The following is a 1,153,433-nucleotide window of genomic DNA, read 5'->3' as shown; positions in this document are numbered from 1 at the left end:
TCAAAAATTTCGTTCAACAAAATGGAAGGCATATTCTTAATTAAACGTGTTTCACTGATGAGACGTGATTTCATTTATCCGGGTACATGAACTCGCAGTATTCTCGTATGAGGAGTACTGCAAATCCATTGTTTATTCATGAGGAACCACTTCATTCAGTGAAAATAGGAGTTTCGATTGCAATTTCTGCACGTCGGATTGTGAGTCCCATATTTTTCAACGAAACAATGCAGTGATATTCTGTACCCACTCATAGGAGAACTTGAGTTAAGTGAAATACTGAACTGTTATGTTCAACAAGATGGTGCAACCGCGCAAACAGCTCGCGTTTCAATGTCACCGCTTGCTGATGTTTTTGGTGATCGCATAATTTCACAGAGACATCGGCCTCCACGATCGCCTGACTTAACACCACCTGACTCTTTCTTCTGGTATGCAGCGAAAGCAACTGCCTATAAAAACCGTCCAAAATCCATCGATGAATTGAAAACTGCAATATCCACTTTCACAGCTTCTGTTACAGAAGAAATGTTACAGCTTTCGTTTGGAAACATGATTAGATGAATCGAATTGTGTATTCCACAACAGGGGGGACACCCTTCAACATTTAATGTGAAAATTTGTAAGTAAATACGAATATTCAATAAATTAATAACTAGTATTTCACGGAGTTTCATTCCGGTATATTCACTGCGGCATATGGCACGAGCGACTAACAATCATACGGCCCTGCGGAGAGACTTTTTGAACACCCCGTAGAACAAAATGAGATAAAAAAGGTGGTTATGATGTTGGAGTGCCGATCGGGAGAGCCAAGTTTAAAACTTCTTTATTTTTTTTTTCATAACATTATGAACTGCCCCTCCTGTCATTGGTATGTTTGTTCTTTTTTTGTAGTCTTAGCAGTTGTAATACACTACTGGTCATTAAAATTGCTACACCAAGAAGAAATGCAGATGACAAACGGGTATTCATTGGACAAATATATTATACTAGAACTGATATCTGATTACATCTTCACGCAATTTGGGTGCATAGATCCTGAGAAATAAATACCCAGAACAACCACCTCTGGCCGTAATAACGGCCTTGATACGCCTGGGCATTGGCTCAAACAGAGCTTGGATGGCGTGTACAGGTACAGCTGCCCATGCAGCTTCAACACGATACCACAGTTCATCAAGAGTAGTGACTGGCGTATTGTGACGAGCCAGTTGCTCGGCCACCATTGACCAGAAGTTTTCAGTTGGTAAGAGATCTGGAGAATGTGCTGGCCAGGGCAGCAGTCGAACATTTCTGTATCCAGAAAGGCCCGTATAGGACCTGCAGCATGCGGTCGTGCAATATCCTGCTGAAATGTAGGGTTTCGCAGGGATCGAATGAAGAGCCACGGGTCGTAACACATCTGAAATGTAACGTCCACTGTTCAAAGTGCCGTCAATGCGCTTAAGAGATGACCGAGACGTGTAACCAATGTCACCCCATACCATCACGCTGGGTGATACGCCAGTATGGCGATGACGAATACACGCTTCCAATGTGCGTTCACCGCGATGTCGCCAAACACGGATGCGACCATCATGATGCTGTAAACAGAACCTGGATTCATCGGAAAAAATGAAGTTTAACCATTCGTGCACCCAGGCTCGACGTTGAGTACACCATCGCAGACGCTCCTGTCTGTGATGCAGCGTCAAGGGTAACCGCAGCCATGGTCTCTGAGCCGATAGTCCATGCTACTGCAAACGTCGTCAAACTGTTCTTGCAGATGGTTGTTGTCTTGCAAACGTCCCCATCTGTTGACTCTGGGACCGAGACGTGGCGACACGATCCGTTACAGCCATGCGGACAAGATGCCTGTCATCTCGACTGGTAGTGATCCGATGCCGTTGGGATCCAGCACGGCGTTCCGTATTACCCTCCTGAACCCTCCAATTCCATATTCTGCTAACAGTCATTGGATCTCGACCAATACGAGCAGAAATGTCGGGATACGATAAACTGCAATCGCGATAGGCTACAATCCGACCTTTACAAAGTCGGAAACGTGATGGTACGTATTTCTCCTCCTTACACGAGGCATCACAATAACGTTTCACCAGGCAACGCCAGTCAACTGCTGTTTGTGTATGCGAAATCGATTGAAAACTTTCCTCATGTCAGCACATTGTAGGTGTCACCACCAGCGCCAACCTTGTGTGAATGCTCTGAAAAGCTAATCATTTGCATATCACAGCATCTTCTTCCTGTCGGTTAAATTTAGCGTCTGTAGCACGTCATCTTCGTAGTGTAGCAATTTTAATGGCCAGTAGTGTACTATACATTGGTTATAGTGTGTGTCATGTGGTAGGAATACTTCAGCGTCGAAAGTAAATGTGATGAATAGGTGAGATTAGACGTAGACGTCTCACAAAAATGAAAACAACAAATAAAAGCGTGTTAACTATGTTACAACAAAAGAATTCAAGAGTAAAGACTTCCAAAACGGAAAGCAACTTCAAAAATTTTAAGAACGTATGTCTCGAACAAATATAGAGAAATTGTGAAACTCTTGGGTTCGTTTGTTGCAGCTTACGTGATAAACTATTACGCTTTCATCTTTTCCTTGGGGGTGATCACATTCATACGATTACCTATATAGGGCAAGGAGGCATATCTCACTCACCAGTCGTACAAATTAGATGCGTCGGTAAGAGATTCCTGTCATATGACACACGTATTGTCAGTAATGCCGTGTATGACACACAGGTGTGTTTTTCGGTGGAAGATTCGGTTGACTTGTCGTCTTGTCATCAAACGTTTGCGGTTCTCACACGAAAACCACTTTCTTTCGGCTGCTAATAGAATACTTGTACAGAATGAACTGTCATTGTAGGTCCCTGCTTCACACCTTGTTGTTGCAAACGGGCGTTACACCACGACACAGACACAAATTTGAATAAAGCGAAAAGCGAAAAAAAAAATGGCATGAGAGAGGTTTGCACACAGGTCGCCCGCTTGGCAGTCCAACACCAGTACCACGACGCCGTTTTACACCCCGGATGCTCTATGTTGCACCTCTTGTAGTTGGACCGTTCACTGTTCCCCCTTTTCTTTTTCACAGTCGAGCACACCTTCTTCCTGTTGTCATGTTTGATCTGTGTTCAGTTTTTGACGGGCTGTCCAGTGGCCCTTCTTACCACTAAATCTGAGGGGGGTGCCGCGGGGAGTTTCTCTCGTCAGGGTAGCGAGCATGGAGCAAATGGACAGGAACTACGCATAGGTGGCGTTCGGTAGGAGTGTGGATCGGCCTGAGGCGTGCCGAGGTTGTACGCGCATGGGTGAAAATACTGTGCCCTGGATGGCAAAGTAGAGAATCTGCGTTCGAATCCCATTCGGGAAGGCATTTTCACTAGTCACCGCTGATTCCGCGTAATGCAGTTGACATCAGTAAACTCTTTCCTTTCCTTAAATAACGATTCGTACAAGTGTACAGTACAGAAATGGCGCGCTTCAAAAGCCTCCCAGAAAAAGTGTTGGTTACATGTTTTGCACGTAAAATCCGAACGAGGCACATGCAGATTACGCAATTAGCAGAGCATTAAATACAACCTAGTTAAAATCTTTTGCAAAAGGGATTAATCGATTCACACCATTTGCCTGCGTTGCCAGCTCCAGTTCGTGTTTCAGACCTTATTTAATATACTGTACATCAGTTACAGTAAGACATATGTTCGAATTGCTGTACAAATGGCGGCTGATCCGGGCTAAACCAGTTTTACGCTCATGTTTGTAGCTCAAGTAGGAAACCGAGCACCAAGTCATCCTCCCGACAATCCGTGGTTCTGCGCGCGGCATTTTCATTCATTTTGTGTTACAGCCCGTGCGTGCTTCAACGATATTTTAAGGGCAGAGTCCGCGATGTGGGTCGAAAACAGTCCGCGTTATACACCGAAAACACAGTCTAAAGCTGTCGCTACAAACACGCCAGTCCCTCGCTCACGCACGGCGATAATCAGGCTTTGCCCTTTTCACATCTCCCTTGTTACGTCTACTCATTGCGACCTATCAATTACATTTCAAAGCTCGTCTCTCTCGCATAATATTAGAATAGATTACAGCAGTTTAACTTTTTAAGTGAAATTACAGTTTTATGGATGTAAAAATGCTTTAAGCAAACAATATGAGAAAATTAAAAGTAATAATTCCACAGACGGTAGCTACATAACATAAATAGAAAAGAAAAAAAAGGCACCAAACCTACTGTGCTCCAGTTCTCTTAGATGTGAAGTAAAACAGAAAGAAGAACAGATACCTTAAAACACTTCCTGTTGAAAGTGTTAACATATAAAAATGTAAACGGAAGTGAGTAGGTTGGTAAGATACAATATATTGAACAAATAGGAAAAGTAATTCTGTTCCGCCACAAAGCAGTAAGGGAGGATACGAAAAGAAACGCTTCAATGAACCCTAACGTACTACAGTACTACACGAATTAGATCCCGACCTAAACACAACCGGTAAGTTCATAGTGAAGGTTAAAAGCATCAGACAACTCCAACGCAGGTGGCAAGAAGTGGCGAGGGAAGACAGTACTTGCAAGGCAAAAGTTTCAACTAATTACTTAATTTCTGCTTCAGTTACCCTCAGCCGGCCGCTGTGACCGACCGGTTCTAGGCGCTTCAATCCAGAACCGCTCTGCTTCTACGGTCGCGGGTTCGAATCCTGCCTCGGGCATGGATGTGTGTGATGTCCTTACGTTAGTTAGGTTTAAGTAGTTCTAAGTCTAGGGGACTGATGACCTCAGATGTTAAGCCCCATAGTGCTAAGAGCAATTTGAACCATTTGAAGTTACCCTCAAAACATTATGGCAAGACTTCCTACTCCATATTCCAATACACAATCATATCCGAGATTTCAGCATTATTATTAAATGAACATGAGCCAAAAGTAAGTATAGTCGAGTAGCAATCTGCTAATAAAACAAATATAGAATGTTCATAGCTATACTACGAGCTGAGCTCTATAGCGACTATAAAACAAGAAAACTTGCCATAAAAAGTAAAAGTGAACAGCAACTATTTACGAAGGCAAGTAACAGTTCAAGTGAGAAATTTTATAAGTCAGTACTCCGGTGCTTTGATGCTCTTAAGAATGACATGCTTTTTAACATTCTAGAAATGCATATGATCTGTCCTAACATCAAATTTTTGATGATAATGATGGCTGCAAAAAGTCGAAACGCAATCAAAAAATCTGTAATTTAAGTATTTCATTATCAGTATCTATAAAATGTGAGATAAGGAGAAAAATTAAAACAAGTAACAACAAGTGGATCGTTCAAATGTACTTGAAGATCCAAAAAGTTCATGTTAGGAATCAGCGGCTAGTTTAGTCTGACAAACATTTTAACCTTTTAGTGACGAGCCGTTGGGCCTTTTAGATTTGAAAGGTTTGGTATCATGAATGTTCATATTAAGTGACTGAAAACAATGTCAGGTAACCAAAGAACTGTGAAAAGATGTGCCTAAAGTCGAAATACAAACTCCTGAAGTAGACTGCGGAATAGTATAATTATCCATTCACAGTATACGCCAATAATTTTGTAAGGCGGTACAAAATTCTCAAACAGAGACTTGTGGAAAAGAATATTCCTATGATTGACTAGTAAAATGTACATTCAATTAATATATTCTCTGAATGAAAGTAAGCAACCGAAAGCTGACTGGCATCTGTTCACAACATTCGTACAATGACTCACTTGCAGTTTATTTCATTATACTCTACAAAAGAAGGAAAGTGAAAGGAGTCCTCTGAGTGCGTTTCGAATGTCTAAGACGTGTTCAAGTGAAAAGGTACGAAACGTCGTAACAAGCAAACCGGTTGAAGATTGCACATGTCCCTTAGGGGTTCATGTAGTGAGACATCTAAAGGCGCGAAACTTGCGACATCGCCTCGCCCTAAGAAATTCAAAACTGTGTTCTCAGAAGGCAACGTGATGCTCACCATCTTTCTTGACGTCCGAGGTCCGATGCTCATCGAATTCCTCGAGCACGGGAAAACCATTAATAGTACGTGTACTGCCAGACACTCAGTAGCCTAAGCAAGGCCGACAAGAGCAAATGTCGTGGACTGTTTACGGAGAGAGTTATTCTGCTCCAAGTCCACACATCTCCAAGGCCACACAAAGTGTAATGGCGAAGTTCAGACGTAAGCAGCTTGAGTATCCGCCCTATAGCCCGAGCACGTCACCCTGCGACTTCCACGTGTTTGGTCCGCTAAAAGACTATCTCAAAGATAGAACTGCAGGAGAAAGTGGGGGACTGGCTCCTTCACAGCTATAGGAATTCTGGGAACATGGAATCCTTTAACTCGTGAAACAGTGGGATAGTTGTGCTTAGGCCTCGAGCGATTACTTTTGAATAAAGACTGCAGTTATACCCACAGTGTTCGTTCATACCTCCCTCTCCTTTCGAACACCCTGCATACATTTAAGTGACAGATTAGGGCAGAGCGTTGATTAGCAAAGTGAGTGAAGGTTTACGCAAACATCGCTCCTGTTAGTCTGAGTTCACAGTCTTTTCAACCGTATCAGCAAAGACTCGATCTTTTGTGTTAGGATACAGAAAGTCTCAGAGCAGCAAATAAGTGTAATTATGCCACGTGCAAAAAATGTGATGGAGTGGGTGAATCATCGGAACATCTAATTTTCTTATTAGACGCATAATATTGCGGCCGTTCCTGAGCCTTTTGTTTCATAGGATCCTCTGTTGAAGGCAGCCATAAATTTTATTTTGACAACTAATGCGCAAAACCAAAGTTTGACACATGACGAGCGGATCCAAAGACGGTGGCAGGGGGGATATTATAGGGGTCCTCCCGCCCCCCAACAAAAAACTTTTCGTGTACGCGTTTGTATTTCTATGTACATCAGTTTCGATATATCTCACCACCTAATTTTTGGGGGAATGATGTACCATAAAAACTAAAAGTCCTAAAATGACAAGGAAATATAGAGATTATAAGCTACGATTAATACAGTATACTTTTCAGCTACTTGCCACGTGGATGGGCTTGTAGCCTGAAGTGTAACATTCCAGCCAGAGAATGGCGTCCATTTGTTTGCTGGCTAAGCATAGCTGCCGGCAACAACACGGTTCATGAGTCCACAGGTAGAACCGGCGAGCCACAGGAAGCTAGGTGTGGCGAGGCAGGAAGGAAAAGACGCTCGACCAAGAAAAAATGTGAGAAAAAACTGACTACAATAAGCGACGGTATCCCCTTCAATAACACATTTACACACTCGTTGGCATAGTCCGCAGTGTGTTGAGAATCCTAGCTCCAAGTGGAATACTGATAACGCTGAGTGCGTATTGCGAAAATTACAAAGTAGTCAAAGGTACAAAATATTGTTTTTATTATGCTCCTTGGATCAACTGCATGACACATGTACTTCTCAAATATTCGGCCGCATGCTTCACAAATGCTACATTTCTCTGAAACGCAGATTTTTTAATGTATGCTAAAGTCATGTATGAGTATAATGTACACAGCACTGATTTAAAAAGTTATTGTTATCATATTAAAACATTTGTATAGTATATTGCAATTCAACAACTTATTTTTATTATTGGCGAATAGTCTAATAGCTATAAATATTTCAAAAATGCTTTATTTCAGTGCCATACCAGTGCGCATCATTAAAGCAGGATAGCAAAATGTAGGATATGTAAAAGGGAAAAGGTCAAAAAAACCATGGGTCACACAAGAAATGATTTCCAAGATGGAGGAGAGAAGAAAATTGAAAAACAAGAACACTGAAGATGCAAGAAAGATATAACGAAGGTTAAATAACGAACTGCGAAGAGAAACAGCGCAGGCTAGGAAAAAATGGCTAAAAGAGGAATGTGATGAAATTGAAGAACTGGACAGGAAGGGAAGATACGACTTACTATACAACAGAGTAAAGACTATGACATGGGAACAAAACAGAGCAGGAAGTGCTACTATGGAAATTTTGAGTAAAGACGAAGAGGTAGTGTACAAAGATCGTGACGATGTCCTCCAGAGAGGGGAAGAATATATAAGAGAGCTATATGACACAAATAGCAAACCAGAAACTCTGGAACTTGAATCACACAACAGCGTAATTGATGAAGAGAAAAGACCGACCATCATAATGGAAGAAGTAAAGGCTGCCATTGCTGCAATGAAAAATGGCAAAGCTGTAGGTACAGATACAATACCGGGAGAAATATTAAAATGCTCGAACCATAAGGAAATAAGAGAAATATTGAAGTTATGTAATAAAATATATGACAGTGGTGAATGGCCTGAGGACTTTTTGACAACAGTAATGATTCCATTACCGATAAAACAAGGAACCAATAAATGCAGCGAGCACAGGACAATCAGCCTCATATCACATGCAGCCAAAGTGATGTTAAGAATAATTAATAAAAGACTTGAAAAAGTAATAGAGGAGAATCTCGGCGAGGAGCAGTTTGGCTTTAGACGGAATACGGGCACCAGAGATGCAATAGGGCTCCTACGAAAATTGGGAGAAAGGTTTATTGAAAAAGGAAGAGACCTATATATGTGCTTCATCGATTTAGAAAAGGCATTTGACAATGTGGTTTGGGACAAGCTGGCGACTATTATGAAGGAAAAGAGAGTGGACTGGAAAACCAGAAGACTTATAAACTCATTATACCTTAATCAAAAAGTTTCAGTTAAAGTGAGAGGAGAAAGTACAAACTGGATCAGACTAGGGAAAAGAGTAAGACAAGGATGCTGTTTATCACCTACTCTTTTCAACCTGTACTTGGAAAATATGATTGACCAATGCTCATTAGATGACAAAGGAGTAGAAATTGGAGGAAGAAGAGTAGGGTGCTTGAGATTTGCTGATGACATGGTCCTTCTAGCCACAGGGGAAAAAGAATTACAGGATTTGGTGGACACCATTGCAACTAACGGTAAAAAAATATGGAATGAAAATTAACACAAATAAAACAAAAGTATTGGCAATAGGAGGAAATAAGGAAATAAAAATTGTGCTGAATGGAGAAACACTAGAACAGGTGCAAAATTTTAAGTATCTTGGAAGCAGGATAGACACCGACTGGAAGTGCACCACAGAAATTAAAACAAGGATAGCAATGGCAGAAGAGGTGTTTTATAAGAAAAGGAGAATCTTCTGCAGCGGTCTGGACAGAGAACTCAGAAAGAGACTCATAAAATGTCTTGTATGGAGTGTTCTTCTATATGGCGCTGAAACATGGACTATGAGGAAAAAAGACAGAGAAAGGCTGGAGGCTTTTGAGATCTGGACATGGCGGAAGATGGAAAGAATAAGTTGGATGGACAGAGTAAAAAATGAAGAGGTACTGAGAAGAGTGGGAGAGAAAAGACAGTTACTAGATGTAATAAAGAGAAGAAAAAGAAATTGGATTGGGCTTGTATTAAGAAAGAATGACGGACTGATAAAAACAGTTTTAGAAGGTTATGTAGAAGGGAAAAGGAAGCGAGGAAGGAAGAGATTCCAGATACTGGATGACATGATGGGCGGTACAACATACAGCAGCCTTAAGAAGGAAGCAATGGATCGCAGAAAATGGAGAGGCAAAGGACCTGCTACTATAGCAGATAACTGATGTTGACCAGGTTTCGAATGTTCATTCCTATCTCCAGATAACTAAAGTTAACAATAACGTTGTTTCCATTAGCAGTATGTTGTCCACCCCTGCTCTGCTAATATAAATCAAAATATAAGAGGTATTACAGATAAAGTGAGTGAACGGCTTATAGATGTTGACTCTGAAATTATTGGTATGTCGGAGCACACTTAAATAATTCCACAGACAACTCAGAGGCTTCATTTACCAGGATACAGATTAGCTGGCTGTTTTTCAAGCAGTTCCTTAAGGAGTGGGGGAGTGGTCATGTACGTAAAAAACAGTATTCCATTTGAGTCCATAGACGTATCACGGCACTGCACTTACGAGATATTTGAATGTTGTGCAGGGGCAGTTGAATGTAGTGAAACTAAACATCTAATTGTTGTTGTTTATAGGTCACATAACTCTGACTTCAGAGCATTTCTGACCAAGCTAGAGAGGGTTCTTGACTCACTTTGTAGGAAGTACCAGAAATTAGTTATATCTGGTGACTTCAATATAAATTTTGTATGTGATGATGCAAGAAAAAGGATGTTGGTAAATCTCCTAAATTCATATGATCTGATGCAGACTATGTTTCTTTCCAACTAGGGTGCGGGGGAACAGTAGCACAGCCATAGACCATATTTTTATTCGTTCTTCATTACTAGATGGGTATTCTGTTAGTAAAAGGGTGAATGGCCTTTCAGATCATTACGCGCAAATTTAACACTAATAGGCTTTTGTACTCAAATGTCACATATAATTACAAACTATGTAGGAAAGTTAATCTATCGGCATTAGAGTGCTTTTTTTTTTTTTTTTTTTTAATTCTTCAAGGAACATGCGTGGCAGGGTGCTTATAGTGCCAATAACACAGATGACAACTATAATGCTTTCCTTGACACATTTCTCTTGCTCTTTGAGAATTGCATTCCATTAGAGCGTTCTAAGATGGCTACTAGCAGTAAAAGGCAGTCTCGGTGGCTGACTAATGGAATAAGGATAACATGTAGAACAAATCGGGAATTATATCAAAATGTTAGAAGTAGTCACAATCAAGCTACAGTAGCCCTTTACAAACGGTATTGTAAGGTGCTGAAAATGTTATTAGGAAGATAAAGAGTATGTGGTGCTCAAATAGAATAGCTAATTCACAGGATAAAATTAAAACCATATGGTCAGTTGTGAAGGAAGTATCTGGTCAGCAGCACAAGGTTGACGATATAAAGCCATTTCGAATAAAATATTTTTGTTACTGATAAATCAGATATATGTACAGTATTTAACAATCATTTTCTGAACATTGCTGGTGAATTAAATAAAAATTTAGTTTCTACAGGGAAACATATAACACTCTTCGAAAATGCCTTTCCGAGACTGGTGTCTGAAATTCTCCTCTGTGATACTGACAAGGGGGAGATTGAGTCAATAATTAATCAAAGAAGGCTAAGGACTCTCATAGACATGATGGAGTGCCTAGCAGAATATTAAAGTACTGTGCTGCACATGTTAGCCCTGTACTTAGCCATATTTGTAGTTTTTCCTTTAGGAATGGTCAGTTTCCTCAATGGTTGAAGGACTTCAGTAGAAAACCCGCCTTATAAAAAGGGAGAAAGGGATAATGCAGACAATTTTCGACCTATTTCTATGCCATCAGTGTTTGATAAAGTTATTGCAAAGGCTGTGTATGTAAGGACAATTGGTCATTTTATATCACACGATTTGCTATCAAATGTACAGTTCGGCTTAAGAAGTCGTTTAACAACTGAAAACGCTATATTCTCTTTTCTCTGTGAGGTACTGTATGGGTTAAACAAAGGTTTTCGAGCGCTAGGTATATTTTTTTATTTAACTAAGAAATTTGATTGTGTTGATCACAAAATATTGCTCCAGAAGCTGGAACATTATGGAATATGGAGAGTAGCTCACAACTGGTTCACCTCTTACTTCTACAACAGACAGCAAAAGGTCATTATTCACAGTGTCGAGAATAGCTGTTATGTGGGTTCTGAGTGGGGTACGGTTATATGGGGGATGCCCCAGGGAATTAGTGTTGCGGCCATTATATAAATTATATGCCCTCTAGTATTGCGGGTAACTCTAAAAATATTTCTGTTTGCGGATGACACTAGCTTGGTAGTGAAGGATGTGTGCAACATTGACTCGGTTTCAAATAGTGCAGTTCGTGTCGTAAGTTCCTGGCTTGTAGAAAATGAACTAATGCTAAATTACAATAAAACTCAGTCTTTACAACTTGTAACACACAATTCAACAAAACCTGAAATTTTAATTGCACAGAATGGGCATATGATTAGTGAAAAAGAACAGTTCAACTTCCTAGATGTTCAGATAGATAGTTAAATGTCAGGATCTTGTTGACAGACGTAACGCTGCCATTTTTACTATTCAAACGGAATCTGAAGTGAGCTATAGTTCGACACGAAAATTAGTCTACTTTACTTATTTTCATTCGTTTATGTCGTATGTTACTATATTTTGGGGTAACTCTTCCCATTCTAAAAGGGTATTTTTGGCTCAGAAAAGGGCGGTTCGGCCAATAAGTGGTGAAGTTCACGAACCTCTTGTCGACCCCTGTTCACGAGTCTGGGTATTCTGACATTGACCTCTCAATATACAGGGTGGTCCACTGATCGTGACCGGGCCAAATACCTCACGAAATAAGCGTCAAACAAAAAACCTACAAAGAACGAAACTTGTCTAGCTTGAAGGGGGAAACAAGATGGCGCTATGGTTGGCCCGCTAGATGGCGCTGCCATAAGTCAAACGGATATCAAGTGCGTTTTTTATCACATATTCGTGTAGTACGTAAAGAAATATGAATGTTTTAGTTGGACCACTTTTTCGCTTTGTGATAAATGGCGCTGTAATAATCACAAACGTATGGCTCACAATTTTAGACGAACAGTCGGTAACAGGTAGGTTTTTTAAATTAAAATACAGAACGTAGGTACGTTTGAACATTTTATTTCGGTTGTTCCAATGTGATACATGTACCTTTATGCACTTATCATTTCTGAGAAAGCATGCTGTTACAGCGTGATTACTTGTAAATACCACATCAATGCAATAAATGCTCAAAATGATGTCCGTAAATCTCAATGCATTTGGAAATGCGTGTAACGACATTCCTCTCAACAACGAGTAGTTCGCCTTCCGTGATGTTCGCACATGCATTGACAATGCGCTGACGCATGTTGTCAAGCGTTGTCGGTGGTTCACGATAGCAAATATCCTTCAACTTTCCCCATGGAAAGAAATCCGGGGACGTCAGATCCGGTGAACGTGCGGGCTTCGACGACCAATCCACCTGTCATGAAATATGCTATTCAATACCGCTTCAACCACACGCGAGCTATGTGCCGGACATCCATCATGTTGGAAGTACATCGCCATCTGTCATGCAGTGAAACATCTTGTAGTAACATCGGTAGAACATTACGTAGGAAATCAGCATACACTGCTCCATTTAGATTGCCATCGATAAGATGGGGGCCACTTATCCTTCCTCCCATAATGCCGCACCATACATTAACCCGTCAAGGTCGCTGATGTTCCACTTGTCGCAGCCATCGTGGATTTTCCGTTACCCAATAGTGCATATTATGCCGGTTTACGTTACCGCTGTTGGTGAAAGACGCTTCGTCGCTAAATAGAACGCGTCCAAAAAAATCTGTCATCGTCCCGTAATTTCTCTTGTTCCTAGTGGCAGAACTATACACAACGTTCGAAGTCGTCGCCATGCAATTCCTCGTGCATAGAAATATGGTAGGGGTGCAATCGATATTGATGTAGCATTCTCAACACCGACGTTTTTCAGATTCCTGATTCTCGCGCAGTTTGTCTGCTACTGATGTGCGGATTAGCCGCGACAGGAGCTAAAACACTTACTTGGGCATTATCATTTGTTGCGAGTCGTGGTTGACGTTTCGCATGTGGCTGAACACTTCCTGTTTCCTTAAATAACGTAACTATCCGGCGAACGGTCCGGACACTTGGATGATGTCGTCCAGAATACCGAGCAGCATACACAGCACAAGCCCGTTGGGCATTTTGATCACAGTAGCCACGATATCGACCTTTTCCGCAATTGGTAAGCGGTCCATGTTAACACCGGTAATGTATCACGAAGCAAATACCGTCCGCACTGGCGGAATGTTACGTGACACCACGTACGTATACGTTTGTGACTATTACAGCACCATCTATCACAAAGCGAAAAAAGTGGCCCAACTAAAATCTTCATATTTCTTTACGTACTACACGAATATGTAATAAAAATGGGGGTTCCTATTTGAAAAAACGCAGTTGATATCCGTTTGACCTATGGCAGCGCCATCTAGCGGGCCGGGCCAACCAAAGCGCCGTCTGGTTTCCCCCTTCAAGCTAGACGAGTTTCGTTCTTTGTAGTTTTTTCATTTGATGCGTATTTCGTGAGATATTTGGCCCGGTCACTATCAATGGACCACCCTGTATATATTCCTTACTGTCATTTCTAGTTAACAATATTAGCTTATTCCCATGAATAAGCAGCTTTCACTCGGTTAATACTCGGCAGGCATCAAACCTGCATTTGGATCGGACTTCCTTAACTCTTGTCGCAGAAAGGTGTGCAGTATACTGCTGCATCCAGTTTCAATAAGCTACGTTTCCTCATGGATCGCTCCTTCTATTCTGTCGAGGAGTTCCTTGAAAAATTAAGCTGATTCTTGTTGATTTGTTTACTGCCTTTACGTAAACTTGTGGATTGACTTTCTTCGGGTTCATAAACATTTTATTTTTGTCTGTTATTACTTTTATTTTGTAATTTCATGTACTGACACGTTTCGTGACCTTGGAGATTTTCTCCTCAATTTGGTCCTACGGAACATGACCTGTAAATAAATAAATAAATATTTGAATAGTCTGTGCCATTTTACGTACTGCTTCGATAGTACTAACTTAGGTATCAGATAAAACAGGTGTAAACACTTACATATATTCCAGAGGACGGCACTTAGGCTTGCTAAGGTCGTCGTGCTTTTTCAGGACAGTATATAAACTGTTATGGTGCAAAAAACGGCTCTGAGCACTATGGGACTTAACTTCTGAGGTCATCAGTCCCCTAGAACTTAGAACTACTTAAACCTAATTAACCTAAAGACATCACACACATCCATGCTCGAGGCAGGATTCGAACCTGCGACAGTAGTGGTCGCGCGGTTCTAGACTATAGCGCCTAGAACCACTCGGCCACCCCGGCCGGCTGTTACGGTGCAAACAGTACAGATATTCTAAATAAATTATTGTGACACGTAAACACACTGTCCACATGTGGTTTACTTTCGATATTTTTGTTTACTAAACAAAAAGCATCTGCACTTTCATTTCCTATTGAGCAAAGAGTTAAATTAAGCAAAGAAAACGCTCCGAAGGCCAGACATGTTAATAACAGAAAATTACTTTTACTCTAAGAATGAGGTTATTAGTCAAGGGCTATAGGAGAAATTGTTTTCAGGACTTTTTTGTAGCAACTGCCAGCCGAAGCAACATATAAAGTGGCGCTAAATATTCAAAATATTCTTGTGCAGTGCAGGATCGGACGACATGCTGCCGATGCAGGATTATGGTAATCGGAAGCGTTAGCCATCTGAAGACGGCAATGATAGCTGGCACTGAAATAAAGCATTTTAAAAGCATCTGCTAGCAGCGTTATTCACCAACAAACATTAACGGCTGCGTAAATCACGAGTTCCAGGTGGACAAAATAATATTTAGTTCATTAGTCTTATAGTAAAACATTTATATATTTTATTGTTATTACCACTCATATTCTAGACTTCGATAGCACGCTAAAATTGGCGGATAGCAAGTTATATTTCGAAGGGCGAACTGGGGACGGGAGAAAGACAGTAAAACATGAGACTCCGCCTCCCCCCTTCCCTACAAAACGCAACCCTGGACCTATGCCTGCACAGCAACGTCAGTAAGCCAATGTTTAGCACCTACCTGCACGTCCAGGCCTTCATAGAGCAATGACTGGCCATCTTCAGTCTGCCTTTCAATGACGTAGGGAGGTTCCTCCAGTATCGCGACTCTGAATGGACAATCGTGTACGTTTTTGATCATTTCATTTGGGAAAAAATCAAAGTTTTCCACGTGAAATTTATCTTCAACTGGGAACCATCTGCCGAGCAACTTGCTGGAGACGGCAAAACAGCCGACCTTTTGGTCATAGACGAGAGGAGAAAATATGTTCACCACGAGCTGACCTTTCCTGCGCCTGGACTGTAGGAGTACGGCATTCACGACTTTTCTCTCCCAAAAAACTTTGAATACGTCCTTCGGAGACTGAGAAGTAGCCGTTTTCGTGAGTACTATCAAGAACTTTGCTCTAGCGTTCCAGTGTGAGACGGAACGTAAGTTTTCCAACATTTGCATTCCGTCTGTCACAATATCGTCACTAAGAACAATGATATATGCGTCAGCTTTCGAACTACCCTTATAGGCTGTCGTTGAGTTTCGCTCACTAGTTTTAAGAATCATGACCGGATGTTGAAATGAGAAGATTGGTACTCGAGTGTAATCCGATGAAATCAGCACTACGAAATTCAAAGGCCAAGTTAAAATATTTTTCAGACAAGTCCAGAGCGACTGCTCTGCCTCATGTGTGTGGACAGGCGAGCTCATTACATTCGCCAGATAGAAAGTGGTAATACTCGTAAGAAGCATAACGAGTTTGCATGAACACAGCCGTTGCTGAAATTCAGCCGTAATACACTTAAATGATGCACCAAGTTCATGCCTCTCTGTCCACTGAGCGTAATAATTCGGCCTAAGTCATCGTTCTGAGTGCGATGCTTTCTCTAGTCGGGACGCTTAGTAATGTACACTCATTTTAGTGTTACAAAAATGAAAAAGTCTGCTAATCCATTATGTTAATTGCAGAAGGAAATGCTTTATCAAATGAGATCATATCAGAAGGATGAAAACGCGGCTCTATCCATTTACGTTGAAGCTAAGTGTCTCTAAATATTGATTAATTTTAATTTTTTCAATGCTTAACTCTGAATTCTATGTTTGCCCTTCATCTTAATCAAAAATTCACGTGACAATACCATTACCGTTATTAAAGAGGAAATAATTTACTGGCCGACTTCTTACACAAGACGTCATTTGCCTCTCTCTGGGGTAAAGAACTAAGTATAACAACGAAGAGGAAAAGGTGACCTTCACCCCGAGGAAATGAGTTCGAATTTTCAGATCAAATAGAAAATGTGAACTCTACGCAGCAACTGAATTTCTGTTTAAACATTGCATACAAATGTTGGTTGGTGCGACGGCCTGCAGATGAAATAATGCTTGTAGACATTGGACTAACTAGAACATTAACACAGTTATTTTAGCGATATATAGTGGCCTATAAATATTGCCACTTTGTAACCATAATTTGGAGAAACTTTGCAAACAAACCTTCAAATAGGTACACGAGAAAGTTGGTGTAGGAAAATATTTTAGGGGCAAAAAGAACAAGCTGTGTGATCAATCTGGAAAGAATAAACTGCAGGTTGCAATGCAGAGACATAGGTACATATGGCCAAACAAGGCAGTAATTTAGAAGTTGACATTTCGAAAACTGCAAAAAAAGGGGGGGGTTGTTTGCGAATTAAAGTGGATAATAAAATATTAATACTGTCACTTAAAAATTTTAAATGTAACTCATATTCCGTCTTTTACTCGGCAGTTTCTGAAAGAGTTATAATGACAGTGTATTTTAACTGAAATAACAACGTACGTAACAGCTTTGCACACGCTAAGAACAAAAAAAGTATAGCAACAGATTCTGCCCAAAAAGATTGATGACACCTTTGTGAAAATTCGTTTAAAGGTTGCTAGTCATCTCTGAAATGTGGAAAGACATCGTTCCTCTCTAGTAACATGCCTCGCTGCGTGTAGTAAGACCTTCGAATGTGTAAGTGCAGTAAAATCTTCCATCAAAATGGTTCAAATGGCTCTGAGCACTATGGGACTTAACATCTGAGGTCATCAGCCCCTTAGAACTTAGAACTACTTAAACCTAACTAACCTAAGGATATCACACACATTCATGCCCGAGGCAGGATTCGAACCTGCGACCTTAGCGGTCGGGCGGTTCCAGACTGAAGCGCCTTTAACCGCGTGGCCACACTGGCTGGCCAAAATCTTCCATCAGACTTCGGTAAATGTGAAATGAGTCGGCGATTTAACTACGAAATACACAGACAGCTACAGATATATTAGGCTTACATATTTCTGATTGGTACCGTATTTTTCCAGCAGCAAATTAAAATAGTTCTAGTCCGTAGGTGCTGGCCAAGGTTGGAGACACTTTTGTCTCGGTTGTGAGACAAATGCCGGCTCCCATACGTTCCTAACTACGGACCGTCTTTCCCTATTCGCAGCTCGCTGGGATCTGACCAAAAAGATTTGCTATCAGCAATGGTTCGAGATCTCAAACAACTGCCCTGAGCGTTTGCATGATATTTAGGATTAATGCTGATTGTTGTCTAAGACAATGAGATAAAAGAATTTCATTGGTCCCCTTTCTTCTTAACGGTAAATGATTGTATTCCAGACAGAACGACGTTCTGTTATAATGCTGAACCCTTCTCCAATATCAGAACCCTCAGTGGACTGCGAGGCATTGATTGCTGTGGAGTTCAACCACATCAAGAGCTTTACAAGCCCAGTTTGCTCCTTCATCGACGGGGAACAAACCCGAGACATCACGGTCGCGATGGGACTTATTATTCAGTACAATCTTCCTTTTGTAGCAGTATTAACTGTCTCGTATTGTCCTGTTTGATGCTGTCTAACGCAACTGTTCCTAGTGGTTTCACCGCCTTTACAATTCGCGCTGTTATTCCTACCTCGTTCGGTAATCAGAACCTGCTTTTGTAAAATAGTACTTTTAGTGCAGCCGCTATCTTGACCCATCTTGTATCTGTAGACAAGCCAAGGGAGTCCTTAACTTCAGTACATTGATAAAATAGTTGACTGCATCACGTTATAGGGACGTATCGCTAATAACCTTGGTGATGTTTTGCGCTCCACGCACTCTTTAGACGTAAATACGTCAGTTGTCATTGTCGACGCTACATCGCGAATCGTTAGAGCATAGCCTATGGTCCCATTCACTGTGTTATTTTCCTATATCCGATGTCTCAGAGAACTATGTTCATAGGACGCATCATATACCCGGGTGTAAAGAAGCGTTCTTCATGAACGCGATTCTGTACAAGCTGGGCTGATATTCTGAGTCGTGAGCTTATATATAGATTCGATGAATCTGAGCTGTATCCTGATACATAATCGTTCAACAATAGCTTGAGATCGTCTCTGGTTGTAGCTACTCGAAAGACACGATGGTTGTGTTCGATTTCTACTGTGCCATGCTTTGTGTGATCATATTCCATCCGACCTATGCTGTCCCCGCCCATACAAGCTTTATAAATCATCTTGCTAGGACATAACATCTCATTTTCTCATATTGGAGTCGCCGATATTATGTCGAAACAGTGACCCAGCCGCTTATCATATTTACAGTCAAGTATAACAACCAAAAAGAGGGAAATTACTTACCTAATCACCCACTCATTTGACACAGGCCTCCACACTATTCTTTCCTGAGCAATTCTGGTCGTATATGTGTATCTACTGCGGTCTATATACATTCAAACATGGTTATTGCATTTCGGCCTTCGCCTCCCTTTGCAGATTTCTTCCCTTCACCATTACAAATTTGCTAGTTGTTGTTTGGTCAAGATGTGTCATTCTTTTAGTGAAAGTATGTCATAAAGGCCTTTTCCTCCATATTTGATTGAGTAACTCTTCATTAGTTTTCCACCTACCCCTCTAATCTTCAATATTCTTCCGTAGCACTGTACTTTAAAAGTTTCTGTTCTCTTCTAGTGTCTGCAGTTCAGCGACTACTCTTCACTTTCATATGTGGCTACACTTCAAACAAATATTTTCAGAGTAGATTTCATAACACACAAATTTATTTCTCATTACCAGAACAGCTTTCCTACTAATACCATTCTCCATTATATATACACTCCTGGAAATGGAAAAAAGAACACTTGACACCGGTGTGTCAGACCCACCATACTTGCTCCGGACACTGCGAGAGGGCTGTACAAGCAATGATCACACGCACGGCACAGCGGACACACCAGGAACCGCGGTGTTGGCCGTCGAATGGCGCTAGCTGCGCAGCATTTGTGCACCGCCGCCGTCAGTGTCAGCCAGTTTGCCGTGGCATACGGAGCTCCATCGCAGTCTTTAACACTGGTAGCATGCCGCGACAGCGTGGACGTGAACCGTATGTGCAGTTGACGGACTTTGAGCGAGGGCGTATAGTGGGCATGCGGGAGGCCGGGTGGACGTACCGCCGAATTGCTCAACACGTGGGGCGTGAGATCTCCACAGTACATCGATGTTGTCGCCAGTGGTCGGCGGAAGGTGCACGTGCCCGTCGACCTGGGACCGGACCGCAGCGACGCACGGATGCACGCCAAGACCGTAGGATCCTACGCAGTGCCGTAGGGGACCGCACCGCCACTTCCCAGCAAATTAGGGACACTGTTGCTCCTGGGGTATCGGCGAGGACCATTCGCAACCGTCTCCATGAAGCTGGGCTACGGTCCCGCACACCGTTAGGCCGTCTTCCGCTCACGCCCCAACATCGTGCAGCCCGCCTCCAGTGGTGTCGCGACAGGCGTGAATGGAGGGACGAATGGAGACGTGTCGTCTTCAGCGATGAGAGTTGCTTCTGCCTTGGTGCCAATGATGGTCGTATGCGTGTTTGGCGCCGTGCAGGTGAGCGCCACAATCAGGACTGTATACGACCGAGGCACACAGGGCCAACACCCGGCATCATGGTGTGGGGAGCGATCTCCTACACTGGCCGTACACCACTGGTGATCGTCGAGGGGACACTGAATAGTGTACGGTACATCCAAACCGTCATCGAACCCATCGTTTACCATTCCTAGACCGGCAAGGGAACTTGCTGTTCCAACAGGACAATGCACGTCCGCATGTATCCCGTGCCACCCAACGTGCTCTAGAAGGTGTAAGTCAACTACCCTGGCCAGCAAGATCTCCGGATCTGTCCCCCATTGAGCATGTTTGGGACTGGATGAAGCGTCGTCTCACGCTGTCTGCACGTCCAGCACGAACGCTGGTCCAACTGAGGCGCCAGGTGGAAATGGCATGGCAAGCCGTTCCACAGGACTACATCCAGCATCTCTACGATCGTCTGCATGGGAGAATAGCAGCCTGCATTGCTGCGAAAGGTGGATATACACTGTACTAGTGCCGACATTGTGTATGCTCTGTTGCCTGTGTCTATGTGCCTGTGGTTCTGTCAGTGTGATCATGTGATGTATCTGACCCCAGGAATGTGTCAATAAAGTTTCCCCTTCCTGGGACAATGAATTCACGGTGTTCTTATTTCAATTTCCAGGAGTGTATATATTCTTAACTCTTTTTGTCGTACGTTATGCTGTACAATCGAATTAAGTCAGTAAGTGATTCCCTTATCCCTCTCGCATTTTACGTGAATTTGGCTTGTTAGCTTTTTAGTGTCAAACAAGTCAAAGCAAAAGATATCGGTCTGCTACGAGAGAAATTAACGGCTGTCCAAATCCTAACCAACAACGTATCACATGTAAACTACCTTTATCAGAAAGCGACAGTCCAAAAAGGGTGCGTGGACCTGGTAAAGAGCAGCCCAGTCTTTTTTCTGCATCTTCTTTGCCCACCGGAATATGAATTCTGAGAACGAATGAGCCACGAAAACAGCACTCGCGGGGAGTTGTTACACCTGTAACGAATCACAGACAAATCTGACTGATTCTGAGCACTATGGGACTCAACTTCTGAGGTCATTAGTCCCCTATAACTTAGAACTAGTTAAACCTAATTAACCTAAGGACATCACACACATCCATGCCCGAGGCAGCATTCGAACCTGCGACCGCAGCGGCCTCGCGGTTCCAGACTGCAGCGCCAGACAAATCTGGTCAAACCTTAATATATTCTCGAGGCCCAGTGTTCTCCAGAAGGTGCTTCGGTCAGAATTCACAGTGCTCTCGAGGGCCTAACTTTTTATTCTCGCGCCGACATTGCCGATACGCAAGAGAATGTTACTCGCACCGCAAAGCCCAATCCTAATCTGCTGCAATTCTACCATGTCTTGAAACTTGTACCTGTGTCGTGGGTCGTCCTACGATACCGCCAGGATATTTAAGAAATAGTGACACTTTCTCTATAAACACAAAAAAGAAAATCTTCTCCCTGTCGCAACCAAGTAGTCATCAGCGACGATAAAGTCACAGAACTGAGGAGGTAAACACTGGAATATTTAAGGCACCCAAATTACCTACGGGAATTTTAGTAATGGCATCGCGACTGCCAAAAGCTTTGCGCTTTGTCTGACATAGTCTAAGTATACGAATCTATCACAAACACTTTATGTTGAAAGAATGGTTAGGAATTGGCAAAAGCGTTGGGGGCTTTCAAGCGGAAATTTTTACTAACGAACTTCAGTTTTCTAGATACCTCGACGACCGTATCTTATTGTGTAGAGGTAATACAGAAGACGTTAAAGAAATGAATAATATGTTGTCTTCGATACAAGAAATGAACAATACGTTGTCTTCGATACACCCCAATATCAGATTAACTTTCGATATAGAAACAAATAATTATACTAATTTCCATCAAATATTGATAACTAAATGTGATTGCAAGCAGGTATTCGGGTGTTGCAGCAAAGCAACTAATGATGACATGATTAGTAATACAAAATCGAGTCACTCATAGCAGTACAAACATGACCTACATTAGACGTATGATTAACGAACGTCAAGAAAACAAGAAATTAAAGTCAACAAGGAACTTTTCAGTTTTGGAACAGGACACTCGCAAATACAATCATAGCTTGAACGTTTTCATCAAATTATATAAGTACACAAAGGAAGACTTTTACACTAAATCTTCAATGACACGGATGAACTGGGACACCAATAAAAGTAAAAACAAAGAGGGAGCTATACACGTTGGAATGAACTATAACGTTCACATTTCTGATAAAATAGCCCAATGGCTGTGCAAACGCAAGACGAAAGTAGTTTTTCAAGATACAAACACGCTTGAAAATAATAAAATACCTTGTGGCGAAAATGATAAATATTCAAGTTCTGGAGTGCATATACTGAAGTGTGGTAGTTTTGACAAAGCACATAGGAACCAAAAAAGCAGAGTAACTTTATCACGCAATACAAGGAACATACGTACAAGTGTAGTAATGAGACACACGTGATGAACACATCGTCGCCAATCTTATTTAAAGAGCGTCCCACGTATCGCTTTTAAAGAAACTGTAAAAAACGTTAACCTGAAAAATAATTACCAGAGTTTCCCCCTTATTAGACAATGTGAATGTTTACATAGTGCCTACTTCGACATTTCTTGAGATTTGTTGTAACAGATAACATTGTTGTCTTATGTGTCACAGTTTGGTTCACATCATAAGCCTGTGTCACTCTCCTATAAGCTGGGTGGCGACGACGACATCTGCACAGCCCACCCATACCAACATGAGCCAGTGGCTTCTAGTACACCGCAAGCAAATGGACGGCGTGCAACACTGCCCATCCTATGTTTCTTCTGCGCACATTGTATTTCCTATCTTTCGTACTTTCAGGGACATTTTACATTACTGCTACTACTTTTAACATGGGAGATTCGTTTTATAAGTAATTAAATCACGATTCTTCATCCTCAGAAGTTAATCATTGCACTACATCGTCCTATATTATTTTACTAAAATGATAACTGTATGTAACTGCCAAATGTATGAACCACAAATTTAATTACACTTTCTGATATTTAATTACTCCTGGTAAAAATTTGCCTCTTAAAGATCTGTCACTGTTCCATCCACCAGTACTACTAACGCCAATGTTTTCAGCGTTTGTCCTTTTGTTCCATGTACTGTTAATCAGTTTAGTTAACGTCTGCAGCTCCTCTGTGTCCCCACATTTTTGAAATAACTGACTTGCATGTTTTCCATGTACCGGGTGATCAAAAAGTCAGTATAAATTTGAAAACTGAATAAATCACGGAATAATGTAGATAGAGAGGTACAAATTGACACACATGCTTGGAATGACATGGGGTTTTATTAGAACCGAGAAAATAAAAAAAATTCAAAAATGTCTGACAGATGGCGCTTCATCTGATCAGAATAACAATAATTAGCATAACAAAGTAAGACAAAGCAAAGATGATGTTCTTTACAGGAAATGCTCAATATGTCCACCATCATTCCTCAACAATAGCTGTGGTCGAGGAATAATGTTGTGAACACCACTGTCAAGCATGTCCGGAGTTATGGTGAGGCATTGGCGTCGGATGTTGTCTTTCAGCATCCCTAGAGATGACGGTCGATCACGATACACTTGCGATTTCAAGTAACCCCAAAGCCAATAATCGTACGGACTGAAGTCTGGGGACTTGGGAGGCTAAGCATGACGAAAGTGGCGGCTGAGCACACGATCATCACCAAACGACGGGCGCAAGAGATCTTTCACGCGTCTAGCAATATGGGGTGGAGCGCCATCCTGCATAAACATCGTACGTTCCAGCAGGTGTTTATCAGCCAGGCTGGGGGTGATGCGATTCTGTAACACATCGGCGTACCTCTCACCCGTCACGGGAGCAGTTACAAAACCAGAATCACGCATTTCCTCGAAGAAAAAAGTCCCAATAACGGTAGATGTGGTAAATCCAACACATACCGTGACTTTCTCGTCGTGCAATGGAGTTTCCACGACAGATCTAGGATTTTCGGTAGCCAAAATTCTGCAGTTGTGGGCGTTGACAGACCCTCGGAGCGTGAAATGAGCATCGTCGGTCCACAACACGTTACTCAACCAATCGTCATCTTCCGCCATCTTTTGAAACGCCCACACCGCAAATGCCCTCCGCTTCACTAAATCGCCAGGTAACAGTTCCTGATGCCGATGGGTTTTGTACGCCTAAGTGCCGACCAAACCGTAGTGTATGGAATACCGGTGCGACGTGCGACTGCACGAGCGCTGACTTCCCCGTGCATAGACGAACTCGCTACAGTCTCCATTTCTTCCTGAACTGTCTCAACAGCATTACGCCTTGTGTTCGGTCGGCCACTACGGGGTCTATCGTCAAAACAACCCGTGGCTTCGAACTTCGAAATCATTCTCGCCACAGCTGCATTTCTCAACGGACCTTTACCCGTTCGAATCCCCTTCCTACGGCGTAGGATCGTAACGCTGAACCAGCACATTCCCCATTCTGATAATACAGCTTCACTAAAAGCGCCTTTTCAGGTAACGTCAACATGCTGCGACTGCTGGCACATCTGATTCTCTCTCTCATTACAGCTCCTTTTGTACACGATTGTCATGCGCAGTCCCTGACGTTTTGCTGTCCAGCGCCATCTGTCGGACATTTTGTGAACTTTTTTTTTTTTGCTTGTAATAAAACCCCATGTCATTCCAAGCATATGTGTCAATTTTTACTTCTCTATCTACATTATTCCGTGGTTTATTAAGTTTTCAAATTTATACTGACTTTTTGATCACCCGATATATGTAATAGTCTCATCTCCTGATATTTAGAGAGAGTGGCCAGGAATAATTAACAGCTCCATATAAAATTCATAATTAACAGCTCCATATAAAATTCACTTACTGTGAGAACTACAATCTATAGTGCATGGACCGAAGTTGACTTTACAGAGAATAATAGGCACGTTTCAAGTATGCAATAAAAACTTATCGAGTTTCTTGCCCCGTCTGTCCACAGTGTGTTCATGTCATTCTGGAATCATGTTCTCTCCTTCTGGCAAAGTACCAGAACCTCTCTTTTTATTGTTATTTCACATCCCTACAAGAGGTTGGACTAGCAATGGATACAACTGACCTTCAGTGAGAGGTTTTTTTAATGATTTTCAGTTAGAGGTTTTTAATATAAATAAAAATAGATGAAATTAAATCCCATTTTTACACACATACTCGTACATTGGTGAACAGATTTAAGGATTTTGAATACTTTTTAGATAATTTGTGGCGTCAATGAAAAATAACAGCAAGCGATGTTTTATTTGGCTGCCCCTATTCCATGATTATTTTATTGTGAGCACTGGACATATTTGTTAGGGAGGAAAGCTTTGCTTTTTTCTTGCTGAGTAGGTCTCAGCTTCCTGTCTGTCAGCAGAAGGCAGTCAGTGATCTCCCCATGGATGTGGGCAGTTTTTGTGGAAATGGGGCTGCGGCCTACCCTGTGCTTTTGTAGGCAGAGCAGGTGACTGTCCTTGCGGAGAGCAGAGGACGCCATGCCGCCAATGCCATTCCCAGAGAATAATCGAAGAATAGCATTTTTGTCTTCACAAACGTCAAAGGATGAAACCCTGCGGCACCATCCGACCAGCGTGAGAAAGCGCATTGCAATCACTCCAGAAAATTTTGGTGTATCCAGTCAAATGTTTTGCCGTCACCGTGATTGGCATGAAGAAGCTGCCCAATCGATGTAGACTGCTGCCGGTTGTTACCAACATCGTGCTTATTAATGCGCATTTTGCACTCCAACAGTGAGAAGTTTCAGCAATGTTCTCCCCGTTTTTACGTGACATAAGCGCTATCCTCGTCCGTCACTTTAGCAACAGAATCAGTCATCCCCTCCATGTAGAGTTTCTTTTTGAAGGTAGGGAGCTAAGGAGGGAGAACTAAGAGTCGCGCCTATTCGTCTCCTAGCCACCGTCTGATGCTGATGGGCTCATGTTTTGCTGATTTGGGGGGAATGTAAGTGTCCCAAACCGCGGTAGTGAACAGCTCGCTACTTACTTGTTGTGGTACATATCTTGAATTGACAGTTTCAATTTTTAATTTGAGATTTTCTCTCAATAAATATAAATTAGTGAGTTGCCCATATGAGGATATCTTGACGTGTTTTCTCTATGCAGTCTTCCATACATTTTAGTACCTCGGATCATTGTTAGCGTCATTTTGTGAAAATTAAATCGAGGCTTCAGAGAACTGTGAGCTCTGTCAAGTTCTTGTGAATTGCGTCCATCAATCAGAGCAAATAAAATCAGTTATAAACAGGTTTGATTTAAATTTCGAGATCCTTTAATCGTCCTACAAGTTTTCCGTGGTTAGGTTACCCGCTAATTACTCGCGTAATCTTCCGTACAGCAAAGTTTTTTGTTCTTACTGCGATGGTATTATCGTTGCTCACAGTGGCCGAACTCAACCATCAGTTACTTATTATTCAGTGAAGATAACGAGCATTGCGCTCGCTCGTCTTGAATGATTATAGGTTTGTTTATTGACTACGGAGTCTTGTAACGATTTCTCCTATAATTATAACTTCGCTGCGTGTTGTGTCATGATACTTTAGCTAACGACCCTGCAGGATTCAGGGGGTGATAAGCAACAGCCGTTTTATAGCAACGCCATATCATATTGCAGGTCAAGGGCATACTGCCTTCCCGATCAGACACACAAACACGCAACTTTCAATATTTACACAACAATGTTAAAATAAAAGCAATGACGACGTTGGTTATACTGCTATGGCATAATGTTGATGCTGATGGCGCTTGAAAATGATCTTGTTCGTGGAATGATAAGTACGAGAATGGGACCCTGTGGAAGCGCAAGGGACAACGAACAGTTACGGACGAGGGAGAAAACCGAGCGATGGGGAGCAGTAGTCTTTTTTTTTTTTTTTTTTTTTTTTTTTTCTAGGGCTGGGAGGAACAATGTATCTCAGGAAGGATTTCATCGTTGGACAGTGAGAGTTGGTTGAAGTTCCGGAAGAAGATGATGAGCAAGGCATGGAGGTGCGTGGAAGGTGCGATTAGAGATGTAATGGCTAACGGGGTACATGTATTGCTAATTACTTGGTAGAATATTGAGTACCGGGGTTGGATTTTCCAATTAAAGTATTGGGTCTGAGGGAGCTCCAAAGTGAGAAGAAGGTGTTGGAAATAGTTGTGCTGGGTATATCTTATTATTAATGAAGAAAGTGCCCTCAGATTAAGCGTTATTATACAAGTTTTTAATCTTTGGTATATTCTGTTACAATCTTCGTTCTCTTTGTACACGTTGAAACGTGGTATTTTTTACATCCGCATAGCCCACATTTACACACTGCAGTCGGTTCGTGGAATTCAGCGTTGGTGCATATTTTACGATGAAACCCGTGCATTGCAAGAGTTGTTACATGTCTCTGGTTCCTACATTCTCTGGTCTAGCTGTCATAAAGCATGTCGGCTGTCTTGTATACTTCTAGGTCTTTCTCCTCCAACTGACGAGATTCGTTTCACATTTCTCAGAAATGTCGCAGACACACTGAGGATTGGCGCGGCAAGAAACTCGAGTTGGTTTTGTTGCACTGCACGCCGCCACCAACTCCATTTGCATTCCTTTTGATTGATCAGCAAGTACGGGTTCGCAAACGTTGATCTTCACAATATAATGGAACGTGAGTCACACGTGGGCGGACTTTAGTTATAAAATCAACAGAAAACTGTGACAAACTGATAAAACTTATTGTGTAGAAGTAAAGAGACACCTCGCACTGTTTGTTCTGCTGAATAAAAAGGAACTGTGTAACGTGCATTGAACTCGAAGCTAGTCGGGTTATTGGTTGTTATGAACGTAAATTCGCTACAATCCCCAGCCCTTTTATTTCTGCTGCTATATATTCAATATGAGCATAGTGCAACATCGAATGGCATATTTTGCGAATATGAATGAAACAGGACTGAACTATTTCACCTTGACCTCAAAAAGTTCAAAGTGAATGTCACAGATATAACTAAACAAGAATAATCTTGAAGCGACAGCAATAATGGGTATCATTTAATCGGGGATCAACTAATCGCATAATGTTTTCGTAAGGTGACTTCTGGAAAAAAAAAGAAAAAAATACTGCAAAATAATGAAATCTTATTTTTTAGCTACAAGTTGTACGAAGATAGTCGTGTCACAGACACAGTGAACCAAAGTAAATATTTTCTAAAAGCTACGGACATTAAATGAATACTACACTCATTACCGATCATAGTACAATATTTAGTCCCTATCCATACCAAACACACCGCTTATCTGGAACCGCGCGACTGATACGGTCGCAGGTTCGAATCCTGACTCGGGCTTGGACGTGTGTGATGTCCTTAGGTTAGTTAGGTTTAAGTAGTTCTAAGTTCTAGGGGACTGATGACCTCAGATGTTAATTCCCATAGTGCTCAGAGCCATTTGAACCACACCACTTATTTTCCAAACTGAGCGTAAACAACAGATTAGTACTGATACAGAAGACATAAATATCTGTTTCTTCCATTAGCATTAATAAAGCTTGATTCCTTCTGTATATCTATTGGCCTGCTTTGTTCATTAAAAGCGTTGTTCCTTGTTGTTTCAAGTCTATATAATATTAAAGAGTATAGCAGTGTTATATTACATAAACGAAATTGTTGCGTGAAGATGCAACGAGAATACATGTTTTTAATTTCGATTCGGAAGTAGTTCGTCTTCTTTAGGTACATATCATACAGAACTTCCAAAATTTACAATGCTTTCCTCAAGCAAGCACTTTCTACCCTAATGAGATACGGCTTATTCTGAACTATGAAATGCCAAGGGAGCCTGAATTCTTTTCGTTTAGAGATCAAGTCAACTACCTTATCCACCGCAAGTCCTGAGTTTTGACTGCACGTCTGAATTCCTTATATAGATTATTTCTACTCATCTGTCCACTCTTGTGCCTCTTTCACAGTTTTCGGGGACTCTTATCTTTCTTGTTCAGAGATGTGAATATTTACAATGTACGAACATTGTCGTCATTAATAAATAGATGCATTAATAAATAGATGCAAAATTGAGGTCGGATGAAACAAATATTTTAACGCTGAAACCAAAATCAAAACAGAAAGTCAATATTCCTTTTAATACTCCTTTTTAAAAACAAGAGTTGGTAGAAGTGAACAAGAACAAGTTAAGTAGAGGGAAATATTGATACATATTTGCAATAAAAACGCAACATACAGGGAGCTATTTCTTGGAATATCAAGTAAATAAACGGAAAGTGTCCATGAAGAAGTTAGATACAGATGGACGTATATTACTAACTAAAGGGTCTCACAATATTGGACAAAGGTTCTTTATTAATGGAAAGCAAAAACGTTCGTCTAATACCAAATGATGTGGTGCAGTCTGCATATTACTTATATCTGGGAGTTGCAAGGTTTAAACCTTCATCTGTCAATGAGCATTTGTGAATTCCTTACTTCGTTATAACATACATTACCTTAATGTTTGATCTGGGTGTTTGATAAATGGGAGAACTATACCCAAAGAAGAGAGAGTCGGTATTAGGGGCAAAAGAGAAAATCAGGATGTAGAATCTGAACCCCCTTTGACAAAACGTAACATTTTGTTTCCGAAATTTAAAGTTTAATATGTGATCTCAACATTCAAATAACTATTTGAGAAACCTGACCATGTTAAGAAGTTGCTTTCATTTCGCAGTTTAATCTTGCGATTACTATACAGAATCAATGACGCGAATATCTTGGGGTCGATATTAGACTTCTCGCAACTATAAACGTTACAGTACACGCAAAATATATCTAATTACTAGAACAGATGAAAATTTAATTCATGCTTTCCTAAGAAACAGTCTCCTTTTCTTCCAAACTAACTATGTAAGGGTCGACTAGATGTGGCTTAAATTCAAAGAAGTAGTGTTGGCGGCAAATGAGAGTTTTATAAGTCAGTTAATAAAAGAGGAAGACGATCCTACACGATACACAAAACAGGTCTGGGCATTATTGCAGAAACAGCGAAAAAAAGCATGTCAGATTTAAAAAAAACACAAAATTTTCAAGACTGGCGACGGTTTACATATGCTCCAAACTTAGCGCGGAATTCAATGCGAGACTCTTTTCATATTTTTTAAAACGAAATCTGCTTTAAAATTTGGCAGAAAATCTGAAGAGATTCTGGCGATATGTTAAGTATACCAGCAACAAAACAAAGTAAATAACTTCTGTGTGTGACAGCAACGGTAATCTACCGATGACTGTGCCACTCAAGCGGAGTTTCCAAACACGGTGCTCCGAAATACTTTCACCAAAGAAGATGCAGTAAATCTATTTTTATAAAAGGCAACGTCCTGACTAACTGAATCATCATCCCTCATCACAAATCATTAAGGATAGAAACTTGAAATTTGGAGAGGGCGTTGATCTTATACTGCAGGCGTCGTTTAAGAAGGGATTTTTCGAAATTCCACGCTTAAGAGGGTGAAATATGGGATGAATAGTTTTTTGAAAATATGTGGCTATTAAGGAAATTTTAAAGCTAAACCTACGAAAGTTGTTATTTTGTTTCTCTATCAGAAATAAGAAGTTTAACCCCTATGGTGGTGAAACTGTGGGTGATCTTCATGTGTGTAAATCATTATTAAGGAACTACTAAAGTATTTGCAAAGCTAAATCTACGAAAACTTGAATCTGACTTTTCGGCTATAAATAAAATATGTTCCAGTGTTTTTGGAAATTCGATTCCTAAGAGGGTGAGGTAGGGAATGAAATATTTTATGAAAACATTTCATTGTGGAAGAATTTTGAAAGCTAAATCTTCAAAAACTGGTGTTTGGCTTCCTTATTAGAAATTTAAAAAAATGTTTCAGTGTTTTTGGGAATTAAACCTCCTAATAGAGTGAACTAGGAGATGAAAATTTCATGAAATTACTTAATTATGAAGGCATTTTCGAAGCTAATGCTATGAAAATTTCTGTTTGGCTTCTCTGTTGGAAATAAAAAATATGTGTTTCACTGTTTCTGAAAATTAGCCCATGAGGTGGCGAAATAGGGGGATGAAAATTTTTAAGAAGATATTTCGATATTAAAAATATTTTAAACCTAAATGTATGAAAACTGGTATTTAATTTCTAGATTAGCTATAAAGAAATATGTGTTAGGGGATGAAAGTTTCTATGAAAATATCTCCACAACAATGCAAAAGGCATGATTACCAAAAACCTTGGACTGTAGCTACTGGAATCACTTTTTGGTCAGAAGTAAACTCGGAAAAGACTTTTTTATGGACTTAGTTAACTCGAAAAGTTTAGAACAAGCTGCAGTTTGTGAACAACATAAATGTTCCATTGAAGAAGAAAAAAAAATATTTAGCCTACGCTGGCGAAGCAACGGGCTCTAAACTAGTGTTATATAATTCGAATTAAGAACAGTGGTCAACGTGATTAATTTGGAAATATTAGTAGATGCCATCGGTGTTGTGAGACAAATTATTTAATGGAAGTCTTCTGGTCCATATCGTACAGCAATTAGTTTGCTTTCCGAATACTGTTAACAAATAACTTCATTTTTAACGATCGCTCGCCGAAAGATTTAGAGTTACACACGTCACATCAATACACAAAATAGGAAGCAAAAACAATCCGATGAGTTGTAGACCCATATCATTGACATCGATTTGTAGTGGACTTCTGGAACATGTACTGTGTTCTAGTTTATGTAATACCACGAAGAAAAGATCTATCGACACAACACCGGCATGGATTCAGAAAATATCATACTTGTGAAACACAACTGGGCCTTTGTTCACACGAAGTTATAATTACTATCGAGAGCGGATCTCAATCCAGGAGGATTTTGACACCATTTTTCACAAGCAGCTTCTAATTAAATTACATTCCAATGGAGTATCGTCTCAGTTGTGCAACTGGATGCGTGATTTCCTGTCAGAAACGTCACAGTTCGTAGTTACTGAAGGGAAGTCACTGAGTGAAGCAGAAGTAACCCAAGAAGGGTTACAGACCCTCATTTGTTCTTAATCTACGATATATGAACGGTTAAGGAAACAACCTGAGCAGCCCTCCTAGATTTTTTGCCAATTATGGTGCCAGTTAGCGTCTAGCATAGTCATCAGAGAATCAAAATAAGATTCAAAATGATTTAGACAAGTGGTTTGCAAGGTGTGACAAAGACAAATGTTTCTTAACGACAAGAATTGTGTTTTCGCCGCGCAAAGTGGCCGCGCGGTTTGAGACATCATGTCACGGACTTCGCCCCCCCTCCCCCCCCCCCTCCGGAGGTTCGAGTCCTCCCACGGGCATGGGCGTGTGTGTTGTTCTTATCATAAGTTAGTTTAAGTAGTGTGTAAGTCTAGGGACCGATGACCTAAGCAGTTTGGTCCCTTAGGAATTGACACACATTTGAACATTTAAATTGTGTTGTCCTCCACTGAATACTAAACAACGATTACTAAATTACGGTTACACAATAAATTATAGAAATTTAAAGGTAGCTAATTCAACTTTGTAGCTAGAGATTGCAATAACGAACAACTTCAATTGGTACGATCACATAGAAAATGTGATGGGGAAAGCGAACCAAAGGTTACGTTTTTTCACAGAACTGAAGGTGTAACAAACCCAGTAAATGAACACTACGTTTCTCCTTCCGCTCATGGAGTACTGCTGTCCGCTAGGGAATCCTTACCAGGTGGAGCTGACGGAGGACACGAAAAAAGTTCAAAGAAGGTCAGCTCATTTTGTGTTACCAAAGAACATCGGAAGATGATGTGACGGATGTGATAAGGGAGTTTGGTTGGTAATCATTAACATAAAGGTGTTTTTCATTGGGGCGATATCTTTTTAGGAATTTTCTACCACCAACTTGCTCCTCTTAATTATAAAAATTGTATACACGCCCACCTACATAAAGAAAAACGACCATCGTAATACAACTAAAGGAAATCAGATCTTGCACTGAACGATATAGGCTTTCATTTTTCCCAAGTGCTATTAGAGAGCTGAACGATCTAGACTTAATCTTTAACGGGTTCTATGAACCCACTGCCAAACACGTAAGTGTGAATTGCAGTGTAGTTGTGTTGATGTAAATGATTAAGAATTTCTTTCGTCTTCGTATCAAAAGGTGAGTTGTGAAATTCAACTTTATTTTGAATAAAAGCTTGTAATTCATAGTCTTCAGAGTATTTTATCTAAATCTATACTCTAAAACGCAAATAATCTTGAGTTCTCTGTATAGCTTGCTGTGACGTCATTCATCGCAGTACTGTTATCCTGCAACTTTAAAAATCACTGACAGGCGTCAGCTACGAAAAGTCTATTTTATACGGTTAAACAACACATATTTATTATTTGTTTCAGTCTTTCGTGCTCGTATCAGTGTATATGAGATATCTCCCAAATTACATCTGACGTCGTGACTCAGAATTTTTGTGACTCTCATCAAATTGAGAGATCGTTCGCCATCACAGGCGCACATTAAACATATCTATATAAATGAGACAAATACCAGTTTCTAAGGTTAACTGTTTCACTCTGCGGTTCTGACATGGTATGTTCTTGGAACAAGTTTCAGACAATTTGTACACTTTTAATTCGTATTACTCATGGTACCTTAGAACGAAAGAACACCCTCTCCCTTACAAGAGAGTACAGCTTTAGTCAAGAAGATAGTGCACCAAACGCCGCAACCATAACCTTAGAGCAAGGAAGCTTTAAAATATATGCGACACTTGTAAATAACGACATTAACGTTAACTGAATTCTACATCAGTGCCTCGGATATCACGATAGTTATTACAAAAGAAAGAGAATCGTTTGTCTTTTGTAAAGTGGCTTGTGGCTCCTCAGATCATAGTTACGCGAAAACTGGCTGCCCTATAGTTGCTGTGTTTCCAACAATGAGAATATACACTACAAACATATCCAGTGTACAACTTATTTTAATATCCGTTTTAGTACTTACCGGTATAATGTTTCAATAGGTACAATATATCAAAGGATTAAATGATCAGCCTTCTGTGTTCTCACAAGAAGTGCGGCTTGTTCGTAACTGATTTTTTATTACATAGAACGTCACAATGGATGTTTCATTTACGGTTGAGACAGTCAATTGTAGGGTCAGGATGGCCCAATAAGTCGAAAGATGTTTCTCTCTTAGTTAAAAGTTGTTACGAAGATCAAGAAACTATCATAATACTGTCACTTACAGTCAAAAAGGAAGATAATAAGTAAGATTGCAGTCTAATGTCCCGTCGACAACGAGGTCTTCAGGGACCAAACATGAACTCGAGATGAGGTAAGATGCGGAATAAAATCAATCATGTCCTTTCAAAGGGACCATAGCAGCATTAGGCTTAAGCTACGCAGCGAAATCATTGAAAATCTGAGCCTGGATGACCAGATGGGTGGCGTTTGTACTGCTGAGCCGTAATCCCTCCCCACCCCCCGCCCTTTCAACGCGGTGAATATCGATCCTCAGCCCCATCATTACCTCACTCAGTTGCTGCCTAGGATACAACGAGGCTCGGCAACAGCGACGAGACATAGAAAAACAAATGAATGGCGGAAACCTGCACCCAAAACGCCCACCGAGTCTCTTTCACGTACAAACAGTTGAGTTAATGGTTATTCTGTGCCTCTCGCAAGTTCTCTCGAGACCTAGCATTAGACTCTAGAAATGTTAATTTGAAGCGTTACATCGACAAGCACTAAAGTATGTTTTAAAACGAGCAGTACACTAGGGATGTGTATACCTTACAAGAGCGCAAGCGCACAGCGGCGAGACGCTGCGAGCTTAGTGGTACCTTTATCTTATCTCTTTGCTGATAAAGCGCCGCGTCACGGCGCTGCGGAGCTGTACTGCTCTGCCAGCGAGTCTCAGACATTTCCGAAGCAGCCTCGGTGAAGCACGGAACGGTTTCTAACAATCAAGCGCTTCGTGTAAATTAATTAGCGAGCCGATCCATCATTATAACCGCCTTGTTTTCCTTATTGAATAATGTCACATGCTTCCAGTCTTAACATCAATTACTTTCCGTAGAAGGAATCCGAACTGGCTGTCGCCGTTGTAAGGGGTTTATCCGAAAAGTGAAGTACATTAGAAATGAAAAAAGGAAAGAAACAGATAATTTTTCACAGGTGGCGACACTGCCACTTCATTCCTCTGAGTGCGAACTTGAGGTTCACAGTCAAACTTTACATAAAATTAGTAGAGTCATTCAAAACTTCATGACGTAATAGGAAATTTGTTTATTTAACGGTAACTCATATCTAGACAGTGCGTGTAGCACACAAGAACCCTTGCAGTCCTCCGGGGTTTAATTACGCTTCAGTCACTCCATCTTTTCAAGTTCTAAGGCATACGCAGGTGAGAAGGCGAATCAGGGAGCTGACGAAACACTTCTACAGAAATTGAAAGTAAACAAATTCACGAAACGTGTGGATGGAAGAGAGCAATAGCTAAGGTAGGTTTCATCGCTAAGTTTAATGCTCGAGTGTTGTGCCTCATCAATATTTAATGTGATTTGTATCTTTACAGGTGAGTTTCGTAGCTGATGCCGATAGCTGTGTGAGCTGTGTGTGCACACGGCGCTCCTGTCCCTTCTGATGTGATAGTCGCGCAGGGGTACGAGGAGACGCTTCAGTCCGCGCTGAATGGTGAGCTCTGGTTCTTCAGTAGACGTTGAACGAAATGGGTTTGTCACATGAGGCTCATCTGGTGCCTTAGCACTCCTTAAGTCAGTTACTTTGTCAATTATTATTGTCGTTTCATAGTTCCTACCGATTACAGAAAAAGCAAAATGTTTCAGCTTGCGTTCTAGTAACGAATGCAGTGTCTCTCATTGCGAGTGTTAGCGTCAAGACAACTTGCTTCTCTATCTCTCTTCATATAACTGTAATTTACTTCGCACACAAAACTGCCTCATATCAGTCACTTTATTTCTGCACTTACATTTTAATGGCATAGAGCAAAATGTGTGCCTGATATCGAGCACAAAGATGTGTATTGAGGAATGTAGGTATTTGAGAACATCGACCAACTGAAAAAGAGCACTAACAGTTGGAGAATCTTTAAGCGGTCGATATTATGTTTCTCTTCATACAATGAACAAAAAAAAAATATTATGAGTTTCTGGGGGGTAACTATGTCATCAAAGACGCAATTTATTGAAGAATAGGTCGTAGTGAATCAACAAATCACTTACTTTTTGGATAGTAATAGTAAGTTAGCGAATACAGCGCTTATTGTCATTACCTCTTTAAGGACAGTTAGTCTTGGAACTATCACAGTAGTTTTTATCTGATAACGAATGCATGTAGGCTATATTCTTAACTGGATTTCTTGTCTAGTGAATGATCTTCCGTTTACCTCCACCAGGAAGAGTTATAACCTGTAGCAGGCCACGTAAGCATTTCAGTTAATCCTGATCGAGAGACATTAATGGAGGCAAATGTCAACTACATTTTCTCAAAGAACTGTGAAAGATTCCCTCAAAATTCATTCTGCATCATTTTCTTTCTGTACTGTACATCAAATGGAATAACATCAGCCGGCAATGGTGGCCGAGCGGTTCTAGGCGCTGCAGTCCGGAACCGCGCGACTGCTATGGTCGCAGGTTCGAATCCTGTCTCAGGCATGGATGTGTGTGATGTCCTTAGGTTAGTTAGGTTTAAGTAGTTCTAAGTTCTAGGGGACTTATGACCTCAAATGTTAAGTCCCATAGTGCTCAGAGCCATTTGAACCATTTTTTTAATAACATCAATAACATCAAAGATAAACACTGCGCATTAACAGGCGTCAGAAAAAAGAGTTGAATGTTGTAAAGTTTTGAAGGAATATAACTATGAGAATTTTATTGGTAAGAAACACCTTAGTCGCTCTTTGCATCACTGCTAATATTTTAATCAAACAGATTAATATGTTAACATATTTGGTGTATTTCCGTTAACTAGTGCTTCATGACATAACATTGTGTTGTAGTTCAAAACTCAGAAAGAGGGAGAATAATGCCTAGTGGTTATCCATAGCCAGTTTCTAAATGACAGTCCAGTAGTCTGGCGATCACCTCCAAAATAAATATATTCGCTAATAGAATACATCATAAAAAATCTACCAAATTTTGAAAACAATATCAGTGTCCACAAGCAGTGAAATGGAACTTCATTACTTATCACTAAATCTCTCGGTATCACAGAAATGTGTGCAACAAGTTATAAATAAAACATTTTATCTGAACTTATTTCTTTTGATCTGAGAGATTTTTGATGTTCTGTGAAGCAATTTTTAAGTTTAGACTGGTGATTTATAAAGTATAACAAACAAATATGTTTACTTTCATTGTTATATTCATGTATATATCACAAGTAGCAAGAATAACTTAAAAAACTGACAAATCTATTTTCGTCCGTTAATTTAAAAAGTTTGCTTATTAAAAGACTTCGTTTTCTGCATTGGTCTACCCTCAGTATATATGACAGTGGCTATATAAGACTGTGTATATAAATTGAAAGAAAAGCCTTATGTTTTAATTATAGCATGAGTAGCGTCTGACGTAAATGTGTTTATGTTCGTTTTGTTAGTTTGAACCATTGTGGTGTTTAGTAAGTTGCAAGTTGTCACTCGGAAGTATCACATATACGTTGCCTGTGAAATGACTTGTTCGACGGTATACGATAGGAGTGCCGCCAGTGATCAATGACACATGGATTTATCTAAGTATTGTCTGCGAACTAACGTCATCCTTTGAGCTTATAATGTAGAAAGCGTTCCACCACCAACTGAGAAACCTTCTGTGTTGACGAGCTCTCTTCACCGGTTGCAGAATAGGAACCAACTGTGGTTCGTCTCTGGTTCTGAAGCGTTGTAAAGTACCTAGGACCCAAATACTCGCACGTCACAACGTCAAGGGTCAGCCAGTCAGTTCCAGGCACACCCTTCAGTGATACTGTATGAAACGATTGTGAAAAAACACACCATACAGTCTTTTACTATTCATCTGTAGTGATACCATAACACAGTGAAAACGGAAGTTATGAGTGAGATATTTTCGTTTGCTTTCTAAATAATATTCTTATATTATAGTTTGGAATTGATCGAAATAATTATAACGAACGTCGGACGAAATGAAAGGCAGACAACTGTGCGCTGTGCGCGTTAATCGTGATGGTTGTTTTTTTATACCGTACCGGACAACTCCAGGTCTCGTACTCTCTGGCGATAGTTCGCAGACAAGATATATTTCGTTCATTCGAGTCAATTTACCTGTGCCAGCAGGTGTTATCTTCTGTTACTCAGTCAATTTGGGTTGCACGAAGAAGGAAGATATCAGTTCATGGATAGTTACTGATTCAGTGACAGTCTGTACCACACTTATTTGATATTGTCTGTCATCATTCTGCCGGCGGTGGTCACGAATGTACGCAACAATAACAACTTCCTTTCCATCTCGGAAGTGTTGTAATCAGTCCAAAGTACACTTCATGGTCACGGATGCTGTTCCGTCACTTGCGCCAGCACCATCTGCGTGACTGTGGTCATTTCTCGCAGTATGTAGCAAAACTTGACGTATAAGCGCTGCTACTTTGCACCACGCCTTTTTTCAGCACTCATCATCCTAGTCGGGACCGCAAACAAATTTGGTTCAAAAAGGTTCAAATGGCTCTGAGCACTATGGGTTCAAATGGTTCAAATGGCTCTGAGCACTATGGGACTCAACGTCTGAGGTCATTAGTCCCCTAGAACTTAGAACTAGTTAAACCTAACTAACCTAAGGACATCACACACATCCATGCCCAAGGCAGGATTCGAACCTGCGACCGTAGTGGTCTTGCGGTTCCAGACTGCAGCGCCTAGAACCGCACGGCCACTTCGGTCGGCAAATAAATTTGCTCCTGCGTACAGTGTTCGGTTCTGCGCGGTGCCTTTCCATGTCTCCCTTCACGCGCTTGTATGTGTAAGCAGTTTAAATGTGAGATATCATTTAGAAACCGCTCCGTGCGTCTAATTCGTTCACACGATTAGCAGTGAGCTCATGCGGGCGAATATTGGTAACATGTCGGACATACCATTCCTGTATGATATCCAATGTATCTCAAATTTCTGTTGCAGTGTCCCTTCTAAAACAATGTAGCAACAAGCAACTTGAATCACTCCGTTCCTTCACGTATTAAGCATGGTTTACCATTTAGCACTTGCACAGTCATCTTCATCCGAAATTTTCTTGTTAGTTCTGTCACATTTCCTGCTAACTGATGCGAAAGTAACCATTGCTTGTATCGTGTAAAGTTCTCTCTGATTATTACCTGGTTTCTGACAGATATTCAGTCTGTGATAATTTCTCTCTCAGGTTGTTGAAGGGTTAAACAACAAAGCACCGCTAAACAGTTGGCTGCTCACTCATAGCAGCAAGCTGCAAACGAGTGCAAGATAAAAATCCCGCAGTAAGGGAAATCCCTTCCAGAAACTCCGTGGATGGGATTTGGGTTGTATGCGGGTACAAAGCGTCCGATTAAATAGTTTTTTTTTAAATAGAGGTGGAGCCCCTCCACGCCCACACCGGCATGATGGCCAACACAAAAGGTCTACTGCCATCTCTGCATAAGGGTTAGTATTCACTAAAGTGAGGTGTCGCAGGATGTGGGTACTGCGATGTTTGCGTACGTCTGGTTAGGATTAACCATTAATACGCGCTCATCTGGAGATAGATTGGTCGAAATCTGACGAAGGGTAGCGGTTTGAAGGGCAGAGGAAAAAAAGTGCCAAGGCAAGAGCCAAGGGAAAAAAACCTCTGCGAAAGTTAGGTCGGGCGGCAAGAGCAGTAGCGGTTGTCTTGCTGCCTGCGATAAGTTGAGCAAGGATAGGCTTTGTTAGTAGTGGGTATCATGCATGTCGATACCTTGACGTTGTGCGTTTGTGCTGCTCGGCGGCTGGCGCTGGGTGCTGGTACAGAGTCCTCGTTCAGCGTCCTGCAACCTGCAACAGTTATGTTTGTTATCGGTCTTGTGTCCGATAGGTCATATACCGGAAGCACAGTGTGAGGGAGTGTTGGGAGATTGTTCGTGCGTCTGTGGGCGAGCTCGTCGGTGTCCCTGCTGTGGCCTGTTGGTCGGCTCTAATAGCAGCTGGTAGTTGCCAGTCAGTATTGCTGATATGCAGGGGCTTACCGACGTTTGTCGCTGTTTGCGTATGTTAGTTTACCATAGGTGGTTATGCCCTAGCTAGCAGTGTCTTTGGTCGCTTGTGTTTCCACCTGTGGTTGTGATCGTAGTTTCCCAGAGTGAGGATGAAAGGATTGTTCGAGTGTCTCGAGTTCCTGTATAGTCGTGTAGCGTGTTTCTTGAATACTTCCTTGAGGGTATCAAGGCGGTATTCATGGTGAAGATCCACGGTGCGTGTGTAGCGTGGAGCATTGCTAATGATTCGTAGCACTTTGTTCTGTATGATCTGCAGGCGGCGCAGTCGTGTGGAAGCTGCATATCCCCAGACGGGACAAAGCGTCCGAAGAGGCAGTTGTTAATTTATACTCGCGTAGGTTTCCTTTCACGTATTGACAGCTGTTCGCATTATTCTTTAATGATAGCGCGGTAATAACAATAAATTAGGCGTTATTAATTACTGGTAGCATGCAGTTTTCGGTAATACATAATGAACGTCACATTATGTGTGGAAAAATGAAACCTCCAAGTAGAAAAGAGGTATTCTTTCAAAAAGATGATTTACAGGTGCTCACTGCTTTATAGCTCTCCCAGTTTTGTAGTTCTCTCACCTTATCGCACAGCAGTCCTCGCTGCCATTGTAACCTCGATTCATTTGTATCGAAGCAACAGCTTGTCGTTTCATGAGATTCTAAAATTTTGCCCCATTAACCAGCTTTGAAACTTCTTTTGGTTTCCCGTCACATTTTTTAATTTTTTTACATAAACTTTAATTCCTAGAACACACGTATCTAGCGAATGTGATTGTGATGCTGGAAAAAATACTTAAATGTGGGTCAAGTCAACGGAAACTATAGAAAGAAATACTAAAAAATGGTTTTTTTATGATCACTTATGTGTCAAACGATCCAGAAACTTGTGAGAATTGAATACATGCTAAATGTTCAGCTCTGTTTGTGATTAGCAGAGACTTTATCTTAATTAAGTTGTTGTCACCAACACATAGGCCCAACGAATAACTGCTCGTGGTCTATAAAATAAAGCTCCTGTGATTGTCCACCATCTGTAAACAGGCACGGAACTTCACTGACGTCGCCAGAGCGTGGGTTCTCTGTAGGGCACGAGGAAGAGGATGATGGGGTGTGTCCACGGATGGCTCCCGATGGCAGAACAATAACATTTATTGATTAACTGCAATACACTGCTTGTTGGTCCTCTGCGTGAGGTTTGTTTTACGCTTGTAATATTCTGGGCGGCGACGAAGGTGGCCTGGCGGACGCTCACATTTGCGCCCGCTGCTGCAACTGTGACACTCCACACAGTCTTTTATGATTCATCTATGCGTACCGTAGCAGATCAGTTGTAGAGGTACCAATAGTCAACTGAAAAATGTAGCAATTATACAAGGCGCGTTTAAAAAGTTCGATAAGGGCTACCATAACACAGCACAACGAAAAGGGGAGATACGAGCAAGGTACTTGCATTTGATTTGTAAATAATCTCCAAAGGCTATAGTAAGCTTTTCGCGACGTCTGCAAGCCTATCTGTTACTGTCGGCAATGATTTCTTTTGGAACTAACAGAAATATTTATGCCGAAACTCGGTAGCAGTCAAGGACAAGGCTGCTGTGTTCATCACTCGTAATGGTTGTCTGTACGTTACCGGACCTAAATAACAATATCAGGTCTCATATACTTGACGACAGTTTGCAGAAAAGGGAGATTTCGTTCACGCGTGTCAATTCACGTTTGCTACCATCAATTCCTCAGTCAACTGAAGCAACACGATGAAAGAAGACATCAACTCATAGGTTGTTACTGATTCCGTGATAGTCTATACCACACTTATTTGATGCTCTCTCTCATCATTCGTGCTGGTGGCGGACCGAATGTACGCATCAATAATAGCTTCCTTTCCGTCTTGGAAATGTTATCAGTTGATGTTGTTCTGTACACTTGCGCCAAAACGTCTGCTTTGCTGTTGTCATTTCTCGCAGTTCGTAGCAAAACTTGTAATTTAAGTCTTGCTCCTTTGAACCACGTCTTGTTTCAGCAGTCATCACTTTAGACTGGCCAGCAAACAAACCTGCCTCAGTGTACAGTCTTTGGCTTTACGTAGCTCCTCTCGGTATTTCTCTACATGTGCTCGTAACTGTAAGCAGTTTAGATGTGGGACTCCATTTAGATACGGCTTCATTCATCAAATTCTTTCATATCGCTAGTAGTGTGACCATGAAGGCGAATACTGACACCACGTGGAAAATATCATTCCTGCATCATGTACACTGCGCGTTACAATTCTGTTGCAGTTTCCCTCTCTAAACCACTGTAGCAAACAAGCAGCTTGAATAACTGCTCCTTCACATAGTTAACACGGTGTACCACTTCCAATTTGCCATTGTCAGAAGCAGTTGACACAAATTCAATCAGTGATCATTTGATTCTCAAGTTATTAAAGAATTAAGCAACAAAGCACAACAAAACAGTTTGCTGCTCACCCATAGCACCAAGCTGCAAAGGAGTGCAACATAAAAATCCCGCAGTAAGGGAAATCTCTTCCAGAAACTCCGTGGATGAGATTTGGGTTGTATGCGGGTACAAAGCGCCAGAACAGGTAAATTTTAATTTATAATATCACTCACGTAGCTTAACTTCTTCGTATGGACAACTTTTCGCAGTGATATTTAACGAGAGTGTAGTAACAACAATAAGTTACGTATGATTAAATACTGGTAGCATGCAGTTTTCAGTAATACATAATAAATGTAGTAGACTGTGTGGAGAAATGAACGCTCCAATCCCCAAGTAGAAAAGATGTGTTCTTTCAGAAAGGTATGTCGAGTTACAGGTTCTCTCCGCTTTTTAGTTCTCTCAGTTTATCGCATCATAATTCTCCTTTCTTTTCTTTTTTGAAGGAACTTTAATTTGCAAAACGCACATTGTGTGAAGCCCACCGAAAATATACACAGAGAAATACCTGAAACCATTATTATTTTGATCACTTGTATGCCAAATGATCCAAAAACTTGTGAGAATAGCGGTGAGTCAGAACTGATTTTATATTAGCGTGAAGATACAGCCCTTAGACGCGCGCGGCTTTAAGAATACACGCTAAACATTTGACTCTGTTTATAATTCGTATAGATTTTATCTTAATTCTGTTGTTTTCGCCATCACAATAAACCCAACCACACGTGGTCCCCAAAATTAAATCCCTGTGATTGTCCAACATCTGATGATGAGCCTACAGTGAGTCGAAACGTGCCTAATGACACAACCCAGTGTTTCGGCTCAAATCTGACACCACATGCCGTGTGGTCATTGTCCGGAACACACCAGATAAATTTAAGCGATTTTACAGTTTACCCACAGATATGCGCCTAAAGCTGGATAGCTGTCTACCTTTGATCTGCACTAAAAAATCTTAAATCTTGGTGTGTACGCATATGACCATAAATTTTCTAAACAGAAGTCCTTCCGTAGCAAAACTGACGCGCATACTGTCCTCCGCAAACCTTACACTGTTTCTACTTGGGTCCACTACCACACAGCATAATTCCATACGTTTGTCGATATATTCGCAACCAAACCTCAAAATAGATTGATTCGCGCGGATCAGATTTCTCACCTGGATTTTCTGCTCGTGATATAATATTCATGATCTGTTCGTTGGAATGCCCAAAGAATAATCCACAGCTGGGAACGTCTAGAGATATTAAGCACATGAGTATGTCTGAGCACACAGCTGACGCCTATGATATTTCCTGGCGGACAACGCCTGCATGTAATTATCTATTTGACCGTTCCAATTTAAGCTCCTCGTAATTGTAATTCCGAGATATTTAGTCGAATTGACACCTTTAAATATGTGAGACTTTTCTTGCAACCGAAATTAAAGGGATTTCGTTCCGTACTCGTGTGGATCCCCTCACATTTTTCCTTAAGTAGAGACAATTATCATCTTTTTCACCATACATGCATCTTACACGAAATTTATTCACAGTTTCAAATATGAACGATCTTCAGCTGTATGAGGAAACGACGACGGTGAAAATTTGTGGCAGACCAGGTCTCGAACCTGGCTTTCTCGCGTTATGCCGGCTGTAGCCTCAACCACTTTGGTTGTCCGTGTGCGACTCACAGCCAGATCAAAGCCTCCGTGTGTCGTCGTTCCTGCGTCAAAATCTGTGCCTGCACAAGCATTATGTAATTTTCGTACAGGAGAGGACTTTTTAACTGCCTGGTATCGACCGATAAATACGATACTGCAGTGCCTGTGCATGCATGCATGCCAGAAAAACATTGCATCGTTCTTCTTAACAAGACGGGCACTGGAGTTTCGTGCGCAGATGTCTTGTCTGAATAATTTTTGCGATTGGTTTTAATCTTCTGATGAATTTACTAGGCATTAAATGAAAGCAGCATCTGCAAACAATCTAAGAGGGCTGCTCAGATTGTCACCTAAATCGTTTATTTAGATGAGGAAATGCAAAAGGGCCTACAGCACTTCATTAGGGAACGCCGGATATCATTTCTGTTTTATTGGATGATTTTCCGTCGATTAGTATGTACTTTGATCTTTCCGACAGCAAATCACGAATCAATTTGCGCAACTCGAGCGATAGTCCTTAGGCTCTCAATTTGATTACAAGTCTCTTGTGAGAAACGGTGTCAAAAGCCTTCTGGAAATCTAGAAATATGGAATCAAAGCTGTACTGCTTTAAAAAGCAGTTTTGTGTGTGTAACTTAATCTGGGTTATAAAGGTAGTATTGGAATTAGACTCAGAAGATACTTAAGGATGTACATGTGTGTGTGTGTGTGTGTGTGTGTGTGTGTGTGTATATGTGTGTGTGTGTATGTGTGTGTGTGTGTGTGTGTGTGTGTGTGTGTGAGGGCGAGAGAGAGAGAGAGAGAGAGAGTACAAGGGTGCACAATCTAATGAAGTAATTTTTGTTTTCATTATTGCAGCGATGCTCCTGGATGGACAGCGGCCTCTGCCACTACCAACTGCCTGCCACTACTGTCTTAAACGATGATGCTTGCAGCCCTAGCTGAGCTCCAGAATGCTCAACTTTATGTTGACCTTAGTGTGTGGGCGCTGCTACGTTGAGCGGGAGGGCGTGTCTTCTGGAGTGTCTCCCATCGGATGTTGCGGGTTACAGAGAGCCCTCCCTATTTTTGGTATCGATTCACCTTCCCAACTTTGGTGTGGCTCCGCGATCTCTGAACGATATTGTCGTGTCTTGAGAGGGTGAGAGAAGGAAAGCTAAATGAATGACAGAAGACCTTACTTAGAAATATGAAATTCGATAACATTAACCTTATGGTGGGACACCTGATGATTCCCCGACTTCAGCTGAAAAGCAAGGTTTGAGTGGTGCAGAGTCCGTAACTCGGTAGGGCTACTCAGGAAACAGGGTAGAAGTGTTTCACTACCGGTGTGAATTCATTGCTTGGAACTACAGTCCTAGTTACAGGCTGCCGTCAATGTAGAACGAACTAGGCGTTCTCTTAGTCCGACATGCGACCTGCTTTGGCCGAGGCTAGGGAAATAAACTGAGTACAGCTCAGACTGACGAGCGTCATGGAGATGGCGACACCTGCTCATTGCTCTCCCTTCAGTAATGCTGACTGCTCTTATTTGTACGGCTCCCTTTGCACACTGCCCTGCTAGAAGATTCAGTGAAGCTGCTCTTGGTGTGGTTGTTCACGGCCTTTGTGCCATATTCGGCCATTCTGGAATTTTCCTCCCTTGCAACATCTGTAAGCTGCAGCACGAGGGACTATCCACGTAAGCTGCTGTTGCGCGTCACATCAGCTCAATCGATATTAAATACTGATTCGCCGCTTCCGCTGTTGAAACAGCCTCTCGGCTGCCTCTTGACCAAGAACTTCTTACAAAATTGAAGTAATGAGCTGGTCGGAATATTTCTTACATTTGCTCCACATCCCTCGCCCAAGAAAGCTTGAGCCTCCGAGGTTATAAAATTTTCGTTGCCTAGCCGTGAGTGCAAGTGGGCTGTTTCATAGATTTATTTCCATATAACATAATTACGTACGAAAAAGTGTGTTAGAACAGGTCCATCAAGGAAAATATCATACAATAAATTTCTTGCCCTGCTCCATTCACACGAGCCGTATAAAATCACAGTTTTCAGTAGTACATATTTTCGCACAATACATTTTCGCATAGCAACAGAGTTACAATTTTTCATGAGTATGTGCCATATAACACCTCACTACATTTCGTTCTTGGCTATAGGTTACAGTTTCACATAATATAAAATTCTTATTACTGGAATCATTGGTACCACAATACAGACACACTTTTTATAATTACATGACGTATAATACGTCAGTACACATTATTTTTGGGATGTAGGTGTCATATACATATCCATATCCAGTTTATTCGAATCAATAGAAATACACCTTTCGAAATTACATGCAGTATAACACATCATTTTATCTTTTATCAGGACACAATCTGGATTACTCTATCGTGGACATGTCAGCTCGCCGGCCGAAGTGGCCGAGCGGTTCTAGGCGCTTCAGTCTGGAACCGCGCGACCGCTACGGTCGCAGGTTCGAATCCTGCCTCGGGCATGGATGTGTGTGATGTCCTTAGGTTAGTTAGGTTTAAGTAGCTCTAAGTCCTAGGGGACTGATGACCTTAGATGTTAAGTCCCATAGTGCTCAGAGCCATTTGAACCATTTGAACATGTCAGCTCCCGTCTTTCCGGTATACTGGGGTGGTTGCCTTCATTCCTTCCACAACACTCGACCAGGGAGAATATTACGTCGAATTGCTCTAGCACCGTACTCCACTAACTCTTTCTCTTCACCGTATTGTGCAGATCGGGAAAATGTGTATGGGAGTGCTACTAATCACTACCGTAGTAGTTACACGTACGTTAGTACAATACCTTTCTCCAAATTTACAAAGTTGTCAGCTACACTTCCAACAGGTCGTAATTAAGAAACAGAGTATTATCGAACCAGCTCACCCCCACATGGAGTACTCGTTTCTCGATCAACCTCTCAAGGTCGTACGTTTTTGGAACTCTATTTCACTTTGTAGGTCCTCTGTTTTATGTCCAGCGATCTTGAGCACTTGTAAATCTTTAAGATTATAGAGATCTGGAATATCTCCCGTTACTCTTCCTCCACTAGGTAACAATCTATCTCTACGTTTGTCTTAGGTAACATAAGCCATGCATCTACTTAAAAAGCTTAGCTTGCCTGTGTCTAGTACAATGAGGTCAGTAGGAGGCAGGTCATTACCCATTACAATCAAGCGTTCCTCTTTTAGGCCGACATACAACCATTCACTGTTCCGTATCTGTGTCCAGCGTTCAGTACTATGTATTTATGATCGTCATCATTAGTAATTTCTCTTACGGGCTGCAGCATGGGAGCTTCTCATTGTTCGTAATCGTATGTGGACATTAATACGAATTCTGCTTACATATCTGATGTCTCAGGGTGTTTGTTTAGCATAGAAGTTACTCATTGAACAGTTGTTCATAATGTCACTTCACTTCGTCTATGATCGGAAATTCCTTTTTGGGTGCTACATAAGTGAATAATCGCTTCGTCTCATCAAATGCAGATGGTAGGGGCCAAACCTTATATAAGGTACATATACAATGCTATGGACTAAGGATACAACATCACATAAGTAAACGTACTACCTGATAAAAATACGTTTCCCGTGAGTCCAAAAGGAAATTTCTTATCTTTCAAATGGTACCTAACCACTTCAGGATACTTAACAACCTGTACGAGATATATCAAGTGTGGCTCCAACAGACCATTTTGCGTGCTCGCTATGGCAGAAATCTGCAAATCACATTCACGTTCCAATTCATTAAACGTAGCCGTAATTTGCGCTGGTTGCTCTATTATTGTTATGAGGATCATGGTGCGTTGTACCTTCTTAATTGTACTGTTTTCGTATTCGTCCACATGAACGCTCAGTTCTCTAATTTCTTCGGCAACAATCTGCTCATTTTTCACCCTCACGTTTGTAGTTTGATTTACCCCTTTCAGTAACGCTCTCTCTATAGTTACTTGCTCTTTAGACGGTCGCAACAGATCTCTGTGTTCTTATTCTAACACATCTATTTTCCCCCTAAAGAAGGTTGCATTGTCTTCTTCAAGTGTACCAAACAATATTGGTCCAATAAAAAACCAATTTTAAAGGTACCAGTGACACTCGCACTAGGAACCGGGGTCTTTATTCCCAAGCAGAAAGACAGACCAGGAATCCCACAGTGTCGTGTCCCACTGACGAGTCCTGAGAGGGAATGGAAGGACTGCAAGAATGCGCATCAAAGAACTTACTTGGCAGGAGGTCTCGTGGTCGTGGGCTGCCTTCTGTGCACTTACTCAACTGAAAAGAGGACTGTAGGGTGCGTTAGAATACGGAACTCGGCTGGGATCTCAGGGTACACTGGATGCAATCATAAATCATTGCATGAGGATATGTACACTAGAAGCACCCCTGGCACATCCGTTTTATAAACAGTTCTATATACAAAGTCTACTAACTGCCTTCTTAGTAATGTAAGTCCCAATATAGCAGAGGCGGGCGCACCAGGCTAAGTGTTGTCTACATGGAAATGAGTCTAAGCCCCCTCGTGGTTATGCAGCACTGCACTACAATCTCACAGCATCATAACCCCAGCTAAACCATATCTGACCGACTGACCAGCTGCTCCATCACTGTCAATACTCCCTCAACATTATGGCGGCTAGCCTTTCTATAAACGGTAGTGCACCCTGCACCACTTGTTCTAGAAGTTTCCAGTACTCTCGAGCAGTGAGTGTGTGTCACGCGGCAGCACGTGATGCCTACGTGACAAACAGGCCGTACTCCGCTATGTTCATTGTGTCCAAGCGTTCCGGCTTGTAACAGCTCTCGAGCCTCGTGATGCGGCATAGTCCGCTCTTGTTAGCAGAGTAAACATTACACATAAGCTACGTCCGGTCACGTCCGCCTCACTGGCAGCAAGGATTTCCAAGTCTACATCTTACTTGATTTTTAACACTGTTTTCTATCATTCGCGACACCCCCCTACCGCAGGGGAAAATGTTGTAAGCTCGGACTCTCGAAGTTACAAAATTTTCGATCTCTACGTGTGGTGCCAGCGAAACTTGCCCGACTTTATTTTAAAACAAGGTTTCACATCATAAACTCTAATACAAGTAAATTGTCGTAAAAATAGAAAGCACAATGCAAGTATAACTGACATTTGGTTGTTTGTTGTCCTCACACACTTGTCGTGGTAACTTCCACATTACACTTCTATATTACTCTTTTCATCGTTCGTAGTTCACACAACAATACAAAGTTTTGGATTGCACAATTCAAAGTCCAGAGCTTTACCTAATATTACCAAGGTTTCACATAACATTACACATAGTACAGACCTCTTTTTTTATGATCACTTTAAAATTTCGTACATATAGTTTGCAACACAACACAAAAGAAAAGGAAAAAGGTTATATAAAATATTATACAACATAATTTATCATTCAACTTCAAATTATACTTGTACATAATTTTTAAGTTGTATTTTCATCTCCTATCTGTTTTTGGTACCAATGACTCCACTGTAGTTGCGCGTGGTTCGATTTGTTTAGTGAGTCGTGGCGTTTGACTTTGGTCTCTCCACTGCACTCGACCGGGAAGAGGAGTACGTCGTGTATACTTTATTCATACTCTCCACCATATTCCTCCTCTCCACGCGTACAGAATGGAGGCAAGGAGCGTATCGGACACTTCTTTCAAGGCTGCTATCTGTTTCCACCGTATTTGTCATACCCACTTTAGCGCAACAATTTCCTCCTACTTCACACAATATTCTGCCACACCCTCGACAACACTTACAATAGATATATGAGTAACATATTATAATAATTACAACTATGGTTACTGAACCTGTGTATCCCCACACGGAATACATACTTTGTGACCATCCTCGGAAGGTCGTTCGCTGCTGGTATTCTATTTCGCTTTGTAGTTCATCTATTTTGTGACTTGCTATCTTTAGGTCATCTAAGTGTCTTACACTATGTTCTAAGGGTAACGATACAGGTATTTTTGTGACATCCTGCTTCTCCTCATTTACCATACAACAGTCTATATCTAAACTTAACATAGGTACTATGTCATTCTTGCTTGCATTAGTACTAATTACTGGTCAGCTTGTAGCATGACTTGCGCACCATATCCTTTGCACTGGCTTGTAAATGTTTATTTACCAGTACCTCTTATGATAAGATCATTAGGGGGTAACTCACTGCACGATATCGTTAAACTCTCGTCCTTGGGTGCGACATACAGCCATTCATTGTCTTGTATCTCCGTCCAGATACTTTAATTCAATATGACATACTTTTGATTGCAATCTTTTGGAACTTCTATTATAGGCTGCAGCATACGAGCTTCACATCGCTCGTGGTCATAGGTGGACATTAAAACAAACCTCTGTTGCAAATCTGACTTCTCAGCGTGATCGTTTTACAATGTAATTGGATACGGGACAGTAGCGCGTACTGTCGTTTCGCATCATCAATGAGCAATTAGTTTTTCGCAGGCTCTATATAAGCGAACAATTTCTTTGCCTGATCGTACTCCACTGGTAATCGCCATATTCTATATAACGTATATACGTTACTGTCCACTAAAGGAACATTTAACACATAACTTAACGTAGTGCCGGCAAGAACTACATCTATATCTATTATACGAAGTAACAGATACTCTTGGTCCTTCGTGAGTTCAACGGGGAACTTTTTGTCTCTTAAATCTTCTTTTATCAGCTCTAAATACTTGACCACTTGTACGGAGTTAATCAAGTGTGGTTCTAATAGACCTTTCTGCGCGTTCACTGTTGTAGAGACTAATAAGTCGTATTCCCTCTCGAGTTCATTGAACATACCAGTAATCTGCATTATTTGCTATGTAATAGTTAAGAGAACCAAGGCATGTTGTACCTTCCTGTTAGTGCTATTCTCATAATACTCTACATGCATACTTAGTTTTCTTATTCCTTCTGCAATTATCTGAGTATTCATAGTTTCCGCGTTAAGTGTTTGATTCACCCCTGTCAGTGACGCTCTCACAATGATCACTTGTTCTTTGGGCAATCGTAACAGCTCTCTCTGCTGTTCCTCGAGTACGTCTACTTTGGCTTTGAAGAATGTCGTATCATCTTCATCTAATGTGCCAAACAATACCTTACCTGAAACTTCCTGGCAGATTAAAACTGTGTGCCGGACCGAGGCTCGAACTCGGGACCTTTGCCTTTCGCGGGCAAGTGCTCTACCAACTGAGCTACCCAAGCACGACTCACGCCCCGTCCTCACAGCTTTACTTCTGCCAGTATCTCGTCTCCTACCTTCCAAACTTTACAGAAGCTCTCCGGCGAACCTTGCAGAACTAGCACTCCTGAAAGAAAGGATATTGCGGAGACATGGCTTAGCCACAGCCTGGGGGATGTTTCCAGAATGAGATTTTCACTCTGCAGCAGAGTGTGCGCTGATATGAAACTTCCTGGCAGATTAAAACTGTGTGCCGGTCCGAGACTCGAACTCGAACTCCCGAGTTCGAGTCTCGGTCCGGCACACAGTTTTAATCTGCCAGGAAGTTTCATATCAGCGCACACTCCGCTGCAGAGTGAAAATCTCTTCCTGGAATACCTTACGTGCCTCCCCTATAAAATTTAATATTCCTCTTTTGACCCTCGGTCGTCCATGCCTAGTCAACTGATAAATCAACTCTTTCGATCTAAAAATTTTACTCACATTCCATTTCACAGTTTGCTGTACATTCTCGCACTCTCCGGTGCTTCATTTTGCCTGATTCATCTTACCCATGCAATGTGTTACCGCTCTATTGACAACCACTTGCGTGTCCTCAAATTTTTCATGCAGTTCCTTGAGGTTAAAATAGCTCACCACTCTCCATGTTGTGCTGTACAAAGTCACGCTGCCCTGGTTGTCGTAGTAAATCCCCGGCGCTGACTGGAATTTTTGCACTTGTACATCTTGCGGTGGCGCTTCTCGTCCCGCGAGGCTGATCTGCAAGATACTCCCGGCTATTGCTGTCACCCACAGTGCCTTCATCCTTGGAATCTGTACTTGTCACTCTTCTGCCCCTTTGTCGCCTGCGGTCCTTCTTCCTTTTACATCATGACTTCTAACAGAACGTTCACATTTTCGTTCAGTAAAATTCCTTCATCCTATTAGCATGCACTTTTATAGATTTCTTCTCTTTTAGCCTGATTACTACGTTAGGTTACTGCACATCAACCACAGTAAATGGCCCTCGCCATTGGCTAATTTCTTCGATCATCCCCGAAGCACGCTCTTGTCATACAGCAATACGCGATCATTCCTTCTAAATTCCCTCAGGTTTTGTGTTTTGTTGTAGTAATTCTTGTTCCTTTCTCTGCTCACTTGTGTTGCCTCACGGACATCTTGGTGTAACATTTGTAGTCGCTGTCGAATCTCCGTCACGTAATCGTCATAATTGTGGATTAGGTTTGCTGGTTTCTTTTTTAGCCATCCCGGAAAATTGCACTTCCTGCCGAAGAACAATTAGAATGGTGTATCCCGTGGTACTATGAGGAGTAGTATTGTACACAAAACATGCGAATGCAACCCATCATTCCCAATCTGTCTGGACCCGGTTCGCATAGCGTCGCAGCATCTCCGTTCTAGCGCTCCACTGGACTGCGGGTGGAACGCTGTCGTTAGTATTTTCTCTATTCTCAGTAATTTGCAGACTCGTTTCATGGTATCGCCTATGAAATTGCTTCCCATGTCGCTCAACAGAGCCGTCGGGATCCCAAATTTTAAAATAATGCTTTCCACCAAATTTCGTGCAACTGTATCAGCATCTTGTCGAGCTATTGGTACGCCTATTACAAACTTCGTGAGAGAGTCTTGAAAAGTCAAAATATATTTGTGCCCACACTGGGTAATGGGTAATGGACCTATTGTATCAATATCACAGCGCTCAAATATAAATTCTGGGGTCGGAGTTAGCTCTAGTGGTTGCTTAGTCTTAGCTTGTGTGATCTTGTTCTTTTGTCAACTTTCGCATGTCCTTGTGAACTTCTCTATGTCATCTTTCACTCCCGGCCATGTGTAGTACTGTTTTATTCGTTCATATGTCCTTCCCATTCCTTGATGGCCTCCTATGAGAGATATGTGCATCTGCTTTGTAATTGCAAATTTATCCTCTGCACTCAGAATATTATCTATGTTTATCTGGGATGTGTTACTGCCTCCGCTTATCCCAGTCGCGTCAGCTGTCTCTTCGGGGTCTGCTATCTCAGCCGTCGCCTCTGTCTCCGTTATCTCGTTGCTATTCGAGTCCTTGATTGCGGTCTTAGTTGTGGCGTCCCCTCGCTTGTCTTCGTGCCTATCAGTCTCGTTTGTGCCCCTCTTTGTAACCTGCTTTGTTTGTTTGTCACCGTCTTGTACACTCCGAATGCGTGATAGCGCGTCGGCCATGCGATTTTGCTTTCCTTCCTTGTGTATGATTTGGTAATCGTATTTTTACAACTTTAACCGAGGCTTCGTTAATGTTGACGATGGATACGTAATGCTACCAAACCACTACAGTGGTTTATGGTCCGTGAGTATCTTGAACTTCCTTCCAAAGAGATACGGTCGGAAGTACTTATCTGCCCATACTATGGCAAGCAACGCTCGCTCTATTGTACTGTAATTCAACTCTGCCTTGTTGAGAGTACGTGATATGTATGCAATTGGTAAATCATTTCCCATTGGACCTTGGCTCAAATATGCCCCTAACGCGTACTTACTGGCGTCAGTCGTTAGTAAAAACTGTTCAGTGATGTCTGGATACTGCAGTATCGGTGGCTTGGTTAACTTCTCTTTCAATGTTTGAAACGCCTCTTCCTGCGCTTCCGCCCAAAGATACGAAACTCCTTTCTTTACTAGCTCGTGTAGGGGTTTTGCAATTTTGCTAAAGTTACTCAAAAATCTTTGGTAGTATCCGATCATGCCCAGATAACTTTTTAAGTCAGCAGTAGTCCTTGGTTGCGGATACTTTTCTGTTGCTGCTACTTTAGTGGGATCGGGTTTCAGATCTTCCGCTGTCAAAACGTGACCCAAAAACGAAACTTCCGTCCTTAGACATTCACATTTGTCGACTTCCAATTTTAGGTGATGCGGCATAGTCCGCTCTTGTTAGCAGAGTACATTACACATAAGCTACGTCCGATCACGCCCGGCTCGCTGGTAGCAAGAATTTCCAAGCCTATATCTTACTTGATTTTTAACCCTGTTTTCTATCATTTGCGACAACAGGTGCAACAAGAAGCGGCAGAAACTGAGACAGAGGGACGTTGCCCGATGGCATAAGTTCACCAAGCACCAGCCAGATCATGGAATTTTCTCTCCTTATGATCTCAAAGATATTAGATGCCAGTGGTTGGGGAAGGCGAAGTAAAGGGTACTTCAGGCACTGATTGATGAGGGGGATCGCGAAAAGACGGCTTTTAGCTTACCAACAGGCCACTATGAATACAATAAAATGCCAATGGGCCTGTAAACTGCTTCATTCACTTTTTAGCGTTTAATGAATACCGTGTTAACCGGCATATAGGGGAACAAAGTCTTCATATATCTGACGATAATGATGTAATGACCGCCTCGTTAGATGAGCACAACGTGAGCCTAGACGAAGTATTCAGTCGGTTGCGATGACGGAACCTGAAGTAGATAATTGCGAGTTTTGACGAAAGGAAGTTACGTTCCTGAGACATGTACTAAATGCTTCAGGATTAAAATCCGACCCTGCTAAGCTGGAGGTAATAGAGAAATACCCAGACCCAAGGGTTACAGCACAATTAAAGTGTTTATGGGCCTAATTGGATACTATCGGCATTCCTGAGTAATTTCAGTAAAACTGCGAAGCCACTACATGACTTACTGAAAAAGAGGGTAGCACATGAGTGGGGCAGATCACACAAGGATAGTTTCTTCGTCTCGAACGGCCACTATTGCTTCCTGTTCATACACTCGTAGTCTAACTTCCTACTTGGGAATAAAAACTTCAGTCCCTAGTCTGCGTGTCACTGGTACCTTTAAAATTTCTTTTCCCATGGGCCGATCACTACTTCTGCACGTGAATCGCTAATGGGTGTTCTCGTTGAAGGCGACTCCGGCCCTCTGGTTTTTTGGCTCCATTCGGTCGTTTTGCGCTCTTTCAGTTATCTGTTTAGGGTCTGGCAACTGTAGCCTGCAATGGCGCTTGCGGCGTCCGGCCGGTCATCTGTGCAGAGAGCTTATCCTCACGTAAGTCCCGGAGCTAGCCGTCAGTGTCGAGCCCCTAGACCGCTATCGCATCTGAGCCTGTTTGCCTTTCGAGTGTCGCAACGCTAGGACTTACAGCTACTGTACTTCGAATACTGTCATATTTCGTCACGAAAGCATTACTAGGTCGTTCGGCCTCCTGTTTGCTATTATTTTTGACTGCACGTTGGGCTAAGTAAGCATCTTCTCGCACTTCCTGCAATTTAACCCGCTCACCTCTTATCCGCAACTCTCCGCGTGCTTAATTCAGAACAACCTTATTATCCTCAAGGAATTGTCTGCCCAACAATCCATCAAACGGCTAACAAATGCGAGCACCCATGGATTGGAATTTAGTAATCCATTCAAGTACCTGATCCCGTTTCCAGCCTTACTAGCATCTGCCTTTCTGATAGGATCTCTTAACTAGCTATACTTTTGATCGTCACTGTCTTCCTGGAATCCTATTTCACCTGATCATCTTCATTAAACTGACATGAGCTCCGCTATCAGTTAATAACTTTCTCAACCCTTTCATATCTCTACTCCGTAGTTCTGGTACTGTCCGCGGTCTTTATGATACCTGGTGCGGCATAACGGGACTGCATCATTACGACTGTCGATCGCTGCCCGGTGCGTTTTTCTTGCATATGTTGGCCCACCTTCTTTCTTGACGATCTTAGGCGTAGCGACGAAGCCAGTGACACGTGAAGCAAGTTACGGGTTTTGCTTTGGTGCATGGACGAATGTTCCAGGTGACACTGCATTGCGTCCATCTTATGGGAGGAGTACAATGACACTTGAACCGTTTCCCCTAAATTCGTGAACATTCACTTTCTTGATAGGTAATCGCTTATATGCTCGGGCTTAGGTGGAATTTCCTTAACAGTCTCTACCATGTGGACGGTATACTTCCGTCCACATTCTCGCGCTAGATGGCCTCCTCTACCACAATTAAAACATTTTGAGTCGGTCTTTCGTCCTTGCCAGTGCTCAGTCTCCACCTGGTATTTCTCTTTGTCTGACATAATTGCACATTCTTCATTTGTGGCTAAATCACTTGTTTCTAAAAGTGTTAATTTCTCACACTGAGCTTTGTCGCGTCCTGGCACAGCCTCACTATACCAGTATGAAGTAAGTGCAAACTGCGTAGCGCAATCGGGACGTTAACGACAATGGGTTGGTTATAAATTGCTGTCAACTTTTATATCGGAGATAAGAGGGAGAGAATCTCCTTGGTTTGAAGCAAATAAGTTTCCTGAAAATAGGTTACAGAATTGCAATAGGCAGAAAAGATTGGTTAGTTTCTATCAAGTTTATTCTTACATATACTTATGTAAGTTGTCGGACCATAAACCCCTTAGTAAGATTCAGTCTATTTATTCGGACTTGCTACTTCAAAGCTAATTGCTGGTACATATAAGAAACAAGTACAAAGCAATCACTTGTTCTTGGTTAGCACTGAAATCTCTCTAAGTAATTGAGACAAAGACTGACAGCCTCTGTTCAACCCTATTCCAATGAAATTCTAAAAATTCTACTTGGCCTGCAGTTCCTGAGTGTCCACCAGAGTCTATCACCGTCTTCTCGTAGTTGAAGTCTTTATCAGCTGTATCGGCTGCTATGGGCCTACTCAGCCCCACTGGCGTCTCGCTGCAGAATCTCCAAATTGGCGGCACTGGCTCTGAATCTGCATCTGAATCTCCGCTTCTAGCTATTTCGCTAGCTGGCCTTTTATTTCGTTTCTCATGTACTTGGGTGCACACGAGTTAATTTGTTTCACGCGACCCTTTCATTTCTAAGTGATCAGATTGCACAAGAATGCCTATGGTTCCATACGACACTCTCGTTTCTAATTGGTCGGCTTGCGCAAGAATGCCTTCGGTTCCACACGACACTTTCGTTTCTAGGTGCACGCAACTTAATTTGGTTCCACACGAGTCTTTTCCGCACGTGACTGACACTCTCTCTTGCTGTATTATCGCCCTGGTGTTTGCGTCTTCCATTGCGCAAGTTTGATTCATGCTGCTTCCTCTGGCAGGAAGTCAAACACTAAGTTATTTGATCAACAAGCCATACTTTGCAGCCTCCGCCGCTTATCTTGTCCCTACGTCCTGGTGGACTATTTCTTAATGTCGGCTGGCTGTTTGCCTATAGAGCCTGGACTCTTATTATGGTCACAAATTTTCTACGGTCACAACAGCTTATAGCACTGTCTTGATTCGTTCATTGTATAAAATTTGGATAAACATAGCCCTTCCTAACTTTCCAGTTAATGCGTTGCTGCTGGACATTTCTTCATCCTCCGTGATTTTCCTCATGGTCCCCCTAATGTGACACTGATTAATGTCCTCCCAAGGTTCCTACTGAATGCACTTCCTTCCTTTCCCAGCTGACTACTGAACATAGTACACGTGTAGTAATCAAGATTTCGCTTCTTCTCGTTATTCTGTAACAGTATTGCTTTCACAGCCGACCAGCTTTCAGTATGATGTCTAACTAACTTACACGGTTAGAGCTCGTTATTTGACTAATGATATATTTTAGAAACACATTTTTAGCTTTAGATTCCACTAAGCTATAAGTGCTCTCACAGTTGTCCAAAAACTCTGAAAGCTGTTCCCTGTCTTCATCGAATTTAGCCTAGTTTAGTAGGCTCACTATAGTTAACGTACTGCCTATCTCCATTGGAAGCTGACGTACTGTGGAAATCGGCGTCGTGAACACTTGGCGAGCTGTTAAATGTGCGGCTGAAGTGAGCTATGCGCCCACAGTGCTGGTGCAGTGCGCTGTCCTCACATATGCTGAGCCTCACGTTCATTGTGGCAGCAGTGTGGTGCGACGCCCTCTGGTATGGTGAACCTCGTACTCGTGATGGTGGTGGGGTGAGACATCCTCAGGTAATATGAGCCTCATTCTCATGCTGGCGGCGTGGTATGGCACCCTCTGGTATGGTGAGCCTCATGCTCACAGTGGTGGCATGGTGCGACACCCTCTGGTATGGTGAGCCTTGTTCTCATGGCAGGGGCGTGGTGCGACGCCCTCTGGTTCTGTGAGCATTGTTCTCATGGCAGTAGCGTGGTGAAATGCCCTCTGGTATGCTGAGCCTCGTGCTGATGGCGGTGGTAAGGCGCGACGCCCTCTATTTCCTTCTCAAAACTGTCAAGGCATGCATCTAGACTTGGATCAGGACTGAATTCTGCTGAAACCTCTTGTTCTCCCTATACCTATTCCTGTACTCCGAATCTTCTATCTAAACACTCAATAAAGTACATACCCCACATTTGACAACACTTTTACATGCCCTCTGTTGTGTCCTGAGAGGGAGTGAGAAAGACAGCTCGATGAGTGACAGAAATGCTTACCTCAGAAAATAATGTTCGATGAGTTTACTGGTGGTGTGCTATCTGTTGTTCTCCAGTAGGGCGGAACTCAGTAGGGCTACTCAGGAAACAGGATAGGCGTATTTAATTGCCGATGTGAGTTTATTGCTTGGAAGTACCACAGGAACATTGTCCTAGTTACAAGTGCTGATCTATGATGAACTAACTCGACGTTCTCTAAGTCAAATACGCGTCCTACTTTAGTTGAGGCTGATGAAATGAACTAAGTCCAGCTCAGACTGATGAGCGTCATGGAGACGGCATCATACGCTCGTTGCTCGTACCACTCTCCCTGCAATAGCACAGTCATGTCCTACTTATACAGCTCCCTTTGGACACTGGCCTGCTAGAACGTTCGATGAAGCTGTCGTGGGTGTGGCTGGTCACGCAGTTAGTGCATGATGCCATCCATATTTTGCTATTCTGGAATTTTCCTTCCCTATGACCCCTGTAAGCTACAGCATGAGAGGCTATTCATGTATTCTACTGCTGTATCACATGAGCGCTATCGATATCAAATATTGGTTCGCTGCTTCCGTTTTTAGAACATGTGCTTTACTGTCTCTTGACCAAGAAGAATCTCTTAATGAAAGAATCGAAATATTTCTCTCATTCGCCAGAATACCACAAACATATGGTCTATATAGTGCATTAGCAATTGCTAGAGATAGATCGTGTAGTTGGCACCCAGTAAGAGAGGCATACTATGACTGACTTTGCTGATTATTTGCACAACGGCAGTCTAAATGTAAAGCAAGTAGAGCACTGCATCGATGTCTGTACCGAAGTGTGTAAGTGTTGAATCTATAACTATAAAATAAGTGGAGGCTCAATTTATAGATAGTATTCCAATGCATGTGTTTGCACCTATCGGATTCGATGCAATACAGGCTGAATAGAAGGCCTGTAAAAGACAAATGTTTTCGAAATACTTTAAAGCAACACAGCGACTGTGAATAAACAATTGGCGTTATTTCCTCCCACTCAGCTTTACTGCTTACCAACAAATCCATGTATCAGCAGTTAACATGCATACTTATATACTTCCTAGTTATTAGCAGTAAATACACACACACACACACACACACACACACACACACACACACACACACACGCACACACACATAAGCATGCGAACAGTCTAGCCTCAGTGGTAATGCAGGTTCCCATCAGATCACCAAAGTTACGCACTGTGGGGCTGGGCTATCACTTGGATGGGTGACCATCCAGTCTGCTGAAAACTGTTGGCAAGTGGGGAGCACTCAGCCCTTGTGAGGCAAACTGAGGAGCTATTTGATTGAGAATTAGTTGCTCCAGTCTCATAAACTGGCATATGGCCAGGAGAGCAGTGTGCTGACCACATGCCCCTCCATATCCAGATATGATGATACCTATGGTCTGAGGATGACACGGTGGCTGGTCGGTATTGTTGGGCTTTTATGGCCTGTTCAGTTGGAATTTAGTTAAGTTTTACACACACACACACACACACACACACACACTTGGAGTTTAAACATACACTATGTGTAGTTTCAATACTGCTACTATTGAAGTAGCTGCTACCTGTACTCCTATTCATCTCTGTTGGAGGCCGCATTAATTTATACCACCCTACACAAGTAATTACAGAGCACAGGAAACATATTGTAAATAATGTTGTTGTTGGTATTTAAATACTCATAGTTAGGTTATAGTAATAGAACTAATTTATTTTGCATCTATCACGTACACTAAACACATATTAAACAAGTATTAAACACATACAAGCTGAATTTGAAATATATTGGGTGGAAAGTAATCTTTCCTACAATACTAGCAATTTACAGACTATGGTGGGAGAATATGCCCCACTGGTTTTATACTCCACCAGGAAGCAAGAGGTGTTTACGCCGCTACAGCTCCTATTGGTTCACTTCCACATAGAATCTAGATATGTCCTTTTTTCCAGATATAAATCACATCAGTCTTAGTCTGAGCATTGATAACAGCATCAGTGTCAGTCTCAAAATTGAAGTCATAAGTGTAGTGATGTGTGATGTGTTCCTTGATTGTCAAGAAATCCACACCACAGATGACTGATATGTTGCAAAGCATCTCACATTCTGGATAATGGATGATGCTTGAAGTAGCATAATGGCTCCTCCTGATTTTAGTTGACAACGCCCTACTATGAGTTGGACATAAGTTCTGCAAAATGGTTAATGAATAATCACCGCAAGCACAGTATTAATTCAGCTGGCGTACTGTTGGAGATGTTGCTGAACTGTATATGCTCAGTTACTTCAACAGTCATGCGTCTTTGTGAAGAGCATGGAGAAGGAATAGTGCATTAAGGACTTGTTACTGAAATATGACATCTGTAATATTGAGAACGAGAGGTGTCCTTCACTTCTGTGCTCTGACTGAAAATCTGTGTTGACAAAAATGACCCACTAACTACTGAGTTGCAAGTGAAATTGCTGGAACACTGGCGGTACGATCGTCACTTATGAGATTTCTCATTTGACAGAAATGTAATGCTTCATTATGTTAAAAATGAACATGATTAAAATAAACCTTGTTGTTGAACAATGAAATTTAATGTTTACGTTTATGTGAAAATTACACATATAATGTATATTACTGTAGAAGAGTGCAACCTGCATCGATCCACCAATAGACTTAGTCTGTGGAAATTCTTACCAGAGTTGTGACTGTCAACTTCTAGTGGTTAAAACGCCTAACGAGAGAGAGAGAGAACTATTGCCATATATTCCAATAACAATTTCTGTGAGACTAAGATACACAACTGCTTTTTACAGCAATCGGAGGTGGCTTCTCCATGAGGCTATTCACCGCTGCTGCTTGGCATGTCTTCTGGTTCTTCACACGACCACAGATGCTGCAATCACCACAAGCCAGTCGACCATCTCTCCACAATTTAGAAATATGCAAGGCATTTCACCTAATATTTTAATATCCCATAATTTAACCTAATTTCTGCAACAACATCACTGTGAGACTACTCCAATTAAATAATAAAACGCCGTAAAAATTAAGAGATATATAGCAATGCAGTGTGTGTAAATGTGATGTTATGACATCGCTGGTTTGCAGAAAGTCCAAAACATATCAGTCGAAGATACAAGTCTTCGTGTACATACCTTGAATAATAACTGCTACATACTTGTTTTGAGCTGCTTTCAGGCAATACGTCCTCCTATCTAGTTCAGTATTCACATATGTTGATAACAAATCAATTTCAATCTTTAATTTGGTAATATGAAAGGCACTCCACCTTCTACTGCAATTTACTATAATCTATACTGATTTGCACAATCAAAAAATACACTATTCATCCTCATTGATACATGTGAAGACAAGTATGACATTCGATCGAACTTGTGATGAAGGGAAAAAAAGAGAGAGATAAATAAAACATTTACCAAAAAAATATTTGGTATTTCGGCTCTCTATCGACATCATGGCAGTCTAGTTACAGCTTTGTTTTCTATACAGAAAAAAACCTTGGATTAAATACAAAGTGTTCTACCTAGTGTACCTAGAACTCAGTAATGTTCTGTCAATATAGCCTGAAGCGGAGCTAGCCAAGTGTTACTAATGTATATCCTGCATACAGTGGAGGAGGAGTGGTAGACCGCACAGAAAAGGTTTGAGACACTTACACCATTCACATATTGTTTTGACTGTGGGTAGTGACGTCAGGAGCTGCTGCAGTGCCGACAGTGGAAGCGGCATACTCGCCTTCTCCAACCCACCAAGTCCGCAATCGCTGAGCATTGCATTTCTACTGGCCATTCTATGAATTACAATGATACAAAAATTGTGGCTCAAACATCAGTTATAAATGAATCCATAGAAATAAAATTGTCAGACAGCGAGACTCTTATCAATCTAGATAGCGGTTACCAGTTAAATTCCGCTTGGAATCCCATTGTAGAGAAACTTCGTAGTCAACGTAGTTATCGGTATAAAGATGAAGATCGATCTGATATCGAAATGCCAAGTTTTCACTGTGGAGGGCGCAAGGCGCAGCGCACGTAGTTGTGAACGGAGTTGTGAACGCGCACGCTAAACAGTACATACGCAGCCCCTTTGGCTTTAAATAGCAGAGCTCAGCGCGTATTCGCCAGTACTTCTTCAGCTGTACTCACCTGAAGATGACCAAAAGGCTTTGTGCCGAAATATCGTGGCAAGATGTTACTGACTTTTATGGAACAAACAGTACGCCGTGAACATTTCAAACATCACAACATATTACTTTATTATGAATGGTCCTGGTAAACAGAGGCTAGTGATAAAAATAATGAGAATAGCAAAAGTGAAATGTCAATAAAGTGTTAGTAAATTTTGGTATTTAAATGTTCATTACAAAATGAATAGGTATGTGTTTACCCAAACTCACATTGGTCAGTCAATTTAAATAAACAGTGATATACTTTGTTTTGAGGTCTAATCCATATCTTTACGCAACATGTATTTACTAGAATCTGAACATACGTCCCAAGCAAAGACAATAAACATATAGGATTGCTTTTAGATAATAAGGTTTTGGAAAAATGGTCTTGTCGTTGTGGATAAAATTTTATTTTGTAATATGTGTAATTCTGTATGTTTAAAAATGATTTATTCCATGTACGAAAGGCAACGCATTTGTAAATGAATTTTTTGAAACAAACTGAACAATTTTGATGATTCTGAAATTATCAATTTTCTTATGCATTCTGTTTTAAACGATTTTGGAGTTAAAATAATATGGTGTTTGTTCTGGCAAAACAGACATATAAGGAGGAAGTTGTCTTTCCTTTTTGAAAGAAATTATAAAAATGAAGGCCATAACATTGTGTATTTTGCTTATGTTTCACCCCTGAAACTTATAGCATGAGCTGAACAATTTCTCGAGTCTTTCGTCCAAATCAGGAAAAACTCACAACAAATGGGAGGGGAGGATATGTAATATCCCAATGGATCACATCACAATACGTTCTGAAAATGCATGACTGAACCATCCATGCTCTGCTTGTGTAACAAGCAAATGGGCGTGAGTAATAGTAGTGCAAATGACAGGAGATGCACATTTATGTCATGTGGAAGCGAAATAATACAACCGAAAATTTATTTACTGCTAACTACCACTAGGTGTCACTATGTATTAAGAACCATAACACGAAATAATATCCTTGTGAGAGATTTATAGATATTAGTGTTAATTCTATTTAATGTGTTTTGTGCAGTTATAATGTAACTGTGTTTGGGAAAAACATAATTAATTGTCTAGCTATGTGTACAACACATTTTCAATATGAGAGAGTGAGTTTTGGCAGGAATGTAATTATGTAAATGTATTAGTACTTTCTTTATATACACTTGGCAAGAAAGTGAAGTACAATTGAAGTTGGGTTTTGGCACATGAGTAGTTATTCCCCCTTACAAGAGTATGAGTGACAGGCTTGAGATTAGGCTACATGTCCTGAAATAATGTGGAGTATTTGCTGACTTAAGTGCGAATATTGTGATTCTTTGGGGTTTTGATTAAGTCGAATGGAGGTTGTGAAGATTTTTTACGCCACACTTGAAGACAGTAGCCACACAAAGAGTGAAATATGGTTTTGGAATGCAGTTTTAATGTCGTAAATGAACTATTCTTCATTGACAATGAAATGGAACTTGTTCAAATTTTAATTGAAAAGGAACTTTCAGAAGAGTTAATGTTTCTGACTCCTCTCTCTTGTGATAAAAAATCAGCAATTGTAATAAGTATTTTTATGTAAAGTGAATGTCAATTACAGTAGTATCCTCTGCAAAATTATTTCAGTTTTCCAAGAACATTTAAAAGACCAAATGTTGCTATATATTACTAATCTGTTGCTTCAAAAAGCTCAAAGAGTCCTAGTTAAATAAGCAAATCTTGCTCTGATTGGAGGATAGAAGTGTGTACTTCAAGTAAGTGCAAATGTTTTTGTTTTATGGAGGATATAGTGACTTGATACTAGTACGAATTGATATGGAGCTAATTCTGCTTATACATAGACAATCATTATCCAAGTTTTAACACAAATGGTATTTCAAAACACATTGATAATGATATAATTGACAAGAGCAGATAAAGATGAAGTTAGTACTCCTTATCCTATTAAGAGAACTGACATTCACTTGACCAAATTTACACTAGCTGCTATTTGTAAAAGTATGTACTAGCCATGTTGTTGGGTTTCCCATGGGGAGAACCAACGATTAACTGCCTGTTCACATGACCTGGGCAATGACCTTTTATAGTCTGAATTAGTAAATACATCAGTGATTTGTCCACAATAGGAGTAATATTTCGAATGTGTACTCTTTTTTGGGGAATGTGATAGTTACTGGCTCTATTTTAGTCAGATACTTTGGTTATACGCATTTCGAGAGCGTTTCTGGGACAAATGAGAACTTTTACAGCTAAGGGTATTTGCACATAACTCAGAGTGTCCTGAATATTTCTAAAAATCAAATAAGGTTACACACTGCTGGCGACTGTTTACTGTATCTTTGGTTTGAATAATTATTTTGAAGTATTATGGTTTAATGTGTGGCATTGTGGTGACTTCCCCTCCCTTTTATCCAACTAATTGCCTTAGGGTAGACAAGGTTAAGTTCTACGTGTAAACTGATTTCAACCTACCGACTATTTTGTTTCCTTTCATAATCATTCTGTAAGAAGCAATGCAGAACTGATGAAAGAACAGGTTAGTGAAAAGGGGGTTGAGGTGGTGGGGTGTTTGTTATAACTGTTTGTTATTGTTTAAAGCACTTATACAGCTTTCCACAGGGTCAAACATACCATCTATTCTTTAGCTGTGCAGTATATTGTAGCCTACAGCCGTACAGTACCACGTTCTTCAATCAATAATAACGTAAAAGTTCCTTGAAGACACATGTCTGGACACTTCAAAAAATGCATAAAGTGATTACCAATATCTTGGTTCACTCCTGGGCTTGTCATCTGATATATAAATTTTTTATATAGAGTGGTCAGAAACAGGTTGAAAAACTTGTAAGGGTGTTGCAGGGCAGGCTGTGCTGAAATAATAGTTAAGAAAAAAATCGCTGCGTTGCGCCATTTTGGAGTTAATTAGCATTGACATCAGCCAATCTGGCTGTTGTGTGCTCTGTTCCAAACGACCTGTCAGATACAGCTAGTGTCAGTTGGTCTCGTAGTGTAGATGACAGTGCATGAGACTGATCAGACTTTGACTTGAGTATGATACCTATTACTATCCCCAGTCCAATTTTTGTATTGCTTACTTGTTTGGTATCATGAAACCTGATGAAGAACACATTTGGCGACGCCGCCTCCAGTGGGCCGCTCGAATTTGGACATGCAATTGTATGATGGGCTAATTTCAATGCTGATTGACTTGGAAACAGTGCAAGGTATCGAATTTTTCTGTTAACAATTATTTCTCGGCACAATCTACCCTGCAACAATCTTACAAGCTTTTCAGGCTGTTTCTCACCACCCTCTACGTCTTTTACTCTACAACTGGAGTTCATCCATATTATAGAGTCTATTCCAAATTTCTTACAGTTATTTGCAATCACATTGGTATTTCCTTGTCAGTCCTCTTGTTCGCTGCAGTCTTGGCTTGATAATAAGTAGTCATTCATCTCCTTCTTATTAAAAATCTTGCTTTACATCTAGGTTCATAAGATAATAATTGTCTGCACAAAATTCCAGGAAACACCCGCGATATCCCAGTTAGCTCTCCACTTTATATGGAATAACTATAGGATACTCATATTTCCTCAAAATGGTTGTCAGTGCTTCCTCACCAATTTATTTCAGTATTCCTCTTGCTGCCGCAGTATTGGTCCCCTCGTCTACAAATTGTAGCTTTGCGTTAACACCATGTGCCACAGAGATGAACTTGGAGAATTTACCACATGTGTAGCTGTTAAATGCACCACACATATCATTCTTTAACATTACAGGTGACTGCTTGTTTAACTGTTCTTGACTAACAGAGCACACAGCAAGATTCAGTCTTCTATTTTCAGTGTAATATTTATGTTAACAGTTTCAGGAACAATACAATCTAGCTTCTTCAGTAGGAAACACAAGCCAAATCATTCGTTTGTTGGCCCCCTCTTCTTCCCTAACAGCTGTAGTGTGTTAATACTTTGGAGGAATCCATGTTGACGCTTTCCACTGTAACAAAATACTGATCAGCTTAGGCTATTGAGCCTTCTTTTATACTCTAAAATCCAAGACATTGGCACTACTGGTCACGTGATCTTCAGGTCATGCCTTCTAAATTTAGAAGGCTGTTATGTGGTGTCTGCAAGTGACAACATTATAGTGGTTGAAATCTGTAATAAAGTGGACTGTCGTGAACGATTAAACAAGCATTGCTCCATAATGTTATAGAACGGTGTGTGTGGTGTATTTAGCAGCTATACACATGGAAAATTCTCCAAGTTCATTTCTGTGAACTGTGGCATAAAGGCAAAGCCACTATCTTCAATACAGCGCAGCAATACTGCAGTGGAAGAGGAAGATTGGAAAAAAAAATGTCAAGGAAGAATCGAAAACCATTTTGAGGAAATATAAAAATCCTGTGACTATATCATATAAAGTGTAATTGGTTGACAATAAAGTGGTAGTGCTATGGGAGAGCTGCCCAGGAAATTGCAGCAACTTCTTGTAGACAATTATTACCTTATGGAACTGGGTATAAATCCAGTCTTTTTCTGGAATTTTTAATAAAACGGAGCTGTATAGCTACGAAATATCAAGCCAAAACTTAAGTGTGCAAGGAGACTGCCAAGGTAATACCAATGTTGTTAAAAATAACCGTAAGGTAGTTAGAATAGACTGTTTAACGTGGATGAGCTCCATCTGTACAGTAAAGAAGTATAACAAATTTATGTGTCAAATCACAAGCCCAGGAGGGAACAAAGATACCGGTAATCACTTTATAGATTTTGTGAAGTGTCCAGACATGTCTCTGAGAAACTTTTATGTCCTTATCGACTAAAGAACTAGGTATTACCAAGCTGGAGGCTACAATATACAACTACAGAATGCAGGGAAAGGGATCCAGTAAGGCACCCAGCGTACTCCACATTGATGTGTACTCACCTGTCAACAATCTAGTAATTGGGTTGACAGGGGTCCAGTTCTATTACTATTCCATAAGATATTGCTGCTAAACTGGCATATATTATTGTCCAGAATCTTGAAGAAGGGGATGAGTTGTGCATTGCATGGTCTTGTGATAGAAATTACCTGAAACATGTAGGGCTCCCCTACTATCAGTCTTGAAACTTCTGAATGACACCTTGTACATCCTTCTTCCCAGTTTCTCTACAATAAACTATGTTATCGAGCCGTAAAACGAAAAAAACTACTTCCTTAAAACAATGGCTCTATGTGATACCAGAACAATACAGCTTCCTGGACATGTATAGCACCCAATGTTCACATCCAATCACGGTTCGGAAATTATACTATACCCCTATATAAAATGATCGTTATTAATGGCGAATACCTCTTACAAGGAAACAGATAAACGCATAGCAGCAGCGTCCAACATGCGAAAATCACAAGTCATTCCGTCACTAACTCTGTAAACAGCACACCTGTCAGGCAAATGTGTACATGGGGACTGCATTGCCACACAAACACCTATCGCTAACTTAGTTATGACGCTGAAGTCTCGATTTTACTCCCTAGATGCGAAAGGGGGAATGGAGTACATAACATAAATCAAAGTTTGTTTCGAGGAATGCGGCACGTTTCATCACACATGAGATGGAAGTCCTCTGATGGCCGACAGGTTTACCATCAACGATCTCAAGCAGACAGCACTTTAAACCACATACAGAACACATGGCTGTATAAGAGTAGAACACAGGCTATGACACGTGACTGATGCATCCTGACAGAACAGTGGAAAAATTGACCTCCAGCAACTAGAATGTATCGTCAGTCAACCATTAAATCGCACCTCATTACAGCTCCATCTCAATCGATCACCCCCTCCACTCTCTGTTATCCTTTAACGCAGATGCAAATAAGTTTAGAGGCAGATGGTTCTCTGTCTTCCTGAAAAGCATCAAATACAGTAGTCAATTCGCTTGTATCACTGGTACCTCAATAGACATACAGTATAATGCTGCCTCAACAGAGAAAAATTGACTGACTCCCTGATTCCTTTCGTTTCGATGGTGACGTTTTCTTGGATTCCTCTTGCTGCCACATATTTGTTCCCATGTACAAATTGTTACACGCGAACCAGAAGATACGGAAGTATTCCTCAATTTCCCCATATTTCGATGTATATTCAGTCAATTTATACCTATTCCCTCGTCATTTTTCGCAATTCCATCGATTTTATGTCAGATCTATCCATGCGATGATGACATAACCTCTTGTTCTGTGTTGTAAAAATGCTTGTAAATGTAGCACAGCTGCCAACGTCTAGTCCAAATGCACTGATTGGGAGCGTTTGCTCTGTTTTCTGTATGTCTGTGTATATGTGTGCCTCGCAGACAGCTTCCAGGACCCAGTCCCCTCCGCTGGTGGACAGCATGCATGTCCAGACGTAACACATGGTTGGTCCTCCCATGTACCCTATCGCAGATGTGACATGTGGTGGATCCGCCTCCGAACATCGGTGCGCATTTATTGTCCATGGCCGATCCACACTCGAATGCTAACTCAGATGTGGTATATTGTGGATCCACATCCCAACAACACTTTGTACATTATGAATGGTGGCTCCACCTTCAACCCCTATCCCATGTGTGGCATATCGTGGATTCACATCTCAATAATGCTCTGGATATAATGTATGGTAGATCCACATTCGGACACTAACTCAGATCTACTGTGGGTCCTGTGAGCCTTCCATGAGGCATGCATATACACAGACATACAGAAAACAGAGCAAACGCTCTCTAAATATGGAGGTGACTGGATGCAGTCGAGTACAGTGCTATATTACACCTCCCAATCAGTGCATTTGGGCTAGGTGTTGGCAGCTGTGCTCTGTGTTCTGCAAATGCAAAGGAAATGACTATGCCCATTGATAAGGAAGGTGTGTATTTGACGTCTAGTACTGTGATAGCATAGGGAAGAGTATGTCAAGTCATAGGAATGGTACTGATATTTCTATTTCCAGAGCCATAGCCATCAACAGGGTGTATTTGTGATACTGCACTCATTATCAAACATCGTTCAACTGAAACCGTGATCATAACATTTAGTTGTAATTAACGGGATGAAATATATATGTGTATGATTTCTTAGGATGAATGATTTGTAAATTGTTCGGTTGACTGCTTCTACACATTTCGCGCCTTTATTTAGTTGAGAGAGGATCAATTGTGGGGTATTCGTGTAGCATGTGGAAGATATGTTTGCCGGTTCTCTAGACATGAGAAACACCTTAGTTGACCTTGTAATTTGTAGGTATGATTTCGAATTTGTTACATCACTGAGATCGGTATTTGCAGGTGGAAATATCATTTTTCGTCTGTTTGTTTACAGTTACTCAGTGGTGTAGAACACACTCCACCTAGCTTAACTTTCAAGTTTGTATAGAAATAATTCCGAGTTTATATCTTCGGAATTATGTTGCATGAGCGATTGGTAGCATACAGCTGTGTTCGAATCATACGAAATTGGATACGTTCTTGTAATCCCAGAGTCTGGAGATAGGTGTAGAAACGTGAGCAAGCAGGCAGATTCGGGCCAGAAACAGTAACGCATTTGTACCGAGGGGAGGGAACGAGCCAGTCTTTGCATAACAGTTCTGAGAGTGACTTCGACCCACTGACGGCTTTCTGATGTAAAAGGGATGCTTTTGTGCCCAGTTTCACGCTCTAATATTCAAGCTCCTGTCCTCAGTGAGAGAGCAGTGTAATTAAGTAAGAGTCTTTCCATATTTGACGATAAATATGGCACTTGGTGAGGTTTAGTTGTCGGTGCAATATGGCGATGAGTGTAAAATAGTTTATTGCTGCTGAATGTCAAGTCTGTAGAAAGAAAGAAAAGGCAGACAGTGCTTCTCTATGACTGAGGAGCATCGTGACATATAGCCAGTGTGAGTGTAAGCATGCCATAATTTTTTCGGTGCTGTACAGATATAAAAGATAACTGCACTGTTTGTGTAAAATGAGTATATATTGCATTGTAAAATTACTGTACCTTATGTTGTGTAAGATGTGTACATATGGCATTGTAAAGTTACTGTGGTTTATGTTTTGGCATGACTGGAGAGGATGACTGTCCGCAAGGGTATGAGAGAGATTTCTTACATGTAAAATTATGTGCACTATAGACACTGAGATTTCTTCCAGCTGTCAAGAGAAGACATTGCCTGTACATCGATCGGTGTCAAACTGTAGTTACACTGGTAAATATGTTCCTGGCTTCCAATATTCTTGTGATTCTCGTATGTATTTGATGATCTGTAGACAACTTTGCGGGTTTAACTGTCAATGCAGTTTAGTGATCTGTGCAAAATAATTTTACCACTGAAAGTCCTGTCTGCAGAAAAAGGAAAATGTGGGTGGTGCTTCGATACTGATGGCATCAGTAATACTGTGGGTAAATTCGATAAGAGCCAATCATAATGCTCGATTCATTCACATCCTTTGTGCTGGGCTGTAGGAGTCTCTACATAGCGGTGGGAACATTTGTGTGTGTTGAAAGCAGGGAGGGTAACACGTTATGGAGTGGGGTATCACGTTAGGACCGCTGGGAAGAGTGCATTCGATGTTATTCTGCGCTGTTTGCAGTTAAGCACTGTTAGGTGTGTCTCTCCTGTCGCACAAGGACCATTGTGCCCTTTGCTACTCTGTTATCAACGGTAAAGACATGTGCTGCCCGGAGGTGTCTCATGTATGATACCAGCGTGAGCATGCCTTGCAGTTCTGCGACATCAGTATAACACTGGCTGTATACCTGAAAATAGAGGCATGAGCAACCAGCGGCGGCTCGTGGCTGTGACAGTGTGCACCCCTTGAGTGCCTGCATCCCCGCCTGGTCGCATTAGCAATGGTGCCTAAGTGAACACGTATTTCGAGAGGAATTCTCAGGTATCAAGTACGAATGGGATGTCGCCGCCTCATGCGTGCAGGCATCTGTGCATGGTTTGACAGCTGATGGCTGCATCACTTAACGGAGCTGCAGGTAGCCTCCTGTGCAGTCTACAGGGGGTGGCAGATGGCGTGTTGTTTTTTCTCTCCATCTAACAGTCTTGCTGTAATCACTTCACATAATATTCTACTTTATGTTTTTTGCATGGTTGTAACTGGACCACATAAAGTATCTGTTGTTGTTACTGATAAACTATGTTCAATGCATAGTGTTGGACTAAAATAAAATACTGGATAGGTTATTAATATATACTAAATTTCAATGAAAACACTCCAGACAATATGAAACTTCCTGACAGATTAAAACTGGACTCCAGACAATATGTTTATGCATTTGTCATGAAGCAATGATATTTTGTCACATGCGAACTACAAACTCTCTGCTTGTGAAAGTGAAGAAGGAGCATACATTAATCAGAACTTAACATCATCTACAATCACTATTTTAGTTGGAATAGCAAAAACTATACAACAATGTATGCTGCTTTGCACACATGTCTATCCATCAATATCTGCTAACTGTATTCATGCCTTGCCCTCAATCAGTTACCAAATTTGCTACTCCTTAAAGTCTCAGGGTTGTGTCTCATCGACCTATCCCTCATTTTCTCACATTTACCACAATGCTCTTTTATCCCCAAGTCAATTCTGTACCCCTTCATTAGATACCTTATTGCAGTGAGATGAACTGTAGTAGAACGTGGAGTGCCAAATTCAGGCCACAAGCCATAGACATTGGCTGCAGCCATGCATCATCCATATCCAATAAGCACCTCTCATTAGCAGCAAGAACTCTGTGGCATCACTCCATGAGTCAGAGCCCCATGGACAGCCATTGAGAAGCCACTCCAGCTTAATCAATTTCTGCAGCATCTACATGCATTATGGATTACACCAGACCATGAGTAGCTAGTCTACGTGAGAACAAGCATACAGTGTGTCACCAATCATGTCATTGATGAGTTACAGGATTTCCCTACACCCTACCCCTCCCCCCCTCTGACAAAGGCCAATAGCACTATGTAGAAAAGGTGGGAAATTCAAATTTTGGTGGGAAATTCAAAAATAACCCAATTAAGCTAGTGTGTTTCCTGGCAAGGAAGCAGGGCTGTGGTCATAAGTATAAATTGGCGAAAATTCAATATGGTGCTTTCCCATGCAAGTTGACCTGGGGTACTGGGACAGGGTCTATCATGTCACAGTCCAAGTCTTGGAGTAAGAGCACTAGCCTTACATGACATCAGATTCCAAGATGGCTGACCTGGAATACAAGATGGCATCTGAGACTACTGGCATAACTCAATGACTTCATATTCCAGCTCAGATGGATTGTGTTTTCTATATGAGTTTGAAATTCTGTCATACTGACCTGGTCTTGAGATATTGGGACATACTGGTCCAGAGTTCAAATACAAGCCCTGACTCTACAATGTCTCAGTCCAGCTCAGACGTGTTGTCTGTTTTTATAACAGTGTAGAATTCCAGATTATTGGCCCTGACTTTAGATATTGCCTCAGTCCTACTATAAGCTACTATTCATTCAGAGGTGTATGGTAACTGAACACTCTAAGTTAAATTTACAAACAGCTTTCATAGTTTATGAAGTGGTGGTGGATTTTTATTCATCTAGCAACTTGGAATATATTTGGCACAGTTGACAGACTTGTACAATTTTTAGCTACACTTTGGCATGGAACATTTATTTACAGCTTCCCCCCTGTAAGACGTAACACTGAGTGTGATCTCTTTCGTATGGTCGGCAGCAGTGAAACAACCTATGGTACAGATAACACACACATGATGAGCAGAAAACATAATTTGCATCTCGCACAAATGGTGTACAGAAAATGGCATACTTCACACTATAAAAGAAGTACTTACTCTCTCTCTCTCTCTCTCTCTCTCTCTCTCTCTCTCTCTCTCTCTCACACACACACACACACACACACACACACACAACACACACACACACACACACACACAGAGGCATATACTCTATCAGCCAAATGAATAGTAGGCTTCTGATCCCATCAGAATGATTCATCAGTTATCATGCCAAGACAGGCCAGTTCTCATCTGCAAGACAGTGTGCTCCTCATGCCTGTGCAATTGAATACTGAACTGCCATAACATCTGTGGGACGGTGGCCAGATCACCACTAACGCTGCTATGGAGGCACTTCAAGTGGCCTTCAACTGTGAGGGACATTGATGCCACACGCTGCACGTCCTTAGTCCGTACTTTTGTTTATTACTTCATAAGGATCACAACCCTTCACCCAGTGCAGGCAACTGTCAATATCCAGATAAAGTAATTTTGGATTTGCAAAATGAGGTTTTGTAAATTCACAATAAAACCAGTACGTGTGGAATTTGGATGGTGCAATATACTCGCACACACACCAGTATCAACAGGTTTTGTGAACTTTACCGAAACCTTAGCTATCTCGTGAGCAAAGAAATCTTTTCTGCAGATTGGCGCTGTTTAAAATTTGGCTGGATGGTATAATCTGTTGTACCATAACTCCCCCTTCAACAGGTAACTAAGTGAATTTCGCGATGTTCTCTGACATTTTCCGTAGTTTTGTGGAAATTGCATTATTATAAGGCTGTAAAAATCTTTCTAGGATGTAAACATCATGAAAGCCCTATTTCCGCTGTTAAGAGTTCCATGTTGACATGTGTCATTTTCAACATAACTTCCGACGAAAGCCCTGACGTGGTGTACCAACAGGAAAGATCTAGCTCATATTTGTCCAAGCATACAATCCGGCATCGTTCGAAAATATCTACAAATAAGCGCACAACTAAGTCCATATAAAGTTTAGCATATATTTTTAATTAGTGATGTTAAACTCCTGGCGTACACCATTGCATGCCCATACTCCACACTCCGTATCTGATATGGCCGTGCCTGAAAATGTGCTAGAGAATGTGGTTATGTCAGAAAGTGTGATTTTGTTGTGTTTTTGCCATGCATTCAGACACTGGTATTGGAGAACCCCCTTCTTTGATATGGATTAAAACTTTGCATCATCAGGCCTCCCGACACATCATTTCCACAAGTTTCTGTAGTGGTACCTGCATGAATCTCAGCGCGTCAATGAACCTCGGTGTAACTTTCTTGGTGATTCTCTTCGAAAACGAAATGTATCTCTCAGTCGTGTCAGGCAGGGCACTAACATGATCTCTGCTCAACCAGTATCAGCCAAGGGCTCTTCTAGGAAGTGAGCATTATACCCATTTAAGTTGTGGATGACAACTAGCATGTGACCTGGAAATTGGTGATTCAAGTTGCATGCATTGTGTGCAGCACAGCACTATTTCTTAGCTGGATGGCAATGATCCTAAGTGGGGTTCCTAGTTCTTTATCTAATGGCTGCTCACAAATATAGCAGCCAACTACATTCTCATACAGTAATTTATAATCCTGCATTTAGGTCATAGGAAAGATGTTGTCATAAATACTATCAAGTTTCCTTGCAAGATTTTCAAGCTCACAAGAAATCCCTTGAGTGTGATGTCACAAGTTCAATCTTTAGAAGGCTTATTTGAAAGTGTTGTGTTGACTCTCATGACACGAAAAATAGTAGCTGCTAATGACTCACCATGTGCATCAAGAGGACGACAGAATATAAGTATCTGAGAGTTGCAGGGACCAACTTTCTATGGGATGTATGTATTACAGTTCACAAAATGGACATCGCAGACATTCAAGAAATGTTCAGAACAAATCATGTTGTTGCATTGCTTGTCTGTACTATTTCGTTAACGACCAAGTACATGTGATAACTTAAATCACCAGATGCACTGGACACCTTTCATAATTTATTTCATTTTCTAAAATCTTGTGATGGGAAAATATTGTTGCTCTTAATTTGCTACTTTAAAATCACACTGTTACTTGAGGGATGATAGGAGCAAGGTATTTTGTTTTATTTTCCCTAAAATGCAGCAGTCTTTCTCATGTAGCCATAATGATTTCCCTTTCCGACCTTGACTGTTTAGTTTGAAAGCATGGAAGAGTGGTTTTAATGCTATATAGAAGCCAAAGAAGTCCCTTTCCTTATCTACATCTACATTTACATCTACATCCATACTCCGCAAGACACCTGACGGTGTGTGGCAGAGGGTACCTTGAGTACCTCTATCGGTACTCCCTTCTATTCCAAGTAGCACGCAGTACCAACGTTTAGACCTTCGCTTATCACGTATTTTTTGGTGTCACAAAGCAGTCTCCCTGAACCAACTTTAGCGTATCACAGGCCTTCTCGTCTCATTCATGTTGCCTACTAAACTAGCAAGTAACTCTAGCGGCTTTTCTGCTGATCCTCATTGGCCAATGGAGCAGGCTCCACCTCCCTCTCCCAAAAAAAAAATCAGCCCCAGTTCTGAACAAGTGCAGAGGTTGACTTTGTGTTGGGGAGTCGCGCTCCAGCCCTTGATCTGTAAAGATGTGTGCTCCTAGTGAATACAATATTAGATTAAGTCACGATGCCTTTAAACTAAGACATTAGTAAACTTGAAAGCATTATCGCTTTCTTGTTTCCTTGTAAGTTCTTTGCATTTATTTCTATTTATTGCATGTGAAATTCACTTAGTTTTGAGCCACTTTGGACTTTGTCCTCATACTCTGCTCTTATTCAGCTCTCATATGCATGGATCCATTGGTACCCACACTAAGGAACGTCTTTTGCACTTATTTTGATCAGTTTTGTCTCTCGTTATTTTCCTCCCAGCTCTTTCATAAATAACTACCATATAAATCCCATAATACTATTTCTCACTTCCAGGTATACTTTTAACAGTCACAACACAGTTAACTATCACTACCTCAAGAAATGTTCCATAGCCTATCACAAAACCCCTGCCACCCTTTATGATATCATCCGCTACACAGGTTATTACCCAGAGCAGTGGGGAAAGTCCAAAGTTCTCCTATTCCCAGAAACTGATAAACCAACCCCACAGACCTATCAACCTACCAGACTCAGTTTACAGCAAAATTCTTGATACCGTTCTTATCCATTGTATATCTATCAGCACCTTGCAATCCATCTACCGATCCCCAACATCCAACGTGGGTTTTGTCCATACTATTTCGTCAATGAGCAACTTTTATACATTACCAACCTTAACTCCCATCAACTCAATAAACGGGAATTCGCCATATTTGTCTCCTTTGATATCCAAAAAGCCTTTGATTGAGTATGGCATTCTGGACTGTTCCTCAGGCAACATACCTACAAATTCCTGGTTGAATATGTCCATCTTATAGCATCCTTCCTTCAGCACTCGCAACTTATGTCCCTATCAATCCACACCTGTTCCTGCATATTACACCCTATTGCTGATGTGCCTCAAGGCTCTGTCCTCGCACCCCTTCTTTACATCCTTTACATTCCAGACATTCCTAAACCGCCACTCCCCACCTACTTCCTACGACAACCTGTTGACACTGCATACCTGGCCAATCACCACAGTCTTCAACCATACCTCCCTCCAACCCCACTTAAATTTCCTACATGAGTGTGTAATAGTGGCAACTACAAGTAAATCCACAGTAAAGCCAAGCCACCAGTCTTTGGTCACAGCACTCGTCATTTCCAGTGTCCAGATTTCCATCAATCTATGTACAACCAAATCTTCTCTCTGACTGACTCAGTATTTAGGACTAACTCTCGATATACAATTAACATGGAATGCACATTTCGTTATCATTCAACACAAAGTCCAAAACTGAGTAAAACTACTAAAGCTGCACCTGGGGGTCTATGCCATTCTACCATTACCCTCGTCTATAAATCCCTCATTCGCCCCATCCTCACCTCTGCCAACATTTTGGAAAGACATGCACTCCACCTACCTTTCCTGCCTCACATCCTGGACCAACTCATTCACTTCCCATATATTCATATCTTCCTAGAGCATCTTCAGATGTGGTACATTAATTTAGAAACACAATCCTGGCATCTAACTTCTCACCCACTAAACACCAATCCAGATACCCTGCTTCCATGCACATTCATGTATTGTACAACCTATTCCCATAATGAAATCCGTTCCCTCCTTCCATCCCTAACGCTTCACACCACATGTCCCATCCATTTTTTTCTTTCCCACTTCCGCCACCTAACGGATTTTCAGTCGCTTCCTGCGGTTCCACAAGGCCCCATAGTCACTCTAATCATCCCTCCTTCATCATAACTACGACTATTCTCATGCATCACCATTATCACCAACACACTATAACATCATTCACATTACCATAAGTGATTTAATTTTATAAATGTAATATGAAATAATCTATAAAAAATTTAAAAATCTTCAGTGTTGTCCACTATCTGCTTTTCTGTAAAAAAAAAAGTACGTACTGTTCCTCACTATGTTCATAAAAAATCATCACTTATTGTCATCCGTTTTTATGTATTTTAAACTATCTTTTCAATTGTTGTAACCTGTGGCTGAAGAGAGGTTTTACGAGTATATGGAGCCAGCTTACACCCTTTGTGGGAAAATTAAATGACCATAAAGAATCAAATTTCGACGACGACATGGCATTTAGAATTTTGTGGCATTTCAGCTTGTAGTTGAGAATGGCTACTAAGACGAAATCACGATTATTTGAAATAAACGAATAGTAATTTGAAGTCAAATGCCAGAAATTGCTTTAAAAGGAAATAGCACATGTAATTGCTTTCTTGCGTAGAAACAAATCCGAAAACATGCGAAGGAAGTCTATTTATTTCAGCTAACAACACATTTATAGAATGACTTAATTATAAATCTATGAAAATTGTTGTAAGTATTTACTACTGGTAGTAAGGAAAAGGAGGATCAAGTAAATATATTTACAGATGAAAAAGAATTTAACATAATAATTTTTTGTGGATTACTGTTAGACAGTTTACTCTGTAAATTAAGCACTGTAATATTTATTATGAAACAGCCTCCACATGACGCCAATAAACATCTTTGAAATTCCAGTATGGTAGCAATCACACAAACAGAATTTTTGTGTCGCCAAAAAAGTCCATGAGAACCATACTGGCCTTCTAAAATATGAAAATATTGATATTCCCACTCATGTACATATACAAAACAATGGTTTCATGAATAAAAGACAACAAATTAAGATTCTTATAAAATGCAGATGTCCTTTCATATGATTCAGAAAGTAAAGACTAGCAGCAAAGTATACACTCAGAATGGTAGTTGTAGAGGAATGTTCTTGGTACTCAGGTGTTCAGCTAGTAAAGTGCCTGCCACAGAGTGTGTGCAGTTCTAAAGCATCGACTGCACAGCGACCAGCGCAGCACCATGAAATGGCATGAAGAAGGCGCTGATTCGTACGCCAATGGGAAGAGTGGGCAGCGCCACAATCCAAGGAAGACAAGAGTTCAGCTCCACCTGTCAACGCTGACTAAACCACCTGCCCATCGCTCGTCGGCCCAATTCGCTTGGAGACTTTGAGAGCATCAGTACTGAGCAATAGGAGCACGATACTCAAGCTACTTTCTGTGAGGTGTAATAGGTGTATAAGTAACTGCAACTAGGAGGAACAGAAGCACATCAAAGAAGTTATATTATGTTTCTTTCTTTTTTGAAATAATGAGTTCCATTAATCTACAACTGTTATGTACAGATCATTTTGGATTCCTGCCACCGGCCATCGCAACATCGTCCTTCCTTGTTTATGTTCATGACGACTCACACAATAACCGACACGAAAGGAGTAGGAGTGTGATGACATTCCAAAATTTTCTTATTTATGCAAACAACTTACAGTGTAAAGGATTAGACCTATAGCCGGCCGAAGTGGCCGTGCGGTTCTAGGCGCTACAGTCGTGAACCACGAGACCGCTACGGTCGCAGGTTCGAATCATGCCTCGGACATGGGTGTGTGTGATGTCCTTACGTTAGTTAGATTTAAGTAGTTCTAAGTTCTAGGAGACTGATGACCTCAGCAGTTAAGTCCCATAGTGCTCAGAGCCATTTGAACCAGTAGACCTATAATGTAAATACTCGGAGAAACGTAAATTATTATATGAATCATATGTTTTTGTATGTCTGTACTGTAGACACCTGAGTTAAAGATTGTTAAAATAAGAATCATATACAAATCTACTGATAAATTTGTAACTTACCGTTTCCAAAAACAAAATTAGTAAAAAAACCATGTATATAAAATGTTACATCGGTATTTCACAACCAATTTTTATTTGAAATTTTTAATCTTATATTTCCCAGTTAAATGTTACGAACTTGCCGTTATGTAGTTACCTGTGGCTTTTAGTTCTAACAATCGGAGCCCGGAAATACTTACACTGTGAGCGTCTGTTCTATGTATGGTATTGCAGTTTGTGCATTTGTGCATAGACGTTCGTTTGGCTTGGTAATTTGGTTTCCTAATACTTAACTGTACCTATTTTTATTTCTTTTTAAACAGATCGGCGATGATTATTTACTAAGAAGTCGAAACCCGTAAAGGTATCATCAGAGCGACCTGAGGCTGTATAGCAATAAAATTCGAGCAACATACGGTAAGGTTGTTTAGGAACAACTTACGGTTTTCTTCCCCGTTACTTTTTGCTCACAGCCACTCGGAATGATTGTCAGAATGTGAGAAAAGAACACAGCAACGACTGAGGAGTGTTAAACTAAACTGGAAAGATTTTTTTTAACAAAACTGCGAAGATCCCCTTCTTCCTTCAGGATCTTGTGCATCATTCTTTTTTACAATCTTTTCGTTAATTTGTTTATATACATTTCGTCATTATGATATAAGTACCTTTACTAACGACACGACTTTTGTTATTTATCATTGAAAGCTACACGGTGAAACACTAAACGCTCGTCACGAATAATTAATCTTATAATATACCACGATTAAGTCAATGCTTTAAGCATTTACCTTATGCTACTAACATGAACAAACAATTACAGATGGAAAGATCGTCTATAGTTAAACCGACATTCAAGCATTTCATAAGATTTATTAGTTCACCTCGCAATTCGAATAGATTGCTATACAGAACTACCGCTTATATTGTTGTTTTTATTTTCTTTCTTTCGCTTTGTTTTTCTAATTATATACGAAACACTCTAATATATTGTTATGTGCACAGACAAAAAATACGTCTTTTGATCGTTGCAGACCGATAACATTATTTACAATACAATTACGGTAGTTGATATGATAACGTGACGTTTTGATGAAACCGATGAGCGGGAACTAAAAGTAATCAATAACTGAACTAATCCACTTAAAGAAGCAGTTAACTCTCCCCCGCCCCCAGGTAATCAGACTAGCTTTTTAATCCTTCTAGTCGATTATGAACTGATAAATTATTCCCTTCTGCAGTTACGATAGTTGGTTACTAGACAGTTTCATCAGACTGAGGTATGGAAACATCAGCTGGACACAACATGCAGATCTGCCATACACAGAGAAACATTACATAGCCTGCATTATTTTCGCTATAGGATCAGACTGCTGCTGTGCTGTCACAACCATTCCATCAATATTTCTGTGGGCGGTTCTCAGTGAATAAGTGACGTTATTCTTAGAACAAAGCTAGCTGATTTGACCTTGTAGTATTTAGACACATATTTAGTCTGCTACATGTGCGAGCCACTTACCAATTCAAAGCCGCAAAATTATGATTTCCAGTTTAATTTATGCTGAAATGGAGGTCTATTGGCGTCCATTCTTCAATAACATAAGAGTGCTGGTATAGCACCCCTCACAGTTTAAACGTTCAAATGTGTGTGAAATCTTATTGGACTTAACCGCTACGGTCATCAGTCCCTAAGCTTACACACTACTTAACCTAAATTATCCTAAGGACAATCACACACATCCATGCCCGAAGGAGGACTCGAACCTCCGCCGGGACCAGCCGCACAGTCCATGACTGCAGCGCCTACGACCGCTCGGCTAATACCGCGCAGCCCTCACAGTTTATCATGGTCTCCTATCTCGATAGAGTTTCGGGCCACCATGGCCGGTGAAATGTTCCTTACTTTCTGAATTATTTAACTACGCAATTAACAACTAGAGAACAGAAGATTTACCATTTAAGTAGTGACAAATGTAAACTCACTGTAATGACTGTTACGAGTATCGCCACTATCTGTCTGGTGAATGTAAAAGCTGTCTCTCCAACCATGTGAAACAAAGCAGTCACTTTGGATCTGTTTGCAAAATGTTCTGACTTGGCCTTTGAATCTCGTAGTACTGATTTCACCTGATTACATTCGACTGCCCATCATTTCACAGTCATGTTTCTTAAAGCTGGCGATCTAAAAGCAACAATGACCTCTTTCGGTAAATGTGAAGTTAATGCTTACATCTTCATCCTTGGCAATGATGTTGCAGATATACAGGAAACAGTGACATACTTGTGTACCCTCTCACACTGGAATACTGGAGCAAAGTTCTTGACAGTGGTCGAAAAAAGAGCAATTCCACAGGCTCTGAAGGATATCTTCAAAATTATTTAGAAAAAGAAAGTTATACATACTTCACTGCTAAAGTTTGTGTGCATGGACGATCGGATCGAGGTGAAAATACATTCACTTGTAGTCTAAGATCCTGACCATGACTCTTCAGCTGTTACAAGTAAACTTCAGGGCAAGTGGTTCCCAGACAGTGTCTACTTTGATGTCTTCCCCAACGAGATGATCAAAGATTTACATGGATGCCTATTTAGATGCTCCACAATGCAGAAATCTCCTAAGTCACTGACTATGGCCAGTCATTGGGATATGATGGACTGAACGTGCAGGTAAGTGTGGTATAAGAGATCGATATCACCCTCATCTGTGTCTCACAGTTGGCAATGGAAAGCTACATTTGCGACAGAGGCTGGTAGTGGTTGCCTGAGGATCCGGCAGATCCAATGACATGCGCCACGTGAGCCACGCCATCACTTGCTCCGACTACTAGCGCCTTCTGCCACCACGATATAGGATGGCCGGCAGCAGCTACATGATCTGTCTTGGTTGGTTGGTTTGTGGGAGGAAAGGGACCAGACTGCTATGGTCATCGGTCCCTTTTTCCAAAACTTATAAACACCCACACAGAATAAAAGCGAACAAGGAAAAGATGGCAGACGACACAGGACAAGAGAAACTTAGGCAAAGACCAGACAAAACAAATTAAAATCACACAGAGTGTGACGGTGGTTGGCCGACCAACGAGAAAAAAAAGGAAAAGCCAACCACCAAGAAACATATTAAAAACTCAATCCAAAACCGTAGGCCAAAAGCCAGACTAAACACTAAATAAAGATAAACACTTAGAGCAAATGATAAAAGCCCCCTGCCCGAATAAAACGCAAAACTAAGCCTGCCATAGCAGAGTCATCAGTTAAAAGGGCAGGGAGCGTATCAGAGAGCGCAAACGTCTGCCTGGGCACAGTTAAAAGTGGACAGGACAGGCCAACAAAATGTGGACCAGCGTCAAAGCCGACCCGTAGCGACATAGAGGCAGGTACACATGGCGCAGTAAATGGCTGTGTGTCAAGTGGGTGTGGCCAATGCGGAGCCGACAAAGCACTACTGAGTCCCTGTGAGAGGCTCGCATGGACGACCGCTACACATCCGTCGTCACCTTGATAGGACGAAGTTTGTTTGGTGTGGTCAGGTTGCGCCATTCAGTGTCCCATAATTCGAAAATTTTGTGGCGTAAGATTGCCCGCAAATCAGTCGCCAGGAGGCCAATGTCCAGAGATGGTTTACTGGTGGCCTCTTTCGCCAGGCGGTCTACATGTTCATTGCTGGGTATCCCAACATGGCCTGGGGTCCACACAAATACCACAGAGCGGCCGCAGTGGGCAAGAGCATGGAGGGACTCCTGGACAGCCATCACCAGACGAGAGCGAGGGAAACACTGGTCAATAGCTCGTAAACTGCTCAGGGAGTCACTACAGATAACGTAGGACTCACCTGAACAGGAGCAGATATACTCTAGGGCATGAAAGATGGCGACCAGCTCAGCAGTGAAAACGCTGCAGCCAGCCGGGAAGGATCGTTGTTCGTAATGGTCCCCTAGAGTTAGAGCATAACCGACACGATCAGCAACCATCGAACTGTCAGTGTAAAACACGCCAGAGACCTGATACGTGGCTAGGACGGAATAAAAGCGGCGGCGGAAGGCCTCCGGAGGGACTGAGTCCTTCGGGCCCAGTGACAATATGAGCCTAAGGCAAGGGCGGGGCACACACCATGGGTGTGTACGCAGGGGGGCCCGGAAAGGAGGTGGAAGAGGGAAAACCCCAAGCCCGGAGAGAAGCTCTCTGACGCGGACCGCAATTGTGCAACCCGACCGGGGCCGACGTTCTGGGAGATGGACGACCAATTGTGGGAACAAAAGACGATAGTTAGGATGCCTGAGTAAGCTACAAACATGCGTAGCATAAGTGGCCAGTAAACGTTGGCGCCGTAACCGCAGTGGAGGGACACCTGCCTCCACAAGTATCCTGTCCACAGGGCTGGTCCGGAAAGCACCAGTGGCAAGTCAGATCCCACTGTGAAGAATTGGGTCCAGCACATGCAACGCAGATGGGGATACTGAACCATAAGCCAGGCTCCCAGAATCCAGACGGGTTTGGATTAATGCCTGGTAGAGCTGTAAGAGGGTAGAGCGGTCAGCGCCCCACCTGGTGTGGCTCAAGCATCGCAGAGCATTAAGATGCTGCCAACACATCTGCTTAAGCTGCCGAATATGTGGGAGCCAAGTCAACCAGGTATCAAAAACCACACCCAAAATGCGATGTGTCTCCACCACAGCAAGAAGTTTGCCGGCAAGATAAAGCTGTGGCTCAGGGTGAACTGTTCGTCGCCGGCAGAAATGCATAACACAGGTCTTGGCAGCCAAAAACTGGAAGCCATGCGTGACAGCCCAAGACTGCGCCTTACAGATAGCGCCCTGCAGCTGCCGTTCAGCAGCTGCAATGCCAATGGAGCTATAGTAGATGCAGAAGTCGTCAGCATTTAAGGAAGCTGAGACACAAACGTTCCCACTGGCGCAGTGAGCCCGTTAATTGTAATTAAAAACAGGCAGACACTTAAAACAGATCCCTGTGGTACCCCGTTCTCCTGAAGTCGGGGGGAACTATAGGAGGCCTCAACTTGCACGCGGAAGGTAGGATGCGACAGAAAATTTCGGATGAAAATCCGCAGTGGACCACAAAGACCCCAACCATGAAGCGTAGAGAGGATGTGATGGCGCCATGTCATATCGTACACCTTCTGCATGTCGAAAAAGACAGCGACGAGGTGCTGACGGTGGGCAAAGGCCGTACGGATGGCTGACTCCAGGCTCACCAGATTGTCGGCGGCAGAGCGGCCTTTACAGAACCCACACTGAGACGGAGCTAGAAGGCCCCGAGACTCGAGTACCCAACTCAACTGCCGGCTCACCATGCATTCGAGCAACTTGCACAGAACGTTGGTGAGGCTAATGGGGCGGCAGCTGTCCACCTCCAATGGGTTCTTGCCAGGTTTCAAAACGGCGATAACAATACTTTCCCGCCATTGTGACGGAAGCTCCCCCTCGACCCAAATACGGTTGGAAAGGTCGAGGAGCCGTCGCTGGCAGTTCACTGAGAGGTGTTTCAGCATCTGACAGTGGATGCGATCTGGCCCGGGAATTGTATCAGGGCAAGCGGCTAGGGCACTGTGGAACTCCCACTCAGTGAATGGGACATTGTATGATGCAGGATGGCGTATGTGAAATGAAAGGCTCCAACGTTCCAACCACTCTTTAAGGGAGCGGAAAGCCAGTGAGTAATTCACAGATGCGGAACTGAGAGCAAAATGGTCTGCTAAGCGGTTGGCAATTATGTCAGAGTAAGTACAAATTGCCCCATTCAGTGAGAGCGCAGGGACGCTGACAGGAATCCGATAGCCATAGAGGCATCTAATCTTTGCCCAGACCTGCGATGGAGAGACATGGAGGCCAGTGGTGGAAACATACCGTTCCCAGAACTCCTGCTTGTGTTGGCGAATGATGCGGCGGGCCCGCACACGGAGCCGTTTAAAGGCGATGAGGTTTTCGAAAGATGGATGCCGCTGATGACGCTGGAGCGCCCGCCTGCGATCGTTAATCGCCTCTGCGATCGCTGGCGACCACCAAGGCACTGTCCTCCGCCGAGGGGACCCAGAAGAACTGGGAATGGCAGATTCTGTGGCAGTAACGATGCCGGTGGTGACTGAGTGAACCACCACATCAATGGCTTCATGAGAAACAGGTTCAATAGCGGCAGTGGAGGAGAAAAAGTCCCAGTCAGCCTTATTCATAGCCCACCTGCAAGGGCGCCCAGAAGACTGACGCTGTGGCAGTGACAGAAAGATCGGAAAGTGGTCACTACCTCACAGGTCGTCATGCACACTCCATTGGACATACGGTAAGAGGCTAGGGCTGCAGATCGAAAGGTTGATGGCAGAGTACATGCCATGTGCCACACTGAAATGTGTGAAGGCACCATCGTTTAAAAGGGAGAGGTCGAGCTGTGTCAATACGTTCTTTATGGTGGTGCCTCGACCTGTTGCCACTGACCCCCCCCCCCCCCCTCATAGAGGGTTACGGGCGTTGAAGTCGCCCAGTAACAGGAAAGGTGGCGGCAATTGGGCTATCGGCGCCGCCAGGACATGCTGCAGGACATCATCATCCGGTGGAAGATAGAGACTGCAGACAGTAACAGCCTGTGGCATCCACACCCGAACAGCGACAGCCTCTAAAGCTGTTTGTAGAGGGACAGACACGATGTGAAGAGAGTGAAGGACATAAATGCAGACGCCACCAGACACCCTTTCATAAGTTGCCCAGTTCTTATAATAACCCCGATAGCCACGGAGGGTGGGGGTTTGCATTGCCAGAAACCAAGTTTCTTGAAGAGCAATGCAGAAGAAAGGGTGAAGGCTGAGAAGTTGTCAGAGCTCAGCAAGATGGTTGAAGAAACCGCCATAGTTCCACTGGAGGATGACATTTTCCATGGCTGAGAAAGGCGGGAAGGGACTGGGGAGACAAATTATGCCGCTGGGTCACCTGCTGCCACTGATTGAGCACCTGTGCAAGTGCTAGTCATGGTGTCTGAGGGACTGGCGAGATCTAGGTCCTCAGCGGACGCCAGGATCTCGACCTCATCCTCAGATGCAGAGCTTGAAGGGTGCGGTGGGGTTGGTGCCACCACAAGTTCTTTGGCCTTAGAGGTCTTTCTCTTGGACTTCTCTCGCTGAACCTTGGGTTTCACCGGCTGGGAGGGCTCCACCGATTCAGTCCCCGGAACGGAGGAGGATCGCAAAGCCCTATGACCAGCCGATGGTGGGAACTTATGCCACTGTCTGGCATCATCCTTCCCGCTGGTGGAAGCCTGGGAAGGGAGGGACCCAAGGGACCCCTTACAAGCGAGAGTAGCCGAAGAAATTGGAGGCTTCTCCGGCTGAGAAGCGGGGACGGATGTCCCCGATGGGTGGGAGGGTGTTGCTCCTGAGGTAGGTGGCGCAGGAGCAACCAGGTAGGTAGAGCCCCCCCTGGGCAAGGGGGCAGGAGGAGTTGTACTGCTCGTTGATCCGGCCGGAATTCTCGAAACTGATGGGGCTAGCACAGTAGTTGTAGCAGCGGAGTAGGAGGATGTCATTCTCACAGGATGTAGTCGGTCATATTTCTTTTTGGCCTCAGTATAGGTCAGTCGGTCCAGGGTCTTATATTCCATGATTTTCCGCTCTTTCTGGGAGATTCTGCAGTCTGGCGAGCAAGGTGAATGATGCTCTCCACAGTTGACACAGTTGGGAGGCAGGGCACATGGAGTATTGGGATGTGATGGGCGTCTGCAATCACGGCATGTGAGGCTGAAAGTGCAGCAGGAAGATATACGGCCGAACTTCCAGCACTTAAAGCACCACATTGGGGGAGGGATATAGGGCTTGACGTCACACCGGTAGACCATCACCTTGACCTTCTCCGGTAATGTATCACCCTCGAAGGCCAAGATGAAGGCGCTGGTAGCAATCTGATTATCCTTCGGACCCCAATGAACGCGTCGAACGAAATGTACATCTCAGCGCTCTAAATTCGCGCGCAGCTCGTTATCAGACTGCAGAAGAAGGTCCCTGTGCTAAATAACTCCCTGGACCATATTCAAACTCTTATGGGGTGTGATCATAACGGCAACATCCCCCAACTTGTCACAAGCAAGTAACCGTTGTGACTGGGCAGAGGATGCCGTTTGTATCAGTACTGATCCAGAGCGCATTTTGGACAAACCCTCCACCTCCCCAAACTTGTCCTCTAAATGCTCAACGAAGAACTGAAGCTTTGTGGATAGAAAAGACTCCCTATCACCTCTCGTACAAACTAAGAATTGGGGCGAATAACTGTTACTGCCATCCTGAGACTTACGCTCCTCCCATGGTGTGTCCAGGGAGGGGAACGTTTTCGGATTGTACTTCTGAGCATTAAATTGAGCCCGAGAATGCTTAGAGACTGCTGGCGGCTGGCCACCAGTGAGAGATGATGTACCACGCTTCATTGCGAGTCATCCGCCCTGATGCCACCTACTCTGACCACGGGCCCTCCCCACAGGCCCCACCCAGCCTCAGCAAGGGCCACCTGGCAGGATGGCCATTTCTGGGAGTCCCGATACCCCAGAAGGATAGGCATCTACTCCTTGGCATACGTGGGGAGTTAACAGCGCAGGCATCAGTAGAGCTATCCCTGTGTTGTCAGGGGGCTACAACCAACAGGGTACATGGCGGCCCCACCACAACGGACTGGCTACCGTGATGGATCTTAGGTGCTAAAATGTCCAAGGTCATCGTCTCAGCAAAAAGCAACACTGCACGGTGCATAGCTGTAATCGCACCCAGGAACGTATCCACCCCCAAGAGGTGGAAAACGAGCGGGGCAGCATTGTGACGATGAGAAAGCTGGCTAAAGGTCTCATTGCACAACGGATACAGTGCACCATGTAAGGCGCCCTTCCCCAATTGGCTTGCTCTTCAGAAGAATTTAGAAAGATGGGGGTCAAACCCGAGAGGGGACCATCACATAAGACCGAAATGTTTCAGACCCCTTTTAGTCGCCTCTTACGACAGGCAGGAATACCACGGGCCTATTCTAGCCCCCGAACTCGCAGTGGGCTGACCTGTCTTGTCACAATCTTTTGACAGTTTTCAGTCTTTGTCAGCTTCTGCCGTTCACTTGTGCATTAGTAGGGGGAGCTGCACACTGAACGATGATCTTTAGTTTGCTTCCTGTAATTGCTAGATTTTATTGCTGTTTGCTCTTTTGTAAAGGTTCCTCACAATATTTGGAAAAAGTTACAAGTTAAGTAAAACTTCTGTTTTCCATATTTATGCATCACTCCACCGCATCACTCTGTAGCCCACGTTCCCTTAACCATTGTGTGCAAAGTAGTACACAACAAACGGTATCGACATGCTTTCGTTTCCACGTGTGGCAGTCTACAAGTCTTGTTCACTTTTTACTTTAGTGTCGTCTTTTTGGATGCTATCTTTTCTATTGGGACCTTGTATACTGTGTTCTCTGTATTTGCTTTGCTTGTGCTATTTATGTTCTATGTTCCCAGGTTGCTGCTTTTGCACCCACTTTTTTCCTGTACTGTTTTGTATTGTTTTCCGTGGGTTTATGCACTATTACCATGCAGCAATCGCCTACTGCGCTGCCTGCATTTGGTCTGGATCACAACAAATGACGCACCTGCTTGAAGTGATGAATCGCTTGGTGACGGTGCAGACAGGTTCGTAAACGACACCGGAACCAATGACAGAGTGCCACCTGTATGTGCACTGCCATTCTGTGCTTTTGACAAGGCGAAGTAAGACTGGAATGGATACCTCATGCAGTTCAACCCACACATCCCAGCACATCATATACAAGGTACTGACAAACGTTCATATTTCTCGGTCATGATAGGAGTGACTGTTTATAGATTGCGCGCTAAACGTTTTCCAACTTCGCGCCCAGAATATGTAAAATATGAGTAACTATTATGGGTGCTCACAAATTATTATGAGGGTAGGGTACAAGTGTCAGCTGCCTGTTACAAATTCTTTACGTTGCATAAGCAACAAGGATAGACATACAGGGGATAGGCAAAATAATGCCAACACCTGTACTTACATGGGAATGATTTATTAATATGGGTTGGACACCCATTTGCCCATGATACAGCTGTGATTCTTCTTGGAATACTGGCATATAATGATTGTATAGTCTCCTGTGAGCATTATGCCACTCTTCGATCAGTATGTCTTCTAATTCCTGTAGTGATGAAGGATGTGGAAATCTGCTCCGGAGTCTGCACTCCATAAGGATTCAATAATGTTCAAGTCTGCAGACTGCGCTTGCCAGGGAAGACGCTGCAGTTCAGTTGCATTCTCCTCTTACCACTGTTGTACTCTCCTGGCTATGTGAATGGGTGCATTATTATCCTGAAATATGGTAGCATTGTTGGGGTACAACATTTGAGTCATAGGGTGCACCTGATCACCTAAATTGTGCATATAATCGCTGGCTGTAACTCGGCCTGTGAGAGTAATGACAAGACCAGCAGAATACCGTGAAATGACTGCACCCACCACATTTCCACCTTCACGCGTAACCACTGGAATCAAGCAATCAGGATTGTAGGCTTCTTTTGGTGTTCTCCAGACGTAAACCCAGCCCAATATTGGAAATAACGAAAACGTTGACTTGTCACACCATAGACGTGTTCCCGCTGATCAGTCTTTCAGGATTTATGCTCCTTACACCATGTTTCACGCTTCTTTGTGTTGGTTGTTGTCACTAATGGTTTCGGTATAGCAGCACGTTCATGAACATTGACTTTATGGAGTTCTCGGCGAACAGTATCAATAGGTACAGGGTCTCTAAGATAGTTACTGACCTCTGCAATCACTTTAGCCACCGTTAGTTTGTACTATTTGACACAATTAGTGTTAGCGTACGACGATCTCTGTCATTTAGTTTCGATTTGCGCCCACTATTATGTTTACACCATGACGTCTTTCCATGTTCTGTGTAGGCTGTCACGACACCTGAAACACTCGATAAGTTGGCTCTTGGTTTCTGATGCTCCAGCTAATCAGGCCGCCATAATCCACCCTCTTTGGAACTCCGTTAGGTCTCTCATTGCACGTCAACCTCTGCCTCAGAACGCAAATACGAAATGTGCACTACTCGCAAACAACCTGGACTGATGCCTGTCCAGTACGACATGTGCCTTAGCTGTATTGTTGACTGTCAAACACTGTTCACTTAATTTTGCTTAACCCCTGTACTTTCAGTGGGTGACTGATTTGCATAAAAATGGCTCTGAGCACTATGGGACATAACAGCTGAGGTCATCAGTTCCCTAGAACTTAGAACTACTTAAACCTAACTAACCTAAGGACATCACACACATCCATATTCGAACCTGCGACCGTAGCAGTCGCGCGGTTCCGGACTGAAGCGCCTAGAACCACTCGGCCACTACGGCCGGCGATTGATTTGCAAAGCCTTACAAGATTGTGTAGATTCAAATGTGACTGTGACAAATACTACAGTGACAGAGTGATTCGTGATACCATCACTCACAACGTTGCTGACCTCCGAATTGAGGGACAGATTCTTAAATACCCAGACCCCTCCTTGCAACAGGTTTTGCAAATTCTAGACTTTAGAGATTCCTACAAAACTGCAGCACACGGTTTTGAGGTAACACCTGCTCGTAGATTGACAAAACAAACACAACTCACAGCCAACTAGCAAATAGCGGGCCGGCTGACCACAGTCACGGCGTTCGCGTTAACTTGTGTTGCGTCCTCGTTGTAATGCATGCTCGCTGATCTTGCCCCGTGTGTGAAGTGACTTTCTTCTTTGACAGACGTGTAGTACAGTCTGTGTGCTTACAGAAGCGCAAGGCACCCCCTTCTGCTACTCCTTCACGCAAATCTATGTCACAAACAGTGTGTAGTGTGTTTTCAAAGCCCAACTGTATGCAATGGCCAGTCAGGAAAGGCCACTAACAGCTTCTGTAAGTGGATTAGTTTAGTTATTGATTACTTTTAGTTCCAGCTCTTCGGTTTCATCAAAACGTCACATTATCATATCAACTACGGTAATTGTATTGTAAATAATGTTATCGGTCTGCAACGATCAAAAGACGTAATTTTTGTCTGTGCACATAACAACATATTCGTGTGTTTCGTATATAATTAGAAAAACAAAGCGAAAGAAATAAAATAAAAATAACAATATAGACGGTAGTTCCGAACAACAATCTATTTGAATTGCGAGGTGAACTAATAAATCTTATGAAATGCTTGAATGTCGATTTAACCATAGACGATCTTTCCTTTTATAATTGTTTGTTCATGTTTGTAGCATTAGGTAAATGCTTAAAGCATTGACTTCATTGTGGTATATTACAACATTAATTATTTGTGATGAACGTTTAGTGTTTCACTGTGTAACTTTCAATGATAAATAAATAACAAAAGTCGTGTCGTTAGTAAAGATACTTATATCATAATAACGAAATGTATGTAAACAAATTAACGAAAAGATTGAAGAGAGAGGAAAAAAAATTATGCACAAGATCCTGAAGGAAAAAAGGGGCCATTGCAGTATTGTTAAAAAAGATCTTTTCAGTTTAGCTTACAGATTAGATGGCTGTTTCTCAAGGAGTTCCTTGTGCGGTGGGGGAGTGGCTATGTACATAAAAACAGTACTCCATTTGAGTCCATACACGTATCACCACACTGCACTGAACAGATATTTGAATGTTGTGCAGGGGTGGTTTAGTGGAACTAAACTTCTAATTGTTGTTGTTTATAGGACCCCTAACTCCGACTTCAGAGCATTTCTGCTCAAGCTAGAGAGGGTTCTTGATTCACTTTATAGGAAATATGAGAAATTATGTGTATGTTGCGACTTCAATATTAATTTTGTATATGATTGTGCAAGAAAAACGATGTCGGTAGACCTCCTAAATTTATATGTTCTGATGCATATTGTGTTTTTTCCAACTAGGATGCAGGCGAACAGCAGCACAGCCATAGGCAATATTTTTATTCATTCATTACTAGATGAGCATTCTGTTAGTAAAAGTGTGAATAGCCTTCAGACCATGATGCACAAATTTTAACATTAAAAGGCTTTTGTACTCAAACCAATGTCACATTTAATTACAAACTACGTAGGAAAGTTAATCCAACAGCAATAGAGTGTTTTTTTAAATCTTGTCAAGGAACACAAGTGGCAGGGTGTTTATAGTGCCTATAACATAGATCATAAATACAATGCTTTCCTTAACACATTTCTCATGCTCTTTGAGAGTTGCTTTCCATTAGAATGTTCTAAACAGGGTACCAGCAGTAACAGGCAGCCTGGGTGGCTGACTAGTGGGGTAAGGATATCTTTCAGAACAAAGCAGGAATTATATCAAAATGTTAGAAGCTGTAACAATCAAGCTACAGTAGCTCATTACAAAAAGGTATTGTAAGGTGCTTCAAAATGTTAATAGGAAGGCAAAGAGTATGTGGTATGCAAATAGAATAGCTAATTCACAGGATAAAATTAAAACCATATGGTCAGTTGTGAAGGAAGTGTCTGGTCAGCAGCACAAGGTCAACGATATAAAGTCAGTTCGCAGTAAAAATATGTCTGTTACTGATGAATCAGATATATGTACAGTATTTAACAATCATTTTCTGAGTATTGCTGGTGAATTAAATAAAAATTTAGTTTCTACAGGAAATCATGTAATTTTCTTGGCAAATGCCTATCTGAAATTGGTCTCTGAAATTCTCCTCTGTGATACAGACAAGGGGGAGATTGAGTCAATAATTAAATCACTGAAGACTAAGGACTCTCATGGTTATGATGGAGTGTCTTGCAGAATAACCAAGTACTGTGCTGCACATGTTAACCCTGTATTTAGCCATATTTGTAATTTTTCCTTTAGGATTGGTCAATTTCCTGAGCGATTAAAGTACCCAGTGTAAAGCTGCTTTATAAAAAGGGAGAAAGGGGTAATGTGGATAATTTTAGACCTAATTCTATGCCGTCAGTGTTTGCTAAAGTTAATGAAAAGGCTGTGCATGTAAGGATAATTTATCATTTTATATCACATGATTTGCTATCAAATGTACAGTTCTGCTTTAGGAGTCGTTTAACAACTGAAAATGCTTTATTTCCTTTCCTCTGTGAGGTACTGGATGAGCTAAACAAAAAGTTTCAAACACTGCATATTTTTTGATTTAACTAAGGCATTTGATTGTGCTGATCACAAATTATTGCTCCAGATGGACCATTACAGAATTTGGGGAGTAGCTCAAAATTGGTTCACCTATTACTTTAGCAGCAGGCAGCAAAAGGTCATTATTCACCAAGTTGATAACGGCTCTGGTGTGGGTTCTGAGTGGGGTACTGTCAGGTGGAGTGTGCCCCAAGGATCAGTGTTGGGGCAACTCCTGTTCCTTATTTATATAAATGATATGCCCTCTAGTATTACAGGTAACTCTAAAATATTTCAGTTTGCTGATGACACTAGCTTGGTAGTAAAGGATGTTGTGTGCAACAATGGCTCGGTTTCATATGGTGCAGTACTGACAGGGTGTATACGGGGACAAGGAAAAAAATTCCCGGATTTCTCCCGGATATCCTGTTTAAAAAATATGTTTTTTCCCGGGCGAAAATACACTTTTTCTGGAAAGTATAAATTCGAATTGCACCAAACACAGCGCGTTAGTTTCCGGAGCGTTGAAACCGAGGTTGCGATGTCTTTTTGTAAGCGAGCCATATCTCAAGCCACGAGATCTCGTCAGCCGATGACAGCAGCTATTCAGAGCATAGGACACGTGTTATAGTCAGCCAATAGCAAAATCACTGGTTACATAGCGCGAACACCCAAGAGGAAAAGTTAACGGTTTACATTGATGTACACAATACCGTATATCTACAAGAAAAGCTAAGCTTTCACATATAATGTTGGTCTCTAAGATTAACACGCTACAACATAAGCTAAGCTTTCACATGTAATATTGATCTTTTTTGCGTGTGTTATACTTTAAGACACATCAAACAAATGTGCTAGTAAATTTAAAATTATGACATAAATGTCTCGGCTCCAAATTCTTGGAAGTGGCTGGTCCTCAAACTGTTCAGTTTCGAACGCTCTGTGATTTAGATAGCCATCCCACTTGCTCACACGTAACATAATTCATCTTGCGTAAAAAGAAATTTACTTTGAAAGTAACGCTTTTCTAACTACCGTTCGCAATACTATTCGGAGACTATTAGAAATAGGTTCGATTTACCAGTTGCCAGAGAGCGCCAGAAAACAGGCGTTATTGTGTGTGTGCAACTGCAGTGGCGTAGGAAGCCCGCATGTTCGTGCGTATAAAGCACTAAGAGAGCTTACATTACACCATAAAAGAAACGGTGCATCAGAGGATACTCCAAAGAGCATCGGAATTTCGTAAACCATTCTAAAATGCATAATTCGGCTTGAAGTGCAAATTGGCTTTTTCCAGATTCACAATGAAGTAGGTCCCATCTGATATTAAGCTTTTCAGTGTGGTTTTTGGGATGCAAATTTTCTTGGAGTACCAGTACTCTACGATCTCATTTTTGGTTCTTTATTATGGCATAATGCCATATATGGCAGAAGATGATAACGTGCACTTGAAATTGCACTTGAAATTCAGCGAACAGTTGGAACTAGCCAATACTGTAGAATGAAACACTTCGTTTCAAATAAAATGATTGCCTCGTCGGAAAGATTAATAAAGCCAAATTTCTTTAGCAAACTTGCAAAAATAACTTCACTGTTCTGCAAGGCGATTAATGCTTGACTGCCACTAACTTGGAAATAAAGTAAAATCAGAAAACTGAAATTAATAATATATTTTTGCCCTCCGTAATTATGTGAATGTATTTTAGTTCACTTGATAGCTCCCGGTCACAGAAATCCATTTTGTTTTCATTTGACGTGGGAGCTGAACACGAAGAGAAGCAGCGAAATCACTTAACGCAAACACGGGTCACGTGGAGGTTAGCCCCCTCCCCACTACAATTCAGACAACTCTGTGCAAGCGTGAATCTGGCAGCTAGGGCGCGCGAGAAAAATTTTTCTCGTTTGCATCTGGCTGCTTGCTGCTACTACCGATACAGCTAACAGCCAAACTTCAAGTAGCGGGAGAAGGTACAGCTTAATACGCGAATCAAATGCGCATGCGCAACAGACCACTGGCAATTGGTCAAATGAACCTAATGTGAACAGTTGTGACGTCATGCTAATAGCAAGCAGTTTATTGTTACAAAGAATTGCAGTCTGCGTCCTACGGCCTTTGACATATTTTTGCTATTTGCAGAGGCTTGTGCGTGCACAGTTTTTTGTTGTTGTAAATTGCACACTTCCTTTGCCACTAAAGTTTTATTTTTATCCCTCTCGTTTATATTTTATTGCTGCAGTATCATTCTCCAGTAGCAGGATACAATAACATTCTTTGCTAGAGAATCAAAATTACAAAAATTTAACTGATAGCTAAAACAATGAAAAATTCCCGGAATTCCGAAAAATTCCCGGGTTTTTCCCGGATTTCCCGGGTCGTATACACCCTGAGTACATGACGTAAGTTCATGGCTTGCAGAAAATAAACTAACACTAAATCACAGTAAGACTCAGTTTATACAGTTTCTAACACACAATTCAACAAAACCTGATGTTTTAATTTCACAGAACGGGCATTTGATTACTGAAACTGAAGAGTTCAAATTTTTAGGTGTTTAGATAGATAGTAAGCTGTCGTGGAAAGCCCATTCACAATCTGTTCAAAGATTTAATACTGGGTCAATCCATACCAAGTGGTCCAGCACTGGTTGCTTGACAATCTCAGAAAAATTTTATATTTGCTGGGTGAATACCCCAATGTTTAGTAATCACAAAAATATTTTTAAAAAATTTATTGTTTATTATTTTGAAAATGGTGGCCATATTTGTTCCAGGTTGGCATTTTTCGTATTTGCAAGCATCTACATTTTTTACAATTACTCAGTAGTGGATTGTCCTAAGCCTTCGAGATAAAATGCATTTAGTTCAACACATTCTGAGCTACAAATTATCATCATTATCACTTAGCTGAATGTATTCTTTAATATATTTTCAACAGTACAAAGTTATCAGCCACAAATTAAAAAACTCAATTTTTGAACTGTAGTGTTCCAAAGAAAGATTAATTTATCAGCTTCAATACTTTTTCTGCTATTACACTGTATAGTATAGTTACTTTTTATGGAGTATCAATGGTGAGCAGCTTACACTTAAAAAACACACTATTTTAAAAAATGGATTTTTTTCATTTTTCAATTTTGTGGCCTGCAATATCTTTGTTGGGGGACCAGATAAAAAGCTGAAAATTTCACAGTTAATGGACCTTTATGATATCAAACTTCGGTATATTTTCAACTTTGAGATTAAACAGGAAGTTATGGAAAAAAAATGACAAACACAAGTCAAAAATGCATTTTTTAACATCTGGCTGCCATTTCAAAATAACAACCAATAAATTTAAAATATATACATATATATATTTGTGATTACTCAACATTGGATAATTCACCCAGCAAATATAAAATTTGTCTTGGGGTAACTCTTCCCATTCTAAAAGGATATTTTTGGCTCAGAAACGGGTGGTTCGGACAATAAGTGGAGTGAGTTCACGAACCTCCTGTCGACCTCTGTACACAAGTCTGGGTATTTTGACATTGGCCTCTGAATGTATATACTCCTTATTGTCATTTCTTGTTAACAATATTACCTTATTCCGAAGAATAACCAGCTTTCACTCAGTTAGTACTCGGCAGAAATCAAACCTGCATTTGGATAGGACTTCCTTAACTCTTGTGCAAAAAGGTGTGCAGTATACTGCTGCATCCATTTCCAATAAGCTACCACTTGAATTCAAAAATCTTAGCAGTAATCCACGCACTTTCAAATCAAAATTGAAGAGTTTCCTCATGGATCACTCCTATTCTGTTGAGTAGTTCCTTGAAAAATTAAGCTGATTCTTATTGTATTGTTGATTGCATTTACTTAAAGTTATGGATTGACTTTTTTAAGGTTCATGAACATTTATTTTTATCTGTTATTACTTTTATATTGTAATTTCATGCACTGACACATCCCATGACCTTGGAGATTTGCTCCTACAGAACTTTGAGTACGAAACAGAATAGAAAAGCTGTCATTTGTTTATTGTCCTCAGCTTAATTAACCAGAGCTGTATCAGAAAAGTACATACACTGTTGAAGGCAATTATTAGTCTCACTTTGTTAAATAAAAATCTAGACCAATTTATACTTGAAAAAGACACTGATAAGCCAAAACATTATGACCACTGTCCACCATAACGTTGGATGCACCTGGTGGCATTACGGACACTTGATGCAGTAACAAAAATGTATAAACGGAGCACACACAGATGGGGGATCACCCTAGTAAAGATACGGGCTGCAATTGAAAAAGGAACAATTTTTTGTTGACAGTTGAAACTCTTTTCATCATCGGCCTCATCATTCAAGTATGTTAGTAAGGGTTTGCAGCATGACTGGCTCACAGATAACCTGAAATCTGCAGATATAACACACACCTATGCCACCCAACCAGCAGATTCCACCCACATCAGACCCACAATCATTAGTTGGTCTGTGAGAAAAGCAAAACTAATATAACCTCAAATGACAGCTGAGAATTGTCATAAAATCATTGTCCAATAGTAATTTGTAATTGTAAGTGATCTGGAAACAGGCAAACCAAAATCTATAATAAAACTTCACTCTCATCCTAACCAATGAACTAAACAAGGACTCCACCTCAGTTGTGACCTTCCTTGGCGATGAAAGCATAAACCCGAAAACCAGTTGTTTATTCACAAGTCTGATGCCTATCAACAAGGTGAGAAATCTATCGCACACATTTCTTCAGCAGTTGCAGGACATAATTGTTATGTTTACTGCCTTCTTGCTGTTGGTCTTAACATACAATACATATTATACTGCTCCCTGACCACAGAATCTTCCTAAAAACAATAAAATAAGGTCATTACCTCTGAAGAAATCTGCCTTCAACAGTGTATGTACTTCTCTGATACAGCTCTGGTTAATTAAGCTGAGGACAATAAACAAATGACAGCTTTTCCATTTTGTTTCATACTCAAGTTTTGTAGGAGCAAATCTCCAAGGTCATGGGATGTGTCAGTACATGAAATTACAATATAAAAGTAATAATAGATAAAAATAAATGTTCATGAACCTGAAAAAAGTCAATCCATAACTTTAAATAAACGCAATCAACAATACAAGAAGAATCAGCTTAATTTTTCAAGGAACTACTAGACAGAAATCAGCCTACTGAACTATTTGTGTACTTTCATCACTATCCTGGGCTTTAAAATACAAAGATCTACTTGCTGAAAAGTTACTCATGAATAACTTACTGTGTGTGCACTAGTCTCTTGAAAAGTTAATCCACGATCACTATACTGATAGTGATGGAAACTCAGAAACTAGCTACAATAATACAAGAGGTGAGTATTATACACTTCAGCATAGCTTTTCAGTCACCCAGCTTTGACATTTTGCTTTCCATACCCAAGAGCCTAAACTTTCCTAGATGCTCTACAGTGGTGCACGTATATTACGTCTCATCAACTGCTTGTAATGTCCTGGACAACTATTTTGTGGCACAGACAGAATGAAACTTGCAAAGGCTACATCTTCTTGACCAGGCTACAGTTTCTTGATACATGCATGTGACTTGCACATACTTATATGCTGTTTTGTTTAATGAAGAATGTGGTAGCAGCAGTCTGAAGAGGGCATGTTGTTTTAGAGACTACAAAATTCAGTATAATAAAAATGATTTCAAGAATATATTTAAAACAAAATATTGGTCTTCTCTCGTGACACAAAATGACACTGAACTTGATTGTTTCCTTTAAGAACATCTGATAAAAGTTACATCCAATTTGGCATTTCACAATTGATATTTTACATGAAAGAGGAAGTTTGCAAAGAATTTTGCATGAGCATAGCTTAACCAGAAACCATTTTTCTTTCACTTCAGTAGTGAATACATGTTACAATATTGTTTCTTTGTGCTTCATATGGGAAAAAAAAGTTCCACATGGAAATTCATTTTCATGAAGCACAAAATAGTTGTGACTGAAGTCTGGTCTGATTTTGCTGTTTTTAAAATTGTTTAGTCAACTGACCAAATAACCCCGCTCCACATTACAGGATGAATACTGAGCCAACCAAAGTAACTGTACAAAGTAACCAAAGTACATTGTCTGCTGAATAAACATTTTTAACAAGTCATCATCTGGATTATATATACAACTCTACTATAAATGTAGCACAACTGCCAACAGTGTTACATTTCTTTACAAACTACGGTAAAATTTTATACTCCTTAAATTGTTCAAATACAATCATTAGTTAATGGTTGTAATCCAAGAAAGGGCTATTATAAACTCAAGTTTTTTTTTAATTACCTTCAAGAAATTCACTATCCTCTGAAACCTACTTTAATACCACATCTATTTTTTTTTTCAATGTGGTCACAAAGCAAACACAGTGAGCTATGATTTCTCACTAGTAATCCTCTAGTGTCCCAAGCTCTTCCAACCTGTAATTTAACAAAATTTATTTCCACATTCTGAGAATTTTTCATTACAGTGAAATACTTGGATGAGTGAGGACTCTTTCTGTTCCATTTGTAATATTTCTTTTATTTATGTATGGTATATCAAAGTAACTTGAGATACCCACAAATTAAAATATCAATTCTGTATAATTTTTCAGACTTTCTGTTATCTGAAAGAAGTCAATTCTCTGCTACAAGAAATAAATCAGTTCCTATACAATGCTCCAATACTTGCTTGATAAACTGGCTCTCTCTTATTACAAGAAATTAAGCAGTAATGTACAAAACTGATATAATATACAAGAATGGTGTAGAAGTACAAGTAAAACAATTACACATCCATGCCAAATTGTCCATAGATAGGTTTCGGAAAACTTGCATTGATCAAACTAATTTCACTGCGCACCACCTCCAACAAAGGTGTAAATAAATAACTGCCCAGTTTATTAACTGATTTAAAACAATTTAAAATCTCAATCAAAAAGAAGCAAAGGAAGCATTACGGAATGTTGAAAGGCTGTGAATTGTTGGACTATGGAACGATGTAGAATCAAGATGTCCTGAAAAGTGTGTTACATTCATTGCATCCTTGGTCCCCGCACTCGAGTTGATAAATGGGAAGTATTGAATTCGTCCTGTTGACCATGCCTGTGAAACAAAACCACATTATTAACTGTTGCTTAAAATTGATGATAATGGAACAATTTAAAAACTTGTCATTAAACATGCTTCAAGTATGCATGAATTTTTAATAATCTTAGAGGAGAGTCGCACAGAGCCACATTTCTAAAGATGTATGGATGTGAGGGGGTTATAATGCCAAGACTTAATGATTTGCTAGAAAATATTTTCTGAAGAGCAAATCACTGTATACATCAGAAGTCAATGAATATCTTACACCTGATAAGCATGGCAAAATAAATGTAGCCATTACTAAAAACATACATCACAACATGTTTAATTCTTTAATGCAAAAATCTTTTATTTCCTATACTTTGTGAAAAGTGTGTCCTAATTACAACAATCAGTTGGTAAAAAGAGAATTAACTCTTTATTCAGAATTGATTGTTTTACACATTTGAAAATATAAGGGGTGTTCAAATGAAAAGGTACGAAATGTTGTAACAACCAAACTGGTTGAACTTTGCATATGCCTCATTTGAATAATGTAGTGACATCTAGGGACATGAATGTAGTGTCATCACCTCCCCCTAAAAAGTTCAAAGCTGTATCACCAGCAGGCAAGGTGATATTCATGAACTTTTCCGACATCCAAGGTCCGATACTAGTCAATTTCCACAAGGACAGAAAAACCATTAACAGTGACACATACTGTGACATACTCTGTAGCCTACAAAAGTCCATCAAAGGCAAAGGGCCTGGACTGTTTTCCAACTTCCATGTGTTTGGTCTGCTAAAAAGCATCCCAAAGGTAAGTGCTTCAACTTGGATGAAAATGAACTGAAGGATACAGTGGAGGACTGGTTCCTGTCATGGCCACAATAACTCTGGAAACTGGGATTCTTTTGACTTGTGAAACTGGGATACTTGGGTTCAGGCCTCTGGTCATTACTTTTGAATGAAGACTTCAATTATACCTATAGTCTTGTTCTCTACCTTTTACTTCCAACACCCCTCATATGAAGGGTGTATTTTGCATTACCACCATGCGAGGAGATAGTGAGCATCAATCTGAAGGTTGAGGGGAGGTAGATTTCATTACACATCAGCATCTTTAACAACATGACTATATATCTAAGTTAACTTCAAATGAAATGGAGCAAGTACTTACAATTGTCAGTAAAGCACCTTCCTCATAGTTGTTTTGGAAACATATAGCATTTGGCAATTCATCAGAAATTCCACTGATGAAGCAACTGAAAAGAGAAAAAATTACTTCAGGGTTTCAGTGACATATTTTTGAAAGATATAGATAAAATGTAACACAACAGTAAGTGTTCAGCATTTTTTCCCTGATGTACAAATAGTTTACTGTAAAAGAATAACAGCCATCATCATTTCATACACGATAAAATTTTATAAAAAGGAAGAAAAATATCAATGAAGATACTTTCCTTTGATATGTGCAACACAATGAAACTGATACCAGCAATAAAAATGATTTCTAAAAGTAGATTTAACTATAAACTGCATCCCTTTTCATCTAAGATCATGCATATCTGTCAACAATGATTTTTTTTTTTTTCAATTTGAACCTGTTTTGTCTTTTTTATACCTCCAGTAAGTATCCATCTCCTAATATATGTTATCTGACAATTCAATAAATCTATTCTGTCAACTCCATGACTGCCCCCATGTTGTTAAAGTTGTTACAATTACACTGCAGAAGTTTCAATGGAAAGCCCTTACATATCCTCCATACAGTCCCGATCTCTCCTCATATGATTTCTATATTTCTGGAGCCCTGAAGAGAGATATCACGGCTGTCGATTTGCTTTGGATGAAGAGATGCATTCCTGGGTACAATCATGGTTCTGTAGGCAACCACAAACATTTTCCCATGAAGGCATTGACCATCTTGTCTCACAGTGGCATAAATGTATTAACAGTTATAGTGATTACTTTTGAAATATTAGTTACTTTGTTTTCAATTGTCTCATTGACTGACTCTTATACAAGGAAACAAGATTAAATGGTATTTTCGTTACGGTCCCAAAAATGAAGTTAAGGCTTATCGTTTTATGTCCCATCTGGAATGTAGTTTACCTAATAGTTCTCATTGAGCATATAAACAAAGAATCAGCAGATAGTGCTCAACAGAAAATATATTAAGAAGCATTATTTCAAGCAAGAGATACTCTAATTCATCACAAAAAAGGTGCAAACACTGGGTATAACTAAATTCTCTTTACAGATGATGAGGATCTGTAGTGAGGGCCAAAATGATTAAGTTTAGCTTAAGAACTCTTATCTGGAAACGTAAGATTTTTCCACTACACACAATATGCCACAACACATGTTCAAAACTTCTGCATTTTCGTTGCCACTGACTAGGGTATTACATATGTCATTCACCAATCACCCGATGTCCCACACCCACTACATGTTTGTTTGCATGCCATTCAGAGTTTGTGATCTGCTGGTAGAGGTCTGTACCTGCTGTTGCAGCTGAGGTCTTTGTTCATAATGAACAACTGTACATTTTAGTAATCAGTGACTACAATACAGAATGTAAGCTTTACATACATTTCATTTTTAGTGTGTTGCTGGTGATCACAGTGAACTACATGTTTTCATAATACACCGACTAGATGTTATTGTATGGTGAAGCTTGGTGCAATGGAAAGGTTTCTCATCAAATTGTATGTGCAATGTTTCACACACCATCAGATACCTTTGCATTCCCTCTTTGTTACAGTGTACCAGCGGGCCTCAGAGACCAGTACATTCACCACCAGCACGGCCGACTGTGGTGCTCCATGTTGGCTCCAAACACTGAATTTAAAGATGTTGCATCCCATGCAGTAGAAGAGAACACAATGATGAGTACCACAAACATTGCAGGTGGACTGAATGTGCATAATGAAAATGTGATTTGCATGAGCAGCAGCTACACCCATACCCCCCCCCCCCCCCCCCCCCCAGAAGGTACAGGCAATGCAGCCACAGGATTTTGTGTCATGAACTCACTTCTGCAGATGGTTCTTGCACTATTGTGTGGATGAGCCCGACTTCCCATAGTGCTTACTTTTCACAGCTGAAGCCAAGTTCAGCAGGGAAGGAGTTCTCATTTCCCACAACAGTCATGTGTGGGCGGATGAAAACCTGCACGCTGTGTGCCCCCTTGGGAACAACACAGTCTGAACATTTGGGCAGTTCCTAGATGGACGTGTGATTGTGCCATACCATATTCCACCACATCTCATGGGTGCTACGTACTTGCAATTCCATAACAATGTGCTGCATAGGCTTCTGGAAGATGTGTCAGTGCATGTGTGTCAAAATGTGTGTGACAAAATACGTGGTTCCAGTACGATGGCACACAACCTCATTTTTCACATGTAGTCTTACATCACGTGGACCAACAATATGGGCAACAGTGGATAGGTCACAATGCCCCAATTACTTGGCATGGACGTTCTCCGAGCTTGAACCCACTAAGCTACTACCCACGTTATCGCATAAAATCCTTGATTTATGAGACCCCTGTGGCATTGAAGGATGGCTCGGTTTATGGCTGTGGTAGATGCTGGAAGACCAGGAACTGGTGATTGTGTGTACCAAAACATGGTACAGAGCAACCATATCTCTGTTGACATTGATAGTCACTACATCGAGCCCTACCTGTTAGTGGATCCAGATGACAAGCAGCAGGAGTCAAGAGAGCAACATGTGTTGCGATATTTTACATGCAGCAAGAAAACAGTACTTTTCCAGACATGAGTTCCAATACTAAACTTGGTTCCCACTGCAAGTTCCCAAAATCTACAGAGAGAATTTAGTTACATCCTGTATATTCCATTCTACACGAAAATAGGAAATTATTAATGTAGTACTGTTAATTTATGTGTAGACAGATAGCAATAACAAGCTGTGACATTGTCGCGAATAAAACAGTGACCCATATATACAATAAGATTCCTTTAATTTACATCTATGGTTACAAACTTCTTGTTAACAGATTACCGGTTTTGATCTATAATGACCATCATCAGATCTGTTTTATAAAAACAAAGTCCTAATGTACTGCAGCCATAGTGGCATTTTCAAATGTTAATTGCAAAATCAGCACCAGCATCGTCAAATATATATAAATAGTATCATATGCATGAGTCATGTTGTCAGTAGTACTACAGGTTAAATGCAAAATCAGCACCAGCATCGTCAAATATATATAAATAACATCATATGCATGGGTCTTGTTGTCAGTAGCACTACTGTTCAAAACCAGTAGTGCTACTGACAATATGACTCGTGCGAATGATGTTATTTATATATATTTGATGATGCTGGTGCGATTTTGCATTTAACATTTGACGATGCCACTATGGCTGCAGTACATTAGGACTTTGTTTTTATAAAACAGATCTGATGATGGTCATTACAGACCAAAGCCGGTGATTTGTTAACAAAAAGTTTGTGACCATAGATGTAAATTAAAGGAAACTTATAAGATAGCAGTAACACGATTATTCTTCCTTTGCAATTAGAAACATTTTAACTGCATAATTTATGAGAGAAATAGAGGGTGGTGAGGGAGGGGGGGGGGGGGGGAAGGGGGGAGGGGGGAGGGGAAGTCAGCGATTATTACACACTGCTAGCTGCGTGAATGTCTCAAGTCTCTGGATACTTTACGAATCTGAAATTACTATTATACTAAAATAAGATAATCCAATTTTTATCAAAAAACTTAACTGTACATGTATAATCTTACTGCAGAGATTGTAAATATATACCGGAGGTATTTCTTCTCTAGTGAAGCACAATGACGAGCATAACATAGCAAGTACTCCCAAGGTTCAGGTTGGGGCTCTAGTGTTGTGCCCTACTCAAAATATTTGGCATATACTACAGACTGTTACACATAACTTATGCCTTCAAATGAAAAATGGAAGCAGTATTCTCTGGTATTTGTGTGAGGCATATTGCTTGTACTATTATCAAGTGCTGCATTAAACATAGGTACCATACAAACTAGAATAAGCTGGACAAATCAATCTTTGTGGGATAGTGTGTAGATGATGGATTCACAATTAAAAAGTTGAGAACCTTGACAGGTTACTGAGATTAGATTATAAAAGGAGCATTCAAGATTTGATTACAGTATAATGATTTCAACAGTGATCTGGGGTACACGGTTAGTAGGGACTGGAGCAGACTTTGCTCACTGAGTAAATATAAGGAACAGGACTTGACAGTTATAGGAAATTTGGAATTTCTTAAAATATAGTCAAAGTCTCTCATGCTCCGTGAAGTTACTATGGTTCGACTGTGAACTGGGTCTATGATGTGTTGTCCAGTTCATCTTTCCTGGACATGTATAATCGCAACCTACTTCTGAAAAGTCCTGGGCTCTGCTACTTCACTCATATGAGAACTTTATAGTCATGCCATTGGAATTTCCAGGACACAAGATAATGAGCCTGACATTTTTTTGGACTCTTTTGACTTCCAGGCAATGGATCTACAGACCAGCATTAGTTTACAGCAATCATAAGCCCCCCCCCCTCCCCCCCCAAAAAAACTTTATTAGGCATGGTCCTGTTGGAGATAGTCTGCTGTTGCCTTCCTTTGTCCTCCAAAGTGACTTCCACTGCCACTTATAAGTTGGCATACAGTTCAACATGGACTTCTAAACTATGGTGCAACTCGGCACATTTCACACAAACAAAATTGGCCAGAGGTGAAATAATTGATAAGTAATATTTAATGCAACAGCAAATGCATGCATTTTGATGTACTCTCACAACTCACTTTGTATGTTAACTCTTGCCTCAAGAATCTTAAAACACATTTGCCATTTGTATCCGAGTAGAAAAATGTTAGAACATTATATACTATTAAACATTTCCTGAAGAAGACACAAAGGAAATCAAAAGTTATGCTAGCAAAGCAAATACATAAAACAGCAATGTCAATAGGTTATTGAATTGATTGGAGAAGGCTTAAAGACAGAGTTTTAATTGGAGAAAATGAGTTAAGATCTGTTTGATGGGCACATTCACATAATTACCCACCAGATTTAATACTAAACTGCACATGCTAAAAAAATAAAACATGGAAAGAAAAGACGAATGTTCCATCAAAGGTACTGAAAATCAATTACTGCCAATGCATTTGTGTTTAACCTTGAAGGAAAAATGTACATACCATGGTGTCAGCTGAAAAACTGGTTTCAGTTTACTTTTGAAGACAGCAATGTGTCTGCTTTCCTTGAATAGTACTGCTACATATTGGCCACGACCATCCCACGCAATTGAAACTGGTAGTCCTCCAATCCTTTAGTCACAGTAGCAGGAAATAAAAGAAGTGTTAAGTGTGCATCGGGAAGTTAAAAAAAAAGAATATCATATAACATCCATACATTGAATAATTCTATTGTTGATCAAATGCCGAAAATTAAATAACCACGTTTTTTTAAAAAAAGTCTCTACAAACGTATCACTCTTTTAAACCAATTACAATGAGTTTTCTTGCTTTTAAAATGCAGGAAAATTGCATTGAAGCACTAAATGACACAGTATTTTGCCTACGACAACATTTGCCTTCATCACTGACATTGATTTTAATCACACATGCCTGTAAAATTCTCAAAAAACAGTTCTTCAGATTACAGGACAATTCTTCACTGTGGCACTTGTACAATTTTTTGGCATACTATTATGACACTTGGTTATTTATTTTATTTGCCCTTTCACCTATAGTGTTGGGAATCTATCTTCACTCTTACAGTCAGTTACTGTCTAGACTGTCTGCTACAGGGTTCACAGCCATGATAAATTTCTTGAATGATATCAATTTGCTGCACTGGCTATTATTGATAAGATTATATCATCCTTTCATTTTATAGTGTTCACAAAGTATTTTTCACACATTGGGCACAATGAAACTTTCGTGACTTTTGGGTTGTTGCCAAATGTCAGACGCATATAGAGCTTGAATCCCTTATTTTACCTCTACGATCTTTTCATGAAATATATGTAGTAGAAGGATGCAATTTATTTGCTGACTCTTCTGGGAGTGTAAATTCTCAGAACTTTAATAGTAAGAAACACAGAGCTGCAGGAGGAGACACTTACAGCCTCTGGCACTGGTGTTGCCTGAGCATCTCCATGACACTTTCACACTTTTTAAATGAACCTGTAACAAAACATGCCGTTCTTCTTTGAATTTTGTCTATTTATTCTGTAAGTCTAATCTGGTACAGACCCCTTTGTGTGTGGAATTCATGCTCATGATCAGTCACACATTAGTTACTGTAGCAGATTTTTTAACTAACATTTTGTGTTGGATCTAGTTTTCTGTTAAAGAGGGGTAGCTCTATATATTATCTGCATTTATTTCAAGTTAACTCTGTTTTTGAGTTTGCCAACAACTATAATTAACATCAAAATGTTTTAGGAAACACAATTTTTACCACAGGTTTTTGTGTTGCCTTAATAGAAATGTGGTTTTGTGTATCTGCTTCAATTCTTATAGGGAATTAGCAACTTTTAGTTCAACAAATTAAAAGATAATCAGCAGGTTTAATTTTAAGTCCTTCGTTCACTTCCTTGTAATACATTGCATAAGCCAAAATGCAGCCCCACTGTGAAAGCTGTTCTCAAACACGGGATGAGTTGGCTGACATTCATAAGCAGCTGGAAGTCACCCCGACTACTGTCAAACGATTGACAGATGCTACAAGTCAGTGTGCTCCTGAGAGTAGTGTATGTGTGATACCTGCATGAGAGGTAGAAATACTATCCTCTCCTGTGGATCCTGTCTCTTCTGCAAAAAGTACAGGGTCTGTCATTACCCTTCCACTTGACTGTGTGTGGCTTGTCAATGGTTGATCTAGGCGTCCTCTCCAGGGATGAATGGGGACCGGGGAGGACTCAGGGCATTGTACCGTTCCCCTTAACCAACAAAGTTTGAGGTGCTGCTTTTCACTGAAACTGACCCAGTGGGACTCACTACACCCGCTTTGGGGAAACCAGTTTTGTACTGTGCCAGGAAGTAGAACTCAAAAGGGTAGGGGGTATATTAATCAGTAGCAAATTGAACACACGGCGAATGGTGGTGCCCCTTAGGGAAATGGCAGAAAGGGACAGGAAAGGATATGAGGTGCACTCAGTGTGTATACCTGTGGGCCTCATTCAATATAGTGAAGAAGCTATTCCAGCAGCCACTGAGGGAACAGGGTGCAACCAACTGAAAACTGTGGCACATATTGGAACAAACTAGGTCTGTCGTCTGAGCTCTGAACTCATTCCTGGGTCATTCCAGTGACTGGCAGAGAAGGTTGACAAGACCAGCCTTGTGAGTGGAGTTTCAATGAAGCTCACAATTTGCAGCATTGTCCCCAGAATTGATCGTGACCTTTTGGTTCTCAGTTGAGTAGAAGGGATGAACCAGAGACTTCAAAAGTTCTGTTACAAGCTAGGCTGCGACTCCCTGGACTTGTGCCATAGGGTTGAGAACACTAGGGTCCCCCTAAATAGATCCAGTGCGCACTACACATCAGAGGCTGCTACTCAGGTAACTGACTGTACGTGGGGTACACAGTAGGGATTTTTAGATTAGCCAACTCTCCATCCAATCCATGTAAAAGCTGTAGGAAACCCAGAAGCATCAATGTAAGATTGGAAGAAATGCCTCCCACAGGTGAGAGTATTAAAATCCTAATGGTAAACTACCAAATAAGTCGCAACACAATGCCAGAGTTTGAAGTGCTCCTGAAAAGCAGTGAAGCTCACATAATACTAAGTACAGAAAGCGGGTTGAAACCTGAAATTGATAGCAATGAGATTTTTGGGGAAAACTGAAATATATATTGAAAGGGTAGGCAAATGGAAAATGGAGGCGGTGTATTTCTCACAGTAGACAAAAAACTCAAATACACTGAGATAGAAATTGAAGCTGCATGTGAGATTGTTTGGGCAAGACTCAGTATGAGGGGTGGCCATAAAACAATAATCTGACCCTTCTATCGCTACCTCTCATCTCATGTTGTTCTTGTTGTGGTCTTCAGTCCTGAGACTGGTTTGATGCAGCTCTCCACGCAACTCTATCCTGTGCAAGCTTCTTCATCTCCCAGTACTTACTGCAACCTACATCCTTCTGAATCTGCTCAGTGCATTCATCTCTTGGTCTCCCTTTACGATTTTTACCCTCCACGCTGCCCTACAATGCTAAATTTGCAATCCCTTGATGCCTCAGAACATATCCTACCAACCGGTCCCTTCTTCTTGTCAAGTTGTGCCACAAACTCCTCTTCTCCCCAATTCTATTCAATATCTCATTGTTAGTTATGTGATCTACCCATCTAATCTTTAGTATTCTTCTGTAGCACCACATTTCGCAAACTTCTATTCTCTTCTTGTCCAAACTATTTATCGTCCATGTTTCACTTCCATACAAATACTTTCAGAAACGACTTCCTGACACTTAAATCTATACTCGATGTTAACAAATTTCTCTTCTTCAGAAACACTTTCCTTGCCATTGCCAGTCTACATTTTATATCCTCTCTACTTCGACCATCATCAGTTATTTTGCTCCCCAAATAGCAAAACTCCTTTACAACTTTGTGTGTCTCATTTCCTAATCTAACTCCCTCAGCATCACCCGACTTAATTCGACTACATTCCATTATCCTCGTTTTGCTTTTGTTGATGTTCATCTTATACCATCCTTTCAAGACACTGTCCATTCTGTTCAACTGCTCTTCCAAGTCATTTTCTGTCTCTGACAGAATTACAATGTCATCGGCGAACCTCAAAGTTTTTATTTCTTCTCCCTGGATTTTAATACCTACTCCAAATTTTTCTTTTGTTTCCTTCACTGCTTGCTCAATATACGGAATGAATAACATTGGGGAGAGGCTACAACCCTGTCTTACTCCCTTCCTAACCACTGCTTCTCTTTCATGCCCCTCAACTCTTATAACTGCCATCTGCTTTCTGTAGAAATTGTAAATAGCCTTTTGCTCCCTGTATTTTTCCCCTGCCACCTTTAGAATTTGAAAGAGAGTATTCCAGTCAACATTGTCAAAAGCTTTCTCTAAGTCTACAAATGCTAGAAATGTAGGTTTGCCTTTCCTTAATCTTTCTTCTAAGATAAGTCAAAAGGTCAGTATTGCCCCACGTGTTCCAATATTTCTACGGAATCCAAACTGATCTTCCCTGAGGTCGGCTTCTACCAGTTTTTCCATTCACCTGAAAAGAATTCGCGTTAGTATTTTGCAGCTGTGACTTATTAAACTGATAGTTCGGTAATTTTCCCATCTGTCAATACCTGCTTTCTTTGGGATTGGAATTATTATATTCTTCTTGAAGTCTGATGGTATTTAGCCTGTCTCATACATCTTGCCCACCAGATGGTAGAGTTTTGTCAGGATTGGCTCTCCCAAGGCCGTCAGTAGTTCTAATGGAATGTTGTCTACTCCGGGGGCCTTTTTTCGACTCAGGTCTTTCAGTGCTCTGTCAAACTCTTCACGCAGTATCATATCTCGTATTTCATCTTCATCTACATCCTCTTCCATTTCCATAATATTGTCCTCAAGTACATTGCCCTTGTATAGACCCTCTACATACTCCCTCCACCTTTCTGCTTTCCCTTCTTTGCTTAGAACTGGGTTTCCATCTGAGCTCTTGATATTCATACAAGTGGTTCTCTTTTCTCCAAAGGTGTCTTTCATTTTCCTGTAGGCAGTATCTATCTTACCCCTAGTGAGAAAAGCTTCTACATCCTTACATAGCCATCCCTGCTTAGCCATTTTGCACTTCCTGTCAATCTCATTTTTGAGATGTTTGTATTCCTTTTTGCCTGCTTCATTTACTGCATTTTCATATTTTCTCCTTTCATCAATTAAATTCAATATGCCTTCACTACTTCATCCCTCAGAGCTACCCATTCTTCTTCTACTGTATTTCTTTCCCCCATTCCTGTCAATTGTTCCCTTATGCTCTCCCTGAAACTCTGTACAACCTCTGGTTCTTTCAGTTTATCCAAGTCCCATCTCCTTAAATTCCCACATTTTGCAGTTTCTTCAGTTTTCATCGACAGTTCATAACCAATAGATTGTGGTCGGAGTCCGCACCTGCCCCTGGAAATGTCTTACAATTTAAAACCTGGTTCCTAAATCTCTGTCTTACCATTATATAATCTACCTGAAACCTTCCAGTATCTCCAGGATTCTTCCATGTATACAACCTTCTTTTATGATTCTTGAACCAAGTGTTAGCTATGATTAAGTTATGCTCTGTCCAAAATTCTACCAGACGGCTTCCTCTTTCATTTCTTACCCCCAATCCATATTCACATGCTATGTTTCCTTCTCTCCCTTTTCCTACTCTAGAATTCCAGTCACCCACGACTATTAAATTTTCGTCTCCCTTCACTACCTGATCAAATGGTTCAAATGGCTCTGAGCACTATGCGACTTAACTTCTGAGGTCATCAGTCGCCTAGAACTTAGAACTAATTAAACCCAAGGACATCACACACATCCATGCCCGAGGCAGGATTCGAACCTGCGACCGTAGCGGTCACGCGGTTCCAGACTGAAGCGCCTTTAACCGCACGGCCACACCGGCCGGCCTTCACTACCTGAATAATTTCTTTTATCTCATCATAAATTTCATCAATTTCTTCATAATCTGCAGAGATAGTTGGCATATAAACTTGTACTACTGCAGTAGGCGTAGGCTTCGTATCTATCTTGGCCACAATAATGCGTTCACTACGTTGTTCGTAGTAGCTTAACTGCACTCCTATTTTTTTATTCATTATTAAACCTATACCTGCATTACCCCTATTTGATTTATTATTTATAACCCTGTATTCACCTGACCAAAAGTCTTGTTCCTCCTGCCACCGAACTTCACTAATTCCCAATATATCTAACTTTAACCTATCCATTTCCATTTTTAAATTTTCTAACCTACCTGCCTGATAAAGGGATCCGACATTCCACACTCTGATCCGTAGAACGCCAGTTTTCTTTCTCCTGATAACGATGTCCTCATCTCCTGAAGGAACGGTAAACTTCAGAGAAAACCTTAGTTCACTTGTATGTAAGTTTCCCAGTCATCGGAGACTTTAACCATCCAACAATTACTTGGGAAAATTACAGTTCTGTTAGCAGTGTGCGCGATAAGACATCATGTGAAACTTTACTAAATGCCTTCTCTGAAGACTACCTAGAACAGATAGATAGAAACTCCACTCATGATGGATATGTAGGATCTAATGGCAACAAATAGACCTGACCTCTTTGAGGATGTCCACACTGAAACTGATATCAGTGACCATTACATGCAGAAAGATATATATGTTCAGCAAACTACATAAAAAGTCAGTAGTGTCATTTCTCAATAAGGAACTTGAAACTTTCAGTACACGTCATGAGCATGTAGATAAAATCTGTCTCAAGTTTAAAAGAATAGTTGGCCATGCACTGCATAGACCAGTACCCAGAAGAACAGTTCATAATGGGTATGCAGTCACTGTAAAGAAACTTCTCAAGAAACAGAGATTACTGCATAATAGATGTAGAACAAAATGTAGGGCTATAGATACAAAGATGCTGAATGAAACTCATTTGGCGGTCAAGAGAGGAAAATCAAAGTGGTGCACATATGCACATCTGTAGCAGGACGTGTATACATTCCCACAACAGAAAAAGTGTTAAGGTATGTCCATATGATGCCTCTTTCCTCATGCACAATTGCAGACACATGAAAATAAAAGGGCACGCACAAAAATTTGTGGAAAGAACACATGGTTGTATGGCTGTTTTTGTGTCCAAACTTTGCATCATTGTGAAAACAGCCAGCTATGGATCCTCTTCTTTCATTGGGAGCTTGTGCTGCAGTTACTGTGAAGAATAGGTGGCAGAAAAACAATGCATAAAAGTGACTGTAGGTAAAGTAGTATCTAAATAACAGAGGTACGAGAAATACAAAGTGATGACTACATTTTGTTTTCAAATTTCATGAGCAGATCACAGCAAAATTCTATATTTTATGCACGGGAAACTGCAGCTGTAATGCTGGCAATAACATTTTGTTAGCTAGTAACTGGTGACTTATATATCAGTTTGAACTATTTAGTTCACATCTGAAAACAAACCATTTCAGTGATTCTTACTGAAACTGAGGAATATTTAAGGGAGCTTCATAGTCATTATGTGAAGATTAATTAACATCCAATGCATCATTTGTATCACATTTTATAAAAAAAAGTTTACACAACTTTAATCATGAAAGAGATTATATGTGGATTGACATCCTTGGACTCAACGAGTTTAGCAATTTCACACATGCCAAAATCCACTAGAATGGAGTTTGTGTTTTCTTATTTTGTATTTTTTGCACCATCAACAAACACCCTTCATTTCTATTTTCAGCAGTTTGCTGAGGAGCTACATGCACCCCATCATTTCTATTGTTCAGATGTCATGTTCCTCAGTTGTTGCGCTATTAAGTCACTGTAGCATGACTATTCACCCACAATTTTGATGAACATTTTTCTTATACTTCTGTCCTATTCTTCTCTGTTTCCCTACTTCAAAACTTATGGTATCTCATTCTTTATAGTAATATGAGTGGAGACCTTTTATCTCATACTTGATGCTCAGGGCAATAATTTTTAGTAGCAGCATTAATTACAACTTTTCTATAATATTAAGCATGCTTCTTTTGGAATCAACAGTCGTTATTGCACATAAAAAGCTTCACAACATAACCTCAACATAACACAATGAAACACACATGGGCCCCAGCTGCGTGTCATCTGCTAAAATGCACAAAGATTTCCATCAAAGGCAGGAAGCAATGCACTTAACTCACGGCCTCCATTTCCTAGAAATTCAACATGCACAAATGCACACGAGTAGTTGTGCTGTTGGAAATATATGCGCATGCCCAAAGCCTAACAGAAAAAGGCATTGTGTGGATGCACCTCTAAATACACACAACATGTAACCACATGACAAGCAGCCTATAATTGGACAGTGTCATGAGCATCTTCCTTGGAAAAATATTCCATATTATTCCCTCATTCAAATCCCCAGGAGAGGTATGCCAAAGCTGATGTGACCATGAGAAAAATGTTAAATAGCAAACCCATTTTAGATATAGGCATGGTGGTGGGAAAGGGGGGGAGGGGGTTAAGGATTATCACTGAATGAAATGGAAAGAAGGTAATGATTTCTGGTCACACACATATATGGTAATATCAGCAGCACCAGAAAATGATGTAACAGTAGCAGGATTTATCATAAATAGGAAGGCTGCATGAAGAGTAAGTTAACTGTGAATGGGATTATTTTTCTCAGATTCAACAGTAAACCAATGTCAACAACAATGGTGTAGGTATATATGCCAAAGTCACAAACAACAGATGGAGGGGGGAGAGAGAGAGAGAGAGAGAGAGAGAGAGAGAGAGAGAGAGAGAACATGTGAGGACATCAAATGTGGAATGTAGTATGTAAAGGGGTGTGAAGATCTAATACTCTTGGGTGACTGGAATGCAGTAGTAGGAGAAGGGAAAGCAGCAAGAGTAAGGGAGAATATGTGTTTGGTAATAGAAATCAAAGAGAAGAAAAACTAATTGGGTTCTGCTATAAATTTCAGCGGGTAATTGTGAATACATTGTTCAAGAATCGCAAGACGATGTGGTATAATAGGAAGAGGCCTGGAGAGACAGGATGATTCCAACTGGATTATATACAGAGACAGGGATTCCAAAATCAGATACCCAAGAGAGGATATTGATGCACATCACAATTTAGTAATGAGAAGAGTAGATGAACGTTGAAGAGAATTCTCCACAAGAACCACTGAGAGAAAGAAGAGGAATACTGAAGCAATAAGGAATGATTAAAGTGTGTTTGCAGTTCTCTGATGCTGAACATACTGCAATAATGAATAACACTAGAGGTTTGAAACCTCAAGAGAAACTGTAGCCACGACTCTTAAGTAGATGGGAAACCATCTAAAAGGGCCAATGTCAAGAGTCTTAGTTTTAAGTTATAAGCTTCTGAATATTTTTTTGTCATTTTCTGACAACTATTAACAGCATATTTTGGGCTATTTGTTACTATCATTATAGTAAATCACTGTAACTAAAGCTTATTTTTAAATAATAAATTTCTAGAATTTTCAACTTCAAAATTAAAGGACTTAAGAGGACATTGGCCCTTTTTAAAATCATGAACTCTCTTAAATTATTTGACATTGGCCCTTTAGACATCAGAGTCAGGTATGCTGAATAACCAGAAACTGGTAATTTTAAGATAAATATGCCCCATCCCTGCTGCATGCCCTATTATTGACATCACAGTTGGCTACATTTGGTCAACTTTCGAAGTTGCATTGTGAAAAGCAACAAAAACACAGAAGAACGTTTTTTGCTCCTGTTTTAACGCTTAAGATTAGTGCACACAGTGATTTCTATCAGTTACCCTTGTCTAGTCTGCGGTTATACCGGAGATACTTTCATGTTACGATGTGAGAATCAGGTGACACTTTTGATCGCCAACCAGCAAACAAGCCAGAGACAAAACTGTCACAGCATTGCTAGGATTTGATAGCTGCACGCCACATGACCAAACTGCCACTTTCCATGCATTCTCCAATCCCATTTGGTTGCCAACTGTCAGCAGAGTAGGTCATATGAATAAAACGAAGAATGCACTTTATTCTCTGATTTTTTTATGAGTAAAGCGTGCCTGAGAATATATTTCATCTGAGTGAAAGAACATTAGAAAAATTAATAACTGCTTAATTACAAAGCTTGAGACCCGTCTCTCATAACAATACTGCATGGGCGACCACTTAGTGAGCAGACAATGTCGCATTATATTTAACTGAAATTATCACGTATTAGAAAACTAACAATTCTGGTTTGGAGCAGATGAAAATGTGATGTATTCTTAAGATTTCATTTGCATTGTGTGTCCCTCTAAATCCTACACCAAAAAAAGTTTCCTGCTTCATCAGAAACAGCATTTCTGTAAACTGTCCTTATGTCACCTTAATGATTTGTTGCTGCACCCAAAATTAAATTCGAAACATAGTGCAACTCTTGCAGAACACACTGATGTCCATTCCATAATTGTCCATTGAGTACATCTTTCCAGTGATTTGAATGAAACGTATGTTAATAAGGTTAACATGCAAAGTAATTGATCAAAATTTTCGTCACTAATTCGAAAATATTGAAAAAAATTATTTGGATACTGTCAAAGTCTATGAAACATTGTATAAAACTTTCCACTTATTAGCCTGCCACTTCAAAGAGAATGTACCCAGTATTCTTTTTTTACAATATTTTCTTTTACATCTCACGAGTTCACAGTAATAATTACTGTCTCTCCCTAATCCATATGGTGCTGATCTCGTAGGTAGCTACTGTTACCTGTGGACTGGCTAAAATATGTGATTTATCCAAAGTTACAACTCGTGTGTACCAATATGTTGTTGGAATTTTACAACATTTTTAGATTTATTGTACTTTTTACTTTAAATAAACATGTTTCAGTACAGCTACTGTTAAACCTGATTACACAGATGAAACTTAAATTTTACAGTAATTTTTGCAGAAAAAAAAATTGTAAAAAAAGTTCTAGTATTGAAATACATATAGAAATACGCAATCTTTACGTTTAATTTAGTTTACAGCACATTTACATCTACAGAAACACACAAAACATAAGTTCAAAGCAAAATTTAGTGTTCGTAGAGTACGATATGTTTCAAATTGATACATTGAGAGATACACAGTCCAACTTTACATTTACTTGACTCGAATTCTATGATTCAGTTCCCGATGTATCTGCCGAGAATCCTTCAGAACAACACAACTGTGAAAATAATATGATAAACGTATGCAGCAACTCGTCTTCAAAAATTCTAGAACTACTGCTATTTTCAGATGACATGTAATCTGAATCATCATCAAATCTTTCCTTTCCATCATCTGCAGACTCGTCAAGGGCTTTGTAAATTATTTGCTCCCAACTTTTCTCCTACCCACTGTACATTTTGAAATAAAATCAACTCTACAGAACACAAAAGGCTTGAAAAAGAGACAACTTGAATGTCAGCTAATATCCACCAAACAAAACGCAATTTAAAAAAGTTTCAAAACTGAAGAATTTTTCTGCACATACCACTACTGCCATCTAGCAATCACAGCAGAAACTACGAAGCATGTAGACCTTACTTAAGTTTGCGGAAGCTGCAAATATTTGTTCATAGTAACTGGCTTGACATAATATAATGTCTGCCTGCACATTCGCTTCCCCCACAAGTGCCGTAATATTGTCAGGCACTTGCTAAATGTTAATAAGAAAAGAAAATATTGACTTTATTATTTTTTATATAACAGCAATAACAGAGTAGAATGTTTTAAATTCCAGGACTTCACTTGAATTTCCTGGTTTTGTTTCCTGGCTTTTCAAGGTTATGTAAGATTCACAGCTAATTCCTGGTTTTCAAAGATTGCTAGGCATCCTGTAATAATCTGGGTGACAAGTGTAAAAATTACAGTATGTTGTTTAACAGGATGTGATTCTGTCTCTTACCCATTCCAGAAAGGAACTACTGCTGCATGCATCTTATAGTGGACATACAAAGATCTTAGTTTGGAATTAATAGGTGTAATTTACACTTATCACCATCAAATAATGAAACCTGGATATCAGCTTTTTTCAAGTCTGTGTAACAATACACTATGTAGATCAATGATGCAACTATGTAACAAATTGCTTACATCCAAAAGATAAATCTCTTCTAACTTGAAAGTTACTTCCATCGAAAAATGAAGTTGCATCAAAGTGATCAACCCTGAGTATCCTTTTAACCATATAAAAAAGCGAGAATAAAGCTTTATACCACGTTACGGACTGGGTCTGAAACTGCTTCACCAAAGATAAAGTTCGAAATAAAACAATGAAAAATCCAGGGTGGAATGTAACAATATTATGAAAAGGGCAGTTTGCTACTCACCATAAAGTGGACATGCTAAGTCACAGATAGGCACAACAAAAAGACTGTCAGAAAGTCAGCTTTCGGCCAACAAGGCCTTCATCAGAACACACACACGCCCACGCACACACGCACACAGACAGAGAGAGAGAGAGAGAGAGAGAGAGAGAGAGAGAGAGAGAGAGAGAGAGGCAGGCAGGCGTGACCGCTATCTCCGCTGAGTCCAGACGGTGAGCAGCAGCGCATGGTGGGAAAAGCAACTGAGTGGTGGGGGTAAGCAGGAGGCTGGGGTGGGGATGCGGCAAGGGACAGCAGAGTAGAGGTGGAGCAGTAAAGTACTGCTTGTGGGAGCAGTAGAGATGGGGTGGAGAGAGGGTAGGGCAGTTAGGTGCAGTTGGGATGTTAGACATGGGGCAGGGTGGGTTGGGGGGGGGGGGGGTAGCAGAAAAGGACAGAAGTAAGAAGACTGGGTGCATTGGTGGAATAGAGGGCTGTGTATTGCTGAAATGGGAACAGGGAAGGAGCTAGATGAGTAAAGACAATGGCTGACAAAGGTTGAGACCAAGAGGGTTAGAGGAACGTAGGAGATAGTGCAGGGAGAGTTCCCACATATGAGGTTCAGAAAAGCTGGTGTTTTTGAGGAGGAGCCAGATGGCACAGGCTGTAAAGCAGTCATTGAAATGAAGAACGTGTTGTTAGGAGATGTGCTCAACAATCGGTTGGTCCAGCTGTTCCTTGGCCATTGTTCATCTGTGGCCATTCATGCAGACGGACAGCTTGTTGGTTTTCGTGCCCACATAGAATGCAACATAGTGGTTGTAGCTTAGCTTGTAGATAACATGACTGGCTTCACAGGTAGCCCTGCCTTTGATGGGATAAGTGATGCTTGTGACCAGACTGGAGTAGGTCATGGTGGGAAGGTGTAAGGGACAGGTCTTGCATCTAGGTTTATTACAGGGATATGAGTCATGAGGCAAGGGGTTGGGTGCATGGGTTGTGTAGGAATGGATGAGGGAATTGTGTAGATTTGGTAGGGGACTAGTTGTCCATAAACCTAACCACCCAGTTTGCCCCCTTGTTATCGGTTACTGTGTCCCCACTGAGAAAATCACTGCTCTCTTAGACCAACGCTTGCAGCCTATCACTTGCAACCTATCCTCCTTTATAAAAGATACCAACCATTTCATCCCCTGACTCTCCACAGTTCCTGTTCCTTTTCCACATGGTGCCCTGCTGGTCACTAGGGAGGAGGTTATAAGTTTGAAAACTATCGGGCATTGGGAAAGGTGTCTGAAGCTCATGGTGTAGCGGCTAGCATTGCTGCCTCTGAATCATTGAGTTCTGGGTTCGATTCCCGGCCGGATTGGGAATTTTCTCTGCCCGCGGCTGGGTGTTTGTGTCGTCGTCATCGTCATCATCATCATCATCATCATCATCGGATAAGGTAGTGTTCAGTTGTGGTAAGGCCAAGATCATTAGGAATGTTAGTGTAAAGGGAGGAGGCATCAATTGTGACAAGCAGGGCACCATGTGGTAAAGGAACAGGAGCCTTGGAGAGTCAGTAGAAGAGATAAAGGAACAGGAGCTGTGGAGAGTTGGTAAAGGAAATGATTGGTATCTTTTATATAGGAGGCTAGGTTGTGGGTAACAGGCTGAAGGTGTTGGTCTATGAGAGCAGACAAATACTTCTCCTTTAAAGGCATTACCTCTCAAACAAATTTGGGATACACCCTCATGACTCATACCACCCCCAGGACTGGAGCAACAAACACATTCTCCACCAGGGTTTTGACTACCTCTTGTCGTCCCCTGAAATGAGAGATGTCCTACCCACTATTCTCCCCAGCCCTCCCAAAATGCTATTCCATCTCCTACTGAACCTACACAATATCCTCGTCAATCCCTATACAAGCCATGCACCCAACCCCTTGCCTCATGGCTCATATCCCTGTAATAGACCTAGATGCAAGACCTGTCCTGTACACCTTCCCACCACCACCACCCACTCCAGTCTGGTCACAAGCATCACCTATCCCATCAACGCAGGGCTACCTGTGAAGTCAGTCATGTTATCTACAAGCTAAGTTACAACCACTATGCAGCATTCTATGTGGGCATCAAAACCAACAAGCTGTTTGTCCGCATGAATGGAAACAGGAAAACTGTGGCCAAGAAACAGCTGGACCAACCCGTTGTTGAGCACACCGCCTAACATGGCATTCTTTATTTCAACGACTGCTTCACAGCCTGTGCCATATGACTCCTCCTCAACAACACCAGCTTTTCTGAACTGCACAGGTGGGAACTCTCCCTGAAACATCTCCTACGTTCCTCTAACCCTCTTGGTCTCAACCTTCGTCAGCCATTGTCTTTACCCATCTAGTCACTTCCCTGTTCCCAATCCAGCAATACACATCCCTCTATTCCACCAATGCACCCAGTTTTTTTACATCTGTCCTTTTCTGCTACCCCCGAACCCACCCTGCCCTATGTCTAACATCCCAACTGCACCTAGCTGCCCTACCCTCTCTCCACCTTGTCTCTAAATGCTCTCACAAGCAGAACTTTATTGCCCCACCTCTACTCTGCTATCCCTCCCCACATCCCCACCCCAGCCTCCTGCTTACCCCCACCACTCAGTTGCTTCTCCCATCATGTGCTGCTGCTCACAGTATGGACTTAGCAGCCATAGACACACTCTCTCTCTCTCTCTCTCTCTCTCTCTCTCTCTCTCTCTCTCTCTCTCTCTCTCTCTCTCTCTCTCTCTCTCTCTCTCTCTCTCACACACACACACACACACACACACACACACACACACACACACAAACTCACCTATCACCAGTAGTGTCTGTCTCACTAGGTGTAACATCTGCAACAGGTATGGCTGTTCTACTAGCTTTCTCTGCATCAGCCAAGAAGACTGTCACAGCTCTTGTGAATGATAAAGAATATATGACAGTCTCATGAGATGTTGCAAACAACAACACAGATCCACAAGGACTCCAGCAAGCTGTTTTAACATGTCCAAATGGCAGAGTCCACTGCTCAGATGTCCATGTGTTGGTTTCCCACACTCTGTAACCAATAACAGGACGATACATTAACAGAAAATTGCAGACAATATAAATACTATATGTAAAATCTAATCTATAATATATGAAAATATATTGAAATAATGGAAAAGAATACTACAGAAAATAAATATCAATTTTCTGTTTGTGTTCTATCATAAATTTTAAGAATCAGTAATGAAAAAGTTGTTAGCTGTAACACCTATGTACCTACTCCTAGCACCAATGCAAGAGAAACTGTATATCGCTTTTCCCCAGTTCCTGGTATGATTCCTAAAGTAAGTTAGGGATATGCAAATCAAACCCAACTGCAAGACTTGTACCAGGCTACTGAGCCACACATTCTTTTCCTTATCCATAATCTAATGTTTCAAATTAACAGCAAATAATGTTGGCTGTAACATGTATTAAATTTTAGAAAAAAGTAAAACGATGCCAATTATTAGAAGGAAAATTACAACCCTACACACAATGAAATGTTTGAAAAAGTTGAACTGTTGAGGAATGGATAGCATAAGAACTGAGACACTACAGCTCAACATATGAACTTACATTACCCCCCCCCCCCCCCCCCCGCCCCCCACACACACACACACACACACACACACACGCACACACACACACACACACACACACACACACACACGCACAGAGAGAGAGAGAGAGAGAGAGAGAGAGAGGAGCAGGGGGGGGGGGGGGGGGGGGGGTGCGAGCTGCGTGTCGAGTGTTGCTGTCAGTTTGGGACTTCACAAGCAGAAGACTTGTCCAAAACTATTTTCAACTATTTTCCAAAACTATTTGATAAGTAAAGATATTGGATAATAGTAAAAATAATAACTATTCTTTTGGTGAGTAATGCGAAAGAATTGATTTAGTTGTAATATCTTTTTATGAAAATATTTTGAGCTTGTATGTGCAGACTAAGCTTGCAAAGAATGAGATGTGATCGATGACACAGGAAAATTATGTAACATACAGGGTGGCACAAAAAGAACGCATGAATTTCAAAGTACTATGATTTGATCATATATAAAATGTGTTTACACCAGTACAACCTGTCAGTTACCCATTTTAAGAATTGCAATTATTTTTTAAAGATAACATCAGAAAGATGGTGTTCTGTCATGCATACGCATTAAAAGTCTTTCTTTTAAGTTCTGCCTATCTGTTTTCTAAGTGTCCTGTGAAACAGCAGCAATTTCTTCATTTTTTGCAACCTTCAGATTGTCAAGGGAATGAGGTTTGCAGCAATCAACTTCACATTTCAAATGACCCCATAAGAAGAAGTGGCAAACTGATGGATCTGATAATCATTCAGGCCACTGGAGATTGCCGAAATGTGAGATCAAATGTTGAGAAAACAATTCTCGGGATCAAGTGTTGAAAAAACAATTCTCGAACAACTGCCATGGATGGATTAGCTGTATGGGCTGTGACTCCATCTTGTTGGAACCACATGTTAATCCCCAAAGGCTCACGTTGTGGTCACAAAAAATTGCTTAGCACTGCGACAAAAAGTTCAGGATTTACTGTAACACTAGTGCCACCTTCTTCAAAATAAATAAATACATCAATAAAGAAAATAAGGCCTAATGATGCCCGATCCCCACTTTGGAAACTTCACAGCACATGGTCACTTTAGCATTGTACTGTGACTTATGATGCAATTCTTTCATGTTGTCTGCTGTCCAGTGATGATAGTTTTGCTTGTTTAGGTTGGTTGGTTGGTTGATTTGGGGGAGGGTACTAAACAGTAAGGTTATCGGTCACATCAGATAGGGAAGGATAGAGGAGGAAGTCGGCCTTGCCCTTTTAAAGGAAATGTCCCGGCATTTACCTGAAGTGATTTAGGAAAATCACGGAAAACCCAGATCAGGATGACCGAATGCAGGTTTGAACTATCCTCCTCCTGAAAGCAAGTCCAGTCTGCTAATCACTGTGCCATCAGCTTGTTTAAAAAACAATCCAAGGGAACGTGAGCTTCATTGCTCATCATTAACAAAACATTGTCAGTAGCAGAACATAAAGCATTCTCACAAAACAGTCTCTGTTAGTCAAAATCATGTTCGTGAAGTTCCTGTATGATCATAAATTATAGAGATGGGATTGTAACTCATAGTTCAAGATGCAATAAAACAAGTGACAAGATATGCCAAAACTCTGAGCACGGCAAGACTTTGAAGAAGAGACCGTCTTATTCTGCTGACACTTTCTAGAATTTGTGCCGTACTAGGATGACCAGTCGACTTTTTCTTCATAATGGATCCAGTTGTCTGAAAAGAAGTAGGACAACAGAATATTGCATTGTGATCAGGTATCAAACCACTATGCACAACATTGAAATGTGTACAGAAAAGCTGTTGAACAGTGATGATAGATTCATTACTTTTAAAATTATGTTCAGCAGTGAGAACACGATGCTAAACGGTCCATTGTGCCACTGTTACTGAAACTGGATGCTCTAACTGAAAAAATAACAGCTCCACAGGTAACCGACTACTATGCTCTACTTCTAGCACGTAGTTCAAATCCATGTGTTCACTTTGTGCCACCCTGTATTTACAGTGATGAGATGCACAACAGTGTGTCAAAAACAATTGGAAAATGTTGTAGGATGGAGTGCAAAGTTTAATGAAGACACATTACACTGAAATGTACCAGCTGCTGTGACAGGCAGACTCACACTGTGCAGTTCATGCAGTCACAAAATTACACCAAGGTGTTGTAGCTAATGTATGCAGCATAGTTGAGAATGTTGCAAATGGGTGATAAATCATGTACGTGTAAGGAAGGATACAAAAGGAAACAAGAGACATACACACTATGAAACAGAGATAAATGTAGCACTCTGAGACAGCAACAAAGGATGGAATAGAAGCAAATGAAGTGAGAAAAGATAACCCCATGTAAGCCCTTCCATCCACAAAACATGGGTCTCGCTGAAGTGGGCGGGTAGGCTTTCGAAAACAGATTTTAAATAGCAAAACATTTTCCGGGGCACATGAGCAGTCTGATCATGATTTATTCATTATGTAATGCAAATCAAAACTGAGGAATTATTAAAATTCTTCTGTGTCATTGTGCAAAATATGTTTCAGATGTATTACAATGGCCTTCCTTATGACAAGACTGGTTTTACAGGAGGAAAAGTAACCCTATTTATCGCAATCAGTCTGTGTCAACATGTCAGATTTGTGAAACTTCACTGATCCTAGAATATAACAGGCTAGTCATGGCAAGGAGGAGAGGACAGGAAGGTGGCTGGCTATTCATGAACTACTTGGCTTGTTGACAATTGGCAACAGTCTGCAAACAGTTTGACAGACAGTTTGCAGACTCTTGCCAGTCATCCACGAATAGCCTCCTTCCGACCCAGTGTCTCTCGTCATGACTAGCATATTATATACTAGTGATATGAATATAATAGAGGGAAACATTCCACATAGGAAAAATACATCTAAAAACAAAGATGCTGTAACTTACCAAACAAAAGCATTGGTAAGTTGATAGAGACAATAAAAAACACACAAACACACAGACAAATTTCAAGCTTTCGCAACCCTAGGTTGCTTCATCAGGAAAGAGGGAAGGAAAGACGAAAGGATGTGGGTTTTAAGGGAGAGGGTAATGAGTCATTCCAATCCCGGGAATGGAAAGACTTATCTTGGGAGGGGGGGGGGGGGGGGTGAAGGATAGGTATACACTCGCACACACACACGCAAATATCCATCTGCACATATACAGACACAGGCAGACATATGTAAATGCAAAGAGGTTGGGCAGAGATGTCAGTCGAGGAGGAAGTACAGAGGCAAAGATGTTGTTGAATGACAGGTGAGGTACGAACGGCGGCAACTTCAAATTAGCAGAGGTTGAGGCCTGGTGGATAATGGGAAGGGAGAATATACCGAAGGGCAAGTTCTCATCTCCGGAGTTCAGATAGGTTGGTGTCAGTGGGAAATATCCAGATAACCCGGATGGTGTAACACTGTGCCAAGATGTGCTGGCCGTACACAAATATTCCGCGTGTCCAGGGCCTCGCTGCGATGGAGCACTTCCTTTCACGCCGATCACCTGCCACCCTACCAAAAACCTCTTTCCTCATTACCTTGGCCAGCTTCATCCTGACCCACAACTTCTTCACTTTCGAAGGCCAGACATACTCACAATTAAAGGGAACAGCCATGGGCAACAGGATGGCCCCCTCGCACGCCAACCTATTCATGGGTCGCTTAGAGGAACCCGCCTTGGTTACCCAGGCCTGCCAACCCAAAGTTTGGGACTCCTCCTGTCCAATGGCCAGCTTCACACGTCCGTCCACATCAAACCCACCAACAAGCAACAGTACCTCCATTATGACAGCTGCCACCCATTCCACATCAAACGCTCCCTTCCCTACAGCCTAGGTGTTCGTGGCAAACGAATCTGCTCCAGTCCGGAATCCCTGAACCATTACACCGACAACCTGAAAACAGCTTTCACATCCCGCAACTACCCTCCCGACCTGGTACAGAAGCAAATAACCAGAGCCACTTCCTCATCTCCTCAAACCCAGAACCTCCCACAGAAGAACCCCAAAAGTGCCCCACTTGTGACAAGATACTTTCCGGGACTGGATCAGACTCTGAATGTGGCTCTCCAGCAGGGATACGACTTCCTCAAATCCTGCCCTGAAAAGAGATCCATCCTTCATGAAATCCTCCCCACTCCACCTAGAGTGTCTTTCCGCCGTCCACCTAACCTTCGTAACCTCTTAGTTCATCCCTATGAAATCCCCAAACCACCTTCCCTACCTTCTGGCTCCTACCCTTGTAACTGCCCCCGGTGTAAAACCTGTCCCATGCACCCTCCCACCACCACCTACTCCAGTCCTGTAACTTGGAAGGTGTACACGATCAAAGGCAGAGCCACGTGTGAAAGCACCCACGTGATTTACCAACTGACCTGCCTACACTGTGAAACTTTCTATGTGGGAATGACCAGCAACAAACTGTCCATTCGCATGAATGGACACAGGCTGACAGTGTTTGTTGGTAATGAGGATCACCCTGTGGCTAAACATGCCTTGGTGCACAGCCAGCACATCTTGGTACAGTGTTACACCGTCCAGGTTATCTGGATACTTCCCACTAACACCAACCTGTCAGAACTCCGGAGGTGGGAACTTGCCCTTCAGTATATCCACTCTTCTCGTTACCCGCCAGACCTCAATCTCCGCTAATTTCAATTTGCCGCCGCTCATACCTCACCTCTCTTTCAACAACATCTTTGCCTCCGTACTTCCGCCTCGACTGACGTCTCTGCCCAAACTCTTTGCCTTTACAAATGTCTGCTTGTGTGTGTGTGTGTGTGTGTGTGTGTGTGTGTGTGTGTGTGTGTGTGTGTGTGTGTGTGTGTGTGTGTATACCCCTCCTTTCCCCCTAAGGTAAGTCTGTCCGCTCCCGGGATTGGAATGACTCTTTACCCTCTCCCTTAAAACCCACATCCTTTCGTCTTTCCCTCTCCTTCCCTCTTTCCTGATGAAGCAACCTTGGGTTGCAAAAGCTTGAAATCTGTGTGTGTGTGTGTGTGTGTGTGTGTGTGTTTTTTTTTTTATTGTCTCTATCAACATACCAACGCTTTCGTTTGGTAAGTTACAGCATCTTTGTTTTTAGATATATTATATACTAGGTTCAATAAAGTTCGACAAATATGACATATTGACACTAATTGTTTGTGATAAATAGGGTTACCTTTCCTCCCGTAAAACCAGTCTTGCCATGAGGAAGGCCGTTGTAATACAACCTAAATATCGGCTCAGAGGTTTACGTTTTAAAGTAGTTTATACAATGAAGCGTACAACACCCATTAGTTACGCAAAAGTTAAGAAATTACAGAAAGATAGGTGGTTAAGGAGAATGAAGACGGGACAAGTTGAAAGAACCAGAGGTTGTTAGGAGGTTCAAAGTGGCCATCATTAAACGTCTGGCTGAAACTGGGGTAGGGAATACAGTAAAAGATGAATTGGTAGCTTTCAGAGATGAAATAGTGACTGACGGTAGAAAAACTACAAGACAACAAATGCAGAGCTAGAGAAAAATACATAACTTGGGGAAAGATAGATACCACCTATAGAAAAATTGAAGATACCTTTGGAGAAAAGAGACGTAGCTGTGTGAATATAAAGAGCTCGGATGGAAAACCAGTTCTAAGCAAAGAAGGAAACGGTGGAAGAAGTACACAGAGAGGCTTTACAAAGGAAATGAATGACGGCAGTATTATAGAAAGGGTAAAGGCCTAAAGTGATGAGATGGGAAGTATGATATTGCGAGAAGAATTTGCCAGAGCATAAATAGACACATTTAAATGAATTTACCTGTTTAGTTATCATACTGTTGAACAATACTTTGCTCTTCTTATGTGTTTCCTTTTCGTTGCCAATACTTTTATTTTAGTTGCGGATTTACCATTTGGTAAGTGTGTAAAATGTTATTTAATTTAAACACATTTTCATTTAAAGCCCTTTACAAGAAAATGTGTGTAAATTGAATAACATCTTACACAAACCTATTGAATGGCTAGGTCGGCAAAAAAGAGTAATTGCAATGGAAGGGAAACACATAAGGAGAGCAAAAGTAATAATAAAAATAATGTTGTTGTTGTGGTCTTCAGTCCTGAGACTGGTTTGATGCAGCTCTCCATGCTACTCTATCCTGTGCAAGCTTCTTCATCTCCCAGTACCTACTGCAACCTACATCCTTCTGAATCTGCTTAGTGTATTCATCTCTTGGTCTCCCTCTATGATTTTTACCCTCCACACTGCCCTCCAATACTAAATCGCTGATGGCTCAGAACATGTCCTCCTAACAGGTCCCTTCTTCTGATCAAGTTGTGCCACAAACTTCTCTTCTCCCCTATCCTATTCAACACTTCCTCATTAGCTATCTGATCTACCCATTTAATCTTCAGCATTCTTCTGTAGCACCACATTTCGAAAGTTTCTATGCTCTTCTTGTCCAAACTATTTATTGTCCATGTTTCACTTCCATACATGGCTACATTCCATACAAATACTTTCAGAAACGACTTCGACCATCACCAGTTATTTTGCTCCCCAAATAGCAAAACTACTTTACTACTTTAAGTGTCATTTCCTAATCTAATTCCCACAGCATCACCCGACTTAACTCGACTACATTCCAATATCCTCGTTTTGCTTTTGTTGATGTTCATCTTATATTCTCCCTTCAAGACACCATCCATTCCGTTCAACTGGTCTTCCAAGTCCTTTGCTGTCTCTGACAGAATTACAATGTCATCGGCGAACCTCAAAGTTTTTATTTCTTCTCCCTGGATTTTAATACCTACTCAGAATTTTTCTTTTGTTTCCTTTACTGCTTGCTCAATATACAGATTGAATAACATCGGGGAGAGGCTAAAACCCTGTCTTACTCCCTTCCCAACCACTGCTTCCCTTTCATGTCCCTCGACTCTTATAACTGCCATCTGGTTTCTGTACAAATTGTAAATAGCCTTTCGTTCCCTGTATTTTACCCCTGCCACCTTTAGAATTTGAAAGAGAGTATTCCAGTCAACATTGTCAAAAGCTTTCTCTAAGTCTACAAATGATAGAAACGTAGGTTTGCCTTTCCTTAATCTTTCTTCTAAGATAAGTCGTAAGGTCAGTATTGCCTCAAGTGTTCCAATATTTCTACGGAATCCAGACTGGCTCTCCCAAGGCCGTCAGTAGTTCCAATGGAATGTTGTGTACTCCGGGGGGCCTTGTTTCGACTCATGTCTTTCAGTACTCTGTCAAACTCTTCACGCAGTATTGTATCTCCCATTTCATCTTCACCTACACCCTCTTCCATTTCCATAATATTTCCCTCAAGTACATCGCCCCTGTATAGACTCTCTACATACTCCTTACACCTTTCTGCTTTCCCTTCTTTGCTTAGAACTGGGTTTCCATCTGAGCTCTTGATGTTCATACAAGTGGTTCTCTTATCTCCAAAGGTCTCTTTAATTTTCCTGTAGGCAGTATCTATCTTACCCCTAGTGAGATAAGCCTCTACATCCTTACATTTGTCCTCTAGCCATCCCTGCTTAGCCATATTGCACTTCCTGTCAATCTCATTTTTGAGACATTTGTATTCCTTTTTGCCTGCTCCATTTACTGCATTTTCATATTTTCTCCTTTCATCAACTAAATGCAATACTTCTTCTGTTACCCAAGGATTTCTACTTTATCCTCTGCTGCCTTAACTACTTCATCCCTCGAAGCTACCCATTCTTCTTCTACTGTATTTCTTTCCCCCATTCCTGTCAATTGTTCCCTTATGCTCTCCCTGAAACTCTGTACAACCTCTGGTTCTTTCAGTTTATCCAGGTCCCATCACCTTAAATTCCCACCTTTTTGCAGTTTCTTCAGTTTTAATCTACAGGTCATAACCAATAGATTGTGGTCAGAGTCCACATCTACCCCTGGAAATGTCTTACAATTTAAAACCCGGTTCCTAAATCTCTATCTTACCATTATATAATCTATCTGATACCTTTTAGTATCTCCAGGGTTCGTCCACGTATACAATCTTCCTTCATGAACCAAGTGTTAGCTATGATTAAGTTGTGCTCTGTGCAAAATTCTACCAGGCAGCTTCCTCTTTCATTTCTTAGCCCCAATCCATATTCACCTACTACGTTTCCTTCTCTCCCTTTTCCTACTACCGAATTCCAGTCACCCGTGACTATTAAATTTTCGTCACCCTTCACTATCTGAATAATTTCTTTTATTTCTTCAATTTCTTCGTCATCTGCAGAGCTAGTTGGCATATAAACTTGTACTACTGTAGTAGGTGTGGGCTTCGTGTCTATCTTGGCCACAATAATGTGTTCACTATGCTGTTTGTAGTAGCTTACCCGCATTCCTATTTTCCTATTCATTATTAAACCTACTCCTGCATTACCCCTATTTGATTTTGTGTTTATAACCCTGTAGTCACCTGACCAGAAGTCTTGTTCCTCCTGCCACCGAACTTCACAAATTCCCACTATATCTAACTTTAACCTATCCATTTCCCTTTTTAAATCTTCTAACCTACCTGCCCGATTAAGGGATCTGACATTCCACACTCCGATCCGTAGAATGCCAATTTTCTTTCTCCTGATAACGACATCCTCTTGAGTAGTCCCCACCCGGAGATCCGAATGGGGGACTATTTTACCTCCGGAATATTTTCCCCAAGAGGACGCCATCATCATTTAATCATACAGTAAAGCTGCATGATGCCTTCGGGAAAAATTACAGTCGTAGTTTCCCCTTGCTTTCAGCCGTTCGCAGTACCAGCACAGCAAGGCCGTTTTGGTTATTGTTACAAGGCCAGATAAGACAATCATCCAGACTGTTGCCCCTCAACTACTGAAAAGGCTGCTGCCCCTCTTCAGGAACCACACGTTTGTCTGGCCTCTCAACAGATACCCCTCCGTTGTGGTTGCACCTACGGTACGGCTATCTGTATCGCTGAGGCACGCAAGCCTCCCCACCAACGGCAAGGTCCATGGTTCATGGGGGGGAGGATAAAAATAATAGAACATGTAAATTTGTTTAAATATCTCAAGACAGAGATATAAATATATTAAACTGATTCAGGTGTGATTAAAAATACTTAAATACAATGCTATAAATGGCTGGTTATGGAGGTATCTTGGCAGAACTATGAGAAAAGACCTCACATTAAAGCTACACAAAGTAGTGGCTAAGCCTGCTATTCTGAATGGCAGTGAGAACTGGAGTCTAATAAAAGAGAAGAATTGCAGCAGCTGAAATTAAGTTTTTGAGATCACTTCTTGAACTAATATTAAGAGGCAGAGTGTGGAGTGAAGATTTAAGACAGCAACTAGACATCAAAATGACAAAAGCAGAAAAAAAAGGTATACCCACATCAAAAAGATGGCACCTGAGCACCTGTGATTGCAAGCAAATCATTTCAGCCAAACTGCAAGATGAAATATACAATGAAGAATGAAGAGATGGAGACAACAGTTTTATCTAGTCCTTTTGTTTTTGGAACAGGCCAACAACCTCTCCTTGAAATGGAAGAAGAAGAAGAGAAGGAGGAGAAGGTGGTGGAGGAGGAGGAGGAGGTGGTGGAGGAGGAGGAGGAGGAGGTGGTGGAGGAGGAGGAGGAACTGACAGACCTAAGATGATACAAGGTCCATGTAGTAGACAACAATCCCTAAGAACTACTCACATCTTTGGCAGAGCCAGTCATGCCAAAACTATTCCAACTGGTGTGCAAGATAGGCGAAATACCATTAAACTTTAAGAAGAATGTAATATTTCCAGCTCCAAAGTAGGCAGGTGCTAATAAATGTGAATATTACAGAACCATCAGTTTAATACATTATTACTGCAAAATACTCACTAGAATTATTTACAGAGAATGGAAAAAGTGGTATAAGCCAACCTTAGTGAAGACTAGTTTGGGATCTGGAGAAATTTAAGAACATAAGGCAGTTCTGACCTACGACTTACCTTACAAGATACACTGAAGAAAGCAAACCTATGTTTATAGAATTTGTGGGTTTACAGAAAGCTTTTGACAATACTGACTGGAAAACACTCTTTGAAATTCTGGAGGTAGCAACAGAAACATACACAGGGAGTGAAAGATTTTCTATAATTTGGACAGGGACCAGACTATAATTAAATGAGTTAAAGGGCATGAAAAGGAAGCAGTGGTTGAGAAGAGAATGAGGCAGGCTGTAGCCTCTCACTGACAGTATTTGATCTGTAAGTTGAGCAAGCAGTAAAGGGCACCAAGGAGAGATTTGGAAGAAGAATGAAAGTTCAGAGAAAAGGTAGAAAAAACTCTGCAGTTTTCCAATGACATTGTAATTTTGTCATAGACTGTAAATGATTTGCAAGAACAGTTGAATGAAATGGATAGCGTCTTGAAAAGAAATGAATGCTGAATTTTCAGCAAAAGTAAAAATGAGAGTAATGGAATGTAGTCAAATTAAAGCAGATGACACCGACAGAACTAGATTACAGAATGCAACACAAAAAGTGGGCAATGAGTTCAGCTATTTGGGCAGTAAAGTAACTGACAATGGCCATAGTAAAGACAGTATAGAATGCAAACTGGCAATAGCAAGAAAAGTTTTTCTCAAAACGATAAATTTGTTATAATCAAATACAAATTTAAGTGTTACGAAGTATTTTCTGGAGGAACTTTTCTGGAGGGTAGCCTTGCAGGGAAGTAAGACATTTGCTGCATGCTTTCATTGAAATACACTACACTGTTGTACTATGCACTCATTTCCTTAAAGAATGACTGCACAAAAACAGTTTGCTTTTAAGCAATAATCTTGTTATTTAAGCAAGGGACAGTCAGCTTTTTAGCAATTTTTGCCCTAAATAAACATGTCTGAAGGTGCAACAGTAACACATCACACAGACATAAAAGATAATATTACACAGATATCTTATCTGTCTTTCTTTTATTTTTCTGACAGCCCTGCTACTAATGTGCACAAATGGGTGATCATCTATCTGCTGCTCAGGAAGATAAAAGAAAAATTTCACATTATTGTAACTATCATCAAGAATGTTTCTGTATTTGCCACTCCGCTGTTGACTCTTTCTATCATTCAGCATTGAGGCCCCAACAGTAATAGAGCAATTTGATGTCGAAGCTCTGAGGCTGGTGATCAACATAAAACTGAACCCATAACGAAATCACTTTAAAATCAGTAGATTACGTTGGTATGAAATTTTATGGATTCAATGTAACATAAATGTTGCATTTATTAACATTATTGTTACAAAAGATGTCCAAAAGGATCAGCCTGGGCATCAACACATTTTTGTGCTCGACTGATAATATACAGAGTTGTCTGATGCAAAAATGTAGTTTTCAATTGCATTCATTTTCCATTGAATGTTGTCCTTCAGTTTGTCAATACTGTGAGGATTAGATGTATAAATTCTCTCCCTTCAATAGCCAAAAATGAAAGAAAAAAAAACGGAAGGAGACAGGTCTGGGGAATGCTGATGCCACCATCCACCACTGCTGACAAGCCTCATTTGTAAAAGCTGCACAAATGTGATTCAGTGAGACATTTGAAGTGCGACACATTGCTCCATATTGTTGAAAGAAGCTGTATTCTGCTCACTATCAGTTAACTCCACATAAAATTCTCTGAAAATTGTTACATAAACTTGTGTTCTGACAGTCTAGTTAAAATATGTTGGTCCCACTATACCATTAACAGAAGCAGTACACCAAACACCAATTTTCTTATTTTCAAGCGGATGCTTGATATCTCATGAGAATTCATCACCATCAGTTAATGGTGCACAAAATTCTTTGAACACTAGTTTTATTTTATTTTTGGGCTGGCAGTAATTCTCTTTTCAATATTGGCAACAGCCTGTGGAGTACTTATTTCATTCCATATGCCACTTTTTAACTAAATTGTTTAGGCTACTCTCCACTAGGATATTAGCACCTGGAAATTTTTCTATGAACGTCTGATGTGTTTCTTCAACCAACTGGAAATGAATATAAGGCTCAAATAAAGCTACTCTCTCCTGGACTGAATAAGGCATTTTACATAAGCAAAACTCCACTCACAGAACTGCACTGCAGTGAAGCATATACTGCACTGACACACAACCATCTGACGATCAGCAACAACAAACACTAGTAACATATTTCATTGTGGGTTCTGCTTTGTGTTGCTCACTGTACTAGTACATACAATTCAGACAACAAAAATGGTGCAGGACCCCAAATTCCTCTAGGTTGGGTTGAAAGGTTACACCAATCAATACAATTTTTGTTGGTATCTCAACACATCTGAAGAGTTGGTAAGTAGTGTGAGAACATTCATTTATTTAATGATATAATTATCCTTCAAGTTCCGACTTCATCCAGAACAAAGATGTGTCTTAATGATTTAACAAACAAGTACAACAGGACAGTTGCTAAAATGAAACATTATCAATAAGTACCTGAAAACGACACCGGTGGTTGCTGAAAAGACCTTTTCAGGAGACCATGCTATAAAGCTCACACCACCACCGTGTGTTTTCCTTATGGCTGAGTACGATTCCATAGCAAGATCCCAAGCATACATCACAGTATCTGCAGCAGAAGCAGTCACCAAAACGTCTCCCTGGCAAAAAAAAGTTCAAGGTTTAAAACATCTACATGCATACTCTGCAAACCACTAAAGTGGTAATATCTGCATTTAACAAGAAGAGCCATAAAGTAAACCAAACGTGACGTATGGTTTTCTGTTTATTCACCAGATATGAGTTACAGTCATAGTTGTAGTGGTGACGGTGGTGGTGGTGGTGGTGGTGGTGATAAAGAGTACAATGGGCAAGAGTAGTGGTAGTATTTTTACTTATCTTGGGATCATTTTGTACAATAATATTAAGTACACCACATTATACAGAAACATACAGGATGGTACAGAAACATCTGAGTATGAAACCATAAAGCCATTTATTAATAACTGATATCATGCTACATATACAAGATATAACAAATCAATACCAATAAATTTTGAGTAGTTGTAGCGAATATCTTAAGGAACAAAGTGACGATATGAACCCATGTCTGGAAACATTATCCAACAATAATACATTGTTCACGTTATAGGGAAAATTACCTACCACTAGGACATTCATTCAGAAGCAAATCTGAGTTTGAACAATGATATATCACCAGTTGATGTAATTTCGACGTTCGATAGCATTATTAAGATATCGGTTTCTGGTGCATGTTCCTATTCTCAGTTTGTCATGGTAACTTCCAGAAATCCTTCAGATTTGTCAGTATTAACGATGTAAATGAATGATACAGAAAGTTTATTAAGTAGAGGGCTTAAGATCTACCTATACAGCAGTTTTCACCATATTATGCACTGGAAATCTTGGCAATCAATCACATAAGAAGTCACAACTCAACAATTAGGAATTCTTAATTAATTTAAAAGAAAAAAAATGTGAATGGGAAGAAGAAGAAGAAGAAGCACAACAGCACAAATGAAACTATGACTGAGCATTGTGTTCCGGCCACATTATGTTCATCTTTCTGCTCCACCCACAGTGTTCAATGGCCTGCACTGAGTTGTTGCAACAGATGTGGACACACATGATGCCATTTAATGTTCTGAGTGTTGCAATAGTATATTCCTGATTATCCATAAATAGGCAATTATTTTGAATTTTTATTTCAGACTAAGTTCCAGCTACTGTACTTTGAGGTTGTCCATAAAATGGACTGAAATCATTTTCGAGTCCAAGACTGTTTCAATGACTGGTTTTCTCAGTATGTATGCAGGTGGCCTTGTTAAAGACTGTTTTCAATTTTGCTTACCTCAGAGTAACATATGATATAGCATTAACTCATGTAATTCTTCACACACAATAATCTTATTTTTTCATTAACATTCTTTTCATTTTTACTTATAGGTTATTTATGCTATTTATTATCTACACAACACAAGAGAACAAACTAAAAATAATTACATTACGATGATGATTCAGAGAAAGAATACAAATAAAAGAAAAAGTACTTGCCTAGGTTCAAAATGGTGAACAATAGGTTTTTGCTCAGCTTATTTTTTTAAAAAAAATATTTTAGTAAAATGTGAATTATTTGCAAGAAGTACAATTTCAATTTTTCATAAAATTGCACTAAAACTGGATTCTGAAAATGGTATCCTACACCGCTATTTCATAGAAATTTGTGTGTCTTAAAAGCATTCATAAATTAAGGTTAGTAATGTGATGCTTCTCCTCTCTCTCTCTCTCTCTCTCTCTCTCTCTCTCTCTCTCTCCCCCCCCCCCCTCTTTTTTTGTAGTTGTCTTCAGTCTGATGACTGGTTTAATACAGCTCTTCACAGTGTTCCATCATGTGCAAGTCGCCTCATATCTGAATAACTACTGCAACCTACATGCATTTGAACCTGCTTACTTTATTCCTCTCCTGATCTCCCTCTACACTTCCCCCACCATATACACACTTCCCTCCAATACTAAACTGATGATTCCTTGATGTGTCAGATTGTTTCTTATCAGCTGATACTTTCTCTTGGTCAAGTTGTGCCTCAAATTTCATTTTTTCCCAGTTCTATTCAGTTCCTCATCTTCAGTTATAGAATCTACCCATCTAATCCTCAGCATTCTTCTGCAGCATCACATTTCGAAAGCTTCTATTCTCTTCTTGTGTGAGCTGCTTATCGTTCACATTCCCGTAATTATACCTGATGAGATATTTTGCTGCTCAAATAACAAAACTCATCAACTACTTTTAGCAAACGTGAAAGTTTATATTTCTTCTTGCTGTATTTTGATTTCTTTCAATTTTTCCCCCCTCTAGTTTCATTTATTGCTTGCTCCATATACAGACTGAATAACACTGGTGATAGGATACAACCCGTCTCACTTCCTTCTTAACTACTACTTCCCTTTCATGCACTTCAACTCTTGTAACTTCCATCTGGTTTCAGTTCAAGGTATAAATAACCTTTCTTTTCCTGTGTTTTATCCCAGCTATCTTCAGAATTTTGATGAGAGGGTTTCAGTAAACACTGTAAGCAGCTTTTTCTAAATCTACAAATGCTATAAATATAGGCTTGTTTTCTTTAACCTATCTTGTAGGTTAAGTCATGGGGTCTGTACTGCCTCACATGTACGTATATTTACCCAGAAACCAAAATGCTCTTCCCTGAGGTACACTTCTACTAGTTTTTCCATTCTTCTGTGCATAATTTTTGCAATCATGACTCATTCAGTTGATAGTTTGGCAATATTCACACATCTCAGCACCTACTTTCTTTCGACATGTACTTACTACATTCTTCTTGAAGACTGAAGGTATTTTGCCTGTCTTAGATATCTTCACACCAAGTACAACAATTTTTTCATGGCTGGCTCTCCCAAGCATATCAATAGTTCTGAGGGAATGTCATCTACTCCATGGGCCTTGTTTCGAATTAGGCCTTTTGCTGCTCTGTAAAATTCTTCTCGCCATATCATATCTCCCATCTCATCTTCATCCACGTCTTTTTCTCTTTGTATAATATTTCCTTCACACTCATTTCCCTTGTATAGCTGCTCTATGTATTCCTCCCACCTTTCAACTATATTTCTTTACCTTGTACTGGTTTTCCATCTGAGCTCCTGATAATACATACAGCTGTTCCTCTTTTCTCCCAAACTCTCTAATTTTCGTAAATGCTACATCTATATTTCCCCTATTGTACAAGCTGTAGCCTTTCATTTGTCTTGCAGGCATTCCTGCACATTGTATCAATCTTATTCTTGACATGCCTGTATTCCCTTCTGCCTGCTTCATTTGCTGGATTTTTATATTTTCTCCTTTAATCAATTAACTTCAATATCTCCTGTGATACCTACTGATTCCTACTAGGCTTTGTCTTTTTACCTACTTGATTCTCTACTGCCTTCACTATTTTAGCTCTCAAAGCTACTTAATCATCTTCAACTGCATTCCTTTCCAATATTTCAGTATAACATTACCTAACGCTTCTCTAAAACTTTCAACAACCTCTCATTCTTTCAGTTCATCCAGGACATATCTCCTTGATTTCCTATCTTTTTGCTATTTTTTCAGTTTTGATCTGCAGTTCATAATAAAAAAAAATTATTGTAAGAGTCCATATATACAACTAGAGTAGTCTTACAGATTAAAATTTGGTTTTTAAATCTCTGCCTCATTATTATATAACCGATCTGTCACTTTAGAGCCGCAATGTCTCTTCCATGTTTACAACCTTATTTCATGACTCTTACACTAAGTGTTAGCGATGATTAACTTATGCTCTGTGCAAAATTTTGTCAGGTCGGTTCCTTGTTCATTCCTTATTCTCAGTCTACACTAATCTACAATTCTTCCTTCCCTTCCTTTCCCTATTATTGAATTCTAGTCACCCATCACTATAAAAAAATTTATCTTCCTTAACTATCTGAATAAATTCTTTTATCTCATAATTTTTTTTCAATCTCTTCAACATTTGTGGAGCTATGTGGGCATGCTGAAAGGTACTGCCTCCAAACTTTTTATGTGAAAACTCAAAGCATTTAAAATAAAAGAAACATTATTAACACTCCACATCTATATTTTCCCTGTCTACTTATTTATTTCTCAACACAGCAAGTCCCACAAGAAATCATTTTCTGTATATTACCACTGTAGAATGTTTGATATTGTTGATGGAGCCACAACCTCACCTCAGCTTATAGCATTTCATCACTATCAAGTGAAGTCCTCGAATGTGTTCGTAAGTTTTTGAAGCAGATGAAAATTGGATGAGGTAAAGTTGGGACTCTATGGAGGATGACTGATGACATAGAAAACATTATGTATTTGTATGTCCATACTCGTGATTGAAGATCAGAGGGACTTCAGCTGTTCACTTACGTAAAGAAAAAAACAGCCATCCTTATGATGTCATTTATTGTGTGGCTAACAGTTTCAGTGCTTCAGTGCACCGTATCCAGGCCTTAGCTGATGCTGAGAGGGTTAACAGCATCTGTATATATGATTTATCAAAGGGCAGCATCTTTATAACTGGTTTTCGCAGATTATCTGTAACCAAAATTTTGTCTCTGAGTTGATAATTGACGGTTAGAGAGAGAACATTATGGTTACAGGTAACCTGCAAAATCCATTTGTAGATGTTGGCCTCTGATATATCTTGTATAAGGATGGTGTTAACCCTCTTGCCATCGCCTAACGCAAGAAGGTGGTGCACTGAAGCACTGAAACTGGCAGCCATACAATAAATGACATCAAAAGGATGGCCATAGGTGTTTCATTTCTTACATAAGAGAGCACATGACATCAGATTATTGTAGATGTCGCAGCACTTGCGTGTAGTCTTGCAGTCTCATACTGAAGGAGAGGGCACTCCATGTGTGGACAAACTCTTCGAATTCTAAACTCGATTCCAGTTCTCACGCATCGACATACAGGTGTGTCCCAAAAAATGTAGATACTATTTGATAGTTAATATTATGCAACAAAATGGCTTGTGTTACAATTCTCACAAGGGGGGCAGGGAGGAGGGAAGTTATTTTGTGTGTTCAAAGTGACCCCCATTAGCAGCCAAACAATGTCGATGCTGTAGTATTGTTGACCAACTATAGCTGTCAGTGTTGCTAGTGTGATAGCCACACAGGACGCCTTGATGGTTTCTTGTAGCTTGTTCAGTGTAGCTGGCATCTGGTGATAGACTTCATTTTTCATGGTCCCCCACAGGTAGAAGCCAAGAGGTGTAAGGTCCGGAGATTTTTTTTTTTTTTTTTTTTGGTAGGGTTTAAGGGCGCTCAACTGCTGAGGTCATTAGCGCCCAGTCACTGGTGTTAGAGCAAATGGAATCTGCTAAAACTCAAGGGGATGGGGGGACACCAGAAGTACCTGACAAAGATGCAGATAAAAGAAGTAAAAAGGTTAAATGTCTTTGGACAAGCCAGTTAAAGTTATAAAACGCAGAATACGAGCAGCTGCTCGAGCGTCATCAGCTAAAACATCCGGTAAAGTAGATGGCAGGGACAGGATAACACGAAATTGACTAAAACGGGGACACGACAATAAAACATGGCGCACTGTTAATGCCTGACCACAAGGGCACTGTGGGGCTGGATCACCGGAGAGCAGGTAGCGGTGGCTAAACCGGCAATGCCCAATCCGCAACCTGGTCAGAAGGACCTCCTCGCGCCGAGATGGTCGGGAGGATGTTGTCCAAGCAGTTGGGAGCGGTTTTACTGCCCGGAGCTTGTTTCCTTGGAGGGATGACCAAGCATCCCACCACAACGACACAAGCCTCTTACATACATCCCCACGAACGTCAGATGACGGGACACAATGGGAGGCTGGCCGAGGCAGGAGGACTGCAGCCTTGGCTGCAGCATCCGCAGCCTCATTCCCAGGCACTCCTACATGTCCGGGAACCCACAGAAAGCTGACAGAACCACCATTATTAGCGAAAGAATGGAGGGACTGCTGTATCCGTTGAATCAAGGGATGGATCGGATAGGGAGCTCCAAGGCTCTGAAGAGCACTGAGTGAGTCAGAGCAGAGTACATACGATGAATGGCGGTGGCGGCGGGCATACTGAACGGCCTGATGGAGAGCAAAAAGCTCGGCCGTAAAGCTGGAACATTGGTCGAGGAGCCGGTATTTAAAGGTGGCGGCCCCGACGACAAAGGCACAGCCAACACCATCGTCAGTTTTGGAGCCATTGGTGTAAATAAAGGTGTGACCGGCAAGTCGAGCACGAAGTTCGACAAACTGTGAGCAATACACTGCAGCCGGAGTACCCCCCTTCGGGAGTGAGCTGAGGTCGAGATAAATATGAACCGGAGCCTGGAGCCAAGGTGGTGTCGGGCTCTCACCCTCTCTGAAGGTGGTAGGGAGGGCAAAATCCAATTGTCGAAGCAGGCGACGGAAGCGGACTCCGGGGGGCAGCAGGGCAGACACATACAACCCGTACTGACGGTCGAGAGAATCGGCGAAGAAGGACTCGTAAGAGGGGTGGTCGGGCATAGACAACAGCCGGCAGGCATACCGACACAGCAGTACGTCGCGCCTGTAGGTCAATGGTAACTCGGCAGCTTCAGCATAAAGACTCTCCACAGGACTAGTGTAGAAGGCTCCGGTCGCAAGACGTATCCCCCGATGGTGGATGGAGTTGAGCTGGCGTAAGAGGGACGGCCGAGCGGACGAGTTGATGAAGCTCCCATAATCCAGCTTCGATCGGACTATGGACCGATACAAGCGAAGCAGGACAGTGCGATCCGCTCCCCAAGATGAACCGCTAAGAACTCTTAGGACATTAAGGGAACGTGTACAACGGGCCGCCAAATAAGAGACGTGGAGACCAACACAGTTTCCTGTCCAACGTGAGCCCTAGAAACTTAGTTGTGTCCACGAATGGGAGAACAACGGGACCAAGATGTAAGGATGGCGGAAGGAACGCTTTATATCGCCAAAAGTTGATACAAACTGTCTTCTCTTCAGAGAACCGGAAGCCATTTGCCACACTCCATGAGTAGAGGCTGTCTAGACAACGCTGAAAGCAGCGCTCCAGGAGGCATGTTATCTGGGCACTGCAGTAGATCGCGAAGTCATCGACAAAGAGAGAGCCTGAGACATTAGGTGGAATGCAATCCATAATTGGATTGATCGCGATGGCAAAAAGGGCTATGCTCAAGACGGAGCCCTGAGGTACTCCGTTCTCCTGGAGGAAGATGTCGGACAATACGGAACCCACACGTACCCTAAACTTTCGATCCGTTAAAAAGGAATCAATAAAAAGGGGGAGGCGACCGCGTAGGCCCCACCTGTGCATAGTGCGGAGGATACCTCCTCTCCAACAGGTTATCATAAGCCTTCTCCAAGTCGAAGAACACGGCTACCGTTTGGCGCCTTCGCAAAAAGTTGTTCATGATGAATGTCGACAAGGTCACAAGGTGGTCAACAGCGGAGCGGCGACGACGAAAGCCGCATTGGACATTAGTAAGTAGTCGTCGAGATTCAAGAATCCAGACTAACCGAGCATTAACCATGCACTCCATCACCTTACAGACACAGCTTGTAAGAGAAATGGGGCAGTAACTAGAAGGAAGGTGTCTATCCTTCCCGGGTTTGGGTATAGGAACAACAATGGCGTCACGCCAACGCATGGGGACTTGACCTTCGGTCCAGACGCGATTGTAGGTACGAAGAAGGAAGCTTTTGCCCGCCGGAGAAAGGTGTGCCAGCATCTGAACGTGAATGGCATCTGGCCCCGGAGCAGAGGAGCTGGACAGTGCAAGCGCACGTTCGAGTTCCCGCATAGTAAAGGGGGCATTATAAGTTTCCAGATTCAGCGAGCGGAAGGAAGGTCGCCGAGCCTCTTCTGCCTCTTTCCTGGGAAGGAAGGCAGGATGGTAATGGGCGGAGCTTGAAACCTCCGCGAAAAAGCGGCCAAAGGCGTTGGAGACAGCCACAGGATCAACAAGGACCTCATTACCTGAGGTCAGACCAGGTACCGAGGAGTGGGCCTTAATGCCCGACAGCCGGCGCAGGCTACCCCAAACGACAGAAGAGGGAGTGAAACTGTTAAAGGAGCTGGTGAAAGAGGCCCAACAAGCTTTTTTGCTGTCTTTTATGACTCTACGGCATTGCGCTCGGAGTCGTTTGTATTCTATACAATTCGCCAACGTAGGATGGCGGCGAAAGGTGCGTAAAGCACGTTGTCGAGCACGGATAGCGTCCCTACAAGACTCGTTCCACCAGGGGACGGAAACGCGACGTGAAGAAGAAGTAGTACGAGGAATGGAACGTTCGGTAGCATTGATGATAACAGCCGTGAGGTATTCGACCTGACTGTCACAACTGGGAAAATCGTGGTCCGGAAAGGTCGCCAGGGAGGAGTACAGTCCCCAGTCAGCTTTCAGTATGTTCCAGTTCGAAGGACGTGGGGATGGGGTGTGGTGCAGGAGACGAACGACACAGGGGAAGTGGTCGCTCGAATAGGTGTCAGAAAGGACATACCACTCGAATCGACGGGCAAGAGTGGCAGAACAGATCGAGAGGTCCAAGTGGGAGTAGGTATGAGTAGAGTCCGAAAGGAAAGTCGGGGCGCCGGTATTGAGGCAGACAAGATTGAGATGGTTGAAGACATCCGCCAAGAGTGAGCCTCTTGGACAGGACGCAGGAGAGCCCCAAAGGGGATGATGGGCATTGAAGTCACCAAACAATAAAAACGGCGGGGGAAGCTGAACGATCAGGTGCATCATGTCAGCCCGACTAACAGCAGATGATGGTGGAGTGTAGATGGTACAAACTGAAAAAGTAAAAGCAGAAAGAGTAATGCGGACAGCTATTGCTTGGAGTGGGGTGGTCAACGGGATGGGATGGTATTAAACATCGTCCCGAACGAGCAACATGACCCCACCATGAGCTGGGATACCGTCCACAGGGGTGAGGTCATACCGCTCCGAGGTATAGTGGGTAAAGGCAATACGGTCAGTCGGGCGCAACTTGGTTTCCTGGAGACCAAGGACGAGTGGACAGTGCAGGCGGAGGAGCAGTTGTAATTCCTCCCGATTAGATCGAATACCTCTTATGTTCCAATGAAACAACGCCATCGCTAGTCAAAAGGTTGGGGGAACGAGACGGGGGAAGAGCTGGTCACCTCGACGGCCGCGGAGGGCCAGGTTGCGAGGGAACTACGCTACAACCGACGGGAGGCGGATCCGGTTCCATCGACTCGTCGCCAGCTGCGGCCGCTGTCCCTGGTTGTGTAGGACGGGCCGCATCATTTGCCGACGAAAGGCCGGCGGAGCGCCTGGCAGCAGAGCGTCCCGGCGAAACTGAGGACGGCCGGGAGCAGCGACTCACGGATGGAGCGTCAGACGAAACGCGCCGGGGTGGAGAGGAGGATAGAGACTTCTTCTTGGAGGCCTTCTTGGAAGGCCGAGGAGGCACAGGGATGGTGGGCTGGACCCAAAGAAGGTCCTCACGCGCGGGGTCCGTTTTGGAACGCCGGACCTCGGAAGCTGGGGTCCGGAACGTTTCCTCGATGGACGCCTGAGAAGAGGATCGCTTCTCAGGTGGCATGGGGGGAGGAGGAGGAGGAGGAAGGGCGGCCCCTGGGGCAGAGGGGGTGGGGGCCACGGGGGAGGAGGATTTGGAAGGGAGGGATTTGGGAGGCAGAGGCAGAGCCCCCTGATGGGCGGAGGAGGCGGAGGGGGGACAGGATAGGGGTGAGGATACCGCGGAAGGAGTGGACACAACTGAGGCAAACGAGGTGGTCAATGGCACGGGATGGAGGCGGTCGTACTTCTTCCGGGCCTCAGAATAAGAGAGCCGATCCAAAGTTTTGATTTCTTGTATCTTCTTCTGATATGCGGGGCAGTCTGAGGATCTAGGCGAGTGGACGCCAGAACAATTAACGCACCGAGGTGGTGGGGTGCATGTATGTTCCTCACGAAGAGGACGTCCACAATCGCCACAAAGGGGCTCAGCCTCACACCGTGATGACATGTGCCCAAAGCGCAAACACCTAAAACAGCGCATAGGAGGCGGGACGTAAGGTCGCACGTCACACCGGTAGCACATCACCTTTACCTTCTCCGGGAGAACGTCCCCCTCGAAGGCGAGGATAAAGGCCCCGGTGTCGATGCGACGGTCTTTGGGGCCGCACTGGACTCGCCGGACGAAATGCACGCCTCGGCGCTCCAGGTTGGCCCTGAGCTCCTCATCAGATTGTAGCAGGAGGTCACGATGAAAAATAACCCCCTGCGTCCTGTTTAGTGCCAGATGTGGGACAATGGATACTGGGATGTCCCCTAGGCGGTCGCACGCCTGGAGCGCCGCCGACTGTGTGGCGGAGGTGGTCTTGATAAGGACGGACCCTGAACGCATCTTGCTGAGAGCCTCGATTTCCCCGAAGACGTCCTCAATGTGCTGAACAAAGAACATGGGCTTGGAGGTGGCGAACGTCCCCCCATCGGTTCGAGAACAGACCAAATAGCGGGGGAAGTACTTCGCCCCAAGCCGGCGGGCCTGTCCCTCCTCCCATGGAATGGCCAAGGGGGAAAGGGCAGGAGAACCAGAACTAGAAACGGTACCTTTTCTTTTGAAAGACTCGGCAGCAGAGCGACCTGATACATGTTGACGTTTCATCTGCGAAACGTCCGCCCCGATACCACCCACTCCGACCAGGGGCTCTCCCCACGGGCGCCACCCAGCCGCAGCAAGGGCCACCTGGCAAGATGACCATTGCCGGGAGTCCTGATGCCCCAAGGAGACGTGCATCTACTCCTTGGCCGACGTGGGGAGGGTGCAGCTCAGGTATCGGCAGTACGATCCCTGTGTTGTCAGGGGGCTACAACCTAGAGGGTACATGACGACCCCACCACAACGGGCTGGCTACCGTGCTGGATTTCTGGTGCCATGGAAAGTCCATCATGATCGCTGGTGCAGATGGAGATGCACTATGGGCGTAACTTGGAAAACCCATCAGGCGTTTAGGCCCAATTTGAGGAATAGGACCAGTGGTACACCATGTAAGGTGTCCTTCCCCAAAAGGCTCGTACTTCTGTAGAATTTTGAAAAATGGAGGTCAAACCCCAAGGGGGACCATTACATGGAAGGCCGAAACGGTTGAAACTCCTTTTAGTCGCCTCTTACGACAGGCAGGAATACCTCGGGCCTATTCTTACCCCGGACCCGCAGGGGGGGTCCGGAGACTGTGGTGGGTACTCAACAGCTCCTCTTCAACCCGTTCATACTCCAGGTAGAATTTCATCCAAGTAGGCTCTAACATCTTTGTGGTATTGAGGTGGAGTGTCATCCTGTTGTAGATAGAATCTTCCAATTTCAAACACCTTTCAGATGACAGGTAAAATCAATGTTTGCAGCATATGAAAATACACCTCACCAGTTACAGCACCTTCAGAGAATAAAGGGTCAGTCAAACTGCACAATGACAGACCATATCACACATTAACACCCAGTAGAGTGACATGTTTGTCAACGATAAAGTGAAGATTTTCAGGAGCCCAGTACATGCAGTTGTGGTGGTTTACAGTACCATTCAGCCTGAACTGCTTTTCGTCAGACCAGATAACCATCTCTGCAAATGGTTTATCCTCGCAGAGCATGCCTTCAAACCACCAGCTCCATCCTCCAATCAGGGTCATCTTCATTCATAGTGTACACCAATCTTGGAATGTATGCTTTCCACTAAGCAGTTTTTGTAAGCTTGATTGGCTTACCTCCCTTTCACATGCACCCTGGTTCACAGATTTTTGAGGTAACCTAATAAAATGTTGCAACAAAGCTGTGCTGGAGGCTGGATTTCTTGATGTTTTTGGTTGGCCAGATCTCTCCTTACACACATCCTGAACAGTATCGTTGACTTCAAATTTAGCCTGGATATGATAAATTGTTGTATGTGTTGGTGGCTGAGTTCTGTACACATTACACCATTGCTGTGGATCTCCATCAAGTTATCGTACTTCCAGTACGGCCTCACATTGCTCAAATGACAATCTTACAACATTCGTTGCTGCACTGTCATTTGCTGGAAAGTGCACACCAAGATCTGTTGAGAACACTGTGGACTATACTACAGTGTATGCTACGGTCGCAGGTTCGAATCCTGCCTCGGGCATGGGTGTGTGTGATGTCCTTAGGTTAGATAGGTTTAAGTAGTCCTAAGTTCTAGGGGACTGATGACCTCAGATGTTAAGTCCCATAGTGCTTAGAGCCATTTGAGCAATTTGAACCATTTGAACTACAGTGTAAAATTGCAATGATCTGTCATTTTGTTCCAAAGATGTTAACTATCAAAGACTGTGTGCATTTTTCTGGTCCTCTTTGTAGTTGCGTTGCATGCTGCCACGTTACGCACTACAAATCGGAGCCCTCTAGCAAAAGAGGCTGCAAATATGTATACATTAAGAATAAAGATGTAGAACGTTAATAATATTTGTTTTATTTAAACATAAGAGTTTTCACACAAAAAACATTCAGAGAAATTATTTTCAGCACACCCTTGTAGTTGGCATATAAACTTATATTACTAAGGTAGGTATTGGCTTTGTATCTATCTTGGTTAAGATAATGCATTCACTATGCTATTCATAGCAGCTTACATGCTTTCCTACTTCCTTATTCATTATTAGACCTATTTCTGCATTACCCCTATCTGATTTTGTATACAGTAACCCATACTCAACTGACAAATGCCCATGTAACCAAGTATGTTAATGTGACTGCTTCTGGGAAGGAGAGATACGATGGGCCCAAATCAAATCTGCCCAATGGACTAACGAAGAGGGTCACTGTGCCGATCAGTCTGGATTTGGTTTCCATGCAGTTTCCCATACCCTACTAGGTAATACTGGATTTGTTCTCATGCTCCGCCTCAGATACACGCTACGCAAACATTTAGAACTCTTTTGACACATGCACACAGAATTTATTCTATTCGCAGACATATTAGCGTGCACTGCTTCTGTACTGTGAGTGAATAGGAAACTGATAACCTTAGCTGTTTGGTCTCCTAAAACACTTCCTCAGCGACAGTATTCACCTAAATCCCGTTCATCCTGACACTGAACTTCACTAATTCTCAATATATCTACCTTCAACCTACCCATTTCCCTTTTTAAATTCTCTAATCCACCTACCCAATTAAAAAATCTAACATTTCACACTCTGATACACAGAATGCCAGTGTTCTTTTTTTCTGGTGATGACATCCTCCCAGAGATCTGAATGGGGGACTATTATACCCAGATGGGGTATTTAACCATACAGTAGATTTGCAAGTACTCAGGAAAAATAATGGTTGTAGTTTTCCCTTGCTATCAACTGTTTGCAAAACCAGCACAGCAAGACCACATTGACTAATATAACAGGGCCAGATCACTCAATCATCCAGACTGTTGTCCTTTTCAACTACTATGAAGGTTCCCCTCAAACCTGGTTTGTCTAGCCTTTTCATAGATATCTCTCCATTGTGGTTGCATCTACAGTATGGCTAAATGTATCACCAAAGCAGGGAAGTCATCCCATCTCAGCAAGGTCTGTGGTTCATGGAAAGGGGGGAGACTACATGTTATGTTTGCACAAAAATAGTTTTGGCAAATAAACTACAACAGGAAAGGATATACGATGTTAACCTCTCAAATTACTTTTTCTCACCTGTAGGCTCCAGGCAACACTAGTAATAGGCGAATGGTTTGGTCTTTCTAGAAACGTAGCACAATTTGCAGATAACCTTGTAACAACAGAATTAGGGTCTATGTGCCAGACATAAACACCAGCTTCACATCCGACAGCAAGTTCCGATGCAGATAAGGGTCTATAAAATAAAATCAGAGCTCAATTATACCACACAAGAAAAATCAAAATGTCAACTCACCCACATTCCACTAAACTTATCGGTGACACTCTAGAAATAAATTAAAAATGATTTTAAAAGTTAATCATTATACCAGTGAAATTATATGATACTTAGTACTCAATCAAAGATTGGCTTCCCAGTGCACTACAGCATTGTCAATTACCACTAATTGCTTTGTTTTGTGGGCAGCATCCAATTCCGAATTACATGGCTTTCGTGTGCACTTCACAACTACTACATGAGATCAAAAGTTTGGTGATTCTCAAACTAAATTTGTACAATGAGGCAGAGTTCTTCAAATGACACCTTGGGGAAAGCCTAAATAAATTTGTTACTCTGGTTCTCAAATAGCATGGCACTGGCGGAAAGAAACCACTCACAGATGTTGAGGGGGTGTAACACCTGATCATTTGATTGTACACGAGACAGTTGAATATGTTAAAATCAGAAAAAAAGGACACACTGCACTCAGAAGATGGATGTATCACTCTCAGTTGAAACCTCAATGGGGAAAGCAATCAAAGGGCAAGGTTTGTTAAAAATGGATGGGCACTCAAATTGTAAACATATCTAAGCTCTGCTTCTTGGAACTGAAGGCTGCTGTAATCAACTGTTGCTTTCAGGTCCAGCAACTACAGATCAGAAATGTTTACACTTTAGTGTCTCTTCAGCAGACAATTTATTATGTAATAGATTCAAGAAAAATATAAATCCACTATTATATTCCTGGATTTAATGCTTTCTGACTGTTTATGATACGTATTATTGGTTCCTCGATCTCTATGCTCAGAATGATTATCATAATCATAAATTTCCCAACACTTACACTTAATGAAGTAACTTTACTGGAGGGGGATGGGGTGTAATTGAGATATAATTTGGCTTTCAAGCAATGTCTACAAACACTCTGCAATTAATTGTTCTGCTCTGTTCTCCCTACTTCTGCTCTGGCAAAAGCCAAACATTGGAACAACATGTGCAACTAGTGCTTTGTCTCCTAACACTACACACCTAAGAACAACTATACTGCGTGTATTCTTGTTCATAGTCGCATTATCAAATGAAGTGTTGGGTGGGGCTAAAACTTCAGTATTAGCTCGAACACAAGAAAAGTTGTCACTGAAAAATCGGAGCTATGTTAGCGCCTCAAATGCGGTGCCTATATGGAATCGTTGGCATACTATTTCGTAAAAAAAAAGAAAACTGTATTAACTTTGGTTTGCAGCAAGATGTCAAAGTGATGAATGGAGAACAGTTTTTTTTGGAATATATAGCGATTTCCAAAGTAGTGGTTGGGCTGGGAGATAATAGCATAGCTGAAACAACTTAAATACAGTCACAATTGTTACACACTTTTGGCACCTCTTTCAGGATACATTCTGATTTCTAATGTGTTGGTTAGGATTGGATCTAACCACACAACTAAAATTTAGAAGCACATTCTGCTCCTTATCATGTCTTACAGAATTATATTTCATTATACTGCCACACATCCACCACATTTAACTTCATTATGACATTTACAGAATGTAATTCTGTCACTGGGTCTGCCATCTCTTATAATCAGTCAACACCAACCATCATTGACTGCTCTCCAGTACTTCACACAGTTTTCTTCAAAACCCATTTTTTGGCACTGATAAATCAAGTTTTATGATTTGTCATAGATATACTTACATCAGGCCAATACAGTTTGAAGCTGTATACAAGCACATAATATACTTTAGGTCCAGGCCTTGCAATCACTTTTGCGCGTCTGATTAAATTTTTCATGTGCACATCAAAACTTTTGAATACGAGTGTCAACTAGAAAACCAGACAAAAAATAAAAATAAAGAAGAAACCAGAGGAAACTGAAACACACTATAATTTTGGATTTTTCACTAAAAAGTATGAACTACCAATGTGTTAATGAATTGTAATACTTGTGCATTTGCTTAAAAAATATAATTCCCACAATTTACATTTTCCTTCAACATGCATAATTTTTTAAAGTCCCCTGAAAAGTTTAATTGTGTTAACTGGATGTACAATTGTGTATTTACGCAAATTAGTTTCCTAGCATCTCACAACACCATCTTTCAGAAAAGATAATACGATAATGACTTGGTGATCAGTAAAACCAGTAATAATATAACTTGTGTACTTTTAAGCTGAAATATTCAATTAAAATTGAAATAAAACAATTTGAGATTTGATTTGTATGTTCAACAGTTATCACATGGAGAATTTAAGTTACCGTACACAGAAGTGCCTCATATCGTGTAGGGCTCTGCGAGCACCCCGAAGTGCCGCAACACAACATGGCATGGGCTCACCTAATGTCTGAAGTAGTGCTGGAGGTGTTTCAACTCAGAAGAGTGTTCCTGGAGCCACTCTGTAGCAACTCTGGACATGTAGGGTGTTGCATTGTCCTGCTGGTATTGCCCACAAGTCCGTCGGAATGCACAATGGACGTGAATGGATGCAGGTGATCAGACAAGATGCTTACGTACATGTCACATGTCAGAGTCGTATCTAGATGTGTCATGGGTCTCATATCACTCCAACTGCACACGCCCCACACCATTACAGAACCTCCACCAGCTTGAACAGTACCCTGCTGACATGGACGGTCCACGGATTCATGAGTTTGTCTCCATATCGGTACACGTCCATCAACTCGATACAATTTGAAACTAGACTCGCCTGGCCAGGCAAAATGTTTCCAGTCATCAACAGTCCAATGTTGGTGTCGACAGGCCAGGCAAGGCATAAGGCTTTGTGTCACGCGATCATGAAGGCTACAAGAGTGGGCCTTTGGCTCTGAAAGCCCATATCAGAAATGCTTCATTGAATGATTCACATGCTGACACTTGCCGATGGCCCACCATTTAAATCCGCAACAATATGCAGAAGGGTTGCACTTCTGCCAAGTTGAACGATCCTCTTCAATCATTGTTGGTCCCGTTCTTGCATGATCTTTCTCCAGCTGCAGCGATGTTAGAGATTTGATGTTTTACCAGATTCCTGATTTTCAGGGTAGACTCGTGAAATGTTCATGTGGGAAAATCCCCACTTCATCACTACCTCGAAGATGCTGTGTCCCGTCGTTCGTGCGCCGACTATAACACCACATTAAAACGCCTTTAAATCATGATAGCCTGCCATTGTAGAAGCAGTAACCGATTTAACACCTGCACCAGACTCTAATTGTCATATATAGGTGTTGCCGACCACAGCACTGTATTCTGCCTGTTTACATATTTCTGTATTTGAAGATGAATGCCTATACCAGTTTCTGTGGCACTTCAATGTAAAACAGTGAAACAGATGAGCAGAACGTCAATCATCTTTTCAGTCTATGGAGATCTTGCAGGAAGCAGATCTCTCAGAGTACAATCTATAGTGTCACAGGACACTCCAGACTGTCACCATAAAACTATGTGAAAATTGTGGCAGCAGCAAGCAAGAAGCAATAAGTAAAAGGAAAAGTGCGTGGACTGCTCCAACAGAAGCAAAGTGCTACCTAAATGAGCATGGACCAAAGACAGAAAGTATGGCTCGGTGAATGTAAAGTAGTAATATGAAGTTACATTCCTTTAAAATTTCTCACATGAAACAGAAAAATGGCATTATTATAAGCTCCCCAAGCTATATTGATTTCCATCTTACACGCTGAACTAAATAATTCTATCTATAAAAATAAAGATGGCTGGTAGATATACACTAGACAATTTTACAATTTTGCCTTGGCTCAAAAACAAAATTAAAAATAAATTAATCAATAAAAGTTCATATTACATCACCTGCAAAATATTTTACAACTCAATGTAAGACATGTATACTTCTGAATTACAAGTGGTACCAATACCTTAGAAACATTGTATGGCAATAATTTTAGTCATATTATCTCTTGGGAATTTCAATGGTTTAAGTCTAGTAGAAACAAATATTCTCTTTCTTAACACACTTCAGTCAGGATAATAAAAGAAAATATTTGTTAATATAGAACATTTAAACAATTTTTTTTTTTTTTACTTTGATGACACGAGTTTTTCAAAATAAAGAGCGAGTTTTAATAGCAAGTACAAGAACAAGAAGAAGCCAATGGACACAAAATTACCTCCATGCCAGAGATGAAATATTCTTTTGATTCTTATATTTGAGGAAAGGCTTATGCTTTGAACCTGCAGTGTAAATATGTACTGAATCATCACGAACTGCAACAGCTAGTTTCGTGCAGTGTGGGTGCCAAGCAAGACACCTGACAGGACTGCGACTCCAGTCTCTTGTCTGAGACACAGCAGCAATCAGATTTGTTCCACTCTCCTACACATTAAAGACAGAAAAAGAACAAAAGTGGCTAACAAACTAAATACTGCAAATGTATAACACTATTAATTAACAAATCAGATAATCATGTATTAATTACACACCAAGATCCTTTTCTTTCTTATTCTTCTTCTTCATTCAAATGAGATTCAATAAGTCTCTGCCACATTTTTTAACATTACTGTGATTAAGTGCAGTTTTTTTGTAATAACATAGCCCAAATCAGATCATCAATGGCTCAAACACAAGCTATGAAGCTAATGTCTGAAAAGGATTACATAATAGCGTTGCCTACAGTAATCCAGAACAAACCTTTTGTTGTGACTTAACAAAAAATTAATTCTACATTTTAAACTCCAGTCAGTTTTCTTAACATTTGTAACAACATTACAACCCTGTGCTGAAGTTAATAAAAGCACCACACTATTCAGGTAAACTCACAGTCAGACGTGGGTGAAAACGATTTCTGAGGCGAATTATAATATCAGAAAGTTTCAGCATACTTGATGCTGCATACCGAACCGTGGGGTGTATGTTTGGATCATTTTGGTCCGCCATCAAATTTAATGCCTCCAATAGTCCATGTTCATACCTGTAACAAATATTGAACAGATTAATTGCAGTGCATGAATACTGTAAGCACTCAATATCATTCTGATTCCGAAATGGTTAACATTAAAAAATTGCATCATTTGATTTCCTTGTCTTTCTCCCTCTTGTTTAATTCTGTTTCCCTTTTCACCAAGGATGCACTTCTCTATTTACAGGACCACAATAAACACTAGACAAAAATAATCAGCATATGGCTGCCTAAGATTTTCATTAACTGGAGATCTCAAATCCACAATTTATTTCCTTTATCAGTTTACAGTAGGGAAAAAGTAGTAGTCCAGTAGAAAAATTAGTTAGAATGGAGGAGTGAGGGAACAGTTGGAAGGAGGGAGGGAATACATAGCAAATAAGAGAGAGAACCTATAGTCAACAAAGACACTCCATACAGAGATATCGTAATGTAAGGAATGGAAATTATGACAAATGATGTTCCTCCAGACTGTTAAGTCTGAGGTAAATGTGTAAACAATAACGTAGGAGGGATGGTCAAATAATAAACAAAGAGATGAGGTCTTTGCTTAGTTAAGTTTAGTTCAGGAAACATTCAATAGCCTGTACTACTAATAATATATAATAATGTGCTAATCTGTTATGATGCCAATATATCATTTACTGCATAAAAAGATATGCAAATATGCATGAGGAATTTTCAAATTTATTCCTAGAAATATTTGCCCTATTTTTGCTCTAAAAATACAATATAGCACCACCTTTCATTACACACCATTTAAGACCAAGTCTGGATCTCTCATGAGGAAACTTCACAAATTTGTCCTCATATTTTTAGGGGAAAAACACTTCAAAATATCAGCCTAAATAATTAATCCAATGTGAAAATTTGGGCCATGATTCTGGTAATATGCAGTTATGATATTCTGCATGTACAGCATTTAAACATACACATACACTAATTGTCACTCGATCTGTCCCACTGCAGCCGCTTAATGCCTGAATGTTAAGTACTGTGCAGTGGAGTGAGTAAGAAGTTTATGAAACACCGTTTTGAGATTCGTAGCATGCTTTGGTCATTATGCCCAAGTGCACAGCTTCTAACCTTTGATTGGTGCCAAAGATCTCCTTGCTTTGATCATTTTTATGTTGCAATAAATACACAAATGCAGTGTAAATGAACATGTCATAAAAACAGTGGCATTGTGCCATTTAATTATTAATATCCCTTTGTGGATTATTTTCTTTGAATTATCAAACTGGTGCTGTTAAAGTGAAGTGCATTTGTAGAAGATGGGCTGTTCTTCAATGTAACTGGCAAGATCAAGCTGTAAATGAAAAAACCATTAACTTCATTTCATAATAATCTTTCAATTGCTTAGGTTTATTCATTTTGAAACAAAGATGATGTGACTTACCAAATGAAAGTGCTGGCAGGTCGACAGACACTCAAACAAACACAAACATACACACAAAATTCAAGCTTTCGCAACAAACTGTTGCCTCATCAGGAAAGAGGGAAGGAGAGGGAAAGACGAAAGGATGTGGGTTTTAAGGGAGAGGGTAAGGAGTCATTCCAATCCCGGGAGCGGAAAGACTTACCTTAGGGGGAAAAAAAGGACTGGTATACACTCGCACACGCACACATATCCATCCACACATATACAGACACAAGCAGACATATTTAATGGCGCCGAGTCTTTAAATATGTCTGCTTGTGTCTGTATATGTGTGGATGGATATGTGTGTGTGTGCGCGCGAGTGTATACCCGTCCTTTTTTCCCCCTAAGGTAAGTCTTTCCGCACCCGGGATTGGAATGACTCCTTACACTCTCCCTTAAAACCCACATCCTTTCGTCTTTCCCTCTCCTTCCCTCTTTCCTGATGAGGCAACAGTTTGTTGCGAAAGCTTGAATTTTGTGTGTATGTTTGTGTGTCTGTCGACCTGCCAGCACTTTCATTTGGTAAGTCACATCATCTTTGTTTTTTTTATATATATATATATATATATATATATATATATATATATATATATATATATATGCAGAATATCAGTACGAGAACATCGTTAAAATAAAGCTGAACATATATGTGGGTCAGGTTGACATATTACATACTCATTTTACTTATTATTTTTGCATAAAATAATGTGTTTTTGACCAGGATTTCAAAACACAATGGGCAGACATGACCACTGCTACCCCTTCTCTTCTCACAAATAGGAGAGCTCTGGTTGTCACTCCAGTGTACAGTACTTGGCATTCGAGCATTAACTGGCTGTAGTGGTGTTACGAACAACTGTTGCACACAGCAATTCACAAATTGTATTTTCAAGTAATTAGTGGGTACTATCAGAAATATGGTCTACATTTTTGTGAGAGATCAATTACTGGAACTGATGTCTTGCAAGTGTGCTTTTTTTTCCTTCTTAAAATATGAGGCTCATTTGATGACGTTCCCTTGTCAGTTACCTTTACAGTGCCTGCAAGACTGCATCACCAATTCAGTTTCTTTTTTTTCCTTCTTAATTTTCTTTCAGTATTTTGTCTTGTCTTCAAATATTGCTTAAATGTGCAGTTACGCCTGCCTTTCAATTTTTCTCAGCATTGATCTAATACTTTTTTTTCCATTTTCGTGATACCTTCATTTTTTTACTGATTTTATGTTTAATATTTCTTAGTCATATGTGCATTTTGGCCATATTGCTGTCTTTTAGTTATGAATATTTGTATTTATATCGACTTTCTATTACAAACATCTCTCGAGTGAAATGTGGGGTCTATCTTGTAACCTTACTCTGACTTTTTTTTGTTTTTTGTTTTTAAGGCGATTTCTAGTCCTGCTTATTCTGTTGGTCTGGCACCTGGGAACAAGCATCTCAAAAATAGAGATGCTGGCCAGTTGTTCATTTACTACTGTTGTGTGTGTCTAATGGCAAGGGGCGGAAGGATGGTGAAACAACAAGTAGGTAACAAGGTGTTGGACATCCACATCTCATCACAGAATGTGAAGCTTGTCGGCTTGTCTGCTCTGTAAAGCAGGATAGGTAGCAATCTATGACCAATCTGAAGACTAAGTACAATGCTGGTGGAGGCACAAGTGTTTTGGAACACACTGTTCAGTACACATTAATGAACATGGGGCCCCCCTGGGGACAACCCACGAGTGTTCCCATGCTGACCCAGTGACACTATGAATTGTGACTGAAATGGCCATGGGATGATCAATATGGACCAGGGATCAATGGAAACGCGTTGCCTGGTAGGACGAATCACATTCCTTAATGCACCAAGTCAATGGTCACATACAGATATGCCAACATCCAGGCAAATGATTACTCTGAACACGAACTATGCCATGGACGCAGCCCGGCCAGGCAGTATTATGCTATTGGGAGCAACATCCATAACATATTTATTGTCTGTGGGCGGATAAATAAAATAGTAAAATAAATAAATAAATAAATTTTGCTTGGGCTTCCATTGGACCAGCAGAAGTAATCAAAGGCAGAATGACAGCATTTAATATAATGAAAATCAGCTAAGTAACAATGCCCATCACATGATCTTCACAACATACTATGGCAAAATTTTCAACATCAATGTGTTCCAAATTGTTTAGACTTTCAGAACTGTTGATACACGTTTTAATATGACATTTTCTTCTGCATAAGATTATCGGACATGCTTTTCAGTGACTACATGAGTAATGTATTTCCTGCAGTCGAGCCACGACCTCTAATAGACATAGTTAACAGTGACATATCAGATGAATTCTCACTTTAAAAGGGCATGTTGCAATTCTTCTCTTGATGAACCACATAACCTGCCAGATGGAAGACCAAACATTCCTTTGCTGAGTTGCTTTCAAAAATCTTCAGTGACAGTTGTGTATTGGTTTGAGCTTCTGCGGCGATACTTGGAACACGCAGCATTTTCTTAATTCTATTTTCCAGTTCCAAAATCTGCTAAAAGTCTTACTAACGTCAACATGTGGCTCAGATATGATATCCACAAAAATTACAGGAACATGCACAAACTCTGGCTCTGAGCACTATGGGACTTAACATCTATGGTCATCAGTCCCCTAGAACTTAGAAGTACTTAAACCTAACTAACCTAAGGACAGCACACAGCACCCAGTCATCACGAGGCAGAGAAAATCCCTGACCCCGCCGGGAATCGAACCCGGGCGTGGGAAGCGAGAACGCATGCACAAACTGACACAATGGGTGATCAGAGATCACATAATGTGAAATTACAGGCAAGCGAAGCCTGACTAAATTTTGTCGTCAGAAAATAGCTGAATTCTTTTTCTACAGTTATTTAGGTATTATAAACTACTTTTAACAATTGCTCTAAGTTCTCTCTGAAGCAAGGTGTTCATTTTATTGGCAGGATGACTATAGATTTCATTATTGTTCTGTGGGTGTCCGCATTTTTGTTTGTACAAAGTGGTTTAGGAAAAAAGAGTAAGGTGTCTCCACTAAACCATTCATATCCCTTATGAATATGGACGTTTCTCACGTGACAGGATTAGCTGTTATTTCTTGAAGCCCAGGGTATGCCTAATTTTCATGTATGTTTCTGACAAAAGAATATTAATAATCCCTTATCAATGATTCCATCAAGTGCCTAACCGCAAAGCAGCCAAGCGTGCTATCTCATACACCCCAATTACACATGCCCACACATGCTTTTCCTCCCTACCGGAAGGTCATGCCACACAGTGGAAGGAAAATAAAAACCACATGCAGCAGTCTCTCTCTCTCTCTCTCTCTCTCTCTCTCTCTCTCTCTCTCTCTCTCTCTCTCTCTCTCTGTGTGTGTGTGTGTGTGTGTGTGTGTGTGTGTGTGTGTGTGTGTGTGGTACAGTCTTATAGCTTGTAATTCTCTGAAGAATTTTACACTTTCCTTCTAAGAGCTGCTTTTACTGTAAGTTATTTTGGAACGGGCTATTCTCTGTTTATTTTGTAATCACAAAACTTCTAGTTTGTCACATCTCAACGATGCTTTTTAATTATTGCTGCATCCAGTACAAGTTCAACCTGTACACTTTCTTGGGCAGAAGAAATACTGGCAGACGCCGCAGTTTCTGGTGTATCACATACTCTGTGACATGATCTCTTTTACACTTTGCTGGAGATTATCTTTCTGTAATATTTTCAATAGGCTTTCTTGGCAAACTGAGATTTAAATGAGAAAGAGCTCCTGCTTTTAGAAACAATTTTTCCTCTTGGAATTTCAACCTGCTTACCGTTGATGATAAACAAGTCTGCTTTCTTTACAGTTTCCTCTGTGAAATGAGAATTTTACACAAAACAATTGAGTTAGATATCTGCCTTTTACAGAATTTCTCTCAGCCATTTCAAAAATTCTATTTGAGACCTGAGACTTTACTTTCTCTGTAATTCCATCTGCAGGTTGGAATGAAATGTGGTCCTTTTTTTTTATTCTTCTCTTTTAAATGTAACTAGAAGATCTAAGTTACTTTGTTACCACAAGCTTTTTATATTCAGTGTTCATTTACAACACTGTAAACAAAAACACCACTGAGAATTTCAACAGACTTACCCAATTAAATAAAATCATCCAACATGAGTCTCTGTTGAGAGAGTTGTTTGACGTTTACAGGAAAGCCACCTGCCCTATATTAACAGTGTTAACATGTGGCATGACAGTGCATTTCCTCCGTTCTATTTACTACTTCCAACACGATAAACATATGTATCTCAAGGCCACGATTGTGGTGCAGTAGTTTGAGGAGCACGATACTGAACACATGTTTATGTCTTGGCCACCAAATTTGCCTGATCTGAACCCAATGGAACACATCTGGATCTGGGGGTACCATTGGGCACAAGCTCCATGTCAAAAAATCACCAGCTTGTAATTTATAGGAGTTGCAACAACTGTGCTTAGACATCTGGTGCCACATACCTCCAGAAACAGGGCAAGGATTTGTCACACTCATGCCATGCAGAATTGTTGCTGTATTGCATCAAAAGGTAGAAAAACACCATCAAGCAGGTGGTCACAATATTATATCTGATCAGTGTATACACTGTCCATCCAAAGAGTTTAGACTGGTTTATTCCTGGCTTATAAGGGATGTCAGGGCAGTAACCATGGTAGCAGCTAGAACTAATAACTCTAAACAACAGATGTGCATTTGATCAGTCAGTTGTGAGAAGGCAGTGTTAAGCAGTGGACTTGTGGTTGTAGTGTGGCAGTAGTTGTGACACAAATTGCAATGGAGCAACATCTCTAAATCGAGTGTTAAAAATATTCTCCATAATGTTTTTAAGAATAGAATACTACATGCAAAGCATGTCCTCCACCCTTTCACACCTGAACGAAAAACTATCACGTGTTGATATCTGCCAAAACTTAATTGAAATGCAAAACATGGACAATTCTTTTCTGAAGAAAATGATCACAGATGATTATCAATATGAACCTTCCACCAAAAGACTAAAGATATTCACATGAAGGTCATCTGACAACGAAACTTACATTCAAGCCAATGTGAGATGCAAATAGAACAACATCCCAAAGACAAACTTTTCTGACCATTTCATATGCATGTATGAATGTTCTGTGCATTGTACTCAAGCAGGGGGAGACTACGTAGCATACCTGAAGTATTAAAACTATCTTAAATTTTCTTTATTTTTTTATTCATCCAGTTTTGAAACTTTTTGCACTAAAGGATTACCTATAGAACATTCTTTTAAGGAATAGAAGGAACTAAAGATATTATTCAATTTTTAAAATTTTTTTATTACCTAAGATCCTTCAGATCAGTGGCTAAGATGTAAATGATTTTTATATCTACACAGTTCACTTTTATTTGTTTCATGTTAACACTGATTGAGATACAGAGTAGGTTGTTATTCTTTCTAGTGATAGAGATGTTGACAGTTTGACTGACTGGTCACATTAAATCTCATAAGTGAATAAATGTACCGTAGAGCTGTTGTTGCCATGAGCAGCTGTTTAAAAATTCCTGCTTACAAGATGTTGGAGGCTAGACAATACAAAACCCTTATTCCAAGAGACTAAGCAATTAATAAATTGCATGAAGCTACCAGGCAAGATTAAAATTGTGTGCGGGCAAGGGCTCTACCAACTGAGCTACCCAAAGCATGACTCACAACTGATCCTCGAAACTTTATTTCCACCAGTACCTCATTCCTACCTTCCAAACTTCACAAAAGTCTCAGTCCGACACATAGTTTTCATCTGCCAGGTAGTTTCATAATGGTGCACACACTGTTGCAGAGTGAAAAATTCATTCTGGAAGAAATTACATTCATTATAATGAGTTGTTTCAAATTATGATGCCATAATTAAGACATTAATGGATAAAAACAGAAAATTAAGCTAATTTCTGACCTCACCACATTAGAATTTAAGGTCTGTAAATCATTTTCACTTTAAGTACTTTTCAACACGCACACCCAAATAACTTACCAAGTGGATTTTATTTATCCATATTTCCTCACATATTACTGTTAAAGGAAGTCCACATTTTTTGTGATACCAAATTAAACAAAACGTATTTCGCTAGCTTCAGAAAGAACACAGAATCAACTCCCAATTTTCTACAATGTGTCACTTACTTCTCCTTGTATTCAGGCATAAATTTACGTGTAACAATAACGAAAATGAGCTTGGCTGACCAACAGCAACTTCTCACTGAGTATACACTCCCCCAGAACTGCTTAAAAAACCATTCCGTACCACATTCCTACGACCATAATAATTGAGTATTTCTAAAACTATGAAAACCACATGTCAGTGCTTTAGACTAGTTGTACAAAATACCAAAAATGTTTGTGTATCTTTCCATGCATTGATTGCATTTTGCGGTTTGTTAGTCAAAATTCAAACTGCGATAAACTGGAAATTCTATTTTGGGAGTGTTATGCAACTCCTCTTGCATACAGGATTCTCACCAGTACCTTAATAATGTGTAAATGATGATGATGATGAGTTTTGGGGATGCGCTCAACTACACGGTCATCAGCGCCCATACAAATTCCCAATTTTTACACAGTCCAATCTAGCCACTGTCATGAATGATGACGATGAAATGATGAGGACAACACAAATGCCCAGTCCCTGGGCAGAGAAAATCCCCAACCTAATAATGTGTAAAATTGACAGCTGGTTACTGATATATCTCTTACTCTCTTATTCATAGAGGGATTCAACAATGGTGTAATTAAACATGTCTGTGCACCCATGGATGACACATCTGCAGTGACAAGCAATCTTTGACTAGTATGTTGCATGTATTAATAAGGGAATGCCCCAATATGACTAGTAAAAGCCTCTTCTGAAGCTTTTTATGCATGAAAAATACATCAAAAGAAACACTATATCAAAATTTTAGCTGCTAAGATAAACTTTTTAAAAAAATGTTGAAAGCTGCCAAAATAATAAGTCAACATGTGGATGGCGAAATGCATACCCCTCACTTTAACTGTAGCAGACAGCACATGTGCAACACAGTAAGCAAATAACACAGCTCACAACTGCAATTTCTCAAGAGAATTCAGTTTTCATTGGTAGTTTCACAGACACAGTTATTCACAGTTACTTTTTGCTTATATATGTGTTAAAAATGGAGGTAAAACTGAATTAATTTACTCGTATATGCTTCCTAACAGCATCTATCTTTGTGCAGGTTTCAGGGTTTCACAATACCATGATATCAAATTACAGTTTTGAACCTCACAAAGTTAGAATAAGAAGAATGTGGTTTGCAACGGAAATCATCTACTTCTCCTGAAGACTTACATATGAGTTGTTAGTTAATTTCTTGGACATTCGTTTGAATGATATCGACATTTCATTAGGAATTGTGCAAACATTAGAAGAAAGAGGACATAACTCTAATGATTCCATAAATTGTGGTTCCAATGATGATTGTTGTACAACTAAAAATCCATGGAAAAAATACAGTACCTTCCTATCCCAAAGAAAACATGGAGAGTTTTCAGTGACAAAGGAAGGCTGTAAATTTTTTGGTTAAATGACGGAGGGAAAGAGGTTTAAAATTAAGTTGTCAGCAAAGCCAGTTTCATTCTGTAAACTCTGAACATGAAGTGTATAAATGGGAGAAAGATTTACATGCAGTACAAAATATGGGCCAAAATGAAACTTGCAAAAGTGTGAAGGAAAAACTATTCAAAAGATTTAGAATTGCTTATGACAGTCTATGCACAGTTACCAAGGGAGATCTACTAGACTAGGCCATCTGAATTGCAAGTAAGATGAACATTACTGACTCCCGTGCTGCTTCTACTTGGTCAAACAGATTCAAAGAATTATAAAGAAAAGGAAGTGGCAAAATTATGGAGTTTACTTATGTGTAGATGAGATGTCATTAACAGGTACCACTATTGACAAATTCTTTGTTTCTTGCTAATCCCCAAAATGCTGTGTTTAAAACCAGCCAGTCATATTTCATGCAAGAACCGAGTGCAAACTGCTGATTATCATTTCAAGTGCAAAAAAGGACAGACTCACCTGTGCAGTCAATGAATGATATGACACATTCGTATAAAACAATGCCAGTGTTAAGTACCAGTTTTTTTTTGTTTTTTTATGTGTCTTAAGGAAACTCAAGACAAATTAGAGCCAAAACTTAAAAAAAGACTGTTCAGATACAAAAATCTTGTAATCGATGCAGCAAAACCTTGAAAAATTAAGAAAAACACTTTTCAATACTACATCTGAAATGTCTTCTTACCAGGTGCAGAAAATAATTGATTGCTTTTGTTGGACTTTTGGCCTGGACATAACAACACCTGGACAAATTTGAATTCCACCTTGAACTAAATGTAAGTCTGCCCCTCAATAAAGAAATTTTTCAACAGCTTAGGACATTTTTCAGAAAATTATTGGACAATATAATTTCTGATAGCCCTTTGTCATTTCAGGTTTACAGCGAACAGTAATGTTAAACTAGATCATTTGTGCGAATCTGATCAAGTGTGCCTGGCACACAGCATAACATGCAGAAAAACAGCCATGACCAGTTGTTACTCCATCCCAGTTCTGTGTAACTGAAAACTAGTAATTGCAGCATGTCGTCTATACAGTGAGTAGAAACCTATTTTTTCCTTATTTGACGATATTCCAGTAACGTATCAGTTTTTCCAACTGGCTATAGCAAAATTTTCACAGTTTTCCCAGTTTTTCTGACTGTTGGTCTGCACCTGCTTAACATTCCTGCCCACACTATAACAACATTTGTCCGAGCCAGCTGAACAGTCAGTAGCAGAGTGCACTGCTGTAAATAAACAACACACAGCCAAAGAGAGCAGCCCACTGTCTTACGCTGTCAGCAATGGTTCACTGTATTCCTCTTCTCAATACAAGGGCCTTAGTCTCAATTTTAATCAGCCACATAAGTCCAGTTAAGGTGGTCTCATTTATGATCAGTAGCATCTGAGCTGTGGACTCACCCTCATCACGAAATTCCAAGACAATGACTGACAGTTCTGGAATTAACATATAACCAAGTAAACAGAATCCTTCCTTTCCTTGTAGTAGCTGACCCCTCAGCAGAAACTATTTTTGGCCGTGATGCATTTTCCATCCAAAACTTTGCCCACGTAATTCAGAACATTGTTCCATGTGCAGAAAGATCAGTTGTGTCTGCATTATGGCCCCTTTTTTTTCTTCAGGACTGGAAACGGCATCCAATTATTTTTTTTTTTTTACCAACATTATGTCAAAAGAGTTGGCTGTACTGACCTTTTTCAAAGCCTGCCCAACAACTTTAGACTTGTGGGATGAGGTTAATGTAGAAATGTATAGCAAAGAGGAGTTATAAGTGCTGTCCCTAATCCGTTATAGCAGATAAAAATCACTTTTAGTCATTGTGGAGCTGTCCAAAATATGGCATATGCTCACTCAATTGTGGTCTCATACCCCTTTTGGCATCCTGACGAATTATTTTCAAAACTGATCTTCTGAAAGGTTAGTTTAAACTTCCTTTGGATAAGCTTCCAAAGTCATTCTGATATTAAATATTCCTTATGGCCTCTAGCAATATAGCAGATTACCTTTCAGCATTGCTAGTGCAACACCTATCTTTCAGAAATTTTTAGAACAAACTATTGCCAATATTCCACAGTGTGTCAATTATGTGGATGATGTAGTTGTCATAGAGGTCAAATCTCTGCTTAGTATTTTTTATCCTTTTGCAACCCGGGTTAAAATCTAAATTGTTGAAGTACTTCTTTCAGACTTCCATTAAGTACATAGGACGTATCTTTAGCTGGGATGACATTAAACTGAAATCAGGGAATGCGGCACCCGATTTCCACATTCCTACACCAAAAACTAAGGAATGTGATGGTTTTTATGGACAAGATTACATACTATACATGATCTATCCCCCAAATTGCATTGATACCCCATTCACTGACTCAAAGGGATCCAGTTTCAGTGGTCGGCATGGCTTTCACCAAGCATTTCTTACCTCTCCTGTTAATTACAGGTGTGTCACCATACAGCGGCAGGACCATTCTATCACACAGGTACCTCAGTGGTTCGGAACAGCCTATTGCATTTACATCTAAGACACTCACAATGGTACAAGAAAATTATTCCCCGCTTGACAAGGAGGCATTGGCAATTATCTTTGGTATCCAGAAGTTCTACAATGGCAACCAACTTCATCTGACCACATATCGTAAGTTGTTGTTGCCCACATTTGGCCCTAAGTCAAAGCTGCCTAAATGGACACCTGGAAGGTTACAACACTGGACTCTTTCCTTATCAAAATATCAGTATTCCATTAACTATTGTAAATTGGCCCAGAATACAAATACAAACGTGTTGAAACGCTTCCCTTTCGGTTCCCATCAGGAATTTTCATAGACAGCAGGAAAAGTTTGCAGTATGGTTCCCCAAACATTCCAGAGGTGCTGCAGTAGTCACATGTGAGGATCCACTCTCAAGACTGGTTTGCCAGTTCATATGAACCGGCTGGCCAAGACCCTTCCTTTGAGAGCCCTTCAGCTTTTCAAAGGTGCCCTGTTATTGAATCAATATAATATTTAGTGTCAAAAGGGAATTCCAAATGTTCTTCACTCCTGTATCAGTCCCACCGGGGCATTCCCAGAATAAGGAATCTGGCCCAATGACGTGTGTACTGGCCACTGGTTGACGAGCACATTTTGTGTATGGCTCAGCACTGTTAAGCTTATTAGATGCATCAGCCAGCATTGCTCTCAGCCTATCACCTGAGCCATACATCCAGTCAGCATTGGGTAAGGTGCATGTGTTTTGCAGGTCCATTCCATGGGGCCATGTGGCTGATTTTTTATAGGTGTGTATTGTCATTTTCCATAATGTCATCAAAACACAAATGACTATGTTGGAGAACACCATTAAGGCCCTGGCCACTTCCCCCTCCCCTCCCTCCCCGCACCTACTGAAGGCGCCCTGCAAGATTTTGTCATTGATAATGCACAAGTTTTCGTCTCCCAGTTTTCAACAGTTTTGCACCACAACAGGATCAAGCATATTACTGCACCTCCATTTCAGCCTCCCTCTAATGGCATGGACAAACTTAAAACACACTTGGAAAAACAAATATCATGTGAACTATCCGATATTTTGGTGGACCCTAAAGTTACCATCTCAGAATTTTGTCATATTTGGTACATGGATACCTGCATGTCTTAATAGTAAAATTTCCAAACAGCATTGTTGTACCTAAAATCGTTCTTGTTGAATTTGGGCTTGAAGGCTCAAGGGTGCGTACCTCGTCATTAATCAGGCATCAATATCCTTATATTCACAGATTATCTATTTAGTAAAGACTTGACCTATAAACATCAGATTGCGCACTGCAGCTCTTTATTCCTAGCATTAAATATAAATAATAATGAAAAGCATTTGGCATTGCACTTAGTAGTTCTTACCTTATTTTAAGATGACTCAATCGGAAAAAAACGGTGAAATATCTGGTAGCAATTTTATGTGCAAAGAAGAATATCCTAACTCACTTTAATCATTGGCAAAGAATAAAATGAAAATGCCACTTACACATACTGTCCACATTCAACACTGTTGGTTACAAATAAATAAAAATAAAATTTTTTGACATCTTGATCCAAAAACAAAATAAATTCATTCAGATGCAAGAGATACAACCTTTTCAAGCTACTTGTTGGCAAGTTTATACAATCATGCACTGTGGCTTTGTAATGATGGGGCAATCACTTTACATATAAAATTGGAGAAGGGAACCCAAACAGCACCTTTCCTACTGTGCCATAGAAGGAAGAGTCATTCAGCAGAAGATATACAGTTAGTGCAAATGTTATCATCATCTTTAAATTTATGTGATAACTGCAAAAATTGTACTGTGTATCAGTTTTCGTTGCATTTGAAAGCCACATATTGCCCCACTTGTAGCTGTTGCAACAAAGCATTTTTCACAATTTGCCACAGCAACAGTGTCTGCATTAGAAAGGGTTAATAGCAGTGACTAGAATGCATGGTGTGCTCATGTCTTCTGTTCCAAGAAAACTTCATATGATTTGATCCCCTACAAAGAAACAAAGAACTTATTACTGTTTAGTACTTTGAGTACAATTCTTTAAGATGAAATAAAATAAGTCTTTCCTGGTGTCATCATCCTTGTCATCTAGCATGGTGGAAACAACCTTTCCTTCCTGCACAAAGTCTTGAGAAACTGTCATTTTCATAAAACACCTCTACATCTTGTTTCATAGCTCCAGAGTAATATATTTCGACCACTCCTGCATTCTGGAGAAACAATTATACCACTAAGGGCTTTAACTTTTTTTGCTGCGACACCAAATGTAGCTGCTACTCTGACTGTTTCACGAAGGTGGAGTAAATATTAAAACATGAATCTGTTCACTGTGAGTTGAACTTTCACACTGTGAGGAGCTCCATTACACCAGAGAAATTTTTTACACTGCTCAGGATTGAATTGTTTGGGGGAGGAGACCAGACAGTGGGGTCACCATCTCATCGAATTAGGGAAGGACGGGGAAGGAAGTCGGCCGTCCCCTTTCAAAGGGACCATCCCGGCATTTGCCTGGACCAATTTAGGGAAATCACAGAAAACCTAAATCAGGATGGCCGGATGCAGGATTGAGCCATCGTCCTCCTGAATGCAAGCCCAGTGTGCTAGTCACTGCGCCACCACGCTCAGTTACACTGCTCACATTGTCACCCTACGAAATACAGGTTGTTATATGTTCTTTGTTTCTTTGCAGGGGATCAAGTCATATGAAGGTCTCTTGGAACACAGGTATAGCGCAGAACATTATCTCACCGTGGACTTATAATCACAACTGTTGACACCTTTCTAATGAACAGACTTTCAACAAAAGCAAATGGGACCACTACTGCTATGGCTGTTTGTGAAAATGCTTTGTTGGGATAGATACGAATGGAGGCAGTATGTGACTTTCAAATGCGACAAAAACTGGTACATACGACACATTTCCCAGTTGACAATTAATTTAAAGATCATGAAATTAATTACATGTCTCCTGCTGAATCACAATCCCTTCCACGGTACAGTGGGAAGGATGCTGTTTGGGTCCCCTTCTTCAGTGTTATATGTAAGATGAATGTTCCATCATTACAAAGTCACAGTGCACGGTTATATAAACTCGACAATAAGTGGCATGAAAGATTGTATCTCTTACATCTGAGTGAACCTACTCTGTTTTTGGTTCAATATCTCAAGGAATACAATGTTATACGGCAAGGTGGAAGAGATTTAAAAATACAATTTCCTTCTTCATATTTGAATTTGTTTATGAGACTGTTCCTTGCAGAATTTTTACGTCTATGCGCATCAGTATGTACGTATAAAAAATTATTTGTATGTCTCATTATTGCCTTGCCCCTTTTTGTTTATTTCACTGAAGTTGTCTTTTTAATTTACAGTAACAGAGTAACGATGTGTCAGCACATTTGTTCATACAAACTATCTCACGTAATGCTTCACACTGAAAAGACACTGAAGAGTGAAATGGAACATATACAAGGTGTACAACTTTGCTTCTGCCGCTTGCCGATAGGTGGTGACAATGGTAGTAGCAGTCAAAAGAAACACATCCAAGACCTCAGGCAATTAGCTTGGACTTCGGTCAACATATCTTCATCCAAACATTAAGTCAATTTGTGTCTGCATCAAAGTTGTTCTTGATTGAAAATGTCAGTTTACAAGCCTAATTCTCGACATTTACGGGATGTGTTACTGTTTCGTTTCAATATGAAAGAAACAGCAGCCGTGTCCAATCAAATGTTCTCAAGCACATACAGTACGGACACTATTAGTGAAAGAATGTGTTGCGAGTGGTTTCAACGCTTCAAGAACAGTGATTTTAATACCGTAGACCGGCATAGTGGTGGAAGAGAGAATGTTTTCAAAGATACATAATTGGAGACATTGCTGAATGAAGACTTAGTGTCAAACTCAAGAATTGGCAAGATTAATGGGAGTGACACAGCAAGCCATTTCAAAATGTCTCAAGGTTATGGGCATGATTCAGAAAGAAGGAACTTGGGTCCCGTGTGAGCTGAAACCAAGAGACGTTGAACGGCATTTGTCTGTCTGTGAACAGTTGCTTCATAGGCAAAAAGGGAAGGGATTTCTGCATCACACTGTGACTGGGGACGAAAAAAGGGTTCATTAGATAACTCTAAACGCAAAACATCATGTGTATATCCCGGCCATGCTTCCACGTCGATGGCCAAACCGAATTTTTAAGGCTCCAAGATCATGCTCTGCATTTGATGAGACCAGCTCAGCATCATGCACTATGAGGTTTTAAAACCAAGTGAAACAATCACAGGTGGTCGTTATCAAACACAATTAATGCCTCTGGGCAGAGCATTAAAAGACAAACGGCCGCAATACGGCAAGAGGCACGATAAAGTGATTTTGCAGCATGACAGTGCTCGACCCCACATTGTAAAAGAGGTCAAACTTGGAAACATTAAAATGGGAAGTCCTAACCCATCCGCCGTATTCTCCAGACATTGCTCCCTCTGAGTATCAACTGTTTAGATCAATGGAACATGGCCTGACTGACCAACACTTCCGATCTCATGAAGAAGTCACGAATTGGATCGATTCGTAGATCGCTTCAAAAGATGAACAATTTTTTCGACGTGGGATTCGTACACTGCCTGGAAGATGGGAGAAAGTAGTGTCTAGCAATGGAAAATACTTTGAATGATACATGTGTAACCAATTTGTTTCATTAAAGCCTCAAATGTTGAAGCAAAAACAGCAGAAGCAAAGTTGTACACCTTGTACATTAAGAAAACTGATTGGTAACTGTTTTCAGCTGTCACCTGTTTACAGTTCTGACTTTCAAGTCAACCACAATATTTTAAATACAGCTTTTCAAGGAATACACGTGGTTTTTATTTAACAGTTCCCTGTAGTGTTGAATGTGGGTGGTACACCTAAGTGGCATTTTCATTTTATTCTTTGCCAATAAATAAAGTGACTTAGGATATACTTTTTTGTATCTAAGATTGATACCAGATATGTAAACATTTTAGCAAAAAATCGAGATGAGATTCAGTTGTCTACATAACCCCCACAGGACTTCGGAGTTTGACAAATTTGACATTTTTTTCCAATGGAGTTATCTTTATGTGAAAGTAAGAACCATTAATTGTAATGCTGAACACATTTTATTATTATTTACACTTAATCTTCTTGTTGTTGCGGTCTTCAATCCTGAGACTGGTTTGGTGCAGCTCTCCTTGCTACCCTATCCTGTGCAAGCTTCATCATCTCCCAGTACTTACTGCAACCTACATCATCCTGAATCTGCTCAGTGTATCCATCTCTTGGTCTCCCTCTACAATTTTTACCCCACACTGCCCTCTAATGCTAAATTTGTAATCCCTTGATGCCTCAGAACATGTCCTACTAAACGGTCCCTTCTTTTTTTCAAGTTGTGCCACAAACTCCTCTTCTCCCCAATTCTAGTCAATACTTCATCATTAGTTATGTGATCTACCCATCTAATCTTCAGCATTCCTCTGTAGCACCACATTTCGAATGCTTCTATTCTCTTCTGGTCCAAACTATTTGTCGTCCATGTTTCACTTCCATACATGGCTACACTCCATACAAATATTTTCAGAAACGATTTCCTGACACTTAAATCTATACTCGATGTTAACAAATTTCTCTTCTTCAGAAACGCTTTCCTTGCCATTGCCAGTCTACATTTTATATCCTCTCTACTTCGACCATCATCAGTTATTTTGCTCCCCAAATAGCAAAACTCCTTTACTACTTTGTGTGTCTCATTTCCTAATCTAACTCCCTCAGCATCACCCGACTTACTTCGACTACATTCCATTATCCTCGTTTTGCTTTTGTTGATGTTCATCTTATATCACCCTTTCAAGACACTGTCCATTCTGTTCAACTGCTCTTCCAAGTCCTTTGCTATCTGTAACAGAATTACAATGTCATCGGCGAACCTCAAAGTTTTTATTTCTTCTCCCTGGATTTTAATACCTACTCCGAATTTTTCTATTGTTTCCTTTAGTGCTTGCTCAATATACAGATTGAATAACATCGGGGAGAGGCTACAACCCTGTCTCACTCCCTTCCCAACCAATGCTTCCCTTTCATTCCCCTCGACTCTTATAACTGCCATCTGGTTTCTGTACAAATTGTAAATAGCCTTTTGCTCCCCGTATTTTACCCCTGCCACCTTTAGAATTTGAAAGAGAGTATTCCAGTCAGCCTTGTCAAAAGCTTTCTCTAAGTCTACAAATGCTAGAAACATAGGTTTGCCTTTCCTTAATCTTTCTTCTAAGATAAGCTGTAAGGTCAGTATTGCCTCACGCATTCCAATATTTCTACGGAATCCAAACTGATCTTCCCTGAGGTCGGCTTCTACCAGTTTTTCCATTCGTCTGTAAAGAATTTGTGTTAGTATTTTGCAGCTGTGACTTATTAAACTGATAGTTCAGTAATTTTCACATCTGTCAACACCTGCATTCTTTGGGATTGGAATTATTATATTCTTCTTGAAGTCTGAGGGTATTTCGCCTGTCTCTTACATCTTGCTCGCCAGATGGTAGAGTTTTGTCAGGACTGGCTCTCCCAAGGCCATCAGTAGTTCTAATGGAATGTTGTTTACTCCTGGGGCCTTGTTTCGACTCAGGTCTTTCAGTGCTCTGTCAAACTCTTCACGTAGTATCGTATCTCCCATTTCATCTTCATCTACAACCTCTTCCATTTCCATAATATTGTCCTCAAGTACATCGCCCTTGTATAGACCCTCTATATACTCCTTCCACCTTTCTGCTTTCCCTTCTTTGCTTAGAACTGGGTTTCCATCTGAGCTCTTGATATTCATGCAAGTGGTTCTCATTTCTCCAAAGGTCTCTTTAATTTTCCTGTAGGCAATGTCTATATAATACTAACACTATACTAATACTAAAATGTTACTGTGCACTGTGTGTACTATTTTCCTGTACGAAGTTATGTTTTTTTAAGAGAATCACTAATTTAAAGCAAAGTATATCTATATGATGTATCCTACTTTTTATGCACTATTTCAACTTAGAGGCCTACGTACTAGATGCATTAAAAATTAAGGTCTGTATGTTAACTCTTTACTAAGTAGTAGATCTCTGAAAATAGGGAAATTGGTGCCCAACTAATACCGGGTACATGCCCTTGAGTCTTTAACCCCAAATTTATTAAAAATGGTTTGAGTTAGAACTGTGCTACTTGACAGTTTTATTATTAAGACATATACATATTCATTTACCAAAGATCACTAAATTCTGAAATGGTCACCTTATCATGCACTGTGATAATGGAATGACCCCGCATCCCCATCTATCGATTATGCACTGCTTTCCTTTTTATCCACATACTGCCTACACTGATCTGGGACTGAAGCTGGGCAGAACTGTTGTATGCATTCCCTCAAGCCTTGTAAGATCTATTGCAGCCTCCATTGGTACATGAAGAAGAGGCAGCCACACATTTTAAGGTGGCCATCCCTATCTGGGTGCGCACATTTGGATTTACTCCTCGCTGTACGCATGGATTCATCACAGTTCATGAAGGACTCCAACTGGTCCTGGTGACCAACAACAACAGATGTGCAGTTGGGCACCAACATCACATCCCATGCTGTGAGAACCTGGCATTCCTGGTTCTCCAACCTTCATCCATCCCCCCTATGGATAAGTATCTGGATGATACACAGGATGCCCACACCCGCAGTCTCAACTGATATCAGACCCCACCTTCTTCCAGAACCAGCACCAAGCCGTCAGTGTGAGCCACTGCAACATCTTGCCTCTCTGGTGCCAGACCCAGGAGCAGCTCCTCTATCACTGGCACCATCCAATGCCACACCCTCTTCCCCTCAGTCTCCCTCCCCCATTCCATTACTCTACGTCACTGTGCACTGCACGAGCTCACCTGGTGGGGTGTCTATATGCCATATTCCTAGCCTGTGCACCTGCTGCCTCTCCTTCGGAGCCATCAGCCACCCTCCCTTCAACTCTCTATCCTTCTGTCTGCCTTGTTTCTCCCCTTGCCAACCCCACCTGATACTATCTCTCACCTTAGCCAAGTTGCACTTCCTAGTTAGCTGTCACAATGAAGCAAGTGTGTGTGTGTGTGTGTGTGTGTGTGTGTGTGTGTGTGTGTGTGTAAAAAATTTCAATGCAGAAATACATACCACACATTTAATATTTTCTTCACTAAACCTTCACGAACAGGCAGAAAGACAGCATTTATATCTTCATGAGAAGTTACAGAAGGGCGGAGCAAGTCCCTGTTCACTACTATTGTTGGATATGATGCAACCTATAAAGAAATACATTTTAAAATGAGCAAAGAATTGTTAATATTATGGCACAACATACAGAAGAAATTAGACAAGTTTAAGTCCATACTGGTGAAATATCAGTTTGTGGTGTATCTTTTCAATTTCACTCATCACTAGCTGTACACAAAGCACAATACTGACACACACAAAAATATGACACTGTCCTTGCACAGGAGTAAATCAAACTGTCTTTGCATAACAGTGGCAAGGGACGTGAAAATTTCTATACTTTAACAATATCACCTTGTAGCACATAAAATGAAACATTTGATACATAAACTCTGAAAAACTGTAAGTCACTGTAAAGGAACTTTCAATGTATAAAATGGGTACTATTCAATGTGTCTGTCAATGAGATACCACCATTATTTTCATTTTTGTCTAAGTTTGTCTTTTTAGACCCAAGGAAATTATCAAAGACAATTTTGACTTTCAGACAACTGCCACAAATTTCCCCACCAAAGCTAGTCCAACGGATACTAAAATAGGCAGTTATTTGGCAAAATACAAGGGGGTGCCAAAACAAAGAGAACAACATTGCAGTGGGCAGAACTTTTGTAGTTCACATTTCTAGCGCTAGGTCCATTTAGCACAACTTATTGCCAGTTCAGTGCTACCTGTGTTGTTGGCCTGGCTTGTTCTGTTCATCAGCAGTGATTGATTTTGCTAGCACTGTTTTGTTTTCTATGATGGCAACTTTAGGTGAACAATGCGCAGCTGTCACACAGAGAGAGAGAGAGAGAGAGAGAGAGAGAGAGAGAGAGAGAGAGAGAGAGAGAGAGAGAGAGAGAGAGAGAGCTATCTCTGTTAGGTTGTTTTTGGCTAAAAATGGCATGTTTCCAGTGCCCCACCCACCTTAACTTGTCTAACTTGGCTGTGTGTGACTCTTTTCTCAAATTTTCTTTCCATGCATGAAAAGGAGGTGTGAAAGGACACCAATTTGACAACACTGAAGTAGTAAAAAAATGAGGCTGAGGATCTGCCAGCCATTTCTAAAGATGACTACAAAAAATGTTTCGACCAGTGGAAACACTGGTGTGACAATTGTATTATTTGCAATGGAGAGTATTCCAAAGGGGATAAGGTTTTGTAAATAATCTGAAAATATACAGTTTTTAATTTTTTTGTATACCGTCATGTCCTGAAAGTACAAATTTGTACTTTTTGCTCTGTTGTTCTTGAAATATCAGACTGCTCTTCAACTGAAACACTTGTCTCTTTTCATCGGGTTATTTATTCCTAGGCCACGCTTAAGTGGTCAACATATCAAGAGTTGTAAGAAGCTGGACCATGACAGACGAGAAGACAGATCTGAAACTTTCAGATGCCATGACCAACAGAATACAGGAAAAAACAGTAAACATGCCTGTAGTTTGCAAAAAAAAAAGTTTAATTTAATAAAGAACAATATAATTGATACTGGAGCAACTACTGTAACTACAAGAGCTGTGGATAACTGAAGAAATAATCCAACACAAAAATGCTTAAGAAGAGTAAGAAAATCATTGACAGTAGTCACTTTTTTTCAGTTATAAGAAGTTGAAGCTTGAACCAGCAAAATAATTGAATTATGAATGCAGTCTAAAATATTAGAAAAAGGATAGAGTGCTACTCATTGTAAAAATGACACACTGAGTTGCAGACAGGCACAATGAAAACACTGTTGCACATTTAGCTCTCAGCAAAAGCCGCCTTGAAAGCGCGTACAGTACAGGAACAGTGCGTAGGCCTATAGTGAAACTATACTGTACATCTGTGTTAATATTCTTGTGCTCAGTCATTTATTATGCCGATTCACATGGCAATACAGCACAGAGCACTAGATTAAGAGGGGCACTGAAGAAAGCAACCAAACTGTATATATCGCAAAAGAAACTATGAGGACAAGACGCAACATGGCACAAAGGGCTCATTATACGAACATAATTTTTACTAGACTTAATATCATGGCCCTGTCACCATTAGGCCTATTTATCATGCAACATGAGATGTATACGAAGGTGAACTATCATAGCTATAAACACTGTGAAAGAAAAATGGAACAAAATAGAATTTTGTATTTAGAAGAAAAATTAAACTACAGATTGCCATTACAATTTTTTTCATTAAATTACTGTTTGTCACCGTAACACACAAAAATTTTACATGAGAATAAAAAGTTATTCAAAGCATTAGCGAATCATTTCCCTTTCCCACCAGAATATCATGACAAAGATTCCATGAACAGTCACATTTCTTGCAACCATGACAGGAAATGTATATAGCTGATAGTAAGGGAAAAGAGAACATGGAAATAGCTACTGTCAAATTAAATTTATAGGCCTAGTCTGAACAATTTTGCTGCTATTGTGTGATCGCAACAAAGCAAATACATACTGTAGTGTGTTGAAATGGAACATAATCTAAATGATTAATAGAATATAGGCACACAACAAGAACAGTTTAAGGAAGACCAGTTGCTTTTACTATTTTTTATTAGTATTCACAATGAAAACAAGTAAAAAATTAATAACGTTTGTGGCAGAATTCTCAGCAAATCAGCTTCACATTTCTTGTTCCTTTATCTGTCCATGACATAACTACTACATTTGCATTATATAAAATTTTGTACCAAAATTTATCGACCTGTACAATTAAAATTAACTACAACGCAATGTGTTGTCATGGGAGATCACCTCTCCAGTTTACCAAAGCTTAATTTTGTGGCACTATTTACTTTCAATTCACATACGGTGTAATGTCGTGATCTGGAAATCCATGTCATGTCATTTCAAGCATGAATCATCTTTTAGGTAATGACAGTCACACATGGAAGTCCAGGGTTTAATATCACTGAGAAACAACAACACAGATTTGAGAATTAACCACGGCAAAAGTTCCATTACCACGATTTCAATCCTTTTATTAACGTAATTCCCACAACGTTCTAAGGACTATCAATACATTCACATGATAAGACATGTTTCTTTCAAATTTGCATGGACGTGAATTACCAGTGTTTCTCTGTTACCAGTGTAAATTTTCTTCTAACCCATATGATGACAGTTTTTCATACATGAATTATGAATGCCAAAGTTGTGAATCGTCGAAGCCGTACTTTTCTTGATATACATGTCGCATACACAACGCCGAATTTTTATATGTCCTTATCAGTACAGAGCTCAGTTAAACTACGGGTTTATATTCGGTTAATACTAGTGCAACATATTATTTCAGCCTCCAAAACTCGTTATGATTAAGCACGGCAGCCACTTACTTCACAATATAGATTTTTGGGTAACAGAAAAAAAACTGTTTCATTGCAATGCATTTACAGCAGGACAAGTGTAATATTTGCAAATTTACATTTTCAACTTACGGTATTGCTAAATATCGAAAAATTAGCATTTTCAATTGTCATTGTTTGTAATTTTCCATCGACCTCACAAACTGTCACATGGCCAACAGGTGCAGGATTCGGAAAATTTTTCATAGATACCATGACGCAAGTTTGTTTAGCTTGAAAACGGTTTCAGGCGGTGTTAATTCGTTCACGCGAATGTAATCAGTTCAGCCCCAAACAGGAACAACTGATATCTAACATTTGGTTAAACACGAGAACTAGTACCCGCTTAAAACTTCAAATTATCAAAGAACATACACAACTTCGGCTGCATCACGAACTTTATATGTACTCTATGACTTTTGAGTTTGTACATAGATCACAGACATACATAAATGTATGTCTTTGTGCATTATGTATCTTCGGAGTGAAATTTTAATTGTCTCCTATTAGGAGAATGAAGGACAAAATACGATGTTTTCTGCAATAACTGTATACTGCTAGCATCATTTACTTTTTTTTTAGCAGTTTCCTTAATGTAAAGCCAATAAAGGGTATCCCTTGGACCTTTGCTAATAAACTGCATTATTATAGTTTTCGGAAGTAGTTGACGCTGATCATTCGAATACAGTGTGTCATAGCTATAGCTAGCCACGGCGACACGGCAGTCATTAACCACTTGACAATGTCTGACGAGAACTCTGTCGAAAGCTCTTGGGAAGCGATTGGGACCGATTGGAAGAGCGAGAAGATTTTCCAAAAAATAAAATTTATGTAAAGTTATGTGGACTTATGACGAACTACCGAAAACCCTTAGAAAGTTGAAAACAGCATCAAAACATAGTGCAGTAATCTAGTGAGTAATCTAGTAAGTAACAGAAAAAAAACAAAAAAGCTGGCAAGTAACATAATATTCAAACAAGAAAGTGACAAACAGAAATCTATCTGTTAATTAATTAATAACAATAAGTACAGGACGCATTATTGTGGCCAAGATAGATATGAAGCCCACGCCTACCACAGTAGTCCAAACTATATGCCAACTAGCTCAGCAGATGACGAAGAGATTGATAAAATGTATGATGGGATTAAAGAAATCATTCAGATAGTGAAGGGAGACAAAAATTTAAGAGTCATGAGTGACTGGAACTCGATAGTAGGAAAAGGAAGGGAAGGAAATGTTGTAGGTGAATATCGAATGGGAGTAAGGAATGAAAAAGGGAGCCGCCTGGTAGAATTTTGCACAGAGCCTAACTTAATCATAGCTAACACTTGGTTCAAGAACCATAAAAGAAAGTTGTTTACATGGAAGAAGGCTTGAGATATTGGAAGGTCTCAGATAGATTATATAATAGTAAGACAGAAATTTAGGAACCAGGTTTTAAATCGTAAGACATTTCCAGGGGCAGATGTGAACTCTGACCATAACCTATTGGTTATGAAATGTAGATTAAAATTGAAGAAACAGCAAAAAGGTGGGAATTTCAGGAGATGGGACCTAGATAAACTGAAAGAACCAGAGGTTGTAAAGAGCTTTACTGAGAGTATTAGGGAACGATAGCCAAGAATGGGGGAAAGAAATACAGTAGGAGAATAATGGGCAGCTTTGAAAGACAAAATAGTGAAGGTAGCAGAGGATCAAGTAGGTAAAGAGACGAGGGTTAACAGAAATCCTTGGGCAACACAAGAGATAGTGAATTTAATTGATGAAAGGAGAAAATATAAAAATTCAGTAAATGAAGCAGGCAAAAACGAATAAAAACGTCCCAAAAATGAGATTGATAGGAAGTGCAAAATGGCTAAGCAAGGATGTAGAGGCGCATATCACTAGGGGTGAGATAGATACTGACTACAGGAAATTAAAGAGAGAAAAGAGAACCACATGCATGAATATCAAGAGCTCAGATGGAAACCCAGTTCAAAGCAAAAAATGGAAAGCAGAAAGGTGGAAGGAGTGTATAGAGGGTCTATACAAGTGCAATGTACTTGAGGACAATATTATGGAAATGGAAGAGGTTGTAGATGAAGATGAAATCGGAGGTACAATACTGATCTGAGTCGAAACAAGGGCTCAGGAGTACACAACATTCCATTAGAACTACTGACAGCCTTGGGAGAGCCAGTCATGACAAAACTCTACCATCTGGTGAGCAAGATGTATGAGACAGGCGAAATACCCTCAGACTTCAAGAAGAATATAATAATTCCAATCCCAAAGAAAGCAGGTGTTGACAGATGTGAACATTACCGAACTATCAGTTTAATCAGCCACAGCTGCAAAATACTAACACGAATTCCTTACAGACAAATGGAAAAACTGGTAGAAGTCGACCTCGGGGAAGATCAGTTTGGATTCCGTAGAAATATTGGAACACGTGAGGTAATACTGACCTTACAACTTATCTTAGAAGAAAGATTAAGGAAAGGCAAACCTACGTTTCTAGCATTTGTAGACTTAGAGAAAGCTTTAGACAATGTTGACTGGAATATTCTCTTTCAAATTCTAAAGGTGGCAGGGGTAAAATACAGGGAGCAAAGAGCTATTTACAATTTGTACAGAAATCAGATAGCAGTTATAAGAGTCGAGGGACATGAAAGGGAAGCAGTGGTTGGGAAGGGAGTGAGACAGGGTTGTAGCCTATCCCCGATGTTATAAAATCTGTATATTGAACAAGCAGTAAAGGAAAGCAAACGAAAAATTCGGAGTATGAATTAAAATCCATGGAGAAGGAATAAAAACTTTGAGGTTCGCCCGATGACATTGTAATTCTGTCAGAGACAGCAGAGGACCTGGAACAGCAGCTGAACGGAATAGACACTGTCTTGAAAGGAGGATATAAGATGAACATCAACAAAGTCAAAACGAGAATAATGGAACGTAGTAGAATTAAATTGGGTGATGCTGCGGGAATTAGATTAGGAAATGAGACGCTTAAAGTAGTAAATGAGTTTTGCTACTTGGGGAGCAAAATAAGCGATGATGGTCCAAGTAGAGAGAATATAAAATGTAGCCTGGCAATGGCAAGGAAAGCGTTTCTGAAGAAGAGAAATTTGTTAACATTGAGTATAGATTTATGTCAGGAAGTCGTTTCTGAATATATTTGTATGGAGTGTAGCCATGTATGGAAGTGAAACATGGACGATAAGTAGTTTAGACAAGAAGAGAATAGAAGCATTCGAAATGTGGTGCTACAGAAGAATGCTGAAGATTAGATGGGCAGATCACATAACTAATGAGGAGGTATTGAGTTGAACTGGAGAGAAGAGAAATTTATGGCACAACCTGACTAGAAGATGAGATCGGTTGGTAGGGCATATTCTGATGCATCAGGGGGTCACCAATTCAGTATTGGAGGGCTTCGTGGACGGTAAAAATCGTAAAGGGAGACCAAGAGATGAATACACTAAACAGATTCCGAACGAGGTAGGTTGCAGTAGGTACTGGGAGATGAAGAACCTTGCATAGGATACAGTAGCAAGGAGAGCTGCATCAAAATAGTCTCTGGACTGATGACCACAACAACAACAAGCACAGAATTAAGGTGGGATATTATAATTTCATCATAAAAACTGAAAGAAAAACAGATGGAAATTCCACACTTTTCTGCCGTATATAATCATAGCTATTATAAAACTGGAGCGCAAAACTGTATTTAAAATAAATACAATCCAAGTAATGAAGTACAAGTCATCAAAAATGAAAATATCATGTTTCTGTATGCAGTGACTATGAAAGAAGCAAAAATAGTACATAGAAAAAGGGGGTACCGGCATAATCTGAATAAAAGAAGAGATAAACCCACAGGACACAGTCCACTACAAATGATATGATAAATCGACTATAAAAGTGACACATTTGCTTCAAAATAAATCAAATTTACAAATTTTTAACATTATATGATTCACTCACACTTATAATACATCGAGATCGCAATACTTCATCTCCAAAATCGCACATCCTCATCATCCTTCTACATACGAGAGAGTCTGACCGCGTCAGTCTAAAACAAAAAACTGTACAACAAATTGAATTAGTAAATGTCTTCGTTTGTCTGCGCCTTACTGCACATTCATAATTGACATCTTTGCCAACTCTCTGGTTACTCATGTTTCAATTTTTGTTTTTTAATAAATCTTAATTTTACGGCATCCTAGGGGCCTTTCATCATGTACTTATTCGATTGCCCCCACACTGCATGTTGATATGTTATGGAGATGTACAGTGTTTTTTTACTTATATTTGCCAATAGGGGTCAATGCCCTTTACTGTCAGGAATTTTTTTAGTGGAATGGACGTGTCAGCGTATCCTATGTATGTTAAAGCTCTAGAAGAAATTAAAATATGTGAGTTGATTACATATTTAAATTTAGCACACTAACAATAATGTCCAGTTTGCTTCATTCTTACTGTCGGGTTTCGCACTCGCACACGGGATGATTTGGCGGAAAGAAGTAGTTGCCAATGGTCATCATGCTATATGCTACTGTTGCATTTATGTGCACTCGTTTTCTTGGTGTTCAAGTCAGACTTGCACATGTGTGCCACGTATCGAAGAATTGCTGTGGCGTTTGTCTTCATTCTGGGTGCTGTGAGCGTGTGCGTATTTTTCAAAATCCGACGTTGTGGCAGAAGATCTCCACTCTTACAGCCTAGGCATCATTACTACTCGTCGTACTATCATTTTCAGCGGAGAGAACCCTGACCAACAGCATCTGTCGATGAGGTGAGTACCTGCTCAAACAACTATCGTTGACTTGTCCATATATCAAACGTTGTGAGCCACGATATTCATAAGTTATTTCGTTCCACATGCATGTTCCTATCACCACACTTGACCGTGCACTCGCTGAAAGACACATATAGGCATCCAAAACACTGTATAAGTTGCTTGTCTTTGAAGAAAGCACACACTCACTGCACTTTCTTCATATAGAGTTTGGTTTCCAGTGAAAATTCATACAAGTATTGAATTGCACAATATAAATAACATGATAGCTTATACCTATTGCTGACATTCCATCCATTGGTTATATTATGAACTTAAATTTCCTAAATTTTAAAACGCTATGAAATTTTCATTAACTGGGTTCTGTCACTACAGTTTGTTTATTAGCTTCAAGTTATCTTTGTTCACATCCAATATACAAATTAATCACATATCACATTTTTTGACACAATACAAGAATATGATACATTTTTGCTTCACTTTATAGACAGGCTTTTATCACTTATGGGAGCTCATTTGTTTCTTAGGTAGAGGAGGGAGAAAAACATTCGAAATAGGACTAAAAAATTGCACATTGCTAACCTAACTACACTTGGCACCACGTCCTTTGTTTGGAAGGGAAGAAAGGAAATACTCATCTACTGATTCAAGGATTTATAAGGAAATGTTACTCCTACAAACTTGGACTAGTTTCAAGGAACTTTTGCTTCATTGAAATAAAGTTTACTGACTAATCATTGACGAAGTGTCAGGTTGTTTCTTTATGTGCTAGTGCTGTTTACTTCAGTTCACAAGTAGCTTAGTGTGAAATTTGATGTTTTAACCATCATATTCTGTCCTTGCACGATGCACTGGTCGCTGAAAGAAAAAACTTAAAACTGATTGCATTTCGTTGCTCGGTAGCCACTGATACATTTGGTCATTGCATACGTCTGCAGACATTTTCATTCTTTGTGTAAATTCGTAGGCATTCGTTTATTCTGTTACCCATTATGATCGTTTACTCTGTAAAGAAAATTATCTGACATCTCTCACAGTATTTTGTCGTTAGTCCTTAGCTTACATATCTGGTATTCTTGAACACATATCAACAGGTTCCTTAGTTCTTAGACAGTAGATGTAATTGCACAGTATTTTTACTTTGTATTTAGTTAAGTACACATTGCATTCCTATTTTGGTTGTGTCTTCAGTCAGTCTGTTGCGTATGCACACAGGTCAGTGTCTCCTCTCCTGATTCTGATGTCAGCACATATTCTTGAGCGAGGACAGCTGAGCCATAATCTAATTTTGTTTATACTTTCGCTTCGAAGGAAGCAATGTGTTTCTTCTCATTGCTGATTTTATGCCTATGTTTACAAATCAAAAGAATCACTTATGGCTATACACATTACTTTATCTTAACACACACTCCAGAAGAAAAATTACACTTAGAATTATGTACACTATGTACAACTATCTTGCAATAAAAAAAATGTTACCATGCTTCCTCATACTGTAAAGGCTTTTATATCTTCGTTAGGGTAGAGACACTTGTCTCTTCCTGTTTGCTCCTAAACTAACCTGTATGTCCCAGGATATGATATTTTGAAAATTACATATGCTCCTGAATAGAGTAATTGCCACTTCTTATTCAGTTTGCCAAATTTTCTCAATTTAGGGTGAGTCTGTAAGAGGACACGCTGCCCTTAAAAAATTGTGTAAAACGATTCAGTTTCTTGTTATAAATTTGTTTTCTATACTTGGCCCTGTTTTCTAGAGTAATTATGGCTTGTTTCAATTTGTATTATAGTATCGTTTCTGTAGTGGGTACCTTGGTATGGGCGACTCCCACTCATTCGTCTGTTTTGTCCAGAACATCAGTTCATTTGGTGTGAAACCTGTTGAAGAATGTGGAAGATTATTGACAATTTACATGAAAGGAGTTACGTATTCTACCCCTTGGGTATGTTTGTGAGGGGTGTATGTCCTAATAAACCAGTTAAATTCTTTAAAGACTTGTTCAACTGAGCTTGCTTCTGGGTGCAAAAGGCTTACTAATATGTGCTTTATCCCCTGTGAGGTCATAAATTGTTTCCAATTTTGCCCAATGAAATATGAAGCGTTGTCAGTTGGTAGTACTTTTGATTTACCTACTCTTCTCAAATAGTCTCCCTCAATTCTTTTTCTGATATTTGTGGTTGTTGCATTTTTAATGGCATACATTTTGATATGTTTCATGAAAATATCGTGTAGTGCTACCTTGTACCTTACTCCCCCTTTACTTCTTGGATATGGACCTATTTATCAGGGATAAAATATCTATAGGGTTTTTATGTGAGTATTGGATGTAGCTCAGTGTATGGTGACACAGTGAACTGTTTTGATTTTTGTCATGTTGCACACTTTCTTACTACCTGTAGGACTCGCATTCTCAAATTTGGAAAATTACGAAGGGTTGCAATTTTTTCAGTACATTTGCTTACTCCATAATGTCCCCACACTTCATGTGTGTGCCTTATAAATTCGTCGATATAAACTTCCAGGATACACACATACCATTGTTAAGATTTTTCCTGTTTCCTATGAAACAAAACGCCCTTGTACTCCAGATACCATTTACTCACCTTTCCACCTTGATCTTGCTTAAGATTTTGCATGACTACACCATCTGCGATCTTGGTATTGTATAATTTTCATCTGCTTACAAAACGTATGATAATCAGACTGTTGTGTTGTACCTTGCATTAATAACGTTTTGGTTTCTGTGTCTTGCTCTGTTAATTCACTAAATTCCTCTAAACCTAGTGGTAGCCTAGACAAGGTGTCTGTAATAACATTCTGACTTCCGTTAATATAAACAATCTCAAAATTGAATTCTTGTAAATATAGACACCACCTAGCTAATCTTTGGTGCAATAGCTTACATGTTAAAAGAAATGACAGTGACTGGTGGCCACAGTAAACTTTGGTATTCTTGCCCCACAAAAATATTTGAACTTTTTAAATGCCATATTACCGCTGAATTTTCCAATTCTGACACAGAGTAAGATCTTTCTGCTTCAGATAATGTGCGACTAGTAAAATTGATGACCTTGGGTACTTCCTCACCTTCCTCCTCTCGCGTCTGGAATAAGCATGCCCCCAGTCCTTGAGATGAGGCATCTGTGCATAGACAAAAATCCTTGGACATGTCAGGGTGGCTAAGAATGTTTGCATTTACCAATGCCTGCTTAATGTTATTAAAGTCCTCTTGACACTTATCATCCCACAACCAAAGCCTATTTTTTCGTAACAAGTTGAGCAATGCACCACTGTTCATCAGTTGTTGTGGTACGAATTTACGAAAAAACGAAGCTAGTCCTGAAAAGGCTTTTAGTTGGTTTTTATTCCTAGGTGCTGGACATTTACGTATGGCATCAAGTTTTTTTTCAGGTCAGGTAATATGCCTGGTTCTGACACAACATGTCCTAAAAGTATGACTTGCTCTTTACAAAAACTAGACTCTTTTTAAATTGGCTGATACTCCATTATCTGCAAATAGTTGAAGCACCTGTTCAATGAGCCTGATATGGTCTAACCAAGTGAGTGTGGCTATTAGCAGGTCATCTACATAGACAATGGCTTTGTTAAGCCATTCTGGTCCTAAAACCTTGTCCAATGCCGATATAAACATTCCTGCACTGATGTTCAGTCCAGAAAGTAGAACATAGAATTAGTAACTTCTGCCCCCACAAAAAAATGCAGTATATTTTCGACTTTCTTCATGGAGTTATATTTGCCAGTAGGACATTTTGAAATCGAGTATACTGAAATATTTTGTATTATAAAACTTTAGAAACTGTTCATCCAAGTTTTCAGGTCTTATGCATACTGGTACTATAATCTTATTGATACTTCTATCACCTAGAACTAATCTTACAGAACCATCTAGTTTGCTTACTGGTAACATTGGACTACAACAGGATGAAAATGAAGATTGTATAATTCCCCATTTAATTATATGATTGATCTGTTTCCTTACTGCCTCTCGTTTTGCCCATGGAATGGGATATGACATTCCACAAAATGTTTCATGTGGATAGACTTCAAATTTATATTCATAGTCTTTGATAATTCATATCTCTTTACTGAAAACATAGGCATGCTTAAATAACAAGTTAGAAAGTTCTTGGAATTGCATCTCATTGAGTACCTGTGATTCACTTAGTTTATGCTTTACCATTTCGTAACTAACCTCAGTGTTTTCTTCTAGTGCAGTATCAAATTTGTTTGTGAAATACACAGCTGGAAAGGAATATTGAACTACGACATTTGACTGTGGTTTGTTTTTCTTACTTTCATCAGGTGTTTTCACTAAATCAATAGAAAAGATCTGATCGTTTACATAAAAGTGGCATTTACCATTACCTATGTCAATCTGTGTTTTGTAAATTCTAAACGTGTCCATGCCAATAAGACAATTAACAATAAGTTTGTCAATTATAAGAAAGTTGCACTTCACTGTAAAATGTTCAGTTTGTACTGGAATTGGTGCCTGATGCTTAACCAAGTTAGTCTTACTACCTGTAGCAGTTTGCACCTTGCAATTTTGCACAGGAAATGATGGAAAATTGCCTCTCTTCTTCAATTCCCAAAAAAATGCATTTGACATCAGGTTGGTAGTTCAACCTGTGTGTCAATGTTAAAGATTTTCACCTTAATGATTGTTTGTACTTGTTATTCCTTGACTTTATCTGCTATATCTAACTCATACAAATCATCCTTGATATCACTTCGTTTGTCAAACCTTATGAAACAGGTTTGTAGTTCTGCCTTGCCCCCACTCCCTGAGAGGTCAATAGCCTGGGGGGTTAACTACAATTGGTTGATGTTTTCCGAGGGCATAGTGTAAGCTAGTTATTACCTGGAGAAATTTCAGTGAGTTGCACTGTGTGTGTACTTCGCCAGTTTGTGTCGTTGGCTCTGTGCAGTTATTTTGCTGGCCAAAGATCGGCTACGGTATAGCATACGGCATGGCATTGTTGCCGCGCGTCGGCCACTGCTGCAGCTGACTGTTTCTATTCATATTTGGCATAGAGCCTTGTGATGGTGAATTGTAATTCGCTCGTGCGTTGAAATTACCCCTGTTGTTTTGGAAATTTCTTTTAAATCGTTTGTTTTTTCCGTTTCTGTTGCTGTACTCATTACGTCTGGGTATGTAATTGTGCTGTTGTGTGTACCAATCTTGCTGTGTTTTTAAATCACGTTTTAATGACTGATTTTCTTAATTATGTTGTTGTTGTGTCTGATTTTCTGGTGCTCTATGGGGTACAGGTCTTTCCCCATAGATTAAGTGGATAGAATCGAGTACTGATTGAAAATATTCATTATCGTGCTCGGGTGTTGTGACTAACTTTTCTCTAATGTGCGATGGTAAATAAACTTTCAAAATTTTTAACACGTCTACGAGTGATATTGGGCTAGTCCAGTAGCGTCTCTTGTTCAGGTATTTTTCAAAGTAGCCACATAGACTACCGTATTTGCCATTGAATGGTGCAGGGTTGAAAAACTCGCGTCTGAGTCTCTCTTGCACTGCCTCAGACCAGTATTAGTCGAGGAAAGCTCGTTCAAATTGGATGTAAGTACTGCAACGTTCGGCCGTTTCAGTTGCCCATAAGAGCACATCACCTCGCGTATATCCCACAACAAATCTGATTTTTTGTACCTCCGTCCAGTTGCGTGGAAATACATGACGAAAAACACTAATAAGTACTACGAGATTCATTCTTTTACCTTCGGTAGTAAATTTAGGAAATTGTCGAAGTCTCAGCAAACCTTCGTCTGCAAAAATAGTTGTTAGACATTTGGCATTTTCGGACGTATTTCGGTTCTAATTGTTGTTACCTGTAACTCCGGCTGGTAATTGTCCAGGTATTGGAGTTGTGGGTATGTTTACATTTTGCAATCTGCAACTGTCACTGGTACCTACTGTGGGACTCGTGACAATTTGTGAATATATACCAACAGATTGCGGTTTTTTCACCGCAGCCTGTGTTTTATACACATTCATATTTCGAGATCCGGTAATATTTTCTTCTAAATGACTGCGGGTCCTATTTTCCGCGGCTTGTAGGATAATGTTTACTTCGTTCACGATTTCATTTTCTTTTTACCGAATGGCCTTTTCTACTACATCTGTCTATAACTAACCACTGGTTACTAACTTCTCTGCAATGGTGTTACCCTTATCTAGCGTACTATTTTCATTAATCTTTTCTCTCTCCTTCTTAGCACATGCTGAGTCAACTTCTAATGTAGCTACGCTTAACGTAAGCTCTTCTACAGCTAGAGGTACACCTTCATAGTCTCTATTTATTTTGTTAACGACAGTGGTTACCTTCTTTACTGTCGGACACAACTGATTTTGTGTGACCTCAATGTTTGTGTTTGCATCTGTGATTTTCTTATCTGTTGCTCTACTTGATCATGATGGTCATTAAAAGAATCTACCTTCTGTTTTAACTCCGTAATGTTACGATTAACTTCAGAAACTACTTCATGCTTTACTTGTGTTTACATATCATTAAATTTTTCGTCGATTTCAGTGCGAAAATTTTTGGCTAAGTCTGTGTCTTGCAAATCCTTGAATACTTAATTTTGCTTTTGCTACTTTGCATTTAGATCTTGTGTAACAGTGTTTTGTCGCCGTTTTACCATGTGCATATCTTGTGTAGTGGCACCACAGTTTAAGATAGGGAAGTTAGATTTGGTGCAGTATTTCGGAGTGCACAAGTTACAGCCTGGTGTGGGCCAGATTGCATTAAGATTCGCTGACTAGCAGTTGCGAAATGGAATGGACGCCACAGGGGCCATCGAACCATTGAAAAGAGTAAACACAGCGGTTCACATGTCGCAAGCTATAGGCAGAAGGGGCCCAATGGCACAACCAGGGTGTGGGGCAGACGTGACTCGGAGTGAGGCATTAGCGAAACAGAGCCACGAAGCCGAGTATAAATAGGTGTTGTTTTCCAACGAGATTCATTCAAGTGTGGCAGCTCTCCTGGACAGCGGGGTGTGTCAGACTACCGGCGACACATGGCAACAGATGGGGCGACAGCGCCCCAGTCCATGGCGGGTCGTTGGTTCGACCCTCTGAGGCCGACGCGGGGTCCACAGCCAGCCAGGGTGGGCCACTCTTCAGCTCGCTACTGCGGACAGTCGTCTCAGCTCCCGACATATGGCAGGTAAGGGCCCCAGGTTCGGACGCCGGAATGGGAGTGGTCATTGCCGCCGCATTCCCAGCTATGCCAGCCGAGGAAGAAGCAGCAGCACAGTCGGCCTACCGCTCCTGGCAGAGCAGTGTGGAGTCAACGGGGACAGTGTGGCTGAGTCGGCTGCTAGCGCAGCCATACTGATGTAATTGGAACTCTACAGTTGGCATACAAGACCAGCTCAACACAGTGCATTGCACAAGCCGCTTGGGTGCTACCTCAGCAATGCGGGGCCTGTGATGCAGACCGAGGTAAACAAAGCTCTGTAGTGGAAAAAATAAATCATTTGAAAAACTCGGACGAGTTTTAATACGGCACCTCCTGGCACCCATCCACAACACTTGTGTCAGATTACTGAAATTGGTACTGATACTATCTAATTTCATGTTCATGTTAGATAGTAACTGTCATAGCAGTGTGTTAGTTGTACTACTGTGGTTGCTGTCAGCTGTACTTCCCAAGTTAATGTTTGTGTTGTGACCAAGTGGTGGTTGTAATGTGTTGTCAAGATTCACATTAAGGTCGTTCTCTGACATTTCATTCATGAGCGGTTTGTCGCTCTGGGAGATGCATGACATTGTCTTGTCAGTTGTAAACATTCTGTCGTCAAGATTATTCTGTTGTGGAGCGTCGCTATCATTTATCACTCCTGCGACACTCATCTCTGATCTACTTAAACTTTCTGCAGTAGAAATGCATGGCTCATGAACTTCAATTGTTCGATCTCACAATTCTACGCCATCTTGGCTGATTGCATTTTTGCTATTGTTATCAACAATGGGCATCTATTTTTCGGCCATTTTATATGAATTCGCAAAAAATTGAAAATTCACAAAAATGTTAAAAATTCCATACGCTACTTGATAAATGTAATTTACATAATGTCAAACCCTGTTTTACTTCTATTATAACGTGCAAACTATTGCTTCACAATTCCTTGTGTTTTACTGACAATGTGTATCATGCTGAAAAATTCCTGTAAATTTTTCGCCAGTAAAATTCAGGGAATGAAATAATGAGGAAAAGGTTTCTATCTACATCAAAAGAGGCGCTACCAAGCGTAACCATGCAAGCAAATTGCGTAGCCATCCTTCCTTTGCTGCGCAGAACAAAACATCTTACTATGGCAAATTTTACATGGCCTGGGTCCAATTCTTATTCGTTTCAAATTTTTCTCCTCAGCTTTTACCTATTTGTAATACTTGCTCCCATTGTGATTCATGCAAACAGAAAATACAGGCAATTAGTTTTTATAATTCATAACAATGTCATAGAAATTTCTTACTATAACAATAGTTAAGAAACACTACTCATGACTGGTGCCCATAAGTCCTGGCACACAGCTCGACAGTTTTAATATATATATAAAAATTTTTTGAAAAGTAAATATGAATATGGTTGCGTTGTTAAAATGTTTATGCTTATCTTATTTTTCTTGGCGATCGGACTTCGCTGACCTAGTTGAAGCTGCAGGCAGCAGAGGACTCCAGGAAACCGGCCCTTGACGTGATCACGAAAATCCTCTTCAGTTCAATAAATAAAATGCTTGATACGGTTTTTTAACATTATATGATTCACTCCCACATGTAATACATCGAGATCGCAATACTTCATCTCTAAAATCGCACATCCTTATCTTCCTTCTACATACGAGAGAGTCTGACCACTGTGTCAGTCTAAAACAAAAAAAAAAAAAAAAAAAAAAAAAAAAAAAAAACTGTACGTTAAATTGAATGAGAAAATGTTTTCGTTTGTCTGCACCTTACCGTGCATTCATAATTGATGTCTTTGCCAACCCTCCGATTACTCAGTGTCTCAGTTTTTATTTTTAAATAAATCTTAATTTTACGACATCCTGAGGGCCTTTCATCATGTACTTATACAGAGGCCAGACAAATGTGTGGTTACTGATGAGGGGCAGCAGCCTTTTCAGTAGTTGCAGGGGCAATAGTTTGGGTTACTTACTGAACTTGCCTTGCAACATCAATCAAAACACTATAGCTGTGCTGGTACTGCGAACAGCTGAAAGCAAGGTGAAACTACAGCTGTAATTTTCCCGAGGGCATTCAGCTTTACTGTATGGTTAAATGATGATGGCACCCTCTTGGGTAAAATATTCTTGAGGTAAAATGGTCCCTCATATGGATTTCTGGGTGGGGACTACTCAGCAGTATGTCGTTATCAGCAGAAACAAAACTGGTGTTCCACAGGTCGGAGCATGGAATTTCAGATCCCTTAATTGGGCAGATATGTTAGAAAAATTAAAAACGGAAATGGATAGTTTAAAGTTAGATGTAGTGGGAATTAGTGAAGTTCGTAGGCAGGAGGAACAAGACTTTCCGCCAGGTGAATACATGGTTATAAATACAAAATTAAATATGGGTAATGCAGGAGTAGGATTAATAATGAATAAAAAAGTAGGAACACGGATAAGCTACTACAAACAGCATAGTAAATCCATTATTGTAGCCAAGATAGACATGAAGCCCACACCTACCACAGCAGTAAAACTTTATATGCCAACTAACACCGCAGGCGATGAAGAGATTGAAGAAATGTATGATGTGATAAAAGAAATTATTCAGATAGTTAAGGCAGACGAAAATTTAATAGTCATGGAGGACATGAATTTGATAGTAGGAAAAGGAAGAGAAGGAAAAGTGAATAGGGACTGGGGCTATGGAATGACAGAGGAAGTCGCAGGGTAAAATTTTGGGCAGAGCATAACTTAATCGAAGCTAACACTTGGTTTAAGAATGATGAAAGAAGGTTTAAATGTGGAGGAGGCCTGGAGACACTGGAGGTTTCACATAGATTACATAATGATAAGACAGAGTGTCAGGATCCAGGTTTTAAACTGTAAGACATTTTCATGGATAGATGTGGACTTTGTCCACAATTTATCGTTTATGAATTGTAGATTTAAACTGAAGAAACTGGAAAAAGGCAGGAATTTAAAGAGATGGGATCAAGACTGGAAAGAACCAGATGTTGCAGAGAGTTTCAGAGTGAGTGTTTGGGAACGATTAACAAGGACAGGGGAAAGAAATACAGTAGAAGAAGAATGTGTAGCTTTGCGAGATAAAATAGTGAAGGCAGCAAAGGTTGAAGTAGGTAAAGAGACGAGGGATAATAGAAACCCTTGCGTAATAGAACAGATATTGAATTTAACTGATGGAAGGAATCCAAACGGATCAAAAATGAGATCAATGGGAAGTGCAAAATGGCTAAGCAGAAATGGTTAGAGGACAAATGTAGGAATGTAGAAGCATATATCAGTAGGGGTAAGATAGATGCCTCCTACAGGGAAATTAAAGAGGCCTTTGGAGAGAAGAAAAAAATGGCTCTGAGCACTATGGGACTCAACTTCTGAGGTCATCAGTCCCCTAGAACTTAGAACTACTTAAACCTAACTAACCTAAGGACATCACACACATCCATGCCCGAGGCAGGATTCGAACCTGCGACCATAGCGGTCTCACGGTTCCAGACTGCAGCGCCTAGAACCGCACGGCCACTCCAGCCGGCTTGGAGAGAAGAGAACCACCTTTATGAATATCAAGAACTCAGATGGAAAACCTGTCCTAAGCAAAGCAGGGAAAGCAGAAAGGTTAGAAGGAGTATATAGAGAGTCTATGCAAGGTTATTACGGAATTGTAGAGGATGTAGATGAAGATGAGATGGGACACATGATACTGTGTGAAAAATTTGACAGAGCACTGAAAGCCATAAGTCGAAACAAGGCCCTGGGAGTAGACAACATTCTGTTGAAACAACTGACAGCCTTGTAAGAGCCAGCCATGACAAAACCCTTCCATCTGGTGAGCAAAATGTATGAGACACGTGAAAAACCCTCAGACTTCAAGAAGAATATAATAATTCCAATTCCAAAAAAATCAGGTCCTGACAGGTGAGTAAATTACCGAACTATCAGTTTAATAAGTCACAGTTGCAAAATACTAACACAAATTCTTTACAGACAAATGGAAAAACTGGTAGAAGCTGACCTCAGGGAAGATCAGTTTGGATTCCGTAGAAATATTGGAACATGTGAGGCAATACTGACCTTACGACTTATCTTAGAAGAAAGATTAAGGAAAGGTAAATCTACGTTTATAGCATTTTTGTAAACTCAGAGAAAGCTTTTGTTAATGTTGTCTGGAATACTCTCTTTCAAATTCTGAAGGTGGCAGAGGTAAAATACAGGGAGTGAAAGGCTATTTACAATTTGTATAGTAACCAGAGGCCAATTGTAGGAGTTCAGGGGCATGAAAGGTAAGCAGTGGCTGAGAATGGAGTGATACAGGATTGCAGCCTATCCCCGTTGTTACTCAGTCTGTATATTGAGCAAGTAGTAAAGAAAACGAGGGAAAGATTTGATGTAGGAATTAAAATCCAGGAAGAAGAAACCTTGAGGTTTGCTGATCACATTGTAGTTCTGTCAGGGGACAGCAGAGGACTTTGAAGGGTAGTTGAACGGAATGGATAGTGTCTTGAAGCAGGATATAAGATGAATATCGCAAAAACAGAACGAGGATAAAGGAATATATTCATATTAAATCAGGTGATGCTGAGAGAGTTAGATTAGGAAATGAGACACTTAAATTAGTAGATGAGTTTTGCTATTTGGGGAGCAAAATACCTGATGATGGTCGAAGTAGAGTGGATATGAAATATAGACTGGCGATGGCAAGGAAAGCATTTCTGAAGAAGCGAAATTTCTTTTTCTGAAAGTATTTGTGTGGAGTGTAGCCATGTTTGGGAGTGAAAAGCGGGTGATAAACAGTTTAGACAAGAATAGAATAGAAGCTTTTGAAATGTGGTGCTACAGAAGAATGCTGAAAATTAGATGGGTAGATCACGTAGCTAATGAAGAGGTTGAATAGAATTGGGGAGAAGAGGAATCTATAGGAAAACTTGACTAGAAGAAGGGATTGGTTGGTAGGACACATTCTGAAGCATAAAGGGTCACCAATTTAGTACTGCATGGAAGTGTGAAGAGTAAAAATCGTAGAGGGAGAACAAGAGATGAATACACTAAGATTCAGAAGGATGCAGGTTGTGATAGTTACTCAGACATGAAGAGGCTGGCAAAGGACAGAGCAGCATGGAGAGCAGCATCAAACTAATCTTTGGACTGACGACCACAACTATGTATATATATAACATTGAAGATTATAGACTATAAACCTAAAATGATGTTCAATTTATTGCCAACAGAAAGAAAAAGATATTATTTGAGAAACATTTGAAATGTTGCTAATATCTAATATTTTCTTCAAAACTGAGGAACATATAGATTATAAATTCTGGGACATTGCGGCAGAGGCAGTACAGGTTCCTGTTCAGTACCAAGATACAAACTAGCCTTGAGTACAGATACTGCAGAAGTCGCTATCTGCAAACAGCAGGTTGTGTAAGATATGTCTCACTAATGGTGACTGCCTTATAGTGGATCATCAAAACCTGTTCGATGTTACATGTTAAAAATTATCCCATTCTACCAATGACTTCTCGCAACTACTAACCAACATGTAAATCTCATTTTGATCAGTATATATATATTATTACCTATAAAACGAGTTAATGTCTGAAATATGTTGAACACTTTTGGTTTGCACTTAGTGAAGGGTCTTGGGAAAGTTATATCATAGCACTGTTAGCAATATAAAGATGGAAAAGTTTTTGAATATTTTCAAGCATAACTTTGAAATAAGATTTCCAAGAAACCAAGTAGTTCCCTAGAGTACAGACACATTGGAAAACTGGATTACTTCAGTTACTGGTATTGGTATTTCTTGTAATATAAAACAGGAACTTTCTTGCATTCAGAGACAAGAAACCACGCAAAATTTCTAAATTACTTCGAAAAATGCAAGTTACTTCTGAGATATGTCATGAAAGGGGCAAAAATGAAGGAGAATGACAAATATGTTAATGTCATCCAACAGAATAATGTCCATGTGGAAAGCTGTGCTGGATCTTATAATGAACAAGACATGGCAAGTATTGGGTTATCACAGGAAGAAAAATAGTCACTGATCCTTGGGCAGTTGTAAACTATTAAGTTTCTTATTATAAAACAGTTCGTGATAAACTAATGAAGGAAAATTTAGAAATTGTATGAAGATCACCATGGCAGTGTTGTCTTGTAATCCTTTCATTACATCTGGAAACATGGGTCCCCTGGGTGTGACTGTTGTAGGCTTGGCCTTCTAATAAGGTACACAACTTCTTAATAATTTTCTTATACATCTATGTTGTTGACGTGAACTTGTTCCCTTAATTTATTATAGCACTTCCATGGCCTGATTCAGATGTGTTTACCTGATTAATTTACTACTGGAAACCTAAAGCACACACAAGTCAACTGTTCTCATTAGGACTGGTTTGCCTGAACAGTACATTATTCCTAATTAGATAACTGTTTTGGATATATACTGCATCACCATCTTACCGTTTTACCTTAACTTCTCTCAAGCTAGGATCCTTGTTCTGCTCCTTGCTAATATTAGCAAGTGTGGTTTCTACAAAATTCATAAATGTTACTCCCCTTGTGTACAACACATCAAATTTAGTCTGCTTTAGCTCGTTATTGTTCTCATGTGTCAGATGTATGGGTGCTCATGAACAACATAAGTGCTACAATGTTTTTTTGTTCCTGGGACATGCACAACAGAGACCCCAAATTCTTGTAGATAAAGGGTTCAGCGGCTAAGTTGTTCACAGGCTAGTCTTGATATCATCTAGAATCCTAGAGCCTTGTGATAACTGTGTATTTTTGTTAATCTTCCCATTAGAAACTAACTGAAATTAATAAATCACCGTACAACTGCCAAGGCCTCAAGTTCATTCACTGTGTGATTCCTTTTGGCTTTACTCAAGATGCAACTGCCAAATGTGATAATTTGTTATACTAATTACACTACCTGTTTGATCTCCTGGAACAGATGGGCAAATTTAGTTCGTTATGTATCAGTTGACTTGGAGAACTCCTTGCTTAAGTCTGGATGGAATAGGAGTGGTGCTTTCACCAAAGCTTCTTTTAATTCTTCAAATTCGCACTGCTTTACTTCAATCCAGTTCCATGTCACACTCTTACCCATCAATCGACACATGTTTTATAAGTCGTTCGTGAAAGGAACAGTTACCATATCCAACCTGCCCCAGTTTTTCCAGGTCTGGTCAGATACCATCAGCAGATATTATGTGGCCCAGGAATTTTGTCCAAAACTGACTTCGTTAAGCTGACTGCGACTTCCTGCTCCTTGAAAGCATTAACTGATCTGAAACGGTATTATGGTCTTCCCATGTCTCTTCTGCAATGAGTATGTCAATGTACATAATTGACATACACTGAAACTTTGTTTCTAGTGCTTCCAGAGTCAGGGAACCCAGCCCCATGATAAAGGCAGTCGATGACACATTTAGTTCAAATGGTAATTTCTTAAACTGAGAGTACCACCTATTCTGCATTGCCAGGTCACAGGATGCAGTTCAGCCTGCCAGTAATACACTCACAAGTCCACAGATGTTAGGATCCATGCATCATAAAAATGCTACTGAAATTCTTTGACCTTTTACAGCGTATCGGTCTGTCTTTCAGTTTGGGTGTTAATCTGATGAGAAACAACCACCAAACAGATATATCCAGACTGTTATATGAGCTGACTGCTTCTTCTATTACACCTTCTATTACCATTCCTTTGATTTCATTTTGCACCTTCTCTTTTAAGCTTAATGGTAATTAGAACAGTTTAACAAAAAATTTTCTGTATTTCTTCACTCTAAACTTACGCAAAAACGTTCGGGTTGTCCCTGGTGCGTCCAAAAACAGGCTTGCACGTGGCTGTAGTACTCTCCTTAAGCCTACTGTCGCATCAGCTGTCGCACCTTCAGTTCTATTTCGCAATAGATTGCTTGCATATTACTTCCGTTCGTCTCCACAAGTCACAGAATAGCCAAGTCTTGTCCATCACTCCTCTCTACATGGTCATCAAGACGGATTCTCACTTTTTCATTCACAATCTTCGCCACAATGTATCTTTTGGTAAAACACACAATCAGTTCGAATTTATTCATGAAGACGAGCCCTAGCATTGCCTCAACTGTGAGACGTTGTACAGTCATGAATTTGCACTAAATCCTTGCTTCTGACACATGAAACCGACCCAAATGTGTTCACTGATGTAGGCGCTTTTGCTGCTCATGGCACCTCATATTTTTACACTATTTGTCTTAAACACCAGCCATGGTGACCCCCTATTACTCACATAAAATACACATTTATCTATCACCAACACCTGTGTCTCACACACACTGAACTATTCTACCATTTATGTTTACATTACACACGGGATAACGACAACTACCTACTTCACTTTCTTCCTCTAATAATGCTTTCTGAAGCTCCTGGAAGTCTACATAGAATGTTCCATTTGTCCTCGTACGTCAGACAGTCCTCCCTGGAATGATTGTTACCAGTCAGCTCTGTTGTTCATTTCTTTGCTCTCCATTCTGCTGATTATTCCCATGTTTTGGATCTCTACTATTTCGTCTCTTTGTCTGTGCTGTTCGTCATTTCTCCCGTTATTTCCTTATTCATCTGGCCTATATTATGCCCCATTGTCATGCTGATTCTGATAGTTTCACCAATTTCTCTTTCATCGAATGGATGGCTTGCTCTCCAGCTCTGATTGTTTTGTTCACTTCTTTCTGGCTGAAGTAAGTACTGGAATGCTCTCATGTCTTACACGTTTCTGCCTGCTATCGTAATCTCTCTTTGTAGGCGGTAGGGAAACTTAGTCAAAGATATCCTAATGAACTCTGTCGCTTCATATGGTGTGCCTAAAAACTGATTATGGCTAACAGTGTCTTTAAAATACTGAATCGGATCTGGTCTTCTACGAGGGCAGTTCAATAAGTAATGCAACACATTTTTTTTCTCGGCCAATTTTGGTTGAAAAAACCGGAAATTTCTTGTGGAATATTTTCAAACATTCCCGCTTCGTCTCGTATAGTTTCATTGACTTCCGACAGGTGGCAGCGCTGTACGGAGCTGTTAAAATGGCGTCTGTAACGGATGTGCGATGCAAACAACGGGCAGTGATCGAGTTTCTTTTGGCGGAAAACCAGGGCATCTCAGATATTCATAGGCGCTTGCAGAATGTCTACAGTGATCTGGCAGTGGAAAAAAGCACCGTGAGTCGTTGGGCAAAGCGTGTGTCAGCATCGCCGCAAGGTCAAGCAAGACTGTCTGATCTCCCGCGTGCGGGCTGGCCGTGCACAGCTGTGACTCCTGCAATGGCGGAGCGTGCGAACACACTCGTTCGAGACGATCGACGGATCACCATCAAACAACTCAGTGCTCAACTTGACATCTCTGTTGGTAGTGCTGCCACAATTGTTCACCAGTTGGGATATTCAAAGGTTTGTTCCCGCTGGGTCCCTCGTTGTCTAACCGAACACCATAAAGAGCAAAGGAGAACCATCTGTGCGGAATTGGTTGCTCGTCATGTGGCTGAGGGTGACAATTTCTTGTCAAAGATTGTTACAGGCGATGAAACACGGGTTCATCACTTCGAACCTGAAACAAAACGGCAATCAATGGAGTGGCGCCACACCCACTCCCCTACCAAGAAAAAGTTTAAAGCCATACCCTCAGCCGGTAAAGTGATGGTTACAGTCTTCTGGGACGCTGAAGGGGTTATTCTGTTCGATGTCCTTCCCCATGGTCAAACGATCAACTCTGAAGTGTATTGTGCTACTTTTCAGAAATTGAAGAAACGACTTCAGCGTGTTCGTAGGCACAAAAATCTGAACGAATTTCTCCTTCTTCATGACAATGCAAGACCTCACACAAGTCTTCGCACCCGAGAGGAGCTCACAAAACTTCAGTGGACTGTTCTTCCTCATGCACCCTACAGCCCCGATCTCGCACCGTCGGATTTCCATACGTTTGGCCCAATGAAGGACGCAATCCGTGGGAGGCACTACGCGGATGATGAAGAATTTATTGATGCAGTACGACTTTGGCTCTGACATCGACCAGTGGAATGGTACCGTGCAGGCATACAGGCCCTCATTTCAAGGTGGCGTAAGGCTGTAGCATTGAATGGATATTACGTTGAAAAATAGTGTTGTGTAGCTAAAAGATTGGGGAATAGCCTGGTGTATTTCAATGCTGAATAAAACAACCCCTGTTTCAGAAAAAAAATGTGTTGCATTACTTATTGAACTGCCTTCGTAGAATCTACATCTGTCTCCATCGTGAGAGTCTGTAGCTTTACGTGACCCTGTTTAGCCTTCGACCAGTTCAAGAATGCATACTTAAAATCTTCTTCTTCAGTTATCCTCATCTGCATGACTGCTTCTAACGAAAACACGCACAAACAAAATTTATTTTTTAGTGTGTGACGACGACAGCAGCAGTGCCTTGTGAAACTGTTTTGTCCAAATTATGGAACGGGCTTTCATTGCAGTTTAGTTGTGGCTGGAGATGAATATGTACACAGCCTTCTAATATGACTGTGGCTGTCTGTTATGTCTCATAATGCTTCTTCTTCCCGCCTTTTTTTCACCTCCGCAAGTGCTCGTATCAACGGTCTTTTCCATTGTTCTCAGAGTTACCACTCCTATCTTTTTCCTCCTGTAACACAACCAACGCTTCCTTGCTCTGCCTATTGATGTGAGCCTGTATTTCTGTAAATTGTAATAAGGCTCTGATCTCTTCACGACTACACAAATTGGTTGGAATGATTCCATCAGAGGACGAATCACTATGCATAGACAACTGTTCTATGAATGTGGTCAAAACTTCAACTAATCATCTGTTTTCTGTATTTCATCGTTATGTTGCTTAATACTTGCTTTAACACCTTTACCTCCTCCATGACTTCTCCTTTCCATGCATAAATTGTTTTGGTACTCTTCATCTTACTGTCAACATCTTTTCTTAATTCATCGGTAGTTTTTTTAGTGTTTTGCTCCAGCTTTCTAACTTATTATGAAACCCAAGCAAATGTTCGTCAGTATTCTGCATTAACTGAACCTGCAAATGTTTCACTTGATCTTCAGCCTACTTGTCTAATCTTTTTAATTTCTCGACATTTTCTTTGTGCTGTTCTTCACTCTTTTTGTATTGGTCTCTATCTTTTCATTCACTTTTTTAGACATTCAGTGACCTTTTATGCCCTCTCAGTTTCCTTCTTTGATATTTCTCTGAACTGATCTTTTCTTCTAATTTTTAGGGTTCCGTGCCTCAGTTGGTAAGTATGGAACCCTTACATGATCATTTTGTTGTCCATCTGTCTGTCTGTCTGTCAGACTGTTAAAACTCGTTTTTCTAAGGAACTGGCACATGTATCACGTTGAAATTACGTGTCACTTTCTAAGTTCTTTGGCCTCTTGGCGATGTGTAAGGTTTAAGCTTCCAAGTCTAGGCAATCAAAAAATATTGCCATTTACGTCACATATTTTGATACTTGCAAACTCACTCATGAACTCCTATAGTGTACTTCCTGTTGATATAGAAATATAAAATTTAACAAGAAAAAAGATTCTGCAGTACATTAGAAAGACTTCCACCAGGCCATTGAGAAACTCAGAATTATTATTATTATTATTATTATTATCATCATCATCATCGATAGACAAAGTAGGCTTTTATGGAACCCTCAGAGCGTGAGTCCTAATCGCACTTGTGCGGCTTTTTGAACTGTTCATCTCTCTTCCTTTCCATTATTTTCTTATTACCTGTTGTATCAGAAAAGTTATCAAAACAAATGCTACTGGAACGTGAGGATTCGATTCCCAATTTATCACAATCTGTGGTGCAGTTTCGTGACCGGTAGCTTTGGATGCTTCCGTCGCCTGATAAATTGTCACACCATCCTCGCCCATATATTCTGTTTCTAAGATGATCCCGCTGTTCTGCCTGTTGTTCTATTACTCTTCTATATTTGATCCACACTGTGAGCTTTCTCCCTTTGGAGCATTAAAATTAACCCGCTGAATAATTTCTTGTTGAATCTTCATGTTCAATCCACTATCTGCTGTTTCTAAATTAACAGACAAGTGTCTCCCAATTTCGGTCGTAATTGCTAGATTTCTCTCCCACACATGCGTTGCGTTCGGCGTACTCTCATAAAACTAACCTTAAATATTCCTAACACTTCACAACTGCCCACAAGATCACCAAATTCGATAAACCTACGTGCACAACACAGCAAAACCCTCCAAAATAAACATTTACAAAGATAAAAACCCCCCTAAACTTCAATGACGATCGTCAAACTGGACAACAACTGGCTGATACAAAAAATCTTTTTTCTAATTTTATTTTGAGCTTTTCCTCTTTCAGAGGCTTATCTCCAACATAATAATTTACTCGAAAATTACTATACAAAGAACAAACGTTTTAAGCTATATTTTCAAAATATTTCTCCAGGTGTTTCGATCTTGTAGGTCCTCTTCCTCTGCGCCCATTCTCCTCATTGTGTGCTGTACATTTTGGAGCCAGGTGGTCATAGGTCGTCCTCTTCTTCTTATCCCCTCCGGCTCCGGCTCCAGTATCAATTTTGGTATTCTGGCTTCCTCCATTCGTCGTACATGCCCATACCACTGCAATTTCTTCTTATCCATTATGCCATATATTCTTTCTTTTATTTCCATTCTCCTTATTATTTCAGTGTTCCTTAACTTATCTTTCCTGGATATTCTTGCCGATCTCCTTTGAAGTCCATCTCTAGAGCTTCTAACTTTTTAATGTGCTTCAGGTTAATTGTCCAGGTCTCCGTGCCTCTCTTTTCTTTGCTGAAAGAAATTACAGGGGTTAGTTGTGGACCACCAACTTGATGGTATTTTGAAATTCCTTAGTTCACCGAGCATGGTGGCGCAGTGATTAGGACACTGGACCCGCGTCCGGTCAACCTTATTTAGGTTTTCCGTGATTTCCCTAAATTGTTCAGGCAAAGTCCTGGATGGTTGGTTTGAAAGGGCGCGGCCGAATTCCTTCCCCATCCTGCCCTAATACGATGGGACCTAGATGTTTGGTTCCCTCTCCCAAATCCTTCAGTTGTTAAAACTGAAGAGAAACGCGGAGAAACAAGCTAAACCTCAAATGCAAAAACTTAGAGATACGTATTGCCTTCTGTTGCTGGGTACGGGAACTATCAAAATTGACATTTCTCTCACCCCTAAATATTCTAATCAGATATTTAGGGGTGAGGCCAATGTTAGATTTGATAGCTGCCGTACCCAACAACAGATAGTAACACTTATCTCTAAGCTTTTACATTTGAGGGTTAGCCCTTTTTCTGCACATGTCTTCAATTGAACTAACGGTTCTTTTGCACTGCAATGACTGTTAAGGAAAACACAAAACTGAAACTAAAAGTTCTAACTGCTAAATCCGAAGATCGCAAGTGGGCAAAATCCTGGTCAGGTTTGCCAGTTTTCCATGTGTTGTTAAGGATGAGCCATCAATATACCTCTGGGAATGTCTGAAAGAGCTGTATTGGTTGACCTTACCAATAATAAGCTTGTTCCCCATAGAACCACGTGAATTTAATTGCTGGTGTCACACAGCTGTAACTAACAAATAAATAAAATAGGGAGTTTCATCAGACTACTGAATGAAATAATTGTCATTATAAGACCCTAAGAACGCAAAATGATATCCTGCATTCAAGCCCTGAAGACCACCTGATTGTCGTCCGATCGTCATGTCATCCTCAGGTTTTGTTATTGGATATTGTGTGGAGGGGCATGGAATCAGCATACAGCACTCCCGGGTGTTGTCAACTTGTGGACCTTGGAGCCACTACCTCTCAGTATCCCCAGCTGGCATCACAAGGCTGAGTGCATCCTGATCCAGTCTTCCTCACCAAGGAGTATTCTTTGGCAGTACTGGGAATTGGGATTCGGTTCCTCCACATGAAAGTCTGTCATGTTGACCACTCTGCTATGGCTGTGCACATTATAAAACCCTATTTATTACAATTTGTTGTGGACTTGAATTTAAACACAAATGCACAAGAACATGAAATCGTCATGTTCATTAAGTATTAAAACAAGTTTAGAACGGAATTAAAATAACAGCACCTCCGTGAAGGTCAGGTAATGAGGTGAAGGTGAATATGTTAAAGTGAACATAGCATCTGGGAGAACAATTAAGTTTCCAGATATCGCACATTGATTACCGAATGTTAATCAGACAGGAAATTAAGAACTACAGAAATAATCATACATGCACTCTCTATCTTGACTGAGCACATGTTGAGTTCGAAATTGCTAATAAACATACATTAATTAGAAACGTAGAAGCCCAGATGTCAATATGAGAACTCCATGTACATCCTACCATTTGGTTTGTGTACACTGCAGTTGCTCACCATACTTAGGGACGGTTCACAGTGAGACTATATGAAATGCAGTATGATAAGCGGTACGATGCAGAAGCAACCTGCATTGACAGAGTGAATAGAAACATACTGGAAGCGACTTAACTGTTTCACACTGGGAAAACAGCGATACAACACCGATACGTACATCTATAGCATTGCTCAGCACAACATGCCGGGCTGGGCGCTATGCATAACATGTATCGTATGATACATGAAGAGAGAAATTGCAAGTCTTCCTACTTGCCTCAAAAAAAGTTTTGTGTAAATCTGTCTCTGTAGTTTGTTTTGCAGTAATACTTTCACTTTTCGTGCGCAAAAACAAAAACCACAGTCTTGGAATTCGCGCATGTTCTCTGCTATGCGATCTTTCTCATTCGATTCTGAGGACATTATTCGGTAAAAAAAAAAAAAAAAGTTTTCTGCACCTTGTATCCACATATTGCGCCTTGATAATAACTCGTTCTCTTTCATTTATCGTCCATAATTATAGGGATACTGGTACTTAAAAGTAAAGCACTCACATAATAACTGGTTCTCTTTTCGTTATCGTCCATAGTTATAGTGATACTGTTACTTAAAAGTAAAGCGCTCGTACAACACCGCGCATGACTTGAGAAGTTTTCAGTGAAAAATGTAGTTACTGACCAGTTTACGTTTGTCTTTTATCCCATACATTACTCCATGCAAAATATAGCTAACATACCGAAATTGTTTTTAACAGTGTAAGGAGAGCCATACATCTTTCTTTCAATTCGTGAGAAAAAATGCGAGATATGAAGGGGATTGTCCATGACGAGGTTGGCACTTACATGCCACAAACGCGGCAATTGCCGCTTGCTATGGCCTGTTTTTCGGAGTGTGGAGCTGCCTCATGTTGCTCTCCTTTGTATGCTGCCGATACAAACCGAAAATGAAAATGAAAAACTTACTGAAATGAAAAAGGCTCCAGGAGTAATCAGCTGTTGAAGTCGATTGCATGTTTTTCAGTCAATGCTCTCTGATTTCAGGAGGCATTGTGACAGGCGTGAAACAGCTCAGAAAGCTGTATTCCTCTTACTTCTGAATGATTAACTGGACGAAACCGAGAAGGATATGTGATTTTCCTTACAATTATGGGCTTCTTCCATTTTTCCAAACACATTTTCTACCCCTACGCGGAATTCGCAACCCACCGCTGCACCATTGATCGTGGCTGATCTGTCTAAAACCCAACTACTTTTCTTCTCAGTACTCCTCAAGATTATTTATATACAACCTCGTGAAATTGAACGGTTGTGAAAATACAATCCTAGGTTTTTTAACTTGTAACGATTATTTACATATGTACCACACTGTATGAAGTAGCTTACTAGGTGGTCTTACTTAAAATAGTGACTTCTTAACATCACTCAAACCTTTTGTAATTAGTAACTTCTCAACAGGAGAAGTAGTAAGTCGAGAATTTGCGCACTGCTTTGTTAGAGTAGCTGATACTAGTTGCTCCTAAAAGTGGAAACTGTTGATTATTTCTGTAGAACTCATGATATATGTGTTCGTGTTGAAGCGGTCACAAGAAAACACAGCTGAACAGTGTTTCATATTTATAGTGTAACTCCTTTCCTTTTTCAATTTCTTGAGCTTTAAATAATGATAAGCCACAAATCGTCCTTTCAGACGAGTTCATGATTGCAAGTGCAACAGGAACAGAAACGTGATTCGTGTTGTCTTGTTTTATGTCATCCGGCAAGTTACATAGCATACTGTATAGTCGCAGTGGGAAAACGAGTGTAGCACCGAGGAGAATCGCATCGCCCAACATTTATTGGAGCATGTCGTTACGCATATCATATCGTCTCAGTGAGAACCGTGTCTTTGTGTTAGCAGTGCCTGTGAGCAGCGGCTGTGATGACTAAAAGATCTGGGCTGCACCAAAGGCTGCTCTCTCTCAAAGCCCGAGATCGACGTCCCTTTCTCGGTTGAAAGGTCCCCTGGCGAGTCTCAGAAGGAAGTGGTTTCATAAAGTGGTCTCAGCCAGAAGTAAGTTTTTTTCTCTATATTTCTGGAGGTCGGTTGGTTGATTTCGGGGAGGGGATCAAACAGCGAGGAAATCGGTCGCATTGGGCGAGGGAAGAATGGGGAAGGAAATCGGCCGTGCCCTTTCAAGAGAACCATCCCGGCATTTGCCTGAAGCGATTTTAGGGAAATCACGGAAAACCTAAATGAGGATAGCCTGTCTCCACCATCTTTTCTGTTTCATGTTTTAGCCAACTAGGCCTTCTCCACACACACACACACACACACACACACACACACACTCACACACAGTCATTTCATATCTCGCACTATAGACTTTATTCACATTATTCAATGGTAACTGCTCTTGCCATTTCTTAGTAGAGTGAACAACAAGGCAATTAACTTGGTGCCAGCCTAGCGGCTGCAGATCTCGTGTTATTAAACATAAAAGAGCTGTATGGCCTCCCATTTCACATCGCTTCAGAGACCATATCTTTGCACTGCTTTAGCGTATTGGTTTCCTGCAGTGGGCAGAACACTACGACACTAAGCTCCCTCATTGCATGCTCGCGCCACATCCCTTCGTGTGACAGCACACTGAAGATGTTGAAAACAGGGTACAATGGCTTTTCATCCATCCCATTTCTCTGTTGTATGTCCTGAACTGTCAGTAATATTTAGAGGAAGTACTTAACTAAGTAATTTAATCGAAGGTTCCTCGAAAAGACGATTATGGCACAGACAATAAAGACTACAGTTGAAAATAAGAAATTGTTAATGACAATTCTTTACTGTTGCAATTGTCCTTTGCCTAAAAAATTCTAGGTCCACTTCAAATGAGAACTTTTCTAGTAATCAAGGACTACTTACTCCAAGAACTTAATATGACACAATTCTTTAAGTATCTCTTTTTAATCAACTTTATAGATATTTTGTAATAACCACTAGCATTCTTTGATTTTTTTGATTTTAGGGTGAATATCATTTCTTCCATATAGTGAGGCTTATAGTAATGTCCTGAAGTTATTTTTAATGCCTGGTCTCCAGGACAGCATTTTCTAAACCTGATAACCCTACATTACCTGGAACAGACACAAAATCCTTGCTAAAATGTTTTGCTGCACTGTATGTGTCAGTTACCAAGCAGTTACCTACTCTTAAAGCCATATCTCCTTCCTCATCTCTAGTTCTAGCAGTTTCCACCTTTTCTGTATACCTCTTGTTTCGAAATCAGCATATCATCACCACCATCATCATCATCATATTCCATATTGTTTTATTTTGTTTCCTAATAAATACACAAATTGTTGCGGAATATATGATTCTAGTGCCAAGTTTATAGGACATTATTTCAATGAAGATACAAGACATGTAGATTAATGAAGCCTACTAGTTATATTGATGTTTTCACCACTTACTGAGCATTACATTACATAAATGATACTCTAGATCCAAAGGTTTTCATAATTTCATTGTAATCAATTTCTAAATCTACTTAATGGAGTTTATTGTAGTTTAAGAATCTTACACTTGTATTTAAATGATAGAAGTAGATTGCTCTGGAAAATAGTTATCTACTATTTTGTACACAGCTATAGAAATATTTGAAATAGATGAAAGTCTCTCTGCAACAAGACGTGTGACTGTTTTCACGAATTCTACTAAGACAAGACATCAATTTGACATCCAGCTGTCGAGTTATATCTAGAATTGGGTTTACAGAAATATTTCAAAGTCTACTGCAACACACAATTTCTCTGTATGCAATGCTAAATCTCCATCACGGCTTAGCAGAGTAGTTGTTGAATGCAAACTGTACTATTAGGGAGTAACTAATGATATGGATATGCAGGCTCGTACTTCGAAAGTTTTACTATGTGTCAGAAAAGCACAAAGATGAGCACGAATATCGATAGCATGTGTGAAATTATATGCTGCCTCACACACCTGTCTGTGGAAGGTACTGAAAAAACTTGTCGCTTGGGCCATAACAATGCTGCATATCAGATTAACGTTCCTGAAGACGGAAATCTACTGCTGGACCTCACATGATAATGTACGAGCGTCATCAAGAAAGTACAAAACGATTGCCCACCACCACAGTGGCAGGCATGCCAATTATCTCCTTTCCCCGCTCTGCACTCTTCGAAATGGCAGCACCCACAAAAAATTGCGCCGAATGCGAAGTATCATTCGTTTTCTGAATGCAAAAAATTTTCGGCCTATTGAAATTTATAGGCAAATAAAGAATGTTTATGATGATAGTGCAACGAATGGGTCTTCAGTGAGGAAATGACACAACATGCCAGACAGATCTGTCACAGACATTTGTGTAAATCACAATATCCTGGTGCAACAGGAAATACTCCAAATACGCAACATGCCAGACAGATCTGTCACAGACATTTGACTGTGTAAATCACAATATCCTGGTGCAACAGAAAATACTCCAAAATCGTTCATATCCTGTATCTCTGACAGAAAACAAAGGGAGTTAATGTGGAAGAGACATGTGTTAAGTTATCAGACATCATCCAATGCGGAACTTATAACATGAGGTGTCCCTCAAGGTTCCATCTTAGTTCCTTACTTTTTTGTGGATATCAATGACGTTTCATCAGAAACATTACCAGATGGAAATTTGTTTTGTTTGTAGATGATATAAACATTGCCATAAATAGTAAATGTAGTGTAGCTTTAGATAAGTCAGGTAATGAAAGTTTCATGGACATTAATAAATGGTTGCTATCACTAAACCTTGAAAAAACATACTGTATACAATTCAGAGCTTGTAAAAAGTTTCCTGCAAGTATACGCCGAAAATTTGACAGCAAGCGGACAGAAGAAGTTGATGGTGTTAAATTCTTGGGTTTCCAGCTCGATAATAAATTAAACTGGAATGTGCATACCACAGAAATGCAGAACCACCAAAGCAAATCTCTACCTGCTATGCAAAAGTTGTCAGACATTTAAAAAAAAACACTATGCTTGCTTTCATTCCGTGATGTCACATGGCTTTGTTTTCTGTGGTAAATCATCAAGCCAAACTAAAGTTTTCTGAGCCGAAAAACGTGCCCTAAGATTTATTCGTGTTATGAGTCCTGCAGAGGGCTGTTTAAGGACCAGGGGATAGTAACTGTTGCTTCATAATATATTTATTCCTTTATGAAATTTGTCATTAAGAGTATATCTTTTTCAAACCAACAGCTCAGTTCATGAAATCAACACTAAAAATAAGAACAACTTTTAGAAAAATTTAAAGTGCTTACTTTGGTTCAGAAAGGTGTCCACTATTCACCAATATTCAGCAATACACATTTTCAATCACATGCCAGAAGCCATAAAAATTAACTAATAATAAAGCTCAGTTTGAGAAGAGCATAAAGGATTTATTGGTGGCCAACTCCTTGTACTCCACTGACGAATATCTTAGCAGAACCGATTGCTGCAACACTGTTATTAATACTATCCCATAACGTGAATATTGAATACAGTCTGACGTCTGTACATATTTTGTCCAGTAATACCATCGTTGTAGATAAGTGCTGTAAAATGATTTTCATTTTATTTTTTAATCTAATGGTATGTGGCTACAATAGCCTAAGAATTATCATCTGCACCTAATTGTAACATTTGGTAACAAGTTTGATAGCCTTTTAAATGTTAATGTGCTTAAGATTTCTTTTTTTGACCAATTTCACATTCAGAAGGGCAATTTCATTTGGAATATGTGAAATGCAAATTAGCATATCCATTCTTATTTTGTAAATATTTGTCGTGTATTCTAGTTTTCTGACATGTTCGATATCCCGGGGGATCTCCTCACATTGGATCAATTGGAACTAAAAGTACATATTATTTAACCTAACCATCATCCCAGTCTCACTGTGATGCTATCCCAAACTAGCATTCTACAATTTCATCTAAAAGCTCAGCAATGATATAGTTTCAGGAAGAGAGTCAAAAAGGGAGAAAAATTACAAGAAATGAAATATGTCAGTTGAAATAGAATAAGTATAGTTTAATCTTACTTTATCAAGCGTAATAACATTGTAATAAACCTGCGGGATGCAGGGCATAGCGTTTAATTTCGATATCAGTTTCTCAAGACCGATATTTGGAGCTCATAGTTACTGGCCAAGCTATCTTTATGTTTCGTAATAGTGCAAGAACTCTCTGATCCATGTGCAGGTGTGAAGTTATATCAGCAGTTTCCTGACACTATATCCTACAAGGATGAGTCCTGGTTGGTCGGCCACTGACACAGTCGAATCTTTGCTTGCTGAAAGAGGGGTGAAAATGTATGGATACTTAATTTGTCTTAGGTGCCAACACTCAATAGTGTTCAAGACAATGACAGTCAAAGTTTTGATGCCACTGCATCAATTTGCAAACATTATGTTACACCAAGCGAGTTGCTAGCATAGTGGCTAACAACACTGGATCGAATTTTTGGGATCTGTGTTCAGATCCAACCTTATGTTGTTATTTTTTTGTTGTTGTCACAGAAGTATGTGAATCAATATTTTTGTGACATGAAGAACTACAATGGATTATTTAAAAAATAAATAAGCATTTAAAATATTATGAAAACTAATTTTTTCATGACAAATCTTATATAGACATAAGTATCCTAATAGTAATTGAAAATGAAAAACATATTTTTTCTAGAATGTCAGTTTTTGCTTTGATTTTTACATTTATACTTCAAGAGAACCAGTGAATTTCGCAGGGCGATCTCTACCATAAAAAAAGAAACAAAGCACAAAGAATCTTAGCACCACCAGCAACATGTGAAGGCACATATGTCACAGACATATTCATTAGTGCGGTTATCATTAGAAAAAGCAATTACGTTAACGTTCTAAATATTTCGCGATCAGGCAATAATGTTGTGGCAAACCAAGCAGATAAAACATTTTCTCAAAAGCAGGAGTCAGCAGCTGAGTTGAGATCCAGGCATACATTTCATTAATTTAATCACCTCTCCTCGTGATTTTGTTTTACTGAGCAATGGGTATAGGGCAATTCTTTACTGAGCGAGTGTAATTCTTCACCTGTCACTAAAAGTGTATCTCACAGGGTTGACAGAATGGCGAAACTTTTATTAAACATGTCGATATTCCGATTTCATCGACAACCAGGCCATTGTATAAAGAGGGATAAACTTTGCCACCTCACATGAGCTAGTAATCTAAAGAACCGGTTCCATTCTTATGTAAGTTCACAAAACTTTGTCCAAAGAGTGATTATAGGTATCTTTTGTGATCTTTTATCTTCTTACACAATAATGTGTTGAAAGTGCTTCCGCCAAAGTGTATGCCATTCTGTCAACCCTACAATGTACAGCTTCACTGACAAGTGGAGAATTACATTCGGCTGTTACAAAAGTACCCTGCTATCATCGCACAGGGAACAGAAATCAGGAGTAGAAGTGATGAAATCGATGAAATATAGGCCTGAATTCATAATCAATTGCAGGCCCCAGCTTTCGAGGAAACACTTTGATATGCTCGATTTTCCGTGAAGTTATCATCGAATCGCGAGATACTTAGAATGTTAACGATACTGCTTTTCCTAATCGGTATTAAAATTAAAAACTATGACTGTGGCATGCATGCCTTTGCATGTTGTTGATAGTGCTTTGATGTTTTATACTTTGTACGTTTTTGTGATGTAAATAATCCTGGGGAATACTGTACAATGGTTCTCCTTTAGTATAAGAGTAAAAATCAAAGTAAAAATAGGTTTACTAGAAATTGTACTTTTTTCATTTTCAATTGCTGTGAGTTACTTACGGTTATAGACGATTTGTGATGATAAAATCTAATTTTAATAATATTTGAAATGCTTACTTATTTTAGAAGTAATTCTGTTGTACTTCTCAGTATCACAAAAATATTGATGTCATTGACGTCACATACTCCCTTGATAACAAAAGGAAAAAAAAAAACAACATAAAAGTGGATTTGAAAATGAAGCACTAATATTCGAGCCTATGCTGTTAGTAATTACACCACAATCTCGCTTGGTATAACATCGTGTATGCAAACTGACTCAGTAGTGTCGAAACCTTGTGATTTCCTTGGAAAATATTGAATATTGGCGTCTAAGACAAAGTAAGTGTCAATTTTCTTCACCCTTCTTTCACCAAGCAAAGTTTCAACTGTGTCAGAGGGCGACCTGTTGCAGCTTCTCTTTATAAGAAATAGTTTCAGCCCACTGCTTATATAGCTCCATGTCCACTAACGGAAAATGAAGTTCTTGCAGTGTTTCTGCAACAGAAACATAGCCTGGCCAGTCCCTATGGGCCCCAAATGTCGGTCTTGAGAAACTAAAACACTATCGAAATAAATCATTATGTCTTGCATCCCTCAAGACTACTATGATGTCATTAGACTTGTTAAAGTAAGATTAACTGTATTGGTTCTGTGGACACTGATGTGTTTAATTTCGAGTGATTTGTGGATTTTTTTATTCTCTCTTCTTGACCCTCTTCTTGAAACCCTATCATTCCTGAGCTTTCCGATTAAATTGTAGAGTGCTATTTGGAGATTGCATCGCACTGGGATTGGGATGACGACAGTTTAGGTGGTAAACACTCCCCACTGCAACCTCGAGTTGCAGAAGTGTTTAAAACGACTCGAAGAGATCTTCAATTAGACGTTTTTGGCGTTTGCTAGTTGTGCAGGGACGATCTAAAATTTTAAGCACTTACAGAAAGAATGACATAGGTTTCATTTCGAAATGGTTAATTTATTTCATTGCCCTCTCTTTATCTAAATTAGTTTCCTTACCAATTCTTAACTTTTAAAGTTATTCCACAGTGATGTAAAGAGTGAGGTTCTCTAGTCTCCTTGTCTATTTGTCCTTCTGGTTTCAACCTACTTATGCGACCCTCAACTTTTTGGCTAAGCAAGAGCTGATGAGCAATTGGCTCGGGGACAAGTTCATGTGCACAGTGATAATCTTTAAAATACTGTTAAGCGTTTCCAGTAGACTCCAAGTTAAAATGCAATTACAGTTACAGTTGTTCACTGAGTTGGATCTGGCCAAAAGTACCTCAGTATTTAAAACAGCAGTCTCTTTTAACAATTACACCTCGATGATTCCCATATCAATGTTGTAATAGAGGGCTCATTAATGTGAAACAACCAGGAAATAAATTACGAGAAAAATGCTCAACTGTGGAATACTACCAAAAAAAATTCTGTCCCATACTCATCTAGATAACTTTATCCTGTTACTCTGGTTCCTCAGTGCATTAAACTCTCAGAAAATTGAGAAGCTCACTCATCAGGAGCTCCTCGCTTTTATTGACAAAAACTCATCATCAGTTATATTGTAATCATTACGAGTCAATGATATATTTTGTCTCTTTTGTTTTTAAACTATTAATGGCAGTTTTTCTTAAGAATGACATATTCGACACATTACTGATGGCAGATTTTGTGCCTTGTTGTACATTCTCATCACAACTGCTTCTTCTGTTGTGTCATCAAAATCTGTTATTACCGCCAGTTTTTCTTAAGAATGATATATTCGACACATTACTGACTGCAGTTTTTGTTCCTTGTACGTTCTCATCACGACTGTTTCTCCTTTTATGTCATCAAAATCTAGAATCGACCATAAATCAATTACTTAATTATCTTAGTGGCTTGTGACTTCTATTTTTCGGTTATTACGTAAATCTCCCTTGCATAGTTTACTTTCGTGATTTGAAACTGTATGTTATTCGCAACATATGAAATTTGTTTACCAAATGTGAACATCTAGAAGCAGTGCTATGATGGCTTGTCATTTGTGTTATTGTGTATTAGAGGCAGTGCCAGTGCATGTATTCAGAAGGAAAATTGTTTTCAAGTATATATTATTGAAATAAACGTTATTTACTCATGACATGAATAGTGTCTGGTGATGCTAGAAAGGTGAGTCGCTTCCTGTGAATGAGTGCTTTAGTTTGCTAACTGCTTAAGACAGAAAACAAAAATACCTATGACAACTACAGAAGAGGAGAACAACTGAAATAATATTCCCTTCTCTTTATTTATGATGTTTGAGTTACAGTCATTGTATCTGAATATAATCTGTAATTATGTTTTAGACCACTGGTGGTCAATCTCTTTTTACTGTCCACTTTTTATCTGTGTTATTAGTAAAATTTTCTACCCACCCACCACTTCTACAGGAATGGTGATTAATGAAATAAGAGTGTAACTTCACTTTTGTAAAATTTATAAAACGTGTAAGAATAATTATTTACCAAATAATTTATGGCAAAATTTTTTGGAAACGTAATGAAACAGTTTTAAAACCTCTACCACCTACTGCCACTATGAAAGCTGGAATGTCCAGTAGTGAGCAGTAGGAAGCAGGTTGACTGCCACTGCTTTAGACCCAAAGCATAGTTACAGAAATGTGATTAAAGCTCATTGGCCTATACTAGGTCTTTCTGTTTCCAGTGAATGCAGTGGCAACCAGCAGCACTGTATCTTCAAAAGGCGAGTTCCCCTGGGGCAAACAATCTCAAACTTCGCATCAGCTGAGCAACTGTATTCTGCCTGTCGCTAGTCTACTCGATATTTTCTTATCTGAATTAATTTAACATAAGGGATACATAGAGCAGAAAATTTATTGTTTTGAGTCCAGAATGCTTGTTACAGCAGAAATTGCAGCTTACTTCACCATTCACACTGTGAATTATTTGTCTTAACAAGAGAGCGCTGTTTGATGCAGATATATGCTAGCTTAGTACTAAAGTTTCCGCCCTTGTAGTGCAAGAGTGTATCTGTATCCCATTCTAATCTCAATGCCAACGAGATTTTCACCTCATATATGAAAGAGCCACCAGCAGTCAGATCGACAATCAGTAAAGAAATCCTAAGACAACTTCTCTCCCAGATGTTCTCTCGCTACGTCAGTTCTGTACCCCATAGATCTAAAGGTGAAAAACTTGCTGAACTGCTCGACTGTTATTGTCTACTTTTTCTGTGTCTGCCAATTGTATTGACTTAACTTAGGCACTAAGTGAGATATTAACTTGATTTTGTTTTGCATATAGCCCTACTGCTATATTTGCATACTTGTGTGGTTGTCTTGTAAGGCTACTTCAATATGAATGTGGGCTGAACGTAGACACAGACCGTTTCGAAACCGAAGATGCATTTTATCTTGCTAATTCATGACAATTTGGGATACTCTGTTTTATAAAAACATACATTTTTCGTAACATTATCATGGTAAGTTGTAATTCATTTGTGTTAATGCTAGATGTCGGTTTTTTATTTTATTTAACACAGCAGATAAACGTAAAAGATCAATAAATCAGCAACAATGCAATCTCCCAGAATTCACACAGTTTTTTGACTTCATGCATACAGAAAATACGCTGATAGTATTTCGTCTTCTTGGTGTGTCATCAGACAGTAGAGTTGTGCAGTTCAGCATAACACTAAGGCGGGGTCTCGCCATATCTGTTACTGATAGTACATAATTGGGTTTTTATTTTAAATTTTACTTGCCATAAAATTTAATAATTTAATCCAACCACATAAAGACAATATTTATTGGGAAGTTCTTTTATGAAAGAGAAAAGATTGTCAAGTAGTATTGATTTCACTTCAGTTTCAAACATTATTTCACTGTCTGTTTATTTTATTGTATTGTGTATTATTAATCTCACAACATGCATATTATTGATCATGTTATCATGCTGTGAAGGAGACATGTCAGTTTTTATAATAGTTACTTAATTTTCTAGTACTATTTTTACAAGAAAATTTTTGTGTTGAACACAGTAACATCATGAAATCGTTTTTCTTATCATGTACCAGTACTTAGTTTCTAAATTATGCAGATATTACTTTACAAATACAGTATTATATACACACTATGATATTTAATATCCATGCTGTTCAAATGATCATCTCATCATCTATAAATTACTCCTTTGTGTAGTAGCATTTTTCCACCAGAAGATCATGTATGTTTTCAGTAAAACTATCTCCATGCTCAGTACGTCTCTAGGCATTTGAGTTTCTTATATATATTCATTCCAATGTACAGGGGTATATTGTGCTAGAGTTTTCAGTGGTGTTTCAGAAGCGCAAGATTTTCTTTTTGTAAGTGTTTTCAACTTGTCTAAAATGATTCTCTTGAGTTAGATCAGTATTTCTGTGTAGAAAAGATAATAATCTCAAATGTGCAATGCAGGGACAGATAATATTTTTAGATCCTTGAATAATGGTTGACATAATGTTCTTGGAGGTGCAGCACCCATTTTTCTAACGATTCTTTTTTGAAGCAGCAGGATTCGTTACATGTGGCTTGAATTCCCCCATATAATTATACCAAATCTAATTATAGATTTAAAACAATTGTGTTATACCAATGTCCTGCTTTTTATATGTGTTACCTCAGACAATATGCCCACTTCAGAAAACAGGAATGTTAAATTTAATAGCTAAGTAATCTATATGTACTTGCCAGTCTATATTTTTATCCAAGTTTAGTCCCAAGAATGTGATGGACTTGACTTCTCCCCTAACTTGATTTTTATGTATGATACTGATGGTAGTGATTTTTTATTTTTTGGGGTGAAATTGTATAAAAAGTCTTTGAAATGTTAAATTTAGGAGCATTTTGAGAAAGCATGTTCTATATGGTTTACTGTGTATATGACACTATCTAGAACGTCTTCCCATCTTCTTTTTCAATAAACAGTGAAGTATCATCAGCAAACATGAGAGGTGAGGCATTGATATTGAGATGTAAATCATAAGTGTACAGACTGAACTTTCTAGCATGTATAATGTGTAATGGAGTTGGTGGAATACACTCTGAACACGAATATCTGTCTGATAAACAAAGACTTCAGTGTGCTGTGGAACATGTGACTGTGCAGTCACGCTTTTCTATCGTTCAGTCACAGTAAAAAACTGTTCGCTCACAAATATCTGATCTCCACTATTGGAACTTTCCTTACATACAGCAGGGAAATCTTTCATATGGTTGAGTGGTTGTGCAGAACATCAAGCTTCACATGTGTAGATGTGCATGCATACAGGTCCAGAGATGACTTTTTAGATGTTTATAAATGTTTTTGAGCTGGTGTAATGGATGATCTGTCATAGCTCAAGATGACAATGGTGGACATACAGCACATGTGTCACAAACAAACATCTTCAACAGCAAACCACTCACCACACAGAGAGCCAAGATGAAACTTCCAGCATCAGTCCCAAAGTGTAATTTTAGATGCTTTAAAAATCTTAGCAATTATTATGAAATCCTCGGCACTCTAAGAGTATTTGTGTAAGAAGAATGGCATTTGTTTCTTTTGGAATTAAGAGACGTTATTGTTCACTGTGTAACTCACTGTTGTATATTCTGCATTATTGTTCAAGGTAATTATGTTAGACATTGATGTCATCTGTGCTATAGCAAAATGATGCATTTATTATACTCTCAAAGATAAAAAATGACACACTATGAAGGAATCATCCAAATGAGGCTGCAATTGGTAGATGTGATGTACATGTACGGACTAACAAATTGTTATAGTTTCAGAAAAACTAGATGTCTTATTCAAGAGCAACAGCTTCACGAACTGAGCAAGACAATAATGAATTGGTCCACCTATAGACCTTACGCAAACAGTTATTCGGCTTGGCACTGATTGATAGACTTGTTAGATACCCTCCTGAAGGATATCGTGCATAATTCTAGACAATTGGTGTGTTATATCATCAAAATACAGAGCTGATAATGTTCGAAATGTTCTCAATTGGGGATAGAGTTACCGACCTTGCTGAACGAAGTAGAGTTTGGTAAGTACGAAGACAAGCAGTGGAAACTCTCGCTACTTGAGGACGGACATTATCTTGGTGAAATGTAACCCTGGTTGACATGCTATGATGAGCAACACAATCGGGAGTAAAATATCGTCGACGTTCCGCTGTGCAGTAAGGATGCCACGAATGGCAACAGAAGGGGTCCTGCTGTGAAATGGTGTGGACTGTCAGACCACCACTCCTGGTCATCGGGTAGTATAGTAGGTGACATTCAGATTGGTATCCAACCACTATCCAAGGCATCTCCAGACATGTCTTCGCTGGTCATGGGCCTTAGTTCGAAGCGGGAGTCATCAATGAAAACAATTCTACCCCAGTCAATGAGATTCCAGCTCGAAGACGTATGTGGTGGAGACGCCCTGGATAGCGATGGAGTACCGATCTGACTATAGCCCGCCATATGTCCCGACAACCACGAGTGATGGTCGGAGGTGACGTTTCTTTTCATAGCAAGAAACCCTTTGTTTGTCATACGCAGCACCATTATAATAAGTCGACAGTATCCTATGCCCCATTTTCTTGCCCATCATGGTAAGCCATCCTGGCCTTACATTTCAGCAATACAATTCCCATGCATACATGGCGAGAGATTCTACTGCTTGTCTTCGAGGTTGCTAAACACTACCTTGACCAACAAGTTCGCCAGATCTCTCTCTAATTGGGGATGTTTGGAACACTATGGACAGGGCCCTCCAAGCAGCTCGGGATTTTGACGATCTAATGAGCTAGATGAATTGAATTTGTCACCATATCCCTCAGGACATCCAATAACTCTGTCAATTAATTCCAAGCCAAATAGCTGCTTACATAAGGGCTAGGGGTGAACCAACGCGTTATTGACTCGCTCAGTTTGTGTAGCTCTTTCTCTTGAACAAGTTAAACATTTTTTTCTGAAGTTGTAATCATTTGTCTGTCTCTAAATAGTGTGACTCGTTCTTTATTGAAGCTGTTTGATATCTCCTGGACTTGCGTAAGTTTCACCAGTGTCCATCATGTATTGTGTTGAGATGCTTTTTAGTTCTAAATTTTCTTGAATTATTAGTACCAATGTAAGTACATCCTTAGGACCTCTGAGAACTAGAAATTACATTTGTTGGAAACTGAAATGTATTTTTGTGTTGCGAACATTGATATACAATTGCATTGGTTTGCACCTTTGTCTTGAGTTTTAGGTAATTAAAACTGTCTGATACTGACTGCGAGTGAAACACACTGTGGGTTCAAGATTTGTTGAACTGTTACATGTAAGCAACATTCCAGATAGCTTGTCCACTGCATAGAATTTGAAAGTAAAGTAAGTAGCTTACAACTTCTTTGGCAAATGTAGTCTTAACAAGCTGTCGTTTCACCCAACACCTTCAACAACTTGTACCTTACTTACTTTTGTTCATATCTACTGAAAATATGCATTGTACCTCAGGAAATTCGAGCTTATGGATTGCATAGGCGAAACATAATGAATGTTGGTCCACCTTTGGAAGGCAATACAACAGCGATTCTGGGTGTTGGGGTTCCTACAAGTCCTTGGCAAGTTTCCAGAGGTCTGTGGCGCCAGATGTCTACGCACAAGTCACACAAGTCCTGCAAATTACGGGCTGGAGGCTTGTGTTCGCGGATATGGCGTAGAATAGCATCTCAGATATGTTCCATCTGGTTCAGATCAGGCCAATCTGGTATCCAAGACATCAACGTGAGTTCATTATCATGATCCTCAAACTACTGTAGCACAATTCTGGGATGTGACATGGGCAGTTATACTGCTGGAAGATGCCGTTGCCGTCAGGGAAGACATGAAGTATTCAAGTACAGGGTTATTACAAATGATTGAAGCGATTTCACAGCCCTACAATAACTTTACTATTTGAGATATTTTCACAATGCTTTGCACACACATACAAAAACTCAAAGTTTTTTGAGGCATTCACAAATGTTCGATATGTGCCCCTTTAGTGATTCGGCAGACATCAAGCCGATTATCAAGTTCCTCCCACATTTGGCGCAGCATGTCCCCATCAATGAGTTCGAAAGCATCATTGCGGCCGGCTCATTTTTGTCTCCATTCAACATAATACTGCAGTTTGTTAATATATTCTCTCGCCATCCATTTTGTGTTGGAAGAATAAGATTAATCCTGTTTACACTGTGGCTGTGGCTTGTAATCACTACTGCATTATACACCAAAGAGCCAAAGAAACTGTTAAATTTGCCTAATATCGTGTCGGGTCCCCGCGAGCATGAAGAAGTGCCGCAGCATGACGTGGCATGGACTCGACAAATGTCTCAAGTACTGCTGCAGGGAACTGACACCATGAATCCTGCAGGGGTGTCCATAATTCCGTAAGGGTACGAGGGGGTGGAGATCTATTCTGGACAGCACGTTGCAAGTCATACCATATATGATATATGTTGAATAATGTTCATGTCTGGGGAGTTTGGTGGCCAGCGGAAGTGTTTAAACTCAGAAGAGTGTTCCTGGAGCCACTCTGTAGCAATTCTGGATGTGTGAAGTGTCACATTGTCCTTCTGGAACTACCCAAATCCATCGGATTGCACAATGGATATGAATGGATCCAGGTGGTCAGACACGATGGTTACGTACGTGTCACCTCTCAGAGTCGTATCTAGACGTATGAGGGGTCCCATATCACTCCAAATGCACAGGCCCCACACCATTACAGAGTCTCCACCGGCTTGACCAGTGCCCTGCTGACATGCAGAGCCCGAGGATTCATGAGGTTGCCTCCATATCCGTACACGTCCATCCGCTCGATACAATTTGAAACGAAACTCGTCCTACAAGTTAACATGTTTCCGGTTATTAACAGCCAATGTCAGTGTTGACGGGCTCAGACGAGGCGTAAAGCTTTGTGTTGTGTGGTCACGTGTCCGAAAGCCCATATCAATGATGTTTCGTTGAATGGTTCGATCGCTGACACTTGTTAATGGCCAAGCATCGAAATCTGCAGCAGTTTGCGAAAGGGTTGCACTTCTGTCAGGTTGAACGATTCTCTTCAGTCGTCGTTGGCCCCATTCTTCCTGGATTTTTTTTCCGGCCCCAGAGATGTCAGAGATTTGATGTTTTACCGGGTTCCTGATATTTACGGTACACTCGTGAAATAGTCTTACGGAAAAATCCCCACTTCATTGCTACCTCGGAGATGCTGTGGACCATTGCTCGTACGCTGGCTGTCACTCCACATTCAGACTCACTTAATTCTTGATAACATGCCATTGTAGAAGCAGTAACCGATCTAACAACTGCGCCATACACTTGTTGTCTTATATAGGAGTTGCTGGCCACAGCTCCGTATTCTGCCTGTTTACATGTATCTGTGTTTGAATACGCACACCTATACCAGTTTCTTTGGCTCTTCAGTGTATAATGTATGTATACTTGTTAAAAAAATACGTTGTAATGAGAAAGTACAAAAAAATATCATTATGAAGCATTTGAATCGCCAGATATAATCAAGGTAACCAGTTTACTGTGAAATTAGAATGGAAATGCGAAACACAGTCTTATAAATAAGATTACTCTATTTAGTATATAATAAAGTCCATTCTAAGAGATATGTAACCGTATAAATCATTTACGTATAGCTCAAAAAATGATTTACAGTTTCCATTAATTTTTGACAAAAATTATTTTAAAAAATGGGGAATAAATGAATATCAGTAAAATAAAGCAGGAACTCATTTTTTCCTTATTAGCTTCGCTTTTTTATTAATTTTGGAACGTGATAATAATTTTTGTCATTCTTCAGTCTGTTCGCCTGCTCCAAACAACAAGTTTGGCAGAATGGGGTAGTCGGGCAGACTGAGATAACTGTGTTTTTTGCCTTATGATATGCTGACATCTCTTAGGTGTTGTTTGAACTATGTCGAGACGTCGAGGCGAAGTATCTAACAATGCATTGATGCCATTACGTGATGTGTTCTCCCTTGTTATCTGTCGATGTGATTTTCCTACAACTTTCTGCACTATTCAGTTGTTAATATCTCACAAATAAGTAAACATGTTAGTTACGTCTAAACAAAATCATTAACATTCTCTTGATTCTAATCTCAGTTTAATTCTTACGTAGTTCAAATATGTGTTACGTTTAATGGTAGTCACTGAATTTTATGTAACCTGAAAGTGTGGTTTCATGGTAGAAAGTGATCCGGTAGAGTGCTGTGCTACCCCTTTTGTCCCATGGGTACTCGTTCCATCCCATTTTATTCTACTTATTAATTGTTTTGGATTGTGTGCAAGAATGATTTTTGTTTCCTGCACAGAATGGCTCGAATCTACAACAAAAAACCTAACAGACAGACTTGGCCTCTACAAGAAATTTTATAACTGTGTCTTTACTGTATAACAGGAGGCTGAACTAGTCGGATATTTTATTAAAATGGAAGTCTGTTATTTGGGCTAACAGTTAATGAAATTTGAGAATCAGCTTATGAACTAGCTAAGTGTAAAATACTGCCTCATCGATTTGGAAGTGACAGAAAAGCAGAATTAGAGTGGGTAAAAAGATTTTAGAGGTAGTGTCAGCCACTGATTTCATGGAAACTAGAAGCTACTTCAATGGCTCGAGCTATTGGCTTTATTATAGCACCATTTGACAAATTCTTTGACTTCGTGAGCAATGTTGTTGACGAATATAAGTTTAACCGAAACTGGATATTTAATGATGATGAGACTGAAATATCAACGAATCCTAATGGTGGATCAAGAATACTTGCTCTGAATGGGCGCTGACAAGTAGGGGCTCCAACATCAGTTGCAAGCGGCGACATTGCGACAGTGGTGAACTGCTTTTCCACATCTGGTTTGTACATCTCCTCGCCACCAGTGTTAATTTCCCCAAGGAAACGGATAAGGCACGAGTTTCAGACTGGTCTTCCAGCTGCTGCTATGTGAGAAATTCACGAAACAGGGCAGAGACAAAAGAGCTCTTTTTAGAATGATTCAAACACTTTCTACCATTCACTGAAGTGACAAATAAAATCCAGTTCTTCTCATTCTAACGGTCATTTGATTCACAGAAAAAGTTAGGAACTAATTTCACAGGCTCCAGCCATTGGATTTAGCCCAAATAGAACCCCTTAACAAGTATTAGAAGAATAAAGTTCGTAAATCGTTCGGATCGCGCTAGGGATAGCATTTATCACTGAAATAACCGGTTTTAGATTATATCGGTTTTTCCAACTCCCTTTAATCGGACTATTAAAACCACTCAAAATAAACGGTATCTGTAATAAGTGATTTCCGTTTTTTCCTGTATTATACTTATAAATCGAACAAATATCGAAAACTTTTGACTACCTCAGTTTTCAGATACATAGAATCAAAGTAATAAATTAAACAACAAATAAAAGAAAAATTAGTTCGTCCAGCATTCGCAGTTTTTTGTTTCGAAAAGTGGTAAGTGGTTGACTACTACAAAAAATCATTAGTATTCCTCTATTGATTCTACTTTTTTTTTAAACTCAGGTCAAAAATCATGTTGTATTCGGGAATCATACCGCTATTACGAATAGCTATTTCACAAGAGTGATAACTGGATTCCATTTTTCGTGTCAATTTGTCCGTTTTCAAGGGGTACAAGCCGATAAAGGCATGTTATGTAGACACAGATGGCAGATTAGCTGTTTTCTGTTTTTTATTATAAACTATGAATGAAATGTTAAGTTTTCAGTTTTCTCCTCATAATATGTAATAAGTTTGTAGTGTCTCCTCTCGTTTTTAGTCTTTTAAACTAAATGGATCATTGTACTTTATTGATACTTCCAGACTAGAGATGGTGCCATTCTGTAATACAACTGATGTCCGATGACGACGACAACGAGATAGTACCATGTAGACAAGATGGAGCAAGTCTTGCACACTGCATTTACACATGTACCACGTATATGTACATTGTTATTTCAACAATGCTGTTCCAGTTCTAATGCCATGTGTGTGTTGCTCGTTTCTGTTGGCATTGTTATTAAAACAGCACTGATCGCTTTTGCCATTTGGTATAATGATGCAATCAAATTAATGTAAATTTGAAAATAAAAAATACGTGTTCTTTAAAAAGGTTTATTTAAAAACGAAAAATTTTAGCACTGGTGCTATGGCTAGTTGATATTTCGGTTTTTTACCGATTATTAGCGAAAAACAGGAACACCTGTTATAACAGAAGGCAAATAAATATCAAAAATATCGCTTATTCAGAACTAAAATACCGGTATCGGTTTTAACCAGTCGATTTTTCCCATGCTTACATCACACTGTTTTGAACTGTGACCTTGTTTGACAATGTATATTTACAGTCCTCAACGATGTTATATTTATTAATGGCTTTCGAAAATCTAGAATTTGGCCTGTTGATAGGACTATATTTAGAACTAAAGATTTTCTATCGTCAACAATCACTGATATTGAGCTGCAAACTCCGAAGGAAACTTGAGCAGTGCGCCACACTCGTCCAGCAGAGCAGGGCTGGAAATTCCAGCGCAGCTAGCCACATCTACACCACATTCACTGAACGTGCCTACTTGTGGAGGGGCGGTATCTACAGAATGTAGCTCACAGGTTGTCAGACCAGCGAGCATATTAACGATTCAAAAGTAACGCAGAACAACAAAAGGGTATCAAAAATAGAGCCAAGACAGTTATTTTGACACTTTCCTTTTATAAGATGGAGAAGAACACCAAGCCAAAAAGGTCTAAGTCTACAAAAATGAATCTTGAATTATTACAGGAAAAGTCTGAAATAAGCAAAAAACAGATCTACAACTGGATCGAAAATAACTAAGGAGTGTAGCCCAAGCTCAGAAAAATCATCAAATCTAGTGTCCACTGATATTGGTAAATTAGAAAAAGATGATGAATTTCTTTATCTTGACCATCTTGCAGTGGGCAGGATCATATATCAATACACTGTATGCCTCAAGTAGGCTTACAATTCGTGTGTGGGTGTCGGCATTGAGGATGAGGTTATCTATGTATGCACTTAATGCAAACGATAAATCTAATTTTGCTATGTGAAATATTTATAATATGTTAGATTTTCGTTTCCAACTATTTTTTGCAGGGGATATAATACAAAAAATTACCATTTCTCAAATTTTTCTATAAAATGCGAAGTTAGGTAGTAGCAAATGTCGATATAGTGTGGATTTTATAAAGTTAATATTACAATATAGTGGCTTACACCAATTTAGTGGTTTATTACAGCTTTTGAATCTCAAAATGACTGTTGAAAATAAAGTGTTCCAGTCTGCCACAGGTTCCCCTACTTTCTAAAAGTGTGTTTCAGGGGTTCTTTAAATATTTTGAGTATTATTTGTAAAATGTGGAATCAACTATTATTTAACTTTAAGTTTAATTTTGTTTTATTATATATATACGTATATATATATATATATATATATATATATATATATATATATATATATATATATATATATATATATATAGTTTGGTTGCCTGCTGAGTATCAGACTGACATCAAAGGTTCCCCTCTGGCATTTCTTTGTGAATGTGAAAAAATATAAGACTTTAGAATGTTTTGGATTCATGTTGAACTGTAGTTCACTGTATTGCTGGTTTAGTGAGTAAGTTCTCAGGATGGAGTAATATAAGAGCATATAATACCCAGTAGGACCATGTCTCTTTAGTGCTGTGCTGAGTTGAAACTATGCTTCAGGTTGAGAATAAAGGGTAAAGGTGACTGCAGGCAGTATTACGATTTTGACATCATACTTTGTCAAAATCTCCACAGCATCTATTACTGATGGTTGACATTAGGAAACATAAAACAGCCAAAAAGTTTAATGTGTCTTTCATGCAGCAAAGATTTATTTTATAACAATACAACAAAATATACAGAAATTTTACAAGTTACTATGCTGAATAACGAAAATTTACACTTTATATCAGTTAGTTCCCATGTATACTGCTCACATACATTTGCCTCATTTCTTTTTCACCATCACCCAAACATAACATAGTATCACATATAATTTGCAAGTAAATGATATATTTTATGGTCATGTTCATATGTTGAACAACTATAACAGAAACCAAAATGAGAATGTTTCTAAGAAAACTGCTTAAATTATACTTCAGAAATGTGTTAGAAAGAAACAGACTTACTGAAGCATGCACAGAATCCTCTTACAGTTTATTGCAGAACACTAGACTTCAGAAAATCTGTCAGTGGTAGTGTGTAATAAATAATTGTGGAGGTATGATTCTCACATTTGGAGCTGATGTGAGATCTAATACTCTCACATCCAAGTGTCATTATTATTATTATTATTATGGGTAAAAGTTAGAGATTCTATTTACGAGTCATTTGAAATAGTACACAATCCCATAAAGTCTTATGTGTAAGAGCCTATACCACTGCCATTCTGATAAATGCATGTGAAAACTGTAAATGTACCAAATAATTTTGTACATTTATACTGAATAAAGAACTCATACATTAATGAATTAACTAACAAAGTATGGAGTAACTATTCTTATAAGGTAGTGTAAGGCACATAAAAATAATCTTGGAATGGTATAGTCACAGTATTTCAGCAGAATTAATGTGCTGGATCTCTTCAATAATAACGCAATTTGTTTCTTTTATTTACTTAAACTATGCACAATATAGTAACAATGGATAGAACAATACATAGACTGTATAATTAATTTGATGCATAAATTTATGTTAGTATTGAAATAAATTCCAACAAGGTGTGTTAGCTTCATTGTAAGAAATTTCTGATTATCTGTCTATTATACCTATGGTTAAAATGAAACACTTTCCTGTTTAACAAAATCGGGGAAATTGAAAATAACCTGAAATGTTCTCGTTATCAATAAAATCTAGCATGAGACGAAGTAGAAACTCAGCTATACTCACACCAGCATACAGTAATAAATACAATATAGTCCATACAATAAACATCAGAGGGTATACAGAACATACCTTTGTATAGTGTTCATAAATATCACCAAAGATCCTAACGGTTTATTTATTATGTTCGAAGATGTCTCTTATCGAAATCTTTTGTATAATTATCTTATCACGCGGTCCCTTTTCTTTACACTATGCTGCTGACGACGTGGGTGAATACACGAACAATCGTCCAAAGCGGGAGAGCAGTCACATCTGAGTAGCACATGGGGGGGGGGGGGGGAAGTTGGGGGAGAAGGAAGTCGCTCAGTCTATGAGGCTGAGCTTGCTGTTGGTCTTCCGCAGCTGCGCGCGCCACGGCATGATGGGCGCCGGCGGTTCGTCGTCCTCCTCGGTGCCCGGGTCGGGCCGCGACTCTGGGGGCGGCGTCTTGTTCTCCTTGTTGCTGCTGTCCACGGGTGTGGGGGCGCCAGGCGCCGCCTGCAGCCGCTCGTCCGTCTTGCTGGGTCGCTTCTCCTCTGGACCGCGGCTCAGAGTCGATCTGTGTGAGACACAGTACGTGCAAAGATTACAATTAGGTATTTGGAAGCGCCTTCCGACTTATCTGAAAAGGCAATGCTATCTAGGGTGTCACTTCATGTTTGTAAGAAATACATCTCGGATTTCAGAAGAGCGGCGTCTCACACGTTTGGATTCTAAGTGACGTAAGCGTCGATTGGCAACCTACACTATCTGACTAAAAGTACCCGGTCTGCAGTGTTATACTGCGGACTTGACTACTAGGTGTACCCGCCACTATAAATGGAGGCGAGCATTATTGCACTGTCAGCAGAAAAGCAGTAACAGCAGGATGGATGGTTCAGGAGAGCTCAGTGACTTCAAACATGGACTAGTCACTGGATGAAAAATGCATCAAGGACATTTCGGCCCTTCTAAAGCTCCCAAAGTAAACTGTTTGCGATGTATTTGTGAAAGCAGGCGTCGTGTACTAACGAACAGGGACCGTCAAACATTACGGATGATGGTTGTGAAAAATATTATAAAATGAGCGGAATGAATCACTCATGAGTTCCTGAATCTACATAACATAATATACGTATGGAGTTAAGAAGAACAGGGTCCATTTATCGAGCGTTACCCCTTAACCCACAGATTCTCTAGTGAGTGCTAAGTGACATTTGAGGCGGTGTAAAAGACGACGTCACAGGACAGCGCGAGACTGGAAACGAGGGATTTGGAGTGATGAATCACACTATAGGCTGTGGCAATCTAATGGAAGGGTTTGGGTTTTGGTGAATGACTGAATAATTTCACCTGCCTCCGTGTGTAGTACCAAGAATGCAGTACGAAGGAGGAGGTGTTATGGCGTGGCGGTGTTTTTGGTGGTTGGGTTGTGGCCCCTTATTGCACTTAAGAAAATGCTAAATGATGAAGCGTAGGAACACATTTTACAGCATTGTAAACTGCGCACAGTAGAGGAATAGCTCGGAGACGGTGATTGTATCAGCATGACAATGCGCCATGTAATAAAGCAGCATCTCCGAGGCAATGTTTTGTGGACAGTAACATTCCTTAAATGCACTTGATTGCTAAGAAAAAAGTGTTCAAATGTGTGTGAAGTCTTATGGGACTTAACTTCTAAGGTCATCAGTCCCTAACCTTACACACTACTTCACCTAAATTATCCTAAGAACAAACTCACACACCCATGCCCAAGGGAGGACTCGAACCTCCGCCGGGACCAGTCGCACAGTCCATGACTGCAGCGCCTGAGACCGCTCGGCTAATCCCGCGCGACGATTGCTAAGAGTCAAGACCCGAAATCAGTGGATCATTTTTGGGATGAGTCAGAACATCGACTTCATTCCAGAGCCCAGGGTCCAACATCACTGGTTTCGGCTCTCGAGGAAGAACTTACTCCATTCCTCTAGAGACATTCACACACCTCAAACAAAGAGTCCCCAGCAGAGTTCAAGCTGTCATCAAGGTGAAGGGTGGACACGTCCCTTAATGATGTCCACTTAACGGTGTCCAGATATTTTTGATCAAATAGCATATGTCTGACTTCTAGCTTACCTTACAGTGGTTTTGGATATGGCCTGTGTAGAGATTTTGTGTGATAGTGTAACCATGTGAGTATTGCTTGTATTGTCTTGTAACTTAAACTGCCTAGTGAGTATGGAAATGGATGCCTTCTGAATGAGGTGTTGGCGTTCTGTGCATCTAAAGAATTAATCAGACCGTAGGGCGAAGTTAAGGCCCTTTTGCAGCTCCTTGCACTAACTGCGGAAGCTTGTTAGACAAGTGAGCACTACGTGAATGTATACAAGCTTGTTCAATTCTGGGTGAGGCAGTGTTCTGGAACCTGTATTCAGTCGACAAGTAGTCACTTCGAATACTTTGTGCGAGACGTAGTGAACCATTCACAAAACGAAATAAATGCAAGCGTCATGAATAGGTGGTTCAGTTGAAGTACTATGTATTACAGTTTAATAACTCACAAATTAAGCTTTTACGGACTTATTTTGCTGTAAGCTTTTCTTCTTACTTTTAAGCGCGGATATTCATACTTATATTGCGCACAATACCAGATATAAATAAAAAACATTCATGTAAAAGATTAGCATAATTCCATACAAATATATTAATTTAAAACATTTGTTTTTTTCTTTAGACCAGTTTACAAACTCTACACCGTACTAAGAAATCGCGGAAACAGACATTACGGATGATGGTTGTGAAAAATATTATAAAATGAGCGGAAGGAATCACTCATGAGTTCCTGAATCTACATAACATAATATACGCAGGGAGTTAAGAACCCCTTAAGCCACAGATTCTCTAGTAAATAACTAACTGCCGCTACAGCGAGGCTTTCAGTTGGTTGCATCATCAAAATACATTACATTCAGTAGGCAGCAGATCATCTCAGCTCGTGCTCATCGTATTCAGACAGTCGCTTTTGTCATTTTTGTTCTGGTGATACCGAAAGTAGCTCACACTGATGTGTAATCGAGTTCTGAGTTATATAAATGAGCAGTTAACTTATCCACCATCTCGTGACACCATGCTGACCCTCATGGGTACTAGAGTAATGAGTATAGTTGTATTGTAAATGAGTGAAGCTCATTTAAATACGTGCAGTATCAGTACCTGGTGCTGTAAACAAAGCAGAAAGTACAAATTCTACATTTCAGTGTTGTGGAATTGGAGTTTGCCGTTGCAATTAGCCGTGTAAGCAAATAGTACTGGGGGGGAGCGATTCAAAATAGTAGACAGTCTTTGGTGGTCATCTACCTTTGGACTAAGATGACGAAAGTCGTCATTCGCTTGCCACTTAGAGACGTTGCAGGAGTTGTAAAATAATCACCATCAGCAACCAAACAGTTACGAGCTGTCGAAGTGCTGGACAAACTACCATGGTTAGCGTATGCAGTCTGATAGCTGCACATGGCACATGGCGCCTTTAGTACTGCTGGGCTTTGCAATTAACGTCAGGCTCAAAAATGTTCCACAGAGAGACAGCAGGAGGCGTCACATCTGGACAGCTTGGTGGACGCCGAGTAGCACCTCTTCAAAGTGTCCATCGCCCAGGCAGAGCACCACAAGCAAGTCTCTAGCAACCCAGCTCTGTCTTTTTGTAGGTGAAAATCTCTCATCTCCAAACAGTCTTTGAGCGGCGGAGAAAATCGATTTTTATAGCGTATCAAGGAACATCTGACCTGCTAAGGCACAAGAGAAAGTGTACCAGTCAAACAGCATAACAAGCGAACACACCATTAACTTTTCGTCGATTATCTTCCTTGTCCAAGGTTCTGCACTTCCACTTTGCAGCCTTCGAAAGTCACTCTACACTTTATCAACCCTACTCCTGCGTGGACACTAATTCAACGATGCTGCAGTGCTAAACCGTTGCAAAAATGCAGCTACGGTAACTAGACTAGTTACTGATGACGGTCACCCACAGACGTTCACAAAATGAACATAAATGTTGGCTTCAAATTCGTCTGTATTGGGGGAAGTCAGGAGCTCAGTGTTTAAGAGCTGGAATGTGGATACAGAGGTCAAGCTCACTTCTAGGATTCTTATCTGTCAATTATTACTTCTTTCACCTCTGACAATGTTTGTTAATATGAAAATAATAAAAAAATATGGTCTCTCAGAGTTCACGATAAACTGCAATTTCCACTATAGGTCAGTCCTTCGAAGCGCGGAGGAAGGCAAAGGCATTCCACCTCCAAACGACCGTGCCCCGTACAGCACTGCAGGTTCACATCACTCTTCGGATTGAAGACGGCATTGTCTTTAAGGAATCAATAATAACGAAAACGTAACGAGTTACTGAAGAGTGTAAATGTCCAGCGCTGCAAGTGCCAAATCTCACATTTATCGGGTGCACCAGAAAACTATGTACATAATTTATTTGTAAACAAAAACATTGAGAAGGTACTCTGAGACAGCAGAACTATGCTGCTCACTTTATAAATACAAAAAATAATGAGGCAAATTAGAAATTAAATAATTTATGAAGAACATTCTAGGTGTCATGCCTTTGACTGATTAGTTCTAAGAACCAATAAGAAAGTTTTTGTGTCAAGTGCCTTTAATACTGAGGCAATACGTTTCATTTGTTATAATAGAAGTACAGGAGCACAACAGTAAGGTTTTAACTTGTAGAACTGCAGTCAACAGAAACCATTTCTCATATCTCTTAATTTTTTTACAAGAGAATAACAAAATTAAATTTGAGAAAAAATCCTTCAGTGTTGACTCCTGTTTCTTACACAGCTGCTTTCTTGGGATCATTTGTTGTAAAGTTTACTGTAGAGTTTCCTGTCTTGTTGAGGGAGAAATGGTTTTTTATAGCATTTTCCAGATTCTGTTCACTTCTCCAGCTTTTTTACTATTTTTACAGTCCTGATTGTCTCCTTCCAATACAGTGATGTTTTACTGATACAAATACAAGCTTAAATGCAGTCTGATTACCAGAAAAACTGTGCTCAGGTTGAATGGGCTCTTGGTCTCCAAGGAAAGCACTACTTGGCACGAAGTCGGTGTTCCATCTAGTAATGAATCTTTTATAAACATTTTCTCCATCATTCGGCAGTTGAAACAAGAGAACACAACAGCACTGAAAATGCTATTTGTTAGAAAATGGCACTCAGAAGGTTTGACATTTCCAGTCTTCAGGTAACGGCGTTGACAGAAATGGCGAGTGTGAATGCATTATGATAAAATTCCGGCAGCCCATATACTTGACAGCATTAAGATTCGTTTTAAGATAAAGTGGATCCACGTGCTAAGAACAGACACCGCCCTGATACTGAAACTACACTCCTTAGTTGCCCACAGAGGAGAGCAAGAAGTGTAGCCAAGGTGTAAAAGTGACGATTACTCGGGCACGCTTAACCATGGGAATTTTTGACAGGTCATTATCCTCTGTAAAGGAGCCATAACCCCATTAGCGACTGTGGCATGATTGACAACGTCGAACACTTTTTTCTGGGAGGCCGCCTCGGATACCACGCCACTAGAGATCTTTCATTCAGAACTGGGAAATTCTGATACGCCCCCCGCCCTCCCAATCAAGTGTCAAACCTTTATTCGTAACGAACGACATTGTTTTACACTGGTTTTTATGTGATGTTTTAATAGAAGGGAGTATAAAGGGAGTATATGTATTGCATGGATTGCTTTTACGACATAAAAAGTTATTTCATAAGGATAATATGTTTTTTATTAATTTACTGTAAATTTATGTTCCGTATATCATAACTGTACAGTTATATGTACGAGGAGTGTGCAAGTGGTATAATGTCTCCGATTTTCTTTTCCACAAAATAGTTACACAAAATATTTGAAATTTCTGCTATTTCTCAAAGTAATCGCCATGCAGCCACAGGCACTTTTCACAACGTCGACGCCACGATTCCATGGCTGCTGTAAACTATTCTTTGGGAGTCTGTTTTGACCACCGAAAAATTGCTGGTGCACTAGCAGCACGACTGGAGAACGTGTGATCACAGAGTGTAATTTTCTTCGTTGGGAAAGTAAACAGTCGATGAGAGCCAGGCGAAGCGAGTCAAGAAAATGAGGAATTATTTCAAAGTTGTTTTCACAAAGACACTCCTGTGTTGCTTTCGTCCGAAGCACTGGTGTTTTGTCTTGCTGGAAAACACACATGCAGCCTTTTATGGATGTTTTTCTCGCAATGTTTGTTCTTCAAAACATGTCGCTGGCTAACACCTGTCACGGTACTGCCCACTGAAACACAATGAGTAAGAACTACGCCATTGTTATCTCACGGCCACCATCATTTTGGGCTTGTCTCCTTTTTTTTGGCGTCTATGTGCTTCCTCTGTGCTGACTGCCGTTTCATTTTAAGAAAGCAAAACGGCATCCATATTTCACCCACAGACACAGTTGTTGAAAAGAAAGTTTCATTCAGGCCGTCTTCATGTGTCACATGGCAAATTGCCACGTGCGCGTTGAAGTCGTTCTTCAGCATCCGTGGCACCTATCTAGAGCATTGTACATCCGCATTTTCAGGTTATGACGCAGGAGTGTGCACACAATTCCACGGAAATGCTCCGCATTTTCAGGTTATGACGCAGGAGTGTGCACACAATTCCACGGAAATGCTAACTGTGGAGGCGACACCTGTGGCAATCAATCCACGATCCTCCAGAACAATTGCCTCCATTGACCTTGTTGTCAGATCGGTTGTTGCGAGGCCGAGAGAGTTTTGGTTTGGTGGTAAACGGCGTTCCACCGCGTTTCGACTCGCGCTCCCATGAACGCACATTCTACACATTCATGATACGACGATTACACTTCTCACTCAACTGTACATAAAATTCAGTGGGTGTGACATTACACAAATGCATAAAACGAATGATTGGTCGCTGTTCTTGGAATGTAAACGACACCATTTCTAGAATCGAAACTACACTTGCTGCAGCCGCTTATGTTCTGGGTGCCGTATAGTTTCCATCTGGGTCACGCATACATAAATAGTCTCCGCATAATGTAACACAAGCTGCATTTTTCCATGTGCCCCCGGTCCTGAGAAAGGAAATCGGAAATTTTAGAACATGAACACTACTCAAATATGCTCGAGGATGACTGAAAGTACACAAATCACAAAAATTTTGCATCGCCTATTTATTTCGAATTTTATGGCACAGAAAACAAAAACTGGCTTCGAGGCATGCGTATAAATTCATTTGGAATGTGTGCGGATCAGCAAACGTTTTATGTAAGGACAGAATCGTCTGTTTCCCATGAGGGATTTTTCACAACACTCCGGAGCAGCGGCAGTTCGTGGTGGAACGCCCCCTTACGCGAATGCATGCTTGAATCCGTCGTAGTATAACATTTATGAGATCATCACTCCAGCCCTGGCCCAAACTGTGCCACCTCTTAATGGTGATTCCGCGGAAGTCGCGCAGAGTGCGTGGTCGTTTTCGACGTCCAAAAACAGATCGCTTCAATCGATTGAACACATATTCGATTGAGTTCACACCCTGGGAACAGTCAGGTCACGCCGTTCTGGTGATCGTGGCTTGGTGTAGGAACGTGTTCACGAGCAAAGCACAATGAGAGTGCGAGTTATCATACACTAAGATGAAGTTGTCACAAAAATATTGGCAATACGGTTCCACCACTCGTTTTCAGAATCTCGTCGCTGTACCGTGGGACAGTGAGATTACCCTCTAATACCACGAGACGTGTATTGTGACTCCATGTAACGCCACCCCAGGACATCGCTCCACCACTACCTCGTTGCATATGTAGAACAGTGCTGGAGACGTCCGATACTGCCGGGTTGCCTACAAACACATTGTCTACAATTATCAAGGTACAAACAGATCCAAGTTTCGCCCATAAACAACACGCAATGCCAACCCTGGGGTGTTCGTTCCACATGATTTGTTGCCCGCCCGTAACGGAGTCCATCATGTTGCGGTGTACGACGCGACGCTCTCCATAGTCGTCGAGAGTGGAGATAAGCATAACGCAATCGTCTCCTAAGAGTGTGACGAAGTACATGACATCCTGAGCCTCTCCGAACGCTGAATTCAGTTCTGGAGCACTTAGGCCAGGGTACTGTGACTCGGAAGTCGTAGGTGTCGATGATGCTGTGCACCTGCCGAATGTGGACGGCGTGTGCGGTTTAAGTCCTCCACAGTACTTGTCAGCTGGAACCGATTCCATGTCCACAAAACATCACTTTGACTTCGGTGCACACGTTGAGCAACTTCCCTGGCTGATAAGCCTTTTCCGCGTAACGCACTTATACAGACCCGACTGTTGGTCGCTGTTGTCTTTCATAACGCGACGGATGTCCACTCTTTTGTTCTACAGACGTCTCTAACGCGTTCTTAATGGTGCTTTACTTTCTACTGAAACGCAGTGATCCATTCTAGTGCAACGTTCTACCCATAGGTAACGCTCATTCTAACTGTGTGTACGTTTACAAACAATTTCAGAGGTGACCTTCCGACGTGTACAGGAATAATCACAACAAAAAAGATGTTCAGATGTGTGTGAATTCTTAAGGGACCAAACTGCTGAGGTCATTGGTCCCTAGACTTACACACTACGTAAACTAACTTATGCTAAGACAGCACACACATCCATGCCCGAGGGAGGACTCGAACCTCCGGCGGGAGGGGCCGCGCAATCCGTGACATGGTGCCTCAAACCCCGCGGCCACTCCACGCGGCAATAATCGCAACAGCCACACACCTGAGTTTGCTCTATCAGGAGGAAAGGGAGCAGGCTACTGACTTGGAGTCGTCCTTCTTGGCGAGCAGCTGCCGCTTCCAGGCTGGGATGGCCTGCAGCCTCTTTTCCTCGGCCTGGCGCGCCAGCTGCTCCTCCATCTCCTTGCGCGCGCGTTCCGCCGCCTTCTTCGCCATCATCTGCCGCTTCCACTCGGGGATCGGGTTGCCCGTTGCGTCCTTGTCCGGGATCTGCAACAAACACGGTTTCACTCGGAGCATAAAAATATATGAATACAACTGTTTCCTCCTGATGCACACGTAGCGAAATGTCCTTCGAGAATCAATCAAACAATGGTGCAAGAAGTGACTCTCACAAGGGAAACTCCCCGTTGCAACCCCCCTCAGATTTGGTGGTAAGATGGCGCAGTGAACAGTCTCTCAAAAACTGGACACAGATCAAGCTTAAAAACAGTAAGAAGGTGTACTGAACTATGAAAAAAGCAAAATACACACAAAAAAAGTCTTGCATCACCTCGGATCCGAGAGTTCCGGAACCCGTACAGAAAATTGGAATAGAGATAAACATAAAAATCATTTCCCCCCTTTTTATTGCTCATGAAAACCACACACTGCAAGTTGTGCCACCATACAGCGAGACCTTCAGAGATGGTAGTCCAGATTGCTCTACACACCGGTACCCCTAATACCCAGTAGCACGTCCTCTTGCATTGATGCATGCCTGTATTCGTCGTGGCATACTATCCACAAGTTCATCAAGGCACTGTTGGTCCAGATTGTCCCACTCCCCAACGGCGATTCGGCGTAGATCCCTCAGAATGGTTGGTGGGTCACATCGTCCATAAAAATCCCTTTTCAATAGTTCAAATGGCTCTAAGCACTATAGGACATAACATCTGAGGTCATCAGTCCTCTAGACTTAGAACTATATAAACCTAACTAACCTAAGGACATCACACACATCCATGGCTAACGCAGGATTCGAACCTGCGACCGTAGCAGCAGCGCGGTTCCGGACTGAAGCGCCTAGAACCGCTCGGTCATAGCGGCCGGCTTTATATCTATCGTAGGCTTGTCGATAGGGTTCATGTCTGGAGAACATGCTGGCCACTCTAGTCGAGCGATTTCGTTATCCTGAAGGAAGGCATTCACAAGATGTGCACGATTGGGACGCAATTGTCGTCCATGAAGACGAATGCCTCGCCAGTATGCTGTCGATATGGTTGCACTATTAGTTGGAGGATGGCGTTCACGTATCGTACAACCGTTACGGCGCCTTCAATGACCACCAGCGGCATACATCGGCCCCACGTAATGCCACCCCGAAACATCCGAGAACGTCCACCTCGTTGCAATCGCTGGAAAGTGTATCTAACGCGTTCAGCCTGACCAGGTTGCCTCCAGACACGTCTCTGACGATTGTGTGGTTGAAGGCATATACGACACTCATCGGTGAAGATGACGTGGTGCCAGTCCTGAGCTGTCCATTCGGCAAGTTCTTGGACCCATCTGCACCGCGCTGCATGCTGTCGTGGTTGCTTAGACGGATCTCACCATGGACGTCGGGAGTGAAGTTGCGCATTATGCAGCCCATTGGGTACAGTTTGAGTCGTAACACGACGTCCTGAGGCTGCACGAAAAGCATTATTCAACATGGTGGCGTTGCTGTCAGGGTTCCTCGGAGCCATAATCCGTAGGTAGCGGTTATCCACTATAGTAGTAGCCCTTGGGCTGCCTGAGCGAAGCATGGCATCGACAGTTCCTGTCTCTCTGTATCTCCTCCATGTCTGAACAAAATCACTTTGATTCACTCCTAAACGCCTGGCTACTTCCCTTGTTGAGAGCCCTTCCTGGCGCAAAGTAAGAACGCGGACGCGATCGAACCGCGGTATTGACCGTCTGGGCATGGTTGAACTACAGACAACACGAGCCGTGTACCTCCTTCCTGGTGGAATGACTGGAACTGATCGGCTGTCGGACCCCCTCGGTCTAATGGGCGCTGCTCCTGGATGGTTGTTTACATCTTTGGGTAGGTTTATTGACATCTCTGAACAGTCAAAGGGATTGTGTTAAAAAAAATGGTTCAAATGGCTCTAAGCACTATGCGACTTAACTTCTGAGGTCATCAGTCGCCTAGAACTTAGAACTAATTAAACCTAACTAACCTAAGGACATCACACACATCCATGCCCGAGGCAGGATTCGAACCTGCGACCGTTCAGGTCGCTGGGTTCCAGACTGTACAGCCTAGAACCGCACGGCCACTCCGGCCGGCAGGGATTGTGTCTGTGATACAATATCCACAGTCAACGTCCATCTTCAGGAGTTATGGGAACCGGGGTGATGCAAAACTTTTTTTGATGTGTTTAGAAAAAGTGAAAGGTCTAAGCTTAACATGTGCAATACTGAGCGAATACGAACAGGGGCGGCATCGTGGTTAAGTGGTCATGGTGCTGGACTATAAAGCGGATGAGCCTTGTTAAAAACTCTTTATTTTTTTTCACAACATTATGAATTGTCCGTCCGGTCATTGAAATGTTTGTTCTCCTTCTGTAGTCTTGGTAGTTGTCATACTAAACATTGGTTATAGAGTATGAGTCATGTGATAAAAATACGCTACCGTCGCAAGTAAACGTGATGAATAGTGAGAGCAGGCAAGATACCACATGGACGTCTCACAGAAATGAAAACAACGGGTGTGAACTATGTCACAACAAATGAATAGAAGAGTCATAACTTACAAAACGGAATGCAACTTCAAAAACGTTAAAAAGATATGTTTTGACAGAGCACAGAGAAACTGTGTGATTGTGAAACAGTTGCGTGCATTTGTTGTAGCTTATGTGACAAACTACTATGTCTTCATCATCTGCTTGGGAGTGATCACATTCACATTCATACGAACACCTAAATCGGGCAACGAGGCGTATCTTACTCACCACTCATCGGGCGTACAAATTAGGTGTGTCGGTAAGAGATTCTTGTCGTATGACACACGTATTGTCACTAATGCCGTGTTTTTTTTTTTTGGTCATCAGTCGACTGACTGGTTTGATGCGGCCCGCCACGAATTCCTTTCCTGTGCTAACCTCTTCATCTCAGAGTAGCACTTGCAACCTACGTCCTCAATTATTTGCTTGACGTATTCCAATCTCTGTCTTCCTCTACAGTTTTTGCCCTCTACAGCTCCCTCTAGTACCATGGAAGTCATTCCCTCATGTCTTAGCAGATGTCCTAACATCCTGTCCCTTCTCCTTATCAGTGTTTTCCACAAATTCCTTTCCTCTCCGATTCTGCGTAGAACCTCCTCATTCCTTACCTTATCAGTCCACCTAATTTTCAACATTCGTCTATAGCACCACATCTCAAATGCTTCGATTCTCTTCTGTTCCGGTTTTCCCACAGTCCATGTTTCACTACCATACAATGCTGTACTCCAGACGTACATCCTCAGAAATTTCTTCCTCAAATTAAGACCGGTATTTGATATTAGTAGACTTCTCTTGGCCAGAAATGCCTTTTTTGCCATAGTGAGTCTGCTTTTGATGTCCTCCTTGCTCCGTCCGTCATTGGTTATTTTACTGCCTAGGTAGCAGAATTCCTTAACTTCATTGACTTCGTGATCATCAATCCTGATGTTAAGTTCCTCGCTGTTCTCATTTCTACTACTTCTCATTACCTTCGTCTTTCTCCGATTTACTCTCGAACCATACTGTGTACTCATTAGACTGTTCATTCCGTTCAGCAGATCATTTAATTCTTCTTCACTTTCACTCAGGATAGCAATGTCATCAGCGAATCGTATCATTGATATCCTTTCACCTTATATTTTAATTCCACTCCTGAACCTTTCTTTTATTTCCATCATTGCTTCCTCGATGTACAGATTGAAGAGTAGGGGCGAAAGGTTACAGCCTTGTCTTACACCCTTCTTAATACGAGCACTTCGTTCTTGATCGTCCACTCTTATTATTCCCTCTTGGTTGTTGTACATATTGTATATGACCCGTCTCTCCCTATAGCTTACCCCTACTTTTTTCAGAATCTCGAACAGCTTGCACCATTTTATATTGTCGAACGCTTTTTCCAGGTCGACAAATCCTATGAAACTGTCTTGATTTTTCTTTAGCCTTGCTTCCATTATTAGCCGTAACGTCAGAATTGCCTCTCTCGTCCCTTTACTTTTCCTAAAGCCAAACTGATCGTCACCTAGCGCATTCTCAATTTTCTTTTCCATTTTTCTGTATATTATTCTTGTAAGCAGCTTCGATGCATGAGCTGTTAAGCTGATTGTGCGATAATTCTCGCACTTGTCAGCCCTTGCCGTCTTCGGAATTGTGTGGATGATGCTTTTCCGGAAGTCGGATGGTATGTCGCCAGACTCATATATTCTACACACCAACGTGAATAGTCGTTTTGTTGCCACTTCCCCCAATGATTTTAGAAATTCTGATGGAATGTTATCTATCCCTTCTGCCTTATTTGACCGTAAGGCCTCCGAAGCTCTTTTAAATTCCGATTCTAATACTGGATCCCCTATCTCTTCTAAATCGACTCCTGTTTCTTCTTCTATCACATCAGACAAATCTTCACCCTCATAGAGGCTTTCAATGTATTCTTTCCACCTATCTGCTCTCTCCTCTGCATTTAACAGTGGAATTCCCGTTGCACTCTTAATGTTGCCACCGTTGCTTTTAATGTCACCAAAGGTTGTTTTGACTTTCCTGTATGCTGAATCTGTTCTTCCGACAATCATATCTTTTTCGATGTCTTCACATTTTTCCTACAGCCATTTCGTCTTAGCTTCCCTGAACTTCCTATTTATTTCATTCCTCAGCGACTTGTATTTCTGTATTCCTGATTTTCCCGGAACATGTTTGTACTTCCTCCTTTCATCAATCAACTGAAGTATTTCTTCTGTTACCCATGGTTTCTTCGCAGCTACCTTCTTTGTACCTATGTTTTCCTTCCCAACGTCTGTGATGGCCCTTTTTACAGATGTCCATTCCTCTTCAACTGTACTGCCTACTGCGCTATTCCTTATTGCTGTATCTATAGCGTTAGAGAACTTCAAACGTATCTCGTCATTCCTTAGTACTTCCGTATCCCACTTCTTTGCGTATTGATTCTTCCTGACTAATGTCTTGAACTTCAGCCTACTCTTCATCACTACTATATTGTGATCTGAGTCTATATCTGCTCCTGGGTACGCCTTACAATCCAGTATCTGATTTCGGAATCTCTGTCTGACCATGATGTAATCTAATTGAAATCTTCCCGTATCTCCCGGCCTTTTCCAAGTGTACCTCCTCCTCTTGTGATTCTTGAACAGGGTATTCGCTATTACTACGAATAGCTGAAACTTGTTACAGAACTCAATTAGTCTTTCTCCTCTTTCATTCCTTGTCCCAAGCCCATATTCTCCTGTAACCTTTTCTTCTACTCCTTCCCCTACAACTGCATTCCAGTCGCCCATGACTATTAGATTTTCGTCCCCCTTTACATACTGCATTACCCTTTCAATATCCTCATACACTTTCTCTATCTGTTCATCTTCAGCTTGCGACGTCGGCATGTATACCTGAACTATCGTTGTCGGTGTTGGTCTGCTGTCGATTCTGATTAGAACAACCCGGTCACTGAACTGTTCATAGTAACACACCCTCTGCCCTACCTTCCTATTCATAACGAATCCTACACCTGTTATACGATTTTCTGCTGCTGTTGATATTACCCGATACTCATCTGACCAGAAATCCTTGTCTTCCTTCCACTTCACTTCACTGACCCCTACTACATCTAGATTGAGCCTTTGCATTTCCCTTTTCAGATTTTCTAGTTTCCCTACCACGTTCAAGCTTCTGACATTCCACGCCCCGACTCGTAGAACGTTATCCTTTCGTTGATTATTCAATCTTTTTCTCATGGTAACCTCCCCCTTGGCAGTACCCTCCCGGAGATCCAAATGGGGGACTATTCCGGAATCTTTTGCCAATGGAGAGATCATCACGACACTCCTTCAATTACAGGCCACATGTCCTGTGGATACACGTCACATGTCTTTAATGCAGTGGTTTCCATTGCCTTCTGCATCCTCATGTAGTTGATCATTGCTAATTCTTCCGCCTTTAGGGGCAATTTCTCACCCCTAGGACAAGAGAGTGCCCTGAACCTCTATCCGCTCCTCCGCCCTCTTTGACAAGGCCGTTGGCAGAATGAGGCTGATTTCTTATGCCGGAAGTCTTCGGCCGCCAATGCTGATTATTTATCAAAATTTAGGCAGTGGCGGGGATCGAACCCGGGACCGAAGACGTTTTGATTATGAATCAAAGACGCTACTCCTAGACCACGGTTCATCTTCAATGCCGTATATGACACACCAAACATGTTTTCCGATGGAGAATTCGGTGGACCTGTAAGCCTGTCATCAAACGTTTGTTCTTCACATTCGAGAGGTATTCCCTTTCGGCTGCTAATAGAGTGGTTGTACTGAATCAATTGTCATTATAGGTCCCTTCATTACACCTCGCTCTCGCAAACGGACGTTACACCGAACCCCGTGACCACTTAAAGACGACGCCGTTGCTCTTGCAGTCTGGCTGCTCTATATTGCACTGCTTGCCCTTGGACTGGTCAATGTTTTTATTGTGCTTTTTTTTTTACAGTTCAGTACATAGTCTTCCTGTTTTCAAGCTTGATCTGAGTTCAGGTTTTGACGGGCTATCCACCGCTCCCTCTTACCATAAAATCTGAGAGGGGTGCGACGGGGAGCTTCCTTTGTCAGTATCTCAAAATGAACTTGAATGCCCCACTTCACTATTTTGAACTGGTAGAAAAAGAGGACCATTGAGTGGACGAGATCGGACAGTGGACCGCAGGCCAGGGCCAGAGTCTCCGTCTACGCCCGTTCACATCAGATGTAGGTAACGTAAAGTCGTGCGGGACGAATAGCTGGGAGGTCCCGAAGGGCACGTTCAGCCACCTAATTGGGAAGGTTTCCCTATCCTCTGCGCACGTAGGCATGTTTACTTCCCGAAGTATGAGAGCTGTGTGGGTAGGTGTGTCTGTTAACTGTAGGTGACTGTAATGAGTGTATGTAGTGTCATGTTGGTGTTGCAGATGATGAGAGAGGGGACAGGGTGAAACCCGACGCCACAGTCTACTCCTCTCGAAAAGCACCAAGCGGACAGCCAAACTTAACGCCCCCCTTCCCCCCCCCCCCCCTTTCACTCACCAGCAATGCCATCACGCACTCACTTCACGAGACACTGCGGACACTGACGTGAAGACTGGCGATCAGAAACTTGACGTCACCACATCTCCTCTCCTTGCTGGCCAAATAGAGGTAATGAAAAATTTCAACCACCACCGGGTTTCGAACTGGCTTAGCTCCGAGTCGAGCGCCACAGCACAGGGGTGCGTTAGCGACCTCACTACGTCAGAAGCGGGGAAAGCCAAGGCGATGTTGGGGGTCTACCAACTGTTTGGTCAAAAATCTCCTATTTCAAAAGAACTTGCAGGATGACTGATCGAGCGTCAAGGAAGTACTGTGTGTAAGTGCCACCAACGCAAGGACTGATTGTCTTTTTCCACCCTTACGTCTCATGCAGCAAACGTTACGACTCTGAACGGCCATGACACTGTGACATAATATGTCATCAAATACCACAACACCAATTACTAAATTCAGTTAGAATTGTTATTTCTAGTACTACTACTAATATCATTCATACCACCAAACAACACGTCTTCAGTTTGAAATTGTTATTGTTAGTATTACTGTTACTACTACTACTACTACTATTACTACTATTGTTAACGTCTTTGCATAGCAGTATGGAAGTACCACGCCCAGAGTTATTCAGCATCAAACAAAAATTTTTGTGTAACATAATACAATGTATGATTTGTGCGTGTGGCGATATGACAGCATTATACAACTTTACGTGGGAATGAAAGTAAAATTCACTCTACCTAAAGTGCTGAACTCATGCGGTCTCTAGCAATCCAGTAGAACTTTTTTTTTAAAGCATACGGTCTGGGCTCCCTTTCTGTGGGCAGTGAGGAAACTAATCTGTGAAACTGCATTTTAAAAAAATTTAGGAGTTTTTCTTAGGTCATGGAATCGAACTTCGACCCTCTATTAACATAGCCTCAGTTTGTGGCAGATCGGCAATCTCATCGCTGTTTAACCTAACAGGTTAATAAAACTTTTCATATTCAATTTCCAAGCAGATTAATTAAAGTATGAGGTGTACTACAATCTTAAATCGGTAACCTCACGAATGGAACTATTTTAACGGGCAAAATGGAGGCTTCTAGGCGTTTATTTAGATATGTCTTCATTATCCAGCACGACAGGGAAGGCCGCGGGAAAAGAGCAGAATGGCACGTTTAGCGTTCTGTGCCTATTTTCTGAACTTCCTAGGCCGGGGGATATAACTGCAGGGGAGAATGCTGATTAGGTTGTCTGTTAGGACACCTCTTGGAAAGGACAAAATCATCATGTTTCTCGAAACAGTACCATAACGTGGCGTGATCGTCATGGAAAACGACACGTTTCTTGACCTGACGAAGATCGTCCCATTAGTAGCAACTTTTAAACACGGTATTAAATATTGAAAAATACAGAACACAAAAGAAAGTGAATGTGACAAATGACCAGGGAGTTTGTACAGGCCCCCACCCAGACAGAGGATCGAGAACCTACCAAAAGATCGGCAGAACAAGTCGCTACGTCTCGCTTGCGCTATACGCTGCCCCGTGTACCCGATACACGGGTGGAGCGAACACAGCACGTAGCTGCAGTCTGTCGCAGCTACAGACTTGACTACTACAAGGGCGACGATCTGCTGTTTCGCACATTTTCCGAAATGTTTGCATTTGCTGTAATTTCTTTATAGATGAGAGTAGCCACGAACTTCGTGTATAACTGGGTGTACTACAGCCAAGGCTGCATTTCACACGTTACTGTTACCTGTTTTACATCTGCTACATCTGTATCCATACTCTGTAGGCCACCGAGTAGTGTTAGGCGCAGGTTACTTCCCGTACCAGTCGCGAATGGTTCTCAGGAAGAACGGTTACTCGTAAACCTTGGCGGGAGCTCAAATCTCTCTAATTTTGCCTTCGTAGTATTTTCGCGAGGTGTACGTACTCCGTCCGAACAGGTTTCGTAAGGCCCAATGGTTCCGATCGACCACCGTGTCATCCTAAGCCGACAGGCTTCACTGGATGCGTTTATGAAGGGGCATATTGTTAGCACACCGCTTTCCCGGCCGTTGACAATTTCGTAACAGGAGCAGTTACTTCTCTCTCAAGTAACTCCTCAGTTGACTTCACACGGGCTGAGTGCACCCTGTTTGGCAACAGCGCTCGGAAGACGAGATACGATAATAAGGCTTTCTACCAATTTATTCACAATATGTTACATTTGTTTGTGGTGATGATGAGTTGCCGTTCCCTATACCAATAGTCCATTCTCTTTAGGTCTTCTTGCATTTGGTTACGATTTTCTAAAGCTGCTACAACTCTGTATACAACAACATCGTCGGCGAGAAGCCTCATGGAACTTCGGACGTTATCCACTATGTCACTTATACAAAGTGTTCGGAAATTCTCGTTAAAAACTTCTAGGACTTGTAGAGGGGAGTAAGTACATAATATTTTGATTAAGAATCCATGTCCGAAAACGTACGTTTTCTGTTCTACGAAGGTTTCACTTTAGATTTTTAACTCATCTACTTCTGGTTGAGGAATTGAATTGGGCGCGACACAGTAAATTATTAGGCTACAATTCAAATGGGAACATAACAAAAGAGTCACTTATCACTTCAGGACGTTTTTGCTTGTATTAACGCTTGAACATTACGTTCTGTACGTACAGTATGCTGGGTTCTTTTTTGTTTTGGAATGATTTAAAGCCGGCCAGCGTGGCCGAGCAGTTCTAGGCGCTTCAGTCTGGAACCGCGCGACCGCTACAGCCCCAGGTACGAATCCTGCCTCGGGCATGGATGTGTGTGATGTCCTTAGATTAGTTAGGTTTAAGTAGTTCTAAGTTCTAGGGGACTGATGACCTCAGATGTCAAGTCCCATAGTGCTCAGAGCCATTTGAACCATTTTTGAATGATTTAAACTCCTAATGCTCAAGTCTTAACACAAACATATCTCTTTAAGTGATAAAATGAATGTTTCGTTATGTTTCCTTTCAAATTATTATCTAGTAATTGTACTAAGCCACGTCTAATTCAATTCCTCAAGCAGAAGTAGATGAGTTAAATATCTGAACTGAAATCGTCGTAGAACGGAAAGGATGCGTTTCTGGACGTTGGTTCCTGTTCAAAATATTATGTAGTCATTCCCCTCTACAAGTCCCAGAAGTTTGTCACGGGAATTTCCGAACACCCAGTATATACGGTGAAAAGCAATGGTTCTATAACACTCCCTTGGGGAACCCTCTAAGTTACCTTTAGTTCCGAAGATTTTTCACTGTTGAAAATGACATGCAGTGTTATGTTTGCTGGAAACCTTCGATCCAATCACTCAGCTGGTGCAGATATTCCGGACGCTGGCAGTGCGGAACTCTGTCTGACGCCTTCCGGAAGTCAAGAAACACGGCATGTACTTGGCACCGTTATCTGCTGATTTCTGATGGAATTAGCGAAATACGTTTGGCATCAACAAAATAAGAGACGTGGCTTCTCGTTCCGGTAAATTCTGTGCCTGTTCTTGACAACTCACAAATCACTGTGATGGTCCGCTCTAGGGCAATATACTTTGTAATAATTCCAGATTCAATACATTTTTAATGATATCAAGCAAATGAATTTTCATACACTGCTTGAACTTTTGCGAACATTTATACCCTCTCTGAAATATCTCCTTGGCTTGTTTTAAGTATTAGGAGTGTCGACCACCGCAATGACCTTCCGCCGGTGCCTGGAAGTTGAAAGCAGAGTTGATATATAGCACAGTTAGCACTGCATTTCTTCCAGCAACTGACTGACGTGCACCAGCCTTTCAGGTACCCAATGATTGCCAGAGATCAGTAAACTTGCGGGTACACCGCAAATGCACTATCGGTTGATGCTTGGCACAGTTAAATTCTTGTGCGCTGAGTAACTATTATTCTCGAGTCTGGTGTTTCGTGTGTAAACAGGCTACTAGAGGAAGCAAAGAGGAAGAGCCCTGGCACCGTCCCCGGCGCGGTAGCAGTGATGGAGTGAACGGTGGTGCTGACTTACTGCACGGCTGGCGCCGCCGACCGCGTGTGGCTGCCCGCCACGTACCTTCTCCATGAGCGTGCTGGCGGTCAGCGTGCGAGACAGTTCGCTCAGCAGCTCTTTCTCCTGTAGCTCCTCCACTTTAGCGCGCTGTACCTTCAGCTTCTTGATTCCGGGGATGTCCTTGGACGCCTTCAGTTCGGCAATCAGGTCCTCCTTCTGCGCCAGGAACGGTTGTTCCGCTGAAACAAATACGCTCCATTGTAGTGCTTTCAGTGATAAAGGTTGAATGCCCCGAACACAAGGCTAACAACACACATGCATGCACGCACTAACTCACCCCCCCCCCCCCCCCCCCCACACACACAAGACACCAGTGGATTACGGCAAGGATTAAATAATTTGAATTTGATTTCAGGTTCTGCAAAACATAACGTTTGTCCTTTTTTTAATTCTTCACTCAAGCGCTCAATGAATCTCACTGATTTTTGTAAAATATTACACAAAACTATTCTTGTTGTTGTGGTCCTCAGTCCAGAGACTGGTTTGGTGCAGCTCTCCATGCTACTCTATCCTGTGCAAGAGTCTTCACCTCCGAGTACCTACTGCAACCTACTCCCTCTGAATCTGCTTAGTGTATTCATCCCTTGGTCTCCCTCTACGATTTTTACCCTCCACGCTGCCCTCCAATACTAAATTGGTGATCCCTTGAAGCCTCAGAATATGTCCTACCAAGCGATGCCTTCTTCTAGTCAAGTTGTGCCACAAATTTCTCTTCTCCCCAATTCTATTCAATACCTCCTCATTAGTTATGTGATCTACCCATCTAATCTTCAGCATTCTGCTATAGAACCACATTTCGAAAGCTTCTATTCTCTTCTTGTCTAAGCTATTTATCATCCACGTTTCACTTCCATACATGGCTACGCTCCATACAAATACTTTCAGAAACGACTTCCTGACTCTTAAATCTATACTCGATGTTAACAAATTTCTCTTCTTCAGAAACGCTTTCCTTGCCTTTGCCAGTCTATATTTTATATCCTCTCTACTTCGAGCATCATCAGTTATTTTGCTCCGCAAATAGCAAAACTCATTTACTACTTTAAGCGTCTCATTTCCTAATCTAATTTCCTCAGCATCACCCGATTTAATTCGACTACGTTCCATTATCCTCGTTTTGCTTTTGTTGATGTTCAAAACTATTATTGCTTTTTTAGTTAATATGGAAGAAATACGACATACTTTACAGTTTTGGCCTAAAACAGTAAGCCAACTAGAAATTATGTATCATATTTAATAAAAATAAAACGAGACACACTGAAGATGATATACAGGTGTCGAAACATGTTTGGGTAAAGTATAGAAAAAGGTAAGGAATTATGTTTTTTCTCGCATATTCTTCTGTTTGAGTACAACGGAGAGGTGACGGCAGCGGAGGCAGCCACAAACATCTGCGCCGTGTATGTGGATAATGTCACTGGACAGGGCACAGTGAGAAAATGGGTTTCTCGTTTCAAGGAGGATCGTTTTGACATTGGTAACTCTCCACATTCAGGATGACCTTCGGCTTTTGATGAGGATCGTTTAAACGCATTAATCCACAACGATCGACATTAGTGTATATATAGTTCGTGTAGGATACGATGGTCGATGTGCAATGACCAGTTTTCGTCCAAAGCGCTGGGCGAGTTCATTCGTTCAGAAGGAGAGGCCGACAAGTGTTTGCCTCCTTTTGGCCGCTCGGCGATGAGCGAATCGAGGCGCACGACCGACAATCTTTCTCAAACGACTTTACAGAAGCTATTCCATAAATAACATCATTTTTGGCTTTACTTGTAGCTTCATATGTCAAGTTCATCATGATATTCCTATCATTTCGTCAATGGTCATAGTTATTGTGATATTTACATGGAAGTAAGACACTAAGCGAAATTCGAAAAAGTTTGTAGTTTAAAAATAGAGACCTCTATGATTTTACGTTTGGTGCATATTACGTAATATGTTGCTGTGTATGAAATTTGGCTAACATATTGAATTTTTCTTAAGACTTGGGTGGAGGTCTCTATCTGTCACCAATATCGAGAAAACTGATCTGACGTAGCAACTCATTTGCGCTCGGACCGCGCCAGAGATAAAGCCAGAGTGAAATATCCACAACATTCCTCGTATTTCATAAAAAAATGGCAAATGGTAGCATGCAAAGAGGAGAGTATTTTGTTATATGGTTGCTCCACAAAACTTCATTATCTACCGTGCGAGCCGGACTCACACATTCTAAGCCGGGAACCTAGTCTGTATTCTGGCTTAGTTTGTGAACTAAATAAAATATATCCGCATGCTGGGGGGCAGGAACTGATAATGTGGCAGTTATTGCATGTTGTTTGTCGTCAAAAATATAATGATGCCAATACAATGACATCAGTGTATAGTCCTGCACATGAGTGTAGAAAATTGTAGGGCAGCCTTCTCACATGATAACGTCGCAGTGGAAAGACAATGTATGTAGGTATGTACTTATGTAGGGGGTACATTTCCTTGCTATCTCCAGTGAAAGTACAGATTTCGAAAGAGTCTACTACGTGGCGACAGTATATAATTTCTGAAGGGGGAAACGAACGCTCTAAATAAGTTACGTTCTTAACACAACTAGTTTGCATGCAGCATCGGAGAAAGAATATGGTATTTTTCTCGTTGAAATTCCATCTCTTAAAACTGAGACTTTAAAGGACATTTTGATCGTCTGATTTCTCACAGGATGTCATTGACGTATAAACGTTAGAAGCAATTGTATCCAAACTGTTACCCGAACACAGTGTTGTTCAAAATGGCTCTGAGCACTATGGGACTCAACTGCTGAGGTCATTAGTCCCCTAGAACTTAGAACTAGTTAAACCTAACTAACCTAAGGACATCACAAACATCCATGCCCGAGGCAGGATTCGAACCTGCGACCGTAGCTTTCGCGCGGTTCCAGACTGTAGTGCCTAGAACGGCTCCGCCACTCAGGCCGGCTATTTCCTTCTTCCTTTTTACTTGTTTATGTCTTATTGTGGCGGGCTTCACAATTGTGTAATGTCCCCTTTTCTGTTGCCGTCACTCCAACAGTGTGGGTTGCGGCACAGTAAGGCTGCGAAAGTACAATAACACTTCCGGAGTTCCCTTGTTGTTGAAAATTTTGCTCTGCTAGAAACGATGACAAGGAAAAGCAGGTTATAAATGTATAGGAATTTTATAGTCAATGTCGTTCTAAATCACTAATGTAACTCGAATCGCCCGCATCTCGTGGTCGTGCGGTAGCGTTCTCGCTTCCCACGCCCGGGTTCCCGGGTTCGATTCCCGGCGGGGTCAGGGATTTTCTCTGCTTCGTGATGGCTGGGTGTTGTGTGCTGTCCTTAGGTTAGTTAGGTTTAAGTAGTTCTAAGTTCTAGGGGACTGATGACCCTAGATGTTAAGTCCCATGGTGCTCAGAGCCATTTTTGTAACTCGAATCAGTCGACATTTTTCCAATGTGCCCACGTAAGAAGTGCGAGTAGTTAAGACGTGTCGCTTGTACGAATTATCTATAGTGTGTCGCCTTACTTATAAAAGACACAGACGTGTCGTTACTCTATTAGCAGATCGTTCACATCTAGATCTCTTGCTCTTAAATACTGGGTGAACTGAACAACGATTTTCGCTGTTACGTTTGAGTTTCGGAATGTAATCTGTACAGAAAAAGAAAAGCTTCTTTCTGCTGGAAACTATCTGCATTTTTGTTACTTTGTGAATGCGACGATAAGATTAGATTAGCGGATCTTTAGTACGTACTGAGACACAGAAACAATTTGCTCCACCCATCAATCATTTGGGAGACAAAGCATCGAGCGGAGTTAGTGCAATGGTGACACAACTCTCGCGTTCGGGAAGCTGACGGTGCGAGTCGACGCCAACCAACTTGATTTAGATTTTCTATGATTTCCATAAATCACTCAAGACAAATTCCGCGACAATAACTTTGAAAAAGACACAGTCGTCTTCACTCCCTACCATCTTTTTTCGACGAGCTTGTGCTCCGTTTCTAATGACATCATCGTTGATAGTAAATTAAGCGTTCTGTGGAGCAGTTCATAGTGACTTAGAAGTTATACAGAAGTTCGAAAAGCTGCTAACAAATGGCACTGTAATCGTATCACATAGTGCTTACAAAGTGCGTTGCAGCTCAGATCACTCAATTCGACCGTTGAAAGAGGTTTAAAAAATGGTTCAAATGGCTCTGAGCACTATGGGACTTAACATCTGTGGTCATCAGTCCCTTAGAACTTAGAACTACTTAAACGTAACTAACCTAAGGACATCACACATATCCATGCCCGAGGCAGGATTCGAACCTGTGACCGTAGCGGTCACGCGGTTCCAAACTGAAGCGCCTAGAACCGCACGGCCACACCGGCCGGCTTGAAAGAGGGTTAGTGTACCGAAATAAGAGTTTGAAATCATGTAGTCTATTGAACAACGTGTTTTACTTGTGCAGAAATACTACAGGTTAGCACACAGTCCCACGGAAACAAGGTGCAGTTTTCAGACACTATATAATGTTCCAAAAGGACCCGATGCGAAAACCATTCGCAAACTCTTCGCCACATTCCAACGGACAGGCAGCGTGGCTGATGATCTAACGGAAGATGTTAGCCACAGGCAAACTGTAGTTACTCCTGAAAATGTCGCCGTTCTTTCTGGAATTATGCAGCAAAATCCAACGACATCTGTTCGAAGCATTGCAGCAGAGACTGTTTTGAAGTGTTCTATCATGCAGAAAATAATGAGCCTACACGTGTTTCCATTCAAAATCCAAAGCCACCAGGCGAGTTGCGCGACAGACGGCTGACATCGCGAACCAGATTCTCACAATGATTGACAATGAAGGATTTGGTGTTGGCTGCGTTTAGTTCACAGATGAAGCACGCTTCCACGTGAATGAAGTCGTGAATAAACAAAACCGGCAGTTTTGGGGTTCCTAAAATGCCCATTTCTGCGATACGAAACCACTGAATTCTCCCAACGTTACTGTTTGGGCTGCGGTATGCAGAAGATGCATTATTGGCCCTTTTTCAAGCGAGAAACGATCACTAGTGAACGTTACGTTGCAATTTTGGAAAAATCTGTCGCCACATCGACCAGGCACCGAGTGTTTAATGAAAGATGGGGCCAGACTACATCGCACCGAACAGACGTTTCGCTTTCTCGGTGAATACTTCGGGAATAGAGTCATTGCGTTGGATTATTGCAAATTTACCGGCGCAGATATAGATTGGCTTCCATATGCGCCCGGTTTGACTCCTTGTGATTACTTTTTGTGAAGCACATTGAAAGATTCTATCCATCGGAACGTTTCACCATGCTGGACGAGCTTGAATCGGCGATCTGTGTGGCGTCTGAATTAATTTTCGTTGAGACATTACAGGATTTGATAACAAGTGTCGTTGTACTTTTGCTCTGTCTCCGTACTGTGAGTGGTGGACGTTTTGAAAAAAATTGTATTGTGATTACAAAGAACGCTTGCAGAGGACGAGTTTAGCGACGCACGCTGATACAGTACGAGCTGCACAGCGGCTTTTAGAACTAATTCGAAACTTCTGTATAAAATTCTTACAGGTTTCACAGTATATATATCTTTTGTCACATTCATTTATCGATTTTAGTTTTCGAGATATTTTATTTTGAATTCTGGGACTCTTTTGCTGGACACTCCGTACTAACAAGGAGTACCATAGATAATTCCAGATGTGTTGAGGATATCACCTTGTTGGTACAGAACTTGCCAGGTCTCCAGAGACTCAGTAACTAATGTTATTTAAAGTGGAATGATCACATAAAACAAACTGGTAGAAAAGCATATGTCAACTTGAGACTCATTAGAATAATATTAATAAAACGTAATCCACCCACGAAAGAAATGGCTTGTGAAACACTCGGTAGACCGATTCTTGAGTACTGTTCATCCGTCTAGGAACGTTACCAGGTTGGATTAATAGAAGGGAAAGGGAAGCTCCATCGAAGAACGGCTCTTACGTCACGCATCGTTTACTAGGCTCGAAAGCGTTACGCAGATTTGCGACAAGTTCCAGAGGCAGGCGCTACAAGAGTGGCGATGTGCACAACGAAGAGGTTTACAGCTGAAATTTTGAGAGTGTGCGTTACAAGAAGGATAGGGCGACATAATGCTGCCTCACAAATATGTCTCGCGAAATTACTACGGCGAGAAAATTACAGCTCATACCGAGTTTATCGGCACTCGTTCTTCCCAAGCAACATTCTTGAGGGCAAAAAGGAAAAGATAGTGGTAGCAGAAGAAGACTTCGCCATACACCATCAGATGGCTCTCTCTCTCTCATACACACACACACACATACACACACACGCGCGCACACACACACACACACACACACACACACACACACACACACACACACACGCACCTGTGGAGGACCAGAAGTGCAGAGAAATTAGTCACCATTTGAGCACAGTTCAAATCATGGTACAGTACCGGGAGTTTGCCTCACTTGTCACTCATGGCTTCCGACGAATTCTGGGATGGTTCCCTTATTCGAGTTCAAATGGCCGGCGTGGAGTGAGATCAGCCGTGCACCGGTGAGTGACTAACAGGATGAATGCAGTGTGAAGTCCGGCTGACTGCCAGCTCTTCGAGGCCCGGTGGTTTCTGCCTCAAACCACAATTTTATTCATTTTGTTTTGAAGTAAGAGTACCTTTAGCGTGAACCACCGATGCTGCGCACAAACCACTTGGGCTCAAAGGACTGGGGTATGCAGCAGGTGCCTGCCCGCTTTCCTGCTTTCCTGTTCGCAACAGACCGCCCTGCCGTCATGCTTTCTTCTTCGAGATGACCGCCTAGGTCCTCATGAAGCGCCAGTGGCTACCTTTGCGCAGTGAAAGCGCTTCACTCTACCGTTACTGCCGATGAAAAAATTTCTGTTCCGTAGTTAGTACTCATTCCTGTAGCCCGCGCATCGCCACGTTCAATTATTCACGTCACCGGTACTATAGTCATACACCTGTGATACACGTTTACGCTCGCTTGCGTCTGGATACGCGGATACGCACATGAACACTCTCTCTCCCGCCCCCCCCCCCCTCTCTCTCATACACACACACACACACACACACACACACACACACACACACACACACGCACACTCTTACCTGTCATCTGCCCCTTTCTCCTGCTGGTCTTTCCTCCCCCCTCTCTCAAACTTCTCTCTATCCCTCTCTCTCTCACTCTCTCGTCTCTCTCTCTCTCTCTCTCTCTCTCCCTATGTCTGTCATTCTCTCTCTCTCCCTATCTCTCTATCTATCTACACTCGAACACAAACACACAATGTGGGGCTAAAAGTAGTAGGTGACTTAATATTAGGGCAGCAAAATAATTAAATAACTAACGATGGCCAAAGTTTCCAGGATATAAAATGCTGTCTCGCAATAGCAAGAAAAGTGTTTCTGAAAAATAGAAGTTTGTTAACATCGGATATAAATTTCATTTTCAGGACGTTCATTCTGAAATTATTTGTGTGAAATGCAGTGTTTGTACGGAAGTGAAACGAGGACTATGAGCAATTCAGATAAAAAGGAAATAGAAGTTTCTGAAATGTAATATTATAAACGAATGCTGAAGATCAGATGGGTGGATTGGATAATTAATAAGGTGACAGTAAATCGATCACGAGAGAAAAGAAATTTATGGCACAAATTGTATACAAGAGGGGATCACTTCATGAATTATGATGTTCATTAAAAAAATATTTTAGGCACGATTCGCCTCTGTCACTTGTCACTTTCTGTTTCTTGATCGACCTTCATGTTGTAACCATCTCATTTACTTGCTCGCAACATATTTGAAAGAATAACCATAAATCGTAATGTAGTCTGTGTTTTATTTACCAAAAATGATATTACTACCCTTGACTAACGCTGTGGAAAGCTTCTTGTGATACATTTCAGTGCTATTTACGTCTAAAAGCGATCAGTTTCGTGATGTGGCATCATGTGCAGTTTTGCACAATATAAAAGAAGTAAAATCTTTTCAATCTATGTTTGTTTAACGAGTTCCGATTCATGTTTTCTGGTGTAATGCAGACCATCTTGTTGCAATAAACTTCAGGTAACCACAGTCCACCGACACCAAACTTATCTGCTCGCCAACACAGATTCTGAGTCTGACAACTACTAAAGCAGGTAACAAAGACTGCGTAAATTGACCATCTGCAGGATAAGTTAACAAGAAGCGAAAACTATTTTTAGGGGCTCTCCACATTCTGTTCTGTGGTGGTCACTGTGACGTGTCCCTTCTTCCGACCAACTGGAATATGGAAGTATGCAAATTAGCGATTTCAGTTTAAATTGCAAAATCGGTGATTGGGATACGTCACAAGACGGAGCGGGAACGGGGAGGGGGGGGGGGGGGGGGGGACGGAGGAGGGTTGTACAGGGAGGCCAAGGTTTGACTACGGTAAATGGTTGTGGACTGTAGTAGTTATGCAAGGATGATATCAGTTACAAACTCGACACGAAAACGTAAGAGGATAGTTTAAAAATGGCGAGCGTCGCCACTGAAAAGAAACGTATTCCAAACAAACAAATTTCCAAGGCTACAGTCGTTACTCGATGTTGCATTACTGTGTCTCGAACATGATCAGTTGTGACGAAACCGGCCATCGAATTCCTGAAATAATGGTCGGCAAAAAGTTGTCAGTGAATTAAGCCTGTAGTCTGTCTGAATTCCTGAAAATATTTATGTTATTAGTCGTACCAGAAAATTTTCCTACATCTATATCACTTGGCAAAGAATATCAGACATTTTATCACTTTTTATCACACTGGAGATAAAAGTGGTTTATCCGCTTCCAAAGACGCACATAGTAGATATGATAAATACTGACATATTACCACTCTGGAAGTTGTTGGAGGTACCTCCTTCTAAAGATTCATTTAAGTATTTGTTGACGAATGTCTGAAGCCTCTTGATTCGGGCGTTCGTTTCGCCCAAGTTCCATAACCATAGAGCAAGAATGAATTCACCTTAGACTGAAATATTGTTCTTAGTTTATGCAAAAGGTCATCTGGCCATGCTTATCTCATTTCTGTTGTCTTCTGCTATTGGTCAACAAACAATGGCGACATTTCTCAGACACTGAATCGTTGCCACAGGATACATCCGCGTTTGTCCTAAGCCTTTCTCATAACTTGTTCGAACAATGTTGTTGATGGAATATCAAGTAGTAATTAATGGTTATAATGCTAAAGGGTGATCCAGAACTCCATATCGTCATACTTTCAGAGGTCTGAAACAAGAACAAAGTGTCTAGTAAACATGGGTTACAAAATGTGTAGCTCATAGTTCTTAAGGTATGCATTTTAGAGCCCATATTTACTTGTTTAACTTCGCTATTGTGAAACACATCACTTCTACTGAAAGCTATTTGCATTGCACATTTTGAGAGGTGGTACTATGGACGAAAACAAGAAAAAACGTCCAGTAAAAAAGGGCTACACCATGCATATGTGATATAAGCTGAGTACATTCACTTTCTGAATGGAGGGTAACCTGATGGAGAGCAAGAACTATCGCACAATCAGCTTAATAGCTCAGCATACAATTTGATAACTGGAATAATAAAAAGAAGGAGAGAAAGGAAATCTGATGGTCTGTTAGATGCCGGCCCGTGTGGCCGAGTGGTTCTAGGCGCTACAGTCTGGAACCTCGCGACCGCTACGGTCGCAGGTTCGAATCCTGCCTCGGGCATGGATGTGTGTGATGTCCTTAGTTTAGTTAGGTTTAAGTAGTTCTAAGTTGTAGGGGACTGATGACCTCAGATGTTAAGTCCCATAGTGCTCAGAGCCATTTGAACCATTTGAACTGTTAGATGAGATCGGTTTGGCTGTCAGAAAGGTAAAGGCATCAGAGTGGGGGTTTTGATGTTGCGCTTGATAATGGAAGCAAGCCTTAATAAAAGCCAAGGGACGTTCATAGGAAGTGTCGACTTAGAAAAAGTGTCCGACAATGTAAAATGATGCAAGACTTCGAAATTATGAGTAAAATAGGAATAAGGCACATGGAAAGACGTGTGATGTGAAAAAGTGCAAGAACCAAGTGGGAACAATGGGATTAAAAGTCTAATGTAATAGGGTCTAAGACAGGAACGCAGTCTTTCGACCCTATTGATTTATACATCTAATAAGCAATGACGGAAATAAAATAAAAGTTCAAGAGTGGGATTAAAATTCAGGATAAAAGGACATAAATGACAAGATTCACTGATGACGTTGCTATCCTCAGTGAAACGTTAGAGGAATGACTGTATCTGGTGAATGGAATGAACAGTCTAATGAGTACATAATATGGATTGAGAATAAATGGCAGAAAGACGTAAGTAATGAGAAGTAGTAGAAATGTAAATACCGAGGAACCCAACATGAAAGTGGTGATCGCGCAGTAGAATAAGAACGAAATTCTGCTACCTACGCAGCAAAATAACTCATGAATGATGCAGCAGGGAGGACATAAAAACCAGACTAGAACTGGCAAAGATGACATTCCTGGCCAAGAGAAGTCTACTGCTATAAAAATAGCCCTCAATTTGAGAAAGATATTTCTGAGAATGTATGTTTGGAGCACAATGTTGTATGGTAGTGGATCATGGACAATGGGAAAACCAGAACAGAAGAGAATCCAAGCGTTTGAGATTTGGTGCTACAGAAGAACGTTGAAAATCAGGTGGAGTGATAAGATAAGGAATGATGTGGTTCTCCGCAGAATCGGCGAAGGAAGGAACGTGTAGAAAACACTGACAAGAAAGAGGGACAGGACGATATGACACCTGTTAAGACGCCGGAGAATAGCCTCCACGGCACTAGAGGGAACTATAGAGGACAAAAATCGAAGAGGAAGACAAGAATTTGAATACATTTAGCAGACAAGGTGCAAGTGCTACTCTGAATGGGGAGTTGGGATAGGCACAAGGTGTAACATGTATAAATGCAGATATTTTTATGTATAGTACTTTAATATGCACACGCATCAGTGTCTTGTTTGCTTTTTCTCTGTGTCGAACAGTATTCGCACAAGACGTCAAAAACTTTACGATCTGATGATTTCCACGCTGTTGTATTTACATCACTAAGTGGACTAGGCTTGTCAGTATAGACTTACCGTTTTGCCTCCACGCATTCAAGCTTCAACACCTGGCCTGCTGCCCAGGGGAAAACAACAGCTTGCTCTTGGCACATGTACTTGGAAGTCCTAAACAACCTAAAATATACGACTTGTAGTAGCTGTAATTATTAGTCTGAAATTGACGTAATTATTGATGTAATGTTGTTCAGTATACTGCCCTCAGTCATCAACAGAAATATCTGCACTGTATATTCATGGGGGGCTGCATCAAACCAATCAGAAGTCTGATAACTTTAAAAAAGAAAGGTAAAAATAAAGTTGGCTCCTTTCTCATTTTTATTCCAAGGAAGATGTCATTTTCCGAGCTGCGTGCATAGCCTACTGTGCAGTGTGCTAGCTTCCGAGAAAGGGAGGTGATCCAGATCTGGATGCAGCGATTAACGACCGATGTCCTGTAACGCTGGGCAGTCTGAGTATGGTTTATAGGTGGTCTTCCACGACCGTTGAGGCAAATGCTGGGCTGGTCTCCAAACTCTAGCTCATAAGCTACGAAGCACAACATAACAGCCGGGCGGTGTGGCCGAGCGGTTCTAGGCGCTTCAGTCTGGAGCCGCGCGACCACTGCGGTCGCAGGTTCGAATTCTGCCTCGGGCATGGACGTGTGTGATGTCCATAGGTTAGTTAGGTTTAAGTAGTTCTAAGTTCTAGGGGACTAATGACCTCAGATGTTAAGTCCCATAGTGCTCAGAACCATTTTTGAACAACATAACATAAAAGTTTACAAGATTCGCAGACCCATGGTGCACACGATTTTCTTTAATTATGTTAATTGACGCCTATGGTGACGGGAGGGGAATCCGGCCACAAATTTAGAATAAAATATGAAATAAAGTTGCCAAATCATAGAAAACTACGGATGCGGTAAGACGGGACAAATGAAGGAATACTTCATTTTGCTTCCGAGGGAGTAATTACACCCAGGTTGGCCCATCTTTTCTAGTGGTCACTGCACCGCTATGCTGGCGCTTCTGTTAGATTAGACGGCCAGAGCCGAGCCGTGGCGGATGCCCGGCGGGCCGCTGGGACGGAACGCCCCGGGTGGCGGACGCTTTCACCCAAGTTGGCCGCGGCTAACCGGTAGGCCCCTCACTCAGACGCCGCAGACCCACTGCGCCGCACAACGTTCCTCACACGAGCCGCTGGTCTGCTTCCGCGTTATTGTGGCAGCCGTGCGGCCAGTGAAGGGCCAATACGTAAACAGACTCACTACGCAGCAGGCGCGCGCTCCTTTGAAGGTCATCATTGTTCTTTCGTCCTCAAGCTGAACGTTTGCTGCCATTGTTCCTGGCGCGTTGCCATGCAAGATCATGAACTCACTTTCGCTTTCTTCTCTCTCTTCTTGTTCTTTGCTTGTAAAGCTCTGGTATATCCGTTCCCAGGAACTCGCGCAGTTTGGCAATCCGGTACATGTATGTCCATAGACACTTTACTTTCAAACCTTCATTTATGGCGCAATGAGCAGAACTTTACCTTGCAAAACGAAGAAATGAGGCACGTACCGATCGAATCAATGTATGTAATTAAAGAACACTGGTCCATTCATTTTTATTTTCCCACAGATGCAGATCACACGAACAAGTAAACGTGAAAGCATCCTAGACACAATTGAGATGGATATCGGATCGGGACCTAAATCTGAGCTACACCTCCTCTCTAATATTGGACTAAGGTGTCCTGTCGTCACGTTTACGCCAGTTCCCATTCGGCCGCGCAAACCGAAACACCTTTCTGTAAATTTAAACTGAGTAGCTGAAATGGCGCCTTACCATTATGCCGCTTGTATTAAATTCTGCTATGTTCGTAGCTTACGAAACAATTTTTGGACGTTATACAGGATGGACGGAAATTCCCGTTACAAACTTCTAGGACATGTAGAAGGTAGTGAGTACAGAACATTCTGAATAGGAACCCATGTCCGGAAACGTATCGTTTCCGTTCTACGACAGTTTCATTTCAGATGTGTACCTCGTCAACGTCTGCTTAGGGCAAGAGAAACGTCTCAGAGTTCCCTGTCCTGGTATGCAACAGGGTAGACACAACGACGTGTACTACGTCAAACGATCCCCAGATGTCACTTGTCCGCTTTGCTGTGAGACGGAGTCAATACCTGTGCATAACCGATAGAGGAAACATGATGCAGTACACGTTTGCGGAATATACAGACATGCTCCTTGTGTATAGCGAAGCTGGAGTTAACGGAAGAGCTGCTAGTCTTCTGTATCACGAACGTTTTCCACACCGTCACATTCCATCGCACAAACTGTTTGCCCAAGTGACACAACGGCTACGAGAAACTGGGACCTTCACCGTGAGGAGGCAGTACTGTGGTGCTCCACGGCGACGCCGCACTCCAGAATTTGAAGGTGTACTGCGTCGCATTGAAGATAGTCCGTCAACGAGTTCGCGAACAATTGCGCGTGCAATGGCTGTTAGTCACAGTACCGCCTTGGACGTCCTGCATGAGCAACAATTACAGCCGTACCACTTACAAAGGGTGCACGCTATGGGTCCAGCAGACTTTCCACAACGCGTCGCCTTCTGCACATGGTTCCTGCACCGTTGCATCGACGCGCCCGTTTCCACGTCGAGTTCTCTTCACAGATGAATGTAGGTTCACAAGGGATTGTGTTCTGAATGCTCGAAACAGCCATTTCTGGGCGGACGAAAACCCTCATGCCACGCATGTTCAGGGATTTCAAGAAAGGTTTGGAATTAACGTCGGGGCAGGTATTCTGGACGGTCATGTCATTGGACCATACCTCCTTCCATCCAAGCTCACGGGTCCCGCATACTTAGTCTTCCTACGACACTTATGGACCCGTCCTTTGAAGCTGTGCCATTGAATGTCCGTCAAGGCCGGCCGCGGTGGTCGAGCTGTTCTAGACGCTTCAGTCCGGAACCGCGCGACTGCTACGGTCGCAGGTTCGAATCCTGCCTCGGGCATGGATGTGTGTGATGTCTTAGGTTAGTTAGATTTAAGTAGTTCTAAGTTCTAGGGGACTGATGACCTCAGATGTTAAGTCCCATAATGCTCAGAGCCATTTGAACCATTTTTGTCTGTCAGGAAATGTGGTTTCAGCATGATGGAGCACCACCTCACTTTTCACTGGCTGTCTGGAGACATCTCAACAAACGGTATGGTGAAATATGGATAGGCCGTAGTCGTCCAACCGCGTGGCCGCCACGATCGCCAGAATTAACCCCTATGGACTACTTCTTGTGGGGTCGTATGAAGAGCGCAATTTATGAGACACCTGTAGAGACAGAGGAAGATCTGCTCGCACGAGTTCTGGCCGCTGCACAAGACACTGAAGAGACACTGGGTGGGCCGGCCGAAGTGGCCGTGCGGTTAAAGGCGCTGCAGTCTGGAACCGCAAGACCGCAACGGTCGCAGGTTCGAATCCTGCCTCGGGCATGGATGTTTGTGATGTCCTTAGGTTAGTTAGGTTTAACTAGTTCTAAGTTCTAGGGGACTAATGACCTCAGCAGTTGAGTCCCATAGTGCTCAGAGCCATTTGAACCAGACACTGGGTGGGATGGAGAGAGTGTACCAGAACATGTTTCGGAGGTACAATGTGTGTAACAACGTTGGTGGTCGCCACATCGAGCCGCTGTTGTAATGCATTGGTACGTTACGTCTGGAGCAGTATATGCTGGGTTCTTGTTGTTGTCGACTAATATAAACCATAAGGTGTAAGTTGTAATGTAAATTCATAAGTGATAACGGAACGAGTCGGTATTCTTTTCAAATGGATTGCAACAATTGTACTGGGTCACGCCTAAGTACATTCCTCACGTGGGTGTGGTGAGATAAGCTGTCGTAGAACGGAAACGATACGTTTCCGGACATGGGTTCCTATTCAAAATGTTATGTACTCACTACCCTCTACATGTCCTAGAAGTTTGTAACGGGAATTTCCTACCACCATATATATACAATAAGCATAAATATAAGGGTATGGGCCGCGGTGGTCTAGCGGTTCTAGGCGCTCAGTCCGGAACCGTGGGACTGCTACGGTCGCAGGTTCGAATCCTGCCTCGGGCATGGATGTGTGTGATGTCCTTAGGTTAGTTAGGTTTAAGTAGTTCTAAATTCTAGGGGACTGATGACCTCAGATGTTAAGTCCCATAGTGCTCAGAGCCATTTGAACCATTATAAGATATAAGATACGTTGGACAAGTGGACCAAGTTCTATGAGAAACTAAAAAAAAAAACATTGCAAGTACTCAAGTAAAAGAGTTGTTTAAAGACTCTTGTTACCGAGCATCTTTTCTTTGCTGTTTTGACGGATTACTTGTCACCACATAATAGGAAAAACCATTTTTAAGGTGGAATATGACTGAAAAAGTTTTCGCATTTATATTTGTTGTTAAATCGTTTCAGCTAACAATGGCGTCATCAGACACGCGGGTAAAATGGAATTAAACAACATTGAAAACTATATGCTGTAATCGAAAGGCGAGAAAAATTCTCATAGTAAAATGTTATCTTTGACTGTGAATCCGTAAAATTACAGCAAGTGTCAGAAATTGATACTGAACTATACAGGGTGGTCCTAAAATAATTTTATAAACTTTACGGTCAGTTAACTTACATAAAAAGAAGAAAAAGTGCACATGAACATATGGCCAAAATTCGTTAGTTTACTAATCAAACTTAAACGAGTTTTATGTCCGAAACGTTAGTTATTCACAGGTTAAAAGAGTCACCAACTCAGAAGCTCATAACAAATGTTCAAAATACCCTCCTCTTTCTTACACACACACACACACACACACACACACACACACACAGGCACTCGTCAAATCATGGACGGACACGTCCTTACAAATACTCCTTGATGTTGGTAAATGGTTCCGCAGGCTTCCTTGGCACGTCAATGAAGAATTTCTACACCCAGTTTGTCCGCTGCGTAAAGCAACTGATTATGGTGCCGCCAGAGATGTTCATTCGTAGGAAAGAGGTCAAGAGAAAGTGCAGGCCATGGAACTGGCCGTCTCCTTCCTATCTAACTGTTATGACAGAAACCAGCAAGACAGTGCATCCCCAACAGTAAGACGAAAATGTGCTGGAGCGGCAGCACGCACAAATCACTTTTTTCTCCTTATTTGCAGGGGCACATGTTCTAGTAAGCGCTGGAGAGTGTTCTGAATACGGTCCTGTAGGCAGTAACTGTAAGCCTTGCTGGGAGACTTACCAGTCATCTGCAGTTCCAGCCCACACATTAAACTGGTGCTGATGTCTGCCCTGAGCTATAGCACGAGAATTTGTGGCCCATGTGGGTTGTACTTAGAAAGCCGTTGACTGTATACTTTCATTAACAACTTGAAAACGAATGATTTTGGGACATACGAGCCTTTTTCCTTGGTTTAGTTTAAGAAAGCTGTATTTTGACTCACTCTGTATATGCAAACAGGAATGTATAACTAAGACGAGTTAGAGTACGTAGAAACCATATTTGCAGCCAGAATAAAATGTCTACATGAAAGATTGTGCCTAGCAGCTTGCCATAAGTATAGTTATGTAAACTTGTGCATGACGCATCTAAAATAACCCCCTAAGAGTCTCGAAAAGTAATTCGCGAAAGTTAAGAAACATTTCGTAAGTGACTGGTCACAGCTATCTGTAATTATATTTCACTCAACAGTCACAGAGTTCTGCAACATCCATATTGGATAAGGTCAATCCTATTCAATCTGGTTTTAAGAATCTGCGAAGTCAATAAGGCTCCTGCTGGCCGATGTTTGCTGTTGGCGTTAATAGCCTAATTACAGCAGACACAGTACCCGTCAAGGAAGTAAACGCGTAAGAAACGGTATCTACTTTCTCGATTTTGTTTCGGTGTTCAACGTTCATTGGACAGCGATGGAAGCAAAGCGATAACGTAAGATAAAGCTTCTCGGTCGGTGTTTAATTAAACTAGTTAACTGAAAATAGCAAGTACTTGCTGGAGGATAAATGGAACGAACAATAGAATCAATTTCGTTCAACAGGAACCAGAATGGTCTACCTACGCCACGGCATTCGGAGAAATCTCTGGTGAGGAACCGCGTGCCACACACACAGCTTGCATGAAAGCGGTCTGGTGTGGCAGGTGGAACTAGCACGCAGCCCAACTGCCCCTCCCGTTCCGACTTAAGACTGGGAAAAGTTTACGAGCACCGGTAGAGCTAAATGTGATACGGGTCCATCGATGTTAACAACAGTGTTGGTTAGCTTTCTCGGACTGGCAGATTCCCCTGCGTGCGTTGTGGGCACATGGGCTGTAAGAAGATTGACCCTTAAGGTAAGAAATATCACAAATTATTACGCAAGAAATTTACGAATCCTAGAACAGATAAGCACAATGAAATATTGATTTTTGTTATCTGACAACAAAATTTACTTATTTGTAGTTGCAAATGTTGTCTTCTGATTAGAAGGGGAAGGAAATCGAATAAATAAGCTCTAAAGATCTCCTAGGAAAAATATTTGTATGTATGTCAGCACTGACTCTTTACGCCAAATCTGACCTATTTTCTTCGTCCCAAGGAGTAAATGTTGTTAACTTCTACCAAATATTAGCACAGCCTTGATTAATGGATTTTTCTCAACTAAGCCAAATTTTCAAGTCAGGGAACAGGAAGAATAAGGCAGGTTAGGGATAATTAGATAACCATTAGAACGTCCGCAGCGTTGACGGCAACGTCGTCGTGGACTAAGAGCATTTTCTAGCGCGAGAGTCACAGTCAATGCTCAGTCAGTTCGTGTACCAAACGAGGCATCAGTAAAACACAGTAGGATCCATGTGTACCAAACGATGCATCAGTAAAACACAGTAGGATCCATGTGGCTTTGCCAGTGCCCAATTTGATTACATCTAAAGAATCCCACCTGTACAAACTACAAAACCATGCTCGACTTCTTTAGTACACCCTCACGAGCATTTGAACCCTGATTTGGTTGTTGCTTGGACTCAGGAATGTGGTGATCGATTCAAGTTTTCTTATTTGTCAACAATGTGAACAAAATAACCCGGGGTTACGTCTACACATTGCCAGATTCCGCCTTGAACTGTTCTCCCGTATCCGTTTTCAACAAGAAGCTAGTAACTGTGGTAACTAGCGTGCACGGTTCTCATATCACTCGTCTTGAGATAACGTAATTTTTTTTCATTTTGGATCTCGACAATATCAGCCATCTCGAGCACATTAATTACTTTCCTCATTGGTGATCGCAGTTGCCCAGTCGGAGTCGGTTAATCTTTTGTGCTTTGTTGGTCACGTTTACACGTTTATACTCATTATTCCAAAAACAAATTGTGTTAAACACGATCAACACTGCTCAAGAATTTAATCTAGTTCAGTGCATGATCTGCTCTGCTGTTAAATCCGTTTTTGGGAACTGTATGAAACTCGTGAGTTTAGGCTTCCCCGGCCGTTGCCATCTTCAACAAGTTTTTTCTGTGTATGTGACCGAAAAAACACATTGGTGAGTTTATGAACATACTGACGTGATATGTGATCCACAACAGTGTTATTAAGCACGAAGAAACTTTCTTTTCTTCATTTTATACGTCACACAGCTCACTAATAACCTCAGATCATTGCCAACAAGCAACTGCAGGTCGTCTATATTTGAAAATTTGCACAAATGCGTTACACTAGTCGTACCTAACAGCACTGGCTCGGTGTACCAAAGTTTTTCACTGCTTGATATAAAGTCGTCAGATTAATCAAAAGCCGCGAAGAGTGACCGTGCGGTTAGAGGCGCCATGTCACGAATTGCGCGGCTTCTCCTGCCGGAGGTTCGAGTCCTCCCTAGGGCATGGGTGCGTGTGTGTGTATTGTCCTTGGGTTAAGTTAATTTAAGTTAGTTTAAAGCAGTGTGTGAGTGTAGGGACCGATGAACTCAGCAGGTTGGTCCCTTAGGAATTCACACACATTTGAACACATTTGATTAAACAAAATAAAATGAGAGATGGCGATGTATCACTTTATTTGTATGAATTTTCCTTTACAAGGTAGGTCACCTGGACTGATGGTGACCTGTCCCTGCAATATGGAACTATGCACCTGCGCAAAAAACGGAAGATTTGTGTTCGTTGTGCAAAATATAAAATTAATACCAGTAGGTACCGATAGTTACTAGAATCTGTTTAATACTTTTAGAACAACATGAATCAGGCAGTACACAATCTGGTAACAAGAAATTTACGAACACAAAAACTTCTAATCACAATGAAATATCGCCAGAAATTTATTGATCAGTTTATTATATTGTGTTACAAAAGTCATATATTGGTTTTTATGAAGGCGAAGCCGAAAAAAAGAAAAAGCAGCAGTGAGGTTTTGCTACAGAAAACGCTTTGTTTGTTGACGTGGTCTCTTTCCATAAAATTTTCTCTATTTTCTTCAACGCAAGAAGTTAAGTTTGTTATGAAAAGTACAAAATTAAAGGCAGTAGCAACTGATATCTACGTGCAGCCTATTTAATACTTAAAAAAAAACCATTGGGAGTACACAAGTGGACAGCAACTGCTGTCAAAATCATGTCATTTCCGTATGACGACTGTTCTTGTTGTTGTGGTCTTCAGTCCCAAGACTATTCTGATGCAGTTCTCCATAAAAGTTTATGCTTTGCAAACCGCTTCATCTCTTCATAACTACTGCAGCCTATAGCCATCTGAATCGGCTTGCTATAGTCAAGTCTTGATTTTCTTCTACAATTTTCACCGTTTCCTCCCTCACCCCGCTCCACCCCCCGCCCCCTACGTAAACACTAGGATGTATGTTATTAACTGATCCTTTCTTTCAATCAAGTTTTGCCACATGTTTATTTATTCCCCAATTCGATTCGGTACCTCCTCATGACGAATATTGTCTGTAAAAAATGTCTAGTCTCTAAGGGTCCCGTTACTGCAGTTTCAAAGTCTAGCCCTGTCGAGTGTAGAGGTCAGTGCCATGAAGCATTGCCTTTGTCGTCTGGAGGGCGTGCTGACATGGCACCGAGCTGTATGTGTGGCACGGTTACATTCTCCAGACAGGTGGATAAGCAGAGCGGCTACAATCTGAGACGGCGGGCATTGGGCGTGAGGTAGCGGGCCGGCACTGTGTACTCCTGTAGCGGTGGTCGCGTGCCGTGGCGGAGCCGCCCGACACAGGAAAGCTCTCAGACCGCCAGCGCTAAGTCGCCAACCGTGTTTTATGCTAATCCCGACACACTCTTTACGTATCGCTACACTGCATTAGTGCAACGAGACTCACGCCGAAGAGAGTCTGAAGAAGCCGTTATCTGCCTCTTCCATTCCTGAGAGAGAGAAAGAGAGGGAGAGAGAGAGAGAGAGAGAGAGAGAGAGAGAGAGAGAGAGAGAGGGAGCAGAGAACACACTGTAAGGCACCAGTCTCGGCTGGTTTAGCTACTTGATTATGCTGTTGGCACTTTGTACGCTTCTTTGATTAAACAGGAGTGTCCGGTTGACATAGAGGTCACTCGTTAGAGATAGAGATGTTGGCCTGAGGATTGTGCATCTACAACTACATCAATACTCCGCAATCCACTTTACGATGTGTGCCGGATGGTATATGTGTACCACTGCCACTTCCCCTCTTTCCTAATCCAGTTACGAATGGCGCGTGGGAAGAAGGACAGTTGCTAAGCCTCTGTGACCTCGAATCTCTTTGAGTGTATCTTCGTGGTCCTTTTAGCGAGATGTTAATGGGAGGGAGTAATATATTGGTTGACTTTTCTAGAAACATGCTCTCTCGGAACTGTAACAGTAAACCACACCGTGAGTCATAACGTCTCTCTTGCAGTACCTGTCATGGGGCTGGACGAGCAAGTCCGCGACATTTTCACGCTTAATCGTGACGAAACGCGCTGTTTTTCTTTAGAACTTCTGTATTTCCTCTGTCATTTGCATCTGGAAAAGTGCCCAGACTTGGGCGAAAGGAGGTTTTGCAAACTACTTTCTTCGTGAGGAGTATATTTCCTAAGGAACAAAATGGTTCAAATGGCTACGCGACTTAACTTCTGAGGTCATCATTCGCCTAGAACTTAGAACTATTTAAACCTAACTAACCTAAGGACACCACACACATCCATGCCCGAGGCCGGATTCGAACCTGCGACCGTAGCAGTCGCTCGGCTCCAGGCTGTAGCGCCTAGAACAGCACGGCCACTCCGCCCAGCTCCTAAGGATCCTGATCTGCCTTTTCTATGAATAGTTTTAAATGGTCCTTCAACTTTACATCGCTCCGTACGCATACTGCCATGTGTATTTAGTGATTATGACTGTTTCCAGTGATTATTCGGCAGCGGCGTAATCATAGAATTACGGCTATTACCACCAATTTATCCGTATACGCTACATTTGTTTATGTTCTACGTCTACATACGTACAGATCTCGCAAGTCATTGAACAATGCATAGCGGAGGGTACCTAAACCACTACTAGAGATTCCTGTTGTAGTCGCAAATGGAGCGAGAGAAAAATGAGTATCTATATACATCCAAACCAGCCCTAATTTCTCTTATCTTGTATTCGCGGTCTTTACGCGATATGTACGTTGGCGCTAATAGAATCACGGTGCAGTCAACCGCAAATACCGATTCTCTAAATTTTGTCAATAATGTTTCGCGAAAAGAACATCGTCTTCCCTCCAAGGATTCCCATCTGATTCACTAAGAATTTTTGTAATACTCACGTGTAGATCGAATACACCTGTTCAACAAATCTAGCAGCTGCTACATCTTCATTTAGTCTCACCTGGTAAGGTACTCGAACACTAATCAAGAATATATACTTAGTAATCAAGAGTAGATACTTGTATGGATATTGATGACCTGCAGCCGTCTAGAACGAAATTAGAATTGTACTAATACCTTCAGCTGCTGACGGGCGTTGATATATATCATCGGGGACAGGTGAAAATGTGTGCCTCGACCGGGACTCAAACCTGGGCTCTCCTGCTTACATGACAGAAGTTCTATCCATCTGAGCCAGCGAGGGCACATAGAGCGACTGCAGGGACTATCTCGCGCACGCCTCCCGCGAGACCCACATTTTCACCTTGTATGTCCACACACTACCATCGTAGTGTCCCACCCCAACACACTCATTACTCGTGGAAGACATTCTTACCAAGTCCCGTAAGAGTTTGGGGAATATGTGAGCATCCGCACAGAAGAAGCATGTCATGTATATTCATACAGCGTTATATGTGCGCATCGACTGGCCTGTCAGTCGGTCATGTAGTTGTATCGATGCGGCTAAATTCAGAGGTCGTACTCGTTCCGAGCATAGGAAAAGCCCTCTGGCCGTGTGCTTGAACAGTGGGCTGTGGGCCGTCAACGGGATAGCCCGGTAAGGAGGTGTGACGGAATCACGTGCGGTGGACGCAGCTGTGCCTCGGCAGTGGTATTCTGCAGTTGTTTTGATGTACCGGAGAGCGGCGAAAGCGGGCCAGTGAGGTGCCTGTGTTCGACTGGGAGTGTACCATGAGTGTCTGAGTTGCTACTGTGTTCTGCTTCGATCGACCATATTTACTGCATGTTGAAAATTTTGTTTGCTCGTGCTTCGAGAAGTGTGGCGAGTGCTGTCTCTCATGATCCAATGAGATTAACGTTTCGTTCTGTTATCTGTTGTAGAAGCAGGAAAGTTTATATGTAAACAACGAAGCGTTCTGAGTGTGGTGCATGTTTAACGTTATCAGCTGACGGTTTGTGCTTACCGGCTTGTGTCGATAGCAAAACGTGCTGGTAAATCGTCTGCAACGGAATGGGCAATAAATTTTGAAAAGGTGACTGCCGGCTAAAGGCACCATAAGTGATCGCGTATCCATGTTTCATCTTTTCCAAGAGCAAGATTGTGGGTTATTCTATTGGATGACAAGTACGTAAAGCTGAAACTTGAGTGTCTAAATTTTAAAAGGACCAAACAGTTGTCGTGTTGCTTAACTGGGTTGTTAGGCTGAAACTGGAAGATCATTCTCTTTAATGACAAAAACTCAAAGCACCGATTAAGTGTTAAATTTTAAGGGAATTTTAAGGACAGTTGTCATGTTGCTCAATGTGGTTGTTGATTTCAAACTGAAATGATCTTAACTCTTGTTACTTACGTAATAGCGCTTAAGGAAAATTGGCCTATTAACCTGTAGTTCAAACTGGCTGGTGCCGAAGTTTGAATAACCACACTGTGCTGTAGATTTGAGCTGCTTTGGGGAAAATTTCAAGGAGGGCTACTGCTCGAAGTTTAAATCATTTACAGTCTGTATCTAAAACTGTGTGTTGTAATTTGTCTTGGTTCAGTATTGGTTATGTGTCTTGTATTTTAAAATGGTTAGACTCAAAGTCGTTTGGAAAACTTGCTAAATTTGAGATTAAATTTTAGGTCAAGGACTAGTGTCTGTGTTCATGCAGTTTTGATGTAAAAAAATTTATTTGTCGTAAGCAAACTTCCTACGCTTTGCTGAAGGGCTAATACCCATGTTTTATGATGCACAGATTTTGCTCAGTTTTGTACGAAATTTTGAAGGGACTACTGTTTGGCGTTGTGCAACCATTGTGGTGCATATTTATTATCTAGTCGGGGTACTAATGACTGTTGGTTTTGTCTTAGGTTGAAGACAATACAGCGGGTGACCACTTCGCAAATCTGAAGGTATTAGGTGAAGATGCCATTTTATATTGTGATTACCTTTTTTTAAAATATGTATGGCTAGTGCCTCTACGTAATTAAATAAATCTTGTTATTTTGTTAAGAACCTTCTAAGTGGCTTAGTGCCACCAGTAAGTAATGTTAACTGTGTTTTTCTTATTTGAGTAAGACAAGTCATGATTTGGAATTACGATATAAGTAACCCTGTTGAATCCCCTAAGTAGTAAGGTATCTTACTTAAATGACGTTAACAAATGTTTGGTAAATCTGTCGTCCAGTGGCTTTCCACTGAAGGATAACTATATACAAGACATCAATCTCTTAAGGTTTTAAAAAGGTAATTCCATCTACCTTCACCAATCAAGACCCCCCACCCCTTTCCTACCACAGTGTTTTATAATAAGAGTGAATTCCAGCAAACTTAATGCATTATTTGCAACATTTTCTAAACTTTTTCTCGCTCACATGCTTAACGTCAAATATTTGACACATCAACTAGTTTGTAAAGTAAGCAGACGTGGAAAGCTCTTTTGTGCGTGAGAGTTCGATTCCTTAAAGAATCGGGACTTCGCTGATCGGACGTTGTCACCCGTGACGCAGAGCCAGGTGCCCGCGCCGCGTAGCCGTGGAGCCGCTGGCGACGGCTGTGCGGCTCAGAGCGTGCGCAGCTGACCGCGTCTCCGCCACACGCGTGCCGCTCTGCGACCCGTACGCGAAGGGTAGGCCGCAGCTCGGACAAAGAAACATGCCGCCGCTCTACCAACATTCGCAAAGCAGGCTTTCTCGAGCTGCACATTTCCTAGTTTGCTACTATCTTCTGGAAATAACCGCATTCAGGTATCGTTTGACCTGTGGTATCAGTCACAAAGTTTGAGTGCCTACGAATGTCCACGGCGATAAGGGAGGAACGAGCACTTATTTCCAGCTATGGAGGGAGTTACTAAAGTCACCTTCATTGAGAGAATTCTCAGGAACTTAAGCACGCTCCAAAGAGGACACTTACAAGAGACATGTACCACCAAATATGAGTGATGTTCGTCAGTCTGCGATCATTACCGAGGTACATTAACGGTAGACAAAGAAAACATTCGGACTACGAAGGAAAATAGGGGTTTAACAGACAGACGACGACGAGGTCAATAGAGACGGCATACAAGGTCGGACTGGCGAGAGGAACATTCAATTTAAGCGATTTGGGGAAATCGTGAAAAACCTTAACCCTTTCACTACCATACGGACATGTGTGTCTCTCTCATGATACGTTATCAGAGAACCAGTGGCAATTTGCTGCATCTTATTGCTAAATATCCGTGTCTTACGGGAAAATGGAATCCTGCTAATGGTTTGTAGATTTCTTATACGAGGGCTATTTTTTTCCAAGATCGGATCGGTAGCGAAATGGAAACCGCAGTGAAAATCAGAAACGTTTTATTTGTAACATTCAGTTATAGAAGGCAGCCACCTGTACTTTCCTCCAATTCTCTATATTCGTCTGCAGGTCGTTGTCTGTGCCCAAACGCTGTCCTCATAGCCAGCAGTTCAGGTTAGCAGAAGAGATGAAAATCACAGGGAGTCCAGTCTTGCTGTGTGGTGGATGATCGAACACTTCCCAGGGGCGTCTTTGTTGCAACTGCAGTTCGTCAGAATTGTCATGAAGAAGGAGAGTGCCTGGTAACAACATTCCTCTTCGCTTATTACGAATTGCGCTTCGTAGACGACTTTCTTGAATCGCCTGATCCGCTGGCCAAACAAGATCATTGGTTCACATTCGCTACCGTCCTTGACCGCCCGCATCTTTACATCCTCACTGTGTGCCCAGGACGTAAAGATGCAATTCACTGTGGTTTTAATTTCACGACCGATCGGAACTAGGAAAAAAATAGCTCCCGTAAAATCAGACGGCGCTCCATTCAAGCTTCATTGTTTACCTCTGCCCCGTACTGTCGCATCCAATTAGCTCTCGCCAGCAGATAGGCAACCCAATGAACAGATTTGGAAAGCAGGCTGCTGTCGCGCCTTCCCGGACAATTCGTATCAATGGATTGCGCACACGTATTGATGTTTGCCACGTCACTAACGGTATCCACACCGAGCACCTGTAAGTTATATTTGATACCAGTGTTTGAGTTTAATTTGTACAGCACTGAAGATGACCACTATGTGATCGAAAATCGATTCTGCTGTCAATAAAACATCAATATTACGGTCAACGCTGACCTTCCTTTTAATTTAAGATCTAAACTAGATCACATAAATGTGAAGCAGTGTTGATCGTACACTGTGATCCAAACGTTTCATTATGGAAAAATAGTTGTTACTTGGCATCTGTTTCCGAACTGGTCCACAGGCGCAAAAACAGTTCTTTCATGCCTTGGGTCACACAGCGTCTACATCAGTATATTATTCTACATCTGACAACTTTCGTGTGTGGAATCAGCACAAACTGAAAGCTGAACTTCATCCGTGTGATTCCTTTGTTGTTTTGACCGGTCGACTAGCGACAGTGAGCTTCTTGCGGCAACGTTACCTGCACCGTGGTGCGCAAAGCCGAGTTACCGTTGGCCACAAGGAACTGCACGCCTGCTGGCCGCGGAGCGACAAAGGCAAGTAGAGTACACGGTTCTCGCTTCAGGAATTGCTGGCGCGTGGCTAAAGCTCGCGGCAACGAGCTTTTGACGAGACACCTCCGCAGTTCCGGGATGCGGCGCGCCGCACGGTGACACAGTTGGTATATGCTCCAGTGTGTAACAGAGCCCTGCGCATTTACGTTGGTACTTCAGAAAGTAAGTTACGCATCTCGTCCAACTCTATGATCATTGCTCAACAAAAGTGGAGCATTGTCGTAAGAGACTACACGTTCCGGGTCTCGTGTAAATACAGTTCTGCTGCCGTACGGGTAACGGGCGCAAGACAGTGGCGATTGAAATGGTGCTTCAACTGGAAACATACTCCAAACCAGAAGCACGCGCCAAAGTACTATTCTTGTGGGCTAAACGTCTAAATTGCACAAAGATTCACTGTGCAACTCTGGCGGTATGCAAATCAAATCCATTGTCACGTCCATCTATAGTGCAATGGTTTCAACAATTTCATCAAGGCTGCACAGACGTGGGTGGTGTTGATCGGAATATCCAGATCTTGCACCATGCGACTTCCGTTCTTTCGGCAAGATGAAAGCACACCTGGATAAAAAGAGATTTTCCAAGGACGCGGACGTTCACACAGCGGATTTCGATTGGCTCCGTGACCAAAGAGCTTGTTTTTATCGTCGAGGAACTGAACGATTTGTAGAATGTTCCGATCGTTGTTTGCAGAGACTTGGTGACTGTGTTGAAAAATAGTGTGAGAATCAATGTCATTCTGACGCGTAGTGGAGCATTCAATAAAAGGCACTTACCTTGCCATAATAATGTGTAACTCACTTTTAGAACTTCCTTCGCACATGACCATGTGAAAGACCACTACAGTCTTTACGCAACATTTCCAAAAGGCGCTTCGGAGTAGTACGCATAATTGCAGGCCTATTTCACGGAAAGTCATTCTGCCGTAGAATTACAAAAGCGTTTTATGGTCGCGTATTCGGACGTCGAGGAAAACGAGGCAACATAAAATCCACAGACAGCGATTTTGTGAAACTCGACCCGCTATGTTTGAGCTTTGTGATTTGTATCAGGAATTCCTACCAGAAATTAACATGTACTTCAAGCGACCGAATAGATATAAAAATAGCTTCGCGTGTGCCCCCACAACTATTCGAGGGGCAGCACTCTTCTCGATGTATCTGTCAACGATCTAGTTGATTAGGTCTAAAGCTCTGTGATGCTTTTCACAAATGATGCTTTTGAATACAGGAAAACCACAACACTAGGAATTGTAACGAAATGCAGGAAGAACGGTAAAGGATCACCAACTGATGCAAAGACTGGATATTTTCCCTGAAAATAAATACATGTAACGTGCTGATAATACATTGACAGGGAGAACTGTTATTATTCTAAAGCATGATATTATTATGCGATTGCGTGATTGATAATTAATAAACAACCATAAACAACCACAAATACCCTGAAGAGCAGTCCAGAACGATCAGAAGGCGAATGACCTTACAAAATTAGATGCAAGAGAACTACGTAAATTATACACACTGCTTGACAAAAAAGTGTAACGCTTAGGAGACATAGTCGCATATGAATGAAACTTCGTGCACGTACACTCCGTCGGCGAATAGGTAAATAATTAGAGTTCTAATTCTCTGTGACAGGCAGGACAGCCACCAGAGTGCATTAGTGTATTTCGCGTTTAGTGCTATCAGGCATGGTACGGTACGTAAGAGACGTGAACAACGTCAGATGCTGCATGACCACTGTGAAGGTTGATGCTGTGATACGGAATTATCAGCACCCGAGAAAGTTTGAAAGAGCCCGCAGTGTGTGTCTCCATTTAGTGGGCTGGTCGAACCGTGCAATATCCAGATTCGTGAGGCATCTTACTGCGACAGTTGCTTCATGTTGAACAGCATGGAATATCGGAGGGTCTTCGTATTGTACACAAAGTACATCGTAACTCCTGCACATCTGCACCGCCACCCGATAACAAGTAACGGACTCCCTGCAACATTCTACGTCATTCTGCACCATTGTTCGGCGACTAGCAGCAGACGGACTATGAAATTACTGTCCCGTGCATAGACTGCCGTTAAGTTCGCAACACAGACGGCGGCGTTTGGAGTGGTGAAGCATACACTGCTGATGAATGGTGTCATGTTATGTTCATTGGTGAATCACGGCTCCGCATACTCCGAATGATCATCGTCGGCGAGTATATAGGCGACCAGGGGAGAGGTTCCACTCTTACAATATTTTGAAGAGGTAAAGCGGTGTCATTCCACGCGCCGTGGTGTGAAGAGCCATCGGGTATGGATTTAGGTCATGTCTGACAGTGACTGAGCGAACATTGACGGCACAACGGTACGTCACGGACATAGTGCGTCCTCGTGTGTCACCACTCATTTGAAGTATCATAGTGCCATCTTTCAACAGGACAACGCTCGTCCACACAGCATGTGTCTCTATGAACTATCTGCGTGATGCTGAGGTATTCCCGTGGCCAGCGAGATCCCCAGATCTGTCGCTGATAGAAGATACGTGCTCGAACATCAACGCTGTCCCATTGCCAATATCGGGAATATCAAGAGCCAGTTACAACATTTGTGGGCCAGTTTGCCTTAGGAGAACATGCAACAGATTTATGACACCATTCCAAACCGAGGTCACATAAATTAAATAATATAACCAGTGATTGAAATAATACAGATTAAAAATTAAGTCCGAGAGGGAATCGAATCGTCGCCACATAAACGTCTGGTTAGCGTCACTTGAACGCTATCCACGTGACCACCATGAGCTCTAACATCCAGCACCTAGGCACAGATACGTCCGTTACGTAACAGACGCATAACATTTCTCTTGCGGCTTCCCCACGCGGTCTTGGTCGTCTTGCCGTGGTTCGCGCGGCTGCCCCCGTCGGAGGTTCGAGTCCTCCGTCGAGCATGGGCGTGTGTGTCGTCCTTAGCGTAAGTTAGTTTACGTTAGATTAAATAGTGTGTCAGCTTAGGGACAAATAACCTCAGCAGTTTGGTCCCATAAGTCCTTACCACAAATTTCCAATTTTTTTTTACATCTGTGTTCTCTGACAGGACGAACTGCCCTTCGACTCTGCTATCTGCCGTGTATAGATGACAACTGGCAACGCCTTTGGTTTCCACGTAATAGTTTCATTCAATGTTCCTGTCCTGCTGTTCGCTGATTATACACTCCTGGAAATGGAAAAAAGAACACATTGACACCGGTGTGTCAGACCCACCATACTTGCTCCGGACACTGCGAGAGGGCTGTACAAGCAATGATCACACGCACGGCACAGCGGACACACCAGGAACCGCGGTGTTGGCCGTCGAATGGCGCTAGCTGTGCAGCATTTGTGCACCGCCGCCGTCAGTGTCAGCCAGTTTGCCGTGGCATACGGAGCTCCATCGCAGTCTTTAACACTGGTAGCATGCCGCGACAGCGTGGACGTGAACCGTATGTGCAGTTGACGGACTTTGAGCGAGGGCGTATAGTGGGCATGCGGGAGGCCGGGTGGACGTACCGCCGAATTGCTCAACACGTGGGGCGTGAGGTCTCCACAGTACATCGATGTTGTCGCCAGTGGTCGGCGGAAGGTGCACGTGCCCGTCGACCTGGGACCGGACCGCAGCGACGCACGGATGCACGCCAAGACCGTAGGATCCTACGCAGTGCCGTAGGGGACCGCACCGCCACTTCCCAGCAAATTAGGGACACTGTTGCTCCTGGGGTATCGGCGAGGACCATTCGCAACCGTCTCCATGAAGCTGGGCTACGGTCCCGCACACCGTTAGGCCGTCTTCCGCTCACGCCCCAACATCGTGCAGCCCGCCTCCAGTGGTGTCGCGACAGGCGTGAATGGAGGGATGAATGGAGACGTGTCGTCTTCAGCGATGAGAGTCGCTTCTGCCTTGGTGCCAATGATGGTCGTATGCGTGTTTGGCGCCGTGCAGGTGAGCGCCACAATCAGGACTGCATACGACCGAGGCACACAGGGCCAACACCCGGCATCATGATGTGGGGAGCGATCTCCTACACTGGCCGTACACCACTGGTGATCGTCGAGGGGACACTGAATAGTGCACGGTACATCCAAACCGTCATCGAACCCATCGTTCTACCATTCCTAGACCGGCAAGGGAACTTGCTGTTCCAACAGGACTATGCACGTCCGCATGTATCCCGTGCCACCCAACGTGCTCTAGAAGGTGTAAGTCAACTACCCTGGCCAGCAAGATCTCCGGATCTGTCCCCCATTGAGCATGTTTGGGACTGGATGAAGCGTCGTCTCACGCGGTCTGCACGTCGAGCACGAACGCTGGTCCAACTGAGGCGCCAGGTGGATATACACTGTACTAGTGCCGACATTGTGCATGCTCTGTTGCCTGTGTCTATGTGCCTGTGGTTCTGTCAGTGTGATCATGTGATGTATCTGACCCCAGGAATGTGTCAATAAAGTTTCCCCTTCCTGGGACAATGAATTCACGGTGTTCTTATTTCAATTTCCAGGAGTGTAGTTGGTAAATTTCCTACTTTTGTATAATCAACTACCACGATGTGACAGCTGCCACTTCAAATACCTCCAACTTATGATCGTTCCATTTCATATCCCTACGGCTATATACAGGGTGTCAGCGGTGTAGTTGCTTGGTTCAAATGGTTCAAATGGCTCTGAGCACTATGGGACTTAACTACTAAGGTCATCAATCCCCTAGAACTACTTAAATCTAACTAACCTAAGGACATCACACACATCCATGCCCGAGGCAGGATTTGAACCTGCGACCGTAGCGGTCGCGCGGTTCCAGACTGTAGCACCTAGAACCGCTCGGCCACCGCGGCCGGCAGTATAGTTGCAGTTGTTTTTATTGTGACTACGAAACTGTATTGAACAACATTACGTCAGTATGTAGTTCATTTGCAAACTAGAGATGACTAGATTTTATAGGGCTACCAAAATGCAGGGGCGTTAGGTATTACGTTTCACCCGCTGTTCCAAATAGTCCCACACCTTTTACATGAGATTACTATCGCGTGATTTAGGGCGCATTTGAGGTGCTATTGTGCGCCTGTGTGTTTGACAAAGCAAGTGTATGCGAGCAGTCTCGCGATCACTGTTGCCGCGCGGAGTGGCCGCGCTGTTAGAGGCGCCGTGCCACGGTTCGCGCCGCTCCTCCCGTCGGAGGTTCGAGTCCTACCTCGAGCATGGGTGTGTGTGTGTTGCCCTTGGCGTAATTTAGTTTAAGTTAGATTAAGTAAGTCTAGGGACCGATGACCTCAGCAGTTTGGTCCCATAGGAACTTACCACAGATTTCCAAATTTTCATGCGATTTTCTCAGAATTGCTAAAGTAGTGCATCTTACTTCTCGCACGATATGTTGTTTTAATTGCCTACTAAAGGTTGAAGTAAATCTGTGAAGTTTGAAGTAAATCTGTGAAGTTTGAAGTAAATCTGTGATCCCAACGTTATGGCGACCCGTTGTTAATATCAGAACGACAGGTGGGGAACGTTTCTCGAAAACAGTCCAGACAATTGTAAGAAATACGAGGGTCGTTCAGTAAGCAATGCACCACTTTTTCGGCCAATTTCGGTTGAAAAAATGCGGAATTTCTTGTGGAATTGCGCTTGTGGAAATGCGCTTCAGACGTTATAATTTCATGGAGTTTCGATACGTGGAAGCGCTATACATAGCCTTCAAACTGGCGTCTGTAACAGAGGTGCGGTCCAAGCAGAGAGCTGTCACTGAGTTTCTTTTGGCAGAAAAATCAGAGCATCGTAGATATTCACAGGCGCTTGCAGAATGTCTACGGAGACTTGGCAGTGAAAAACGCACGGTGAGTCTGGGTGAGAGTCTGGCATCATCGCAGCAATGTCGCGCATACCTCTCTGATCTCCCGCGTTCCGGCCGGACACACACACAGCTGTGATTCCTGCAGTGTGTTCGTCGCCAGAAAAATGTAAACTACGAGTAACTTCTCGTTCTTCATGACAACGCAAAGCCCCACACAAGTCCGCGCACCCGGGGGCAGCTCACAAAACTTCACTGGACTGTTCTTCCTTATCCATCCCACAGCACGTGTTTCGCACCTTCCGACTTTCATCTGTCCCAGGGAAGCAGTACGTGGATGATGGGGAGGTTATTCATGCAGCAAGATGTTGGCTCCGTCGTCCACCAGTAGAGCGGTACCATGCGAGCATACAGGGCCTCCCAGTAAGGTGGCGTAAGCCCGTGGCATTGAACGGAGATGATGTTGAAAACAGAGTTCTGTAGCCAAAAGAGTAGGGAATAATGTGGTGTATTGAAATTCTGGTCTAAACCAACCTGCTTTTAGAAAAAAAAAATGTTGCGTTACTTATTGGACACTTCTCGTAAATCTAAAACGTTTACGAAGCGACATATCAGAAGAAAACAGTTCAGTACACTGACAGCAAATGAGAAAGGGCGTGCCGCAGAGACAACATTTAACACGATGTACGATTTGTTACTTTCGCAGAATGGACAGGTCAAACATGGTGCAGACGAAGGAAAAGTATGGGGGAAGGGTGACACAATCCGAAATTGCCAATGCCAATAGCAGTCATGACCCATTATAGCAGCATCAAAACGTGCTGTGCAGAAAACTTACGGAGTAGGTGACTGATTTATTTTCAATACCAAAATACTTCCATTGTGAGTGCAAAGACTCGACAACCGACTAAAGGAGGTGTCGAATCACTCAGCAAACATCCACAAAAAACTGTGACCGTTGTGGACAGAGTTTATATGCACTTCATACGCTCATGGAAATGGATAATGTTACACGATTAGCAATTTGCCCGAACGTTAGCAAACTGATTATAATTTCATCCTCAAGGAAGCCCATTACATAAAAAGACTTATTCCCGCAGATGAAGTTTGGTGTGAGTACAGGATGGCTAGTGGAACTTTTCATACGAACATCGCAAAACAGCGTGTCCAGAGGATGTGCATGAGCTACTTACCGCCGTGTTTCGGATACGAGAAAAGTCCAATCACTGGCTTGAGACACGTGGAAACACCATGCTGACATTTCGGACAGGCAGCTGGGTGTAATACAATGACTGCAGAGCGAATAGTGACCAGACGAACTCACGACAACGGTATGACAACGCGAGCGAGCACGGATCTTTCCAGAAAACTACAACACGAGAAGACCGTAGGACTGTTCGGCCATATCTTACCAATAGGCAAATGACAACACCGGAAATCCGAGTATAGATTACAGGCAGAGTGTCACCACGAGCTGTCAGGAACATATTATTGGGAGCTGGGTTGAATTCTCGAGTTTCCATGTGTTGTTACTACTGACACAACAACATACAACAGAGAACTGAATGATGTAGAGACAAAGTCAAATGGGGCTTGTGTGTGTGATGAGTGTAAAGATGCCCATAGATCTGCACAGGTTGCTTGGATGTACAGGACAGAGCTAATCCACTCAAGAGACTAAGGGTTCGCCTAGAGTCATAGACCAGATACGTTAGTACAGTTTTTGCTTGTTCAGCTATGCATGGGGCGGAGGTGAGTGGCTTTGCTGCTGGACTGGTCGTGGTGGTGTGAGTCACCAGGGCCGATTCGTCACCTGGACGCGCTGCACGCAGCGGACCGTCATGGTTGGACGCCTGGTCTCTCGCCCTACCCCCCTCCTGCTGTCCACCAGGCCTCGACATCCGGCCTCCGTTCCTGGTACCACATGCGTCGCAGTCCGCTGGTACGAAATGCGCTCTACCTGAAGTGCTACTGTTACTTCATGCTATAGCAAACTAACCAGAATCTCCATTGATGGCGGTGACGGCCGTCCCACGTGCATGATATCGGTCCAGTTAAGAACCCACCCAACTCCCAACTGACGCCATAGGGCTGCATGCCTTCAACGTGGATTAGTACCTGGCCGTTTGTATGATCTTCTACGGCGATCAACAGGCGTCAGACAAAGCTATTAAGAGTGTCCTACACCACTGATACCAGTTCCATTCCATGTGTTACTTTGTCCACCTTGTTGTGCACAACGGTGCTGATGGTTTGTAACGTTCCCTGTAGACACCTAGAGCTCAAAGTCAACGTATACTGTCTGTTACCTACAAGACACAGTTCATAGGAAGTGGTTACATCGTGCTGTTGTTTAACACTGGATATCACGACGAGCCAGACACTCAATGTTTTGTGTGTGTCTCACGCTAGTGGGTAGACATTCATATGACATCGCTATGGTGTGCATCATCTCGGTGCGCAGCTTCCCTTGCTGTCAGTTCTTGTTGTCGTAAAGTGACAAGGCGCGAACGGTTCAAACTGTTAATTACTGTTCGAGGCATATTGACAGGCTGAACATTGTGTACAAGCCGCACTGTCCCATTAACGATTGGAGGCAACAACAACAACAGCTGCAGTTTAGTTTTACCTCCATTACACATGTGGCTGTACGTAGCGATTTCCAGTTATCAGAAGATCGTTGAGCAAGAAGTTTCAAAAACAGTGCAGAACTGAAACTTCCTGGCAGATTAAAACTGTGTGCCGGATCGAGAGTCGAACTCGGGACCTTTGCCTTTCGCGAAAAGCAAAGGTCCCGAGTTCGAGTCTCGGTCCGGCACACAGTTTTAATCTGCCAAGATGTTTCATATCAGCGTACACTCCGTTGCGGAGTGAAAATCTCATTCCAGTACAAAACTATTAAACTAATGAGGGTGGTGTGAAAAGCGTTTTTTTTTTAATTATCGTGTATGAGTATCTATCTGTGGTCATGGTCGGTATAGAACGATTAATCGAACTACGGTGCTTATCTCCATAGTGACTTCTTCAGCTGCAGTTGTAGCAAGAAGTATTCATCAATGGGATTTTTGGGGTAAGGGAACCAGAATAAATGACCCAAGGTTCCTAACCACTAGACTAAGTACCAATGCCACCTTTGAAAGTACAAAGCACTCTTCTGCTCTGAGTGGTCTGGAGCGAGAACAGTTAAACTTTACTCAGGATAATCTGCCCATCAATGGCCCTACTGGTGCTGTTCGACAGGAGGAGACAATCTTCTGGCACCAAAATACTAATAATTTACACGCACTCATCGTACTTCAAACGGTCTCATTTCAGGTTTGACATTCACGCATCGTAAAGCAAAGGTGCCGGCCGCGAACGGATGAAATAGCTTTAGCAATCATGGTCTTGAACAGCTCTCCAATGTGACTCAGTTATATCGTAAGACATTTCCCCTCATTTGACAGGCGAAGTCGTACCAAAAGTGATAGCATTTAGAGGATGCGAAAAAGTACGAGCCAAAATAATCACTAATAATGGAACAATAAAACAAATTAACAAATTCCTTCACCTTGGATGTGATATAATTTACATATCAATGATGATGTGAGTAGAGAGCTGCAGAAATTCAATTATTTATTTTGCTCAGTCTTTTAGAGAAGTAGCAAACGAGATACATTACTTGACCTTTATAAATTACTGACAGTTGTCGGGTGCTACTTTTGAGAGCAGAAGCTGGCTACACGTTTGCTGTTAGGAAAAGAAATATCAACAAAGAAACAGTGAAGACCAGGAAGAAAATGGAAGGAACGTTAACAAGGCTGTAACAAAGCAGGACACCAAAGTTACTGTTGAAATGTAAGTCAAAACAAAGAAGAAAGAATATCTCCCAACCAGAGAGAATCTGGGCAAATACTTGGGGGCGGAACAAATCAGAAATGGTTTAACACAACAATTTCGTGATATCACCAGTTTCATTAATACTGTTGTTCACTGTCAGGCTGGAATATACACGCAAAAGTGCCAATTGTTGTCTAATGAGGTTATAAGTATTGTTACACAGCAGAAAACTGTCCCTTTCAATTGTCCTACGTTTTTACACAGTCCTTGTTTGTAATTGTCGACAATAATTGTCCTGTGATAGTAAGCCAATTCGAAATTCATTTCAGTAGAACACAACGAACATACAGAATGAACAGGATGCTAGAAAGCAAAGCAGATACATCCTTCAAACAATGCGACGAAGAAAAGCTCTACAGGAAAAGTCAATGGTCATAAATTCGTAGGACCTTCCTACCAGGTCACTGATTTATTCCTGGTAAGCAAAACTAACAAAAGGAAAACCTGTGAAGTCTTTATTTACTACCGCTGAAAATTTCTGTCATAAAGCCTCACCTAAAATTCAAAGAAACATCTGTCATGTGCTAATGCGGTTAGTGGCACAAAAATTAGTTGCCAAACATTCAATGATGACAAGGAGTGTGATAGGTTCAATAACACAGTTAAAGCAGAAATACTCGATTCTGCATTCGAATATTTCCTCACAATGGCAAATCAAGGATAGATGCTGCTTTCGTATAAGATTTTTTAGTACAGTAAGATTATAGTTCTATTGTACAGAAATACTCCTGAGGAAGCACCTATAAGTTGTGAAACCAATTGTGGGTGTTAGAATGGCCAACAATAAAACGCTGTTGTTGTCATACGGACTTTCAAATGGTTCAAATGGCTCTGAGCACTATGGGACGCAACTGCTGAGGTCATTAGTCCCCTAGAACTTAGAACTAGTTAAACCTAACTAACCTAAGGACATCACAAACATCCATGCCCGAGGCAGGATTCGAACCTGCGACCGTAGCGGTCTCGCGTTTCCAGACTGCAGCGCCTTTAACCGCACGGCCACTTCGGCCGGCCATACGGACTTTCATTCATTTTAATTCTAATTTAATAATAACACCTTGTGTAATATTATAGCATGAAATTCCCAATTTCATTAATCATAAATATCTAGGGATTACAAGTACGTACAACTTAAATTGAAACAATCAGATAGAAAATATTGTGGGGAAGGCGAATGAAATCTCTTAGGATTGGCAGAACACTTAAAAGATGCAACACATTTACTAACAACACTGCCTAAACAACGCTTGCCTGTCCTCTGCTAGAGTATGCTGCGCTGAATAGGATCTTTATCAGATAGGACTGACAGAGGACATCGAAAACGTTAAGGAAAGGCAGCTCGTTTTGTATTATCACAAAATGGGTGAGAGAGTGTAAAGGATATGATACGCGAGTTGGCGTGGCAATCATTAAAACAAAGGCGATTTTCGTTGCAGCGAGAACTTTTCGCAAAATATCGATTATCATCGTTCGTCTCCAAATGCGAGAATATTTAGTTCACTCCCACCTACTCAGGGAGAAACGACGATCTTAATAAAATAACAGATATCAGAGCTCGCACGGAAAGATTTAGTTTTTCGTTTTTCGTACGTGCTGTTGGAGAGTAGAATGGTCGAGAAATAAATCACTTGGTATGAGAGCAACCACAGATATGATGATGCTTTTCAAATAGTGAACACTGCAACAGCTATGTCAAAATGATTAATAAATGACTGGTTCATAAATCTCTGGTAAACTATCGAGAACAGCGGGACGCAGCCGTACATAAAGTTCTTAAATATCTACCATATATCTATATGGATACTCTGCAAATCACATTTAACTGCTTGGCAGAGGGTTCATCGAATCATCTTCACAATAATTCGTTATTCTTCCAAATTTTGACAGAGCATGGAGAAAACGAACACCTATATCTTTCGGTGTAAGTTCTGATTTCCCTTATTTTATTATGATGACCGTTTCTCCGTACGTAGGTCGGCACCAACAATACATTTAGGCATTCGGAGGAGAAAGCTGGTTATGAAATTACGTGAGAAGATGCCGCCGCGAAGAAAAACGCCTTTGTTTTAATGGTTTCCATCCCGAACCTTGTATCACGTCCATGACACTCTCTCCCCTATTTCGAGATAATCCAGAACGTTCTGCTCTCCTTTGAACTTTCTCGATGTACTCCATTAATCCTATCTGGTAAGGATTCCAGACCGGTACTCCAAAAGAGGACGGACAGGCATAGAGTGGGCAGTCTCTTTAGTAGATCTGTTACTTTTTCTAATTGTTCTGCTAGAAAAATTCAGTTTTTAGTTTGCCTTCCCCACAACATTTTCTATGTGTTCTTTCCAATTTAAGTTGTTTGGAATCGCAATTCCTTCGTATTTAGTTGATTTTACGGCCTTTAGATTTGGCTGATTTATCGTGTAACCGAATTTTGATGGATTACCTTTAGACTCATGTCGATGACCTCACACTTTTCGTTCTTTAGGGCCAATTTCCCATTTTCGCACCGTACAGAAATCTTTTCTAAATCGCTTTGCAATTTGTTTTTATCTTCTGATGACTTTACTAGGCGATAAACGGTATCAGCATCTGCAGACGATCTAAGACGGGTGCTCATGTTGTTTCCTAAAGCGTTTATATAGGTAAGGAGTAGCAGAGGTCCTATAGCACTTCTGTTTTACTCGATGACTTTCCGTCCGTTACTGTGACCTCTCTCACAGGAAATCACGAATCCAGTCACATAACTGAGACGACATCCCGTAAGCACGCAATTTCACTGCAAGTCCCTTGTGTGGTACGGTGTCAAACGTCTTCTGGAAATCTAGAAATAGGGAATGAATTTGAAATACATTGCTAATAGCACTCAACACTTCGAGTGAGTAAAGAGCTAGTTGTGCTTCACAAAAAAAATGTTTTTTAAATTCTTATTGACAGCGTATCAATACACATTCATAATGTTCGAACACAATATATGTTCCAAAATCCTGCTGCATTTCGACGTTAATGATATGGGCCTGTAATTTAGTGCGTTACTCCCACTGCCTTTCTTGAATATTGGAATGACCTGTGTAACTTTCCAGTGTTTGGGTACGGATCTTTCGTCTAGCGAGCGGTTGTACGTGACTGGTAAATATGGAGCTATTGCGTCAACGTACTCTGAAAGGGGCCTAACTGATATACTGGCTGGACTGGAAGACTTGCTTTTATTAGGTGATTTGAGCTGCCTCACTACCGTGAGGATATCTACTAAGTTACTCATGTTGGCAGCTGTTCTTGACTAGAATTCTGGAATATTTATTTCGTCTTCTATCGTGAAGGAATTTCGGAAGGCTGTGTTTAGTAACTCTGCTTTGGCAGCACTGTCTTTGATAGTATCTCCATTGCTATCGTGCAGAAAAGGCATTGATTGTTTCTTGCCGCGAACGTACTTCACATACGAGTAGAATCTCTTTGGATTTTCTGCCAGGTTTCGAGACAAAGTTTCGTTGTGGAAACTGTTATAAGCATCTCGCATTGAAGTCGGCGCTACATTTCGAGCTTCTGTAAAACATCGACAGTCATGGGGATTTTGTGTTCATTTAAATTTGGCATGCTTTTTTAGTTGTTTCTGCAATATTGCTCTGATCCATTTTACATACAAAGGGGTATCAGCTCCGTCGTTTGTTAATTTATCTGGTATAAATCTCTCTATTGCTGTCGATACTATTTCTTTGAATTCAAGCCACATCTGATCTACACTTACATTGTTAATCTGGAAGGAGTGGAGATTGTCTTTCAGGAAGGCGTCAAGTGAATTTTTATCTGTCTTTTGAATATGTATATGTTTCGTTTATTTTTGGAAGGTTTGGAGGTTACAATATTCAATCTCGCTACGACAACCCTGGGTTCACTAATCCCTGTATCTGTTTTGATTCTCGTTACTAACTAAGGACTATTTGTTGCTAAGAGGCTAAGTGTGTTTTCGCAACCGTTTACTATTCACATGGGCTTATGAACTAACTGCTCGAAATAATTTTCTGAGAATGCGTTCAGCACAATTTTGGATGATGCTTTGTGCGTACTGTTGTGTTGGCAGAAGAGCCAACACCGTGTTACTAATGGAGGCCGAAATGCACGCGTTTTAGCTCACGCAGGCTGGCGTGAGAAGAACTATACTGACGTGAGGTCTGGAACATGACAAGGAATTAGAATTCAGAAAGCGGAAGTAATTAGTTTGATACTTAACTTTAATCCATTAATGATGAACGTCGCTCTTGACAGTACATGATTCACAATATTATCTGTTCAGAAGACATATAGTAACTGAATGTGGCGCCTTGCTAGGTCGTAGCAAATGACGTAGCTGAAGGCTATGCTAAACTGTCGTCTCGGCAAATGAGAGCGTACGTAGGCAGTGAACCATCGCTAGCAAAGTCGGCTGTACAACTGGGACGAGTGCTAGGGAGTCTCTCTAGACTAGACCTGCCGTGTGGCGGCGCTCGGTCTGCAATCACTGATAGTGGCGACACGCGGGTCCGACGTATACTAACGGACCGCGGCCGATTTAAAGGCTACCACCTAGCAAGTGTGGTGTCTGGCGGTGACACCACACGTACCTCCGGATTTAAAGATGTATTTTCGCCAACATATCGAGGGTAAATTAAAGTCAGCACCAACTATAATTGCATGAGTCGGGTACGTGTTTGAAATTAAAGGAAAGTTTTCTTTGAACCTTTCAGTAGTTGTAACACCTGAGTTAGGAGGTCGGTAAAAGGACCCAATTATTATTTTATTTCGGCTGCCAAGAATAATCTCTGCCCATACTAACGCACAGGAACTTCCTATTCAATTTTGCTACAAGATAAACTACTTCTAACAGTAAGAAACACACCAACGGCAACTGTGTTTAGCCTAAGCTTTCGGAACACTGTTAGCTGTCCGGTTGAACGTATCTTCAACTTTAGCCCGCTTTTAGTGCCTATAGTGATTTCGTACTTTCCCAACATAGCTACGACAGTTTACACTGTTATACCCATGATACCTTGGTCTATGCTCTTCTTGCGTTCGACCTGCAACCTCTGATACTGAAGCCCTTTTTGTGTTTCCCCGAGACCGATGGTAACTGAAACCAACAACTGTCTTGTAATTCAAAGTCGTTTATTCAAAATACACTACCAGATTCGACACCGAAAAGCGTCCTCTTCAGGCCTCAAACATATCTGCCATAAACATACGAACGACAACGACAAAGACCAAAGGAGTCTTCAACTGCAAACAGTATAACTTATTAAGCATGTTACGCCAGCATGTGCAACAAACAAAGTCGAGAGCAGCGGAGCCAACATCAACGAATTCCGTAGCAGTAACAAGCCCACCAAAGGTCAGACGATAGAGCTCCACTTGGATGTTGTAAGTAGGCTGTTTAAGTTTTTATGTTGGTAACGCCACGTAACGCTCTATATGAAACTCACTGACTGTGCTGTGTGAAAGCGGTGGTTGGTTTGCATTGTTGGAATAGTCGCCATTGTAGTGTTGGGCAGTTGGCTGATAACAGCGCGTAGCGTTGCGCAGTTGGAGGTGAGCCGGCAACAGTGGTGGATGTGGGGAGAGAAATGGCAGAGTTTTGAGAGCGGATGATCTGGACGTGTGTCCATCAGAGACAGTAAATTTGTAAGACTGTATGTCATGAACTGCTATATATATATATTATGACTTTTGAACACCATTAACGTAAATACATTGTTTGTTCTCCATCAAAATCTTTCATTTGCTAACTATGCCTATCAGTAGTTAGTGCCTTCAGTAGTTTGAATCTTTTATTTAGCTGGCAGTAGTGGCGCTCGCTGTATTGCAGTAGTTCGAGTAACAAAGATTTTTGTGAGGTAAGTGATTCGTGAAAGGTATAGGTTAATGTTAGTCAGGGCCATTCTTTTGTAGGGATTATTGAAAGTCAGATTGCGTTGCGCTAAAAATATTGTGTCAGTTTAAGCACAGTCATTTATAATTTTTCGAAGGGGACGTTTCATATGAAAAGATTCAAACTACTGAAGGCACTAACTACTGAAAGGCATAGTTAGCAAATGAAAGATTTTGATGGAGAACAAACAATGTATTTACGTTAATGGTGTTCAAAAGTCATAATATATATATATAGCAGTTCATGACATACAGTCTTACAAATTTACTGTCTCTGATGGACACACGTCCAGATCATCCGCTCTCAAAACTCTGCCATTTCTCTCCCCACATCCACCACTGCTGGCGGCTCACCTCCAACAGCGCAACACTACAATAGCGACTATTCCAACAATGCCACCCAGCCAAAGACTGCACACAGCACAGCCAGTGATTTTCATATGGAGCGTTACGTGGCGTTACCAACATAAAAACCTAAACAGCCTACTTACAATGTGAACTGCAGACTAGTAATGTAGAGATGTGCAGTGTAGCGCCCAGCGCAGAGTACTCACGCGAGAGGATGTTGTTCTTGGCCGGGGGCGCCGACATGGTCTTGGTGGCGGGCTGTTTCTCGGTGCGTCGCAGCTGCACGCTGTTGAGCTCCTGTATGCTGATGGCGCCCAGTGGCTGCGGCGGCAGCGTCTTGCGGCTCTGGGTCCCGTTGCCCCCTTCCTCGCCGCCGGTGGGGGTCGTCGGCTCGTCGTCGCCGCTGCCGTTGGTGGTGGGCGCGCACAGGGCGGGTGGGGGCGGCGGGGGTGGCGCCGGCGCCTCTGCGGGCGCCGCCGGGGATTCTGGCGCTGCAGGGGCGGCGGCGGGGGCGGGAGTGGTCGCAGCCGCTGGCGGCGGCGAGGTTGCGCGCTCGGCGGGCGCCGCCACCGTCGACTGCTGCGCGGAGGACTCCGTCTTGACGCCTAGGCCCGCCACCGGGGTCGGCTTGCCGCCTAGGCTGCGCAGGTATTCCGAAGGCTTGATGAGTGCGTCCGAGTCGCCGGCTCCGCTGGGAAACCTGGGCGGGATGAAGGGCAGGACCATCTGCTTGTTGACCAGGTTGGGTCCCGAGCGGCCTTCGGGCTCGGGCTGCGGATCCGGAGTGACGGCGGCTGCCGGAGCGGGCGTCGTCGAGGCCGGAGGGGTGGCGCCCCCTCCACTGGCGCTGCTGGCCGCTGCGGGCAGAGGGAGGGGGAGGGAGGTGTCAGCAGCCGTGACGGCAGCAAGTAGCGCGCCGCGCCGCGCCGCCAGTGAAATCGCAACCCCTAATTAGCGGCACCAAGGCCGCGAAAACACCGGCCGGACAGCACGCATCTGGCCGGCCCCGAAAGTGGATCGCAGGAAACAGTGCGTCTCTGCCTTTCACACCACACTCCGGGACTCCACTTAATGGAACGAGCCGCTTGCAGATTGGATTCGGACAAACCGAGTATCATCCTTGTTAATGTAACGAGCAGTTCCGAGCGGTAGGATGCTGGACCCGTTGTTCGTTAGCAAATGCCATTTCTATCGGCACAGATCTAAACGGTAATTCATTTTATAGCGTGCTGCATGCTGGATGAAAATACTAAGACGAGTGTTACTGTTAAACACGCTGAGGCTAGGGAAACTTAGCTGAAGTACATACTGGAGCACCTTTCTGTAAAGCAGATGTGGCTAACGCAAGCCGGATGAAACCTAATCGATTCTAGTGGTTGTACGAAATTTTCACCGGAAGTATTTTGGCAGCAAAGGAAGGAGGCTTTCTAATGAAGTGATTTACTGATATCAGTTTTCGCAGGGTTAAATACCCATTTTTTGTATGTTGCAACTTCAGTATATACTCGTAGATTAACCATTAACTGCCCTAGTGGGGTCCTGGAGAACCCCAGGCAAGATTAATACAATACACAGTATGTTAACGGAAAAACAGATGGCGCTTGTGTTCTTGGTAGTCCTCAGCGAAGTGATGCCGTTTAACGCGGAGTATTGGATGCGGTGTTTCCGTTAATATTTTGTGAGATAAAGAGAAAGAGGTCTCAGAATACCCCAAAGAGTATTAACGTTGTTTGTCATTATCTCAATTAGTGTTTTACGCGACTGAAGTCTTAGAGTACATCGAAAAGAGCAAAATTTCAATGATAACGTCAATTTTTAAGGTTATGTATGTATGCATTATTTTTCAGAATGGCATCATCGAAGTCATTAACAGATGACGAGGTAGAAAGACTAGTGAATGATCCTGCGTTTTTTGCAATCGATGAGGAGAGCACAACAGATCAAGATGAATTTATATTAAGTGATCATGATTCCACCTCTGAAGTTACATCAGAAAGTAGCTGTGAAGAATTAGATGAAGAGGCGTGTTAGGCCTTCTGCTGAGAAACATTCTTTTGGAAAAAAAATTGCTACAAGTGGTCAAAAGAAGCTCCTCCTACTAATCATACCCGTGTTCACAATATAGTCGCCTTCCAGGCGCTAGACGTGAAGCAAAAACGCTTGATTCAACTGACATACTATATGTTTGTGAATTGTTCATTACTGAAGATTTCTTACAACTAATACTCACCAATACAAACGTCAAGACACATGACATGTCAAACGAATACAGAGCTCCTCAAGCAGCATTTATAAAGCCGCTAGATATAATAGAACTGAGAGCATTTTTACGTCTGCTTTATTTATCTGGAGTAATGAAATCTAATCATGAAAATGTTTTTGGACTTTTTGCTAATGATGGAACTGGTGTGATGTGTTTCGAGCCACTATGAGCGTTCATAGATTTTTATTCATTTTGTCTTATTTGCGTTTCGATTGCGCTACTACAAGAGATGCTAGGAAAGCTGATGGCAGACTTGCAGCTATTAGAGATGCCTGGGAACTCTTTATAGACAAATGTCAAAAGTATTATACTCCAGGAGCGAACGTGACAATCGATGAAATGTTAGTACCCTTTCGTGGTAGGTGCAAATTTCGCATGTATATGCCTAAGAAGCCAGCCTAAAACGGCCTCAAAGTTGCGTGCCTTTGATATTCATGAACATTCTATTTATGCAATGCATTTGTCTACACAGGCAAAGTGACAAATACAAGTGTATTATCAATTCCAGCACAGGATGTTTTGCAACTAATAGCACCAACTGAGCGAAGCAATAAAAATGTGACTCTAGACTTGAACTCTGTGATCAACTGGAAGCCAAAAAGTTGACGGTCTTAGGCACTCTAAACCTAAATAAACCATAGATCCCAGAAGAATTCAAACCAAACAGAAAGCGCCAGTAGAATCTGTATTATTTGGGCGAACCGAAGGAAAGACAATCTGTTCCTATGTTCCCCGAAAAGGTCGAGCTGTTGTGTTGCTTTCATTTACGCACCACGATCAGAAAATAAGTACTCAAAAGAGAAAACATAAATGATCATTGATTACAATGCTACAAAAGGAGGAGTGGACGCGCTGTACCAAATGTGAGCCAACTATTCGGTATCACGGCGAACACACAGATGGCCAATGTCTGTATTTTATGCCATTTTAAACATAGTAGGAGTCAACGCTGCTGTTTTACTTCAACGCACCAAACAACTTGATCAAACTGATGATTTAAAAAGAAGAGAATTGCTACAGAGGCTTGGAATGGATTTAGTAAAACCCCGTATACAACTTAGTGATATCCTACCCCTTTCTCGTGAACTGGGAGACATTGTTGTTAAACTTGGTGGTACTCCTCCTGCCTCAACATCCTCAGAGCCAGAGGAAAGCAAGATGCTACATGTGTGCAAGAAATGCGGACAAGAGAACCGAAATAGTGTGTGAAAAATGCTCAAAACATGTTTGTCCCGGTCACAGATTTCCAGTGAGCCAAAATTGTTTATAATCATATCCACAACGCGTAAAAATGTTTATAATCTTCAGTGATAAAAGTGCAATTCAAAATAAAATTTCTTTAAATTACAGTTTCTTTTAACTTATTGGGGTTCTCCGAGACCCCCACTAGAGTATTAGCGTATGAGCATTTCAGTTGAGTAGTTAACGGTTAAAATCGAAGTGGGGCATGAAAATGGTAGTGGACAGAGGCTAAGAGATGGCTGTATATTTTACCATAGTGTGGTGCAGCTGGGTTAAACTTAATTAAAAAAACAGAACAAACACATGAAGGACAGAGAGAAGGTTACGGTTCAGGGTACTGTCGATTTCAATGTCTACAGACGGGACAGAAACTTTGCACTAGCCTAGGGACGGAGACCAACTACAATCCTTTTGAAATAACCGTCCTAGCAGTTACTTGAAGTGATGTAAAGAAACAAAGTAAAACTTTCACCAGAGTACGACGGATTCGAACCTTACTTCTTCCGAACGAGAATCCAGTCTCTTAGCACTGACAACTCTATGCCAACGCCGCTGCTCCAGATGGTTAAGAGAAGGCCGTCGGCCACTGCCTTGTTCGTGGTGATAAGTAATGCCTGAAATTTGGTATTCTCGGCACACTCCCCACACTGTGGATACCATAATACTGAATTCCCTACAGATTTCCGAAATGGAATGTCCCATGCGTCTTTCTCCAGCTACCATTCCAGATTAAAAGTCTGTTAATTCGTGCGACCATAATCACGTCGGAAACCTTCTCACACGGATCACCCGAGTCCAAATGACAGCTCCGTCAATGCACTACCCTTTTATACCTTGTTTACAAGATATTACCGCCATCGTTACATGTGCGTAATGCTATCCCATGACTTTTGTCACCTCAGTGTATTCCTTCAGTCCTTAACACGGTACGAGAGATTTGGTAAAGCAAAGACGTGAAAGTCTGGTAAGGAACAGTACGAGCATGTAATACGACATTTCACAGTGTCTTCAAGGAATACATCTGATCGAATAGGTATGAATCTTACAATTTTTACAGTAACTATCTTGTTTCATACCTACAAATGTTCCTACTGTCACCCAAAGTGAAATAAAGAATTAAAATGAACTCTGCCAAATTCTGCATACTAAACTTGCGATCTTTCGAGAAAGTAGAGGAAAGAGGACAGATAAACTTGGCTCAGGTCAAGTCATAGTAGTCCCATAGTCGAGGAATGAGCGAAGAGGGCAGATGCAGGAATCCTGCGCGCTGTTCTAGGCGAGATCCTAGTGGAGGTGGCTCACCGTTGCTTTCCGGCAAGCCGTTATGAAGAGCCAGTTGTGTATCTGTGACGTGTGGATGACTGTGCTACGCGCTTATGCACTGTAGTGTTCGGTTTGTTTTTTTATCGGTGCAAGGAAGGGAGAGGATGAAACCCCCTGCGGACACACAGCTTACTGCTCTCGAATAATTCCAAGGCGGCCGTCGAGCTTAACATCCCCATCCGACAGACGGATCACCAGGCACGCTTGGCAGAGCGCTCAAGTCAGATGTACGTCGGTTCGAATGCTGGTGGTAGGAAATTTTCGCTGCCAGTATTTGGCCGGCAAGGGGAGGAGAGGTGCTAGCATAAAGTTCCTAATAATCAGCCTTCGCGCCTATGTCATGGCTTAGATTCCAAATATTTCAGCAGTGTCACATGCCATCACTTCATAAGACACTGCGGACATGTTTGGTATTTAAGCCATGACATTGGCGCAAAGACTGGTTATTAGGAACTTTATGCTAACACCTCTCCTCCTCCCCTTGCCAGCCATATACTGACAGCGAAAATTTTCCACCGCCAGTATCCGAACCTACGTACCTCTGACTTCAGCGCTCCGCTAAGCGTGCATTAGCGACCACGGCTTCGGAGGCGGTTACAGTAAATATTGCTGTTTCTTCTGGCCTGTCAGTGCAAAGGAATCGCCATCTCCTCTTACAACATTTTCTAGCACACTGCGTGGCTAGTACCGCAGTACTCCAGCACTTGTCGGAACTCTGCAGTGCATGGGCTCCGAAGCGGAAACGCTGCTCTAGACACTGCGAACAGAAGAGAAGTGGGCACTTGGCACAGTCCTGACACTGAGAGATAAACACGTGTCTGGAAGCCTCACAAACGCATCGTCACTGTTTTCAATGGCATCACCCTGGTCGTGGCTGCAGACTGTACTTGCGGTAGGTTGAAGGAAGAGGGGGAGGAGGAGATTAGTGTTTAATGTCCCGTCGATAACGAGGCGGAGCACAAGCTCGGATTAGGGAAGGATAGGAAACGAAAGGGGCAGCGCCCTTTGGAAGGCATTTGCCTTAAGTGATGTAGGAAAATCACAAAAAACATAAATCAGAATGGTCGGACGAGGGTTTGAACCGTCGTTCTTCCGAATGCGGGTCCAGCGGGTAGGTTCTAAGTCCTTTTCCCTGTGAGTGCATTACAGCATCTACAAGTCAAAGGCCTTAGCCAGGACTGACTCAACTACCAAAATTGTTGTGTTTGATCTGCCTCCATCATGTCAACGAAGTTCCAATGCATTTGGACAGGGGAACAATGTGTCGAAGCTCCTTTACGGTATTGGCGATACCGGGTGTCGTCTCGTCGACACCAAAGCTTGCACTACTCTCAGAGGCAAGTTGTCTGCTGTGTACAGATGACACAAATGATTTGGAGTGCCATTTGTTTTGATGTGGAGCTACCATGGCAACTACATACTCACTTTCCAAGGCAATTACTTAATGTTTTCCCTACTTAATGTTGTGTTTTTTCTCTTCTAATTTATGGAAACTGTAGTATATCATACGCCAACGTGTAAGCTAAGTAAAGTACGTCGCTAGAGATAGTTCCCGGAAAGTGAGGCATTTATTCGTTAACACGAACTTAGAGAGGCATGCTGCGCAAAAGTAGTTGTGGAAACCTTGCAGGAGTCGGGTTGCTAGTAGGAACATGGAGCAGAGGATGGAGGTAAAACCTCTAATATAAAGAGGTGTTGTTAAGCCCTTGGCTTTTTCTGGTTAAAATTACATTATATGTAATTGGCTTTTACGGGTTAAAATTATATGTAATAGCAACTGCGTAGCAGTAGCATTGGTTTTTACTTTGCTTCTCAGTCCAGGTTCGAAGTAAACCTGGAGCAAGAAAATACAGAATTCATAGTGAAAAGGACCCGTGCCGTAATTTTTTTAAGGGTATGTATGGTACACGGGGTCTTCCTACCCCACTATCAATAATTAGGTTTCTGCATTTAAAACAGAGTATTTCACTACCGAAGATAAAGAGCGTCCCGGAAGGCTAACTGAAGTCATAGTTCCAGAAATCGTGGATATTGTTCATTCCATGATCCTAGATGATCGGAGGTCAACTGCTAAAAAGATAGCCCTGGGAATGTACCGAGAACGCGTGGGTCACATTGTTAAAGAGATTCTGAAAATGAGAGAACTTTCAGCGAGATGTGTCCTCGAACGTCTCAATACAGGCCAAATTGTGAACGATTGGTTACTTCACAGTACAGTTTCGTCCAGTTTCGCCTGGATAGTATCGTCACCATGGATATGCAGTGACCAAAGAACTCCAAAGGATGGTTCTCCATGTGCAAAAAATGGCTCTGAGCACTATGGGACTTAACATCTGAGTCACCAGTCCCCTAGAACTTACAACTACATAAACCTAACTAACCTAAGGACATCACACATATCCATGCCCGAGGCAGGATTCAAACCTGCGACAGCAGCAGTCGCGCAGTTCCGGACTGAAGCGCCTAGAACCGCTCGGCTACCGCGTCCGGCTCCTCCATGTGCAAAGAAATTCAAAACACAAAGATCAACGGGCAAGCCGCTCGCATTCGTCTTTTGGAATATAGATGGAATCCTTCTTATTGACTACATACAACATAGTAAAACTATAACGGCAAAGTAATATCGTGAAGAAACTGAAGCAACAACTGGACCCCAAACGTCGAGGAAATCTGAGAAAATGAACCTTGTTCCTGCAAGACAATGCCCCTCCTAAAAAGGCGGCCATCACGCTGCAATAATTGGCAGATCTTCCCTGTTCACCGGACTTGGCTCCTATAGACTATTATGCGTCCCCAAAGATCGACAAGCACCTGAAGGAAACACGATTTCTGAGCACTGAGGAAGCCAGCAAGGCTGCGTATGAGTGCTTCGCAGCACAATAGATTTTTTTTCCTGACTTAAAGCAGCTAGAACAAAGATGTTATAAGAGTGCCGAGTTCAACGGGACATATGTTGAATAAACAATTTTATTTTGAAACCTCTAACAGCATTTTGTTCTTTATACAGTCAAGGACTTATCAGGATCCTTCATATGTCGACAATAACTAATTAGTTTTTGCGTGTACGAGACCACCACGGAACTAGACTGGCGACGCACTTTCGTGTTTATTTTGAAACGATTCGAGCGGAAAGTGATTTACACATATCAAAAAGAAGTTTGGCATCAGCCGGGTTCCCAGAAATCCTGAATATAGACATTGACTGTGGATATTGCATCACAGACACAGTCCCTTTGACTGTTCAGAGATATCACTAAACCCGCCCAAAGATGTAAACAACTATCCACGAGCAGCGTCTATTAGACGGAGGGGGTCCGACAGCCGATCAGTTCCAGTCATTCCTCCAGAAAGGAGGTACACGGCTCGTGTTGTCTGTAGTTCAACCATGCCTAGACGGTCAATACCGCATTTCGATCGCGTCCGCATTGTTACTTTGTATCAGGAAGGGCTGTCAACAAGGGAAGTGTCCAGGCGTCTCAGTGGGAACCGAAGCAATGTTGTTCGGACATGGAGGAGAAACAGAGAGATAGGAACTATCGATGACATGTCTCGCTCAGGCCGCCCAAGGGCTACTACTACAGCGGATGACCCTGACAGCAACGCCACTACGTTGAACAATGCTTTTCGTGCAGCCACAGGACGTCGTGTTACGACTCAAACTGCGCGCAATAGGCTGCATGATGCGCAACTTCACTCCCGATGTCCATGGAAAGGTCCATCTTTGCAACCAAGATACCATGCAGCGCGGTACAGATGGGCGCAACAACATGCCGAATGGACGCTCAAGATTGGCATCACATTCTCTTCACCGATGCGTGTCGCATATGCCTTCAACCAGACAATCGTCGGAGACGTGTTTGGAGGCAACCCGGTCAGGCTGAACGCCTTAAACACACAGTCCAGCGAGTGCAACAAGGTAGAGGTTCTCGCATGTTTTGGGGTGGCATTATGTGGGGCCGCCGTACGCCGCTGGTGGTCATGAAAGGCTGTACGATACGTGAATACTATCCTCCGACCCATAGTGCAACCATATCCGCAGCATATTGGCGAGGCATTCGTCTTCATGGACGACAGTTCGCTCCCCCTGACTTCCTTCAGGATAACGACATCGCTCGACTAGAGTGGCCAGAATGTTCTCCAGACATGAACTCTATCGAACATACCTGGGATAGATTGAAAAGGGCTGTTTATGGATGACGTGACCCACCAACCACTGTGAGGGATCTATGCCGAATCGCCGTTGAGGAGTGGGACAATCTGGACTAAAACTGCCTTAATAAACTTGTGGATAGTATGCCACGACGATTACAGGCAAGCATCAATGCAAGATGACGTGCTACTGGGTATTAAAGGTACCGATGTGTACAGAAATCTGCGCCACCACCTCTGAAGGTCTCGCTGTATGGTGGTACAACATGCAATGTGTGGTTTTCATGAGCAATGAAAAGGGCGGAAATGATGTTTATGTTGCTCTCTATTCCAATATTCTGTACAGGTTCGGGAACTGTCGGAACCGGGGTGATGCAAAACTTTTTTTGATGTGTGTATATTTGTAAATACTTGTGCGCCGCTTTGGCTACTCTATGTCTATCGAACTGCGAACTGAACCACAAGGATTAATCAGCAAAGTATTGTGTTGTGGTGTATGCTGATCGCGAAGTACTGATCGTGATATCTGAAACTCGGCTGAATGGTTATAGCGCGGTACTAAATTTCGTTGCGCCAGCGAGAAATCGGTTGCTATATTAGAGTGATCTGGCTACCAGAGAGATTATAATGTGTATATAATGTTAGTATGTGAACAGCGGAGACACGTGAAGTAACATTATAGAGTGAAAAATGAGGTTCTACCAAAACTGTGTCATTTTGAATGATACAGTAGCACCCATTCCCTCCTTGTTCAATTGTTGCTTTGAACTTGAAGATTACAGTGTACTTAGCTTCGGCAGTGACGCGGGGCAAGAAGCGCAGAATTAGATGACCATTGACCGGATATCAAATTTCTGAAGCAGTATGACACAGTTCTAAAAAAAAAAAAAATTGCCTAGAATATTTCTGATCGCTGTTAAGTGCAAAACAGTTGGAACATATTAAAAGAATCGCAGGTAGCTAAGTGTTTAGCGTGTGAGGTTTGTATTCCCCAGGTCATCGGATCGTACAGATATATGAAGTGCCTTATTGTTAAACGAAAATATTACATAATTAAATAATACTACACAATCCTTGGAAATAAGAAACCTGGACAAGGACAAGCGAAACTCGCACTTTGGAAGTCCCGTACAGACATAATTATGTATAGGGATGATAATAATAATAACAATAATAATTTTGTGTGCCTCAATGGCCTGTTGCAAGTCCTTCTATTCGATGTCACTTCGGTGACTTGCGTGTCCCTAATCGAATCCGATTATCCAACTGGTGAAAGGGTGCCTACAGTTTAACGTGGAATTCGGACCACTTGTCGTTTCTGCTGAGATCTCACATCGTTGACAAGCGAAGGCTAGTTTAAAATGAAGATTAAATAATCTGTGCCCCGATGGAGATTCGATCCCACGAACTCTGTTTTCAGGCATGCGCTTTACTACTAGCCCAGCAGCCCTGACATGTTTGTAAATAGTTCATCTATAGACTCTTATGAGTGAGTCTACGATAGTCAAACTATGTGACGTACATTGGCGCATCTTTTGATTGCATTGACTTAGAAGCTTGAAGTTTTTACTCTGACAAGGTATCACAGATCTTAATATGTGGCATAAATTACAGCTTGATACCTCTGTCCGTTCCAGAGAAAATGGAACTGACAGACAGAGAGACGGACAACAAATGGCCAAAAAATACTTTTTTATGTTATTTAATCACAAATTAACAATTTTAATATTTTTTCGTTTACTTGTACTGTGCAACCCTTCTTCACAAATTTAATGATTCTAGGTCAACGGGAAGTACCGTATAGGTTTTGATGAGTGAATTTGCGAGCATCGAAATATGTGACATAAATGACCGTATCTTTTGATTGCGTCGACACAGAAGCATAAATTTTTCACACCGCCAAGGGACTCCAGACTTTAGAATGTGACATAAATTTCAACTTGATACCTCTACTATTTCCCGCGAAAAATGGGCCTTATTAGTCGGACAACCAGAGAAACAGGCGACCTGTTAAGTGAACCCATAACGGTTCCGTTTTTGCCGAATGAGATACGAAACGCTAAAGTGTTTTTTTTAATCTGATGTTAGGCGTTTACTTACCTAAATTTAATTTACTTTAAATACTAGCATTTTCATGAGATTAGTAATTAAAATAAAATGATTTTATTTTTATTAAAAATAATGATTTAGTATTTGTTCGTTAAAATTTATATTTAATTATAAACATATAATTTATAACTGAGAGTGGAATAAATGCTACTAACGGGAAACGATGCAATGACCTCGTGAACAGAAACCTAACATGCTAAAAATTTGCTGTGCGGCATGAGAATGTTATTAATTTCGCACACATAATAACACTGAAATTGGCACGGGCCGCTTCCAAGTGGCGGGCAACTACCATGAGAAAGAAAAGGAGAATCATTTTAGATACCATTTACACATTCAGTCACTTTCTCCGTTTCAGCTGCTTCAACCAAGTGGCAATAAACAGCCATTGGCCGTGCAAATGAAGCACGAATTATAAGTGAGCGCAAACGGCGGTGCGTGCATTGTACCTGATGAGGTGGACGCGATGGAGGGCGACCTGTTGGTCTTGCGGACCTCGGACGGCCTCAGCGACGGCTCTTCCAAGACGACGGTGTCTGCCTTGGGCGGCGCCTCTTCCGCGGAGGCGGCTGCCTCCGGAGCTGGAACCGCCTCCTGCTGGTGTGACTTGCTGGAGTCTGCTTGCGGGGAGGCGTCAGTCTGGGCAGGGGCGGCTTTTGAGGCGTCCATGTCGGGGGCGGCGATTGGAGGTGGTGGGGGCGGAGGCGGCGGAGACAGCTGTGCAGGCTCCGACACCACTCGCTTCAGGGCCCTGGAGAGGAGTCAGTCAGTATTCCAGTTAGGTGCTCTGAACGGAAACTGATTATGAGTTTAACGCTATAAATTTAGGAATATACTACAGTCAGTAATAAAGTAAAAAATTAATATCGAACAAGTCTGTGGTATTAACAGATCATGTGAAGGCGACTTCGAATCGAATGATTCTTTGGACTGTTTATGGCCTACTAGACCAACCCATCACCAGCTGGTCTTCCGTGAGGCGAGTTCCGAAGTTCCGGTATACTACTCAGCCTCCTTACCGGGAAATGTCGTACGTAATCGCAGCATTGAGTATGTAGCGGTTTTACAAGATCAAACGTATAAAAGAAGTTATTTCCACAATCCCATGTCTGCTGGCAGAAAAAGCGACAGTCATGCACTGTGACTATCGTACTGGTTACTTTCGCAAGCAACTACTACGACCGTGATTATGTCCAATAATAGGAACTGTTATAGTAATGAAAATAATGCATACAACCAGCGTAAGAACAGACTAGAGTGTGAGATGAGGGTGATTGGTTTGTGGGGCACTCAACAGTGCGGTCATCAGCGACCGCGCAAAGTCCCAATTTCCACACTGTCAAATCTAGCTACTGCCACGAATGATGATGATGAAATGATAACAGCACAGACACCCAGCCCCCGGGCAGAGAAAATCCCCAACACGGTCGGGAATCGAACCCGGGACCCCATGATCCATAGGCAGCAACTAGACCACTAGACCACGAGCTGTGGACTAGTGTGAGAAGTGAATGTTGTACTTACTGTACGTACATTATCACCGGGTATTTTTATCATTTTACTTAATTAGTAATTGCCAGAGTCATGGTAAATAACTATAGATTTTTCGTACAGTGGAAGCGAAAAAGTGGAAAACGTTGTTTTACATGTTCGTTCCAGGAGCATGGAAACAATTCGCCTCCGGCGTGGGTTCCTATTTCCTTTAACTAGCCAATGCCTTCTGCGCGTATTAAGATTTTTCAGGGAAAATTTCGGTATACCCTGTAGGTAGTGCATGTCAGTAACACGGGCTCTTCTAACTCTTCATGAACTGTTAACAACACAGAGGAAGGCTTTCCGGTAAGTCACTGTAGGGAAAGGATCACAGTAATTCTCTGTATTCATAGTTTTGAATGGTCTTACGTCCACAGTCGCAATTTTACGAAAACTGTGGTCATTAAGCAGTCTTTGCAACGGCTGGAGATGCTTTCAAATAAAGTGAAACGTAAAAACTCGTGAAACTCTCATTCTGGAAGCATCCCCCAGGCTGTGAAAAAGCCATGTCTCCGCAATATCCTTTCTTCCAAAAGAGCTAGTTCTGCGAGGTTCGCAGAAGAGCTTCTTTGAAGTATGGAAGGTAGGAGACGAGCTACTGGCAGAATTGAAGCTGTGAGGACGGGTCGTGAGTCGTTCTTGGGTAGCTCAGATGGTAGAGCACTTGCCCGCGAAAGGCAACGGTCCCGAGTTCAAGTCTCGGTCAAAAGTGATAAGTGTTTGGTCGAAATCAAGATAGTACTGTTGCTAGATATGGCATAGCAAAGCGGTTATTCACGTTGGGTATAATTCACATCTATAACTTATTTATTTCGCAGTATATGTATGCACTATTTTTTCAATAATCAAAAAAACTGTTCAAATGTGTGTGAAATCTTATGGGACTTAACTGCTAAGGTCATCAGTCCCTAAGCTTATACACTATTATCCTAAGGACAAACAAACACATCCATGCCCGAGGGAGGACTCGAACCTCCGCCAGGACCAGCTTCACAGTCCATGACTGTAGCGCCCAAGACCGCTCTGCTAATCCCGTGCAGCTTTCAATAATCCTAGACCTTTAGGAGGACTGGGGACTGGGATGAATTTGATGCCCAGACCGCTAGGTCACCGAGATTTCACCTCCACGTCAGCGAAAATGTAGCAAATATTTCGATATCTCGAACTGTATTAGTCATACCAATGTTAAGTGGGATACCCTGAATCTTTCTTGTTGAAATTTCAACCCGCCTTCACTTCCTACAAATTATCTGCGCACTTCCTTCCAAGTGAAGTAATATTCCAGGTTAGTTGTTGATGAAGAACTGAATCATTGGTAATAAAAACGAAATTTAACAGAAAAATCCAAGAGAGCTTCTCAAAAACTCACTGTAGCGAATAACATTAGAAGATAAGAAAATTTAAAAAATGAAAGTAAAAGGGGAGTTTGAAATAAGAGACCCTTCCAGCACAAGTGTGGACAAGATTATTAGTTTATATGCTTCATACAGAGTTTCCTTTTCGTTGAATATCGAATTGTTCATTAATTTATTGTCTGTGAGTGTAAAATTCATGTCTCAGACGTCAAGATTTCAAAAATGCGTTTGAGGGACATAACAACATAGAATGCGGAATATCATTCGCGGTGTAGTAAGATTCCGACAAAAGACGATACTTTGTCGTAGGTCACTCACTGTTTAGCTAAATGCAAACTTCAGCTTTCTAAGGTTCATTGTAAAAAATTGCTCTCGACTTAAGAGATCAAGCAAACTGAGGTTCACGGATAAGAAGCGGAATCCCGTTCGTTTCAGGCCACTGCAGTTGGCTTTCGAGTAGTTTTGTCGCACGACTGCAGTAGGACGCCGCTGTGTTTTCTTATAAACAGCCACGCCCCATTCTTTGCCACATGGTAGCAGCAGCAGCTGGGCAATTTGTTCCGTCTCGGACCGCTTCAGTGTCACTGTGACTCAGACGCGACACAATTTGCGGCATCTGTGTCAACGGCTCCATGACTGCACAAGCGGTGAGAAATGAAAGAGAGCCGGCCGCGGTGGTCTCGCGGTTCTAGGCGCGCAGTCCGGAACCGCGCGACTGCTACGGTCGCAGGTTCGAATCCTGCCTCGGGCATGGATGTGTGTGATGTCCTTAGGTTAGTTAGGTTTAAGTAGTTCTAAGTTCTAGGGGACTGATGACCACAGCTGTTAAGTCCCATGTGCTCAGAGCCAAATGAAAGAGAGGGATTCTGTTAAATAACTAAATTTGTCCACCAAGTGCTGATTGGCAAACTGTAATTTTTTTGGGAACTATTTCTATTAATCTTGCGATATGAAATTATTTGCTGACGATTTATCAAGGTCTGTTTATCCTGGAGCTGAGGGCTTATTGTACGAAGCTAAAACTAATTTGAGCATCATGACGTCTCCCCAACGACACCACATTCAAGCTGCTCTTCTTCGTAAATAATCCCTGGACCTAATTTTTAGCAATAATTTTTAAGGTACTGTAGTGACAATTTCAGCGCACATATTTCATTACATAGTTATCTGGACATTCCGTGTAACATAATACAGATAATATCGTTATTGTGTGTATTGTGTCAACTTTTATATAAAAACAACATCTAGCCTCAGTGTCTACGATATTATCTGCTGTAAATTCCTAAATGAAGGAGAACAGGAATAATTTCAGTTTGTTTACGAATCCATTTTATCGGGCTTTAAATCAGAGGGAAGTCAGTCAAAGGCTGTTGTTAATGTATTATTTTCTCATACGTTGGAGCAGAATTAATTCGCAGAAGCTACTTCTCATATTTACTCCCATTTGTAAATACTGTTGTATTCGGGATACGGGTTGTTTCTTGACTACAAGATAAATAATATAATAATCATACTGCGAGGCTGATTTTGCCAATTTAGTTAACAATTTGCCTTCGAAGCGTTTAGAGTGTGCACCACATACTAAACGTACTGAATACTTTTATGGCATGAATAATTTATGTCTCATAGGTGTAGAAAGGTAAAAGTGCCATAGGTTTTGGCGAAAAGGCTGAATTAGAGCAATAAATGTATTTAAAAACCTCTGCACTGAACAAAACTTAGTTTATCGTCATTATTTCATCACTCCTGCTAGAAAAATAAATTTATTTTGTGTCTTCAGCCTTGAGTAAAACAAAATTTATTCTTTTGATCAAGGCAAAATCTTCAAAACATATTACTCAAATAAATAAGGACCCATGTAGTGAACTTTCTTAAAGTGAAATTACCTCAAGGAAAGTAGTTAGGGGATGTGAAAGGTTACTCTTATCCAAGAAGCATCACTACGCAGGATAGCTGAAGAATGGAATATATGTATATAAAAAAGCAGGCGCAGACAAGGAAAACTTCCTTCAACGGAAGAGATTGGTATCAAACAACAATCATCATCTTTTTCCTTATTTACCGGCTAGGTCATCTGACCTGTTCTGATTTGACAATCCACTTTTTCCTGGGACATCCTACTGAGAGGAAACAACGAAGAAAATTTTGGGACGCGATATTCATGCATTCTCGGCAGAATTTGAACACTTTATTTGGATACTCAGTAAGTTTGCTCCTAAAGAATAATGGCGCAAAGTTGCAGAAGAAGTGTTCGATGCACGTCTGCAACACAGCATAGCAAGTAAGAGAAAGCAGATCATGGGAACTGCGTAAGCTATGCTACAGAGAATAGGTATGAGAAGGTTGATTTAATTTTTAGTAGGAGAGTAGAGATGTTTTAGCAGTAAATATAGGGGGTGGACAAAGATTTGGAAACACCAGAAACACAGCGCATTACCATATCTAATAGGGCGTAGGAAAACCGCTGGAATTCAAAGCAGCTTCCACGCATTCAGAATGCATAAATACAGGTCCTGTGTGATTTTCAAGAGAATTGTATACTATTGTTCCTACAAAATGGTGGCAAGTTCAGGTAATTATGATGGAGGTGAATAGGGACCATTCACACTTCTGCAGAAAGCAGATCACAAATGCTCAATAATATTGAGATCTGGTGACTGTAGTGGCCGGGAGGGATATAGCAACTCATCCTCGTGCTCACGAAACCAGCCCTGGACAATTCGGACGGCGTGAGTAGGGGCCCTGTCGTCTTGGAACACAGCATCATCCATGACGAACGAGTGTTGTACCATGGGACGGAAGCGATCATCCCAAATGATTACCTAAAGCTTGTCAGTAATGTGACCTCGGAGAGTAACATTGAGCCGGTGGAATATCACAATATGGCTGCCAAGTCATCACCGGAACCATTATGTTTCACTCTTGGGACGTAAACTTGGCCAGAAGCTGGAAACAGTGTGAAACAAGACTATTCCGACCAAACTAGTTTCTTCTATTGTTCCATAGTCCTGGTTTTATGACCCTGGCACCACGTATTTCCGTTTCGCGTGTTTACATCACTAATCAGTGGTTTTGGAATTGAAGCTCGTCCTGCAATTCCCTGAATATAGAGCTCCCTTACTGTTGCTTTTGTTGATTATAGGTTTCGCATGTGGTACGTTCAGTTCTGCAGTGACTTTTGGGCTGCAGTGACTTTTACAACTGTCGTCCTCTTACTTTTCGTCACAATCCTCTTCAACGTTGTCTGTCACGTTCACTCAACACTCTTTCGTTTGCTTTGTGACTTAGTGGATGATTTTTTCTGTTTCTTCTGTACGCGATATAGATATTCGATACAGTGGTCTTGAAACACCAAACACTTCGTGTACTTTGGTAACGGGAGCACCTCCTATACGAGCACCAACAATTTCCCAACGTTCGAACTCGATTAGGTCCCACATAATGCTGTCACATCTACATCTACACAGATATTCTGCAGTTCACGCTTAACAGCCTGGCAGAAGGATCATCGAACCATCTTCACAATAATTCCTCATTATTCCACTCTCGAACAGCGCGCGGAAAAACGAACACCTATATCTTTCCCTTATTTTATTATGATGACTGTTTCTGCCTATGTAGGTCGGCGTCAACAAAACAATACCGCATTCGGAGGATAATGTTGTTGACTGAAATTTCATGAGAAGGTTCCGCTGCCACGAAAAACGCCTTTCTTTTAATGGTGTCCATCCCAATCATGTATCATGTCCGTGACACACTCTCCACTATTTCGCGATAATACAAAACGGGCTTCTCTTCTTTGAAGTTTCTCGATGTACTCCGTTAATTCTATCGGTTAAGGATTCCAAACCTCGGAGCAGTACTCTAAAGGAGGACGGACAAGCGAAGTGTACGCAGTCTCTTTAGTAGATCTATTATGTCTTCTAATTGTTCTGCCAATAAAACGCAGTCTTTGGTTTGCCTACCCCACAACATTTTCTGTGTGTTCTTTACAATATATATTGTACGTAATTGTATTTCCTAGGTATTTAATTGAATTTACGGCCTTCAGATTTCACTGATTTATCGTGTAACAGAAGTTGAACGGACACCTTTTAGCATTCATTTTCATTATTTTCATTATTTAGGCTCCCAATTTTCGTACCATTCAGATATCTTTTCTAAATAGTTTTGCAATTTGATGAGTTTACTAGACGATAAACGACAGTATCATGTACAAACAACCTAAGACGGCTGCTCAGATCGTCTCTTAAGTCGTTTATATAGATAAGGAACAGCAGAGTGCTTATAACGCTACCTTGGGGAGTGCTAGAAATCACTTGTGTTTTACTTGATGACTCCGTCAGTTACTACGAACTGTAACTCCTCTATCCGGCCGGGGTGGCCGAGCGGTTCTAGGCGCTTCAGTCTGGAACGGCGCGACCGCTGCGGTCGCAGGTTCGAATCCTGTCTCGGGCATGGATGTGTATGCTGTTCTTTGGTTAGTTAGGTTTAAGTAGTTCTAAGTTCTAGGGGTCTGATGACCTTAGAAGTTATGTCCCATAGTGCTCAGAGCCATTTGAGCCATTTGTAACCCCTCTGACTGGAAATCACGAATCCAGTCACATAACTGAGACGATGTACCATAAGTACACAATTTCATTACAAGCCGCATGTGTGGTACAGTGTCAAAAGCCTTTTGGAAATCTAGAAATACGAAATCAATTAGAAATCCCCTGTCAATAGCACTCAACACTTCGTGTACGTAAAGGGCTATTTTTGTGTTGCACAAGAACGATGTTTTCTAAATCCATGTTTAGTGCGTGTCAATAGACCGTTCTCTTTGAGGTTAATCATTTCGAACACAATATATGTTCTAAAATCCTGCTGCATATCAACGTTAATGATACGGGCCTGTAGTTTTGTGGATTACTCCTACTACCTTTCTTGAATATTGGTGTGACCTGCGCAACTTTCCAGTCTTTGGGTACTGATCTTTCGTCAAACGAGCTGTTGCATACGATTGCTAAGTATGGAGCTATTGCATCAGCATACTCTGAAAGGAACTACATAGAACGCTGTCGTGACAACGACTGACACTTGCAACGTATTGAGACATTGCTAGTCGTGCGGAAGCGTTCTCGCTTCCCACGCCCGGGTTCCCGGGTTCGATTCCCGGCGAGGTCAGGGATTTTCTCTGCCTCGTGATGACTGGGTGTTGTGTGCTGTCCTTAGGTTAGTTAGGTTTAAGTAGTTCTAAGTTCTAGGGGACTGATGACCATAGATGTTAAGTCCCATAGTGCTCAGAGCCATTTGAACCATTTTTTTTTTTTCGAGACATTGCACGGGTGCCGTTCGTGGTCAAATACAACAGCGTAATCTCCAGGCTTGGTTAGGAACTGCATTTGTGTTCAAGCATACATTTCTCACGGTGTTTCCATATTGGTGTCTAATCGCTGTAGGCAGGTTTAGAGAACATTCTGCATCTACGTCTACATCCATACTCCGCAAGCCACCTGACGGTGTGTGGCGGAGGGTACTTTGAGTACCTCTATCTCCCTTCTATTCCAGTCTCGTATTGTTCGTGGAAAGAATGACTGTCGGTATCTACATATCTACATCTACATACATACTCCGCAATCCACCATACGGTTCGTGGCGGAGGGTACCTCGTACCACAACCAGCATCTTCTCTCCCTGTTCCACTCCCAAACAGAACGAGGGAAAAATGACTGCCTATATGCCTCTGTACGAGCCCTAATCTTTCTTATCTTATCTTTGTGGTCTTTCCGCGAAATGTATGTTGGCGGCAGTAAAATTGTACTGCAGTCAGCCTCAAATGCTGGTTCTCCAAATTTCCTCAGTAGCGATTCACGAAAACAACGCCTCCTTTCCTCTAGAGACTCCCACCGTGGTTCCTGAAGCATTTCCGTAATACTCGCGTGATGATCAAACCTACCAGCAACAAATCTAGCAGCCCGCCTCTGAATTGCTTCTATGTCCTCTCTCAATCCGACCTGATAAGGATCCCAAACACTCGAGCAGTACTCAAGAATAGGTCGTATTAGTGTTTTATAAGCGGTCTCCTTTACAGATGAACCACATCTTCCCAAAATTCTACCAATGAACCGAAGACGACAATCCGCCTTCCCCACAACTGCCATTACATGCTTGTCCCACTTCATATCGCTCTGCAATGTTACGCCCAAATATTTAATCGACGTTACTGTGTCAAGCGCTACACTACTAATGGAGTATTGAGATATTACAGTACTCTTTTTCCTATTCATCTGCATTAATTTACATTTATCTATATTTAGAGTTAGCTGCCATTCTTTACACCAATCACAAATCCTGTCCAAGCCATCTTGTATCCTCCTACAGTCACTCAACGACAACACCTTCCCGTACACCACAGCATCATCAGCAAACAGCCGCACATTGCTATCCACCCTATCCAAAAGATCATTTATGTAGATAGAAAACAACAGCGGACCTACCACACTTCCATGGGGCACTCCAGATGATACCCTCACCGTCGAGGACAACGTACTGGGTTCTATTACTTAAGAAGTCTTCGAGCCACTCACATACTTGGGAACCAATCCCATATGCTAGTACCTTAGTTAGGAGTCTGCAGTGGGGCACCGAGTCAAACGCTTTCCGGAAGTCAAGGAATATGGCCTGTCTGATACCGTTCATCAATGGTTCGCAAGATATCATGTGAAAAAAGGGCGAGTTGCGTTACGCAGGAGCGATGCTTTCTAAAGCCGTGCTGACGAATAGGCAGCAACTTCTCTCTCTAAAGGAAATTCATTATATTCGAACTGAGAATATGTTCGAGAATCCTGCAACAAACCGATGTTAAGGATATTGGTCTGTAATTTTGAGGACCCGTCCTTCTACCCTTCTTATATACAGGCGTCACCTGCGCTTTTTTCCAGTCGCTCGGGACTTTACGTTGGGCAAGAGATTCGCGATAAGTGCAAGCTAAGTAAGGAGCCAATGCAGTAGAGTACTCTCTGTAAAACCGAATTGGAATCCCATCAGGACCTGGCGATTTATTTATTTTCAACCCATTCTGCTGCTTCACAACCTCTGTGTGGGCTCTAATCTCTCTGATTTTATCCTCATGGTCTCCTCGCGAGATATACGTAGGAGGGAGCAATATACCGCTTGAAAAGACTCGTAAGGCAAGAGACCGAGGATTTGAAAAAAAAAGGGGGTGAGATGCAAGAGAAGAGAGAGCGGAGTTGAGTAGTGAATGAGTGAGTGAGTGTAGGGGCCGGACGGACCTGGAGGAGCCGGTGCTGGGCCGGTGCGGCAGCGTGTTCCTGGCGTTGGCGGCGGCCACGGCCTCCTGTGCGGCGCGGGAGGCTTCGGCGTCGTCGCTCTCCGAGTGGCCCAGCTCCGACGGCGAGGCGCTCGACACGCCCGACTCTGCAACAGAAACACCACACGGCTCTCATCAGCTGCCGCTGACACTGCTACCCACACTGGCCAGCCGCTCGGGTTTTGCCAGCTAACAACAGCGAACTTCAAGGGAGAAACAGAATGCCGAAACGCCTTTCAGCAGTCTCAGTTTCCAAATTTTATTGAGCAACCAGTTTCGGCGACATATTACGCCATCTTCAGGCCACTGTGCATAAACAGCAGTGGTAACACTTTGACATACATAACAAGAGGAGGCGGTGCAAGTCTTATCCACAGCGGTAATATGTAGGAACTTATAACAAAACCAAACTGTACAGGGACTAACATCAAAGTTAAAAATAAATTAAGGGATAAAAAAATAGTAACGATTTCCGAAATTGAATGTCTCATGCGTCTAGCTCCAACTAGCAAAAATGGTTCAAATGGCTCTGAGCACTATGGGACTCAACTGCTGTGGTCATCAGTCCCCTAGAACTTAGAACTAATTAAACCTAACTAACCTAAGGACATCACACACACCCATGCCCGCGGCAGGATTCGAACCTGCGACCGTAGCAGCAGCGCGGCTCCGGACTGGAGCGCCTAGAACCGCACGACCACCACGGCCGGCTCCAACTAGCATTCCGCTGTCAAAGGCTGTTAATTCCCGTCGTACAACTGACAGCACCGCCAATGCATTCCCCTTTTATACCTAGTGTAAGCTATTCTACCGCCTTCTGTATATGTGCATATCGCTACCTCATGCATTTTGTCACCTCAGTACATTAATAAATAATTTCACTATCGATTATGGAAGCGAAGTCGATAACGACACCTCACCAGAAATACGTATCAAGTTAATTCATTCTTTTTTTGTTATGTATAATACATATTTACGAAAACAGCGCAATATTGTTAGTTCCTTTAAGAAAACCATATGTCCGAAGTTGAAACCCTTTCGATTCATCATTTTGCTACAGTTACAGCAGCTAAATGCTGTAGATAATAGGTTTCATGGGGGGATCAACTCGTTTGACTAATTCCGAAACTGTCATGTATGGCCAAAGGAAGCTTTTGAGTAATATTCAAATTCAGTTAACAGAATTTCTTCTGTGATGTAGAAGTAGTTACTAAGGAGAATATTTTTCTATTTGTTTTTAAATTTTTACTTTCCTGCCTGCCAGACATTTTACATCACTGGGTAAGTGATCAAAATTATTTTAGCAGCATTGTGCTCCCCTTTTTGTGCTAAAGACAACCTTCATGTGGAGTCATGTCATTTTTTGCGTGCCGGTTCCGGGCACGAATCCACCCGGCTGATTTGTGTCGAGGTCCAGTGTGCCGGCCAACCTGTGGATGGATTTTAAGGCGGTTCTCCGTCTGCCTCGGCGAATGCGGGCTGGTTCCCCTTATTCCGCGCCGGCCGGAGTAGCCGTGCGGTTCTAGGCGCTACAGTCTGGAGCGGAGCAACCGCTACGGTCGCAGGTTCGAATCCTGCCTCGGGCATGGATGTGTGTGATGTCCTTAGGTTAGTTAGGTTTAATTAGTTCTAAGTTCTAGGCGACTGATGACCTCAGAAGTTAAGTCGCGTAGTGCTCAGAGCAATTTGAACCATTTGAACCTTATTCCGCCTCAGTTACATTATGTCGGCGATTGCTGCGCAAACACTGTCTCCACATACGCGTACACCATAAGTACTCTACCACGCAGACATTTGGGGTTACACTCATCTGGTATGAGACGTTCCCGGGGGTGGGGGGGTGGGGAGGGGTAACACTGGGGACCGAACCGCACAATAACCCTGGGTTCGGTGTGGGGCGGTGGCGGGGTAGACTGCTGTGGCCTGTTGTGGGATTGTGGACCACTGAGGGCTCGGGCGGGACGAAGCCTCTCTGTCATTTCTAGAACCGTAGTTCAATACTCAATACACGTATCATTTTTCCTTCTGGTATTGTAGTATATAAATCATTGCTCCTCTGTTAGAGAAAAATTACGTTTATTCAGTAGATGGTAGAGGACTAAACGTCATGATTAGCGCGTATTACTGAAATACAAACACACCATCTGAATAAATATTACTGTGCAATAGATATGCGAAGATAAAGAGACTCGCACTGTACAGACTATCGAGGAAAGCTGTATGAAACGAATCTTCGAAGTGAAGACTACACAATAACATTTAACTTTAATTCCATCCGACGTCTCTGTCAAAAGAAGAAAACACCACAAAGAACTTTTATTTATTGCACTTGTGAAGTAGCAGCTAAAATTTCTACCGGGACTTGAAATCACTGAGCTCCGTAAAGAAATCCAGATTTAGAGTCCTAGTTCCGGCAAATAGTTTCTGTTGTCGTTTCAGTGGTATATTAAACTGAGAAAAATAAAAATAAAATGTTGATTTTGTTCCTTAAATGTATTTATTTATTGTCCGTCTTGTCCTCAAAATAGTGGAACAAGATTACCAGTTTCAATTGTTCACGGTGATGATCGTCTTATCTGCTACTATAGTTTCACCGAGTCGCCACCGTGCTTAAGACATTGGCGATGGGGGTTGGGGAGGCAGAGTAATTAATGCCCTTGGATCATAGTTGATCTACTATATCTCTAATCTACATTTTTTCAGTTAAGTGTTCTTTGTAGACGGCCTCATGCCTACTATCTTATAAATCCGGCATTGCTCGGGTATTCATGTTGCCAATTTTCTATTAGAAACTAAAACAAAAAGTGAACTACGTTTGTAGTGTAATATCCCAGACAGTTTCTGTACACTGGGCACAGCTGCTTCACGTGCCTACCACGCGATTTTGGAAACTTCTCTGTCACAACGCTTCTCATAGCTCTATATGCGGCTTTTATTTTCGTTGCCAGGTGTCAGGAATTTACTTAAGTTGGCAGGACTGTGGCAGTATCACAATAGTAAATTATAAATCTATTAAAACTTTCTGCATGATGCGGCATTTTATCACGTTTCTCAGTGTTTATGACGCCATATGTCTTGAACTATGAGTCGTACAATGATATATGTATGTACGTACATTCTGAGACATTTGTGGGTACTGTCTGCAAAATGTGTTGCGAATTGTGGCCGGCCGCGGTGGTCTAGCGATTCTAGGCGCGCAGTCCGGAACCGCGCGACTGCTACGGTCGCAGGTTCGAATCCTGCCTCGGGCATGGATGTGTGTGATGTCCTTAGGTTAGTTAGGTTTAAGTAGTTCTAAGTTCTAGGGAACTGATGACCACAGTAGTTAAGTCCCATAGTGCTCAGAGCCATTTGAACCATTTTTTTTTTTTTTTTTTTTTTTGCGAATTGTGTTAGCAGCAAAGCAGTAATACATTAAACGTCGTGCACTATGCGGCAGTTTTGCACGCATTTCGGTGTTTATGACATTATGTCTCCGGAACCACACGTGGTATAATGACATAATTTGGGAAGCGCATTTATCAGAAGTGGATACTGCCTGCGAAATTTATTCTCAATACAGTTATTAGCACAGAAGTAATAAATTTAAACGTCATGCATGATGTGGCAGTTTTCTATGCATCAAATTAATTATGACGTATACCTCCTACACTATGATATGTGGTTCTTACCGCACACCTTTTCTTGCCTGACAGTAATAAATCGTATGTGTACCAAGTTTCGTTGAAGTCGGTCCAATGATGTAGGAGGAGATGTGGAACACACACACACACACACACACACACACACACACACACACACACACACATATCCATTTTATAATATGTATGGATTTATGGTTGCTACAAGCAATTTAGAATGGAAAAATGCAAAATTTATTGCAGAGTTCACTTTCTGATAATTAATTCTAACAATCGTCATCCATATACAAACATCACAAAAATCGTTATCGTTTTGTGTTAAGTTGTTGTTTAGCGAATTCCTCTATGGTATGTATGCACTCATTTCCTATAGCACTATAGCATTCACTCTTTTTAATCCTTGCATGTCTATTCGAGATATAGGCTAAACGTTTAGTGTATGCTGCTATAATTGCGGCTATCATGTGTTGTCTGAGTGCGCGTATTTGATAACGCCAACGATGGTTTCTTTGTTGTCTACATATAATGTCATATCTGTGGTTTTATTTTAGTATTTCAGTTGTCTAGCACGAGGACAGAAGCCAAGCGAGATTCAGAAGTGAAGTCTGTGACGGATGCCGACTTGCGCGTTAATAAGACCGTGACAGGGAAACTGGGAAGGAACGCTTAACAGGCTGTTGCAGTGGGGGAGATGGGAGATAATGTGCGATCAAAGATCGGAGGAGTGACGAGAATAATCGTAGTTATTAATCTTCCGAAGAACATGTTTTTCCTTTTAGAGTTATCAAAGGGCCGCTTCGGGTAGATGTAAACCCAAGAGTTTGACGTGTTCCGGGATTTGTCGCAGGCAGCAGTAAGTGCATTAGTTTACATCCGTTGCACAATACTGGTACCTGAAATGAAAGAAGTGTCAATGGATGAGAAAAAAAAAACTGTTTCTAATATTTGAGCCAGAGAGTCTTTCGCGATTACGGCAGGATAAATAGTATGGACTATTCGGGAACTGTTCTTATTTGCGAATATTATGCGAAAAATATTCTGTAAGTCGAGGTGACGAGTCTTGCAGAAGAAGATAAATAACACTTAATTTGCAGACGATTTGAATGTGAAATTTTCCAGCACTGTGCACTCACCTATGAAAAACAGACGGTGTTCCTCGTATTATATTCCCCCTAAATTTTTATTCTGTTATCTGTATCAGTTCAGGTGCTACAAGTCACCATACACTCCTGGAAATGGAAAAAAGAACACATTGGCACCGGTGTGTCAGACCCACCATACTTGCTCCGGACACTGCGAGAGGGCTGTACAAGCAATGATCACACGCACGGCACAGCGGACACACCAGGAACCGCGGTGTTGGCCGTCGAATGGCGCTAGCTGCGCAGCATTTGTGCACCGCCGCCGTCAGTGTCAGCCAGTTTGCCGTGGCATACGGAGCTCCATCGCAGTCTTTAACACTGGTAGCATGCCGCGACAGCGTGGACGTGAACCGTATGTGCAGTTGACGGACTTTGAGCGAGGGCGTATAGTGGGCATGCGGGAGGCCGGGTGGACGTACCGCCGAATTGCTCAACACGTGGGGCGTGAGGTCTCCACAGTACATCGATGTTGTCGCCAGTGGTCGGCGGAAGGTGCACGTGCCCGTCGACCTGGGACCGGACCGCAGCGACGCACGGATGCACGCCAAGACCGTAGGATCCTACGCAGTGCCGCCACTTCCCAGCAAATTAGGGACACTGTTGCTCCTGGGGTATCGGCGAGGACCATTCGCAACCGTCTCCATGAAGCTGGGCTACAGTCCCGCACACCGTTAGGCCGTCTTCCGCTCACGCCCCAACATCGTGCAGCCCGCCTCCAGTGGTGTCGCGACAGGCGTGAATGGAGGGACGAATGGAGACGTGTCGTCTTCAGCGATGAGAGTCGCTTCCGCCTTGGTGCCAATGATGGTCGTATGCGTGTTTGGCGCCGTGCAGGTGAGCGCCACAATCAGGACTGCATACGACCGAGGCACACAGGGCCAACACCCGGCATCATGGTGTGGGGAGTGATCTCCTACACTGGCCGTACACCACTGGTGATCGTCGAGGGGACACTGAATAGTGCACGGTACATCCAAACCGTCATCGAACCCATCGTTCTACCATTCCTAGACCGGCAAGGGAACTTGCTGTTCCAACAGGATAATGCACGTCCGCATGTATCCCGTGCCACCCAACGTGCTCTAGAAGGTGTAAGTCAACTACCCTGGCCAGCAAGATCTCCGGATCCGTCCCCCATTGAGCATGTTTGGGACTGGATGAAGCGTCGTCTCACGCGGTCTGCACGTCGAGCACGAACGCTGGTCCAACTGAGGCGCCAGGTGGAAATGGCATGGCAAGCCGTTCCACAGGACTACATCCAGCGTCTCTACGATCGTCTCCATGGGAGAATAGCAGCCTGCATTGCTGCGAAAGGTGGATATACACTGTACTAGTGCCGACATTGTGCATGCTCTGTTGCCTGTGTCTATGTGCCTGTGGTTCTGTCAGTGTGATCATGTGATGTATCTGACCCCAGGAATGTGTCAATAAAGTTTCCCCTTCCTGGGACAATGAACTCACGGTGTTCTTATTTCAATTTCCAGGAGTGTATTACTCGGCAGGCTTTCCCGATTCGCTGACGCAAGTTGCAACTCTCTGCCGCTAGAGGGCTCTGAATTGTAGCGTGTAACATGGCTGTGTGTAATGTAAGCATATTGCTGCGTGAGAAACAGCGTGATGTAGTGGAGTTTCTAACTGAAGAGTTCGTGCACATACGGAAGGCTTCTCCTTCAGCATGACAATGCCGGATCAAACGCGAGCGCTGCGATATCTACAACAATCCGACGCCTTGGGTTCACTGTTATCGATTATTCTGCATGCAGTTCCGACTTGGCCTCATGCGATAATCATTTTTTCCCAAAACTTAAACAACATTTTCGAGGACTTTACTTTGACTGCGGTGAAGCAGTGCATGCGGAGGTGAAGTTGTGTCTCCGTTAACAAAGTGAAACATTCTACAGTGATGGTCTCTCGCCGCCACGGTGACTGTGCCGGGAAATAAATACGTAGAGAAGAAGAAAAAAGATGTAGAATGTAATGAAGTTCGTCTTATTTAAAAAGCTTTAAGCGTTTTCACATAAAACATTCTGAAGCATTACTTTTCGGGACGCCCTCGTAATTTTATTGGTCTTTATTGCAGAAACCATGCAGCCAATACTATACCGTACCAGTAATACATATTAGTAAATCTGACGATTATAAAACATTATGTTAGCTGATAATTACTTGGGTAGTTTACAGTCTCTTAAAAGAGATCATATGTTTTAATAATTCCTGATGCTTGAATAGTAACGATATTAACAGGGAGCTAATGTTTCAGTTTGCTTAATCTATTGCACAAAGTTACTTGCTGGTCACATGATTTAAATCTCCTTCTGATATTGAGTCTCTAATGCCGATCCTGTAGAGGTAAACAATGTGATCAAAAGTTTCAGGACACCTGGCTGAAAATGACTTAAGAGTTCGTGGCGCCCTCCATCGGTAATGCTGGAATTCAACATAGTGTTGCCCACCCTTAGCCTTGATGACAGCTTCTACTCTCGCAGGCATACGTTCAATCAGGTGCTGGAAGGTTTCTCGGGGAGTGGCAGCCCGTTCTTCACGGACTGCTGCACTGAGGAGAGGTATCGATGTCGGCCGGTGAGGCCTGCCACGAAGTTCCAGAACATCCCTAATGTGTTCTATAGGGTTAAGGTCAGGACTCTGTGCAGGCCAGTCCATTACAGGGATATTATTATCGTCTAACCACTCCGCCACAGGCTGTGCATTGTGAACAGGTGCTCGATCGTGGTGAAAGATGCAACTGCCATCCTGGAATTGCTCTTCAATATTGGGAAACAAGGAGGTGCTTAAAACACCAATGTGGGCCTGTGTTGTGACAGTGCCACGTAAAACAACAAGGGGTGCAAGCCCCCTCCATGAAAAGCACTACCACACCATAACATCACCGCCTCCGAATTTTACTGTCGGCACTGCACACGGTGACAGATGACGTTCACCGGGCATTCGCCATACCCACACCCTGCCATCGGAACGCCTCATTGTGTACTGTGATTCGTCACTCCACACAACGTTTTTCCACTGTTCAATCGTCCTATGTTTAGGCTCCTTACAGCAAACGAGGCGTCGTTTAGCATTTACCGGCGTGATGTGTGGCTTATAACACCAGGGAAGCCGAAAAGGTCTTCGTTTGCAAATTGAGAATATGTAAGACTGATATATATATATATATATATATATATATATATATATATATATATATATAGTGTGTCCCATTTATCTTGACCATCCTAAATAACTGTTTGTCCTGATGTAAATTACAAAATGTTTCAAGCAAATGTTCTTTAGCCGTCAGGGGGACATCAATCAGCATGACTGCCTTCTTTGTAGCTTTGTTGTTTACAAAGGTATGAACAGCGGTATGACTTTTTTAAATGGCACCCTGTGTTTTTATCCAATTTATTTCCTCTCCTAAAGACCTATTCAAAAAGGTATCACAGTGCACCATTCACTGAAACACAACGTTATTAATTACATAAAACAACATTGACGTTGACGCTCCCAGCGTTTTGTGCAGTTACTCGGGGTAATGGGACACATCCACATGCTGACGTTGACAGAGGACAAATGTAATCATTAGTAGAATGCATACCCGTCATTCCGTCAACCATCGTCAGTTGAAGAGTTGCGTGAGTAAAATGTACACCAACGAAGAGAAGGTAGAAATGCTACTCATCTATGGGGAATGTAAGTTAGCAGAACAGTAATTGCAATTCTGTTTTCTTATGTACATATACATTTAGTACAGTAGTTAAGTCCTTTAAAATACTGTTGTGTAGAGTAGGCCTACAGTAAGGGCTGTCCTTCCTACAAACTGCATCGACATAACATTTCTTTCATTGTTGTTGTTGTTGAAGGAAGGCGAAATGCTACGCAGGCAGCGATATCCCACCTTCCCGACGGATGTTTTTTCGTCTTGTTGCGACGCTTCAGGAAACGGGAAGTTTCAACCCACGCCAATACAATAGTCGTAGCACTCGCACAGACGAAGCTGCTGAAGTTAGTGTTCTCGCTCCCGTTGCTATGAATCCACATGTGAGCACACGACAGCTTGAACACGAGACTGGCATTCCTAAAACCGATGTACATCGTATACTTGCACGTCACCGGTTCTATTCTTACCATGTACGCCTACATCAAGAATTGCTTGGGAATGATTTCCAGATCTCAAGCTATTCGAAGCTTCCTCCGGTCAGGAGATATAATTTCTTGTTTGTCTAGTTAGATTACATAATCCAGGCTTGAGATAAATATACGAGAATCGCTCGGACAAACATTTTGTACTTAAGAAGTGCAACTGGTTGTTCCACTCCACGTGTTCGGTACTTGAAGAGAGGCACTAAATTAAGTCAGTTTTCAGCTTACGCAATCATTTCACTCGTGTTTTTCTGCCAATTTGAGAGTTCATCTAGATAGATGCCAAGATATTTGACCTTTGATTGTGGAGTAATTTCTTGTTCCCAAGCTCGATGGTTAAGTTTGTGGTGATCCCACTGTTGGCGATTAGTAATATTTCTACGTCTGAATAGGATAAATTGTCTTTTGGTTTGATTAAGTCGGATTCTTGATTTACTGAGCCAGGTTTCAAGTTCGCTGACGTAGGTGTTGGCTTTTTCATTGATTGTGCTGCAGGTGGGTGCTTGACACGAATAAGTGGCATAATCCGCGTACAGAGCTCTTTCTTCATTTCACCATCTCGGTCTTGGGATGTTAGCTGTATATGTCGTATACGACAACGGGGAGAAGACGGAACCCAGAGGGACTCCCGCTTTGACTGCGTAGTAGGACGATTTTTGATCACCGTACTTGTACTTTTCTGTTTCCAGTGAGGTTAGTTATTAATTTACTATTTCAGGTTGGAAGCTGTATTTTAGCATTTTGAGAAGAAGTCCCACACGGTATACCTAATCATAGGCGCGTTCTATGACCAGAAAGAGGGCAGCAGTCACATGTGTTAAATTGCAGGCTTCTGCTACTTTGCTAGATAGTTTTAATCATTGGTCAGCGGTACTTTCCCTGTTTCTGAAACCAGCTTATTCAAGTGGTATAATGCTGTTGTCTTTTGAAAACACTTGTAGTCTGTTGTTAATTATTGCTTCAAAGACATTGCACTTATGGTGCTGTCTGTGGAATTAAATTAGGTTGTAATGAAGTCAGTTCTGCGTTCTGATGTAACTCCCCACAACGTGACTCTTATCTCGTCACGCTCCATGTTATTAAAATTAAATTATATTAATAGTTTCGTAACTGTGATCCTTCAATTTCTCCAGGCGTATTTTATGACGAAATAAATCTCACCTGATGATGCCAACGTGGTCGACTGCCGAAATATTGTGTCCTATGCACACTCATACCAGGCTGTTCTCCCGAGATTTATTTCGTCAGTTTCGTAACTGATGTAAAACGTAAGGACAAACTTTTATAGGAAGACCACAAGTATGACGTTACATATAGTGAGCTGACAAAAGCCGTGGGATACCTCCTAATATCGTATTGGACCTCCTTTTGGCCGGCGTAGTGCTGCAGCTCGACGTGGCATGGACTCAACAAGTAGTTGAAAGTCCCCTGCAGAAACATTGAGTCATGCTGCCTCCATAGCCGACCATAATTGTGAAAGTGCTGCCGGTGCAGGGTGTTGTGACGAACTGACCTCTCGATTATGTCCCATAAATGTTCGATGGGATTCATGTCGGGCGATCTGGGTGGCCAAATCATTGGCTCGAACTGTCCAGAATGTTCTTCAAACCAATCGCGAACAGTTGTGGCTCAGTGACATGACATCGTTGTTTGGGAACATGAAAGCCATGAATGGCTGCAAATAGTCTCCAAGTACCCGAACTTAACACCATTTATGGGGCCACCATTAGCTTACACGGTGCTTTGTTGACAACTTGGGTCAATGGCTTCGTGGAGTCGGCGCCACACTCAAACCATACTATCAGTTCTTACCAACCGAAACCGGGACTCATCTGTTCAGTCTATGGTTTTCCAGTCGTGTGGAGTCCAACCGATATGGGCACGAGCCCAGGAGAAGCACTGTGGACGATGTCGTGCTGGTGGCAAAGGCACTCGCGTTGGTCGATTGTTGCCATAGCACATTAACGCCAAATTTAGCCCCACTGTTCTAATAAAGGATACGTTCGTCGTACGTCCCACATGATTTCTCCGGTTATTTCACGCAGTGTTGCTTGTTTGTTAGCACTGACAACTCATTGCAACCAGCGTTGCTCTCAGTCGTCGCTGCATTGTCTGTGGTGAGAGGTAACGCCTGAAAATTGGTATTCTCGGCAGTCTCTTGACGCTGTGGATCTCGGGATATTGATTTCCCTAACGATTTCCGAAATGGAATGTCCCATGTGTCTAGCTCCAATTATTATTGCGAGTTCAAAGTCTGTTAATCACCGTCGTGCAGCCATAATCACGTCGGAAGTCTTTTCACATGAATCACCTGCGTGAAAATGACAGTTCCGCCAGTGCACTGCCCTTTCATACCTTGTGTACGCGATACTGCCGCCATCTGTATAAGCGCATGTCGCTATCCAATGACTTTTATCGCCTCATTCTACTTGGCACTCTTGACACCGTTCGGCGGCTTTTTGAGGGGAGTTGAGGAACAGAGAGCAGCGTACAAGTTCCATTGAGCTAAGCAAGTAGGATTACGATTTAACGTTAAATCGACGACAATTTCTTTAGAAACAGAGTACAAGATGATCATTCTTAGTGCGACCGGTAGTACAGTTAGTCCAGAAAGTATCAGACTCCTCGGTTCTCAATGCTCCACGCGGTTTGAGTTAGTGAATCCCTTCCGTATCAAGGAACTTGGAAACGAAACCTTAATATGACCAAGAAAGCCCATATCGAGTTAGTGAATATCACTGAATAGAGTCTAACAATCACAGAACTGCAGCAGAGGCTGGTCTCACTGATTTTCTGATATCGCCGCTGCTACGTGAACAAAAGACGTCTGGTGATATTTTCATCAGCCAGTGTTTAGGGTTTTAAAAGTACCGTGACTATGCGTGTTCTCCGATGTGAAAGAAAATGTAGAAATGCTCTTATGTACTGATGTCTGATCAATAAAAATGGTATAAATAAAATATAACAATGAATCAAGAGTGCATTGTAAAGCGTACACGACAACAAAAACTGAGAAGAACGCTGTTTTCCTGTTTCATGTGTTGATTTTTATATAAAAAAAGATGTTAAAACCGACGAATATGTGACTAATAATCAGAAAAGGAAATACTTCTCGGGTGAATAGTGCTTTTTTGCGATCGCTCGTTGGTTCTGTGCTCTCCTAGTTATTTCTAGCGTTATATGCAAACACAGGCTGTGCTGGTGCTGCGAGCGGCTGAAAGCAAGGGGAAACTATATCCGTTGTTTTATTCCCTATCTCATCCAGCTCTACTGTGTGGCTTGATGATGATGGCGTCCTCTTGGGTAGAATATTACAGAGACGAAATAGACCCCATTCTTATCTCCGGGTGGGGACAATACAGGAGGATGTCGTCAACAGGAAAAACAAAACTGGTATTCTGGGGGTCTTAAGTTACAGAACATAAAAACAGAGATAAATAGGTTGAATTTAGTTATAGTGGAAGTTACTGAAGTGCGGTGGTGGGAAGAACAGGAGTCCTGGTTTACAGTGTTCTCGACACAAGGTGAAATGTATGTAATGTAGCAGTTGCTTTAATAAGGATTAAGAAAAAAGGAATTTGGTTAAGGTACTATGAATAGCATACTGAACACGTCATCGTAGCCAACATAGACCCGAAGCCAACACCCACCACAGTACCGCAAGACTACACGCCAACTAGCTTCGCGGATGAAGAAGAGACTGAAATAATGTCTGATGAAGTAAGATAGATAAGGGAGACGAAAATTTAATTGTAATGGGTAACTGAATTGGATAATAGGAAAAGGAAGATAAGAAAGATAATATGAGAAGATATGGTTAGGGAAAGGAATGAAAGAAGAACCCGCCTGGCAGAATACTGAACTGAACATAATTTGATCATTACTGACACTTCGTTTAAGAATCATGAAAGAAGGTTGTGCACGTGGAGGACACCCGGAGGCACTAGAAGGTTTCAGATTGATTATGTAATGATAAGACAGCGATTTCGGAACCAGATTTTAAGATGTGAAACATGTGCAGAGGCAGATGCTGACTCTGAAAATAATTTATTGGCTATGAACTGTAGATTAAAACTGAAGAAAGGAATACAGTAGAAGACAGATGAGTAGCTTTGAGGAATGAAACAGTGTAGGCAGCAGGGGATCAAATAGGTAAAATGCCTAGTAGAAAACCTTGGTTAAACCAGGAGATATTGAACTTCATTGAAGAAACGAGAAAACAAAAATGCGGCAAAGGACAAGCAGGCGAAAGTTGAAACAGAAGTCTAAAAAATGATTTTGATAGCTAAGCAGAAATGGCCAGAAGACAAAAACGAGGCTTAAAAGCATGCATAATTAGGGACAGGTAGATGCTGCCTCAAGGAAAATGAGAGAGGTATTTGGAGAAAAGAGAAGCAACTGTATGAATATTAAAAGCTCTAAAGGTAAGCCAGTACTAGGCAAAGACGGCAAAGCTAAGAGATGGATTCAATATACGTAAGAGAAGCAAACTTGAAGTCAGTCTATCTTTTCTGTGTAGGAAAGAACATGTCCTGACTGATTCACCGACTCATCATCGCGCAGCCCAAGCCGCTAAGGATAGAAACTTGGAATTTGGAGATGGTGTTGATCTTATACTATAAGTATCGTTTAAGGAGGTATTTTTCAAAATTCAACCCATATGGGTAAAGTAGTAGATGAAATATGTTTTTAAATATTCATTATTAAAGAAATAAAGGTACATCAACCAAAATTGGTAATTGACTTATCGGGTATAAATAAAAAAAATATGTGTCAGTGTTTTTGGATGGGGGATGGGGGATAGGGGATGAAAAATTTTGTGAAAATACTGCATTATGAAAGCAGAATAGCCTTTTGGTCAGAAGTGCATTCGGAAAACACCATGCTTCTGTGGTCTTAATTCACGTGAAAATCATAGGATGTTGCAATTTATGAACTAAATCAAAGAAAGCTATTTAACAGTCACCGGGACAAATCGGCTTTGCCGAAATTACAGAAACGGTAACAGATCTTTAATACATTACTTTTTAATAGGTACAATATATGTTTATAAAATTGTTTTTGTTCTAATTATTATGCAAACTAATCATTACTGAAGAAAAAATAGATTCGATTCTGTGTACAGGAATATCCTTTTGAGATGACCAGGTACCTGTTTCTAGATTGTTGATTTGTACATGAACAATATGTGTAAGAATACTTAAATTCAAGTGCAAAACTGTGCAAATATTATACGAGGAACTGCTTTATTAAATTTTGATACTATGTCTGTAGCTTAGTTTGCATAGAGCAGTACATCGTTTGCACAGTGTGTCGATTACACGTGAGCAATCTCCGCAACAGCATACAAACCCAAAGAAAGAAAAACAAAAACAAAAATCTATGCATACTATACAGTCCACGCCAGCGAAGCAACGAACGCAAAGCTGGTATTGTAGAAACAGAAGAGGAAGTAGATGAAAAATACATAGGAGATACGATACTGATACTGTAAGGAACTTAACTTTATTTATAATGTATACAGAAACCATACTGCAGTTATAAGAGTCGAAAGACAGGAAAGAGAAGCAGTTGTTGAGAAGACAGTGAAACAGCGCTGCAGCCTATCCCCATTGTTATTCAATGTGTACACTGAGGAAGCAATAAAGGAGGCGAAACATAAATTGCGGAAGGGAGTATAAGTTCAGGGGGAAGAATTAAAAACTTTACAGTTCACCGATGACATTGTAATTCTGTTAGAGACGACAAAGTACTTGGAAGAGCAGTTGAACGGGGTGGATAGCGTCTTGAAAAGAGGTTATAAGTGAACATTAACAAAGGTAAAACAGGGGTAATGGAATGTTTTCGAATTAAACAAGATGAGGATAGTTGATTATTGAGCTGTTTGAGCAGCTGAATAAGTGACAATGGCGGAAGTAGAGGTGATATAAAATGCAGACGGCAGTAGTAAGAAAAGCGTTTCTGAAAAAGATGAATTTGGTTATACATAACGTAAATGTTAACGTTAGGAACGCGGTTATGTAGGTACTTCCCTGGAGTGTAGCCTTTTACGGAAGTGAAACATGGACGATAGGCAGTTCAGACAAGAAGAGAATACAATATGAAATGCGTTGCTGTAGAAGAACGATGACATTCAGATGGGTAACTCTAGAAACTAAGGAGTAGATACCTAACCCAATTTGTGTGAAAAGAAACTGACGGCACAACTTGACTACAGAAAGCGATCGGTTTACAGGTAACATCCTGAGGAATCAACGAATAGTCAATTGGGTTATGGAGGGAATGTGGGGGTAAAACTTTAAGCGGGATACCAAGGCGTGACTACAGCTAGCAGGCTGAAACTGATGTAGGTGGCAGTAGTTTTGCAGAAACGAAGAGGTTTCCACATGACAGAGTAGGGTGGAAATATGACCAAAACAGCAGGGCATGTTTTGAATCCGTTTGTTTCGTGAAGGCTGTAGTGCTTGGAGGCTGTATCGCTTCATTCTTTGTAGTGGCTGCAGCAGCAACGAGGATAAAAGTCTCAGCTTCAGGATAGTGACTGGGACCAGCACCAAGCGAGGTGATGCAGTGCCAAAGCACGGGATTCGTCTTCAGGAGGACCACAATTCAAATCCCCGTTCGGCCATAGAGATTTAGGCTTTAGGCGATTTCCATAAATCGAAAAAAGTGAATAGCGGGAAGGTTCTTTTCACAGGGCCGATTTCCTTCTTTCCCAATCCGAGTACCCGCTTCGACTCCAATGGCCTAGTCATCGACGGCACGTTAAACCCTAATCCTACTTTCTTTATGGAAACAGCCTTCTGTTTATTATTACTGTATGCCAGAGACTGCTTATACGGGAGAACTTACTTTAGAGACTAGACTCCGGTTCTTGAAACGTCTCAAATGTGTTTCCTCAAAACCATTTTTTTCCTTTTCTTTCTAAAACCTAATCCATCTTTCCAGGCTTTCGTTCTCCACCTTCTGCAGCAGACATCCTCAGAGCCTGTAAACATGTATTTGTTAATTTTCAAACGTAAAGCTATTTAACTAGCCGAAACTGCCTAGCTATGAATGGCCAACCGCGAAACGGTCGATTTGTGACGTATAAGGCCGTTGCCAGGAACTGCTGAGTGTTATGACCCTTGCACAGCAGAACAGTTAGCCGTTAACCCAGCTGTGTAGTTCCAGTTTTATCAAGGTGCAATCATTTCTGTGGTAGAATGTACAGGCTGTAGATATTAAGTAAAAAGCACAACAATTTTATAAGGATAGAAGATGGAATGAGATACGTTTCTAAAACAAAGAACAACCGCCTTAAGTCACAATCATGATTGTATTTCAATGCATGGTGCATTTCGAGCTCTCGGGCTCATCTTTATGTACTTTGGCAGTCTAAATCGTTTCTTTCAGATTTAATTAAATTCTGGTCCTGGTAATATTACAATTGTACATTACAAAGCGGACATATTGTGATTATAAGTTTGTTGTTGTGGTCTTCAGTCCGAAGACTGGTTTGATGCGGCTCTCCATGTTACTCTATCCTGTGCAAACTTCTTCATCTCCCAGTACCTACTGCAACCTACATCCTTCTCAATCTGTTTAGTGTATTCATCTCTTGGTCTCCCTCTACGATTTTTACCTTCCACGCTGCCCTCCAATACTAAATTGGTGATCCCTTGATGCCCCAGAATGTGTCCTACCAAGCGATCCCTTCTTCTAGTCAAGTTGTGCCACAAATTTCTCTTCTCTCCAATTTTATTCAGTACCTCCTCATTAGTTATGTGATCTACCCATCTAATCTTCAGCATTCTTCTGTAGCACCACATTTCGAAAGCTTCTATGCTATGGCTAAACTATTTATCGTCCACGTTTCACTCCATGCAAATACTTTCAGAAACAACTTCCTGACACTTAAATCTACATCCTACAAAACTAATATGAAATAAAAAAATAACTTACTGTTTCCAGAGGTGGTTGTCTCCCAAAGAAATATGCCTCAGAGCACGTCCTAATGGCCCATAAAACAGTGTCACTAATGATACGCACTTCACTGTCCTAAAATTCAGGAATGGAATTGGAAAAGAAAGGCGTATTACTGGTCATTAAATGCCACGCAAACCTTTCACTTCCAGTGCTCTGGTGTGTTACACAAGGTGTGATGAAGATCACACGTAATAAGGCAGGGTGCCCATCAGGCAAAAAACTCCCGCAGCCAGACAGCCAGGCTGTAGTAGAAGAAGAGCGGAGACGGGCGATTAAGCGACGTACGCAGGCCTCGGCGTGACTGATGCGAGTGGTTAGGGAGCTCCATGCATGACGTGTAAATTAATGCTGCCCGGGTCAAACTCAGATACACGCTCTTCACCTGCAGAGTAAAGTGTGTGTGTCTGTTGCGAAGGAGGCTGCGTTATCGCACAGAGGAAAAACATGATACTGCCATCAATGGAACAAAATAATTCGCTTAGATGTGACGCGAGATAAGGATTCCACAGACAGGCCGTAACCATTATGATAACATTCAGTAGACTTCGTTATCGGTGCGCTTACTTTCGTGTTCAGCTGTTCAGACATCAAGTGAACTCGGGAGCGAACGTACAGGATCCGACAGATCAGAATCGTGAAGTCAAGAGTTCAAAGCACAACTCTTTCCTCTAAAAAAAAAAACTTAACGGCAAGAAAATTATCGCGAGAGAAGATTGCAGAAGAGGAGATACACATCCACCACCCTGCAGGAAAGTACTATTTCTCTACTGTTTTGTTAAATACAGGATATTATAACAACGCAGGCAAGGAATACATTTGATTACTTTTTGTTAGATAATAGCTTATTCTCACACCGCATCCGTGACTGACCTCAGATTTTTAAATCATGTATAATTTTGTCACAATGAGAATTTGTTATAAGCTAGAAAGTTAGCAAAATCATATATAATTGTAATGAAGAGGAAATTTCGGTTTGAACAGTGGTTTTAATGAAGAATAATCATGGAAGCTTTTCCAGCATCGCCCGTTACAAGCTGTACAGTGCTGCCACTAAGGCAATAAATATCTGACGTGCAAAACCGATCAAAATAAATCAGACAATATGTGATATCTGTTTTTTTTAAGAGCCTTACATTTCATTTATCGCTTCTCCGTGAAGCATCTAATACAGCTTTTTCTCCGCTGAAATACCTGCTTCGCTTTTCGGAGAAATGACCAACTGTAGTCTCCAGGCATATTCGTATTGCAGGAACACTGATACCATCTTCCGATGTTTGATGACTTGACGCATGCGTTCTCCTTATTCCTGATTGACATCACCCAACTTTTCCCGGAAAGAGACACGATGACTGTTCTGAAAGCGAATCTTGAAGCGCATGCGCATACTGTACTTTTCTAGCATGTTGGCTACAATAAAAATATAATATGGGTCGTTTTTGCTGTCAGATATCTTAGTAACAACTTGCTTGAATGATAAGCAAACGTCCGTCTCCCTCTATGTAATTTTTGATTCGAAGTTGGAACCGAACATCATTCTTAGAATGTCAGTTGCAACCAACACATCTTGTTTCGATATCACTTCTCTTAGATTGTGTGAAACGTTTCGCATAGATTCTTGAAACATTCTCCATTTTCACAAACTGTTTCATTAGGCTTGGCTTAATAAGTACATGGAGCTGGTGATAAGAGAATTTGTTCTTTGGATTCAAGAGGTTCTTGCGCAAAACATTCTCCTCCCTAATCTTCAAGATTTTTCTGCAGGCCAATGTATTGTGGACCAATGTTGATCCCTTGCCCCACGGTCCCAGTCGCTTACAATACAGGAGCCTTCAGTGAAGCCACGTTCTGTTCAAGGAACATACATGAGATCTTCAAATCACCACATATAGAGGCTGTCCGAAAAGGCATTTTACAACTTCAGTATCATATAACTCGACTTGTAAAGAACTTAGGGTAAAAAATAAAGTTTGTGTGATGCACCAACTCACTTACTTCACGTAAGGTAATGAATAAATGTTTTGCTGTTCTAGGTGACAAGTGGAACATAAATGAAAAAAGTTTTTTCTTTGTTGATGCATGGTGGCAGCAGCGCCAAGAATGAATCGAGGAATGGAACCTGCATAGAAAAAAGCACAGTGTGTGGCTTGGTTTATTGAAACGAAGTCTGACACCTAAGTTCAGAGAAATTTCACAAGGCGTGAAACCATCACCCTATCAGCCATCCATAAGAAAATGGCACAGGAACTTCGTGGAAACAGGTAATGTGGATTTCAAGCACGAAGCAGGCACGCGAAGCAGATGTGACGAAGGTAAGGATAAAATCCAACAGGTTTTCCGGTGTTCCCCACAGAAATATGTTGGTAAGGCACCAAAGAACGGCAGATGCCTCGTACGACTGTGCACCGGGAACTCCGAATGCTTCTGCATCTGTTTACGTACAGACTGCAATTCTTACAGAAAATCAAACCAGAAGGCACCTTTATCGACGTAGCTGATCCGAACCAAGAATAACTACAGCTACTGAGACAACTGGCACTGACATTTTAGAACGAGTGTTGACTGAGTTGGAATATTGACTAGATAGTGTACGGTCCATAAGGGGAGCGCATCTAGAACTTGATTAAGGAACCAGAAAAAACTTTTTGAGGTGCATTACTTTTTCCCCACTAAGTTAATTACAAATCGAGTTACATGACATTCAAGTTCGGGGCTGCGTTTCAACCATGAGCGAAATTGTTTATTTCATTTACAACTGTGTAAATTTTTTCGTAACTCTTCTTCACATTTAGTAACGCATTGCAGTGTTTCTTTTTTTTTAAATAAAGGAGCCTTTAAACTACCTCTAGAAGAGTCTATGAAATCTCTTTTTCTCATATTAATTTCCAAAGTCGTGCACCAAACTGACAATATCTAAGAAATAAACCAAATGTCCTCCTTTGTAACGTTATGTCCACCTACTGCAATTTATGTCATATTTTTGCCCGGGAAAGCTGGAGCACGTCCTCACTGCAGTACCAGACCCACCTAAAATCCCCAAGTTTTGGGTAAAAAAAAAGTTTCTACGTCTACGAGATGAGTAAAAGAAATCAGGCCCAGAAAATATTTCATGACCTTTAAGAGAGGCAATCCAGCTTACGTCTTTTGTCCTGAGAGCGGGTGGTGTAAGTTGAGTTGTCTACCTTAAAGGGTACGAAATATTTCCCAAGACTGTTTTACTTTGGTAGCCCTGAACATACAAATTCCGAGAGACACTATACAGGGAATGGTAAGGGTTACTTTACACTATAACGAATATCTTACTAGTTCCATCCCCACATGGAGTGAGGCAGCAGAAATATTTTCCGGTGTGTCGGCAATACTAATTACTTAAACTTTCTCAGTAGCGATTAGCTTCTCGTGACCAGATTTCAGAGTCGCAAAGAACTTATAGAAAGACGTTGTCGTTGTCTATGGCTGGTTAAAATATCTAATTATAAAATCGCCTATTAAAATTTTCCGTATATAGGTGGCTTCCATCTGCTTCCGAAATAACCAATAAATAAACCTAGCATACATTTAATTCGGCCAAGTGGCGCCGTACCTGTAGAGGGCGCCATGGACGGCGCGCGCGAAGTCTGCGCGAGCGAGTCGGCATCCTTGTTGTTGGCGTGGTCGTGCACCAGGTTGATGTCCTCGTAGTCGTGGTCGTGGTCGCCGGCCACGGAGGGCGGCGCGTGCGCGTGGGCGGCGCTGACGGGCCCCACGGCGGACACGGGGGCGGTGGGCGGCTCGCTGCTCACGTCGCTGAGGTTCTCGTCGGAGCCGGCGCCCGAGCTGCTGCTCTGGTGAACCTCCACGCGCACTGCAACACCACCAGCCCGCAGGCGCGCCTTACCAACACTGCCAGACTTCGCCAGCACACACACGCACCTATTCTGAGAGGGACCAGCGACCATATCGTTCAGCCTTACAAAGAAAGGGTTATAAAAATTTTAAGTAATTTAAAGTGAAAGTGCAGAAATGGCATGTAATAAAGACCAAGAAACAAATGGCTGTATTCAAGGATGCATTACATCCTTAATTAGTGAGCTGATAAACTGAAAGACAGTTTTCACCGTTACAGGTAATTCTTCCCAGTAATTCTGGGGCGACCAATGTATTCCCAAGATAAAGGACTACCCGAGAAGAAGGTCCGGAAATTTTCTCGTTTTCTAAAAACCAAATGAGTAAAATGATCTGATGATAGCTGATCTGTTGAAAAGGTAGGCTTTAGCCGTTACGTTTAAACTTGCTTCATAGCAACGCTTCCACGTAGGGAGACACTGTTTTCCGCGGTAGTGTTGATTTGGCACATCCTCAAAATGACCAGCGTAAAGCAACAGGCGTCACTCTCTCTTCTCCGTCCGACCCGGCAAAGGAGAGACAGTTCCGCCTCCCTAGTCCGGTGGGAAGTATAGAATTACTACCTTTTCTTCCGAGTAGCAACACTAGTACGTCGCCTCCGAGGTAAGAAAAAGGGGAGACGCACGCTCCGGTTCCTAATCTGAAGCAGCTTCATGACACGGTCGATCGATTACTGTACATCTGCAGCTTTAGGCGCAGCACTTTCTGGTCTTCATTACTTTGTAGCGAGACGTGTCCAGTGAATTCGCGATTAAAATCCGATCAGCTGGCAGTCCACTGACTAACCTTCAACGCATTTGTGGTAATCAACGAGTTCGCGACCTCGTTTCCACATCTAAATCTCACTCATGCCTCACTGCGTGTGTACCTTCTCTTAATTGGTTCTCTCTTAATATTAAAAGCAACTTTCCAGAAAGGCTGAATGTACTTTCACTGCCTTTTCCTTGGGTAACTAATGTATTAATTTTCTATGGATACTTTGCTTGTGACAATAGTATTTGAAATATTTTATTCTTGGCTATTCCCACACCGTGAAGGCTGTCTCGCATTTTCAATTGTTCTTAACAGCAATATACAGAACGTAATTAAGCTGTCACTTCTCAGTTGCTTTTGTAGCATTTCGTCGTCTCTCTAAATAATTTAATTGCGCCTGAAGTGAAACAGCTGTTTTCTTTAGGAAGCTCCACTGCTGACGGTACAGAAGACGGCAGTTCTGCAGGTAAGGTCTAATCCATCTGTAAAATTGGAGGAAGGAGTAACCGAGCTGCAGGTACATTTTTGACCAGTCGCACCCCAACTGTTTTTTAATTACTCTAGTCACAAAAGTCATGATTCGACGACATAATTCTCTCCAAAGATTCAGAGGCATGGACCTTCTTAACCATTTGTCGCTGCAAGGCACTATATAGTCACTAAGCTGTCATCTCTTAGTGTAGGAATACCTACATTCAAGAAAATTTTAAGTGGTATACCATAAAGCACCAACTACGATATTTATCAAACTTAGTGGATGCGTTCACCGCAAAGCAGATATTAACTGACTATAAACTTTTATTCCATTCGGAAGTGATGACCATCATGAATATCACTATAATGTGCGACTCCCATGGGCCCGAGTACATTCTTATGTTCGTTCTGGAATGAAAGCAAAAAGCCTCCGCCTGTCATCTTGGCGGATTTCTTGTCGCGGCTGAAACACACGCTGTCAGGCAAGAACATTGTTGACTGGAGGGTGGGACGAAAGTACGCGTCTTCCCATCGCATCTCAGACATGATCATTGAGTGACAAATCAGGACACTGCGTAGGTCACTCGAGGATTCGTACACTCCTCAAAACATTCGTAGTGTGAATTGCAATGTAGGGCCTTCCATTATCCACTTGAAATACGCTGTTAACTACCCTGATCATGAAGAGTATAACTACAGGATTTACCATTATTACCACATACTGGCAAGCATTCAGCCCCCCTTCAATAATTAGCAAATCCTGCTATCATGTCAAACTGCTCCCAATATCATGATTCCAGGAGTTCTAGAGATGTGGTTCTCGAGAATCGCTGACCCCTGCGACGTTTAACCAGGTCGTCTACAGACACGCAGGCGTCGATATGATTGCCACAAACAGAAGCGAGAGTAATCGCTGAAAATCATAGAATGTTACTCAGTGTCCCAGCTCGAGGGCTCTACAGCATCTTAGTTTCTATTGTCAGTGGTACGGTGTTACGGGTAAAGGACCGATGGAAACCCAAGATCTCGACCCAGCTTCCAGCAATCTGTTCCCTAGGTTCCACGGTGTCACTCTGCCAGTAATCTCAACTAGGATTTCAGTTACGTCGTCTGTCTATTCGTCAAAGCCAGTCTACCAGTTCTACCTAATTTTTGTGGTGTAGTCCTTCTAGAACGACTGATGTCTAGAGTTCTTGCCACATCGTTCACCTGAGACCATATCGACACCACTCGCTCTGCAGAGGTTGCGTGGTTGGCGATGTGTGTGTGTCTATCGCCAGGTCCTTGGCAGCAGGCAGAAGGAGGTAATGCGGTGGCCAATTTAAGCGTCTATTAACAGTATTTTGGCCAGTTTGGCAGCAGGTACGAGAGGAGATGTAGAGGCCAATGTGAGCCTCTATTAACGGGACATGGGCCAGGGTGGTAGCAGGTGTGAGGAGGTGGCGCGGTGGCCGATGTTAGTGTATATTGCCAAGGCCTGGGCCAGGGAACAGTCTTTACGATCTGTCGGTGTGATGCTCCCATGTCCGTGATCTAGTGATTCGAGCTTTCTCAAAGTTCGAAAAAATGGCAGTTAGTTCCACGTGCACATCCTCTGGGGATATCGTGTTGCTATCTGCATCTGAAAAGTTCCAGTAGCGTTACGCTTACCCACCCCACCATTGTAATTTGCAGGAATTACTTCTTTCAGTATTGAAAATAAGCCCACATACGGTTGATACTTTAGTCAACATGTCCCACATCCTTGGAAAAACCCGTATATTAGACCGATAGCGTTCGGTCAAAGTGCTCATGGTGTAAAACTATCCATTTACGTCACTGTAGGTAGTCTAACCCCCTATGAGTTCAAATTTGCCATGACGTTTTGAAATGAGTATCAGTAACAAATGTTGAAGATCACACAGAGATAGAGCCACTTGTAGAGGAAAAGAGATCTCTTACTGTACCTAAAAGGTAAATGTTTTGTCCAGATTCTACAGCAATGAGCCACCGAACGAAATGGAAATGTGAAAGCTAGTATAATGCATCTACTATGTGATAAGGTGCAGTATCAGCATGATAATTGAAACGAGGCAGAGTAATCGGTCTGCAGGAATTGACATTTGGTAACTGATGTGGAGCTGCTAGGTGTAAGAAGGTCGTACGTAAACATGAGAGAGTAGAAGTATCGCGCTACGTAGCCACAATGTAGAGTCTCCTGAAACCCTTTGTTTTCTGAGAGTATCGGCGTTAAGACACGAGGGAATAATTTCTGCGATACTATGGAGGGAACTGTAGGGGGTGAAAACTGTACAAGAACACTGAGAGTGTTGAGTATGTTGCGTATAAATGCTGCTCTGAGATGAAGAGGTTGACACAGAATAGGAACTGGCGGCGGGCCACAACGAAGCAGTCAGAAGACTGATGGGATTTAGCAGTGTGAGACGAAACGACGCTGACAAATGATGTCGAGGTGCTGTTGAGAGTGCTTAGAAGACCAAATGGGGTACAGAAATCCTTGATCTTAATATCACCAAACGGGGCCACACCGCTTACAAGTTATATGGGCCGCCTCTTGGGCAGTATATGTGATTCTGTACGACCCATAATGTTGTGTCTCGCGACGTCACCTTCACCTGGATGCTGTCAAACTTTCCCGATACGCTCCCGTCAGTGTGCAAGCTGTAGCTCGGGAGCTTTGTAGCGTCACTGAATGGTGTTTCCGGGCATGGGTCTTACCCTCAATTTTTTCCGCAAGACGCCCTCTACAGTTCCTCTACATTTGTCGGCACCGATTTGTTGCACCTGGTACAGAGTCGAAAGCCGACCGGAGTGGCCGTGCGGTTCTAGGCGCTACAGTCTGGAACCGAGCGACCGCTACGGTCGCAGGTTCGAATCCTGCCTCGGGCATGGATGTGTGTGATGTCCTTGGGTTTGTTAGGTTTAATTAGTTCTAAGTTCTAGGCGACTGATGACCTCAGAAGTTAAGTCGTATGGTGCTCAGAGCCATTTGAACAGAGTCGAAACCGATTTTATATTAACTGGCCAAAAAAAAAAGAAAAAGAAATCTGTCATACATCTCTGTGGAGAAACTGATATAATTACTGAAACTACCTAGCGAGGTGATGAAATAGTTACACGCTGGGCTCGTATTAAATATTTGAGAAGACTATGGTTCAAATCCCCATCCAGCCAAACAGAATTTGGTTGTCCACATTTCCCAATTGCAGATTTAATTAAGTTTGTACGGCCGTTAGTGAGCGACTTGGCCAATTTTTATTTATTTATTTATTTTTTATTATTATTTTCAAGATCATGGAATCAATCCCTGAAGACAGGAAGCCCCTGACGCTCGTGCTTCTCCAACCAGTGTTCAACACCTACGCAGACACTCAGCCTCTGCCCGAAGAACCAGAAAATTTCATCTGTGCTGAGAACAGGGTCGTCACTGGGACGTTAAACGCGAATCTTCCTTCTTTTTTCGAATAAATTAAAAAACAACTGAAAAGTCTATATGGGTTTTCTACTTCTACCCACATTCGACTCTCTACGAATTAACGTTTTATGTTTCATCTTACATTATCCGGATTAATATCCTGGAATTAACTAAAGCAGCAACTACAGAGTTTGAAATATCAGCGTTATCTACTGAATCGGGGTCTTCGTTGAAATGCAGAGATAATTAATATTATTTCAGCTGATCAAAATAATAGAATGCTGAGTGAAGGATTCTTTTAAGGATTTGATAACTCCGCATCAGTCAATTAAAGCGGCAGTTGCAACTGGTTAAGACTTATTGGTTTCAAAACATAACGCCGTGAGTGTTCCCTTCACAATTAAGTCAGAGATGAGACTCGTGTCAGAGTGAAGTTTTTATTTTATTAAATGACTGCTCCACTTGCATAAAAATGTGTATTAGGTCTACAACTTCGATTCCGCCGTTTGTTCTACAACTTCAAGGCTTTATTGGGTGTGCTGGGCACTAATTTCTCTCATGTTTCGGGCAGCATCCCAATCCTTCGGCAGAAGAACTGGACATCTTTTGAGGAGATCCGTGAATCGATCCAATTTTGCTCTTGCTCATGCGACAGGAGGCGCTGGTCAGCCAGGCCGTGTGCCATTAATCGAAATACATGGTAGTCTCAGTGAGCAATGTCTGGCGAGTACGGCCGTTGAGGTAGGACTTCTCATTTCAATGTCTCCAAGTATGTTTTAACGGGTTTTGCGACATGGGGTCGAGCACTGTCGTGCTGCAAAATCACCTTTTCATGTCCATCGCTGTAATGTGGACGTTTGGCTTTCAGTGCTCAGCTCAAACGGAACAGTTGTTTTCGTAAACGGTGATTGTTTCTGTCCGTTTTAGTAGTTTCGAAAACTTCTCTCCCCCAACAGGACGCCGGTCTTCGACGTCAAAATCATCGTTCTTGTAGCGCTGAAACTGTTCTCTGCACATTCTTTCGTTAATAGGTGCCTCACCATAGGTATTCCCCAGCATTTTATGAGACTCAGCAGATTTAGTCACGTTAAAGTTAAAAATAAAAACTTCCCGCAAATGACGAGAACTGGACTCGTAAGCTGACATATTAAGTCAAGGACAACCTTATGGTGCAATCACATATCGTATAATATTTTGATCGCGATAAGCATACGATATCTACGCGTATTCTATGGCACTTACGACCTACCACCTGCACCACCACTTTTCGCTATTGCCATCAACTGCTAAACGGCCGAAGCAAAGCTGTGGACCTAAAATATATTAACAGATTCGGCTATTGTCAGATGTTTGATCACAACAAAAGTAGTTTCGTGAATCGGACAGCTCAGGACACACATTGACCTACAAAACAATTGCTGTTGTGATCGAACGCTTGATAATGGCTTAGGGGGAGACACGTTTAGTTTAAATATCTGCATTTTTACACATCTGGACCATCCACTCAATAACACTGTAACGACAGCTGAGGATACCCTACGTTCGAGAAGGATGCACGAACAAATAGCAAGAATGAAAGAAGTCTGTTCGTGTTTCAGTCTTTCTCATGGACCAGTTTTCAGGCGCTTTCCACGCGCCTACAGGTTTATGTTGAAATGGAGCAGTATTCTTATCTTAAAACGTACTATATATAAACAAAATAGCTGAAGAACGCGTAAAAGGGTTTGCACGCAATCCATAAGCAGATGACGTATGCGCCCAGCCACTGCACAGAGATTAAGATACAATCAGTTAGAGGGAAGTGGAGGCCATAGTATTGTGTGGCACCAAGTATAAGGAAGAACATGAAGTATTGTACGGTAAACTGGTTTGCAAGAGGGTTTTCCATATCTACAAGTGTTACCTCCTTACTCTACCGAGTCAATGTAAATAAGTAAAATTTGACAGCGAAAAAGTTAAAAGAAGCTGATAACCAGATTTAAAATTAGTACATAATGCCATGTGGCTCAAGTACTCCTATGACGACAGTCCCGTTAGACTGATGCGTGAAAACTTAGCTTATTGCTCCTTTGTAAATTTTTTAAATTGCAAACTGGTATGTGTATATGTAAACTCAACTATTCTTGAATAAGATACTCCGTATGAAAACACTGTTAACAGCAGAATTGTACGTAATGTAAACTCCTTAGTATATTGTACTGTCCCCAAAACTAAGCTTAGTCGTACATTTTGTTTTAGCACAAACGTTTTATGTTAGCTATGTACTGTTGTAGCTCTTCCTGGCTGTATGGTCAATGTTGCAGTGTTGCAAAAAGGAAAAATAAATAAATTTATGAAAGACGTGAAAGATGGAAGCGGCGCTCACTGTGAGGCTGTCAAACATGCCAACATTAGTAAGGGAACAAAATAAAGTAGACCATTACGCTGTTGCCGGCCTGTCGTATGTTTACTTGAGAGGCTTCTGCTGTCGGTATAGTAATTGCTACAAAATCGCGTAACTGCTATTTCACTTGCATTTCACCTGTAACCAAGGGTAATGCAGGTTGCATAATCATAGGCGGCCGGTAGTGTTGAGTGAGTGTTACGGTCTGTACTCAAAGAAAACTCGTCAACTCACGGTACAAAACGAAACGGATATGAAAGTAAATGAGCGAAACAGTATATTTCAAGGAAACCTCCAAGATGCCACTCGTTATTGCGAACTCCTCTGCAACGAGCCAGAGGAGCCGTGAGAATCCTTTCAGTATGCCCCAAACTCATGGCGTTTACCAAACAATAAAAGAGAACAGCTGACGCAGGTGATACTTCAGTGCTGATTATCAAGATAAACAACAAGCGCTGTCCTGTCGCAACATATCTGAACGAATGATATCCTGATAAACATTAATTGGGAACGTTTTTGGGAGCATCAGCCTGTACTGTTTCCGCTTCAGAAATACATCATGTCAATTTCACGACAGACCGACACGTAAGGAGAGACTAATAAATGATCTTATTACCACGACGGCAGAACACGCATTCCTTCTGGTGCGGTGTAGAACATAACAGCCTCAGACGCAGTAAGACTATCGTGGTGACTGTATGTCATTGGAAGAGGTGGTGACTGTGCTTCGCTATCTTTTCCTGCAGCCTGTTTTCTCGACGGAATTTACGACGTGACGAAATTTATGAGAGTCAGTGCACAATTATAGAGGAAATCGTCGCTGCGCTGGGAAATTGCCACACAGCTTTATCTAAGTGGTATCTGCTGTAGCACTTATCCGGGCAAATGGAGACGTCGGAACTCTTTAATACAGAAAATGTACCTCCATATCTCCCTCGGAAACTGTGCCGAATGTATGCGAGCCAAGATATCCTCACGACGCGAGGCTAGCATACGTTCAAACTTGTAAGCTAACTGTGCATCAAAGACGAAGCTAGACTTGACTAGAGTGAATGCCCTTTTGAGAAAAAGGCGACGTGAAAGCTAAAATTGGTTGTGCGTCTCTTTCTCCACAATTACCTTCCATTACTTTTACGGATATATCATGTACGTAACAATTCACATAGTAAACGGATGTAAGACACGATCCAATGAAATTTAAGTTCGTAGATTTTTCCCTCGAGATACAAGGTTTTACTCTAGGTGAGCAGGACACTGAAATTAATCAGTAATACAGTTTCTCCCAATAATTATTGCTCTGTTTCAACACTGGTGATGTTCCTCAACCCCACAACTGAAGAATCTAATGAAACAACCAAAATTAAAAAGCTTCTCAATTATAGAAGAAGTTTCCTTATAGGGTGGTTGAGAGAGAACAGAAATGGAGGAAGTCTAAGGGGATGAAGGAGAATGGCACAACCAGTTGTGTCATTCTTTTTGCTATCGGTTAGCTATTCCTTCCATTTTTCTGTGTCAACATGAAGGCATCGGTTTCCGTTACCAGAATTAGACGATGTTGTTAGCAAACTAACTGGCGACGAGAAAGCAAAGATGTATGCATGATCACCCAGTCAATATTCATAGCTCCTAATTAAAGAGTGAAGTCGAAACCTGTAGAGGTATGGAAAAACTATTTAGAAAACCTCCTGGATATGGATGAAACCGTCAACAGTGTACTGGAACAGAAGAAGAAGAAGAGGAAGAAGAAGAATAACTGTAAAGAGAAAACAGAGAGACATTACCGACAGAGTATGAATTATCGAGCACAGAAGAGGTATGAGAAGTCATAAAAATGCTGAAGAAAGGAAAGGTACCAGGCATAGCCCTCTAGTATGCTCAAACGGCCTCGACACTTTCTGGGATCATATGGCGGACAGCGTGTCGTTGGATTTTACAGTTTTCCCGCATGTTGTACCACACACCAATGGTGCCACAAACATTCCTGGACTGTGGGATTGTTAGTGTCAAAATCACATGGGTTTGTGTAAGCTGTGAACAGTGAATATTTATTTTATGGTTTGCTGGATTTACTTTGTTTGACGACTATCCTGTAATTCTAGTCCTCTTTTAACGATAGTAAGCAATACATAAAGCTTATACTGTTGAAAATATTGTTGTAGTGTTTGTATTCGCATGGCAGTTGTACATTTTGCTGATAGTGTTAAAAGTACGTTGATACTACGTTTTTTGATACATAATAGTTCGAAATACACTCATTTTCTTTACAAGTGCCTTACAGTTGGGCGCCGCTCTATAAGAATGACAAAGCAAAAACTACCAGCATAACTTACCACGAATTTCCGGTTGATAATGATCTAAGAAATACACAATTACGAGTGAGCTCTCACGAAAACTTCACCCCAAATATGCTGATAAATGCATCAGTAGTTTGCAGTTAACATTTTACAGAAGCAGATTATAAATGTGCTCCCAAAAGAAAGAGTCTCAGAAGAGGTAGCATTCAAAGCAATTTCCACATTATCCTCTCCATATAATTTCACCAGCAGCAATATTTAGGCAACAAATTGAAAAGCAGGCTCCCAATAATCTGGTGCGTCGTAAACGTAAAAGGAGTGCGAGCCCTACGCAAAAAAAAACTCATAAGTGGACTGAGTTTTAGAACCTGGTTTATTATCGGTACCTTCATGTACCAGCTCAGTCACGGCCAAAACAGCAGTTTCAGTTTGGAAAAATTCGCACAAAAAACCATCACAATGTCACTGAGTAGGAAAACAATGAGAAAGTATAGTTGCCTGCTCATATTGTCAACATATCAGTCGCTACGCGCCAAATGCAATGTAATTGTTCGTATGTGTAATTCTTATTGTCTTGCTTTCCTACTGGTATTAAAATAAGCTTTTAATAATAGTTAAGGGGAGTTGGAATGCCGGAAAATGGAAAAAATTCACATTTTCAGTTTTTAACCTTATAACTTAATTTGAAATTTTCTGCTTAAAATGGTGCAAAATTTGTTAAGAAATTCCAATTGGAAGTATTTTTATTTAATTTTTCAAAATTACATGTGCGCCCAGCAAAGTTACCCATCTTGTGATTTGTACACATTTAAATCTTCGCATTTCCGAAAACATTACATATAGAAGGCTGTGGATTTCACTCTTCAGTTGTAGAATCTTTGATCCTTCCATAGGTACCATTGTTTTTACGACTAGCTGTGTTTATTGTTCAGTTTTTGATCTGTGAGTGTTTGTTTTGAGCCTCGAGTTTAGTTTGTCGCTCATTTGGAGTTTGTTATCTGTCTTGTTTTGACTTTCAGTGGTGAGTGCGTAGTTTCTACGATGCCTAGGAGTGCATCATTATTTAAAAAGCGAAAGTTTCGCGGTAATAGATTTACAAATAACGTTTGTTCAAGTGATTCTGCTTCAGCACCTGTTGATGCTGGTGAAAGTTCTGACGTTTGTACAGCTGAGATGTGTGAAGGAGACACGCCCACCAGTGCATCAAAAAAGAAGTTATCAAACTGTGCAAGTGAAATTACAGATGAAGCTTCTAATGAACAATATGTTTTAGTCGACTTTCCTGTTTTTACTGAGTTTATGAAGAAATGTTTGTGTTGTAATCTTTGTGGAGGTTCTTTTGATATGAACATAACAAAATCTATAGGACTTTCCTGCAAAATTGCTATAGTTTGTGCCAGTTGTGAAAATGAGACCTGTTTTTGGAGCTCTAAAACATGCAGTAGCAATTTGTTTGAGAGTAATATCAGGCTAATGTATGCAATGAGAGCAATTGGTAAAGGACATACTGCTGCTCAAACATTTTGTGCCATAATGAATCTTCCACCTCCACCTGCTAAAATTGACAATTACACTGAAGTGATAGGAGATGCTGTTCAGTCTGTAGCAGATTTATCAATGAAAGCTGCTGCCAGTGAAGCAAAATATATAAATGAAGGAAACCCAGATATCCCTGTTGCTTTTGATGGAACCTGGCAGAAAAGGGGTCACACATCCAAAAATGCTGTTGCTACTGTTACTAGTGTGGACAGCGGTAAAGTTTTGGACTATGAAGTGCTCACTAAACATTGTTACCATTGTGCATCTGGTAAGATAGAAGCAGCTCACATATGTAGCAAGAATTATGAAGGTACGAGTGGAGGCATGGAGGCTGCCGCTGCTGTGAAAATGTTTAGCAGATCAGAAAAAGAACGGGGAGTATTTTACACAAAATTCCTTGGAGATGGGGACTCCAAGGCATACAAAAGTGTTACAGAATCCATGCCATATGTCAATAAGACAATAACTAAACTAGAATGTGTCGGTCATGTTCAGAAACGAATGGGCACTCGTCTAAGGAAACTGAAACAGAATCTGAAGGACAAAATTTTGTCAGATGGTAAAACCATTAGAGGTCGCCTGTCAGATAAAATTATAAATGAATTACAACAATACTATGGTATGGCAATAAGAAATAATGCAAATAATTTGCAGGAAATGAGACAAGCTGTATGGGCCACATATTTACATCGATCATCAACTGATGATAATCCTCAACATTTTGCTTGTCCAGATGGTCCTCAGTCATGGTGCAATTATAGAAAATCTCAAGCTACTGGGGATCCTTATCACCATAAAAATTATATTCCATTGGCTGTTATGGAAGTAATTAAACCAATATATAGAGACTTGGGGCATCCTGATCTTCTGCGAAAATGTCTTCATGGTTGTACCCAGAATCAAAACGAGTCGTTCAACAACCTCATTTGGACTCGTGTACCTAAGAATGTATTTGTTGGGATAAAAACATTGAAATGGGGAGTCAGTGATGCTGTTATTTCATTCAATGATGGTCATATGGGTAGGCTAAAGGTCATGGCAAGGCTCGGCATTGCTCCTGGTATCAACACCATCAGAGGTCTTCAGCTTCTGGACAGCGTGCGAGTAAGGAAGGCTCAGTATGCAGCTGAATTTAATACAAAAAAAGCAAGGGCAGCAAGGAGAAGAAAGCTTCTAGGTGAAGAAGAAGAACTAGAAGATGACCCTGATTACTCTGCTGGACACTTTTGATAATAGAATAAAAGGTATTTGTGAATTTTCATAATAAATTACTTTAATCGCATTTTCTGGCATTTGACATTTTTAGTGTTACATGTACCTTTATCTCATAAACCACTCAACCAACAACATTCAAATTTTCAGAAATGCTGCAAAACAGTTCAAAGAGGCCACTGAACTAGAATCATGACAAGAACTGGCTTATTCTCTGAACTAGGGAAGTTTATGTTATACTTTTTCCAATAAAAAATGGCTTAATGGTAAAAAATTCATAAATACTATACCAACAAAAAGAAAACATTGGTTCTAGTTCAGTGGGCTCACAATATATGCTGAAAACCTCTGCCAGAATTTCAAAGTTCTGAAGATAATAGTTCCAAAGAAAAAGGTACACAAAGTTAGCAAATTTAACATTGGCGAGATAGGGCATTCCAACTCCCCTTAAGGACCAATAAATTCTGAATTTGAAAACTGTAAACTAAGCGTGCCCACAAGGAGGTTTCTCTTTCTTCAGGTACCCAACTTAATGTTGTTAACCTTTGATGATATCCCGCCCGGTTAGCCGTTCGGTCTAACACACGGCTTTCCGGATTGGGAACTGGCGCCTGGTCCCCGGCACGAATCTGCCCGGCGGACTTGTGTCGAGGTCCGGTGAGTCGGCCAGTCTGTGGATGCTTTTTAGGAGGTTTTCCATCTGCCTCGGCGAATGCGGGCTGGTTCCCCTTATTCCGCCTCAGCTACACTATGTCGGCGATTGCTGCGCAAACAAGTTCTCCACGTACCTGTACACCTCCATTACTCTACCACGCAAACATAGGGGTTACACTCGACTGGTGTTAGACGTGCCCTGGGGGGGGGGGGGGGGGGGGGGGTCCACCGGGGGCCAAACTGCACAATAATCCTGAAAGAGTGGTTCGGTGTGGGGCGGCGGAGGGGTGAAGTGGACTGCGGTAGTCGTCGTGGGGTTATGGACCACTGCGGCTGCGGCGGGGACGGAGCCTCTCCGTCGTTTCTAGGCCCCCGGTTAGCATACAATACAATACAACCTTTGATGATTGGCCTATTGTAACGAAGTGATGAAAGTACTAAAGGGAATATACTGCCCAACCTGCAAACATCTGATTTCTACAATTCGCATAAATCTCCATTAATGGATTTGATATATTCCAGTGACATCATAGGAAACAGTATGTGAATTTCGTAAATGCAATGTCGGTTTTTATAGCGAGCACTTCCCGTACGTGTAAACGTATGATTTAACAGTTGGAAATGTACATTGTGGAAGAACTAGAATAAGCAGCATGGTTTTGTGGTAACACTGGGGAAAACTGTTGAGTATTTACTTCTGAATGCTCTGGTGTGTAAATATTTCAGAAAGATTATGCTGAAGCGGATAGTTTGCTTTGCTAGAGAAACTTAGGAAAAACAGAAATTTTTGAACTCGAAACCTCGTAATCGAAAGGTGCAGCGTCTTTAACACCACATACTCTCCATTGAGCAGCAACTCGTAAAAGTCGGCTGTCAGCGCTTTGCGGCGACCAGCTGAACTTCGTAACAAGCTCCGGTGAGGAGTGACAAGGCTGGCAGAGATATAATACTTGCAGAGATGCTGAAACAGGGAAGAGATGTAAACAATCAAACGAATACCTGGCGCTTAAGAAAGAAGCGCAAAGAGACGCAGCCATTACAGGGGAATTGCTTTATCACGCACAGTTTGCTTAAGATCCTGAGCGTGATGTGGCCAACACCATACGTCGAGGTGGTACTTGGATTCTTGCAAGTAAGATTTAGAATAGGAAAATCAAACGTAGACCAATTGCATACAATAAGACAAGTGTTGTCAAAGAGATGGGAATTTCACAGAAACGGTCACTATCTTTTTGCGGACTTCCAAAACACATATGATACTGTGAACAGGCAAGCAATATGGCAGGTACTAAAAAGAGCGCAAATTTCTAGAAAACTGATAAAACTAACACAAGCACAGAATAAAAAGAAGACATGGTGGAATGAGGAGTGTGAAGAAGCACTAATACAAAGAGCTCAAAAATGGAGAAAATGGAAATGTTCGAAAAAAGAGGAAGACCTTGAACAATTCAGACAACAAAGAAAAGACGCTTCAAAAATAATCCGGAAAATCAAAAGGAACATTGAAAATTGTCACCTTATTGAAATAGAAGAAAGTTTTACCAAAAATAATTCTAGAAATTTTTACCAAACCTTTAAACACATACTTAGAGGATATCAGGCACCAAGTATTTGTTTCAAAGATGAAAATGGCAAAATAGGATTAAGTAATAAAGAAAATTGTGATATTTTAGCAAATTTTTTTGAAAAGTGGTTAAACTGTCCAGTTCCAACAGATAAATTAGAATTTCCAGTGACACCTCAAAATCTAGAGGAAGATTTCCCGCCAACAGAGCTAGAAATTCACGAAGCCATCAAAACACTCAAAAACAATAAAGCTAGTGGTGAAGACTCCATTACAGCAGAATTATTGAAGCGGTTAGAACCAAAAATCATAAAGGATCTACAGCTGCTTTTTGAGAACATTTGGAAAACTGAAAAGATTCCAGTTGAATGGAAAACAGCATTAATCCACCCGCTACATAAAAAGGGAGACAAATAAAATGTCAGTAATTACAGAGGAGTGTCACTTCTACCAGTGACATACAAAATATTATCAAAAATTCTCCTCAACAGAGTGGTAGATACTTTAGACAAACAACTAGGAGAATATCAGGGTGGTTTTCGAAAGGGAAGATCCTGTGCAGAATAAATTTTTAACTTAAAGTCAATAATTCGCCATAGAATGTTAACCAGCAAACCAATACTAGTGTCATTTATAGATTTCAAGAAAGCACTTGATTGTATAGACAGAGAAACGATAGATAAGGTCATTAGAGAAGCAAACATAATTCGTGAAACACTGACAGGTACAGTATCTAAAGTCAAATTTATGGGAGAAGTATCTCAGCCTTTTGAAATAAAAACTGGTGTTAGACAAGGTGGTGGTTCATCACCTTTACTGTTTAACTGTGTTCTAGAAAAAATTGTAAGGATCTGGAATTCGGAGCTAAAAAATCACAAAATTGAACCAATAACTCTGGGAAGGAAAACAAATGGAATTAAGGTAAACTGCTTGGCTTTTGCAGATGATTTCGCAATACTTTCAGAAAACCTGACAGAAGTAATTACTCAAATAAACGTTCTGGAAAAATTAGCAAACAGAACTGGTCTCAAAATTTCAGGTGAAAAAACAAAATTCACGACAAATGTAAAAAATGCACCAAAATACATAGAAACACAAATAGGTAAAATAGAGCGAGTAAATAAATTTAAATATCTTGGAAAAACTATACAACAGAATGGACTAGAAAAATCTGCAATAGATGTAAGAATTAACAAAATGGAAAGAGCATATAGTTTGACCAAAAACATTTACAACAAGAAATGTATATCTAGAAAAACAAAACTAAAACACTACATCACAGTGGTACGACCTGAATGTTTATATGGATCTGAATGCCTAACAATGAACTATAAGATGGACAAACTAGAGGTACTGGAAAGAAGGATTATTAGAAAAATAATGGGTGCAATGAAGACTGCAGATGGTTGGAAAATAAGAAGTAATGAGGAGACCTACAAAAATATAGAGAAAATATCTGAAGTAATGGCCAAACGAAGATTAACCTTTTTTGGACATCTCTACCGAATGGATGGAAATAGACTAACAAAACAAATACTCCTATATTTCTGGAAGAAGAAATCGACAATAGCATGGATTACAGAAGCAAGAAAAGATCTTGAAAGAAACAACATCAAAGAATCATAAATAGCAGAAAGAAACCGTTTTAAAAACAAAATACTAAATTTGGAAGGCTTTCAAAGCAGAAGAAATAAAAAGTCGGGAACAACATGGACAGAAGAAAGAAAGAGACTTCATGGGGAGAAAATGAGGGAATACTGGAAAAATAGGAAACAACAACAAATGAAGAAGAGGAACTAAAGTTGTTAACGTGATCCTAGTTGGTCAATACGACTGTAAAAAAAAAGAAACCTACAACCATATATACAAGAGACAACATGCACTGTGAAAATGAACGGAAATATGTCGAGAACTTCAGCGCGAGTACTGAAGTGCGACAGAAAGGATGGTCCTCCTCCCATGCGTTTAATCTGGTACTAGAAAGAGAACTGAGAAAAGTAACAAGCGAAGAGAATGGAAATAAGCTGATAGGAGGATCAAGGCACTGGCCGAGACAGCGAATAAGATCTGGTTCAGATGGTAAGAGTGTTAATGGAAGAGGCAGTGAGAGCAGACTAGAATGCGGATAAGATCAACTATCTTGTAGTAATCAGAGAGAACGATGACAGACCTTTCGATGAGGATGGTAAACTCTTTGAAAGGAGGAAAAGAGTTAAAATATCTTGGGGGAGTTCTCAGCGAAAGGAGTGAGATAGACCAAGAAGTAATGGCAAGAATTCAAGTAGGAAACAGGTTAACGTTTTCACCCGGAAAGCTGCCGAAGCCCCTGCTCCTATTAAGTTAACGAAGATTAGGATCTATAAAAAAAGTCCTGTACGGAGCAGAAATCTATACTCTTATCCAAAGACAGAAAATTACTGACATATGAGAACGCTGTTCAGGAATAGATTTTTGGACAAGTAAAGGGCAGGAACGACCGAAGAAGAAGCAGAAACAGTGAACTGCAGGAGTTTCGCTGGATATCGTGGCAGTCGTTAAAGAGAGGAGAGTGAAGTGGTATGGATAGAACGATTTGAGAAGGCCAGTTAACGAGGCAGGTAGTGGAAGAGGACATCAGAGGTAGCGGACCAAAGGGAATAACACATCGAGATGGACGGACAGGACCGAAGAGGTTATGAGTACAATGGGGCTAGCTGGAGAAGAATACATGGACCGGAGGACAAGGAGAAAGCTGATTGGCGAGAGTAAAGGCCGACTACAGTTTGTGCGGCCAAGCTGATAAGTAAGTACGGTATCATAAATAAAATTTCCTTTTAGATTGGCGCTTCCAATGCTCACGTCACGCGATGATTGGTTGATCAGAATAAATAACATTTTCTGATTCTCTGGGCGAGTTATGTGTGTCATCATGTGTTTTCTAAACATGGTGAATACCTTACGTACAATGAACTCCCTTTGGAACAACAAAATCATTTCATTAATGTACTTTCTTTTAGTACAAAGAAAAATGTTTCAAGCTTCCTTGATCCTCTCTTAGACTCAAAAAGAATAATAAGTCGATAGCGGTCGGTGTTTTCCTCTTGACATCCCGCCTTGTTTGGCTCACTGACAGCAGAAAACTACCTCTACTACGTAATATTTCAAGACATATTCTCATTTACGAGTGCAGCACTCCATTAAACTAGTTCTAGACTTCCAGACAGGTGCATGGGAAATGAAGGAAGCAAGCGAGAAAGGAAGATTAGATTTCAACATCCCATCGATGACGAGGCAATTAGAAACAATCTCGTATTGGGGAAGGATATGGGAAGCAAATCGTCAGTGACCTTTCAGAGGTACTATCCCAACATTCGTTTTAAGCGATTTGGTATCTGATCCGCCATCCAGTGTCTTGCCATTGTGCCTCCTCGCTCAGTGTAGAGGCTTACGTATCCACGAACATACGAAAGAACGGAATCGCACAGAAGTACATTTCTTACGTCATGCATAGCATAGATTTCAGTGTCTCGGTATGAACTTCACTGTCGTCACAAGACTTTAACCTTAGAAAGTTTATGAAGTTACAAATTCGAAAGTAAGGCTGAATGAAGGAAATTTCTCTTTAGAAGAGAACGGGGCATGTTATACCAAAGACGTATCAAATGAAGTTACGTGGTAAAGGTCTCTGTGTCCTGAGTTAAAGCAAGACCACGAGGAAAATCGAACATGAACAAACGAGGAGTTATTTACTTCAGCGACAGACATCCTTCCTTTCCAAATGAAAAATTGAACTCAATGTTGTGTTTACAAAATGTGCGAATGTACCCGGTCCAGTCACATTAATGTGACCACCGCCTCCGTTCGACGCGAAAGTGCAGTAGCCATTCACAGACGGTAGGTGGCAGCACTGGCAGTGGAGGGTATATAAAGCGTGTTGGCGGGAACGCGGAAAACAGTGCAATAATGTGGAAACGGAACGATTTATTAGAAGTCCTAAAGGGCATGATCATTGGCTTTCGGGTGCTAGAAGCAAAACCACTGAGTTTGTACTTTTCGTTTGCTACCGTCGCGTCGTTAAATAATACCGTGCATGCCAATCCAAAACCGGTGCCAAGGCAACTCTGGTGCAACATGGGCCATAGATGACAGTGGTGAACGACTGCTGCGGAGATGTGTACGGGAGAACAGACGCACAGCTGTTGACCAGCTGACCGCCTGGATGAATCAAGGGGCTAACAACAGTGTCTCCTCAACGGCCGTTCAGCAAACACTATTGCGCATGAGCCTCCGGAGCAGGCACCTAGTTCAAACACCCAAGCTGACTGCTGTTCATTGGCGAAGAAGGCCGGAATTTGCACGCCAGTACCGCAAGTGGAAGTCCACTGAGTGACGACAGGTAGCCTTTTCTGATGAATCACGTTCTGTGCTCCATCAGTCATAAGGCAAACATCCTGCAACAGTCGTCGGAAGGGGCCACGCCAGAGGAGGGAACGTTATGGATTGGGAAATGTTTTCGTGGCAGTCCCTGTGTGATGTCATTCTGGAAGGCAGGTTGCATCAACACGTGTCCTTTGGGACCATGTCCATCCCTTCATGCAGTTTGGTTTTCCTTGGCGCGATAGCATCTACCAGCAGGACAGCGCAACGTGTCAGACAGCTTTCAGTGTACTTACGTGGTTCGAAGAGCACCAGGATGAGTTTCCCATGCTCCCCTGGACACCAGACTCACCGGATTTAAACCCAGCCGAGAATCTGTGCACCTCGATCGGGCTGTTTGCGCCGTAGATCCTCAACCGAGAAACCTAGCGCAAATGACCATGGCCCTGGAGTCGGCATGGCACCACATCCCTGTCGGTACCTTCCAGAATCTCATTGACTGTCTTCCTGCACATCTCGCAGCGATCCGCGCTGCAGAAGATGGTTATTCAGGCTTTCGACAGGCGGTCATATTCATGTGACTGACCGTGAATTACTATTGTGGTTATCCCAATTTCTTCTTGTAATTGCGGGAAGTTGCACTGCTGTTCACTGGTTCCCAAAAATAATGATCAGTTATACGTTATTAGTTGAACTATGGAAATTTTTTATGTAGTTTTTGCCTATAAATATTTAAGTTGGCTAATCATGCTGCGCTATTGACATGTCATTCCAGGACACTGAGTACGCCTGAGTGTTCGCCAAACTAGGAACGTATGCACGCAGCCATCTGATCACGTCTATTAACGTCTTGGAAATATCCACTTCAAGACAAGATGTAGAATAAATGCTAGAAAAAACTGAGGCATGAATGAGAATTTGGACTGGAAGGGAGGCGTTTCAGAGTTGTCAGTGCAGTTGCGCAGAGCCTCTCCAGGGTGGTACAGTGGTTAGTGCATCTGCCTAGTGAGTAGCAGACCCGAGTTCGAATACCGGCCTTGGTACAAATTTCCATTCGGAACTTCAGCCTACATACATACGTCATAGACATTTGAGACTTGAAAAGATCTCTGGAATGATATATAGTTTCATTTGAAATACACCTGAATGACTGCGCTCAAGCAAAGTTAGGAATTGCACGACCAAAACATCAGGGAGTCACCCCCGGTCTGAACTACACCCTTCACATACTCACTGGGCCGTCAATGAACTCGACTTCTTGCATCGTTTGGAAAGAGCCAAAAGAACACCTCCCCGAGCCGTACCACACATCTCCAGCAGCCGCCTATTGCCCAGATTCCGTGTTTTTCGGTCCATTTAAAACTGGTAGCTTTGTGTGTCTCTGTGAAAAATGACCTTTTGCGAGGTAGCCGACTCTAAATGTCCGTCGAATGCAGTTCCCTTCGCCATGCTTACTCGGGAACTTGTTGATACGTAGCTACAGTCACCGACACCAGTAATTCCAGTCGGGTTTTAAGCCGACTGTAATCGAGAAAGCGTGAAACTCGTCCGCGTTCCCTGTCAGGATCTTTTTACCATCAGTGCTCTTACATCACGTTACATGTTTGCGAGTGGTACACCATTTCTTGCAGAAAGGTTCGACGCTTATATTATCCTTCGTATGGCTTTACAACCCTGCGTTGGTCTTTGCTCCCATGATAGTTTACTTCCAGTCTGCTCTATGTTTTACTTTCCTTCTCCGATGCCTAAGACTCTCATGTTTCCTTTAATGTCATCCAGCCATCGTTTATGCGCTCTTCCTTTTAATCTTCTTCCTTATTTCTTATTCGTATTTGGGATCCCTCCATTCACTTTTCGCAGTATTCTTCGTTCAAATATTCTGAGCTGCTGTTCATCTGAGCTGGTTGCGTCCATGCTTCACATTCATATGTAACCATTGACCTAATCATAATATTATATATTGTCATTCTGAGCTGTCGAATTACCATTGCAGATGTAATTAGCTTTCTAAAACTGTGATATCATCCCTTATCACTTAAAATGCAGGGTTTTATTTCAGCAAACGAGGAAAACGGATTATTAATATTATCCCCTAGGTATTCAAAATTCTCTAACTGCTCATCCAAGTTCTTGCCCCGTGTTCTGTACAGTTTCACATATTTAGTCTTTCACTCAATAATTTCCAGTACCGTATGCTGCTCGGCTTCTTTCAGTTCCAACTCTTTTCCCTCCAATGACGTCTTTCTTCTACTAATAGCGGCACCATCATCAGCATATGCAGCCAACTGCGTGGTTTTAATACCTATCATCCCAGGTACTTGAAGTTTTCGTGTAACTGCTTCTAAGGTCTAATTTAAAAGCACTGTGACTCCTTTATTGATACTGAAACAATCAGTTAACACCCCATCCATTCTCACCACTGCCTTGACTCCCGCCAAGGTTGCCTCAACAACTGAAATATATTTGGATGGTATGCCAAGCAGTTTATATCTTCTAACACGTCTCCTTTTTTTAGACTATTGAAGCCGTGCTTGAAGTCCAAGTAGATATTGTTGAGTTCTACATTCGAGTTCCATATTATATGCTTTTTCCTGTATGTCTCTCTGTACAAATATATGGTCCACAGGTGATCTATTAGGCCTATAGCCACACTGAGAACCACCCAATGTATCTTCCACATATCCAACTAGTTTATTGTGTAGGATTCCGGATAAAACCTTATATGTTTATGTAATGGCTGAAATTGTAACGATTACAAGGTTTTGCTCATGCAAATGTCCTAATAGATGATGTTTGTCACATCCTTCGCCCTAACTGAGTGTATGTAAAAGTCTAAATGTGAGTAATTTCAGAGAGTGCAAGTGACGTGCAATGCGGTACTTGTGTTGTTGAATACAGATATGAAAATCAATGGAAATGAACCTTGCTATCTACTCCAGGTCTATATTTGTTCCCTTCGTATCAAAGGGCGCAGGTCGCAAAAAAGCATCGCACCAGTTCAGTGGTAAGACGCTGATCGCATTGCTTTTCTGCCTCGTCGTTCTGAACGTAGTCGACGAAAATGTCTCCCATTGCTGTGTTCAAAATTAGACACGTACAGTCAAATGAGGAGTGCTGCTTTTCCACAGTTCAGCTCGATCCGCCACGGTGGCCAGTCGCCGCAATCTGCGCCAATTACAGAGCAAGAACAGGATTCAACGCCGGCGCATTGGTGTAAAGCGGCAGCAGATCCCTCACTTTCATCCCTCTAATCCTATATGATTTTTCCATGGTTTGGAACCACAGCCATATAATACGTCTAAATAAAAGTTCCGCCATATCTGCCGCGGCCGCATATTCGAATCCTGCCTCGGGCATGGATGTGTGTGATGTCCTTAGGTTAGTTAGGTTTAAGTAGTTTTAAGTTCTAGGGGTCTGATGACCTCAGGTGTTAACTCCCATAGTGCTCAGAGCCATTTGAACCTTTAAGAAGTAGCATTTTGATCGGGAATTAGGCAGGTCCACAAAGCTGTGTATGTCTGCTCCTTGTCGGCTCGGGTATGTCTGAAAGGACATTAACCCGTCATGTATATACACCGAGGTGTCAAAAGTCATGAGATAGCATTAGGCTCATACAAAGATGGCGGTAGTATCGCGTACGCAAAATAGAAAAAGGCAGTGTATTGGTGGAGCTGTCATTTGCATTTAGGTGATTCATGTGAATAAGCGTCTGATGTGATTGTGGCTGCACGACAGGAATTAACAGGCTTTGAACGCGAAATGGCAGTTGGAGCTAAACGCATGGGACATTCCATTTCGGAAATCGTAAGGGAAATCTATATTTCGAGATTCCCAGTGTTCACGACTGTGCCGGGAATAAAGTTCAGGGTGAGCACAAAGTCTTGCCCTGATTATAACACTTTACTTCAGAATAACCGTTTGACATAATAATTTACATTTGATGCCATTACGTAGGTTAGTGTTACTAGTTTTTTTAAGACCACTTACGTTAGTAAACCTCAACGTGTGCTCCTTGGTAGTTCGGGGAATGTCGAGGCGGTATTCCAGTTCCCGCCAGGTGTTTCGTTATCATGTGTTTTGTCACAGCACCCGCAGCAGCTTGTAACGTAGCCTTCAGTTAGTCGGCGCCAGCAACTGGTGTGACGAAGACTCTGTCCTTCATATAGCCCCAGAAAAAAAAAGTCAAGGGACGTAAAGTCTGGAGAGGGAAGTAACGTCCAGATCGGTGGATTGGAAGGAACGGTCCAACACCCTGGCCACCCCGCTCTCCAGACATTACGCCATATCACTGTTTATTCTATTATACAATCATGATTTCGTCCTTTGGCCATATTCAAGTACCACAATGTTAAGCATGATCATACTTCTATAAACGAAGTCATCGTCGAAATATATTAAACTTGGTTATACAATGCAGGTGACATAGTATGAAAACAAGAACATATTCACAAATGGTCCGGCAGAAATAGGACAAACATGTCTGTGGACAGAGTGGCTTTAGGTAATGAGGCCTGCATTTGTAATAACTGTTATTGGTGATCATTTAAGGGCACTATTATTCAGCATACGTCAGACATGTTTGTTCTGTTTATGTCAGACACTTTAAGAATACGTTCCGATTTTTACGCTGTAACACCTGCATTATACAAACAATTTTAATATATTTCCACGATGACTTCCTTTACAGAAGTCTGGTTATGCTTAACACTGTTGTACTTGAAAACGTCCAAAGGCCGAAATCATGACTGTACACTAGACTAAACAGTGTGTAGAGTCATTTGGCGGATATTTCATTTAAATGGTAATTCTATTTGTTCTGATAGTATAGTAGTTGTACTGTAGTTGGTCTATTGCTGGAGTTTGATTATATTTTCATAGCGTTAGTGTTCTTTTTTACGTATGGAGCCTTTTGTTGGCTTCAGATTCATGATGTGGGGTTATTGTTAGAGTTGAGTGCGTAAAAATATTGGTATGATTAAATTCACGATCATCCAAAGCTCTGTACCATCGGTTCTCAGTGTAAACAAGAAAAACAGAGCTTCCCGTGCCACAAGGGATGGTCGTAACATCACTTCCATAGCGTTACCACTCTTGTGCTGGTTATTTTCAAGTCGCATTTTCAAACAAGTTCCCGCTCTTGCCAGCTACTCCTGCATCAGCTTAATGCTACAGATAGCATGAAAAGCGATTCAAATTAATCCCTGTGTCAAGAAATGTGCCATGAGGAAGATAAATGACATGCCACGTCACGATAACAGCACTCGCATGGATGTATGATGATAGCTTTACCAGTGGTTTACTTCAAAGACGGTCGATATTGAAAGTTCACCAGCGAACACTCAAGCTTCAGTCACCGCTAGAGTTTATTACCGGTACGCAAAGACTTTCATTTTCCTAGACTGCATTATATAATACTTTATTTTACATTTATTTGTGTATTAGACGCAAGTCGAGATGGTGAAGTGTATACGAGGACATATGATCATGTCAGAATATTTAGTAGAAAAAGTTAAATCTGAAATACAAAACAATGTCCTCGACTTTAAAAAGCAACACTGGCAGTAATTTAGTCACTGGGGATAGACACCAGGCGCCTTCTACCAAGGAAGTACAACGTCAAGAACCAGGCGAAGAGTGCTTTCCAAGTTTTACAGTTACCCCCACCTCCATACCCATTACATCGTCGAACTCCCACGTACACTGAAGAACCAAACAAACTGGTACACCTGCCTAATACCGTGTCGGGCCCCCGCAAGCACTCAGAAGTGGCGCAACACGACGTGGTATGGACTCGACTAACGTGTGAAGTAGTGCCAGAGGGAACTGACACCACGAACCTGCAGGGCTGTCACAAATCCGTAAGAGTGCGAGGTGGTGGAGATCTCTTCTGAATAATTCGTTGCAAGGCATCCCAGATATGCTCAATGTTTTTCATGTATCGGGAGTCTGATGGCCAGCGTAGGTGCTTAACTCAAAAGAACGTTCCTGGTTCTGCAGCAATTCTGGACGTGTGCGGTGTCGCATTGTCCTGCTGGAATTGCTCAAGTCTGTCGAAATGCACAATGGGCATGAACGGATGCAAGTGATCAGACAGGATGCTTACGTAAGTGTCACCTGTTAGAGTCGTATATAGACGTACCAGGGGTCCCATATCACTCCAACTGCATGCACCCCACATCATAACAGAGCCTCCACCAGCTTGAACAGTTTCGTGCTAATATGCAGGGTCCATGGATTCATGAGGTTTTTCACATACCGGTACACATCTATCCACTCGATACAGTTTGAAAAAAGATTCGTCTTACCAGGCAACATTTTTCCAGTCGTCAAACAGCCGAATGTCGATGCTGACGTCCCAAGCGAGGTGTAAAGATTTCTGTGATGCAGTAATCAAGGGTACACGAGTGGGCCTTCGGCTGCGAAAGCCTATATCGATTATGTTTCGCTGAATGTTTCGCAAGCTGACACTTGATGGCCCAGCGTTGAAATCTGCAGCATTTTGCGTAAGGATTGCACTTCTCTCACGTTGGACGATTCTCTTCAGTCGTCGTTGATCCTGTTCTTTCAGGATCTTTTTCCAGTAGCAGCGATGTCAGAGATTTGATGTTTTACCAGATTCCTGATATTCACGGTACTCTCGTGAAATGGTAGTACGGGAAAATCCCCACTCATCGCTGTCCCCTCTCACGCGTGCGCCGAATATAACACCATATTGAAACTCACTTAAATCTTGATAACCTGCCATTGTAGCAGCAGTAGGCGATCTAACAACTGCGCGAGACACTTATTGTCTTATACAAGCGTTGCCGACCGCAGCGCCGTATTCTGCCTTTTTACATATCTCTCTATTTGAATACGCATGCCTATACCAGTTTCTTTGGCGCTTCAGAGTATAAAACATCTTCAGGTGTCTGATATCTTCAAAAATTTGTTAAAACACTTTGGTGACAAAGATGATTATACCTCTGTATATCATCATGTAATTCCAAACGCTGACCAGCGAAGTATACCGAGACAGATAATAAATAAAGGTAATAATAATATTAATGTACATCTTCTAAAACAGTCTGAATATCCATACAATCCATCAAAAGTTACGACAATGACATTATTTTGTTACTTTCTCATATAAACCGTTAAACACTTGAACAGAAGTGTGATGTGCTGACGAACTGAAAAACGGTCGTATAGTATTGTTGTCTCTGAAACTACAGGCGTAGTTCGGCTCGTGTTTAATTGCAAATATTGCATTATTTCGCACCTCAAATTTCTCTTCACTTAATTTTCGTCGTAATAGTAACTGTTTAGTGTGCTTGATTGTGATAAATGTGTACAGAAGTGTGATATGGTATTGGTGTATAGCGGATCAAACAATCGGATGAAAAGAAACCTTGAAACCTATGCGGACACTTCGCCATTTTCCTACAAAATAGCTACGAGGGAGTCACCATGCTAACCTAACTGTCAAACTGACTGACAATCAACAAAAGTATCTTATATCATCGTACTCTAACAAATTGCAGAGAGGTTTGTGTTTTTTGACAAAAACGGACAAAACTTTATTGATCAGAAATTGTATGCTCTCACCTCTCTTCTCTTTACTGGCTAACTTGAAACTTTTTCCGCGTTGAGGATTCTAAGAAGTTGATTCCGCACTGAATGTCAGAGAGCGATGGCGAATGAGCGACTTCGTCCATAAACGTGGTTTCCCTGGGTGGATTACGTCGCTGACAAGACGAATCCGAAGGAGAGCGTTCTGTGTTGTTGTTCTTGCTGTTGTTACTGACCAACACGTTTAGCGGATAGCAAACGTTCCTACTACTCACACACAAAAAGAGAAAAAGATCCGAAAAAACGAACTTCGGCTTGTCAATTGTCAGCGTTCCGTCAGTAAAAAGTTCTTATAATGACTGTTAAAGGATTGTCGGTAAAGTACAGTGGCCTATCTCATAATTTTCCAGTCAAAACTTTCGACCAGAAATATTTACAGAAATCTTAAACATTCTAACCGAGGCTGACAGTTATGATACCTCAGCCGATTGCCTAACATTCTGTCTGAAACCTGTTGCTGCTTCAGCATAACTGGCAGGATGGTCATAACCAAGTACGACAACGCACGAGGTGTGTCACAAAAGCACTGGTTGAATGGTTGCCAATACCCAAAGCTCCTTGTAGTGTTGGTGTCTGAGTGATAACGAGTTACATTAACTCTAGAAGTATAACATTCCGCCGTGTATGAATTAGGGCTAATGATGCAACACCACAGTGCAAACGAACTCTTAGTGATTAGCGATGAGACGTAACTTGTTACATCAAATACTCTAAACAGCAATAAGGCACACGATGAGACATAACTTTCTCACGTCAGATATTCTAAACAACAATGAGGCACTTGCGTCATTCAAAATCATCAGAGCCGAGGAAGTTAAAACTAATGTAATCAGCTCAGAAAACGATACATTCTATGCTTTTGGACGAAACGGGTGTACTCTCGATGAATTTCACGTAACCAGGAGCATCTGTAGTATCTGAGGTGTAACGTCAAATAATTTCGGCTCCGCGATGCGCATTCAGACCCAGGGACGTGGAAAATAGGCATTTAGCACGGCAATGAATATGTGGTACCACGGTGAAAATTTTTGAACCCTGTACAGCCCTGTTCTCATGCTTAATACTGCCACTCATTGTTTCTCCTCCTTAGATTTTTATAAGATAACCCGTGACCATGCATCTTGTCCTTGTCTATATACGCTCCATATCCCCTGTTAGTCCAGCCTAATACGACACACAGTTAACCAGTATTCCTGTACAGGCCGTACAAGTATTTCGTACATAAACTGCAGTTTTACAGTATCCTAATAATACGATGAAGTCTTCCATTAGCTTCACGTACAGTGCCTGTGGCCATTACACTTAATACCCGCACAGGTATTTTCATAGTCTGATGCGCTGCAGTTGCGACTTTCTAAAGATCACAGAGTAATACATTTTCATTTTTTGGGGAGTGCAGTGTTTGCATGAGATTATTTCATCTAGTTATGAACCGATAATTATCAATTTTGACGTTGCAACACTTCCTCGCAGGAACGATACCATCTGTGACATGTCTGACGTTACAACTCAAACTATCCTTTAACACGTTTCATGAACATATTCCAAATATTAACTCGGTTTGTTTATACCCCACATTCTACAACAACACTTCCGTCATTCTCAGAAGTTGGTGTTTGCAGTAGGGAACACGGGATGGCTGACACAGACGACAAGAGAAGTGCCGCGGCTGTTAGCTGTGCTGCAGATGGGCGTGGTCTTGCGCACCCCTCTGGTCTGGAGCCTCCATGCGGACGGCTTACCTTCCTCGGCTGCGTCATCCTTGAGCTTCTTCCGGGGGCACAGCAGGTTGCAGATCATGTTGGCCACACACATATACGCACACGTTCGCGTTCACCGGCCATCGCCCAGCCGCACTGACCGCTCGTCAGCGCCGGATATCGTCCGAGGCTACGTGAGACGATAATACGCCTTATCGGCGCAGATAACCACGCTTAACAATAACCCAGGTGCCGATAGCAGACCATGAGAAATCCTCTTGTTATTTCGCCCTGATGTTACGGTCTGTTTTACCAGCCTAATTCGCCTCCGTCCAGGCACTCCATCAGAAACAGCTGTGTTTGGATACGCTGTGGGTACTCAGTGAAATTGTGGACTACTGTGTCGCATTTAGGAGCGCTTATAGGACTCCACACTGCTTCAGGAAACATAAACAGCTTCTGATCTCTATTTTAAAAATGTTTAAAGAAAACTGTTCAGACGTGTGTGAAATCTTATGGGACTTAACTGCTTAGGTCATCAGTCCCTAAGCTTACACACTACTTAACCTAAATTACCCTAAGGACAAACACACACAGCCATGCCCGAGGGAAGACACGAACCTCCGCCGGGACCAGCCGCATAGTCTATGACTGCAGCACCTTAGACCGAATGTTTAAAGAATTAGTTTTTGAAAGTCTCATTTTCTCGATTCTTGGCCACTTTGTCGAAGTTATGGAACTGGCTTTCAAGACAAACTGCTGACTGCTCCAGTCGTTGCATATAATAGGTCTTGAAAATTTATCTGAAGAAGGTAACAAGCTGAATAATAACAATGTATGATAATGTGTAGTCGACCAACTCCGAAATGGCCTTATTGGTCTACACACAACTTTTCGTCCTTTCCAGACAGTTTCAGCCATTTCAAACACAAGCATCTTAAAATAACTCAGCGGTTTCTTATCTACTATAAGTATGCTTCAAAAGAATCACCGAGTCATAAAGCAAACATTAATTACTCCAGAGTTTAGGAAAAACTTACGTTAGTAGCTTAGCAGAAACCCGTAAAAGCAACGCGTCACGTCTACAACTGAATAACGCAAAACATGACGACTCTTCTTCTCTTTTGTCACTAGGTTGCCATTTCCGCTTATGTAGGTGTTGCCATCAAACGGATTTGACAGGAAGCTTGTAAAATAGAGGACGATGGCCATATTGTCGCGCGGGATTAGCCGTGCGGTCTTGGGCGCTGCAGTCATGGACTGTGCGGCTGATCCCGGCGGAGGTTCGAGCCCTCCCTCGGGCATGGATGTGTGTGTTTGTCCTTAGGATAATTTAGGTTAAGTAGTGTGTAAGCTTACGGACTGATGACCTTAGCAGTTAAGTCCCATAAGATTTCACACACATTTGAATATTTTTGATGGCCTTATTGTAGACTATGGCCGTTTTCGGAGCACCTACCTTACAAGCCATATTGTCGTTGTGGTCTTCAGTCTGAAGACGCGTTTAGGGCAGATCTCCATAGTATTGTATTGTATGTTAACCGGGGACCTAGAAACGACGGCAGCCGCAGTGATCCACAACCCCACGACGACTACCCCTGTCCACTTCACCCCTCCGCCGCCCCACACCGAACCCAGGGTTAATGTGCGGTTTGGCCCCCGGTGGATCCCCCCAAGGAACGTCTCACACCAGACGAGAGTAACCCCTATGTTTGCGTGGTAGAATAATGGTGGTGTACGCGTACGTGGAGAACTTGTTTGCGTAGCAATCGCCGACATAGTGTAACTGAGGTGGAATAAGGAAAACCAACCCGCATTCGCCGAGGCAGGTGGAAAACCGCCTAAAAACCATCCACAGACTGGCCGGTTCACCGGACCTCGACACAAATCCGCCGGGCGGATTCGTTCCGGGGACCAGGCGCTCCTTCCCGCCGTGAACACCGTGCGTTAGACCGCACGGCCAACCGGGCGGGCCGATCTCCATAGTACTCTATTCTGCGCCTATCTCTTCGTTTGTCTATATCTACATCCATACTCTGCAAACCACTTGAACTGCATGGCAGACGATACGTCACACTGTTACAGTTATTGTGGCTTTTCCCTGTTCAATTAACGTATGGAGGCGGGAGAAGAATGTTTAACTGCTTCTGGGCGCTTAGTAAGTAGTCTAATCTTGTCTCCGCGATTTCTATTAGAGGATGTTGAAATAAATTCCTAGATTCATTACATAAACTTTGTTCTATAAACTTTATAAGTAGGTTTTCATGGTATAGTTTGCGTCTCTCTTCAAGCGCCTGCCAGTTCAGCTCTCTCGCACATTCGTGTGTCGAAAAACATCGTGCTGTCCTTTGTATACGTTCAATATCCCCGGTGAGTCCTATTTGATATGGGACCCTCACAATTTTGCAATATTCTAGGATGGGTCGTATGAGTGTTTTGCATGCAATCTCTTTTGTAGAAAGGAATGTACGGAAACCACTGAAAAGGGAAGGGTGAGGATAGCAGAACGTGTGTTAAGATATCAGGGAAGAATTCCCATGCTACTAATGGGAACTGTGCAAGGTAGAAAGTGTAGGAGAAGAAAGACCCAACAAATAACTGAGGATGTTGTGTGTAAGTGCTACTCTGAGACGAAGAGGTTGACACAGGAGAAGTTGAGGCATGTTGCATCAAACCAATTGTGATACCACGCTCTCCAGAGGTGACGGAATTTAATTAATAAAATATAATTAGAATAATGAAAGCACGGGAAGCCTTTGAAGTCAGGAGTAAGAGGGAAATTTGAATTTATTAATGATTTCTTCATTTTTATCATTAATTTTATGTGTGATGCAAAAGAAGACGAGAGATACTATTAGACTGGTGTAGAAGTTCGTATCGTTTTTGTTTTGCATGTTGGTATTTCGGTTGGTATGGGATTATTTATCAACTTCCATTTTATATTTTTAGTTCATTGTTGCTATTTGAGTTTACATATCGTCTTTTGGTCAATTGGAAATAGTGAGTGGAGCAGTGGACGCTATAAAATCGTGTGCCAAGTGGAAAAATCGGAACATTTCGATGTATTCTTCTGTTTGTGTTCAGTAGAGGGGTGATATCAGCGGAGGGAGCCAGCAACATTTGCACCGTATATCAGGATAATGTCAGTGGACAGAGCACGGCAACAAAACGGCCGACTTTCTCGTTTTAAAGCGGGTCGTTTTCCCATTAGCGACTCTTTACGTTCAGGAAGACCATCAGGTTTCGATGAAAATCATTCAAACGTATTAAGCCGCAATGGTCCACTTCAGTGTACTCGGCAGTTGGCAGATGTGATGAACTGTGATCATTCCACCATCATGCAACATTTGTTTGCATGATGCTCTAACCCAAAATCACAAAAATCAGCGGGTGGCCATATGTGCATCTCTGCTTGGTCGTCATCAACTGCCTCGTCACCGACCATTTCTATCCTATGTCATTACTGGTGACGAGAAGTAGTGTTCAAATGACTCTGAGCACTATGGGACATAACTTCTGAGGTCATCAGTCCCCTAGAACGTAGAACTACTTAAACCTAGCTAACCTAAGGACATCACACACATCAATGCCCGAGGCAGGTTCAAATGGCTCTGAGCACTATGGCACTTAACATCTTAGGTCATCAGTCCCCTAGAACTTAGAACTACTTAAACCTACCTAACATAAGGACACCACACACATCCACACCCGAGGCAGGATTCGAACCTGCGACCGTAGCGGTCGCGCAGTTCCAGACTGTAGCGCCTAGAACCGCTCGGCAAAGTAGTGTCTTTATGCTAACATAAAGAAAATAAAGGGACAGCTGAGCCCGAAAAAAGCAACAACAGAGATTAAAATGCACTTATAGTGTCTGCGGCTGTTCCGATGCGTGCTGTTGTTGACAGTTTGTTGTCGTTGGTCATATCCAATCGGGTGAGGGTATAAGAAAGAGATTTAGTCACTCAATCTAATTATGCTTTTTCCTGAGAACGTCATGATTTCCGAGGTTACGGTTAGGCTGGAACCTAATAGCATAAATTAAAATGCCGCTATTGAATCGAGCAACAATGAAATTTATAATACTGGTTGTCACAAATATTTGCCTGATTTTTAAGAAAACTTCAAAAACTTACGATGGTGAGTTAATAAGATGGTGGTTTCAATGCCTCAGATGTTCTACATAGTCTCCCTCTGCCCCCCTCCCCTTCCATTTGAGTACAACGCATAGAACGTTAATACAAGCAATAGTCAGAAAAGCCCTTCTGTGTGATGTTGTTCAACTCGCTCATTTACCCTTCAAGTAAGCTGTTGAATTTTATAATACGTTCTTTTCGATAGCAACAATTTTTTTTTCAGAAAAATCATCCGCCTTTTTTATTTCAATCAAGTCGCAGCGGGTGTCCATCGTCGATATTTTTCATCGGGAGTGAAGGTGGGCGGGACAAATTTTGCACATACTTTTCTTTTCTTAGAAGCATTCTGGAGACTGTCTTGAACACTTGGTTTAGAGATGTATCTGACACCGGTGTTTCTGGCACAGTAACGTTGACATATGACAGTCACACGACCACTACTTAACATTGCCTACTCACAACAGACTGATCAAATGAGTTGCTTACAGTTCTTTGTCTAAGTTTCCACCGTAGGTACTGAGATGACGTCACTTGTATGTCAGAAATAAAATCAGTCTCGGAGGTTTCTGGACGGACGGTGTATGTCACGACTACAGAGGTAGTGGTTCAGTTGGGACCTAACAGCACAGCTTAAATTGGAAGAAAAAAGCAATTACCTTCATTCAAAAAACACAGAAAATTACGAAGGAGTAATGTGATTGGTTACCTACATTCGACTCATAATTCGTCGTGCTCACTTCCTATCACTCATCACAGGAAAACTTACCGACAGCAGTACGCAACGGAAAAGCCGCAGACCCTGTAACTGCACTTTCGCCCAGATGGAAGACTGATGACCCGCAACGGCTCATATGAGGTGTGTTCAAAAACCAACGGGAATATTTTAATTCTGCGGGCCTTATATATCCGATTTTCAATTTTTTATCTTACATTTTCAGCTTTTTTGAGTATTTAGTTTACTGTTGGCAACCGAAAAAGCTATATACGTTTTCGAGTGCTCGGCGAATTTTTACTTTCGGAAACGATGAATAAAATATTTTGCATTAAGTTTTCCTTGAAATTGGAATAAAGTGCAGCACCGCATTCGAAATGTTGACTGTCGCTTTTGGCGAATCTACTGTGAGTAAGACAAGAGTTTACGAGGGTCGAGATGACGCTGAACTCGACGACCGCCCTGGAAGCTCTGGCACACAATTACGGGCGACAATGTGAGAGAAGTAAAGGAAATGGTTCTCCAAAGCCGCCGAATCACCATGAGAGAGGCTGCTGACGATGTCCTCAAATCTTTTAGCTCACGGCTCAAATGGCTCTGAGCACTATGGATTTTAACTTCTGAGGTCGTCAGTCCCCTAGAACTTAGAACTACTTAAACCTAACGAACCTAAGGACATCACACACATCCATGCCCAAGGCAGGATCCGAACCTGCGACTATAGCGATCGCGCGGTTCCAGACGACTACAGCGGTCGCGCGGTTCCAGACTGCAGCGCCTAGAACCGCTCTTTTGGGTCACGCCAAGCAATTTTTTGGGGTCTTATGGACACAAAACGTGATCCGATATTGATGAACTTCGGCCGAAAATGACGTCGCGTAGACATCGCTCAGGAATTGCTGAATGAAATCGACAACGACTCAGAACTTCTAAGGAAGGTTATAACAGGTGACGAAACATGGATACACGGGTATGACTTGAAAACAAAGGTCCAATCGTCCGAATGTAAAATGCTTAAAGAGTCAAGACCGAAAAAATTCGATAAATTCGATCACATGTGAAGGTTCACGAGTTCCTCCCTTATGGTCGTCCAGTAAATAAGGAATATCATCTGGAAGCGTGAGTGAAGCTGTAGTGTTGGCAGAAGAGCCAACACCGTGTTACTAGAGCAGGCCGAAATGCACGCGTTTTAGCTCACGCAGGCTGGTGTGAGGAGGGAAGGACTATACTAACATGAGGTCTGGAACATGACAAGGAATTAAAATTCAGAAAGCGGACGGAATTAGTTTGATACTTAACTTTAATCCATTAATGATGAACGTGGCTCTTGACGGTACATGATTCACAATATTATCTATTCAGAATACATTCATAGTAACTGAATATGGCGCCTTGCTAGGTCGTAGCAAATGACGTAGCTGAAGGCTATGCTAAACTGTCGTCTCTGCAAATGAGAGCGTTTGTAGACAGTGAACCACCGCTAGCAAAGTCGGCTGTACAACTGGGGCGAGTGGTAGGGAGTCTCTAGTCTAGACCCGCCGTGTGGCGGCTTTCGGTCTGCAATCACTGAGAGTATCGACACGCGGATGCGACGTATACTAACGGACCGCGGCCGATTTAAAGGTTACCACCTAGCAAGTGTGGTGTCTGGCGGTGACACCACAGAAGCAATCTGAAAAAAAACGACCAGAATTGTGGCAAAACCAACCGTGGAAATTGCACCACGATAATACTCCAGCCCACATGTCACTGCTTGTTCGTAATCACGAAAACAAAACTGTTACGAGCCACCGTATTCGCCAGACATGGCCCCCTGCGGCTTTTTTATATTCCTGCGGCTGAAGATAACCATGAAAAGACGTTGTTTTGCCACCATAGATGAGACAAAAACAGAATCGCCGAAGGAGCTGAACACTGCAAGGAAACGTGAGTTCCAGAAGCGCTTACGTGATTGGAAAAAGCGCTGGCAGAAGTGTATTACATCTGAGGGGGATTACTTTGAAGGGGTCAAAGATGATGTTGACGGATGAATATAGATTCTTTAAGAAAACCAAAACTTCTCGTTACTTTTTGATCTTACCTCGTATTGACCCGAAAAAGAAAAGAAGGAGTAGACTTGTTAGGTACTGACCTGTGACTCCGACGGGTGGAGGCTGTATGTGCTGTTGCTGCTGCTCTTGGAAGAGGTCCTTGACGCGCGTGTGGGGTACGCCGCGCGGGTCGTGCAGGTAGAAGGGGTCGCTGCCGGCCGAGCTGGAGCTGCAGGTGCTGGCGCGACTACTGGCGGGCGCGGGGGCGGCGGCGGCGGCGGGGGCGGCGACCAGCGGGCTCACGTACAGCCCGTCCTGCTGCGGTGGCGGCGCCGGCGCCGTCACCCCGACCGACGACGAGGAGGCGGCGCTGCCCCCGCTGCCCGTGCTGCCGCCGCTCGGCGAGCGCTGCGGGGGCGCGCCGGAGGCGGAGCCGGGGCCGGGCGGGTGCAGGTAGAACGGCTCGCGGGACCCGCACTCAGAGCACGCGCACTGCAACACAAAGTGCTGAGTGTCTCTCTGGCGTAATGAAAGGTAGGCTACGAAAAAAAAAATTAGCTAGCAGGTATTTTTAAATCTACACCATCTCTTTCTGTCTCTACACGTACAAATTAAAACTCCCTGCCCCAGTTTCTTACTGTATGTTTGGATCAGTCTCAGAAACTGCTATAGGGATTCACATATGTTTTTCATTAACAGATAGAATGAAACTTCCTGGCAGATTAAAACTGTGTGCCCGACCGAGACTCGAACTCGGGACCTTTTCCTTTCGCGGGCAACTGCTCTACCATCTGAGCTACCGAAGCACGACTCACGTCCGATCCTCACAGCTTTACTTCTGCCAGTATCCCGTCTCCTACCTTCCAAACTTTACAGGAGCTCTCCTGCTAGCAGACGAGATACTGGCAGAAGTAAAGCTGTGAGGACCGGCCGTGAGTCCTGCTTCGGTAGCTCAGATGGTAGAGCACTTGCCCGCGAAAGGCAAAGGTCCCGAGTTCGAGTATCGGTCGGGCACACAGTTTTACTCTTCCAGGAAGTTTCATATCAGCGCACACTCCGCTGCAGAGTGAAAATTTCATTCTGGAAACAGATAGGATGATACATGTGAAAGGTTTCTGTACACTTATGCATAAAACAAAAACGTAAATGTTAGTTTGTACAAAATCTTGTATCTCCCCACACTGCTTTGAAATTTTTTTCACAACGTTCTATTCGAATACTATATATCTACTGGAATTAGGTTACGAAATGAGACACTTAAGGTATTAAAGGAGTTTTGCTATTTGGGGAGCAAAATAACTGATGATGGTCGAAGCAGAGAGGATATAAAATGTAGACTTTCAATGGCAAGGAAAGCATTTCTGAAGAAGAGAAATTTGTTAACATCGAGTATTGATTTAAGTGTCAGGAAGTCCTTTACGAAAGTATTTGTATGGAGTGTAGCCATGTATGGAAGTGAAATATGGACGATAAATAGTTTGGACCAGAAGAGAATAGAAGATTTCGAAATGTGGTGCTACAGAACAATGCTGAAGATTATATGGGTAGATCACATAACTAATGTGGAGGTATTGAATAGAATTGGGGAGAAGAGGAGTTTGTGGCACAACTTGACTAGAAGAAGGGATCGATTGGTAGGACATGTTCTGAGGGATTAAGGGATCACCAATTTAGTACTGGAGGGCAGCGTGGAGAGTAAAAATCGTAGAGGGTGGCCTAGAGATGAATACACTAAGCAAATTCAGAAGGATGTAAGCTGCAGTAGGTACTGGGAGATGAAGCAGCTTGCACAGGATAGGGTAGCATGGAGAGCTGCATCAAATCAGTCTGAGGACTGAAGACAACAACAACAACATATCTACTGGAGCGCCATACTGTATATAAATACATAAGTAATACATAAAGTGATACGTTATCCACAAAAATGTCGTATTTGTTTGTTTAAAATCTTAAATCTTCGAGTGTTCTTTACCGATTCCTTTGAAATTTTCGAAACAACACTGCATTCTAATAAGGGCGTGTTTTTATATACCTACGGAAGCGCCATATGAAATATAAATATACATTATATATAAATAATATATACAAATGGTGTATATGTATAATATATAATTTTACACTGTTTGGTGCCTCAGTCGGTATACAAAACACGCTATTATTCGAATGTAATATTGTGCAAAAATGTCAAAGCAATCAGTAAAGAACTTTCGAAGATTTAAGATTTTGAACAAACGAATATGAGGTTTTTGCTAATAAGTGGGGTAGACAACATGCAGGGCACCTGCTACTCCGGTGAAATCCCATCGTCCCAAGGTCAACGAATACTTACGAATGCCTTGCGTCGCTGGGAAGCCTCAGCGAACATTTTGTCTCAAACAACAGTTTTTTACCATGTCGTGATCCATCATCTCTAGAAGTTTGTCGCAAAGATTTTGAAAGATCCTGTATATATCTGCCCCATCGTAAGTGAAATATATGCTGCAAAACATGAAACTTACGCAACGGGAGTGCTTTTATCAGCTGAATTGCTCAGGGCACGCTGGTGGAACATGAGGATCAGCTGCAGCAACAAGGACGAAACGGGGTAAGAGAGGGGGCCAGAAAATGGTAGGGAAGTTGAACGAAGCAGCATCTGGATGCAAACAAATCCTAAACTAACTACTTTCAAGTGTCCATTGACTGTGACAGAAAAGCACCTGCAAGAACAAAAGACGAAATTCGCGAAACAGCTACTAGGCCAGCAATGACATCTGGCAGCGAGGAGTGAGACGCGAAGAAGACACATGACCGAAAACTGTATTCAACGGAGGTGCTCAAGTTGCTATGTTCATGTGGAGCCACTCTTGCAGATCAAATGCGAATGTATGTATAAGGGGTAGTTTGAAAATAAGACTGGTTACAGATAAGATTACAGAATCCACACTAAACCGGTACAGCCATGTCTTGCACAGACCAGATAACGACGTAATAAATAAAAGTTATGAGAAGAAAACGTAACTGTTAAACGCGAACTGATGTGGATTAACAAACAGTAGACAGCAAACTCTCTTTCTGTGGGTCCCATGGAATACAATTCCGTCCCTGGGGCTGTCATGCCGGCTCGCCATGTCGAAGCCGCTGAAGACGGCAGTTGTTGCCTTGTGGTTTAAACGATGGGCCCTTGTTGGTCTCGTCGAGGATTCCAGTGACACAGTTGTATTAGGCCTACTGTAAGCACCTTGTTGCTAGCTTCTAATCGTCCGAACTTATAATCTAGCAGTTTTCTGAGCTTGGGAACGCCGAATAAAGCCATACAAGCAGAGGGTACCCACTCCGACAAAGGAGAAATAACAAAAGTCAATCGTGCTTACATTAAACACCATACAGACGGTCACTGTTAATGTTATTTATCCCCAAAGGAGATAAAAGAAGGGAAGCGAGCGCACATCAGACAGTTACATGATGCTCTAGGAAACGCATTACTCAAAACTGGCCACCTGCCTCACGTTAGAAGCAGGTTGAGAAGACAAAAACTAGCTTATAAAATCCTATGTCTTTCCGAGGAGACGTCATTCATGGGTGTAGTGAATCTGTCAGGGTCGATACCGACCAATGATGTAGAGCTTCGCATCTTCGCGTCTCAAATTTCCGCAGTAAGCACTCACAGCTGTATATCTATCGTAGAACTTGAATTTTTGGGAAAAATGTGCTTCTTGTATAGTCGCTTATTCTCAAGACAGAAAATACGAAACTGCTGAACTTCAGAGTTGGCCACCATTGACCAGACGTTTTCAATTGGTGAGAGATCTGGAGAATGTGCTGGCCAGGGCAGCAGTCGAACATTTTCTGTATCCAGAAAGGCCCATACAGGACCTGCAACATGCGGTCGTGCATTATACTGCTGAAATTTAGGGTTTCGCAGGGATCGAATGAAGGGTAGAACCAAGGGCCGTAACACATTTTAAATGTAACGTCCACTGTTCAAAGTGCCGTCAATGCGAACAAGAGGTGACCGAGAGGTGTAACCAATGGCACCCAATACCATCACGCCGGGTGATACGCCAGTATGGCGATGACGAATACACGCTTCCAATGTGCGTTCACCACGATGTCTGCCAAACACGGATGCGACCATCATGATGCTGTAAACAGAACCTGGATTAATCCGAAAAAATGACGTTTTGCCAGGTTCGTCGTTGAGTACACCATCGCAGGCGCTCCTGTCTGTGATGCAGCGTCAAGGGTAACCGCAGCCATGGTCTCTCAGCTGATAGTCCAAGCTGCTGCAAACGTCGTCGAACTGTTCGTGCAGATGGTTGTCCCCATCTGTTGACTCATGGATCGAGACGTCGCTGCACGATCCGTTACAGCCATGCGGATAAGATGCTTGTCATCTCGACTGCTAGTGATACGAGGCCGTTGGGATCCAGCACGGCATTCCGTATTACCCACCTGAACCCACCGATTCCATATTCTGCTAACAGTCATTGGACTCGACCAACGCGAGCAGCAATATCGCGATTCGATAAACCGCAATGGCGATAGGCTACAATTCGACCTTTGTCAAAGTCGGAAACGTGATGGTACGGATGTCTCCTCCTTACACGATGCATCACAACAACGTTTCACCAGGCAACGCCGGTCAACTGCTGTTTGTGTATGAGAAATCGGTTGGAAACTTTCCTCATGTCAGCACGTGTCTCCACCGGCGCCAACCTTGTGTGAATGCTCTGAAAAGCTAATCATTTGCATACCACAGCATCTTCTTCCTGCCGGTTAAATTTCGCGTCTGTAGCACGTTATCTTCATGGTGTAGCAATTTTAATGGCCAGTAATGTTCAAAGAAATTGATGTACTTCAATTAAAATTGCTGTTAAACGTTTAAAAATGAATTACACATATTTTTGGCTGTTCTGTTATGTTTCTTTTTCTTACGAGCATACTTGAGCTCTAAAAATTCAACCAAAGTTCTGAAATCACTGTAGTCGTCAAACACACTGTGTTAGAGCATAAACACCTGAACAGCACTGGAAATCAGCAGAGCCTAAACCAAGAATTTTATGATAAAGTTCGTGTTAAATCAAATCTTAATAAAGTTAACTTAGTAAAATGAAATACATCTACCGAAGAATAGGAATACTTTTCGATACGGTCGCCCTGTCGGTTTTAATCAATTCCGGAAAGGGTTTCACTACAGATTTTTTTCTCTTACTCTAGAAGGCGTAGTAATACGAAATTTCTGCTAGAGGTCCCGGGACATAGTCCTTCTATTCCACTGCTTTGTTTGAAATCATTGTCTTTGATTTCATCATTCAATCTATATTCTAGGGTGTCCTTGCAATATAAAAATTAGGAAAAATAAGTTACTTGCATCGTAGCACAAATAATACCTTTAGGAGCATTATTTCGTAAGTGTTAAAAGTTCCGAGCGAACTGGGCTTACGGGGACACCTTATACGACACGCTGTTTTTCTTCTGTCGATGATGTGACTGTAGATGTAAACATAGGTTTTGTAAACAGAAGAAATGTGGAAATTTAATTACTGACCAGAAAAAACTTTAAAATGATTAATAATGCTTACGAAATGGGACTTGACAGATTGTGAATTTTCTTTGAACAGCTGCGGGCGTGTTATAAATTAAAATGTATTCAAAACAGAGACGTACAGGCGTCAAGCTGTCTTCGGCGCTCAACTTGTCAAACTCGTTTCCGTCGAGCTGAGAAGAGCAAACTGGTCCTCTCTTCAGACTTTCTTAGAAGAAGCAAGGGGACTCAGCCGAGGCAGAGGGTCGTTTTATTTTTATCGGTATCAGTTCTGAAGGATAGCTGTTGTGCTGAAACGTGTAGGTGCTAACTGAAGCAACTTTCACCACATTCCATGTCCCAGAGAGACTACAGCGGGTGAATACGTTTGGTTTTTGCTCACCACATCTAACCAGATTTTCTCACTTCAGGTTCGACATCCCGCACACGTCGGGTCTATTAACGTCGATTAAATTAGCTTACATTCAACTTAATAACAAGAAACGACGTATGCCGCTTTCCAGTAATACGTGTAGACCTTATCTAAAAGTAAATTACTTTAGATATTTAAAAAAGAAGCCGTAATTTACAGTCTTGGAGCTCGTAAAGTAAGAAAAAAACGGTTTCTACTGAGCCGAGCATCCCATACTCTAAGGCCACAGTAGACTACGTCACGTATGATTGTCCTTAGTTGTTTTGTATCATGATAACAATTTGAATATTAAACAGTAAGTTATAAATATGTTAATAAATTCTGGCGTTACCACTTAGGAAATTGCCTAGATCCTTCCAAGGTCAGTAGTTAGTTTCAAATACCAGATGTAAGTATTGAGGCTTTAAATATCTAATATCCTACGCGTCTTGATTTAAGCAGAAGGAGGAGAAGGCAAGCCGGTTGAGGCCGAGGTCATTTAGAGTCGCGTAACTTCACAGATTTAGCAGCTGTTAAACATTTGTAGACAGAGCTCAGGCATTATTTATTTAATTTAACTATGAGTTATCCTGCGCCACTCGAAAAATCAAATTCAGTCAAAAGATGTCAGAGCTCGGGCAATAAATTTTAATTTATGATAAACAATTACGTGTCTTTCAGTGTATTTCTGCAAAAATTATATCGAGTTACTGCCAGTGTTTATTGAATTATTCGTTTGTTACTTTTTTCTGCTACTTTTCGATTATTAAGTAATGCTAGCCTGGGTTGCTGAGTCTAGTAAATTTTTACAAAATAGCAGGAAATTTCGTTGAGCGATATGAATGTGGATATGGTAAGCTTCATTTTTAACGACTTCGTCCTAATTTTCAATATATGCAATGCTTCCCTGGTTTTTTTGGCAGCTATCTTAATTGATCAGTACCACATGTTTCCTAAAACTCATGAAGCATAAAGCAGTGATAAAATGTTTTTTTGTTCAAAAGATTGACTCGACATATGACCTACTTGAGAGATGCTGATGAGATGTTCCAACACTCCAGATCATTTTCTACTGGATAAATGAACAAACTTCACATGTAGTACGATCCAGATGATTAACTGAAGCCTCTTTTTGAGAAATTGCCAATGAAATTCACATTAGCCTATAGAAAACACTACATTAAAATTCATTGCACTGTCAAGATGCAATGCATCTACTCTGAATGAACACAAGACGTTCAATAAAATTCCGCGTACACGAAATGTGACTGCACGACGGGTGTAACATTTCTTGGCTACTGGCGGCAAATGTTATTGGAATCAAATGTTTGAAAGTTGCAACATAATGCGCTTAAGTTGCGAAATAAATTCGAATAGGAGGCCTGACCATTATGTAAACTCTGAGCACATCTTACCTCGCCGCTTTACTGGGTCGCTACCTAATAAAGCAGTGGCGTAAGACATGCTAATAGTTGAAACATAACCCTATGGACTTCGTTCATTATTATGCGAATAAAGACGAAACGAGATCTACCATTAAATCACTGATATAAAAATACAGCCAACCGATTCTAAAAGTACACCTATGGAAGCAAAAACATTTTTGGCCAGGGAAAAGTAATTAAGTGTAAATCTGTGATCGACTCTTGACAAGCAACGGTATTGGGCCGACCCATCGTGACTTGAAGCAGAAGTGACCACAACTAAAGCGAGAAAAAGGTCCCCTTACACAAGAACCCTGAACCTGCTGACATATCGAGTGTTTCGATATCAAAAGTGCATGAGGTAGGCTGTGAGGTAGTTACCCACCCTTCCTCTGCCCCAAAGTTGGCTCTGTGTGCGTAGCTTTTGTTTAGGAGTATAAACTCAAAAAATACCTCGGAGTGGAAAAATCGTTGTCGGATGAGGACTTCATCAGTACAGTAAACAACATCTATACATTGATGCAGATTCATTGCTTAAATAAAAATAAAGGAAATCTTGCTTGAAGAAATAGGTAGAATATGGTGAAATTTTTAAAATTTTTGACTTTAATTTAATTTAATTTTATTTTGTCGAACAATATATTTTATCATACTCGTAGTGAAACCTCTTATCTTACTTCTAAAAGTATCATCTCACTGTAAAAAATTATATATCGTTTGAAATCAAGAACTAGCACCTCTCAAAGCATGCAATGAGTTGCGTGATTTACATTCGCAGCTCGACATCCACGCTATGTATCCAAATTGCCAGGAAGCTTCATGGCAACTTTTATTCCGATAGGAAGTGAAAATTTTTTATTTCTTAGTTAGCTTCAGCACGTCCAACATTTCGAGGCGTACATACTTAATGTCATCTCCACAGTAGAAGAAACAAGACTTCATAAACATAGTTAATTGCATTGTTGACCGTGATCTCACATCATCAATAAATTTGTCTGCAGCCTGAAAATGCAGGATACAACACATCTCAGAGAAAAACTACAAGGTTGTAAGGTTAGGGGATCTCTTAGATTGCGAAGTCGACACACGACTGCTGATTCAACGTCCCGGAAAAGCAGCGCTCAGAACACGTCTTCCTTCAAAGAAGCGTTGCGGTAGAACATCAGCCTACTGAAATAAACACTATTGGCCGATGGTCATCTAATTCAGATATCAGATACAGCTCGATCATGTTAATGTAATCTGCAGCATTAACTTCCTTCGGCAAAAAGGACGCAATGTTGCAATCAATCATAAGATAACGTATTATCTACGCTCTGTCACGCATCACTTCTCGTACGACGCTTGGCTGTGTGAAGCGAGATGCAGACGTCAGGATTTGCAAAATGTTTAATGCTCATGGAAAGATCACTAATCGAAAACGCCCCTCTCTTTTGGGAAATGTTCTGTTCCTCTACGTGTTGGAAGGATATCGTCAGCCATTTCTGTTTTGATCTATTCTCTGATATAATTCATTGTATTAATTATGGGGCGGTTGAAGATGTTCTCGAAGAGGAATTATACGAGGAATTCGCAGTCCCTATAAAATCCTTCGCTAAAACTTCAATGATGAAACCTGGAAAACAGATCGGGTACATTCAGTGGCTTCACTACTTACCGTAAATAATCTGCGGTTTATTAATTACCATCGCTGGCTACTGACACGATTTCCCGCTACCAACACACATTTTTCTGCAGAGAATGTCTGTAACCTTCCTCCATGAACCATGGACCTTGCCGTTGGTGGGGAGACCTCAACGATACGGATAGCCGTACCGTAGGTGCAACCACAACGTAGGGGTATCTGTTGAGAGGCCAGACAAACGTGTGGTTCCTGAAGAGGGGCAGCAGCCTTTTCAGTAGTTGCAGGGGAAACAGTCTGGATGATTGACTGATCTAGCCCTGTAACACTAACTAAAACGGCCATGCTGTTGTGGTACTGCGAACGGCTGAAAGTAAGGGGAAACTACAGCCGTAATTTTTCCCAACGGCATGCAGCTTTACTGTATGATTAAATGATGATGGCGTCCTCTTGGGTAAAATATTCCGGAGGTAAAATAGTCCCCCATTCGGATCTCCGGGCGGGGACAACTCAACAGGACGTCGTTATCAGGAGAAAGAAAACTGGCGTTCTAAGGATCGGAGCGTGGAATGCCAGATCCCTTAATCGGGCAGGTAGGTTAGAAAACTTAAAAAGGGAAATGGGTAGGTTAAAGTTAGATATAGTGAGAATTAGTGAAGTTCGGTGGCAGGAGGAACAAGACTTTTGGTCAGGTGAATACAGGGGATAAATAAAAAATCAAATAGGGGTAATGCAGGAGTAGCTTTAATAATGAATAAAAAAATAGGAGTGCGGGTAAGCTACTACAAACAGCATAGTGAACGCATTATTGTGGCCAAGATAGACACGAAGCCCACGCCTACTACAGTAGTACAAGTCTATATGCCAACTAGCTCTGCAGATGATGAAGAAATTGATGAAATGTATGATGAGATAAAAGAAATTATTCAGGTAGTGAAGGGAGACGAAAATTTAATGGTTCAAATGGTTCAAATGGCTCTGAGCACTATGGGACTTAACATCTATGGTCATCAGTCCCCTAGAACTTAGAACTACTTAAACCTAACTAACCTAAGGACAGCACACAACACCCAGCCATCACGAGGCAGAGAAAATCCCTAACCCCGCCGGGAATCGAACCCGGGAACCCGGGCGTGGGAAGCGAGAACGCTACCGCACGACCACGAGATGCGGGCAAAATTTAATAGTCGTGGGTGAATGGAATTCGACAGTAGGAAAAGGAAGAGAAGGAAACGTAGTAGGTGAATATGGACTGGGGCTAAGAAATGAAAGATGAAGCCGTCTGATAGAATTTTGCACAGAGCATAACTTAATCATAGCTAACACTGGTTGAAGAATCATGAAAGAAGGTTGTATACATGGAAGAACCCTGGAGATACTATAAGGTTTCAGATAGCTTATATAATGGTAAGACAGAGATTTAGGAACCAGATTTTAAACTGTAAGACATTTCCAGGGGCATATGTGGACTCTGACCACAATCTATTGGTTATTAACTGTAGACTAAAACTGAAGAAACTGCAAAAAGGTGGGAATTTGAGGAAATGGGACCTGGATAAACTGAAAGAACCAGAGGTTATACAGAGTTTCAGGGAGAGCATAAGGGAACAGTTGACAGGAATGGGGAAAGAAATACGGTAGAAGAAGAATGGGTAGCTTTGAGGGATGGAATAGTGATGGCAGCAGAGGGTCAAGTAGGTAAAAAGAAGGGGGCTGGTAGAAATCCTTGGGTAACAGAAGAGATACTGAATTTAATTGATGAAAGGAGAAAATACAAAAATGCAGTAAGGGAAGCAGGCAAAAACGAATACAAACTTCTAAAAAATGATATCGACAGGAAGTTCAAAATGGCTAAGCAGGGATGTCTAGACGACAAATGTAAGGATGTAGAGGCTTATCTCACGAGGCGTAAGATAGATACCGCCTACAGGAAAATTAAAGAGACCTTTGGAGAAAAGAGAACCACTTGCATGAACATCAAGAGCTCAGATGGAAACCCAGTTCTAAGCAAAGAAGGGAAAGCAGAAAGATGGAAGGTGTATATAGAGGGGCTATACAGGGGCGATGTTCTTGAGGACAATATTATGGAAATGGAAGAGGATGTAGATGAAGATGAAATGGGAGATATGATACTGCGTGAAAGAGCACTGAAAGACCTAAGTCGAAACAAGGCCCCGGGAGTAGACAACATTCCATTAGAACTACTGACAGCCTTGGTATTTCCAGTCCTGACAAAACTCTACCATCTGGTGAGCAAGATGTATGAGACAGGCGAAATTCCCTCAGACTTCAAGAAGAATATAATAATTCCAATCCCAAAGAAAGCAGGTGTTGACAGATGTGAACATTACTGAACTATCAGTAATACTACAAAATACTGCAAAATACTAACGCGAATTCTTTACAGACGAATGGAAAAACTGGTAGAAGCCGACCTCGGGGAAGATTAGTTTGGATTCCGTAGAAATGTTGGAACACGTGAGGCAATAATGACCCTACGACTTATCTTAGAAGAAAGATTAAGGAAAGGCAAACCTACGTTTCTAGCATTTGTAGACTTAGAGAAAGCTTTTGACAATGTTGACTGGAATACTCTCTTTCAAATTCTGAAGGTGGCAGGGGTAAAATACAGGGAGCGAAAGGCTATTTACAATTTGTACAGAAAGCAGATGGCAGTTATAAGAGTCGGGGGACATGAAAGGGAAGCTGGGGTTGGGAATGGAGTGAGACAGGGTTGTAGCATCTCCTCCATGCTATTCAGTCTGTATATTGAGCAAGCAGTAAAGGAAACAAAAGTAAAGTTCAGAGTAGGTATTAAAATCCATGGAGTAGAAATAAAAACTTTGAGGTTTGCCGATAACATTGTAATTCTGTCAGAGACAGCAAAGAACTTGGAAGAGCAGTTGAACAGAATGGACAGTGTCTTGAAAGGAGGGTATAAGATGAACATCAACAAAAGCAAAACGAGGATAATGGACTGTAGTCGAATTAAGTCGGGTGATGCTGAGGGAATTAGTTTAGGAAATGAGACACTTAAAGTAGTAAAGGAGTTTTGTTATTTGGGGAGCAAAATAACTGATGATGGTCGAAGTAGAGAGGATATAAAATATAGAATGGCAATGGCAAGGAAAGCGTTTCTGAAGAAGAGAAATTTGTTAACATCGAGTCTAGATTTAAGTGTCAGGAAGTCATTTCTGAAAGTATTTGTATGGAGTGTAGCCATGTATGGAAGTGAAACATGGACGATAAATAGTTTGGACAAGAAGAGAATAGAAGCTTTCAAAATGTGTTGCTACAGAAGAATGCTGAAGATTAGATGGGTAGATCACGCAACTAATGAGGAGGTATTGAATAGAATTGGGGAGAAGAGGAGTTTGTGGCACAACTTGACTAGAAGAAGGGATCGGTTGGTAGGACATGTTATGAGGCATCAAGGGATCACCAATTTAGTACTGGAGGGCAGCGTGGAGGGTAAAAATCGTAGAGGGAGAGCAAGAGATGAATACACTAAGCAGATTCAGAAGGATGTAGGTTGCAGTAGGTACTGGGAGATGAATAAGCTTGCACAGGATAGAGTAGCATGGAGAACTGCATCAAACCAGTCTGAGGACTGAAAACCACAACAACACATGTCTGTAACGGGGTACATGTAGCCTCAAGATGCTGTGTGAGAAGCTGCCTATATAACTAAGTAGAGGAACTATGTCGCTAGCGTACGGAGTAGCGTCAAATCTAAAGTATTGCATCAGGATGGGAGGAACAAGACAGTAATTATTTACAATTTTCTGGGCGGCCAGTAGGATAAGGGAATGAAGGTTTCCGCGGCGTTTCAAAGCAATAAAAGCTTCTCTGGTTTCTTGGGCAGTATGGTGTTTGACTTCCACTCTACCTGTCTCCGTGAAGTGGTTGCGGAACTCTTTTACTGGCGGTCGCTAGGGCGGATCCTTAACTGTATTGAGTTCTGAAGTTTCAGTGATCTGGCAACCATAAGCCATTCCACATATTGCGCTTGAATTCAAGCTGATGCCATTATATTCAACATCAGTTACCTTATTAATTCATAATCCGCGTCCAAACTTCGAAAAAGTCTCAACGCGAGGGATCCGAACTACCATGGGAAAATTTTAAGGGCTATTCTGTCTTGAAAAATATCAATCCTAAAGCACTGAAGGAAGAGGGGGGGGGGGGATGTTTTATTGCTACTTACCCATCGTAAATTTTACTTCTCCAAATTTTAACCAGAGGAAGCATTATTTACTAGTTCTGTACTAGTTAAATAAAATTATTAGTTTTCCAGTGGTATGTTACATACAGAAAGTCCCACTTTAAACCCATAGCAACGGTTTTAGTGCTCAAAATGTTATCGGAAGAGACGTCGTAATGTGTGTTCCGCACTAGTTATCCATTATTATAATTATTACAGCTCCAAACTATTTTACACGAAAAATGAGTAGAGATCATTTCAGCTTTAAAGACTATCGTTACAACTTAAGCAAGATCTAGCTCAGTGTTCTGCACAAATTGCTCTTGATCAGAGACTATAAAACGTCGTGGTCAGTCTTCGCCTGCTCGAAGGACAAACTGAGAATACTTTTCCCCCTTGGGGTTGTTGTAGGTTCTGCCACTGCTGCTCAGGTTAAGTTCTTCAAGCAGATCACGAAAGTATGTTAATGTCAAAATCAAATTCAGCATCATCCACAGTATGTAATTTCAGTTGCACAAGATGAGATTAGAATTGAAAAGGGACAATGTAATATAAGCTAACCCTCTCCTAACTATGACTGCTTGACGTTTCACTTAAGATGCAACAATAACATAAATTCTAAGAGATAGAACGAATATGCCGACTATTAGAAAACATGCACAACGTTTCTCAATGTTCGTAGTTTTTACGACAAGAGCACCAGTAACAGCAAACCACTAGAGTCAGACAACAAATAATTCGTCTGTTGTTAACACCAATGTTTGACATGAGGGTACTCAAGAGCACGCGTCGTTCGTGTGTCCAGATTGGCGGGAAGTACGAAGAGATAGCAAGTGAAATCGTAAATTTTACAAGGGTGTAGTAATCTAGGGCTATTGGTAATTTCCACAAGAGAAGAGAAACCATTCATGTCACTATTTCTCTATTCGGCTGAAAATGGTGCATTGAAGCACCGAAACTGGTAGCCATAATACAAATGACACCACAAGGACATCCGTAGGTGTTTCATTTTCTTACACAAGTGAACGGCCGAAGTCCCCCAGACCTACAGTCAGAAGTGTGAACATACAAGAGCCAAGATAAATAGTGTCTCCCGCCAAGCATGATGGACTGATGACAGATTTCGCCTACTGTTATGCAGCCAATGTAACATAACTCTCTTGCGTTTCCTTCTTCATGACAGTTCTCGGCCGCGCTCTGCAGGGACAATGAAGATGCTCCTACAGCGTTTTCGATTAGAAGTAATGGATCATCCATAATGTAATTAGCTCCCCGTGAGTTGCATCTCTGCTCACATGAACCGCTGGCTATGAAGATAACATGTTAGCGCAGACAGCGAGCTGTAGATCACAGTAGAAAATTGGCGGAAATCACAGGCAGCTCCCTTCTCTGACGGGGGTATTGAAAAGCTGGTACAATGCTACGACAAAGATCTAAGTCGTAGTGGCGGGTATATAGAGAAGTAGCTGGAAAGTGCAGCTAACTGTCGCAAAAAAAAAAAAAAAAAAAAAAAAAAAAAAAAAGACTTGCACAGTGGTTTTATTTCGAGACCAATCAGACTTCTTTCCGAATAGCCCTCGTATAATCATTAACATTTAACAGATAACAATAAGTATATAATACTTATCGACCCCTGTCAAGAAAATGTACCAAGCATATAAAACTTGCCAACCTGTTTCAGAAAAAAATAGCATGCTGATTACATTTGTCAATCCGTGTCAGGAAAAGATAGCCCGCATATTATACTTGGCTTGTCACTCGAGATTAAACAGTTAGAAAAGACAGAATACACTGAAAAGCCAAAGAAACTGGTATAGGCTTGCGTGTTCAAATACAGAAATATGTAAACAGGCAGAATAAGGAGCTGCGGTCGGCAATGCCTATATAAGACAACAAGTGTATGGCGCAGTTGTTAGATCGGTTACTGCTGCTACAATGGCAGGTGTCAAGATTTAAGTGAGTCTGAACGTTGTCTTATAGTCAGCGCCCCAGCGATGGGAGACAGCATCTCCGAGGTAGCCATAGCCATGAATTGGGGATTTTCCCGTATGACCTTTTCACGAGTGTGCCGTGAGTATTAGGATTCCGATGAAGCACCAAATCTCCGATATCGCTGGGGCCGGAAAAATATCCTGCAAGAACGGGACCAACGACGACTGAAGAGAATCGTTCAACATAACAGAAATGCAACCTCTCCACAAATTGCTGCCGATTTCAGTGCTGGGCCTTCAACAAGTGTCAGCTTGCGAACCATTCAACGGAACATCATCGATATGGGCTTTCGGAGCCGGAGGCCCGCTCGTGTACCCTTGATAACTGCAAGACACAAAGCTTAATGCCCGCGTGTGCCCGTCAACACCGACTTTGGACTGTTGTTGACTGGAAACATGTTGCCTGTAATGGTGTAGGACATGTGCAGTCCGAGTGATACGGGATCCCTGATACGTCTAGATACAAATCTGATAGATGACACGTACGTAAGCATCCTATCTGATCACCTGCATCCATTAATGTCCACTGTGCATTTCGACAAGCCTGGAAAATTACAGCAGGACAATGCGACACCCCACACCACCATTATTGCTACAGCGTGGCTCCATGAACACTCTTCTGACTTTTAACACTTCCCCTGTCCACCAAACTCCACAGACATAAACATTATTAAGCATCCAGAACGAGATTTACACTCTGCAGCGGAGTGTGCGCTGATATGAAACTTCCTGGCAGATTAAAACTGTGTGCTGGACCGAGACTAGAACTCGGGACCTTTGCCTTTCGCGGGCAAGTGCTCTACCAAATGCAAAGGTCCTGAGTTCGAGTCTCGGTCCGGCACACAGTTTTAATCTGCCAGGAAGTTTCATATCAGCACACACTCCGCTGTAGAATGAAAATCTCATTCTGGAAACATCCCCCAGGCTGTGGCTAAGCCATGTCTCCGCAATATCCTTTCTTCCAGGAATACTAGTTCTGCAAGGTTTGCAGGAGAGCTTCTGTTAAGTTTGGAAGGTAGGAGACGAGGTACTGGCAGAAGTAAAGCTGTGACGACGGGGCGTGAGTCGAGCTTGGGTAGCTCAGTTGGTAGAGCACTTGCCCGCGAAAGGCAAAGGTCCCGAGTTCGAGTCTCCGTCCGGCACACAGTTTTAATCTGCCAGGAAGTTTCATTATTAAGCATATCTTGGATGCGTTGCAGCGTGTTGTTCAGAAGAGATCTCCACCCCTTCGTACTCTTACGGATTTATGGACAGCCCGGCAGTTTCCTCCAGCACTACTTCAGACATTAGCTTAGTCCATGCCACGTCGTGTGCGGTACTTTTGTGTGCTCGCGGGGTCCTACACGATATTAGGTAGCTGTACCAGTTTCTTTGTCTCTTCAGCGTACTATGTCTTGTTAATCTGCAGTCGCCTGGCGATGTTCTTATAGCACGAAACTGGCTGTGCCTTAATTAATGCAACTGAAATAACAGCTGTGGTAGTTTTCTTAAGATTCAAAACTCGAAAAATTGGAAGTGGAAATCCCATGATTGGTTCGGATGGGACGAGGGGCAGGGGATGGGAAGGGCGGAGGAATTTGGAGAGCCCTAAACTCCTTTGGTCTAGGACGCCGCCGTCTGTATTCCGGTCAGAAATCGATGCTAACAGAGACCGAGAGAGCGTCCACACGAACATCTGTGCCGAAGCCACGTGCAGAACGTTTCCGCTTCCGCGAGGCCGACGCCCACCGTGCCACCAGAGAGCATATTTGCGAGCCTCGAGTATGGCCGCAAATGTCGCCCACCGTTAGTGTCCGGGAAGTTAAAGAGTCGCCCTCGCCAGATAGCGGTGGGCGGCGGCCGCGCAGTAAACAGCCCCAGCCCGCTCTGGACAGGGGTCAGGTCAACCAGGCACGAAACCTGCCGAGTCCGGTTTGCAAGGGGTGTCCTTACATTAACTGGGGCGGAAGAAGCCTCAATACGCGACCAGACGGGTTAGTTCGGCGTACAAGTTCTACTGGCGTGGCATTAGTCGCGTGCTATGATAATATGCAAAGAGCTTGACAGGTTAATGAGGTCGGCGGCCGCCATTCAGGAGTATTTCCGTTCGACCGCCATCTGTTCTGTACGATGCTTCAAGAACGGCATTTGACGTTACCATACGGAGCATGCACTTTAAATTGCAAAAATACTTTTTTGCTTCACAATTCTCTTGATCGCTTTGGTGTCTTCGTGACAATTGACCTATTTCAAGTGTATAATGATCCAGTATCTTGATTCGGATGTAACGCACTAAGTCGTCATATAGAGCTCATCCTAGTGTCGATTTTAAGTCACCACCAAAGACGCTGCATGATGACTTGATGTGTTACTTTCGTAACAAGATACCAGTTCTGATGATGAATCACTAGACTCGAAACTGATTTACTGTCTTAAATCTACAAAATATAGGGATGTTATAATTGAAGTGCAGCTACGGAGGTCCAGTGTGGGCGGTAACTATCGTATGGCAGCGCAAGTTGGTAGATATGCTACTGCGTTAATGCGATACCGTTTTTGCTGAAAAAAAAGTTCCAATTTTGGCTACCAGGAGCAGATTTGACGCTGTACAGCATCTCGTCGACATTTCCAGTGCTTATATTGAACAAACTGTAGCGGGTAATAATAAAATCAATTATGTCTCTCTCACTTGTTTGATATTTTCTGCCTACGTCCCGACCCCTTCCTTGCATTCACAGCGCCAGGTGATGGCCAAAATTGGAACAGTTTAATTTTTGTTTTTCCTGCGTCAATTGGTACCGCATTAACGCATTAGAATACATACCAGGGATCGCTGCTGTATAATAATTCCAACCCACACTGGGTCTCTGTGAGTAGCTGCGCTTTAATTTCAACCATCCGGTACTATCAAGACAGACTTGCTCCTGCAGCAGAATGAATAGCGTTGCTACATTCCGTGTGATAGGACAATTCCCGGGATCTCTTCGGATTTTTTTTAGGAATAGAGGTCTGAAGTGCAAAATCTTTAGAAAAATGGGGTTAAGCTATAGGGACAAAATAATCCATGACGCACGGTGAAGGAGTACATAAAAAGCAGACTAGCAATGGCAAAATGGGAACTCTTGGCCAAGAGACGTCTACTAGTACCAAACATAGGCCTTAATATGAGGAAGAAATTTCTGAGAATGTAAGTTTGGAACACAGGATTGTATGGTACTGAGACATGGACTGTGGGAAAATCGTAACAGAAAAGAATCGAAAGTATATGAGATGTAGTGCTGCAGAAGTATGTTGATAATTAGGTGGACTGATAAGATAAGGAATGAGGGGCTTCTCCGAAGAATCGACGAGGAAACGAACACATGGAAAATACCGACGACAAGGAGCGACAGGATGATTAACTTCCATAGTATTAGAGGGAGCTGCAGAGGGTAAAAACTGTAGAGGAAGAGAGAGATTGGGATACATCCAGCAGATAACTGAGAACGTAGGTTGCAAGAGCTACTCTGAGAAAGGAATTTGTGACGGGCTTCATCACAGTATTCAGAAGGCTAATGACTCAAAAAAAATTGCCATTGTTTGTCAGTGGATAAACCTTAGACATTAGTCATTAAGGTATATCTGCTGGCAGTAAGGGCTGCAGGGGTCCGACGATCATAGTAAGCAGTGGTTAGCTAGTCAGAACAGGCGAAAGGCCAATCTGTGAGTGGTGTTTGCGTTCACTCTCAATATATTTCTGATTAAAAAAGATACATGAAATTGGTGGCGCTGCCTTCATTCATTTACCTTGACATCTACATACGTACTCCGCAAGCCATCACACTGTGCATGGCGGAGGGTATCTTCTACCATTACCAGTCACTGCGTTTACTGTTCCACTCGCAAATGGAGAGAAGGAGAAGCGACTTTCTATATATTTGCATACAAGCAGCGATTCCCCTTACCTTGTGTACGCGTTCCTTATGCCAGAGTTATGTGGGTGGCAGAAGAATAGTTGTGCAGCCTGTCGCAAATGCCGGTTCTCAGAACTTTCTCAACAGTGTTCGCGAAAAGGACGTCTTCTTCCCTCCAGGGATTCACATCTGATTTCTCTAAGCATTTCTACAGTACTCATGTGTTGATTGAATCTATCGGTAACAACCATAGCAACACGCTTCTGAATTGCTTCATTGCCTTCCTTCCATCCGACCTCGTGGGGATCCCAAACACTCGGGCAATACTCAAGTTTGGGTCGTATATTCTAACGTGGTCTGCCTTATAGATGACCTATATTTCCCTAGAAATCTCACAATAAAGTCAAGGCAACCATTCGACTTCCTTACAACCGATCTTACGTGCTCGTTCCATTTCAAATCACTTGCAACGTTATGCATTAATCCATGTGATTTTGTCAAACAACGAATCACTAATATTGCATTCGAACGATACAGGATTGTTTTTACTACTCAGTTGCATTAACTTACATGTTTCCACATTCAGAGCAAGCTTCCAAACATCGCATCGAGCAGAAATTTTGTTCAATTCATTCTGTATCTTCCTAGTCACTCAACGATAACACTTTCCTATACACTATGATGCCGTCGTAATCACAGATTGAAACTCTATTTGTCAGATCGTTTATGTATCCTATATAGAGAACAAGACATTCACTTCGGTAGTCCTAACGATACCCTTGTCTGTGATGAACACTCGCCGTCCGAGACAACGTAATGGGTTCAGTTACTTAAATATTTCTTAAGCCACTCACATGTCTAAGAACCTATTCCGATACACTCCGTCAAACGCTTTCCGAAAATCTAGGAATATGGAATATTCCAATCGCTTTCCATCCATGGTTCGCAGGATATCGTACGAGAAAAATGTAAGCCGATTTTCGCAAGAGCGATGCGTTACGTACTTCACTGGTTCAACTAACTAATAAGAAAGGTTTATACACATCACAAAAAGATGAGTTTCTAGTTCACTCTGGTAGAACACGTTTTGTGCTCTACGTAAATCTGAACGGAACATACGAAGTGACATGTTGTCGGTTGCATTCATTATGAAAGAGCACGCGCGCTTGCGAAATCCGCAGGTGGCACATTCGCGCTGTGGCTGGAATTTCTTCATCAGAGTCCTTTATAGAATCACGGTAGAATTGTGAATATGGCAGGCATAGAAAAAATTCCGTATAAGCGAACTGCCCGCAGGGCGCAGGGATTAGTGTCGCTACATCAGAGAAAAGTCGTTGGTTGAAACTTCCTGGCAGATTGAAACAGTGTGCCGGACCGAGACTCGAACTCGGGACCTTTGCCTTTCGCGGGCAAGTGCTCTACCACCTGAGCTACCCAAGCACGACTCACGACCCGTCCTCACAGCCTTAATTCTGCCAGTACCTCGTCTCCTACCTTCCAAACTTCACAGAAGCTCTTCTGCATACCTCCTTTCTTCCAGGAGTGCCAGTTCTGCAAGGTATGCGGAAGAGCTTCTGTGAAGTTTGGAAGGTAGGAGACGAGGTACTGGCAAAATTAAGGCTGTGTGGACGGGTCGTGAGTCGTGCTTGGGTAGCTCAGTTGGTAGAGCACTTGCCCGCGAAATCCAAAGGTCCCAAGCTCGAGTCTCGGTCCGGCACACAGTTTTAATCTGTCAGTAAGTTTCATAGCAGCGCACACTTCGCTGCAGAGTGAAAATCTCATTCAAGGTCGTTGGTTGTCTACGAACAAAGTGTATGCTGAAGGCGACTTTTACTGATTGGTGATGACAGTTCTGCAACGATTGAGAGTGAACAGCGGATTAGTTGTGACGCGGTGACCCAGTAAAGAGCGGATCAGGACAGACACCTCCACGAGGAGAGTGAACGCAAGATGTACACGAATTGTCGAGGAGGCACCCGTGACTCGCCACTTTTAAGACGACGATTCTGTTCGTACTATAGTTTACGTCTTAGTCAAAGTCGCCATAGAGGACCAACAACACTAACGATAGGGTAAATAGGCGGACCCAACGTTTAGCAGAGGTTCATGAATTTCTGAATCGTATATTCGTACTTTACTGACAGCGACCATAGTAGAAAGTAGATACAATAAAATACAATGCTCCTCTTAGAAAGTACTGGATTTGAAGGGTATTTCTAGATACAGCCAAACCTAACGTGGCTTAAAGTAGTCACAACTTCGTGACACATTTCTCACACTAATATGAGCCCTCTACTGCTTTAAAACTGTCGTGAGGGGTGATAAACTATCTTAACGCGCCTTAAAAGTGACACAGCACCATCCACTATGCTTCAGGTCCGAGGAGATCGTCCTTAACGGCATTCCATGCCGTAACTGTGCCATGTCGTCAGCAGACTGAACTGTACGCTTAACTGCATTACGCTAAAGAAGGAATTGAACAAGATAGCAGAAAATTTGAGAGAATAGCGTCTATAGCGAGTGATATGGCGCACTGTTTAAGGCATTAGACACGCATTCGTGAAAAATGTGAGTCTAATCCTCCAGATGTGAAGTCTTTTTGTGTTTCCCTAAACAAACTGAGGCGAATACTGTAGTGGCTGCTATGAGAAAGGCACGCCCGATTACCTTTCCCATTCTTGGAAAATCGGAACTTGAGCTCCCTTTCAACAACTTCGAAGGCGACGTGGCGTTAATCTTCCTTCCATAAAGCACACACTATGCTTACGATGCTTACGATCTGTTAAAGGAAATTACGGAGTTTCGCCACTTTTTCACCTTGCCACTATAATTTGCGAACACAACCTGAAATGTACTTCACATTTCGGAAACTGCAGTGGGTGATCAGAACACTCCATAAGTGCGCTGCATTTACGAGGGGCGTTCAATAAGTAATGGAACACTTTTTTTTCTCGGCCAGTTTCAATTGAAAATATGTGGAATTTGTTGTGGGACGCCGGCCGCTGTGGCTGAGCGGTTCTAGGCGTTTCAGTACGGAACCGCGCTGCTGCTACGGTCGCAAGTTCGAATCCTGCCTCGGGCATGGATGTGTGTGATGTCTTTAGGTTAGTTAGGTTTTATTAGTTCTAAGTCTAGGAGACTGACGACCTCAGATGTTAAGTCCCATAATGCTTAGAGCCATTTGAACCATTTTTGTTGTGGGACATCGTGGAACATTTCCGCTTAATCCTCTATAGTTTTACGAAGTTCAGATATGTGGAAGCGCTATACATATCCTTCAAAGTGGTGCCCGTAACGGAGGTGCGCTCGAAGCAGAGAGCTGTCACTGTGCTTCTTTTGGCGGAAAATCGGAGCATCGTAGATGTTCACAGAAGCCTGCAGAATGTCTACGGAGCAGTGAACAAAAGCACGGCGAGTCGTTGGGCGACGCGTCTGTCATCATCGCAACAAGATCGTCCAAAGCTATCCGATCTCCCTCGTTCCGGCCGGCCGCACACAGCTGTAGCTCCTGTAATGTAGGAACGTGCGGATCACAATCACAAACCTCGCTGCACAACGGAACATCTCTGTTAGCACTGCCGAAACACTCGTCCACCAGTTGTGGTACTCAAAGGTCTGTGCCCCCTGCGCTCCTCGCCGCCTAACAGAACACCATAAAGAGCAACGAGGGCCACCTGTGCGTAGCTGCTTGCACATTACGAAGCTGATTATGACAATTTTTTCTCGAACATCGTCACAGGCGATGAAACATGGGTTCATCACTTCGAAACAGAAATAGAACGATAGTCCATGGAGTGGTGTCACACCACTTCTCCTCCGAAGAAAAAGTTCAGAGCCGCACCCTCAGCTGGTAAAGTCTTCTGGGACTCTGAACGCGCTATTCTGTTTGATGGCGTTCCTCATAGTGCAACGATCAACGCTGAAGTGTATTGTCCTACTCTGAGGAAACTGAAGAAATTACTTCAGTGTGTTCGTCGCCACATAAATGCAAATGAACTTCTCCTTCTGCATGACAACGCAAGGCCTCACACAAGCCTGTGCATTCGAGAGGAGCTCACAAAACTTCATTGGATTGTTCTTCTTCGTCCACCATACAGCCCATATCTCGCACATTCCGATTTACATCGTTTGGCCCAATGAAGGACGCACTCCGCGGTAAGCAAGTATGTGTGTGATGGGGACGTTATTGATGCAACAAGACGTTGGCTCCGACGTCGAGCAGTAAGAGTCTTACCATGTGTGCGTACAGGCTCTACGCGTAAGGTGGCGTAAGGTCGTCACATTGAACGGAGATTATGCTGAAAGTTAGGGTCTTGTAGCCAAAAGAGTGGAAAATAATACGACTTACAGGAATCCAAAATAAAACCAAGTTACTTTCAAAAGAAATGTGTTGCATTACTTATTGAACGCCCCTAATACCATGAGCTGTTTCGTACCACAGTGGTGTGCAAGGAAGAAGGCAGGTACGTGATGCGTTATGCGAAGATACAGAGAATGTGGCGTCGGCGGTGTGCTCTCATGACACATGCTCCAGCCATTGCCTACCTGGGTAACTGGCAGCGCTAGGATAAAGACCACTATGGACCAACGTTTTTGCTTGTGCCTGTCCCTAGATAAAATTATGTGCTCGGAAAACTCTCGCTGTCGTTTCTTAACGTAATACTGAAAGGTCCCCTTACAAAAATTATGAATGACTGTGATAGTAAACTTCGTTATTTGATACAAAGACAGCTGAGTAAAACTGAACGTAGTCAGACAGTCCTCTCTTTACTTATTCTGATCATCACTTAACTGACACACAATATTTTTAGCGCAACGCAGTTTGACTTTCAATAATCCCTACAAAAGAATGGTCCTGACTAACAATAACCTATACCTTTCATGAATCACTCACCTCACAAAAATCTTCGTTACTCGAAATACTACAATACAGCGATCGCCAATACTGCCAGATAAATAAAAGATTCTAACTACTGATGGCACTAACTACTGATAGGCATAGTTAGCAAATGAAAGATTTTGGTAGAGAACAAACAATGTATTGACCTTAATAGCGTTCAAAATCCAATTAAACAAATTTCCTTTTTCTGACGAACGCACGTCCATATCGTCCGCACAAAACTCTGGTATCTGTCTCCCCACATCCACCACTGCTCGTGGCTCACCTCCAACTGCACAACGCTACTCGCTGTTCACATCCAGCTGCCCAACACTACACTAGCGAATATTCCAACAATGCCAACCAGCCACAGAGTGCACACACCACGGTCAGTGATTTTCATACAGAGCGCTACGTGGCGTTACCAACATAAAAACCTAAACAGCCTACTTACAATACTTGCTCTCCTTTTTTCATAATGAACACTTCAATGACAACCATGAGGTATAAGCTAATATGAAAATCAACGCTTAATGTTCTACCCGCATCTAGAAGCGCCCGCTACAGCCAGACGCGGCAGAATGACTCCGTTGGCCGGAACGTGACGTCGTGCACTGCTGCTTGTCACTGCGGATCGCCTCACCAGCCGCCTTCTTACGTGCACACTAGTGTATAGCCACTGCTGTTAAAGACCAGGAGGATGTACTGTAGGGGGGAGCAGCAGTGTGGGTACTCACGCAGGGGTCGGGGTCGCGGCAGCACGCCGCAGGTCGCACCTTCCCGTTGGTGCGGGCCGCCGTCTCCTCGTGGTAGTCTGGCGTGGCGCCGTGCTGCACCAGGATGTTCAGGCACTGCAACCACACACACACAGTCGACATCACTTCACGCGGCACACAGAAGCGAAGCTATCACCATCGAACTTCTTGTTGTGACAACTGAAAATTTGTGTCAAGATGGGTCTCTAACAAAGTTTTCCCGTCCTTTTTCGCGAGCAGCCACCATAACCATCGTCCTATCTGAGCTCCCCACCCTGATCCGACTTAAGCTTGTGTTGTCATTGACTTTTCCACCTATGGTTTATGAAGATTACAAACAGAGATTCTACATCTACAACTACATTTATACTCTGCAAGCCACCCAACGGTGTGTGGCGGAGGGCACTTTACGTGCCACTGTCATTACATCCCTTTCCTGTTCCAGTCACGTATGGTTCGTGGGAAGAACGACTGCTGGAAAGCCTCCATACGCGCTCGAATCTCTCTAATTTTACACTCGTGATCTTCTCGGGAGGTATAAGTAGGGGGAAGCAATATATTCGATACCTCATCCAGAAACGCACCCTCTCGAAATCTGGACAGCAAGCTACACCGCGATGCAGAGCGCCTCCCTTGCTGAGTCTGCCACTTGAGTTTGCTAAACATCTCCGTAACGCTATCACGTTTACTATATACCCCTGTGACGAAACGCGGCGCTCTTCTTTGGATCTTCTCTATCTCCTCTGTCAACCCGACCTGGTACGGATCCCACAATGATGAGCAATACTCAAGTATAGGTCGAACGAGTGTTTTGTAAGCCACCTCCTTTGTTGATGAACTACATTTTCTAAGGACTCTCCCAATGAATCTCAACCTGGCACCCGCCTTACCAACAATTAATTTTATATGATCATTCCACTTCAAATCGATTCGTACGCGTACTCCCAGATATTTTACAGAAGTAACTGCTACCAGTGTTTGTTCCGCTATCATATAATCATACAATAAAGGATCCTTCTTTCTATGTATTCGCAATACATTACATTTGTCTATGTTAAGGGTCAGTTGCCACTCCCTGCACCAAGTGCCTATCCGCTGCAGATCTTCCTGCATTTCGCTGCAATTTTCTAATGCTGCAACTTCTCTGTATACTACAGCATCATCCGCGAAAAGCCGCATGCAACTTCCGACACTATCTACAAGGTCATTTATATATATTGTGAAAAGCAATGATCCCATAACACTCCCCTGTGGCACGCCAGAGGACACCAGGACATGTGCAAAGGATTCGGTGGAGGATCTTGGCATATTCTGCTACAGGGGCTATACGTAAAACGAAATAAATTTACTGAAATTCAATCCATGTTACAGTACTGGTCTGGGGGCAAAAATTTTCATTTGTCACAAGATATCCATTACACTGCCAGTTCAGCATTCTCATTATTTCATTTGATGTCACTGCATCTTCACTACTTACAGACCATTTCGATCCATTCCTTTGACTTAACTCACTGCCTACTGTTATTTACTTATTAGTGCAAAAATTGCCACACAAGAAGAAGGGAAAGCACATATATCTGAAGTAAATTTCAACATACTGAAGGGGTACATCGGTGTGTATGACTATTTGAAAAACTTTGAATACTGGCAGTGTATATTTTACACAGAAAATGTTTTTTAAAGCAATAGAGTTATATTTTCCTACTGGAGGTCGTATTGTTCAGAAGTTCCTGCCTGGACACCAATACATGTTCATATATAGGTCAGTTTGCACTTTAGCCCTTCTTTACAGGGAATCATGCACTCTTTCAAATACACCTGGCTTCATTCTGATTGCTTAAATGCGGTGGTCACACTCTTCAGTAACGTCAGCATGTGGCCGATGTGTTCGACACACACAGCAGTGTTACTTATAGTCCGTGTTGATTGCAAAATGTTTATTCATATGACCGGTTTCGGTTCCTCTAGAACCATCTTCAGATCTGATATTTCGGTTACGGGACTAACCCGTCCAAACACAGCAACTTTCACATGCTGTGACGCAGCATAAGTATTTTGCGTCACAGCATGTGAAAGTTGCTGCGTTTGGACGGGTTACTCCTGTAACCGAAATACCAGATCTGAAGATGGTTCTATAGGAACCGAAACCCGTCATATGAATACACATTTTTCAATCAAGACGGACTATAAGTAACATTGTAAAATCATTGATTGCGGCTATCCTATCAGACATTATGTCTGTTTCTGCAGACACACAACAGTGCCATATCCGGTAGCATGGGGCAGCCATTGACGGTACGTGAATTCGTTGAATTTGCGGTTATGGGGGCAGTTAACACCAGTGGTGTTTGCCCAACCCATCGCCAACGTGCAAACATTACAAGAGCGTGTGACTGATGCGTGTGTCGCAATCCGAATGAAAATAATGCTTGATGAGGGGCGTGTCAGGAAGTGTGGTACCCACATCGAGCACTGCCTACAGTGTCTACTTCCATGTAGGACATAGATGTGAATGAGAGGACAGTTTGGTCCATACCTCAGTACGTGTTAGTTTGCAGACATGTCATTATAGAAACTTTTCTTCTAGTTTTGACCAATACTTCCTCCTGTAGGAATATCTAACACTTCTCTTTTTTTTTTTTTAGCACCCTGTGTGTAATGCTTACCTAATAAGGAAGTGTAACTCTTATTCCTAATATCTATTTTGACAGAAATACATCTACAAGTACACAACACTGTAATCCATTAAATTAATGACACCTTGTTAAAGTCCGGGTGATATGGGACCAGTACTTAAGCAACCCGCAAATTTCAGATCCTGATTGTTTAAAAGAACTAGTGGCCGTTTAAATATTACAATAATTTAGAAAAGGGCAACACAAGGTCATAATCTAGAAGTATGGCTCCTTTTTAAATATGTCTATTCATCTACAAAATCACAATTATAATATTTATAACCAGTTTCGGTTACAACAATTAATGCTAAGCATACTTGACAAAAAAATTGCTCTCTCTCTCTCAGGAGACATCACACTAACCCCTGTTCCGGACTTCACAATGGCCTCCATTCAGCGACGAGGAGAGTCCAAAAGTTTATTCAGGTATGCCACATCTAGCTCAAGTCACTCATTGCCGATTAGGTACAGCAGAGATCCGAGATTGCGAGGAAACTGGTTGCTGTCTTTCAGTTTCTGTTCCAAATAGTCCTAAGACATTTTCCATGTAATTGACGTGGCGTCATATAAGATTTAAGAACGGGAAAATAAGATGAAGACATGAATTGAAATTTGTGTTATGGAGATCAACGGACTAGGATAGTCCATGCAGCTGGGTGATCTGTACTGCTGCAGTAGTGCCTAATAAGCACGAAGACCTATGTTCAAGTCGCGGTCATGGCATAAATTTTAATTCATTTATTCAGCTTCCATTATTATTGTTGACGTCGAGCGACTTAACCTTCTCCTGCTTTTCATGGATGATCTGGTTTCAGTTTTTGACAGGCTATCCAGTGAGCCCAATCTCATGGGGTTGCGATGGGGTGTTTCCCTTTTTAGTGATTACCTGGGTGGCCTACTAGCTACAAAAAGATGAGAGACGGTGGACTGGTGCTGACCTCCATCTGGTGGTTGTCGGCGGCGTCGTTGATGGGGCTCTTGCCGTAGCGGTCGAGCGTGAGCTTGGCGCCGTGGCGCAGCAGCCAGCGTACGGTGTCGGCGTGGCCGCGGCTCGCCGCGAAGTGCAGCGGCGTCGCGCCGTCGCCGTCGCGCAGGTTGGCGTCCACGCCCTGCTCCTGCACCTGCCAACAGCGCAGCACACGGTTGTTACTGCCCGCCCCCACAAACTGCACGCGCTCTCGGGGTAGGGCCACCACCGCTGCTAATAAGGGAGCCTACCGACACCTCAAGTCGGTTTTGATCCGTGAGGTGATGATGTCTTGTCGGATGACGTCATACGTGGACCAACAGAAATAGAGGCACTGAAAATATCTATTTTGTTTTTACAGAACTGTTTGTAATGTAAAAGAGGCAGTGGAATGAAAACGAGACAAATTTTAAAAAAAAGGATCAGGTGCGAGTGAGACTCGCGCACTGAGGGTCCCATACAAACTTAATTACCTATATAGACAGTTTACCCATCCCGGGAATCGAGGATATTTTTCGTTTCAAATCTGAAGTCGGATAACAAATGACAAAATAAAATACACTACCGGCCATTAAAGTGCTACACCAAGAAGAAATGCAGATGTTAAACGGGTATTCATTGGACAAATATATTATACTAGAACTGACATGTCATTACATTTTCACGCAATTTGGTTGCATAGATCCTGAGAAATCAGTACCCAGAACAATCACCTCTGGCCGTAATAACGGCCTTGATACGCGTGGGTGTGTACAGGTACAGCTGCCCATGCAGCTTCAGCACGATACCACAATTCATCAAGAGTAGTGACTGGCGTATTGTGACGAGCCAGTTGCTCGGCCACCATTGACCAGACGTTTTCAGTTGGTGAGAGATCTTAAGAATGTGCTGGTCAGAGCATCAGTCGAACATTTTCTGTATCCAGAAAGGCTCGTACAGGACCTGCAACATGCGGTCGTGCGTTACCCTGCTGAAATGTAGGGTTTCGCAGGGATCGAATGAAGGGTAGAGCCACGGGTCGTAACATATCTGAAATGTAACGTTCACTGTTCAAAGCGCCGTCAGTGCGAACAAGAGGTGACCGAGACGTGTAACCAGTGGCACCCCATACCATCACGCCGGGTGATACGCCAGTATGGTGATGACGAATACACGCTTCCAATGTATTCATCGCGATGTCGCCAAACACTGATGCGACCATCATGATGCTGTAAACAGAACCTGGATTCATCCGAAAAAATGACATTTTGCCATTCGTGTACCCAGGTTCGTTGCTGAGCACACCATCGCAGGCGCTCCTGTCTGTGATGCAGCGTCAAGGGTAACCGCAGCCATGGTCTCCGAGTTGAAAGTCCGTGCTGCTGCAAACGTCGTCGAACTGTTCATGCAGATGGTTGTTGTCTTGCAAACGTCCCAATCTGTTGAGTCGGGGATCGAGACGTGGCTGCACGATCCGTTACAGCCATGCGGATAAGATGCTTGTCGTCTCGACTGCTAGTGATACGAGGCTGCTGGGATCCAGTACGGCGTTCCGTATTACCCTCCTGAACCCACCGATTACATATTCTGCCAACAGTCATTGGATCTCGACTAACTCGAGCAGCAATGTCGCTATACGATGAACCGAAATCGCGGTAGCCTACAATCCGACCTTTATCAAAGTCGGAAACGTGATGGTACGCATTTCTCCTCCTTACACGAGGCATCACAACAACGTATTACCAGGCAACGCCGGTCGACTGCTGTTTGTGTATGAGAAATCGGTTGGAAACTTTCCTCATGTCAGCACGTTGTAGATGTCACCACCGGCGCCAACCTTGTGTGAATTCTCTGGAAAGCTAATCATTTGCATATCACAGCATCTTCCTCCTGTCGGTTAAATTTCGCGTCTGTAGCACGTCATATTCGTGGTGTAGCAATTTTAATGGTCAGTAGTGTACGTTTCCTTGTGAAATAATTACAAATTACCAATTTAGGATTTTTCCTTTACCTGTACTGTGTAAACGCGTTTCTTTCCCAATTTCTTAATTCTCGATCAACGGGAAGTATCCTAAAGGTTCTGATGAGCTCGTTTTGAGGTATAAAAGTAAGGGAATAAATGGCCGTTTCTTCTGATTGCATTAACTTACAAGATGAAAATTTTCACAGCGCCAAGTAACCATAGATCTTGATATCTGACATAAATCTGACCTTGATACTACTCGTACCTGAGAAAAATGGTTCTTAACAGTTGGACCGACAATGGATAACAAAGTGATCCTACAAAGGTATCGTTTTTACAACTTGAGGCATTGTAGGCTGTGAGGAGAGGCTGATCCGTAGTGTAGCCCAAGAACCAGGTAGGTTGAAAAGTACCCGGTTGTGAAATGGCTTCGCGTTGCCAACGAATGTGATATCTTGACAACAGCTACGAGTGTCATTCGTGTTCGGGCGCGTATTTGGCACACAATGGCTGTCAATAAGTGCTTTGTGTCGACCATTTCAATGACATCATAGGTCCTGCCCCCATGAACCATGGACCTTGCCGTTGGTGGGGAGGCTTGCGTGCCTCAGCGATACAGATAGCCGTACCGCAGGTACAACCACAACGGAGGGGTATCTGCTGAGAGGCCAGACAAACGTGTGGTTCCTGAAGAGGGGCAGCAGCCTTTTCAGTAGTTGCAGGGGAAACAGTCTGGATGATTGACTGATCAGGCATTGCAACAGCAAACAAAACGGCCTTGCTGTGCTGGTACTGCGAACGGCTGAAAGCAGGGGGAAACTACAACCGTAATTTTTCCCGAGGGCATGCAGCTTTACTGTATGGTTAAATGATGATGGCGTCCTCTTGGGTAAAATATTCCGGAGGTAAAATAGTACCCCACTCGGATCTCCGGGCGGGGACTACTCAAGAGGACGTCGTTATCAAATGGTTCAAATGGCTCTGAGCACTATGGGACTCAACATCTTAGGTCGTAAGTCCCCTAGCACTTAGAACTACTTAAACCTAACTAACCTAAGGACATCACACACACCCATGCCCGAGGCAGGATTTGAACCTGCGACCGTAGCGGTCCCGCGGTTCCGGACTGCAGCGGCAGAACCGCACGGCCACCGCGGCCGGCACGTCGTTATCAGGAGAAAAGAAAACTGGCGCTCTACGGATCGGAGCATGGAATGTCAGATCCCTTAATCAGGCAGGTAGGTTAGAAAATTTAAAAAGGGAAATGGATAGGTTGAAGTTAGATATAGTAGGAATTAGTGAAGTTCGGTGGCAGGAGGAACAAGACTTTTGGTCAGGTGAATACAGGGTTATAAATACAAAATCAAATAGGGGTAATGCAGGAGTAGGTTTAATAATGAATAAAAAAATAGGAGTGCGGGTAAGCTACTACCAACAGCATAGTGAACGCATTATTGTGGCCAAGATAGACACGAAGCCCATGCCTACTACAGTAGTACAAGTTTATATGCCAACTAGCTCTGCAGATGATGAAGAAATTGATGAAATGTATGATGAGATAAAAGAACTTATTCAGGTAGTGAAGAGAGACAATAATTTAATAGTCATGGGTGACTGGAATTCGAGAGTAGAAAAGGGAGAGAAATGAAAGACGAAGCCGGCCGGTAGAATTTTGCACAGAGCATAACTTAATCATAGCTAACACTTGGTTCAAGAATCATAAAAGAAGGTTGTATACATGGAAGAATCCTGGAGGTACTAGAAGATATCAGATACATTATATAACGGTAAGGCAGAGATTTAGGAACCAGGTTGTAAATTGTAAGACATTTCCAGGGGCAGATGTGGACTCTGACCACAATCTATTGGTTATGAACTGTAGATTAAAACTGAAGAAACTGCAAAAAGGTGGGGATTTAAGGAGATGGGACCTGGATAAACTGACTAAACCAGAGGTTGTACAGAGTTTCAGGGAGGGCAAAGGCAACAATTGACAGGAATGGGGGAAAGAAATAAAGTAGAAGAAGAATGGGTAGCTCTGACGGATGAAGTAGTGAAGGCAACAGAGGATCAAGTAGGTAAAAAGACGAGGGCTAGTAGAAATCCTTGGGTAACAGAAGAAATATTGAATTTAATTGATGAAAGGGGAAAATATAAAAACGCAGTAAATGAGGCAGGCAAAAAGGAATACAAACGTCTCAAAAAATGAAATCGACAGGAAGTGCAAAATGGCTAAGCAGGGATGGCTAGACGACAAATGTAAAGATGTAGAGGTTTATCTCACTAGGGGTACGATAGATATTGTCTACAGGAAAATTAAAAAGACCTTTGGAGAATAGAGAGCCACTTGTATGAATATCAAGAGCTCAGATGGAAACCCAGTTCTAAGCGAAGAAGGGAAAGCAGAAAGGTGGAAGGAGTATATAGAGGGTCTATACAAGGGTGATGTACTTGAGGACAATATTATGGAAATGGAAGAGGTTGTAGACGAAGATGAAATGGGAGATACGATACTGCGTGAAGAGTTTGACAGAGCACTGAAAGACCTGAGTCGAAACAAGGCCCCGGGAGTAGACGAGATTCCATTGGAACTACTGACGGCCTTGGGAGAGCCAGTCCTGACAAAACTCTGCCATCTGGTGAGCAAGATGTACGAGACAGGCGAAATACCCTCAAACTTCAAGAAGAATATAATAATTCCAATCCCAGAGAAAGCAGGTGTTGACAGATGTGAAAATTACCGAACTTTCAGTTTAATAAGCCACAGCTGCAAAATACTAACGCGAATTCTTTACAGACGAATGGAAAAACTGGTAGAAGCCGACCTCGGCGAAGATCAGTTTGGATTCCGCAGAAATATTGGAACACGTGAGGCAATAATGACCCTACGACTTATCTTAGAAAATAGATTAAGGAAAGGCAAACCTACATTTCTAGCATTTGTAGACTTAGAGAAAGCTTTTGACAACGTTGACTGGAATACTCTCTTTCAAATTCTAAAGGTGGCAGGAGTAAAATACAGGGAGCGAAAGGCTATTTACAATTTGTACAGAATCCAGATGGCAGTTATAAGAGTCGAGGGGCATGAAAGGGAAGCAGCGGTTGGGAAGGGAGTGAAACAGGGTTGTATCCTCTCCCCGATGTTATTCAAGCTGTATATGGTGCAAGCAGTGAAGGAAACAAAAGAAAAATTCGGAGTAGGTATTAAAGTCCATGGAGAAGAAACAAAAATGTTGAGGTTCGCCGATGATATTGTAATTCTGTCAGAGACGGCAAAGGACTTGGAAGAGCAGTTGAACGGAATGGACAGTGTCTTGAAAGGAGGATATAAGATGAACATCAACAAAAGCAAAACGAGGATAATGGAATGTAGTCGAATGAAGTCGAGTGATGCTGAGGGAATTAGATTAGGAAATGAGACACTTAAAGTAGTAAAGGAGTTTTGCTATTTGGGGAGCAAAATAATTGATGATGGTCGAAGTAGAGAGGATACAAAATGTAGACTGGCAATGGCAAGGAAAGCGTTTCTGAAGAAGAGAAATTTGTTAACATCTAGTATAGATTTAAGTGTCAGAAAGTCGTTTCTGAAAGTATTTGTATGGAGTGTAGCCATGTATGTAAGTGAAACATGGACGATAAATAGTTTGGACAAGAAGAGAATAGAAGCTTTCGCAAAGTGGTGCTACAGAAGAATGCTGAAGATTAGATGGGTAGATCACATACCTAATGAGGAGGTATTGAACAGAATTGGGGAGAAGAGGAGTTTGTGGCACAACTTGACAATAAGAAGGGACCGGTTGGTTGGTTGGTTTTGGGGAAGGAGACCAGACAGCGTGGTCATCGGTCTCAGCGGATTAGGGAAGGATGGGGAAGGAAGTCGGCCGTGCCCTTTTAGAGGAACCATCCCGGCATTTGCCTGGAGTGATTTAGGGAAATCACGGAAAACCTAAATCAGGATGGCCGGACGCGGGATTGAACCGTCGTCCTTCCGAATGCGAGTCCAGTGTCTAACCACTGCGCCACCTCGCTCGGTCGGACCGGTTGGTAGGACTTGTTCTGAGGCATCAAGGGATCACAAATTTAGCATTGGAGGGCAGCGTGGAGGGTAAAAATCGTAGAGAGAGACCAAGAGATGAATACACTAAGCAGATTCAGAAGGATGTAGGTTGCAGTAAGTACTGGGAGATGAAGAAGCTTGCACAGGATAGAGTAGTATGGAGAGCTGCATCAAACCAGTCTCAGGACTGAAGACAACAACAACAACAACAACAACAACAACATAGGTCAAAACACGGGTCATGGGTCGTATCATCAATACGAATATTTAGCCGGCCGGTGTGGCCGAGCAGTTCTAGGCGCTTCAGTCTGGAACCGCGTGACCCCTACGGTCGCAGGTTCGAATCCTGCCTCGTGCATGGATGTGTGTGATGTCCTCAGGTTTAAGTAGTTCTAAGTTCTAGGGGACTGATGACTTCAGATATTAAGTCCCATAGTGCTGAGAGCCATTTGAACCATTTTTGAATCCGAATATTTACTGATGGTAGAGATGTTAGCCAAATCTACCAGGCTGACACACGAATAGAAGGAAAAACACTGTCGACGTGGAGCCATAGAGGCATCTATGCCTGTTATAAATTAAAATCTCGCCCCGCCTTTTCCTGTTCGCATGTGAAGGCCAATCTCAGGAACTTCTGCGGAGATTTCAATATGGTTTTCATTAATAGACTGATTCACGAGGAGGGTTTGAGTGTATAATTCATAAATATTTCGCACACATTAGCTGGACTATAATGAATACGGAATAGCAGTACTTGTGTTATTAAAAAACACAATGCAATTTTCATTGATGTTAGTCCAATATACAGCCGATGGTTGTTCATATTCACAACTGTGAATACATTTTGTGGATTTCCTGACAGCTACAGTCGCTGCAGTGCCTGTTGCTTCCGACACGCATGGGTGTTCGAAGAAATATTGCATCGTACTTCTTAATAACACAGGCGCTACTATTTCATATTTACTCACCAATGCCAGGCCCTCGACTCTCAATAAATACGTCCGTCCTGGGCGGAATATACGTAACGTAAGAATGAAGGTTGTGACACATGGACGACGACATAAGGAACTTTGGGTCTGGCTGTGATTCGTGCACGGATAGCCGAAGCGGGCAAGGCGACCGCTCGCGTAAAACAGGAAATCCAGGTTCGAGTCCCGATCAAGCACAAATTTTCGTTGTTGCGATTCCAATATACGGACAATGGTGGTTCACATTCGCACTGTGAATACATTTCTTGAACTATGATGAATTAAAGGTACTTCCCTCCCCCCTCCACTCCACTCCACGTTTTTTTGCGTGTATGTAAAGGATAAAATCAGGAACTATTATAAAAATAGACAGACTGATTCGAAAGAAATGTTTGTATATATAATTTACTACCGCTACGCCAGACAAGTCGTCTGGCGATACATACTTAGTGCTGCCCGTGTGAGGACGGGGCGGATCGCTAGTACAACATAACTGACACACTGTGTCGAAGGTTGAGGGCGTTGCAGGAACAACCCTGAGATGCTCAGCTGTAAGAGTCGTGTACTGCGCACCGAGAAACTGCGTGTCTCTTTGTAGATAAACGGAGAGTGTACAAGCATCATGGATACGAAAATTGAGATTACCATTTGTTTAAGTACTGCTACAATCATGTGGCAACAGTGCTAAGTCTTTTTACAAGATTTCCGGAAAAATGTTCTTTTAAGTAGATTTGAAAAGAGCGACCGGCGAGTACGAAACAAATACAAATCCGATTGCTTGTAATAATTTTAACATTAGCTATTGCAAAGCCTATGAGTTCCCAGAAATACATAAAACAGATGAATTCGCTAAGTGATAAACAATGTCCAACTGAACTGTGTGGGAAGAAGCACCAAACTTCCTTATTCTACTTGATCATTTTCAAAAGGATGATAACGATCACAAACCATGAAAACTTTCCTGATATTCTGCGATAATGATAAGGAGTAATAATAAATTTGTAGATATGGATGAGTGTGAGCCTCGCGCTACTAAACTGACGCGTGAGAAATTTATAATTGACAATAAACAAAACAAGAACGGAAGCTGGTAAGAACAGTGGAGAGTACATTAGCAAAATGCTAAACACCAAAATAGGGAAAGAAGTTGTAGCAGTTCAGTGGGTGTTTTTGCTGCGTCAGTCGTCAGCTAGGGATTGAGAAGGAGCAACGGAGGAACGATCAGTATGTGTCAGGGAAACAGAACTTTTTTCTCAGGAGAATAAGTGGACGATTTTCAAAAAAATTGCCACAGTGGTGTTCAAGCATGGTTTCTACACTTTTCTTTGTCGGCTAAGGATTCATATTCCATCGATATATTACAAAAGACAGCTAAACTATTTTGCTGTCGTCTACAGAACAAAGCGACTAACAACGAAGTACAGGTATAAACGTAAAATAAGCACATGAGACTCAAAAAGTGTCTTCAGTAACAATGTACTGTGATATCTGGGACGGTATTCTACAAAACGGATAAAATAAAAGTGGCCTTGAAAATGTTTATAAGACTGACACGGAACAGACCTTGTTCATTCACAGGAGAAATGCTAACACAGAAGATTTTTGGAAACCGTGATTTCGCTGCACCAATCAGTTGGTGTCACATGTCTGCACATTCACATATCCCGCATGCTCTGCCACGAGTAATTCGCTGTGTCAGTATGCTTGAGCGAGTGAGAGGAGCAGAGGTGTTTAGTGACCATTTGAATGCATCAAAAAATGATGCTTACGGTAAAAGTACGTGTAGTTATTGATGAGTGTTATGAGAGGCAGAATTCATGGGAAACGTGTGTGGAATGGTTTGCGCGAGAGTTCTAGACTACAAGTGTGTTTACAAAACCTCCAGAAAAGTCTGAAACGCAAAACTTAGTTTCAAAATGGCTTGAAACGGGTTCTGTGTCGAACAAAAACCACAATTTCATCAACAGGTGTCAATTGCGCATCATTACGTTGTTCTGTCGTCACGTAATAAGTAAACTTGAGAAATTACTGCATTCGCGTGGCGGTATGGCTCTAACTTCAAGTGAAAATTCCGTAGTGTGCGCTTCAGTCAATCAATTTGCATACTAGTGACACTCAATTTTAAAATCTATAGTTTCTGCACTGGTTAGTGCACATTAATCTATTTGCTGATGTCTAAATTACTTTACCCTAGCTGTACACACTTTTCCAAGGTACATCGTGCTTGAAAATTGCTCGGATGTTGAGAAGGAACTTCACATTTAACGGAGTGGCATACAAATACGTGATGTACGCCGTCTGTTACTAAATTAACCGGATGAACCTCTGACCTAATAGTCTGTTGGTACGGAGAGTATGTTGTAAAAACTCAAGCGTATCCTAACAGTTTCAGACACACGTTTTCTTCTCCTGGTTGGATAAGGATTGACAACACTCAAAATCAATACAAACCATCATGGACAAATTCAATCTATATTTCCGTGTCCCTAAACGTCCCTCTAGAAACAAAAAAAAAAAAAAAGAAAAAAAACCTTTCGGCCATTAACATTCTCACATTTCTGTGTATATTTTTCGTAAAAGATGCTACTGTTACTAGATGAAATCTAGAAATTGTTTTGGCGTGTTGGAGATAAAAAGTCCGATTTGGTACTAACCATCCGTATTCTAATTTTTTCTTTCTTCTTTAGCTTCATTTTACTTATGTTCTGCGGAAAAAGGAGCATTAACAGGAATATTACTGGAGATATAATCTAATGGCAATTAGCACAAGTGCTGTGTGTTTCATGGCTATCATACAGCAATGAGATTTTGCGGTGAAATTGAGGCGAAGGCTGAAGAGTTTCACTGGGTGAATAAATAGAGCTGAAACACGTCAAGTAATTTTTCTGACCAAAATGGAGTATGGCAGCTTGCTTTTAAATTTTTGTAATTATGTTTCCATGTAAATTTATTAGTATTAGTTGACAACAGTCTTGGTTGCAATTTTAGTTTTTTTATTTATCATCTACGCGTTTCACCTTATTTAGGCATCTTCAGGCTGATCTTAAATTGGTATATCTTAGGACAATCTTTTAGACAAAGTAGTTCAAGGGCATCGTCGAGAACCTCAGGCCAACTACTAAAGCCCCATCTTATTCTATACCTTGCTCCTGTGAACGTGTACGCAGTATGCAGGTCTTGAGTCACTCACGTCCATCTAGAAAGTATTTACTCAGGATAACGAAGGCGATGTTGACCTGATTTACTCGACTATGCCCTTTACCTAAACTGTCTAAAGGATCGTCCTAAGTAATACCAAATTAAGATCAGCCTGAAGATGCCTAAATAAGGTGAAACGCGTAGTTGATAAATAAAAAAACTAAAATTGCAACATAGACTCTTTTCAACTAATACTACTAAACACTGGTATGCTGATTCATGCCCCAGATGGATTGGAAGAAATTCCATGTAAATTTTTGCGTAAGACGTGAAACGAAATATTATGTAAAACTAACGTATTGTACTATTCTTGAATCAAATGTGTCGACCGCAGTGACTATAAGTATGGTGCATGTAATGAGATTGAACTTCATTGCATTGGTTGACAGCTCGAAGACGTATCACAGAAAAATCATCTCATTCTTTACTTTGATATCTTTACTTTGATATCTCTGACTCACTACTAAGACAAATTAGCTTTGAGCTAACATAATGCATAATTTCGTGTTAGGACAAAGACTTTCGTTGAGAAGACAAGCCTTGCTTTTAATATCGTATTTGTAATTTTTGCTGTGATCAAATTGACACGTTACTTTAATGCAGTAGATATCTATAGAATTAGACGTAGAGCGCGTACTGTATGGCTAAAAATTTGTTTTATGAAAGCAGCTGAATTTTAATGTTTATGATACTCGTATAATAAAGTAACTTGTGAGCTAAACTTCTCCTGTTAAATAGTCAACTCGGCGTACATTCACGATATGAATCGCTTGTGACACGCTTTGAAAAGAATCCAGGCAATCGTCGGTGCGAAGACCGGTTGAAATACTATTACTTGAGAAAAAGTAATGTACCTTTTCTATTGTGGGTTCTTAAGCGGTTCATCTAGTTTCTAGACTTTTAATCCGGATACGGTAGTTTCACATACACTAAACAGAACCAGATTTGAAATTAATGTAAATGGTCTCAAATTATATTTGCATGAATATACTTATGAAGACAGCAGTCTATATTTGCATTTCTGCAGTATATTGCACCTTGATACTCCGATATGGAACAGAAGTAATATTCTTTTAGTTTGAATAAAGTTTCGGCCGAAATTATACGTGTGCATCTATTGCAAACTAATCGCACGAAGTAAATATGCGAATATGGAATTTCCCAAACGTGTATCCATAGCATTCACAAGCGCCTTTCGTAATCAATAGGTCTCCTACAACACCGCCTATTCCGAGACTAATTTTGTATATAGAAGAAGTTGTTGTCATTTTGTATCAGATAAAATTTGTTGGTTAACTGAAAAACACTGCAGATGTATAAAATACTTATAACCTTTTTCTGTTTTGACAGGAAAGCTACTTATTTCATTTTAGTACATATAGGGTGTTAACACAAGCAGGGCTTCTTCAAAAATGGAATGTAATTTGAAACGAATGTAATCTCGAAATTCCGTCCTAAACTGTACGTCCCCTTCCCCTGTACTAAGATTGGTTAGAGATTCGTAACTCACCGAACTGCTGTCTTACTGAAATACTTGCATCAGGCTGATGAACCACACGGACTTATTACTGTACAGACAATAATAAAAAAAATAATGCGATGACTAATGTACTATATGCAAGGTGAGAACAAGGATGTGTTTTGAAAATGAAGGGTACGAGTACAATCGGCTATCCACTAGTTACAGTGCTCCATCCAGATAGTCTATACTACATAATGAATGAAGTGTTTGGTCTATTGAAGTCTAAGATCGTCCATATCATGAGATAGCTACTTAATCCCTGAGAGATACATAAAAGCAAAGACCCAGAGTATGTATCTGAATTTTTTGAGAATGTCACTGAAATACGTGAGACGTCAATAGAACCATAATTCAGTACACGTCCTATAGAAAATAGTTGACAATGGAAGGAGAACTTCCCAGACTTCATAAACAGAGAAAGGAAAAACACGACGATAAAAGATAGAGAGAAATTATATCAACAAGTATGTCAAAATAATTCCAAAATTAACGACCACGAGGGACCGCATCCCTACCAAGATGAGTCCTCACGCAGAGTACCCAGACACAGACACAGACGCAGTCAAACAAGAATTTAATTTTTTGTCTTGCAGGTACGTGAAGTTACGTGTTGCGCGTTCTAGGAACGGCCAAACCACTGGAGACTATCTAACAGCGGTATGGAAAATGAACTGTATGTTAACCTACAGCGCTAGATACAGTTCATCGAATCATGTTAGTTTCAACAAAGATTACACTTTCTGATTTGAGAGACCTTACATTTTAAAATAGTTTAACTAAAATGAAAGTAATTTTACGCAATTAGCGGCTGAGTTTGCTGGTAATATATAGAAAATACTATGATTAATGTCAATATCCTACAGAGACAGTTTACAAAAGTCTGCCTGCTGCTATGTATTCAATCACAAAATGTGAAATGTCAGTATTCAGAATGACCTCGATATGGGCGGGACGTTAGATTACAACGTTGCTTCCTCCTTACCTTCACGTAGTGGTCATAGTGACATGCTAGACTGTTTACTACTTGGACAAGTAGGTAAAGCGTCGTGAAGGGGTAGTTACTATTACACGGGCCGAGTTATATCGATTGTGTTATTCACGCAATCACTTACGGGAAGCTCTCTAATAAGTCCTTCAATGTCTGCCACTCGGGATTTATTTGTTGCTAATTGGCATTTTATAATTACCGATAGGCCTGAGTTAAGAAGACCCCGGCAGTGCACTTCGATACACGTTCTAGCCTTACTGCTTTGCATTTTTACTATCTTTAGTGCTGGTAATGAAATTTATTTTCTCCCAATAGGCAGCGATTGTCAATCACTGAACTGCCTAGGCACTTCTTTTCTGTTGTTATAATTACGGCACTGAGCATCAAATTCGAGAGATCAGTTGACGTGCCGGATCTTCACGTTGTCTGTGTTGCACCTTACACTGTATGGACCTAATGAAATTACGTACTGGTTACATAATACTCTATCTTGAGTCAGATAAAAGTACTCTTAAACCAAATTACTGTCACGATAAACATGATAACTGGAGGTAAGTCTCTAATTCATGGCACCCGCTTGATTGGAGAGCACCTGAAGACGTTTTATAGTCAGATCACGACATTACAGTTTTTCTTCAATCAAGAATGGTCAGTAAGTAATTTAATCAAGACTTCATGTTGTTCAGTATGGAAACGCCTTATGGAAAAAAAGTCCCAAGATATGCTCCAATGTGAACTGCTGAACTGAATGTGTGTTGCGCAAGTCGTGTTACTGTTGACTTTTTTTTAGCGATAACAGCACGTGTAATATTTTTTTAAATTTCTCTGGAATCGGAAGTGACATTGTGTCTAGCTACTATAAATTTAACTACTCAGTGTTTTTCGCTCTATTATTCTAGATTCATTCCGTTGTTTGAATTAACACAAGTGAGTCAGAATATTGAGACTCGAGAGAAAGCGTTTAATGTGATGAGCAACGCATTACGCTACAAATTACACAATAGCGGGTTTTACTGCCGATTACGGAGTTTTAATTCCCTGAATGAAACAAATTCAGTTCACTGATAGAGGTTTTTGGTACTAGAACAATAATACCAAGACATTAGTGACTTTCGCCTGAAATGGTTTAGAAATTAGGACTTAGTTCATGTGGACATGTCCTTTTGTTAGATAGTTCACCACATTTTTCATGTGTTACACGTGTATTTTAAGAAAACCTGCCAAACTTTATCGTGAAACTGTAGACTTTTGACATCTGAATGTCCTTAGAAAAGCTACTCACATATCAAAACTGCATACAGATGCCACCTTAAATAAACTAACGGCCGCAGTCTCAAGGCAATCTTGAAATTTCTGTAGTTGATTTATATTTAAAGGAGAGGTTGTTCTTAGAGTTTTACACGATCCAGTCACATTAATGTGACCACCGCCTGTGTTTGATGTCAAAGTGCATTAACCACTCACAGACGGCAGGTGATAGCACCAGCAGTGGTTGCTATATAAAGCGTGTCGGGGGGACGCGGAAAACAGTGAAAGCACTGTCGCGATCCAGAAACGGAGCGATGTATGTCATCCAGAAGGAGTTGATCATTGGCTTTCGGGTCAACGCCGGAAGCATTTATGAAACGGGTAAGTCTGTAAACTGTTCGCGTGCCGCTGTGGTTAATTATTCCGTGGACAGCAAAATGGCGGTATCCAAAACTGGCGCCCAAGTAGCTGCGGTGCACCACGGACCATAGATGTCAAAGGTAAACGAATGTTGCAGAGATGTGTACGAGCAAATAGACTTTTGAGCAAATGGTTACCCAGATGAACTAAGGGACTAGCAACAGTCTCTCTTCGACGACCATTCAGCGAACATGGCTGCATATGGGCCCCTGTTGCAGGCGCCTAGTCCATGTACCCATGCTGACTGCTGTCCATTGGCGACTAAGAATGGAATTTTCACACCAGTACGTCAACTGGACGTCCACTGAATGGCGACAGGTCACCTTTTCGGATGAATCACGTTTTATGCTCCATCGGACGGATGACCATTAGCGTATACGGCGTGAAACGTCTGAAAGCAAACACCTTGCAACAGTCAAGGGAGCTTATGGTACGGGGAATGGTTTCATGGCGTTCTCTGGGTGATCTCATCATTCTGGAAGGCGTAATGGATCAACACAAATATGTATCTATCCTTTGGCCCAGGTCGATCCCTACAGGCAATTTGTGTCTCCTCGGCGCTACGGTATCTATCAGCAGGACAATGCTACGTGTCACACAGCTCGCAGTGCACGTGCGTTGATCGGAGTGCACCAGGATTTTACCGCACTCCCCTTGCTACCAGACTTCCCGTTTTAAAACCCAGTCGAGAATCTGTGGGACCAACTCGACAGGGCCGTTCGCGACATGGACTCTAAAGCGCGGAACATAACTCACCTGACCACGGCACCGCAGTCGGCATGGCTCCACATCCCTGTCCGAACCTTCCAGAGCCTCACTGACTCTCTTCATGCACGTCTCTCAGCGATTCGCGCTGGAAAACGCGGTTAGTGAGACTTCTGATAGTTGGTCACATTACTATGGCTGGACAGTGTATCTGGTGATGTGTGAATGAGTAGATATTATTTGCTCATTAACCTAACTCTATAAACGAACTTTGTAGCACTACCGAGCAACAGGACTTCCTACCTAACTATGCTTTATCTACTGCTCAGAGCATCATCGTATTGTCTCACGGCCCTTAATGTCGACTTTCGGAGCTGGAGCTAACACCTCACACCTACAGTTGTTCCTCAGTTGCCTTTACGACCCTGAGAGCTCCCCCCCCCCCCCCCCCCTCCCTCCCCAAGCAGACATAATTACATCGAGGTAACTTTCCTCTGACTTGCTAAGGGAAAAAAAGTCGGTCGCCAAACTATTACGTGTATAAGGATAAAACAAATGCGCAATGAAAATTTCTGATATCGTAACCAAAGAAAGATCACTTGTTTATGCAATGCAGAAAAAATAAGTCAATACTTCTCCAAAAAGACAGGCGTAAAAACCGAAGTGTATAATTCACTTTAAACAGCGCCTTCTTTACTTTTCTTAATAATGGGGATGAAATTGCTCTTGATATTTAGGTACAAGAGACGTCTTTTATTTTTCAGCAACTGTAAAACTATAAAAATTAAAGCTGAAAGTGAAAAACGAAACAGATTATTTCATCAAACTTGTTACCACCTGCTACAATCCTAGTCTATGTGTCAACTATGATGTTAGCTATGAAGGTCATAAAAGACCCGTCTCTTCAAAATGTTAAAGGCCCTGTTTGTAAAATAATATTAATTCAAATTCAGTCCAGTATGAGTTAATGTTCGCTGGTGAACCTCGATTTGCTGCAATCGGCAGAGTCCAATTGGAGCCTGTGTAGTAATTTCTTCCTCAAAAAATGGTTCAAATGGCTCTGAGCACTATGGGACTTAACTTCTGAGGTCATCTGTCCCCTAGAACTTAGAACTACTTAAACCTAACTAACCTAAGGACATCACACACATCCATGTCCGAGGCAGGATTCGAACCTGCGACCGTAGTGATCGCGCGGTTCCAGACTGTAGCGCCTAGAACCGCTCAGCCACTCCGGCCGGCAATTTCTTCCTCTGATCGGTCACTGAAATGCGCATTATACCTCTGTGTCTATCGTAAATGCATGTAAACAGCAATGTTTTGTTGCTATGGATGACTGTAGACTGAAAGGATAAGAGGGGGCGAAACCTTCCGCTGCTACATAGCCGATTTCTTTCGAACAGAAGCAAAAAAGTAGTCCAGCTTGGCTCCGCATCCCACTGGTGGATCACCTTTATTAGTGCGACGTCCCTCGCCTCGCTCTATGAGACATTGCGGCGATGTTTGGAAATTAACACATCAGTTGCTCTCTCTTTGCTGGCCAAACTGAGGTGACGAAATTTTTTTACACCACGATATCAACTAGTTACCTCTGGGTGCAGCAACAAAGCCCCAGGGTTTCTTAATGTCTACACCTGCACGGACGTACGACTATGCCAGCAGCCCTTATTTCAATGATTTCTTAATTTGTCATTGGCCCTGTAGGATTATACGCAATTCATTATCAGTCAAGCCACGAAAGATAAAATGATAAGCATAGTGCTTGACTTTCGTTACACCTCGCGCGGACGTATGACGAAGTGAGCATGCCTTACTTCAGTAAGTGCTTAAATTGTCATTATTCCTTACAGATTTTATGTAATTCATTATCTATCAAGCCTCGAATGATAACCAACGTACTCGAGAAGCTAGTGGAAATCACTCTTTAATCTGTCAGTTTAATACGAAATATCTAAGACCTCATAAACTGATCGAATGAGCCAAAATTGATTGCTTAACAGCCTATGCCCATTGTGCTTGACAAATGACGAACATAAATCTTCTCAGCATTAAATTTCAACGCGATGGATCACACCACACAACATCAATAAACCTGTAGAACCTGTGAAAAATGTCGTATGATTTACCCGTAAGACCTTTGCACAGGATGACACAAAAGTATATTTTGCATGCAAATAAAACTTCTCTTAGTCATTAGGCGGGGTGTACGATGGAGGGCGAATTATGTTTCTTAACTAGTTTGGAAATTGTATACTCCGATGTTAGCGAGTGCGACTCTTCGCGATGCACAATGTGTCTCCTACTAGTTAGTTGAGCATTCCTCCTCAGTTTTCACGTGAACTAAACGAAACCGTGACGAAGGGCGTAGTTCGTCTTTGAATCTTGTGCTCTATTCCTTCTGTTAATATAATTTGTTACAGGCCCGAAAGCAAAAGACAGTCTCAAAAAGTGGCCGAAAGAATGTCTTGTACGCGACCTCCTTCCTGAATGTGCTTCACTTGCTCAGGATTATTCTGATGAATATGGGTCCAATAATTTTGTTTCCCCTCCGCTAGATGTACGCCTTTTTCCACCTTAAAACTCTCTACATAAATTTTCTACGACACTTGGATGATGTAACTACTTGCAGTGACAAATTGACGATCATTTAGTCGAATGTTATTAGTATTACTTATTGTCTGTGGAGATTACATTAAATGTATGCACGACGTTCTCTCGCGTTTCGTTGTGCACACTTCAAAAAAAAGTTTTGCAGCATCCCGGTTCCCAGAACTCCTGAAGACAGACGTTGACTGTGGATGTTGTATCACAGACACAGTCCCTTTGACTGTTCAGAGCTGTCACTAAACCCGCCCAAAGACGTAAACAACAACGTAAGAGCAGCACCTATTAGACGGAGGTGCCGGCCGAAGTGGCCGTGCGGTTAAAGGCGCTGCAGCCTGGAACCGCAAGACCGCCACGGTCGCAGGTTCGAATCCTGCCTCGGGCATGGATGTTTGTGATGTCCTTAGGTTAGTTAGGTTTAACTAGTTCTAAGTTCTAGGGGACTAATGACCTCAGCAGTTGAGTCCCATAGTGCTCAGAGCCATTTATTAGACGGAGGGGGTCCGACAGACGATCAGTTCCAGGCATTCCACCAGGAAGAACGTGCACGGCTCGCGTTGTCTGTAGTTCAACCATGCCTAGAAGGTCAATACCGCGGTTCGCGTCCGCATTGTTACTTTGTGCCATGAAGGGCTCTCAAGAAGGGATGTGTCCAGGTGTCTCGGAGTGAACCAAAGCGATGTTGTTCGGACATGGAAAAGGTACAAAGAGACAGAAACTATCAATGACATGTCTCACTCAGGCCGCCCAAGGGCTACTACAGCATTGCATGACCGCTACCTACGGAGGAACCCTGGCAACAACGCCACCATGTTGAATAACGCTTTTCGTTCAACCACAGGAAGTCGTGTTCCGATGATGCGCAATTTAACTCCCGACGTCCATGCCGATGTCCATCTTTGCAACCACGACACCATGCAGCGCATTACAGATGGCAAACAACATGCTGAATGGACCGCTCAGGATTGGCATCACGTTTTCTTCACCGATAATTGTCGCATATGCCTTCAACCAGACAATCGTCGGAGACGTGTTTAGAGGCAAACCGGTCAGGGTGAACGCCTTAGACACACCGTCCAGTGAGTGCAGCAAGGTGGAAGTTCTCTAATGTTTTGGGTTGGCATTATGTGAGGCCGACGTACGAGGCTGGTAGTCATGTAAGGCGCCGTAACGGCTGTACGATACGTGAATGCCATCCTCTGACCGATAGTGCAACCATATCGGCAGCATATTGGCGAGTCATTCCTCTTCATGGACGGCCTTTTGCGCCCCCATCGTGCACATCTTGTGAATGACTTCCTTCAGGATAACGACATCGCTCGACTAGACTAACCAGAATGTTCTCCAGACATGAACCATATCGAACATGCCTGGGATAGATTGGAAAGGGCTGTTTATGGACGCCGTGACCAACCAACCACTCTGAGGGATCTACGCCGAATCGTCGGTGGGACAATCTGGACCAACAGTGCTTTGATGAATTTGTGGATAGTATGTAGTATGCCACGACGAATACAGGCTTGCATCAATGCAACAGGACGTGCTACTGGGTATTAGAGGTACCGGTGTGTACAGCAATCTGGACCATCACCTCTGAGGGTCTCCCTGTATGGTGGTATAACATGCAAGTGTGGTTTTCATGAGGAATAAAAAGGGCGGAAATGATGTTTATGTTGATCTCTATTCAAATTTTCTGTACAGGTTCCGGAACTCTGGGAACCGAGGTGATGCAAAACTTTTTTTTGATGTGTGTAATATTGCAATAACGCCATCTCTCTGTACGCAACTCTATCGTCTGCGACCATATCTGAAAGATACCATAATGGGAATTGTGGAACGATTGCAGCTAAATGCATGACGGATTCATATGAAAAGTGCATCAGCTGCAGTTGAAAAGGAGGGCGCGCGCCTGTGAACGGAAGGCTGGAGAACGACAGAAAACGCTATTTGATTAAAAGTATCCGGACACCTACTAGTGGACATTAATATGGTGTGTGTCCACCCTTTGGCTACGTATATGGCGAGGACCATCGCTGCCATGCCGGCACCGTATTACAGCCTCTCCCGGACCATTGTTTGCCAGATCGCCGCCTCGCGAGCAGGTCGCAGCGCGCCATTAGCGGAGGGCTGACCGCGTGCCTCTGCAGACGCCGCACCCTTCCTTATCTGCAGCGCCCTTCACGAGCTAGCTGCTTACTGAGCCTGCTGCCGCACTCTCCTCTTCATTAGCGAGGAGCCCCTGTTCTGCTGTCGGAACGGGCATCGATCAGCTTCGATACACGCTGCAAAATGTTACTCCACAGTTTGAAATTCCTAAGAAAGGTAATCCACCCGTAGTTTGAGGCCACAGTCATATAATACCGCTTGACTGTAAAGATCGTTCGGCTATTTTGAAGTACCACACTGAAAAGATGTATGAAGTGTGATTCTTATTATCGTTTACAAAACCACGAATTTGAGAGAACTAGGGTAATATAAGGCACATGGGGCCGCAAGTGTCGGGAAGTGAACTAAAAATGGATGACAAACGTAAACATGTGACGTCACCAGATGACGTACCTCGCCGCACGTGCAGTGTTTTGACTTGTCGATCCCACCATCGCCGGTAAGAGCCAGTGCTGCACATAGCTCCGCTGAGCTACTCTGTTTTCGAATACCTTTTGTAAATGTAATCTATTGTAAACGTAGAAGCTACAAAATTATTGTTCTCTCTGTAACGAAGCAAAAGCTGTCTTAATTTTGTGATTGTTTCCTTTTGTCCCTTCCTTTTTGTTTACAGTCTTTATTTAGTAAAGAACACGAGGGTTATTTACTGCTAGCGATGCATTTCGGAAGCTTATACTCATTTACTTGTGACGCAGTATGGTAGGCTTTTGTTGTACTGTGTTTTGTAATTAACCAACGGTGAGCGCGAGACAAGTAAATAAAATAACGGTCTGGTCCCTTCAACTCCCACCACAACCCCCTCCCCCCTCCCGAATAAAATCACAAATCCTACCTCCATATGCGCACATCACTGTCTAACGCACTGCAAGGAAAAAAAAAAAAAAAAAAAGGTCTGTCAGACGCAAAACTCGAACCCTGGACCTCACGCGCTGAAGCTGTGTAGGCGCAGAGCCACACCTATGTGAACACTTCATTCTCCTCTGGGTTGGGGTGATTAAGTGTGACAGACCGATAGGGTCCACCGCTGCACGTGAGGCGAGGTACGTCATCTGGTGACGCCACATGCTTAACTTTTGTCATGCACTTTTGGCGTTTTTCCCGACGCGGGCTCATGTGTCTTATATTAAATTATTTGTCTCAGCGTAATCTACATCGCATCCGGCGTTTTTAAACGTTAATAAGAATCATTCTGCATATACAGAATGCATGAAAAATATAACAAACCAGAAAGTAGGTAACATTATGCCAACAGAATTTAGGATCAAAAGCTTTTTTTAATTATTTGATAATTTAAAAATTATTGAAATTACGTTACGCGTTAAGCATGATCAGACTTCTGCAAACGAAGTAATAGTCGAAAAACATATATTAAACTTGGTTGTAAAATGCACGTGTCACAGCATATAAAAGAAAACATATTCATAGATGTGTGACAGAAGTAGAACAAACATGTCTGACATACGTTAAGTAACTGTGTCATTAAATGATCACCAAAAACAGTGTAATCACTATTAACTAAAGCCGTACTGTCCTAAGAAAGAATTAGAGATGGTGATTCAGAGATGATGTTATAAACTTTCGCCGATGTTGGAAAAGGATAAATGGACCAATCTGAGGTAAGGGACTCCAGTCCGGAGAAGACCGACTCGAAAAGTATAAAGCGAAGCTCGACTCAAGTTCTGGCTTAGCCTCACGCAGCGTCCTAACTTTGGGCTCCAACGCTCGAACCCTGATCGTGACGTAGAGAATTCCTACTGAATACTTACAATACTCTTAGATAATTTCCCCTGTTAATGGACTAGTAAGAGCGCACGTAAATTGATGATAGTCAGACAGAACATTCTAAGTCTGCTGTGCAGTATTAATGAATTCCATTTACCTGCACGGGTTTCATAAGCCGCTACAGTTGTTCAAAATTGCGTCCCTCAGCGTCGATTCAGGCATGGCATTGTCGCATAAAGTTTTGTCATACCTGTTCTAATATCCCTGGTGTCGTTTGAACAGTGTCGCAGGCAGCGATAATTCATGGCAGGAGATCCTCTTCAGTCTGGACAGGCGTCTCGTACACGAGAGTTTTGACATCGACCCGCAAGAAGAAATCAAGTGGGATGAGATCAAGTGGACGTAATGGCCACAAAACAGGACCTCTGCCTACCCACTTTTCCCGGTGTTCCCTTAGTCTAAAGTGAGGTGAGGCTCCATCATGTCGGTATCACATCCACTAACGAATAGCAAGTGGGATATGTTCCAGGAACCCGTCTCTGATAAACGCTGTACATTTAAGCGGGAGGAAGGAGACACAGACGTAATACGTAATCGTTGACTATCCCTATCCAAACGCTGACTCATCATCCCTGTTGATGCCTCTTCACAACCGTGGCCTGGGGATTCCCATCGGCCCTAATATGAGTATTGCGACACTTTATCATTCCGACTTTGGTGAAACAGGCTTCATCCGTGAAAAGTACATCTGCAGAAAAGTGAGGATTGACTGCGGCGAGAACCACTGGCTCAACACGACATGAGATACGAAGTCAGCAAGAATCAGAGCGTGCAATTTCTGTGGATGGTACTGGCGTAGCTGCATTTCATGTAATACCCGCCACACACTGCTCTGTGAAACCTTCAGTTCACGTGCAGCTGATGGAGTGCTGATTGCAGGCGCATCATTCACTCGAGCAAGCGCTGCATCTTCTTTCAACTTGTAAACAAGGAATGCTGTCTACTACAGTACAGACACTGTACACCAGGTTTTCTCTTGTCAGTACACAGCAAATCATCTGCTTTGAGTTAGTTAACTTATTAGCCCAACCTCTACTCCTGAGTATTCTTCGGGACTGTCTACTTTACAGTCTTAGCAACAACAGTAGCGATTAATGTATTCCACGGTCAGAGATATCAGAACAACGTTCTCGCTTATAACTTTCAACTCGGTCGTTTCCCCACCACGATCCCTTACCTCAAATTGATACATTTATCCTTCTCTATCATCCCCGAAAATTTGTTACTCCATCACGGAATCACACTTATATCGTGTCATAGGTTTATTGATTAGACACTGGGATAGCAAACGACCTGATGAAATCTGAAGAATATGCCACATTCATATATACGATATGAGACGAACTTACCTTTATCAGAAAACGCAGAACAGTAAGCAGGAAGCTGTGCTTGAAAATAATATCTCACTATTCCAAGGAATCAGTAAAGAGTCTGCCTACTGGAGCCAGTATTATCTACCTGTGACTGATATATTCTCCAGCAGAAAGATTGTATCTCGTTCCTTCCCAAAGGTACATGTTGGTCCCGAAGACAAGAGCTATTCAACTCCAGAAATTGTCTTACTAATGATCTATGAAATTCAGATCCGGTCGATATGCAGACCACTCCATTTGTATGAAACCATCCCTTGCCAGAGTCACACTTTTTGACGGGAATGGTCCTCCATGAAAATGATGAATATACCTCCCCGCTGTCTCGACCCAAATTGATTTCTTTCGAAGGATTCCTTTCCCATTCTTTAATCACTCTACCCCTACCCTTTCATTTCATTTCTTGATCCTCAGCCCTTTTCCTCTAACATACTTCCCACTCCACTACTCTGAATCCGCTGTCTCATCCCCCTCCCCCCTCACTAACCACCTCCCACCACCTACTCCCAATTTAAATCTTCAACTGCATCACTGCAATTTCATTTCCGTTACACATTAAATGAATACATAATCGCATGCTTAAACGACACAACACATATGTGATGAATAACAGGGAAAGAGACCATTTTTAGATCAAAGAAAAAAACCACTAGTAAAATTCCAACAAACTTAGACATAATTTCAAACATTTTCGAAACATTTATCACTGACATCTTCCACAAAATAATAAAAACAAAGAAGGTTGTCAATGCAAAATACAAATGCTCTTCGAGAACAAATCCGCAGTCACTGATTTTCAATATGGATGATAAATCTGTTTGGAAAGTTTTAGCGCTTAACACATTTTCTGTTGTCATGCAGTAAAACAGCATTCACAGCATTTTTGTAAACGTATCCGCATATACCACTGAATTTACCTGCAAAATTATATCATTGTACGGCTCATAGTGCAAGAGATAATCATAAACACTAAGATTCTTGAAAAATTAGCTCTCGCTTTTTATTGGTCCACGAGTGACTAATCCGAAAAAAATAACTAACATAATTCGGGTTTTGCGTCTTCACTCAAAAGTTTTACAAGTTTAACATTAAATATTTAACACAGTAACTCATTTGTAAAATATCCAGAAGTTTGGAGCTGTTTCATAAATGGGGATTCGATTTTTTGAAGAACAGCGTAGTGAGTGAGGTTAGTGGTATTTGAGTCATAGAAACCAGTACATCATGCTGGGCGGAATAACCATAGAAACGAAAGTATCATCAGGTGTGCCCGAACTAAGCGTAATAGGACCTCCAATGCTCACAGTATACGTGTACGATTCGTTAGATAAGATCAGCAGCGCTATAAGATCGTTCTCTGACAATGCACGCAAAGAACTGCAGAAAGGCTTGGACAATATTTCTACTTAGAAGGGGAACACGGTTACTGGTCATCGCCGATTTCTTCCAGATTTGTGGTACGTACAGGGCTTGGCCAGAAATGAAAACGACAGAAATGGAAGCCCCAGCTGGCTAAGCTAAGAAGAAATAACATTTTTGGCGTTGGCAGGTGAGGCATTAACCCTTAGAGTATTTTCCAGGCAGAGGTTGGCGCACCGGAAAGAGCACAGAATGGTAATTTGAGGATCTTGGGGTCGAGTCCTTATGCGGAAAGCTTTTCTTTTGAAGTTTTAGTTTACTTACAATGCAAATAAACGGTAATAATGCTCAGTATATTGCACTTATTAATATTTTCATAACATACAGGGTGAAAAGTATTTAAACCGACAAACTCTGGGACGGTGTAGGGGACATCAAGACAAATATTTTTCCCCGCGCGGGATTAGCGGAGCGGTCTTAGGCGCTGCAGTCATGGACTGTGTGGCTGATCCCGACGGAGGTTCGAGTCCTCACTCGGGCATGGGTGTGTGTGTTTGTCTTTAGGATAATTTAGGTTAAGTGTAAGCTTAGGGACTGATGACCTTAGCACTTAAGTCCCATAAGATTTCATACACATTTGAACATTTTGAACAAATATTTTTCCCTAATGCCATTTTTTCCTATGAGGATTACTTAAACCGGTGGAGGCCGCATTACGCTCTTCAGTTGTTAGAGGGCGTATTACGCTCTTCAGTTGTAGGCAACTGCTGTCCACCAGTGCAGTAGTGCATTGTCTCTGTTTACTAATGTAGCGATACACCTGGAGTGAGTACACTGATATGGTTGGTGCGTACTACGTAACGCACCACAACGGACGAGCTGCAAAGCGGGTTTATCAACAACAATATCCTAATCGCCGTATCCCGCATCATACGACCTTTGCTGCTGTGTACCGACGTCTGCGTGATACTGGGTCATGTAGCAGATTACCTGGACAGGGAAGCCGTCGCACGGTAAGAACGCTGGAAGTTGAGGAAGCTGTCTTGCAGCCAGCTGTCTGCCGCCAGAGAAATCTTCCTCTACGGGTTTAAATACTCCTCATAGGAAAAAATGACTTTAGGGAAAAATATTTGTTTTGCTGTCCTCTACAACCTCCTAGAGTTTGTCGGTTTAAATACTTTTCACCCTGTATATGCAACAAATAACGGAGAACGTTGGGTGCAAATGCTACACTGAGGTGAAGATGCTGGCACAGGAAAGGAAGTCGTAGCCATCAGCACTCGTGAAATTGCACGTAACATGTGGACGAATCAGACGAATGTAAGAACAGTCCTTCGAGAGCAGTTGTTATGTCCATTACACTTACAGCGTGTCCACAACCTGGAACAAGTTGATTATCCACCCAGAGCACAGTTTTCGCAGAGGTACCTGGAACTGTGTGTAATGCATCCTACATTTCCATCCTCTGTGTTGTTTCCCGATGAAGCAACGTTCGGGGGTGATGGAGTATTCAACATCCACAATTCGCATGTTTGGAGTGAGGATAACCCACATGCCACAGTTACTAGCGCTCATCAAGTGCGGTTCTCCGTTAATGTGTGGGTCGGTGTTGTTAGGGACTGTTTAATTGGGCCGTATCTGCTACCTAGTTGTTGTCTCTTGGTCATAAAAAAATGAAAAAGTGTTTGTTGGTTTAATTATCTGCCGCCAGAGAAATCTTCCTCTACGGGTTTAAATACTCCTCATAGGAAAAAATGACTTTAGTGAAAAATATTTGTTTTGCTGTCCCCTACAACCTCCTAGAGTTTGTCGGTTTAAATACTTTTCACCCTGTATATGCAACAAATAACCGAGAACGTTGGGTGCAAATGCTACACTGAGGTGAAGATGCTGTTACAGGAAAGGAAGTCGTAGCCATCAAGCTAGTCAATAGACTGATGTGTGTGTGTGTGTGTGTGTGTGTGTATGTGTGTTCGCGTTCCACTCGCACCGCCGAAACAAAAAGTAGACGGCCGAGCATGCTTGTGCAAAATGCTTGATCACGCATGGTTGTGAAGCGCGCAGTCGCGCGTACGCACCATCCACTTGAGGCAGGGCAGGCAGCCCATCTGAGCGGCGGCGTGCACGGGCGCCATGCCGTCCTTGGCCCTGACGTAGAGTGAGCCGCCCGCCTGCGTCACCAGGTACCGCAGCACGTCCAGGTGCCCCTCCTGCGCCGCCAGGTACACCGGCGTCACGTCGTTGTCCATCTGCGTGTTGGCGCTGCAACACAAACGTCCAACGTCACTTCACCTCAGCTGTGCCAGTAGCCAAGTTGCCTATCTTAACTAACGTTGCGGGTATTTGTGCTTCGAGATTCCCACGAGTCAGCGCTCTCAGCTGGAAGCGCCTATTTGGGAGGTATTAATTATTACTCAACAAACATACTGTTGTGTACACAGTTCCGCGTAGTCAGCGCGTACACAACTTTCCCACTAGAGAGCGCCCCGCTAAGCACAACAGCGCAGGCGCAGCGCTCGTCCGTCTCCGCACTACGAGATGGCGCTGCAATAAAGACGGACCAAATTCTGCTTCCGCCGATCCGCGTATTAATAGGTAACGCAGCCAATGAATTTGCTGCTAACGTAGAACCTTTTCTCCTCGCGGATCACACTCGCGCAGTGATACCTGAACGCTCGAGGTATTATAACGGGTGTACAGACCTCCGATTAGTCAGTCTGCATTAGTCTGCATCAGTCTATAATCAAGTTTCAGTCTGCACCTAATAATATTATCATATTCCTGTAGATAGCCAAGAAGATAAATGAATAGACACGTTGTCAAGTTTCAGAGATATGTGAGAATAAGATTAACGTACCAAGACCAAAGGAACTTCAGATTGTCAATTGTAAACAGCATCCAGAATCAAGTTAAGTAATGTCTATATTTTTTATTATTTAATAAATGTGTGTGAAAATTAATCAAGTTCTGTTTAAAGTTGGTCAACGTCAATCTGCTACTCTAAACGTGCAAGTGGCATTTCTATCGTCTGACCTAACGGCAGAAGACAAACAAGCCACGATAAGACCACGAGACATATTGTTGACACTCGCCTACTTCGTTAGAGCGAAAAGTCAAATAATCTGATGGTGTGCGTACCGAAGGTCTTACAGTACGCACACCACACATACTAATAGAATCTCTGAGCTTCGTTCAGTCTTACCTGTACTAGTTCACCTCATACTGTCTCCAAAGGTTTATCAGTACAAACACAACCAAATCCCAGGCAATAATTACTGGCTGGCACTATGCGTCCCCCATTCTGATGGATGTTATCTACTCATTTGTCTTTCTCTAGGTCCAAAGTCACGTGAGCATCAAGGAGAATGATCTGACCCACTGTTTGCCTAGAGAAGCGACTACTCGATCACCAGTCGGTTTGACAGTCCCGGGAGCAGATTTTCGGGTGTAGGTAATGTTGACTCGGAATGAAATCAGATCTGAATGTGCCTCCATCCTCTGTCTGAAGTGTGGGACTACGGCTGGTCAATTTCCAATATTACAATACCAATAGCCGTTATTTACGTTTCATTTTAAGGCTACCAGTTTCGACTTTGAGTAATAAGTACATATAAAAATACAAAAAAATGGCTCTGAGCACTATGGGACTTAACATCTGAGGTCATAAGTCCCCTAGAACTTAGAACTATTTAAACCTAACCAACCTAAGGACATCACATACATCCATGCCCGAGGCAGGATTCGAACCTGCGACCGTAGCGGTCGCGCGGCTCCAGACTGAAGCGCCTAGAACCGCTCGGCCACACCGGCCGGCTATAAAAATACAACGCGTATTGTCTAAAAGATGCAAGTATTACATATTAATTTACATAATTGAAAGAAAACAGTCTTAATTAAAATCTACATGATACATTGGCCAAACTGGTAGATCATTTAAGGAACGATTCAAAGAGCACACATCCATACATACAATTAAACATTAAACGTTTAAAGAACATCTCAAAACCAATAAGCATCACGTAGAAAGCATTGTTGACAATTTAGAGACTTTGCGCTTTGTAGATAAAGGGGGAACGATGGATTTACTAGAAGAGATGGAGATATTTGTCCATTTGAGTAATGAGTCTGATAATCTGTTAAATGAGCAGGTAGTTTTTAAAAATAAACAGTTCTTTGAAACGTTTAGTGACTTCTTTTAATTTTATCAATTATATATAGATTTTATATAATGTACATTTATTTCTGACTACCTTTGTTACACAGAACTTCTAATAGTAATGGAATATCGTCCTATAAACATTTTGCGAGTTTTTATACCATGTGAATTCTCTGATATCTTTACTGATTAGTTTTAGAGGTTGTCGATGGTATACCTGATGTGTGGTTTAGGTCGGCATTAGTTACTCCTCTGTCATTCCTTCATCTGTTTCCTTGTCAAGTTTGTGTCTATCTTCTTGTTATATATCCTACGACCTTCTTATGCAATTGACTGAACTGCGATATATCGACTCGCCTTAAGTAGGTTCTTCCATGCGATATGGAACAGGTTGTGATGTCATCTTTAACTTTCTAATTTGAGTGGATGGCTTGACAGTTGCTGACAAGCTGTCCAAGGAGAAAGCATGCCCGTGTGAGTACGTATTTTTGAGGATACTAGACGTTATCTGTGATGTATTATTCGTTACTTTATTACTCATATTGACTTCTCTCTTCAGAATAACCTTCATGAGACCAGTTACAGCGCTGCTGTGTTTTGTAACACGACAGTTACTCGATTTAAGCAGATGATTAGACCCTCTCTTGTTGATTTGTGTCTTTATGGTCAGTGATGGCTTAATGTAGGTCCTACTTAACAATTAGTAGTGGATTTCCTTGATGTGTTTCGTATAGTTAGGCCATTAGGGTATGAGTACTTTTAGGTTAGTTACGTAATTGTTTCAGTCCATTTGGTTTTATGTTACCCTAATGGCGGATGGAACTATCATATCTATGCAATTTTCATATGCATTTAAGTGTTATAACGATAGCCTGCGGAGTGGAGATTATTTTCTAGTGACTTTCTCACGATAACATGATTAAGAAGTGATATATTCGGGTATTATATGACGAAGTGTACATCACCCTTTTAATATGCCTATTTTAGACCCAATGTGGACTCTCATTTGATTTAACATTTCGTAGTATATACTTGAGTTTACCTCTCGATTTTTGCGCTTTCCCTGCGGTCTATATGGAACTGTTAACTTCCAGTTTGGTTGACTACTATTTCGATATTTAAAATCCGTAGTGACGTAGTCTAATAGTATATTTATTATTTTCGCGACTTCCTGTAACGAGACTATGGTTAATTATCTTAGTTCCATTGATACTCCCCAGAAGTATGATAGGAATTTTCTGCTCAAATAGCTGATGTTGGTTTCCCATCTTCCAAATACGGTTCTTACAATTAGAAACATAAAAACCTTGGGTTATTGTGGAAAAAGGTATGCATTGTGAAAAGTTAATGTACGCAATATCCACTTTTCGGTTGTGCTATGCAGGGTCTTATTTCATGGGTGGACACATTTTTACTTTTTATTTTAATTTTTTACTTCTTACAGTCATCCTCCTAGAGTGCTTTTGGGTCCTCCTTGTAGAGTATTGTCTAATAACCATAGAGTACAGCTATGGTGTAATATATCGTTCCTTTTTGTATACTATAAAGGATACTATGGTTTATAGTGTACCCCCTTTACTTTACCTGATATATGATCCTGTTGTCTACTTTACATATGATTAGTCGGTTCCTTTACTCGCCTCTATTATTTTGGACAAAAACCAGTAGAGTCTGCCATGTATAACCACACATATTTACAGACAATTAATATACTGGACTGATGGTTGCATTACTTTGACACTTCTGGTGTATGATTACTTCCATTAGGTTACTGATTGTATCACAAAAAAATGGTTCAAATGGCTCTGAGCACTATGGGACTTAACTGCTGAGGTCATCAGTCCCCTAGGACTTTGAACTACTTAAACCTAGCTAACCTAAAGACATTACACACACCCATGCCCGAGGCAGGATTCGATCCTGCGACCGTAGCGGTCGCGCGGTTCCAGACTGTAGCGCCTAGATGCGCTCGGCCACTCCGGCCGGCGATTGTATCACAGTATGCATGAATAACTGATTAATTTCTGATAGTACATATTATGTGTATCACGTAGATTTTAATTAAAACTGTTTTCTTTTAATTATTAATATGTAAAACTTGCGTATTTTAGACAAACGCTCTGTATTTTAATATGTACTTATTGCCCTGTTATAACTTGCACTGTATAGGCCTGAAGATGACCTAATGTAAAGTCGAAACTGGGAGCTTAAAAATAAATCCTAAATAACGGCTACTGGTATTGTATTATTGTAATAAAATCTGGTGGTCTACTGCCCTCTGTAATAAACTCAGCACCATCAAGTAGACTACGGCCCTATTGTGCTACTGTTTCCGTTCTTCCCGGCTTGGCATCGGTCATACCAGATAGGTGTGTTTCATATAATGAGCCACCCCCAACTTGTGATTGCGGAGCCTTGCAGGCAGCAGGTAACGTGCTGGTGGAATACACCCTCTTCCTGGCCGTACATGCCAGTCACGGTCCGTTAGATTCTTTAATTATATTATTGGCAGATGAGGTACGGACAATTGGGCTGGTTCTCCGTTTCCTCCGGGAAAGTGGTTTTTATTGTCAAAGATAACGTTTTAAAGGTTTCCAGTCAGTAGGGGGTCGTTGGGGATGCGGCTCCCACCACATACTGGACAATTGCGGCACTGTACTCTTCTCCGAAACGCCTTCATCATCCCTCTTATTATATTTTACTGGCTTTTACATTTGGTTTGTTTTTTTCTCTGCCACATCCTCTTTTACATTTTAGGAGTAACACTCCAATGAAGGAAAGATGTTAAGGATTCCTTATCCTTGATACTAGCTTCCTCCGAGAGAACAGGTTCTATTTCCATCCTTAACACTTGGATTATAATGGATCGGGGGGTGGGACTGTTGTGGAAGGGACGCATCCGTAGCATGGTGAGTCCTCGGAAACACATACCTGCTTTATTAAATTACTGGCTTAATCCTTGACTGGGTTGGCGGATGGTCAAATGTGAGATGTCTCTCGCAGCAGATACGCCCTACAGGACACGTCGTCTGCTCTCTGGTCTGCACACCAGCCAGACTCATACATTTACCACTGTTTAAATTATTACGCATCTCTGGCATTAATGTCGTTTTCTGTTGTACAGGAGAAACTACTTTCGTCCGGCCGTAACTGTGGGTTCTTGGATTGCTCTCATAGGAGGCTCATCAAACTAAAACGCGTGAAATATTAGTTCACTTTACCGCATAAATGAATAGAAGATTTACTTAACTCTGACGCAATTCTTTGCCAAAGGATTGTCCGATAATTTACAACTGTCATTGACTCTGAAAGCATCACTTGATGCACAGATTAAAAAACTGTTCTCTTGCAACATAAAATGCTACATTTAAAAAAGTGCAGTTCATAGGAAACTTAAACTGTCACAGTCCCACACGACGATGTTGACTGCTGTAGCTGTGGTCCGAACTGGACTGGATGCTCGACACTATACTAACAACAGCGTGATTGCGCTGTTACTCTGGAAGGGAGGCGTCGTCTTCTGGAGTGTCTCCCAATGGTTGTTGCGAACTGCAGCGAGTCTTCACAGATGTGTGTGGAATCGTTTCGTTTTGTCGACTTTGGTGTGGCACCGCGATCTCTGGACGGTACAACGCTTTCAATGCCTCGACCATACCAGTCCTACAAACTGCCACAATTCGATCAAATTTGTGCTGACGTCACTAATTGCACATAGACTGATGACCACACCAATTACTCATTTAACTTCCCAAATCGCACTCACTAAGTATGCATTTCTTGCAGCTCGTTCCTTAACGAAATGAACACCGACGGAAAAAATAGCAACACCAAGAAATAATTAATATAGAATAATGAAATTTCGGGAATAGATTTGTTTAGGTAACATTTTTAACTGATCAACGTTGCAAGACCACAGGTTAATGTAAGTGCGAGATAAGCCGCTGCAAATATGGAACGCTGGTACATTAATAACATACGTAACCACCAGAATGTTGAATGGAAGCATGCAAACGTGAATGCATTGTGTTATACAGATGCCTGATGCTAGTTTGTGGGATGCAGTTCAGTGCCTATTGCACTTGGTCGGTCATTAGAGGTGCGGATAAAGCTGTTTGAGGATGACACTGAATTGTTGTCCGATGATGTCCCATGCGTACTCGAATGGAGACAGATCTGGTGATCGAGCAGGCCAGGGAAACGTGTCGACACTCTGTAGAGGAAGTTGGGTTACAACGGAGATATGTGGGTGAGCTTTATCCTGTTGGAAAACACCCCCCTCGAATCCTGCTTATGCATGGTAGCACAAAAGGTCGAACCACCAGACTGACGTACAAATTTGGAGTCAGGATGCGTGGGATAACCACGAGAGCGCTCCTGCTGTCATACGAAATCGCACACCAAACCACAACTCCAGGTATAGGTCCAGCTGTCTTCCACGCTGGCAGATAGGTTGTGGTTGCAGGCCCTCAACTGGCCTTCCTCTAACCAACACATGACCATCACTTGTACCGAGGCAAAACCGGCTTTCAGCAGAAAACACAACACACCTCAGCCCTGGCCTCGAATGAGCTATCGCTTGACACCACTGACGCCACAAATGAATTTACAATGAAATCTGACATTTTTAGTTGCTTACAGGCTTTGATAAATATCAAAGGGGATAGTTGAAAATGTGTGCCCCGACCGGGACTCGAATCAGGGATCTCCTGCTTACATGGCAGGCGCTCTATCGGCACGCTTCCCGTGAGACCCACATTTCCAACTTACTGTCTACACACAACATTTGTAGTGCCCCTGCCCACTATACTCATTACTCGCGGCAGTCAGTCCACCGAATATGAGTTTGAGCAATGTGAGTGCATCCGCACTGAAGGTGATCACTGGCCGGTAAGCCTCACATATATATGAATATGGTGTCTGTTCTTTCGGACATGTCTGAAAGAATAGATACCATCTTCATATATAACGTCACAAATGGTGGTGGTTCAGGCTCAGTGGAATACACAATAGAGCGTGTCTGGCACGGAGCTGTCTTGAACTAGCTGATTCGTAACAGTTCGTTGTGTCACAGTGGTGCCAACTGCTGCTCAAATTGCTGCTGTAGATGCAGTACAATGCCCCAGAGCCATACGCCGAACACGACGGTCTTCCCCCTCGATGCTGCCACGTGGACGTACGGAGTCCGGTCATGTACAGTAGCAACATTCCTCCCACATATCGCAGAAGGAACATTCAGTTCCTCGTAGCCCTATTGCAGTATCCCGGGTCAAACTCTGTGAGGTGTTGATAATGGTGTATTTTTCGCCTTAAAGACATTCTTGACGTCCAAACTCATAGATAAATAACGCTCACGACCTGAATTGCATCCTCATAGTGGCGCTACTAGCGCCACTCTTATGCGACTGGCGCGAAACATGAACAGACGCCATCTTTCAGATGAAGATACACGCCTACCAACTGTCGTTTATGTCACGCAACTCCTTCCCGGTGCTACGATTTTTTTCCGTCAGTTTATTTGTTGTTGTCTCTGCATCATCATGTCTTTCAGGTGGAGCGTTGAATTTTTTAGGACTCTGCTAGCCGTTAAAACGGGAAATGAGTTTGTGGAACATGTCCAGAGTGAAAAACGAGAGGTGGGATGAGTGGGCGTGAGTCGGTTGGCCCTCCTCCGCCGTTACTTGCAGCGCCCTCGGCCACAGCCGGTGTGCAGGTCTGCAGGCCAGAGGCCAGCGGGCCGCCGCGCTCGCAGTTATCCCGGTGCATCCACAATGGCCGTGCAGCCGGCCCGGTGCACTGACCTCCTCCCAGACCCCCTGTGGAGCTCGACGGCCGACTCCCAGCTGCAGGTCAGCGGCTCCAGGACAACTGAGAGGACTCGCATGCTGCTGCAATTTGCAGGCTATCCACCCCAGCCGTGTAGCTCTTGTCTGTTTCACCGGGAAAGCTAAGGCTTAAAGTTTTTTTTTCTTTTTTGCCTTCAGATTATTATTTTAATGCCCGTGATGATTTTTATCCGAACTTGGAAGGAGCATAGTTAACTGACGTATAATTTCTTCTTACAATATTGTTTGGTAATATCCACGTCATACACGTATCCACGGCATAATAATGACTTAGATACGATATCTGAATGGTGCGAAGAATGTCAAAAAATGGTTCAAATGGCTCTGAGCACTATGGGACTTAACTTCTGAGGTCATCAGTCCTCTAGAACTTAGAACTACTTAAACCTAACTAACCTAAGGATATCACACATATCCATGCCTGAGGCAGGATTCGAACCTGCGACCGTAGCGGTCGTGCGGTTCCAGACTGTAGCGCCTAGAACCGCTCGGCCACCACCGCCGGCCGAAGAATGGCAATTGTTTCTCAATAAGGTATGAGGTCACCCACATGAGTACAAAAATAAATACCTTAAATTTCTGAATTTCCGTCACGCTGGATCACTTGCAGATGTCAATTAGTGTTAATCAATACAACGGAAGAAGAGCCATAGTTGCAAATTTCACTTTTATTTACTTTATGACTAGTTTCGGGTCGGGACCCATTTTCAAATCATCCAGATACTCAAAATAGTATTTCCCGAAATGTAAGATCCATATCAAGACAGTAAAAATATGCGCGTCACAAACGGCAAATGAGCAGTTATTGAGCATGTTGATAACCCATTTTCAAATCATCCAGATAGTCAAAATGGAATTTCCAGAAATGTAAGAACCATGTCAATATAACAAACATATACACATAAGGAAGTGCAAATGAGCAGCTACAGAGCATACATATAACTGTATGCTATGAACAGTTACAGAGCATATAGATAACTGTATGCTAAACAGCAGCTGTCCCATTATCCATGAAACTGTGGATGTACAGAAATTCAATGATAGTTACGGTTTCAGTGACGAATATGCTAAGACGGAAATCTTATTGCCGTGTAAATATCTCCTTTGATTAGACAATTAGTTATGAGTAACTAATTGTCCTTTAATTGCTAGTTGCAAAGAGATCTAATTATGAAAATTTGTGCGATGTAATAATTTACTGGAAATCCATTCACGCCCTATACCCGGTCAGGATGAAATGTAATATGCATTGTAAGCAAAACAGGAAGAAGAAGACATGATACAGAAGAGGTGTAATGTAATCGAGATACGATAGATTTCGAGGATTTTACGTAATTCAATAAAGTAAAACATGAAGGAGCAGCAATTTCGAGGGTGTCGGTAATAGGAGTGCTAAAGAAAGTGCCAATCGCTCTAGTAAAATGGTAAAAGCTGAATTTGAATTCGAGGGAGACTGTCGCTTGCTAATTGATAGGGGGTTGGGGAGGAGGGATGGTGCAACATGGCGACGTTTTAGAACTATTTAATGAAATTTATATTAAGCTAGCGCTACTGCCGGCCGCTGTGGCGGAGCGGTTCTAGGCGCTTCAGTCCGGAACCGCGCTGCTGCTACGGTCGCAGGTTCGAATCCTGCCTCGGGCATGGATGTGTGTGATGTCCTTAGGTTAGTCAGGTTTATCTGGTACCGCACGCCGCCGAATTTGAATCCCCGCCAGACGTCATGGACGTCGAAGACCCCAAGAGGTCTCTGTACCATCGCGCCGTAAGCTGTGGCGGCGCGCGCCTCCTGGCCCGCATTTAGAGTGAGGGCGCCACAGTGGAACACGTGGTCCCAGCAGCCAATAGCGGCGCCCCCGATGGAGTATTTAAGCGCCTGCCTCACGCTCAGCCTGGCCGCCCCCCCCTTTATGAGTGCTCACCCTCCTTTGGTTCCCCCCCCCCCCCTTTCGTTTTTCCTCTCCGCCCTCCTTGTTTTCCCCCTCATCTGTCCAGCCCCCCCCCCCCCCCCCTCATCTGCCCTTGGCTAGGGTGTGTCATCTTTGTGCCGACATTTTCGTGCAGTGTTTACAGTGAGAGTTCAGTGTCGTGTGTCTTTTCAGAAGTGTTGCGAACGGACATCATACTGTCGCTAGATGTGATTTTTATATCTCTTGCAAACAGAAACCAGACTGTCGCCATGTTTTTTAATTGTCTGTCTACTATGTTACTTGTCTGCTTCCTGTGTATTTTATTAGCATTGCCAACCCTTTGCTTTATGTATTAACTTTCCACAATTTTCCGCCGTTTTACAATTTAAGTCACCGTTCTATCGCCTGCTTTTATCGTTTGTTATCGTCTTCTTACGTTTTAAAAAGTCTGTAGGGTGCAGAGCAGCGTACTAAGCTGCTGCCAGCCCGCCCCCTTTTGGGGGAATCGAAATACAATAAAGGAAAAAAAGAAAAAAAAGCTCAGCCAGTAACCTCTCCCTACCTCCCTTCGCCCCCCCCCCCCCCCCCCCGAGTCCTTTTTTATTCCTGTCCTCTGCCTTCCCCACTCCCTGTCGCGTCTGCCCAGCAACCCCCACCCCTCTTATGGGTCCTCATCCTCCATTGGCTCCTTTCCCCCCGCTTTTCCTCACCTTCTCCCCTTTTTTATTTTCCATCATCTGTCCAGTTTCCCCCCACCTGCTCTTGCCTGTGGTATGTCATATTTTAGTGCACTATTCCAGTGACTGTTCAGTGTTGTTTCGTCTTTTCCCGTGTTGTGAGCAGAAACCATGCTGTCCCTGGGTGTGAATCTTATGTCTTTTGCGAACAGGGAGCAGACTGTCGCCGTGTATTTTTAATTGTCTATTATTTTACCTGTCTGCTTCATATGTATTTTATTAGCATCATCATCCCTTTGTTCTCTGTTTTAAGCTCCACGATTCTTTTTCGCCATGTTACCCTTTGCCTCCGATTTTATCGCCTGTTTTTTATTATATATTATCTTCACCTTTTTGAAACAAAGTCTGTAAGCTGAAGAGCGGCATACTAAGCTGCTGCCAGCCCGGGGCGGGGTGGGGGGGGGGGGGGGGGGAGAATCGAAATTCAATAAAGAAAAGAAAAAAAAGAAGCTCAGCCAGTGAGTCTAATCGTTGCGTGAGTCTTGACATATCACCTCGACAACAGACAGCGTGTTTTCCGTTCTTTGTTTTCATTACTAGTGGACGTCTTGGATTCGTTTGGTTGTCTCTGTCACTCCGTTGCTTCTTGCGTGTTGTCGTCGTAAGGTCTCTCTCCATCATCCGTCGTCGTTTCGTGTCCGTCCGTTCCGTTCGTTTGGTTGTTCGCGTTCCGCTCTCCGTTCGGTCCCGCCGCGCTTTCTCGGCCACCCCGCGACCGTACCGGTCGCGGTTGCAACCGGTTACAACGGTTTAAGTAGTTCTAAGTCTAGAGGACTGATGTCCTCAGATGCTTTCGAAAGGCAGACTAGCAGGAACATCCTCACTTTTCCCCACGAGGCTGGGCGAAATTCTGTAGAGTCCTCCTACCAAGAAATTCCCTTCCGTGTCCCAGAGACCGAACGTAATTACGGTATGCGGCAGTGCGACGCATTGACCGCTCATCCAGGGGGTCAGAGAGGGGAACAGTCTGTGAGACAGCTCACTACATCTAGTGACCCTGCACTATGCAGAGGACCTTCACACGAATCGTAAAGTGGTTTCGCACCTGCAACGAGTACGAGGCAACCGGCGAGGCGAGCATCCCTTCTCTCACGTCCGCGCCTGACTCAGACTCCGGAGTTAATCTCTGGTGACCACCACACCGGAGGTCGCCGGCGAGATTACGCGCTAACAACGATAATGGCTAGCATTTACCGCTGGACTGCGCTCGAGGAGAGAGAGCATCAGTCGCGGTTGGACGTGTGACAACGGAACAAGGAGGTGGAATTGCTTCCAGAGGAGAGGCATTCGGAGCTGCTAAGCGACGTTTGACGAGGCTGATGCAAGAGCGGCTCGGCAGGTGGTGCGCCACACAATGGAAGCGCCGGGATTAAGGGGCCGGCGCGGCGGAGCGTGGCAGCCCGCTCGCCGTGTTGACACAGTGACGAGCGCCATTACCGAGTGCGCGCGCCGTTTACGAGAATTGTTCTCCCAAAGTTCAGTCTCGGTAAACAAGTTAGTCGAAACGGTTTGCGAAATAGCCGCCGTGGTAATAAACGAGGCTTAACGGTAGCCTGAGAAACGATTCACTCTATTGAAGACGTCGTGCAAAAAGGTCTGTGCTAAATCGCAGGAACTTTTCACAGATACCTCGCGTTAAAGTCTGAACAAATATCTCCACGGTTAACAACCGTAAGGCGACAGAAGTGAAAATTTCCATGAACCACAGAAAAAGTGCACGTTAAAGTTGACACGTCGTTAGGTCTTAAGTAATCACAAGATAAGAAGGGTTTTCTATTTAACTATTTTAGCGCCTTTGATTCGGATAATCATGAAGCCTCCAATAATGTACGAAAAATGTTTTTGTTTACTCACACAAATGGTTCAAATGGCTCTGAACACTATGCGACTTAACTTCTGAGGTCATCAGTCGCCTAGAACGAATTAAACCTAACTAACCTAAGGACATCACACACATCCATGCCCGAGGCAGGGTTAGAACCTGCGAGAGTAGCGGTCGCCCGGTTCCAGATTACACAACTCTCAGTTTTACATGTTCAAGTCACACGCATCATTGCATTCACAAATTCGCATGGTGAGTTTGCCATGACTTACAGCAACAACACTGGCTAGTTTTTAAGTAACGCCATTTGTGCAAGTTTTTTATTATTTATTTATTTATTTGTTTCACTATCGCAGTTTCAGCTCTAGGGACATTTTCAACGAAAAGCTGTAAAAATTAGTCTGTTACTATCGGGCATGTCTTAATGACATGCCCTCGTCAAAATATTACACGTGATCTTAGTACTGCAACACTCAGTATCAAGGGTGGACATAAAACTATAATTTGATCTTTCTATCGACCGCCAGCCTCAACTTTTGGTGTAACCGAAAACAATAGAAAACGTCAGTTCGCTTTTACGTAAGTTAATTACACTATAATCATCAGAGGAGACTTAAATCATTCAACAGTTAGTTGGAATAATTACAGTTATGTTAGTGGTGGACTTGACAAGATACCCTGTGAAACTACTGAATGCATTCTCTGAAAACTATTTAGAGGAGATAGTTCGAAAATAGATCTACCGGCAACAAATAGACCTGACCTCTTCGAGGATGTACACATCGAAACTGGTATCGGTGACCTTGAGGAAGTTGCAGCAACAATGAATGGCAAAGAAAAAAGGGCAATTAAAACAAATTGAGGGGTTTATCTGATCAGCCAAGTAGATAAATAAGCAATATCATATGTAAGTGAGGAACTTCACACTGTTAGTTGAGTAGAGGAGCATGTAGAGGGACTATGGCTCAAGTTCAAAAGAACAGTTGGTTCGGGGTGGGAAGGATCCTCCATGGTGACCCTAAGAATGTACTACGACCAGCTGCGTTTCGCTCGCATATGGATTGTGAGGACAAAATTAATTACAGCAGGCACAGAGGCATTTAACGTCATCCTCCCGCGCTCCGTAAGTGAATGAACTACAAAAATTCGTAATAACTTGTTTAATAGGACGTACGCTCTGCCATGCAGTTTGCGGTTGCTTGCAGGGTATGAATGTAGATGTAAGAGAGATATCAGAGCTCGGAGGAAAAGATTTAAGTGTTCGTTTTTCCCACGTGCTATTCGAGGGTGGAAATAATACAAAGGTGGGTTGATGAACACTCTCCCAGGCACTCTCTTGTGAACTGCAGAAAGGTGATGTAGGTGTGGACTTGTCCTGCTTGTAAGATCGGAAAATACCTTAGAAAGTCATATCGCCGCAAGCCTCTGGACGATTCGTTAAGAATAATCCTAGCACGACACGACCGCCCGCCCCTGGGAGGAGTACTATGCAGCTGGCTACAGAGAGTGTTGTGCGACCTGGCCTGACGAGCGACCGCATGACGTAACCCGGCGGCGACTGCCACCAAATGCCAGTGGGCAGAAGAGAGGCGAGCGGCTGAGTGCCGACCTTTCCCCCTATGAGTGCCGCCGCCGCCGTGCCGTGGGAGTGCTTTGCAGCGGCGAGGTGGTGGCTGAGGCATTGGGAAGGGGGCAGCAGCTCTGGGACTAACGTCAAACTGTAAACTTTTGGTAACAGCTTACGAGGTTACAATTTCAACCAGGTAATACACGTGCCAAAGAAACTAGTATTCAAATACAGAGGTATGTAAACATGTAGGATACGGCGCTTCGGTCGGCAACGCCTCTATAGGACAAATGTCTCGGACAATTGTTAGATCGGTTACTGCTGCTAAAATGGCAGGTTATCAAGATTTAAATTTGTGGTAAGGACTATGGGACCAAATTGCTAAGGTCATCGGTCCCTAGTAAACACTAGTCAATCTAACTTAACCTAACTTCCACTAAGGACAACACACACACCCATACCCGAGGGAGGACTCGAACCTCCGACGGAGCGAGCCGCGTGAACCGTGACAAGACGGCCTTTGACCGCGCGGCTACCCCGTGCGGCATCAAAATTTAAGTGAGTTTGAACGTGGTGTTGCAGTCGGCGCACGAGCGATGGGCCACAGTGTCTCCGAGATAGTGATGAAGTTGGTGTGTTACCATACGACCATTTTACGAATGTTCCGTGAATATCGGGAATCTGGTAAAACATCAAATCTCCGACAACGCTGCGGCTGAAAAAGATCCTATAAGAACGGGACCAACGATGAAGGAAGAGAGCATCGTTCAACGTGACAGAAGTGCAACCCTTGCGATAAATGCTGCAGATTTCTACGCTGGGCTATCAAGTGTCAGCGTGCGACACATTCAACAAAACATAATTGATATGGGCTTTCGGAGCCGAAGGACCACTCGTGTACCCTTCATGACTGCACGACACATAGCTTTACGCATCGGCTGGGCATGTCAACACTGTATTCACATTGGACAGTTGATAACTGGAAGCATGTTGCCTGGTCGGACGAGTCTCGTTTCAGATTGTATCGAGTATATGGACGTGTACGGGTATGGAGACAACCTCATGAATCCATGAACCCTGCGTGTCAGCAGGAGACTGTTCAAGCTGGTGGAGGCTCTGTAATGGTGTGGGGAGTGTGCAGTTGGAGTGATATGGGACCCCTGATACATCTAGATACGACTCTGACAGGTGACACGCACGTAAGCATCCTGACTTATCACCTGCTTCCATTCATCTCCATTGTGCATTCCGACGGAGTTAAGCAGTTCCAGTAGGACAGTGCGACACCCCACACGTCCATAACTGCCACAGAGTGGCTGCAGGAACACTCTTCTGAGTTCAAACAATTCCGCTGGCAACAAAACTCCCTTGACATGAACACTGTTGAGCATATCTGGGACGTCTTGCAACATGCTGCTCAGAAGAGATCTCAAGCCCCTCATGCTCTTATGCGTTTATGGATATCCCTGCAGGATTCATGGTGACGGTTTCCTCCAGCAATACTTCAGATATTAGTCGAGTCCATGACACGTCGTGTTGCGGCACTTCTGCGTGGACTTCGCGGGGACCCTACACGATATTACGCAGGTGTACCAGTTTCTTTGACTCTTCAATGTAAATAGGTCACAGGATAACACAGACCACAAAATTTACTGAAACCGGCCAATTATTTGTGGTGAATGATTCATGTGGTTTAAAAATTGAATTCTGGTTTATATGTGGCATAGAATAATAAACAAAGCTCCCAGATTTCTAAACAAGCTAGTCGTGACAACGAATTAAAGAGTGTCTGCCTTATTCAAGAACACGATGTTTATTTTGTTTAATCAAGAAACATTCTTAGCACAGTTGCGGCATTCTCAGTGATTCTTTTCTTTAATCATTTCTGAAACATACAGCGTGATTCAGCTGCTTCTACTGCTGGGTCTTATGCAACCCCCTACGCCTTCAAATACCACATGCAATATTTTCATATTCTCTCGCTTGTTATGTGCAAACTATTGGTCCTACAGAAACATGGACCTTTCTGTAGGAAACTTAATGTAGTAAAATTTTCGCTAGAGGCTGTGAGTTTCTAATTATTCAAGAAAAATGTACAAAAGCTTGTATAATAAAAGTTTATATGATAACTCGAAAATAATGACCTCCAGCAGAAACGTATTCTGGTAAAAAATATAACTAAATTAAGTTTCCTATAAAAAGGGTTTTAGTATGTGCATAGCGATCGATAGAATATGAATGGTATCTGAAGGTGTTGGGCCTGCATAAAACCCAGCGGTAGGGCAGCTGCCTCACCTATATAGATACCAGCTTTATTAAGGTTAGGAATATATGAACATCACATTTTGTTGTTGTTTAGAATACGTATGCATTGCATCTTGTGGCTCCCAATCAGCCACACGTCTTAATTAATACAGCACATCATAAATATGTAACACAGGGATGTTTGTTTAGCACACAATCATTACAATGTACAGGGTAGTCAAAAACAGTCTGAATAGTTTGAAAGGAGTTGCAGGGCAGGTTGTGCAGAAAAACAACTGTTAAGAAAAAGTTCGATATCGTTTCTGTGCTATTTAGTTAGTATTCCATTTAGCCAGTCAGCTCGTCACATGCGCAAATTCAAGCAACCTGTCAGATACAGTATCGCCAGACGCATTCTTCGTTTTGTTTCCTCAAACCGAACCAAAGTAGCATTTGTTCACCTAGTTTAAATTTACCACTTCCGAAAAAGGTACGTTTTAACTAGTAATGAGCATTTCAGCAAGTGATAACTCACAGACCCACAGGTGTTTGTGCATCACAGCATTTTAGCGCTCGCAGGTGCTTGAATTTGCACTCGCAGTGACTTGATTTGACTTCAATGTTAAATAACTCGAAAACAGGCGTACGGGACTACAAGCCCCACCGCCACACCTTCACCTGCCCATGTTAGGCAAAATTCTTCTGCCTGACTCATGTAGCACTATCACCGTCAGAGGGTGGTACGGGACTACAAGTCCCACCGCCACACCTCCAAAGCGAATTGGAAATTTACTGCCTCACCAACACAGTTAGACCGCAATAGACCGGTGACGCTGTATTGTAACATACCACCCCGGACTATCAAGTCCACTAATCCAATGGTAAAAATTTTTAACTTTTTGGTCTCTGAAATCATTTGGTTAGGTTTCCTATTTATGAGTTGTGTTAGGGATTTTTAACAGCTTTCGCTTACGGTATTTCATTGTTATTGGTGAATTTTGGATGTTACTATTTTGGTGTAGCTTGGAAACAGTTTTTGCTGCTCATTTATGCTTTTGACAGTCGTTTGTTTCACTTTTGCTTTCGACTGGTGGCCGCGGAATTAGAATTTGTCATTTTCATTGTGTGTGTGTGTGTGTGTGTGTGTGTGTGTGTGTGTGTGTGTGTGTGTGTGTGCCGAGGTTTATTGGGTATTGTTTGATAGTTTGCTTGCAATGCTGTATAACGTTCTGTTGCAAAATACAGCCTGATCAATGGTGACTTTTGGCGAGTATGATAGCTTTCTGGATGTGGTAGTTTTCTGTTTTGTTAATATGTGTATGAATGCCTGGAGCTCTACTTCTGTGATCCTATGGTGGCTGCTTCCAACGGGGTGGTCTCCAAATGTGGAGTGTGTGCTATCGTTTATCAATGGTCTTAAATGTTCAGAGCAACTTAGTCTGAAGTTTCTACATGCCCATCCCACCTATACTGAATTTAGTCTATAGGTTAAATGGTGTATACTTGCTTTATTGAATTTATCTACGGTAATGTCCGGTGTTTTTGTTCTTTTCTGCGGTATATTGTTTATTCTGTATGCCATAAGTAGTCTTTGTTTTCTCTCTAATGTTTCCTTTCCTGTGGGCTATTTTTTTTTTCAAATGTCAGTGTGTGCAATGTTTCCCTGTTGTTTTTTATTTCACCATGTAGTGAACGTTTTACGTTCCTTGCTGTATGATCATTATTGGTGTGTTTCACTGTAATGATGTAGTGTGTATTCTGTATCAGTGTTTTTATTTTTTTATTTTTTGGTTTACTTGATCGACAGTGTTTAGTTTGTAACATATTCAGTGATACAGTAGACAGAGTGAACCAGAAAATAAGACCACAATGACAGAACGGGCCCGATATTATTCTAGCACAAGACATCAGTAATAAACATACGGTAGAAAACACATCGCAGCCGTCAGTCGAAAACAAAACAAGGAGACGTGTGTCTAAGCCACAGCAACATATTTACGTACAGATTTCATCATTAAGTACGAGAAAACGGAAGTAAAAGCTATTTAAAGTTCGCAACACAATCTGAAATAGCAAGCGACATCACATAGTTTTCCAAAACATAGGTTTACGAAACTTTACCAATGTCTACAGGTCATCTTAAACCTTAAAACCATGACAACAATACATTTATCAGGGAAATAGCCACGTACACTCAGCACGGGTTAACTACAGAAATAGCAATCGTAACAAAATGACATATGGCACTATTTTATCGGATTATACAGTGTAAATGTTATAAAATTAAGTTCAGACATTTCCATAACGCGTCTGTGTTGCAGACGACATGCTTTATTAATTTAGATACTTGGCTGATTTCTGTTGGTAGCCACAGGGCAAAATAATAAAAAAAAACATATAGTATATATGCAGTCTATATAACAAAAAAAAATTATTTCAACGAATTCTTTACTTACATACAATCTGTAAGTGTAAAATCTACTGAGAATGCCATAACTGTATTGAAACGTGTTTGGGAACTAAACAAAACAAAAACTGTTTTCTTGCTAGATGTCCGGACCTTTTAATTCAATATTATTTCCTGCAAGCATAGGAAGAGAGGTGGAAATTATAATAATATAGACATGTTTCATTCAACAAATAGAGAGTCCATATTTAAAAACAAATTCTTTTCTACGTGCTTTGTGCTTTAATGTACTTAGCATGTCACGTCTGCACATTACGCAAATACAGGACTCCTCATAGGAGCTGGCCGCGGTGGCCGAGCGGTTCTAGGCGCTTCAGTCCGGAACCGCGCGACTGCTACGGTCGCAGGTTCGAATCCTGCCTCGGGCATGGATGTGTGTGATGTCCTTAGGTTAGTTATGTTTAAGTAGTTCTAAGTCTAGGGGAGTGATGACCTCAGATGTTAAGTCCCATAGTGCTTAGAGCCATTTGAACCATTTTTTTGCTCATAGGAGTACACAGCAGAACTCACGTCAGCCGGAGCCGTAGACGCGTCTCCGTGCGCACGACGGAACTCGAGCACTGCTTGCTTACGCAGCGGAAAGACTGCCGACAGCCGAGCCCCCTGTTAACGGTTTCCGGAGGATTGAAAAATGCGCTAAACATGAATACCGTAGACGTGCGATCTGTGGGTAAAAGGTTGTAAGATGCACCTCCGACGTACATTTCAGAGACACACTGTGGCGAATGATATTCCTTACGGAGATTCTCAGATAACTCCAGAGGCAAACGCTACAAGAGAGGAATTATACGTCACGGAAACGTTTACTGTGAAACACAGAGCCGGCCGCGGTTGTCTAGCGGTTCTAGGCGCTCAGTCCGGAACCGCGGGACAGCTACGGTCGCAGGTTCGAATCCTGCCTCGGGCATGGATGTGTGTGATGTCCTTAGGTTAGTTATGTTTAAGTAGTTCTAAGTCTAGGGGAGTGATGACCTCAGATGTTAAGTCCCATAGTGCTTAGAGCCATTTGAACCATTTTTTTGCTCATAGGAGTACACAGCAGAACTCACGTCAGCCGGAGCCGTAGACGCGTCTCCGTGCGCACGACGGAACTCGAGCACTGCTTGCTTACGCAGCGGAAAGACTGCCGACAGCCGAGCCCCCTGTTAACGGTTTCCGGAGGATTGAAAAATGCGCTAAACATGAATACCGTAGACGTGCGGAGTTATCTGTGGGTAAAAGGTTGTAAGATGCACCTCCGACGTACATTTCAGAGACACACTGTGGCGAATGATATTCCTTACGGAGATTCTCAGATAACTCCAGAGGCAAACGCTACAAGAGAGGAATTATACGTCACGGAAACGTTTACTGTGAAACACAGAGCCGGCCGCGGTTGTCTAGCGGTTCTAGGCGCTCAGTCCGGAACCGCGGGACAGCTACGGTCGCAGGTTCGAATCCTGCCTCGGGCATGGATGTGTGTGATGTCCTTAGGTTAGTTAGGTTTAATTAGTTCTAAGTTCTAGGCGACTGATGACCTCAGAAGTTAAGTCGCATAGTGCTCAGAACCATTTGAACCATTTTGAAACACAGAGAGCGTACGTTCCAAAGAAGACTCGGACAACATCTTACTTCCTTCTTCATGTGTCTGGCAAAATGAGCACCATGAGAAAAATCACAGAAGCAGAGTTTACCCGAAGGTTTGCGAACACTCGTTTTCCCGACGCAACGTTCTCAAATGGAACAGTTAGTGGTGGAAATAATAGTGGTACCTGAAACATCCTCCGCCATATTCCATAAGGCGGCAGAGTACAGGTAGATGTGTATTTAGGTTCGCTTTAAATTACAAAAAACAAAAAAACAAAATAAAATAAAAAAAAGGCAAGAAGAAAATTATTATGGTAATAGCTGGATAATGGAAAGTGAAATAAGGAAATTAAGATGTGACAGCAAAACTTATAGAATACGAGTCACAAACAAGGAGGAGGAAGAGATTCCTACTCTTTCGACGTATCTACGGAATGAATGACAATAAATTAACCAAAAAGATCTTCAAAAATTTTTTGAAAAGAAAAGCCAGAGTCAACAGGTCAAGAAACATTTGGAAAGAAACAACGAAACATGAGAAGAAATATTGGAAGGAGAAATGTTTATAATGTAAGTTTTACGCCGGCCGGTGTGTCGACCATTTAAATGACCTCAGAGGTCAAACCATGGGACATGGGTCATGGGTCATATCATCAATCCGAATATTTAATCGGCCGGCGTGGCCGAGCGGTTCTAGGCGCTTCAGTCTGGAACCGCGCGACCGCTACGGTGGCAGCTTCGAATTCTGCCTCGGGCATGGATGTGTGTAATGTCCTTAGGTTAGTTACGTTTAAGTAGTTCGAAGTTCTAGGGGACTGATGGCCTCAGATGTTAAGTCCCATAGTGCTCAGAGCCATTTGAACCATCTGAAAGTTTTACGAATAGAAGATTTCCATGGAGGAAGGAAAGGAAAACAGGCACAAAATGATCTGAAACAAGGAAAAAGAAACAAAGTTAAACAATGAAGGAACACTGGAAGAAAAGGAAGGAACAACGAATGATAAAGGACTGAAACTGGAATGTCGTTTCTAGAAGACCCTAAGAAGAAGAACTGAACGGTTTTCATTTTACTAAACATAAACGATGTGAGACAAACTCGCTTAGTTTTGGTGCAGCTTATCGTCTTAAACAATGAACAGTGTCCAATATGGAACATTTTTTCTGCGTAGTAGCTACGAATGAGCAACTAAACTTTTTTAATAATTGCATTAAATGTCGCCCACCCCTTTCATAAACTTTTTCCTAACATTGCTACCTATTGTTCCCGTTTCATTTGTGGGCAGTGTGCAAAGAACTGATTGCTTTTGTATTTTAATGCCCAAATTAACCTAAGAAATTTGTAAAGATTGTCAGGGTAGGATCAGTGTGAGAGCAAAATCGTTGCACACCTGTGCGCCACAAGTTGTTGCTTCATCTCACAGAGATAATGATGGTTGATACCAATATCTTTAGACCTTTTTCGTTTTCCATTCGTTACTGAAGTCAAAAGTACACCTGTTCTAGCGTGGATATGAAGTCGTTGTAAGGGAGACACGTGGCTCTAGCACTAATCTTTATGTTGCCCTTCTGCTACAATAAGATAACCCAACTTGGCAGTCCCACACCATATTTATATTATCTAGTCTGGACGTAGTTGACACATCCATTGTTGTGGAAACTGATAATGAATCAGACAGAAATCAGTAACGACTTACTCCTCCACGAGATAGCTTTCAGCTCACTCGATTTACTCTTCAACTCACTGAAAGTTAGCCGTCTCACGGTGGTACTTACAGGATATGAGAAACAAGCAATATCATGAGGCAGAAGAAACTGATCCCAGCTCAGTCATTCTCGCGTTACTTACACAGAGCAAGGCAGTGCTCTGACTGGAACACTAAATGCATCCGCATTCGGGGAAGGGCCACTGTCATTTAGTTTTTTCTATTATCTCCTGTACTCTTGATGAACACGGTATTGGTCCTTCAATCAAGTCAATTGCCCATCTTTATAGAGGTCAAACGAACTCCCATGTCTCGATGCCTAGCCTTTTGTTCTTCTCTTTTTAAACGTTACGCGGAAGAAATCAGTGGATATTCTTCCTGACAGTGATGAAGCACAGATCAATAGCTGTCAGTAGGGCGAGCTCCACTACAGTTTCTTTCAGTGTATCGTCTTCTAATATCATTTGTCAACACAATGTTCCTAACCTACTCATTATATTTCTTTCGTTGAGTTACGATGTACTCTCGTCATGTAACCCATATCCCACAGTTAAAAAGTACAACGCGTACCAAAACAGAACATTTGCCGTGACTGCATTTGATGCGATATAAAATATTTCTGTTGGAAGCTGAAGATGTTGTATCCTGATGAATGAGCTGTAGTTGAGAAATCCTGTTTTCTTTTCATTGTATTTGAGGGCTAGTTGATTCGGGGAAGTACGATCCTTAGACAAGTTACTTTCGCCTCAAGTGTTCCACACTCTCCAGTAAATTAGTCTCATGAAACTAACCGAATATTACCTTTCGTGCTTGAAACAAAATAAAGTGCAGCTGCGATTTAGGAACATCAAGTGTCTTCTTCGAAAGCCAATTTCAACTTGTCTAAGTTACGTGACGAGCATGTCGTTAAACTATTACTCTGTCAATGTACCGAAAGAACTTGTGAACACAAAAGCTCAGTTCATGTACAGACTCCACGTTCGCTATTTCGTTAAGAACCTTGGCATTGGAACATGTCGTAACGTCCGATTAGAGTTAGTCGCTAGACGCATGCAGTAAAGTATATTGTAAAAAGCCGTAAGCTACGTGAAAACGTTGGCGCATTGTAATCAAAGAGCACGAAACAAAACGAATGAAATCAGTAAAAGAGCGACTTTCGTATGTGTACGTCACATGTCGGAAACGTAGCTTTACCTGTCGACATCTAAAGGTCGTTTTGACTTTCAACACGAAGAGACTAAATGTCGCAGCCGCTTAACAGCAACCTCGATTTCAGCAAGAAGACACGAAACGTATATTCTAATGGCTACGGTGACATATGCAGGTTAAGGGGCTTGCGGGTGGAGCTTTGCAGGCATGTGTAGGAATAGTTAACGCTGGTCGTGTTGCAGAGAGATTTGTTCTCGTTCTTTTCTCTTGTTTTTAACATAAAAGTGGACTATCACTGGTTTGTTTATTCACTAACCTATCGGAGAAGCTTCTTACGTTCGCTTATAGCCACAATTGTTTTTAACTTTCTCCTAAGAAATGTGACAAGCATACTTTGCCTGTGTTGATAACGTTACTCGAAATCTTAACGATTTAACAATTGGTTCATATCATTTTCACTGCGTTACCAGAAGGATCTGTGAAGTGGTGTTCTGGTTCCAGACGAGAGTAAATTGGACAAGTGGGAACAGCCTTGGAAAAAGTCCGAAGAGACCGTTGCGCCAGTTGGCAATTCGTACCTGTTTGTCAGTAGCATCTGTTCACATAGACAAGCTATATAAGGAAAGCGAACGTATAGGAATCAATCTCTCCGTTACACAGAGACTGCAATAGCCACTTGACTAATTTGGGACTGGTATATCGAATGGCCAATTAAATTCAGCTTCAAAAAATGACTTTGTGTGTGTATGTGTGTGTGTGTGTGTGTGTGTGTGTGTGTATGTGCGCTGACTCTTAACTAGGCACTACAAAAACGAAATTCCAAATATCTGCCGAAACACCAGAGAAAATTCGGTTGACGATTCTTAGGATGGACACCCGGTACACGCTCTGTCACTATGCGATTCCTTTACTACTAACTGCAGGAATATGTCTGTAACAAAATTTCGTTCCGTGCATATTTTCGGTAGAAGATCAGCGTCACAGAAAGGCAATCTGGGACCTCTGTAATCACGTATGTATCAAATATCGTCATTCAGTACTCCGTAACTTTGCTGCCTAATTAAGGCAATGGGTAGAGTTTTGCGATAGAATACTTATGTTCGAGAATCCAATTCCAAATTTGAGGCTATTTTTTTTATAATTTCGAACTGCTCAGTAATGCTGTGAAGAATCTTTCTTAAACAATACATATCCTTCTTTTTTTTTCTACATTGAGCATGAGATGTATTGGGCAAACATGTCAGAAATTTTCAAAACCAGTCAAAAATAAACTACCTCTTATAAGACAGAAATAACTACGAAAGCTATCGACGAGAAGATTTTACTTATATATTACATTCAGTAAGAGCGGCTGATTTTTACCCCAGTTTACTACAAAGAAACACTTCTCGCAAGGAAATTTGCAGCAGCTGACGAGGTTCGTGCAATACCTGGGGTACTTGATAGAATGAGCTAGAATTTTCGACGCATATGTTATACCTGCACTGAACATGGTGGTCACCATTCTGGCCATCTTCTGTGATGTACAACATTATTCAGCAAACAATACCTTACTGTTGCTGAATTTGAGGAGCGTATGCACTAATCATTGATTTTCATCCGCTTGAAATTACTTCCAAGGCCATATCCTCCTATCTCATGACGGTTATATTTGGACTCCTCTATCAGCTCCATAAATTTGTGCGTACCGTTTTGAATCACTCTGTACACACTGAACCGCCAAAAAAATTGGTATAGGCATGCATATTGAAATACAGAGATATGTAAACAGGCAGAATACGGCGTTGCGGTTGGCAACGCCTATATAAGACAACAAGTGTCTGGTGCCGTTGTTATATCAGTTACTGCTGTCTACAATGGCAGATTTAAGTGAGTTTGAGCGTGGTGTTATAGTCGGCGCACCAGCAATGGCACGCAGCATCTCCGAGGTAGTGATGAAATTGGAATGTACCCGTACAAATATTTCACGAATGCACCGTGAATATCAGGAATCAGGTGAAACATCAAATCTCCGAGATTGCTGCGGCCAGGAAAAGATCCTGCAAGAACAGGACCAACGACGACTGAAAAGAATCGTTCAACGTGACAGAAGTGCAACCTTTCCGCAAACTGCTGCAGATTTCAATGCTGCGCCATCAAAAGTGTCAGCGCGCGAACCATTCAACGAAACATCATCGATATGGGGTTTCGGAGCCGAAGCCCCACACGTGTACCCTTGATGACTGCGCGACACAAATCTTTTCCTCCCGCCTGGGCCCGTCAACACAGGCATTGGACTGTTGATGACTGGAAACATGCCTGGTCGGACGAGTCTCGTTTCAAATTGTGTCGAGCGGATGGACGTGTACGGAAATGGAGACAAAACCATTAGTTCATGGACCCTGTATGTCAGCAGGGGACTGTTCAAGCTGGTGGAGGCTCCGTAATGGTGCGGGGGGCGTGCAGTTGGAGTGATATGGGACCCCTGATACATCTAGATACGACTCTGACAGGTGACACGTACGTAAGCAGCCTGTCTGATCATTTGTATCCATTCATGTCCACTGTGCATTGCGACGGACTTGGGCAATTCCAGCAGAGCAATGCGATAGCCCACAGGTCCAGGATTGCCACAGAGTGGCTGCAGGAACACTCTTCTGAGTTTAAACACTTCCACTGGCTAGCAAGTTTCCGATGCATGAAAATCATTGAGCATATCTGGGGTGTCTTGCAACGCACTGTTCAGACGAGAGCTTTACCGCCTCGTACTCTTTCGGATTTATGGAGAGCCCTTCAGGATTCATGGTGTTGGTTCCATACAGCACTACTTCAGATATTAGTCGAGTCCATGCCACGTCGTGTTGCGGCACTTCTGTGTGCTCGCAGGGGCCCTACACTATATTAGGCAAGTGTACCAGTTTATTTGGCTCTTCAGTGTCAATGGCTTCATGAAAAATTGTTTGCAGTTGCGTACGGAACCATGATTGTACAAAGGCGTTCACCTCCTTTACCGAAGTAGGTCGACGGCTCCGAATGTTTTCATTTTCAGAGCTCCAAATATACAGAAGTCGCGTAGAGAGACTTCCTAGCGAAACTTCTGCAGCGTAGTCGAAACAGCCTTGGCAGCATGTATTTGGGCCTCCATACAGTCCCAGTCTCTCTCCGTTCGATTTCCACATTTTTGGAGCCGCGAAGAAAGATATTCGTGACCGTCGATTCGCTTTGGACGCCTGTGTACAATCACACTTCCGTAGGCAATAGCAAACGTTTTGCCATGAAGACAATCGTCTTGTCTCACAGTGAGAAAAATGTAATACAGTTACAGCGATTGCTTTTTAAACAATAAGCAGTTTACTTATTTTTTCCCATTTGTCTCGTTTTCATTTGTCTGCTCCTCTTACTTATGACAGCAGAAACGTGACCTCTCACGTTATTACGGCGTCGTACACTAACGTACCACTGTACTTCGACCTTGTACTGTGTTCTTCCTCTCTGACGAGTGTCATCAGAACGTAACCTGTCAACAGAGGTGCTGTGAAAGACCAGCTTACGACGAACGTATTCCTTTGCTCCACCAAAAACTGTGAACGAGATCCGACGCAAAAACAAGAATACTCAAAACTAGTTCAATTATACTGCTGCTTTTAAAATTGCAGCACCACATAGAAGCATGCAACAAATGCGACATTGCCATCCCATGTGCGATATCCTTCCATATGCAAGGATTAGAATTTCAGCGGAACCTTCAGAAAGTAGGTAGAAGTAACACCACCTAAATTCTGTATTTAAGGATGAAAAGACGTTCTGCGAAATTTGCACAGAGAGAGGCACACGCATACTGAATGTCTAAACGTGTTTGGGATCTGTAGGCAGGATTCACACATTAGATTGCCAGCAGCGAATGTCAGAGACATAGGTCCGTTTTCAGGCAAGACATGCAATAGTAACGTACCAAGAAATTGATCACATCCATTTAGTGATTGAGGAACTGAAAAGCCAAACTCGTTGTAAAGATACCTACGTGACGACTGCGGATGACTGTCACATATTCTTGTTATTGCTTTGTGCAATCAATAATTTCTTTAGAACTGATGATTTACCCGAAAAAATTATTCCTTAAGACAATACTATGTGGCAATATGAAAATATGTTAGGATGCTCATTAATTTGTTTCCAATACCAGTAATTATACGAAAATCAAAAGTAGCTCGACTTAACGGATTGACAAGCTGAGTAATACCATTCTTCCAGGTCAAGTTTTCATCACTATGTGCTCCCAAAAATTTGGATTATTCTATCCTGATTACTGACTCCTGTTAATGTGCTACATCATTTCTTGGTATGACTCTGTTTGTTCTACATAATCGAACATAGTGGGTTTTCTCATAATTTAGGTAGTGTTCATTATGGCAGAAACACTTCATATTTCTTTCAAAAACATAATCAACAATCTTATCTGTTGTTTACTCTCTAATGTATCGTCTGCAAAAAGTGCCAATCCTGCTGCTGAATGTTAAGCTGAAAGTCATTCACATATATAGGATGATTCAGCTGCCGCTGTCTATGGGTTTTATGCAAAACACAACACCTTCAATTACCACATGCAAGATTTTCATATCCTCTCGCTTGCTATGTGCAAACTATTAGTCCCACAGAAAAAATGAAAGGGACCTTTTTGTAGGAAATTTAACATAGTTAAATTTCATTCTAGGTGCATTTTCGCTAGAGGTCGTAATTTTCGAATTATTCAAGATAAACGCACAGAAGTGATCTTCAAATGCGTTTTGCTTTAATAACGCGAAAACCATAGACTCCAGGGAAAATCCATCCCAGCACAAAATTTAACTGCATTAATTTTCCTACAAAAAGGTCTAAAACTAATAGTTAGCGCATAGCGAGCGAGAGAAGATGAAACTCCCACACGTGGTTTTTGAAGGCATTGTGGGTTGCATGAATCATATCAGTAAGGGAAGCTGAATCCCCCTGTACAGGAAACGCACCCTTTGTGACTTCTTCCCAGTCAATAAACTATTCTATCCTTCCAACATTGATTGAATTACTCATCAGTACTTTCTGCATTATATTTGATCCAAACCAGTTTATACAGCTACCATTTCCAAAAAACTAAAGCTTTTCTAATAGTGTAACTTGACTGCACAATGAAACACCTTGGAAAGGCCCCAAAAACTACAAACTAACGATGTGTTATTATTTAAGGCCTGTAATATTTGGTGGGTGGATGTGTAAAGGGCATTCTCAGTCGAGCAACTGTTCTCGAATGCAAAATGCGATTTGCAAAGCACTTTCTTTCTACTTAAACGTGACACTAGCTTGTAGGACACTACCTTTTCTAATATTTTGGAAAAATATGACAGTAAGGGAACTGGAGGATAGGTATTTAAGTTGTTCTTGTCACTCATTTTATAAAGAGGTTTGACGGTTGCACACTTTCAACTGACTAGGAAACCTCCCTGTGCCAGTGATGCATTACATACATCAATAAGGACATTACTTGTTACGTTAGAACAACTTTTCAGAATTCTGTTTGAAATTCCATCAATACAATATGTATTTGTTTTCTAAACATTTTATTGTACTGTTAATTGTAGTGAAGGATGCTGATGCAGTTTTTAGTTGCGTAAGGTTTGCAGAACGACGTTTAATACATTCTTTCGGTTCTTGGACTGAGCCATTCATAGGTGCTAAATTTAGAAAGTGACTGTTAAAGATACTCGGAACTTGTGAAGCATCAGTCAGAACAATGTAATTTAGTTTAATTGTTGTAGTACCTTGTAAACTGATTGTCTGTTCTGTCTTCAGTTTGACGGTATCTTATTATTAACATTACTAATTTCTATCGGGACGTTCATACTTCTGGACATTTTAATGACTTTGCCTAAAGATGATGCTGTCGGCATAGCACTCTTCTGTTGGGTTATTTCTGTTCCTCGTAATCCCCAGTGGACGCCACTTCAGCCGTCCTAGAAAAGAAAAGCCATTTCCTGTGTGGGGGACGAGTTGCAGTGGTTAAACCAGTGTCAGGGCTGGGCTTCAGATTCCAGTCCGGCCATCCTGTGTTTCCTTTGGTTTCTCTAGATAATGATTTCAATTGAGTGTCACGATATTTCTCTAAAAATTACGTTGAGAACCGTACTCTCCCATTGCTGATCGAAATACGCATCTGATGAAAGGTGATAAAGAGTCTAGGACGCTAAACTGCCGGGTCATGGGCGCCGTTGTAGTTACCGTTTGAGGGCGTTCTGCAGCATATGTGCGCCGCAGCGCGACTCCGATGCTGGTAGGCAATGGACTAGTTTGGCATTCGTCGTCTTTCCGACGTGTGTGCTGTAAATGCGGAAACGTGGACTATGGTGACGTGATCATCAAATGTGTCCAAATAAGACCAACGTGCTGCTATTCTTTTCTTGGCTGCCGAAAGACAAACACCTATGGACAATCATCGGAGAGCGAACGTTGTGGAATTGTGTGATATGGGGTGCTGCTGGTTCATGACAACGCACACCACCATGTCGCAAATATCGTAACGCAGAAGTTACGCCATTCCAACTGGGAGGCTCTCGAGCACCCACCCTATAGTCGTGATCTCTCACCATGCGTTTATCACACATTTTGTCCCTTTACAAAGGCCTTGAAGCGTCGACGTTTCCTATAGGACGAGGATGTGCAGCAGAAAGTTACAGATTTCTTCACGCAGCAGGACACTATGTTTTACCAAACGTGAATCTTCGAACTGGTGCGTCGATAGGATGATTTCCTCATTGGCCACGGCGATTTAGCCTGTATGGCAGGGGCGGGCAAACGTTGCACGCGGCTCATGAGCGCACAGCGCTGCACGTGTGATGCTCGCGTGCAGGCGTCGACCGGGGCTGTGGCGACAGCCGGCAGGTTGCGCCAGTGTAGTGCCAGACTAAGCTGCGGACGTTGATGCGAAGCTGGCACTACGTAGTGAACGTTATATTTCAAGAAACGGAGAAGTAATGGGAGAATCATTTTTTCTTTGTGCAAAAACGTGAAAATTCGAAATGTTTAATATGTGGCAGTATTCTCGCTGGTCAACGGAAGTTTAGTATTGAAGGCCATTATAATAAATTTCACAAGGACGAGTACAATTTATTGTCGGATTCTGAGCGGATGGGGAATTGACTGAGCTTAAGAAGAGCGATCTGATGATACCAGATGAATCTGTTGTAGTTGGCCGGCCTGAGTGGCCGAGCGGTTCTAGGCACTACAGTCTGGAACCGCGCGACCGCTATCGTCGCAGGTTCGAATCCTGCCTCGGGCATGGATGTGTGTGATGTCCTTAGGTTAGTTAGGTTTAAGTAGTTCTAAGTTCTAGGGGACTGATGACCACAGCAGTTAAGTCCCATAGTGCTCAGAGCCATTTGAATTTGTCGTAGTTGCTGTTGTCACGAGAGATCTGCGACTTTCTCTCGTCACGTCTCTCATCTAACTGATTTAAAATTTTATGGAGCACTGTTTTGAAGTTTTCAGGACGACAACAATAATAGCACAGCGGTATGTGCAAGTTATAAGACTGCGCTTAATATAGCGAGAGCTGGAAAACCATTTGCTGAATTAATAAGTCTCGGTTAAGAGCAAACATCAGTGATGAAAATTTACGTAACTGTTTGTGTTTGTCTGTATGCAGAAATTTTGTTCCAGATATTAAACGTATTGTAAACTCCACCTGTGATAATTACATAAAACGTATCGTAGGTAATAGGTACTCTGTCAAACCATGATTTCCTTCAAGCACTTCTACTAACCTTATTCATTCACTCAATAAAGCAAGGTAGGAAACAAAACGCATTACAGAGGAAGGAGCAGACAGAAGGTATGGTGGGGATGGGAGATAAGCGGGTGGCCAGCTTGCCCCTGTGTGCACGCGGAACACCTGTTAACTGCACGCGTGCAAGTGCACCGCACATGTGCAGGATTCCTGCCCGCCCCTGCTGTATGGCATACCGATCCTGGACTGCACAGCCTTCGAATGAAAACTTTTTGATCGTCCCTTACAATATGAATTTAACACACGAGTGGCTGAAATCGATTAAAACAAGAACCAACACAAGGAACAGAAAAGGAAAAACAAAATAACGGGATTTAAAATACAAAAATGACTTTAAGGGGTTATAGAAAACATTAAAATAAAAGAAAGATAAAAATCACGCAGATTGCCGATATAATCCAGTGTTAAATAGCTGGCTAAAAAAATTGAACACGGGAGCAAATATCTGTGGCTGGGTGGCCATTTAGTATTAATGGATGACCAAGGCACTGCATTACACTGAAATCTCTCGCCCAGCACTTTAGGAAGCAGGCCAGACAACACACAAAATCTTAAAACCCGTATTCCGTATGTGATGACCTCGATGAGGAAAGCCGTAAAAGTCTTTTTCCTTTTCTGTACGGCCGTCGCCGTTGCGAGGCACACTGACCAGTGAAATGCGGGGGCAAGCTGCGGCGTATAGTGGTTCTGCAGAATGTGCTGTGCGTACCTCTAAACGGCGGTCGCCTGCTGGTTTAACGAGGCGGAGCGGCTCCGCTGCTGACAGTCCTGACAAGTTACTCGACTCTCGCTGAAATATGGTCGCGCGAGCTGTGCAGGGGGCAGCTTGACCTGGCGTGGAGTGGCGGTACAAGTCAACTTCCGGCCAGCGGTGCAGCCAGCGCTGGCCGCAGGTGCAGTCACGCGCTGTTTAGCGCCGCACTTAGTAATGGCGGCGGCAGAGCCTGCCCAAAGTCAGACATTCTGGTAAACTGGTCCTACCACTCTTGAGCAAGCGTCTCTTGGAGCTCGAAGGAGACGACACCTCCCCCAACACACACACACACACACACACACACACACACAAACAAATGGACGGCCTAGCAGCCCACTGACCTCGGCGAGTACGCTGATGTCGCTACTTAGGTTGCCACTGTAATTTTCTCCTTTCCTGTTTGGGTTACGAGTGAAATAACTGTCCTAAGAATCGCCAGGCACACATTCTCTCGTGTTTCGGTAGGTATTTGCAATATCTTTTTTGCAAAATGTAGATGCAGTCAGACTACACAAATACTGTTTTTTGCGTTTTTCATGGAACGCCCAGTGTCAATGGGAAGGGTTTGTTTTCAATTACAAGCAAAATTAATTTCTAAAGCGAAACTTTACCCGGCCATGGAGCCTCAGATTAGTCTAGCGCAATATTTGTTCTATCGATATGTATTAAGGGACTGCAAAACACGAAGAATAACCATTACTCCAGCAGAGACTAAGCAGCGCTGTTGCATGGCGGTAGCAGACACTACAGGGAAACAGCCCTGCTCGGTCTCTGCTGGAGTCCTGGGTATCTGGGTATTCTTCCTATTTTACTGATAAAACGAATATTACACTAGACTAGTTTGAGACTGCTCTATAGATTGGACACGTAAATTGCCAGTTCAAGAAAAAAATGGTTCAAATGGTTCTGAGCACTATGGGGCTTAACATCTATGGTCATCAGTCCCCTAGAACTTAGAATTACGTAAACCTAACTAACCTAAGGACAGCACACAACACCCAGTCATCACGAGGCAGAGAAAATCCCCGACCCCGCCGGGAATCGAACCCGGGAAACCGGGTGCGGGAAGCGAGAACGCTACCGCACGCCAGTTCAAGAAACAATTTGTTTTAAACGGGATGCAAACCGACGCTTTCCATTGTCACTAAGCGTCCCGTGAAAGACGTGAACAGCAGTCTTTGCTTGGGCTAACTTTAGCTACACATTGCAAAAGTAAAATTGAAAATATCTGCTGAAACGCCGGAGAAAATGCGGCCTGACGACTCTTACGAAAGATACCCGGTCTATAAAACATTTCTGCTGACGTATTAGAGTGCAAATGTTTCCGGCCTTCAGCTGTATAGTTCCTTTGTGACAGATTCACCTCGTTCTATCAAACCAGTGGCAGATCACAATCGAGTCTTTCGCTGCGCTTGGAAGCAAGAACAACGTCTCAAGGAAAATTACTGCTTTTTCTTTCGTCTTTGTCCTGCAGCGGCGCTGGATCGGCATGGCTATGAATGGATTTAGCATGGTTAATTTAAGTGATAGCCAGATCCCCTTCGCGTCGCCACTCCATTACCGCCAAGGACCGATGGACCGATTATGTGCACACCAACTGTCTGTGTCCAGCCTCATACTGGTGAAAGTGAGCGAAATGTTTGTAGATAGCACAACTGAGGCGGGAATTGAATATGAGGCCAGTATTCTACTAGGCGAATGTGGGAAACCGCCTAAAAACCACATCAGGCTAGCCGTTAATCCTCCGGGCGAATTCGATCGGAGACCGGGTTACCTCCTTCTACCGGGAGAGGCGCTTTACACGCACGGCTATCCCAGCGGGTAGCCTCAGAAAAAAATATATGCGTGAATGTTCATGTTCATCGCAATGAACGGAACAAATTCAAACGTACGCTCGTGTGTGTGTGTGTGTGTGTGTGTGTGTGTGTGTGTGTGTGTGTGCGTGTGTGTATGTGTGTGTGTGTGTGAGAGAGAGAGAGAGAGAGAGAGAGAGAGAGAGAGAGTCGTATCTCTGAAGCCAGTACGGTACCGCTAATAGAGTGTACACTGGTCGCCATAAAGATTACTTCCAACTCCAAGAAGGGGAGGGAATAACAAAATGTCACTTGTTTTGGGTATTCAGTGTAGTACGAAAAATACGACACTGAATTTGTTGGCGTATTGGGGGGCACATAGAGTGCAAAATTTAGCATACACAGGGCGCACCACTGGCTACAACAGCGGCTCTACTGTTCCAGCTAGACATTTACATTACGAAACGTCTAAAACGGTCATCCCATCACGATTGTATTTTCAGTATTTAATATAATTACTGACCAATCACACAATTTTGAAAAACTGCCTAGTCTACTGATTAAGCTGTATAGCCTTCCCTTTAAGAGTTTAACACCGTAAATATCAGAGTCGGAAACTGTACATGTCTTGAGGCAGTCTAACTGACGGCCCGCAAACTACACGGCCTACATTTATCTAGTATTTGAGACTAAGAGCACTTAGTTACTTGCAACAAAACTTTACACATAATTTCAAACTTTTACGAAAGTTTTTCTCGCTGTCACACCCCACGTAGTAACGAAAAGGAAAAAGCCTTTATCGCTTACTACACTACTGGCCATTAAAATTGCTACACAAAGAAGAAATGCAGATGATAAACGGGTATTCATTGGACAAATGTATTACACTAGAACTGACATGTGATTACATTTTCACGCAATTTGGGTGCATAGATCCTGAGAAATCAGTATCCAGAACAACCACCTCTGGCCGTAATAACGGCCTTGACACGCCTGGGCATTGAGTCAAACAGAGCTTGGATGCCGTGTACAGGTACAGCTGCCCATGCAGCTTCAACACGATACCACAGTTCATCAAGAGTAGTGACTGGCGTATTGTGACGAGCCAGTTTCTCGGCCACCATTGACCAGACGTTTTCAATTGGTGAGAGATCTGGAGAATGTGCTGGCCAGGGCAGCAGTCGAACATTTTCTATATCCAGAAAGGCCCGTACAGGACCTGCAACATGCGGTCGTGCATTATACTGCTAAAATGTAGGTAAACGCAGTGATCGAATGAAGGGTAGAGCCACGGGTCGTAACACATGAAATGCAACGTCCACTGTTCAAAGAGCCGTCAATGCGAACAAGAGCTGACCGAGGCGTGTATCCGATGGCACCCCATACCATCACGCCAGGTGATACGCCAGTATGGCGATGACGAATACACGCTTCCAATATGCGTTCACCGCGATGTCGCCAAACACGGATGCGACCATCATGATGCTGTAAACAGAACCTGGATTCATCCGAAAAAATGACGTTTTGCCATTCGTGCACCGAGGTTCATCGTTGAGTACACCATCGCGGGCGCTCCTGTCTGTGATGCAGCGTCAAGGGTAACCGCAGCCATGGTCTCCGAGCTGATAGTCCATGCTGCTGCAGACGTCGTCGATCTGTTCGTGCAGATGGTTGTTGTGTTGCAAACGTCCCCATCTGTTGACTCAGGGATCGAGACGTGGCTGCACGATCCGTTACAGCCATGCGAATAAGATGCCTGTCATCTCGACTGCTAGTGATACGAGGCCGCTGGGATCCAGCACGGCGTTCCGTATTACCCTCCTGAACCCACCGATTCCATATTCTGCTAACAATCATTGGATCTCGACCAACGTGAGCAGCAATGTCGCGATACGATAAACCGCAATCGCGATAGGCTACAATCTTACCTTTATCAAAGTCGGAAACGTGATGGTACGCATTTCTCCTCCTTACACGAGGCATCACAACAACGTTTCACCAGGCAACGCCGGTCAACTGCAGTTTGTGTATGAGAATTCGGTTGGAAACTTTCCTCATCTCAGCACGTTGTAGGTGTCGCCACCGGCGCCAACCTTGCGTGAATGCTCTGAAAGGCTTATCATTTGCATATCAGAGCATCTTCTTCCTGTCGGTTAAATTGCGCGTCTATAGCACGTCATCTTCGTGGTGTAGCAATTTTAATGGCCAGTAGTGTATATTTTCACTGTTACTGCAATGAAACTTCAGCGTCAAGCATGACGTTTGCTTTTTGTTATTTATTTACTACTAACTCTATTCGCAAGACACATTATGCAGACAGTATACACATATACCACCAAATGCACCTGCAAAATCGTTTGTACGTCACATAGTTCATGAGATGGTGTCAGAAACATCGAGATTCGTGATAAACTAACTGTTTTATACGTAGGCGTACGTTTCTTTAAAAAATAGACGTGGCGTGGGGAGGGGGGGGGGGCGTGGTTACTGGTCTCTTGTAACTGAGCCTGAATGGCCGCTGAGGGCATGCCCTCCAGTGCTGCTTCAGCTCTGTGCCAGAGGCGAGTGGTGGAGTGGGCCGGGCTCTCGCCAAGCCTTGACCAGACGTCTTCAGTGGGTGAGAGGTCTGGAGAACGCGATGACTAGAATGACAGGCCGGCACCCTCTGTATTGAGGCAGGTGAGGACAGCATGGCGAACAGAGCCTCGACTCGCGCTCTGTGGGATCCGTACAAACTTCATAACATACGCAGATTGTTCCTCTATAGGTTTTGACGAGTGAGTTCGCGAGTATAAAAATACGACTGTCTGACATAAATGACTGTATCTTTCGATTGGGTTCATTTAGAGGCTTACATTTTTAAATCATCAGGTGAGTGTAGACATAAATTTAAACTTCATACCTCTGGCAGTCCTGAAATAAATCTTAACAGACAGACAAACGAACGGACAACGAAGTGATCTGATAAAGGTTCCGTTTTTGCCGGTTGAGGTATGCATGCCTAAAAAGACGAAGAAGAAGAAGAAGAAAGAAAGGTCCCACAAAAGTTCAGAATACCTTATGTCTGTCATATATAATTGGAAAGCATGTTACTATAATTAGATTCAGGTGATTCTGAGCAGGAAATGATCACATCATAAGACTACAGATGATGGAAATGGAGCACCGTGCAAGCCGTTGAAATAAGTAAATATTGAACTTCGTATTTGAATCACTGGACATGGCTTAACACGTCTCCTTAAGCATCCCTCTTACTTAGTTATCCACATCTCTTATTCCACTCGGACTGTCTGATTCACATTTATACCCTCAGAGTTAGTCTGTTCTCGTCTATCTACAGCACTAATAGGAACGCATTATTGTTAGTATTGTTAGTTTCTGTGTTTATCTATTTTATTACACACTCCTTATTCCATGTTTTTCCATTTTTCTATCCACACTCTTCAGTAACGCTGTAAATTTCAATCTTTTGTATTTATATTCTGCAACTCAGTATTTTCTTTGTTTGCATATGTATTGTTATACAAGGTCCAGTGCCGGCCGGTTCTAGGCGCTTCAGTTTGGAACCGCGCGACCGCTACAGTCGCAGGTTCGAATCCTGCCTCGGGCATGGATGTGTGTGATGTCCTTACGTAAGTTAGGTTTAAGTAGTTCTAAGTTCTAGGGGATTGATGACCTCAGATGTTATTCAGTAATAACAGTATGCAGTAAGAACTCAAAGACGGTAGGTGGGAACACTTGCAAATGTTCACATGCGTGTGAAATCTTATGGGACTTAACTGCTAAGGTCTTCAGTCCCTAAGCTTACACTTAACCTAAATTATCCCAAGGAGAAACACACACACCCATGCCCGAGGGAGGACTCGAACCTTCGCCGGAACCGGCCGCACAGTCCATGACTGCAGCGCCTGAGACCGCTTGGCTAATCCCGCGCGCAGCACTAGCAGCTGACCCTATATAAAGCGTGTCGGGGGCACGTGGAGATAGAGAGTGAAGCCTTTGTCGTAATGCGGAAAGCGAGTGATTTATCTGACGTCCTAAAGGGCATGATCATTGGTTTTCGAGCCAAAGGTGAAAGCATTTCCGAAACGACTAAGTCTGTAAACTGATCGTGTGCCGACGCGGTTAAAGCATACCGTGAATAGAAAATGGCGCTATCCAGAACCGCCGACGAGGCAACTGTTGTACATCTAGTACCACGAATGACGGAGTGAATGACGGCTGCGGAGACGTGTACGGGCAAACAAACGTGCCACTCTTGAGCAACTGACCGATGAAATGAACCAAAGGGCTACCAGCAGTGTATCTTCAGCGGCCGTTTAACGAAAGTTGCTGCGTATGGGTCTCCGGAGCAGGCGCCTGGTTCACTCACGCATGCTGACTGTTGCTCATCAGCGACGGAAGGTGGAATTTGCAGCCAATACCGCAACTGGACGTCCACTGAGTGTCGACAGGCGGTCTTTGCAGTTGAATAACGTTTTATGCTCCATCGGACAGATGGCTGTTGGCGACTACGACATGAAAAGTCTGAAAGCAAACACCTTGCAACCAGGAGGTAGCGTTATGGTCTGGGTCACGCTTTCGTGGCATTCCCTGTGTGATTTCATCATTCTGGAAGGTGTAATGGATCAACACAAGTATGCATCTATCCTTGGTGACTGTGCCCACCCCTTCATGCAGTTAGCATTTCCTCGGGACGATGGCCAGTACCGGCAGGACAATGCAACGTTGTACACATCTCTCAGTGCACGTGCGTGGTTCGAAGATCACGAGGATGAAGTAACCGTACTATTCTGGTCACAAAACTCTCCAGTTTAAAATCCAATCGAGAATCTGTGACACCATGTCGATCAGGCCGTTCACGCCGTGGGCCCTCAACCGAGAAGCCTAGCACAGCTGGCCACAGCGCTGGAGTCGGCATGGCTCCACATCCTTGTCGATACTGTCGAGAACCTCACTCTTCCCGCACGCATCCTAACGGTCCGCACTGCCAAAAGTGGCTGTTCAGGCTTCTGACATATAGTCACATTAATGTGACTGGACAGTGTGTTCGATGTTCTTGTCTCTGTTGTTGTGGTCTTCAGTCCTGAGATTGGTTTGATGCAGCTCTCCATGCTACTCTATCCTGTGCAAGCTTCTTCATCTCCCAGTACTTACTGCAACATACATCCTTCTGAATCTGTTTAGTGTATTCATCTCTTGGTCGCCCTCTACGATTTTTTACCCTCCACGCTGCCCTCCAATGCTAAATTTGTGATCCCTTGATGCCTCAGAACATGTCCTACCAACCGGTCTCTTCTTCTTGTCAAGTTGTGCCACAAACTCCTCTTCTCCCCAATCCTGTTCAATACCTCCTCATTAGTTATGTGATCTACCCATCTAATCTTCAGCATTCTTCTGTAGCACCACATTTCGAAAGCTTCTATTCTCTTCTTGTCCAAACTATTTATCGTCCATGTTTCACTTCCATACATGGCTACACTCCATACAAATACTTTCAGAAACGACTTCCTGACACTTAAATCTATACTCGATGTTAACAAATTTCTCTTCTTCAGAAACGCTTTCCTTGCCATTGCCAGCCTACATTTTATATCCTCTCTACTTCGACCATCATCAGTTATTTTGCTCCCCAAATAGCAAAAACTCCTTTACTACTTTAAGTGTCTCATTTCCTAATCTAATTCCCTCAGCATCACCCGACTTAATTCGACTACATTCCATTATCCTCGTTTTGCTTTTGTTGATGTTCATCTTATATCCTCCTTTCAAGACACTGTCCATTCCGTTCACAGATTCTGTGTATTCGATACAGAAATCAAATTCAAATGTTCAAATGTGTGTGAAATCTTATAGGACTGAACTGCTAAGGTCATCAGTCCCTAAGTTTACACACTACTTAACCTAAATTATCCAAAGGACAAACACACACACCCATTCCTGAGGGAGGACTCGAACCTCCGCCGGGACCAGCCGCACAATCCATGACTGCAGCGCCTTAGACCGCTCGGCTAATCCCACTGAAATCAACATATAATTATTATGTTATGAGTGCAGTTTATCAGATATCGTTTATAAATGTATCGTAGGCGTATTCTCTCCTTGGATCAAACCTTGTTCGCGTTCCAGTCAGCAGCAGCGTAATCGAGGATATCAGATGTAGCAGAATACTAGATGCTTTCTGGATAAAACGATTATATTGATGACATGTATAGAGAATCAAATTGTTTGGCTCTAAGTTGTAATTTGTTTCCGTATTTTATGTGTGGAGATTCATAAATTTCAGTTCGTTGTTAAATACTGGGTACCGATTGTTGCTTTTGTTCAAATGGCTCTAACCACTATGAGACTTAACATCTGAGGTCATCAGTCCCCTAGACATAGAACTACTTATACCTAACTAACCTAAGGACGTCTCACACATCCACGCTCGAGGCAGAATTCGAACCTGCGACCGTATTAGCAGCGCGGTTCAGGACTGAAGCGCCTAGAACCGCTCGGCCACAGCAGCCGGCGTCGCTTTTGTGTTATCGTGTTATAATGCGCGTGAGCAATTCGTGATCTGTATCTGTACTCACACACATCTACGTTGTAAAGGAAATGTAAGTCTTCAGTATGTAGAATGGAACTGATGTGTTCATAGCCGCATCGCTATTTGTAGATCTTAGGTTTATAATTGTTATACAAATACTACGTCTTTTCTGATAAAAATTAGTTTCTGTAAATATTTATGTTATGAGTTATAACAGGAGCTCGGCAGCTAAATGTCTTTTAATAGGATCTGTTCCAGTTCGTAATAACAACGTAAAATTTGAGTAAGGTTCCTGATAATGAGATGAAGATTTGTGGATTCTTTAAAACTGGGCTTCCTTCCTACTACTGTTTAACTGAAACTGCGAACTAACTGCGTTGAACTAACTATGGGTTAGTAGATGTCGTCACTTTTTCCTACAGTACATCACGTCTAACGATAGTTAGTTGTCTGATGAGATATTGTAGATCGAAAGCAGGTAATGACGAATAGCTGCAGTTCAAGCACAGTTCTATTTGTCTACTAAGGACAGATGAAAAATCTAGTAATATGAACGAAGATGATTTCGTTAGGACCGATGACCATAGCAGTCTGGTCCCTTTAATCCCACAACCACACAACCGATTTCATTAGCTATTTCTAACATAAATGAGTCTTTGATTCGTCGGATATAAGAAAAGTAATAAAAAAAGAAAAGATGTACGCACTCCTTGACTTCAGTTCTCTATAATACTAGATAAATACTTAATTGGTACTCAGTGAGTGATTTTACTAAGAGAACTGTACGACATCTGTATCAATCAAACGGTTGTTAAAAACAATAAAGAGTGTCAATTCTCTGTAATAATAAAATAATAATCCTTTCAACTGGAGGATCATTAAATTAGAATACAAATCATAACTTTTAAACACATTCTACGCTATCGCCTGAAGGCACTCAGTCTCGAGAAAAGTACGCAACACATGAAATATCACTTTACTATAATGTAGTCTAGATTACAATTATTGAAAGTCTATTGTACCCGCTTTCCGAGAAGCATGTCCAATATAAATGCGATGTTGATTGTGCATTATAATGGAGTATTTTGTATCGTTACGTGAGAACAAGTATCAAAGGAACTCTGTTCATAAAAGCTTAACACGTTTGTAATCCGTACTCGGAAGGCACGACTTGGTTTCTCGAGAGACTATGTTCATGATCAAAGGAATAGTAAGAGACAAGACAGTATCATTCTGATTTTGTTGCTTTTGTTATTAGCTAGAACCATAAAAATAAGGGCATTCAGTTGCGTCTGATTCGATTTTTTCATTAAATGCGTTACTTTTGACAGACGATAACTCTTCTACAACGCTTTTTACTTGAAAAGAAAGCCTTGATGACACTGAAATGTCAAGAAATCACAGAGCTCACATGTCTGCTGCCTGTTGGACAACTTCCACTTCACAGCCGGCCACGAGGCCGCAGTAGTCGGTACGTCAAGGTTCCACGAGAAGCTTCGCGCAACATGTCTTAAATATAGCTGTTAAGGTTTTCTTATTCTGGTGCTTCGTCGTTTATCACGGTTTTTATAGGCAACCTCGAATGCTGAGGACATGACTTATGGACGTGGAAAAGGTCCGGAGAACAGGTATTTTGAAGACTAACATCCAGAGGAATTTACTTCTACGCGTTATGGCTGTGTAAGTAGCTAAGTGACACAGCAAGGACTTGCCCCGAACCAGCAGAGAATTTTTGAATTCTGCAGCAATATGCGCACGAAATGAAATAAATGAGTAGAAATGAGGGTTTTAAACCGAGAAAATCATATTTAGAGTAGTCAACTAATTAAGAATTCTCCGGGATTTGTCCCCGTGAAAGAAAGCAAAACACAGCTAATGACAGCATGAGCGCTTGCAGAGTCGAGTGTGACTGTAAGAAAAGGCGCGACCCTTTGTTGTCCCAAAGACCGCTTCGCCCAGTCACCGAGCGCATCCATTGTTATCGTTCGCAGTATCTGAGGATGGCAATCACAACAGCATTAAGCGCAAATGGAAAAAAAAGGTCGTTGTTTGGAAATGAGTGCTTTTGTTTGCACTTGTCGTTTTAGGCCACACAGCCACATCACAGCTTTCGTGATTATATTGAAGGAGAACTGTCATTTAATCGGTACAGGTTGATTATATGAACAGTTCATCGAAAAAAATCGGTTGAAGATTACGATGCATATTAATTACATCCACTCGTGCTATCTCATTAGAGTCAAATAAGGATTAATTTGGGTATTCCATGTATATGAATAATGAATGGTCTATGATAGAATCACATTTGGTGCATGAAACTGCCGGCTGGTGTGGCCGTGCGGTTCTAGGCGCTTCAGTCTGGAACCGCGTGACCACTACGGTCGCAGGATCGAATCCTGCCTCGGGCATGGATGTGTATGATGTCCTTATGTTAGTTAGGTTTAAGTAGTTCTAAGTTCTAGGGGACTGATGACCACCGATGTTAAGTCCCATAGTGCTCAGAGCCATTTTTTTGCATGAAACTTATAAATGCAATTATTGAGTTTAGCTCTGTATTACCATGGATGAAGTAGTATGATATTGTCCATAATGTTTTCCGTTACTACTTTTAATCTAGTAATATTGGTCTTCCCATTATGTTCTTGCTTTTTCATACACAAAGTTCCAGTAAACGTGGTTCCACAAACGAGCATTTGCGACAAAAGAGAACTGGACAGACTTGCGAAGAATTACGAGATGATACGGAAGTGTTTGAAGGAATTCATAGCTTACGTACAGTCGGGTGCTGTATAGCGTTTAAACGCGAGAAGGACTCATGGAACGCTTTGTTAATAGGGTCGGATGTATAGTAAATTGTAACATGGAACGTGCTGAAGAAATGTATTTCTAGTTAATGTAGGTCATGGAAGGCTTTGAGCCTAGTTGAATATGGACTTGAGAGAAAAGTTTACGTTTCAAATATACTTTTACTAACTAGCGCAACATTTCACTCTGCAGTCAGTATCAGTTCCTAACTGCACTTTAGTTGTTACCTCATTAAGCATTAGTCAGGAATGGTGTCTACGGCTAAGCAGTACTCAGCTATCCAGAACCGTGACGCCTGAAGGCCGGCATCCCGCCCTACAGGATGCTGTGAGATGCGGCTCGGAGAGAGAAGATCAATTTTCTCTGGCCGCGAAACAAGGGCGAACTGGCCATTAAGCGGTGGCATGGCGAAAACGCCCCTTACTCTGCCCCACTTCGTACTGCCCACCTGCGTTACAGTCCTCGTCCACGTCGCCGAGCTAAATACTGGTATAACTAGGAAGGAAGATTGGTGTTTAAGCTCCCGTCGATGGCAAGGTCATAGAGACGGTACACGCGCGAAGATTTGGGAAGACTGCAGAAGGAAATCAGTCGCGCTCCTTTACAAGGAACCGCCCCGGCACTTACCTTACACGGTGTAGGAAAAACATAATCTGGGTGATCGGTTGGGGATTTGAACCGACGCCCTTCCGATTTCGAGTCCATTGTGCTAACCGATATGCTCCTTCGGTTGGTTCAGGGTAACTAGTAAATGTCTGAGACTGCCACAGAGAGGGTGTTGACATAAACTGAATGTTTCTATTACGTTGAGTCATGGCACACAATTACCAACGATCTTCCCTCAGTGGTAACACAGGTTCCCGTCAGATCACTAAAGTTAAGCCCTGTCGGGCTTGGTTAGCACTTGGATAAGTGACCGTCTGTTTCTGGCAAGCACTGTCGGTTAGCGGGGTGTACTCAGCCCTTGGAGGACAACTAAGGAGCTACTTGACTGAGAAATAGCGGCTCTGGTCACGGAAACTTACAACGACATGGGGAGCAATGTGCTGACCACATGCCCCAAAACATCTGCATCCAATGACGGCTGTCGGCTGAGGATGACATGGCGGTCTGTCGGAACCGTTGGACCATTCGGGGCCTGTTCAGCCGGAGAGAGAGAGAGAGAGGGAAGGGGAGGGGGAGAGACAGAGAGAGATAGCAGGCAATTGGCAGGTGTTAATTTATCTGCGGAATAGGTTTTCTTTGCATTATTTTTGAAGCAAATTTTCAGCCGTTTACTGCCGACGGAAACTGCCCAAAGTCTTGAAGGTATATAAGAGATCTGAATAATTATTTTCAACAATTGAGAAATTTTAACAGATTCGGAATATCTCTCAAGAACATACTGCAAGTGGAGGACCTGCCATTATTGGAACCACAGACGTAAACAAGAAGAAAGTGCACTATTTATGAAGATGATGTTAGGTTTGTGGGGTGCTCATCTGTGCGGTCATCAGTGCCCGTAAAAATTCCCAATTTTTTAACTGTACAATTTTTTTCACAATCCAATCTAGCCACTGTCACGAATGATGAGGATGATGATGAAATGATGAGGACAACACAAACACCGAGTCCCCAGGCAGAGAAAATCCCCAACCAGGCCTGGAATCGAACCCCGTGATCCAGAGGTAGCAACGCTAGCCACTGAGACCGTGAGCTGCGGACTTCGCAACCGACGCTAAAGTCCTATGATATGCCAAATACCATAGCGTGTCAGATGAAATATTATGCTACTTCTGTATGAAAAATGAAATGCGAACTGGTATTGTGAAAGAGGGAGCCACATTTACTGAACTTGTTTCATTTGTGGGTAAACATCTGATTTTGATTACTTTCTTTGGAAATATGTTTGGTAATTCACAAATGGGTACTCCTTTACCTAGTACTTTTCAAAACGCATCCTCTAGACAGAATACTTTTCTGAGGGTTACTTTGCTCATCTTCACGACCATACTGCAAGGGGGACGGATATCATTCCTTAAGAAAGTAAGAAACACTCAGAAGTACAGCTGAATAGACTTGACAGACTACACCTACACAGCCAAAAAATGAATTAAGCAAAAGGAAGTAAAGGGAGAAAGACATCTAATAAAGAGCGGTAGAAACTGAAAGACTGACATGTAACCGAAACTGATGAGTAAGTGAAAGAATGTAAGCTCCTACGAAGCAAGACAGTTTAGCGCACGGATGGAAGATTGGAGAAACAGATTATCATATTCAAAAATGCGCTGCTCAAGACAATTAAAGGCTCTCCCTTTTTGAAACCCCTTAATTGTCTCCCGTTGCGACGTATAGGTTTGAAATTTAGGTCGAAAGTGCCTGCAGCCTTACGCTGCAACGGTGCGCGGTAGTGGTGCTTCGCGACGCCACCCTCGGGCTCGGATATGCTTCAAACGGCAAGGTGTAGACTCATGTGAAAAATGGACTACCGATCGGAATTTCATGTGATGTGTGAAGTGGGTTAGTGGTGTCACATTGGTACCAATTTTCACCCTAATTCTACCCAACGCCACCGTAGACGCATCATACGACTGGAAGGTCGTCACATCCGCTCTTACCCACATTTTGCCCCTTTTTCCGACGCCTCTGTGACGGAGGTCAGAACCGCGACCTCCTTGACGCCTCGCGTTCAAATCATGCGATTTACTTACAGGTGGTCTAGAGAAACGTTTTAGGCACACGGCTGCTCGGAATCGACACGAAAAGCCCACAGGGTTCTCTAAAGGGTATGAATGAAATCACCTCTACCACTGGGGCGTTTATTTCCGTATATAGTGCGGTCGAAAACGACATTCGCAGTGTGATGTGCAACGAATTGATGTTCTTGACAACCTTTGACACAGCCAATATCCCGTGGACGGTTCAACCCTTCTCTAAGTTCATTGCAGGGCTGAAACCCCATCGAACATGATGCGGCCCCTTTGGAGTGTAGCATGATCGCAACCACTAGGGACCGGTCAAAACTATTCATCGAAATTTCAGCGTGATCGTGAGCAGCAAAGTATGTGGTGCTTTTTCAGCTCTCCTGTTTCGCACCCTCGTGTGGTGTTATAACGGGGAGGGGGTTTTTGCATTGACAAGTGCGTGAATAAAACGGCAGAGGGTCTCTCTAAGAGCCTCCCAATTCGGCAACACCCTCAGTGTCATTCGTGCAACTTTATTGAGCACTTTAAAAATGTACCTGTTAAATGTAAATGTCGTGTGACTAGGGCCTCCCGCCGGGTGCAAGTCTTTCGATTTGATGCCACTTCGGTGACTTGTGCGTCGATGGGAATAAAATGATGATGATTAGGATAAAACAACACCCAGTCCCTAAGCAGAGAAAATCTCCGACCCAGCCGGAAATCGAACCCGGATCCTTGGGATTGATATTCTGTCGTGCTGACCATTCAGCTACCACGGGAGGGCAATGTACCTGTTGAAAGACCCGGGTACCTATTCAGCCGAGTGGCGCTCTGCTGCTACTCTAGGGCCAGATCTGTGGGCATGCGGAATCTAAGGGGTGCCGAAGGTGTTGCCTCTCTTTAGGCGCTAGAATGTTTACTGATTATTCTGGAATACGGAGCCCCAGTCACCCGCGGTTCCTTACAGAGAACCGGTAATTCTATTTCGTTTGATTTCTTACCCACATTTATCTTAATTTTACATTGGAAATATCGACAGAATGCGGCGCGTATCCTGTTTGGAAACAAAATCGTTCAATTCACTCACGTTTGCTGCTGCTAGCGTCAGTGATGCCCGCTTTACTCCTCGCCCTCAAGTTTGCGTTCAGTACTGCTCGGTTCTGTCTGTGGTGTGTAGCTGTAGGCTAACAGTGATATTCAGGAGTATGGATAGATTTACTGATGAACAGTCGAGCGATACCAACCGTGTGTGTAGGATCACTGAACGAAACGGAAGAGTTGCGGAACAACGCTATACTGCGTTGTTCCCACAGCGACGGCAACCAAAGAGCAGTACACGTTTTGTGCAGTACGTTTTGTTTATTACATATTACTGTTTTGAACACATTTCAATGGGAACAAAAGTATTTTTGGTAACGAACGGAATAAATAATAATTACGTTAATACTCTGCAACGAGCCACAGGAGACCACCGCCCTATACAAAAACATTCGCAAAGTATCGTGAATGACATCAGAAATGTTTTCAGTGGAATTCACAGGTTAACCCCGAATAACTTTCTTACTTGTCTTGATGTGAACAACCTAGCCTTAAAGTTTCTATACGTATAACACTGGCGCATAAATATAAAAATAGCTGCGATTTCAAAGCGTGAGACCAATGTAGTCTACAATCTTTCCAGCCCATTGTCAGTCCAAACAAAAACTTCTAATTTGTTAAAACTGCATCATTTAGCGACTTCTCCCATCAGCGTTTCCGCCTCGTGTTTACACGAGTAAAAACTGTCACAGCAGTGCAACTGAAACCGTAAATGGTCTGGCTGGGAAGTAATGGAGCCTAGCACCTCTCTCATCTGCAAGTCAAAGAGTACTTCGTACGGAGTTCCTAGCGATGTTGCGGTAGATCTCCTCGCCCGTTATCGATGTTTTACGGCAGCGTACGACGGAGGAGTCCTGGGAAATACGGAAAGCCGGCAGGAAGTGGTGTGGCGCCGTTCTCCGCTTGTGGGGGTGAAAGTGGAGCGGGCGTTCTTTGTGCCCCGGGGAACGGTAGGCAAAGCGGCTGATGAGCGCGGCCGCCGCCGAGGAGCTTTAGCTGGGGGGACAGGCCGCAGCCGCGGTTAGCCGTCTGCAACAGCCGCGCCGCGGTTAAGCGCTGTACGCAAGACGGACCGCGTAAACACTGCCGCTTGCACCACCGCTCGGCTCGGCTCTACTTTACGAAATAGGGGCAGGTGCGAGGCGCGCTGTGGGCCTATGTGGATCCACCCGTACAACAGGTCTACATGGGCTCCCGAAACACGGTTTTCCATAAACCGATTTCCCAATCCCGCATCTTGTTTCATTGTGTGGTATCTGTCCGAAAGAACAGAACACCCACGAGGGTAGCCGAGAGCGCTAACGCGCTGCTTCCTGGACTCGGGCAGGCGCGCTGGCCCCGGATCGAATCCGCCCGGTGGATTACCGACGATGGTGGCCGGTGTGCCGGCCAGCCTGGATGTCGTTTTTAGGCGGTTTTCCACATCCCGCTAGGTGAATACAGGGCTGGTCTCCACGTTCCGCCTCAGTTACACGCCCCGCAGACATCTGAGCACGCTCGCACTATTCCATTAATTATACTCGACGCACAGTTGGGGTCACTAATTCCGTCCCGGGGGGGGGGGGGGGGGGGTACGGGGTGGCGGCAGGAAGGGCATCCGCCCACCCCTTTCCACTAACCTTGCCAAATCCGTTCCTAACAATGCCGACCCTGCGTCAGCGCGGGACATGGTACCAGTGAAAGAAGGAATGATCTGTCCGAAAGAACAGACACCACACAATAATATAATATGATAGGCCTAGCTGGGCGCCGGCCGCGGTGGTCTCGCGGTTCTAGGCGCTCAGTCCGGAACCGCGCGACTGCTACGGTCGCAGGTTCGAATCATGCCTCGGGCATGGATGTGTGTGATGTCCTTAGGTTAGTTAGGTTTAAGTAGTTCTAAGTTCTAGGGGACTGATGACCACAGAAGTTAAGTCCCATAGTGCTCAGAGCCATTTTCGAATCTAGCTGGGGAGTGGATCCACCTTCTTCAGTGCAGGTGCACAAACACGTCCGACATCCTGTGGGGATCTCGGAAGAGCGAATATGGAGGAAATGCACAGGGGCTGTGGATAGGTGGCGCTCGATGGGAGTGTGGATCAGATAGTCCGTGCAGTTGCGATAGCGCTGTGTCCCAGATGGCGCAGTGGTTACCACACCTGCCCAGTAAGCAGGAGATCCCGGGGTCGAATCTCGGTCCGGTACACATTTTCACTCGTCACCGCAGATTCCGCGTAATGTCCCAGTGCAGTTGACAGCAGTGATCCCTCCCGTTTCCTTTCCTTTCTTATCCTCCCCATCTTCAATTTACATATAATCCCGCATATGGCTCGTCACCTAAATACTCCAGTATCTACTCCGAAAATGCAGTTCTGACCTTCGGATTTCATCTCCAACAATCGATTTTCACCTGTATGTAGAAGCTCTGCCGCATTGGAGTCGTGATTGGCTCGTCAGGTTGCCTCTTGCGTTTTAAAATGTTGGTTAAATGATTCAAATGGCTCTGAGCACTATGGGACTCAACTGCTGAGGTCATTAGTCCCCTAGAACTTAGAACTAGTTAAACCTAACTAACCTAAGGACATCACAAACATCCATGCCCGAGGCAGGATTCGAACCTGCGACCGTAGCGGTCTTACGGTTCCAGACTGCAGCGCCTTTAACCGCACGGCCACTTCGGCCGGCTAAAATGTTGGTTAATGTGGACGAAGTGATTTAGTGTGAATTGAAGGAAAGGAACTAGACTAACCTGGAATTACTGACGAAAAGTACACTTTTCTTGGACAAATGCTTGAGCGGACTGAAAACAAGGCTCCCTAGAAATTACTAAATAGATTTTTCCTGAATTTTCATATACAGTACATAATCAAATGAAGAGTGGAAAATGGGCAAATGGGGTATCTAATTAACCAGCGTGACGTCTATTTTTTGTAAAGAAAAATTTTGTTGCTTGAAAGTAATCAGGGTAGTTAAGAAAAACTTAGTGATTCGAGGGGAAACTGAAATATTTCACAAACAGCTGCTGTTAGCTATGTAAATAAGTGTCAAAAATATCAGGTCACAGCCTGCTTTCTCTTGATCTATGTTATAATAATAAAGGCCGCCTCGATAGCTGAGTGGTCAGCGTGACGGATTGCCGTCCTACGGCCCCAGGTTTGATTCCCGGCTGGGCCGGGGATTTTCTCCGCTCAGGAACTGGGTGTTGTGCTGTCTTCATCATCAGTTCATCCCCATCAGGGTCGCAGGTCGCCCAATGTCGCGTCGAATGTAATAAGACATGCACCAAGGTGGCCGGACCTGCCCCGCAAGGGGCCTCCCGGCCAATGGCGCCAAACGCTCATTTCCATAATAATAATAATAGAAATAATACTGATTGATATTTAAATATATTCACAGTACGAATAGAAACTTCTCTGTTTTCTTGTGATCTATATACTGATCATAATAATTATAATAACAATACCGGTAGATATTTAAATATATTTTACGCTTTCTGAACAAAATTTGAAAATAAAAAAAAATGAAAACAGTAAATGTGAAATAATTTGGCTAAAAGGAAGAAATAAAATGGACTAGGTAAACATCTGACGTGCCTTTCAATGATGATCGAAATGTTTGCCCACAGAGAATTTAAAATTCAATGCTTAACTTAGAATCTTAGGATTTTAAGAAGTACTAGAGAACATCTGCCTGCTGGAATTCCTTTCAGTGGTCTCCTTACGACTCTGATGAGCATTTCAGCTGCAGTACATGATTTCTAGCATCATTCAAGGGAACGTCAAATTTCTCTAACTTTTTTTTAAAAAAATTAGGTAAATCATTTCATGAAATACTTCACATTTTCAATTGTTTTTATTTTCTTAATGAGATGGAGAGAGATACATGAAAGCTCATACGTAAGGACAAGTAGTCCTGCAATCTGCTACCGGAAGCTCAGGCAACGGTGCGGCTATGTATCATCAAGTTTACGTGTAGCACAACTTGCGGAAGACTAAAACTGATTCTCGCTCTCCTGTTTTCGTGTAAGACCAGAAAAAAAAATTTGCTAGGCCGTTGAAGTATCGGTTTGCCGAGCGTAATTTGTTTTACACAAATAGTATCCGTAAATCAGCCATTTCACCAGGATCAACTCGTCGTACTGATGGAATGGCTGATTTCCGGATACTATTTGTGTAAAACAAATTACGCTCGGGAAACAGATACTCCAACGGCCTAGCAATTTTTTTTTTCTGTTCATGCACGAAAACAGGAGAGCGAAAATCAGTTTTAGTCCTCCGCAAGTTGTGTTGCACGTAAACTTGATGATACATAGCCGCATCGTTGTCCTGAGCTTCCGGTAGTAGAATGCAGGACTACTTGTCCTTTTACATGCCCTGCATTATCTTAGGGAAGCGTGGCTGTCTTGTACAACGGAGATTGTGGAGTAGACCTCCGATTCAGACATTTCTGTGGGTTTTAAATGCGATGTTACTCTTTGCGTTCTGTATAATAAATTGGTCTACTACAGATTGTAACGCGGTAACTGCGACTGCTAACCAAAATGAAAACGAAAAACGCTATTTCTGCGTCATTCGTAAGATTTTTGCGACTGATGCAGAAGAATGTATTTTTTAATTAATTATGTGTGCTCTACTTCGTTACAAAATGACAACGTATGATTGTAAATGTAATGATAAGTGAATTAAGAAAATCTAGTTAACCATACAGATGCGCAAAGTTGCTGCAATAGGAGTGCTGCAGAATTTACAGTGTTCATCAAGAACAGTGACCAGCAAAGTACTAGGCATGTGTTACTATAGCAGGTAATCACAAAAAGATTTGAAAATGTCCACTGTCTATCTCATTTCACTAATGGAGACGGACCGCTGAGTGTCGCCCTACTTTCGAAATGTCATGCTTCTAGTGACTGGTTTCGCAGACGATCATGATGTATGTTCTGAAGTGATGTAAGTTCTGAAGTGATGTAAGTTCTGAAGTATCTTATCATGACTCACATTCACATGCGCTACGGAGAACACGTGTCCCACTAGATAGAAATAAATCTCTCGGGTTTAGTTATGGTGAACTTGTAGAATCCGTAAATGGTTTGCATATACCTTTACATCAGTATTAGTAAAATTCACCAGTCAGTTCGAGCACTTTGATTGAAACGAGTTGGGGGCCTGTAATTCGTAAACCATAAGTTTACCTTACACAAGAAACTAAACATAGATTTTATCGAATGTATTGAATGAGACTTGCAGATTAGGATGTCATAATGTTGCTAAACAACACAGCTGCTTGGCTCAACACGTCATCTTATTACAACTCAAAACGAAATACTGGAATTTTCATGCATCATATCAATAACGTGGATACACAGAACATAGTATTCTGAATTGTGAGACCATCTAATTTTTCATCTTCATCACTCAGCGTTTCCGTATCAACTATACGCGACAGAATGCTTTCACAGCAACGGAACTGAAATCTCGAGTAGTTCAGATGAAAAACGAAGCCACCTAACATCTCAGAAGGTAACATTTCAACCTTGTATTTAATCGGAACATGGAATTGTGACAGCACTGTTACTTACTTCGTAAGGTAATACTCGAGACCGCTTCCACTCAGCATGACCTGAATATGCAGCCTAAACGCCATCTGCATCAAAACTTTTACATTTTAACTGGAGAACTTATACTTTCGTAGCATATCTGGAAAAAATGAATTATTTCCGATTTCAATAGGCCCTAGTAACAGAAGGTTAGTAACTAAAACAATTCAGTTCTAAGTCAGTTGCTAGCAGAATTATTTTCTTCTGGGCTTTTGGCGTTGATTTTACCCGCTAAAATTGCTTAGTAAGCCAGAAAGATACTAAGTTTCGATGTATTCCTGAGTAAAGCAAGCAGACCAATCGACAACTGTTTCGTTTTGTAGTGACATGGTCTCAAACACATTCATCTACACATACGTAACAGATGATCCGTTAACGCACTGCAATCTGACGGGGCTGTTTAAATAATATCCCATAGTTTGAGTTAATTGACTACAGAATCCTAAATCTGGATGGGCCAACTGGGATTTGAACCTCAATCCTACTTAGTGCGCTGGATCTTTGGCTTTGCACCACATCACCACGAAGCAAGGCGTCGTTTTCGCTTATATGCCCTGAAAGACATAGGATTTTTCTTTAGTGACTTTTTCACCAGAGACTGACGCTTTAGAAGTCTGGAGCTACTTTTCACCATTATTCAGATATATTTGCTGTATGATAAATAAATGAAAATAATGACAATAATGTGGACAGGGAGGTACCCTTTCCAATTAACGGAAATCTAAATTCATACAGTACTGAAGTATTAACTGTGTTCCTCTCTATTTCTGAGATAACCGCGTCACTCTACTGATAGTATTCTTAGAACTACTATCAGATTACCACGTATGATCTCATCCGACTCCCCTATTCCCAGCATAAGATATCCATCGTGAGAGTTTTTTGTAATCTTGGTATCTGTTACCGATATTTCATATGTTTTTTTCTGACACACTGCAAGAAGAAAGAAAAGATCAGACTAAAGTTTTAAGAGTAATATTTTTGAGGCTACATGAAATCGGTACAAGCAAAATTACCAAAGTTCTGTAGCGTAACGTAATGAAGAAATTATCCATTTCAACAATTCAATCATCGATATCTGTCTCGTATGCGCTGTTACTTATAGCACATCAACTAAAACTTCTCTTGATATTGCAACGTCCTGGTGTCCTGCTCCAATAGTTGACAGAATTACAGCACACTACAATAGCGGCGTAACCATAGAAAGTAACTACCGTTTCCATCTAACGGAATTATTTAATTTAGGCCTTGTGAGATTTGACGCAATGTTTTAAATGGCGGTTTTAGGCAGTCAGTAACATGTTGTAACTTGATGAGAGCAGCGCTCTTTAGTGAGGTACATTCGGCGCAACACTTACTACTTCTTAACTGTAGTCATTTCGCTCAGATTCGCTCGTTAAAGCAGAATAATAAAGAGGTACTTCCTGCAACTGTGATATGAATGTTGTGTAATAAAACCAGAAAACTTTCAATAAATTGTCTTTCGCTAGACAACAAGATAGACTGCAGCACACACCCATACTCTAGTCGGACTTCCGCTCCTCGCTTTTATTGCAAAAGGCGTTTAGCTTGCATACTAAACATGCAAAACATACGAAAGAGTATAACATAAATACCTATCTCCAGAGAATCTAAAAAAAATCAAAGAGCCCAACAGGTCATGGCAGTTTGGGATCCGAAATGTTATGCTGACCAAATTGTATTTTGATATTGCAGCACAATGGCAGTAAGCTAGAAAATGGTTCAAATGGCTCTGAGCACTATGGGACTAAACTGCTGTGGTCATCAGTCCCCTAGAACTTAGAACTACTTAAACCTAACTAACCTAAGGACATCACACACAACCATGCCCGAAGCAGGATTCGAACCTGCGACCGTAGCAGCAGCGCGGCTCCGGACTGGAGCGCCTAGAACCGCACAGCCACCGCGGCCGGCTCGGCAGTAAGCTAGGATATATGGCAGTCACAAAGAGCTGAATATCACAAACCCTGCGTGACTAACGACGATCTACAATTAAACAATTCGTACCTGGCGCTTGTAATATAGTGATGTGCTTGAACTGGGCACCAACGCTCAGAGCGGTTGGTTGGTGGGTCGATGTGGGGGAGGGGACCAAACAGCGAAGTCATCGGTCCCATCGGATTAGGGAAGGATGAAGAAGGAAGTGGGCCGTATCCTTTCAAAGGAACCAGCGCGTTATTTGCCTGGAGCGATTTAGGGAAATCACTGAAAAGCTAAAGCAGGATGGCCGGACGCAGGTTGAAACCGTCGTCCTCCTGAATGCGCGTCCAGTGTGCTAACCACTGCGCCACCTCGTTCGGTCAGAGCGGCGACGCGCAGTCGCTGAGCAGCACCTGTGCGTTTACACAACGCTTTTTGGAAAGCGGCAGCGTGCAGTTTGTTTGTGTTTCCAGAGTGAAACGGATCGTAGTCCACCGGCTGTGGTGAAACAAAGCGAATGCGTGTGACGCTATCTGTGGCTAATCCACGGAGTCGCTCCACACTCGTAGTTCACACCATACGAAACTAAAAGGCAGGTCGCTGTACTCCCACCTAACGAGTTCCTTACAAGAACTGGACTCAGAGAGCCCGAAGACTGTCGCGGGCCCGCTGACCTACAATGAAGAGATGACGGAAGGCAACTTTCACCGCCCACAGATCGACGGTCAGGCCGGATATCTAACACCTGCCCTCGCAACGTCCTGTCGGTCCCTTCGAGTCGAAATGCACAGGCGCTGTACAAAAATATGGAAACGACAAAACAAAACACATTACCGTGCATAATACGGTGTAGGAAAACCTTTGGCATTCGAAACAGCTTCCAATCGCCTCGTAATGTATAAATACTTGTCTTGAATGTTTTTCAAGGGAATCTTATACAGATATTCCTGCAAGTTAGTGGCAAGATCAGGTAACGATGATGGAGGTGGATAACGATCACACACCCTTCTCGAGCACAAAGGCTCAATAATATTGACCGGGGCGGCCAACTGAGATGCAACACTTCATGCTCGTGCTTACAAAAACCAGTCCTGGACGATGCGAGCGGTATGAACAGAAACCCTGCTGTCTTGGAACACAACATAACCATTGGGGTGCAAACATTAGACCATGGGATGGACCTGGTCAGCCATAATGGTCATATAATCCTTGGCAGTAGCGCCACCTTGCAGTGTATCGGTGGGTCCCATGCAATACACGACATGGCTGCCCAAATTATGATCGAACCCCAACATTTTTCACTCTAGAGACGAAATCCCGGCCACAAACAATATGAAAGACGACTCACACGACCAAATCACTTTCTTCCATTGCTTCAAATTTCGGGCATTTATACCGTTAATATATGCTTTTGCTACTATTCCCAGCATATGGAGCTCTCTTTGTGTTGTTTTGTTGCTGACTGGGTTCGCGAGTGTGACAGTTCAGTTCTGCAGTGACATTTACAGCTTTTGTCCTCTATTTTTCGTCAGAATCCTCTTCAGTGACCGTGCATCGTGATCATTCAACACACACTTGCGTCCACATTGTGAGTTAGCGGATGGTGTTTAACCTCTTTCCCTGTGAGACGCCCTGCTAATCCCGCAGGACAGGACAGACAGTTTAAATTGTGGAAAGGGGCCAAAATAAGGGCTGGCGGTTACACTCAAACATACAACTTTATTATTTGATCAAACATTACAAGATCCCAAAAAGAACTTTTTTTAAAAAAAAAAAAAAAAAACACACACAGCCTTAATCCTTGGGACTTAATTACCGGCTGAAAGCAATTTTAATTTAAAAACGGCTCAACGCCAATAACTTAAAAGGCAAGCATAATCAGAAATTTAACAGGCAAGCCTTATCTTCAAACAGTTCTTTAGTTAGGCTGAAGTAAACAAGTTAAATTCAAATCGGATGAAGGCCTAACACTCAAAACTCCATAACATTAATTTTTCTTTAAATACCAAAGGCCTTACGTGAAACATTTCTTAATTTAGGCTGAAGGCCTTAAGAGCCAAATAACTCAAACTCAACATCGGCTGAAGGCCCAAGACTTAAAAATTCAACAACATTAAAATTTTTAAAATGCCAAAGAGCTTACGTGAAACATTACTTTAAACTAGGCTGAAGGCCTTATTTGAAAATTAACAAAATGAGGCGGCAGTACGGTAAAAACAGGGTGTTAAATAAGAGATGGCACGAACACGAGCCACGCACTGCTCACCCTGTACACGGTATGAATCCTGCGATACAGCGCCTCTTGAAGCACCAAACACCGCGGCTGCCTTGATTACGGAAAGACCCACAACACTAACACCGCAATTTTTTCCACTTTCGCATTCACGTAGCTCCGATATAATGTACTCACAACTACACAGAACACTCTTCTGACCACGACTGATGCAAGCAACGTATTGACGTTCGTGGTTCAAATGCAGTAGTGCAGTCCTGGATGAGATCGTGAGTGCACTCTTGGTTTTAATCTGTCGTGGACGGCGAGGTAATTGGTCACTCATCAGTCCTCTTTTTGATCTATCGTGTACGCCAAGATCGGTGTCGAGAGTAAAAACATAATAAAAAGCTGGTAAGTGTAAAACAAATTCTCCACATATCAAGAAACACTTGAGCGAGATTACAAACGAAAGCACACCGGATAAACATTAGGAGACGTCACGCTCACGGCCCCAGTTCAACGAGTAAGAAGGCCCGCAAGTTTCTACGGGTAAGTCATACCCAGCCACAAAGTGATGATTAGGTTTTATGGGGCTACCAAATTGCAGGGGCGTTAAGTATTACGTTTCACCAGATGTTCCAAATAGAAAGTGAAATGTGTATGAACTTCTAAGGGGACTAAACTGCTGAGGTCATCGGTCCCTAGACTTACACACTACTTAATCTAACTTAAACTAACTTGTGCTAAGAACAACACACACACCCATGCCCGAGGGAGGACTCGAACCTCGGGCGGAGGGGACCGCGTAGTCTGTAGATGGCGCCTCAAACCACGCGGCCACTCCGCGCGGCTGTACCAAATAGTCCCACACGTTTTACATGAGATTACTATCGCGTGATTTACAGCGCATTTGAGGTGCTATTGTGCGCCTTTGTGTTTGACGAACCAAGCGTGCGCGAGCAGTCCCGTGATCACTGTTTCCGCGCGGTTAGAGGCGCCGTGCACGAATTGCGCGGCCCCTCCTGACGGAGGTTCGAGTCCTCCCTCGGGTATGGCTGTGTGTGTTGTCCTTAGCGTAACTTGGTTTAAGTAGTTTGTAAGTCTAGGGACCGATGATCTAAGCAGTTTGGTCCCTTAGTAATTCACACACATTTGAACATTTCATCTCTGTTGTTGTCACCCTGGAAGGAGAGTCCACAGCATACTCACCACGAAGATGTAGAAGGAAAGGCAGTAAATGGCCATTGATAATGTTGAAATAAGCATCCCGGTTCATGTTCCGGTAACCTGAATTTCTGGGGCCAAACATCACAGACCCACCTCCTGCGTGGACTACACCCTGCACTGACTGTGAGTTGAACGCCTCATTGGGCTGCTGGTGCATTCGACAACTTGAATCATATGCAAAGAGGCAAAATCGTCACTCTGATGATCATACTAGATGCCTGCACTCAGTTACGGTCCAGTTTCTGTGTTATTTGGCCAACTGAAAAAAATGCAGCTTCATGTGGCGCTGCGAGCAATGACCTTCTGCGCAGAAGCCGCATCTAAATGTCCACTGCATGCAGTGACCTTCTTAATGTTCGCTCGCTAACTGCGAGTAATTAAGATGCACCTGCACTCACTGATAATAGAAACTGCTGGAAGGTCTTAAAACGACTGTCATTTACAAGGCGTTACAGTCGTCTCCAGTTCCTGTCAGTTAGGATCTTTTCACGTCCATTGTACTCATGTCGTGTTGCATGACCACGAATGCTACACTAATCCTTGTGAACATGCTGGACATTGAAATGACAACAAAAGTATACGGTCAGAGGAGAGTCCGAACACGATAGCCAGTGCCAACTGTTCTGTCTCGCCTCGAGGTCGAATAACGTTACTGTGATCATTGCATACAACGACTAACATATATAAAAATTATGGGAGACCTCCTAATATCGTGTCAGACTTCCTTTTTTCCCTGCCTAATGCAGCAACTCGACGTACCATGGACCCAATAACCCATTTCAAGTCCCCTGGAAAAATACTGAGCCATGTTGCCTCTAAAGCAGTCCGTAATTAGGAAAATGTTGTCGGTGCAGAAGTTTTTGCACGAACTAACCTCTCGATTATGCCCGATAAATATTCCATGGGATTCATGTCGGGCAATGTGGTTGATCAAATCATTCCCTCAAATTGTCGATAAAGTTCTCCAAATCAACTGCAAACAATTGTGGACCTATGACATGGCACATCCAGAAAAATGCCATCGTTGTTTGGCAACATGATATCAATGAATGGCTGGAAAGGGTTTCCAAGTAGCCGAATATAACCATTCCCAGTCAATGATCGGTTCAGAACACACCACACCATTGTGGAGCCACCAACAGCTTGTTGACAACTTGAGTCCATGGTTTCATTAGGTCAGAGCCACACTCGAAACCTACCATCAGCTCTTACGAACTGAAATCGGTACTCATCTGACCAACCCACGGTCTTCCAGTCGTCTAGGGCCCAACTGATGTGGTCACGAGCCCGTGACAGATTCAGGAGAAGCATCGCTGCCAGCAAAGGCAATCGCGTCGGACATCTGCTGCCACAGCCCATTAGCGTCAAGCATCGCCGCACTGACCTAACGTATAAGTTCGTCGTACGTCCCACATTGATTTCTGCGGTTATTGCACGCAGTGTTGCTTCTCTGTTAGCACTGACACCTCTGCATAAACGTTGCTGCTCTCGGTCGTTAAGTGAAGGACAACGGTCACTGTGTTGCACAGGGTGACAGGGTGAGAGTAAATTCTCGGCACAATCTTGACACTCTCGATCTCGGGATACCGAATTCCCTATCGATATCCGAAATGGAATGTTTCATGGATCTAGCTCCAACTACCATTCCGAGTTAAAATTCTGATTCCCGTCGTGCGGCCGAATTAGGCCGGAAGCCTTTTCACTTGAATCACAGGAGTACAAAAGACAGGTCCGCCAATGCACTGTCCTTTTTATGCGTTGTTTACGCGGTACTACCGACATTTGTATATGTGCAATCGCTATCCGATGACTTTTGTCGCCTCAGAGTAGGTACCACTTTACTGCACCTACGGCGTTCCAAAGCGACCAGGTGAACGACTTAGTGGCCGTGCGATTATAGGCGCTACGGTGTGGAACCGGGCGACCGCTACGGTCGCAGGTTCGAATCCTGTGTGTGTGATGTCCTTAGGTTAGTTAGGTTTAATTAGTTCTAAGTTCTAGGCGACTGATGACCTCCGAAGTTAAGTCGCATAGTGCTCAGAGCCATTTGAACCATTTTTTGAACGACTTACGTTTTGTCTGGTGAGCTCCTTCCTCTTGTTCTTGTTCTTCTTCCCACTTGCCTTTTGTGTTACTGTACGAGGTCGGCATTGTTATATCAGTTCTGACAACATTGGTGGCCGGACGCCTTTTCTGACGCTACCACTCCGCCGGGCCGGAATTTGCGCACCCCATCTGTTTGCGTCTAGAGTAAATCCCATGATCAAATGTGAGAACGTTTATTAAATATTTGCGTAGCGTGTATCCAAGGCGGAGCTTCAGGAACACCCAAGAATTTATCTGGCTGGATGAGGAAATCCGTCTGAAAACCGCATCCAGGCTCACCAGCTCTCGCAAGCGGGGCATTAACCCGTCGGCTATCGAAGATCTTAAATGAGATAAACGGTAAAAACTTCTTGCACACTGTGCCCAGTCAGTTAGGCTGCTAAAGCCGGCGTTCCCGGCTCGCGAGTTCGTCGACCGCTCGCGGCAGGAACGAACGCTTGCGACACGGACCGGCGAAACCGATGAGCCGCGGCCCGGGCAGTCGGAGCGCCGGCTCGCCGGGACGAGTCGTGTGAAAGGCCGGCCCGCCTGCAGACAGCCAGTGAAAGCCCCGCGAGAAGAGCACGCCGGATGGATGACACGGGGACCGCCGCCACACTCGTTGGCCCAATTAATGCGGATTCTTACCGCTTGCCCGTTACGAAATACATACCAGCAGGCGCCACGGCGTCACGGCCGAGTTTAGCATATCCATTACAGCCGTCTTACAGTTCTTCATTACAGCTCTTCACTCCCATTCCCCAACTACACCGATCCTCAAGCCACTATGGAAGGAAACAATGAACAGTAGTTCCTGCACTTGGCTCCGGTAGGAGAGAGTGCGAACGTAATCTGAGGTGACAAAAGTCACTGGGCTGTAAAACGGAAGCGACAGTAAAACAGAAGTCATTTCAGACGTTCCCGATGGTAGTGTTATAGGCTCTTTGCAGTTCCTTACCTACATAAACAAATTGGGAGACAATCTGAGAAGCCGTCTTCGGTTGTTTGCAGATGACGCTGTCGCTTATCGACTAGTAAAGTCATCAGAAGATCAAAACAAACTGCAAAACGATTTAGAAAAAATATCTGAATGGTGCGAAAAGTGGCAGTTGCCCCTAAATAACGAAAAGTGTGAGGTCATCCATATGGGTGCTAAAAGGAACTCGGTTACACGCTAAATCAATCTAATCTAAAAGCCGTAAATTCAACTAAATACCTAGGTATTACAATTACGAACAACCTAAATTGGAAAGAACACATAGAAAATGTTGTGGGGAAGGCTAACCAAAGGCTGCGTTTTATTTGCAGAGCACTTAGAAAATGTAACAGATCTACTAAGGAGACTACCTACACTACGCTTGTCCGTCGTCTTTTAGAATACGCTGCGCGGTGTGGGATCCTTACCAGATAGGACTGACGGTGTACATCGAAAAAGTTCAAAGAATGGCAGCACGTTTTGAATTATCGCGAAATATGGAAAAGAGTGCCACAGAAATGATACAGGATTTGCGCTGGACATCATTAAAAGGAAGGCGTTTTTCGTTGCGACGGAATCTTCTCACGAAATTCCAATCACCAACTTTCCCCTCCAAATGCGAAAATATGTTGTTGACACCGACCTACATAGGGAGGAACGATCATCACGATAAAATAAGGGAAATCTGAGCTCGTACGGGAAGATATAGGTGTTCATTCTTTCCGCGCGCTCTACGAGATTGGAATAATAGAGAATTGTGAAGGTGGTTCGATGAACCCTCTGCCAGGCACTTAAATGTGATTTGCAGAGTATCCATGTGGATGTGGATGTAGTTAGCAATATGCACATATCCAGATGGCGGCAGTATTGCGTACACAAGGCATAAAAGAGCAGTGCGTTGGCGAAGCTGTCATTTTTCCGCAGGTGATTCGTCTGAAAAGGTTTCCCACCTGATTATGGCCGCACGGCGGGAAATAACAGCCTTTGACAGCGGAATAGTAGTTGCAGCTAAACGCATGGTATATTCCATTACGGTAATCGCCCGGGAATTTAGTATTCCGAGATTCACAGTGTCAAGTGTATGCCAAGAACACGAAATTTCAGGCAATACCTCTCAACACGGACAACGCAGTGGCTGACAACCGAGAGCAGTGTCGTTTGCGTAGAGTTGTCAGTACTAACAGACAAGCAACACTGCGAAAATATCCACAGAAATCAATGTGGGAAGGGCGACGAACTTATCCGTCAGGACACTCCACCAAAGTCTGGCGTTCATGAGCTATGGCAGCAGACGATCGACGCGAGTGCCTTTGCTAACAGCACGACATCACATGCAACGCCTCCCCTGGGCTCGTGACCTTATCGGATAGACACATGGAAAACTGTGACTTGGTCAGATCAGTCCCGGTTTCAGGTGGTAAGAGCTGATGGTACGGTTCGAGTGTGGACTCCACGAAGCCACGGACTCTAGTTGTCAACAAGACTCTATCCAAGCTCGTGGTGGCTCCATAATGGTGTGGGCTGTGTTTGGGTGTCCACTGCGCCACTGCCTTGTCCACAGTGGGAGCTAATTTTGAATTCCCTAACGAAATGCAACGCCCCATGCGTCTAGCTCCAACTATCACTCCGCGTTCACAATGTGTCAATTCCGGTGGCGCGGCCATAACCACGTCGGAAACGTTTTCACACGAATCATCTGAGTCTAAATGACAGCCCGGACAATCGGACAATGCACCACGCTGTGTACGCGATACTACCATCATCGGTATATGTACACATCACTACCCCGTGACTATGGTCACCTCAGTATAAGAATAACCTCTGACTTTTGCCGATGATGTATTACTCTAATGAAGTAACATCTTCAAGAAGCTGCGCAAATATTCCATATTACATTTCAGAGTGGTATAAACATTGGCAATTTGTTTTAAATTTTCACAAAAGTAAAATTTTGCGCTTCACAAAACGCAAAAATGTAATATTCTGCAACTACATGTCACTGAGTCACAACTGGAATCAGTCAACTCATACAAACATTTGAATGTAGCAATTACTGGCAATATGAAATGCAAGGCTCATAAAGGCTCAGTCATAGGGAAGCTTGTGGCTTTGTTCGGTTCATTGGAAGGATAATCGGAAAGTGCAGCCATTACACGAAAGAGATTGCTTACTAAATTCGCATGTCGCCCATAACAAATTAGACTGGAATCTGCTACTGGACGTATATAATCAAACGCGGGACGAATACTCTGACTTTGGTTAGCTAAAGATATAGTGTTGCTGAAATGCTCGAAAACAAGGACTGGCACGCACTTGAAGATAGACACCGGCGATTTCGTGAAAGCCTAAATATTGAGTTTCAAGAACCAGTATTATGTGCAAAATATGTAAACATAATCTGTAGTAGGCTGTTCAAATGGTTCAAATGGCTCTGAGCACTATGGGACTCAACATCTTAGGTCATATGTCCCCTAGAACTTAGAACTACTTAAACCTAACTAACCTAAGGACATCACACACACCCATGCCCGAGGCAGGATTCGAACCTGCGACCGTAGCAGTCCCGCGGTTCCGGACTGCAGCGCCAGAACCGCACGGCCACCGCGGCCGGCTAGTAGGCTGTAATGTGATGTTTATTTAATAGTGGGATTTGCTAATTTCAGCTAACCGTCATTGTCAACCACATCTGTAACATCTGTATTTCATGTCATTTTTAAGTCATTCTTAATTACAAGTAAAAAGTAGCCATATTTCGTCATTTTACGAAAGGATCCACACTACAACGACACCTTTTAAGATCGATTAAATAAACAGCCAACTACAGACCATGTTTACGTTCATTAAGCACCTGGACTCTGTGGATCCCCACAAATACAAAATTTTAACATCAGACTAATTACAGTGCCCACAGGGAAATTTGAGCATACTTCCCGAGCATCACACGAATGGAACGGGAATACACATTAATACGCATTTGTGACAGGAAGTACCCTCGACCATACTCTTCAGTGGATTCATGAATATGGAAGTAGATGTCGATCCGGCGTCAGTGAGGTTTTTAGTTGTCGCATCAAGAACACATTCAATGTGATTGCCTCAGCTATGGCTTCGATCAAGTGACTTGGGAATTTTTTGGCGATGAGGTCAATGACTAAAGCTGTGTAATTGGTCTCGAACTAAGAAGAAACAAATTGCTCCAAATTACGAGTATTTTTCTATCAGTGACCTCACAATGCTCCCCACATACAAAAATCGATAACATTCCAATCACTGAAAAGTTGATTACATTTGGAGACTAACGTCAAATTATATCTTACACGTAATAGATGTCTCTAGAGATAGCTTCTAAATAACGTTAATTTTGATAATTCGCAGTGATACGATTATACGTAATAAGAATAAGAAGAATTCAAATCACCAGAATAGAAGAATATAATTTAACAACATTTATAAAGGGAAATAGGCCTGTGATAATTCAACTACAAAAGTATCATATACTTCCCACACATTAAAATGTATAATAATGCGTGGTAGCAAAGTAAAAAAAAAAAAGTTATTTACTCAAATACTCCGACTGTGAGACAAATGAAGTCTTAACAGAGCCTCATCATGATTTCATGGTTATGAAACATGTGCAAAAGAAGAAGAAAATAACTTGAAAACATCACCAATAACTCGGGCAAAATAGAATTCGAACAGACTGATTTACGAGAATGTTGATCAAGACAAGAAAATATGCTACGTGAAAAGCTTCTTGTACGACTACTTCCGTGTGATTAATACAATCATAAATGGTTACGTGAGTTGATGTACAAAACTTACTAACTACCACACATCAGTTTGAATGATGAACTTGATGAAATGCCTGTACCCCGATCCGCCAGGCAAACTGATCACATACTTTATAACATTATCGCAAATTCATTTTGGTGGTGTTAATTAATTCACATTCCCCTCTTCGCCATCGCAAACACAACGATCATCAACACCTAATTACTCTCTCACGTATCGATCTATCATCCTATTTAAATCTTGATCCTCCTAAACACGTTTTACGTTTCAAAATGGTTCAAATGGCTCTGAGCACTATGGGACTTAACATCTGTGGTCATCAGTCCCCTACATCTTAGAAATACTTAAGCCTAACTAACCTAAGGACATCACACACATCCATGCCCGAGGGAGGATTCGAACCTGCGACCGTAGCATTCGCGCGGTTCCGGACTGAGCGCCTAGAAACGCTAGACCACCGCGGCCGGCGTTTTACGTTTCCTTAGGCTGTTCTTTGCTCTCATTCTAAGAACAAAGACATAACCGAACAGTACAATTAATGGCAACACGCTTATTGGGTAGAACGTGTAATTATATATAAATTCTGTGCTATTGAAAGGTGAGATAACTGTAACCATAATAAACAACTTCCCTCCTGATATTTTAGTACTATTCAGACATTGACTTTTCCTAGGATGTGCAGTGAAGTAGAAGGAATAGGTCTCACGCGTTAGGGTTCTCCGACATCTAAATTCCAGGACAGTATTATTTTGAAACAGACCGTTAGATCATACCTTTATACCGCAGAATTTCAAAGACAAAGCTTGTGACACACATCCAATCACCTCAAGGCACTCCTTCCTGTTGGCCGCAGCTAGCACCTGGCCGTTGCACAGAGTCCAGAACCCGTTCTTGCTGTTCAACACACGCACGCTCCTAATCGATAATAGCAGTGACGAGAAGTCGCGGTTAAGGAACACGATCAGTGCTGCCATTAAGGTAATTTCGAAAGCATAATGTTTTATTGCGCTTATCGCTCAAGTTATTCGATCTGGCCATTCAGAGAAAGCACGTGATTAGTTAAGTTCTGTCTCCGGTCGGATGCCCCAGTCTGGTAGCTATTACGGTCGCTCAATCTGCAGGTGAAACATGCAACTCGCCTGAAAGTTGAGAAAAAAGTTCCTCTTTCGGCCGTTGCCAGAGTATTCGCTTCTTGAAGAGTCTAGAGAGTACCGTTTAGTGAGAATATAGCTTGCGTGCTCCCACTCTTCTACATCGCACAAACGGACTACGTCATTATAACGGTCCACACTACTGCTCCCGCTAGTATTGCAAAAAAGCTACAGACCCATTTGTTTGAATCTGGCTCTCTCTGTCTCTGTACATAGCACGTAAAGCATTACCTTCCTCGACATTTCTCAGTGAACGTGTATTGCATATGTGTTAACAAGCCATCCGTTCCGTAGTTTTGTGCTGATTCGCTTCTACCCCGAGAAATATTAAGCACGAATCTGTCGTTCTCTAACCGAGTTAAATCGACGCCTGTACCGAGGGTCAGCTGCTCAAATACCAATCAGGTCATCTAGATTTAGATTTTCTGTCTTTTCCCTTAAGCGCTTAAGGCGAATGCGGGGGTGGTTCCTTCGAATGGACATTAACGATTTCCTTGCCTACCGTTTTGTGAAACGGTTCAAATGGCTCTGAGCACTATGGGACTTAACATCTTAGGTCATCAGTCCCCTAGAACTTAGAACTACTTAAACCTAACTAACCTAAGGACATCACACACATCCATGCCCGAGGCAGGATTCGAACCTGCGACCGTAGCAGTCCCGCGGTTCCGGACTGCAGCGCCTAGAACCGCATGACCACCGCGGCCGGCTCGTCTCTAATGATTTCGTCGTTGACGCTACGCTAGGCCCTAATACTCTTTCCTTGTTTTGTGTTTCCTAGCTTGTCATGTTCAGCCCATTAGTGAAGGAGCATTTAGAACTACTCCCCTAACGGTTGTTGGGTACAGCGATTTGGAGCGAGTCCGCGCCAATTGTCAGAGCGCTTGTGTTGTAAAGTGAAAGGCTCTAGAGCAAGGCTGAAACCTGAAAAGAAGAAGAAGAAAAAAATAGGAAAGAGCTTTCGGAGCGAAGATGACGCCACTTGTCGTGTGACCATGGAAGCCGCTGGGGAAAGGAACGGAAAGGACCTACAAATTCATTCGCAAATTGTTGTACAAGACCCGTTCATCGCAATCATCTCTAAAACTCAAAACATGTTTTGTCACATGTTCTAAAGTCTGCTGTGGCCATCTACAATCTAAATAAGAGAAATATATATATTACTTTTTCTGCCGAAATACGCATTAAGCAGCATACAATATTGGTGTTTCCCATAAAAGAAGAGGAAGAGTTATTCTCAACTTATTCTTCTGCCGCACTTAAGAGACTTCAGGAAGGCAGATCTAAAGTGAAATAGAAGTAACGCCCCGACTTCACAACTGGAAGGTAGGAGACGAGATAACGGTGTAAGTAGAGCCGTAAGGAGCGCTAGTGAGTTGTGCTTGGGTAGCTCAGTCGGTTGAGCACTTACCCGTGAAAAACAAAGGCCCCCAGTCTGTGTGTCGGTCCGGCACAAAGTTTTAACCTGGCAGGAAGATTCAAAATTTAATTTTTTTCTTCTAGCAGCAAACAAATGATATACACATAATAGAGTTTGCCTCCAGTAGTTGATGGTACTCGCTAAACACTAGGAGCAACTAACAACACCATATATGAACTCCTCAGCCCGAAAATCTTAACGGCTCATCAGCCATCTATTTGCTCAGCGGGTCAATAAAATTTGAAAACATGTTTTAATGATTCATTTAAATAGTTTTCCTATTCCAAGCACAACAGTGCGCTACTGCCATCTGGGACAATGATTTCATTATGCCAGAAGATTGTCTTACAACAGCCAAAAACCATTACATTAATAATTTTTATTATTTCTTACTGGTTTAAATCAATATTGTTGGTAAATATTAAATATCAATTTAACAAGATTGTATTATTCAAAAATGGTTCAAATGGCTCTAAGCACTATGGGACTTGACGTCTGGCGTCATCAGTCCCCTAGACTTAGAACTACTTAAACTTAACTAACCTGGGGACATCACACACATCCATGCCCGAGGCAGGATTCGAACCTGCGACCGTAGCGGCAGCGCGGTTACAGACTCAAGCGCCTAGAACCGCTGGGCCACAGGCGGCCGGCTGTCCATGATTACGTATACATGTTATTGCTAAATATATCTGCGGCTAATTAGTGTCTAAAGTGAGAGGCCGTCTAGATACGTATTGTGCTATCGTCTGTATTGTATTTCGTAATGTTCGCCGTATCGTGCTGCGTGGCTTCATCCACCCTATGGACCCTGTCATCTTGCTTGCACACTGACTTGCCTACTCAATGGCCGTGTGTGTAGATACTCTTCGTGTGTTGCTTTCGAAATTTTGTCTGCTAGTATTTTTAACTGTGGGCATTCTATTTAATTTCTTAGGGCATCGTCTAACTGGCTCTGAGCACAGTGTGAGGTCGTCAGTCCCCGAGAACTTAGAACTACTTAAACATAACTAACCTAAGGACATCTCACCCATCCATGCCCGAGGCAGGATTCGAATCTGTGACCGTAGCGGTCGCGCGGTTCCAAACTGAAGTGCCTAGAACCGCTCGGCCACACCGGCCGGCCGTGTAACTGGCGTTCCATGTAAATGTTGTGTACCTGTGTTGTGTCACTGAAGTGTCTGTAGTTCCCACAGAATAATACTGTGTGTTCGGGAGAAGCCGTCTCGCTGCATGTAGAAATAGTTATCTGAATCAGGCTTACGCAGTGCAAGTGCGTGTAATAAGGTCCCTGTCCTGTTGAGAAATGCACCGTGCGGCGGCTAGGATCGGCATGTTTCATTCTTAACCGTTCCGATACGTCAGGAAAGAATATGTGGGCTCTCCGTCCATTACCACTTGTGCCCGACTCATCATGCCAGGTTTACATTCCGTTCCACCCTGAACAGCGGAAAGGCAGCCACCATAAGAGCCCGCTGTTGAGAGCGTCGTGTCGAGAGAAGGGCCACGTGTCTGTGCGGCGGCCCTGCGCAGCCGTCCGTTCTCTCTGTGAATGCTCACACTTATTCGGACCACCTTGAGCGTCTACGTTTACGGCTTCGTAATGTTGTTTCCTATTTTGATTGTGAAACGACGATCAAAATGTTACCAGTTGCAACCGTTAAAAACCCCCCTGGAACAGCCCGCTTACGACGCTCCTTTCGTTTTGGATTGTGAAAGTGCCTCATCATGAGAGTGGCCTCCAGATTGTTGAGTCCGCTGCCGAGAATAGAAGGCCTTGCGGGCGATACCAGACAACAATCAAGCCTGGGTGACCAAAGGTGGCAGAAACATCGTGCACAAGCTACTACATGATGACCCGATGATCTTTCTTCAGAAAGTCATTCTGTTAATTATCGGACCATTACATCGACGACTAAGCTGCACATTTACAGTGCCATTAATAGCTGTGCAACAAGTAATGTGTTTGAAGTATTACATTTCTTAGAAGTGAAAGCATGCTACTTCTAGATATATGACCATTGTAACTTTAATAGAGGAAGGCACGGTCTGCGTCACTTGCCACGTTTTATAAGGATAACAGGTCCAGACCCATAATGCATGTCATCTTCAGATCCGCGTGACTATTATCGCGGAGCGCAACTTGTCAGAAGGGTGTAGGTGAGAGAACTCTGATTCCTCGCTCTCTTTACATGCTGCGCTTCGCATTTATAGACTGTATTACGGGTCGGAACCTGTTATTCAAATAAAAACATAGCCGTAAAGCAGACGACGTCTTTCTTCGTCTACCAGGTGATTTCGCTACGGGGACAAGTTGCAGGAAACTGAGAGGATAAAGGGCGAAAATAGTCATACGGACGGAAATGCGTTGCAAGGGAGATACACCAACTTGAAAGAGGAGACAAAAGTTCTTTGGCAGTGACCCCGGTATCGGCAATGCACAGGTGATTCGTTAGGATGGGGTAAGCCAAAGGCCATGAAACATCCTCCAAAGCAGCTGCAGCTACTCGTATCACTTACAACAAAAAATGTTCAAATGTGTGTGAAATCCTATGGGACTTAACTTCTAAGGTTATCAGTCCCTAACCTTACACACTACTTAACCTAAATTATCCTAAGGACAAACACACACACCCATACCCGAGGGAGGACTCGAACCGCCGCCGGGACCAGATGCACTTACAACGTGAACAGTACTTATTATATACGGACTTGCTTTCGTGGCGACGGTTATGCCGCTTGTTCATCGCAAAGACCATCGCAATGCTGATATTTCTATGTTCCATCCTGTTCAGAGATGAGGCGAACAAGGAGCGGCACCGTCAACCTTCAGAACGCCCACCTGTGGGCCACGGAAAACCTCATGATTACAACGAATCGTCAGCACCGGTTCAGCCTCAATGTGTGTGCAGGGATTATCGGCGACTACACGTGGGACCCGACAGCCTACCACAGCGCCTCACACGCGAGGCACATCTGCACTTCGTGATGGTGAACTTGCCTGCCCCATGGGAAGATGTGCCTTTGGTGACACGAAGGGTAATGAAGCTACTACAGATTGGTCCGCCAGCTCACTGCAGTGTTGAGTGTGCAGCTGAACATGGCAGTACATTTCCAGGGGTGATTACTGTTATTAAAACCTACACTGTCAGAGATCTATAATTTTCATCTTGAAGTGGGTGTTCCTCTCACGTATCGTATCCTACAGTTAGCCCCATTTAGCAAAATCATCCTGTATTTTGCAGTTCCGTTTTTTACTTCTCCGAGTTATCTAAAAGTACAGCTGCTCTTCGAGTACCACTGAATTTTTCCTCTTCCTTCCGATGAAGAAGCCATTTCATGGCAGGTATTTTCAGGACGACGCTGAGATGATCTTCTTTGTGGAACGCTTCCTCAGCAGCCAGTATGCAACTTCTACAAACAAGATGCCCATTCCAGTCAACTACCGTTGGGACAAATGTGTCGCTTTGAAGGGTGAATATGCAGAGAAGGACTAATACCAGAACCAGCTTTCATGGTCGCAGGTTGATGTTTATCTAGATGACAATTAAAACTTTATGACTATCTCTCGTACTTGACATACGTTGGGACTTCAGAAAGTAAGTTACGTATGTCGTCCCACGCTAAGACAGCTGCTCAGCAACAGTGACACATTGTGAGAAGAGAGTACATGTCCCGGGTTTCCTACAGACACGGTTCAGCGTTACGCATAACATGTGCAACACAGTGTGGGAGTACAATGGTGCGGCAACTGGAAACATACTCCAAAATGGAAATATGCAGAACAGTAAGATTCTTAAGAGCATAACGTCGACACTGCACATAGAATTACCGTGAAATTTTGGCGGTATGTCGACTAAATTCAATGTCGCGTCGTCATAGCGAAATCGTGCCAAGAATTTGACCAAGGCTGCACAGAGGTGGCTGATGCTGATCGAGAGGTTCAGATCTTAGACCAAGCAGTTTCCATATTTTCAATAGGCTGAAACAACATCTGGGAGTAAAGGTGTGGGAGTGGGGGGGGGGGGGGAGGGAGAAATTTGCCAACGATGAGGACGTTCAAAAATGGTTCAAATGGCTCTGAGCACTATGGGACTTAACGTCTGAAGTCATCAGTCCCCTAGACTTAGAACTACTTAAACCTAACTGTCATAAGAACATCACACACATCCATGCCCGAGGCAGGATTCGAACCTGCGACCGTAGCGGTCGCGCGGTTCCAGACTGAAGCGTCTAGAACCGCTCGGCCACATTGGCCGGCGAGGACGTTCACATCACACAGGAGTTCTCGAATGGCTCCATGACAAAGGAGAGGATTTCTATCGCTGAGGAATTGAACAGTTAGTAGAACATTCTAATCGTTGTTTACAAAGACTTGCTGACTATGTGGCTCTGTCACTGTGAATAGTAATGTAGTGTTCAAGATAAGCTACGTGGCCTGCCGTAATGCTTTATAGCAGGGTTGGCCAAGAATTCGGCTAGCGGGCCGTGCTCTGTCACGAGTGCCATAGCGCGCAGTCGGGCTGACACTTGTCCCCACTGGCACGCCTCCCTGTTCGAGTGTGAGGAGGGGAAACTGTGAACGCGCCGCTTTTAAACGGCAATTCAGTCGCACTGTGTACGACTTGGTCTTTCACATTCCTCAACCTCACAGATCAAAAAGAAAAAAATTCAGTAATATTTACTCATTTTTCACACGCTGGAGACATACGTGTATGATTTTTATTTGGTACAAATTGTAGACAAAGGGACAGACGCTACCAGTTTTACAAGATTGCTCACTCAGTTTGCAGTCTAATTGTGACGTATTTAGTTTCGTAATCAAAAAACGTCCTTCACACACACATCTTGGTCGAAATATTGTAGCACTTTTGCAACCTCATTATGGAGACATGGAAAATCTATCCGGGGAAAGCAACCTAGACATCCTGGACAGTTTTAACGTTAAAGGGTATTTGTCGATAGTTACATCTGCACATGTACAGGGACGCTTTCAATTGAAACGGCAAACGCTCTCGACAATAGTCCGAAAACAGATGTAAGATTGGAAGTGTCTTCGAAATGTTTAGGAAACTATCTTCCTATTTCTGTGAAGACCACAACGATTTCCTTAAACCTTGCGTTTCCTTTAACGCCAGGGAGCTTAGGAAACCGGACTGTGTTTGTCAGAATTTGTCCCTTCTGCAATGAGATTTTCTTTTTAAATGCACCCCCGTCCAATCAGAAATAAGTTGTTTCTCTCCCTGCAGTGTCTTACTGTGGGCAGCGCGCAGGCAAGACCACTCAAAGTACGAGGTCTGCAAAACATTCCGGATGTTCTAATTTTCGTTCCCGCACTCTTTTTTCTTTAAGAGTTCAGAAAATGCGAGGTTTAAATCGAAAAATCGTTCCAGGAATGCCCCTTGACTTAACCAACGTAATGTATAAGATCTCCATGCTCTTCGTACAGTTCCATCGAAAACTTTGGCAACTCACAGTGGAATAAAGCGTGCGATTTGAGAAATTTTGCTATTCTTACCATCAGTTTCTTGACGTGCTCCACGTCTGAAAATTTAACACAAAGTACTTCTTGATGCACAGAACAACGAATCCTGTTTGTAGATAGTAGTAATCTTTTGCTCTTTGATGGGAAACTAAATCTTTAAATTCTTTTTGCATGATATTGTAATGTCGTTTGGCAGCAAATTTGCAGTACCCATCGCTTCTTCAAATGTGTGTGAATTTCTAGGAGACCACACTGCTGAGTTCATCCTCCGTAGACTCACACACTACTTAAAGCAACTTATGCTAAAAACAACGCACACACCCATGCCCGGACTCGAACCGGCGGCGGGAGGGCCGCTCAATCCGTGGCATGGCGCCTTTAACCGCGAGGCCACTCCGCGCGGCTACCCGTCAATTATGCCATTGCATAGTATACATGTTGTTTCATAATGTTTCATAATTTCTAAATGTAGTAGAGGGGTCTTAGTAGATCAAGTTTTGTACAGAAACTCGTGTCCGGAAACGTCATCCATCGACGTTACAGAGCGTCAAATTTGTAAGCGCCGGCGCGGGCGCCTGTAAGTGTATGTATATACAGGGTGATTCCGCGATTATGTTAAAAACTTTCAAGGATGACGGAGAAGGATAAATGTATTATTTTGAGGTAAGGGTACCTCTACCGGAAACAAAAGAGTCGAAAGTTACAAGCGAAAACCGTCCTGATACTTCTGATAGTGGAATACATGTACTGGCATCGATGTTGCTAAGACTGTAGGGTAGACAACTCTTAAAGGTGGTAGTGTGGAACAAAACAAGAAAAATGTCTAGTAAACATGCGCTCTAAAATGCATACCTCAAGAGCTTTAAGGACTTGTTCAATAGATGAGACGCGTTTGACAGTAGCGAATTCTCATCCCTCTCTTCTGTCATTCTCACTCATTTTAAAGGCTTGTGACGATAGAGTGCCTCTTTTTGTGTAAACAGCCAGTGCAGGTATGAACTTCCTCCGTACCACGAACAAACAGCGAAGAGTAGACAGCGCAGACAGGACGGTTCTGCCGAACTGAAGACAGTTGTGCCGGCAGAAACATGCCACAGCGCAGTGCTAAATGACTGTCGCGCTGTTCCGGGTATTTGCGAGAATGACCGAGCAAAGTCGAGACACGTTGGCCTCGGTTCATCCGCACACCTTGCACGCAATAAGTTTGACCCGCCGTGGTCGGCTTTGATCTAGAGTGCCATCACAGGAAGATATTTGCTTCCAATAGCAGGAAGCTGGTAACACAGAGAAGGGCTGATCCTAATTGGCCCGCAAAGTCGACGTGCAAAGAAAGCGCCGTTGCCCCTCGCGAGCGGTCCGCGCACGCAGCCGCCCCGCCGCCACGGCAGAGCGCGCGCGTTTTCTCGCGCCGGCGCGTTTTTGCCGAGGAGGCGCGCTCGCGATGTTCGCGCCGTTTACCGCAGTTCCCTCACGTGCGCCTCCGACGATGGCCGCGGGTCTGTCTGCACGCTCTAATTAAGTCGGACGTGCCGTCACTTAGGCTTAAGGAAGATCGCTACTGCAGCTTTCACTGAGGCTCTGTCGTTTCCGCGACAAGCCGAGACTGGCGTCGATTGCCAAGCATAGATTGTGGAATGTTTTAAGTCTACAACATTGCTTCCTCTGTGTATTCCTGAAGTTCGAGGCTTTATATATACTAAGATGGTATCTGTTCTTTCGGACATGTCCGAAAGAACAGATACCATCGGTGACCATGCAGCTCGTTAGAATAAAATTACAATGAAATGAACACCCTTAGCTGCTTACAGGCGTTGACATACGTCAACGAGGATAGATGAAAATGTGTGCCCCAACTGGGACTCGAACCCAGGATCTCCTGCTTACATGGCAGACGCTCTATCCATCTTGTTGCGGAACAATACGTTGAGAATGTGGGTTTCGCGGGAGGCGTGCCAGAGATAAAGCCTTGCAGTCGCGCTATCCTCTGTGTCCTCGGTGGCTCAACACTTCCTCCCAACACGGATTCCGTGGCGTGAGAACTGGGCGTCCTTCGAGGAGACCCATTAATCGATCCAATTTTGCTCATATTCATATAACCGGAAGTGCTGGTCACTCAGGCCGTGTGTCACTGATCGAAAAAGTTGGTAGTCAGAGGGCGCAATGTCTGGAGAATGCAGCCGGTGGGACACAACTTCCAATTTCAGTGTCTTCAGGTATGTTTTGACGGGTTTTGCACTATCGGCTTGAGCACTGTCATGCTGCAAAAGTAATTTTTCATATCTATCGCTGTACTGTGGTCGTATGTCTTTCATTACTCGGCTCAAGTGCATCAACTGATTTCAGTAGCCATGTCTTGTGATTGTTTCCATTGGTTTCAGTAGCTCCGGAAACCTTCTCCCTTCCACTGTCATGCCGGTCTTCGACGCAAACTAACCGTTCTTGAAGAGCTGAAACTATTCCCTGCAAGTTCTTTCGCTAATAGCTGCCTCACCACAGCTCTTACCCAGTCTTTTATGAGCTTCAGCCACAGTTTTCTTCATTTTAAATCAGAAAATTAAAACTTCCCGCAAATGATGAGAATTGGGCTCGTAAGTCGATATATTCAGTCGAGAATAATTTTATGATGCAATCACAAATCGAGTAGTATTTTGGTGCCTCTATGTTCACAAACCTCTAAGCTTACTGTATGACATTAGTGACCTACCAACTGCACCACCACTTTCCGCTACTGTCGTCTGGTGCAAAACGGTGGAAGCAAAATTGTAGACCTAATAGATATTCATTAACAAAGTGTCCATGGGCAGCCAGAAAATTCTGTTTATAGGATCTATACGTACACCTAGGCTACATAAAAAAAGCGTTCGATAATGTACAATGGCTGCAGAGATTCAGATCTCTCAGGAATACATGTATAAGCTATATGAGAAGAAGATAATGCACAAAATTTACAAGAACCAAGAGAGAACGATAAGAATGAAAGACAAAGAACGTATTTTTCCGTCCCTACTGTTCAATCTGTACATCGAAGAACAAGGAAGGAAGGAAGGAATACCGGGTATAACGGTCCGTCGACATCAAAATCGTTAGAGACAGAGGGCAAGTTCGGATGGTGGCAAGGACGGGGAAGGAAATCGGCCGTGCCCTTCCAAAGGAACAATTCCAGCATTTTCCTGGAGCGATTTAGAGAAAACACGGAAAACCTAAATCTGGATGGCTGGACGAGGGTTTGAACCGTCGTCCTTCCGAATGCGAGTCCAGGCTGTCAACCACTGTGCCACCTCGCTCGGTGTGTACATCGAAAAAATAACTAAATTAAAAGAAAGGTTCAGAAGTGGAAATAAAATCCAGAGTGAAAGTTTATCAGTGGTAAGATTCGCTGACGACATTGCTACGCTCAGTAAGAGTTCAAAAAATTCAAATGGCTCTGAGCACTATGGGACTTAACATCTATGGTCATCAGTCCCCTAGAACTTAGAACTACTTAAACCTAACTAACCTAAGGACAGCACACAACACCCAGCCATCACGAGGCAGAGAAAATCCCTGACCCCGCCGGGAATCGAACCCGGGCGTGGGAAGCGAGAACGCTACCGCACGACCACGAGATGCGGGCTCAGTGAGAGTTAGGAACAATTTTGCCGCCTGTTGAATCGAATGAATAGTCTAACGAACACAGAACGTGGAGTGAGGGTAAACTAGAGGAAGATGAAAGAATTGAGGAGTAGTAAAAATCAGATTAGCGATAAGCTTAACATCAAAATTAGGGAACACGATGACGTAAAGGAACTCTGGTACCTCGGAAGCAAAATAACACATAACGGACGAAGCAACGAGGACGTACAAAGCAGACAAGCGCATGTAAGGAAGGCATTCCTAGCCAAACGAAGTCTGCTAGTATCAAACATCGTCCTTAAATCAACAAAGAAAATTCTGAGAATGTACGTTTGGAGAACAGCATTGTGTGCAAGGGTTTCATGGACTGTGGGAAAACCGGAACGTGAGAGAACCGAAGCGTTTGCTATGTGGTGCTACAAAAGGATGTTAAAAATTAATTGGACTGATAACTTAAGGAACGGTGAGGTTCTTCGCAGAACCGGCGAGGAGAGGAACATGTCGAAAATATTGACAAGAAGACGAGATAGGATGTCAGGTCATGTGTTAAGATATAAGGGAATAATTTCCGCCGGCCGGGGTGGCCTAGCGGTTCTAGGCGCTACAGTCTGGAACCGCGCGGCCGCTACGGTCGCAGGTTCGAATCCTGTCTCGGGCATGGATGTGTGTGGTGTCCTTAGGTTAGTTAGGTTTAAGTAGTTCTAAGTTCTAGGGGACTGAAGACCTCAGAAGTTAAGTCCCATAGTGCTCAGAGCCATTTGAACCATTTTTTGAATAATTTCCGTGGCACTTGAATGAGCTTTAGAGGGTATAAACTGGGTGGAAAACAGAAACTGAAATATATGCCATAAATAGCTGAGGGCACTGGGTGCAAGTGCTACACTGAGATGAAGAGGTCGGCACAGGAGAAGAATTCGTAACCTGCAGTGCCAAACGTGTCAGAAGAAAAGAATTCAAAGCACAACCCCGATGTACACAACGGGATAAATTTTTATTCACACTGGACGTCAGGAAACGGAACGGAACATCAAGATGTTTCATAATTATTTTAAATTGGTGGCATTCACACGGACCATCAACGGGTCGGATCGGAACGTCAACGTCAAGGATTCTCGTTAATGTCTGAGAGAGGTGTAGTCTGATATCATCGAAGGTTAAGCCATTCTCGTCGTGGTTACTCATCTTAGAGTGCTGAATTTTGTGCTCTTGTGTCCTCTTAATCATTATTTTATTGCTTGATTTTTATTCTGAGCCCATTTCGAAGGTTGCATGAAGGCATGGATATTTTTTCTGTCAATTTTATTGCACGAAAGAGGCCCAATATATCAAAGCGAAAATTATTTAGGACAAAAAAATGTTTCAACTGGCTCAGAGCACGATGGGACTTAACATCTGAGGTCATCAGACCCTTTACACTTAGAACTACTTAAGCCTAACTAACCTAAGGACATCACACACATCCATACCCGAGGCACATTTAGGACAAAGCAAACGCCTACAATGTGCGTACCTATAAGATAAACAAGTTACAAAATTTCTTTAAAAGTACCTCCCTTGATAGCGAGAAAGGCAGCTCTGTTGGTGGACTAAAATACTCTTGTTGTCGTTGTTGGACTCTTAGAAAAAAGTTAGGACAAGAGGATAAAGGTTAGACGATCCTTCACTTATTCTTTCATTTCTCAGCCGTGTGGAACATTTACAACACGACGTTCGTCAAGAAAATCCTATACGAATTTTACTTTGGCCATTACTAAACTCTACTGTCATTGTAACATTTCGATTTTATGTTTCACGGACGTTATCTCATAGCCTCACCTGTACTGTGCAGTACTGGGTTAAGCGGGGTGACGTTGTGTTGACGTTTCGTCTAGTGCAAACACACCTACATTTGACGGTGACATATCGTCCGGTTCCTTTCCGTTCCATTGACATCCGTGTTGAATCAGCCTTGATATATTAAATAACACGACCATTAAGTTTCGCCGAAATGATGAAAGTTAGAACCATGGAGCTACCGAGCCCATATGCTTTTATCAATAACCACACGTCAGAAGCAGCGAAATTCATCTTTGAACTATGATCGCTTAAAGTATTACAGATCGGTCTGTACAACTACTAAATATCCTTGTTTACATTACCATAAAAGTAAAGCTGCATTTTTAATAGCTGCATAGTCTGATTTAAATGCTTTATGCAATCATACTGCAACTACGGATACCATGGCGACAAAGATGCAGAAATTGTAATTGTTGACGAAAGGCCCGTTTGATCCTTGGCGTATGTTAAATCTAAGGTAAAGAGGTTGGTTTAGTGGATATGCCAGCATAAAGAAATAGCGTGTTACAGAAGCAGCAATGGTTCCTCACCAAAATGACAGAATGATTGACTAGTAAGCACCTGGGCAGTAATGCTTACGACATGGTTGCGGTGCAATGTACGAGTACAACGAGTTGTTATTCTCTTTGAACAGAATTCAACGTGAGTCTAGTAGATCTACGTACAGCCCATCCTTGATTACTGCGACTAAAGTAAAATGTAAAATGAAAGCGTACAAAGATGGGTGTCCGATGGTCACAAGAGAATGACGTAGGAATACGTTGACCATTATGCGCTTGAAGGAGATACTTGACAGGAGATGAGTCATAGGTGAATCATCACTAATCAGAGAGTAGAAGACAATCGGTGGAGTGGAAGCAAAATTGTCTCCGGCCAAGAATACTTTAAGAGCAATGAAAACGGTAGACGTCGTAAGGAAATACTGCAATCAAATAACATTCCTAAGGCAAGGAAGGTAAGCAAAATAAGCCACATCAAGGAAAGGAAGCACTATTTAAATAAATATTCCTGACTGAGACAGAGCTGCACAATCAAAGAGAAACTGTCTGAAACTGAATGGCCGAAGGAGAGCACTGTATGAAATTGGAACGTGGAAAGTGAGAAAACCGGTAACGAAGGAAGTGAAAGCGCTTCAGATATGGCAGTTACGTGAACGGTTAATGAAGGGTTGATAGGTAGTATACCAGAAGCAAAGAGTCTAAGGACAATGGTTAGCCGGCCGGTGTGGCCTTGCGGTTCTAGGCGCTTCAGTCTGGAACCGCGTGACCGCTACGGTCGCAGGTTCGAATCCTGCCTCGGGCATGGATGTGTGTGATGTCCTTAGGTTAGTTAGGTTTAAGTAGTTCTAAGTTCTAGGGGACTGATGACCACAGATGTTAAGTCCCATAGTGCTCAGAGCCATTTGAACCATTTTTGACAATGATTACAAGAGTTCTAGGTGTGGTGGGACACGTGATACGTAAAGGTGTGAAATACTAGTCAAATTAGAATCGGGGAGAAGAGTGCACGAAGACACCGTAACTGCAATATGCTGATGAGTCAAAACATTATAATCACCTGCTTATAGCGTACTGGTCCAGCTGTAGAACGCAGCAGAATTGCCATTCTGCGTATCGTGTATTCGACACCAACAGAACACTTCCTCATCTGACTGCTGTTACGTTTATAATAACTGAAATGAGTGTGTTATTTGCTAAAAGAGGTATCAGATTTATATCCGTTTAATTTAATCTTTATATCCGTTTAATTTTAATATTTATGAAACCGCAAGATATAATCCTGATGGTACATCGTTTTCTGTTTATACTTAGTATTAAACTCATTTACTGCATCTTGCGCGAAAGTTGCAATGGTCGCAGCCTATTCTTTTATGACATGCCCCGAATGGCGGCTCGGGAAATGTTTTCGGTAACCATTCACGAGACATTTGTTCTTCGTTTTCTAGCGCTCAAGGGCAATATCACACAGCACTATTAATATTCCTACTGTCTGCAATGAACAGTCTCTCATTCTAACTGCTCAGCGTTCACACGAGACGCTTTGTAAGCAGCTTGCTTTGCAGTTACACTCGCACCTTGAATTCTTCAAAGCCGAAGTCGCGCTCGGGATTTTCCTGTGAGGTATTTGTCTCACTTCGTTCGCATCACACGGCTATGCCCAGAAATTTTATAGGACTCTGAGACACCGAAGGTTTGTCTCTAACGTCGTAATTAACCACTGTGGCAACTGCGACCAAGCTCACATTCATTACTTCGAAATTATTTACATCTGGTGCAAGATGTCGCTCATTAGATGAAGCGAAATTGTTGTCCAAATGTCTTTGTCAGCAATAGCATCTTTTAGTAAATAGCTGCAGCGTTTATGAGCGACCTGTGTGTGCTGATCACGATCGAATGAACCTTTCTCTTATAGATCTGTACAGTCATTACAGTTTGGTAAGCTATTGTCAATATCGTTTCTGTTTGTAATATAGGCACGTTGTCCAGGATAAAGTAATATATTTGTCAGTGGCAGAGGATCAGAGGATGTAAGGGAGGCCAGGCCTCCTCACTTTTCTGTGATAGACGTGGTGGTGGTGGTGACGGTGGTAGTAGTAGTAGTAGTAGTAGTAGTAGTGTAGCAGTAGCAGTAGTTGTAATAATTGTTTTTACAATAACACTTAATGCGCTTTTGTCAGCTAGAGCGAAAGATGATAGCTTGTGTGATTTCTTCAAAACCGTCAGCACTAGAGATCAATTCAAAGTGAGAAAGCTTAACCTCAATCTAAGGCAGACAGAGGTGAAAATCATTTGGCGAGGAGGCCAGACACATGCCAGGCCACCTGAAAACGCTCGGTTTCCATGGCAACCATGAGGTCACTACTAGGGACAGAAGAGGCGGCACAGACTGCCGCAGCTGTCTTACTGTGCGCTTCCGTGGCACGGGAGGCCTGTAGCTGTGGTGCCGCCGCTCCAGGTTTCACTTACGTTTGTTGTCCCGTGCGCAGTGAATGTGGATTAACTTTATACCAGTACTGATGTAACGCTTTCGAGTGAGGACATCATTACTTCCTTGTTGGAACTTTCGTTTCAATGAGATGTGAAACTAAACGACATTAAATTTCGAAGAAAGGACTTCCAAAGCCGGCACTACATCTTCTTTCTTCTTCAGAAATATAAACTCCAAACACATGCGTTCCGAAGTTCATGGTATGAGCAGCACAAGTGGTTGTGTGCTAGTCCCAAGAGGAGAATTATTCTGCTGGCCATGTTTTCTGTTAAGCACAAGAAAAACAGTATAGACCTCTGAGGCATTCGACGTCCTGAAGAATCTGTTTAGAGGTTTAGCACGGCATGCTTCTTCTAAAGATCGACTAACTAAGTTTACTTCACTTACAGAACTATCCAAGCAAGCTTTTGATACCTCAGAACTACTTAATGAGCATCACAAACTGATGAAAATCAGACACAGCAACGAATAGAAAATAACAGAGACGTTATGAAAGCTCTAATTTACGTCACAAGCAGGAGGTAGCTTTCAGATGTCATGATGAGACAGCGCCGACCGAGGTGGCCGAGCGGTTCTAGGCGCTACAGTCTGGAACCGCGCGACCGCTACGGTCGCAGGTTCGAATCCTGCCACGGGTATGGATGTGTGTGATGTCCTTAGGTTAGTTAGGTTTAAGTAGTTCTAAGTTCTGGGGGACTGATGAGCTCAGAAGTTAAGTCCCATAGTGCTCAGAGCCATTTGAACCATGATGAGACAGCAGATTCCCTGAATACCGGAAATTTCAGAGCCTTGTTACGAAGAGTCACGAAGATTTGAAAGCAAACTGGAAGAAAATGGGACATTTCTGGGGAGTTTCGAAAACTATACAGAAATAATTGATTGTATGTATAAATGTGGAGATTTCTGAATATATACATCCAAGTTTGCACACAACCTGATTTTATGCCTCCATTATGGAAGAAGACAAGTCACAATGCTCCATCGTTTTGTGACTAGTGGACTTCGACACGACATTCAAGAACACCCTGGTCTTAATGATGTTAGAGAAGCTAGAACTACTGCTGCTTTGTTCACTGTGTTGAGTGGCATGTGTCACAAGTAAACATGGAGAACAAACTAGTAGCCCAAATTTATGATGGTGCTTCCGTTCTGGCACGAGAAATGGCCCGCAGACTATGAAGAGAGTAATTATTTTACACATTGTTTGAATTGCAGCAGAGCTGTTCTGGTATAAACCCAGAAGGATTTTTTCTCCACGCTTCAAGATATTCGTGCATTCTCCCACCGGTCTTCCAAACGCACAGTAATTCTAGACAGTCTATATCCTTCGACAAGTGAAACGAGATGAAACTGTAGCGCCAGAATAGTATCTGACATTCATGAAAACCATTCGGGGGTAACTGAAGTTTTAAATGAAAGAATTAACAGTCCCGATTCTAGTGCAGCAACTGCAAGAGAAGCCTGCAGTTTCAAAAACAGCCTCGTGCACTTTGACATTGTTTTTCTTCTCTCTGTTTTTCAAAGTATATTCTTAAAAATTGAACTGCTTTTTTAGCATTCTACAGAAAAAAAACAACGATGCGCAATTTTGCAACAATGCTATCTCAGAATGCATAGCTTACATGAAAAACATAAAAAAATCAAAATAAATTGATCGATTTTTAAATTCCACGAAATGCTTGACTAATTTGCAAGCGGAAACTTCCATAAATAGAGCTGATGATGGATGAATATCTTGGGATCCATTGTTGTCAAAATCCCAACAGGCGTACTTAGAGATATTGGAAAATTCTGTAATACAACTGGAAACATGATTTTCACATAGTGATAAACTACTCTTCCTTAAATAAGGCGATACTACTCAGTTCGTCAGTTACGTTCAGCATTTTCCTGTGGGCGGTGTGGACTCGTTATTACAAACGTCTGGTGCGTGATTCAATCGCTCGCAGCTGCGCGTAGAGCTGAACTGTATTTTGTTCTCAGTTTACAGATTCGTTTCACAATGACAGTTTGGAAGACGTTATAAAAAGGATGATTTAGAATAAAACGGACCAAATTCTTCCAGCAGCTTACAGACTATTTTGTCGAACTGCTACCATTCCTGCAACAAGTGCTTCAGTTGAAAGAAGTTTTTCTTGTCTTAAACGTGTAAAAAACGTATTTTCAGGACTGCTTATCAGCTCTTGCTTGTACCTCAGTTGAAGAAATTATACCGCGAATACTTGGAAGATGGAACACATGGTATGATGATATCATCGAAAACCTCGGGAAGAAGAAGGATCATCGAGATAACTTTGATTTTATAAGTAACAACGCTCAAATGCTGAACTTACGAGAACGTTTGTAAACAAAAGTGAGTGCCTTTATTATTATTATCATTATAATTATTACTGTGATTATTAGCAGTAGTAGTAGTGGTAGTCGTTGTCGTCGTCATCTTAGTAAAAAAATGGCCCAAATGGCTCTGAGCACTATGGGACTTAACTGCTGAGGTCATCAGTCCCCTGGAACTTAGAACTACTTAAACCTAACTAACCTAAGGACATCACACACATCCATGCCCGAGGCAGGATTCAAACCTGCGACCATAGCGGTCGCGCGGTTCCAGACTGTAGCGCTTAGACCCGCTCGGCCACTCCGGCCGGCCGTCATCTTAGTAGTAGGAGATGTAAGAGTAGTAGTAGTAGTAGTAGTAGTAGTGGTGATGGTGATGGTGGCGGTGTTCGTCGTCATCGTCGTCGTCGTTACAAACGCTAGGTATGCGTACATTAACAAAGCGAAGGAGACGGGATTTTCCAATATAATTCCTGGCCTTACCCATAATTTAAGTACGTGACCCGCCACTGATATATGTCAACGAAAATTTAAAACATTCCCATGTGACTAATGACCTCAGCAGTTGAGTCCCATAGTGCTCAGAACCATTTGAACCATTCCCATGTGCACCGGTAAATTACGTAGGGCTGTACTTTTATTGCTGTGCATGAAGGACGTGAAGGTCAGTCACGCGACGCATTTGTGCAATTTTACGGTGACATGCGCATTATACGACCGTATACTGAACTTGCATTTTTTTGACGCGAAATTGAGAGACGAAAAAAGAATATTTCCCTATTGTGCTGAAGAATTTGGAAATATTATATGACGACTAAATCTCACAAAGAAAAATAAATGTTTTCTTGCGACTCCAGAAAACCAGTAACTTAGAGACAATGCCACTGTTCGTCACAGCGATGGTAGAAGTGGAATTGTCTACAACGGAGACATAAATACAACCTCAGTAGCATCGGTTTTAAGACCACAGTCGCATTTCTTCTAAACTGGAAATACATGACCCGTTTGTGGTTTCCAAGAACATTGTTCCCGCTTTGATTTCAAAACATTGACTTACCATCAGTCACTCCCCTCCAGTGGAAGTTCATAATATGGAACCATTGTTTTTAAGCCTGAAATACAATGGGATTACCTCTATGCTGCGTTTTACACTCTACGGTCGCAGGTTCGAATCCTGCCTTGGGCATGGATGTGCGTGATGTCCTTATGTTAGTTAGGTTTAAGTAGTTCTAAGTTCTAGGGGACTGATGACCTCAGAAGTTAAGTCCCATAGTGCTCTGAGCCATTTGAATCATTTTTGCGTTTTACAAGCGATTCTGGAACAACTGACTAGAGTCCTTCAACACAAGATTTTCTTAAGTTTCTGCGTTGCAGAACCTTTTACAGTATTAACTGTAATTGTGGATTACCCCTGGCAGCGGTTGCAAATGTTGTGTTATTTTCTGGACCGATGATCTTCGCCGTTTTTGTCGTGAGTGCACTGGTTTGCTTGCATGAGTAGTAGAAGTGGGACAAGCGCGTCGTTCATTCGTTTAATGGGAGTCCTTCAAGCCGGCTGAGTTGGAAGCCGTGATGCCTAGCGTAGCGAATCTGGTGTCTGAAACGCCGACGCCTTTCGCGCTTTCTTGCGCTCATTAACACTGCTAACAAAGAGAAAAGGCCGCCGCTATCCCTGAAAATCGTACAAGTCGTAAACATATAAACTGACGGGCTATTTACGTGTGTGGCTCGATCCTGGTCAGCTAGAAAATTATATTTTATTTCTTCTAAACTGAGGTGAAAACAATATCGTGGGATAGCGATGTGCATATATACAGATGCCGGTAGAATCGTGTACTAGGCGCTCAGTTCGGAATCGCGCAACTGCTATCGCAGGTTCGAATCCTGCCTCGGGCATGGCTGTGTGTGATGTCCTTAGGTTAGTTAGGTTTAAGTAGTTCTAAGTTCTAGGGGACTGATGACCTCAGCAGTTAAGTCCCACACTGCTCAGAGCCATTTGAACCAGAATCGTGTACACAAGGTATAAAAGGGTAGTGCGTTGGCGAAGCTGCCATTTGTACTCAGCTGATTCATGTGAAAAGCATTAAGGTGGCACGACGGAAATTAACAGACTTTGAACGCGGAATGGTAGTTGGAGCTCAACGCATGGGACATCTCTTTCGAAAATCGTTGGGAAATTCAATATTCCGAGGTCCACAGTGTCAATAGTGTGCCGAGAATACCAGGTTCAGGTATACCTCTCACCATGGACAACACTGTGGCCGACGGCCTACGCTTAACAACACTGCGTGAAATAACCGCAAAAATCAATATGGGAAGTACGAAGAACGTATTCGTTAGGATAGTGCTGCGAAATTTGGCGTTAATGGGCTATGGCAGCAGACGACCGACGCGAGTGTCTTTTTGAACAGCACGACATTGCCTGCAGCGCCTCATTCGGTCTCGTGACCATATCGATTGGACTGTAGATGACTGGGAAACCGTGGCCTGGTCATATGAGTCACGGTTTCAGTTGGTAAGAGCTGGTGGTAGATTTCGAGTGTAGCGCAGACTTTACGGAGCCAAAAGAGACAGTTGTCAACAAGGCACTGTGCAAGCTGGTAGTGACTCCATAATGGTGTGGGCTGTTTTATATGGAATGTACTGGGTCGTCTGGTCCTTCTGAACCGATCATTGATTGGAAATAGTTCGGCTACTAGGAGACAATTTGCAATAGTTCATGTACTTTATGTTCCCAAACAACGATGAAATTTTCATGGACTACAGTGCGCCATGTCACCGGGCCACAACTGTTCGCGACTGGTTTGAAGAACAATGTAGACAATTCGAGCGAATTATTTGGCCACCCCAATCGAGAGATCAGTTCGTGCACAAAATCCTGCACCGGCCATACTTTTGCAATTATGGATGGCTATAGAGGCAGTATGGTTCTATATTTCTGCAGGGAACTTCGAACGACTTTTCTGAGTACATGCCACGTCGAGTTGCTGTACTACACCGCAAAAAATGAAGCCCGACACGATATTTGGATACATCCCACGACTTTTGTCACGCCAGTGTATATCTGAAGAGTGTTTTCTGCCTCCTTCTCGACGAAATACTGCTTTCCACTACTTTTATGTGTAATCACTGCACAGTTCGCAAATATCTCAGGTTCGTAAATAATGTGCCTTATGGTCCAAAAATTAAATGGTTCAAATGGCTCTGAGCACTATGGGACTTAACTTCTGAGGTCATCAGTCCCCTAGAACTTAGAACTACTTAAACCTAACTAACCTAAGGACATCACAAACATCCATGCCCGAGGCAGGATTCGAACCTGCGACCGTAGCGGTCGCGCGGTTCCAGACTGTAGCGCCTAGAGCCGCTCGGCCACTCCGGCCGGCTCCAAAAATTAAAAATAACTTTTTGCATATCTCAGATGCATCGCTACCGTTACCCTTCACAGCAGGGAGTGAACTGCGTACAGACAGCCCGGAATATGAAACAATACAGTCATATCGCTGCCCATTAGCCACTGTGATCCTTCTCCTTAAATATAGATGGATGCTTAGACGAACTTGCGACCAAAGGAGAAAAGTCTTATCGTAAATAATAAAATCGTTTCCAAACGGTCACAATATACTAAAGGACGTTATACTGAGATACCGTATACATGTGCTCCATTTGTAATAAATGTATGATCAGTTACGTAAATATTGTTGACCTTATTTATCTTCGAGTTTCGTGTCCTGGAGATTAATAATCACGTGCGTTCGCACGGTTTTCGGGAGATGTGAACACGCACGAACTCAATACTTCAGTGTCAAAGAAATTTTTAAGAGACGGTGCCCATTAGATGACTATTTCGCGAAAGACTGAACTTTAGTTTCGCTTTCGCGTCGCAGATATTACATTCATCCGCGTCGTGACGGTGAAAAGCGGTGTCGTGAACATAAAATCCGTTATAAACACACTGTCTGACATAAAACTTCACGGACTGAGAGGGTATTTGACGTTATTTCTGTAATTACAACATCGAGTGAAATTTACAAAGAACTTCGTAGTATGAGTTCACTTACCAGAATGACGTTGCACGCCCTCTGTCCTAGGTGCAAGGACTGATTACGTTGGGAAAGATGTCGCGGGGCCTTTGATCCAGTTTTGAAGCAAATTGACCCATAAATATTGTAATTAGCCCTTAATAGCCTAGACACTGGCATTGAGACGGAGATGATTTCCGAGTTGGACCCACATATGTTCTATCGGGGACAGATCTGTGGATCTGGCTGGCCACGGGAGTACTTCAATATCATGCTCACAGTTCACAGAGACACACACCATGTGTGGACGAACATTGACATGCTGAAAAATGGCGCCGTGGTACTGGCGCATAAGGGGTAACACCTGAGGGTGGAGGATGCCGTCACGTACCACTGTGACGTCAGACTTCCTCAGTCACTGCCAGCCATGACCTGGAGTCAGACCTGATAGCTCCCACACTATGACGCCAGGAGTAATACCTCCGTGCCTCTCCAAAGCATTGGAAGAATGGTCATCCGTGGTAGTGCAGATCCGCGATTCACCGCTGAACACAACGCTACCCTACTGCATCCAGCAGCAGCACATGTTTCCTGCTCAGGCCGACATTCAGGATGCAGCCGTTTGTTATTTATAGCAACGTACGTATGGGACTGTAATTCCCGAGTCCGACTGCTATTCGTCTCCGACTAATGTTTCGATATGCCACAGTAAGTTGCTGGGAGTGCATTGCTGTTCTCGGACGCCAGGCGTACATGTGAAGGGTTTGGTGCACAATACGGCGATCCTCCCTAGTGGTGGTCAGACATGGCCTACCGGGACCTTTGCGCCGAGCATGCCTGCCCTCACGTTTCTATGTCGTCTAACATCAGGCCACTGTAACACCCGAATGCCCGACAAATCTGGATACTATTTGATTCAACTAGGCAGCCAATAGAGACCCAAAATATGATCCATTTCAAGCACCGTCAGTTGCTGATGACGCTGTCTCACACGAGTACGGAGCACCTCCGTGGCCTCTGCAGTGATCACTCAACATCTGACGCTGTTCACGCCCCTTATATATCCTGCTACGCCGGGTAACAACAGTGAACGCGAACAACACTAATGCACTTTGTTACGCTGGTGGCCGCTCTACACGGTCCAGTCACATTAATGTGACCACCTGTCAGAAATCAGAATAATCACCTTTTCAGCATAGACATGAAGCAAGAGAGTCAACGACGTTCTTGGAGTTACCGACAAGGATGTGGAACCATGCCGAATTCCGTGCCGAGGTAAGCTGCCCTAGGTTTCTCCGTTGAGGATGCATGGCGCGAACAGTCCGATCGAGATGGTCGCACATGTTCTCGCCTGTGCTTAAATCTTGGATTTTTAGTGGCAAATGGAGTACAGTAAATTTATCTTGGTGCTCTTCGAACCACGCACGTACACTGTGTGACACCTTGCACTGTCCTGCTGATAGACGCCATCATGCCGAGGAAAAAAGAAACTTAATGTTGGGGTGGACATGGTCCCGAAGGATGGATGCACACATTTGTTGATCCAATGTGCCTTCAGAATGACGAGATCACCTAGGGAACAGAAACATTCCTCGGACCATAATGGTCCCTTCTTCACCGAGGACCCTTCCAACGACTGTTGCATGACCGTACATCCCAACGGCCATCTATCCGACGGAGAATAAAATGTGAATCATCGATAAAGGCCACCTCTCACCGTTCAGTGGACGTCTAGGTGCAGAACAGGTTTGCAAATTGCAGCATTCGTCGCCGATGAACAGCTATAAGCATGGGTGCATAAGTCAGGCGCCTGCTGCAGAGGCCCGTACACAGCAACGTTTGCTGAATTGTCGTTGTGGAAGCACTGTTGATAGCCCCTTCGTTCATCTGGGCGATCAGTTGCTCAATAATTGCACATCTATTCTGCCCATACACATCTCTGCAGCCGTAGTTCATCTTTCTCATTTATGATTCGTGGTACACCATAGCTGCCTCGGCAAAGGTTTTGTGTAGCGCCAATTTGCATGCACGTTATATTTTAACCAAGGCGTCATGCCAACAGTTTACAGATTTAGCAGATTCGGAAATGCTTCCTCCCATGGCCCGAAAGTCAATGATCATGCCCTTTTGAACATCGGATAATTCGTTCCGTTTTCGGATTACAACAACGACTGCACGCTTTATGTACTGTACACAGCTAGTGCTGCCATCTGCCGTCTGTGAGTGATTATTGCACATTGACGTCGAACATAGGCTCTGATCACATTACTGTGACTGGACGGTGTACATGCCACAGAGAATTGCAACTGGGGTGCTCCACTTGATTGGATGTCAATTCTCTTTAGTAACCGGTAACGATTATTGTTGATAAATAACTGAAGATTGTGAAAAATGTAGCCCACATTTATGTATGTTGTTTCCGGTCGCAACAGGTGCAGAATTTGGTCAGAACTTCGTGTCAGAATATCTAAATGGTTCAAATGGCTCTGAGCACTATGGGACTCAACTGCTGAGGTCATTAGTCCCCTAGAACTTAGAACTAGTTAAACCTAACTAACCTAAGGACAGCACAAACATCCATGCCCGAGGCAGGATTCGAACCTGCGACCGTAGCGGTCTTGCGGTTCCAGACTGCAGCGCCTTTAACCGCACGGCCACTTCGGCCGGCCCAGAATATCTAAGCATGCCCTTTCCCCTGCCCTGTAAACACTAGCTGAATGTCAGAATGTGATTTTCACTCTGCAGCGGAGTGTGCGCTGATATGAAACTTCCTGGCAGATTAAAACTGTGTGCCGGACTGGGGTCGAAAGTAGGAGACGAGGTACTCGCAGAACTAAATCTGTGAGGAGGGGGCGTGAGTCGTGCTTGGGTAGCTCAGATGGTAGAGCACTTGCCCGCGAAAGGCAAAGGTCTCTAGTTCGAGTCTCGGTCCGGCACACAGTTTTAATCTGCCAGGAAGTTTCACTAACTAAATGGTTCAAATGGCTCTGAGCACTATGGGACTTAACATCTGAGGTCATCAGTCCCCTAGAACTTAGAACTACTTAAACCTAACTAACCTAAGGACATCACACACATCCATGCCCGAGGCAGGATTCGAACCTGCGACCGTAGCGGTCGCGCGGTTTCAGACTGAAGCGCCTAGAACCGCACCGCCACTGCGGCCGGCCCACTAACTAAGTACAGGAACGCATGTCGTTGGTAGAACCGTACAAAGTCTCTGAGCAAGTCGCTGCAGTAAAGGTGTGTCGTGGTCAGCAGTTATCAGCAGCGTACTGTACGTGGTCTCGCGTTACTGCAGGGCCGCTTACAAGAACTCTCATATACCTACTACCCCGTATGACATTACGCTGCTCTACAGTGACACTGAGGACAGGATTCTTGGCTGATGTATTCTATTCACAGTAAAATGTACGAACATTACACATCTCTATGGAAAAAAATCGTAATACACTGAGGTGACAAAAGTCATGCGACATCGAAATGCAAATATACAGATGGCAGTAGTATCGCTTACACAAGGCATAAAAGGGCAGTGCATTGACTGACCTGTCATTTGCACTAAATTGAGTTATGTGAAAAGGTTTCCGACGTGATTACGGTTACACGACGGGTGTTAGCGGAATTTGAACGCGCAGTGATACTTGGAGCTAGAAGCATGGGACATTCCATTTTGGAAATCGTTAGGAAATTCAATATTCCGAGACACACAGTGTCCATAGTGTACCGAGAACACCAAATTCGGGTGCTATGTCTCACCATAGACAACACAGTGGTCGACGGCCTGCACTTAACGATCGAAAACAGCGGATTTTGCGTACAGTTGTCAGTGCTAACAGACAAGCAACACTGCGTGAAATATCTACAGATATCAATGTGCGACGTGTGAGAAATGTATCCTTCAGGACATTGCGACGAAATTTGGCGTTAATGGGCTACGGCAGCAGACGACCGACACGAGTGATTTTGCTAACAACATCGCCTACAGCGCCTCTCCTGGGTTCGCTACCATACCTGCTGGACCCTAAACGACTGGAAAATCGTGGCCTGGTAAGATGAGTCTCGATTTCAGTTGGTAAGAGCGTTCGAGTGTAACGCAGACCCCAGGGAGATAAAGACCCATGTTGTCAACAAGGCACTGTACGAGCTGGTGGTGGCTCCATAATGGTGTGGGCTGTGTTTACATGGAATGGATGGGGTCCTCTCGTCCAACTGAACCGATCGTTGCCTGGAAACATATTCGGCTAATTGGAGATCATTTTCAGCCATTCGTGGACTTCATGTTCCCAAATAAATGGTGCAAATGGCTCTGAGCATTATGGGACTCAACTGCTGTGGTCATCAGTCCACTAGAACTTAGAACTACTTAAACCTAACTAACCTAAGGACATCACAAACATCCATGCCCGAGGCAGGATTCGAACCTGCGACCGTAGCGGTCGTGCGGCTCCGGACTGGAGCGCCTAGAACCGCACGACCACCGCGGCCGGCTGTTCCCAAATAGAAGTGGGATTTTTGTGCATGACAATGCGACATGTTACCAGGCCACAAATGTTGGCGATTGGTTTGAAGAACATTGTGGATAATTCGAGCGAATGGTTTGGCCAACCAGATCGCCCGACATCGGACATAATCGAGAGATCAGTTCGTGCACAAAATCCTGTACCGGCAATACTTTCGCAATTATGGACGGCTACAGCGGCAGCATGGCTCAGTGTTTCTTCACGGGACTGCCATCGAACTGTTGAGTCCATGCCACGTCGAGCTGATGCACTACGCTAGAAGGAGGAAGTCGGACACAATATTAGGAGGTATCTCATGACTTACAACACCTCAGTGAACATCTGTAATAAAAGTGGGAAGATTTGCACAATGTTGAGCATTTGTAGAATAGTGATGCTGTGATGCCTCTAAATATTGATAAATGATATTTCTTAATATTTAAAACAGTGCCTGATGTTCTGCAACTATTACCTGCTTGGTAACGAATCGTCTGACGCGTAAATGATTTTCGTTTGTGGTGTCTGTAATTCGGTGATTTATCTGTTGCTTTCATACAGTGCATGCGGACGTTTTTTTTTGGGTTGACTGTCGGTAAAGACTGGCGCATTTAGTATCTCTATCGACGCTAAGTATCAAAATGGCTCATGTCACAAAAAAGGAACAAAGTGGGTTAGGAGCAAGATTTTAGTTTAGCGTCCCCTCGACGACGAACAGTAGTCAACTGAACAGGGACGGGGAAGGAAGTAGCCTGTATCCTCCAGTAGTCACTTGCAGATCATTTTCCTGAAGTGATTTGCGGGGAACCATACGTAAGTTAAACCTGGATTACAGGACAGGTGTTTGATGACCTCTCCTCCCGAATACGAATCGAGTTTCTTAACCACTGCACCGTCTCATTGGGTGGAAAGAAAACTCATGAAAATTAAATGCACAAAACAATTTGCGTAAAGCCTACGCTGATACCCGCGGCAGAAATCGAAGCAGTGACCCAGTGACTATTAACTTAGCGATCACGCCAGCATTGATTTTTTCGTGACAAAATTAAGATCATAAACACCTTAGCGTCTACTTAAGAGGCTCGGCTGGCGTAATGGGCTAACGAAGTAAGAAGATGGCTTATCGAATGAGAGCTTTTAGTATCAATTACTTGTTAATGGGTTTGATATCATTATCCCATTTGTTTGTAACCTGCTGTACTTCTGAATTCTAATTTTAAAAGCATTTATAGCCCTTTTTGTGCACTTCACTTGAGATTTTAATTTCAGATAAAGCCTGCTAAAGTTATTACGGCATGCGCCAGCGAAATCGAGGAATTTGCCACGTTCATTTCATTACAGGCGACAGCGACGTGTTTGATTTTTTTTTTAATTAATTGGCTTTCGTGCCGTGCCCATACAGCCAACTCAAGAGTGTGATTCAATTATGACGATGCGGACGTAAGGACCATACATTAACCATTCCCCCACTGGAAGAAATCTCCGACCCGACCTAGAATCGAACACGGGCCCCTTCGCCTAGAAATCGGTCGCGCTGACCGCGCAGCTGCCGAGGCAGTCGTGCTAATGGACAGAGTTTTTATAGTACAGAGACCCACCCACAGTGATCTTAAAATAACACTCATCGCTATCTGAAACAATATCTAGACAGTTTTCATTTGTGTCCGTTTCTGTAGGCCACTAACGGCATACGAAACGTGTTGATGTATCTTGGAATTGACTACGCTAAAACTCAGTGAGCAGACTAAGGGAAAAATACATCATAACAAGAATTCGCAGAGAACAGCATGTTATTTAAAGGTTGAGCATTACAAGTACAAATAAGTAATATTTTTCATAGCATGATGCCAGCAAGGTATCTAAAGTAATACTGTAGTTGTTGATAGCTGCTAATGTTGGTTGCAGTATGTGTTATAACAGATAATAGCCGGCCGCTGTGGCCAAGCGCTTCTAGGCGCTTCAGTCTGGAACCGCGCTGCTGCTACGGTCGCAGGTTCGAATCCTGCCTCGGTCATGGATGTGTGTGTTGTCCTTAGGTTAGTTAGGTTTAAGTAGTTCTAAGTTCTAGGGGACTGATGACCTCAGATGTTAAGTCCCATAGTGCTCGCAGCCCATAGATAATAAGTACTGGTTCTTACATTTCTATTTCACTATGCAGTCAAATGCTTCAGATGGCTCTGAGCACTATGGGACTTAACTTCTGAGGTCATCAGTTCCCTAGAACTTAGAACTACTTAAACCTAACTACCCTAAGGACAACACACGGATCCATGCCCGAGGCAGGATTCGAACCTGCGAGTGTAGCGGTCGCGCGGTCCCAGACTGTAGCGGCTAGAACCGCTCGGCCACCACGGCCGGCACGGTGCAGTCGCTACTGCCTTCATTGAGGAAAATTGAAGAGAAGGAGATCTTGTAGTTTCAAATATCTGTTTGAATTAGACGATCATATAGTGTGTTACTGAACATGTACAATAAACTTTATATGCTAACATATTTGGTTAGGCTTTACAATGATTGTCCGTGGAATCAAAGTTGCCAGTCGCAATTAAATTACTTCCACGACGTGTTTCAGAGATTTAATGCTCCATCAATAGGTTGGTTCATATGGATTAATGCATGTATGTGTTGTGTTACGACTTTGAGGTAACCTGTGGCACTGTCAAAGACAAAATCCTACATCGGTACGTAGTTAATACTTTTTTGGAGGTCTTTATTTCAAATGACGAACGAAAGCGTAAATGTAAAAATACCTCCTGTGACCATATGCTCTTCTTTCTCTTGTGTTGCTTCGCGTACACCACAAGCTTTGTAAACACTGAAGGCAGAAAAGATACCTCTGGAGTGTAATAAGCGCTAAGAACATATAACACAGAAATATTAATTTGGAACAAGTCTAAAAGCTTTGTGAAGATCTATGGTAGCAGAGATGAACAGAAATACAGAAATATATCTTTCCAGTGGTCACAGATCCTTTTCTCTTATGTTTACAAAACATAATACTTAGTACGCTTACATAATACGGACGGAATTTTAGAAGCATTAAGTGTAACTATTTGGACGATATCAATACAGCAGGGCCGACGCACGCGGAGCACCGCAAGTAGCTTGAATCGCTTATCAAACTGTTCTTGAAAATCAGCTTACGTTGTCAAGTAGTAAAGTGCAGTTTGTTCTCCCACAACGTTACATATTTGGGGCACATCCTCAGTAGCAAAGGTATCACGTCCATACGCGACGCCGGCCGCTGTGGCCGAACGGTTCTAGGCGCTTCAATCCGGAAACGCGCGACTGCTACGGTCGCAGGTTCGAATCCTGCCTCGGGCATGGATGTTTGTGATGTCCTTGGGTTAGTAAGGTTTAAGTAGTTCTAAGTTCTAGGGGACTGATGACCTCAGAAGCTAAGTCCCATAGTGCTCAGAGCCATTTGAACCAAACGCGACCACGTCCACACAATAATAAATACGCCAGCGGCCATTTACCTCAAACAATTAGTGTGTTTACGCAAATTTGTATACCACAAGCAACACAAATCGAGTACCGGCTTGATCAGCTGCGCAAATAATGCGTCCAGTTTTATGTGCACGGATTCTTGTCAACAGACTTTTCAACGCTTTGAGGACTGTCTCAAAGCAAGGCTTCTGCCGAGTACCGTGTACACCTGCCGATGGGTGCGTCGCAGTACGCGATTGCAGTGGTTTTACCCCATAAATTGTCGGACGTCTCTGAAAGACCAACTGCCTACTTCTGCAAAACATTAACAGCGGCCCAAGTAAACTATCATAAATTGAGAAGGAGACTTTAGCGTTAATCTTCACTGTAAAGAAGTTGCGTGTGTATTTTTCTGGCAGAAAATTCCATCTGTTAACTTACCACTACTTTTTAGTATCGCTTTTGGGCGTAGGTATAAGCTCCAGAAGTGGACAGGGCGGCGTCTTCAGAGGTGAGCGTCTTTTTTAAACAGGTGTAATTGCGAAATCCAGTTCCACCCCGCTGCCCACCACGCTGACGTAGACGCCCTGTCCAGCATTCCCACAGGCCCTGACGCAGAGTGCCATCGCCAGAAAACAGTTTGTCATGCGCTCGATCAGCATGTGCAGCAAACCCTGGACGGCTTCGCGCTGACAGCACGCGAGGTGGCCCCAGAGTCGGTCCGCGACTCAGTTGTGCTCGAAGCCATGTCAGCGGTGCAGTATGGGTGCTCAGAGCGCTTAGCAGACAAAGCAGACGCGTGATTTTGTAACTGTTAGGTTGGTGCATATGTTCGTAGCATTTTTTCTTGCATGTTGGTATTCCGGTTTCTATGGGCTTATTTAGCGACTATTATTTTTTGTTTGCGGATTACTGCAGCTATTTCAGTTTATTAATACCATTTTGTCATTTGGAGGCAAAGAGTGGAGCCATGGAGGCTAGAAAATGGAGAGCCAAGTGGAGAAATCTGAACATTTTCGACATAATTTTCCGTTTGTGTTCAACAGAGGAGTGACAGCAGTAGAGGCAGCCAGGAACATTTGTTCTTCATTCCGTCTATGCGGATAACGCCATTGCACAGAGCACGGCAAGAAAATGGTTCTCTCGTTTTAAGGAGAATCGTTCTGACATTAGTAACTCTCCACGTTCAGGAAGACCTTCGGGTTTTTATGACGATCGTTTAAATTCATTAATCCACAATGATCCATCTCACTGTTCTCAAGAACTAGCAAATGTAATGAACGATAATCATTCAACCATTGTTTGACATTCTTATGTAACAGGGAAGGTTCAAAGATCGGGTGTATGGGTACCGCATGCTCCAAGGCAAAATGACAAAAATCCAAAAATGGTTCAAATGGCTCTGAGCACTATGAGACTTAACATCTGAGGTCATCAGTCCCCTAGACTTAGAACTACTTAAACGTAACTAACCTAAGGACATAACAGACATACATGCCCGAGGTAGGATTCGAACCTGCGACCGTAGCAAAAGCGCGGTTCCGGACTGAAGCGCCTGGAACCGCTCGGCCACAACGGCCTGCTTGACAAAAATCCGCGGGTGGTCGCAAGCGCATCTCTGCTCGCTCGTCATCAATTAGCACTAACGCCGAACATTCCTATCTTGCGTCGTTACTGGTGACGAGAAATGGTGTCTTTATACTAAAATAAGGAAAGTAATAGAAAGCCTGAGCCCAAAGAAAGCAGCAGCTTCCCATACAAAGATATGTGCGCATCCACAAAAATACAGGATGTATCAAAAAGAATCATCCGATTTTTAAAAAAATCGTAAATATTATGTTATTTGAGATATGTTGGTGAACAACGTACTGTTAGGAAGAGCAAACTCTCGAGTTCTATATGGTTTCCGCTAGGTAGCAGCAGTGTGCCCCCACTTCAGTTCTGGTAACAAAGGTGTCGGGATAACAGAAAGCGTTTGGTGTTCTACATTTGCGCAGTGCGGGGCAGTAATAATTATTTAGCGTGACTTTCGTGGGTCCTCCTACAGCACAGAGCATTAGACGATGGCATGAACAATTCCGAGAAATAGGTTGTTTGTGTGAAGGCAAATCGCCGGGCTGTCCCCGAGTGTCTGACACAGACGTCGAATGCATCCGCCATAGTTTCACAAGGAGTCGGCAGAAATCCGTTCCCCGCGCAGCTCGGCAGCTCAACCTGCCCCCCGATGTCCGTCTGCCGTGTGTTGTGTCGACGTTTATACATGAAACCATACACAACTCAGCTACTGCAAGTTCTTCGTGAAGGTGACAAACAATAAAGTGTGGAGTTCCGTAATTTCGTTCTTGGCAAGATGGAGGATGTATTTATTCCACGCTTAGTGTCTAGTGACGAGTCAACATTCCCTTTAAATGGAAAGGTCAACCGTCATAATGTGAGAACATGGAGTACAGAACAACCACGTGTAGTTGTACAACATGAGAGGGACTCTCCAACATTTAATTGTTTTGCGCAGTTTCACGGGAAAAGGTGTATGGTCCATTTTTCTTTCCCGAGAACACTGTTACAGGAAGCACATATCTCGATATGCTTTAGAATTTTCTTTTCTCACAGTCGGAGACTGATTCGCACAACTTCATTTACCAACGGGATGGGGCACTTCCATACTGGCATCTGCAAGTCCAGGAATTTTTAAATGAAAGGATTACTGAACGATGGTCCGGTGGCACTGGACTACATGATTCAACCTTACATTACTGGCCTCCAAGGTCACCAGACCTGACTGTATGTGATTATTTCTTCTCGGGGTTTATAAAAGACTCTCTTCATGTGTCACCAATACCAACAACAATGAATGAACTGAGACATCAGATAAAGCAGTTGTGGAAGCTTTAACTCAAAACATGCTTGCTGCAGTGTGGGAACAATTTGAATACCGTGTTGACATATGCCGAGCATCTCAGGAGGGGGGGGGGGGCATATTAAACATCTATAAAAATTTATGAAAAAAAACTTTTTGAGTTTATTGTTCATCAGAAAGCAAAATTCATTGTATATGTTTCTTAGCTTCAGAAATATATACGTGCCGCATCGGATGATTCTTTCTGATACACCCCGCATAATGTTACACATTTGGTCCAACAGTGACTGTGTGGTATACTACGAACTGCTTACCCGAGATATAACCATCACTGCTGGCATTTATTGTTGACAACTGAGACGTCTTGCAGACGCTGTCCAAGAACAACGACCAGAAAGACTGTGTGAAATCATGCTATTCCATGATTACGCCCGCCCGCATTCTACTAGACTGAAAAAAACATTACACAGGAGTTGGGTTGGAAAATCGTTCCGCACCCACGTTTTTTATCTGTTCTTGCGCTCTCAGATTATCACCATTTTCGCTCTTTATCGAACAGCTTTCAAAGAACTTCCTTTCCGGATGAAAATACGCTCTGAAAATTGCTCGACGAGTCCTCCGCCTCAAAACCAAGTGCATTCTACAGTCGCGGAATCGAAAAGTTACCCCAGCATTGGCAGACTGTTGTAAATAGCCAAGAAGGATATATCATCGACGACTAAAGTCGGTGTTACGTGTAGCGTTTATTAAATTTGTGGAAAAACGCTATAAACTTGTGCACCAACCGAACATTTTGCGCTATGACAACGCCTCAGATTGCGTCTCTGAATGCCGGCTCATCATTCCGCCATCGCTCCGACTCCGCATCCTCCAGCTACTTTTTCCCCCCTCAGACAGATGCTACGCGAACGTTTAGAAAACGTTCTCACAATTGCATATGTGATTCGCTCTAGAAGCAGACAGACAGGCTACACAAATTTCGTCCTGGGTAGTGAATAACACTAATGGCCATAAATGACGCGTATGGAGCCATTATCCCAGTGACATGTGCCGCTCCTGTGGCACCTGCCCACGTCCGGGTTCCCGGGTTCGATTCCCGGCGGGGTCAGGGATTTTCACTGCCTCGTGATGACTGGGTGTTGTGTGATGTCCTTAGGTTAGTTAGGTTTAAGTAGTTTTAAGTTCTAGGGGACTGATGACCATAGATGTTAAGTCCCATAGTGCTCAGAGCCATTTGAACCATTTTTGTGGCGCCTGCTCCCGAAACCAGGCGGCCACAGCACAACGTTTCTCTCCACGGTCACACCCAGACCTCCCACGGGAGAGAGTACACACTTCAGGGACCTATGTGGCTGCCGGTGATAAGCGTTCTCTCCAACTTCCCCCTTGTGGCAAGGATGTCATGAACGACCACTCATGCTACTGTCCATGTAGTCTGTACACTCTTTTCAATCGAAGGACCGCCCCCCCCCCCCCCCCCCCAACACAAACACATCATTCACTCACACACACACACACATTCACACACAGTTCTCCTGTCGCTCCAAAGGCCCTGAGCACCTGAGCACTGCCCCCTTCCACCCACCCTTCAGGACGATTAAAGCTCAAATACATGATGTCTCGCTGATGACGTCGACCGAGGAAGCGTTCCACAGCTTCCTCGCCACGTACGGATCCACTCTCGTCAACGGCACCAGTCCGGCAGAAATATCGCACGAATGCATACGTCGAAACCTGCTCGACCTTTTGTGCCCGTGTCCAACCTAAGTATAGATACGTAGGGTGCCTGTGTCTAGGCGCTCACATTCTGATGGCACCCGCGGTGGACCAAGGGGTCGACATAGGCCACAGGGCCGTCAGGTGTTAGGCGTTGTAGCCGGTCACGAGATCGTGGTCCGCCACCGAAACCAGCGCTCCCGCCCCTACTACCGCCTCCTATCTTAGTGCCTGATATCCCTACCACGCAACGTGCCGAGAATCGCAACCCTGGTCCGCCCACCGACCTGTTCAATCCGCGTCCCTGTTACCCACTCGAAAGCGAGCAGAGTAGGCCACTACGTGGCAGCCGATGCATACCGAATCACTCCCAGTGCCCAACCCTCCCCTAGCTCCTGTTGTACTAGCGTAGCACTCTACTTGTGACACGCTGCCAACTCAAACGCCCCCGTGGGGCCATGCCGGGCCCTCTGAATTTGCCAGTCCAACTAGACCATTCTGCTCGACTCCTTGGCGGGGACCTCAGGGCACACCTCCCACCCTCTCACACCGGGAACGGCACAAACACGTCCATTATCGAACCTGCGTACCGATTACACGATGGAGGAGTGCAGAATCCCCGCCTACAGCGGTCATCGGTAGTGACTCAGAGATGCTGCATCTCGCTATTACGACAGGCGCCGTGTTCTTACAGAACAGAGCCGGAGTTGCGGTAGTACCTAGCTTGCGCTTGTGTGTGATGGAGACACTAAACATTTATAATGTCATCTCTCTTGGACGCCTACGTGCTACGTATGACAATTTTGTAAAGCCTGCGTGTTATAGGCAACTATTAATATCACCATTGTCTGCCTTGATGTTGTAACCTGTATGTGTCCTAAGATCCGATGATAGCGGCTTCAGTTTCGCCGAAACCGGTAATCATGGAATAAAAAGAATCCCTGCGATCTTGGCTACCAGTTTATTGTTTTACAACCATCTAGATCGCTCCCACATGATCACAATGCGCTCCCTATGAAATCAGCTGTTATAACATGTATGAACAAGAAATCACATAATAATGAAATACTTCTTTGCTTTTGCCGGAATGTGGCAACATATATCTTTAAACTACACTCCGACTGAACAGGCCTTGGAAGGCCCAACGATACCGACCGGCCGCCGTGTCATCCTCATCCCACAGGTGTCACTGGAAGCTGATATGGAGGGGCATGAGGTCAGCACACCTCTCTGCCGGCCGTATGTCAGTTTACGAGACCGGAGCCGCTACTTCTCGATCAAGTAGCTCCTCAGTTTGCCTCACAAGGGCTGAGTGCATTCCGCTTGCCAACAGCGCCCGGCAGACCGGATGGTCACCCATCCAAGTGCTAGCCCAGCCCGACAGCGCTGAACTGCGGTGATCTGACGGGAACTGGTATTACCACAGCGGCAAGGCCGTTGGCAACATATCTTTATTTTCGCTAAAATCACGAAATAGGCGGGTAAAGAAATATGTCACTTGACATTCACTTTCTTCTGCATATTTACATAAGTTCTGTGACAGTAGATCGTGAAAAATGCATTAGCAGTTTCTAAATTTATCGACTACAGTACAAAAATAAGCGTAATTCTTTATATTTAATGATTTCTCGGCGGAAAACGGAAGGAAAGAATTATAAGCAAATTGAAGGTGGAGGGGGACAAAGGAAAGGAAAGTTACTAGTGATATCAGCTGTATGGGACTTGACGCAGAACCAGCGGCAGCGAGTGAAAATATGTGCTGGACCGGGATTAGAACCCGAGAACTCCGGTTTACTAGGCAGTTGTGTTAAGCAACGCGCCACCCGAACACAGTGTTCAGCGCACCTCCGTGGACTATCTCGGCAGGGCCCTCAGTTGACCGCACACTTCCATCTAGCGCCACCTATCCGTAATTCCCGTCTACGTCCCCCATGCTCGCTGACATGTACGAAATAACAGACACCACGCATTCATATAATTGATTTAACTCGAGGGCAAACAAATCCACCTTCTTCAGTGCGGATGCACGGTTACGTCTGACCTCCTGCGAGAATCCCAAAGTAGCGAGCGTGGAGGACAAGGGCAGGGACTGCGGGTAGGTGGCGCTTCGTGGAAATGTGGGTCGGCTGAGAGGCGTGCAGGGACAATCCGCGCAGGGCGATAAACACTGTGTTTGGGTGGCGCAGTGGTTAACGCAACTACCTACTGAGCAGGAAATCTTGGGTTCGAATCCTGGTCCGGCACACAGCTTCACTCCTCACCGCTGATTCCGCGTTAAGTCCAGAAGCAGCAGACATCAGCACTCCTTTTCCTTTCTCTTCTCCCTCTCCACTTGCAGTTTACATATGTGTCATAGCTGTGGGTTCCGGGTGGTGTGTGGTCTTTCGGTCATGACGAAAAGAACATACACCAAGAATTCATATCAAGGGCGGAAAGAAGATAATTTAACGCCCTGTCGAGTATGATGTCATTAGCGGCGGAGCGCTTGTCATTTTCAAAGGAATCTCCCTGGAACTTTACTTAATCGTTTTGGAGAAAGGCCGGAGGATTATAATAGTACACAACCGAACCCACTTACCAGTACGCACGGGAGTTTCTCATAGGCCTAGAACAGGCTCCGCTAGTTTCTTGCTTAGTGTCCAAACACTATGGCACAGCAAGGTAGCACATGTATTCCTCGTTCCTCCGTATTAGGAAAGTAGAGCAATCAAGGTAGCCCTCCGTCTTATGTAAGAGCCCGGTAACACTACTGACAGCAGTCGACTGCCCAGCGAAATTTGGAAAGTTGTTTTTATATCTCTGTCTCGCGTAAGTAAAATCGGGTACTTCTGATCGATGTTAATTCGAAGTATAGTGTCGGTTCACAGCCGATGAATATTTCGTATGTGCTCCTGGAGTACCACGGTCATTTTCCCCTATACGACTCCAACAAACAGAAGTGCCAGGTGTAGTAACCGTTTATATACAATGTAAAACTGATCTCAACAGAGTAAATTTCGGAAGCTGTTCAGGGACACTGAATATTGTTTATAATAATTATAAAAAAATGGATGCCGTTTCGGTGCCAACAGAGTACCGATCGAATACATTCAATCGAGAACGATGTTACCAGCCAGAGATAAACCTGTATTCAGCATTACGTGACGAATCATGGTCTTCTTTGGTTTTTCGATCCAGTTCCTGGTTCATCTCCGAATGTGCCTCCCCAAGGTGGTAAACAAACGTCAGTGAACAGTTTTACACAGTGTGTTAAATAAAATGTCGAGCATTTTGACAGTTGGTAATAACCATGAAAACAAGAAAAACGTGCAATAAACATGGGCTCTAAAACACACATCTTAAGAGTTATGAGCAATTGCTCACATTCGATAATGTGAAACACAGCTCTTGTACTGAAAGCTCCTTCCTTTCCATATCTTTGGAGGACGTAGTAAGGACCAAAGCAAGACAAAAAGGTACAGTAAACGTGGCTCTGAAATGCATACCTTAAGTTCTATAAGCAACTGTTCATCTTTGCTGTCATCCCAGTATCTAAGATGAACAAGTGCTCATGGCCCTAGAGGTGTGCGTTATAGAGCCCATGTTTAATGGATGTTTCTTTCTTGTTTTAATTGTTACTACCACCTCTCAGAATATCTGATACATTCTCAACACCGCATATAACGACCATGGCATCTCAGTGCAGAAGTTTTAAATTCATAGACTGCTTGTGTTACTGCCAGAACGGACTGAACGCACTGCGATAAACGTCTGCTTGTTTGGTCTGAGCGTTGAGCATTACACTGTATAGACTTTTTCACTGTTTTGGAGGTGTTTTCAAAGGAACAAAAATAACTGGAACAATAAACCAAATAATCATGATGACATTTTTACTCAGGAACGACCCAACGGAGATCACGGTTACCTTATAAAAACATATTTAGAAAATATTCCTGAACAAAATATGAGATTTTGTCGGTGGAGTACGGGTTCACAGTGTACATGGTAAAGTCTAAATAGGACAGCTAAACTGAGGGTGGGTTGAGCGCTTTTTGATGCTCAATGACTTTCCTCGCCACCACCGCGACGCGTTAACACCACTTTAGACGAGAGCCCCTAGTGATAGCTAGATAACGAATCGTCTTGATCCTGCTGATTGGGCTCCCCAACGCGGACTATCAAGAACACTTTTAATCTGAGCCGGCCGCTGTGGCCGAACGGTTCTAGGCGCTACAGTCTGGAACCGCGCGACGCCTACGGTCGCAGGTTCGAATCCTGTCTCGGATATGGATGTTTGTGATGTCCTTAGGTTAGTTAGGTTTAAGTAGTACTAAGTCTAGGGGACTGATGACCTGAAATGTTCAGTCCCATAGTGCTTAGATCCATTTGAATTTTGCTAATCTGAACAAGTAGTTTCTCTGCAGTCCTCCTGAGAAATAAGCTGTACGAGACAAATTCGCTGGAAAGCGAGACGAGGACATTCATAATAGCAATTAGCACTGCTGTGGATCGAGTATGGTAAGTGGAAATTCAAGAACAGACGTAGGACTACAGGAACAAAAGCTCGGGCTCCCATCTCCGCTACGGTTCCTTCCAAAAGATTGTGGCCGATATCATTCCTTCCCCAACCCAAACATATGCTCCGTCTGCAGTACCTAGTCAACGATAGCACTTTAAACCCTAATCGTCTCTCCTTGTATCTATTTTGCTTGGTCATTTCACATGATTTTCATCATAGTCTTCTCTTGTGCCGCGAAAATGCCGAAATGCAGTGTGGCTCGGATTTCAAATTAAATGGTAGATATTATATAAATAGAAGTTGGACAGCCGCATCGGGAGAGAAAGTCTGTACCGGATCAGGACCCAAACCCAGGATCTCCCGCTTACTAGGCAGTTGCGTTAAACACTGCGCCACCTCTACGCAGTGTTAATCGGAAATGCGTTGACTGTCTCGGCACGCTCCTCAGCCAATCCACATTCTTACCCAGCGCCACTACTTATTCGTGGTCCCCGTTCATGTCCTCTGTGCACGATAATTTTAGATTACCGCTGGAGGTCGAACGTAACTGTGCATCTGTACTGATGGTTGCGGATTCATAGCCCATCGACCCGAATTAGTTATATGAAACGTGGAGTCCGTTCTTTCCGAAGGAACAGAAGTCATGCGTTCATGTAAACTAGGGGTATCTATAAACGCAGTTAGGTGAACCGGTTTAAAAGTCTGAGAAAGGCACAGGCATATGGACTTCGATACGACCACTCCTGACGCACCGTGGTTGACGACTGCTTTGAGCCGGCCGCTGTGGCCGAGCGGTTCTAGGCTCTTCAGTCCGGAACCGCGCGACTGCTACGGTCGCAGGTTCGAATCCTGCCTCTGGCATGGATGTGTGTAATGTCCTTAGGTTAGTTAGGTTTAAGTAGTTCTATGTTCTAGTGGACTGATGATCTACGATGTTAAGTCCCACAGTGCTCAGAGCCATTTGAACCAACGGCTGCCTTACTTCTGAATACGATGCGCGCCAGCTTGGGACAGTGGGCCTGAAACTTTGAGCAGCTGCAAATCAGGAGGGCAGCTGAAGGCGTCCCGGTGCGAGGTAACTGTACCATTGCGCAAGGACGGCCCTCGGAGCGCCCTGGACCATGAAGCCGCCGAGTGTCTGCTAACGGCGCAGCACACCGTAAACACAGTGCCTGCGTCTCCGCACTGCGCATGCGCGGAGCGGAGAAATACCAGCCGGTAGGCACGTTCTGGCGCTACAGTAGAGACACGGTTCTTGAGCCTATAACACACTTCTATCTACCGAACGAGGAACGTGTAAACTCTCTAAGTGAAGAGCCTGCTCAGGTGAACCTTTGTACATGCTGAGTATACACACTGATCAACAAGAACAGTGTGACCACCAACCTACCATCGAAGTAAACTCGGCCAGGCGATAGCAGCGTCACTTGGTGGAGGAATGACTGGTAGTCAGACACTCGCACGGTGCAATTAGCATCAGTGAGTGTGCGGTCCATGTGTAGAATGGTGAAGGCGAGCAGTCTAAGATTGACTGAGGGGAGATTGTCATGACTTCGGAGGTACTGCAGGGTCATTTCGGAAACATCACGACTAGTCCGCGCGGAGGTCCCGGCGGAGGTTCGAGTTCTCCCTCGGGCATGGATGTGTGTGTTTGCCCTTAGGATAATTTAGTTTAAGTAGTGTGTAAGCTTAGGGACTGATGATGACCTTAACAGTTAAGTCCCATAAGATTTCACACAAATTTGAACATTTCTGAACACGACTTGTCGGGGTGGTGAGTGTCTTCAATACGCGGCGAAACCAAGGTGAAACCACGTCCAGATATCGTGGTGTTGGGTGGATAACCCTGATTACAGGTGTCGGATGTCCTAGGCTGGACAGACTGGTAAAACAGGACAGGCAGCGAACTGTGGTGGAACTAACATCAGACTTTAATGCTGGGCAGAGTACAAGTGTGTCTGAACACTCAGTGCACCGAAAACTCGTAACTATGAGCCTCCACAGCCGACGACTCATGCATCTGCCAATGTTACCTCCACGACATCGGCAACCACGACTGAAATGGCCACGTGACCATCGGCACTGGACTCTGGCGCACTGGCAGAGCGTTGCATTGTCTGATAAATCCCAATACTATCTTCATCATGCCGATGGGAGGGCGCGAATCCATCTTCCAGGAGAACAACACCTTGACATCTGTATTGTGGGACGGAGACAAGCTGGCGGCGGCTCCATTATGCTCTGGGGAACATTCACGTGGGCATTTATGGGTGCTGTCGAGCTCGTGCAGGACACCATGACGGCCAAGGGGTATCGTACGCCCCTCCATGACGTTCACGATTTCCGACGGCAGTGGCATTTTTCAACAAGATAATGCTCACAAGGCCAGGAGTGTGATGGAGTCGTTCAAGGAAACAGTGGAGAACTCCAATTGATGCGCTGGCCGCCCAATTCACCACATCTGAACCCGATCGCACATACCTAAGATGTGACTGAACGTGGCGTAGAGCTCATCGCCTCCCTCACCGGAATTTACGGGAACGGGAATGAGGTGACTTGTGTTTGCAGATGTGGTGCCAACTCCCTCCAGCGACCCACCAAGGCCCCATTGCTTCCGTGCCACGACGCGGTGCCGCTATTATCCTTGCCAAAGGTGGACATACCGGGTATTTGGTAGGTGGCTAGTGTAGCTACACGCCAACAAACTTTCCAAGCCGTGTTATATCCCGCTTCTGCTATGTGACCTGGGCATCCTGTCCTCCAGTTTTAAGAGCTCCGGATTACTTCCTCCAGAGATATGTGATAGCTAGGTTCTTCGCCAGTCGCATTCAGACGAACTTAAGATTTCCGTTCGCCGTGAAACGATGCCATTCCGCAGGATGTACTCGTATTAAGTTTCATTATGAGCCTTGCCTGTTCGCATTCAGCAAAGCATCCCAGGAAAAGAGGGACATTTGGACGAAGTTATTATCAAGATTTAGTGAGGTCTGCTGATACGGGTTACATATGGAATTGGCAATTTATTAATGTATTACTTGGATTCATCATAGAAAGTTGGCAAATGCAATACGCGCCACATTCTGCTAATTGTCTACTGTTCACCGCGTTTACGATTCATATATAAAGGGATTCGACGTCTTGTTTTCTCAGCTGCAGATTAAATGTGTCAGTAAGGTGACGTGCGAACTGCGACTCGATAAGTATGCGGCTGTATGCGAAAAGGTGATATTTGCAGGGGTTGGACAAAAATATGAAAACACCGCAAGGATGGATGCTTGGACATAAATGCGGTTGCTAGCCAACCCTGCGGATTGCACTGTTACATCTGAACACGAACGGCAACTGTAAAATGCCCCCAATACGTTGCAAGTCTCAGTCGTGGTTAGAACAGCGTTCTGTGTAGTTGGGAGTGCATTATATCGGAGCTAAGTGAATGCGAACATGGGGAAACTGGTGGTGTTCTTACGGATGGTTTTTCCGTAACTCAGGCAGCCGCAGTGTTTGGTGCTTCAAGAGGCACCGTATCGCATATTCGTACTGCACACAGGAAAAGAGGAAAAACACCATCCGCTAAGTCACAACGTGGTCGAAAATGTGTACTGAGTGATCGTCATAGACGATGACTGAAGAGGACTGTGGCGAAAAATAAGACGACAACAGCTGCAAACGTTACTGCAGAACTGAATCTCACTCTCGAGAACCCAGTCTGCAGCAAAACAACACAAAGGGAGCTCCTTACGCTAGGACATGGAGGGCGAATTGGAATTCCAAGCCGACCGCTGTAGTCGAGCGGTTCTAGGCGCTTCAGTCCGGAACCGCGCGCCTGCTACGGTGGCAGTTTCGAATCCTGCCTCGGGCATGGATGTGTGTGTTGTCCTTAACTTAGTTAGGTTAAGTAGTTCTAAGTCTAGGGGACTGATGACCTCGGACGTAATAGCCACCTGAATCTGGAATTCCAAAAACAGCCATCAGTGACGCAAACACGCGTAAGAGAAAAAAGTGGTGACGAAGCCATAAATCCAGGGCTATGGAGCTATAGAAGGAAGTCATTTGTTGTCTGTTTCACGCTGTTTCCAACTCTTGACCGACTTAACGTCTCAAGAGTGAAACATGGAGGGGTTTCGGTGATCATTTGCGCAGCCTTATCGTGGTATTTCACGGGCCCAATTGTTACTTTGCAAGGCCGCATTACTGCCAAGCATTATGTGACAGTTTCAGCTGATCAGGTTCACACTATGGTACAGTGTTTGTTCGCCAATGGTGATATTGTTTTCCAATAAGACAGGGCTCCTGTTCACACCGATCCTGTCATCCAGGACTTACTTTGTGAGCGCTAGGATGGACTGTTGCGTCTCCCCTTGCCACATTCACCAGATCTCAATATTGTTGGGATTTGGCAGCCTACTTTGGAGAGCTTGCCTCTATTTTGCAGAAGAATGGTATATGGTTACCTTGAAAACCTTACAGAACCTGTATCTATCCATTCTGATGCGGCTGGAAGCCGGTCTTCCTACATCATATTAGGTGTGGTCATGTGTTGTGCTTCTGGTGTTTCCGTATTTTTGTCCCCCCCTCCCCCGGCCCTGCGCGTTCCGCAGAGGTAGAGAGCGCGCGTTGTTTATTTCCGTGTTAGGCTTAGGATGAACAGTGTGTAGTTGCGATGACGGACGCACGGCGACAGTAAGTGAGGAGCGCGCAGAGGAGTTGGGGACGGCGGGAGTCGTGCTCAGGCAGCGAGGCGGGCTGGGAACGGGACGGCCGGTGTGCCGCTCGGCAGCTGTTGGCACAGATTTCTCCGCGGAAAGTCACCGCCGGCGCCGCCTCCGTCTCCAGCTGCCGCTGCTGCTGACTCCTCTGCTGGTATTTCCGCTGGCAGCTCTGACGGTTCGCACCGGACCAGGGCGCTGTCCACACTGCATGCTTCCTTCGTACTCATGTTTTCAGTATTCCTCCATTGATCTTCCTAGGGCAAGGGCTTCAATGCAGATGTTATTTCATGAAAAAGTCTCCCCCTTATCCAACTACAGCAACTGCAAACTTCAACATAGTTAAGTGAATTATACAGCATAATCCACGTGAAATACTACATTTTCAGTTGGCGACCCTGATAATATGTGGATCCGACCTCGTCATCGAATCGGACCTGTACAGGGTGTCTCAGACCCTTTGGGTCAAATTGCAAAAGGTGATAGTAAGTCCAAACCGATTATAATGAAATAGGGTACGAATGGTCGGAAATGCATTTTTATTCTGTTGTGGGCATAAGCAGCTTACACCGCATAACAAACAACATAGCTGTTCAAAGTGACGATCGCCAGTCTCAGTGCATGCATGGCAACGGTGCACGAAGTTCTGCTGCACCCTCTCCTGGTGTCTGTTGTTCAGGAGACAGGCAGGTTGGGCCCGATAAAGCAGGTTTCATTCGTTTCTGCGGGGGTTTCATACGCCGACCTCTTGACGTAACTCCTGAGGAAAAAGTCCGGCGGTCGTACTGGCCATGGGCAGGACCCCCCTTCCAGTCCAGGTGCACGTGGGCATTAACATCGAAGTGGGCTGTCGCACCTTCGCTTTAAAACCACCTTTCGCTGACAACAAGGGTTACAGTCTCCAAGGACTGTACCAGCACATCTCGCAGGGACACCATGTGACGTGGACCAGACAGGGAGGCAGCAAATAAGGTCCTGTCAGGTGACCTTGCACAATGTCCGCTCATACACTGACAAAGAATCGTCGTTGGCTGCCACCGATATGGGTGGAATAAGGATTGTCCTCACTTCAGACATGGCTGTTGCGGCTGCTGAAAACATAATCATGGGTGAATGAGGCCTCATCCGTGAACAACACAAACTATAAAAAAAAATGGCTCAAATGGCTCTGAGCACTATGGGACTTAACGTCTATGGTCATCAGTCCCCTAGAACTTAGAACTACTTAAACCTAACTAACCTAAGGACATCACACAACACCCAGTCATGACGCACAAACTATCGCATGCGGTGAATAATCCATTGACAGAAGTGAACGTGGGGCTCAAAATCCGTCGCTCCCCGGCCTTGAATGCGTTCTTTGTGTTAATAGTGTAATGCCTGTTCTACCAGTATTCTCCACGCTGTATCCTTCCGTTTCACGGGCAAGTTGATTGGTGCTTATTGCTGGCTGGTCAGCTACACGATCTAACACCATCTCCTCAAAATCTGGTGTCTTTGGCAAGAACCTGGGCCGGTTCTCTGTGGCGTGAATGATCCCGTCTCTCATAAAGTGGTATTCTCGGAGATAAACGTCTTTCTTTTATGATGACGCCTGTCGGGAAATAGTTATCTGTACATTCGTGCTGCTTTACGGGCACTTCATCTTGCTCACCGTACATTAAATACAGGACTGCCAACTCTCGTGATGAGTAACGTTCTATGTTTGAAATATGCGTCTTGCACTGTGCACAGTAACACATCTCACTATGCACACATCACGGGCTGTCTGATGCAATGGACAACTGGCATCAGGGATAGTGGGGCTTCTCATTTACGGCCGGCAGACAAAGCGAGTAGGCACAATTTCTGCACAACGTTACTGAACATAAATGTGCAGTATGACACAATTCTGACAAATCTTGTGATGTCTGGTGAAGTAAACTTACATCTAAAAGAGTTTGTCAATAAAATCTCAAATACTACTCACACACAACAAGCCCGCAGGTCTTTCATGAAAAGATGCTGGTAGTCCAAAGGTCGCCATCTTGTATGCTGTAGGAAAGTCCATTAAAATTATTGGGTCTCATTTTTTGGAAGACAATAACAGCCGGCCAGTGTGTGCCAGTTCCGAGCGGTTGTGGCCATGATCACCAATTTCTTCACTTCACAGCTGCATGGACATTGCCGTCTAACACGATGTAGTTTCAGCAAGATAGGACTACAGTCCGTATGGCCCGTTATTCCGTGATTACACTCAGGCGCCACTTTCCACATCGATTACTAACACGATTCGGTGATATCTCATGGCCGGCGTGATCACCTGATCTTTCAAACCCTTATTGTTTTCTGTTGGGTTATTTCGAGAACAAAGTTTTTCCACGGCAACACTACAATACTGATGAACTGAAAGCCCAGGAAGAGATAGAAATGAGTGTAAGCAGTTCCACCGTCTGCAGTGATTTGCACCTGTAACGCCTTCAGAAAGTACAAGCCCTTAATCCTGAAAATTTTCTCCGTCTCATTGATTTCCGTCAGTGAATGTTGCAGAAGTGTTCCATTCAACATGAATTCCCACACTTTGTGCAATATTTTTCTTTATTTCATGGATGAGGCATCCTTTACAGGCGAAGGTGTGTTCAGCAGCCACAGTCGCCACACATGGGCACGGGAAAATCCGCATGCCACCTGTGTTCATGGTCAGAAAGAGCGCTTCGCCGTCAACTTTTGGGCGGTTTGGTAAACAATAAACTGGTTGGTCCATACATGCTTCCATAAATACTGAATACAGAGAGATAATCGTTTTAAGAGAAACGCCGTCAGCGTTGCCGGAACACATCTCACACAATGTGCGACAGCGCATGTGGTACCAACATGATGGTGAATCTGCGCACTTCGCTCATGCGGTGCTAAATCAGTTGCAGCAGTGGGTGGGACTTTGATGCGAACTGGATAAGGCGCAGTGGGCCGGTGGCATGGCCTGCACGTTCCCCCGACTTGATTTCATGTGGGACACCTGAAATCTGTTCTTTACGGAGCACTTACTGAGATGGATGAAGAGTTGATACCGCGAATTTTGGCAGCCCCTGGTGCAGTTCTTACTTTGCCAGGGGTGTATGAAAGCGTGCGACAACACTCAGGCTTCGTTGCACGGCGTGAATTTAAGCAGGTGGGAATAATTTCGAGCAGTTTTTGTATCTGTTTACAAATAAAGGTCTGAAGCATCAACCTCACCTCTCTTTTAACCCCACCTCTCTTTTATCTTGATGTCACAAATAAATTGAAAACAGACCTGGTACCACGTCGACTCGGATGGCAGGTAGTATGTCTATCTCCCTGACGGCGCGCGATGCTGTTAAATGAAGCCCAGTGGACATGCGTTTCTAGGTGAAGGTTGCTTGTTATGACTCACTCTACCAATCCTCTCATTTTTTACACTCATTTTAGAAACACTGTGTATGGACCAAGTCATCCAAAGGATCGTTTTCAATAAAAATATTTTTCCACCAACAACTGGCATTGCAGGTGTTCCGAGGTTTCCACCCTTCGTTTTTTAAGCACACTGACTAGCTGGTACAAAAGCTGAGCACATATCACTTCTGAGGCGTCACACTCGTAACCCCCTCCGGTGATGCTCTTTCCTGTGTGCCTGTTCCGCACTATCGCCACATTTTTTGTCATGTACAGTCCTGCACTACTGCATCACTCCAGGGGCCTGAACAGCACCAATAACGGCACCGACATTACTAGCAAAGCGAGTTTCGTCATATCAACTGTGACCTTCTACTTCAGCATCGCCATGTCAAAATAAACCGCCAAGAAATATCAAAGTTTCCCTCAAGTTACTATTTTACCCCGTCCCCCTTAACTACTTCAACGCATTCAGTTGCCGCATAGAGTTTGTAGTTCTGAAGAGCAGCCTTCTCGCTGTTGCTTTCGCGTCCTTCAAATGGGGAATGCAATAAGCAACAAGAAGAGATTGACAGTAAACGTTCTGTTGATAGAAGAGGTGCACTTTTCATTTAACGTGAGTGGAAATTCACATAACTGGTCTATACTACGCCTGGCGCTATACGAATTATTGTTTGAAATTAAGTGGTACATGCAAGAAAATGGAAATGAGCGTTTGGCGTCATTGGACGGGAGACCCCTTGCGGGGCAGGTCCGGCCGCCTTGGTGCAGGTCTTATTACATTCGACGTCCCATTGGGCGACCTGCGCGCCGGATGGGTATGAAATGATGATGAAGACAGCACAACACCCAGTCCCTGAGCGGAGAAAAAGGCCGGCCCAGCTGGGAATCGAACCCGGGCCCGTAGGACGGCAAGCCGTCCCGCTGACCACTCAGCTATCGGGGCGGACTACATGCAAGAAGAAAGCACTTGGTAATATGTAACTTTTTTTTTTGTGCCTTTGTACCTCATCGGTGCAGGGTCGGCATGATTATTAACGGATTGGCATGATTACTTTCAAGGGGTGACCGGGTGACCTCCCTATCACCACCATTTTAAACATTTTACTCCTCGTTGGTCCAGTTCCTATGCTCTTAACACAGTGGAAAATGCAGCTGCCGATGAGGGGATGTCTACAGAACATAATGTACTGGTCGTCGGGCAAAGAGGCCATTCCCGTGCTGTCACCGGGCCGCTGTGGAACGTAGGACTGTGTGCCTTCCAGTCTTGTTAAATGTGGCTGAAACCGCACCCGCTGTTTGACCTGGGTCCCTCCTTACCCGGCGTTCAATGTGGCGGTCATCTGCTGCTGTGCTTGACCCTGATCGACAGCCTCATCTCCTTTGGCCGACCACCTCATCTCATTCGTGCAGCAGCGCCTGTGGTTCGGAACGCTCTCCATGTAAATGTAATAATGCTGTAAGCAATACCAAACTCTTGGGCTACACTTTTCACATCTCGGCCTTCTCCCTCTTCCCCTATGATTCTCCCCCATGTGAAGTCATCCAGATGTTATCTCCGGATCATTTTATAATCAAGAACACCACCACAGAGCACTGTAACTGCTCGCTGACTGGCGCAAAACCTTTTCCCATTTCTTCAAGTGCCTCGTGTTGCTGGGCCATCCCCATTGGGCGCTAAAGCCACACTGACCCTACGCCGTATAACGTCCAGTTTTCCGTGCACGCCGGCAAGAGTGACCGAGCGGTTCTAGGCACTACAGTCTGGAACCGCGCGATCGCTACGGTCGCAGGTTTGAATCCTGCCTCGGGCATGGATGTGTGTGATGTCCTTAGGTTGGTTAGGTTTAAGTAGTTCTAAGTTCTAGGGGACTGTTGACCTCGGCAGTTAAGTCCCATAGTGCTCAGAGCCATTTGAACCATTTCCGTGCACGACTGGAACATGTCTGGCGACACGCTCCCGCACTTTCATTCATTTCCATTTAATCTGTCATGTCCTTAAATTTTCCAGGGCAATGTATTTATAATGTTATGGGCAGTTCAGGCTCTAAAAAAAACTATTTAAACCTCTAAGTATGTCGGTTACGAGAGTAATGTGTCAACTTCTATTAGGAATCTGCACGCTCTGTCGTAGTTTTCTTACTCAAATTTGAAGACAGTTTCATCGAACCGAGACCGGTCATAACATTACAAATATATGTAATCTAGACGGACAGTAGTATCTGTGTTGTAACCACTAGTTGCAAATTTTTACAAAAAAGAAAACGCGTCAGTCCTTGCTGAACTCCCTAATGGAATCTATCTGCAGAAGCGAAAAACACGTGGCACTGCTGAGTTAGGCACGCCAACACATGAAGCACCCACATTTGAGGGCTACCAGTTATACCTTATGTAAGGGGATCACAAATTTCAGCACCATGAGGTACAAAAAATGATTTAGAAAAATTTCTTGAGAATTGTTTTACCATAGTAGTGAGTGCATATTCAAAGTGATCAAATTAACTATGAAAAAGAAAAATTTGCAAAAAAAAAGGTCGAAGAAAGAAAAGAAAGAAATAAAAGAGAACAGCTAAGATGATTGCTCGCGAAAAGCAAGGAATTCAGGTTAGAGTCCTGGTGAGACACAAATATTCATCTGTCAAAACACGTTCATATTTTGATAAAATTCGGTATCTTTGATTCTCCGAGAGAAGTGCTGCTGAACTAAAACTGAAATCCAAAGTTTCCACCAGAAGTTGGCGCATATCTCCCCAAATGTGTCCTACTTAATACTTGTTGAAAGCTGGTGAAGGTTTCTGAAAAGTTAACTCAATTATTTAAATAATAAAGTACTGCACCCGTTACGATTACTCATGTGTGGCATGACGTGTTACCGTAATTTACTGCCATTTTCAAGTGTTGTGAGATTTTAAATTGGTACTGAAAGTGAAATCAGCGTGTTAAACAACGCTAACGTAAACAAACACTGTGAACTAAGTGTGGCGTGTAGAGTTGCGCTCTACCAAAGGTACGGGTAATTTCGATTAGCTGATGCCGTAGTATTTCGTAGAATTTTCGGCAGTATTGGTAGCATTGGTAGGGAAAGAAACATAAATGAATGTGAAAGGGGGAAACAGAACCGACGATTTCTGTTCGTTTTTTATTTATTTGGTTGTTTGTTTTGCACATAATCAGAACCGCACTTCAGCGAATTTCATATCCTTACAGTGAGTTTACAGATCATAAAAATTAATTCATCGCGTAACTCTTGCACTTTTATGTAACCAAAGCATTTACTTTTGATGCAAGTACAGTTTACATGCGCAAACATAGCTATACAGAAGTATGCTTGTTATTTTGTACTCAGTAAGACGTTCTCCATTATCAAAGGCAAGAGTTTCCTGTTGTTGTTGGTAAATGCGAAATTTGTTTATGAATAATATAAAGTTAATTTATATAGGTTCGACGAAGTATTGAAGCAATGTTCGATATATTTTTGTTTTGCGGTTTTTTAATTTTACCCTTTTGTTGATGGCGTTGCATTTTCAGCCACTGTATGGTATATCTGTATTGTTTTCTTTATTCTTACTACAACGTTCCTCAGTTTCACGTTACAATTGAACAATGTTTGAGTAAAAACTGAAATGGTTCAAATGGCTCTGAGCACTATGGGACTTAACGTCTGAGGTAATCAGTCCCCTAGACTTAGAACTACTTAAACCTAACTAAGCTAAGGACATCACACACACACACACCATGCCTGAGGCAGGATTCGAACCTGCGAACGTAGCAGCAGCGCGGTTCCGGACTGAAGCGCCTAAAAAGTTAATTAGACGTTGACAGTTCCAATTTTTCTATAAATACTGTTTATTTTTAAATAACATACAGGAGTATAACTATGTAGAACAAAAATGTCCCGTAGGCTACCCATCCCTTTTTAAATCCTCATTTAGTTTGTAGGTGGTTCACCGTCTTCGGTTTTTAGTGGAATCTAGTAAGACACTGACCGCATGCATAAAGAAAGCGTTCGTTATGAGATAACGCCTGAAAGGTCCCCAACGCACCTAATGCACAGATAACACGGGTATGATCTTAAATGAGCAAAGATGTTAGGAAAACTACCGTAGGCTGTACTTAGTTATGAGAGTCTACAGCAATTTTACAACTATAGTTGCGTGTCACAGTATAATGCGAACATAAAAAGACGACAAGAGGGAAAAGAGGCGGAGAAACTCCCACGGAGAGATCATCCCTGTGGCGCGTCACGACCACTGCAGTGGACTGCAGTTAATGCTCGCTTGTTTGGCGTGTTCAGTCTGTTCTGAGGCTGCATTAGCATACGGTCCACTGCAGTGGGTGCTCCCTACTGCTCAGCATGCATTTGCAGCCTCATGACTGATTGGAAACGTCAGGGGAGGGCTATTAAGGGGGGTAGGACGTCAAACTGGCCGACTTGGAGCAGGAGAGGCACCACAGGACATTTTAATTTCCACTGTCTATACTTTTACAAATAAATTCATAAAACTTTGTCAGCATGACCAGGAAGGGTTCAGAATTCACGCTCATATAAGTGCAAGTTCAAAAATATAACAAAATATATGTTTTTTACATGTGAAATGTCCTCATTTTTTCACTTACTATTGGCTGCATTCGTTGCTATAGGTACACTTTTCTTCATAACTAAGGGAGATTCTTCGATGAATTTTGTACAGAAGACGAACCATACTTACAGGTGTATGAAACTCTAGAATTTTCGAAGTCTATTCAAAATTGTGCTAAAAATTGAGGTAATAACCATAAAATTTGAGTTTTTTCTAAACATGAAGATTAAAATGTAATAGCTCATTCATTTTTTCATTAATTAAATAAATTCTAGAGTTTCATACACCTGTAAGTACGGTTTGTATGCTGTACAAAATTCATCGAAGAATCTCTCTTACTTGTGAAGAAAAGTGTACCTATAGCAACAAATAAACCAATAGTAAGTGAAAAAATTAAGAAATTTCACACGTAAAAAAAATTTATTTTGTTATACTTTTGACCTTACGTTGCTATGAGTTTGAATCCTGAATCCTTCCTGGTCGTGTTGACGAAGTCTTATGAATTTATTTGTAAAAGTATAGACAGTGGAAATTAAAATGTCGTGTGGTGCCTCTCCTGCACCAAGTCGGCCCGTTTGACGTCCTACCCCCCTTAAAAGCTGTTCACTGCAGTGGAAACCATGGATCCCAGAGTTCAGTAAGCACGGTATTTGAAAATGGGAATAAATTCCTGAAACGCATGGTGCTTCGCGTGAAAAAACACAAGTGGTGCAGCGCTTTACTAATTAAATAGTTATTGACACAGATGCCGCGCGGGATTAGCCAAGCGGTCTAGGGCGCTGCAGTCATGGACTGTGCGGCTGGTCCCGGCGGAGGTTCGAGTCCTCCAAAAATGGTTCAAATGGCTCTGAGCACTATGCGACTTAACTTCGGAGGTCATCAGTCGCCTAGAACTTAGAACTAATTAAACCTAACTAACCTAAGGACAACACACACATCCATGCCCGAGGCAGTATTCGAACCTGCGACCGTAGCGGTCGCTCGGCTCCGGATTCGAGTCCTCCCTCGGGCATGGGTGTGTGTGTTTGTCCTTAGGATGATTTAGGTTAAGTAGTGTGTAAGCTTAGGGATTGATGACCTTAGGAGTTAAGTCCCGTAAGATTTCACACACATTTGAACATTTTTTGAACAGTTATTGACACAGTTGCGAGCTGTCCAAAAATATTGTTACGGTGGGTGACATTGAAATGTTTACTTTTAGTTGCAACATGCAGTAAAGGACGCTACTTGCGGACACGTGGCTCGGTACGGACTGCTAGAATGTCCTCTCTTCGGATCACTGTGCACCGCCCAGAGCGCAGCCAACCTGCGGCCTACCTGGAGTGCGCGCGCAGACTGCAGGCCCGCCTGGCGTCTCGCCGGCAGCGGCGCACGTGTAGCGCCATGGCACGAGGGCAGCGCAGAGCCGCAGAGCCGCAGAGCCGGTGCCGCGCTGAAGCTGCGTCCGCGCCTGGCGGAGGTGGCCGCCACACTGCGCGCCGCTCTCCCGCGGCCCGTCCACCCGTCTCCTCCTCCCCCCTCCTCCTACCCACCTGTCACCCACCCCCGCCGCCCTCATTGTCCCGCGTGGAGCGGCCGTCGCGTCGCCCATCCGCTGCGCTCCGTCGCGTCGCCGCGTCCTTCCTCGCCCGTCGCCGACCTCGCCGTGATTTCGCGTCCCCGGTGACAGCGCTCGGGTTAACTCGTCGGCCGGACCTTAACGGTGCAGACTGCGGGGCTGCGCTTCTGGGAAACATCTCGAGTGCTCGGCGGCTACGCTGCTTAGGTTAATCGCGCCGGAAAATTGTGTGATACCTGGAAGCGAGATACTTTCCTCTCGATGTCGCTTTAAATCTCATGTAACATCGAAATGGGACGCTAGCTGTTTTAAATTCCTTCAAGTAAGGCCGAACAGAAACTACTTTCTTTCTTTTTAACGCCGCAAACGACTGGAGTATTTGGATGTCTCAGAGTACAACAAAAAATGCAGAACATGTTACAGATATTCCACAGGGTTATCCAAAAGTATCTACGGGCCCGTCGAGCTTCTTAACACCCCACTTCTGGAATAGTATGAGGTGAGCCTGCCGCAGAGCGAATCAGGCTCTCGGGTTAACGATGAGGGCTACTGGATGTAGCTCTTTGGCAGTGTTCCCACATACAACTAGGCAAATACCGGCCTGGTACCCGCTTTCCGACTCAGATACGCGCTACGCAAACATTTAGAAAACATCCTCTCACTTCAACAAAAGCTTTGGCCTAGACAAAGACAGACGGAGTAGACAAATTCTGGGGAGGGAAACGTTAACTGTGGGAAGAGGGGGGGTGGGGGCAGCTGTTCCCGGCGGAGGTTAGAGTCCTCCCTCGGGCATGGGTGTGTGTCGTTGTCCTTAGGATAATTTAGGTTCAGTAGTGTGTAAGCTTAGGGACTGATGACCTTAGCAGTTAAGTCCCATAAGATTCCACACACATTTGAACATTTTTGGGGGTGGGGGGACTGCTGGCGCCACTAAAATCATCAAATCCCTTATAACAATGCCGACGCTCTACAGGAACACCAGCGGGCAAGGATGAAGAAGAAGATTCGTATCGCCGGGATTCCACGAGACGAGTGCGTGGAAATTACCAGTATTAAATAAAATAGACACACATCAGTGGACATAACATGTAACCAAGTTTTTAATTGGCGTGGACACCGTTTGTGACAAGGCAAACGTTAATAAGTGTGTGCACTGAATTCAGTTCGCTACTGTGAGAAAAGACAATGCAATTTGTCTTGGAAATCGCTTACTGGGTTCCTAACTGCAGGTGCGAACTAGTTCGATGCGACAGTGTGGAGGCGATGATTTTTGTGTGTATTATGACAAGCCCGCTCCCTAGTGGTGCACCCAGCACTTGCGCAACGGCGCGTGTTCCTGATCGAAACTTGTAGAGATATTCCGTCTACTGATATGTGTCATTTTTCTTTATCTCTTGTAGTTTTCACTCAGTCACCTTCCGAAATCCTGTGGGTACTTACGAATAACTCGGTACATTTTTCTATTTACATGTATTGTCGACATCATAATGTAAGTAGGCTGTTTATGTTTTCTTATTGGCAATGTTACGTAGCGCTCTGTATGAAAATCACTGGCTGTGCTGTGTGAAGTCTGTGGCTGGTTGGCGTTGTTGTAATACTCGCCATTGTAGCGTTGGGCAGCTGGATGTTAACAGCGCGTAGCGTTGCGCAGTTGGAGGTGAGCCGCCAGCAGTGGTGGATGTGGGGAGAGAGATGGCGGAGTTTTGAAATTTGTCATGAACTGCTATATATATTATGACCTTTGAACACTAGTAAGGTAAATACATTGTTTGTTCTCTATCAAAATCTTTCATTTGCTATCTATGCCTATCAGTAGCTAGTGCCTTCCGTAGTTTGAATCTTTTATTTAGCTGGCAGTAGTGGCGCTCGCTGTATTGCAGTAGTTCGAGTAACCAAGATTTTTGTGAGGTAAGTGATTTGTGAAACGTATAGTTTAATGTTAGTCAGGGCCATTCTTTTGTAGGGAATTTTGAAAGTCAGATTGCGTTGCGCCAAAAATATTGTGTGTCAGTTTATGCACAGTCTTGTATAATTGTTCAAAGGGGACGTTTCATAATAAGAGTCATCTAACATAAACAACCGAAGACAAGGCGGACGTTCGTATCTCTAAGTAAGCGTACGACACCAGCGTGTAATTTTCAAAGGCATCATCCTGAGACTTCTTTTAAGCGATTTAGTAAAACCACCGGCAGCTTAGATCCGGATGTACGGACGGGATTTTGAACACCTTCTTTCCGAAATGAGATGTTCAAAATGTTCAAATGTGTGTGAAACCTTATGAGACTTAACTGTTAAGGTCATCAATCCCAACCTAAATTATCCTAAGGACAAAAACACACACTCATGCCCGAGGGAGGACTCGAACCTCCGCCGGGACCTGCCCGAAATGAGAGTTCAGCGACTTAAATACTACACAGTTTCACTCGGGCAAAGATTTGAAATACTATGTGATTTAGTAATAACATTGCATTGTAGGGCCAGTCGTTGTGGCCGAGCGGTTCTAGGCGCTTCAGTCCTGGAACCGCGCTGCTGCTATGGTCGCAGGTTCCAATCCTGCCTCGGGCATGGAGGTGTGTGGTGTCCTTAGGTTAGTTAGGTTTAAGTAGTTCTAAGTCAAGGGGACTGATGACCTGAGATGTTAAGGCCCATATTGCTTAGAGCAATTTGAACTATTGCATTATAGACACGCCGTAAGCATAGTGTTGTATTCATATTGGTGTAGATAACAACCAAGAGTAAAGGGGACGCCAGACTCATTACTAACGCATTCTCTACCATTGACAAACTATCCCAAAATCATTGTTGTCATTCAACTGACAGATTACCATCAACAACGAATTCACAGGATTCTAAGAGATAGTGGCTACTATATGGCGATTTTATTCGAAAAGTTTCATTACCTTGATGGCAAAAAAGAACAACTATGTTGTATTTACACCAAACTTTTTCCATAGTAACTAAATAATTTCATTCGTGAGAATTAATGACGCTCGCACCTCGTGAATAAGGAAACGTAAATGAGACAAAAACAGAAAAGATCGACCTCGCATTTTCAATATCATTCCAGAGAATTATTTAGGTCATAGCACACAGCTCTTGTTAAAATATTTAAATCGCCGGAGACAGAGTATAACAAGAATGTATGCGCGATAATTCGGTCTCCGTGTGAAAACCTCTTAGCGTCCCTCCGTACTAACCGAGATTTCATAACGCATCAATATAAGTGAACACCCCCAACTCAGGAAAACACAATGGTTCCATATAATCCTCTGTCAACAGGTTGCTATCAGCATATACTGTATTACTGAAAAACGGTGTGAATACTGGAAAAGCAGCCACTCGTTTCATCATTGTGTGTGTGAAGATAATAGATATCAATACCATAAGCGCATAGACGTGTGTTCTCTTAGAATAATTTGCACGAGGTATGGAACGAGTCTGTTACAAGTATTGCGAAGTCAGGGATGGATTACTCTATACGGTCAGGCACATTACTATATCTCTCTAACAACTGAAAAAAGTCCAAGAAATGTAAAGACACGTAGCGGCTAGTCATCCTTTATTAGTTCCAAAGGGTACTCAAATGAACTGAAGCAACTTCAGGCAACACCGCGTTGTAAGTAAAAGTGTAGAAAAACAAGGAGACATTATGCAGCTGAATGGTTCTGTAGAGTTAACTTTCAAAACTTCCATTTTCGAGTTAAAGAAGCAACTGATGGCGGTGTAGTCTGGCAAACAATATAATTGTTAAACACTGACATTTACTGAAACACCAATGGCAGTATGTGTGCAGTCAAGCTCAAGTGATTATATATACAACGGAGAAAAATAAACATGAAAAAACAACGACTCTGTCGTGCCAAAGTAAAAGAGGGTGTTGGAGGCTTTTACATGTCATTCAGAACTGATGCGGCGCGACTTCCGTAGTTCCGGAAAGTGGAAGCTTCCTTCCGTGAGCAGTGCAATAACAACATGAAACCGAAAAATCGGAGGTGAGTGAGCTAGACGCAGCAAGTCGGAGCGTCGCATTTGAGTTCGCGATGCACTGTGAACATGACGAGCAAATTTAGCGCTTTCTCCGACCCAAAGCGAACTCCGCTTCAGTTATGCAATGGAGGCCACAGCCAGCTGCTTCCTGCTTCCTCCTCGAACTCTTCAGATGTCGCCCGTGGTGATCCGGTACGACACTAGAAAGCTGGAGGTTTATTAAATAGAATCTCCACTTGCTCACCGGAGGAAATTACAACTGAAATTACTTAAGAAGCGCTTCCTTCGGTTCACTGTCAGTGATCAAACACTAAAACTACAAGAGAGCGTGCAATACCAATAAAGATAACATTAACTGAAGGTCATGCTCATGTGAATAACGCCATTACATACAAAAGTAGTTGGCACCAGGATGTAAAATTAATAAATTTGAAAGGAAAACTGAGAGTACTATCGCGGGTTCATTCAACTTTCCTGGACAGATTTTGATAAATTTGAACTGAAATAGAAAACAATTGGAATTCACAATGGGGAAAAGGTGCCTTTTGTTTCTTAGTGTACCGACGCTTACTTAGAGGCTTCTACGGTAATCTGCTAAAATACTTGCCTTCTATCTGAAATAGTAAATAAAACATAACCAGCCACTCGATATGTCAGGTCATAGTAAATTCTGTGAGAAAGATCAGAGTTCTGTTGCATAGCTGACACGTTAATTGTAGGAGGACTTGCAACAACCAATAAAGACAGGAGGAGATACAAATTTGTAAATGATGTCCTTTCATGTCGCCAATGTTTTTATACATCTTACACAGGGAGTTACGGAGGTAAGCGCAGATATTTTTATTAGTGATTGAAGAAATTGTACCGAACAACATTACATCACAATTTACTTCATTTAAGGGGCTAACAATTTAGTTATTAGAGATAGTATGTTTTTAGTTTGGTTAGTGTCTCCAAGTACACGTGGAAATGGCAAGCCATTAATGTTTATTTTCCCATGGACAGCAAAAAAAAATCGTTCAAATGGCTCTGAGCACTATGGGACTTAACTTATGAGGTCATCAGTCCCCTATAACTTAGAACTACTTAAACCTAACTAACCTAAGGACATCACACACATCCATGCCCGAGGCAGGATTCGAACCTGCAACCATAGCGTTCGCGCGGCTCCAGACTGAAGCGCCTAGAACCGCTCGGCCACTCCGGCCGACCCATGGACAGCAATCAGGTGTTGCAATGTGGACGCGTAGACGCAAGACAGTAAGTCTATACTGACTAATCCACTTAGTGGTGCAGTTACGACCATGCAGGAGACATGAGATAGTAAATTAGGGCCGGCCGGTGTGGCCATGCGGCTCTAGGCGCTTCAGTCTGGATCCGTGTGACCGCTACGGTCGCAGGTTCGAATCCTGCCTCCGGTATGGATGTGTGATGTCCTTAGGTTAGTTAGGTTTAAGTAGTTCTAAGTTCTAGGGGACTGATGACCTCAGATGTTAAGTCCCATAGTGCTCAGAGCCATTTTTTTTAGTAAATTAGGTGAGGTATTTGTGAGAAAAGAAAAAAATTAACACGCTGAATTGTGTAGATATTAAGGTACCAATGACCACATTGTTTTCACTTACACCTCTACCACTCTGTATACATAAGACGCTTCATATAATATGGCATAGACATTGTGTGCACAACACATAAAGAATTTGGTTTCTTGTCAATAAATCAGATTCCTGAAATAAACTCGTGAGCAGTTCAATTAAAAACGAGATTTTATCCATCATTATCTCGGATATTTTACACATGATAATGTCGCTTAAATTCCGTAGCTATGTATTAGGTTACTCTAAGAACTACAGTAACCACACGCATCATTAATTTTTATTTATACGAAGATGCGTATCAAGCTTTTACTTCTAGTAATTCAATTGTGGATGGGCGAAAGCCTGAATCGCATCTTGTCGAACAAGAAGGTTCAGTGGCAGGACGCTGGACTCGCGTTCGGTAGGATGGTAGTTCAAATTTCCATCCGTGTATCCTGATTTCGGTTGTCCGCTCCACTGGAAAGAACGCACCGATATCCTCCCTCATCTCTTACAAATGGTTCAAATGGTTCTGGGCACTATGCGACTTAACGTCTGAGGTCACCAGTCCCTTAGAACTTAGAACTACTTAAACCTAACGAACCTAAGGACATCACACACATCCATGCCCGAGGCAAGATTCGAACCTGCGACCGTAGCGGTCGCGCGGTTCCAGACTGTAGCGCCTAGAACCGCTCGTCCACCCCGGCCGGCCATCTCTTACAAGTTTCCGATGCGTCTGTAACGAACTGGTCGTCGACGGATCGTTAAACCCAAAACTTCTTTCTTCTTCCAGAACGCATATTGGGATGAATAAATTACGGAATATGGATGGATACTGTATTTACGGAGGTAATGCAATGCCTGGCATAATTACACCACCTGAAAAAAATCGCAATAACAAACATTATTAATGTAGAGTAATGATATTTCGGGAACACATTTGTCTAGGTAACATTCCTAAGTGATTAGCATTGAAAGATCGGAGAGTAACGTAAGCGCGAGATAAGTCATTGCAAATGTGAAATTCTGGTACATTAATAACCGGCGTAACAACCAGAATCTTGAATACAGACGTGCAAACGTGCATATATCGTGTTGCACAGATGTTGCAAGTCAGTATGTGAGGTGGAGTTCCATGCCTATTGGTCTTAGTCGTTACAGTACAGGGGCGGTTAATGATAGTTGCGGATGACGCTAGAGTTGTCGTCAGATGATGTCCCATATGTGCTCTTTTGGAGACGGACCTGGTGGTCGAGGAGGTCAGGGTAACATGTCGATACTCTGTAAAGCATGTTGGGTTGCAACAGCGGTACGTGGACGAGCGCTATCCTGTTGGAAACTACCCTCTGAAATGCTGTTGATAAATAGCAGCACAACAGGTCGAATTACCAGATTGATACACAAATTTGCAGTCTGGGTGCGTGGGATGACCAGTAGAGTGCTCCTGCTGTCATATGAAATCACAGCCCAGACCAGTAACTCCAGGTGAAGGCCAAGTGTGTCTAGAGTGCAGACAGGTTGGTTGCAGGCCCTCAGCTGGCCTCCTTCTAACCAACACCCATCACTGGCACTGAGGCAGAACCAATTTTCATCAGAAACACAACAGACTCCACCCTGTCCTCCAACGAGCTCTCACTTAATGCCTCTGAAATCGCAAATGGCAGTGGTTTGGGGTTAGTGGAATGCACGCTACAGGGCGACTGGCTCGGAGCTGTCCTTGAAACAACCGATTTGTAAGAGTTTGTCGTGTCACCGTGGTACCAACTTCTGCTCAAATAACTGATGCAGATGTCGTACGACGCGCCGGAGCCTCTCGGTAGTCCTACGTGGCCATCCAGAGTCCAGTCTTCTTGCAACCGTACATTCTCGGGACCACCTCTGCCAGCAATCATGTTCAGTGACAACATCCCTGCCAACTCTTTCTGCAGTAGTGCAGAAGGAACATCCAGCTTCTCGTAGTCCTTTTACAGGTCTCGTTCAAACTCACCCAGGTGTTGATAATGCCGTCTTTGTCGCCTAAATGGCATTCTTGACTAATCTCAACTCATTATGTCCAATCTCAAAGGTAACTTACGCTCAGGACCGTTGCTGCGTGTATTTAAAGTAAACGTGATTTTTATGTTCATGGTGGCGCTGCTAATTTTTTAATAAACGTCATCTTACAGATGTAGAACAACCAACTTTCTTTGATTCGCACAACTCCTCCTTGGTGCTGCACTTTTTTTCCGTCAGTGTAGTTGCGCACCCGGAGGGGGTGGGCAAAACAAAATGAAACTTCAGCGATTACAAAATCGATTCAACTTTACAAATAATTTGGAACCATGGGCCCGTTTATCAGCATGGCGTTGCATTGATGTATGCACTGATTCGGGTAGGAATGGTATGGCAAGGTCTTCGTATCCGTCCCTCACGCAAGGTGGCTCACCATGCTGTAATTATCCTTGATATCTTGGATCGTGCCACTGAGACGGAGCTGAGGTATCAGTTGGTCCCAAACATGTTTAATAGGAAACAAACATGGCGACCTTGCTGGCCACGGGAGTACCTCAAAACACGCAGACAGTTCATAGAGACGTGATCCATATATGGACGAGCATTGTTGTACAGAACAATGGCACAACGATACCGTCACACGGCAGGTAACACGAGAGGACACAGGATTTCCACGACGTAATATTGTGCCATCAGTGTTCCCTCGAACATTGCCAGCTGTGAGGTGTCATATGGCACCCCACACCATGACGCCACGGGCAACACCGCTGTGCATCTCCAAAGCACTGGAAGAATGGGACCTCTCGTCAGGTCGCCGCCTTGCTCACCGACGATGGTCGCCCGTGGAAATGCAGAATCGCCATGCATTGCTGAGCACAACACGGAGATTCATCAGCATTCCATGCTTCCCGGTCACTGTACCACTTCAAACGCAGTCGTTTGTGTTGTGGTGCTAATGGAAGCCTGTAGCTACTCTGGTACCAATGCAGGCGCACATATGAAGCGATTATGATGCGCTTGGTGGATAGTACAGTGACCCTGCCTTGTGATGGTCAGACTCGTCAACCGGAACCTTAATGACGAGTATGCCTATCCTACGTTCCCAAGTATTCCGACACTGGGCCACTGTCACTGCCCCACAAATCTCGATACTTTAAGGTTCGACCAGTCGGCCAAATGGAGACCTATAATGAGACATCTTTCCATCTTTCTCAGACACTGATAACACTGTCTCACACGAGTACGCAGCATCTGCCTGTCATGATCATCCAATTTCTGATGCTCTTCATGCCTCTTGTATAGGCTTCCAGACGTGGTAACAACACTGAACTAAAAAATGGTTCAAGTGGCTGTGAGCACTATCGGACTTAACATCTGAGGTCATCAATCCCCTAGAACTTAGAACTACTTAGACGTAACTAACCTAAGGACATCACGCACATCCATGCCCGAGGCAGGGTTCGAACCTGCGACCGTAGCGGTCGCGCGGTTCCAGACAGTAGCGCGTAGAACCGCTCGGCCAAACTGGCCGGCCAACACTGAACTCGAACAATACTAAAGCACTCTGGAGGCCATTCTACTTGTCACAGAGAATTGCAGCTCTAATCATTTACCAACCCGCCGATGGCGAATGGGTACGAAGATACATTTACATACGACCATATCTTCTGGGTGCTTCACTTTCTTTTACCTGCGTGCGAGACACTGTTGACGATCCACAGCTGTAATAAATACTTAGAAATTATTTCGCTAACTGCGAGTTCCTTGACATGAGCTGTAGTAGGTATAGATTTATTACCCATAAGCGACATACGAAAATTTGTGCAAGACCAAAACTCGAACCCTGATTTCGCGATTATCGCGAGCTGTTGCTTAAGCACTTCGGCTGTCCGTAGGCGCTCCTCGGATCAGCGCGGCTCCCTCCGTCGGAGGTTCGAGTCCTCCCTTGGGCATGGGTGTTTGTGTTGTCCTTAGCGTAAGTTAGTTTAAATTAGATTAAGTAGTGTGTAAGCCTAGGGACCGATGACTCCAGAAGTTTGGTCCCATAGGAACTTACCACAAATTTCCAAATTTTCCTCGGATCAAATGAAACTTCCATACGTCACACTGTCTACATCCTTCTATCGTAGTCCAGGGGGAGTGCACGTATAGATGAAGTGGTTAAGATGATTACTCGTAATGACTGATAAGTCCGGATGCGAGTCCTTGTCCGGCACAATTTTTCATATGTCATCGTAAGGTAGTAGGTCTATATCTAACACAGGTGTTGTTACTTTTCTGGCAGGCAGTATAAATTAGTGACTCCTGTTGTGATGAAATGAAGCGGTCCCGTCACCACTGCATATGGAACGGTTTGCTATGTCACGTGAATGGAATGTGGTCAGACCACGTAGAGGCCGTCAGCGTAACAGTCTACAGCAGGAAAGGTAAGGCGCGAAGTGTGAGTGCGTCTGATCTTTGCCAGATCGTGGGCAATATGCACACGGAGCAGTCCCTCCCGTCGTCCGTACCAGGGCGTGTCAAGTGTATCTCTGTGCGGGGAAAAGCGCCGTCGAACGAGTCAGCAATGTGTCAATGAGTTGGGGTCATCGTCGACCACGAACAGCGGAACAGATGACCAACAGCACCGCAGATCCCTCTTCACTTCGCAGCTTGACACCAACAACGGCTGAGCAGCTGTATCATCCACAACGACATCGTCGCTATGGGGTTCAGAAGCCATCGCATCTTACTTGTACCGTAGGTATTGGCGCATCACGAGTTACAGAAAGCAGAATTGGCCGAGGGATACCTTCGCAGGACACTAAGCCTGGGAAAAGATGAGTCCTAGCGCGCGTTGAAACACGTCCATGACAGCGGCCGACAACATCGAAAATCACACGAGGTGTATGTAGCATCCCTCTTCCAATAGCGCGTACCTTCACGTGCGGTGTTTACGTGCTATGACGAAGTGTCTCTGGGGGTCTGTCGTCGTGCCTCTCCTCCATTCATGCACACTCGTTCATTCAAACTCGGAGGCAAAGTGTGACTTCAGTAAACAACATAGTATCCCCATTGCTGCTAATTATTGTGAGACTGTAAATCAACGAACATTCTAGGAATAAAGACAGGTGATGATGATTCTCGTCCCATCCATAGGTCCCAGACTCCAAAGCAGGCCATAGCTATACTGGTTTTTGTGCCCCTGTAGCGTGTTTGTACTGCTCTAGCAGGCTGATCCTGTTATAAAGCGATCCACGGCTTTTATAAAAGGAATTACGATAACAATTACGACGACAACAACGACCTAACTTTGTGTAAGAAAACTTGAAAGAAACAAGTATGGTGGTCTATCACGCAGTATACTTGAGGATTATATTTTAGAGCCTCACGTACACATTTAATTAGTTAGTCTAGTGACTGAACTGAACTCCGATCGAACAGGCCATAAGGCCCAACGGTACCGACCGGCCGCCGTGCCATCTTTAGCCTATACGCATCACTAAGTTTCCATAAGTCATATCGAGCGGTCGTCGCACGGTTCTGTCGACAACACCCATGAAAGGCTTGGATACCTCCAGCATTACTGCGTACTTGCAATTTTGTTAGTATATAAGTCTTAACTCTCAAGCAAATGGAATTCCTATTCAAAACTATAATTATTTCCTTTCTAATACAATCCCTTAGTTTCTTTACTCAACATTTATAAATACTTATTGCGTGCGTCACGTCAAAAGAGGTTCCAGTTTAACCCTTCTGTGCACTCCCCCCCCCCCCCCCTCCTTCTACTAACCCCCGGGAACCAATAATACTCTCGAGATGCCCTTCTAAAGACTACAACCTACTCCTACTTCAGTGGGATGGAATTTTTGTTCATTGTTTGCAGCAACACTTTGTAATACTTAGCAATATGGGCGGTTTCTGCCAACTTTCTGTCACCATGGGCAAACTACATCCACTTTACGCCTCCCTATCGCTCTCTCTCTATCTATCTATCTATCTATCTATCTGTCTATCTATCTACCTATCTCCCTCTGTCTCTACCTATCTTTGAGCAGAAGTGTCTTCCAACATGATGTGTAAGATACTAATCGGCTCAAATGTTACATGACTAACAATTTCTAAGTAAATGACAGTCCTCCAGCTAAAATACCGAACGGCGGGAAGTTGCTGTTATCGAATTTTCAGAGTCAACTGCGAATATGCCTACCACGCAGCCAGTCGTCAGATTAAGAACTGAAACCTCCCCTGTCCCTCCGATTTTCCTTTACAACTCTGGCAGTGACCGTGATGCCCGAAAAGCAGAATCATTTCGCTCATTAAACGCAGGGGAAATGGAGTGGCAGGAATGCTTTGCAACGTTTGCTCACAGGCAAGCTGAGGCAATGTCAGCGCTTGCTAATGAGCCTTCCGGAGCGTTGCGGGTAAGTAGGGCGGTAGTGAGAGCTCGGGGTCCACACCTGGCCCACAAGCCTTCCCCGAGATGAGGTCTCTGGGAGGAGATACACACCAGATGACGTGTTCCACTACAGATAAGAACGTGACAATTGAAAGTACTCCGTTCTACTGCCTATGTGAACAACGTGAAACGTCTCGGACTGGTACTGAAGGACTACTTTCTAGGACAGAATTGGATTAATCTATTTTATGTGGTATATGTTATTCTATATTATCTCCATTTATGTTAACATACATTACCCAACGTTTATCAAATTTATTCCATCCCTGAAGCGCGATATTGGATTGTCTGCAAAATACCAGCCTATATTAGCATGTAACCTCTGCATTGGACTCAAAACATTACCAACCTACAAATTTCTGAAGTTGGGCATGCCAAATTTTGTGAATAGGATGGATATTCCAACAATTCGTGCTTTAAATTCCTGATAGTTTTCCATGGACAAAGCATCTTTCATTAATCTGCCCATTTTTTTTTCTTTTGAAATGCATGCCTCACTTCACTTATTTTCATCTGGTTTGTTTAGAATCGTCCCATCGTATATGTTAATTATTGTATACCTCTTTCGAGGCCTTTCTTTTATTCGACGTCACCTTTTCCTCATGAAAAAGTTTCTGGCTTGTACAGGTCGATCAACGTCTCACTCACAGTAGAAAATCAGTGCGCAACGTATGTTAGAACCTTCTTTAGGACAGAAAAAATGTTGCTGAGATATTTGTTTTGAAATCTGCTTTCGGCCAGCATTTGACAAATGTCGGACACACCTAACGCAAAATTTTATTACAGTTGATTATTCACGTAAAACGTATCACATTCATTATTCTGCTGTTCCTAAGGCATCAATTACTTTTTATACCCATTCAGTCACCGAGTATTCAACACTTTGCGCAATTACTCTATATTTTAACCTTCGTGTGTAGTTTCGGGGCTGCTTTCACATGGGCAGTCTTCAAGTACGACCACATTCAGTCAATTTCCTAACTAATGACGGTGAAGGATCTTATTCCTTATAAGCTTTCTCCAGCTTCGTACGAAATTCATTTGGCGATGAGTAGTGAAAAACAAAAGATTTTTATGACAACAAGGTATTACGATAAAAGTACTCTAAATATCAGCATAGCCAATAATATTCCATATATAATGTTGATAATTGAATAAATCAATATGAAAACATGTATCAGTTAAAAAAACTGTCTCATTGGTATCAATCTAATCGCTTTGCCAGGCTGAAAGTATTTCACTATTTCTTCGTAGTGAAAGAGAAAACGCGTAAACACCCCTCTCGCTGTAGAATAGCTGTGTGGCATACTGTTGTGTTTTCTCTTTGCTAAGGATAAAGTGAGCCGCCACAAATGCTGAGTGTGGAAGTGGCATCATTGAGTTCAGGGCATTTTGAGGTACCATATTCGTCAATACTGGTTTCCCATAAGTGTACCGCCAGAACAGCTCAATCGTTGCGTGAAGACTCAGAGTTGAAAACGGGGCAAGTGCTACGTTAGTTAAGATATATGAAGTGTCGGCAGAAGTGCCAACACCGTATTGTTTGAGGAAGCCGAAATGCACGCTATAAGCTCACGCAGGATGGCGTGAGGTCTGAAACAGGATACGTAATGAATGCTATAAAGAAAAGTACGTAGCTGCTGGAATACTTAACTTTAATCCATCATTTGAATACATCGTTCTGGACGGTACGTTCAGGACTATAAACTGTTAATGGCGCCTTGCTAGGTCGTAGCCAGTGACTTAGCTGAAGGCTATTCTAACTATATTCTCTGCAAATGAGAAAGGCTTCGTCAGTGTAGTCGCTAGCAAGTCGTCCGTACAACTGGGGCGAGTGCTAGTAAGTCTCTCGAGACCTGCCGTGTGGTGGCGCTCGGTCTGCGATCACTGACAGTGGCGACACGCGGGTCCGACATGTACTAATGGACCGCGGCCGATTTAAAGCTACCACCTAGCAAGTGTGGTGTCTGGCGGTGACACCACAATATATCCAGAAGGGATAGCGTCCAGTAACTCGTCTGAACACCCTGATTTTCCGAGGTAAATGATGAACTGCTTTTCTTGAACATGGCCACTACCACACCATCCTACGGCACTTGCAGGCTTCCTGTCGCGGGGGGTCCAGCTTCTGCGCTATCACATCGACTTTGGCGTCAATGGGCAGCTGTGATAGATATCAGTTGAAAGGAAGATAAAAAATGAAACGATTAAAAAAATTAGGACTATAGATATCACGTTTACTGGCTGTTAATTAGTAAAATGCTGTCCACCTCTACCACGACGGACTTTCCTCTGCAAATAGTTTCAGAAGAAAAAACCTGTCAAATACATTCACTGACTTGATGATTATTTCAATTATCTGATATTTGATTCCACTGCTTCATGCCCATTTCCTCCAGCTTTATTCCGCGAGACTGGATGGCGTTTTGCCTCACCGCCGTGTGCGATTCGGCGGTCTGGTGAAAGACAGCTCTCGTTTGGACCCCGCCTTCCTACAGCGAAAACAGATTCTGGCTGATGGTACTCCACCTCCACAGCTGCCCCCTCGACTGTTCACTGTTTTGATGGCCTACGGCCAATAGTTCCAGACATCGTTACCCAGCGACGTATTCCTCAGAGTTTCCGTGAGCTATTACTCGCCCAGGCCTATGGCTTTACACTGAGGTAACGGAAATGCCGCGTGGCTAGGGCCTCCCGTCGTGAAGATCGTTCGCCTGGTGCAAGTCTTTCAAGTTGACGTCACTTCGGCGACTTGCGTGTCGATGTGGATGAAATGATGACGATAAGGACAACATAACATCCAGTCCCTGAGCGGAGAAAATCTCCGACCCAGCAGCGAATCGAACTCGGGACGTTAGCTATGACATTTCGTCGCGCTGACCACTCAGCTACCAGGGATGGACACACTGAGGTGAAAAAAGGCGTGACATACCTCCTAACATAGTGGCAGACTTCCTTTTGCCAGGCATAGTGCAGCAACTCGTCCTCTCGTGGACTCAAAAAAGGCGTTGGAAGTCCTCCGCAGAAATACTGAGCCATGTTGCCTCTATAGATGCCCATGATTGCGAAAGTGTTTCTGGTGTGGGATTTTGTGCGTGAACTGAATTTTCGATTATGTCCCATAAATATTCGATGGGATTCATGACGGGCGATCTGGGTAGCCAAATCAAACGCTCTAACCGTCCAGAATGTTCTTCAAACCAGTCGAGATCAATATTGGCCCAGTGACATGGCGCTTTCTCATCCATAAAAATTCCGTCGCCGTTTGGGAACATTAAATCCATGAAATGCTGTAAATAGACTCCAAGTAGACGAACGTAACCATTTCCAGTCAATGATCGGTTCAGTTGGACCAGAGGAGCGAGTCCATTCCAGGTAAACACTGCCCACACAATTGTGGAGCCACCACCAGCTTCACAGTGCCTTGTTTACAACATAGGGTCCATGGCTTCGTGGGGTCTGCGCCTCATTGGATCGCTACCATTAGCTGTTACCCGCTGAAATCGGGTCTCATCTGACCGGGCCACGGTATTCCAGTCGTCTAGAGTCCAACCGATATGGTCACGAGCCCAGGAGAGGCGCTGTAGGCGATGTAGTGCTGTTAGCGAAGGCACTCGCGTCAGTCGTCTGCTGCTGTAGCCCACTAACGTCAAATTTCGCCACGTTGTCCTAGCGGATATGTTCGTCATACTTCCCATATTGATTTTTGCGGTTATTTCACGCAGTACTGTTATTTGTTAGTTTTGCATACTCTTCACAAACGCCGCTGCTCTCGGTCGTTAAATGTCGGCCTTCGGCCACTGCATCGCCTGTGGTGAGAGGTAATGTCTGAAGTACGGGGTGAGCCCAAAGTCTTCCCCTGATTATAAAAATTTGTAACGGAATAACCGTTTGACATAATAAGTTACATTTGATGGCGTTAAATAGGTTAGTGTTACTAGTTTTTTTTTGAGACCATTTACGTTAGTAAACCTCAACGTGTGCTCCCTTGATAGTTCGGAGAATGTCGAGGCGGTATTCCAGTTCCCGCCAGGTGTTTCGTAACATGTGTTCTGTCACAGTACCCAAGGCAGCTTGTGTCCTAGCTTCTAACCTATGTAACGGCATCAAATGTAAATTATTATGTCAAACGGTTATTCTTTAATAAATTGTTATAATCAGGGCAAGACTTTGTACTCACCCTGTACTTGATTCTCAGCACAGTCTTGAACACTAAGCATCTCGGAATATAGAATTGCCTAACGATTTCCGAAGTGGAATGTCCCAAGCGTTTAGCTCCAACTACCATTTCGCGTTCAAAGCCTGTTAATTCCCGTCGTGCGGCCATATTCACGTCAGACACGTGTTCACATGAATCACCTAAATACAAATGATAGCTCCACCAATGCACTGCCCTTTTATATTTGGTGTACGCGATGCTATCGCCATCTGTATATGAGCCTAATGCTATCTCATGACTTTTGACACCTCAGTGTGTATACAACGACGACGGGTTAATGTCCTTTCAGACATGCTCGAGCCGACAAGGAGCAGGCATACGCAGCTTTGTGGACCTGTCTGATTCCCGACCAAAGTGCTACTTCTTAAAGGTCGATACGAACACAGTATCGACGAGATGTTACACTTGCCTTCCTAAGGAGGACACAACATCCCACTGTTAGGTATACTTTCGTCAATAAATTCCTGAAAATACTGCAACGAGCGGTGAGGGCAAAGTGGCTTCAGAATCAGCACACCGCGAGCCGAGCGCAGGTTGCTGACGTGGTGCTGGGCGAGCACAAACAGTGCGCCACCTGCTCGTCAGGTCTGCTGAGCCGAGGCAAACAGCCGACCGCGGTCCATGTACGGGCAGGCACCAGCGTTCCACAACCTCGTGCCTCGCCAGCGTCTCCAGCACATTCTCAGCGAATGTGAAGTAAAATGGCAATAAGCGAATAATGCACCACGTCTCGAGGACATATTGCCGGAATGTTACACTTTTATCCATTCACATTAGTGTGGTAAATAAGTTCTCTGTTGCGTCCGTGGCAGACTTCACTTAATGTAATGAAATTTTTTCGAGAACTGTCTGTAAGACGAAAACCTACATACTTTAACTTAAAAATAAATTACTATTCTTTTTATTCTCACACTTCATTGACATTCAGATGCTCTATGACTGGATATTCTCACAAGCGTTTGATTTCCCAGCATACTATCGGAAACGACATCGATAAATTCGAAACATTGTACGTAATTGCTGTGATATAACTTTTAAAAAGTGAGATTAGCCACTACATAGTGAATCTGAGGCACTGTAGCTGTCAATGAACGGTGATATTCCAAAAACAGCGTGTCTCTTTTCTTCTTACGGCTCTTGTTGTTGTTTTGTTGTTTTGTTGTTGTTGTGCGAAGACTGGCATAACGCAGCTTTCTACGCTAGTCTATCCATGCGGAAGTCTCTGTACCCTACATTTATTTGAACCCTCTTACTGTATTCGAGCTTTAATCTCTCTCTGCAGTTTTTACCTCCCACCCTTTCCTTCATCACCAAATTCCTTGATACTTCACGATCTGTAGTATCACCTATCCCTTCTTTTAGCCACGTTCTACGGTAAATTTACTTTTCCCCAATTTGGGTAAGGATCTCTTCATTAGTTTGAAGGTGACTTAACTACGTCTAAATATTTATGAGGCACAAAAATGAAATAAGAAGTAATTTGCGTCGCATAGGTGGAATTCTCCTAACATATTTTTAATGGATACGTGGAGTTGTCAAGTCTAGATGTGTTCTGGACCACTTGGAAAAGTAGTTTTATAATGCGGCCTATGATTTACTAATGCCCCAGTTTGCATTTTACATTAGCAGCTCGTAACATACTGCATTTTTATATGATGCCGCTCGTATAACATTCACTGTTTTAATTCCGAAAAAAAATGTTCAGACCCCTACCATCAACTTATCTTCATCGTTTTGGAACATATCACTGTTCTAACGTAACACTGTGAAAAAAAATGTTCTTCTGTTAACAGTATTATTTTATGCACGTAGAATAACTGTGCCATGATTATTTTTGGTGCGCTAAAGAATAGTGTTAGAATGTCTTCGCTCTGCAGCGAAGTCTGCGCTTATACTAAACTTCTTGGCAGATAACAATTGTGCGCCGGACCGGGACTCGAATCTGGGACCTCTTCATTTGTGAACAAGTGCAGAGTTTCCAGGGCAGAGTCCAGGGCCGGCGAAGTTTAAAGAGCGTTATAGTGGATGTCTTAATGGACATCGAGGGAATTAGAAAACGAAGTCAGCTGGCCAGTAGCGGGGTATGATATGGTATTTCGGAATAAACCGTCCTGAAATGTGGGCGTAGCGTCTTAGGGAAGTGCTGGAAAATCTTAATTAACATGGGGTTGGGTTGGGCTGTTTTGAGGGAGAAGACCAGACAGCGAGGTCATCGGTCTCATCGGATTAGGGAAGGACGGGGAAGGAAGTCGGCCGTGCCCTTTCAAAGGAACCATCCCAGCATTTGCCTGGAGCGATTTAGGGAAATCACGGAAAACCTAAATCAGGATGGCCGGACGCGGGATTGAACCGTCGTCCTCCCGAATGCGAGTCCAGTGTGCTAACCACTGCGCCACCTCGCTCGGTTAATTAACATGGGAGAGTTGCCATACGGACGACATTACTATAGATTGTGAGTCAAATGTCTTCACAACTACGTCGGATCTCTCATTTTATCATCATAGTCAAATGGCTCTAAGCACTATGGGACTTAACATCTGAGGTCATCAGTCCTGTAGACTTAGTACTACTTAAACCTAACTAACCTAAGGACATCACACACATCCATGCCCGAGGCAGGATTCGAATCTGCGACCGTAGCAGTAGCGCGGTTCCGAACTGAGGCGCCTAGAACCGCTCGGCCACAGCGGCCGGCCTACTCGACCTACAGCCGGCTCATCATAGTCATTCATCACTTTATATTGTCCTAAAGTTTCATGTAGTTGCACTTTAGTCTTCATTGAGTCCATTAAAAGAGATATTGTTGCCGATGTAAGAAATGTGGACAGCAACCATTATTCTCCCTCTCAGAGGTTCCAGTCACATTAAAGTGACCACCACCTATGATCGACGTCAACGTGCAATAACCACTCACAGGCTGCAGGTGTTAGCGGTAGGAGTGAGGAGTATATTAAGCGCCTCAGGGGGACGCGGAAAACAGTGCAGTCGTTGTCGTAATGCGGAAACCTCATTTCCAGAAGGGCACGATCGTTGGCTTTCCGCCCAAGGATGAAAGCAATCGCGAAACGAGTAAGTTTCTAACCTGTTTGTGTTTCGCCATGGTTAAAAGTACACCTTGCATGGCACAGTGGCACTATCCAGAACAATCTGCGAGGCAAATGTAGTGTTCCACAGGCCATACGACAGGCCTGGACGACGGCTGCGGAGACTACAGGAGAATAGACGTGGAACTGTTGAGCAACTGATCGCCCGGATGAACCGTGGGGCTACCAAGTGTGTATCCTCAACGACCGTTCAGCGAACGTTGCCGCGTCGGGTCTCCACGGAGAATGGTTCATGCACCCACGCTGACTACTGTTCACTGGCGACGAAGGCGGGAAAATGCACACCAGTAGCGCAACTGGACGTCCACGTGTGGCGGCAGGTGGCCTTCTCAGATGAGTTTTATGCTCCATCGGACAGCCGGCCTTTCGCTTGTACGGCTTGAAATGCCTCAATGCAAACAAAGATGGAGCGTTATGGTCTGAGAAAAGTTTTCATGGCCTTCGCTGGGTGGTCTCGTCATTCTCGAAGGCAACATAGATCAACATAAGTATGCATCTGTCCATAGGGACCATCCCTAGCCGTACACGCAGTTTCTTTTTCGACGGCTCGGTGGCATCTACCAGCAGGACAACGCAACGCGTCATACAACTCGCAGCATAAGTGCATGGTTTGAATAGCGACAGAAGGAGCTTACCGTTCTCCCCGGGCCACCAAATTCTCCGAATTTAAACCCAATCGAGAATCTTTGGGACCACCTCGATAGCGCTGTCCCGCCATGGGTCCTCAAGTGAGACACCTAGGGCATAGCTCCACAGTCCTGTGCGAATCTTCCAGAACCTCGCTGATTTTCTTCCTGCTAGTCTTGTAGCGGTCCGCGCTGCAAACGTGGCTATTCAGGCTTTTGACAAATTGAAACGTCCCCTTAGAAAAAATTAATGAATTACTGTGCTGATAAACCTCTTACATTATCTGATTTTCAAACAGCTGAGCAGAACTGACGTACTCAGACATTTCTCTCTTTACCTATTCTGATCAACAATAAACTGACAGCCAATATTTTTAGCGCAACGCAATCTGACTTTCAATAATCCCTACAAAAGAATGGCCCTGACTAACATTAACCTATACCTTTCACAAATCACTTACCTCACAAATATCTTCGTTACTCGAACTACTTCAAAACAACGAGCGCCAATACTGCCAGCTGAATAAAAGATTCTAACTACTGAAGGGACTAACTACTGATTGGCGTAGTTAGCAAATCAAAGATTTTGATAAAGAACAAACAATGTATTCACCTTAATAGTGTTCAGGAGTCATAATATATATATATATATATCAGTCCATGATATCCAATATTAGAAATTTACTCTTTCTGATGGACACACGTCCAGATCGTCCGCTCTCAAAATTCCGCCATCTCTCTCCCCACATCCACCACTGCTGGCGGCTGAGGACACACGTCCAGATCGTCCGCTCTCAAAATTCCGTCATGTCTCTCCCCACATCCACCACTGCTGGCGGCTGAGCTCCAACTGCGCAACGCTAAGCGCTGTTAACAGCCAATTGCCCAACACTACAATAGCAAACAACAATGCAAACCAGCCACAGACTGCACACAGCACAGCCAGTAATTTTCATACAAAGCGCTACGTGACGTTACCAATATAAAAACCTAAACAGCCTACTAACAAAATAGTCACTTTAATGTGAACGGACAGGGTAATTTCCGAGTGTAGTTCATTTGAGCGTACACCCTACTTCAGAACGAGAGATGAATCCTGATCAGCATTTTAAACTGTCTTAACTGTGTTATTCTTCCGACATTATCTATAGAGCTTCACGAGAGTAATTAGTCGCCAACTGTCTCATATTCGTGCACGAGCAATTCTCTCACTAAGCGAACGAAACGGTGTAGTAAAGCCGGCACTTAGTTACCATTCTTTTAGCTGCTCAAAAGTTTCTCGACTTCACTACACGTTAGAGATTAAAATATCCAAACAGATGGACATAAACTGCCGTCTTGCTGCTTCAAATTAGGAAGACTTGCAGGTACGTAGAACTCTATTCATGTTAGCGGGACTAAGAGAAGAAAAAAATTAGACGTGTCATCAGAACAGGTTTGCGGAAGCGCAGATGTATTTCCAAGGGTATCCCCGCTGTGAGGTTTATTGCTTTTAGTTTACTTGCAATTCATGGAGAGAATATACCGCACGAGAGATTCGCGGCGTGATACTTCCCGACTATTACTCTTCTTGTCGGACTCTGAAAAAAGATAAAGTACGAAACCGGTCTTATAAATCTGAAATAATCCGAGCTTACGAAGACGCAAAACAAGCGGATGACCTGGTCACCTAGAACGGTGAGCCCAAGTTACCGAAGTGCGATAGCTATGAATGCAGTTTTGGTATAATTTTTGCCACTTACATGTTATTACTCGCCATTTCCTCTAGGGTTATTTAGTATTATTCACGCACAGGTAGTGAACGCTTTAGCATAAGTAACTGTAATCTTCACGCAATGAGACATAAACGAACGGAAGAGCGATTCACTGTAGAAGACGTGGTCTTCGTATTATTGAGGAAAAATATTGTATGACGGGTTCTGCTACTTCCGTTGTTGAATTAACCTGGTTATTAATATGCATGTCTCAGGCTGATTTTGTCCTCCAAGTCTTGTAATATCTTCGTGCAAACAAAGGAAAAGATTATGGTTCAACGACTAGTCAACACAGAAGTCACTAAAAACGGAGAAGAAGGTAGGATTGAACGAAACAAGGAGGAGAAATTAGGTTTTAACATTAGACAACGAAGTCGTTGGACAGGGAACACAAGTTCATCTGGGAAAAGGAGGGGAAAGAAAACCAGCCGAATCGTTGTGAAAAGAACCATCGTGGCATTCATCTTGACAGATTTAGAGCCGGCCGGAGTGGCAGAGCGGTTAAAGGCGCTACAGTCTGGAACCGCTCGACCACTACGGTCGCAGGTTCGAATCCTGCCTCGGGCATGGATGTGTGTGATGTCCTTAGGTTAGTTAGGTTTAAGTAGTTCTAAGTTCTAGGGGGCTTATGACCACAGCAGTTGAGTCCCATAGTGTTCAGAGCCATTTGAACCATTTGAACAGATTTTTGTATGGGCGGACTCGGATTTGAACCCAGCCCATGCCGTATGCGAGCCCCGTGTTGCCACTGCACCAGTTCGGTAGGTAATTGTTTCTTGGACGTAAGCGATGTAAACTTCCATACTTACTCTTGGTGTTGAGGGTGGTACGCTTTCTTCCCGGTCAGCTGTTCTGCGCCGTTTGTCGGTCTCCCCGGTATCGGGACAGCTTTGCTGCCCGTCAAGCTGGGGTAGCTTATTCGAATACCCTCTTGGATATTGTTGTGCGTTTTAGATATCCCATTACATTGTTTGTACCACATACATAATAACATCCAAATGAAAAATAAGAAAATCAGTCGCAGTAATCTGATGAGAATACGGCCTAGAAAGCAACACTGGTCTGCTAGCTATATGGACAACCGGAGAAAAACGCCTTCTTTTAAAAGAAATATGTATCATTCGCGGTAAACTTCACTTCCATATTTACATCTACATCTGTGCCCCACAAATCATTTCATGATATGTGGCAGAAGGCACTTTTTGACTCTCACATCCCCCTTTTCCTGTTCCAGTCGCGAATGGGTTGCGGGAAGAATGATTGTTGGTAAGTCTTCGGGTGACTTCTAATCTCTCTAATTATAACTTCATCTTTTCAAGAGATAGAGGCAGGAGGAATCAACATATTGATTGACTTTTCTATAAACACTTGCTCTCAGAATGCAGCAGTAAGCCACATGGTAATGCACCTGCGTCTGTCACTGCAGTTCAAAGGGATTCTCTGTGACTCTTTCGCACTGACAAGCTGTTACGAAATGCGCTAATCTTGTTTGGGTCTTAGCTATTTCTTCCCTTTTGCTTTCCAGAAGTGTGCATGTCCTGACAAAAATAGATAACACAGATAATTAGATTAAAGCTATATGATTATCAAACGGGAGACAGGACAGCCAGTCCGTGTATAAGATTCCATAACAATTAAACTAAATGACCACGTTGTGACTAATAATTCAAAAGTTGCAACTAGTTTTAAAAATCATTTTCTAAACGTAGCAGCAAATGTAGGATTAAATGGTTGAGTTGAAGAAGCAAGAGAATATATTAAAAATGTCACTCCACGACATTTTAAGCGATTAGAAACAGCACCAGCGTCCTTCACTGAAAGTAGTACAATTATAAAAATTCTGGAAAACGAAAGCTGTTGTGAGGTTAATGGTACTTCAAACAGAATTCTGAAAAGTTGTTCCAACTTAATAAGTAATGTCCTTCATGGTATACGCAATGCATCACAGGCACAGGGGATTTTCCCAGACAGGTTAAAATATGCAACTATTAAACCACTTCACAGGAAAGCTGACAAGACAGACTTTAACAATTATCATCCACTTTCCTAACTGATGTGTTTTTCCAAAATATTCGAAAAAGTAATGTATCAAGAGCAGTCGCACACTTACGGGGAAACAATTTACTTAGCAAATCATAGTTTGGATTCCAAAAAGGTTGCTCAGCTAGGAACGCTATTTATAAACCGCTCATGAAATAGTACAAGCCCTAAATAATAATATATTGCCTGCTGTTTTTAGTTTATACTACATCGCTCAGGCACGACCGACGCAACCGCCCGACTGCGAGCTACCACTAGTACTGCCGACACTGCTCCTACTGCAGCCGACACTGCTCTTTGGTCTGCGATTCTACTGTAGCTTACATATCGCAGGCAGCGCGTAAGCAATCTATCGAAATTACATCTGCTCGAGTGCGCTAGCAATAAATTCCTTAATCATGGACCTCTTACAACGGGTGTGAATGTAAGCTTACCAGCCTTTAGCAATGCGTATTCCTTCCTTATGTACCCATACTGTATTCCAAAACAAAAACGAATGACGAGACCACTTTCGGTACTGAGCGCTTTCAACGCTATTTTCTTTCACAAAGAATTGGGTTGTGTCCGTAAATAAACAGTATATTTGAACTATTAATTCCAGCCCGTTGTTCACGCTCGTAATTTCCCTCAGCTTATCGCACATGATAATTCAGTCGTATGCAAGTTTTTCTAGGCGCTTCAGTCTGGAACCACGCTGCTGCTACGGTCGCAGGTTCGAATCCTGCCTCGGGTATGGATGTGTGTGATTTCCTTAGGTTTAAGTAGTTCCATGTCTAGGGGACTGATGACCTCAGATGTTAAGTCTCATAGTGCTTAGAGCCATTTGAACCAATTTTGCAGTTTTTCTCCATCAAGTAATTATGATTAAGAGAAGTAATTACATTACAACTGTATGTTGATCGCTGTCATGTCAGACAGAGGTGAAGTCTCTCGCGTACGTTATTTTCTTTGGATGCTCATTTCTTTACCGCGTTATACGTTGTGCTAGTTATTTTGATTTATGTTCATTGTGCTTAGTTATTTTAGTAACTATTCGAGCCAACACTTGTTTTCTAATGAGCATTGAGCCAGAGGAGTTAGTGTGATCGCCCGCATCTCGTGGTCATGCGGTAGCGTTCTCGCTTCCCACGCCCGGGTTCCCGGGTTCGATTCCCGGCGGGGTCAGGGATTTTCTCTGCCTCGTGATGGCTGGGTGTTGTGTGATGCCCTTAGGTTAGTTAGGTTTAAGTAGTTCTAAGTTCTAGGGGACTGATGACCATAGATGTTAAGTCCCATAGTGCTCAGAGCCATTTTTAGTTAGTGTGATCGTAAGCGGTTTCAAAGATAGTAAATCACTCCCACATACTATTACGTCTGGAGCTAACATGATTAATTTTACCTACTATCCTTTCACTCCCCTCTGTCCTGATCGTGTATTTTGTTTCGATGATTGTATGGTTAACATCCAGTCGTCAAGCCTAAGGCAAATAATAATGCAACAATAATACAAACGACAAACCAAAAGAACCTTCTCATTTGCTGTATTAACCAAATCTAATACCGATCCAAGACTGGCGAGCGATATACAAGCATTGGTCAAACGAGGGTTTTGTAAGCTATCTTCGTTCTGGGTGGAGTACTGAGGATTATTCCAATGAATCTCAGGTTAGCGATTAGTTTCCACTTTAAATCACTGCGTACACGTGCTTTCAGATATTTAATGGATGTGACTGCATCTAGTGATTGTTCCGCAGTCGTATAATCATTGAATAATGGAGATTTCTGTCTATTAATGTCCGATGCGTTAAATATGATTATGCTAAGAGCATACTGCCAATCCCTGCGCCAGGCGTCGATCATCTGCAGGTCTTCCCGTATTTCGCTACAATTTGCTAGTGTTGCGACTTCTCTGTCTACGTCAGCGTGATACATGTAGTGAAAGGTAAAGGCAGTGTAACGCTCCCTTGGGTTACGCCCGAAGTTAATTTTGCATTTGAAAACTTCCCCTTGTACGAGGGTAATCCCAAAATAAGGTCTCCTATTTTTTTATATGTACATAGACCTATTTATTTCTACAGTGGTTTACATCAGTTTACAGCTTGAACATTTAGCTATTTTTCGACATAGTCACCATTTCTGTCGATCCATTTTTGTAGACGCTGTGGCAGTTTTTGTATGCCCACGTCATACCAGCTCGCCGCCATGCTGTTCAGAAAGTTAAGAACCTCTTCTTTCATCTCGTCGTCGGAGCTGAATCGCGGGAACCACAATTAACGCTGACAGGTACTGTGAGACTCTGAAAAAACTCGAACGGGCAATTCAGAACCGGAGGAAAGGAATGTTGGACAAGGGCGTACACGTTCTCCATGACAACGCTCGCCCACACATCGCTCGGCAAACCGTTGCTCTCCTGCAACAGTTTCATTGGAACGTAATCACCCACCCACCCGCCCTGCAGTCCTGATTTGGCGCCCAGTGACTATCACCTGTTCTCTAGGTTAAAAGAACATTTGGCCGGAAAGCGATTCAGCTCCGACGACGAGGTGAAAGAAGAGGTTCATAACAGCATGGCGGCTAGCTGATATGACATGGGCATACAAAAACTGCCACACGCGTCTACAAAAATGCGACAGAATTGGTGATTATGTCGAAAAACAACTAAATGTTCGAGCTGTAAACTGATGAAAAACCATTGTAGAAATAAACAGGTCAATGTAATCATAAAAAAATAGGAGACCTTATTTTTGGGATTACCCTCGTATTATGCTGTGTTCTCTTTGCTAGAAGCTCTCCAGTCTAATCACGAAGCATGTCTGATATTCCTACACAGATATTTTGTACATTAGGCGGCAGTGCGGGATTGTTTCGAACGCCTTTTGCAAGTCAAGGAACACATCATCAACCTAGGCTCCGGTATCTACTGCCTTCTGGTCTCGTCGACGAACAGAGCCATCTGGGTTTCACACGATGGTTTTCTGCGGAATACAATATCTGATCAAAAGTATGCGGACACCTATTAGTGGAAATTAGTATGAAGCGTGTCCCGCCTTCGCTTTTATGGCGGATTGACCTCTGCTGGGGACAGTTTTGATGAAGTGTCTGAATGTCAGTGGAGAGATGGCAGCCCGTACTCCCTCAAGAGCCGAAACCAAAGAAGGTAGTGACGTTGGACGCTGGGGTACTGAACGAAGCAGACGTACCAACTCACCCCAGTGTGTTTCATTGGTTACAGGTCTGGACTCTGGGCAGGTCAGTCTAAGTCAGGAATGTTACTGCCCTCTATTTACCTACAATTCCACTATTTCTCTACAATCCCACTATTTCTCTACAATTCTCTACGCTTAACTCTTTCCGTACGAGCTCTAACTCTTCTTTTATTACGATGATCGTTTCTTCCTATGTAGGCTCACGTCAATATAATGTTTTCGCTTTCAGAGAAAAAGTTGGTGATTGAAATTCAGTGAAAAGATCTCGCCTTGGTTTTAATGATTTCCACCCCAACTCACTTATCATATTCGTGACACTCACTTCCCTATTTCGCTATAACACAAAACGAGCTGTGCTTCTTTGAACTTTTTCGATGTCGTCCGTCTGTCCTATCTGGTGAGGACCCCATACGGCACAGAAATACTCTAGCAGAGGATGGACAAGCGTAGTGTGGGCAGTCTTTAGTAGAGCTGTTGCGTCTTCTAAGAGCTCTGCCAATAAAACTTAGTCTTTGATTTGCCTTCCCCACAACATGATCTATGTGCCCGTTGCAATTTAAGTTGTTCGTTATTGTAATTAGTAGGTTTTTAGTTGAATTGACAGCCTTTATATTTGTGTAATTTATCGCGTAACCGAAATGTAACGGATAGCTTTTAGTACTCGTGTGGATGGCCTCAAACTTTTCCTTATTTAGACACAACTGCCACTTTCCGCACCATACTGATATCGTGTATGAGTCATGTTGCAATTAGTGTGGATTTGCTGGTGACTTTACACATCCCGTTCTCTTACTCAGCGACTGCGAGGCATACCGTCAATCCCTCGTGCCGGAACTCTTTAGCCGGCACGCTGGTCTCCTCTCGTGACAATCTGCGCGCGCTCTAGTTCCCTAATCGTGAGGAAAGCGACACCGGTGCGCTCAGAGGCCGGGCTGTGCTCGCAGAAAGCCGACTGCACAACGAGATCTGGGAGAAAGCACCTGCTCCTCACTTCTGCAACAGCACTAAACGTCTCACCGCGTGTGTGGCGGCGCATGCGCGTCCACGCAGTCACCAGTGGAATGTCAAGCAATGAGTGTGACCACGACGATCGCCCACTACAGTCTGTTTCAAAGGTAACGTAGGATGCTTGCTGATTTGTATTTCCTAACAGAAAGTGAATTGTTTGTTCGCTCATATTTTGAATTTCCTTGATATTCTGGAGCTGATATAGGGTGTCCCACAAAGAACGCAACTTTCAGTTTAATAATATAACACATAATTTATTTGAAAATTGCTAGTTTTATGGTGGCAGTTTGAAATACAAAGATTTCGATTAAACATGAAACAAAATATCAAGAAAATGTCGTCCACGGCTTCGTGTGTACATATCTACTATGAAGACAAAATTTTCGACGACTCCAGAGCAAAGCTCCGCTTGAATTTGGCTCATGACACGTCTAATTTCTGCCTTGAGTTGCGGGATGGTTCGTGGATTGTTCACACAGGATTCGACATACCCCCACAAAAAGTCACATGGTGTGAAATCACACAATCTCTATGGCTATTTCTGTTCGCCATTGCGAGCCATGAGAGGAACAGGAAATCTTTCTCTCAGCAACGTTATTGTTTCGACGGCAGTGTGACAGGTTGCCCATCCAATCGGAACCAAATGTCTCTCACATTCATTCAGTTCTTTTACTTTTGGCGATAAAAACTGTGTTATCACATGGCGAAAGCGATCACCAGTCACTGTCACTGCTTTTCCAGTCTCATTTTCAAAAAAAGTATGGCCCAGTAGGCCGGCAGCCCGTTAACCGCACCAAACAGTGACTCGTTCTGGATAAAGACACTTCTCACGCTCCATGCGAGGATTCTTTGTGCCCCAAATCCAGCAATTTTGTCTATTCACGTAACCATTAAAATGGAAGTGTGCCTCGTAACTGAAGATTATATTTTTATGAAGACCACTATCGAATTCTCGTTTTGTGAATAGCCAATTGGGGAATGTTCGATTGTTCAAATGGTCCATCGGTTTCAGCTTTTGCCTTAGCTGGATCGTAAACGGCTGCAAATGCAAATATTTTGTTAAAATTCGATGAAAACTACTTCTCGGAATGGCTGACTGTTGACAACGGGGGTGAATCGATTTCATTAAACCCGTAGCTATGCTCTCACTGATGACAGCAACATTCTCTACCGATCGACGATAACGAGAACGTTCAGATCATTTGATGTTCACTGTCGAACCTTTATCTTTAAATTTACTTACCAATCTCTGCACTTTCGACTTTTTAGGCGCATTTCGCGTACCAAAAATCACACAAAGTGTTCGAACGGTATCTGCATAGCATTCACTGTAAAATTGAAATACACTTTCATCCATCGTGTATTGCTCCATTTTAACTGATAAAATACGCACAAATGCAACTGACAATGGCAATCGGCTGATAACAATACGCACAAATGCCAATTCACAACGAGAATCGGTAAGCGCAGTGTCAACAGATGACAGTCGCTTAAATTTCAGGTCCGGCAACCTAACACACTGCAAGCGGCGCTCAGTTTAAAAATTGCGTTCTTTATGGGAGACCCTTCAATTATAGCTTTATGACTATCCCCCGTAAGTTGCTCGAGATATATATTCGGAGACTGCCTCACAGACCTTTCAACACGGAGCGCTAAACATGTTTAAGAACGCATTGTTCACCCGACGCTCACGCCGGGCGATAGGGAGTCAGCCATTAATACGTGGAACAGCGGCGGCCGAGCCATTGGTGTGAACCCCAGGGTTGCCCAACGTGTTATTAGTGGCCCTCCTCTCCCCGGAGCGTCGACCGCAGACTTAATTGACGTTGCAGAGAAGGGTAAGAGGCCGCGGCCTCGCATTCGCCAAACCGTCCCGCAGGTACGCAGCATAACATAACCGGGGACCGCGCCGGCAGTGCGCGCCCGCTCACGGCTCTTTCACGCGTTGGCCCCAGAGCCTGTAAATCATGTCGCCTCAAGGCTATCGGCTCAGGCTATATTTACCAGCGGGAAGAGGCTCGAACTTATTTATGCTGCTCGTTAAGCGGACCGCTGGTACGGCATAAAGTAAATCAACGTATAGGCCACGCGCAGAATCGTCACGCTTCACTGCTAATCTTCCTACTCCGCAACACTGCTCACAGCCGCTCACCAGATAGCTTTTTCTCAATTTGCAACAAATTTGGTAATTTAGAACCTTCGTCGAGAAGAGGGAGAAAATGATCAAGCTGTTAGGATACCAATTGATCAAAAAATTCTTGTTCGCTCAGCCGAAATCATGGTCTCCATAGTTAATGGAGTTCAAAAAATGGCTCTGAGCACTATGGGACTCAACTGCTGAGGTCATTAGTCCCCTAGAACTTAGAACTAGTTAAACCTAACTAACCTAAGGACATCACAAACAGCCATGCCCGAGGCAGGATTCGAACCTGCGACCGTAGCGGCCTTGCGGTTCCAGACTGCAGCGCCTTTAACCGCACGGCCACTTCGGCCGGCTAATGGAGTTCCTGGAGTAGTTCCATAGACGTGCTCACGGTCGCATTTCTCCTCCTGAAGTGTTCCTTCTTTGCATGTGGTCGAACAGCGATCCCTGTTATCGACCTGCGGTGGTCCACTGTGTAACGTAGACACTCCACGAACGGAAAGTAACATTTTATTGGCGGATCTGGATTGGAACTCTTCTACTTGCTTAGTTTAGCAGGCTTTTCCACTTGTCAGCAGTTCTCTATTCACAGATGGAAAAAACGTCTATCCTTCCAATAGGCCTCTCTTTCCCATGGCTTTGGCTGCACTTTCCTTCCACGTTGACGTCGGCCTCCCTCTGCTCCTTCTCCCTGACAGTGGCCAGTTGAACAATCATTGCGGCCATCGTTATTCTTACATCTGTCGGACATGTCCATACCGTCTCAGAGTTCGAGGAGCAATTCTATCTATGACTGATTCCTTCGCATCCATCTTCATTCTTGCATATTCATTCCTCAGAGGATTCAAGCGTGTCACTCTCATGCTCCGCCATAACCCGTCGATCTCGACAGATTCAGTTTTCCCCCTTTGTCTCTCGATCAGTGTCCAACACTCTGAGCCATATGTCAGAACGCATTCAACCACAGCACGTAATACTTTCTTTGTCCGTCTGTTTATATGCCGGCTGCAAAAAGTACGATTTAATAATGTAATAGCTATCTTCGCTTGGCTTAATCTGTGGGATATGTCCCCTTCATTCTGGCCACTTTTATCCATTACTAAAGCTAGATGCTGCAAGACTTCCACTTTCCTTACCGCGTCGAATTCAAAACCTAAATCCCGCTATGCCACTTACCCATACTGGCTGCTAGTCCTCACTGTTAGCAAGCATACATTAGCTTTCTCATTTGATACTGGGCACCATCCTTATCCAGAGGCGTAAGTGCTTGATCATCGGCAAACAGTAATGAATGAAAAAGGTTGATACTATACTGTACTGCCACACCCAAAATGTTGCAATGCCTGTTCCAGTAACCAAGAGCCACTAAACGGAATTTAAATAAAGTTGGTACCATAGAACGTCCTTGTCTCAATCCTTAACTTCTTTTAAAACTTTCTGATATCTTTCCATCAATCTTAACAATTACCTCGGATACGTGGTACGTCGTTTTCACCAACTCTATTAACGCGCCATCCACTTCACCATTTTCCAGTGCTGACGATAGTAACTTGCTTGGCAGTGAATCATAGGCCTTTCCTAAATCAGCAGACACCAAATTGAGATTTTAATTTTTTTTTTTTTTTTTGCGACCATTTTCTGACAGATCTGGCGTACAGAAAAGATGTTATCAACACAGATTTTCCCAGCAGTAAAACCCGACTGTTGCTGAGATTCAACGACAAGCGCTACCTTTTCCAGTTCTTTATTATACTACGAAACAGTTTACTCGCCGAAACCATTAAACGTATTCCCCTATAATTAGTCTGAACTCTCCTGCTCCCACTTTCGTATATGGCGGTAATATATGGCACATGATCCATGGCGTACTTCATCTCCTTAAACAACTTTGTTAAAAATAGTAACTAGTGCTGCTTCTACATTAAATCATCTGTACTTCAATAATTTCATTAATATACCTCCAGGATCGACCTTCCACTTTAGTAATGCAAATTTGTATTTGTACAAGAAGGTAGCCTTGGGACTTCTGTACCACTGAAATGACTAGCGTTGCTCTCCGATTGCTATCAGAAAAATCATGATACGATAATTGACAGGGGACTTAGTGCTCAACGTCCCGTTGACGATTGCGTCATCGGAGACTGAGTACGAGCTCGAACTGGAGAAGAATGGAGAGGGAAATGGGCTGTGTCCTCTCCGAGGAACCAACTGCCTTAAACAGCACACGGAAATTGCGGAAACCTTAAATCAGGACGGACGGACGGTGATTCGAACCGCTGTCTTCTCGATTGCGAGTCCAGTGTCACTCGATGAAACTACCATCAGATCCGATTATATGCAGTACATTCCGTCTCCACTTAACCAAACACTGGTCTGTATCCTTTGATCTTGAGAAAAACTCTTAGGATAGTAATTAAGTCGACAGTCTCACACACCCGAAAAAGACAAAATTTGGATATTTGTGATAAGTTCCTATGGGACCAAACTGCTGAGGCCATCGGTCCCTAGCCTTACACACTACTTAATATAACTTAAACTAACTTACGCTAAAAACAACACACACACCCATGCCCGAGGTAGGTATCGAACCTTCGACGGGGGGAGCCGCGTGAACCGTGGCACGGTGCCCAAGACCGCGCGGCCCGAAAAGGACAGATTCCACAGAAACGAAACGGTTTATTACTACTTTAACAAACCCATACAAGTCGATTCCTACACCGAAATCTTCTGCAGCTTGCTGGTAGCACCACAAAGTGCTGCCGTCGAAAAATGGCGCACTCTAGACTAAATCTCAGTTCTGTTTCTCGGGTGAAAATCATAATTCCCATGTTAGAAATAATCACTCTCGAATCGTAGAAGCGTTATCACTTTTCTTGACTTCGCATCTCTGTGTACTTCTCTGCAGAAAACTATCCAGTTGAGTCTTCAATTTCTCAAGCTTTGAACAGTTTCCATAAATGATTCAACGTTCAGCTCGCCACCTAATCAGTACTGCAATTAGAGCTACTGTGTCCGTGGTGCAGCCGCCCCTTTGGCTGATTACACTGCTGTACCTAGTGGTGACTTCTAGTACGACCTCTCGTTACCATCATTTTCCCCCTAGAATCCATAAACGTTTCCATTTAAAAATCCAAAGTTTACTGCAACAGCAATCTAAAATCCCTAGAACCCTCTGTGAAGTCAGCTTTGTTGGCCTTAGATAACTATACCCTTTGTAAATGATGTCTGGCAACTAGAGATGCTGATCAATGAAAGTGCTCAACGTTTTGTCACCGTTGGGGACCCCAGCTATGGTGCCAACTATTGAATTGCATCCTTGGTGTGGTCATCTCTCGCAGTAAATTTAATGTTTGAAGCTCCTCCTAGAATTAAATTCCTGATTAAATGGTTAAATAAGACGAAAACTTTATTCCCTTAGGCAAGAAAACGATCCGTTACATGTCACCCTTATTCAGTGCTTCGTCTGTAAAGATGTCGACGTCCATACGACTTTTAAATCTTACCGTCACTTCTTCCTAGTTTGTTTGTTACTACTTGTTCCCTTACTCAGAAACTAACTTCTCCTTCCACAAAACAGAGCTTCATGGTCTTATCCATCCGAGGGTGCAACTCGAAGTAAGTCAACATGAAAGTTTTTAGACCATTTTTACCGAAGACAGCGTAATAACCGAAAACCGCTTCGAAATAAACAATTGTTATAAGAACAAAAATAAGTTCGTTTGCTTTTCAAAATTAAATATGAACTTGCTCTACCAAGAGCAGACAGAAAAATCCATGAATATGAAACAATATTCGCTTATTACTTTCTAAATAATTGACAGAGGAGAATAACTCTGATAGTTTGTATGAAAGAAAGGGTGCTACATCCGCCGTCAGATACGGTATATAGCGTGGAAAGCCCAGTCTCCCGTGTGGCGCCACATATTATGTCGGACGCCGTAGAGGGCGCACGTAACGGATTATGTTACGCTTCTGCCAAACATCATTCAAATAATCATATTCATCCACCACAGTTATGGACTTATGTCACAGAGTGCAGATAAAATGGACGGTGTCATCCTCTGGCGACGTTAGGAAAATAGTTCGAAAATGAACATTCATTCGTCAACCGCGGATTTAAGCGGACACGCAGCTCTACTCATAAGTCAGTGTCTCTAGAGTCTCACAGCGTCGCAATATCCGCCGAGTGTCGCAGTGGGCGTGTATCGTCAAGATAGTGCCAAGAGTTATCTACTGTCACCACCCAAAAATCCCAGACAGGGTCTCCCGGGCAATAGTGAGAAACGATCATTTCATTTGCCTTCTGCAGAGCTAAACTGGACACCCTACGATTTCAGTTAGTCGTGATTCTGTGATAGAATAGTGTAACAGTTTTGCCACACCTCATCCTTAATATCATACTGAAGTTAATTATTTGTAAAGTTCCTTTAATAAATTAAGTTAATTATATCTTAATCTGTGCTGCTCGGATAGCCGTGCGTGTAAAGCGGGGAGGTTCGCCGGCCCCGAATCGAATCCGCCCAGCGGATTAACGACGACGGTCGGTGTGCCTGCCAGCTTATGTGTGGTTTTTAGGAGGTTTCGCACATCCCACTAGGCAAATACAATTGCACTCTGATAGCTGAGGTAAACAGATTCCGTCCCAGGGGGAGGGGGTAATGGAGTGGCGACAGAATGAGCATCCGGCGATCACTTAAACTAGCCATGCAAAATCCCTTAATAACCATGCTGACCCGACACCGATGCCGCACGAAGTTACAAGAAAAAGAAGACTCTGTGTTGTCAACATTATTGTCTCATAGTGTTAGAGTTCCGCTACATTGAATTTGCCCTGTGACGAAGCTGATTATTTGCTGAGTGCTTAACAAGCCACATCATAAACAATAAATACTTTCTGTGGTAAGAGTGTTTTCTTCCTGCTGCATTTATTTTGGTCGTCAGGCTCATTTGGTGAACACACGCATAACTTTCTGCGAAACTCTGCCTCAATTGGAAAAAGATTGGGACAAAGGGAAGTGATTTAGGGAAAAAAACAGAAAACTTGTCCCGAGAGTATGCTAGAATTTGAACCTCCCTCATTCCGAATACGAGCCCATTATCCTAACAAGCCGATTCGCTTGGCATAGCACCTTAAGTAACACGGGTGGTGCCTGGTAAACAGTCCGGCATTCGCCTATATTATGTAAACGATCTGACTAAAAGTCGAACGAAGGCGCGCCGATAAGTGGTGTTATATCAGTTCGTGCGTAGCCGGACCACGAGAATTGTTTCTTGAAAATAAATGCTTTCGTGATGTCATGCATCGGTCGGAATTTTCGAATCAACCACAATATAATGATCTAGCCCTTCCAACGTGAACTTAACTATAAGAGGAATATCGCTGCTGCTGTACTCTTCATAACTGTCCTTACGTGAAAGTCTGCACAACGCAGACTCGATGCGACAAAACGCCAAGTAGTTGTTCCTGAACGGCTGTTGTCTATTTTGATTTCTATATGCGGCCCGTGTTTCTTTATATCCAAAGTGCACCTCACACTATTGATAAATCAGTATGACCAGGCATTAACAGAGTCCGTGAAATAGAAAGCAGATATACTTACACCGGGCGCCTAACTGTGTCAGGCGTACCCATAACAATTAAAACCGTAACAAGTTTTTCACTGAGTTAATTAGGAACAAGAAATCAAACATTTCCTCCTTTCTCCTATTGCTCTCGCTGTTGGATGTAGTTCGATTGCTCCCGTCACAAGGAACATTTATATTGTCTCGGTCTTGTTTCTCGTTTCACTCGCTAATAACCTCAGACCGATTGATCTTCCGCCACGCAACGTGCAGCGTCCCAGTTGAGTTATGAAGAAACTTCATCCCGTCACCTGATGCTTCTTGTTTCGTAAAACCAATCAATGTGCTAATTTATAGAGCAGCTAAGGACGATGGAATGGTTGTATCACGTGCTCATAAATCATTTTGTTGCCCAGTAGACATTTTCTCAGCATGATTTTTCGTGTTAAGGATGAAGCAACTATTGTGTTGGGCCGCATGTGCAGTACGCAAATCGGATGTTATGAGAACTCTGATTTCAGACTAAAACAGTCATACGGAAAGAAAATCGCAACAACAAGAAAAAGTTCTGTGACATAAACAAAAGTTGGTAGGAGTGTTTCTGTATGTGAAGGATGATGTCTATTCCAATGTTACAGCAGTTGCGTAAGAGTGGAGCTGGCAGCGCCAGTATGAGGATGCACATCAGTCTTGCCTTAAGTACACGCTGTAACAGTGGTATCGTTAGTTATCTTTGAGATTGGATATGATGTTAGTCAAGAATGCCTTTAAGGAGACAAAGGCGACATTAGCAACACCCCACTGACTTTGAACGAGGTCGTGTCCTGGGGCTACGAGAAGCTGTATGCTCCTTCTGAAATATTGCAGGAAGACTGGGCAAGAAGCACTGTACATCATTGCTGGCAGCGGTGGTCAGAGGAAGTAACGGTCGCACGAAGACCGGCCTCCGGACGGTCACGTGGCACTACCGAGAGGGAAGAATGTCGAGTTCGGCGTATGCCTCTGACGCAACGTACTGTATCTGCAGAAGCAATTTGAGCAGCCGTTGGTACCACAGTGACACAAGAAACTATTACAAATTGGTTACCTCAAGGACAGCTACGAGCTAGTCGCTCTGTTGCGTGCATTCCAGTAACGCCGAGCCACTGCCCTTTGCCATCTCAGTGGTGTCAAGCGAGAGCTCATTGGAGGGAAGCTTGGAGGTCTGTTATATTTTGTGATGACAGATGGTTCTGCCTAGGTGTCAGTGATGGACGTGTGTTGGTTAGGAGGCCGGTTGAGGGCCTGCAACCACCCTGTCTGCGTGCTAGACCAACACCACCTAGACTACAGGCCTGCGCGCACTCTTGTAACGTCACATACTGATGGCCGGGTCTGTATCGGAACGCTCCTGTTAAGCACTCTGCAGCTATACGAACTTTACGAGTTTTAGAGCTGAGACCGCATAGGGATTCTCGTGCTTTCCTCTTCTACATGGCCTTGTAATGAAAGTATGGAAATTTGTATCATTGCATGAAGTAAGTGAACAAAGCTGCCCTATGATATTTCAGGATGTAAAATTATTTTGACGATTTGCCTTAAATACGCGTTTCTAGGCTCGAAAACAAACTGTAATTTTAAATTCTGTGTTTTACTTCAAGAGCTATGTTTTCTTGCACTAAAAAATCGGCAATATGCAATAACAAGCAGACGTTTTCGGTTTTAAATAAAGCAGCTGGAGCTCCTACAGCATTTAAGAATTTGTCTCCCTGGTTATTTTCGTAAATATTCCTCTCCACTTCAAAATTTGCTGACCTCATACGAAACTCAAAACATTCGACGAAATGGAACACCTCCTGACGTAATGTTTAATAAATCAAAAAATCCGAAAAAATATTTTATTTCCCTGTTTCTCCAGAACTTTAGAACCTTAAACATGAAAAGATTGTTTCTCCTATATCCTTGACTGAAATTCGTGTCACAGAGTGCTGTTAATTTAATCACAATGCACTTACATCGAAATTCTGCTTTCTATATTGCTGAATGTGTCGAACACTGAATTCATTAAAGCAATTTTCTAAGGTAGTTTACTCAAATTGAAATTATTTCCGAATAGCTGTATATGTAAAACTGAACAAAATCATTCTGTAGCTCTTCCAAATAAAAGTACTGGAAACTAAATAATCTGGTAGGAATGACAAGGAATACTAAACATTTTCGAGCCAAACTAATTAATATAACTATTCTGAGTGACAATAGTTGCTTCGTATTAACCTCGCAGCAATGGTCCAGAATTAAGAAACAAATTACACTGGTACATGATACATAACTGCTTTTAAAAACAATTGGCAAATGTGGTGCAATGGAAACAAATAACACGCTATAAATTCTTTGTCATTTACTTACCCTTAAATGATGCGTAGACACAAATTCCTGTCTGGGAATAGCTGCAATCCAGCGATTTAACTTCACACATTTGGGAAATCGAAACATGTGCACTTTCATGCCTTTTTGGGATTTATAATTTCCCTGGCAAAAGGGAACGCAACACTTGTATCCCATACTTGGAAGATCTGTAGGCCAATACTTTATGAAATATATATCACTTTCACGTGGCACACACTTTCAACACAACATACACGCCAACAAGACTGCCGACTACAGATAAGATGGCCAACAGTTTGTGACGTCACGTGCCAATATGTCCGCTGTGCGTAGGCCTTGTATCTAAAAGGGTTTGGCTAGACACACTCAACCTACATCTGGGGTTATGATCTGGGGTGCGATTTCTCATGACAGCGGGAGCACTTCGCGGGTTCTTCGCACACCCTGGCTGCAAAACCGTACGTCAGTTTGGTGGTTCGATCCGATGTGTTGACATTCATGAACAGTATTCCAGGGGATGTTTTCCAACTCGATAACCCATGCCCACATACCGCTGTTGTAACGCAATATGCTCTAGAGTGCCAGCATCTTGCCTTGGGCTGCTCGATCACCAGATCTGTCTCCAATATGGGACATCATTGGACAACAACTTCAGTGTCATTCACAAACAGCATTCATCGTCCTTGTATTGACCGAAGAAGTGCAACAGGCATGGAACTCCATCCCACAAACTGACATCCGGCACCTTTACGACTCAATGCACGCACTTTTGCATGCTCGTATTCAACATTCTGCCTGTTACACCGGTTATTCATGTACCAGCATTTCACATTTGCAATGGCTTATGCCGGACTTACGTTAAGCTGTGATCTTTCAACTTTGATCATTTAAATACATTACCTAGACAAATGTATTTCCAAAATTTCATTGCTCTACAATAATTACTTTTTGGTGTTGGAATTTTCTTCACGTCAGTGCATTTTCAAGTTTTGCATCAGGTTCTACCGTCGTTAAAACTAATGATCATTGCTGCTTGAAACTGAATATTAATTTTGGACCACAACGTTCCCAAAAGTGACTGCAGCATTTAGTTTGCTGTCATTTCAAAGCGATAGGGACGGCGAGTTTTAGCGATCGACAATGGGTGTAAATTGCAGACGTAATTTTTGTTAGTTGCCTACATCTACGGATCTGCTGTTGACAACTGGTTCACGGAGACAATGTGATCTATTGTTCATCAGTGATGTAGAGTCCATGTAGAGTCCACAGACAGTAGGACAAGAACAAAATTTGGTGTTAGAAAATGTTAACAGGTCGCTTCAGTTCTACATAAAAATTTTCCGTGGGTCCTGGCAGAAAGATTTCATTAAGTAAGCAGTAGGTCCGAAGTAAACGCAAAGGGGGCTTCCCCCATTAATCCAGAAGTTATCAGAATAAAGGCACAGAAAATAAAGAGGAATTCCGCAACAGAATGTGACGTACAATTCAAAACTAGTACAGGCTGGTTCATCAGAATTATGAAGAGGGGGCGTGAGTTATGGAGAACAGCGCTAGAGTAATTACTTCTAGAGACGTTTGATGAAACCGTAACTTATTTTGTTTTACTTGTTGCTTTATGGAGATAATTTGATAAACAACTTTACAATATGGAGCGTTAGTTTTTTGTAGATGTCAGTGACGTTAAGATGATTTGCAACTTTTATTAGTCATAATTTGTTAGAAGTGAGAAAATTCGCAAGAGCGTTGTACAAGGTATAGGGTGGGGTATCGTCTAACATTCAGGACTGTTAGTCGGATAATACTTGGCAGTAAAAAACTTGTGAGAACTTAGTTGGATTGTCCATAACTGTATAATCAGTTCTTCTTATTCTTCTGCTGCATACCCTTCAATGGACGTTTGCGACCACATTAGCCCAGTTTCTCTATCTCTTTCAGCATGGATCAAGTCGCCGGCGTTTCTTATTCCTGTCCACTGTCTGATGTTGCGGAGCCATGACATTTTTCTCCTGACAGTTTCCCTTTGGCTTCAAACTTCCCCTCGATTATCAGTTTAAGAAGGCGATACCTTTCATTTCATACCACAAGACCTAAGTAAGCTGTTTTCTTACATTTGACTGTGATTAGCAGTTCGTGGTGTCTTTATATTATTCTCACGATCTCTTCATTTGTTTTCCTTGCTGTCCGTGGAATTTTAAGTATTCTTCGACATAACCACAACTCGAATGCTTCCTACTTGTTCACGGCGTTTTTTCACTTTCAACGTCCAACTTTCCATGCGATACAAAAGCTCTGACCGCACATAGCTCTTCATCAATCTAACTTTGAGGTTAAGATTAAAGTTAGTGCTAACGAACACTTTGTTAAATTTCACAAATGCACTGCGGGCCTTCTCTGTTCTGCATCTGATTTCCATGTCTGATGACCAATTTTCGCACAACCACGTCCCCAAATACTTAATCAACCCATAGACAGGGTGAGCAGTCACCCTGTCTATGGGTTGATTATTATGCATTAATTCTGCATTTTGGTGCTCATCTGAATTGCGAGTGACTACCATAAATTTGGTCTTGATATTGAGAACCATATTCCTGCTGCGTTCTCCCACTGTAGACAGAAGATCTTGCAGATCATTCAAGTTATCTGCAATTAAGACTGTGTCATCTGTGTATCTTACGTTGTTAATACATACCCCATTTACTTTAATACCTATGTCACAATCTTCAAGCGCCTTCTGAGTACAGGTTAAAGAGGAGTGATCAGAGTGCACAGCCTTGTCCAACTCCTCTACAATTTTTTTTGTGCTTCTGTCAATTGGCCGCCATTTCTGACCTCGTCAGTTTGATTTTTTGTACAACAAATATCTTTTCCGTCTATACCCAGTTTTCTCAATATTTGAACAAGTTTATGGTGTTGCACTCTGCAAAATCAGTTACGTGGCATAATTACTGAGGTGGCTCTAAGCTAAGGGGTCTTCCATATCGTCGTAAAGCAAACAAAAACGCACAATTACGATATTGTGCAGACTAAACTGTGGCGACACTGCACGAGAACACACCGCGTACACGGCACGCCAGTACGAGAGTGGCCAGTGTACTTGCAACAGTCTATATGGACAGGACGTGATTTATGCGTACTAGGCACACAATATTCCAGCAGCAGAATAGCAGGAACGCACTGGGGACGCATTTGTATGACTCTACATGTGGCTGGGTCATTGGCAGTCAGGAGGCAGGCTATCATCAGCTGAAGTAAATTCGGACAGCAGTTGTTACATTTCGACATATTAAACCAGTGGCTGTACCCTATGACACGTTATCTTTCAAAAAGATAACACAAGATCCAATGTTGCCTGTCTGCTACGACCTACCACAGTACATACATTTCGACACATGAAGACCAGTAGTTGTACCCTATGTAAGAAGTCTGCGATACGTTATCTTTCAACAAGATAACGAAGATCGAATGTTGCCTGTACTGTCCCGACCTACGTCAATACGTAGGGCTTTCGACTGTTGCTCTGCTGAGCACATACTCAAAACCGCTCACCCACCGAAATCACCTGGTTATTGGTTGCCGAGCGATTGGCACGCCACCATGCACCGAGCTCGCGATTGATGTACTCTGACATAGAGCTGAAACAGCGCAGAAAGACGTACCTCCACGTGAATAAAAGCCCAGATCGAAGTATCCGTTGTTGCTGCCAGAAGTGGCACCTTTGTCTGCTGAACTACGCGCCCTGTATACCCTAAGTCAACTACATATTTGTCGGGCTTGGTGCCCTAGTGGTAAAGCGCGTGCTTGGTAAACGAGAAGTCGTCGGATCAAATGTCGGTTGAATTACGGAGATTTTCAGGCTGTCTCTAATCTAACATTCACCTCTCAGCGATGTGCGGTGTCTCCAGGAACGACATGTCGTTCGGATTCCACGTTAAACTGAGTCTCCTTTCCCCGGTTGGGTAACTGGGGAAGATTAGTGACACGGAAGTCGCCGAAGAGGCGTCCAGTAAGAAAGATTTGCGCCTCCCAGCCACTGAGCCACGCGAACTTATAATTTCTTACATATTTAGCCGTGTCTTCTTCCTACAATAATAACAATTTGGTCATTTGCTATACTTCTTGGAGTTGCAAATTTTATTGGCCGGACGTAAACATTTTTCTTATATTTTATCAAATACTCTGAAGGAAGCTAGTATGGTTGACTGGATAATATTTTAGCTAATTTTCCCACGAAACCTTTTTAATATTGCAGTGGCTGTTTTGCCTGTCTGCTTACAAAATGATACCTCATTACCTCTTACGGAATTTCTAAATAAGAGCCGATGTAACGCACTTCATTTAAAGCTAAACAATAACGTACGAGGCTGTACTGAAAATTAACGCCTCTGAATTTTTTATGTGGAAATCTCAAAGGGTTTAAAAATTTTTTGTTAGCTGTCTTCATCTATATTCTTCACGTCTACACTTCACTTCTCAAGAGAGTCATCCTGACGGCGAACAAATTTCTCCCAACGAGAGACCAGTTTGTTGGCCGGCCGCTGAAGCCGAACGGTTCTAGGCACTTCAGTCTGGAACCGCACGACCGCTACGGTCGCAGGTTCGAATCCTGCATGGTTGTGTGTGACGTCCTTAGGTTAGTTAGGTTTAAGTAGTTCTAAGTTCTAGTGGACTGATGACCTTAGATGTTAAGTCCCATAATGCTCAGAGCCATTTGAACCAATTTGTTGATACGGTCGTTGTAGAATCTTTGACTTTGTTTACGGAGCCACAGCTTCATCGCTGCTTGCACATCTGATTTTTGCAGATGTCGCAGTGCTCGTGTGTGGTCTGGCATTGCCATGCTGAATGAGGGGGTGTTCCATGTGTGGACGAACTCTTCGAATTCGTGCTTTCAGATTCTGAGGACCTCGCACCACCTTGCCGAGTTTATGGTGGTGCCTTTAGGGATGAATTCCAAATGCGGCACGCCTTGAACGTCCCGGAACACTGTGAGCTTGATTTTTCCCGCTGATGGCGTGGTCTTAAACTCTTTTGGCGTCAGTGATCCTTCGTGGCGGAACTGGTTCAAATGGCTCTAAGCACTATGCGACTTAACTTCTGAGGTCATCAGTCGCCTAGAACTTAGAACTAATTATACCTAATTAACCTAAGGACATCACACACATCCATGCCCGAGGCAGGATTTGAACCTGCGACCGTAACGGTCGCTCGGTTCCAGACTGTAGAAAGAACCGCACGGCCACTCCAGCCGGCCGTGGCGGAACTCTATTAACGCTCTATCGTTTTCGGGGTCACCACCGTTTCCTCCATTACGAGCACGAACAACCCATCGTCGCAAATTGCCGATATCGATACAATCATCACCGTACACAGCCTTTATTCTTCTATGGATTTCAATTGGAGACACGGTTTCTGCGGTTAGAAACACAGAACGCTGTTTCTCACGCACCGATAGAGTTACGTTACACACCGCCATGTTACACGCTTCAATTTGCAACCCTCTAGCGGCAGAATGTTGCAATATGCGACAGCGAAGCGGTAAAGTCGATCGGGTAACACGCATGGCATGCAGTACCTCACCTGATATTGAGAACAGAATTAAAAAATTCTTTGCCGTTACATTTCAGCACATCCTCGTGTCTTTTTCTTTACAGACGATCAACCGTGCGTCTCTGATTAAATACGGTATGATTTGCGTAGAAAGTATGACCAGTCGCTTTATAACATTTTAAATACTTTTCATTGTCCCACTATCCTTCCTGCAAACCGTTGCAGGCTCGTCGGATGTAGGATATTTAAATAATGTTTCTTTTTTTTTTTTTTTGGATCCCTTGCATCTAGTCATTGAGACTGCGGCGACGTCGTATAATCCCGGAATTGTGAGTTTGTCATTTTGAATGGACTCATTATATTTCAGGATGTCTTATATCTTGCTGCTCGTAGCGCTTAAGACGAATTAAAAAAAACTGAAATACACAATACTGTTGGTCCACCATAATATTTATTTTACAGTTAGTTTTGAAGCGGCTTTCAAATTTCTAAGCTATCCTCAGACAACTCAAGACTAAACAGATAGCCGGCCGGAGTGACCGAGCGGTTCTAGGCGCTACAGTCTGGGACCGCGCGACCGCTACAGTCGCAGGTTCGAATCCTGCCTCGGGCATGGATGTGTGGGATGTCTATAGGTTAGTTAGGTTTAATTAGTTCTAAGTTCTAGGTGACTGATGACCTCAGCAGTTAAGTCCCATAGTGCTCAGAGCCACTAAACAGATAATCCACACATCAGAATGAGTTTGTGTAGCTCTAGAAAGACTGTCCTTCCAAGGACATGTGACTTTTTACAACTATATTTGTCTATACAAAAACACGAGTGTGAACTAACAAAAGATTTATTTATTCATAGTTTTTTCTACTTTCATTAAGCATATGGTTTTGTATACATGTACAGTCGTAAAAGTTACGTTCCTTTGGAAAAACAATCTTTGTACAATGGTAAACTCTCGTTGATATTGTGTCGATTGTTTGTTTGAACAAGTTGTCTGCGGGTGGCCTACAAAGCTGAAAGCCGGTTAACAACGAACAATAAAATAAATATGATTATGGAATATCAGTACTGTGTACTTACGTTTTCAATACATCTACGTCCCACCATGTGGCGATGGAATATTCAGTAAATCTTAATTTGAATGTTTGTACATTACACGTTAAACCACTTTCACCTAAGTGCCGTACTTTCCATGATGGTGTATAATGGGTCCATTTAAAGTGCCAACTTTTCAAGGTTATATTACTTTGCATCAAATGCAGCCCCTAGTTGGACACGTAGCTTACCATGAAGTTCAGAAGATGAGTCTGGGTGGTCCGGAAGCTGGCTAGCAGGACAATAAATGATTTTAAAAACATTTTAAAACTTCTGTTCACGCTTTCCACACAAGCCGACCGATACTAAACAGGAATAGGCATATTCCGATACTAATTACCGTAGAAGAAAAGACCAGTAGTAATCGAGCATAGGCAGTAACATCGTTCCGTAATATTTAGGTGAAAGCACAGCAGCTTTAACTGTATATTAGTACTTGGTCTTTATGATCACGTCTCTCGTTCGAGTCTGTTCCTTGTAATACACACCATCGAGATGAAAGGGTAAGCACGGTAGCAAGAGAGCGGTTTAACTGCCAAACTGGCCTGGGTACAGCGTTACGCTCTGATACAGACGACGTCTGTTACGCAACTATCACGCGAGCTTTCCTGCATTGCAGGTGGCTACAAAATATCAGTTTACGACCGCCTCTCTAAGTCCTTTTCGAACAGTGCTGCAATTACGTAGAGAAATTAGCCAGTGTCGCTTCGCTACCTCGTGGTAAGACGAGCTGGTGATTACTTCCGTCTGCGAGGTTTTTTACTACTGTTGCCAACTAATCGGATACGGTCTATGGGCTAAACGTGTCTTCTACGCCTTAAAATGGGCGAACAATAAAAGTCCAGGAAGCGTTAGATGACAGCACGGAACATCCAGTCGCATTACGTGGCTCGCGCAATGCAGGTGTTGATTTACCTCTCAGTGCGTGAACAAAAGCTACACGAACCTTTGACAGTTTATCAAATACTTGGAATCGTATGAAACTTTCAGCCCCTTATCCCGTGAACGGTTCAAGATGTCCAAACGAGGTTTTGGTCAAATGATACAAGGCAGAGGGGATGTATGTTTGTACATCTACATCAACATTTATACTTCGCAAGCCACCCAACGGTGTGTGGCGGAGGGCACTTTACTTGCCACTGTCATTACCTCCCTTTTCTGTTCCAGTCGCGTATGGTTCGCGGGAAGAACGACTGTCTGAAAGCCCCCGTGCGCGCTCGAATCTTTCTAATTTTACATTCGTGATCTCCTCGGGAGGTATAAATAGGGGGAAGCAATATATTAGATACCTCATCCAGAAACGCACCCTCTCAAAACCTGGCGATCAAGCTACACCGCGATGCAGAGCGCCTCTCTTGCAGAGTCTGCCACTTGAGTTTGCTAAACATCTCCGTAACGCTATCACGGTTACCAAATAACCCTGTGACGAAACGCGCCGGTCTTCTTTGGATCTTCTCTATCTCCTCCGTCAACCCGATGTGGTACGGATCCCACACTAATGAGCAATACTCAAGTATAGGTCGAACGAGTGTTTTGTAAGCCACCTCCTTTGTTGATGGACTACATTTTCTAAGGACTCTCCCAATGAATCTCGACCTGGTACCCGCCTTACCAACAATTAATTTTATATGATCATTCCACTTTAAATCGTTCCGCACGCATACTTCCAGATATTTTACAGAAGTAACTGCTACCAGTGTTTTTTCCGCTATCATATAATCATACAATAAAGGATCCTTCTTTCTATGTATTCGCAATACATTACATTTGTCTATGTTAAAGGTCAGTTGCCACTCCCTGCACCAAGTGCCTATCCGCTGCAGATCTTCCTGCATTTCGCTACAATTTTCTAATGCTGCAACTTCTCTGTATACTACAGCATCATCCGCGAAAAGCAGCATGGAACTTGCGACACTATCTACACTCCCCTGTGGCACGCCAGAGGTTACTTTAACGTCTGTAGACGTCTCTCCATTGATAACAACATGCTGTGTTCTGTTTGCTAAAAACTCTTCAATCCAGCCACACAGCTGGTCTGATATTTCGTAGGCTCTTACTTTGTTCATCAGGCGACAGTGCGGAACTGTATCGAACGCCTTCCGGAAGTCAAGGGAAATAGCATCTACCTGGGAGCCTGTATCTAATATTTTCTTGGTCTCATGAACAAATAAAGCGAGTTGGGTCTCACACGATCGCTGTTTCCGGAATCCATGTTGATACCTACAGAGTGGATTCTGGGTTTCCAAAAACGATATGATACTCGAGCAAAAAACATGTTCTAAAATTCTACAACAGATCGACGTCAGAGATATAGGTCTATAGTTTTGCGCATCTGCTCGACGACCCTTCTTGAAGACTGGGACTACCTGTGCTCTTTTCCAATCATTTGGAACCTTCCGTTCCTCTAGAGACTTGCGGTACACGGCTGTTAGAAGGGGGCAAGTTCTTTCGCGTACTCTGTGAAGAATCGAATTGGTATCCCGTCAGGTCCAGTGGACTTTCCTCTGTTGATTGATTCCAATTGCTTTTCTATTCCTTGGACACTTATTTCGATGTCAGCCATTTTTTCGTTTGTGCGAGGATTTAGAGAAGGAACTGCAGTGCGGTCTCCCTCTGTGAAACAGCTTTGAAAAAAGGCGTTTAGTATTTCAGCTTTACGCGTGTCATCCTCTGTTTCAATGCCATCATCATCCTGGAGTGTCTAGATATGCTGTTTCGAGCCACTTACTGATTTAACGTAAGACCAGAACTTCCTAGGATTTTCTGTCAAGTCGGTACATAGAATTTTACTTTAGAATTCACTGAACGCTTCACGCATAGCCCTCCTTACGCTAACTTTGACATCGTTTAGCTTCTGTTTGTCTGAGAGGTTTTGGCTGCGTTGAAACTTGGAGTGAAGCTCTCTTTGCTTTCGCAGTAGTTTCCTAACTTTGTTGTTGAACCACGGTGGGTTTTTCCCGTCCCTCACAGTTTTACTCGGCACGTACCTGTCTAAAACGCATCTTACGATTGCCTTGAACTTTTTCCATAAACACTCAACATTGTCAGTGTCGGAACAGAAATTTTCGTTTTGATCTGTTAGGTAGTCTGAAATCTACCTTCTATTACTCTTGCTAAACAGATAAACTTTCCTCCCTTTTTTTATATTCCTATTAACTTCCATATTCAGGGATGCTGCAACGGCCTTATGATCACTGATTCCCTGTTCTGCACTTACAGAGTCGAAAAGTTCTGGTCTGTTTGTTATCAGTAGGTCCAAGATGTTATCTCCACGAGTCGGTTCTCTGTTTAATTGCTCGAGGTAATTTTCGAATAGTGCACTCAGTATAATGTCACTCGATGCTCTGTACCTACCACCCGTCCTCAACATCTGAGTGTCCCAGTCTATATCTGGTAAATTGAAATCTCCACCTAAGACTATAACATGCTGAGAAAATTTATTTGAAATGTATTCCGAATTTTCTCTCAGTTGTTCTGCCACTAATGCTGCTGAGTCGGGAGATCGGTAAAAGGAGCCAATTATTAACCTAGCTCGGTTGTTGAGTGTAACCTCCACCCATAATAATTCACAGGAACTATCCATTTCTACTTCACTACAGGGTAAACTACTACTAACAGCGACAAACAATGTGGATAGTACTCTTGCATCTGCGAAGTACTGAAGCAAATATTTTTTGAAGGAGCAATGTACGTTTTTAACAGCATTATCAAGTTAATAAAAACATCAGTACAGTGAATAAAGTTCGTGCAAGGATTTTTTAAAAAAAGGCTAATGCCTATGAAAGTAGTCCGAATATCCCCTGAATTAAACAAAATACTCCTTCATGTAAAATGTTTCGACCCTTGAATAAAACTAGCGATGCGGCTGCTCAAAAGTTATAGAATAATATATAAACAATGAACACTCACTTTTCTGTATAAGAATTTACAGTGGGCATAGCAACAGGAAACTGAATTTAGGTGAACTAGAATAACTGCTACAATCATCTCACCAGCGTGAAAATATGTAAAGCGGGGTGGCATACAGCCGTGTGAAGTTCTATGGGCCGCTATGGGCATGTGGGTCCAGTCTGTTACAATAGCCCACGTACACAAGGCATCGAAGAAACATACTTTCTGCAGAACAAATAGCTGTGATTGTCTGCTGTGCCAACACCGACACTTACTCAACCCATCCAAAACCCAAGCGGTACTGTTTGGTCACTCTAAGCTCATTAGCCTGAAATACCTCGAATTCCTACCATATATAGCCCTAAGTGGGACAAATATCAACTTCCCTCCTTCAGCAAAGAGTCTAGCAGTAATAACAGATGAAAATCTATGTTGGGTTGAGAACATAACTGCAGTGTGCAAGAAGGCATCAATTAGCATCTCTCTCCATGCCCTACAAAAATATATAAAAGCTATTCTCTCTTGACCTGAAAATAAACTTTTCAAACACATACTTCCTATTATTGATTACAGCGATGTTCTCCTGGTAGGCTTTTCTCAGGAAATGTCACGGCACCTGGAACTGGTAATGAATGCTTGTGTTCGTTATATCTGTTTTGTCCGATTCTTTGATGATATTTCGCCATCATAGGCACAGCTTTCCTGGCTGCGTTCAGACAAGCGCTGAGATTTCCAGACCCTCTGTTTTCTCTGCTGCCTTATCAGCGAACATTCTCCGTCATTTCCCTTCTCCCTCTTAAGGTTGTTATCTGAACAATATGGCATAAATGCTCGTTCCCATCAGAGCAAAATCTCTTCTGTCCCACTGTATCGGTCAGTCAGTCGCTCGAGGTACTTCTCAGTTCAAAAAATGGCTCTGAGCACTATGGGACTTAACAGCTGTGGTCATCAGTCCCCTAGAACTTAGAACTACTTAAAAATAACTAACCTAAGGACATTACACACATCCATGCCCGAGGCAGGATTCGAACCTGCGACCGTAGCGGTTCCAGACTGTAGCGCCTAGAACCGCTCGGCCACTCTGGCCGGCGTACTTCTCAGTACCAGGTATCCGACTCTGGAATAGCCTCCTGCATTATATGACACATGATAACATCAGGTTCAGAAGACATATAATAACATATCTATTAAAGCAACGAAAAGGATTACCATTGCTCCTATACGCACTCTTTACCGTTTTGGCCTTCTTTCCGATCAGATTTCCCTCTTTTCGCAGTAGTCTTAGCTGGTGCAGCCTCCTTAAGTTTCCATTCCCAGAACGGCTCTATCTGAAAACGTCTATCTTGTACACCTATAAATTCTTCTTATAACTGCCACATTATTATTATTAGTAAAACTAATACCACTATCAGTGGCAGCAGTTGTAGTAGTACAAATATTGCCAGCACTGACCTTAGAGTTCAGAGTCAGTATTATTCGCTCACATTGCCACTTCAGATACTCAAATAATTTTAATCCTATTTGTTTCTTAGGAAACTCTGATGCAAGAAGGTACTGTGTGTGTGAAATGCTGGGCCGATGTAAGAGATGGGCTGGCAGCCCAATCAGATCAGATTAAATAAATACATTTTCTGATGAAAGACAATTCATAGAGCGCGAAGTACAAAATTCACCATAATTTATGCTAATTTTGGTTGGTTGTTTCGGGGAAGGAGACCAGACAGCGAGGTCATCGGTCTCATCGGATTAGAGAAGGACGGGGAAGGAACCATCCCGGCATTTGCCTGGAGCGATTTAGGGAAATCACTGAAAACCTAAATCAGGATGGCCGGACGCGGGATTGAACCGTCGTCCTCCCGAATGCGAGTCCAGTGTCTAACCACTGCGCCACCTCGCTCGGTGCTAATTTTGATGTTAACTGCGGTAAGCAATCTATTAAGTGTTACCAATTTCTGTAGGCAAGTAGTATGTTTCGCACTGGTAATCGTGTGCTGACTGTTGGGTATAAGTCGTCTGAATAGGAATGTGATTCGCAAGGAAAACTGATTTGAAATAATATTTGAATTTAATTCATGTAACTGACTCCCTAAAGGTAAACGTATCACAATAGCACCTGTAATATAACCGCTCAGGAAATATGTGGCACACAGAATTACAATGGCACACACAGTTACAACACGCAAGAAATTCAGGGAAATCCGGGTCAATACAAAGCCACAACATCGAGAAATGTTCGCTGAAAGCCGACCGCGGTGGCCGAGCGGTTCTAGGCGCTTCAGTCCGGAACCGCGCGACTGCTACGGTCGCAGGTTCGAATCCTGCTCGGGCATGGATGTGTGTGATGTCCTTAGATTACTTAGGTTTAAGTAGTTCTAAGTTCTAGGGGACTGATGACCTCAGATGTTAAGTCCCATGGTGCTCAGAGCCATTTGAACCGTTGTTGTTCGCGGAAAGGGACAGTAATACACTCCTGGAAATGGAAAAAAGAACACATTGACACCGGTGTGTCAGACCCACCATACTTGCTCCGGACACTGCGAGAGGGCTGTACAAGCAATGATCACACGCACGGCACAGCGGACACACCAGGAACCGCGGTGTTGGCCGTCGAATGGCGCTAGCTGCGCAGCATTTGTGCACCGCCGCCGTCAGTGTCAGCCAGTTTGCCGTGGCATACGGAGCTCCATCGCAGTCTTTAACACTGGTAGCATGCCGCGACAGCGTGGACGTGAACCGTATGTGCAGTTGACGGACTTTGAGCGAGGGCGTATAGTGGGCATGCGGGAGGCCGGGTGGACGTACCGCCGAATTGCTCAACACGTGGGGCGTGAGGTCTCCACAGTACATCGATGTTGTCGCCAGTGGTCGGCGGAAGGTGCACGTGCCCGTCGACCTGGGACCGGACCGCAGCGACGCACGGATGCACGCCAAGACCGTAGGATCCTACGCAGTGCCGTAGGGGACCGCACCGCCACTTCCCAGCAAATTAGGGACACTGTTGCTCCTGGGGTATCGGCGAGGACCATTCGCAACCGTCTCCATGAAGCTGGGCTACGGTCCCGCACACCGTTAGGCCGTCTTCCGCTCACGTCCCAACATCGTGCAGCCCGCCTCCAGTGGTGTCGCGACAGGCGTGAATGGAGGGACGAATGGAGACGTGTCGTCTTCAGCGATGAGAGTCGCTTCTGCCTTGGTGCTAATGATGGTCGTATGCGTGTTTGGCGCCGTGCAGGTGAGCGCCACAATCAGGACTGCATACGACCGAGGCACACAGGGCCAACACCCGGCATCATGGTGTGGGGAGCGATCTCCTACACTGGCCGTACACCACTGGTGATCGTCGAGGGGACACTGAATAGTGCACGGTACATCCAAACCGTCATCGAACCCATCGTTCTACCATTCCTAGACCGGCAAGGGAACTTACTGTTCCAACAGGACAATGCACGTCCGCATGTATCCCGTGCCACCCAACGTGCTCTAGAAGGTGTAAGTCAACTACCCTGGCCAGCAAGATCTCCGGATCTGTCCCCCATTGAGCATGTTTGGGACTGGATGAAGCGTCGTCTCACGCGGTCTGCACGTTCAGCACGAACGCTGGTCCAACTGAGGCGCCAGGTGGAAATGGCATGGCAAGCCGTTCCACAGGACTACATCCAGCATCTCTACGATCGTCTCCATGGGAGAATAGCAGCCTGCATTGCTGCGAAAGGTGGATATACACTGTACTAGTGCCGACATTGTGCATGCTCTGTTGCCTGTGTCTATGTGCCTGTGGTTCTGTCAGTGTGATCATGTGATGTATCTGACCCCAGGAATGTGTCAATAAAGTTTCCCCTTCCTGGGACAATGAATTCACGGTGTTCTTATTTCAATTTCCAGGAGTGTACTATGAACCCATCATTGGCGTTGTGATAGATTAATAGCCGAATTGTCCTTTATACAAACTGGTTCACATGCTAGCAGTTATAAGATACAATCACTGGATAGCTGTTAAGTTTAGTAGCGTAGTGCAACATCGATATATTCGCATCGGAAGTCTTCCGAGGTCTGGGACGGAGCTCGGTGTGCGGCGTGTTAAAAGGACTTGCCGCCGGAACAAGTGAATGCAGTGAGTGACGCGAAGACGACGTATCCTGGTGGCGTCCGTGGCGACAGCCGTCGGAGACGGGGAGCGCTGGGGAGACCGGGATTCACGCAGGCGCGCTGGCGGAAGCTTGAAATGTATCATCGTCCTCCACGAAGATGTGAATGGCGCGCGGCGCGCCTTAGCGGCGAAGACACCATCTACTCCGCAGAAAGCTTCAGTAGGTTCGCGATGGAAATCAAGAAGATAGTTACACTGATACTGAGTGAGTGTTGAAGGAGACCAAACACCAATGGTAATCAGTCTACTATGCACGACCCTTAGACAATGTGTCTAATAGTGTATTTTAAATACGACAGTATGCCATCTTAGGCACTGTGTAACACTTAAAACACTTGATAATGGCACTCTGAAGCCGAAATGATGATCGTGTAAATGTAACACTGCAAATAAAAAACAGTCTAATGGCGGTACTGACTTTAAAGTGATTCTACAGCAGTGCAAATCATCCAATTACCCAACCAAAATTGTGAATGTTGTGCGGGCTGTATGCTATGCAGTTTGATATCTGAATGATGACAGTAAGGTTATCAGCGATTATCCACGTTCAAAATTGTTAAGGCCTTCGTGGGCTCTTGTTGACGAATTGACTACTGGCTTCTGTCTCAGGTTCTTTGGTCAACGTTTGTTTGATGACTTCTCTGATGTTACGCCAGCACGAGTACTGACCTTCTCAAAGCTTCATCCCCACCACCAGCAATGGAGGGTGAAACTTTGACAATGCCAGCTACTGTTCTTGACGGAACGTCAGAAAAATCTTCAAACAAATGCCAGCCGAAGATCCCGAGACGGAGCCAACAGGCAACTTATCATCCACTTTACTACAAAATAGAAAGTAAGAGAAAGTAGGAACAAGTTATGATAAACGAGTTTATTAATGAGCAAAACAAAATTCGTGCTGGATGTTCTTGACAAATGGCGCATGGTAAATTCACACTGCTGGGAACTGAAAAATAATAAGAATGGCGGCCAAACATTTGGAAACTTCTACATTTCATTGCTCGAGGACACAAAAACGTCAAACAATATTTATGAAGCAGTAAAGGGCGTCTTTTCAGTTTATCCTTTGTATGTTTTTTTTTTTAAGTTCCCCTTAACAATGACACTTATTTTTCTCGTGAAATAGATCTAATTTTTCCGTTGTTGAAACTCCTTTCATTAAAAAATTATGTTTTTATTTGTGTGTAGTGTAAGCTTTTTCTTTGTCCAGATTTTGTAGAACGTAAATACTTTTTTGATTTCACATATTTTGTCTCTCTCGTGGGTGGCCACTAATAAGAACAATAACTGATCCCTGTGCAACTTTTGCATTGTGTCACGAATACAAAGCAATCAACAAAATGAAGATGACACAAAAGCACAAAATCTATTACAACGGTTGGATTGAGCTCGGCCACAATAAGTTAACTTCCGGTGTTGGCAGACGACGTCCCCGTTTCTACGCATGAAACTCATGAAGCTCCACACTCAGCACAGTCAATTCATCACTAACACCTCCCATTTGTGCCGTGGTTAGCCGACGATTTACAAGCAAGAACGTGACGCGCATCTTTAAAAAATGGCTCAAATGGCTCTGAGCACTATGGGACTTAACTTCTGAGGTCATCAGTCCCCTAGAACTTAGAACTACTTAAACCTGACTAACCTAAAGACATCACAAATCCATGCCCGAGGCAGGATTCGAACCTGCGACCGCAGCGGTCGCGTGGTTCCAGACTGTAGCGCCTAGAAGCGCTCGGCCACTCTGGCCGGCGCACCTCTAACGAGTAGTCGATTGTGACCAGAAAGTCTCCAGTGTAAAATGGTCTTAAAGAGGGCAGATTTGGAACGATAGGCTTTCTAGAACTTCTCCGAGTGTCGACAAGTCGGTCAGCACGGACCAGCTCTCAGCTAAACCTCAGTGCCCAGCAGGGAACCCGCACCGCGCTTTCGCGCAGCGACTCCACGGCTCACACGCCTGCTCTGCGCGGTGAAAAGCACGCATTGCTCGTGAAGACGACGCGACGCCCGCAGAAAAACGTCACAGCGTAGTCTGCGGCGCAGGGCTGGTGCGTGCCCGAGACGTTATCTCCCCGCGGGCGAAAGCACGGCCGTAATTTGCTTCACAAGGCCATGGCGGAGGCAGCCTGTAAACTTGCGGGGACATCCTCTTCCGAGCAGAGCCTTGGCATTTATCTGGCGCTCATCACGTTACGCTTCAGCTACCAGGACAGAGTGGTGACCGAGCTCAAGAAAACTCCAAGCTGTTAAGGTTTCCACTTTCTCGTTGGCAAATGTTTGCAGATTGAGTTACTTGGAAGGAACTGAATTACTTGGAAGGAGTTTTATTTGCAACAAATCAGGGGGAAGGAAGACACCTGAGTGCGATTCAGTGAACGAATGATGAGGATCAGTAGTCCCAGGGCCAGTTTGTGGCCGAAGAGACACAGGCCGCCAAGCTGAGAGGAGCGCCAGGGGTCCCAAATGCAAAATTCATATACAGTGGGCAGTAGAATTACTGGCGAAAACTGGCACAGGTCAAAATGTACGAAGGAAAAGGGGGATTGAGGGTGGCAAGTGGTAAGTCACTTGTGCGGAAAAGTGTCTCGAAACGGTTTTGATTGGTTTCTTTGCAAAACTTCGATCCGATTGATTCCTGACTAATTTTCGTCAGTCTGGGACATTTATTAAGTAGGTTTAACGGGAGACATACGAGAGATAGGAGGAAGAAGAGCGCGGCCTATGATCGATTTGTTTGCTCAGAGTACATAATTTTTTCAACAAACTCTATTGCGGAGATAGGAAGAAATATTAGGATTTGACGTCACGTCAATGATATGGTCATTAGAGACCCGCCCAAACCCGTATTGGAGAAGAATGGGGAAAGAAATCGTACCCTTCCGAAGGAGCCATTGCCCCACGCGCATAATCGATTTATAGGAATCCAGTGTCTTAACGCTATATCAAATAACTCGGCCAATAGATTTGGTCCATGGGTGTCTAGACGACAGAATAGTACTTTTCAGAGAGCCCATCATACGAGTATGTAGGTCGGCAACGTTATGGAATTTAATCTTATTCTGCATTCGAATCCTACGAGTAAAAATACACTGCCTAAAAAGAAGTAAAGCACCCACAAGACGTTATCAGAAGTCAATGTAACTTCATACACCTATACACCATCGGCGGATAAGTAAATAATTATCGTTGCAGTTCTCTGTGGCCGGTAGTATGGCCACCAGAGTACATGAGTATTGTTAGTGTCTAGTGTTATTATCAGGTTTGAGTAATCACTGTGAAGGACATGGAGATGCCGCGTACTCATTTGAGACAGCATTATCAGCATCTGACGGAGTTTGAAAGGTGCCTCATTCTGGGACTCTATGTGGCCGGCTAGTCGAATCGAGCGGTATACAGATTAGTGGTGCATTCGGATGTTACAATTTCCCGATGTTGGATTGATTGGGAACGTGAAGTCCACGTCTGACCACCACAAGGGAGTATCGCTGTATCGTACACCAAGCACATCGTAACTCCGCGTCTGCGCCTGGCATCCCAGAACAAGTAATGGACTCCCTGCAACGTTCTGTGTCATCCCGCACCATTGGTCGAAGACTAGCAGAAGCCGGACTAGGGAGTAGCTGCCCCGTGCGGAAGCTGCCGTCAACACTAAAATACAAACGGCTGCGGTTGTAGTCGTGCCGTGACCGGGAAGCACGGACTGATGATGAAAGGCGTTGCATTATGTTGTGCGACGAAGCGCCGTCTTCCACTAGTCTGAGTGACCTTCTTCGGCGAGTATGGGGGCGATATAAGGAGGGGCCCCATTCCATCAGTGCAGTCACAAGATATTAGTCCTGGTGCTCAACGACAAGGTTATCAGCGACCATACTAAATTAGTAGATACGAATGAGGTTAAAAAGTGGAAACGCGAGAAAAAAAGATAAAAATCAATTTGAGATAAAATCGCGCTCACTCTCCCTGATGGGTAGTGACTGACGGAACTCTAACGGCACAAAGGTACGTCACGGGCATCCCGTCTCCTCATGTGCTACCTCTTATGCGGCCCTGACGTCGTCGCATTTTGCAACGGAACATGGCACACGTCTCTACGATGTGTGTGCGTGATGTGTACTCCCGTGACCTGGACGGTCTGTAGATCTGTTCCCGATAGAACGTATGTGGGATCAACTCAGACGTCAATTCCGTCCCAGTGCCAGTACCTGGGTTACCAAGGACCAGTTCAACAGCTGTGGGCCAGCTTGCCTTAGGACAGGACGGACACCCCCCTTCCCAACGTAATCATTGCCTGCAATGGGAGTGCAACGTAGTACTGATAATCGGGCTCATGCTGCCAAGTAGTATGAAAACCTGACTAGATGTGATGAGCACTGAAATCACATCACATACCGTCTCAAACTACGAAGTTTCATTTCGGTTCCTCCTCCCCTTCTGAGTGCTTCACTACAGGTTCAAATGGTTCAAATGGCTCTGAGCACTATGGGACTTAACATCTATGGTCATCAGTCCCCTAGAACTTAGAACTACTTAAACCTAACTAACCTAAGGACATCACACAATACCCAGCCATCACGAGGCAAAGAAAATCCCTGACCCCGCCGGGAATCGAACCCGGGAACCCGGGCGTGGGAAGCGAGAACGCTACCGCACGACCACGAGCTGCGGACTCACTACTGGTGTCAGGCGGTATATCATCGCAGTGTGGAATGGTCAAAATGTCAAAGCCAGTAGGCTGTCGCTGTAATTACCACACTTGTTTGTATCCAAAAGTATTAGAGTTCAAATTCCTATCCAGCCACGCTAATTCAGGTTTTCTGTCGTTTCCCTCTGCCGATTCAGGCTTATAGCAACACAATTCCTTTAGAATAAGAGCGGATAATTTTTCTGGCAAGTCTTTGTCCAACTGAGCTAGTGCCCCGTCTTAAAGGATGTGGACTACACGTTAGTCAGATCTTCTACAGTAAAAGGACAATTTACACAGCGGTTTCGTGAGTTAGATGAGAACATTCAAAGTACACCAAGAGGAAAGCAGTGTCAGACGCGTGGATGCAGATGTCAGGAATAAAGAAGATTAATGTCCCGTCGACGACAAGATATTTTGAGGCGGTGGTTAAGCTAGCATGGGGCGACGATGCAGAAAGGAAGTCGTACGTGTCCTTTGAAAGAGACTATCCCGGCATCTGGCTTAAGCGACTTTGAAGAATAACGGAAAACATGAAACTGGAGTGACAGACGGGGATATGAATCTCGTTCACCACGGATTCATGTCGTCAATGTAAACACTGAGTCACATGGCTGAATACTTCACTAAGACCATCTCGTGTCCTTTCGATCAGTGATTTCTCCAGATCACTTACAGAAAATAAAGCTAAAATGGTAGAACATAATACGTTATGCGCACGATGGCGACCAAATATGTTGACAGCGAAGAAAAAACGGTACAATGTACCACTCTGGGTTGCTTTAATGGAGAATGTGGTGACTGTTATTTTCAAGTTGGACTGAAAGCAACTGCCGGCCGATGTGACCGAGCGGTTCTAGGCGCTACAGTCTGGAACCGCGCGACTGCTACGGTCGCAGGTTCGAATCCTGCCACGGGCATGGATGTGTGTGATGTCCTTAGGTTAGTTAGGTTTAAGTAGTTCTAAGTTCTAGGGGACTGATGACCTCAGATGTTAAAGTCCCATAGTGCTTAGAGCCGTTTGAGCCGTTTTTGTAAATGGGCTGCAAACGTAATGAATAAATAAATAAATGTTCGCATACTCAGTGAGGCAATACGTCTTCGGAACATCAGTACTAAACCCAAACAGTGGTACGCAACGTGACGACATCCGTGTTCTAACAATGCTGAAAACGTTACAGGTGATCCCATCTACAAAGAAAACACTGAGCGCACAAGTACTGGCCAGAATCATAAGAATGCTACAAATGCCAACTCCCTCCTCCATCTCCTGCATTCTCCCCTCCACAAACGTTATAAGTGTGCACCTACATTTAAACAATGATAACATTTTCATTCAATATTTGTGCTTCTTCTTAATAAGAAATTATCATCCCAGTCTGCATCTACGAGCTATACAGCATTCAGGTAGCGGCATTTCGCTTGCAATTATGACACAACGTCGCATAAATCAGAAATACAGTGACAGCTACATTAAGCTGAGACTGCATTAACCAGTGAGTGCGCCCTTTACCGCCATCACAACTTTTTTCATGCCTTTATTAAGGCTGATGAAACCTCCAGCAGATTTTTTTCCTTTGACGTTCGCTCATCAGTCGATTTGTGTGGTACAAATGAGTAACAGCTCTATCTCCTATCCATATCTTTGTGAATAGTCGCTTTAAATCTATTCTTGTTAATGTCCAGTTTCTCCACTGTATCTGTGAGTCAATGAACGATTTTTGGGGATGCATTCGTCTCCCTAGTAAGTATTGTCATTTGTTACTGACGGTCAACCAGAACGTGGTGAGTCATGAACCAATTTCCTACAAGTCCCAACAACATTTCCGCCATTAGCTCACCGTGGATGTTGCGTACGTCTACATCAACATCGCATGAACTTCAGTCGCCATTCTTCGTGTTTTGTGACAAAACTTGGAGCTCCGCTATCGCACTATAACACGAGAGTTGATGCGCGCTACGTTCAGCGGGTCGTAGCAGGCAAGACAACTCTGCTACAGCTTCGTAATTTATTTATTTATTGTATTGCTGCTTTTAGACCTACAGTCTCTTTTTCTACAGGGTGGTCTCAAAAGCCTGTTAGTATGATGCAGGGTAGATTGTGCTGAGAAATAACTGATAATAAAAAAAAATCGATAGGTTGCGCCGTTTCTGAATTAATTAGCACTGAAGTTAACCAAACAGACCGTTTCGCGCGCAAATTCAAGCGGCCCACCTGAGATGGTGTCGCCAAACATGTTCTTCGTTCGGTTTCCTAAAACCGAAGAAGACCACGATACAAAAATTGGACCTGGGACGATAGTGAGGATTGAACCCGAGCCGAAGGCTGAGCAATCTTGTGCGCTATCATCTACGCTATGAGAACAATTGACACCAATTGTATCTGGTGGGCACTTGAATTTGCATGCGCAACGGCCTGAATGGCTAACGTCAAAGCTAATTAACACGGAAATGGTACAACGTATCGATTTTTTTCTTAACAGTTATTTCTCATCACAGCCTACACCTCAACACTTTTACAAACTTTTCAGACTGTTTCTGACTATCCTTTATAACACGTCGTTTAACATTTTTTGAAGTTGTTACATGTTTTGATTGATTACAAAATTGTGTCTCAGCATAATAATAAGATTAATCCTACTACCAATAATATAAGAATAATAATTAATAGTAAAAAAGAAAATATTATCTATCAATGCCAATATTAGTTGACAGACTACATACATTTGTATTGGCTAAAGGTAGGGAATGAAAGTTTGATAAGAAAAATGAAGAATAAGAACAAGACGAATGGCATTTATATACAGGGCTATTCAGCTACTACTATCGCTGGGTTTTATGCAACCCACAACGTGTTGCAATACCATGAGCAAGATTTTCATATTCTCTCACTCGCTATTCACAAACTATTAGTCCCACAGAAGAAATGAACAGGGCCTTGTTGTAGAAAATTTAATGTAGTTAAATTTTGTACTGGGATGCGTTTCTGCTAGGGGCCATAGTTTTCGAATTATTTAAGAAAAATGTACAAAAGTGCTCTTCAAACGAGTTTCTTTCAGTAACTCGAAATCTGTGACCTCCAGCAAAAACGTATCCCAGTACAAAATTTAACTAAAGTAAATTTCCTTCAAAAAGTCCCTGTTCATTTTTTCTGTAGGACTAATAGTTGTCACATAGCAAGCGAGAAAATATGAATATATTGCACGTGTTATTTGAAGGCGTTGACTACTGCATAAAATCCAGTGCTAGGGGTAGCTGTATCACCGAGTATTTACTAGTGAATTTATATATGAATGTGTATATGTATATGCTTTGATAGTGTGTCCGACAGCGTGTGTGCCTCTCAGCGACTCGTTTCTCCTGCTATCACGTTCAACAATGTTACCACGTAGATGTCCACCGAAATTTTAAGGTACACGTTTCAGACTCCACGGAATACCTCCTACGCTAGAATTGTCCGGCCACAACCTAAAGGTGGCGTCCAGGTCGGATCCTCCACTGTACTGCAGAGCATATTCAATGCTGTGGTTGAGGTTAGCGAAAGACGTGTGCTCGCAAGGGTCAGACAGTGCTGCGTGGCTCGCGAAATGCCGAGGCTTGGATTCGAATTTCGGTCCCGAATAAGGCTGTAATCGGCAAGGGAGCGTTGATTACAGAGCAAGAGTGTCATTCCAGGACGAAGCACTGTCTGAAAAGTCATCCGCAGTGTTGTCCATAAACTGTTTACTTCCTTCTTACGATCTGGATGCTGTCGCTAAAGTAACTACTCCCCTCTCGACCGAGTAACTCTTATTACTAGGCTTCGTAAACTCACATAATGGAAGAAATATCTAGAGAGTGATAGAACATCTGATATTACATGCAACAAAGCGAATGTTGTTTGCGGGTACGTCAAATTTTAACAGGACGCCGGGATTTTAAATTGATTTCCTATCCGGCTTCGACTATGTAGGAGTCAACAACGCAGGGGATCCCTGATCTGATTGAATACTGGGAAAGTCAAAGGATTTCAACCCTAATATGAAACAAATAGGAAGTAATAAAAATATTGATATGTTTTGAAATAGCAATAAGCAAAATATAATATTCAGCTGAGGGCAACCGTCACTAACGTTGCACCATGATGAACGACACAGAGCACAGGTACTGAAACTATAACTAGATAATCACAACTACGGTCAAGCCGGAGAGAGAGTGTTGGACCAGACTGAGCTTATCAAGATTGCAACAGGGAAGATTCTGGTGAATCATACCACATGGATGGCGGCGTTTGCACTCGTAGCACAGGATACTTGCCGAGTTCAAGGTGATGAACAACTTAACTGCTACCAGCGGCAAGGCGATAAATGCATGTAGCAAGACGCTTCCAAGACCGTCAAAAGGTAGCAGCTGCTGGTCCAACGAGAAATTCGAGCTGAACGGATAGGACATGGCAATGGCCAGGCGCTTCATGGCTTAACTGGCGCCTAAGTCCTGTAAGTTTCCGACTTCTAGAAACTGAGCTGTTGCTAACTACGAGGGAGGTCAGAGGCCAAAGCGTACCGGCTGAGACATAGGGGCTGACTTCGTGTTTTTGTTGACAGTGGTTTCCTACTCAGCTCCAGCCGCCGAAAAGGCCTTTCTAGCTATATTCCCAAGTCTCCGCGAAGAAGGAGAACGATTATTTAAACTTGAGCAGTTTTTAACGGTTTCCGTCATTTTGAGTAAACTAATAACTCCCCTGTTTCCAGATTTCGACTCATCAGTATGTTAGGATTCATTTTCGTGATGAAACTTCCCGGCAGATCAAAACTGTGTGAAGGGCCGAGACTTGAACTCGGGATCTTTGCCTATCGCTGGCAATTTCTTCTGCGAAACTTGTAGGAATAACATTCCTGTGAGTTTGGAAGGTAGGAGATGAAGAACTGGAGGAAGTAGAGCTGTGAGAACGGGTCGTGAGTCGTTCTTGGATAACTCAGTTGGTACAGCACTTCCCCACGAAAGGCAAAAGGTCTCGAGTTCGAGTCTCGGTCCGGCACATGGCTATAATCTGCCACGAAGCTTCATATCAGCGCACACTCCCCTGTACTGCGACAATTCATTCAGTGTCGTAATGTTTCTCTTCTCTCGTCAATTTCGTTAATGGTTTAAATAGTGACTGAATTTTTAAGGATCTCGACGTCACATTGATAGGGAAATTATATTGATGCCTCGGCCGGTTGTCCTTCGTTAAAGGGACTGGATCTGTCATGCGAGCGACTGCTTATCAACTGTGCGGCCACCCGCGCATGCATCCCGTCACGTGGCTGTCTTTGGAAGGTCCTTAGTGTTAAAGTGTCCTTAGAAATATCACATATAGTTATAAGCGAAGATCTTCTTGTCAAAGTTTTCCACTTCCCTGCTCTTTACCTCGTAGCGCAAAACTGTGCGTGATGTCGGAACATGAACCCAGAATCTTGATCTTTGCGCGTAATGTTCTTACCGACTGAGCTATGCAGCCATGACTCACGACCCGCCCAGACAACTTTACTTTGCCAGCACGTCTCTGTTGCAATCATTCACTCTCGGTAGGCAGCCCTGATCGTTATATGACGTCTCAAATCATTCTCACGAGAACTTCACAATGCGAGCTGGTGGCAAACTAGAGGTAACGGCGGTAATAATAGGAGGGGCGTTCAACAAGTAATGCAACACTTTTTTGTGAATGCATATTTATTTTATTCAGGATTCCAATACACCATATTATTTCCCACTCTTTTGGGTACAAAACACTATTTTTCAACGTAATTTCTGTTCAGTGTGACGGCCTTACGACATCTTGTCACCTTACTACCGGCCGGGGTGGCCGAGCGGTTCTAGGCGCTTCAGTGTGGAACCCCGCGACCGCTACGGTCACAGGTTCGAATCCTGTCTCGGGCATGGATGTGTGTGATGTCCTTAGGTTAGTTAGGTTTAAGTAGTTCTAAGTTCTAGGGGACTGATGACCTCAGATGTTAAGTCCCATAGTGCTCAGAGCCATTTGAACCACTTTTTTGCACAGACGTTCAACACTGCAGGAATCACGTCTGTGTGCGGACGGACGGCCCGCGGGAGATCGGACAGGTTTGTGTGACCTTGTTGCGATGATAACAGACGCTTCGCCCAAAGACATCAAACAGAACAATCCCTTCAGAGTCCCAGATTCTCGTCATGAATTTACCAGCTGAGGTCGCGGCTTTGAGTTTTTTCTTCGGAAGAGAGGCGGTGGGGTGCCACTCCATGAGTTGCTGTTTTGTTTTCACTTCGAAGTCATGAAACCATGTTTCATCGCCTGTGACGATGTTCGACGAAAATTTTTCACGATTTGCCTCGTCACGTGCAAGCAGCTTCACACAGACAGTCCATCATTACTCTTTAAGATCTCCTCTTAGGTGGCCAGATTCGAGTATTCCAGATGGTGGACGAGTGTGTCAATACTACCAACAGAGACGTTCAGTTGTGCAGCGAGTCGTCTGATTCTGAACCGTCGATCACCTCGAATGAGTGTGTCCGCACGTCCCAACACTGCAGGAATCACAGCTATGTGCGGCCGGCCGGCACGCGAAAGAGCGGACATGTTAGCGTGACCTTGTTGCGATGAGCACTGACGCCTCGCCCAACGAGTCACAGTGCTTTTGTTCACTGCCCGGTTCCGCAGACATTGTGCAAGCGCATGTGAATATCTATGATGTTCTGGTTTCCCGCCAAAAGAATCTCAAATACAGCTCTGCACTTGGAAGCCATTTTGAAGGGTACGTATAGCGCCGCTGCCTACCGGAACTTCATGAAACGGGACATTCTTCGATGTCCCGCAACAAATTCGGCATTTGTTCAACTGAAAGTGACCGAGAAAAAAATTGTTGCGTTACTTATTGAACACCCCTTGTAGGCAAATCGCGTAAGCGGACTTCTCAGCTAGAAGACCACCTTAGTTGTCTGATCGAGAACGGAAAGTACTTCGCGGAACGACCGGCTTGTATACAGGGGCTTGGCCACCTTCTGTACGTCAGCAGCAAAGGGGGAAGCAATTCACCTGCGCTGTGGTTGACGCAAGGCTGGCGTGAGGCGATCACGACGGCCGCTGCTGTGGGGCGCCGTGCGGTGATTGCGGCAGGATGCGCAACCCGCCCAGTGGAGGGAGGCGCAGCCGGCCGGTCACCTGCCGCGTTGCCTCACAAGGCGTGGCCACGGCGAGGGCCTCTTGCGTCACGCGCGGGGCTCAGCAGTCGCTCGGGAGGCACGCCGAATGGACGTGCGATCGTGAGGCGACGCTCACACACGCAGAAGAATCGCTACTCGTTTCCCTAATGACACGCAATTATGGACGCGGTGGAGGAATCTACAGTCACATCCCGCTTTCCCAACGTAATATGCTAGAGTTATTATAAAAGGCAAGAGTGAGTTATTTTTATGGGTTCGGCAGATTCACGTTTCTTCGAAATCCAGAATGGCGGCATTCGCTGAGATATTGAAGTCGGTAGCGTTTGTAATACACTCTGAGAAAAACAAGAAGCGACGGAGGAATTAGGCGAATGGGGCGGATATCCATAGATGTGATGAACATGTACAGACAAATGATTACAATTTTTAAAGAATGGATGATTTATTTAAGAGAAAGAGCTTCACAAAATGAGCAAGTCAATAACTCGCTGGTCCAACTCAGTCCCTTATGCAACCATTTATTCGGCTTTGCATTGATTGACAGAGTTGTTGTATGTCCCCCTGTGGGATATAGCTCCAAATTCTGATTCCAGAAAGCCACTAAATGCGTAGAGGAGCTCCTTAACATGGTCAGAAAGATTTCTGGTGGAGCACGCACAGATACTAATTTCTTAATTAGTAGGGGTGTATATGAAACTAAACTGTTCTGAAAAAAAAATGTTCAAATGTGTGCGAAATCTTATGGGACTCAACTGCTAAGGTTATCAGTCCCTAAGCTTACACACTACTTAAACCTAAATTATCCTAAGGACAAACACACACACCCATACCCAAGGGAGGACTCGAACCTCCGCCACGACCAGCCGCACAGTCCATGCTGCAGCGCCTTGGACCGCTCGGCTAATCCCGCGCGGCGATCTGAAAAATCTTTCAGGTTTTTTTTTCTTTTTTTTTTCAGAAGGCCATTCGCGATAAGTCAAACTTTTTGCTAAACCAATACATGAACTCTGATACCTGCAGTTGTATTCGAGGAATAATTTTTCGAAAAATAATGACAGTAATTTTTTGAGACATTTAAGTGCAAGCCGAAAGGAAACTAAACCCCAAGTGCCAATTTCATAAATGTAAATGGTAGACTTGGTTTAAGGAACACAAAGTTGGGAAATACTTGCAAAGTATATTGATCAGATTCTTAGTTGTCCTGAACCAACTCAGAAGTTGGAATTCCCAAACACGCATGAAAATCTAGAAGAAGATTTGCCTCCGGTAGTCAAAGAAATTGAAGAAGTAATGAAAAGCTAGTGCTGGGACTACGGTTGCTTTTGAAATGAGCTAAAATTTATCTTTGAAGAAATCTGGAGAACAGGAAATAATAATAAGAGAGTAGATGGTAGCCTTGATACATCCACTACATGCCACACGCAATAAAAAATACTTTAATAAATACAGAGGAATTTATTTGCTACCAGTTGTATATAAAACTTTTTCCAACCTTCTGTTAAAAGAGAAGAAACAACACAGGGCTGTAATTTAGGTGAATGTGAAGATAGCTTTAGGAAGGGCAGATCATGTTCTGAACAAATGCGAGTATTTAATTCGAGAACGATCACTCGCCACAGATAACTGAATTCAAAACGTATTGTAGTGATGTTTCTTGATTTGAAAAGCTCTTTGATTTTTGTTGACAGAGATACTAGGGATAAAATAATCCAAGAATTTGGTGTAAAGTCTAAATTAGCACATTTGATTCGTGAAACACTTACAAAAACAGTATCTAATGGGAAATTTATTGGAGAAACATCTCATCCCTTCAAAATAAACGCATGTGTACGACAAAGTGATCACCCATCCACAATTCTTTTTGTGTTCTAGAAAACAAGTGAGAATTTGGAATGAAAAACTGAATGAATTTAAGTTTTTCCCAAAAAGGTATGGAAGATGAAACAACAATAATGGAATCAGCTGTTACACATTTGCAGATGACTTTGCTATACTTTCTGAATATGTGCCATCTGCTGTAATAAAAACTGATCTTTTAGAAGAAATAGCCAGTAGGACTGACTTGCAATTTCCGCAGAAAAAAGAAACAAATTTTTAACAAACATTAAAAATGCATCAAAATTTCTGAAAACAAGTTATAGTGAAATAGAGAAGATTAAAAAATTTAAATGTCTTCGGGAGCTAATTCCAGAAAATGTTTTGGAAAAAGCTGCTATAGAAGAAAGAAAACTTAAAATGGTGAGGGCATATGGTGCAGCTGAAGATCTTTAGAATAAAAAATGGGAGTCCAAAAGTGCAAAAATAAAACATTACACTACACTAGTAAATTTGGGAAATTCATATTCAAGCAAATGTCTAGCACTCTGCTGCAATTTACATAAATTAGAAATACCAGAAAGGCGAATCATTAGAAATTATTAGGCGCACGAAGAGCTATGGAAGGTTGCCAGGCACTTAAGTGCGATTTGCAGAGTGTCCATGTAGGTGTACGAAGTAACGATGAAATTTATCGAAACTTAGAAAACATATAGAAGCAATTAGAAAAAGAAAATGGTGTGTTTCGGCAATTTACATCGAGTGCGAGACAGTAGATTCACCAAAAGATTTTTCAAATATTTGTGGCATAAAATGTCAACAACAAGGTGGATCCGCAAAGAAAAATTTCATTTAGAAAAATAATATAAGAGTTGAAGAAACATCTTTTAGATAAATGTATTGAATACGGAATGAATCCAAGGCAGGAGAAAGGAAAAACCTGGTCAGAAGTGTTCGGATGACAGAAAGAAGAAACACAGTGAAAAGATTAAAGAGAACTGAAAGAAAAGAAAGAACGACAAATAAGGTGGAATTGAAACTGGCACGTAGACCTTAGTTGGTCCATCCGCGAAAATAAAGCAGTAAAATGTAGATGTGGAACTTCTATTTCCAAAACAAAAACTCTGACTGCAAGGACTCTGGGTTGTAGCTGATGAAGGAATTATACGCAGGTATAAATTGCCGCGAATATTATCCGTTTCAATAAAGTCTTTCTGGGTAGTCTACTATTTCATACAGTAATATATATCTCAGTCCTATTGGAAGAGGCTTCCATTTACGCTACTTTCATAATGATAGCCTTATATAACATTGCCATAATGATAGTAGTGTATACGAGCTGTCTAGTACCGTGATGAAATCCAGTCGAAATGGTCAATACAATGTCGATACATACTGCATAATTGTGCCATAACACATCTGGAAGGGCTTTGTTGAATGAGGATGAAATTATTTGAGTCCTAGTGGCAACCTCGCAGGAGAGATGGTACAAATTAAAAATTATATTTTGTAGAATACTAATAGCAGTCACAAATCAAACTTTATTCTATTTGTATTTTAAGAAAATAAAGTTTAATTTTTAGGTAGTATCAGAATTGGGTAAAACTTAGCTTTTACTGTGCGGGGACAGGCTATCACGAAGCAAAGTAGCAGAACGTACACTTGTTGTAACCTCTGCGTATGTTTTGCTGTACAGTGGCACGCTTCTGGTTGACTCGTCGAAAGTGGCATGATTCTGCATTCGGCTATCTAGAGGGCTGCTGCAGACGCAGAGTCCTCAGGTTGAAAACCCTCAGAAGGCAGTAATTGCCAACTGATCTCCAAAGAGATACAAGTGGAACAGAAGTTACTACACTGATTCGTATTTGGAGCAAGCAGAGTATGAAACCCTGTGCCCTCAACCTCGTTTATATCTTCTATATTTCCTGTAAATCACTTAAGAGAATAACGGGATGGCTCCTATAAACATGATGTCACGTATTTCATCTCCCCATTTTGTCGGACTGTGTTACTCTTCTGTCTTTAATGACTTGTACGCCCATAAGGAAATAAACTGGTAATTTTCTTCTTCGGTTTCCTTTCCCCCGGGCCAAGTTAACGAAACTGGTTTAACGACGGAAACTTAGAGTGGGTCTAAGAGAAAGTTCATATGCAGCCGAAGAATAAAAAAGGAGCGTGTCGGCAAGAATATATCTCTTACGGCAATCCAGGTTACACCTCCTAATGGTCGAGTTCTTGCAGCAACTCCAAAACAAACTACGCTCCTTACAATGAAGCATGAAGCAGGCTCTATAATTACAGTAGCCAATTTTCCAGAAGTGAACTCTTATTGCTGTTTGAATCCCGTTTGTTACTAAAGAGACGTCCTTAAGCAACGTTCTTCGTTCGGTCACTGACTTTCCAGCGGCTTAACACAAACGCAGCAAAATACTCTAATTCTCTGAGAGTGTTCTGTACTTACCTGGTAAGGCTTTACATGCCTTAATATCACTTTGTCGGTGGCGAATAAACACATTTGGAAAGTTCAGCGTCGACGGCTTGTTATGTTTATTACAAAATTTCCGCAGACCGTGGTGGAAGGCAGCAGCTGACAGCTTTATAGAGAACGTTAACGAACTGCTAACGAGGAAAAACGAAACCCGCTTTCATGGTCCACCGGTTCCAGGATGACATTTAGCGACCACGTGGCGAAGGCCGACCACACCATCTCTCACCGGACCATCTCCTTCCACGAAAGCGTAACGTCGTCAACCACAAAGTCGATATCACATTCTCGTTTCCTAACTTCTTGCTCCCTTACACAAAGGTCTGACATCTGATATCTACTACACCTATTACTTCAAACAGACTGACGCTGACAACTTTAACTGACAGCATAAGGCGAGCAGTTGTTTCTTACGAAGAAACATTCAGTCTTCGTTGTAGCATTAATTTTTTTTTATTATTTTCCAATGAAGTGTTTCACCTTTTTAAGCACCTTCGGATTACCCTACAGAATAAATACAAAATTTTATAACGCTGGCGTGACCCCATTTAGTGAAATTGGGTTACCAAGAAAATATTAAACAATTTACTGATATCTGGTTGCGATGGGTACATGGGACAACGAGCATAAAATATTCCAGCAGGTAAATGTCCATTGTAAAAACTTTAAAAACATTGTGCGATGTCCTACAAAATAAAATTAAACACAAAATAACCGAAAGGTATTTTTTAAAATATATGTAGCCGCTACTTTGTCTCTAAAATGGTAACCCACACTGGAAAATAAGAAGAAAGCAGAAGATTACTTTACTAGGCATGTGGAGCAATTCAGGGCAAACCAAACGGGATCAAGCCTACATAAAAGCCTTACATCATAAACATTCCGGAGGGTTAGTGCATATTATGGCTGCACACATCACAATGTGTATCAAAACATACAAGGCCCTAAGCCTAGTGCACGCAGCTCTCGGCACATGGCACGTGCAGGCTGTGAGCTATGATGGTGTTCATTTGCTGAATCTTGTCATAACAATAAACAATGACAGTTATTATAGATTATTACTGTTTTAAAAATTGTTCATAAAATGCTTACATTATTAGCCAGAATAATGAGGATGAATAAAAATAAAAATCTAAAGTACGTAAAAAAATATAATTTGTAGCACTTCTCTCTGAATAAGCTCCGGTGAAGGAACCAGCTAAATGCACGAGATGGACACGTCAAATGAAAATCCTTCCCTGTTTTCGCAATTAGCAAGTTTTCACAAGCTCTTATTTCGCTCATACTGTATGCAATCCTGTGTTCCACGTTAATAATTTAAAAAACAACAGCACGGAAAACCAGGAATCACAATTTGAATATTCCCCTATGCAAGGAGCTCTTCAGTGGACAAGAAAGTGATAAAGTCTCTCGCTACTGCTGAGAGGCAACTTTAAAAAAATAAAATTATGTTCTTTTCCAACGTTACTCAGGTACTGCTGAGACAGCGGGAATGACGTATGAGGCTTGTTAAATTTACTAGTGAAACTATTCGCAAAAACTGGTTTAGAATATCGTAAACAAGAAAGCTAAGCATTGTCATGACAGCTCATTCTCACAAATTTTAAGAAGCTTCCTATTACTATCCCCCTGTTTTCAAGGAATTTCGAATCTCGTTAAAAATATGAAGCTCTCTTCAAAAACGCACAGTTGCTGTAATACACTACTGGCCATTAATATTGCTACACCACGAAGATGACGTGCCACATACGCGAAATTTAACCGACAGGAAGAAGATGCTGTGATATGCAAATGATTAGCTTTTCAGAGCATTCACACAAGGTTGGCGCCGGTGGCGACACCTACAACGTGCTGACATGAGGAAAGTTTCCAGCCGATTTCTCATACACAAACAGCAGTCGACCGGCGTTGCTGGTGACCCGTTGTTGTGATGCCTCGTGTAAGGAGGAGAAATGCCTACCATCACGTTTCCGACTTTGATAAAGATCGGATTGTAGCCTATCACGATTGCGATTTATCGTGACATTGCTGCTCGAGATACAATAACTGTTAGCAGAATATGGAATCGGTGGGTTCAGAAGGGTAATACGGAACGCCGTGCTGGATCCCAACGGCCACATATCACTAGCAGTCGAGATGACAGGCATCTTATCCGCATGGCTGTAACGGATAGTGCAGCCACGTCTCGATCCCTGAGTCAACAGATGGGGACGTTTGCAAGACAACAACCATCTGCACGAACAGTTCGACGACGTTTCCAGCAGCATGGACTATCAGCTCGGAGACCATGGCTACGGTTACCCTTGACGCTGCATCACAGACAGGAGAGCCTGCGATGGTGTACTCAACGACGAACCTGGGTGCACGAATGCCAAAACGTCATTTTTTCATATAAATCCAAGTTCTGTTTACAGCATCATGATGGTCGCATCCGTGTTTGGCGACATTGCGCTGAACGCACATTGGAACCGTGTATTCGTCATCGTCATACTGGCGTATCACCCGGCGTGATGATATGGGGTGCCATTGGTTACACGTCTCGGTCACCTCTTGTTCGCATTGACGGCACTTTGAACAGTGGACGTTACATTTCAGATGTGTTACGACCCGTGGCTCTACCCTTCATTCGATCCCTGCGAAACCCTACATTTCAGCAGGATAATGCACGACCGGATGTTGCAGATGTACGGGCCTTTCTGGATACAGAAAATGTTCGTCTGCTGCCCTGGCCAGCACATTCTCCACATCACTCACCAATTGAAAACGTCTGGTCAATGGTGGCCGAGCAACAGGCTCGTCAAAATACGCCAGTCACTACTCTTGATGAACTGTGGTATCGATTTGAAGATGCATGGGCAGCTTTACCTGTACACGCCATCCAAGCTCTGTTTGACTCAATGCCCAGGCCTATCAAGGCCGTTATTACGGCCAGAGGTGGTTGTTCTGGGTACTGATTTCTCAGGACCTATGCACCCAAATTGGGTGAAAATGTAATCACATGTCAGTTCTAGCATAATATATCTGTCCAATGAATACCTGTTTTATCATCTGCATTTCTTCTTGGTGTAGCAATTTTAATGGCCAGTAGTGTAATTCTGAAGATGAAAACATTAGGGTTGTTGGCCAAAAGAGAAAAATATTAGCATCTTTGCATACTACCACTTGGTGAAAACGTTGTTTCCATCTCTTTAAACGGATCTCTCAGAGACAGGGGAGAGCGTTATACTTGAAGCGCTTTTAAGATTTCCCCCTCCAGACAATTCCATTTTTAAGTGATGACATTCACTTCCTACTTGCTGCAATCAGCTTTTGAGATTACAAAAGTTACTCCGGAAATTCAAGGTTTTTCCAAACATGAAAACATGTTCCAAGGTTCAACTTGGTTTTTATCTAGGAACAAGTATTCTATTGAAATTTGCAAGGTCTGATATCAAGAAAATCTCCGCAGTACTTTGTTTAACCATTTGTTATTACACTGCACCCCAGTAATCAGTAAGTGAAATAAAATTAAGCAGTAGTGTTTCCAAAAGCCGGTTACAAGTTATACGCGTTTTGAAACAGAAGCTGTTGGACACCAATATCAATTTTCTTTTACGAGTAATATTTTTAGATCATTAAAAAAACTCAGTTCATTGCAAGCGTCACATGTTCCATGTGTTAAAAGTCTTTCTTCTGTGTCAAGGTATGATAGGTTACACGACCTACGAAGCAAGGCTTAAAAATCCGTATTCTATATAAATAGTTATTCTATATAAATAGTTACAAAAATGTATAGCATTTTATTGACCATAAATTATGATGATTACCTGACATTGTTAGCTGTATTGCATTGGATCTCAGAATCCAAACACGGTTTTCTTCTTATTGCAGAAGTTTATTCGCCTAGTTCGCATAATAATACACAGTGATAACTAGTTTCAGCTAAATTAAATCTCCATACTGAGATGTCAACAAGAACACAACATGAAAGGATTATATACACGTCTTATGTATTTTGTGAGTATTGTGCACTTTTCGCACAGCTATTCTCTTATTGTATCACGATAGGCAGTTCTATGGAATATCGTCTCTATAAGTTGTGTCTAGTGAATGTGAACAGTCGACGAAATGGATTGGCCCTATAAAAAAAAATTTCTATACAAATTATCTGTAGCTAGCGATTTAATTTCGCTGAACCTAGTAATCATGGTGCATTTTTATGCGATCTGGGAGAATAACCTTCTGTAATAACAAGAACAACCGCGTTCACCATAAATTTCTGTAAATGAAGAATTAACCACATATTCGAAACAGTTTTAAACATTAAACAACAGTTAAATGCGTTGAATGCTAAATATTTAGAAATGATAAACAATACACAACGTTATTTCTAACAACAAACACTGTAGAACCGACAGGAAAGCATTATGTCCAGAATGAGATTTTCACTCTGCAGTGGAGTGTGCGCTAATATGAAACTTCCTGGCAGATTAAAACTGTGTGCCGGACCGAACTCGGGACCAATGCCTTTCGCGGGCAGGTGCTCTACCATCTGAGCTACCCAAGCACGACTCACGCCCCGTCCTCACAGCTCCACTTCTGCCGTACCTCGTCTCTTACCTTACAAACTTTACAGAAGCTCTCCAGCGAACCTTGCAGAACCAGAACTCATGAAAGAAAGGATATTGCGGAGACATGGCTTAGCTACAGCCTTGGGGATGGTCCCGAGTTCGAGTCTCGGTCCGGCACACGGTTTTAATCTGCCAGGAAGTTTCAAAACATTATGTGTTTAACTTCTCTGGCCTTTTTTTTATTTTTTTTTTCTTTTTTTTTTTTTTTTTTTTTTTTTTTACACCGCCCAGTCTGACGCCAAAAACATATTTCAAGGAAATCATAGGGTTTTGAGCTGCACATGAGCACTCAACATGTATGCACTCCGTAACTCGATGAGAATCTTGCAGTTTTCTGACAGAACATCGCCCCAATTTTACAGTGGAACAGTATGTAAGGAGCAATAACGCTACCAATACTAAGACGAGAATACAAATAGTCACGAAGAATGTAAAGATAAGGATAAGTATTCATTTTATACCCATTTTTTCTAAATTTGTGGTACATTTTTCAAATATATCAAACATTTCCCTCGTCTATTCCATAGTCTAATCTGTTTCATTCTTAAGGATGTCGTATATACTGATAACAGAAAAATAACAGTACTTTAGCGTCGAGCAACATCTACTCACAGTTTGCACCTAGTGGACGGCAGCACAGCGCACACTGCTGTTGAGCGGGTTGCCTATGACACGAGTCGTGCGCGGCTCCTACTGTGCACGTTCCCCGTCGCTGCTGTTTTAAAAACTTAATATGCACTCGATTTTTCGCGGAAGCTTGTGAATGGAAGAGTATAAAAAAGATATAGATCTTTCTCCCTACACTGGTTGTGAAATGCTTTGTGAATCCGAGTAATAGATATGTAATTGTTCCTTAGGACTCCGCATAATACGTAGCTTTCACTTTTTGTCAGACAAGTCGGAGAAAAACAAATGCATTGCTAACAGAACGCAGAAGCATTTTTGCAGCTATAAATAATACTGAACTTAATGAACGTACCTTCCCTAGAGGGTTACAAAAATCGAAAATTTCGATATGATAATTTATTTAACAGAAAATCAAAAATCATCGCTAAGGAAAGCTTTTGCGATAGCGGTAGAATTATTTTTTTTTATTTTGCATTTTGAGATACAGGAATGTAGAGGAGGTCTACGAACACGTAAACTGAGACCCCCTATGAAATTTTCACGAATGAATGATAAATACAAGTGGTACTTCGTGTCATTTTTTTCGTGAAAGTTCAGCCACGCATTTTTTGAATGGTATCGATTCGAAATATTCCGTCTCTAAAACTGGTATCAATTCCTGAATAGCTTAAAGTTTTCTTGCTGCTGACGATTCAACGTCTCTCTTTAAAGAATATTTGACTTTGTCAAACACAGCGGAAGGCTTCTTCGATTATTTTTGTGAAAAGTTCGTGATGATGCAGAATGAATTTTCATTTAACCGTTCCATATAATTTGTATTCCTATTTTAAATGTACTATCTTTTGTCATCAGAGGCTTTCGAGACTTAAAAAAATGATAAAATGTATATCGATTCCTTCCTCAAAGCGCTGCTCGTTTCTGAAACCACGACTCCAAGAATTGTAACAGCTTGGAGGTGAGAAGAGCAGAGTTGATTGTTCACATTTCGCGTACCTTGTAATGCTCTGGATGGTCCTCAATACAACTCCAGCAGTATCCCTTTTGTGCTCCTTTTGCTCTGACGACTGGTGAGGAGATTTCATTACAGCCTGAGAGATCCCGCGATATTAGTCAGCGTGCGACAGGGAGAGATCACTGATACTGGAACATGCCATCTGTGTTTTCAGTTGTGCTGAATTAAGTGCGGCGATAGAGAAACGTCACGTCTCAGCAATCTGGCTGGCGTACATACAGAGATGTTTGTGAAAGTTGCACTGCAAAAAATATAATCCGCCGATAAGCCAGGCCCTTGGCAATGTAAATAAGTATGTTGACGGTCAATAAGCAAAACTTGTGGTTCTCTTGACAGCATTGAGAACGTTCGATGACGTCAAACGCATCTACTCCTGTCACGAGAGCACCGGCGTGGCGTCAGCCTACGAACTTACGCTTGCAGCTGAATGGGTGGCCTAACGACAGACGTTGTCTCCTGTAACTTCGTCGCTCCGTAGCGTCGTTGGACGACGATTCCGGATTTCCCAATATTTGTTGTTGTCATTAATTTGTTCCTCAAGGCACCAACTGCAAACCCTCAAAGTTTGTCGGCTGTGTTTTTACGATCTGCTGAAGCGCAACGGTAATGTCAGGTGTGTTGCGGTACACCCTGACTCTATCAGTTTGGCGAAGACAAGTCAGTAGCAGAAAACAGCAAACAGCGGTCGTTGGTGTATGTTTGACATGAGGTAGTACCAGTTGTGGTTTCGTCTGAATTAAAAAGCAATTGTTATTAGAAACGCATATAATAGGTGATGAGACAATAGAGTCATTATTCCTTGTGGTTCATTGCTGATGAACAGATTGTTTGGGGAGGAGTATTTGCGAAATCACTAATTAAACCCGGAAGGACGAATACAAAAATGACTGTTTTGGATCCACTGCAGGAAACAGCAATCAATGTAAGTAGTTTCAATGTTTAATCACTGCATAGGAGAACACTAAAGATAACGTGAAATTTAATTTTCGTTTCGTAGTACTTGAGAAACTTTCAATGTCCTACATTCGACGGAAACTATTGCAGTATCATTCGTATAGTTGCTGGCTTGCCCTTAATTGTTGTCAGCATTTTGTTCAGACTAGAGTGTAGAAATACATTTATTACTCTGAATGAAATGTGTACAAAAATAATTGCAGCAGGTGATCTTAGAATTTGCCTGCAACCAAACTTTTCTGATGTCCCAAGGATTTGACCTTAACGAAGGTAGTCCAGCTAATCATCATGAGTACCAAACTGTAACTACTTATGCTCCTTGAGGGACATACCAACACATTTTAAATAAATAACGTTTCAAGAGTGCATGTTGATGGTGACTATTTAGAGGACTTTCCGACCACTAAGTTTTAAAATCTCATACGGGGTCAGCGACTTTTGACAGATTATTAACAGGGTAGTTCGAAACTATTCAAGCGATCAATTTTGCGCGTTTGTGTTTTACTGAATCTGCTACTCTTTGATCATATGTGCTAAACAAGAGAAATTTTTATTCCCATGAACACCAGTGTGTAAATGTAACTTACCATTTTTTAGGTGTGAGGATGCGTTTTCTTGTGAGGCAATTACTACTCGTTACTATCACATGGACTTGTGTACAAGATATATCGTAACTATACCTCACAAAGAGAGCAAGATTTTCCATGTAAATAGTTGCAGATTAAAACCGAGACTGGAGTATGTTGTGCCGAAAAGTTCAATTGAACAGTGCTCCAATTTTTCGTTACGCTGTTCACAAGTCAAATTAATTTTGTAACACATTTAGCTACACGACAATACACAAACCATTAGCCACAGAACTGTACACGTTTTTGAATAATGACAATTCAATATCGTGTTATGCTCTAGTGTGCTGGAACCAGAACCTATAAATATATGGAATCAAAGGATTGAAGATGTTACTCTCGAGACTCTCTGCACGTAGCTTTGTACAAGTCAAAAAGTATACACTGTCGAGAATTTAGTTTGTATCTAATAGCGCCCTAGACTATAGCATTTCTCTTGTCTGCGCTATGTCACTCAACAATGGGTGTACCAGTTGGGGATCACGGAACGTTGCAACAAGCATGTGGCTGTCTCTGTAGGACCGGTGGCAGCAGGATTCGTTATGGAAAAAGGGCCATGTTTCCCTTTTCGAACGCAGGCGTTCACGTCGGCATTGTAGTGTGAAGCACACAGGTCCCGTGCTCTGCAGTGTCCTTGCGTCCAGACAACACTTTGGTCTAGCATAGTAGTCCGCAACGATCTGTGGACGTTGTGGCTATTCTATGTGAATCACTTTACGTGTCCCGGGAACCGTTTGCCACGAGATACGATCCTCTTTATCCACTGGATTCCACGTACGTATCATGATTGTAACAGGATGCCCTGTACGAGCTGGAATGTCATGCTGTGACAAACACATTATCCGAAGACTATTCGTTCTGCCATGCTCCAGCCCAGTGACAAGCAAATGTTTTGCCCTTTCGCAACGACATATGCTTTTCATTTGAACGTTCTGAGCTTGAAGTGAACCGACCTCTAAGATCAAATGCGAGAGGACCCTATTACTTACGTTTAACCGTACCTCTGCTATTTTAACTTTGGTACCTTCGATAGGCTCCGACATAGACGCGACAGCAGCAGCTTAGGTGTAGGTAATGCACTGGTTCCCTGGCCAGCCACACAGAAGCGCCGCAGTAAGTGGTGTCACTTGCAGGCGCTAAAAAGGCGGTAATGCACAGACATCAGTGGCTTCCTGAGCTACCACGTGTTCAAATGCTCACTACCAGTTAAAATGTACCTTTTTCGGAAGTGATAAATTTAAAGCTAGGTGAGCAAAAGCTACCTTAATTCCGTTTGGGGAAACCAAACGAAGAAGTAATTTGGCGACAGTGTCTGTGGCAGACTGCTTGAATTCGCGCGCACGACGATCAGATTGGCTAACTTCAAAACTAAATAATTCGGAAACAAGTATTTATCAGCACTACCTCCACTATATCACCTCGAGAAGCTGTTTAGGCTGTTTCTGAACAGCCTGCACACACATAGCAAGACGTACAGTGACAGAGCGAAACTAGTCTTCTCGCAGTACATCATCCTGCCTCGCCAGGTGTCATTACTCTTAATCGAACATTGTGTGGATTGCTATTTGGATTATAGAGTATCGGTTCACGACGATCTTGACCAAATTTGTCTTTGAAATTTCCTGGCACCTTAAAACTATGAGGTGGACAGGGGTGCGAACACGAAACCTTGGTCTTCACTGGCAATGTTCTAACCGACTGAGCTTTCCAGGCAAGACTCAGGACCCACCTGCACAGCTTTACTTCCGTCAGTACTTCATCTCGTACCTTCCAAACTTCGCAGAAGTTCTCCTGTATATACTTTGAACTAGCATTCGTGGAAGAAAGGTTATTGCGGAGAATTGGGTTGGCCGCAGGGTAGAGAATTGTTTCTGTAATGTACCTTTCAATCTCCAGCGGAATGTGCGTTGTTTTGAAACATCCTACCAGATTAAAACTGTGTACCGGACCAGCATACGAGCCTTGTAACTTTGCCTTTCGCGGGAAAGAGCTCTAGCGATTGGCGTCCCCAAGCACGACAGACGGACCACCCTCACAGCTTTAGTTCTATCAGTACGTCATCTCCTACCTTCCCATCCCCTTGGCTCTGGCTATTCCACTTCTACGCATGTGCCTTTCTTGTGGCAGTCCCACAACGTATTCAGGAGAAGTCCTGTGAAGTTTGGAAAGTGAGAGATGAGGTACTGGACGAAGTAACGCTATTAAGGAGGGTCGTAAGTGTTGCTGGAATAGTTCAGAGGGTAGAGCACTTGCCCGCGAAAGGCAAAGCTACCAGGTTCGATTCACGGTCCAGAAGAAAGTTTTGATCTGCCTGGAAGTTGAAGCCGGCCGCTGTGGCCGAGCGGTTCTAGGGGCTTCAGTGTGGAACCGCGCGACCGCTACGGCCGCAGGTTCGAATCCTGCTTCGGGTATGGATTGTGTGATGTCCTTAGGTTAGTTAGGTTTAAGTAGTTCTAAGTTCTAGAGGACTGATGACCTCAGATGTTAAGTCCCATAGTGCTCAGAGCCATTTGAACCATTTGGAAGTTGAAACTTCCTGGCAGATTAAAACTGTGTGCCGGACCGAGACTCGAACTCGGGATCTCTGCCTTTCGCGGGCAAGTGCTCTACCAACTGAGCTTGGGAAGGTCAGTTGATAGAGCACTTGCCCTCGAAAGGCAAAGGTTCCGAGTTCGAGTCTCGGTCCGGCACACAGTTTTAATCTGCCAGGAAGTTTCATATCAGCGCACACTCCGCTGCAGAGTGAAAATCTCATGCCTGGAAGTTATTTTAAACTTGTGCATTTCGACAACTCGTGTGAAGTTCGTGCTCGTCGGCTGTAGCCTACAGCTGCCACTGGAGCGGGCTGCGATCGCACATGATCAGGTCGCGGTATAAGTACAGTATGAACAAGTCAGATAGTTCGAGTGCTTTAAGGAGCTTGGTGGAGATCACCTTAGCGCGTTACACTCTGAACGGCAAGTCCCGAAGTGGGCTTCATGGCTGGCACACTGTTCTATTGCTACAGATATACTCCGGGCAAATCACTTCGAGTGCTGGAACGTTGACAAACATGAACGCGTTCACAAGCGCCTACCTGAGCTCGTTGGAGGACTCGACGAGCAGGCGCACGCAGTCCAGGCAGCCCCTGGCGGCGGCGTAGTGCAGGGCCAGCGCGCCGTTGGCGCTGCGCTCCAGCGCGGGCATCTCCGCCTCCCACAGCAGCCACCGGAGCACGTTCAGCCGGCCGTACCTGCAGGACACCACCACACAACACGTCAAGTCACGTCACGTCTGTGCTCACCTCAGCGACACTCTGTACATCGGGCACTAAACCCCGGGTGCTTCACTGATCTACACACATTACTAAAGTAAAGTCCCCGGCCTCGCTTCTCTGTCTGTAAGTGAAAAGCAATCTCGGGAACTACTGTAGGGATTTTAGTAGAGTTTCACTAGAATATAGGGTCAGGTTTATGTATATGATTTATTGAAACTTTCTGGCAGATTAAAACTGTGTGCCGGACCGAGACTCGAACTCGGGACCTTTGCCATTCGCGGGCAAGTGCTCAACCGACTGAGCTACCCAAGCACGACTCACGCCCCGTCCTCACAGCTTTACTTCTGCCAGTACCTCGCCTCCTACCTTTCAAACTTTACAGAAGCTCTGCACACAGTTTTAATCTGCCAGGAAGTTTCATATCAGCGCACACTCCGCTGCAGAGTGAAAATCTCATTCTGGAAACATCCCCCAGGCTGTGGCTAAGCCATGTCTCCGCAGTATCCTTTCTTTCAGGAGTGCTAGTTCTGCAAGGTTCGCAGGAGAGCTTCTGTAAAGTTTGGAAAGTAGGAGGTGAGGTACTGGCAGAAGTAAAGCTGTGAGGACGGGGCGTGAGTCGTGCTAGGGTAGCTCAGTTGGTAGAGCACTTGCCCGCGAAAGGCAAAGGTCCCGAGTTCGAGTCTCGGTCCGGCACACAGTTTTAATCTGCCAGGAAGTTTCATATCAGCGCACACTCCGCTGCAGAGTGAAAATCTCATTCTGAATATATGTTTTATTATCGTTACGCCAAACAAATCGTTCGGCGGTAAATAGTTAATGCTACCCTTGCCAAGGTGCGGCGTGTCGCTAGCAATGTACTGGGTATTTCTCCTATCGTCAGGCGCTTTTTCTCTGGTACTTCGTCAGATATTTGCAATTTCGTTTTTGCAACGTGTAGCTGGTGTCAGTCCGAATACATCCTACTCATCACGTCTTTCCTACGACACCCAGCGACGACAGGCTGTATCGGTTTGTTCCTCGTTTCAAACAAAATGATTATTAAATCGGAATTTTACGTCCCCATTCCGTAGAGAGCTACTAGACTACTCTAGGGTATTATTGGTGTTGCTGATTTGTATTAATAGGAACAGTAAAACACGAACAACAGTCAGCAGGGGCCAGGGCGGTGCTATCGCTGCTAGAGCAATCGTGATTCCTCATGTTTTACTGCCCCTCTTAATAGAGATCGATAAAATAAATATCGTACTACACTAATTTGAGACCACTCTGTTGAATGGGCGCGTAAAAATTCACTTTAAAAATAATTTTGTTTGTAACGGGAAACAAACCGACGCTTCCCATCGACAATGGGCTTCGAATGAATAACGTGATGAGCAGCATTTGTTTCAGCTGACTTCAGCTACGTGTTGGAAACAACAATTGCAAATACCTGCCGAAACACCAGTGAAAATGCGCCTGACGACCCATAGGAGACACATTCTGTATAATGCGCAGCGATGAGGAGACTAACCATGAGGTGTATCGCGTAAGTCGAAGGGCTTGTCAACAGCGGAGTCGCAGGCTGACGTAACAAATCACACAAATTTCGTACGCATTTTGAGTTAAATACTCGTATCCGTACTACGATGTGTTGGCACCAAATGTGGATCTAACGAGATTCTGTGTAAAAATATGCATGAAACAACGCGAGCATCCCCGTCGTACATTTCACTGATTTTTATAGTTTCTAGCTCTACACAAATCTACTTCCGTGGCTCACAGAACTAGTTCTAGCATCATTATTTGGAGGATTCAGAATTAAAGCTGACGTAGTCCATTAAAATCAGTCTTTAGGGAGAGGAGCGAGAAAGTAAACCTCTTGAGCTAATTAATCAAACGATTTAAATAGTTTTCTAAAATTTAAGTATATGTGGTGTTTAAATGGATTATTGAGCTATATTATATTCACTAACTCAGAACAGTCGTTGCATGCAAGGATGAAATTTAACAATTTAAGAGACGTGATTCACATTTCTTCTAAAATATTGGAAAAGTATTTGACATAAGATTTATTATTATGAATACTGTTTTTACATCCCAAAATACACAAATATGTTTGTTTTTATATTAACATGTTGACAATTTGTATTCTCAGTTTTCATGAAGTGCTGCGCATAAAGCCTGGAATATTATCACACTTGTCACAGTTGCATATTAAAAATACTGCTTGGAATTCTATTCATCGACAACTTCATCCTCATTCTGTTTCTGCGAAGTTACATTGCTGTAAGTATCCAAAGAAGTTTATTTCTGGATAATGTTGTTCGTAATCATGGTGGAGAAACAAGGCCTCCATTATTAATAATCTCTTGAGGGATAAAGTGCCAAAGCTACGACTTTGATGAGAATACAGTGGGCTCTTTATTCACTTCAGATGGTAACGTATTTGGCATGGTAAATAACAAAAATTCACAAGATTGAGAAAATATGTAAAAAAATCTGGAACTATATCGCATAAATTTAATATTGAGTGCTGTAAGAAGTTGTTCGCATATGTGCGCAATACCGACGTGCCTCAAACAACAACGTAGCACCACTACCAGTCACTACAAGGAATTTTGTTTCAAGGATCCATCCGAGAGTCTCGGAGATGAAAACTAAGTGCAAGGTCCTCAGAACCTGTCGTTGTAGGGCCAAGAGCAAGCCGGAGACATGCAACAGCCACCATCGGGTAACTCTCTGCACACTGCACATGCCACTCATCTGCAACGGGAACTGTATTCGGAAGATACTAGCGTCCCCACAACCAGCAATAGGCGAGAGGCCTTTTGTCTGCAAACAATAATCTGGAACTTCCACAAAGACGTGTTTACTTGTCAGAACAACGTGGTCTGTCATCATTAATTGAGGGCTTTCGTAATCCATCATTTCTTTTTGGAACTCTTTAGAGCGCATCTTACGTCATAGGCCGAAATTGTGCGACAGACCGGGACAGAATCATTAGAAGTCTGGCTTTCGCAGCTATTTCTCCTGGCCCGGCATACCGCGATAACTTGCTATGATGGCTCACCTTTACAATTTCAGTCTGCCGGAGGACCGATAATTTCACTACAGAAATGTACATCTGTCTCATCGTGTGGTTTTTCTCTGTCGCCGTCTCTATTATATTATTGGTTTTACCAACAGTTAATTCTTCCCATACCCCTTTAACAATTGATATCGTTTCTCAAGGAATTCATAAAATATAAAACTTTTAGCGTTAGTTTTCCTTTTTAATCAATAGTTTTAGTCTCTTTTTCCTCGTAAAATATTAGAATCCTGGGTTTTCATGTTTCAAGACTTCCTCAGGCTTAGACTGGAAGCCATATCAAGACTAGCCTAGCTAGGTTCACGAATGCGCCTAAAAGCCACTCACAGGTTGGCCATCGTACCAGACAACCGGTCGTTAATTCAGCCCGCGAAATCTAACCCATCGCGATCTTCACCCTTGTCGCAGACACCAACACTCTAATCAGTTCGTTATACGAGCACGTTAACGTAATTACTACAATACCGATGAAAATATTTCAGTGAATCGTACAATCAAACAATGGAAAATCCAGGATGGAATGTAACAATATTATGAAATGGAAAGTTGCTACTCACCATATAGCGGAGATGCTGAGAAGCAGATAGGCACAACAAAAAGACTGTCACAAAAATAGCTTTCGGCCAGTAAGGCCTTCATCAAAATATACGACAAACACACACATACACAGTCACGCAAACGCAACTCTCACACACATGACTGCAGTCTCAGGCAACTGAGGCCACACAGTGATTCGCCTCTAGCCTCTCTGATCTCTGGAACAAATTCCTCTTCTATCTTTACTTTTGCTTCCGATAATCTTGTCAGAGGCGGGATTCTAGATTAATGGTTCCAACCTTTCTAATAATATTATCACCTAACGAGATTAGACGTCAGATAATACCGCCCAAACGTTTAGCAACGACTAAACTGTAAACTGAATAGAAATCAACGCTTTTTTAAGTGAAGGATGATAAATAATATTTAATTGACGTTCAAGCAAACAACTCTCACATGTTTTATGAGTTTCCTATTAAACCAAACATAATGGGGGTTTTGTATAGCTCATTTCTGTCAATACTTTCTTACATTCAATTTTGTTTTGTCGATTCACATCGTAAGTTCATGCCCCTATTTCATTCTGGTCCAACCTTTTATTTTTTGCTGCCATAGTAAAAAAATCACTTTCAGTTCTCTAAGTTAAGGGGAATGAAATCAGTATTCTTACTTTTTTAAAATAATAATGAATATTCGTCACCAATTTTTCTCGAAAGCGCTACAAATTCTGTCTAATCAAAACTTATTTTTAGTGTGTTATCTTCAGGCTCAACAAAATATTTTAACTTTTCCTGACCTTCAGTAACTGAAAAAATTATTTCATTCACTGAAAATCATCTCACAATGCAGGTATTTAATTGTCGATCTTCCGAATAAAGAAACAGGCATTAAAAAGTTTTTGTTGATGTCAGGTGATGAAATGTCATCTGTTTGTGGGCATTTTTCACCGCTTGCGTCGAATGTGAATGTTTGTTCCTGGAACATCGAAACGTCTTCAACTTCAGCCTTACGGTGGTAAAGCTGTACTTTTTCGAAGAAAACTGGCAGCAGTGTCTTGTGCTGATAAAATATTCTTGTAAGCCGAAGTTAAGCACATATAAATCTACAATGTTGCTAGCTCATAAGCGAAACAATACCTTTTGTTTGGCGACCAAACAGCAAACTGCTGAAACAATCAGTGATAAGTGAGGCGATAGTTCGGTCGAAACACTGAACGTTCCACGCCAAGTAATTGCAATCCACTGCTCTCAAATTTCAAATACCGTTCATACATTAGTTTCACAGGTTTTGCTTTTTGACATATTGCACCACACGTTAAGACTCATATTTGAAAATTTTGGGTAATAATTAGTTAGAAATCGAATAAATCTTAGAGTCCAGCGAAATGACGATAGTGTGACTGAACGATACTCTAACTCTTGTTACTTTTACCCCCGCCCCCCGAAAAATAAGATTTTACCAACCCTCCGACCGCCTCCTGACGTCACTTACTCCCAGGTTGGGAACCACTACTCCACACAATGAACGAAATAAGCAATCAGATAACTAGCGTAACACTCAAACTAAGAATTTTATTTCAATTTCGCAGTTACATAGGTTCAAAATAATCCCACTGCACCACCGCACAATGTTTACAGGGATCACACGTTCCTGAATGAACGCTGAAAGTACGGATTTTGTGCATTCTTCAGTCTGTCAATCACAACCTCAATATCACAATAATGTTCCGCATTTAAGGCACAAAATATGTCTGCATGTGTAAAGTCAGAGGAATAGGGTTTTGTTCCAGCATGCAGATCTGTTCGGATGCCAAAGACTCTGCCATGGGTACTGCATAGTGATCCGGTGCATCGTCATGCAGAAGACACCAACTCTTGCTTTGGAACAGATGTTGTCCTGACACGAAGCATGAGAGAAAAGAGGCGTCGAATAACTCCTAATTAGTAATGTCCCGTCACTGTCATGCCGTTAGGGAGAAATTCACGATGGATAACTCCAGAAGCACAAAAAAAAATCACCATTATCCTGATGCGTGACTTCTGAAACCCGAGTGTCTTCTGTCTCGGTATGATGTTCCGTGCCATTCCATACCCTGACGTTTTGTCTCTGGATCGAAGTGAAAACACCGGCTTTCGAACGTAGTTAACATTCGTTTCAACAGATTAATATCCCCATCAACTGTATCGACGAAACTGACGCAACATGCTGCTCGATCCTATCACTGCTCTTTTGTCAATGATGGTGGCGCGAACTGGGAAGAAATAATTCTCTAAAATGGACAAGGTCGTTTGCTTACTGATCCTAAGTTTCACTGCAGGCACCACTGGCAATATCTTCCTTGGCTTTTTCCAAATTTTCATCTGACCAAGCAGACACAGGAAGTTCTACGCCTTTCCATAGGGGAAAAAAAAGACGGAACACTGGTGCACAACTAAGACAGTCATAGCCGCAAAGATGTGGCATTTGTTTGTAAACCATTGATTTTCAAATTTGCAGTTAAATTTTATCACAGCGCTTTTATCCGTGGTGCTACAACGTTTGACTGGCGCTACTTGCACGATGTTACTTTCACGGCAGCTGTGCTTGCATTGACTGAATCATCGATATTGTCGAAGCGTCTGCGTGGGCAGCACAATCTAGTAACCACATCTGGCGCGTTTTTCACAGTGTCCCTGGAAAAAAAAATTCAGTGAACTATCTGGCACACTGTGTAAAACTTTGAGGCTCTTGTGGAGGTAGAATCAGACGAACAGTAATGTGCTGTCCTCGGGAACTCTACCCTTCCACTAGAACCTAAAAATACGTGGCAGTGGAGTTGACCATGATCTTTAGCAACTTTGACCACTCGGCGGATGCCTAGGAGACCGTGATGAGGCAGCTGAATTGAAAAACAAATGAATAGCCTTCCGGCACTTAACGCGCTGTTCCGCTTGGCTAAGACGTCGCCTCGGGGAAAATGCTCGTCAGAGAGAGGAAGCCAGTAGGAATGGTGAGCCATTGCCCTGCGCATCTGTCTGCGCAGCATCGGGCGAGGGCGCCGAAGGGGCCGCGGGTTCAAGAGCGGCCCAGGAAGCGGATGCCACGCTCCACGCTCCGCCGGGCTATTGGCGCGAAATTACCCCAAGGTCCCACCCATCCCACTCTGCACTCTCGCTGACGCCGGATGGCGCCGGCGCGGCCGCCCCGTATCTGATTCAGAGCTCTGACAGAGCGTGCGCGGAGGTCGACACGCGACAATAGCTCAGGTGGCCTCGTGTTAACGCGGGTCGTTCACTGTTCTGTTACCGTCAGGTGGCGATCCACCAGGTCATGAACCCCCTCCTCCATCCTCTCAAAGAAAAAAAAAACTAGTAGAAGCGTACATACAGGGTGAGTCAGTTCCTCCCACGACATGTTTTATGCAACCCGCCACACATTGAAATATCGCGTGCAAAATTTTTACATTCTCTGACTCACTACGAGTAAACTATTAGTCTAACAGAAAAAAATGAAAAGCACTTCTTTGTAGGAAATTAAATGTAGTTAAATTTTGTACTGGGTGACGTTTTCGCTAGAGGTCGTAGTTTTCGAATTATTGAAGAAAAACGTAGAAAAGTGAACTTTAAATGCGTTTTTCCTCCAATAACTCAAAAACCGTGGCCTCCAGTGGAAACGTATCCTGATACAAAATTTAACTACATTCAATTTTCTACAAAAAGTTCTCATTCCTCCCCCCCCCCCCCTTTTTTTGTTTTGTTTTTTGGACTAGTAGTTTTCATGTAACTAGCAAGAGAATACGAAAATTACGTGGGTTGCTTTTAAAGGCATTGCGGGTTGCATAAAACCTACAGTTAGAGGCAGCTGAAAAAAATTGCTCTGAGCACTATGGGACTTAACAGCTGAGGTCATCAGTCCCCTAGAACTTAGAACTACTTAAACCTAACTAACCTAAGAACATCACACACATCCATGCCCGAGGCAGGATTCGAACCTGCGACCATAGCGGTCGCGCGGTTCCAGACTGAAGCGCCTATAATAGCTCGGCCACCATGGCCGGCGGGGTAGCTGAATCACCGTGTATTATTACGTATATCAATTTCCGGATTTCACAGCTAAAGTCGGGAGAATACAGAACAACGAAAACTGAGAGTCTGGAAAACGACAGGCTCTGAGCACTATGGGACTTAACATCTGTGGTCATCAGTCCCCTAGAACTTGTAAGTAGGCTGTTTAGGTTCTTATATTGGTAACGCCGCCGCCACGTAGCGCTCTCTGTATGAAAATGAAAAATCACTGGCTGTGCTGTGTGCAGTCTGTGGCTGCTTTGCATTGTTGTAATACTCGTCGTTGTATTGTTATGCAGCTGGCTGTGAACAGCGCGTAGCGTTGCGCAGTTGGAGGTGAGCCGCCAGCAGTGGTGGATGTGGGGAGAGAAATGGCGGAGTTAATTTGTCGTGAACTGCTATATTTATATATGATGACATCAAGGTAAATACATTGTTTGTTCTCTATTAATATCTTTCATTTGCTAACTATCCCTATCAGTAGTTAGTGCCTTCCGTAGTTTGAATCTTTTATTTAGCTGGCAGTAGTGGCACTCGCTGTATTGCAGTAGCTTGAGCAGCGAAGATTTTTGTGAGGTAAGTGATTTGTGAAAGGTATAGTTTAATGTTAGTCAGGGCCATTCTTTTGTAGGGAATTTTGAAAGTCAGATTGCGTTGCGCTAAAAAATATTGTGTGTCAGGTTAAGCACAGTCATGTATAATTGTTCAAAGGGGACGTTTCAAACTTAGAACTACTTAAACCTAACTAACCTAAGGACATCACACACATCCATGCCCGAAGCAGGATTCGAACCTGCGACCGTAGCGGTCACGCCGTTCCAGACTAAAGCGCCTAGAACCGCACGGCCACACCGGCCGGCGAAAACGACAGGGTTATAGAAATTACAAGCTACGTTGAGCACAGGATACTATACAGTGGCTTACGAGCGGGCCTGACAATACGGTTGTGCTTGTGGTCTGACGAATAACATTCCAGCAAGCTAAATAACCACATGCACATTGTCCGAGTGGCTGTAGATGCTCTCAACAAAATATCCCAGACGGTTGCGGCAAACCATGGGAGTCGACTAAGGCAGTACAGAAAGGGAAAGACCCTCCACTAAGGAAAAAAATTTACAGAAAATCTTTCTGAGCGCAGGTGAAACAAATTGAAAGCGGTCACGCGGTTCCAGACTGAAGGGCCTAGAACCGCTGGGCCACACCGGCCGGCTTCCATTGTTCATAACGATGAGGTCACACACGCTCAGTTACTGTACTGAATTAGATAGCCTGCTGTTATGCGTCAGGGGATTTGATTACGTGACTTATTACGAGTACAAAGAACCGAAACACAATTCTGCCACAAATGTTTCACCTAAGCATGACCTAGCAGAAGCAGAGATCGCGGTGAAATCACTTTAGCACATTCTGCGAAGTAAGAAAGGAATCTGCTGCTACCAAGTAACGTTTAAAGTTTCATCTAGCAAGCGTTGAACAAAAAAGAGTGAGAAAGAAGGTAATAACGAGTCACTTTTGTCATTCTGTGCCTGTTGAGATACTTTCGGTACAGAAAGTGGTAAATCGTACGAATATCTAAAAATCTTTCTCTGAATACAACTTTGGTACGAACAGTGATAAATGGTACGAATATCTAAGAAGCTTTCCCTGCGTACAACTTTGGTTTACTTACTAAATGAAACTTGTAACCAACTGTGACATAGTAAAAGATAATTAGATATTACTATTCTTTTTAATAATATACAGGCTTTTTGATGAATGCCGTAGCATAATGTAGGCTGTGGTTGAGGACACATTATATATCTCTAAAGTAAACAGTAAAAGAGAGTATCTTGTGAAACACGTCTAATTTCTGTTTGTAACACCGGTGATAGAAACATTGTGGCACTCATACCAAAGGATTGTGCATGTCACTGGTGTTTCCAAGCAATATAAATCAGTTATGTAGAAAACCGAACGAACATGATTTCCGTTTGGCGTAATCCAGTATCTGAATTTGTGCTGTATCATGATCTGATGCGCTTTCCTATTACGAGCACGGGTACATTGTACTAGTCAATAAAAAGAAGTGTAAATTACACGAGGGTTTAACAATTACTATCGTGGGTCCCTGCTGGTAACGGTGGACGTGCTCACTATCCAATAAACAAAGCTACGCACTTTAGTGATGACTGTCTCGTTGATAAGTGTTAGTTCGTAGTTACGCCAGTAGATCGCTTCGAGGCAATGGCTGCTTTTCCCAGTGAGCTAAGAAGTTTTCTTCTTGTCAGACCCGAAAACACATTGTAGGTAGAGGTTTGTGCGGAAAGTTCCTACAACTAAGCCTGTGTTGTTGCTACGTATGATATTTTCCTTGTGTCGTACAGATATCAAGAATTATATGCAATATTAATACTGTATTTTATGTATAAAGTTAGATGACGAAAAATTTTTGTTTTCAAAGGTGATAATGTTGCTATTATGAACTTCTTTCGTGCTGGCAACAAGAAAGGGCCCACTACAATAACAGCAAAACTTCCGTTCAAAATTGTCTTGAATACTCATTGTAAAATGTTAACACCTAGAAAGAAACAAGAAAGAAAGGCTTTTTTCCCCTTCCTGGCCCGACTTCTTCTCTCGTGCCAACCTCTTTATCTCAAGAGTAGCACTTTTACCTTACGTTCTCAATTATTTGTTGGATATATGCCTTACTCTGTCTTTACAGGCTTTACCTTTTACGGTTCTCCCTAATACACCGAAAGTTATTCTCTGACACCTTAACACATGTCCTATTACCCTTTTCCTTCTTCTCAGTGTTCTCCATCCGTTCCTTTCCACATCTGTTCTACAGTAACCTCCTCATTTTTCACGTTACCAGTGCACTTAATTTTCAACATGCTTCTATAGTACAACTTCTCAAACACTTCGAGTCTCTTCTGTTCCGGTTTTTCCACAGTCCATGACCCACTACCACACAACGCTGTGCTCCAAACGTACATTGTCAAAATTTTATTCCTCATTTGAGAAACTATGACACTAGCAGACTTCTTTTGACCAGGATGTCCTCATGGTAGTCTGCTTTTTATGTCGTCCTTGCTTCGTCTGTTTTGAATTACATTGCTTCCGAGGTAGCAGAATTTCTTCACTTCTTCTGATTCGTGGTCCCCTGTTTTGATGTTAAGTTCACTATTAATTTCATTTCTGGTACTAATTAGTTTCTTCTTTCTTTCTTTTACGGTATATTCTCTACCGACATTGTATAATGACCTGCTGCGTTGTGTGTGTGTGTGTGTGTGTGTGTGTGTGTGTGTGTGACACTTCACAATCAAAGAAGCAGCTAGTAGAAAAAAATGAGGAAAAGCCGATTTAGGATATTGATACAGAAAGGGAAGTTATTAAATATCATTTTATAATTAAATCTACATTCTATGGATTCCCAGAAGATAGAGACTGTCACACACAATGCGAATTTCAGTATTTCGTTGGTAGTTATATGCACTTGGCTCACATCACGAACATCCATAATATCAGGTTCAAACGCAATAAATACGACACGTCCCTCAAGTAGAAATTAATATTACCAAAAAAATAATTTATGGTTGCTGTTTTCTGCGCTAACCTGCAATTATTTCAAAAAGTGTGAAACACTCTCTAAGATAAAAATAAAACGACGCTCCACGAAGGAATTATCCGAACAGGACGGATATCGGTAGATATGAAGGACATGTAAAGACAAGCAAATGGCTACAGTAACATAAAAATTCCATGATTTATTCAAGGAAAAGAGCTTTACAAATTGAGCAAGCCAGTACCGCGTTGGTCTTCCTCTGGCCCTTATGCAAGCAGTTATTAGGCTTGACATTGAGGTTAGAGTTGAGGGATATCGTGCCAAATTCTGTCCAACGGGTGCGTTATATCATCAATATCTCGAATCTGTTGGAGGGCCCTCCCCATAATGCTGCAAACGTTCTCAGTTGGGCAGAAAGCCGGCGACACTGCTGACCAATGTAGGGTATGGCAAGCACGAAGACAAGTGTTAGAAACTCTCATCGTGTGCAGACGGGCATTCACCTGCTGAAATGTAATCTTGGGACGGGTTGCCACGAAGAGAAACAAAACGGGGGATAGAATATCGTCGATGATAATAATGAATCCAGAGATCTCAGTGCGTCTCGAACTATTCCTCGGTCCTGACGTTCTGTCGCCTCTCTAGGTCGACCGCTATCTTCTTGCCGCTGTGTTCGGCCACGGTTCACCCATCCCTGCCAACATCGTAGAATAGTGGCACCACTCCTACTCAAACGTAGATCGATTCGCCGATTACTCCAACCGGTTCTTTGGTGCGAACTACACGTCCTCTCTCAAACGCTGACTTCTGCGTCTATTGTTCACGCGCCTGTCTGCGAGGTATAGTTACTGTCCAGCTGAGTACACGGAGTAAAACTGACAAAGAATTTATACCCTGGTATCGGCATGTCCCCTGTTTACTATCCTTGCCTGTTGGCGAAGAAATGGAGCTGCAGCGTCACATATTCATTCATTGGCCGCCGAAGTTTACAATTCGGTTTTCAGTTTTGGATTTTCCGTCGATACACTTTTTATTAGTGTAACTTTCACTGATGATTATCGGCTGTTAACGCGCACCGTTCTGCACATTCTATATCCTAAACGGAGAGATTCAGAAATGATACTTGGGGGGGGGGGGGTGTTTTGGTAGACGCGCAGTGTTTACGATCCGGGACAGGGGAGAGGAGGCGAGAGCGCCGGCCGTGACCTTGACCCGTGGAAAGTGGCCCTGCGGGGCGACGGCGCCAAGGTCGCGGCGAGGCGCGGCTGTCAGCAGGTTCCAAGTCCAGCTGCTCGGCGCCTCCGCTGCTCTTCCCGGAAGGAAGGCTGCGAGGTGGGCGGCGTCCAGGGGCAACGTCCCCTCCTTAGTGGCGGTAACGTCCAAACTGAATTTACTAGCCACATATTACACGCATAGAAAGAGTTCCGCAAGATTTGAAGCACTCCTATCGCATACTAAATGGATCCATTCGCGTTGTTATCAGCACATTGTTACTAGTACAAGTTTCCGTGGTTCATTCGACTGGTTGCGTCTTGTTATTTCGAAGCATTAGAATGACAAAATCTGCGAAAAAATCAAACTGCGCCAATTTTTCGGATGTTGTTGTTGTTGTTGTTGTTGTTGTGGTCTTCAGTCCTGAGACTGGCTTGATGCAGCTCTCCATGCTACTCTATCCTGTGCAAGCTTTTTCATCTCCCAGTACCTACTGCAACCTACATCCTTCTGAATCTGCTTAGTGTATTCATCTCTTGGTCTCCCTCTACGATTTTTACCCTCCACGCTGCCCTCCAATGCTAAATTTGTGATCCCTTGATGCCTCATTAGTTATATGATCACCCCATCTAATGTTCAGCATTCTTCTGTAGCACCACATTTCGAAAGCTTCTATTCTCTTCTTGTCCAAACTATTTATCGTCCATGTTTCACTTCCATACATGGCTACACTCCATACAAATACTTCCAGAAACGACTTCCTGACACTTAAATCTATACTCGATGTTAACAAATTTCTCTTCTTCAGAAACGCTTTCCTTGCCATTGCCAGTCTACATTTTACATCCTCTCTACTTCGACCATCATCAGTTATTTTGCTCCCCAAATAGCAAAACTCCTTTACTACTTTAAGTGTCTCATTTCCTAATCTAATTCCCTCAGCATCACCCGACTTAATTCGACTACATTCCATTATCCTCGTTTTGCTTTTGTTGATGTTCATCTTATATCCTCCTTTCAAGACACTGTCCATTCCGTTCAACTGCTCTTCCAAGTCCTTTGCTGTCTCTGACAGAATTACAATGTCATCGGCGAACCTCAAAGGTTTTATTTTTTCTCCCTGGATTTTAATACCTACTCCAAATTTTTCTTTTGTTTTTTTTTACTGCTTTACTGCTTTTTTTCGAATGTAAATTTGATAAATAATGCTCAAGCGTGTGTGACTCACACAAAATAGAACTCTCAGCAAGGTACTGAACGTATAAAAAGAAGGGCAACAGAATTTTTACAGGTTTGTCTGACTCCCAACAGAGTGTAACAAAATTGATTAACAACCAGAACTGGCACGCTCTTAATGATATCCGTCTACTTTCCCAGTACTAGTAGTAGTGGTTCTATTCACTCATATACACTTATACAATGATACTGGCATGTCTTTGCATTACAATTTAAGAACAACAAAAATAACGTAATCATATACGGTGTAATGTGTATAAGTGCAGATGTTTTTATATTTGGTACTTTAATACGTATACGCATGAGAGTGCTGTTGTTTTTTTTCTCTGCGTCGAACAATCTTCTCACAAACACATCACTTAATTGATGTTTTCTGCACGGTCATAACTGGACCACTAAGTGGACTACTTTTTCAGTACAGGCTAACCGTTTTGTGTCCAGGTACCCGCACTTTAACACCTGACCTGTAGCCCAGGGGAAAATAAGCACTAATGTTACATGTACGTGGTGGTACTACCCAGTCTAAAAATATATGACTTGCAATAGCTATAATTATTAGTCTACGAATGAGGTAAACACTGATGTACCGTTGTTCAGTAGAGCTACCAACAGAAATATTTGCACTGATACCCATTACACCCTGTATATACACGCATTTACATACTTACAGCTGCAGTTTGACAAGCATGGGGCAGGCAGTGTTGACTCTAGCAAAATGCTACAGCTCCCTAAGTATCGCTCCGATAGGGACCACAACCACGATTGCATTAATGAGAGCATGCGCAGAATCATTTAAATAGTCATCCTGCTCGAGCTCCGTACATTAAATAGGTACTACCCTCTGACATACCTTTCACTCTGGTTTCAAAATGTGAAATTAGAGGGCATCGTGATAAATACAGGTTGTTCCAACATGATCTTCACGACTTTTATCACGTATATTTCCGAAATGAAAATAAGTAAAAAAGGTGCAGTTCGTGTTATCGTGTTCACACACACCAATTCTTTGTTTTTGTTTTTGATCGTTAGTTATTGACGAAAATGGCCGCCTTCCCCACTCCAGCAAATGGCACAGTGTGTGGAATGGTTGATCAAGAACAAATTTGACACACAAGTCCAGTAGAACTTGCTAGCACGTTACAGAAGCACGCCACCATCATTTCCGACCATCAGACAGTGGTACACGAGGTTCAAAGAATTCGAAACTATCTTGAAGAAGATGAGCTTTGGCGTCCAAGCACAAATGACCCACATATGGAAAGGGTGTGGAAGGTATTTATACGAAGCCCAACAAAAGCAATCAGTCAAGAGTCTCGATAGTTGAAGCTACAACCAACTACATTGCACAGGGTGCCACGCAAGGGACTGAAACTTAATATCTACAAGGAGCAGCGGCTGCATGCGCTTCAACTTGATGACAGGCCAAAGCGCAAAGCTTCTGCCATTGAGATTCTACTTACATCGACAATGACCCAAACTATCTAAAGCAGGTGATGTTCGCGGGGGAATCTTTCTTTCATTTATCCAGTAAGGTAAACTGACACAATGTGAGGATTTGGGGCTTTAAGACCCCACTTTAGCAAGTAAATTGTACACCACTGTCCAAAGGTAAACACGTGGTGATGTCTGCTTCATGAGCGTGTGCTTTCACCGATTTTCTTTGTAGAGGCGTCACTAACCTCGATTGTTTATCTCGACACGTTTTAAGAGGTCGGAGAACTGCAACTTGACATCATGCTGCAAAAGGATGGTACACCTCCTCACTGGACCTCGAGAATTAGGAAGGCTTTTGATGACACATTTCCAGGTCACTGGATTTGCAGAGGAGGATCCAATTCCTGGTTCCTGAGATCTCCAGAAATATCCGCATTAGATTTTTTTTCTTTGAAGCTCTGTGAAGAATGCTGTCTACTAGACCCGGGTGCAGTACCTGCAGGAACTGCGAGCTGGGATCTTAGCAGCAATTGCACACGTTAATGAGGACGTGCTAGGCCGGAGATGAGAGAAACTGGAATACTGGAACATCACTTAGGTATCCTGCATGCTACAGAAGGTGTGAACACTGAACTTTTTTAAACGGCTAGTAAAACCTTGGATGTGTTTGAACATTATGCCGCAAATCGCAACTTTATATCTGTCCCCATTTCTGAAATATACGCTATCAAAGCTGTAAACATAATTTGGGAACATCGTATACTGTTGCCGCGGAAAGGTTCCTCTTGCCTCTGGTATGCCGTTATTTTCTTCCAACATTAAAACTGGCACCCAATTTAACGTGAATTCTGTACCACGATACATATTGGCTTATTTCACCCTAATAAATCTTAACCAGAGGTAGGAGAAACGATAAGCAAAAAAGCAATTATCGTAGTAGGAACACGAGATCGAACTCTAGACCTCTGGATTCGAAATCTGGTACTTCCCGAGGGATTAACGAACTATGACCTTTACTCGCGTCTGAACACAATTGCAGTCCTTTACCAGTAGTGAGGGGAGGGGAATTTATTGTCACTTTTGTTAAAACTCATGTTGGTCACGAGAATGAAATTGACCGGTTGTCACTTATCAAGGGACAAAAGCAGAGCTAGCTTCCGAAACTGCGTTGAAGGAACCACTTGAAGGTATAACGAACTGCTACTTCCATTCGTCTGTTAGAATAGCTACTTTCACGTCGGATCTCGGTAGCGCTACAGCAGAGACATCCGTTGGTGTATTGGATAGTCCAGCGTACCCGCGGCTGCCGTGGTTAGAAGCTGGGCGCTGAACCAGCTCACAAGGACGGTCCTTATCACAAATGTGACGCTCGGCTTATAGCTTACTCAGCTGCAGTGAAGCTGTGTTTCCTCGCTATCTCCACAATCTCGACGGTTGCCTACCGCACTGCGCCGCTAAACGGCGAATGAAGGCTGTTTGCTGTGTCGCACATCACAGCTGTTCATAGACCGCCGTTTTACTGCAATAGGTGTTACCTGGAATTGCAGTAGAAACACAGAGGACATCCGGGAAATAACAGTAGAAAGCACAGACAGTAACCACACCGGGCAAAAGTTTAATTTCATCCAGGAGACGTCAAGTTCGTACCGTCACCACTTCTGTCCTTGATAATGGCCTCAATTAAGTGAGGAAAAGAGTCCACACACTTTCTCAAGTACGTCATATTCTGATGAATTCATTCATTCATGACTACATCCTGTGAATATCACATTGTGGTGAAGCTGACTGCTTTATTTCACCGAATGTTTTAAATAGCCTAAAACAATTAAACCCGGTAATTTAACGGGTCAGCAGAGGTGCCTGAGTGTTCGTCAAAAGTGAGTGCAGCCCTGTGAACAAGGCTCTGTCATCTTGGAAGTGTCCACAGCCAATTAATGATGAAGATGAAGAAGAAAGGACAATAGTCTGTCACCGAAGAATCTTAATGGTTCATATTCATTGCACACTTAGGTGACAAAAATCGTAGGATACCCCCTAATACAGTGTCGGACCTCTTTTTGCCCGGAGTAGTGCAACAGATTGAGGTGGCGCGGACTCAGCACGTCGTTGGAAGTCTCCTGAGCCATGCTGCTGCCTCTGTAGCCATCCATAATTGCGAAAGTGCTGCCGGTGCAGGATTTTGTGCACGAACTGACCTCTCGATTACGCCACGTAAATGTCTGACGGGGTTCACGTCGGGCGATGTGGGTGGCCAAATCATTCCCTCAAATTATCCAGAATGTCCCTCAAACTAATCACAAACAGTTCTGGACCGGTGACAACACATCGTTGTTTGGGACCATAAGTCGATGAATGGCTGCAAATGGTCTCCAAGTAGCCGAATATAACCATTTCCAGGCAATGATGGGTTCAGTTGGATCAGAGGATCCAGTCCATTCCACATAAACACAGGCCACACCATTGTGGAGCCACCATCAGCTTGCACAGTGCTTTGTTTATAACTTGGGTCCATGGCTTCGCGGGGTCTGCGCCACACTGTTTCTTAATTTAGAGCCACGAAGATCATTGTATCAAGCAGAACTGTTCATTATGGACTATGATCAGTATACAAGTAAGCTCCTTGTACGCGTTCCTCATTCAAGCTATCCTACTTCCTAAAATATTTATTTAGAATCCTTGTTTGCTTTTTTCAAAATATTCATTTTACGACCTTCTATATTTTGTTATATTTGGCTGTAAAGGTGTGGGATATCCAGTATTTTAGTATTAACGACCTGTGCGTTTGCAACATATTCTGGTTTCCACGAAGACGGAACAAATTACAAAACCGATGATACCTAACGAAAGCGTAAAGCGATTCACACAAAATTTTAATATGTTGTCACTGCAGCATTGCTGTACAGAACCATGAGTTGATGCCTTTGGCACGGTAATCCACTTGCTTGGGCTGTACGTATCAGACAACTCCATGTTTGAAGTTGGTGTTGCTGTTGCTACTGAGCGAGAAGACACTTACGGTACTCAACTTGGCGTCGAAGTTTCATATACAGAACTAATTATCATGGTCTTCATTAGCAGACTGTAGGAAAACCAAAATTAGGCGTGTCCATGTTAAATGTTCGTTTTCCTGTTGCTTACACACAATAGAATGGTAACAAATCACATCTAGCCATCCAGAAAGCCATCGTTCAATGACGACCACAGGTTGCTGTTATGGTACATGAATAATATTTGCTGTTCCCCACTAGAGGGAGAAGAACCACAAACTATCCAACCACGCTCTGCTCTCGTTCCAGCTACTAGAAGGCTGGTATTAACGAATGCTGTAAGCTGAACAACTCTCGAAGATAGCACATACGTGCTACTGTTATACTCAGGTTTGTACCGCTGGCCGAGAGTCAAAACAGAGAGACACCAATATATACAATAAAGTGCAGATCAGTGGATGGTTGGAGCGCAATTCTCTTCAAGGGTAAGTCTCGGGTTGGCTCTTGAAGTAACAACACGTGCATCGTCTGTAAAAGCTGTGAACGCTCGCTGTAGGCAGCAAACGTAAAAAACAATATAATCCTCAAGATTCTTATTTAAGGTGACTTTTACGTAGCTTACCTGTCTCAGAAAGATATGTACGGCTCATGAGCATCGTGTTAACTTTACTGCCGACTGTCGGGCAAGGCTGCGGTATCGTCTGACATTTATTCTTGCAAGCACAGTTAACACTGCTCTGTTACTGTGACGCGATAAGCACACCTTTAAGTGATAAGCAGGACCAACAGACGCAAAAGAAGCAGATTTCACTTTGCGTTATAAACGCTGCTCTTACCCATTTCGTCGTCTAGGTCTGACATCGGCTCAGATGATTAACTAAAATTCTGTGGACTTGAAGTGCACTTAAGGTGTCAGCGGCCCTTCCGTTGCGTTCTGCAGGAAGCAGTTCGCTATCGTTGGTCATAGAAAAAAGGTCCTTAGTATACAGTGAGAAATACTCAGTCCTATAACCTTGGCTGTCACAAATATTTGGCTGTTTTTTCGGAATTTAGTGCGATTTCCGAGATTTTTTTTTAAAATCGAGATTTCCGAAGTTGTTGTCAGGATGGTGCCTAATAGCTCAACTTCAGTTGCTGTGAAAGAAACAAAATACCGGCGAACTCTACTCAAGAAGCATAGGAAATTACGAACCGTTAATGTGATTGGCTGTCCAAATCCGACTCCTGATTCGCCGTGCCCACTTCCCAACATTCACCACGCGATCCCTCACCAGCAGCAGAGCGAAACGGAAAACATCGTAAATGCCCTTTTAGGGCTATTCGTCTAATTGTAGTGATGACAGTATGCACTGACTCCAGTTTACGAACAGAAAATTAGGTGATGATAGCTACTCGAATAAAAGATAGGTTCAAGAATGGGATTAAAAGGATTTGAATTATAAGATTCGTTGACGACATTGCTACCCTAAGTGACTGTGAAGAAGAATTGCAGGATCTGTTGAATGGAACGAACGGTGTAATGAGCACGGAATATGGAATGAGAGTAAATCGAAGACATACGAAAGTAATTAGAAATAGCAGAAATGAGAACACCGGGAAACTTGACATCAAAATTGGTGATCACGAAGTAAATGAAATTTAGCAATTTTGCTACCTAGGCAGCAAAATAACCTATGACGGAGGAAGCTATGAGGACATAAAAAAGCACATTAGCACAGGCGAAGTGGGTGTTTCTGGCCAAGAAAAGTCTACCGTTATCAAGTTTAGGCCTCAACTTTAGGAAGAAATTACTGAGAATGTACGTTTGCAGCACGGCATTGTATGGTAGTGAAAAATGGAGAGTGAGAGAACCGAAACACAAGAGACTCGAAGCATTTGAGACGTGTTACTACAGAAGAATGTCAAAAATTAAGTGAAGTGATAAGGTAAAGAATGATGAGGTTCTTTTCACAATCGGCGAGAAAAGGAATATGTGGAAAACGGCGGCAGGAAGAACGGACAGGATGATAGGACTTCTTCTAATACAACAGGGAATTACTTCTATGGTACTAGAGCTGAAGAGCGTAAAAAGGGCAGAGGATGACGGAGATAAGAATAGCTCCAGCATATACACTATGTAATCAAAAGTATCCGGACACCTGGCTGAAAATGACTTACAAGCTCGTTGCGCCCTCCATCGGTAATGCTGGAACTCAATATGGTGTTCGCCCACCCTTAGCCTTGATGACAGCTTCCACTCTCGCAGGTAGAAGTTCAATCAGGTGCTCGAAGGTTTCTTGGGAACTGGCAGCCCATTCTTCACGGAATGCTGCACTGAGGAGAGATATCGATGTCGGTCTGTGAGGCCTGGCACGAAGTTTGTATTCCAAAACACCCCTAAGGTGTTCTATAGGTTACAGGTCATGACTCTGTGCAGGCCAGTCCATTTCAGGGATGTTATTGTCATGTAACTACTCCGCCACATGCCGTGCATTATAAACAAGTGCTCGATCGTGTTGAAAGATGCACACCCCTAAGGTGTTCTATAGGTTACAGGTCATGACTCTGTGCAGACCAGTCCATTTCAGGGATGTTATTGTCATGTAACTACTCCGCCACATGCCGTGCATTATAAACAGGTGCTCGATCGTGTTGAAAGATGCAATCACCATTCCCAAATTGCTTTTCAACAGTGAGGAGCAAGAAGGTGCTTAAAACATCAATGTGTTACGCAAAACAAGGGGTGCAAGCCCCCTCCATGAAAAACATGACCAGACCATAACACCACCACCTCAGAATTTTACTGTTGCCACTACACACGCTGGCAGATGACGTTCACCGGGCATTCGCCATACCAACACCTTGCCATCGGATCGCCACATTGTGAACCATGATTCGTTACTCCATACAACGTTTTTCCACTGTTCAATCGTCCAATGTTTACGATCCTTACACCAAGGAAGGCGTCGTTTGGCATTTACCGGCGTGATGGTGTGGCTTATGAGCAACCGCTCGACCATGAAGTCCAAGTTTTCTCACTTTCCGCTTAACTGTCATAGTACTTGCAGTGAATCCTGATGCAGTTTGGAATTCTTGTGTGCTGGTCTGGACAGATGTCTGCCTATTACACATTACGACCCTCTTCACCTGTCGGCGGTCTCTGTCAGTCAACAGACGAGGTCGCCCTGTACGCTTTTGTGCTGTACATGTCCCTTCAAGTTTACACTTGACTATCACATCGGAAACAGTGGACCTAAGGGTGTTTAGAAGGGTGGAAATTCGCGTGCAGACGTATGACAAAAGTGACACCCACTCGCCTGACCACGTTTTGCTCTCTCACGATGTCTAATGACTACTGGGGTCAGATGGCTCTGAGCACTATGGGACTCAATTGCTGAGGTCATTAGTCCCCTAGAACTTAGAACTAGTTAAACCTAACTAACCTAAGGACATTACAAACATCCATGCCCGAGGCAGGATTCGAACCTGCGACCGTAGCGGTCTTGCGGTTCCAGACTGCAGCGCCTTTAACCGCACGGCCACTTCGGCCGGCTACTACTGGGGTCGCTGATGTTGAATACCTGGCAATAGGTAGCAGCACAATGCACCTAACACGAAAAACGTGTGTTTTTGGGGGTGTCCGGCTAGTTTTGATCACATGGTGTAATTGAGGACGTAGGTTGCAAGTGCACTCTGAGATGAGAGATTGGCACAGGAGAGGAATTCGTGGCGGGCCGCATCAGACCAGTGCGGACACAGATGACTGAAAAAGTTACTCGCTATCTGGACATAAATGAAAATTCGTTGCATAAGAATCGATGATCTACTAGGCCATGTCCATCAAATGTTTAAGATAAGTTTAATACATTTTTCAGTCCTGTGAAGTTACTGCTCTACCAATTACCTCACTGTTCGTCCAGAACAGCGATAGGAATAAGCATTGTTTTTACATATCTAGCGCACGTACGGAAGGGTAGAAGACGCAGACGCCGTAGGGCGCTGCGTGTGAATGTGATGAGCGCTCAGAGGGCGGTTCGTGGCTCACGCTTGAGAGCACGAGTAACGGCGGCCGTGCGGAGCTGGGAGCGCGTGGCCGGCGCTTCCGCAGGCAGCAGGCGGCACGCGGCAGTTTACGGATTTGTGGGTCGCCGCGCCGCAGCAAGTGGACCGCGACTCCACTGCGTCTGGCTGCCCGGCCTCTCCACGTCCACAGCCGCTGCCTGCCTCCACCGGCCGGCTCACACCGCATCCGCTTGTACGGGCGGTATCGGCTCACGGTAACCCTATGTACAGCGTCTCTCACAGCAGTCCTTACACACAACTATTTGTGAAAATTGCAACATCCAAAAGGATTGGAGGATATGTAGAACAGTAGAACCTAAGTAAGCACGTATAGGAAAGGATCGTTTTAGTTTACGTTCAAATTCCCTGTTTTTTGCCAAATTTGCTTCGATTTCTTGCCAGAGTTGGATCTTTTGTGCCAAATTTAATGTTTTGCCAAATTCGGTTTTACTTTTTGCCAAAGTTGATATTTTTTTGCCAAATTCCGTGTTATTTTTTGCCAAAATTGGTATTAGTTTTTTGCCAAATTCCATGTTTTTTTGCCAAATTCGATGTTACCTTCTGCCAAATTCAGCGCTTTTCTGCCACATTTTCTTTTATTTTTTGCCAAATTATGTGTTTCTTTTGGCCAAAGATGATATTTTTTTGCCATATACCGTATAAATTTTTGCCAAAATTTGTTATTTTTTTGCCAAATTCCATGTTTATGCCAAATTCTGTATTATTTTTTGCCGAATCCGCTGAGATTTTTGTCGAATTCTGTGAGTTTTTTGACAGTTCAGATATTTTTTGTCAATTTAGGTATTATTTTTTGCCAAATTAGGTGATATTTTTTCCAATTTAGGTGCTATTTTTGACATCGAGTCGTAGTTAATTCCGTGGAAAATCAGATGTCATTTTAAGATTGTATACGAACTTCAGCGTTGACGAAAAGTAAGTAAAAATTCATTTAATAACTACCAGTTATGAATATCAGTAAACTGCCGTCGTTAGATTTTTTTTATAAGGGAATATGACAAATATCGCGATATATCGTAAAACTCGCCGACACCGCGCTATTTTTGTCTTATCATTTTCGCGAAATTTTCCTGCCCCTAGTAACAAATCATGATTTAAGTCGCAGAGATGTGACGTTTACGTAGGCCCACCAGCCCTCTCTTCTGCCTGATCGGACTGGTCACTGTTACGCCACTCTCAGTCAGTGTAAAGTTATCAAACGAAGTAGAAACTGGTCTGCCTCGTCGGCGTCTGAGTTCCAGCTGAGCAGAATTATCGGTTTCCGGGAAACGACCTTGTCGTAGCGTGACATTGCGGCTCGCACAGGGCGCAATGCAAGGACAGTGATGCCTGTATGTGGGAGCAGTAGGTAGAAGAGGGTCTTACACAGCGAAAACTGGGTACTGGAGCATACAATGTGCCCACAGCACGGCATAACGGCTATCATGTCCGCATGGTCGTAACCGACAGAACAGCTCCGTCCAGTGTTGTCTCGACGCTGAAGCACTGCAACATGTTGGACGCGCACGTACGCCATTGTGTACCAGTAACCACCAACGCCACAGACTGCAAAGGGCACATGAACTTCGTCACTCGCATATTCAGTGGCAAAGTGGAGTGTTTTCGAACGAGTCTCGCTTCAGCTTTCCTACATGATGGCCGCTTACGTTTTGGACGCTGCCGCGTTGACGCAATCGGGCAGACTCCATTGTAAAGCGGCATAGCGTACAAACGCCTAGTGTGATAGTTTTGGGGGCCATTGGCTATAACGTATAGTCCCGCCTCTGACGTATTGACGGAAATTCGTGCAGCAATCTCTACATCAGGTAGGTTTTACAGCCCGAGGCACTTCCCCTCCGAAAGGCAGCTCCACTTACCATATTTCAGGAGGACAATGTTTGGCCCCGTGTGGTCAGGAATGTGCAAGCCTTCATGGAATAAAGATGGGTACCACTATTCCCACGGTCTACGCTTACGTCTGACATGTCGCTTTCGTAGAAGTCTGTGATACGCTCGATCGGCTACTTGTTCGTTTCGTTCTCCTGTATCAACTTCCATGCTTTGTGGACGCGCCTACAAACCGCGTGGCAGTGTGTTCTCGAACAGCGTATTCAAGTCCTCTTTGACTCCATGCCACGACATCTAGTAGCTCTTATTGAATCACGCGGCAGCGCCATACTGTACTGAATTCTCACAGTCAGTGCATATCGACTTACGTAATTCTAATTTTTTTTCGAATTGTCGAGTCCCTGACCTGTGAAATAAATTTCATTGTCATCACGTGTCTCATTCTTTCTGGAGAGATTTTCAAACGTTAGTAGCCTATATATTACAGTTTCGCTACAATCCATACAGGGGTCCACCGTCGGAAGTATGATTGTTTACAAAAAAAATGGTTCAAATGGCTCTGAGCACTATGCGACTTAACTTCTGAGGTCATCAGTCGCCTAGAACTTAGTACTAATTAAACCTAACTAACCTAAGGACATCACACACATCCATGCCCGAGGCAGGATTCGAACCTGCGACCTTGGCGACCGCTCGGCTCCAGACTGTAGCGCCTAGAACCGCACGGCTACACCGGCCGGCGATTGTTCACATCTTGGCTGTCATTCATATTCGGTCAAACACTATTTTTAATCACTTTCGATGCAATTGAGTGATTACGTATCAAACGTACACAAAAATGCCCCACATCAGTAGGCTCATAGCTGTTAAATAACAAAGCGTCATTCAATCGCTTTGAGATATCACTAGACACATTTTTACGTTAATTTATTTGCAAGTGCTGTAAAAAGATGAATCGTTTATTTCGGTAACGTAAGAATATGACTCGAGTTTAAATTACAAATCAGGTTTGTTTGCGGTACGATACGACCTGTTTTTCCCTATACGCTCATTTGATACTGTATTGCCTCTGAGCACTATAGGACTTTTCATTTCAGGTCATCAGTCGCATAGAACTTAGAACTACTTAAACCTAACTAACCTAAGGACATCACATACACCCATGCCCGAGGCAGGATTCGAACCTGCGACCGTAGCGGTAGTGCGGTTCCAGGCTGAAGTGCCTAGAATCGCTCGGCCACTCCGGCCGGCGATACTGTATTACTGTACTGCCCTGCCACGTAGTCTACAAGGTCGCAACGATACTAAAAAGAAGAACCACAAAGTAACACGATGTGCGAAGAGTGACAACTTCCCATTTCTCACTGTACGAGGGGCGCAGTCACAAAGATACTGCTAGTTTGCTGAATATGCCCGTCGAAAGACGATACGAAAAGGACACCTGTATAGAATCAATGCCTCAAAACCGACAGCCAAGGAAGCTAAGCTGAACGGGAATCATTAGCTAGATTAACTGTAATTCTCGACTAAGTGCACTTAAAATTGCAATTCAGCTGCTGCAGGTATGTGAGAAGCAAGTAAATGAATCAGCTGTCCGGAAGGGCACAACGGAGGAGTGGCAAGAAACAAGCTGTACGTGAATATAGTGAACTGACGCAGAAGGTTTCAGTTCGCGACGGACCACGTTAGCAAAGTGCCACAATAATCGATTGATGTCACATACGATGGTAAGAGCAAGTGCAAAGACTTTTCAAAAGACAGTACCATTGCGTGGCGGAAGTCAAATGACGAGTTGCAGCTTAAACATTTAAAGCCTCTGTAAAACACGGCGGGGGAAGTGTTTTGGTGTGGATCTGTATCTCGTCATATGTACAGCTTTACTTACTTACTTCCTTGTTTGCAATTGGTCATGGCATTTGTTTCGTCTGAGTCGCTTGTTCTATTTTAGAGTAACTTCCATCACAACGACGTACTCAGTGTCTGATATTACGGATGCGCACTACACGTATGGCCTGGCAGGTGGGCACGCGGACGCGGCACATGAGTTTCATGCAGAGCCTTACCCTCGGAGGCAATCAGCTTGCGCAGGAATGTTTTTGCGACTCCACCAACGCTTGCTAGAGACAGGCCCATTTGAGAAGAGAGTTGTATGTGATGGAAGGCCACACGGTATACGAAAGCCTGAGCTTTAAGAACGAGTTCTTCCTACTGTGGATGAGGTCCATCAACTAGTACAAGGAGAATTACGAGAAGGGGATATTTGAACCAAATGACGATCTGGAACATTCCAAATGAAAATCATTTGTATCTGTTTCACCTTCAATGTGTACAAGAATTAAATGACACAATACTTCAGCCAAGAATAACTTTCTGTCAACGAATGCGCTGTGTTTCTGCAGTTCTTGTCATGTACCTTATTCACTAATGAGTCTGGCTTTTCACTTGATGGGGTCTTCAATCGAGCCTGGGCTAATAAAAACCTTCATGAATAGTGACAAGACAGATATCAGTAGAGTCTCAATCTCAACGTGTGAGGTCCAATCACTCATGATCATCTCATTAGCCCCTACTTCATTCAGCAGCGTCTTACTGGACAAACACATGTGCAGTTTCTCAGACATGAGCTACTTCATTTAAAGACTAGTTCAAATGATCTATGGAACATATAACCAACTTACTAATTAATTGACTAAGTAACTAAATAACTTGATGACGTACCTATAGATTTCATCCAACGAATATGGTCCAGCGAATATGGTTTATACATGGTGGTGCCTCATCTTACTTTACACGGATAGTTCGCCAGTATCTAGATAACCACTTTCCGAACAGATGGATTGTTCGTGAGGGATCCGTTTCTTGGTCTTCCCGATCACATATTTCAATCCAATTCGTTCTTTCCTTTGGGGTCATTTAAAATCCTTGGTGTATTCAACTCCCGTACCCACTATCGATGTTCTGATGGTGCATATCCAAAATGGATTTGACCAAATACAGAACACACCAGGAGTTTTCCACACGTAGGAGTATGGAACGCAGGCTCATTGGATGCACGGAAATAGGACGCGGTCACTTAAAGAAATTTTTGTAAATGCAGACGTGTGGTAAATGTATTATTTTAGTGCCATGAATAATAAATCCTTTCATATATGCATATGTGTTTGGTACATGTATCATTTTTGTTCCATGAATAACAAATCCTTTCCTACATCCGTAAATAAATATTTTCGGACCCATATTCAAATGAACTTTGTGTAATGTTTTTCTGTCAAGAATGAATCCCTACCCTTTCTGACATGTTTTCATACCTCCTGTATATTAGCTAGAAATAGTGGAAGAGACTGATTACTACTGACAACCTCTGTACGCCTCTCTGAATTTCTTTTTTTGACTGTGTCTTCATAATCTCTATTGGATCAATACGTCTAAGGCTGATGAACACTGGGACCGCTCCCCCCCCCCCCCCCCCCCCCCGCCCCCCTGAAAACCACTTCCTTGACCTGTTTTTAATTCGACTATCGCTAGATATTGTCTGTCATTATTAGAATGTTTTCCTGTTGACATTTTTCAGCATCTACATTCGACGAAGATCCTTATGGTCATTGGCAATGGCCTTCACTGTACTCGCATATGCCTGTTTCGCATATGTTTCGCACCAAGCGTGGTGGCGCAGTGGTGAGAGGCAGTGCTCACACTCAGGAGGACGTCAGCTGTAATCGTTGTCCGGCCATCCAAAGTTTGGCATTCCTTAGTCTACTTAAATCGCTGAAAACGAACGCCGGAATGGTTCCTTTGAGAAGTACACTCCCGGTTTCCTTCCACGTCTACCCTCAATCCGATCTTGTGCTCCGTCCCTAAGGACCGCGTTATCGACGGGAAGTTTAACCCTAGCCTCTCTTCCTTCATTCCTTTGTTCCTATGAAATACCCTTTCGCAGGAGTCCTGCAGTTTCAACGTATTCAAGCTACATTTCCAAGACAGCTAAACATAGCTGCATCTAGCTGATGCTCCACCTCGTTTCTCTCTGTATTACTGGTACCAGCTATTTGTATGAGACAACTGACTCAAGTTCCGACTCATTAACCATGTTGTCAAACGCTCCTACAGGTTGACTCTTTACGAAGTATTACTCCATCTTAATACCTAGTTACTGGTCTTTGCATTACATTTTATCCAAAACCTGATAGAAATGCGTAAATAGCAGTCTCTTGCACAAAATTTCTGACACTGAAATGAATGAAAGTGATGTGAGAGGTTGGAATCGTGAGAAAACACATTAACATTATCTTTTGCACTAGTTAATGGCCGTAGACGATCCCAGGAAAACTTACCCAACTTACCCTAGTCATATTGCTGCCCCTATCTCCAAAATATTCTTCCGGCAATCGTTGCAGAATGTTTTCCGACGTTTCTCGCCGAACATGTCAACGTCGTCGGTATTATGAAGCACAAAACGTGTCTCGTAGGCAAAGAAAACCCATGTTTTCTCATTAGGAGTCAAATTTCGATATTACTGAGCGAAGTCGACAGAGCCGGACGTCGTCTGTCCGTTTCGAAGCCACACACGCAACATGTCTCGTCATCCTTTGCTTTATCTTGACTGCACGTCTCGGTAAGTCACCACTGATCGAAGTTCACTTGGATGTGCAGCTATCTGGGGTTTGGACGATATACTTTCGCCATAGGGGAATATGGAAAGTTCACAAACTTTGCGGTTTCAGAAGTAATTTCGGCACGAAAGGTTGTTCCGACGTCACGAGTGCCCATCAGACTACACATATCGCAAATTAGACGCTGTAAATACTACTCTTACAAGAATTCATAATAACAATGAAAGCAAAAATGCCGCAACTAGTCACATTCATTATGTTATAATTTCCACCACTCGTCTCGGATGACTGCACCTCCAACATCAGGTGATTTACGGCAGTTAATAAGACGTGTCCGTATTTTATGTACGACAATGGGATAACCAGTGACTCTCTTTTTAGTAGCCACGGACTCCTTTAACGATCGTACTTACATCACACACCATATTGAGAACTAAACTGAAGGTGACCGTGGCCACTATGTTGTCAAAAGTAACCGTAAAAATGTTAGTGGACATGTGTCCACCATTATGCTTTATGACGAACTCTGCTGGGGAGACTTTCAATTAGGTTCCTACGAGTCTTTGCAGTAGTGACAACCAATGCTTCTTCAAGAGCGGAAACTATAGAAGGTACTGATGTTGGATAATGGTATTGGAGCGGATTCGACGTTCTAACTCATCCCACAGGTGTTCCATTGAGTACATGTTGGGACTATGAGCAGATGATTCCATTTCGGAAATGTTATTGTTCACAAACCATTGCCTTACAGATGCTGCAGTCTGGAGCAGCGCGACCGCTACGGTCGCAGGTTCGAATCCTGTCTCGGGCATGGATGTGTGTGATGTCCTTAGGTTAGTTAGGTTTAAGTAGTTCTAAGTTCTAGGGGACTGATGACTTCAGAAGTTAAGTCCCATAGTACTCAGAGCCATTTGAACGTTACAGATGCTGCTATATGACAGGGTGTTTGGTCATAGTGATAGAAACATAGTCTCGGAACTGTTGCTCTACTATGCGCAGCACAAATGTTGTAAAATGTGTCCGTATTCTTCCAGTTGTAGCGTTTTCTGAATCTCAATAAGGGAACCACACCCTAACGACGAAAAATACCACCATACCGTAACACCACCTCTTCCGTATTCCGTTTTTGGAACTACACATAATGACAGGTAACAATGTCTAGGCATTCGTCAAACATAAACTCTTCCATCGGATAGAGATTCATCACTCCAATCAGTCGTTTCCAGTGTTTCACTGTTCACTGGCGTCGCTAGTTACACAGCCTCAAGCGTCGCTTAACGTCAGTTAAAAATATATATGTATTGTTTATGAGGAGCTGCTCGATCGTTGCACCCCTTCTTTTTAACTTCCTATACACAGTCACTGTGCTGGCTGGATTTCTGGCAGCACTTTCGAACTCACTAGTGATTGCTTCCATTGATTTAATGGGATTTTTTACAACCACGCTTTGGAATGCATAACGGTACCTGTCCCTCAGTACACGAGATCTGTCTGGTCTTGTTATAGCTATGGTTTTTCCTTCGCGTTTGCCTGTCACAATCACATCTCCATCTCGCGACTGACAATTCTGCTATTACTGCTTCTCTACTAGCAACTCAATTGTCTCCGCTCTATTTTATACTGGCGGATCCTCCTCTTGTGACATATACTGGTCAGTTTTGCATTATCAGTTCCGCGTGAAGTAGGACTGTCCAGATGCTTTTGATAATAGGGTGTAAATCTACTTGACGATCGATGTATAATCCTCCGAAAAGGCTTGTGGAGAATGCGAGGGGCGATCAAAGAGTTTCCGTTGGAAGGCCACACTGATCCCTTACTTATCTGTCGGTGCTTGTATACGCGCATCGAATACGCACGGGGTTGTATATACGCCGCAACAACGCCCTCAAGCGAAAACTTTTTGATCACTGCTTATATAATGGAATAAATGTGTCTCGCTCCAGAAATCTTTATTTGCGACTGGTATTTATGACTGTCACTTCAAGCCTAAACAAACTGTTTGCATTTAATGTGATAACAAAATAATCTACATCGAAATTCGTTACTTCATCACTGTCCTCTCACAGGGCAAGTGCGGAAGAAAGGCTACCACTAACCAAAATTGTAAGTAGGCTGTTTAGGTTGTCTTATTGGTAACGCCACGTAGCGCTCTGTATGAAAATCACTGGCTGTGCTGTGTGCAGTCTGTGGCTGGTTTGCATTGTTGTTGGCTATTGTAGCGTTGGGCAGTTGGCTGTTAACAGCGCGTAGCGTTGCGAAGTTGGAGGTGAGCCGCCAGCAGTGATGGATGTGGGGAGTGAGATGGCGGAGTTTTGATAGCGGATGATGTGGACAGAGACAGTAAATCTGTAATATTGGATATCATGGACTGACATATATACTATCACTTTTGAACACTATTGAGGTAAATACATTGTTTGTTCTCTACCAAAATCTTTCATTTCCTAACTATGCCTATCAGTAGTGCCTTCAGTAGTTTGAATCTTTTGTTTAGCTGGCAGTAGTGGCGCTCGCTGTTTTGCAGTAGTTCGAGTAACGAAGATTTTTGTGAGGTAAGTGATTTGTGAAACGTATAGGTTAATGTTATTCAGGGACATTCTTTTGTAGGGATTTTTGAAAGTCAGATTCCGTTGCGCTAAAAATATTGTGTCAGTTTAAGCACAGTCATGTATAATTGTTCAAAGGGGACGTTTCAAAATAATATATAAAAATCTTATTGTGAAGCACGAGACTTAGACTAGGAGCGTGTGATGTGAGGGAGAAACGGGCCGTATGAGTGGTGGACGAGCGAGCACCGGGCAGCCGCTGCCGGACCACACGAGACCACGCGGCGGCGGAGAAAGCCTGCACGGCCGCCCGCTCCGGCCACGCAAGTGGACCGCGACAGAGGCGCCGCACCAACCCCCAGGTTTCTCCACAGCCACCTGCCTGCATACGTCTGCCTGTACGAGACCAGTGCACACACTGCCCGTTAACATCTACTAAGCTTGAACACACATGTGGAAACACCACAAACGCAATACCTTTCCAACCATATACGTTGTAGAATAGCCCGTGGCATTCAAAACAGCTACCGGTCGTCTCAGAATGGACAAATATAGATCCTGTATGGTTTTCAGGACATACCTCCTACCAGAAAATTAGTGGCTAGTTCAGGCAACGGTAATGGAGGTGCACAGCGATCACGCAACCTTCTCTTTAAAGTAGGCCGCAAGGCTCATTAATACTGAGATCTGGTGACAGCTGTGATCAGGAGAGATGCGAAAATTCATCCTCTTGCTCACAAACCAGTCCTGAATTATGTAAGCTGTGTGAACAGGTTGTCTTGGAACACAGTATCACCATTGTGATACAAACATTGTACCATGGAACGGACCGCCGGCCGGGGTGGCCGAGAGGTTCTATGCGCTACAGTCTGGAACAGCGCGACCGCTATGGTCATAGGTTTGCCTCGGGCATGGATGTGTCTGATGTCCTTAGGTTAGTTAGCTTTAAGTAGATCTTAGTTCTAGGGAACTGATGATCTCAGAAGTTAAGTCCCATAGTGCTCAGAACCATTTGAATTTTCTTTTTTTTTTTTGTTTTTTTTTACGGACCTGAATAGCGAAAATGGTCGCTTAATCCTTGGGAGTAATGTGACCATACAAAGTAGTTTTGGGCCAATGGAATACTACAATATGGCGGCCCAAATCATCACCGAACCCCTCCCATGTTTCACTCTAGGGGCGTAAACTTAGCCAGAAGTTGGAAACAGTGTGAAACAACAGTTTTTTTGTGTGGCCATCCTCCGCAGCAATCATATAAATACTTGTTTTCTAAATAAAACTGCCTTTTCCTGCTGCTAGTTACTTTATTTGTCCCATACGCGTTTCGCCTTCTCCTGTTCTAAATCATCATCAGTGGGATCTATAACGATACAGGTTTGTTAGTTTTAGATTATTAAACAGTTCACTTCGCGATTTTTTTGCAAAAAAGTGATTACTTACGATTTGCTGATCTGCGTTTCCTCACATCTGGTCTGGAGGTCGCACTACCATTTTTATCAGTGCCATATAACCACATCTTTGTGGTCTTGCCTTCCACACACTGTTCACTATGTTTCTCTTTTTTTTGTGGTGGATTATCGTTCTTTTGTCACTCGATACAACTATTTCGTCGTACATTGTTTTTCACAACGTAAATATTGCGACTCCATTACGTGTTTCATCTTCTTTGGGATGTTTACCTATTTCTTGCCAACCTAACGAAGTGTATGTTCGAGACCAACTCCTATTTATGATGTTTGTACTGTGTGTGTGTATGTGTGTGAGAGAGAGGGGGATAGAGCCGACGAGTTTTCTTTTTCTTTTATTTGGGGGAGGGAGGGGGGGCGGCGAGTGTACTGGCTGTTAGCGAGTGGTTGAAAACTTTGGTGACAGCTGATATGACTTTTCGTTTCAATATTCTGTGGAGGGGTTCATGGACGAGTGAGTGTAAAGATGTTGGGTTCTATTATTATTATATTGGACAGTATTATTATATTAATACTTTTTGCGAACGTTATTTTATTATTTTATCTATTAGTGTAGATAATGAATTGCTTGGAATGTGTACTTGGTCATTCAACAGGATTTTCCCCTCTGCTTTGGTTTTCTGTATGTGATAATTTTCTTGCATGGTTAGGAGGTGTTTTTTTTTTTTTTTTTGTTAATTCTAATTATTTTCATGTCATCTTCTCTAGTGTTTTTTTGTTGATTCTAATTATTTTCATGTCATCCTCTCTAGTGGTTGAAAATAATTAGAATCAACAATAAAGAACACCTCCTAACCACGCAAGAAAATTACCACATACAGAAAACGAAAGCAGAGGGGAAAATCCTGTTGAATGACCAAGTACACATGCCAAGCAATTCATTATCTACACTAATAGATAAAATCCAGTTGAAAAATAGCACCACGGTACTGTGGGATGAGAGGCAGCTCGTGAGCAAGCAGGATGTCCGTGAGGTCCCGCTCTGCCATGAGAGTCACCTCAGTCACTGCCAACGAGATGTCGACCCTTATTAGGTGATTCCCATGCCGCGGTGTCAAGGGTAACACAACTCCATATTTACTTAAGTTTTAAAGAAAATTAGTTGCAAAGCAGCATATATTCTCTACTTGCGTTTCTGTGACCTATAATAGTCAGGTATAGTAGGTTACCTCTTATCTGGTAATAATCCCTACACTTGGTATCGAAATTAGAGCTCTACTCGGAGAGTAGCTACTTAGAGAGAATGTAATAAATGCAGATGTTTTTCTCAAAATAATGTTAAGAGGACTTCGGTTGTTAAATTCAAACGTTCCATATTACAGTAATGGTTCATAGAAAATATAAGTCATTAATAACCTCGACCTGGCAGCGAAAGTCTTTTGTGCCAAAAAATTTTATTCTTATTTCCATTTTAGAGCACAGCTCTTTGAAGAAAGTTTGTCAGTCAGTACATTCAAAATCCGAATTGTGAAGCTGCAATATCTACAAAATACCAGCAACGGCTGCTGTAACTAAATCATTGAACCCAACATATTATCCAAACACATCTCGTTTGACGACGTAGGATGGTGAGGTAACGGGTGAAGAGCGTGGGAGTTCCAACAATTCGTACATCAAATATCCCAGTTTTCCTATTGCCATGGTTCTTTTTGTCTAGGTGAGTTGTCCTGGTCAAATATGGCGTCGTTTCTTTTGGAATCCAGTCCTCTTCGCGGAGTTTTCTTTTACGCATTTGATACACATGATATACATAGTATTAGCGAGTTACTGTTAAACAGCTGCAAGGCACTCAATAAGGCTTTTGTATCTTAGAAAGTTCTGCGAAAGACAAAAATCAATTATAATAAGAATCATATTATGGATGATCAACATATTGAAAAGAAAAATTAAGAATTAAGTCATACTACGTAATAATTCACTTGGGTGACACCGGTCATGAAGTAGCGATATGCACATAAACTGAAGGCCGTAGTATCGCTTACACAAGGCACAAAAGGCCAGTACATTGGCGGAGCTGCCATTTGTACTCAGTTGATTCATGTGAAAAGGTTTTCGACCTGAATATGGCCGCACAACGCGAATCACTCGATTTTGAACGCGGCATGGCAGTTGGAGCTAGACGCATAGCACATTCCATTTCCGTAATCGTTAAGGAATTCAGTATTCCGAGATCCACTGTGTCAAGAGAGTGCCGAGAATATCATACTTCAGGCATTACTTTTCACCATTAACAACGCAGTGGCCGACGGACCTTCATTTAACGGAGTCCTAACAAACAAGTAACACTGCGTGAAATAATCGCAGAAATCAATATGGGGAGCTCGACGGACGTTTCCGTAAGGAGAGTGAGGTGAAATTTGGCGTTAATGGGCTATGGCAGCAGGCGACCGACAAGAGTGCCTTCGCTAACAGAGCGACATCCCCTGCAGCGCCTCCTCCTGGGCTCGCGACCACATCGGTTGGACTCCGGACGACTGCAAAACCATGCGCAGGTCAGATGAGTCCCTATTTCAGTTGGTAAGAGCTGGTAGAAGGGTTAGAGTGTGGCACAGACCCCACGAAGCCAAGGACACAAGTTGTCAACAAGGCACAAGCAAATTGGTGGTGGCTCCATAATAGTGTCGGGTGATCACTGACTGGAAATGATTATGTTCGGGACCTGGAGACTACTTGCGGCAGTTCGTGTACTTCATGTTCCCAAACCATTATGGAATTTTTATTAATGATAATGACCAATGTCACGGGCCACAATCGATCTCGATTTGTTTGAAGAAAATACTGGACAATTCGAACGAGTGATTCGGCCACCCAGATCGCCTGACATGAAACTCATCGAACATTTATGGGACATAATCGAGAGATCAATTCGTGCACAAAATCTTTCACCGGCAACACTTTCGCAGTTATGGACGGCTCTAGAGGCAGCATGGCTCAGTGTTTCTGCAGGGGACTTCCAACGACTTGTTGAGTCGAACTGCTGCACCACGCCGGGAAAAAGTAGGTCCGACACGATATTATGGGGTATTCTATGAGTTTTGTCACCTCAGTGTAATTTCATGTGGCTCAATGGCTCAGTGAAGTCTTTCAATTGGACACCACTTCAGTGACTTACCTGTCCCTAATCTACACCAATTAGCCAACCTGGGTAAGGCGAACTACACTTTAACGTGGATTTCGAACCACGTGTCGTTCCTGGTGACTTCTCATATCGTTGAGGGATGATGGCTAGATTAAAGGCAGATCGGAGATTTCCGTGCTCCGGCCGAGGTTCGATCACGGGACCTCTTGTTTTCCGGGCACGCGCTTTACCGTTAGACCAACCACCCCGAAATTCATAATAATAGTAAATGAGTTCTTTTACTTAGTGCAGTTCAAGATAACGACCGAGTGGACATCAAAGGAAATAAACACAAGTGTAAAAGTCGGCTGGATTCCTTTCATAAACTGAACAGGTTTTTCAGAACTAAGTTCTCATATTCTCTGTAAAGGAACTTTTACAATCTGAGTATGTTACCAGTTTCGAGTTATGTCGTGAGACATAGACTTTCAATAATAAAAACCATCCTAAAACGAAGGACTGGTCAGCGATATATGGAAATATGTTTGTTGGCAATTATTAGGAGATAGTGGAAAAGATACAAATTCGCTAGGGAACAAATTGAGGAACCAGTTATGATCGTAATGCAAATGAAATGAAGGAGAACAGGACATGTACCCCGCAAATGGAAGGCAGATGGACCAAGGAAAGCCTTTGCGGGATTGCAACATGTAAGAAAAGACAAACACGACGACACAGTGTAAGCGGTGAAGTGGTCGCGACACGTAACAAGGACGGAAATAGTTGAAAACAGAAATGCGCAGAAAAATCTAGATGTCAAATGGCTCCTGATATGATGATCAACGTTTCTAGCTGATGAAATCACCTTCAAATGTTTATGTACCGGCCCGTCGACTACCACCCATATTTTCTATCGTAATTTTGGTTCTACCGTGAAGTGATGGACCGGCTTTTTATTTTGGCCAACGAATCCATATATGCAATCATTTCAATTCTTTTTTAAGTGGTGCAAAAAATAAATTCCTTTTAGTATTTTCTACTATCATGTTTCAGTTCTGCCTCCAATTCCTGAACTATTGATAATGAAAATGTAGACTTGTCACTAACCTCCACCAACTTTGTTCAAGTTCCCGTCGGTCTTAAACTGTTCACATGGAGAATTTTTTTATGACGGTTCACATACAATATCACTGCTTCTAAAAACCGTACAAACAAAACTATTCCGCAGTTTTAGCTGATATCTGAATTGCTTTATTGTACAAAATGATCCTATGAAACAAAATCAAACTTTCTGTACCACCTTTGTCACGACGAAGGAAATTTCACGCAGCGCTCACAATAAACACTTCTTACTAATTTAGAGTTAGGGACGATCTGTAGCTAGACACAGCCCTTTTCAAGCATAACACTCCCCGTATTCATCAAAAAGAATTATTGCATAAAAATTTTTTTCAAGAATACAGTGAATGAAAAAGACTAAGAGATGTAGAAAAAGAATTAAGGCAGCTATTCGATTTGGCAGGTTTCTGGAGCTCTTAACTTCAGTCCTTGTAACGAAATTATCCCCTTAAAACTGGGTTGATGATGGTATCATTAAAGAGCAACGTATGCGTACCAGTCGGCTCAAGATTTTCACGAAGCCTACGAAAAGCTAAAAAAAGAAACTGTTTTCCCAGTAAAGGTTAAATTGCGGCCAAAATGGATTATAATGAAAAGATGGGACGTAAGATGGGAACTGTAACGCATCAGAACGTGTAGGCTGATAACCATTTGATCAAGTATTAAACCAATTTGAGTTCGAATCAATTAGCGTCATTTCCACTTATCTACACGTGAGTGTAACTTACATTAATTTCCGCGATAGGAGTAAATGTCTTAACAAGGGTTTGGCCTTCTGGTACGCAAGGACCAATGAGACTGTTGCACCTGTTTCTGCGCTGAATAGCGACACATGGAATGTGTAGGTAGACTCATCAGCGTAAAGATAAATTATGAAAATTCAGCAAAAAGCATCTCCAACTATTATTAAACGTAAAGAATTTGTCTTTCCGATGTGCATAAGTAGGTTTTTATGTAATTAATTGTTGACAACTGTAATTCACTGAGTGAACTCGATTTAAAGCTATCTAGATTAATTACTGATAGGAGTCTTCCACTGTTTGTGTTGTTTGTGAGTTACGTAAAGTTCATCTCTGCACCTCGTCAATCACTTTGAAGTCTTTATCCCAAACAGAATCCACTAAGATGATAAGCCGTCGTATAATGGACCCATACGCAGCGTTTATTTTGATGTCTGATAAACTTAATCCGTCATATGAGCTGAGCGTCAACGGGTTGGAATCACACCAGCGAATCTGAATTGTTCTGCAAGATTTTTATTTTCTTCCTTGTTCATATACTAAAACACGTCATTTATGGACATAAAGAAGAATCACATACATACTTAACTGCTTTTTAAACCTGTGCATGTGAAACTATCACATAAAACACCTCTGAGTACGCTGTGGTTTTGATTTGTTAGAGTTATTATAGTATCTAGGGGACTATTAACGCGACGTTCAGGCTAGAATTTAGATCGTCTGCATTTCGTTCTAGACACAGGTGTGGAGCAGATTCCAGAACATATACAACGAAAACAGCGCGATTTTTCTGATCAGTTCAGGATAGAATTTAGATCGTCTGCATTTCGTTCTAGACACAGGTGTGGAGCAGATTCCAGAACATATACAACGAAAACAGTGCGATTTTTCCGATCAGTGACTCCTGGTAAGTGAAATACTTCATCAGCCCTATACCTGTGTTTGAACAGTCAGACAGTGAAGTGTTCCTTAGCTTCGACGCGTTATGTAGAGAGAACATCCGTCTAAGAGCATCTGTTGCGTCCACAGCACAAACGCCTCTTGGTTTATGTAGTCAAAAAAAAAATGGTTCAAATGGCTCTGAGCACTATGGGACTTAACATCTGTGGTCATCAGTCCCCTAGAACTTAGAACTAATTAAACCTAACTAACCTAAAGACATCACACACATCAATGCCCGAGGCAGGATTCGAACCTGCGACCGTAGCGGTCACGCGGTTCCCGAATGAAGCGCCTAGAACCGCACGGCCACACCGGCCGGCGTTTATGTAGTCGCCCATTGAATTACAGAGCATTGGAGACACTTTTCTTTGATTGTGACCGTTCTCGACAGAGAGGAGACTAGAATTCGTTTCTCCCTGCATCTGGTGACGACCTATTCCTCCACACGCATAAGCTTTATCTCGAATAGCGTTTAGCAACAATAAAGCGGTGACTACTACTACTGCCTGCCTCTAGTTTACTGTTTTTCGCGAGGGACAAATTGCAAATTCATAATATTAACATTATTGTTACTACGAGGGAAGTTAAAAAACTGATTTCCGTCAGATTACTAACAAAACCCTTTTCGCAAAAAATGTCTGGAGCTACACATGGCAATAATATAAATACTTAGTAACATGGGGGCTCATGTAGACAATCTTTCGAGTTATGAGGCTGTATCCTTAACTGCACTGAAACAGTTGTTTGGACCACGCAGTGAGTACACCAAGAAAGAAATTATCGATCTGCATTAAATGCAGTCAGCAATCAGTCTTAAAAATAGCGATGTACCAAAAAAATATGACCTCTTGTCAGAGTTTTACGTACAACTTCTAGTACTGTCCATTGGTTGTAATATGTGCGTTCTCACTAGAGAGTGGACTTACTCTGGTGTAAACCACTTCATGCAACCCATACATATAATTTGATATCCTACACGTTAGTCACTATCCTCTCAAATTTATCCTATTTCTTGCAACATAGTTACGTTCCGGAGCTATATTTGACTGAGATACCCGCGCTGCAATACTATTCAACGCTAGACAGATAAACTTAGAGGTGTTGTACGTCACACACAGACGATCCTTATTTTTCCTTTCTCTTTTATTGTGGGACTTATTTTATTTCCTTCGTACGTGAGTTACGCGAGATGTAAGTTTGGTTCTGGCAGTGAACAAAAGCACTTTGTGTACAACTTTTGGCGAGTTCGAATCAATTCATCGGCGCTGGTATCGATCTCCTTACACGCTTGTTTCATGATCAGGCTCTGTGGAAAAGGACAGGGTGAGGCATAAAGCAGTCAAGCAATCGGCTCAGTTCTGGTGAGAATTGGTGTAAGGTATACCACAGTCAGGCCGGAAACAGACTGCACTACACGTGTTACAGTGTCCAGCAAGAATGGTGTGCAGAAACTGAAAGTACTCTGACGTAAGTGCACTGGAAGAACCACAGGTCCAAGAAAACTATTACCAACAGTTTACAGAGAACAGTTTCCAGTTGGATATAGTAGCAGTCGCATGTGGGTTCTCATTGTCACAGATATGACTATTTCGACTGTCAAACCCGCTGGCACCTGTAAAGCTTCCGGGTGGCAACATCATTAGCATTTTCAGGAAGAAACCACTGTACAAATTCATTGCGAGGGGCGATATACTTCAGCAGTAGTGCTTGTACCTGCTGAATATGGTATACGTGTGGGCGCTGCTCCCACATTACCCTGTAGTCGATTACGTGACCCTCGTCCACAGCACGTTCTACAGCACGGTCACTGGCTGAAGTGACATTCCTAAATGTCTCAGTCACGGCATCCACACAATCCTTTGTTTACAACTCGTGCTTACCACCGAAAGTTCCCTGTTACTCGGAATCGTCGATGAAATGCAACCGCAGCAGTGCGATGTGGACGGCTCCTTGTAAGAAACATGTTCGTAGACAGAAGGGCGCCTCTTCCCTTCGTCTTCGTTACATGTGTTTTTATTTACTTCTTTTGTTGCGTCTGAACAGCTATAAGAATAACCTTGAGCATAGTCGCTCTACTTGCTTCGTGTCGGCATTAAACGTTTCTATCTCCTTTTCGAGGTCAGGTATACTGCTCATTTATGTTGAAAGTTTACACACTAGTTTCCATAGAACGTCGTTGTTATAAACGCATATAATAACCACATAGCTCATCGTCAGAGTGACATAATTGAACAACTAGTGTCTTCTCTTCGCCCCTTTCTTTTTAATTGTTACTTTTAATTAGTGTCGTCATGATTCACCAGCCTGAAATGCAGCGCCTGTACAAAGTGGATTGATAAGTCTGGTAAATTTCGATGAAAGAATGCAACATTTTTTGTCGCGCCTTTGTGATTGGTAAGCTTGATTATTCCAAGGAGCGTATAAAGAATTTCAACAATCTACAGTGTTCATTTTATTGTTGACAGCCATTTCAACTGGTCAGTGAGTCGACTGCGATTGAAAATGGAGTAAACTGACTTCCTTGCTGTTATTAAACTTTCTTTTTTTTTGAAAGGCTGGATTGTCACACAAATCAAAACAGAGTTTGATGAAGTTCACGCGGACTCTGCACCATCATTGAAGATAGTTTTCTTTTGGATTAATGAATTTAAACGTGATCGAACAAGTATCGAAGATGAAGCACACTCCAGGCATCCAATTGAGGTCACCACGCAGGAAACCATTGACAAAATCCATGATATGGTAATGAGACTGTAGGAATCACAAATAAGTGATTGCATGGTATCCTGCACGGAGAACTGGCCATGAAGAAACCGTGTGCGAGGTGGGTGCTACGACTGCACACAGATGACCAAATGCGCATCCGGAAGAACATTTCAACAAACTGTCTGGCGATGTTTAATCGCAATCCGCTAGACAATTTGCTCCGATTTGTGACTGTTGATGAAACATGGGTCCGTTATTGCACAACGAAGTCAAAACGGGTGTGAAAACAATGGACAAATGCTGATGAAAGAACACCGAAAAAGACAAAGACTGTTTTATCAGCTAGAAAGTTGACGGTCATTGTCTTTTGGGATTACCAAGGAATAATCTTCAAAGATTACTTGGTAAAAGCCAGAACCATAACTAAATCCTATTACGGTTTATTCGTGGATTGTTTGAAACTTGTGTTGGCTGAAAAAAGACCAATGTTGGCACGCAAAAGAGTGCTCTTTCACAAAGGTGATCAACCATCCAACACATAACAATGGCGAAATTACACGAAATGGGCTTTTAACTGGTTCTTCATCCAATTTCTTCATCATACTTAGCCGCATGTAACTTCTTCCCTTTCCCCAACTTGAAACTCTGGCTTGCTCGGTAGAAATTTCCATCAAATGAGGAAGTGGTTATTGCAGTCGCCGAGTATTTTGCGGAATTTGACAGAACGTATTTTTCCGATGGAATGGAAAGGCTGGCAGATCGCTGCACCAGGTGTTCATCCGTCAAAGGAGACTACGTCTAGAAGTAAGCCGAGCTGTTTACGAAATCTCTTTCCGAGCAGAATCTTGCTCCGAAAACCAGCGACAATTACCGTTCCGTTAAGTGTCATATTCGGTGGGAATAGTGCGTCAAGTATTTTCGACAAAAGCTCTATTGCAGAAACTCATGTCATGAGTGGATAGCAAAATGTCAGAAAACAGCAACATTTCGTTATTCCATTGATGACTTCGTCTACATGTCCCTATAACCGAAGCTAATAATCTGCATTAACGTACAAGGATATTAATAAAAGATACAAATTATTTAGAACTTACAAGTCTTAGAACTTCGATCCTGCACTACGGGCAAAGAATACGTAACAATATCTACAACACGTCTAGAAGATTCGCTCTTACACGGCCATACAGTAGCAAAAGGATCTCCCTGACAGAGCAATTAATCAATGATATTTTCCATCTGCTGAAGTAAGTACCTCAGAGGATTACTGCTACGTGTCTCGTGATAACTCTGTTGATAGTTTTACATCTGTTTTTACTTGTGTGATCGACGGATAAATGAGTAACAAATCATTCTTATTGCTGAGACGTTGTCAGTTACATAAAAATCATGATTGATTTGTTGTGATGTAATGAAAAAACGATGAACTTATTTTTGCACATTTGTTGGACTTGTGGTATTTCTTGAGAAACTACACTATTGGCCATTAAAATGGCTACACCACGACGATAACGTGCTCCAGACGCGAAATTTAATCGACAGGAAGAAGATGCTGTGATATGCAAATGATTAGCTTTTCAGAATGTTCACACAGGGTTGGCGCCGGTGGCGACACCTACAACGTGCTGACATGAGGAAAGTTTCCAACCGATTTCTCATACACAAACACCAGTTGACTGGCGTTGCCTGGTGAAACGTTGTTGTGATGCCTCGTGTAAGGAGCAGAAATGCGTAAAATCACGTTTCCGACTTTGATGAAGGTCGGATTGTAGCCTATCACGATTGCGGTTTATCGTATCGCGACACTGCTGCTCGCGTTGATCTGAGTCAACAGATGAAGACGTTTGCAAGACAACAACCATCTGCACGAACAGTTCGCCGACGTTTGCAGCAGCATGGACTATCAGCTCGGGACCATGGTTGCAGTTACCCTTGACGCTGCATCACAGACAGGAGCGCCTGCGATGGTATACTCAACGAATAACCTGGGTGCACGAATGGCAAAACGTCATTTTTTCGGATGAATCCAGGTTCTGTTTACAGCATCATGATGGTCGCATCCGTGTTTGGCGACATCGCGGTTAACACGCATTGGAAGCGTGTATTCGTCATCGCCATACTGGCGTATCACCCGGCGTGATGGGATGGGGTGCCATTGGTAACACGTCTCGGTCACCTCTTGTTCGGACTGACGGCACTTTGAACAGTGGACGTTACATTTCAGATGTGTTACGACCCGTGGCTCCACCCTTCATTCGATCCCTGCAAAACCCTACATTTCAGCAGGATAATGCCCGATCGCATGTTGGAGGTCCTGTACTGGCCTTTCTGGATACAGAAAATGTTCGACTGCTGCCCTGGCCAGCACATTCTCCATATCTCTCACCAATTGAAAACGTCTGGTCAATGGTGGCCGAGCAACTGGCTCATCACAATACGCCAGTCACAACTCTTGATGAACTGTGGTATCGTGTTGAAGCTGCGTGGGCAGCTGTACCTGTACACGCCATCCAAGCTCTGTTTGATTCAATGCCCAGGCGTATCAAGGCCGTTATTACAGCCAGAGGTGGTTGTTCTGGGTACTGATTTCTGAGGATGTATGCACCCAAATTGCGTGAAAATGTAATCGCATGTCAGTTCTAGTATAATATATTTGTCCAATGAATATCCGTTTATCATCTGTATTTATTCTTGGTGTAGCAATTTTAATGGCCAGTAGTGTATTTCGTAAATTCGTTTGACTGCCTTAGATTGAGCTTATGGGCAAATCTGAAATAGCTAATCAGTATTACGTTCTACCAGCGATACGAACCGTTTTATGACTACGACTTACTTTGTGGGACACCATGAAATAGTGCCGCTTCATCCCCTATAGTTTCATGAAGTTCCGATACATGGCGGCAGTATACGTAGCCTTCAAATGGCGTCTGTAACGGAGGTGCGTTCCAAGCAGAGAGTTTCTTTTGGTGGAAAACTAAAGCATCGCAGCTGCTTATAGGCGCTTTCTGAATGTCTACGGTGACCTAGTAGTAAATAAAAACACAGTGAGTCGTTGCGCGAGGCATCTATCACCATCGCCGAAAGGTCGCAGAAACCTGTCCGATCATCCGCGCGCCGGCCGACCGCACACAGCTGTGACTCCTGCAATGTTGGAATTTGCGGACGCTCTCATCCACCATCGACGGATCACAATCAAGCCCCTCGCTGCACAACTGGACGTCTCTGTTGGTAGTGCTGACACACTCGTCCAACAGTTGTGTTACTCAGAGGTGTGTGACCACTGGATTCCTCGTCGCCTATAACACGACCACAAAGAGCAACGAGGAATCATCTGCACGGAATTGCTTGCGCCTTACGAGGCTTGTCGAACATCATCACAGTCGATGAGACATGGGTTCATCACTTCGAAGCAAACAAAACGGCAATCCATGGAGTGGTAGCACACCACCTACCCTCCGAAGAAAAACGCCAAGGCCGCACCCTCAGCCGGTAAAGTCATAGCGACCATCTTCTGGGACTCTGAAGGCCTTGTTCAGTTTGATGTCTTCCCTCAAGCTGCAACGATCAACTCTGAAGTGTATTATATTAAAAAACAGGGACCATACGACCGCCGTGTCATCCTCAGTGGAGGATGCGAATAGGAGGGTCGTGGGGTCAGCACACCGCTCTCCCGGTGGTATTCTTGACCGAAGCCGCTACTATTCGGTCGAGTAGCGCCTCAATTGGCATCACGAGGCTGAGTGCACCCCGAAAAATGGCAACAGCGCATGACGGCCTGGATGGCCACCCATCCAAGTGCCGACCACGCCCGACAGCGCTTAATTTCGGTGATCTCAAGGGAACCGGTGTAACCACTGCGGCAAGGCCGTTGCCTGAAGTGTATTATACTACCATCAAAAAACTGAAGAAACGGCTTCAGCCTCTTCGTCCCTACAGAAAAAACAAATAAACTTCTCCTTCTCCACGACAAAGCAAGGCCGTAGACAAGTCTGTTCATCCGACAGGAGCTCACAGGACTTCATTTAGACTGATCTTTCTCGCTTTCCTACAGCCAGGATCTCGCACCTTTCCACTTCCCTCTATTTGGCCCAACGTGGATAACGGAGAGGTTATTGATGCGGCACGATGTTGTCTCCGACGTTGACCAGTAGAGTGGCCTGCGGGGATACGGGCCCTCCGAGTAAGGTGGCGCAAGGCCGTCTAATTGAAAGGAGATTGTGTTGAAAAATAGGATTTTGTAGCCAAAAGAATGGAAAATAATTTGGTTATTGGAGTCCTGATCGAAAGCAACCTGCTTTCGTAAAAGAAAATGTATTGCATTACTTATTAAACGCCCCTCGTACGAACAAGGATATGTGCATAACTACTCATCCAACACGTCGCACACGAGGGTCTTAGGAAGAGAATGGCAAACGAGTTACACTATACAATAAATTCTGCTGTCCCTCTTCAATACAAATGTTTGTAAAGTTATATCCGGTCCCGATATCATCAAAACAACTGCAGATCTGAGTATGTCGGCTAAAAGAGTAACTCGTCAGTTTCTACATGTATATTTGCGTGTTACGTCACAGAACAGCACGGTTTACTAAGTTGTGTAATATTCCAGGCTGTGTATACGTACTGCTCTCAATATTTCAGAGTGGAATAGAGCCACCGTCTCTCTTCGATCAGTGCAGTAGACGGGGTATCAGCGTCACGAACAGCGAGGAAGAACATCACATAGCACAACGTTTGCATACGAATGGAACGTCTGAGGTGACTTCTGCAACGGTATCAGCAGTGAGTAACGACGCACTAGCCGGGTCAGTGGCAAGGAGCGAGCAGCACGCGTAGAGTATGCTGACTGCCGTTGCTATCTGGCAATCGGCTGTTAATGCAATTACCGCGTAACTGCTCCAGATTTGTGATGGCACCGCCACAGTCCCGCGGCATCGACCGCAGTCTCACAGCAGACCTGGAGGAATCGTCCAGAGACGGGAAGCGGCGGACGGTGAGACCGTAACGGGACCGCAGGCGCTGCTGATCAGTCAGTCCGGTGACAGCGCGCAGGTGGTGCTCTACTACGCTGTTACAGTACGCAGCCGTCTGCGCCGCTATCCACAGTAACAATCGCCAATGCTGGATGAAGGGTCTCCTCTTCTTCATTCTTAATTGTCGCTTTGCCCTGTGAGACTACACGCGTTCCCTAGGTCTTGCCCCCCCCCCCCCCCCCCAAATCATTTCTGTTCCCTGGTTTCGTGACCCGTTCTCCTTTTCCCAGGCCCATTGCCCCCATATCCTTGTTGATATCATCCTTCCATCTTGTTCGTGGCCTCTCCAAGGATCCTGAGAAGGCTACTCTTCCACGCTAATTAGGTGTCAGTTCTTCGCCCAATATCAACTTTTGAGTATCGCTTTGCCAATTGTACCGGGTGATCCAAAAAGAAAGAACAGATTTCAGTTGTTTGTTACAGACAAACTATAAAAGAGAGAAACACAATGCGCATGTGTCTGGATAGAGGAAGGTTCAAAGAATTACATTGTCACAGATACTATATCATACACTATACATGAGCACCATGAGTTACTCGAGAAAAATCGAATCGGTAGTTCACTTCATTCCACACACAAATAAAAACGTCCCTATTTATTGAATCGACAGTTTCTTGAAGAGTAGCTGTGATAGGTGGGACAAAGACTGTCTTTTATGTACCCCCCCCCCCCCCCCCCCCCCCCCACACACACACACACAGAAAAAAATCGCAGTGTGTGAGGTCTGGTGACATAGGATGCCAGAAACAATGAACAAGATGTTGTTGTCCACCTCTTCTAATCCAACGTTGTGGGATGCTGTTGTTAAGATATGTTAAGATAACACTGCACCTCAAGGTGAAAGTGAGACGTAGCATCATCCTGCATAAAAATGAAATCATTGGAATCTTCGTGAAGTTCACCACCTGTTTTAAGACCATCCAGTCCTGTGACTGGGGGGCCAAATATTTTCATCATCTTCTTTCTATCTAAGATTAGCAGCCTTTGTTCACTTGCTTTTCATAATACAAATGTTTCAGACCCTTATTAGAGGTACCGGTAAAATAGCGCTCTGATACACTCTGATTTTAAAACTTATCGAAACGGCTCTACTTCACAGCACGCTGTACATGGTGTTTCAAAATGAATATACTGATTGTAAGACTTCGTGCCATTTATTACATTCAACATACAACCATAATAATACATCTAATACATCAAATGAAAGAGCAACTCAAAAAGTTTTGTTTCTATACCTGTACGCAAAGGAAGGAGTTTGACACGAACAAGAATGACTGAAGAACGTGTTGAACGACAAAGAGTACGTATTTCACACGTAGCGCCAAGAGGTCATTTCGGAAGGCTATATGTGAATTAACAGTTACGTTGACCTCTGTGTGGAGTCTTGATAGCAGACGTTTAAAGATTAGTCCTTATCGTTTGCAGCTGTAACAGCCTCCAAAGCCTACAGACTACATTTCACATGCCAGCTTAGCAAACAGAATGTTGCTGCAAAACGACGACGATTTTCTGGATCGTGCCGTATTCAGAGATGACAAGAAATTTCACTCAAGTGGAAACCTGAACACACATACAGGTAAATGTGCATCTGGGGTTAAGGAAATCCGCACAAGGTGCTATGGTTGTATCGAGATTCCCCTAAATTGAAAGTTTTTTTGGCCATATACCGGCGAAAAACTCATGGGCCTTTTCTTGCTGAAGCAGCTGCAACTGGTGTTCCTCATCTTGAGGTGCTAGAACTATGGCTGTTTGCCCAACTGGAAGAATCTGAACCACAGAACTTTGTTTGACAGCAAGATGGTACGCAAGCTAACTGGCGTAACTCATTAAGCGATTGATTAAACGACGTTGGATTGGGAGCAAAGGGCCAGGTGGCAGAGCTTGTTTTGCATAACCACGAAGTTCACACATGATCTAACGCCATACTATTTTTACCTTTGGGGAATTCATAAAGGATCACGTCTATGCTCCTCCGCTACCAGCCGATATATTCGGCTTTAGAAACCTCACTGTTGCAAAAATTACTCCATACACACTGATCAAGGTTTGAGGAGAACTCGCCAATCGACTCGATGTGTGACGAATGATTCTCACACTGAACACATGTAAAAAAAATTGTTTGAGTTGCTCTTTCATTTGATATATTATTTATAATCGAAAGTTGAATTTAATAAATGCTACAAAGCCTTAAGGCCCGTATATTCATTTTGATCTACCCTGTGTTTAGCGCTGTGGACCTTGCCAAACTCTCAATTTCCCTTCTCTTCTGTTCGCAAAAGATTCTTTCCAAATATTTAAGTATATCTTCTCTTTAAAGTTGAATTCATCAACTGTCAATAGGGTGCCGTCATTGCGCGCCTTGCTCACGACCGTGTACTCTGTTTTCTCTTCGTCGATTCGTAACTCTTGCAATACTTCTGTAAGAACTTGTTATGAGCTGCAACTCCCCTTTGAGAAAAACATCGTTCGAATATGAAAGCCGATTTCTTGTATCATTTCGACGATTTATTCCAGAGGGGCTTAAATTTTTGTGTTCTTTCTCTACCTTTCTAAAATTAAATTAAAAAATATTAGAGATAATGCATCTTCTTGTTTAAACCAGTTCTGACTTCAGAATGTGACTGTGACATTCCTGCACTGAACTTTACTCCGGAACATGTTGCCTCTAAATACATCTGTACCAGACGTGGGAACAAACTCTTTAAAAACATTGGTGAGTGTGGCTCTGTGTACATTGTCATAAGCTTCAGCTTGGCTTAAAAACTGTTAAGTATTATCGACATAGAACATACTCCGTTAAAGAATAGAAAAGATGCTAGCCCACAAGGGAAAAACACTTCACAGACCTCTGTGTGTACATACATACTTCGCGAGCCACCTTAAGGTATGTGACGGAAGGTACTTCTGGTACAACTGACTAATCTGCTCTTCCATGTTTCATTCACGAATCGCGCGTGGAAGAATGACTGTCGATAAAACAGATTATTAGGTCTAATTTCTCGGAATTTCTCGTGGTCATTTCTCGAGACGTCTGTCGGGGGAAACAACACGTTTCCTGGCGCTTTCCGGGACGCACTCTCTCGAAATTTCAGTAATAAACCTCACCGTGATGCTCAACATCTCTCGTGTAACGTCTGCCACTGGAGTTTGTTGACCATCTGCGTAAAGCTCTCGCGTCAACTAAACGGTTACGTAACAAATCGCACCGGTGTCTATTTTCTCTTGTCCATGTCCACAATTAATCCGAATTGTTAGGGGTCACAAACTGATAATCAATTCGAACAATCGGTCAGCCAAGTGTTCTGTAATCCACTTCTTTCGTGAATGAGTTACACTTCATACCCGCTGTCATAGGTCACTCGAAATACTGTCGTCCTACCCGACAACAAAGAATTGTAAATACACTCCTGGAAATTGAAATAAGAACACCGTGAATTCATTGTCCCAGGAAGGGGAAACTTTATTGACACATTCCTGGGGTCAGATACATCACGTGATCACACTGACAGAACCACAGGCACATAGACACAGGCAACAGAGCATGCACAATGTCGGCACTAGTACAGTGTGTATCCACCTTTCGCAGCAATGCAGGCTGCTATTCTCCCATGGAGACGATCGTAGAGATGCTGGATGTAGTCCTGTGGAACGGCTTGCCATGCCATTTCCACCTGGCGCCTCAGTTGGACCAGCGTTCGTGCTGGACGTGCAGACCGCGTGAGACGACGCTTCATCCAGTCCCAAACATGCTCAATGGGGGACAGATCCGGAGATCTTGCTGGCCAGGGTAGTTGACTTACACCTTATAGAGCACGTTGGGTGGCACGGGATACATGCGGACGCGCATTGTCCTGTTGGAACAGCAAGTTCCCTTGCCGGTCTAGGAATGGTAGAACGATGGGTTCGATGACGGTTTGGATGTACCGTGCACTATTCAGTGTCCCCTCGACGATCACCAGTGGTGTACGGCCAGTGTAGGAGATCGCTCCCCACACCATGATGCCGGGTGTTGGCCCTGTGTGCCTCGGTCGTATGCAGTCCTGATTGTGGCGCTCACCTGCACGGCGCCAAACACGCATACGACCATCACTGGCACCAAGGCAGAAGCGACTCTCATCGCTGAAGACGACACGTCTCCATTCGTCCCTCCATTCACGCCTGTCGCGACACCACTGGAGGCGAGCTGCACGATGTTGGGGCGTGAGCGGAAGACGGCCTAACGGTGTGCGGGACCGTAGCCCAGCTTCATGGAGACGGTTGCGAATGGTCCTCGCCGATACCCCAGAAGCAACAGTGTCCCTAATTTGCTGGGAAGTGGCGGTGCGGTCCCCTACGGCACTGCGTAGGATCCTACGGTCTTGGCGTGCATCCGTGCGTCGCTGCGGTCCGGTCCCAGGTCGACGGGCACGTGCACCTTCCGCCGACCACTGGCGACAACATCGATGTACTGTGGAGACCTCACGCCCCACGTGTTGAGCAATTCGGCGGTACGTCCACCCGGCCTCCCGCATGCCCACTATACGCCCTCGCTCAAAGTCCGTCAACTGCACATACGGGTCACGTCCACGCTGTCGCGGCATGCTACCAGTGTTAAAGACTGCGATGGAGCTCCGTATGCCACGGCAAACTGGCTGACACTGACGGCGGCGGTGCACAAATGCTGCGCAGCTAGCGCCATTCGACGGCCAACACCGCGGTTCCTGGTGTGTCCGCTGTGCCGTGCGTGTGATCATTGCTTGTACAGCCCTCTCGCAGTGTCCGGAGCAAGTATGGTGGGTCTGGCACACCGGTGTCAATGTGTTCTTTTTTCCATTTCCAGGAGTGTATAATGACATCGCGGCAACAACTTTTTAGTCAGAGCGTGAATGTACTGAAAAACAGCCGGCCGGAGTGGTCGTGCGGTTCTAGGCGCTACAGTCTGGAGCCGAGCGACCGCTGCGGTCGCAGGTTCGAATTCTGCCTCGGGTATGGATGTGTGTGATGTCCTTAGGTTAGTTGGGTTTAATTAGTTCTAAGTTCTAGGCGACTGATGACGTCAGAAGTTAGGTCGCCATTTGAAGTTAAGAGCCATTTGAACTGAAAAACAGATGTTCGTTTCATCACGACTGCCCTATTATGACTCTATTACACGTACCTTGCACACAAATGTACCCCTGTCGCTATTAGTGTTGTTCGTTTCCGAAAAGACAGGATTCGTCGCAGTGTTTGGTTGAAGGTTGGAAAAAGAACGAGATTCGGACTTGTAGACGGTCGCCTTAGCCGGTTACACTAACGCCAGTGCTCAACAGCGCTCTCGTGTGGTGTTTAAAGGGCTTGTAAAACTCTCAGCCTCGATGTATCGGAGACGCGTGAGAAGCACATTGTACCAGAGCAGCATTCGTTGTATTTAAGCGAGTACTACAGTCATGCGAAAGATGAGCAAATTCGGTGAACAGTTGTGTGCATGCATTCCTCGATAATAACAACCGCGTATACAAGGCGAAGCCAAATTCTCCGTCACATTCACTCTCTTGGAAGTTCCAGCCCAATAGCATTGTTGGGAAAACCGCTGAGTCTGAAACTACTGACGATCTGGATATCAAAGGTGACACTTTACATATAATATTTCGGTCTTATGTTAAATCGGTAAACGGATCCAAGCCACCTGTCCAGACTCTTCGTGACCGTAATGGCGTCAAAACTGAGGTGACAGAGAGAAAGCCGAAATACTTCTTTTTTCCAAAATTGTTTTACTGAGGATGATCGCCCTTTTCATCCTCGCACGAAAGTGAGAATGACTGATATCGAACCACGGGATACAGAAGCAGCTGAAATCGCTCAACAGAAAATAGGCCACTTGGCGTGCCGATACACCAATATGTTTCTACAAAGAATGTGCAAAAGAGCTTGCTCCTCTTCTAAGCAGAATACCGTAGGTCACTAAGGGAGCGAAGCGTTCGTAGTGATTGCAAAACTCCGCTGGTCATTCCCGTTTTCAAGAAGGATGCAAAAAACTACGGGCCTACATCTCTGACGTCAGCCTCTTGTAATATTTTTGAACCGTTATATGCTCGCGTATTCTGACACTTCTGGATACTGAAAATCGACCGGCCGGAGTGGCCGAGCGGTTCTAGGCGCTACAGTCTGCCACGGTCATGGATGTGTATGATGTCCTTAGGTTAGTTAGGTTTAAGTAGTTCTAAGTTCGAGGGGACTGATGACCTCAGAAGTTAAGACCCATAGTGCTCAGAGCCATTTTGAATCGAAAATCGCCTCTGTAGCAATCAACAAGTATTCCGAAAGGCGTTCGGTACAGTTCCACATTGCTGCGTACGATCATATAGAGTATCAGACAAGCTGTGTGATTGGACTGAAGAGTTCGTGGCAAACAAAACACAGCATGTCATTCTCAACGGAGAGAAATCTACGCGTGTAAAAGTAACTTCGGGCATACGACAAGGAAATGTTTCCTTTTCATAATTGCAGGGTGGTCAGAAACAGTCTGAAAGCTTGTAAGGTTGTTGCAGGGTCGGTTGCGCTCAGAAATAACACTCAAGAAAAAAATTCGATACGTTGCTGCGTTTCCGAGTTAATTAGCACTGAAGTTAGCCAACTAAGCCGTTGTGCGCTCAAATTTAAGCGGCCTGCCAGAGACGGTGTTACCGAAGGTGTTCTTCGTCGGTTTCCTAAAACCGAACATGAGAGCGATACAAGAATTGGACCTGGGACAGTAGTAAGGAACGAACCCGATCCAGAGGCTGAGCAGTCCCGTGCTCTATCACCAACGGTATGAGAGCAACTGACATTAACTGTATCCGGCGGGCCGCTTGAATTTGCCCTCGCAAAGACTTGATTGACTAACTTCAATGCTAATGAACTCCGAAATGGTGCAACGTATCGAATTTTTTTGTTAACAATTATTTGTCAGTATATCTGACCCTTCAACATCCTTACGAGCTTTTCGGGATGTTTCTGACCATCCTATATGTAAATGACACAGTGGATAGCATCGAAAGTTCCATGAAGCTTTTCCCTTGCGATGCTGTAGTATGCAAAAGTCGCAACGCTAGAAAATTGTAGGAAATTCAGGAATACATTCAGAGGATCGTCATGTGGTGGAGGGAATGGCATTTGATAGTGAGCGTAAACAAATTTAACGTTTTGTCCATAAACAGGTAGAAAGACCCATTATTGTATGATTCCCTCACTGCAGAACAATCACTGGAAGCAGTCACATTCATAAAATACCTGGCAGTAAGCATATGGAGCAATTTAAAGCGGAACGACCGCATAGAACTAATTGCAGGTAAAGCAGATGCCAGACTGAGATTCGTTGGAAAACTGCTCAGGAAATGTAGTCCACCTATAAAGGTGGTAGCCTACAAAACCATCTTTAGACCAATACTTCAGTATTGCTGATCAGTCAGGGGTCCGTACCAAAGAGGATTGACAGGGAAAATATATCCAAAGAAGAGCAGCACGTTTCGTTACAGGTTTATTTAAAAAGCGCGAAAGCGTCACGAAGATGTTTATCTAACTCCAGTAGCAGACGTATAAAAAGCGTTCTGCATCACAACGTGGTTTACTGTTGAAGTTCCGAAAGCGTACGTTCCTAGAAGAATCAACCAGTACATTGCTTCCTCCTACGTACATGTCGCGGAAAGAGCATGAAGGTAAAATTAGAGATAATTGAGTTCACGCGGAGGCTTACCAACAATTTCTTTGCGCGCACCATTCGCGTGTCATTTTGAAGCGGTGTGGAGGAGACTGGAGGCAGCATCCCGCTCTACAAGTCTTCGTCAGTTTCCAGAGCCTGGAGCCGCTGCTCCTCATTCAAGTACCTGCTCAAATGACATCGGAGGCTGACAGCAACCCGTTCCAGTCCTCCCACCGAGCAAAGATCCACAGCTGTACCAGGAATTGAACCCGGATTCCGGTGTGGCAGTCAGATGAGCTGACAACTCAACTATCCTCCTTTCATCGTAAGAATAAACCTCACGTAAACGTTACACTATGTATTCCTCCGCGTTTGCTGGAACCTGTTTGTATTTCGTTTCACGTGGAGCGGAAGCCAAGCTGTCTCGAGTACAGTCAAGTGCCATAATGATACACTTTACACTGAGCGTTACGATAACATCGACTCAGCAATGATATGGGGCAACAGATTTGCCTGCGCATTTAACTTGGAAAGGACTGGCTAGGCAAGTGATCCAACTAACCTGCAGTGATGTGAACAGTTGCAGTAAAGACGTAAAAAGAGACGAGCAGAGGAAAATATAGCTTTGAATGTCATTTAATTTTTAAACAGAAGGAAATTATATGTGGCAAAACTCAGGCGATACCCTCTTTAGATGACCTAACGGAGAACATAAGAAGCCCTCTATCTTAGCTAACATGGAATTGTAATTAAAAACAAAAATGATGAAAATGTTTGGCTTTAACAAGGGTAATTTTTCTGCATGATCTATGCTTGGCGTAAAATCGCACTGCTGATTACCCATGTAGTTAAATATTGAAGCCTCTGAAGGTATTAGTCAGCCGTCTGGTAATTTCTGAACTCCTTCCATATCGGACTCCGAGGAATACATTTCAGTACTGCTACGTTGACAACGGAAAGATCAACGACAGAATCTCAGGCTACCAAGCAAATCCACATATCCTCCTCCTCTTTTATGACGTGCTGTTCTGCATTTCGCCATCGTTCGGCAGTGACGTGTCACAAAGCTTCGTGCATTAATTCCAGTACGTTTGGTAGCTTAAATGTACTATTCTCACAACAAATCTCTTAACGTGGTTCTAGACCAGTTCTGTTTCGCTCAGATAGCAGTTCGAAGGTGACTAACTAAAAATTCAGCATTTGTACCGTGTGCTCGGCGCCGTGAAAATAATTGTTTTCCGTATTTCTACGACGCTTATCACTCTGGCTCGTGTGAGACCGTATCTGTGCTACAAAACAATGGACATATTCAAGTAAACAGTATTTGATTTTTATTTTTCTCCAAAAAAATTTGATTATGTAATGCTTTCTTAACTTTAGCAATGTTTATCAAACTTTTATAAAATATCGATATTTAAGAATTCATATCTGCAATGAAAACCAGAATTTTGAGTGCGATATATAATTAGAAACTAGAAGAAGTGCATTTTTCTTGAAAAATTATGGTTAAGTATGAGTTAATTAACATGTATTTGATGAACGTCATATTTAAATGATCTAAGTATTCAAACCGAAAAAACTAATAGACCACAACGGAAAGCGAACTATTACCCGATCTTATACATGATCATCATTCTACAATGCTACTGATTACGCCACGCAAATAATTTGAGTATGAACTTCTATTTAATAGACAGTGTTTCTCGAAAAACGCCAGGGCAGTTTTTTCACTGTAAGATTGTGAAAAACGTTAAGAATAACTTGTTTCTCGCCATTAACGGTGTTCCGCGCGCATGTTACACTACGAAGCAGGAAGTAGTGTCATCAATTTTCACAGTACGTCTTAACAGAGAGCCAATCAGAGCACGGGTAGCGTTTACGGAGACAGTGACCGTACACGATTTTGAAATAAAGATTACTTAGTTAAAGTATGATTAAGAAAAACATTGATGGCTGTTAACATATCAGAATGTCCTAAAATTTCATTTACAATAACACAGTAGTAAGATATTTAATACATAAGTTGGTCCAACTTCGAACACCGGAATAACACCAGTCTAAGAGAGTTGCGGCTGCTGTCCAATCGTCGCGCTTGTGTTTGTTTACGTCAGGTTTGCTCTTACGATGAACGACCTACAGGTAGGGTTTTCAAAGTGGTTTTCATATTATATTGTTCATAAACTTAAGTTAAAATCCCAAAAGAGTTATTTAAACCTATTAATCGCTGCAAAATATGATAACATTTATGCAATAACACGTATGTGTGCAAACTGTAGCAGAATTCCACTTTCCTGTTGAGCAACGCGCATGTCATCGCGGACGTTGTGCGCTGCAAGCTACACGCTCTATGAGTCCCTATTTTTTCCCGGAACCAGGCGGCGTCATATACAACGCTGACTCACCTCACGGTGTTACCTTGTGTCTTTGATTAGACGTAATACGAGGTTATCTGAGAACAAACTCAGATAACGTTTTTATCTTCGCAGTGAACTGATTTGAAGCCTCCTCTCCTAAAAAAATCCGAGCAACACCAGCATCCACGCAGCATAAACGGCGAGAGCTGTGCGCAGCAATTTCTCTTCAGTAACGATAAGTGCAGGGTTTCGCGGAATACGGCAGAAACATTTTGAAAACGTCTATAGTTTAGTCATACGATGACATACTCGCCTGAACAATTCTTCCCCTGTACAGGGCGGAGAAAAACAAGATAATAATGAGGCCAGAGAAGGGCAGCAGCCGTGGATTCGAGCAAAATTTTCGAAATAGCCGTAGGTTCAGAAATGCACCGTTGTGGAGTCACGGCTATAAAACGAAATCATTGACGAGAGCGTAGAAGTTTGTCTGGTAAGCGGTTGTGTTTGGTGCGTCTGGCAGTGTTGTTTTCTCCACCGATGATGTTTCCAAAGTAATGGCATTACGGTACTTCTGGGGGATTTAATTTTATAGTCAAGCTTTACCCCGTAATCGTCACAGAAAATGCTACCAGCCAAGGATAGGAATTTAAAGCTTGATTAACTTTGACGATTGAGATAATTTAATTAGTAATCGCTCTTTTTAGCATAGCATAAATTAATTTAAATGCATTCACTATTGCGCACTCGTCGTTGATGGGATGTTCTTTTGTTGACGTAAGTCCATACTGGCGCATTTCCGATCTATCGTCATTTGGAAAAATTTACACAATTCTACGTCTCCTAACCTACTCTGATCTCATCAACAGGCTGTTTTCTTTCGTTCTGTAAATGTATTCGGCAGGTCATGGAGTCCATTTATGCTAGACCAAAACTGAGGGAAATTTGAGTGGAATCACCCCTACCTTGTGGCTATACGAGTAGTACTTCGAGGCAGCACTGACACAGAGTAAATGACGAATTGAATTTCATGGGTCCTCTGCAGTCTGTATCCCACTTCCCAGAGGCACAGCAGTTAAAGTGCCAATGCGTCAAGTGATAAAATTTAATTCTCAGTTACCAATTATATTTGCTGATACTTACGATTGAACCTTTCATGAGACATCAAGGCTGATTGAAGAAGTTACGTAAGGAAAGTGAGCAGACAGGCGGGACATACAGAAATAGACATAGGAAACGGTAGTAAGTGATGCTGTTCACGTAGAGAAAGAGAAATAATCTCTGTGTAAAAGTTTATCACGTTTGGCGAAAAAATTAAATACGGCTGAAGGGAAATTGATATTCACCTAACTGCTGAGTTGCGCTACGGTCTAATAAGCGTTTTATGCATTTTGGTAATTTTGTACGTATCAGTTCCTGCAAATATTTCGATATTGTACAAGAACAACAAACAGAGCATTGAAAATGTTTAATATGCTTCTTTACTTCGGAAAACGTTATTTCACTTTGCAAGGCGGAGCGGACCATGTGCTAGTAAGTATGGGGGCAGTGAAATGAAACAGAGACGGATGAAAAAAGTGAGCAAACTGTTTATTACTTCAAAATTAATCGCCATAACTCTTAACGCATTTATTTCATTGTGAGACAATTCGGTCAGTGCCTTCATAGAAAAATGTTGGTGGTTCCGTAAGGAATTATCATCGTAACCAGGTGTGTACCTCTTTGTCCAAAGCAAATTGACAGCCACAAATACCTTTCTTCAGAGTTCCAAAAATACGGAAATCGCACGTGAAGAAATCGGTACAGTATGGAGGATATATAAGGGCGTCACAGCGAAACTTCTGCAGCGTATTTGAAACAATTTTGACCACTCGTAAGCAATATTTCATACAGTCACGATCTCTCTCCACGTAATTTACACATTTTTGGAGCCGCGAAGAAAGGAATTCGTGGCCTTCGACTTGCTTCGGACGAGGAGATGCACGCCTGGGTGCGATCATGGTTCCGTAGGCAACTGCATTAATTTTCCAAGAAGCACTGACCGTCTTGTCTCACAGTGGGATAAAATAATTAACAGTTTAGGTGATTACTTTTGAAATAATAAACAGTTTACTCACTTTTTCCGTCTATTGACGTCCACTTATAGATACCATGAAACCGCAGCGATAGGCCCACTACAGACGCATCTCAAGACAAAAAATTTCACATTATCTACCAGTATTACCCTCCACAGACTCCACTGAATAAATGAACAGATGTTGTCAACAAATGAACAGGTGATATCATGTCTAGAATGCGGGACATTTACTACAGAACCGACGATTGGGTGGAGAAAGGGGGGAGCTGCTTAATGATTGAAATTATACTTTCAGAACACAGATCTCATCAGTTGTTATAAAATAAAATCCTGAGGCAGACTATAGTTATGATCAACTGCCTAAATACAAATCACTACCTTTCCTTTGCGAAGCTCGAGTCTTGTATCTTACACATAACAGCAGGTGACAGAAGTGTATATACGGTATAGTATCTTGTTTGTTTTGTCGAAGACAAAAGGAAGAGTGAGCCTGAACCCAGAAATCAGCTCGGAGCCCACTCCTCTCAAATAGAATAAGGGTACGAGGTGTGTGTGGAGGGGTGAAACGAGCTTAATCTGCCCATCCGAAGAGGAGATCACCACCAACTGCGTCAGATATACCGTCAGTCTATGAAACATGTTGACCATTCACACTATCTTACCGAAAGTGTCCGGACAGCTTTTAGTGCACATTAATATGGAGTATGTTCCACCTTTCGCCTTTACGGAAGCTTGTACTCTGCTAGGGAAACTTTCACTGAGCTGCCTGATTGTCTGTGGAGAAAACGCAGCCCATTATTTCTCAAGAGCCGAAACCACGAAGATGTTTGACGCCAGGATCTGGAGTCTAAACGTGTTTCATTGCGTTCAGGTTGGGACTCTGTGCAAGGAAGTCCATTTTAAGTATATTATTATTCACAAACCATTGCCTTACAGATGCTGCTATATGACAAGGTGCATTGTTATACTGATCCAAACAATCGTGTTTTCCGAGCTCTTCCTATACTCTACGCAATACTCAACGCTGTAAAATGTGCTCGTGTCCTTCCGGATTTAACGTTTTCTTGAGCGCAACAACGGGACCACACCATAACACTCTGCATATCACAGTTGGCACTACACACAGTTGTAGGTAATGTTCTCCAGACATTCTCCAAACCCGGTCCTCGCGTGTGATTTTCATAGGGTACAACGTGACTGGTCACTCCAGTCATCCACTGCCCAACGCCGCCTTTCATTACACCTCCCACGTGTCGCTTAGCACTGACTGCAGAAGTGTGTGGCTCGTGAGGAGCTGCTCGGCTGCTGCAGCCTCTTCTTTTAACTCCGTGCGCAGTGACCCAGTTAGCTGGACTACCAGCAGCACTTTGGAATTCACGAGTGATTTATTCTCAATACCTACCCATTCTGCTATTAACGCTTTTCTACTGACAACTCAATACTCCCCTCCTCCTTTTAAACTGACGGTCTGCCTTTTTTGACAACTAGTAGTCAATTTCGCATTACATAGTGTTGCCCGGATACCTTTATCAGGTAGATTACATAATGGTTCTTGCAGTTAATCGAACAAGATCACGGCCGAGTCACTGCTCCACCGCTGCTCGAGAATGTTCCGTCTCTGGAGACTATACACACTATCCTTTATTAAGTAGAGAAACACAACCGAGTGCTAGCGCCTCTAGATATTTCTTGAAAAATACAAACCGTGAAGTGCAATGAACCGTAAAATTGCAATTTACAATACCATGTGCAAGCCAAATATTTATGTGCTAAACAAGTTTGTTTGCGTGGCCATCATTAGCAGCAACCACACGAACATTTGTTTTGTAAATAAAAACCGCCTTCTCTCGCTGCAGGGTACTTTATTTCTCCCAGACACGATTCGCCTTTTACTTTAAGCTGTCTTCAGTAGGCTGTAGAATGATACAATTTTGCTTTGATATGTGATATTTTTAGATTATAAAACAGTTAACTTCTCGTTTATTACGTAAATAAGTGATTACTTACAGTTCTTCGCATTTTTGGTTGGCATTTGTGTTTCCTCTCATCTTGTCACATGCTGGAGGTCGCACTATAACTTCCTTATGAAACGTGAGTTCGAAACATGAAAACGTGCTTCTGCTTCGTAAGGAAGTTATAGAGCGACCTCCAGCATGTGGCCAGATGAGAGGAAACGCAGATTCCAAACAAAAACGCGAAGAACTGTAAGTAATCACTTATTTATGTAAAAAACGAGACGCGAACTGTTTTATAATATAAAAATATCTCATACCAAACAAAACTGTATCATTCTATATCCCACTGAAGATGCCTTAAAGTAAAAGTCGAAACGTGTCTGGGAGAAGTAAAATATGTTGCAGTAAGAAAAGTCGGTATTTGTTTACGAAACAAATATTTATGTGCTTGTTCCGATGTAACACTTTACCTGAAAAAAAAATTGAACCTAATGGCTCAGAAAAATTATCCAGGCATTCAGATTCCACTTACAGGGCTAAACAATACACTCAGTTTTTCAATGTCAAAAGAAGCATTTAGAATTAAACCAACTTACAATGTTCTGTGTACGAACAGAGTTTTATTAAACGTTTGACAAAAAGTAAAAGTACTATTACATCATAAGAGGTTGTTTTATCCGACCGTTGCAGGGATCGTAAAGGTTCTCAATACACTATCACTGATTTGACAAGTACTAGCCACAAAATCTATCTTCTTCGATTTATTAGATACAACGTATTTTCGAATTTTGAGTGCTCATCTTGTAAGGGATTCGTGACCTCTCAGAGCTATTCATTGTGCACCCACACGAGCCATGTGTTGGTACAACGATCGATAATCGATCGACGAGAGCCGGCCGGTGTGGCCGAGCGGTTCTAGGCGCTACAGTCTGGAACCGCGAGACCGCTGCGGTCGCAGGTTCGAATCCTGCCTCGGGCATGGATGTGTGTGATGTCCTTAGGTTAGTTAGGTTTAAGCAGTTCTACGTTCTAGGGGACTGATGACCTCAGAAGTAAAGTCCCATAGTGCTCAGAGCCATTTGAATTTTGATCGCCGAGAGTGCTGGGTCGGTGACACTGTTGTTGGTCAGTGAGTAGCGAGTCGCGATTGCTTAGTGGAAGAAGCGTGGATGGACGAAGCAGCGGCTGTGTATGTCGCTCACGTCGCGGGTGGACCCTCAGTAAGTAGGTATAATTACACTGTTTACTGAGGAAAATTATTCGTTTTGTTAAAAGTGGACGTCACAATACAAAGTGCCACTCCCAGCTTTAGCATCGTCCAACGGATTACAATGTGTACTACGTGTGTGGATCGTCAGAATAGCCTCTCACAATATTTTGATGTCTTGGCCTGTGTTGAGATTAGACGTGAGTAAACTGTATGTTGAAGGTACTGACTGTCTCGCATTGTGTTTTAAAAAGAATACATTGCTCTACATAGGTCAACTAACCACGGTCCTGATTTTCACAAAACCTATAATTTAGAGGCAATATTATCACACAGTCAACGTTCCTTTTTAACATCTCCCTTGTCAGAAAAGTGGTCTTTCTAACCATTAGGTGACGGCTACAAACATCGAGAGTTATGCTGCTAAGTTATTCTAAAATTTTAACAATCCAAATGAAACGGGGGCGTTACAATCGTCTCAATCCGTAATAAATTAATCTATGCACAACACCTCAGTGTGTGTTTTCCGTTGTTACCTGCAGAAAAAATGCTATCACTCTGACTGAATAAATCTCGCCGATGTTTATTTGGCTACTGATCATTCTTCCAAAGCATCAGGTATCGTTGCTGAATTCGTCATTCTACTCCTATTACATGTTCCAACACTAACCAAAACAGTCAGTTGGTGACGAATACTATATATGTTGAGGATGGTGCTATTAAACTTACGAAGCCACTTTTCTCATGGGTGTACTGGATGAAAGGTAAGCGTCCAGATAAAAAATAGCGAGAATTCCCAATCAACTGGACAGAAATATATGTGATGTTTGCGTCAAACTTAACTGTAATCATTAACAGACTTTATAATCGGTGTTACACTGCTTAGGTTTAAAGTATTTTATTTCGCAACTACATGCAGTGCCTGAAGATCAGAAATCACAGCGCTAAATGCATCGCATTTGGTAAGTTAAAAGAAATTTTTTTGTAGCTGCTAATTATCAAGCGAATGACAGTGGAGCAGATGACGGTATTTTCGTTCGAAAGAGAAAGAGGATTATAAAAAAGTTTCCATCACGGAGATGCACTTTCAATTCACAAGATAGCCTTTCGTATTCATCGGACAGTTAAATTCTTCAACAAACATTCTAGCTCTTATCACTTTGTCATTGATGAGGCGTCAAGCTTTCTTAAGCAACAAGAAAATATTAGTTGCATAAAAATAAAGTGAAGCAATGCTGTCGACACGTAATGAGCAAGAGACCTAAATCAGGTCTCCCAAAAACATGACGTCACGAAGACTTACCACATTAGTGAATCACAGAGGTTCTGATGATCATAGAAAACAAGGACGTGCAGAAACATCGCACACATGGAAGGAGACACGAAAGGTCCGACGTTTACAAATTTTGGAGTGAAGCTGATAGTAAACGACCCAGTCAGCAGCTCCACAATTATGGCGAAAGCAATGATTGCTCTTTTACCGACTAACCAACTTCTGATGCGTTGGAGATAAAGAGAAAGTCATCACTTTACCAGAACTAGAAATAGTAAGGATGACACGGAAGATCGCATATCTTCACCAAGAACAGTGAGAAAAAATAAGTTCCACTACAAATTTTAGCTCGCAAACGTGTCACTTTTTTAGGCGCAAGAGACGAAAGAGCGACACGATCAAACAATGCACTACTACTCTGGGAAACAGGGACCTACTGTAAATGAAAAAAATTGTCCAGGTGCATATACTGAAGGTTCAATTCAAACTTGACTGCACAGACAGTTTATCCATCCCGGGAGTAGAGATTTTCGACGATTTTTGCCTGTTTTTGACATGGTGCTGGCTAGATATTAGTCCCAGAGATACCAAGACTTTCGAGAAGGTTTTAATACCAATAGCATGAATGTGATGTAGAGTCATGCAGGAAGCAGGAAACCATTATTATAATAAGTAGTTCTCCATTCAGCTGATTGCGTCGCAATGGTAATAGCCGAACATCACAAAAGGAATGACGTTATTGCACATATGACCCGTTTCGGAATTGATCCATCATCAAATATCCAGGACATCTACTGCACGTAGATATGGCGTTTGAAGATGTAGGTGTAATAAGCATTCGCAGACTAAATTTGAACTTAATATGCCTACCCTTTACTAAGAAAAAGGATTTTTAAGTCAGACAGACAGACAGACGAACAACAAAGTGATCGTATACGAGACCCTTTTTTACCGATTTAGGTACGAAACCCTAAAAAATTAACTATAAAGGTAACTGTAGATTTTATTAAGATTAAGAAGAAGAGTAATGAGGAAAAAAAATGCTTAATAGGCTTCTAGTAAAGATGAACCAAAGAAAAAAAATATTTTACGTGTTCTTTAGCTTCGTCGTACAAAATCTTCCAATCGACTCACCAAGAAAGACTCCAATCAGAATGCGCGCCGTAAATTAGCCGGCATGAAAGTGGTGAGCGACGATGACACTGATGCACACTTGCACTGAGCGACGGTCGCGGCAGAAGCTCGTATCACGCGGGCGGCTGTCTACGCACGTGAGGGAAGAGTCGGAGGTGGGCGTCTGCGGCCGGCCGCGCCGCGTGTTTTGAACGGGAGCAGCTGCGCGCGGCGAACGCACGACCGCCGCGCCGCCCGGCGGCAGACCGCCGAACCCGGCGTGCCGCGCTGCCGAGCGGAGCGACCCGGAAACGGCGACGCTGGTCTCTGGCTGGGCGGCGCTGGTCGGCCCTAATTGGCCTTTAATTTGCCGCCGCCTCTGGGGTTACCGCCGCTGGCCTCATAACGATACTCCGGAACGGGCGGTGCGAACCGTCCGAAAATGAGCCATACCTCCTGTCGCCAGTATGAATCATTGGCAAACGACTTCGCTAATACTACAGTGTAAAAGACAGCTTGAACAAACTTCATCTAAGCACATGATGGATTTCCATTTGAGAAACCGGGAAGCAACTCTGAAGTTGAATTGAAGGTGGCTCCTCTTAGAACAGCGTGACATTCCGAACTACTCTGCCGGAAAAAAATTAGCACATATAGAAAGACGAAGTCGATTTTGATTCGATGACGGCATATGACACCTGGGGGATAGCAGATTACTGATAATGGTTTCAAGGTGATCCGCCAATAGATAACGTAGTGCCGTATTTACCAGAGCGTCGTTTATGTCTACGTTTTAAGAGAATGCTCGCTGCCAGAAGGCTCAGTAAGGTTCAAACGTGTGAAGGAAGCAGGCAACCGTGCCACGAAGACTCACTCGTGCTTCCTGCAGCCAACAGAGAGAACTTGAAAGGGGTCATAGTGTGGCCTTGTGAGTGGCGGGATTGTCCTGTCGGAGAACTGCCACACAAGTTGGACGTGCTGGGTCAGTTGTGCTACGATGCTGGTATCAGTTATAACGTGAACGTTCTCAGATCCCTAGAGGAGGTTCTGGAAATCCACGCAGCACAGCCGCCCGCCAGGATCGTCGTATTGCAAGAGCAGCAGTTACCACAGCACACAGCACAGATAAGACAGCTTGTGAGCCCAGACGTGTCAATATGAACTGTAGCGAACCAGTTGTTAACAGTGAGACTGCAGGCATGCACACCTCTTGCCCGTCTTCCACTCACTTGGAAGATTGGATGGACGCCGTGGTCTTCAGCGATGGAAGCAGATTCTGCCTGTACGCAAGTGGTGATCGTTTGCGCGTACGACGCATATGTGGTGAGTGCTGTCTGACGCTGGTCCCACCCCAGGCCTAGTCGTCTGGGGTGCCATAAGCTACAACTCTCGTTCCGCTTTGCTGAAGGGGACACTAAGCAATGCTCGGTATGTCCAGAGTGTTGTTCGACCCATTCTGTTGGCCTTCTCGCAACATGAAGGTGGTGTGTTGTTGCAAAAGGATAATGCTCGCCGCCACAACGCCCATGAAATTCAACGTGCTCTGCTAGACGCGCAGCAACTTCCTTGGCCAGCACTATCTCCAATGAGGCACATGTGGGGGGGGGGGGGGGGGGGGGGGGTATGATGGGACCAGAAGTTACTCGTGCGACTCGTCAACCAACAACTCTGCGTGAATAGCGCGAGCAGGCATGGCATAACGCATCCCAGGACAGTATTCGCAATCTGTACGAAGTGAAGTGTGACAAGTGTAGCCCAGGAGTATGGTATCGCTCACAGCAATGTTCCACCTGCATGGGGAACGTTCCGAACCACCGGCACTGCTGCCCGAAAGGGCGGGGGTGGCCGCCCGCGATCAGTACGGCAGCAGGTTGCCACAACACTCAACACCGGTCAAGAAGGAAGCCATGGCAAACAGCGGGTGCAATTGCACCCACATTTAACGGGATTGCAAAGCCGAAACCTCACGCTCAACAGTGGCACGGCGGCTGCGTGGGGGTGGTCTCTTTGCCCGACGACCAATACTTTGTCTTCCGTTAACACTCGCACACCAGCGGCACTGTTTGCGACAGTCCCGAGAGCAAAGAGACTGGAACAAAGAGGTCGTATGAGAGCAGATCAAGTCTGAGTAGTGATTCTGACGCACCACCATATGACTAGAGGCAGGAATTCGTAATGCACCCAGGATCACTGTCGAATGCGATCTCCTTTTGGCCAGGTGCTATGCTATGGAAAGGTATAATATTACATGGGTGTACTGACATCCAAATCATTGATCACGGTACCCTCATCGATCAGTGTTATTGTGTCACTGTACTCCTTCCTCACATGCGTCTTTTCTCAGGTGCATTCGACCCTGACTTCAATCTTATCGATGTAAATGCGCGAACACGTCTAACAACGGAGGGAGAATATTCGGCGAACGGACTGGCCTGTCCGTTCCCCCGACTGAAAGCCCATCGAGTACACGTGGGATGCGTTAGGGAGACGTACTGCCTCACGTCCACATGCACCAGTGGCTATTCAGCAGTCGTCAACCGCGCCGGTGGAGTACTAGAACGCCCTGTCACAAGAACACCTTGCCCACCCTGTGCCAAGAATTCACGATAGTGAAGTAGTGCAGAGTATACACTGCCGTCCTTGGTGACCACACACCCTGTTGAGAACCATGTCCCTCCTTTTTTAATGTCCAGGGGACCATATGAAATGCGGTGGCTTAATTATTGTCTCTGAATAAAAGAGTGATTTCTGTTCGTCTCATTGCATATTTGTTTTAGTTACCTTCCATACTACACCGTAGCAGTTCATTCTATTTATGGCCTAAGTTTCAGCGAGATACGGTACTCGGCAGTCACAGCGAAAGCTACTTTCGTCCTCAAGTTATGCACACCATTGTATTTCGGTATTCATCGCGAAACTGGGTATAGTTCTGTCTCCAAGAAGAGGCAATGGCACATGAAGCTGGTCTTCCTGCAAACAAAGCACTGTTCTTTTACGTATGATATTCGTGATAACATAAAGTAAGGTTACATAATTCAGTCAAAAAATTTCGACTTTACTCAGTGTTCAGGTTTCTCCCTATTCTGATTTGTTTTCTTTTGTTGTTCTCGGTTGCCTTAGGTTTTATTACACATGCTACAAATGAAACTTCACCCTTGAGTACCGATCATTTAAGAACTACATCATTTCCAGTTCTACCAGTGGTTATGGGTTTGGAGCATCAATATCTACCAAGATTTCGAAAAGACCGCTGCACCTGTCCAGATCACGCGCACTTTTACAAATACATGTACCCTTTTTTACGAAAACCTTGGTGATTCTATTTTATTGCAATAATGACATTAGTCATCCGTATTTACAAACATGCTGTTAATGTTATAATGCGATAGGTAAAGCTCGGTCGTGCAACTTTCGATCTTGAGAAAGAAACTGATTTAAGCTCATCAGAGCCCCATCCGCCTGAAGGTTTCGCGGTCTTCAAGGTGTGCCACGTTGGTATCGGAAGATACGGAGTATGTTTGTTTCCAGATTATTCACGCCGTGCAGTCGACAGCTTTATCTCAACAACCAGTCAAACAAGATTAAATATTCAATCTGCAATAGATTTTATAACATTTAGTTTGCATGGTGGGTCATGGTTCAGTCACTGTGCTGAACAAGAACGTCTCACTATATTTAGAAACCCAGAAGAATCTACTGTGATAAAGTACACCTTATAAGAAAATAAAAGATTCCACTTCTCTGACTAGTGGGAGCTCTACATTAGAATGTGCACTTGCGGCTGAATCGGATAAAATGTTTACGCAGTCAGTGTACTTGAGGCACAGAGACGAGGAAGAACAGCTGTCGTTCCTGTATGAGTTGTTGCGCCACTCACTTTACTGCATCGTTGGCGCCGGCGTAATTTTTAGTCGCAGGAGATGGGTAAAGGTGCTACTCATCATTGGATATACGTATAAAGCCAATGCGTACAGTGGATGTAAGGAAGCGCAGTGCTGCAGTTAAGGAAACCACATTCAACGCTTTGACGCGATCTATTTGTCAAAAGAAACTATAGCGTTCCAGAGACCTTTTCAAGACTCAAACATCTACGATGTATGAAACTTCCTGGCAGATTACAACTGTGTGCCGGACCGAGACTCGATCGCGGGACCTTTGCCTTTCGCGGGCAAGTGCTCTACCAACTGAGCTACACAAGCAAGACTCACGCCCCCTCCTCACAACTTTAATTTCGCCAGTACCTCGGGACGTGAGTCGTGCTTGCGTAGCTGAGTTGTTAGAGCACTTGCCCGCAAAAGGTAAAGGTCTCGAGTTCGAGTCTCGGTCCGGCACACAGTTTTAATTTGCCAGGAAGTTTCATATCAGCGCACACTCCGCTGCAGAGTGGAAATCTCATTCTATCTACGATGTATATATGCAGACGGAAGCGATGAATGAAAGTTTGTACCAAGGCCAGGATTCTAACCCGGGTCTCCTGGTCACTGGATAGATGAGCTAACCACTGCGCCATCCTGGCACAGTGGCTTTGCAAAACTGCACGGACAACCCTAGCACGCCTCCCTCCCCAATCCAAATTCCCATTTGCACCTCAGCCCAACTGGTATTCAGCTGGAGAGCTTCTGCAATGCTGTCTGAGTAGGGAGAATATCAAGTGGGCAGAGGCGTGAATGGGAATTTGGATGGATGATGGAGGCGTGCTAGGGCAGTCTGTGCAGCTGTTCAAAGCCCCTGTGCCAGGATGGCGTAGTGGTTAGCGCATCTGCATAGTGATCAGGAGGTCTGGGTTCGACACTATTTCAAAGTGGTTGTTTATTTCATGGATTCCCTATCAGTTAGTGCTAATAAGTCATAGGAAGTTGGTGACACTCTGCTACTATCGCCACAGGCTGGTACACCCTGTACGAAAGAACATTATGACCATCTGCTTAATGAAGACTTGGTCAATCTTTGCAACGCAATACAGAGCGATTCGATGTGACATGCATAGGATCTCTACGCACATTGCATCAAATATCAGTAAATTATGGGTCGGTGATTAATGGGCGCGGAGTTGGCGGCCGACTGTGTCCCAGATGTGGCGCATCGGGTTAAGATCATGGGAATATGGTGAGCAAGACAGCAACGTGAGTTCGCCGTCATATTCCTCAAATCACTGTGACACAATTTGTTTCTTGTGACTCGGACAGTTATCTTGCTGGAAGATGTTATCGCCAGTGGGGAAGAAACAGATGTGAAGATATATAAGTGGTTCGCTATAACGTTCACGTAGTTCCCAGCTGTCATTGTCCCGTGGAAAACGAGGTGAATGTCTCCCAAAGCATAATACCGTCCACACGGCCTGCGTCAGCGAAATGGTGCCTGTTTGGAACAGCCATTCACCTGTATGACAGTGTATGCAGACACGGCCATCGACCTTATGAATAGTGATTCATCTGACAAGACGTTATGTTTCCACTGATTCACGGTCGAATATCCTGTGTCCACAGCAATCGTAATTGACAATGTCGTTTGATCAATGTGAGAACACATACAGGGTCGTCTGGAACGGAGTCCCATGTTCAACAATGTGCGCTGAACGATGTTACCTGAAACACTTTTGCCTGTACCAGCACTGTACTCTGTCAGATTGCCACTTATCCTGCTTTACAAAGCGCCCAAGCCTCTGACTTACACGTTCAGTAATAAGGCGTGGACGTGTCGCCTACTCGTGGTTTCACCGTCCTTCAACCACTTTCCGTAGATGGTCACGACAGTAGCACGTGAACTCTCAAGCAGTATCGCCTTTTCCAAGTTGCTCGTTCGTAGACCCCGGCGCAGAACAATCTGCCCTTTATCAAACAGAGCCTTGTCAGTGGATTTCCCCATTAGCGGCCAGTATCATCGGCATGAAATGTTGCCAATATGACCTATCTCCAGCTGCAAAAAGGAATGTCGGCAATGATAATATGTGCCGGATTGGGACTAATCCTGATTTCCCGCTATACTCGAGCGGGCGCCTTCACCGCTTCAGCTATCGCAGTACGACCCACGTCTAGACCCAAACTTCCATACGTAGTCGTCCATGTGTCATATCTGTACTCGTACATCCCATTAATGCATTCCTGTACAAGGGAGACATCTTTTATTTGTAAGTTGCAGTCCCGGAACATGCATACATGTTTGATGGAACATTCATCATATTTCTTGACAACACAGGCACTGACTTTCGTATTCGTCGTTTCTTGACCGTAAAGCCAACAAGCGGCATTGTGTCTTGCAGCGGCAAGCAGTCATAATGTTTTGACCCGTCAGCGTATATTCTCCGGCTGTAACAATATAGCCACACGTCAGCAGCATGTAAACACCCTCAAACAATATTTATTTTGGCACATATATTGTACAGCTACGGGATCAGTTCCAGTCCACGACTGCCAATGGATGGTGACAAGGCTTGAGAACGTCGAACAGCTGCAGTAGCGAAGTGTTCGACAATCGTTCAAATAGAAAAGTTCAAACTGCACACCTTTTAAAATCATGAAATTACGCAGTTAATTAATTCCACGACATGAATTAACACTGACAGAATCGGAACTGACCATCTCTCCTCTGCTCGTTCACAATACAAGGGGCGATCAAAAACTTTCCGTCTGAGGGCGTTGCTGGAGCGTAAATGCAACATCGCGCGACTCCGATGTGTGTATAGAAGCACAGGCAAGCATTCAATGTGGCATTCGTGTCTTTCTGATGTGCGTGCGATAAATACGGAAACGTGAACTATACAATGTTACTTATAATCCGTCTTGATTGCAAAAATGTTTGTTCACATGTGAAAATTGCAATCAAGACGGATTATAAGTAACATTTTATAACCAGTTCAAAAATGGCTCTGAGCACTATGGGACAGTTCGTAGAGCACTTGCGGGCGAAAGGAAAAGGCCCTGAGTTCGAGTCTCGGTCCGGCACACGGTTTTAATCTGCCAAGAAGTTTCATATCAGTGCAAACTCCAATTCAAACCGAAAACCTCATTCTGTCAAAGTTTTGTGGGCTGCTGAAGGACAAACACCGGTAGACATCCATAGGAGAATGAAAGATGTGTACCGGGAGAAATTACGACGTGTAGTTAAGGCGAGACGTCCAGGAAATCTGCGACAAGAGGTGCTGCTGCTTCATAACAGTGCACGTTCCCGTGTCAGGAATGTCGTGACGCAAGACTTACCTCAACTAAAGTGAGAAACCCGAGCACCTGCTCTGTAGCCCCGATCTCTCTCCAAGCGATTATTACGCCTAAAAAACCTGGTGCGTCGGTGGTATGATTGCCTCAATGTTCACGGGGATTCCGCCTGATTCGCAAACTAGTTCTGGACACCATGCAAATCGCGAGGAATTGTCGTCTCGACAATCGGGCTTGTGCGTGTCGAAACGCGCGTTTCTCACGCCACGTTCTTCTTCGTACTGTGGCTGACACGGAGCTTTTATAACATCTGCATGTCTTTTAGCAGATGTGAGTAACAACCAGTCCCTGAAGACCAGGGTTTTCAGTATCGCGAATTGCGTGGACGTGGTGGTAACAGTCAGCGGTGCTTAGCCTGCCTTTGACGCAAGCTTAAGTCTCGCAACAAAGGCGAGTAGTTACGGCGGAACTATCGCACCGTTTGTCCTCATCTCTGCCATAGCTGTTCTTGCGACTATGAATGCTCATAGCCTCAAGAAAGAAAATGAGTTGGGTAGTAGTTTCTTAAACGAAGAGCTGGCTGCTCTTTAAGCGATGATATCACGAATGCCATATAATGTGACCAAGCCACTATAGATCTGCTCTTATGATTCTGTTGAATGCGCTGTTCCCTTTCTGCTTTTATTAATGGGCAAGCCAAACCAGCACGAAGCGTGTCTGCCTACTCTGCAAGGTGCTTTAAACATGTGAGAAAAAAGGCGTTGACTAATATGGTTCTCAGTTCGTATAGTACTTGTAGACTTCTCACGCTTAAAGGGATTTATAATTTTGCATCGACAAGTATTTTTTACAACTTGGATTTACTTCCGTAGCCGAAGTCGCCAAAACCGCGTTGTCTCAAAACTAGTACGCGATCTGTAATGCTAGCGGACAGTGAATTTACTCCGTGTCAATACTCGTACTTGTTAGTTTCCAGATTATGAAGTTAGCGGGCAAGCAAGGCTACCTTGCTAGCTCCTTGTCAGTCACGTGATCAATCTGATTTATGATGTAAACACCCTCTTCCCCAGTCGCCAGGCAGTCCAAACAGCAACGGTATGTCGTTTCAATGGAACGGCGAGCGTGTCGTGATATTTCTTGATACACGAGGTGTTTCTTTTTATTCGAGACAACTAAATATCTCGAAAACAACGTGCAGTGAGTGCGATAAAAATGTTCGAGGTGAAAAGTTAATACTAGTAAACGGGACATCTCTCTGTGCTACAGCTGGCCACCTCCTAACCACCCCTCCTGCATGGGCGGAGTCAACCTTATATTTTCAAATGAGAACTCCATTTTATTGCCCATTCGGATTCTACTCCAAAAAACACATAAGGTTAATTCAAGCCACTGTTTTCCATTTGTGGCAGATGGGTGAAATCGACGAATATCAAGTGTGCTTGTTTTTGCAATTAAGATCCGATGCATGTTATCCTACATTACATTTACGATGTAAATTTCAACTTTTGTGTTCTCAGCTGTCGATACTTGAGTGTTGCAAATGTGTTTGTACAACAAATAACAACATGGTTAGACATTGACATTTCGGGCAGATAAGTTACCTGTATGTTACGTAGTTTTCTGTTCCTAATGTGGTTTGTCGTGGTGTCCCTAAACCATTGGAATGCTTGAGTTCGGTGCCCGCCCTCGAACCCCGCCATCAGGTCGACTGATTTCGCCTTATTGTTTCCATCCAACCGCCATAACTCTCGCGCTGGCTGCTACGCGGCTACCGGCGGAATACACACCACAACCATTACAATAAGGTAAAACCATCAAGCGACAGGGACAGGTTCATCTGCCAAGGATACTCAGCGAAATCAAAGGCAAAGGGATTCACCGAAATCAAGCATCCCGGCGGGAACAAAAAACTAATACGTCCACGTCGTTGTTCCTGGAGCACGCTAAACGTTGTTCCTTACCGGACAATAAAACGGTTAATTGTACTGTACAATCAAATTTGCAACATTAAAGTAAATTTCGAACGTAAATATCAACCGTTAGACCACAAATGTTTACATTTACGTCGCAAATGAAATACAGAATCAAATGCATTATTTCTTAATTGCTAAAACAGGCACACCTGATATTTGCTGATTACAGAGCCATCTACCACAAATGGAAAACAATGGTTTGAGTGAACCGTACGTATTTTTTGACGTAGAATCCTAATATGCAATAAAATGGGGGTTCCCCTTCGAAAAAGTAAATTTGACCCCGTCCACAGTAGGGGTGGTTAGGAGATGGCTAATTGTAGCATAGACATATGTCCCCTTTACAAATATTAAATTTTCACTTAGAACCTCTTTTTCGTACGATATGTCGTTTTCGAGATGTTTAGCTGCCTCGAGTTAAAACAAACACCCTGTATGTAAGCAGCATGAAAGCTTTGAAACGTACGGAATCCTGATATTCGAAGGCATACAATACTAATCGTGCCTGGATGAATCTAATGTTAGGCTCAATGTCTTTCAGTTTAGAAAGCGAAAGGCGCTACCGTATTAAATGAAATCTGTCGGAGGGAACAACTTAAAATCACCTAAAAAAAGGCAGTGCAGGAACTGATGAATATATATTTTCAATACAAAATATTTATTGGAATCGTACAAAGCTCATCTGGCTAAATAAATGAGACGCTTTATTGAGCAACGTCGTGCTTCTAGATTATTACAATGGTTTTGTATTCTTTTTTCCCGCTGTTTATCATTTTTTGGCTTAAAGCAATGTATTGGCACAAACAGCTACGACAACTTCAGACATTTTCATCATAATCATCTGTGCCACCACGAGTAATCCCATAAAACGTTCAGCATTACCACATACTTTCTCTTACTAGCCGTAACTACATATGGCTGCTAATTAGCCATAAGTAAACACTAATTTCTCCGGTGGTCTCCTCTTTCTGTGTGTTCTTGTATCTCGTAAACTGACCCTGTAACAAAGCGGTTTTACGAAAACAAGAGGGATGACTTTTGATTCAGAGGAAGTCGGTCCGAAGCCTGCTCACCAGGCTGCGTACACTAAAGCTCTAACCTTTGAGCTGACTCTCGTACGAAGTAACTGATAGTGACCCATCCGCTAACGGGAAGTGTTAAATTCGGAAGTATCCTTAGGTGTTTTCGAGACACGCGAGATGCGTGAAAACGGAGGTTAATATTCAACATCTCGTCGACTGCGAAGTCATTACAGAGGATGAATTACTGACTTCTCGAAGAAATGGTACCGGGGCATGCCTAAAATGACTTAACGAGGGAAGGAATGAAAATTATTTTAAAGTATGGAGATGTGCGTCCGCCCAACCACCAATCAAGATCGCTTATTGGCAAAACTCTGCTATTGTGTACAATCAGTGTTTGAAGATTAACGAATGTGAAGACTAGAAAAGCACAACTAGGAACCGTGTAACAGACAACTGTAACAAAAAATTATAGGTAGAAATTTCAGAAGACTTTTAAATCAGGTGTTTTTGGCAAAAAACTAAACATTTGTTTGAAAATATATGGTGACACACGAAATATTCACAGAGCCACATTTCCGAAAACGGAATTTGCTGTGTTTTTGTGTGGTGTCACCGCCAGACACCACACTTGCTAGGTGGTAGCTTAAATCGGCCGCGGTCCATTTAGTACATGTCGGACCCGCGTGTCGCCACTGTGTGATCGCAGACCGAGCGCCACCACAAGGCAGGTCTCGAGATACGGACGAGCACTCGCCCCAGTTGTACGACGACTTTGCTAACGACTACACTGACGAAGCCTTTCTCTCATTTGCCGAGAGACAGACAGAATAGCCTTCAGCTAAGTCCATGGCTACGACCTAGCAAGGCGCCATTAGCCTTACATAGTTTGACAGTTATCGTATGAAATGTCTCATCCAGAATGCTGTAAACAACAAGGATAAATAAAAGATAAGTATTCGAGGAGCTGCATACTTTTCTTATTAGAATTCACTACTTATCCTGTTCCAGAATTCACGCCCGTCTGCGTTAGATAGCGTGCATTTCGGCCCCGCTTCTATCTACAAGGTGTTGGCACATTTACCAACACATCATTTTCTACGTGATTCCCTTACCCGTCATTAAAGTGTGAATGTGGAGTATCAAGGAAGTGACTGAAATACAGAGAGAGCAGCAGATTCGACAAGGGAAACATGTGGACATGATACAGCACATTCGGTGCGTCCGCAAGACTAATGTAAAAAGTCACCATGATTACATTATCCAGATCTTTGCCACGATATGTTGTGACTCGTGTAAGGCTGCGGGTCATGAATTGTCTGTTACACGGTGTCGGTTCTTCAGCCACATTTGCTTCCGTAAGTTCATTAACGTGCAAACGTCGAGTATACAGAAATGCAAAATTTTGTAGATAAACAACCTTGATTGGTGGTAGAACGTCTAGAGGAACTCGAGGCGGAACGGAATGCTTAATGTTTAACAGTTTTTATAAAATGAGCCAACAGACGAAAACACTTCTTAAAGATATAAAAACCACCTTGTAGCATAGCATAACGTACCATACTTGCAAATTACTTAAAATGTGTGTTTTGTATTTTTTACATTTTTTCAAAGAAATGCTTCCAATATTTCCCGTGCTGTCCCACCCACGGAGCAGAATTGGTATAGGTTTGCGGTGTGCAGTTAAAAAATTAACAGTTAACTTGCGTCGAAATTCGTCAAAAGTGAAAAATGAAATAAAAAATAAACGCATCTGGAAATATGAAGGACAACCGATCACTTACAAGTCGCACGCCATTCTAAAATGTGGTTACATTTCACTACAGCATTCGCCAGTTTAGAAAAGACCACAGTCCCGTCGTGCCGTGCTATAACTTTCTGCTCCGGGTTCCCCCACAATTCCATATTCCTTGTATGACCCTACATTTTAAGATACCGGGTTTAGCCGTACTCTCCCTGCTAGAGGAACCACGACACTCCTCAGTCAGAACGATCGAATGGGAATTTAACACCTCTTGTCTTGAGAATGATGGCTGAATTAATTTGTGTAGATGATCAACATCCTGATCTTTAGGTCTTTCAAATCCAATAAGCCGGGACAGTTGTATTTAATATACACTCCTGGAAATGGAAAAAAGAACACATTGACACCGGTGTGTCAGACCCACCATACTTGCTCCGGACACTGCGAGAGGGCTGTACAAGCAATGATCACACGCACGGCACAGCGGACACACCAGGAACCGCGGTGTTGGCCGTCGAATGGCGCTAGCTGCGCACCATTTGTGCACCGCCGCCGTCAGTGTCAGCCAGTTTGCCGTGGCATACGGAGCTCCATCGCAGTCTTTAACACTGGTAGCATGCCGCGACAGCGTGGACGTGAACCGTATGTGCAGTTGACGGACTTTGAGCGAGGGCGTATAGTGGGCATGCGGGAGGCCGGGTGGACGTACCGCCGAATTGCTCAACACGTGGGGCGTGAGGTCTCCACAGTACATCGATGTTGTCGCCAGTGGTCGGCGGAAGGTGCACGTGCCCGTCGACCTGGGACCGGACCGCAGCGACGCACGGATGCACGCCGAGACCGTAGGATCCTACGCAGTGCCGTAGGGGACCGCACCGCCACTTCCCAGCAAATTAGGGACACTGTTGCTCCTGGGGTATCGGCGAGGACCATTCGCAACCTTCTCCATGAAGCTGGGCTACGGTCCCGCACACCGTTAGGCCGTCTTCCGCTCACGCCCCAACATCGTGCAGCCCGCCTCCAGCGGTGTCGCGACAGGCGTGAATGGAGGGACGAATGGAGACGCGTCGTCTTCAGCGATCAGAGTCGCTTCTGCCTTGGTGCCAATGATGGTCGTATGCGTGTTTGGCGCCGTGCAGGTGAGCGCCACAATCAGGACTGCATACGACCGAGGCACACAGGGCCAACACCCGGCATCATGGTGTGGGGAGCGATCTCCTACACTGGCCGTACACCACTGGTGATCGTCGAGAGGACACTGAATAGTGCACGGTACATCCAAACCGTCATCGAACCCATCGTTCTACCATTCCTAGACCGGCAAGGGAACTTGCTGTTCCAACAGGACAATGCACGTCCGCATGTATCCCGTGCCACCCAACGTGCTCTAGAAGGTGTAAGTCAACTACCCTGGCCAGCAAGATCTCCGGATCTGTCCCCCATTGAGCATGTTTGGGACTGGATGAAGCGTCGTCTCACGCGGTCTGCACGTCCAGCACGAACGCTGGTCCAACTGAGGCGCCAGGTGGAAATGGCATGGCAAGCCGTTCCACAGGACTACATCCAGCATCTCTACGATCGTCTCCATGGGAGAATAGCAGCCTGCATTGCTGCGAAAGGTGGTTATACACTGTACTAGTGCCGAGATTGTGCATGCTCTGTTGCCTGTGTCTATGTGCCTGTGGTTCTGTCAGTGTGATCATGTGATGTATCTGACCCCAGGAATGTGTCAATAAAGTTTCCCCTTCCTGGGACAATGAATTCACGGTGTTCTTATTTCAATTTCCAAGAGTGTACAATAGTAATGCCGGCGGCTGTTGTTAACAGCAAGTACCGTGAGTGTATCGAACAAGTTTGTTTCTAAACAAAACATACAACACATGCCGTCTACCTTTGCAAGATATTTTTAATACAGCACAAGTACAAAGTTTAATGGATACAAGAAATCAAATGAAATTCAATTAATCTGTAACGAGCAACCAGAGACCACGGGTTCCTAATATCAAAATATTCAAAAAATATGTCTGAACGGCTTCCGAAATTTCGTAGGTTCCGTTTGCTGTCTTGTTACTTCGCATGTGTTCATAGAGTCGCAAGCAGTAAACCCTCCAACCGTTATTCTTTAAAGAGAGGAACTCCCATTTATAAAACAGCTTCATATGTGTGACTGCTTTACAAATGAGTTAATGTGATAAATATTTGACGTTCAACGACGAAGGAGGAAAAGTTTAGACAGGTTTGAAGTAACGTCTAATTTTGTTGGTAATCGTTATGTGCTCCCATTATCAAAGTCTGGATGAGTATAATGTGGGTAATTTGCTCCCCGTTTTAAACAGAAGTTAGTTTTTTATTTATCTCAATGTTTATGATGTCATGTCTTCTGAACTATGTGTCATACAATGATATAATTTTTGAGGAACATTCAGTGTCATATGTGGATATGGTTTGCGAAATGTGTTGGAAATAGAGTTAGTAGTAAAGAAATAATAAATTAGAATGTCATGCCTGATACAGCAATTTTGCTGCATGGACAGCGAAACTGTATGTGGGTGGTGGTGGTGGTGGTGGAGGGGGATAGGTGCGGTTAGTAACAATAAATGTTTTACTTAACTTTGAAATTATGTGTAAAGTTCATTGGAAGTTGCTAAGTACTGTCATTCTCAGATATTGGGTCAATTTCGTCTGGGTAATTTCTATGCTGTGAATTATGCTCCTTGAAGACAAATACACAGTTTCTAACTGTAATACTTGACTTATTGCGTTAAACCGTTGTCATATGATTGTAGTTCTTAATGAGCAGACTAAATTTTTAAATTCGGAGAATAAATACATGACGTACTGAAAATCAAATTTTTGTTGCCCCTGGAAGCCGACAGATACGAAACCTGAACTTGGATCATACCACAGGTTAGCAATTTAGCAATATAAATGTGTTGTTTCTAAAATTAAGATAATGATTTTCGCGTGGAAATGAATCTCAAGTTTTAATCCTTTTTTTAAAAAAAAATTATGGTTGTTCCTGATGATGTTAGTATGTTGAGTTCAATACATTAATAATTTACTTTATTTTCATTTTTTTAATTGCATCAGTATATTAAATCATAAATTGCGTAGTAAAGTTTGATTAACTTAAATTATAAACCTTGTATCTTGAGTTATACGCTTACACTGTTTTGATGAGTTAGATAGCACGAGGTTTTCTCTGGTAGGGTCCGCACCACACATGCTGCCAAGGGTCCTCATCTGATCCAGGGCGTTGTACGAGGAGCGTCCAATAGGTAATGTGACACATTTTTTTCTGAAAGCAGGTTGGTTTTGTTCAGTATTCCCATACACCATGTTATTTCCCACTCCTTCAGCTACAAAACCCTATTTTCCAACGTAATCTCCGTTCAATGCGATGCCCTCACGCCGCCTTATTGGACGGTCAGTATTTTCACATGGTACCGCTCTACTGGTCGACGTCAGAGCCAACATCTTGCTGCATCAATAACCTCCCCGTCATCCACTTACTACATCCTGTAAGTGCATCCTTCATTAGGCCAAACAGATAGGCGTCGGAAAGTGCGAGATCCGAGCTGTAGGATGGATGAGAAAGAACAGTGCAGTGAAGATCTGTGAGCTCCTCTCGGGTACACAGGTTTGTGTGATGCCTTGCGTTGTCAGGGAGGAACAGAAGTTCGTTTGCATTTTTGTGGCGATGAACACGCTGAAATCGTTTCTTCAGTTTGTTGAGGGCAGAGTTGATCGCTGCAGCATAGGGAGCATATTAACAAATGGTTCAAATGGCTCTGAGCACTATGGGACTTAACATCTATGGTCATCAGTCCCCTAGAACTTAGAACTACTTAAACCTAACTAACCTAAGGACAGCACACAACACCCAGCCATCACGAGGCAGAGAAAATCCCTGACCCCGCCGGGAATCGAACCCGGGAACCCGGGCGTGGGAAGCGAGAACGCTACCGCACGACCACGAGATGCGGGCTGGCATATTAACACTACCAACAGAGAAGTGAAGTTGCGCAGCGAGGCGTGAGACTGTGATCCGTAGATCACCTCGAATGAGAGTGTCCCCATGTTCCAACACTGCAGGAGTCACGGCTGTGTGCGGACGGCCGGCACGCTGGAGGTCGGACACGTTTGTGTGACCTTGTTGCGATAATGACAGACGCCTCGCCCAAAGACACACCTTGCTTTTGTTCACTGCCAGACATTCTGCAAGCGATTGTGAATATCTGCGATGCCCTGGTTTTCCACCAAGAAACTCAATGACAGCTTTCTACTTGGAACGCACCTCCACGATAAACGCCATGGGAACTTCAGGAAACTGTAGGAGCCGAAGCGAGAATATTCCAAATTACGTATTTTTTCAACCGAAATTGGTCGTTCGTATATAGTAAACCAGTGCAGTGCAGGGAATTACGCAGCGCGCCTTCTCTGGCTGTCACTGCAGTTTTGGGAACAGCGGGCCAGACAGGCGCTGTGGTCCTGTGACAGCCGCTCAGCGCCGCGCTGCGCCGTGAAGTATCCCGTGCCATCTGGCAGGCGCAGCCTCTGCGCACAGCTGACGTACCAGCGTCTGCCTCTGCTGCCCTGCTATTGCTGTTGCTCCACTCTCCCTCATTCTCTCTGCTAACTGTCCTCCCAGCGCCAGCTGCAGCGCCTTATACCTGCATCACACGCAAGGCACATCGGTCACTCACAGAGTGAAGTGCCCTACTACAGTACGTTCAAGGAAAGCGAAGGTGGGCAAAACAGAGAGAGAGCAGAAACGATGTTGTGGAGGGACTTATTGCTAGCAGAAAGAGGGGACGCACTAAAATTACCAAACTATCCTCTAATGATCCTTAACGTTCACGCAGAAGGAAGAAGTGCATCGCTACAAAACTGACAGGGTATGGCGAACGATGCTTCGTGCCCAGATTATCAAGTTTTTGTCCTATTCCAGTTACCTATTGAGCGAGAGAAAATTTTCTGTCTATATGCCCTATTTTTTTTCTTCTTTCCCTAACAACTACGCGAGATATACGGTGGTGGCAGCATAATTATTACGTAGACTTTCTCAAAGATAGGTTCTCTAAATTTATGCAAAAGTGTTCCCCGAAAACAAATCCATCCACCTTCCAAGGATTCTCATACAGTCTCCCGAAGCATTCTTTCATAAGAGCTCTAATGTCCTGTTACGACCCTAACAGTGCGCCTCTCAATTCGTTAGATGTTTGCTGTTGTAACTCCTTAATATACACTGATAAGTCAAATATTGTGACTAATGCCCACAGGGACGTTGGATGCCGTCTGGTGGCGTTGGGGACACGTGACGCGGTAACAAAAGTATGCAGGCAGAGTAGACACGGACGGGAGATCACCCTAGCGAAAATATGGGCCGCAAATGGGAAATTCATTGAGATAAGCGACTTTGACAAAGGGCAGATTATTATTATTACACAGAGCCTGTGAACGATCTCGAAAACAGCGAAGTCAGTCGAATGTTCACGTGCTAATGTCGCGGCAACTACGGAAAGAGGTATAAGGGCAGTGAAACTACCACTACGTACAAAATGGTTAGACGTCCAAGTCTCTTCAGAGAACGTGGGGTTCGGAGACTTGTCTGCTCTGTAAAGTAGGATAGATGGTGATCTGTGGCATTTGTGCTGAAAGAGCGCAATGCTGGTGAACACTAAAATGTTCTGGAGCACATCGTTCATAGTACATCAACGAACATCGAGCTCAGCAGCAGATCATCCCTACGTGTCCATATGTTGACCCTCCGACATCGTCAGTTACGATGCAGTGGGCACGGGACAGTCGATCAATGGAAACGTGTTGGCTCTTCAGTTGAAACATTTTTGTGCTACACGAAGTCAATGGTCGTTTCCAGAAACGCCGTCATCAAGATGAACGGCGGCTCCAAACGTGTAGCGCACCATGGATGGGGGATGGTGGGAGCAGTATTATGCTATGGGAGACATTCTCCTGCGTTTGCATGGAACCTGTGGTAGTAATCGAAGACACGCTGATAGGTGCCAGTTACCTGCATCCGTTCATCTTGATGTCTTCCCCGACGGCGACGCCATCGTTCAGTAGTATAATTGTCCGTGTCTCGGAGCCAGAACCGTGCTACAGTGGGTTGAGGAGCAATATAGTGAACTCACGTTGATGTCTCGGCGACCAAATCCGCCTAATGTAAATCTTATGGAACCTCTCTGAGTCGCTGTCGTCCGCCATCATTACATACGCAAATCAGAGGCCCGTTATTTACGCGAATTACCCGACGTGTGTGTAGACATCTAATGCCACGTCCCTCCACAAACCTACCAACGAACTGTCGGATCACCGATACGCAGATTTTTAGCGATGTGTTTCGTTCCAAAAACAAACAAACAAGCTATTAAGCAGGTGGTCATAATGTTTTGGCTCATCGGTGTACACACCAAGCACGGGAGAAATACTCTTGCACGCGATTCCCTTTAGAGAAGCAGTTTATCTTCCCAGAACCATTCCAACAATTCTGGGTCTTCCATTCGTCCTCCTTAACACTAACTTTATGTGTTCATTCCATGTCATACCGCTTCTTAGTATTACCTTTAATGTCGGATCTGGTGGTCTAGTCACGGAGCGCTACTGAAGGGTCCGAAACTTTTAGTCTGTCTTTACTCTAAACTTCACCTCTCAACCACGGAAGAAGTCACCAGGAAGGGAACGTGGTTCGGATATCATGTTGAAGTGTAGGTCCACTGCCCTGGCTGGATCACTGGGACAGATTAAGGACACGCAAGTCGCCTAAGTGGCATCCAATTCAAAGGCTTGCCGCTCAGCCACATCCAATTCGTGAATATTACCCATACATACTTATGCAACGTGATGCGCTCAAGATATTTACCTCTAGTGTTGTAATCAGTATAGGATTCTTTCTCTTCGCTTCAGGCATTATTTTCCATTGATCCCCTACGGGAAGAGGTAAAAGGGCAGTGAAACTACCACTATGCACAAAATAGACGTCCAAGACTCTTCACAGAACGTGAGGTTCGGAGACTTGTCTACTCTGTAAAGTAGGATAGATGGAGATCTGTGGCACCTCTGCTGAAAGAGCGCAATGCTGCTGTTGATTATAGTGCGCGGAAATGATATCCAAATTTTTTTGCCATTTCTTATGATCGTCCAACGAGGATATGTTTGTCTGGACATCATCATCACCATCATCGTCAGATAACAAAAAAATGGTTCAAATGGCTCTGAGCACTATGGGACTCAACTGCTGAGGTCATTAGTCCCCTAGAACTTAGAACTAGTTAAACCTAACTAACCTAAGGACATCACAAACATCCATGCCCGAAGCAGGATTCGAACCTGCGACCGTAGCGGTCTTGCGGTTCCAGACTGCAGCGCCTTTAACCGCACGGCCACTTCGGCCGGCGTCAGATAACAAGCCGATAGTGCAGCTGATGCTACCTGATAAACTATTTGTGTATCCTGAGAAAATTAGAGGTTCTAGCTCGCTTCCTTGGGTCACACTTGATTGCACTTTCTTTTCTGTGGAATATTCACTGTCCGGTACAAGGTTCTAGTTTTTATTATAAGACGTTCACGTAAAAATCTCATATTTGGGAAGGGATTCCGTATTATTGTATCTTGGTTGTTACTCGACAATGTGATATGTTCTCGAACGGCTTTCGGAAATCTAGCAACGCAAAATCTACTTGTTCAGCTGGACCTGTTGTTTGCAAGATATCGTGTACACACGAGAGGTTTTTTATTGCTGGCCTAGGCAAGGTCCTAGTTGATGTGCTTTGCTATTGACTTCTACTGGTCTCTTGCGAAGTGTCAGTGTATACTCGCACCATGTGGCAAATTGTGATCACTCCTATTGCACTATAATGTTCTATTTGTATTGGTACGGATGAGCCTGAAGAAAAGAAACAGAGTCAAAGTCGACGTCAGTAAGTAGCCAACTCATCCCGAGCCCAAGCAAGATAGCATTCGGGAGAACGACAGTTCCAACCCGCTTCCGGCCATCCTGATTTAGGTAAAAAATTGAAAATTTGTGGTAAGATCTTATGGGACCAAACTACTGAAGTCATCGGTCCCTAAGCTTACACACTACTTAGTCTACCTTAAACTAACCAAGGACAACACACACACCCATGCCCAACGGAGGACTCGAACCTCCGACGGGGGGAGCTACGTGAACCGTGACAAGGCGCCCGAGACCGCGCGGCTAACCCCGCGTGGCTGATTTAGGTTTACCGTGATTTCCCTAAATCGCTTCAGACAAATTCCGGGATGGTTCCTTTAAAAGGGCACTGCCGATTTCCTTACCCCTCCTTCCCTAATCCGGGCTTGTGCTCCGTCTGTAATGACCTCGTTTTCGACGGGACGTTAAACACTAATCTCCTCCTCCTAAAAGAAAGATTAACTCCTCCAACTTAACCTTTCCATCCTACAGATATATCCCAACTGAGTGGCACAAGCCCTAACTCCATGAGGCAAAGGGAAGGTTTTTGGAATATAAACCACATTTTTTTGACTTGCCAGAAAATATACCTGACGATCATTTCTTTCGTCCAGGAAATTTCAAACGACTAACTGACGATCTAGCGCCGACCGCACTAGTGTGCCTCAGTAGCCTCAGCTACCGCATTCAACAAGAAAAGATGTGCAAATCACTCAATCTCTGATTTTACATGACGGTTTGTGTATGTTGCACTGGTGAGGTTATTTTGACCTGTCACGATATTCATATAAATAATCTCATTCAACGTTTCGTTTGGATATTATATTCTAGGTGGTGTGTAAGCTGAATTTAACAAATATCTTAAAAACAAAAATGAAAGAAGTATTTTTTCCATGTTGTATTGAGTGCGCTATTGACTGATAACTACGTATTTTCACACGGTGTTACATATAAACATGTAGAAAATGTGTTTACTCATGATGCTGCAGTATCTAGATACTTTTTGTACAGCTGGCAAGACAGTAACTTTTCCTCCATTTTCCCCTTTCTATAACCCAATTAAAGACTACAAAAATAATTTCTAAAAAACAATTACTAGACGTATTTGCATATGCCCTGATAGTATGTCTCAATGCTGTTGGTAATTTTTCATCGCCTATTCTTTCTAGTACTCCTTCATTCCATACTTGAGTAGTTTGCTCAATTTTTAACTACAGGGAGGAATTATCTAGATGTGGAATTAATATTCTGTAACGAGTGACAAATATAGAACTGAAAAACCTTAAAAACGTAATGTATGCTCTGTTGTGCGAGGCAGCAGTAGCAGAGGACAACAGTTGGCAACGGCGGTTTCCGGAATTGCGGCGTCCCCCGGCAGGAAACATTAGGTCCGCCGACCTCCCCTGTTTCCGTCGCGTCATCGCCGCTCGCCCTGCAACTGGGACACACACTGGTGGGCCGTCTCGCATGCCCTCCAACAGGTGGCAGCATTTGCTACAAGCGCATTCTAACAATGGAACCTTAGATACTCTCCTTTTTTAAAGCAGTAAAATAGCGCGATTCGTAAATATTCTGGTTCGATTCTCTCCAGAACTAACTTTTTTATTTTTATTTAAATTCTATATTTATTATAAGATAAAAGTGTTCCTTAAAATAGCTAAAAAATGATTTTTAATAAAATGCTCCTTTAAAGAACTTCACGCACTTCAAATCCACTACGTAGGAAAGCAATCGAAGCGCGCCAGTCCAGAGCATTAAGGCTAAGGCCACGCCGGTACTACAGCATGGCTTCACGGACTGTTTCCAAATCGCTGGATTGGACGCAGTGCCGGCCGCTGTGGCTGAGCGGTGCTAGATGCTTCAGTCCGAAACCGCGCTACTCCTACAGTCGCAAGTTCGAATCCTGCCTCGGGCATGGGGGCATGGATGTGTGTAATGTCCTTAGGTTGGTTAGGTTTAAGTAGTTCTAACTCTAGGCGACTGATGACCTCAGATGTTAAGTCCCATAGTGCTCAGAACTATTTGAACCATTTTTTGCTAGCACATGTGCAGCAGTCGTTCCATACCAGACTGTAACCGTGTATTGCTGCTGCGATGGTCATTTTGAATACAACCCGCGATGGTCAATTGCCTCGTTACTGGTTACAATCCACATAACTAGTGTATTTACTTGTGTCTTTCTTTAGTGTGTGCTACCACAGGTATTGTACAAGTGTCGGTTTGGGAACTTCTCAAAATACCATAACTCGTAAACGACTCGTACTAAAATCCCGCAGCAAACATCACTGACATTCCAATTTATACTACTTTTAGTTTGTTAGTGTCGATAGCGATTGTTCCATTTAGAATGTCTATGTTTGCGCATAAAATACACTTTCTAATATTACTAAAATCTGTTTATTAGCTAACAATGCGAACCCCTGACTACCAATTCATTCTGTGAAAACCGCACGGAAATAGCACTTCCCATTTCCGCAATCTCTGCGGTGCAAGTTTTAGGTGATTCACCCTGTGTAATAGATAGATCTGGAATGGTCTCGCTCGACGACAGACACATTAAGATCTGGAGGAGACCAAATACTGGTGGGGGGAGTTTTGGTTGACATTGAACTCACGTAAATGTAACTTTCTGCGCAGGAACCGGCGAACTGTTCCCCGGCTACTGTTCTACGAGGGCTATCCAGAAACTAAGTTCCAATCGGTCGCGAAATGGAAACCACTGTAAAAATCCGATGAAGCTTTGCACAGATGTCTTGGGCAGTGTCTGTAGTACGCCCGTCGATCGCGTCACATCGCTCTTTTCAGTTCTGAGCGCACAGTGAGCACGTAAATGTACCTAGAAAATAGTGTCTCCCGCCAAGTACGAGGGCCTGGTGAGAAATTTCGCCTGAAGCTATGCAGCCCACGTAACACAACTGTCATGCCGTTCCTTCTTCATGACAATTCTCAGCTGCACTCTACAGGGGCAATGAAGATCCTCCTGCAGCGTTTTCAGTGGGAATTGTTTGATCAGCCACATTACAGACCGCAGTTGACCCCCTGAGTTTCCTCTCTCGTCGCACGAACCACTGACTATGATAACAACATTTTGGCACAGACAACGAGCTGTAGATCTGCCTAGAGAATTAGCGGAAAGCACTGGCTGCTGCCTTCTATGACAAGGGTATTGAAAATTGGTACAACGCCACGACAAATGCTTAAGTCGGAGCTGCGATTATTTAGATAATTAGCTGGGAGTTGTGACTAGCTGTTGCCAATAAAACATTTTTGATATTTACAGTAGTGCCCATTTCGCGAACGATCGGAACTTACTTTCTGGATAACCCTCGTATTACACTATTTGGTGACAAATCCCTGGGAACAGCTACTACCGTAAAATAACTGGAATTAATGATCCGGAACAATCTCAAGCGGAATGACAGAAAACACAGGTCCAGTAGATGCCAGACCGAGATTCACTAGAAGAACACTGACGAAATGCAATTCCTCTGTGAAAGAAGTGATTTACAAAACGGTTATGCGACGGATTTTTGAGTATTCCTCATCAGTTTGGAGCAATAGAGGAGATAAAAAAGATACAACGAAGAGCAGCGCAGTTGGTTCGGCATCGTTTAGTCGGCGCGTGAGGCTCAGGGAGACGTTCAACAAAGTGCAGTGGCAAACGCAACAAGAGAGGCATTGCGCACCTTGAGGACGTTTTCTTGTAGACATTCCGAGAGCATACGTTCCAGGAACAGTCGGGTAACATACTACTTTCTCTCACATACGTATCGCGAAATAATCACGATGAGAAAATGAAATTAAGATCCACGATAGTGAGTGGTTACGATGAAATCCTACCGAGAAGGAGTCTAATCTAAACAGCCTGCATACTACGTGGAGCTTTTCGGGATTTTCTTAAACCAGTAATGGGACGTTTCTTTTAACAAGGCTTCGGCCGATATCTCTCTCATCCTTGTCCAGCTGAAACTGATGCTAAGTCGATGCTGTGACAGTTCATAAAGAAAACTCTTATTTTGTGAATATGTACAGCTATGATTGCTCTGTCACAACTTTCGCTATCTGCCATTTGTAAGATTCACTTCTTACAACACTAGCGAAAACGCCTCCGCTTTCGCTTATTTCACGCTTATAATAATCAAATGAAAGTAGTCGATTTAGGAAAGAGTTCTCGTTTAGTACGGTCTGGGTGTCTCTCCTCAGCCGTGCTGCACATAGGCAGCTGACTATACAAAGCGTGTCCTGAACCGGTTCTTAGTGGTTAGAACAGCATCTTGAAAGAGAAAGGGACGCAATTAGGAAGTGCGAGCTTACAAGTTATCAAGGAAAATCGACACACGGATGGAAGAGAGCAGAACCGGAGAAAGAATTTGTTACCGTAACCTCAAGAGGGGAAAAACGTTGGAATGTGAAGAGAACGCTTGCCGTAAATTCTGTCGCTGGAGTATAATCTCGCGGTAAACAGGCGGAGGTTTATACACAGACCGTAGGGCGTAAGTGGAGAGCGATGCGAGCTAGCAGAGTCAGTGGTCTAAGTATGTGTATACAAGAAATCCGGCCACCCCTGCATAAAGAAAGGCACTGTGAAAAATCGACATGGTCCCACTTCGAAAGCAACTGCGACAAACTGAAAATATTCGCTAGGTACACACAATTTTCAATATCAGTTACGTTGCTTTTGAGTCATGGTCACTCTCAGCACTTTTCAGACAAGACGTAATTTCGGTAAGGCGTGGGAGATACTCAAATAAAACAAACCATCAACAGAAAAGTACACCTTGTTAACTTCTGTAGTTCAAATAATTTTTTTTAAATTGACTTTTGCAGTTTTAGAAGGCTTGAAATGTCTCTGATGGGTTAGTTACTAAGCTACTAACATCCAATGAATAGTCCACGTTCGATATCACAGTCCTCACTTGACCTGCCCACGCTGCTGTTCCTGCTTCCCTGCTGGCGACACAGTAGTACTCGCCCCCTCATATAGTAGCGGATCCGCTTCTCGTGATATCTACAGGTCAATTCCGCGTTACATAGGGGTGCCCAGATGCACTTGGTCAGATAGTGTATGTCGAATTCAAGTGCCGCCGCTTAACCATATGTACTCGATAACAGCTACCGCGACATATCGTCATTCGCTAAAATATTTTCATTTCGGAACACAAATTTACAAACAACAATGCTTGGCAAAGTGAATGAGATAACAACTTTACGGCGAGCATATTCACAAAGTAAAAGTGTGGACAATTAAAAAAATAAAAAATGGCTTCGATACCTGGGAGAGGTAGGGGCGGGGGGCATTACCTGGCGGGGTGAGCCCATTCTGGCTTGTTCTCCGTGTTCACACCAAAGACCTGTCGATACCATGAACATCCACCGGCCTGTGACGATGTCCCGTTTGTCGGGCGCTGGAGGCAGTTCTTTCTCTCCCAGGCGCCGCAAGGTCTGCTCAAGGTCACTTCTTGCCGACTTCACGTCTTCACTGAAACGTCTCTCTCCAGCCCGTCTGCCTCTAACACCTGCGTCTTTATTGACCGTTACTTAAAAGTAGGCCACTTATCAGAGCCACCAACAGGAGGTGACTTCTGAGGGGTTCACTGCAGCAAATTGCGTCTGAACCGAACCTGACCTTCCGCGGTCACGCATGGCCTACCCTTTAACTTAGCGTTTTATTATAAGAACCTATACTCATAATAACGCTAGGAAGTGGTTGAAATCAGTCTCGCTTTAGCCTAGGTAACGGCACGAGAGAAGCAATTCAGGCTGCGTTCTTCGTAACTGAAGGGAGAAAGGAGAAATCGCATGATACCTAGAGGCATAGAGTAGACCTGAGCCACTGTAAGATGAGGTATAATATTCGAAACACTGAGAGAATTACGATAAAGTACCTAAACTGAAAAGCAGTCTACAACTATTACGAGAGCGTGTCAAAATGTAATTCCTCCGAATTTTTATGTGAAAACTCTCAACACTTTTTAAATAAAACGAACTTTATTAACATTCTACGTCTTTATTCTTCATGTGTACATATTTATTTCTCAACATTATCACCTTGGCGACGCAGTTTGTTGATACAGTCACTGTTTCGTTTTGTTGACGGAGCCACAACCTCACCTCTGCTTGCACCACTTCATCTCTATCAAAGTGAAAGAGTTTTTTTAAGTTTTGAAAACAGATCAAAATCGGAAGGGGCCAAGTCGGGACTGTATGGAGGACGATCGATGAGACTGGCCACAAGGCGTCGGATAGTTGTAGATGTCCGAAAAGAATGTTCAAATGTGTGTGAAATCTTATGGGACTTAACTGCTAAGGTCATCAAAAATGGCTCTGAGCACTATGGGACTTAACATCTATGGTCATCAGTCCCCTAGAACTTAGAACTACTTAAACCTAACTAACCTAAGGACAGCACACAACACCCAGCCATCACGAGGCAGAGAAAATCCCTGACCCCGCCGGGAATCGAACCCGGGAACCCGGGTAAGGTCATCAGTCCCTAAGCTTACACACTACTCAACCTAAATTATCCTAAGGACAAACACACACACACCCATGCCCGAGGGAGGACTCGAACCTCCGCCGGGACCAGCCGCGCAGTCCATGACTGCAGCGCCCTAGACCGCTCGGCTAATCCCGCGCGGCTGTAGATCTCGCAACGCTCATGTCTGGCCTGGCAGTGTGATGCTGAAGGAGAGGGTGCTCCGTGTGAGGACGAACTCTTGGAATTCTAAACTTGATTACAGCACGCTGTTTCTCACGCACCGACATAGTTACATTACATAATGCTCTGTGACACGCCAACATTCGGAACCCTCTAGCGGCAGAGGGTTTCAACTTGCGTCAGGGTAGAGAGAAAATCGAATGAATAACTTCCATAGCACGGAATACATCATCCGGTATTCAGAACAGAATAAGAAATTCGGTGGTATTACTTTTCAGCACGCTCTCGTATAAAAACCAATTGTGAGTTACAAAAATGGAAAATCAAGAGAGAAAAGTTTGTGTTAATAAAAATTGTTAGGTAATTTTATAGTTAAGCACTGCTAATTGATATGTCGAGGAAGCAATGAAGAAAGCAGAACAGAAACTGAGAAACACGACTGAAAGAAGAACGGACAGCAATGGTAACGTTCACATAAGATATGGGTTCTCTTAACGAAATGAAGGAATCCATAGGTACATTTGTTGAGAAGAATAGGCAGCCTGCTTAGCAGAAAAGAGGACTGTAAGTATATAAACAGAGATAAAACGAAATTGATGGTATGAAGAAAGAATAAAATTTACTTGCTATAGATCCGATGCACAAACATGCGTGGATGTAAATAAGAAAAAGGGAAAAATTTGAACCATTTAAAGTGGCTGGATACTAAAATAAAGTGGGATACGAAGATTCTACAAAAATCATAACTCGTGAAATAAATCCAGAGAATGTCCTTACCACAAAATGGAAGATTTTTACGGACATTTACTAAACCATCCACGAGTAGTGAATTTGCCTTATCTTATTTAAAAATTATTTACACTCTTCAGCATACATTTTTACGATGGTAGACACGTTTTAGAGCCGCGCGGGATTAGCCGAGCGGTCTAAGGCGCTGAAGTCATAGACTGTGCGGCTGGCCCCGGCGGAGGTTCGAGTCCTTCTTCGGGCATGGGTGTGTGTGTTTGTCCTTAGAATAATTTAGGTTAAGTAGTGTGTAAGCTTAGGGACTGATGACCTTAGCAGTTAAGTTCCGTAAGATTTCACACACATTTTAACATATTTTTACTTGGGTAAGATTTCGCACACATTTGAACATACTGTATTTTTACTTGGGTTTTTACACCATTCGGCAAGTGACAACCACACAACGACCGTTTATCATAATCTAAAGACACATTATTTGAGTGGAACAATGTAGTTGACTTCCTTAAAATTGGTTTCATTACGGAAATTCTTGCCAAACGCAGAGTTAAAGAGTTGTCCAAAATATATTCTGGAAAACCGTTACTGAAATCGGCATCGTTGAGAATGATACCTGTTGCATCAGGTGTGGCCAAGTACTCAAACGGCAGAGAAATAAAATTTAAAAAAGTGAAACAGGCACGCTAGATCACTGATATTATCTCTAGTCTGTTTCATGTACTTTAAGTTACGGAATTACATCAGTGTTGTTAAAGCGTTGAAGTATGAAGTTATGAATAGATTCATCTAACCAAATGGTTGAATTCAGTGAGCCCGAGACGGTGTATGACTTTATAGCCTGCCCACTACTTCGATGACCAGGCAAGTTAACGATTAGTTTCTTCAGGATATTCGCATGTCTTTTCGAAGTTGGCTACAAATAAACAGAGTGTGCATCGGAAAAATCTTAAATTCCTATGTATATGTGTGCATGTTTGGGCGTCTATATTTACCTAATCTATTACTTCAGGTAAGCACATGCTTTCAAATATATTGCTCATGTAAAATGTAAATATATTGTACACGAAAGCTTATTCAAAGCGACGACAAAATTACTCACAAGGAAAAGATAGGAGCATGGAATCACACGTTCCAGTGTTTTTAGATGATAATCATCATTAATTAACTTGATGAAGTGGTCGAAACGCCGGGGCAGTTTACATACATCCAGAACACTTATACAGAAACTGACATCAGCTACAGAAACCTCGTCTCTTATACAGGACGCTTCTAAATTAGAATTACGTATCAGAGAATTTGTAGAGGGGACGGCGCGCGAATCGTTTTGAAAAGGAACACATGTGCAGTAATGTACCAGATTGGTGCTCCAGCACAAACATTTCAGGTACTATTATTTCTATGATCCACGTCTGCTGAATGCAACAGCGATAGCGCCTACTAATTATTATATTTACAATAATGTGATTAATGTGGCAACAGTGACTAATGTTAAGGGACAACCGAAAAATGTAGTACACACGTGGTATCTCCTACATTTTTTCAGTGTTGTCTTTTATCATTTAACCAAGGACTTGTTTTTAGGGTATTCTACCACAGGGCGATTTATAGTAACGATGATTAAGCTTAGTTCTGCTACAACAGTATCTTTATCCGAGGTAGGGCTGTAACATGCGAACTCTGCCTCACGAAACAGCTACGATCACACACACACACACACACACACACACACACACACACACACACACACACACACGCACACACACACAGAAAAGTAATCAAAACTAACAACTTATTTGAAACAGGAGGAAATTCATTTTTGTAACCAGCTTACTAGTTAACCTATGGAATTTTTGTGTGATCCTTTTTTATGAAACAGAGTTATTGGGAGTTCAGCTGTACGGTACCACTACAGTTCCTGGTCTCTACTACATGCCGTCAAAGCACATAATCATGTAACGGGACACCCTTTGCACTTTCAGCGAAGAGGGATGAGATCAAGGACATTACATTTCAAGTTATGTAATACATTTCAAGAAACAAGCCTTAAGGCTGTTGATATAATACGGTTGACTTATCACCATCCGTGCGGAAAAACGATATGAACTTGTACAGAACTACCGTAAGCATTGTAGACAAAGGTGTGCATATTCAGCAGGTTTCGTTTTCAATAAGCTTCTAAATAATAATAATTCCCTATAGCTCAATGGTTTGGCGCAGGTCTTTCAATTGGACGTCTCTTCGGCGACTTGAGTGTCCCTAACTGCCACCGTAATCGCAGCAGAGAAATGGAATGTGAACTGAGAAACACGTGTAGTTGCTAGACAATCTTCACATCATTAAGATATGAGAGCTAAGTTAAAGACAGGCTGAAATATTTCGTGGTACGAATGGGATTCAATCCCGCGACCTGTCGGTTCTTGGACACGAACTTTACCACAAGGCCATCAGACTAAACAAATGAGTGATAAATCGCAAGTACTCAAATCCAGGTTGAGAGGTTTCCCTGTGGCACACTACTTCTACTTTGCACAGGAGCTCTTCGCAGCAGCTCAGAACTTTTCTCTGTATTGTGTTATTTATTCGAATATTCACTCACTTTTTTGTGTTTTATTAATTCTTTAATTCTTTTCTTTATAAATTTTCTATTCAGCACTCCGTAAACTCTGTACCGACTCGTTCCATAACCGAGTGTCTTTGGGTATTACGATTTCACTGAACGTAATAAGTAAATAAAATAATTAGTTTTAACCGTCCATAAATACGCGCTGCTAGTTTACCAGTAACTTTAGTCAGCTATGGGCGATCAATTATATATAGTTCTCAAGTTATGTGCGAACAATATACCTATTCCTTACGTATCTTAATTACGATGTACAGAGCGTCCCATTTGCCTTGCCCACACCAAATAACTTGTTTCCCAGAGGCAAAATAAAAAAAAGTTGTTCTGATATCAGGGGTAAATAACGAGCATAATTGCCTATCTTTTAGCTTTGTTCGTTCGAAGATATGAACAGTAGTACGTCTATTTTCTGTTCGATAATCTGCTTCCTCTCTTCCAGATCTATTCAAAAACATATCAAAGTGTAACATTGGCATAAACGTAAAGTTATTAAAAATAAAACGCAATACCTATTTAAACAAAATTGAATGTTTAATGTAGCACGTTTTAAAATTGGACTAAAATGTATAGAATAATTTCTCCTAGCCTCATAAAGATTCGTAACCCGATAAAAGATAGTCCTGAAAATTAGTGACTGTGAGTTTTTAATAGCTATGAATATACTTGTAAGCTTTGAAACGAGGAACTTGGGGCGCATGCATTAAATAATAATACGGAAGTGAACTATTAACGCATAAGTTATGTACTCCATGCGCCCCTGTTTTTCGTTTTAGATGTCACTAGTGTTTTCATAGCTATTAAAACTTCACAATCACGAATTTTCAGGACTATCTGCAAAGGGTTAGGAATCTGCACGGGGATTGTTGTTGTTGTGGCCTTCAGTCCTGAGACTGGTTTGATGCAGCTCTCCATGCTACTCTATCCTGTGCAAGCTTCTTCATTTCCCAGTACCTACTCCAGCCTACATCCTTCTGAATCTGCTTAGTGTATTCATCTCTTGGTCTCCCTCTACGATTTTTACCCTCCACACTGCCCTCCAATGCTAAATTTGTGATCTCTTGATGCCTCAGAACATGTCCTACCAACCACTCCCTTCTTCTTGTCAAACTGTGCCACAAACTCCTCCCCAATTCTATTCAATACCTCCTCATTAGTTATGTGATCTACCCATCTAATCTTCAGCATTCTTCTGTAGCACCACATTTCGAAAGCTTCTATTCTCTTCTTGCCTAAACTATTTATCGTCCATGTTTCACTTCCATACATGGCTACACTCCATACAAATACTTTCAGAAACGACTTCCTGAAATTTAAATCTACACTCGATGTTAACAAATTTTTCTTCTTCAGAAACGCTTTCCTTGCCATTGCCAGTCTATATTTTATATTCTCTCTACTTCGACCATCATTAGTTATTTTGCTCCCCAAATAGCAAAACTCCTTTACTACTTTAAGTGTCTCACGGGGATAGGAGAATTATTTTATTAGGTCTGTAACAATGCATTCTCCGTTTATATTTATTTATTTATTTGTTTTGAAGTTCGAGGCTTTATTGTGCCATAGCTGGCCATACCTATACCGCGGCGGAAGAATTGTGCGTCTTTTGAGAAGATCGATGAATCAGTCCAGTTTTGCTGTTGTTGTTATGACCGAAGGTGCTGGGCAACCAGATCGTGTACCATTAATCGGAAAAGGAGGAGAAGGAGCAACTCTAGAGAAAACGGCGGGTTGGGTAAGACATTATTTAGATGTTTCCAAGTATATTTTGACGTGCTTTACGACATGGCTTAAACGAGCATTGCCATGCTGCAAAACCTCTTTTTCATACCTATCGCTGCATTGTGGCCGTTTGTCTCTCAGTGCTCAGCTAAAACGCATCAACTGCTTTCGATAACGACTTCCTATGATTGTTTCGGTCCGCTTTTCAAAAACCTTTTCTCTTCCACCACCATGCCAGTCTTCGACGTCAAAAATCGCCGTTCTTGAAACGCTGAAATCATTCTCTGCACGTTCTTTTACTAATAGATGCCTCTCCTTAGGTTTTAGCCATCATTTTACGAGTCTCAGCCGGAGATTTCTTTATGTTAAGCATAAATTGAAACTTCCCGCAAATGAAGACAATCAGGTTAGTAAATCGACATATTCAGTCGAGAATAACTTAACGATGCAAACGCAAATCGACTAATATTTTGATGGCGTTACGTTTAAAAAGCTTATCGTATGACCTGCACCATAAATTGTCGCTACTGTTATCCGTTCCAAAACTGCTGAAGCAAACTTGCAGGCTTCATATAGTCTTTAGTCCGATTTAAAAGGCGCTACAGTCTGGAACCGCACGACCGCTACGGTCGCAGGTTCGAATCCTGCCTCGGGCATGGATGTGTGTGACGTCCTTAGGTTAGTTAGGTTTAAGTAGTTCTAAGTTCTAGGGGACTTATGACCACAGCAGTTGAGTCCCATAGTGCTCAGAGCCATTTGAACCATTTGAACCGATTTAAAACCGTGATGTATTAAATACTCATTTTTATTTAAATACCAACTTTCTGTTTTTGGTCCTTTGTGTGTGAATTGTTTTTTTCAGTGGGTTTCAAATATTTTGATGAGATTACGACAGAGGCATGTGGTAGTTTTCATATTTATTTCAGTTTGTCTTCATCTGACTTAACCAATATTTGGAATCGTTTTACGCAGATCTCGCGAAAACAGAGCGAAGGTAAAAATTAAAGAGATCGAGCTCATTTAGAGGGTTACCAGCAATCATTCTTCTAGTAAACCATTCGCTACTGGAACAAGGAAAAGGGGAAAAGGGCAGTGTACACAAAGTATCCTCTGCCACACATCAGACAAGAAAGTCAGTTGATATTGTATTGTTATGCAGACCTGAGCTGAGTGTAAAGTTTCAAGATTATAGCTCACTGGGAAGTTCGTTTAAAATCAGTTGCAAAATTTGGTCTCTCTTTGCCCAGCCGTTCCTATCCGCTTGCATACCGCATGGAACACATTCCCATACTACACGTGCAATATGACAGTCGTGCAAGGTAGCTGCTATGCCAGGCTTTACCAACTTTATTCACTCCCACCGCCATAACTAGCACACAGACGACAAGAAAGCGGTTAATCTTATAACACTAAAGGGGGAAAATGTTACCGTACATTGTTACTAAACCATCGTAAAATTTATCACTCTATATTTTACTCAAAGGCAATCATAATTTACAGCTTACCCATTAGTTAATTAAGTTATTAGATCTCCAATTGCATGTTACATACCGAATTAAGTATAAAATATTGTCTCTTATATCCTATTGTAATCGTAAATTTTACGACGATTTAGTAATCCAGGGTTAATACTACATTGTTCTCTAGCTCTGAACTACGCTTAAAATTTTGTCTCTAACTCATCGGAAAGTTAGTTTCGAATCAACCTCAAAATTAGTAACAGACAGACAGACAAGAAAGCGACTTAATAGAAAAGTGGCAAAATTGAATTCGACTCCACTGTATTAGCAAGCAGTGCAGGTACGTGGGGGTAACGTCACTCGTGCACTTGCTAGAACTCGCAGTAAACAAACACTGCAAAAATGCCCAGTGGTCGTTCAGTCAACCGTCTGTAGTTGAAGGTTCATGAGAGTGTAATGTTCACCAACAAAAGGAAAGTAGAAATTCTATTCATCCGTTGAGATTGGAAGTTAGTAGAACAGTAATTGTAATAACTTTTCTTAATTACAATATGTGCACATGTGATACAGTACTGTAGCACTTTTAAACGATATGTTATGCACAGTAAAGGCAGTCCTTGATTTCGTAAATGAATAGCACTTCTACCACCTCTCCATTTTTGACATTGTGCTCACACAAACCCTCAACTTAAGATGTGTGACTGTTTCCATTTCTTTATTGGCAACTTCAGCAAGTGGCTGAGTTACGTCACTCTGAGCACGTGGTCTGTGTGCTGGTTCAGGTGAGTCGAAGTTAATTTTGTCTTATGTTTTCAGTAACGTGTTTACGTAACTTGTACACTATGATACGTTTTCTCAATTGGAATTAAATGGACTACCGAGTAAAAGAAGATAGGTTACCATTTAAAAACATGGTCATGAGCGAGTAGGACTAGCACACTGAGGGTTCCATACAAACATATATAATCATCCATCCTGGGAATGGAGAATTTTAACGGTTTTTGCCTGTCGTGGATACCGATACTGGCAATATTTGGTCCTGGGAATTCCAAGACTGCATCAAAATCTCTACAGCAGTTCCTCAGACTAGCGCAGACGCACAAAAAGAACCGAGCAGGGAACTTGAGTTTATATATGTAGAGAGAGAGAGAGAGAGAGAGATGATTTCATAAACGCTTTTCATTTACTTACTAAAACACGACTACAACGTACATTTTATGTTTGCTTGCAGTAATGTTCATCTATTATACTTTTGACTGGTGATGGATACAGCGATTCTTCAAATGGCAAAAGATACTTTGATGTGATATTAAAACAATTTAGTAAGTTTCACATTTTTCACTTTACTTGCAGTGTGAAATGTATGTCAGCGGGAAATACACTATAGGTTTTGATGAGTGAGTTTGCCGGCCGCGGTGGTCGTGCGGTTCCAGGCGCTCCAGTCCGGAGCCGCGCTGCTGCTACGGTCGCAGGTTCGAATCCTGCCTCGGGCATGGATGTGTGTGATGTCCTTAGGTTAGTTAGGTTTAATTAGTTCTAAGTTCTAGGGGACTGATGACCACAGCAGTTGAGTCCCATAGTGCTCAGAGCCATTTGATGAGTGAGTTTGCGAGTATGAAAATATGTGACAAATCATTGAATCTTCTGATTTCATTGACTTAGAAGTTTAAATCTTTTACAATACCAAGGTACCATAGAGTTTAGTATGTGACATAAATTTGAACTTATATGCCAACCCTGTTGCAGAGAAAAAAGTCTTAAAATATGAACAGACAGAAATACGAATAAAAAATTACGAAAATATTTTTACAAATTATTAATTTTCGATTTTTCCTCTCTTTGTACCGGGACACCTTGTTTCCTGCCAAATTTCATTATTCAAGGATAACGGGAAGTATGATATAGATTTTGATGAGTGGGTTTTCAAGTATGAAAATAGGTGACATAAATGGTCGTATCTTTTGATTTTTACGCCACCAAGGAACCATAGACATTTGAATTTGGTATGCTAAACTGTTCCAGAGAGAAAGGTTCTTAACAAACGAATAGACAAATGGATAAAAAATGACAAAAAATATTGTTTTCTTGCGATAGAACTACAAATTATCAATTTTCGGGCTTCTTGCCAAATTTCATGATGGTAAGTCAACGGGAAGCACGCTATAAGTTTTAATAAGTGAGTTTTCGAGTATCGAAATATGTGACATAAATGATCGTATCTTTTGATTGTGTTTCTGAAGAAGTGAAATTTGTTAACATCGAGTGTAGATTTAAATTTCAGGAAGTCGTTTCTGAAAGTATTTGTATGGAGTGTAGCCATGTATGGAAGTGAAACATGGACGATAAATAGTTTGGACACGAAGAGAATAGAATCTTTCGAAATGTGGTGCTACAGAAGAATGCTGAAGATTAGATGGGTAGATCACATAACTAATGAGGAGGTATTGAATAGAATTGGGGAGGAGTTTGTGGCACAGCTTGACAAGAAGAAGGGAGTGGTTGGTAGGACATGTTCTGAGGCATCAAGGGATCACAAATTTAGCATTGGAGGGCAGTGTGGAGGGTAAAAATCGTAGAGGGAGACCAAGAGGTGAATAGACTAAACACATTCAGAAGGATGTAGGTTGCAGTAAGTACTTGGAGATGAAGAAGCTTGCACAGGGTAGAGTAGCATGGAGAGCTGCATCAAACCAGTCTCAGGACTGAAGACCACAACAACAACAACATATTTACACCTCCAAAAGACCGTAAACCTTAATATGTGACATAAACTAGAACTTTCGTGAGAAAAAGGGTTCTTTAGTATCGGACGGACAAGAAAGCGATACTGTAAGGTTTCCGTTTTTACAGACTGAGGCACGAAACCTAAAAAGATGTGCTGCTGTTTATATCTTCGTGATGAACGCTGTTACAAGAAAGGCCCCTGTTAGCTAAACTAGATTTGTTTGATAAATTTTCTTTTTGCTTCCGGAAAAAAAATTATTTGTTATGGTCGGGGTAAATAAAACCCCTTTTAATGTTTAAGGAGATGTTGTGTCTCCAGTAGACACCAATAGCAAGGGGAACAATTGAAGACGTAGTTTTTTTTTTTTTTTCTTCGGCAGGAGACGTGAGCACAAGGGTTCAGTGGCCGCGGCCGCACTCACCGGTAGTTGTGCACCTTGAGGGACGGCCTATCGGTGACGTCAGAGCAGTGCTGCCCCCTGTGGTGGCGCGGCCCGCTCTTCCTGCGGCGGTGCCGGAGCACGACGCGGAGTTTCCGCCTGGGCGGGGACTGCCGGCGGCCGCTACCACCGGACAGCACTTTCTTTCGTCCGGCGTCGCGTCCGCCACAGCACAGAAACAGCGACCGCGCGCCGCGACCACCGCCCGCCGGTCCAGTCCTGGCGGTCTCCCTCACCGCGACGACGCGGCTGTCCAGCAACACTTCGCCGCTCATGAATCCCCCGTCATTATCCCCGGCCAGCCGGTTAGCGCCGTCGCTCTCCCGCAACATTCGCTTCCTTTGGACGGAACTGGAGAAAACCACGTTCTCGGCTGGACACGACGGGAACACCGAGGCTATACTTTCCTCAGTCCTTTCGCTTTTCGAGCGCGTACTTCTAGAGCGCGGGTCCGAGGGAGCAATTTCCTGTCGCGGTCTCCTGGGTCGACGCCCGCTATCTGGGAAACGAGATTTGTCACGGAGATCGGCGTTCTTGTGGGGCGTTGAGGTCGTTATCGGTTGGCCGTAGTCTTCTAGGCTGTCACTACTGTGGCAAATACTGTCCTGTATAGCTTTGACACCCAGTTCTTCGTCTGTCGGAAGAGAACTAGGCGAAACGCCGTTAGAGACAGCGCTCACTGAAATCGCACTGCACCCGTCTACACTTGTTTGCAGAACGTCCGTCGCCTGTGTTCGAACTGTATGCAGTCGAGACCTCTTTTTCGGTGTCAGTGCCGGTCGACGGTTCGTAACCTTCGGCTTTCGATGGCAGCAACAAAACCATCCACTAGTACCATCACTTGGAGCAGCGACGGGGACTCGTGGTGGTTCAGCGACTCCTCTTCTCTCGAACAGTGGCTCCGCAGCCGCATCGTCGCTTTCCCTTTCAACGGACGTCCTCGTCGACTGTGAAGAGACAGACGACGTGTCACCGTCTGTGTCTCGTTTAACAGAGTTCTGCAGGTCGTGGGCAGGCACACTCGGCTGTCGGTCCGTACGTCGAGCAGCCGTTTGCTTTCGAGACCTCGCGCCTCGCAGAGACACTTCGGTAAACGTGGTAGGTGCACTGCTGAGCGAACTCGCACCGTTGGTTTCAGTCTTGGCGGTTGAGCTCTGAGGAATATTGGTTGCGCCAAGTAGATCGGTATTATCAGGAGTGGCACTGCGCTGTATGTCTCGATCGGGATATTCCCCATCACGAACTTCTTCAGGGCTGGCGCAATCATTTTGATGATGTCCATTACCGACTCCTCTCGTGTCTTCAGCACCGTCTCCAGAAGACGACAGACGATGCTCTTCGTTTTCCTGATCCTTCGCTTCCGCCCCTTCGGCAGCTCTGGAAGCGAGCTTTTCGGGACTGTACGGCCAGGAGCGACGCCTGTAAGTGTACCGATACTCCCTGGGAGCGGGGGCGGCGCCGTCAGCGACTCGCACCACGTCGCCCCTGCGGCAGCGCAGACAGCCCAGGAAGCTGGCCAGCATGCTGCATGGCCGCGCGGGCACTGCTCGCGGCCCGGGGCGCCCCCTCGCGTCGCCGTCGATAGCCGCGGAGCCTTCTCACTTTTACTCGCCGCAATTAACTTTCCACAAACTCGTCCGATGCTCCGGCGCGCGCGCTCTCGGACGCCACGCTCGCGTGCCCCCCGATGTTTCGCTTTTGGCGCCGGCCCGCGAGAAGAGGGCGCACGCACGTCGGGAGCCGGACGGACGCACGCTGGACTGGACTGGAGCGGACTGGAGTGGTGTGGAGTGCGCGGCTGCCGACTGCACAGGAAGCGCGGGGCGGCAGGAAGCGGCAGACGGGGTGCCGGCCGGCCGCCCGACACGCCACGCCGCGCCTAACGTATTCCGCGCCGCGAGACAAAGCGATCGTGCGGCCCGCTCGCCGGCTGCCCATTGTGTTCGGCGACGGCGCGACGCCGCCGCGCGTGTGCCTATGTCTCCGCGGTAAGCTAACACGTCTGCAGATTCGCCACTCACGCCCATTGTCGGAGAATAACGGAGATGCCAAGTTAAACGTCTAAGCGTTCTTACGATATTCAGAAGGAACGAGAAAGCGAATCTGGAATATGTAGCGCGGACCAGTAACAGAGTAATTGCGTTTCGTTTCAGTTACACTGCTCTGTAAAACTTACACTAAGGTGACAAACTCATGAGGCACCAATATGCATAGTATCGCGTACAGCCGGCTGGTGTGGCCGAGCGGTTCTAGGCGCTACAGTCTCGAACCGTGCGACAGCTATGGTCGCAGGTTCGAATCCTGCCTCGGGCATGGATGTTTGTGATGTCCTTAGGTTAGTTAGGTTTAAGTAGTTCTAAGTTATAGGGGACTGATGACCTCAGAAGTTAAGTCCCATAGTGCTTAGAGCCATTTGAACCATATCGGTACTCGCATTCGGGAGGACGACGGTTCAATCCCGCGTCCGGCCATCCTGATTTAGGTTTTCCGTGATTTCCCTAAATGGCTCCAGGCAAATTCCGGGATGGTTCCTTTGAAAGGGCACGGCCGATTTCCTTCCCCGTCCTTCCCTAATCCGATGAGACCGATGGCCTCGCTGTTTCGTCTCTTCCCGCAAACAACCCCAACCCATATCGCTTACACAAGACATAAATGGGTAGCACATTGGTGGAGTTAGCATTTGTACTCATGTGATGTGCGAAAAGGCTTCCGATATGATGATAAGCCCACGACGCGAATCACAGACTTTGAACTGGGAATGGCGGTTGAAGTTAGACGAACTGGACATTACATTTCGAAAATAGTTAAAGAATTCAATATTCCGAGATCCACAATGCCAAGAGCGTGCCGAGAATACCAAATTTCAGGTTTTGCTTCTCATCACAGACAACGCAATGGCCGACGGCCTTCACTTAACGACGGAGAGGTGTCAGAGCTAACAGAGAAGCAACGTTGCGTGAAATAACCCTTGAAATCAATGTGAGACGTATGACGAACGTATCCGTTGAGACAGTGTGGTGAAATCTGACGTTAATGGGCTATGCCAGCAGATGATCGATGCCTTTGCTATCAGCGCGACATCGCCTGCAACGCCTCTCCTGGACTCGTGACCATATCGATTGGATCCTAGACTTCTAGGAAACCGTGGCCTGGTCGCCTGAGTGACGATTACAGTTGGCAAGAGCTGAATGGTACGATTCGAGTGTGGTGCAGGCCCCAAGAAGCCATGGACACAAGTTGTCAAAAAGGCACTGTTATAGATATACTGAAACGGACTGGGTTCTTTGGTCCAACTGAACCGATCATTGACTGGAAATGGTTATGTTCGGCTACTTAGAGACCATTTGAGGCCATTCGTGGGCTTCATGTTCCCAGACAATGACGGAATTTTTATGGATGACAATGCGTCATGTCAATGGGTCACAATTGTTCGCAGTCGGTTCGAAGAACGTTCTGGACAATTCGAGCGAATGATTTGGCCACCCACATCACCCGACATGGATCTCAGAGAACACTTATGGAACATAATCGAGGGGTCTGTTCGTCCACAAACTCCTGCGCTGCCAACACTTCTGCAATTATGGACGGCTGTAGAGGCAGCATGGCTCAATATTTCTGCAGGGGACTTCCAACGACTTGTTGAGTCCATGCCACGAGAGTGGCTGCACTATGCTGGGCAAAAGGCGGTCCGACACGCTATTAGGAGGTGTCCCATGACTTTTGTCACCTCAGTGTGAGGACGAGATAGATAAAGTAACATAACACATGAGAAACTCGGTAAAACTGAATGATAATGCGGGAGTCTGTTGCCAGAGATCTCCCAGCCGTGCACAAAAAGCTGGACGTTACACAGCGTGAGGTCAACGCGAATATAGCGCACAAATGGGGCTGGTCCCGCAACACAAGCCAGTTGAAGGTATTAGAAAAGCAGTGTGTTTGTCAATCAGCAATTAGTTATTACGCGGCAAACAAAACCGGCAACCTGGTCACAGTGGCAGCCCGTCGTTTCTACGCCCGAAAAGCAGGGTGGGACAACAGCAATAGCGAACAGTCCAGCAATTATGGAGCGCTTTGACACGCTTCACGCATTTAAGTGTCGCTTAATGAAGTACCTATACCGAGCCAAACAAAAACAGAATATACAATATTTCTTATATTAGCTGTTAAAAACTACCTTCCCCAGTGATGTGTGTATTATCCACAGCGGTGACTTGATTCGCCGTCTGCTGCCTCAGTTGGAGATGATAATACCGACTCGTTGTTCGAATCTATGCAGACAGATTTCATTTTCAGTTTCCTCGTCTGTCACAGTATCTCTCCAGCAGTAGCCATCAAACACTTTTTGGCATGAGACACAGCCTCTCAAATCTTTTAATGCCTCAACAAAGCTTCAACAGAAAACTGACTGTGTGATTAGTTTGTTAGATTCCTAGCGATCACTACATTTTTTTTATTTTATTTTTTATTTTTGGTGGATTGGCCTGGAACGAGATCCTCTCAGCCTTGTGATGCCCACTGGAAACCTACTTCAATATAAAAGCGTCGCAATTGAGGCGCAAGCCACCGACCTAGCGTTACATCGAAGGGATAGGGTCCTGCAGGGCCACACACGACATTCTTTTATCAGCAATAAAATCATCAGCCGTCATTTATTTGGGTTACAGAGTGATATACTTTTCGCATTATGACTACGGATCTCATTCGTTGCAAGATTTCAGACCCATTCTACAGGGTTTAGGTCTAAATGGTATGGCAGCAGTAGGTAGGGAACCACTGTCTTGCAAAATGTTGTCAGTAGAAATTTTAGCTTGCCTTGTCTCTATGAATTTTTAATTTTTTCTGTCCATTTTTATATGACTTAAGTTTTCCTATTATAGTCATAGTTGAGAAAGGGCACAAAGCGAAAATCTGCTTTCTACATGAAACGACAGGAAGTGCAAAATGGCTAAGCAGGCATGGCTAGAGGACAAATGTAAGGATGTAGAGGCTTATCTCACTAGGGGTAAGTTAGATACAGCCTACAGGAAAATTAAAGAGACCTTTGGAGAAAAGAGAGCCACTTGTATGAATATCAAGAGCTCAGATGGAAACCCAGTTCTAAGCAAAGAAGGGAAAGCAGAAAGGTGGAAGGAGTGTATAGAGGGTCCATACAAGGGCGATGTACTTGAGGACAATATTATGGAAATGGAAGAGAATGTAGATGAAAATGAAATGGGAGATACGATACTGCGTGAAGAGTTTGACAGAGCACTGAAAGACCTGAGTCGAAACGAGGCCCCGGGAGTAGACAACATTCCATTATAACTACTGACAGCCTTGGGAGAGCCAGTCCTGACAAAACTGTACCATCTGGTGAGCAAGATGTACGAGACAGGCGAAATACCCTCAGACTTCAAGAAGAATATAATAATTCCAATCCCAAAGAGACCAGGTGTTGACAGATGTGAAAATTACCGAACTATCAGTTTAATAAGTCACAGCTGCAAAATACTAACGCGAATTATTTACAGAAGAATGGAAAAACTGGTAGAAGCCAACCTCGGGGAAGATCAATTTGGATTCCGTAGAAATGTTGGAACACGTGAGGCAATACTGACCTTACGACTTATCTTAGAAGAAAGATTACGGAAAGGCAAACCTACGTTTCTAGCATTTGTAGACTTAGAGAAAGCTTTTGACAATGTTGACTGGAATACTCTCTTTCAAATTCTAAAGGTGGCAGGGGTAAAATATAGAGAGCGAAAGGCTATTTACAATTTCTACAGAAACCAGATGGCAGTTATAAGAGTCGAGGGGCATGAAAGGGAAGCAGTGGTTGGGAAGGGAGTGAGACAGGGTTGTAGCCTCTCCCCGATGTTATTCAATCTGTGTATTGAGCAAGCAGTAAAGGAAACAAAAGAAAAATTTGGAGTAGGTGTTAAAATCCATGGAGAAGAAATAAAATCTTTGAGGTTCGCCGATGACATTGTAATTCTGTCAGAGAGAGCAAAGGACTTGGAAGAGCAGTTGAACGGAATGGACAGTGTCTTGAATGGCGGATATAAGATGAACATCAACAAAAGTAAAACGAGGATAATGGAATGTAGTCGAATTAAGTCGGGTGATGCTGAGAGAATTAAATTAGGAAATGAGACACTTAAAGTAGTAAAGGAGTTTTGCTATTTGGGGAGCAAAATAACTGATGATGGTCGAAGTAGAGAGGATATAAAATGTAGACTGGCAATGGCAAGGAAAGCGTTTCTGAAGAAGAGAAACTTGTTAACATCAAGTATAGATTTAAGTGTCAGGAAGTCGTTTCTGAAAGTATTTGTATGGAGTGTAGCCATGTATGGAAGTGAAACATGGACAATAAATAGTTTGAACAAGAAGAGAATAGAAGCTTTCGAAATGTGGTGCTACAGAAGAATGTTGAAGATTAGGTGGGTAGATCACGTAACTAATGAGGAGGTATTGAATAGGATTGGGGAGAAGAGAAGTTTGTGGCACAACTTGACTAGAAGAAGGGATCGGTTGGTGGGACATGTCCTGAGGCATCAAGCGATCACAAATTTAGCATTGGAGGGCAGTGTGGAGGGTAAAAATCGTAGAGGGAGACCAAGAGATGAATACACTAAGCAGATTCAGAGGGAAGTAGGTTGCAGTAGGTACTGGGAGATGAAGGAGCTTGCACAGGATAGATTAGCATGGAGAGCTGCATCCAACCAGTCTCAGGACTGAAGTCCACAACAACAACAACATGAAACGTTGCCTGTCACTGTTGTCTGAAAATGCTAGTCGCACATTTATTTATTCACGGTATAGGGTGTATGAAGAATAAATTATCCCTCTTTTATTCGGCACCTATTAAAAGTGAAGTCTCATAGATAAAACAGTTTCCTCTCGGAATTTCTTTTCAAACCTGGAAGTCCAGTTTTACGCGACAAAATCTGCGGAGTTTCCCAGAGACGGTTTTCTTGGTAACGTTCATAATATCGCAGAAATTGCTTTCTATAATACGTTTCTATACATCATCAATGAGATATTTACAGTGAACATTTTATTTATTCTGGTTCGGGATAAATTTTTGGATCCTGCTTCTCTCGGCACCGTGTCCCTCCTTCCACAATTTGCCCACCATCGATTTGCTTAACCACTTCTTACCAATATTTGCTTGCAACTTTGTTCATCTTCTCTGTCAGCACTATCAGACATTTCTCCTTATCGTTTTAAATGAAATTAATGACGACAACAGTAAACTGTCGTGGCTTTTATTTCCTGCGATCACTTTTAGTGATTATTTTTCTTGCTTACAAAGCAAGGTTACAATAGACACTACTTTGAACTGGAACGTGAGAGGACCTAGTCAAGCGACCAAGCTAGATCCCGCAAGGGCCAGGCTACCACTTCGCCGAATAGTGCAGTGCACTGTGGCAGTTTTATTCACTACAGCATGGCCCGGAGATAACACTTGGAGAGCTACACGAGGAGAATCATCCGGAAACTGGAAGAAGGACCAAGTTTGACGAGTGTAGCCCAAGAGTTTGGCATTGCTTACAATATTGTTTCACGTGCAAGGGGAGCGTTCCAAACCACAGGCACTGCTGCCCGAAGGAGAGAAGATGGTCTCCCACGGTCAACTAGGACAGCAGTTGACTGCTGCATCGTGCAACCGGGAAGGAGGGATCCATGTCAAACAGCGGATGCAACTGCAACCACATTTAACAGGACTGCAAGGCACGCAGTGACACTCTCCACAGTGGCACGGCGGCTGCATAAGGATGGTTCCTTTTTCCGATGAAAGTACGTTGTGTTCCGTTAAATCCCGTATGACGGCCGCACCGTTTGCGATGATATCAAGAGCGCAGGTGCTGAAACAACACGGAGTGGGGTCGCGTACCCTTCTCGGATGAGAGGAGATTCAGTCTGAGTGGTAATGCTGGACGTACCCTCATGTGGCGAAAGGTGGAAGCACGTAATGCACCCAGGAACACTGTCGAACATATTCGTTTTGGAGTTCCGGGCGCTATGGTGTGGGGAAGGGTAATGTTTCCTTGGTGTGCTGCCTCCAAATCTTTGAATACGACACTCTCACCGGGCAACGTTATTGTGACATTGTACTCCTTCCCCCCCCCCCCCCCCCTGTGCGTCTTTTCGCGGGCGCATTCGACCCTAACTTCATTCTTGTGGCTGACAATGCACGACCGCATCGAACAGCACAGCTGGAGGAACTCTTGGAACCAGAGGATCTTCAGCGAATGGACTGGCCTTCACATTCACTCGGTTCAAATCCCATCGAGCACATATAGGATGCCCTGGGGACACGTACTGCAGAACTTCCACATGCACCAACGACCCCCCAGCAGTTATCATCCGCGTTGATGGTGGAATGGAGCGCCCTACCACAAGGACTAATTACCAACCTCGTGGTCAGCATGGAGCACGATGCAGAGGATACATTGCTGTCCGTGGTGATCACACTCCGTGTTCAAAACCCTATCCCACATCTTTAGTGTCCAGAGTACCACCACAAATCACGGTAACTTCAGTGTAATTATTGCCTTTGGATAAATGTGTCATTTCTGTTCGCCTCATTGCGTTTTCTTTCAGTCACCTTCTCTACTGTACAGTATTGTACTGCAGTAGTTCTTTCTATGTATGATCCAAGTTTCATGGAGCTATGCTACTTGGCAGTATCATATCAGGCGAAAGTTATGTTTTGAACACCAGTTTATTTGTTGGATACATTCCAATCTCTGTTCTCCGCTACCCTCTACAGCTCCCTTAAGTACCATGGAAGTTTTTCCTTGATGTCTTAACGCATGTTCTACCACTCTGTCCTGTCTCGGGCATGGATGTGTGTGATGTCCTTAGGTTAGTTAGGTTTAAGTAATTCTAAGTTCTAGGGGACTGATGACCACAGCTGTTAAGTCCAATAGTCCTCAGAGCCATTTGAACCATTTTGAATCTACCACACTGTCCTTTCTTCTTATCAATGTTTCACGTGTTCTTATGGTCTCCAACGCTTCGATTCTCTTCTTTGCCGGTTTTCTTGCAATCTATGATTCACTACCACACGAAGCTGTGCTCCAGACGTGCATTCTCTGAAATTTCATCCTCAAATTAAGTCCGGTGTTTGATGAAAACAGGCTTCTTTTCTCCACGAATGCCCTCTTTGTATGTGCTAGTCTCCTCCTTCCCTCATGTCTATTTTGCTGCCTATGTAGCAAAATTCCTTAAATTCGTCTACTTCGTGAGCCCCAATTTTGATAAGTTTATTGCTAATTTCATTTCTGCAATGCCTCCTTATTTCCGTCTTTTTTAATTTGGTTTACGTTTAATCAGTATCCCTGATTAGACTGTTCATTCCATTCAACAGTTCCTGCACTTCTTCCTCACTTTCACTATACCAGAATTGCGGTGAAAATATCTGACAAACAGTGTAAAATGTCGACGGTATCCACTTGTGGTACTTGCTTTTGTCAGCAGTAATGCCCATATTAGTCTTCACATAGCATTTTTACAAAACAAAGGTATTTGGGGTAGCGTACCGAATAAATCATATTTGCATTATATTACTCTGTAACGAGCAACTTTATACCACGAATCCCTTACTCCAAAATATCTCAGAATAATATCCGAAATTCTGTCGGTGGTGTACGAGTTCACCGTGTACAACACGTGGAAATGGTTCTGGAAGAACGTGTTTCGTGGTGCACACATGTAAGCATCGTAGACCATTCTCGTGGTGTGTGATACTGACACGTGTGAGTATAAAGAACGCTGACAAGGCACACACAATTTTTGTTTTATTTCTTTTTCCACTTTATTTCTATTCTGGATGTTAACTATTGCTGTATTTTAGCATCTACATCACTTGATAATGACTTAAAGCCTAAACTGCATTTGTGTTTTTGCAGTGGTACTCACAAACATTGACGAAAAAAATATTGTCAAACGTTAAAAATGTTTTATATAAACTCCTTTAATAGTCCATATCGCAATATTTCAATAATCACTGGTTACTAGTTTCGGCTGACCAATCAGATATCTTCAGATCTGAAATGTTACAGAAAATTGAGCACAAAGGGGAAAATAGTGTAAAGCGCATTCACAAATTTAGCATGATGTAAACGAAGGCAAATACATAGCAGTTAATAGAATGTGTGCAGTGCCTAATCACAAGATTATGTGAAGACATATTGTCATTAATGCTAAATTCATTTTCCCCTTTATGCGCAATTTTTTCTAACATCCCAGATCGGTAACGACTGATTCAGCCAAAACTAACAGGCAATGATTTTTAAAATATTGTGATCTGGACTATTAGAGGATTTTATATTAAAAGTCTTTAACGTTCAACATTTCATAGATTTCCCCTGGGCATGTTAGGAAATAACAGAAAATGTTGTCGTTTATAAAAATAAACCAGCCTGTGAAAACAAATTAAATAAAATATTTATCGAACACACATATAGCAGAGGACTGCAAGGGGTCAAAGTTCATAACACTGCAGTTGTACCTGGTTAATGAGATGCGAAATTACCTTCTACGCCATAGGCAGACCCGTTAGCCTTGCAGTGAAGGGTAAAACAACTGCCGGGTGGACGAAGCAGGAAACGTCTGATTCAGCTACGTAAGAGAATGTCAACAAACATTACCGTGCGGAATTACTTTCTAGCGCATTTGTTAATGTTAAAAGTTGAGCGGCCCCAAATAAACGATATGAAGGAGACATACAGAATTTGCGAGGCAGATGCTGCAGACCTCGTTGATGCGGGCGAACGAGGTAATCTATTAGATCGCTTCTTAGATGTTACCAACTATATCGGTAACATCTTCAGTGCTGCATAAGGTGAGTGCGCGTATGTTTCGTGAAGAGTGCTTTATGTACACTAACTTAGAGAAGTACCATTTCTTCTTCTTCTTTTTCCTGGCTTTATGTCGTATCTTCAGCATGCTGTTCTGAATTTGGCTTTGTTAGTGTTAGAAGGTGGCCACATGCCCTTCCTGCCGCCTCCTCTCACAGTAACTTAGCACGCACTGCTTTTATCAAGAATCCTGCGTAAAGTGTGAATTTACTTCTGTGATGGTGGCTTCGCGAGACATTTAAAACTTTACTGGGAAAAATATTTGTTCTTGTTAGTTCTTTGTAGCAAGAAACAGCCACAAGCGTCGACATTAGAAACAACAGAAAGCAGTTTCTGGAGCGATGTGACCTTCGTCGATTACAGACAGGAAGTGCACAGTAGCATCTCCTGTTATTTACCCGGTGTTTAAATAATGGACTAAGTGGGACAAACAGAATTTGGATTATCTACTGTAGGTTACCCTTTGTTTCTCCGCTGACAAAGTCAGGCACGTGAAAAACGCTAGTCAAACCGTACTTTTGGGCCCACATGTAATTATAAGTTCCCCAATAAATGGTGGGAGAAGTTGGTTAAAGGTCGGAGGAAGTCAAGGAAATACCTCTGGTCTAGGACCATGCCTAGTAAAGCACTCCAGTCTTCAAACTAACTTTCAGGTTTAGGAGAGCTCTCTCTTTTATCTACATTTATGGATCAAGTTTGTGTACAACTCATTATAGTCTGTCATAAGTTCTTAGTAATGTGCTCTGATAGCTACAGAGACCTTTTTAAATTTTATCTATAGTGTTTAACGTGAAATGAAGAACGAGCTTACAAGAGACTCTTTATATGAAAACACTCTAGGAAGGAATCGAATTGAAAGAATCTTATGTAACACTGTAGGAAGGAATCGAGCTGAAACCGTCTAAGAGGTTTGCACAGGAACTTCATACAACATCCTCTCGATCTCCACCGACCAGCCTTCTTCTTACAAGGGGATCACACCTACTGGTCATCACGGATTTCGTCCAAATTGATGGTAAATGCAGGGCTTGGCCTGAAATGAAAATGACACAAGCGGGACCTCCAGATGGCCAAGCCTGTAGGGAAAAAGACATCGTTGGTCGAACAACGAATGAGACATTTATATTACAACAGGTTACAGGTAGCAGTTGGCACAGCGGAAAGGATACAGAAAGGTATCAAGTGTTCAAGGCCTATCTTCTTCATTTCAGATTTTACATTACTTACACTTCAAATAAACCGAAATAATGCTTTGTATATTGTATTTTTTATTATCTTCATAAAAGGAATGAAATGGAAATGCTAAAGAAAATTTGGGGTAGCAAATAATCTCCACGAATGGATTATACTGACAGCGACCACGAGGACACTGCCAATAATTTTCCGAGAAGGGACAGCAGTTAAAGTATTCAGGACTTCCCTTGGTCTCATTTTCACCTTCGAGCAGTCCTCGGCAGCTTCACGCGAATACTGAGTTTCCCTGTTTTCATGCGTGAATAATCGACTGTAAAATAATAAGATAATCAAATTTGAATTACGAAGTTCCCGTGTACATCTTACAACCCCTTCCTGGAAATTTATTCGCAATCCTAAATTTTCCTTTGTCTTTCCTTTCCGTGCCTCTAATGAAAGTTTTAATGAATACAATGTACTGAGCTTTATTTCGGTTCATTTGCAGCATAAGTGACAAAACTGAAGAAAAGTGGTTGTACATAGGGGATTGAACCACAGTGCTCGTATTAGTCTTCTCTACTCCATTCGTAGTGGCAGTCAATGCCTTGAAACTACGCTAGCATAAATGGCTTACGTCTGGCTCTAAACGCTTGGCCATCTGGAGATTCTGTCGCTTTCAATTCTGACAATGCCTTGCATAGACCATAAATTTGGACGAAATCGGTGACGATAGGTTGGCACAATCCCCTTGTTAGTCTTTCTGTGAATGGCGGTATAAAACGACGATGAGATTGGTGGAACCCGACGGAGATGTGGGAATGGAAATGAGAGTAACAAGAGCAGTTAAGTGGTGTTATTTATGACGCAGAAAAATGAGATTCGTATATTACGAGGGGCCAGGCGTATTTCATTAGGCGGTGGAAAGTAAACGTATGCGAGAGGTTTGTGGAGCGAGACTAATTGGGCTACGTCGAGAGTGAGAGCTCCACGGGAGAGCGTCCGTGGCACGAGCAGAGCCATCAGTCAACAAGCCTAGAAGCCCCAGGGTCCCGAAACATGGGCGCAGCTCGGCATGGCAGCAGAGGGCGACACTACGGGCAACTGGTGCGCCAGCGTACTGTCTTAACGCCCAACGCGTGGTCGTGTGTGTTACACTTAACGTTAGTCAAGGTTCCAGAGCATGTCGTTCATAGCCTCATAAAGAATGGGGCCTTAACGATGAGTGTGGCCAAGCGGTTCTAGGCGCTTCAGCCTGGAACCGCGCGACCGCTACGGTCGCAGGTTCGAATCCTGCCTCGGGCATGGATGTGTGTGATGTCCTTAGGTTAGATAGGTTTAAGTAGTTCTAAGCTCTAGAGGACTGATGACCTCAGATGTTAAGTCCCATAGTGCTCAGAGCCATTTGAACCTTAACGTTGATAAATACCTACTTACTAACACCTTAAAATTGCGTCCTATTAATCGACAAAGTGAACCGTGGATCCGGCAGTAGCGGGAGCTAACTCGGTCACCTGCTCAGGTACACCAGGTTCCACATGAAAGCAGTTCACGTTATTACCTCGCAGTACAATTATGGAAACTTATCTCAGGAAAAGATTACTGTTAGCGTCATTGTACGTACTGATAATATGAAAGAGTAAGGAATACAGTGCTGGCGGAATATGCGACGAAACTTCCGAAAAAAAACGTTCAGTTGAGTTCAAAAAATGTTTCAAATGGCTCTGAGCGCTATGGGACTTAACTTCTGAGATCATCAATCCCCTAGAACTTAGAACTACTTAAACCTAACTAACCTAAGGATATCACACACATCCATGCCCGAAGCAGGATTCGAACCTGCGACCGTAGCGATCGCGCGGTTACAGGCTGTAGCGCCTAGAACCGCTCGGTCACCCCGGCCGGCATTTAGTTGAGCAAATCAACGCTGTACATGTTACAGCAGGAGGGAAACAATGGGAACGGAGAGCGTTTAAAGTAAGAGGGGACTTCAGAAAGTAAATTACACTTCGTTATGGCAGGCCAAGTAATTTTTATCGAATGCTGCACTGCAGTTCAAGGTGACACAGACACATGACACTATTTTCAACAAAGTCACCAAGTTTCTGTAAACAGCAGTCTGAAAGTTCTACCAGCCTTTCAACTCTTCGGCTGTAGAAATCCGGTCCTTGGTCACCGACCAGCTCGAGAAGCTCTGTGTGAACGTCCATAGCGTTGGAAAATCTGGGACTGCTGCGACTCAGTTCCTCCATAGTCTGTACGTTGTCGCCTGTGTTCCTTGTCGGCGGCCTTCCTTCTCGATCAGCATCAGCCACCTCTGTGCGGCCTCCGTCAAATTGTTGGCACAATTTCACTACTGCCGGACGCGACATTGCATTTGGTCCACATACCGCCGAATTTTTGGCTGAATCTGTGTGCAGTTTACACGATTTTCCTCCAAGAATCGTATTGTCACGGGTACATGAATTTTGCAGTAAGTTTGCTGTTGCTGCGCCCTTTCAGTCGCACTCTGTGATGCATGTGTTAACTGTATCGAAGCAGAATTGTATCTACAGGAAACCCGGAACACGTACCTATTGTCTTCTGACAATGCATCATTCGTGTTGCGCAATGATGTTAGCGTGGGACAACATGAATGACTTACTACCTACGAGCGGCGTTCAGTAGGTAATACAACACTTCATTTCTCGGCCAGTTTCGGATGAATATACGCGGAATTTGTTGTGGGACATCGTGAATATTCCCGCTTCAGTCCCTATAAATTCATGAAGTTCCTGTTCGTGGCGGTGCTATACGTAGCCTTCAAAATGGCGTCTGTAACGGAGGTGCAGTCTATGCAGAAAGCTGTCATTGAATTTATTTTGGCGGTAAAGCAGAGCATCGCAGATATCCATCGACGCTTGCAGAATGTCTGCTCTGCAGGGACCTGGCAGTGAAAAACAGCACGGTGAGTCATAGGCCGAGGTGTCTTGTCATCATCACAACCACTTCGCGCAAACCAGTCCGATCTCCTGTGACTCCTACAACGTTGAAATGTGCGGACACTCTCATTCGACGTGATCGACGGATCACAATCAAAGCCCTCGCTGCTCGACGGAATTTTTCTGTTGGTAGAGTAGACACACTCTTCCACCAGTTAGTATAATCAAAGGTGTGTGCCCGCTATATTTCTCGCCGGCTAATAGTAGGCCATAAAGAGCAACGAAGAACAATATTCCTGAAATTGTTTGTACGTTACGGGGCTCATCATGACAATTTTTTTTCGAACATCGCCACAAGCTGTGAAACCTGGTTTCATCACTTCGGATCGGAAACAAATCTGCAATCCACTGAGTGGCGCCACATCACCCCTCCTCCGCCGGAAAATTTCAAAGCCGCGCTTTCAGCCGGTAAAGTCATGGCGACTGCCTTCTCGGACACTGAAGGGGTTATTCCGTTTGATGTCCTCCCTCGTGGTGCAAAGAGAAACTCTGAAATGTATTTTCCACCCTCAGCATGTTCGTCGCCACAAAAATGCTAACGAACTTCTCCTTTTCCATGACAACCCAAAAGCTCACATATGTCTGAACAGTCGAGAGGCACTCACAAAACTTCATTGGACTATTCTTCCTCATCCATCCTACAGCCCGGATCTCCCACCTTCCGACTTCCATCTGTTTGGCGCAAAGAAGGATGCATTCCGCGGGAAGCAGTACGTGCATCATGGGGAGGTTATTGATGTAGCAAGACGTTGACTCCGACGTAACCAGTAGGGTGGTACCACGTGGCCATACAGCCGATCCTAGAAAGATGGCGTAAGGCCGTCGCATTGAACGGAAATTACGTTCAAAAACAGAGTTTTGTAGCCAAAAGAGTGGCGAACTATATGGCGTTCTGGAATCCTGAATGAAACCAATCAGCTGTCAGGAAAAAGAGGGGTCACGTTACTTACTGAGAGCCGCTCGAAAAAGCAAAGTGTAAGCAACGAATATGCCATTGACGCTATGAACAAATGCGTTATTAGCCAGCAATTTTTGCGATATTATGAAAAATAAAAGAAATGCCAACTTCAACAAAAACGTGGTATTAAATGTCACCACAAGTGTGTGCACGAAAAAGCACAATTTTAAAAAGGGCAGCCATTATTATTATTTTATGAAAAAATGAAGCATCACAATTAAAGCAGCCAGTAGATTCGTCAAACATTATTTACGGTCAACGTTTAACTGTTATTCTATGCAGGGCATTGACGTATACAGGTGTAGCGTGTGACTGTAGTAGACTGACCAGAGTACTGGAGTGTACGCTGTTACTATATAGCGTAAACTAGACGGTGAATTCAAATGTTTCAAGTGGCCCTGAGCACTATGGGACTTAACATCTGAGGTCATCAGTCCCCTAGAACTTACAACTACTTAAACCTAACTAACCTAAGGACATCACACACATTCATGCCCGAGGCAGGATTCGAACCTGCGACCGTAGCGGTCGCGCGGTTCCAGACTGAAGCGCCTAGAACCGCTCGGCCACCATTGCCGGCCAAGACGGTGAGGCCACCCTGGACAGGTCTCCAGTTTGTCTTGCCGGGTAATACGTCATAACTATTGTGTTTCATTTCTTTTTTGATATTTTAATCAAGTAAAGCAAAACCCTGGCATCGATAGATAACATGTGAAACTCCACGCTTTCCTCCCTGCAGACCGTATTTATCTCCTTTGAAAATTACGAGAAGAGATCTACTGAATCGAACATTTTGCGATACAGTGAAACTTCATGCTACACCGACCGGGAGTCGAATCAGGAATCCTGCCTTTCGCGAGCACCATGCTAATAACTGCGCGATCAAGTGTGCCTCATGGGCGGACGTGAATCTTTGTCTTGCCCATACCTACTCTCTGCGCATTCCATGGTTAAGACGACATCTCCACCGTATTCTTTCTCTCTTTAGCGCTATTGCCGCGGCATCGGGATAGATGCTCTGTGGAGTCTGCAAGATGTGATGATGCGCTAGTGACAAGTTGCTGAAGCTTTGATTCGGTTTGCGTAGCTCTCTTTCAATGAGGTTAAGTGTAAGATAATGCATATCACAAAAAAAATGAACTCCATAGTATCCGATTACAAGGAAAGTGATGAATGTCTTGATCATGTCATATCGTATAAGTCCTTAACGGGAATACTACTACGGCATGCAGAAAAGTAATGCCTCCGAATATTTTATTCTGTTCGTAATATCCCATTTTACTCTGTCGACTTTCCGCTTCACTGCCATAAGAAGATAGATAAATCTTAAAGTTAGTATCATATCACCGTTGAATATAACCAATTAAATAAATAATGTATATAAACCCTGGCCGCCTAATAAATCTCCGCAGTCATAATCAAAAGACTTTGATGAATAATACTGCAACCGCCTGCCGCTTTTGTTGTTGTTGTGGTCTTCAGTCCTGAGACTGGTTTGATGCAGCTCTCCATGCTACTCTATCCTGTGCAAGCTTCTTCATCTCCCAGTACTTACTGCAACCTACATCCATCTGAATCTGCTTAGTGTATTGATCTCTTGGTCTCCCTATACGATTTTTACCCTCCACGCTGCCCTCCAATGCTAAATTTGTGATCCCTTGATGCCTCAAAACATGTCCTACCAACCGATCCCTTCTTCTAGTCAAGTTGTGCCACAAACTTCTCTTCTCCCCTGCTTCTCGCCTGCCGCTACAGGGCTCCAAATTTTATCGTGTAACACGACGGTGTGTAACGTAACTATGTCGGTGCGTGAGAAACAGCGTGCTGTAATCGTGTTTCGAATTCGAAGAGTTCGTCTTCACATGGAGTACCCACTGCTTCAGCATGTCGGTGATAGACCACACACGAGCGCTGTGCCATCTGCAACAATCCGACGCTTTGGGTTCACTGTCTTCGATCATCCTCCATACAATCTCGACTTCGCCCCATCCGATTTCATCTGTTTCCAAAACTTAAAGGACACCTTCGAGGACTTCAATTTGATAGTGCTGAGGAGGTCAAGCAGAAGCGAGATTGTGGTTCCTCCAACAAAGTCAAACATTCTACAGTGACAGTATTAAGAAACTGGTCCCTCGTTGGGAGAAATGAGTTCATCGACAGAGTGACTATGTTGAGAAATAAATGTGTAAACATGAAAAATAAAGACATAGCATATCAGTAAAATTCGTTTCATTTAAAGTGCTTTAAGAGTTTTCACGTAAAAAATTGTAGGGCATTACTTTTCAGCACGCCCTCGTATGATCACGAAGTATGAAAAACAAATGTGCAGACACACATTAGACAATGAAGCATATTTCCAAGTATTCTCTCGCTTTACAAGATTACAGGCGCTCAATGTGGACATCGTTTTTGAGGTGACAAACTTCAATATGTGTGTGCAATTCATTGATACGGATTTTCCGGAAGATGTCGCGGCAGCCTGCTTTGCAGATCTGTTAATTTGGTTGCCCATCTGCAGGCACAACAACACGGAGCGGAGCGGAAAAGAGGGTTAACAACAAAACTTAAAGACAGAACAACCTACAGCTGCGAGTTCTAATTATAAAAATTCTGCAAGTCATTAGCAGGCTTCCCTTTACCAGATATATAGCAATAGCATGTAGCAAATTGTTGTCTGAAAACTTATCGTGCGACACGTACAACCCAGTGGTATTGAAAGGGTGAGAAGAATACCCATACAATGTAGTAGCAAAAATCAATGCAATTTAAAATAGCGACAGCCGCAACTACTTATCAATGTTACTTGTACTTTTACAATAACAAATATGGAAATAAGTCAAATTAATATTGACGAAAGGAATGTTTAGGTAAGTTAAGGTATCTACGACGCTACACTACAGTATAAGTCCTACTATACAGTAGACTTTACCCGAGAATAATAAAGAATTATACTACAGACAATGATGTCATCAAGACACTGCACAGAGCAGCCATCATCTTTTGCCCTAGCTGCCCCTCAAGTGCCAAATAGTAGCAAGAAGAAATAGTGGGTGGTCAAATCAAAAGTTGGGCTGATGTACTGAAACAGGTAATGCCAGACTAATGCGCGATGGCGGTGCTGACATTAACGTTTAGGAATTAATTAATAAAAAATAAATTAATTGGAAGTATTATACCCGCGCAACTTATGTGTGAGTACATTCCTACCAATTTCCAGTTTCTAAAGAGGGAAATTGGGGAGAGACAGGTAATTACCTGATAATGGCGTTTGATAATGGGAACCCCCTGATCCTAATCGAGACGTGGCAGTGACATGTTGTTTCCCTGTCCACCATCATTTTCGGACACTATATTACATAAGACCTCAAATTGAGGTAAAGTGTAATTTGTATAATCGGCCGTAAAATATGTTTTTGAAAACTTGCAGTTTATTGATGGAATCTACATCTAAATACAACTTTTGATTTGAGTGTTACGTAATTTTTAATCGAAAAGAGTAGTAGAATTCAGGGAGGTACGAGGCAGCCATGTTCGTTGTTACGTAAGGGGATGAGGAATGGCCATGAGAAACGTGAGGTCGCTAAAAGAGGGCGGGAGACGTGTTCTGGGGAGAGGCAAAAGAGGCGTCTGGAATGTTGTAGAACAGTGGTCGTTAAACTTATTTGCTCAAGAGCCAGTGCTGACATAGTGGGCTACACCTCAGGCCGCGTATGTATCGATCTTATTATTAATTTGTAATGTAATATAGTTGTGAGCCTCCATTACACTAGGGCCAGTAAGGGCGCGATAACTTGACCGTCGCTCTCGCCCCCCCCCCTCCCCCCCTCCCCTCGGCAGCCCAAAGTACTCAAAGTACTAACCGTTAAAAGTCGGCACTATTAGTAGTGTTCCCTGATTCAGATTGCAGCCACCCTCACTGAAATTGCTTGACGAGTATTGTTATGCTGTCTTTGCGAAAGCATGATTAATTGTTCAATAAAGGTAACTGTACTTACATTGAAACGTATTATGCACTACGCAATGAGACACTTAAAGTAGTAAATCAGTTTTGCTATTTGGGGAGCAAAATAACAGATGATGGTCGAAGTAGAGAGGATATAAAATGTAGACTGGCAATGGCAAGGAAAGCGTTTCTGAAGAAGAGAAATTTGTCAACATCGACTGTAGATTTAAGTATCAGGAAGTCTTTTCTGAAAGTATTTGCATGGAGTGTAGTCAAGTACGGAAGTGAAACGTGGACGATAAATGGTTTAGACAAGAAGAGAATAGAAGCTTTGGAAATGTGGTGTTACAGAAGAATGCTGAAGATTAGATGGACAGATCACGTAACTAAAGAGGAGGTACTGAATACAGTCGGGGAGAACAGGAATTTGTGGCCCGACTTGACTAGAGGAAGGGATCGTTTGGTAGAACACGTTCTGAGGCGTCAAGGCATCACCAGCGTAGTACTGAAGGGAAGCGTGGAGGGTAAAAATCGTAGATGGAGACAAGAGATGAATACACCAAGCAGATTCAGACGGTTGTATACTATGTGATCAAAAGTATCCGGACACCTGGCTGAAAATGACTTACTTTTTCGTAGCGCCCTCCATCGATAACGCTGGAATTCAATGTGGTGTTGGCCCTCCCTTAGCCTTGATGACAGCTTCTACTCTCGGAGGCATACGTTCAGCCAGGTCATGGAAGGTTTCTTGGGGAATGGCAACCCGTTCTTCACGGAGTGCTGCACTGAGGAGAGGTATCGATGTCTGTCGGTGAGGCCTGGCACGAAGTCGGCGTTCCAAAACATGCCAAAGGTGTTCTATAGGATTCAGGTCAGGACTCTGTGCAGGCCAGTCCATTACAGGGATGTTATTGTCGTCTAACCACTCCGCCACAGGCCGTGCATTATGAACATGTGCTCGATCGTGTTGAAAGATGCAATCACCATCCCCGAATTGTTCTTCAACAGCAGGAAGCAACAAGGTGTTTAAAAAATCAATGTAAGCCTGTGCTGTGATAGTGACACGCAAAACAACAAGGGGTGCAAGCCCCCTCCATGAAAAACACAACCACACCATAAAACCACCGCCTCTGAATTTTACTGTTGGCACTACACGCGCTGGCAGATGAGGTTCACCGGTCATCCGCCATACCCACACCTTGCCATCGGATAGCCACATAGAGAGCAGCGATTCATCAGTCCACACGACGTTTTTCCACTGTTCAATCGCCCAGTGTTTACGCTCCTTATACCAAGCGATGCGCCGTTTGGCATTTACCGGCGTGATGTGTGGCTTATGAGCAGCCGTTCGACCATGAAATCCAAGTTTTCTCACCTCCCGCCTAACTGTCATAGTACTTGCAGTGGATCCTGATGCAGTTTGGAATTCCTGTATGATGGTCTGGATAGATGTCTGCTTATTACACCTTACGACCCTCTTCAACTGTCGGCGGTCTCTGTCAGTCAACAGACGAGGTCAGCCTGTACGCTTTTGTGCTGTACGTGTCCCTTCACGTTTACACTTCACTATCACATCGGAAACAGTGGACCTAGGGATGTTTAGGAGTGCGGAAACCTCACATACAGACGTATGACACAAGTGACACCCAGTCACCTGACCACGTTCGAAGTCCGTGATTTCCGCGGAGCGCCCCATTCTGCTCTCTCACGATGTCTAATAACTACTGAGGTCTCTAATATGGAGTACCTGGCAGTAGGTAGCAGCACAATACACCTAACATGAAAAATGTATGTTTTTGTGGGTGTCCGGATACTTTTGATCACATAGTGTAGGTTGCAGAAGTTATTCGGAGATGAAGAGCCTTGGACGGGATAAGGTAGCATGGGGAGCTGCATGAAACCAGTCTCTGGACTGAAGACCACAACAACAACATGCACTAAATGTCTGGAAAGTTATTTTTCTTCTATTCATTGTGTTTCATTATAACAGCCTGTATATAATTTCATATTTCTCGCTACAGATATGTGCTACATGTTACTTCGGTTTGAAATTTGTACCATAGCAGCTGATCGGATACACATGCCCATGAGCTGTCAGCAGTGGAAGACAACCAAAAAGGGTTCCCCTCTCGCCTCCTCTAACCCCATAGTCGCCATGCTACTTATCCCTAATCCTCTGTGGTAAGCGGAAAACTTTACTTAGCTCCAGATAGAGTTGACCAGCATCAGTTAAAATTAAGCACATTTTAAAAGTATTACCGTTTCTGTAAGTATTTTTGTTTGTCACTGAGCAGGAAACTTACACTGTTAAGAAGCTCTTAACGTTAGTAGACTTTTTTTGGATTCGGCTGTTAAATGCTTAATGCATATTATTCTAAAACACGACTGAAAACTGCGTCCCATACGAATTTGCGGCCTGCGGGCCGCAGCCTGACTCCACTGTGTTAGAAGGTTGGCATACGAATACTTCTGGCGAAAATAAGAACTAGAACTTAGTTTGAGGTGAGAGACAGCATTTGGAAACAGTAGAATGGACTCATCGCTCACCCTGATGTCTCTGAAAAATGTGGCAGTCCGTCAGTAAAAATAATGGAGAAAAGTTTACAAATAGGGGTATTGTCCACTTGTTAGAGGAAGGGCGTAGAGGGGGTTGGGTGTGAGTAGACCATGTTGTTGGAGACAGCCCATCCCCACTGGCGTACTAAGCTGGATTGGTAATTCATCTAATGTTGCAAAGTAAAACCAAATACAATTGCGCAGGAACTGACTTTTAATGGTGCACAAAAGTTTTATTCTGAATGGTGACAACAGCTGCAGATTTAGTCGTTGCTAGATCAAATGAACAAAGCTTGTGTCTTTCTAGTATGTCACGTCTCACAAATTCACTGGTAAGTCGGTCTCTACTCTCAATCTTGCTGTGTATATTGTCATTGTGTTGGTAGATAATTGCGAATGGTATTATGGTCGTGACAGTGGAGAAACGAAATAGTAGAGAGGAATTTTGGGATGATTGGTGCCATCCTTAAATATATTATCGTCATGTTTATAAAGTCCAGCGTGGCAGCTTGTTTTGTTCCGGCGTCATTCAGTGTGAGAGTGTAGTGCTCGCCTGTTGAATTATCTCCACTGGTGTCGCTAGTGCATAGAGGGTACGGCGTGCAGACGATTACTCCGAATTAGTACTGATGTGATGTGCGTCTCACTTTGATTCTTAATATGATACTGATGTATACAAACTTAATTTGAAGGCACAGTGTCTCAAAAATATAGACTGCTTTTAACAGACAAGTTGGACATTTATTTTCTGTCAAACCAACCTCTTCCTCGGCCTGTCATTTCATTCAGAGTTTGTGCATGTGCCACCAGCCGGCTCGCAACCTCAGAAATTGTGCAGTGAAAGTAAGGCAAGTGATACGTCGTCTTAGTAAAAGGGCGCACCACCTCCGTAGTGTAAGAAACCAGTTCGCGTATCTGATGGTATACTGAACTGTGAATCATGTCTTAAACATATTTTCTGCCTTCATTGTCAGTTCTCGGTGTCTCACACAACAGTCCATCCCCCATCCTTGGCACTAATGTCGACAAATGAAAGGATATAGCATTTTTAAGGAATTTCCGTTCGGTCTGACACATACCCAATGCATTAAATACATCCCATACATTGTCAGACCTTGAGATGGCTTAATATCTGGTTTTCAAATAAGAACGTCTGTCTCGTGATAAAGCACAAAGACGTAAAATCAAACGAAACTCTTCGGTGATAACTTCAGTAAAAACTGATACTGTTGATACATTTATATACGTTAAGAGATTTAATATCTTTAAAAGAAACTTACAAAGCTACCATTTCGCTCCAAAAATTTTCAAACAAATGTGTTTTTTCGGGATATAAAATGTATTTACCGTGTTTGTATAATGATTACAATGAGTAAATGCACAATCTTTGTTCTCCATCTAATTTAACAGTGTTAGTTCAGTGCACCTCATTATATTCTCTTCTGTAGACAATGGCAGTTGTTCCTATGACGCAAATGAACTGACGCTGTTTTGGGTAGTTGGAAAAGCCGCAATAAAATGCTTAACACCAACACCTTATTGATTCTGAAATTAAATTCATATTTGTCAACAACAAAACACGGAACTTCCATTATGCCACTGCCGAAATGATACCATGTAACAGAACGCACGTCATGACTTTCAAGGTCAAAAAGTTTGCTTATATCACGTTATCGTACCGCGCACCTACAAGACAACTACATTAGGAGTTGTCACCGCGTGCTAAATTTATAGATAATGCCGTGTCTCGACAGGAGATAAACAACTAATTTCAAAACATTGAAAAACAATTTTAATTAAAAATAATTGTGTAAACTTGATAAGCTATTTCGAGTATTTGTTAACTTTTGGCGAAAGAATACAGACAGACTTTCAGCTGGAAATTTCAAACTGAAGGATGCCCATTCTGAACTCAGGGAAGAACGGTAAGAAGTTACGTCCATTTGGGAATAAACAAGATGGCAAATACGAGTAAGCATACAATCCTCCCAATGCTTGACAAGAATAGATCTTAAAGCTCTGCAGACGCGAAAGTTCATAACTGACTTACGAAATTCAGGAAGAATCGATCTCAGTTATCAAGAGCCAACATAGTTTTTACTATTCGCATACAGGATCCTTTTCATAGGTAAGTATATTATTCTTCATTTATGCATTTGCTATTTTCTTTTTGTCTGTTATGTAGGTGCAGTAAATGAACAGACGAAATGTTGCAAATGAATTTGCGTGAATACAGCATACAATATTTTAACACAATTTCAAAGTTATTAGTATAACTAACCATTATGGTCTTTAAGGCGAATATCTACATGAAATACCTGGATTAAAAAATTCAAGAAGAAAAAAGTTAAAAAAAAAAGTGGCTACACAATCCATTTGGCCATTAGGCGCACAGATACGTGTCCATCTGGAATCCAGAAGCCACGTGCTACTGCTCTCTCACGCTATGCTGCATTGCTGGATCACAAATTTTGTAATTTATGGTTCTGTACTGCAACACTACGCAGAACTACATTGCACTACTATACTTCGTATCAGTACCGAGTTAGATTTCTCGTTTGTGTGGATTGTTAGCTCGTGACACGCTGAGGTAGAAATCAGGATTCACAGGGGCTGCGCTGACGTGCCGCCCAAGGTGTAGAGATTAGGATATGGCTGTCAGGGTCTCAGGAAATCCGTCCTGGACCTCCCCGAGGCTCATCTCCTCACTGCATCCGGAAAGCGGTTGCAGGTGGATGTTCTGCAGTGGTGCGTCTCGTTGTCGTGATGTATGGCCTCCTCTTGTCTCTCAGCGATGCAGGCTAGCAGTTCATAAGTTAGTTGTCAGGGAGTTCAGCTCATCCCACATTTCTTATTCCTTATTATGTCATAGACGGCAGTTTTACCAAAGACACTCCTGTCCTGATCTGTAACATACTGTCTAATGGCACATTCCCATACGATGAGTTCAGCTCATCCCACATTTCTTATTCCTTATTATGTCATAGACGGCTGTATTACCAAAGACACTCCTATCCTGATCTGTAACATACTGTCTAATGGCACATTCCCATACGATGAGTTCAGCTCATCCCACATTTCTTATTCCTTATTATGTCATAGACGGCTGTATTACCAAAGACTCTCCTGTCCTGATCTGTAACATACTGTCTAATGGCACATTCCCAAACGATGAGTTCAGCTCATCCCACATTTCTTATTCCTTATTATGTCATAGTCGGCTGTATTACCAAAGACACTCCTGTCCTGATCTGTAACATACTGTCTAATGGTACATTCCCATACGATGTCCACATTTACAAGTGCTTGTGATGCGTTGGCGTATTTTTAGTAAGAAGCTGGCATATGGACAATGTCCCGACAGGTAGAGTATAGCTCCGTTCGTCGGAAGAATGTGTTACATTCTTGATCTTTCTTTTATGTTAGGAAAGAAAGGATAAGTTCTCCTTGCTGTTTCTGCCCTGTCCCAGATTTCTTGCGATTCTCTGTCAATGCATGCCTTTATTTGTATATTCGATGTGTCTCTTGTGCCCAGAATCTCCTTTACCTCATCGCAATACTATGCGCCTCTCCTTCTTACTGCTAGGTCTAGCCTAGTATCACCAGCAGCCCCTCAGTCGGTGTTGTTCGAAACGCGGCTGTCAGGCGCAGGAGTACGCTTCTCTGTGCTGGCCGTACAGCCTGTATTGAATGGACCTCGGAAGGAAAGGGAGATTAATTTGCCGTGGGCAACGAGTTATTTAGAAAGGAAGATTATCGTTTAGCGTCCCGCCGACCCTGTGGTCATTAAAGACGAAACACAATATTGTATTCTGGAAGGATGGAAAGTAAATGGACCCCGTCCTTTCAGGGATACCATCCCAGTATTTCCCTTAAGGAATCTGGGAAACAATGAAGAAACATCTGGAGGGCTGGGTGACGCCTTTAACCACTGTCCTCTCCAATGTCAGTCTGATGTCTGAATCACTGCCCCACCGCACTCGTTAGGTAATTCTCGGACACAACAGAAATGAGGATGGAAATCGGCCATGTCCTTTTCAAAGGAAAAATCCGATAATTCCCCTTAGCTGATTTATGACTACCAAGGGGTAGCAGGACTGGGATTTGAACCCTGCTATGAATGAATATGAGTCCAGTGGTCTAACATCTGCGTCCCACTGTTCGACTTACAGATTTAAAAAAAAGAAATACCGATACGTGATTCAAGCGTCTTATAATACTTAAATTATGAACATCAGTCCCTTGGTGACATGCTATTTTATTAAAATTGATTACCGGTGTCGATTTTGCAGCCACCATTAGATTTAAAAATTACAGTGCCGACAGGTAGGCGCATAGTCAGTACATAGTCTTCGCTGCTGAAATTCTTAGATCTGATGACGTCTGCAAAGCCGACACAGAAAACAAACGTTAATGAAGTAGCATGTAAGCAAGACAAACACTTTTATAATCCGATACAAAGAGTCACTGGTCTAATCCAAAGATCAAAACGGCTTCATTTTGTGTATTACAAATGCTTTCCGAAGGGATGAACAACCGTATTCCTGATCCTAATTGTTATTACTACTAGAGTTAAAAATAGACATGACACTCTTAGTGGTCTTCATTCCGAAGAATGGTTTGACGCAGCTGTCCACTCTACTCTATCCTGTGCAAGCCTGTTCATCTCAGAATAGCTATTGCAACCTATATCTATTTCAACCTGCTTACTGTATTCATGCTTATGTCTCCCACTACAAACTGCCGCAGTCCCCAACACGCACCTTTACTTCCTTCAATTGCCTATTTAACTGTTCATTGATGTCTCGGTATGTGTTCTGTCAGTTCTGTTAACCGATCTCACCTTTTAGTCAAGTCATGCCAAAAATTCCTTTTCTCGCAAATTCCATTCAGTACCTCCTCATTAGTCATTCCATCTACCCAACCAATGTTCTGCATTCTTCCATAGTGCCATGTTTTAGAAGCTCCAATTGCCTTTTTGTTTGAATCGCTTATCACCCACGCTTCACTTCCATACAAGGCTACGCTCCAGACAAAAATCTTGAGAAAAGACATCCTAACATTCAAATTTATACGTATCAGACGTTGAAAAATACCTTTTTTCAGAAATGGCTTCTTTGTAAAAGCCATTCTGCATTTTATATCCTCTCTACTTCGGCCACCGTAAGTTATTTTGCTGCTCAAATACTACTACTTTCAGTGTCTCGTTGCCTAATCAAATTCCCTCGATCTCTTATGAATTCATTAGACTTTTCTTGATTTTCATCTCATAATCTCTTTTCAAGACACTATCCACTCTGTTCAGCGGCTCTTCCAAGGTCTTGGAGTACTCGTAACTACCTGAAGACGAAGGTCAATTCCTCGAAACGCGTCGTATAATGTAAAGAAAATAATTTGTCAGAGCTTATATATGTCAAAAAACTGTTTTTTGTAGTAAAATTTGGGACATTCACTGTAGGAATTATGCAAAAATGTCTTTTTTAAGAATAAGAAATCATTGATAGAAGACTTATATTTATAATATTGGAAGAGTTTCATGTGCGTCAACTGAACAAGAAATGGACTTCAGTAATCGCTAAAAAATACAAAATTCTAAGTAAATATTTTTGGACTGGTATGTACAGCTTTTCCAATCTTGACAAGTGTCCAACAGCAAATGGACTGCTTTAGATTTTATTTGATTGCACTCTTCATCAAGTTATTTGGTAATATGGAGCAAAAATTAAAATATGCGCAATAAATGAACGACTCAGATTATAATTTTTTAAAATGTTGTTAATAATCTTGGGAGTTTAATTCGAACTGGAGAAACTTCGATTAAACTAATCAACATTTCATATTAATTGCATAATGAATAGATATATTTTTGAAAACAGAGGGTATGCTAGGCTTAAGGGCCTTATAAGTTCCGTTTAGAAACAGATAAGCGTGTTACATGTATTGGACGTACAACGATTCCAAACGAAACATTTTTCAGGGAGAGTAAAAGAATATGCTTCGTCCTCTTCTCAATTTCAAGATATTTTTCACTGTTTTTGAGACCAGCCGACTTCAGGTGGCAGTAAATGTTACTATGTGATACTGGTGGCCACAGTGAACGGTAAGAAGGTCGGCCAATTCCGTGGAGTACCTCCTGTCAGCGGCTGCGCTTGGGCAACGGGCTGCGTACGTCTCCGCCCTGGTTTCCTCTGACATTTCCGCTCCCTAGATGGACCCCGCCGCTACCTGCTCCCTGCCTGCACTGTTCAAGTCTCTCTGCAAAAACACACTACTGAGGTCAGCAGACAATCCTGCTGCTCTGCTACAGTTTCCATGCCTTCAGAGACCAGCTTCCGATTACTGCAGCCACATCATCTAATATAGACAGCCTGCCAAAAGAGTGACGCACCCAGAAGACATGGTCTGATGCCAGTGGAACTTTGACACGAACACACCATCGGCCGATATGTATATGATTAGAGTTGCAATTCTCTCTACATATAGAACGAACACCAGACTGTATTAGTACCGTATATAGGAGACGTGAACAGCATCAGACGTTGAGCGATCATTGTGAAGGATACGGATAAGACGCGTGTCCCTATGAGACAGCTTTATCAGCATCTGACAGTTCGAAACGAGCCTCATTGTGGGCACCCATTTGGTCGGCTGGTCGAATCGTGCTATATCCATATTGGTGGGGAGCTCGGACTTCACAGTGGTCCGACATTGGACAACATGGGAACGTGAGGGCAGGCATACACGTGGTCAAGGTTCCGATTGACGACCTCTGAACACCACAAGGGAGGGTAGCAGAACTGAGCACCAGACACACTGTAGCCCTTTCATATCAGAACCTGCCATCTGAGAACCAGTAATAGGCTCCCTGCAAGAGTCTGTGTCATTCCACACCATTAGTCGGATTCTGAAAGCGACCGGATTGCGGAATTACAGTCCTAAGTGTAGGCTTCCGTTAACACCACAACACAAACGACTGAGTTTGGAGTGGTGCCATGACAGGGAACTATGGACAGTTGATAAATGACATCACATTGTGTTCCGCACTACCGCAGATGACCATCGTAGGAGAATATGGTGCCGATCTAGTAATAGTTCCCAACCTCCAATGTTTTGGAGAGGCACAGTGGCGTCATTTCGTGCGTCGTGGTGTGGGGAGCCATAGGACATGACCTCATGTCACGGCTTTTGGTGACTGAGAGAGACACAACGGCATGTCATGGATATGTGTTACCTCTCATGGCACAGTGTCGTGGTGCCATTTTTCAACAGGATAATGCTTGTCCACATATTTCACCAGTCTCTATGCATTGCCTGAGTGATGTTGAGGTACTCCTGTGGCCTGCAAGTTTCCCAGATCTGTCGTTGACACAACGTGTGTGCGATCAGATCGGACGTCAACTCCGACACGGTGCCAATATCCAAGATATCAAGGACTAGATACATTGAAGCGCCAAAGAAACTGATACACCTACCTAACATCATGTAGGGTACGCAGAAGTGCCGCAAAACGACGTGGCGTGGACTCGACTAATGTCTGAAGTAGGTCTGGAGGGAACTGACACCATGAATCCTGCAAGGCTGTCCATAAATCCGTTAGAGTATGAGGGGGTGGAATCTATTCTGAACAGCACGTTGCAAGACATCCCAGATATTCTCAATAACATTCATTTATGGGGATTTTGGTGGCCAGCGGAAATGTTTAACCCCAGAAGAATGTTCCTAGAGTCACTCTGTAGTAATTCTGGGCGTGTAGGGTGTCTCATTGTCCTGCTGGAATTGCCCAAGTCCGTCGGAATGCACAATGGACATGACTGGATGCAGGTGATGAGGCAGGATGCTCACGTACGTGTCACATGTCAGAGTCTTATATAGACGTGTAAGGAGTCCCATATCACTCCAACTGCTCACGCCCCACGCCCTTACAGAGCCTCCAACACCTTGAATAGCCTATGCTGATATGCAGGGTCCTTGGAGTCAAGACGTTCTCTCCATATCCGTATTGTATTTTATTGTATGTTAACTGGGGGCCTAGAAACGACGGAGAGGCTCCGTCCCCGCCGCAGCCGCAGTGGTCCACAACCCCACGACGATTACCGCAGTTCACTTCACCACTCCGCCGCCCCACACCAAACCCACTCTTTCAGAGTTATTGTGTGGTTCGGCCCCCGGTGGACCCTCAGGGAACGTCTCACACCAGACGAGTGTAACCCCTATGTTTGCATGGTAGAGTTATGGTGGTGTACGCGTACGTGGAGAAGTTGTTTGGGCAGCAATCGCCGACATAGTGTAGCTGAGGCGGAATAAGGGAAACAACCCGCATTCGCCGAGGCAGATGGAAAACCGCCCAAAAACCATCTGAAGACTGGCCGGCTCACCGGACCTCGACCCAAGTCCGGCGGGGGGATTCGTGCCGGGGACCGGCGCTCCTTCCCAATCCGGAAAGCCGTGCATTAAACTGCACGGCTAACCGGGCGGGCCTCCATGCCCGTACGGTTGCATCCGCTGGATACAATTTGAAACGTGACTCGTCCGACCAGGCAACATGCTTCCAGTCATCAACAGTCCAAAATCGGTGTTGAAGGGCCCAGGCGAGGCGTAAATCTTTATGTCGCGCAGTCATCAGAAGTACACGAGTGGGCCTTCGGCTCATAAAACCCATAACGACGATGTTTCGCTGAATGGTTCGCACTCTGATACTTGTTAATGGCCCAGCATTTAAATCTGCAGGAATTTGCGGAGGGGTTGCGCTTCTGTCACGTAGAATGATTCTCTTCAGTCGTCGTTGGTCCCATTCTTGCACTATCTTTTCCGGCCACAGCGATGTCGGAAATTTGATGTTTTACAGATTCCTGATATTCACGGTATTCTCTTGACAAAGTCGTGCGGGAAAATCCTTACTTCATGGGTACCCCGGAGATGCTGTGTCCCATCGCTCGTGCGTCCTCTATAACATCACGTTCAAACTCACTTAAATCTTAATAACCTCCCATTGTAGCAGCAATAACCGATCTAACAACTGCGCCAGACACTTTTTGCCTTATATAGGCGCTGTCGACCGCAACGCCGTATTGTACCTGTTTACATGTCACTGTATTTGACTATGCATGCCTATAACAGTTTCTTTGGAGCTTCCGTGCAGAACAGTTGCGGGTAGTTTGCTTTATGACACCCTTCCCAACTGAAACACTACATCCATCCAGGCCGGAAAGGGTGCCACATCATACTGCTGAGTGCGCTCATACTACCAATTTCTTTATAGAACTGATTTCATTTTGCAATCACTAAAATAACGTCATATGCCTTCTCAACCAGTGAAGTTTCATTTCGTTTCTCTTCCTCTTACGGGTACTTCACTTTTTTGTCAGGCAGTGTATTATTGTCGTTATACATTTGGTGCCCCTTTTGCAGTCAAACGATCATGAAGGAAGAGCCAGCATATTATACATTGGCAAACCAATTCCCAACAAGCACCAGTGGTTCATGCAGTAGATGGACAGAGTTTTCCAGCTTGTTGAGGCATGATGGCGCTGGATTAGGTCTCCTTCACTAGACACTCTGTATTATTATAATTCACAATTAGTAACCCAGATATACTTAGTAGCTCATGCAACTTACTCATTACAATATATTTGTAACGATCGCCAGTATTATATTGTTAATCCGACATCATGGCGATATCGGCAATATAGATTCGACAGTCTACCGAAGGAAACGATAGAAACCTGCTTTATACAGGACTTCTCGAGGATCCTGTACTTGACTGTGTTCCTGGTGCATCACCATGCTGCCTGAGCTGTTTTGTTTGTTTCTTGAGTCCGCTGCGGAAAGGCTGATCTAGTATTATTTGTGCAGTTAAGGTACTTATTTAACAAAGTGAGTAAACGTATTTGGAGATAAAGAAATTACCTTTATTGACCAACTGTCTTCCCATCGCCTGCTTTCTTTTAGTGTACAAGCCAAAAAAAGTCAAGAACAACTTGAAACGATCTACGGGGATGACTCAATGCTTTGAGAAGAAAGAGAGACAAGCAGTCTTCACATACCACATTTTTCGCTTCATCGTCTGATGACATCCGTTAACTTTGTCCTGCCTGCATTTAAATGGAATATAAAAACTGTTTTGGGTGCAATATAAATTCCAGTTTAAAAAACATAGGGCCTCACAATGTTGACGTTATCCGGACTGTGAACCCCGAGTCGTATCGTGGAGGACGCATCGAGAAAAGAAGTTTCATATCGATAGTTGAACATTATTGTGCCATATGTAATGGAGAAAGCGCTTTATAACGCCAGCGAATAAATTTCCAGTGGGAACCTTAGCAATCAGTCATCATATCTGAGGCGTTCTCAAACACCACCACAGCATGTGGCTCGATCATCGCCGACAACGTACCCTAATTTTTCGGTGAGGTGGCAATATTGTACTTATCAAGCGTTCCGAAAAAAAATTTTAAGCCATGTTACATTGCGACTGGGAAGACCTCGAGAGATATATCAGAGCAGAACAGTCCACACAGCAAACAAAGTAATGTTCGTAGTCTTAACATGTAGCTTAAGTTGAACTAGCTTCGTATTTTCTTTCCAATTAGAGGAATTTGCACCTGGTGATGCAGTATCTACGCTCTCTTGGTAAAAAGTAGGGGCCTTAATTATTTTTTTTATTTTGCACCGCACGTTTTTGTAATACGCTTGATTCTCAATCTAAAACTTCAATGATGCCATTTTCCCCCATGCTATATGATGCAGCATCTGTAACTCGCAGTGCACATTTTTCCATCCTACGTACGTAACGTGCAAAGACCAGAACGATAAAATCAGAGAGACAAGAGAACGTAGAGGGGGAATAATAAATTGAGCAGTGATACTTGTAAGAGAAACCCTCTGCAAGTCATGATGCTGTAACGGGTAGCGTACGAATATAGATGTGAATATTAAATTGCATTTGTTTTCTTCAGTGACAATATCGTAGATTAGTAAAGGTCTGTGTTTTATTCATCGACAGCTATTTGCAGTAGCTTTACACATTTACCATGGCTTTAACCATAAAATCAAATAGCAATCTGCTGATTCAACAGCAGTATAACCCACACATACTGCATTGATACAAGTCGAAAACTAAGGCACGAAATGATTATGAGGTCGAGAAATAACGTATTAAGTGCGTCACAGCAGCTTGTTAGACCAAGTGTCATTCGCTTTCCGTGTCAATGACGCAAGAGCGAATATTAACGTCATTCTCGCACAGAACGCCGTTATCGGAAGTTCTGACAGCCGCACTTATGAAACAAGTAAGTGACAGTGTAGCAACATACTGTTGAGCTGAAATCTGTGAAGAGACTGTTACCATTCCGCACAGATTAGAACAATGAGCCTGGCCGAAATTCGTGCCCGGATTTTCTGCCATTCATGTACCCATCTCCGCCATCCGAACGATCCTAGGAGCTAAATGTTCCGACTCAAATCATTAAATTGCCAGTGTCTTATTTGCATTTTGCATTTCGCAGAATATATGATGTAGATTTAAGGTTCTTGCATTCTTCTTATTAGTGTAACTCGATGTCTATGAGTATATCAATTTGTACATCCACAACCTAGTTGGCTTATAGATAATGCGCTTGTCACGTGTGGGAATGCTTTGTTATGCGAAAAAAGTCAATTTGCTTCATGGTTCTCATTCCACATTACTCTAATAGCTGGATAGGCACACCGGTTTTCAGGATACAGGATCCAACTGACGTATCGCCTTCAATAGAGTCATGTCTGACAAAAACATATAGTGTTCAGTTGCGTGACTAATTTCGAAACAGTCGCTTCATGTCATTTTGGCTCCTTTAATATCTAGAGACATTCGTTATGTTGAAATAGCTATTCATATCTTAAGTGTCAAGCAGTACCAGAAAAAGTTTTTACATGTAAATATGTGAGTCGATGTCTTAACGATAAATTTTAAGACGCCAATATCGGAAACGGATGCAGTGGCGCAGTGATTAAGACAGTGGACTCGTATCTGAAAGTTGTGGGGATCAACATCTACCTAGCACGTGATTTCACTAAATCGCGCGAGAAAAAAGCTTATATGGTTCATTCAGTTTCCTTAAGCAACTTAAGGAATGTTCGGTATCGAGAATGCTCAGTATCGAATGACCTCGCCTTACAATTTTCTGGAGATGGTGCCGCAAAGCTCTTCTGTATTTGAGAAATGTCGTGTTACCGCCTTGACATGCTGGTGAAATACCTTATTTACATAATTAGTTCAATCGTCTAACCATCATCAGGTTCATAAAAATATTCACATCATGTTACGTGAAATAAATAACCGTTATCTCCCGGTGATAAAACCATGAATAATGCGTACAAGGTGGTAAGACAGGGTGTTTACGTACGTGTCACCAGTCGAACTCGTATGTAGACGTATCAGGGGTCCCAAATCGCTCAAATTGCACACGGCTAACACCATTACAGAGCTTCCACCAGCTTGAACAGCCCCTGCTGACATACAGGCTCCATGGATTCATGAGGTTGTCTCCATACCCGTACATGTTCATCCACTCGATACCATTTGAAACGAGACTTGTCCGACCAGGTAACATGTTGCCTGTCATCAACAGTCCAATGTCAGTGCTGACGGGCCAAGGCGAGGTGTAAAGCTTTGTGTTGTGCAGTCATCAAGGGTACACGAGTGGGCCTTCGGCTCCGAAAGCCGATATTGATAATGTTTCGTTGAATGGTTCGCACGCTGACATTTGTTGATCCCCCGGCATTGAAATCTGCAGCAATTTGCGGAAGGGGTCCACTTCTGTCACGTTGAATGATTCTCTTCGGTCGTCGTTGGTCCCGTCCTTGCAGGCTCTTTTTCCGGCAGCTCCGATGTCGGAGATTTGATGTTTTATCGGATTCCTGATATTCACGGTACACTTGTGAAATTGTCTTACGGGGAAATCCCCACTTCATCGCTACCTCAGAGATGCTGTGGCCCATTTCTCGTGCGCCGACTATAACACCACGTTCTATCTTGATAACCTGCCATTGCAGCAGCAATAACCGATCTAACCACTGCGCCACACACTTGTCGTATATAGGCCTTGTCGATCGCAGCGCCATATTCTGCCTGTTACATATCTTTGTATCTGAACACGCATGCCCATACCAGTTTCTTTGGCTCTTCAGTATAATTTATTTGTATTATTCAAGATTTTATCACCTGACGAGGATTTTATATTTCGCCTGACATGATGCTGTGAATACTTTTATGAACCTGATGATGGTTAAACGACTGAAACTGGTTGTATAAACAAATTATTTTACGAGCAGCTCAAGGCAGTAACATGGCATTTTTCACATACGTTCTAACTTTTCTATCTCTTCGACCACAACTGGATCTCGTCTCTAACATACGACTGCTTCAATTGTTTCATTCATCTGCCGCTATTGCTTCGAGTCACTGGAGCTCTAGTAAGCAATAGATAGAACATCTCTTGCAGCGTGTCTTTGGAGCCAAGCCAGTTCAAAATGTTTTGGTTCACGTTCTAGATCACTATCACTACAGACCTGTTCCAGAATTGGTTTTTACTTTAAACCCTACTCTTCCTTTCTCTCTTCCTACTCCAGATTTTTTCCATATCTTCGAGTTTCGTTACAAAACATTGGTAGTAGGGCATTTCGAAGGTAAAGAAGATTCCGAGAGTCGGGAAGCATTTTCCCCAGACTTCATGTTCGCAACATAGCACTTCCGACACACTCCTTGATTTAATTACGCCCTGCAGCTGATATTGTGCGCTCTTGATTTTTTTTTCAGGCAGTTCTCCACAGCTTTCAAATCTTTCAGCAATGACACGTTTAAAGCTGCCTTGTTTCTCAGGCAATGCTCCACAGCTCTCAAATGTTTCAACAATGACACATTCAAAGCTGCCAAAATATGTATTTCTTTAGAGGACTTTATGATAGTATCATGTCAGCCTGATGATGATCTATGATAGGAACTAGTCTTAGTAACAGAAAAAGATATAGCCAACTTTTGGGGGTTTTCAAGACGTCGCTCCTGTTACACAAGGATATTTAATTGATGAAAGTAATAACGATGATTTATAAGACAGTAAATTCTAACACACACACACACACACACACACACACACACACACACACAGGCAGACATAGGATGTACACATAGGATATATGCCAGGCGCTAACGAGAGACAGTTTTCCCATTACACAGAAGAGAATCAACTTGCGGCTCGGTATAAACTTTGACGGAATGACTAATCACACGTAAGGCCAGTTGACGTAAATCGGGACAGAAGTTCCGCGGCCCACATTTGTGACCAACAGGGGACCTGCGTGTCGACCAGACTGGAAAGACAACATAGAGAAGCGACCGAACGGCAGAACCGCAGTGCCCAATTACCGCCGGCCTTTCCGGGAAGCAGCACAGTCTGCGACTGTCGATGGCCACTACCTCACGGCACGAACAATCAGGCCACACGTGTGTTGTATCCAAACACGTCCGTGGAGGCGGCGCGTCACACAAGTATCACAGCCGTTATTCCACATCTCAAGATTACACTTGACAGCCGTCAGCTATTTTCCAAAACATGTTGAGGCCATGTCATCTAAGAAAGCGACTCAGAGCAGACTACTAGCTACCTGGGTGGTTACCATGTTTTCTTCTATTCGATGCAGTCACAGTTATAGTTACAGGTGACCAGTAATGATCGCCTCAAATTGCCATATTGAGATCCATTTGTTGTACTGTAGGACCATTTCAGGCGGTGAGAACAGTCATCTGTAAAAATAACTGAGATTTTACTGAAAATAAAAATTACAAAAATAACTATTTTATCAATCGCAATCGTCCCCAGACGATAAATCTAACGCCGTCGTTTGCAAAATCTCGTAGATGTTTAGGTGTCGATTTTAAAATTATATTTGCCCAACATCTGGGGCAAAGACTGGCAGCTGGCTCTTAATGCGAAGAAATGTTAAGCAAGATAACTCAAATTGCAGTGGCCATTGAATTTTGGTCTCATGAATAGCGACCAGAATCAGTTATATCTCATAAATACCATGGACTGTGCGGCTGCTCCCAGCGGAGGTTCGAGTCCTCCCTCGGGCATGGGTGTGTGTGTTTGTCCTTAGGATAATGTAGGTTAAGTAGTGTGTAAGCTTAGGGACTGATGACCTAGCAGTCAAGTCCCATAAGATTTCACACAGATTTGATTTGATTTTTTTTATAAATACCAAGAAGTAATTGAGTGTAGGATTAATAAGTAGAATGGTGGTTGCTAACCAAAAAAGGGTAAAGAAACTACTTAAAAATATCTTAGTCTTCTACATTCGACTATTGCTCCGGTGTGAGGGATCCGACACAGATCACACTAACGACTAACTGAGGGCGTAGAACAAAGATCCTTTTCTATAGCCATAAGGAAATAAGAGAAAGGAGGCAGACCCGTTATACAATGAGTCTTGGGATAGCGATATGCACATATACAAATGGCGGTTGTGATGCGTACCGAAGGTATAACAGGGCGGTGCATTTGCGGAGCTGTCATTCGTACTCAGGTAATTCATGTCAAAAGGTTTCCGACGTGATTATGACCACACAATGGGAATCAAAAGACTTTGAACGCGGAGTGGTAGTTGGAGCTAGACGCATGGGACATACTGTTTCGGAAATCGATAGGGAATTCATTATTCCGCGATCCACAGTGTCAAGAGTGTACCGAGAATACCAAATTTCAGGCATTACCTCTCACCACGGACAACGCAGTAGTCGACTGCCTTCAATTAACAAGCGAGAACAGTGGCATTTACGTGGAGTTGTCAATGCTAACAGACAAGCAACACTGCGTGAAATAAACGCAGAAATCAATGCGGGATTTTCGACAAATGTATCCGCTAGGAGAATACGGCGTTAATGGGCTATCGGAGCAGACGACCGATGCGAGTGCCTTTACAGACAGCACAACATCGCCTGCAGTGCCTCTCCAGGGCTGGTGATCACATCGGTTGCACCCAAGACTACTGGAAAACCGTGGCCTGCCCTGACGAGTCGCGGTTTCACTCGGTAAGAGTTCATGGGAGGCTTTGAGTGTAGCACATACCACACGAAGCAGTCGATCCAAGTTGTCGACAAGGCAATATGCAAGCAGGTGGCGGCTCCTTAATGGTGTGGGCTGTATTTACATGGGCTTGAGTGGGTCCTCTGGTCATTGACTGAAAATGGCTTTGTTCGGCGACTTGGAGACCACTTGCAGCCATTCAGGGATTTCATGCTCACAGAAAAACGATAAAAATTCTTATGGATGACAATGCACCATGTCGCTGGGCCGCAATTGTTTGCGATTTGTTTGAACAATATACTAGTGATGATGCGGCCACCCAGATCGCCCTGCATGAATCTCATCGAACCTTTATGGGACGTATTCGAGAGGTCAGTTCGTGCACAAAACCCTGCACCGGCAACACTTTCGCCATTGTGGACGGCTATAGAGGCAGCATGGCTCAATATTTTTGCAGGTGACTTCCAACGACTTTTTGAGCCCATGCCACGTCGCGTTGCTGCGCTATGCCGAGAAAATGGGGGTACGACAAAATATTAGAAGGTAGTATCCCATGATCTATGTCGGTTCAGTGTACTAGTACCGACAGAATAAAAGAAAGACAGCTTGAATGGTTAGGGAATGTCAAAATAATGGAAGAAGACAGACGAGGGAAGACACCACTCTCAGAAAATGAAGACTGCGAAAAGGAAGGAAGCAAGGAAAATTGGGTTTAACGTTCCGTCGACGCACGAAAAGGGTGGGTAAGGTGTATACAAGAAGCGACGAAGAGAAACGGATGAGGACGAATAGCGAGATAGGGGCGTTTGGCGACAGACTGTAGATTGCGGCAACAGCTGAAATATCCACACGATAAGAAAAAGAACGAACAGCAGTGCGAATTGTCAGTAATTTTTTTCCCTCGAGGGAGAGGTTACCAGTAATAATGAAAAACTTTCATTGGCATATATCTGGAACTCTAACACGTCACATTCTTCGAAAACGTACTTAGATAGTCTCAATATCCGGTTTTCGGGACCTACTTAAATTTTTCAACCAGCTACTTGTCATATCCACAGAGAAAGCGACGATAAAATTTAATCACAGCACGGATAGAGGAATATAAGCACCTATTAGCCACACGCTTCACCCGTCAAAGGAGTGATCTGTGGTATGTATAGTGTAACGTGGATGACCTAGTGAGGTTATCTGGTTAAGGAGCCTATCTGCAGTATTGACTACATACGTCCACCAATAGCTAAACAACAAAGCAAATCAGCGCTAATGGAAGAACATAATATAATGTCCTTAAACAATACCCCAACTGAATAATGTGTTGTTCACATATTATGTGTGTTTCATACCATGTATAACCTTAACCACAGGGTCATATGCTTATGGACAAATATCTTTGAACAATAATTTCAATATTTTTTACAAAAACCTGAAACTACAATGCATATTGTGTTCGTGCATAGAGACCATCATAGATGTTTTGAACATGCCAACCACCTTACATTCTGAAAACATCGGTCATTCGGGCCCCAGCTCGTACTTTTCTCACATAAGATCATGAAAGTCATGCATCAGCGCCATCAGGTAGATGAATTCCTTCTGACTTCCGAAGAGCATTTGACCCAGTACGACACCAGCATTTACTACCGAAGGTATCACCATACGGGATATCAAATAATAGCTGTGATTTGATTCAGGATTACTTAGTAGAGATTACACTGCATGTTATCTCGAACGGAGAGTCATAGACAGATGTGGATATTATTTCAGGTGCTCCCCAGGGAGATGGTTTGTGACGCTTTCTGTTCATGTAATGTGTTGTGGTACCTGACAGTCAACATTAATAGAAACCTCAGACTTTCTGCAGCTGACCTCTAATAAAGAACTATCTGAAAGCAGATTCATAAATAAACAGTCAGACCTTGATAACTTTTCAAAGCCTAGCAGCTTGCTTAAATGATGAGAAATATAAAAAAGGCCTAATTGCAATATCATGGTTTACAGTTAGAATCACTCAGCTCATTCATACAAATACCTCGGTTCATTATTTGTAGGGATGTGAAAGGGAATGGTCACACAGGCTCACTCATAAGTAAGGCACGCAGGAGACTTCGCTTCATTGACAGGATACCGGTATATAACCTGAACAAGGGGGATCGCACTTCTTATTAGAAGACAGAAGTTTTATTCTCAGAATCATCATTCTCGAATTGTACACACATCAACAAACGTTTTGCATAAGCCCTTTCTTTCGAAATTCATGGCACAGAAAAGAAAAACTGGCATCAAGACTAGCATATAAATTCATTTGCAATGTATCCAGAACAGCAATTAAAAACGAAAATAAATAAAGAATAAAACATTTGTGTAATGACGAAATCGTTTGTTTCCCATGAGGAGTTTTGCACATCAATTCCGAGCAACGTCAATACGCGGTGGAACATCCCCTTGCACGGAAGCAGCTTTAATCCGTCGTGGCTTACAGTCGATGACATAAAATTCCTCCAATCTCCCACTCTTGAATGGCGTGCACAGGGTCGTTGTCGACGTCCAAAAACAGCTCATTTCAATCGATCTCACACATGTTCGACTGGGTTCATATCCGGAGAAAAGGCAGCCCACTCCATTCTGGTGATCCTAGCATGCTGAAATAACGTGTTTACAAGAACAGCACGATGAATACCCGAGTTATCATCTATCAAAACGAAACTGGCATCAAAATGTTGGCGACATGGTCCCACTATTGCGTGTAGGAGCTAGTCACTGTACCGTAGAGCAGTGAGATTGTTCTCAACAACAACGATAGGTGAACGACGGCTCCATGTAACACCACCCCAGAACATCACTTCACACCCTCTTTGTTGCACAGTTTTGGAAGCATTCAATGTTACCTATTTGTCTCCAGACACATTATCTGCGATTATCAGGGTACAAACAAATCCTAGTTTCGCCCATAAACAACGCCCGACACCAATCCTGGGGCGTCCGTTCTACATGATTCCTTGTCCATCTGTAACGGAGTCCATGGTGCTGTGGTGTACGACATTTTCCTCGCCATTGGCGTCGGGAATGGAATTCACATCATGCATCGCCTAAGAATTTGTTGCAATTATTTCCTGTAGCCTCCTGGGAAACCGAATTCAGTTCTAGAGTACACTGCCCACAGTACATTTGAATCAAAAGTCATAGATATCGATTATACAGTGCACCTGTCGAACGTGGACGGCCTGGGTGGTATAAGTTCTAAACACTACCTGTCAATACGAACAGATTGCAAGTCCGCACCACATTTCTGTTTCCAGTGCACGCGTTGAGCAACTTCCCTGGTTGACATGGGCCGGGATTGTTCTTCGTGACATGATGGATCTTCACTTTACTGTTCCAGAGACGTCTCTAATGCTCTGGCTCTTTCCTTTAAACTGAAATGCTGCAATCCATTCGAGGGACCGATGGCCTCGCTGTTTGGTCCCTAATGACCCAAATCAACAACAACAACAATTCATTCGAGTGCGGCGTTCTATCCGTAGGTAGCGCACATGGTATCTGTGTGTATGTTTACAAACAACAATCAGAGGTGATACTCCGATCGGTACAGGAACAATCACAACAGCAACACACCTGCACGACATATCGCTATGATGCAAAGCCATTATAGAGTCACCACTAGCTTGCACAGTGCTTTTTGGGGTCTGCGACACTCTCGAACTCTAACATTAGCTTTTTCCAAGTGAAACTGTGACTCAATGAGCAGGCCACGATTTTCCCGTAGTCAAACCGATACGTCACTGGCGCAGGAGAGGCGCTGCAGGCGATGTCGTGCTGTTAAGCAAAGGCACTCGCGCTGGTCGTCTGCTGCCATAGCGCAATAAGGCCACATTACGCAGCACTGTCCTAACATTATGTTCGTCATGCGTTCCACGCTGATTTCTGCGGTTATTTCACGCAGTGTCGCACTGACAACTCCATGCAAAGACCGCTGCTCTCGGTCGGGTGAAAGCCGTCGGGCACTACTTTGTCCGTGGTGATAGGCAATGCCCGAAATTAGGCATTCCTGACCCTGTGGATCTCGGAATATTGAATTTCCTACCGAATTCCGAAATCGAATGCCCCATGAGTCCAGCTCGAACTATCATTTTGGTTTCATTCCTGTCGGACACCTATCCACATGAATCACCTTAGTACAAATGACAGCCCCGCCAATGCACTGCCCTTTTATACCCTGCGTACGCGATTCTACCGACATGTCTACGGGTGCGTATCGCTTTCCCATGACGTTTGTGACCTCAGTGTATAAAAGCGAATTTAAGCCGTCGATCTGATTGATGAAAGAAGATTTTGCATTGGTTCGTGGAGGGTAAGAGATTTCTCTTATCTGTACAGAGCAAAATGGCGTTGTTAGGACAATGGGTTTGTTCTCGGAAGGAGTGATGTTCAGAGTTCGTCCGGCCAACCAAATTTAAGTTTCATATGAACTCCCCAACTCGTTTAAAGCGAATCCCGGGCTGGTGTCTTTGAAAAGAAAATGTCTGATTTCTTTCTCCTCTTTGCCAAATTCAACATTGTTTTCCACTTTCACGTTAAATCTTAACTACCTCCTTTCTTCTTTCTTTAGTATCACCATGTCTGTAATCTTTCCATTCTTCTTTTTGTCGACAGGCTGGAATTACTTCTTGTAATTTCATAAAAATCCTAGTAATGAGAATTAAGAACTCTTGCGTACTGTATATGTATGAAGCCGAGAAAACTACAACAGATGATGAATATTTGGGCGGAAATCTAGGATAACAACTGATAAACCTCTACTTATCCGCATGACTCGATCAGAAGGGCGAGTCTCTTTGTAATTTTATAAAAGTTGTTATCTCTGTATGCAGGCAATGTAAAGCTTTTCGTGGCGTTCACTCTTTGCATTGGATGATACAGTTGCCTAAGTTTCCCAAACCATACGCACCAGATGCGATGCAAATTCTGTGATGTGTGATACATTCTTTTAAATGTGTGCGCCTTTGACGGAAGAGTTAGTGAAATGGGATAGAGAATATAACAGATTCTTTTCGCAGTGTAAACAGCAATAAAGATTCAAAGAGTGAAACATTGTGCCAAGGGAAAACTTATGTTTAACATTTGGCCGACAGTGAGATCAGCTAGTGAGTTCAGAGAAGTGAGCCGCTCGTGCTCTTGCTGAAGAAGTCATTCAAACGTTCATCTGAAGTGAATTAGGGCAACTATGAGAAATCTGGACGGAGATTTGAATCTCGATCCTTCCGAAAACGAGTCCAGTAAAAATCCGCTGAACCAACTCACTCGGTACACAATAAGTCGAGGATGAACACAGGAAACACAAAGTCACACTGAGAGGAACTACAGTGGTTGTACAGAAAACAGCGTGATATTCAGGAGGGACTGGGTCTCACGAGGAACAAGCAACACTGCTTGAAGCAAGACAAGTAGTATAAGAGCCAGTAAAATGACGCTGCATCTAACGTAAAATGTCCCAAACGCGCTAACAGTAAACACATAACTGTATTTTCGTTTACGACGGACTTTTAGTATCTTCCTAGCGAGGTGGCGCAAAACGAAGACACTCGTATTCGGGAAAACATCGGTTCAAATCCCCATTCGACCATTCTGTTTTATGCCTCCTGTCTTCTTAAAACGGTTGATTTATTTTTCGTTGTCCCCTAAGTCGCATAAAGCAAAAGCTGGGATAATCTCTTCGAAAAGGAGACAGCTCGTTCGCTTCCCCATTCCGAGCTTATGTTGCCTCTAATGAGGTCGCCTTCGCCGGATCTTAAATATTAATCTTCTTTTCTTCTGTTACAGTACATGTGTGGTTTTGGAAACCAGAAGCTCCATGGATTGTAAGAAGATTAAAATCTATAGTAACCACGTGACTTGTAGATCCACGTTTCTTCAAGGTTTAACCGTTATAATATAATTTAAAAATAAAAGAAAAGACGGCGAGTACCAGCGCAATAACTGAACTGCCGACAATCCATCGCTTTTTCCTCTGCCCGTGACGTCAGTGAACAGGAGTAGAAGATCGACAGGTGGACAGTATACCGCTCTCCTAATCCTTAACGTTGCCTTTCGAATCCAGGGCCACCACATTTCCTTCTGTCAGCTCTTAGGGAGCCTCCACAACTCCTTCTATCAGCTCTTTGAATGCGGTGCGCAGCGATGAAGGCAGTAGGCTAGCTGGCTTCAAACCCCGCCTAGTAATCCAGACCTAGATACTCTGTGGTTTGTTCAGCCATTTCAGGCAAATACATGGCTAGTTAGTTAGAAAAGTCCACGACTAGCACTTTGCCACATTCGTGTCCCGTTCGAAAGTATCCTACATCCCTAATGAGCTCATCGCCGATGACATATTAAGCAGCACTCAGCCCCCTCCATTCTGAAAACAGCTCCTCATTCGTCATCACGCCGCTGGGCAGATCCGTCTGCAGTCAATACAATAAGCTCGGAAGTCTTACGTGACACTTAATGACTGCTTATCACCTAAAATAACTAAGTAAGCCGCCGGCCGGGGTTGCCGAGCGGTTCTAGGCGCTACAGTCTGGAACCGCGCAACCTCTACGATCGCAGGTTCGAATCCTGCCTCGGGCGTGGATGTGTGTGATGTCCTTAGGTTATTTAGGTTTAAGTAGTTCTAAGTTCTAGGGGACTGATGACCTTAGAAGTAAAGTCCCATAGTGCTCTGAGCCTTTTGAACCATTTGAACTAAGTAAGCCTTGCCGGGTTTTTTGTTTTGCTCCACATCCCAAAAAAGAAATCATCACAACGTTGGCCCGTAATGGTTGAGGGTCGGCTGAGCCCCCGAAAAATTTAAACTAGGGTGTAACTAGCAGTTTATTACACGGACAAAATCGAACAAAATTATGTACAGATTGGAGCAGAAATTTACTTTAATAAAACAGTATAAGACTTTCAATATGAGCTAAAAATATGTTTACTAAATACTACTAATACTATTTACTAAATAAAAACTGGTCGCACTTATATGTATCTTCTACGATTCGCCAAAATAGGTTTTGGTCGCAAATTTGTTTTATTTAATTCAATAACAGATTACGATCTTCATGATCGTCATCAGACTGATCTAAAAAAGAACGGGTATATTTGCTCATAAATATGCACATTTGCTGTCAGACCAATCTGATAATGGTCACAACGATGTAAATCGGTTATTGAATAAAATAAAACAAATTTGCGATCAAAGATTACTTTGGTTCCCAAGTATTTTCAAGCACTGATTTGTTGTTACTTTCAAGGTGACCATGTCATCCCTCATCACGACTATATATATGCCAGTCAATCTGCGTATGTAATAATTCCATAAATGTGCCGTCGATCGCTTGTCTGTGCTTCATTTAGCTAATTACAGCTCAGGACACACAGACGGAGGTCTAATCTCACTCATCACTAATATGATGCCTTTGTCTTAACAAACAGTGTTGTGTTCCTGATGCTGTGAAAGGTAATTTACCCACGATTTATCTGTACATGTATGAAGAACCTAAAATTTACATCCGTGCTTACCAACATGGAAGACATTGGTCGCAGAATCGGCAGCCAGATATCATTCGTATCTTGCATGTTCCCACCTCTCATTTTCCCACCTCTGCGTCTAGCACTCTCAAACTTACAAAAAGCAGCAGCATAACAACGGCAGGCACCGCCTGCAGGGACACAGCGACCGTTGTAACTAAAATTCAAATGAAAGAGGCACAGATCTTTCACCGTGTGATTCACTATAAACCAGCACGTTAGTACATTCCATGTGACAGAAAGTTGTTTCTTTTTTCCTTCATGGGGCCAATGTTCAAATTGGTTCCAAGTCAAGGAAAGTGGCTCCGATAGAGATGTATTTCTAACTTCCTTCTTCTACTGATTCAACAAGCCCCATATTTACGTTGTTAGTGTATCTCGCCAAGTTCCTAGCTTGCAACAAGAAACAGCTCGTTGTTATAAACTGGGTAAAAAAAATGCTTTTTCGAAACCCCCGTAACTGTCACCCTTTGCTAAGTTTGAAATTTGGTTCAAAGATGCCTTCAGTCTTCCTCTGAAATGGTACACCCCAGGGCTCCGCGCCGCTACAAACAAGGGGTCGACACATGCAAAAAAAAAAGGCCACTTCTCAGAAGTTCATGTGAGCTGTGATGTGGGTTAATGATGTCCCATTGGCAGCAAATTTCACCAGTTCTGCCCAACGACATCCCGGACGTGTCACACGATGCGAAGGTCGTCACACCACCTTTTACACACATTCCCCTTTTCTTTCGACGCCTCTGCGATGGAGGTCAGAACCGCGACTCCCAGAGTTGAAATCATGCACTTTTCTTATGGATGGCCGAAGAAAACATGTCGGACGCACCGCCGCTCAGAATCGACCCGAAAAACCGTAAGGAGGTGGAACAAACAGCGTCAATGAAACCACGCCTTCCATTAGAGCGTTGATTCCCACACAGTTCGCGGTCGAAAACGACAGTTCGTAGTGCGATGAGCAGTGGCGGACGTTCTTGACAACATTCGACACTGCTGACACCACCTGGACGATTCAGATCTACTCTAAGGACATCGTGGTGCTGCAACCACACTGAAAGTCATCAAACATATTTGGAGTGTAGTGCGAGCGCAGTTTTTGCTCTTGTTATACAGGGGGGAGGGGAGGCATGCGGGACCGTTCGGAACAATTCGAAGAAACTTGAACGGGATACGAAGCAGCAAAGGGTGTTTATACTTTTTCACCCTCCTGTTTCACGCCCTCCTATAGTGTGATCACGGGGGCCAGGGAGGGAGGTGGTGTTCAACACTGACAGGAACTCGGATAAAACGGCAAAGGATCTCTCTAAGTCCCCCTCCCCCCCTTCGGCAATACCCTTGGTGCCATGCACCCAATTTTGTTGAGCACGTGAAAAATGTCTTTGTCAGAGACTTCGACACCTATTCAGCCAAGTGGTGCTTCGCGGCTGCTGTAGCATCTGGGGGCAGGCAACCACATTTAAGTGATGTCGAAGGTGTAGCCTGTCCTCTGCCAGGTACATTTTTAATGTGCTCAACAAAGCTGCATGGGTGGCACCGAGAGTGTTGCGAAACTGAGGGGTTTTACTGGGACACTTCATCTTTTGGTCCAATGGTGTTGCAGTCCCTCGATGTCAGAATACGGTTGAATCGTCCAGGGGGTTGAGGGGAAGAGGTTCAAATGGTTGAAATGGCTCTGAGCACTATGGGTCTTAACTTCTTAAGTCATCTGTCTCCTAGAACTTAGAACTACTTAAACCTAACTAACCTAAGGACATCTCACACATCCATGCCCGAGGCAGGATTCGAACCTGCGACCGTGGTGGTTGCGCGGTTCCAGATTGTAGCGCCTAGAACCGCTCGGCCACCCCGGCCGGCTGGAGGAGGAGGGATGTCAGCTGCGTCGAACGTTGTCAAGAACGTCGTACTGTTGCATATCGCACTGTGAACTCTCGTTTTCGACCGCGAAATGTATGGGAATCAACGCCCCAAGGGAAGAGGTGGTTTCAATGACACACTTTATGCCACCTCCTGAGGGCTTTTAGAGTCGGTTCCGAGCGGCTTTGTGTCTGAAATGTTTCCCTCGGCCTCCCATAAGTAAACCGCATAATTTAAATTCGGGGTGATCTGCATCTCAGAAACATCGGAAGAAGATGTGAAATGAGGATAAGACGGGGGTATTACAGCCTTCCTATAGTGTGACTCGTCCACGATGGAGTTGGGGAGAATTGTAGTTATATATGGTGCCTATACGACGTCATTAACCACGTTGCAGCTCAGATGAACTTCTGAGTTGTGACCTGTTTTCTCACGTGTCGACACCTTACTGTTTGTAGCGCCGCCGAGCCCGGGTGTGACGTCGCTGGGCGTCATAGTTTTGCACCGTTAGAGGACGGGGCTGTACGCACCTTTGAACCAAATTTCAAACATACATGTCACAATGGGAGACAATTACAGGTTTTCGAGAAAGTGATCCATATTTTTTGCGCAGTGTATTTTTACTGGTTGTAGTGTTTGGAAATATCACTTAGCAAGGTCTGCGACGTTTGACCCTAGATGGCGGGGGCAACGAAGTGGTCTCGGTCGATGTCCGCGCCGACGTGTCGGCTGAGACTAATGAGCGGGCAGGCCGGTGGCTGTGAGCCGCTTTCTACCCGTCCCCGTCCGGGCCGCATCTCCGCGGGGCTCCGCCGCGCCACACCACTTTCCTACACGACACAGTTTCTCCGGCCGGCCGGCGCAGCTCTCATCGCCTCCGGGAAACTGCCCATCGCTGGCTGGACACGGATGCCTTTTCCAGACTTAGCCCTGCATCGCTGCCTCCACTCGGCTAATGGCTAGCCACGTTCCCTACACGATGCCGACGTCGATGATTCCTGATTGCTGACAGCTCAAACAGTAATTACTGCTGCCTGCTACCAGTCCATCAGCCATAATGCCGCTATTGAAGATAGTGGAATTCCCGAGTGAAGGAACAGCATAGTAAGCGGATTTTCTACTGCGCTGCCCATAAAAAACTGTAGCACGCCAACCCAACATGCAACAACTAATTGCCATGAAGTGTTGCAGTACATGCTTCATTATGCAAATGATTAGCATTTCAGCTTAACCTAGTAAAGCAGGTGCGAGTAACGGCTTCTGTATTTCATGTATAAGAAAAGATTACACGTTGGGTTTCTCGTTTCGAAATCGTATTTGAATGTCGTTTGTTTGTGGGAAGATAGTATTGCGCCTCGTAAAAGAAGGAGAAAAGTCACCCGGCTGGTGTCAGAATTCGACATCGGCATAACAGTCAAGTTTAAGGTCCCGCAATGTTACTGTTAACGCTGGTCGGGATCCCACAACCGTCACGTGAATATGAAATCGATGGGTTCAAGAAGGTGTGAGGTGATCCACATGAGTACTAAAAGAAAACCGCAAAATTTCGTTCACATGATAAATCACAGATTCAACTAAATACCTAGGGATTACAATTACGGGTAACTAAAATTGGAACGATCACATAGGTAAAGTTGTGGGGAAAGCAAACCAAAGACTGCGTTTTATTGGCAGAAGACTTAGGAAATGTAACAGGTGTACTGAAGAGATTGCTGATACTACGATTGACCGTCCTCCTCTGGAGTACTGCTGTGCGGTGTGGGGTCCGCGTCAGATGGGATTAATGGAGGACACCGTAAAAGATCAAAGAAAGAGACCTCGTTTTGTATTATCGTGAAGTAACGGAGAGAGTGCCACGGATATGATACACGAATTGGGGTGGCAGTCATTAAAACTTTCTCCTCAGAGTGTCAAAATATTTTGTTGGCACTCACCAACATAGGGAGAAACGATCATCATAATAAAATAAAGAAATCGGAGATTGCACGGAAAAATTTAAGTGTTCGTTTTTCCCGTGCGCTTTTCAAGAGTGGAATGGTGGAGAAGCAGCTTGGTGGTTCGGTGAATCCTCTGACAGGCACTTAATTGTGAATTGCAGAGTAATCATGAGACGCAGATGTAAATGTCATAATCAGTACAATACAGGAACTCAGCGGCCCCAAGGGACTAGCGCCCGAGTGGACAAATATAATGTTGGCTTGGTAGTGATGGATCGTAGCCATGAAACGTAGCTTGAGTACGGAAACAAACAACTACACACACGGGTAGGCTGCAGAACCGCGGACATTCAGCAAGCCTTATCTTGACGCAGTAGCGATGAGAGGCGCTCAGACACTGGTGTGCTCAACTTCGAAACCAGACACAGTAGAGGCACCAAGCCGTCTTTTCAGATAAGACCCGTATGTGCAGCTTCGCTATGGACTATCCGTGTCCAAAGGCTCCAAGAGAAACGAATGTCTCCAATATATGTTTGTCGGACCCAGCTTATTTAGTTATTTAAACACACCCGTCATGTTTTTTGAACTATTATGAATTAAGGCGGGTAGTTGTCCCCTATTTTGAGGTCTCCATGACGATACGTTTCAAAAATATAACGCAAGCCTGCGTGTTACCCATGATGACCAGACCTACCTCGATACAGAAGATGTTCGGCTGTTGGCCTGGTCAGCATGTTCTCCAGATCTCTCACCTATTGAAAAAATTGGTCATGGGCTACCGAAATTGGCACGTCATCACTCGCCAGTCATTACGGTTGATGTACTCGGGCACAGAGTTCAAGCAGCATGGACAGTCCAAGCTCGGTTCGAATCGACGTCCAGCACGTTTGGAGCCGTTGTTGCTACTAGAGGTGGTACACCTGTGTACTAAATTTCGCGTCCTGTACAGCTCCAAATCACCCATACATGTTGTCTTCCTGCTAAAACATATTCACACAGTAAGTAAAATTTCTTTATATTCTACCCTTACTCGTGTTGCGGTTTTGATGAGCAGCATTGTATCTATCCATGGTCGACATTAACTGCTTCTTGAACAATCTTCACACGTACATGTTATGTTCTTCTGCAGTGTCACATAGAATGCGTGTAACTACCTTGGTTAGTGTCAATATTTTCTATAAGACATTTCTCCGTAAAATTATTTCAGACAATCCTGCGTGGAGTTCTATGTACGAGAGCGGCATAGTCACCCTGGGGAAGATCACATTCCTCCCAACGAGAGAAAATTTGTAGACTGTTTGTATTGTTCACGGAGCCACAACCTCACCTCTGCTTGCACCGCTTCACCACTATCAATGTGAAGTTCACCATGGCGTTCTTTAAGTTCTGGAAAAAGATGAAAATCGAATGGGGCCAAGTCGGGACTGTACGGAGGACGACAGATAGCAGTGAACTCAAGACGCTGTATCCTTGCAGATGTGTCATGTTGAAGCAGGGGGTGCTCCATGTGTGTTTCCGCGGCTAGGAATTGGACTACAGCACGCTGGTCCTCACGCACCGCCATACACACTGCCATGTCACATGCTACAATTCTGAGCCCTTTAGCGGCAGAGGATTGCAACTTATATCAGCGAAGCAGGAAAATCGACCGCATAATATGTACGATATGTAAAACCTCAGCCGACATTGAGAGCAGAATAAAAAATCGAGAGCATTATTTTTCAACACGCCCTAGTATGTAAAAGTATAAATGACGGTACAGAAACTACGAGTCAAAGAAGTTGATGTGGTGACGCTGGAATTCTGCCAAGCGACATAACACCACAACAGCCAGTTTGTAATGTGCCTATAGTGTACAAAACTATCTGATCAAAGGCATCCAGACACCTATTAGTGGACACTGATATGGGGTGTGTTCACCCTTAGCCTTCATGATAATTTTATCTCTACTGGGACCTCACTGAGGTTTCTACCATAAATGTCTGAAGGAATGACAGCCCATTCTCGCTTAAGAGATGAAACAATAGAATGCAGTGACGCTGAAAGTTGGCGTCTGAAGCGAATGTGACGTTCTAACTCATCCCAAGGGTGTTACAGTGGGTTTAGATAGTGACTCTGGGCAGGGTAGTCAATTTCAGGAATATTATTGTCCACAAACCATTGCCTCAAAATGCTGTTTTATGACAGGGTGCACAGTCATGCTGATACAGTCATTATCTCTGAACTGTTCCTCTACGGTACGCACTACAACACAATGCTATAAAATGTGTTTATATCCTGCCGTATTTAGCGTGTTTTTAAGCTCATTTAAGAGGCCACACCCTACACAAGAAAACAACCCCATACTGTAACACCACATCCTTCCCACTTCACTATTGGCACAAAACATGTTGCCAGGTCACATTGTCCTAGCATTCACCAATCTCAAACTCATCAATCGGATTGCCACAACTTACAGAGTGATTCATCACTCCAAGTCACTCGTTTCGTCATCCGCTGTCTAGTGGCGTCGCTGTTTACTCCACCTCAAGCGTTGGTTAGCCTGACTACAGAAATGTGTGGCTATGGCCGGCCGAAGTGGCTGAGCGGTTCTAGGCACTCCAGTCTGGAACCGCGCGACCGCTACGGTCGCAGGTTCGAATCCTGCCTCGGGCATGAATGTGTGTGATGTCCTTAGGTTGGTTAGGTTTAAGTAGTTCTAAGTTCTAGGGGACTGATGACCTCAGAAGTTAAGTCCCATAGTGCTCAGAGCCACCACCTGTGTGGTTATGAGGAGCTGCTCCACCACTGCAGCCACTCTTTTACCTCCCTACACACAGACATCGCATCAGCTGGACTGCTGGTAGCACTATGCAACACACGAGTGATTCTTTCCACATATTTCACGCGATTTTTTACAACCACCCTCTTCAATGCTTGATGGTCCCTGTCCGTCAGTACATAAGGTCTGCTTGATATTGCTTTAGCTGTGATTTCTCCTTCGTGTTCCACTTCACAATTACATCACCAACAGCCGACTTGGGAAGCATAAGAAGGGTTCAAATGCCTCTCATGCATTTGTTACCCAGGTGACATCCGGCAACTAGTCGACGTTCCATTTCACTGAATTCTCCGGAGCGTCCCGTTCTGCTGTTACTGTTTTTCTACTGTTACTATTTTTCTGCTTTTTCTACTTACCGCCTCCTTTTATGCTGGCTGGTTTGCTTCTAGTGCCATCTAGTGACAGACTCCGCATTACATAGGTGTTTCCGTGTACTTTTGATCAGATAAATCAGAGCCTTTGGTACTTTTTGGGTACTTATCCGGGCGCGTGATGTCTATCTTCAGGAGTTTTTTGGCCATGGCCATGAGTATAAAAATTTGTAAATCAATAAGAGTGTCGAACTGCGCCTTTATTATCCTGGTTGTCATAACCCACACTCAACGTCCAACATTTTACGAACGAGGCAGAGCTTACTTATCACGGTGATTTCTTTTATGTAGATTAAGTGAAATTTACTTTCTACACACATCAACAAAACTGTTACACCACGCTGATATCTCTTGCAGATCTGTAGCTATTCTGACTGTTCCTATACCGATCAGGTCACCCCTGATGTTGTTTGTAAACATACACAAAGTTACCATGAGCGCTACACATGGGTAGAGCGCCGCCCTTGTATGCATTGCAACATTCCAGTCGAGAGTAAAGTACCGGCAGCAACGCATTAGAGCGTCTGTGGAACAACTTAGTTGAACATCCACCATGCCACGAAAGACAACTGTGAAAAATGATCGGATCCGCATCATCACGTAACGCGCTTAAGGCTTCTCAAACAAGGAATTTCCTCGAAATGTGTATCGGCGTCAAAGTAATACGGTGAGGACTTGGAATCGGTCCCGATTTCCAGGCAGCGTTCAGGACTTACATGGCAAAGTCAGTTCACGATCTACAGGTTCACAAGATGATCGATATCTACCAGTTTTTAGTCAAGGGTGCTGAGGGCCGATTGCTCCAGAATTGAAATCGGCGTTCTAAGAGGTTACAGGACGTCTTGCATCGCATCAGAAGGCTGGCGTCGAGTGTAGTTAACGGACGAAATTCAGATCTGTTTGTACCCTTATAATCGCAGACAACGTGTTTGGAGACCACCATGTAATATCGAGTGCTTTCAGCTCTATGTCCCACAGATACAATAAGGACGTTGTGGGGCGCTGTTCTGGAACCACCGTTCGCCTCTCGTCGTTCTTGAGGACAATCTCACTGCTTCTCTAGGGTAAAGGGACGACGTACCGCACTTAATAGTGGGATCGTATTGTCAATTGGCGTGCTCTTCATGCTGTTCTCCTGAACACGTCGCTTCATCATTCTAGAATTGCCAGAAAGGAGTGGCCAGCCTGTTCCCCGGTCATGAACCCAATCGAACATTTGTGGGATCGACTGAAATGGGCTGTTGTTGGACGTTGATAACGATTTTGCATACAGCGCGAATTTCGCAGAATCGCCGTTGCAGGGTGGGACACTTTGGACCAGAGCTGGCTTCATGATGTCATCGATGGTATACCACGGCGGATTTAAGCCTGTATTCCGAGCAATGGAACGTTCCAGCACGTAGTGACATTGCTCAGGAGTGCTGTGAAAAGCCCCGTACGGGAAACAGACGATTTTGTCGTTAGATGTTTTTTTCAATTTTTAATCTGTGCACACAGCAAATGAGTATATATGTCTGCCTCAGGGGCAATTTTTGTTTTCTGTGCCGTGAATTTCAAAATAAAGGGTGATGGTAAACTATGTTGATATGTACATATGGACATGACCACACAAAACTTTAACACACAAGTCACCCGTCGTCTTAGGCAACATGGGAGTATAACATACATTTTCATTGACTGCCTCACGACACGAAACTCAAATTGTGTTTCTTCGAAGGACCGACTGATTCGTAGCTCTCATTGTCCTCATTTTATGCATCATTTTTAAACACAACTTTGACTTGAATAATACAAACGAAAGAGCATATAAATTCATCTTTAGGAAGAACGATTTTACGTTAAATCACACCGCATGACGTATTTTGATCCCATGATTCCATCTACACATATTCAATGTCAATCAGTAGTATTCTTTCACACGGTTTTCTGTACCTGCTGTTAATAAAACAAGGTCACAGTATATGTACGGATCTATATTATGTAAAGTGGATAACAGAGTGAATGATTATCAGTGGGCTGGTGTTAAAAACTTATGCTCCCAACAGAAAATAGCATTGTAGGTTAATCACAGCACAACGTTTTACAAATAACTTGGCTTAACATAGGAATGCTAAACGACCTAAAGATAACGCGACGAAGAAGCATACATAGAGAATAGTGTACAAAGGTAGTTAAATAAAATTACTGGATGCATCTAGAGATACAAACAATGCAGTAAAAATTCGAAACTTTACACGTAGTTTCTGTATTCCTAGGTATTACAGAGATTAATAATACTTATGCTCACATGGAGCCGAAGTTCATACTCTTTGTTCGCCATGGTTAAGAATGTAACAGGAGCCCATTATTGAAGTTACTCATCATGTCGTAGCTACAGAAATGAGATTTTTCAGCGATATATCTGAATGTTTATTTGAATTTGTGTATCTAAATTTGTGTCTAATATTTACCAGACAAACATCCAATTTCCTAAACAAAATAAAACATCTGTACCCACATTTTTCCAGGAATTTTACTGTTCCTTTTACACTAAATTTTTAGCTATACTGAACTCAAAAGAGAATGTTGGTTCCATATTGGTATCTGCTTAGTCTCTGCAATTTGCAGAATAAATTATCGCTCAAATATGAGCTTTCAATTTTCTGCCACAAAGTTTCACAGACTCTAATACAGAAGAAAGTGTGTTTGAAAACCTACAATCGTGGGCAAGACAAATAAGTGTTTTTCATGAAACATTTGTCAAGAATAATCGATGACAGTTACGTTTCCCTCAAATGAAGTATGCAGGAAGCGGCGTCTTCCTGTGGTAACAGATGTTCTTCGCGGCCTTCTCAATCATGCAACAACCCAGAAACGTCAGAACATGGATTTTGCCGTTCTAAATGGTACACCAGCATCTTTTCTTTCAAGTATAACCTCAGAGAGCCACATATACTACAGTGGCTTGTAGAGTTCATAAAAATATTTTACACATATACAAAAAACTCCATCAGACGAGGGAAAGTAGAGAACAAATAAAAACGTTGCTCTCTGGATCACTAATTAAAACCTTATCGATTTTTGTGTATCTCTTACATAAAAAGTCTGCTGGAGAAACACCAGAATTGTACATCTTTCTGAAGAAAGCTATTAGCAAACTAAGAGTGAACTATGTTAGTGGGAAGCACTCGCATTTTAGTGAAATGAAGCTTACACACCTAAATTTCATAGCAACGAAAATATATTGAGGATGCATTGTAAAATTCCCAGCGCGATATATTACATACTCTGATTTCGTTGTTATTAATGCACAAACATTTCATCTTATTTCTATTTGCAAAAACAAAAATTTCTTGAATTTCACTGCATAATAGAGACGTTGTCGCCTGTATGCTTTGCACTGCCCTCTCTCGAGTATGTCCTGATATGATGAGTGTTTGACCCCAACATAAGATTTCATCATCTCTAAGGTTACTAACTTGAGGACAGTTAAAAAATGAGCTATGTTTGTTTTCTTATAAACTTCCCATTTCCAGGAGTCAACGCTCACTTATTAAACCACTGTACACAGGTCATTAGTAAATTAACTTAATAGCGAACGCAGTTTTCCAATACTGAATGTATGTATGTGTGTGAATTCCTAAGGGATCAAACTGCTGAGGTCATCGGCCCCTAGGCTTACAGACTACTTAATCTAACTTAAACTAACTTATGCTAAGAACAACACACACACACTTGCCCGATGACTCGAACCTCCGGCGAGAGGGGCCGCGCAATCCGTGACATGGCGCCTGAGACCGCGCGGCCACTCCGTGCCGCTTTCCAATACTCTGTCACCAAGAAACTTGTAATAAATAGCGACTATACTGACGTAGCTTTACTGTATAGATTGTAAAGCTATCAAAACCGTTAGAAGTATGTTAACGTGAGATCTAAATTAGTTAATAATTGTAGATTTCTGAGGTAGAGGAAACAGCGAACAACAACTGGTAACATATCGATAAAATAGCTAGGCGTAGCAGTTTTTTATAATTGTGTCCACAGAATCCTCGTAGTACATCTATCCATCTCCTTTTTACTATTATTTTGTGATGATTAAGCGTCCTGTCTGCATGAAGACGATAAAAAAATCATTCACTACCTTAGTTTTTGAAAACAAAGTATAAGTACTTATGACTCAATTGAGTGAACTATCCCGTGATTTGACTGAAGCAGTTCATAATGACCACCGAAAGAAATGAATCGAGACTGGAACACACTTCTCCCACGCTAGTATACAGGCATCACCACTTCACCGCATAGTTCTCACTGTCTTCCTTTCGTCGTTCTGGTTGTTGTACTTCAGTGTCGCCGCGAAAGAGCATAAACAGGTATTAAAACTGACCACCATCCAGTGCCCTTAATTCAAAATAAGTTATTGACAAATGCTTCGAAATTGTTAATAGAGTTGATCCACAAAAAACTTGAAGAGAAAGACGCCTGAGAAATGAAGTAATTGACTTGTCTCAGGGCCAATAAAGAATCGTGACGCACTTGACGATTTCGTCAGAGTCCTCCAGGAGTAATTGGCCTATAACTTCGGCTCCTGTAATTAGCGCCTAAAGCTCAGGCCACATGCTTCAGCGGCGTTTAATGATGTGCTAGTTGGTGATTACCTCTGATGGCCCAAAAACCACCGAGCTTACATGGTAGCTATCAATGGCAGCTAAACTTTCAACTGTAACTCACTAACATGTCGTGGTACACAATGTGCAAGTCAGAACGCCGCATGTGCCTCGCATTATGAAGATACACCTCTGTGTCCATTTTTAACTGTACAATTTCAGATCATTAGTTCGCCAAGAGCCCTTTATTTCTGTTGACGAAGGAGCGAGCCTGTATAAGGATTCCTTACACGTTCAAAAATATAACTCAAAATCTGATCGTGGATTAATGCATACTTTTTTCAGTTACATAATCTGTCTAGCAGATAATATGTTTCCTAAATATTCACTTACGGCTATGTGAGATGAGACATACAAAACAGGGAAAGATGTGACCACTGTACCCACGTATATGCTTCAGAGGGTGTTTTCGTTTCCCAGATCATAAAAATTTGGAACGAAAGTGTCATTGTAAAATTATTAGAAGCCGATGAGAAAATTAACATAACAGACAGCGTTAACTATTATATATTTCAGTTTATGAGATAGTTAGTGCATAGCACTCTGAATACTCTGAAAAGCATTACTCGTATTTTGCCACGAGCCATACGTCAGCGACAATTCATACGCAAAGCTATGTACATCAAGTCTCGCAGAAAACCGCAATATTTTGTAAAGGGTTCAAGATGTAGAATTAATGTTTTCTACAAATGAAACTCTATGGACAAAAATATTAATTTATTAGTCGTAATTTCTTTATTTAGCGAAATACTGCAGCTGCTCTTTTTTTTAAGCAGGCATATGTTGAATGGTTGACAGTAATGATACGACAAAAAAACGCGTAAACAGGCTGAATTACTGTAAAACTGTTGACACTTTGAAATTTCCGGCTGACTCTCCAGCAATGATGTTGCAAATCAAGTAGATCTGTGCGTTTGCCAATAACCTTACCCTTAAATTTTATTTTTAGCATGTTTCCCGCGTCATTTTATTTTATTTTATTCAGACACGTTCCACTGAGAACAGTAATAAGCGTCATACCACTACACGCCTCTTAATTTCCGTTTTCAGGGGTTCTTGAGTCTCCATGAACAATTACTCAGTTCTATTAAAATATGCGTCAGTACTTCGGTAAATAAAAAGCTGCTGGTGTTAGCCACACAGTATAGAACTAGCGCTGCCGAGTACAAATACTTGCCGATATACTTCTTTCGACATTTTAAACCGTTTAGAAAATACACCAGTGGAAAGTAAAAATGGTGATTTGCGAGGACTCTGATGGAGGACAGTAAAAACAATGACACATAAAGTCGCGTTGACGAAATCACTGACTGATTATGAAAACACTGAGATCGTAACAACTATATTTGATTTGCCGCTGGGATGGCATGCTGTTTTGGGCATCATCCTGCGTTACTACACGTTGTAGACATGAGAGAAGGTACACTGCCGCGCAGTGCACTTAGTGTAAGAAACTACATTCCAAGAAGTTCGTACGCCGCTTTCGTAGCACATATCAGTTGGGAGAATGCAGAAGTAATACATTGTTATAAAAATATTTTGATTACCTTCTGACGTATGCCTGTGAAACAAGTGTTTTTAATGTGAAAACCATTCAATCAGTGAGAAGTACTCAGCGAGCAATGGAGGGACAGATGTTGGGACTTACTAGAAAACACGGAGAAACAAATGTATGAGGTAAAAGACTGGAGCGGAAGGCTTAATTATGACAGTAATAAGAATAAAATGGACGTGGGCTAAACACGTACCTAACTCAATGACAGGTAGTTCTTGTGCTAGATACCATAGACAAGAAAAGACTGAGACGACGGCTCAATAGAAGGTGAGTCGATGATATGAAGTTTGCATGACCAACATTAATACACACTGTTGGTCATTAAAACTGTAACTTTATGAAGATTGCATCCAACAAACGTGAAACTGGCAAGGCTGTATACGTAAATGATTAGCATTTCAGCGCAGCCGCGCAAGTATGCAATGGTGACGCAACCTACATTCCGTCAGTGGGTAATGACTACAAAATTTGTTTCTTGTTCTAAAGTCGGCTTTGAATGTTGTTTGCTTGTGAGGAGATTATATTAAGCATCGCGTAAAGAAGAGAAACTTCTTCCAATACGTTCCTCGTCTCGAATGGTGGTCTGTGGAGACTGCGGTTTATCTTTTCGATACGTTGCTACGCGCAAATTTGGTGTCGATAGGTTCTGGAGGACCATACTGAACATCATGTGGGTTTAACATCCTGTCGACGAGATCATTTCAGACGGAGAACAAACCTCGGATTGTTTTAAAGAGGGGAAAGGAAATCGGTTGTTCGCTGTCAAACGAACCAACATGGCATTTGGCTGGAGCGATTTAGGGAAATGACAGAAAACCTGAATTTGAATGGTCGGTCGTGGATTTGACCCGTCGTCCTCCCGAATGTGAGACCAGTGTGCTAAGCACTGCGCTACCTCGCTCGGGTGTCCCACGTGACTAGCGCCAGAGAGGACAGAAGTATTGTTCATTCGGCTGTACAGGATTGTACAATCAAGTTAGGAAGTGTGCTTGTTTGCAGTGAGACAAGTACCCACACGAGCATTGGGGCGAAGCCTGGAGCAACGTGGACTATTAGAACGAACGTTGCCAGACTAAATTCGTGATCGTTATACAGGCCTAAAACTTGGTATGTTGTACCACTGGGTGCACCAACACGATCACCAGAAGTTCGCACAACCAATAACATGAACAGTAGCCAATACATTTCTAATGTGTTTAAGCCGCTGGCTTTGCCGTATCCTCGTGGTGTCCGTGACGGTTTCTTTCAACAAGATAACGCACGATCTCATGTTGCCCTCGATACAGATGTTGGACTGCTATTCCGCCGGATCATTGTCCAGATCTTTCACCCTTTCAAAACATATGTTCATGGGTTGGAGATACTGACGCGTCGTTTACACATTTGATCATATATTGTTCCGTTTATATTTTATACGCACAATAAGCGAAATTTCGTGACTTGGTGTCATTTTTGGTGTTGAAATTTTAATTGCCTGCAGTGTATATGGCTCCGTGGTACTTCGGGTACCGTCGAGGCTTCGAAAATCGGAAATCGTGGGTTCCAGACATTGGTATGCATTATGCTCTGAAATGTTCCTTAATTGTCTGAATTTTTCATAGTGAAATTAATGTCGTAAATGACCAAATAACGTGTCTAAAAAAATTAAATTATACAAGTAAAAGTCTCGCTTGTATATTTTGTTCAAAAGAATTAGGGAAGAACGTGTATCAACATCCTGTATGTTAAATGTATTTTAATACAGGTGGTCTTATTGCATGGCTAGAGAGATTCTCTTTCAATGTAGGCAACACTTAAAATCATTCGTCATGTATTGACTGTGTTATCCATTACAGTGTCAGGTGACTCCTCAGAAGGAAGTGAGTACCGGTGTCCCATTGTTTGCAAGTGAGGTATACAGATGGTAGTTGTCATTTGTGGACATTGTATTCAACCAAGTACATGCGATGCTACATCTTAATGCAATGCAAGTTGTCTGTTTGATCCAAAAAGGATGGACTTCCAGCCGTATTGCTGCAGATGCTAGTGCCTCTCCATGCGGCATACATAGGTTTTGGACATGCTACAAGGAGACAGGTCAATACACAAGGCGAGCTGGTCAAGGTTGCCGACGCATTACAGCCCAATGCGAAGACCGATATCTGGCCACCTCTGCGTTGTGGCGTTGAACGGATACCACCAAGAGCACTGCAAGACGATCTCAGAATGGCCACTGGAGCCGCTGTTTCTGATCAAACTGTAATGAGCAGGTTACGAGACAGGACCTTGCGACTCAGACGTCCTGTTCGATTGTCCCGCTTGACACAACAACATCTAGCAGCTCGCCTTTGGTTCTGCCATTCCCACGTCAACTGTAAATTGCGTTACTGGCAGAAAAGATTCGTGGTGAGCGGTACCTGTCAAATGTTGTCCAGGAAACAGACAGATTTCCAAGGTTCTGTGATGTTGCGTGGAGGTTTCAGTGTCGACAGCCACACAGATCTTGTCGTTGTACATGGTCACTTCACCACCAGGCTGTAGATCAAACACATGCTGTTGGAACATACGGTAGCTGCGGCATGTGCTAGTGGCCCTGAATTCCTTCTGATGCCAGGGACTATCTGACGGACGTCAGCAGAGATGCCCTGTGGAGGCTGGACATTAAAGAAATGGAACGGCTGCCAACGAATCCCGACCTAAACGCCAACGTGCCTATGTGGGACATGCTTGACAGGCATGTTGGTAGTTGTCATGTTCGACCACAAACTATCCAAGAACTCTCATGGGGTCTCGATGAAGAATGGGAACGGTTACCACAGGATGACCTCTGTAGACTTATACGAGGCATGCCACGAAGGTGTCAGTCAGTGATAAAAAAAATGGTTCAAATGGCTCTGAGCACTATGGGACTTAACTTCTGAGGTCATCAGTCCCCTAGAACTTAGAACTACTTAAACCTAACTAACCTAAGGACATCACACACATCCATGCCCGAAGCAGTCTGCGGTCGCGCGGTTCCAGACTGTAGCGCCTAGAACCGCTCGGCCACTGCGGCCGGCTCAGTGATAAAAGCTCACGGATGGCACACGCGTTATTAAAGGTTCCAAAGTCCAATGAAAAGCACCCAGGATGACAGGATGAATTACTGTTTCCGATTTGTTTTTGACGCCTGTCAGACATTTCAGTTCTTTTCATGTAAATGATCGAGAACTTAATGATGTTTGGTTGTTGTTGCTGTGGTCTTCAGTCCTGAGACTGGTTTGATGCAGTTCTCCATGCTACTCTATCCTGTGCAAGCTGCTTCATCTCCCAGTACGTACTGCAGCCTATATACTTCTGAATCTGCTTAGTGTATTTATCTCTTGGTTTCCCTCTACGATTTTTACCCTCCACGCTGCCCTCCAATACTAAATTGGTGATCCCTTGATGCCTCAGAACATGTCCTTCCAACGGATCCCAATGTTGGTTATGAACTTAATTTCTGAAAGATAAAGATATAATTTGACTACATAGCCGGTCCTCAGTTATTGCTCAGTGGAATATGCCAGACGCCCATAGTCATGTTCCCCTAATTCTTTTGAACAGTGTATGAGTTAGTCAGTCTCACAGTCAGGAAATGAGCGTTGGGCCCGTTTACCTGAATCTCGCACTGCAGTCCTGGGCTAAGTCCTATTGAAGGTGGTTTGCGGTCCGTTTCCGCCGACCTGTCACGAAATGTTAGGCGTGTAACTATGTCGAGTTCAAGACTGATGTTTGCTTGTAGAGTACAGCATTTTCTTTTATTATTATGGGTGTAAAAAAGGGAGAAGTGAAACCCAGTGATAACATATACTCGAATAGCACGAACGGGACCGCGAAACTTCACGTCCCCATCAGACGTCAACAATGTCGCATATCCTCACTGCACGAGGCAGTGCGGAGTGGAATTTAACCTAGGAAGTTTAGTGATCCAGAAATTCACGTCACCATCTCTCCTCCGTTTGCTGGTGAAGTACTAGCAATGTCTTTTCTGCCACGACAGACTTCGAACCGGCTACCTCTGAGACTAACACATTTTTTATTAGTAAGTACAATTTGCATTCAGTTCGTCCGAAGATACTCTAATTTTAGCCAAATACCATTTAAGACAATAAATAAAAAAAAGATAAGCCTTGACCAACTTATCTGGTTTTGTTTATTGCCGTGAGCCTGTGCCTCGCGTCGCTGCAGGTGTCCGCAGACAATGGATGCTGAGTGGGCAGGCGAGCGCGAATCAAGGCCTGGGGGCGGGGCGTCGCGTGGACAATGCTACCCGCGCCGCGCCTGTTAATTGCTCCACTTCCCAGGGCTGGGCCTTACTGGGGCGCGCATTCCGTGGGAACACCTGGTCTCGCTGCGGCCGTAAGGCGGTAGCCCTCGCATCGAACCCATCCGACGCTCGGCGGCAGCGATACAATGCACCGACGTCGCTATCGCAAGGAGACACCTATTCCGGCAAAAAGCAGACCCACCGCGGCGGCTATTGCACGTGTAAAAAAAAAAATACAAGTGTCGGACCGACCGCCCGAATTCCTCAGTCTGGTGCCCACAGGACGGGCGTCTCTCTTCTTCAACGTTATTCGACGCTTTGTGATCAACATTTAACGACAGTTATCAAAAGCAACCGCAGCACTGTTGCCCTATTGAAATTCGTCTCGAGGACCACAAGTAGAGCAGTTTGCGCTGGTATCCTGAGTATCTGTCTGTCTAACAGCTTTCGAATGTCGAAGAGTCGTTTCATTGTACATTTATCTCATGAGGGTGCCAGACTCACATTTAGACATGGTCCAGAACGAGGACGGCGAATTTCTGCGGCGTGTTAAACGTCAGTTGCAAAAAAGAGAGACTGTAAAAAGAAGCAGGCGAGAGAAAATAAGAAAATTGCAGTCTTGGCATCACTTCATCACTCCGCAGTGTACCGTAATGCTGGCCATAGACTAAGTGCGAAAAAAATTTAATTTTTACAACTCTTCACCGTGATGTGATAAAAAAAATGTCGTGTGACTAGGGCCTCCCGTCAGGCAGACTGTTCGCCTGGTGCAAGTCTTTCGATTTGACGCCACTTGGGCGACTTGCGCATCGATGGGGATGAAATGATGATGATTAGGACAAAACAACACCCAGTCTCTGAGCGGAGAAAATCCCCGACCCAGCCGGCAATCGAACCCGAGCCCTTAGGATTGACATTCTGTCGCGCTGACCACTCAGCTACCGGGGGCGGACACCATGATGGGATTACACTATAACATCGTGTCAATTTGAATCCACTGTAATTTGTTACGGCTTTTGAGCGATTTGCCATTTATTGTCGCACTGGGCGACGTCCTCTCGGGAGAGGGTGAATTAGGGTGGTGGCCAATGGAATGATCGTTTGTCTAATGGAAAGACAACTTTATTTGTCACAACAACAAAGTGAACTGATTTGTCAAGCTAAGACAGACAGGGACTTGCCGTAGACACAGAATAAACAGTTTGCAGTCCTTTCGATGACGAGATCATTAGATACGGAGCGCCAGGTCAAGCAGTGCAATCATGGAGAGGAAATAAGTCGTCTTCTCTCTCGTACATCATACCGGCAATCGCTAATGATGGAAAACGTAAACTTGTATGGCAGGCGGGAGATTACATGCTCCTTCCTCCCAAATGGTAGCCTATTACCGAGCCATTGTAACTGAGGTAGCGTTTGTGTTTTTAATAGTATGAAAATCACATCAACTGCTCAACATGTTGGCCATGAGCACTGATACACGCTATAAAGCCAATCCGGACAGAAAATATTGCACTTTCAATATAGAGTGTTTATAAATTAGTTACACAAAAGTAACCTTTCAATGCGAAAAAAAGTAAATAACTTACAGAAATGTTTGATACAGCACAGAAAGTAGTATATTTTCAAGTTTCATTTACAGATATTCAATGTGGCTGTCTTTTGTAACATGACGAATGTCCCTTCTGTAAACTGTTACATACCAAATCCTACAATGCAAGTCTTGATGTATAGTGGCAACTGCTTATGTTATCCGCTCGTCGACGTTTCCCGGAAGCGTAGGAACAAACACTCTTGTCTTTAATGTTGCCGCATACACAAAAGTCCACTGGGGTTATATCAGGTGATCGTGGTGGGCAGGATATCGTTCCACCACGTCCATCCTAAGTCGGCACATTCGCACAGAGATACGCGACAACTTTGTGGTAATAATGTGTTGGCGCGCCGTCTTGCTGGAAAATAAATTCCGTGCCCATATCCTATTGGAATTGAGGCATTAGATACTTTGGCTCTGAGCACTATGGGACTCAACTGCTGAGGTCATTAGTCCCCTAGAACTTAGAACTAGTTAAACCTAACTAACCTAAGGATATCACTAACATCCATGCCCGAGGCCGGATTCGAACCTGCGACCGTAGCGGTCTTGCGGTTCCAGACTGCAGCGCCTTTAACCGCACAGCCACTTCGGCCGGCCATTAGATAATTTTCAAGCATGTCCATATACGATATGCGAATTACAGTTGACACGGGAAAACAGAAAGGACTGTAAATCTCGTTGCAGCTTACAGCGCAAAGAAAGTTTACCTTAGGCGAGACGCCCGCATGTTCGATTACGTGATGCGGTTGCTGCTCACTCCCATATCCGAACATAATGCAGATTCACATTACCGCAGGTATGGAAGGTGGCTTCGTCACTGAACACAATTTTATTAAGAAAAATAATTTTCAGTCTTCATTTTGTTAAACATTCCTACACTAAACTCAGCTCGTTTTTCTTTGTCACTTTCTCTTACAGCTTGCGACACTTCCACTTTGTAGGATTTCAATGACAGGTGTTTCCTCAATACCCTCCATATTGTAACAGTAAGCATATTCAATTCTAAGCCGGTGCGTCTCGTTAACTTACCCAGACTAAGACTGTAAGACTGTCGAAGTCGTTCAATTGCTGCGTCGGAGACTATTGGCCGACCCTGGTCCGGCGTGCTGTGTGACACACAGCCAGTTTCGGTGAAACGATTGTGCCAATCAATCACAGCTTGTCTTTGAGGCGGTGGCTTGCGATATTTAGAACTGAATTGTCTCTGAACTGTAGTAGCGGATGTGGATTCTTGAAACCATAAACAACACCGTTATACGACTCCATGATAACTGTTGAAATAACTCATTCGCGTATGCCACCTAGCGGGAACGTCGGGAACTAACAGTGTTAGGCAGGAATAAGACTTGAAAATACATTGCATTCAGTGCTGCATCAAAAATTTCTGTAAGTTGTTTACCCTTTTCTCAATTAAAGTTTATTTTTGTACAACTAATTTACAAACACCCTGTATATAGAAATAGAGAGGTGCTATGTCCGGTGAGTGTGAACTCCATTTTGTGTTTAATCATCTTGTGAATGTTGCAGTTCTTCTTATTTTCGTGCAAACTAAGAAAACTGGAGAAGAATTCCGCCTTATGCAAGACATCTTTATAGTTTTGTTCGCCCAAACATGTTTCATCATATTTTGTGCTGTGTTCAGTGGCTTTGTTTATTTTCCTTTTGTAAAACTGTTACGTGTTAATCTTTAAAGAAACTTTTGGTAAAAAAAAAATATATTTTTAAAATGAGCGATTATCATCAAACATATTTTTTTTTTACATTTGTTTCCGTACAATACAGAGGTGAGACATGTACAGTATCACTGAATTGAGGTATTCTACGTTGCTTATTTACGATATTTCTAAAGGTACATTTGGAAATAAAGTGAATGTATGCATTCGTTTTCATACCTCAATAAAATTACTGGATTTTTATGCTAGTAGCTTTGGGTCTACTACGCGATCTACGGCTTGTCATCAGCAAACAGCAAAACGTTATTTTATTTTTCGGTTTATTATGCATTTGAGACCGAGACTCACTATTGCTCATGTTGTTTAGTGTATTAATTACAGCTTACGATGTTGTGGTGTTTTTACTTTGTTTGAGTCTAGATAACGAGCTTCTCTGTTGCCCTTCTGTTGTTACATACTCATTTTATACGATTAATTTTTTCTCGTCTCTTCAGCTGCGGTGTTTCGGGGCCAGCCCCATATGGCGCTACTGGCACACTGACCTCACGCCATGTGACTTCCAGCTTTCTGTGCGCGACTGGCAGACCTCTGGCAACAGGCCACCACATTTTCATTCACATACACAGAGTTAATATGTTATGTTACTTTGTCTAGCTAATCCTTGAGTTTTGCAGAGCAGTATACATTTATATTTGAAAATGGCCACTGGCTGAAATTGGACATTAATGCAAAATAAACTTCGAACCAAAGTTCAATTTCTTCTAATAAATAAAATATGCTATTGTGAACAAACACGCTAATCCTAAATGATGTTGAATGATTTTTAACGAATGCCAGTAAGATGTGGTTGACATAACAACTAACTGGTCTCACCTATATCCATGTATTGGTGAGTTAAGTGACTAGGGATCAAACAAAATAATTCAAAATAGCATTCATGCAAACAAGTAGAGTTCTTAAAAATACTGAAATGGCGGAACTCAAGTTTCCTAACCTCCGTCGGATGCATTACCTATTTTTTAACTTAAACGCTGTCCTTGTTTCTAACCACTGTCTCCAGTCGTCTAAACTGAAGATTTCTCTATCGTCAGATTTAGTGGATTTCAACTCTAGACTACTTTATTCCCAATAACTTCACCTCTCGTCTAAAAACCTTAAATGTATTAGGCTATCTCTGCATATCTGATACTCGCACAGTAGCACAAATTGCAAAGAAATAAAACTGAAATCTGACATCTTCATCTTTTGGAGGAGTTAACATAGAAAGATTTTCAGTACTCCGTATGCTGTGACGTGTATGCATTCTGGCTCATTACGGCTGTCATAATGTTCTCTGCTTGCAAACTATTTTCCAGGCAGAGATGGAAGCGCAGATAAAGAGGGGGAAGTCGGAGGACGACCGGCAGCTGGCATGCGCCCGCGGCGTTTGCCGTAATAACGCAGAATTATGATAATCTCCTCACCGCCCAGGAAGCGTTTCCAACACTTCATCAAGTGAAAGGATGTTGCATCTCCTCGTGAGAAGTTGAATAACAGAGTGTAAAAATAGAAATATCATCAATCATTCGCGAGGTAGGTGCATAACCTAAAGAGGCAGCCGTGTAGGAGCGATAAGCTATACTGAAAGCGGGAGGAACACCTCGAGATTGCATCGGTGATTTTATTTTCAGTAGGCCATATACAGCGGCTGTGTTTCACTCGCTTTGTATGTTAATTTCTTTCGCAAATGAAACAGGACTAATAAAAACACTGCTCGTTGGCGGTTAGAAGGATTATACAAACAATGAAGGGTGGGAGATATTATTTCACCGTTCCCTCAATGTAGAAATCATTATAGACGGACACATCCACGGAAGAGCCAGGGATGAAAGAGCAAATCATCCGTCGCATTGCTTAAGATGAGCCAACTTTCTATTGGACTAAAGAGCTGTAGGGAAACCAAACTACGACAGCGACGTCAGCATTTCTGATCATACACACACGTCTTAATCCTTGTGACTTAATCGCGGGCAACAAAACAGAATTAGAGTCCCTCGTAGAAGAAAAAATTGTTCTTTGTTATTTGTACTGGTCTTACACAGTTCTACCCCGAAACATCCAGTTAGTTCCTGCTCACTGCCAAACTCCCTCAAATAACAGCAAATCTCCTTAATGTCTTCGTTGTCGACGGGACGTTAAGCCCTAACTTCCCATCCTTCCTTTCCAGAATGCGTGTCCGGTACATGGACCAATACGCCACGTCATTCGGCATACATAGCACACGTATTTCTTATATACGCATAACTGAACAAAATATTTTACTTGGCTGTCTGAAACAACAAAGTATGAATGATGTTGAAGCCATTATTGAATAGTTAGAGAACGACGTTCTTCTATACATCTTCATTTTTCACATACGAAAGTATGGTGAACGTCACGTCAACACTACTTGCATTGTTTCCATCAATAGCTGATGCAGTATAACCACTTTGGCAAATTAGCTCGACAATTGGAATTTTGAATGCCCAATTACTAACAATAGTGGAATTCATTTATGAACCTACATTCACTTATGATTACATTAACTGCATCAGAAGTTGCTCGCTCAACAGCCCACATTGCACTGTAAAGAGACAATTGCAACAGCGTATCTCTGTTGCATAAACGAGTAGTCTTACAGAGTTCACATAAGGAGGATACCTGCAAAGTAAGCTACCGCCGTCACTTGAAGAGGCTTCGTTGCCATCGAGGCTCAGCTATTTGTTTAAGCACTTCGGAGAACGTGTACACTCTACTCTTCTGATTACACTTCATTTACATGCAGGGTATTTCAAAAATAAAGATAAAGATTTTCACGCTTTGTAGTATTTATTACATTCAACTAACAGCTGTAAGTAATCCATCACATGAAAAGTAACTCAGAAACTTTTGTTTGTATATACCTGTGCGTAAAGTGAAGAGTGTGTAACGACCAAGAGTGACTGAAAAACATGTTGAACGAGGGAGAGTCTTTCGCCATTAGCCTTTAGAAATCAGTTCGAAATGGTAGTCGTGAATTAGCAGTTCCATTGACGTCTGTGTGGAGACGTTTACGGAAACTCTTACGACTAACTCTTTATCGTTTGCAGATGTTACAAGCTCTAAAGCCTACAGTTGGTTTTACAAATGAAATGTTGCTGCATGACGATGAACATTTTCTGGATCGCGTCGTCTTCAGTAATCAATCGGCATTTCACCTAAGTGGAAATGTGAACACACAAAATTCGTCCACCTGGGGGTTAGCAAATTCCCACAAGATGGTATAGTTACAACGAGACTCCCCTATATTGAAAACTACTATTTCTCATCTTGCAGTGCTATAACTATGGCTCTTTCCTCAATAGGAAGAAGCTGAATCACAGAATTTCATTTGGCAGCAAGATGGTGTGCCACCTCATTGACGTAACTCAGCGTGAGATTGATTAAACGAGGTTATACCTGAGCGGTGCCGGAAGAAAGTTTGCTTCCCATGTAGGTAGGACGAGGAATTCCGCCTGATGCAAGACACCTTTTCAGTTTTGTTTTACCAAGACATGTTTCAGCACTTTTTGTGCTATTTTCAGTAGGTTATTTTATTTTCTTACTGTAAAATTGTTCTTACACATTAACATTTAGCGAAACTTTTGGTACAAAATATTTACAATTGTGAATAAATAATTGTTGTAAAATATTATACATCATTTGTTCACGGTTCACAGTTGAGATATGTATTAACGACCTAATGTTTATAACATTATGTCCAAAGTTCTAGTTATAGCTTAACTGGCAAAAGAGTGGATGTATCCATTAGTTTACATACCTTACATGAAGCTATTGGAAATTTATGTTGGTAGCTAGTCTGTTACACAATCTACAACTTGTCATCTCCAAACAGCAGAACGTAATTTTTATTTTTCTGTTCATTATGCATTTATAAACGGAAATATATATAAAACGTTTTTTGTATCTAACTTACGGTTTTCACGTTGTAGTCTTTTCTCATACGTGGTCGGGTCGGCGAGGTGAATAGGCTGATTTCGAGACCTGTGGTCGTTTGACAACGTACTTTCTCCGAATTATCAAAACATTGGCAGAGTTTTCGCCGCCATTACGTGTTGTTGTGACCGTGTAGTATTCATTTCTTTCGTAGCTTCTTTGATTGGGTGAAGCACGTAAGTTTGAAGTGTATTTGCGTTTGTGGTGTTTTGTGTGTGTGTGTGTGTGTGTGTGTGTGTGTGTGTGTGTGTGTGTGTGTGTGTGTGTTCAGGACTGGGGCAGAGAGAGAGAATGGGTGTTTCTTTTTTTTTTTCATGATTAGTTTTGGTGTTATTCGTATAGTTCTTCAACTGCGGCAAAGAGGGTTTTATTGCACAGTGATGTATATTCATTTAGTACTTTCTTTCCTTGGGCTATTGGTTGTTGGATGTGATAGTTTCCTTCTATAGTTAACTTTTGGTATAAGCTGCTACTAGTTTTAAGGATGTGAAAGTCAGTTTCAATGTTTGTTGGGTGGTGATTGTGTGCTATCAGGTGATCTACGAATGTTGAGTGTGGGCTATTGCTTTTCAGTGCTCTGAGATATTCTGTATACCTTTTTCGGAAATTCCTGCATGTTTGACCCACATATACAGACTGGTAGCAGTTGCAAATAAGTTGGTATACACCGGACTGGCCGTATTTGTCAGTGTTGATGGTATTTCTTCCAGGTCTGCTTTGTATTGTGTTGTTGGTTCAGTATGCGATGTTGAGTCCTTGTTTCTTTAGTATATTACCCACCCTGTGTGTGACTCTGTTGTTGTAAGTCATTATGTGCCATTTGTTGCTTACTGTCTGCTGATTTGTTGTGTGTTGTGTTGCGCTTGTTAGTGTATGTGTGTTTCATGGTTATGTGTTGTTTGTGTTGTTTATTATCTACTCTCTTTGCATCATATCCATTCTCCTGTGCAATATGTTGTATTGTGTTCAGTTCTTGTGTGTAATCATGTTTGTTCATGGGTGTTCTGTTATCTAAAGCTGGTTTCTTTGTGAGTTATGGGGTGATTGGATTAGTTATGAATAATGGTTCTTGTGATTGTTGGTTTCCTGTAGATTGTGAATTCATGTTTTTTGTTTCTCTCGTGTATGGTGAGATCTAAGAAATTAAGTTTTCCACCTGTTTGCGCTTCACTTATGAACTGTGTTTGTGGGTGTCTGAAAAAATGTCTTGCGTAAGATGGAATTCCTATTTTCATAGCAAGCACGGACATAAGAAGAACTGCAACACCAAAAGTTGATTATTTGTTCTGCATGATTTCCACGTTCACACACGATCAGACAGCACGTGATTTTTACCTTTGGGAGTTCGGAAGGAATCATATGTATGTGCTTCCGCTGCGAACTGATATACCTGATCTGTTGCAACAATTACTCCAGACACACTGATCAAGGTTTGAGAAGAACTCGCCTATCGACACTATCTGTGATGAATGGCTCTCTGATTGAACACTTGTAAGAAAAACTGTTTGACTTATTCTTTCTTTATTGTAAGTTGAATGAAATAAGTGTTACACAGCCTTAAAATCTGTGTACTCACTTCGGAGCACTCTGCATAATTCATATTCTCCGCTGGTTGGACCGGGCGCATCATTCACATTCCAGGCCCTTTCTCCATCAGAGTTTTATTGTTTCGGCTGAACAAAAAGGAAAATCTTCAGAGGTAAATAATCTCAAGCGAAGAATTAGTAGTTCGCACTATGAACAGTGTTACCACCAATAAAGGTATACCATGGCGTTATCAGGTAAGTTGTAAAGTATTTGAAGAAGAGAACCAAGAAGTGTAATGAAACTGATGGTGGGAATTCTGAAAACTTAATTTTTATGTGTTTTACTCATCATTCGAATGTTGCAGTATTTTATTTCTATGCTTTTCATAGCTATAGTGCGTAACATTCTAACAGCGGTAGCTCTATTCATACTGAACTTAGGAAGCACGTTAATGTGGAAGTTTGATTTTAAATGTCTGTGGCTTCCTCTTCCAGAGCTCTTTTCTCCACCTTATACGTACTGAATGCTGAACCCACGACAATTTCCTGTATCACGTCCTCCATCACACCTGATGACTCAATGGCAGCTGCCTTACTTGCAAACTGCTGTGGTTACGCGCTCTACCTCCTGGGCCGCAAGTGAAATGCGCATCTCGTAGGCCAACGTTTTTCTGTCAGTGACAGCGAAACGAATCGAGTCTTTCGCCACAGCGGGTGAGTGTTCTGGAAGTCTGATGTACTACAGACTGGCCTCACGTATGTTTTCAGACACTATAAAAACTACCACTTGGTTCAAATTAACAGAGATGTCGCAGTGCTTGAGATACTGGACTCGTACCTGGAAAAAGCGGGTTTGAAATCCTCTTCTGGTCATACCGATTTGCTTTCATCATATTTAAACGCACGGCCCTGACGTTCTTATACACACATCAAAAAAAGTTTGGCATCATCTCGGTTCTAAGACTTCCGGAACCTCTACAGAAAATTGGAATCGAGATCAACGTAAACATCATTTCTGCCCTTTTTATTGCTCATGAAAAACACACATTGCATGTTATACCACCATGCAGCGATACCTTCAGAGGTGATGGTCCAGATTGCTGTACACACCGGTACCTCTGATACGCAGTAGCACGTCCTCTTGCATTGACGCATGCCTGTATTCGTCTTGGCATACTACACACAAGTTCATCAAGGCTCTGTTGGTCCAGACTGTCCCATTCCTCAACGACGATTCGGTGTAGAGCCCTCAGAGTGGTTGGTGGATCACATCTCCATAAACAGCCCTTTTCAATCTATCCCAGGCATTTTCGATAGGGTTCATGTCTGGAGAACATGCTGGCCACTCTAGTCGAGCGATGTCGTTATCCTGAAGGAAGTCATTCACAAGATGTGCACGATGGGAGCGCGAATTGTCGTCCATGAAGACAAATGCCTTGCAAATATGCTGCCGATATGGTTGCACTATCGGTCGGAGGATAGCATTCACGCATCGTCCAGCGCCTTCCATGACCACCGGCGGCGTACGTCGGCCCCACATAATGCCACCCCAAAACAGCAGGGAATCTCCGCCTTGGTGCACTCGCTGGACAGTGTATTTAAGGCGCGTTCAGCCTGACCGGGTTGCCTCCAAACACATCTCCGACGATTGTCTGGTTGAATGTATATGCGACACTCATCAGTGAAGGGAACGTTATGCCAATCCTGAGCGGTCCATTTGGCATGTTGGGCCCATCTGTGCCGCGCTGCATGGTGTCGTGGTTGCAAAGATGGACCTCGCCATGGACGTCGGGAGTGAAGTTGCGCATCGTGCAACCTAATGCGCACAGTGTGAGTCGTAACACGATGTCCTGTTGCTGCACGAAAAGCATTATTCAACATGGTGGCGTTTCTCTAAGGGTTCCTCCGAGCCATAAACCGTAGGTAGCGGTCATCCACTGCAGTAGCAGCCATTGGGCGGCCTGGACGAGGCATGTCATCGACAGTTTCTGTCTCTCTGTATCTCCTCCGTGTCCAAAAAACATCGCTTTGGTTCACTCCGAGACTCCTGGACATTTCCCTTGTTTTGAGCCCTTCCTGGAACAAAGTATTGACTGTTTGGGCGTGGTTGAACTGCAGGCAACACTTCCTTCTGGTGGAATGACTGAAACTGATCGACTGTCGGACCCCCTCCGTCTAACAGGCGCTACTCATCATGGTTGTTTACATCCTTGGGCGGGTTTAGTGACATCTCTGAACAGTCAAAGGGATGGTGTCCGTGATACAATACCCACAGTCAACGTCTGTCTTAAGGATTTCTCGGAACCAGGGTGATGCAAAACTTTTTTTGATGTGTGTATAATTTGATATTATTTCTACAACATCCTGCAGATATCTCTTAGAAGAACTGCATATCTCAAAGTGAAAAGCATGAATATAACACAAGGACTTAAATCATCCCCTACAAGAAGATCAAGGGGCTAACATCAGCATATAAAGGAGTCAGATACGAGTGCATATGTTTTCGACAACAGACCAGTGTACATAAAATATCAGGTAGATAATGTGGTGGAGTTTAAGACTGAATTAAGCACTTTCGGTTGGTCACCTCCTTCTGCTCCATTGGAGAATATGTTCATAGAAACTTTTAAGTTGAATGCTTTACGTTAGTTTATGATTAGAATTAGTATTGGTATGCAGTAATGAACCATGGACCTTGCCGTTGGTGGGGAGGCTTGCGTGCCTCAGCGATACAGATGGCCGTACCGTAGGTGCAACCACAACGGAGGGGTATCTGTTGAGAGGCCAGACAAACATGTGGTTCCTGAAGAGGGGCAGTAGCCTTTTCAGTAGTTGCAGGGGCAACAGTCTGGATGATTGACTGATCTGGCCTTGTAACATTAACCAAAACGGCCTTGCTGTGCTGGTACTGCGAACGGCTGAAAGCAAGGGGAAACTACAGCCGTAATTTTTCCCGAGGACATGCAGCTTTACTGTATGATTAAATGATGATGGCGTCCTCTTGGGTAAAATGTTCCGGAGGTAAAATAGTCCCCCATTCGGATCTCCGGGCGGGGACTACTCAAGAGGACGTCGTTATCAGGAGAAAGAAAACTGGCGTTCTACGGATCGGAGCGTGGAATGTCAGATCCCTTAATCGGGCATGTAGGTTAGAAAATTTAAAAAGGGAAATGGATAGGTTAAAGTTAGATATAGTGGGAATTAGTGAAGTTCGGTGGCAGGAGGAACAAGACTTTTGGTCAGGTGATTACAGGGTTATAAATACAAAATCAAATAGGGGTAATGCAGGAGTAGGTTTAATAATGAATAAAAAAAATAGGAGTGCGGGTTAGCTACTACAAACAGCATAGTGAACGCATTATTGTGGCCAAGATAGACACAAAGCCCATGCCTACTACAGTAGTACAAGTTTATATGCCAACTAGCTCTGCAGATGATGAAGAAATTGATGAAATGTATGACGAGATAAAAGAAATTATTCAGGTAGTGAAGGGAGACGAAAATTTAATAGTCATGGGTGACTGGAATTCGTCAGTAGGAAAAGGGAGAGAAGGAAACATAGTAGGTGAATATGGATTGGGGGGATGAAATGAAAGAGGAAGCCGCCTTGTAGAATTTTGCACAGAGCATAACTTAATCATAGCTAACACTTGGTTCAAGAATCATAAAAGAAGGTTGTATACCTGGAAGAATCCTGGAGATACTAAAAGGTATCAGATAGATTATATAATGGTAAGACAGAGATTTAGGAACCAGGTTTTAAACTGTAAGGCATTTCCAGGGGCAGATGTGGATTCTGACCACAATATATTGGTTATGAACTGCAGATTGAAACTGAAGAAACTGCAAAAAGGTGGGAATTTAAGGAGATGGGACCTGGATAAACTGAAAGAACCAGAGGTTGTAGAGAGTTTCAGGGAGAGCATAAGGGAACAATTGACAGGAATGGGGGAAAGAAACACAGTAGAAGAAGAATGGGTAGGTCTGAGGGATGAAGTAGTGAAGGCAGCAGAGGATCAAGTAGGTAAAAAGACGAGGGCTAAAAAATCCTTGGGTAACAGAAGAAATATTGAATTTAATTGATGAAAGGAGAAAATATAAAAATGCAGTAAATGAAGCAGGCAAAAAGGAATACAAACGTCTCAAAAATGAGATTGACAGGAAGTGCAGAATGGCTAAGCAGGGATGGCTAGAGGACAAATGTAAGGATGTAGAGGCTTGTCTCACTAGAGGTAAGATAGATACTGCCTACAGGAAAGTTAAAGAGACCTTTGGAGAGAAGAGAACTACTTGTATGAATATCAAGAGCTCAGATGGCAACCCAGTTCTAAGCAAAGAAGGGAAGGCAGAAAGGTGGAAGGAGTATATAGAGGGTTTATACAAGGGCGATGTACTTGAGGACAATATTATGGAAGAGGATGTAGATGAAGATGAAATGGGAGATAAGATACTGCGTGAAGAGTTTGACAAAGCACTGAAAGACCTGAGTCGAAACAAAGCCCCGGGAGTAGACAACATTCCTTTGGAACTACTGATGGCCTTGGGAGAGCCAGTCATGACAAAACTCTACCATCTGGTGAGCAAGATGTATGAGACAGGCGAAATACCCACAGACTTCAAGAAGAATATAATAATTCCAATCCCAAAGAAAGCAGGTGTTGACAGATGTGAAAATTACCGAACTATTAGTTTAATAAGTCACAGCTGCAAAATACTAACGCGAATTCTTTACAGACGAATGGAAAAACTAGTAGAAGCGGACCTCGGGGAAGATCAGTTTGGATTCCGTAGAAATGTTGGAACACGTGAGGCAATACTAACCTTACGACTTATCTTAGAAGAAAGATTAAGAAAAGGCAAACCTACGTTTCTAGCATTTGTAGACTTAGAGAAAGCTTTTGACAACGTTAACTGGAATACTCTCTTTCAAATTCTGAAGGTGGCAGGGGTAAAATACAGGGAGCGAAAGGCTATTTACAATTTGTACAGAAACCAGATGGCAGTTATAAGCGTCGAGGGGCATGAAAGGGAAGCAGTGGTTGGGAAAGGAGTGAGACAGGGTTGTAGCGTCTCCCCGATGTTATTCAATCTGTATATTGAGCAAGCAGTAAAGGAAACAAAAGAAAAATTCGGAGTAGGTATTAAAATTCATGGAGAAGAAGTAAAAACTTTGAGGTTTGCCGATGACATTGTAATTCTGTCAGAGACAGCAAAGGACTTGGAAGAGCAGTTGAACGGAATGAACAGTGTCTTGAAAGGAGGATATAAGATGAACATCAACAAAAGCAAAACGAGGATAATGGAATGTAGTCAAATTAAATCGGGTGGTGCTGAGGGGATTAGATTAGGTAATGAGACACTTAAAGTAGTAAAGGAGTTTTGCTATTTGGGGAGCAAAATAACTGATGATGGTCGAAGTAGGGAGGATATAAAATGTAGACTGGCAATGGCAAGGAAATCGTTTCTGAAGAAGAGAAATTTGCTAGCATCGAGTATAGATTTAATTGTCAGGAAGTCGTTTCTGAAAGTATTTGTATGGAGTGTAGCCATGTATGGAAGTGAAACATGGACGATAATCAGTTTGGACAAGAAGAGAATAGAAGCTTTCGAAATGTGGTGCTACAGAAGAATGCTGAAGATAAGGTGGGTAGATCACGTAACTAATGAGGAGGTATTGCATAGGATTGGGGAGAAGAGAAGTTTGTGGCACAACTTGACTAGAAGAAGGGATCGGTTAGTAGGACTTGTTTTGAGGCATCAAGGGATCACAAATTTAGCATTGGAGGGCAGCGTGGAGGGTAAAAATCGTAGAGGGAGACCAAGAGATCAATACACTAAGTAGATTCAGAAGGATGTAGGTTGCAGTAGGTACTGGGAGATGAAGAAGCTTGCACAGGATAGAGTAGCATGGAGAGCTGCATCAAACCAGTCTCAGGACTGAAGACCACAACAACAACAATGCAGTAATATAAAGTCATTTTACTGTATTTCACTTAAACTGAATGTACATTTCAACTTCTTTCCACATCCCAGAGACCACTGTCCGTGATTCACTGAAAAGACGAGTATCGTGTTAAAAATGCTCCATTTCTAACAACAGCGGATATACTTAAGTGCTTCTCTTTTTGTTTAGCACTTCCGGCTCCTTACAGTTCGTCGCAAAGCTCTGTTACTTTATTCAGAGTGCCTAACGAAACCGTAATAGCAGACGGTGTGCGATGTGTATAGCCACGTCTCACACAACACGCAGGGTGATGGCCTGTCTCCACATATTCCGTTTCTTGAGGTCAGCCACGGCTGCGAAACGCTTTCAAAGAACATAATAAAGTGTAGGCTCATAGATTTTATAAAGCAGATGCCACTAAAGGTCAGATATATAAAACCATCACGGTAATAATGAAGAAAACGATAGAGAGGTCACAAACAAACTTAGGTACAAGCGATAGAGAAGGAAATGTTTGAGGTTTCTTACCAGATACATGAATGCAAGCGCCTAGGATTTCGCGGCCGGAGTGCTCTTTGAGTAAAATTATTCTGGGTGTGTAACCGCATAATTGTCAAGGTTATTAATGAATACTGCTCGCAATAGTAGCTGAAACGTCAATAGTTTTATCACATCATGACACGGTAACGCAACCGGAAGAATTTTACTGAAAAAAGATACAATGAAGCTAAAACATTTGAGACTATTGAGCGACAAGTACATTTTCTCACAGAAATATGGGAAATATCCAGTTAAATTACATTGGATTGGAAGAACACCATACGTTGAACGTGGTCGTGAAGAAACACAGCGGACACGCCGTGCATGCGGTGTTAGTGTGTCCAACATCCGCACAAGTTGCGTCCGCGCAGAAAAATAAGGCTATGAACAACACACGTTACCCATATCCTAAGGTTACACCGAGCAAACAAATGCAAATGTATTTTTACTATCTTAACGACAAATAGGGTTTTGTAAAAATAACGCCGGCCGGTGTGACCGAGCGGTTCTAGGCGCTTCAATCTGGAACCGCGCGAACGCTACGGTCGCAGGTTCGAATCCTGCCTCGGGCATGGATGTGTGTGATGTCCTTAGGTTAGTTAGGTTAAAGTAATTCTCAGTACAAGGGGACTGATGACCTCCGATGTTAAGTCCCATAGCGCTCAGAGCCATTTGAACGATTTGTAAAAATAACATTGAGTTCATAATCGCGTGAACTACGACACAAATGGTCGGCCTCACGACATACCCACAGTTTCTAACTGCAGTATATCTCTTACCGTGTTAAACCTTTAACACAAGATTATACCTCTCAACGGGTAAATTGTGACAGCATTTAAAATTTTTAACTTCTTTTAACAATTACGAGGGTTAACCAGAAAGTAAGTTCCGATAGGTTGCGAAATGGAAACCACTGGGAAAATCCGGTAAAGCTTTGCACAGATATGTTGGGTAGTGTCTCTAGTATGCCCGTCGATCGTGTCGCGTCGCTCTTTTCAGTTTTAAGTGAACAGTGAGCACGTAAAGATGCGTAGGGAATAGCGTCTCCCGCGTGTAGGGAATAGCGTCTCCCGCTAAGTATGAGGGCCTGGTTAGAGATTTCGCCTGTGTAATGCAGCCCATATAACACAACTGTCGAGCAGTTCCTTCTTCATGCCAATTCTCGGCCCCATACTGCAGGGGCAATGTAGACGCTCCTGCGGCGTTTCCGATGAGAAGTGTTTGATCACCCGCAATACAGTCTGTAATTGGCTCCCCCTGAGTCTCATCTCTGCTCACAAGAACCGCTGGCTACGAAGACAAAATTTTTCCACGGACAACGAGCTGCGGACCAGTGCAGATAACACAGGCGGCTGCTTTCTATAACGAGGATATTGAAAAGTTGGTACAACACTACGAGAAAACTCAAAGTTGGAGCGGTGACTATGTAGAGAAGTAGGTGGAAGGTGTACCTAACTGCTGCAAATAAAACGTTTCTGGTTTTCACTGTGGTTTCCATTTCGCGACCGATCGAAACTTACTTGCCAGCCGCGGTGGTCTCGCGGTTCTAGGCGCGCAGTCCGGAACCGTGTGACTGCTACGGTCGCAGGTTCGAATCCTGCCTCGGGCATGGATGTGTGTGATGTCCTTAGGTTAGTTAGGTTTAAGTAGTTCTAAGTTCTAGGGGACTGATGACCACAGCCGTTAAGTCCCATAGTGCTCAGAGCCATTTGAACCATTTATTTGAAACTTACTTTCTGGACAACCCTCGTATATAAAATATTGAAAATGGAAGTTTCGTTGCCCTTGTAAGCTCTAACATAGGCAACCTGCCACAGAAATTGTGCACCATGAACCGTATTAGCCTTTTAGTAATACAAAGGGTGTCACAGAAATTTTCGAGAAACTTCGAGGGGTTGCAGATGGTATCTTGAAGAACACATCGAGTATAGGAACTCGTGTCTGGAAACACTGGTTCAGCCACTACACCACCCCTTGAACAGCAAACGTGACTTTGCACGCTGACGGAACGTAGGCGAAACATCTCACAACGCCATTTGTTACTCAGTGATAAAGACTGATTGCTGATGGAGAGGAGGGAGCTAGCTGCCGCGTACAAAGATCATATTTCCCATGAAGACGATGCTCTGTTGCCTCGGTGGATGATGATTTCGGACATGTGTTTCCATCCCCGTTTATTTTTCTCCGGAGTCCTCTAAAATTTCTTATGTTTTTCGGTTTACAGGGAAAAAATAACTGCAGGTGGGTGCCAGTGACTGAAAGCGTCATCCACTGAGGCAGCAGAGCACCGCATTCGTAGAAGACGAGCCTCTCTTCGCAGCAGCCAGCTGCATCTTCTCCACTGACGGACGTGGTAGCCTGTTGCGATCACTGAATAACAATGAACACTGCGAGACGTTCCGCCTATGGTCTGTCAGTTTACAAAGTCGCATTTTCTGCCCAAGGGATGGCGTAGTGCCAAGTGGCGGCGCCTATAACTTCGAGCTCTGTAGCGTCATCGGATGACGTTTCCGGCCACTGGTTCCTACGCTCGATATGTTCCTCAGGACATCCTCTATTACCTCTCGAAGTTTGTCGTTACATTTCTGGGACATCCTGTAGATACCGTACTACGAAAACAGGAATAATGGAATCAGTATTGCACAATTACGGATATTTTAGAACCAGAACTGTATATTGAATGTAAATAAGTTATACACAACTGCAACCAGTCACTTTTTTCAATAATAATGCTTTATTACATGAACCGGTTTTCGAACCCTTTCAGGTTCATCTTCAAATGATTTCGGGAGGATCCGGGAAGTTACATCATTACTGGTAGTAGCATAATGCTTGGTGCTGGTTCTATGGCAGAAAGATGCGTCACACTTTAATGTATCGCCATGACTATAGCTTATCTGTCGATATGGATGTAAATGTAGTTTTTACTTACTGCGACAGTATAGGCGGCTTTTTTCGTATCTGTCTGTCTCCATTATGATGTCCAGAACACTTTCACACGAACTATATTAGTTTACACTTTATGCTTATCCATCAAAATGGAGGCAGACATACGAAAAAAGCCGCCTATACTGTCGCAGTAAGTAAAAACTACATTTACATCCATTTCGACAGGTAAGCTATAGTCATGGCGATACATTAAAGTGTGACGCATCTTTCTGCCATAGAACCAGCACCCAGCATTATCCTACTATCAGTAATGCTGTAACTTCCCGGATCCTCCCGAAATCATCTGAAGATGAACCTGAAAGGGTTCGAAAACCGGTTCATGTAATAAAGCATTATTATTGAAAAAAAGTGACTGGTTGCAGTTGTGTATAACTTATTTACAGACTGAAAATAGTTGGAAGACAATGTTAACAATGTTTTGAAACGGTAGCGCCGGCCGTTGTGGCCGAGCGGTTCTAGGTGCTTCAGTCTGAAACCGCGGGACCTCTACGGTCGCAGGTTCGAAACCTGCCTTAGGCATGGATCTGTGTGATGTCCTTAGGTTGGTTAGGTTTAAGTAGTTCTACGTTCTAGGGGACTGATGACCTCAGATGTTAAGTCCCAGAGTGCTCAGAGCCATTTGAACCATTTTTTTGAAATGGTAGCCATCTTCTTCCTCCTCCCTCCTCGCAACCATTTACGAAACAGTGCAGCCGTTTTCCGTTTTTATGCAAAAAAAAAAAAAAAAAAAAAAAAAAAAAAAAAAAAAAAAAAAAAAAAAAAAAAGGAGCCAACAGCAATACTCTCACAGCTCGACGAGAAAGTCTGGTAATACAGATTTATTCTTGCAGAGACGATAACAGCAACCAGTCACATTTTATAATGCTATTTTATGAACATAAATAGCGCTGTTAACGGTTTCGAACCCACAGGTTCATCATCAGACGGATTGCTCATGTTGAGATCCATTTGTATTGTAGATTACGTTAGTGTTCAGTTTTTATTCTCCCATATGACGGAAATTACTTGGAGTGGTGATGCCATTGAAAATTCAGCGCTAATACGTTGCAATGCTGACTGTTTGTCTTCATACAGTAGCGAAGACTATATGAAGCACTTCCTTTATATATACGTGCACTCGTAATGTAAAGCAACACTCATACACGCCACATAAAAGGATGTATACAAAAATGCAACAACGAAGACTATGTAAAGCACTTTCTGTATATATATGTACATACACAATGTAAACCGACACTCAAACATACTGAAAATGTTCGTCACATGGAAGGATGTACGTATACAAAGATGACAAGTTTGTATACATCCTTCCATGCGGCGAAACTTTTTGGCATGTGTGAGTGGTGCTTCATGTTATGGGTACATATACGTATAAAGAAATAGCTTCACATACACTACTCGCCATTAAAATTGCTACACCAAGAAGAAATGCAGATGATAAACGGCTATTCATTGGACAAATATATTACACTAGAACTGACATGTGATTACATTTTCACGCAATTTGGGTGCATAGATCCTGAGAAATCAGTACCCAGAACAACCACCTCTGGCCGTAATAACGGCCTTGATACGCCTGGGCATTGAGTCAAACAGAGCTTGGATGGCGTGTACAGGTACAGCTGCCCATGCAGCTTCAACACGATACCACAGTTCATCAAGAGTAGTGACTGGCGTATTGTGACAGGCCAGTTGCCCGGCCACCATTGACCAGACGTTTTCAATTGGTGAGGGATCTGGAGAATGTGCTGGCCAGGGCAGCAGTCGAACATTTTCTGTATCCAGAAAGGCCGGTACAGGACCTGCAACATGCGCTCGTGCATTGTCCTGCTGAAATGCAGGGTTTCGCAGGGATCTAATGAAGGGTAGAGCCACGGGTCGTAACACATCTGAAATGTAACGTCCACTGTTCAAAGTGCCGTCAATGCGAACAAAAGGTGACCGAGACGTGTAAGCCATGGCACCCCATACCATCACGCCGGGTGACGACTACACGCTTCCAATGTGCGTTCACCGCGATGTCACCAAACACGGATGCGACCATCATGATGCTGTAAACAGAACCTGGGTTCATCCGAAAAAATGACGTTTCGCCATTCGTGCACCCAGGTTCGTCGTTGAGTACACCATCGCAGGCGCTCCTGTCTGTGATGCAGCGTCAAGGGTAACCACAGCCATGTTCTCCGAGCTGATAGTCCATGCTGCTGCAAACGTCGTCGAACTGTTCGTGCAGATGGTTGCAGTCTTGCAAACGTCCCCATCTGTTGACTCAGGGATCGAGACGTGGCTGCACGACCCGTTACAGCCATGCAGATAAGATGTCTGTCATCTCGACTGTTAGTGATACGAGGCCGTTGGGATCCAGCACGGCGTTCCGTATTACCCTCCTGAAGCCACCGATTCCATATTCTGCTAACAGTCATTGGATCTCGACCAACGCGAGCAGCAATGTCGCGATACGATAAGCCGCAATCGCGATAGGCTACAATCCGACCTTTATCAAAGTCGGAAACGTGATGGTACGCATTTCTCCTCCTTAAACGAGGCATCACAACAACGTTTCAGCATGCAACGCCGGTCAACTGCTGTTTGTGTATGAGAAATGGGTTGGAAACTTTCCTCATGTCAGCACGTTGTAGGTGTCGCCACCGGCGCCATCCTTGTGTGAATGCTCTGAAAAGTTGATCATTTGCGTATCACAGCATCTTCTTCCTGTCGGTTAAATTTCGCATCTGTAGCACGTCATCGTCATGGTGTAGCAATTTTAGTGGCCAGTAGTGTAGTCTTCGCTACTACATGAACACAGTCAGCATTGCAACCTAATGGTGCGGAATTTTCGACGGCACCACCACAAGGAATTTTCATCATTTGGGAAATAAAAACTGAAAAGTAATGAAAACTACAAAAAAAATTGAGCTTAAGATGAACAAGCCTTCTGATGATGAACCTGTCGGATCGAAACCGGTAACGCCGCTGTTTATGTAAATAAAATAGCATTGTAAGAAGTTGCTGGTTGCTGTTATCTTCTTTGCAAGAATGAACCCTGTATTTTGTACACAGCCACGGGCTCAAAATGTCAGTTTTGGACGAAATAGCTCAAAGTCTCGTAAGCCACATTAAATAGTCGTCCGTTCAGTCGGTACGCAGCAGTGCAGCTGAGCGCGTCCCGGAATGCAGCAGCTGTGGCTGTGGATAGGTGCGAGTGGCCGCCGGCGAGAGCGCGTGACGCCGCGGGATGCTGCGGGCCGTTACCTGTTACGCTGTCGCCCAGACAATAGCCGGCGCTGGACACGGATTCTGGGTCACGCTCCGGGATCTGGCCACCAGCCTCCCCGTAGCAATGCGTTACGGCCTTAATGAGGGCCTTGCAGCCTCGGAGAGGCAGGCGCTCGAGCACAAGGGTAACGGCGGTAACGGGGACATTAATAAAAATTACTACAACGAATCTCAAATTTACTCCTACTGGAACTACCTACAAATGATCGTGTTCGTTTAATAATCAGGATTCTGACTTTACAACGAGAGCGCGTGTGTTGTTGAGTTCATTAGATTTGGCGGTACAACTAACTGCTCACCGAACGAAGGAAAAAGGAATTTATGGCAGTTTAAAGGCCGGATTCGACATAGCGTACCGTGATCAACAGTGGTTCGACTGTGCTCCGACTGTGTCATGAAGCACGGGATCCAGACTGGACTCGTCCTATTCATTTTGCATAGGCGTCAAGCACCTCTTTTACACATAGCCTGTGGTGTGGTTGCTGTGTCCGTGATGTACGTCTGTTGTGCTGTGCTGGCCGGAGTGGCCGAGCGGTTCTAGGCGCTACAGTCTGGAACCGCACGACCGCAACGGTCGCAGGTTCGAATCCTGCCTCCGGCATCGATGTGTGTGATGTCCTTAGGTTAGTTAGGTTTAAGTAGTTCTAAGTTCTAGGGGACTGATGACCTTAGATGTTAAGTCCCATAGTGCTCAGAGCCATTTGAAATATTTTTGTTGTGCTGTGGGGTAACCGTCGGGAGAGCGATTCCACGACAGATGACAGGTGTGCAGCAGGAACACATTACGTTATGTCGAAACTACATCAAGGCGCCGGTACGTCGGCTTTTGGCGTTCGTTCTATTTTCGGCTCTTCCAGGCTTTGCCCTAACTGCTACGCACGTGTCCTGAGCGAGGTCACACTGTGAGCTGTTTGTTTCTCGTAAACATGGACGAAGAACTCGTAATACTTGTTCAGCAGCATCCTTAACTCTACGATTTGTCACATAACGATTACGACAATCTATGGAAGGACGTCGGTGAGAAGCTTAACAAGTATAGCATGTACAGGTTTTGATTCCCTGTTAGTGTTACCTTTTGTTGTACTTGCTGAAGGTAACAGTAATAATATTTTTCACTTTCAGCTATAATTTTGCTTACTTGTAGATGATGATTGCAAGAGCTAAAGGGCGCCACTGAGGTTGTATTTCATTCGGCTCGTGCTATCCGCAAAACCACATCTCGCCAGGCTGCAAAGGCGAGAAAGAAGTGCGGATTCGAAGATGAAATGCAGTTTTTAATTCAGTTTCTTCAAAACCATGAGACCTCTACCAAAGTTTAAAATTCCTAGGTGATATAAATGGAGAAGAAAACGAGGATACTGAGGTGGGCCCATCCTCAGTGGTTCCTCTCTTGCAACTTCTATAATATTAAGACGTGGTGGCCAGATGAACAGAAGCTAAGAGTCTTTGATCTTCATGGATGTGCTGACAACAATCTGGATATGCACTGATTTTGTAAGAGTCAGGAGTGATCCTCGGCAGCTGTCCCAAGCGTCAGAAAAGAAAAGAAAATTAATGACATATATAGCATATACAATGATGTTTCCGATCTCGTGTGGAGTTCTCCCTATTCTTCTCTGGCTCTGAGTAGAGAGTGAACCCAGTTACGACGTTTCTTTCTTTCTCACTCTTGTTTTCTCCTCAATGTAATTAAATAACTACCGAGAGCCACAACAATATGCTCGTCTATTTGCCCCGTTGGTGATTGACTACACGGTATGTTATGTGGAAATGCACGCGATGCGACACGGCACGACACACAGCCGAAGCACAGTCGGAACACGGTGCCCTGCGTAGAAACCGGTCCTTAACTATGTGCCAGGCCGGGAATCTAAACCGAAATCTTTACCTTCGAAAGCAAAGCAGTGTCGACTTGAGTTGTGTTTGGATAACTATGAAGCGGTCATCAAGACGGTCATCAAGACTGCATACGCGAGAGACCTCGGATCGAACCAACCTCGCACAGAGCCCCTTCTACAGCCATTGCCAGTTTTCCGACATCATCGAAGATTGATTCAGGCGTCGGGATCAAAACGTCATTTGTAACTGGATGCGAAAGAAACTGGCCCTCATCACCAGGAAGGCGCCTCACAGAATTACGAAATCACGTTTGTTGTAAACGGAGTCGGAATTTTTCCCATCCGCTCAACATTGCAGCTACTTACGACCGTATGGGCACTTCCTGTGTTATACTCTACAGACTGCATATCCCAACCTTAAGGACTTCAGGGACCACCTTGAAAATATCAGGGTATCTAATGAAGCGCTTGTAAACGTGATACTAACCAACTTTTCAGAGACTTCATCCGCATTATAATGTCCACACCTTAATCCACGACCAGACCGCTCCCATCTCCATCTCTTTCCCTACACCCAATTCCCTCACACCCCTGTCTACAAACTACAGAAGAGAATTAGCCACCTTTCACATTCTACGTAGTGATTCATTCCGTTACAATATGATTTTGATCTGTGAGGGAGGCTAGTGAATCAAGCAGAAATAGTAGCACATTCAAGAATCCAAGTGTTGTATCATTTTAAGAGAAAATTCGTTTAATTTCCATGACCTCAAATCACTTCTACAAGGATTCCCGTCGACACAGGTGAAAACCCAACCATGTGGATGACAGACGTACTTTTCAACAACTCACATGGAAATGAAAAAAGAAAGCTATCTCAGTCAGTAGAGCAATTTAAATGTATGGTGCCTGATCTTACGGACATGTTCGAAAGAACAGACTCCATTCATATAAATACATGCGCCTTGACGGCAAATAATGACACCTTCAGTGCGGTTGCACTATTCGTTCAACCTCTTGCAGGAATCAAGTGAGGCTGCAAGAAATTGGCGTAGTGGACAGGGGACACTACGGATGTAGTGTACGACATATGGGAATTTGAGTTGGGCGGGAAGTGTGCTCAGATAACCGAAGTGGCAACGGCGACTGCTCGCGATAAGCGAGAAATCCGCGTTCCAGTCCCAGTCCAGCACAAATTTTCACTTATTGCCATTGGATTTATTTCATTTCGCGATTGCAGCCGATATTGGAATTTCTCTTTCGTCAGTAGAAAATTCTTCCGTGAAAGGCAAAACTTGCGTGTTCGAGTCCCCGTCCAGCACACAATTTTAAGGTGCCAGATATTTCATCTCGGCGCACACTCCGCTACACAGTGAAAATTCATTCTGGTAACAGTCGCCTATGCAATGACTAAGCTATTCTCCGCACTATCCTCTACTGGAGCGGTGCTAGTCTCATATGGTATGCAGCAGTTGGCATACCGTTTTAATCTACCAGGAAGTTTGAGATCGGCGCACAATAAAAATTCATTCTGGAGAAAGGAAGGTCAAATCTTAACGTCCCGAATACTTCCAGGCCATTAGAGATTTAAAAAAAATTGAAGTAAAAGGATAGTTTAACGCCCAATCGATCACGTGACCATTTAAGATGCAGCATAACGTAGAACTGAGGGAGGATGGCGAATGAATTCGCAAATGTCTTTTTCAAAGGAACCACCGTCCTTCCGAATGCGAGTCCAGTGTCTTAATCAGTGCTTCGTTTCCCTCAGTTATTCACCGCCCTACCTACAACAGTCACACTGTACGTAAATCATTAATATTGTGTGCGTGTCGCATGTGTTTCTGCCGTGACGTATAAGATGATGTACAAAACAGTTTCTGTCTAGGAGAGAGCATGAAATAAGGCACGAGACTAGGAAGCAAATAGCGATCATGATGAGGAGTCAGCAAAAATCTATATCTCATATCATATTTTATTCTGAGCAGAACTCTTAAACGCAAAATTAAAAGTCTTCAGTATCACTATTTGATAGCACCTAATGTATGAGACTGCTGGGAGAACAGATATTAATGTCGAAACATTCTGGTATTGTCTACAAAAGAGGTGCAACTAACTACTGCAGAACCGAAAATACGGCAAATATTAACAGTAAAGACATATTCACAGTGTTTGGAAATAAAGTACGAAAATTACACTTTTTAATGTTTTCTGTCATGTCTTAAATCGTATTTATTCATTAATTAGACTTCTGCACAACTTAACGTAACTATAAAAATTAATCTGTATGTAGAACAACCACTGTTAATAGACAAATATTGAAATAACGTATGAAATAACCGTACGGCACTGAAGGCCGAGAGTCCCCACCTGGGGAAATTCGGCAGCCGAGTTGACACCGCATTGGGCGACTTGTGTTTCCATGATGACGAGATTATGAAGAGGACAACACAACATCTAGTCCTCAAGCGGAGAAAATCTCCTACCCGGTCGGGAATCGAACCCGGGCCCGCTGACCACTCAGCTAAGGGGCGGACAAAATAATATGTTAATGAACTGAAGAAATCAAATCTTTATTACCTATCAGCATGACTGGTGAGAGAATCGAAGCCTGAAGTGGAGGAGGCGGTCTTAAGGAAAGGAAAGAAGAGGAAGGGAGTAATGGCGTGTTTCTGGATAACAATTCAGAAGTCTCAGATTAGATTCTCGGTTGGTTACAACATTTTTTTTACTTGTTCTTGTAGTTAATGTAGGTATTAACCATCATAATATTCCGCCTAAAACGCATGTTACACCTTACTTCGGCTCCCACGATAAACTGTAGCTTCGCTCATAACTGTCCATATCATCTATTTCATAGGTTTAGAGGGCATTCCATCACTTGCAGGTGCGTACACAGAGAAGCAGTGTTGTTACAAAACCAAGAAATCCGTCATGCACTGATATGTTCATAACGTTTATTTGTAAGATTTTTTGCAGATAATAGCAGTACCTTTAGCCTTTCAGTGGCACGGATGTACTAAGAAAACATGAATTTTTGTTTTTGGAAATAACTGACTTTATTCGTTGCCATTAGTGTCATCCTCCTTCGAAATAGTCCCCATCTGGTACTACACAATTATGCCAGCGCTTTTTTCAATTCCCGAAACATTTCTAGAAATCAATTTTTGGAATAGCTTTTAGCTCTGTCAGCTACGCGTTTTTAATCTCGTTTATGCTTGTAAAACGATGGCCCTTTAAAGTTTTCTTTATTTTCGGGAATAGAGAAAAGTCACATATTGCCACGTCTCGAGAATGTGGAGGCTGGGGCATGAATAATTTTTGCCTAGGTGAGGAGTTACTCCAAAACACACTGCCCTACAAAACTTATCGACTAGACAGATAAGGTAACATAACTACTGTGTGGAACTGTATAAAAGTGTGGCAGCCTGTTGCCAGAGGTCTCCCAGCCGTACACAGAAAGATGGACGTCATTTGGCGCGTGGTCAGCGTAAACGTAGCGCCGAATGGCGATGGCCCCGCAACGAGAGTCAGTTGAAGGAATGCGAAAAGTCGAAGCGTATCGATCGGCAAGCAGTTACGGTGCACTGTGATGGTGTTCTTCATTACAACACGACTCGGAGACAACATTTGGATGACCGCACACGATGAAGAGTCATTGGAAACTGGAAGGAGGGCTAAGTGTGACGAATGTAGTCCAGGAGTTAGGTATAGCTCACAGCGTTGTTTGATGTGAGCGTTCCGAACCACAGGCACTGCTGCCCGAAGGAGAGAAGCTGGTCGACCTCGGTCAATCACAACAGCAGATGACCACTATATTGTGTAGCTGGCAAGAGGGAACAGCGGGTACAATTGCAATTTGCAACCACATTTAACAAGACTGCAAAGCACGCAATCTTACGCTCCACAATGAGACGGCGACTGCATGGGAGTCGTCTCTTTGCCCTACACCAGTACGTTATGTTTCCTTGACACCCACACATGAACGGCGCCGTTTGCGATGGTACCAAGAGCGTAATAACTGGACGAACAAGGAGTGCTGTCAAGTGCTCTTCTCAGATGAGAGCAGATTCAGTCTTAGGATTTCATATAGCAAGGTGTGGAAATGATGATGAACCCACGAACATTATTAAATATGGTCAGTTTGGTGGCCTAGGCGTTAAGGTGCGGAGAGGCATAATGTTGCATGGGCGTAAATGACCTCCAGATCTTTCAACAACGTACACTCACCGGTCAGAGATGTTGGAAACCCACTCCCCGTCCCAGATGCGTCTTTTCAGGGCTGCATTTGGCCCCGACTTCATGTTTATGGGAGACAACGCGCTGCCGCATCGAACAGCGCAGGTGGGTGAGCTCTTAGAACGAGAGATATTCGGCGAATTGATTGGCGAATGGACTAGTTTGCCCGTTTCCCAGACTTCAATCCCATCTAGCTCTTATAGAACGCGTTGAGGATACGCTACAGCACGCCCATATGCACCAACGACTGCGCAGCAGTCGCAACCGCGCGGGTGGATGAATGGTATGCCCTGCCGTAGTAACTCCTTGCCAACCTTGCGGCCAGCGTGATAACACGTTGCAGAGAACGCATTGCTGCCCATAGTGATCACACAACCTATTAACAAACATGGTTCGTCTTTCGTAATTTCCAGAGGACCATTGTAAACCACGGCAAATTCAGTGCAATTATTGTCTTTGAATAAAAGTGGTTGCGTGTTTCAATTATCTTCTGGACTATATAGTAACAGTTATTTCTGAAACTTCCTGGCAGACTAAAACTGTGTTTCGGACCGAGACTCGAACTCGGGCAAGTGCTCTACCATCTGAGCTAGCCACGCACGACTCACGCCCCGTCCTCACAGCTCTACTTCCGCCAGTACCTCGTCTCCTGCTTTCCAAACTTCACAGAACCTCTCCTGCGCAGGTTCGCAGGAGACGAGGTACTGGTGGAAGTAGAGCTGTGAGGACGGGGCGTGAGTCGTGCTTGGGTAGCTCAGATCGTAGAGCACTTGCCCGAGTTCGAGTCTCGGTCCGAAACACAGTTTTAATCTGCCAGGAAGTTTCATATCAGCGCACACTCAGATGCAGATAAAAATCTCATTCTGGAACAGTTCTTTCTATTTATGGTACCAGTTTCATTGAATTATGTTACTTGGCAGTGACAAATCGTGCGAAAGTTCATTTCACCCTTCAGTTTTGCACACTAGTATTAACTCACACGATATTAATGAATGAAAATCCGAAAATTATGTTACTGGTTTCTGTGTCCTTAAAATTGGCAACGACTGATATGCGAAAAGAAGTTCAGCTTGAACTTTTAGCACGTCTACTATATAATTTCTGCAGTCTGAATTTCCATCACTATGAAAAAAATTTGCTTCCTGTTAATTATTTCTTATTAATAGACCACACACTACAATAAACAAAGATGGAATATTTTGCACAGTATTAACATGTATGACCTGTGTTTTTTCGTAGTTTAAAGTTAGCCCACTTGTGAATTATCAGTTAATAGCATACGCAAAAACCTCATTTACCATTTAAACCGTTGCTGGGCTTGCCAACAATACTTTTGTCCCAAATTCAGCCTGTTGATTGAGTAATGGAAATTAAGAACAGTAGTGGCTTCATGACGGAACACTGCAGAAAGCCTTGGGAAAATTTTGCCTCTTATCAACTTAAGTAATCTGTCTGTAAGACCGGTTTAAGCATTTGCAGGGAAGAGCAGTGCGTTTCCCTATTCTGGCCACAGGCGCTTCTATGCAGAAAAGCGGTCCACAAGGCCGTGAGACGAAAGCGAGCGAGTGGGCGGGCGCGCTGGGATAATGAAATTCGCTACAGCCAGTATGGCCTCCACGGGGAATCTCTGCAAGCGCGGAAATGGGTCAGTCGAGCTAACTGTCGACACGGGGCACAACGCGGAATTACTTCTTGGAGCCCCTCCGCTCGTACAAGGGATCTTGCGGCAACTGTGTGACAATGCAACACTAATAAATTCAGCGATTGAGAGCCTACGTACGTACATGTCTCAGTTATAATTGTGGAAGGTGGAAAGGCAGTGACAGCGTAATTGCTTTTCTCTGTTCAAGAGCCTACCGTCATAGACGCCTTTGACGTAGTAATCTATGTTAACACGCCAGACAGCGCTGACTGAATCAGAGGACATTGCAACTGTGCACAGGGAAGACGCGACATTACAGAATTACTACAAAATACAAAGAGACATGCAGATGCTCATGCCCGGTGAAAGTAAGCTCGCCACACCAAATGTTAGGCACACTGATCGTTTTGGAGTGCTGTAGATCGTGTGGATCTGGTACCAGACGGTCACGTGCACTCTTACTGCTGGCGTAAAGGGGTTGGCCAAAAATATCGAAACACCAAAACCACAGCAGATAACAATGTCTAACACTGTGTGGAAAACCGTTGGCATTCAAAACGGCTTTCAATCGTCTCGGAATGGATAAATACCGGTTCTGCATGATTCTCGAGGGAATCGTATACCATTCTTCATGCACAATAGTGGCAAACTCGGTTAACGATGGTGGAAGTGGATAGCGATCAAGCACCCGTCTCTCCAAAGCAACCACAAATATTTAATAACATTGAAATCTGTGACTCTGGTGGCCTGGGGGAGATGCGAAACTTCATCATCGTCGTCACAAAACCAGTCCTGGAAGATGCGAACTGCGTGTACAGGTGTCGTTTTGGAACACAGCATCACCATTGGGAAACCATAATCGTACCACGAGATGGGTCGTTTCAGCCAAAGTGCGTAGTAATGCGATTTTGCGGAGTAAATGTGAGGCCCATGGAACACAACGATATGACTGCCCAAATAATCGCTGAACTATATTTCACTCTCCGCCGCAAGCTCTCTGCAGCGTACGCTTGGGACGGCGTACGCTAGACGTAAACATGGTCAGAAGTTGGAAACGTCTGAAAAAAAAACTCACTCGAACGATTGAAATTCAATTGCTCCATAGTCAGGTATTATAGTTTCGACACCAGGTTTTCCAGTTACGGGAATTTGTATCAGTGTTGAGTAGTTTTGGAATTACAATTTGCACTGCAATTCCCTGCTTATAGAGCTCCCTTGTGTTGTTTTGGAGCTGACAGGGTTCACGAGAGCGACATTCAATTCTGCACTGGCTTCAGCACCTGTCGTCCTCTTATTTCTGGCCAGGACCAATAACACAAACTTTCGTTAGCTTTGAGGCTTAGCGGATGATATTTTCCTGTTTTCCCTGCATGCCGTATAAATCTTCGATATGGTGCCTCTTGAAACACCATATACTTAGGTTACCGTGGTTATTGAAGCACTTACCTTACGATCATCAACAATTTTCCCACGATGGAATTCACTTAGCTCAGACATAATGCACTCACAGATACGCAGAATACTGTTCTGACATCTGCAGTGTCTCGAAGAGATTTCACAGGTGTTATTCGTGGTCAGATACAACAGCGCAACCTGCAATCTTGACTAGCATCAGAAATTATGTTCAAGCACGGATTTCTCGTGGTGTTTCCACATTTTTGTCCAATATTGTAAGTCATGGCAGCAAAGCGGTGTGTACAAGGACGTACCAGTCGCTAGTATGGAATCAGTGCAGTAACATGCGTCGACGTTACTGAAAGCAAAAATATCGCGTTTCGACATGTCCATGACCACACGGAGAACGAAGTTGTGCAATTTTTGGTGTCTACACAAGATGGTGTATTACTCGCAGCCATGTAACTTAAGAATAGTGGTCGTAAAAATAATTCTAACCGTTAAGGACCAAAGATGAGTGTCACAACTTTTAATGACAAACGTTTCAAACTCGACAGGGATTATTGCAGCCAACGCGTGCAGGTACGTCTGAACCATTTCACGAGGGAGCACTGCGACGGAAACTGATCGCAGCGCACATTTCTGTCGGGTATCTCGCAAAAGGCTGTTATTCATAACGACAGACTAAGCTGCACTCCTTCAGTCAACCAAACAACACAGAAACTGGAGAAGTGTTATCTTTAAATGATGTGTCGACAGAAGTGCCGACACAGTGTTATGTTGAGGGGGCCGATAGGCACGCTATCTAACGCAGACGGGCGTGAATTCTGGAACAGGATAACTATTGAATGGTAGCAAGAAAAGTACGTAGCGGCTTTATACTTAACTTTTATTATGTTGTATACATCGTTCTTCTTGAGACATTTATACTATAACTCTCAAAGTTGGTAAGGCTAATGGCGCCTTGCTAGGTCGTAGCCATGGACTTAGCAGAAGGCTATTCTAACTGTCTCTCGGCAAATGAGAGGAAGGCTTCGTCCGTATTGTCGCTAGCAATGTCGTCGTACAACTGGGCGAGTGCTCTATCGTATCTCAAGACCTGCCTTGTGGTGGCGCTAGGTCTGCGATCACACAGTGGCGACACGCGGGTCCGACATGTACTAAATGGACCGCGGCCGAGTTAAGCTACCACCTAGCAAGTGTGGTGTCTGGCGGTGACACCACATTAAAATATGCAAAGAATGGTGTCCGCCGACGGCTTAAAGATGCATTTAAGGCGCGCTATATGGAGCGAGTGGCTGAGGCCGGAGATGGTTCTCTGATCTTTTGTAGATGTTTTTCGTATTATGACTTGGACCATCATTCTAGTTAAGCGGAAACGTGCATAAAAATCCGAGATACTGTCATTTTTCGCTTTATTTTTTATTCATTAGTAAAACACACTGACATTACGTTCCTGAAGTTTCATAATACTAAGTGCTGCAAAAAAATTAAATGTCCAACGTGTTCATCTCGCCACACCCACTCGGCGAAGACACTCTTCTGTATTAGTTTTCGTATTAGTTATACAGGGTGTTTTCGTAACAGTGGGCAAAAATGTAACAGAACATAGAGAATGCCGTACTGAACAATTTGAGGCACAGAACCTGGTGTCGGAGAGGGTAGCTTACGGAGATATGAAAGTAAAGTTGTCTACCGCTTTGTGTAGCATTACTGTTTTCCAGCTTGCATGCGTACAAGTTTACACGTGCTGTGCTGTTTATTTACACATAAATTCTTTATATTCTGCAAGGAGCCTGATTACTAGGAAGTCATGATGCAGGTTTTGTTCACTTTACTTGTCCATAAGGAGGCTCAGTTGAATCGTATTTAAATTGTCCCGAGACAGAACGTGCTATGAATCAATGACAGACCCATTCATTACTCGGTACTATTCAGTGATGTACAGTACAATACAATGGAGCAGTACCGGTACAGTTTCGCAGAACACTGACATGCACCTTGTATATGGGGAAGTACGTTGCAAAGCTCTCGCTGCTGAAAGGTTATACAAGGAACGATTTCCTAACAGGCGTCATCCGTCACGACGTGTGTTTATTTCTTTCGATCGACGAATGCAGGAGACTGGTTCATTGGAAAGAAGAAATGAGGGACCTGGCCACATGAGGACCTCTCGCACACCCGATCTTGAAGAGGAGGTGCTCGAACGTATTACAGCGAAGCCCACTACAAGTACTTGTCGTATAAGCACTTGAAATGGGCCTGCAGATATAGCGTGAGGCGAGTACTGCAGGTAGCATTGTGTCAGTGTCTATTCCAACAACTGACTGACTGATCAGATTTCCTACAAACCGTGCCGTTTACTCATGAGTTCTCATTTGATCGAGATGGTATTTCGAACAGCAGGAATAGTCATGTGCGCGATGAGGAAAACCCTCACGCTGCAGTGGAGTCCCGCCATCAAGTACGTTTTGTTGTGAATATCTGAGCCGGCATTGTAGGCGACAATCACTGGACCTGGCCGCCTGAATGGCCACCGGTATTTGAGGTTCATGCAAAGAGTTCTACCTGAGTTGTCGGAGAACGTACCCTTGGCTGTTTGTGAGACGATGTGGATACAACACGACGATGCACCGCCTCACTTCACTGTGGATGTCCGCAACCATCTCAGTGCTGTATTTCCTAGTCCCTGGATTGGAAGAGGAGGTCCTATTGCATGGTTTGCGAGGTTACCTGACCTGAATCTCCTTGATTATTTCCTATGGGAGTATCTGAAGTCACTTATGTAAGAGACCCCAGCGGATACGGAGATGGAATTAGTTGCCGGAAATGTAACTGCCTATGAAGTGATTCAAAACACACCAGGGATATTTGTCAGGGTGCGTCAGAATCTTGTTCGCCGATGTCATGCTTGGATTGAGGTTGGTGGCCATCAGTTTCATCATTCCTCTGAGCCAAGATATCGAACACAGAATTTTTTGCATATTTTTTAGTTAAAAAAATTAAACATAAAAATTCATTAAATAATAATGTATCAAAATGCTTCGTATCTTTGTTTCTATACTTATTGAGGTAATACTGTACAATATACAAGACAATTCGTTGGAAAATTTCTGATAAAATTGTACCTGTATGAATCATGAGATCATACAATTTAAAAATTTAAAAAATCGAACTTTCCAGTTAACATTCTGAAAAATAGTCAGTAGATGAGTCGAACTATTGTTAACCTTTGTACAGAATTTCAGTTGTGTACCTCAAAAATTTTATATTTGGGGAATGATTACAATTTTTACATGTACGGTATTTCGTTTGCGTCCTTCCTTAACGTGAACGTGAATCACGATATTTATTTCAACGTTCACAGCAACCAAGTGTTGCCCTTTCTTCTTTATCTTCACTCTGAGTACGCTGTTGACATTTCCGCCCTCCAAGAAGTCAACAGGAATGTTCACAGCGCTGCACGCATATGTTCCTGGTTTGGCAAACACTCGTCACCATATCTCATCTCGACTGGCCTGTTAAATGGTCGACATCGGTTCCATAGGAAACTTCCGGGACTATCTGAAACGTAGCGGTCAACGCACTGACATTACGCAGCTGCACGAAATGTAATCGTCAATGAGTGGCTTCAGCCTGATGTGGTATCCTAAAAATCCTTTGGGACTCTCTTCCTCGCAGAATTGCGGCAATTATCAAGATGAGATGTGGTTTTACAAGTTATTAGGGTGAGGTCTGATTAGGGGCTGATTAAGTTTTTTATCCTGTTTTCTTGTTGGTAGCTGACCGTAAGCATAGACAAATGTTACGCAGTGTGCTTAAAATAAACGAATCACTGAAATCAGCGACATTCGCCAAATGTCTATAAGTGATTCTATCGATTTATTTAAGATGGAACGATCACATATATTTAATCCTGAGGAAGACAGATAGAGGATAGCCTGAGTCTTAACCGTAGAATCCGAAGTACATTTTGCCCATCAATGTGAAACGTACTCTCAAAATTGTTGTAAGAGTTAATAAACACATTACCTCTTCCATCACATGTCACTTCTAGAACAAACAGGATAAAATTGGAGAAATTCAATCTTATACAGGAATGCACCAACAATCTTCCTTTCAGGGTACAACCCGCGAATGAAAAGAAAGGGAGGAAGATGATTCTGCCGCTCTATGTACCCTCCGCCACGCCCTGCACTGTGGGTTGAACAATACAGGCCAGTACAAATGCAGATGCAAAACAAAACGTTTCACAGCCAAGTTCTTGCAAAGTATTCATATACAAGTCGGTGGAGGTTCGAGATTGCTCCTCATAAAGGTCTTACTTCGTCATTATGTAAGTCTAAACTAGTCTCCCCATAATACTCTGATTCTTTAATGAATTTTTTCATCAACTGTCAGTGCTACATGATGGAAGGATCCTAATTTATTTCTGGATCTAAGGAGGTGGCACTGTGAAACTCATTTGAGGAACCACTTAGCTGGATTCTTAAGCTTTTTACACTGTTATTTAGAAAACAGCGAAGAGTACGATGCAACCCATCAGGCTGTAAACAAATCAGTTATTTATGAGCACCATGTAACAACAGTGGCGAATATGACGTCATACAGATATTTGTATTTTAATTTTAGTATGGTGACTTCAGTTTGAATATAGATGTTTCTAGAATGAAATTTTCACTCCACAGCGGAGTGTGCGCTAATATGAAACTTCCTGGCAGATTAAAACTTTGTGCCGGGCCGAGATTCGAACTCGGGACCTTTGCCTTTCGCGGGCAAGTGCTTGGTAGAAAGGCAAAGGTCCCAAGTTCGAGTCTCGGTCCGGCACACAGTTGTAATCTGCCAGGAAGTTTGAATATGGATGTTCTGGGCGAAAATGTTCTTGTTAGTAATCTCCCATAAAATTGAAAATATACGGTCACAGAAATAAAATAGAGGTCAACATTGAGGAGGTAAAGGCTACTGCCTAACGTGAAGTCCATTGAAAACAAAAAAAAGAATTATTGTCTTCACTCGTCTGTATAAAAATAGTTCGTTTTCATTAAACATTCGTTGGCGTCGCCAACTCACAATCACACATCATCTTCCAACCTAGGCTATTCCTCGGGCTACGTTACAATTCAGCCTTTCATCAAAGTTTCAAAACGAAAGTGTCAACAATGACCTCAGAAACCAAAACAAAATGGTAATATCGCGAACTTTAGTACACGCGTTAGTTTTGTTCTTCATCTTTAGTCTGCACTGTAGTTACTTCCGTAGTTTCGTAGGACACTTTCTGATTTCTGCATGTAGTATGGTGGTTGTCATTTGGGGGGGGGGGGCGTCTATGTTCTATTTCTATTAAAAATTGTAGAGCAGAAGTACATTTACGATGGTGGATCAAGAAGTAATTCCTCCTGTGTCATAAAAAATTTAATAATGAACATATGATAGCGGAATTAGTTCGGTTCATAGCCTGAATCGTCCCCTTCACACCATTGCCGTTCAACATGGTCACTACGCATCTGAACACACTTGCGCCATCACTGAAACCAGGCATCAATACCAGTTTGAAAGAATTCAGGACTTTATTTCTTGACCCATGATTTTAATGCTGTTTTAACCTCATCCACGAAGAAAGGGTACGGGGACGCTGTAAGGGACATCAGGAATGTGCGGCGCTTGGTGAAGAAGTTCAGTGATGAAGAAACGGTCATCGCAGATAATCCGCGCAGCGGCCTGTCGAAGCATCTGTCGCAAATATCCATTGAGGACGTCCTGATGAAGTGTTTCGAGGAGACAGATGCGTTAAAATTCACAATCAGCAGCGGATCCTGGGTTTTTATATTCGTGGCTCAAGGAGCAAAGCACTAAATCTTTCCTGATTGGTTTTTATGCCTGGGTTCAACGATGACGCCAATGTACAAATGCATGGTGGCTGTGTTAAACGGTACTGTTGTGGAGAGGACAGTTCAGGCAATGATCTGTGCTCCTCCCGTTTTTATCTTTCCGTTATTAAAATTTTATGACACAGGAATTATTACTTTTTAATGCACCTTCATGTGACTAAGACTAAGAGACCGCCCGCGACAGTGATTTAGCAGGTACGCGGGCCAGGTGACAGGTACGCGAGTCAGGTGAATAAATTTTCTGCTGCTAGAATAATCTGACCCATGAATCCAGCACCCTTAAAACTAAATATGTGAACTACGTCACTTTGAGTACATGTGCTATTTTACATACATTACCGGACAAAAAAGCGAAGCACCCAGAAGATATGGCCAGATGTCAATGTAATTTCATACACATACACGCCATGAGCGGGTATGTAAATCATTAATGTTACAATTCTCTGTGATAGGTAGGACGGTCACCAAAGTGCATTAATGTTGTTCGTGTTTGATGTTGTTACTGGGCCTAGAAGGGCATATAAGGGCCTTGAACAGCGTCAGATGTTGCGTGATCGCTATGAAAGATACGGAGATGTCGGGCACTCTTGTGAGACAGCGTTATCAGCACCTGTAGGACTTTGAAAGGGTCTGGTTGCGGGTCTCCATTTGGCCGGCTTGGTTGAAATGTGCAATATTCAGATTTTTGGAGCATTCAGATATGACGCTGGCACAATTTTGGACTGCATGGGAACATGAGGGCAGGCATATTTGTCCTCAAGTTTCCGATCGACCACGTCTGGCCGTCAGAAGGGAGTATCGTGAAATTGTGCACCAAGAACTTCCCAGCCGCTTCACAGGAAAATGACAGAGGGGACGGTAGAAACGGAGCACAAGCTTGGATTACGAATGGGTGGGGGAGCAATCTTGCCATGCCTTCTTCAAAGAAATCGTCTCGGTACTTGCCTTAAGCGATTTAGGGAAATGATAAAAGGCCTAAATCTGGAAGGCCGGAGGGAGATCTGAAGCATCGTCCTCTCGAATTCAAGTCCGGTCTACATCTGCTACTACTACTACTGCATCTACTCTGCAAACCACCGTGAACTACATGGCACAATGTACTACCCATTACACCAGCTATTAGGATTTAGGAGCAGCACAGCGAAATTGATAGATTCAATACCTCCGTGCATGCTGTAATTAATCTTGATCTCACGGTCCCTACAGCAGCGATATGTAGAAGGCTGTAGTATATTCCTAGATTCGTGAGTTAAACCTGGTTCTTGAAACTTTGTAAGTAGGCTTTCTCGGGATAGTTTACGTCTATCTTCTAGTGTTTGCCTGTTCAGTTTCTTCAGCATCTCTGTGACACTCTCCCATGGATCAAACAAACCTGTGACATTCCTGCTGCCCTTCTCCGTATACATTTAATAACCCTTCTCAGTCCTATTTGGTACGGGTCCCAGACACGTGAGCAGTATTCTAGGATGTATCGCACGAGTGATTTGTGAGCAATCTCCTTTGTAAACTGATTGATTTCCCCAATAACATACCAATAAACTGAAGTGTACAACCTGTGCTAAGCTCCGTGCCCCTTCGCATCTGCGCCTGCCATCCGAGAACGTGTAATGGGCTCCCTGTAACAATCTGTGTGCACTCACACCATTAGTGGGAGACTAGCAGCAGCCGGACTAGGTAATTACCGCCCCATGCGTATGCTGTCGCTAATATCACAAGGCAAACGGCTGAATTTCAGATGGTCCCGTAACCAAAAAGCATGGACAGCTGATGAATGGCGTTTCATTGTGTTCAGCGATGAATCACAGTTTTGCACTAGCCCGGGCGACAATCATCGACGAGTGTGGCAGCGTCCTGGGGAGGTCTCATTCTTACCGCGTTTTGGAGGGACAGTTGACGTCATGGTGTGCGGAGCAATAGGATACGGCATTCGTTCACGGCTGGTAGCGGTTGAGGGAACTCTGATGGCACAACAGTAGGTCACTGACATGCTGCATCCCCACGTATTAGTTGTCATGTGACAGTATCATGGTACCAGTTTTCAACATACGGCACGTTTCTCTATGAAGTTTCTGCGACATGTTGAGGGCCTCTCCTGGCCAACAAGAGCCGCTGATCTACCTCTGATAAAAACAACTGTGCGACCAGCTCGGTCGTCAGCGCCACCCCAGAGCCAGTATCCAGGATTTCAGCGACCAACAACTGGGACAAATTGCCCCAGGAGAGAATACAACACACTTTCCACCTGAATCAGCGCGGGAACGCTGGCCATAGGTGATGGAACATGACAGTGATAAGTGGGCTCGTACAGCCAAGTTCTGTAAATTTGATTTGATTTTGTAATCGCCGGAGAAATATGACATAACTTCTCAACCCAACTCTTGAAGCTTCATTATGTTTCCTCCTCCCATTCTAGGTGCTTAATTTTTTTTATTTATTTATTTATTTATTTATTTTTTTTTTTTTTTTTGTCAGGCATTGACTTGATTGATATACGTGAATCAGCTGGTGCTCAGGCAGTTAGAATTCATATTCAACCATTCAACAAAAACTAACTATGATTATTCAATATAGCTACGCTCAACGTGACTACAATCAGAGTACTAATCATTTACTTTGTCTTTTGTTACAGCATCGAGTCCATTGGAAGTCTTAGTGATACGATATGGTTTTCTTCCTTTGAGGGTGAGATAACCACCGTGTGACACCCGTGACTCCACATCCTCGGAGTGTCGCTGAGCCAACATCCAGCACTGCATCCTCGCCGGATTTCTCTTGCACTATACCGGGAGAACACGGAACCCCACGCCCGACCCCTCCTTCTCAGTTATACTCACAAAAACTATCTTCTCTTGTCTTTTATGAGTGGGTCAATGTCAAACTACGAATCCGAAGGGCTTAGTCTTCTATCAGTTGGAAGTCCTTTTCGTCATTTTCCATTTATCCCTGTCCTCCCCTGGCGGAAGTTTGTTAATATGAAAAATTTCAAATTGAACAGTGGGTCGGAGCCCACGCTTAACTGTAGGTCCCCCTTCAGCAGATTTACACTTACTTAAATATCGTTTAGTAATTTACAATTGCATTAGCTACTTTATTTTGTTACTTTGTAAATGTAATATTGACACATAAGCTACTGTCCATTTCAAGCAATAAGGTAGAGAGTCAATCTGCCTTTCTGAAATAAATAAAGAAAAATTACTTACAACACTACTAAGATACTTAGCGATGAGTGACGCTAATTACTCTACGGAAGAATGTCTAAATGCGCACCGAACTAAGCGGCACTCAAACCGTATTCTGGAGCAACGGAGTTCATCTCCCGAATTGCAGCTTTCCTGGATGTCTTAACACCGCGGTCGACAGGTTCCTCCTGTCTACTTCGCATTAGCGTCTGTTTCGTATCAAGCGAGCGCCGCTGTAGACGAGCCGTTAAACTGAAGGCTCCTAATAATGAAATTACAGAGTAATACCCGGTCACAATCTTCCTCTACGTTAATAGTCAAAGCTGGCGAAGATTGGCCCATAGAAATCGTGCAAAATCTGCTACCGAACACGTTAACAAAATTACTCAGCCATTATCGCTTCGCTTGAAAACTGTCCAGAATCTAATGGAAAAGACCTAAAGGTTCCGTTGGCTCACAGGTCACAAAGCTGCAACCGGAACAAAACGGCACCGAACACATAAACAGACCCAGACCAATTACCACACAAGAATTCCATCATACTGACCATCCAGATAATGAAATAACTGAGTTAAAGGAAAGCCCGGTAATATAGAGCTTTCTTGCTGAGTTGACGTACCGACATGTGTCTTTCATGACAAACATTGTACATATCTGTACGAGCCATCTCTTTCGTCAATAGATCCCCCGCGATCCACTCAGAATATCAAAGTAAAATCGCTATCTCTGCTGACGGACCGCGACAGTCCTAGACCGACCGAACATCATTTTCGGAAGTGTTTCATTCGTTTTCATGCTTTAAGAATCGGCAAACTCGCTAGAGCTGCTGATAATAGTTTTGATGACACGTAACCTTGTGTGACTCCTCTTTCAGTATGACGTTAAATGCCGAAAGCCATTACGGTGAGGATACAGGTATGGAAGGCTAGATGGACATAAAATCGAGAAATTCAAGGCCGTATTCCTCTAATCTAGAGCAGGAACTTTTAACCCTTCAACTAGGGTGAAATACCAGTCAAAATCCAAATGACGGGACTACCTCGACGAATAGAAGCTCTTAATTCAACGTATATCATTGTGTAATTGATAATCGCGTCTTCTAGGCTGCAAGGATACTTTCGGAATATCAAGAATCAACGAAAATAATGACGATATTTAATTACTAAGTTCCAACTTTTGTACATAATTTTTACTCAAATAAAGGGTTACGTAGGTTTGACATTGGCATCTAAATATTTCCCGATCAACAGCACAAAATAGCGTATTTGTCCAAAGGCATACAATGCAGACTACATCGGCCAGTATTTGCGTCTTGTTGTTTTTCCTTGAATGGCACTACACCGTGGCCCGAGTCACATTTCTTTGCCTAATGTTCCGACTTCTAATGCTCGAGACATCATCAGAGATTATAAAGCAGTTCGAACTGCTGCACTAGTTTGAGATAGTAACTGCTTTCTGAATCAATATAGTCTCTGATGCTCTGATGATGTCTCCAGCATTGGAGGACGAAACGCCAGGCAGAGAAATTTGGCCTAGTACCCGTAAAACAAAATATCCTACGCCCAAAGTGTTGAGATAAACGAGACTGTGCGTCAGACGGCAGCTGCTTTGTGAGGCTGCCGTGCCGGCGGTCCATGGAGAAAGCAGCGCTTAACGGTCACTCTGGAAGAGTCTCACTCCATCTGAATGGGCCGGCTTTCACTTAGCCTCTGCTGTGCCGTGTGCCAGCGTCGTAAAACTTTTTCCGCTCGCACACCATCTAGCTGACGCTTAAAAACTTAACATTAAACTCTGGCAGAATCATCTCGTTAAACAAGCACATATTTGAACATTCTAAGATTGGTGAATTCTTCTTTGTTTGTTCAGCATACTTTCGAGTCATACCCTACGTCTCCAAAAAATCTGTAGTTTAAAATTTTATAACTACAATAAGAAAGGAGCGAGAAGTGTTAGATATGTTTCAGGGTGATGGGAAAGTAAACGCCCGTGTTATTATCCAAGAAACTGTATCAGTATTTATAGAATTTGATTAAGGAAGACGAAGGAAAATACGAATCAGGGTGGCTGGACGGGGATTTGAAGCCAGTTCCTCCCAACGCGAGTCCAGTGACCTCACCACTGTGGTGTTTTCTTCGGCCATAGAAGAGCGTAATGTATAAGTTCTTGATTTCACCTTGTTGCTTCCCTAGAGCTAGAAATTGAGGACATCAGCTATTAGGTATTGTATTATTGAGAATAATGACTTAGTATTAATTCTCTCACAATTTTTTTTCCATTCTGCCGTATCTGAGTGTTTGGAACTTCATAAATTTTTATTTAGTTTAACGAACGTAAAAATAAGAAGTACCGTGTGACATACAAGTGTATAACGATGAATGAACACGCTTGTATGGCAGTCAAAATTCACCCATTTCATTTTACAAATTTTACGCGTAGTATCGAACTTTTTCAAACCGTTTTTGTAGAGGAACAAGCAGCCTGAGTCGTATTTGTAGTACTCACATTTCCCTTCGCATTTAGATGTAACTACAATCCTTTGAATATCAGTTCCTCCGGAGGATATCTGGTTTATGCAAAGCAAAACAACACGGATGAATAAAAGTCGTTTGATTTTCGGCTGACCTTGTCAGAAATAAAAAGAAATGAAATACAAATGTAAAAATAACTTGAATAATTGGGTTATTTGGTAATTTCACTGCCCATTTACTAAATCAGTTATTTATTTTCTCTCGTCAGGCTGTGGTGACCTATTTCCAGATCTCCCTAAACAAGAAAACTGTGGTACGAGAAATTATCCACTGACGCTGGGTATTAGTGCACAGAGCTCTAATGCACACACTAGTCACAACACGTTTCGTCAAAAAACCATACAAATACCCACGTGCTGACTCTGAGCACTTTTTTGAAAGTATTCTTATTCTGGTGTAACTACGGATGCAAAAGCTAATCTCGGAAGGAAGGTATCAGAATACACATTTTAGAATGTTATATCGATATATTTATGCCGTTTATCAAGTTATTAATGGCTGCAATTCACAACACTAGCTGTAAAAAAATAAAAAATAAAATAAAATAAAAAAAGAAAAGTGTTTCGCTCATCAGTCGATGAAAACAGCAGTGTTGTTTATATCTTGTTTTACAGTGTGCAGCTGTCAATTGACGAGGTAAGACAACGAATGAGATTCCAGGTGAACCTAGTAAGTACCAGAAATACAACTGATGATCTTAAAATTATACTCAAATCACACTAACAATAAGATAGGAGAATATCACCGTCCTCTTGTAACTGACTCGTTCAAGTAGGTCGATGTGTTATTAGTTCACTAACAACAAAGTTGCGATGTACAAACAGTCATTCACAATAATAGCGCAAACCACCAGTGAAAGCCATGTGGAATGCATAGATGGGGCCCTTGGATGTTTTATACACGCGTGCCAGGGCAGAAAAGAATGAGATGATAAATTTCTGTTTGTCTGTGCACCAGGCTGACTCGAGTATGAGTTGACTAACAAACCCCATACACGTTCCGATTTGACTCTCAGGTGCACCTTTGCAGTTTCATGTTGAACAGGTTTCCCTGCACACATGGAGATACACATATATTACAATAAACACAAAAGGTTTTCAGTTTAGTCGTGACCAGAGCCTGCAGTATATTGTTACATGCTTTAAAAAGCCGAAAACACTCAAAGAATGAATTTTGAGAGGTGGTATAAGCAGTGGCCTCTGAGAAGGAGACAGTGCAGTCACGTCTGCCTCTATAAAGATCTGAAGACTAAGCGAAACTATTACAATAATCTGCGGGGATGTGTACCAGAAGCTACCCTCAATTGCAAAATGAATGATCAAAAAATAAAAATGAATGCACTTATGAGATTATCCGTATACACCCACGGCAGACAGCCAGTAACACAGCTCTCTCGCAGCTGGGTGTTCATACGAGTGTCTTCTAACAGCTTCTGTATCCTCGCAAAGTATCTTGATTCCTGGAAAAACGACTAATAAATGTGATCTGGAGATGTCTCAGATATCTTTGTTTTCTTTGCGCTGATCTTTAAGTTTTTCCGCCAGTGTTGTGTAAGCTTCAACCCGCCGTCCTTGATCAAATGGTTCAAATGGCTCTGAGCACTATGGGACTCAACATCTGAGATCAGTCCCCTAGAACTTAGAACTACTTAAACCTAACTAACCTAAGGACATCACACACATCCATGCCCGAGGCAGGATTCGAACCTGCGACCGTAGCGGTCGCGCGGTTCCAGACTGAAGCGCCTAGAACCGCTCGGCCGCCCCGGCCGGCCGTCCTTGATCGATGCATTCCTTAATTTTTACTTTTTGTAAACAATGTCCCAATTTATAAAGTGCACTGAAATCCTCAGTGGTGTTTTCGTTTTCACGATTTCCTATACTGCCAAACAAACGCGCTATCTCTAAAGCAAAGTATACAGCAAATTAGAACGACTTCCGAGTCGGTAGCTGACCGGTCAGCGTGGCGGATTGCTAACGGAAGAGATCCGGGTTCGATTTTCGGTCGGGTCAGAGATTTTCTCCGCTCGGGGACTGGTTGCTGTGGTGTCCTCACGTTCGAATCATCATAACTGACTTTCCACTGCTGAGATAGTTGTATGAGCACGCCTGAAAGCCAATAAATTAAAAAAAAAAGGACTACGACGATAACACTTTTCACCTTGTCGAATGCCGACGCAAACACAAAATGTCAACAGTACTCTAGGCATGTAACCTGCTCAGGCGACTATTAAGAACGCACCAGTCGGGGCGCAGGCACAGATGTAAACAAGGAAATTTCGATGCTTCACCGATCAACTGCTGCAGTCCGGTTCGGATCACCCGCTCAAGTGTAAACAACCGAATTTCGATGTTTCTCCGTTCAAATGGCCTGCACACGCTCCGGTTGACCTTCGCAGACACACGTGACAGGAACCGGAAAGCGTGTGGGGGCGGCCGAAGCAGATTGCGGAGAAGTGACTACGGAGCAAGCGAGCATGCTGAGAGAATAGACGTACCGTGAGGGCGGCTAGTGAGACGGCGTCGTGGTGTTCTCGAGACGTCGGTGCGTCGCGGTCCTGGGAGCGCAGGCAGCACGCCGCGGCCACAAGCACAACAACACTGCGGCAGGCGCGGAGGCGGCGGGCACGTGGTGGCCGGGGCGGCGAAGTGGGGCTGACACACTTGGGCCTTTCTCCGGCCGGACCGGCGCACCGGCTCCCGCCGCCACTGTCACGGCCACGGCCAAGGCTGCAGCGGCGTGGGCGGCCCTAGGGTAAGCCACCTGCCACCTGCCGCCCGCTCTCCCACCGCTCAGTCAACGGCCGGCGTCCTTAAGGTTCCCACCAAACTTCTCTTATTTGATGCCAATACTGTTATTTCACCGCGAGTGGGCGATGGGGCTCAATGGAAGATACTGGACCGGCGTTCTGCGGGGCCACAGTTCAATTCGCCTCCTGTCTGCCCAGATTTACGTTTTCAATTCTTCCCCACCAATTCTACAACGAGCACCAGCGCCAACACACAATCAATACCTTCATCACGCGATACCAATGGTAATAAGCGGAAGAGTCAAAGGAACACATCGCTAATTTCACCTAGGGCTTCCGCGAGCACGCAGAAGTATCGAACACCACGTGGCAATGACTTGACCAATGTCTGAAGTAGTGCTGCAGGGAACTGACAACGTGAATCCTGCAGAGCTGTCCATAAATCCGGAAGAGTACGAGAGGGTGCAGATCTCTTCTGAACAGCACGTTGCGAGGCATTCCAGATCTGCTCATTAATGTTCATGTCTGGAGAGTTTGGTGATCAGCGGAAGTTTTTAACTCAGAAGAGTGCTTCTGGAGCCACTCTGTAGCCATTCTGGAGGTGAGGGGTGTCTCACTGTCCTGCCAGAATTTCCCAAGTCCGCCGGAATGTTACGGTCGCAGGTTAGAATCTTGCCTCGGGTGTGGATGTGTGTGATGTCCTTAGGTTAGTTAGGTTTAAGTAGTTCTACGTTCTAGGGGACTGATGACTTCAGCAGTTAAGTCTCATAGTGCTCAGAGCCATTTGAACCACTTAAACCGCCGGAATGCAGAATGGACGTCAATGGATGCATGTGATCAGGCAGGATGTTCACGTGCGTATTAAGCATCAGAGTCGTATCTACACGTACCAGGGGCCCCACATCACTCCACCTGCACACGCCCCACACCATTACAGAGCCTCTACCAGCCTGAACAGTCCCAAAAATTGGTTCAAATGGCCCTGACACTATGGGACTTAACTTCTGAGGACATCAGTCCCCTAGAACTTAGAACTACTTAAGGGGCTCCGGAACGCCCTATACTTGCAATGTTAAAATAACGCTTATAAATTACATCTTTCCTCACAAAGTATTTGAGGTAGGAAGTTGAACTTTTTACATATTATTTATTGGAATATGGGCTACAGCCGGCCGGTGTGGCCCTGCGGTTCTAAGCGCGTCAGTTTGGAACCGCGTGACCGCTACGGCCGCAGGTTCGAATCCTGCCTTGGGCATGGATGTGTGTGATGTCCTTAGGTTAGTTAGGTTTAAGTAGTTCTAAGTTCTAGGGGACTGATGACTTCAGTAGTTAAGTCCCATAGTGCTCAGAGCTAATATGGGCTACAACTTAACACAGGGATTTTACAAAATTTTCGTTCAGTTATTAAAGATGATTTTTTTTTCAACTGTAATGAAAATTCACAACATTTTTTTGCAATTTTTTATTTATATATTCAAAAATATACAGTTTTTTGGAAAAAGGCTGTGTTAAATTATGCAGAAGGTACTGTGTAACATTTACTGAAAGTTTGAAACAAATATGTTTGGAAGATCCTTAGAAAACATGTAATTAGTATGAGAAAATAGAAGTTTTGGGAATCGAGCGACAAAGATTGGATTAACTTTTTAGTGCATTCCAGGTCCATAGGATGGATTATCTTCATACTCTGCAAACTCCTCCTCCAGCTTCCTCTTGTTCCTCCTCCTGTTTACTCTTGCTTGTATTTCTAGACTCTTTACAGCCCTGTCTGCAGCCCGAAGGCGTTCCTTGTCTAAAGCAAGCATCGCTCGTACCATGTTAGAACCTATCTTCATTCCCATATTTCTAAATACCTTGCACCTTACTGTTCCAAAAGGTGGTCATGTATGAACACTTATCACATTTCAGTTGTATTTCACTAGCAAGTCCTACGTGCTTTATTATGGAGAGTTCCAGACCAACTTCACTACAATGAATACATCTTACACAGTTTGAAAAAATTCCTTTGAGAACCGACATATCAAATATTTCATTCACATCCGATTCGCCCATAAAACATTCATAGTTTTCACTCATTGAACCAAGCTTCTTCTGTGAAGTATTTTCTTTCCCACTTTGGCTGCTATGGGCAGGTGTACTTGAGAGGTTAGGTTCACTCACTTGGTTATCGTCTTTATTGTTTACAGTAATAACACATACCTTTGGCTTTCCAACATTTCTCCTTTTCTTAAAAGCCTTCAGAGGATTTCTAATAACTTTACTTTTACCTATTATTATACTTCAACAAAACAGAGACTCAAGAAACAGAATTAATTACGAATATTTTCGAGATAACGACAGAGTAAATAAACATGAAACAATCGACAATCACACCAGCGATATATATTGAACCATCACAGGTTAGCCACAACACATACTTTATCTCACATCACTAAAATGTACCTGATGAACACGGACGTTAATAACAACACCATTTGACAGCAGTTTAACAGCGCCACAGTGGGTCACGCCCATGTAAAACACATTTCAAAAAAAATTTAAAAATAGTTGTAGTCTTCGGAATTGAATAAATTATATATTTATTAAAAGGTAATAGTCTGCAGATTCAGAAAACGCAAAAAAGTAAAAATTGAACTTTTCATGATTTTGAGCCTTTCCGGAGCCCCTTAAAGCTAACTAACCTAAGGACATCACACACATCCATGCCAGAGGCAAGATTGGAACCTGCGACCGTAGTGGTCGCGCGGTTCCAGACTGTAGCGCCTACAACCACTCGGCCATCCCCGGCCCGCGCTGAACAGTCCCCTCCTGACATGCAGGAACCATGGACCATGAGGTTGTCTCCATACCCGTACACGTCCATCCAATCGATACAATTTGAAACGAGATTCGTCCGACTAGGTCGCATATTTGCAGTCATCAGCAGTCCAATATCGGTGTTGTCGGGTCCAGGCGAGGAGTACAGCTTCGTGTGTGCAGTCATCAAGGTACACGTGTGGGCCTTTGGCTCCGAAAGCCCATATCGATAATGTCTCGTTGAATGGTTCGCACGCTGACACTTGTTGATGGCCCAGCACTGAAATCTGCAGCTATTTGCGGAAGGGTTGAACTTCTGTCACGCTGAACGATTCTCTTCAGTTGTCGTATGTCCCATTCTTGCAGGATCTTTTTTCCGGCCGCAGGAATGTGGGAGATTTGATGTTTTACCTCATTCCTGATATTTACGGTACACTCGTGAAATGGTGGTACGGGAAAATTCCCACTTCATGAGTCCAAGGACCCTGCATGTCAATAGAGGACTGTCAAGCTAGTGGAGGCTTTGTAATGGTGTGGGGCGTGTGCAGTCGGTGTGGTATGGGACCCCTGATAAGTCTAGATAAGACTCTGACAGATGACACGTACATAAGCATCCTGTCTGATCACCTGCATCAGTTCACGTCCATTGTGCATTCCGACAGACTTGGGAAATTTCAGCAGGAGAATGCGACACCCCACACGTCCAGAATTGTTACAGAGTAGCTCCAGGAACACTCTTCTGGGTTTAAACATTTCCCCTGGGCATCAACCCCCAAGACACGAACATTATTGAGCATATCTGGGATGCCTTGCAACGTGCTGTTCAGAAGAGATTTCCACCCTCTCGTGCTCTACACGATTCATGGTGTCAATTCCCTCCAGTACTATTTCAGACATGAGTCGAGTCAATACCACGTCGTGCTGCGGCAGTTCTGCGTGCTTGCGGGGGCCCTACACATATTAGGCAGAAGTGCCAGTTTCTTTGGCTCTTCAGTATATGTATATATATATACACGTCTGTACTCCACATGCCACTTCACGGTGTGTAGCGGGTATTCTGTAACGAGCACACGTCTCTAACAGCAAAATATTCAGATAATAACGCTGAACAATGTTGGAAATATTGTCGGTTCTTTTCGTTATTTGTCATATATTCTTGCAGTTATAAGCAGAAAACCTCATCTCCGCCCCCCACACACCTTATTGTTTGAAGACTCGAATGTCCATGTGCAAAACAGCTAAAAGCTTCAAACGTCTGATTGCTTTACAAATCAGTTATTGTAGTAAATATTCGACGTTAAGTAAGTAAGCGAGAAGGAGTTCAAAAAAGGTTTGAAATTGTGTTTAAAGTTTGTTGAAGGTCGCAAATCGCTCTCGTTATAAAACACTGGACTGATATAGTATCGGCAGTTTGCGCTCCGCTTAAACCAAAAGCTAGCGAGTGAGGTGGCGCAGTGGTCTGCCCACCGGAAGCACATTCGGCAAGACGGCAGTTTAAATCTCCGTGCAGCCATCCAGATTTGGGTTTTCCGTGATTACCCTAAATCGCGCCAGGCAAATGCCGAGATGTTCCCCTTTACAGGTCACGGTTGATTTCCTTCCCTAACCTTGAAACTGTTGGAACTTGTGCCCCATATCGAATGTCCGCGAGTCATTAAACTCTAATCTTCCTTTTTCCTTCTCTGGCACAAGATAGCTTTTCACGCATCTCAGTGCTTACGATCTTATCTATCCTAGTACAGGGATATAATCTTGTTAATACTGTCTGCAAAATGTGTTGCCAATAGAGTTAGTAGTAAAGAAGTATTAAATTAAAACTTTATCTCTAATGCTTTAGTTTTTTCTGCGTTAACAGCGAAATTGTAGCAAGCGATAAACTATTTTCGTTTCATCATTTTCCGTTGGGACAGGGGGGGTGGGAGGGTGAGAGTAGTCGAGGGCGGGGGGGGGGGGGGAGTGGGAAAAAAGTTTCGTAAATGTTCGAAAGTATGTGTGAAGTTTGTCGGGAGGCGTTAAGTGCTCTCATTTTGAAATACTAGATGAATATACGGGGTGTATCAAAAGGAATCATTCGATTTGACACGTCTATATTTCTGAAATTAATAAACATAAACAATGAAAATTTTTTATGAAAGGCAAACTCAAATAGTGTTTTTCTTACCTTTTCATAGGTGTTCAATATGCCCCCTTGAGTGCACGGCACATGTCAATGCAGTATTCAAATTGTATCCACACTGCAGCGAGCATGTCTTGAGTTACAGCTTCCAAGCTGCTGTTATGCAATGTCTCAGTTCATTCCTTGTTGTTGGTAATGAAGGCACATAAACATAGTGTTTTATAACACCCCCTCCCCCCCAAGAAATGATCACATAGAGTCAGGTCCGGTGACCTTGGTTGGCCAGTAATGTAAGGCTGGATCATTTGGTCCAATGCGATCGATCCGTCGTTCAGTAATTCTTTGATTTAAGAATTTCCGCACTTCCAAATGCCACTGTGGCATGAAGTCGTTCGAATGGGTTCTCCTACAGTGGGAAAAGGAAGTTCTCAAGCATATCGAGATATGTGATTCATGTAACAGTGTCCTCGACAAGAAAAATTGACCATACACCTTTTCCCGTGGAACTGCACAAAGCACATTAAATTTTGGGGGAGTCCCTCTCATGCTGTACAACTTCATGTGGTTGTACCGTACCCCTTTCCATTTAAATGGAATGTTGCCTCGCCACTAAACAGTAAGCGTGGAAGAAAACTGTCACTCTCAACTTTGTCCAAGAACGATATTGCAGAACTCCACACGTTGTTGTTTGTCACCTTCACGAAGAGCTTGCAGTAGCTGTTCAACAATGTTCAAATGTCTGTGAAATCGTATGGGTCATTAGTCCCTAAGCTTACACACTACTTAACCTAAATTAACCTAAGGACAAACACACACACGCATGCCCGAGGGATGACTCAAACCTCCGCCGGGAGAATGTTGTATGGTTTCACGTGTAAATGTCGACGCAGCACACGCCAGAGGGACACCGGGGGCATGTCGAGTTGTCGAGCTGCACGGCAAACAGATTTCTGAGGACCCCTTCTGAACTAAGGCGGATACGTTCGAAGTCTGTGCCAGACACTCAGGGACGGCTCGGAGATCTGCCTTTACACAACGAACCTGTTTCTCAGAATTATTAATGCCATCGTCTAATGCTCTGTGGCGTAGGAGGATTCACACCATACCTAGTACGAAAGTCACGCTATACAATATTTTAAACATAGCTGCACGACAGCAACGGTTCCACGTAATAAAATTATAACCAGCCGACCAGTTGCAATGGATAAAGAAATTCTTTACCTAGGTTTCGACAAATATAAATTTGTCTTCTTCAGAAGGTAGCAATTTTACATTAGTAAGGACTAATGTACCATCGCCGTTTTTACATTTGTCGGCATAGATCCATTTGTCAAAAATGAAATATAGCCCTAGAATTAGGGTTTGTCACGTAAATATAAAATACTTCATGGATCTTGCAGAGCTCACAGCTTACTGACAGTCGGTTGTGAGCTCTGCAAGATCCATGAACTATTATATGTTTACGTGACAAACCCTAATTCTAGGGCTATATTTCATTTTTGACAAATGGATCTATGCCGACAATAGTAAAAACGGCGATGGTACATTAGTCCTTACTAATGTGAAATTGCTACCTTCTGAAGAAGACAAATTTATATTTGTCGAAACCTAGGTAAAGAATTTCTTTATCCATTGCAACTGGTCGGCTGGTTATAATTTTATCACGCTATACAGTTGTCTCCGACCGGCACTGTGCAAAACGTAGAACACAGAATGATTTCGTTGTCCCGACACCATTTTTACCAGAACTGAAGTGGGCGCACACTGCTGCTTCATACCGGGAACCACGTAAAACTCGAGAGTTTGCTCTTTCCAATAGTACGTTGTTCACGAACATATCTCAAATAACATAATATTTACGATTTTTTTTTAATCGGATGATTCTTTTTGATACACCCTGTATTTTGGATGACATCCATGCTGTGCGTTACGCTGTCTCACAAAATACACAGTTTCTTCCTGTAAAAATTTGTCTTAGTGTGTTAAACGTTTAACATAACATTATACTTCTTAATGAGTAGATTATAATAAAATTTTAATTTTTTTAACTCGGTTACTAATTGTATGAAATACTGAAAATCCGATTTCGGTTCTACATGGAAGCCGTTAGATAGCCAGCCGGTGTGGCCGAGCGGTTCTGGGCGCTTCAGTCTGTCACCGCGCGACCGCTACGGTCGCAAGTTCGAATCCTGCCTCGGGAATGGATGTGTGTGATGTCCTTAGGTTAGTTAGGTTTAAGTAGTTCTAAGTTCTAGGGGACTGATGACCTCAGAGGCTCAGTCCCATAGTGCTCACAGCCATTTCGAGCCTATAGGTAGGGAACCTGTAACTGGGTTCGTACACCATGAACCGTGAATCGTTTATCCGTTTAATCACCTATAAGGAGCATTCAAATGAAAATGAGACACATGGAAAATCTTTTTGTTATTTAAAAGGTAATTGTCATAACTGTTAACACATTCTTCCCACTGTGAGACAAGACGGACAGTGCCTTCTTGCAAAAATGTTTGTGGTTGCCTACTGTAATGGTACTTGAATTACGCAACCATTACGGCACCTCACTTGAACCTCTCGATACCAGTAATATTCTACTGTATTTCGGTTAACTACTTAACATATTTCTGAGACAACATTCAGATTTGATTTCATTTGTGATACATCGATGTGTTTATATTGCAATGATATTATTCTTACGTGTATTTTTTCTTTTGTCACTATGATCTTTGACGTACTTGTAACTCTGATTTTTGGGCGCGTAAGCGATTGTTAGTTGGTTGTTAACTTGTTGAAGAGTCGGACCTTGAGAAGGTCAAGTCTTGGACGTCATATTGGAAAGACGCGTATTGTAGTCCGCTTATAAAATGTGAACTTTAACAGTGACTGTGAGGAAGATGTTTTCAAGTATATTTTGTATTGTGAAGTGACGTTTGTGTGTCACGTGATATTGCAATAAAAGCAATTAAAAGGAAGTGTAACTTAATTTCGGAGTGCTGATTATTTTTTTTACATCACCATTGTCCAGCAAAATTGTAATCTTCAAGGATGGTTTGTGAAGCGCATCTACAAAAACTTTTGAATATAGCAAAATAAAACCTAGGCCTCTTTGCATCCGAGCTTGGAATCATAACCACCTAGATTTTCAACGATTGAGCCATGATTTTACGACGAGACCTGCGTGGGAAACACAAAAAGATGAGTGCCTAGTTTTTTCGTTATTACATGAAATGACTTTATTAACTGTGCTCTAATGACACCTGCCACATAATATGACTGTTGTTGTCCGACAATGCAGTATTTAGCAGCGTGAGCAACACCACAATCGTTATAAAATTTTGACCTTTGTTGTGGTAGGGTTGTTAGACTACGGAGCCATCATTGTATCAGGCGTGCACCTCTTCGTCCGAAGCAAATCCACGCCAACGAATATCTTTCTCCACGGCTCCAAAAATGTGGAAATCGCTTGTGGATAGATCGGGTCTCTGTGCAGAATGTGTAATAGCTTCCCAGCGAAACGTCTGCAGCGTAGTCGAAACAACCTTGGCAACATGCGTGCCCGCCCACCCCGAAAAAAGACGTCCGTTGTCGTCGATTTTCTTCGGACGAAGAGCTGCACGCCTGGGTGGAATCACGGTTCCGTAGGTAACCGCAAACATTTTTCCATGAAATCAGTGACCGTCTCGTCTCCCAGTGGTATAAATTTATTATGGCGTGCACTTTTGAAATAACAAAAAATTTAATTATTTTTCCATCTGTCTCGTTTCCATTTGATTGCACGTTCTAGACAGTGCGTGCGAAGAACGACCTCATCTGTACATGGTCCACTTATTAATAACGGGACTTTGTCCATTCGATATTGTAATACGGCACAGAGCCGCCACACTCTGGCTTTAAAAGCGTGTAACGGAAAAAGTACAGAATATCATGATTAGAGTCTGCACACGCACAAGAGACATAAAAAATTGCTGTTGATATATGGCAACAGTCACGGGAAATCCCAGACACTGGTAGGCGACTATTCAGATTTCTGCTCAACGTGACCCAATGAAATGAAACTATATGGTCCCAGAGACCTTTCCCAGTCTCAAACATCTATGCTGTTTGTATACAGACTGAAGCGACGAATGAAAATTTGTAACAACGCCGCGATTGGAACCCAGCAGGAGACTCGGATTCCAATCCCTGCCTTGATACAAACTTTCATCCGTCGCGTCAGTCTGCATGTACACGTGACAGAACGATTAAAGATGAAATACATAAATCAAATAGAGGGCCTTCTTCTCAGACACGGTCCATGTGCGGTACATTTAAAACGATTATGGAATAGGCGATGCATTGCATGTGACTGTGGAGTCAAGAAACTGGTACCCCAGCGCATTGTGTTCAAGCACCCAAAATACGCAAAAGCTGCCTCGGTGGAAATGCAGATTTTAGAACAATAGAGGTACGGAATATACTCTCTGGCCGTGAAAAGATAAAAAAATAGTATAAAACATGTTGGATAATATCTCAATCAGAATATGAAAGCATAAAGATTTTTTTTTTAACACAAATGTTGGGTGACACCTCAATCCAGCTTCAGCAAGACTATGACAGACAGAACTAAATGGCGAAATGGCTCTGAGCACTATGGGACTTAACATCTATGGTCATCAGTCCCCTAGAACTTAGAACCACTTAAACCTAACTAACCTAAGGACATCACACAACACCCAGCCATCACGAGGCAGAGAAAATCCCTGACCCCGCCGGGAATCGAACCCGGGAACCCGGGCGTGGGAAGCGAGAACGCTACCGCACGACCACGAGATGCGGGCACAGAACTAAATGAAAATATAGGTGCGAAAATGTCCATGTGGTGATAAGCGCCAGTAATAGTGACAAAAACTTGAGGGTTAACACAAAATATTCTGTCGACTATGGTATGTTCGGTCCGGCGATTTGGCGCATGGTACAGCAGAAGACATAGGAGGTAACGAGGTAAGGATTGTGAGACGGTCGTACCGCTACCGGTTTGAAGACAGAACTGGAGTAGTCAGTGAAAAGGCAATAAGATCAACACTACCTCCCTATCTTCTCAAATTGTGCATATTCCCTGCAAACACAGATCCACTACCTAGAAGCGGTAATTTAGTTTTTGATGTTATTTACTAGTATTACAGTTACTATCATTTTTGGTGTAGAGCAGTTGGGACGCTCATTATGAACGTTCAGTGATTAGCTGTTTTGTAAATAGTAGTCTGCCCACCTCCTTGGAGTAGGGACGGGTATTCGTCAAATGATGCTGAATAAAAATCAAACAATGCTAACAACACACAGTGGTAAAGAACGTAAAATAAAGCACACATTAGTAGTCGTAAAACAAATAGCTATTGCTTAGATAAGTAAAACTACGCCTCGTAGTTCCGAGAGGACAGGTTTTTAATATACACTGATCAGCCAGAACATTACGACCACCTACCTAATAGCCGGTATGGCCACATTTGGCACGTATAACAGCGGCGACGCGTCGTGGTATAGAAGCAGTGAGACCTTGGTAGGTCGCTGGAGTGAGTTAGCACAACTTCTGCACACACGAGTCACCTAATTTCCATAACATCCAGCAAGGGGTACGACGAGCTCTGACGCCACGTTCAATCACATCCCACAAGTGTTCGATCGGGTTCAGATCCGTCAAGCTGGGAGGCCAGCACATCAACTGCAACTTCCACTGTGTTTCTCGAACCACTCCATAACACTACGTACTTTGTGACACTGCGCGTTATCTTGCTGAAAAATGCCACTGCTGTCGGAAAACATGATCGTCATGAAGGGGTGTACGATACTAAATGGTTCAAATGGCTCTGAGCTGTATGGGACTTAACATCAGAGGTCATCAGTCCCCGGTGTACAATACTCCTTGGCCTTCATGGTGCCTTGTACGAGCTCCACAGCACCCGTGGATGCTGACGTTAATGTTCACCAGAGCATAATGGAGCCGCCGCCAGCTTGCCTCCGTCCCGCAGTACAGGTGTCAAGGAGCTGCTCCCCGGAAGACTATGGATTCGCGCCCTCTCATCGGCATGGTGAAGAGAGTATAAAGATTCCCCAGCCCCTACAACTCTCTGCCACTGCACGAACGTTCAGTGCTGACGGTCACATGCCATTTCAGTCGTAGTTGCCGATGTCGTGGTCTTAACACTGGCACATGCATGGGTCGTCGGCTGCGGTGGCTCATCGTTAGGAGTGTTCGGTGCACTGTGCGTTCAGACACACTTGTACTCTGCCCAGCATTAAAGTCTGATGTTAGTTCCGCCACAGTTCGCCGCCTGTCCTGTTTTACCAGTCTGCCCAGCCTACGACGTCTGTCATCTGTAATGAAGCGTCGGTGCCCAACCCTACGACATCTGGACATCGTTTCACCTTGGTTTCTCCCCGTGCTGAAGACACTCACCGCAGCACTCCCCGAACATCCGACAACTAGTGCAGGTTCTGCGGGCCATCAAATCTGCCCTCGGTCAGACTCAGATAGATCGCGTGCCTTCCCCATTGTATACATGGACAACACGCTCACTGATACTACACGCACCGTGCGTGTGTCTGACTACCAGTCATTCCTCGCCAGGAGACGCTGCTATCCGCCTGGACGGGTTTATATCGATAGTAGGTCGATGGTTATAATGTTCCTGTTATCACTGTGCGTAAGACAAAGAAAAGAAGCTCTAATATAATTTTCGCTTCACAGTATACTGCGACGCAACAGTTTCTCTCTAGTATAGTCTGCCATTGGAAGAAAGGAACGAAGATTAGGCTTTAACGTCGTGTCGACGGCGAGGTCATTAGAGACCGAACGTATCTCGTATTCGGGGAGAATGGAGAACCAACTCTGCCCTGTGCACTTTAAGGAATCAATTCCGGCATTTGCCATAAGTAATTTAGGCAAACCACTCAAAAGAAAACTGCGTGGCTGGACGGGGCTTTGAATTACCATCGTCCGGAATATGAGTCGAGTGCCTTAAACACTTCGCCATCGGCGGTACTGCCATTGGAGTTGGAAGAGTAACTATGTGACGCTTTCATGTTTGGTACACGACCCCGTCGCGAAACGCACTGTTCGCCGTTGAATCTTCTCTACTTGCTCTATCGATCCTATCTGGTAACGGTTCCATGCTGAAGATCAATTATAAATGGCTCTGAGCACTAAGGGACTTAACTGCTGAGGTCATCAGTCCCCTAGAACTTAGAACTAGCTAAATCTAACCAACCTAAGGACATCACACACATCCATGCCCGAGGCAGGATTCGAAACTGCGACCGTAGCGGTCGCGCGGTTCCAGACTGTAGCGCCTAGGACCACTCGGCCACTCCGGCCGGCGATCAACGTTAGTTTATCAAACGAGGTTTTTGTAAGATACCTCGCTCGTGGATGGGCTCCGTTTCCTGAGGATTCTTCCAGTGACTCTCAGGCTGGCATATGCCTTTCGTACGATTAGTTTTATGTGATCATTCATCTTTACTTCCCTCCGTACGCATACTACCAAATAGTTAATGGATGTGATTCCAGCTAATGACTGTTCTGCAGACGTACAATCAAACAATGACGGGCCTTTCTGTCTATTCATGCTCTACATACTAAGAGAGTTTCTTTGAAAAGGAATGACCGATTTCCTTCCCCAGCTTTCTTTAATCCGAGTCTGTGCTCCATTCCTAACGACCCCACCATCGAAAGGACATTAAACTATAGGTTACCGAGAGAGGGTAGTGACCCTGTCAGTCGTCGTCGTCGTCATCGTTGCAGTACTGGTCGTGCCGTGGTCAATGGTGGGCCGTGAGAGCCCGGAGTTTGTTTTGGCCGAGTACGGAAGCAACGCTCGTAAGTGGACGACACGGTATGAGACTTCACCATAATAGCCGAACTGGAGCCTCGCTACGTCTGAAGGACAGGGTAGCCGTATAGAGGCCTGTATACAACCGTCTGCATCCTATCACGGTGCCAAGACTTCTGTCTGCCGCTACCACCTTCAGCTGTGTTAGTCCTGTTGGATAAGCGGTTTCCTCTAGCAGGATAGTTCTTGTACGATTAACTGTTGGATGGCCCTTTACAACTTTCTCGTTGAGCTGCGGTACCTCAAATGTGCTGTCGCGTTTTCGGTGTAGGAGTTCCTCGCCCTGTAAGTGCCTTTTTGGTTACAAGTACTATCTGTGTCTATTGCGAAATTTACTGGGTGTGACTTACGACAGCTGTGCAAATTGTTCAATCTGTATAGAGCTTGCGTCGGGGAAATTTTGCTGGAGTAATATCTGTATACTGAAATCTCAGTGCCTGACAAGTTCTACAAGCGTGACGGTGGCGAAGTCTGTTATGTTGTTTGATATATGTTGCATTGAATAGCAGCATGCTGGTCTTAACAGTGAGTCAGTCAAATTAGTGGTAACGGTGGCTCTTGCAGTACTTGATTACGTTCTGGTTACCTCTGCTCAACTGTGTGCGCAAGGAGTTCAAATTATGCAGTGCCGTTTGGGTTGTAACTTTAAAGGTGTAATTTTATCTTAACCCTACAATGAGCTGTGCTTCTATTGCTTTGCGCATTGCTAGAGTACTTCTTCAATAACCCTCCTACATAAATCATTTGCTGGCAAAAGTTGCAATGAAAATGTCTTACGTGCTTTAAAGTACTGCAATTTGCTTTAAGAACATCGGGCTTTTTGACTGTTTGCAAGGTTGTATTTTAATATCTCATACAACATCTTACATGCAAAAGGTTGACTGGCTTCACACTTAGCGTAAAACGGGCCATGTTCTTATGGTTTGTTTGTTGTGTTATACAGGGAACTTGTCTTCCAAGCCGGCGGGGCAACGCCTGACGCGTTGCCGCGTAACCAGTACAGCTAAGTGGTTCTACGACCGAGGATGGCTGCTAAGTTTGAGCAGTACTGTAACTGATGCACGTATTCTACCTTCAAGAACTTTTTTCTGATTTAAAACTGTAGCTTGTAAATTATGTTTTCGGTGTTATAAGCTATTCAAACGATTTAAAAACCTTTCGGAACCACCAGGCTTGTTAGTCCTTTGTCAAATAATTTTGTCTAAAGTATTTACACTGAACAATCTTTAAAGTCTTTTCTTAAAACTTCTTGTTTTTTTAAAAAAAAAAAAAAAAAAAAAAGAAAGTTATAGTCTGCAACTCAGTTTTGGCACAAGCAAAATCGTAAGTTCCACGTATAAAGAAAATTCTTTTATTGAAGGAAGTCACTACTATTTGTCTTAGATTAATATATATATTCTTAAACATTACACTTGCTTTGCAAGGGTTTTCTGGATTTTAGATTTTATGTATTATATGAACAAATAATAAGTTGTAATATCATTATGTCACTGTTCAGATGTTCAAATGTGTGTGAAATCTTATGGGACTTAACTGCTAAGGTCATCATTCCCTAAGCTTACACACTACTTAACCTAAATTATCCTAAGGACAAACACACACACCCATGCCCGAGGGAGGACTCGAACCTCCGCCGGGATCATGTTTCACTGTGCGATGCCTGTTTCGATGCCTGGTGAATAAAGTTTGTTGTTGGGAATCCTCTATGGACTTGCTCCTTTCACACTCCACAACCTTGAGACCTGTTGACCTGCTAGCAATATACCATATTTATAAGAAAGAATTGCAGTTAAGCGGAGACTCTACACAAAAATTTAACTTTTATTCTGTTTTGCGATTTCAGTTGATTTTTGACATGATGGCTATCAGGTAAAGGTGTACCAATACCCAACCTTTGAAATCCAAAAGTTAATTGTTTTCGAGTTTCTAGTTTTTAATATGATTTTAATAATTTTTTTAAAAAGCAACTTTTGCTACTCAGAGCTCTATTTTCATATTACAGATTTTTTAGGTACATTAACAAAACATTGTTCAACAGTTCTTTGCACTCATTTTTGAGAATATTATTAATGTACTTTCAGTCCGTTTTCAAGTTTCAAACTCAAATTTTCTTAATAATCGGTACATAGATGTGATAATAAAACAGACAAACTACATTTCCGATAATACTAATGTACAGACGTATACAAATATCTCAAGACTACTTCCTGCAAAAATTTCATTGAGGTTGGTTAATATTCAGGATAAATAAGTTGGCATAAACTTAGAAAAACAAATTTATGGGAAAATGGATTTCATATTTTATTTAAAAATGAATGATAGTACGAGACACACACCCACTAAAATTCACCAGCACCTTACGTTTTCCCTTCCTGCTACCGTAGGGCTCCTTCTTCCTTTGGTTTCATGACCAGGCAAGACTATTTCTTGAATTTCTCCTTCTGCAGGTAGAAATTTGTGGACGCTTGCACATCGTTGATCTCTAGACAAGTATTTCTCCTTATGGGAGGGTGATAAAGAAATACTGGGACTCCTACTTTCTTCAAACATTCCATATACAAACATCAAAAAAGTTTTGCATCACCTCGGTTCCAAAAGATCCAGAACCTCTACAGAAAATTCGAATACAGATCAACATAAACATCACTTCCGCCCTTTTTATTGCTCATGAAAACCACACATTTCATGTTGTACCACCATACACCGAGACCTTCAAGGATGGTGGTACAGATTGCTGTACACACCGGTACTTCTAATACCCAGCAGCACGTCCTCTTGTATTGATGCATGTCTGTATTTGTCGTGGCATACTATCCACAAGTTCATCAAGGCACTGTTGGCCCCGATTGTTCCATTCCTCAACGGCGATTCGGCGTAGATTCGTCAGAGTGGATGGTGGATCACGTCCTCCATAAACAGCCGTTTTCAATCTATCTCGGGCATGTTCGATAGTGTTAATGTCTGGAGAACATGCTGGCCGCTCTAGTCGAGTGATGGCTATATTCTGAAGGAAGTCATCCACAAGATGTGCACGATGGGGCCGCGAATTGTCTTCCATGAAGACGAATGCCTCGCCAATATGCTGCCGGTATCGTTGCACTATCGGTCGGAGGATGGCATTCACGTATCGTACAGCCGTTACGGCGCCTCCCATGACCGCCAGCGGCGTACGTAGGCCCCACATAATGCCACTCCAAAACAGCAGGGAACCTCCGCCTTGCTGCACTCGCTGGACAATGTGTCTAAGGCGTTCAGCCTGACCGGGTTGCCTCCAAACTCGTCTCCGGCGATTGTCTGGTTGAAGGCAAATGCGACACTCATCAGTGAAGAGAACGTGATGTCAATGATAAACGGTAAATTCGGCATGTTGTTGTGTCCATCTGTACCGCGCGCAATGGTATCGTGGTTGCAAAGATGGACCTCGCCATGGACGTCGGGAATGAAGTTGCGCTTCATGCAGCCTTTTGCGCACAGTTTGAGTCGTAACACGACGTCCTGTGCATGCACGAAAAACATTGTTCGACATGGTGGGGTTTCTGTCAGGGCTCCTCCGAGCCATAATCCGTAGATATCAATTATCCATTGCGGTAGTAGCCCTTGGACGGCCTGAGCGTGGCATGTTATCGACATTTCCTGTCTCTCTGTATCTCCTCCATGTCCGAACAATATCGCTTTGGTTCACTCGGAGACGCTTGGACACTTCCCTTGTTGAGAGGGAACAAAGTAACATCGCGGACGCGATAGAACCGCGGTATTTACCGTCTAGGCATGGTTGAACTACAGACAACACGACTCGTGTACCTCCTTCCTGGTGGAATGACTGGAACTGATCGGCTGTCGGATCCCCTCCGTCTAATAGGCGCTGCTCATGCATGGTTGTTTACACCTTTGGGTGGGTTTAGTGACATATTTGAACAGTCAAAGGAACTGTGTCTGTGATACAATATCCACAGTCAACGTCTATCTTCGGAGTTCTGAGAACCGGGGTGATGCAAACCTTTTTTTTTTTTTTTGATGTGTCTAGCCTCTACAAGGTGTAACAGTGTCTTTCTTTGTTTTTCTTTGGTACACTTAGACCAAATGACTCTGTGCAAACTTAAATTTGCATTTTACGTCTCGTTGTCAGTGCACCTTGCCAGTAGTGCATCAGATGCAAGTCTCTTATAGGCTTGTCTCTCGACCACTGCGGCAGCTGTCAGGGTGCTACAGCCCTTCGCGCATTTCGTATTTAAGATATTTCTTAGTAGTACTTTTAATTAGAATGCAATCAAATCATATTGGGATTTAAGAGTAAACACTCCAAAGATGTGAGTAGCCGTTAAAATTTTTTTTTCGAAAAATAGTTAAAGTTTTAGGGTGGAGTCTTCCCTTAAGGCATTACATTGATGTTAGTAAACGAAAGGTACCCATAAACGAAACGTTGCCCATATCAAGAATCAAATCACTCCAAAATTTCGCAGTTAATAGTGCCATGTGAATCTTTTTTACGAATTTGTGTATGGTTCCAGAAACATTTTCAAGTCTCAAACATCTATGATGTACTTGTATACAGTGTGAACGTTAATAAAACCGACAAACTGCAGGGACGGATTCCTGACTAGAAATGGAGGAAATAATGTCCTGTGAAGATATGTCTGGAAATGCATCCGTGCCACGGTAGACGGCGCTGGCGAATAACAGTTTCTCTGACCACGTGCCGTGTGTTCCATGTGTGTTACAGGCCGTGTGATTGACACAGCGTACTGTAAGCAGCAGAATGGTCCGGTATTCATGTCGGGAACGAGCCCAGACGGTGTTTGTCTAGGGCAAGCAGATGGAAACGGTCGAGAGGCGGCACAGATATACCAAAACATGTACCGCCACGGGCACCAACCACATCACACAGCATTTGAAGCTCTTTTTGGGCGTTTGTGTGATCATGGGTCCTTTCAGACACAGGAATGTGCAGGAAGGCGGCAGACTGTGCATACACCAGAATTGGAGGACCCATTTCTACGGGATTTTAAGACGAACCCTAGTATAAGCTCGAGGCAAGTGGCCCGCCAACAGGGAGTAAGCCAAAGTACGATAATGTGTATCCCGCATAACAACAGCTACTATCCCTATCACCTGCACTCCCATGGAGGCCACTTTGAACATCTGTTGTGACGTCGATAACGATTTGTTGTCGTTGCACACTCACCGTCCATTTCCGGACACATGTTCATACGACCTTTTCTCTCCATTTTCAGTCAGTAATTCGTCCCTGCTAATTGTCGGTTTTAGTAATTTTTATCCTGCATATGCAGAGTGAAACGACTAATAAAGGTTTGTACCAAGACCGGCTCCGGGTGTCCTTTTTATCTTGAAATCGTATGTATACGCATGCAAGCCCTCGCTGCTTCCAGACGCTTGGGTAGTAAAACAAAACCAAGACAAAGAATCACGTTATTCTCGGAACTGTTACTAGTTTGAGAACTACATTCTCAGAAAAGCTCGTCGCTTTCATTATTTGCTTTTAACTGCTACATATAACAGACGCCTATGCAACTTGGTACACTCTACGGCATAAAGGACTTTATAGATCACGCGAAAAACTCTCTAGCAGTGTCCATTTCGCTGTATCTTTTGTGTGTACTTCTTTTTCTACGTTATGTTAAAAAAGAAGGGCGGAAATTTAGAGTTTACCGTCACGATGCGGTCACTACAGAGGGAGCACAAGACCGGATGAGACTAGAAATCGGTTGTAGTCGTGTGTAAGGAACTACCTAGGTCTTCACCTCAACTGGTTCAGGGATATCACAGAAAACTTAAAGCCGAAACTTTAACTCAACTTCCCTTAATAAGAGTAGGGCGTCTTCACCACAACTCGCCGAGTTTGTTGTCATGTTGCTCAGACTGAAGCCCTTACGACCCGCGTCTTGATATTCCAGCTCTCTCAAATTCTTAATTGATTCACCCAGCAATCCTGCGACAGTTTGTCAACGAACGAGTTCATTTCACTGCGTCGTGAAGGCCGTGAAGAAGGAAGGCATACAGTGGTCGTTTATTAATGCAACCTAAGGCCGCTTAGGGGAAAGAACCAAATGCAGAGCGAACTGGCTTTCCTGGGAAGAACGTGTCACGCCGAGTGCCAGGAACAGGTTACGGGGGCCGGCAGGTGAGGTATGAGGCTACTTCCGAAACAAGTAGGCGACTGAGCACGGATCAGAAAGCACCTAAATGTGTCGTAACTGGCGGCAGCACACCCACAAAGTAGAACGGTTTACATTCCTACGGGAAATGGAAACACATTACACAAATGTTCACGGAACTCACATTAACAATTAAGAGTTCTGTGTAGTCACGCGTTTGGTGCAATCATCCAATGTCGACTCAACAAGCTATGAAGATTAACTAATTAAATCCTGTGCAGTAATTACCGTTTCTGTCTCTCCAATGCTGACTCAACAAGCTATGAAGATTAACTAATTAAATCCTGTGCGTTAATTACCGTTTCTGTCTCTCTCTCTATCTCTCTCTTTCTCTCCTGCTCATTTTTTCATAATTTATTGTATCCTTTTTAGATAAAAGTCGTATACCGTGTGTGTGTGTGTGTGTGTGTGTGTGTGTGTGTGTGTGTGTGTGTGTGTGTGTGTGAGCACGCACGTGTTTGTGCGTCGACGCACGCGAATGTACACAAGAGGGAAGTAACTTTATATATGGGAAGTACTGGAGTAATCAACCTCATGAGACGATTGGCTTGCAGTGTTAGTGATGTGTGAATGTAGTTCGAGAAACCATAAAATCTGGGCACTATGAGACTTAACATCGGAGGTCATCAGTCCCCTAGAACTTAGAACTACTTAAACCTAACTAACCTAAGGACATCACACACAACCATGCCCGAGGCAGGATTCGAACCTGCGACCGTAGCAGTCGCGCGGTTCCGTACTGAAGCGCCTAGAACCGCTCGGTCACCACGGCGGAAATTAAGAGTCTTATGTAGCAGTAATCTATAACTGTGTGGGATAATTTTCTGCAAAGCCACAGAGCAAAGCCCACAGAAACTCTTCGTAGGGCTGGTATGAAACAACGTATTAGCACTGCACACAGAATTTGTTTTATTAAGAAGCAGAGATCGCTCTCACACACTCTCCAGGTAATACAGAGTCAAAGTATATATTCTAATTACAGTCCCAGCGGCGTTTCGTGTAAATAAGTTTCTTAGTTTCTCAATAGAAATCCTGAGGAACGTCTTCGGATCACTAGAAGATACAGATGGCTGAAGAAAGAGAGAGAATCAAGAACTCTATGAACTGAAGACCCGTCTATTCATTGTCCAAAAGATATATTGGTTATAATGCCCACTTGGCAGACTCAAACAGTCGTCAGACGGATGGAACGTCAAGATAATTGTAGGGAAAATATATCAGCATTACATTTACAGGAGACTGTGTGACTTGTCAGCACATGATTATTCAAGTTCTAGAAGTCACAGGGATTTCGCAATGAATATTCATGTGGATATAGTTAACACTCATTTACAGTTTGTCAAAATTTATTTGTCACCGTAATACCAATATAGTTTGATAATCCAACGATTTGTCCCGTAAAAAATGGGACAGTTCACTTTTCCTGCTTGTGTGTCCGCGTACCTGGAATTTTTGTTGGCACGCGAATAGGTCCCGTATTTTCTTGACACCGTCTTCACGAAATAAAAACTGTACTATTTTTGTCATTTCTTGTCCTGAGAAATGCTGGATCGGCGGTGGTCTCACTTACTGTTGTCATTGTTCAATGCGTTCTGTGATCAGTGGTGACAGACAAATTTTGCTTGGTTTTGTTTTGGCAGTTGATGCGGTGTGTTATTATCTGCGTGAACGAAGCTATTATGTCCAAACACAAATTCACCTTTTCTTCCAACTAAAGGAAAAGTATCTTTTCCTCGAAGAGACAAAGCTCAGTTACGAAGTTCAGCGTAAAATTTGCAATGTCACATTTTCGATTGCTTATGGTGGGAACGCAGGTACTGTTCAGCATGGTAAATTAAACAAACATACGCTGACTTCTTCAGCTGCTGTTGCAACAATTTCTAAAATCAATGAATTCTTCACCATTAAATAATGGGTAAGTTTGTTTCACACATCTGAAGTAATTCCGCTTAAGTTTTTTCTATGAAACATATTTAAAAACGTAAAACATTGCCGCCATAAACTTGCTTTGTTAAATGGTGATCATGAAATGAAGTCCTTGATGTTCAGCATCACAGAGCTTTTACATAAATCATAATAATGAAAGATATAATATTATAGTTGAGGGTTGGCCTGGTACTTCACCGTAACTGCTACAAGACATTTCATTAAGATCGGCTCCATATAGTAAGAACAACACGTGTTACAGTTCTGAGCTTTAATTTGTATCCATGTAGAATGGGTAAATAATAAAAGGGTAATTTGCAAAATGCCAGGAAATAAAGAGGTTACATTGGCTGCAGCTGAGGGAACTTTTGCGTAGCGTACCGTGTCATAATCGTAGCTACAGTTTCGTGAGCCGCACGACGTATGTCATTAAAAAAACTCAATGTTGTCAAGTTTAGTTGTGAACGAACTAAAACGGAAGCTGTTGTTGATTATGTATTAATTCCTTCCTTCAAACAACTTCTTACAGAAGATCTTGACTATGTAAACTTTCTAAGTTCATCCATTGATACGATAAATCACGTATCAACGAAGTTTCTTCCAGTATTAGCTAAACATTGCATTTTAGAAAGCCGAACGCTTCGAAAAATATTGGAGTTCATTTCTTTCGAAAATGACACTTCTAACATAATATCTAAAAATGTAATGTCGGTTCAACATGACCACCGCCCAGAATCAAAGTTTGTGCGTTTATCTGCTGACAATACGAACATATGCTTAGTGGAGTAAACAGAAGAGGCAGAGAAAATGTTTTTGCTAAATTATATGCAGGCCTTGGCAGGAACTGTCTCAGAGATGTGGGTTGCTTGGCACATATCATCTATAGCAGTGTGGGAACGGCTGTTGGGAAGCTGCCAGTTGATATAGAAAATAACATTTGTAAAATTTACAAGCAGATTCGTTCTTATAACGTAAGATTGGAAATACTCAAAGAGTTCTGTGATTCTGTAAATGTCAAATGCTAGGTTACAGCAGTAAAAGATTGGCATTGCTTCTTGATCTTGAAATAACTATGAATTTGCACCCTGCTCTAAAATCATTTCTTCTCTCTGAATCACATTGTCCTTTATCTTTGCAGTTTTCAACAATGAGGAATCTAAATTATGGTTGGGTTTTCTCACAGTTAGAGACAATATCTCATTATGAATTACTCATAACAAAGATAAAAATAGGAAAGAAAATAATTTTGATAGTTTTATGCTTAAATCTTTCTTAAAGGAATTGTATGATAGTGATCAAGTTGCTCACACTAGGATTTATTCATATGTTCATTCATTCTATAATGTACTACTTCGATGTATCGTTTCATGGGGGAAGCGGTTTTCAGATTGTTAATCACTTTGTTGGACCAGTTTGAAAAAAGAGCTACAATGGAGTGACATAGAATCAAGTACACCGTTGATTCAGTAAGTAAGTAGTATTGAATATTGTCTTGCAAAACGACTGGAGCTGAAAAATTAAATTAGTGGAACGATTCCAAAAAAGAAGGTATAAGAGATGGGTTGAAATATTTATGTTTTTAAAGGAAAAATGCATAAAAATAGGTGGGTTGAAATATTTGTCAAGGAAAAATGAATATAATTAAAAGTCCTCCCTAAAATTGTAAACAGATCTTGCTCTGTGCATCCCGGGGTCGATTGTAGAAATTAAGCGTTCGTTTACAAAAATGAATCATTATTGGTCATGTAATAAAACAAATGTTTTATACAGAGCAATTGCCAAAGCAACAATTCTCGAGTGTAGTCTAAGCATTTCATCTGCAGACTTGCATGACAGATTGTTACACAATAAGCAGTTATATCATCAAATCCATTCAGGTGAAAAATACAAACAATATTCAAGTGTGCTTCACTGAAGAGTATTAATGAACGCTGATGTGACGTAAATTGCATTTATTCATCATCATGTTTCCTTCATTGTAATGTTCTGTTAACACAGTATTTCAGAAATTATTGATCAGTTGTGCACAGTCTTTTCAGGTGTCCCTTATTTTCATGGGAAAAAAGGCAAGCCTACCGTTTGAGCATATTTCGTACTTGATCGTCGGGAGAAAGTAGTTCAACAGTCCAATGACAACAATGTATTACAATTAAGCTTTTCATTTTTTGACTGAGGCACGAGCAGAGCGGTGGTTATCGGTTACCCATCACAGAGAGTCTTGTCATCTGGGAAAGCAGTTTCTTACAGATTTCCTAATGTTTCCCATAGTATTCTAGTGCCCACACACAACTGCCTCTCACTGAACACTGCACCCGATACTCATTCTTTTAATATGAATTTCAGAGCTGTATTATGTATTACACAGTATGCTGAAGACAGAAAAGGTAGAGTGATTCACTGGTCTCGTTTCAAGAGATTTCATGCCACTACCTCTTCTTCCATTGCGAATTTCGTCGTCTATCGTATTCTTGAATCAACCGACTGCAGAGTACGTAAGTCGCTTTTAGCAGACTTACTCTAAAAGGTCTCCACCTGGAGGCAAAGCTACAGCGTACATTTTGCGAATGAAGACCCCTTGGTTATTGCCAGAAACTACTTCATTCTCGACCTTGAACGTCGATAACTCATTTGACAGCTTTGATCCATCGGTTTCCCTCGCCGAGGGCGAGAATAAGCGCTCAAACTCTATGTTATTTGCCTCTTTCGCTCAAGGTTTTTGGTACCTCGTTTGCCTCTTCTCACATAAATTTAATGGCAATACATACTGTGTGGTTCGGAACCACATGCGGATGCCGGGGAGTCATCACCTTAGGTAAGGTATCATATTCGAAAATCGCTTCGCTGTGCTATGATTGGTATGACGTGTACATAAACTGATATGCTCGCAATGACACGAAAGCTTCTACAAGGAAAGCTCTACTAGTCGTTTAGTGACCGCAGTCATTGACCCACGACTGTTCCATATCGATACCTCGTTACCTGAGGTAGAGTTTGTCTAATTGCTAAAACAAAGCGAAATGAAGCAGCGAGATTCAGATCTTAGACGTCGGGCTATCCTGATTCGACGATTTACATAAGATCACAACTAGTGAATGTTGGAACTTCTGTATCAATAGGACAGAGCTGTTCCCTTCCCCCATCTGCTCCAGGCAAGCAAGTTCGACTTCGATGGACGTGAAACATCGCAGCTATTGATTATAACCTTTTCTATCTATTGCTAAAGCAGATAGTTTATTTTAGTAAATTGTCAAATATTTGGGTTAACAGAGAAAGCACAACAAAACTACTCTCGACATGCATTAATGTAATTTGTACATTGTGAATAAGTTTGTTTTAGTAAATTGTCAAATATTTGGGTTAAAAGAGAAAACATAACAAAACAACTCTCGACATACGTTAATGTGATTTGTAAATTTTCAATAAATGCATAATGACAAAAGTAGTTATAAAAACACAGTTTTTAAATGATTTTTACAATTCATTAGATGTCGCCTATTATTTCACTACGGCAAAAACTCAAAGCCTTCCTGAAAAATCAAGGAAAAAGAGAACTTTAGCAATAGCTCTCGGTAACGACGGAACAGTGCAAATCACGGCGACCAAGAGAAATGTTTTCAAATGGTTCAAATGGCTCTAAGCACTATGGGACTTAACATCTGAGGTCATCAGTCCCTTAGACTTAGAACTACTTAAACCTAACTAACCTAAGGACATCACACACATTCAAGCCCGAGGCAGGATTGGAACCTGCGAACGTAGCAGCAGCGCGGCTCCGAACTGAAGCGCCTAGAACAGCTCGGCCACAGAGACCGGCAGAAACATTTTCCTAATGCCATGTTCAGAACTGGAAGACAAAGAAGATGGCTTGAGTAAATGGATAAAAAGTTGAAAAACTAAAGTCTTTTTACAATCACAAAAGAAAAGACAGAAAGAGTCGTTACTTACTACTGGTAGCAGTGCAATGACTCACCAAAAACGCTACACGTCGGCTTTGCGGAGCTGAATATGGAAAAAGTGAATCAGTTGATAGCAGATGAAACTTTGAGCTCCATATTGTCTTTCTCCAATGAGCTCAAAGTCTGTCGTTATCACAACTAAACAATAATTAATGCGTCGATAACAAATAAAGAAATAATACGGTCGAATTTCTGGAAACGAAAATATTACGTTGTGGCATGCTTATCAGAAAAGAAATACATTCGCCTTCTTAACGAAGTGAGCACAACATGATGGACTGAAAATTACGAGTATCTCAAATGCTGCTCGGGATTAGCCGAGCGGTCTAGGGCGCTACAGTCATGGACTGTGAGGCTGGTCCCGGCGGAGGTTCGAGTCCTTCTTCGGGCATGGGTGTGTGTGTTTGTCCTTAGCATAATTTAGGTTAAGTTGTTTGTAAGCTTAGGGACTGAGGACCTTAGTAGTGAAGTCCCATAAGATTCCACACACATTTGAACATTTGATCTCAAAATAAGCGCTTAAATTAGCCAACTGAAGAAACGTTTGAAAATATTAGGGAATTGTCCTAGACTCTCAGAACAGTGGGTAAAGCTCGCAAGTAACACGATGATGACTTGTAGTTATTCTCAAATTGCAGCAATCGCCCTTCTGGCAGTAGTCACAACTTTACTACGGTTCTTGGACTGTATTCAAAGACAAAGCTACTGTTGTTAACATCTGTCAACAAGTGACATATGACACACTAAAAAGGTTCCATTGTTCCTTTAATTAGAGCTCTGAAATACCGTAAACGTCAGGCTATGGATTATTACGTTGCATCGGTAAACGGGAGACCATGTTGATTAGCGGGAGGTAAACGGAGAATGTTTTTACTGTAGGTGTTTCCCCCGTCGCTAAGATTATGTCTATCATTACTACTGTATTCTAATTACAGTTCATCAAATTCTGTGTTACCTACTTGTGTCGAAAGAAAATGCTGTGTTTACACATCTCTGCAGCTTGGCAAGTCATTGGTAGGATCTAAGCTTATCAGTCGCAGTCAGAAGTAGCAAATCGTATCTGAGTTTGCTGATGTGGAATTACAAGACTGTCGAATGACTTTGAAACCATGGGAGGTGTTCGAAATAAATTCGTTAAAGATCCCCCCAACGCACACACAGCCAAAGCTCTTACCCACAGTCCGCTAGAAAAGGCTATACAACGCGACTCATTTGCTACAAGCCTTGAGATTAACAACAGAACACAAAATATCAACCACAGCTACCCACCTATTCTGGCGAATGTGACCTCTATGCGTGCAGGCCCATTATGTGTGACCTCATTCATTATGCGCCACCGAACTGCTCCGACGAACTGGACGCGAACCATACTGAAGACGTACCAAAATGAACTTTGCTTTCGCTCTTTGGGGACGAATACGCTTACATCTTCTAGACAGAGTGGAGAACAACTACACATTTCTGCCCGAAAAGTGCAGATATTGCGATATTGTTCAAAGAGATAAGTAACAACGGGCCTTTTAATTTTTACGTCGCCCGAAACTCTTCTTTCATTTATACAACACTCTCAAATGCCTCGGTGAACATAATCTGCAATCTCTAATGATATTTACCTTGACTGGGATTCTCGAGGAAGATATACTAGGGGCAAGTTACGGCATCTCAAGACTGTACTAGAGCTTGCTTTTCTTGATAAGTGACCAAATGCGTCACAGGAAATCAACACTCTTAATGAAACCATGCCACGCAGGTGATGGTCGTACTCAGTGATCGGGCACTGTATTAGTAGATACTAATTGCGGTTGCCTCTCGCTTTTCCCTCATCACTTTGCGGTTTTCGTAGACACCAGTCAGAGAACTGTAACCGATTTTGAAATTTATTGCCATAAAACTATTGATGGAACAAAATGAGGGAAGGATGAAATACAGGATATCCCTTTAAAACCTCCCTCATTTCAAAGTCTCACGAAAAACAACTACACTAGATATGATAATGAAATTGCATCGTATGCCATAGCAATTCAAAGAATTTATATTCCCGCGTCAGACGTGCCTACTATTGTCGCCAGAGCGCAACATGATTCCATGAAATGGAAGTGGCGACCCCACAGCAGCGCGCGCAAGCAATAACGTGGTTCGCAGAAACAAAATCACCGAATGCTGTGCAAAGAAATTATGGTAGGTTGTACGGACGTGATTCATCGAATGTGAAAATAACTAAGGAATGGTATCGTAAGTTTCTGGCAACTGGAAGTGTTCTAAAACGTCCTGGGGGTGCATGTCGTAGTGTTTCGGAAGTGACAGTGGAGGACATCAGAGAAGCATTTCTCAAAGTCCGCGTGAGTCACTTCGGCTGGCATCTAGGCAACTTAATGTACCCCGAGCAACATTGTATCGTGTAGCATATCAGTCTTCTTTTGTATACTTACAAAGTGCAAATCTTGCAATATCTGATACCGAACAACAAACCATGCCGACAACAATTTGCTACAGATATGCTGCAGCAAAGTGACATGGATGCCAGCTTCGTGGATAGATGTTTAGCCTCGTATGATGCAGGAACGGTTAATCTGCATAATGTTCGGACTTGGAAGTCCTAGCATCCGCATGCTCTGAACGTCTGGTGTGGGCTAATGCACGACGGGATTGTTGGACCGTTCTTTGCAGAAAACACAGCTTTTGTGGGTTTGGTGAAGAAACACCTGTTTGCGATCAAAACGGACGGTATTCCTATATCAAGTCATTTTACGAAGAACATAACAAGAAAGTGAATAAAGACTCGATATTCTTCGTGCTGGAGGGGTACTGACGATTATTACATAAATACTTCGAGATGCTCTATCGTATGGTGTAATTTTATCATCATACACAGTGTTGTTTTCTTGGGCCTTTGAAGGTTAAATATCAGTTAATATGAACCTGACTGATAATTTCAATCTGTACCTTTCACCGGGATGTGTGGTTTACTTCACCAGTTGAGCTATCTGAGTGTGCCCAATGCGCCTGTCATTTTCTGTTTTCTTTTTTTCCATACTCCTGCCTCTCTCCTCTTAACCATGCAAGCGCTGTAGAGAGAACGGGAAGATACATTTCCGTTCAATTCAGACAATTTAACTGTGAAAGCGATAGTCACAGAAAGCACATACCCAAGTTCACTCCGGACCACAGATTTAATCTGCTAATCGATTTAGTGTATCTGACACACCTCTAAAACCAACTAATTTCAGTTTACAGTGCACATCTGAGACGAGGAAAAACATAATAAGACAATAACAAAGACTATATGCAGCAACTTCTTCCCAACTGTTTTGAAGATGCTCTGTTGATAATGGATGGCAAGAAACAGAGAAAATCTAACAATAACTTCAGATTTCTAGAACTATGGACACATGTGGGTTGGCTAGTGACTGAGCTGATAACACAGAACGCTGGATCAAGAATTTTCTTTATTGACAGTTTTCTGAGTCTAAGTAAATTTCATTAAAACAAATCTTAAAATACGTGTAAGGTAGCATACATATTATTTGTAATGACTTTTTCGCCAAATTCATTAGCAAACTAACAAATTCGTAAGCAACAGACATTCTTTTGAAGATCGGGCAAATATGTTCTCGGACTGTCACTGTTCATCGTAAAGCTTTTGGAGAACACTTCTTCTTTTTCTTGCCACTTTGTCTCGCATCGGCGCAGGATCGGCATTGCTATGAACGGATTTGGTGTGGCTAATTTCAGGGGTGTCCGGATGCTGAATGCCATTTCTGTCGCCATCACATTCTCCCCGTCCCAAATCCCCCGCCCCTCCCTCCCAGCAGGGGCGGAATATACACTCCTGGAAATGGAAAAAAGAACACATTGACACCGGTGTGTCAGACCCACCATACTTGCTCCGGACACTGCGAGAGGGCTGTACAAGCAATGATCACACGCACGGCACAGCGGACACACCAGGAACCGCGGTGTTGGCCGTCGAATGGCGCTAGCTGCGCAGCATTTGTGCGCCGCCGCCGTCAGTGTCAGCCAGTTTGCCGTGGCATACGGAGCTCCATCGCAGTCTTTAACACTGGTAGCATGCCGCGACAGCGTGGACGTGAACCGTATGTGCAGTTGACGGACTTTGAGCGAGGGCGTATAGTGGGCATGCGGGAGGCCGGCTGGACGTACCGCCGAATTGCTCAACACGTGGGGCGTGAGGTCTCCACAGTACATCGATGTTGTCGCCAGTGGTCGGCGGAAGGTGCACGTGCCCGTCGACCTGGGACCGGACCGCAGCGACGCACGGATGCACGCCAAGACCGTAGGATCCTACGCAGTGCCGTAGGGGACCGCACCGCCACTTCCCAGCAAGTTAGGGACACTGTTGCTCCTGGGGTATCGGCGAGGACCATTCGCAACCGTCTCCATGAAGCTGGGCTACGGTCCCGCACACCGTTAGGCCGTCTTCCGCTCACGCCCCAACATCGTGCAGCCCGCCTCCAGTGGTGTCGCGACAGGCGTGAATGGAGGGACGAATGGAGACGTGTCGTCTTCAGCGATGAGAGTCGCTTCTACCTTGGTGCCAATGATGGTCGTATGCGTGTTTGGCGCCGTGCAGGTGAGCGCCACAATCAGGACTGCATACGACCGAGGCACACAGGGCCAACACCCGGCATCATGGTGTGGGGAGCGATCTCCTACACTGGCCGTACACCACTGGTGATCGTCGAGGGGACACTGAATAGTGCACGGTACATCCAAACCGTCATCGAACCCATCGTTCTACCATTCCTAGACCGGCAAGGGAACTTGCTGTTCCAACAGGACAATGCACGTCCGCATGTATCCCGTGCCACCCAACGTGCTCTAGAAGGCGTAAGTCAACTACCCTGGCCAGCAAGATCTCCGGATCTGTCCCCCATTGAGCATGTTTGGGACTGGATGAAGCGTCGTCTCACGCGGTCTGCATGTCCAGCACGAACGCTGGTCCAACTGAGGCGCCAGGTGGAAATGGCATGGCAAGCCGTTCCACAGGACTACATCCAGCATCTCTACGATCGTCTCCATGGGAGAATAGCAGCCTGCATTGCTGCGAAAGGTGGATATACACTGTACTAGTGCCGACATTGTGCATGCTCTGTTGCCTGTGTCTATGTGCCTGTGGTTCTGTCAGTGTGATCATGTGATGTATCTGACCCCAGGAATGTGTCAATAAAGTTTCCCCTTCCTGGGACAATGAATTCACGGTGTTCTGATTTCAATTTCCAGGAGTGTATATAACCTAGCCGTCTCGGTGTAGTTATTATTCATATGAAAGTGAGCGAATGTTTTCGAAATTTTGCGAATCGTCTAACTGAAGCTGGACTTGGATACCAGCCCGGTATTCACCTAGTGGGATGTGGTTAACTGCCTGAAACCCACAGCCAGGTCAGCCGGCGCACCGACCCTCGTCGTTAATCCACCGGATGGAGGCGATGCGGGACCGACAGACTTCCCGTCCCGGAAGCGGCTCTACAACACGCATGGCTTTTCGGGCGGGATAAGCAACAAAGGGACACTGTGGACGAGTAAAACTGTATGAGAAACATTGATTTCCTCGCGACATGGATGTAGAATTAGAACTCACTATCTGGAGATATTCTTGCGTACAGCTAATGTATTTATCGACTGAAAGACAATGTAACAACAGTAAGGAAAAGTCATTCGTTAATTCAGTTGGTGAACAAAAATAGTCTTACAAGATAAAAGATATTATTGTAATTCGACCAGGAAACAAAGATACCGTACGTCATTTTAAATCCGAATTTCTAATAGTGGAGCTTATCTGTGATTGATTGGCAGTCTCATGTGAACACAAGACAGCAGAGAAATGGTAAGGAGAAATTTCCTGATATATAATCGCTGAACCATTGAGCACAATTATTTCTTGATCTTCCCAATAGCCAGCTTTCCAGAAACTGAGATTCTGATGCCCAGGAACAATATACTACGAGATCACTTACGGTGCAGAACAGTTCGCGTATCTCCTTCCTCAGTTATTTGCATCACGTCTTAGCAGCTGTCCTTGCGTCTGGAGCGATTAAGAAGGAAGCTAGTGCAACAGATTTCTCTCTTACGTGGAGACGTTTGCCGCATGTCCGGGAGAGGAGAAAGCTGCGTCGACGACACAAAAAGCCGCATACCATCTGTGGCTTGATAGGAAACTTGGTGCGCGAGCTCTTAGCGGCCCTACCAATTAGCACTAATTTGCTGCTCCTCTAACAGTAAGACAATTGTCCAATTATCTAGTTCATATTGTTACTTTGCGAGGAGCCTGTAAATTTTGAAGCAACATAAGGAGATGATGTCTGTATACCTCCACTGAAGCGCCAAAGAAACTGGTATAGGCATGCAGGCATGGCTATTCAAATAAAGATGCACATCAAGAGGCCCAATACGGTGCTGCGGTCGGCAACGCCTATATAAGAAAACAAGTGTCTGGTGCAGTTGCCGCGCGGGATTAGCCGAGCGGTCTGAGGCGCTGCAGTCATGGACTGTGCAGCTGGTCCCGGCGGAGGTTCGAATCCTCCCTCGGGCACGGGTGTGTGTGTTTGTCCTTAGGATAATTTACGTTAAAGCTTAGGGACTGATGACCTTAGCAGTTAAGTCCCATAAGATTTCACACACATTTGAACTTTTTTTTGTGCAGTTGTTAGATTGTTTACTGCTGCTACAATGGCAGGTTGTCAAGACTTAAGTGAGTGTGAACGTTGTGTTATAGTCGGCGCACGGGCGATGGGACACAGCATCTCCAAGGTAGCGACAAAGTGGAGATTTTCTCGTACGGGCATTTCACGAGAGTACCCTAAATATAAGGAATCCGGTAAAACATCAAATATCCGACATTCCTGCGACCGGAAAAAGATACTGCAAGGATGGGACCAATGACGACTGAAGAGAATCGTTCAACTTGACAGAAGTGCAACCCTTCCGCAAATTGCTGCAGATTTCAGTGCTGGGCCATCAGTAAGTGTCAGGGTACGAACCATTCAGCGAGGCATGATCGATATAGGTTCAAAAATGGTTCAAATGGCTCTGAGCACTATCGGACTTAACATCTGAGGTCATCAGTCCCCTAGAACTTAGAACTACTTACACCTAACTAACCTAAGGACATCACACACATCCATGCCCGAGGCAGAATTCGAACCTGCGACCGTAGCGGTCGCGCGGTTCCAGACTCAAGCGCCTAGTACCGCTCGGCCACACAGGCCGGCGATCGATATGGGGTTTCGGAACCGAAGGTCCACTCGTGTACCTTGATGACTGCACGACACGAAGCTTTACTCCTCGCCTGGGCCCGTCAACACCGACATCGGACTGTTTGTTGATTACTGCAAACATTTCGCCTGGTCGGACGAGTCTCGATTCAAATTGTATCGAGCGGATGGAAGTGTACGGTTACGAAGACAACCTCATGAATCCATGGACCCTGCATGTCAACTGGGGACTGACTTTTCAGGTTGGTGGAGGCTCTGTAATGTTGTGGGACACGTGCAGGTGGAGTGATGTGGGGCCCCTGGTACGTGTAGATACGACTCTGACAGGTAACACGTACGTAAGCATCCTGTCTGATCATCTGCATCTATTCATGTCCATTGTTCATTCCGAGGGACTTGGGCAATTTGGGCAGGACAATGTGACACCTTACCCGCCCAGAATAGCTACAGAGTAGCTCCAGGAACACTCTTCTGAGTTTAAACAGTTCCGCTGGACGCTAAACTCTCCAGACATGAACATTATTAAGTATATCTAGGATTCCTTACAAATTGCTGTTCAGAAGAGATCTCCACCCCCGTCGTATTCTTACGGATTTATGGACAGCCCTGCAGGATTCATGGTGTCAGTTCATTCCAACACTACTTCAGACATTAGTCGAGTTCATGCTATGTCGTGTTGTGGCACTTCTGGGCGCTCGAGGGCCTACACGATATTATGTAGATGTACTAGTTTCTTTGACTCTTCAGTGTATAAAAGCGCCTATTGACTCCGAAAAGTCCAATACAGAAAACTAATAAACTAGTAGGTGTACAAAATACCGAGTATCCACTGATAACAAAAGACATTGATTTGCAATGTCAAACTAATGTTCGTCAATGGTTTAAGAAACTGATCTTTTTTATTAAGTTCGTAGACAGGTTTAATGCAGCTCCCCACGTACAACTTTCCTCTACATAACTATTGCAACTTACATGCGGTTGGTCTCTCTCCACAATTATTACCTCCCCCTCTCCTCAGGAAAACCCTTCATTAGCAAAATAGCTATTTCTGGATCCGCGTAGAATGCCGTGCGAGTTAGCTCACCGCTTCTGGGATTCAGGGAGGTGCACCGGCCCCGCATCGAACCATGGCCGGCGGTTTAAGGACGAGGGTCAGTGTGCAGGCCAACCTGGATGAGATTTTTAGACGGTTTCAACTTCTGATGAGGTGACTACCGTGTTGGTGCCCATTTCCCCACTCACATACACGATTCGCAAACGCTTAAAACATGTTCTCCCACTTTCACATAGGATAACAATAGACGCAAACAGATGGGTTGCACAAATTACGTCCCGGGGGAAAGGGGTGGCGGTAGGATGGACATTCGGCCTTCTTGTACCCTGTCATTGTCAAATCCAAAACAACATGCTGATCCGTTGAAGATACGGGATGAACGCCATGAAAGAAGAAGCAGCAAAATAACTACCTTGTTTATATGTGTGGTGTCTGTTCTTGCGGGAATCAGGTGATGCTGGGAGGGGACACTATGTATGTAGTTTGACGGGAAGTGTGTTCCGATTGCAGAATTGGTTAACGCGACCGTTCGCAATAAGCGGCAAATCAGGGTCAGACTCCCTGTCAGGCACAAATTCGCACTTGCCGCCATTGGATTTATTTTAATGCCCTAATGCAGCTGAAACCGATCCCCAGGATCGTTCCTACAATATATACCTCATTTTTAGATAAGATTCTCATTAAGATGATTTTTCTTCAGTTCAGTTCAGCACCCCTTCATTAGTTATGCGTTCTACCCAACTAATCTTCAACTTTTATCTGTAGCATTACATAAGTTTTCTACCCTCCTCTCGTCTGTGCTATTAATCGTCTAGTTTCAGCTATAGGTAAATATTTCCAGAAAATATTTTCTCATTGCTAAATTTATTCTAGATGTTAACGTATTTCTCCTCTTCAGAAACGCTGTTGCCAGTACGCATTTGATATCCTTTTTACTTCACTCATCGTCAGTTTTTTTTTCTTTTTCCTGCCAGAAGAGCAAAACTTGAATTCTACTTTTAGCGTCCCACTTCCAAATATAATTCCAGCTGTATCGAGTGACTTAATTCAGCTACACTACACTACCCTTGTTTTACTCCTCTGGTATTCATCTTATAACGTCTTTTCAATCTTTTACCTGTTCGTGAGAGTCCTTTGACGTCTCTAACACATTGCAATGTCACTGGTGAATCTTAAAGCTTTTAGCTTGTTCTCAATTAATTACGTTTCCTTTTACAAATTTGCCTTCGTTTCCTGTACTTATTGCTCAATGCACGTATTTCATAACGTGAGGAATGTCCTACAATCCTGTCTGACTCCCATAATACTGCCTCTGGGCTTCACCTCTCATAACTGGAGTTTGATTTCTGTGCTACTTGCAGATGGCCTTCTGATCCCTGCATTTTAATCTCGATAATATCCGTATTTGAAAGAGCGCATACCAGACAAAATTTTCAAATGCTTTTCCTAGATTTATGAATGCAGTAAATGCAGGTTAGTCGTTCTTCAACAAGTAATGTACGGTAAATCGAAGAGTCAGTATTGTGTCTGGTGTTCTTAATTTCTCTGGAACTCAAATGGATCTTTCCCCATGTCGGCTTCAACAGTTGTTTCGTTCTTCTGTTCTTTCCTCATTATTTTCCAACAATGACTTCCTGTAGTGATGCCTCGGTAACATTAACATCTGTCATCAACTGCTTTTTTTATTGGGTCAAAAAGCTTGGTGAATGAAATAACTAAGCACAAGGGACAAACAAAATACTCTTATATGATTAAAGTAATTTATATAGGCAGCATTACATTTCTTTTATTTCACAAATTTCTGAAAACTGTAAGTAAAGGTTTCATTTCGACTCGATCACACGTCACAGAATGCACGTGAAAATATGATGTAGACAATGCGTACACAATGAAGTGGTGTTCGTCCTCCCTACTGTAGGTCCAACTAGGTGGCAACAAGTATCATCTCCTTGAGTGATGGCTTACGGGAAAGGTGAACTTCGTTAACACGTGTAGTCTGTCCTTGACATCTTCTACTTTTCAACTAATTCGTATAATTTAACTCAGTCTTCTGCATACCTAAATCTTGGCGAATGATGAAGTTAACACTATTACTGATATCTGCCATTTCTGGTGCTGCTACCTGTCGGTTAACGCCGGCCACACACGCCACTCCGACAACGGGAAGCGCTTGAGTCGTCAGATATTTGCTTTACGCCTTCTGCTGCGTTCGTTTCTACTAACACAGCACGCATCACCCCAGTTCCTGCAATTTGTAGTAAAAGTTGATACTTGTGTGTGCCACCATTACATTGTAGTACAAGTCAGGCAAACGAATTCAGTTCAGTGTGTCCGACGCTTCGTGGGATCTGTGGACACATCTCATTCATTCATTTCTAACATACATTTCAGTTTAGATATCGGTCCATTCACTGAACGTTTTGGATGCCCCGTGTAGTACGATAACAACAAAACTTGCTACGCAATATTCTGACGCTGCGGACTGTTGATTCAACAGAACTCTTTTTTACTAGTAATGGTGCAATTTACAACTTGTGAAACAAAAATACTTAGAAGATTGTGAACTAAGCCATTTACCACGCTATATACTTCAGTAAAGGGCAGAAAATTTACTTCGAAAAACTGTCGGTATGAGAGGTTTTGACTTCTAAGAAAACATTATTGGTATGTATTTGGGCATGCTAGAGTCAGTATCGAACTAATTACAAAATTTAAATAGTGACATGTAGGTGCATTATTTACATTTTCATAATATGCTGATGCATTAATTTCATTTTCAGCTGAGAAAATTACCTCTGTAATACACATGGAAAGCTAATTTAAAAGAAAAAAATGTTGAGTAGAAATAATTAGCAGTATATAGATTATAACGTCCGACAGGAGTGCGACTACCTAGCTCTACTTTGCAGACTCTTTTCAATCGTCGTCATTCCTGTATAGGTTCGAGTTAATTTTTCGAAATATTGGTAGAGATACCGTGAATAAATACGTCAGTCAGATCAATTAGATTTTCACACGAACACGGCCGCAAATCTCTTTGAAGGACTTGTATGTCCGTAGACTGTTAAATGACCTTAAGATAACCTGCTTATAAACTTCAGAGAGAGAACTACCGCATCGCATCGAACACGGGACTAATGTTCGAGAACAGCAGGGCTCAGATTCTCAATATGGCTTCTTTGTTTAGATTTTATTTGATTTCCTTCAGCTACATAATGTGGACTGGGAAGGGTTTCATTCAAAGTCAAGGCCGATTCTGTTCAATCACTGCACAACTCAGTTAGTGTTACGTCTCCAACGACGCTGATGTCGCTGAGAAGGTAATCCTCGTCTACCGCTACATAGCACTAAGATACTGGGCAGTAGAGGTAGAATGGTAAACACACCAGCAGGTGTTAGTAAGGAGAATTTCCAGTTAACCATTCAAATAATCATGTGCCAAATTTATCGCTGTACATAGGCAATCCCTGAAATATGATGAGGCGCACTAAAATAACATACGGAAGCATTGTCTCGATACGAAAACATATGAACTATTTACAACAGCACAAATTAAATTTTAAGTATCCCACGATCCACTTTAATACACTTTCCATATCTTTTCGTTATTTAACTACTCCTTTTTAATGGGTCTGCTGATGTACTTTAATGAGGACAGTAGATCTTCATTTTTACTCCCAGGTGAAAATAAAATGTAATAAGGTACGTCTTGGCAGATGAGCAACACAGGCGAGAGCAGTGGTCATGGAATGTTAAATACAGAACATATTGCCTGACCGGTAGAAAGGATTGATCTGGACCGCGCTGTTTTGTAGCCAAAGGGCGCTGGGCTCGGTTTTGGAAGTATCTGGGTTCCAAGTCCCATCCAGCCATCGAGATATGGATTTCCATTGTAACAGCCAAATCGCTTAAGGCAAATGCCGGGATTATTTCTTTTATTGCCAACCTTAGCTTGTATTCCGGGATGCTGAACCCCAAACTGTACTGTGCAGCGAAACGATCTTTCTACAATAAAAGAATCAATATATATTGCAGGAAATTTCCTTTCCTGAGTACTGTAAAACAATTTGATAACGCAAAACTAATTAACCAACTATCAATCACGCCATACTACACATTCAATGAGAAGCGATATTAAAAATGTGCCACATGCGCAAAAAGCTTCGTTGGTTTACCAAATGAATGGACTGAATAATCTGCAATTACTATTTTCCAAAACTAAATTTCCATTGTTGAGATTTACAATTGGTTGGGAATATACACATTGACATAATATTCTCATATTTTTGCATGTTGAATGCCGATGCAGGTTTAAATTCTTCGCGTTCTTTTTAGGAGTATATTTCATCTCCTGAAAGACCTCTAATTCACCCACATTTAGTTGAATAGCTCGTTCAGCAAAAATAGGTGTAAGCGAACTGCATGAGTCACGCGAATTTCTGCCGGCCGAAGTGGCCGTGCGGTTAAAGGCGCTGCAGTCTGGAACCGCAAGACCGCTACGGTCGCAGGTTCGAATCCTGCCTCGGGCATGGATGTTTGTGATGTCCTTAGGTTAGTTAGGTTTAACTAGTTCTAAGTTCTAGGGGACTGATGACCACGGCAGTTAAGTCCCATAGTGCTCAGAGCCATTTGAACCATTAAACGCGAATTTCTTTGAAAAGAGGTCTACACGGATGGATAAAATCACTACTACTACTACTACTACTACTACTACTAATACTAATACTCACACTGCAAGTTGGTACCCCGCTGTCAGAAAACAGTCTACAGCATTCTTCAAAGCAGCAACAGCATTTTCGTCACAAAAATCTATAAACAAATACTATGTCGGCATACTGATGACGTTAAAAAACTATGAGGCATTGTTTAAAGGACGTATGTTACCAAATACAATGGATGTGAAACCACAGTTACGTTGAGATTGTCTTTTGCTCCAGACTAACCTGAGCGCCTCGGAACCAAATGTGACAAATCCAGCGTATCTCCACACCAATTGCTAATAGACCACGCGTTCGTACGAAATTAACTAGAAAATTTCGAGAAAGACTTCAGATTTTCTTCCACTCCTATACTGCTGGTGTCCTTGAGTTTCTGCAGGGCGCTCTTACCACTTTTAATCCACCGACCAACGCCGAGCTGCAGCCCACTCTTTTTCTGAGGCAACGGTCACGGCGACGAGGAGAAGCTACGACGCTGTGTTTACATTGCTCTCTACCACAGGTCCCAGCGCCACGTTGCTGTACAGCAGTGCCGCTATTCGTGCAAAATTTCTGGGACACGAACAGATCTTTGCCACTTGCTCAGACACAGCTTCTCGAGAATCTTAGTGTCGTCTAATAAGACCTTGCGTTGATTTCTTACAAGGAACCCCGTGAGTGCGAGGTTGCAAGAGGCGAATGATGTTTACGGCATTTGACGCCCCATATATTGTCTGCGTTGCTACTGGCAACAGGAGGCAGTACTGGAGGTATCCAATGGTGAGCACAGCATGAGGCTACGGATCGTAAATGAACTGCTTAGACTCCGAGTAACTCAGAACAGCGCAACATTGCTGGTGATCTTCATACAAAGCAGAGCAATGGCAATGATAAACAGAGCAAGCGTTGCATTAAGCGTATAAAAACAGTTGCCGAAACTGACATATCATCACGCATCCAAGGAATTTCGCAGTGAGAAAGGAGTGGCAGATGACAGATTAGGTTTCTCCAAGTCAGTGGAATGTGCGTTGTCGTATACGCTCGAGTGTGCGGGCAACGTACATGAGGAGTACAATGATCACGATATGTCCTTAACAAGGGAAAGAGATACTGAAACAAATGTCGAGCCATGTCGTTCATCATCCTTATCGGGCAGGGAGCCACAAATCCCGTCTCCAGTGAGATTTAGTAAAGGAGAATCGTTGTCCAAGGAGCAGGTACTAAACATAATTACATCAATTGCGCGCGACGTAGATAACAGAGATTTCAAGGGAGGCAGTGGATGGCTGTATAGCTTCAGAAAGTGCTGCAGAATTGGAAGACGTAAGATAAAGAATTTCAAACAAAGCGTCAACTTGACGATGTACAGCAAACTGCGGAATCGGCCCGAAAATTTGTACCTGAGATAAACATACTTATCCTGTCGTTCAGTAAGGAATTTGTTTTCAACTCCGACCAATGAGGATTTGAAGAGGAAATGCGTATGAATGGAGCCCTGAAAATTAGAGGTACCAGGAGAGTTGTATCAAGATCAGCTAACAATGCCTTAAAGCATTCGTTTACAACTATGCTGATTGTTAATCTGGATGGTAAATTGGCTGGAAAGTTATTTATTGTAAAGTGAGAAGTTCGAGGTGCTCTGCACCCTAAGATTCTTTCTCGTGTATGTGATCTTGCAAGGGTAGTAGGGAATACTAAGATTTTCACTTTAGCTTTTTTAATTAATTAGGGGAATTTGCTCTAAAAATACGACGATGTGTACACACTGAACAACATTTTAGGTTGATCTGAAGATGATTCTGTAATGAGGCGAAGCTAGTAGTCAGCAAAGATTGTTTGTGATCTTGACGTAGATTTTCATCCACGGCAACCAAGAGTGGGGAGATGGGCGTAAGAAAAATACAACTATGGTATGAGCACTGCTTTTGGCCAACAGCTGGTCAAAATAACTTGCTTTTGCTTGATTCCTGGTCTGAGCATAAAAACCATACTCCTCTAGAGCAACCTATTCCTCCTACAAAAATGTGTGACATTGTATTAGATAACAACTGGCCCACTGGACAAATTTAGCCCCTGGATTTGTTTTTTTTTCCGTGCCTATGAAACATATTTTCTCTCTATTTGCAGCTTTTCCTTAAGGGATAGCCAGTTTCACGATAAGCTCGACGACAGAATGTTTCGCACTCGGTTGTACACCATCACATTCCATCATCCCGTTACACCAGTATGATTCTACATCCATACTTTAAGAGTTAACGCCCAGCTGAACGTCCTGCACGGTTTGTAACTACCACGGAGTTCGCTATCGATCTTGATCGTGCGAAGTTTTGTGATCACTGTGGTGCGCCATTTTTCATTCGGTGTTGATTGTGCAAGTTAATGATTTGTTTCGAACATTTCCTGAATGTCGATGCTGTCCATTTTGTGAAGTATAATACATGCCGTAGAAGATTGATTTCTGCACCTCCTGAGCACTCATTTTCTGTCACCCTCATGGCGCACGTGGAGAGTGCTTAGCAGTTAATATTTTCCCTGCCATAATTTTTGACCTTACTAAAGACTGAACTTGCGACCTCACACTAAGGAGATCCTTGTTCGGTGTACAATATTTCGAAATTAGGATTTATCTGTTTTCATTTTTGACCTGATAAGAATGTGTGTCAATTACTAAGAGACCTAACTGCTGAGGTCATCCGTCACTAGACTTACACACTACTTAAACTAAACACACTCACACATGCGCGAGAGAGGACTCGAACCTCCGGCGGGATGGGCCGCGTATTCCGTGACATGGCGTCTCAAACTGCTCGGCCACTCCGTGCAGCTTGACCTGATAGCTCTCTATTTGACTTCTGAATCATCCTTAGACGGCCCATCATTTTGCTTCCAGTTGGTGTGTGGGCCTAACCAAATACAGCCTAGTGTAATTAGTATCAATTTTTCGACTATTCCGAATAGATTCTCTTAGCTGCATCAAGCTGAAGCGCTGTATCAGGCCGACGCTTAAGTTTCGTATAATAAGAAGAACTTTCACACAAGGCAGCAGTCGGATTGCTGTGCCAAATACATAAAGCCTAAGAGCTAAATAATAAACTACTAAGCCGGCCGCTGTGGCCGAACGGTTCTAGGCGCTTCAGTCCGGAACCGCTCGACTACTACGGTCGCAGGTTCGAATCCTGCCTCGGGCGTGGTTGTGTGTGATGTCCTTAGGTTAGTTAGGTTTAAGTAGTTCTAAGTTCTTGGGGACTGATGACCTCAGATGTTAAGTCCCATAGTCCTCAGAGCCATTTGAATCATTTGAATAAACTACTTATCGGTTGTCTCAGTGCGAAATGCTGTTAAATTAATGTTATTGGTTCAAATGACTCTGAGCACTATGGGACTTAACATCTGAGGTCATCAGTTCCCTAGTACTTCGAACTAGTTAAACCTAACTAACTTAAGGACATCACACACATCCACGCCCGAGGAAGGATTCGAATCTGCGACCGTAGCGGTAATTAATGTTATTCTTTGACATTGTCAGTCGGGGACATATACGATCTAGTGATCTAAAACATGTGTGGATAAAAATCCTATGTCAAGATCGCAAATTTTCTTTAGTGACTACCGGTTTCGGCTCATTACCGAACCATCTTCAGATAAATCTAAAATGGTGTTCAAGAGCGTGACACTTATTACAATCGTTTTTTAAGAGCTAAGTCGTCCTAGTGAAATGAAAAAATCTTAAAGTAAAAGTCTTTGTTACTTATGTAAACTGACAACGTTAATCATTAAATGGGCTCTGTAACAATATTTCATTACTGATTAACGATGTGTACTGAGTGTCACACACCGAACATTTTAGGTTTACCTGAAGATTGTTCGGTAATGAGCCGAAACTGGTAGTCAGCAAAGATTGTCTGCTATCTTGACGTAGGATTTTCATCCACACATGTTTTAGAGTTCCATTTGAGATCGCGAAGTTCATACCAATAGCTCTGAAATAAGTGTAGCCGTGACAAGAGACTACAAGTCGCTTGATCTGGGTGTAAACAGATCTTAGACGGTTCTGCAAGTATTTGAGGAGAACGTCTTAGCTATATCAGGCTTCGTACTCGGAGAGAGATGCAAAGGAATATAAGACCTCAGCTTCTTGTGGGAGTTAATTTATATCATTGGGGCAAGTTGCAAATTTGTGCCACATACGAATTCGAACCCGAGTCCCCTGCTTACTAGGCAGACGCTCTGACCACTTCGCCATCCGGCATAGTGGTCACCACAATCTCAGAGACACCCCAGCACGCATACACACAACTAAGGCGAAGACGGCCAATGATCCCTTGAGTGCAGATGCACACCAAGCTCAGACTCTTACAGAACGCCGCTATTAACGGGGCGAATGAGCGGGGGCACTGCGGCAGTAGTATGTGGGTCTGACAGGAGGCGTGCTAGGGTAGTCCAAGGGGGTTGTGGTGACCGTTGTGTACGGATGGTGTTGTGGTCAGCGCATCTGGCTAGTGAGCAGGAGACCTGGGTTCGAATCGTGGTCCGGCACAAACTTTCAACTTGTCCCATTGATAAAAATCAGTGCCCGCTGGCCGCTAATGCCTTTATGCTCTCTATGTCTTGATTCATAGTGAGTGCAGGATCAAAATGGTGTCCGCTCTTACGGACATATCCGAAAGAACAGACATCTACTGTGCGGAAGTTGGGGATTTGGTCCGACATTCGAACATATCGTAGTGATCAGGAACTGTACATGCCAGTTGTCCTCCCACTACCTGTCAAACACTAGTGATGAAGGTTTCTTTTGCCTCCGAGATTCGACCTGCTACCTCGGACCTAAGCTTTTATGAACTGGAAATGAAGTCCCATTCTTTTTGACAGAGCGTAGGGGAACTACGCGGGAGACCCGCACCGCCGTACTAGGCAAGGACCTAATGGAGATGGTTTGCCGTTGCCTTCCTCCGACCGTAATGGGGATGAATGATGATGATGATGAAGACGACACAACACACACTCATCTAGGGGCAGGTGAAAATCCCTGATCCCGCCGGGAATCGAACCCGGGACTCCGTGCTCGGGAAGCGAGAACGCTACCGCGAGCCCACGAGCTGCGGACTTATATGAACTAGGAATGACTATTTCATTTCGTTTCATTATTTGAAGGATTCACATAAGGTGAAATAAAGTAATTGAGAAATAAATTAATTGTAGAAAAGTAAATATCGGACAGTCGAGACATTTTTTTATTTCCGTTTACCATCGTTTCAAAAACAAGCAAGTTTCAAAAAGGATCACCTTCTGATTGAAATTTATCCTAATCAAGTTTAAAAATGACTGAGACGAAGATTTGCTTTAATACTGTCATCCAATACGTGCTTTCTACAGCACCGGTGAAACATATACAGGGTGTTACAAAAAGGTACGGCCAAACTTTCACGAAACATTCCTCACACACAAAGAAAGAAAATATGTTATGTGGACATGTGTCCGGAACCGCTTACTTTCCATGTTAGAGCTCATTTTATTACTTTTCTTCAAATCACATTAATCATGGAATGGAAACACACAGCAACAGAACGTACCAGCGTGACTTCAAACACTTTGTTGCAGGAAATGTTCAAAATGTCCTCCGTTATCGAGGATACATGCATCCACCCTCCGTCGCATGGAATCCCTGATGCGCTGATGCAGCCCTGGAGAATGGCGTATTGTATCACAGCCGTCCACAATTCGAGCACGAAGAGTCTCTACATTTGGTACCGGGGTTGCGTAAAAGAGCTTTCAAATGCACCCATAAACGAAAGTCATGAGGGTTGAGGTCAGGAGAGCGTGGAGGCCATGGAATTGGTCCGCCTCTACCAATCCATCGGTCACCGAATCTGTTGCTGAGAAGCATACGAACACTTCGACTGAAATGTGCAGGAGCTCCATCGTGCATGAACCACATGTTGTGTCGTACTTGTAAAGGCACATGTTCTAGCAGCACAGGTAGAGTATCCCGTATGAAATCATGATAACGTGCTCCATTGAGCGTAGGTGGAAGAACATGGGGCCCAATCAAGACATCACCAACAATGCCTGCCCAAACGTTCACAGAAAATCTGTGTTGATGACGTGATTGCACAATTGCGTGCGTATTCTCGTCAGCCCACACATGTTGATTGTGAAAATTTACAATTTGATCACGATGGAATGAAGCCTCATCGGTAAAGAGAACTTTTGCACTGAAATGAGGATTGACACATTGTTGGACGAACCATTCGCAGAAGTGTACCCGTGGAGCCCAATCAGCTGCTGATAGTGCCTGCACACGCTGTACATGGTACGGAAACAACTGGTTCTCCCGTAGGACTCTCCATACAGTGACGTGGTCAACGTTACCTTGTACAGCAGCAACTTCTCTGACGCTGACTTTAGGGTTATCGTCAACTGCACGAAGAATTGCCTCGTCCATTGCAGGTGTCCTCGTCGTTCTAGGTCGTCCCCAGTCGCGAGTCATAGGCTGGAATATTCCGTGCTCCCTAAGACGCCGATCAATTGCTTCGAACGTCTTCCTGTCGGGACACCTTCGTTCTGGAAATCTGTCTCGATACAAACGTACCGCGCCACGGCTATTGCCCCGTGCTAATCCATTCATCAAATGGGCATCTGCCAACTCCGCATTTGTAAACATTGCACTGACTGCAAAACCACGTTCGTGATGAACACTAACCTGTTGATGCTACGTACTGATGTGCTTGATGCTAGTACTGTAGAGCAATGAGTCGCATGTCAACACAAGCACCGAAGTCAACATTACCTTCCGTCAATTGGGCCAACAGACTGTGAATCGAGGAAGTACAGTACATACTGACGAAACTAAAATGAGCTCTAACATGGAAATTAAGCGTTTCCGGACACATATCCACATAACATCTTTTCTTTATTTGTGTGTGAGGAATGTTTCCTGAAAGTTTGGCCGTACCTTTTTGTAACACCCTGTATACAGGGGTTTGTCAAAATATGGAAAAGCCATAAACAAATACATTACAACACGTTACCTCGCCTAATACGGAGTAAGTAAACCGCTGGAATTCAAAACAGCTTCCAGCCATCTCGAAATTGATAAATACAGGTCCTGTATGGTTTTAAAAGGAATCACGTACCATTCTTCCTGCAAAACTTTACCAAGTTCAGGCAACGATGACGGACGTGGATAGCGATTACGCACCCTTCTCTTCAAAGTAGACCACAAAGACTCCATACAATTTATATCTAGTGATTATGGCGGCCACGGGAGATGGGACAGTTCATCCTGGTGCCCACAAAACAAGTCATGGACGATGCGAGCTGTGTGAAGAGGGGGCCCAGTGTCATGGAATACAGCATTAGCATTGGAGAACAAACATTCTACCGTGTGATCGACCTGATCAAAAAAAGTGGTCACGTAATGCTTGGCAGTAATGCGACCTCACAGAGGAGCCACGGGGCCCATCGATAATCAAGATGTAGCAGCCCATATCATCACCGAGACCCCGTCGTGTTTCGCTCTTGGGACGTAGACTCGGTCTGAAGTTCGAAACAACGTGAGACAGACTCATCAGACCAAATGACTTTCTTCCATTTCTCCACAGCCCAGGATTTATTCCAGAATGAGATTTTCACTCTACAGCGGAGTGTGCGCTGATATGAAACTTCCTGGCAGATTAAAACTGTGTAGAAGGTAGGAGACGAGGTACTGGCAGAAGTAAAGCTGTGAGGACGTGGCGAGAGTCGTGCTTGGGTAGCTCAGTTGGTAGAGCACTTACCCGCGAAAGGCAAAGGTCCCGAGTTCGAGTCTCGGTCCGGCACACCGTTTTAATCTACCAGGAAGTTTCATATCAACGCAGACTCCGCTGCAGAGTGAAAATCTCATTCTGGAAACATCCCCCAGGCTGTGGCTAAGCCATGTCTCCGCAGTATCCTTTCTTTCAGGAGTGCTAGTTCTGCAAGGTTCGCAGGGGAGCTTCTGTAAAGTTTGGAAGGTAGGAGACGAAATACTGGCAGAAGTAAAGCTGTGAGGACCGGGCGTGAGACGTGCTTCGGTAGCTCAGATGGTACAGCACTTGCCCGCGAAAGGCAAAGGTCCTGTGGTAACTGTTAGTTTTCTGCGAGTTGTCGGTCATTTTTTATTCATACATTAGTTTTGCCAAGAATTTTATATTTTAACATTATTATTGCTTCAAATTAAAGGAAATTTATAAAAATTGTTGATTACACCACACTTATTTTAATACGAAAATCAAAGGGAAAATAATTGGCGCTTAGAACTTGGAGATGGTCGTTTGACCGAAACTGATTGTCAACGTGAGTAATAAACAGACATTACAGCACATTTGGCGACTTCCGTGACGCCGCTCTTGAAAGACGTTAAACTGTTTAGCTTCATTTACAGACAATATTTTAATCTGTCATTACTTTCATTCGTTACTCAGTGCAAACATACTAAGATGAAAAGGCTAACTCCGCTATTAAGCCCAAAAGACCAACGATGCCTACCGGCCGCAAGCTGTAGTATGTCGTCAGTCGACTGTGGTGCAGAGGGGCGTGGGGTCAGAACATCGCTTTCCCATCCCTTGTCGACTTTCAGACCTTACAGCACAGTTCTTGGCGACACCGGTAACTGAACACGGGTCCTCTGCCTGGCAGTCAGACACGTTGACCTCTCAGCTATAGAGGTGGAGAGCGCAAGGATATAAAAACGAGAATTATGAAAGCCAGATGCGTCGGAGAAATGCATCGACGTTGTCGATATGTCGACAATATAATATCGTTGGTTAAATATCGATATTACTTCTTTAAACTATAATTATTTCCGAAGTTGTCATGAGGATCTTTGGCTCCTTGTGGACATGCGATGGTGACAGCTGCAAGCGGTTGCTGTGGAGAGTGGTCAGGGCGGGCAGTCCGTTACGAGCATACAGCCAGGAAGATCCCGGTAGTGCATGTAAACTGCCAGCTGCAGTTAGCTGGCGCAGATAAGTGAAGTGCAGTGTGGTAGTGGCCTGACTCGGCCATGTTTCCTGTAGCAAGTTGTTGGGCTGCATTTGTACTAGATTCCAGATTATTGCCCGGCACTGTATGAACGGTAATTATCTATAATTCCTTGGAGTATTATACTAGTACAGCTGAACTTCCAGACTGAGAAAATCTTTGGTGAACTGATATGTGGCATTCCAAGAAATATGAAGTACAAGCAGTAGATTTCTTCTGTTACCATAACTGGCTTGTTTAATCTAAATTGTGTTGGATTATATTCCCTCTCCGAAACTATGGATTTCATGCCGGCTGTTTTGAGCTATTGTTTCCGAACTCGTGTGGTTTCGTTTAAATAAGTACCTCACGGGCGCTACTTCTGGATTGGAAGTGGCCCTTACTGACGTAACTAGCTACGCACTGGGGGTTCGGTTTATGAAGTTGTTACCACTGTTGGTGTTTCGGCATAATGTTGTACGGCCAAATTGTAAGAAGCGGTATCTTTATAAAAGTTTTCCCTGGTGCCAGCTGTATTAAAATGATTTAACATCATGGACCTCAGAGGTGGCCAAGGACTTTAAAAATTTTTGTATTATATTTTAAGAAGTATCTTGCAGTGGTTGGCAGTTCGACCTAGAAAGTTAATATATATGTATCACATTTCCTTGGGGGTTTCAGAATGTAAGTGATGCTCCTCACCGGCCGCGGTGGGCGAGCGGTTCTAGGCGCTTCAGTCCGGAAGCGCGCGAGTGCTACGGTCGCAGGTTCGAATCCTGCCTCGGGCATGGCTGTATGTGATGTCCTTAGGTTAGTTAGGTTTAAGTAGTTCTAAGTTCTAGGGGACTGATGACCTCAGATGTTAAGTCCCATAGTGCTCAGAGCCATTTGATTTTTTTTATCCTCCTCATGACGCTAATGTAATGATGTGTTATTTTTAATTATTTTATTGATATGCTTGTAGAATATTGAGCTGGATCTCAGTAAGTTTTCTTTTAATGTATTTCCTTAATTATTCTTTTCCTGTGGCTGTACTCATGTGTGCAATATTGCACGCATCCCCTCCTCCTCACTCCATGTGTCCACCGCTTCCTCCCCCCAACTCACTGTGTACCTCAGTCTTCCACTATCTCTTCCTCCTCACTCTCTCCATCGCTCTGTCTTTTGTTCCATCTCCTCTGCCCTTTCTCTTTGACCATACCTTCCTCCTCCATTCCTCTGGCCATATCCTTCTCCCCATCTCTCTGTCCTTATCTTTGTATCCCTTTTTCATCTGCCAAGTCTTCCACCTGCCTTCTCTATCTATCTCTCTCTGTTCATCTCCTCCTCTCCTTGACCATCTTCTCCTCCTCTTGTTCTCTGTACTCCTCCTCCTCTTCTCTCTATCTGCCCTCCTTACCCCTCTCCTCTGTCTATCTCCTGAACGCCTTCTCTCAAAGCACATGTTCCTATTCGCTTCCTCCTATCATATCAGCTTCCCCCTCTCTTTCCATCTCTGCCTCTCTCTCTTCCTTTTCTACTTGCCTGCTAACCCTCTACACCTTCCACCTTCCTCATCAATCTCCCCTCCTCCCCTTTCTCTGTGAAGTTCCTACTCCCCCTCGCTCTGTCCATCCATTTCAGCCTGTCCCCAGTCATATTCATCAGCACATGGAGCCCCTGCAATACAATTGTATAAAGAAGGCCAATATTACTCCCACAACACACCTGTCCTGCTACAGGGGCTTGAAAATCATTTATTTGCCCCTATCGTACAGGCTGCCATGCAAAGCAGGTCGATAAAGCAGGCCAGTACTACTCCAACACGACAAGCCTGTCATGCAGTATGGCCTAAATGTCAGGGCTCAGAAAACTGTTTCGTACCCTCGACATGTAGGCTACCCTGCAAAGCAGCTTGATTTGGCAGGTTGAACTGTTACCACACAACAGGCCTGTCAGACAGAGCAGTCTATATGCCAAGTGCTGGAAAAAACACGTTCTTGCCCAAATCTCCACTCCTGTTTGGGCTAATAGGTTACAAGCCCCTTAGTGCTGATAACTGCGAGGCCTGCTGTACTGTGCCAAATTCGATTCAAATCGATCCAGAGGTTTGGGAGGGGATCCCAAACATACACACATAGACATATACACTCTGGTTTACACATATAACAGACGATTGTTTTACAGAATATAGTTTGCAGATTTGTTAATGTATTCTGAAGAGTTAACTACAAGTCGGGTCTGGATTATAATGTCTATGCCTGGGGCAGCTAAAAACCAGAGTTTCAAGTTAGTTCAATAAGAACTGTAACGTTCTGTCTAGGTTAATGATAATGTGGTTTGTTTTTCAGATGACCAGAGCCATTTTCCTTATATAACCTGTAACTGAGTGGCCAGTATGGAGCTTAAGTACTGACGACTTGTATCCTGTGGATGCACCCTCCATCTGAGTGTCTACCTGTGGTAGACACTGTATTTTTCAATTTATGTAAACTGTTTTATTCTAAACTTGGCATACTAGCTTTGTTCTTAAAGATTTTTATAACAAACTGCATGTTTTTAATTAATTAATGTATTGAGTTGTCGTACCCAGACCTCGCTCCACTACACCCTGTGATACACTATTCATAAGGCTTATTCTTTCAGTCCATGTTCCCCTCGGATGTAAGACCACAGTGCTGAAAACCATTTTTGAGTAGCCTATGACCACATGTGAATGAAAGAGACAGTGTGGCGTTTGGAAGGGGCAAAGGACCACATGTTTGGCTGTCGCGAGGGGACGCAGCAGCCCGCGGCTGGCCCAGTGTGGGGAAAGCGGAGCGTACATTAGCACCGCCGCTGCCTTTGCCCCGTGCCGCGTTCAGCCAGGCCACGCTACAGCGCGGATCACTTTCACGCAACGCGTGGGGCGCACGGCCGGCCGGATAAAGGAAGAAAGCCGCCCTGCCCCGGGGACTGCCCGCATGTCCGCACCTGCCATCTGGACAGCGGTCATTAGCACGTCTCCAGCCGCCGGGGTCACCACTTTCTAGTTCCCTCAAAACAGCGTCGACGACCCCTCTGAGGGCTTGCTTTCTCGAAAACATTATTATTTACCAGTTGTCGTGTGGATTGTTTATGGTGGTGCAGGTCGTTACTCCACTGAACCCTCGCTGTGTGACATCAGGTAACGTGTGTTAAACTGTTTTCATGATTGTGTCGCTGCCCGTAAGGGTCATATAAGTCTACATCTTTGCTAGCCCCGCTAGACTCACTACAGTCAGACGAGGAATTGCTCGCGGTCGAGATCCGTGTCGATCAGCGGCTCCACCGTATGCGGCGTGAGTGTCGCATACATTGGACACTGCTTCTGCAATGAAGACAATCATGCTCGCACGGAGGCTTACCATCTATCTTTGTTTCTGCGCTGCATTCGCGACTGAAACGGTAAAGGGGAGGGGGGAGTGACAGTGGTACACAAGCTACCCTCCTTCACACAGCGTAAGATGGCTTGCGGAGTATAGATATTGTTAAATCTTCCGAGGCGAGATGGTAGCGTCAACAGAGGGTGGAATACCAAGACGTGTGGCGGTCGCGGAAAACATTGAGTGTCAACCTAACCGACAGCAGATAGTCCGAAAGCACGGTCAGGAACAAACACGAAAGCAACAAGGGGAAAGCCTCAGACACGGTGTATACCGATTAGGCTTATATTTAGCAAGTCGATAGTATACAGCCTAAAATGAAAGGCTCTAAGGCATTTAGGCTTAAAAACCCCTACTATTTCGATTCGGCTTATAATTAGCAAGTCGATAGTATACAGCCTAAAATGAAAGGCTCTAAGGCATTTAGGCTTAAATCCCCCTACCATTTTTGAGAAAACTACCCCTAAACTTCATCACCGGAAATCGACTCAGAATTGACGGCAAAGGTAGATAATTGAAAACTGAGCATTTTTTTTTATTGTCATATATGGGGTTCACAAGCGCGTATGTTACTAGACGTAGAAGAAAGAAACTACTGCCGCTTATTTATCAATAAGAGAAATGCGGGTCAGCAAAAGTGCCGCTGTTGTAGCGGACAAGGCCTCTGGGTAGGGTGCAGTGAACCTGTGTTCGATTCCCAAACGCATTCTGCTGTTAATTTTTTTAATTTGTACTTTTATTGCCTCACATTTCGTAGGGATAGGAAAGCTGACGAGGTAATCAAAACAGTAAGAAATTATAAAAAGGTGTGCAAATAAACTTGTCGAACGTCTTTGACTGCTGAAGATTAGAAGTTTAATTCCGGTCGTCTTACAACGACTCTTTCACTTTTTCTGTTACATGTCCTCACTTTCCTTTGAACATCTACATGGATGGTATATGTCAGATAAACACTCGAAGCAAATATACCCGCGACATGAAGGACGTCTGTTGAATACAATCTTCGCGTAAGTGCATTGTTCCTTCGGAAAATTCGGTGGAATTCGGACTTAATTCACGTTTAAATTATATCTTTTGCTGGAATTAATTTTATTGCTCAGCATGCACACGATAACATCAAATTTTGTTGCGCAGCACGCACACCATAACATCACCTGCAAAATCTGTGCTGAGAGTTGATCATGAAGTATGCTTGAATGGTTATTGCATCCTCACGGTTGAGCAATTCCCATTGGTTTCCCAGAAGCACAATGCAATTTTCAAGCGCCGAAATAAAATACAAAAAAGCGTTTCGCGTTTGGTTGGCTGTGGTCCCTCGTGACGAATTTCTAGCAGTGTTACTCCTAATTGTTCTCATACAAAGAGTCTTAAAATTTTATTTGTTACATATCAAAGTAGTTTGAGAAATTTGTTTACTTACCTTATTCACAACCCTACTCCACCAATTTCGATGTGGAAAAAATACAAATAAAAATTGCAGAATGCGTTTTGAAGTCATTGCTCGTCAGCCTTATACAGCGGCGCTTTCGTCGACCAGCGTTTCCCCTATGAGTGTACAAGTGACAGTCGTAACAGATTTTGTCCTCGATTTCTAGAAAAATGTGCATTTTCACGTCATATAAATGATAACGAAAAATGCTCAATTTTCGCTTATCTATCGACCCCGTCAGTTTGGAGTCGACCGAGTATCATGAAATTTAGAAGTGATTTTCTCATAAACGTGGAGGTATTTCATTTTAAGTTGTACACAAGCGATCTGCCAAATATGAGCCGAATCGATTGGCGTGTCGGAGGCCTTACACTTGTAGGACAGCGCCAAAGAATTCAAGACCCGAATTCAAACGAACGTAGGCCGAGTAAACAAGAATCCGAACTAGGCTAGACGTGGCTGTCTCCGGGAACAGAGACAGGTATAGACATGCGTATTCAAATACAGAGATATTTAAACAGGCAGAAATCGACCCTGCGGTCGGCAACGCCTATATAACACAAGTGTCTGGGGCAATTGTTAGATCGGTTACTGCTGCTACAGTGGCAGGTTATCAAGATTTAAATGAGTTTGTACGTGGTGTTACAGTCTGCGCACGAGCAGCGACACGGCATTTCTGAGGTAGCGATGAAGTGGGGATTTTCCCTTGCCAGGATTCCACGAGTGTACCGTGAACATCAGATCTCCGACATCGCTGCTGCCGGAAAAAGATTCTGTAAGAACGGTACCAAAGAAGACTGAAAAAAATCGTTCAGCATGACAGACGTTCAATCCCTCCGCAAATTGATGCAGATTTCAATGTTGGGCCATCATGAGTGTTAGCGTGCGAATCATTCAACGAAACATCATCGATATGGGCTTTTGGAGCCGAAGGCCCAATCGTGTACCCTTGATGACTGCACGACACAAAGCTTTACACCACGCCTGGACCCGTCGACACCTACATTGGGCTGTTGACGACTGGAAACATTTCCCCTGGTCGGACGAGTCTCCTTTCAAATTGCATCCAGCGGATGGACGTGAACGGGCATGGAAACAGTCTCATGAATCCATGGACCCTGCATGTCAGCAGGGGCTGTTCAAGCTGGTGGAGGCTCTGTAATGGTGTGGGGCGTGTGCAGTTGGAGTGATGTGGGACCCTAGAGGTCTAGATACGACTTTGACAGGTGGTACGTACGTAAACATCCTGTCTTCTCACCTGCATCCATCCATATCCATTGTTCATTCCTACGGCTTGGGCAATTCCAGCAGGACAATGCGACACCCCACACGGCCATAATTGCTACAGAGTGGCTCCAGGAACACTCTCCTGAGTTTAGATACTTCCGCTGGCCACCAAATTCTCCAGACATGAACATTAGCGAGCATATCTGGGTTGCCTTGCAACGTGCTGTTCAGAAGAGATCTCCACTCTCTCATGCTCTTACGGATTTGTGGACAGCCGTGTAGGATTCATGGTGTCAGTTCCCTCCAGCACTATTTCAGACATTAGTCGAGTCCATGCAAAAATATGATATAAAGCCGTCACTTTGTTTTAAGGTGTACAAACTGAGCTTATTAATTGCTCTCTTAAATTCTGTCTGACGCTCTCTCCCTACTCATGCTATTTGTGTTGTGTTTATCTTATTGTGGTTATCAGTGCACTATAAACCGCTTAATGTCTGTCTGTTTTGCCATATTTACATATTTTATGAACTTAAATGTAATTTTTACCATTTGTTTATACAAAACCTTTATTTATGTATTTCGTACAATAGAAAATACGTCATTAATTATAATTTTTAGTTAAGCTGTAGGATGAGTCGAGCCTATAATTTAATTTGGGTTCTCCATGCAATACCCAACTTCTCTCTCACCTTATGCATTTACTCACTGCTTAATTTAATGTTTCCTTGGCTATAACGCCTTTTGTATGGGATCTTTTTGCAACATTGTTCACTTTCCTTTTTGTTTTTGACAGGCACTTGTTGTCTGACTATGGCCGCTAAATTGAAGATAGCAATAATACTCGTTTCGATACAATCTCAGTCACAGTGAGAACTTGGTGTACGATTTCAAATTACTCTCATAAAAATACTGTTTTGTGCGGATAACATACCAGTACTACACCTGTCTGCTAAACGCCTACAGCGCGTACACTGGCGCACCTGCCAGTCGGGTGAACATGGTTGGCTGCCGATACTGAAGGGGCAACTGCGCTTGCGGTGTTGCTGCGTGAGAACAAGAGAGGTTTCCTTTTATTATTTACGATTGATTATGTTATGAGGACATGTACCAAACAGTGTTATCTTGTGACTTCGGTTTTACATATCTGATGGAAAAATTGGCAATGAGAGCAGCTGTTTTATTTTTTGAGACAATGATTTTATATCAGCTGGTCTGCCTCATGTATCGTTATATCCAAACGGTTTATAAATGTTAAGCTGCATTCAGATCCGATGAAGGTACCTTTAGTGTGTTGAAACCGGTTATCCAGTAAACAGTATTTAAGTGATCTTGGCTTTGGAATTATTTCTGCAACAGAGTGATCGCCCCCACTACGCACTATGTCTTCACTGCAAAATAGTATTATCTATTAAATTCCATTATGAAATGTAGCCAAATTCATCAAAATATCGAAGCAGACATTGAATAGGTAAAAGGCACACAGTCGCAGCTCTTATCCTTCACTTGTTCACCTGAATATAACTTCTCCGCCTACTGCTAAATAATTTCCGATGCTGTTGATTAAATTTGCGACCTCCAAACGAAAATTTTAAATATCTGCGAGAGGAGAAGAAGCGATACAGGTATATGAAACATTAATAAGGTTTCGCTAGCGCCAGGACTTTAACTGACTAAACATGTCTTCTTAATACTTTATACAATGAGCGGCTGTTTTGTCGTTGAGGCGAAAGACCTTCCTCACACTGATAGATCACATACTGCACACGCGACGTTCTGAGTAATATCAGCTGTTAATACAACGGAATAGTTAAATTATTGCTGTGTGGAGAGCGTTGGAAATACTGTTGCTTAAGCGTCTTCGACGACAAAATAATTACGGTGGGGTGGGGCTTCAAATTCTCATCCAGGAACGATTAGAATCAAGCACACCGGGAGTTAAAAGTATACGCAGTAAGAAAGACAGTTAAAATATAGAGACAGCACATAGTCGACTGCACTGTAAAGGAGAACAATTAATGTATAAAATACTTTGACCTAGGACAAATTATGATGGCCTAGTGACTGGGAACGACTATCATTGTATGGCCAAAGCTTTTTGGGAGTATACATGCTCTCGTTATTAATGTTTACTGAGGATGGATGAATGACAAAATTTTTTATATACGTGGCAATAAAGAACCTTCACACGCTACTCATACAAATGGACACTGAAGACTCTCGCTCTATGAAGCAGAAGGGCGGCAATCAGAGGTATAAAGAGGCCAAAGAAACTAGCTGTCAGAAGAACTGTGTGTTTGGTCTTGTTGATCCGACAACATCGGCAATAACGACTGCAGGGAACACGAGAACATCGCGATTGGACCGTGAATAATGGAAATAAGTTCCCTGGTTGTATACATAATGCCTCTTCTTACAGTCGTATCGGAATTAGGGATACAAACGATACATCTATGTTTGCAAGATAACGACGTTATTGTAGAAATACATCGATATATGCCATCGACGCACCATATGAGAACATCGATGTATCGATGTTAATTCTACCTATTACTGTTATCGATGTTTTTATTTAAAATAATTACTCCTTCAGCTAACAGAATTACCGAAGCATGACCTATTTCTTGTTTCTAGCTAGTTGAATAAACGACACCAATTCCAATTATTCACTGAAAGATTTTTTATGAAATTCGCATTATTCATGAGCGATTTTCATACTTGTGCTTCCTTCATTTGTATAAATATTGAATTATTGAGTTCGTTGAAGTACAGCAAAAGAAATATCGCCAGATTTATTATAGACTGGAAAAATCAGAAAGCTAAAAGTAAAGCGTTCACTTATGTAAGTGGATTCGACTAGAATGTTAATAACACTGCTCAAAGAATGGATCCAGCCGACGAGGCGTCGTCGAAAAAAGAAATAGAAATATCATAAATATTTAGCGCACAAGTACTTTACATGAATTCGAAACAGATATATTCGACAACAACGGACACTAAAGTCCATGAACATTTTGGATCAAAGGTTGCCACAGTTGCGCAAAACCAAACTGCAATGTGGAATAATGAAAAAAATCCATCGTAGCAAAATCGGTTCCGAGCGAAAGATTGTTTTTTAAGCCTGGTGCAACAGCGTAAAAGTTTATCGGGAAAAGGCTTTGAAAGATATTGATTTTAAAATCTGTTCTGAACAAATGAATTTTGGTCGGCATAAATGTTTCCGATAGAGATTCACTATTATAAAATCCGTTTCTTTGTTAATTCCAGTACTCCGACTGTTTGGTGCTACCGCTTCATTAACAAAATGTTTAAATATTTTGTGATCTATGTTTTGTAAAAAATTCTTGTTCAATTTTTTACGCAAATTGCATTAATTCTTATTTAAGTAATAACTATTATTAGAACAACTGTTGCACATTATTGTTTTTTAAAAAAATCGATGCATCAGTATATCGATGGATCTCTATACGATGTTTGCATCCTTAGACAGGAAGCGTGGTCTTCCAGAAAAAAACTTCTTTACAGTATTCCCAACTGCTGTGGTCACACCGTGAACAACAAGGAAAGCATAATATGAAGTGATACTTCGTTTGGTGGTCTGCTGTTCACAAAGAAAATTTTGAATTATCATTCCTTTTTTCCATATGAAATGGCTGTCTTCTTGCAGTGTGTTTAGTTAGCTCTGTTGCTATGGTTCCTTGGTTATTGTTAACCACTGTTCATAAACTTTAAAAGGACACTATTCCGTTGTATTAACAGCTGAACGTCAAGTGTGCAGTATGTGATCTATCAGCGTGAGAAAGGTCATTCGCCTCAACGACAAAACAGTCGCTCTCTGTATAAAGTATACAGGAGACATGTTTAGTCAGGTAAATTCCTGCACTAACGGAACCTTAGTAATGTTTCTTATACCTGTATCGCGTCTTCCCCTCTCGCAGATAATTAAAATGATTCTTTGGCGGTCGCAAATTTAATCATAAAGATATAGCACCGTAATAAACTTTTCAGATCAAACGCAGTTTAGCAGAAAAATTGACGTCAAGTCTTCACAGTATAACACAGATAGTGGCAATCAAAAAGAAAATTCGGTAGTCACAAATGACGAAATCAGAAGGCGATTATTAGAAGGCGATTTTCTTACGCAAACTACCACTTTCGTCATGATCTTGGGATGGCGACAGCGTTGAAGTTTTGCAAGCATGAAATCAGAGTGTCAACTGCAGTTCACTTAAGGCAATTCCATTCCGTTAATCAAATAGTTATACTTTCGCAGAGTAATTACCATTACAACAGTTAACCGTTATTGCTCGTAGCTTTCCCAGCTTCTCATTTGTTCTTGCATCAGACATTACGATTCCGGTAATCGCATTTCTTGTTGTCTTTAAATTTTAATCACATTTCTTTTGAGGGTAGTGCACTGGAGAAGCCTGCTTGCACAAATGATAGCTCGAACTGTGAACTGTCGTGACTTTAACTGATCACTAAATGATACAGCTATGAATTCAGGAATGACAGTTGATTTTTCTCTGTCTGATACAGTCTTTTAGCGAGAGTCACAACTAAATTGTTTTATGTTAGGCGAACGTTAATTGCGGTAGCTATTTTACCTCCTATTGACTCAAAATAAAATGCGTATTTTGATCCTTGATATCGAACATAAACGTTAGAAGCATTTAAGAGGTACGTAGGTACTTATCATCTATAAAATATCTGAAAACTAATGTTGTAAGGTCAATAGTAGCCAAGAACTATCTTGGATAAAAAGAAAAACGAGTTGAGCTCTGCACTTTGGTCAATTTATCCTGCTATCGGTGTGTAAAATGAAGTGGTTAAATGAGGAGAAAAATAATTCGACTGATCTTTCCTTATTTTTCGTTACTCGCTGCGTGCATACGAGGTGGATTTCAAATTTCGCTGATGGAGCACTCTATTAATGATCTGTATCGTAGTATACTGTATATCCAGTTAAATTTTATATTGCACTGATCGCTAACGCATAGAAGCTGTTAGTACGGCCAACATTTTTATCGCTGGTGCGAGTCTGTCTACTAGCAATAGTTTTGACCGATGTGCGATTTTTTTTTCGTGTAAAATATTCACTTTTTCTTGCCTGACTCTTAGCTCAGGAACGAGCAGAGCGCATATTACGTCTGCTCCTCTTATCATTCATGTACTAACGATTCTATGCATGAACCATGTATATGAGGTAGTGGCTGAGGAACCGGTAATTTTACTATTGAGAGAAGACTTAATTAACTAATGTAAATTATAAAAGGCTACGAATTATCTCTTATGTAATTTTAATGGAGGAAGAAGTAGGGTTCCGAACGGGAAAATCGTGCAAGCACGATGTTTTCGCTCTGAAACACATAATACAGAAGAGAAGAGAATTTAATCTGGAAACTCAACCAGTATTTGTGGATTATGAAAAGAGGATTTGGTAGAATTTACAAAGACAAGCTATGAGCAACAACGGGAAAAGGGGTCTCCCTCAACATCTGGTCCAAGTCGCAAAAAGTCTGTATATGAACACCAGAACTAGAATTGACACAGGTAAAGAGAAAACACCTTAAATACAAAAAAAAGTCAATGCGTAAAACAAGGGTGTAGCCTTTCATCAAGATTATTCAGTATCTATATAGAGTACATGATTAGAGAATGGAAAAAGATACAACATCATTAGTGATAAATATTAAGAGAAATAAAAATATTAACACGATGTTAATCGCAGATAGTCGAGCTAACATACAAGGCTGAGAAGATGAATTACGATGATGGCATTACATAAACGAAATAGGATAAGATCAATCTACAATCTGACTATATCTGTAAATAAAACCGAAACCACAGTCCTTTTAAGTATTCACTCAGTACGAACAAAAATAGTTCTCAATGATTGAACAGATACCCCATTTCAAATATTTAGGATGTGACATTTCATGTGAACAAGATACGGGTGTACAGACAAAAACTAATACGTGCCAGCGTATATGTGGCACAATAAGGAAAAACTAACAGATAAAACAAGGAATGAGACACAACTGAAATTGTATAAAGTCATTGCAGTTCACACTTCAGCATATGGGGCGGAAATCTGGGGAATGTAAATCATGGGATAAGTGAAGCGTGGGAAGACCAAGGAATAGGTGGTGACACCTAGCGCTAACCGTGGAGTGGCAGAAGAAGAAGAAGAAGAATATAACGTAGTGCTTTTAATTTTGGTGGTTCAAGACCTATGCTCACTCATTTTCTTTATGTTGAAGTTACGGGAAAGCACCCTTTGTGTAATTTTGTGTGGCGTTCCATGATTATGCACACACCCAAATCAGTTTTCCATCCTTGTATGCTGTAAAAAAACCTGCAATACGCGGTGGAAGATTTACTCAAAAGCGATATTGGTATAATCATTCTCATTCAATATCTTTGCTAATACTTCTGTGCAAATACGAGGATGCGTCAACAAAGAGGTCGCAAACGCCAGAATACCGTATATCGCTTTAAACTCCGTGCCTATACGTGCAACGCGAATTTTGTGAGCCGAGGGAGCGTCCGCAGAGCACTTCCACAGCGAAATTCGTCCCTTGTATAGTTAGAACTGTAATTCATGGAACTTTGTTTTCAATTGGATGCAGGAATTCAGCAAAGGATAAGAACAAGGCACAAACAAGGAACATCCTCGCCGCTATGATTATCCAGTAAAGGTACATTGTTTCCCTGTCTAGGGGTATTTCACTATCCCCAGGACACATCCGGTCTTGTGGGTTGCAGCAATTCATGAAACCAAATAAACTTGTTATATGCAGTGTCGTTAGAAGTGAACGCTGCCATAAGAAATCTATGCTGCATGCTTTTAACTCCTTCTCGAACGATGAAAGATGAGATAAGTGTTTTAGTTTACAAGCGGAGTATGCTGAAAAAAATGGTTCAAATGGCTCTGAGCACTATGGGACTTAACATCTGTGGTCATCAGTCCCCTAGAACTTAGAACTACTTAAACCTAACTAAACTAAGGACATCACACACATCCATGCCCGAGGCAGGATTCGAACCCGCGACCGTAGCGGTCACGCGGTTCCAGATTGAAGCGCCTAGAACCACACGGCCACACCGGCCGGCCGGAGTATGCTGAAAAGGAAAAATAAATTTCAGGCTGGTATACGCGACTCTGCTGTCTCTGTCGTATTTTGCTATTCATTTACTGGCTCACCAGCGTATTACACGAACACGAAAAGCTTGAACGTAATACAATAACTAATTCCCTTTTTATGTATTTCGCGGACGCTGCATTAGGTAGTCACGATCAAATAAAAATTAATTTGAATTTCGGATTCTTGTGCATAATTAGGTTGCGTATAAATATACATAAAATAAGTAAGTCTAGAAAAGTGATACATAAATATAGCTGAACAATATGTACAGTGCTACATTACCTTCGTTGTATTCTATGAGGTAGGACGAATTGGAAATATTTGTAATATTTTTTAGTTTAGTACGGGGGCGTTTGCGGAGCTTTTGGCCGTGCTGCCTGGCCTGAGCATCTGCAGATAAGTGGCGCCCCTTCCTCTGTTTCACAGCAGCCGCACATTTAGTTCTGCTACGCGGGGTTTAAGTAACTTGCTACTTTCTCCTTCCCTCCTCCCGCTCTTGAGCAAGGAGCTCATCCAGTTTGCGAGATGTTGCTAATTCTCCTTATTTGGATGTGTTAAATGTATGCATCAGATAAGAACTGCCGGTTTTCAAACTGTAGCGCGGATGCTTTCAGAGTCACGAGGTGGTAATAGCTTACTAGCTGATTAATCAATCTCCTTTCATTCACAAGGATTCATTAACACCAGCGTTCGTTTGTCATTCACCCTGCTGGAGCTCGAAATACACGGATCTGAAAAAGCTTCAGCATGAAGCTCAGTTTCTCTTTTGTTAGCACATGTTTCACACCCTTCACTCTGGTCATACTCTTGATGGGAAATAACAGAAAACACTCAACAAAAGCTGTGCGTCTTAGCGAAACGAACGTCATTGCGTAAGTCAATGCCGAGCCAAGTGGCCGGCTGCTATATTCCTGTCAGATTCTTAAGTAAGCGCAGCCTGTCAAAGATCAGGAATGCGAACTTTTACCGCGATTCGCGGAAGCTCTGATCCACCAAGCTCCACTAATCTCTGCTCTGACTAATTCAAGAAATTATCAATATCAACGAAATTCTCCAACACCCGCTTGACGGTAATATTATTTTACTTTTTTTAACGGCTACCAGTTTCGGCATTCCAGTATGCCGTCTTCAGGACCAATATGCATCTCTCTAAATAAACGATAATGTCATATAGCGCCGTATATCCCTGGATGTCGCGAATTCAACAATTTCTCTAGTGCTTCATTCGAAGACTTGATAGAAACTTGAGTTGCAGCTACAATTCTGGCAACTAATTCCATCTCTGTATCCACTGGAATCTCATTCGAACTGACTTTAGATATCTCGATAGGAAATAATCAAGGAGATTCAGGTCAGGTGCCCTCGCAGGCCATAAAATAGGACCATTCCTTCCAAATGCAGCGAACAGGAAATACAGCATTGAGATGATTGCGGACATCCGCATTGAAGTGAGACGGCGCACCGTCATATTGTACCCACATTCCCTCACGAACAGCCAAGGGTACACAGGTGGCCACTCATACGGCCAGGCAGAAGATATGACCCAGTGAGATTGTCACTACAATGCCGGCCCAGATATTGACAGCTAAACGTACTTGATGGCGTGACTCTACTACAGCGTGAGGGTTTTCCTCATCCCACACGTGGCCATCCCTGCTCTTCGAAATACCATCACGATCAAATGAGGCTTCCTCAGTAAACAGCACGATTTGGAGGAAATCCAGCCGATCAATCCATTGTTGGGGCAACCACCGACACAATGCGACCCTTGGCACAAAGTCAGTCACATGGATTGCAAGGACCCGTTGTGGTCGATATAGGTGCTATTATTCGTGGAGTACTCGTCACACGCTAGTATGTGCAGTCCGCATTTCACGTGCAATACGACGAGTACTTGTATTGGGGTCCGCTTGCAACGCGTTACAGCACCTTCTCTTCAAAATCGGGCGTGTTTGTGGTCCTCACATTGCCAGGTCCCTCGTTTTTTCTTCCGACGAACCAGTCTCCCGCATGCGTCGATCGAGAGAAATAACACTCGTCGTGACGGATGAAATCGCTCCCTGTACAGCCTTTCAGCAGCAAGAACATTGCAACGTACTTCCCCTACGCAAGATGCATGTCAGTGAGTTCTGCGAAACTGTGGCGCTACTGCTCCACCGTAATTTACTGTACATCGCTGAATAGCACTGACTAATGAATGGATCTATCGTTGATTCATAGCACTTTCTACCCTTATGGACAATTAAAGTAAACAGAACCTGCATCATGACTTCCTAACAATCAGGCTCGTCCTCCTTGTTTCCTTGCAGGAAATAATAAATGTACATGTAAATAAACAGCACAGTACGTGTAGACTTGTACGCATGTTAGTTTAGGGCGAACAGAATTGTAAAATCAAAATACGGGATCCAAAATAGACGCTGAAACGAACAGATACTTTGTGGAAACTTTTGTTAATATTATATTTAGTTTTGTGTTAAACTATTTGGTTTACCCTACAGCTACATAGATCATCTTACCATTTGCTTAAAATTCTCACTAAAAAACTATCAAAATACCTTTCATTACTAATCGATTAAATATTTTATTGTTTAATTGTCATCAAATGCAAACACAATATATCACTTTAATACAGCGATGTCTTGGCTAGGGTAGAAAATTATTGTTATTTGCATAAGTTACTTATTTTTCATTCTCAGCTGGCCTGGGAGTTTTGCTGTGAGTAATTTCTGGAAAATCTCTTTTGTTTTGTTGTTTTTATATTTTGCTGAAGAATGAATGTTACTAAAGAGATTGGCATTTTCAAACGGAATTTTATAAAAATCAACACTTGAAGTATTCTGGAAATGAATCTCATTTGTAACTATTTCCTTAACGGCTGTGACACTAAATCTCTTCTTTTCATCATAAATCATTTGTGATCAGGAACACTCTTTCTGCACTAACATTAGCGTAAGGTTGAGGTAGCACAAGCACAGTAACGGACTACAGATTCTTGCAGCGGCTATCTCGAGACGTAAGGAAGTTTACAGTGATTGACCTCGTTCAGTTTGATTCAATCAAGGAGTGTATACTGTTTATTTTTTGGGTGTGACCACATTTACCTTTCATTTGGTTATGCTACACTTTACTTAAAAATAGGCTATTTCAAAATATAAGGAACAACACACATCCCGTACACATGCTGTTGGGACAACGGGACACTTAAGCTGAATAAGGGACTATCCTGTAAAATAAGGGTTGTCTTGTCACCCTATGTTAGTTGCAAATAAGATGGAAAACAGTAATGCTAGACAAAGCGTTAGACAGGTTTACTTCCATATCCTCTTAAGCTGGGATCTCCGACCGCAGGTATCCTACTTCAAATTGTTCAGTGGAGCATTCTTTAGTGTATGTTCTGTTACATTTTTGTACGCTCTTACGGAACACCCTGTGCAACTCATTCAAAGTACGCTGTTATAAACTGTATTTGCTTTCGGATGCCCGGACGAATAATTTTTGTGCTTAACCATCATACGAACACGCTACGTATAGTTGGCTGTGTAAAAAGAACGTTTATTTTAAAGTCAGTCCACAACATTGGAATGTTAACTCTTAACCTTTCTTAATCGTCATTTGTAATCTTAACGGAAATTGGAGTCTTTTAAACTTGAGTGGAAAATTATATGAGATAGTCGAATTCGTGCTATGAATACTGACGTACTTTCTTCTCCTCCTGTCAATATTCTCGCTCCTGAGATGTTGTTTGGAAACTTGTTGCAAGTACGTTTAACAATATTTGGAAATCTGTTGGGAAGTTTACGCAATCGGCTGGTTTCATCATTGCATCAATGGATTTAATATTTGTCTTCCCATGGTATTGTACTCCGTAGCGTAGCCTATACGATGATATGTTGAACTACGTCATTGTTTTTATTATAGATTGCAAGCAGGCTTCTGACCGAACACGCTGAGTTGTCATGCCGGCGTCACTAAGCCATCCGGACACATTGAACATCGCAACTGCAGCGACTACCTAACGAGAAAAGGCGAAACGCCGCGAGTAATAAGGATATTGGGCAAGGGGCACTACGTTAATAGAGTGTGGATGAGCTAAGAATATGGGTTTGACGGGTCGCGCTGGAGTAGACCGTGCAGTTGCATCTATCTATTAAGCAGCAGACCCTGGTTCGAATCCCGGTCCTACGAAAATTTCAACTTTCCGCATGGATCTAAATCAATACCCACTCGCAACCATATATTTAATTCTTCTGAGTCTCATAAATATTAGTTTGCAAATGAACTAAACACTGATGTAATGTTGTTCAGTATACTGTCGTCAGTTACCAATAAAAATACCTGCAACTATACCGCTAACATACTGTATATAGTCGTAGGGATACGAATTGGAACAATTATGTAGGCTCAGTCGTAGGGCGGAGGTGTCTGAAGTAGTCGCTATCACATCGTGGTAGTTATTTATAGAAAGATAGAAAATTTACCAGTGAACAGCAGGACAGCGTGTTGAATGAAACTACTACATGGAAACCAGAGGCGTACCCAGTTGTCGTCTATACACGACAGAAAACAGAGTAAAGGGGCAGACCGTTCTGTGAGAGAACACAGCTGTGACGTACAATTTAATAGAATGCCGTAGACGTAATATTTACCAGTCGAACTGTAACTGAGCATCATGGCGAGCATATACAACTATACTCTGAAAACCACTGTGAAGTGCATGGTAGAGGGAACTTCCAATAGTACGACAGATTAAGCTTTCTTACTGTCTCATTCGCGTCTCTGTGTGTGCTCTATGTAATAAGGGTAATCTTGTCCTCGTGGTCTGGGGGCTGAAGAACGTTTTTATATTCTACACTTCGTACTGGTTTTTGAAACTTTGCAAGTGTGTTTTCGGGGAACGTTGGTGTCTACCTTCAAGCATCTGCTAGTACTGGTCTTACAGCATTTCCGTGGGTCAAACAAAGCTGTCACCATTTGTGTTACCCTTCTATGTATTCGTTCAATATCCGTTGTTGGCCCTATTTGATATGGCTCCCACTTATTTAAGCAGTATTCTTGGATTGGTCTACAAAGGAAATCGACTGCGTTTTCCGAGTGTCCTACCAAGGAGCGAAGTCTACCACCTTTTTTTATGTTTTGTGAAATACCAGATTTTACACATTTTTAATGTGTTCTAAATAAGTAGAAATTTTCTTCTCTCTCTCCCCCTCCTTTCTCCCTCCCCGGCCCCCTCGTCCCGCCTCTTTTTCTGTCTCTCTCTGCCGGCCGCTGTGGCCGATCGGTTCTAGGCACTTCAGTCTGGAACCGCGCGACCGCTACCGTCGCAGGTTCGAATCTTGCCTTGGGCATGGATGTGTGTGATATCCTTAGGTTAGTTAGGTTTAAGTAGTTCTGTTCTAGGGGACTGATGACCTCAGATGTTGAGTCCCATAGTGCTCAGAGCCATTTGAACCATTTTTTGTCTCTCTCTTTCCTAAAGCCATTTTCCTAATGTTATTTGCTCTGAGAACTGTGTTCAACATATTTGGTGCCAAAAAGCTTAAACTAATGTTTTCTTGCTTATTCTCGATTTATGGAGCCCTGCCTATTTATTAACAGAAAAATAGCCGCTGATTTACGTCAGTTTAGTCAGTGATATGTTTAATTGAAAAGTCACGTAGAACCTGTACGTCGCCGCACATTTTCTAAGTCAGTAACGTGCTCAATATAAGAGAAGAAATTTATCGAACACACACTAAATTGACTAAAACGATGGGATAGCAGAAAGGCTGCGAATTTATCATGTGTGCAGACACGTGACAAAAGACGTATTTGATGTACTCAATACTCAGTGTCCGTTAATCTGCTAATGCAAGAACTATGCGAGGGGGATGCTTCCGAATTTTTTATTCTGTTTTCAGTATCTGTTGTGGTATTAAATGCCATACACGCTACTCGGTCGACTTTCCAGCTTCGCTGACGCAAGTAGCAACCTCTGTCGTTAAAAGGCTCCGAAATACAGCGAGTAACATTGCGCTGTGTGACGCAATTATGTCGACGAGCGAGAAACAGTATTTTGTAATCGAGTCTCCAATCGCAGAAGAGTTGGTCCGCACATGTTGCATCCTCTCCTCCAGCGCGACGGTGTCAGACCACTCAGAGCGCTGCGACATCTGCCACAGTCCGAAGCCTTGGCTTCGCTGTCATTAATCATCCACCATACAGTCTTGGCCACATCCGATTTTCGTCTGTTTTCAAAGCTCAAAGAACAGCTTCGAGGTCTTCACATTGATAGTGATGAATCGGTGCAAGCAGAGGCGAGGTTGTGGCCGTCAACAAAGTCAAACATTCTACAGTGAATCAATCAACAGACTGGTGTCTTGTTAGCGGAAATGTGTTGAGAAATAAATATGTAGACATGAAGAATAAGATAAAGAACGTTTTATTTAGGAAGCTTCAAGAGTTTTCACATTAAAAATTCGGAGGCATTACTTTTCAGCAAGACCTCGTTTCGTATTTCACGTCATCTAGGACTTTGGCTGCGTTAAATACATAGGAACGAACGAACTGGTAAGAATGGGGAACATAAGAACTTTCTGCAGTAAGACAGCTAAATTTCTTTGGAGAAACGCTGCAGCAGGTTTTAGCATGTTCGTTGGGTTACGCGATGTCGGAGCAGCGTGAAGTAACGCCCCCGCTGTGGACAAAGCAGCAGCGGCCGAGTGAACGTTCTCTCCGCCTATCGCTCGTATCATACGACTTGTGTGCGGTCGTTTCGTTAACAAGCAACTCTGCAATACATCACCGCCGTGTACTCTTGATACACCTGGACTTCGTTATGGCCATTTTTATGGATGTGAATGTACTCTTGTTCTTTTACAGGTCTGGCTCTGCAGTATATGATGCAACATTACCTCTTTCATAACCGTAATGTACTCTCTGCATCAACTCGTTTCAGAGTTAGCTCTGCATTATGAACTATTTAAAATCTAGCTCACTGCTGTGTTCTCCAGTTTAAGAGCTACAACGACAGAACAAACTCCGTTTCTCAGATGTGATACTTTACCTGTATAAGAAAAGAACTGGTTAGTGTCCTCTACAGACAGTTGTGGGACCTACCCATTCAACTTGGGCAAAAGACACGCAAAGAGTCATTCTTCTGGTTTAGGATACAACCTTTCTAACACGTTATCACTTAAGCCCATGAGTCATGGCACGCAGAACACCTTAGCCACCTTAACTATTTGTTCAAAGAAATTTCATCTTGCAGCTAGTCGTCGTTCACTACACTCCGTGATGCTTCGACTGGGCGTAAGCCAGTGATTCACAGGTGAGCCATCGGAGACTGTCGAAGAAATTTTTTTCTTTATGGTTATATCGGTTCCCAGCGAAGGGTCGGGCTGGGAGACGAAGACTTCCTCTGTTTCAAGATTAATTAGCACGCTTTGTGTATTCCGGGCATGGAATAAAATTGTGGGGACAGAGTGACCACAGGCCGTGGTGGGCAACGTTCCCGCTGCTGCAACTGCGGATTCAGCTGTCCTCACCTTTGTCATGTTTTTTACACAGTTCTCTGTTTCAGAATAAAGTCTTTCTCGTGTCTAGTTGCTTTCTACCTCTGCAATGGCTCCGTCTCCTGCCATCAGCGACTGACAAGCAGGAAGAAGACGTCCCAAGCATGCAGGCGGGCTTCTTTGTCCTATAGTGTTGAGAGCCATTTGAAATTACAGTCTTATATAAGCGCTTGTGACCGCAGCGCCGTGTTCAGCCTGTTTACACATCTCTGTATTTGAATACGCATGCGTATACCGGTTTCTTTGTCGCTTCAATGTAAAGGGAATGTTCAGCTCAACCGTCTACCAGTCAATAAAACCCAGGCTCCATTCCCAACCCAAGCCTTATGGAAAATTTTAATAATTTCACATGTGTTGAGTAAATTTAAGAAGTGATTGCAAGCCTGTGAATGGGAAATTTTGATGTCGTTGTCTGAATGTGACTGCTTGATTTATTGAAGTCATTTAGTCCTTGGTGGAAATCTTGTCAATATGTGTCTATGACGTCCTCTGTCAGAGCAAATTGTGGAAATGATGGGGTTCCATGCATTACCAAAGAGGTGGCTGCTATCACGGTTCGTCAGATTTTCCGCCGAGTGTATCTTCAGTGACTCTCAAATAATGCAATGCCAAAAAGATGTCATTGTTGGACTCCGTTTCTAAAGAATGCGTGGAAATACGCTTGGCGTGATATCTAAGGAACCGTGATTACACACACGCGCTTATAAACTGAGAAACGAAGTCGTCGCCAGTCTTCAATGGCTCACCTGAGGACGACTGACAGGAGCCCAGCCGAAATGTCGTGGAGTGTACTACAAGGTTGCAGGTTGTAAGGTAGACATTTCTTTGAACATTCAATTTAGCGGGAAACTTTTTTATTTTAAATTCACAATTAAATTGTTACCTCGCTTCTAAGGCTCCAGTGTACCTTACCAGTTGTTGTTTACACTTGTGACTTTGGATCTGGGATGGACAACGAACCGTTTGTGCTCACTGACATGATTAAGTACTCTGGTGTGGTCAGGAGCAATAAAACAGACCCTTTTCACATGCAAGAACCTGGTTTTCGTAACACCATTCTTCATACCAAAGTACTTAGCCATACCGAGAGAGTGCGAGTCTTAGCCGTGGATATGTATGCAGTTAGAAGGCATGATGCGCGAACAAGGGACTTTGAGGGTACCGTGATAAGAGAGGTTCGGTTACATTCCAGCACATTCTGCAGGCACTAATCAAGAAACTGTTTGGAGCGTCCTGCAAGACTGCTACCAGTAAAAGGTCCGGTCACAGGCCCTTTTTTTTCTTTTTTTCTAACTTCAGTTTTCGAAAAGAATTTTTTTTTTCAGCTGTCTTGTAGGGACGGAATTCTATTGTGACTTAGCTGTTTCAGGTTCGAGTGGGACGGCAAACGTTACAGATATTTTCACAAACATATAGCCCAACATCCACGATTTATGCCGGGAACCAATTGCGTTTCAGATTGGAGTGAGAAGAGGGTCGGCGCAGCCTGTCTCGTGTTAGCAGGAAGTCACGCCACGATTCTGTAAAACGAGTACACAAACAGTAAACTATAAACATCCCTAAATGACAATCCCTCGGCAATGGTAGTTACTGGAACATTGTCTCTAAAAACTCTACAAATATCTTTTTAATTAAACTCGTTTCGAAACCGCTGATAGTAAAATCACTGCTTATTATTAATAAACTGATATAGCCAATGTTATCCAAACCTTAAAAGGGTGTCATCCCTTAAATCTCTATCGTTGCTTACCGCCTCTGTAACGAACTACTCTGAGTGCAGTTCAGTAGCTTTTTGCATTTCTGCTGAGGCACTTCCTTTTGTTACTGTCATTACTTTTCCCTCAAAAATTAATATATGTAGTCATTTCTCTGTGTCAAACTATTTCGCAGCAAATTCTGACGTCTTCTTCAGGCGTTGCTTATTGTTCTCTTTTTGCATGTCAGTCAGCCACGCCGCTTCCTTTCTTCCCCTCTTCATTAGGTGTGTTCTGTCATGTTAATTTCTATCACCCTCTGGACACCCACTGTTGCACAATCATTGCTGTCAGGATCAGCAGTTAAGTCAACCAGCATGTAATTCATCATTTTAATTTTCACAACGAAATGCAAACTTTTCTCTGCTATACTATTTTGTACTAACTATTTTTTTCGTAACTGTTTTTAAGTATTGGATCCCAGACTTGATGTAAGGCCTTTTATAATATATGTACTGTAATGAAAGCAACCCAAAATACGAAGAATGCGTGGTTAGAAGTAAGAGAGGATCTTATGACGCTAATCATTCCACGACGTATAAATCAATAATTAAATAAAAAAAATGTCCTTCTATACCAGGGCTGTCCAACATACGACCCGCGGACCACAACGTGGCCCGTGGCCACGAAGAATCCGGCACTACAAAGCCCGAAGGAGTTGTCCCTTCAGACCCAGAAGTGAGGACAAGGAAATTAACCTACTTTGTCGACTACGCGTGGGCTCAAACAGACATGCATGTGGGACGAGGGGGTGGTTGCCTAACTGCTAACCTACTAGCTGCCCTCTCCTATGCCTTCTACCTGCCGCGCGTTTGCTCACCATATCTTATGCGCGAACTACGTTCGCCAAACGGGTGACGCGCGATTGCGTCATCACCCGCACTTGCAGAATGGACCGACAGAGTTTTATAAAATATGCATCAGACCTGATTAGTACCCCAACCTGTCCAAAATAGCCCTTCAACAGCTGTCCTTATTCGGAGGCACATATGCCTGCGAGCAGTATTTTCGCGAACGAAAAATGTAAAATTTAAAACGAGATCTTCGCCAACAGACGGACATCTGAGCGGAAACCTCAGAATTTCGACACTGAATATATCTCCAAATATTGAGGAACTGTGCAAGCATAAAAATGTTATTTGTCTCATTAACTTTTCCTTTTATTCATTTTTATTTTTCATTAGTTTCATTTTAAGTTTTTAATATTCTCATAGGAGCTACTCGAATGAGAAGTAGTGACTACGGTCACGAAAACATAACGGCCGGGAGAGCAGTGTGCTGACCTCGGGCCCCTCCATATATGCATCCAGTGACGCCTTTAGGTTAACGATGACACGGCGGTTGGTTAGTGCCACTGGGTCTTCCGAGACCTGTTCCGACAGAGTTTCAATTTAATATTCTAATATTGGTGCATATTTCCCGCCTAGCCAGACAAACTGTGTTTTATTTCCATTGGTTTAGTTCTTTACATCTTTTTTGTTCGGGCCCGCCACAGTGATAAAAGTTAATAATGTGGCACAGCACTAAATTTAGTTGGATACACCTGAACTACATTATTAGTCGGACGCAGACGAAGTTAGGTTTTGAGATATAATCGTTAATAAATAATTTTTGCGATCAGTCGTTTAACTGTTTCACGACCATTTTTAAAAAATGAAAGACATCAATGTCTGGTTATTCTAACCAGCTAATCAGAAATAACAGTATAAAATAAGTATGTCCGACCGTTTCATGGTTTTCGAATGCAGTGAGTGGTAGCACGTAGAGGATTATTCATAGGAACCTCCAGCGTTTCAGAAAACGACTGCGCAAAAACTACGAGGCATGCAAAAGACATACAGTATATATAGCATCTCTCCACGTCTGTAACTCGTATCAAAAGTGCTCAACATGGGCACCGTTTGCGACGCGACGCGGCAAATGTGTGCAGTTCGTTGACAAGAATAGCCCAGGAAGGCGCGGTAGCAGCCCGCTTTGCGAGTCTGTTCATTGGGTTGCCTATTTGCAGTCACGAGCTAATCCGCTGGGACAATGCAAAGAAGAGTGTTAACGATGAAACTTGCAAACGCCACAGCCTACGGGAGTAATCTGTAATTATGAGAATTCTGCAAACCATTAGCAGAATTCTCTTTTACAGTGCGAAATTAATATACTGTATAGAATTGCAGCAAATTCACGTTGGTTCTCTGTTACTCTACGGTGGAACACGTCCGTCCGAATAGTAGAGTCAAAGGTAAGAGACTCTGGTGAGTCAAACGTAGGAGTGCGACGCTCTTTTTCTGTACTACAAAACAATAAATGGTGGAGTGGAACGTAATCTACAAATGGTGCATTGTAAGAGTTGTTCATACGACAGTCATTCCATAAGTCATGACAACAATGATGTATCGTGCGAACATGTGGCATCACCGTATTCGCAGTAAATACATTCGAATGCCCGCGGCAAACATTACCGAAATCAACAGACAGATTACGAATGCATGCGGGGATGGCTCGGTAGCAGCGCCAGAAACATTCAGTGTTAGGCTGGCTGTGCTGAAAGACGATCCTCTCCCCCCCCCCCCCCCCCCATACACACACCCCACACACCCCCACCCTTCCCACCAGCCTCATTACACAACTAAGGAAATCATTGCATGGGAGTCTATTTGCAAAGAAGGCAAATGTCCAAACGCCATTTCGGCGACAGGTAGCACACATTGATGGCGGTGCCAATGGCTTTCAACGGCTTCCCCATCGCTGTGTGTTTGCACTAGGGGACTATTTTGAAGCACAGTAGTTGGTTTTGATTCATTTTTGTTCCATTTGTGCTCGTGCACAATAAATTTACACAGAGTTCCGAAGCATGTGTTTCATTTCAACGTTTACCGTAATGCCCTGCACTGGAACCGTATTTTATGTTTGCATTCAGATACACACAGTCGTACCGGTTCAGTGCACGTCGTGGAATTCTCATGTTGTTGCTTTATTGCAAGATATACCACGGTTGCCATGACATGGAATGACCCTCATATATCGGTAGTAAGCATGTTTTATTTCACAATGTTCTAGCTTAGGCTCCCACAGGGATCTAATGCATTTCACACGTAGAGGATGCTGAAGAAACTAATCGATATCTCGAAGTGCGGCGATTGGACGTGATAATATCTTAAATTTTAGCAGGACTTCAGTGGCGCTTCTCATACGTAGAGGATGCTGAAGAAACTAATCGATATCTCGAAGTGCGGCGATTGGACGTGATAATATCTTAAATTTTAGCAGGACTTCAGTGGCGCTTTACGGCGGCGATTGGACGTGATAATATCTTAAATTTTAGCAGGACTTTAGTGGCGCTTTACACTGTAGTAGTCAACATGTGGACCGTGCTCGCAAACGTGCAGGCACTAGGAGCGCCCAATTTCGCATCTCGTATGGAATTTGTGTGCTGCCACGCACAGGCCCGTGGTATTCACAGATCTACACTGAAGCGCCAAAGAAACTGGTACAGGCATGCGTATTTAAATACAGAGATACGTAGACAGGCAGAATACGGCGCTGCAGTCGGCAACGCCTACATAAGACATCAAGTGTCTGGCGCAGTTGTTAAATCGGTTAGTGCTGCTACAATGACAGATTATCAAGATTTAAGTGAGTCTGAACGTGGAGTTATAGTCAGCGCACGAGCGATGGGACACAGCATCTCCCAGGCACCGATGAAGTGGGGATTTTCCCGTACGACCATTTCACGAGTGTGCCGTGAATATCAGGAAACCAGTAATACATCAAGTCTCAGACATCACTCCGGCAGAAAAAGGATGCTGGCAGAACGGAACCAACAACGTCTGAAGAGCATCGTTCAAGGTGACAGAAGTGCATACCATCCGCAAATTGCTACAGATTTCAAAGCTGGACCATCAACAAGTGTCAGCGTGCGAACCGTTCACTGAAAGATCATCGATATGAGCTTTCGGAGCGTTGATGACTGCACGACAAAACGTTTTACGCCTCACCTGAGCCTGTCAACACCGACACTGTACTGCTGAAGACTGGAAACATGTTGCCTGGTCAGACGAATCTCGTTTGAAATTGTATCGAGCGGATAGACGTGTACGGGTATGGAGACAACCTCATGAATCCATGGACCCTGCACGTCACCAGGGGACTGTTCAAACTGGTGGGCGGCTCTGTAATAGTGTTGGGCTTATGCAGTTGAGTGATATAGGACCTCTGATACGTCTAGATACGAGTCTGACAGGTGACACGTACGTAAGCATGCTATCTGATCAGCTGCATCCATTCGTGTCGATTGTGCATTCCGACGGAATTGGCCAATTCAGCAGGACAATGCGACGCCCCACACGTCCATAATTGCTATAGAGTGGCTTCAGGAACACTCTTCTGAGTTTAAACACTTCCGCGGCTACCAAACTCCCCAGACATGAACATTATTGAGCATATTTGGGATGCCTTGCAACGTGCTGCTCAGAAGAGATCTCCAACCCAATACTCTTACGGATTTATGGACAGTCCTGCAGGATTCATCGTGTCAATTCCCTCTATCACTACTTCAGACATTATTCGTGTCGATGACACGTAGTACAGAAGCACTTCTGCGTACTCGAGGGGGCCCTACACGATATTAGGCAGGTGTACCAGTTTCTTTGAATCTTCAGTGTAGTTTTCGCATAGTAGTTATTTTAACAGTTGGAATAGTCACATATGGGACTATGAGAACCAGATGCTAGTGAATCTCAGTAACGAAGGCTTCCTGCGAATATTTGGGACAAAATGGTTGACAATTATCCTCTATGAGTTGATATTCAGCCATCAAACCTACCTCCGGCACCTCACCGGTAGATTCTGCATACCACGCTTACAGAACGGCTACGGCTACACAGGATACCACTCGTGCGCAACAACGTCTGGTTTCAGCATGATGCAGTTCCATCCCAGTTCAGGGTTGTTCTCAAAGCATAGCACATTGACGACATCGAGAATACTGTATACGTCGAACAGTTACGCTGCCAGAGTGATCTTGAGGTTTACCGCTCCTCGGTTTTGTTCTTTGTGGGAATGTCAAGGGAGTGGTGTACGGGACTCCATTTGCCGCGCCTGGATTAATTGCCAGACTTCCCCGCAGCGTCTCATGGAGTGAGGTCATGTGACACTGCTGATGGTGATCCGTCCTTCGGATGAGGACATCAAGTCCGATGTCCTCTTGGTGCTTTTCCAGAGCAGCTGGCTGCGTGCTGCCACTGGCTTCAGCGTCTCCCTTCTATCATCACCATAAATCATAACAAACCTGACACCTTACTGCACACATCCGTTACAGTCACTTACGATCATTAGATACACTAGCGACACGACGCTCTTATATCAGGGAGGAAAGCGGCCATCGCGCGTGGTATAGGGCATTCGTTACCGGCTACGCGGTTGAACCCACCATTCCACGTCTCTCAGCCAACATTGCCATACGACTCTTTCTTTTACGACATTGCAGTGCCTGTAGTGTTCAGTAGTACGATGCAATGTTCCTTCATGCATTCATATCCGAAGGAACATTGCGTCGTACTACTGAACACCACAGGCACTGCAATGTCGTATTTATCCGCCGACACCAGGCAAGCGACTTTCAAGTAAAATGTCTTTCCTGTACGTGAATATACATAATGGATGTAGGAGTTCTGGTTCTAGACACATGGTTGGAAACAGTTTCGGCACAGTGGCTAGCGTTGCGACTTTACATCTTTGCGCTCCGTGTTCGAACGGTGCCAACAGTTTCACCAAGGCTACACAGGGGTGGGTGACGCTGACCGGGGAAGTCCAGGTCTTGCACGTTGCGATTTCCATCTTTTCGACGATCTCGAAAGACACCTGGTTGGTTCAAATGGCTCTGAGCACTATGGGACTTAACTGCTGTGGTCATCAGTCCCCTAGAACTTAGAACTACTTAAACCTAACTAACCTAAGGACATCACACAGATCCATGCCCAAGGCAGGATTCGAACCTGCGACCGTAGCAGTCGCGCGGTTCCGGACTGAGCGCCTAGAACCGCTAGACCACCGAGGCCGCGAAAGACACCTGGATGGAAAGAGATTTTCCAACGATGAGGACATTCACACAGCGCTTCTCGAATGGCTACGTGACCAAGGAATTGATCGCTATCGTCTAGATTGGTAGAACGTTCAGACCGTCGTATACAGATACTGGTGACTATGTAGAAAAATAATGCCGTACAACTGTATCACTTTGAAGTGTAACGCAGCATTTAATGAAGGTTACTTGGCTTGCTTGGCGTGCGACTAACTTTTGATATCCATTCGCATCACACGATCTTAGAATCGCACAGACTCCTGATGCACATGACTTAGAAATGATTCATTAAACACATATGTTTCTAACGGAAAGTGGTTCTCCACAGCTTACCTTTCGTTGCTCTAATTTTGATACTGACGAGGAGAACACGCAAGTGCATCACCCGGTTTCCCAGAAACTTCGCTCAGTGGAAGAAGGGTCAAAATAAGCGAACACGAGTCTCGGCTTATCCACAAGACTCGAACACTTCTGAAAAAACAACGGTCAAAGTTTTCGACGTAATTTAGATGTGTTTTAGTTTGCACTGATTTCAGCCGAATGGTCGTACCGTAACTACAGTCACGGTCTTCCACTTTTTCGACCCGTGTTCGAAGCCTGGTTACTGTTTTTATTTTATTTTATAATTATTTTATGTTTCATTTATCTACCTATGTCCTTAGAAGATTATTACAGGAATGTATCTTATCAAGTCAGAAGATATAAACGCGTTATATTAACTGTAAAATTACAACTGTGTTTCACAATGCCATGCATTTGTTATAGAATATATGAGTGTATGGTATTTTTAAATTCTCATTTTTATATCAATTCTTATATTTTATCCTTGTGTTTATTCTTCACGATGATTTAGTGTATTCCCTTGGATGATACCAATCGCAGAAACATTCGAAAGATGGAAATTCCGAATATCACGAGCATCGCACGAAGACAGGTTTGCTGCAGCAACTTTCCTTCGTATGGATATCACTCGGGAAAGGAATGTCGGTGTCGTGACTGAAAATTTCACGCGTTAGTAATAAGTTCGCGGCAAACCACGCGTAACGGATAACTCTTACGAAAACTGGCGCTTGCAGCTGATTATGAATCAAGTTACACTGCAGGAATTTCAGCAAAAACAAATTCAAATAATTTGCCATTGTTTATTTTTCTTTTAAATTCGTTCATCAGACGTTAGTAGACTAAAGAGGACAACGCACTTCAATATACACTGGAAACATTGGTGTAGTAATCATCTACGGACATGGGTAGATAACCGAACAATAAAAATAAAAATAACAATCAGGTTTCGAACACGGAGCGCAAAGATCTAAAGTTGCAACGCTAGCCACTGTACCACAGCTTCAGCTGCAGTGATTACCCGCTAAAAGGGCATACGTAGCTAGAAAACTTTTTCTCAGAAACGGTCTAGAACCTACGGGTAAGCCGAGACACACATTCGCCTTCCACAGAGCGAAGTTTCTGGGAACCCATGAAATGGCACTTGCTGTGTTCTACTCGTGGGCAACTGAAACACTCTGAATGCGTGTTTCATGAAAGGACTATTCTGCGTAGCTAAACACATCCGCACTTCCTAAATAAAGGCAGCCACCCACAGAAAAATGCTAATACAGTCCTTCCAGACGAGCTGTAAACCTCACAGAAGACTCATGGAACATACTTTCAAATCGGAATTTCATTAATGAAACAAGAGATTAATCGAAAGCGTTTTGCACGTGCCAGTTCTGGAAGCACTATGAATGAAGGAAGGATTGTGCATCGAGGGATGTTGCATCCTCATGACGACGAGTCCCAGTGTCCAGAGGAAAATGTGCCGTACGGAATAGTCTAGCTGAGGGTAGCTGCCTGAGTGTCCATTATCCAAGAACTCATTTGTTGTGGTAAGGACTGGTTTCAGAGCGACTCGCAGTGCTGCGAAGTTCTAAAATGAGGAAAATGATCGTCCTCGAATCAGTGAATATACTGCTCGAGACATGCGTGGGCCTGTTCGGCACACAGTTTCAATTTGTCACGAAGTTTCAAAGTAGTACTTGTATTAAGATATACTAAAATTAGGAAAATTAAGTAAAACATACAGGCGGCCACACAGACATTTCAGTGAAAATGTAGTGCAGAAACCTGTTCGCGTATCAGTGGAAAACAGTTAACCTTCGACTGAATGTCCATAGCGGTGATCCCACTGACTGGTTACCAGTTTCATTCTGGTTACCGTTTTCATTCAGATTACCGTCTTCATTTTCGTCATAGACATCTCTAGACGTACAAAAGACATACAAAAACACGTGAGTGAACACTGACGACACCTTACAAAACACAATGATTGAATTAAAATGTCCAATGTATCCTTTTGGACCAGATTACAATTCCATAAACACAAAAAACATAATCTACATCTACATCTACATTTATACTCCACAAGCCACCCAACGGTGTGTGGCGGAGGGCATTTTACGTGCCACTGACATTACCTCCCTTTTCTGTACCAGTCGCGTATGGTTCGCGGGAAGAACGACTGTCAGAAAGCCTCCGTGCGCGCTCTAATCTCTCTAATTTTACATTCGTGATCTCCTCGGGAGGTATAAGTAGGGGGAAGCAATATATTCGATACCTCATCCAGAAACGTACCCTCTCGAAACCTGGCGAGCAAGCTACACCGCGATGCAGAGCGTCTCTCTTGCAGAGTCTGCCACTTGAGTTTGCTGAACATCTCCGTAACGCTATCACGGTTACCAAATAACCCTGTGACGAAACGTGCCGCTCTTCTTTGGATCTTCTCTATCTCCTCCGTCAACCCGACCTGGTACGGATCCCACACTGATGAGCATAGTATAGGTCGAACGAGTGTTTTGTAAGCCACCTCCTTTGTTGATGGACTACATTTTCTAAGGACTCTCCCAATGAATCTCAACCTGGTACCCGCCTTACCAACAATTAATTTTATATGATCATTCCACTTCAAATCGTTCCGCACGCATACTGCCAGATATTTTACAGAAGTAACTGCTACCACTGTTTGTTCCGCTATCATATAATCATACAATAAAGGATCCTTCTTTCTATGTATTCGCAATACATTACATTTGTCTATGTTAAGGGTCAGTTGCCAATCCCTGCACCAAGTGCCTATCCGCTGCAGATCTTCCTGCATTTTGCTACAACTTTCTAATGCTGCGACTTCTCTGTATACTACAGCATCATCCGCGAAAAGCCGCATGGCACTTCCGACACTATCTACTAGGTCATTTATATATATTGTGAAAAGCAGTGGTCCCATAACACTCCCCTGTGGCACGCCAGAGGTTACTTTAACGTCTGTAGACGTCTCTCCATTGAGAACAACATGCTGTGTTCTGTTTGCTAAAAACTCTTCAATCCAGCCACACAGCTGGTCTGATATTCCGTAGGCTCTTACTTTGTTTATCAGGCGACAGTGCGGAACTGTATCGAACGCCTTCCGGAAGTCAATAAAAATAGCATCTACCTGGGAGCCTGTATCTAATATTTTCTGGGTCTCATGAACAAATAAAGCGAGTTGGGTCTCACACGATCGCTGTTTCCGGAATCCATGTTGATTCCTACATAGTAGATTCTGGGTTTCCAGAAATGACATGATACTCGAGCAAAAAACATGTTCTAAGATTCTACAAGAGATCGACGTCAGAGATATAGGTCTATAGTTTTGCGCATCTGCTCGACGACCCTTCTTGAAGACTGGGACTATCTGTGCTCTTTTCCAATCATTTGGAACCCTCCGTTCCTCTAGAGACTTGCGGTACACGGCTGTTAGAAGGGGGGCAAGTTCTTTCGCGTACTCTGTGTAGAATCGAATTGGTATCCCGTCAGGTCCAGTGGACTTTCCTCTATTGAGTGATTCCAGTTGCTTTTCTATTCCTTGGACACTTATTTCGATGTCAGCCATTTTCTCGTTTGTGCGAGGATTTAGAGAAGGAACTGCAGTGCGGTCTTCCTCTGTGAAACAGCCTTGGAAAAAGGTGTTTAGTATTTCAGCTTTACGCGTGTCATCCTCTGTTTCAATGCCATCATCATCCCGTAGTGTCTGGATATGCTGTTTCGAGCCACTTACTGATTTAACGTAAGACCAGAACTTCCTAGGATTTTCTGTCAAGTCGGTACATAGAATTTTACTTTCGAATTCAATGAACGCTTCACGCATAGCCCTCCTTACGCTAACGTTGACACCGTTTAGCTTCTGTTTGTCTGAGAGGTTTTGGCTGCGTTTAAACTTGGAGTGGAGCTCTCTTTGCTTTCGCAGTAGTTTCCTAACTTTGTTGTTGTACCACGGTGGGTTTTTCCCGTCCCTCACAGTTTTACTCGGCACGTACCTGTCTAAAACGCATAGGCAGTAATTGTGACATAAATCACGTCAAGAGGCTTAGAATGACAGCGGCGCAGTGTTTAGCACACTGGAATCTCACTCGTGAGGATGATGGTTCAAACCAGCGTTCGGCCATCCAGGTTTAGGTTTTTTGTGCTATCCATAAATTGCTTCAGGCAAATGTCGGGGTGGTTCCTTTGAAAGGGCATGTCCGATTTCCTTCCGCAACCCGAACTTGCACGCCGTCTATAATGACCTCGTTGTCAACAAGACGTTAAAAACTATTCTCCTCTTCCTCCTCCTCCTCCTCCTCCTCCTCCTCCTGTCCCTCCTCCATGTAGAGTGATAGCACGTAAAGGACGTCTGTTCGTTCATTGCTACCTTAAATCTTATATGATAATTTATGTGAATCTGCGGATAACACTCTGTGACTAATAGCAAAATCTTTGAAGCCGTTGGCGCATAGAAAACTGCCTGCGTCGTTTTCCAGATCTGATGATCTCCCTGACAACAAGCCTTTGTTTTCGCTTACAAATATGAGCAACTACGTATTCTTCCGCAAGAACGATGTATTTTTTTTATTCCGATTTTGGCCGTCTAGGGACCGCGTTAAACAACTATTTTTCAATGTACATTTCTCTTATTGCGCTCCTCCTCTTTTATCTTCTGCCAATATGTCTTCATCCTCTCTCTGTGCTGCTCTCTTCGGTCTTCTGTCCACACTGTTCCTCCAGTTCTTCTCTTCTTCACTTCAAATCCTTCAAAATGTTGAATTTTGTCTCTCATTAAGTCTCTGTTGGTTATATCATCTTCCCCTATACCCATCTCCTCTAAGTCTGCTTTGACTTCTTTGAACCAGGTAATTTGGGTTCTGGGGTTCTTGTCAAAAAACATGAATATTTTCTTTGTCAGCCTTTCATCATTCATTCTTTTCAAATGGGCGTAAAAGCTTACTCTTCTCTTCCTCATAGCATCTCCCACTTTCTCAATTTTGTCATACACTTCTCTATTACTTCTAAGCTTCCAAGTCCCATTCTCAAACCTCGGCCCAAGTACTCTTCTAGTGAATTTTCGTTCCTTTTTTGCTATAGCTTCCATTTCCTTGTTAGTGTTCATTGCTAAACATTCAGATGCATACAGACACTCTGGCTTAATCACAGTGTTGTAGTGCCTTATTTTTGCGTTAATTGATACTGACTTCTTGTTGTACACATTCTTTGTTAACTGGAATGCCATTTCCATTTTTCTTGTTCTTGTTTTATTTCCTTCTTTATCTGAAGCATTGGGCTGGATGATTTCCCCTAAATATTTGAAATTAGAAACCTTCTTTATCTGGCCATACTTTGTTGTCATATTGTTCGGTGCCTCTTTCACATTGGTTAGGTACTCTGTCTTTTCAAAGGAGATTTTCAGTCCTGCTTTTTCTGCTGTTTCATTATTATTGCAAGATGCAACTGTTACGCATAGAGTACACTAACGTTGAATAACATACATGTTACTCCTTACTCTTACTCTATTAATTGTAAATTTACGGCAGATGATTGCTGGATATTCCATTTAAATTACTGTTAATAGTCTTGATAATCTTTCTGTTTTTGTATCCATAGACACATTCCAGTCCGTGAAACGGCCATTTTCCTGTATGAGGCTATTTTTTCTTTCAAGTAAACACTTCATGATTAGTTAATTCCATCCAACTGGATACCGTAAAGCAACATCACACAGCAATTAAGCCATGTGCTTACTTTTCTCAGAATGTCATGATCCACACAACAATACGCAGACGTCAACTTCCAATGGCGTGTCTTATTCCTGTCGGATTGCGAAAAATCTTACTTCATATAAAAGAAACAACGTCACACAGGAAAATTACTTCCTTCGAGTAATTTCTTTTGTACTAGCTTGACGAAAAACAAAATTCAATTAAGAAACATGTTTAGCTTTCACAAACTACGAGAAATATTCTCAGGGTCATAAGAGAGGCTATAATGGAGCGCAAATGATGCCCTATGCACACCGTTTTTTCGGTTGATAAATACAAAAAAAACTGTGATTGACGTTCGTAGGAAACTAACAAAACCAAAGGCATGATACCAGGAAGGAGTTGATGACCAACATTCTTTAACACTTACGTTAATGATCTGTTGTGCAAATGCGATTCCTTAATGAGAGCACGGAACACATTGAGTAACACGTCGATATTGAAATAATTTGATCATAAAGACCACTTTATCCTGAATTTTAGAAAAGGCGACCACCTACAAATACACGAATTGAAGGACATGTGCACCACATACAAGACAAAGATACCAATCATAAAAGCTCCATACTTATCTACCAACCTCCTTTTTCTTTCTTTTTACCAAATACGCTAACAAGTCGAAAGAGGTTATGGTGCCCAGAGGCCGGAAAATACAGTGGCAGAATTTCGTAAAGTTTCCTTGTTGCGACAATATGTCAGTAGTCAGGGACTTAACTGGAGCAAAAAGAACCGGCTACTCCGACAGAAAATAGGGCTACCTTCTCGTGCTTCCTTGAAGGCATTAATCGGACCTTCAAGGTGTCGATAGGAAACCCGAGAGGCATCCAGCAACTGTCAGCGCGATTTCATCAACTTTTTCGCGTGACTGAAGGTCTGTGGAAGTGCTCGACCGTACGGTTTTCCCTTTACTGCGCTTTATTCAACGTAACGACTCCCACATTGTTCAGCTAACTTGCCGTCCACTTCATTCCGATCGCACGAGGTAGGAAGTTGAGATCCTTGACGTAAACCGTTAGGTGATGACCGTAAAGATCCTTTAAATTACAGGACTATGAATCAGCAAGAAACTAAAATGATTCTGCGAAACATCGTAGATAACCTTGAAAGTATTCTGAAAGACAGGAAAACATGAAATAAATTACTTATTTCTAACCACATAGTTCGCGGGTGTGTTTTCACCAAATGAATCTCTCTACAAAAATCACTTGATGCTGCGTTTCAGGAATGGTTAAAAATAAGAACAGATATTTACTGTTTGACCCTTTGGTAGAGATTTCAGCCTAATGTCACCCTTTTACTAATTTATTTTTAAAGTACCAGTGCGGCACTGAAACAGCCGATACTAGAAGTACACTGTGTTACTTTTATGAATGTAGTGCATTGTAGAAGTCACGCAATTGAACGCAACAGTCAGTGCGGAGATTGTGCTACGCAACAGTTGAAGATTGTGACATGTGGTTTTATTATATTGATCGTATTGAAGAGGTTATTGACAGCGAAAGTAATTACATCTGGAATTACTATAACGTAAATCTGAGTTTGTACTGCTGTTGGTAGTGAAACCGCTAGAGTAATGTGTACTTTTGATATAAATTTAGTAAAATGTAGGCCCATTTTTTTGTTATTTAGGATTGTTTATGAGAGTTTGGAGATGTTGGAATTTGTCTAGGAAAAATGCGAAATTGCTTTCAAATAATCTCATGAGATCATGGGTGGTTGAAAACTGTATGTCCCAGTGTCTCCAAAGTAAAATCGCAACTTTGAAACAATTGATTGTTTACTTTTTGTCAATTTCTTCTTGTATTCATTGCTTCTTATGAAAACAATGGTTAATTTTTCGGAAAATTTTAAAATTACGTTCCAAGGTGAAACCACCTCCTTAAAATAATTGCTTGTTAGTTTTTGCCAATTTCTTCTTGTAGTCGTTGTTTACAACTATGCTGGAGGTCAATTTTGCGAAAAATTTTTTAAGTAACATTTGTTGGTTTTTGGGGCTTAAATGGTTAAAAAACTGAAATTTTGTTTCATATGTAGCGTGTAATATTCGACTTACGTTTCAGTCACTTACAAAGGAAATCAGCCAAATCAAATATAACGAACACTTGTGCCCTTTGTCCCCAGTATACTTCAACACAATCCACAGAAGGTAATGGTAAGATTCAAATGCTCCTTGTAGTCCAATCACCAACGCAGTTATGATGCTTCGTCGTACTAAATACGTGTTCAATGAAAAGAGAAATAATTTCCCTTCTTCAGTTATGACAGTACTATGTTATTACTTTCGGGGCCAGCTGGAGCACATGATGGGGCTTCAGCAAAGACCACTTCTGATTTTTATTTTAGTCTTTCTCTGTACCCATATTGCTTCATTTTTCTCAGTGGGGACTCTTTTACAATCACTAGGCCACATGGATCTGGTCTTCGCCGATTTTTCAACTTGGTGAACTGTCCAGCCGTGCATCTTCTTTAATGCGACCATATGATCTGCTTTAGATTTATTGTCAGTTTCGTAAATTCCACAACTTGTTAATTAATCTGGTTGGTAACTCTCTTTTAATATGCCTATACAATTTTAGGTTGCTATTTTTTAAATATTCGAATAAATATTGGCATCCTATTAAATTTCCATATTTTTCCCTTATGTTCTTTCTTCACTGTATTCTGGGCCAAATTTTTTTGTGATTACTTTTCGTTCTCTCTTTTAGGTGTCTTTTATGTCTCTTTATCTTCGAAATGAGTTGTTCAGCTCCTTAACGAGAATCTGATTTGACTACAGATTTTAGTACCTCAGTTTTCGAAGTTTATTTTTGTTGCTCATGTCTCTTGTACGTCTGGAGGATGTTCTAATTCTCTGGCAAATAATTTCACAACCAATGTATTTTAATCCAGTCTCTTGGATAGTTTTGAGCAAAAATCTGAACTGAGAAACGATCTCGTTTTTCTTTCCGCATGAAAGAAAGTAAAAAGGTTATTTACATAAATAAGAGATTTGCAGTAGTATATACATGCAAGCTGTACAGTACAAAAAAAAAAACATTAAACTACTGCGAGAAGTTGCTACTTTCTTTCGGATAAAGCTCTGGTTTCACAAAGTTACTGCTGCTGCAGTGATAGGTTATCATGAGTTTGAAATTGGTATTATAGTCGGGGCACGAGCAATGGAACACAGCATCTCCGAGGTAGCGATGAAGTGGGGATTTTCCCGTACTACCATTTCACTAATTGCCGTGAATGTCAGGAATCCGATAACACATCAGATCTCAGATATGGCTGCAGCCGGAAAAATATCCTGCAAGAACGGGACCAACGACGACTGAAGAAAATCGTTCCATTTGACAGAAGTGCAACCCTTCCGCAAATTGCTGCAGATTACAATGCTTGGCCATCAGCAAGTGTCAGCGTGGTAACCGTTCAACGAAACATTATCGATATGGGCCTTCGGAGCCGAAAGCCCACTCGTGTACCCTTGATGACTACGACGCAACGTTTTACGCCTCGCTTGGGCCCGGCAACACCGACATTGGACTGTTGATGACTGAAATCATGTTGCCTGGTCGAATGAGTCTCATTTCAAGTCGTATTCAACGGATGAACTTGTACAGGTATGGAGACAACCTCATGAATCCATGGACCTTGCATGTCAGCAGGGGACTGTTCAAGCTGGTGGAGGATCTGTAACGGCGTGGGGCATGTGCAGTTGGAGTGATATGGGAACTCTTATTTGTCTAGATACGACTCTGACAGGTGACACATATGTAAGCATCCTCTCTGATCACCTACATCCATTAACGTCCATTGTGCGTTCCGACGGACTTGGACAATTCCAGCACGACAATGCGACATCCGAAACGTCCAGAATTGCTACAGAATGGTTCCAGGAACACTCTTCTGAGTTTAAAGACTTCCCGTGGCCACCAAACTCCCCAGACATGAGCATTGTTGGGAATATCTGGGACGCCTTGCCACATGCTGTTCAGAAGAGGTCTCCTCCCCGTGGTACTCTTACGGATTTTTGGAGAGCTTTGCACGACTCATGGTGTCAGTTCCCTCCAGAACTACTTCAGGCATCAGTCGAGTCCATGCCAGGTCGTGCTGCGGCACTTCTGCGTGCTCGCGGGGGCTCTACACGACATTAGGCAGGTGTAACAGCTTCTTTGACTGTTCAGTGTATATGTATATATCAGTTTACTCTTATTGTCGCTGAAAGCAACTAAGCCAAATAGATACCTTTAAGCAGACTGGTAAACCGGTATAGATAGTCTCTCTTTTTCAGAATCAGAACATTATGACTTGAAATAGAAGGTGATTGTTTACGCACGTGTAGATACAACTAGCATATTTAAGTTAGGCTATGAGGGCTACACTGGCCGCATAATGAAAAAGTTACAGAATTGAATATTAACGTAAGATTTAATAAGTAGACAAACTGGTTCACACACATATAATCCGTTCTCTATAGCAAACGTCACGTTACGTATCAGAGAAAGTCGTGCGACTTACCAGTGATCGAAACCGTTACGTGCAAATCACTAATTCCCTGTCAACTAGCTGAATCGCAAATAAAACGGAATGAAATGGAATTAATGCAGGAGTAGTGTATTTAAGCATCAGATACCCTGAGAAGGCGAAAACATTATGACAACCTACTGAATAACACGTTGGTCCACCTTTGGAACGAAATACAACTGCAGTCCTACGTGGCATGGATTGGACATGACCTTGGTAGGTCTCGAAAGGTATGTGGTGCAAAATGTCTATAAAACGATGACGTAATTTTCATAAATTACGGGAATTACGAGGAGGTGGATTATGAGAGCGAAGATGGCGCCCAATATAGTCCCAGATGTGCTCCATCGGTTTCAGCTTCGGCTAATTTGGGGGCCAAGATATCGACGTGTGTTTACACACACACTCTTGCAGAGCGGTTCTGCCCCTTCTGGATGATGCTATCGCTGTTGGGGAAGACATGAAGCATGAAGGTTCAAATGGTTCAAATGGCTCTGAGCAGTATGGGACTTAACTGCAGTGGTCATCAGTCCCCTATAACTTAGAACTACTTAAACCTAACTAACCTAAGGACATCACGCACAGCCATGCCCGAGGCAAGATTCGAACCTGCGACCGTAGCGGTCGCGCGGTTCCAGACTGTAGCGCCTAGAACCGCAAGCATGAAGGGATGCAGGTTGTCCGCACGAATGTTCACGTAGTCCGCAACTGTCGTGGTGCCTTCGATTACTACCATAGATCTACATCTACCTAGGTATTACAATTACCAACAACTTACATTGGAAGGAACACATAGAAAACGTTGTAGGGAAGGCTAACCAAAGACTGCGTTTTATTGGCAGGACACTTAGAAAATGTAACAGACCTACTAAGGAGACTGCCTACACTAAGCTTGTCCGTCCTCTTTTAGAATACTGCTGCCCGGTGTGGGATCCTTACCAGATAAGACTGACGGAGTACATCGAAAAGTTCAAAGAAAGGCAGCACGTTTTGTATCATCGCGAAATATGGGAAAGAGTGTCACAGAAATAATACAGGATTTTGGCTGGACGTCATTAAAAGAAAGGCGTTTTTCGTTGCGACGGAATCTTCTCACGAAATTCCAATCACCAACTTTCTCCTCCGAATGCAAAAATATTTTGTTGACACCGATCTTCATATGGAGGAACGATCACCACAATAAAATAAGATAAATCAGAACTCGTACGGAAAGATATAGGTGTTCATTCTTTCCGCGCGCTATACGAGATAGGGATAATAGAGAATTGTGAAGGTGGTTCGACGAACCCTCTGCCAGGCACTTAAATGTGATTTGCAGACTATCCATGTAGATGTAGATGTAGATGTACATACATACTCCGCAAGCCATCGTAAGGAGGTTACCCAGTACCACTATTAGCCGTTTCTTTCCTGTTCCACACGCAGACAGACAGGGGAAAACGATTATGTATATGCATCCGTAAAAGCCCTAAATTCCCGTATGTTATCTTCGTGGTCCTCACGCGAAATGTATGTTGACAGCAGTAGGATCGTTCTGCAGCCAGCGTCAAATGCTGGTTCTCTAAATTTTCTCAATGGTGTTCCTCGAAAAGAATGCCGCCTTCCCTTCAGGGATTCACATTTGAATTCCTGAAGCATCTGCGTGTGTTGTTCGAGCTTACAGATCAATCTAGCACCCAGCCACTGAACTGCTTCGGTGTCTTCCTTTAATCCGATCAGGTACGGATCCCAAACACTCGAGCAGCACTCAAGAATAGGTCGCGCTAGTGTCCTATATATAGTCTCCCTTTCCTAAAATTCTCCTAAAAAGAACCAGAAGTCGCTCTCCCTACCACAGTCCTCACATGCTCGTTCCATTCCATATCGATTTGCAATGTTAGGCTCAGAGATTTAAACAACGAGACCGTGTCAAGCAGAAAACTACTAATGCTGTATCCGAACTTTACGGGTTTGTTTCTCCTATTCATCCGCATTAACTTACATTTTTGTACATTTAGAGTCAGCTGTCGTTCATCAGACGAACTGGAAATTTTGTCTGAATCATCCCGTATCATCCTACAGTCACTCAACTTCGACACCTGACCGTACACCAAAGTATCCTCACCAAACAAGGGCAGATTGCTACCCACCCTGTCCGTTAGGTGATTTATTTACATAAAAAATAACAGCGGCCCTATGACACTTTCCTGGGGCACTTCTCTGATGAACAGGTGCCGTCGAGGACAACATACTGTGTTCTATTACTTAAGAAGCAATTCACATATCTGGTAACCTATTCCTTATGCTCGCACCTTCGTTAACAATGTACAGTGGGGAGCCGTGTCAAATGATTTCCAGCAATCTAGAAATATGGAACCTGCCTGTTGCCCTTCATCCATAGTTCGAAGTGTATCACGTGATAAAAGGGAAAACTGGGTTCCACATGAGCGATGCTTTCTAAAATTGTGCTCACTCGTGGACATAAGCTTTTCAGTAACAAGGAACTTTATTATATTCGAACTCAGAATATGTTCTAGAATTCTGAAGCAAACCGATGTTAAGCATACTGGGATGTAATTTTTTCGGGCCTGTTCTTTTACCCTTCGTATACACAGGAGTCACCTGCGGATTTTTCCAGTCGCTGAGGACTTTACGCTGGGAGAAAGATCCGCGATAAATGAAAGCTTAGTAAGGGGCCAATGCCGTAGAGTACTCTTTGTAAAACCGAACTGGGATTCGATCCAGATCTTGTGACTTTCGGTTGTTCCTTTACGCCAGAGATGCTTATTACTACATCGTCCATAAAGGGTTCTGTACGCTTCTGGCGCATGAACGATTTCTTAAACGCGGAATTTAAAACTGCTTCTTTCGTTTTGCTATCTTCAACTGCCACAACAGACTGGTTAACGAGAGACTCGATGCAAGCCTTGTACCCTCTTAGTGATTATAAATAGGACCAGAATTTTCTCCTCGGCCAGATCTTTTGCTAAGGTATGGCAGTGGTAGTACACTATGCTTCGTGCATAGAACTTTCCACAGAAGCATTCATCTCTACTAACCTTTGCCTGTCGTCATTTGCGCAGCTCCAGACGAATGTCCCTCCTAGCATAATACTGGCCCATCGTCCTGCGTCAATGGCACGCTGTACGATTCGCCTGCATCTCGGCGTATTCAGGCACGACCATTGACACGGTGTAACAAGAAACGTGATTCATCCGATCAGCCGACACATTTCCATTGTTCCACAGTCCAGTCTCTACGATCCCACACCGATTGTAATGTAGCTGACGACGTCGTAGGGTCAACAGGGGCAAACATAAGCATCGTCTCCTGTGGAGCTCCATACTCAAAATAATGCACTGGACAGTGGGCTCCGGAACACTTGTGCCTACACCATCAATGTAATATGTCGTCAGATTTGCCACTGGTCGTCGTCTGTGCTGCTTTACGAAGCGGGCGAGCCTCCGACCAGACACGTTGTCGTCTACTCATGGTTTTACCGCCCTTCAACCACTTTCCCACTTTCCGTATAATTCTAAGGACAGCAGCACGTGAACAATCGCCCAGCTCAGTCGTTTCCGAGATGCTCGTTCCCAGGTCCCGAGCCATAACAATCTGCCCTTTTAAAGAGCTTATGTCAGTGAATTCCCCCTTTTGCGACCCTTATCGTCACAAGAATGATTCGTTGACCAGTCGTCCCTTCTCCGCTTATATAGTCTCCTTGGGCCGTAGCGTACCCACAACGTCACCAGGCGGCATTCGGGGTCCACGAAAAATGCAGGTCCCACTACGAACCTGTGACGTCACGCTAGTCGGCTTGTCCGCCGTACTTCACGAACGTTCGGCTCCTTGTAAGGCCCACGGAAAATCAATATCTAATTGAAAAGGAACCCACTAAAGATCTTAACGTTGTCGAGTGCAACTGAGAACGTGCACGCATTTAAACGTGCTGTCAAGAATTATTAAACTCGGCGGAAATAGTCACTCGCTCCCTGCCAAAGCCGGGTGCTGGCACTCGTAAGATCTGCAGTGTCATGTAGTGTATGCAAAACGGCCTGTCTTTCTTGTGGGTCTCGGCAGCATCCAGTCTCGCGGTGGGCAAGTGGTCATTGCTCATCAGTACATATTTCTCAAACAGTTGAGCTGAATTTCTTTTAAAATCCAACAATTTTGCTGAAGAGCATCAAATCACAAAGAAAAAATACATGCACTTTTTAGAAAGGGCTGTGAGGAGAAGAAGTGTTCCGCCCTCGTGTGTATTTCTACGAACGAAGAGCGTTCGGAGGAACAACCACACTCATACAGTGCAACCAAGAGGATTTTTTATCTTCCCTCTCGAACTGTGAGCAAATTTTCGAAGAGGAGGCATAGGTAGTGATCGTGATAGCCCTCGAAATGCTTCATTGCTCTTTATAGCACAAACAGTTCAAACATAACACGAAGGATGGTTGGATTGATGGGGTTAAAGGGACCAAACTATTGGGTCATCGCTCCCCTAATCCTGTGTGTGTGTGTGTGTGTGTGTGTGTGTGTGTGTGTCAAGCCGAGAACAGTGCACAAAGAGGAAGGACACAAAAGAAAAATTCCATTGGACTCGACTGCACCCGACAATCAAGAAAACCAAGAGACAGAAGCAAATAGAGGCGACAGAGGGGTAGAAGGTAAAAGTGGGAGGTTTTGCCAGCTCAGAAAACAGTTGAAGGCCCCCGTGACACGTTATGAGACTGGAGACACACCCTCCATTACTACAAAAAACTACCTATTCGGACAAGATAAAATGTCAGGAAAGAAAACAATGGCGATGAGTCTGTCAACCAATGACAGATCTAAAAGGACAGAAGAATTAAAAAGGTGCGAAGGGCAGGAACCAGGCCGGAGCATGGAGAAAGTTCAGTGAAGTGAATAGGTAGCCAAATATCGGAATAGGTAATCCCCTCCCAAATAACGCCGCTGAATCGAATATGTCATGTACTCAGGACAGAAAAGCATCTGAAAACGATGCGTTGATTGACACTGAAAGAGAAAAAAAACTGGTAAATAAAAATGGTTAGAGTTAATTTGAAAACAGAAGCCGTATTCAAAAGTACGATCACTATGTGCGTGAAATAGAAAACCTGTAAGTAACGTGTATTGCCTATGCGGTAGCATGACATTAACTGTGATTGAGTAAACCACAAAAAAAAATCCGACAGAGGGAGGAAATGCTACACGTCGGTGGAAGTAGCCAACTATCAATCCACAGCAATCTGTTTCTTACAGCCTCAAGCCAATTCAAGTCTTTTGCGTCGGCGTCCAGTCGGAGCAGCAGATACGTAAACCGTGGTCCTCGTTATCTGTTCTCCAGCAAAGTCGGACACAACGCGCGAAACACCCTGTACCTAGCATATTTGAACATCCGTAGTGAAATTTTTGCTACAGCAACCGTGAGGTGGAATTCAGCAGAAACAGCGCAGTTTCACTTTCATTGTTATATAAATATACTTTACGACGTGGTAGCTCGTTCTGCCTCGTAGTCAACACATTTCGCAGCTGTTTTAGCGAAAAATTTTATTGTAAATATTAACAATATTTGTATTACTGTACTACAACGATCTAAATCATTTTTTCCGCATCTTCAGCAGTTTATCAAGTGCAGATACGAAAGCAACAGTAGCTTAATGCACTTTCTTGTCGAAACTGTGGTATTGCATTTTCTTGACTTGTAACGCAATCCCTTCTCAGGACTTGCCTTGATTAGTTATATCCACCAAAACCGACACATAGTAAATCAGGGATTTAATGCTGAAAAGTAACGTTCCTGTTTCTATGCGTACAGCAATGGTATAACCAATCAGCCAATGACACAAACGCGCAGGACACAGATAGGAAATGGAACACTTTCTTACCCAATAACTCATTGATGTTACTTAGTGGATGTTTCTCAGCATCAAATATTAATTATTATTAATGAGCAATTTCATACCATCAGATCCAATATATATTGATGTGGTTCCATTTTAAACTAATGCACACAGGTCTATATTTTTCGTTTATGTCGATTCCATTCTTGGATCCAGAGTCTGGAAGGCCGTCTGCGGCTGCTGTAGTCTCTTCGTGGGACTCAAAGCATTCTGCTCCTACAAGTTGCTCTATATGTAGGCGTTAGTTAAGTTGCCAAACCTGGTGAGCAGGGGAAATGTCTCAATTACCACATTGTCAAAATTCAGTGTTGACAGTAACTGTGCTAATGGAACATGATTTTTCGTTTTTCAGTCCAGGCCCCTATTCACACATTTATTCATCCAGTTGGTCCAAAAATCTCACGTTCTGTTATTCAGTTTTATTTTACCCTTTTCAAGGTTGTCAGTAAGAAGAGTCACATTCGCTTCCTAATATACTCTGGTCAAAACTATTCAGGTAGCCAAAATGAAAGTGCAGGCCATCGCCGTCCACCAATTGGTCTGATAGTTGTTTCGTTTCTTGCAAGCTGTGTTGGACCGATGTCTCATCCACAGCAACAATATGTCGCACAAAATTACTCTAATTATTTTGAAACGATGCAAACATCTGCTTTTGGTCAGCACTCAGCAAGTGAATCACTCATCTCGTCTAAAGATTTCTGAGTTATTCATCACGTAAAATGTGAAGCAGTCTTTCCTCTGATATTTCCATAGCGTCAATGTTTCATGTACCTTTTATAGCCTGCCGCTGGCAGTTTTGGACAGTCTTTCATGTGGATCACCTAGAGAAATGTGGTCACGTTAAAACTGCGTAGCCCATTCTTTAACTATTGAAAATAAATAAAGCAGATTCCTCATAAACCTTAAAAAATTTTGTACGAATTTCCATTGAAGGTAACTGCGTAAAACAATGATATTCATGGTGAAACAGTTCTCCCTCTTACGCGTTTTCGTGGGACTCACTCAACATGACTACTTTGAAAGTTAAATCGTTTGAACGAAATTATTCCACAATCTAGTTGATACCTGACTTACATTATTATGCAACACTTAGAAACACAGTAATAACACATTTTCATTGACATCAACGCTAAATGGTTCAAATGGCTCTGAGCACTATGGGACTTAACATCTGAGGTCATCAGTCCCCTAGAACTTAGAACTACTTAAACCTAACTAACCTAAGGACGTCACACACATCAATGCACGAGGCGGGATTCGAACCTGCTACCGTAGCGGTCGCGCGGTTCCGGACTGAAGCACTTAGAACCGCTCGGCCACCCCGTCCGACGGCATCAACGCTATATTTCCTGCAGGTTGTGTAATTTTGACCTAGACAAAGTAGTTCTAGACACGCATCACCCATCTATTTGTTAGCTGATTTTCTCACAGCTCTCTTTTCTCATAGCTATAGACCGCTAGCAGTTGCTTATTCAGTGAACTGTTCAAGCTGTTCGTCTTCATTTTACTTCCGCAACTGCTGTTGTCATGTAAAGACAAATAACACAGTCGTGGTAAGGTAGCAGCGTGGTCTGGGGCGTCTTGTCACGGTTCGAGCGGGTACCCCAGTCAGAGGTCCGGGTGCTAAACCCAAGGTTGTACAACATGCGTGATCAATTATTAAATGTAAAATATACACATAAGTAATAAGTCTCGTTCCTTGAAGTGTGTATACATTTTTTTGGCGGACTCTGTAAATTAGATTACAAGCGATCTAGACGTCCGCCTCCGCCGCTGAATGGTCAGCGTGTCTGACAGTTATGCAGAAGATGCAGATTGCATTCCCAGTACTGCCAGGGATTTTTCCTTGATAGGAAGACTGGGACGGGATGCACTGAGCCTCGTGATGCCATTTGAGGAGCTAATGAGTGAGATGTAGGGACACCAAGATCTGGGAACCTGACAACGATCGAAAGAGCGGTGCGCTGACCCCAAGCCCCTCCATACCACATCCAAATTTAAAGTTTTGCACGGTGCAAACTGCAGCCCGGTCAGTTCGTGTGTCGCTCGCTCACTAGCCCGTATGGGCCACGGGTTAGCCCGAGCTGCGTGCAGCCCGCCACCTCACAGACAATGGGCCAGCAAGCCAGCCCTCCAGCCTGTCGGCTCACTAGCCCGTAGTGTCGTGTGCTCTTTACACGGCACTCACTACTCCAGCCCGTCTGCTGTAGTGCCCGCGCTTTGCATCTGTCTACAATTTCCTAGAACTTAAAGAGGAGTAAATATGAATTTCTTGACTACTTCAGTCCCACTATGTGCCACTGGATTCTTAGCTTGTAATCCCAATTAAGAGTCTGTTCAGAGTAAAAATATTGTTTAACTGTTTTTGCTGTCACATACAAACCCCTGATCACAAAAGATACCTATATGGACACTGTAATAAGCTGAAGGTAAAAAAGGAAGTATAAACTGGCTCTGTAGTACGCATGCAAGCTGAAACATTGATTCACGCAGCTGCTAAGCTGCACTTCTATGTTTAATGGAAATAATAATAACAGAGTATAAAGTAGAGATTTCAAGGCCGTCGCAGAACATGATACACGAGAGGCATCTGGCAGGGATTGGATATGAAATTACGCGCCAAGTTTTCAAAGTTGCTAAGTGCTCTCATTCTCAAATAACGCACAAATATAGTCTTGTTAATGTGCGAGCCGTTAGTTATAGCTCCTCAAGACACAGTTTCGAACTTCAAAAATGTTCAAATGTGTGTGAAATCTTATGGGACTTAACTGCTAAGGTCATCAGTCCCTAACCTTACACACTACTTAACTTAAATTATCCTAAGGACAAACACACACACCCATGCCTGAGGGAGGACTCGAACCTCCACCGGTACCAGCCGCACAGTCCATGACTGCAGCGCCTAAGATCGCTCGGCTAATCCCGCGCGGCTTTCGAACTTCAATACTTGTTTTATTGTGTTAAAACTTTAGTGTAAAGCTATACCTCTTAATAAGTAGATTAGTTTTTTAAATCCGGTCAATAAGTATGTGAAATATTGAAAATGAAATTTTTGTTGTTCCTAGCAGCCGTTAGACAGGGAACCTGCAACTAGGACCGTGCACCAATTTTGCTGTTCAGCTTTATAGAGACCGCTGACTGTGCGTGCACAGCAGCAGGGAACTACGGTGGTAAGTTCCTTTGGGACCAAACTGCTGAGGTCATCGGTCCCTAGGCTTACACACTACTCAATCCAACTTAAACTAACATTCGCTAAGGACAACACACACACATCCATGCCCGAAGGAACTGTGGCGTAACACCGGGAACTAACCTACTCTCGCTATTTATTACAGTGATGAATCAGGTGTTCTTTATCTTCTCAGTATTTACTTTGCTGTTTGCTTTGCTTTCGTGACACACTGCAAAGGTTGCACGAGGGTACTATTTCTACTAGTTCTCTGACAAGACAGGCGAAATATCTGAAAACAAAATATAATTTACTTTTGCAATACCTGCACAAACAACCACAAATAAGAACATAAACCCATAGCCATTTATTAATGAAAGTGGTTTAACAGTGCAATCGTCATATCTCTTTAACGAGGATAACGATTTTCGATGTTAACTGGCGCTTGGAACGTAAACAATTTGCGAAAGGTAAAGCGGAAAAGCGCTGTTTACTGCCCTGTAAATATTGTCTGACGGTATTGTAAACAAATATTTCTTAGAGAGATAAATGTAGATGTTTTGAAATGTTTGGACGACACGTTTTCCATTCTTTCTGTTGTCAGCAGTGTGGAGACTTTATCAAATGACCATTGTAAAGATTATCCACTATGAATGTTTCCATGGACATTAATAAACGCTATTATGATTTCTTTTTTCTACATTCTGTTACCAAATTCGAATTTTTCGCAGGAAGACGATCAGTCATAACCTCATTTTCACCGTTCAGGTGCCAAACTGCACAGCAGGCAACATTCATAACACACGCAGTTTTAGCGCTGACGTGGAAACGGAAAGACCACTCGCGAGAGGCGAGAGTGAGTCACAATGATCGTGGACTAGAATTGTGCTCTCTTCTGGTACACTATATAAATGACGTAGTAAATGGTAGGATTACCGGTAGTATCGGCAGCCTTGGTAGGGAAAAAAACGCAAATGAATGTGTAGTAGAGAAACTGGGAGCCAACGACTTCCCTTTGCATTGTTTGTTTGTTTGGTTGTTTGCTTATTTCGCGCGTAATTAGAGCCGCACATCATTCAGTGATATTCCATTGAGTATCTTATAACCTTACAGAAAAAAATTGGATTATATAAGTAATAAAAATTAGTTGATCGCGTAACTTCTGCGCTTTTATGTAACCAGAACAACTGATTTTGATGCAACTGCAGTTTATAATTACTGTTGTTATTTTGTACTCGACAGAACGTTCTTCAAATCGTTCAAATGGCTCTAAGCACTATGGGACTTAACATCTGAGGTCATCAGCCCCTAGACTTTGAACTACTTAAACCTAACTAACCTAAGGACCGTAGCAGCAGCGCGGTTCCGGACTGAAGCGCCTAGGCCGGCCGGGGTGGGCGAGCGGTTCTAGGCGCTACAGTCTAGAACCGCGCGACCGCTGAGGTCGCAGGTTCGAGTCCTGCCTCGGGCATGGATGTGTGTGATGTCCTTAGGTTAGATAGGTTTAAGTAGTTCTGAGTTCTAGGGGACTGATGACCTCAGCAGTTAAGTCCCATAGTGCTCAGAGCCATTTGACCCATTTGAAGCGCCTAGAACCAATCGGCCACAGTGGCCAGCAGAACGTTCTTCATCATGGTCAAAAGCAAGAGTTACCTGTCATTATTGACAAATTCGAAAGTTATTCATGAGTAACAGAATCCTGTGTTACTCACTGAAGCGCCAAAGTAACTGATATAGGCATGCGTATTCAAATGTAGATGCGTAAACAGGTGGAATACAGCGTTGCCTCCGGCAACACCTATATAAGACAACAAATGTCTGGCGCAGCTGTTAGATCGGTTACTGCTGCTACAATGGCAGGCTATCAAGATTTAAGTGAGTTTGAACGTGGTGTTTTGTCGGCGCACGAGCGATGGGATACAGCATCCCCGAGCTAGCGCTAAAGTGGAGAGTTTACCGTACGGCCATTTCACGAGTGTACCGTAAATATGAGGAACCCGGTAAAACATCAACTATCCGACATTGCTGCGACCGGAAAAAGGCCCTGCAAGAATGGGACCGACGACGACTGAAGAGATTCGTTCGACGTGACAGAAGTGCAACGCTTCCACAAATTTCTGCAGATTTCAGTGCTGGCCATCGACAAGTGTAGGTGTGCAAACCATTCAACGAAACATCATCAATATGGGCTTTCGGAGCCGAATGCCAACTACTGGGCCCTTGATGACTGCGCGACACAAAGCTTTACGCCTCGGCTGGGCCCGTCAACACTAACATTGGACTGTTAATGACTGGAAACGTTGCCTGGTCGGACGAGTCTCGTTTCTAATTGTATCGAGTAGATGGAGGTGTACGGGTGTGGAGGCAACCTCATGAATCCATGGTCCCAGCATATCAGCAGGAGACCGTTCAAGCTGGTGGAGGCTCTGTAATGGCGTGGGGCGTGTGCAGATGGAATGATTTGGGATCCCTGATACGTCAGGCTACGACACTGACAGGTTACACGTACGTAAGCATCCTGTCTCATCACCTGCATCCATTCGTGTGCATTGTGCATTCCGACGGCTTGGGCGATTCCATCAGGACAATGTGATGCCCCACACATCCAGAATTGCTGCAGAGTGGCTCCAGGACTACTCTTCTGAGTTAAAACACTTCCGCTGGACGCCAGACTCCCAGACATGAACATTGTTGAGCTCATCTGGGATGTCTTGCAACGTGCTGTTCAGAAGACAGCCCTGCAGAATTCATGGTGTCAATCCCGTCCAGCACTACTTCAGAAATTAGTCTAGTCTATGCGGGACCAAAGGATACTCGAGGGGGCCCTACACGATATTAGGCAAGTGTACCAGTTTCTTTGGATCCTCAATGTAGAAAGCAGCTGATCTACTGCTTGTGTCTACACAGTGTTGCTTTATCTGAAACTTCCTGGCGGATTAAAACTGTGTACCGGACCAAGACTCGAACTCGGGACCTTTGCCTTTCGCGGGCAAGTGCTCTACCAACTGAGCTACCCAAGCACGACTCACGCCCCGTCCTCACAGCTTTACTTCTGCCAGTACCTCGTGTCCTACCATCCAAACTTTACAGAAGCTCTCCTGCGAACCTTGCAGAACTAGCACTCCTAAAAGAAAGGATATTGCGGAGACAGGAGAGCTTCTGTAAAGTTTGGAAGGTAGGAGACGAGGTACTGGCAGAAGTAAAGCTGTGAGGACGGGACGTGAGTCGTGCTTGGGTAGCTAAGTTGGTAGAGCACTTGCCCACGAAAGGCAAAGGTCCCGAGTTCGAGTCTCGGTCCGGCACACAGTTTTAATCTGCCAGGATGTTTCATATCAGCGCACACTCCGCTGCAGAGTGAAAATCTCATTCTGTTTCTTTATCTGCTTGTAGCCGTTGAAAACGGACAAATTAAAAGGAAAACCTCTGTTTTCACGTTTTTGCACTGACTATTAGTATTGCTCAAATAGTGGTAGAATGTATGATGCCTGTTTATAAGGTTTTCGAGCACAGTTTAAGAAACTGGAGTCAGTAGGAATCAACCATATATCACTTTTCGAGGAAAGGAGCGAAATATGGACAACTAAGTTTTCTTTTATAGGCTATTTAATTTAATATTTTGATTCTATGTACTTTGAAATGGGGAGTCAAACTTTTTCCATCTTTGTTCGATTTCTACATTTATTACAGGAAATAATAAGAACAATAAACAGGATTGAATTTTCTCATTTTGAGAGTACGTTGCCAATCCACACGTCCCTCAACCTCCCCCCTACAGCAACGGACCTGTGCACTTGTGCACCTGCTGCATTTGGATGATGCATGCGCTACAACAACAATGAACTAAACTATTGCAGAGTAAATACCTTAATAAGAACGTATAAAGGGGATTATAAGAATTAAAAATTTGTTTCAGCTGTAAGTCAAATACAGTTTTGTAATCGTTTGTGTTCTTAATGGCCACTCACTAAAGTAGCTCATTTTCAATATGAAGAGATAATTAATTATGGCGTGTTGCACATTTCTGATGTAATAGTCATCTAGCGGCTGTAATACGCTTTACAAATGTCTTCTTCGCACTAGTACCTGGCAGTTCCACATGATACGTCGTTTAATGTGGCTTTTAACTGTTTGGAATATGTCCAGGTTATGTAAAAAGATGTGCTACTGTGTAGTTTGTTTTTGTGATGTAACAACCATGTGTGGCGGAGTACATACGGGTATGGCCAATTGCACGGGGCGCTTCTTGTGTTCAAATATTGTATTTATGACAAACGTTTTATGATGTGCTGATTCTTATCCACTTGATCCGACCTCCCCTCCCTTGGCAGGCACTTTAAATTTCATTGCAGTTACTTTGTCGTGTTTTGGTGCTCTCTGTGAATGTAACATCAGTGCAGTATGTGTTCAGTCTGGTCGCCCAATACTGTCAACGCCATTTTTAATCGTCCTATTCGTGCCGCCACTGTTTACGTGCTACATCTTCATCGAGTGCCTTTTTAACTGTATGTGGATTATATGTATATTTTGACACGAATTGCTTCCCCCTTGTTATGCGTACATTTCATCTCTTACCTCTTACTTCATATATGTAACGTCCTCTTGTGGTATTTTATGTAATCTCTTGGCTCAAGTGTGGCGAAATGTGCCGCTGCCAGCCTGCCCCTGTGCCCATGGGGCAGGGGAATGATATGACAATAAAGGGAAAGAAAATCCACTTGGCAACTTGGCGTAAGGTTCAACATAAAATGAACATGCCCCACACCAACAAGAGTTTTAAGGTATGTTTTGTTGTGTTAACCGGGGACCTAGAAACGACGGAGACGCTCCGTCCCCGCCGCAGCCGCAGTGGTCCACAACCCAACGACGACTACCGCAGTCCACTTCACCCCCCCCCCCCCCCCCTGCCGCCCAACACCGAACCCAGGATTATTGTGCGGTTCGGCCCCAGGTGGATCCCCCCATGGAACGTCTCACACCAGACGAGTGTAACCCCTATGTCTCCGTGGTAGAGTAATGGTGGTGTACGCGTACGTGGAGAACTTGTTTGCCCAACAATCGCCGACATAGTGTAGCTGAGGCGGAATAAGGGGAACCAGCCCGCATTCGCCGAGTCAGATGGAAAACCGCCTAAAAACCATCCACAGACTGGCCGGCTCACCGGACCTCGACATAAATCCTCCGAGCGGATTCGTGCCGGGGACCAGGCGCTCCTTCCCGCCCGGAATAAGGTATGTAAATGTACAGTTCGGTTTCCGATTTTGTAACGCCAAACTTAACTCATGTTATGGTACATATTCCATGTATATGCACTTTGTTACAGACCTGAAGATGACAGCAAAGTCTGCCGAAACTGGTTGCCTTAAAATAAAGAAATATTTTATGCGATGTAGGTGGCTGAATGTTTTTAACAAAAAAGCCGAAAATCAGTTATTTCGGAAACCGGTTATTTTGAGCGGTTTTAACAGTCAGGTTAAACTTACGTGGATAAAAAACGATACGACCGAAAACCGGTTGTTTTAGAGATGATCAATCATCCGTCCTTACCTGGCGGCGAGGTGCAGCACGGTGCAGCCGGCGGCGTCGCGGCTGGCGAGGCTGCAGCGCGTGTGGCAGAGCAGGGCGCGCACCGCGTCCAGCCGGCCCAGCGCGGCCGCGTCGTGCAGGGGCGTGGCGCCCACGCGGGAGCGCGGCGCCGCGCGGCCCGCCCACACGCGGCTCAGCAGCCGCAGCGCGCGCAGCCCGCCGCCGCCCCCGCCGCCCGCGCAGCGCGCCGCCAGGTGCAGCGCCGTGGCGCCGTCCGCCTTGTCACGAACCGCCAACACCGACGCGGCGCCCAGCTCGCGCACCAGGCGGGACAGCTGCCGCGCGTCGCCTTGCCGGCTCGCATCCAGCACGGCGCGTTCCCACTCCACCCCCGCACCGTCACCCCCTGGCTCCTCTGCCTCCTCCTCCTCCTCCTCTGGCCACGGCAGCAGCGAATCTCGCTCCAGGGGGTCCGCGCCCTGCGGTCCGCGCCTCTCGTAGCCCAGGATGCACCTGCAGCGCTCCACGTTCAGGCTGTTTATCAGCCTCGGTGTCTTCTCCGAGTAAGTCGCCGGAGCCGCTTCCAGAGCGCGGCACTCCTTCGGCGTCAGATACTCGTCGTCGGCAGGTTCGGCGCAGGATCCGGCGTCCGCGCACTGCGCGTAGGGCAGGCCGACGCAGCCGAGCTGCAGGCAGAGCGCGCAGCGGCGGCGGTGGTGCGCGGGCAGCGAGGCGCGCGCGAGGCGGCGGCCGGCGCGCAGGTTGTGCAGCGCGAGCAGGGCGCGCCGCTCCTCGGGCAGGCGGCCGCAGGCGCTGGCGCCGCTGTGCGACGCGTGGCGGCGCGCCGCCTGCTGCGGCTGGCCGGGCCGCCGCCGGCACGCCAGCGACTGCGACGACAGCTTCATGCCCACTGGTCCTCTCGACACCCGCTGCTCGTAGTCGAAATGTGGACACAGGATTTTCTGGAGCCGCAGCTCACTTCCACGTGTTCTTCCTGCCGCTCCAGCTCTCCTTCACATACGCTTCGGATGTCCAACTGACGAAACAGTTCTAAACCACTCTGCTCCAGATATTGTTCCTCCAACATTAACACTTCTATATCCTCACTCACAATCGAGGACCACCTTCACTGTCCCTATTTGCTCTTGCGGCTTGTTTGAGTGTTTCTTCAAACACACATTTGTCGACTCGTGACAAATGAAGTTCTTAGAAACTGGCTTTCTCAATTGGCCAAAATCTCTCATGTCATACAGCTAGAGCAAGCGTGAATAGTTCTCGGATAATTATTAATTTAACATGTTGCACTGTTGGTTATCGCCAATGCTCGCAATATTTCCAGCAAGTTTTCATCTTCTCCTTGCTTTGACGTTTACAATCAATCTTATTTCTCTTTTTACGAGTCTCGCGTCTGTAATGCGGTACTCGTTGAACATCGAAAATGGCAGATCCTTCCTCAGTTCATAAAGGTGGAATCACTTTCTAAACACCACAGAAGCGCTATGGACACCGCCACGACACTGTCTCTCACGTGTCACAAAATTACTCCCGATTGTCTATAATTCCAGTTCTAATGCCGCACAGATCACGCGAGAAAGTGCCTTTTCTGAGCAAGTTCCACAAATAACTGAGCACCATTACAAAGCACTGGAGACAATCGTCTCGCATAAGCCGCAACAACACAGTTGTTTTACTACTTTCCCATGCAGCGAACCATCAGAAGATAGTCATATTTTCCACTCTTAACCAAACTTTGGGCATGAAAATTTCTTTTTCGCACCAAGTGCCATTCGTTGAACACCATTGGGTTCCCTTACGTTGCTGAGATGCTTGATTGATAACGTACCGAACAGAATTTCTACCAAATGTCAGATGAACTGTAGTTGTTATTGCAAAAAAGATCGTAGGGTATAAATCACATATAAGACTTACGAAAAGGTAAATTACAATACAAATATCCATTTCCTTTTGATTTTATCTCTTACGACACTAGTAGCGTCCGTATTAAGTGTGTTTCCTATTGTTCCTCTCAGTTATAGTGCTCTATCCAAAAGGAACATGGTAAACGGGAACATACTTTCATCAGCAATAGAGGGATATCTAACCCTATCTCGCAGAGGCAAAAATAGTACAGAAAACAAGCAAATTTTCTCTTCGTGTTGACTTCCGATTATTATTTAAATTTTAAATACAATCGTTATACTTCTAGTGTTGACAGCTTCCGCTTCCACGAAATGCAGAAAATGTTACACAGCACCAGTCAGTTTCACGGGCACACGGAAGCATCTCCTGCGTCACAGTTCGTCCTAAACTCGCCGCAGGAACTTCTAGAAATCCAGACACGACATTCGATTCGGTAGCACTTCTGCGTTCCGCACCAGCAGCCGCCTAACACGCTGTCACTTCGCGGCTGGAAAAGCTTCAGTCTAAATACGGAGGTCTGGAGAGCACAGCACAGTACACCGCAGCGGCTATCAGAACTGCAGCCACACGGAAGAGCGCGGCACGACGGCACACACGCGAGTACACACCGCTGTCAGCGCAGAGGACGGCCCGAGACTGCGATGAGCGGTGGGAGGGCTGCGAGAGTGAAAGCGGCATAGGCCGCGTTGCACAGTTATGTTTCCGACCGCTTCTTTGCCTAATGTCCCGGCCGCCTTCCGGGCAGCCGCGCTTACGTCACGCGCCAACCAGCCTCCCCCGCGGTTGCGTCCTGTCACGCAGCTCGCGGCCGCTTTGATGTTAACGCCGCCGCTTGCGACAAGGCTGCCTCCCTGCGCGTCCTCCTCCAGCCGCCAAATTGCCGGTGCTTACCAGCCGCGGCGGCCTCCACGTGAAACGGCCGACAGTCTGAGTGGCTATTCGCCGCAGCAGGGAACCCGCGGATATGGCACTCGCTTTTCTTGTTCTCTGGGACACGTCACATGAGTCGTTTCAGATCCTTATCTTAGATGCCGACCGTTTACTGAAAATCGTCTAACAAGATCTCGGGTTTTTGCGTAACACAGAGAAGAGTACGTAACTGCGCTAGCCTCTTCCTAGTTACGCTCCAGAACAGGAATATTCTACATCTAAACTGAAGCGCCAAAGAAACTGGTAAAGGAATGCGTATTCAAATACAGAGATATGTAAACAGGCAGAATTCGGCGCTGCGGTCAGCAACGCCTATATAAGACAAGTGTCTCGTACTTTTTAATCGGTTACTGTTGCTACAATCGCAGATTATCAAGATTTAAGTGAATCTGAACGTGGTGTTATAGTCGGCGCACGAGCGATGGGACACAGCATCTCTGAGGTAGCAATGAAGTGGGGATTTTCCCGTGCGCCCATTCCACTAGTGTACCGTGAATATCAGGAATCCGGTAAAACATCAAATCTCCGATATTGCTATGGCCGGAAAAAGATCCTGCAAGGCGGGGACCAACGATGACTGATGAGAATCGTTCAACGTGACAGAAGTGCAACCCTTCCGCAAATTGCTGCATATTTCAATGCTGGGCCATCAACAAGTGTCAGCGTGCTAACTATTCAACGAAACTTCATCGATATGGGCTTTCGAATCCGAAGGGCCACTCGTGTACCCTTGATAACTGCACGACACAAAGCTTTACGCCTCGCCTGGGCTCCTCAAACCGACATTTGCCTGTTCATGACTGGAAACAAGCTGCCTGGTCGGACTAGTCTCGTTTCAAATTCTATTAAGCGGATGTATCTGTACGGTTATGGAGACAACCTCATGAAACCGTGGACCCTGCATGACTGTTCACGCTAGTAGAGGCTCTGTAATGGTGTGGGGCGTGTGCAGCTGGAGTGGTATGGGACCCCTGAAATATCTAGATACGACTCTGACAGGTAACACGTACGTAAGCATCCTGTCTGATCACCTGTATTCATTCATGTCCGTTGGGCATTCCGACGAACTTGTGCAGTTCGAGCAGGACAATGCGACACCCCATACGTCCAGAATTGCTACAGAGCGGCTCCAGGAAAATTCTTCTGAGTTTAAACACTTCCGCTGGCCGCCAAACTCCCCAGACATGAATATTATTGAGCATATTTGGGATGTCTTGCAACGTGCTGTTTAGAAGAGATCTCGTCCCTATCGTACTCTTACGGATTTATGGACAGCCGTGCAGCATTCATGGTGTCAATTCCCTCCAGCAATACTTCAGAAATTAGTCGAGTCCATGCCACGTCGTGTTGCGGCACTTCTGCGTGTTCGCAGTGGTCCCACATTAGGGAAGTGTGCCAGTGTCTGGTTCTTCAGTGTCTATCTAGCCGAATACGGCGCAGCAAAAACCGTTGGCTTTGAAAGCAGCTTCCAGTCATCTCTGTGTGGATAAGTATGGGTCTTCTACGGCTTGCAATGGAATCATAAATCACTGTTCCTGTGAAATAATGGTAAGTTGAGGTAACGGTGACGGAGTTGGAGAACTATCACGCACCCTTCTTTGCAACGTAGATCACAAAGCCCCAACAAGATTGAGAACTGGTGGTCGTGGGGGCCAGGAGAGAGGCGGTAATTCATCCTCGTGCTCACAAACTGAATCCTTAACGATGCGAGCTATGTGAACAACGACACCTTCATCTTGAAATACATTATACCATGGTAGCGACCTGATCTACTGAAATGGTCACAGTATCCTTGGCAGTAAAGAGACCTTGCAGACTAACCAAGTCGCCCATGAAATACCACGACATTGCTGCACAAATCATCGCCGAACTCCAGTCTTGTTTCACTCTTGGGACGCAAATGCGATCAGAAGTCGTTTCCAACTTGTTAAACATCACTCATTCGACCTAATGACTTTCTTCCATTGCTCCAATGTCCAGGTTTAATGGCTTCGGCCACTGCTGGCACTTGCGTCACTGATAAATGGTTTTGGAGTCCCACCTCGCCCTGCTATTCCCTGTTCAGGGAACTCCCTTCGCGTTACTTTGGTGCTGACTGGACTCAAGAGTACGACATTCATTTCCATAGCTATCGGCTCTTATTTTCGGCCACAATCCTCTTCAACGACCGTCTGTCACTCCCACTCAGCACACACTTTCCTCCGCATTGTGACGTTGCGCGTGATGTTTTTCCGCTTTCGCTGTGCGCTGTATGATATGGTGCCTCTTGGAACACCAAACACTTCGGCTACCTCGGTTACGGAAGCACTCACCATACGAGCGCAACAGTTTGCCCAGGTTCTAATTCCCTTAGCTCCGACACAATGCACTCACAACTGCGCACACCACTGTTCCGACCACGACCGACACTTGCAACATATTCAGGACTCTGGGCTGGTGCCGTCCGTGTTCAAATACAACGCTGCAGCCTTTATGTCTGCTAGCGTTTGTATTTACGTTCAAGGATGAATTTCTGGCGGTATTTGCACATTTTTGTCCACCCCCTGAACATCCTCATTTACATAAACATCTTGCGATATAATTCTGTTGAAATCTCCGCTCCTTTTGTCAGTATGATAAGAGAAGCATACACCCACCGCGTCACCGGTCGTCTTTCGCACTGTTTCAGTACATGCTTTAGATCAGGTGCCCCTCGTCTTTTCATAATCTACCACTAAATACTACTAATAGTTGAGGTCGAGATAAGATCTATAGGTACCATATTGAGTCGCCGACGTCTCGTTAAGACACTTTACCACTACAAAGAGTACTATAAAGATGAGATCTTTAAATTCAGTCTATGCTGCATGCTTAACGTTTTACATGTTTTGAATTCTCAACTATAGACGTTTAATGTGTTTCGTATGTCCGTTGGATTCCCACTATTTTTGTTCCCGAATGCTGCTTGCATAGAGACTGGGCATACCAAACTCATTCACCTTCCATCTAACGTTATGTTCCAAAGTTTTGTCTGAGAAACTGAAAACTAAATTCGTACTGTGCTGTTTTCAGACTGGCGGTATTCTGCAGTTAGTAGCAAATTAATAAAACATCTCAAAAAAGGAAGCGTGCTAATAACGGACTTTATTCCGAAAACGCTCTCAGCAAGCAAGCAAATTCTTAGCAACGGAAGGTAAAGAGACGTGTTTCGCCCACTTATTTCTTCCAGTCATTCCTGAAACTCTCTCAGTTGCCACCTCCACCTCAGATCCTTTAACTACGAGTCGCGCATACTTTAGACGTAACTAATGCTGCTCTATTACGACGCGCTTATCAAGTGTTTGCGATATGTGAGGTTCGAAGTTTTACGAGCCTGTTGAGCAGCATGTGAGAGAATCAGCTGTCGCGCACCAGCCTAAGGCGGCTGACTAGAGGTACCCATGTACTGCAATAGAGTTACGTCAGGTTCTCTTTTCTGTTATTATTGTTCCTAATCTTCCACCAAACATTAGAGACGCTACAATGAATCATGTTTCTGCGAAATTTAACAAAAATTATAATAATGTAGGAGTCCATGGGATGTGGGCCCTAGCGATCCAGGATGATGAAGTATGGATTGCAGTGGCGAGGGCCTGTCAGGCGTCCAGGGGAATTAGCGAGACAACATTAGCGGTTCAAAAAATGGTTCAAATGGCTCTAAGCATTATGGGACTTAACATCTGAGGTCATCAGTCCCCTGGACTTAGAACTACTTAAACCTAACTAACCTAAGGACATAACATACATCCATGGCCGAGGCAGGATTCGAACCTGCGACGGTAGTAGCAGCGCGTTTCCAGACTGAAGCGCCTAGAACCGCTCGGCCACAGCGGCCGGCAACATTAGCGGTTTACACATTTTTCAGTTTTCGTTTTACAATTGAATCATCTTCTCTGCAGCAGCGGCAGCACCAGCGGCAGAAGCACGATGCAGGCTTGAAGTGTGCTGATGTATCCATCTCAGCGTCCTCGAGGGCATAGGCACAGTGAAGGCCACTAACCCATCAGAGGAAGGCCGTGCCAGGTAGCCAGCCCAGCTGGTGGTAGGCATTGCCTATTCGGTGGTGATGCCAAACAACGTGACGACATTGTTTACTACAGTACAAACGTATGTATAGAAAATGGCACCCATTGAGCTCCCGGCAGCTTTGCACGGGATGGAAGTGGCGGTACAGTTACATCATCGCCTCTCCACCAGTGGAAGGCCATGACTGCTGCTCCACCCATCAACACAAGGTGGGAGGGGGGGCAGCAACTGGCATGTCTCCCCAGAACACAGACAGTTCAATAGATTGCGAAACACTATCAGTTTGGTTCCCAGTGAGCTGTTGGTAGAAGGCTCCAAACGTTACACCAGCAGAGGAGAGGACGGCAGATCACAGTGACTAAGTGCTGCAGGCAGGGATGGCTGCTGTCTCGAAGGTAGTGCCCATCTGTCAAATGGCAGTCAGTGCATTATAGGTCCTGCCTCGTAAGTGGCTCTGTAGCTGGACAGAAGAAGGGCTCAGAAGGCTTAGTCTTTGTAGCTGTCTTACGCTATTCAAAGAAACTGGCAGAGACATGCGTATTCAAATACAGAGATATGTAAACAGGCAGAATACGGCGCAGCGGTCGGCAACGCCTCTATGAGACAACAAGTGTCTGGGGCAGCTGTTAGATCGGTTACTGCTGCTACAATGGCAGGTTATCAAGATTTAAGTGAGTTTGAACGTGGTGCTATAGTCGGCGCACGAGCGATAGGACACAGCATCTCCGAGGTAGCGATGAAATTGGGATTTTTCCATACCATCATTTCACAAGCGTACCGTGAATATCATGAAAACGGTAAAACATCAAATCGCTGACATCGCTGCGGTCGGAAAAAGATCCTGCAAGAACGGGACCAATGATGACTGAAGAGAATCGTTCAACGTGACAGAAGTGCAACCCTTCCGCAAACTGCTGCATATTTCAATGCTGGGCAATCAACAAGTGTCAGTGTGCGGACTATTCAACGAAACATCGTCGATATGGGCTTACGGAGCCGAAGGCCCACTCGTGTATCCTTGATGACTGCACGACACAAAGCGTTACGCCTCGCATGGGCCCGTCGACACCGACGTTGAACTGTTGATGACTGGAAACATGTTGCCTGGTCGGACGAGTCTCGTTTCAAATTGTATCGAGCGAATGGACGCAAACGGTTTTTGGAGACAACCACATGAAATGATAATTAAATCAAGACCCTAAGCTGCCGACAGGCGTTGAAATACATCAACGGGGACAGTTGAAAATGTGTGCCCCGACCGGTACTCAAATCTGAGATCTCCTGCTGACGTGGCAGACGCTCTATCCATCTGAGCCACCAAGGGTATAGAGGATAGTGTCACTGCAGTGATTTATCCATTGCCCGCTCCCCGTGAGACCCACATTCCCAACTTAATGTCCACACACTACATTCGTAGTGCTCCTGCCCATTACACTCAGTACTCGTGGCATACAATCTTACCGAGTCCCGTAAGAGTTCGGGCAATGGATGTGCATCCGCACAGAAGAAGGTCAATGGCCGGTTAGCCTTAACTATATGAAGATGGTATCTGATCTTTCGGTCGTGTCCGAAAGAACAGATACCATCTTCATACAACCTCATTAATCCGTGGACCCCACATGTCAGCAGGGTCTGTTCAAGCCGGTGGACGCTCTGTAATGGTGTGGGGCGTGTGCAACTGGAGTGATATGGGACCCTGATACGTCTGGAGACGACTCTGACAGGTGACACGTACGTAGGCAACCTGTCTGCTTACCTGCATCCATTCATGTCCATTGTGCATTCCGACTGACTTGGACAATTCCAGCAGGACAATGCGACACCCCACAAGTCCAGTATTGCTACAGAGTGGCCACAGAAACTCTGTTCTCAGTTTAAACAATTCCTCTGGCCACCAAACTCCCCAGATATGAATATTATTGAGCATATCTGGGATGCCTTGTAACGCGATATTCAGAAGAGTTCTCGTACTCTTGCGGATTTATGGACAGCCCTGTGGGATTCATGGTGTCAGTTCCCTCCAGCACTGCTTCAGACATTAGTCGAGTCTATGCTACGTCGTGTTGCGGCACATCCGCGTGCTCGCGGAGTCCTACACGATATTAGGCACATGTACCAGTTTCTTTGGCTCTTCAGTGTATAAGTAAATTTTGTTGCAATTCGCTGAGTGCTTTCGTTCTCAAACACTGGATGGATAAAATCTGAGTACGTCTGTGTCGTGGTCTACAATTCATTTTCACCCCCACCGCTACCCCTTTGACAGTTACGTTGTTTCTTACCCCCCACAGACCGTAAGTGATATGTGTAAGAAGATTGGCTGAAATCGGTCAAGTGGCTTCAAAAGGAGATGGGAACATAGATACTGACATACGTAAACAAATACATACATTTTTATGTGTATGAATGTCTGTTTTATCTAATTTTTATGGAATATAGCCTACACAGTGCTCCCAGTTGCGGTAAAATTACCAATGAAAACACCATAAAAATCAGTCTAGTAGTTTTGGGGAATAGCGTGTTCAAAGACAAACAGACAAACACGATTCTCTTACAGATTTATTATTAGTATAAACTCAAAATAATTAAAATCATTAAAGTATTCAGCAGGATTTTTCTAACATCGTTCTAAACAACTGCATTTAAAAAAGAATTAAAAGTTGAGATTTATGTCCATATAAAAATCAGTATTTTGTTATAAAAATAAAATATTGCACTATGCGCAAACATATCTGTTAGCTAAACGCTAGACAACAAAAGGAATGTACAGCATCAATCAAGTAAATTTCGCCTGTATGTAGTTCAAATACAATACCTCCCCAAATAATCAGTCTTAAAGCGAAAGTTTAAAATAATCTTATTGGCTAATTCAGTTGTGCCTACACTTTGTACTAATGAACCCTTCATAGCTGAGTTGTTTTAAAACATCAATTTAAACAGTGAGCGAAACCAAAATGTTGGCAGACTCTTCTAACGTGATGTTCGAAGCTGTTTTTGATCAATTACAATTTCTGAAGGGATCTTCTTTTCCACTGCTGTTTGTGATCGTAAATGACAGGTACGTTCTTAGAGTGATACCTATACTGAGCAAACACCTTTGACGTTTCATGGGTACTGAGATGGATGAAATAAGATATGGAAGAAATGGATTTTTCGTGAAATGTGGCTCATTTTAAATTCCTACAACACTGTTAATAATTCCTTCAAAATTTAAGTCGTTTCTCCAATTGAAGTATCACGCGTTTGACGGGGAGCCACTGGGCATTTGGCCCGATGGAGCGTCATGGTTGAGAGGTGAATCCTGACTTTAATTGAGATCAGTCGTCCGCTGGAAAACTGAACCGAATAATTCCACGCAAAATACTCACGACTACGTCGTTTACTAATACAGCGGGGGAGCCTCACTCCACAGTTTTAAACAAAGGAATGTTTTTATTTTCAACCTCTGTCATGACGGCCGCTGAGCTACGGCCTAGATAGTATGCGCGTAAATGCAGCCATGACTTCTGCTGTAACGAAACGCAAGCTCTCCGTTACGACATGAAATTGATCTAAATTGCTCATCCCTTTTCAGGCCAGAAAAATTACTTATATTCATGCTATCGGCTCCCATCGTGTGATTCAGGTTTCTTTTTTTGTTGCCTTTTTAGTAATTATGCCCAAAATTTCTAACACTTCCTGAAAGTCAAAAGCACCTCTTATTCGCAGTCACCCAAAAGGGTTTGTTGGGATAGAGTCCACAAACTAACGTAATATCAGAGCACTGCTCAATTTAATTTACATCACTTTTCTTAAATAATATTGGAAGCAATTAAGTTACCGCAGCCGAACACGAGGTCAAGACACCCCGATTCAGATAACCATTTCCGTCTAAAAGACAATTTTTCAATTAATTAAGTACAACGTGGATAAAAATTCATCGATAATTTTCAAAATACTTTGTCTTGACAAAATCCAATTCAGATTTGTATTTTTTAATCAAAGATAAACATTTGATATACGTAACGGCAAAATTCTATTCAACTTTTATTTAGGCACACGAGTATTTGTAGTGATTTTGGTTTATGTATATTTTAACTCCTCTGTCTTTATGTCCGCCCTGTTCAGTTAACATACACACATCAAAAAAAGTTTTTCATCACCTCGGTTCCGAGAGTTCCGAAACCTGTACAGAAAATTGGAGTATAGATCAACATAAACATCATTTCCGCTCTTTTTACTGCTCATGAAAACCACACATTCCATGTTGTACCACCATACAGCGAGACCTTCAGAGGTGGTGGTCCAGTTTTCTGTACATACCGGTACCTCTAATACCCAGTAGCACGTCCTCTTACATACACTCCTGGAAATGGAAAAAAGAACACATTGACACCGGTGTGTCGGACCCACCATACTTGCTCCGGACACTGCGAGAGGGCTGTACAAGCAATGATCACACGCACGGCACAGCGGACACACCAGGAACCGCGGTGTTGGCCGTCGAATGGCGCTAGTTGCGCAGCATTTGTGCACCGCCGCCGTCAGTGTCAGCCAGTTTGCCGTGGCATACGGAGCTCCATCGTAGTCTTTAACACTGGTAGCATGCCGCGACAGCGTGGACGTGAACCGTATGTGCAGTTGACGGACTTTGAGCGAGGGCGTATAGTGGGCATGCGGGAGGCCGGGTGGACGTACCGCCGAATTGCTCAACACGTGGGGCGTGAGTTCTCCACAGTATATCGATGTTGTCGCCAGTGGTCGGCGGAAGGTGCACGTGCCCGTCGACCTGGGACCGGACCGCAGCGACGCACGGATGCACGCCAAGACCGTAGGATCCTATGCAGTGCCGTAGGGGACCGCACCGCCACTTCCCAGCAAATTAGGGACACTGTTGCTCCTGGGGTATCGGCGAGGACCATTCGCAACCGTCTCCATGAAGCTGGGCTACGGTCCCGCACACCGTTAGGCCGTCTTCCGCTCACGCCCCAACATCGTGCAGCCCGCCTCCAGTGGTGTCGCGACAGGCGTGAATGGAGGGACGAATGGAGACGTGTCGTCTTCAGCGATGAGAGTCGCTTCTGCCTTGGTGCCAATGATGGTCGTATGCGTATTTGGCGCCGTGCAGGTGAGCGCCACAATCAGGACTGCATACGACCGAGGCACACAGGGCCAACACCCGGCATCATGGTGTGGGGAGCGATCTCCTACACTGGCCGTACACCACTGGTGATGGTCGAGGGGACACTGAATAGTGCACGGTACATCCAAACCGTCATCGAACCCATCGTTCTACCATTCCTAGACCGGCAAGGGAACTTGCTGTTCCAACAGGACAATGCACGTCCGCATGTATCCCGTGCCACCCAACGTGCTCTAGAAGGTGTAAGTCAACTACCCTGGCCAGCAAGATCTCCGGATCTGTCCCCCATTGAGCATGTTTGGGACTGGATGAAGCGTCGTCTCACGCGGTCTGCACGTCCAGCACGAACGCTGGTCCAACTGAGGCGCCAGGTGGAAATGGCATGGCAAGCCGTTCCACAGGACTACATCCAGCATCTCTACGATCGTCTCCATGGGAGAATAGCAGCCTGCATTGCTGCGAAAGGTGGATATACACTGTACTAGTGCCGACATTGTGCATGCTCTGTTGCCTGTGTCTATGTGCCTGTGGTTCTGTCAGTGTGATCATGTGATGTATCTGACCCCAGGAATGTGTCAATAAAGTTTCCCCTTCCTGGGACAATGAATTCACGGTGTTCTTATTTCAATTTCCAGGAGTGTAGATTCACGCCTGTATTCGTCGTGGCATACTATCCACAAGTTCATCAAGACACTGTTGGTCCAGATTGTCCCACTATTCAACTACGATTCGGCGTAGATTCCTCAGAGCGGATGGTGGGTCACGTCGTCCATAAACAGCCCTTTTCAATCTATCCCAGTCATGTTAGGTGGGACTCATGTCTGGAGAACATGCTGGCCATTCTAGTCGAGCGATGTCGTTATCCTGAAGGAAGTCATTCACAAGATGTGCACGAAGGGGGCGCGAATTGTCTTCCATAAAGACGAATACCTCGCCAATATGCTGCCGATATGGTTGCACTATCGGTCGGAGGGTGGCATTCACGTATCGCACAGCCGTTACGGCGCTTTCCGTGACCACCAGCGGCGTACGTCGGTTCCAGATGATGCCACCCCAAAACAGCAGGAAACCTCCACCTTTCTGCACTCGCTGTGTCTAAGGCGTTCAGCCTGACCGGGTTGGCTCCAAACACGTCTCCGGCGATTGTCTGATTGAAGGCATATGCGACATTCTACGTCGAAGAGAACGTGATGCCGATCCTGAGCGGTCCTTTCGGCATGTTGTTGGGCCCATCTCTACCGTGCTGCATGGTGTCGTGGTTGCAAAGATGGACCTCGCCATGGAAGTCGGGAGTGAAGTTGCGCATCATGCAGCCTACTGCGCACAGTTTGAATCGTAACACGACGTCCTGTGGCTGCACGAAAAGCATTATTCGTTCCGTTGCTGTCAGGTTCCTCCGAGCCATAATCCGTAGGTAACGGTCATTCACTGCAGTAGTAGCCCTTGGGTGGCCTGAGCGAGGCATGTCATCGACAGTTCCTGTCTCTCTGTATCTCCTTCATGTCCGAACAACTTCGCTTTGGTTCACTCCTAGATGCCTGGATACTTCCCTTGTTGAGAGCTCTACCTGGCACAAAGTAACAATGTGGACGCGGTCGAACCGCGGTATGGACCGTCTAGCCATGGTTGAACTACAGACAACACGAGCAGTGTACCTCCTTCCTGGTGGAATGACTGGAACTGATCGGATGTCAGACCCCCGCCGTCTAATAGGCGCTGCTCATGCATGGTTGTTTACATCTTTGGGCGGATTTAGTGACATCTCTGAACAGTCAAAGGGACTGTGACTTAGATACAGTATCCACAATCAACATTTATTTTCAGGAATTCTGGGATTCTGGGTGATGCAAAACTTTTTTTTTATGTGTGTATTATAAACATGATCTGTATGCAAACGGAACTCGAAATGTTTGAGGGATTTCGATTTTTTGAAAATTGATAAAACATTATTTCAATCGAAAGATTTTTAGTAATTCTGACATATGGTTTAATTGACGGCATAACAATGACGTCACAAGCTATCACTACAAATAAGCTGCCTCAGCTTAAGGTGAGCAATTACTAGCGCAGTATCAGCAGAGACAGGGGTGGCTTGTCTGAAAGCCACAGCCAAGTATCACTTCAGACGGCATTGTATTTTCGTTTTGGAGTAAAGGTCTAGTGCCAACACTGGCGTAAGGTCTATTGGAGTGTACCAGATACAGTTCCTTATTGGTTCTGCATGTTGATAAACAAACATTTCGTAACGTTGCGTCAGCTTCCTCATTCTCCCAAATTACGATGATATCTGATAACTAGTAGAAAGACACGTGTTTCCCCTTTTCTTATAGCAAGAGGCGAGAATCATGTACCAGACCTACATCGTCCCTACCCTCAAGCTATGTAATGAGAAATTAGAAATGCAATAAATTTTGGATCATCTCTTCTTCTGGGTATATCAGTTGCCAAGTGGCACACATTTTCAAGAAGGGTAATAACAAAGATGAGCACGACTATCAACGTATATCATTGGTGTCACTTTCCTGCAGAAATTTAGAGCGAATGTCATGCTTGATTGTGACTTTCTTACTTCATGCTGAATAGATATTATTTAATTTGTTGGTTTCTGGCAACTTGCCCAAAAGCCTGTAACTCAAGTTGCCATTCTTCTATTCTTAAACACATTCATCACATGTTATGTAAAGATTGTTGTAGTTGATTTCCATATCATCACTTTATAACAATTATCTATGAAAAACACCGAAAGTTGTACCACATTTAAAGCCACGTCACATTTCAATTCTAGATGTGACTAGAACCCACAACATCCGATTTACGACACAGCTGGATATGTTGTGGGTAGAATTCAGCACCAATATCGAAAGTGAGATCACTAAATCCATTTGATCATGTTGTTTGACGGTAGGAAGGCTTTGGACTAATGCATTTACATACAGATGTAACTTTACCGAAAAGACAATGAGTTGCATTTCTTATAGCGGAGGTTATCAATATTTTATAAAAACAGATGACCTGCGCATGTCGGTGATTGATTCCTTTCCACATCAATGGGCAGCGTAACATTCAGATTCAAGTTGTGCATCCTGAAGTTTTTCCAGCATTCTGAATACTCGATGTCGTTTCGGGGTTTGCAGACTGCCGTCGGTCACTATCGCTCTTGCGCTACCACAGTGTTTCTTCCGCAAACCTACAATAGATTTCTGGTGACCCGTCGAAGACCTACATCAACTAATCATGTTGCACAATTTAAGGTTTGGCACATGTGTCAACGTCGTAACTGCAAGACCGACAACACTACCAACGGACAGCGCCCTCGATGGCGGAAGTGCGAACCTCTGGTGCCCGGAGGGTTGCTGCTTCCTGTGACCCTCAACGAGTTGACTGCTACATCGCGGAGGACTTGGACATACCAGTGCTACCGTAAGTCGTTTGGAAAGGGGCGGGGTAAGCTTAGCCATGTTAAAGTTAACTTTTCGGACATCAGTTTTATAATCTCCCACCTCCTTGCAGCTTCCATCTATTCTACATTACGCAATAAGCAAAGTCTTTTATGAAGATTTAAGAGGAGCGAAGATTACAATAAACTTTCTAGTTTACTTACCTTGTCATATTGAGTTATCTCTAGTTCTTCTTGTCTAGGAGTCTGATTTTTGAAGCTGAAAATCTCACATTTTAGGTCCTCACGGTTAGACTGAACTAAATAAATTTGAAGCTTGTTGTTGCAGAATTTTTGTTTTCACGTAAATATATTTTCTCATATTTTAGTATATCATACAGTATTTTGATTTTTCACATTGACAAAGCCGAAATTACATTCTTGGCACAAAAATGCAAATATACGTCCGATCACATCAGAGGCATGCTTATGACTCCCTCGCACTATGGGGAAATAACAATATACCAAAGAGTTTACAATTTTTCTTAACAAATGAATTTCTACTAATATGTTACATTATCAATTTCGATTATTATTTCATAAATGAATCCAGAAATAAACATAGTTAACAGTGCAGGATTACGTAATTAGTAATAGAAATTTCAAGCGTCCAAATATTTCGTAATTTCAAACGTTTCTGAAAAAATAATTTCAGTTGTACATTCAGAGCTAGTACTTTTCGAGACTAAATTTATTTATAAAATAATTCCTTTTCATAAATTTTAGCTTGAAATACGGTCCGCCCCCGGTAGCTGCGTGGTCAGAGCGACAGACTGTCAATCCTAAGGGCCCGAGTTCGATTCCCGGCTGGGTCGGAGAGTTTCTCCGCTCAGGGACTGGGTGTTGTGTTGTCCTAATCATCATCATTTCATCCCCATCGACGCGCAAGTCGCCGAAGTGGCGTCCAATCGAAAGACTTGCACCAGGCGAGCGGTCTCCCCGACGGGAGGCCCTCGTCACACGACATTATTATTATTAGCTTGAAATACGGCATACTGGGTATAAAATTACATGAAAGTTTTCAGAAAAGCAACTGAGATACTGACCTGTCCAAAATTCGGAAAATAATACTGGTATCGACAACTACTGTTAAGGAAAAGTAATTCTAGAGGTGGTCGTCCCGTTACAGTTTCTACGAATGCGCTAAAAGAAACGTGAATGCATTACAATAACAGATCACAAGACTGTCATAACCTTTGATTTTAAGTCCAAATACTGAGCCAAGCGTTCATATGAGGGTGAACAGCAAGTCCCGTCTTATGCAACGGGCACAATTTGTCGTCTTACAAGCGCATTGTAGTCGGAATAATAATGAGTGTAACATCCATCTCATTTCAAGCAAAAGTCTGAGGACAGGATGTCAGACAATGGCAGAGATGCATTACGGGGGCCAGAGACAACACGAAGGCTGAATACGTAAGCGGCCTTTGCAAGAGGTCAGCTACTACAGCTTCCTTACACTAAACGACGCAGCGCAGTTTAACAAAGCGTAAGGACGGAAACACATTTTTTTTTTTTTACCAAGTCAGCGTCTCATCACAAGTCACTGTAAGTAGAGAAAATGGAAATCGATACAGCTCATTTAGATGAAGATCTTGTGCTGATGACCGACTCATGTACGAAAGTCAATTATTCCAAACATGCGCAAGTGTTCTGCATATCATTCCAAGGTCCATATCATGTCTACCAATGTGCACTAGAGGGACCATAAGAAGTTAAATCACATTACACGGTCGGCTGTCGAATTCTAAACATAGTTATCAGAATGTCGAAATGTATGTATTTTAAATAAGAATTTTGCTTTTCTAATAAAAAATACACTTACTTGGAACATGATGAAAACTGAGGCAACATAAAATTCAAAGTGGAGCTGGAAAACACTCCCAGTGTCATTTTTTCACAAAACTCGTTTTCAGTTATAATGTGTTCTCGGTACTTTGTTGTATGACGCTAACTTGATCCGGATGGTAAATCAGTCTTTCAAATATGCGGTAGTAGATGGCGTAGTGCCTCGGTATTAACGGCATTTGGAACAGTAATTTTCGTCGGGCTGTTTTGTCGAAATGTGATATTTTTCCTACCATAGCTACATACAAAATATAAGTTGATTCTTTCAAAGAAGGAAACAGTAACCAGCCACTTTTAATAGCGATATTTTCTCTATGTAAATAAATCACCAGTTTCGAACCGACTGGTTCACCTTCAGCTGGCTGTTCACATTCATATTACATTTGCTACTGTTTACATTAGTTGCTGAAAAATAAACAACGAGCAACTAATGTAAACAACAAGACACGTCATTAAACTTCAACAGTCGACTGAAGATGAACCCGTCGGTTCGAATCTGATAACGGCGCTATTTGCGCAATTAAATAGCATTTTTAACAACGGCAAATTGCTGTTTTCTTCTTTGCAAGAATCATCTTGCAAATATTTTTTATTGGCACTCAGAAGCAGTCAGTTTGCAGGCATCGCACTTAGAATGTTCTTAATACAGTACGTATTTACTAATTAGCCTCATTACTTTTTGCGTTGATGCGGGGAGCAGCATAATTCTGTAATATTGGAGTACCTTTTCAGTTTTTTAGGTACGAATCAGTTGCGTACATTCTCCTGACAAATGACAGATTTAGCACTTAAGGCGTTTTCCATTTCCACTTTTTAATTGTTTGCTTAATAGGCGCACTAGAATTTCCATGATTTAATCTGCAAAAACATCTGCTGTTAGAACGTGATAACCAAACGATAATGGCCGTTCTCAACGCCTGAGGATGGTATGTTGTTTGACGAAAACTGGATGTGTTACAATAAAGAAGCGGCATAAGGTTTTTGTGCCAAATCATTATTTTTGATACGTATTTAAAGGTTGTAAATCACCTGTCCCACAAAATAATTCTCGGTCAACTCTGATTTCCACGCCGGTCACACGGATCGCAGCCTTAGACTCGGCAAGCGGCTTGACGAAGGGAAGTGTTGCCACCGTACTTACGAAACACAAATTCCATAACCATACGACGTAGCGCATTTTAGTGACACAAGCGACGCCCCCCTCGCACAGTGTTTTACGGCTGGTAATGACGGGGCAGAGCGCGACTAGCAGGAAGGTGAGGATGGCCGGCGGTGAGGCGACCGAAGGACACAGGGACGCCCCGGCCCGGCCCGGCGTCCCCGCCGCCTGCACGAAAGCGTGACGGCCGTGATCGGCGCGCCCAGCGTGACCGCGGCGACACAGATCTACACGGACAGCCCGCAGCCGACAGCTCCACCGGCTGCTTTGCATGCCGCCGTATTCACTTCCCTGCTGGGTCACCATCAGGACAGATACTGTCACGGAATGGCTTTTTCTCTCCACACGTATACCATTTTGGATGTCATTCAGAGGCCGCTAACTCATTGCTTGTGCACTGGCGAAAATCGAAAATGTTATCCTCTAAATGACATCTGCAGGAATGTCTTGACATTTCTGAAACACATGTTGTGCTAGCCCATGAGGACTGTTGACTGGAGGATAGTATGAAAGCATACGTCTGCCTGCATCCCAAATCAGAGGACAGGAGAGGCCAGCCAAGCATCCACAAACTCCTCAACGCATTTACTGCATGAACTACGTAACTGAGTTTGGCGTTATCTTGCTAGACTCTGCCGTTTGGTACATTGTTCATGAAGCCTGTGACAAGAAGATTTACCATTATTGCCCCAACTGCGACCCTTTAGTCCCCCTTCAGCAGTTGCCCATCAGTCCTAGACCCACATTTAGTTGCTACACGCACCGTGATTCAAGTAGATGTAGAGGTATGGGTTTCCAGAATCGCTGCTTGCTGTGACCTTTCACGACGTCGACTACGGACACTTTAGCGTCGACCTGATCGCTACAAACAGAAGCGATATTCGTCCTGAACACTCCAGAATGCCACCCAGTGTCCCATTTGACTCTCGTTTTACACGGTGAAAGTCTCTCTTGTCTGTGGTGTGATGTCTGCAGTAAACTCCAGATCTTTACCCAGTTTCCAGTAATCTCTTACCGACGGTTCGTGATGACACTCTACCTGTAACCTTCGTCCGGATTTCAGCTGTTATCATCCGCCTATTTGCCAGAGCTAGTACAACGATACTACCATTTTCCTGTGGTGCAGTCCTTTTGGAAGGACCCGGTCATTTCCTGTCATCACACTGTTGTCGCCGGCCGCTGTGACCGAGCGGTTCTAGGTGCTTCAGTCCGAAACCGCGCTGCTGCTACGGTCGTAGGTTCGAATCCTGCCTAGGGCATGGATGTGTGTGACATCCTTAGGATAGTTAGGTTTAAGTAGTTCTAAGTCTAGGTGAATTATTACCTCAGATGTTGTCCTGCAGTGCTTGGAGCCATTTGAATTTGAACACTGTTGTCCTGCGACCACCTCCTCACCACTGGTTCTCCAGCCATTGCACCAATGCCAACTGTCTGTGTGATCTGACGCTTCCATGTCGCTCGTACCAATGTTTCGAACTTTCTCAAAGTTCGATAAGCTGCACGTGCGCGTCCTCGGAGCATGCTGCGTTGCGGTATCCAGGAACTTTAGACACACTCCATAGCCATCATGCACTCACCCAATTCTTCACATGTAAGAATTGATTTTCTTTGTACTGCAAATGCTGAAAATAAGCTCGTAAAAGGTTGAAATTTTAGTCAACGTATCCCACAGCCTTGGAAATACTGGACTGTTAAGAGTTCCGATTGGTAGCGTTCGCTCAAAGTTTTAATGATGTAACGTTCTTCATATCTTTCAGTGTATATGGCCCCGGTCTATATTTACGACATCACTGGTTTTACGCCTATCAGCTGGCACTGTTTAAGAATTTCTATCCTACAGAAAATGACGATTAGTCAGGAATCTCGGCGCAACTTACAGACTGCGGCAGGTAAACTGAGGTAAAAGTTTATTTTTATTTTCAGATTTATTTACACAAGCGTAACTGAAATTTACGTAATAGAATGTTTTATACTTGTATGAAACGACGCTTTCTAAAAAAAGTGAATGCAAGCAGTTCCTATGGCGATTACTGACCCCACTCTGGGTCTGAATTGAGAACGTGCCCGCTACATTTCCGTTCTATCCATTTCCTGAAATTCCTGCAGGTGGTCTCACTGAAGGAACCCACGTTGGGATGTCTGGACTTCCTACTGGTCCTCTCAACAGAGGCCTGGCGATAGTCCAACGGATTAAGATCGGAGCCGATTGGTTGATCTAATCTCTATGGGCAAAAATATGTACACGTACACAGAGAGTAGTTTTACATCAAATGGCTTGGCAGAAGACCATTCTTTTACAGTAAGATCCCCCAGAGGATACCTTTCCCGCACCGTACTTCGCCACTTTCATGACGTAGCGTGCAGGTACTGAAGTCGCATTCTGCAGGCAAAAGGAAGTTTAAGCTCCCGTCGACAACGAGGTCGTTATAGACGAACCACAGGCTCGGATTGTCTCATGGAAGGTAATCGGCAGTGCCCTTTCGAAGAACGATCCCGGCATTTCCCTTAAGCGAGTTAGGGAAATAACGGAAAACCTAAATCTGGATGACCGGACTGGGAATTGAACAGTCGTCCGCCAGATTTCGAGTCCAATGTGTCATTCGGGGGGAGTGAGGTTTAAGGTACCGTCCGCCCATCTAGGTTTACTTTTTCGGTGGCTTCCCAACAGCTCTAAAGCACTTGCCAGGATGACTCCTTTGAAAAGGAAACAAAGATTTCTTTCACCATCCTCGTCAAATCAGAGCTTGCTCTCTGTCTCTAACGACCTAGTCGTCGATGTGTCGTTATACCCCAATTAAATCCCTTCCACTTACGTATGTAATATATTTCGGTTGTTTCCTGGTCATTGTGAGTTAACCGAAACTGGGCCAACAGTGAAAATCTTTTCGTCTGATAAACCTGAGCCAACCCGATGCTTCTTCAAATCACAAGAAAATCTGTTAGTTTCGGTTTTTCTACCAGCATACGCCACACTTCAATAATGTACGACATTTATCCTAGCAAATCTCTGCATACTACGTTAAAACGTCTTAAAAATGAAAAAAAAACATTGATTGTCACGTCAATCCACGACATTCATTTGGAACGCATGAGCGCTCAAGTAAGAAATCTTGATTCATCGTTGCTTCTTGAAGTCTTGCGTACCAACGACATTAAGGCTGTCTTAAAAACCATCAGACATAAATCACCAAGGGCCTCATCGAATATATCCTCGCATCCGACAAGCATGGTCTGAGAGAAACGAAGAACTGCAGGAAGAAACGTTACAGCTTCACTTCTCGTTCCAGATCATTAGGGACAGCGTGATTTGGAAAGGAAGGAAGATTAGGATGTAACGTAGCGTCGATGGCGTCATTAGAGACACAAGTTCGGATTGCGAAAGATGCAGAAGGAATACGGTCGTGTCTTTTTAAAAGGAACAATCCTGGTATTTGGCTTCAGCGATTTAGGGAAACCACGGATGGGAGGGGATTCACCCACCTAATTAGCCACGCGCGGCAGCTCTTCGTTTCCTGGATTCGGGGAGGAGAGCAGACCTCGTATCGAATCCTCCCGGCGACATAACTACAAAGGCCAGTGTGTATGCCAGCCTTGATGTGGTTTTTAGGCGGTTTCTCACATACCGAAAGACCTTTGATTCGCAACCTTTCTGAGACGATTACCCCTGAGTGAAATCAGATAGCCGGCCGGTGTGGCCGAGCGGTTCTAGGCGCTTCAGTCTGGAACCACGCGATCGCTACGGTCGCAGGTTCGAATTCTGCCTCGGGCATGGATGTGTATGATGTCCATATGTTACTTAGCTTTAAGTAGTTCTAAGTTCTAGGGGCTGATGACCTCAGATGTTAAGTCCCATAGTGCTCAGAGCCATTTCAACCATTTTTTGAAATCAGATATTAGCTAGTATCTCTCCACTCCAACTTAACACCAAAAAACAATATTAGCGCGTAAATACACTTTAGAAAGCTTTGAACACATTTATTTTTAAAATTACGAAAGACAAATGATATTTAGTTTTTGTAGGTGTTACAGTAAACCACGAATTAATGGCTCAAACCTTGATATATATATATTATCAGTGTGTCGCGAGTGCTACCCACAACTCCTCTTCAGAAAAGAAAGCAAACTACCAATAGTGAGTGTAGGCACTTGTTATAAACAGGTTTCCTCTGCACTCTCCCTAATGGCACTTGCTGCATTCACATCCCGTACCCCTATTTAAAATCAACCTGCTTAAAATGTGGTGCTATAGTTACTGTATGTAAATTACTTGATTGGTGGACCTCTTATTTTTGACCGAGCGAGGTGGCGCAGCGGTTAACACGCTGGACTCGCATTCGAGAGGACGACGGTTCAATCCCGTATCCGGTCATCCTCATTTAGGTTTTCTGTGACTTCCCTATATCGCTCCAGGCAAATGCCGGGATGGTTCCTTTGAAAGGGCACGGCCAGCTTCCTTCCCCATCCTTCCTTAATCCGATGAGACCGATGACCTCGCAGTTCGGTCTCCTCCCCCCCAATTCAACCCAACCCAACTCTTATTTCTAAAATAGCAGAAACTGGAAGACTGCAGGCTGCCAATGTTTCGTGTCTGACCACCGTCAAAAATTAACGGTAATAATACTGCATAGGCCCTATAGTAGTGCGGAAGCCGTTACGTAGTTATTGTTGTGTTGTGCTATCAGTTTCTTCATCTGTTATTGCCAAGTGAATTATAAAGAAGTTTCTGATTCCTTGCGGGAGCCACTGAGAACTCGAAGAAGGCAATTTCAAATGGTTCAAATGGCTCTGACCACTATGAGACTCAACTGCTGTGGTCATCAGTCCCCTAGAACTTAGAACTACTTAAACCTAACTAACCTAAGGACAGCACACACATCCATGCCCGAGGCAGGATTCGAACCTGCGACCGTAGCGGTCGCGCGGTTCCAGACTGAAGCGCCTAGAACGGCTTGGCCACACCGGCCGGCGATACAGGATCAGGCCAGGAAGAAGAAGACGACGGATGGAGGGGGTCTGGACCACAATCATCCAGAATGTGACTCCAATCCGTTAACGATAGTGCCACCTCGCTGCATTAAATGAGCTGGTTGCGACAACGTTGAACGAAGGAAACACACGTGGCACATTTTCAGGGAACCGACACAGAGTTCATCTGTAATAATTTATCGGAATAACTGAAAACATATACTGAGTCTAGCGACTCTTACATGACCATCAAAACCAAACTACGTTCTCTGTTCGCATAATTCGCTCATAAACGAGAAAAAACCGCGATATTTAACGCAAAAACTATACCTCATAAATTTAGGTTAAGTAGTGTGTAAGCTTAGGGACTGATGACCTTAGCAGTTAAGTCCCATAAGATTTCACACACATTTGAACATTTGAATTGAAATTCGGTTGGCGACGAATTTAATTAATAGAGACAGCGGCTTCAGCTAGGATGAATCATGGTATCCGGCAATTTCTGTAATTGAATCACAAAGACGTCGCGACGGCGCAGCTCTCCGTGACACATCGATATCACCGTGTGGATCGACGACGCAGCCATAGATTTAATTTTCATGCATATGTTACACTTCTGTGCCGCCTATCAACGTCTCTGGCGCCTTGTGTATCTTTGGCCGCATACGCAGTGGTTCGGTCCTTGGGTTCAAAAGGACGGAGCAAATGCTGGAGCGTTAGTCACCTCGGCTCACACTGAAGATGGCTGGACGATATTCAGCCGAAATATTAGAAGAAGAAGCTGAATTTATGCGGGTGCAAGTCCGAAATTTTATGGAACAGTGTTCAGAGTATTTGCTTCATTCACGGCAATATGTCTGGCACTTGTCAAACCACCGAACGACGTACTCGTTCGTCAATGCCTGGCGTAGTGCAAACGTTTTCTCACTCTAACTGCATGCTACCACCTACGTACTCGTCTTACTGGGCTTCCATTATACTCAGAAGAAAAAAATGGTACAGTCGATTTAGTTCAGTTAGCGAGGCGGCCAAGCTATAGGTCCCCAGATTTTTGACGCACAGTACTGTCGTTTGATGAGGTTTCTGGACGTGCATCCGTTCCTCTAGGTAGCTTCTATAATACAGTATAATTTTGGATCTTCCTGTAAGTACATGACAATACTTCAGCTTGCGCAATAGGTCTCCAAGGTTTACGCTCTGCCATCATTGCGTAATGATTAACTGTTGTCTTCCCAGGCAGCAAAAACCCATTCAATGACTATAAGATTTTCTATGTGCTGATGGTGATCCGTTCATCATGTGTGGACCAAACGACCTCATTAGTCTCTATAAGGCAGAAAATCGTTTTTATCTTCTCCCTAGCCAACGGTCCTGCCTCGTTGAATACACCGGTTCCCGTCAAATCATCGAAGTTAAGCAACATAGGGCGTGGCCAGTACTTGGACAGGTAACCGCTTGGAGACGCTAAGTGCTCTTAACTGCTTTCCCTTTTGCCTTTATGGCAAAGAGGAGGAGAGCTGGGGACGTAAGATTCCTGACCATCTGTATTTGAGCCAGTGTCTTGTATTAAATTCCATATTTCTGTGCAGTGTCTCGTGAAGTAAGAGCATGTGACACTGTTGACGGCGCTCCGTCCCTCTGACGTGGACGTTAAGCTCGGCGACTCCCTTGGTGCTAATCGAGAAGAATAGGCTATGTGCCAGCAAAGGAATTCAGCTTCTCCCTTATGTCACCATTACACAGCACGAACACGACACCACACTACAAGCGCACCCATTACAGTCACCTACACTTAGCAGGTACACTTAAAACACACGCAGCTCACCCAGTTCCTGAAGAAATGTACCCGTGACCGCAAAAGACAAAAGAAAAACTTTCCAGTGAGGCAGGTGAATCTATCCTTCGGCGTATGCCAGCCAATCAATGCATACGACGTAACCTATACTTACGTTCTCTCTCCTCTCTCACAAACATCAACAACGTAGGCATTTCATTCTACATGTAATCACTGCAGTCATGTAGTTGAATAATTACAATCAATTCACCTCACAAACAAACCGTCGGAGGACCGTAATGTCAAAGTATTTTTATTGTTATTATTATTAGCTAACCAAAATGACGACTTTATTTACCGCATTTGTCATGAATTCCTCACAATGAATTAACATAGAACAACAAGTAAAATACTAGTACTCTCGAAAGAAAATCCTAAGATCTTACGTCATATTAATAAATGGATCGAAGCCATCTATCCAGACACTCTGTGACCACAATGACACTGAAACGGGGGACGACACAGAAAATGCCGAAATGCTAAGTGTCTATTTCCAAAATGCTTCACGGTTGGCAGTGTAGTGCCTCCTTTAAATGGTCACTCGAATGACAAAACAGCTGATATCAAAGTAAGTGACACTACGATACAAAAGAAACTGAAATCGCTCGACAGAGGAAAGGTCACTTGACCTGACTGGATATCAAAACGATTCTACATAGAGTACGTGAAATAATTGCCCCTCTACTAGCAGCAATGTATCGTAGGTCTTTGGATGAGTGAAGTGTTCCTGATGATTTTCAACTGATTCTAGATAATGAAAAGTATGCGGTCATCCACATTAGTGCTACATAAAAGGAATCAGTTAAACTTCGGTTACACGATAAATTATTCAAACCTAAAGACCGTAGATTCAACTAAATACTTACGAATTGTAATTACGAACAACTTAAACTGGAAAGAACACATAGAAGATATTGCAGGGAAGGCGAACCAAAGACTGCGATTTATTGGCGGAAAACTTAAGACGATACAACATCCCTATTAAAGAGGCTGCCGTTCTCTTTTGAAGTAGTGCTGTGCGATGTGGAATGCTTACCAAATAGGATTAACGGACCACATCGAGATAGTTCAGAGAAGAGCAGCACGTTTTGTATTATCGAGAAATAGGGGAAAGAGTGTCACGGACATGATACGAGATTTGTGATGGACATCATTAAAACAAAGGCGTTTCTCGTTGCGGCAGGATCTTCTCACGAAATTTCAATCACCAACTTTACCTCAGAATACGAAAACATTTTGTCGACGCCGACCTGCATAGGGAGAAACAATTATCGCAATAAAATAAGAGAAATCAGAGCTCGCACGGAAAGATACAGGTGTTCGTTTCTCCGCGCGCTGATCGACAGTGGAATAATACAAAATTATTGCAAAGGTAGTTCGATGAACCCTCTGCCAGGTACTTAAGTGTGATTTGCAGAACATCCATGAAGATGTAAATGTAGATTGGAGAAACGTATACCGAGCGAGGTGGCGCAGTGGTTAGCACACTGGACTCGCATTCGGGAGGACGACGGTTCAATCCCGTCTCCAGCCATCCTGATTTAGGTTTTCCGTGATTTCCCTAAATCGTTTCAGGCAAATGCCGGGATGGTTCCTTTGAAAGGGCACGGCCGATTTCCTTCCCAATCCTTCCCTAACCCAAGCTTGCGCTCCGTCTCTAATGACCTCGTTGTCGACGAGACGTTAAACACTAACCAGCAACCAGCAGGAGAAACGTATAGGTTACCACAGATACGAGGTGTCGAAGGGGTTGCCTACCCTCAAGCGCTACAGTTGCCGCGAGGCACCACTCAGCTGAATGGGTGTCGATGCCTCTGACAGGTGCAAACAAAGGAGCTCGGGTGGCACCAAGGGTGTTCCCGAACTGGGGGGACTCGCAGGGACACTTTGTCTTTTTATTCACGCCTATATCAATGTTGCCCGCCACCGTGATCATGGCACTGGAGGGGGCAGAACAGAACGGTTGAAAAAGACTAAACACAATTTGCTGTTTCGGGTCACTTTCAAACTTATTTCGAACGGTTCCTATTAGTTCCACACTGTATACCAGAGCAAAAATTGCTGCTACACCACACTCCGTAGGGGTGAGATGACATTCAGTGAATCGTTCTGTGTTCTGGGAGGGATGGAAGGTCAGCAATGTCGAACGTTGTCAAGAACGTCGTCTTGTTGCCCGTCGTAATGCGAACTGTCGTTTTCGACCGCGAAATGTGTGGGAATCAAAGCCCCAAGGTGCGATTTCATCGACGCCCACTAAGCCACCAAGTGAGGCCTTTACGTGTCGATTCTGAGCGACGGTGTGTCTGAAATGTTTTCTCGGCCGCTTGTTTTCTACTCTGGGTGTCGCGGCTCTGACCTCCATCGCAAAGGCGTCAAAAGAATGGTTGAAGTGCGGGTAAGAGGAGGTGTGACGACCTTCACATTGTGTGAAACGCCCACGATGGCGTGAAATCCGGTGCCAGTGTGACGTCATTAACCCACGTTGCACTTCACATGAACTCCTGAGCTGTGGTCTTTTTTTCGCGTACGTCGACACCTTGCTGTTTGAAACGTCGCCGAGACCGAGGGTGACGTCACAGGGTGCCACGCTTTTGCACCATTACATAGGAAGGTGTAGGTACCTTTCAGCCAAATTTCAAACTTACGCGTTGCCCTGGGAGTGGGAAACAATCATTGGACTTTGTAAAATTGATACTCTTTTTATTTCAGTATATACTGTGTGTGCGCGCGCATTTGTGTGTGTGTGTGTGTGTGTGTGTGTGTGTGTGTGTGTGTGTGTGTGTGTGTGTGCGTGCGTGCGTGTGTGTGTGTACGAAGGACCAGCAGATCTTGTTCTCGTTGCTCTATCAGTTTGTCACACTACATTTTTATTGTGTGACATGTGTGTATAGTTAATTAAAGGTCCCCGAGTTGGTTAGAACACCAAAAATATAAACAATTCGTTCTAGCAAATACCTTCGTCGAGGAAAGTTGTGGTACTATTCTGTGGTCAAATCAAAACAAGAGGCGCAGAACGCGGAAACCGCGGTCCCTGTCACTAAGCCAGCGTTGGCGGCGGCGGTGCCGCTGCCCTGTCCCGCCCCTGTGAGGTAACCGCCGCCTCGTCGTGACTGCCGTAATGCGCGGAGACAGCCAGCCGCCTTTCCTCCGGGCTTACCAGAAACCAGAGACCGCACCTCTCACCGCCTTCTGTAACGTCGTCGCTGCTTAATCATCTGCTGCGGCCTCTCCGTCCTGCGTCTTCTTCGCCGATGCTGTAACGTCAATGGGCACCGCTCCTCCGGCTTCCCACTTTCATTTCTAATCCACTTACCCGCTTTCTTCAGTGATCACTCCTTTCGAATCAGCCTTCGCACTTCCTGGTGCAGTTCCACAAAAACCGCAAGCAATTCACCTCTTTACTCTTTCTTCGGATCAGGGAGAAGAAGAGACTTCCTGAATCATAAGTTCTGCAACTTAAATTGAATCAGAGCGTTTTCTACGCCGTTTTAATCGACGTTATTGAAAAAACACAGCTGGAAGATTGCCAGTAGATGGGATTTGGATGCAACATCACACCATCAGAGTTAACGTCCATCGATCGGCCCTCTAAATTAAATATTCGGGAGATATGCAAGGACCTAAATGGGCCGACGGCTTGTTCTTAACGATCGCATTACTTAATTACTTAAGATTTACTCTTCAAGAGCCGTGCCAAACTTCAGAAAGAAATAATTCAAGTGGCTCTAAGCACTATGGGACTTAAGCATCTGAGGTCATCAGTCCCCTAGAACTTAGAACTACGTAAACCTAACTAACCTAAGGACATCACACACATCCACGACCCAGGAAGGATTCGAACCTGCGACCGTAGCAGCAGCGTGGTTCCGGACTGAAGCGCCTAGAACCGATCGCCCACAATGGCCGGCCAAAAAGAAATGGCTGCTTCAAGTAGATACAATTGGCGTATTAACTGCTCGAATCCGAACATTATACTGGACTCGCATTCGGGACGACAATGGTACAAATTTACGTCTGGCCATCGAGACTTAGGTTTTCTGAGATTGCCCTAAATCCCTCCAGGCAAATGCCGGGATGGTGCCTTTGAAAGGGCACTTCCGGTTTCCTTCCCTATTCTTCCCTAGTCCGTATTTATGCTCCGTCTCTAATGTCCGCGCTCTCGACGGGACGTTAAACTCTTTATCTTCCTTCCTTCCTTCCTTCCGAATCTTGTCACTTGCTTTCACCTGAGCTCGTATGTTGAAATATTAAAAGAGGCCCTTTATTGTTTACTTAGCTTCATGCGTCAACTGTGCTGACGCACATCTACATGTACATAAACAGTTCGCAAACCACCGTACGGTGCATGGAGTAGGGTATATTGCACAATTGATAGTTATCCTTTCCCATTCCCCTCACAAAATGGAGCGAGGGAAAACCGACTATATATATCCTTCCTTGTGAGCCCTTATTTCTCTTGTCTTCGTGGCCCTTATGTGTTGGTCTCAGTAGAATGGTTCTGTAAGCTGTCACAAATGCCGGTTCTCTAAGCTTAATCAGTATAATTTCGCAAAACGAACGTCTACTTCCGTCCAAGGGTTTTCATTTGAGATCAAGATGCATTTCCGTAACACTCGCGTCTTGATCGAACATACTGGTAAGCAATCTAGCAGGACGCCTCTCCATTATTTCGATATCTTCCGTCAATCCTACCTTGTGAGGATACCAAACCATTGAACTGGGGTCAAGAATGAGTCGCAAAAGCGTTCTGTCGGCATCCTCCTTTATGGACGAGATACACTTCCCTAGGATTTTCCCAATATTCCGAAGTCGATCATCCTCCTCCCTTCTAACCAACCTTACCCGCTGGTTCCATTTCACGTCGCTTTGAAACGTTATGTCTAGATATTCAGTAGACGTGACTGTATCAAGCAGCACACCACTAATAACATAAAAGGATTATTTTTCCTCCTGATCTTAGTTAATTCACATTTTTCCACATTTAGAGGAAGTTACCAGTTATCATGCCAAATATAAATTCTGCCCAAGTTATCTTGTACCCTCTAATAGTCACGAAGACACATTCCCGCACACTACAGCACGATCAGTAAACAGTCGCATAGGAGCGCGGGGTAGCCGCGCGGTGTAGGGCGTCTTGCGGTCCGTGGAGCTCTCCCCCGTCGGAGGTTCGAGTCCTCCCTCGAGCATGGGTGTGTGTGTGTTGTCCTTAGTGTAAGTTGGTTTAAGTTAGATTAAGTACTGCGTAAGCTTAGGGACCGATGACCTGAGCAGTTTGGTCCTATAAGACCTTACCACAATTTTCCAAACCAGTCGCATACGAGTATTGCTGATCACTCTAACCGTCAGATCCCTTATGTATGTAGGGTCTCCCAGGAGGAATGGGCAATATTCAGGATATGACAGGAACGCTCGCTTCAAGCAAAGCACTTCATACGAATATGTCCTGTTAGAAATGGTTTCCTAGATGGATGATATTTAATGTAAATTTGTTTTTGGGCTAGTGGCGCTCACATATGTGTCTTGCCTGCCTAACCTCACTGAAGTTTCAATTCTAGCCCAACCTACCTCATTGCTTTCAAACTCTTTGTTCGAGATACCTTTCCGCCATTAAACCAGCCCGTTGAACGCGCTGTTGTCCACGGTGTGTTGTGAGTCAAGTGGTGCAAGGGCTTGAAAGTGTCAGAGAGAAGCATTACGCTAGCTCAAATGCCATAAATCTACACTAATGCAGGTTTGGGGTGCGTTTGCTGCTCAGCGATGGGTGTACTCCTGCTGCTGCCGAAGAACACCGTCGGAGATTTCCGACACGTCGAATTCATGATGTACATTAAATGTGTTCCATATCGGAAACCATTAGGTCAGGGCATATGATCGTAGGAAGTTCTTTGCTTCAGATGATAGTTCCTGTAACATCAGTGATTATGGACAATTCGTCTCAGCACACCCTGCGTAGACGACAAGAACGGTCCTGTCGCACTTCAAAAAATGTTCAAATGTGTGTGAAATCGTATGGAACTTAACTGCTAAGGTCATCAGTCCCTAAGCTTACACACTACTTAACCCAAATTATCCTAAGGACAAACACACACAACCATGCCCGAGGGAGGACTCGAACCTCCGCCGGGACCAGTCAATGACTGCAGCGGCTCAGACCGCTCGGCTAATCCCGCGCGGCTGTCGCACTTCCTTGGGGCACTCCTAGCGATAGCTTTTTGCGAAAATTCTGTTAAGTTTTGTCTTGTAAGAAGGAAGGAATGATGTATCTTACAGTCCAATTGGAATCGAAAGGATTGGAAAAGGAGCACAGGCTTTGATATTCTTTCCTTACAGCGTCACATGTCTGCAACGCCACCAGATGGTATTCATTCTCGTGGTGAGCAGCTGTAATGATTTGAGGCGTCAGAGCAGTCTTCTCTGTGTGTACTGCAGAGCTCAGTGTGGTACATAAGAACGTAAGACAGTGTATTCTGTGCACTTAGAAGAATTACTGGCAACCAAAAGACCAGTACTAGCGACTGAAAAGAAAATTTAAAAAAACACGATTTGTACGCTGAGCCCGCATCTCGTGGTCGTGCGGTAGCGTTCTTGCTTCCCACGCCCGGGTTCCCGGGTTCGATTCCCGGCGGGGTCAGGGATTTTCTCTGCCTCGTGATGGCTGGGTGTTGTGTGCTGTCCTTAGGTTAGTTAGGTTTAAGTAGTTCTAAGTTCTAGGGGACTGATGACCATAGATGTTAAGTCCCATAGTGCTCAGAGCCATTTGAACCATTTTTTTTTTGTACGCTGAATTTTGAGACAGCGCCAACATCGCTTATAAATCGCGTATACCCGGAGCCTTCAGTTGTCAGTGCTCAGTGGTGAAGAGTCGCTCGATGAAGTTAGGCCGCTGCTATCGGCTATAGTAGGTCTCTGGTTTGCTAGGCAGTAGGAAGCGGTACTTACTTGTCCCTGGCGGGCCCCGGCGTGAAGGGCGCGGGCCCGTGCCTGTGCTGGCGGACGAGCGCGCGGTCGCTGTCCTCGCCGCAGCTGCAGCAGCTGCACGCGTCCCAGGCCGGCTCTGTAGCGGCGCGGGGGCCGCCCGCGGCGCGCCGCTGGGGCAGCAGCCGCAGGCGCAGCAGCTCCAGCAGGCACATCGCCGCACTCGCTCACATCACGCACCGCGACTCGGGCCCGGAAAAGCCTGCGCCTGCTCCGTAGTAGGCGAGGACTCTCTACCAGACGAGAAGCTTCAGCCCGCACCGTTTCTGTGGATGATCACTCGCTGCACTGCTCTAGCTCTTCTGCCACTCCAACAGCACAGCTATTCCTCTCGGTGTAGACGTGTGGCCTGCGAAGGAAAGAAAGCATTCATTATTCATCGTCCTGGTAATGTGAGACACACTAACATCAAGAAACTACGTTTACGTCCACAATGCGACCTGTAAAGTAGCGACACCAATGTCATGTATTGGCGACTTATTGAGTTACCCATCGTTAAGCCGAGGCTTTTGGAAGTCAGAGAGAGTAGACCAAGGGGGCGTAGACAGCAGCGTTCAGGTCACATAAGGTAAACAGTAGCGAAAGAAGTGTGCGAACTCCAAATGCGGTTCCTGGTTTCAAATGGCTCTGAGCACTATGGGACTTAACATCTGAGGTCATCAGTCCCCTAGACTTAGAACTACTTAAACCTAACTAACCTAAGGACATCACACACATCCATGCCCGTGGCAGGACTCGAACCTGCGACCGTCGCAGCAGCGCGGTTCCGGACTGAAGCGCCTAGAACTGCTCGGCCACAACGGCCGGCTGCGGTTCCTGTCCCACGGTGAAGCTTTCTCTTAAGAGAATTAATAAAAACTTTCTAAAGTCAAGATCGCACAAATATTTCTTTATTTACAACGACCTGTTTCCACAGACTTTGCAGTCGTCTTCAGGTCTTCAAAAACTTTTGTTATAAAACGTTTTCATTTCGAATTGAGGTAAGTTGCACGTAATATGCGGTATAAGATGGATCCCCAGTTATTCGAATATGTCCAGCTAACCTCGACAGACGTGCTACTGCGGACTGTATTGTATACTGTGATTTTTATGACGTAACAGTCATCTGTGAGCGCTACATATACGGATACTGCCATGTGCACAAGGTGCTTTTTGATTTTAAACGTTCTATGCGTGATAAACCTTTGTGTAATGTGCTACTTTTTATCCACTACCATGACAGCTTCGCGTGAGGCTTCGCCTAAAAATGAACACGTATTATAACATAACGACCTGAAGATGACAGTAAAGTCTGCCGAACTGGTTGTTGTATATAAAGAAATATTTATGCTATCTTTACTTTACAAAGTTATTATCAACTAAAACAGATAGCTACTTCTGGTCTCTCAAAATGAGAAAATTGAATGAGAGAATTAACTAACAACTTCGTAAACCGTCAACACGCTGTTTCAAGGGGCCACAGTGGACGTCAGTCGCAAAGAGATAAGTCTTAGCATACACAGCAAGCATGATCCTTGTTCGTGAGAACAGCAACGTCGGAGGATTCCCACAGCTTACAGTGAGATGGGAAATGAGTAGAACTGCTGGAACAGCGGTCCACACTCCAGAGAGAGGGCTCCACCCTCAGGGTGAAGCAAAGTGACGTCAAACAATGTTTTGTTAGACATACTAAGAAGTGCAGTGACGTTCAGCTTCAGGGTGAGCGCTGTTGCTACCAAACATGGAATCTGTATGTGCAAAGAGCAGTGACAGAAGGTGAAGGACCCGAGCGTGGTTGGCAAGAGTCACCTTCGAGTTGCAGAGAAACGCGTCAGAATAGCCGAAGTCTGAAAAATGCCGGCGGACTGGTGGGCTTTCTACATATAGGCAGAAACAGTGCACCCCCCAATCATCCTTTAAAAACCCGTGATTTTCGTATTTTTGGACGCCACCTTCATATCGCTCGAAGCCAGTCTTGGGTAAACTCCGATTCAAGGGTGTTCCTCCCTTGGAGTGTGCTCAAATATTTGTACTTTTACAACATTGTTGCCAATGGCCTTGCCGCAGTGGTAATCCCGGTTCCCGTCAGATCACCGGAGTCAAGCGCTGTCGGGCTGGGCCAGCACTTGGATGGGTGACCATCCGGTCTGCCGAACACTGATGGCAACCGGGATGCACTCAGCCCTTGTCAGTTAAACAGAGGAGCTACTTGATTGACAAGTAGCGGCTCCGGCCTCGTAAACTGACATACGGCCTAAAGAGCGGTGTCCTGACTACATGCCCTTCCATATCCGCATCCGGAGACGCCTGTAGGCTGAGGATGGCACAGCAGCCGGTCGATATCAAGGCCTGTTCGGACGGAAAGAGAGTTTTTTACAGTAGTGTTAGTGATCGCTATTTCTGTTAACTGTCACCCCACAGACTCTGACTTCTGCTGTGCCGACAATTGAATCTTTTGTGTTCCTAACGCTTAGAAATATCCTGCATTGAAGTAGTTTAATCTGAATACAGTAAACGCTGTTAGTCAGACACTGAGTTTCTTGAGTGTCCTAAAACTATCCTTACCGGGTCCCAAAAGCAGTACCTCTCGTAGGTGGCCTATGGCAGTGTTTGGTGCTGATCCAAGCAACCTCCTATCATCACTGGAAGATTTTATTTTTGCATTTGCTCCTAACCGCTCGGAACTTGCAGACTGACCCGAGCTCCCAATTAAGTTCTCATCCGCCTCCTCTGTCATATGCCAGGACACAACACCAGGCAGAATAGCAGACAATGAAATTTTACTTATTGTGTGTATAGAGTATAAGATAAACAGGGGTAAATAGCCGGGATATTTAAATGCCAACATCAAACCCTCACACGAAGAAAAACACTGGTAAATTTACATATTTTGCTTTATATATTCATAAAAAGCAAAATACGACTTCATCCACTTAGGCCAAATTTCAAACTAAATACAGTTCTTTTTAAATTATGCAACACTTAGTCTTTTCTCCAATGTATCAGGGTTAGATGACAAGACACGCAAGAGATAGACGTCCGGCTGTCAAAGGACTTTAAAAACAGAGAACTACTTGTTACAGGTAAGTTTTGAAGAAAACAATTGTAGGAAATCACACAAGTCGTTCCTTATTGGCTAAACTCAATCAAGAGCTAAATCAAAACAGGAAACATTGCAGTTTTTGAATCACAACTGGTTTTTATTTGCCGCTCTATGGTTTTCCTTGGGGTTGTAGAACCTTTTATGACTGAGTAACTGTCATTTTTTTTACCTTATTACTAGCAATTTGAAGTCTTCTTCTCACCACTGTTTTTATGGTATCAATCCTGGGAATGTAGTTAGTTAACATCTCTAAGAACAAATCAATTTTTGTCAAAATAAAAAAAAATAAAGCTTTACGGGCTGGGTAACTGTCCCAGGAATGGTGTGGTCATCTATCCCAATCAGCAGGGAGAGATGGCCACAGCGCGTCGTCAAACATGGTGGACGAGAACGCAAAGAGCAACAACATGACGGTACGCAGCTAGAGCTATACAGTCCTCAAACATAAGTTTCTGTAACTACTCACTGTCTACCTTACAGAAAAATGGAAACGTCCTGACATACTATACGGCGCGAAACTGACGGCTATCAACCACAACGCAAGCATGACATCGGTGAACAAGATTCTGAGCCACCCTGACAAATATCCCTGGTGTGTTTAGAATCACGTCACAGGCAGCTACAATTCTCGCAACTAATTTCATCTTTGTATCCACTGAGGTCTCATACACAAGTGACTTTAGATATACCCATAGAAAATAATCAAAGAGGTTCAGTTCATGTGACCTGGCAGGCCATGGAATTGGACCACCCTTTACAATCCAGCGACAGCTAATACAGCACTGAGATGACTGCGGACAGCTACACTGAAGTGAGGCGGTGCACCGTAATGTTGTATCCACATCCTCTCATGAACAGCCGAGGGTACGTTCTCCAACAAATCAGGTAGAACTCTTTGCACGAATCTCAAGTACAGGTGGCCATTCAGATGGCCACGTAGAAGATGTGGCCCACTGAGATTGTCGCCTACAATGCCGGCACAGGTATTCACAGGAAAACGTACTTGATGGTGTGACTTGCATGGACCTACGAAAGTACGCTCAGGATTTTTGCAGTAAACCATATCCTGATGCACAACCCCTCTTGCAGCCTGTCTCACTGGAGTCAGATGGGCATCTCCGAGGGGCTTTCGCACTTATTGGCTGAAAAGAATCCGTGACGAAGCGTGCTATTGTTCTTTAGGTTTTCTCTATTTCTCCTACCAATCCCGCCCAGTAACGGTCTAGAATTATCAATACTGTAGGATTTTGTAGGATACTTCCTTCGTAGGTGGACAACACTTCCTGAGAATTGTTCCAATGAGGCTATTCTTGCGTCTGTCTTTCCTAATACCAGTTTGTATGTGGTCGTTCCACTTTAAATCACTATATTCGCTTAGTTCTAGATATTTATTCGATGTAGTTGTGTCTATTGATTGTTCAGCAATCGTATGATCAAACAATAATTAATCTTTACATCTGTTTGTGTCCAGTACGTTACATCTGTCTACGGTGCGGATTAATTATCAATTCTTGCACCAAAACTCGCATTCGGGAGGACGACGGTTCAATCCCGACTCCAGCCATCCTGATTTAGGTTTTCCGTGATTTCCCTAAATCGATTCAGGCAAATGCCGGGATGGTTCCTTTGAAAGGGCACGGCCGATTTCCTTCCCAATCCTTCCCTAACCCGAGCTTGCGCTCCGTCTCTAATGACCTCGTTGTCGACGGGACGTTAAACACTAACCACCACCATCTTGCACCAAACATCGATTGCCTCCATGTCTTCCTGCTTTTCGCTACAATTTTATAGTGTTGCATGTTAGGTCCTAAAGGTGTTGCCCTGATATCACCTTCATTCATACTGTGAAAGAAGTTACAGCTTCGTAACTGAAGATAAGCAGATATGGAAGTAAACTTGTCTACCACATTGTCTAGCATTACTGTTTCCCAGCCTATTTACGACTAACATACGTACAAGTTTACACGTACTGTGCTGTTTATTTACGTGTACACTCTTTATTTCCTGCAAGGGAACAGGGAGGACGGCTTGATTACTAGGAAGTCATGATGCAGGTTCTGTTTACTTTAGTGGTCCATAAGGTGACTCTATTGTATCGTATTTACATTGTCCCAAGATAGGACGTACTATGAATCAATGACAGGCCCATTAATTACTCAGTGTCATTCAGCGTTTTAACTGCTCGAATCCGAACCTTATGTGGACTCGCATTCGGGAGGACAATGGTACAAATTTTCTTCTGGACATCCAGAGTTAGGTTTTCTGTGTTTGCCCTAAATCCCTCCAAGCAAATTCCGGGATGGTGCCTTTGAATGGGCGCTTCCTATTTCCTTCCCTATCCTTCCCTAGTCCGTATTTACGCTCCGTCTCTAATGCCCGCGCTCTCGATTTGACGTTAAACTCTTTATCTTCCTTCCTTCTTTCCTCCCTTCCTTCCTTCCGTCCGAATCTTACCACTTACTTTCACCTGAGCTCGTGGGGTATGTTGAAATATTAAACGAGGCTCTTTATTGTTTACTTAGTTTCATGCGTCAGTTGTGCTGACGCACATCTACATGTACATAAACAGTTCGCAAACCACCATATGGTGCATGGCGGAGGTATATTGTACAACTGCCAGTTGTCCTTTCCTATTCGACTCACAAAACGGAGCGAGGGAAAACCGACTATCTATATCCTTCCTTGTGAGCCCTTATTTCTCTTGTCTTCGTAGCCCTTATGTGTTGGTGGCAGTAGAATGGTTCTGCAGCCTGTCACAAATGCCGGTTCTCTAAGCTTTCTCAGCATAATTTCACAAGACGAACGTCTACTGCCATCCAACGATTTTCATTTGAGATCAAGATGCGTTTCCGTAACGCGTCTTGGTCGAATCTACTGGTAAGCAATCTAGCAGCATGCCTCTGAATTATTTCGATATCTTCCGTCAATCCGACCTTGTGAGGATACCAAACAAACGAACTGTGGTCAAGAATGAGTGGCAAAAGCGTTCTATCGGCGTCCTCCTTTATGGATGAGCTACGGTTCCCTAAAATTTTCCCAATAATCGACGTACAGTACAATCGGATGCAGCAATACCGGTACAGTTTCGCAGTATTCACTGACATGCACCTTGTGTATGGGGAAGTACGTTGCAATGCTCTCGCTGCTGAAAGGCTGTGCAGGTATCATGCATTACGACGGGTGTTCATTTCTCTCGATCGACGAATGCGGGAGAATAGTTCATTGTAAAGAAGAAACGAGCGACCTGGCAACATGAGGATCACTCGCACACCCAATTTTGAAGTGGAGGAGCTGGCACCTGTTGCAGCGGACCCAACTACAAGTACTCTTCGTATTGCACGTGAAATGGTCGCTGCACATACTAGCGTGTGGCGAGTACTCCAGGAAGAACAGTTACACCCATATCACCCACATCGATTCCATGCAACTGTAGCCACTGCAAAAATTGGCACTAAATACACCAGAGAATGGCAGGAATGAGAGAAAATTTTAGTATCTGAGATAAAATATCCGGCAGAGTTGCACAGCGTTAAACGTTTGGCATTTAGTGCTGCAATTGGGAGATGTTATTGTTGTTGTGGTCTTCAGTCCTGAGACTGGTTTGATGCAGCTCTCCATGCTACTCTATCCTGTGCAAGCTTCTTCATCTCCCAGTACCTACTGCAACCTACATCCTTCTGAATCTGCTTAATGTATTCATCTCTTGGTCTCCCTCTACGATTTTTACCCTCCACGCTGCCCTCCAATACTAAATTGGTGGTCCCTTGATGCCTCAGAACATGTTCTACCAATCGATCCCTTCTTCTGGTCAAGTTTTGCCACAAACTTCTCTTCTCCCCAATCCTATTCAATACTTCCTCATTAGCTATGTGATCTACCCATCTAATCTTCAGCATTCTTCTGTAGCACCACATTTCGAAAGCTTCTATTCTCTTCTTGTCCAAACTATTTATCGCCCATGTTTCACTTCCATACATGGCTACACTCCATACAAATACTTTCAGAAATGACTTCCTGACACTTAAATCTATACTCGATGTTAACAAATTTCTCTTTTTCAGAAACGCTTTCCTTGCCATTGCCAGTCTACATTTTATATCCCCTCTACTTCGACCATCATCAGTTATTTTGCTCCCCAAATAGCAAAACTCCTTTACTACTTTAAGCGTCTCATTTCCTAATCTAATTCCCTCAGCATCACCCGACTTAATTCGACTACATTCCATTATCCTCGTTTTGCTTTTGTTGATGTTCATTTTATATCCTCCTTTCAAGACACTGTCCATTCCATTCAACTGCTGTCTCTGACAGAATTACAATGTCATCAGCGAACCTCAAAGTTTTTATTTCTTCTCCATGGATTTTAATACCTACTCCGAATTTTTCTTTTGTTTCCTTTACTGCTTGCTGAATATACAGATTGAATAACATCGGGGAGAGGCTACAACCCTGTCTCACTCCCTTCCCAACCACTGCTTCCCATTCATGTCCCTCGACTCTTATAACTGCCATCTGGTTTCTGTACAAATTGTAAATAGCCTTTCGCTCCCTGTATTTTACCCCTGCCACATTTAGAATTTGAAAGAGAGTATTCCAGTCAACATTGTCAAAAGCTTTCTCCAAGTGTACAAATGCTAGAAACGTAGGTTTGCCTTTCCTTAATCTTTCTTCTAAGATAAGTCGTAAGGTCAGTATTGCCTCACGTGTTCCAGTATTTCTACGGAATCCAAACTGATCTTCCCCGAGGTCGGCTTCTACTAGTTTTTCCATTCGTCGGTAAGGAATTCGTGTTAGTATTTTGCAGCTGTGGCTTATTAAACTGATTGTTCGGTAATTTTCACATCTGTCTACACCTGCTTTCTTTGGGATTGGAATTATTATATTCTTCTTGAAGTCTGAGGGTATTTCGCCTGTTTCATACATCTTACTCACCAGATGGTAGAGTTTTGTCAGGACTGGCTCTCCCAAGGCCGTCAGTAGTTCCAATGGAATGTTGTCTACTCCGGGGGCCTGTTTCATACATCTTACTCACCAGATGGTAGAGTTTTGTCAGGACTGGCTCTCCCAAGGCCGTCAGTAGTTCCAATGGAATGTTGTCTACTCCGGGGGCCTTGTTTCGACTCAGGTCTTTCAGTGCTCTGTCAAACTCTTCACGCAGTATCGTATCTCCCATTTCATCTTCATCTACATCCTCTTCCAGTTCCATAATATTGTCCTCAAGTGCATCGCCCTTGTATAGTCCCTCTATATACTCCTTCCATCTTTCTGCTTTCCCTTCTTTGCTTAGAACTGGGTTTCCATCTGATGTCCATACAAGTGGTTCTCTTATCTCCAAAGGTCTCTTTAATTTTCCTGTAGGCAGTACCTATTTTACCCCTAGTGATATAAGCCTCTACATCCTTACATTTGTCCTCTAGCCATCCCTGCTTAGCCATTTTGCACTTCCTGTCGATCTCATGTTTGAGACGTTTGTATTCCTTTTTGCCTGCTTCATTTACTGCATTTTTATATTTTCTCCTTTCATCAATTAAATTCAATATTTCTTCTGTTACCCAAGGATTTCTACTAGCTCTCGTCTTTTTACCTACTTGATCCTCTGCTGCCTTCACTACTTCATCTCTCAAAGCTACCCATTCTTCTTCTACTGTATTTCTTTCCCCCATTCCTGTCAATTGTTCCCTTATGCTCTCCCTGAAACTCTGTACAACCTCTCGTTCTTTCAGTTTATCCAGGTCCCATCTCCTCAAATTCCCACCTTCTTGCAGTTTCTTCAGTTTTAATCTACAGGTCATAACCAATAGATTGTGGTCAGAGTCCACATCTGCCCCTGGAAATGTCTTACAATTTAAAACCTGGTTCCTAAATCTCTGTCTTACCATTATATAAACTATTTGATACCTTTTAGTATCTCCAGGGTTCTTCCATGTATACAACCTTCTTTCATGATTCTTAAACCAAGTTTTAGCTGTGATTAAGTTGTGCTCTGTGCAAAATTCTACCAGGCGGCTTCCTCTTTCATTTCTTAGCCCCAATCCATATTCACCTACTACGTTTCCTTCTCTCCCTTTTCCTACTACCGAATTCCAGTCACCCATGACTATTAAATTTTCGTCACCCTTCACTATCTGAATAATTTCTTTTATTTCATCATATATTTCTTTAATTTCATCGTCATCTGCAGAGCTAGTTGGCATATAAACTTGTACTACTGTAGTAGGTGTGGGCTTCGTACCTATCTTGGCCACAATAATGCGTTCACTATGCTGTTTGTAGTAGCTTACCCGCATTCCTATTTTCCTATTCATTATTAAACCTACTCCTGCATTACCCCTATTTGATTTTGTGTTTATAACCCTGTAGTCACCTGACCAGAAGTCTTGTTCCTCCTGCCACCGAACTTCACTAATTCCCACTATATCTAACATTAACCTATCCCATTCCCTTTTTAAATTTTCTAACCTACCTGCCCGATTAAAGGATCTGACATTCCACGCTCCGATCCGTAGAACGCCAGTTTTCTTTCTCCTGATAGCGGCATCCTCTTGAGTAGTCCCCGCCCTGAGATCCGAATGGGGGACTATTTTACCTCCGGAACATTTTACCCAAGAGGACGCCATCATCATTTAATCATACAGTAAAGCTGCATGTCCTCGGGAAAAATTACGGCCGTCGTTTCCCCTTGCATTCAGCCGCTCGCAGTACCAGCACAGCAAGGCCGTTTTGGTTATTGTTACAAGGCCAGATCAGTCAATCATCCAGACTGTTGCCCCTGCAGCTACTGAAAAGGCTGCTGCCCCTCTTCAGGAACCACACGTTTGTCTGGCCTCTCAACAGATACCCCTCCGTTGTTGTTGCACCTACGGTACGGCTATCTGTATCGCTGAGGCACGCAAGCCTCCCCACCAACGGCAAGGTCCATGGTTCATGGGAGATAGGGCTACACAAATAATGGGCTGCAATTGAATTGGAGGTGGGGAGGGGGGGAGGGGGGGGGAAGGGGCAGATAAGCTGTCCATATTGCAGAGAGTGTAAAGTTGACAGCAAGCACGCAAAGCGAGATTCCTGTGATTACTGGAGTCAGAGGATCACTTTTTTTTCAGTTTGGAATCAGGTTATAGATAGACAGTCTTGAAAGAAATTACAACAGAACAGGACCATAACATACGTAACAGTTTCCAGAAAAGTGAAATTAGTTTGTATAATCAGAAAATTAGGAGGTTGAAAAAAAAAGGTAAGTTAGCTTCCTGTATGTTTAGAGGATGTTGAAAATTGTGAAGTGATAGGTATTCTGTGCCTCCCTAAATCGCATGTATCACGGGGATAGAGGAGTTAACTATCACGAGTTACAGCCTAGCATCATTTCCGTTAAGAGCTAACATGGAAGAAAGAAGAGTTGCAACATAAGTAAAAGTTGGATACAAAGTCATAAACATTAAACAAGCAGTTTTTGTGCATATCAGAATCTAGAAGCATGTGTTTGTGAGCTGTTACAATAGAACATTTTTCTTGCAATTATAACAGTCCACAGATCCACACTCTAAACATTCAGCTATTTATGAGAAATTTAGATGTATTATCGAACTAATTGTCAGAAAAAAGACACATGTAGTAACTTGTGGTAACTTTAATTTAGTTTTCTTATAAAAATTTGACAGAGAGAATGAACTGGAATCATTATATGGCTGTTTCAATATGATTTCAATAGTGAATTTTCCAACTTGCGCCCAGCAATATAGCAGACGCTGATCACCACCACTCCTCGCGGACTAGGCCTTAGGCCTGTTCAGACTGGGTGACTGCTGTCTACAAGGCAGTATGAGGAGTGATCTGTTATCGTGGGACTTGCAACCAGAGTGCCACCAATCCCTGTAGTAGTTATTGCCAATACATGAATCCTGATGGTTCCGCTGCTTCTTTATTCAAACAGCTCCTCATTTGGCCTCGCGAGGCTGAGTGGACCCCGTTGCAGACCTCCCTACCTTATAAAAAATCTGAGGAGGTACTGGCAGTGGTAGTCGTGTCCTTCTACACCGTAGTCAGCGGCGCTAATAGTCTGAATTCGAACGCGGTCCAGGTCCCAGATTCTTAACATTGTTATCGACCTCGCTCAGGCTGAAACAGTTAACGTACACCAAATTGTTGTGGACGATGTGACCATCATCCACAATTAATGGAAATAAAAATGCAGCACCTTACAGCTCTGAGGCATGTTCATAAAAAGCAATGAGGTTTATTAATGACTAGGGTACAATGTCTTAGGAATAACTTTAAAAATGTGGTATGGAATGAGGTATATATATAGATAGAGTTGCTAAACTGAAATTCTATGTGTTCTACGGCTAATCTGACTCAATATTTAGAAGTAGCTTCCCTATAAAGTTATCCAGAATACCCATTAAAAAAAGGTAAGTAAGCCATGGATAGGTAAAGAGATTAAAATCTCATGTAAGATGAAAAAATAATTTATGTAAAGGCCCGAATGAGTAAAGATCCGAAATTACTTGCATTCTACAAAAAATTCTGTAAGATTTTAAGGAAAACCACTTAAAGTCCAGACATATGCATGGCCTGATAGGAATTAATAATGCACAAAATATCATTTAAACTGTATAGGATACTGTGTAACGGGAGACAGCACAACTAGTCAGTGTACAAAATATCATACGAATTAAACTAAGTGACGATGGTCTGACTGATAATTTACAATTTGTGAATAATTTTAACAATGACTTTCTAAATGTCGTAGCAAAAATAGGATTAAATGGTGTGGTTGAAGAAACAAGAGAATATATTAAGAACGTCATTTCACAAAACTTGAAGCATCTAGAAGCTGTACCAGCATCCTTCATTGAAATTAACAAAATTCTAAAAATTCTAAAAACACAAAAGCTCATATGCTGTTGATGGAGTCTCAGAACTCTGAAAAGTTGTCCTAACTTAGTAAGTAATGCCCTTAGTCATGTAAGTAACGGATCACTGGCACAGGGAATTTTTCCAGACGTACCAAAACATGAAATTGTTAAACCTCTTTATAAGCAAAGTGAGAAGGAAGACTTAAATAATCATCGTCCAGAGCCGTTACGATGACTTTTTCCAAAATATTGAAAATGGTATAATTGAGGACGGAGGTTCTAAGTGCTACTCTGAGATAAAAAGGTTGGCACAGGAGAGCAATTTGTGGCGGTCCGCATCAAACCAGTCAGAAGACTGATGATTCAGAAAAAAGTGATTCCATATGTACAAGGCTAGAGGAAAAGATTACGTTTATCACTTACAGTTAAAGGTGACAGTGGCTCAGGAAGGAGTTCAATATGAACCAACAAAAATTTTTGTTCATCTGCCCAATAACGTAATATATCTGACAGGTTTCAAGCAAGTTTTAAATCCATCTAGTGAAACATTAGTGACATCTGGGATTCGCCTAGGAAGTATTATAGGCCCCCTGTCATTTTTAATCTATATAAACGATTTAGAAGAGAACCTGATCAGCCTTCTTAGTTTGTTTGCTGATGATGCTGTCGTTTTCCGTTGAGTATAAAGTCATCAGAAAATCAAAACGAATTGAAAAATGATTTAGATAAGATATCTGTATTGCGTAAAAACGCACAACTGAACATTAACAATTAAAAGTGTAAGGTCCTACACATAAGTACTAAAAATATTCCTATAAATTCCGGTTACCCAATAAATAACATAAATTTAAAAGGTGTGGATTCAACTGAATACCTGTTGATTATAATTACATACAACTAAAACGGGAGCAAACACAAAGAAAACGTTGTGGGTAAGACGAACGACGCAGCCTGTTTTACCCTCCTAACACTTGGAAGATGCATCAAATCTCTTGTCTTCTGGAGTTCTGCTGCATCTTAAGGGATTCTTACCGAGCAGGATTGACGGAGGTCGTGGGAAAGTTCATGAAAGTGCAGCTCGTCGTGCATATCTTCGGAGACGAGAGTGCCGCGGATGTGATAAGCCAGCTGGGGTGGCAATCATTAAACCAAAGGCATTTTTCCTTGCAGCGAAATTTTTAACGTGAAACCAACTACTTTCTTTACCGAATGCCAAAATACGTATAAAAGATGACCATAGTGATGAAAAAAGAGAAATGAAAACTTGCACAGAATTATTTGGCTATTCAATTTTCCCACGTACTATTCAAGAGTGGAACGATCGAGAAACAGTTTGGAAATGGTCCTATAAACTTTCTACCAAACAGTTTTTCCTTGCTGAGTAATCATGTGGATGTAGATATCCACATGATGATGTTGCGCACTTTAACGTCCACTATGTGCATTGGCACTGGCCTTCACGAATTAACCTCGTCTGATGTTTCTACATTGAATGAGTGTGGCGTATGACCAAGGTTTCCTCTCGTGCAAAAGATGGCGTTGCTGGTACTACACGAATACATCTACATCTACATACATACTCTGCAATCCACCATACGGTGAGTGGCGGAGGGTACCTCGTACCACAACTAGCATCTTCTCTCCCTGTTCCACTCTCAAACAGAACGAGGGAAAAATGACTGCCTATATGCCTCTGTACGAGCCCTAATCTCTCTTATCTTTGTGGTCTTTCCGCGAAATGTAAGTTGACGGCAGTAAAATTGTACTGCAGTCAGCCGCAAATGCGGGTTCTCTAAATTTCCTCAGTAGCGATTCACGAAAAGAACGCCTCCTTTCCTCTAGAGACTCCCACCCCATTTCCTGAAGCATTTCCGTAACACTCGTGTGATGATCAAACCTACCAGTAACAAATCTAGCAGCCCGCCTCTGAATTGCTTCTAAGTCCTCCCTCAATCCGACCTGATAGGGATCCCAAACGCTCGAGCAGTACTCAAGAATAGGTCGCACCAGCGTTCTATAAGCGGTCTCCTTTACAGATGAACCACATCTTCCCAAAATTCTACCAATAAACCGAAAACGACCAATCGCCTTCCCCACAACTGCCATTACATGCTTGTCCCACTTCATATCGCTCTGCAATGTTACGCCCAAATATTTAATCGACGTGACTATGTCAAGCGCTACACTACTAATGGAATATTCAAACATTACAGGATTCTTTTTCCTATTCATCTGCATTAATTTACATTTATCTATATTTAGAGTTAGCTGCCATTCTTTACACCAATCACAAATCCTCTACAGTCACTCAACGACGACACCTTCTCGTACACCACAGCATCATCAGCAAACAGCCGCACATTGCTATCCAACCTATCCAAAAGATCATTTATGTCGATAGAAAACAACAGCGGACCTACCACACTTCCCTGGGGCACTCCAGATGATATCCTCACCTCCGATGAACACTCACCATCGAGGACAACGTACTGGGTTCTATTACTTGACAAGTCAGTTACATATTGGTGGTACACAGTACTGTTATAAAATCAGGAACTGTTATCACGAACACAATCTAGTTTTCGTAAAGGTATAAATACGTTGGACAATATCACATCCCAAGTATTCTCATTCAAAAAAAACGTTTCTAGTTAACTAGTATTTGACGGCTTTATTTAGAGATTTTTGGGGAGATTACGATAATGTCATGATTCCTGAGCTACTTAAAAAATTGAAACCAACATGTACCGGAAGAAATTTTACTACTTAAATATGCCCTATATTGTATTGTGTAATCTGAAATTAGGATAACACGTGATATGGCCTTCGCGTAGTGAAAAATGACCTTCCGTAGGGTGAGATAATAAGTCCCGTATTGTAGAGCCTATATCGCAGTTCTGGATACTATATTTGGTACCAACATCAAAGCAATGCAGTATGTGGACGAAATTCGTATTTATGCCCACTCACCAGGTTTTTGGAGAATAAGTTAAGGCTACACTATGCAGGTGAAATACTCGGGAATTGAGAATTGAACATGGGCTTACTCTGTCGCCAGAAAAGTCCATAAAAGTGATCCTCAAGAGGAAAATGCGTAATCACCTGTCAATAGAAATATGGATTCGTCCATACAAATTTCCCATGCAGTCCCATGCTAAACTACTTGGAGTCCACTTTGACTGCAAAATAATGTGGAGCTGCCATATTTAGTAGCTAATAAATAAGGAGGCAAAGTACGAATGTATTAAGAACGGTAGCTAGGGCGTAGTGGGGAGCGGACCAAACGATACTTTTGACTCTGCACAGAGTCTTGATCCGCTCTATCTGGGACTACGTGCGCATCGTATGCAGCAACCCACCGAAACATACTTGCATAAACCAGATGTTCTAGAATATAGAGTGATCCATCTGACTCCTGGAGCTATGAAATCAACTTCCATCTTCCACCAGCTCAGTGTTTTCATCTGGATAAAAGTACAAGAAACGGTGAAATTTCTTCCATTAATGCTGCAAGACACCAACTTACCTTCGTTTCGATATGTGTTTAACATCTTCTTTAACACTGTCCGAGCGACATACATGACATGAAATTTAAGAAATACGAATGGCTCCAAAACAGAAAACAGAGTGGGACACGCCTTCTTTATTCCTTCTGATTATATCTATCAAATTATTGCACTTCCATCCGAAACCTCGATTTATACAGCGGAGCTACTAGCCTTAGGGGAGGCCATTTATTATGGAATACAGACATTTAAGCTCACACTGATGCTCGCTGAGTCCCAACACCTTTTGCAGATATTACAAAATCCACGACTCGACAACGAGACTAACAAATATATGTTGGCTTTAGTGGAGACCATGACAAAAGCAAGGGAAAATTACGTAGACGTCTATTTGCGATGGAAGGACATCATAGAATTTTCCATAACAAAATAATCGAAAAATGGTTCAAATGGCTCTGAGCACTATGGGACTTAACATCTGTGGTCATCAGTCCCCTAGAACTTAGAACTAATTAAACCTAACTAACCTAAGGACATCACACACATCCATGCCCGAGGCAGGATTCGAACCTGCGACCGTAGCAGTCGCGCGGTTCCGGACTGAGCGCCTAGAACCGCTAGACCACCGCGGCCGGCAAAATAATCGACTCTAACACCAATCCCTCATAGTGACATCAAACGAACAATCAAGAAAGCTGCTTGCTATGACTGTAACAGTGCATGGCATGTATCTCAGCAACATGAGTGCAAACACCTAGCGGTCGTAGCGGTCGCACAACCGAACATCTCTCCTCGACCGTGGTGCTACTATGTAAAGCTAAGTAGACGTCATGTGATGTCCACCATTCGTATGGTTCTGACATACTGATGTTATCCTTACATCGAAGCAAAATTCTAGTTTTTGGAAGCTGTGACCATAATCAGACTGACGAGGCACACTGGAATCATACACAAAGTACAAGTAAACATAAGAAGTACTCTACAGGGAACTGATTGCTGGGGTTTTTCTGCACTTAAAAGTATTGGACAATGTAAATAAGTACAATCTGATAGCGGAATACTGAAAGGACTCTGATACACAGACTGAAACATTGTATTATAACTCCACCTAGTCCAAACAATCTAATGGAGTCAGCCCGTTGGTATAATGTGCTCCAAATAGTATCTATTCTTTTTTTAAAACAATTCAGAACTAATTCTTCTACATGAAGACTCACACTGTGATAAATTTGTATACTACTGTATTTCTGGTTGTATGGTCGATTTTACCTAAAATCTAAGAAAATAAATCAATAGTCTTAAAAAATTACTTGAGTTTCCATGCATAACATCTTCACACGTGAAACTTCCTGGCAGATTAAAACTGTGTGCCGGTCCGGCACACAGTTTTAATCTGCCAGGATGTTTCATATCAGTGCACACTCCGCTGCAGAGTGAAAATCTCATCTTCACACGTGTTCGTGAATAACATTCGTTGGAAACTTATTGGCAGAGTATTACTGGGTGCTGGATCGAGACTCGAACTAGGGACCTGTGCCTTCCACGGGCAAGTGCTTTACCGGTTGAGCTACCCGGCCACGATTGACGGGCCCTCCTCACAGCTTTACTTCCGCCAGTACGTCATCTCCTACCTTCCAAACTCCAACTACCCGCGAAAGACAAAGGTCTCTAATTAGAGTCTCGGACCGGCCCACAATTTCGATACGCCATCAAGTTTCATATGAGCACACACTCCGCTGCAGAGTGAAATTTTCAGTCTGAAAACATTCGTCATGTTACATTGCGGGGAAGCCTCTGAGTCCCACGTTCTGTTATGGGGCGTGAGCGTCCTACAACTTGTCGCCTATTCGTGGTGTCAACTTCCTTTAGCACAAAATCTTATAAATCGTGACGGTGGCTTTCAACTGGACAAGGCTTGGCACCCAGTGATCTCTCGAATTTCTTCTGAGAGAAAATGCTTTGTTCATAATGGCACGTCTGGGGACATCTGACATCTGGTTTTAGCGAAGCGAGCGCGCATTCCGACAGAAGGTGGACATGTAGTTCCACCTTTACGTATGCACCCGAGCGCCGCAGATAGAACACTATTTGCAGAGAGCGCGGAACGAATTACCAAGATAGTGTTCTAAACGTTTATGCGGACACTGCCAATCTTGCATGTATTTTCGAGTTGTTTTCGAGACCGTTTGTCGTTTCATTTGAAAGCACTCCTGTGCATATGCAGATGTAATTGTTAATCGGTAAAGTAATTCCCTTTTTAAAGACGGTAAAACTGTCCAGGGCGTCTACATTGTTTTTCTGAGATGGAGTTTCCACGTCTCCATAATGAGGTGGCAAAAGTGCTACAATATTTTCATCAGCATATGTGTGAGGAAGACCATTTCAGATTATGAAACTAAATAAGTCACGATTGCGTGGCAACCTGAGTGCAAAAATCTCCGAAATTGTCTGCATCTGTCGATATGCTGACAATTTATACCAGATAAAAGGTGTACGTTATCAGGTCGTGACTGGGCACAGTATCACAAGCTGTTGCCAATGCAGATTCCAATTTCCAGAGAGAACGAGAAGGCCGGTTGTATCCTTCCATGCTGGAAGAACAAAAATAAAAACCAACCCTTTCTTGTGTCGCCCGATAATGACGGAAAGCTGGATCCTTGCTAGTATCGACTGTAATGTCCTTATAAGATTCAGCCAATGTCCGAGCGACGTCTGTCTGTGATGTTAGCAGGTAACCCCTGAAAAGTCTCAGTTTGATTTGTTGCATTTGGGTCTATCGAGATGCCTTGAGTCTTTCCATACTATTCGTACCTCCATCGTTCGGTACACATGTGCTTTCGATTCTGAGGAGAAGCATGAGCAGCAGAGTGTTTCATGAGACAGCCACAGTGGCAGTTAAATAGACAAATAGTGTCATTTGTCATGTTATGCTTCACACTACATACATTTATTGACATACTTTTAATGTACTAAGAGTATATATAGTCTTGTGTTTGCTTTTCCCATTTGTTTATTACGTTCCATGTTATATTTCTGTTTTTCCATTTTCCATTACTTGTCTCTTCTGCTTGAGAGTATGTGTTAGTGTCTCCGTATGATGCTTCCGTGCACTTCGCTTCTTGGGCAGGGATTATTTGGGTGGTAGTGGCAGTTTAGCCAACTATTGTGAAGAGACTGAGTAGCCTCTGATGGGCCAAAGAGGCGTTAGGGGAGACTGGTCAGCAGCTGTTGTGTAAGTTGGTACAGGTAGCCGGAACTTATTTTCTCTGCCCATTTCCGCTACTAAATGCGGACCTCTGTCCGATAGCGTGGAACAGTACGGTTCGCTGGGTCGTAGGAAGGTGCAGTTGTCTGTTTTGGCCGTCTCTTATTACGTAAGTTTAGGTAGTCGTAATGCGTAAGGATTTGGTCGAGGCTGAGATGCTCATATGTTTCTTAATAGTGCAGCCATGGTAAATCATAGCGGAGTATCTAACGAAGTAAGGGAGTACGACTATGATTATTAATATTTTAGTTATTTAACACGAATCTTTGTCGTACCGCTGCTTTGCGATGGCAGAGAGTCTTGCGCAACTTACGTCTCTCCTTAATGTGGATCTTTTATGTGTGTATGTGTGTGACATTAACATGGGTTTTTATGCTGACAGCTGCCGCTTGTAGCGATGTGGTTAAGGGCACAGATGAGGAGTGGAATGTGTTCTTGAAGTACACACCTACCCCACCTTATGCCCTCTCACCAGTAAGATCGCCTTTCCTTTGCGAGGTGATAGCCTCCAAATATAGGTACGTCTTTTTAAAATGAGTATTTTGGAGACATAGACAAAATGGTCTTCCCTATAAAAGGAGTCGCAATTCCTCCATATGGGTCCTGTGTCCATTCATATTCCACTGAAGTATGTAGCCTATCTAGCATCGTGGTTTTAATTTTCTCCTATCTTTGTGCTGGACGGTGATAGTTACCAACCGCGCACAGGCAGGGTGACGACTCCAGCGAGCGACCAAATGGTGTAAATTGCCCTGAAGATGACCCCATCGCGGGTTGAAACCGGTTGGCGGCAAAATAAATAACGCGTTTGTGGCTGTCCTTTTGAATAATTGATAATAAGTAAATCAATCGCTGTTATCTCCAAACAACTATGTTGTCTAAAAAAAAAATTGAGGCACTTGTTAAGTGAGAGGGAATGGAGGGGCTGCTTGGCTCCGGTGAGGAGGTGTCTAACTCCATGATGCCTTCCTCTATCAGTCAGAGATGCCATTATGAGGTCTGATGGCATCAGGGACAGATTCTGACCCGAACGTCGTGACCCTTTCCTTGCACACTTTCTCTTTCAGGTTGATGGGGAAAAGGGGATTTGAGGGGCACTCATGCTCATTGTTAATGTTTTGCCTGTCTCTCGTGTCGTGGCTGTCTGGGTTGCGATATCCTTACTATATGTGCTTTGGCAAGTACAGGTGCTGGTGGTGGGTACTGTTTCACTGGACGTCGTTTGTGTTGAAGCGTGTAAGTTAGGGACAGGTTTCTACATCAAGGCAGAATAAGAGCAAAGACAGGGGGTTCCATTGCCTTAAATAATTTTTTGGCTTCTGAGTAAGGGATTTCACTTTGTAGCTTTGAATTCATGAATTTTACGGTCCTCGGCGAATGCTCGCCAGCCTCGGCTACAGACTGGGTGGTTCCCAGAGCAGTTGGTGCATATTGCTGGAGATGGGGAGTCAAAAAATGGCTCTGAGCACTATGGGACTTAACATCTGAGGTCATCAGTCCCCTAGAACTTAGAACTACTTAAACCTAACCAACCTAAGGACATCACACACATCCATGCCCGAGGCAGGATTCGAACCTGCGACCGTAGTGGTCGCGCGGTTCCAGACTGAAGCGCCTAGAACCGCTCGGGCACACCTGCCGGCGATGGGGAGTCAGTGTCAGATTCATGGGCGTTTGTTTCATGGTTGCAACTCAGTGTTGTGAGGCCAAATCGCTGTCATGTTCGATGATATTACCCAAAGGGCGCTTCAGAGCTACACTTATCCTAATTACACTTTGTGTTTACTGGAAGGATGGCATTATTCAGATATCATTGTGAAGAAAGTTTGATGAAGGTAGCATGTAAGCGAAGGGAGCATCCACGTTTATTCACAACACAGCTCTCGACGAGAGAAGAACTCCGCAACCTGGTAGCGTTGGTATAAACTTAGCACCGTGAAGAAAAGGTCGTCCACACTGACTAGCATTCCGGCAACGCAGAGGAGTTGCCATAGAAACTTAAATGGAACTATGTTACCTAGTTGGCCACGGCCGAAGCGCAATGCAGCCGCTCAAAGCCTGCTTTCACTGTCGCAGATCTTCTCTGGGCCAGCGGACTAGAATGTCAAACTCATCTGTCATCATAGCAGGTAACGCTGGCACGCTAACATTACAACAGACTGCAGGGTAATCGAATGCTTAACCCTTCATGAATGAGGCTTTGTGCCGCGTCTTGTGTTTCGTACTCTGTGTTACAATACTTTTTGGCCTGTCGTAATTTATTTCTGTGATTTGTGTAAAACATTGCAATAGAGAACACGCTCTCTATAGTATGGGAATCGACAAACGTCCTTTTCGTTTTTATTCGACATACGAACAAAACCACTATAACCATGGGTTTAATGAAGGTTTCTTAGCCGTAGAATCAGGTCAGGATAATTTAATGACCCCACTGTGCTAAGATACACAGTACAGGAAAGTAGATCACTTGGTATATTTTTAGTAGCACCAGTCGATAGTGTCAGTGTCATTTCTGTGCAAGTGAGTACTTGTACATGGTGGCAGCAATTATACAGTCTTTCTCCGGCTGTGGTCACTCTTCGGCAAACACATACGTAATATGCTGTTATGTTGTGTTCCGTAAATAAACTCTGTATTTATAAGAAATTCAGTAATTATTTTCACACTATATAAATACTGTTTGATGCATTCTAAGTTACTCATTCCTGCAGGAATGACATTAGTTCGGCTTTACGAATGTAACGCAAGTGCAAGGAGAAAAAGATCTGAATATTGCGATCTGGTGTTGATAAACTTAGGCGAACGCACTGTGACTGAGTATGAAAACTGCATTATGTCAATTGAAGCATCCGAAGCACCAACGACAGGTATCCCAATGCAGGCAGTCCCATATACGAAGTAGTTTTTTTTCCCTACTCCGCAAGTGACTCTTTGTATCTCTGTTTCTCCTAGCGTTTATCTCGTCGTAAGAGATACGCTGTTTTTGATGGTTTGGCAAATTTATTTTATTCTAAAATTGTGGCTGGGTGCCCTTTATGCTTCCACAGCTGTCAGTTAGCCTAAGGGAAGAAAACCGTGGGCGCCAACAGGTTGTGAGTCGTGTAAACTTTGTATTGTATGTCACCGTATTTTAGCTGTTTTCGTATCGTATTTTCTAGGGCAGAAATGGAGGACGAACACAGTACTTGCCTGAACGAGTGTGGAAAGTCATCTGAAAACCACATTCAGTTTTCCGAAATATCAGACCAACGGTCGTTAATCCCCCGCACGAATTTGGTCCGCATGTGGCTCTCCTTCCGTCTCGCGAGGTAGCACGCTGTGCAGGGAAAACCAAATAACTGAGGATAGGAGCAGATCTGTGGCAGTTCTGACGACAGAGTACAATGCAGCTGCAGGCGTAAGTGCTCCTGAGCACACCGCTCTGCTCCTACAGCTCATCATGGGACTCCACAGCACACGACCCCTACACGTTTCCATGTTGATCCAACGGGATCGTCAAGTGCGATTGCAGTGAGCACGGAACCATCGAGAGTGGACAATGGATCAATGTAAATGCATCGCCTGAACGGGTGAATCGTGTTACTTGTTACATCAGATCGACGGTCGTGTGTCTATACGCCATCAACCCCTCAAACTGATGCTGGAAACATGCACCGCGCCACGGACGCAGGACGCTGCGAGCAATATTATGCTACGAGGGACATTCACCTGGGCTTCCATGGGACCTGTAGTATTATAACCTAAGGCACCGTTTCAGGAGTGGATAACGCGAACACTTTTACGGACCACCAGCACTCCTTTGTGCTTGAAGGTTTCCCCGACAGCAGGATAACTGTCGGTGTCGCAAGACTAGAATAATGCTAACCCAAGGAACACATGTGGGTCGGTCCCAGGTGGCAGCTCCGCACTCACACACAGATTCGTAACTTATAGGAACTGGGTGACCTGTACGTAGATATCTGGGTGCCACACACGTAACGACTTGTCGAATCCATACCACACAAAATCGCTCCTGTATTGCGTTCGAAAGATGGACGCTATTAAGCAGATGGTCATAATGTTTGGGCTCATCAATAATTTCCGGACTTTTATTGTAAACAGAAGTTTTCTCAGTAAATTTTGAGTGAACTGCTTAGCTTAACAACATCATCAGTGCACACACACACACACACACACACACACACACACACACACTCTTCATACTTTTGGAACAACGACAAATTTGTCAATACTTATTGTTCGAATACATTCACAGCCTTGTTTTGTAGCATCTGTCTCTTCGATGACCTGATGATGGTTAGGTCATCAGTGTGCTTGCGTTAAATAAGTAGAGATAACGTTGGTCGAAATCGCATCGGCAGGGCTTTCGTTCAACAACTCTTACCTTACGCGTACATAAGCAGTAATCTAAAATTCTCTCTTCTCGATTCCCAGGGAAATATTCGTTTGCGGACGCTGTATATGTTGATGAAAAACACTCAGTTTTGAATTATTTATCCATCTTGTCAATTATGACTCGACTGCGCGTCATGAACTTTAGGACTAGTTTTCTCAGAAACAGGTGTTTGTTGAGCCAAAATATCTTAGTCTTTTATTTTAGTCTGTATACAGATCACTTGACAAATATGAGCCGGATCAGTTCGCTGTGATTGAGCCCTTCCGCTTGTGAATACAAAATGAGACCCTCATTTCCTTAAAAGGGCGTAAATCTCACTCGATTCTAGCAAGTAAACAACTCGGGGAACACTTGTCGTTCAGTGCTCGTTGAAAATTTCCCGAATAAATCTTATCTACTGAACAAAGTATACTTTGACATCCCATTTCATAAATTGCTGTTATCGCAGAAGGCAACATTTTTCGTTTTATAACCGTTGGAGTTTCAGTCATCTTCTTCACATGATATTTGCAAGTTGATTTGTTTTAGCGTATACAGTAACTTGTTCTCGCGTAAAAGCAATACTGGTCTCATTCACTGGAATTCTTCTGTTCAGATTAGCGGAAGATTCTTTAGAAGATCTCCCTTTCTTATATCTCCGCTTTTTATGAGGCAGTTTACTTACATCGCTTCAATATTTCATTAACATATCCTAAACTAGTCGTACACAATGCGAAAGTTGCGTTATTGAGACGTGAGAAATAAATGAAATTTTAACGTGTTCCTTCGCGTTGTATTACTTGCGGCAGAAGGCTGTAGCACATAAAGGGAGTCACACTAACTTTAAAAAAAGGAAAGAAAATTTTCAGAAGAAATAACCGCGCTGATATTTTAGTAATAAACAATATCACTGATGTTGCAGGAAGTTATTATCAAGCGGAGCATGAACAAATGGTTCAAATGGCTCTGAGCATTATGGGACAACTGCTGTGGTCATAAGTCCCCTAGAACTTAGAACTACTTAAACCTAACTGACCTAAGGACATCACACACATCCATGCCCGAGGCAGGATTCGAACCTGCGACCGTAGTGATCGTGCGTTTCCAGACTGTAGCGCCTTTAACCGCTCGGCCACTCCGGCCGGCCCGCAGCATGAACAGACATTTAGAAATCAAAGTAGTCTAGGGATTGATAAAAAGCAATTTAATAACTCTCGTTGCCCGGATTAATGTGTTCATTACTATACAAACATTATTACAACTTTTCCCGTCTACTGCTCAAGCACCTTTTGAAGATGATAAAGGAGTATGGCTATACGGGTATAAAGCAGTCTCCAAACTTCATTCCACAAAGCGTGACCGCGTGTTGAAACCTTTAATCTCTCTCTGAGGAAGAATGCCTGCAAACTGTTTCGCAGTCTTCGAAGTTAACGTTACGAAATGTGATTAACTTCTCATGGTTGGGATTCAGAGTCATATAATATTTCTTAAAAGACATCATAGTCGGCGTTGACTGTATAAAATATTTATTGTTGCTATTGCAATTTCGGCCTTATGGCCATTTTCAAGTAACACTGCAAAGTTACATTCTATAAGAATATAAAACTATCTGACATGAGTATGTGTGACTGTGAGAGTCCCACAAGATCCGATGAGTTCTCATCAGAACCTGCATTTTGACGACGACACGTACTCATGTCAGATAGTTTTATATTCTGATAGAATGTAACTTTGCAGTGTTACTTGAAAATGGCCATAAGGCCGAAATTGCAATAGCAACAATAAATATTTTATACAGTCAACGGCGACTATGATGTCTTTTAAGAAAAAAAAGTTACGAAATGTATCTTTCAATAAACTGGATCTCTCATTCAATAACAGGAACTGCCGAGTCTGCAGTTCATTAGTCCTAAAAATTTGCTGCTCCGTCGGATATAGCACCAGGGATAACAAGAGATAACATCACGGCAAAATATATAGATAGAATAAAAGGAAGCCACAATGAGAGTAGATAAGAATTTGCCTGCTGTTGACATAGCAGAAGAGTGCTACCAAATTGCTCCGCTTCATTTAGGGACAGTGACTATAAGTATAGAGATTCCATGATTGAGATGAGATGGGTTGACATTGAAACATTCCTGCGTTTGTGTCGATACACGAACAAGACAGATCAGTTTCTTGAATAGAGTAGCGTGTGAAAACCAAAGTCGAGATTAGGTCGATGACCGAAAACGCAGTGGGTAGCGAGCATTGCAACGGCAAGTAACGTGAGCTCAAATGAGTATCGATGAAAAAAAGAGAACATTGATCTGATGGAATGATATCTCCTTTGAGACATATGAGTCTCAACTTTATCTTAGATAATGATAGAAGCTGAAGAAATCAGTTAAAATTTGTACCACAGCTGGGGCTTGAATCCAAATCTCCTGCTTACTAGGCAGATGGCTCTGAGCACTATGGCACTTAACTTCTGAGGTCATCAGTCCCCCAGAACTTAGAATTACTTAAACCTAACTAACCTAAGGACATCACATACATCCATGCCCGAGACAGGATTCGAACCTGCGGCCATAGCGGTCGCGCGGTTCCAAACTGAAGCGCCTAGAACCGCTCGGCCACCCTGGCCGGCCACAACTAAGTATCAGTCCTTATTATACCCGGCATGTCCTGAAACAGGACTGCGTTCCTAGAGGGCTGTTCCGTCTGTTCAATAATTATGTATGCTGGATGTTCCAGGAGGAATGGTCAATATTCAGGAATATTACAGGAACGATCATTCGAAGCAAAGAAGCCTAGTAAACGTGGGCTCCACAGGCAAACCTTAAGAGCTATGAGCACTTGTTCATTAGAAGAGATGGACAAATGATCGTAGCTCTTAAGGTATGCACATAACAGCCCATGTTAGTGGATTTTTTTTCCTTATTTTTGTCCATGCTCCCACCTCTAAAAATATGGAAAGCAAAGAGCTGGCAGCAAAAGAGATTTGTTTCACAGTACCGAAGGTCAAGTGCACATAGCTCAGTTGTACTTTTTAGAGCCAATATTTACTGGCCTTTATAGCTTCAAATTATCGTTCCTGCCATATCCCTCAATACTGGCCATTCCTCCTGGGATACGAAAACAACTTTGACTTTCAGACATAATTTGTTGGCTCACTGCGTGACCAGAAAAACACATCCTACTGAGCATAAGATGGGATATTACAGAAGAATCTGGTATGTTTAGTTCCTTACAGCTACTACCGAGGACAGCGAATGACCGTAACGAGAGTTACTTCGCCTGCTATCGGACTGCTCCACTGGGTCCAGATGAGGAAAGGCCCACGACGCTCCGCCTGAGCGATCGTCCGGAGCAGTGCGAAGGACGCCCAGCAGTCCTCGGGGTCCCCACCGGCCGCCTTTCGCCACAAAGAAGGAAAAACGTCCATCTCGAGCCGTTAGCGTTTGCTATTGTATTGCTGCGACCATAAACTGCCGGTCGCACGCAGTCCGCTCCGTTTAGAACTCTACCGTCAATCGAATCCAATTGTCCGCGCCACACTTTGCTGCCACATCGTCACGGCCATCGGCAGGGATATCCGACGGGTCGCTCGCTGGAAGCGGCTGCCCCACAAGGGCGGTGCAGCCAGGCGCGAAACAACTGGCGCGGCCTCGCCTCGCCTCGCCTCCCACTCAGGTATGCACTCGTTAATTGCCGTCTGATGCCAGATACGGCGGGGCAGTTCATTCCTCGGGAATATCGTGCTTTGTGTACTGGCGCAAGAACACTACAATAATAGCCTCAATAATTTGTCAGGTTATTCACTGAGTGATAAACACTATCTAGAGCCACTAGCTCGTATTTCCATTTGGATAACCAAACAATGCAAATCCTGATCGGCCGATCGACACTGAAGAACAAAAGCTCAGCTCTAATAATCGCAGCATTACAAACTATGCCTTTTGTAAAGACTTGTAACGCTTAAGTATTGTATCTTTTCCTTATTTTGGTTGACCTCTTGTATACTACAACATGCGAGGGTTACTTTTTTCCCACAAGGTCCGATCGGTCGCGAAGCGGAAACTACAGTGAAAATCAAAAATTTTTTGTCTACAGTATTTAGCTACAAGTACCAGATACTTCTCAGACAGCCGTTCCTTCGGTTCAGACATATGTTGTATCATTATACCAAGCTTCCAGTACCCTCGTAACAGATGGTGCTTTCCGCCAGTTCTCTACGCTGATCAACAGCTCGTTGTCTGTGGCCAAATGCTGTCCTCACAGTCAGTGGTTCATGTGAGCAAAGAGCTGAAAATCAGAGAAAGCCAAGTCCGGGTTGTATGGTGGGTGATCAGTTACTATCGAAAGCGCTGCAGGAGCGTCTTGTTGCACCTGCAGTATGCGGCCGAGCATTGTCATGAAGAAAGACAATGCCTGATAACAACATTCCCCTTCGTCTGTTCTGAATTGCCCTTCGTAGACGGTTTTCTCGAATCCCTTAATCCCCTCGCTCAACAAGAGCATCGGTTGACACTCACTTCCTTCCTTGCCCGCCTGCATCATGAACATCTTTACGTCCTGCTTTCAAATTGCTGCACTATTGCCACACTTCGCTGCCACGCAAAATAGTTACATTATGGGGGTTGCATGAAATCAAACGGAACCGCCCAGCATGAAAAAATCGAATGACACCAAGCATTTCACACATCGTGGTACACTCTACCGTCCTGGGCATCTGCGCTCAGAACTGAAAGGTGCGACGTGACGCGATCGATGGACGTACTAGAGACACTGTACAACTCATCTGCACAAAGCTTCATTGGATTTTCATTGTATAGTTAATTTCGTGAACAATCGGACCTTGAAAAAAAAAGTAGAGCCCTCGTAGCATCACTAAGTCGCATGCATTCGGAAAAACATAGTCCCTATGCCCGTGTGGCTCACCTCGCTCGCTCGGTACGTGTAAAGGGCTCCGTGATTCTCCTAAAACTCTTCACGTGAATGCTTGGATGGTTCCTTTGAGAGGGAAAGGCTAATTTTGCTCCCCGTCATCCGAGATTGTTCTCTGTCTCTAAAGACATACATTTCCGACAGCGTCAGCGTTGGGGCGATCTGTAGCATAATCGACACTGAATAAATTCTCAACTGCCAAGATCGCTAAAATCATTTATTCATATAGATGACCGATTTAGGCAATTCTCTGTTGCCATCTTCGGGTCTGCAAAAGATGGAACCGAAAATGCTAGCATACAGCTAGTAACATAACAGCACACATAATTATGTCTAAAATTTACAATACGTGGAATATCAACATACCTATGTTTACATCATTACAAAATCTCCTCCATTACTACAGTAAATGTATGTCCATATTGGTGTCGTGAGCTGCTCTAGAAGTCGGAATGTCAGTTTTGGAATAACAACTATGTACACACATATAATTGCGCCAATTAAAGTGATCACATTAATCACCACTTTACAACTGCAGAGCCTAGCGGAAACGTTCTTAGCGATATATAAGTGCATCAGACGGCGCAGTGGTAGTACAGATCGATATTATCATCTCACATCAGATAAAGGCATGGATATATTATTCCATATAATTACATATGCCTAAATTATTATCATAACACAAATCAGTACTCTACATTTTTTTTAAACTGTCTGTAAAAGAATGTGCAACATTCATAAAACGTAAGTTATACATTAATCTTTTTATGATTATAAAAATTTCTAAAAACATTTTCTAAAAATTCTTAATAATTATTTACCAAATTTTCCTTTATACAGAATGGCACCCAATACAACCCACAATCACTGAAATATTCAGCTAATGCACAGCTAATGATATTTCATGTTGATTTTAGTACATCCAGGAATACCTCAATGTTTGCAGGCACAGGGTGGCCCATTTAAACGTTTCAGCACAAATATCTTTGGAACAACAGTAGATATTGAAAAACAACTTTCATGGGTATGAATGTAAGACACGGGCTCATGAAAGTAAATGATATGAGACATTCTAAAACGTAGGCAAACATTAGTTTCAACATAAACTTTTTTTTTTAAAGTGACACCCCATATTATTTCTTACACAATCAATAACATGAAAAATCACAAAAAGAATGACGCTGGTTGCAACGCAATAAGTCAAATACATCCCGAGAAATAGCAAAGTGAAGCTGACGCTTGAAATAAACGAAACGCACCGATATTGCACATCCCGAAACAAAAGCGTAAACCGCACATACTCGTAATAGTGATGTGATTGATGTATGTAATCTTACTTTCACTGTTATCACGAGACTAAAAGTAATAATAGGGTGTCTTGGCACAAACATTGATATGTACAAAACTGTTACCTTCTTGCGCTTTTTATTTACCTACATACACACTACGCAACAATACCGGTCACTGTACGCCAACCCTCTACACTACCCAGTGCAACCGCTCGCCTCTGCAGTCGTGTACTGGAACAGACCGCAATCGGCGCAATGTGTGGGAATAGCTTGCAACGAAGCGGGTTGATTTGTGGGGGTATGCACAAATAAATGGCACTGGTGTACTGTACGCTGTAATTGGTATCAATATTGTAAATGTTATGTTAATTTACCTGTCCATCGGTTCTAGACGTTAAATATGGCTTTCACAAACAAAGAAATGGATGACATGATATTAATTAACGGAAAATGGCACCAAAATGGCACACGAACAAAACAACTGTGTGCCCAGCGTCACCCTCATAGACATAATACGACTCACTCTGTCTTCACGAATACTGTAAGACGGATCTGCGTGACAGGATGCCTGTCATCACTAACGCGGATCCGGAGCAGAAGAGCAACAAATGAGACAGCAGAAGTATCTGTTCTGGCGGCCTCTGCTATAAACCCTCCTGGCAGTTCTAGTGAAATGGAGAGACTGGTGGAAGCGTGTTGCGCATTAATCACAGGTACAAATACCACCCGTACCACGTGTTGCTCCATCAACGGCTTCATGGCGATGACTTTCAAATTCTCCTGGAATACTTTCAGTGGGTTCTGCGACAAGGCGATGAGTTAACGTGTAGGGTACTGTTTACCGATGAAGACACCTTTAAAAACCATTGGAACGCCAACTTACACAATTTGCACTACTGGTCACCGAAAGGCCCACATTGGCTTCATCATGTAGAACAACAACGCCAGTGGAGTGTCTATGTATGGTGTGCTATTGCAGGATAACGCATCACTGGCCCGTATTTCAATGGTAACAGGCGACATTACGGGCGGTTCTTAAGATGTACCTTACCTCGGCAGATGGAAGACTTACCTCCTCATCTGCATTAAACAATGTGGTATCAATATGATGGATGCTCTCCGCATAATGCCATGGTGGCAAGAAATGCACTACACCAACAATTCCCTAATCGATGCATAAGAAGGGGCAGTCCTGTTCAGAAATTTCCAGAGTGGTCACCAGACCTCAACCCCATGCACTTTTTTGTAAGGTAACATATGACAAATGAGGTAAACCAGCAGATTCCAACAACAATGGACAACATGAGAGCACTGCATGTGCCGCAGTAACACCAGAAACACTGACAGCAGTGAGTCGATCAGTGCTGAAGCGTGCTCAGAGGTGTTGCCATGTAAATGGCGATCTCTTCGAACATATGTTGTAGAGTTTCTGCTGTGAGAAATATGACTGCATACCGGCGTACATTTTGTGTGTTTCCGAGAAGACGCATGTTTGTTTTGTACTATACGTTTACGTAACCGTTCCACCATTTCTAAAACTTCAGTTGCAACGTAGCCATTAAAAATTTCCATGACATGTCCTGTACGTGTCATGTAAAATTATGTTATTGATGTACAACTATTTATAACTAGCATTTAACACTCTGTTAGACTTTGGTCAGCCATTAATTATGTTTATCCTGGCTTGTGATATTCGGTATTTCGTTACCGCTATGTCCACTCTAGTACTGCAGTAAAGATCAATAAAGTGCAAACGAGTAAAGCGTTTCCTTATTTTTCACTGTGTGTAACTGGATGTCTGTATTGTTCGCAGTCCACACTGTAAATAGCAATAAGTACAGCAATCGTCGCATCGTAGTACCTCAATTGCGTCGCGATTACGGACAACGTGGTGTTTACGCTTGCATCTCGGGATTTGCAATAGCAGCGCGTTTCCTTTATTTGAAGCAACTTCGGTTTGCAATTTGTCAGGGTGTAATGGAGGTATTTTGATGCAACCAACACCATTTTTTATTTTTCATGTTATTGATTGCGTAAGACATTACAGGGTGTCCATTAAAAACAAAAGAACATAAGCTTATGTTGAAACTAATATTTATTTACGTTTTAGGATGTGTCATAGTATTTACTTTCGTGAGCCCCTGCCTTACATTCTAACCGTGAAAGTCGTTTTCAATATATGTCGTTGTTCCAGGGATATTTGCGCTGAAACGTTTAAGTGGGTCACCCTGTATATTACAGACCTGTCACTAAATATGACAGATAATTTAAAAAACTGCTCTTCGCAGGTGACGCGAGTGTTTTTGCGAAAGACGGGGGATGTAATGTAAATGATCTTTCTAAAATGATAGTCGGTAACATCACTATGTGGCTTTCAGAGAGCAGATTGGTGATTAACTACAGCAAAACACAATAAATATGTTTTCCAACGCTGAGCTCTTGCAAAGGCGAAATTCTGTTGTCCCAAAGTGATCAAACAGTGAGGTCGACCATTTTCAATTCTCCAAAGTGAAGGAAGATCAAGAGCTTCCTTCGAAGTATCACGTTCAAGATCTTCTGCAGAAGCTGAATGCTCCCATTTTTACTAAAATTGTCACTGACATTCAAACGCGAAGGCTTGTTACTTTATCAACTTTTGTAGTCCTGTCGTCATCAGTTACGTGTAATATTACGGTATGTTGATAATTTTTACTATGTTACTAACTACAACTGAACGAAAACACAATTTTCGTGCCATACGCGTTTCGTCTTGATTCTTTGCAAGGCATCTTCAGTGGCAGATTCCGTAGATGAAGTCCAACATGTTGTGTTTTTGTTGCATTTTTGGTGCTGTTCTTCGTCTTATCATTGCCACTTGGGTTTTTGTTTTCCAAACTTAACAGCACTAGGAACTGAACCCTTGTTTTGATTCTATGTTTTGTCTTGCGTTGCCGACCATCGGATGTTATTCCCAACATGTAGAACATCATCCACGGAATCTGCCACTGAAGGTGCTTTGCAAAGAATAAAGGCGACACGCGCATGGCACGAAACCCGTGTTTCATTCAGTTGTAGTTAGACGGTACAAAAGTAAAAATTATCAATATACCGTAATAAAGCTTGTTACTTTGCCTACAGTAAGTGAATGATTTTGTGTGGTATCATATTTTGGTTATACACACACCAAGAATATTCATATCCCAGGAAAGCGTGGTCAGGTAGATATGCGGTGTCAGTTCGTGTACAAAATAAATTCCACAATGGGCTTTGTTGTTAGAATACTGACTCATTCAGAACAAGCCCAAAATTCATGCCATGAACAGTAGACGGAAAACGCATTGTACAGAATGATGTACAACATTCAGCAGGTTTCATTCTCAGTCGGCTTCTGTCAGAACTGGAAAACTGAGAAACAAACCCAAATTCTTCAAATGTATGTTGAAAATTTTCTTTATGGTACACTCATTTTGTCACGTACAAGAGCTGCTCGCAGGAGACGTTTTCTCTACAATGAGTTATTTAACCAAAAACTGCATCAATCTTTTCGCGTTTAATAAAGTGTTCAGTTTTGCTTGTTTATAGATTTTATAATCAGCAGTCTGTAAACAATGTAATGACTCGTTACGTCACCAGGTAATTTGGATCGCATGGTCCCACGAAACATGACACAGAAATTACTAACTAAATAAATAAAATGCCTGGCGATAGCGCAGCGAATTCAGTTAGTAGAATAAATTGCTGACCGCAATATTAGGCTGACAGTGAGAAAAGAGGTAGCGGCGTAAGGTTCCTGATCCTTGCAGTGTCTCCTGGAGTAAAGACAAGTTGATGGTGATCCACCCGCTGGATGAGGCGTAAAGAATGGCGGTTAGTTTCTTCCTATCGCTTCCTTTTTTTATCTAAGAGGACGTAACGCCTTTGAATTTTTTATGTGGAAACTCTTAAAGCTTCTTAAATAAATAGTTAACATTCTACATCTTTAATCTTCATGTCTACATACACTCCTGGAATGGAAAAAAGAACACATTGACACCGGTGTGTCAGACCCACCATACTTGCTCCGGACACTGCGAGAGGGCTGTACAAGCAATGATCACACGCACGGCACAGCGGACACACCAGGAACCGCGGTGTTGGCCGTCGAATGGCGCTAGCTGCGCAGCATTTGTGCACCGCCGCCGTCAGTGTCAGCCAGTTTGCCGTGGCCTACGGAGCTCCATCGCAGTCTTTAACACTGGTAGCATGCCGCGACAGCGTGGACGTGAACCGTATGTGCAGTTGACGGACTTTGAGCGAGGGCGTATAGTGGGCATGCGGGAGGCCGGGTGGACGTACCGCCGAATTGCTCAACACGTGGGGCGTGAGGTCTCCACAGTACATCGATGTTGTCGCCAGTGGTCGACGGAAGGTGCACGTGCCCGTCGACCTGGGACCGGACCGCAGCGACGCACGGATGTACGCCAAGACCGTAGGATCCTACGCAGTGCCGTAGGGGGCCGCACCGCCACTTCCCAGCAAATTAGGGACACTGTTGCTCTTGGGGTATCTGCGAGGACCATTCGCAACCGTCTCCATGAAGCTGGGCTACGGTCGCGCACACCGTTAGGCCGTCTTCCGCTCACGCCCCAACATCGTGCAGCCCGCCTCCAGTGGTGTCGCGACAGGCGTGAATGGAGGGACGAATGGAGACGTGTCGTCTTCAGCGATGAGAGTCGCTTCTGCCTTGGTACCAATAATGGTCGTATGCGTGTTTGGCGCCGTGCAGGTGAGCGCCACAATCAGGACTGCATACGACCGAGGCACACAGGGCCAACACCCGGCATCATGGTGTTGGGAGCGATCTCCTACACTGGCCGTACACCACTGGTGATCGTCGAGGGGACACTGAATAGTGCAAGGTACATCCAAACCGTCATCGAACCCATCGTTCTACCATTCCTAGACCGGCAAGGGAACTTGCTGTTCCAACAGGACAATGCACGTCCGCATGTATCCCGTGCCACCCAACGTGCTCTAGAAGGTGTAAGTCAACTACCCTGGCCAGCAAGATCTCCGGATCTGTCCCCCATTGAGCATGTTTGGGACTGGATGAAGCGTCGTCTCACGCGGTCTGCACGTCCAGCACGAACGCTGGTCCAACTGAGGCGCCAGGTGGAAATGGCATGGCAAGCCGTTCCACAGGACTACATCCAGCATCTCTACGATCGTCTCCATGGGAGAATAGCAGCCTGCATTGCTGCGAAAGGTGGATATACACTGTACTAGTGCCGACATTGTGCATGCTCTGTTGCCTGTGTCTATGTGCCTGTGGTTCTGTCAGTGTGATCATGTGATGTATCTGACCCCAGGAATGTGTCAATAAAGTTTCCCCTTCCTGGGACAATGAATTCACGGTGTTCTTATTTCAATTTTCAGGAGTGTATTTATTTCTCAGCGTAGTCAGAGAGACCAGTTTCTTCATACCGTCACTGTAAAATGTTTGACTTTGTTGACGGAGCCAAAAACTTACCTCTGCTTGTACCGCTTCATCAATATCACAAAGTGAAGTCCTCGAAGGTCTCTTTTAAATTTTGGAAACAGATGAAAGTCGGATGCGGTCGAGTTGGGATTGTATGGAAGATGATCGATGACGGTTTATTCAAGGCGTCGGTTTGTTGCAGATGTCGCAGCGCTCGTGTGTGGGCTGGCATTGTCTTGCTAAAGGAGAGGCTGCTCCATGTGTGGATGTACTCTTCGAATTCGAAACCGGATTACGGCACGCATTTCTCAAGAACCGATACAGTTACGTTGCACATCGCCTTGTTACAGCCTACAATTCGGAGCCCTCTAGAGGCAGAGGGCCGTAAATATATAGACATAATGGCGATGCAGAGAGTTCAATAACGTCTGTTTGGTTTAAAACGCATGAAGAGCGTTCAGATAAAAAAATTCGGAAGCATTACTTTTCGGTACTCACTCTCTACACACACACACACACACACACACACACACACACACACACACACACACACACAACGTTATCAACGACACAAACCAACACTACACTGAAATAGCCACAGTGAGCCGTGCTAAACAGTTCCTCTCAACACATAACCATTGCAGTTCCCAAATAAAATGTATCCAGTGGTACGTGAATGAAGAAAACTCTGCCTATTAGGCGACTGTATAAGCAGGACACTTTTGACCCAAAAATATGTCACTCAATGTAATCTTTCTCGACAATGAGTACAGATATACATTCTATTCGTCTGCTATTGAAGCAAGTCGATGAATAACATCCACGCCATTGTTCATCATCAATAACAGAGGAATTCAGGTAACAGGCTGGGTGTTTTCTTCACAAAAATTGTTCGGTGCGGGATCATTGAGTGAAAGTTTTTGTTTGGGAAGTTATGGAGCGTGGCGTCTGCGGTGAACGTGGCCCACTTTTCAGTTCCGGCAAGAGAGATCCGTTATTCGGTAACGATTGATGTTTTCTGTTGGAGCGCCAGAATTGATACCATTTTCAAAAGGTAGTCTAGTCCTTCCTACCAACAAGCGAAACTTACGTATCATTAGTTATTTTAACAGAAATGATTTTACAAGAAAATGGGTCACACACAAAAGTGATGCACCGCCAAATGGTAAACCGCTGATGTGAACAAGTGGTTTAGATGATTCTCAGCTACTATCAAGAATTTTCGAGATACTGGCATTTGCCTGGAGCTGAATGCACAACAGTGTTACAGTTTAGCACAACTTGCAGTGAGCAATTGCTTGATAATGTCAGTTATTCCTACACTCACAATCACGTTGGATGCGACCGGATAGACGAGGTGACTTCCAGACGCTCTGTTTATTCCATGAGTTTCTTATTTTCTAGTCTCCTCAGTATCTGTCCTCACATATCAGATACCTATCGCCATTCCACAACTGCAATACCAGATCCGACGCGTCCAGCATCTTGGCTGTGCCTTCGCACAACACTAAGTATATCTCCATCTCCTTTCCCATTTCAGCCATACTAAGGAGTAAATCACCCTGTAATCTGCGTTACCCAAACCACTCAGCTTTCAACAGGAGACTAAGGCTTTATCTTTTGTCGTAAGCGTAGCTTCCCTCTCTGTGCTTTTCTCATTCCTTTGTATTTCTGTTTCCTGTCTTCCATCTCATCGGCTAATCCTGCCTTATTATATCTCTCTCTTCCTCTGATCAGCGAACTTCTACTTCATACTGATATCTTCCGTATTGTTGTCACACATTTCTGTTAGATACCACTACTCACGCTCGACTAGAACGTAATGAGGAAATTGCTTAATGTTAATAACTCTGACAATTCTGAAATTGCACATATTCATTATTACATGTTTTGTCATTATTACGATTCTTCTTCTTCTCCTTCTTTCTTCGTTTCGGTGAATTCAACTGTCTCTTCTTCAGAGCTGTAGATGCCGCCCAGTGCTCCTACATTCGTTCTTTCTCTTGTGTCCACGCTTTCCCTCTCTTCAGCTTCTGCTTTTGCTGGTAATTTTTCCTTAAGTGGATCACGCTTCCGGATAACTTAAAGAAATATTTCCAGTTCTCGTAGATTTTTCCGGCTATGTGAATCACGTTTTCTTATCTTGAAAGTAGATTAATATCCTTTTAAATATCCTTCCTGGGCTCAAGCCTGTCACCTGGCAATAAAGGCAATCCTCCTCCTCCGGAACGTGTCACTTATTTTCTCCATTTGTTTATACGGATCTATTCTGTGTTGACGTTACAGACTTTTAGGGATGATGGAGAAAGGTAAATATATCAATATTAGGTAAGGGAGGCCAGTTCCGGAAACGACGGAGACGAAAATTAAAAGCGGAAATCGTTCTGATGCCTCTAACAGTGGACCTCTTCTACTGCAAGCATTTTGCTTTCTATATTTTGGGAGGTGGTCGTACAAACCAAACAGTAAAAGAAGTCCAGTAAACATGGGCTTCAAAATACATACTTTAACGTCCATGGGCACTTGCTCACTAGAAAAGATTCGGCTCACAGTATCAAGGATGAACAAGTGCTCATAGCTCTTAAAGTATGCACGTTTATTTGAGACTCTTTTTTTTTTGGTCCATACTGCCTCCTTCCAAAATATGGAAAGCAAGGAGCTTGCAGTAGAAGAGGTCCACTGTCAGAGGTGCCAGAACGACTATCGCTTAGAACTTTCGGCTCAGTCGCTTTCGGAACAGGATCCCCTCAAATTGGTACATCTTCTCTATCACCCCTGACAGTTAGTAACATCACGGTAGCACCCAGAATACTTCATGGTTGGAACACCTTCTGTCTTTGCTGTTTTATTGGGTGGGAGCTAGGATTTTACTCAACATTCTTTTTTTTTGCGTCAAGTTTCTCCATTAGACGTTTCTTGTTCACTGTATGAGCTTCTGCCGCATATAGAGCCTTCGATACAATAGCAGTGCAATAGTGCCTAATTTTGGCATTTAAGGATATCGATCTCTTATTGTAGATGCCTTTAGTTTGTTGATAGGCTATTTCCGTTTTGTTAATGAGCGACACGAAGGCATATTTCTCTGGAAATTTAGGCTCTAGCCATTCAGCTAGGTATTCAAACTTTTCTGACTGCTTAATTTTTCCTTGTCCGACCTCCATTTCTCTTGGTGTTGATTTTCTGTTTGCCATAAAGTGCGCCTTCTGCAAGGAGACTTGAAGCCCAGACTTCGCTGTATGTCTCTTCAGTTGGTTAAGTTCTTTTGCTGCCGTATCTATGGAGTCTGGAATGATTACCATATCATACGCAAAAGCTACACAGGAGACTACAAAATTCATATACTTATAGCCTAGTCCTGCCCCTTTTCTACCCCTGAGTTGTTCATTTCTTTCCGCCATTCGCAAATGACCTTTCCTAAAACACAGTTGAAGAGCAAAGGCGATAATCCATCTCATCTCACTACTGTCTTGATTCCAAAAGCATCAGACAACTCTCCGCTGAACTTCACTTTCGAGGTGGTGTTGGTTAGGATTTTCTGGATAAACGTGTTTGTCTTACCTTAGGCCGCACGACTAATGCAAAGAGGCTTGTCACACGGGGAGAAATGACAGTGAGAGTGCCACTGGGTTCAATCACTCCTGTTCTTGCTTTATGTTAATGATTTCCCATTTTATTTGAATCAGGACGCAGAATTAGTCCTGTTCGCAGATGATACAAGCATTGTTGTGAAGCCGGGAAAAGTAGCATCAGCAGAGAAAATATTAAGTTATGCTTTTGTTAAAGTTACTGAATGGTTTTCCACAAATGGGCTAACTTCAAACCTTGTAGAAAAAATAAAAAAGAAACGGAGTTCACCCAGTTTCTTACTACCTAAAATGTCCCACCTCCTATTAACATCGTAATCCAATAACAAATAATAAACACAGTAGATAATCACAAGTTCCCGGGTTCGATTCCCGGCGGGGTCAGGGATTTTCTCTGCCTCGTGATGGCTGGGTGTTGTGTGATGTCCTTAGGTTAGTTAGGTTTAAGTAGTTCTAAGTTCTAGGGGACTGATGACCATAGATGTTAAGTCCCATAGTGCTCAGAGCCATTTGAACCATTTGAACTTATGCCTGTCAGAATAGACTAACCGTTTTGCGTCCATGTGTCTACGCTTGAACACCTGATCTGCCGCCCAGGGGAAAACAAGCATTAATGGCTTGTACTTGCCGCTTGAATTTGTGGGTACTAACCAACCAAAAAACATACGACTTGTAATAGCTATAATTATTAGTCGGAAAAAGACGTAAATACTGATATGGTGATGTTCAGTACACCATCCTCAGGCACCAATAGAAATATCGGTACTTACTTCCATTACACGTTGTATATTACAGATAGACTGAAACTACTCTCACTAAATGTCTGAGGAGAAAATTTTATTTCCAGTGAAGTTATTAAAACAAAGATTATCTCATTACTGATAGTCTCATGGAAGTCCTGAATGTATCGCTCATTCATTATCGGTGGTTGCTAGTACAACGGCGATAAGCAGCTACGACTCAAGGGTTACACAAAATTGTATTCAAAAGTTGTTTCCTCCCTACAATTTCATACACGCTCGGATGAGCCGAACCTGTGTAATTACGGAAAGTTAAGAATATACCTATTATCATATATATTGAAAGCAACAGAGTTGTTACGTCTAATACAGCACTTCGTAAAAGGTCTATTATGTTTCGGCACTAAATTGAATCGTCGACGGTTTACGTTATTTGTGACTCTCTGTACAAGAAGCACATTCTACGCAACGTATCAAGTATCATACAATTTTTGTGTTGTATTTACGGGAAGGTACGCAGTCACAACTAAGAAAAAACTCAATTTACATTTAGTCCAAGTAGCTTAAGAAGCCCCCGTATCAGAATTGTGGACAGCACGTTTTCTGTTCCCAACATCCTTTACATAAGTATAACGTTCTAAGATACAACTTTCTAAATAGGAGAATGTGTTACATACGTCTAAGGTGACATTAATTCATATTGACAATATGGAGCTCTTAAATAAATTATTTTTGTCATGTATACTTAATATGAACCCATAACTCGTTCCACATTAAGAGTATGGTCAACTTAAATCTTATATTAATGCTTTTACTGCATTCATTTTACTTTTATAGCTCGTTCTCACTTCTGCTACATGAAGTTAAACGGCTAGCGAAAGTGTCAATGTAGCAAACTGTTAAGATTACTATTATTGTTATTATTACTGGAAGAATGTGTATACACATGATTTACAGTGGACAGTGTAAATGAAACTGGAATGAATGAAAAAGCACAGCTGTCACATCTTCCATTTCAGCCTAAACGCAACGAATCGTACCCACAAATACGCGAATATGCACATAATGTAGTACTTGCTGGATCTGTTGGCTGGTATCCATTGGATAATACAAACGCAACAGCTGTCGGAAAGGAGAAGTGCCTGCAGTTATTTGTTTTGTTGGCCCGTGACCTTAATTCTCGCCGTTCCGAATCGTGCCTGATGTAGTGACTGATAGAGTGAGCGTAGGCCGTGAGTGCTCCGCATTTTTTACTCCGCGCCAGTCGAAAGTAAAAGGTGATGAAATCGGACAATGCCCTACGTAACACCGCCGAATTCGGCTCAGCAGTAAAATCCCGTTGAAGAACGCTTTAAAGGAAAGTTGACACTGCCGGTTCTTCGATTTGACAATTACCGTTCTTGACGGAGTATACGTTACTATGAACGCTTGTGACAAGTTAAATCTTTTTGCTGGTTGGGACTCGAAACGACATTCCTAACTTTCACGGGCTGTTCACCATGAGTTGCACTATCTCATCACCCCTCACGGACTGACGTAACGATCCAACTTGTAGTAGTAATAGTAGTAGTAGTAGTAGTAGTGATCACTTTACAGGGCTACTGAATATGCCTTGGTATTACAGATTTAAAAAAAAAATAAACAAAACGTAATTCATATATACACCTACAGGTCTAGTTTGACAAAGATGGGACAGGTAGTTGACTGTGGCTTTTAAGTACGAACTATCCTGTCACTGCCTGAAGTAATTTAATAAAACCTAAATCAGGATGGCCAGATGTAGATTAGAGCCTTCATCCTCTGGAACCCAAGGCCAGCCCCTTAACAACAGTTCGACCCCGTTTGGTTTATCCCTAGTGGACAATGCTGTTTTGCGAAGATGTTATTTCATAACATAAGGACATCGTTCATTTATTTGCCACGTGTTTTCCTTTTAAACCATGAGATGCCATGCTGGAGTATTGCGCCGCCAAGACAGGGAGTTCGATTCAGAGGTCAGCAAGCAAATTAAACGTGTCGTAAATGTACTTGTTCTATACTGTGCTTTTCTATAATGATGAGACACTGTGGAGAACCGAAATAAGATCAAGAACCTTCGACCAGGAATACGTCACTAGAATGATACAACCCAAAATGCAATGGCACTCATAATTGGGGGGAAAACGCACAAAATCAAGTTAAATTTCAAAAGAAAGAGTCGAACGTGTTGAAACTTGCCCCAGTGTAGAACATATACACTGTTCCAATTGAATAATTTATATTGCAAGTAGGAACGTGTCTGAAATTTGTAAAATGGAAGTCTACATCTGTCATAGCACAAGTAAAGCCAGCATTACCCATAGCAGCAGCGTAGCACACACAGTGAGGGATGAAAGCCATTCTTCTCACAAAGCTGTTGCAAACGCGACGAGAGTATGCATAGGTGGCTTACAAGTAGGAATATTCCTTCCAAAAACACCTCAAACAAGCTTTTCATGGTTCAATAGAAGTCAAAAGTGTGCTACTTGTGCAGAAATGTCTGTTGTTAAAAATAAATGTCCTCTACACAGGCCTAGTGCGGTCCAGGTTCATCTTCTTGTAAGACGGCATCATCACCTACAGCTCATGCGTAAAGGTTGACACCTCTGTAAACTCGCGCTGACACAGTTCCATTTGTGAAGACCTGGGGAAGGGCTGAATAGGCGGAAGGGAAGTGCGTTTGATACACTGTTCCGCAAACCTATACACTTCCTCGTCTGAAGATACTGTATGTCAGCTTCTCGCCAAATCAAAACGTGTCTGCTGTCGTTTTGTAAATTAAAGGGTACTCGCCCATGAAGAAAATGGTCCTTACTTAATCAGCAGTCCTGTGGAAGTACTGAAGTACATGTAAGCTGCGCACTTGAGACTAGTCCCCTTGTGCACACGCCATCATAACGAAGCCTTTTGCACACGACGCTGAATTTCTTTCTTTAGCTGGAGTGATGTCGTGGTCCTACTGTATCGAGTAAATAACAGTAAATTCAGCAGTCTGCTTTGATTTTAACCCTTAGTCGTCCTTGGCTGAACCGTCTGGACGTGTTGTTTTAAACTGTTACGAACTTCTACGAACATCAGAAGGATTAACAGTTAATCACATGGCAAACCCTGAGTGTGGCCAGTTTTTTTGATGACTTCTCATAACAGTTCGGCGTCTAAAAGATGTCTTGACACCGTACGATCGAGTTATCTATCCCAGCCATCATTTCTCACTCTTACAGCACCATGACCACGCGGGATTAGCCGAGCGGTCTAGGGCGCTGCAGTCATTGACTGTGCGGCTGGTCCCCGCGGAAGTTCAAGTCCTCCCTCGGGCATGGGAGTGTGTGTTTGTCCTTAGGATAATTTAGGTTAAGTAGTGTATATGCTTAGAGACTGATGACCTTAGCAGTTAAGTCCCATAAGATTTCACACACATTTGAACACATTTTTGAGCAGCACCAACTGTAGTCCTATTCTCAAATATGCTGCAGAGTACGCGATGTGGAGTACAAGGTGCGACAATAAAGTAATGAGACTGATGTGAAAAAAAATGTTGCTTACCGTTTTAGTCAAGTTTAGTGTTATATCCTTCAAAATAGTTCCCTTCTGATTGCACACACTTTTTCCACCGCTCCTGCCATTAATGCTCAAATTTCTGGAACTCATGTTCTGTAATACCCTCCAAGCCCTTCGTCACAGATTTTTGGTCATCTTGTGTTGTTTGAAAATGGTGTCCCTTGACCGCCGTTTTGACTCTTGGAAATAGAAAAAAGTCGCATGGAGCGATATCTGGTGAATAAGGTGGCTGTGATGGTACTGAAATTTGTTTTGAGGTTAAAAATTTCTGTACTGACAGAGCAGTATGGGATGGCGCATTATCGTAATGCAGATCTTCAGTTATTATTAGACGAACCGTTTCTCGATTGATATTCAGTTCTTCTGCAATCATTTTCACTGATAATCTTCGATCAGATCGTACGAGTTCACGCACCCTGGCCAAGTTGACATCTGTCCGTGAGGTTGATGGTCGTCCACTGCGGTCTTCATCTTCAACATTCGTTCTGCCTTCACCAACTTGAGCTCTTGACATAACCTCCTCTGCAAAAGCCTTCTGAAGCTTACCGTAAGTTGTCGTCGCGTTTTCACCCAATTTAACGCAAAAAGAAATGGCATACAGTTGCGGAATATTATGCGGTTCCATTTCCGTGACGAGAGACACAAACACGTGTTAACTTATTACAGTACAACTCACGACTGAGCAGTTGCATCGATGTGCCGCTTGGACAAGAAGCAGCTTATAGACCAAGGTCAAAGATACTGTGCCTACACAAGCTTGCAGGGTTGCCACATTCTGCAAAGAAAATCAGTCTCATTACTTTATTGTCGCACCTCGTAAGTATGACGAAAGCAAATTGAAGCGTAGCTGTTCTGGATTCTGGATGACAGAGATTTGCTCAGGACTACATTGATAAAAATAAACAGAATTTCCTTACGGCTTTTTAGTGCTCTCCCTTGTTATTTTTTTTATATTTCCTTAATTTATTGCAACCAATGTAGTTATTGTCACCTGGAATTAGCAACACCTATTAAGTAACCACTGGGAGTTGAAGCAACACTGATATTCTTGACGTACATTACGAAGGCCTAATAAGAGTGAGAATCAGTGGTTTTTCATTAAATAACGCATTATATGAATGCACGGCGTCTGTCTTTTCTGATATGAGCGAAAGAACAGACACCACGCATTCATACAATTGATTCGCCTCGAGGGCCAGTGAATCCACCACCTTCAATGCGGATGCACAATTACGTTCGGCCCCTTCGGGAATGTCAAAGTAGCGAGCATGAAGGACATTGACGGGGCTGCGGATGGGTGGCGCTAGATGGGAGTGTGGGTGGGCCGATAGGCGTGCCGAGGTAGTCCGCGCAATTGCAGTAAACACTGTGGCCGGATGGCGCAGTGGTTAACGTAATTGCCTAGCAAGTCGGCGATCTCAGGGTCGAATCCCGCCCGACATATATTTTCACTCGTCACCGCTGATTCTGCATAAAGTCCCCATACAGCTGACATCAATAGCTCCTTTCCTTTCTCTTCGCCCCCCCCCCCCCACCCCCTTACATAATATCAGTAAGCCGCGCGGGATTACCCGAGCGGTCTAAGGCTCTGCAGTCATGGACTGTGCGGCCGGTCCCGGCGGAGGTTCGAGTCCTCCCTCGGGCATGGGTGTGTGTGTTTGTGCTTAGGATAATTTAGGTTAAGTAGTGTGTAAGTTTAGGGACCGATGACCTTAGCAATTAAGTCCCATAAGATTTTACACACATTTTTGAACAATATCAGTAAATAATGTTTCGTACAGTTTGCAGGAGGAAAGGCGCTCCTAATATGAGAGTTCGTATGCGCATGCACACGATGTTTACAGACTGAGCAATTAGCAGTCAGTGTGTACAAGCCGACCAAGTGAAATGTGTACGTGGAAAGATGATGGTACATTTTGCAACCACACGTGTTGCAGCTTTTTAGGCTATTTTTGTTCTTTCTTCAGAATATACATTGGTCAGACAAAAAGTTATGACCACTCCCCACCGCGACGTTGGATACCGCCTGGTGGCGTTGCGGCCACGTGACGCGGTAACTGAAGTATTTAAGCGGAGCAGACACGGACGGGGGACCATCCTAGAGAGCATATGGGCCGCAAACGGGGAAATCCATTGAGATAAGTGACTCTGAGAAAGGGCAGATTACTATTACACAGAGCCTGTGAAAGAGTAAAAAAAATGGTTCAAATGGCTCTAAGCACTATGGGACTTAACATCTGAGGTCATCAGTCCTCCAGAACGCCGGCCGGAGTGGCTGAGCGGTTCTAGGCGCTACAGTCTGGAACCGCGCGACCGATACGGTCGCAGGTTCGAATCCTGCCTGGGGCATGGATGTGTGTGATGTCCTTAGGTTAGTTAGCTTTAATTAGTTCTAAGTTCTAGGGGACTGATGACCTCAGAAGTTAAGTCCCATAGTGCTCAGAGCCATTTTCCCCCAGAACTTAGAACTACGTAAACCTAACTAACCTAAGGACGTCACACACATCCATGGCCAAGGCAGGATTCCAACCTGCGACCGTAGCAGCCGCGTGGTTCCGAACTTTGAAACGCCTAGAACCGCTCTGTCACCGCGGCCGGCGTGAACGAGTATCTCGAAAACGGCGAAGCTAGTCGAATGTTCACATTCTACTGCCGTGAGCATCTATGGAAAGAGGTAGAAAAACAGTGGACTATCTCTAGGCGCTAAATGGTTGGACATTCACGATTCTTCACAGAACGTGGAGTTCGGAGGCTCATCTGGTGCCGGCCGCTGTGACCGAGCGGTTCTAGGAGCTTCAGTCCGGAACCGCGCGACTGCTACGGTCGCAGGTTCGAATCCTGCCTCGAGCATGGATGTGTCTGATGTCCTTATGTTAGTTAGGTTTAAGTAGTAATAAGTTCTAGGAGAATGATGACCTCAGATGTTACGTCCCATAGTGCTCAGAGCAATTTAGCTTATCTGGTTCAAATTCAAATGGCTCTGACACTATGGAATTTAACATCTGAGGTCATCAGTCCCCTAGACTTAGAACTACTTAAACCTAACTAACCTAAGGACAGTATTCGAACCTACGACCGTGGCGGTCGCGCGGTTCCAGGCTGAAGCGCCTAGAACTACTCGGCCACATTGTCCGGCAGCTTATCTGGTCTGTAAACTAGGATAGAAGGCGATCTGTGCCATCTCTGCCCAAAAAGCACAATGCTGGTGCATGCACAAGTGTTTCGGAGCACACCATTTGTCGTACGTTGTTGCATGGAGATCCACAGCAGAACATCCCTACCTGTTCGCATGTTGACCCAACGACAACGTCAGTTACGATTACAGTGAACACGGGACCATCTGGATTCGACCGTTGATCAATGGAAACGAGTCGGCTCTTGGGATGAATCACATTTTTTGCTACACTAGGTTGCTGGTCGTCACCACAAACGCCGTCATCGAGGTGAACGGCGGTTCGAAGCCTTCAGCGCGCCACGGACGCTGCCTGGTGGGAGCAGTACTCTGCTATGAGAGACATTCTCCTGTGCTTGCATGGGACCTGTGATAGCAATCGAAGAATCGCTGACAGCCGCGAACCTGCGAACCACTTGCATACCTTCATGTTTGATGTCTGCCCCGACGGCGATGTCATCTTTCAGCAGCAAAATTGTCTGTGTCTCGGAGCCACAACCGTGCTACATTTGTTTCAGGTGCACTACAGTGAACTTGCGTTGATGGCTCGGCAACCAAATTATCCTGGTGTAAATCCTAAGGAACCCATCTGGGTTGCTATCGGTCGGCATCACCGCATACGCAAATCAGCAGCCCGTTATTTACGCAAATTACATGACCTGTACCTAGACATCTACTGCCACATATCTCCACAAACCTACCAACAAACTGTCGGATGCCTGATACACAAAATTAGTGATGTATTTCGTTCCAAAGACGGACAAACCAGCTATTAATCAGGTGCTCTTAATGTTTTGTATCATCTGTCTAAGATCTTCCAACACGACCTGCAACAGTCAACATCCTGCATTTTCCATTCGCCTTCAGTATTCTAAGATCTCTACGAAGAACATCGAGGCCTCATCGCTAGGCACAAACTTCGTTTCGGTCGGGCTACATGTGTGGTGCAGGTTGTGTTACTGTGTACAACACTGATGTGTCATGCTGCTTCTACTACTTGTTAGCATAATTGGTCATGGACAACCTAAAAGCAGTAGTAGGGGAGTGGAAAGGTTGCATCGAAATAAATGTCCACTTAGCACATTAGTATTTCTCAGATTTTTTTCAAATTGTAACCAGGCTGCAGTGACCAAAACAACGGAAAAAAGGAGGTAAAAGAGGAACAAGGATTTATGTTTTGAATTTCCAGTAATCACTGTGAGTGGCCAAACAACCATCAATGAACGCTCGGTCAGTTACGCTTAGCCTATAGTCCTGGATATGTCTAAAACGGTCTTATTCAGTGAGGTAGATAAAAGAACTACTCACATTCATATAAACGTGTGTAGTTGATCTGCCACACGTGACCCTTTTTCTTATGTAGTTACATTAAACTTGACTTGAAGTAGAACTGATAAGAATAATTTCCACACATGAGTTGTCAGGAGTGAAATTTCAGGAGTAATCGCATTCTTTTCATGACCATATTGTAGTTTTGGGGCACAATTACCAGTACTTGCTGTAACTGCAAACACAAGTGCTACCGCCTCTCGCGATCCCTACTTAACACTGACATTTATGTGTTCCTGAAAGACTGAACTATCTGAGTGGAACACTCTTGAAGTTGTGTGCCTGGAGAGGTATACTGGTTTGTGACAAGCTTACCGCTTGTTCTGATGCACCTGAATTAATTCTGCGGGTTCACTGGCCGCTTACGCACTGGGGGGCGGCCCGCACATGAAGTCTCCGATAGTGTTTTTCGACTATCAGAAAATTCAGCTTTCTGTTCGGCTCCATGTCATCTACAGTACATTGCACTGGGTTTTAGTAATTCTAATAATAACTTATTTGACAATCTACTGCCAGATACTGAAAATAAATTAAAAATTGCTTTATTGCACAATGTCTCTCCAACTCCGTCGGAAAGCAAACACAGTATCCAAAGAGCGATGTATTAAGCTCAGCGTCAGCAAAATCCATTCAACATTTAGTACAGTACAACAGCTAATTAAGTATCTTTAACTTTTTTACTGGGCATTGGAAACCAAATCTATCTACACATACTGATTACAATAGTAATTATTAATGCTTCTAAAAGCTTCACGCATAAAATAAACTGCTTGCTAATGTTTAACTACAAAAATTACATAAAATCGTACATTAATATGTACAAGTTTCATAAATATTACATAGTTCCATTATTGTTCAACCGATGATAACGATTGAAATTGTTTAACCCCCAAAATTAATGCCTTTATCTAATCCAACGTTAAATATTTTACGTTCTTTTCTTTCCTTTAAGAAATGGAACATCGAAATAAATTTGCAATATTACCGTGGCGTCCACTCCTCAGGTTTACGCCAACATCAATGATTAGCATCAACACAGAAGGAGGCAATTTGACTTCGGTGCCCAGTATCCTTATTTTCGTTACATAAGTTAATCTCCTGTTCCTTCAGCAGATTTCGCCATATTTTCACACCAGTTTGCTCCACACAGAAAATGTCTAGTAGACGATGTATTTTATTTCATTAATGAGCACAGATCTGATGACTAGTATGACATTATCTACAAACTACGCATTTGAAATATAGTGAGCTATAATAGCATAGAAATACGGTAGAATCCGTTTTAACTGATGGGAAAGAATTTCTCTGGTATCAAACGACAGAAAAAAATCCAGGCAAGTGTGAGCAGGATTCACTCACCGAGGGTTTCGAATAAACTTAATTGTCTCGTATATATAGTTCACCTATCCCGGGAATTGAGAATTTGACGATTTTTGTCTGTTATCGATACTGGCAAGATATCAAAGCATGTGACATAAATCGCAGTATATTTTGACTGCATTTACGTACGGCTGACTTATTTTACATCGCCAGGTGACGGTCGATTTTAATGTGACATAAATTTCAATGTGATACATTTACTCGTTCCTGAGAAAAAGGCGTCTTACCTGACGGACAGACAGGCTGTCGGATAACAAGTCAAGAAACATTTTTTTCGTGTGGTATAATAACAACAAATTTCGGATTTTTTTCTTCGCCTGTGCTGTAGAATCTTGCTTCATGCTAAATTTCATGCGCCAAGGTCAACGGGAAGTACTCTATACGTTTTGATAAGTGTGTTTGAGAGTATGAAAATATGCGACATAAATGGCCGTATCTTTAGAGTGCATTGTCTTAGAAGCTTCATTTTTATACTCCGCAAAGATACAGTACACTTTACCACGTAATATAAATTTCAACCAAATATATCGATCCGTTCCGGAGAAAAGGGGTCTCAACAGACAGACAGACAGATGGACAGACAGACTGTAGGATATCGAAAAATGAAAAAAAATCATTTTTTTCGTGTGATATAATTGCAGATTAATAATTTTCGGATTTTTTTCCTTTACTTTTACTGTAAAATCTGGCTACTTGCCAAATTTAATGACTCTAGGTCAACGGGAAGTACCCTATATGTTTTGCTAAGTGAGTCTGTGAATATCAAAATGTGTGACATAAATGGCCGAATTTTTTTATTGCACTGATGTAGAGCTTGAATTTTTTGCACTGTCAATGGACCATAGACCTTAGTATGTGACATCAATTTCAACTGTATAAGTCTACCTCTTTCCGAAAAAAATGCTTCTTAACAGGAGGGCAGACAGACGCACAACAAAGTGGGATTCCGTTTATACCTATTGATATACGGAACAGTAAAAACGACAGAGTTGTGTAGTGAGTTAGTGTGGCTTATCTTACTACTCTTTCCTAAAATACTTACGGAGAGCTATATAAGGAAGATTACAAATATCTTCTTTCGTTCATGGGGTACTGTTTCATTCACGCTTTAAAATGACCTTTCTCGGATACGTGTCTTACATACTCTGACGATTGCTCCAAAGAATAGTTAATAGATCACCGGGTTTTGTTTCCAATTTGTTTGTTTGTGACAGTAAAACAAATTCTGATTTACGAAACAAAATTAGCAGTGTGATATTTTAATAGATCCTTCAGTTTAACGTCGGACAGACAGTGAATTTGTATAGTATGGCAATGATAAATAATTATATCTCGTACGGAATAATACACTGTAAGTAACTATTTCGTGGGGCTCGCTTCTTGTCTCTAGACTACTCTTAGATAAACTCCATAAGAATTCGTAGTTGGTATCTAACTGCTTAAAAGGACTATAATAGAAGTCTTACGCTGTTTTTACATATCAGTGATACCTTTCAGTCACCGATACCCATGCATCTACAGTACATCAATGCTCTGGCTAATATCGTGTATGGCTCCCGCGTACCCGCAGGAGTGCCGCAACACGTCGTGTTATGGACTTGACTAATGTCTGAAGTAGTGCTGGAGGGAACTGACACCATTAATCCTTCAGGACCGTCCATAAATCCATAAGAGTACGAGGGGGTGGATTCCTCTTCTCAACAGCACGTTGCAAGGTATCCTAGATCTACTCAATAATATTCACCTCTGGGGAGTTTGGCAGCCAGCGGAAAAGTTTCAACTCAGAAGAGTGTTCCTGGAGCCACTCTGTAGCAATTCTGGACGAGTGGGGTGTTGCGTTGTCCTGCTGGAATTTCCCAAGTCCGTCGGAATGCACAATGAACATGAATGTATGCATGTGATCAGACAGGGTGCTTACGCATGTATTACCTGTCAGACTCGTATCTAGACGTATCAGGGGTCCCATATCACTCTAACTGAACACGCCCCCCTCCATTACAGAGCCTCCACCAGACTGAACAGTTCCCTGCTGACATACAGGGTCCGTGGATTCATGATGTTGTCTCCGTACCCGTACAAGTCCAACCGCCCGATATGATTTGAAACGAGACTCGTCCGACCAGGCAACATGTTCCCAGTCATCAACAGTCCAATGTCGGCGTTGATAGGCCCAGGCGAGGCTTAAAACTTTGTGTCGCTCAATCTTCAAACGTACACGAGTGGGTTTTTGGCTGCGAAAACCCATATCGATGATGTTCCGTTGAATGGTTCGCACGCTGACACTTTTTGGTGGCCCGGCACTGAAATCTGCAGCAATTTGCAGAAGGGTTGCACTTCTGTCACTTTGAACGATTCTTTTCAGTCGTCGTTGGTCCTGTTCTTGCAGTATCTTTTTCCGGCCGCAGCGATGTCGGAGATTTGATTTTTTTTACCGGATTCTTGATATTCACGTTACACTCGTGAAATGATAGTACGGGAAAATCCCTTCATCGCTACCTCGTAGATGCTGTGTCCTACCGCTCGTATGCCGACTATAACAGCACGTTCAAACTCACTTAAATCTTGATGACTCACTTAAATGTTGATAACCTGCCAGCAGTAACTGTCCGCCCCCACGCGGTAGCTCAGCGTGTTCGATCAGAGAGCTGGTTGGGCTCTGTAATAAAAAGCTGAGTGGAAGGATCAACAACGAACTTGAACGGATGTCATGTGACGTCCGCAACGACCAAACACAACGATCAACAACGAACTAAATGAAAAAAAAAGGTAGCTGAGTGGTCAGCGCTATAGAATGTCAATCCTGCGGGCCTGGATTCGATTGCCAGTCGGGTCGAAGACGTTCTCCGCTCAGGGACTGAGTGTTGTGTTGTCCTAATCAGCGTCATTTCATCCCCATCGACGCGCAAGTTGCCGAAGTGGCGTCAGATCGGAAGAGTTGCACACGGCGAACGGTCTACCCGGCGGGAGTCCCTAGTCACACGACATTTACATTTTAGCAGCAGTAACCGATCTGACAACTGCTCCAGACACTTGTCCTATATAGGCGTTGCCGTCCGCAGCGCCGCATTCTGCCTGTTTACATATCTCTGTATCTGAGCCGGCCGGAGTGGCCGAGCGGTTCTAGGCGCTACAATCTGGAACCGCGAGACCGCTACGGTCGCAGGTTCGAATCTTGCCTCGGGTATGGATGTGTGTGATGTCCCTAGGTTAGTTAGGTTTAAGTAGTTCTAAGTTCAAGAGGACTGATGACCTCAGATGTTAAGTACCATAGTGCTCAGAGCCATTTGATTTTTTCTGTATCTGAATACACATGCCTATACCAGTTTCTTTGGCACTTCAGTGTACTAACTGCTGCTTGTCTCGCGCAGTCACCTTAACGAATTCTGTTAGCACACAATGGCTGCAGGAGATGCACACAGGAGAATCATTCAGTGTCACGCAAATTTTCGCGTTACTTTTCAAAACAAACATTACAAGTTCTCCAATGGGAAATAGCACCAGCAGGATAGTGAATATAAAGGAGAAAAGTGAGTTAGCCTTCCGCAGGGACATACAACAACTTGATTAAATTCTCTCTAATGAAATGAATGGAATCAGTGGTGAGGAAACCAGTGAAGCAATGATATGAAATGATACCAGTAAAATCCGTCTAGAAACGCTGAACCTTTTACGCCTTTACTGAATATTAATTCTGGAGGCACCCTCGGTTAGTCTAATCAGTTATGCGAATTGCTCGTAGTAACCAGGACATTAATGTTCGTACAATGTTTCATTTGCTGTGACATTGTCATTCTGGACAGATTTCATCGATATAATTTCTTCTCGTGTCATTCGATTCCTTTGGTTTCAACCCCATTGATTTCATGTACTTCACTTCAATGAATTCAGTTCAGTTGAAGTAAACAGCTGTCTTCCTCAGTTTAGGACGAGCGCCAGTGTAAAGACAGAAGTTACATCTGCCCACGGAAATGAAGTAACAACCAGATCCGAAATCAGCTAGTGCCTCCAAAACACTATTAATGGCAATAATCTTTACTTCTCTCAGGCCTAAACAAAGAATGTTGGTAAAGAAGTACTTTTTTATATCTACACAATATTCATAGTATAAATTGAAAGTATTTTGCTACGGTTTCCGCCAATAGACAGACTGATTCACGAGGATGATCTGTGTATGTAATTTATTACACCAGAGAAATGGTCCGACCCCAAGTACATAACGTTACTCACGTGAAGCTGGGACGGCTACCTACTATTATCTAAAAACTTCAAGGCGGATAACAAATACCTGACTGTCACTACTCGCTTCGTAGAATTAACTGAGTTTTTGTAAAATCTTCTGTAACAAAATGTAATAGCTGAAACTTATCCCAAGGTAACTTTTTATGGGGGGCAATCAAAATTTTTAAAAAATCCATACGAATGCCGTACAGCCTAGAATCTGTATACCTATCGGGTAAAATCGCCTCGATCACTGAAGTACTCATTCAACCGACGCATCCGGTTAAAAATAGCCTTTTGGTAACACACCGAGTCCTGCTGCGTGAAGAGGTCCGTAACTGCCTGCTGTACCTCCTCGTCGTGCGGGGTAGCCGTGCGGTCTCAGGCGTTTTGTCACGGTTCGAGTCCTCCCTCGGGCATGGGTGTCTGTGTTGTCCTTAGCGTAAGTCAGTTTAATTAGTGTATAAGACAAGGGATCGATGCCCTCTGCAGTTTGATCCCATAGTTCTTACCACAAATTTTCAATTTCCAACCTCCTCTTCCGACAGGAATCGTCAACCCTTCAACGCCTTTTGTAAGGGGCCGAAGGCGTGATACGCATGGACAGAGATCAGTACCATAGGACATGCTCTTGTTTCTCCCACTTCAGTTGGCGTAACTTCTGTGTTACAACGTTTGCGATATGGGGAGGTGCGTTATATGAAGCGGCAGCATCCAATGTTGCATCATTCCACAGATATTCTGCTTCTTACACATAGTTCGTTCTCTGAAGGATGCCTACCGGCGTTTTTCTTTCGGAAGCCAAGAAAAGAAAACCACGTTGGTCCTGTTTGGAAGCATTTGGTAATAACGTTGGGGATATTTCACGTTTCCACATTAACCACACTCACGTCGGTAAGACACGAACGCCACACTTATCCTTTGACTACATGTCATTGCTTATATACCGGCATCGGAGTCGCGCTATGTTGCATACACGCTGCAGCAACGCCTTCAACGGACCTTTTTGGTCGCCCCTTATACATTCTCTCGCCTGCGATCATTGTCACACAGTTTTAGGTGCTCATTCAGAAACGCTACGGTAAAAATCGTCTTGCAGGACTAGCTAGTATGCAAAATTTTATCGCGGTCATCGATATATGGGAACGATCCCAGGTTCCGTTAGAGAAATGAACCTTCTCCTTAACAACTGTTCAAATAGGAAATATTTCAGAACTAGTTTTGTACAATGGTCCTGATAACACAGCTCATGTTGGTATTAATACATCAACATTAGCTTTAATAAAGTCAGGAATGCCAGTTTCTCGTGTATTGCTTCATTTACTAGCCACTAAATTGTGTTTCAGTACACTACCAGATATTTTTGTGCACACCCATGAAACTACATTCCCAGACATAATCTAAAATAGTGGCAGTAACGAACGTATTTAATTCTAAATGATAATTAAAGTGCCATAAATAATAAAGTGTGATGTCATCGATGTGATTACTAAAAGAAATCCTTTAAATTTTGGTTACACGATAAATCAAACAAATCTGAAGGCTGTCAATTCTGGTTTATTCGTAGAGATTACATTACCAATAACTTAAATTGGTACGATGTCATGAATAATGAAACGTTACGCTTCGTATCAGCCTACGCCAGCAAAAAGTAAAATTGTGAATTTGTCTTACCCGTTTCTAAATGGTTGCTCTCTTTCCAAATGTAAATATTTTGGCACATGCTTGATACTACATTTTAGGATGACTCAGCAAGAAGAACAACAACATGTCACATTTCCCTCTGCTTGTCTCAGTATCTACAGAAGAACAAACACCAAATAGCATTTATGGTAGTTTTGCAGACCCATGAGCTCTCTGCACAGTCTAAGCTGTGTTGATAGTGTGTGACAAGTTCCAACGTTAAAGAAGAAATGAAACGTAGACCTAGTGATCAGTTCGTATCGAAACGGTGTGAAACATTTCCGTGTTGTTACGGATGACAATGAAAGTGAAAGGTACGAGGGAGGGGAGGGACTTGGGGCCACATTTCCTGTAATCGCCTTCACGACGAACCAGTGGCGATGACAATTTCTCAGCTACCACGATTCGATCCAGCTAGAGAATGTTAGCAACGTCAGCTATAGAGACGCGTACGTTTGAAGTTACGGGGTGTGCAGCAGAGTGACAATCCATAAAACATTACAAATCTATAGGTGTCACAAACTGTTTTCGCCACGTTTGACGCTCGTACTGTACGAAGTACGTAGTTTTGTATCCGAGGTCACTAAAGCTAGTTCGGTGTCGATAGTCCCTATGGTATCTGGTCGAAATCGTGGCGGTGGAAGAAATTTTCATCAGTATCACATGTTCTCCCTGCCATATTGTCACCAACGGTACGACACACTGCACTTACTCGTCACAGCAATACAAACCAAACATTTGCAGTGAATATGCAGGGTAACAGGTAGGCAGTAATACTAAATCGTCGATTACTAATCAAGACACGATGAAATGCAATATGAAATGCAATATCTTTCCAGATATGTGACGCACTCGAGGAATTTTTGATTAATAACCCAATACTTCATACTGAATGGCGAATGTTTCATAGAAACGAAGGCCAGATAGTCTGTACCCCGACGAAGCGTAATACGACCTTCAATGTTCTAAATACACATGTAAGATTTATGAGGTAGGATCAGCAACACTAAAAGATGATTGGATGACGTTGTTGTTGTTGTTGTTGTTGTTGTGTACTGAAAATTATTGTCGCTGGACGACCGTAACTAATTGAATATTTCCCCTTGGCATATGGCAGCTCTCTATAAATGTGCATAAATGTGAGACAGTGGCTCTAAAAAAGAGAGAAAACTCTAGTGGTTAGAAATTTAGTGATGAACATACTGAGTACGTCACATCGAGTTACTACGAGGTAACACTAAGAGGTGCAATGAAATGTGATGATCCGGTAAAACCAGTATTTGAGAAGGCGAAAGGAAGATTTAGATTTGTTTGAAGGTTTCTACGAAAATATGTGGTTCATGTGAACGAAATCACACACAAGGCGCTAGTGCGCTCATTTCCTGAGTATTGCTCCAGCGTTTGGAATCCTTACGTTGTAGACGTGAGAACAGACATCGAACGAATTCAGACACGCGCTGCTAGAAAGCCCATAAGAAAAAGTAACAAAAATGCTCAGCGAACTTAAACTGGAATCCTTGGAAGAAAGACAACGTAAGCTCGCCGGACAAAAAAATAGTCGCCACAGTGCGCACGCACCGATGAATCGTTAAGCCTTTACAGATGTCGCAGCGATCGGGTCACGTGCGCAACTGCTCGCGCACTGATTCTACGTAAGGATAAGGAAGTAGCGATAGGAGCGACATTGATGTTTCAAGCGTACATTGTACGTAAACATGGGTAAATGTAAGGCCGTGACAGCGTGTCTAAATGGTGCAGTCGTGGTTGGCTGTGCCCATGACCGTATTGGTGTGTGAACTTGTTTGTGTTTCGGGTGGGCTGTTCATCCCGTCTACAAGCAGTGGTGTAAAATACGTGGCCACGAAACACGACTTCAGAATTATGGTCGGAAAAAGATCCTGACTGAGAAACACCGAAGACGCGTTTCAGGGCTTCTGAATCAAAATTTCTTCCAACCTTGACAGGAATTTCTGCAAGCATTGAATGAATCTGATAGTGAGAGAACATTGCGATGGGAATTGCATACAATGAACAGTTGGATTAGGCCATCTCCAACAGGTCAAGCTGCGAGTCTTTAGTAGGCTGAAATCATCGAACGTGGACAGCAGTTGACAGGCGGTACAGTAGCTGCGTAGTATATACGTAGATGTAGATAATGACAATCGACGAAACTAAAACAAGGTGAAGGAATGTAGTCGAATTAAATCAGGCGATGCTGAGGAATTAGATTAGGAAATGAGATGCAAAAAATAGTAGGTGAATGTTGCTATTTGCGCAGAAAAATAGCTGATGGTGGTCAAAGTAGACTGGCAATAGCAAGAAAAACATTTCTGGAAAAGAGGAATTTGTTAATGTCGCATATAAACTTAGGTGTTAGGAAGTCTTTCTTGAAGACTTCAGTATAGAATGTAGCGTTTATACGGAAGTAAAACGTTGACGATAAGCAATACAGACAAGAAGAGAACAGAAGCTTTTGAAATGTGACTATACGGAAGTATCCTGAAGATTAGGTGGGTAGATCGAATAACTAATAAGGAGGTACTCAGTCTAATTAGGGAGAAAAGAAATTTATAGTACAACTTGAGTGAAAAAAGCTATCGACTGATACGACACTGCTGAGATATCAAGTAATTGCCTATTTAATAATGGAGCGCTGCATCAAATCAGTCTTCGGACTAAAGACCACAACAACAACACATGTGATGTACATCGGAAGCGCTGTAACAAATATTTCTGAAAAGGTAGCGCAAAAGAATCGCGGTTTGGTGGGGAGGCGAGGGAGGGAGATCTTGGTGCTCTGTTCCACTCTGAGCTAGGGACATGGAGTAAAAAGGTTCCGGTTTAGCCCGGACCAGCGGCTATTTGAATGGCCATTAGAACATTTTTCTTACTGTAGCTATGTCACAGTACGATATTAAGCAAGGTTTGAACGACGAAGCGCAGCTGGCGCCCAGGAAAATTGTGCGAATCGATTTATTCTTTTTGCAAAAGATTTTAATTGGTCTGAAATTAATACACGGCCAATGGCAATGTTCGGATTTTACGATTAAAAACAGCCACCATCGTTCAGATTTTACGTGCAAAAACAAACACCCTTTTATAACTTCGGACCGGAGCGAAACTGATGGTTCAAATATTATCTATCGATGTGCCGGACCTTGGTCTAAGATAAGTTTTGACCGTTTGAAAAAATCGTGTTTTTCTAGGAGATTTTCGAAGCGCGCCTCTTCTATATTTTAAACTTGTACAAATTGATTCAAACTTTGCACGAAGGATGAATGGATATAGGCAAAAAGAAATTTTTTATCCAATGATCTTTATCCGTTGTCGAAATACGATGGTTTAAAGTCGAGCTAAATATAGCACGTACAATCCGTTCTTACATAAATTCAATGCAATGAAACAGTTTAAAGCGAATCAAATAAAAAATGCATTCTTGCTATAAAATTGGAAACTCGCTTTCAAAAATTTAGCTTCATTCGGATTTTAAGTACTAAAAACATATTATACGCGATTTTATTATGTGCTCCAATTCTGTGTTTCAAAATTTTGCGAATCGGTTCAAATTTTGTAGGAAGTTAGATAAATATCTGTAACTGATGGTCATCGTGTTGTTTTGAGCAAGCTTAATCCGTTGCCACGATGTAAGCAACACGATTCGAAAGACAAAAAAAATCTATACCGCATCAGTCGTCGCTCGAGTGAACAAAAATCTTTATCAATCTAATGTCAAAATGGCAGTCTAATGTCAAAATTATGGGAGAGTAAAAGTTGGGAACCAGAATGAATATTCAGAATTAGGGGCGTAAAAGAACGGACCTAGATTTTCGACTTACCGGCAGCTTGAAACACATTTAAATCAAAACTTTTTGACATATTTGCGATTTTTTATGAGTTAACCCTACTTCCTCAGCGCAGTGAGCTCTGTCCGACGCACTTCCTGTTACATGTATGGTAAGGAGTGTAAGAACAAATAGACATAAATTCATGTACCTCAATAGAGTGGGGTGTACCTAAAATTGCACATCTGAGAGCGGGGATTCATCTAAAATAGGAAGTATCCCAGAGTGGGGATGCACCTGTAATAGTAAGTATACCTGTGTGGAGAAGCATGCATCCTAAGCTTTAATGACACGCTAGATCATACTACACGAGATGACAATAGCTATGTTGTATGACATGATGGCATGTATCACGTTATACGACATGACATCATATATCGTGTCAGTTCACTTGACAAGATGCATTATATTACATGAAATGGATAGGCCTACTTATAACAAACAATAAAAAGATCTAATATAACGAGATGTTTTGATTTAAGTGCCTTTGAAGTTGTCAGATAACTCTAAAAGTCCCTCACTCTGCCCAGCACATATTCGGCTATTTTGTGCTACGAGAGGAGCAAAAACTGGTTCAGATGGCTCTAAGCACTATGGGACTTAACATCTGAGGTCATCAGTCCCCTGGACTTAGAATTACTTAAATCTGACTAACCTAAGGACACGACACACATACATGCCCGAGGCAGGATTCGAACCTGCGACCGTAGCAGCAGCGCGGTTCCGGACTGAAGAGCCTAGAACCGCTCGGTCAACGTGGCCGGCACGAGAGGAGCATTTTTCACTCTGGTACGGGTGGAAGCACAATAAATAAACTTCAGCAAAGGTAGTGACACTTTTTGGATTCAATCGACTAAATCGGTTTCCAGCTTCCCAGTCAATGGAGCTGCGCACAGCATGCATTTATTGTACTTGGTGGCGAAGGTCAGGGTATTTTGACGGTGCGTCTCGCCTGTAGCGTCACCACTGATTGTCAGCTCGAACACGGTTGCACTGGAAATGCAGCAGCCTCAGCAGCGGACTCACCCTGTTGTGTGGTGGCGTCGCGAGCTTCCCTGCACTCAGGTGGCGCGCGGCGGCTGCGGCCTGTGATCGCGTGGGAGAGCGTGGTCGGGCGAGGCGGCGCGGTCCGCGACATTCGGCCGTCAACTGCGGCGGCCCAGCCACTCCTCTCAGCCGCGCGGTTTCTCTTCCCCCTTCCGGAGGCGCGCCACACCGAACCGCACAGCTTGAACTGAGCCGCCGTCACGCCGCCGAACACCGTTCCGCGGGACGATCTTTACCTCCTGCGCTGGTTTTGCAGATAATGGGCGACGAGCAGCCCACAGTGAATTACTGGAACGCCAAACTCCAGGAGGGGAAAGTTCTACTACATCTGTGCGTGATCCCAGGAACCGAGTTCTTGGAAGGAAAGAAGATTGCAATTCACATTCCCGTCGACAACGAGGTGTGTCTTTTTTTTTTATAAAAAAAAACAAAAAACGTGTGACTAGGGCCTCCCGTCGGGTAGACCGCTCGCCTGGTGCAAGTCTTTCGATTGGACGCCACTTCGGCGACTTGCGCGTCGATGGGGATGAAATGATGATGATTAGGACAACACAACACCCAGTCCCTGAGCGGAGAAACTCTCCGACCCAACCGGAAATCGAACCCGGGCCCTTAGCATTGACAGTCTGTCGCGCTGACTACTCAACTACCGGGGGGGGGGGGGGGGGGGGGCGGACGACTAGGTTATTAGGGGCGGAGCACAAGCTCCTGTTGGGGAAGGAAATCGGCCTTGTCCTTTCAAAGAAACCGTCCCGGAAATTGCATTCCGCGATTCAGGGAAATCATGGTGTTGTGTACATAGTTCCGCGTAGTCAGCGCGTACACAACTTTCCCACTAGAGCGCGCCCCGCTAAGCACAACAGCGCAGGCGCAGCGCTCGTCCGTCTCCGCACTACGAGATGGAGCTGTCTTAGAGACGGACCAAATTCTGCTTCCGCCGATCCGCGTATTAATATGTAACGCAGCCAATGAGATTGTTGCTAACGTAGAAACTTTTCTCCTCGCGGATCACACTCGTGCAGTGATACCTGAACGCTCGAGGTATTATAACGACTGTACAGACCTCCGATTAGCCAGTCTGCATTTGTCTGCATTAGTCTATAGTCAAGTCTCAGTCTGCGCCTAATAAGATTATCATATTCCTGTACATAGCCATGAAGATAAATGAATAGACACTTTGTCAAGTATCAGAGATATGTGAGAATAAGATTAACGTACCAAGACCGAAGGAACTTCAGAGTGTCAATTGTAAACAGCATCCAGATTCAAGTTAAGTAATTTCTATGCTTTTTATTATTTTAATAAATGTGTGTGAAAATTAATCAAGTTATGTTTAAAGTTGGTCACGGTCAATCTGCTTCTCTAAGCATGCAAGTGGCATTTCTATCGTCTGACCTAACGGCAGAAGATAAACACACCACGAGACATATTGCTGACACTCGCCTACTTCGTTAGAGCGACAAGTCAAACAATCTGATGGTGTGAGTACCGAAGGTCTTACAGTATGCACACCACACATGGAAACTCTAAATCTGGAAGGCCAGATGGGGATTTGAAGCGTCTTATCTTCTGCATGTCAGTCCTGTGTCACCACTGCACAACCCGCTCGTTCCATCTCTGAGCATAGTTTTCAAATATCAAGACACTTTCATCTTCCATTCAAACAAACAGCCTATGAAATATAAACAAAAACACTACGTTTTTTCGTCTTTCTCTCTTTCTTTCTTTCTTTTGCTTGTGCCTTTTTCCCGCAATGACGCAGGGTCGGCATGGTCAATCGGATTTGGCAAGGTTAATTTAAGGGGTGGCCTGATGCCCTTCCTGCTGCCATTCCGTACCCTCCGGGATGGAATCAGTGTACCCCAACCGTCTGTCTCTAGTGGAATCCATGGAATAGTGCAAATGTGTTCAGATGTCTGCGAGCCGTGTAACTGAGGCGGGACGTGGGGACCAGCCCGGTATTCACCTAGTGGGATGTGGAAAACCGCCTAAAAAGCACATCCAGGCTGGCCGGCACACCGGCCTCTGTCGTTAATTCGCCGGGCGGATTCGATCCGGGGCCGGCGCGCCTACCCGAGTCCAGGAAGCAGCCCATTAGCGCTCTCAGCTAACCTGGTAGGTAAATAAAAACACTACGTAACTATTACTAAATATTAAATATTTTACTTACGATTGTTTCGATGCTTTGCTCCATCATCAGGTTGTATTCAGGTGCACTGAAACCAAACATTTCGAAATATCTCAGTCATCTGCATTTTCTTTGTGTATCTCTGGCTAAAGCGGAACAGCGGAAAGTTCCACGGGACTGGAAGAAGGCCCAGGTCATAGCAATCTATAAAAAGGGTAGTAAATTGGATGCACATAATTACCGGCCAATTTCACTGACATCGATTTGTTGTAGGATCATGGAACAAATTTTGCGTTCAGACATAATGACCTTTCTAGACTCTGAGAAGCTCATCTGCAGAAACCAGCACGGTTTTAGGAAATAGCGGTCATGCGAGACACAGCTGGTCCTCTTTGTGCATGATATACAACAGGCTCTGGATACCGGCTCCTAGGATGATGCCATGTTTCTCGACTTTCGAAAGGCATTCGACTCAGTTCCGCACTGCCGCTTGCTCCAAAACGTGCGCGCTTATGGTCTATCCGACGACATATGCGGTTGGACAGAAACTTTTGTAACAGCAATATGTCGTCCTGAATGGGATGACTTCGACAGAAGCAAGAGTTAAACTTCAGGTGTGCCCCAGGGCAGCGTAATACGTCCACTGCTTTTTACGGTGTACATAAACGATCTGGTTCATGGTACTGACAGCGGCATTAGACTGTTTGCTGATGATGCTTTAGTCTACAGGATCGAAGAATCACACGAAAGCTGTGAACGAATCAATGAGGATTTGCAGAAAATAAATGCGTGGTGTAATGACTGGCAGCTATCTCTCAATATTAATAAGTGTAACCTACTGCATATAACAAGATGACAATCCCCATTAATGTACGAGTACAAAATAAATGCCGGCCGGGGTGGCCGAGCGGTTCTAGGCGCTACAGTCTGGAACCGCGCGACCGCTACGGTCGCAGGTTAGAATCCTGCTTCGGGCATGGATGAGTGTGATGTCCTTAGGTTAGTTAGGTTTAAGTAGTTCTAAGTTCTAGGGGACTGATGACCTTGGAAGTTAAGTCCCATAGTGCTCAGAGCCATTTGAACCATTTGAACAAATAAATGCCTGGTCTTTGGTAGCGGCAACATCTGCCAAGTATCTCGGTGTGACTATTCGAAATGATCTCAAATGGAATGATCAAATTACACAAGTAACGGGCAAGGCGGACTCTAGATTGCGGTATATTGGTAGGACCCTGAAGCGATGCAGTGCTTCAACAAAGGAAATTGCTTACAATACGTTAGTTCGTTCAGTATTAGAGTATTGTTCGTCTGTATAGGACCCTTACCAGTTGGGTCTCATTTAAGAGATTGAGAAGGTCCAAAGAAGAGCGGCAAGATTCGTGACTGGTACATTTAGCCACTGCGAGAGCGTTACAAATCTCATAGAAAGTTTGAAGTGGGACACACTTGCAGATAGACGATGCGCTGAACGGAAGGGGCTGCTCACTAAATTCCGAAATCCGATCATCACCAAGGATGTAGAGCGTATGTTATTACCACCAACTTTCAAATCGCGCAATGATCACCATTCAAAGAGAAGGGAAATTAGAGCTCGTACTCAGGCGTTCAGACAATCGTTTTTCCCTCTCGTGATCCGAAAGTGAAACAGAGGGGAGGGGGGGGGGGGGGGAAATATGACTTTGGCGCGAATTGTGCCCTCCGCCACACACCGCTTGGTGACTAGCGGAGTATATACGTAGATGTAGAAAGTCTAGATCAGGGCCAGCGCGTACGCACACTTCAGGGAGGAAGATATCCTCGACTGGGAACGAAGTTCTAGCGCGCGAGGCGCTTCTCCTTCTGACATGGTGGTTTGGGGAGAGAAATTCTTGGATGTATGGTATTTGCTTGACTTTGTGCTTGCTTTTTTTTTAATATAAGAGAAAGATCAAAGAATAGTAAGAGGGATAGTGAGAGAAGTAGAAGGCGAACGGCCTAAATGGCTGGCCGGTGGTTTCAGCAAGTCTCTGCTACGTCTGGTGATGGCCTTGCATGGTGATCATCACTGGACTTGGCCCTGTTATTTCCCTGATTTTTGTCTGATTTCTTCCCTGACAAATATGTCGTCGGGAAGCCTCTTCTTTGTCCTCCTACCCGCCCGGAGCTCTTCCCACACCCACGATTCTATGACGTCAACTAGGTCGTCCCATTGGGAGGGCGTGAAAATAGGGTATGAGTTAATCGTGGCTAACTCTTTCTTCGTGACTGCTTCATCTAGTATGGTACGCCATCTGTATGTGCGTAGGTCGAGCGGTTGATGGGGGAGGGGAGGCTTAGGCTGGCCGGGTGGGGTGAAGGGGTATGGGAGATATGAGTAGGGGTATGACCCGTTTTGCAGTGTCGAGGCAATGCACTTGAGGGCTTCCTGCACGGTCCACTCTAGGGAATGGTAGCCACAGCTTCCTCTTCTTCGTTGGTTGCTCAACTTGCGAGCAGTCAGGAGGCGCGGTAGCACCCTTGCGTGCAGCTGCCTCCTTGGGGGGCTGCCCAGGCGACACGTCGTCGGTATCCATTGGCGCCACCTCCCGCACTGCTGGGGGGACGGGGTGTCGGTCGTCTGCGTGGCCGCATCGACCCCCACCAGTCGACTCACAGGGGGGGCGGGGGGGGGGGGGGTGGCGGCGGCGGAAACCGGATGGCTGTACGGAAAGGGAAGCAGATTGCCGCCGCACTGGAAGCTCTCATCCACACGATGGGGTTCAATGGCGGCCGCCAACGGCAGCCAAAGCGAAAGCGCACGCAGCAGAACAGCAAGAGCCTGCAGTGCTACAATTGTCAGTAGCTTGGGCATACTGCGCGCGAGTGCAAGAACGCCGTCGCGTGCTTGACGTGCGCGGCGGCTCACGACACCCGCAGTTGCACGAAGCCTCGTGGGGTGGCCAGCAGCTGCGCGAACTGCGGCGGGCCACACGCCGCCAACTCGCGTAGCTGCAGCTACCTCAGGGAGTCACACCGTCTGCCCGCCGTACCACGCCCTGCGCCGGCGTCAAGCGCCACGACGGCCGCCCCGCCCCACCGCTCCGGCGAGGGGTGCGAGCCGCGCCGCCTTGAAGCCGCCACCGACCATGCTATGGCCGGGCCAGCGGCAGTATCGGCGGTGCTTCTCTACTGCTCAAAGGTTGGCAACGCGTCAGCTACGCGTAGCGCTGACAATATTCCTGCACGAAACACGTAAGTACGCCATTGGCCCTATTCTAGACCTTTACCGTACTTTCTTTGACAGCAGTGCATCGGAACTAATCACGTCACAATGAATGATTCCTGTTCAAATGCATTGCAATCGACGATAGTACACAGTGAAATACACAGGAATGCAGACATTTCGGCACCGTTGATGTCTCAGCAGCAACACACTTGAGCTAAACACCGGAGTTGCCACCTGATGAAGAAACTAAACCGTCGAAACGTTCGTAAGTACAAAATTGAAAAATTTAGTTCCTGGTTTCGTTACGCTTTATTTGTATTTTAAGAAGACAGTCACAGAACACTCTTCCAAACCCGCGTATTCCATGAAATTTCGGGATTGCAGCCGGATGACGTCGACTTCTTATCACGATATTTAGGCTGATGACAATTCGGCCACCTTCATGTGAGTGCTAGAGTTGAGTCGGTGTAAGTTGATCGCTGGCAGTTACAGCGTCCTGAACGGGACAGCTACCTCAACCAATAAAATAACGCGGTTTTGTAAACGTCTCTGAGGCAACGCCTCAGTGTCGTCACAGCTCTGCAGATGGCTACTGTTTTCGCGTGCAGCCGTTAGCGCTTCGCAGTTGAAAGCTGGCAACAGGGCTACAAGTTGTAAGGGAACTTCTTACGCTATCGCGACTACAGTTCGCATCGCTAACCATACACCAAAAATTGGCACAGAGACACATTCTTAGTGCCGTAGAGAGTGGAATCTGGGACAAGCGCACTAGTAAACTGGTATTCTCTCAACATAACAACTATATTTTTCTCCTGTGCGAAAAAAATCGTTCTTAGCACTAGTGGACTTAACATCTGAGGTCATCAGTCCCCTAGAGCTTAGTAGTACTTGAAGCTAACTAGCCTAAGGACATCACACACATCCATGCCCGAGGCAGTATTCGAACCTGCGACCGTAGCGGTCGCGCGGTTCCAGACTAAAGCGCCTAGAACCGCTCGGCCACACCGGCCGGCTTTTCTCCTGTGCGATTAGAGCTTATACGGGTATTTTATAGAATGAATCTGTGAACCAGCTGCCCAAGGAAACTGCAATCTCTGGAACCTCCTTAAATGTTCAGTTACCTTATTCGGAGCTTTTCCATCACATAAAAATGGAAATCAGATCCCAGTGGGAAGAGGAGTGGCAAGCATCTGCACCTAAAAATATTACAAATCGATACCACACCGCCGGCCGCGGTGAGGCTCGATGATTTCTTTAATATCTCCAGAAAGAAAACATTTTATGACTAGAATCACGTCTAGCGACAGTTAATATTATTAACTTGACATCTGAATTTTAACTCCGCAAGCCCGCATTCCAACAGAAAACGTTCATGTAGTACCACCTTTACGTACGCGCCTGTGTGCCCTAGATGGTTCCATATTCGGTCAGGGCGCGGCATTCGACAGAAGTCGCTCATGTAGCGGCTGCCTTTGAGCATGAGTCCCCACATCAATTTTTGCTATAAGGTTAGCGATATGACTAGCAATATCCCACGCAAAACACTCACCAAGATGGCTGAATGGTTGTAAGTCAAAATGTCATGATAAGAAGCTGACGTCATCCAGCAATTTTATAACTTAATGGAAGCTGCCAGGTACCTTTACTACTGGCGACTTTGCCGCAGCTAACAAAACAGCAGTCAAGACCGCCGAAGACTGGACTCCCCACAGAATATGAAGAGAATTATTTTGCTGTTTGTTTCTTTGTTTTTCTTCATCTTCCCGTCTGTATTTCATACATTCATGTAGCACATATAAATCCCTATATTTTTATTGTTATTATTTTGTATGTTTATTTCACTGAGATTTCCCTGAAATGGATACTTTGTACGTAATTAGTCTCTATATCTACATCTACATCTATATAGACACTCCGCAAGCCACGGTATGATGCACGGCGGAGGGTACCCTGTGCCACTACCTGTCATTTCCCGTCCTGTTCAACTCCCAGATTGAGCAAGGGAACAACGACTGTCTGTACGCCTCCGTATGAGCCCTAATTTCTCATATATTATTTTCGTGGTCCGTACTCGCGATGTGTGAGAATCGTTCGATAGTCAACTTCAAATGCCGGTTCTCTAAATTTTCTCAATACTTTCTAGAAAAGAACGTCGCCTTCCCACCAGGGATTCCCATTTGACTTCCCAAAGCATCTCCGTAACACTTGAAACGTGTTGTTTGAACCTACCCCTGAATTGCTTCGATGTCTTCCTTCGATCCAACCTGTTACAGATCCCAAACATTCGAGCAGTAGACAAGAATAGGTCGCACCAGCGTCCTATATGCGGTCTCCTTTACAGGTGAACCACTCTTTCCCAATATTCTCCCAATAAATCGAAGTCGACCATTTGCCTTCCCTATGACAGTTTTCACATGATTGTTCCACTTCATATCGCTTTGCAGCGTTACCCCAGATATTTAAACGATTTGACTGCGTCGAGCAGGACACCAGTAATAATGTATCCGAAAATAACAGGTTTCTTCTTCCTACTCAATCGCATTAACTTACATTTTTCCATATTTAGGATTAGCTGCCACTCATCTCACCAACTGGAGATTTTGGTTAAGTCGTCTTGCATCTTCCTACAGTTACCCAACTTCGACACCTTACTTTACACCACGGCATCATCGGCAAACAACCGCAGACTGTTGCCCACCCTGTCCGCCAAATCATTTATGTATATGGAGAACAACAGCGGTCTTGTAACACTCCCCTGGGTCACTCCTGACGATACCCTTATCTCTGATGACACTCGCCATCGACGACAACATACTGATTTTACTGATTTCTGTTATTTAAGAAGTCTTCGAGCCCCTCACATGTCTGTGAACTTATTCCATATGCTCGTGCCTTCGTTTAACAGCCTGCAAATGGGCACCGTGACAAATGCTTTCCGTAAATCTAGAGATTTGGATTCTTCCTGTTGCCCCTCATCCATAGTTCTCAGTATATCATGTGAGAAAAGGGAAGCTTAGTTTCGCATGAGTAACGCTGATTCGTGGACATAAGCCTCTTAGTCGCAAGAAAGTTTATTATATTCAAACTGAGAATCTGTTCAACGATTCTACAGCAAACAGAAGTTAGGTATATGTTATTAATGCTCTACCAGTATCATAAGAGTTTCATATCCTGGACAGGTACAGCAAACAAATAAATGAGCTTACCTCAGCCACGGAGGTGCGAACTACGAACATAGTAAATGGTGGCGAATTCGACTTTATGGGCAACCACGGTGTACTTCCTGTGCTGTCTACCACCTCCGATATACTATAAATGTATTTTTAAATCTTTCTCTTTATTTCTTCCTGGTTTAAGTTTATTTCATTGAAGGTACATTAGTACTACTCATTCTGTTATGGATCCAAAATCTTTCTCATGAATGTATCACACAAACAAGGCAGAATACATTTAATCTACAGTCTGAATGCCATGATTTCCGTTACTTCTCGTGCTTCTAATTCCATAAACGCATGGATAATGAATTTACTAAGAAAACTTTGCCGTTATGGAAATAATGGTTGAGAAACCGACTAAATCACGTCGCTTTCAAACAAAAGAATAGAGGCAGTAAGATTAAAAAAGTCAACTAATTTGGTGAGCTTTCTCACTGAGGAACGTCCCTATCGCGGTTCCACAAGGTTCGATCTGAGGTCCATTCATATTCCTGCTACTATCTGAACGACCATCCTTCTTGGATACACTAGCGGATCCAGCCCTTTTTGGAAATAGGATAAGGATCTAAAAATCCCAGTAGACATACAGATAAGGAGGGTACATTAAACAATGCTTTTGTAAGGACTATTGGTTTGTGTACGACGACCAATATGTTCCAAAAAGCCGCACGCAAAAATGTGATTTTTCTAGGCGATCAAATCTCGGGTTTTGTTGATCATGGACGTAAGGGGTCAAATGATTTGTGTAGCCCTTGGTCTAGCGGCCATTTCTATGCCCATCGGAACGACGGCCGTGCTGCAGCTATCCGACAGCAAAGGGTCAAAATGTAAACATTAAACACTTCGACGTGCTGTTTGAGGCTTACCCGGCGCTGCATCTGCTTGATAGGTTCCCGGGAATTACGCCGGATAATATTGCAAAAACCGCACAGTATTTCAGAGAGACTACTGCCCGTTTCGAGGTGGTTTCTTTGATCACACGAGTGCCTCTGATGGACTCATTACAACTCATAGGAGCTAAGCTGGAAGAGGATATCTTACTCCTTTTCAAACACGTGCTTATCTCGACTTACTTTTTATTCAACGACCAGTATTTTGAGCAGACTGACGGTGTTGCTATGGGTAGCCCTCTGTCTCCCATAGTAGTCCCATAGTAGCTAATCTTTTTATGGAAGATTTTTAGGACAAAGCACTTCAGACGGCGATTTTGAAACCCAAATGTTTTTGGATATATGTAGATGATACGTGTGTGGTATGGCTGCATGGGACATCAACGCTTCCTTCTTTCTGGAACATCTGAACTCCCTCCATCCAAGCATCTGTTTTACCATGGAGTTAGAGAAAGATGGTGAGCTCCCGTTTCTGGATGTTTTGGTCCGTAGAAAAGGAGACGGCTCCTTGGGTCACAGTGTGTTCCGGAAGCCTACGCACACAGACTTGTATTTACAAGCTAGGAGCTCTCATCATCCCTCACAGCACAGCGGTGTATTGCAGATGCTAGTGCCTAGGGCTAGAGCCATCTCAGATCAGGACAGCTTATCAGCAGAGCTTAGCCATCTCCGCTCTGTGTTTGCCCAGAACAGGTACTCCGAGAAGCAGATCCAGAATGCATTTCGACCAGCATGCCCCAAACCTCAAGAACAGCCTGAAGAAGCAGAGAACACCACGGGGTTGGTTTTTCTACCGTATGTCGGTGGCATGTCTTTTAGGATGGGCAGAATTTTCAAGAAATACCGGATTAAATATGTTTTCTGGCCTCCAACACGAGTGCAATCAATGCTGGGCTCTGTTAAAGACAACCTCGGCCTGAGGAGACCAGGAATATATAAAATCCCGTGCCACTGTGGGAACTCTTATATTGGCCAGACGTGTCGTACAGTTAAAGACAGATGTGACAAACATAAATGTCACGCGAGGTTGGGTCAGCCAGAGAAATCTGCAGTTACTGAACACTGCCTTGACATGGGACACGGCATGAACTATGAAGAAACCAAGATCCTCTCGTATGCTTCCACATACTGGGACTCTGTCATCAAAGAGGCGGTCGAAATACGTATAAGCAGTGACCTAATAAACAGAGACGCGGGGTTTCATCTGCGCAAAGCCTGGGAGCTAGCCTTGGCAGCACTAAGGAATCATCAACCGCAGATTAGCAACTGCACTGAGTCAGGGGAAATCTTAGCGCTTCTGCAGACCGTGACCCGTTTCTCCAGCAGAGGGCTCTGGTATTCGACGCCGTCTACGATTGGTCTGCGATTACGTTATGCCCCCCTGGCGCCTGCGCTGCTCTAGAAAGCAAACATATAAATTGGCGAGCTTCTCAGCGACGCGACGCCAACTGTGTTTTTTTTTTAACTTTATGGCGACTTTTTTAATTGTCCCCCCATGAATGTCTCCATGGCAGTGTATTTTTACCTCCATTATCTCCCCTTACTCAGTTTTATGTTCCCTTTTTTTTCGCCTTATATATGTAACATTTAATTCTTGCCTTAGTTGTCGTGTCACTCGGCTGAAGAGCGGCGGATTGTGCCGCTGACAGCCCTCCCCTGCCCATATGGGGCAGGGGAGTGAAATCACAATAAAGGGGAAAAAAGCTACGTGACAGTAGCACCTGAAGATGGCAGGCAGTTGTCTCACTGAAATATTGTGCGGTTTTTACAATATTATCTGGCGTAATTCCCAGGAACCTATCAAGCATTAAACACTTCCTCCAGCCCTGGCAAACTGAGAATTTTTTTTTTTTTTTTTTTTTTTTGTTAGGTGCAGTCTAGGGTGGGCCTTAGGCAACTTATAAAGACACCATCTGCTCGTAATCGGTTCCTGAGGAAATCGCAAATACCGGTTCCTAGCGGGTTTTTTTTTTCATCGTGGATCGCAGTTATCTAAATAACTAACCATAGAAAATGGCTCACATTTTACTGTACATTCTTTAGACTTTAATCTAGAAATGGCTTTACACATTTTTGAAAATCTTTATCTGTTACCAAGATTCCCCCCCAAAAAACCATGATAAGGAGGCGAACAACTTCGTCATAAAGTCCTTTACGACCAGTAGTAGAGATATCATACATCTGCATCTTACATCACAGAGCACCAAGAATGATTTAGCGATAGCTCAAGTACCTTCGATAGAGACGAATATTTACCTGTAGGTCTTTGTGAATTCTGTCAGATATCTTGTAACTGCTAATAATATGACCCTTTGGGGGATCCTGCAGACTTTTTCTTGCGTTGTGTCCACGGAACCACTCTTCACACACGCACTAGACGTTTAGTCAATGCAAAAAATTTCAATGTTCACATCACAGGCCGCTACTAGGAAACTCTAGCTTTCCTTACTAGCGGCTGGATGTTGTTCCCCGGTTAACGGCGGCAAATAAAAATCATTTAAAATTCACAGATTAATCTTAACGATGCCGAACACTGTAATGGTGCGCGACTCGTTGACTCCACCAACAATGTAGATGCGAGTGCATTCCGCCATAGCTGAAAAGAGTTCTAAGTGCGTCTGCTATTAAAGCTTGGTGCATCTAAAGTCACATCTGCTCGCTCCTGGTCTTCATCGCACTTTGCAAATTATGCAAAAATGTGGCTTTCAAAAAGGTTTACTAATACGAGAAAAACTATTTCTCCTGCGTTTGTCGCCGCGCGGGACTAGCCGAGCGGTCTGAGGCGCTGCAGTCATGGACTGTGCGGCTGATCCCGGCGGAGGTTCGAGTCCTCCCTCGGGCATGGGTGTGTGTGTTTGTTCTTAGGATAATTTAGGTTAAGTAGTGTGTAAGCTTAGGGACTGATGACCTTAGCAGTTAAGTCCCATAAGATTTCACACACATTTGAACATTTGAACTGAGTTTGTCAGTTTTCGACGTCAGTTGAGCACTGAATAGATTTCGTCTGGCTATCTGGTTTCCACGTACACATGATGTTTATCATGTCGTGAGTTTTCAATTCCAGCTGCCATATGACATATATACAGTATACACTCTTGGAGACAGATCTCGGCGCCGGCCGGAGTGGCCGTGCGGTTCTAGGCGCTACAGTCTGGACCCACGCGACCGCTACGGTCGCAGGTTCGAATCCTGCCTCGGGCATGGATGTGTGTGATGTCCTTAGGTTAGTTAGGTTAGTTAGGTTTAAGTGGTTCTAAGTTCTAGGGGGCTGATGACCTTAGAAGTTAAGTCCCATAGTGCGCAGAGTCATTTGTACCATTTGAACAGATCTCGGAGCAGTTCATTCGACAGTATTATCTCCTCTGACCTACACCAAAAAAACTTTATCTTGTCTTGAGCGTGAACGGGTATAATCATCCTCAGGAAATCGGCGCCACTTGAATATCCTCCAAAACTCAGGTAATAACGTAATGATATGTGAATAAAGAAAACGGCATCAACTATATAACTCGCGAAAATGATTTTATTCTTCACAGTACAGAAATGGCACGTTACCAATCCTTCTTGTGCCCATGCAGCTATGCTGTCAGAGCGGATGTAAATCATTTCTTGCTTCCCCAACATTTATTTAAGTTTTTGATCAAAAACATTTAATGATCTCTGACAGCAGACAGCTACACGGATAAAATTCAATATGAAGATGTAATAATGGAAATTGTTGCGACGTCACAAACTTGTAACTGACGTTCTCCATGTCATTTGCCCCAAACATTAGCTTCCGGTAGAAATGTTTTAATCGAAAACTGTCAGTCTGTATCATTTATGCGTGTACTAACCGTTCTGATTAAAGTCTAAAGAGTGTAAAGAAATCACGTTTCATTCGTAACCGCACTCGTCCAGTTGGCATTTTCTTTTATATACATGACTTTTGGTTGCAGTGGTTACTTCTACTGTAGTGGTCTTATTTTTGTCATTTTCCTTTGGATTTCCTATCAGTCCAAGTCTAAAAGCTCTCTGGGTGAACGCTGTGAGAAGAAACCAAATATAGCAAAATATGTTCTAAATATTTTCTGGATGAAAACATAGGCCGAATATCAGTTTCGTCAGCTCGTATTACGGAAAAGGCTGGATTACGAAAACAGCCTTGTTACATTACGTACTTATTCGAAACGTGTAACAAATATAACAAAAACACAGTTACATTAACGAGGCTAAATGCGTCATATTACTGTATCAAATATGCAGTTAAGACCAGAAAAACGTCTGAAAATGCCTTCCTGAGACTATCGTAGTCACGTAAGCACTGTTACATTTGCTATTTAAACCAACTGCTGCGTACACACGATAGAAATTAAGAACAAGAAGCAATCGTTAACAGTAGTCTGCTCAAGTTTTGAGCATCCAATATGGCTGCGCCAGCTTCAGAGCAACGTATAGCGTTAAGCCTGTAGTGACAGCTCATCTCATTACACCGCCATGGAGCTACCTAGCCGATCGAAACTGCAGAAAAGTACAGAAATCTTGCTGAGGCCTTATCTTACATCACTTCGCCCCCCCCCCCCCTCACCACCCCCACCATTCCACCCACTCGTGGGTGATGACATCACACGCAGAAGAAAGATCAACACAACATGACAGCAGATGCGAACTGTTTGCATAGCTCTACAGGGCAATCTTCTTGTTGCATTAGCACTCTCTTCATAAGTTTGTCCTGCGGACAGTCAATTCCAGTGTATAAGGCCAACGGCCTTTAGAGGCCAAGTAAAAAAACTGCTTCTGACATGATAAATTTCTGAGTAACTTTGCTTTCCTAAATTAGCTTCTTCGCTTTATTAGAGCTGTATATGGGGACACGCTGTGCTGTAGGAAACTCTTTCTACAGGGTGGAAAAATAGACACCGTTCTCTGGAAGCAGAGGGAATTCACCTTCCATCGCGACGATGTCAACGATTGATAACAACCCTTTCTGAATAGCGACAGTTAAAAAGTTGCTATCTAAATATAAGGATCTTAAAAGAGCAAATCTGATGTTTTTTAGTAGTCGCTAAAGAAAGGAGTCTATAGTATCCTACCATTTCTTCTTAGTTTTCGTATAAGCTGGGGCCCTCTGAAACCAGCCGCTCGGCTTTTTGCGTAAACTCAATTTTTTTCGTTCTGATCAACAATTTTTTACAGCACTACTTCAGGTACATCTTTGTGCACAGCTACTGAGGTGCAGGCTTGCAGACTCCACACCTGTTGGCGAAAGAATACAGCGGTAGCGTGCAAATGGGTCGAAACGGCGATTTGGGCAAGGCAGCCCGTTCCGGTCCATTGCGCCAACTCTTACTCGGCGGTTCCACGCTTGTTTTTGCAAGTTGTTAGCACTGGAAAGCTGTCTTTCGCCAGCAGTGTTCAGATATATTCAACATATGTTGATACAAGGTACGATTGTAACCCGGAACCATTTCTTACACTGTCTCCCCAGATCAGCAGTTCTCATTCATTTTCTTGTGATCCACGCAGGCGGTAGCAGCAGCTTGTGTTTCATTAGTGGAACAAGCGTCGTTGTGATGTTTCATCACATTGTCTGTCGGACTGTAGCTCACATTTGCGTTTTGCATGCCGGACGCATATGCCAACAAATTGTTGGCTCCTCTCAGTGTACGCAACATTCTACTGCTTTTTCTTACATATTGTATTTAGATACAATTGTGATAATGTGACATGTAATTAAGCGTGATGAATAACTTATTCCATCAACTTCATTGAACTGAGAAACGATCATCTCCATTGAATGCAACGGCTCACAGATATGAACCGTGTCGCGCTCGTTCATTAACATTTTAGACTCTTTGGCTTCGGCTTCGGTATTTCCAAACATATATTTTTGTAACGGTGTGCCACAAGTCAGAATATTATATTCAGAGCGAATTATTTAACTATTTTGTGCAGTGGTCATGTGTTTAATTTGTACCTTGCCGCCAAAAAAGTTACTTTAAACCAGATGGACTTCAATGATGACAATTTGTCAACTGAGAAGCCTAGTATAAGAGTGAGACATATGTCACCTTGATCGAAAATTAGTTACCAGCTGATTCTAGTACAACTTTCCATCAGCTATTTGATTCTGAATTTAGTGTGTATCAAAAACGACCATAAAGCATCTGAAATATGAGGTTAGTATCATAAGCGTTCATTTCTTATACAACTTTGTACAATCGCGGACATAAACTTTACAGCTAATCAGGAAGATTGAAAGACACAAATTTCAATATGGCGACGAATGTATTGACGCTATAGCTATTGAAACTGTGTTTCGTTACATTCTTTATTTTTTTAATTTTCCTCATTTTAGTAACCAAAGGAAGTTTACGTGGAACTTAACCCAAAACCACCTGTCAAAGTGGGAAAATGTGACAGCCAGCGCCAAAGGTTTTTCGAAAACTGGACGTGGACCAAGCTGTGTTTTAAGAGCAGACCTGTTGATTTTTAAAAGTCGCTTTACTGCACAATGCTGCAATTTTTTTAGCAGTGCAGGAATTATATGCGTTAATTATAATCATACTGTTATAATCTATAGTTAAATACATACTGAATTACATATGCATGATCCAGAAAATGGATCTACAGTAAAATATCGGTTGTTGCTTTTGTTCTTGTTTGATACTAGGTTCATAAATTAATTATACGAGGAATCAATAGTGCCAGCTACCGAAATGAAAATGACACAGTTGCCACTCATGCTGCTGATATTTAGCATTCGCAGGAATTAACTATCATTCCATCAGCACTGTATAACCGGACAGCGTATACTAAACAGAATATATGCAGGAGATTATGCAAATCAGAAAAATCACTTAGCTAAACTCTGGCAGCCATATCGAAGGTCTCACTGATTTCCTTTCGACAAGTGGTGAAATTGTAAACTATGTCGTTGGCGTAGACATAGTATATTCATCTCCGTCAATATGACGCTTTGCGTAGGCGTATAATTCGAGCACCTGTAAAGCATTCAATTTTATGATAGATCCAACACAGAATTCGAATCAAGGACAGCTGCCAACACGAATAACTTAAGATACCGTCGGTGTAGCGAAGCAGTTTAATTAAACCACTTAATAAACGCAAGTCTTCTGGTTCAGACCGTATACCAGTAACGTTTCTTTCAGAGTATGCTAATACAATAGCTCCATACTTGGCGATCATATACGGTCTCTCTCAACGAAAGACCAGTACCTACAGACAGGAAAGTTGCACGAGTCACACCGGCACCCACGGAAGGAAACAGGAGTAATTCGATGAATTACAGACCCATATCGCTGATGTCGATTTGCAGCAGGATTTCGGAACATATAATTTGTTCGAACATTATTAATTGCCTTGGAAGAACGTCGTCTATTGACATAAAAGCAGCATGGCTTCAGGAAATTTCATTCTTGTTAAACTAAACTAACTCTTTATTTGCACTAAGTTATGAGTGCTGTAGACAAATTGATTCCATATCTCTAGATTCCCAGAAGGCTTTTGACACTGTTTCTCATAGACTTCCAATCAAATTGGGTTCCTGTGGACTATAGTCTCGGTTTTGTGACTGGATCCCTAATTTTCTGTCAGTATGTAGTAATCGATGGAAAGTCATCGAGTAATACAGAAGTAACTTTTGGCGTTCGCCAAGGAAATGTTATAGGCCCTCAGCTGTTCCTAGTCTATACAAGCGCTTTAGGAAATAATACGAGAAGCCCTCTCAGATTGTTTGCAGATTATGCTGTCATTTACCGTCTAGTTAAGTCATCAGAATGTCGAAACCAATTGCAAAATGGCTTAGATACGATATCTGTGTGATGCGAGAAACGGCAATTGACTAAATAAGGAAAAGTGTGTGGCCATGAGTATTAAAAGAGATCCTTTATATTGCGGCTACACGATAAACCGCACAAAACCAAAGGCTGTAAATTCAACTAAATATCTAGCAATTACAATTACGAAAAGATTAAATTGGAACGATCACATAGGGTATGTTGTGGGGGAGGCAAACCAAAGACTGCGTTTCATTGGCAGAACACCTGGAAGGTAATAGGTGTACTACTGCTGTGCAGTGTGGGAGATATACCATATAGGATTAAAGGAGGACATATAAAAATGTGACAATCATTAAAAAAGGCATTTTTTTGTTGCGGCGGGATCTTTTCATGAAGTTTCAGTCACCAACATTCTCCTCTGAATACGAAAATATTTTATTGACGCCAACGTACACAGGGAGGAATGACCACCGTAATAAAATAAGAGAAATCAGACCTCTTACGGAAAGATTTAAGTACTTGTAAATAATGGATTTCAGCTACCAGTCGTCCTTTTTAAATTTTATTGGCACATCTATATTTCAGCTAGAAACTAACCATTCTCAATGCACTATCATTTTTGATCAATGCCCGACCAACAAGCATTACTTATAAGTCAATATAACAGTTGCTGAGTGCAACAGCTTTCTGAATGGAAGGTAACCTGATTTTAGTACTGATTTTTCCCACACTATGATAGAGATGGTACGGTAGCCAAATACTCTGAAGGTGGTTCGATGAACCCTCTGCCAAGTGGTTAAGTGTGAATTGCAGATTAGTCGTGTAGATATAGATGTAGAACTATTGTTTGTTGAGTCGCCGTACAGTAACAAGTGAGAAGGGCGTCAGATATAAATAAATCTTGTGCACTCAGGTCTCTTCTGTACCAACTGTTTCATTTTAAAGCCCGTATCAATATGCAGTTATGCTTTCGCCTAAAATGTAAACAACTGCAGCCGGCCGGTGTGGCCGAGCGGTTCTAGGCGCTTCAGTCTGGAACCACGCGACCGCTACGGTAGCAGGTTCGAATCCTGCCTCGGGCATGGATGTGTGTGATGTTCTTAGGTTAATTAGGTTTAAGTAGTTCTAAGTTCTAGGGGACTGATGACCTCAGATGTTAAGTCCCATACTGCTCAGAGCCATTTGAACCATTTTGTAAACATCTGCCCTGTTACAGTGGTAACATTCGTTACTCTGTGTTATTTTTTCACAAATCTGTTAGCCTAAATTAGTGCAATTAGCGAGAACCGCTATAGCACTTGGCAGAAGCGCAGCAAGACTTCTTAGGAGAGTGGTTTCCTTTCTTCCATGCTAGTTTACCAGAGAGATAGAAACAGAGGTTTTATAGTATTCTTTCATACTGCAGTCACTAGTGGCGCATTTACTATGGGATCTGCCTTGGTGTTTTTCCTGCAACTTTTCTAGAACGATATTTTGTTCCACTATATCTGGTTTAATTGTTCACCCTGCAGTTAAATTGATATCTGGAACTTCTATTTGGGGCAGAAATTATAAAACTTTGCTTTTTTAATTTATTGAAAATTTTAATTATTTTACCATTGTTTTGCTGGAGTGTAAAGATTTACTTTACGAAACCGGAAAGGAACGTTTCAAGTGTTCTTAAGATTTGAAGAATTTTCATGTTACTGGAGAAAATTTTTAAGATCAATGTATGCCTGTGTCAGCATGTTGGTAAAATAAATGGTATGTCACATAACTAGCCGCCTTTCCACACCAGAACCCTGCATTCAAGTCTACCCAGCTCAAAGGGTCATCCTCCGATGTCCCGTTCTTGTCAAAATAAGTGGGGGGGGGGGGGGGGGGGAGGGGTGGGGAGAGTTATAAAATTGTGTATAAGTTATTTTACAAAAAGTGCTAAATGTGTCACTAGGTTGCCAACTTTTACGGTGCTAATTAAAATGTTGCATAAGGAGTTGGTTAGTGCGCAGTCCAGGTCGCATTAGGTTGGATCCAAATCAAACCAGTCAAGCAACATCTCAAAATCATGTTCTGAAAAGTGGAGATATAATGTGTAAGTCCTCAATTCTTTTTACGCCTTTGTAGACGTAGCATGGATCCACCATCACATCCCTGAGACAAAAACTTCACTCAAAACAATAGTTTGGCGAAGGTGATAGATTTTTTTAAAGATAGATTATGTGGTAGCAGATTTACCAGTAGTGTCTGGGCGTTGACGATAATATAGCACCCATGTCATGAGTTTTATTAACAATGGATCAATGGAACTATATACATTGTATAAACATATAATGTGATAATACTTGCTAAGAATTTACAAGTGTCAGAACGTCGCCCTTGAATATTCGCTTCCTTACGTTTCATCCAGCACAGAGATTCTTATTTTTTGGATTTTGTTCGATCACTTATCGTTTCTTTAATCTCTGACGATGATATGTAAGCTTAAAAACTACCAGTCTGCACCGAAGCTGTAAGTCCACCTTTAACTATAGGCACTCAATAATTGACTGGGTAAGTCAGTCGGAGAAAGGCCAGGGCACACCACCTCAAACTTACCTCGTAAAGTACTGCGGCATTCTAGCCAACCTCTGAGTTGAGGTCATATTTATTTTACTGCTGTCTGGTTTGGACGTGGCCGTCATCGATTTAGGCTTACGACCCGAGAAACTATAAATTTGACGCTAATGTTGATAGTTTACGAATTTTTATATTCCATCCATCCTTCTCGCCTCCCTCACCCATTCTAGTGGCGCTGGAGGTGTTTTGTGATGACTGGGAATTATTCCAGACAGTAAACCATGAGCACGTAGAAACTTTCGTTCAAGTTATTACATGCTTCCCAGAATTCCCATGCTTTACGTTGCCAATATGTTTTTTCTCGTATATTCAAATGTGTACTAAGATTCGATGAAATTATTCCAGGTGTTCCAGAGATACTTTCATTTTTACTAGTCACTTCTTTCCCACCGTATCACTGACTCTAGGAATGCTATGGACTTCTTACCTCCACAATATTTTTTTTCCAGTTAGTAAGTTATACTGATATAGCATTTGGCTGAAATTGCTGTACATAGTCCAAAATTACACTTATGTTTAAATTTCACCCTCTTCCTACGCCACAACTATCCCTAGGGATGACATGGGTAACGTCGCCCAATACAATTTTTCTCCGGATACGCGTTGCGAGTTCAATGTTTTCGTCCCCCATGCTAAGGTTGTGCACCGTTTGGTAGAAATTACTCCAAATATTCCAGAGTTACGCTTACTTCCTAGCCCATCTGCTGGGAATGACAGGGTTGTACCAGACTCATAGTACGTTTTTCCAAATAATAAATCATATTTGTACACAGTACGATTGGAACTGCTACAGTTCCCAGCACTTCCCTCACCCTCAATCCAAGGGAGCTAGAACTGATTCGCTCCCCCAGAAGTCTTTTCCACATGGTAGTCTTATGCATAGTAAAATTGGTTGATATTTCTCCAGCCATTATAGAGCTACGCTCTGAACAACAGGTGCTGCTGAGGCATGCATTTGTGCTCTGAGGTACATACACATTAAACGTTTAACGCTAATAAAATCAGTAACATGTAGCAGATCTTTGTATAAGGCAAACAGACAATTTCATCTTAAAAAAAAAAAAAAAAAAAAAAAAAAAAGTTTGGTAATTCCAATGAAACAGTGCTGTTACAGAAATACATAGCTATTCTGAACTTGTACCAGGACCATTAGAAAGAAAATGTTCTTTTCCTTTAGCAGTGTATTTTAGTATTAAATATATTACTAAGCATATGTATAATTAAATCATCATTAAACTTATAATTTCACGAGAATTACAATGTAAATATACATAGGCCAAAAAGCGAAACAAGAAACAGATAATAAGCCATAAAACACATAATAAATCCTCCTCTATAGTTCCTGTCAAAGGTAAGAGTCAGTGACGTTTTGTTTCGTAATCACCGCATTACGAAGCAGCGTCGTTGTTGCTCACTCATCGTAAAACACTCAATCTGAGTCACTTAACAGCGTTAGGTAACTTTAGCAGTCAAAGAAAACAGTCTCATTTACATCGCGGAACAGTGAGTGTTCCTGTACAGCGGTACCATCCATATTCCCGTTAATGAAAAACGTTTTCTATTAGGCACTCCACCATCAAGTCGTGCAGAAGAGATAATTTCGTTCTTTACAGGTTCGGATAAGGCAAAACTTTCACCGGGCACGAAGGTCCTCCAGCAGTAGTGCCAGCAGTGGTGTCTCACTAACTGCTCATCACCCTTAAAACAAAAAGCCAGGCAACCAGCTCGTGACCCTGCTGCCCAATATCAGCCTCGTATCAATATTACGACTGCACCCATATCTACCTGAGCTACCAAATGCAAAAGCATAACGCACAGCCTAATTGAAAGAAAAGAGCACGAATATTAAATTATTAATATCGCAAGCATCTTGCATAAGTTTATTATTTCGATCACGTCTCATTTTCTGTTTTCAGATTACAAATCTTAACGCAACCTAGAGCCTTTGTAACGATCTACAAGCTCGCTGGCATCTCTAACTCTGCTACTACATAACAAATTTACGTTTAGAATCATAGCACATTTATTTACTTTATTTATTGTATTTTATGATAATAATTTCCACGAGCATAAGATTTACCTGTCTTCAGTTGCTACAAATACTTTTACAAACATTTATTAACACACGAAGCAACGTAAACAGATGACATGCGAAGTCTCACCCGAAGACAAGCAGCGGACACTGAGGACCGCTAGTGCTTAATAATTATCAAGTTATGTGATCTAAAAAAACCACTGAAATTTTTTGAAACATTTTATGTTGTTTCAGTTGGAAAGTCAGTGGTTATGTTAAAATTTTTGTATATAATATAACTGGTACAGTAAATGCGATTGGGACTGTCCACGTACCGACATGCTTCAAAAAGCCGCGCTTGAAAATGCGCTTTTTCAGGTGGTCATATGTCGGGCTCTATTGATCACAGAGATAAGGGGTCAAGTGTTTTGGATAGACCTTGTCCTAGTGACCATTTGTATACCTATCGGAAGAAAGGGCACACTGCAGCTCTTCTACAGTGCATGGCCAAAATTTAAACATTATGCACTCCGTCTAGTACAAGCACATTGAGCAAGCCGGTTGCTTCCTTTGCTTTAGGTGTGGTCTAGGATGGGCCTGAGGATGCTTTTGTACATGTGCGGTTTCTCACAAACTCCTGAAAATCCGTCATTTTTGGGTACCTAAAGTATCAGTTGTGAGGATGGCCATTTCTAGAATTTCTGTTCATGGTAAATCGTCGAAATTTTTTGGCATAGGTTCTTAATATGTTGTTTTCGGAGAACTTCGAAACTTTTTTCCACACCACTATCCGTTAGCGACATCCAGAGGTTGAAAATTATCATAAAAATGGCAAAAACCAGTTTTTAGCCTTTTTACACCGTGGGTCGCAATAACTAACCGCAGCAGACGGCTCAAATTTCAGGTATACGTTCTTTAGAAATTTCGAAACGCCATTTTCACGTTTTCGGAAATCTTCATCCGTTATCAAGATACACCCAAAAAACATGATTTTTGAGTATCAGAAGTACCAACGGTGGGGATGGCCACTTCTATAATTTCCATTTATGGCACATCATCGAAATTTTTACAATATGTTCTTAAGACGATGTTCTCGGGGAACATTAAAACGTTTTTCGATATCCGTTACCGAGATCCACAGGTTATAATTTATCGTACTTATGCACGTAAAATTTGCACTAACATCTGGTCTAGAGCGTAAATGTAGTTTTAACTGACATAGTGAACACATGGCAAGGCTCTCTCGGATAATCGACAGATTTCTGATGTCTCCGAACAATGTTTTTAGTCAGCATATTTTCCCAACAAAGGTTTGTAGCGCGCTGTCGCTATACAACAAGCACTTCGTACCTACGCAGTTTACCTGGAATTTATTCGGTGGTGCCATCTGGCGGCTTAAGTGCCTCAACAAATTACTTGTCATACAAAATTCTTTATTCCTGAAAATCAAGCACCGCATTTTTGGTGTACTGTAGGCGTAGCCTAAAACTGTTGTGCGTTCTTATGCAAAGCAGTGCACAGTGAATTTGCGTTGGATGGAAGACATTTTGTGTTAACCTTATATTATGCGTATTTATTTATTTGTGTGTCACAGTATGTAAATGTGTAGAAATAAATAAATAAACTGTCAAAACTACACTGGATTTGTGTTATATAAACAGCACACCCTGCTGTAACAAGGAAACGAAGGGAACTTGCTGAGAAATGCCCATCTCAAAGCTAAAAAAAGGCGACTGTATTCCTCTTTAAAAGACTCTGCCAGAAAAGTGGGAAATCAGCTGCCTCAATCTTCATCCCATCTTGCTCACCCAGCAAGCAATCAGCGATAAGTCAGTGCCAACAGATGTTAAGTGCACTCTTTAAGTAAACTATGTTGCGTACCCACTGACGTATTTTTAATAATACAATTTTTGATAGAAATTACGATTTTAGCAATATGTTGTTACTCTAAAAATATTTGGAAACTATGACGTATCCGAATAAAATGAATCACAATGGGTGTACTTGAAATATCTTATTTGTGAGATTTTATTGAAACTTGACTGTGCATTTTCTCAAAAAACCAGCTTGTCTCTTACCGTTGTTTACGGCCAAGATCTTAAATTCTGTCAATACTGCGGAGAAAATGAAAACGGGAATAACTGGATTTCGTCGTCAGTCACTTTAACCATAGTTTCCGTTGACTGTGTGTCCATATTTTATGACCTCTACAGCCTCTAATTATTACTTAAGCTATTACGAACTTTTAAACTACAATAATAAAAAGGTATAGCACTGTTCTAACCAGACAAACGAAGAGGATAAATTTTCAAATTAAAAAGTTGATTTAAACTAAAAGATTTTTATCGATAATAAATGAGTGGTCGTAGTAATAGTAGTAGTGGTAGTAGTAGTAGGTTTTTAATCACTAGCTATCTTTTTCAATCACTACGGCTGAAAGCAAGGGGAAACTACAGCCGTAATTTTTCCCGAGGACATGCAGCTTTACTGTATGATTAAATGATGATGGCGTCCTCTTGGGTAAAATATTCCGGAGGTAAAATAGTCCCCCATTCGGATCTCCGGGCGGGGACTACTCAAGAGGACGTCGTTATCAGGAGAAAGAAAACTGGCATTCTACGGATCGGAGCGTGGAATAACAGATCCCTTAATCGGGCAGGTAGGTTAGAAAATTTAAAAAGGGAAATGGATAGGTTAAAGTTAGATATAGTGGGAATTAGTGAAGTTCGGTGGCAGGAGGAACAAGACTTTTGGTCAGGTGATTACAGGGTTATAAATACAAAATCAAATAAGGGTAATGCAGGAGTAGGTTTAATAATGAATAAAAAATAGGAGTGCGGGTTAGCTACTACAAACAGCATAGTGAACGCATTATTGTGGCCAAGATAGACACAAAGCCCATGCCTACTACAGTAGTACAAGTTTATATGCCAACTAGCTCTGCAGATGATGAAGAAATTGATGAAATGTATGACGAGATAAAAGAAATTATTCAGGTAGTGAAGGGAGACGAAAATTTAATAGTCATGGGTGACTGGAATTCGTCAGTAGGAAAAGGGAGAGAAGGAAACATAGTAGGTGAATGTGGATTGGGGGGAAGAAATGAAAGAGGAAGCCGCCTTGTAGAATTTTGCACAGAGCATAACTTAATCATAGCTAACACTTGGTTCAAGAATCATGAAAGAAGGTTGTATACCTGGAAGAATCCTGGTGATACTAAAAGGTATCAGATAGATTACATAATGGTAAGACAGAGATTTAGGAACCAGGTTTTAAATTGTAAGACATTTCCAGGGGCAGATGTGGATTCTGACCACAATCTATTGGTTATGAACTGCAGATTGAAACTGAAGAAACTGCAAAAAGGCGGGAATTTAAGGAGATGGGACTTGGATAAACTGAAAGAACCAGAGGTTGTAGAGAGTTTGAGGGAGAGCATAAGGGAACAATTGACAGGAATGGGGGAAAGAAATACAGTAGAAGAAGAATGGGTAGCTCTGAGGGTTGAAGTAGTGAAGGCACCAGAGGATCAAGTAGGTAAAAAGACGATGGCTAATAGAAATCCTTGGGTAACAGAAGAAATATTGAATTTAGTTGATGAAAGGAGAAAATATAAAAATGCAGTAAATGAAGCAGGCAAAAAGGAATACAAACGTCTCAAAAATGAGATTGACAGGAAGTGCAAAATGGCTAAGCAGGGATGGCTAGAGTACAAATGTAAGGATGTAGAGGCTTGTCTCACTAGGGGTAAGATAGATACTGCCTACAGGAAAATTAAAGAGGCCTTTGGAGAGAAGAGAACCACTTGTATGAATATCAAGAGCTCAGATGGCAACCCAGTTCTAAGCAAAAAAAGGAAGGCAGAAAGGTGGAAGGAGTATATAGAGGGTTTATACAAGGGCGATGTACTTGAGGACAATAATATGGAAATGGAAGAGGATGTAGATGTAGATGAAATGGGAGATAAGATACTGCGTGAAGAGTTTGACAGTGCACTGAAAGACCTGAGTCGAAACAAGGCCCCGGGAGTAGACAACATTCCATTAGAACTACTGATGGCCTTGGGAGGGCCAGTCATGACAAAACTCTACCATCTGGTGAGCAAGATGTATGAGACAGGCGAAATACCCACAGACTTCAAGAAGAATATAATAATTCCAATCCCAAAGAAAGCAGGTGTTGACAGATGTGAAAATTACAGAACTATCAGTTTAATAAGTCACAGCTGCAAAATACTAACGCGAATTCTTTACAGACGAATGGAAAAACTGGTAGAAGCGGACCTCGGGGAGGATCAGTTTTGATTCCGTAGAAATGTTGGAACACGTGAGGCAATACTAACCTTACGACTTATCTTAGAAGAAAGATTAAGAAAAGGCAAACCTACGTTTCTAGCATTTGTAGACTTAGAGAAAGCTTTTGACAACGTTAACTGGAATACTCTCTTTCAAATTCTGAAGGTGGCAGGGATAAAATACAGGGAGCGAAAGGCTATTTACAATTTGTACAGAAACCAGATGGCAGTTATAAGAGTCGAGGGGCATGAAAGGGAAGCAGTGGTTGCGAAAGGAGTGAGACAGGGTTGTAGCCTCTCCCCGATGTTATTCAATCTGTATATTGAGCAAGCAGTAAAGGAAACAAAAGAAAAATTCGGAATAGGTATTAAAATTCATGGAGAAGAAGTAAAAACTTTGAGGTTTGCCGATGACATTGTAATTCTGTCAGAGACAGCAAAGGACTTGGAAGAGCAGTTGAACGGAATGGATAGTGTCTCGAAAGGAGGATATAAGATGAACATCAACAAAAGCAAAACGAGGATAATGGAATGTAGTCAAATTAAATCGGGTGATGCTGAGGGGATTAGATTAGGAAATGAGATACTTAAAGTAGTAAAGGAGTTTTGCTATTTAGGGAGTAAAATAACTGATGATGGTCGAAGTAGAGAGGATATAAAATGTAGACTGGCAATGGCAAGGAAATCGTTTCTGAAGAAGAGAAATTTGTTAACATCGAGTATAGATTTAAGTGCCAGGAAGTCGTTTCTGAAAGTATTTGTATGGAGTGTAGCCATATATGGAAGTGAAACATGGACGATAACCAGTTTGGACAAGAAGAGAATAGAAGCTTTCGAAATGTGGTGCTACAGAAGAATGCTGAAGATAAGGTGGGTAGATCACGTAACTAATGAGGAGGTATTGAATAGGATTGGGGAGAAGAGAAGTTTGTGGCACAACTTGACTAGAAGAAGGGATCGGTTGGTAGGACATGTTTTGAGGGATCAAGGGATCACAAATTTAGCATTGGAGGGCAGCGTGGAGGGTAAAAATCGTAGAGGGAGACCAAGAGATCAATACACTAAGCAGATTCAGAAGGATGTAGGTTGCAGTAGGTACTGGGAGATGAAGAAGCTTGCACAGGATAGAGTAGCATGGAGAGCTGCATCAAACCAGTCTCAGGACTGAAGACCACAACAAACAACATCTTTTTCAAGGATGTTGGACACGTCTTGGTATAACAGTTTAAGAAGAATAAAAATAAATTAATTCACATATACAGACATTTATAGACTTACAGGTCTAGTAAGACAAGGATGGGACAGGTAGTCGGCCATGGTCCTACACTAGAAACTATCCCGGCATTTGCCCGAAATAATTTAGGAAAACCACGGTAAACCTAAATCAGGATGGCTGGATGAAGGCTGGAGCCTCCACCCTAATGAATACAAAGCCACTCTGGTTAAAACATTGCTATCTTATTCGCTTAACCCCTAGTATACAATATTGTTTTACAAATAAGTTACTTGATAACGGAAAAATGCTGATGCTACACTGTTCATTCATTTCTAACCCCCAGTCACTTCACACACTAAACACACTTTGTTTCATACTACCGCATACACTACCAGCCGACGTCAGGCAATTTTGTGTACCGTAATTTCCTATTTGCTAATCTGAAAAATTGAGTCAGCATCCCTCTGTAATGAGTGAAAAGTTGAGCTTAGAAATATGGTTAAGGTCTTAGTATTATACACTGCATAACTCTGGGAGTAAGTTTTTCAGGAAAAGGAGAAAAAGGAGGAAAAAATATAGTGTGAATGTGTTATGTGGAACGTTAGATGTTTTATCATCGTTACTAGTATCTCTGTAAAATTTATAGCAAACCCCTACTCTATGTTAACTAAGCAATCTTTCATTGTACAGAATGTTTGGGTTAACAGGAACTTCTTAACTGCCTTTTTAAATAAGCAATTTCCTTAATCTCCATTGCTAATTTATTTTAAAGTTTTTTACTGTGGTAGAAAATGCTGTTTTGAGTTTTATGTTTTTCTTTCTTGGTAAATGTAAGTTCAACCTAGATTTTGTTCCATGGTTGTAGACAGAGCCGTTTGTTTAGTAATTATCAACGTTATTTTTGATGTGCACAACTGACTGGTAAATGTATTCACATGGCGCAGTTGAAATTCCCAGTGATTTGAACAGATTATGACTGCTTCCATACTTCCACCACTTCGGAAACGAAACTGTGATTCATTTAAAAGATTTTATGAATTCAGGTAACTCATTAATTGTCTTTCATAATTGTTTGTATTATTTTGTGGCGTGGTGGCAGCAGGGAAATGGGCTGGTAATTTTCTACATCTTTTGCATTACTTTACTTTAGCAGCGGTGCACCACTTGCCTTAAAAATACTCTGGAAATTTCGCAGATGTGAAGGATTCGTTTATTATGTTTGTCAAGGGAGCTTGTACACCCTCTGTCCATTGTTTCAGTATACACAATGGTATTTTATCTAAACCTTCTGACTGTGGGTGGTAGCGACGTCATTGTACTTGGTGCATAATTATTCACAGGTGTTATATTTGTTTTGGGGAATTTTTGGCCAAACTTCTCTGCGGTACTTGAAAAAGGCTCTTTCACATAGTTTGCTAGGTAGTGTGGATCATTTAATACTTTATCCACATCCCTTATCAGTATGTTATTATGCCTTTGTTTGTCTCTACCTGTTTTGTTCAAATGGTTCAAATGGCTCTGAGCACTATGGGACTTAATATCTGAGGTCATCAGTCCCCTAGAACTTAGAACTACTTAAACCTAACTAACCTAAGGACATCACACACATCCATGCCCGAGGCAGGATTCGAACCTGCGACCGTAGCGGTCGACCGGTTCCAGACTGAAGCGCCTAGAACCGCTCGGCCGCACCGGCCGGCTCTCTACCTGTTTTCTTTTTTATGACACTTCTAGACTACTTTCCTTTTATTCTCTACATTGTATATTATTTTGCCATTAAATGACTTTTTTCTAGCAATCAGCACAATCCTATAAATATTGTTGTACCCATGAGAGAAATTCAAGAGCTCTGCCTCATTATATCTCTTTCTCATGGAACTAAGGTATTTAAGAGTTTTGGGAGGATTTCTTATAACCTACTGTTATCCATTTAGTTTTGTTATACCTTGATACTGATATGGGTACTTTTGGAAATGTCTTTTCAAAGTTCAATTTAAGTAGTTTTGAGAATTAAGAGAATTCCACGTTCATATTGGTTTCTCTATACACTTCATCCCAGCTTTGGTTTGCTAGTTCTTTTGAAAAATCATGTATTTTTATTTCTAATAAATGTCTTTTGTAAGCTTGCAGTTTAGGGAATTTTGCCATATCACATTTTACTGATATTACTCGGCAAAAATGCTCAGATAGTAAAAGATCTGTTACAGCTACTTCATACTTTTCCCTATCTATATTTGTGGCCACATGATCAATTACTGACTGAGCCATTACAGTACCCTTTGTTACACTATTTACCATCTGGGACATCCCAAAACTCTATGTGATATATTTATGTTTGTCTCCACACAAAATTACTTCGGCTTCTGTATTTGAGCTTTTATCTAGAACTTACGTTAATTTATTGAAAAAAAGTGTCCAGACTACCACAGGAAGATCTATACATTCGCAAAATTATTAATTTCTTGGTGTTGTCTAGCCTTGTTAATTCAATAGCTGATGTTTCAAAGTGTTTGTCTTCGCTTAATGTAGTAACGTCTTTTCTTGATTTGAACTGCGTTCCTTTTCTGATATAAATGCAAGATCCTCCAGTCTTTGAAGTAGTCCTGCAATAAGACTCTCTCCTTCCATTCAGTCAAAATATTATGTGTTGGATTTCTGTGTCTCTGCACCAGTGCCTAGTGACACAAACTACTGTGCTGTTCAAAGACAGCAGCTGAACTTCAATTTGTTATATTTTATTTTTAATTGATTGCATAAGTATAAAATGTCACATGTTACTTTTTCCATTAATTTCTTTTTCTTTACGACATGTAAGGTATGTGTGTCATCTTGTATGTTAGAATCTATCTTGTGAGTGATTGTTTCAGAATTTTTTAAACTGGAGGTACTCTTTAGATAGGAGAACCCGTTTTCTGGATTATCCTAAAAAAACACCTACTCCTCCTAACCATGACAACAGATATTTGACTATGCGTGACCTGAGATGCAACCCCATTCATGTATCCCATTTCATGTATCACCTATACCAATCTTCCCTGTCCCGTTTAGGGTTAGGCCATGCCTAGCAAAACCCTATCTATTGACAGTCCCGACAGGCATCAGAGCAACTTGCGCAAAACTGGCTACTCGGCTACCACCAGTGCCGACTCTAACCTCACATAATCCGCCTCACTGCTCCATTAAGGTGTGCCTGATCATGATGCTGGACCAGCTCAATGAAGTTTACGTAGGTGCCACGAGTAAGGGAAGCTATCTTGTCCATTCACCACCTATTTCATATGCCCCATGCCTGTCCAAACTGTTTGCCGCCCCACTCACCATCACAACATGGTCCTCTTTTGATAAATCCTTACATAAACACTACATAAAAGCCGTAAGTTCTCAATCACTTGACTTACTCCTGCATTTGGTTTAAAGCTGATGGTAGCCTGGTACGCTGCCCGTAAGCTTTCCTGCAACTGAGAGCCTGCCCCTCGCCCATGGCTCTTACCTGGCAGCAGCACTTCCTTCTTTCGAATACTTTGCACATTCCTATGTTTCCTAATACCGGTTAAACTGTGCTGCACATTTCGCGCTCCTTGTCCTTCCCGAGGTTCTTCTCCACTTAAATATGGTGGTTGTAGATATCCGCTTTTAGTATTTATAATAAAACTATCAAATTGCGTTTTCTCTCTCCCTGTCGCCCTACTAACTGCTAGTTTCCAATCACTCTCCTTCCCTGAACCTCTCTCGATCCTGATCAGTTCCTTCCTTGCTTCCTCCAACTGTGCCTGAAGGGCATATATTTTTCTTTCCTGGTCCTCAGTCAAAATATTCCTACTGCATACTCTCCAATTCCAGGAGAGAGCCTCTTCTGATTTCCCAACATTCTCCCCACTACTGCTAGTTAATTGATCCAAGATTATACGTAAAGCACCTCTTATAATTTCAAAGCAGTTGCACTGTTGAATTCATGGGTCTGTTTCAGGGTGAGATGTCCGGTCGACATCGTATTCGAGCATCCCAGCATTTCGATTCCGTTTCTTGACTGGAGCAGGTCTTTGAGAAAAGCGTTTTGCAAAGCTTTGGTATTTCCAAAAAACCTTCTCACAGAGTTCCATGGAAAACCTAGATCCATCTCTATTTATTCATTACAATAAAACAAACAGGTATAAGCTATTTTCAGCCCATTTCCTATGCAAAGCGCATTTTCAGTTTTTTGTAGCGTAAGGTGTACTTTGTCTTTAGAGGGAGATGATAGGGATGAAAACGTGTGAATATCAGTAGTAGGTGAAACATCGTAAGTAGTTGCATCCAGTATGAATCTTTGCAAGTAATAATACTGTAATATTTTTTTTATGTATGGACCATCGTCTTTGTGTGGTTCTATAATATCCTTGTAGTCGATTGCTTTAGAGAGTGTCTTTGACTTTGTGCGTCTTCAGCCCGTAAGTATCGTTGTGAGTAGTTTTTGAAGTCTAACAGAGAGAGAAAGAGTTGAGACCTGAACACAGCATGGACAGTTAGAAACATATATTTTCGGAACGCTGGCATTACTGTTGTTATTTCTGGTGTGAATTTGTGTTGGTATATGGTGAACAATAAAGAACAAAAAAGAACGGGTGTTGACATTTAAGTTTCTGCTCGTTTATTTCATGTCGGCTCGTGTGCAGTTTGATTGGAGAACTGGAATAATATTACGAAGAGGAGTAATCTAGCCAAATATTTACCGGCTAGTTTACTTAGGGACAACTCTCCAGCACAAGGAACAGTCGAGTGATCTGGCCGCGCAGATGCTGACGGACTGAGACATTACGCAACGGTTACAGCTGCACCGTGGCCAGCTCTTGTTTCCGCCTTACAGAATTCGCAAACAATAGAGCGCCGGAGATCAAACTGACGCTTTTATAAACTCAAGGAAACTGGTATGGTTAGTACCATAACTAGACCTGAATTTACAGAGTAACATCGTGAGCTTCAACACTTACATGTTATACCTTACGAATATAGAGAGTGATTCCATGAATATGTTACAAACTTTCAGGGGTGATGGAGAAGAGTAAATGCAACAATTTGAAGTAAGGGCCCCTGGTGCGGAAACGACCGAGTCTAAAGCTATAAGTGAAAATCGATACCTCTGACAGCGGAACATACACTGAAGCGCCAAAGAAACTGGTGTAGGAATGCAAGTTCAAATAAAGAGATATGTAAAAAGGCAGAATACGGCGCTGCGGTCGGCAACGCATATACAGGGTTATTACAAATGATTGAAGCGATTTCACAGCTCTACAATAACTTTATTATTTGAGATATTTTCACAATGCTTTGCACACACATACAAAAACTCAAAAAGTTTTTTTAGGCATTCACAAATGTTCGATATGTGCCCCTTTAGTGATTCAGCAGACATCAAGCCGATAATCAAGTTCCTCCCACACTCGGCGCAGCATGTCCCCATCAATAAGTTCGAAAGCATCGTTGATGCGGGCTCGCAGTTCTGGCACGGTTCTTGGTAGAGGAGGTTTAAACACTGAATCTTTCACATAACCCCACAGAAAGAAATCGCATGGGGTTAAGTCGGGAGAGCGTGGAGGCCATGACATGAATTGTTCATCATGATCTCCACCACGACCGATCCATCGGTTTTCCAATCTCCTGTTTAAGAAATGCTTCTGCTTTAGCCTTTTCCGTAAGATTTTCCAAACCGTCGGCTGTGGTACGTTTAGCTCCCTGCTTGCTTTATTCGTCGACTTCCGCGGGCTACGCATGAAACTTGCCCGCACGCGTTCAACCGTTTCTTTGCTCACTCCAGGCCGACCCGTTGATTTCCCCTTACAGAGGCATCCAGAAGCTTTAAACTGCGCATACCATCGCCGAATGGAGTTAGCAGTTGGTGGATCTTTGTTGAACTTCGTCCTGAAGTGTCGTTGCACTGTTATGACTGACTGATGTGAGTGCATTTCAAGCACGACATACGCTTTCTCGGCTCCTGTCGCCATTTTGTCTCACTGCGCTCTCGAGCGCTCTGGCGGCAGAAACCTGAAGTACGGCTTCAGCCGAACAAAACTTTATGAGTTTTTCTATGTATCTGTAGTGTGTCGTGACCATATGTCAATGAATGGAGCTACAGTGAATTTATGAAATCGCTTCAATCATTTGTAATAGCCCTGTATAAGACAACGCGTGCCTGGCGCGCAGTCGTTAGATCCATTACTACTCTAAAACGGCGGGTTATCAAGATTTAAGTGAGTTTGAACGTGGTGTTATAGTCGGTGCACGAGCGATGGGCCACAGCATTTCCGAGGTAGTGATGAAGTGAGGATTTTCCGGAACGACAATTTCACAAGTGTACCGTGAATATCAGGAATCCGGTAAAACAACAGACCTCCCACATAGCAGTGGCCGGTAAAAGTTCCTGCAAGAACGGAACCAACGACAACTGGAGAGAATCTTCAATGTGACAGAAGTGCAACCCTTCCGCAAATTGTTGCAGATTTCATTGCTGAGCCATGAGCAAGTGTCATCGTGCGAACCATTCAACGAAACATCATCGGTATGGGCTTTCGGAGACGAGGGCTCCGATATGGAGACAACCTCATGAATCCATGGACCCTGCATGTCAGCAGGGGACTGTTCAAGCTGGTGGAGGCTCTGTATTGGTGTGGGGTGTGTGCAGTTGAAGTGATATGGGACTCCTGATACGTCTAGATACGACTCTGACTGGTAACACGTACGTAAGAATCCTGTCTGACCACCTTTATCCATTTAGTCCATTGTGCACTCCGACGGACTTGGCCAATTCCAGCAGTATGATGCGACATCCCATGTGTATTGCTACAGAGTAGCTCCAGGAACACTCTTCTGAGTTTAAACGCTTCCGCTGGCCACCAGACTCCCCAGACATGAACATTACTGAGCATATCTGAGATGCCTTGCAACGTGCTGTTGAAAAGAGATCTCTATCCCCTCGTTCTCTTACGGATTTATGGACGGTCCTGCAGGATTCATGGTGTCAATTCCCTCCAGCACTACTTCAGACATTAGTCGAGTCCATGCCTCGTTGTGTTGCGGAACTTCTGAGTGCACGCGGGGGCCCTACACGATATTAGGCAGGTGCATCAGTGTGTTCAGTAGAAGATATGTGTTTCACAGTATTGAAGATGAACAAGTGTTCATAGCCTCTAACGAATGTGTTTTAGAGCCCACGTTTCCTAGACTTTTTTTCCTTGTTTTGGTCCCTCTACCACTTCTAAAAGTTGCCTACCCTACAATCGTAGCAATAAAATGTATACCAGTGTCATATATCAGGACGATTTCCTCTTATAACTTTTGACTATACCGTTTGCGGGCCAGGGTCGTTGACCTTATATTGATACATTTACTCTTCTCCATCAATCAATGAAAGTTTGTAACATCGTCACTGCATCACCATGTATACCAACAGAGCCGCATTCAGAGATCGGAATCCCTAGAACGATGACAGGTCGTAATAGACCAGTCAACTACTTTAACAATGATTTTAAATGTCAACCTTCTGAAGGCTTGACCATCACCGTTATCAACTGAAAATACAAACTGCTATAACCTGTCGCAATTATTATTCTCCCCACACACGTTTTTAGGCTAAAATGTGAATTTATGTCAATAAATATAGAAGTTCTTGTGGGGAAACTCTTGGCATTGTCTTTTAACGGTGAAGTGTTGTTTTGTCAGTCGTATTTTCATCCTATATATTTTCTGCAAAAAAGGTTATAGAAAGTGTTTGTGATGTAAATACAACTGTGAAAACAGCATGCGACTACTGAAGGCAGTGCCACAGGTTGCCCACGAAAATTCGTACATACAAATCGTCTATGCTTTATTTACTGACATAAATTATCTTGATGATGATTGTGTAATACTCCATAACACGTAATGGGAAGAACAATAAACGTGACTGTTTACACGTAGTTTGTATTGTCAATTGAAATAAATAGTAATTTTGGAACAACTACATATCTACAGTGTAACCTATAAAAATCGAGATATGGCAAAAATTGGGATAAAAAATCCATTAAAATGTAGTGATATACATAATTTCAAAATCAAAGCCTTTATAGGAGTTAGAACAACCGGTAGCCAAGAAAACGAAGAGTGCCGCACCATGTGAAGAAAACAATAATCGGTCATAACAGGTCCTTTAAAAAAGACAAAACGAGAGTTACTCATTTTTACTTACAAAATAATTTCTTTGGGAGAGAGATCAGCATCGCTCTCGATCGAGGTTCACAGACGAATATATACACACTCTGACAGAAAAAAATCGCGACATCAAGGATGAGCTATGTGACGTAAACGAAAGTTCGTAGGCGTGTTTCCACATCTGAAAGATGATGTCTATTCAAATTTCGCCACTATGAGGATGCAAATCAGATTTCCTTAAATACACACTATAACCGTCGTGAGTGTTAGTTACCTTTGAGATTGGACGTGGAGAGTTGATAGTATTCAAGAATGCCTTTAAGGCAACAAAGACGTCATTGAGTTTGGACGAGGTAGTGTAGTAGGGCTACGAGAAGCTGGATGTTCCTTCTGCGATACTGGCAAGAATGTGGCCATTGTGGCCACCAAACTGTACGGTCGCAAGAAGGTCGGGCTCCAGACGGCCACGTGGTACTATCGAGATGGGGGTGGGGGGGAGGAGGGGGGGGAGACCATCATGTTCGGCGTATGGCTCTCGTGCTGCATCTGCAACAGAAATTTGAACAGAAGTTGGCACCACAGTGCCACAACGAACTGTTACAAATCGGTTATTTCTATGACAGCTCTCAGCCAGACACTCTGTAGTGTGCATTCCACTGACCTCAAACCACTGCCATCTGCGGCTTCAGTTGTGTCAAGCGAGAGATCTTTGGAGGGCAGGGTCGAGATCTGTTGTGTTTTATGGCGAAAGCTGGTTCTGCCTCGGTGCCAACGATGGTTATGTGTTGTCAGGAGGAGGCCAGTTGAGGGCCTATAACCAGCCTGTCTGCACGCTGGACATACGGGACGTACACATGAAGTTATGGTGCGGGATGCAATGTCGTATAACAGCAAGAGCACTCTGACTGCAAATCTGAACATTAGTCTAGTGATTCGACCTATTGTGCTGCCATTCATGAACAGCATTCCAGGCGGTGTTTTACAATAGGACAACGCTCGCCGACATACCGCTGTTGTAATCCAACGTTTTTACAGAGTGTTGACATGTTGTTTGGCCTGCTCGATCACCAGATCTGTCTCCAATCGAGCACATATGGAACATAATCGGACGGCGACTCAAGTGTCATCCACAAGCAGCACTAACCGTTCCTGTATTGTCGGGCCAGGTGCAACTGGCTAGGAACTCCACCCACGAACTGACATTTGGCACCTATGCAACACAGCGCATGCACGTTTGCATGGTTGCATTCAACATTCTGGCGATTTTACTGGTTATTAACGTATCACCATTTCACATTTGCAAAGGCTATCTCACGTTCACATTAAGCTGTGATCTTGCAGTGTTAATCACTTGAGTACGTTATCTAGACAAACGTATTCCCGGAATTTCATTACTCTACATTAATTATAATTTGGTGTTGCCATTTTTCCCATCCATATACGTAGTAGTTGTGGTCTCCAGTCCTTGCTACTCTATTCCGTGCAAGCCGCTTCATCTTCGAGTAATTACTGCAACCTACATCCTTCTGAATATGCTTAGTGTATTCATCTCTTGGTCTCCCTCTACGAGTTTGACCCCCCACGCTTCCCTCCAGTACCAAACTGGTGATCACTTGATGTCTCAGAATGTGTCCTACCAACCGATCCCATCTTCAAGTCAGGTTGTACCTTAAATTTCTCGTCTCCCTAATTCTGTTCAGTACCTCCCTATTAGTTACGTCACCTACTCATCTAATCTTCAGCATTCCTCTGTAACACTACATCTCAAAAGCCTCCATTCTCTTCTTGTCCAAACTGTTTATCGTCCGTGTTTCACATCCATACATGGCTACACTCCATACAAATACTTTCAGGAAGGACTTCCTGAAACTTAAATCTATACTCGATGTTAACAAATTTCTCTTTTTCAGCGACGCTTTTTTTTCATTGCCAGTCTACATTTTATATCCTTTCTACTTCGACCATCATATGTTATTTTGCTTCCTAAATAGCAAAACTCATCTAATACTTTAAGTGTCTCATTTCCTAAACTAATTCCCTCAGCATCACCTGATTTAATTCGACTACATTCCATTATCCTCGTTTTGCTTTTGTTGATGTTCATCTTATGTCCTACTTTCAAGACACTGTCTATTCCGTTCAACTGCTCTTCCAAGTCCTTTGCTGCCTCTGACAGAATTACAATGTCATCGTCAAACCTCAAAGTTTTTATTCCTTCTCAATGGAGTTTAATTCCTACTTCGAATTTTTCTTTTGTTTCCTTTACTGCTTGCTCATTATACCGATTGAATAATATCGCGGATAGGCTACAACCCTGTTTCACTCCCTCTCCAACCACTGCTTCCCTTTCATGCTACAGTCTGCAACCGCGTGACCGCTACGGTCGCAGGTTCGAATCCTGCCTCGGGCTTGGATGTGTGTGCTGTCCTTAGGTTAGTTAGGTTTAAGTAGTTATACGTTCTAGGGGACTGATGACCTTAGAAGTTCAGTCCCATAGTGCTCAGAGCCATTTGAACCCTTTCATGCCCTCGACTCTCGTTACTCCCATCTGATTTTTCTGCAAATTGTAAATAGCCTTTCACTCCCTGTGTTTGACCCCTGCCATCTTCAGAATTTGAAAGAGAGTATTCCAGTCAACATTGTCAAAAGCTTTCTCTAAGTCTACAAATGCTAGAAACGTAGGTTTGCCTTTCCTTCATCTATTTTCTAAGATAAGTCGTAGGGTCAGTATTGCCTCACGTGTTCCAACATTTCTACGGAATCCAAACTAATCTTCCCCGAGGTCGTCTTCTGCCAGTTTTTCCATCCTTCTGTAAATGATTCGTGTTAGTATTTTGCTACCGTGACTTATTAAACTGATAGTTATGTAATTTTTAAAGCTGTCAGCGCCTGTTTCTTTGGAATTGGAAATATTAAATTCTTCTTGAAGTCTGAGAGTATTTCTCCTGTCTCATACATCTTGCTCATCAGATGGAAGAGTTTTGTCACGGCTGGCTCTCCTAAAGCTATCTGTAGCTCTAACGGAATGTTGTCTATTCCCGGGGCCTTGTTTTGACTTAAATCTTTCAGTGCTTTGTCAAATTCTTCAAGCAGTATCGTATCTCCTTTCTCATTTTCATCTACATCCTCTTCCATTTCCATAATATTGCCCTCAAGTACATCTCCCTTGTATAGAACTCTGCATATTCTTTCCGCCTTTCTGCTTCCCCTTCTCTGCTTAGGACTGGTTTTCCATCTGAGATCTTGATATTCATACAGGCGGTTCTCTTTTCTCCAAAGGTCTCTTTAATTTCCCTGTAGGCAGCATCTATCTTATGCCTAGTGATATATGCTATCCTTACATTTGTCCTCTGGGCTTTTCTGCTTAGCCATTTTGCACTTCCTGTCAACCTACTTTTTTAGTCATTTGTATTCCCTTTCGCCTACTTGATTTATTGCATTTTTATATTTTCTCCTTTCATCAATTAAATTCACTATCTCTTGTGTTACCCAAGAATTTCTGCTAGCCTTCGTCCTTTTACCTACTTGATTCTTTGTTTTCTTCACTATTTCATCTCTCAGAGCTACCCATTCTTCTTCTACTGTATTCCTTTCCCCTGTTCTTATCAAACATTCCCTAATGTTCCCTCTGACACTCTCTACAATCTCTTGATCTTTCAGTTTATCCAAGACCCGTCTCCTTAAATTGCTGCCTTTTTTGCAGTTTCTTCCGTTTTAATCTGCAGTTCATGAGCAATAAATTGTGGTGAGAGTCCACATCTGACACTGCGAATGTCTTACAATTTAAAACCTGTTTCCGAAATCTCTGTCTTACCATTATATAATCTATCTCAATCCTTCCGGTGTCTTCAGGTCTCTTCCACGTATACAACTTTCATTCGTGACTCTTAAACCAAGTGTTAGCTATGATTAAACTATGCACTGTGCAAAATTCTACCAGGCAGCTTCCTCTTTCATTCCGTTCTTCCCCAGTCCATATTCACCTACTACTTTTCCTTCTCTTCCTTTTCCTACTATCGCAATCCAGTCTATGACTTCTAAATTTTTGTCTCCTTTAACTACCTGAATAATTTCTTTTAGCTCATCGTACATTTCTTCAATATCTTTATCATCTGCGGAGCTAGTTGGCATATAATCTTGTATCACTGTGGTGAGTGTGGGCTTCCTATCTTGACTACAATAATGCTTCACTATGCTGTTCATAGTAGCTTATTCGCGTTCCTAGTTTTTTATTTGTTATTAAACCTACTCCTGCGTTACCCCTATTTGATTTTGTATTTATAACGCCGCATTCACCTGACCAGAAGTCCTGCTCGTCCTGCCCCCGAACTTCACTAATTCTCACTATATTTAAGTCTAACCTATCCATTTCTCTTTTTAAATTTTGTAACCTACCTACTCGATTAAGGGATCTGACATTCCACGCTCTTGTCCGTAGAATGCCAGTTTTGTTTCTGCTGATAATGACCTCTTCCTGGGTAGTCCCCGCCCGGAGATCCGGAATATTTTACCCAAGAGAATGTCATCATCATTTAACCATACAGCGGAGCTGCGTGTCATCGGGAAAAATTACAGCTGTAGTTTGCCCTTGCTTTCAGCCGTTCACAATACCAGCACAGGAAGGCCGTTTTGGTTGGCGATAAAAGGTCAGATTAGTCAATCATCCAGACTATTGGCCCTGCAACTACTAAAAAGGTCGCTACCCCTCTTCAGGAACGACACGTTTGTCTGGCCTCTCAACAGATACCCCGCTGGTGTGGTTGCACCTACGGTACGGCTATCTGTATCGCTGAGGCGCGGTAGCCTCCCCACCATGGTTCATGGGAGGAAGATATACATGCATTTATTCCACAAAAAAAAACACCGAGAAGCTTCAGGGACAGGTTCCTCACACTAAAACAAAAAAATGGCTAGTAAACATGTGCTCCAAAATGCATACTTTAAGAACTGTGAGCTCTTGTTTATCATCGATACCATGAAACAGATGTCTTTTATTGCTTTCCATATTTTGTAAGGAAGTAGTATGGACCAAACCAAGAAAAATTTACAGTAAACATGGATCTAAAATGCGTACTTTAAGAGCTACTAGCATTTGTTCCTCTCCGTTAGTAAGAAAAACATCTCTTCTACTGAACAAGTGCTCGTAGCTCTTAAGGCAAGCAATTTAGAGGCCGGTGTTCACTAGACATTTTTTCTTTTTTTAGTGTAATTAACTTTTATTCCATGACAACATTTGGCGAATATCTCAGATGATTAAGTGATTTTATTTTTTACACCGCATGATGGAACTTTTAAGTGTTCCGAAGCCGATCGTGTATGCAGTAAGACGTTGTTGATTCAGCAACTGTTGTGCGGTTTCTTCACTTCACAAAACGCTGATAGACATGATATTATTTGGTGGAAGCATAAAGCGGATACGACATGCATTTGTTATCAGGCAGTCATTGAAGCGATTAGTGTGTTCTTTGCCTTCGAGTAAAAATCATGTGTATCAGATAAATTCGCCTCGAAAGCGTAGTCCAAAAATTTGAACTTCTTTTTCGTGTCGAGTCTATCAAAATTAGTGCGTGTGTCGTTACATACGGTTCTTTTTATATGCTGTCTTCCGCAAAAATTATTTTATGCTGTAGCGTCAGTTGTAATCAACATTCGTGCTTTATACAATTTTGTCCGTAATACCTTACTTCAAATAAGCGATCGCTCTGAATTTCAGTTTTTATCAACCAGAATAGACTTCAGCTTTTGAGAATTCTCGAAATTTACGAGTGTTGTGCGTGTCGGTGTTCTTTTTGGAGACACACTGCATACGCTGCAGTGCAGCCATAAGTTTGGGAACGACTTCCGCCGTGCAGTGGAGACAGTGTAAAGCCAGTGGAGTCAGCCCGCGACATCGCAGCCAGCGAGAGGGCCGGCGCAGCATATGGGAGCTGCGCTCACGACTCGTCGCTGAACAAGCCTCCGGCCAGCGGACTGTCGCTGTCTGCAAGGTACGGGCTGGGACAGCTCTCTAGTTACGTAACACTCGCCTTCTACATAAATCCAGCTATAATTTTCAAAACGAAACCGAGACAAACCTCGTTCAACGGAAATGAGTTCTCCCGCATCATGTCTTCTGCAGCGAGACACCTCGGTTGCATATACTTCACACCAAAAAAATTGCATCACATCACGGGAATTAGTGAAGTTCGGTGGCAGGACAACAGAACCAAAATGTATCCCAAACGGGTTCTTTTACATGGAAACACATCCAGTTGACTGAAACGTTAATGTAACTAGGAATTCACAGCGCATTCTGCCAAAACAACATTTCCAGAGTAAGTCTAAAACCTTCTTACAAACTTTCACAAGCTGGTCAGGACGGGCGGTTGATTATTTTGTTTTAAGGAAACTTTGACTCTGTTTAGTTTGTTAGAACTTTTATTTTTGTGGACGTGTTTCAAGGTTGAAACATAAACAATAAAGAAAAACCAAAATTAAATAAAGCTTTAAAATCACGTCGGCGACTATACCAGTAAAGACGGGGCACAAACTGGAATAGGAAAAGGATGAGGAAGGAAATTTGCCTTGTTCTTTTCAAAGATATCATTCAGGCATTTATCTTAAGCGATTTGGGAACAGTTCCTCTCTCATAACAGCACTGCATCTCCCACCGTACTACTATCTTCTTTCTAAATATATAGGGTATTTCAAACTCTTTTTATTAAATATGTAGGAGCGATAGATCAAGAAATGGGTAACAACTTTTGTTAGAGACAAACGATCGATAAAGCTTCGCTCCGACGCGAGGCATCCTTTAGTATTTAGCCCTGGGACGAAGTGATTTCACCGAACTAGCAGGATCTACTAACCAGGTGTGCAGCATGTTATTTACCCCATAGGAAATTGATAGTGATTTTCAACAAGAAAACTTTAAGAATGAGTGTAAGTGGAGAAAAATATTTTAGAAGCGAATCAGAAACTTTTAATTCTGCTTCTCCTTCTCCCTTTCATACGGAGCAGATGACTGGATTGTAGGCAACACACAAGGCATACGCCCGCCGCAGAGTGTCTACTCTCTGCCGCCTCTCAGTGGCACAACCAGTGCAAAAAAAAAGTCCATCATCACTGGGAAGCTTCACTGAACATTTTGTCTTTGATAAAACTTGTACCCATGACGTGATTTGTCAGCCCTAAACGTTTGACGCAAGGCCTTCGGAATACCCTGTATAATATTTCAAAAATTACGCTTTAGCTGAACCTGTTTCTTACTTTTTTATATACCACCTTTTACATTGCTCTGTGCCGCAACAGTGTTCCAGACACGCACACATATCAAGATATCATTCTTCCTCTCGTCGCAAGGTGTAATTCACAGCTGACTGAAGGGAAGAACGTCAGAGACCTTTAAACAAACTCTTAAGAGTTAAACTACTCCTATCGTCACCAACCGCAACCATTACTCATATCTCATCCTCCTCATTCCTGAGAAAAATAAACAATGACAACCTCCTGATTGCAAATAAAATTAGTTTAAAAATTTTGAATTAAGAGAGAGACGTTTTTTCATGTGTACTTTGAAGCGATCGTTGACTATCATTAATAAATCAAAACACAAACTTAAACGTAAGTTTTTGTATGAAATGCTTGCAAATATAAACATGCTCTAACGATAACTATACGCTCTACGTTGGACCTCGTGATTTACGAACAGTTTTTTTTTATTTGTATGTCTTCAGGATCTTAGACCATTTAATTTTTTTTTCACAACAAGGTTCTACAGCGTGTCGATATTTTGATGTCAATAATTGTGTTTATTTATTTAAAAAAATGTGTGTGAAATCTTATGGGACTTAACCGCTAAGGTCATCAGTCCCTAAGCTGTTCATTGAGTGAGTCGAGAGCTCTCAGGGATGATCATGGGACTACTTCTACGTCTCTGTTGATTATGAATATGCTTTTCTTTCACAGTTCTAGCTGTACCAATATGGTTCTACTTGCCCCGCTAGCAGAACAGTGGACGACCGGTACGGTTATAGAAAGCGAAACGGATGAACGGATGCTTCCCTACGACAAAAAGTTCATCCAGCGTATCTGATCAGAGTTTGTTCGTTTACTTGTGCTGCGCGCAGTCACTTCACTGACAGTGCCTTACGTAACCGAATGAGAAATTCACTTTGCTACCCTAGCACCGGCCGTAGAGTAATTGCAGCTGGAAACGATTTAAGCTATACTCGATGTTAGCCGAGCGCAATTTATCCCGGACAGGTATAGACAGACTTTCTACTCACAATAATGGAAGGCAGCTGAGGCGTGCGACAATGTCCGCAGAGCGCGGTCACCTTTTACCGGCGGTCAACCGCGCTGTGCGCGCCTACGGCGACTGCGCCGGAGCCGGGGGCGATCCTGGTGTGGCGACTGCTCCGAGTGTGACGCAAGCGACGACAAGAGCTGCGAAGCAGTCATCGTCAGTGCCCGACAGTGCTATCCTGGTGATGGGAGAAGCTGCCACGTTAATTGTTGTGACTTGGCAAGACAGCCAAGCCACTATGAGATAGCCGAAAGGCACGCGTTTAAGCTCACGCAGGCTGGCGTGAGGTCTGGAACAGTTAAAGGAGTTGAGTCTAGTAGAAAAAGTACGTAGCTTCTGGAATACCTAACTTTAATCCATAATTGGTGAACATCGGTCTGACGGTACATGCATCACAAGATAAATAGCAAATGATAATGGCGCCTTGCTAGGTCGTAGCAAATGACGTAGCTGAAGGCTATGCTAACTATCGTCTCGGCAAATGAGAACGTAATTTGTCAGTGAAACATCGCTAGCAAAGTCGACTGTACAACTGGGGCGAGTGTTAGGAAGTCTCTCTAGACCTGCCGTGCGGCGGCGCTCGGTCTGCAATCACTGATAGTGGCGACACGCGGGTCCGACGTATACTAACGGACCGCGGCCGATTTAAAGGCTACCACCTAGCAAGTGTGGTGTCTGGCGGTGACACCACATTAATGAATCAACTTAGACGTTTATGGCACGACAGGTTTGAGGTCACGTGGGGACCATAGCACTGACGGTATGTAACCATCAAGGAAAAAATACAGTATTATTTTACTTTCAAATAATTTGTGAAGCGAAACTTCCTGGCAGATTAAAACTGTGTGCCCGACCGAGACTCGAACTCGGGACCTTTGCCTTTCGCGGGCAAGTGCTCTACCGTATGAGCTGCCGAAGCACGATTCACGACCCCTCCTCACAGCTTCAGTTCTGCCAGTATCTCGTCTCCTAACTTCCAAACTCTACAGAAGTAAAGTTTGGAAGGTAGGAGACGAGATACTGGCAGAAGTAAAGCTGTGAGGAACGGGCGTGAGTCGTGCTTCGGTAGCTCAGATGGTAGAGCACTTGCCCGCGAAAGGCAAAGGTCCCGAGTTCGAGTCTCGGTCGGGCACACAGTTTTAATCTGCCAGGAAGTTTCATATCAGCGCACACTCCGCTGCAGAGTGAAAATCTCATTCGGGAATTTGTGAAGCATTTGTAGATTCTGAGAAAGCTTCATGCAATGTTGTCTGGACTACATTCTGATATTTCAAAGGTAACAATGGTAAAATATAGAGAGTGGAACGTTAGTTAAAATGTAAAGCAAAATTGATGATTAAATAGTTAAAAAATTTCAGAGATCTCTACCAGTCACATAATTTGTTGGTACTCAAGTTATTTAATGAAGCGTCTTGTTTCGAGGTACAAACTTCATCTTCAGGCTGCAATTGCAATGCCAAAAATTTAACGAAAATATTTATAGATATTAAAGTTGTTCTGTAGAGTCTTGGCGTGTGCTGTGGTCACCTTGTGTTTAAAGACAAGGATAACTTTGCAATAAGAAATGTTCTCTTCTTATGTTGGTCTGCTTTCCACGTAATTTTTTTTAATGGTCACTCATTTCATTCACGTGAAATGTCTGTCTTCTGCTGGTGTGTTCAGTTACCACAGAAACCAACGAGATTTCTAATTAAGCAACAGAAAAAACTGCGGTAAAAGTAAAAAGTTTTCTGAACCTCTTTTGCTGCTATAGGTCCTAACAAACTCGAAAATACCGTTAATTTACGATAAATGGAGAGAGTGTACACTCCTTCTGAAAGGAAAAACTTAATGTCACCCAGTACCTTAGTTATAATATGGGCTAAAGCAACTAAATCACAAACGCCGACTTACTACGCAATGTGCCACGCACAACACTCGTAAATTTCGAGAATTCTCAAAAGCTGAAGTCTATTCTGGTTGATAAAAACTGAAATTCAGAGCGATCGCTTATTTGAAGTAAGGTATTACGGACAAAATTGTATAAAGCACGAATGTTGATTACAACTGACGCTACAGCATAAAATAATTTTTGCGGAAGACAGCATATAAAAAGAACCGTATGTAACGACACACGCACTAATTTTGATAGACTCGACACGAAAAAGAAGTTCAAATTTTTGGACTACGCTTTCGAGGCGAATTTATCTGATACACATGATTTTTACTCGAAGGCAAAGAACACACTAATCGCTTCAATGACTGCCTGATAACAAATGCATGTCGTATCCGCTTTATGCTTCCACCAAATAATATCATGTCTATCAGCGTTTTGTGAAGTGAAGAAACCGCACAACAGTTGCTGAATCAACAACGTCTTACTGCATACACGATCGGCTTCGGAACACTTAAAAGTTCCATCATGCGGTGTAAAAAATAAAATCACTTAATCATCTGAGATATTCGCCAAATGTTGTCATGGAATAAAAGTTCCGCGTCGAAAGAATAAAAGGCAGAACATGAATTCCATAAAAACCGTTTCTCCGTGCTTTGCGACCGGTAACACTAACAGAAAAACTATGTAATAGTAAACCACAAGAGTGATTCAGCTGTTGTACAATTTCTTCATTTTAGAAAGTGAATTTGTACAACTACAATTGCCTCACAACAAGAACTCTTCATGCCTATTAGCAGTGGCATGGTGAAACAGAATTCCCTGGTCGTATCCGAAACTACAATGGGGTAACAAAAGTCATGGTATATCTCCTAATACCGTGTCAGACCTCCTTTTGCTCAGCGTAGTGCAGCAACTCGACGTAGCATGGACTCAACAAGTCGTTTGAAGTCCCCTGCAGAAATGTTCATCCATGCTGCCTCAATAGCTGCACATAATCGCGAAAGTGTTGCCGTTGCAGGATTTTGTGCACGAATTGACATCTAGATATATCCCGTAAATGTTCGATGGGGTTCCTGTCGGGCGATCTACGCGGCCAAATCATTCGCTCGAATTGTCCACAATGCTTTTCAAACCAATCCCGAAAAGTTGTGGCCTGGTGACATGGCGCATAGTCGTTTGGGAACATGAAGTCCTGCCGGCCGCTGTGGCCGAGCGGTTCTAGACGCTTCAGTCCGGAACCACGCTGCTGCTACGGTCGCAGGTTCGAATCCTGCCTCGTGCATGGATGTGTGTGACGTCCTTAGGTTAGTTAGGTTTAAGTAGTCCTAAGTCTAGGGGACTCAGATGTTAAGTCCCATAGTGCTTAGAGCCATTTGAACCATGAAGTCCATGAATAGTTGCCAATGGTCTCTAAGTAGCCGAATATAACCATTTACAGTCAATGGTCGGTTCAGTTGGGCCAGAGGACCCAGTCCATCCCATGTATACACAGCCCACACCATTACGGAGACACAACCAGTCTGCACAGTGCCTTGTTGGCAACTTGGGTCCATGGCTTCGTGGGGTCTGCACCACACTCGAACCCTACCATCAGCTCTTACCAACAGAAATCGGCACTCATCTGACTAGTCCATGGTTTTCGAGGGGTTCGGGGTCCAGCCGATATTGCCTTGAGCTCGGGAGAGGCGCTGCAGGCGATGTCGGACTGTTAGCAAAGGCACTCGCGGCGGTCGTCTGCTGTCATAGCCCATTAACGCCAAATTTCGCCTCACTGCCTTGACGGGTACGTTCGTCGTACGTCCCACATTGATTTCTGCGGTCATTTCACGCAGCGTTGTTTGTCTTCACGGACGTCACTGTCATCGGCCGATAAGTGAAGGTAACGCCTGAAATGTGGTATTCTCCACACACCCTTGACACTGTAGATCTCAGAATATTCTATTCTCTAACGATTACCGAAATGGAATGTCCCATGCGTCTAGATACAACAACCATTTCGCGTTCAAACTCTGTTAACTCCCGTCATACGGCCATATCCGCGTCAGAAACCATTTCACATGAATCGCCTGAGTAAAAATGACAGCTACATCAATGCACTGGCGTTTTATACATTGATCAAAATGGTTCAAATGGCTCTGAGCACTATGGAACTACATAAACCTAACTAACCTAAGGACATCACACACATCCATACCCGAGGCAGGATTCGAACCTGCGACGTAGCAGTCGCGCGGTTCCGGACTGACGCGCCTAGAACCGCTCGGCCACATCGGCCGGCTTTATACATTGTGTGCGCGATATTACCACCATCTGCATATGCGCATATCGTTACCCCACGACTTTCGTCATCTCAGTGTATACCAATTCCTTCGGATTCCCCCAGTATGCATGTTGGATTACCGACAGTTAATAGCTATTCCTGGAGTGCTAATGTGAGTGCATAACCGAAAATTATGTTTATCATTCGAGATATGTTTGACATTCTTGAATATCAAACTTGTAAGTACGTATAAGAAGTCAACAAACTGAAAATTGGAAGACAGTGTAGCGTGGCCCGAGTTATAGCTTAAGGTGGGACATGATAAACTGATTGTGAGTTGCTAAAGACAACAAATGTTAACACCAAAAATAATAGTGGAAACAGTTTGGCTTGTAGCATAGCTCGACGTCAACATTAGTCGTTACACTCGCCCACTTGTGTATCACATTTCCGAATTTGCCGCAATTGGAGTGTGGTTAGCTTGGCACCTAAAAGCTAACTTCATTTACGAACCAAATGTGGTATCAACGTTCGATACCACACTTGTTAGGGGTTGCAGATATCGACCGCGGTCCGTAATAGATATCGCTGGACCCGCGAGTCGCGACTAGCGCCGCTCCGAGGCTTGTGACAAGTATCTAGCGAGCTCTCGTCCATTCTTGCTCGGGACGTCGACTAGGAATGTAGCATAGCCTTCAGCTGATAGGAAGCAACCTCTAACAAGGCGCTTAGTCAAGTATGGCATAAGTAATGCCTTTCTAGATATCTGCTTGTAATTATATGTATTCATCATATGAAGAAGCCTGTAACACAAGTTAAGTACAATATAAATTATTTTTTACCAAAGACTACTAATTATTTCAGTTGTTGCAGATGCAGACTATGCAACCTGCTTCTTACCGACTTCACCCCTGCAATATATGTTTCTATTTAGCATTGGCCACATATCATCAGAACAACTGACGACGAGAATCATAACACCAAAGAAAACTAAAAGTGAGCAGTGTGATTGACTACCCAAGCCAACTCATGATTCGTCGTATTCACTTCCCATCATTCATCACGCGAACCGTTACAAACAGTAGGAAGGAACGAAAGACACCGTAAGTGCACTGTTACAGCAAGTTTCTTAGCCACTACGTCTAATCTCTGGGCTCTTAATAAAACGCGCAAACGTCAGAGCAGTGTGACCCAGATGAGTAGCTATTACCAGCGCACGAAGTCGGAGGACTTAAGCTGTAGCGGGCACACGCCTGGCGAGCGGCGCCCTGGTAGAAGTCGTGGGCGTGGGTCGATGTAAGCAGGCGAGCCGCGGGCGGTGAAGGGCGAGACCGACAGTCACTGGAGCGCCCACCCGCTCACGACACCTCTGTCCGCCACAACCCGGCAGCGCGCAAAGGTCTCTGGGGGCCGGGGTGGCTCTGGCGATATTCCGACAGGACACCGGTTCCTCATCTTCACGGGGAGATGCTAGTGGGGATTTAATTTCAGTGGCGGATCACGGCTGCGCGTCTGTTATGAAGCGCCCTTCTGGCTCTGAACACTGATAACAGTGCACTCTGGGGAAATTTCGGTGGAAATAGTGTGTCGGATTATTTTTTTTTTTTTTTTTCACACGATGCCCAGTCAAGTTCATCGTTGAATGCTTCATTCAGTATTTTTGATTACAGAAGGCAGCCAGCCCTCTGACCGAACAAGCTGAGCTGCGGGTGTACAGATGGGCTGCCAGTAGCGTAACTATTGTGTGGCGGCTGGGGCACGTGCCGTAGGCGGCGTTCCAAGGGGACGCAGCTTTGTGACGTCACCATTAAAGACTGAATCAACTCATCGTTAAGGTAGCCATCTTCCTCTGTCCCTCAACCACTTGTACCATATGGTCGCAGCTGCTGCAGATCATTCCGGTGATAACACTTTGCGATGTGGATGTTCTGGGGCTGCTTCTTTATTTTCTTCCCAGAATTTTCCTTCCAAGTTCTTTTTTATGAAACTATTACGTCCAGTTAGATGTCCACTTAATATATTCTGACTTGTGTGTATCATGTCGATCAGTTTCCTTTCCTCTTTAATCCACATCTCTGTTTCTCCTAATTTTTGCATTTCTTGTTCCCCGGAATCTATCCTCCGCAACCGTAGCTTGAAATACTCCGTGATGAATTCCTCTCTTGTTTCTGTATTTAGGCGCTTGTTTGCAAATAAATTGCTCGTATTTCTGAATGCTTGCTTGCCCATTGAAATTCTTCTTTTACTACCCATTATACTTCTGTTACTATCTCATACTGTACTTCTCAAGCCGCAAAGTTAATTTATTTGCATTAGAATTTTGCGTCCTATCTTAATGTTTACCCTTAATTGTCTGCTCGATTTCACTGCCATTAGTTTTTCAATCTTGTTCGTGATTATTTTCAGTTTGTGCTATCTACGACGTCACATAAAGTAGTTCATGTTCTTTTGGGAAACTGCTAAAGCGACTGTATCACCAGCTAATTCAATATAATGTTTTTTTGTGACAGGTGAGATAAGCGAGGAAGGGCAAAAGAAAAGAGTAAGACGGAGGGTGATGTAGGAGCGGCAAGAGGAAGAAGAAGGGAAAGGAGTGGAGCATTACAATAGGGAACAACGGACATAAATGTAATGCTGAGCAAGAGCTCCATAACGGTTAAAGGTACCTCTCCCTGGTACGCCGACGCTTGTACCTCCTTTTCGGCTAATACACAAAGCACCTCTCCTTACGCCGAGTTAGCCAATGCAACGAAAGTGTTAAGAGTATATTTTGCGCCTGTTTTTCATTTGTTAGGAATTTGCATGATCGACAGTCAAACAATGAAACTAGAATTGTTGCAATTAGTCGCACTTCTGTGTATTTTTCCAAGTTTTAATTATTGTCATTCTAAAAAGAATTGTGGACCACTGTACCATTTACCATTGTGAAGTCGAATTGATCTCAAAAAACGAGTGAGTAAGAGAAGCAGCGATGAGGATCAAACAAAAAATGGATATGTCACTAGGAAAGGGGGCTGACGCTACCCTTGCACGATAGTTACCGCAGCTTTTCCACCGTGGGCTACGAATGCGCGGAGCAGTGAACTGCTTCCCTCTGTACGCTGTGTAGTTTTAGCACAACCATCCTTCACTGAAGTTAGTTACCGTGTTACCATTAGTCAAATTGTTACTTGTCCGCACTTGACAGCTCAAATGCGATTTCTAACACCATTTAGCACAAGGCATTGTTATAATGCTTCGGGTATGAGAACCGTTCTTGGCGCATGCACCCTTCTGTTCCACTACAATGATTCAGTTATTTATAGGTATGTAGTTCACTCACCTTCCATCCAGCACCTTATTAAACACAAAGAACATTTGATGATACAAAATTTGTCTAAGGGCTGGCCGCTGTGGCCGAGGGGTTCTAGGCGCTGCAGTGTGGAACCGCGCGACCGCTACGATCGCAGGTTCGAATCCTGTCTGGGGCATGGATGTGTGTGATGTCCTTACGTTAGACAGGTTTAAGCAGTTCTAAGTCTAGGAGACTGATGACCTCAGATGTTAAGTTCCATAGTGCTCAGAGCCATTTGAACCATTTTGTCTAAGAGAACACAGAACATGTAGTAACAATAGCTGGTAACGAGAGACAACAACATATCACGCCGAAAGCAAATAGATTTATTTTACGTTATTGATAGTAAAAAGGTACAGACTGAAATAAATACTGTAACTTATTTTTAAATGAAACATATGTATCATCTTCCGGTTACGCGAGTACGATGGCTTCATTACAGTAAAATTTAAACATTGCGTAGATACAGCGTTATCGCCTTATAGAAAGTGCATTAGATGGTACGGAAGCTCCTTATGGATTATGACCAATCAGTCACACGTGCAGGTTACAATGTATTGAAAAGCACACGATGATTCTGTAAGAGTCTGCACTTTCTGAGCAAGGATAACGGAGATATCTGAGCGAAAATGGTGTTTCAACTTTCTTGTCTTGTACAAAGCGATTTGATGGTCACAGTAGAGCAGCATGAAGTAGTTCGATACCCTCTCACGCCGTCTCATGTGAAAGTTATTGAGAAAGTTTCCTCGTGTAAGCACACCCCGCAATGCGTGGTCTACGTCCTATTACGAGAAATAAGTTCGCCACAATGATCTACTTATTGGGGTCTTCTACATCTACATCTACGTACATACCCCGCTAGCTACGGCATGGAGAATGGCGGAGTGTTCCTCGTACCACTACTAATCATTTCCCTTCAAGTTCCATTCGCAGATAGTGCAAGAGAAAAACGACTATCTGTATGCCTCTGCACGAGCACTAATTTCTCTTGACTTCGTGATCCTTACGCGAAATGTACGATGGCGGTAATATAGTTGTTCTGCAGGCAACTTCAAACGCCGGTTCTCCATATTTTGTCAATATTTTTCTGCGACAACAACGTCGTGTTCCCTCCACGGATTTCCACTTGAATTCACACTGTATCTCCGTAATACATGTCGTTCGAGCCTACCGGTAACAAATCTAGCATCCTCCTCTGAATTGTTTCGATGTCTTCCTTTAATCCGACCTGATGCGGATCCCGAACACTTAAGCAGTACTCAAGAAAAGGTTGCACTAGTGTTCTTTATGCTGTCTCCCTTACTGATAAATCACACTTTCCTAACTTCTCCTAATAAACCAAAGTCGGCCTTTCGCCTTCTCCAGTACAGTCATTACGAGCTCGTTCCATTTCACATCGCTTTGAAACGTTATGCGTAGGTATTTAATCTATGTGATTGTGTCAAGCAGCACACCAGTAGTGCTGTATTCGAACATTACGGAATTATTTTTCCTACTCATCTGCGTTAACTTATTTTTCTACATTTAGAGTAAGCTGCCATTTATCACAGCATCTATAAACTTCGTCTAAGTCGTCTGTATCCTTCTACAGTCACTTAATGACGACACCTTCCACTATAGCTCAGCACCATCAGCAAATGGCCGCAGATTGCTACGCACCCTATTCGTCGAATCATTTATGTATGTAGACAACAATAGTGGTCCCATCACACTTCGCTTGGACACCGCTGTCTCTGATCAACACTCGTCGTCGAGGAGAATGCAATGGCTTCTATTCCTTAAGAAGTCTTCGAGACACTCACATACCTGGGAAACTATTCCATATGTTCGTTCCTTCGTTAACGGTCTGCAGTGGGGCACCCTGTCGAACGCTTTGCGGAAATCTACGAATATGGAATCTGCCTGTTGCCCTTCATCCATAGTTCGCAGTATATTATGTGAGAAAAGGGCTAGCTAAGTTTCACACGAGCTATCCTTTCTAAAACAGTGCTGATTTGTGGAGAGAAGGTTTTCTGCCTATTGCTAACAGCCCTCGTTATCATTGAAGGTGATGAGCACGTGGTCCAACTAAATATTTTTAATTTAGAGCGTTACAACCAACGCTGCACCCGAGAAACCTAAGCAACATTTATTAGGCACTAAACAGGCTCAGAAATATCAAATACGTTATCAGTTATTTTTTAAACTAAATAGGTTACATTAAATTTTCAGAATATTGATACGTTATGGCTTCATCGTCAGCATCAGAGCGGGCACTTTGTACCGCTTCGTATCTTGCCAGTTTGTCCAGATACCTCGTCTTACGTCTCCCAAGGATCGTTTGTCTTTTGGTAAATACTGACTTACGGTTTTAGTGGTTCTCATGACGTCATTCGATTTACATGTTCCTTTCTATGTGTCTGTTATTGCTTCGTTCTTTCAATAATACTCTGAATTTTTAATTCTCGTCGGATATCTCAGTTATTTTATATCAATGCTTGATACATAGTAATTTTATATTCTCTACAGGCGTTTTATAACGAGCCTTTAGTTTCCATAAACAATAAAAGCTAAACATATACCCGAAGTTTCTGTCTCGCTCCAGCAGTAAAGGGCTGCAGCTCCCCCACCCCAACCTACTAAAACTGTTGCTTGCTCATACTTTGCCTCCATGTCATATCGAGTATTCTGATGCTGTAGATATAGTATATTACATTATTTGGTAAGAGGTAAATACCAGACATCCAGAAGAAAACGTGGTTTCCCTATTGATTGCAGGATGTTTTAAAGTAATCCGTATTTCTGCTAGACCAACGGCCTTGCGGCAGTGGTAACATCGATTCCCGTCAGATCATCGAAATTAAGCGCTGTCAGGCTTGGCTAGCCCTTGGATCGGTGACCTTCCGGACCTGCCGATCACTGTTGACAAGCGGGGTGCACTCAGCCCTTCCAAGGCCAATTGAGGAGCTGTTGATTGAAAAGAAGCGGATCCGGTAACGAAAGCTGACAACGGCCGGGAGAGCAGTATGCTGACCATGTGCCCCTCCATATTCGCGTCCAGTGACGCCTATCGGCTGCGGAGGCCCGCTCGCACGGAGTATTCTGCTACATTCTTGTCCACAGCACTTACCGAGATAATCGAGGGTTTTGTTTCTGTTTCCTATACAAGGTGCTCTAAAATGCCCCTTACATACTTCTAGGACTTGTAAGGAGGACTGAGTAGATAATATTTTGAATTGGAATCCATGTCCAGAAACCTACCGTTTCCGTGCTACAACCATTTGAAAACATGTTGGTAACGCGACCACTTCTAAAAGTAATTTATTAGGTGTGGCCTAGTACATCATTTGTCTTAGAGTTCCTCTCATTAATAACCAAAGAAATAAAAATGAAACTTAATCCCGTCTCACAAACACTTGTTTATCGCTAAACTTAATCTGTTTTAATCCTTTTCAAATGAGGGTTAGCATTCTGACCACTAGAAGTAAGGTTCATTGTAGCGACCACCAAGTTCGGTGCACACATTGTACCTACGAACCATGTGGTACTAACGCTCGATCACACCTGGTGTCTCTAAAATCTGTCCTGCAGCGATCACAGCTCGTGCCACCAGCTCTTCTTCTATCTCTACAGGAGTCTCATAAACCAAACTCTTCATTCGCCCCACAGAGGAAAAAGTCCGATGTAGTCAAATCAGGCGATCGCAGAGGCCATGCGATTGGATCATCTCGGCCTACTCATCTTTGTCCGAATCGTTAGTCCAGACATTCCCGAACATGACGTAAAAGGTGAACGGATGCGTCACCATGCTCAAACCACATGTCCTGAAGGACGTTCAGTGGCACAGCATCCAACAACGCCTCCAATACTTGTTACAGGAATGTCAAGTAGATGGGACCCGAGAGCTTGGGTGAAAGCATGTACGGTCCAATCACATCCAGAATACCTGCCGGCATGTCGATACCAATCTGAGTTGTAATCCCTGGATAGGCTGGCACGTGGGTTTTCGTACGCCTAGACCTGGGTGTTTCGGGAATTCAGAACACAATCCTTAATAAATTTATAATCTGTGTAGAAAACGCACCGAGGTAATACTAGGGGCTCGTTGATGCAGCGGTGCAGAAACTGCGTACAGAAGTCAACGCGTGGTGTAAAATCGGCTGGCTTTAGTGACTGCATCCTTTGTAGATGGTATGACTGTAGTTGCTGGTCATGCAGAACGTACCACACAGCGCTGGGAGCAACATACATTACACTCTCGGTTGCTCGTGTACTCGTTGTTGGGCTCTCTTCAACGCGATACAGTACGGCCTCTTCCAATGTGGGTGTGGGGCGTCTCCTTGGAGCACCACTGTCACGCCTGCTGACGGTGAAGGTAGACGTTTCTCGCAGCCGTTGCGTAATTGTGGCGAAAGGGGGACGCGATTGAGTCGGACGTCGTGGATAACGATGTTGATAAAGGTGAGGAGCAGCTCTTCCATTACTGTGAGCTTCGCCATGCTGATGGTGCATGTTGATGCATTCTGAAAACGTGTACTCGACCATATTGTTCTAACACTCACAGACTCGTGAATGAGGCTAGAACCAGGTCAAAAAAGTAAGACAGATATCATAAGCATCCCCCAGCATGACTACCCTGCTGCATACCTACCTTGCAAACACGTCACGTTTTCAAACGGCTGCCCCGTTTCCGGATATGGGTTCCAGTTCAAAGTATTGACTACTCAGTCCCCTCTACAAGTCCTAGAAGTTCGTAAGGGGAATTTTAGAGCACCATGTGTAGATGTTTTGGGCATATGAGTGAATGCTGTTGAAGTCCAAGCTATCGAACTGCCATTTATATGATGAGTATAAATTCCACAATGCCGTCAAGCATGACGTCACATGAGGTAATATTCTACCAAAAATTGTGTAAATTTGCGAAATTAGTTAATCTTAGCCTTAAATCTTAAGTGTTATGTGTCTGAAAGCTAACTTAATTGTCAATGCTAACAGTTTTCATCATTGTCGTTATGGCGTCAACTTCAAGCTGTACTCGTTGCGGATAGCGATCTGCCTATGTGAAAGTGCCAGTAATCACTTCTGGCGCTATCTACGGCTCTTTATAGTCTATATATAAGTGATGTCATTTTGATTCAGAGGCCACTCTGAATTAAGAGACAAAGGAATTATAGACATTGACTGGCTGACCACTGCGCCATCCGGGCACAGTGGTCATTGCATCTGCACGGACTACCATAGCATGCCTCCCGCCAGACCCAAATTCTCAACTTACGCACACACTACTAAGTTAGAGCCTCTTGCTCTTTATCTATTACTCACCGAATTTCGCCGATTCCCATAATATTTCGAGTCTGGTGTGCAACAGCAATGAAGCTACTTGCAATGACCACTGTGTGCAGAACTCAGCGTATCTTCCTAGTAAGCAGCAGACACTCGTTCGAATCCTGGTCTGGCACAAATTTTCAACTTTCCTTATGGAGGTAAATTAATGACTGCTCGCATCCAGTGTTTGTAATTCGTTTGTCTTTATATGTTATATACACTCCTGGAAATTGAAATAAGAACACCGTGAATTCATTGTCCCAGGAAGGGGAAACTTTATTGACACATTCCTGGGGTCAGATACATCACATGATCACACTGACAGAACCACAGGCACATAGACACAGGCAACAGAGCATGCACAATGTCGGCACTAGTACAGTGTATATCCACCTTTCGCAGCAATGCAGGCTGCTATTCTCCCATGGAGACGATCGTAGAGATGCTGGATGTAGTCCTGTGGAACGGCTTGCCATGCCATTTCCACCTGGCACCTCAGTTGGACCAGCGTTCGTGCTGGACGTGCAGACCGCGTGAGACGACGCTTCATCCAGTCCCAAACATGCTCAATGGGGGACAGATCCGCAGATCTTGCTGGCCAGGGTAGTTGACTTACACCTTCTAGAGCACGTTGGGTGGCACGGGATACATGCGGACGTGCATTGTCCTGTTGGAACAGCAAGTTCCCTTGCCGGTCTAGGAATGGTAGAACGATGGGTTCGATGACGGTTTGGATGTACCGTGCACTATTCAGTGTCCCCTCGACGATCACCAGTGGTGTACGGCCAGTGTAGGAGATCGCTCCCCACACCATGATGCCGGGTGTTGGCCCTGTGTGCCTCAGTCGTATGCAGTCCTGATTGTGGCGCTCACCTGCACGGCGCCAAACACGCATACGACCATCATTGGCACCAAGGCAGAAGCGACTCTCATCGCTGAAGACGACACGTCTCCATTCGTCCCTCCATTCACGCCTGTCGCGACACCACTGGAGGCGGGCTGCACGATGTTGGGGCGTGAGCGGAAGACGGCCTAACGGTGTGCGGGACCGTAGCCCAGCTTCATGGAGACGGTTGCGAATGGTCCTCGCCGATACCCCAGGAGCAACAGTGTCCCTAATTTGCTGGGAAGTGGCGGTGCGGTCCCCTACGGCACTGCGTAGGATCCTACAGTCTTGGCGTGCATCCGTGCGTCGCTGCGGTCCGGTCCCAGGTCGACGGGCACGTGCACCTTCCTCCGACCGCTGGCGACAACATCGATGTACTGTGGAGACCTCACGCCCCACGTGTTGAGCAATTCGGCGGTACGTCCACCCGGCCTCCCGCATGCCCACTATACGCCCTCGCTCAAAGTCCGTCAACTGCACATACGGTTCACGTCCACGCTGTCGCGGCATGCTACCAGTGTTAAAGACTGCGATGGAGCTCCGTATGCCACGGCAAACTGGCTGACACTGACGGCGGCGGTGCACAAATGCTGCGCAGCTAGCGCCATTCGACGGCCAACACCGCGGTTCCTGGTGTGTCCGCTGTGCCGTGCTTGTGATCATTGCTTGTACAGCCCTCTCGCAGTGTCCGGAGCAAGTATGGTGGGTCTGACACACCGGTGTCAATGTGTTCTTTTTTCCATTTCCAGGAGTGTATTTAGTTATCCTGGCAAGATTAGCACCATCAGGACCACTCATACACGTAACCTGGCATGCTACATATTTTACATTAAGTTAGAATCACGACTTACATTTATATCAAATACATCTAGAAGTAACTATGGCAGTAAATGTAAATCAGTAGTAAATATAGTATGATAAGGAGCAAAGTTTTTATTAGTACAAGAAAAGTAGAAAAATAAAGACAGATTACAGTCATGCAGGGTTAAACTCAGGGTACTGGCAGCAGTGAATGTGGGAGAAAGGGTGGGAGAAGAGGAAGAACGTGATGGAACACAGTAATGAAGAGAGGGCGAAAGAAAGTGGAGTGACTGAGAAACGGAAAGAGAAGGAAGCGTAACGCGCAGAAAATGGGGTATTTCCTTTAGTGTTCAAAAGAGACAAAATAAACTTCATATACATTACTTTTCATGGGAATTTTGTGAAGCTGCAAAGGGAAGTGCTTCAGCTTTTTCTTAAACGGAAAATGGTTTTTTACTGTGCGCAAAAAGCAGTAGCAGGAAAGGAATTTGCAAACATTTTTGTTTTGCGGACGACGCAGCGTGAAGGCTAGATTTTTCGTTTTTCGATTATGATGAGAAGACAGTTACTTGATCTCTGATGTCAGATATTTGGGTGCTTGTGCACTGAGGAGCCGAGGAAATACACATGGCGTATGGTAGTTGCATAACTTGTCTGGCTGCAACCGTCCTAAACTGGACGTATTCGTTATTTTACTTAGCGACTATCCCGAAACCCTACGTCAGTTGCAGGGCGACAAAAACTCGATCTTTAGTATTTCGCGTAATAATTGTACTAACTTAAATATTTAAAATGCTGTCATAATCTACTCAAATAACAGATATAATCGTGGGTAAAATGTGTAACAAAATGACACAAGTATCACGATCAAAAACTGTGTGCTAGTCTTGCGGCATCGTAACAAACAGCGCGCAAATACCCCGGACTTTATTTATCGGGTATTTGAGACTGATAACAGTTAGCGACTTGCAACAAACTTTACACTTGGTTTCATACTTGAAAGAACCTTCTTATCGCTGGTTCCCCCAAAAAGTCATGAAAGGAAAAAATTTTTATCGCTTTCTAGATTTTCGCTGTTCATGTACCATAGTCAAACTTCTGCATCAAGCATGACATTTTAATTTATTATCTCTTATAAGGAAGAAGGAAGAGGATTGTGTCTGACGTCCCGTTGACATCGAGGTCATTAGAGACGGAGCACAAGTTCGGATTGTGTGAAGGATGCGGAAGGAAATCGGTAGTGCCGTTTCAAAGGAAACATCCTGGCATTTGCCTGGGGAGATTTAGAGAAATCGCGGATAACCTAAATTCGGATAGCTGGACGCGGGTTTGAACCGTCGTCCTGCCTAAAGTGAGTCGAGTGTGTTAATCACTGCGCCACCTCGTTCGATTATCATTATTTATATTCGGAACACTGTTCGCGGACAGTATCCACATTTACATTTATATCGAATACACCAGAAGTAGCTATGGCACTAAGTGGAAATCAGTAGTAGTTATAGTATGATAAGAAGCAAAGTTTTTATTAATGCAAGAAAAGTAGAAAAATAAAGACAGATTACATTCATACAGGGTTAAACTCAGGAAACTGGCAGCAGCGAACGTGGGAGAAGGGGTGGGAGAAGAGGAATGAATGCACTTGCAAATTTCTATCATTCTACGACAGATTGTTGAAGAGATTTGGCGTCATAACAATTTAGATGCGTGAAAACCCATCTTTTCTTTAAAATGAAGCGCGAGAAAACTCCAACATGACGTGTGGCTTTTAATTTATTCTTCCTTACTACAAATTTTATTCGCAACACAGTTTGCAGGCAGTATCTATACATGTAGGTCACTGAAGGTACCCGCAAAATTATATCACTGGAAGACACACATTTCAGTAGACATGACATCAGATACACGAAAAACTACCTTTGTTTAAAATGGTGCACAAATTACCCAGACTAAATTCATGCACTGTTTCATAGTGCGTGCCCTTAGTGACTTGCTACAAACTTTAAGTATAACTATAAACCTTTCCAAAACTTTTTCTCCCTTACATGCTTAAATCCAAATAATTAACACATTAAGTCATTTGTAAAGTAACCACACCGTTTGAAGCTGTTTTATACACGTGAGTTCGGTCCTTTAAGGAATCAGAGGTTTACTGGTGAGGCAATGACATGGTCAAATAGACGAATGTTATACATGTAACGCACACAAGCATTCATGGTTGGCTCTAACCGCCCAAAGTTTTCGCTAACCGTACCGTATTGGATTATATCGCAACTACGCAGGTTCGCGAGAAAGATTGATTGCACATGTGCGCATTTGACATCCTGCGGATATACGTTCCGAAATTCGTGAAGGACATCAGGCAAGCGGAAGTCTTCCTGCAAGTGGCGACAGTGTTTTCTGCGCAGTTGGTGTGTTCATCCAAAGTTACACTCAAATTATCCATCGTTTTCTGGTTTGGTATTGGGGTACCGTCAAAAGAATGGGAGGTAATTTTTCGCGGAATTCAGAACTCATTGTTCTTTTATGCGATACGGAAGTTACTTGTTACTTCTTCGTAGTACGTCTTTAGGTCATCAATAGCGATATTTTGGCCTGTAATTATTTACAGCATCTATTTCGGTCACGGTAAGTAAATAAGTAAATAAAAACGAACAAGGAATTCTGTACCTGTCAAAGAGGTTTTCCTATAAGCAAAGAAATATGCTAAAATGAAGCACAAGACGTTATGGTTCCGCCATTTGTCATCATCAATGCTGGCACAACGACAAAAAACAGCTGAAAACGTAATGTGATGTTTCATATCGAAATATATCTGCTGCCACTCACTACCACGTAAAACACGTAACAACAAATGTATGTCTTGTTGATTTATTTTCATTGCATGATGTAGAATACATCAGTCCTCTAAAGTAACTGAGTAGACCAGATAAATTTTGACAATGTGGTGATGCTTGGCGGAACAACATGGAGTTTATCCATAAGGCTTCATGTTTCAAAACAAAAATTAATTATTAACTAACACGTAGATCAAGAGCGTTGGTGCATTCTAGAGGACTTTGTGCAGCAAACAAGCTGAACAGTTCACGAGTACAACAACTGAACGACGCTAAAGGCAACTGAAATACTTTTCATTAATCAGTTAGAAGACGCATTATAAAACAAGCTAATGGATAATTATTGAACTTAGGATTTACCAACAGAGAGAGGGGAAAGGGCAGTTGCCTTTCTAAAACCGAAAGAGCATAAGTAAGGCCATTCTGGTTCACGTGCCATGAAGCAAGAACCTGGTATAGCCAGCTGCAATTTTTTTTATTGAGAGAAGATTATCCGTGACGACTACACAGGTGAGCGGTCATCATTAGCCGAAGTGAATATTCGCGTTAAGCGACTTTTTTACGTCAAGCATAATTTTGGCAATTACTTGCATGAGCAAATATTAACGTCAGGAGAGTGAATAGCTTCTCTGCATCGGCTATTGGAAGTGAAATGGAAGTGTAGCGAATATTCCCTGTACAAATAGTTGAATTTTGTTCAGAATAGGCAATAAAGATTACAGTGTGTTAACTTTAACGAGGCAGAGCAGTGCCTAGTGCTCAATCGGTAGAAGTCGGAGAATTCCGGCCAGTAGCCAATCGGTTTTGGCTGCTACAAACATTACCTAGCTGACAGTACCGTGTGAGGTAGCCAGTGTTCTCTGCTGTCTTATTTCGTTTCATTTTATTACGTTTAGTACTGTTTCCTTCACTTACGATATATTGTAAATAATTGCTGCAGTCAAGATCTTTATAGACATGTCAAGGCGTACGACAGTTTCATTTCCGTTTACGAGCAGCATTTAAGCGATTTTTTACTTCCGTGTGTAACAACTGCTTTCGCGGCAGCACGAACCACACTTTATGGTGCTAGCGCTGCAGGGGCCAGGGATGACAGCGTGTTGCCCACAGACCCTCCCTCATGGCTCCTACTGCGTGTGTGCTGGGATTGCTTCTCCCGCTCCCCTCATTCTGAAAACTGCCATTTAGCAGTAAACACAGTGTAACCAAATTTCAATATATGCTAGTATGCGCTAGTCAGGTGTAATACTAAGTACAAAGCTACTTATTTTAGGTCATCAAACTTTGGAATGGTTTGATATCTTCCTCCACTTCTTCACATTTTCTGCTAATCTCTTCTTCCCTACATACTTCCCACTCACTATAGCCTCCTTTCAGCCTTTAACAAGTACCAGACAAGCTCCTAAATACATGTTGTTGTTGTGGTCTCCAGTCCTGAGACTGGTTTGATGCAGCTCTCCATGCTAGTCTATCCTGTGCAAGCTTCTTCATCTCCCAGTACTTACTGCAACCTACATCCTTCTGAACTGCTTAGTGTATTCAACTCTTGGTCTCCTCTACGATTTTTACCCTCCACGCTACCCTCCAATACTAAATTGGTGATCCCTCGATGCCTCAGAACATGTCCTACCAACCGATCCCTTCTTCTTGTCAAGTTCCGCCACAAACTCCCCTTCTTCCCAATTCTATTCAATACATCCTCATTAGTTATGTGATCTACCCATCTAATCTTCAGCATTCTTCTGTAGCACCACATTTCGAAAGTTTCGATTCTCTTTTTGTCTAAACTATTTATCGTCCACGTTTCACTTCCGTACATGGCTACACTCCATACAAATACTTTCAGAAAATACTTCCTGACACTTAAATCTATACTCGATGTTAACAAATTTCTCTTCTTCAGAAACGCTTTCCTTGCCATTGCCAGTCTACGTTTCATATCCTCACTACTTCGACCAAATAGCAAAACTCCTTTACTACTTTAAGTGTCTCATTTCCTAATCTAATTCCCTCAGCATCACTCGACTGAATTCGACTACATTCCATTATCCTCGTTTTGATTTTGTTGATGTTCATCTTATGTCCTCCTTTCAAGATACTGTCCATTCCGTTCAACTGCTCTTCCAAGTCCTTTGCTGTCTCTGACAGAATTACAATGTCATCGGCGAAACTCAAAGTTTTTATTTCTTCTCCATGGATTTTAATTCCCACTCCGAATTTTTCTTTTGTTTCCTTTACTTTTTGCTCAATATACAGATTGAAGAAGATCGGGGAGAAGAGCTCGCTCTCTTCCCAACCACTGCTTCCCTTTCATGTCTCCCGACTCTTATAACTGCCATCTAGTTTCTGTACAAATTGTAAATAGCCTTTCGCTCCCTGTATTTTACCCTGCCACCTTCAGAATTTGAAAGAGAGTATTCTAGTCAACATTGTCAAAAGCTTTCTCTAAGTCTACAAATGCTAGAAACTTAGGTTTGTCTTTCCTTCATCTATTTTCTAAGATAAGTCGTAGGGTCAGTATTGCCTCACGTGTTTCAACATTTCTACGGAATCCAAACTGATCTTCCCCGAGGTCGGCTTCTACAAGTTTTTCCATTCGTCTGTAAAGAATTCGCGTTAGTATTTTGCAGCTGTGACTTATTAAACTGATAGTTCGGTAATTTTCACATGTCAACACCTGCTTTCTTTGGGATTGGAATTATTATATTCTTCTTGAAGTCTGAGGGTATTACGCCTGTCTCATACATCTTGCTCAGCAGATGGTAGAGTTTTGTCAGGGCTGGCTCTCCCAAGGCTGTCAGTAGTTATAATGGAATGTTGTCTACTCCCAGGGCCTTGTTTCGACTCAGGTCTTTCAGTGCTCTGTCAAACTCCTCCTAAATACATATACGTGTATTTTAGTTCATTAGACTTTCGAATGGTTTGATGTCTTCCTCCATCTCTTCACAACCTTCTCTAATCTGTTCATCTTGTAGAAGATGACGTCTATTGTGTTGGGGTTGAGTTGAGGCGAGGGTTATTGTCAGGTAGATGTCCGCTACTTGCTCAAGGAACCATAATTAATACTTACACATATATTCAGAAGCAGTCTAGCAGCGCTCTGTAGAGGCAATGTCCCCTCCTTGGCATGTGCTGAAAGCAGCGAATGCGGCCGCGCAGATCGGCTCAAAATGATGGCTAGTTATATGTGTTCAGTGCTTATTTGTTTTTCCGAACCACCGCTTCCAGACACGTACACCAAATCAAACCCGCAGCTTGGAGTTGTAGTAACCGGCCTGTCAGGGCAACAGTCCTCCTACCTTTCTGTTGTATCGACTATATTGCAGTGATGGCTCCTGGCTTAGCTTGCCACGTGGAAATCGACCGGTGGCATTGCTGTATCTGACGGAATGGTGTCTTTGTCGTCTTCCATCGCCCTTTTGCAACGACCATGGCAGTATCGCTACTTAACCCAGCAGCACTGAATAACAGTGGCGTTGTTACACATCTCCCCTCTCTGATGCATCCAGTCTCTGGATCTTACGGTAATTCAGCAAAGTCTCGTTGCATAAGACTACCACCACGCCAAACCACTACCACTGTTTTCATCTACATCTACATACATACTCCGCAATCCACCATACGGTGCGTGGCGGAGGGTACCTCGTACCACAACTAGCATCTTCTCTCCCTGTTCCACTCCCAAACAGAACAAGGGAAAAATGACCGCCCATATGCCTCTGTAGGAGCCCTAATCTCTCTTATCTTACCTTGGTGGTCTTTCCGTGAAATGTAAGTTGGCGGCAGTAAAACTGTACTGCAGTCAGCCTCAAATGCTGGTTCTCTAAATTTACTCAGTAGCGATTCACGAAAAGAACGCCTCCTTTCCTCTAGAGACTCCCACCCGAGTTCCTGAAGCATTTCCGTAATACTCGCGTGATGATCAAACCTACCAGTAACAAATCTAGCAGCCCGCCTCTGAATTGCTTCTATGTCCTCCTTCAATCCGACCTGATAGTGATCCCAAACGCTCCAGCAGTACTCAAGAATAGGTCGTATTAGTGTTTTATAAGCGGTCTCCTTTACAGATGAACCACATCTTCCCAAAATTCTACCAATGAACCGAAGACGACTATCCGTCTTCCCACAACTACCATTAAATGCTTGTCCCACTTCATATCGCTCTGCAATGTTACGCCCAAATATTTAATCGACGTGACTGTTTCAAGCGCTACACTACTAATGGAAAATTCAAACATTACAGGATTCTTTTTCCTATTCATCTGCATTAATTTACATTTATCTATATTTAGAGTTAGCTGCCATTCTTTACACCAATCACAAATCCTGTCCATTGATGGCGTACTAAACCTACGACATTAGTCCACTGGCTTCTCATTTACACAAGTTTACCGACTGCTTTAAGTGACCACTCACAAACTAACAAGGTAGTGTTACCGTATTCTTGAATCTCACTTATCATCTCCTTATTAACTATATAACAATAAAATGGCTTAATAAATTCCCCACAAAATTACAGAAAGCAGAATGCAAATGTTAAACTGACTTCTCAACATATTGTGAATTGTTTACAACCTTTATGAATCATTATATGAAAAGATGCTTAAATACACTATGCCATTAATCTCACCAGTGCATTACAGCATAAGAAAAGAATCTGCAGCATTGTTCGTTAAACTTGTCATTAAAAAACATACTCTGCATTCATATTCCGCCAGCCACCTATGGTGCATGGGTCATGATACCTTGTACCACTACTAGTCATTACCTTTCCTGGTCTATTCACAATAGAGCGATGGGGAATACACTATCTATATCCTTTCATACGAATCCTAATTTCTCTTACCTGCGTTATCCCTACTATCTATATGCCTCATACGAATCCTAATTTCTCTTATCTGCGTTATCCTCACTTGGAGTGTACGTTACCGCCAGTAGAACCGTTCTGCAGTCAGCTTCAAATACAGGTTTTCTAAATTTCCTCAACGTTGCCATTAACCACAACAAATGTTCATGCAAAATACTGAACCCTCTAACACCACTTCCAATAACTATAGAACAAACTAAGAACAGTAATGGAAAAATTTTCTTATCTCTTTACAATCCCCCCGGCCTCTTTGTACATTCCATTTAGTTTTATCTTCTGCTTCACAGGTAGTCAAGTCTACTGGTATCTGGTGCTCAGGGCGGTCACAGTGGTGGACGATTCTCTGCGTAAGATCGCTGAAGGCGGCACAGAATACAGTCAGAGCTATTATGATGCGAAATGTCATAACACTCATGATCACCGCCGTACGGCGCTGGTTATCCTCGTATTGCTTTACGTTCTGAAGCATCTATTGTGCACAAATACGTCTCTTCTTAGTCGCAATGAGTTAGTTCAGGGAGAGGGTGATGTCGGGTTTAAGAATGTTATTGAGATAGGTTACGTCGTGCTGGGAATATCTCTGGCAGTTTATACGCCTGGTGAAACGGTGACTGAGCTACGTTCATCCTAATAATTGTTGTAGCAGTGGCGGGAAGGTGGAATGTCGGCTCCGTTACGTCACAAGTCGCTCCGTTGACCAACAACCCGCTGCCATGCAGCTCCAGTCGCATCACCCTTCCAAGTCTGCCCTACTCATAGTAATTTGCTACAACTACTAACACATCTTACACAGACTACATCCAATATAGCCCCATTCGCTGGAAATAGGGTTGTGGCTCCAGGATGTACCATGGTCGTCTTTGGCCATCTGTCTTGCCTAAGAATAACTGAATCTGACATGTGTCCTTCCCACTCTAGACCATTCGGGTCAAGCATATTGCAATCCATTTCCTCTGACAGTGATGGAGTTCTTCCGTTGACATTTAGCTCACCTTCCCCCGTCACAAATTAGAATTACCTCTCTTGACTTTACCTGCGGATACTTCCCTAGGGCTCCACTCTTTATTCAGGAACGGTGGATGGTAAAACATTCATACTGTGTATGGTAGTTTGCAACTGGGGACTAAACTAGCACACAGGGCTGTGTTTGGTCCATCCTAATTTCTAATGCCACTACATGGTAATGCTGTGGTTGATTTTGTTTACTTGGCTCAGAGATTAGTCCCAACTCCAGTGGTAACCCCTTCTGAACCTTTTGTTAGTTCATGAGGTATTGCTCTGAGCACAGTTATACATGCATTACACGGTGTACCGCTTCCTGCAACACTATCTGAACATCCAACATGCCGTCAGCTAATAACTGTAAAAGCATTATGATTGCTTCCCTCATATCCAATGAATCCAGCCGGGTCTGTATGAGCCCAGGGCTTGCATATTCCCCTAGCTCTGCTGTCAGCTTCTGTAATGAGTGTGTATTTTTTATCACCCCCTTCTTCCAGTTCGACAACTGCGTAGTGTATCATTCTAGTAGCGTTTTGTTATTTTCTACAACATCCCCTATTCTTTCCTTAGTGCCATTTAGCTCTTGGATATCATTGTCGTCGGCAGTCCTGAATAAAGGTTTCAATATATTCCCCAGCATTCAATCATCCCCTCTTGCACCGACACAACATTCACGGCACAGCCGGCCAGAGTGGCCGAGCGGTTCTAGGCGCTACAGTCTGGAGCTGCGCGACCGCTACGCTCGCAGGTTCGAATCCTGCTTCAGGCATGGATGTGTGTGATGTCCTTAGGTTAGTTAGGTTTAAGTAGTTCTAAGTTCTAGGGGACTGATGACCTCAGATGTTAAGTCCCATAGTGCTCAGAGCCATTGGATTTTGAGCCATTCACGGTACTACCTCGACTGCTTGCTACAGTTGCCCCCCATAATCGCTCACAGGACATATGCAATCTGCAGTATCCGCCGCATACTTCACCAGACACTCCGTTCCCCTCTGCCTCCAGATTTAATTTCAAAAAAGTGTTCTCCAACACCCACACCTCATTTCCCATGTATTATACTGGGTGAGTCACCTAACGTTACCGCTGGATATATTTCGTAAACCACATCAAATACTGACGAACCGATTCCACAGACCGAGCGTGAGGAGAGGGGCTAGTGTAATTTTTTAATACAAACCATGCAAAAATGCACGGAAGTATGTTTTTTAACACAAACCTACGTTTTTTTAAATGGAACCACGTTAGTTTTGTTAGCACATCTGAACATATAAACAAATACGTAATCAGTGCCGTTTGTTGCATTGTAAAATGTTAATTACGTCCGGAGATATTGTAACCTAAAGTTGACGCTTGAAACCTCCGACGTTCAGTTGCGTGTTGTAACAAACACAGGCCACGGTCGGCGAGCAGCATCTGCAGGGACGTGTTTACGATGACGACCATGTTTACAAGTGTGGCTGTAGTGCACTGTTGTGGTTTGGTCTAGCTGTCGCAGTGTCCGCATGTAGCGCTTGCTGCTATTGTTATTCTGCATTCGTCTTCGCACGCAGACCAACTGTAGTACAACGTGTTACCAGACGTCTGTAATAGTGTAGTGTTGTAGGAACTGTGACCATGGTGTATTCGAACTCTGAAAAGGCGGAGATGATACTCATTTATGGCGAGTGTCGACGAAATGCAGCTGAAGCCTGCAGTGTGTATGCAGAACGGTACCCGGACAGAGAGCATCCACCGTGCCGCACATTGCAAAACATCTACCGCCAACTGTATGCAACAGGTATGGTCGTAGCACGCAAACGGGTCCGTAACAGGCCCGTCACAGGAGAAGCGGGTGCAGTTGGTGTGTTGGCTGCTGTTGCCATGAACTCACACATGAGTACATGGGACATTGCGAGAGCCGGTGGACTGAGTCAAAGTAGAGTCATGCGCATACTGCATCGTCACCGCTTTCACCCGTTTCATGTGTCGCTACATCAGCAATTACATGGTGATGACTTTAATCATCGAGTGCAATTCTGTCAATGGGCATTAACAGAGAATGCGTTGCAGTTCTACCTGTTTACCGATGAAGCGGGTTTCACAAACCACGGGGCAGTGAATCTACAGAACATGCATTACTGGTCCGTGGACAATCTTCGCTGGCTCAGACAGGTAGAGCGACAGCGACCGTGGACTGTAAATGTATGGTGCGGAATCATTGGTGACCACCTCATTGGTCCTCACTTCATTTCAGGGGCCCAAACAGCTGCAACATACATCGCGTTTCTAAAGAATGATCTGCCAACGTTGCTCGAAAATGTCCCACTGGAAACGCGTCGACGTATGTGGTATCAGCATGATGGTGCACCTGCACATTCCGCAATTAACACTAGGCTGACCCTTGACAGGATGTTCGACGGGCGTTTCATAGGACGTGGAGGACGCATAAATTGGCCAGCCCGGTCTCCTGATCTTACACCTCTGGACTTCTTTCTGTGTGGTATGTTAAAGGAGAATGTGTACCGTGATGTGCCTACAACCCCAGAGGATATGAAACAACGTATTGTGGCAGCCTGCGGCGACATTACACCAGATGTACTGCAGCATTACGCCAGAGATTGCAATTGTGTGCAGCAACTGATGGCCACCACATTGAACATCTATTGGCCTGACATGTCGGGACACACTCTTATTCCACTCCGTAATTGAAAACGGAAACCACGTTTGTACGTGTACCTCACCCCTCATGGTAATGTACATGTGCGTCAGTGAAAAAGACCAATAAAAAGGTGTTAGCATGTGAACGTAATGTGTTGTTCCAGTCTCTTCTGTACCTAAGGTCCATCACCGTTCCCTTTGGATCCCTATGTAATTCGGTGCTCTCCGATACACACGATCGAACAGCGGAGGAGTGGTATTCAAGCGTCAACTTTAGGTTACAATATCTCCGGATATAATTAACATTTTACAATGCAACAAACGGCACTGATTACGTATTTGTTTATATGTTCAGAAGTGCTAACAAAACTAACGGGGTTCCATTTTAAAAAACGTAGGTTTGTGTTAAAGAACATACTTCCGTGCATTTTTTATGGTTTGTATTAACCAATTACACGAGCCCCTCTCCTCACGTTCGGTCTGTGGAATCGATTCGTCAGTATTTGATGTGGTTTACGAAATGTATCCAGCGGTAATATTAGGTGACTCACCCTGTATATCAGCCTTAGCGCACATTAGTGACTGCTGAGAATAATATCTTCTAGCCTGGTGAATAGCACCCCATTTTCCAATTGCTGGTCCTGCAGTTCTCCTACTCAAACCTCAGTGAAGAGATGTAGCGCTACCAGGACTAGGACACCCCTGATTCTCATCTCTCACGTACAGCAACCTCCCACTTTTGAAAGACCCGATATCCCCAAATACAATCCCTCGAGTGAATGCCCCTCAAACGTGACTATATCCCTGAAGTAAAACAACAATAATTACAGCAAAAAAAGGTTTTCTCCCATAGTTTTTCTACCAAAGAAATACAGTGAAGCAGTTACATGCTCTCCTCCCTACCTGCACTTTAATAACATCTTAATTAGCGTTACAGCCCTAAAATAATCTTACACACTACCTAAGTTAATCATAATATCATGATACGCCACATCCCTCATTTTCGCTTTCGCGTTCTTAACCTATACGATATCTTATGTGCATATGGCACAAAATCCTCAAATTCTCCATTCTCCCTATTTTTCTCAAAAAATGGTTCAAATGGCTCTGAGCACTATGGGACTTAACATCGGAGGTCATCAGTCCCCTAGAACTTAGAACTACTTAAACCTAACCAAACTAAGGACATCACACACATCCATGCCCGAGGCAGGATTCGAACATGCGACCGTAGCAGTCGCGCGGTTCCGGACTGAAGCGCCTAGAACCGCTCAGCCATGGCGGCCGGCCTATTTTTCTCCGCTGTTTTCTTAGTGGTCAGTGCTGATACCTGTGACAGTGAATCCTGATCATCTTGAAAAATCTTAATTGTGTGATGTGCACTGTAGTCGTTCGAGTTATCAATTGTATCTTAACGTTTAGCCATACCGGGTAGCTGTGCGGTCTGAGGAGGCATCTTGTCATGGTTCGCATGCTCCCCCCCCCCCCCCCCGCCCCTCCCCGCCCCCCCTCCCCCCACATTCAGAGGTTTGAGTCCTCCCTCAGGCATGTGTGTGAGTGTTGTCCTTAGTGTAAGTTAGCTTAAGTTAGATTAAGTAGTGCGTAAGCCTAGGGACCGATGACCTCAGCAGTTTGGTGCAATAGCCCTTACCACAAATTTCCAACTTTTATCTTAAAGTTTACTGGTGACATCATCTCAGTGACCTGATATGGCCCTTGGTATTATCTGATAAGCTTTCTTTTCTTACTGTTTGGGGTTATGGACTTGACAGCAATACTTACTGTCGTGCTCTATACTCTGGCAACTTTCCCCTCATTTCTCCCCCTCTTCCTGATGCACCAGGTTTTTGGTGTTCACCCTCTGTACTTGGTCCAATACTTCCTTCAATGTCTTTGCAAAATTCTGACATGTCTGTCTGTTTTTGGATTGATACATCAAAAAGTGAAGGCATCTTTCTCCCACACATTACCTCATATGGAGAAAGCCCATTGCTGCTGTGCACTTTGGAATTGCACACCACTATGACAAACGGTATCTATATCATAACTGACGCTATTTCTTAGGAACTGTGACCCTTTTGTTAAAATAAATAAACAAACACCATCTAGATCACAACTTTTTATTTACCTACAAACAGTTTCAATCTGCGCTGCAGAACGTCTTCAGGTCTGGCGCTGCAAAGCACAGTTTGTGAGTATTGTCTGAAAATAACATAAAAAAGATTAATAAAGACCCCAATCATTATGGCGGCCATTGACAGCTAATCATGTGTTCCTGAACCCTTAATAGACGAAATAACTACTTCATCAAAACCAACGTCAAGTTAATACCTTGGTCTGTGATTAGCATTTCAGGGACACCAACCTTCAACAACCAGTTATCCATCATAGCCTGCAATTCTGTTGTTGCTTACTGATTTGGAATGGCGACTATTGGTAAGTATTGTGAGAAATAATCAATAATAGAATGTAACTGTTTCCTGTTGGCATCTGGTTAGAAGGTCCTATATTATCCATTCCTGTCATCAGAAAAAGCTTGGTTTCCTCCAGTAATCTTTGTAGTAGTGCTTGCTGATGGCTCAGATCCTCTCGCTGTGCATATGGTACATAATTATTCACATACTGTTGTATCTCCCTCTTCCCTGTCCTCTACCACTAATGCTCTGCCATCTTTGATCTGTCATCCTAAGGCCAGTGTGCCCAGATAGCACACAATTGTGTACTTCCATAAATGCCTATTGCCTCAGCTCAGCTACTGTGCACAGTCTCAGCTTAGTTGACCCACGTAAAAACCAATCATGCACAATGTACTATAGCTGTATTGTGCACAGCTTGCAGCCCACATCAGCAGCTTGCACTCTCTGCCACTCTGCAAGCTGTGACCTCGTGCCCACTCTACTGTAACTGCTCTGCTCACACTGTCTGCATTCCTATGCTTCCTGCCTGGTTTATGACTCACTTCGAAGTCACAATGCTCACCTCATGAATCTGCTCAAAGCATCCTTCAACCCTAACAACCACTTAAGTGCTGTGTTATCAGTTACTACCCTGAATTTCTTGCAATGCAGATATCACCTAAAAGATGTAACCCTGTATGGTAAACGCAATATCTCCTTCTCCATTTTGGAGTAATTAGTCTCAGTCTTTATCCACTGCAATGAGCCACAGGGTGCTCATTATGGCTTATTACTTGACTTAAAACACACCCCAGTACCTGGTTGGAAGTGTCACAAGATAGTCAAACTACTTCTCGTAATTCAGACAGATCAATACAAGACTTTAAGTCAAAACTTTTTCAGCTTTCAACGTAACTCCACTGCCCACTGGAATTTCACACCCTTTCCAGTAATTGCTGCGCAATATTTGCAAACCTCCTCACGAATTTTCTATAAGAATTGGCCAACCTGTGGAATAATTGCAGTTCCTTGCTTGACTGAGGTGTCAGAAAATCCCACACTGCCTTTATTAATCTTGGGTCCATCTGTATCCTCTCTCTATTAGTCACATGTACCAAATGACTCGCTTCTCCATGGCAAATTGACGTTTCTCCACGCTCAACATAAACTTCCTTAGCTGCTGTATATGCTCATTCCTATCCCTTGAAAACACAGTTATATCTTCAAGGAACACTATACACTGGTGAATTTTCACCCCTCTATGCTCTGTCCAAGAACTGTTGAAACGTGGCTGGTGCAGTTTTTAACTTAAATGGCATTTTCCGATAGTGATGATGAGCCCAGGGAACTGAAAACGCGGTCTTTTGCCAGTCTTCTGGAACTGCTTCCAATTGAAGGAACTCATTCCTTAGAATTACTGGCACTGCCCCAAGTTTTCAACTGTAACAAGTGTGCATCTGTTATTGTTTTACTATTCAGGTGTCAATAGTTGGAAAAAAAAACTATGCTTTTTTTGTTCCATCCACCGATATTTTCGGTATGACAACGACAGCTGCTCCCCTCTCCTTTATTATGCCATTGTTCAGTTGTTGGTTAACGAAGTCCTTCACATTTGCTTGTAAATACCGATGTGTGCAATACTGTTTTCAGTATCCAGGTGCTTCATTCCAAATCAGAATTCTAAGTAGTGTTATGGGTGTCATTGGTAGTGGGCCAAGTAGATCAAATAAACCCTCGAATACCAGTAATAATTCGTCCGACTCTGCTGTCTCTATATCTACACAGGTACTCCGCAAGCCACCGTACGGTGCGTGGCGGAGGGTACCCTGTACCACTGCTTGTAATTTGCCTTCCTTTTCCGCTCACAAATACAGCGAGGCAAAAACGACTATCTGTACACCTCCTTATGAGCCCTAATTTCTAGTATCTTATCTTCATGGTCCTCACGCGTGATGTATGTTGGCGGCAGTAGAATCGTTCGGCAGTCAGCTTCAAATGCAGGTTTCCTAAATTTTCTTAATAGTGTTTCCCGAAAAGAACGCCGCCTTCCCACCAGGGATTCCCATTTGAGTTCCCGAAGCATCTCCGTAACACTTACGATTTGTGGGAACCTACCGGTAACAAATTTAGCAGTCCTCCACTGAATTGCTTCGAGGTCTTCCTTCATTCTGACCTGGTACGGATCCCAAAGACTCGAACAGCACTCAACAGCGCCCTATATGCGGTCTCCTTTGCAAGTGAACCACTCTTTCCTAAAATTTTCCCAATAAACTGAAGTCGACCATTTGCCTTCCCCACTACAGTTGTCACATGCTCGTTCCATCTCATATCGCTTTGCAGCGTAACGCCCAGATATTTAAACGACTTGACTGTGTCAAGCTGGAGACTAGTAATACTGTATCCGAACATTACAGCTTTATTCTTCGTATTCATCCGCATTAACCTATATTTTTCCACATTTTGGGCTAGCTGCCAATTATCACACCAAATGGAATTTTTTTATGTCTTGTATCCTCCTACAGTCACTCAACTTCGACACCTTTCTCTACACCACAGTATCATCAGCAAACAACCGCAGACTATTGCCCACCCCGTCTGCCAAATGTATACAGAGAACAACAGCGGTCCTATCACACTCCCCTTGGTCACTCTTGACGGTACCCTTGTCTCTGATGAACACTCGCCATCGAGTACAACATACTGGGTTCTATTATTTAACAAGTCTTCGAGCCACTCAGATGTCTATGAACTTATTCCATATACTCGTATCTTCGTTAACAGCCTGCAATGGGCACTACCTCAAATGTTTTCCTGAAATCTAGAAATATGGAATCTTCCTGTTGCCCTTCATCCATGCCGACCGGTGTGGCCGTGCGGTTCTAGGCGCTTCAGTCTGGAACCGCGTGACCGCTACGGTCGCAGGTTCGAATCCTGCCTCGGGCATGGATGTGTGTGATGTCCTTAGGTTAGTTAGGTTTAAGTAGTTCTAAGTTCTAGGGGACTGATGACCACAGATGTTAAGTACCATAGTGCTCAGAGCCACCCTTCATCCATAGTTCTCAGTATATAATGTGAGAAAAGGGCAACCTGAGTTTCGCACGAGCGATGCTTTTAAAACCATGCTGATTCGTGGACGTAAGCTGCTTAGCCTCAAGAAAGTTTATTATGTTCGAACTGAGAACGTGTTCAAGGATTCTGCAGCGAACAGAAGTTAGGGATATTGGTCTGTAATTTCGCGGGTAAGTTCTTTTGCCTTTCTTACATACTGGTACTGGAGTCACCTGCGCCTTTTTTCAGTCGCGTGGGACTTTGTGCTGGGAGAGATATTCACGATAAATGCAGGCTAGCTAAGGGACCAGTGCCCTAGGGTCTCTTTGTAAAATAGAACTGGGATTTTATCCAGACCTGGTGATTTGTTTTCAAATCTTTAAGTTGCTTCACTACGCCAGGTATGCTTATTTCTATGTCGTTCATACAGGAGCCTGTGCGATGGTCAAATGATGGTATGTTAGTACGTTTCTCCTGCGTGAACGATTTCTTGAACATGAAATTTAAAACATCGGCTTTCGTTTTTCTATCTTCAACTCCCCCAGCCTACTTGACTGACTTATTAACTTTCGCAATCACAGTTGCTATAGTGGCATCATGATCGCGAATCCTTGTTTCTGTACTGACGTTGTCTTTGTAACTACTAGGTCTAAGATATTTCCATTGCGTGTGGGCTGCCGAGGTAGATAATTTTCAAAAAACATGTTGAAAAGTATTTCGCAGCACCGTCATTCTGTATCCCCCCGCAATGAATCCATAGAGATCCCAGTCTGTGCCTCTGACTAGTATTGTATGAGCTGGGTATGTATTTACGCGCTATTGACAGTAGACTTTCTTTGAATGACCCTAGAACTGCCACAGCGGAATCCGGTGGCCGGTAAAAACATCCAACAATTAACTTAGTTTCACCTACATCTGTTATACACGACCAGATGACTTCACTGTCACACTCAACTTCGACCTCGATAGAGAAAATATTTTTGTTAACTGCAAAGAAAACTCTGCCTCCGATATACGTTTCACGACTCGCTAAATATCTCAGAGCTTTCCACTTAGAGTTACAGCCAGCTCTCAGTCCCAAGAACAATTTGAGAGCGAGAACTTTCCCGGAGGACAGTAAAATCGGGAACTAGATTACAAATACTTCGACAGTTTACTAGTAAAATTGTGACAGTCGAAGTGGCTTTATTCTAAACGCCGTTTAACTTCCCTTGCTGTGAATCGACTGGCGAGTGTTCATCAGCGCACCCCAAACTACCGCCTAGCTTAAAATCAACCCTCATATGCACTCCACAAGCACTGCGCTACCCGAGTAGCAGCTTCCTTTGTGTAGTCCACCCATGACATATCAAGGGGAGTCCCACAAATCCCCATACGATAACGCAGGTCCAGAAATCTGCAGCCAAGACCGTTACAGAGTCTATGAAGCCTTTGGTTGAGACCCTCCACTCGGCTCTAAACTAAAGAGCCTCGATCAGTTCTGGAAACGATGCTGCAAATTGCGAGCTCTGCTTGCGCCCCGCGGGTGAGGCCAGCAGTCTTCAAAATGGTTCAAATGGCTCTGAGCACTATGGGACTTAACATCTGAGGTCGTCAGTCCCCTAGAACTTAGAACTACTTAAACCTAACTAACCTAAGGACATCACACACATCCATGCCCGAGGCAGGATTCGAACCTGCAACCGTAGCGGTCGCGCGGTTCCAGACTGAAGCGCCTAGAACCGCTCGGCCACACCGGCCGGCTCAGCAGTCTTCACCACCTCCGTCAGCCGCCTGTTCAAACTGAGGATCGCCTCAGAACCCGTGAGGTAGCGTCGTTGGTGCCGACGTGAGCTACAACTTGCAGACGACTGCAAGGCCTACTCTTTCCTACATAAAAAAGGCAGCTGTAGCGGCAGCTTGCATATGATTATGGCCATACTGTTAGGCATTGTACTGTCGAGGAGGCTTATGATTCGATGTAGAGTATTCCATTATTGTGAGTGTTTAAGCTACTATTTTGTGCTAGTATTATTGTTTTTAGTATATTTGCGTATTGTGTGTAGAAGTTCCACAACGATAGTGTCTGGGTTCTGGGGTCTTTCTGGACAAGAGGTGATTCTGTAGTTAATAAATAGGGTAGCGCAATTGTCAGCAGATATTGCTGAGATGCCTATGCAAATGGATGCTGTGAGCGAGGATAGGGTATAATCCAATTTGGCTACTATTTGTTGGATCCAGCCGCCGCTAATTTGATTACTCTGTTTTCTGGAAGACCAGCTGAGGTGGTGTTGTCTTTCCTAAATGATGTGGGAGCAGCAATCAAGATTGGGATTTGGATGGATGATCATCTATTGCAAATCGTCTTCGTCCAAAACGTCTAAACTCGCTACCAACAATTCTTTGAGTAGATTCACCTCAATGATGCCGAAATTATCTAAATTGACGGGTACTACTCTCTCACTGTCTCTATCCTGTAGTCATACAATAAACCTTCATGTAATACATCCTGATATATCCAATACATCATTCTCCTGTAGTAGCTCTACCACATGTAACATGCTAACAGGTATTTCTGCCCTCACACTTACAAAAATGTTCAAATTTGTGTGAAATCTTATGGGACTTAACTGCTAAAGTCATCAGTCCCTAAGCTTACACACTACTTAACCTAAATTACTCTAAAGACAAACACACACACCCATTCCCGAGGGAGGACTCGAACCTCCACTGAGACCAGCCGCACAGACCATGACTGCACCTCACACTGACACAAAGTAGCTTTCCAGTGTCTTCCAGCACTACATAACGCGACTTAAGCCTTAGGAATTTTGTCTGCAGTTTAACTCGTTTGTCCATTACGACAGACGAAGCTCGCGACGGTATTTCTCTGGTAACGTCTTTCCCCAACTGGAAAATTGTCCCCTGAGTTCCAGCGTACGTCTCCAAAGGTCAATTTTGGCATAACGCTTGAACAGAAGTCTAGTCCAGGACTGCGCAGCACCCTTCGCTTACGTGAGGCATCACTGCCACAAACTTCTGAAATCGTTCCGCCCAAACCTGAAAACTCGAAACTGCTGAACCTAATGACTTCACCTCAGTATCGACCACCCTACGCAAACTATAGTGCGGTGGGTGTAACTGTTTCTACCTACAAGGTGCAGACTTGCCACTGACACATGCATCCTTGCGTCAGACAAAAATCTATGTTTATTGCTTCTTACAACTCCTACTACATCACACTCCGCCTCTTTATACATATGTATCTTTAACACTGAAATTTAATTGGAATGCCGCCCATTGGACTTGGGGTTCCCGTTTGCGTTTAATGCCTGACTATTCCGCCCTTGCTCATTCCTCCCGTTGCTTCCATAACCCCGCCGTCGGTGCCCAAACACACCAAACTTCTCCCACTGTGGACTCCTCTGTACGTTCACATCTATGAAACACTACGTCAGTGGATAAAATACTTTGCCTTTTGCACACTCCTGTCACTACATGTATTTCCCCCAGTCTCGTAGCTATCTCGAAGGCAGCGTACCTGCCCAAAGTCTCCTAGACATGTTTGGTAGCAGGCCCCTCAGGAAAGCATCTAGTGCTCTGTGACCCATTTCCTGGAGGATAATTTTATTCGGTTCGTCGGGTCTCGTTGACTCGTAAGTACACTACTGGCCATTAAAATTGCTACACCACGAAGATGACGTGCTACAGGCGTGAAAATTAACCGACAGGAAGAAGATGCTCTGATATGCAAATGATTAGCGTTTCAGAGCATTCACACAAGGCTGGCGACGGTGGCGACACCTACAACGTGCTGACATGAGGAAAGTTTCCAACCGATTTCTCATACACAAACAGCAGTTGACCGGCGTTGCCTGCTGAAACGTTGGTGTGGTGCCTCGTGTAAGGAGGAGAAATGCGTATCATCACGTTTCCGACTTTTTTAAAGGTCGGATTGTAGCCTATCGCGATTTCGGTTCATTGTATCGCGACATTGCTGCTCGAGTTGGTCGAGATCCAATGACTATCAGCAGAATATGGAATCGGTGGGTTCAGGGGAGTAATACGGAACGCCGTGCTGGATCCCAATGGCCTCGTATCACTAGCAGTCGAGATGACAGGCATCTTATCCGCATGGCTGTAACGGATAGTGCAGCCACGTCTCCCTGAGTCAACAGGTGGGGACGTTTGCAAGACAACAACCATCTGCACGAACAGTTCGACGACGTTTGCAGCAGCTCGGATACCATGACTGCGGTTACCCTTGACGCTGCATCACAGACAGGAGCGCCTGCGAAGGTGTACTCAATGACGAACCTGGGTGCACGAATGGGAAAACGTAATTTTTTCGGATGGATCCAGGTTCTGTTTACAGCATCATGATGGTCGCATCCGTGTTTGGCGACATCGCGGTGAACGCACACTGGAAGCGTGTATTAGTCGTCGCCATACTGGCGTATCACCCGCGTGATGGTATGGGGTGCCATTGGTTACACGTCTCGGTCACCTCTTATTCGCATTGACGGCACTTTTAACAGTAGACGTTACATTTCAGATGTGTTACGACCCGTGGCTCTACCCTTCATTCGATCCCTGCGAAACCCTACATTTCAGCAGGATAATGCACGACTGCATGTTGCGGGTCCTGTACGGGCCTTTCTGGATACAGAAAATGTTCGACTGCTGCCCTGGCCAGCACATTCTCCAGATCTCTCACAAATTGAAAACGTCTGGTCAACGGTGGCCGAGCAACTGGCTCGTCACAATACGCCAGTGACTACTCTTGATGAACTGTGGTATCGTGTTGAAGCTGCATGGACAGGTGTACCTGTAAACGCCATCCAAGCTCTGTTTGACTCAATGTCCAGGCGTATCGAGGTCGTTATTGCGGCCAGGGGTGTTGTTCTGGGTGCTGATTTCTTAGGATCTATGCACCCAAAATGCGTGAAAATGTAATCACATGTCATTTCTAGTATAATATATTTGTCCAATGAATACCCGTTTATCATATGCATTTCTTCTTGGTGTAGCAATTGTAATGGCCAGTAGTGTATGTACATCGACTTTCCTTATCCTATCAATGAAACTCTCAACTGACTCCTTGTGCTTCTATGAAATTCCTCTCAATTGCTCACAGAAAATCTCACACTGTTTTGCTTCTTATAGCGTTTATGGAAACTTTGCTTTCATTGCTCATATGTCAGCGTGTGCCTCAGCTCTACATTATATCTCACAAACGTTTTCGCCTCCCCCGTCAGTGTCAACTTAGCCATTTGCAATAGCTTATGGGGCGGCAATGTCGTCTTTTACAAGAGCCTGAAAACTATTTGTGTGGTCAGACAGAAAGCGATGGAGAACATACTGACCATAGTTCCCAGTCTGCAAGTCCACATTCTTGTATTGCCCACTGAAAGAAATATATATATTCTCTGTTTACTCAGCGGATCAGGAACTAAGATTATAAATGAAGATTTTGAGTTCTAATTGATAGATATATTTGATAAACTTTCACCCGCACAGCATAGTAATATTCCTGATGATGATAATAATAATAATAATAATAATAATAATATCTCTATCATGAACAGCACTATGAGCGGTTCAGAGGCGACCTCTACGGTAAGTTCCCATTAAATGGTCTTTCGCCTTGACTTGTGATAATCAAAGTTAATTGCTGGCCACAAAAGTGGAAAATAAAGTCACTACTTGCCACGCGGTTTTATTAACAATACGGGCGGCACACAAACAGTTACTTCCGCGAAATCTAAGCGATCCAGGACGGTGTACACTCCCCGCGAGTTCAGTTCCTGTTTTAGTACCGAAAACATGTGTGCAGTTGCAGCCTCGCTAAGACGTCACCCGAGGCCGCACTAAGTCTTACAAACGGGGCGATTTTCAGCAGCGCTGGTGGGCAGCGTCGGTCCCCGAGGTCTTTTTTTGCTGCTCTGCTTATCTGCGCTGCTGCAATGTATTTTCGCGTAATCGGCGCTGTTCACGCCGTGTACATCCCGCTCAGTCGATAATATGGACTCAGTCGAAGAAGTAATGGCTCTGGCTTTGTTGATCAAAAGAAAATTCAGGCGCCAACGTCGTAAAAGTAAATACAGACAACACCCAATGTGCACCACTCGTGCAATATACGGACACTTCTATACTATATATAGTGAGTTACGTGCAGATAGTGCCAAGTTCTTTAACTACTTCAGGATGTCAGTACCGATCTTTGAGGAAGTGCTTCGTTTGCTGAAAACACACATTTCACGCCAGAACACTTGCATGAGAAACAGTATTTCTGCAGAGGAAAGGTTGGCCATCATATCAAAGTAAGTACGAATAGTTGATGTAAAATGATTTTAATTTAGCAATTTGTGTTACATAAGAAAAGTACAATATGTATAGACATCCTAAAACAAATCTTCGTACACTGATGTATCAGAAAACTGAGATGGTGATTCCAACGACGCCCTTTGTGCTGACTGAGCCTGCTGTTCCCCATAAGTGGCGATGGAAGCAGATGAGCCACGTTCCACAAAGTGCGTTCGACTTACATTTCCCTGTGATATAGCCACGTTTGCATGAGCAATATCGTCTGCAATGTATTTTTGCTGCTCACTCATAAGTTCGAATTTCGCTTTTTTTCGGGTGTGGCCTTGAAATCAGATAGCAAAGACAAGAGAAATAATCTATCAGGGTCTTCTTCCATTAATTTTGATTTCTTTTGAACACTTTCTGCTAGTACCTTAAACAAATTGTGCTCTTCTGAAAGTCTCTTTTCGGGAACGCTAGAGCCTGAGAAGTCGGATAAGTGCTTGACTCTTCATTTGTCATATTGTCTGTTTCTTTCTCAGCAGGAGGTTTAGTTTCACATACAGGCGCTAAAAACGTAAGTTGCTTGAAGAAACTGTAGTGCTTTCTGGCATCTGCCGCTGAACCTCTCTTCACTTTTTCTGTTTTTGCAGCTCTCGAGTGTACGAATCTCCTACATTTTTCCACCTCTTTTGCAACTGTGTTGCTGAAATACAATGATTTCTTCTCTGATTTCAGATATCTCACATCACGAAATACATTCGTAGATCTACATGTCGTGTGACTAGGGCCTCCCGTCGGGTAGACCGTTCGCCGGGTGCAAGTCTTCCGACTTGACGCCACTTCGGCGACTCGCACGTCGATGGGGATGAAATGATGATGATTAGGACAACACGACATCCAGTCCCTGAGCAGAGAAAACCTCCGACCAAGCCGGGAATCCAACTCGGGCCCTTAGGATTGACATTCAGTAACGCTGACCATTCAGCTACCGGGGCGGACATAGATCCACATTACACACATAACTGTGGAGTTTCTACCATCTCAAGCATGGTAAAGGACTCTTGTCAAAATATTTGGAATGTTCTGAAGGAGTCTACGTTTCCGATACTTACTGAAGAGGACTGGTTGAATATTGCATAAGGTTTCAAGACAAATGCAGATTTTCCAAACTGTATAGGGGCAATGGGCGGTAGACACATGCGTTTGATTAAGCCCCGTCATAGTGGCTCACTTTACTTTAACTACAAACATTTTTTCTCAAATGTGTTATTAGCAGTTTGTGATGCAAACTATAATTTCGTTTACATAGATTTCGGGTCTTATGGCAAAAGTTCAGATTCACAAATCTTTAAAAACAGTACGTTATTCAACAAGATAAGAGACAACAAACTGAAAATTCCTAGACCGACACCAATATGTGCTGGAGGAGGGCCACTGCCGTTTACATTCGTTGGTGATGAAGCTTTTGGTTTGACAGAATATATGCAAAGACCCTGTGGTGGAAATAATTTGCCAGTCACCAAAAAGATACATAATTATCGTTTATCACGAGCGAGACGTTTCTTAGAGAGTACATTTGGAATACTCAGCAACAAATGGCGAATATTCCATCGTCTACTCAATGTTTCAATTGATTTGGCCTCAGGTATAATAAAAACATGCTACATATTACATAACTTCGTTCGTCGTAGAGATGGGTATGCATTCGAAGACACACTGAACATCGTTGGACTACATGGAGTCGAGGAAGCCCTAATGTCGAGAACAAGGAACAAATCAGCCGCTGTTATCACAGATAAATTTGCTGAATTCTTTGCAAGTGAAGAAGGTGCCTTGAGTTGGCAACTGAACAAAATTTGCTCTGGGGACTTTTAATATTTGTACATAGTAATGTATCATTCTAAATACATACCTTTTTGGTTTTTTTAAATCTGTTGTTTCATTTTCAAATCCTGGATTAAACAGTTCACACAATTCTTCCCATGCTCTGCATTTCACAATCCTGTTGCTATATTCGCTACATCTTGTGTCCCAAATAGCAGGACGCATTTCTACCTCACAAATGAAGCACTCAGTATGAAAACTCACGGTGCTGTGAGAACGACTGATACGTTAATGAAACGCCACGTGTGAAAGGTAACAGGCGTGAAAACGCCGCTGCCAGCAGCGGACAGCCGCTCGTGCACAGACAGTCGCGCGGTTGCCCCTGCCGCTGGCGTACGAATCATCACGTGTATAAATGCCCCATCTATTTGCACTACGGAACGCTGACCGCTGCCGCCGTGCTGCTCAGCAGCGCTGCCGGAAATCGCACGTGTGTAAGGGGCCAAGACTGACGAGGACGTTACGGTAGCTGGGTGCGAAGTGAAGTGCACACTGCCTCTCAGGCAGGCATAAGGGCGCAGCGGATGGCCAAGAGAACGCCTGCCGTCGTCCTCTCGATGCACCGATAGTAGATTCTAAATGGCCACTTTCTGGACAAAATATTTTATAGCACTGTTGTGTATTAATTTTGAATCTTCATAATTTTTGTACGAATGGAGTTAAGTAGGCTACAATCACAGAAAATTTTTTAGCTCGACTTCATTCAAACTTCGCCGTCTAGAATTTTTAGCACGGAACTGATAGTGGAACATAACCTCTGATCTACAACTTTAAGAGACCTTGTATTAGTTGTTATTTACATCTAGATCTTCAAACTTGTTATAGCTCCGTTATTTAATAGGTTTCATTAGGTGCTGCAATCAAAACTTTCTATCATTAATATAATTGATATTTAATCTACTACAAATAAGGACATCTTTGTTCCAATTTTAGTTTTCAGTAAATTACTCGAAAGCTATTAAAGGTAGCTCAATGGGGTCACATACTTAAGGTTTTTATATCGAATTCAGGCTTCATACAAATTTTTGGGTTTGTTCCTTTATTATATAGCGCCACTTATTTTTCGTAAAAACGTGTATTCTGACTAAACTTTGTTCCGATCAAATTGAAACTTGTAACAGTTAATTTTGACGTACATTTGCATATTCTGACCAGTTTTGGGCTTTCTAGTTTATGACTGAGCGCCACTTATTTTTTTCTTAAAACAATGTATTTAAGGAAAGATATTCATCTGATCACTCTGAGATTTGACAATTTAAACACTAATCTGCTCAAGCATGACAAATTTTGAAAAAGCAGCTTTAATTTTTAATTTCATTCTTAAACTATGGTGCAGTACTTGTATGCTACCCACAGACGCGTTATGGTGACGTGGCGCTAGCAGCAGTGAACTGGGGTAAGTCCCGGCACACTCGCTCGCCTCTGTATCTCTCAAATGACATAGTGCTTGTTCCGCCACAAGCTGATATCCATCCAAAACCGAATCTTTGCTACTGCTTCCAGATCATCTATGAAAGACAAATACGTCTTCAGTGGGTTTGCCAGAAAAAGGAGTACTCAGACTAGCTGGAGCTGGAGATAACGACGGAGTAGTCAAACTGGATGATTCCCTATCCTCCATTATAGAATCCATTTGCCTACACGTCTGAGCACTATCCACTGACAGCTGCGCTACCTGACTTATTAACGACAGAATCACCTCTTGTCTGGAAACACCGTGCTGTCCGGACTCTGTCATTATGGAACGTTTATACACAATGCACAACCAAATACAGTAAAAACAACAATATCAGGAGAAAACATAAGCTTAAACACGCGCACTCATGGAGAACTAAATTACACCTTATGGCTAATCATAGGCCACTCATACTCAGCACATTGCCTAGCAGTGTCGCCACAACGATAGCACGCAAAACACTCTTCTGATACCGACTCAGCACAGGTGCATTGTGAACTTACAGACTGCACTGCAAGCAGCCTACTGGCTGCAAACACTACTCCGTTGCATCGCCAAAAAATCGTGATAAATCAGCCAGTTCCTCTAGCTTCACCAATGTTACTTCCAAGTTACGATGACCATCTCCCTTTGAACTCTTCTCCCTTGCACTCGAAAGTAGGAGAAGGAAAACAAAACAAAACAAAAATGATTTGACAGTTACGAAAAGGAATACGTAATGGTACATATGTGCTTGAAAATAACAAGTCATTGAAATTAGCTAACAGCATGATTTAAATAAAGATCGTCTACACTACAGCCTACTACGGTCCATGTTTCCCTTTATCAAGCGTTTGGAGGCCGTGCATCCTCACGAAAACAACATTTTAAAAACAAAACAGATCGTGCTCTCACGCCACTGTAGTACTCACAGTCACCCCTGCGGCTGCGACTTGATTCTGGGTCTGGCGACCGACGTCCATTTCGACAATGCTTCTGACACCAAAACGCACCGGCCCAGACGGATGAACTCTTCGGTGTCATGTCTGAGTTGGGCTGGTGGGTTGCTCTCAGGATCATGGAAACATCATTAATGGTCATACATTTTTCGGAAACAAACTACAACCACCCATTATCCTCCATTATCAAACTTCATCATGTACCAAATATGTCCCAATCAGAAGCAATCCTATATTCATTCCTGTTTATTTTGAGTCAGCGGACTTTCGAATAGTTTGATGTCTTCTTCCATCTCTTCTCATCTTCTGCTAGCAAAGCTTCCCTTGAAATTTACTATATGTAGACAAACTGCAGAAAACGATACGTGAGAGGATAAGAAAATGTATTCCAGTGGAGGTACATACGTTTGAAGTTGGATGTAAAAGTGTCGGTTTCCATGCTTGAAAGTACACACGAGGACTCACCAGACAAGTGAGAATTTTCTGCCTGTACTAAGTATCTCAGTTCCACACTCAATAGTGCAGTGAGCTGGAGATATATACAGTGGGGCCACATTGCCCTTCAAACCACCAAAGGCACGTCTTCGAGTGGTGGAGGCAGGGTCATCCGCAGGCAGTGCTGATAGGCCTCACCTTGACGCATTGTGGAAAGAAGGCTGGTCCCACCATGCAGTCGGCAATAATTCCCACCCACATACTGAGGCTGAACCGGTGCCGATGGTTCGCTGCCTCGATGCCATGGGGATTTTCGGTAGGCAACAGGGGACGTTATAGAGGTTGACGGTACCGTCATTCGTAAAGGCAGCCGAGGTGGCTTGTGCCACGAACCAGCGACAAAACCGTCGCCGCAGAGGCTAGTCAATAGATATTAAGGCCTTCACGTGTTGTAGGTGATTCGGATAGCGGCAGCTCTCGTGGATAATCTTCTACCCAGTCGTCTGGTTTTCTTCTTATTGCCCGCTCTAGCTGCTGAAACTCTCTAAGGTATTTTATCTCCCCTTCAAATAGGGGTAACACATCTGCGTCCATATGTCCATATGACGTTTTTTGCTCGTTATCCTCTCAGCCTCGGCGATCGTTTCGTGCAGTTTATTCCCATGTAGCAAAATCCTGGTGTATAACCGACGTCGGCGCAGTAGCTACGGTGGTAGCTTGAAACAGACGTGCATTCGACCAGTCAGTTGTGAGCAGCCAGTGTTAAGTAGCGGACGTTGGAGGATGTTGCTGTGTCGCAAATCACCGTAGAGCAACATTTCTAAATCAAGTGTTCAGGCCATTCTCGAGAATGCTTTGAAGACGAGACAGGTGTGTGCAGTGATTGTCCCACACACTTCGACTCCCGAATAAAAACGACGGCGCTGGAAGTTCAAAAAATGGTTCAAATAGCTCTGAGCACTATGGGACTTAACATCCATGGTCATCAGTCCCCTAGAACTTAGAACTACTTAAACCTAACTAACCTAAGGACATCACACACATCCATGCCCGAGGCAGGATTCGAACCTGCGACCGTAGCAGTCGCGCGGTTCCGGACTGCGCGCCTAGAACCGCTAGACCACCGCGGCCGGCTGGCGCTGGAAGCTTTCAGCGACTTGATTGAAATGCAAAACGCGGAAAATTATCGCTGTTGATGAGAAGCCTATGACAAAACGACAAAGTGCAGAAATTCACATGAAATCCACATGAAGAGTCAACGCTTTGACGACGTAATTGACATTCAAGCCAGTGAGACTAGCGAGGTAAGCAACATTCCAAAGATGTGCTTTTCTGGCAGTTTCACGTGCAGTTTCACGCTCTGTGCGTTGTACTCAAGTAGGGGGAGACTTTTTAGAAGGCCTGAAGAATTAAAACCATCATCTTAGCTTTTATCTATATTTTAATAATGCAGTCTCGAACTTATTAAACTGACGGGGAAGAATTTCAGCAGCAGATATCTTTGGTATGCATTTTAAAAGCAAGTGAAGTAATGATATGCAAAAAAAAAACACAGTCACATTAATTCATACAAAATTCTATATATTGCACATAGACATATTGTAAAAGGTATTTTGTCTTCTGTAATGCAGATGCCAGTGAAGGGTAAAGTCTTCCATGTTTTCGGGAGATCTGTGGCTTCTTTCTTAGTGGTCTGCTAGTTAGGATTTTCAACATTTCTGTTACGCACTCTCATCAGTCCTACAAAACTGTGAACATTCTGACTGCCCTTCTTTGTATACCTACATGTCACAGTTAAGGTGCGCGTTCATCGGAGCACACTGCAGAAACCTCACTAGCCGCATTGCCGTATTCTCTGCGGCATTTACATTGGGAGTGCGTGCACTAGGCCTAGCCGCGCCAACCGACCACGTCATTCAACTATACGGCGGGGCCCACGAGGAAGACAGGCTGCGGCGCGTACGTCACGAAGGTAGGTCTGAACTCGCTCACTCAGCTCAGCAGACAAAATGCGTTTCTAAACCCGTTAACTCGCAGCTGGACGCGTACGTCTAACGAGAACTGCAGCTTCTACTGGATCCGCTATCATGAAGTCTTACTAATTCACAGTACTACAACAAAATTTGATTTAAGATCAATACTCGATATAAATGATATAACGACTTGTTTATAGCATTTAGTCTCTACTGCTTAACAGTTCTCATTCGTACAAGAAATGATGCTTATGCAACTGATAATAATTTTGGCATGATGCCTTATGCAACTGATAATCATATTGGAATGATTTTAATTTTATTGTAGCCCAGTACAGCCGTGACAAATTATAAGTAGCCCTTTGAACTTCCGATCATTGCACAGCTAATAACAGTAAGAATCCATAATAGCGGATTTCAGTAGAAGATGCAATTGTCGTTTATATGTACACACCTAGTTACAAGTTAACAGGTGTAGAAACGCAGAGAGTTAAGCGAGCGAGCTAGCGCAGGCCTACCTTCGTGACGTACGCGCCGCGCCCTGTCTTTCTCGTAGACCTCGAATATACGGTTACCTTCGGCCTCTGCACAAGATAATTCTGAACAGAAGAAATCAATTAACACTCCTTTGAGTGACAACGAGTCTACATCTACATCTACATCTACATTGATACTCCGCAAGCCACCCAACGGTGTGTGGCGGAGGGCACTTTACGTGCCACTGTCATTACCTCCCTTTCCTGTTCCAGTCGCGTATGGTTCGCGGGAAGAACGACTGTCTGAAAGCCTCCGTGCGCGCTCTAATCTCTCTAATTTTACATTCGTGATCTCCTCGGGAAGTATAAGTAGGGGGAAGCAATATATTCGATACCTCATCCAGAAACGGACCCTCTCGAAACCTGGCGAGCAAGCTACACCGCGATGCAGAGCGCCTCTCTTGCAGAGTCTGCCACTTGAGTTTATTAAACATCTCCGTAACGCTATCACGGTTACCAAATAACCCAGTGACGAAACGCGCCGCTCTTCTTTGGATCTTCTCTATCTCCTCCGTCAACCCGACCTGGTACGGATCCCACACTGATGAGCAATACTCAAGTATAGGTCGAACGACCTTCAAGTTGCTATACTTCAGAAGATACTGAAGCCCGCGCCATGAAAAAAGAATGTTATGAAGAATAGTCCGTAGCTGCTGTTCTTTGGAAATATTTGAAAACTAAAAAAAATTTGAGAAGTAAAAAACAGAAAACATTTTGATCGCCTAAAAGATTTCTTCGTCAGTATAACCCATCCGATTAAAACTGACTCACTAAGAAACCAGATTTAAATCAAAAGAATGGTACTTGACGTGTTAACTGCAACAGAAACTATTATTGCTAAAGAAACTTCAGAATCCGTTGTAGTGCAATTGACAGCTGGAGGAAACAGCTACGAAACTTAAGAAAAGAAACTATAGGGGATAGGCAAAATAATGTGAACACCTCTAGTTACTTGGGAATGGTTTATTAATAAGGGTTTGGCCCCCCAATGGCCCGTAATTCAGCTGCGAGTCTTCTCCGAAAACTGGTATATAATGATTGTATAGTCTCCAGTGGAATGTTATGCCACTTTTCGATAAGAGCCTCTTCTAACTCCTGAGTGACGAAGTAGGCGGAAATCTGCTCCAGAATCTGCTCTCCAATACCGCCCACAAGGGTTCGATAATGTTCAAATACGGTGACTGTGCTAGCCAGTGAAGACGCTGCAGTTCAGTTGCATGCTCCTCATACCTCGATTGTACTCCCCTGGCTGTGTGAATGGGTGCATTATCGTCCTGAAATGTGGCATCATTGTTGGGGAACAACATTTGAATCAGGGGGTGCACCGGATCACGTAAAATGTTCATATAATCGTTGGCTGTAACGCGGCCTTTGAGGGTAACGATGGAACCAGCAGAATACCATGGCTGCCCATACCATCACACTTCCGCCCCCTTGCTTAACCGTTGGAATCAAGCAGTCAGGCTTGTAGGCTTCTTTTGGGGTTCTCCAGACTTAAACCCGGGCCGATGTTGGAAATAACGAAACCGATGACTCATCGGACCATATGAAGTGTTTCCACTGATTAGCCGTCCAGGATTTATACTCCTGACACCATATTTTACGCTTCTTTGCGTAAGCTGTCGTCACTAATTGTTTCGGTATAGCAGCTCGTCCATGAATATTCGCCTTATGGCGTTCTCGGCTCACAGTGGTGATAGACTCGGGGGTCCCGAAGGTTGCTATTGAGCTCTGCAGTCACTTTAACCTCCGTAGTTATGTGTTTTTTTTTTTTTTTTTTTTTTTTTGACACAATTCGTGTTAGCGTACGACGATCTCTGTCATTTAGTTTTGATCTTCGTCCACGTTTACACAATTATGTATTTCCATATTTTGTGTAGGGTGTCATGACTGTTGAAACAGTTGCTCTTCAAACATTCAATATGTTCGCTGTCTTTGTTACTGATGCTCCAGCAAATCTGCCCCCCACAATTTGCCCTCTTTGGAATTCTGTTAGGTCTTTCATCGTACGTCTACCACGGCCTCTGAACGCAAATACGAAGTGTGTGCTACTCGTAAACAACCTGCACTGATGCGTAGTCCGTACTGAACACGCACAGTCCAGCGCGAAATGTGCCTTACCCGCGTTGTTGAACGTCAGACACAAACATCCCATTACTGCCACTGTTCACATTGTTTCGCCTATCCCCTGTAGTTTCTTTAGCAGCCTCTGAATGGAAAGCGCTCATTTATGCTAAAAATAATTATTGCAGTATTCACTTGAATTTAAAGTGACTTCTATATCATGCTTTTCAAATGCCGTTACATATTAAAGTAAAATATCGTTATTCAGCTGGAATAAAATGTACCATTGTCATCTCATTGCCACTGAAACGGATGGGTGCGAATAAAAAATTACGTTGTTCCAAACAACGAAAAATTCATCCTCTCTGTAGCTGAGAATCTCCTTATGAAATTTGTCAATCAAGTGACAAGTGAGTCCTTGGCGACCGTTTTCAACAGCGTAATCAAAGAGGCAGCCAAAACCCAAGGCATTGTGAAAGAAAGAGTGGAAAATTTATTTACACATCTGAGAGGGAGCAGTGATAGCTCGAGCTGTGCAGAAGAAACTTATTCAACGTCAGATTCTGACAGCGATGGGAGTGGTGTTTTCTCACTAACCGTAACTGCAACACTCACAAATTCAACAGGGGAGCATGTCATCGACGTGCCATCACATTGTGAGTACTTTCTTCAAATTATATTTCTTAATATACTGATAAATTATTCTGTCCCTGGTTGTAAACTAGTTAATAATGCAAATAATTAACAATGAAAACAAAGACTGCGAATTTTCAACGATATTGCGAAAACAGTTTGCATTTCTAGTGCGAAGTAGCACAAACACCTTTATGACACAAATTCATCAGGGTTCGAGTTACAATGTGAAACTCGATCAGAAATTTTCGTTTGCTTTAGTAATATTTCCTAGTTCAAGCTAAGTATTGTAAAACACTTACTAGCTACAACTCCGTCTAATAGCTTAGACGAAGCTCATGTTTCGCCCACTATAAGTGGTTCCCCTGCACCAGGTCTGCTACGAAAATTTATATTTCCTAACCCATTCTATTCAGTTGTAAACGGTTTAAATGCATACTCAAGCGACTGTGGTTAATAATAATTTGTATAGTTCAATGCTACGACATGTAGAATTAGTTATTCGAATTTGGATTTGGCATTAAAGACTTCTTGTCACAGTGACTACTACTCCCTCTCCTGCCGCTTGTGTACAATGTTGTACCTCGAACTTCTCGATGACAGCTCTTAAAAACTTTGCTCACTAATAGGATATTGGAGTGGAGGAAAAAGTTATTGTCGCTTCTGCTGCAAATACGCTCGAAGGCGGATGATCAGAGAAGTTAGTTTTACTTATTTATCGTGACAGAATCCCGAATAGATGCTTGTTCTCGAGTCTCGCATAGTACTCCGAGGTTATCACATTTTATTGAGACACGAAGGTATTAAATTTACACCGAGCGAGGTGGCGCAGTGGTTAGCACACTGGACTTGCATTCGGGAGGACGACGGTTTAATCCGACGTCCGGCCATCCTGATTTAGGTTATCCGTGATTTCCCTACATCACTTCAGGCAAATGCCGGGATGGTTCCTTTGAAAGGGCACGGCCGATTTCCTTCCCCATCCTTCCCTAATCCGAGCTTGTGCTCCGTCTCTAGTGACCTCGTTGTCGACGGGACGTTAAACACTAATTTCCTCCTCCTCCTATTAAATTTACTGAACGCATAGTCCGAAATATTTTTAGTAAACCCTTTCCACTACACTTGTTTGCAGATCAGAGACGCATATGTGAGGTGCCAGACGAAATAACGCTCTGGACTGCGAACCTTATTTAAAACTTTGTCATGATTCGCTGTCTGTCAATCTTCAAGGCCTCCTTCCAAAAGCGGCTTGTGACCAGCGCCGTTCGTGCCTACGCGTTGCTGCAACCCGCTTGCCTTAGATGTTGTTTGGTCTGCCTACAGTCACAGAGCCGTTAGCGATAACGTTACACCTACTGTTACTTAAACAGCGATAACTATCGATTAGTCGGTAGCGTCGGTATCATCATCGCTATCAATAGTCTTATTTAACGATCGATAGTCATATCCTCCATAATGTAATTCTTCTTTAATTGGCCCGCGAAAAATTGTCGGGTTCTATTACCTCCATGGCGTGTGGAGTGCAGAGGGAAAGTAGACTGCACAGAGGTATTTAATCAGCATTAGCTGTGGTGGTGCCTTAGCCAGTCTCTGCTGTTTATAAACGTATGTTGTTAATAGATTGGCTGCTGTGGAGGAGGGATCGTGAGAGAGGGATATTTTTTTCTTTGTCTTTCAGTGGCGACAACTCATGGTCTCGCGCATGTCGTAGTGATCAGGGTTATTATCGTTGTTAATTAAACACACCCGTTGTTATCCCCTTCTGTTTCTAAGATGTCATTGTAGACTTACAAGTATTTTCAGTTGTATATGTCAATGTATAAGGTGATTCGAAAACACAAAACATCGACGCAGTCCTAATGCCCCTGTGATTCTTCTGCATTTTAGCGGCACAAATATCGTTCATATGTGATTACCTGTGTTGACGGAGCTTTTTCCTTCAAGGACTCACCATGTCCCGCAAAACTGATTATAGTAAACGCACAACGTGTCGAGTGTGAAAGTTTTTTCTTTGTATGGTGGCTGGACTGGACATAATCATTAAAATATACAACTGTATTTACATACTATCTGCTTTCACAATATCGCAAAGCATATTCTTAAGTAATTCGGGTGAAATGTGTATGTTTCAATGGATGTGAGGTAAAACTAACCTCTTCATCACAAGAGTTGACGGTGAATGTCCAGGAATGTTTTTGTAAAAACTCTTAATCACGTAGATATTTCTTAAGTTCTTGCCCGTTAATGATGAAACCCCTAATAATTTTTTCGAATGCCACGAGGAAGAACGCTGCACCTAAAACATCCATCTCTTCGTGGTATCGTAGAAGGTGACCGCAATGTGCCATCCATGGCGTCTTCGTCATTCATTTCGTTATTTAAACGCCACACGACAAGATTATTCTTTTCACGCAACTTCAGTGCCACAGCTGTTGAATCGCTGTCATTTTCAGCAATGAGACAAAGAACACAGCCGCCACTTAGTGTTCCGAATGGTGCTGACATGAAACGATTCCGTAGATTTCGCATGCCACCAATAATCTCTGTAGGGCGAGGAAATCCCGCGCTCCCAAGATTACTTTGTTTATGTGTGACGTGTATAAAAAGGTTTTTGTTATTGTTTTGGAAATGAATCGCAGAAATTAATCATCTATGTGGAATTTTTTTCAAGAAAGTGGCGGATAATAATTTGTGAAGTGTACCACCTTCAGTAAAGAATATAAACTTTCAGGAAATAGACTAATTTAAGAGCCTACTTGAAAAGAAAGCTGTAAGAGGTTCATAACTAAGGAATTTATTGGTAGCGCACTCGAGCAGATGTAATTTCGATGGATTGCTCACACGCTGCCTACGATATGTGAGTTACAGTATTGGCCATTAAAATTGCTACACCAAGAAGAAATGGACAAATATATTATACTAGAACTGACATGTGATTACATTTTCACGCAATTTGGGTGCATAGATCCTGAGAAATCAGTACCCAGAACAACCACCTCTGGCCGTAATAACGGCCTTGATATGCCTGGGCTTGAGTCAAACAGAGCCTGGATGGCGTGTACAGGTACAGCTGCCCATGCAGCTTCAACACGATACCACAGTTCATCAAAAGTAGTGACTGGCGTATTGTGACGAGCCAGTTACTCGGCCACCATTGACCAGACGTTTTCAATTGGTGAGAGATCTGGAGAATGTGCTGGCCAGGGCAGCAGTCGAACATTTTCTGTATCCAGAAAGGCCCGTACAGGACCTGCAACAAGCGGTCGTGCATTATCCTGCTGAAATGTAGGGTTTCGCAGGGATCGAATGAAGGGTAGAGCCACGGGAACACATCTGAAATGTAACGTCCACTGTTCAAAGTGCCGTCAATGCGAACAAGAGGTGACCGAGACGTGTAACCAATGGCACCCCATACCATCACGCCGGGTGATACGCCAGTATGGCGATGATGAATACAGGCTTCCAATGTGTGTTCACCGCGATGTCGCCAAACACGGATGCGGCCATCATGATGCTGTAAACGGAACCTGGATTCACTCGAAAAAATTACGTTTTGCCATTCGTGCACCCAGATTCGTCGTTGAGTACACCATCGCAGCGTCAAGGGTAACCGCAGCCATGGTCTCCGAGCTGATAGTCCATGCTGCTGCAAACGTCGTCGAACTGTTCGTGCAGATGATGGTTGTCTTGCAAATGTCCCCCATCTGTTGACTCAGGGATCGAGACGTGGCTGCACGATCCGTTACAGCCATGCGGATAAGATACCTGTCATCTCGACTGCTAGTGATACGATGCCGTTGGGATCCAGCATGGCGTTCCGTATTACCCTCCTGAACCCACTGATTCCATATTCTGCTAACAGTCATTGGATCTCGACCAACGCGAACAGCAATTTCGCGATCCGATAAACCACAATGGTGATAGGCTACAATCCGACCTTTATCGAAGTCGGAAACGTGATGTTACGCATTTTTCCTCCTTACACGAAGCATCACAACAACGTTTCACCAGGCAATGCCGGTCAACTGCTGTTTGTGTATGAGAAATCGGTTGGAAACTTTCCTCGTGTCAGCAGATTGTAGGTGTCGCCACCGGTCCCAACCTTGTGTCAATGCTCTGAAAAGCTAATCATTTGCATATCACAGCATCTTCTTCCTGTTGGTTAAATTTCGCGTCTGTAACACGTCATATTCGTGGTGTAGCAATTTTAATGGTCAGTAGTGTATAATAGAATCGCAAACCAGAGAGCAGTAGTAGTGGTAGCTCGTCGTCGGGCGGTTGGGCCGGTCGTGCCTGAGCAATGTAGTATAAGGTAAAAGCAGCCACGCACGTGTCTAATTTGTTACAACTAAATTTGTGCTATTGTTATATCAAGTCCCATCTAAATGTTTTTAAAAATCTTTTAATAATAATCTTTTTTATAAAAATTAACTTTTGATAATTATTCATCTGTTTTTAAAGAATTTTCTAATTTCTCCTATACATGGTCATCCCGACTATCGAAAAGAACAATCAGTTGTTTCTTTTTATACATGACAAATCTAGCGGCGAGCATTGCACTGGGCTGTGCCAGAAAAATTTCTTATAGGAGCAGATATATACGCGTTATCCGGCGATCTCATTGAGGTAAGAATTTTCAATTTATTCGGAATGATCTTTCAGAGCCATGACGCACCACTGCCGACGTCCAAATTTACCAATTTAGATTCACAGTCAGTTAATTATTGAAAGGTTATATATGAATCACATTTTTACTGGGAGGTTAGTCACGTTTTCATTGTCAGGTTACGGAATTATAAACTGTTGGAAGGTTACACTAAATGTGAATGTTATAAGTATAATTATATATTTTTTTTCTGTTGGGAGGTTACAAAGCATGGTGAAAAATTAGACAACCATGGATTAGTAATAGAACTGAAAAGTGAGGGATCAAATTATGAGCCAGATTATGTTGAGGAGGTGAACTAAAAAAATCGAGAACCTCTTTAAAAAATTATTTTAACATAAGTCAGTTGTACGACGTCACTTCAAAAGTAAAAAAAGAGCTTGATTCCCTTTATGCACAAATGATCGCTATCGATATACTGCCGTACAGAACATTCGACTATCAAGGTTTGAAAAAATTTGTTCATGCCATAGACAACAGATATGAGTTGCCAGATAAAACCACAATTAAATGTTCACTGATCCCAAAACTATATGAGATCAAAATATAAATTAGAAAAAGCCCTTACAAAATGTAATGTGTTCAGTGTTACAACGAACACGTGGACAAGCAACGCAAATAAGGCATACTGGCATTGACTTGGCACTTTATAACGGACGAAAAAATTAGTTTCACTCATTAAAAGTGACAAAAATTGCAGGCCATCCCAGTGCAGAAACTATGGCCCATGTAAGTAATACTTTTTAAAATGTTTCGTTCTTTAACTTGTCAATGCCATGCTGAGTTTCGGTTAATTCTCGTGAGCAGTACATGTCTGTACAATTCAATCCGGTAGAGCTCGTAAAGTTCTTTTTGGCAGCTCCACCTCCCCCAACCCCCACCCCCACTCACAGCTCTCTTGTCGATAGAAATCTAAAGACGTGGTGTCATTTGTGTTTTACGGACAATGCGAACCTTACAAAATTTTTGAATAATTGTATTACAACAGGCTTAATTTATTTTCTTATCCAATACTGCAAATAAGCAAAACGTTTGAATGCGAATGTCTCCATACTCCACTTTCTCAAAATATTGTTACTTCCGCGCATCACTTTAGCGGACCGCTCAAGGTTTACCCTTGAGAGATACATTTCAAGTTTGTACGGTAACAGAGTAACAAGTGAGAAACGAACGCGAATCCCAACACTACCTACACCACACTTAATACAGCATAGCAAAATCAGCTGGTAGTGGCGTTACAATTACAGTGTTGCTGTCTTCCGAGTATATAAACAACGTGCTTTGGTGTGCGATCTATACGAAAGTGCTTCCATTGTGTTAACGAATCGGAAAAGAACTAAAACTTCTGGTGCTTATAAAATGGCGTCAATATTAATGCATATATTTTGCCAAAAAGGGCTAACCGTAGCAAGTTGTAGATATAGGCTGTATTAATCGAATCTGAATTTTCCGATGGTAACGGAAAATTCTCAGCTGTTGTGTAAAGGAAGCTGTTGCATCGCAACTACAGTGACGCCGGCGAAACGCTATCTATCAGGATCTGTCAAGTACAGACTTCGAGCGGCCCGGGTACACTATAGGAATACATCGGCATGGTGTGTGAAGGTGCCAGCACTGCTGTCTCCGCATATCTTCCCTTACCCTTCATTACTACTGTGCTTTTTATACCGCTCCATGAGCTTCTCTCGGAGAACGGCGAACTTCCCAAGAAAACTTCCACACGCTATACACTTAATGTCGACTGTATTAGATCACGAGTGCTGCCGACCTCAGCGATGTAGCAGCTGTAGCACTGCTGATGAATGGCAGCTCTGTTGTTTTGAATTGAGTGTCAGCTCAACTGAGAAACACCCCTGGTCTCTTCAGTGCGCTTTCACTAAACCTTGTTATTCCTGCGTGCAGTTTACACCGCATCTGCTGCAGTTCATCAGCAAGCACGCGCATCTAAGGTAGCAACATTGCGCGTTAGCCCAGTAACCATTTACCCTCTCGCACCCCTATTCATCGTGGTGACCTTCTTCTTCTTCTTCTTCTCCAGCTTTCGCTATGCTTCTAAGACGCTGAAGTCCAACTTATCATCGACAAGTAGTATAGTCGCCCGATTTTTATGAGGATTATTTTATATATGAAAGTAATTTTTCACATAAGAAAACGTTGAAAAAAGTATTTTTTTTGAGTATATTAAACAAAATTTCGTACATATTGGCACTTAATTTTAACATTACATTTTTTTTCCAGCTCGTTGATCCATTCTTACTAGAATAAAACATTTGTGATAAGACAGTAGGAGTGGTTGCAGACAACGCTGCAGTTACAAAACAAAACTCATGAAATTTTAAGGATTCGACGTTCATCCTGTTTTTCCTACTGCATCAACTTAACAGTACAAGATTATTTCAAAGTAGAATCATTTTCCGAAATTTTATTGAAAACAAATGCTAATGTGACTTCCTTTCGTAACTCTGCGCTAGCCAGTGACAACCTGCGCAATGCTAAAAAAAAAGAGCAGAACTACAACTGATAAAAGAGGTGTCAACTCAATGGAACAGTTCTCACTACATGCTCAAAATACTTTTGGGAGATCGAAGTGAGCTTGCGATTGCAATCAATGAGCCTTCAAAACCACAGCGTTCCCTCACAGTAGAAAACTACTTAGATATACAAGAGATGCTACGTCTTCTTGAACCTTTTAAGCCTGCCGCAGTGGCCGATCGGTTCTAGGCGCTTCAGTCTGGAACCGCGCGACCGCTACGGTCGCAAGTTCGAATCCTGCCTCGGGCATGGATGTGTGTGATGTCCTTAGGTTAGTTAGGTTTAAGTAGTTCTAAGTTCTAGGGGACTGATGGCCTCAGATGTTAAGTTCCATAGTGCTCAGAGCCATTTGAACCATTTTGAACCTTTTAAAGAGGCGACAACAACAACCTCAGGGAGGTCATACGTCACTGCTTTCTTATTATACTTCATATACGAGATATCTGTTCAAAGTTGTCAGACTTGGAAAGCACCTTAACAACTAATGAAGCACGAAGTTTTCTAGTTGCTTGATTAAATCAGTCAATGAAAGACTGTAACAATTTAACAGATGGACTGTTAATACTCTTGCGACATTACTAGATCCTAAGTTTTAAAAGCTTGGTTTCAGGACATTTCAGGACGCAGACAATGCTGCACAATTACTTCAGAAAGGGTATACTGCTATAACCATATCACCGCCAAGAATAGTATCTGAAACAGAAGCATCCTTGAGCAGTGCTAATACGTCTACTGATTGATACGTCTCAGTTTGAAATCGGATGATCTACTTTTCTTGCCCAATCAGCAACAGTCTAACATCGATGTCGTTAAACCAGTCAGTGATTCCATAATTGACATACGTCAGCATTTTGGAAAACCTGCAATAGACAAGCATGCTTGTGTATTAGAATCCTGGGCAAAATCTAATAGAATGTTGCGTGTAATGGCCACTAAATATTTGTGCTGTCCGGTGACTTTAGTTCTTACAGAGTGGGTTTTCTCCAAGGCAGGAGAAATATTAATGAAAAATGCAACAGACTATATGAGAAGAATTCAAATACCTTACACTTTGCAAAACAAAATTTGCATATTTTGTGATGTGTTTTAAACAACAGACTAATGGGTAAGAATTTAAATACCTTACTTTTTATAAAACAAAATTTGTATGTCTCGTATTGTTGTCTTTACTCAATAAAAATTTTAGGAAATTTATTTTTCGTTTGAAATACTAGCACGGAGCAATCGATATATCGATATGTTCTAAACATACCACCGATAATATCGTATCTGTCATCTGTCGATGTTTAAGTAAGACTAATAAGACCCTTATCCTCTAAATCGAAGAATTCTCTCAAAGCGAAGCTTTCAATAGTACAACTGCTGCAGGAACGGGTGAAGAAACGACAACTGACTTATTGTTTTGTGTCAAGTAGAATTTTCTCCTTCTTAGCATGGGGAAAATGGAGAAATTCGTTTTCTACATACACGATCCACATAAAAGAAGATGGGACTCTGTGGCACAGTATGCGTCACAGACAAACACATACTGACCTGTTGATTGAACACAGGGTACATCAGATGTCGAAAGTTTGTCAGCAGAGCTCAGCCGCCTCCGTTCTGCATTTGTTCGGAACCGATATTCCAAGAAAGAATTTCGCCGTGCGCCTCGACCTCCACGCATCAAACGACATGAACAATCGGAAGGTTTGAACAACATGACCGTCTTACTTTGGTGGTTTGTAATTCTGCAATTGAATGTCGGTAGGTTTTTTATTGTTATTAAAGAAACATTAAATTAAACGCCTCTTCCCTCCTCAACGGCGAGTGTAAACGTTTCTAGCTTCCGTAAAAGACGGCCTCTGCCAAAGGAAGACAGAAATCCACAAATCTCGTATCAAAGTAGGAAATCGTACAGTATTAGTGAAGCTTGAAATTTTCAGGAAGTAGACAGCGGTCTTAATTTATTGAATTTTTTTTAATGTATAAAATTTTACTGCCTAGATTGCAATTTATATTATACAACCAAAACATGATGACTAGTTTCGGTTGCTGCTTTCAGCAGCCGCCTTCGGATCGTAAAAATGATTTGGATTTGTATTGAAAAGCATCATTAGTAGTAACAGTCACGCAATGACATGCATTGGTATCATGACCCAACAAGACTAGGACAGTACGCTATTGAAACCATCATCTCCAAATCAAATGTGAGCATTCTACTTCTCTATGAATATAAAATGGAAATATTGTTGAACTAGATAATAATTAGAACATTTCTTGTTGATAATGGCAAATAAGTAATTATACATAACAAAAACAGTTCCCACGCATAAGAATGAACGGCAGAACACACACCAATGCCTCTAGTGGACAAATGAAAGGTACTGTCGGATAAGTGTTTCATGGAGGAAAGTTTATATCTCTCGTTGCGGCTTGTGGGGATGACGTAACATGTGATGACAGTTAGTTTTTAACAGTCATCAAGAATACAGCAGACAGGCAATATATTTTATAATAGATGTAGTGAACCTAAACTTTAGTACAGGGAAATATCGAGAGGCCTGCGGGGTCCGTTGCATCCGGAGAGACGGCAATTAAGAACCTGTTGCAACTAGTACACAACTGTGATATGTGTTGGTGTGGCGGTGGCTGTTTAAACTAACATCTCATACCGTATATGAACCTAAACATAACTATGAAATACGCAAAATACTCGATAATACAACAGCGAACAATCTGTGGTGGTTAGTACAGAACTGTTATCGATAGAAGCCGTCTCCTATGACCACTGACGTCACTAAGATGACTACTATGTGTGAAATTTCTTATGAATCACTAATAGAACTGTTTAGTAACGCTAACCAAGCTGCATCTGCTATCACATGCAATAGCTTCACCAGTTCGGAACTAAACTATTACCGTCCAGTCTAACTTATGCCTTGAGCTACACGACTGATTAATCAAGACCTTCATTCCAAATAGGAGCCATAAGATATAAGGCAGCTGCAAAACAATGCGGCTTGCAATACCTATAGAACACATCAAAATTAACTTTCCAACGATTCCCAAATGAAGCTTCGAATGAGATAGAAAGATTTCAGTTTCAGCGTTAAAATCATGCCACCTGCATTCTTGCTTCTCACTAGTTGTCTAAAACTAACATTCTACTGGGTACACAACATAAGGTGCTACGAATCTATAAGCACGCAGTAGTACCGTATTAATAATATACTGCGTCAGCCCTCCTGAATTACAGATATTTCTATCTTTTTCTCCACGCTGGGCGCCAAATGTTATGTTCACAATTTCTGGTAGTAAGAAGATCACGTGACTGTTATGACGTCTTACATACAGACAAATATACCCTGATTTAATAAAATGTATATTGAAGCATGATTTTCTAGGATAATTAATTCGTATGGGGTTATTTTATGCTGAAGGAGTTCAATTAATTCATTGATATGGGCCTCAAGAGAGTCTCTACAAGTCAATTAAAACATTTTTCAGTGTGCGTTAAATTCTCAAATACATGATGTTTTTATAGGAATATGATTTGAAAATACAGGGTATCAGACAATGGAACTGCAAGGGGGCTTAATTATTATGCAATAAGTTTAGTAGCTGTGTGTCCGGTTACGAAGTCTCGTAACCGGTTGGCCCTGACTAGTATTAGTACGCAATCTGACTGCATAAAATAACAATAAAGAATGAAAGGAAATTGCCGTTAACACAGTTGATTAATTAAGTCCCCTGCAACTATAAAATCTACGAAACAACAAAGCACAAGTGTAACTGTTCTGTGTGTGGAAGTGTGATTCAACGTACATTTATCTGGCACGGTTCTTCCTCAATACGACAAGATATTTTAAACACCATTTACAATGAAGGAATTAAAAACCAGAAATACTATAATTGCACATAGAAACCAGAATTACAAGTCTAATACATGAACACGAGCCAGATGCTTTGTTGACTGAACCTGTGACCAAGACGCATTGTCATTAAAGAAACGTGATTTTTTTTTTTACCTCCGTATATATTGACGAAAAATACACTGTGATCATTGCAACATCATCCATCTATACATTACACCAACCGAACAGCATCTACTGTCTCACCCAACAGAACAACAACTGCACACCACATGCTCTCACTAGTACTGCTCTCGACATCCTCTCAACAAGCACTCCCACGGCAACCTCTGAACTACTACTGCTCCAGTGGAGGCGGCGGAATAATAATCTTTGTCGCAATCTCTGGCGCTGTGACTCAGTGTAGCCACCTTTCAGACCATTAACGAGCTGCTCGTATAGCTCAATGTGTAGACGCAGGTGAGCCGGACACGGATCGAATACGCGCAGCGGACTAACGACCGTTAGTCTGGATCACTGGCCATTCTTATTGTGGTTTTTAGATCGTTTCCCACGCTCGTTTAGGCAAATGCTTGGCTGGTTCCGACCTCTGCCTCTGAAAATAAAACATATAAAACAAAGTTTTCACGATTCACAGACAGAGGTGGCACACTACTTCCACCCTTCAGATTTACTGAAGACAGTGGCGAAAGGGAGAGCATCCGACCATAAAGATAAAAAAAGGAAAAAAAATTAAATTGCCAAATCACGAAAGCGGAGGACGCTGTACGATCTTATAAACGCTAGGAAAGAGATGCAACGAACCATTAGCGTCGGCAAGTACTGCGTGTTTTGAACCATTGGCAACAAACACTTACATGAAGAAACATTTGCAATGCAAAATTTCCTGACAAGGAACAAATATTGACAAACTGCTAAGAAAGTGTAATTATTTCAGGGAATTTCGCCTAGATAACACTAGAAGCACGTGTTATTTGGGATTTTAAAAGGGATTAAAAACAAACCTGACAGCAATGAAATATTTATTTGCAATGGTAACCGGTTTCCGTCAGAATGTGACTGTATTCGGACCATTCATACCATGAGGGCAGGCAATGGCGGTGAACTGAGCAGGTGTTGTGGAGTCACGAACGCCAACTGTTGTTCCAACCCAATGGAAAGGGTTAGGTTTGGCGAATGCCTGGAGAACGTTACCAGCCATAATGTGTAGTGCCATTGGGCCGCTGCTATCTATACTTATGACACGTCATATATACACTGAAGCGCCAAAGAAACTGGTATAGGCATGCGTATTCAAATATAGATTTGTAAACAGGCAGAATACTGCGCTGCGTTCCGCAACCCCTGTATAAGACACCATTATCTGGCGCAGTTGTTAGATCGGTTACTGCTGCTACAATGGTAGGTTGTCAAGATTTAAGCGAGTTTGAACTTGGTGTTGTAGTCGGCCCACGAGCTATGGGACACGGCGTCTCCGAGCTGGCGATGAAGTGGGTATTTTCCCGTACAATCATTTCAGTGTACCGTGAATATCAGGAATAAATCTCAGACATCGTTGCGGCCGGAAAAAGATCCTGGAAGAATGGGACCAACGACGACTGTATAGAATCGTTCAACGTGACACAAGTGCAACCCTTCCGCAAATTGCTGCAGATTTCAGTGACGGGCCATCAACAAGTGTCAGCGTGCGAACTGTTCACCAATCATCATCGAAGGCCCATTCGTGTACCCTTGATGACTGCACGACACAAAGTTTTACGCCTCGCCTGGACCCGTCAACAGCGACATTGGGCTGTTGATGACTGGAAACATGTTGCCTGGTCGGACGAGTCTAGTTTCATATTGTATTGAGCGGATGGACGTGTACGAGTTTGGAGACAACCTCATGAGTCCATGGACCTTGCATGTTAGCAGGAGACTGATCAAGCTTGTGAAGGCTCTTTGTGTGGGGCGTGTGCAGTTGGTGTGATGTGGGACTACTCATACGTCTAGATACGACTCTGACAGGTGACACGTAAGTAAGCATCCTTTCTGATCACCTGCATCCATTGTGCCTTCCGACGGACTTGGGCAATTCCAGCAGGACAGTGTGACACCGCAAACTTCCAGAATTGCTGTAGAGTGGCTCCAAGAACACTCTTCTGAGTTTAAACACTTCCGCTGCCCACCAAACTCCCCAGCATATCTGGGATGCCTTGCAACGTGCTGTTCGGCAGAGGTCTCTACCCCCTCGTACTCGGCTCTCTCAGCTTGGCGCTTGTGCTTAAACCTGCCCTGGACACACCCGTTATCAATGTCCACCAAAAGGTGTCCAAATACTTTTGATCAGATAGTACATACTGAGTAGCTTTCGCTATCGTTTTTTTGTGTTCACAAAGACTGCTGTCAGAATTTAACGGAATAACGAGTACGTAAATTTATTTTTCGGTACTAATCCATTCTTCCACACTTGCGTGCTGCTTTTATGTATTCTGCAACGTTATATGATTCTGTTGAAGTCTGGTTTTTAAAGTCGCATCTACTGTCGGCGTAGGACCTATATTTTTCTAATTGTTCTTTTATTAATATCCCCTTAAAATAAGTTCACCTAAGTCATATGTAATTAAAACCCAAGTGATACAGTGGCCATACACTAAAGCCATACTTTTGGCCAGTTCAATACAACGTAAAGAGGCAGCTGTGATTTATTCCCCACCACGAGATCAAATAATTCACTTTTTTTCCAGTTGCCTGATATGTTACAAGATTTTCAATCGAGAAGCCTCAGCCGCTGCTGAAATCCGTTTCTCTTCATTGTGATCGTTAGTACGTAATATTTTGTCAATTTGAACTGCATAAAATTTTCCACGAATTCCGCTGACTTAAGAGAAAAATCAGCGTTACTTTCCTCAATGGCTGCAACTTGTTAGCTACTTGCTTTTTTTTGCGAAATGCTTCACGGTATGTATTGTCGTCTGTTATGTCCCTGTAATTATTTATTTGCGTGGTATCGAATGATGTTGGGAAAAACAAAGTACTCCGTTTCAAAATATGCTTCTTCAGTTCGGTAAATTTACAAAGTGCTTAGCGTACTCACCTCAAGCAAAACACACACAACAGTAATTTGCTATAGATCGTGCTGCAGTATCTTAAATCATATTATGATTATGCCTATAAACCTGCAATAGTTTGTCGGTTCCTTAACAAAACGGAGAAGACGGCTCTGAGCACAATGGGACATAACATCTGAGGTCATCAGTGCCCTAGAACTTAGAACTACTTAAACCTAACTAACCTAAGGAAATCACACACATCCATGCCCGAGGCAGGAATCGAACGTGCGACCGTAGCGGTCGCACGGTTCCAGACTGAAGCGCCTAGAACCGCTCGGTCACAACTGCCGGCTCAACACGGAGAAAAAATAGTCTTACGTAGTCTGGGACTTTGACAACCACACATGACAAGGCTCAACTTGCAACTACAAACCAGGTAACCAACGGTGTCAGTAGATATTTATCCAGGGATAGAAGCAATAAATAAACTTTAAAAAGTCGCTTATATGGATTTTGTGCTATCTGTAACACAGGGAGGCTAAATAAACTTTCGCTCCTTCAGCCAGTGTGGACGGAAAACTATTTACCGTACGGTTGCCTAACTTTATAAGAACGATGTTCAGAATGCTGCAGTATTTGCGTCGTTGGTAGTGTTGATGTCATGACTTGTCGTTAGGCTCCGGTACTGGTGCAGCGGTGTAGGGTTGAGACACAAGCATCAGTGTGCATTATAGTTGCAGACAGCCAACATGGGTCTGGACAGGTTGAGCAGGGTTTTACTCATAATGCTGTTTTGCCAAAACAACAGTAGTGCTGCTGCTCTTTACAGGTATCGCCCCACTGAAAGGCGGAGAGGTCCTCTTTCGGCACCTGGGTTGGAGAACGTTGTTCAGAAGTTCGTACTAACTGTCAGTATGCGAATTGCTGCTGGGAGAGGCTGACGGCACAAATTGTCGGAAATGTTATTGTTGCCACGGCTGAGAACGCTGGACGCAATGGCGATATTCCAGCAGTGTACGAGGTGTGTCACGACAGTTGAACGTTCCATGGTCTACTGTTTGAAAAGTGTTGCGAACAATTGTGAAATGGAATCTCTATCCCTCACGAGGTGTGGTCTCTCAGACCGCGCGAAAATGTTCGAACTCGCTCTCCAAGGTCAGTTGTGGTGAAATGCTTCTATACTCCCCCTACCCTCCTTAAATTGCCAAGCCTACCGTGTTTTGTTGTCGGTTGCGTTATCGCCTTGTGTGTTTATTGTTGACACGTGTTACTGATAGGTGTCGTAGTCTCCTAGACCGCGCCTCGTGAACTACGTACCTGTTTTCTTCAGTACGGTACTGTATAGCTCAAAATGTGTTGGCACAAATGTGTCATTTTTAACTTTCCTGACTTTGATGAAATTGTTAGTCGTCTATGGAGGAAGGTGTCAGTGATACAGATCAAAAAATAAACGAAAAAGACTATGATTTTACATTAGCCAGTGATCACAGTTCTGCCATCGAACAAGAATATCATTCAGAGGAAGAACTTCAGGAAAGTTTTGATGGGGATTTGTCTGTTTGTTCAATGAAATACTTAAAGTGTCTGTTAAAATCGAATGTGTTCCGAGTGGTCATAAAAATGTAGTTCCTTAGTCTGTCAGTTTGACAGACTTTCTTTTTGTACTTATCGGGTGGAATTTTTATGTGCAAATTTAAACCCTGGAATTTAGTTTTATTTTGAAATTTATTTGCTACAGAGATTTTATAATTTTTCAGAGTGTAAAATTCAGTATACTAACGTCTATTTATGTGTACTGTTTAAACGAACCACTCAAAATTATGAGCTTTTTTGTGATAAACAGTAAAATGTTGCAGGCTTTGTTTAGTGCAATAAAATAAACTAGAAGCATTTAAACAACACTTACATAATTGTCAAAATAAATATTATGTAGCATAAACTAAAAATTTCAAATGATTTTTCCCTTTAATCTCGGTTTAAACACAGGGGTCTCAGAGACCCCACCTCGTGGTATACGTTACAGAAAAGCCACCTCACGACATAAGGGCTAGCACGGTTCCAGATTGTCACGGATGCAAATGGTCGTTGCATTAAGCAACGTTTGTAACCTGGAATGTAAACATGGCAAGCAGTTAACAAATGTTATCCTGTGGAAATTACAAGGTATTTCTTTCAACGGTTTACTCGTTATTTCCTTTCTACATGTTCTTACAAATGTTTCCACAAAGTTTCATTGTCCTACTATCATTTATTTTTCATAGGGCGCCCTCTGAAGTAGCGAAAGTTTAATAACATGTATAATCATATGTTACATTGGATCATGTCACTGAATTTATTGGACTCCTTTTATAACTTTATTTTTTATGTTGACTAGCACAATCAAAGTGTTGTGAAACCTACATTTTTGAGTTGTTCACGTAAAATGTAACTGAAGACTTGCATTCAGCTAGAAGAATGTGGTAAACCTCCCAAAACCACCCGCAAATTGGCTGACAGAACTGACTTAAAAACCTAGGAGGCCAAGAGGTCCTTGCATATTGTGCAGCTGTGACAACTGGGTTGCAGAATTCATATCTGTATGATTGCATGATTCATTGGGTTGCATTCCATACAGTCCAACGGGATGCCAACTCCTGATGAAAGCAGCTTTTACGACATCGAAATTTCTAACATTGCTTCCCTTTTCTGCATCAAGCTTGCTTATTCTCTTCCCTGGCGTTGCGTCTAGATCCACACATCTAGCATAGATAAACACTCCTATAACATAAAATGGCAATATTCTCCAGTCTACTAAAATCGCTCTGCTACATAAAACAATATAACGTCTCCATGCCATCATGGGTCTCGTTAGCACATGAAGAAAGCATCAACTACTTGCCGTTGAATTGTTCTTGAGTGAAATGGAGACAAACACATTACTGCCAAGATTGATGCTTCTCTGCAGCTTGATAAGGGATAAACGAGAAAGTGACAAATGAAAAACGAGATGTGCTATTTCGAGATTGCTCTGTGGCGGTTCTCAGCAGACTTCATTGCAAGAGAGCCTCGAAAGTAGTAGCATCGCACCATGAAAACGCCACGTTTCTCGTAAACAGCTTGACAGACAAGCAACTTAAAGTTGCACAGTGATCGCACTCGGCCATTCTAAACATACTGTTTAGCAGAACTATAGAGTATTATTTCTAGAAAAGCACGAGAACTCTGTTACAAATTAAAAGTATTTATCCCAGATTCATGGGCGTCCACAGAAATTTTACCACGAGGGGAGAAGATCCAAAACTTGTCAGTTTTGATAGTTCTGGTTCAATGAGTTTGAAAATGTGTCGCCTCCCGTACACAAACCTTATTGTATCTCAAATGACTGAGATTTATCTTCTTCGCGCTTTTAACATAGATTACTTTGGAACAAACACGGTAAGCATATGACAATAGTATATCTTTTAGCCTTATTGATTTGAATAGGGATGCCACTCTTTCATTCAACAACCTGAAATTACATTTTCTTATGATTATATCTCGGTATCCAAAGGGTTGTGAAGTAGAGCTAGAAAATACCCACAAAGATAATTTATTCATGCTCCCATAGCGTCTACATCTGTATCAGTGCTCTGTGAACCACTGTGATGTGCATTGCAGAAGGTACTTCCTTTGTAGACTAATTCCATTTCCCTCATATTCTACCAGTAAGTGGAAGCCTGCTATCTGCCTTACCCATGACTGAGCCTACGTGATCAAGCCATTTCATGTACCTTTTAAGTGAGGTGAAACTGAAAACTAAAAATCTGCAATAGGAGAAAAGTCAGAACGTTTGAGAAAATCCTTCTGCATATAGTGAGAAACGCCACATTTATATCCCTCGAAGCGGACAAGCATAAAATGAATTTTTAAATATACTAATTCAACGTTTATACTATGTGTGACACTTTGTTTGCGTATAAAGTTTCACATTTGTTCATTTTAACAGATCTATTGCATTATTTTCATGATTTCTATTTTTTAGTGTCGGCTGAAACAATTTTTACTGCCGATTAGAACAATGTTTAATGTAGACTGGATCAATTTTTAGTGTCTAGTGGGACAACTGAAGTTGAACAAAATGTATTTTAAAAGCTACATATTTTGGGTCGGTTAGGTAAAGTGTATCCCAGGTTCGGTATACAACTAAACGAATATGGAAAACATCCTAAAACAATTCTCGAATTACAGAATGAAATTTTCACTCTGCAGTGCAGTGCGCACTGTTATGAAACTTCCTGGCAGATTAAAACTGTGCGCCGGACCGAGACTCGATCTTGGAACGAGGTACTGGCGGAATTGAAGCTCTGGGGACGGGTCGTGAGTCGTGCTTGGGTAGCTCAGTTGGTAGAGCACTTGCCCGCGAAAGGCAAAGGTCCCCAGTTCGAGTCTCGGTCCGGCACACAGTTTTAATCTGCCAGGAAGTTTCATCCTCAAATTGGCCGATAGAATCAACTTTTAGCGGTCTGTATCAAGATAATCCTCGTCTCTCCAGTCACACTGTTGTGCAGCATGCCAACTGGAATGCAGAATACATAGCTCTGTGACTGCATGGGGAGCTCTGTTGCACCCATAGACTGACAAGGTACCAATCCTGGTGATTACTTTCTTTTCGATCTTCATCCGTTTTTCCCCTTCTTCTAGCTCAGAAATAGGATCGCTGTGTTCTTAAGAGGGTACTCCAATAGTTCTGTTGTTAAAACAGAATGCAGAATCAGCAAACCATCATGGGTTTCCTTTTTCAACACACAAATGGTAAAGTACTGTCACGATTCCTTTGACCATCGAGGGGCATGGAGAGGAGGCATCTTTATGGGGACTGGGGACAGATCACTACCATGTACAATGCTGCATCGTTGTGTCTTGGGAAATTGATGTAATCTGTGCACCACGAAAAGAGACCAGTTCCTTTTCAGTTTGGCAAGGTCTGAACGAGGAAGCGGCAGAGCATAGATTGTAGACTTTATTTCAGAGCAGTTCTGTAAAACTTCGTATCGCTTTACACTGCAAATCAACACCGAGACAGCAGCCACACCAGGGGATCGATATAACTTCTTGTGAACAGAGAGAAAAGTAAGAAAAACCCAAGCTATACAGTGATTCTGATGAAGCTGCTGTGTTTTTCATCTCGATCGGCAGTATTAAATCTACAGTTTAGTGGAGTCATAGGCCATGACTGCTAGGAATTCTGTAATTAATAAAAAGACTGTACCTATATTCCAGGAGGGGGCAGTACCCCCATTTTGCAAGCACAGTGCTTGGGACAGATTACCGTGATTGGCTGGCATACAGCTGCTTGCCACTCAACTTTCTGAATAGTCTTTTTGTATACATTAAGGATTAAAAATCCTCGAAGTCAATATCGCAGACAAATCTTATTGTGATTACTAGTTTCAGTTACATGCGAAAGATATTCTGATCTAAGATATAAAATTGCACATAAGAATACAGCAGTCCTCAACAGCATATACGAGCCAAAAGTTCAGATCTAGAATACAAAACTGCACATAAAATCACAGCAATGTTCAACTATATGTAAGAAAAAGGATACATACCATCATTACTGTAATTCCCATAAAGGCTTAACACATTATCATAAAATTCTGAGTGCCAACATTCATACAGACTGTATACATGCAATAATGTAATATATCAATCATTTACAATCAATTAGAACGAAGGTCATGAAACAGGAAAATTGTAGAATAAGATAAGGAAGAGGTAGTGTAAATGAGATACATATTTATAAAAGTTGAGTTATCCAGTGGAATAAGTATATCTGTAGTGAGATACAAGCCCAGCAGTTCATGTTTTTGACCAGCTGATTGCGTCAGTCAAGAGTCGATTTCGACACTGATTCCGCAAATTTTTTAAATCGTTGAAAATATTTACTCTCAGGTATCCTGTCGCCCCCTTGTAAATAGCAGAAAAATTCCTAAAAAAAATTACTTTTAGGGATAAAAATAAGATATAATACAAAATTATTCAAAAAATATTGTGTGTTTCATTAAATACTATTCAGTACAAAGAATCACTTGCACAATGTAAAAATTGTGCTGCACTTTGTGTGTCATGAAGTAAATCCAGTTAACTAATCATGTCTAGTTTGTCAGTGATATTGCAATAAATATGAAAAATAGCAATATGGTTAAGTGGATCTTGTAACACTGTTGATCTTAAATAATATTTGAATGGATGTAAAAAAAGAAATACTTAATTCATTTGAACAGGATGATCTAGGAATTGTAATAAGCAAGAGAACAAAGGGCACAAACTCTGGAACTAATCCTCTTGCCTATCATATTTAAAAAAAAAAAAAAAACCCATAACTTCCATAAAGCTTTTATTTGTTCATTTTCTCTCTTCAAAAGTTGCAAAAACATCTCTCTATCGCTTACCAGCCTCTCTCCATCACAACCCATTGTGTAAAATTTTACAATTTCATCACCATCTGTAGGATATCCGACAGCAAAGTTTTTCAAGGATTTAAAAAATTTGCAGAATCAGTGTCAAATCAACTCTTGAGTGACGCAATCAGCTGGTCAAAAACGTCAGAATATAAATTTCTGAAAAGTTCTTGTAGTGTTTTGAATTTCATGTTTCCTTTATTACCTTGATGGGGCACTTCGGAGCTTTGTGCTGACACAGTTCAGGTGCATCGAGATTATGATCAGCAACAGCTTGATCACTTTTACGCCAAATTTCCTTAAAGTTAGAGTCATGAGAATCGCTTAAAACATCAATAACTGCTTCTGTTTGGTCATAAGATTCGATGGCATGTAGATTAGACTTATGTAATTCTGCTCGATGAAAAACTTCAATAGCCATTTAAATTAAAGTAGCTCTTGGACATTTGCAAATAACCGATACCATAGTATCGATTCTCTCTACGGCAACAGTCACAATACAATAAAATTCTTAATCGTAATGTATAATGGAGATCAAAAAGTTTCCATTAGAAGGCTGCACAGTCCAGAATCGGTATACCAATTGCACAAAATCAACATCAGCATGGAGGCAATCATGCCACCAAGACACCAGGTTGAAGACACCCATTCGGTAACACACCAAGTCCTGCTATGTGATGAAGTCCATAACTACCTGCTGTACAGCCTCGTCCGACAGGGATCATCAACCATTCAAGGCTTTTTCTAAGGGAAGACAGTGGCAGTCTTGCACTGATATCCTTGTAAATCCGTATCTCTGTCATTTTTTGTTCAATCTCACTGAAATTTTGCACACTTGTGTATAGGGATCCAATATCCTTTAAATAATTTTTACAGAATTGTTAGTAAAATTTTAATTCTGTGAGAGAATTTTGAAGTTTTTGTTAAATTACTATTTTAAGGTACACTTTTTCATTATTTCCAGGCAAATTTGGCGTTTTTTCTATGGCAATATAATCTGCACTAATAAATCTCACAATTAAGTGCAGTAACTTTTCGGTAAATTACTTCTATTATTTTCCGTGATATTTTGGATTTGAACTTACTATATTTTTAAATACTTTACCAGGCCTAGGCACTGTAAAAAACGATCAATATATTCAACCTCACACAGAGAATGACACAGTAAACTCTAGGTATAAAGTACAACTTGCTGAGGATGTGAAGTCTTCCCAAATTCCCATCATTAAACACTGCTGCAGCTTCCAGAGTATTCACTACCAAATTGGAAACAAATGCAGTCTTTGGACATCTCTTCCAAATAAAAGCACTGAAACTTTCATTTGGGTTCTGAATTTTGCCATGCAGACATTTTTCTAGCAGTTCTGGTGAAGCCAGTGCTTGAAAAGTTGGTTTAATGGCCATTGCAACCTCATAAGAAAGGCTATTTTTATGACTGTAAGCTTCCTCCACTTCCTTGGTTTACCGAAATTTGCCCCATTCATTAGAACATGTTGAGGTGTAGTGTCTTGTCAACAAGTAACAAAACTGAATGGTCCGTACTGCCTTCCTCATACAATCCAAATCTGTGAGGTTATTTCTAACTGCAGCACCACAATAGACTTTCAGGCTGTCAGTTCTTTTCTTTGTCAGTCTGTTTTTACGAGGGCAGTTCAATAAGTAATGCAACACATTTTTTTTCTCGGCCAATTTTGGTTGAAAAAACCGGAAATTTCTTGTGGAATATTTTAAAACATTCCCGCTTCGTCTCGTATAGTTTCATTGACTTCCGACAGGCGGCAGCGCTGTACGGAGCTGTTAAAATGGCGTCTGTAACGGATGTGCGTTGCAAACAACGGGCAGTGATCGAGTTTCTTTTGGCGGAAAACCAGGGCATCTCAGATATTCATAGGCGCTTGCAGAATGTCTACGGTGATCTGGCAGTGGACAAAAGCATGGTGAGTCATTGGGCAAAGCGTGTGTCATCATCGCCGCAAGGTCAAGCAAGGCTGTCTGATCTCCAGCGTGCGGGCCGGCCGTGCACAGCTGTGACTCCTGCAATGGCGGAGCGTGCGAACACACTCGTTCGAGATGATCGACGGATCACCATCAAACAACTCAGTGCTCAACTTGACATCTCTGTTGGTAGTGCTGTCACAATTGTTCACCAATTGGGATATTCAAAGGTTTGGGATATTCAAAGGTTTGGGATATTCAAAGGTTTATTCAAAGGAGAACCATCTGTGCGGAATTGCTTGCTCGTCATGTGGCTGAGGGTGACAATTTCTTGTCAAAGATTGTTACAGGCGATGAAAGATGGGTTCATCACTTCGAACCTGAAACAAAACGGCAATCTATGGAGTGGCGCCACACCCACTCCCCTACCAAGAAAAAGTTTAAAGCCATACCCTCAGCCGGTAAAGTCATGGTTACAGTCTTCTGGGACGCTGAAGGGGTTATTCTGTTTGATGTCCTTCCCCATGGTCAAACGATCAACTCTGAAGTGTATTGTGCTACTCTTCAGAAATTGAAGAAATGACTTCAGCGTGTTCGTAGGCACAAAAATCTGAACGAACTTCTCCTTCTTTATGACAACGCAAGACCTCACACAAGTCTTTGCACCCGAGAGGAGCTCACAAAACTTCAGTGGACTGTTCTTCCTCATGCACCCTACAGCCCCGATCTCGCACCGTCGGATTTCCGTATGTTTGGCCCAATGAAGGACGCAATCCGTGGGAGGCACTACGCGGATGATGAAGAAGTTATTGATGCAGTACGACGTTGGCTCCGACATCGACCAGTGGAATGGTACCGTGCAGGCATACAGGCCTTCATTTCAAGGTGGCGTAAGGCCGTAGCATTGAATGGAGATTACGTTGAAAAATAGTGTTGTGTAGCTAAAAGATTGGGGAATAACCTGGTGTATTTCAATGCTGAATAAAACAACCCCTGTTTCAGAAAAAAAATGTGTTGCATTACTTATTGAACTGCCCTCGTACCTCCCAGAGGCTTCCCATCCTCTAGTAACTTGCCTTTATTGCCTGCAACATGTCTTCTGAGTCGTCCACCCATCCTCTCCTGAATATAGCCTAAGCATTCCAGTTTTTCAATAATGCTGTCTTTTCTATAGGGCTGACTTTTAACTAATTCTTGAAAGCACTAGATCTCCATCTCCTAAATACTGTGTGTATCTTACTCCATACTTTCGCAAAGACATATGAAAATCTGTATCATACTAGCAGCTTCCATCCCACCAGCTGGAGTCTACATAATTCCTACTACAAACAGCTTTGTGAGCTTCTTGCCACTATGATTCTTTACTAGCATCACTATATTTCTTGTACAAGGAACATTCAGAACAATATTTAGACATCACCTTTAAGTATACTATTTTTCAGTGTTGAAGCTAATGACTGTTGAAACTCCATGCAGTGAAGTATAACTCTTCTTCATCCAGGAACTGCTACTGATATTGATTGCATCACAATTTTCTTTAATTGATCCTTGGACTGCCATTTTCATGCTCTGTTCACTTACTTCGGCAATTGCATTAAGGAGAATAGTATTCACTGCAGTAAATTTTAGGGGAGTACCAGGCATGTTCATAATACCACATAAAAGGTTTCCACTATCTCTTCCAATCCCTATACACCTTAGTCCATAAGCAATATTGGCTTCATATATTCTGTTACTGGTCTTCGATGTCTGGAATGGTATGTCATCATCACAGTCTCGACACAAAATATGCAATATGCAAACGAGACCTTCTCTTTTTCCATCATCAATCAAATCCACATTTCCTCCATGAAAAGAGCACTTGCAGGCTTTTCTAAGTGCCCCTGCCACCAATTCCAGATCCACAATTCTGAAACCCGTATTTCTGTCATGATTTGTTTCTTCTGACACAATGCCCTTCCCCAAGTTTTAGTTTAGATGCACTTGGAGAAAGCTAATGTTTGCATCTGTAGGTCTGGCCCTAACTTCAACTTCAATTTTTTGCGTTATGTTGGAAATATGGGACTTATTATATCTTTAAATACTTTACCACACCTAGGCGTTATAAAAAACAATAAATATATTCAACCTTACACAAAGAATAACACAGTACATCCAGCTTCACTCAAATTCCATTAAACAGCACAAAACTTGTTTGCAAAGCTCCACAGCCTTTTATACCACATTGCTTGCCTGCTAAGATCACAAAATGGCTCCACAGCCTTCTATACAACACTGATGTGTTGTGTACAAAAAATCACAGCCTTCTAAAGCTTCATTGTCCAGGTTCACAGGCAAAATTGGGCAAGAAAATTATTCCTCCACTGGGTACATTAAAAAATGGGCATGGCACATTACACTGCTTATGGTTTTAATTTTTTTATATCATTTGCAGTTCGAATTTCAAAGAAAAAATATTGTGATAATAATCTCAATTATATTTATTTTTCAAATAAGCCAATAAAAAAATTGTGATTTTTTCATGATTTTTGCCACAGTCTCCCCCTAAGGGACCAAACTGATAATAACCACAAAGGCAGAGACCAGGATTACAGGGCGGTTGCTCGAGCGTCTCCCTCTTGAGATGGTGTACCAGCTGCGTTATGACATTTGCAACATGGGGACAGTTTTCAACAGATATGCTGCTCCATACACACTGTTCATCCTACAATAGATGTCTACCAGCATTTGTCCTTCAGCTGCAGGAAAAGAATAACAGCACTCTGGTCCCAGTTGGAAGCATTTGGTAATAACCTCGCCATAGCTCACTTTTCTGCATTTACTGCACTCAGGTCAGTAAGACACGAATTCCACACTAATCCCTTTCCAACAAGTTGGTGCTTATACACCCGCATCAATGTGGCATTGTGTTGCATAAACGCTGCAGCAACACCCCCAAACAGAAGCTTTTTGATCACTCTTTAAATTATACATTGTTGAACAGTAGGTAAATGTTTCTTTTTCAACTTTAGTCTCCAGCTATTTGAACTGAGCAGAGTGCTTCAGCGAATGTCAGATGAAGTTCATTAAATCATTCATTGTTCCAATAAATTTTCTTGCTGGTAAAAGTTTTTCAGTCCCATCCTGCACAACATGATAAAGATTATAAGCATCACAGTGCGCAAGCAATGGTCGATATTGCTCTTTGCGTATTTGTGAGTGCAATCACGAGACTTTGCCAGAAACATCTGATGCAGCATCGTAAATTGGTCTCCATGATCTGAGAAATCTTGTGCAGGACTGAAATGTCTTTGAGAAGATTAAACAAAGTTACTGCCAAAGTACTAACCGCAGGATAAAATCCATTAAAATATTCATTTGCTGTCAAATCTTCAAAAACAAATCCAAGTCAGAGACTTGTTCACAAGTTTTAGCTGATGAAATCAAAAAATATTCAGCAGTTTTTGCTCATCCATATTTCTTGTCAAGACTGTAGTTGCCATCAGCTTGAAAAATTTAATTTTGGTTATCATTGTGAATCCATTTGTAACCATCTCTCTATCCAAGATTTTGATTCTACCACATCTGCTCAATGCTAAAAAAAAAACATCACAAAGTTGGAAATTGCACCATTGTTGGATCCTTATACTGGGAGCCCCCGCCTCGCCAGTGCCTTTAATATGCTAAATAGTTTCAGTAATGCTGTTCAATTGTGCATTATTTGTTTACACGAAATCACGTTGCCGACCGAACGACACTAGTAGGTTCGAGATTTTTTAATGCTTCAGTGCAATTAGTATGAAAAGAACTTGTTGCCTGAGTCCATATCCGTTCTGCTCCATGTTACCAGTTTAAAGATCCATCATCAACCCAAATTTTCTTTGTTTTTGTGGTTAAATGTTGAAAGTGACTAACTTCTACTCAATTACTTCAGTATGTATTTGATAAATTCCTTTATTGTATCGTCCAACAAAAGCAATGTTCTGTGTTAATATGGATTTTTAATTTGTATTTCAGGTATAATATTAACCAAACGGATTTTTTTAAATTTTTTTTTTATTTTTATTTTTATTTTATTTTATTTTTTTTATTTTGCCTGTGCAATTTCAGAATCACAAATAAGCGTATTAATAATATATTTAATGCTATGATTAACACCTTGCCCTTGGACAAGCACTTCATTCTTCTCAAATACACATGAATTACATACAATACAAACATACAGGAGTATTCCGTTGTACATTGTCCTGGACAGAAAATTTAATCCCACTGGTACCTAGAACTTAGGCAACAACTATGCCTCATCTTCACGGATGCACCCTGCATGACATGTAATTATGCATTTTGCATAATTTTATTCCTAGACGTGGTATTGTCTGCCTTGTGGGAAATACTGTAGCGTTAGCTACAAATAAATACATTCCAATAATTAGACATTGAGTAATACACCATCTCACCCTCAAACGAAGATTACTATCACTTTCTCAGAACACATTGCAAGATATAATAATACCAAGTATGTGGTCCATGACAAATAGCTTTTGAGTGATCTTAAACTGAGATACTTAATAGTTTGCAACCTAGCCCTCAGATGACTACCTTTTATACTTCATCACCTAACTTATCACACCGAAAAAGTCTCTGCAGACTAGTTCCTATACCCTAGATATTGAGCAACATTAATATCTAGCCTCTGTGTTATTACCTTTATCCTTTATGCTCATACATAGATAGCAGAACATAACTAGTCATTATTCTATCTATCAATCCAATGTAGATGCCACTACGTATGTTAGTCATCATAACTTCTGAATAGTTTGCATTAGGACATTCAACTGGACAGTTGGCTGTGGGGCATGATGGGAATTAGTATGTGCATGCATGGTTTGGTTTAAAGACAAAGTCCGCTTTCATTTGGATAGGTTCGTCAATAAGGAAAATTGGCGCATTTGCCAGACTGAGAATCCGCATTTCACAATCGAGAAGTCTCTTCACCATCAACTGGTGACTGTGGTGTGCAATGTCCAGTCATTGAATAATTGGTACGATATTCCTTGATGTCATGGTGGGTCTTGAACGGTACGTGAAGGTTTTTGAAGATAATTTCATCCTCAATATCCGAAGTGACCCCGATTTTGACAAGATGTGATTCATGTAAGGCCGAGCTTGACCCCATTGAAGCAGGAGTGTTTGATGTCCTGGAGGAGCACTTTTGGGACTGCATTCTGGCTGGCTCTGGCATACTCAGAGGCCACTGGCATGGGGCTTGACTGGCCGCCATATGCTCTGGACCTGAACACATGGAACTTCTTTTTGTGAGGGCTGCATTAAAGACAAGGTGTACAGCAATTTCTTCAAAACCATTGCTGAAATGGAAACAGCCATTCATGAGGTCCTCAACAGCATCGATGTTCCGACACTTCAGTAGGTCATGCAGAACTTTGTTATTTGTCTGCGCCACATCATTGCCAATTATAGTAGGTATATCATACATGTCATTACCAAAATCTGAATATCTGTAGTGACATTCAAATGTTTAAGTGTGTGCACACCATAGTTTCTAACTAACTTAAGTTTTTCCACGTAGTTCAATAATTGTCACCCTGTATGTTCCATAATGGTGTATGTTAATGACATTCCCCATGCTTTTGTTATGAAGGCATGTAATCCGCTGTTATATGTTTTGCTGAGTTTCATTAAAATATCTTAAAACTGTTGCTATGGCCAGTAAACTTCTGTAAATTACCAGCTTGTGGAGTATCATACAGAAATAAACTAATTGGTTAATTAGCCTTAGGAGGCATTGATGGTTCTAATTATCTTATCAGTCTATGCCCTGTTCATTTGTTATTAATATGAATTGTACTGTTGTTAATCATTCAGCTATAAGTACATTTGTACCCTAGATTTCAACTAAATTTATTATATTATTAAGATCTTATGCAAATTACTACACTGATTGCTAACACCACCCAGCAATCTTTGCCTCAATTTAATGGCCGTTAGTTGCCTGTTCACTGCAGTACTGGCCACACACGTCTACATGATGCATATTATAAATGTTATATCACTTGTATGCTGTATTGGTCAACTGCAATGCTATCTTCATATACTGCTCTTCTCCAACATTGACAGTGTCAACAAACATGATTCTGAAGCATTGGTCACAAAGTAATTTCAATCGAAATAGATTCACTGGCAGCATGGCCTGGATTTCTTTTACAAAAAATACTATTTTGCTAAACAATAAAAACAATCGCACACAAAAGTGTGACAACACATAGTTCCTTTGTCATTCAAAGATCGGAGGAAGGCAGGCACACTACCTCCACATACAATGTTGAAACCAACCTGGGGGTTAAGGGCAGCTATATCTCATAAATATGCTACAACAAATCACCACGAATTTGGTCGTGATCAAATGTTATGCCACAAGCAACAGACAATGCATAATCAGCTCCCATGAAGAGAATAGGCAGCTGAAATCTTCATTATTGATGCCTTCATCCAGTCACTGCACAGCAACAGGGAGCTGAGTTCTGACTTATGATAACAGTAACTGTGGCAAAATATATCCCTGTCTCAAATTTGTCTGGAGACTTCAAATTAATAGCTAACCACTGGCCTTTTCATATTCTTTGCAGGCTACCGTGCAGCTGCAAACATAATGGAACTTGGAAATTTGTGCCATGTTCTGTCTATAATATATCAGTGACATTTCTCTGCAGGTGTCTCATTTGTCCTTCCACAGATTTCCACATTTGCTGAGTCACACTCCACACTCAGCTGTGGGCCAGAATGAATGAGTTCTCTTGAAGACTGATGGATAGGTGCCTAGGTGCTAGAGATGGATTGTGGTTGTGAAGTAATCCCTCATTTGTGCTTATCATCCTCAAGTTCAAACAGTAAATTGGCTGTACAGTGCCCAGTTTCTCTCTGTGACCACTCACTGGATAGCTTGCTCTTCAGCACCACTCTAGCAGAAGGAACTAGCTGGTTACTGGTATGCATGTTGTCAACCACCTATTCTTGGCCTTGCCACTGGGGGGAGGGAGGGGGGGGGCATTGTCTTGGTAGTTGATTGTGATTGAGGACACCAGTGCACGTGTCTGGCTTCTGTAGGAAGGAGGGGAGAGGGTGTTCGTGCAGCCTTCAGAAGATATATCAAACTTGCTGCAATCTGTCTAAGCACCTTACCACGACAGCTTGACTTTACCATGAAGGCTGATGTTTTCTAGCAACTTTTGGAAATAAAGTTTTAAAAATCCATGCAGGAAGCAGCATTTTGCAGAGGTGTGCTGGCAGTGCCTGCAGCAGCAGCAGCCGCAGCTGCAAACGGGCGATGAAAGTGCGTGGATTCTATACCTGAGGCCGATAGGTCCAAATGTTGAAACACTTTTGTACAGCTTCTCAGAGTTCGTAGGAATTGAGGAATACTTTTGTAGAGCTTCTCAGAGCTCGTAGGAATTGAGGACTAGGCTAGCAGCTCTCGCAAGTGTAGGAGGCAATATGTTACATGTCGAAGTCTTAGTTGGGCAAATTTAATGCTGCAGCAAAATGGAAAATTAATCCAGGTCCACAAATACATTCCCAAGGAAATTGCAGAGCATATGTCGTGTAACTTGTCTCATGTGCTGCACATCAATGACAGTACATGGATACCGGCTGCAATCATGAATACAACTTCACACAACACCACAGAAGACCCAAGGACAAGGCAGAGGAAGTTTTGGCATCTCCCACTGAGCACTGTCTCCACTGGCGGAACACAAAGCGAGAATCAATGACACAGAATTAGCCCTAGCAATGCTGTAATGTGTGCTCCATTGTGCATTTGAATGATACTTTCTGACAAGGTAAGGCTTTTAAGAGTTCAAACATGACAGCAAGTAGCATCCGAACTTCCGCTGATAGTACTGCTCAAGAGGGCAATGCCTCCTGCCAGGACTTCTCATGAGTTTTATTCGACGTGTGCTGGAAAACACCTGCTATCATAGTAACATCACTTGTCATTAGGCCAGCATAGTTGGTCACAACCAAATGACTGAAGATGGATTACTGAAAGACAGACTCCACCTTCAGGCAGGACATCGCCGACTTCCACCAGATGCCAAGACGACAATGTGTGTAGATGTCACAACTTTCTTCCCCAATAAAGCAATCATTTAAATGAAGTTGCAAGGAAGGAGATGGTTGTGTTATATGACTCTGGTTTCTCCAAGTTAATGCTTTCTTTGCCTCTCTCCTCTTCAGAACTCGCTGACTACTCTAATCAGTTTCTTCATAAGCATTTTTCCAAACTAATTTTATGCAAGCTGTTCAGCTTTTGATGTCAGTGTTTAGTGGCGCCAAATTGTTGGCATAAAGAGCAGCACATGAGGCACATATGCAAGGCTTCACCTTAAGGCTGAAGAATCCTGCAACAATGTTGATTTGGGGGTACTTCTATGAAAATGTCAGAATGGAAATTGTTTTAATTTACCAATTAACACCTCAGCATTAATATACTTACCAATACCAACATCATTTCTAACGTTCAGGAAGCTGCGTAACTGTTACGAATCAGTACCACGAGCATGACCCACGTAAATAAGATAAAGTTCAGTAGTACAAAACATTTCAACATAACATCCTACTGTTATCACTGTACACACAGGACATGTATCACACAAAACTCATGTCAGTTAGAAATCTAGAAAAACTGCATACCTCAGTGAGACCTGAGTTTATCCCAGCATATCAGATAACTTACGAGAATGCAGCCAGTTGTGGACTACGTCACCCGGCTACATTCCTGTAATTTATTTGCACCTATCTCCCTTTTGCCAACATACCCAGTCACTGTTACGTACAGTACTTTGGTGATGTTGACGTTTCTCTCTATCATATGAGATCAATTACTGTTTCACTTGAAATTTTTCAATCTAGCCAAAATAAACACCACGAAGATGACACGTGGTCTTAAAACGAGAGCACTGGATGGCAGATAGTAAGTTTGGTCATGTAAATTTCCTGGCAGAACTTCAAATACTCTTGAAGACAGATCCTATGAGAATTTTGTTGCAATCAATGAGTACTTCACACAAACACTACAGCATACATAAGAGGTATTAAAGCACGGACAATAACACAATCAGCTTTGCTCAGTTTGGAAATGGAACAAAGAATACTCAAATACTGGTTCATATCACCTCATGAACAACTACATAATTCATTAACTCTAAAGCCACTGTTCACTCCACAGCATGGTGTAGGATGAATATCAATGTTGAAACTACAGTGACTATTACATTTCACAAAACGTATTTAAGGCTTCCAGATCTTGGTTCATTCCAGTTTTGATTTTTTTAGTGTTCATTATGTCAATCAGCCAATTTCCTCAAAAATTATAGAACTTACTCTCAGCCAAGTAGAGAGAAATGTGCACAGCAATTTCTGAACCTGTACATCAAATAAAAAAAATTAATGCAAATTTCTGAAGTATAAATTTGTATTTTTACACACATACACAGTACAATAACTTCAGAATTACAGATCATCATGTACATATTTGTCACAGTGACAATCACAATTTTTAAATTAAGTCTGAAAATAAATTTAATTATATGTCATATATCTTGGAGTTGCTGAGAATTTTGCATATGATTTTATAACTTTATTTACAGCCTCTAGAAAATCTTTCTCAGTTGCAACTTTTCTTCTTGCTCGGATTGCAAACATTCCAGCTTCTGTGCACACAGATCGTATTTCAGCACCTGAAAACAAACGAGGAAAATTACTTGAGTTAGACACTTCGTTTTCAATAACAGCTTTATAAAATTTCTGTCAAATGAATTTACACACCTGTGCTGTTTGGACAGAGTCGAGCAAGTAGTTCAAAACGAATATCTCTCTCAACACTCATAGAACGAGCATGTATCTTGAATATGTGTGTCCGTCCTTCCAAGTCTGGCAAGCCAAACTCCACTTTTCTGTCCAATCTACCTGGTCGCATGAGTGCTGGATCCAGAGTGTCTGGTCTGTTCGTGGCCATTAGAACCTAAAATATACTGTATCTTAGTGTGATACTATAAAGGAAAACTAGTAATAATTATACGTATAACCAACCACTTATGCCTAGAAAATTCCAAGTGACCTTGCAACAAAAAAAAGAGGCTTTCAATGTTACTTCAAAATAAGGTGTTATTGCGACAACTGAACAGAAAAGAGAGGAAAAGGGAACTATGAACATAGCATATTGTGTTGGATAGCATTAAGTCCTGTAGTAAGGGGATAAATCTAGCATATTACACCAGGAGCATAATCTTTTCATTTTCCTAGAATTATCAATTCCTGAGAAAGAATTCAGTGTTGAAAGTGTAACTTCTATCAGCCTAAGCATTCCATTACTAAATTTAAAGTACAGTTGTTCTGGGTGAAAATACACTTTCTGTGTTAAGTGACAGTATTCTTTCGCTTGGTACTGTAAAACTTAGCAATTCTTTGAATGGTTAAGGTTTTATACACCGGTGTAGAACTTCCCGGCACTTTAGAAAACTAATTCCAGAAGAAAAAGAGAAAAGCTTTTTGGAAAGATCTTTGATGTGCAGCAACATGTACGTGGCATATTTTCATATTATGATACGACCATACTTTTTTATTACGAAAGTATATATTCGAATTCAACCAAACACAGCATGTTAATTTCTGAAGCACTGAAATGAAAACTGCGAGGCGCCTTTTTTTCTTTTTTGTGGTTTTAGGGCGCACAACTTCAACAGTCATTAGCGCCCAAACTACGTTAAGAATGCACCGCGAGGCACAAGTTTAAAACAGCAACGAAGCGGAAAACACGATAAAAGACAGACTGACAGGCATAGGATTAAAAAAAGAAAACAGCATAATCAAATGTCCTTAGAGAGGGTCGTCAAATTGATAAAATGAAGAACGCGAGCAGCTGCTCGTGGGTCATCCGCTAAAATGGCTTCTAGAGGACATGGCAGGCCAAGATCAAGACGCAGTGTGTTAAAATCCGGACAGGACGTTAAAATGTGGCGGACCGTCAGCAATTGCCCACATGGGCAGAACGGCGCCGGTGCAGCCGTCAGCAGATGGCGATGGCTGAACTGGCAGTGTCCAATTCGTAACCGGGCCAAAACTACCTCCTCCCACCGAGAAGGGCGTGAGGAGGACGTACAAGCCACGGGAAGAGGTTTCAAGGCCCGAAGCTTGTTGTCTGTAAGTGCAGCCCAATCGGCATGCCACAGCGATAAAATGCGCCGACAAATGACCCTGCTACAATCTGACGAAGGGACACAACAAGAAGCTGTCCGAGGCTGGAGGACCGCAGCCTTGGCCACGGCATCTGCAGCTTCGTTCCCAGGGATACCGACATGGCCAGGAACCCACATAAAGCTAACCGGAGAACCGACGTCCACCAGCTGCTGAAGAGAGCGTTGGATCCGGTGCACGAAAGGGTGAACCGGATACGGATCACTGAGGCTCTGGATAGCGCTCAGGGAATCGGAGCAGATGACATATGCAGAATGTCGGTGGCGGCAGATGTAAAGAACAGCCTGGTAGAGGGCAAAGAGCTCAGCTGTGAAGACCGAACAATGGCCATGGAGCCGGTATTTGAAACTTTGTGCCCCGACAATAAAAGAACACCCGACCCCGTCATTGGTCTTAGAGCCATCTGTATAAATGAAGGTCATATTAATGAACTTCGAACGAAGTTCGACAAAACGGGAGTGGTAGACTGAACCGGGGGTAACCTCCTTCGGGAGCGAGCAGAGGTCAAGGTGAACGCGAACCTGAGCCTGGAGCCAAGGTGGCGTGTGGCTCTCGCCCACTCGAAAGGTTGCAGGGAGTGAAAAATCGAGGTGTTGCAGGAGGCGACGAAAGCGAACTCCAGGGGGTAGCAGGGCAGAGACATACAACCCGTATTGACGGTCGAGAGAGTCGTCAAAAAAGGAACGATAAGACGGGTGGTCGGGCATTGCCAGTAGCCGACAGGCATACCGACAAAGCAGTATATCGCGCCGGTAGGTGAGTGGCAACTCACCAGCGTCAGCATGAAGACTCTCGACAGGACTAGTATAAAACGCTCCGATCGCAAGTCGTAAACCCCGATGTTGTATGGAGTTGAGGCGGCGTAAGATGGATGGCCGTGCAGAGGAGTATACGAAGCTCCCATAATCCAGCTTGGAGCGGACGATCGACCGATATAGGCGAAGTAGGACGGTTCGATCCGCTCCCCACGACATACCGCTGAGAACAGGGAGGACATTTAGAGAACGGGTACAACGGGCAGCCAAATATGACACATGTGGAGACCAACTAAGTTTCCTGTCAAATGTAAGACCTAAAAATTTTGTTGTCTCCACGAATGGGAGAGCAACGGGATCGAGTCGTAAGGACGGTGGGAGAAACTCTTTGTAGCACCAGAAGTTAATACAGACCGTCTTCTCGGCAGAAAAACGGAAGCCATTGGCGACACTCCAGGAGTAAAGACGGTCAAGAGAACGCTGAAGACAGCGCTCCAGGAAACATGTACGCTGCGCGCTGCAATAGATGGTAAAATCGCCCACGAAAAGGGAGCCTGATACATCAGCTGGGAGGCAATCCATTATTGGATTGATCGCTATGGCGAAGAGAGCGACGCTCAAAACTGAGCCCTGTGGCACCCCATTCTCCTGGCGAAAGGTGTCTGACAGGACAGAACCCACACCTACCCTGAACTGTCGATCCATTAAAAAGGAACGAATAAAAAGAGGGAGGCGACCGCGAAGGCCCCATGTATGCATGGTGCGGAGAATGCCCACCCTCCAACAGGTGTCGTAAGCCTTCTCCAAATCAAAGAACACAGCCGCGGTCGGGCGCTTCCGCAAGAAGTTATTCATAATGAAGGTCGACAAGGTAACCAGATGGTCAACAGCAGAGCGGCGCCTACGAAATCCACATTGTACATTGGTAAGTAGGCGTCGAGACTCGAGCAGCCAAACCAATCGAGAGTTAACCATTCGCTCCATCACTTTACAGACACAGCTGGTAAGCGAGATGGGTCGATAACTGGAAGGCAAGTGCTTGTCCTTCCCCGGCTTAGGAATCGGGACAACAATAGACTCGCGCCAGCATGCGGGAACATGTCCCTCAATCCAGATGCGATTGTAAGTACGAAGAAGAAAACCTTTACCCGCAGGAGAAAGGTTCTTCAGCATCTGAATATGAATAGAATCAGGCCCTGGAGCGGAGGACCGTGATCGGCCAAGTGCGTTTTCGAGTTCCCGCATGGTGAATGGGGCATTATAACTTTCACGATTCGAGGAGCGGAAGTTAGGTGGCCTAGCCTCCTCTGCCTGTTTGCGGGGGAGGAAGGCAGGGTGGTAATGAGCGGAGCTCGAAACCTCTGCGAAAAAGCGGCCGAAGGCATTGGAGACAGCCTCAGGGGCCACAACGATATCATTCACGACCGTCAAGCCAGAAACTGGTGAGTGGACCTTAGTGCCAGATAGCCGGCGCAGGCTACCCCAGACAACAGAAGAAGGAGTAAATCTGTTGAAGGTGCTTGTGAAAGCAGCCCAGCTGCACGTAATCGTTTATAATTGATACAATTCGCCACTGTAGGGTGGCGTTTAAAGGTGCGTAAAGCACGTCGACGAGCACGTAAAGCGTCTCTACATGCTGCGGTCCACCAGGGGACCGGTACGCGACGTGGAGAAGAAGTAGGGTGAGGGATGGAATATTCAGCAGCAGCGAGAATGACTTCCATGAGGTGTGCGACCTGACGATCGCAGCTTGTGAAGTTTTGATCCTGAAAGGTCGCCCTGGAAGAGAAGAGCCCCCAGTCTGCTTTGGAGATGGTCCAACTAGATGAGCACGGAGAGGGGGTATGCTGCAGGAGATGGATAACACACGGGAAGTGGTCGCTCGAATATGTATCAGAAAGTGCATACCACTCAAACCGGCGTGCAAGTTGGGGAGTACATATAGATAGGTGTAAATGGGAATAGGTGTGAGATGTGTCCGAAAGAAAAGTAGGGGCGCCAGTATTGAGGCAGACAAGATTGAGCTGGTTGAAAAGGTCTGCTAACAGGGAGCCCCTCGGGCAGGATGCTGGAGAGCCCCAAAGGGGATGATGGGCATTGAAGTCTCCAGTTAACAAAAATGGTGCAGGTAGCTGAGCAATAAGTTGCATCATGTCTGCCCTGGTAATGGCAGACGACGATGGAGTGTAAACGGTACAAATGGAAAATGTAAAAGTGGGGAGAGTAATGCGGATGGCAACTGCCTGCAGGCCGGTGTGCAACGTGATGGGATCGTAGTAAATATCATCCCGGACCAGCAACATAACCCCTCCATGAGCCGGGATACCTACCACAGGTAGGTCAAAACGCACAGAGGTGTAGTGTGCCAAGGCAATTTGATCGCATGGACGTAGCTTCGTTTCCTGGAGGGCTAAGACGAGCGGACGGTGCAAGTGGAGCAGCAACTTCAAGTCCTCTCGGTTGGAGCGAACGCTGCGAATATTCCAGTGAATAAGTGCCATCGTAAGAAGAAAAGGAAGATGAAAGAAGGGGTCACCTCGAAGGCCGCTGAGGGCCTGGCTTCGAGCGAGCACTGCCGCCGCTATCAGTAGGCGAACAGTCATCATCCATTGGGTCTATAGGTTCATCGGCCATCTTGAGAAGATGGCCGGGAGGGGGAGCTTCCTCCGCCGGTGAACGGCCAGATGTTCGGCTACCAGCGGTGCGGCCAGGCGAAACGGATGACGGCCTGGGGCGGCAACCGCTGGGTGGCGCAGGAGAAGAAATGCGCCGTGGCGGAGAGGGAGAACTGTGCTTCCTATGAGCCTTCTTGGAAGGACGTTTGGTGGAAGTACCGGTCGAAGGCTGGGAGGTCGAGGTACGTAGGAAGTCTGCACGGGACGGTTCCTTCTTGAAGGCCCGTGCATCTGACTTCGGGGTCTTCGTCTTAGCAGAAGCTGATGAAGGGGCTGGTGTCTGTGGGGTGATGGGAGGAAGAGGAGACGTCGACCGCGCGATCTTAGCACTGGCAGAACGGACGACCATGGTGCTGAAGGTCAGATCGCATGTCTGGGTTGCCACCTCCCTGGTAGTCCGAGGAGAGGCGAGGACAGTACTGTATTTCCCCGCTGGGAGCAGCGTGGGCTTCCTACTAGCCAATAGCTTGCGAGCAGCCGAGGTGGACACTTTCTCTTTGACGCGAATTTCTTGGATACAGCGTTCTTCCTTATAGACAGGACAGTCGCGGGAGGATGCGGCATGGTCACCCTGACAGTTCACACAACGAGGAGACTGAGGTGGACAGTCACCCTCATGGGCATCCCTGCCACAAGTGACACATTGGAACAAGACTGTCGAGTGTGATTGAAACGCTGACACTGGTAGCAGCGCGTAGGTGTCGGGACATAGGGGCGAACAGAAATAACCTCGTAGCCCGCCTTGATGCGCGATGGCAGCTTAACACTATCAAAGGTCAAGAAAAGTGTCCGGGTCGGTACAAGGTCATTGTTGACCTTTTTCATGACCCTATGGACAGCCGTCACGCCCTGCTCAGCGAGGAAAGATTGAATCTCCTCGTCAGTCAATCCGTCGAGGGACCTAGTATAGACCACACCAAGAGACGAATTCAAAGTTCGGTGAGCCTCCACCCGGACAGGGAACGTGTACAGGAGTGTGGCCCGAAGCAGTTTTTGTGCCTGAAAGGCGCTCTCAGTTTCTAGTAATAAGGTACCGTTATGCAACCTGGTACAAGATTTGACAGATCCGGCTACGGCATCTACGCCCTTCTGGATAATGAAAGAGTTGACAGAGGAAAAATCCTTTCCGTCCTCAGATCGAGAAATGACGAGGAACTGTGGGGGCAGGCGGTAGTACTTTTGTCACTGGTGGCTGGTCATGTTTCCGTTTTTGGGCAGAAGTCGAGAGAGATGGAGTGAAATCCATTGCGGAGGAATCCCCCATGATTGCCAGCGTCTCCGATGGCGCGCTCCTTCCTTGTGGGGACCCTCTCAGAAGGCACTCCCGCCTTAGGTGAATGTTTACACCTCAGGTCACACCTCCCGTGAAACAGACGGAGGGACCAATCGGCATGGTCAGAAGGTATCAGCTCAGGCAATCACCCCTCCCTGGGCCTGGCCTTTACCAGGGGGTACGTGCGTGCCTTACATGTCTACACAGGGCGGGGAATTACGCGTTACCCCGTCACCGGCTACGCGTGCGAACGCGTGGGTCGGCCTTCAGGCGCGCACAGGGAGGAAGGAAGAAGAGGAAAAAGAAGAGAGAGAGGGAGAGAGAGGACAGACTGTCTCAAACGCCGAGGTGGAGACCAGAGAAGGCAAGGAGAAGAAGGCAAGGAGAAGAAGGCAATGAGAAGGCAAGGAGAAGAAGGCAATGAGAAGGCAAGGAGAAGAAGGCAATGAGAAGGCAAGGAGAAGAAGGCAATGAGAAGGCAAGGAGAAGACAAGGGAAGGAGTAAGGAAGAAAGTGAGGTGGAGAAGAGCAAAGAAAGGAACCAACCAAAGGAAGGAAGAAACGAGAAGTGAAAAAGCAAAATGACCGCAAATAGAGGTCGTGGAACCGTCCGTCTCCGGACGCAGGCGCTAACTACCCCCTTGAGGGGGAGGGACCCCTTTTAGTCGCCTCTTACGACAGGCAGGAATACCTCGGGCCTATTCTAATCCCCGGACCCGCAGGGGCTGAGGCGCTTTTGTAAGCCAATCATAGCTCTTGTCACGTGATCTCGCCAGCCGATGATTACAGATATTCGGAGCGTAGGACACATGATTAGTCAATCAATAGCAATATAACTGTTAAGTAGCGCGATCACACAAGTAGGAGAACATAATAGTTTAAATTAACACACATGGTGTAGCTACAAGAAAAGCTAAGCTTTCATATATAATATTGGTCTTTTTTGAGTGTGTTAAGCTTTAAGATACATCACACAAAAGTGCCCGTAAAATTTTAAATCATACATAATTGTTTGGCCTTCTGGGGTCGAAATTTTACGTGGTTGACTCTCAAAGTGTTAAGCTTTAAATGAGAGTCAAACACTCTGCAATTTCATATATCTGAAGTACATTCTCAGATGTAACATAATTCATCCCCTGTAAAATGAAATTTACTTTTTAAGTAACATTTTTCAAAGCACCATTCGCAATATTTTCCTGCGACCTGTTAGAATTCATTTCGACAGACGTCAGGGCACGCCAGACTGGCGTCACTGTGCATGCACAGCTACAATGATGTAGGAAGCCCGTATGTAGCATTAAGAGATCTTACATCATGTCAAACAAAACAGGATATCAGAGGCTACTCCAAGAGCATCGGAATTTCATAAACCACACTAAAATGCATAATTCGTATGTCCAGATTCCCAACCTGATATTAAGCTTTTCAGTGCGGTTTTCGGGATGCAAATTTTCTTGGAGTACCAGTACCGTAGTATCTCATGTTTTGTTCTTTATTATGGCATAAAGCAATACGTACCAGATGATGAAAACGTGCTCTTGATATTCAGCAAACTGTTTAAAATAGCCAATTGTGTGGGATGAAACATTTCACTACAAATAAATTGACTGCCTCTGTGGAAAAGATTAATAAAAGCCAAATTTCTTTAGCAAATCGACAAAAATAATTTCATTGTTTTGCAAGGGTCTTAATGCTTGAATACCAAAACTGTGGAAATAAAATAAGATCATAAAACTGAAACTAATAACACATTTCAGCTTTCTGTAATTATGTGAATGTATTTTAATTGACTTAATAGCTTCCGGCCACAGAAATTAGTTTTTTTTTTGCTGTAAGCAAAAACATGGGTCACATGGAGACTACCGCCCTCCACAGTAAAACTCAGACTATCTTGCAGGCAGGAATCTGGCAGTTTGGGCATGCCACAAAATTTTCCCAAGTAGCATCTGGCTGCTTGTTGCAACTGCTGATACAGCTAACAGCTACAATTCAAGTAGCCAGAAGAGGGAGAAGATACTGCTCATACCTGACTCAACTGCTCATCACAAGCCAGCTGACAACTGTTCAAATGAACCTAATGCAAACAGTTGTGACATAACGCCCATCGGAAGCAGTTTGTTGTTATGAAGTATTGCATAGTCTTCGTCACAAAGCCTTTGACACATTTTGCTGTTGGCACTGTGTTTTGTTGTTGTAAATGGCACATTTCCTTTGCAACTTTTATTTTCATATTTTTCTCATTTATGTTTTATTGCAGCAGTATTATTCTGCAGTAGCGGGATATAGTAACATTCTTTGTTACAGTATCAGTTTTTACCAGTCAGAATTACAAAAATTTAACTGAAAACAAAAACAATGAAAAATTCCCAGAATTCTAACAAATTTCCAGGTTTTTACCAGATTTCCTGGAGCATATACACCCTGTGTCTAGTAATGGCATGCATTCCCATCATAGACTGCCTACTGACATGCTTCTGGTTTTAACTTAACTAAGTAAAAGATGTCAGAAAACAACCCAGAGAGGTTTTTGAACGATGGAAAGTGCAGGACGGAACAACAATAATATATGAATAGGGTAGACTGCTGCTCACCATACAGAGGGGAATTGGAATCACAGACAGGTGCAACAAAAAGACTGCTATACATTTAAGCTTTCAGCCAAAAGGTTTTCTTCTAAAGTCGACACACGACCCACCCACCCACCCATTAACGCAGTTCTGTATGGTGAGTAACACTCTATTCCTTTCATAATAATGTTAATTACTGCTATTGTTGTCGTTTCCATTTGGATTACAGTGTACACCCCCCCTTAAAACTAATTAACTAACTCAAAAACAGGGTGTAATGATGCAGTGCATTAAAGGAACGTAATTGAGGAATTAAAATGAAAAAAAATCTACAATAAAATGTCATTATCTCAAAACTCTGAAGAAGAAAACTCTGCTTCTGGTAGTCTAACACCAAATATTCTTCACTACTGCTGTCACTAACTACAACTCTGTATTTGGGAAGCAGAACTCTCTTACCTACCTTTGCATCATTTGTGACCTCTCTGTTTACTCCCACTTTGTTATAGTCCAAAAAGCTGCCCAAGACATTATGCTGTACTTACTTTAATGTTACCCCTAGGATCAAAACCATCCAACTGATTTATAAGTTCCAACATAGTTCTCTGGACTTCATTATCACCACCGGCACCATCATCAAAACGTGCTCCTCCAATAGCATCAATTTCATCAAAAAATATAAGACAAGCCTTTTTGCTGCGTGCCATTTCAAACAGTTCTCGAACCATTCTTGCTCCCTATAAAAACAAATGATAACAGTGATATCAAATTTGAATGGCTGTTATTGACTGAAAATTTTAATAAAATTCACTGTTCAAGTTACAGCAGCTACACTGTGCCTCTTTCTAACTTGTTATGAAAACAGTGAAACAGGTGATAAAATCCCTGTCAATAAAACATAGTGACACAGGAAACTGTACTTGAAAATTATTAGCTGGTGAGAAAACACTGAACACTAAAAAGGTAATTCTGTTTACAAGGACAACTTTAACCTACATAAAAAATGCAAAACTTTCCCCCACAAAACGCCAGTACACTGATCATAATCTTAATTAACACCTGAAATTAGTACTACTCACACCTTTTTGATAATTCCTGAGCTCAAATCACTCCACACCAAATGGTGTGTGTGTGTGTGTGTGTGTGTGTGTGTGTGTGAGAGAGAGAGAGAGAGAGAGAGAGAGAGAGAGAGAGAGAGAGAGAGAGAGAGAGAGAGAGAGAGAGAGAGAGAGGGGGGGGGGGGGGGTAAGGTTTTGAAAGAGGGAATGGGATGGTAAGGGAAGAGAAGTATTCAACAGCTA

The 1,153,433-nt window shown here is 43.0% G+C and overlaps 3 protein-coding genes and 1 long non-coding RNA gene across 5 annotated transcripts in view; 1 reads left to right on the top strand and 3 right to left on the bottom strand.

Annotated features, from left to right (window-relative positions):
* The first annotated feature begins 35,475 nt into the window (after window positions 1-35,475).
* On the top strand, window positions 35,476-63,486 carry LOC124596049. The gene is made up of 3 exons (XR_006978274.1): window positions 35,476-36,043; window positions 36,118-36,236; window positions 62,257-63,486. It is a non-coding gene; the product is annotated as an uncharacterized LOC124596049 (long non-coding RNA).
* Window positions 63,487-100,519: 37,033 nt separating this feature from the next.
* Window positions 100,520-178,426, bottom strand: LOC124594782 (aladin-like). 2 transcript variants are annotated; one of them, XM_047133189.1, is made up of 10 exons: window positions 178,127-178,426; window positions 174,619-174,746; window positions 154,738-154,888; window positions 154,088-154,293; window positions 149,781-149,940; window positions 136,052-136,215; window positions 122,816-123,058; window positions 108,156-108,284; window positions 103,117-103,201; window positions 100,520-101,972 (listed from the first exon to the last, which is right to left on the bottom strand). In XM_047133189.1, exons 1-10 carry the CDS (start codon window positions 178,247-178,249, stop codon window positions 101,802-101,804), a joined length of 1,560 nt encoding a protein of 519 aa, XP_046989145.1. In that variant the 5' UTR covers window positions 178,250-178,426; the 3' UTR covers window positions 100,520-101,801. The 2 variants fall into 2 exon arrangements, with proteins under 2 accessions (XP_046989145.1, XP_046989146.1); XM_047133190.1 differs by lacking the exon at window positions 178,127-178,426 and adding an exon at window positions 175,901-176,009.
* A 47,704-nt stretch (window positions 178,427-226,130) lies between these two features.
* On the bottom strand, window positions 226,131-719,516 carry LOC124594372 (espin). Its single transcript, XM_047132740.1, has 13 exons — window positions 719,422-719,516; window positions 619,275-619,430; window positions 421,151-421,334; window positions 394,715-394,897; window positions 391,084-391,197; window positions 366,542-366,932; window positions 331,309-331,569; window positions 310,803-310,947; window positions 301,090-301,391; window positions 289,761-290,411; window positions 247,226-247,401; window positions 235,984-236,168; window positions 226,131-227,731 (listed from the first exon to the last, which is right to left on the bottom strand). The coding sequence occupies exons 2-13, from the start codon at window positions 619,382-619,384 to the stop codon at window positions 227,497-227,499; spliced, it is 2,937 nt and encodes a 978-aa protein (XP_046988696.1). The 5' UTR covers window positions 619,385-619,430; window positions 719,422-719,516; the 3' UTR covers window positions 226,131-227,496.
* Window positions 719,517-1,143,063: 423,547 nt separating this feature from the next.
* LOC124595780 (26S proteasome regulatory subunit 7) overlaps window positions 1,143,064-1,153,433 on the bottom strand; it is a 53,731-nt gene continuing 43,361 nt past the window's right edge. Inside the window, exons 7-9 of the mRNA XM_047134666.1 lie at window positions 1,152,678-1,152,869; window positions 1,143,435-1,143,630; window positions 1,143,064-1,143,346 (exon numbers count right to left, since the gene is read on the bottom strand). Coding sequence (XP_046990622.1) covers window positions 1,143,189-1,143,346; window positions 1,143,435-1,143,630; window positions 1,152,678-1,152,869 — 546 coding nt within the window. The 3' untranslated portion in view covers window positions 1,143,064-1,143,188. The remainder of the gene's footprint in view (window positions 1,143,347-1,143,434; window positions 1,143,631-1,152,677; window positions 1,152,870-1,153,433) is intronic.

Source organism: Schistocerca americana, chromosome 2 (genome assembly GCF_021461395.2).
Source record: "Schistocerca americana isolate TAMUIC-IGC-003095 chromosome 2, iqSchAmer2.1, whole genome shotgun sequence".
NCBI classification, from domain to species: Eukaryota; Metazoa; Arthropoda; class Insecta; order Orthoptera; family Acrididae; genus Schistocerca; species Schistocerca americana.
This window is presented reverse-complemented; position numbering and strand designations above follow the sequence as displayed.

What these genes read in the sequence shown, in the direction of transcription:
- LOC124594782 (XM_047133189.1), bottom strand. Translation starts at nt 178,249, where the DNA reads ATGGTATCTATGAAAAATTTTCCGAATCCTGCACCTGTTGGCCATGTG. An exon ending in ACAGACACTACTGGTGATAG is followed by an intron (nt 108,285 to 122,815) that starts GTGAGTTTGTGT and finishes CTGTGACTAAAG; the next exon opens with GATTGGAGGACTACCAGTTT. An exon ending in GTTTTTCAGCTGACACCATG is followed by an intron (nt 103,202 to 108,155) that starts GTATGTACATTT and finishes TTCTCTTTTCAG; the next exon opens with TTGCTTCATCAGTGGAATTT.
- LOC124594372 (XM_047132740.1), bottom strand. Translation starts at nt 619,384, where the DNA reads ATGCCCGCGCTGGAGCGCAGCGCCAACGGCGCGCTGGCCCTGCACTAC. An exon ending in CCCAGCACCGGCTCCTCCAG is followed by an intron (nt 301,392 to 310,802) that starts GTCCGTCCGGCC and finishes ACTCCTCTCCAG; the next exon opens with GGCCCTGAAGCGAGTGGTGT. An exon ending in CAAGAACAACATCCTCTCGC is followed by an intron (nt 247,402 to 289,760) that starts GTGAGTACTCTG and finishes TATTTGTTTCAG; the next exon opens with CGGAACAACCGTTCCTGGCG.